The 889365-nt window shown below is 42.9% G+C and overlaps 7 protein-coding genes across 29 annotated transcripts; 4 read left to right on the forward strand and 3 right to left on the reverse strand.

The window, feature by feature from the left end:
* The first annotated feature begins 512 nt into the window (after positions 1 to 512).
* GRAMD1C (GRAM domain containing 1C) lies at positions 513 to 54689 on the forward strand. The gene is given in 19 exon segments (XM_074852764.1): positions 513 to 534; positions 537 to 583; positions 1995 to 2123; positions 19082 to 19166; positions 22942 to 23045; positions 24821 to 24916; positions 26117 to 26197; positions 32534 to 32652; positions 33805 to 33925; positions 37785 to 37947; positions 44735 to 44881; positions 45674 to 45792; positions 46885 to 47027; positions 48724 to 48827; positions 49512 to 49691; positions 51234 to 51291; positions 51793 to 51903; positions 52720 to 52825; positions 54467 to 54689. Coding segments are annotated over 19 exon segments (2013 nt in total). The 3' UTR covers positions 54545 to 54689.
* A 1248-nt stretch (positions 54690 to 55937) lies between these two features.
* ZDHHC23 (zDHHC palmitoyltransferase 23) lies at positions 55938 to 63420 on the forward strand. Of its 4 annotated transcripts, XM_074852787.1 has the most exons (5): positions 55938 to 56109; positions 56360 to 56465; positions 56673 to 57061; positions 57726 to 57893; positions 58740 to 63420. In XM_074852787.1, exons 1-5 carry the CDS (start codon positions 56003 to 56005, stop codon positions 59005 to 59007), a joined length of 1038 nt encoding a protein of 345 aa, XP_074708888.1. In that variant the 5' UTR covers positions 55938 to 56002; the 3' UTR covers positions 59008 to 63420. The 4 variants fall into 4 exon arrangements, with proteins under 4 accessions (XP_074708888.1, XP_074708873.1, XP_074708895.1 ...); XM_074852772.1 differs by having other exon boundaries at positions 56360 to 57061; XM_074852794.1 differs by having other exon boundaries at positions 56360 to 57061; positions 58984 to 63420.
* A 3217-nt stretch (positions 63421 to 66637) lies between these two features.
* On the reverse strand, positions 66638 to 87521 carry CCDC191 (coiled-coil domain containing 191). Of its 2 annotated transcripts, XM_074852804.1 has the most exons (17): positions 87373 to 87521; positions 86983 to 87021; positions 86077 to 86215; positions 83647 to 83775; positions 82931 to 83109; positions 82199 to 82422; positions 81277 to 81433; positions 79170 to 79360; positions 78160 to 78409; positions 76333 to 76802; positions 75729 to 75823; positions 74094 to 74176; positions 72623 to 72724; positions 71319 to 71462; positions 69962 to 70114; positions 69453 to 69607; positions 66638 to 67975 (listed from the first exon to the last, which is right to left on the reverse strand). In XM_074852804.1, the coding sequence occupies exons 1-17, from the start codon at positions 87514 to 87516 to the stop codon at positions 67843 to 67845; spliced, it is 2787 nt and encodes a 928-aa protein (XP_074708905.1). In that variant the 5' UTR covers positions 87517 to 87521; the 3' UTR covers positions 66638 to 67842. The 2 variants fall into 2 exon arrangements, 1 of the variants encoding a protein (XP_074708905.1); XR_012626688.1 differs by lacking the exons at positions 66638 to 67975; positions 69453 to 69607; positions 69962 to 70114 and having other exon boundaries at positions 71387 to 71462; positions 71626 to 72724.
* An 88-nt stretch (positions 87522 to 87609) lies between these two features.
* On the forward strand, positions 87610 to 103189 carry QTRT2 (queuine tRNA-ribosyltransferase accessory subunit 2). 5 transcript variants are annotated; one of them, XM_074852825.1, is made up of 9 exons: positions 87790 to 87888; positions 88684 to 89422; positions 89822 to 89877; positions 92084 to 92160; positions 95104 to 95313; positions 96262 to 96461; positions 99070 to 99221; positions 100742 to 100859; positions 101856 to 103189. In XM_074852825.1, the coding sequence occupies exons 4-9, from the start codon at positions 92086 to 92088 to the stop codon at positions 102115 to 102117; spliced, it is 1017 nt and encodes a 338-aa protein (XP_074708926.1). In that variant the 5' UTR covers positions 87790 to 87888; positions 88684 to 89422; positions 89822 to 89877; positions 92084 to 92085; the 3' UTR covers positions 102118 to 103189. The 5 variants fall into 5 exon arrangements, with proteins under 5 accessions (XP_074708919.1, XP_074708926.1, XP_074708940.1 ...); XM_074852818.1 differs by lacking the exon at positions 88684 to 89422 and having other exon boundaries at positions 87610 to 87888; XM_074852839.1 differs by lacking the exons at positions 87790 to 87888; positions 88684 to 89422; positions 89822 to 89877; positions 92084 to 92160 and adding exons at positions 92301 to 92778; positions 93069 to 93146.
* Positions 103190 to 113342: 10153 nt separating this feature from the next.
* Positions 113343 to 129427, reverse strand: DRD3 (dopamine receptor D3). Of its 3 annotated transcripts, XM_074860834.1 has the most exons (8): positions 129336 to 129427; positions 127846 to 127968; positions 126693 to 126981; positions 119741 to 119853; positions 118371 to 118513; positions 117048 to 117244; positions 115807 to 116152; positions 114638 to 114966 (listed from the first exon to the last, which is right to left on the reverse strand). In XM_074860834.1, exons 3-8 carry the CDS (start codon positions 126972 to 126974, stop codon positions 114770 to 114772), a joined length of 1278 nt encoding a protein of 425 aa, XP_074716935.1. In that variant the 5' UTR covers positions 126975 to 126981; positions 127846 to 127968; positions 129336 to 129427; the 3' UTR covers positions 114638 to 114769. The 3 variants fall into 3 exon arrangements, with proteins under 3 accessions (XP_074716934.1, XP_074716936.1, XP_074716935.1); XM_074860833.1 differs by lacking the exon at positions 117048 to 117244 and having other exon boundaries at positions 113343 to 114966; XM_074860835.1 differs by lacking the exons at positions 117048 to 117244; positions 119741 to 119853; positions 126693 to 126981; positions 127846 to 127968; positions 129336 to 129427 and having other exon boundaries at positions 113343 to 114966; positions 118371 to 118724.
* A 51457-nt stretch (positions 129428 to 180884) lies between these two features.
* Positions 180885 to 673198, reverse strand: ZBTB20 (zinc finger and BTB domain containing 20). 13 transcript variants are annotated; one of them, XM_074852881.1, is made up of 12 exons: positions 673131 to 673198; positions 582127 to 582186; positions 546211 to 546332; positions 502206 to 502281; positions 418309 to 418372; positions 347354 to 347454; positions 300345 to 300399; positions 264299 to 264440; positions 215368 to 215464; positions 207525 to 207712; positions 187051 to 188667; positions 180885 to 182377 (listed from the first exon to the last, which is right to left on the reverse strand). In XM_074852881.1, exons 11-12 carry the CDS (start codon positions 188645 to 188647, stop codon positions 181959 to 181961), a joined length of 2016 nt encoding a protein of 671 aa, XP_074708982.1. In that variant the 5' UTR covers positions 188648 to 188667; positions 207525 to 207712; positions 215368 to 215464; positions 264299 to 264440; positions 300345 to 300399; positions 347354 to 347454; positions 418309 to 418372; positions 502206 to 502281; positions 546211 to 546332; positions 582127 to 582186; positions 673131 to 673198; the 3' UTR covers positions 180885 to 181958. The 13 variants fall into 13 exon arrangements, with proteins under 13 accessions (XP_074708982.1, XP_074709015.1, XP_074708968.1 ...); XM_074852914.1 differs by lacking the exon at positions 264299 to 264440 and adding an exon at positions 515144 to 515220; XM_074852867.1 differs by lacking the exons at positions 264299 to 264440; positions 673131 to 673198 and adding exons at positions 644449 to 644493; positions 644590 to 644652.
* Positions 673199 to 816365: 143167 nt separating this feature from the next.
* Positions 816366 to 878370, forward strand: GAP43 (growth associated protein 43). Its single transcript, XM_074852958.1, has 3 exons — positions 816366 to 816477; positions 848616 to 849237; positions 872386 to 878370. Exons 1-3 carry the CDS (start codon positions 816448 to 816450, stop codon positions 872472 to 872474), a joined length of 741 nt encoding a protein of 246 aa, XP_074709059.1. The 5' UTR covers positions 816366 to 816447; the 3' UTR covers positions 872475 to 878370.
* The last annotated feature ends 10995 nt before the right edge of the window (positions 878371 to 889365 follow it).

Consider the following 889365-nt stretch of genomic DNA (forward strand, 5'->3'; position numbering starts at 1 on the left):
TTAGGAACCGATTTTGCTGCCCGGACGCCGTTTGACGGGCTGCGCGCACGGGGAGGGCGGCGGGGCGCGGGGCTTTCCCTCAGGCGGGAGGCACTAACGCCGCTTCCCGCCCCCCTCCGGCAGCTCCCCGCAGCCAGGAGTTTTTCCTGCTACAGCCCTCAAACTTTCCACCGGCTCTGACGCTTCGTAATTAACCCTTCTGGAAGCCGCCGAGGGGTTTCTAAAGCTGGCCGAGGAAGCGGGGGGGGGGGGATCAGAGGTGCCGCGGCCCTCTCCGCCCGCCCCCCGGCGGCTTTTTCTCCTGAGGAGCGGCGGCGGCGGCGCCGCTCGCCCTTGGCAACCGCCTCCCGCCTCGGGTCGGCGGCCCGGCCGGCGCCTGCCCCTTTAAATGGCGGCCGCGGCCCCGCCGTGCGCCCCGCTGAGGCAGTTAGCGGGCGCCGCGCCGCCCTCGCCCCCCTCCATGGTAAGCGCCGCCGCCGTCTGCGCCCTCCCCGGCCCCGCCGGCGGGCTCCATGCCCCCGGCCGCTGCCCCGCCGCCGCGCTGCCCCCCGGGCGAGCCGTCCGCCGGCGGCGGGCTGCGCAGGTAGGTGCGGGGGGGGGCGGGAGCCCCGCTCCTCCCCCCCCCCCCCAACCCCGGGGACAGCGGGCGGGCCGAGGCCCCCGGCGCTGGGGTGTCCCCCGCGGGCAGCGCCCGGGGGTGAGGGGCCGCCGCGGTCCGCCCGGCCGCCACCGCCCACCTCCCCGAAAGTTTATTTTTGGGGGGGGTGAGGTGGGCAGGGCCGGGGGGGTGGCGGCGGCCTTCCAGGCCCGTGAAGCGCTGGGGCTACTGCGGGCCCCTGAGGAAGGGTCCGGGCTCTGGGGTGCTGAGAGCCGCCCGGGGAGAGACGAGGCGGCTTCGGGGTTGCTGTGGCAGCCGGGGAACTCCGGCCAGATGGTGGGTGGGTGGGTGGGGAGCGTCGCGCCCCTGGCATTCACGGGGAACCGGGGTGGCCAGCAGCAACTGGTGGAAGTCGCCGCGAGTCCGTGTGTTTGCGTGGAAAACCTCGGGAGAGCAGCTCTCACGCCACGTAGCCTGGGGTGTCTCTGCTGGCTGCCTCACCCCGTTGTTTTCTCTCGAGCGTACCCCCAGGCCGGGCTGCGGGCTTGCCCGGGGCCTCGGAGGAGCGCTGGCCCGCTGGCCGGCTGTTCGCACCCGTGGCTAGCCGCGGGCGTGTGTGTGCGCCAGCGTCGGTGTGGTTTTTGAGTCGTTTTGGCCTCAAAACCGAGCTTTGGCTCTTGCTGATGGATCCAGTAGTACAGGCGGTGTTAGTTATGGGTTGGGGCCCTGGACTGGTTTTGTACCAGTCTGCGAGGTGGCCTGGGACAGGTGTGTCTCTGCGGCTCGTTTTCCCTTCATAAAGCAAAGCTGACCTCCCAAGTGAAGAGTGTTGATATCAAGGGAGAGCGCTACAGAAGAGCGCTTATCTTTATCATAACTGATACGAGTAGAACTACTTGCCTCTGAAGCGTTGCGCTCGTATTTACATGCGACAAGATACGATTTATAGTGTAACTAATATTAAGTATAAATGTTTGATGTGTTTGTATTATTATACAATATATGCCTGTCCTCTGGCAAGTGCTACACCTGCACGACCTTTCTCAAGTTTTGGAAGGTCCCACAGATGCTAGAGACGTGCTGCATGTTATGTGCTGATGCCTCATGTTCTCATGCTCTAAGTGTGCGCGGCTTCAGTGTGCGAGTTGAGGGTCTGCTCTGTGGAAATAAAATACTCTGATAAAAATGTAAGTAATAATTAAATACAGTGTACTCCATCAAAAATGTAAAATCAATGAAAAGGCTGTCAGTGGGAAGTGTTTCCATGCCGCTCACCTTGGTGAAACTAGCATGTCAAGTTTTAATTTAATATGTAGCTGTTAAATGGATTAACCATCTTCTTATTTCACCTTTCTCCTCCGTTGTTGAGTTACATGCCTTGCTGCTTTGTTCACAGGAAGTTCATGAAGTGGATCATGGTGTTATTAGCCAGCTACTTGCTGATTCAGAGGAGACTCTTAGTTCGTGCACAGAGAAAATGCAGGGTCCTGCTCAGTATAGCTGGAGTGCTGACTGGAGCTTTTGGGTAACGTGTTTTACCTTTCTTCTAGCTTGTGTTTTATTTATAAATATAATATATGTATATTTTAATTTATATATATGTGTGTGTATGTACTAGCTTTGTATCCACAGTTCTCAAGTTGCTTTGTAGTCATGAATTAGTAAAGCATTCTCCACCCATGTAGTGAGGTAGGTAATTTTATCATTATCAGTTTACTAAAGTGTAAGCTGAGACCAAGGGGGGCTGAAGTTGTTTACCTGATGTCACCTATCAAGTTAGTGACAGCACTTCTGACTTTCATGCCCAGTCCTGTCTCCCAGTTCCTTGCATGGTTCATTAACCTATCCAATGTCTCTTTATGCCTTTAGAAAGACATTCTTGATGCTTTTTAACAGTAAGGGCTGAATTTTGATTCTCAGTGTTGGGTAGCTCTTTCTGATGTGCTTTCCTAGTGTCTGGTTTTTGCCAAGTAAACACATTGGTTTTCCACAAGAGTAAATAAGCTTCCTGTGTTCTGTGTAAAAAACAGTGTTTGTGAATAAGAGCAAAAAGGAGGGGTTTAGTTTTGCTTCTCTACACTGAAAGTGGAGGGTGTAATAATAAATGCTGTCTTTAATACTCTTCTCATGCTTTTCATAAATTTATCTTTTTTTTTGTTTGTTTTTCCAGTGCCATGATAGAAGGTAAACTTACAGGTGTAGACTTTCAGCGTATGTTTTGCTGTTAGTTTGGTGGATGGGTTGCTGCTGTTAGATAGGGAAGGGGAACACTTGTGCGTGCAGCTACAGGCAGGGTAACACCTGATCTCGTGAGAGACTTGGATTCCTTTCCTCACAGCTCTGACTCAGGTTCTGCATCAGGTGGCCTCAGTAAATTGGCGTGCTTCAGCTTGTGCATGGGAACATCATCTGGACTGTGGTGTCCTTGTCCTGACGAGGTTATCGGAGTGTTCACTGTGCTCAGCAGGTGAAAGATTAAGTAACTAGCAAAGGCTGTAGAGAGTCTGTGGCAGAGCTGCGAGCAGAACTGGGGGATTTGATTTCCCAACTCCTTATTTATGAATCTAGCTTGTGTATGTCTTTCCATCCTTCCTGTTCAAACTATGTCCTAAGGGTCAGAACACTGATTTAGCATAAACTTCCCCCAAAATGCATGTGTGTGTACTTTTAAACCGAGCACCAGTAGTCTGGAGCCGATGGAAATGGGACAGGCTGAATGAATCCTGGCACATTGTAGAATTGTGTTGCTAGAGAGTGAGTACTTGGATCGTTGGGTATTTTCTCCACCGCTGCTACAGCAACGATACGGGGCCGTCTGCCTGTGCCCAGCTGTATCTCTGTACTTGAATCGATAGCAAACCACGCTGCGCAGACATTGTAACTGCCAGCTGTGCTCTCATTAGATGGCAAATCAGATTGTGTAAACTAACTCTTTGTTTGTATACAACTGTTAATACAGTTGGTAGTTTGTGAGAAACAGACCTGTTTAGGTCTCGAGGTCAGTTTGTCGCAACTCAGTCTTTCCTTGACAAGCTTGGCAATCTAAAATAAAGTATAATACATGAAGACTATAACTGTGCTGTTGGCTTTGCATTTTTAGGTTTGAGACACATGCCGAAGGTTAGAAGTTTCTTTGAACAGAGCTTTAGGCACGTAGGGTATTGTGTGTCCTCACAGTGCCACACTCTGCTTCCTGTAGTAACTCGTGCCTGTAACTTCAGGGGAATGGGATTGTTTGGTGAAGTGATGGCTGCTGAGAGGGCGTGAGGTGTTGGCCCGTGTGATTAAATGGTCTATGATTTATACTTCGAGACCTCAGTATTTGTTTGAAGTTAGTGTTTATCTGGTTCTGCAAATATGACCTTGCCGTTAAAACAAAGGAATTGTGTAAATAATTGCCTCTTGTAAGACAGTGCTGTGGCTTGTAAAGTTCTAGCCATACTGTTTGTCAGTGATTAGTTTTAAAAACCTCTTCCGATCTGGTTATAGGAGTTTGGTACTCATTTTCTCAGCCTCAAGAAGACTGAACTTAGAAGTAGCGAGAGCAGAAAGTCTCAAATTCAAGGCAAAAATTAAGATTTTTCTAATTAAAATGTTACATCATTGGCATCTTTCCCGGCTCTTCTAGACGGAAAATGTGTTTTAAGAACCTGCATGGTTGATGATCAGCTGCTGACTATATAAACAAATCATTAAAACTCCCTAAATACTGAGTCATAGTAAATGTGTAGGTGATAACACAGAAGGCAGCTTGTTGCAGTGTGCAAAGCATGTGTCACTAACACTTGACAAAGGATGATCTTGGTGTCCTGTGGCAGGTGTGGATTTGTTATGCTCATTCCTACCCTTAAGTCAACAGGACTAAGGAGTTGCTACAACAGGGAGACTAGCCAGTGGTAGCATGCAGGGATCAGCTTTGTCTGGGTTATTTGCTTTGAGAGGCTGCACGTTTCTGACCACTTTGGGTTGCTCCAACGAGTCATTTCTTCTAAGCAGGTGCTCTTGCTCTTCTGATGATGGAAACCAAATGTGGATGTTAGAGCCTGACTGGTTTGACTTCAATTTTTTCTGGATTTGAGTGGGAGTAGGCAGTTGTGCCATGCCTCTGGAAGCCAGGCCAGGTATCCTGAATGCTCAGTGGGTGCTGTGAGCACATCTAATTAGCAGCAAACTAGGGTTGGGAGCCTCTGGGTTATAATCTCTTTCCTGGCTATGGTGAGTGGGGAGAAGGAAGGGCAGCAGAAAAATGAGCAGGGAAGGAAGAAAAGAAGAGAATCCTACTATGGATAATTTTTCCCCAGCTCTAAAAAAAATAATACTTTGGATAGCTTTACTGAAAAATTTGGAGAAAGAATTCATTTTTGATCCTACTGTAAGCAATTCTTAAACTGGTAGTGCTACTAACTGCTGTTTTGAAGGTGGGTGCTTATTTTGTTATTGTTTGGTAGGGTTTTTTTTTTTTTGAACACTGTTCCCTGGAGGTGGACAAAGGTTTTTATAACCTCACTGGAGGAAGAAAAAAAATCTTGCTTGCAGACTTAATCTCAGGGCTTTCCTTCTTTACTTGAACCTGTAAAGCTTGCATCTACTTTTGATTAAATGGTTCTATTTTGGCAACTGCAAATAGAAATAGTGAAAGTCAAAGATGCTTTGGAAATTAAGTTACATCTGGAAGCCCTATCTCAAGATTCTGAATTCACTTTTTATCCTTTTTACACTCTTCATACTGAAATATAATTCAGTTTAATATCCTTGGAAGAAGAAACCTGTAAAAGTCTTAAGTGTTCTACTGTAATGAAGAAGGTAAAAGTGAATGAGGAAGCTAATGAAAAGGATCCTTGCATCAAAAGTGAGGGTGTTCTCTCTGGGGACTCCAGTTTCTGTTAATAAGCAGTCAAAGAAAGTTCATACATGTCTACAATAAGAAGAATGCCTGTGGAAAGAAAGACCAAAAAAGTAAGTCCTTCCCTTGTGATGAAAAGGTAGGTGGAAAGAGTTAAAATCAAATGAGCATCTCTGAGAAAATTGCTTTTATCTGGGAGGCTTGTTCAAGAATTTGGAAATGTGAGGTGCCAAGGAGGTGTTGGAAAGAAGAAATTAGAAAAGGCTTAAAAAAAGTCAATTTGACTGCAGTGTAATGTCAGTTTAAAGAGTTGATCAGCGTGAAGGAGTACGACGATAGACGCAAGCAAGCGAGGCGGTGAAAAGTGAAAATAAGCCTTTTATTTTTCGTAATAGAAGAACAAATGAGGTTGCACAAGATTTGGATAAGCACTTTGAATTTTTACAAACATGGATTTGGTTTCTGTGAGAAAGATCTAGTCCGTGGGAGCATGTGAAAATACATATGGCAAGAATATGATAAACATATATGACTCAAACCTGCACAGGAGGGATGCAGATACACATTACAGTTTGGAAGATCACTTATTGCAGCACAGATACAAGTTGACATACTTTGGGGCCCAAGACTAGGAAGGGTTAGATGAAATATTTCTTGCGTTTATAGTTGTTTGAATACTCCTTCCACCTTCCTCTGAAGACTTATTGCTCACTCTGGGAAGGGGTTACTGGGCTTGTTAAATCAGTAACTATGTTCTGGCAGGCTGGTATTTAAGGCCCTTGGACAGTTGCTTCATCTCCTGTGTTGTGTCCTTGGTATGTTACTTCCTCTGCAGAAAGCTTTTCTTCTCATCTGTGCCTCCAAATGCTTGGCTTGTGCAGAAGAGACATCATGGCTTGTGACGTCAGAGGAGGATTTTTAGCCTCCTTTTTGTTTGCTGGTATAAAGCAGTCTGCTAAGGAGGATGAGAATTGGATAAATACTCTAGGTCTCCAAAGAGAATAATCTTAAGCACACTTAAGCAGTGTTTTTCTGGAATGTCATAACTTGAATCTAAATAGGTTTTGCTGTACTTGCAGCGCTGGTATGTTGAATCTGTAGTCTCTAGAAAGGTGCCTTTTCTTTAGCCCTGTGATAGCACTGATTATACAGAAGCAGTGTTTTAAAATGGTAAGAAAATATAAACTATGTAGTTCTAATCAGCCCTTGAACATGACTGATTAGGCTAAAGTGTTTTTCTCACGTCTTTTCACCCCGGGAATCTCTTGCTGTCGATGCAGCTCCAAACTGAGCACTGGGGTAGATCTGACTGCCATCAAGTTTCAGCCTGTTCTGAACAACTGACAGTTGGTGCCCTGTCTAAATAAGCTTTCCCCAGCTGCAGCAGCGGCAAGTTCCATATAATATGAATTATTATTACACACATCTAAAGAATTAGTCTAGAACCTGAAGATTGAGTTTAATAGATCAGGAAGAAAATACTTCAGATACATGTGATTTGCTGTTTGTTTTTTTTTTTAAGTCACTAAGAGCAAAACCATTAGAAATGTAGTTCAGAAAATCAGCGTGGAGTCGGTTGAACGGTGATACACTTTCAATGAAAGGGCAGTTCATAGCTTGTGGAATGAAAGGTTTAGAAGATAACTCTAGGAGATGAAGTAAGCTCTGGTTATGGTCTTTGTGGTTTGGTTACAGCTTTGCTGTTTAGTATTGCTGCAAACAAGCAGTGGTGTAGCACTGTCTTTTTCAAGTCTGCTACAGGTGAGCTACTTGCATCCCTTTGGAGGGAGAGAAGGCAAGTAAGCAAAACTGTAGAGGATATGATTGTTTAGTGGTACAATTAAGTCATTAGCAGCAACTATGAGTAGAAAATTCTCCAGGAGATGCTTAAGGGGAAAAAAAAGCCAGCCAACAAAATCTGAAATATTTTGTTGAGGTTTAGATGATATGGGACACATACTTACCTATCCAAAACATAAGAGCATTCTAGACAAGAGTATATGGCTTTTCTGCTAATGACTACTCTGGAAGCTATATTTTGTGTCTTCCTATGTAGCAGGTGGTTATGCACTAACCGAGTTATGTCAAGATTCTGTGGTGATATTGGCAGCATTTTAGAAACTACATGGAGTAAGTGGGTTTTTTTAGGTAGTGCTTTTTTATTGAAGCTGCTTGCCAAGTCAGTAAAGCCTAAACTTGGGATATTTATGTATTTGTTACTGCAACCCCCTAAAGCCCCTAGGGAAATGACAGATGAAATCATTGAGGGCTTTGGCCTGCATATAGGATCTCTCAGCTTCTCCTGTTTCCTGCTGTGCCTACCCACCAGGACTCAAGAGATCACCCCTTTTCAGAGTGAGTGGAGGTATGTGGTTGTGAACTATGGTGTGTATGTAGCTCTGATCATGTCTCCCAAGAGCTGACCCTTTAAATTTCATTTTTATATAAACTTAAAGAAAACTTATGTATGGTCTGTCTTCGCTGAGAATGGTTCAATAAAATCTGGTAGCAGCTTTTAATATAGAAATGACTAAGAGTAAAATCTGCATTTGGTTTCTGAGGTAGCAAGGGAAGAGATCAAATTAGGTATTTCATAGAAAAATTAGTTTTGGGGCAATTGCTTGGTGAGTGCTGTTTTCTGTGTAACTTTAAGTGCAGTAGGGCTGCTGGCAGGCTTAATGAGATGACCAGTATCATTTGTACCAAAGCTGTTCATGTAATTGGCTACAGTCATTACTGCATTAACTATGTAACTACTGTTGTAGTTTGTTTAATATGCTCTTTCAGGTTTTCACTGTATTCCTGATCCAAAGTATTTATCCTGCTGTGAGTTGCTGAAAAGTAAATGACACCATGAGGAGCTACTTTCAAGAGGATTGTTTGTTTCTTTCATGACCTTTTTTTCTGACCAATATTTGGGGACTGTTACTAAACTTAAATACAGATCAGAGATGCCAGAGTCCAGTTCTGGTAAAGTAAGCAGGGGAAAGGGCAACTGAAGTATGCCATTCTTCTGTATTTGGCTACTTTTGTATTAAGTAATCTTGGTGGGACTTTGTTGCAGGTAAGGAAGAGGAGTTCAGAAGTAATGTGTTATAGTTACTTTATCGTATGAGAGTCTCCCCACCACTCCGCCCCCCAAACATCTGGATTTTTTTCCCCATGTTTAAGTGGATCAATTAAGTCTAAAGACAAGCAGTTTGAATTTTTTTCATTACTTAGGCAGCCTGCAGTGAAAGATCAGGTGAAGGAACAGATGTTCTTAACAAATAACATTGGCTAATTGTTTCACACACATGCTGTAGGAAGAAATATGAGTCAGATGAAACTGCTGTTCAGAAAGGAATGTATTTATTATCTAAAAGGAAATCTTGACTGAGCTTTTAATTGTCATTGCATCATATTAGTTAGTATGCTTATGGCTGTTGAAACCTGGACAGTGTGGTTACAGCACTCGAAATTAAACTGGGGAGCAGACAAATTGTCTGAGCTAAAGGATAACTTTGTGCTGGGAGGGTGACAAACTTACTTCCATTACACAATGTTAAAATAGTAACTGCAGAGTTCATACAAACACACTTGGTTTATTTGTATTAAGTTTGTTTTAGAGCTTGATGTATGACAGGGTTTGTTGTTGGCTTTTTTTCGTTGTTGTTGGCTTTTTTTGTTGACGTTAAGTCCTCCCGCTGTAGATGAAATTACTAAAGCAAAACAAAAGATTGCTTGAATGCTGCGTCTTTGAAGTCAGGAAAGTAGGTAGAGATCCACAATTTTTCCCTAAAACAGAGAGTAGGTAGAGATCCACAATTTTTCCCTCAAATGGAAAGGAGCTAGGCACTTAAGACCCTTGTGAACTTGGCTTATACTTGTGTATTAGGGGGGCAGCATGAAACATGGTCTCTGGCAGGGGCATTATAGGCATAATTTTATTACCAGGTTCAAAGAAGCTATTGCCAGCTACAAATAGTATTGATGAGGATGCTGAGTAAATCTGAGATTGGAGCATCTTGCCTCCTGGAAGCTAAAAACACCTTTGTTTCTAGTTCAGAGTTGGAGAAGATGTATGTTTGTTGATGTAAGCATCCAGATCTCTTGAACTTTTTGCTTAACCTTCTTAATTAAGATTTAAATGTTTGTTTCATCCAAACTCAGAGGTACTCGGTAGCGGTTACATAAATAAGTATTTCTGAAACTGCAATTATCAGCCTTACTGCTAATTGGAAGTGTCCAGACTCGGGTGAAGATGGTGTTATCTTATAAACAGGAAATGCCCTTAAATCACTTTATGCTCATGCTACTTCTGAGGCCTGAGTCACAGTGGTACCCAGGCTTTGGCAGGGCCTTTCTGAGATCACTTTGAGTCCTCTTACTGTCTTTCTGATGGAAAGAAATCGCCAATTAATACTTGTTTGTATAGATTTGCCTCCCAATATCTTGCTGCTCTTTCAGCACACAGCGATTCCCTGATGTATCCAAGCTTTGCTTTGGGAAGGCAGAAGAGTTGCCTCGTTTTTCTGGTGAAACCAGTTCCTGCTATTTACATATGTAGCTGATCTTGACAACAGAACTGCGGCCATCCAAAGTGCCACCACCCAGCTAGACAGACAACTGCTTAATCCTAGTGAGTAGGATTACTCCACTTTTGCCAGTGTGGCTGGCAAAATGACTGTAAATACAGCCCCATTGTGTTCAATTACCATCTCCTTTCGGGCATTCAGATTTAAATCTGGTTATCAAGTGATTAAAATGCCTTGAAATGCGTTTTTCTGTTTCTTCTCTCAGCTTTCTCTGTAGGGCTGTGCTAGGAAAGGGATCTTTTCCCTGCTGTCAGGTGAGTCATTAGCCCTACATTCAGCCAAGTGCCCAAGGGGATCAGACTTATAGGAGGCTGGGCCTTCAGTGGGCGAGGTGGATGCACCATAGAGACACCTGCCTCTTCTCCTATAGCTCTGAAAACGTGTGTGTTGTAATAGCTTCTGGGGATGCAGTCTTGCAGCTGGGGATGGGTGGGTGATGCCATGCAGCAAAGAAAAAGGGGCTCCACAGCCCCTCACTGCTGTAGTGGCTCATCCTCTGTGCAGGGTGAAGCTCCTGTGCAGCCTGCTATTTCCTCCATAGTCCTCCTTGCTTCCAGAACAGCCCCCTCTACACAAATGGCAGTCAGAGCCTGACTTCAGGTAGTTCCTTGCAGGAATTCAGCAGATGGGTCCTAGGTAAGGCAGATGGAAAAGGGACAGACAGCACAAAGCAAGCAGAATAGGTGCATGTCTGCTGTGCCCCTGTCAGAGCAGGCAGGGAGGTCTGATGGGCATGCAAAGTCCTGTATCCCTTGCCTCAAAGTGTTGCTTGGTGCCTACAAAGAACTGAGCTCTGGGCAGCTGGTGGAGGGGTGGGTGGTAGTGTACTCGTTTGGGGAGCTTGGGTGTGCATGAAGCCTGTCCTGATCTCCCTCCCTCCCTGCTCTGGAGCTCAGACTGAGGAGGTCTTTTAGCAAGGGCTTGATGTACAAGCAGACAATAGCCAGGTCTTGTGTGAGAGTAGACTTGGGTCCACGCCGAGTTACCAGGGGTAGATGTACTCGATACGTAAGGCTGGTGCATGAGCTGTAGCTTTCAGTGATGTAGAGGAGGAGCGCTGGGTGTTGAGTGCTCCTTTCCAAGCTGGCGTTTCCCTGGTGATGATGCTTTCCTCAGCTGTCCCCTTTGGGACTTTTGTGAACTTGAAATGACCTATGCTACTACAGTCTGCCTCCCAAAATCTGTTTAGATGATAATGATTTTAGATTGGAGCTGGGCAGCTCTCTGCCTCCCCCCACATCTTAAGTTTTCTTTGACCACTTGCTGCGGCATTTTTGTGCATGTTCTGCAAGGTTAGTGTGTTTCAGCCTGTTTTCCAAGCTGCCATGCAAGCAGAGGCTGGCAGAACTCTAGCTAGTTCTGCTGGATGGTGTCCAGCACCAGCTCTGAGCAAGTGGGTGAGAGAGGGGGGAGCCGTAGAGACTGCCTGAGTGTTGGCCAGGGATTTGCATGGGTTGGAACAGGCTGCAGGCAGCTAGAGGAGGAGGAGGTATGTGTAGGGGGTGTGTGTTTTCTGACTTTGTTAGCTTCATGCCTCAGTTTTATTTCTGAAATGGAGCATATGCTTTGCTCCTCACTGTACGTGTCAAACTTGATTTTATATTCAAATTTGAGTTGTTACAAAAGTACATTGGCCTCACCATTTAAAAATGCTTTAGAATGCTTACTTGCAGAAAGTAAGTACTGAGTTCTACAAAGCAATTGTTTCAGAATAAACCGGGAATATTGTCAATCCAAACTATTTTTTTTTCAGGGAAAAGTCTATAATACTGCTAATGGAAAGTGGCTTTCTTATCATTGATAAGGAGATTATCAGCTTGTTTCCCAAGGACCTTGTTGGAATAGCTGCAGCTGAACCCTATTTCAGTGAAATGTAATGGCATGTGAAATTGAGCTAATTCTGGTGGCATCTTGAAGGAGAAACTTGGGGTTCCTCACGTGTTCTAAACTGAAATGCTTTGTTACAAAATTCTTCCATGTGTTTTCTACTGTTTTTTCTAAAGAACATTAAAAAAAAAAAATAAATCTTTTAACTGGTTGTGCAACTTAGTCCTCCAAAAAAAAAAAAATCTTTACCTTTCAACTTTTTAAACATTAACTCTTTGAGTTTTCTTTCTGCTTGGGAAGGAAGCCAAATTTTAAAATTCTTCACAAAAAAATGATACTTTTGTTCTATTTCTAATTACATAACCTAATGTTAGCAGCATAGTTCCCAGTATTTTATATGATGCTAAATTTTCTTGTCTGTCAAAATCGTAGCTGTGACAGCTTTGGTTGTGGATTTTGTAGGCTGTTTTCCAAGCCGTGCTCCAACATGATTTGATATTTGTACTTATATAGGCAAAGCTCAAGTGTGTGACCTTCTTTCCTGCTCTCAAAAGGACAAGGTGGTTGGTGAGGTGCAGGACCAGGCCTTTTGTGAGCAGGATTCCAGTTCAGCTGAGTTCATGTTATGCCATGGGGTAAAGAGTTGTGATACAGGCCTCCCTGCTCAGTGGTCGACCAGAACTGCTTTTTGGAAAAGCAGAGTCTTACCGTTTGTCAGGTCAGTTGATGAGACTGAAGTCCACAGTGGAGCTGGTGAGGGCTGGATTGCTGTCGAGGTGCTGTGGGACACAGTGCTTCTGATGTACTAGAGCTGGTCTTTAAAATAAATAGAAGCCATCTCCCTTTTGGAAGTACCTAATTCAGTCAAGCTTCATGACACTGGGTGTCAAATACTTTGTAAGTGGGCATCCAATATTTTTGAAGCTCTCCATAATGAAATAATTCTGAGGAATTTCTTCCTACATGGATTTTTGAAAGCTACTGGTGTTAGTGGTAATTAATAGTCTGTCTGACACTTTTAATGTGCCTGCCTGTGCATCTGTGAGAACGAGTTAATAGTAACACTCATTTTGGGGGGACTAGGGACTCTGTCTTTAGCCTTGCTTATGGGATCTCATAGGATTTAAAAAAAACCAAACAACACAAAACCCCCAAACAAAGAAAACCCTAGAAAATCCAGTGGTTTGAGTATTTGCTCAGGACCTGTATTTTAATATCTCTTCCTTGAAATTTTACATGTTTCATTTCCAACAGAAGAAAGACATAGTTGCACCAGAATCCTTACTGGATGCTGCTCTGCCTGTACACAGATGCCACTGAAGGAGAACTGCCATTGGTTTGTTTTCTGCTCAGTCACTAAGAAATGTTAAAATCTGTTTCTCCTTCAGCCTCTGCGAATAAGAGGGGGGCTGGGCCACAGAAGGGGGCGTAATGACCCCAGTGCACAGCCCCGTGCTTGCCAGTGGCCCACTGGAAGAGTGCCCTGTGCTTATGAGACTCCTCTCTCCAGAGAAGTTAAGGGTGAATGAAGAAAAGCATTTAATGAATGTAAGTAAAACAGTGCTTAAACTCTTCCCCCTCCCACTGTGGCTATGAGCTTGTGTCCGTTTCCTTGAGAGCATGGGAACTTCTGGAAAACAGGCTCCTAGGGAATACAGTGGCTGAGCCAACCCTGGCAACAGTTGTTTTTCTTTTTTTTTTTTAATTGGTTGACATGCCTCATATGACCTATGAATTAAATACGACTGTGTGGATAATCACGTGTGATCAAATAGCTCCTTATTTAAAAAAAACCCAAAAGTGGACACTCTGTACACATCCAGCCCCAAAATGCACAGTGTACTGTACACAGCGCAGTAAGTCACCCTAAGTAAGGTGGTGTTGCTCTTCAGGTCCTGTGAGTGGTTCTTTCTCTGTGTGAGTTTAATGATTTTGTGCTTCAAGAGAAAGAAGAGAACAGTAAGTTACTGCTAGTAAAGCTTATGACTATTCAATAATTGAAAGTTATGTCTAACCCCAAATTTTTCTGTGATTCTGTCAAGGAATGGTTAGTGAAAATAGATCACTGTAACAGAGTGGATCCGGACTGTTTGCTAGTGACAGGATAAACAGAACAAGTCTGACACTTTCAAAATACATCCTCGTGCTTGTTTCCAGGAGAAATGGAAAACTGCCCTAGAACTGTGAAAAGATAAGGGAGGCTGGTAGTCATGTGGACGTAAGCTTCCACTGTGATTCTGCGCCTGCAATGCTACATCTAGCTCTCAAGAAGCACATTGAAAATAGGAGGGATTCAGAAGAGCTGTGAGAATAAGTCCAAAAAAAATCTTTTTGGTAATAGACTTGAGAAGCTTAATCCCTACCCCAAAAGAAGATATGGGTTAACTTGCTCACAATCCGAAAATAATTCACGAAGTGAAGATAAGATTAACCAACAGACCACTAGAAGAACTATCCATAGCTAGGATGGATTTTTCCATCGGGGTGACTTTTAATTTAAGAAGGTAAAACTTTTTTTTTTTCTTTCTCAAAGGGAAACTTGGTCATTGCAGCTCTGGTTTTAAAGCAGGAGCTAAATTGCGAGATAGCTGTGGCTTGTGCGTTATAGATTAGATTGGATGGTCGTAATGAACTTTTCTGGACTGAAGAAATGGCTGCAGTGCAATCAACATTTCTCTGATGGAAAGGCTTGTCAGACTTGGCACGTTTTACAGGTAGCCTCAGCAGAGAGACCGCCATCTCCGCGTGCCACGGGAGTTGTTCTTGTGTTTATAGATAAGTCCGCCTGAATGTGTTCTGGAGTATGTGAAGTCTTATGTTTGCCTGCCTTACACTGGTAAATGAGGCTTTTGTTTGGGGCTGTTAGCTCTCTCCTAGCCTAGTGAGGCTTTAGACTCACTGAAGTGGAGTGTTGGTATGTCTTGTTTCGTTTTGATTTTTTATTTCTCCCTTACCAGATAAGTTTCAGGAATATGTGTAGTTTAAAGTAGTCTTTTTGTATAAAATTAAACTCCTCTCTGACTGTGTGTTGTTCTTCTGAAGGCTGTTTTCTTTTTTTTTTCCTGATGCCAAAAAGGATTTTAGATGAATTTGAAGGGGGGGGGGGAGCAATACTCTGTTCAGTAGAAATGTAACAATTTTTGCCAGGATATTTAATGTTTGTTTTAATGTGCTGGTGTAGGATTAAGAAGTACTTTAATCCTAACCTTACTAATACTGTCAAATTTGTTTTTGACCACGTCTTGAAACTTCATAGGAAAGTACAGGTCAAGGTTCTTCTGTCTTTGGGGACTAGTACATCAGGTGTCTTTAAGTGGGGTGTAGAGATACCTAGGGATTTGCTTGCTAGTAGGCAGAGGAGCAAAGCCACATGTCTCATTGGCCATCTTTTGATGGTTAAGAGAGGCTTCTAAGCATAAAGGGGGAGTAGGTCAGGCAGCTTGCTTATAGGCTTGTTTGGTGGTAACTGATACCAAGACTCAATGGGAGGCACGTGTGCATCTCTTCAAAGGAGGTGACATCAGAGTTGTATTACTCTAGCGGTGAGGTCAACTCAGTTGTGTTCCTAGTTGTTTGTATTCATAGCTGCATGTCGAAACTGTCCGGTAACGTGGTTTTTGTGGTGTCTCAAAACCAGGGGAAAACACTAACAAAGCAAATGCAAAATTATTGTTGTCATTAGCAAATGTTAAGAAATGTGCACACAGTTCTGTTGAGGTTGATTGACTATTTGTGTGCTTAGTGATATGTGCAATCAAATAATTTCCTAACGATTAGCAGTTTTGCTGTATTCCTGGGAGAAGGCGTAGCTTAATTTTCCTCCCCAATTTGCTAAATGGCTCAAATTATTTGCAGTGTCCACACTTGGAAGATGTAAATGTGAAGGGAAGCTGTTTTTTAACAGGCTTCTATCATATAAATAACTCAGCCCTATTTAAGTTAACACTTTTTTTCTGGAACATGACTTTATGTAGTTGGACTCTGGTCCATTTCTAAACAAGGTATGAGAATCGTTTAGCTATGTGTCTTCAAGTAGTATCTGGTTCTTACATAACTGTCTTCTGTGAAACTTTCTGGAAGAGGTTTTTCTGCTTATGCTATTTTACAGGTTTCTGGTATATTTTGTGGCTTCAGATAAAGAATGCTAATATGTTGTTGGCTGGACTTAATAATTTTCTTCATGATTAAATATAGCATACCCATAAATGCCTAAGATTATCCTCAGGCAAAGTGTTTGCCTGATGACTTATAATTAAACTTAGAAATGTGCATGTGTTAAAAATGAGTTGCTGTTTTCATCTCTCAGATGCTGCACTGCAACCTAATTTATGCGTCTCTTCTTTTAATATTTGATGGTGAGTGTTGTAACCCAGAGGTGGCAACCTGCCTCAAATGCTGCCATGTCTTGGATATTATAATAGTGATTATGAGAGATGCTGTATTCATAGAAATGGAAATGTCTTATTTTCTTCACTTTAAGGAAGCTGATAGTGCCAGTAACCTTAAAAGTGTCCCTGTTGTTCCCCAGTCCACTGAGTAATCTCTTAATCACCAAGCCACATACTGAGGATGTAATAATTACAGATCTAAGTGAGCTACTTTTCATGCAAAGTAAGGAAAAGATAAGGTTAAAAAGTTTCAATGTGCTCACTTTTTTCTGCTAATTAGATAAGGATTCAGAGCAGGCTCTTCATAAATGTCCTAAGAGCTCAGTAGAAATCTGCAATTAATAAGAGGATTTCTTATAGCCTGTTTGTCACTTGTGACAAAGAGCCCTTCGAAATGCCAGCAAGGGTTTCTCAGACAAGCTATCGCAGGTTTTATGCTCTAGAAAAACTAAATTTCTAAGTAAAACTCAAGATATCTTGAGTTTGGATTCCTGGAGCTATTCAGGCACTAATATAAATGTGACTGTGATACTGCAATGCTCCTATTCTCTTCCTGGTTCATTTTGTCTTATAACCACAAAAATGCTTAACTTCAGTGTAGCTCTTATCCCTTGTATACAGCGTGCTTGAGAAACTACTTCTCTCCTTAAGAACATGGCTTCTTAAATCATGGTTTCATAAATCAGGTTTGAAGACTGTGAACTTTGTTTTGCTCTTTTTTCCCCTTGTATGTTAGCATTGTCACCACAAGCTCAGACTTCAGTCAGTTGAGGTATGACTCTGTAAACTGTACAGTCCCTGGAACTACAGGTGGAAACTTTACAGATCTGAGCTGACTTTTCATTTTTTTTCCCCATGTCTCTTTCCAGAGTAATTGCGAAGAATTCAATTTCTTCCAAGTGGTGCAGTCGTCGGATGCCAGTTTCAGATGATTGGTTAAAAGCATGCATTTTGGGGCACAGTGTGGCAAGGCCAAGAAACGATAGCCTATCTACTTTAGTAGATGACATGCTCTCCGAGAATGTTATTTTCATAATTTCAGAAATAGCTGACGTATAATTGGAAGCATACAGCTTAGAGGACATGTCTAACGTGTTGCCCTGGTAGTTGCACCTAAAGCTTTCATGCTTGCTTTTCTCAGAAGGGTGGAGGGGTGGATGTATTTTCTGCCTCCCTCCCTCACTGCATTTTTGCACTGCAATGCTCAGATTATGAGTGGACAGCAAATATGTACTCACAAGTGGTCAGACATAAAGACTTTCTTTTATTGATGGTAATAGAAGGTAACGTTGACTTTTTTTTAAAGCTGAACTGAGTCAGGGCGACTTTGCCCTCTTCTGCATTATATGTGCTTAAACACCTGACCTTGAAGTAGCGTTTATGTGTTCTTGTGGCCAAAGAGCTCAATTCTCAAGTGTAGGTAATGACAGACCACGGTAGGATGTGTGTGTAGGGTTGCGTTCAGGGAACTTTTGAACTGCAAGAAGCAAGAATCTCTTCTGTGGAAAATAGAAAAATGTGAGAATCTTCATGAGGTGGGGGCACTATTGGCACTAGTTTATTAAAAGACCCTCAAGCTGAAGATAAGTCTGTCTGTTCTGGGATTGTTCTGACAACAAACGCAGACATAATGAAAAGGTCGTGACCAACTAACATGCTGCAGGAATGTGCTAAAACTGGGGTTTTTTTTAGTAAACGTGCTGTGAGGTCATACAGTCAAAAGTGGTTCTTTGCCTCCTTTGTTTGTTCTTCTCCCACCCAAATGTAAATAACTACTAACCTTATGGTAGAGCTGGGTTTAATGGTGAATGTAAAGTTTTGGAGTAATACAGGTGCTCAAAGAGAGAATAGCAGCCACGTGCTTAAGATTTTTAGAAAGGTAAAAAAAAAAAGTGTGAAAGTCTTTTTTTTAATATATTTATACCTGGTTTTGGTAACACTTGGAAGTGACTTCTTTCTGTCTTAGCTATAGTCCAGCTGAGTCATTGCCTTATGCAGCATTTTGTTAGGACAGCCCCTAAAATAAATGACCAACATCTGTTAAGAAAAAAAAAAATGGCCTTGTTGTTACTGCAAAATGAAAAATAGGGCTTTTAAACAGAATCTTTTCTGGAGTACATGCTGAAGCTCATTATCTGAATGGGAGCAGGGGCATTTGTTTATAAGAATGAGGAGTTAAAGTCCATCAAGATTAATCTTCTTTGCTATGAGTTTACTGCCCAGTTTGAATCTTAAATGAACCATAGACAGCTATCTCTTTAAATATGGGGTGAAATGTGGAACAGATCAGGAAATCAAGAGGTGATGATGGTGCTGCTATTTGTGCTTAGTGGAAGAAACTTTTGCCTTTATTCTTACAAATCTAATTATAGCAACTGGCAAAAAGTTCACTGCATTGTAGTATTCCTGAAATGGTACTCCAAGTAGGAATTTGTGTTCTAGGTTGTGTCCTTGTGTCCAGCTAGTGGCCTGCACGAGGACTCGATCTGCTCTGTCACCTCCTGTGTTGTTGCCTTGCTTGCCTCTACATTTGGTCTGTGCTAGAAGCCTTAGCCCTGGAAGGGGCTCTCATGTCTTCGAGTGAAGCAGGTTGCCATCATACAGCTGTAATGCCTGGTATTTGGCAGCTGGCCTGACGGAGGGATGGCTTGGCCCATGCTATTCTAAATACTAGAAGCACACCCTTCCATGAGCAAGCATAAAGTTAGCGATGATCACAATACTGCCTATTCTTTATTGCTCTTCTGATGTTCATTTGTTCTTCAAGATAAAATTACACATCCAGTGTGAAAACTGTTGATAGCTGAAAATAAATGTTTGCTTAGCCTTTTACCATTCTTTGTTGCAGCTCTCAAGTTCCACTTACAAATATAGGAGTGAGGAATTCAAGAGACAGTTTTCTCATCTGCCAGACTCGGAGAGACTCATAGTAGGTAAGACGTAATCACACCAAAAGTGTGTGTCTTCTGGCTGATAACTCCAGATTGTAGTAGTGCCAAGGTGGGTTTTTTATGGCAGATTCTAACGACAGCTGATAACTTCCTGTTCTCCTGTCTCTGAACAAGCATCAAATAGCTTCAGGAAAGGTCAGGTCCGTACTCCTCTCCTGTACTGCCTGTTTTGCAAAAAAAAAAAAAAAAGATTCCTTTTGGGGGTTGAGGAGTGAAGGACTGGATACAGAATCTTCTAGTTCATCTAGATATGGGATGGGAGCCTCTTAAAAGTAGCGATAGGAAGAGAAATTTAGTGGGTTTTTAGACAAAACCCTTGACAGTGGTGGAGGTGTGACTGTCTGACAGCAGTTAGCTGACAAGCGGGAAAGGAAGGTCACTGTGCAGGGTCAGGGTGAGCACTGAGCACATAAACTCAACAGGTGTGATGCAAGTGTGAGAAGAACCAGAGGTAGAGTTAAATCCTGAGACCACTGAATTCGTTTTATGTTCTTTCCAGTGTGGACAACCAACTTGGTGTAGTTGTCATAACCGTTTATTTTCTATCCTGTGAGTGTCTGAGTCCTCTCACTTTAAAGAGGCAACTAGTTATGACTGAATCAGTTGCCATAAATGTTGGGAGAGGAGGGAATGATTCCGTAGTTGTAATGGGTTGGTACTTGGATACAAAGGTAAGAGATGTTGCTCCAGTGACCCTGTTAAGTAGGTAGAACATCCTTAGCAGAAGCTTTTCACTTGCTCCCTGGAACTAAGCCTAGACTCTTGCCCTAGGCACCTTGATTAATGTGACTTCTGGGACTGAGTGTCACAGTGGGTGCTTGTCATTTAAAGAAACTCTTTTCAGAGACAAATGCCAGCTATGTGGTATGAGGACATAAAATTCAGTATTTAAGTGTGTAATTCACATCAGCCAAGGAGATCATTAGAAAACACAAACTAATCTTCAGTTTATCCTGATTTATAACGCTGTGCACTTGGGTTTATTTGTCAACATGGTATATTGAGGGCAGATAACAATGTTTTATGTCCCACGCTGTTCTGTGTAGTTGTAGTTACTACCCAGGCTAGTGCTGAGCACAAAGTATGTTATCTAGTGGTGTGCTGTGCAAGTCTGCTAGTTCTGGGTTGGCTCATGCCTTGAGTGGAGGTTTTTCACAGCCCAGTATACCAGGCTAGTTCATCCACACACTGATGACATGGGTGTAGGCATAGAAGTAACACTCAGCTGAAAGAGCAGAGGTGGTGAGAACTGCATGGGGTGGGAGGGGAGAGAAGCAGGTGGCAGAGAATATCAGACTATGGTGCATAACTTCTTGGCTCTGAAATGTTCCTTTTGAGCTCTGACTCGCTGTTTTGCTCCACTGCAAAATCCAAAGGAGGCAAGTGTATAACTACCTCCTTTGCCTGCAGTGATGCACCTTAGTCCCTCTTTTATCTCTTGCCTTGCAGGTAAGCCTGCCTGCGCTGCTAGAGCATTCTGTAACAAATGCACTGTCCAGGAATTAGGTGGTGTTTTTGTACAAAAGTGGCATGGGGACTGTTTAAAGTTCATTTCTCATCTTATGCAACTGTTAAGGAAGTGAATGTTGAGAGCCTGTCAGTATATGCTTGCAGCATGCTGAGTTCCTTCCAGGTTGATGGAAGGGAAATTAGAGCTTTCGCTTGCACAGAAACAGTTAATCCCTGTGTCTTTTTCCAGCCTCACGAGGAGGCAGTTATCCTCTGAAATGCCTTCTGCGTTTTTAAAATACTTGAGTTCAGTACAGAAGAAAAGGATATTACTTCAAAGCATTGTTTTGATGTTTCTCCTTACACAAGATTGATATAAAAGCCGGCGAGCAAACTCTGGAGCACAGATTCAATGAACAGACTGCCTAGGACTTGGAGAAAGGTTTAGTTATGGGTTAATCTCAACAACGTAGCACCTGCTTCATCAGAAGCAAAGCCATTATTTTATATAGTTTTTTTTTACCACATAAAAAGCAGTGCTTCTTTGGAAGGACTTTTTGCATCCTCCAAGCAAAGAGCTCTTCCTTTGCTTCATGCAGAAAAACTTACCACAGGCTTTATAGTGCTCAAAGAAGCAATTACTTGCTGCTATTCATTAAAAGAACTGTAACTGTTCCTGTTCTTAACTTAGCTGTTAAAAAAAGTGACTGTTCCACTGCAATGAGCACTGTATATAAAGATTATATGAAATACAATTATTTTCTTATAATGAAAGAGAGATGTCTTAGACTTTTTAAATGGGAGTTTAAAGGAGTGCCACTAACTTTTTAATTTGTCTGAAAATGTTTGCGAGCAGCATCTTAAGTTAATGGATCTGAAAGCTTAGAAGGAGAAATGCTAATCTCTCCCTTTGATACTCTCTTTTATGTGGGTGGGTCATGATGGTGGTGCTCATCACTTGCCCAGTGTTCCAATATTTATAGGTCTGAATCCCTCTCTCTCCTTCCCTCCCCCAAACATAGGATTCAGATGCAAACTTCTTGGTAATGCTTTCCTCAAGTCCTTAACCTCAAACTCCTGCTGCCTTCCCTCTCCCTGCTCTCCCAGCATTTTGGTATCTGACTTCTCTTTAAACATGCACTTAGAACTTACTGGTTTGGGTTTCTTTAAGTTTATGTAATTCTGTTTGTGATTGTCTCCAAGGGCTCGTTGCAAGAAACTTTGTTTCTACTTGATTATTTGAGGGGAAAACCCAAGAGAATTTTAAAAATCATAATAAAAGCTTCTGTAGATGCAGACTTACCTTCAAGTTAGGATGGTGAGGGACTCCTGAACGTCTTGGTACTTGAACAAGAACTATATTCATCATCTTGTACACAGAATCAAAATTCTGGCTCAGGCAATACCAGGTACAATCCTTTTCAAAATAAAAAAAACCCTCTTTGATACCTCTGAAGTTAAAATCATTAACATCCTGCATGAATAGATACATTCTGGGTATTTTCTATACATAAGGTAACCTTCTTTAGGTTGGAGCTTCCAAAAGAGTCTGTCTTAACTTTCTAGCAGCAGTACTTCTGAAAATTCCTTTTGTTTGAATCTTCAGGCTCCGAAACTATGAAAGTTCTCTCAGGTTTTTAAAAAGCGCAACCAAATCCTCTGCTCTTGTTCTTAATTAGCAGGTATCTGATGATGGGTAATTGCTTTCTAGATGAAATCTGTTTCTCAGTAGGGATGTTTCAGCCAGAGGCAGTATCATAATAAAAATGACAGTCAGCTTCTGAAAATATCCCGTGCCTGAAGAACTGGATAGCTTCAAGCTGCCTTTTAGTGTCTCACTCTGCAGCTAGTTTTAGCTAGTGATAGGATCTGTTTAGTGGAAAATGATTATCTTACTACAGCATATGAACTACTGTTATGTAGGAGTTGACAGTATAATCTGTTATACTATGAAATGTTTGTGCATTCTGTTGTTTAGGCGCTTTGAAGTTTGACTTATGCATACTTCTTTCCTGTACTCCTGATCTTGCTCGATACCTGTTCTCTGAAAATACAGGATAATGCACAGGGGGTCAATAAATGAAGTGCTGTCCTCACACAGATACTTCTATCAGCTCTGGCTTTGGGGTATTCCCAGAGCAATGGTCTGGATGCAACCCAGTACAAGTCTGCCTTCACAGACTTTTGAAGAGTGAAAGAAATGGCTTTTTATTTGTATTGTAATACCCTTATCTCATTTTAAGTTAACAGGTTTGGGTCAACTGAGCTGCAATAAGTGAGTAAACTTGCTCTTGCTCTCTATACGTAGATTATGCCTGTGCACTCCAGAAGGATATCCTGCTGCAAGGACGCTTGTATCTCTCTGAAAACTGGCTCTGTTTCCACAGCAACATTTTCCGATGGGAGACCACAGTAAGATCTCAGCTCACTTGAATCCCACCTCTTTTTTGTCCTGTACTATCAGGGTATAAGAGTCCCTCAAACAAATCTTACCTTGTCAATCTCATGCTAGGAACTTTGTGCTGAAAAGAAAGAGCCTGTATCCCTGAGTGGAAATGCAGATCTGCTGCTCTGTAAAATAAGAATAACATTGGAGACATTGCAATGCTGAAGTAAGCCTCCTCTGTCAGTCACTCAGCATAGGAAGGAGTTCAGGAGTTAAGCTAAGCTGATCTTTTACAGTTCTGGATGACGATTTGCCTCTCTTCACCAAGGAGGGTAGCTCTATAAGGGCACGTAACACATAATGTTCTCCTGTAAGACCAGGAGCGTGGTAACTACGTGGTGTTGCCCTGTTCAAGAACTCTCCAGCATTGAATCTTACTTGGTTTAGTCTCACATGTAAATATCAGCATCTAAGAGTAGCTGAAGAGAATCAGTAAATGACCTCTGCAAGTTTTTGTATTGTGGTCTGTAGCTTTTGAACTGTATGAGCAAAAGTAGATATTTGTGACATGTTGGCACTCTATTTCTGTCAAATTAGGTTAATGAGTTAAAATTTTTTCATTCAGGCAGTCGTTGCATCTGCTGTAGAAATAGCATGAGGCAGTGAATGAGAAAGGTAAGGTAAACTAGTTAACAGACGATGGAGTTGTGTCAGTGTTCTGCAGCTGTGAGACTGTTCATACCTTAAGTTAATCTCTTAAATTCTACTATGTGTGCTCTGAAGTACAGGAAAGATAACAAATAGCTCATGTACTTAATACAATGGGGAGGTGTAGAAATGCTTCACTGAAAACCAAGCTTAATTTCATGAGATTAGTTTGATGATTGAATGTTTCTTATTATAGACTTGAGATTTTTTTTTTTTTAAATGAAACCCTTGAATATATAAACCACTCAAAGACTGATTTTTCAGCTAAACCAGCATACATCCTGGTAACTTGTTCCTGCCTGTCTAGCAGAGTGATATCTTCAGTGATATCCTAAGGCAATCTGAGCTCATCAGCTGCAATGGCAGAGCCAAGTTTTGGGACCTCCTTAGCAGGCCATGTTGATTCAGAGAGAGAAAGTGGAGGACCTTCTGCACACACAGAAAAAAATCAAGATCCTACTGTATGTTCTTCCTTTCTCTAAGCTGAATGTTAGCACAGTCTTATCTTCAAGGGAAGCGGGTAGGCTGGATAGAAATGGCTTGTTGCAGCTAGTCAGGCCATGCTCTTCTAAACAGAAACATTTCAAATACTAATATGCAAGGCAAACACACCCAAGCAGGAAGATTTCCTTGCAGTGTCTGGACTGCGAATAAACCTTTGTGAAAGTGAACTCGATTGCAGACTTCTGTGAGATGACATAGACAAGATAGTCTGTTACTGATCTATGTCCTGCCTTACCTATAGCGTACCGATTGGCATTGGCGTTCAGATCTGTGGTTTGTATGCGGTTGGGATTGTGCCCTTAATGCTTGAGTGCTGGAGGAGTGCACGAAAAGAAAAAACTACACTCTTCCGTAGTCGTAGTATGAAAGCAGAGGAGGTTACTCTTAAGTCATCTTAACTTGCTTCTACTTTGGAATGCTTGCTGTTAAGGTTAGCAAGTGGAGACAGTAATTGCCTTTGTGATCTCAACTGAATTGCATCCCAGGGTTTGGGGTTGGTTTGAGTTCCTCTTGTATGTTCTGTGACTTTTTAAATTTTTAGTCTTAATAGTAATTTTTAATATGTCTTATTAAATCTGTTTCTGCTTAGATTTCTATTGCCTTGAAGGATATTACTTTCATGACAAAGGAGAAGACTGCTCGGCTCATTCCAAATGCTATACAAATAGCAACAAAAGGAGAGAAGGTGAAAACCTGTATTTAAAAACATTTTTTAAATGATAAAGTCCAGGACAGAGCACTTGTAGTTTTAAATTTGCATAAGTAACTTCCCTGTCAAATCTTTAAATGTGATTGGCATTAGAAGACAGACTTGGTGGTTTGGTCGTTGTGCATATTGGCTTGATAATTCAGCTTTACTTGGGGATTCTGCAATCAAACTAGTGTTGATGCAGTAACCAGAAAGTAAGGGAGTTTTTGTCCCACTGATTCTCAAAGAAAAGCCGTTTGAAAGCTAAAAGTCCAGGGCATGAATTCAGAATGTGCATCCTTGAGATGACAAAAATATCAAATTCACTTGATTTAAAGTGCCCCTGGAAAAAAATTGCTGAAAACAGGAGGGCTGTGATGTCATGGAGTTTGAGTTAAGGAGAGATCTACCCATAGAACATGCAATTTTATGTGCTGGGAAATGTAGGTTTTGCATGTGTGTTTGGAAAAACTGAAAAGCGTGATGCAGAATGTTCTTATGTGCTTCATGATACTTCTTTTGTAAATGCCTTGAAAATAACAATTCTTGGCTGGATACAGAGAATAGCTTTCCAGGGTGAATCTGGAGCTATTCTTTGTAAAGGAACTGTGATTCCTCATATTTGGCTTTTGGTTCTCAATTGATTAATTATTAACCTTCATCATCAGGAAGATAAATCTCTTTGCTAAATAAACTTTCAAATGGGAAAGATTTAATACTGCAAATGATGCATTTAATTTGATCTCCTATTTTAATTATTTTAATTTCACATCTACTCGTGAAAAGATTAGTAAGAAGGAATCTGTGGCAGAAGGATGGAAAGGGCTGTGGCCTGTAAGAAATAAGCATGTGCAGCTCTGATTTACTCCACCTTCTATTTGGAAGTGGGAGAAAGATTTAACTGTGGAGTTAGTTGAAGGGGAGCTCTTTCTTCGTGCCAAAGGTACAAATGATTGCAGTCAGATGCCCAGAACAGCCAGTGTCTTTATATACTATGTGGATATTGGGGAACTAACTCTTATTTATTAAAAGTGATAAAAGGTGTGGAGTGTGAGGAATATGAGCTCAGCTTTGTTGAATGTGAGAGGAGCGTGCCATTGCTGAAAACCTTAGGATATTTATGATACAAGGAAGCATTCTGGATTTCTTGAAATACCTACTTTTTTTTTTTTTTTTTGCACCTTGTTTTTCCTGCAGTTTTTCTTCACATCATTCAGTGCAAGAGACAGAAGCTACCTCAGTATTTTCCGCTTATGGCAGAATGTGTTGCTGGATAAGGTAAGCTTGTAAGTGCTGGTACCTGTGGTTAAGTAACAAAATAATCCTTTTCTAATGTAAGCAGATGTGTCTTCCGAGGATAAGAGACTTTCCTTTAAGAAATCAGCTTTTCCCTTCTGACACAGAATTCTAAGCTGATGTTCTCCTTCGGCTCTTTGTATTTTAGATCCCGGATAAACTTCTCATCCTTTCTTTCTCATACTGCCACCTACAACTTTGCTGTTGATGATGGAATATTTTGTCTGTGAAGATAAGTTGCATACTTCTCTTCACTACCAACTCAAGCAGATATTACTGAATTGGCATGCATTTGCTTCACACTTTCTATGGCTAATTTGTGATCAAAAAAGCAAGGGGTTTTTCAGTGAAAGCTTTTTTTCTTTTTAAGGAAAAAGCCAGAAGTCACCTTCTCAGATAAGTTAGCTGAACCTTTGCCAACCAGCTCATTACAACTCCCCTGACCTTGAATAAATGCAACAGAGGCAGGCTGTATGATATGGAAGTGTGTTTTGGCAACTTGTGCTAGTTAGCTTGATTTATACTGCAATTTGTGAACATTTAAGCAAATCTTCTTTCTAAAAATGTACCAATGCTTTTGCAGAACATCGCTGTAAGTAATGCAGCTTTTGTAAACCAATTCCTTCCTGTTTATGGCTCTTGTTGTTTAAATATTTCAACACAGTTGCAATTGAACGCTGAAATATCCATATATAACTCTGTGCTACAATGGTCCCCAAAGGCTTAAAGTGGTTGCACTACTTATATGTAGTACCCACACAAGTGGTTTTTGTTAGATGAATTTTAGGGCAGACTAGAGGCACTTTTTTTCAAACAAAAGCTGAAAATAAAGGGAAGTGCCATTTAAGGCAAAACTAATGTTTCTTGCAAATCTCTTATTGCTCATATCAAATACTATTTAACATAACCATCTTGTGGGCAAAATCCACGATGTATTATGTCATCTTTTGACTGGAATGTGCAACTGGAACTAATCTCGTTTTCTTTTGTTAGGCAGAGTTTGTCAGGAATGATAATTACCCCGTTCAGTTGGTTAGGTCGTGGTGCAGTAGGTTGAATGTATGGGCATTCGGGTATGGATTCATATCCAAGGGGCTGGAACAGAGGCAACAAGCTTTGTGCTGTTCAGTATTAGCTTCTCCTGTGCTTTTCTACTCTTTGACACTGAAATGAGTGTCACATTATGAACAATTTTTCACTTCAGACGAGTAACTAAAGGATAGAGATGAAAATAGAGGGCATGGACTGGGTGTAAAATGAGATGACTTAAGCCATCAGGTTTTAGGAACCAGTGCATCAGAGTAGCTTGGGAACTCTTCTTATTCTTTCTGTCTAATCTTGCTATTAGCTTTCTTGCATCCTCAATGTTGAAAGATAAGTCTGTTGTGAATTTCTGCTTGGGGTTCTCAGCAGTAAAATGGAGCATTGCCTTGAGGTGTATGTAGGGCTTTTTAATGTAGTGTGTTTGGACCTACTTACTGAAACAGAATTTCTGTTAGGTTGAGCTCCTAATTCTGCAACACAGTCATTTCTGATTCTCTGCTAGAATGTGTTGGAGGCACCTGTCAGCCTGCTTGATGATTCTTTACAGCTTCACCAAACTAGATCGAGCTGTAGAGGGGTGCTGAGGAGTTGAAAGCAGAAACTGAAGTTGCTAGAGCTGGATCAACTGACTCCACTACAATGGCAGCTTTCCACCTACCTGTTGATAAAAGCAAGCCCTTGGCGTGTCCAAACAATTTTGCTGCTTTCTTCCCACCACCTCATGGCAGGGGCAGAATACATTTGAGAGATCTCATATGTCTGAGACTCTCGCATGGTATGCAATGTCCTGGGTATGCGAAGCCTGGTGTTTCTGGGCTCCAGTGGTCAAAGGGATCTCATTAGGATTTGTAAGGCTTGTGACAAAAAATACAAGTCTCACTCTGGAACCAGTTCCAAAAGGAGCTGAGTTTAATGTCTCCTCTGCAGATAGCTAAATATTTTGAAGCCTGTGGATAATTTAGTTATCTGGAGTGCATCTGCTAGACCTGGAGACGACATCCAAATGTTACATTGTGAAATAAAGTCATTCTGGTGTCATCTGGAGTGTAACTCTGAATGCAGCTGTTGCAAGTGCTGGCTTGTGCCACCTGATGGTGAATAATCCCAATTTCCAGGATTTGGATCCAGGGGTTTGGAGTTGCATTTGCTTCAAACCACGTTTGTAGAGAGGTAACTTTCAGTCACTGGCTCTGGCCTGTTCAGTGTTTCCTGGGCATAGATTTCATGTTACGAGGTTTCACCTCTGAAGAGTGACCTGTCTGCTTTACCTGATACACCTTAAGCTTTCACCACCTGCAGGACTACTCGGTAGGGTCAGCATGCCCTTTCCCAGATCTCCATCTTGTGGCCATTCTGCCTTCTACCTTTTAAGTATCACATGTCCTAGACAGTTGGAACAAGTAGATTTGTGTAGTCCGCCGGACTTTTAGAAATGACTTGTGTTGTGTAAGAAAAACAGCAAATGGTTACATACTATTCCATGCCTAAGCTTACTTCGGCCATCAAGGTGCTCTCCCCCAGCTTTGCGTCACTGTTCTGGTAGAACTCCTGGTCCCCTTGGCTGAGTTGTAATTCTCTAGCTCATAGCTTCTCGTTTGGATCTTGCTCAGAGTACAGTACTGTGCAGTTGGTGCCCTTCAGCTGGTTCTTCTGGGAATCAGTGGGTACCTTCATCTTAAGATAGTCCATTCTTAGGCTATTTTCTTAAAATGTCCATGTAAAGACTTTTTTCTTTCAAGGAAAATTCCACTTTTTTTTTTTACATTCCTATTGCAAAATGTGCTCAGAGTGAGTCTCTTAGGCTTTTACCTTGCCATTGTTTTTTAAATGCTCCTGGTCGAAGGGGAAGCATCATGGAAAATAAAGTCATTAATGTAGGTCTGGAAGAGACATGACACCAATCTTGATAAAACAGATAGCTGCTTCCACATCCACTGAGGCTTTCAATAATACATCAGTTTATAAAATCAGCCAAAATTCCTGTTTTGCAACAGGCTTTCCAGATTTGTAAAACAAGTTTACTAATGGCTGCTATTGACAGTAACAGCAATGCCGTTTATTCTTTTGCTTTATTTTCCTAAAGCTTATGGGTGTCAAATATCCTTCCAGTTGAAGGGAGAAGGAACAAATTAAAATCTAATTAGGCAGGTCATTCAAATCCCGAACAAACACAGCGCTCCTTATTTCTAATGGAACAAGATCTTAACTTAATCAGTCTCAATTCCCATGAGTCCTCTTCCATAGAGTTGGATTTATTTTCCTGTTCTTCTTATGCTTTGCTGGGTAGAGATTTGCACCTGTCTCCGGGGACATTGTAGCAGGTAAGTCTAGAGGTGTGAAAAGGGACCAGAATTTCTGATGAGCTGAGCTTCTTGTGGCAAAGGTTTACCAGGGCAGCAGTTCTGCCTTCCCCAGCAGCTTTTTCAGGGAAGGTTGTGAAAGAGTTGTTTATTTGCACCTTTGTGTGCAACGAAGGTTGTTTTAGAGATCAAAGAGGGCTTGGGTCGATACTGACCTTCATATTTGGGCAGTTAGAGGGGAATTTTGCCATTTTCCTCCCCTGTCCTGCAAACAAGCAGTCACAGAGTTTGATATCAGAGTTGCCTGGTGGGAGTGTGGTGGGGGGTTGTTTCTGGAGTAAACCTGTACTGAGTATCTTGTTCTTATTTCTGCACCTATCCGTAGGTAAAAAAAGGGTGGCTTTGTTTCTGTCAGTGGTATTCTGTAGTATTGCTTGTGCCACGCTACCACTGACTAGTGTGAAACAAAGTATTGATGTTTTGTGCTCCCAGCTGAAAAGACAAAAAGGTGTCCCAGCTGCTTCTTGTAGCCTTTGTTTTTGCATACAAAGAGAACTGAGGAAAAACCTGGCATAAACCATCACCTTGAGTGGGCAAAGTAATTCATGTTTAGATTCAGCCTTCCAAGCTTCAGAGCTTCTCAAACCATCCTCTCAGAAGCAGAAGTCTGACCCAGAAAATTTGTGCCCTCCTTTGCTTTCAGAACTAATCCTTTCTGATACAATAAAGCAAGTCTGGTTTGATCTTGGGCTATGACCATTAGCAACTCATTATATCTAGCTGAGCTAGGAATAATTGAGCAGAGCGCGAGAATCCTGTTTTAGAAGCAGAAGTTGGTAACAGTGGCTTTATAAAACCACAGGAAACAGCTTTATAGATTCCTGAAATGCATAGCTGAAAGTTTCTCTGCTCTCCTCGAGCCGCTGAGCTCTGTGTACAAGGGCAGCCTGATTTGCCCACAGACTGGTGCAGAACGTGCCGCTGAATTTAATTAGCGGCATTAGCCATTTGCCAGTTATTTTCTTATGACTGGAAATAAAGGCAATAGCGGGCCGCAGAAGTGAAAGTGGCCTTTAATTTCAGGTTGAAAGGTGTGCTATCTAAAGCTACACCTCCCTTTTTGCAGCCTACTCCTGGTTTTAGCCATTTAATGGAAACCGCTGGAGGTGGTTGGTTGTGGTTATGACTTTACTGCTCTGAGGTTCGGCGTGCCCGGGGAGAGCAAGGCAGCTGGATGGGGGTGCGGGTGGTTTTTAGCACAACATTGCTTCGTCCAACAAACCCCCATGGCAGTGGGAGCCTGCCACCAGCTGCCTTGCTTTATATGTGTGCTCTAATGTTTACTTTGTCCTCGGTAGGATTCAATACCTCGAAACTGATCTCCGCCGCTGTGGGATGCTTGTGCCAGCCGCTTTCTGAGCACCCTTGGGCTGGAAAATCCCCTCAGCCGCGTCCCGACCCGCCTCGGCTTTGCCCTGGCTTTCCCCCAGTTTGTGGGGGGTGTCCTGGGGCAGAGGGACACCCGTGGGTGGCCTGGCCACGGCCACAGGCGCTGTGGCGATGCCCGCCGGTGCTGAGGGGGGCGGCCCCCGCCGGGCCCCGCCGCCGCCCATCAGGAAGTGGGAGCGCGGCGGCAGGCGGCGGGGCCGGGGCTGGCCCGGGAGCGGCGGGAAGCGGCAGGTTGGTCGCGGTGAGGGGCGACAGGCGCCCTCCGGACGGGACACGGCGCGGGCGGCAGCTCCGGGGGGGCAGAACGCCGAGGGGGTGCGTTTAGGGTCGGCTCTTTTAGGTCTGTCTAAAATTGCGGGTAGTATAACACTCCGCAGGTGGGGCAGGGAGGTGGAGAGGATCATTTAAAGCCCTTTTTAAATAATGCATGGGTATTTAATGTGATCATTTCATGCAAATAGTAAGCAGGACTTGTGTTACTCCCTCATTAGCACGTTTCTGTTCCCTTGATCAATATGGATTGTGGCTGAGGCACATTTTCCAGTGTGGTGTCTCTTTAAGATCGCTACTGTTGCTCTCTGAGCTCTGCTAAATCCCAGAAACTTATTCCCTTTCTCTCTTTTTTTTTTTGTTGTTTGTTTTTTGTTGGTTTGGGTTTTGTTGGTTTTTTGGTGGTGTGGGTTTTTTTTTTTTTTTTGTTTTAGCCCTCTACAGCTGAACTGGACTTTGGAACTACTTGCTTTACTTTGCTGATACGAGTTTGTCATACTACTTTCACTTCCTAACTTTCCTGATGATCGGAAAAAACTTAAATATATCCCAGTAGCTGTGGGAATTCATGGAGCAGGGCAGAGATATTATAGAGAAAGACAAGAGTAGCTAGTGGTGAGTCAAGGTAATACTGTTACTGAGCAAAAGCAATGAGTATTTTTTTTGTGAAGTATTTTTTTTGTGAAGGGGCTTCTGGTCTCGTTCCAAAGTGAGGACCTCCTGTCCCACCTTGGCAAAGCGGCCAGTTGGCTGACCTAGACACCACTGTCTGTAGCGACTGAAACGCTAGCCTCTCACCATTTGTACAGCGCTCTGAGCATCCTGAAGAAACAGGCGTGTATCTATTAAGCAGTTTGTCGAAGATCAAAGAGGGAGTCGCTGGCTGTCTACTAGTTACTGGTCTTGCGCCGTATCGCGTGAAATTCAAGAGGGAGCTACCTTGAAGATATCTGTGAAAACACCGGGGACGCATGAAGCAGCAAGTACTGGTTACAAGCATGTGTTTTCTTGAAATAACAAGTTTTCTCATGTCTGGGGTTATTGGTTGAACAGTTATGGTTTGGGAATATGGAGTAGACAGGAGTACAGTTCCCCAAAATGCTGAAATCCAATCTTGGAATGTGATACCTAAATGCTTTCAGTCCTTGTCAGAATTGAGGTTAAAGGCTGTGGCGTAATTCAAACTTCTTACTGTTTTACCTCCTGTACCGTACTGTCCCATGCCGTAGTTCTTGACTAGCTCGCTTTCTTTCAGAGGCTGACCAAGCAGGAATTCTGGCAGCTGGTGCACCAGAGCTATGGCTCTGAGCTGGGCCTGAACAGCGAGGAGATGGAGAGCTTCCACTCATCGTCTGAGGACAACGGGCAGCCTCGGTAAGGGGAGCCTATAAAGCTTATTGAAATACTTGGGGAGAAGCAGTGACCTCTTTCTTAGAAATTCTTTTTCCAAAGTGCTGCTGTAGCCTTACCAGGAAAGTTAAGCCTATAGTAAAAGGATGCAAAGAACTGCATAAACTGAGCTTGCATAAAAACTTAATTGTGTTCATTGTCTGAAATAGTAGGAGCACAGCTGAGGCCCCTTAGAGGAGGGAGATCGGAAGACCTTGTTCTCCCTGGATCTGCTTGGGGATATCGTCAGGATAGCTGAAAGACCAACCTTTTTTTGTGATGGTGTCTAGCCAGGATCTGCATGCCCTTCAACAGAATGGAAGGGCTGAACGGAATGGAGCTCTATATGATGTTCAGATGCTTCTTCCTCTCCTCTGTGGAGACCAAAATACTTGTTTTGCTTTGTTCTCCTGATGTCTGAAGTCTTTGCTTGTTTTTGTATTGTCCTCAGCTTGAATTAGGAAGCTGGAATAATCTAACTAGGTGGATTTTGTTTTTAAATGGTTGCCTTGATTTTTTTTGGAACAAATGTGAACGAATTTACAAACTGCCAGTGTCAATCTGATAACCGGGCTTTAATTTTGTATCTGTACTTAAGTAAGTATGGCTCTACAAAACTGAACAATGTAATTTATGCCTCTCTTCAGCCCTGTGTTATCTGAGTATGTTTGTTAGAAAAAAAAAATCTTAAGTTCACTTCAAGCTTCAAAAGATGTCCTATTAAATATTTCCTGTTGTTTTGTTTTTTTTTTTTTCTCCTGTAAAAAGTGCACTACTTTGAAACTCTGGAATAAGGGATGCAGGAAAAAAATTGTTGTCTCAACCTTTCTTAGAACAAATTTGGAAAGAAAACGCTTTAAGCTATCTGTTTCATCTTTTCCCACAGCACTTACTTTCTCTCTGATTCACCAGTGCTTGGTTTTACTAACCTTACAGTCAGAAACTGAACCTTCTGAGTGGCTAGGGTGAGGAAGATGGCTTGAGAAATTAATGAGCTGGATGTGGGAAGAATGAGTTGGTAGTTTTTGATATTAGCTGAACCGCAGTGGTTTGAATGCAAAAATCACCCTTGAGAAGCTTTCTTAGATTTTTCAGCACTTTTATCTCCAAAGATATCTTCCTTTTTGCTTTGGACAGATCCAGCATTTGTGATGATTCTGGAGAAAGGGATGAAAAACTACCTAAAATGATTGGTTTAGTTCGGGAACCCACACTTCAAACAGAAGGAGAGTCACTCAATAGACACGCGTTGCCAGGAGTAAGTGCTGACACAGCCTTTCTTGCTATTTGTAACTGATAAGCATATATGCTTAACTTGTATATACGTAAGGATGTATGGGGATTGTAACTTCTAAAGAAGCCTTTGAGAATTCATAATAGTCTAGGAGGTTTTCACATCAGAAATTTGAGTATCTTCAGGTTTCACGAATGTTTCTTGAATTTAACAAAATTCTGTACAAGAGAATATTGTTGGTGTGAGTTTCAGCAATGTCCTGTTATTAATTCACTGTATAACCTGGCTAGAATGCTGAGGCTTACGCCCTGGTCTTTGTTTAAAAACAAAATTAGCTGTGTTTTATCCACCTTCCTAGGGACCGTGTGCATTTTTATCCGAGTGCTTTATGCAAGTAACGCCTCTGTTGACTTCCAGTGATTTCTTGCATGTGCTATTTGTCATTTAAAAAAATCACCTCTTCTGTCTCTCCTATACATGAAGTTTATTTGAGGGTAGTTATGCTGTGTTATCCTTGCCTTTAAAGGTCAATGCTGTTGTGAATATATGAAGCCTTTTTTATTTAAGTTTGTGGAAATATTTCAGAAGGAAGGGGGGGAAAAAACCCCACACTTGATATAATAAAGATGAGTTTTCCCATAATGCTTTGGGTTAGTAGAATCGAACAAGCAGGAGTGCTTCACTCGTGGTGTTGTATGAATTTGTGAATGTATTTGGCTGGTTGGGAGGGTGCACAGTTGCTGGGACTCCTGTGTGTAGTTGTAGTCCTAAAAGGTTATAGACATTTTCTCTTAATTAATAGATACTCCAAGGGAAAGATCTTGGAAAAGCAAATAAAGCACTAAAGCATTTCTTATAAAATTCACTAGGGTTGGGTGCCTAATTGCTGTTTCTGTTTTGGAAAATTTGGGGAGGGAAGAAAGGGGATGTTTGTAATTTTTACTACCATATAAATCTTCTGGCTTTTGTCACTTGCTAAAACTGATCTGGAGGTTAAGCGGGCTTTAAATAGTTTTGCTGAAATCCAAGTTAATGGCTAGAGACTCCCACCCAGCAAACAATACTGGTGTTTGTCAGATGTTAAAAACTTAGTTAATCGGATGATGGGTATCCCTCGTGGAAATCCTAACAGTATAAAATAAGATTTTTGGAGAGCTGTAAGGGAGGCCTGGGAGGACTGTGGATGCTGCTGGAGTTTAGGCTCTGTAGGATAGCTAAAAATCTACCCAGGTAGCCTTGGTTTGGACTTGTAAGTCTTCTTTGCACAAGGACAAGCCATTTAAAAATAATCGCTCTGCCTGGGAAAGAAGTCTTTTGTTTACCTAGTGGGTGCCACTCCCAGAGATCTCTTGCAGGTGCTAAATCTAATTGGGCATGTTGGTGAGCAGTAATGCTCAGGGATTTGGTTTGTACGCAAGGAAAAATGCTAGGATTCTCCCTTGAATAAACTGCCTTTAAAAAGTCCCTTTAATTGTAGTGTAAAATTGCAATCTTGATAAATGTGTAACTAAACTGTTCAGCTTACTGTTTCAGTGTAACTAAAATACATAGTGATTGTGTTCAGCTGTATGTGTCACTTGGCATTTCTCAAGAATGTCAACGCTCTCTCCACAGCCCCTGGATTACAGCACATTTTGTAGAAGCACAGGGTAATAGGAGGAGGCAGTAGTGTTCAGAATGTATTCATCAAAAAACAGCCCACTGATGACACAAAACACAGTTAATCACCTTCCAAAGGCTGGAGGGAAACAGGCTTAACCTCTCCTTTACTGCTCTGATACACAAAGTAAGTCCCAAAGCTCTCTTCAGAGGAAGATCTGAACTAATGGAGGGGTTGGCTATGGTACTTGGCCTGAATTGGGAAAAAGTATTGTCAATAGCTGTCCACAGTTGATTAAAGGAAGTCTGTGTGTAACACCAGTCATGGCTGGTCTGCTTCTCTAAGTGCAGTTCATCTCTGTGTGGGGAACCAGCTTAGTGCCTGTATTTTCAACCATCATCTTCCCTCCACCCCTTGTAGGGGAGGCTTTCCAGTCCTAGAGCCTGCTGTTCACAGGTTAAAAACCAGAAGGGCCTTGGCACAGAGCTTAGCAGTATAGGACTAGCTCATAAATGCACATAAGGAAGAAATTATACATCTTTAATTCCAGCTGACAGATCTTAAAATCATTACTCTTTAGTGTAAAAAAAACCCAAATGTGCCCCCCCCTTTCAAAAAAAACCCAAACAAACAACCAAAACACAACAACCACCAACCCCAAAACCCCAAGAAAACTGTGTTTGAGTTGATCAGGTATTGCAAAAGCCTCAGCATGAATCTCTTCTTTCCTGACATCATGAAAGGCATTTTTGTAGGAGCTGTTGTTCTTGTCCTCTGACCTGAGTCTGACTTTCCTGCTCTGCTCATGGCATAGTGGGCTGTTATGCTGGTGGTGGGAGCTCCACTTGTTTGCCAGATCCCTAACTGTCATCAAAATGCTATGAGAGTTCCTTGGATTTGAGCTGGATCTGTGTGTCAATTTTTAGACTGTTTTTACCATAACTAGCTCCTTTCTGACTTGCATCTGTATTGGTAGAGTGTTTTGACATGGAAATGTTGGTTCTGTCCTAGTTCCTGTTATGTGACTTCAGGCACGGTAGCTCCTTTCAATAGGAACATTTGTTAATTGATCTGCTTTTCTGATACAGTCTTTTTTTTTTTTGACCTTGAGGGATTATTTTTGCCTGCTTATACTGCAGTCAAATTCATGCCTGTCTCTGTTTTCCAGCCACCCACCTTCTGCTAATGGCCCTCAGTTACACAAAAAAGTAGATGGTCTTTATTTTGAAAAAAGCCAAGAAGTACAGGAAGTACCTCATGATTATTCAAGTAGCGGATGCTCTTGCTTTTTTTGAGTCAGTGCTGAATAATCTCTAGGGATGATGGTATTGCAGATGAATCGGAACTACTCAGCTGAGGAGGCCCGATTTTATTTATTATGATCTGAGTGCTACTGCATATGAGGGCTGTTCCACTGGAGGCAATGGGAGCTTTGAGGAGAATGAAAACCAGGATTTGAAGCTAGCAGTCAAGCTCTTTGGGTGACGTTTTGAGATGTATGAACCTTGCACATATGGTTTCACTAGAAATTACTGCTTGAAGTGTGTAATGACATGTAAACTTAGCCTCCAGTTATTGTAGTTTAGGGTTAAGAGCTACATCGGGGACTGATGTTTTGGGGGATTTCCTGCTTATGTATTGGAGATGGTGAATGATACTCTGTTTCTTTGTTTCTGAGAAGTCACATTTTATAGGCAGGATGGCTGTAGACAGTGTTTTAAAACTTTTTTTTTTGTCTAAGGGTCATAGAGCCCTACAAAATAAGAACACCTTTTGAATATATTTGGGATTGGGATGATCTAATCTTGCTGAGAAAGGGAGACCCTGCCTGTTTCATTGTGCTTCCCTCAAGATTGTTGGACCCCTTGCTAAACTGGCAGGAAAAAAATAACCTGATCAATAAAAAGTAAATAATCTCTGTTAGGTTAATGAACTTATAAAAGCTAGCATTGATGCAAGGAAGGGGACCAAACCATGCAGGTGGGTGCAAGGGGACTGGATGGGGAGTAAACTATCACTTTTAAGGCAGCTCTTGGTATAACAGTACAGGTGAGTAAGTCTGTCCCTTGTTACCAGGGTAGAGTGAAAGTTTGAAATAAAGAGGAAGGGAGGCTGGCTGGGGTAGGGGAACAAGGGAGAAATTAGCACTTGACTGTGTGGTAATTGAGCAGATAGAATTTGTGGCTTCCTTTATATGGCTTTCTTCTTTGAAAGTAACTTTCTCTTTTTTTAAAAAAATAGTCTCTGATTACTGATGCATTTTATTTCTCTTGGTTGTTTCAGGTGGAGGAGTCCCTAAATGAGAAGCAAATAAAGAAGAGCCCCCTTCCATCTTCAGAAAGAAAACCTGTTAAGCTAGTCAGGAGCAGGTCTTTAGAAAAGTCCTTGGACCTGAATGAGAATGAAAATCTTCCAGAGAAGAGCAGTGCCTCAGATAGTGAAGAAGGTAAATCTCTTAACAATTGGGATCTGTAAAACAACCTGACTCTGGTGTTCCATCTCACCTGTGGAGCAAGTTAGAGGACTTTCTGATCTTAGAAACTTGTTTGCTCATTTGTTTCACAGAATTGCAGCAAAAACATCTTTGTATCTTACTTAGTTTCTGGGAAAAAAAAAAGTTGTTGTGGGGTGTTTAGAACAAAAACAAATTGTGGTTTTCGTTTTTCTCCTTCGGTGGGTAAAGAGTTGCTAACAGCTTAAACTAAAAAAAAAAAGTCTCTTGACAATGGGTGTTCTTTGTTCACTTTCCATGCTCTCACAGGTATCTCAAATATTTTTCTTTCCTTTGTTTTCACTTCTTGGGAACTTGGGAAAAATTTCTGACCGTTCTCCAGTTTCTGAAAGATTCCCCCGCTCCCCCCACCTCACTTCTTTACACTTCTACTTTCTTAAGGCATGTGGGCTTCAATTTGATGGAGTAGACTGAGGAACTTGCTGAAAGTCCAGGCAAGACAACTTCCCAGGTTTCAGGAATTCACAATACAGTGCCTATCCTGAATCTGGTCTGAAGATGAAAAACCTTAATGCGTATCTTGGAGCAGATTACACTTTGTGTTTTAACAGAGTTAGTGTCTTAATGGATCCTAATATACCATCCTCATAACTCATACCTCATTACCCAGTACAAGATGAGAAGAAGTTTGGATACCACAGTAGTGTAGAGATTGTAACTTGGCTGTTACGTGCTTTCTTTCCTTATCTCACTCTAGGAGAAAAAAAGTGTAGCTGTATGTCTCATAGTGGTTTTGGTGTAAGTGTTTTAAAGCTATGTCCTGGGGAGAGAGTAAGGCCAGAGTGTGCCTTTTACCTAGGCTGGATGACAGTGAGACTTCTGCTGAGGCCTGTGGGCGCTTGTTCTGTGGTCCCACACTAGCCACTGACAAGTTCTTGCTCTCTAAGGTGAGCTTTTCACTTACCATGGGGAGCTTTTCTGTGCCAAAGGACTGTAGTTGTTCAGACAGGTCCCTGAAGTTGTGGTGAATGTTCTGTTAAATGTCCCATCTTGGACTCTGTAAATGCCTTTAAAATGAGGTGTGCACAACCTGGGTTGGTTCCAAAGTTGAGTGGTGGTGTGCAAATGAAAGACAGAAAAGCTCAACAGTAGCAATGTGCTCAGTAGCAGCTGGATATTTCTTCATATGCAGAGAGGTAACTTCCCCCTGTTGGCAGGAATAGAACAGCTCAGTTAATTGAGGCCAGTTCTTAATCTGGCTGAGGAACTTTACATCTTATCCTTTCAAACAGAAAGGCAACTGAAGTTGCTTGCAGGTGTCATTATGTTGGGATCACTGAGGTGTCCAGGAAAGCTTTCAAAGTCATGGATTGAAGTGGCTGCATGCAAGTTGTGATTGTTGCCTGAGGTTATACTTTATATTCAACTAACTTTCCTTTTGCTTACCCATACTGCTTCTGTGTTTGTCTGAGTTCAGATTCTACACACTGCATGTCGGGTTGTATCATTTTTGTGAATGTACCTACCTGAACAGGGTGCTGTTTGTGCCATACTCGTACACACTTCACAGACTGCACAAATTAATTGTTTAGTCCATCCAAAAAGCTTGACCTTCAGATTTTTTGGGTATCTTGCAGTTTTCCTATCCTCTTAGGACCTCATCTCTCTTCTGACACATTAAAATCTCTGGATTTTATTTTTTATGGCAAAGGTCTCCAGTGAAACTGAATGAAAAGAGTCCTGTTGTCTTTCATGCTGCTTTCTGCCTAAACAATAGCAGTAAATACTCCTTGTCATCCCTGCATTGGTGATGTTGAGTAAATACAGCACATTAAACTGAAAATGTCTCTAAAAAAAGACTTCATGCTGCTTCTCTTATTTCTCCTCCCTCCCCCAAGACTAGTCTTTTTTTTATTCAGAGCAGGAATTTCTAGTCCCACAACATTAATCTTTTCTCTTGTATTCCCTTCTTCATGCTTAGAATTTTTTTCTTCTGTTTCTCTGTCTGTTTTCTATTGCAGTTGCCCCATACTCTTACAAGGTGAATTCCTCCATGCAAACGAAACTAGCTTTCCTACATGGCAAAGGTTTACCCATGTGATTAATTTCTCTTGTGTCCTCTGGCTCATACTCAGGCTGCCCATGGAGGTGTCCTGGCAAATAAGGTGAGGGGCAAGCTCAAGACTGTTGTTCTCCAACTCCAGGTCCACCTGACACCCAGAGCTGGAATGCCAGAGCCTTAGCAACACTGGTTCCCGTGCCCTAAGCAATTCTCACGTTGCTTACCTGGGGGATGGGAGAGTGTGTCTCACATGTGCCACTGGCCTGTTGACCCGCATCTTGGTGCTTTTGTTTGGTTTCATAAATTGGAGTATCGTTCTTGAGCTGCGACAAACTTTTGGCTAAGCTAAAAATTAGTATTAGCAGTATTGATTCTAAATTTTGGAAAACAAATTTTAGTTCAAGCACAGAATATGTATTTCCAAAATAGAGCTGGGAGATTCTGTATTTCTTCAAATGACTCTTAATGTGTGTAGCTTTTTTTTTTTCACAGACAATGTTTGGCAGCATAAAATGCTTCAAAGAAAGAAGGGGGAAGCATGAAATTAAAAAACGGTCTTTTCTAATAGCTTTACTGTATATGGGGACATCATAAATTCCTGATCTTGCATAAATTGACAGACTTAATGTATTGTTTCTATTTGTACTAATAACCACCTTAAATGTGTGGTCTGCAGGAGAACATAACTGGCTTGCGCTGTAGTGCTGAGATGGGTACAGCAGTGGCTTGACTTTTCTTGCAGATAGGGATATACGGGGCAGAAAATGTTTGAAATACAGGGCAGCTAAAATTACTTCAGCCATGGTTTGACACCCCCAAAGGTATGAAATTTTGGATATACAATGTATGTGTGGAAGAGTAGCCCTGTTACCTTGTTGGCATTTTAATTAAAGTAGCAAAAGCATGTATTTTGTGAATATGTAACTACCAATTGTTTGTTGCTTTGGAGTTTGGTGGGTGTATGTTTATCTAAAGGTAAAAGGAGTAAGTTTTTTTTTATCTTGTGAACTAGAAAAAGCTAGAATTGCCACAATACTTAGTACCTCCCCAAGTTAATTTTGTACTTAAAGTATAGGCGTGCTCTTTGATAATGGTTAATATTGCTGATGCAGTCTTTAAATAGAAGGTGTCTGGAACATGTTCACTCTAGGAATTGTTTTTATTGAGTTGATTTCAGGTGTATCTGGTGAAAGGCTCCTACCTGCATATTCTTCATGCAGTGTGCAGTTTTCCCCCATCCCCAGTGGCATAGAAGTCCTCAACAGTGCCACGATTTGCATACATACATTTTTTTTTCTTCTGCTGATCCTCCCCCAACTCTGTGGACTGGAAAAATCAGCTGTCTTATTAATTTGTTTGACAGCCTCTGTTCTTACCAGTTCAGCTTTCTGAATTTGCTTGTGGTGTGTTGGTTGTTAATGGGTATTCTAAGAACAACTTTTTTTCCTGCCCCCTTTTCCCCCTCCATATTTCTGTCTCGTGCACTGCAGATGTTTCAAACCTCTCCAATCACTGCTGCATAATGGTATTGTATTCAAACATTATTTCACAGCTTGCCTTGCAGTGATGAAAATGACCTTACGAAGTGCAAGGCAATAATGGGGGAGGGAACAGACTTGCTGTCTTCAGGGTGAACCAGGACACTCTGGGTAATATGTTTACTTCTGAATTTTTTTAAGTCCCTAGGGATCCTAATCTAAACTCAGAATAATGTCATGTTCTCTTATCAGACAGTAGCTCCAATTTATCTATAAATGTGTTCAGGCTAAGAGAGTTAGTGGTTGATAATTGCATGCTGCTGAGGGGTGGGAACAGCATTAAAATTTAAGGGGTTAGACTGATACCTGGATACCTGCACAAAACATCCTGTTCATAAACAGTATTTCTAAGCCAGTCTAGGTACAATGTTTGATGTTGCTCCAGTATTGAGATAAAAGGCAGGTAGGTTTACCTGTGTGAGTTAAGACAAACAAATAAAAACAGTAGACAAACATGCATATTAATTTGTAGCAGAGTGGTTAAAGCCTTCTATTCTGTTCAAATTGCAAAGCGTGTAAACTGTACGCATGCTTTGCTGTGCTACTGTTTCTGCTCCCTGCTTCACCTAGGATTTCTACAGATAAACTCTGAGAAGCCTGGATGGAAGTGAGACTGAGAGCTTGACAAGCTTCAGGTATGCAGCGACTTGCTTCCACAGATGTGGAACTTCACAGCAGTGAAGCAGCATTCATGCATACATAGACCTACCACCTGAAAGATTTCCATGCTTTGAGGAAAACAGCTGTTTGAATCCTAGCATCTAAAGCGGCTGATGGGTCTGATGGATCAACCCAGTTTCAGCTTGGGTTTTCTAAAAATGCTGCTTTACGTATTAACACCAGTTTTAAAAAAATTTTGTTTCTTTGTTCCAAGAGCTGAGAGGGATTGTAAGTAAAAACATATTTCTCAGTCGATGCTCTCAATGCACTTGGCACTTCATCGACTATTCCTTATTAGAGACACGACTAGATAGAAATAGTGTAGGTAAGTCAGCCTACAGGAGATTTTGTATAGACCCATGGATGCTCTGCCTTAAGGCTTGGTACAAGGAGGACAGACTTCATGCTTGAAGAGTAAAATATCTCAGTAGCAAGGTCTGCACCTTAAGGTAATAATGCATGGGCTTTGTGTGTATCGTAAATTGCTGTGGCTTACCAAATTACTTGACATCAGCAGAAACGTAGTAGCTGTCCTCAGGCATTTCAGGTGAATGTAAAGCTGTGTCAGTTAGCTAAGCCTCACTGGGGCAAAGGTAACTTGTATTATCTTGTATTTGCTAAGACATATGCAAATAGCTGCCAAAGCTTATCTGGTGCGTGGTGACTTGGTCATGTGGGTGGTTTTTGTGGTTTGGTTTGTGTGTTTTGTTTGGTTTTTTTTTTTTAAGTGGTAGCAGATGCCTTGGGCATGTCAAGGTCCAGCTGAGAGACTCAACCAAAGTAACTAGGTTTGAATTATCTGGTATCTGACTCCATGCATGTTAGCTGATGTGCAGTAGGCGAAGGGGATGTCAACATCAATATCTGAGGCTTCCCGTCTCTTGGCGAGAGAGAGGAAGTGGGGAGTGTGCTCTGAAAGGAGAGGTCTGTAATGTTGAGGACTTGTTAGCTGAGGTCAAACTTACAGTTCATTTGGACTGCATTTTGCTGGAATTAGGTTTAGCTCTGAGAGGAAATACAGTGAACATAAGCTGAAAACCCAGGCTGAATTTTTGGATTCCCTCAGAATGTTTCAGCACGGTAGAATCTGTATTCTAGCATGTAAAGATCGCATGCTGTCTGGTTAAATAGGCCTCTTAAAATGTGTGCTTGCTTTCTGTCCCACCTCGCAGTTGTATAGGCTTATAATTGCCTAAGCAGAACATGGCGTGGGAAGGAAGTCCATCTCTTGTGCAAGCACAAAATGGCACTCGTGTTTCGCCTTTGGGGTCCTATATTGAAGCATGATTAGGTCAAAGAACTTTTTTGGATGTGTAACGGGGACTTTTAGCAGGCTGGAAGCAGAACTAGGGTGGAAGTCTGCTCAGAGTCATAATTGGGTTTTGCTGGGGACTGTTGTGGTGTTTAGTGGCTGCGTTTGCATTTATCAATACTGACTGGTACCAAGAAGTAATGTTTTAAGTGCTGTAACCTTAGCCTGTAGGCAGCTTTTGAACTATAGTTTGATATTCAGGCTACCTTTGCGTTGGTGGCTGGCACTGACCTTTGCTAGCTCTGAGCAGTCATTTCTATCAGTTGAAAGGTTAGACGTCCTGACTTCTGTCTTGCTTCTACAAGATTTGCTTTGAGGCTTTTTGTTTCATTTTAGTAATGTGTGGGCATGGTGGGTTTTTTTTTTTTTTGGTTTTGGTAATTATAGCTTAGGATGAACTTGTTTCTAAAGCATAAGCAGATTAAGTTGGGGTTGGCATAGGAAACTGCTTGCCCTCCAGGATTATAATTCTATCCCTTATCTCTTGCAAGAGTGGCTGAGACATCCACAAAGCTGAGTCATGCCAGCAACCAACAAGAAGCAGAAATAGTAAAGATCAGTGCTGCAGCCACACAGCGCCACTGGGGCACTTGGTGGTGGTTTTGAAGTAGAGGATGGCAATTAAGCATCTTGGTGCCCTGCAAAATGCAGCAGGGTACCTCTTGTGTTCCTCTTATAAATAGGTATGGAGGGAGGGACAGTTTAAGGAACTGTTTGGGAGTCTACCTGGTCTCTTAGACTGTAGACCTACCAGCATTACAGATGTTAAAAGCAGAATTCTGAAACTAGCCACGAGAAAGCTTGGTATGGTTTCACTGTCCTGCTTGCTATGCACGTGTCCTTTGTACAATAGACATGCATATTAATAAAGATTACGCTAACTTCTTGTCTTCCCCCGTGTTTTCTGTAGGATAAGTAGAATACTGAAGGCAGAACTAAAGGGATGGGACCTTGTGATGTTGATTTAGCAATTTGTTTGCACAGGGAAATGGGGGCTGGAGGGGGGTGGGTTTGAAAATCGACTCTGAACTTTGCTCCTGAAGACAACCTACCTACCAAATCATGTGCTGCTATCATTACTGGGTTTCTGAGAGTGAGAAACAAATGCTAATACAAGCTTAGGAAGGACTTGAGCTGTAATAAAGCTTAGAATATTATAAAGTTTCTTCATAATACTGTTCTTAACATCATCTCTCTGCCTTTCCTTAGCAGTAAAGGAGACTGTCTCTGAGAATGATCTCTATGGGAGGCTTTTTATAAACAGAGTTTTCCACATCACTGCAGACAAGATGTTTGAAATCCTTTTCACCAATTCTCACTTCATGCAGAGGTTTCTCAATTCCAGGAGTATAGTAGGTAATATACTCTTCTCCCTTCTGTCCGTGTTGCAAACTATCCTGAAAATTTCAACCTCTGAGAAATGTTAAATAGGGCTAAGTTGAATTTTAAGTTTCTCCTTGCTTTAAAAGAATTTTGAAGCTTTAAAGTTCCACGATGAGAGAGGATATTTAAAGCTAGCCTGTTTGTATCTGTAGATCAGCCACATTTTGGAGTAAAAACCTCATTTCAGTGCACCACATAACTGCCCATTAATGCCTGAATTTTGGGGAGGCTAATAAGTTGATGCATTCTGTGGGGTATTTCTGATTACATTGTGTCCCAAAAATAGTGAAATGTGTATGGCTGGCACAAAGGCAAAATAATTGCATCCCTCCTAAACGATACTCACAGGCTTTAATTTTCTGGATGAGTAAATTTTATTCACTGAGATCATAAGAACAGAAAATTAAGTCAAAAAGGGTAATATTTATTCAGTGTCAGCTTGGAAGGCAAAGTGGCAAAAGCTTTTGATAATGCTAAGTGAATCTGTTCAACTTTAAGCAGATGGGAAGTGATATATTTTGATTTAATTGCTTACTCTTCTCCCCACCCTCAAGTCTCTTTCTGTAGACTCAGGTTCAGTTGCTTAGTGCCTCACCTTTGTTCATCAGTGAACTACAATTTTCCCTTTCCTGCAAAAAACACAATCATTTGGAATCAGTTTTCTGTCTCTCTCCCCACCACTGTTCTTAAACTAAGACATGAAAGGTCAGAGAGAATGTCTTTTAGGTAATCTGCATTTGAGATTTTGCATCATTTCTTATCTAGATGCTGTATCAACCCCTTGGAATAGAGATTCCAGTGGCAATCAGTTGAGGACTTTGACGTACACTGTAACGATTAACAATCCACTTTGTGGGAAGTTCACAACTGCAACTGAAAAGCAGGTACTGTGTGCATGTCCGTGTCTGGTGCCCTTTAAAGCGAGGGAGAGGTCAACGCTACAGTCTGTCAGAGATCTGACCATGGATTGAGTTCAGTGAGCTGAATGTGGATCTGCAGTTTTAATGTAGCATCTTTAAGGTAGCTCACCATTAGTGAGCAAATGCAGATGAAATCAGAGAGGCTTTCTACCTTTACAGATGGCTGCAAACCTCTTCCACAAAGTCTGTGGGGAAAAATATTAGCATCTCTTAGGAACTGAGTGGTGAAAAGATGCAATGAAATGCTTTCAGTGTCTGCTTTTGGGCTCCCCAGTACAAGAGAGATGGGAAGAGTCCAGTGAAGGGCCAAGATGTTTAAGGGACTGGAGCATCTCGTAAGAGAAACAGCTGGGAGCTGGGACTGTTCAGCCTGAAGAAGAGAAGGCTCAGGGGGGATCTTACAATGTATATAAGTATCTGAAGGGAGAGTGCAACGAAGGCAGAGCCAGGCTTCACCGCCAAAGGCCACACCTTTCAGTGGTGCCCAGGGACAGGACCAGAGGTGATGGGCACAAACTAAAACACAAGTGGTTCGCTCTGAACATCAGGAAACACTTTTTTACTGTGAGGGTGACTGAGCACTAGCACAGGTTGTCCATAGGGGTTGTGGCATCTCCTCCCTTGGAGATACTGGAAAGCCATCTGGACATGGTCCTGGGCAAGCAGCTCTAGATGACCCTCCTTGAGCAGGGTTCTTGGACAAGATGATCACCAGAGGTGCCTTCCCATCTCTGTAATTCTGCTTTGGGAAAGGTCTCCTAAGTCAGTCTCAAAGAAGAGCTATGGTCATGAGTCAGTGACCAGCCTTGCATCTGGTACTTGAAATGGCAGTGGGGAAGAACTGCTGCTGCCTGTGTTGGCTCTACCAGGAGGCATCTTCTCTTTCCCCATCCCATCGATACTTGCAATTGTTAACTTTTTAGAAGTTCAGGCTTTCTCCCTACTCTAGTTCACTTGGATTTGGTTGATCTAGCTTAAGGAATTCCACCCGAAGAAGAAGAAAAAAAAATTGATACCATGAATATACCTTCTTATTTTTATTTTCTTTTATGGTAGATCCTGCATAAGCAGAGCCAGAAAGGTCAGTCTTATCAGGTGGATGCTGAGGTACTGACCCATGATGTCCCCTACCATGATTATTTCTACACTGTGAACAGATACTGCATCAGCCGCACATCCAGTCACAAGTGTCGATTACGGTGAGCCTGAGTGGTGCCCAGTGGGAGGGGAGGAACCAAGGCACATACGTTACGGGTTGATGAAGTGTGCTTATCAAAAGACTGGCCAACAGCATGGAGAAGGTCAGCTTCTCTTAAAGTTGGGGATCTCTTCCGAAAAATAAGCTTGGTTTATTTCTTGTCACATGTATGCTGTATTTGGATCTCATTAATTCATTGAGAAACATTGACTCTGTGAGGTACAGAACTCATCTCCAAGACTGAACTGAGTTCTGACCAGTCTTGAGTTTTCAAGTGCAGCTGGGTGAGTGGGATAAATTGGAACTACCTGAGATGTCTTATTACTGAGTTTACCAGATATCCTTGCTAAGGGTCTGCAGAGGAGGATGGTTTCACAGGAAGGTGCAGGGAAGCTGGGGTGTACCTACTTTTGCAGGGAGGGTACTCAAGCAAGTCAGACTTCATTATGAAATTCTACCTAGATAGGGGAGTCTTAAAAGGCACTTGCCTTTCCTCTCCTATTTGTTGCAAATGTCTGCAGTGATCAAGTTCCATGTTCAGTGCATTTGTGTGACTTTCTGACTATGTAACCCTTGGTAGTTTTTGTGCTGTCTTTAGAAGATCTTTTATCTCAAACTTCATCAGTACCCAGGAAAGGTAAGCAAGCCTGGATTTTATTCTACCTTATCTCAGGCTATAAAAGTGCTGAAGGCTCCCTCTCTACTGGGAGGAGAAGGGAAGAAAGGTTCTTGCACAACTGTTCTGGATGATTTTTTGAGTGAGTCATTCTTCCTCTTCAAGGGCTATATTTGTTTTATGAGACACATGGCAACCCTAGGGTAAGAGCAAAAACCTAGGTTTCATTATGGTGCGCAGAGCATGCATGTACAGAACAGAAGGTGCATGGTGGTGTTACAGCTGGCTTTATTATACTGCATTAAAATGGCTCAAAAACTCTGAAAGATGCTGTTTTGTTAGACTAGAAACACAGGCTTGCATTGATTTGGATGATTATTTGAAAACATATGTTCTGGGACAGTCAGTGATCTTGACTTAAATCAAAACCACAGGCTTATCCTTTTGTCCTTTATGAAGAGTTTTGGAACTCATTCAGTTGTTAGAAGCACCGCTCTGAAGGATTTTGCTCCAATTCATTTCGATTCTGGAGGCATTATTGATTAGCTTGACCTGGGGAATGCAAGGCAGGAATGTCACTTCCCCTCTGTCATGCTCACAGAAAGATATTTTAATTTCTGTCTACTCAGGGTAGGATCTGAGCACTTGGTGCGTGAGTGGTGATAATGACTGTCACCTGCTGCTATTGCAGTCCCCATGTGATATAATACATCATGTGTACACATACGGAGGAAAAAGCAGGACTTTAGGATCTGAAAGCCTGAAGCCTATTTTAACTGTATGTTAAAATGAGAACGCTTCAGTAGAGAGGAATTCTCTGCTAGCCTGAGTCTGCAGGAAAACACTTCAAAATGTTTCCCATAACTTGAACATTCAGATCTCCTGAGGCTTTAGCTAGATATGTTGCATTTGTTACTGTCTGTCTCTTGCCTTGCTTCAGTGTATGTGATGCCCAGGTGGAAATCCAGGGCAGTTCCAGTTGATATTTCAGATTATGGACATAAGATAGAGGCCTAGAGATTTCTGCTATCACTGTGCTACCTAGAAGAGCGCTCTTTCACTATTGCGTTCTCTTTATTAGGGTTTCTGCAGAAGTGAAGTACAAGAAACAGCCTTGGGGCCTTGTCAAGTCTGTAATTGAGAAGAATACCTGGGGAGGAATACAGGAAAACTTCAAACAACTTGGTGAGGCATTTTCTTCCTTGTCCCGGAGTAAGGTGGCTACCTTTCCTATGTATGTTTTCATGTCCGTCAAACTTGACTTCTTAAAGAATTGTTTGAGAAGAAGGAAATGCCAAAGGAAATCTCAGAGTCAGAAGTTCCTGTCATCACTATATCTGCTAATTCCAGGGTGTAGAAGAAGCCCCGTAGCTTAGTGCTAATGGAGCTCTTATGTCATAATTGCTTTCTGAAGGAAACAGGAGGAGCAGCAGGAAAACTGTTACTCTCAACTGCATGTGCCCCTCTCAAGTATTTCCTTGACTTGTGGGTATGAGGAGCAGTGGCACTTGGCAGGCTCCTTGGCTATGTCTGTTAACAGCCTGGGCAGCCACGGCTGCAGGCTCACAGTCTAACACAATTCCTAGTCTCAGTCTAACAGTGTCTTGAAGTGCTCTTCCAACTGCTGTCTAACTATCATTAAACAATCCTGCGTAGGCTGAGTGTACACCATATCTGAAAAGTGTACTAAGTGCCCTCTAGCAAACAGGACAGGTAGTACAGGTCAAGGTGTAGGTAATGTCAATTACCTGCTTTAAGTTCATTTACTCCTCTCGCTGCCACCCTCCACACTTCACAATTTAAGTCTTCAGTGCCAGGCTTTTCAGCTTTCCTTTTGAAAGTTCAGTAACCTTATTTTTCCCACTGCAGAATCAGATCTCCTAATGGAGGAATATGCAATTAATCAGTCTATAGAAGACTCTGGAAAATTAGTTGCCCTGAGACGAAGACGACGCACTTTACACCGGAGTCTGACAGAATCACTTCCCAAACGCTCTTCCCAACACTCCTCTGGTGACATGGGAATAGAGTCCCAGGGCAGCATAATAGGTAGGAGTTTTTATATCACGTGTTTTCCAAAAGGTGTGGTCAAGAAAGCTCAACACTTAAACTAGTACAAGAGTAACGCTTGCGTGTATGTTACTCTCACTGTCTTTATCTAATTGGTTTGATAGCAAATGCTTTAGTTTGTTCAAGCTTGCATAAAACAGAAGATTTGGGGCATGCATAGTCACTTTTATGATGAGTATCTCATGAAATCAAACTTAATCTTGCCTTCTGTTGTTAAAACAAACAAAAACCAACCAAAACCTAAAATGCTGCACTGTACCTGCATAGGATTGCAAATGAGATGGGATCAGAAAGAAATTTAACCTGACTTCTCTAAAGTTGCTGAAAAATTGCTTTACTTCTTCAAATAACTGCACACCCAAGTCATGAGTTGATTAAACTTTGTCACTCCCCTCTCACTCACCTCTTGGCCCTGTCATCTCTTTTTTTTTTTTTTCTTTTTATGTTAAGGAGTCTATTTCCCACCTGCTTCTGTAATTTCTGCATTCTGAAGCATTTCTTGCAGTTTCACTGCCCCCAGGCCACTAGCATATACAATATCAGCTACACCTGCAGAGGGGAGGAACATCTGTGCACTAATGTGTGCCAGAGAGTGGTGGATTTCATGACACCAGTTGAATTGTAAACACAGAAATAAGAACAAGTGCCCTTTCCTAAAGGGGGAGACAACACTGAGTACAGCACTGAGAGAATGTTTGGATCAACAGCATGTGTAATGGACTCTTTACCAAACTGAGATTACTTCCTGATTACTTACCTTTGCTACTGCTGCTCCACCTTTTCAAGTGAGTGTGTCTGTCTCAGTATACACTACAGCTTTCGTGTATGCCCTTTGTCCAGAGCAGGAAATGCGAATGTAAGGAATTGTTTTAGGAGAACAGGTAATTGTATTTAAAGACCAGCCTGCCCACAGTCATGGGTGATTGCTGCTCAGTTTGGAGAGGACATGCACACTTCCTCTCCCTCACTTGTGTCTGATCCCTGTTGCCTGACAACTAGCAGATGCTCTTTCGAAAGGCTGTCTTCAGGCCAATATATGAATCGAGCCAGTAAGGATGGGACAAGTTACAGGAGAACTTGATTTGACACTGGTTGTCAGAAAGACTAACGTGGGCAGGAGAAAAAGCAGAGAGCCACTGTGCAGCCCGTCTCTGCTCATGGTGACTAGCAGCGTATGTGCCTAATGAGTGTTAGTAACGAATGGACTGTAGCCTTCTCAAGTTATCTGGGTTTCACGTGAACATAGCCCAGCGCTGCGTTCTCCTCAGCATCCTTGGGTAGGGGGAATCGTGCTCCTGGTGGAAGAGCCTGACTGTCCAGCTGGCTTGTCGGAGATGACTACAGAAAAGCCTTGGTGAATGTTGGAGATGATTCTGTGCACCCACATGATCTGTTATTTTTTTCCATTAGAAGCTGTCGAGCTATTCTGTGTGAAATGCTGGGCACTGACGTATATCTGCAAGCATCATTTAGGAATGTTCTTCAGTACTTTTTAACCTCCTTCTCTTCCATGCCCTATAGGAAGGAAAAGAGATGCTGTAAGTAGGACCACCACCATCATTGTAGCAATGAGTGTCTTGTAAGTACTCACTTGCATTAAAATGTGTCTTGACTCAAGCTCATCTTGGTCTTTATTTGTATTTGTACCTCACTTGCATGTTAACATTGCATGTAGCATGATAAGGTTCTGACACAAGTTGAATGGAGCACTCAGGTATAGGAGGGGAATGGATTGACTTAAGAAGCGACTCACAGAATGAAAATGTTGACTTGCTAAACTAGTCTGCCTTGCAGGTTTACTTAGGTCTGATCCTATTAAAAAAAAGTCTAGAATGTACTTATTCCTAGTTTTAAAGGTTCCGAGAGGAGACACTGTTGTCATTCCTATTGGTTGCTCTTACACAGCTTAATGCTAACTGCCAAGAATTGTTTGGATAGATCTTTATTTTCAGCATAGCGCTGTCCTGCACCTTTTTTCTCCTACAAGGATTCTCTTAGCTGCTTTTGGCCCAGATCGTGCCTCTGAAGCATTGCAATTGAAATTGTTATGGGACTTGGTTTTTGTTTCTTCTCTCTACAGTTTGCTGCTCTTGGTCTTACTGAATATAACACTGTTTCTCAAACTGTCAAAGATAGAGCATGCAGCTCAGTCCCTCTATCATGTCCAGCTTCAGGAAGAAAGCTCTTTGAAGTAAGTTGAATTTACAATCTTTCATTTCTTTCTTCCTCAGCTTATGTGAATCTGATCTAAAGAAATAAATTTTGAACACTGAAACTCGGTGCTAAGTTTTCAAAAGCTGCTGGGGTTTGCTGCTCTTCTGTGGTCTATGTTGGTATCCAGTGACATGTCTGACTGCATCTTGTAGTAATAAATTTCTCCTTTGACAAGCTGTTTTTTGGGGGAGTGTTAACCTTAGCTTGCATTTATCACCCTGCTGTGACTCATCTTCTGTGAATATCATAGTGCTGATCACAGAACCAAAGTGTTCGCTTCATCCTGTGTGAACCAGCATGATCTCAAATGTAATGTTAAAGATTCATTTAGCTTTTTAGCCTCTTTCTGTGAGTCTCCTGCTAAATCTCCTCTCCCCCTCAAACTTCCGTGTTAGGTACCTTTTGTATTCAGACACATGGGAGAGGCTCAGATGTTGCTTCCTCTCTTGAATACAGTGTCAGCAACAAGTTAAAACCCGTAACCTGATCTTGGGTATGGAAGTGGTGCGGTAACTTTCTTCATAAGAAAGATCTTCCCCTCTAAAATGTGAGAACTGACATTGTAGACATAATGCGAGCGCATTTGTTCTTGGTGGCCGTTGTCTACAAAGGTCTGAGGCAGTATCTTTCAAGCCAACAGGGATTGAAATTCAAATGCAGGCGGCTTTTTACGTGGCTTTTGGGAAAGGATTCTCTTAGCAATGGCAGAGCAATGGTGGCAAAGAGCAGTTGCTTTTAGAAAGGCACGGAGGTGCTCGTTTTGTGTTTCTGATGGAATCACAATCTCTTTCAGCCTATCCCCAGAAATGGTATCAAAAGAGGAGATCCCTCAATATGATAAGGAACAGGTTAAACACGTGAAGGGAGTTCTGAGAGACTCAATTGAAATGCTTGAGCAGGTAGGTCTGCCAGTCTTCCTGGTGATATTCTTGTTTCTCAACAACTCCAGTTTTCTCTCGTATGCCATCATAGTTTCTGTCTGATGTCTTCTGGTGCTAACAGAAATTTTCATAACTCTTTGATCTCTTGATCTTGAATTTGGTACGCAGGCAATGCTCATGTTTCTCACGTTTTGGATTGGGGTTGGGTTTTTTGGACTAAGATTCATGTCAACTGTGGTTAAACCTGTCAAGTACCTGTATTGATGAGATATGTTGATGCAAATCTGAATCATGACAAAGCAAAGACTGGAGTAATTCGAAACAGATCCTCATTTCTAAGAAGACTCAAAGCATAATATTAAGTATTTACCCACCTCATTATGGGGGTTTTTCATTCAGGTTTATCCTGGCTTTTGCTCCTCACTACCCTTCTAGATATTGGCGAGAGCTTAGCCTTGGTATCAGTGGGCCACCTAATCTCCAGTGAAAAAGAAATAAAATCTACAGACCGTATGTTTCTGAGAGGCTCCATAGCTATGGTGCTAATCCTCCTCCTCAGGAATTTACACTTCCAGGCTCTTACGTACTACAAACACTGTGTAAAAAATGAAGTTGTTGAATGCTGTTGTGTGTCTCTGATCCTGAAGTCCAGGACTGGTAAAGCCCTAGGCTGAAATTTCAACTCAGTAAGTGAAGGACAGTAAATTCATATTTTGTTTTTTACTTATAACCTATGAATGTTCTGATTTTAAGTTCTTCTATTAAATCTTAAAATGTGACAGAAGAAATTATTAGATTAGGAAAGCTGTGGGGGAGTTCACATGTACCTCTATCCATCACCAGTTTGCTCTGTGTTCTCCCACGCACTAAAGGAGGGTAGAAGAAGCCATTTTTTTTATATTCCCTGTTCAGAGGTGTCTCTGCACACAAAATTGCTATAAATCTATCAACCATTTTGATCACAACTCGAAAAAGCTGCCGAGTGCTGGAAATTTCACTGTAGAAATTAATTTTCTGTTTTCCGTGCCATTTTCATTTTCTCTGCTTACTACCCAAACAGTTCCTAATTCTGAAGTGCTAAACTGCTTTTGGAACACAGAATGTAAAAAAAAAAACCAAAAAAACCCACAAAAACCCACCCCAAAACACAAAAAAAAACCCCTTTTTTTTTTTAAGGAAAAGTTGAGGATTCAACTACCTTTTTCATCCCAAATAACACTTTTGTCTGGAAGTTGTGACACACCTTAGTGCCTATTACCTTGTGTTTTCTGAGGGTTGTTAATAACCTAAATGCGTTTTGTGCACCCAAATGCGTTGGGAGGGCCAGGTATTAAAAGAAAATTCATGCTTTGCTGCCATGTTCCTTGGAGTATTTGCTACGAGCGTTAACTGTGAGTAAAAATGAGTGGGATGGCTTCTCTTCCACGCTAACGTCTGGCGAGGTGTTAAGACTTTATCATACTGGACTGTTAGTAATTATAAACTGTACAGCTGTTAGGACAGCACAGTAAGGCAACTGTTTATAGAAACAGAGAGGAGGAAATTGCATGAAATCTTGAAAAGAGAAGGAGGAGGGAGACATTATTTCCCTGATATCGCTCAACCATGCGGAGGACTAACTTAAGTAATTGATGGGGTGTGATGGTTGTATCTTCACAGCTAAAGATCTCCCTTTCCATGCTCCAAAGAAGCTTTGACCACTTGAACAGGACACAGAGCAGCAAGACTGAGAGTTAATACCCACATCAGCTTTCTGTTCAAGACGTCGGAAGAACAGATACGTGTGTGAGGACTTGTGGGGTAGGGATTGTAACTGTCACCTTTGGACTCGTTGCTATTTGGCTCAAAAGCTGCACGGAATAAAGGTTTCTGGAAGGAGTAAGTTGGGTTCTGCATTCCTGTAGCCTGGCCATCTTTCTCTCCTGCCAGCCCTGTGTCCTGGGGAGTCTCACTTGCAAACAGTGCAGAGCTCTCGAATCCCATGGTGAGTGAGTGAGGACAGTTGTACTGTGGTGAACGGATCTGCAGACTTCGGAGGAGGGGGGAACACCCGCAGCAGAGAGCTGGGCTTGTCTTTTAATGAAATGGCAGCTTTTTATGTCAACTTAAAAAATGACTGTCTGTGGAGAGTGTTTTGGAGAAAAGAACAGGTAGTGGTTTCACAGCCACAGGATCTTTATATGCTTTTTTTAGTCATGGAGACCTTGTAAAACAACTCACCATCTTTAAGGATGAATATTTTTAAGATTAATTAACTAAACAGGAAGATGCTCGATACCTCTTTGCTAAATCTCTTGCATACTGTGAGCTTTGGCAGTCTGCCTTCTGCCATATGTTTTTAGCTCTCCCTGAGAAATTTCAGCCCTCGGTATTTTCCCTCCATCAAGGGCTGCTCTTCAGTTCTTTAGCACGGTGTGCCCACTGATGATGAAACACCTTTTCTTCTGGCTTCAAGCTTTTTTTTTTTTTTTTTTTTCGAAGCAGGTGGAGAGAAGGAAGATGAAAATAGAAATTTAAAAGTAAGGGGAATGGCAGTGTCCCTACGGGTGCAGATCGTGGATGGTGGGGTGCTCGGTCTGTCCAAGCAAACAGCTGAGCTCCTCAGTCTGCAGCCCCGGGGGGGGTTTGGGGTGCGTGTGTGGGTGCTCGAGTCCCAAAATGCGGGGGGGGGGGGGGGCTGGGGCGAGACCCTCCGTGGGGTTGACTAAAACATGGGCGGTGGGAAACTCTCCCAGCTGTGCCAGTCCAAGCCCGGGGAGCAGCAAAGATGATCAGTGGGGAGTCCCCTGTCTGCAGGGGGGGAAGGCGGGGCTGGGCCGGGGCCGCTCCCCGGCGGCGGCACCCCGCGGTGCCCCCCGCCACCTGTTGCGCTGCCCCTTTAAGCCAGGTGCCACGGCGTCACGGGCAGCCCCGCCCCTCCCGGGCCGTCATTGGGCCGTTCGCCCGTCAGGTGGATGGGCCGGGGCCGGCGGGAGGGGTCCCCCCCCCTCCCCTCACACCTCCGCGCCGGGGCGACGCCGGGGGCGCGGGCGGCCAATGGCGGCCGGGCTCCGCCGAAGGGGGCGGGGCCTCTGTGGAGGAGGCGGTGGCGGGCGCGAGGCACCTGCGGCTGAGGGAGGGGCGGGGCGGCTGCAGCGGCGGCGCCAGCCGCGTCCCCGGCCCCGGCCCGGCGGCGGCGTCTGAGGGAGCGCGGCGATGGAGGAGCCGCTCTGCTGCTGCGAGTACGTGGACCGGAGGGGCGAGAGGAACCACCTGGCGGCGTGTTGCTGCGACTGCGAGGACCTGGACGAGGGCTGCGAGAGGTAACGGCGCCGGGACGGCGCCGGGACCCCCTTCCCAGAGGCGGCTCCGCAGAGGGGCTCTGGGGATCCCCCGCGGGCAGCCGGTCGCCGGGCTGCCGCCCTGAGGGGAGGGGAGCTGAGCGCCGCTTCTTCGCGGGGAAACTTGCCGGGAGAGAGGCGGGCGAGGCTGCGGGAGCGGGACGGGGGCAGGGGAAGGGCCCCGGGTGGGTGCCCGCCTGCGAGCCGGCGGCTCCGCTTCCCGCCCTAACAGGTGGCTGACGTGCAAATCCCTGCCGCCGGGAGCTCTGGAAAGAATCGCCGACACCGTCGCGGACCGGGTGCGGGTCCCTTGGTTCGCGGGGGCCGTGAAGATCAAGGTCAGCCTCGTGCCGCCCCTCGTTCTGCTGCCGGTCTTTCTCCACGTCGCGGCTCTGCACTTCCTGCTGGGGCTCGTCATCTTGACCTCTCTGCCCGTGGTCGTGCTGTGGTATTACTACCTCACCCACAGGAGGAAGGAGCGGACTCTCTTCTTCTTGAGCCTGGGGCTCTTCTCCTTGGGCTACATGTACTATGTGTTTCTCCAGGAGGTGGTTCCCCGAGGACACGTGGGGCATTCCCAGGTGGTCGCTCTCACGGGCGGGTTAGTTCTGATGCTGGCAGCCCTGTCTCGAGCCAAGAAAGACCCCGGCTACCTTCCCATCCCAGCAAGCGACGAGAAGTCATCTCAACGGGGTTTGCCCAACAAGGGTGTTAGAGGGAGCTCCAACGGGCTCCACGGCATCACCCCATCAGGAGCCGCCGGCGGCCGGGCTGTGAATGGGGAGACCAAAGGCTATTCCAGGGTGTCAGCGGAGGAGCCAGAAGGTGTGAAAAAGGACTGGTGCACGAAATGCCAGCTGGTCAGACCGGCCCGAGCAGGGCACTGCCGGCTTTGTGGCAGGTGTGTAAGGAGACTGGACCATCACTGTGTCTGGTAGGTCTCGTACTGCGGAGGCTACATGTGTGTTCTCACTCTGGCTCCCCTCTCCCCTCTTAAAGTTAGCTCCTTTTTTTACAGTCCCTCTCAAATGGGGTTGCTTTCGTTATGTGCAAGACCTGGTAACGTTCTTTAAAATGGCAAATACAAATTTACCATTTTAAAGAATAATTTAAACTTTATTTAAGCGGGTTGACCTGATAGCTGGTAACTTCTATAGCATCCTTCAGAACTGCCTTTGGTTCTCTACTGGTTTTCATCTGGGTTGGGGTTTTTTTTTTAATTTTTCTTAAGACGTGGTCTGTGGAGCGCTACCACTCCTGCAGTTAACTCGCGTTAGTGCTCTCCTGGGGAAGGGAACCCATACCTGCCTGTGTGAATGGAACCAAGGAGCAGTAGGTTATAGACGTGTCTCAGCAAAGGATACGACACTTGCCAAAAGTTTGAGGCAAACAGTCCACCACCGATACCCTACTGGTCTATTGACTTGTGCCTGTAACTTTTCTATAAAAAGCTTCTCTGAACTGTTTCAAAGCTCTTAGCCTGTGTTGTATAGAAGCAACTTGGAAATTAGGTTCTCTGACAGGTGGGGGAGGGAGGAGGAAAGAGAAGCTGGTTTCTTATCTTTTTAAGCAAAATAATCTCTTTTTTCCTTTTGGAGGATTAACAGCTGCGTAGGGGAGCAGAACCACCAAGCGTTCATCCTTGCACTCTCCTTCTTCATGCTCACCTCTGTGTATGGGATTACGCTGACCCTACACACCGTCTGTAGGGGCCGAACTCCATTTGTGGCACTGTTCTACTGCCCCGGGGCCTACTCTGACTACAGGTGAGACGTCTGTCTGGGAGAGAGCTGGGGTGGGAACGGGCTCGGTCAGGCAGCTTAGCTCCTCTTCCTCGTTCTGTGCTCTAGGCCAGCGCTGTTGGCCATCAAACCTGACTGAAAAGTGCTCCCTAATAAGCTCTGGAAAGCAGGGATGCGTCACTGCTTTTGCCAAGGTGGGGAGCCTGAGACTCGGAGAGAGCTCACCATTTATTTGGAAAAAGTTGTTGGAAGAGCTGGGATTTGAAGGCTTTACTGTGCCCTGTAGAGATACACCCTTAAATATCTTTGCCCCCAGATGCAGGTAACAGTCTGACAGTCTGGAATCTGTGTGCTGTCTCTCCCTCTCATCCCTCACTGTTTATCTAGTGACTGTCCCTCTGAGTTTTCTGTTTAGAATAGGCTGTTAATACGCCTTGTCTGGCGGGGAGGGAGGTGAGAAGTGTTTGGACATGAGTTCAGAGACTGGCACTACCGCTGACGGGCAGAGTACGCTAGCACAAGTGACTCCGCCTTCTTCTGTGCTCCATTTCGTGATCTATCGAGTGTGAGCATCGTTGTGTCCTTAAATAAGGACCGAGTACCTTTACAACAGTAAGAGTAAAGAGCTACGGAGCGCGACAGCAATGTGCAAGAGAAGCTCGGGTAGCGCTAAAAGCTCTCGTTGAGTCAGGCCTGAAGCTTTCATTTTGAGAAAGCCTTTAAGGATTATCTGGTGAAAGCAGCAAAGTGAGATCACTGTGGCAGATGTAGACAGGGATTTGAAAGGATAGTGATTACCAGGGAAAGTCACTCAAAAGCAGCTGCTCCAAAACTAAATGGCTTCCTTCCCATCTTTTTCCCTGCTGCCAGCTCTGCTCTGTCGTTCACCTGTGTGTGGTACTGTGCCATTGTAACAGCTGGCATGGGATACATCCTCCTTATCCAGCTGTTGAACATCAGCTACAACGTGACCGAGAGGGAAGCTCGGCTGGCTCTGCGGGACAACACTGGGCGCAGGCTCCTGGGTGGGTTAGTGATAGACACTGGCCAGTATAACAGGGGTTTCCTATGCAACTGGGGCCATTTCTTGAGCCTGGGGTCTTCTCCTCCACAGCGCTCTGCTGAAGACATCGTGTGACACCCCTCTTTCTGCAGATGACGTTGACTGACTTTCTTTAGGAGGGGGACAACCCCTTCCCCTCAGACTCCCTCCTCCCACACCCTTCCTTCGCAGTCGGTGTACGGGGCTGCCTATCCCGTCACCGACAACATCAGAGGCTTTTCTGGGCAGAATGGTTCTTCGCGTGCTGTCAGCCGGCAATAGGATGCAGGAAGCAGTAAGCCATATGTACAAACCTGGAGAAGGAGGAGCCTGCTGCCTTTTTCCGCTGTGGGGAAACTTTGTGCAGCTCAGCTCAGCAGGAAGAAGAGCACAAGGTTTTGAGAACTTGAGTTTTCATTAGGTGTGAACCCTGGCATCAAGAGGAACCCACTACTGGACTTCAGAGCGTGCGTGGGTTCCGGAAAAGGTGAAGGAATCCCTGGCTCATACCTACGTGTGACATTACGGAGATGTCAGGAGGGTGAACTTTTTGTGCAGATAACAGATGGACCGCCGCAGGAGCCAGGCTCTTTGGCTAAAAGAGAGAGTCTAGGCAGTCACTGAGCAGCTCCCTCCTCTCTGGTGCATTTGTTTATTTTTTTTCTCTATTCTATTCCACCCAGCTGTATACATGCTTGTATTAAGTGCCTTTGTGAGCAACATTCCTGTAGGGCTTTTAAGATCCCTTTGCCCTCTTGACCCCTACAGTTGTTATTCCATCCCCATCTGTCTGAGAAGACACTGTCCTCTTCGATCTCATCGTTCTTCCTGCAAGCTGGGACTGTGCTGGTTTGAAGGCTTCGCTCATGTTGCTCAAAGTCTTTCTGCTACGATTATGGGTTGGGACGTGAGACAGCAGGTAAATACACCAAGCAAGGAGGAAAGGCTTTGAAGCAACATGTAGCAGTGAACTCTGAGGGGAAAACAGGAGTGCTGTCATGTTACTGTAGATTTATGGGAACTACCTTCCTCCCTCCCTCCGTAGGAGAAAGCAGTCTGTGGGAGCGTAGACAATTCTAACAGCATTTTTGGTAGGTAGCATCTTGGTAGGTTGTGTTGCTAATAACAGTGATTCTGTCTCCTCTCAACCTAGTCACTGTGGAGCTGCCTGACTGTAGATCTGTTTTCTCAAGCCAGGAAGCCAAAGAACAGTTTAGTCTCTGTGTACGTAGGGAGGGGATGTGTTGGAGCTGTCTGGTTTTGGGATCGAAGACCTGCACTGGCAGGCGAATGAACGTGGTAAATGTTCTCTGCAAGAATGCCACTTGTTCCTCATCAGCCTGCAACTGTGTTTTTGCCTGGACTTGACCTTCAGCTGAAATCACGAGGTTTTGGTGGTGGTGATGATTTCTGGGTTTGGTGGATGGGGTATTTCTTGTTGCTTTTTGTTTTAAACCCTTTGTGTATGTGTTTGGCCCTGCGATAATATGAAAGGTCTGGCTGGAAAAGCTGGGACCATGGCACATGAGTTACAGGTTGGGCCCAAGATGCAGGAGGAGGGGGAAGAGCCTTGTCGTAGCCACTGATGTTTTTAAATACGTGTGCGGCGGGCACAGACCATACCTACCCCCGACTCTGCTTGCGTGGCAGGCGGCTGGGGGACTTTGGCTGAGTGATGCAAATTCACTGTGCGTTACCTCTGACGAACGGATGGATGGTGTGTGGTGCCAAAAGGTGGCAGAGTTAGAGGAATGTCCCCCGAGATCCCTGCTGTCTTTGTGTGCATTCCTGATTACGTGTCCCAGTTTAAGGCCAAGACCATGTCCCCCTTTGTACTGTTTCCTCAAGCGGCACTTTCTATAACCAGCAGATAATTGAGGAGCAGCTGCACTTGGAACGGGGCCGTGCAGGAAGAGTTACTGAGTGTTCCTTATTTCCTCTTACCCCTTTTCAGGGTGCAATCCTTTATAAGGAGGTAAAGGGGACACCGCTCTCTCTTTCTGCCTCTAACCAAACACTCTAAGAGGTTTCTGACCACTTCCCTGGCCCTAATGTGAAAAAAAGGCACTCAGCTGGACTGTGCCAACTGTTCCTCTGTGACCTTCTGACTGGAGCTTGGAGCCTGACCCTAGGAGTTTAAATTCACACAGAGACCTCGCCTCTGCGTTGAGTGGTCTGTAAATGTCTTCATGGTACATTTTTTGGTGGCTGCTGAGATGAACTGGAGCCTGGCAACCCTTGAGACAAGGATGCTGTGGGCTAGCAGGTTTGTGATCTCAGATCTCATCCTGCTGGGGCTTGGGAAGATGAAGGCAGAATGACCTCCTGGGCTAAACGAACCCCTGCAGCGGAGGTAGCCAACCTCTTTTGTCCTGTGAGTTACACGTGTAGAAATCAATCACACGCCCGTGAGCTGAGCAAGCTCTGGGAGTGTTTACAGGTTTGAGAGAAGCGGTTTCTCAGAGTCCTGCTACTCCTGGCTGGGAGAAAGCAGAGCAGAATAGATCACCGATCATTTCCCTGGCAGTGCCTGGCCCTGTCGTGCTCACTTTCTCCCACAGGCAGAGCTTGGTTACTACTTTGCAGCCTGCCTGTCTGTGTAACCTTGTCCCTTGTCTCTTGGTGAGCCCCGGCACCGGAGATTTCATGTGAACTGCTTACACCAAGACTCAGTGGTGTTCTCCCAGGCAGCGTGGGCTTTGGGGTGCAGACCTTGGACTAATGTAACTGTTCCATACCTTGGACAAGCCCACCCCAATATAGTGAGGGTAAAGCGCTGAAGTAAATTTTATTTTTGCACTCACTCCAGAGGGAACTGGAACCATTCAGGACATTGAGGTTGCAAGGAGGGGTTGTTTTAGGAGGAGAACGCAGTGCTGATTCCCCAGTGAACAGGAAGTTCACGTGGCTGTAATCTGCACAGCAGTGGTGACTTTCTTTAAGGACATGTTTTTGTTTACCATCCTGGCTGTTTCCTGAGAGGATTTACCTTGTGAATGCCTTGGGAGATGGGAAGCATGAAGTAACAGGAGATCTAAAAGGGCGGAAGCGTTGGGAAATTCGGATGCTCCATACTTTGGAGCTCTCCTTTCACTATCCCTGAGAATTAGCAAGAAGCCTTTGAAGGGTAACGCTCCTTTTGAGCTCACAGCAAGGGCAGACTGTTGTGATCTCTTGTGCGCTAAAGGAGGATTTCTTTTCTGAGTGTTCTCTTGCTGAGCTTGTTACTGGCCACGCTAGTAGAAAAATGTGAAAATCTGGGCGTAAAGAGTCAGTCCTCAGGCTCACTGTGTTAGTCGCTGCTTAGATCCACACTGCCCAGGTGTGGGAGCAGGCTGCGTTTGACGGGTGACCTGTGGGTCGTGTGCGTGGCCTTGAGGCGAGGACCAGTGTCTTGCCTGTAAAACTGTGTGCAGAAAACAGCACCCTGCTGGCCCTTGAACAGTTTTCCCTGTGTCAGAAGAGAGGACCCAGAGCTGGTCAGAAGCAGGGAAGGATTTTGGTAATAGCTAGCCTTGATGTTTCTCCACCCAGACATGGAAATCAGTTTATCCTGCTTTAACCTTGACCTTTTAAGAGGCATTTGTTGTTTCACAAATAGTGTGGACTTCTGCAGCCTGGAGCAACTCTTAAGGGGCCAGGTTCTGATGTTGCTGCTGTTGTACTGTTAAACCCGCCGTGTCCAAACGCCAGCACCCTGCTGTTTGGTGACTGTACTGACAACTGTGCACCATTAGATACACCCTGTAAATGGTGGCTTGGCGCTCTTTAACTGTGTCTTCTTACATCGTGCTTTGTCGTAGGCAAGTCACAGGTCCCCACATCAACTGTTCCTCTGTTTAACTTGTCCTCGAATGACAAAAGTCACTGGTGAGCCTGAGTTGGCACTGCTTGTGACTCCTAATCACATTTCAGCCTTCATGCTATGATGGTGCTTTTTTTTCTTCAAAGTAAGTTGCTTTCAAGTGTCTTAATGAAACCATTTGCTGTAAAATTTATTCTGAAGATAAAATGGATACAGCCTCACTGCCTAATGTCTTAATAATGTGCTTGTTTTCTTCCTTCTATATGAATGTGTGTTGCCTCATTAGAGCAGGAAGTGTGTGTGATTATGGATGTGTTTTCCTGTATTGCTTTCAGTGAAGAACTCTACAGTTTCCTAGGATTCTGTTCCACTATCAGGATGTTTGTACAGCAAAAATCTTTCTGCGGACAGGTGAGGTTCTTTCTGAAATGTGGGAATTCAGCCTCCCAAGATCTTGTCCCTGTGGCACTCCTCTAATGATAATGTGAAGAATGATGGGCTCTGGAAGAACTGTCTGCCTTGGAGAATGGGGTGTTTTTGTTTGGTTTTTTTTTTTCACCCTAAGCTTTAGGAAGAAACTTTGTGAAACATATTTGTGAGCTTTGCTGAAAGGACTGGTGTGTGTGGTTTTGTGTCCATTTCGCATCATATTCGGTGTTTCCAAATGGATGCAATTATGAATTGAAATAAATTATTAGAAATGATCTGTGGAGTGGCCTGTTGATTTTATGCCAGCGCACTCAGCCAGGTCAAATGACCAAAAGCTGCCATCATCTCATGGCTATTCATGGAGCTGGACTTGGGAACAAGGGAGCAACAGGCGAAGGAGAAGCTGGGAAACAAGTGTTCTTCCAGACCTGCAAAAGTTGACCTTTGGGTTTGTTGGTGTTGGGATGAAACAGAGACCTGCTGGCAGTCCTCACCACCCTGGAAACTAGGGATATTCCCCTGCAGTGCGGATTGGAACCGGGATCTTGCTTCCCACGAGCAGTCCATTATCAGTAGCTGATCAGGTTCCTAGCTTTTTGTCCAGTGTCTTGCTTTCCCTCCTACACCTGCCCACATGATACATCCAGAACCCTAAAAAGAAACGATCTCTTTAAACCCTCTTCTAAGCCATGTTTGGAAATGATGTGGATATTCTCTGTGCAGACAGTGAGAAGAGATGTAGCCTTTGATTCTGTTGGTATCTTGGGACATCTGCTGAAAGGCAAGATGATTTTTAATGAGTAGAATCACAGGTGCCTTTGTTCCCAAAGCTCTGCTTTGATTTGCTTGGGTGGCACTTCTGTCTGCTGTTCAGCTCTTTCTCTTTGAAGATTACTTTGCGCTCGCTGACAACAAGGACCTTGCAGTAGCAGCAAGCCAGGTTTGTAGTTAGGTGAGAGTGGTGTGTGCAGAAGGGTGTCAGACTTCCGACACCGCAGCAGCCACCAGCCTCGTTAACTCCGGTGCTGCTGATGGGGGCACATGAGACTGCTGTCTCTCCTCAGCTTTTATTTTTTCCTCCTTATTGCTTGCCACGTTGCCCCCGCACAGCGGGAGCGTGCCTGGAGTGGTAGCTCATGTGCTGGGGCAGGCCAAGGTGCGCTGCTGCGGCTGGTGTCCGTAACGAGTAACAGGTCTGCAAAGGCGGAACTGTGGATCAGGGTGGTCCATGGACCCTTCCCAGGCTAACAACTGTCCCCATCTACAGTCTTGTTTGGGGGGAGCAAAGGAAATTGTTTAATACTTAGGGCACTGTTTCAAATCCAGTTTGAGCCGGTCCTGGGAGACTTTGAAGAGACTGGTGTACAGATTTACTGAGAAGAAGATATTTCTGTGGCCAAGGTTTTTGGGAAAGCATGTAAGAACTCTGGGGGGCAGGTGTCGGCAGGGGATGGGGTTGGGGAGAAGGAGTTTGCAATCACTTCAGGGTTCTGCATTTGCTGTTGTTTTGTGCCAAAGTGAAAAATCCTCCCCGCCCCGCCTCTGCGCAGGAGAAGGAAAGTCTGGCTGTGCAGCCACCTCCCTCTCTTGCTAAGAAAAGCAAGGAGCTGACAGGCAGGAGTGTGCCTGAGCTGTGAGAGTGTGGGCTGCTGCTGACCAGCATTAAGGCACTGACATCTGCATCTAACCAGGCGCTGGAGCGAGAGGGATGCTCTGGCACAGCTGCAGGCTGAAGCTGTTTCCTTGGTCTAACAAGCTCTCTTGTGTGTCACCCTCCTGCTGGGAAATGTCCGCTGGAGCTTTAATTTGCAAAACACTAACATCATGTCAGGGATTTTGAGGGTGTCCTGTGCAGTGTCTCATCAGCATCGTCGGGCATAGCCTTGCTTCTGCCAAGTAGGTACGAGTCATTTCAGCCAGGTGTGGATTGAAGGGGGAGGTGGAGGGGCTACTCACCTCCCCTTTGATTCAGACCATGTTCAGTATGAATGTGCCTGATCCCTCGACGTCATCCCTGTCCCTCAGCTGGATCCAGCTGAGGCTTCAGCTCTGCACTAGTGCTGAATTAGCAGTAGGCAGGGGCAAAGGGGTGTCAAAGCACAGCTCCTCCTGGATCTTCTTTTGCCTCCTTGCTGCTGGAACTGTCCAGCCGAAGAGACAGGAGAATCTTTTTTAAAGCTACTAAGAATAGAAGAAAACCCTAGAAGGTTGAGAGTATTGGAGACAAAGGCCAGTTTCAGAAATAAATGTTGACTGTGCTTCAAGTTCTTTGGGGGGAGTTATGCTCTGCATAAGCAGCATTATTTTCATGGATGCTGAGTGGGAGCTGTGGGCTTTGAGGACAAAATGTGCAAGTGTGGCACTGCTGGGGACAGAATCCACAGTTCAGGAGACGATGCACCCCTGAGTAGCCAGTGGTTTGGGGCACCCTTTTAGCTGCGAGAGATGTTAGATTCAACTCCTGCTCAGCCTGTTGCTAGTGTCAAGTCATCCACTCTTCTCCTCCACGCTCCTGCTGCTCCCCTTCCAGCAGCAGCGTGTCCTGTCTCTGGCTGGCTGTAACGCTGCCTTCTCTCTAGCTGAGAAAGGATGCTCCTCACCTTCCATCCTCTGCGGCACTGTCCTCCTTAGGCTGTGAATCCAGATGGGGGGGGGGCGAGGCGGGGCTGGAGACTTTCCCTGCTGCATTTGTGGCCCAGCCCTGGTAAGGAGGAGGTTGGCAGGAAAAGGCCACTGGTAACATGGGAGCTAAGGGCTGGTTCAGAGGTGTTCTGGGGGCTCGTTAGGCGCTATGTGGGAGAGACTTCCAAGGGGAGAGAGTGTACTAAGAGCAAGCGGATTGCGGCTGCTGTGCTGCCACAGCTTGCTGCTGTCAGCACTGAGTGTGGCTCTGGCTGCACCGGGGCATGAGTGTGGTAGCTCAGCCCCCAGCTCCGCTCCTCCCTGCCTCAGTGCTCTGTGAAAGACGCTCCCCTTCAGCGGTGCCCGTTCTTCCCCACGAGACGAGTTATTCAGCCCTCTCTCAGCTTGTCGCTTCCTCTCGCAATCTGCCTTTGAATGCAGCCAGATGGTCTGTGCTCGCCCACACTCCACGCAGGCACCTTCAGCTCCCTGCGCTTGGATATCGCGCTCGTCTGACCTGCTGGGGGTCAGGTCTGTCACCGGGCTCTGGGAGATGGACGGTAAACGTGTGGTAGAGGATGGCTGTGGGAGGTAACGTGGGAGCGACGGTTGTCTTCAGACCCACACCGAGAGTCTGCCCCGCAACCTGGCTTGCGTGGGCAGGGAGGCTCTCTGACCACATCCCTGTGAGCTCTCCACACGGACAAATTCCCGATGCTAAAGCTCTGGAGCCTGCTGCCGTGCCTGGGCACCTGAGCTGTCCTACACCACTTCATCTGCAGTGCTTAGTGCTGCCCTAGGTCCTTAACCCTGGGCTTTTGTCTAGTGCCACTCAGTTGGCTTCTGACACAGCCTGCACCAACAACTCTGTTGTGTTCATTTCACGTTTGGGTTTATTGGAAACTCTCAGTGCATATACAGGTTTTAAAAATTATCTGGTACAATGGATAACAGTAACTTGTCTTCTTCCTGGCATTCCCCAAGTGCTCCCTGTACTGCCAAACGCTTTTGGAGAGAACTTTGCCTATCTTGTTGTGAGGGGGAAGTGATTCCAGATTCCTGCCTTATGCTGTTGCTAAGACAAGACATACAGTACCTTAACGGCATTACCCTGTCTGCACTATGCTGCAGGTTAAGGTTAAACAGTGATTAAAAAAGCTTTCATTTTAATCAAGTCAGCCTTAGCTTATGTAAAAATAGAGTCTGCCTTTTTCTTGGATTTTGGGGGTTTTTTTTGAAGTGCTGGATCAAGTGAAGGCCCAGGCAGACTTGCACAATACATCCTTAAATCCTAGTTTGGAAAATGTTTAAATGACGAGAAGATGGAGGCTCATAAACTTGGGATCACCGCTTGCCACCAAAATCAAAGCACTGTGTTTGTGAGTGGGCCAGTGCTGTGAACTAGGCAGTCCCTTGAAAAAGAATCCAGGTTTTAGATTGTCCATATGCGATGCTGCAATCTGGATCATTAGCAAATAGGATTTGCATAAATAGCTCTTCCCTCTCCTCCTCCCATCCAAACTTTCCTGGCACAGTTAGCCAGAAGCTGTTCTCTGCGTGGCCAAGTTGGCAGTAGTGGTTGGGGGTCAGCTGGCAGTCAGCTCTGTTTGCGCTCTCGTCAAGCTGCGTGCCCTGACCGAGTGCTGGCAACACCAAAGCACCAGGTTACTGCTTAAAGAAAAATCGGTGCAGGTCAGTTCTGTGTTTGTGATGGAGGAGGATTCATGTCAGTGCTGCAGCTCTGCCTGTGGAAATGGCCTTGGCCTGAAACGCAGCCTGGGCCAGGCTTTGGTTACTTAGGGCTCACTGCCACCAGCCAAGACACTCCTACGGAGACTTTACCCGAGGAGGACCTTGTGGGGAATAACCCCCTGAAGTGCAAAGAGAAACGGGCAGGTAAGTTTCCATCTGTGCTTAGTTTACGACAGCAGCGACCCCAGGAAGCTTCCCTTGGCTGTAAGACCCTTTGCGCTGGACAGGACTTCCCTTTGGATTTGTTTCAGTCAGCAGGAAGAAAGCACTGAACAGAATCAGACTTTCTGTCCCCTTTCCCAGTCTCCTTGGACTCTTTTCTGTCATGTTTGGAAGTTGGGGAGAATTTCAGCTACTCTCCTGCGTAGCTGGTTTCTTCTTTCCTCTCTCTCCCTTTCCTTTTTCATCAGTAATGGGTACTGCCTCCAGGCCTTGAACGCATTCAGCACGAGTCTCCTTAAAGAAAATGGGGACACAAAGAACAAAGTGACAACATGCAGATGTGTGCATAACATAACAGGTAATCAAAAGATTACTTCTGTTTAAGGGGGAACTCCCCTAAAATTGCTCTGGGATTTGTCCTTTCTGCTGCTAGTCGGGGCCGTGACATGTTAAACATCTGCATGCAGACCATTCCATTAATATGTCCATCATGCCAGGGAAAAATAACACATTGCTCTTCTCTGTTTCTTCTCCCCCAAGAATTTTGCTCCCCCCTCTAACAGGATTCATTAGCTGGTGTTTGCTTAGCACTCTGAAGGTAAAAGATGTTTCTTGAAGAATAAACAGGGTCTCTGAAAGCAGTTTCTTCAGGAAAAATGCAAGCTCGTTTGGTCCAGCCCAACCACTTGGGAGTGCAGGCAGCTGGGCTCCAATTCTTACCTGATTTTAATCCCCCCACCAAAGGTGCCTTGCCCTGGGTTCCCACAGAGGCAACAGGGAGCAACAGTCCTGTCTAAAGAATAGTTTGCTATGGCAAGGTCTGAACTGGCCTTTTGCCAGTCAGTGGGGGATGAGGTAATGAAGGACAGGTAATTATGCTCCTAATACAATGTCATACATAGCCTGAATCCAGTCTCTTCCTGGGTCTGAATTTTCCCTGGTTCTTCCACTTTGCTGGCTTGTTGGGTTAAATGGTGCACTGTTCTGCTCTTACTGACCCAGCAAGCTAGAACAGGTTCGCTCTACCACATCAGAGGTGATTCAATTTAATTCCTCCTCCGAGGTGCTGCAGATCCTGTTTGGGCTACGCACATGCGTGCAGCTGACATGCTTTCACGGTGAGCTAGGACAGCAGGCTTCTGTTTGCTGCTGAGCTTTGACAACAGGTTTTTCTTCCTGTTAAAATGCACAGCTAACGCAGTTACGGGACAGTGAGCGAACTGGGTGCGTCCAGCTCCAGTCATCGATGGTAGAACTGTCTGCTGCAGTTCTCACTGCCAAGTCAGGCTGATGAAAGATTCCTTAAGTAGGGTTTCTAGTTGATCAGTTTTGGATTTGTCAACTAAATCATCTGCTGAGGACAAACAATACAGCGTGTAATTCCTGCAACAATCATTTGGCTTGCTATAACTGTACTTAAAGAACCTCCCTAAGGCAGCTTTTAACAGAAGCTGCATGGCCAGATCTGCTAATCAGCTTAGAAAGTTTCAGCTACTTATCTGCTTTCACTGTATGCTCTTTCAGCAGATTTAAAAGTCCTGTGAAGGGTACCACTAAATTTCCTTTTCCAGGCTGCATGGAAAATTCTTACCCATAAACCCCTGCTGCTGATGTCTGTGTATATCACAGAAGCAAAATACCAGCAGTAAAGAACCTGTTTCACATGTTCTTCGGGAGCAGATAATCGACCTGTCAAAAGCAGTCTCTAAAATAATCTATAGGGTATATTAAACCTAAGTAAAAAGAACTGCTGACAAGGGAGTGCACTTACTTGTTACTGTGTTCAGTAGCAATCTTCAGCTTCTCCACTAAGGTACTTTTTTCCTCCATGATCAGATCAAACCACGCCCAGAAGTACTTCCTCATGAGCCAGGCTGCATGGAGGGTACTCACCCTCTCCTCCAGAGTGGAGAGATAATCCTTGTACTAGGGAAAGAGGACAGAGAAAGAGGTGAGAATGGCTTCTTTCCCCCAAGCCCCAGCCCAGTAAGCAGAAACAGAGACTGTGGTGGTGAAGGGTAATGGCAACAGAAGTGGAGGAAAATGAGCAGGGAGCAGGGTGAGAGTGTGCAAAGGTGGAGGAGAAGCACGTAGGAGAGCATCCTGGGTGGAGGGGAATGATGGAGAGCTGGAAGAAGGTCTCTGAAGAAGGGAATGATGTTGCTGGAATGGGGACAAGTGTAACTCGGCAAAGGTGTGTGAAGTGGCACTGTGGAGAGGGGAGGGCGTGGCAGCAGCTAGCTTGCTGGGTATTATTTCTCTGCTGTAGTGCAGGCAAACCTTTCGCCAGTTCCTGAAGCCCCGTCTCAGCAACATACGGAAATAGAAGTCCTGAGCCCGAGACACCTTCTCCATGAGGCTCCCCTGGGTGTCCCGATGCCAAGTCATCAGGCATTTCCTCTGCAGGCCCAAGCAGTGGTGCGTTTGTGCCACCTGAGTAAAGACAGCAGAGAGGGCAGCTAGTTATTTGGACTAGTGTCTAGATAAACACAAAACTACAGAAAATCAGGTGCACTAGAAAATCACCTCAGCTTTTTGGGTCCCCCAAAATGCAGAGTCTGACAGCTGGAATAATTTACAGGACAGGTTCCTACAAAGAGGGGTCAGCACAAGGAACAAGCCCAGTCTCTCTATGGGGCCACTGCTGCATCACTTCTAGAGAATATCCTTTTGGATTAGATGCTCAGTTTAACCCGAAAGCACGTTAAAGCAGAGGCAGGGCCTCTAACAGTGTAGTCCAACCCTGTCCATAATGCTGACCAGCAGGGTGGACTTTCAGAGAAGCTGCTCTTCTCCTTCCTCCCAGCTGGAGGCCTGTGTGCATTTGGTCGAGTCCTGTAAGTAGCTGCAGTCCTAGCGACTTACTAAGCTTGCCAACTTAGCCCTGGGCTCTGGCTAAGTCTTCAGGAGACAGCTGAGCGTTATTAGCCCAGCCCTGATAAGGCAGGCCAATTCAGTCATGTATGGAAATGTTTCATTAGCAGGATCTGTGTGGCAAGGTCTCCAAAGCTACCACTTGCTATTCTGCACTGAAGATGTGGCCAGGCTAGAACAGATCGCTGGATTATCACCTGTGGTGTCCTGCCCTTAGCAGGGGCCAACACTGCACGAGCAGCAGCTCCAGAGAGAGGGAAAGCCCTAGTGATGGGCTGGGATTAACTACTATAACTGCGGTGGCTTGGCAGTGTCTTACTGATTAATTTTGCTGTGGAGCAAGAGAACTGACAGGCTCATGTCACAGAATTTTATTTTTTTTTTTTGCTGTATCATGCTAAACTAACTCCCACTGTGTTACTGGCATCAAATCATGTGGCAGTTAGTGCTGCAGACGAGTGGAGGCTAACAGAAGATGACTTCTTATTAGATTGAAATTCGTTCCTTTCTCTGTCCTTTTGGTTCCTGTTTAATCAGCTATAAATACAGATGCCACCCTTGTGGGTTTCTGATGACCTTTCATGATTATTGTCAGATGGGCTGATTTAAAGAACTAATATAGGGCATGGTGTGCAGGGAGAATTTTTGCTTTTTCCATCTCTACCTGGCTTAAGAGCCCATTAAGGTTGCTGCTAAGTGCTCTATCTGTTCTTTTTCCCTTCCTCCCATGGCACCAGTCCTTTCCTTTATCCTCAGCACTTACCACCAGGTTTTCCTTGGTTTGCTCTCTCAGCCTTTTCCATGGCACCATTCCCAGCTTTCTGAGCAGAACTTTCTCATAGTGATCTCTGGCCTTTTTTTGGAGCTGCTGCTCTTTCTCCTGCCTCCTCTGCTTCTCCAGCTCTTTCTACGATACAAAGAGCAGTAGTTTTAATTCACTCTGGATAAAGAGTATGTTAAGCAATAATAATAGATTGTCATATTGGAGCTGGAGGTCCTGATCTGACAAGAAATAGGGCTCTGCATCATCTTTAGCAGTGCAGACTAGACACGACCCCATGTACTAGAACCTGTGGTAGAAAGCAAAAGTCTGTCTGGAAAATTCATCATGGAAGATGGTGGTATTTCTGGACGTTTCCTTGGGCCATGTATCGGCACGTGGCCTTCTCTCAGCACTGCAGTTTGGTGTTACTGCAGCAGACCTAATCTGTGGGTACCAGCAGTGCTGATGTAGCAGGAATCTCCTTCTGATGGGTCTTCATCAGCGTGGGGATGGGTGCTTTGGTGAGCTCAAGGAGGGCAGCTTTCTACGTTTATAAAACTAGATTGAGAACGTGTCCAAACATGATTCTGAGTTTACACACGGACCTTAGCACTTAAACTAACCTAAATAATAGGGGAGGGATGTGGGTATTATATAATTGTACAATACTACTTTTGACTGAGACTCAGGGATGAAGGTCAAACATCCTAAAACACTCAATCCAAGTAGAACAGTAGTTGTAGGTCAAATTCCTGTAGGATTTCAGATGTTATCTGGGTTATTAGCACAGCTCACTTCCAAGTAATAATACTGAAGTGGGGCTATTCCTAGGCTAGCTCCAAGGAGAGGATGCTTCTGTTCTTCAGGTGGAAAGTTGCCCTTGATGTAGTCAGGCTTGTTTACTTTTAAATCATATGTGTGTGTGACTGGTATCGTTGTGTATGCTGGAGGGGGAGCCAAGTGGAAGGAGCAGCTTGAAAGTACGCTGGACATGCTGTCCCTGTGGGGGCTTACGTGGCAATACCTCAGCAGTGAACGTCCACCAGCTGAGACCTCTGGTCCTGCTGATGAGACAGAGACAGTATATACTTCACAGTGCGTTTGGCCCACAGCCCTGCCCCTAACGTTGCCAAAAAGGGGGAAGGTGGTGAGTCTAAGCAGCGGGTGCTTTGCTGTGGAACTCTGTGCTACTCATGAAGACCTTCAGTTCACGTTACTTTGGTGCTGACTGAGTGCTAGTGGGTAAGGGCTCTTCTTCCCTATCCCTGCTAAAGGGGAAGGAAACAGGTGAGGTGTTTGGTCACCAGCTTCTGCTGCCTTCTCTCCTCCCGTCGTTTTTGCTGCTGAGCTTCTTTTTCCTCAGCCTCCTTCCTCTGTCGTGCTTCCTCTTCAGCCTTCAGCTGGGCCTTGAAATGGAAGAAGGCAAAATTTAGTTTGGCATGTGTGACCTTTTCGGAGAGTGCAGACCTCTAAGCCTTCCCAGTATTCCTCTAATATTGACCAGCACCTGAAACTTCAGAAGGAAGCAGACTTTGTCACTTATGAGACATGATCTGTGCTGGACAATGAACTGTGGGAGAGGAAGGAGGGACTGTTCTTTCTACTACCTATATATATCTATATGTCTTTCTACTACCTATAAATATAGGTCTATCTTTGTCCTAAGTCATAGTATTTGGCCACTCTTCCCCTAAAAAATTTAAACCATACACCAACTTATTTATTGATAACTTGATTGCTAAAGTCAGTTCTGAATCCCTGGGCACTGAAGTTTTACTTCTACATGCAAAGCAGCATTACAAGCGCCCAAACATTTCTTTCCCCAAACACTTAAGATCAAAGAAGTTGTTTTACTTCAGTACTGGTCATACTTGGCACAATATCCTTCTCTGAATGTTTATCTACTCCCCTTGCAAACCCCACTCTGCTTTCATTTCCCAAAGCTTTTGCTCTTGATGTATGCATCAAAGGCCTAAAGCCCAGACCAACCATAATGTGTGATTGCTATGACTGTGCTTCCTGATCTCTACGATCGTGGCAACTACAGCTGAGGAAACCAAACCGGGTGCTTGTCTGTCCACTCTGTGGTTAAAGTGTTCTCTAAGGCTCGTTTCAGCCTCCTGTGTATGTGAGTGCACCTCTCTTGGTTGGTGAAGGAAGAAATGCTGGTTGGTTTAGGACCCCAGTTCTGAGCTTTCTAATCCTAACGCAATTTACTGTCAATGTTTTCAGGAAGAGCTTAACGCCCTGGCGCTAAGAAGGCTCCTCTGTTGGATGTGCATCACAGAATTTGCGTATTAACTACGCAAACATTGTCAGCATCTTTCCTCTTCGACAGAGATTTGATAGAAAAAGATGCAGGATTTTTACTAGGTGAGACCGCACGTCCTCAAGCTGCTCATGACCAGACAGGAAAGGCAGGGGAGGGGAAACCCAGCGTTGCCAGGTCCAATCAAGTGGATCTCTGCAGGCACTGCCAGCCTTCCCATCCTGGGGTAGGTGTGAAAGAAGTGCTGGGGGTGCTAAGGAGGCTGCTTCTAGAATTGCAGCTGCATCAACATGAAGTGTCTGCCTGTGATATGGCAGGGCTAGTGCTGTCCCTGTGTGCAAATGCAGCAATAACCACTTCTTTTGATGTGTGCTGGATATCTGCTTTCTCACAAGCTGGTTTGGATAAAGGGCCTTTTCTTGGTCCCTGACTCTGGGGTTAAAACAGCATTTCCTGTAACTGGAATGGTGTGAAAGAGACTTTATTTCATCTTCCACTTCCCTCACCAATTTTTCCTCTTCTCTTTGTTGTTTGGCTGCTTCTAGTTTCTTCCTCCGTTCTGCCCGCTGAGTTGCTCTCTCCTCCATAGCTACAGAAACAGAGGACATAAGGCTTAGGGGAAATGACTATAGGATAATGGCAGAAGTTTGCTGAACAAGGATGACCACTCTACTGCCAGGCCCCCGGTGACCTGGCAATGCCAGCACAAAGGGACTTGCTTTCTGCTGCCTCCTAGGGCTGGCAGTGTCATGAACAAGGAACCCATAAATGTTTATGAGATGACTCAGGACTGCCCCGATTAGATTCACACCACCCTCCTTGGTTGGCAGTCACAGCTATGAGGCTCAGTTATGAAAGGAACTGTGTTCAGAGGTTTTATCCCTGTCTCCCCTGATTGAGTGCTAAGGCTCAGGGCACCCGATTCAACAGCAATTCCTGTGAGGTCTCCAGGAAGCTCCAATTACGTATTTAAAGAATAACTTCATGATGGAAAGCATCCCTGCCACAGTGACACACAGGTACGTGGTCCCACTAGTGAGAAACTACTGCTTAATGCTTCTTTTGGGAGATAAATTGCAATGGGGTGATCTTGCTGGCTATCAGCGAAGGTGTTACAATGCTGACGTGACCACACAGAACATGCAGTGGTGTTGAGAACCCACGATCACTGTTTCTGAAGTCGCACGGGCTGAGCACTCTGGGGGCATTTAAGTGTTTCAACCACAGTAGGTTTCCTCAGATTTTTTTTCTCTTCTTAGCTGTCCCAGAATTCTCTGCCAATGGAAAATCATTCAGTGATAACTTATTCACTGAATTTTTTCGGATCTTCAAACAAAAGCACTTGAGTGCTCTGAAAATACGCTTACTGTCTCTGAAGTGTACAGAGTTCAGGCAAATCAGAGTGAGTGATGGCTTGGACTAGGTAGCATAGGAGCTGAACACAGTCAGTTAATGACTATTAATGCCCAACTATCGTGGCCAAAAAGCTCTGATGATCCCAAAACTGTTAATTGCAATACTCCTATTCCAGACAACCCTTCATGCAGCCTGTGACCACCCACTGGTCGATATGGAAGAACATGACCATGGGATATAACAGAACCTGCTCTTAATTTACTGCATGAAAAGGCTGTGCTGCACGTTTAACGTGTATGTGCTGTTCCAGTGTGGCCAGAGAAGGGGAGATATCTCACAGAAGGTGGGGATCCTTGGGTAGGCACTTAATTCCCTTTGAAATCTCAACACCTTTGAAATACGAAGTTAGATGAAAATGACTGGTCAGTTTGTTACTTGGATGCGCAATGAAGGGAATAGGACTGACAGCAAAAAAACCCCATAGAGCTTCTCTCTCTGTGTCCTGTCACACCAGGAATGATTACAAGTATTAGGAGTAACCGCTACCACAGTGTACTAAGCGTGGACTTGAGGGGCTTGCACTGGCTCAGGTTTTACAGATGCTTGATTTAGTTGTGAAAACAGCTCACCCTCACAGCGCTGGCAGGCTGGGAAAGAGAGTGCTGAGAGAGTTTTACTTGCATACTGTCATCAGCCAGCAAGGCTGACGCAAAGAAAGAGGGAAGTTTCCAGACAAGCTGTTGAGAAAAGTGTTCTGGAATAGTCTTTGCTATCTAGAGCAATACCTTTCAGTATGGGATGAGCTGAGGTCAGCTGGCTGGAGGGCCTCCTGCCTTGCATCACTGCCTTTGTGTTTTCTGGCCCATGAGAAACAGGTGGACTGTGAAAGGAAAGAATAAAGAAATTCATCAATGAATGTGGTCAAATGATGTCTCACACCTATGGCTGAGAAACAGGCCTTGTAGTTTCTGTTCTCCATTGTGCTGCATTCTCATTCTGAACCTGTGATACACCTTTCTTCTGCTTGAGATGGGATTAATGATGCATCCTTGCAAAGCAGCCGAGTACTCAGGGCTGCTGCATGTTCTGAAATACCGAGGGTGACACTCTCTTTGTTCCTAACTAAATAAATCCCTGCTGGTACTGTGTGTGACACTCTAGTGTTGCTGTTTCTAAGTGGATCCTCTATGGATCACATGGTGTCGAGCCACTGCAAAAAGAGAGAAGGATGGAGAACTGCGGCCAGCCTGATACTTGAGGCTAAGTCACAGGTGAGAGGAAGAGCAGATAGTGCCAGCATGACTGAAGTGTGCCTGGCAAATTCTGGCTCGACTTGAGTAGGAATGAGACACGCTGACTAATTGAGCCTGCTTTATTGAGGGTATGTACCTCAAATGGGTTGTATTCTTGCATCTGGATTGTTTTTCCCTCTTCGGTTTCTCCTCCCTGGTTTGTGAAGCAGAGCTGTTAAGCGGCTGGGTTACAGCTGTGGCTTGTGCTGCCTCTTCTTTAGCTCGGCTCAGCCTCTGATTTTCCTGCAGTTCAAGGATCAGCTCTTGCTGCTTCCGAAGCTGCTGCCTCTGCTCCTCAATCAGACGTCGCTGGAAGGCATGACGGTGCTCAAAGCAGCTTCCATACACAGGAGCTGTCTTTGGACCAGGTGCCTGAAACTGCTGGGGGACAGTGGCTGTTTGATTCCTGTACACAGTCTGGTCCTGGGCACTCGGGGCTGCACGTTTTAGGGTCATCTCCCAGGCAAATTTGGGTTTTCTGTAGGAATGAGATGTGTGAACAGCATCCCAACAAGAGTGGTCTCTGGTCTGGTCAGGTTCTTTCTGTATGAGGCAAGTTTCAGTTGGCTAGGGGGAAAAAAACCCACAAAGAAATAAGGAAAATTTGGCATTGATTAAAACCAAGCACTCTTCTGCCCTTTCTACATAGCAAGTGCTTCTTTAATGCAAATCTAGTAAAATGCCTGAGAAGTAGGGGGTAATCTCAGCTATACAATTGATCCAGTTCCTAGCCAGGGCAGAGGGGCCCTGTTACGCACAAAATGGGAGGCTGTGGGAAAGAACTGTTAAGGAGCTGTGTGCCATTTCATAGGGAGGAAGAAATCCTGATCAGGCAAGAGCTGTGGCAGGAATATATCCTGACTATTTCGTTAGGGAGCACAGCTCAGGACAGCTCGTTTCTCAGGGGTTAGCTCATCTCTTGGGGAATTATCACACTCCCTTTTGGACTGTGTTGCCCCCACTCAGTGCTCAAGACAGAGGATAAAGGAAAAAACAGTTGTTGAAGTGATCTACGTGGCTGATCTACTGGACAGTCCCTTTTCAGATGGAAGAGAATTCTACAGGGTGCTGCTTCCTCAGGCCTCTTCTCCAGCTTTGATAAATATTATCATGAAACTGGTGTACAGTGGGGAATGAGGCTGTGCCTTTTCTGACACACGGTCTTTCTCTGGAGAGGCATCAGATGTAAGGTCTGCTGCCTGATTCCTAGGTCAAACCCCGAATTCAGTCCAGTCCTTTCAGCACAAATTTTACCAGTGCATCAGAAGATAAATACAGGCCTACTAGGATGATATAAGCACCATAGGAAATCAACTTTTGCTGACACTTAAGCACACGATAAGCTTGATCTGTGATATGTGTGTGTGAGGTGTCATGCTGGGATCAGGCCACTGCTGTGGTACAAGTTTTATAGACAGAAAGGAAGGGCAGGCTCTGACCTGATAAATGACCGTTTAAGGAAGCAACCTCTGATTCTCCTCTCCTACCTCCTTGTGATGTGCATTATCCTGAAACAGCCGGTGATGACTTTTTTCCCCCATGCATAAAAGCCAGAGAGCTGCACTGGCATGACAAAATCTCTCGTCATGTGGTCAAGCGTTATTCTTTTTAGTCTAAGCAGGCATCAAAGATGTAACTAATCTCTCAGCAAAAGTGATCTGGGGGTGGGACACTCATTGCGACTCACAGTGCACAAAAGGTTGCTCTCTGGCAGCATTACAGATTGTTTTTAAAACTCATCCATCGTCCTTCACGTTTGCCTCTGAATTTTAAAGACTTCTCAACAGCTGCAGGCAGGTATTTGGGGGTCACCCTGGGAAAGATTCCTCTGGGACAATGTACTCTTTATTTCAGATTGCACAAAAGAAGTACTTTGTAGGAGTACTGAGATGCCAAAAGACAAAACTACATGGGAAGGATTTACCTTGTTCTGCTGCAAATCTTGACGATGGTTTACTTCTGCTGTCCCAGGCTTGTTCACCTCCAGCGGCCTGTCCAGAGCGCCCTTCCCCAGTGACACTGCCTCCAGCAGCTGTGCCATCTTTCTCTTCGTCTCCTCCCTCTTGATCTGCAGCTTTCGTTTTTCTGTCTCCGCTCGGCTCCAGTGCTGCCACGCCAGAAAGCAGCAGCGCAGAAGCCGTCGCTGGTTGTGCTCCGCAGACAGTTGTGTCTTCCTGAATGAGAAAGCATTTGTGTTATGACAGGAGTGAGACTTCCGCCTGAAACAACTGCATCAAGTACAGCAGCCCAGGCCATGGCATGAGGCCCTGTAACTTCCTGAGTCTTTTTGTCACTTAATTCTGAAGGCCCTACAAAGCTGTACAGAGTTTCTCCAATGAGGAGTGGGAGGGCAGAAAGGATGCCCGTTATTTTGAAGTAAGTTTCCCTAGTTCACGTTTTTCTGTGTCATCCTTGGGCTGCAGGATAAGTGCAGAAGAGTTATCCTGTTCCCTTGCCAGCTGCAGAGGGGGAAGCAGCAGCGTCTCACCACACAGCCTGCTAGACACCTGCAAGAGCAAAATTTTCTCTAGCTGATAGGAAATCCATCCAACAGCCTCCTTAACGAAAGGCATTGGCCAAAATGATCTCTGCTGTATGACTACTGAAATAGGAAATAACTATATTAATCAGGAATAAATACAGCACCTCATAGTCTCTGGGCTCCAGAGCAAGGGTGAGATTTCCAGGAAAGACACCTACCGAGAGCGTGAGAGGCAGGCTTGTTGGGCAGTGCTAAAGCTCGTGTTTATCTCTGTCCTCCTTTTCATCCGTGCCACAACACCTCTGTCAGACTGCAGGCGATGTAGCAATTTTCTCAGAAAGCTACTGTTTTTCTCCTGCTGGCTAACTGGCAAGCCCCTTTTACAGTCCCTGATCACTGCGCTGCCCAAGTACTGCTGCAGCAGGGGGAATTCCACAGGGTAGGGTCACTACCTGTTTTGATCTTGGAGATGAACTTCCAATTGCTGTGTCTCCTGCTCTACTTTCTGGGCCCAAGTATAGTTTCTCCAGGCTCGCAGGGCCTTCAGTTGGCATTTCCAGTCAGCAAGGGCTCTGGCTTTTCCCATTTTAATTCTGTGCTCCAGAATGACTTTCAGCCAAGCAGAGAAATGTCGTTGCATGCACTACAAAGGGAGAGTTTCAGAAAACCAATGAGCAAGATACAGCCCGTCACACAAATGCTGATCCTTTCCACCCTTCCCCTCATCTGACTTTGCTTTCTGAGACTGTTTTTAGAATCCCCACTTTCAGCAATTATCTTGAGGGTAAAAAAAAATAATGCAGAGCATGTGCAGGTCTTCTACAAAAAGCAGAAAGAGACTAGAAAGATAACATCATGGGGCTCTATGCTTTTCAGTGAAACATACTTAGTTCACCAAGTGTAAAGGAATAAAATGGGTGAGGAACACAGACTTTCTAGAGGCAGGAAAGACATTTCAAAATCTAGAAGATGTCTCAGATGCTACAGGTAAGAACCCTTCTGTGGAGAGCAGTTCACAAATATATCCATGGTCCACTTGTGCTTTTTGTTTTTTTTAACTTAGACAAAAATCAAGACACTTCCTAGAGGGAATTTATGACAAAACTGACGCTCACCCTCCTTCCAGTAGGAAGCCAAAGCTTTCCCCTATTGTGTAATTAGACTCGCTGCCTCTGGGAGTGATTTACATTGTACAGAACAGCAATTTGCTGTCTAATCTACCCTGTAATTCTCGCCCTGTCACTGCAGACACTGTTCATTTTGATCCTCCAAGTAGCTCAACTCACAGGACTCAGCTGTTCCCCTTTTGTCATAATGCCTTGTTTTAATTGCATTCCTCTCACTCACTGAAATCTCCAAATGGAGACTTACAAAAAGGACAAAATATCAATGCATTAGCCATTTCTTTCTGCGTGAGGAAAATAATCAAAGTGTCACTATTGCTTAGCTCAGCTAAGCCGTGGCTTCTCACATTATGCCAGCCCTAAATTGTCCTGTGGTTTCATTCAGGCTTATCTTCACAGCTTAGACTGTGCTGGAGAGAGGTTGTGTACTGCTAAACAGTAGCCAAGCTCAAATCCAGCAGACAGGGACATGAAGTGAGCCATGGGGAGAATCACCATAAAAGCTATGGGATTCTTTTATTAAAAAATATTAAAAAATTCTAGATATCTATATCTAGACATTAACGATGATGACTGCTCTATTGATTAAAAACATTATGTGATGGACAGCATTCATACCTGCACTCAGGGAAATGTATTCCCTTTGCTGAGACTGCCCGTATAAAATTATTCAGTACAAAAAGATTGCTCTTTAATTGCAAATATTTGATACAACTAAGTGTTTAACCCAGAGCTGACCATGGTATCAGAATAATGAGGGTAAAAGAAATAAGTTCCTACTAAGAATTACTGAAGTCTGCACATCTGCCTCAAAAGAGCTGTTGCAGTATCTCAGAATATCCTACTGCACCCAGTGGGACTGGATCCTTGGGGAGCCTGTTACTGTGGATGTGCTGGCACGCTTCAACTCTTGGAGACCCAGCTCAAAACTCCTCCCAGGCCCCAGCACTTCTCTCCTCTTTCTGCTCCCTGCTCCTGCACCAGGGTCTGCAAGGCAATCTTTAAAATACCTTCCCATACACACAGTAAGGGCTTCTCAGTACCTTTTGTGTCACTTCCCCCCCTTTTTCCTTACTCAGGAGAAAAAAAAACCCACCTTGCTCCACTGCCTCCTCTGTACATCTGCCTATTTCTCAGTTGCAGAAGCCTTTATTTGCACAGCTGTCCTGATAGCCACATCTTTTCCACAATTCTAAGAGAAACCTCACCCTGAGTACACTTGAGGCACAAGACATGCTGGGGATGGAAGCTCAGGATTTCTTACTCCTAGTTTTACAAGATACTTTTTGCCCTGCTCTTCTACTTTCCTGGTATCAGGAATGGGGCTTGGAAGAAGTAAAAAATCCTGATAACCAGGACTTTTTACTTCAGTTTTGCAAATGGTAGCTGAGGGCAAGATAGCTCAGAGTCTCAGATAAAGAAGGGTGATGCTCACTCTCTGCTTATTGGAGTGAATCCTGCGCAGCAGCTCCTGAGCCTTTCTCTGTTTCTCATCTCCTTGCTCTTCTTTCTTCAGGACCAGGGCTGGTGATGCAGTAATAGATACCTCCTGCATTGACAGCTTCTGACTTTTTTCTTGTCCCTTCCCCTCCCTGGAAAGTGAACAAACATGCAGATCTAATGCAATGAGGAAAGTACTGTAGCACAGATTTCACTCTCTTTTGGGCCAGCCCTAAGAGAATCACCTCTACAGCTTAGTTGCTGATTATTTAACTCAGCCTTCTTAGAAAAGAGCCTCTGTCATTGCTTGGGGTCCCAGAGATTAAACAGTCAGGAGCATCTCCAAAATATAGCAGGCAGAAGAAAATAGTAAGATTTCAGTAAAGCACTTGCAATGAGAAGATTCAGGATCCCAGGACTGCCTAAGTAAATAAATGGCATCCCTACAAGTCACATCTCTGTGACAACCCAAGCTCAGCAGAAGCAAAAATCATGTCTCTGCAGAATTCTCAGCCAAGAATGCTCTTTATTCTCTCATAGCAGAGGAAGTATTGTAAGTGCTAGACTTTCAACACAGACTATTCTTTTTTTTTTTTTTTGGTGTACTGGCTTTCATGATGCATTAGACACTAACGAGGCTGGATGTGGCCACAGAGTTGATGGAGAGAATGGATGGTGGTGCAAACACACTGCTACTTTGTGATTCAGTGTACAAACTGGTAATGGCTGAGGGGAGGCCACTAATGATAAACTCTGCCTTTGACGTTGGTAACAAAGGAATAAAAGGTTTGAGGAGAGTTCGGAGACAGAGGAATAGCAGATGTTTCCTTTGGGACCACCGCTCCTCTTACATTTAGCAAAAGGAGCTGATAAGTGTTGTTCCCGTGGTTCTTTCCGTGCCCCCCTCTCCCTCTTACATTCTCCGTGCTTCTGCCGTGGTGTGCCTCTTCGCAGCCATTGCCTTTCGCAGCTTCACCATTTCCCTCTGGATCTCCTCCTCCTCCTTCTTGGCCTTCAGGGCCTTCCTTCTGTCCTCCTCCTGTGCTTGGAGCCTGGCCTCAAACAGAGCTGATTTCTTCAGGGACTTTTCTTGTCTCTGAAGCTCTAATGCTTTTTGACGCCTCATTCGGTTTTCTTTCACCTGGGAAGGAGGAAATCAGCGAAAGTCAAAGCAGATGCCAAAGGCTGAAGAATTTGAGGTTCACTGTACACTGACAGGGTGAGTCACAATCCACCTTTCACATGAAGCAAGCGACCCTATCCGTAGCTGGCACTGACTGGACTGGGTCTGCTCTCAGACCAGCAAAAAAACTCCATTCAAGAGCGTGAGGTTAAACCAGTGTTACTTGATGGGATCAAACTCAGAACCGACTGCCATGGTGGCTCCTCCCGTCAGTCTTCGGAAAGGGGGAAAACCCGAACAGATGTAGTAAAAGTTGGCTGTGCAAGCTACTGTGAATGGCTAATGTGCACATGGAAACGCAGTAATGTTTCAGCTAAACTGTGGAAGAGTATCCTTGGGTATTTGCCTCCAAGTCAGAGATTATTGCAGGTTGGGAGAGAATACTGGGGAAGTATCAGTGAGCATTTACTCTAATCCTATAATCCTCCATTTTATTCCTTTTAATTGCGCTGCCTTGCCTGCTCACCTGCTTGTGTCTAAGCTCCATGATTATTCGTGGATCTGCACATTTTTGGTTTTCCTTGATGTCTTCAAGTCTAAGGTCTTCCATTATCCCACAGTTCACATCTTCACTCTGCAAAAGATGCTGTAGGTATTCTTGGACAGAAGAACCTTCTAATTCATGTTCCAGATAGCTGCACAAGTCTGAAATGAGGAATTCAGATTATCTCAGTCTCATCTGAAATGAATAAACCCCTCTGTCTCAGATCACAAAGCCTAACGTAATCAAAGGGATCACTTTCCCAGACTGTGAATGCATTTCTGATGAAAGCAGACACACTGACTGCACTCCATTTATCCCCAAAGAGTCTTAATCAGTCTCCCATTGAACACGCTAGAGCAGTAACAACCCTTCGCCCATCTTTTACTGCCTTGTCTCTGAGAATCTCAAACGGCTGTATAAATTTGACAGGCCTCACAGGTACCCATAAACAAAAGAAATAAAATTCCTCTTTTACAAAGGGAGACATCGAATGGTTATGAGGTGCGTTTGTGCAGCCCTACAGCAAGCTGTTGTGAGAGCTGGGGGAGAAAAACCATCACCTCTGATCTTGTTTCTACCGAGCCCACTATCCTGGCCTGAAAGCAACTTTTACCTCTCAGTCTGCCAAGCCATGAGGCCTGGCTCCCTTCCCCAGCACACCCTCAGAAAGGAAGCCAAGAACTCCGTTGTGCTCTCACCATCAAACCGCTCATACTTCAGAGGGGCTGCCGAAGGCTTTTCCAGGACAGAGTCAACTTCCTCTTCTCCATCGCTCATCAGCTCCGGTTGCAGTTTGGACTTCATCCAGTTCCTGAGCAGCTCTTGGGCTACAAGAGGAAAGAGACTGATGACTTCACTTGCTTAAAAAATATATGGGTAAGTGTAAACTAGCAAGACTGTCTCTGGGATAGTTATATCGCATGCTGGGAAGGCTGTCTGAAATGACTGAAAGCTGATCTGCAACAGAAAATGGAATAAGGCTAATAGTTCTGTTCTCATCTTAATTTATAAAAGAACAGGAAAAAAAGGTGGCACTTTCTCCCTGTCACATACATCACAAATGAATTCTTCTCCACCTCATCTTTCCTACAAGATTCTGTGGACATTCAGATCACTTGTATGATTATTACAGCATTTATCAAGGAGATGGAATTCACATGAGGTAATTCATAACTCAGATAGCTTTCATACGTTTTACCACTGCACTTGCAGACACTTAGATATTTTCCACACGGCCAGCCAAGGTTGTCGTATGTTAAATACAAAAAGAACCACTGTTTGGACAAATGTTTGCTTCATGTGTACAGGTTAACCTTTGCAAGTACCACAGCTCCAGGAACAACTGGTGAGTCTAGATTACAAATCTGTCAGGTGGCAAGCTTCACCAGGGACTACCTGTACTCAGAATTAAGACTGCAACTACAGGAATGCACCCGTGATGGATTTGGTACCCCTCAGTGAGCTCAAATGCCTAATGAACAAGCGGGTATAAAGTCCTTCATCAGACTTTATTTGCATCTCTGCTCTTCTGTGGAAAAACTCAAAAATTCCTTTTTCAGAGTCCCTGCTCAAAAACAAGGGCAGCTAATGTGGCTGCTGCCTCAACAAACCACCTGGCCTCGCCGCATGCGTGGCCAAGCTGTTGCTGAAGCAGAACGCAGGGTGGGGACCTTCCAGGCATCAGGAGCAGCCCCACGAGCAGCTGAGCCATCCGTGCAGTGAGGATGGGCAAAGGGCAGGGATCTCAGCAGCCACTGCAGGGCAAGTCATCCCCTCTCAAGGCACACAGGTCATAGACGGGGGAGCAGCTGCTCCAAATCTCTAGCTCTAACACAAAATGAAGATGCTCCCATTGAGTCCTGGTATTTCTAAGGCAATAAAGCCTTTTAAAAACTTCATTAAAAAAGAGTTTTTTGAAGAAAACATAAATCTAATGTTTATTGTCCTTCAGATCACTTTTGTTCTCTTTCATAACCTCTCAGGCCAGCTCAGGAACAAGGAAATATATCTGATAACAGAAAGAAGAGAGAAAACCAGCTTATCACTCAGGGAAAGGTTACTTTTTTGACTGGGAAACATGAGCTCCTCATAACTGGAGTAAGAGAGTTTTGGCACTTCTCCTATCAATACCTTTCTTTGCAAAGTGGACTACGTGTAGTTAATATCATTAAGTATTCTAATACTGGATTCCAGATAAAAGGCTTTCAGTTGAGCTGGGAACAATCCTGAGGGATTGGTAGCTATAAAAGGGGAAACCCTAGCAGAGAAGAGCAAACAAAAATAACAAAGAAACATAAGGAAAGCAAGCAACTTTTCCACCAACTGCAAAGCCTTTTGAGGCACTCTGCTGTATGATGCATTCAGACAGCGCGCTGTAAGCAGATAGGTGTATTCTGTGCTATTAGCTGAATCTTTGATGATTCCAAGTGAAAAAGCTGACTTCCTGTATGGAAGCAGATGCCCTTGAGATGTGTGTTCACTCCATTCCTTAAGGCTCACTTTTGAGTCTTAAAAAGAATGGTTAACTCAGTTTTTAAAATCCTGTCTCCTATCAGCTTTTTACACTGCCCATGTACTTCTAGCACTGATGAGTGATAATTTCCCTCTTTTTTTTTTTTAAATGTACTGCAGTTTTATTTTCAAATTTCAGTAAGCACTTGTAGTTGCAGGCATTACAAAGGGAATATTTAGTTAGCTAAGTAGCAAGGAAAATTTTGCATGGGAATCAAAGCAAAACCACACAATTATTCGTAGATGTGAAAGTTACACAGAGCAACTCCATTTTCACATCTGGCCTGCTATCAAAAATATGTCAGGTAATTTCATCCGGTTTATTATAGCCCACTAACTTGCATTTCACCATACAGTGTGTCTTGAAGGGCAGAATTCATCCTCATTTTGACCAGGAGACAGAGTTTATCCTTCTCTTAGGTATGCTAATTAAGATCTACCTTAAACTCCAGCATTTGATTCTTCTTATGTCTTTCTCCATTAGATGAAAGAAACATTACTATGAACTGTTTCTTACAGTCTCAAGCTTTTCAAGAGCCTGTTCAGACCAGAACCATGATGCTGGATCAAGAACAGTTCATTTGATGCAGATGGTGGCAAGCAGTATTTCAGCTCACCTTCCTCACAGACCTCATGATCTTGCAGCTGTTCCACAGTTTCCAAACTTGTCACAGGACCACGAGGCCCCTGTGGATACCTTGACTTCTGAAGGGAAAAAGCTTCAGAGACAGCATAATCGGAGGCTTGGTCCAATCGCTTTAATTTAAAGAAAGGAAAACATATATAAGGATTGCTGGATATTAATTTTTAAACTTTCTATATCCAAGTTTGCCTTCCAAAGAGAGCAAACATCAGTAGGAATGTAACACAAGACAACATGGCTGTTAAAAGAAGCAGATTTCTTTTGAAACCAACTGCTCGATTAACTGGAGAAATTTGACTTAGAAATCATTAAGTAATAAGCATTTATTTTGCAATTAGTGCCAATCATAGTGACTGGAGAACATAGGGAGAATGCAAACACCCAGCCCCTGGGGGCTAGATGGAGACTTGCTGAGCTAGTCCCCACCAACCACTAACTATAAAATTTGGTATCAGCATGTTGTCATAACCAGGCTGGCCATTGAGTGATTTTCTGTCCCACATTCATCTCTCCAAGGTGTAAGTGGTCCTGGTGTGTCACTATGTGTTTTCACACGTAACACGTCACAAGACAGCCCGCATTTCTGCAGAACTTCCTTCCCTTTGTGCTAGGGCAACCAGAGCTGCATCAGGATGCAGATGCACACTCCAACCTGCTGCAAGAAGCAGGCTGAGGGTGGGAGCACAGCGGTGCCCAACGAATCAAAACAAAGGGAAGTTCACCCTAGAATTCATTTTCCTTGATCTCAGGTGGTTGTGGATGGAGGAGATGGTGCTTGGGGTAAATCTCTTTGCATACAACCTGCATGAAGTCTGGTGCGACCCACGAGTTTTACACATAGCAACAAGGTACCTTACTCTTAGTGTGCTAGTTACTTCACCTTGATCCAGTGTTCCAAGTTATCAGAGTCAAACTTCGGCTGGAAATAAGAAAAAAAATAATTGTTGCAACCACCTGCCTCTTCTTTTTTTTGAACTAGAGTTTAACGCTGCCAAGCTCAGCACCCTTCGCTCGAGCGCAGCGCGGACTCCCTGGCACGTCAAAGGGCCGCTGCTGCTGCAACCCGCCCACAGACCTGGGAAACCTCTTTTATAAGCCCGACCCCGCTCCTAAAAGTGGCCGGGACCCCTCGGGGCCGTGTGGGGTGTCCGCAGCTCACCGCCCTCTGGCCCCGCCGCCATTTCAGCCGCTGGGGGCGCGGCGGCCGCGCACGGCCCCTCACCCCGAGGGCGCCCCCTAGCGCTGTCCGCGCCCCGCCAGGCCCCGTTACCTCCGGCCTGTCCCCGGCGGGGCGGCGCCGCCAGCGGTAGAGCTGCGGCCTGGGCCCCGGGAAGGCCGCGGCCACCCCCGCGAGCCGCCCGCCGCGCCCGGCCCGTCCCGCGGCGTCCCGCGCCGGGAGCGGCTTGGCCGCCATGGCAACGCGGCTCCCCGCCGGCGCGGGGCGGAAGGGAGGGGCCTCCCCCCACCCCCGCTTCCCGCTGCCGGCGCGCGCTGATGACGTGGCGGGCGGCGGTTGGGGCAGGGACGGCAAGCGGGAAGGCCCGCGCCCCCCCCAAGTCCTGTCCGGTAACGGCGCTGCGGGGCCGGCGATGAAGGTGAAGCTGTGCGGGGCGGCCGGCGGGCGGCTGGGGACGCTGGTGGGCCTGGGCAGGAGCGGGGCCGCCGCCCTGGCGCTGCCGGGCTGCCTGCTCTACACGCGGACCGGCTCGGCGCCCCACCTCACCCGCGACACCCTGCAGGCGGTCGGCGGCGTCCCCGCCGTGGCCCAGCTCGCCCTGCCCGCCCTGTGAGTACCGCGAGGGGTGGGAGGGCTTCTCTTAGGAGTAGTGTGAGCAGCAGGAGTGGGGAGGTGATAGTCCCCCTGTGCTCTGCACTGGTGAGGCCACACCTGGAGGGTTGTGTCCAGTTTTGGGCCCCTCAATACGAGAGAGATCTCGAGGGGCTGGAGCGAGGGCAGAGGAGGGCAACGAGGCTGGGGAAGGGCCTGGAGAATAAATCCTGTGAGGAGAGATGGAAGGAGCTGGGGCTGTTCAGTGTGAGGAGGAGAAGGTGAGGGGAGACCTCATCACTCTCTACAGCTCCCTGAAAGGACATTGTAGAGAGGTTGGTGCTGGTCTCTTCTCACAGGTGATTAGTGACAGAACGAGAGGGAACGGCTTTAAACTGCAACAGGGGAGGTTCAGACTGGACATGAGGAAAAAATGTTTCCCAGAAAGAGTGGTCAGAGAGTGGAATAGGCTGCCCAGGGAGGGGGTGGAGTCCCCCTCCCTGGGTGTGTTTAAGGGTCGTTTGGATGAGCTGTTGGGGGATGTGGTGTAGGGGAGAACTTTGCAGAGTAGGGCTGAGGGTTGGACTCGATGATCCCGAGGGGCTTTTCCAACCTGAATGATTCTATGATTCTCCTTTCCCCGTGGGCAAGGGAGAATGTTGAGGTCGGTTGCCCCTTTGTTGCCTCCCTGTCGAAGGGAGGTGCAGTGGCTTAGTAGGAAGCAGATAAAGGTAAGGGGCATAGAGGGCTTGCGTAGTTTTTGAGTGTGATACAAGGAAATGATCACCTGCTTTGCAACTTATTTACTTATAGGAACTTATAATGATTCCTGAATATTGCTTAATAATCCTGCTTGCCCAGACTGCTCTGTGGAATTTTACCAAGGACTACTGTGTTCATCAAAACAAAGCAGTTTACTGTGAAAATCTACCAAGAACTGCAGTGTTCAGCGAAATACTATGTTTTTGTCCTTGGGAAACAGATGTGCTCTAACTAGTTTAGTCTTGGTAATGAATAAGATAGCCATATACGGACAGTAGAAGTGGATACACTGGTACTTTTAGATAAGATAGAATGAGTAAACCGGCTCAAAACACTCTTGTTATTCAAGAAATTGGCCAAGAGAATCTGCACATGCTCCAAGGAAGAGTACAAGGTGAGGAGGACTGTGAGCCTTCATCCAAAAGCCCCCCCGAAGACGCCCCCCAGGAGGCAATGCGCAGGCGCAAAGAGAACATAAACTGCTGACACCGGCCTCTAGAACTAACCCAGCCTCGCTTATGCATGTGGATATTTGTGTTATGTAATCCAATGAATGTGTATATCCACACTCTATAAGTTTTTGGTAAAATGTGCTGTGGGTGTGCAAGCTTTGTGGAGAAATCCCCTTGCACCCCGGCCAGAGTAAAACATACCTGCTGTGTAACTCTATTTGAGTTGTAGAGTCTGTTTTCCACAAATCAAGTGTTTTGGCCAAAGCCCTCTTAGCAAATTCACTCATCTTCCCAGCAGAATGACCAGCTTTTGAAGCAGTCAACTCAAAACTAGTTAGGTAAGTAGCAACTGAAAGGAAAAATCAACATCATAAAATCTCTCCCCTCCCTGCTTTGTGTAGTTGTTGAGTGATGCACATTAGTAAGGCTACCCAGAAAGACTCAGTGTGACTTCATGCTCTCCGGCAACTCAGTGGTCAGTGTGGGTAAAAGCTCTGCCTTTTTACCACAGAATTATGTGTGCCTCGGTCTGTAAGCTCTGATTTTTGAGCTCTGTGTCTCTGGTGTTTAGTTCCCTCTGCCCCTGCTTTGCTGCCTGATGGCTGGATGACACCTATCAGTGCCTAAACCCATCCAAGTTCAGACAACGCCTAAGCATGGGAACAGAAGCCTTAGTTATGAGACTGCTTTACTGACAGTTGTTTGCTTAGTTAATGTGTTTCTGTATCTGGATGCAGGGCAGAACTTCATGAGGTCCTGGAAGAATATAAAGAAGGAGCTGCAAAATTCATAGGTAAAGTGTGCGTGTTTGCTTGTGCATCTGGAGAGATAACACGGGTGCGTCCCATGGGTGCATTTTTAGGCAGTACAGTAGGCAGAAAGATGTATGCATAGGCTTTCCACATTTAGGGATTTTATCACTCAAAGTGGCACTAAGGAAGACTTGAACTAGTATGTTGTTACTAGTATGGCCAGAAATCCTTCAAACAGGCTACAAAAATATGTAGTTTTGCTTTATTTCTTTTTTTCTGCACGCAGCCTTCTCCTTGGGGGCTTCAGCACTGACTGAGACGTGTTTAGCCCAAAAGGTGAGACTAGAACTGAGAGAGCTTTTACTGCAGCCCCCAGTCACTGCTGAGAATGAATCTTGCCAGATGCAATTTCTGACTTCTTTTGACAAGAGAATCAGAAATTCTCATGAAGGTGGCCTTCCCCATGCAGCTGTTCAAATACATTTCCTGAGATTATCTGCTCGAGCTGGCTTTTTTGATTCTCATAAAATAGGTTTCCAAAGATATCAATAGATTCCAAAAATTTCCAACAGAAAATCTTCATCCAGTATGAAGAATAAACAGGCCAAGCACCCCACATCAAATCAGTCTCAGCTGATGGACACTTCTGCCTCTGAGGGACCCATGTTGAACTTGTTTTGAGGAACTAAAGAAGCAGGTGGAGAAGCTCGTTTTCCCCCTGTTCTTTGTTCCTGTCAGTTTAGCAGTCAGCCTGTACTTGCTCCCTGTATTCTCCTTCCGTTTTTCCATGTTAAGAGTCAGTTTTAGGAATAAACTCAGTTCTACTTACGGATAGTCAAATGCAAAGCAGTCAGCATTGCTATGGCCCTAACCTACTGCACCAAGCCTTTGTGATCTTCGTCAGTCCCTGTACTCCATTCTTGGAGCAGTTTCTGACACCTTGGTGATCGGAATGAGTAAAAGCAGCAGTTCCTGTGTTTGTGACTATCCTGGGTTTTTCCTGCAGTCGTCACAACAGATCAGTCAAAGCCTGACCGCGTGCATTGTGCAGCCGAGATCGCTGTGGTCAGGCTCGTGTAGCGAAGGAACCCGAATGCACAGTGAATGCAGGGTTAGCATCGTGTGTGAATATCCGTATCATAGCCTGTATTTATATCTGGGGAGGGAGCTCAGAACTGTAGGATCATCAGCCAAGTCAGCAAGCTTCTCTGGGATGCTTTGTTTGGCTGCGTGTCTCAGGCTATGCTGGGTATACAGTAAATCCTGTCGAACTGATGGCATGTCTTTAATTTCTGTGATTTACAGACTCCTTTGTATATGGAATCTAGTGCATTTTACAAGAAAAAAACTTTTGAGTTGCTAATGCTTGTATCAAAGCAGAGGTATTTTTATATATGCTTTGTTTGTGTCAGTTGCACATACATTATGAATGTATAAAATAATGTAAATTACTACAATTTTTCAAAATGCTTAAGCATTTTTGTCCTATATACAGAGATCAAGCTTTTTTTTTTTTTCCCCCTTAAAAAAAGCAGATCAAAATTTTGGACATGCGTTTCATTACGTAAGCAAAGTTATGGCTTGGATTTCCAAATGAAGTTTGCACTCAACTTTCAGTAAACTTTGACTGCTTTGGGACAACTTAAGAAAAATTGTAAATCTCTTTATCTGAAACTTCTTGGAGGCCTCACCAATTTCAGTGACTATTTGTGAAGAGAAAACTGTATCTTTTGAGACATACTGTCTAGCTTTCTGACATTTGAAACCTCCAATCTGGCAGGGATGATAAATTTCTCACTGTTCTCTCTCTATATGTTGTCCTTCCTTAAGAGTCTAGGCTTGAGGTTGTTGCTCACTTTAGATTGTGTCAAATGTCAGATGTCTCCAGTGTATCAGTTGAGTGGTCAAGTGAGTCAGCTGTTGGGTCTGGCACATTTTGTATCAGGAGTATTAATTGAGAAAAAACACAAATCTCAAAGGAGCTATGTAGGCTGCAGAACCAGAGGGTAGTATTTGATGGTTTGTCCTGATGCTGCACTCTCTTCCCTGCAGCTAGTAAAGCTGGGGGAAAAGTCTGCTGCCATTGGTGCTGAGAGATCAGATGAACAATATTTTCTTTGTCAGAATGGATGGACTTGTGCGGGGGAGAATACCCTCTTCCCCTTTGCGGATTTACAAACCACGTTTTTGCATTAGCTTTGTTTTGTTTCATGAAACTCTACCCTGTGTCTGTCGCTCTGTTCCCAGGTATGCCAGACACGGTGCTGTACTGCTCCCTTCGTGACCCGGTGGCTCCCTGCCCATCTGGCTACAACACCAACAAGGTAAAGACTTGAAAGGTCCACTTCAAGTTCCCAAAAGAAAGCTGCCAGCCCTCCCCTCATCTGTGTGGGTGTGCTTAGACAGCCACAAGATTTTTTTTTTTTTATGCTTTATAGAAAAATAAATCTTTGCACAAAGAGGAATGTCATTTACGTGCTCATACCTCCAACTAAATAAAGCTGGATGCTTTCTTACTTGGCAGTGTGTTCCCTGAGCAGTTAAGTGACAATTCATGTAGAAAGGAGAGCTCTGGACACCCATGCTGTTGAGATTAATATGCTAATAAAAGAAAACACATGTATTCTAGCTTATATGCTTTAGCTTACAGTGATGCCACTGATAAGCAATGAACCTGAACCCCTGTGTGTGTATTTACAATCAGCTACAGGCCCACAAAGGGGAAGAACTTAAGTATTTCTGCAGGAAGGTGGCTCAGCAATCCAGGAGTGCGTAGTGTTGCGGGTGTTTGCCCGTTCCATCCCACAGTCACGCATGTTCCCCGTGCAATCCACATGCTACTGCTGCCTGCCACAGCTTTGGCCTGGAGGGGCCACTCCTGACACCTGCTCACGTACAGTCAGTCCCAAGGCCTGTTTGGGTATGGTCATGTTTGGGGAAAGGTCAGGAAGTATTTCTTTGCAGAAGGGGTTGTTGGGCGTTGGAATGGGCTGCCCAGGGCAGGGGGGGAGTCCCCATCCCTGGAGGGGTTGAAGAGTCGGGTTGACCCAGCGCTGAGGGATCTGGTGGAGTTGGGAACGGTCAGTGTGAGGTTCATGGTTGCACTGGAGGAGCTTCAAGGGCTTTTCCAACCGAGATGATTCTGTGAGTGACAGAGGGTAGCTTCTGCCATCCAGCTATCAGTGTTTATTCCTTGCTGCTGGGAACCAGGCTGAGTCCTGTCTCTCTGCAGGGAAGGCATCACCAGAAGCTTGTCTCACCATTGTGCAGCTATGAGGTGACAGAAGCGATCTAAGCCTGGGTGTTGCAGGTTTGATTCGTCTTTTTTTTCTTTTTTTTGAAGCCGGTAAAGATTTTTGTCACCTTGTTGCAAGGCCTTCTTGCAGCTGGATCCCTGCTGACAAACACTTCTGAAAGCTTTCTGAAAGCAATGGGACAGAAAGCTCTGGATTCTGTGCTGGAAAGCCTGGCACAAGCTGGATTTAAATAATCATGGTATAACACTCAGTTCTTTAAGCTGCCTGGCTGTTTTATTTATTAAAGCATTTTTTTTTCCTCTGGAGAGGAGAATGAAGGTAACTAGACTTGGTTACACCCTGTGCCCTTTGGCTCAAACAGTTCTGACTTTCCTTTGCCTGCCTTCACCAGCTGTTCCTTGCTGCTCTCACATAAGAGGCAGCAGGTACTAACTGGCCAATGAGCTGCAGAACAACATACAGCTGCTGCATTCCACTTACTCTGCAGGTACTAATTTGGGATCTTCCTCCTTTGGAGGTGCATTTTGTTTTTTTATTGGGAAATTTATAAAAATGTTATTACTTTGGAGACTTCTTCCTGTTTCTTTGTTACTCAAATTTAGTGAAATTGTCTGATAGCACCAAAAGTAATCAGGAGAGATGGATGGATGGACAATAGACGTGGTGTATTTGCACAATCCTTTTGGTTTTTGTGGAGACCAGACAAAAAATAAATAATTATTCCGCTCATACTTTTTGCATCAGCTGATCAAATTCAGTTTGTGAATTAGTATGCATGAGAACTGCACTGCTTAATCTGTCTGTCTGGCATAGGCTAGGAGAATGTGTTTAAACCCTCAAGCCACAAAAAGTCGCCATAACACTGCAAGCTATAAGCTGTTTCTGAGAGCTGAAAACCGTTCCTCATTTAAAAAGCACTAATGGAGTTGCAGATGAAAAGGACTAACTTCTAAAGGGCTCGAACCCAATACTTAACCTACTTGAATACCCCCTTTAAAATTTTGGGGCAGCAGTGTCACAGCTCTAACAATAATACAACAAAAGCAACTGCCAAGCTGCACTCACAGGTTAATTACAGCTCCTGCAGAATAGGATGACACATGGCAGCATCCATTGCTGCAGTGGCTGCAGTCACATCTTGTGAAGCTGAATGTTTATTGAATTGAATGATGACATCTGCTAGCCCAGAGGTGTTCGGGTAACATAACCTCTCTGTGCAGGTGCTTCTGTCTTGCTTTAAAATCTTTTGAGGGTGGCATGGAGTAACGATGGAAGATGGGGGCCCATGCATGTACACAGGATGGAAAACGTGTGAAGAGACTGAGAAGACTGTGAAATCCTAATGAGTACCTGCTGTATCTTACCTGGGCTCAGTTTGAAAGCTGGGTATTTCTTTTGCGCTTGGTATTTTGATCCCTTCTTAAGTAGCTGGATTTGGGACCTAAAATAACATTGGATTCTAAGATAAAGTTGTCTAACAACCTTTTGTATTTTCTTCCCAGTGTGCAGTGTGGTTTATATGTTGTGTATATTCACATGGGTGGTATGAATTCACTGCTCAGAAGAGGAAATAGTTTCTTGGTTTTGCGCTGTGTACATAAAACTAATGAGCTGTATTTCCCATTGCAGCCTTTGCTGCTTTTCATGAGGTGACAACATAAGGTTGAGGGGAATGAAATCTTTTTTTAGTTTTTTTCCAATTCTGCTGCTAATTTGTGTGGGGATAGACCAGCTGCTCTATCTCAGAGACTTCCAAACACGTGGAGAAGTCACTGTGTTGAGGGTGATGATTTCACCAAAGAGTATCCCAGAAATCCCAATTCAGTCATTCATCTCCATTCACTCATTTTGCCAAGTGCAGCTGATTATCTGAGCCATGCTCCTGGAGAACTTACCTGTGAAGTATCATTCCGGTATCTGGTGTTTCACCCGGCCAATTCCTTTTCTCCTTTGACCCTTAAGATCTGTTAACCTTTGCAACTAATGTTCATCCCTATTCTTCCTTGGCAGACAGTGTCCCTGTGGGGAAACTCAGGGCGCATGGAAATGACAGCTTCCAAGTTCATGGACATACAGCGGGCCATCCAGCCAGACTGGTTCCAGTGCATCTCTGATGGAGACACCATCTCTGGGGAAGTTGGTAGAAAAAGGGCCAAGAAGTCTGTGGATAGGTCACTTTCCTTCCTGGATGTATGCCTTCAGCTGCTAGAAAAATCACCGGTAAGGTCCCCAGAATACCAGGGCAGTAGCACCACAGCTGCTTCTTGGTTTGTGCTGCGTTCTGGGCCGGTCCCAGGATGTGATTTAGTAGGAAATCATGTCACACATATGTATCAGAGAATGCTCAGGTGACAGTTCTGGATGAGGTATAACCAATAGCACAGTGGGTTTTCCTTCTGTCACTCTCTTCTTTTAATAACTTGCCTTCTGCACCAGGATACCCATCTCTACTAGTTGAGAACAACTATTTTTTAAAAAATTTTTTTCCGCTGTTGAACTGTAGTGCATTTCTTTCACTTACCTTCGTATAATGTATATAATACATGGGCAAAGTAGGATCTTCTCAGTCAGATTCAGAACCCCACGTTTTTGCTCTGAAGTCCCCTCGGTTCCAAGTGAGGGAGGACTTGCTAGAATTTGCCAGTGCTGTTCTTTAGTTCTTCCATCAGCTTTGAAACTTCCCTCCCTTCCAGTGAAAGGAGACATACTATCTGAATCTGTACCACAAAGGAAAATGGGTGACAGGAGCTGATACTGGCATCCCCTGAAAGGCAATTCATTGTCTGACAGCCAGGATAACGGCCCCTGCGCTGTATTTTGCGCTGACACACGTAGTGCTGAGGGGCCATCTGTAAAAAGCCGTGTACAAAGATGAGCTGTGGTTCTTGCCTTCTGTAGGGAGGTGGGAAGAATGGCACCAAAATTCTCAGTGAGTTAGTGTCAAGTTAAGGAGCAGAATCTTCTCTCTCCTAATTCCATTTCTACTTTACACTTGGACTTCACGGTGTTGTGTGGGGAATAGTCTTACATGGGATAAAACACTGTGGCTCTGGCAAGTTCCTGGGAATGTGGGGCTTAAGTAGCGGGCATCTGGAGTCTGGGCTGCGAGATGTCTTCCATGTCTTTGGCAGAGCACGCTCTAACGCTTGCAGCTTTCTCCTGGGCCAGGAACTACAAGGAAGTGTAATGTTTGGGGCAATTGAAGGTGGAGATATCTTGGAAGAGAGGCTCAGATCAGCCAGAGAGACTGCCAAGCGACCTGTGGGTGGCTTTCTGCTAGATGGCTTCCAGGGATGTACCATGGCCAAGGAGACCAAGTTGAAACTGATAGCTTCTGTCACAGCAGAGCTGCCAGAGGATAAACCAAGGTAAGTTGTGTGGGCAACATCCCAAGAAGTCCATCTGTCCTGTATGAGGAGTGTCTACAGGCTGCTGTGCAATATCACTGCAGGAAATAATCACTGCATTGCACAGCTCTGTGTGTGTGCCAGGCTGCATAAATTTTACCACTGTCAGGCTGCAGTCTTCAACCCTTGTTTCAGTTTTTAGCTGCAGTTGACACCAAGCTGTGCTCACGCTGTGGGTTTGAGTATTCCCCGCATTTGGAGAATTACCAAGATTTTAATTTGTCATCTTTAGTTTTTCTAGGAAGAATTACAGGTAGGATCTGTCTGGGCTGCTTGCATTTGGCCTCTGAGGCCATGGTTTACTTGAAGTTCTGCTCGAACAAGGACATTATTATCAACCTATTTTACAGGGACCTCTTCTCAGAAAAACTGCCATGTTTCCAGTTCTCTGGTTGGAACTGGAGGAGAGCAGAGAGGGGTGCTGACAGAATCAACCAGTGCTTACACGACCTTACAGCAGCTAGCTGAGACCTAGTACCAGAGGCACTGAGCCTGTGGGCTGCCAGAGCTGGTGCAGCCTGGCCAAAACAAGTGTGTTCTCTCTGGCATAGCGTGGGGATCGTTGTGTATTCTGAGTTGTTAGTTATGCCCATCAGATCTGTGCCAGAGACAGGCCAGGAGTGGCAGCATTCCTGACTCTTATAAATGACTAACAGTAACTAAAGACTTCCAGAAAACATGTGCTAATATTTGCTAGTGGTTCGGAAGTGGAGGGATTTTTTAGTGTTGGGTTGAACTTGCTGGCTTTTGCGTGGGTTGCTCTTACAAGAGCAGTTGCAACAGAAGTAGTACGGGTGCTTTTTAAATCATTTCCTGAAGAGAGAGACTCAGGGCCCGTTGTCTTTCTGTAGCTGTGCTGCCCTCCACTAGCTGAGCGTTGCTCTGACCTAATGGTGTTCAGAAGGAAATTAAATGCAAAAACACGTCGTCTGGTGTTGCAGCTTGTTCATGCTTAGTGGTGCCTGGGGTTTGAATTTTCCTGACAATTAGAAGGCTTGCTGTGTTGTTGCCATCCTGTCTGGTTGAGCTACTTAAAAGATCCCCTGGGAGCATTAGAGCCCAATCTGCTCAGCTAACCTTAGTGGCTACCAGTGCATCTGCCTCATCTATCAAATAGTTTGCTTGTCTGGTTAAGACAAGTGTTCCTGACCTCTTTGTAGGAAGAAAGCTGGTTAGCCCTAGAGGGTCTTGTAAGTACCTCAAGTGAATTTCAGACAATCCTGTTTTCCTGAATCACCCTTGCCATTCTGGCTGGGGAATTTGTTTTGCAGCTGTATTGCACCCCGATATGAAATTCGGTAGAAGACAAAGACTTTCTGTGCTTCGCCCAAGAAGTGACTGCTTTTTGTGTGGTGGTGAAATGATCTCATGAGTGTACTCTAAAGAGTCTTCTCGTGTACCTAAAGATGCTGAAGTATCTTGGTGAAATTTATATTCCTTTTCAATAGCATCAGAACCCTTGCAAGAACAAATGTTTGTCCTGTGCAAAGATAAATTTTAGCAAGGGTTTTGATCTTATATGCAGAGCTACTGTTTGAACTATTGAGTATCATTTTCTCCCTGCCATGAGAGCCTGAAACATAAGACTCATGCTGTAAACTTCTCCCATTCTTATTCTGTGCTCATCAATTTAATTGGAGTACTTAGAAAAGTGACTAAAAATGGCACCTTGTGACTTCATTTATCAGCCCCTGTGTCTTTTCCTAATTATCTGTTTAGATCATTGCCCTACATTGGCTTCTGCTGCTGTCAGCCCAGCAATGCACCTGCAGGAGAGCAGGCACTGCTCTGTTCTCTTCTGCTTCACTCACCCTCAGGGAAGCTGCCAGCTGAATTTGGCTAACAGCAGGATCTCTATTACCATTGATGGCAATCCAGCGGGGCTCTTCCTGGCTCTTAAAGCCATGTCCCAGGAGATGTTACAGCCCAGGTTTCTGGGTAAATCATTTGAGCAGGTAGAATGTAAAGAGGAGGGAAGAATAAAGCAAGGAACTTTTCTCTTTCCAATGACATTCCTCATTAGTGCATTCTCCTCCAGGCAGTTCTCCAGGTGCTATATGATGTGTCTGTCACCTGAAGGACCTGTATCTTTGACCAGCCATCTACTGCTGTCTCTGCTGCTCTTGATCAAGTCTTCTTAGACTGTCTCCTAAACAGTTACCAAGCAAAATGTGTCTGGAGACTGGTAGTTCCCTGAGGCACAAACACGACTAAGGAAAATATCTGTTCTATGGCATAGATGTTAGGTGAATTTTGAATCTATTTATGAGTGTGTGAATGAAACCAAATCACTTCAAACATAATAAACAGAATGAGGGTTTTTTGCAGTAAATGAGGGATTATTGCTGTCTTCTAGATGGCAGATAAAAGCCTGCCACATACTGGATAGGTTGGAGGTAGGGAAATGGAAGTACACAGGATTCCGAGTGGTGACTGTTGTACCCACTTGCCTGTTGGTTAGCAGTTGCAGGGAGAAGCTGCACGTGTTGCACATGTGTCTTTTCCTTCAGGTGCCTGCTTGCTTCTGCTCAGACTATTCCAGATTTGTCGTCTTGTGTGTCTCTTACAGAATCATCCATGGTGTAGGCAAACCAGATGAGGTGCTTGAATGCATTGAAAGGGGAGTAGACATTTTTGAGAGCTTCTTTCCCTTCCAAGTGACAGAGCGAGGCTGTGCCTTGGTTTTCAGTTATGACTGCCATCCAGATCCTGAAGCAGCAGGTAGGCTTCTTGATGGTCATTATAATTTTTACTGTGTCAGCCAGTACTGTGGCAAGCATAATTCATGCTTTGGAGGAATCTATATTTGAATGTTTTATTCCTGAAATAAGTGCAGTGACCACTGGAAAAACTGGGATTCGACTGTCTAGCGTTGCTTTTGAAGGTGGGGTGTTTTGGTGTGAAACCTGTTGTGATCTTGAGGCCTCAGCCTAGGATCTGAATGTCTGATTAGCCAAAATATGCTCAGGTATTTCTTAAACACTTACTGAACAGAGGGGGTTTTGTTCGACATCATTGGCAATTTTTCTGTTGCCGTTAGCAGTGAAGGCTGAACGTATAAGTGGAGATTTAAGATACTTGATCTCTAGAATTAACTGACTATGCGTCTGTCTTAAGAATATACTTTTAAAGTCCCTTCTTCTTTCTAGCTGACAAAAGTTAGTGATCCCATTTCTTTGGGCAGCTTTCCTCTCTGTCCTTGCATTCATCAGTTCATATCAAAACAAAAAGGAGATGTTCATAACTCATTACCTCATTATGCTGTGAGATGGGAGCATGTATATCGCCCATTAAAGCATCTATCAAATGTGTTTCAAGCAGCCGTTTTGGTTTGGCCTATTAATTGTTTTTAATACAGAAGAACATTCTACGTTTTTCCTCCTGGGTAGAACCTAGCGGCTTTTCATGCCTGGATAATCCAAAACCAGCTAAATAGAACAGAACATCTTGTTTCTTTGTGCTTGCTGCTATTTTTTTAACCCTTCTCTTTGTTGTGCTTTACCTTGTCTGACCTTACTCTTAAATCATATTATTCTGGGTAAGGACAATCTCTTTGTTCTGTGTCTGTTTAACACTCAGTAAACATGGATTGTGCAAACAGTAATACTGAGGTTTCTGGATAAATCTCCTGCTTAAGAGCAAACCTACAAAATTATGGGGTGATTTTTTATTTTTAAGATAGACTGCTGGAAAGGCAGGTGTGGAATCTACATCTTCTGCATTAGTGCTACCAGCCTCTTTTGATTCCTTTTTTTTTTTTTTTTTTAAAAAAGGCGTCTAAATCTCCGAGCTTGGTGACAGCATGGAAAGTAGAATGATTGAATGCAGATGAGTTGCCTGTCTACTCTTAATGAAATATCAATAAAATCACTTTCTTCAGGTGACTGCATTCTATTCAGCATTCAGTTCAGACTGGAAATATTTTTGACATTTTATTAAGAATTCAGCTCAGTGGAGCAGCAAAAAGTTATACTGTTGTTTCAGTTCTAATTCTTCATTACGTTTAGTAGATTAGTTTTCACTTGTCTCTTGCTGGTTTAATCATCTAAAATTGTATGTGTGTTAACTAGCCTATGACAATTAAAGAAAAATAGTTGCTTACTAGAGGAATGAGGTGGGAACTAGTGGCAGGAGTTTTCATCTGGCAAGAGAGTAGCAGAAATACCTACTGTAAGGTTGCTACCCTTCTTCTGCCCTTGCTGTCGGTTCATAAAAGGCTGTCATCTTTTTATTTAAAACAGTTTTAAAACAGAATGGGGCCCAGGACCTGGAGAAAAATGGTGCTGAAGACAACCAGGATGAAATCTCCAAAGCTGACCCAGAAATGACACCATTTGAGATATTTCTGAAGGACAAAAGGTACGTGAGTTTGTGAGGAGGGTACCTGCAGCTGTATCACTGAATATGGTGCTTTTGTCCTCTGTATTTGATTGCATGTGGTCAGCAGGTGAATGGGAGACTTCATAAAACATGGTAGTGTTGTAGACAGTGCTTCTGGACATTGAATGGAGAGTGTTGGACAAGCATTCTAGCTTAGCAGGCAACAGCGTACGACTGAAAGCGCTGTCCTTTGTCTGACCTAAAGCCAGGGATTTTCTGATCATTTATCCAGCAGACAGACATACTGTGCTCATAACTATGTTCCAGCTGAAAGACAGTGGCTTCACAAGGGTTGTTCAGGGATCGTTTTGGTCTTCCACAGCTAACTTGAGTCATCTTGAGATGCTAGATTGTATTTAAACTATGGAGAGCCTCCACTTTCCGACTCAGTTTGGGCAGCTGCAGGGCAATTCTGCAATTTCTGGATACTTCACGAAAACTTTGGCCAGTGTTACCACCTCTCCTTCCTTCTCTTTTCCCCAGCTACCGCTCGACTGTCTGAGTAGACAACTGTGTTGCTCTGCTCCATCCTCTCTCCACTTTGTGAGAACGGTGCATCTCGCAGTAGAGGGGAATACTGTTTTGTGAACAGTGGAATCAGTAAATCTTTGTTTCTCATAGCCTCCTCCTTCATAGACTGTGCTATAGCTAGTGAGGCTTGTCTTGCTCTGCAGCTTTTCTGTCAGGGAAGGCACAGATAAGGCCTCTCTCTGCTGTTAGCTGTGATGTAGGCAGAGTTCTTATCTGACTTAGATGTGTGGCCTTTTGGTGCTCTAGTGAGTTCTGGCATGAGATTTAAGTCCTTCATGCCAGCGGTGCTGGTCTTAGATGTCAACACATCTTACAGCAGCTGGATTTGGGCCCTCCAGGACTACAAGGCTCAGGTCCCTGTAAAAGGCCATGTAGTAACTGGATACTCTTTATTGCTTGATTGGGTCTTCTTACCTTTGTTATCCAACATTGCTTCCTCCTTAGATACCACGATGATTTTGGTCCTGTGCTGGAAGGATGCACCTGTTACTGTTGCCAGAGGCACACTCGTGCCTATGTCCATCACCTCCTCGTGACCAATGAGCTGTTGGCCGGTGTCCTGCTCATGATGCACAACTTCCAGCACTACTTCAGTTTCTTCAGTGCCATACGGGACGCCTTAAGAGACAATAAACTGGATCAGCTGAAAAAGTGTATCTTCAGGCAAGTGCTTCAGGGCCCAGCAAATGCAAAGCCAGGCCAGTGAGTCCAGAGAGGACAGAGGAGGTTGTAGGCTGCATCCTTGTCCAGTGGGACTGCGTACCGTGGGCTGCCAGCGGGGTCACCTGGACCTGTTAGTAGTAGAATGTCTTCCTTCCTGGAGGGATCTGAAGGAGACATTTGAAGATCTCCCCTCCTGGCAGGGAAGGAAGATCTTATTCAAACGTCCTTTCAGTTAATCGACTTGGTGCATTTTTGGGGTATGGAAGAGCCTGAACAGCTCACAAGACCAGTATGGATAGCTTTGTTCTCAGTTACTCACTGTTGGTCTTCCACGTGGAAGGACAGAATTATTGAACTTGTGATCCAAGAAGCAGGCCATAAAATTAATCCAGCTGCCTGGAGGCTCAGCAGCTGTTTGGGACATACCCAATGGATATGACAGGTAATTATTTTTCTAGAAAATCCTGGTGGTGTGGTTGTCCCATCATGCATCTCCTTGATGAGAGATCCCACCTCAGTCTAACGTGCTGTTAACTTGTGACCATTGCCAGTATCTCTGTCCCTGAAAAGAACTGACTGGAAGGGCTGCTGTGTTCAGTGGCACGAGGGGCTGTATGTGTACTTCTCCCTCAGGCCGCTTGCAGTGCAGAACGTTCTCTGGGCCAGGAGGAGGCCCTCCACCTCAGCCTGGCCTTGAAAACCCCTGCCTTGGGAGTCCCCACCTGTTACATTAGAGCCAGAAAGAAGAGAAAGTGTTTAATCCATGTCCTGCTGTAGAAGGTCTTTTTTGACTCTACCCTTTCACCTGTGTGGACTAAGATTTCACTCCCGCACTAGCATGTGGATGATAATGAATGTACCATTCTTTCCAGCTGTCCTAGCGCTGGTCAGATAGCAGACTGCACAAATGTCAGGGTGAGATGGGGCTGCGGAGGAGATGCGTCGCAGGAAAAGGTGTTTAACAAAGTCTGGTGGCTCCTTGTTTTAAAATATGACTTAGTTATGTCACATTCCTTTTATTCAGTTTTTTTTAATGCCCTGTATTCTGGAATCCTGGATGTATTCAGTTTATGTTACAAAGCAACAATAAAAAAATTTTGTTACAATAAAAAAAATTTTGTTATTCATTACCCTGGCTCCTCAGGTGTGACAGAGGTGGCGTGCTGGAGTGCTTGAGTGCAGTGCTCAAGAAGATGTCCCCAGGAAACTTGCCCTAGCAGCCTGATGGAGGACAGTGACTCATCTAGGAGTAGGAGTCATGGCGCAGGAGTCCAAGGGAGGCTTGGAGATGGTGTCCAGGATGTACAGTGTGAGGTAGAAGATCTGCCTATCTTAAAGATCAGGGAGTTCTAATGAAATATTTTATACTTCTTTCAAGAGGAATGCAGGATAGGATGGGAGTGTTGGGACCTCGCAGTGCTTGTTTCTGCAGTGTGTTTCTATAATGTAGCAAGTGCCAGTGCAAAACTTCATGGGAGGCAACAGTGACTATTTTAAAACTTCTTATTCACTGACACATATCCACATACAATCACCAAAATGCACGAGTCAGCCCAGCACTTGGGGACCAAGATGCTTGTGTCCAAGAGGCCTGTCAGGGATGCCCTGTGAAGACACGGAGGGTAAGGGATGTGTCCCTCACGCTGCCTGCATTCTTCTTGGGTTGGTAGCCTTGTTGCTGATTTCAGAAGTGCCATTTTGTGCCCTTTGGGAGCTGGCTGTGAACAGTCTCCCCATCCCGTCCCACCTCTCTGAATCATGAGGATTTACTCATTTTTCTTTGTCTTCCAACCTGGGGGTCCCGAGAAGCTGCACGTAGCTGTACTGGGATCTTGGTGACCTGCTAAGTGCCTTTAACATGCCATTCTCAATAACCCTTCTGTTTTTCCTTCTGGCCCTTCAAGTCTTTCCATACTGCTGTGCTCCTGTTCGTTCTCCAGTCATACCAGTCAGGTTTTCCTGTGAGGGTTCTCTGCTTCTTGTATATGTGTGCATGCGTCTACCAGAGCTGCACAACAATTTCCTGTTGGGCAAAATTTGACCAGCTGCATCCGCTCATTATCTGAGGAACACAAATGTAACAAACTGCACTAACCCTGGAACAACCTTAACATGTTGTATTTACACAAGTGTTCAATCTACCTGCCAGTCCTCCTAGCCCAGATTGTAAAAAGTAAGCAACATTTTTCATGCTAACTTAGAAAGCTTTGTATTTTATGCCCAAGCAGAGATGTAATTTCTTTCAAAAACAGACTTTTTGCCCTAATATGGGGAAGAAAAATACATGAAGAAAACTAAACTTTTCATGGAAAAGTGAAAATTGAAATAACTGAGTGGAAAAATTCCTGTACTAAGTTAACTTTACATAGCACAGAAGACTGCAAAAACATCCTTGACTGTCATCCATCCCCAAATGGCAGAATACAAAAGAGCAGAGCAGAATACAAAAGAGATGGGGTGTTACAAAAAATTAGACCCTTGAACATCCTTCCCTTAGCAACTTTTAGTGTGACCTTTCCCTTGATAAAGAAAAATCTTTCATGCTCTTCTGTTTCTGATGAGAATAACTGGCAGGGCCACATGTGAAATGCTAAATCCTGTGCCTTACTGACCACTTCATCAGTATTCTGCTCGGTAACTTGCTCCTTTCAAAGCTATTTTAATATTGCAGACTCTTTGGTAGTTTCAAATGTATGATTTAAAAGGTGTTAAGCAAAAAAAAAAAAAAGAAATTGATTTATCACAAAAATGTTTTCTCCTTTCCTTCAGGTATGTAATTTCTTCCCCCACACATTCACCCACCCATCCATCCTCTAAATTACTGGGGACGCAGTGTCCGTGACAGGTTGTATCAAGCCTCGTCTGACAGTTTCTAGGTCTGCTCTTCTGTGTCTCTACAGGATTGCAGGAGCTGCCCAAGACTGGAAGACTTCCAGCAGGCTGTTCAATTTATTTCTACATCGCTTAAGTCCAGAGGGCTTTCAGATCATGGGGTTTTTATGCATAGAAAAATCAGTTCCAGGTATGTTTCAGAGGTGCTTTTAAGCATTGGGTAGCTATTTTTTTTCTTCTTGAACCCTGTTGATTTTTGATTCATAACCTGAGTTGGCAGGCGAAGGGCCACAATAAAATGTTTAAACCTTCCTCTCAGTAATTTCAGAGAAGTTTCCTCTGTGATATGGAAGGCATGAACAAAATAGATGATGGTGGAGGCCAGCTTAATGGTCTTATTTGTGGTACTCTGGGGTGATCGGCATAATTCCCTAAGGACCTCATCTCTTTTCGGGTAATGCAGCACTCCTTCAGACTGTTAAAGAAGTTCAAGCACGTTACCATCCTTCCTTAAGCACATTCTGTAGGCATGATAGGACTTTTCAAACAAAAAGAGAATGAAGTTAAATCCCTTTCAGAAGGTGGATCTAGATGGGCAGAGTTGGTGCTGGCACAAAAGTGGTTTAACATCTTCCTGCAGCAAAACGTTCTTGTTTCCCTGTTGATGTTGCCAGTGTGAATGTCTCTGCCAGTCTCCTCCCTGGTGGCATATTGGCTGGGAAAGGCAATACCTTCCCTGCCTCACAGTGAGGTGATGATGAACTGCCTGGTTACTGCTACATCTGTCGTCTGTACAATTTAATTAGACTGGTCGGGTGAAGGTGCAGCACGGTGGGATTCTCTGTCATGCTTCTGACGTACATTCTCCAGCTCCTGGCCTTGCTCGCCCCCCATCATTTCAAAAACTTCAGAGAAAGCTTGCTCTGTTCAGCAGCTCTTTGTGTGTCTGAACATCTTGCAGAGCTCTTTGGGAAGCAGGTTTGGATGAGAAGGGGTTATCTGGTTAACCAGGGTTATTTCGAACTTCAGCCTGAAAAAGAAGCTATGTAGTGGGGACAGGACCATATGTAAAGAAATGATAACTAGAGGCACCTCAATCTGCCAGGCAGCTCAGGATTAGCCAGCTTCCTGTCTTCCCTATCCCCTTACTACTCTCTGGTCAAGGGGATGGCCAGTGTGCTGGGAAAGGCAATGGCTATGGTTCATGTCTGTGGACAAGGTGTATCTCACCTGTCCACACTTGCAATTTGTAATTTCATTTGTAGATTGGTGGTCAAAAGATCTAAAAACTATAGCCCTTAGAAAGAAGGGCAACGGAGCTGGTGCAGGGTCTGGAGCACAGGTCTGATGGGGAGCGGCTGAGGGAACTGGGGGGGTTTAGTCTGGAGAAGAGGAGGCTGAGGGGAGACCTCATGGCCCTCTCCAACTCCCTGAAAGGAGGGTGCAGAGAGGGGGGATGAGTCTCTTGAGCCAAGGAACAAGCGCCAGGACAAGAGGGAATGGCCTCAAGCTGCGCCAGGGCAGGGTCAGACTGGCTCTTAGGAAGGATTTCTTTGCAGAAGGGGTTGTTGGGCGTTGGAATGGGCTGCCCAGGGCAGGGGGGGAGTCCCCATCCCTGGAGGGGTTGAAGAGTCGGGCTGACCCAGCGCTGAGGGATCTGGTGGAGTTGGGAACGGTCAGGGTGAGGTTCATGGTTGGACTGGAGGATCTTCAAGGGCTTTTCCAACCCAGATGATTCTGTGATTCTGTAATGGCCCAGCCCAGATTTTCCCAAAAGAAAGGAGTGGTTTCAAGGTCCTTGGTTAGAGTTCCTGGACCCATTCCAGTGCTGTGTGTGTGATACCTTTCACTCTTGAGTTGACTGCCTGAGGTATCAGACATGTATTGTGAAGCATGACATGAAGGTGGCTTTGTAGCAATGCTTTGTGCTCATTGCTCCCTCCTTCCACAGGAGAACGGCTGGTTTGCCTTTTGATGAGGTAATCAGGGGAGGTATTGAAGTGATGTAGCTAACATCTTGCAAGAAGTCAGCAGAGGCTACAAATCTGTCCTGAGCTTTTTATACTGTGCTTCCCAGACTGGAATGGAACCATCTACAATGTAACGTCAAATTTAATGCTACTGTGTGTCGAAAAACGGCTGAGGAAACCAATCCTGAGGAAAGCCAGATGCTTTCATCAGACGAAGCTGAGTGAACCAGGATGGGAGAGAACACAGAGACTGGCAGGCAGCCGAAGCCTTCAAAGAGATGCAGCATCTTCAAGGAAGGGAGCAGGAGATGGAGCATTTGGGAGGAAGAAGCATAGGCAAACAGCATGATTAGGATTTGGCAAGGCCAGCAAATAAGGGAGTGAGAGCTGTGCAGTATGTCCACATGTAGCATTGCCGACACCGAGCTGCAGAAGACACTGGCATATGCCTTTCTGCATCCCTTGTTTCACAGAGTCACAGAATCATCTAGGTTGGAAAAGACCTTGAAGATCATCCAGTCCAACCATTTTGCGCATGTCTTGAGGAGGAAGAAGCGTTCTCTTGTTGTTCAGGAAGTTTAGCAGTGGCTGTTATACCCCTCACAAAGGCAAAAGGCGGCAGAGTAATGCTGGTGAGGCTGAGAGGGGACTGAGTGCTAGACTCACCCCTGATAGCTGGCTCCTCTGTTCCCCGCAGCCAGCGCCATCACAGATATTCAAGGGCTTGAGGGTTATACAGCATTAACCATCCGCCCATCTCTCTCTGCCTGCCCCTCACAGACAGACAGAAACGCTGCTGCCTCAGCAGTCATGGCAAGGTGAGCAGTCCTCCTGCACCACAGCCCTTCCGCCACGGCGTAGGGTGGCAGAAAGAAATGTAAGGTCCCATAGTAAGCGTGCTTCTGCCCAGTGAAAAGTAGCCTTTGTTTGTGCTGTTCAATTTGCTGTGCTCACAGCTGTGGGGTAAAACGTATTAAAACTGACAATAGTCCCCAGGGCAGGGAACCAGAAAGATCTCCCCCATGTCACCAAACATGCAGCAGCCTGGTGCTTGTCTCGCTGAGATGCTTAAATCATTATACTGAAATTAATTTTTAATTATGTTCGTTTTCTTCTTTGGCTCTAGCGGTTTTCTTTTTCTTTGCCTCACGTTTCCAGAGGCATTCAGGGATGAGAAGAAACCAGTGTCTGGCAGGAAGAGATTCCCTGATGTGTGGCCAGAATCATGAAGGAGGCTCAGGAGAATTCCTCGCCTGGGCCTGGGAGAAAGAGCATCCCTGTTGGAGAAAGGGTGGTTGGCATTAGAGCTGATGGGGTCCCGTTCGGGTGCTTGAGGCGGTATGAAACCAAGGAAGAGTGGCATGAGTGATGCCAGGAAAGCAGAACAAGAAAGGTCACCGCTCTGTCTTGAGTTGAGATTGACTGTTCAGAGACTAACAGAGCACAGCTGGATAGGTGGCATTTGAGATTAAAAGGCAGGACTGGTCTGGCATATATCTTCTACCTCCTGTTCAATGTCATTCAGCAAGATGTATGTACCAGCTGATGCTGACTTTGAAGAAATACTGTTTCAAATCCCTGAGTTGTCCTTTGCTCCTAAGGCAGCAGGTGAGGTGGTAAAATACCACCAGAAGATGACGACTACGTTAATTCATTATTACCATCAGATAAGAAAAAGTTCACCTCAATGGCTCAAAGGCTAATTCAGATTTGGGCTACTCACACTGGTCTGAGGAAGAGCTGATGTGCCCATTCTCTTTGGAAGATGAGACACCTCACAGCCAGGACCGTTTGCAGGCTGAAGGCTGCCAGAGCCTGTCGTAACTTCATGAGCAAACCATCACACACTTGGCTGAAACTAATCCGATTGGTACCAGTGTCCTCCGGGTGTCTGCAATTCCTATTTGTTGTTTTCTGAGCATCACCATATCAGCAGCCTGCAGCCTGCTGATCCTTCCTTAAAATGCTGGCATCGATTAGACGTCTTCAAAAACCATCACGTCAGTAACAGTGACTGAGACAGGGCTTTGCTTTGCAATAAGTTTAAGCCAAGCTCATTCCAGAGGAGCTGCTAGCCTGAGCAGGTTGTGCTGACCCCAGCTGTGGGCAGAGGACCAACCTGGGGAAGCAGGTCCCCCGGTCACTCCGATGCCCCTCAGAGAGGCTGCAATATGGCAGGCCCCAGAGGTACTGCCCCCCAGGGGAGAGATGCTTGTGCTTAGCCTCACAGCGGGGTCCAGCTGACCTCAGCTGAGTAGCTGGCCTGCCCATCCCCTAAGGAGTCCAGGAAGGATGGTGGATGGTGGATGGTGGGATGGTGGATGGTGGAGTTTTGAAGGTGGATGGATGGATAGTGGATGGTTGATGGTGGAAGGTGGATGGTTAAAGGTATGTGGTGGATTGTGGGATTGTGGATGGTGGATGCTGGATGGTTGAAGGTAGGTGGTGGATGGTGGATGATGTATTGTGGGAGGGGGGATTTTTGGAGGTGGATGGAGGCATAGTGGATTGTTGACGGTAGATGGTGGGAAGGTGGATGTTGGATTGTGGATGTTGGATTGTGGAATGGTGGATGGTGGAAGGTGGGTTGATGTTTGGTGGCATGGTGGATGGTGAATGGTGGGATGGTGTATTTTTGGAGGTGTATTTTTGGAGGTGGATGGAGAGATAGTGGATGGTGGGAAGGTGGATGGTGGATTGTGGATGGTGGATTGTGGAATGGTGGGGTGGTGGATTTCAGGATGGTGCATGGTGGGTGGTGCATGGTGGATGGTGGACAGTCAATTATGTGATGGTGTTTGGTGGATGGTGGGATGGTGGATTTTCGAGGTGGATGGAAGGATAGTGGATGATTGATGGTGGAAAGTGGATGGTGGATGTTGGGAAGGTGGATGCTGGATGGTGGATGGTGGGATGTTGGATTTTTGGACGTGGATTGAGGGATAGTGGATGGTTGATGGTGGAGGATGGATGGTGGGAAGATGGATGGTGGATTGTGGGAGGGGGTATTTTTGGAGGTGGATGGAGGGATAGTGGATGGATGATGGTGGATGGTGGGAAGGTGGAAGGTGGATTGTGGATGGTGGAAAGTTGGATGGTGGAAGGTGGATGGTGAATTGTGAGATGGATGGTGGAAGGTGGATGGTGGATGATTGGATGGTGGATGGTGAGTGGTGTAATCGTGGATGGTGGGAAGGTGCATGTTGGATGGTGGATGGTCAGAAGGTGGTTGGTGGATTGTGGGATGGTGGATGGTGGATTGTGTGATGGTGGATGGTGCATGGTCGAAGGTGGATGGTGGACGATAGATTTTTGTTTCGTCGATGGTGGATGGTTTGGTGGTGGATGGTGGATGGTCGTTTGGTGGATGGTGGGAAGGTGGATGGTGGATTGTGGATGGATGATGGTGGATGGTGGGATGGTGGATGGTGGGATGGTGGATGGTGGATGGTTGTATCATGGATGGTTGATGGAGGATGGTGTATTGTGGGATGGTGGATGGTGGGTGGTGGGGAAGCAAGGTCTTCTGCAAGACTTTGCTATGTCCTTGTGTAGTCTGACAAATGGGTTTTTTTAATGTCTGGCTGCAGCTGGGACCGTTAAAACAGTGTGTCCAACAGCTGCTGCAAGGTGCGCTGGAGCATGTCAGCATGTTAGCTGAGCAGGGTCACCTGCTGAGCAGCGGGGCCGTGCCTCCTCCATCATGTCCTTGCCTTCCCGGCAGCAGCTTTCCCTCGTGGAAATTGTTTTACCTTCTGCCCCACGGGCCCTTGTGCTCTCCTGCTTAAAGACTCCTGTGCGACCTGCTGCCTGTAGTGCCTGCTGCTGCCTCTGACAGGGGAGTATTTTATAGTTTCTTCTCTGTTTATGTTTTACAGTGTAAAACTCAACATAAGAACTGATGATTTTAGCTCTGGATGGCTTCAGTTTGGTGCCCGGTACCATTTAAAGTTTCAGTAACTTGGGTAACCTGTGTTCTTGCTGCTAGACCTGAAGTTTAAATCGTGGCCCTTGAGAACAGAGCCCAGAGCCGTGGGGTACACGTGGGGCTCTGATCTGTGACGGACATCTCCTGTTGCACCTGCACCCGGGTAAGCCACAGACGTAGTTACAATAACCACCATATCACAGCCTAAATAGAAATTTTTGGTGCTCTGTGAAGGGCTGGCAGTGAGCTGTGGAGATGCTCTCCGCTTGCTTCTTCCTGCCATGTTTGTAGGGCTGGGTGACTGAGAGCTGCTTAGGGCGAGTTGTTTTGTCTTGCCTTGTTTTCAGACGATCGGTACCCACCTTAAATACCCTCTGCCATCACGGCTACCACAGAGCAGCCCGAGGAGAGGTTGCAGATTGAGAGGTACCATGGAAAGTAGGTTGCTGCCTGGCTGGCTGTCCTTTCCAGCTCAGAGTCATGCTCTTACCACTTATTCTGCAAAAACTCTTATTCTGAACTATGGATTCATAACCCATTTTATTTACATGTTTTATGCTCTAAAAAAAAGCCCACCTCAGAGCTGCAGCCATTGCCAGGGTCCCCCACGTCCCTCCAGGGAGGGCACTGGGGGGTGCCCACACATGCCTGGGTGGGATGGGCTCTTCAGGAGCCCCCAAAGAGCAGCATCACAGGTGGGAGCATCAAACTTGATGCATGCGACGTGCGGCACAACTACCACAGATGTACCCCCGGGGATGTGTGGAGGAGATGGGGGTCTCTGTGGCTTTGTCTGAGCTGGTGTGGGGTGCTAAGCTGAGCGAGCGTAACGCGCCGCGAGCGAGCCGGTACGAGGGCCCAGTGGCTCATTCATCTGGGCTCCCGCAGCTCGGTCGGAGATTACGGCTCTGCGAGCCGGGACACACGTCTGCCTGGAGAAACGGTGGAGGCAGGGGATAAATGGTGTTTTTCAGTCCATTTCTCAGGCGTGCTGTAATTGTGTCTAGACAGCCAGTACTTGGATGGCTGCCTTGTGCCACGCAGGGGGGGCTGCTGCTCCCAGAGGGTTTTGCCAGCTCTCCTTCATCTCCAAAGGGTCTTAACTCTCCTCAGCTACAGTAGAGATGCTTCCTGGCTATTCTGCCTGCTGGCTCGTTTACATCCAGCACAGGGGACCTTTGGTATCCCCATCCTGGAGCCTGGTGGAGCAGAGTGAAGGTGAGCACAGACAGCAGGACCCCTTGGTGCCCAGCTGTGCTGTCGGAGGAGGTCTCCTGACACCAGGAATTATTTACAGCCTGCGTCGGTCTCTGAGCTCCCTCTTTCTCTCTGCAGGAGAGGAGCTTTCTGCATTCTCCAAAGGCTCTTCTAATGTGAATATCAGCATGGAAATGAAGCCCTTTACAATGCCTGTGGTTCTTCAGCAGAGCACAGAGTCACGACTCGCCTCTCCTCTTCCAGCCAGTCATGGAACCAGGGGGAAAAAAAACAGCAAAGTTGAAAACATGATAAAAAATGAAGGTTAGGAGGAGGCATTTCAGTTAAAAAATGAGGGAGTGCAGATTATTCTACTGCAAAAAATGAGCAGGGGCTTGTGAAGCACAAGTCCTGGGGGGCTCCTCAGCTGTCCCTCTGGCTTCCTGGGGAGGGCAGGGGGACATCAACTGGTTGCACCTTTGATTACTTCTGTTCCTTGGCCTTTCCTGTGAGGCCACCTGTGTTCATACTGCCACAGTAAAACTGGGCATGGAGCTCAAGCAGCGCTGGAGTGAGGGGGAGAGAGAGATTGCTTTCTTTTGGAGTTGAGTTTTTGTAATTGCGGGTGGGTTTTGTGGTGCTTTTTTTTTGGTCCATATCGGGTTATCGTTCAAGAGGTTGTTGTCAGTTCTGTGATCTGATAGTTCAAATCTTAATTATTAAATAAAGGACCATATTTTTAGATATCGAACTTTCCCCATCCCTCATAGCTGTGTGGGCATCAAAATACTGCTTGGTCTTCTGCCACACCTCCTGTTCCTCACCTCTACCCTGAACCACCTTGGGGATCACTGCTTGAAGAACAGGTTCAAATTCAAGATCAATCAGACTGAACACAAAACCTAAGAGATCCTAGGCCAAGGCTTGAATGGACCTAGTTACCCTTTAAAAGATATTTTTCCTTGTTTCCAAGAAAAACTGTGGCAACTGTGTATGTAAAGGAACTGAAACTGGTCTCTGGTGATCTGTGTTATGAAGCACCTTAATGAGAATTACTTGAGCAGCAATCTGTCCACAGGTTGATTCACCTTTGAGCAGACGGAGTAACGCTACCGCAAGCCTGCCTGGCGTAGCTGGGAAACTACTTGACCATATTTTCAGAATTCATCTGCTGGAAGTGCTTCCAGCAGCTGTTGATTTCTTTCCCAGTTGCAAGTAAAATGCAAGTAAATAAAAGACCTCCTGTGGGTGTCCGGGCAGATGATCGTTTTGTACAGGGAAAGTGTTAAGAGGCCTACAGGTGAGAAAAGGCTTATGAAAGGGCTACAAAGGTACCAAAACTTCCCATTACATCTGTGTTTTATTGGATTAATGCAGTTACAATGCAATACGGAGGGCACCTCCCCAGGCAAACAGCGCATGCTGTCCATGAGCATCTCCTCTCAAAATGCAAACAAAAGAAGCAGCTAGAGCTCTGCTGTGTGCTCCAGAAGTGGAGGACAATGGTTTTGGTTTTACATTAGGAAAGAGGAAGCCCCTCCCGGACAGAGGAGCTGTGGCATGGACACAGGCAGAGACAGTACACACAGTTACACCCAAAGCTGTCAAACGATTGTGGCTAACAGCACAGCTAAGCCTGGTCTTGGGAGTGAGAGCTGGAGCTTCTGAGCCAGTAGAGCGAGGCGGGGAAATGACAGAAATGTGTTGAGGCTGTCCCAGGTCAGGTTTGTCTATACAGGGAGAAGAGCATTAGAGTGCCCCGCCATGAGACCAGCTTCCATGGTACAGCAGGGCTTGTCTGGTGTTTTCATCCAGGAACTCCCGGAGATGGCTTTGTAAAATGCTGCTGGGAAAGGAGACAGTGGCAGGGCTGCGTTTGGCCACCTCCTGGAAGCTGGGGTGTATGGACACCCCAGGTGTGCTGACAGGTACGTCAGCGAGGGGAGCCAGGGAGAGTCCTGGGTCTGATCCTGAGGCACACGTCCTGTCTGACTGGGAGGGATGTTACTCAAACAGCTTTCCCCCAAGCGTGGGTAACGGGAGTTATCGCAGCAGTCAGACAGGACAAACTCTTAATCTAGCAGTGCTCCTGATGAGGAGAGGAGCACAAACTGGGACTGCTTCCAAAAACAAACAAATTTTGAGACATGGTACACGCAACCTGCCCCAGCTGAAAAAAACCAGCTATTGCAGGCATGACTGGTGCTACCCTAGGCCTTGTTCATTATTTAGTGGCCCCAGTAGATGACTGGGTGTGTGGTAGATAAGTAGTGGCCAATCTACGGCTGGTTTTTGGGTTAGGAAGAGAGGGGACACTGATAGTGTTGCACTTCTCATGCGATCTGACCTACCAGAGGGATGGTAGCCACCTCTCTACCTTGCAAGGAGCAATAAAATACAAGCTGGCAGCAGAGGGCAAGGTTTCGTTTGCAAGTGGGGCAGTTTTCTCAAGCACTGACCCAGTTTTATGGGCAAACCTTTTGAGGGAGACAACAGGGATGTTGTCATTTCTCCGTCAGTGCTCTGTTTTTAAGTTTCCTTACCAAATTTTTGCTCTTGGCTCCTGATTGAAGGAATCAGGATCCTTATCAACGCGGTCACATTCTGCTCTCTTATGAGGACTGCTGCACGTGAGCTGGGTGCCTTCTGCAGGCTGAGGCTCCCAGTGGGAAGGCAAATGTGGAATTCCCAGCCCGTAGGAAGGGCAGATGCTGTCCGCTGGGGTCCTGTGCAGCCGTGCACCGTGCAGCCCGGTGCCAGCCCCACGGTCAGCAGCAGAGGATCTTGAGGAAGGCTTTGCGGAAGTCGGTGTTGAAGGTTGTGTAGATGATGGGGTTGAGGGCGCTGTTGACGTAACCAAGCCAGGTGCTGGCACTGTAAAGCCCCGGGGGCACGTGGCAGGACGGGCAGTGGGTGTTGAGGATGTGAATCAAGAAGAAGGGCAGCCAGCAGACTATGAATGCCCCTGGGTTTAGAGAGAGGGAGAAAACCATCCGTGACTTTAGAGAAGCAACTACTTGGAAAGGGGCCTGCACTGTGCCCTCCCCCTCCATCCTCTCACTATTTCCATGTACGTGTCTGCGTTTGGTAAACACTGGAGGTGGCGTTTATTCCTGATACAGAGGGGCTTGGCAAGAGCTCAGGCTTTTTGGGACCAGTTATGTGAATGGGTGTATGGGGCTTCAGTAGTGGCTTGGTGACAGACAAAAGCAAGTGGCCACAACTTAGAGGGAAAGACTGCTGCCTTATCTGCTTTAATCAGTTATGATGAGGGCTGCGTTATTTCCCTGCTACTACTGAGTTAATGAGGGGTATCAGTGCATCTGGTGACCATGGCAGGTGGCTGGGGCATCAGTCTCCTGGCTTCTCTATCCAGCTCTATGAGCTGGTTCCTCTGCTGCTCCTTGCCTCAGTTTCCCCATCTGTAATTGGAACTAAGAGCTGCTGCATGTACAGGAACTCAGGATTCTTTCAGCTTTATAATAATAAAAGAAAAGGAAAAGCAAAGGTCTTGGCTGTTGCTCCCTCTAAGCAGGACTTGTTGGCCACTGATTTAAAACAAAAGGGTAATAAAACATGGCAAATAAAACACTAACATACTTGGCTCTCAACATTTGAGAGCATTATCCTAGATCCCTAAATGGCCCACCGTTTTTTCTCCTGAGTTTGTGGAGCAGTGACAGCGGAAGCCTGGTCCTGGCTTGCATTTTTTAAATCTCAATAGTGTATTAGGAGATTCCTTGCTCTTGGCAAGTCCCAGACCATCATCCCTTGCACCCCACTAGACAGAGCGGCTCTCACTCACCCAGCACAATAGCTAGCATCTGTGTGGCCTTCCTCTCCCGAAGCTGGATCAGCCGGGGCTGCTGGTGCGCTAGCTTCAAAGAGCTGATGGTTTTGCCGTTGCTGAGCCTCCGTACCTCCAGTCCCGGCTTCGTACTCCTTCTCCTCTCTTCCAGCCTGCTGTGTTGTGTAGTCCCTGGTGTCTTGGTGAGGGATGCCTCGTGGCAGAAGCTGCGGTACCGCTGCAGGCTGAAGGCAGTCAGCAACTTCCTTTGGGTTGACATCTCCTGGCCTGAGCATTTGAGTGGGAGACAGGGGGAAAATGTGCCTTGGCATCTGTTTGGCAAAGCTTTTCTCTCCATGTGTTCCTGCAAAAGAGGATGACACAGAGAAACTGGGAACCACCCAAACCATCCACTTGGTCAGAGGATGACGAAGAAAGTTGTAGGAGTCATCCCTAGCCCCACTTGCTTCTTAGATTTGCACCATGTCCTCTGGACTGACCTTGGCTTATCAGAGGGGTGAACGAGCACTGGACATCCCTCTGCCTCCACCTCACCAAGGAGAAGCATGAGAACAAGAAGAGCTGCTCTGCTGACCTTTCACTTCTATTTTTGTGTTGGTCCTGCTCCCCTCAACATCCCCACCCTTTTTTAATGTAGCTTCACTCTGAGAAAATGGGTAAAAGAAGCAGATATCTGTGACCAGGCGATCCCTTTCAAACCATTGTGCTCGTTCCCATGGTTGCAGACATTTTATCTAGAAAGGTCAGTGGAACAAATGCTTCGTGCACCATGAGCATTTTGACCTCTTAAATCTGTCAGATGAAGAGGTTTGGGTTTTTTTGGGTTTTTTTAAAATAATCTAGGTTAAAGCCTGTAAAGCCCCGAGAATGAAGCTTCACAGAGCAAAAATCAATAAATGAAGAGATTAAAAATCAATAAATGAAGAAGTTAGCCAGGCTTCTGCATGGCTGAGAAAGCCCTGCTCTGAAGAAATATTGAAGTAGGCTGTGCTCTTTTCTAGTTGCCTGGTTCTAGAGGGTAGAGATACACAGGGAGTATCCTCTTTCTAGAGGGCTGAAAGGGATTTAACTGGAGCTTCTGCATCTCAAATATCATGGTGTATGAGTGAAGGATGGGATGAAAACATGCCATGTCCCTTCTTTATGTTTTCCATTCTGTGCTTTGACTCTTTGGGAAGAAGAAATGATGCATGCCCTGTCCTTTTTGACAGCTCCCACTGCGTTCATGTGGCTCTTACTTTGTGTGCATAACCCGGTTTGGTGCTGGCGCTCTGGCTGCCCTGCCGGGTGAGGGTTCGCTTCTTTTGTCTTTGTCTTAGCACGAGGTAAATCCGGACATAGAGCAGCAGGGTCACCATGAAGGGGAGGTAGAAGGACACCAAAGAGGAGTAGATGATGAAACTAGGGTTGGATATGGAACAGACACTGGGATCCGCTGGGGAGGAGAAGAGAGAGAGAGAGGAGCGGCTGAGCTGCTTTGGTTTGGTACAAGGAGGCTCTGGTGTGTTGGCAAAGCAAGGCGAAAGGTGGCCGGGGGGCAAAGGCAGTCTAAGGAGTGCAAGTATCTCCTATCTCTGTTGTTGCAAATTATACTGAGGCCTACCCACTCACCTCACTGATGCTTACAATGGACTCTGCCAGGGGCCATCTAGCATGACCCCGCATGCATCTGCCTGCTTTTCTGGCCAACAGCTCTGCTCTCTTCTCTCATGTCTATTCCCATCCTTTGTCAGAGGATCCTTTCCTCTTTCGTCCTTTCTTCTATTCCTCTGACAGCCTCTGAGCTGTCTAGATGCAGAGGTGTGCCTACCCCCATCTGTCTGGAGCAGGCAGTGGGAGACAGCAGCATTTCCCACCTCCTGTCCCCTTCTTGCCTCAAGCAATGCATAGAGGATGGATGGGGAGCAGAGGACTCCTGCCTGTGTCTCTGGGGAAGAAAGCTCCCCTGCACCTCTGCCTCCAGGGAGAATTAATGGGCTGTCCTAGGTGAGGGGAAGGACAAAGACCAACCTGCTTCCAAGGAGGAGGCTAAATTGTTCGCTCTCCTTAAGGGATTAGGTGAGGAAGCAGACAGCCCGTTGGATGGGAAGGAGGTTTCTCACAAGCAGTGCCAATATGCAATCCTTGCTGTTTAGAATTCTGTCCTGTATCTGATTTAAAACTGTGTCTGGACCTGTTGACATGGGCAAGATGCAGTAAGTCTGATGTGTGTGTGTGTGTTGGACGTCTGGAGATTTGCTCGTGTGTGCGTAGAGTGATTGTTTGGGGGGATCTGTAGACCTGGACACTTTGATGGGCATTGATTTGGCAGTAAAGCAGGCAGGTCTGTCTTCAGAGCAATTGTCAGTGTCTGCTTGAGCAAATGTCAAGTTTATAGATAAGAGCACATCTGCTCTCCAGCACTAGAGATGTTTCTCACCCTTCATAGTGTGCTTTCCAGTTCCCTAAAATTTCCTGTCACTCGGAAAGTCTGCGGGACCCACGTTAAATGACCTGTCCACGCACAGGGCAGCTCCATTTCCAACCCCTCCCTGCGTGCTATTGTTCAGGACATCACCTACCTGTAGTATTGAAGCCAAAGAGGAGTGGGCACGACACTGCAAATGCCAGCATCCAGACTATCACGATCATGAGAGAGACCCTCCTGCAGGAGCTCTGCCCAGTGCTGTACTGGTATTGAACTGGTTTCACCACTGCGGTGTACCTGCGAACCAAACCAGCTCCAGAAAGAGGAGAGGTAAGAATGGAGGGAGGAAAAGGACCAGGTTTTAAAAGGAGAAATGAAAGCCACGTAGGAAACATGATGGTGAACATGGTGAAGAAATGGAAGAGGAAAGGAGAGAAGATCAGATGATGGGATCAGCAATTTGTAGAAATGGTAAGTGGGGCGTTGGGGGGAGGAACAGAGGAAATCAGAGTTAGTTGGCAGCCCTTCAGAGAAACACCCTGCAGAACTGCTGGCATTGTGAAACTACAAGGTTTGGCATACCAGATGGGTCTAGAAACCCCAGGAAACCCCCATCCCCCAAGCCCCTAAGGTTATATATGCACTGCTGGGAAAGAACCGTCTCTGGAGCAACCACAGCCTGCTACACTCTGTGCCTCAGCCGCCCGCTCTGGTGTTGGCCTCACTGACAGCCAGAGGATTGCCCACGGGTGGGTGTCCAGGGCCTTTGGCTGCCAGCATGCCCCAGGGGATGCAGCTCAGCAAGGCTAGGATTTGGGAGGTACAGGAGTCTCGTCTTTAGGATAGCCTGGGGGCTGCTCCTTGCAGACGGACACAAAATGGAATGAGGATAAAGATTCTCATGGAGGAACACCAGACCAACCCAGTCTTGAGACCTGCTTTGTATGATTACCCTTGAACCACATATTACAAAGGTACAGCATGCAGTATTTTTTCCTACCCTCCCCCCCCCTCCTCGGTCCTAACAGCACCATGTGTGCCAAGGTCTTGGCTCTCAGCCCTCAGCATTGCTTAAAATAGGCTCAATTTTAAGATGCAAAAAAACCAGGGCAAGGCTGAAGATTACACAGCAATAATCTTCACCCTTCCCTATGTATATGGAAGGATTTTGTTTATTAAAACTTCATGAGTGAGGTCTTCAGAATGAGAAACCCTCTTTGAGACTCAATAGGAATTAGATGACCAATTCTGGTTCCTGCCTTTAAAAGGCACGAGGATGTGGTTGACTACCTACTGGTGGTGTTCTACTGCTTGTGCCTCTCCGCCCTTAGGTGCAGACATCTTCTAACACATGGACAGAGCCATATTAACAGCAGTCGTGGCAGTGAGAGACTTGCAGGGAGGTTTGTGTTCCTGTAGACACCGATGGTGACTGTGCAAACCCCACTTCCTTGTCCTGGCCATGCTGGGGTACAGGGCCAACCCTCATCTCCAAACTATCCCCTGGACGCTGTTGGCTCTCACCTGTCAATGCTGATAGCACAGAGGTTTAAAATGCTGGCTGTGCACATCATTACATCCATGGTGACGAAGATATCACAACAGATGCGGCTGAAAGTCCAGACTCCTCCGGTCACCTGTAGCAGCAACCACAAAACTGTCAGCCTTGTTCTGCACTGAGTCCTGCTCAGTTATGTGTAAGGAGGTGCCCTCCTCCAAGTATCTCAGCAGCTAGATGAGTTCATGTCCACTGTGATGTGCAGAGGGAAACTGAGGCATCTGTGTTGTGTGCAAGCTAACACAGTGGTAGGTCATGGAGAAGGAGCCACACCTCAATTTCACTCCTTTAGTTACTCTTACAGAGGGAGGCAGGGTGAAGGAATAGATAGCAGCTATCCCTTCCCTTAAGGTCTAGCATGATAAATTGATTTAAATTTGATATCACTGTACATATCCTTTGATTAAGGATTACCTGAGAAAATCGAAGGGCTGAAAGTGTTTCTCAGCTTAGCTGCTGGAGTTCTCTTGCAGGCAGTGAGCTGGAAAAGTGCTGCAAATTTTATGCATTTATGTATGAAACAGAGACCTGAGACCCAAAGCTTCTCTAAAACCTTATTTGGATTCTTATCTCAGTTAACAGCTTTTGATTATTAGATCTGAGTGAGAAGTCACGAGCTATTTGGATAAAGGGTTTCGGCTTGCTACCATGTCGAGCTTTTGTTCTGGTTGCTTTGAATTTTTAATCTGAAGTGTGTAATCATGAAAGCTTAACTGTGGCCAATCTTTGTGATGGAGAAATGCATTTTTTGGCCCAGCCATCAAGTTCCTGACAGTGACCTTTTCAGCTGACAACAATATGCTCCAAGCGCCGTGTGGCACCTCTCTTCTCGGGGCTGGGATGATAGCCTGACTTGGAGCAAGGTGGTCTGCCTCAGCACCCACTCCTTGTGGTGGATGAACAAGGAGGCAGCCTGCCCTCCAACAGATAAGCCCGTTGGATGAGTACAGCAAACAAACCTAATGCTGCGCTGGTTGGAGAAGACAGGTAGGTGAGAAAGGGAGGAAAGTCCTCGCTTGGAGAGAGTCTGGATTTTAACCTTCAACCCCCTAGATACCACTGCTTGGGCTGGATCCTGGGAAGCTATCAGGAACTGGCACTAGTTCCTGGTCTCTCTGCTTATATATAGACTGCATCTAGAGTACTGCGTCTGGTTTTGAGGCCCCAGTACAGGGAAAACATTGATAAATGGGAGCAAGTCCAGCGGAGGACCACCAAAAGAGTTCCTGGGGCTGGAGTGCTTGTCCTAGGAGGAGCAGCTAAGAGAACAGGGCTTGTTCAGCCTGGAGAAGTGGTGGCTTTTGAGGGGGCTAACAGCAGTCCCCTAGTGCCAAGTGGGAGGTTATTAAGAAAGTTGGAGTCAGGTTACTAAGAAGATGAAGCCAGGTTTTTCACAGCAGTGCATGGAGGGAGGGAACTGTCAGTGTGAGGTTAATGGTTGGACTAGATGATCTTCAAGGTCTTTTCCAACCTTGATGATTCTGTGACAAGAGGCAACAGGCATAAGTTGAAAGAAGAAAGCTGCAAACTGGTTACGAAGGGAAACTTTCTGACCGTGAGGACAGTGAGGCAGTGGAGCCAGTCTACGCAGGCTCCATCCTTGGAGGTTTTCAAGACCTGCTCAAAACCACCCATCTCAGATCAGGCTGGAGAGGGCGCCACAAGTAAACTTGGCTGCTAAGGCAGTGGGTCAACCCTGCAGCGAGTGTCGATGCCTACGAAGGACGCAGCATCCTGCAGCGAGAAGCACTTGTATAAATACAGAATTCAGTCTGTGTGAGTTGTTTTCAGAGTTGTTTAAGAAATAATCCTGAGTAATTTAAATGGGTTTGAATCACAGAATCACAGAATCATCTAGGTTGGAAGGGACCTTGAAGATCATCTAGTCCAACCGTTAACCCAGCACTGACAGATCCCAACTACACCATGTCCCTAAGTGCTATATCAACCTGCCTCTTGAACACCTCCAGGGATGGGGACTCCACCACCTCCCTGGGCAGCCCATTCTAACGCCTGACTACCTGTTCTGGAAAGAAATACTTCCTAATATCTAGTCTAAACCTTCCCTGGTGCAGCTTGAGGCCATGATTGTGCCAGCATTCCTGCACATGGGCACAGAAACTTGCTAAGGTGAGCTAAGGGTATTCTCTGCTGGACCCAGCTGCTACATGTCACAAGTCAGGTACTGTACGAGGACATCTTCTATTAGACCCCTCGACTCTTTAGGGGAGAGAAATGGGAACTGGCTTGCAAAATGCACTAGGGAACTGTGGTTTCATCTTCAGTTCTCTGATACTTGTGGGGCTCCTTTGTTTTCTTTTAAAAAAAGGAAGCAGATAAAAACAAAAACCAAACCCTTAGAGCTTTTCTGCACAATTAAGTGGGCCACAAGGCATGCAGGCTGTCGCTCTGAAATTAGGGACCTTAGTAGGTAGGTTCAGGTTTCAGAGAATCTCAACACCGCTTTTGCTTTAGTTGCAAATTTTGAGGTCTGTTTGACCACATTAAAAAATAAAAAAAATAATTCTAAATGCTGGAAGCCTCTGCAGTGGGGCCCAGTAAGGGGTGTTTCTGTAATCTGAGGCAAAATGCAGTGTCTGTATGATCTGTGGAGTCTGAAGAATACTTCACCAGGAGCTGGTGCCAGGTGTTCACATGAAAGCCAGCTGCCGCTAGCCCAGCAGATGTGCAAGCACTTAACCGAGGGATTTGCCAAGGTCCTGAGCACATTCAAACGTGAAGCCCAAGAATGTGAGCCATTAAAACTGAAGAAGGTGGTGGTGGGAATGGCTCTGAAGTGAACCCTCTCAGGATGATGCATTCAGATCACACCACCTGCACGCTAAGCTGTGGCTTGTATTCAGAGGATGCTTGACAGATCAAAACGTTTGGGCTTAAAACCCATCCTCACTTCCATCAACCACAACTTCTAAAACGGAGAGAACCTCTGCTGAAGACGGCGAAGTAGTTAATATTTACCTGTGGGGTATGCGAACCCAGAATTTATTCCAGAATTTAACAATGAAAAAGATCCTTTTAATTATAGGCCTCGTTCATAATTTTTAAAATTCTATTTCTGCTCTTCCTTTTATTGCTCTGTTCCACTCATCTTATGCTACAGCAGCTAGAACTTGCTAGTGTGCATTTCTGATTTTCATATGCTGGCAGGGTACCTGTTCTTTATCCCCCTGGTGCCTTTTGTCCAGGAATCTCAAAGCACATCGCAGGTATTAATTGAATGAATCCTCACAACTGCCTGGGTGAGGTGGATGGTCAAATATTATTCTCTTACAGCTGATGAGAGCAAACCACAGAGAGATGAGCTGATACAATCTCTCATTGCCACTCAGTGTGCGTGCGGCAGAAGTGGGAATAGAGTCCAGGATGAAATCCTGGCTCTGTCAAAGACAATGCTAAAGCTCCCTGTAGACTATTCAGGGCAGGTTCTCACCTCATCTTTCTTGACATCCAGTCTGCTTTATCCACAAAATTGTGATATTATTATTTTTAACTTTCCAGCCCCACAGAAAGTCTTCCCGTTTTTAAAAAAAAAGATAAAATCATTGTGCATTCATAACCTTATGTAAATCCATCTCTCTCTTGAACCCTTAAAAATAAACAAAGGAATCTCTGTAAATCGGATACGTATGGTGGTGCCGTATGGGAAAGTATGAACACAAAGCTGCATCAGGCGATGACAGGCGTGTAAGCAGCGGTGCATCTGACCATGCTCACCTAGGCGTTTTGTGTTTAGGAGAGAGTTCTTCTCGGGGGTGCTGTTAGCTCCCCGCAGCTGTGAAAGAGCTGCTTATGTTTTCGCATGGTGGGGGTAACTAAGAGCACGCCTGTGGTCAGGCCTGCTGCTAAGTGGCAGTCAGTCAGGTGTCTGTCCGCCCGTTGACGGCAGTCTGGCGAGCTCCTCGAGCTCAGAGAGCAGTTGTAGGTCTCGCTGCTCTGGTGTGAGAGCCACAGAAGAGGAAACGGCGTTACTCGCACGCTCTGGACCTCAGTGACAATCATCTTCGGAAGCTTTTTTCCCTTTGGAGGTAGAATTGGATGTTGTGGGAAGACCGAGGAGGATGCTCCAGGCCATGCTGCTACATGTCCTCCTCCATTTATGCAATGACTACGAGGCATGATGGTATTTAATGCCATCAGACTCCAGTGGGCAGGATACCCTAATGCTACTGTCTTAGAAACCTTCATGAGCTTCAGTAGTCGTGCCAGCCACAGCATCAGAGTCAGTAAAGAACTGGGGTAGCAGTACTGGTATATTAGACTTACCCGTTGACCCCAGAAGATTGCTAGACACAGTGCTGAATAGCATTTCTGTGACAGAAGCTTCATCGGGTAAAGATGACGATATAAAATGTTCCTTTTGCTGCTCTCTCACAGCCTTCCCAAAAGGCTTCTCAGAAAGAGACAGTTCTGGTCTGCGTGAATGATAAAATGACAAATTTCATGGACAAGGTCCAGGCCACAGACGACTTTAGAAATTGAGTGTATGGCACAAAGTTCACAAGTGACATTTAAATCTGAGGTATTCATCCACCTTTAGCTTCTCCATAAATAATGGACAGGTCTCAGATGTCTGGTTTGGCAAACGTTCCGTAGATGAATAGGTATTGTATAGAGTTTTGGGGACTGAATGATTTCTTGGCAATTTCCAGGCCCATAGTGTACTGAAGCATGATGCCATTTCTGCTTCACTGGTAGCATCGCTGATCCATAAACAGCAGCAAATATCTAAAAGACTTTGGGGCTTTTTGGACTGTTTTTTAAATCTTAGCCTTGCTGGAGTCCTACAGCCTAGTTCTCTAGGAGATACTGCGCAGTGCTGGGAGTGGTAGTTCGGGTTTGAGAAGTGTGTGGCTTCTTCTCCCTGTTGTTTGGGTGACTCTTGAATCAGCTACTTTGATTATCCAAGCTCCACAGATGGGAGTGAATTTTGAACGGGTCTACAAACACCACGAGGGAACGGACCTACTGTCATGCTCACAAATTGTGACCACGGTACTGCATGGGGGTAGAGGCTGCATCACAGATGTGCCACCTTGTCCACAGCGAGAGCAAGTGCTCAATCTTTTCTAATGCAAAGCATATTGTGATTTCATTAAGGATTGGAACACGCTTGAGGTGATGGACTATTCCAGTCTGAAATAAAATTTGACTTTTAATAATATTTTTTAGTTGCAATCAAATTGCACAATCTAATTCTGTCTAGCTGGGATGGCTTCCCCTCTCTTATTCCTTGATTCTTAATCATTCGATATCACACAACTGAGCCGTACATATCCTGCAGGCCAGCTCCAGGACCACTCCACACAAATCAGTCTAAATGTTGCTACTGCCTTCATTAAGAACATGATCACACATGCAGTATCATGGTGGTCTCTTCGTTCTTTCACTCCACAGCAGTGCTACACGTACATAATTAACATCAATGCCCTTATTAATAATGCTTACACACAGAGCAAACCCTTAATTTCTCTTAATTGTAGCCTTGCTGAGATTGCAGTGGGAACAGTTTGGGTGAGAGGCTTGGATGAACACAAGGGAAATGCCTAGGCTGTGTGCCAAAACTTAGAGCTGTGTTGCCCATTCAACATCCGCCGGTGGCAGAGGAGGGCTGTAGGCCACTACTAGTCCCCTGCTACTTGATCAAATCTCCTTGAACCCGCATAGTAGGTCTGGCCTTTGCTGGTGTTGTCGTGTCTTGTCCTACTTTCTGCTCACGCACTGTGGAGCCCATATGCACACGTCAAAATCCCTCTCTGCTTCTGCTTTGTTTTGAGGGAAAGAGGTCAGCCAAAGGTGGGCAGCTGCCAACAGAATATTTACCCTACCCTTCACCCTGATCCCGGCTTGCCCCTTACAGAAAGGGCATGAGGCTGCAGTGAGATCATGGCTCAGGGGCTTATTCTGTCTCTGTTAGCGTGAGAACAGGGTACTAGGGCTCAGCTGAAAGCTTATGGCTGATTGATGTCCACTCTAAGTTTTCTAGATCTACCAATTTTCTGAGTTGGTGTAAAAATGCTGAAGAGAACAGATAAAAATGTCAGCTGTAGCATATCTTCATGTATTTACTTTAGTAAAAATATTTGCCCCAGGAGTGGCTTCAGTAATTCAGGATTTTGCTGCAGTGGGAGGGGGATTCAGGTTCCATCTTTGCTGCCCTATATCTGATGATATTGTCCATGCTGTCACGGCAGTACATTTTTATATCGGTCAATGTGCAGAGATAGAGAAATGGAGAATAAGACCCTGAGGGCTTGATGAGTCCTTTGAAGTTATTGTGAAAATGCTCACAAGACTTAAGGAGATTTTGGAGCATGTTCTTCAGCTTCATCTCTTTGTCAGCCTGCTTGGGGAATGTTGCTTGGAGCTGACCTAACATCATGGACGCTAAGGTTCTTAAACTCCACAGGAGATGAGGATTTGACTGCCCTTGCTTGTTTTCTGGCCAGCAGGAGTAGGGATTGATCTGGGCTCTAAGATGAGTTCCTATAAGGTATTTCCACACTATCGCCTCTCCCACCATTCCTGAATCATCACGGTGCTCACTGGCAACCCTTCTGGCTGATGGAGTCAGCTTCAAGGATGAAAGTGGTATTAGCACATCAGAGCAAACAATCTACGTTACTGGCTGTAGCCCAGCTGCCAGTCAAGCTCAAAGAGGCTGTGCTCTGCCAGGAAGAGCCAGACTCAGGGTGGAACTGTGGTGTGTTTGTCCAGCCCACAAGGGCCACCTGTGTGACACTATGGGCTGCCACCCACACCACAAGTGCCCTAGAGCTAGCTGGGGGGTTAAAATGTGAATGGACTTTATCTGTAACAGAGCTGGCCTATCCTGAGAGCGTGCACTGGTGAACTCGTACCGTGGTTAAATTCTGCTAATCTTGCCTAAAATGTACTCACCTCCAGGTACACCACCCATGGCATCACCAAAGTAGCCACCAGCAAGTCTGCCACCGCCAGGCTCACCACAAGGTAGTTTGTTGTGGTTTGCAAGGTGCGTTCCCTCAGCACGGCTAAGCAGACCAGCACGTTCCCAAAGATGATGGCCAAAATCAAGATGCAGTAGCAGAGGGCGTAGTAGGCATGTGAGTGTGGCAGGTCAGGCTCTGTAGTGTTGTCTGCCCCACAGGGAATGGGGTCGGTGGTGTTGGGATGACCGCTGGTTCTTGTGAAGAGGGCCATGGGGGTGCTGCTGCAAAGAGAAAGAAAGAGGTGACTGAAAATCAGAGCTCTGACAATAATTGTGGAGAACAGTACCTTTTTTGTGGATGGTGTATGATTTTCTTACTTCTTCGTGAATGCTGCTTCAAGCCAGTTATAGAGGTCTTTCTTTTCTGCTCATATATAGGCAGAGCTTTGCTTAAAGTCTTGCTTGGCCTGTTTTGTTTTTCACTGAATCTAAGCCGAGAGAAGAACGCAAGATTTCACCTCCCGTGGAAGGTGCAGCTTACCAACCAACACAGCTCCACAGAAAGCAGCAATGGTTTCAAGATGCACCAAAGTCACACTGCAGTACAAGTCAGCCAGGCAAGAGCACGGTCTGAAAGGCAAGTTTGTAGTGCTGAGGAAGACCCAACGCAGTTACCCGCACTAGGGCTTGGCCAGAAGCTTGGACCGAGTATCTTCCGGGAAGTACCCTCCCCCTTCCATCATCAAAAAACATCTTCAATAAGTTCACGCACTCGAGCGCTCGGCAGCCTGGCAGAGAGACCGCACCTGCAATGCTCAAGTAGCCTCTCGAACCCTGGCCGCCTGGCAGTAAGCACCACCTACTGAATTACTCTTTTCCTGCAACGTGTTTCTGTCCCAGGCCTTCTGTTCAAATAACGCTCTGCTTCAGCCCTGCCTGCCTTGCCAAAGCCTGACTGTCAGTGCTGCCCCCATTTCATCCCTACTGTGCTCTGTGTTTTCCATGCCTGGCCAGAAGATGTGCTTCCTGTGCTGAAGAGCAAATCAACTTGTCATTTGGGATGAAATAACTGGAAGGATGCTTGCAGGCTACTCTGCATTTCTTTTTCTTACAATGGAGTCGTGATTGTGCTCAGGAACCCACCGTTTCTTGATTTTGAAGGAGGATGATTTTTTTCCAGGAACATGAAGGCTGCTGTCCCAGGGTTGTTCTGTGACATTTAATCGCTTGTATCCGATTTTTATTTCTTTGCTGGTGCTCCCATCTCTGAACTCATCATCAGCGTGACAGGTACAAAAGGCAAGGAGAAAACATTGCAATGCCAATGGTATAAATATTACTCTTTGTTCCACCTCACCCCCTGAACAGCAGCATCTGTGATGCACACACACTCCTGGAAGCACAAGCATGAAATAGGTATAAATTGCTCCAGCCCCTTGCATATATTCAGCCTTAAAACTGGTGTCACTTGCCCCTGCTGCTTTGTAGTTGGGAGGGGACAAGGGCTGAATGAGATGGAAACTGAACTTCCCTCTGTCCGGTGAACACAGATCCCTCAGGACGGGGGTGAAACAATCTGTGTTTTGTTTGAAAGTGCCTGTGCTTGTCTCTCCTCCTCTATCTTTCTCCTGCCTGCCCCTGACAGAGAAGTTAAGCCTTCCGCTGGATCTGAAGGATTTCCCGTAGCGTGAGCGCTGCTGCTGAGTCCAGGACTGTTTGTTCATAAAACAGTCCAGCTGCAGCCACCCAAGGGCAGGACTCATTTTGCAGTGTCCCTTGCACCGACACAGCTGAAATCTGGACTGTCTGGGGCCATGAAAGGCTAGTTCCGTAGCGCTGGGAAAAAAACTACATTAAGCATCTGCCTAGCTGATAAGCAAAGCCACGACAGGGATGAACAAAGCATCACGCACAATATGACCAAAAGGCTTAAGGCGCCGCATTACACAGTTTGCCTGCGGGTTTCCTGCCCCTTACAGCCTAAAGCACTATTTTCAACTCTCACCCAGAGGCCAGTCTTCCCCCCCGGGATCCCTCCCAGGTCTCCACCCTGAACCCTGCCAGGTCCCCCAGCCCTGGGCTGCCCCACACTCCCCCCCACCCCCGGCTCCCTCTGCCCGCCGCCGGGGTGCTGCCAAACCAGGGTACCGGGATGCTGATGTGCCGGGATACCCGCATAGGGGGGTGGCGGGACACAGGGGTACCGGCACACCAGGGTACCGGGGTACCCACCACCCGGGACAGCCGGGCAGGGATAAGGGTGGCTGCCGTGGGGACGGGCAGACGGCGGGGGAAGGGAGGGGATGCGCCTCCCGTAGGTCTCAGCCTCGGGGGGGTCCCGGCCCGGAGGGCAGGGTCCGGGCGTGGGGTGCAGGGCTCCGGGCTCCGAGGGTCCAGGCGTGGCCGCGGCTTTGGGTCCGTCTCCGGCCGCGGGTGCAGCTCCGCGGTGCAGCGGCAGCTCCGCGGCTCCCCGCCGTGCCCCCGACCCGGGGCTACCGTGCGCCCCGGCGATGCCGCGGGGGGCGAGGGAGGCTGGGGAGACCCGGGGGCTGGGAAACGGAGGGGAGAGCTGCCGGGAAGGGGACCGCCAGCACCGGGCGGCAAGTGGTGGTGGGGCAGCGATCAGGACTTACCCCCGGCCCGCCGGGCCGTGGCACCGCCGCCGCCGAGCAGGGCTCGGTCCCGGTGCCGGTGCCGGTGCCTCCTGCCGCCCTCCCGGCGCGGAGCCGCGGGGCGGGGCCGGACCGGCCACCTCCTCCCCGCCCGCCCCCCGCCCCTGCCCCGCCGGCGGCAGCGGGCCGGGAGGGACCCCGCGGGGCCCGGGCACGAGGGAGGGGGCAGCCGGGCCGGGGGCTGCGCTCCCCCGCCCGTCCCCCAGCGCCCGGGAGGTTGCGCCTCTCCCAAAGGCACCCGGCGGGGGGTCTCGGCTGACTTCGGAGCCAGGGACCGCAGCGAAGGGTGTGCTTTGCGGAGGGGCTGACCTGCTTCTGCCGGGGGGGGCGAAGGAGAGAGCTGGGAACCCAAAATCGGGGCCGTGCCCTTGGCCCCGAGGCACCCTTGTTGTGGTGGGGCTGGGGGAAACGCCTCGGCCGGGGCTGGAGGCGAAGAGGCAAACCAACCCCTTCGGGAGATGCTGCGAGCGAGCGTGTGGCTGGGGGGGGGCGGGTAGAAACTTTGCACTTAAAATCTTTAAATAACCTACCTTAAACCTGGGGTGAAAGAGTGCTGGGTAACCGGGGAGGACACCGGGAAGGAGGGTGATGTTTGGGAAGTGTCCTTCTCCTGCCGGGATGCTCCTGCGGACGCAGCACCCCGCATGGACCACGGCCAGAGCGTGACCCAGCCACGGTCTCCAAGATGTGGCTTCACTTGAGGTCTGAGCTGGGGTCTGAGGCCAGTTCTCCTCAGGCTGTGGTCCCTGGGAGGGCTCTGTGGGCTACGAATGATGCCGGTGGGCCTTGTCTCTCCAGGGGCTGGGCTGTGCCCACCATCCGCTCCAGCAATAGCGTGGCCAGCAGGGACAGGGAAGGGATCTTACCCCTGGACTCGGCACTGGTAAGGCCACACCTTGATGACTGGGTTCAGTTTTGGGCCCCTCACTCCAAAAAGGCCATTGAATGACTCGAGCGTGTCCAGAGAAGGGCAACGGAGCTGGTGCAGGGTCTGGAGCACAGGTCTGATGGGGAGCGGCTGAGGGAACTGGGGGGGTTTAGTCTGGAGAAGAGGAGGCTGAGGGGAGACCTCATGGCCCTCTACAACTCCCTGAAAGGAGGGTGCAGAGAGGGGGGATGAGTCTCTTGAGCCAAGGACCCAGCGCCAGGACAAGAGGGAACGGCCTCAAGCTGCGCCAGGGCAGGGTCAGACTGGCTCTTAGGAAGGATTTCTTTGCAGAAGGGGTTGTTGGGCGTTGGAATGGGCTGCCCAGGGCAGGGGGGGAGTCCCCATCCCTGGAGGGGTTGAAGAGTCGGGTTGACCCAGCGCTGAGGGATCTGGTGGCGTTGGGAACTGTTAATGTTGGGTTGATGGTTGGACTGGATGATCTTCAAGGTCTTTTCCAACCTAGATGATCCTGTGATTCTGTGATTCTGAGTGGGGCTCGCTGCGGGTTGTGGTGAGGGTGCGGGAAGCTCGGCTGCAGGGCTGAGCTTTCCCTTCCCAGGCGTGCAAGAGCTGTAGGAGCAGCACTGTGACCCTGGCAGGGAGGAGGGAAAATGCCCTCTCCCTTAATGCACCCGCTGCTCAGGGTGGCCATAGGCTAACTCTAGGTGGGCAAGAAAAAGAGGCGATACTGCAGAGAGCAGAGTTTATTTATTTCTTTTTAAGAGATCAGTTACCTTAACAAGCGTGCCTCGGGACTCGGGCTGCCTGGGATCATCTCTCCTGATCGCAGCAATCCAAGCTCATCTCTTTGCAGGTAAGGGTGGTGGGAGGAGGATTGCTGCAGAGAGCACTCGTACCCGTGAGGTGTGAGGGGTGTGAGGGTACCAGCTTTAGTCTGGCTGGGGATGGTGGAAGCGCCCAGATGGGACTTGATGGGGACTAAACAGCACCAAGGCCTTTAACCAAGGCCGTGACTATCCCGAGGCAGGTCGGTGATGGTACTGGATGAGTGTGATGAGTCACTGCCTAGTCCCTACAGGTGACACTTTCACAGGTGTCCTTGGTGGAGGACATAGCTGCCAGGCTATAGACCAAATGACCCATGAAGGGCTCTACAGCCCCCTTGTCGCCTTGGGAGCTCCAAAACAGTGTGACACAGACTACATTTACTGTGCTTATATTACATGTGTACAGTTCTGCTGTTGTCCGTCCCATACTGCTCACCTTCAGGGAAACGCTTTTGCTAATTGTGTCTGGAGCAGACAAGGAAGGGGGAAGCCCTCCCACCCATCCTCAGCAGAGGCTTTTTAGCTGTGAGCTTGGAAAGGGTCCAACACACCCACACTCGTGTGATTAAAACTGGAGGGAAAAGCACGCGCCGTGATGCTGGTTCTGTCTAGCGAGGGCGGTGGGAGTTGTGGGCTGGGCGCAAATGACCGGTGAGCACGGCTCCTCACAGTGGGGCTAGAGAGCTGCAAAGAGCTGGAGGCATTTTAGCTTCATTTTAGCTTTTTTTTTAAAATGCAGTTTGTTTGTAGGTGATTCCCGAAGGATTGTGGCCAGCTCACATCAGCTCTAGGATGCTGGGACCACAAGGCGCTACTGCCATACCCTTTGGTATGTCAGTACTGAACCCGATGTCATCTGTTCGATGTAACAGCTAATCACAGGTTGACAGACATTACCTTGCAGCTGCCCCCTCCTCTAAGATAGGGGGGGATTCAGCAGGGGGAATCCAGTGCTCTACCCACAAAAGCACCGTTGTTTTGATTCACATCTTCCAGTGTTGAAACCTTCCCTGTTGCCTTGCCTTGTGTGTCGGTGGAGCCTCTGGTGTTGTTTCTCCCAGAAGCCTCCTCACCCCTTAATCACAGAATCATTCAGGTTGGAAAAGCCCCTCGGGATCATCGAGTCCAACCCTCAGCCCTACTCTACAAAGTTTTCCCCTACCCCACATCCCCCAACAGCTCATCCAAACGGCCCTTAAACACACCCAGGGATGGGGACTCCACCCCCTCCCTGGGCAGCCTATTCCACTCTCTGACCACTCTTTCTGGGAAACATTTTTTCCTTGTGTCCAGTCTGAACCTCCCCTGTTGCAGTTTAAAGCCGTTCCCTCTCGTTCTGTCACTAATCACCTGTGAGAAGAGACCAGCACCAACCTCTCTACAATGTCCTTTCAGGGAGCTGTAGAGAGTGATGAGGTCTCCCCTCACCTTCTCCTCCTCACACTGAACAGTCCCAGCTCCTTCAATCTCTCCTCACAGGATTTATTCTCCAGGCCCTTCCCCAGCTTTGTTGCCCTCCTCTGCACTCGCTCCAGCACCTCGAGATCTCTCTCCATGTTCCCCCTCAACCCAGAGACCCCCATTGTGAACGCCCCAAGCCCTTTATGCTCCTCTGGTCCTGAGAGGTCTGCAGCAACCTGTCCTCATCAACCTGCTCAGATTAATGAGACAGATGGACAGATGGAGCTTGTGAAACTTGTTTCTTGCTTTAATTATTTTTATCTTTTTTCTCAATATTACTCTGACTCGAGGAAAAAAAATAATCCAGTTGTAAATGTGGCTGCTCTATTCACGCTCGTTCTCACCAGTGCTCCCTCCCCACCTCCTTCCCGGGGTGGCTCCCCTCATGCCCCCTTTTCCGATTTTCCTGAGACTGGAAGCTTTTCGGGATAGGGACTTAATGACTTCCTTGTGTTTGAGCTGCAGAGCAAGATAATAATCTGTGTGATCATTTAATTTAGATTAGATTGTACCACACACAGAGACAGGGCTGAATTCAAAGTGCATAGGCAATCCTGATGGTGATATTTGCAGTGCTTTTTTTTTTTTTTTAACATTACACCTTCTTTAATATAGTGCTTAGTGCAATGCCTCTCTCATAAACTCTTCTTCTTCTACCCCAAAATCAAGTAAGTGGCATATATTGGCTCCAGTTAAACACTGGACAAGTTGCAGCCCTTGGCTGTGACAACATGGTATCACTGGAGCATGGCAGAGAAATAGGTCAGTAGTGAGTTGCGGGAACCTCAAAATGAGAGGATGTGCCAGCAGATTTCACAGGTGTATCCTAACAGCAAAGACTGCTCAAACTCCTGGATCTCCAGCTCCATCACGGGCTTTCTTTCCCCACGTGTAGAAAGTTGAGAGAAGCCATCGTTCCCAAACCTGGTCCATTCCCTCTGGATCACCTCCAGCCTCTTTCTCTGCCCTCATCTCCAACATCCCCTAAATCTTCTTTTCAGTCCTATGTGTCCCCAGGCTCTTTGGTAAAGAATTCAAATAACTTGGATTAGTCTCAGTGTTCTGTCTCCTTGCCCATCAGTCCCAACATTCCTCTCTGCTAAGTTTGTCCAGTGAGTGTTTGTATACCCCTGTTCCCTCATGTCTCCCTCCAGCCCTTGCTCATGTTTCTTCCTTCAGTTCCTAGCCAGAGTCTCAGAATCCTGTCCAGTTCCTAAACTCCACCCAGCCTATTTGTCCTTCTCCACTGCTGCTCCTTCCCAAGCTCCTCACTCTTCACCTTGCCAGCTCTGGCTGGGTTGCTAGTCTCCCCCTGCACTCCTGCAGCTTAAAGGATTGTTCGCAAATGGTATTTGTTGTGCTTTCACACCATGGTTGCTGTCACTACAGCCAGTGTTTGAGGTGGAATCAACCTTCCATCACTCATCCTGCAAGCCAGGATGCCCCCCTGACAGTGAGTATTGTTAAAATACTCTGCATCCATGGAGGTTTTCAAGACATGACTAGATAAAGCCCTACTCCGATCTTATGGTTGACACTTTTTGGAGCAGGATGTTGGACTAGACACCTCCGGGGGACCTTCCCCAAGGTGAATTATCCTATGCTGCCATGAAAATAACCTTGCCTGCAGGATGTAAAGTAAACAGAACTTTCCTGACTGGCATGCAAACTTCTGATGAAACTTAAGCACATACCCATACCATCGAAGCAGGATATACCTATTCAGCCTTGGTTGCTTTAGGTTTTTTACAAAACTTACTTGTTTTCGCAGCGGTGACCAAAAAGGCACTAAAGTAGCTTCAGTATAATGTATGCACAGCAGCTTGCAGAACCAGTACAGGCTCCTTGGAGGAATGGGAGGAAGCTACCACCGCTCACTTCAAATAAGATTCACAGGAGGTTCAGACCCTGCTGATATTGATTCCCTTCTGCTCAGCCTTTACCTTCCCTGTTCCCTCTTCCGGCAGTCTGGAAAGAGGTGGTGCATCCCAAATCTGCCCAGCACACAGCAATGCGATCGTAGCCCGCAGGCAACGTTTGTCATGTAAATCGCATCTGCAGCGGATTTTATACAACAGAATAATATTACTACAAGGGTAGGTGGTAGCACAACAACTTTCTCACCTGCTGGTTAAGTATTAGGCTGGGACTTTCAGGTCCAAGTCCTTCTTCTGCTTCACCTAAGGTGTAATCTGGGGTAGAGGAGCTCTGTTAGGCAGAAGTGGGACTTCAGGCTCTGTATCCCTTAAAGCAGGCTGATAGACAAAGCCAACATCCTGCCAAACTGCTCCCTAAAATTACTGGTTTGATCCCATTTTCCTTTCATTTTGATCATGTTAGAACATGTGTTTTCCAGAATGTCTGTGAAAGGGTGGATCCTGCTGCAGTTTTCTTCTGCATCCAGTCTCGGGCAACGGGTGCTGTTTGAGAGGAGAGGAGATGGGACTTTTGAAAGTGCGGAGGGTGACTTCTGCAGGGACACCTGACAAAGAAAAAGCTGTGGAGGGAGCCGGGGGATCATACTGTCATACCTCACCTCATGGTGCCTCCCCACGAGCTCCACGCTGCGCCGTGCGCAGGGAGCCCAAGGGGCTCGGCTGGGTGGAGCAGTTCCATGAGGTACGGGAGGAAAAACGCTGGAGGCCCAATGCATGTGTGAGGAAAAGGGCATCAGTGTTCAAAAGTACTGTTCTGCTCTCCAGGAAAACCCGTTCACATTTTCATGCAAAGAAGCCCCAGAGCTGCAGGGCTGTCGTTACCTCCGTCCCTCCTTCCCGCCTCGGAAAATGAACCTGTCTGCTCTGTGATGGACTATGCTGCTGGGTCTCTCGCCAGCCACAGTAGCTGGGGCTGGCAAGTCATTTATCGAAGCGGCCCTAAATCTCAGAAAGGCTGGTTATTGCTAAGCGCCTGTCGCAGCCACGTCCGGGGGCAGGGAGGGGCGTGCGACCACCCTCCTGCACGGGACAGCTCTCCATCACTGGAAGGGAGCAAAGCCCTGCTGGAGGTGGGACGGATTATGGGAACAGTTGCTCAGTTTGACCAGAAGCTACATTTGCTCCTCAACTCAGTGTCCTTCCTTCTCCCATTCCCCCTCTCCGCTGCAGCCTGAGGATCCTCCACAAACAGGATCGCTCCTTAACAAAGATCTGCTGCAGCATCAGCTCCTTCTGTGGTGCCTGTGTCCCTCTTCCTCCCTCACACCTCTTCCATCCTAAAGGGCTTTTAGGGTCTTGGCATTATCACTGACAGTTCTGATGCTTTCTATCCTACACCTGGGATTCCTGCTCAGACCCGGCTGTCTGGCACCCACGGCTCTGGGGCGTTTGTGCTGGTTTTCTGACCTCTCAGTTCCTCTCACTGCTGGTCACAGCAATACGCTCGTCTCACAGCTAGCAGGAATTTTTAATCCTCTTTTCCTGTTTGAGGTTAGAGGCTGCGTGCACACACACATGCATGCAGGCGAGTTGAAAGGGGTGTTTGTGGCTCCCTCCTGTCACTGGCTGGTCTCTGGCCCCAGTGTCCACCCTCTCGCTTTGGGTGGCATGGGTGCTGCCACCCCACAGGGTGTTTTCACCAGGCAGCGGCTCTGGCCACCGCTCCTTTCCAGATTGTGGTGTGACTGACTGGTGGAGATCTGTGTCACTGGGGAGGATGCGGGGAGATACCATGGACTTGGAGTGTCCTAATCACCTCTAGCCAAATTGCCCATGTATCCCACAACACACACGGAACACTTAAGCCTCATGCAGGAGTTTTGCCTCTGGCAAATTTGACTTTCTAGCCCTGAGCCAGGGTGACCCATGAATAGAGGAAGAACGCTTCACGACATTTAGTTTTTAGATTTTAGGAAAGACAACAGAAAATCCCATTTCCACTTTTCCCCAGAAAGGAGTTGTTCCAGGAGCAGTGGGAGGAGTAGGGTCTGCTCTCCCATGGGTTCGAGACCTCTACGTTCCTCCCTCCACCCTAACCCCGGCTGCACCCCTTACTCCCGGGCTGAGCGGGAGAGTCATCCCCAGCAAGCACAGCAGCACAGCGGGGAGAGCAGGCAGCAGCAGAGCCTGGTCTGCTGCCTTTCTCCTCGCTGTGCTGCTAGTTTGCGTTGGGCTTGGAGTAGTGTCATCCTCTTTAGGTTTGCTGCTGCTCCCTCTGTCAGGCTTGGGTCACTGGGCTCAAAATCTTTGCTAAGGGCCTGAGAGACGGGATGATTGCGCGAGTCGTGTTTCCTTAAAAGAGCAGTGAAGCTAAAAACATCAGAACCATTTTTACTTAAAAGCACTGAGAACACTGAGCTGAGGCAAGACCGACAAAATTATAGCCCGAACAGTGAGCCAAGAAATTAGACTGCATTCTGGTACTCTTCATTATAGCTTTCAGAGGTACTTCAGCTGCTATATACAGACACACCATGAAATGATCTCAAGTGAAAATTGCTGGGGTGGATGTAGCATTTACGCATTTCCCTGGCTGTGAACTGAAATCTCTCTCTGCTTTCCGTCTGCCTTGAAGTCAAACCTCCCCTTTCTCTCCTGCACCCCCTCAAATACCTGCCGTGAGTCCTGCTCATCTAGCTGCCTCAGTGAACGCTGCTTTACCTATGGTTTCTTGTGAACTTTTCAATGTAAACCTCTATTCTGGGCTGTCTGCTGGGACAGAGAACGGTGAGACCCGCTGCTGCCTCCCTGGTTTTCAACTCTGTGTCGCTGAAGTGCACAAGAAGACAAGGAGAAGTTTAAGGTGTCATTCAGAATATCTTCTTCCTATCTCACTGCCATTTGCATGCTACCCAGGTTTTAAAACTTTGCACTAAGCAATATTTCCTGAAGGAGCAAATAGCAGCTTCATCAGAGTCATCTGCCTGGCACTTGCAGTCGCACAAGCGTTATGGAGCTTCAGGCTAATTTATTTATTTCTATTAAACCAAGACTCTGAGAGCCAGAAATCAGGACTTTCAGTGTGCACTTGTGTTCAACTTTGGGTCTGTTTTCTCCCAGGACTTAGCTGCAGAGTGGGTGCTGTGTGTGTGGTGGGAGCAGGGCCACCACAGCTCCGTGAAGCCACAGAGTGGTTCATTGTGACTGGTGGCTGGTGACAAGGAGCGAAGTGGTTTGGGGGCGGGGGGGGAAATGTCTCATCATGGAAAATGCCCAAAAGCCAAAAGCCTGTAGCATTTGTCTTGATAGATCTGATGAACAGCAGATATTGTGTTTACCATCTGAAACGCTGTCGTACTTTCACTGTCCTCCTGCAAAAATGCTTGCTGATCACTTGTCCAACACTACTGCTAGATGGCCTTCTTCTCTTCTTTTAACTATGCTACACATAGCAACTTTCCACACCAGCGACCTGAGTCATGCTGCAAAAGTGCTAAACTAGAACTAGAACACAGGGGGGGAAAAAATTCTGGTTTGCCTTTGTTGAAACACTACCTCTTAAAATTGAAATCTCTTGTGGTTTAGAGCTCAGACTCCAGATTTAACAGGGAATTCCTGCAGGGCAATGGAGGAGCCCTCTCCGGCTCATGCAGGGGTTTGTCTGATGTGCCCCAACCCAGAGCTGAGGTTGCACATACAGGTAACGTCTCATGAACAGGTTTGGGGGCTGAGCGCTCTGACCAGCTGATCTGCTCCGAGGCCGCGCGGGCTCTGCTGAGCTCTGATTATTTTTATTACTACAGCATCTAGGAGGCCTGGCTTGAGACAAAAACCATTCTGAGCTGGGCACTGGGCTTACCCGGAGCTGTTTCCCTGTACGCAGGCAAGACCTACAGTGCAACTGGAGCCGCAGAGGCTGGACTCCCGCCGGTGGCAGGGCTGTCGAGGGTGGGGGGGGACACAGGCGGCTGCCACAGGGCACACGGGGGTGTCAGTGGCAGAGCAGTGATGTGCCTGAGAGATGTGCCATGGGCCTGTCTGTGGGACACGAGGGGACAAGGTGTTGCTGCCCAATAGAAGAGCGGATGCACAACGGCTCTAGAAATGTATTTTAAAAGTGACTTTCCAGGTAGTAGGCGCTTTGTGGTGTTTGACACATCCCCCTGTCTCCATCCCTCCTGCTAAGGACGAGGCCAGACGTGTCCCACCAGCACCTGGTGGCACTGGAGCATGGTCCCCCCTTTCCCTCCTCCCCCTGGAGCGGCACCTCTGCCCGGTCCCGCTGGGACACCCGGTGGCGGTGAGTAAAAACTGCAGCCCGTGGCTGCAAGGCGGGACCCCGCGGGGAACCGAGCACCCCCCGAGGGTGTCCCCACGTCCCCACGGACGGGTCCGGCCCCAGGCAGGGGCTGCGCTCCCGGGAACAGCCTCTGCTGCGGGCCCCAGGGCAGCCCGGAGCAGCCAAAACCCAGCCCCTGGGTGGGAACAGGGCCAGCGCCCCACGCAGGGTCACGCTGGTGGCCCAGCTCGTGGGGGCAAACTCGGAGAAAATGCAGAATTACAGAAGAACTTCAGAACCCTGCACATGAGCAATGCTCTGAGGAAACAGAGGTTTCCCTAACACAGCTGCATGCAGTCTCCTGACTCATATAAACATCTTTTTTTTTTTTTTTTAAAATATCTAACCTCTTGTTAGCAATGATACGGTGTGGCAGTGAGTCACACAGGCTAATTATGGTGTTTAAAAAACAATCTTTGTCAGTGCCGAATGTTTTCTCTTTTAATTTCACCAGCTATCTTCTTGTGAGGAAGATTAATGACACCCAAGATCCTTGAACAGAGGATTTCTCAGGAATGGGCTCTCATCTCTTAAGAGATCATCACTGGATTACAGAATGCGGGGTCTTTCTTCCCTGCCATAATCCCTATTCCTGTGCTGGTTTAGCTACTTTTGGCAAACTTTCACTGTGCTTAGGTGCTGCTGTATATTACTTCAGCTTTTTTGGTGCTGGCAGAACCAGCCCCCGCTGTAACAGGAGGTGCCTGACAAGCACCTCACTTGCTGATCATCCCCCAGGCTTGTCCTTCCCACCTTCCCCAGCAGCCTGCAGATCAGCCAGCCCTCCCTGGCCATGAGAATTTTGAAGGGAAGCTCACAGAATCACACAATCATCTCAGTTGGAAAAGCCCTTGAAGCTCCTCCAGTCCAACCATGAACCTCACACTGACCGTTCCCAACTCCACCAGATCCCTCAGCACTGGGTCAACCCGACTCTTCAACCCCTCCAGGGATGGGGACTCCCCCCCTGCCCTGGGCAGCCCATTCCAACGCCCAACAAGCCCTTCTGCAAAGAAATCCTTCCTAAGAGCCAGTCTGACCCTGCCCTGGCGCAGCTTGAGGCCGTTCCCTCTTGTCCTGGCGCTGGTTCCTTGGCTCAAGAGACTCATCCCCCCTCTCTGCACCCTCCTTTCAGGGAGTTGGAGAGGGCCATGAGGTCTCCCCTCAGCCTCCTCTTCTCCAGACTAGACCCCCCCAGTTCCCTCAGCCGCTCCCCATCAGACCTGTGCTCCAGACCCTGCACCAGCTCCGTTGCCCTTCTCTGGACACGCTCGAGTCATTCAATGGCCTTTTTGGAGTGAGGGGCCCAAAACTGAACCCACTCATCGAGGTGTGGCCTTACCAGTGCCGAGTCCAGGGGTAAGATCCCTTCCCTGTCCCTGCTGACCACTTCGAGCTGCTCTTCAGCTTTTAGTTTAGCTCAGTCACTTCACCTGAATCCTGCACTTTGCAGTGGAGGGAGATTCTCCCCTCTGTCCCATGCCCCACATGAGAAGGTGGATGCTGCTACCCCCTCCACAGAGCCACTGGGGCACATTTTGGTCCGTGGGACAAGGAGCAGAGGGAGCAGGGGACCTGTCTGTCCTTGTCCCAGCATCTTCCCTGAGGGACCTGCAGGGAGCTCACAGCCCCGGGGCGGGGGTGCTCTGCCCTCTTGGAGTAGCTCCAGAGGCGGTCCCATGGCCAGTTTCAATTCCTTCTCTGGGGTGGGGTGGTTACGGTCTCACTCCAAAAGGTGGAAATAAGGAAATAAAAAAGGTAGTTCTGTGTTTCACCTTCAGCATAGGAGAAACACAAAGATATATTAAGTCAAGTGCTGTTTGTTAAACTCATCAGTAGAAAGCCAGTTGTTGTCTAGTAGCTCTGAACAGCATAAGAGAGCAGCAGTGAAATTATTCATGCTTTTATCACTGGCCTGGCTTTGTTCTTGGCCCTGATGATTCTGTTACTGGGTCGTAAGATGGCACTGCCCAAAACAAAGACCTGCTGTCGTTGAGGCCCGTCTCCCATCCTTGTCCAGAAAGATTCAAAGGTGAACACCTAAGGGAGATTGGTAATCTTCTCTCTTAGGTCCTGGAAAGAAGTCCACAAATAAACTACATTTTGTTAGCTGTTACAAAGTCCACAGCTGCTAGTTCACTTTATTGAAACTTTAGTCTTGAGTCCCCCCCACGGAAGTTTTTTGGTTGTAAAGAGATGTCCAGGAGACCAGGCGAGGTCTCTGCACTGTAACTCTGGACAATCTCCAGTCTGGATCCAGACTCCTCCTGGGCCAGCCCCCAGAGCCACGGCGCGCTCCCCCATGGCTTCACCAGCTCTCTGTAACACAGCGCAGGCTGTCACCTTGCAGGCAGTATGGTTCCAGGGGATCCTCTTTTTCCAGGGGCTACCTCTAATCAGGTGAGCCAGCTGTCTTGGGGTTTCCTCTGCCAATGCAAGAAGTGGGGTGTTTTTGCTTTGGAAAGGTAATCTTCACATTAATTGCAAGCGGTCTGTAACTGTAGGAAAATTTGAGAGCCCATTCTTTCTCTGGTTTAATATGTGGATGTGCTGATACATAAAGACAGAGAATAATCATGTTGCTGCTATTAATGTTTCCAAGGCAAACGCTGGGCCACCAGCAACTCAGTTCATCAAATGCCTCGTGCTGCTCAGGTGGGATCAGTGCCTACCCCCTTGCCTAGTGCGTATGTTACCGTTCCAAGAGATGTGGACTAGCCATAGTGTCTTTGCGTTGAGGAGCTTCACATTTACAGGATGACCGTGTTAGTGAAAGGAAGGAAACTTTCAGTTATGCAGAAATAAGCTTTAGTGTTGATTAATTATGAATATCTCCAGAAAAGTAAGACAAGACACCAAACGCAGTGAAAGAAGAGAACTAGTTGTTATTTCTAACACTTTTCAACGCAGAGCACTGATCTTCTCAGTCCCACATTAGGGTTGTCTAGGTGTGCGTTCGTTCCAACATACCTTCTGGGAAGGGGGTCAGAGCTACTTCACGGTGTGTAGTGTGTGCTGGCTCCCACCGGCGCTGCAGCTTTCCCACCAGCGTGCTGTGGCTGTGCTGTCCAGGCAGGAGACCTGGGGGGCAGCGGGACTGAGAGGTGGTGTCCTTCCTGCAGCCCAAGCTGGGGTTGTCTCATCAGAGCTAAAGCAAGGCTCCCTACACTGTGCCAGAGTAAAAGTTTGGCTGTATCCTCAGTGCTTTATTCTTTGGGGTGGTTTTTTTTTGTTTGTTTGTTTGTTTTTCCCCTTCATTTTCCGTCCCCCCTTTTCTTTTTTCTAATGGAAACCGCACGTGAGCTGTTCCTTCAGTAAAACAAAAAGCTATGAAACTTTTAAGTGCCCAGAGTTTATTGCGGCACTGTGCAAGACTTGCCCTCATTCTGGGAGGGACTGGAGAGAACTAAACTGCTGTTACTTGCCTTGCTCACCGGCTGCTGTTCCCTCAATGGGTCAGCGCTCGTCAATGTGGGTCAACTGTAGTACAATATTTGGGTAATTAATTCCTTGCCTCAGCCTTCCTTGGGGTACTAAGTATTTCCGTAAAAGTTCTTGCTGTCTGTAGGCTCCCCTTTGGATTCTGAAAGTATTTCAACGTATTAGCAGGAAAGTTTTAAATTATTTCAAGCACTTGCACCAAGAAGGACATTTGCAATTAAGGCAATACATGCTTTGGTGCATAGGACTGAAGGATGGTCTCAAGTCATTTGCTGACGTGCATTTGTAATGACAGGAGAGGGGAGACATTAGAGGTTTCACTATGAACATTTAGAAACCACGGGAGTTGTATTCCATAAAGATATCAAATATAAGAATGGTGGGTACTAACCTATTCTTATCCATTGATAAGGCAGAAAGTACTAATCAATTTTAGTTAATTTATTCTCTTTTGAAAAACTAGTACCAGGTAAGGTGTGCTAGCAGTTTCTTCTTTCTAGTTAAGGCTTGTGGATTTGTATTTTATTTTCACTTAAGAGCTTCAAAACTGTGAAGTATTTGAGCAGTTTGTAGAAAGAGTGTTTTAATATATGTCAACAGTACACGAACTACCAATACTCAATTAGGGAACATAAATGACAAAAAAACCCATTCATTTGAGTTTTTAAGTAGAAACTTCTCTATGCCTGTAGATATTTGTTTGGTTTGAACAGCATATTTCTGATCTGTAGGATTTTACTTGTAGAAAACAAGCAAATATTAATGAATCTTTGAGATTTAGGGGCTTAGTAACAAATTCAAAGGATAATAAGACTGTAGGAAAAAATATAACAAAACTCGGTGTGGGATCTCATGGAAAGGGAAGACAATTTTTAAACCAAAGCTTTATCAGGCTGATGTTACACACTCACACTCATATACTAACAAGCAGCAAGATGAATGGGTTCAGGTCATCTGGCGCATATGCAACATGGAGGAGAAGAGACAGTGGCTATCAAGTCCTCATGGTGCCTCCTGGGTTTCTCTTGATTGTCAATAGTAGATTTTGGATGGATGCTGCAGGTGGGCTCCCTTAGCAGACAGAAGCTGCTACGGGCTGGTTCTCACCTGAGGATCCGGCTGGATGCAGCTTCCATGGGTCTGGGCTGCTGCTGTCCTTGTTTGGACCATATATTTGAATTATAAGGCCAGATTCTATTTTTCTGTCAGGCCAACAGGAAAAAGAACAGTATATGCGGTACACTGCAGCCTTGTTGCCATCATCCTGGTGTTTGTAGGCTGGGTCTTCTGCTGATGAGTTGTCTGTGTTGCAGTTGTAGTGGTCTTTTGGCCATGATGTGACCAACGCACTCCTCATTGTGACGGTGGGGAACAGTGTCCTTCAGTATCAGTTCAGGCCTTTCTTGTAACGCCCCTTCTGGTGCTTACAGACATTTCCATTCACGCTGCGTTTGTACCAAATTTCTGTTGCACTGATGACTCTCCTGTTGTTATCTAGGAGGTGATACAGAAAAGGCTTGTCTGAAGTCCTTCCCCAGACTTCGATGGTGTCACCAGATGAGAGGAGGTTACCTCATGCCAGCTCTCTTTCCGTGCCAAGATTTCCATCTCCTTGTGAACTGTGAGGTCGGGTCATGCTGGTTTCAGCCCTGAGCTACTCATGCACTTGAGCAAAAATTTAAGAGTGCCACAGTCTCCCTGGAATCACTCACATAGTCAAAGTCAAATGGGTGTGCAGGTGCTTTTCTGGAATGAGACCCTCACTTACTTGCTCCTTCAGCATGAGCAGCCATGGGCTTTGGCCAAGATCTGCTGAGGCCCGTGTGGATCTTCCCACTTGCACAAACACAGCTTTTGAAATCCCCTCACAGTTGTACTCACGAAAATGAAGGCAGGGTGAAGGGCCACGGAATGATGAGGGTCTGGGGTGGAGAAGGAGGGGAAAGCAGAGAGGAAAGATAAATGAAAAAAAATGGTTTGGATAGTGGGGCAAGAGAAGGTGAAGAAGGATGTAGGTTGTGATCTTGCCTCTTTAAAGGCATCAATCAAGCATGAGAAGGGGAAAATGAGCAAACAGGTGGGTAGATGAAGCTGTCAGGAGAGACGCATCCTGAGGTGCTTGTGGTGATGTTCCTCAGGGGAAGCAGCCAGCCCAGAGGGGCATATCAAGGGCTGGGGGGACATGGCCAGAGGAGGGAGGTGGTGAGGAGACAGTGCACCTCCAGCAGGGAAAAGAAGACACAAATGCAGGAGGGTTGAGAGGTCTTGAGTGCTGAAAGGAGGGAGAATCTGGGGAAAGAAAGAGAGGAAATGGCACAAGAGGCATGTATGGGAGGGAAGGGTCTGCAGAAACATCCATCTGACTTGTCCATCAAATTGCATATGCAAAGGTGGGTCATACCCACTTTTGCTGGAAGCACCTAGAGCTGGGGTACCTGATATGGCAAAACACAGTCACTGAACCTCCCCCTAAAATACACCAGGCTAGCCAGACTGTCAGGGCCTGGCTGCAGGGAGCAAGAGGGGGACATCTGTTCAGGAGAGGCTCTTCCAAAGAGGGAAGATGGAATTAAGCCACCATGTAGCAGCTGCTGAGCTGTTCCTGTTGCATTGTTCCTGGAGCTTTGGTCCCATCTGGGATCGGTCTGGACGTGTGGCTGGACTTTGCCACACCAGTTGGCTCTAGGCAAGAGGTTGCCCCTTGGACTGGAGCTCACAGTGCTTTGCTGCTGCGCTGTTGCTTTTTTGATGGAAGAGAAATCTGCTGGCTCTCACCAGACCTCCAACCAGCACATACATCATGTGGGCAACTGGGGAATTAATGCTCTGGGTTCAATGTGCATGTCAATTCCAATGGTCTTTGGAAGGGACCTCAAAGATCATCTAGTTCCAACCCCCCTGCCATGGGCAGGGACACCTTCCACTAGCCCAGGTTGCCCAAAGCCCCGTCCAACCTGGCCTTGAACCCTTCCAGGGAGGGGGCAGCCACAGCTTCTCTGGGCAACCTGTGCCAGTGTCTCACCACTCTCACAGTAAATAATTTATTTATTATGTTTTGGCTAGAGGACACTTCAAGTATAGACACAAAAGGAGAGGTGTTTCCTGGTGGCCTTTTCCAAAAGGTCTACTCAAGAACATGTTCAGTTAGTCATAATTTTTGGACAAATGCTTTCAGGATCAGGCCCTACGAGGTCCATGGCTTATGAACCACATGTGTAGGGACATATGTGTGCTTACACCCTCTAGACACTCCTAGACACTCAAGAGAGAGAAGGTGAGGAGGGCACCAAGGAGGGCAGCTGCTCTGCAGTGCCAGCATCACTGCTGGGAACTTAGAAGGATGCCAGCACCTAAATTTCTTTGGCATTTTTTCAAATGTCACCCGAGGCTGGTTCAGGATAGTCTGGTAACATTTTTCTGGCTCACATATAATTGCAGTCTAGTGGCCTTGTTAAAATACTTGGGTTTATGATCTGTTTTTCTCCTAAGCAGCTGTTTATACACTTTATTAATGGTGACTAATTAAGTCCCTTGGATAAAGTCCTTTGGAGGCTGTCCAATGACATAAACCCAAATAAGCCTGGGCACTGCGATGAAACACAGTCACTAAAATATCTTCCCAAAAGCCATGTAAGCAGATTGCAAATGGACTAAAGAAGGGTCTGATGAAAAGAGGTGGGTAATAAGATATATAGATTCAGGTAGGCGTAATCTAAAACCTAGGGGAAGAGGGGGAAGGAAACAGGAATAAAATACTTTGAAGTTCCTTTTGTGCATGAGATTTTTAAACTGAGTTTGTATTTATGATCAGCTCAGGTCGCTAATGCAATTCTGAGCCAAGGGGCAATTAGGAGACCCGCAGCCTCGAGCCATCGCAGCGCCGTGCTTGCACGGGCCACAAAGCATCCTGAAAGCCAGGAGCAGCTGCGAAGTCAAGCTGTTGACCTCATTGTGCTGGACAGTAAATCCCCTTGGAGGCAGCCTGCTTGGCTTTAAAAGGCATTTGGGCAGACAAGAGTAAAAAAATGAAGAGCAGGTGAAGTTTCGGTGTGCTGTTAAGCTGGGGGGAAGGAGGCGGTGGGCGGTGTGAGCACCACAGGCTGTATGTGCTGGTAGGACCAAAGGACCCCACCATCACGGCTGTGGCTGGGCACCCCAAACCCCAGAGCACCATGCCTTTCCCTGCCCGTCTTGCAGCTTGTGGGGTAGCATGGGGGGGTTGTGTGTGTGAATGAATCAGATGAGATGTAGGTTGAGAGGTGGAGCAAGGAAGAAATATATTTTGACCAAAGTTGGAGAGCTGGCAGCTGGCAAACCCTTCCTCCAAGGCAGCGGTCGCTTTCTGAAAGTTTGGGCAAAGCTGCCTTTGAGCAGCAGTGGGTGAGGGCTTAGCAAACCTCTCCAGGCAGGACTCAAAAGAGACATCCCGGGCACGAGCTAAAAAGTTTTCAGGGTTCAGCTATATGACTGAATTAGCAGAGATGTGGTAACAGCTTTTCTTCTGGAAGGCTTCGAGGGAGTTTTAAGATGCAAGAAAGCACAAGTTGTGGCTGCAAACTCTGGAGGCCCCTTGCCAGCTTGCTCTGTATCTTAAGGCCAGGACTTAGGTAAAGCCAAAGCGACCGCTGCCCAAATCCCTGGGGCAGGCTTGGGTCCCGCAGGCACAGGTGAGCTGGTGGAGGCTGCTGGGACCGGGGTGGGCGCAGAGAAGCGACACCGCAAAGCACAGCGCTCCATTGCATGGGGTATGCAGGTCTTAAATTTCAGAGGATGAGTCTGTATTGGGCTGAGAAACTTTCCTTCTCCTCCCATCACTAGAGACATGAACTTGCAGATGCTTCTCCCCTCTTTCCTCCATCTGAAAGAGTGGAGCACTCTCCTTATGACCTAGACTGGAGAGCTGCTGGAAGAGAAGGATCTGGGGGTTCTCATTGACCAGCAGCTGAACATGAGCTGGCAGTGTGCCCAGGTGGCCAAGAAAGCCAACGGCATCCTGGCTTGTATTAGAAATAGCGTGACCAGCAGGAGCAGGGAGGTGATAGTCCCCCTGTGCTCTGCACTGGTGAGGCCACACCTGGAGGGTTGTGTCCAGTTTTGGGCACCTCAATACGAGAGAGATCTCGAGGGGCTGGAGCGAGTGCAGAGGAGGGCAACGAGGCTGGGGAAGGGCCTGGAGAATAAATCCTGTGAGGAGAGATGGAAGGAGCTGGGGCTGTTCAGTGTGAGGAGGAGAAGGCTGAGGGGAGACCTCATCACTCTCTACAGCTGCCTGAAAGGACATTGTAGAGAGGTTGGTGCTGGTCTCTTCTCACAGGTGATTACAGAATCATGGAATCACAGAATTGTCTAGGTTGGAAAAGACCTTGAAGATCCTCCAGTCCAACCATCAACCCAACATTAACAGTTCCCAATGCCACCAGATCCCTCAGCGCTAAGTCAACCCTACTCTTAAACACCTCCAGGGATGGGGACTCCCCCCCTGCCCTGGGCAGCCCATTCCAACGCCCAACAATCCCTTCTGCAAAGAAATGCTTTCTAATATCTAGTCTAAACCTTCCCTGGTGCAGCTTGAGGCCATTCCCTCTTGTTCTGTTGCTTATTACTTGGTTAAAAAGACTCATCCCCCCTCTCTGCACCCTCCTTTCAGGGAGTTGGAGAGGGCCATGAGGTCTCCCCTCAGCCTCCTCTTCTCCAGACTAAAGCCCCCCAGTTCCCTCAGCCGCTCCCCATCAGACCTGTGCTCCAGACCCTGCACCAGCTCCGTTGCCCTTCTCTGGACACGCTCGAGTCATTCAATGGCCTTTTTGGAGTGAGGGGCCCAAAACTGAACCCAGTCATTGAGGGGCGGCCTCACCAGTGCCGAGTCCAGGGGTAAGATCCCTTCCCTGTCCCTGCTGGCCACGCTATTGCTGATACAAGCCAGGATGCCATTGGCTTTCTTGGCCACCTGGGCACACTGCTGGCTCATGTGTGACAGAACAAGAGAGAACGGCTTTAAACTGCAACAGGGGAGGTTCAGACTGGACATGAGGAAAAAATGTTTCCCAGAAAGAGTGGTCAGAGAGTGGAATAGGCTGCCCAGGGAGGGGGTGGAGTCCCCATCCCTGGGTGTGTTTAAGGGCCGTTTGGATGAGCTGTTGGGGGATGTGGTGTAGGGGAGAACTTTGTAGAGTAGGGCTGAGGGTTGGACTCGATGATCCCGAGGGTCTTTTCCAACCTGAATGATTCTGTGATTCTGTGATTCTATTTCCACCTCAGGGGATGCAGGAGGAGTTGTCTCCCACCCTGCAGCTGCTATGCTGGGAACTAGAAATGCATTTGCAGACACATGCAGCTGGCTGCAGGTCAGCAGCACGCTCATTTATGATTCTTTCAGGGGATACGTGAGATGTCTGCTTGTTCCAATTAGCTTTTAAAATAATCTCTTCAATTCTCTCCTTAATAGCAATGCCTGCTGGAATCGGAATTGTGAGAGCTATTGCTTCTTAGCTTTCATGGCTTGGTGGCAGCATGGGTTGTCTGCTCCTGCCAAGGGGACTGCGCTGGTGTGTGATCAGCATCCTCATGCTCTCTGGTCCAGGTATGGTCTTAGGAGGGTGCTGGGTTACGATGGCTTTCCTGGCTTCAGGCAGGGAATGAGAAATCTTGGGGTTTGTCTGAAATGCTGGCAATCTGCAGTGGGGGTGAGTTGCTTTTATCACTCAGTGCTTACCTCCATGCTGCAGGCCTCCAAAATCATGCAAGAAAAATAAAGGAGGGTTATATTGTTGTCCGAGGAAGTTGGGCTCCTCTTGTTTGCTTGTTTGTTTGTTTTCTTTCTTTCCTTTGATTGCTTTGTTTTTAGTCTCTTCCAGACAGCTGGCTCTGCCTCATTCATCAGGCTAATTGATGATGGGCCATGTGGCTATATGGAAAATAGAACTTGTCTGAATAGCTGGATTCTTCTTCGCTTGCTTACTTTAATGAGATGAGAGGAGATAGATGTGATTGTGGTTAGTATTACTGCCAGTGCTTTTATCATGCACTTCTTCTGGCTTGGGCAGAAAAGCCTGGCATGAAATTTCCATGGCACACAGCCTGTGAATGTAAAACTGGGTAAAGGCTTGGCCATGGTATTGGTGTGATCATCATTGCTATGCTACGAGGACAGTCCCTGGGTGAGAGAAATGCTAAATTGTTGTTGTCTATAATTTGCTGATGGGCTACTATTGAGTGGGACAGGTGAGCTGAGTACTTTTCTCCACTCATGTTTGAGTTTGAAGCCCATCAGTGGGACTAATGTGGGCAAGGAGACCGTTGTCTGCCGGTTTGTAGGCACAGAGAGCTTTGTCAGCGCAGCTGAGTTTCCACAGACACTTAATTCCTGGGATTAATTATATTTATGCTTTCCCTCCCTCCTAATATAATGACTTGGTCTGCAAGATGTATTGCACAGCACCTGTACAAGTGTGGCAGAGATGTCATCGATGATGATGATGATTACTAAAGGAAGCACCTACACCAAGGCCTTGAAGCACAGTCAGCCCCATTTCACCGGGGCCGTGGGGAGTATCTCTGATACCCAAAAAGATGTGCAATGGGGGCAACAACGGCAGTATTCATCTGGTCTATCTCCATAGAGTTGTGCAAGGGCATCCTCCTGTGTCTTCTGAAGGAAATCACATTTTTTGTTCCTTAGGTGATATTTCAGTCTCCTGTTTTGCTTCAGACTTGGGTTTCAGTGCACAGACCCACCAGTGAATGGGTCAGCCAAGGAAAATTGCAGGAAAGCAGGCTCTTGACAAGCAGGGCAACGTTCCAAAAGCAGCTACATTCTGCTTTCAAAAGGGACTGGGGCTCGGCTCTGAGGAGCCTCCTTTGAAACAGAGCCATGTTAGAGACACAGAATTGCCCCCATGGATCTGGCCTTAAAGCATTTCATATATTTGTCTGGGCCTCGGAAATCACAGAGCTACTGTTCTGCATCCCATGGGTATCCATGGGGGACATTAGGACTACAGCCCTTCTGAAGAAAAACCCCAAGCTATTTTTAACGAAATTTGACTATAATTTAATTTTTTATCAGCACTTGCCAAAAGTCAGAGTGTTGGTAAAAAATTACTTGAACTTTGCACATTTTCATTGGAAATGGGGATAATGCATCTTGGTTTTGGCAGAAGGAGGCATTTCTAGTTCTATGAGAAAGTGGCCTGAAAAAACTTTGAGGTTCCTGCTTTTTTAAAAAAAAAATTATGCTTCATCTTCCATACTCTAAAATATGCAAATGTGGAGCTTTAAATTTGGATTTGGAAATTTTAAATTTGGAAAAATTCTGATTTGGGGGTTGTGCTGTAACCTGAGCATTGGGCCACAAATCTCCAGATATGGCTCTTGCATTTCTTTGTTAATGTTGTAAACAACTGTGCATTAATAGGATTTTTTTTTTTTTCTCCTGTGGGGGCACTTTAGCCATTGACCCTTGCAGTGAAGGGTCTTTAGGAGAAAAAACAAACAACTTAAGGCTGACCTTGACAGAGCTGCAGCCATGTCTGCCAGCTGGCAATGAAGCTTCACCTCCCTGCTGGGGGCCAGGAAAGGCTGTTGTCTGTTTATGGTGACTCTGGAGGGGGTTGCTTGCTGTTGTGGCCCCTGCTTTATCATATGGCTTGCTGTACACCCCTTGCATGATCAGTATGCTCAGCCATATATCCGTTTTGTTGTATGTCTGGGCATACAGGCCTGGATGGAGATGCCTGCAGGTGGCTTGTGCGGTCAAGCAATGTCTGGTCCCAGGCAGAGGAGGGGATGGAGGTGTCAGGGTGGAGGCTACCAGGCAGCTGAGATGGTGATGGGCTGCCACTGCCCAGTTTCATGGCTGTAAGGGGGCTGAGGGCTGGCGGAAAGGCCTGCAAGGAGCCCTCTTGGACCACGTTTAGCTCAGGAATGCGACACTGCACTCCCTTTGCCAGTCTTGCAGTCTGGAGAGGGGACACACACACCACTGGTAGATTTAGGCTTCTACTTCATCCCAGCAGGTAAGGGAGAGCCCTGGCCATGGCCCAACCCATCTGTGGTTATTGTAAGCATGAAGTAACTCAGCAAGGCAGGGTTTAGTAATATTTGCCACCTGCCTCTGACTAGGGTTGTACCCATGAAGGGATCATGCAGCCACATGGCTCTTACTGTACTGGGGGTCCAGTGGTGCGCATCCAGTGCCCAACGTCGGGCCAAGGACCCAGCCCAGACCCTGGTTGAACACACCCAAGTCCTGACTGCTCTCCCTGGGGTGGCATCTCACCAGCCCAGCTCTTGGCAGGCAGCTGGAGGATCTCCCCAGCCAGCAGAGTTTTGGTAGAGCGTTTCAAACCAAAGCAAATGTCGCCTGGCCAAAAGTTTCTGACCTTAACAAATCTGAAGGAGGGTCTTGAACCCACTCTAATGCTGTGCTTTTGTGTTCAACTGCATTTGCTCCTCTTTGGGGCCCAAGGTCCAAGTACCCAAGAGGGCTGAGCTGGGACCATGACTCAGGGCCCCTGGGCTTAGAGTGAGGAAACGTCTCTGAGCTGTGTGACTGTAAGAATGAATGTCTGCATGTGCGTGCCCTTGTGTGTATGTGTGAGATGGCCCTGTGTCCTTCTAAGTGCTTACTGAGGACATGCAGTGGCTCCTCAGAAGCCTATTTCTAGGCTATTTCCCAGTTTTCCCACTCCTAGCCCTACAGGTGCATTTCTGAGGAGAAACTCATGTCAGGATCCTAATTTTAGGCTTGTGTGCCTAAGTGTGCCAGCATATCTTACAGCTGCACCCCTGCCCAGTTGAGAAGTCACAGGGGACCCTCCTCTCCCTCACAGACCAAAGGCAAGGGCACAGCCTGGGAGGCTTTATTTCTTCCTTGGCTGAGGACAGGTTTCCTGTAGGAGCTTCTCCCTCATCGACTGAGTGTGTGACACCTCCAGCCTATGGGGTTGGTGTAGGGACACATCCTGAATCACCTCAATTCCCTGTCTCCTCCTTACTCCTCCACTGAGTTGGCACCCAAAAATCTCCTCATGAGACAGTGTGACCCTTGGTTGGGTCATACCAACACATTGGGCAAACTCACTGAAACCCTGGTACCAGTTCTGCCGTCAGCCTGCGGAAACTTGTTGTTTCCAGTGGTCCCGGGTGTGTGTGTGTCTTCCCTGGCGTGGAGCAGTTTGGATTGAGAAGGAATTCAACTTGATTTGCCTTGCAGAAAAAAATAACCAGGAACCATATGCTGCCGCATGAAGGGTGCTTTTGAGGGATGCCAGGGGACCAGGCACCACGGCAGAGGAAGGGGCAGTGCCAGCCTGGAGTAGCAGTGTGAAGGAGGGGGCTGATAATGAACCTGAGGATTTAACGTCTTGAACTACAAAAGCCACGTCAGCGCCATTGCAATAAAAATGGGCTGGTTTGGTGAAGAGGGAGGAGGGTGAGGCTGAGAGGGGAGGGTGTGTGGATGTGAAATCAACCCTGTTGTTCCTGGCGTCAGCTGTATCTAGGGCTTCCTGGCCCCTCCCAGGTCTGTAAAAGCAGTTCCAGAGGTTGGGAGAGGGTTGTGGTGGATGCAGGAAAAGGAGCTGTTTGGTGGAAACGAGTGAAACTATTGTGGGACTGGCTGAGAGGTAAACTGGCAGAGGCCCCCCACTGAAGGGTTAGCTCCTCCTTGCAGGGAGGGCAAGAAGGCAAGCAGCCACCACGCATCATGAATGACAGTGGCAGCGAGGCCTCTCAGCTAAGAGGTCAGCTAGGACCTAGCCTGGGTTCTTGTGGTCTCAGCCCACCTCAGGGTGGCCACTGCCAGGGACACACAGGGGACGTGCCTGGGAAGGCTGTGGCTTGGACCATCCTTGGCCCAGCAAACCTCCGTGTCCAGAGCTGATCTCTGCTCATTTGTCCTCCAGACTCAGAGGGAGGTGTGAGGTGTTAGGCGTGAGATAGCTTGGCTTTTTTTGCTGATGGTGGCTGAGAAACAGGATTTTAGTTCCACGCTAAAATGCGCCTTGGAGCTGTTCATGGAGCGGCTTATCCAACATGGTTCCTCCCAGGTGGGAGGATCCCTTCCTTGCTACCACTCATGGGTCAGGGTACTGTGGGACAGTTGTCCTTCATCCCATTATGGAAGATGAAGAAGATAATTGTTTTGCGTGCAGTGCATGCAGCAGAAAACAAAAGGACAAAATGGTCCTAATTTTCACAAGGAGAAAGTTAAGGTAGGGTACCTTGATCTCACCTTGGGGCTCTTGGTCTGCTCCAAGCAGAAAGCTGGTTATCCTGAAGTAAACCTAGCTGTTTGTAATACGTAACCTGGAAACAAAATTGGGGGCTTTGCTAGATCCGATACGGTTTTGGTTAAGTGGGAGCAGTGTTTGGGGAGTGAGCACGAGCTCAGTTTAGGTCTGCATATCCAATTCTGGTTTGTACAATAACTCTAATTCTCAGCCTAGCAGTCTGAGCTTGGCAATGTCTGCGCCCTGGTTTTTCTGTCACTTCTGCTGTGACCTTTTCTATAGTTTTATGACATGGGCTCAAGTGTGACCTCGGAGTGAGCTTGGTGGGGCTTGACTACTCAGTGGTTTCAATGAAAGTCATCAAACTTAGGATATTACAACTCAATGGTGAATTGGTACCGGAAGGAAAAGCGTAGGGAAGGTGTGAAAAAATGTCATTCACTGTGAAAATGACAGGGCTGAAAGGACAAAGCTAAAGGGTAGAACTGCTTACATCTTCATTAACTTTTAAGATATTGTAGTTAACAAAACTTGCTCTATTTTAAGAGTTTGATTTGAAAAATTGCTTAAGCATAGCACCATGCCTGCTTCATTCGGCAATGTCTCTGTTGCACACAGTGCCTGGGGGATTTTGACCACTTCAGCTTCGGATCTGCAGGAAAAATCATTAGTGAACAGCATGAACCATCAGCTGGTGTTCTTTGCTACCGTTCAACACAGTAATTAGTAGCTTTTAGGGCTGTCTTTTTAAAGTGCTTGTAATGAGGAATGAGGAAAAATTTGTTAGTGAAACTAGAGGACTGAGGAATAGTCATGGTCAAGAAGGGGAAATCCAGGGAAAATGAGACCTTCAGAGTGCAGATCCCCCTGCTCCTGCGGAGCACTTCTCTCTTTCAGAGCCTGAACCGACAGGCGGAATATGTTTCTTATATTTGGAGGGGGCTGAGAAGGGCTGAGCAAGTGAAATGTCCTGCTTTCATAGACTCAGTGCAGACCTGCTTAAAATTGGAAGAATGGGAAGTCATTCATTTTATCTCTGAGTGGTATCTCACACGTCAGTACCCCAGACTTCCAGGCATCTGGCCCCAACATCAAACACTGTCGATGTTCAGCCTTGACAGTGATCCCAACACCACGAAGGTTTTGGCTGACCTTGCAGGGACTCAGGCCACGAGGCTAAGAGGGGTCCCCAGGACACTCGCCATCCCCCTTCCGTGTCCTCCAGAGAAAAAGAAACGCACAAAGACACCTGCCACGTTCTTTTGTCTTTTTTTTTTTTTTTTTTTAATTATTCCTTCATATTCAAACTTCACAAACAGTGTGAACTTGTACAATACCTCAGAAAGTGAAACTTACAAAAAAAGTGCTGGTAACATTAAAAAAAAAAACAAAAAACAAACATCATTCTTAGCAACATCAATTACTCTTCCACACAAAACAGAAACCTTGTAAAATTTATTTCCGTATTTTTTTAAGGCGTAATACTTCCGTATAAAGTATATGCAAGAGATAAAACTTCACAGTATTCCAAAATGTCACAATAATAATAATAATAATATAGTATAATGAAGCGCTACAGTTAATTTTCTTTTTTTATTTTTTTTTTCCTGTTTTAAATAACAAATACAAGTCACAGGTAAATATACGTGAGAAAAATACGAGGCTAATATTAAATGGCAGGTAAGGATACTCTCACTGTAAGAAAAAACTGGCAGGATGTGTGTATTTATTCTATATTTTAAAGCACTTGATAGAAAAGGCGTATGCAAGGTATTTTTTTTTTTAACAATTTTCTATTTGCTTGTTTTTGATAACTGACATACCATTTACAGAGTATAATGAGAGAAAAAAAAGGAACTTAACCCCTCAAAACTTTTGACCTGCTCTTCACATCGTCACAAACCATGTTTCTCGAGAGATGCCTGTACAGCGGTGGGGGGTGTGTGTGTGTGTGTGTGTGTGTGTGTGTGTGGTGTGCAGGCGGCAGCGCGCGTCGTGGCTGTGCGGATGGGTGGGCATCGAACGACACACACGGCCACGGCAACACGCATCGGTACCGGCAGAGACCCGTCTCCCGCGGAGGATCTCCAACCGCTCTGGGGCCCAATCCTGAAGTCTCTATGCCGGCAAGATGACCCCCCCCGAGGGCGGCGCTGGTGGTTGCCTGCATAAAGACCCCAGGATTTAGGCCTGGGTGCAGTTTCCCATTCACTCAGCATCGAATGACTGTTGGGAATTTCTTTGTCCCCAAGAAGAAAATGTCTATTTTTAATTATTTTTTTTTTTTTAACATCCGCACGCACAAGCGCGTGCTCTCCCCTCCCGCCATTTCGCTCCCCCCTCCTCCCCACCATGCAACAAAGACCGATCAAGAAATTTCCGCCTGGGTTCAAGCCAGTGCCACGAGGAATGGGAAGGTGGATGGACGCCCCCTCCGCTGCGGGGCCGCGCGCTCAGGTGTGCGTGTGTAGCGTTTTGCAGAGAGGCCGGCGTGGGCCCTCGCCCCCCGCGCGCTCGCGTGTCCGTGCTAACAGCCACTCGGCCCACGGGTAACAAAAAGACAGCAGATAGCATTAACACATCAGTAAGGTGCTCAAAGAAAAAAAGGCGGCTCCCACTCCTAGAATGGGAAGCCACGTAAGGTGCTTCAAAAAGGTTTTTTTTTTTCTTTTTTTTTTTTTTTCATTTTTTTCAGTTTCAGACATTTTAAAAAAAGGACTGATTGAGCATGTGGTACGTGAGAGCAAGGCCGAGAGTTTTGAGACTTCTGACATCCTCCATAAACAAGAGCTTCCTCAGGGCAGGATGCGTTTTTGTTTGTTTGCTTCTTTTTGTTGTTGTTGTTGTGGTGGATCAGTTTAGATGCAAATTTTTTTCATATAAAACAAAAAAAAAGTAACAAACCAACCCAATGTGAGAAGTAGTGTTAAAGTCAAACTGCGTTATTGGGCTGAGTTTTTGTTTTTGTCTTTTTTTTTTTTTTTTTTGCCCATTCATTCAGTTAGCACCGTTCCTTTTTATTCTGGTTACAACCCAATTCCTTCTGTAATTATTGAACGTACAGAAAGGACCAAGTAGTTGTTTTTATTTTTTGTGATCTGTTTCAAGAGCCCAACCGTAATTCCTCTGCTGCTGCTGTGTTTGTGTAGCATCTGGTTTCATGAGCTTAAGAAGAAAGGTTAGTCTGCTGATATTTAAGGTTGACGTGTGTGTTTGTATGCATACACATTGTTCTATACATACACACTGCATGGAGTACATTTTAACTGGAGATAAAGTGAACTGGGTTCAAACACATATGCACTATCTTCCCCTATGTATTTGAAACAGTCTGGAGCTTTGATTTGATTTTTTTTTTTTTTTAAAGTGCATTTAAAGCAAAATAACTGGCATTCACATACCCCATGGAAAACACGACAGCAGTGGAAAGCTTGACTATGCTGAACTCCTCAGACTTGACAATGCCAAAAGCAAATGGGGCAGTGACAGGCCTCAGTGTAGGCAGCTATTCTTGGGCAGCACCATTGGCAAGGAGGGAAGGCAGGAGGTGGTGGAAGGGAAATTGCTTTAGAGGTTGAATATTTGAACTGTTTTCAATTCCGACATAGCTGTGTCATTCCCAATACAGCTTCCTTTTCGATGATTAATGACCTCTGTCTTACGGATGTACACGTCTGACTCTCCCTAGTTCTGTCTTTCATCGTGTGTGTGTCCCAAGTGCCAGCATCTATTAGGAATAAGGCACTGTTGAAATTAGAGTTTTACAAAAGAAGCAAAATAATCCAACCTTAACAATCCCGACTGCCTGCACTGCTCTCCTCCCCCTCCCTCCCTTTTTTTTTGGGAAATATTGCATGTGATAGAGTTTATTCTTATGTTCTCTAAGTGTGTCAAAAGTAGGCCTTGGACAAATGTCTTAAGTCCATCAGCACCAAAGATGGGTGGGAATTCACCCTTTCTCTTGTATATATGTGCACACATGCAGACTGCGAATTGGGAGGGGGGAATAACCACACCGTTCCCCTGCTGCTCCTCCCTGGCTCTAGAGCCCAGCCTAAAGAATAAATTTCCAGTCCCCCGTCCACAACATTTTCATTTACTGGGTCATTTATGGAAGTGATCAAGGGATTCTTCATTCCCACCACCCAGGTGCTACAGGGTTTACGGGTGGATTTCTGAAAGGGTAAGCTCCCGGAAAGCCTGCGCGGAGCTTCCTGCTGCACAGAGGAACAGCGCGGGTGGGAGCCCACCCTCGCGCTTGCCTGCCAGATGGACACTACTCAGGGGCTGCTTTGTGCTGGTTCTTAAAATCAGAAAAGCCTCTACAAGCGCAGCTGGCTCCTCCATGGAGTCAGGGGCGCCGACTGTGCAGTGGGCAAGTCTGCAGAGAAGCCGGGTGGCAGTTGGGTCCCTGTCTGCCCACGAGCAGCTGCGGATTGCGAGCGCTCTTCTGTTACGCCAACGCGCTCTTTTTTGCCCACGTTTTTGACCTGGGAACAAGCCATGTTCCAGTAACTGGGTGGGGTTTATTGGCCCTAAAAATACTGCAGTCAGCCCATCATAACATGCATTTGCTGTGGCAGCTGGTATATCCTTCTCCTGTTAGAACACTGAAAACGATCCATTAACTACCTTCCCTGAGCCAGGATCCCACTGGCTCCTCTCACCCTTCACCAAAGGCTAGGGCTGCCTCATAAAGCAGAGAATATAGTCGAAAATAAGAAAAGCAAGCAGACAGTAAGGGTTATAGCAAAGAAAGCACAAGACCAGACGGTCTAGCATTTAAGCTGTAGGCTGGTCAGTTTAGCCACCATCGTTAAAATGGACTGAGATTAAAGGAGTCTAAACTGCTATGGACTGGGTTTTTAGAAGTGACACAAACCTTGGGTGGGAAATGAGTTGCCTTTTTTTTTTTAGTGGTTTAAAAGTCATCTTGATAAGGCCACAAACTGCATTTGTCTTGTCAATGTAACTGCCTGCAAACAACATGAATTGAAATCAAGTGAGTGCTTCACTCAGGATAGGAATGGGAGAGAGGAGCCACCCCATGCCCACTACGACTGCTCTGTAGGAGAGAGGAGCATCTGAGGAGGTGGTGGTGGTGGTGGAGGGTGTCTCCTTGGGAAGACCTGCTACGTGTGGAAAAGGAAAGGAGCTAATAGCATCTCTCCGCTCCCCTTCCCCTCACCACCACCTTACTGTTTTGCTGGACACCTATAGACAAGTGGCACTTCTAAAGAGCCTCCTCCTGCGTCTCTCACATGTGTAAGTTGGGGAAGGGGAGGAGGTTGGTATAATTACAAAAGGGGAAAAAGAAGGCACATGATTTTACTCAGTCCTGACTGAACCCACATTTTGAAAGCAAGGGCAGTTTAGGTGGAGGGCAAAAAAGTGCTCAGTGGAGCGGGTGCTCACTGAGAAGAAATCTCAGGGCAAAGGAAGAGGGAGAATAAAAAGGAAAGGCAGGAGAAATGAAGGCCACATTCAGCTTTCTGTCTGCTTGACAGTCTCAAGATTTGGCTGCATTATTGTCCAGGAAGGAAAAGAGTCTGGTTGGTCTTGAATGTAGCCCAGTTATATATCTCCAGTTTTTGTTATGGCTGTTGGTGTCTTCCTCCTTCCCCTTCCTCTGGTCCCGTGAGTGCCTGGAGCACTGCTTTAGTCTTTTAAAGCCTGTTCTTCAAAAACTGAGAACATGGCACACCTCTTTGGTCACCCTCAGCCTCTACTTCTCCTCAAATCCAGAACCAGTGATCAAACTGAGCAGTGCTCCCCGCTGGTCACTCCCACTGTTGGGGTGCCAAAAAGGCTTGATTAGTGACTGAAAACTCAAACCATCCTCACGGTTTCAGTTGGGTTGGTGAGTTGGTCACGAAAGCGGCAAAGCAAAGCCACTGGCCGCATGACGGGAAACAAAGGGAGCTGCTGACTGAGAAACTGGGATGTCATTTACAGAGGTCATTATGAGCATCGCGGCTCTCAGTCACTTAACCCCTTGTGCATCGCCACGTCTAGGTACCACGGGTTTTCCTTCTCCACCAGTGACTGTAAGCCTTTCTCATTCCTCTGGTAGATGGGAGAAGAAGTAGAGCTGATGGCCTGGCTTTGGGATTCCAAAATACTGTTTTGCATTTTCCCCCCGAGTCTCTGCCTCAAAAATGCATTTAATTTCTCTCTCCCCCTCCCACCATCCCCGCCCCCAATTTGCTCAGGAAATCATAAGGCAGAGTAATGAGAAGTAGGATCACCAACAGCTCTATGAAGACACAGGGTGGTAAAATGCTTCCACACAAACTCACAGTCCAGTGTTTGTGACATTTCATAAATAACTTTTTTTTTTTTTAAAAAAAAAGAATAACACAAGAACAATCCCTTTACTTACTCATCCGAAACAAAATAAACAGCAGTGGCTACAAACTTCTTCTTGTAACAATTACAAAAAAACTCCCAACAATACAATCCCCCAACTTTTAACACGCGCCTTGAATGTTTTTTTTTTTTTATTTTAAACCTCAAAACTGCAGCATATCCTTAAGGGCAAACTTTTCAATTAGTTTTTTCTTTCTTTTCTTTTTTTTTTTTTTTTAAATAATGTGTTCACCAAAAAGAAAAAAAATTCCACAAAACAGTCTTGTACCAAGAAAATGCATTCAAAAATAGAAAATACTACACAACAAAAATATGTACCCTTCCTTTCCAAAAGAGTCTTCACAAAAATGTAGAAAAATGCCAACCATTTTTTTCCTTTCCTGAACACTTAACTTTCAACCTAGGGCACAATTATTTATTGACTTATAATGTCTGTTTTTGCATAAAATATGGAAGATAAAAAACAACTATCAGGACTGTGAAGTTACAAACAACACCTCATTATTCTTCCCACCCCACATTCCCTCCTTAGAAAACAAAACAGAGAAAGCCAATGTTTCAACAACTGATTGAAAGCCATCAGGCTAGGAAAAACCATCAGCTGATATGGGGATTCAAAGATGCTGGCATAACAGGAAAATCATCTGCCTTTTAAAATGTATGCTCTTTGCATTTATCTCAACACAAGTCTCTGCCCCGCTGTACTCAAACGATCAGGCACTATGGAGACAGGACACTGCCGGGCACTGAAAGATCCGGGAAGAATTTGGGGTGATGAGCCCAGGGACCGCACGTGGGTTCGTGCACGCGTGGGCACAGGCGGTGTTTTACTCGCAAAAGAACTGTTGCCATTTTGAAAGACAGAGAGGATGTTTCCATTTGCCTGAAAAGTGCAAGGGCCATTTCTGGATCATAGTAGTTAAATATGCAAAAGTTTTACTCTGCTTAATAGTCAAGTCCATTTTTCTGGCAAAGGCAGGCTCTTCAACCAGAGTTAGATCGTTACCAGTTCACGGCTGGGAGTGGGTAACAGCTGAGAGCTGGTAGGCAAAAAGTGTCACACCAAGGTGCATCCAGAACTGATTTATTCAGCGGGAAAGTGTTTTGCCTACCTTGAACAACGTTCAAGGGGTATTATGCAATTAACACAGCCAAGAGACCAACCGTTTCGACACCATTAAAATCTAGCAGTGGGGACTTAGGTACTACGGGGAAGGCAGCTGTATCTTGCACACATGAGGCTAAATCCACCCTTTGTGTACCTCCTTTGACTTCACTGCAATTACATCTGCTTGCACCAGGGATGAATTTGCCCCATGTGGTTCTGGATTTTACAACTGTTGGCCTTTTAGGAGCCCGACTCTGCAAAACACTGTGCTAAAATACTCCAGATTGCAGAGCTAGGATCAAAGAGGCTTCTCTCTTCTTTTGTTTGAGATTGTTTGTTTGTTTTCTTTCTAGCGTATCTTTTAGAGGATGCTTCCATAATAAGGAAGAAGAGGGGAGCTTTTCCTTAGCCTTTTCCACTGCGTGGCTGTGTGTTTTCCTTTTTCTCAAATGGCAAAATGTGTTTGTGTTTACTTCCAGTGCATTTTTTTTCTCAAAAATTCAAAACAAAAAGGAAACATTACTTTTCCCATCCTTCAAAAGGAAAACAAAAACAAAACAGACTGATAAAGTACAATACAATAAAAATCAGGCATTATAAAAGACAACATGATGTGCAACAGCAATACCAAAGAAATAAAAATAAAATATATATATATATATTAGGATACAAGTACGAATGAGCCAAGAAAGCTATCTAACCCCACTACCGGATGATTGGTAAGCATTGGTTAAGAAATAGGTAAGGCTATTCTGAGATTTCTAACTTAACACAGTTAACCACTGCTTCTCTCACACCTTCGCTTCCTAAATTTTCCACCTTTCACTCACTGGTCTTTAATGTCTTGAAACTGATTTTTTTTCCTTTTCGTATTTTTTGGTCTACAGTAGAATTACATGTTAATAACAACAGCAAAACAAAACTCAAGCTTGTTGTGAGAGTAAGTTGGTGCCACATCCGTGATGCAGAAGAAAGAAGACAGACAACAGAACAACCGCATTCAGTTTTTCACACAGAAAGAATATTCGAGGGCAAGAGCCTAGCTGACCACAACAAGTTGGGAGGGGCAAGCAGCAGAAGCTGTAGGTTTACAACTACACCAGCAACCAGAACCTGGTCTTTTGCCTTTACCGGTGTCCTTGAGGACAACGAAGCTCAGTTGCCATGTGGCTTTGCCATTCTTGTCATCTGGAGCAACAGCTGCCCTGCCATCTACTCATCACTAATTGCACTCCTGGTTCGATGGAAAACCAAAAGGAAAAGGAAAGGTAAAAGGCTCCGGGCTGGGGCGAAGGCTATCTCTTGGTCACCTCGGCTGATGTGACAAATCACCAGCCAGTGTGAAACTAGGATCAATGAGGGAGGCCACCTGGCTGGCAGGCTGTTTGGGAGCAGTCTTGAAGCAAATTCAGACTGTCTAAGGTGATGTGACAGATTGTTTAGCCTCCTCTGTTAGGGAAAAAGTGATGAACACTGACAGGTTACTCTGGGATCATTCTGTTAGCATAAATTCTTTTAGCTCAGCAGGGATGAGAAAGCATAAGCTCTCTATTGCTTTTGAATTGCCTTTGTAAATGTCAGCATCACCAGCCACCAGAAATGCGTTCCCTACAAACTTGGCTATAGCACTGTGACTGAAGCTCCATCGTGATTCCTGGCATTTTCTTTTTTCTGTGGAACTTCTAAAACATAACATTTTCCTCAAGGGTAAGCTCTAAAATTACCATAATGTTGAAAATATCACTAGCATCTTATTGAACCATAACTACGCCACATAGTCCCAGCAAAAAACCCTCAAGCTGATCCTCAGTAGTGCTTGTCAATGTCGAGGAAAGGAACGTACAGAAACAACATGACGGAAACAGTACAGGGAAGTTCTGTTTTGGATCTAGCCCACTGGCCAAAGTGATTTTCATTCAAGAGAAAAGGTGCAACGATGAAGCAGGATGACAAATGGAGGAGAACTATGGAAGTTAGTGTTTCTCCATCTGGAGAAAAAAATAGGGCATTAAGTTATGCGGCATCTCTAGTCAGCAACATATGTTTTGGCTTCTTAAAATAAACCTCAAGTTATCCTTGGTTTCTCAATCAAGCACTGTCTACATGGGGCTTTAGTACCATGCTGGAAAAAAAAATGAGCTTGTGCTATATTTAAATGCAGTTCCAGTTAAACTAGTTTCAAACTGACCATGTAAAAAGGAACAACTTATTTAAAAGCCATTAAAACTATACAATCACACTTACGCCCAGGAACTGATCTGGTCGAGCACTGTAACTGAGTGGGAACATAGGCTGGAATGTGGCTTTTAAAAAATGGTTTGGTTCCTGTTTACATGGACTAGACTGGTTTTGTTGAAACTGAGTCAGCTGGAATCAGGTTTAAACAGGCTGAATTCAAACCCAGGTTTGGAGCATGGCTCAAAGCCCACTTCTTCAGGTTGCAGTACTTTTTAAAAACTAGTGCAAATGGCATCTTATCACAGCATTGCAAGCATGCAGTTTTCCTCTCCTTGTCCAAATATGGTTGCCATCAGGTCACACCACAGGAGAGGAATATGCAGCAATCAGTCAGCCAGAACAGCTCAAACTACAGAAGTTCTTTATTTTACCACAGCAGGAAAGGCACTCTGGACACAGCAGGCTCAGTAAACCCTCAGCTTCACTTTTTTTCTGGAGCAGTCCACTACTCCTCTTTGACAATGCAAGTCCACTCTGACAGTAGCAATATATGCAGCTGCCTTAAACAAGAAAACAAAACAAAAACTCACCTAAACAAAAAAGGGGAGTATTGGCTCATAATCTGAATTAACTTCAGCAGACAGACTTCGTTTCCTCCCATATCACGACTCTGTAGCTGTCACTACTCTTACAGAAGCAAATGCCACTTTACAAATTAAAGGTGCTCTCCTGCCACTGTATTATGCTGGCTCTCAAATGAACTGTGCTTTTGTCAGGCACCCACTGCTTCATTACTGGAAGATGACCTTCCAGGGGTTTTCATCTTACAGGATTCCTTCAGATGGCTCAGAAAGAGACTGCATGTTCTACTGTCCTGCCTACTTTCAAGGGAAGAGTCATTCAGTAGTTCATCTAACACTACATCAGGGGATATCTCCAGTTCTCTTCCAGTCCTTTCAAGCCAGGATGGATGAAATCTAAGAGTGGAAATCTCAGAGCTCGCCAGAAGAACACATCCTTAACTCCAAAGTCTCTCCTGGTTCCAGACAGACTTGCTCCTTTCCACCCAGGACCTGCCTCTTGTATATTATTCCTCCTCTAGTTCTTGATACTTGTCTCAAACGAGGCAGCCCAACAGACTGACCAGCAGCAACCTGCTTTGCATTGTGCAGCTCTGTGTAAGGCCTGTAACTACCCATTCCTTGGTACCAATGAAGCCAAAATGTCTTAGCTTCAAGTCTAAGGAGAAATTCGGGGCATGAATAGATTTCTGACCACCCAATTACTCTAGACTTTCCTTAGCAATTAGACGATTACCTCCCCTTTTTTGTCTATGAGACCTCTGTGTACATTAGGTAGTCCCTCCACAACAGGACCAAAGCAGATGCACTCATGATTTACATTCTTCTCCCAGTTGCTACACAGAGTATTTTTCAAGATCTTGTTTTACCTTCTGGCTGAAGTTGTAACTATAGTCTTACTGAAGAGATTCAACAGAAACTTTTGAGAGTTTATAGACCACAAAGAACTACAGCAGAGATGGATCTTGCTGCACATTACTGCTGTTTTCTTTTGTCTCATATTAGGCTTGTTACAAAGTTAATGACCAGGGCGTAGGCCAACATGCATCTTGACTGTAAAAATACAACTTAGGATTCCATTTGGTTCCAGCCAAAAGCCTTCATAATGCTTGACTATCTGTTTGAGGAGAGAAATTAGACCGAAGATCTTAAAATGCTAGACAGCATCTTTGCCTAAGCAGGAATATTCCTTACTGTACTGAATTCCACGTCACCCTTTCTTGTCCAAATGCTCCCTCTGACCCAAAGGCTTGACTGGAACACCTTTAATAGAGTGTTCAGGGTGACTGTTTATTGCACTGTTCCCATAACAGCCTCGGAAAGAAGTGCTTTTTTTCAGTGACCTTCCCCTTTGGTAAGCCTGCTTTGTGGCTTCACTTCTTGAGCTGAGAGATCATGCTTATAGTGAAGGGATGCTAATCACAGTCGAACTTCTCTGAAGAGATCCTATCTGACAATGCAAGTTTTGACATCTGAACTAGCAATTGGTATCTTATGTTGATTTTTATGCTGAGCAGTTCTCTTAACTCTCTCACAGCCCCAAAGAACACTCTCTAGGAAAAGGGGGAAGAAGATCTGTAGCACCCTGAAACTTGTGATGCCTCTTCAGTTTCTATTATAGTGCTTTTTTTAAGTTGTTTTTTTTTTTTTTTTTTTTTTTAACAGAAGCTATCCAATACAGCTATCTCAGTGTCTGACTAGTTGCTTAAAGTAAAGGTAACCGCAGTTCTCTTTCAACCTGGTCAGGTTTATGGTACATCCTGTTTTCTGTGCCTATCCCTTTCTCTTCTCCTTTCCTGCTTAATTGGCCCCTTCGAATCCCACCACATGTAAATACATTTCAGTAGTGCAATGCAGTGCAGTGCAGTCATACTTAGTGCAAAAATAAAAAGCCTTATCGAGACCAAAGAAGCACAAACTCCCTCCCCACCCCACCCAGCCCCCAAGAAATCAGCTCTCAGTAAAAGTACACCAATGCCCCAAAACAAGGGGGGATTTGCAGTCTCCCAGCCACTTTCACATGCCTCATTTTCTCTCCTCCCACTCAATGCAGAGATCTCATTAGCAGATAGGACATTTATTGAAAACATAGTAAGTCGAATGACAAAAATTGGAAAGGAGACAAGCCATCGTTTGGGGGCTGCAGAAAGCAGAGAGAACTAAATAGATACAGCAAAAAGGTCAGTAGTGGTTTTACATAAAGTTGTCAGATGCAAACTTTGCAAGGGCACACCTTGCAAAGGGCATGTGTAAGTGTGGATACAAAACCTAAAAAGCTTCCCTGTTCCCAATATACAGTCCTTATTTTAACAGTGCCCAAGCTAAGGTTCTGTAGTGCAATCAACTCTTCGAAGTGGCACCTCTCTGTGGCCACCCTAGAACAAACGGACAGATCAACACTAACTTGTTTTCTCCCTCTCACGCAGACACACACGTGCATGGACAACTCCCTCCCCCATCCTGCAAATACGTAAGTATATATATAAAGGATTTTTTTCATGGCCCTTCTAGGGCTAGGGTGGGAAAAGCAGGAATTTTAATGACAGGCATATAAGCTCTTAAGTACCTAAAAAATGAAAACACAGACGAAAACCAAAATAAAGCTCACTGATAACAAAGGCAAGCAGGTTACTGAATCCCAGTCAGGTTCCTACCTCCCCTAGCCTATCTATCTCTTTTAACAAAATAAGACATCTCTCAGGGCTTGCCACTCATTAAGATACCGGTTGGGAAAACACAACAAAGACTTTGGGGTACTCACTGGTTTGGAGATCAATTTCAGTTTGGACAGCCACAAGAGCCTCCATCTAACCCTCATAACTACTAGAAAGGAGTGTGGGGAACCACTAAAACTGTGTAAGAGGCCACAACAGAGAAGGAGGAGAAGGAAAGGGAAATGTATGGATAAAGGAACACATTAGGGCAATACTGCTGCTGTTATACAAACCTCACCATAATTGCTCAGTATACAGAGGAATATTGCACACTGCTTAATTTAGGCTCAGGCACATGCTTCCTCTTGCCTTCTGGTTCTTCTCCCACTCCCAGTCCCTTGCTGAAGATGGCAGCCTACCCCAGAATGTAAACAAAAGCAAATACCAACAAATAAACCAAATGATAGCCAAGAAGCAGGTTCCTCCTTTTTCTTTCTCTTGCAAAGACAGAAGAACTGTGCCCTTGCCTCCAGGCACACGGATACATTCTGTTTCATTCTAGTGCAGAAAAAAATCAACAGAATTTCACACGCACAGAAATAAGGAAAGAACCTAAGAGAAAGAATCTAAATAAGGGTGCAAGGATCCTGAATATCCACCTCCAAAACAGAAAAATGGCAGGCCATAAGGACTTTAGCTGTTTACCAATGAGCCTACCTTGAAAGATAAAGAGAGCACAATGGAATCACTAGCCATGACAAGGGGCCAGCACCTATCCCCAGTCTCTCTGGGTCGCAGAGCTACAGCAGTGTGTCCCATACCAGAGCATACACGAGACACAAAACGGACAATGATTGCTAGCTCTTCTGTAAAGTCTAAAACCATCAATTTAGGCAGTATAATCAGCAGCGATGAAATTCATTGCTGTTCAGCTGTGTGTACTTTGAGGGTGTCCTATCTATCTGCTGAAATGCTAAGTTCACACTACGTGGGTTCCCATCCGTTCTCCTGCACACCCAATGCAGTAACACTTTTTAAAAAAAAGTCCACAGAAAAGCTTAATGTAGAGTCTGAATTTGGGGTTATATGATCAGATATAACAAAGAAACATCTTTATTTCACCCACACGAATATGTGATCACCATTACAGAAAACGTATGGCCAGAGCACTTCTGGGTAAAGCAGTCAGAAACCTAAAATAAAGTAATTCCAAATATCCAAATACGCCAATACTTTTACACTGTTCTGGCAATAGAAAAGTGACACAGCAAGGGTGTAAATTAGGGAAAAGCAATTGCTGTGTATCATGTATCTACATTAGCTGTTGTGGCTCACTATTTAATTATTTAAGATCAACACGCCATCACCAATCAAACCCCAATTGGCTACATACTTGTGGAATGAAAGACTCAAGGCCATTTATGACCCTCTGGACAAAACAAGTCCCATGCCTTGTTCAAAGGGAAGCAGCTGACCTGCCCTGTATAGTTCTTTTGAATTGAGTCTCCCAGCAAGAAGGAGAGACTATTTAATCACAGAGCCCTTAACACAGGCAAAATCTGCCTGGTAGAGTGAAATCAAATCTTGAGTCAGTTTTATGAAGAATAGAAACTTTGAGCAGAGACATGCTAAATTATAAGGAACAGCCCTATAACATATTAAAGGGTGTATATGAAACTAGTTTTTAGGACTATAACTTTCTGTAGGACTAGATATGCTTTCCCTGTCAGACAAAATGCACTGAAGTTAACAAAAGAGCACGTGGGTCCCACCTGCAGAATTTGGCCCACAGAGTATTGGTCCAGTCAATTTTCAGGATTAAGTATAGACCTCACTGATGCTGACAAGAAAGGTCACGCAGTATATCCTGCCTGAACTGATCAGCCTATTTATCCTATGTTTGACAACAAAAGCTCATTATGGGTGGAGCTTATGGGAAACCACCAATTTTCTGCTTCATTTCACTGTAAGAATTTCTTTGAATCTGAACTTTGGAGCAAGGATCTAGGGGACTGAATGCTCAGCACATATGAAACTGGGAATAAATTCCAGATTTAAAGGATCCCTGTGAGTTTCACAGCAGTCCAAGCTACATTCTGGCGTTAGGACAGAGCAAACAGGGCACCCCAAAAGACATCGAAACTTGCTGAGATGCTTGTGAACAAGTAGTTCTGACTCCAATAAAATGAAAAAGTGATACCTCTTCCACCAATAAATAGGAACTATACATTTTTAAGAAGATATTAATTAAAAAAAAGAGCAGCAGCAGATACTGGAGATTCAGTCTCTTCCTCTAAGTGGCATGGGTGAAGAGCAAGTCCCTTGTATGGAGTTCAAGCATTCCTCTCTCCCGGGAGGCCCCCCAGCCTTTGGTGCAAGCACCCCCAAGGCAGGGGACTCTCCTCTTCTTCAACCTTGCAGCGAAGAGCTTTAAAATCCCTTTCTGTCCCTGCACAGTAGCATAGAGCAACATTCTCTTAGTACAAGGTTCTCCCTCTCGTGGTGACAGTGTTACCTACTTCAACTGTTGTGTTCCTCAAAAGCTGTATAACACGGAAAAGAAGTGCAAAAAGGAGCTGAATATAAATACTGTCGACCACAGAAACATGAGACCGTGGCTTGCATTAGCCCTGGAGGTCAACTTGGTCAACAAGGAGACGGAAAATGAAAGTAATAACGAAAACCATATACTAGAATAAAGCTGATATTTGGACAGAGTCTTCCCTTGACGTTTATATCATTCAAGGGAAGTCTCCAAAGCAAGAATCTATAAAACTGTAAAGCCAGTATCACCTTCTGTTTTCTCCCTCCTTAGAAAAGCAGAAAATATGCACATATGAAATGAGTTTCTTAGAACATCACAATTCTCAATATTTCTTCAGAGAATGAAAAAGAAAGGATACATGTTCAAAAAAAGCAAGATTTCTGGATTCACAAATGACTGACTGTCTTTTATGTAAAAGATATGTTAAAATAGTGTTTACCAGCTGATTATTTTGTTAGTTTCACTTTCCCTTAGGCAATTGTATCTGTACACACTGCGTTCTACAAGTACAATCTCTAGAGTGGATAATCTACCTGTTTGGTACCATCCTGTTTGTAAAACCACTTCTTAGCCTAAAAATATAAACTGTAAACTGTATAAGATGCAAAATGAACTGAGGTGTTTAAAAAAGCATTAGGAAAAATAAAAGGCAACAAAGAAGTTAAATCAAGAAACACATTAAACTAGTAATTATCCTAAATTAATTACTGAACCTTACAAAGGATTAGCAGGGGAAGCGTGGAATGGGTACACAGCCATCTAAATGATCAGGCATTCTCAGTGAAGTGAGAACACTCTCTACGAAAATATGTATGATTCAGCATTCAGTCAAAGGAAAAGGCAAAGACCATGGTCAGAAAATGTGGACCACTGAATCAGCACTTTGTTGCAGCAGCTAACTGGAATTAATTTGGGAAATGGCACCTGTTTGGCTTAATGGGACAAAGCCCATCCTTTATGCAATAGGGTAATCCAGTTTTGTCACCTGCGTAATTAATATTGAGAGAATAGTCTCTTCCTTCCCTTAAAAATGGGTATACACAGAATAAAGAAAAGCCAGACTTAGAAATCACTGCTGGAAGACCATAACTTTTAAACTGCAAGTAGAAAGAAATAGGATGTGGTAGTGGCCTCCACGTAAGTGCAAATGGCAGATGACAGGAGTCTGTAAGGAATGCCAGCACTTGATGATTCCCACGCTTGAAGTTCCCATTTTATTATCCCAAGATGTGGCACAGGCAACTCTTTCCCTCTCTTCCCACTCCAAAATAACTCTTAAGTTTATTGATTTGCAGTGACACAGATTTCCTCATTCTCAGTGAAAGCACAGTTTGTAATTGATGTGACCATCTCTCATTTCTTCCAGTCTTCACAGTTAGGAGAAATGAGAAGAAATGAATACCTTCTCCACAGCCCTCATCCACTTGATTTTGCACATTTTCATTTAGGATTGATATGTTATCGATCAAAGGAATGAAGGTCAGCTGAGCTGTACCTGAATTAGAAAAGCAAAGATAAATTCCCATGCTCTCATAAGTTTGCACTCTTACAAAGTTTGGGTCTAGACTTGCTGCCTGGGCCATCTGCGGCAAGAGGAGAATACAGAGAGGACACCCCAAGCCATAAGGCTTGGGTGTCAGTCAGTGTCCCCTGCGCTACCTGGATCTAGATGCTGGCGCATCCCTAGTAATGACATTTTCAGCAGCTCTGAGGTGACAATTTAAATCTAGTGGGAAAGACCCAAAATTCAGAACCAACAGCAATGTGGTGTGAAGATGATAAAGGCAACACTCGCCTTGGAAAACTTATGAACTGAAACTCAAACTTGCAGAGGTTGTTTTCATTTGAAAAGGCGGGGATCAAGTGGGTAAGTAAAGATGCAACTGGAATATATTAATAGTGGTGGATGGAGGTATTTTTTATTCAATTCCTGGCAAAATCCGTGGGCCACATTTAACATAACTGTACAGAGAATAATACTTCTTCCCCACGTTAGTGCGGAGGGTAATTTTAGGAAATCTTAAAACTTTAAAGAAACAGAACTTGGAAAGAGTGAAAGACCACTCGTGGCATCTTTCTCCAAGGCTAGGAACGGAAGAGGAAGGTCTGAGAGACAGTTTTACAAATGAAATAACAGGGCATCTTAGAAGAGAGCTAATAGAAAACCTTTAATTGTTTTGCTTAATTGTTCTTCTGATATGAAAGGGTAGAAGGGAACAATCTCTAACTTTTTGTAGAGCCTAATACTGTTTTACCTTTTCTTAAAAAAAAATTACTTTCCTACCTCTTGCTACATAGAGATTTTAAAAAGCCTGAAAAAAATACTTGTAAAGACAATAAAGAAGCCAATAATATGAAAAAGCACACTAGAGCTGTAATAATGATTGTTAAATGCTTCAAATAGCTGCAGCAGTTGATTGGGTTGTGAATGATACATGTGAAAAATTATTCTTCTATGATCATAGGCAGATGCAAAAGTTAAATGATTATACTATGTATATATATTGATATAGAATTGCTATATATATTGTGTACTGTATGTTCTAGCTTTCAGAAATACTGTATTGTAGTGTACTTAACTAAGCAGATCTAAATAGCAACTTGTCATTTTCCACAAAGTCACTAGTACTGTTAACAAAACCCAAAAAGTCTATTTTCTCCAGTAAAAGAAATACATACTGTTACAGTCACAGACATTTTGACTATAGAGAGACAATGTACATTTAACCAAAGAAAAACCCCAAACCTAAATAAAAACCTCACCCCAAAATCAACCAGCCAAAATTGTTGCATTTATCATCTTATTCAAAAGGGGAAGGGAAATGCCACCAATCTAAGAAGAGGAATAACATTTACTCAACTTTGTATGAGTGAAAATGAAAGAAAAAAGTCCTCCCAGAATCTCCAATTACCCTTTCTGGGACAAGGAGAATCCCCCAATCGGGCAAGAGAGTTAAAATAAAACGCTACTTTTAGGGCCATACCAAAATAGGCAGCTGTAGCTAAACGTACTTATTCATCTCACCAACGAAATGGGCACAAAATGAGTTCTAGAAATCCTGCAGTCCTCATGGATCACATACTGAATACTCACTGAACGATTTCTTCACCTCCTGACGAGAAGGTGAAGACCTCAGAAGACATGTCTTCTAGACACACTAACCATGTTCCTGAAAATATTCTGGCAAAGACCAAGGGAGAGAAAGTTCATTGATAATTGTTAGTGACTGCACATTTGGAATGGATTACTCGGATTACTTGTAAAAAATATTCATAGTCAACATATTTCAGAGTACGTGAGGTGGGGAAAGAGCTGTTTGATACGGCGCTTTGGATACTAGAGAGTCCAGACCTGGAATATTTTAGAGCCTATCAATACACTGCTTTGCTGACTGTTTAAAGACTTGATATTTTTTTAGTGTTCTTTTTAAGGGAGGCACATAGGCAAGTTAGATTATTTTGCTTGGATTTTATTCCTTTGTCAGATGAATATGTTGAAATTCAATGGAAACGAGTGACTGAACTCAACAGTATCGTTCCAGAGCTGTAGCCCCCATGGATGCCCATCTCTGCTAGTGAAGCCTGCTGAGCTGGACTGTTTTATTTATTTTGTGGCTGAAAGACCACACAAGGCTCTGAGAGGCACACTTCAGCCTTCCCTTCAGAATGGTACTCACAAAAACACACTGGACCAAGTCTGGGTGTCACATTTTGAATGAGGGCAAACATCTTATTTGGGCAAACATCCAGTTAAGAGCATCTGGCCGACAGAATGTGTTTTATAAATATATGTGTGCATATATACTGTATAAGTAGTGTACTTATTTTTCATTAGATTCATATAGATTCATGCCAATGCTCCACAGTTAATGTTGTAACTGTTGTTTCATCTAAACTCTTTCCTGAGCTCTGTATGTGCACACACTCAATTAGCAACCTGTCTGTAAAGCCAGAGATAGCTAGCTATCTACCTATGCATACACACGTACACATGCATACTCACACATACACTTGCATGCACACACACACAGAGGCCATATAATTTGGTTTTATTCAAAGATCCCATAGGTACCAACGGACTACGTGACAAACGAAAGTAAAGGACTTCATGGGAAGAGTGAGAGGAAGAAAGTCGTGATGTATTTCAGGGCAGTTGCATGAACATAATCCTGCTTCCTGAATGTGACAGTCCTCTTCAGTCAAACAGCATATATTCAACATGGGGGTTGAACTTTTAGGGGATTTTATAAGGTTCAACAAAGAACATGGCAATATCCAGGTGGCAAAAAGAAAAGCAGCAAAGTGAAATAGAAAAGGCGCCTAATTAAATATATAGATCTCAGAAAGATACCTGTCTGTTTTGTAGGAACAGGACACTGCAGCATCAGACAGTTGAGCACAACAATATCTAACAAAGCTCTGCACTTTCCTCAGGTGTCATAAGACTGTGAACTTGGCAAAAAATCACCAACAAGTCAACTGTATGAAGTGTGCACACTGTAGAAGTCTGCAGGTTTGCCTGGAAAATACCTAAAGCAAGAAATACTTTGCTACACTGGTACCAGATTTTCCAGCAGGGTAATTCTCAGTGAGGGCCTTATGAAAGCATATGGGCTACTGTAATACCTAAGTCCAACCTGACATAGATTTACGAGGGATGCTTGGGCTGTGGCTGCATGACTGTGCATGGAATTTCGCAGCACAGAGGGCTGAAGTGCTAACAAAGTTTGCATGAGGAGTGGAAACAAAATGTCCCTATGGGCTGAACCGGATAGAAGTTCTCACACAGAATGGGATATTGGCAGTTCTTTTGTTTGTATAATGATATTGTTGCAGCAAAAGGATATTGTTAGAATGTTTTTCTTAAAAGAAATCACAGCTAAACCAATCAAAAGGCCTACATTTAACTCCAGTGACAGGCATGCAATCCCAAAAGTGCCAATACAGGTTGCACTGATAGAAATTAAGAATGGAATTTGTCACTGGGAAGTAGCTTTTCACTGGATTTCTCCCTTGTGAATTCCACTGTCACTGGCGAGGCTGGAGTCAGTAGTCAAATCACACAGCCTTAACCCCAGATTATTCATTTGGTTTAGGAAGAGGATTTGCCCTCCAGTGTTTTACAGGGAGCTGATGCCAACCAACCCAACCAAAAGGAGGAGATCACTTTGGAAGAGGACCAAGCCTAGAGCTGTAACTGAAGGTAAGATACAGCTGAGAAGCACCATCCAATATGAAAAGACCACTATGCCTCACTAATACTGCTTCGGGAAAACAAAATATAACACATTTTGTATGAAGCAAATGTTTTATATGAAACTTTGCTACAGATACAAAACAGAAGTACACCCCATACTGCTCAGACGCATTTCTGTTTTAAGGCAGCAATTAATTGTGTATGAGGCTGTAGCATATTCAAGGCTGCAGTGTTATTTGCTTCCCAAAGAAGTATCTTACTGCTCTTTGCTTTTTGAAAAATAGTTGAGGACACGTGTAAATTGGAGGGTTAAAATACAGTTAACAGTGTTTGGAGGACCTTCCTGGTCTGCTTAACTCAATGTTACACTCCTTTTCCTAGGGGAAACATGAAGAATTTTGCTTGGGCTTATGTGGTTGTGCACAAAACTCTCAGTTCACTGACTGCGGGGAAAGGAAGTCAGTTAGTGAAGTAGACTTGGTTCTGGTGGTGGAAACTGTGATCGTGTATAATGTGAAGAATCATGTTTTAGTAGCAGAGTTCTGCATATCTTAAATCGGTTTATTATTTTAAAAGCTTTTAATGAACAATTCTTGGGGAAACTGGCATTTAAAAAACCATGACTAATTCTTCTCCTGATGTGACTTTGTTAGAATTAGGTTTAGAATATGTCTGACTCCTTGTGTTTCAAAATAAACCCATAAACTCTTTAGCCGAGTTACCAATTGCAATGTGAATAGTGATTTAAAGCATATTATGGGTCCAATTTACTTTTTTACCTTATTCACAGTAGATCAGTCAACTCTGCTTCTCCTACACTTGAACTCTCTTAATGCCTGGGGATCAAGCGCTACTGCAGAGGCTAAAATGCAAAAAGAAGCCAGCACCATTGCTAAATATATAATTAAAAAAAGATCTATTAATATTTAACTTTGGATTTTTTTTCACTAAAAACATAAATTTTAATCCAAAACTATCTAACACTATCCTAGTAATTATAAACATTATTTTAGAGTGGATATTTGTCCAGATACAGGCAGACATACACAGGGAAACAATTCTCTCCTTCACCAAAATTTTGCATTTGTATAATTCTACTGTTTTCATCTTAGTTACTCCTGATCCATAGCGAAGGGGGATCGGAAATAGAAACATTGAATGCTTAACATTTTCTCTGTTCCTAGAGGCGCTAATCTAGCTGATTAGTTATCAGCACTGGGAATAATTAGATGGATATACACTATTACCTAACACATCTTGTTTCTCATTTACATATTTCCTTAGAAAAGGAAACAAAGATTCCCTCTTGTGCTTCACAACAATAGGTCTAAGAGAGTAAAGCATTCTTATTTTTCAGACAGGTCGTCTCTCTGTCAGTGTCTCCCTTGTGGACCAAATCTCTCTGTTCTACACTAAAGAAAACATAACCTGCCTTTTTGTTTTGTCTGAGTTAGTTTGAAGAATATGCACATACCTAAAATTCTCTCGAAATTTCCAGGTTTAGTCATCTGTCAAAATCTGGAGACTCCTTTGCTCCTGCTGAACTAAACTGGATCATTGAGTAGCTTTAAAGGAAGTTAGCTGAGACCTTATTACTTCTAGCAGGACAAATAAGAAGGGTAACAGCAGCAAGAACACTGACTTGGCATGGCCAGAACAAGCCCTTGACGGACATGAATCTAGCATTAGGCCACATCCATACACTTGTCTGTCTTACTGGACATGCTGCCGAAGCTTGGTACCTCCAGTACCTGTCCCTCTGCAAGGCCTTCCTACCCGATTTTGGTTTCTGTCAGCGGTACACTCAAGAGCTGGGAAAAATTTTCATTGCATTTACAAACTCAAGACTCCAGATTTAATGTATTATCTGTAGTTTCTCTCATAAGCCTTTCTTCATCAGAGCTGTGATCACTTAGGGGCCAGATATGACTGAATGACAAGCCTCCTGGGAGAAGAGCAGGCTCAGAACCTCTCAGGGCCAAGTTCTTATGACTTTACACCTCCTTCATGAATTTTCACAGCCAGCATAAAAACAAATCAGGGAATGTGAAAAGCAGCTATTTTGCTTTAGGCTGATCAGATGCTGCTTCAGTTAGGCTACGTGCTGATTCATTTCTATCAGGTTTATTTCAACAGCTCAAAAGGATGCTGAATTGAAAGGGTTGGATTACCAAGGTCTAGTTTTCCTTGACAGAAGGGCCACCAGGTGTTGATTTGATATTATATTTATTTTTGAGAGGCAAGTCATCTTCAGCAGTGAGAGTTGAAGGATTTCCTTAGCATAAGACTGTCAGAAGGGTCTCAGATCTACAGTCCTAGGCATGCTGAAGGTCTGGTTATGTTTGAAATTGTTTGGGTACTTTTGATTTTGGACTGGACTGAAATCTTCTGCAAATAGTATGTTTTTTACCTTCTCCGTATGGGATTTGTTCTCATTACTAAAGAGGCAGGACATGCTAGCGTTATACTCGCTAAAGGCAAGAGATTTGTTCTTCCACCATGTGAATGAGACAGCATTAATCGAGTAGCTCAAGGTTGGCTGAAATCAATCAGTTTGGGGTTGGTAAAAAGTGAGGGGGCTGATGGTATGTGGGTTATTACTCAACTGTCCTTCGGATGAGAAAGAAATTGAAAGAAGAAAAATGGGTACCACTTGGCCTCTTTGATCTTAGTGCAAAGGAAAATCTCGTTCTCTTAGAAAGTCAGTTAAATGCCACTCTTCCCTGTTACTGTGAATTTGAGCTGGTTTTGAAAGTAACTAACAGCATGGGCCAGAAGTGGACCTAGTGGAAGCATGACAGTTACCGAGAAAGTGTCCCCAGAGCAGCTCCTGCAAAATATCTATACCTTTATCCCTTCTGAGGGACTATTAATACAGGTTTTGTAAGAGAGAAGATCAGATTGAAATATCATATTACAGTTTCTAGACTGGTGTACTCCACTGGTATGTCCCCATTATTTACAAGTTGTACTTGCTAGTCATCTGGAGGAGATCACTGTAGGAGAACCTCACTAATGCACACACCCCAGACACACACACGCACACACTCAGTAGCCGTTCTCTCCTTACTGACCAGCAGACACTGACATTGTAGTCCTGCATTCCTTGTGGATTCAGATTTCCCAGGGAGAGGCAGAATTCAGCGGAACGGGCAAGAGAAGTTAAATTTTGGTTCTCTGATTTATGATTTGACATAATACAAGAACAAGGGTGTTTCAATGAACAGCAACAAAATTAACCTGAAAAGGAATCATTTCGACAAGGTGGTAATTAACCTGAGGAACTCACTTCCACAGGATAACACTGGGGCCACCTAGCAATTAATAAGCTAGATCTTTAAAGGATAATGAGAATTATCTGCCACAATATATAATTTTTATATGGGATAAAGAGTTAAGGCCATAAATTATTATGTCTAGGTTATAAGCAGATACATAGCTAATGAGGACTATAAAAAATCTTCTCTTAGGCTTATTACTTTGTAATTATCCAACATGTGTCCTTCATCTTCCTCCAAATCCACTGTAACTGGCCACGTGTCAGAGACAGAATACTGGGCGAGGTGGACCACAAAGCAAATCTGCTCTGGCCAATCCTACATTTTCAATTGACTTCATCAGCCTCAGCAGCAGTAAGAGAAGGCACTTACCTCTCACTTACTCTAAGGCTTCCTTTATTGCACTTTTGCCTTGCAGAGAGGCCTTGATTTTTATGCTTGAATTTATGTCCTATTTAATGCCCTTTTCCATTGCCAAAGCAGTATAAAGAGAGCTTTAGGGAAAGTGAGAATCAGGCTCAAGGAATGCAGGATATTGCATGCTCCATCAGAGGGATGTTCAGTCTGCTCTTGCTCATCTATACCATTTTATCGGGTGTTTTGAAGGAAGCCTTTCAAGCGTACTGAGATGGATGCACCCAAACACTGTCAACAGCAGTTTGTGGATCATTGCGACTGCCAGTGTACCACAGGTATTCTTTCTGCTAAGGAATATTGTAGCAATACATGAAGCTTGAAGATACTGGTAAGATTCAGATATTGTAGTTGTTTCCAAGTAGTAAATAAATATTTCAACAGATGGGAGGAAGCATTATTAAAAAGAATTTAACATTTTAAAAGATAAAGGGGTCTATGTTTGAGGTCCCAAGTTCACCGAAGGGCACTTATGTGACCCGATGAGCACTTTCAGCTACATTTACAGTCATGCTGCAAGTTGCTCCATGTTTTACAAAATCAAGTCACTAATTTTTGAGCCTGGAAGTTCAGCAAAACCAGTTTATATTTCAGGCAGCCATTTGTGAAGACCTTGGCCTAAACTCTTTGACAAGTGGTTTAGAATTCAATCTAGCATGCCTTAGCTTTACTTTAAGAAGTTTGTTTATTTTTTTAATTGGCACCCTACATTCATTCGCAACTGATCTTTAATTCACTTCGAATTTATTAGGCCCCAAAATAAATTTTCAATTCAAAGATGATGCTTCTTTGATTTAGGGAAGATTGGAAACCAAAGAATTAAAATTTAGATGGGATTTTTCTCTCTAAACACCATAGTATTTGGATTTTGGTGGATGTAAACCCTGATTCTTATTTCCTGGGTACTGGCATATCTCTCCTGGTATGAGAACCATATTCCAGAATACGCTACATCTTGACCAGATTTAACAATGGCAAATTAAACAGCTTTTCCCCAGACCTCAGATGACAAATGAGCAGCTACAGATTTTTAATCTGGGTAAAATTCTTCATTAATTCCTCATATGGGAGAACACAGAACTCTTCAATACTAAAGATCTCGGAAAGAAATCCTTTCCTCAGAGAAAGACCTTCAATCCTTTTGTATAGGTTCACCTTCCCCACTTTCTTCCGCACCCTTGTCTCTAGAACCTTTATCTTCTGTACGGATTTAGTGTGTTTACATGGCAGATATTAGTTCTCTCTCTCTGCACCTTAGGCTTTGTCTTTTCCCCTCTCGGTTTACATGCCATCATTGCTTTTACCAGTGTGGTTTTGAGAACAAAATTTGTTAACTAACTTGTGCTCCTTCTCCAGCTCCCTTGAACTACCCAAACAAATTGGTAACAAAAAAAGATGTTACCATATAAGAGACTCATTGGCATTCGCCTCAAAGTCTCTTTGTGCTGCCTACTGCAGCTGAGAATCAGGGCTTCACTGTTTAGGATCTGCTGAACAATACCTTGCACGGTACAGAAAGATTCTGAGACTGAACCACCTGTCAGGTTTTTTTCCCCAAAATAAATCAGTAATGGAACAGGCGTAGAACATAGCAATGAGGTTACCTGTGCTGAATCACAGACATCCGATACAGAAGCTGCAGGTGTAAAGAACATGCAAAATGGTACGTGGAGATCTATCAAGTCAATAGTTAGAAAGTTGTCCAGCATAAAAGAATGTCTCATGTGAAATGCTCAGTGTTCACAAGTAAAGTTTTGTAAACTTAAGAAAGCTTAATTTAAATATAGACACAAGTAGAAGCTAAACTAGCAATTTTTCTTTTTTTTTCTTTTTGCATATTTTTGTTAGGTGCTTCTTCTCTGCCTAAAATATAAAGTCCAGAGTGCAGCTGGTGCAAATCCTAGCTATGGATTTCAAGCAAGACAAAGATAGTGTCAGACACTGATCCAACTGAACTAAGGACCCATGTACTTTGGGAGTTGGCTTTGGGGGAAAAATTCTCACACAGATACACAGAAGACTAGGGAGAACACCAGCTCAAACACAATAAAACAAAATACAAAACACCAACATATATATGCAGATCAGGAATCAATCTTTCACACTGATCCTACATTCCTTGCATTGCTTTGCATATGCAGAGAATGCGGGATGTGGCCCTTCTGTTAGATGTTTTTGCAAATGAAGAAGGGAAGATTATTTGCAATGGTAACATTTTAAGTTATTTTGGCATCAGCACAAATTACCAGGGGCAGGATCAGATTCCCACACAAATATGGAAGCTCTCTAGCGAGCAAGGCAGGGATGAGAGAACAATACAGCAGATTAATTCTTGTCCAGTGACCAAAAAGAAGGGAAATCCTAGTTATTACACACTTCCAAAACTTTCATTACTTTTTCAAATAAGAAGAAGGAAAAGACTACAGATTCTATCATCCCCCAAAACAAGGGGACATTGCTAGAAAAATCTCTTTCTCAAAAGGAACTGCCCTTCAGCAGAAATAAATTCTGAGATGGAACCAAAAAAAGAAACAACAGAACCTTGGTAAGAGCCAAAAAGAGAACCACGTAATTCAAAAACAAAGTAGCAGTTCAATGATACTGCAGGATGCACAAACTCTAGTAGATAATCTCACAGATGACTTCACAGAGCCCCTCATCGACCCAGGTAATTCTTGATTCCATTAGAAAAGAGAGAGAGAGAGAGAGAGAATAATACTAGAAAAGAAAATTAAGAAACATCCTTCCTCTTTTTTAAAATAAAAATCAAGATCATCTCCCCTCCCCCCCTCTATCTGGAAGCAGGTTAGCTAACCTTAACAGTCTCAATTTAAAATAAAATATATATTTTTATATATATTCATATATATAATAAAAGAGAAGATATTAGTGGCAGTGTACGCAAAACAAAAAAGAAAACAAAGAAAAATTACTTTTAACAATCTCACTTTTTTCGTTTTTTTACACAAATACTGTTGTAAATATATTAAAAAAATCAGCATTCTATCTGGTAAACGTCACTTTTGCCCCTCTATAAAATTTTGAATTAAAAAAGTCCCAAGAACTCTTTTTTTTTAATTATTATTCCCCTCCCCACCCACCCTCTATTCCTCTTTCTTCCACAAGAATAAATCCTGATGCAACTTTTTTTTTTTTTGCAAAGATTGTGGGAACTAACCCTTCTCTTGTACCTAGATCCATAGGTTGCAACCTCTTGATATCTTTGATTTTCCTCTGTGTTTCTCTTTGCCTTCTGTGAAAGTCCCTCTTGATTGTGCTGAGGCCCTGGGCTCAGCGAAGACACTGAATAAATTACAAAAAAGCCACCGTTGCTCGTTGTCTGAATCTTCTTGGTTTCTGCTGTAAGGTGGTATGGGAAAAGCAGCGGGGAGGGTGCGCCAGAGAGCGTGGGATGGAGCAGAATCCAGGTGAGGAACCTCTGATTCTTTTTCCTCACCCTGCAGGGACTCCACACTATCCAAGCCACACTGCCTTGCGCTCCCCTCAGCCCTTTCGTGTGTTTGTGGATGCGTGTGTGTGTGAGAAAGCAGACACGTGGTGGAAACCAGCAGGGCCTTGTTTCCTCTGGTTGCTGCTCAACCAGAAGCAAAATATTCCACAGTTCTAACTGGATACTGTGAAGTCCAAAAGCGGTCAGCATTGTGAAGTATGTCCATTGAAACACTGCGAGCGGTGTACTTATAACGACAGTAGGCCTTGTAGATTTGTAATATATTTTGTTTTGTTTCTTTTTTTTTGTAGTGCTCTTCACAAGTGAGAAAAAAGAAATTGTTTTTTGTTTGTTTGTTTTTTTTTTTTTATTTTTTCTGTCTGTTTTTTGATTTTTTTGTGGGTTTTTTTGTTTGTTTTTTTGTAGTAAAGAAGGGTTGTATTTAGAGGCCAGTAGCTAGAGATCCAACCAGTGGAGCTCATGAAGCACTACCTGGCCTTAAGGCCACCATCCGAGGGAGGCTGGGAAAATTATTATTCACCCAGCCTCCGGAAATGTAATGTACCAGCAGGCAAAAAACAGTTCTTCATGTAGTACAAAAACAACAAAACGAAACGAACCCAAAAAAAGGAGGAAAACAAAGGTAAAAATGAAACAAAAATCATTTCTTAAATTCTAGTGCCATAGCTTTTTTTGTTGTTTCTATTTTTTTGTTCATAACAAAGAGAGAGAGAGAGATTCTACTTATCCATCTGACACATGCATCCTCATGTGGTCGTTGAAATGCTCGATTTGGTCAAACTTAGCTGGACAGACAGAGCAGACGTACGTGGTCCCCTCCGTGCAGGCCACCACCCCGGCAGGGACAGCCCTCGCGCCGGCGCCGGTGGCTCCAGGCGTGCCGTTGGTGGCACTGTGCAGAGCCACATGCCTCTCCAGCAGGGTCTTGTGGGAGAACTTCTTCTTGCAGATGTAGCACTCGTAGGACTTCTCCCCGCGGTGGAGGCGCATGTGCACATTAAGGGAGCTCTTCTGGGTGAAGCGCTTGTTGCAGATACTGCACTGGTACGCCCTCACGCCAGTGTGCGTCACCATGTGTTTGATTAGGTAATCCTTTAAAGAGAAGGAGCGCCAACAGATGCTGCATTGGTGGGGTTTCTCACCTGCCCGTTACCAACGAGAGAGAGAGAGAAAAGAAAGAAAAACAGACAAAAAAAATTAAACCAGCTCAGTACGACTCTTTGCAATGAACTAATGGTAAGTCTCAAGGAGGGTCTTTGCTCTGACTAAGAAAGAGTAATTCTGTTAGCAAGCGTGTTTTGATACACAACATTTTTTGCAACCAGAGGTTTCAAAATGCCTTACAGAGGGGGCTGTTAAGTATTCTCAATCCACATACAGTAAAAAGGAGCTCAGGTGATTTCTTCAAGTTCACCTAGTAGGCACTGACAAAGACAGGACTAGAGTTAAAAGCTTCAATGGCACAGACTCTCCTGCCTATGCTCCTGCCTTGCTCCTTGCCCTCATTTCTAGACAGGTCTTAGTCAAGTTACTTTACCCTTCAGTGCCCCGTCTCCCTGCCTGTATGCAATAGAAGCATGGACAAAGCTAGTGATTACTAGATAGCTGACCTGTAACACACTCATCTTTGTCAAATTGCTTTAAATTTCTCAGAACAGAAATGCTAGCGATTGCCAAAGGAATCCAACACTATTAAGAGGTTTACATTTGTTGCCCTTTTTCTGGTCAAATCTCACAGCTGAAGCATGGGTAAGAGTAACTGAAAAGGGAACCTCAGTACACAGAATTGTTTAGGCCAGCCAGTATCATGCAAAGGGCAACCTAACAGATAACCCAGGTGGCCAAGACGGCCAGAGGTATCCTGGCTTGTATCAGCAGTAGCGTGGCCAGCAGGGACAGGGAAGGGATCTTACCCCTGGACTCGGCACTGGTGAGGCCGCACCTCGATGAGTGGGTTCAGTTTTGGGCCCCTCACTCCAAAAAGGCCATTGAATGACTCGAGCGTGTCCAGAGAAGGGCAACGGAGCTGGTGCAGGGTCTGGAGCACAGGTCTGATGGGGAGCGGCTGAGGGAACTGGGGGGGTTTAGTCTGGAGAAGAGGAGGCTGAGGGGAGACCTCATTGCCCTCTACAACTCCCTGAAAGGAGGGTGCAGAGAGGGGGGATGAGTCTCTTGAGCCAAGGAACCAGCGCCAGGACAAGAGGGAACGGCCTCAAGCTGTGCCAGGGCAGGGTCAGACTGGCTCTTAGGAAGGATTTCTTTGCAGAAGGGGTTGTTGGCGTTGGAATGGGCTGCCCAGGGCAGGGGGGGAGTCCCCATCCCTGGAGGGGTTGAAGAGTCGGGTTGACCCAGCGCTGAGGGATCTGGTGGAGTTGGGAACGGTCAGCGTGAGGTTCATGGTTGGACTGGAGGATCTTCAAGGGCTTTTCCAACCAGGATGATTCTGTGATTCTGTGATAAGCTTCCAGTGTAACAGACATGAAATTTAAATTATTTGACTGCCAATTAAATAAAACACCTTATCAGGTAAACCAGAAATATAAAATATTTATGTTATCTACCGCATTGCCTTGTGCACCCAGGGCTGTTGTAAAACTGATTCTGGCAATTCGTATAAGTGAACTCTGATCATATCCAGACAAACCAGCAACTACAAGGATGAACAGAAAAAAATGTTTAGCTAAGCACATACGATTAGTTTGTCCAGACTACTCTTAATTACTCCTCGTGCTCAGAGTTCTTCTGGGAGACAATGCCACAGCCTCATGGTATCAGGCAACATTTTCATGATATGCTGCTGTACTGATAATGTAGATAATACCCAACACCCTGAATGCCCCATCAAAAGCTGCTTTTTAATTGGTTTTCTGAATCACTTCTGGTATATTCCAGGTGCGGTAATTCATCATCCCCAAAGCTGTCAGGGAGAGAGATGGTACCACAGCTCTGTAACAATCAAAATGATCCTCTGTTTCAGTGACTGAAAAATTATTTTCCTTTGGTCATTCTGCAATTTCCCCTCTAGCAGAGATTCTTTTTTTTTTTTTTTTCACAGACATCCTGCTTCCTCCTTTTTACAGTCTGTCTGGCACTGTTTTAAATCCTGAAGAGTCAATCTTAATTCATGATTGGAGATGTCTATCAATTTCCTTGGTTGACTTTACGTGTAGTAGGTCAGGTCTTCCAATATTATTCTTTATCTGACTCCAAATACCCAATGCAGTGCACAGCTTGGGGTAGGAGAAATAAAGCACTTAATCTCAGTGAAGTTATTTGTGAAAAAGCCTTTCTAGTTTTTAGAACAAGGATGCTGGCAGATATATTTGTGTTCTGAAGGGGATACTTTTCTGAATAACACAACACTATCCACATAGTATTTTAGCTACTCATCCACAACAGAAAGATGGAGAACATAAACAGACACAAAGGGTAATCTTGGGATTCAGGATTCCTGATGCTTGCAATCATACATTTTGTACCAGTCATGAGAAGTTGACCTTTTTGTATATGTACATGTACATGTCTGCCTTAGATAACTAGAGGAATTTTTCATTTAAGTGATAATTATAGGTAAATAGAAGTTTAAATTTTACATACACACATGGAAGTGAAATCTATTGGATACAACGGGGAGGCATGACTTACATTCCTTCCATAGCTCGGGCAATTTCTTCAGGTTCTACTCCATGTATGACAAACACAGCATTTATTTTAAGATCTGACGTTAACAAAACCACTGCCTGGTGAGAGAAATATTTACTCTTTCTCTAAACTAGAATTTCTCTCCAACATCAGAATGACTTGAGGGCAAAAGCAAGCAAAATATAGTCCTGAACCCAGGATAGCTTCTTCTCCATGTGAGGTACATGTATCTCCTTGCTTTGAAGTATCATAGCTTGACAAAGCTAGGAAAGGCAGTTTTGGCTCCATAGTAAATATGGTTATCTATAATGTCTCAAAAGACCGTATACTAAAGCAGTTGCATTTTTAAACAAAACGGGTGTTGATGTTGTGTTCTATGTATTTTGACACTGTCCTGCATGACATCCTTTTCCCTAAATTGGAGAGACATGGATTTGATTGATGGACCACTCGGTGCATAAGGAATTGGCTGGATGGTCACACTCAAAGGGTTGCAGTCAACAGCTCCATGTCCCAGTGGAGAGCAGTGAGGAGTGCTGTTCCTCAGGGCTGGGTGTTGGGACCGGCGCTGTTTAACATCGCTGTTGGTGACATGGACAGTGGGATCGAGGCACCCTCAGCAGTTTGCCGACGACACCGAGCTGTGTGGTGCCATCCAGAGGGACCTGGACAGGCTGGAGAGGTGGGACCATGCAAACCTCATGGAGTTCAACGAGGCCAAGGGCAAGGTCCTGCCCATGGGTTGGGACAATTCCAAGCACAAATACAGGCTGGGTGGATTGAGAGCAGCCCTGCGGAGAAGGACTTGGGGGTATTGTTAGATGGAAAACTGACCGTGAGCCAGCAACGTACGCTCACAGCCCAGAAAGCCAACCAACCGTGTCCTGGGCTGCATCAAGAGAAGTATGGCCATCAGGTCGACGGAGGGGATTCTCTCCCTTTACTCCACTCTCGTGACACCCCCCCCTGCAGTGCCGTGTCCAGCTCTGGGGCCCCCAACATAAGAAGGACAAGGACCTGCTCGAGCAGGTCCAGAGGAGGCCACGAAGATGATCAGGGGGCTGGAGCAGCTCCCCTGTGAGGACAGACTGAGAGAGTTGGGGGGGTTCAGCTGGAGAAGAGAAGGCTCCGGTGAGACCTTATAGTAGCCTCCCAGTACCTAAAGGGGGCTACAGGAAAGGTGGGGAGGGACTCCTTATCAGGGGGCGTAGGGATAGGACGAGGGGTAATGGTTTTAAACTGGCAGAGGGTAGATTTAGATCAGATCTAAGGAAGAAATTTCTTTCCTGCGAGGGTGGTGAGGCCCTGGCACAGGTTGCCCAGAGAAGCTGTGGCTGCCCCCTCCCTGGAAGGGTTCAAGGCCAGGCTGGATGGGGTTTTGGGCAACCTGGGCTAGTGGAAGGTGTCCCTGCCCACGGCAGGGGGTTGGGACTGGATGGTCTTTAAGGTCCCTTCTGACTCAAACCATTCTATGATTCTATGATATTTTAAATTTTTCTCATTGCGCCCTATGTTTCTGTACTCACAGCTAGTGAAACATCTGACTTACCAAGAGACAGGGGATTACAGCAATCAGCTTCAGTGAAGTAGAGAAAAACTTTCTAAAGAAACTCCAAATTTACCTTTTTATAGGAATATGTGAGATTCAGAAAATATGTGGTGGTGTGTGTAACACCCAGGCCTGGATCTACTGCTGCAACTCCACCAGGAATGAACTTGTCCTAAGCTCAGGCCAAACATCATCACTTGAGCTTAAACCCCTGCAGCTGTAAAACTTACAGGGGGATGCCCTTTCTTAGTAGATACAGTTTCTCTTTAATCACTTACGACAATTTCCTCATGCCACTTCAACTTAATGTTGCCTGGTCAGCTTGCAGGGGAGAACAAATGGTTACCATTTCCTTGGATGGGTACAGGGCACATTTTACTCCAAGTAAAATGAGCTTGTTTCTGCACCATGCACAGTTAGGCCCCTGTAAGGGACCTATATGTTTCTGCAGGGGCCCAACTTCAATGCAGTAAGCTCGGAAAGTGTTCAGTCATACCAGCTCCCTGGATAAGCTCTCCCTCCTGTTTCTGCTGGGGGCTGGCAGGTTGGGAAACTGAATCTAAGTCCATGTTTGTCAAGGACTTTTTCTGGCTTCATGTATGAGCCAAAGGGACATACTCTTACCTGTGTGTACAAACATGTGCTTGACGTAGTTCTGTTTGGCGGTGAAAGTCTTGTTACAGAGAGTGCACTCGTAAGGCTTTTTTTCGCCTTGCCCACCTGCTGTGCTGTGGCCCGCAGATGGGGCCAAGGGCTGTGGGGCTGGCAGCTGGGCAGTAAAGGTTGACAGGCCAGGCTGGGACACTGTCACAAACTGTGTCTGTTGGCCAGCTAAAGGCTGGGGCAGGCTGAAGAGAAAAGGCTTAGGGCCACTGCCAGCAGACTGTGTGGTGAAAAGGGCAGGCAGGTAGGTGTTGCCAGCTGTGCCAATGACCTGAGTGTTGCTGGTCAGAGTCAGTGGCATCCTCAAGTTGCTGGTGAGGGTTTCTGTCTGGCGTAAGTAGATCTGTGTGGTTGGCAATGGCTGGGCAACAGTTGTGTTGACAGAAGGCTGCAAAGCCCCCTTTTCGGTGCTGTTATTGACTGTGAGCACTTTGCTGTCCATTTCAACGTCATTGCTTCTCTCTGGCGAGGAAGAGTTGGCATCTACATGCTGCTGCTGCTGCTGCTGCTGCTGCGGTTGAGTGCCATCAGCAGGGACGTCATTTTGATCTGCTTGAGAAGGTTCTTGCTGCCCATCCCGGCCCAGCCCAGCCATAAACTGCTGCTCCATGGAATCGGGCTCAGTGCCGATGGAGGAACTGACTCCCGAGTCAAAACTCTCCCCTTTGGGCTCACTCTCAGTGCCTTCTGCTTGGTCAGTGTCCTCAGTGCATTCCTCAGACTCATTGCGCTCAAGGATCTGCACTCTCTGTTGGCCATAGTAGTCATAGTCATCCTCCATCTCCTGCTTAATATGGATGTTGCCCATCAGGGTTTGAATTCGGACAGGGCGCGGTTGCTTGCGGCAGTGTGTGGTCTCTGGAGTGGTGGAGAGGTACCGCTCCATCTGTTGCGACCGTTCGTGGATCCGGGTAATCCAGCTGGGGTCTTCCATGTGATGGTCCCTGGGGAGCCCCAGGGCTGTTTCGTGGTGGCTGACCACAGCTCCGCTGTAAAAGGAGCGCTCCCCACTGCCATTTTGCATGGAACAGGCATAGAGGGCCGAATAGATCCTGTCCACACTGTGCTGTGAATGGCTCTGCAGGTAGCCAGACTCTGTGTCGGTGCTCTGACCCGAGGTGCCTGATTCGGGTGTTCCCCTGGGTGTCTCCTGGCCAGAATCCTGAATCACCGGGTAGACCTCTCCCACATTTTGTGAGACAATCCTTGTGCACTCATCAATCACAGTCTTGATCTGCAGGATGCTGGCAGCTGTGAGGATTTGGAGGGCCTCCGACTGTGAGACCCGCAGCACCCCGCTGTACATGAAGTCAATGAGCTTTTGCACAGACTGGACTGACACCACCGAGGGGATCTCGATGTCGCTGTAGCCCAGCAGCAGCTTGTCCTGGAAGAAGGGGCTGCCAGCCGCCAGCACACAACGGTGGGCGCGTAGCATGCTCCCGTGGATGCGGACCGTCACGTCACAGAAGTGGCCACGGTTGCGCTGCTCGTTGAGGGTCTCGAGCACAGAATTGCTGAAGTTGTGAAGGTTGATGCTATGAATGCGCTCTGTCATCCCCTTGCAACTGATGTTACCTGTAGCAAAGCAGGTGAAAAAAAAAAAAAAGAACAGATTGAGTCCTGTCTTCTGCAGAGCCACAGTCAGGGCACTGGTGAAGGTGACTGCTCACTGGGTCAACAAAACAGATTATACTGTAAAAATCACATACAAAGGCACCGATAAGAAGACATCATCTCTTTAAGGCTAGAAATAAACTTGGCTACTCATTTGCAGAAGCTCAAGTCCTGAATTTTTGGGCAAAAGCAGACAAAGACAGGTGTAGCTGCGCCTAAATTCCAACCACATTCCTGGGCCCTGGACTTCCTATCAGTTTATCTGGCTTTAAAAAGCCTAGAGCCAGCCAATTGTAAACACTGAGCACATGGATTGAAGCTGGATTTTTGGGCTGTTCAGCTGTGGAGCCATGCCAGAAAAGATCAGATTCTTACTTTAACTACCCTTTACACCAAGTTGTTAACGCAAAGAGTCCATATGAAAATGTGATTTCTATCTAGATTGGTATTTTAAGGATTTTGGATCCTGTGTTTTACAGTACAGTTACTTGTATCAAAAAAACTGGCAGTCACTTTGTAAAATCCAAATCTGGTTCAAGATTTAGGCTGTAAATGTTCTGAAATCCCACGCACAGTTTTGTCTGGGGTTGTGGTTTAGAACATTTGCTACCCAATAGTGACAAACAGTCCTCTGTAAGAATCCAAAGCAAAAAGTTAACATGAGCTGTCCCCTTCATTTTTAGCATATCCCAAGTTCTGACTGGCACCAGAATGCCATCATATAAAAACAAATGTTCTCCTGCTGTTATTTACTTGACAGAAACTGGAAAATTACAGACATTTACTCTAAGGAAGACTTTGTCTTAGTTTGGCTGAATAATCTAAATAGAAAACAGTTTAGAAAAGCACCTAACCAATTTGAGTACAGACCCAACATATGCTTCAAAATTAACTTTTACAAGTGACCAAAAAGTAAGTTCTTAACCTCTCAATCCACTTTTCCCTATCTCCATCTTGCTTGCTTCGGTTTTAATGCTTTGTCACTTCCTTTCCTGTTTTTTACTCATTTTTCATCTATTTAGATTTTGATGGGCAGAAACTATGGTTTCACCTTTTAACTATGAAGAACCAACGGCCCTTTGAGTGGTAAACAAAGAAAACATTATTATTTCTTTCTCTTAGCATTTGCAGCACATGCATCACCTTGGTTCCCAGAAAAGTACATGAAGTAATGCAAAATCACCACTAGTATTACAGACACTTTGTCTTGAATATTCCTACCAAAGCTACAACACCTCTTGCCACAATTACTTGTTGATGTGTGAGACTCCAAAAGTGAAAATTGGTAGAGAAGTGTGAGTAAATTAAACTAGCTTTTTGTCACTGTCTGTTTTAAAGAAATATACAGAGCAAATAAATGGCATTGAAAACAGTTTCATACACGTGCCTTTTAGCCCAACAATGTCACTCTGCTCCAGCCTATGGGGTGCTTTACATCTCATACACAGGCAGTAGAACACTACTCACTGCAATTTGCAGGAAAATGTGTCGTCCTCCCTGCTCTGCCTTTTCCTTCACATTTATCCACTCCTGGCATCCCAAGCGCCCTCTATTCTGGTGGTTCAGAGAGAAACTACTGTTGGACACAGGTGGTTATTTTAATTCTCTGAAGTAGCTGAATGATAAAAGGGAAGCACAAAGGTCAGGAACTGGAAATCCTGATGGGGCCAAGCTGTTTGGCCAAGAAGTCTGATGTTAACAGATGTAAACCAGTCAGTATCAGAAGGGTACTAATTTCCATGTGAGACTGGGATGCTCACATACCAGAAACAAGGAGGAAACCACTAACGGTATCACGGAGGTTGTGAATTACATCTGTCTTGTTCATAGGTTCTGCTGGGAAACCTGAGTTTCCTCCTCCGATGAGACTGATCATAGGACTGGAAAAACATCTTAGAGACTCGGAGACTTTCCTTCAAGGGCACTGCAACTATTATTACACAAAATAATGTAAAGAAGAGATGTATTCCCTCCTTCCAGATAGAGTAATTCTCCAGAGGCCTCCAGGGCAGTTCCGCTTCCCTTCCCAACATGTCAGATCACATGAGGATTCAAAATGTATTTACATAAAAAGTCAGAATCCTTGATCTGAAAGGAAGACAACTCGGTAAAAGCTTTGTACTCGTGGGGAAATAGAAGGGTGGAAAACTAATGATAAATAGATGACACCTCTTGTCCAGACTGCTGTAGGCCATGGCAAGTGATTGCATATTTATCTGCATCTCCCTTTGATTGGTTGCCTATCAGTATGCTAGAAATCTTCCCATCAATAAGTATTGTTCATCACTTGGTTTGACCCTAGGGCTCCCTCTTCATGCAAACATGTCTCTAAGATGTGCTTCTGGAAAAGGGAATGCTTTGTCAAATGAGGTATTTGATAATAATAAGAAATATGCAGCAGTCTAACTCAATAAACCAAAAATCCTGCCTTGCACATGCACAAGGTGGAATATTCCACACGTACCAGAGATGCTATGGACAGGTCTCTTGACTTGAGCAGGTGCATAGAAATCTACTTTGTTCCTACGCACCTTGGCAGATAAAATGAATTTTGTGAGTGGAACTCTGAAAAATGCATCCTCAGGACAACTCCTTTCAGAAAGCTGAGACTGGATGACTTCTTGGGAAAGTGAATTCAGCCACTTATCCATAAATCATGTACAGAAAGGAGGAAGGGCAAGGTTCATCTGTAAGTTTCAGCAGCCTTTCTCAGGTCCCGGCTGTGGGAAAAAAGGGTTCAGTAGCCACAATGTATTTGGTCATTAGGTAACTTGATGAAAACAGCCAGCTGGGGTTAATCAAAGCTAAAGGAAAGAGGTTTGTATGCATTTATGAGAGTGATGTGAACAGCTCTTCTATAGGAACTGATCTAGGATGCACCTTGAGGTGTAGGAACTGGTCTGAAAGTCAGTTGAGTCACTTCATAAAAGGCATGGACTACTGCTATTGGTATAACAGAGTTTTCCCTTAAAAAAATCCTCTCCTCATTTCTTTACTTCTTCAAATGAAATTGGAACATCTATCACTTTTCAACTGAGAAACGACTGAAATTCACTTCTTAAGGATAAAACCATAGGGGTGGGTAGAAGAAACACGTAACAAATGATAAAAAAAGTTAATACAGATTTCTTTGAGGCCACCTTCCTTGACATTCAACACCGAAAACCATACCTATCCAAAGTAAATGCAACCAAATACTTTGCAATAGTGTCAGAGCTGCTACTACATAAACCACAGCAGTATAAAAGGGCAGCTTTAACAAGTTCCAGAGATTGATCTGTAGCAAAACCCTCTGTCCCATGCAGCTCTTCTCCCTCCCTGCAGGAAACTGTATCCAGATCCAAGTTTTGTGGTTGTCCCCCACCGTATGCTGTTCTAAGCTGAAAGTCCAAAGGCAATGCTCCCCATAAAAGGTGGACTTGCCAAAGCAGGTTTGATTCTAAAGTAAATGCCATATTCTGACAAAGGCTACTAGAGCCTTGGACAAGCCAGAAAGTGTGTCAGCTCTTCACAAGACCCAGCTACACACACGCACACTCACCTACTCGTCACTGCACAGAATGCCTGGCTCGGGAAAAAGACTTCTGTCTCAGGCTCTTCTCAGGCCTGCCACTCTTTTAAACCCGAGACAGTGGGAACCTTTCTGTGAAATTCAAGTGGTCTTTGTTAAGTTCCCCCCCCTCCCTTTTTTGTCCAGTAAACATGATGTAGAGATCCCAATGGACTTATTCTGAGAAACTCCTGTAAAATGGTTTTGTCCCCTTTCTGTGAAGCAAGTTCTGATTGGAGGGGTATTCACAAACCATATAGGAAAGAATGGGTGTGAAAATGCAAAGGCCATTCTTACCCAGATGGGCAATGAATAGGCATTTGCCAGTTAAAAAAAAAAAAAAAAAAAAAGAAAAAAAGAAGAAAAAAGCAGAAAAAAAAAAGAAAAGAAAAAAGCCCAGACAACTGCACAGATTATGCACATTTGCAATCCTCCTGGGATGCAATTTGAAGCTGGCATGGCATAAAGGTGAAACATATTACTGTGCAACTTGGAAAAAAGCTCCGATTGCCCATATGCAAATGTACCGATTAAACTGTCAGGCTATTCACAGAAACATGCATGGAATTCATCCTCAACTAGTAAGAAGGAGCACAACGTGGATGGGAAAGGAAAAAACTTTTGTTGTGTACTACATGACTGAGTGCTTAGATTAGTGTTTCCCTGAATCTCATCCACCCCTCCCGCTGACTTTTATGCTATGGGCATTCAAAAGAAAGTAGATTTTACCATGACAATAACAATGACAACCTCTCCAAGTACAGTACCAAAGGGGAAAGCAATGGCAGAAGGAAACAGCAGGCAGTGGACTCCTGGAAGATGCTATAGAAAATGTGGAAGTGCAGCAGTGAGGTACATCAAGCGTGGCTTGAAGGCAGTTTTCTATTTGCCAAAGCCACCATACACACACCTACATAAAGCTAGAAAAGTATGGCTCGTAAAAGTGATTTTTTTGTTTGCCAAAAACACAAAAAAAATGATCCAAGCACACGCATGATGTAGTAGAGCTACAAAGATGTATGGAATACCAAAGGTTGCAGGCCACACGCAAAGGGCTACGTTGTACATTTAAAAATGTATTTAGTAAGGTTTTTTTGTATAGCCACTAGATGTCCCTTTCTGCAAAGCCAATGCTTACAGCTTTAATGCTCGTAACTGAAAGATATCACAGAATTTGATTTTCTCTAGTGTCCTTTAAAATCACAGTATCTCAAAGCTCATTGCACAGTAATGACTTACCATTTCTAGAAACACGGTGATGATGAAACCACCACAGCTCCTGTAACTCAGCAGTAGCTCAGTGCATAGCCTTCACCTGAAGCAAAACTGCCTCAGACGCTGGAATCCAAGCTCTTTTTGGAAACTTACTGTGTGGTCTTTCATGGGAGTGAACCCCAAAGGCTCTGTCTTGCTTTCATACTTACGGGGCAAAGAGAATAATCATTTTATATCCTTTAGAATTGGTAGGCTTGATGAGACAGATACAGATTGAGTTTTTGCCTCTATTTTCTGCAGTAGATTTAGAAAATTGTTTGGCAACCCACCCCACTGATACTTAGACAAGATTAACTAGAACTAGCTTGATATTATTGCCTAGTTTATCTTCCTTACAAGCTTCTCAGGCCTTGCATTGAGAAGAATACACACTTTGAGAGACGGTAGAAAAAGTTGGAGGTGGTGTATCTCATATAGCATATGGTTTCGTTATATTCTTATCATCAAAATGACAAGTGCCTCCCTCGGTCGGAGAACACCCTGGGCTAAGACAAAGATGTGGAAGTTAGGATTGGTAGGCTTTCTTCCTGCTTCTGGAGCTGTTTCTCTGTGCATCTGTAATCCAGCCACTAGTTCCTGGGAGCACCACAAACCTAAGCAACCTGCTGCTGCTGGAGACAAGCGTTCTCATCTACTCCTTACTCTCTCCCTCTACCATGCGTAGTCTGGGAAATCTCTAATCCTTGGCCACAGCCTCCTGGCTGTATCAAAGGGATGCAATAGGTTCTTCAGGCATCTAGTCTACTCCTTTCCCTTGTGGTGGGAACAATTTACCTACACTATTTCTTTAGAAATGTGTCTAATATGTTTGCAAAAAACAACGTGAGGGATTTCCCCTCCCTCCCCAGACAGACTGTCTGCTATACGGCAAGAAAGTTTTCCTAGTATTCAACGTTGAAACCAATTACTCTTCGTTTCCTCCTGCAGACACAGAGAACTATTGACCACTTTCCTCTTTATAGCATTCTCTCATATATTGGAAAGTGCCTCATTTTTCTTCTTTAGACCTATCTTTTCTAGAAAATACAAACTCAGGTCTCCCAATCACCCTCACGGGTTATGTACTCTCCTCTTCTCACCTTCTTCTGTCTTCTATCTAGTTTGTCCTTCTTTCACTTAAAATGCAGTGTCCTAAAGGGGATAAAGTACTCTAGCTGAGTAAGGTGAATGAAACAGTTGTCTGAGACACTTCATATATGATACTCTTTAAAGACCTTACAGAATAAATGAAACCAAGCAAAGCAAGGCCTGTTATCAAAACAAAACTCTACAGATTTTTCCTTAAGAAAGGCATGTCTCAGTAAAGAAACCTTAATTTGGAATGAAAGTCTCAACTCTTGCATAAACATGACAGTTCAGTGGAAACACAGCATTTCTATCACAACATATGAAAGCTACTATAGCCACACAATTTCCACAGGAAGTTTTCTCATTTCCATACATTAGTGTCTCCTGTTCCAAACTTAGCACCATAACCATGGGTGCTTTCTTCAGCTCCGATGACCTGATTTATCCCTAGTGATCAAGTTTTATTTTCTGTTGTTCTCAAGTTAGTTACTCTAAATAAAACTGGATTAACAGAGCAAAAATTCATACCCAGTGTTTCCATACACAAAATTAGTCCTGCATCAGGTTCCAACTCTCTGGGACCAAATTTAGTAGAGCAACATTTTTTCCACTCAAGCAAGTGACTTGAATTCAAATCCCGAAAACCTGGTAGTGCCTGAGTGCTCGGTATATCTCAGTGATGCTAGAGAGGCTGATTTAGCCAGTCCTGCTCAGACTGATTCTCCTGAATATTTGGTCTCATTCTGAGCAGGGGCCTGCAAGAGGAAAAGCTTGTATGGAGTTTCAGGAACACAGAAGAACATTTGTATCCTCAGCAGGAGATCTGACCAGGAGCAGCCCTTGCTTTCTGTTGCTTTAAAGGTTTGCTGGAGTTTTCACCCAATCATCTGCTTGAACATCTTGAAAATCAGTATCTCCTTCTATAATATCTATCCAAAACAAACACCAGATGACACTACACGAATTGCCCTAACCCTACCAGATTGTTGTTAGAATCAAAATATGTAGCAGTCTACATTTAACAGGAAGTACTGTATTTTTACCAGCACAACATCTATTAATGTGTCAGTAATATACTCTATGGAAGAAAGAATCACTGCGTTCTGAAAGCTGTCAAACTTCTCTAAATTTCATAGTCTAATAACTACGTCTATTTGAAAGACAGAAATGCACGCACACACAAACACAACCTTATTCTTCAAGGAGCAAACACATAAATTAGGTGGCTAATAAGAAAGAGTGCTTAAACTTTGTTCAGGAGGCAGGCTTTTTCTGCAGCCTGGAGAATGTTCAGCAAATTTCCTATGGATGATGTATTCAGCTAATTGCCCTGTCCTTTTTAGCATTTACCTAATGATGAGATAACCTTTTTACAGAAAACTGAAGACTAAACCATAGGTGTTCTGTACATAAAATCGCTTCTTTATCCAGTGGGCATAAATTGCCAATGTCAAGCATAAAAGCCTCTATTTCAGCCTACACACTTGGGCAGCAGGCAGTGAATCACCTTCTTATGCTTTGCCTGAAAGACTGCGGGAGGAATCTGCCAGTACTAACCCTGTTTGCTCCACAATCCGCAGGTGGCAATGTCTGTGCCTCAGTTTGCTTAACATGTAGAACAAGGACAGCATCACACATCCGATTCTGCAGAAGGACTGCCTGCCTTAAGTAATCTTAACAAATTGTTTTGCATTCCTCGGATAAAGAACACTACAGAGAGACCAAGAATTAACTCCATAGGTCTCCTCAAATTTTGTTCTCCAGGCTAACAAATATGAAACTTTCCTCTCACACTACTACTCTAGTGTCTTGATTCCTTCATACCTCTTTACGGTGAGCATCCTACTTACAGCTGCAAAACACCAGGTAAAAACCAGCTTCAATTCACAGCAGTCTGGTGATCAAGGGCTTCAAACTGTTACAGCACATTCAGCTATTTTTAAGTTAAAGAAATACTCCATTTTTAGCTAGGGTATTTACTTTTCCCACTTTCACTCCAGTTTGCATTCTTGCTATTTTAGGAACTCCAAAGATACTTTTGAGTAAAGAAGGTATCCTCAAAAGCCATTTTTATTCCCAGGCACATATCTGGGGTCCAGTCCAATATACCTCCACTGTAAACACCGCCACAAATACACGCACTCTGCTTCTTTCAGTTCCTCGCTCAGCCCTTGTCTGCAGACCCTCTGCTGCTACAGCCACGCCATCATATCCCCTAGCATAGACACGGACTACATCGATGGGGGATGCTTCTCCTGTAGGTATCTACAACACCTCCAAGCGACATATACTACGTTAACGGAAGAACCACGGAAGCTGTTGTCACGGCTGCATTAACAGGGATTTCAACAGGCTGGGCATATCTTTACAAGGGTGTTAATTCCTGTACCCCAGCCAGCTGTAGCCTATTTACGTCACCAAAAGATAGGATCACCAAATAGTATTTTAATGCTCTTTTTTAAAACGTGAAAGGAGAAAACTGTTTGTACAACTGTCCTCTTGTAATTGGAAGCAGAGAAAACAACGTGGCCACATGATGGCACCATTTGCTAGGAAGAGAGACGAGGCTGTGCTCATCCCTTCTTCAGTAGGCAACATTTTCATGTTCTACTTGTTTCAACCGTGCTCGCTTGTTCCCAGAGAGCACATGCACGACCCTGCCAAGCCCCAGCCCGGCCCAACTGTTTTAATTGGCTATAAGTTTGGTTCTTTAAAAATCTAGGTGCATTTATCGCTGGTTTTCCTTCGCAGTGCCAGGTTACTCACGGGGCATGCTGCACTAACAGACCCGCATCAGGAGAGCCACCCAACAGGGAAGAGATGAGACAGGCCAGCAACACCAGTGAAGTTATAGTGTGAACCCTCCCCACTCAAACAAAGAATAGGGGGAAGCTTCTTGGAAAAAAATAAAGGAATAAACTTTTTTGAAAATGTAGGCAAAGTGATGTATTTTGCTATTCTATAGTCCTGATTAAAAATTTACTGGTCATTAAGAATACCTTCACCTGCTGCAAGGGCTTTTGCTTCAATCCTAATAGTGTATTTCAGACTGAATACTGGTAAGGAAAGTGAACAGGAATTGATTTTGCTCATCTTGCTGTGGTGGACTATATAAACTTATATCCTCTCTCAGAAGCACTGTTTAGGGAGGAGAAGGGTCTGGGGTTGGAGGTGGGAGCTGAGTCTGAAGGAGGACTGAATTAGAAGGATAATAGGTGCAAATATATTAAAACATGTCTCCAAAAGAGACAATTGCTATTCCATGAACTCTTTCACGTTTGCCCTGTATTGTTAGGTTTTTTCCCCCAGGCAGAAAGACAACGAGGAAAAGCTTATCAGTTTGAGTGTGGTTAAATACAGTAAGCCTGAAAGCCTGTGGGCTTTGGTTAAAAGGAAAATACAGATTAAAACCTCTTAAGATAATTACCTGTTTAGAAGGTTTCTATTCAGGCTAGAGTCCTCTACAGGGAGTGTTTGTAGCAGTCTGTTAGGAAAAGGGTGCAGGCAGAAATGGTTGACTTTTGTGGGAGAGCCGTTGCCTGCGGAGGAGCACTGCTTATACCCTCCACGTTTCAAGAGAAAGGCCTTTCAATGTAGGAGATTTTGTTCTCGTCACAGAACTACTGGTTGATCGGAGAAACAAGGAACGGACAAACAACTGCAAATGCCAGTTCTCAGGGCTGGGAAAAGGATTATTTTATCTCTTCCAGTGGCTGTATCTCAGCCCTGAGCAGAGGAAAGCTATCACATGAAAATGCTAGATTTTATTTGGTTATTTTTTCCATTTATCTTTTTTATCTACTAGTGAAAGAGTAATTGTTAACTAGTATAACTGGGTGCTCTGGTGAATATTTCAACTTAGAAATATCGTGAGACAGATATTCATACTGTTTTGGACTGTGGCTTCTTTATTTTGAGTTTATGGGATGAATGTTCAGGCCTGCTTACAATTCAGATTTAAATATCAGTGTGAAACAGCACATGCTCATGTCAACAACGCTGAAGGCCACAGGGAAAATTTCTGTTCTCAGCGAGACCTCTGTAATCCCTGGGAGCAGACTTATTTCCAAAATCACCTACTTAGTTTTGATAGGAAGATAAATGTATGGCAGAACACTTTAATAAATGAAGGCAATAAACAAGAACACAGCATTCATGGGTGGCTTGATATCATCAGATGGATCTGTAGCATTAAATGTACATTGTCAGTTCCAGTGCTTTTTTTTTTCCTCCCCCAAGGGAAAAGGCCCTGGAATTACATGTATACACAAGCACACAGACACCAACAGGTGATACTAATACAGTGCATGAGAGTTATTTCTCAGGTCTGCCTTCAGGCGCATTCTACCCTCTACTCAGCCAAAAACATTAGAGATAGCATCTGGGAGTTTTATTTTTGAATACAGAGAATATGCCCTGTTTTGAAATGCTGCACAGGATCAAAGCACAAGGTATTTTTGTTAAAGTTGACATGGTTGTACACACAGGCATGAAGCTGTGGGGAGAAGTCCCTTGCTCTGTTTTTATTTCCTCTATCATCCCCCTTTTCACACAAAAATTGCTACTTTGTGGTTTTTTCCCTATCTAATGTCAATAAATTACACGTTATCACTCCTATCACCTAGTTATAAAGAGCCTTTCAAGATTTTTAATAGATGCACAATATTGCTACACTTACATTTTCACTGGTTAAGAACTCAAAAATAGCTGTTGTGAGATTACTCTTAATTTATACTACTTCTCTCTTGTGGGCTTTCAAGAAGAAGCATTTCACCACATGTCACAGATTGATACAGAGTATATATTGCACATCCCAGCCGGGGAGAGATCCTTTCAGTGTTTAACACAACAAAGCTGGGATGAGTAGGGGTTCTAGGATTTGTTTATCTTTTTTTTCATAGGCACAGTTAATTCCTCAAGGAGCTATTTCTGCTGACAGATTAACTAGAGATCTTGAATTCTCTTTGTATTCCAGGTCCTGAGTGGTAGATACATAAGACTAGATCTCGTGTTATTTTAGCCTTGTAAATGACTCCACGGACAATGAAAACAGTCACAGGAAACATAAATGAAAAGATGGTGCAACGGCATTCCCTCTAGAAACAATAATAATTGGCGTCCTCGGGAATCCAAACGCACAGTGCCAGCCAGAACATGTCCCTGTGGTCCGTCGGGCACCAGGCTGCGAGGCAAATACCCTGATGCAAATGAAGGAGTTCAGTGGCACTCTGATGGCTTACAACTGACTTCCACCTATGGAGTAGATCAAACAACCACATTTCTTGTGGAAATACAGTGATTTCCCTCCACAACATCCCCCAGCACACTTTATAAACGTTAGTAGGCAGAATTAAACAGCACCTTGGTTTTATGTTTCAGGTTCTCTCCCACTACCATGTTAAAGCTTCACTTCAAAAATGTTTTGGTTTTCTCTCATTTGAATACTGCTCTTGCCCTACCTTGTTCTAAAGTTATTGAGTGGGATCACAGCACAAAGATTGCATGGCTACTCTACCATAGGTAAACAAGAGAAAAGAGGAGAAAGTGGCTACGGAAGCTTAAATGAAGAGAGCAAAAAGCTCCAATGCTACACAGATCGCAGTGGTGAAAAGGAACAGAAGGTGACCAAGTCTGTTTTCACATCTGTAACTTTGGAGTTGCGTAGTTGCCACAAAGCAGACAACTAATGCACCAGTCAATGTTTCTCAAAGCATGGAAGGTGTCCCCCTGTAGCACTCAAAGGACTAACCAAGAGCGGTAAGCACTGAGTTATGCAGGGTTAGAACAGCACGCAGCAGGACAAAAGGAGAGTTAGATGTAGCTGCTGTAGTTTCTTTCAAGTAAGAGTCACCTGTCAAACACTGGAAAATCTTCTGTGTTTGACTCTGCTACGTGAAGTGTCTCTCTGCAGACCACATTAGGGGAATGGTACATTTGGTTTAGTCTTCTCAGCCGGTTAGGACAGAGGAGATGACAGCAGTAGCATGTGTGGTTAAGACATGAAATAACAATGATTGGCATGACTATGTTTGACATCCTTCAAGCAGATCATATAAAGTGGCAGTTTCGGTATGGGCAACTTCAGGAGGAACAACTATTAAAAAGAATAAAAGAAGAGGAAGTTAAGTCAGAAAGAGTCTGAAAGGAAACGATGAGGAATTAAAATCCATAAGATCAGCAGGGAGGTGGCTGTAATAATACTTGATTAGAGTCTATATGCATATCCAAGGACAACAATAAAAAAATAAGGAAGTAGAAAACGCTTCAATGGTTAAATAACAAGGTATAAGAGTTCATTAAAGCTGAAAATGTATCCTTCCAAACATGGAAATCATGCCCAAGTGACACTAATAGAACTGAGCACTGTAGCAAGCTAGATGTAAAACAAAGATTAGGTAGGGTGAAGAGGAAATTTAAAGAAAAAACCACTAAAGGCATAAAGACAAATACTGTAATAAAACATTATTTAAACCCATCAGACAGAGAAAGCTTACAAGGCAATGACTGGTACCCAAGAAGTGCTGTAGATTACGTGGATTGATAGATTAAGTAGGCAAGTAGTAGACTCAGTGGCTTAGCTAGACTACTGATCTATGAAGGCAGTAAAGGTAATCAAAGAGGTTACAGAAATTCTGCAGTGGAATTGACATTATTGCTTTAATTTTCAGAATGGAAGAAGCTAAGCTAGCTCAAGGGGGAGAAGAGGAAAGCACTGCTCTGGGAATTGTTACTAAAAAAACCCCCAAACCACGTACAAAACCAACCAACCAAACAAATCCCAAACAACAAAAGAGTACCAGAACATCTTAATACATTGAACAGTGATAGATAGTTGTATAGTATTTATCAGTCACCCATTTCACAAGTGAAGCAGTTGAAATGCTCATCCAATATACAAGGGAAACATTTACTAGAAGACTCACAACTTAAAGAACGGTGATAAAAATCTATGGGGGGCAGAGTCTGACGACAGGAACAGGTAAACTCAGGCTGCAGATACCTTACTGGACAGTTACAGTATGTCTCAGAGGCTGCAGCATGACTTACAAACAGAAATATCACGGTATTATCAACTCAGTCACGTCAATATCTTAAGAATGGAAGCTATGGAATTGTAAAGAGCAGTTTTTTATCCATTTCCCTGGTACTTAGCGAGAATAGATACGCTGAGGATATATCTTCAAGTTTTCCCCTGAAATCATGAAAGCTAGAAACTTGCACGGCCGTTTTAAACCAAAGCTCAAATCATGCATGTTATCACTAGGAGTTCTCTAAATGGAGAGCGGTAAGAAAAGCACTGAATACCACGAGAATTGACAACCTAGCATCAAGCCAGTATTGCAAGGTCATCAAATAAGAGAATCAACATTTAGGATAATTAGACAAATTTTCAAAAGCATCTATGTGTTATAAATGTGATTGATGCATCAGTGAAACTTAGGCTCCACGGTTGCTTCTGAAAACATACTCACTGACTTCCTAACTAAAGTACCATATGCTATTAGTCATTTCTCATGAGAAGAAAAGCCCGAGAGACCAACCTGACAAAACTCACTTAGTGTACTGATTAGGAATATAGAGACCAGTTCCTATCAGTAGTACAACATTTTACACCGTCAATTTTTCAGTGTATTGTGATGGCTTTTTTAACAGAGGCAGGGTGAGCTCAGCTTACAGTTTACAACTGTACTTGTACTTAGTTCTGTCTCTACACAATTCAAGTAACATATATCTGCTTCTATGAAAACACAAGTCATTCCTGGCTGATATTTCTTTTATAATCTTACAAAGAGAAATATAAACCTACAGGACTTAGAAACCACTTATGACTGTTAAAAAGAGAAGCATTTACGAAACAAAATTTCAAATGTTCTGCAAGACAGAAGTATAAGTAAGTGTCACGACATCAGTATTTGAGAGCTATCAGTGTCCTTGCTTTCAGTTTAGTTTGCTACAGAAAAGGCCTGTATCGTTATTATATCATCTAAAATAGATATCTAAACATACATCATTTCTTAGGTCACCAAAAACAACCTAAAAATATTCAGCACTAGCTAACACATACCATACATAGACTAGCAAAAATACAGATGCAATGACTATTGACATACTGCCTGACCCTGAACACAAGGAAGCTGGTAGAATCAGGGCTCCCCTCCTCCCCTCTAGAGTGGAGATCATTCGAAAGCTCCAGAGCAGCTCCTAGGGAATCACAGCCACAGAGGCAGAGGGAAGACCATAAGGGCACGCAACCGTCCTCTTCCTGCCACAGAACCTCGAAGAGAAACACAGGACACCTAAAACGTAAAGATGAGGCCAAACAATCTTCAGATCCATCTAGCCTCTATATTTGCCCCAGGCAAATCAAACTTGTTGATTCATGGGAAGGGAATGGTGGGTTCCTCTAGCTACTCAGGAAAATGAAAACCCAGAGTTTCCACATCCACTCTCAATGCTCTGTGGAGTTCAGGAAGCTTGTGAGGTTCCCTCTCTGCCTTTCCCCACTGTGCTGGAAGGCTATCAAGCTACAAAAATTAGAACTTAGAAGGAGAAAAAGAAAACAGACCGCCTCAAAGTTCCCATCCTGTGAAAGCTAAAAAATGCTGGAATTGGGCCAAGACAGCCACGTCACTTGAGCATGTATGGACAAAAGGTTCAGATGTGGCCCATCACCAACACTGTTTATAAAGTGTATTCTATTTAATGCATAAAAACTCCCCGGTCCCTTGCTAAAACAAAGCTTTAGAAAGTCCTCCCCCATCTCAACGTCTTGCCAATGATTGTTTCATGGGTTTTTCAAAAATTAGCCGTGCCTCACTTTCCTTCTCAACTTTCATTCCCCACCAGAACCTCGGGTCTCTGCAAGAATTCTGTGTTCTCTAAAATCATAAAAATTGCTTCAGCGTTTTTTCCAATGATTGTACAACCTGCCTCTCAGTCCCATGGAAACTCTTCGCAAAGATGTTGCTTTTCCCTTGTCTGGAACAAATTCCATCACAGATGGACCATCCAGTGTCTAAGAATAACTCTTTTAACTATCAATAGAGACAAAGAGATTCAGTTGCACTATTCCCGTGGGATTCCTTTGAGTTTGGACACATCTGTTAAGATGCATACATCAGAGCTTGAATGAAGTTTTTGTCTGATTGTATCTCTGAGAACTCGTGAAAGTTTCTGCCAAAATGATCTTATCTCTTGGCACTTGTAAAACATATATAGTTATAGATGCTTTCTGGAGGGCTCCTGAAGCGGCCTGTCCAGACCAAATCAGTTTAAATACAGCCAAGTCCTGATGACTTCCCTCCCTCTCAGCAAAATCTTTAGAAGCTTTACCTGAGGCAGTTCAGCCTTTGAACTAGGACCCTACCAACTTCATGCATTCTCTATCCATAAGCAAGAAAGTATGTGGAAAACTGCAAATAGCACCAATCTCATATGCTTTCCTTCTTTGTAACCTTTCCAGAACCTGTCCCTCCATGCTTGTCCTTGTAGCTTTTTGCACAAACACCTTTCTTCTGGGTAAGCAGCTACATCTGTTTGTGACAGCTGAGTAGCTAGAGGTATAACTCATTTGGAGCTCTATCAGCTCACTTATGACTTAATTCCAAATTAGTTCAAAGTGGTGCTTTTTTTCTGCCAAGTCCTACATGAAAACAGTTACCTCAGGAAGCACCTCTTCCTCTAACTTGTTTCTCCAGTTGTATTGCGTGAGCTAGCATTTCCCAAGACCGAAAGAGATGGGAGCTGGACACAACGCATCCCAGGTTCTGGCTTTTGCTTCAAGGATTCATCTGCGCTGGAAATATATCATAACGTTCAAATCCAGAAATCTAGGACCCAGACCTACAAGGGTCAGAAGTAATGCAATTTCATTGGGAATAAGTGGCACCAGAAACAGCATGTCGAATGTACCACACTACAGAATTAAGCCCTAAATTAAGTTATATATCACATATGACTTTACCCAGATTTTTTTGCTAAGTACTCATTTCAGGAAGACTGGCATTCAGACTATTGCTTAGGCTTTCTTCACCTCTGCCTTTTACAGCTGAGGAGCAGATGGCTATCATAGAGCTTTTATTTCTTATGCTTGGAAAAAGTATTTTGATCTGAATCATTCCAAAAGCACCCTGATTTTTTAAAGTAGATTGGTTTCTGAATATTTCTCATAATAAATATGTGGTGGTGTTTTCTGCCAAGCACTAGTGACTGTGCACGCAAAATGGTCAGTGAAGATTTCAAACTGATTTGAATAGGTGGCCCATAAAATCCAAGTCTTTTTTCCAGATACATGAATGAGGGTTTATGGAACCATCTGTGTACATCAGTGCATTTTTCCAAGAATTGATAAACCCTACCATGCTGACTCTTTCTGGGTTTTTCTGGCATTTTTAATGAAAATTCCTCTCAAACTTCCTGTCTAATCCTAGTTTTTAAGTATTTTTAATTTACTTACCATCCATTAGAAAACTCCCCACCAGAATGAAGAATGCCCTTTGACAATGAAATATAATGTGCTCAGCTGTGGTCTGGGCAAGGGAGGAGAAGCAATGCTGCTGGCCCAAAGAAGTGAAGCATCACCACAGGCCCCCAAGTTGAGAGGAGGGGAAGAGAAGGATAAAGGGAGGGATTCTAGGGCGGGGGGAAAGAATCAGTCCAAAACTCAGGGGAGGCAAGAGGTGAGGAGGAGTTTGTAATGACAGGGAAGCCCATTTTTAAATGTTGAGAGCCACAAGTATTAACCTCTTGGGTCAATGAATGTATTCCAGCACTAAAGACTGAGGCAATATTAAAAAAATACCACATAACACGGGATATGGCTGTAGTAAACATGCAGTAAATATTCATCATGCTTCATTTTTAGTTCATGTGAGAAATTGGCATAGCTATTTTGCAAGCGCACGCCAAACACTAATGATATGCATACCGCCCCAAACAAATACAGCCTGATAAAGGCTATAACCCATCATAAATAACGGGAGTTTGTCCATTGGTTTCAAAGCACATGGAATCAACTAACAGAGGTCAACACCACAAGAGGTCTTACCATTTCTTGAATTTTTGCAGGACTCTAACTGTATTTTGGGAACTAAATTTCAACAGTTCCTGAGCTAGGACAATATTAATGCTGAAATTAGTATTAAACTTCTTTCCAGAAAACCCAACTTGAGTGAAAGGAGCTTCTAACCTGGGATTGTAGTTTATTCATGCTGCTATTGTGAATTTAGTAGGAATGGAAGGTGATTTGGAGACATTAAAAACTTTGGGGTCTAAAAGACTCTGTTTGTCCACAGAACAGGTAGAGCATGAAGAGCTGCAGGCTCCACCTCCTCCTACTGCCCTCTGCCAATATTCCTCACCCCTGAACTTGGCCACCCCAGAAAGCAAAAGCAGGAGTTCATTCTCCAAGTTCCATACAACCCCTGCTGGCCTCTGTCCTAAGGTTGCTTTCATGGGTTTCCATTTGTACTGTCAAAAAACATCAGTGTGAGGTTTCAAATCCCATTTACTGATGAACTCTTTCATCTTTGTGAATGGGATAAAGAGATTCTTTGTTTGAAAACAGGGATTATTTTTTCTTGTCGTTCTGCTCATTTTTTGCATCTCTTCACAAGCTTTTTGTTTTCAGAAAACATTACAAGACAAAACTGTACCCCAGTTTTAACAAAGAGCCTGACATCTCCAATTTGAAGAGAATTCTTGTACATACTAAATTGCATGCTGCCTGCTGCTCAATTGTTTCACATCTCTTTCTTCTCCCCAAATCACCAGGTGAGATTTAGGAAAGTCTCCCCAATGTTTACCAGCTCTATTAAAATCAAGATCTCTAGAAGAAGCTCATAATGAATAAAGTCAGAAGCCAACAGGAATGAATTGCAGCTAAAGTGATTTTGATAGTGATGATCCTTATAACCCGGCTGCTTCCAAGCATGGCCCTGAGGCTGGATTTTTAAATTAAAAAAAGAAAAGGATATACATACTTTTTAATCTGATTTTTTATTGTCATGCCCTGATTTTTTTTATAGGCCTTTGCAAAGTCTGGTTGGCTTCTGAGCTCTTGAAACCTGGTGTCATCATCTTTCTTTCTCCTTTTTTTCCCCCTTGTAAATTTTACAACATCCTAAAACCACCACAGAAGAGGTAAACTACATATTCTAAAACTAGTGAATGATGAGGTTCACATCACCCTGCACGTTCTTGCCCAAGAGACTGTTAGGGAGGGACCACTGTGAAATGACAATGTTTTGAAGAGCTGACAGGGTAAGTTCTGACTTTCCAAAATCCAGTTTTAATCATTCCCTCCCTTATTTTTGTATTTTTTGGCAAAATGGAAAAGAACGTTTTTAACAGGCCAATTAACCCATGCTGAGTAATCTGAAAGTGAATGCACTCAAAACAAGGGCCTTAAACTGGTACAACCACGCAGGTCTACAAAGATTTTCCAGACTCTCACAGACTGATCCTCTCCACAAAACACTCCCCCCTTTCTTCGTGGAAATCCTTTACAATCCTGGTTGTCGAAGCGAGACACTTGTTTTCTCCCACTGTAATACAGCACAAGCTAAAAATTCCCAGTCAGTAGATATGCTTGGGTAATGAGAAGCATGTGACTACCTGGAGAGGAATTCCTACAGCTCTAGTTGGAAAGAGACACGCTTGAGGGGTCTTCCCTTTTTAATTCATAAGAAGCAGCAACCTGACCCGACAACATGCTCTCAGCTTCCTCTGGCTGATTGCATTATCATGACCTTAACACAAAACGCTCTGTTCCAGTGGTAACTCCCAAAGATGGGAAAAGGTAAGCCCTGAGGAAGTCGTGCTCGTGCCATAATGGAAAGAGCATCCAACTGGAAAACCTGGTCCGCAGTAAAGAGCGTGTTTTCAAGAACCCCGGCGCAACCCAGCAGTGTGTTGGTGTACTCACAATCAGATGACCCTGTGTGTGCGTGCAGGTTTGTTGGTGAATGTGGTGAGTGGATGAGGGCCGGGCTCAGAGACAGAACAGCTTCAAGGTTCAGGCAGGGAAGGCCCGGCTTGGCGCTGCATGCACCCGTCTGAGTAATCTCATTCTCCTCAGACGCCTTCTGGTTTTCAGCTGTCTTGGGTTTCTTCCTGAAAATAAACAAAGAGACCTTTGAAGGGACTGACTGCGTATTTGGGAAAAGGCATTTTTAGAATCTGTTAAAGATAACTTTCTTCCCCCTTACCACCCCCCTCTCTCATCTCTTTTCCCTTACAGGGAAGGAGGCAGAGAAGACTCTCCTCCATGCTTCTTGTTTGGAAACAAGCTGCTCCTTGTTTTGACTCTGATGCAATGGCCCTGAGACTGTGTTACAGCAAATAGGCCAAGCATGAAGCTCCTCATTCTGCCCCTACTGATGACATATAAAATGAAACTCGTCCCAGTGGTTTAGACAGTCGGAGCTACATTTGACAAATATTAACCAAGGCTGTAGCATTCTGAATAGAGAGAGTTATACAGAAATGTAATAGAATTGTCTGAAAAGCAAACAAATATGCAAGTTCAGAATGAATCAGTGCAGAGACTTGTTTCGTAGGGAAAAGCACTGAAGTAATTTTGAGATGCAGAGGCCATCTAAGTAAAGCATGAAGATTTGGAGCCTGGAAGAACAGGCTATGAGCACAGTGCATGCGAGCTCTCAACGCGTCCCTCCATCCAGGACCTCTGAGCATTTTGTAAACGCAAGGAATCAAGCCTCACATTAAGCAGGTAGGGAATCACCACCTCTGTTCACAGACGGAGAAACTGAGGCACAAAGAGAAGTAGCGGGCTTCGAATGACGCAGCGAGCACTCAACACGGGGAGGCAAGCACCCACATTTCACTGTTTCCCCTCTGTTTTACAGATGAAGGCACTCCCTCCTCTGCTCTCCGAGGCAGGTAGCCGCCCAGCCAGCTCAGGCCACAGCCTCCAGCCGGGCTGCCCTGACCCAGGCCGTGGCCATGGTGGTGCCCGGGTAAACCTCCAGCAGCTCCCGCTGTGCACCGGGAGGGCCATGGTCACACTTGCAAGCGAGCAGCAGGAGCCGGGGAGGCCGAAGCTGTCCAAATAAAACGCCGTTATCTCCCGCTGGCACCCGAGGCGCGAGCAGTGGTCTGTCGCCCCACGACCAGGCCCCTCTCCAGGCGGCACCTCGCGCCGCTGGGTGACCATGGTTTTGGGGTAGCGTCTGGCCCGAGCGAGGGTCATCCCAGAGCATGGAGGTGCCGCTGGAGCCAAGGCCGCCCTGCCCCGTGTCCGCCCAGGTCCCACGCGTGTGGTCCTGGCTCCCCGTCTGCTGGCAAAGCCCCTTTCGACAGGGACGGACTCTTCCCCCTGAAGGGCCAAGGCGGGAGCCCCTTCTCCCCACACGCACCCCACCTAGGGCAGCGCGCGGCTGACGCGCCACAACATGATTTTTGAGGACTGGGTTGGCCTCTCAGTTTTTAAGCAACTCGATCTTACAGCAAGAAAAGCCTCATTCCCGCGGGGGCGTGGGGGGACAAGAAGGAGTGAGGGGGCCGGCCACCGGGCAGGGGAGAGCAGAGCCCCTGGCCCCGGCCGGTTACATAAAAGCATTATGTAAGGGTGGCACGCCCGGCCGGGGCAGGGCCGGGACCCGGCGCCATTTCCCGGCGGCCGCCGTCGGGGGGCAGCAGCCGCCTGGGCCCGGCCCGGCCTGGCCGCCCACCCCGGGCAGCGGCCCTGCTCGCGAGGTGCCTCCTCGGCCGGGACGTGAAAGTTCAGGGAGAGGAGGGATGAAAAATTGTAATTATAATAAGTTTAACGGACCCAAAAGAAATAAAACAAATCCTCCCCCCCTCCCCGCAAAGGCCCCGCAGGAGGTGCTGGGCCCAGTCGGCCGCTGGCACCTGCCTGGGGCTGCCCGGTGCTGAAGGGATGCCCCGAAACTGCCAAAACGCTGCAAAAAGTTTTGGGGTGCTGCAGGGGGGCTGAGCCCTGCAGGTGAGCCAACGCCAATGGAGGGTCACGCTGATAACTCCGCAGGTGATGGCAGCTCTGGTGTGTTTTGGATTACTGGGGCTAAAAATCCCCACGCCACGGGATGGGCAGATGGTACTGCTGCTGTATCCTCCACGGATATAATCCATGTGCTCAAAATATACTGGGCTAAAGTCTAATCGAATCTAAATCAACAGATGACTAAATGAACCTTCCTTAAAGTTGTAGAGGTATAGCAAAGGGCTGAACTGATTTATTCCGTTTTAAATAGAAGGAAAACAAAATCATTTAAAAGCACATTTTTTTCCTGAGGAGTAAACAGAGCATCTCATCACTCCAAGCTTGGGCATCCTTCAGTCTGTTCTCCGTTCTGTCACCGGGATCCATCTCCTGCTACGCGGATGAGGATGCATAAGACACAGAGATTGTATACGGGCACATGTATTTTAAAGTGTACGGACTCCATATGTTTTGTTTGTAACAGTCTGCGTTGATCCTTGGCATACGAACTCTGGCACACCTTCACACGCCTCATTTCCAGATCCCATGACTTTCCCATGTGCAGGCAGCACACACCGGGGGCTGCAGAGAATCAATGTATAAAGCAGTGGTTTTGTACAGCGCTGCTACCCAAGAAGCTTTCAGATAGCACGGCTTTTTGTTCAGGCTTGAAAGGACGTATGTAGGGTTAGGCTCTGGATGCACAAGGTAATTAAGTCCCTTGCACTTGGAAGCTGAATCATCATATTTAAGGTCTGTACTCAGCTCAGAGTTAACCCAAGTTACATGCTCAGAATGCAGCCTCTGACTCCAGCTCTATCCACACACAAAGCTGCCTCCCCTGGGCAGGACGCTGTTGTTATTTGCAGGGTCTGAGTAAGCACGACTTGTTGGCTGCTAGCACAGCCACAGTTGGGCTGTTAGACCAAGCACTGACTTATGCTTCATTGTGTGTCTGATCCCACGTGTGCCTCCCAGGCCTTCAAAACTCATTAGAGGGACAGGTTAAAAAGTACTTCAGCAACAGGTAGTGACACTAGCGAGGCTGTGCACAGCAGCCCCTGGTTCTTCCTTTCTAAATCTGTTTTGTTTTCTACTTTGATCTTAAGGCTGACCCTATGTTATCAAGATGCTCTGGTATCATCACTCTTCCACGTCAGAGTCCTGCAGCTTGGTGACTTGTGCTCACTAGGGTAGGAAGAGAAGCAATGGTGCTGACTGGTGCTAGAGGCGATACCTCTTCACAACAGTTTGTTTCTCTTAACACTGTTCAGACATGCCCTGCATCTCACAGAATTATCATAGAATGGTTTGGGTTGGAAGGGACCTTGAAGAGCATCTAGTTCCAACCCCACTGCCATGGGCAGGGACACCTTCCACTAGCCCAGGTTGCCCAAAGCCCCGTCCAACCTGGCCTTGAACCCTTCCAGGGAGGGGGCAGCCACAGCTTCTCTGGGCAGCCTGTGCCAGGGCCTCACCACCCTCAGAGGAAAGAATTTCTTCCTGACATCTAATCTACTCTCTTTCAGTTTAAAGCCATTACCCCCTGTTTTATCACTACATGACCTTGTAAAAAGTCCCTCTCCAGCTTTCCTGTAGGCTCCCTTTAGGTACTGAAAGGCTGCTATAAGGTCTCCCTGGCGTCTTCTATCTCAGTACCACCTGAAAGGAATTCAGGCTTCCACATGAGGAAGGCTGAGTAAGGAAAACAGCCAAGTCAGCTAAGGATCTAAAGAAAACTTTCAGAAAAAAAAATAATCCTGTGGACACTGTGATCAAAACTACCTATGAAGAAACCCAAACAAGGTTCTTCAACCTGCAATGTTCGACTGCTGTTGCCAGAAAAGGACAATGGGCAAAGCCAGAAAAATCCTGCTATTGCTGTAAGTAAATTGTTATCCTTTTGTTCTACCTTATCGCCCACACAGAAAGCTCCTATTGCTATGATCTTCACCTATATATTCTAATTAAATATTCTTACATTCACTTACATAGTCTACTTCTATTGCTATCTTATTGTTATAGTCTTCACAGGGAGAGTTGTTAAGCGCTGGATCAGGTTGTGGCATCTCCATCCTTGGAGATTTTCAAAACTTAATTGAACAAGGCCCTGAGTAACCTAATCCAACTTGGAAGCTCTGAGCAGGGAATTGGACTGGAGACCTCCAGAGGACCCTTCCAACCTAATTTTTTTTTTCTGATTGCACACTTCTTCTATGAACACTTCCATCAGTGAGCTCTCTAATATATCTCCATGTTCCAGAAGGTAAAATGGCACACTAACTGTGGAAGAGTATGACTTGTCATAGCTATGTCAAAAACCCTGAAAGCACAGGGGTAGGAATGAAAAGAAAACAATAAATATTGTTTGTGGAACCTTCCCAAATTATACCTATTTATGTACCATCCCTGGACTTCATTGATTGGCAGTCCTGTGGGATTATTTCAGTGGTAAGGGTCAGTCTACCTTGCTACTTTAGTTCATGTGATTATGTTCTTCTCTACAGACTAATCCTGGAAACAAGAAGTTTGCTATTTACTTGTTAGTATGAGCAATAAAAGTCGCAAGTTACTTGCAAAAGACTTGGGAACATGCCCTTGCAGCAAGGGGCTCCATTCTGATCTCGTTATCTCTGAGCTCTTTCTCTACGCACACCTGTGGTGCATTACAAGTGCTTCCAAATACTGCACTCATTCTACAAATTATCAGAGGGTCATCATCATCTTTGCTTCTTGTGAAGGACAGCAGACGGCCAATATAGCAAAGACGTGGCACTTGTGCATACGGACCTGATGCACAGACTCCCAGAAGTTGGGGACAGAAAAGATGTTGACCTTTCTAAGCTAATCTGAGTATTGAGGGTCACTGCAGAATTCATATTTGCTACTGATTTGTTACTGGTAAGAGATTTATCCAGTCCATTTCTAAACATCCTACCTACTCCATCTCTGTAAATTTTCTATCCTATGTCCAGGTACTTTTCTTTAGTTGGTATTCACTTTCAGTGTTCACTTATATTTATTGTGTTATTTTCTCATTATATTAATTTACACTACTTAAAATATATTCTCTTCTTTCTTGATCGTGTGCTCTCCAGTACCTAATATCAAGGCTAACTGTCATCCCTGAACTGAACTGTGTGTAGCAGCACTTTCCAGCTCATGTGTAAAGCAAGATGTAACATCACTGCCATCTTTTTATTTCTGTTTTCTGTCAGTATCTTCATCGCAGTGAGGCATTCCCTCCTTTCCACGTACCTTAACACTACACTATCGTACAACAAGGTCTCAAGTGGTGGACAACTCACAATGCTGCAGTGACTGCAATGATCTGGACACTGGCTGCAAAAGAGAACTGGCTTCTTTCTGTTTAATTTGAATGGAGAACGGGTAATATTTTGGATGTCCTAACCTCAAAGCTGTTAATAAACTAATTACTACCTCTGAGCTTTGGGATGCCTTTAAAACCACTGCTACGCTTCCCCCTCTTGCTGCCACTCTTGCATACAGCCTTCTCTCCCCCAACCCTCCACTTGCTCTCTACACATGATTTCTTCGCATGTATCTCCCTTGCAACCATTACTTGAGTTTGGAATGAATTTCTCCTCAATGAGTTAACACGTTCTTGCAGCAGGGCCATCAAACCAGGTCTCTGTCAAAAACAGGCAATGTATGTTGTTGTACTTCTTACACAGCAGCTATAACTAACTCTTGAACCTCCCCTTACACAGGGAACAGCTCTCTGTCCTGCAGACACCGGGTTAGCAATAAACAAATTAGCTCAGGTATAGGAACCAGTGTAGCTGCGCAGAACCCACAGTAGCATCCTGGCTCTCAGGGGAAACTATGATAATGTGACTGTATGAGAATAATACTACATAATGAACAATAATGAGGCAGTTTTCAGCCTCTGAATACAGGGAGGGCTGGGTCACCAACCGGACCTTTGTTCATTGCATACTAAACAGCACAGGGGGAACACACCGCAGGGTTGCTGATGTTGTTACAAGTGCTGCTGCTGGCTGAGTCTGCCCACCCATGTTCCAGGCATTATTTCTCCTCCTCACAGATATGGCATCACCTTCTAGTAAGTGCTGTCAGGTCAGAGATGCCTGTAGTGCCCAAGCACTGCACTTAACTCACTGGTGTACAGTTCATCTGTAACCTTAGTAATTCACACAGACTGTATATAATTACAAAAAAACCCTGGCTTTTCAGATCCTAAAAATACAAGAGTGTGAAAATAGTTCACGTTTGATTTCAAGCAATATTTTTCCCCGAGTGTTCTGCTGCACATTCTTCCTCTGCCTGTGTGCGACTAACACAGCTCCTGGTATCAGTGCTTATCACTGCCACTGTTGTGTCTCTTCCAGACATGACATTGACAATACATATTTAGAAACTGACAAAGTGAAAGAGAGAGAGAGATGAGTACAATCATTGAATATAAAAAAAAAAAAAAAAAAAAAAGCCCCAAAACCAGCAAAAAGCACTGAAATGTGCCCAGCGACCTCACCTCAAAATTCAGGGCACACCGAATGCCAGAGCTGAGGGTGAAGCTTCCTGAGACAAGCTCGCTTTAAACCACCTGAGCCATCCCAGCTTTCCTGCCAGAAGTGTTGCTTCAGTAGTTAAAAAGTCCTGCACAGGCTGACTGCCTGAATATTCACACAGCTTCTCTGATGATTTGCAGCCACATTGATCTTCATGCTGTTACAGCTACATGACTGGCAGTTTGTTTAAAATCTCTGATTGCAAGTTTGTGTCATACAATGGAAAACACAAACTCCTGAAAACATCGCCATAAAATGTAATACGAAAGAGAAATCCCAGCAGAACACTGTAGAGCAAGAATGGGAAGCACGGAGAACTGACAAGAGAGGCCCAATGTTCTAGTGCAATAAAAGCCTGGAAAATTTAATCAACACAGAAAAGTAAAATAAACTCCAAAATCCCTTACAAGAGACTGATTAACATAATTAAATTAAACTTGGAGAATAAGTTAAACTAAGATTGAAATTTGTAGGGTCTGTTTCAGGCCTGAAGTGGGATTTATATGCCCCCCAAATTTGTCCATTTTTTCCATCTAAACCACAAGTCTCATGAAAGTTAGGCCTGACTTACAACCTCAGAGCATCTCGGCTCTCACAACGCTGCAACAATAATGGCAAGCACTGAGAATCGATCATAAGAAATCAAAAATATGAGATCTACAGGGAAAAAAGGTGCAAATAACAGGCAATTGACAATTTCAGAGCACAATAAAACCACAATGCAAAGTCAAAATTCTCTCAGGCAACTTTACCTATGTAATCCAGCCAAATCTACCAAATTGTAATGGCCTTAAATCATAAATGACTCAAGGCCCAGAAAGAACAGCGTAAACCTTTAAGGAGTTGCAGTAAATTCAATCTGTATTGCATGAAACACCAACAAGAGGAAAGTTGTCTCATTAAAAAGTAATAAGAATAAAAACCAAAATAAACACTCTGAAGACAAACATGGATGAACCAACTAGAACAGCACGAACTAGAGCAGTAAGCAGGGAGAACCTGCCAAACTAAAAGATACAAGCACATCAAACCAGCCATTGCTGAACTATGCTGTGAGGCTATGACTTAAATATTTAACAGTTTTTTATTGACATATTTTTTGCCCACGTATTTCCTTGCAAATTTCAAAAGCAAAACTTAGCTTACCCTCATCAGTAATGCTCACAGGTGCTGCAGTTTGTTTTTGTTTTTTAAAGATGTCTTTTTTTGCTGAAACAAGAAGTCTTTTATAAGAGATAAAATATACTTACAGTGGTTTCCAAATGGTATCACTCTTCAGGTAAATTACTCCAAGCCTTGGACCTAGTGCAGACGTTCATTGGGGCAGGGAACAGAGAGAGGCTGTGTCTGTACCAGAAAGAACCAAAAGGAAAGGTCAGGGGGAAATAATAATTATTTACTGAGAGCAAGAAAACTTGCTGCAATGTTAACTGGCATTCTCCGCTGTCAGTACAGCTGGCTGCAGCCCGGTAGGGCTGAATTCTTCCCCCTTCAATCCCTCCAGCCCTGGCTGCAAAGAACAACAGAGTCAGTCCCCGGTTACCCCAGTCTGCCCATGCAACCTATTCTGGTGAAGTGAGGAGGAGAGGGAGGATCAGCCAGCAAAGCGCTATCAGTAGGATTCATTCTGAGAAGTTGCTCACTCTAATGGCATGAGCAGGGAGCAGTGATGGAGAGCTAGCACAAACTTGGCACTCAAGTGCATCTCATCAGAACAACAAGGCTAGTCCTGTTCGGAGCAGCAACAAACACTTCCTCAGGACTGAAAGGCTGGAAAAGGAAGGGAAGATCCTCCTTTGCTTCTTTTGCTGACAAAAATGATGGCTCATATTAAAGCAGAAACCCCACTTATCTCCTATCAGCCACCGGGTCTACTGCGCTGAGTCCAGTGAAGTAACTTATTGTCAGCCCTTTAGGAAAGATTCAGCTCAGCGGCAGTTTTATGTCTGAAATCTCCGGAGCTAAAGAGGGAGTTGGACTAAACGGACTAATACAGAAAGGGATCCAAAGAAAAACCTCAGCTCCAGTATTTATTGGAGGGTGATTTCACCATCCAGACCGAAGTTTTTGGGAGTATTTACATTTTTGGGGGACTTTGAATCCCTCTCTAGACTAACAGAACTCCTCCTTTGCTAGCTTCTTATGATCTTTGGGTGGCTCATTGTGGATGTTGGAAATATGTCCAGGGACAGAATTAAATCCTGCTCACTTCACTTATGCAAAGAACTCCTGGGACATCAGCATATTCAGTCCTACCCACAGTGAAGCCAATGGCGCTATTTCCATGAATAAATGATTTTGCCTACTCTGATCAGACAAGAAAAGCAAATATTTGCTTTATCAAAGAAATCAAGAAGGTGAACAAAAAATGATAAGAGATGTAATTGTTATTTCACAGGTAGTTAATGTCACTGTGCAAGTTGGAATTTATGTCTGTAAATGCAACACAATAAAAAAAACCCCACTGTTCGTGCAGCAGGAACACTGGAATGAGCGCCAGCAGACACAATGAAGGATTTTAGATGACACTGTAATAATGTACTTCACAAAATATACATTCGGTTTTATGTTCAATTTATGCATTTTGTAATGATGACGTTTATTGGTGACTGGGATATATGCTACATACTGATTTCAAGAGGCTACATGAAACCTGGCAGCTACTCTTCACAGGGGCTCAAGCAAACATTTTCTTTGATTCCAGTTTTTGTAGGTTCTCCCCTCTCGGCGTCTGCTTTGAATTGCAAATTGAGTAAATTTAAACACACACAAAAAAATCCTCAACTTAGCCCGAACCTCTGAGTTTCACCAGGGCTTTGGAGAGGAACCATACGCCAGCATCAGGTTAGCTCAAAAGAATTACATAAAACAGTGACACCTTTGACCACTACCAAGGGCTGAATTTCAAAGTTGCAGTAACGCTCGAGGATTCTGTAGATTTAAGTCCTTGCTAACACTCAGCATGGCTTACTTTCAAGCTCTCCTTCCCACTTCCATATTCGCCCCACCTGTTCTGTTAATGATGACCTTGCTTCTTATATCCACTTTGCACACCTCAGTCTGTCTTTTATCTGGCTATTGCTCACCTTTTTAAGGCATAAATCCCGTGTGCCTTAAAGACTGCCCAGTATTTCAGTTAACACGCATTTTTAACTTGTAGTAGAAGCAGAAAAATCACAGGATCAGGTCTTTAGTCTTTACTTCGACAGAACTCCTGCTCACTTCACTCCTAATTTCACACAAGAGAAGCCTAAGAACTGCATGTACTAATCCTGCATATTTTGTCACCTCTCTTTTTGTGTCATTATTGCTCTTCCAATCTCTGGGATCCCAATCCAAGTGGCTCTCTCTTGTAGCACTGCCTAGCACTCAATCTGGCTTCGCATCAAGGGTCAGGCAGACAAGTTGTTAGAGATGGGCTGTTCAAAGTCTTCTACAAAATCTGGGCACTAAAATCTCTGTGAAAGGCAACACTTAAAATATCTTAATTTTTCTCCATAATTTTTGCTATGGCCTGGGAAGATACATCTCTTTTTCTCCAGTGTGATGAGCATAAAGTACTGAGATCATCAGCAGTTGATAGGTGCGTTTTAAGAACATAAAATCAACAAAGCTGACGGTGCTTCAGAAGACATGGGGAGTGCATCAGAGAAGGAATCACCCCGAATTTTTCTAAAAGTTTTAATCTAGCTTGGAGAAAATTAGAGGAAAAGGATTTTTGACCGTGAGAAGATCAGGCTAAAAGAGAGACGAGCAGGACAACAGGGGAATGGGATGTGTGACACTGGGTTAAGCAACTTCTCCCCTCTCTACCTGGGCTCCTCCATCCCGAAAAGGAAAGCATTACATTTCTGCTCCATGAGGTACTGTGTGCTTAATTAAGATTTTGGAAGATAAGTTTTCTGCATGAATGCATTCCAGAAATGCAGACTCTTATTACTTAAATATTTCCACTAATGATAGTAATTTGGGCATTTTATATATGCTTTTATTCCACCTTGCTCTTCCCAAGCTTTATCTGGTAATTTAGAGGGTGTAAGAAACATTAATCGTATTACTGTTTTTATTAAGGAGGGTCCATTTTATGGTAGCAGTGATGTACTACAGACTGTGATTTAAGATGTACACTTTAGGTCAATTCTATACTGGCTTCAGTGGAGTTGTGGTGGGCATAAAGTCAGGAGAAAATGTGGTACTTTACATAATAATGCTGATGATTAATGGGCTCCTGGACCATAACTCCATATTCTGAGGCACTGATCCTCCTTCTCCTCCCTCCTGAAATTTGTGTCCTGACCCTTTCATCTCTTGTTAGCTACCTTTCCAGAGCTGTTCATTAATCAGCGCCATTGATCTGATGTGGTCTGTCATATCATATTACTTAAAACACACATAAGCAAGCATTGGCCTGACTCTGCTCTTTATACAACACACCATCACAGTATTTCCCTTACAGATGACTTAAATATTATAAACATCAATTTCCTGCTGGTGCTTGGTTCTGAAATTTGCTTTTTCTGGGTTGGTCCCCACAGGATGTTTCTGTCTCTCCCCCTGGCTGCACTTCTTCCTGCTCAGAGACACCATCAAACACCTTCAACATTCCCTGTTTGTTGGGGGCACTCCTATGTCTGACCTGCAAGAAACAACCAGCAGAACAGCTCTTTCTCTTTGCCTGAGACTTGGTACCACGTTTTTCTGTTACTTTCTCTCAGTGAGTCCTGATCAAGTGGACTCAATTTTTTAGTTAATTGCTATTTATTTTATCCCCACAATACTCTTTTCCCCGGTATCTTCAGATGTCTACTTCCTTCTGCCTTTTGTGCGATCCCTAGTAATGAAAAAATTAAAAGATGAGCTTCTTGTGAGCTTATTTCTGATTATTCTTATTTGCTGTGCTGGCACAGTGCTGTCTATCATGAGGCAATGGAAAATAAGAACTTGCTAGTGCCACAGAAGTTAGCATGTCTGATTTTAATCCACATATTGTACAGGTCTCTTGAGTAAGGTGGGGTCACTTTTAATTGACGCTTTCACAGTCATGATATATTTTCAGACTGAGCTGTCTAGGCTAAATGCAATTCTTTTTTGGTCACTTTTTCTCTCTGGGAGTAGCATTTTGGGTGAAATTCTTAAAGCGGCAACGAGAAGGGGAAGACGAGAACAGCAGTGTTAGCCATCAACAAACGTGATTCAATCTGCTGCGTGAAGTGGGTTATTCCAGATGTATTTTATTGTTTCTTTATCAAAAGAAGGTACATCCTCTGACTAGGGCAGACTGTGGCATTTATGTTACATGAACAAGGTTAGGCCGTTGGCTACCTATAGATAAATATCCAACCACAGTGTCTTAAACAGAGATCAAGATGGACTGTGACATAAAAACCACCCTTCCAACAGAGGCCAGAACTTGTGCCATAGAAAACATGAAAATTTAGCAGCGCAGGACACGCTATCAGAAGGCCATAGCATGAATTCTTTGCAAGTCAGGGCTTCATTTATGAGAGAAAACTGCTCATCTCTGTATTCTACTGGGAGCACTGTATGTCCACTATCAGTAATTGGGCCTGAAATTCAGAAATTAATTTGTTAATGGATTAGAAATTTGCAGAAAGACTGTTTAAAGAGGCTGGACTGCTCTAGCCTGGTAAAGGCCTATTTCCCACAAGGACATCTTTGCAGAAGTACTAGAGGAAAAAATCTCTCTCCCTGAAGGGCCAGGGGTACTTACTGAAATCTGGAATAGCAATGTAGTTTGTAGTAAAGTCTACACCATGTTCCCACTTTTTGTCTCACAAACACTCTATTACTTGTCTGTATCCATTTCTTTTTCCCTTCTTTTGCTGCCTTTTATCTGATACCATAGAATTTCACTTCCCTTAAGCCACAATTCTTAAGTTTGAATTTGACACTTGGAATAGGCATTTTCCAGATCTCATTTTTGTCTGTTGATTCTTATGATATTTCTTTCTATTTGCAAGCAATATTCTCAATGCAACATGTAACCATACCTAAGAGCTAAGGTCCAAAAGGATAACTCTTCTCCTACTGACTTTCCTTTCTACTCCCCAGGCTGAATGGCCCCTCCTACCCTGGGCAGTGGTACAAAGCCTCAACCCTGAACTTTTGGAAAAGTTATCTCTCATTTAAGATATAAATTGGGGCGCTGTCTATTTTCCATTAATGAAGATCTCATCACGCTTAGTGTGTTGTGTGTATAAACCCCACACCTGCAGAGAAACAGGTTAGATGGTGCCCAAGCAGAGCGTATGTCGCTCTCTTGGCTGCACGTTGCTGTGGGCAGAGCAGGGTAAAGCACAGTTAGGCAGTGTTAAGCATCTGTTTGGACTTTGCGCACCTGATTTGAAATGGTGAAGATCACTGATAACCTGGGAAGAAGCAACTGAGTACTAGTAGTTGGTAGACTTAATCACAGCAGAAGCAGACCACTGAAATCTCTGATGTAACGTTCAGCTAAACATCCAAATGAATACAGAAATTTGTAATGCCAGACTGAACCATGTCACTGTGTCAGACCATGAGATATCTTTTCACAAATGGTAAAGAGAAGAAACAGTACTGTACATATAGATAGGTATATACATATGTGGTAACCACATATATATGTATGTCTATATAGTTATACAGACAATTATTATTTTAAAATTCTTATTCTGGCAAAATATTGCTGGGTATAACAACACAGAATTCTTTATATTCCTACTATGAAAGAAGCCTTCACAATCACATCTGAACGCTGAAGGAAACCACATACTTTTCAAAGAAAATTATTCAAGTGGGGTGTGACTGAGGCAAATACATAAAGTCATGATTTTATTGGTGCTGGTGTCAAATATGGAGTAAATCTTCTGTGCTCAGTGGAACTGCACCTACATAAGCTTTCCAGGGAACAGACTGATTTGTGGGTAGTACATGTATACTGCTAGTGTTGCTGAGTCTTGAGTGCTAGTTTTCTACAGATACCAAGTATTTATTGAGGCAATTTGAGAGTATGAACAGCCTCAGGCACCCACGCGCTGACACTGCAGGTTACAAGGCATCAGCATTATGGTGTGAAACTCAAAAAGTTCGTGGGAGGGGATCAAGGTAAGAGTTAAGGTTTTGAAGCCATGAACACTGAAGATGGCCAGCGCAGAGTTTTGCCTTGTTACCAAGAAGGCAGCACTTGGACAACATGACACCGCCTTGCTACCTTAAGTAAGGTTCTCACAGAACCAAAGGTATAGTTGTGCTGCAATTACTACCAATGTTTCTGCAGCTGAAATATGAGTTGCCATCACTGCAATCACCAGAGATGGAGAAAATGTGTAGAAATTAAACTGTTACAGTAATATATCCGCCTAAGCTACTGCTTTGGCTAGATGAGCCAGATTAGCTCATGACAGATGAGCTTCATGAACATTTCATTGCCAAGGAACCCTGTCAAAATATTGGTGATTTCTCCGAATCTGTTCAACATCATGGAGATGTCAAACGAAATCTGAAAGGACATTATTTTTCAGGAAGAACAAAAACAATGAAAGCATATGAAGAGAATGAGCTGAGTTTTTCCCTCCTCCCCTACACATTGCTTTGGTTTCATTGAATGCTGTCCTTGCAAATACTGTGGCATAAACCCTGAAACTCTTAGTCTCATAGATGTTGGTGAATTGAAGAAAGTACTGAATGTCCTCAAAGTCTCCATGTTTCAGCAACCAGGTTGGCAAACTGGTGACGTATTTTCACCTACGTGCAGGGACTGTATAATCTCAACACATAACACAATTTAATGCAGCTATAGGTTATTGGCACTGGTTCTGCACTACGCCCCTCTCTCTTGGTCACAATGGTACAGCACCTCATGCATCAATGTCTGGCCACCAAATTTGTTGTTTTTATGCCAAAAGCTGATCTCAATCACGAGTCAGCAGTACATTGTCCTGAGTATGGAAGATGATACAAAATGGTAGCGGAAAAGTCATGAAATCCTGTTTTTCTGGTGGCTTGCTGCTTGCAGAAACTGTGAGTCACTGTTTACATTCATTTAAGGTACAATTCCATGTAGGACAATGGAACACCACCAGCTATAAATTTCAAAGGATTTGATCCATTTGTCACAGAACCACTCCCCTCAAGGTAAACTAGGAAATGAAACTTTCACTCATACATCTAGTTTCTTCAAGCACCAAGAGCCAGGTTATCAAACAGATAAACAGAAAAATGGAACATCCTCCTCCCACCCCTAAAAAACTTAGCACCATCTTGATGGAATCCCTCCCTCTTACTAGCTTTTATTACATGACTTGTTTTGTAAGGAGAGGAAGAAACTTGTAGGATTTTTGCCTGACTTTACTAGAGGAAGATTTCTATTAAAAATCGTGTTTGCATGCATTCTGAGGAACAAGGTCTGAGACAAGGAATCTTTCCCTTAAGTTTTAAAGGTTTATAACACCACTGCCCAAATGCTGAGCTAAACAATCATGTTACTTACTGACAGTCAGGAAAAAACATTCAAATGATTTTGAATATTTTTTTTTTGTTTGTTTGTTTTGGATGACTGTCTCCTGCCTCTGAAGATTTCCCTTGCAAGTCAATCATTAAAGAGTCAGTAACCAACACAGTGAAAAAGGACCATGAACATGTTTTCCCATACCATTCTTCCCATGTGCTTGCTGCCTCAAACTATACAAATGAAAGCTTGTTTGATTTATGTCAAAAACTATATATAAAATATCACACAGGATCCACAGAGAAACAGAGTCACTCTGGGCTTTGGTTTCATTATCCATTGAGGAATAACTGACTACAGCCTTGGAGTACATAGAACTGATCAAAGCGTTTGCTTTCTCACAAGCAAAGAGAAACCCACTGTAGATTTCCTGTTTCATGCTTCAGTGCCAAAACACAATGAAAAAAGTTCTAGATAGGCATGTGAATTATTCTAAAACATTGTTCAATCAAATCTGATGGTTATGCATATTTGTGAAACTCATCATTTGAAATGTCAAGTCACTGACAGCAATGTGTCCTGAGGTGTGATGTATATTTGTGATAATTATTTGCTTTTTAAAGTTATGTATCATCTGCATCAAAACAGGATTTTTCTTAACTGTGCCTGAAATGTAGAGATGTCAGTGCCAGCTGCGTTATTCAGATCTGGGTTTTAAATACCCCGTGCCAGGAAGGCAGAGTCAGGATATGACTACAATTCCATTTTTAAGGCACTCTGAGTTATTTTTCACTTTTCTCCCAAAACTGTATGCAATGTGGCTGATGGAGAATGATTACTAACATTAATAGTAGCTGAAGTGATTTCTACTCTGTCCCGTATATACAGCATAATGTATTAAGGAAAATAACACAGCAATAATTGTTGTTATTCTTACTCCAGTATTAGCAAATGATAAGCTCTTGAGATTTATTGGAATTCAGTACTCAGCTCTCTTCTGCGGCTCTAGAGGCTATTTCTCTGGTCATTTCAAAACTTTCTTGAATGAAACTGAAGGCAGTTGGCTCTGTTGTTGGATAAGTTCTGCTAACGTAGGAGGGCTGTCTTCTGAGTGCTAAAAAGACCATTTCCAAATCTTCAGCATCTTCTTCCTTGACAGCAGAAGTTACTACGCAGAACAATTTAGATGATGCTGAAATGAAATTTTACAGGAGATCCACAGTCTTCCAAGAGGAGACATGGTAGGGAATGGCAGTAACTTGAGGGGACCCAGCAACAACTTCCCCACCTTTTATTTCTGGAAGGTGACACTCTGTAAATAAGCACCCCACCGGTGTTCACTTTGGTATTCTGAACATAAGTCTTTTTCCTATCATGAAAGAAATTCTGTGAGGAGGAGACTGGATCTTTGTAGACAATCTGGCAGCTACCTTACTCCTGGTATCTCCCAACAGAAATTGTTTAAGAAAATGGCCCAGATGAACAAAATTATGAAGGCACTTGCAAATACTCTGATCTCTGCCATGACCGCCAAGAAGTACCAGAGGTGATGGATCAGGAATTTTAGCTGTAGGGGAGCTCAGAGCTATTCTAGTTGAACCAGATTTCACAATTTGCTCTAATGAAGAGTGCTGGCAGAAGTTCAAAGCTACTCCAGGTCTCGACTCTCCCTCCACATTACTATAAAAATGACTGTAGAAGTGTTAACTGCAGAGGAGCCAAAAGTTGTTTTGGTTCCAGCCTTTCCCAGCAGGAGTAACTGAGAAAATAGAGTAGGAGTGCTAGTTCTGCTCACAGCTCCCTCAGCCTCCCGCAGAACACCGGAGACATTGCTGGGAACATGGCAAAGTGTGCCCAGCGCTGTCCCCCCTTGCAGCTCCTGCAGCCTCAGCCAGCCCCTGCAAACGCTGTCGATACAGGTGCTCAGTAACTCCAGAAGTCTTTGGAATTAGCATCAACCTCCATTGCTGATAACCCGACGGCTGTTTGAGAGGCAGAAGGTATCAGGAGGATGGCTGTGTTCAGCCAGCATTGATTTCTTCAGCCTTTTGTCTGTGTCTGCTTTCTGTCTCGTTTGGAGGTGGTTACTGTTACTACAAGTAGCATGAATCATGTCTCTGTTAAAAAACAGAGCTTCAATTGTCTTACATAACCCCTGGTAACTGCATGTCTAATAATAGCAAGCCATTTCCAGGTAGGGAATCTGTCTCTGTCCCAGACCCAGACACATGCACACACACACACACACATATATATTCATATTACTTTTTACAACTCACTTCTGGGAAGGAGTGAGCTTTTAACATGCAATATGACAGTTCTGAGCTGCAGGACCTGGCAACTATTATTTTAAAATGCCATTTTTCACTTACTGCCTTGAGAAGCCAGTCCGGTACATGCAATTTGCTTCACAGCCCAAGCAGCAAGAGGGAGCGAAAAGAAAAACCTGACAGCACTGTTTGGTTCTGAAAGAGCACTGAACGGCAAAGGCCATGGTTGGATCCTGACCTGAAAACTTGACTCTTTCTAGACTGAACTTCTCTCAGAGAAGGCTCACATTTTGATAAAGTTGGTACTTCTCACAGTTTTGACAAACCCTTATTTTTTCCACCCCTCAGTTTCCCCCTTGGAAAAGTAAAGGACAATATGCAACTCCCTCATTACTGCAAGGCTAATAGATAATGCTGCGAATCAATAATGAGGTCTTCAAATGAAAACTTCTTTATAAATTGAAAATATTATTCATATTGTAACCCATGAGGGGCCCACAGAGAGAAGGAGTTTCTGAAGATTACGATGGTGTCACAAAAATTCTGAACTTTCATTCAGTAGGAGGTCAAGGAATAAATTCTTTTTGTTACTGCTGTTCTGTGAGACACTGAACCGCCTGTCCTCTTGCCAAATGAGACAAAATTTTGCTGCAAAGAAATGTGCTATCAGGTCCATCAACTTCAGTATCCTGATTCTGGTTAATAACAAACGCAAGACTCTTCAAAAGGAGAGTATCATAGAATACCTCAAGTTGGAAGGGACCCGTAAGGATCATTGAGTCCAACTCCCCACCCTTTGCATGACTATCTAAAACTAAATCATATGACTAAGAGCATCGTCCAGAGGCTCCTTGAACTCTGACAGGCTTGGTGCTGTGACCACTTCCCTGGGGACCCTGTTCACAAATAGAGTGGTTCTAGACTGTTTCACGAAGTTTTCCAAAGAAACCAGTTCCTTCTGACCCCTCTTACCATCAATCAGCATACCTGGGTATCTAAGCTTGGATTACATGGTATTACCAACATAAAAGCCAGACTTCATCCATTCCAAACTTCTATATTCTGTCAGTTTAAGACCTGGACTGGAGTCAGGGATTTGGAAAATCAGTTTGACTTCTGGATTTGCTCAGCTTTGAGAGTTCACTTTAGGTTCATTTCTTCACATTGTGGGAATGTAATAAACAGTTAAAAACTTAAATGATGACAGAATAAAAAATGTTCTCCTTCAGCTTTTATTTCTAAATCCATTATCTTTCTCAGGTCAGATCATCTTTCTTGAAAGTTTGTTGGAAGTACTTGAAAACAATAAAGCTTAGTGGATCAGATGTCAGACTCTGGTTCTCTGCCTACTTCTGACCAAGGTGTACTGTATAACCAGGCAGTATCTTTGGAGGAATCGTTACTTGCCCATTTCTCAGCATCTATGGACAACAGCTGACAATTTGGTCTTGTTATTATGGAAACAAGCGTCTTATTACAAGTCCCTGGATCCACAAATCACCTTACAGTAAAGTCAGAACCGAACTAAACCTAAACTGTGTTTCACAAACTGACTGGTCTGGCCAACGATTGCAGACTGGCTTTCATGGATGCCCCCCAAGTTAGTCCATAATACTCATATGATCTCAGACAGATTTCTGTGGGTGCAACAGGGAGAAAAATTGGACAGTACTTTTATTTGTTATCAAATAAAAGCCTATGGTTCAGCAGCAACAAGCCTACTGTGAAAAGTCCAAAGACCCAAGCAAGTGAAAAAACCAAATCAAACAAGAAACCTGCTGAGTTGTAAACTGTAGTTTATCAGTATCATGCAGTCATGAGCTGACTGTGTTACTGCCCTAGGGTAAGAAGTTCTTACCTTTTCTGTAGGAAAGCAAATTAATTTGCCTTCACTATCTAGTAATCCCCTTGTCAAGCTGTAAGAAATTCAGATATTGGCCACTCTGTGTAACAACATACTATTTAGAAAGTTGACAGAGAGAAACACATGGAGACCATACATCATGCATCAGTTGCTGAACTTGCAACATTCCTGCTAGAAAAACAGTATTAATATTTTAATTGCTGATCATAACACCATGTCCCAGATTCCGGCTAAGCATCTGAGTACATAACAGATCTTGTGCATTCAGGTTATTTTTATTAGGGACTGAAACTCCTGCAGGAAACACTTTGACTGGTGGCCCAGTAAAGGGTTAAATAAAAGTTGGACTCAGGTTTACGAAGCCATCTGAACTGGCTTCAAGTAGACATGAAACATCTATGCATCTGGAAAATGGCGCTTGCAATTGACTGTTCTGTACCATCTGCTCTCAAGAACATTTTCTGCTTGGGAGTTGCATAAGCAATGAAAAAAAGCACACAAACAACTTCCTGTACCATGTTTTCGGTCACTTGTAACGACGCATTACAAAGCAAACCGGTTAAATATGCACAACTGTGCCTCACTCCAGATGACAACATGTATTATATAAGAGCAATGCCTGACAGAAAGACATTTATTTTAAGATATCACGACACAAAGAGCACCCAAGGGGAAATATTCACTACGTGTGAGAGTTGGGGGTAAGTGCCAGGGAGAGTTTTGCCTCCATCTCGAAAGGCCAAGTGCAGTTCAGGAGACAGAAAAATAAAAAAGAGGACTTTTTTTGGTTTACAAAGTAAAATGACAGAACTTGTTGCATCTCCTTCTGTAAAGGGGAGTTTAACTTGTCATGAATGCAAGCTTTTTTTGTTATTTAATGTCACTTTAACATGTTTTAGATTCAAAATTATTCTTATCCCAAAAGCCTTTAAAAATATCATTTGTTTAGACTCGCTTTGTTTGCCTGTTGGGAAGCCATGGCCTGATTTAATCTCATATTGTGGCATAAATAAAACAATATCCACAGGAATTAGAATAGTTTAACCAGAATAAAAATATCTACCTCTCCAAACGGGTCCCAAGCCTTTAAAACTGTGTGCGTATGGATGTGTTGGCCTCTTTCTCCTTCCAGTGACTGCACTGATAGAATTAAATGGAGGCACATGGGGAAAGCCCAGTCCTCGTGAAAACGCAGGGAACTGCTGAAGGCGAAGGGGGGCTGAAGCCTAGACTGAAGCAGGGTGTGTAGCTGAAGGAAGGTAGTTTGCCTCTACTTTGGTGGATTTTTGACACTGAAGTCAAGATGAGTTTCCCCACTAATGAACAGACTCAGGCTATCAGTCCACAACCGTTACCACAGGATCCCTCAGCAGTATAGATCTGACCTGGTTTGGGCACGGGCACATGATCACATTACTATCAAATTAGCAAGAGTTTGTGTCGCTGCAAGAGAACAGACGATATATAATCTAGCCTGAAGTCAGAGTGGCGCAGACAGGTGATATCTGATCTGGCATAAAGCCTGCCATATAAAGTTAATCCATTTGTTCTGAAAACATTCAAACCAGTATGTGAATTTATCCTAGATCAACACTTCGTGGTTTATGGCTACAGTGTTTTTGATAGGGTATTATGACCCAGATCCACTGTGCCATCAAACCACAGCTTCGGAAACTGTTTGCCCCAGAGATTTTGCATGGAAACAACCAATTCTATCAATCTACAGGGTAAATCTGGGGGTGCAAACAGCTCCAGGGGAGACAAACTCCCACCCAAGAAGCAGACTGTCCTTGTAAAGACTAGCCATGTTCAAAGAGGTTCACTCCCAAATCAGGGACTACCACAGGCCAAAAGGCATTAGACCACTGAATTTTCTTCTTACCTTCAAAATACGGTTGCTTTGTTGTTAATATGGGGTTTTCCTACATAATGGACCCTGTAGTCTAGAATCTGCAGGACTAGATTATTCTCAGGAGACCAGGTCATCTCCAAGAAAATATCTCAGCCTGTGGCAACAAAGGCTCAGGTTAATAAAAACTGTTTTAAGATTTCAGCTGAATTAAGCAGGTGCACAGTTCACACAGGTCACCTCTGCACGGGAAGGAACATCAATATGTTTTCTGTACCTACAATTCATTAATAGCAAAACCTGGTTCATAGCCTCTTTGATACAGCATCCTTCCTCTGCCTCCCTTTGCTGCCTAGCCCCTGTCCTGACTCTAATGCCTTACACCTCCAGCTATGAGGACACTGTATGAAATTTTGTTCATAATTACACTGGCAAGTCTCCTCTGGTTTTTGTGGAAGTTACATCCTCGTAAACAAGAGCAGAATTTGGCCCTCTGTCTTTTCCAAAGGAAGACTAACGATCAAATAATTTTCTCACATCTCTGTTTGCACTTTCACAGTCTGCTTACATTGATTTGTGTCTCATAAGTAGACATTTCCTTTGTTGGTTACAAATCAATGTTATAGACCTAGCCTGCCTGCACATTTTTCCCTTCCCTCTTACTGTGTGAAAAACAAAGTGCAGGTTCAATTCTTCTTGCTTTATAAATGTGAACTTCCTTGATGAAGCATAAGAGAGAAAAGCAGATAAAATTCCAGCTCTCCCTCAAAAAACAGGAAACGTCTGTGCTTAAATTTCTAATTACTGAGATGCTTTATGGTATGATAAACACCTTTATCATTCCAGTCCTGCCACAGCTTTGTTAACCTAGTTATAATCCTCTCCTCCTGATATCGCCAGATTTCCCATAGCAGCCCACTGTGATATCACAGACAGCTATGACTTCATGGCATGAGTAAGGAAAAAAGAGGCAAAGGTTTCAGTCTTGCAGCAGGACTGCGCAGCCACACAAATCTCCTGGAAAGATGGAAAAGGGTTTGCAATTGGTGCCTGAGAGGCAACGAGCTTTTTGACTGGAGTATGAAAATACAACAGTGAAGATAGCTAGGTATTTTACTACAAATGGATATGCGTGATAATAGAAAAGGAGTAGTAAGAAACAGAGCCATCAATCAGAATATACCAAGTGAAAGAAGGTACGGGTGTAAACGTGGAACATCTCAGCTTTATTTGCCTTTATTAAGAAAGAAAAAAAAAGTAAAAAAAAAAAGAGTAAAAGCAGCCTCAAGTCAATCTCATCAATTTTAATACTATGAAGAACTTTAGTTAAGAGACAGTTCCACCAATTTGATGGAAAACTCATGGCTGCCAAAATAAAAACAGAAACAGATTAGAGCTGGCATCAATAAAAATAATAATAATAAGGTTTAAAGGATGTGAGATCAAAAAGGAAAAGAAAAATTTTACAAATATGAAACAAGGCTTGCTACATTGCTGTCACCACCATCAAAGAGCATCTTCACAAGTCAAAAGGGAATTTTATTTATTTTAAAGAACAGCACTAGGAATCAGGAAATCTGGGTCCTACTTACACCTCTTCCAGGGAAACTATGCTTGGCCTTGAGAAAGATATTTCAGTGCTCTTTGCTTCAGCTTCTCTGTAAGGCCAATCGAGATAGTAACACAGCGACTTCATAGACATTTTAAAAGCTTAATTCTTGAGTGTTGAGAAAATTCATGAGTGTTCGGGGTTTTTATGTAGAAACTATTATATGGAAGGAAAGACAAAATGGAATTTGAAGATCTGGAAAACGCTTGCAAAAGAGATTCCACAACTTGACTGTCTCCTGGAAGTCACAGGAAAAGAACAAATCACTTCCTTTTTTGGATTTTATTTCCAAAGGAAGCTTAAAGCTTCTCAGCCAAATGGGCAAAGAAGTTGTTCCCGCAAACAGTTGAAGAATCAGTAAGTGGTAATGGGGATCCCTGGCTTTGCTATGCGCTTGCTCAGCCTCACTCCCTGCTGGACTGCAATGTTGCAACACCGTAATCACGTGCCCGTTCCCAGTGTGGTAACATCATGCTGCTGGGCTGGTGGGAAGAGAGATGAAGACAAGTTACGACTACTTGGATGGCTGGCTACTTGCACAGCCTCTTGCCAGCAGCAGTTCAGGCAAGATGCTGTTGCTTGTAGAGGCTGTTGCTACAAGACTTTGGGGACCAACCATTCGGTCTCTCTGTTCTGCCAGTCCACAGCCCCAGGCATCAGCCTGCTTCACTTGTGTTTGAAATGGACGTGGCTTTCTAAAACTTTTGAGCATTGTAACAGTAGATATGGTGAAATAGGCCTTGATAGAGAAATCCATAAACAAGGTTAGGAAGAAAGAAAAATAGATGCAAAATGAGAACACTAAAATGAAGATAATTATAAAAACAAAACAGAATTATTCTGATTTGACACAGCTTTCCCAAACCATTTTACTTAGATGTAAAGGGCACTGGTGAGGCTGCACCTCGATGAGTGGGTTCAGTTTTGGGCCCCTCACTCCAAAAAGGTCATTGAATGACTCGAGCGTGTCCAGAGAAGGGCAACGGAGCTGGTGCAGGGTCTGGAGCACAGGTCTGATGGGGAGCGGCTGAGGGAACTGGGGGGGTTTAGTCTGGAGAAGAGGAGGCTGAAGGGAGACCTCATGGCCCTCTACAACTCCCTGAAAGGAGGGTGCAGAGAGGGGGGATGAGTCTCGAGCCAAGGAACCAGCGCCAGGACAAGAGGGAATGGCCTCAAGCTGCGCCAGGGCAGGGTCAGACTGGCTCTTAGGAAGGATTTCTTTGCAGAAGGGGTTGTTGGGCATTGGAATGGGCTGCCCAGGGCAGGGGGGGAGTCCCCATCCCTGGAGGGGTTGAAGAGTTGGGTTGACCCAGTGCTGAGGGATCTGGTGGAGTTGGGAACGGTCAGTGTGAGGTTCACGGTTGGACTGGAGGATCTACAAGGTCTTTTCCAACCGAGATGATGCTGTGATTCTGTGATTCTGTGAAATGACAAACAGAAGATACCAAGCTGCCATGAGTCAGACCTGCAGAAGCAAATCTGTTCATCAGTGTTGTTTTGGTAGCATCCAGCATTGTCGCAACTCTTGTCTCTAGTAAGAGTTAATCCTAAAGAAGGAACTCAAGAGGTGGAACTGCCCAAACGTGGGTTAGTTTACTGATTAAGAATATAATCTACCAAAAAACCCAAGCAGTGATATGTTACCAATTCAAAAGGACTACCACAACCACGTTCATCTATAGGACAGAGAGAACTCAATATGAATTTCGAGGCAAATATATTTATAGCTGCTTGTTTATGGCATATAGTGCCTTTCACTATATTCTCCATATTTTCCTTATCTTGCACTATCAAAGTTAACGGACAGTGGAAAGGTACATATCTTTTTCTTATCCTGAACAGGCTTCACTAACAAGGGCATAAATTCTGTCTTTTCAATACCAAGCTGCAATTAGCACAGAGGTCACGACACTGCAGTTAGCACAAAGGTCACAGTAGCACACCTACCCAGGGGTTTCCACACCAGAGCTAAGCACAAACCCAAAGCACTCTGGGCATATCAAAATGTAGAAGCTTTTTTTTATGTCTGCATATATGAATGCCAGGAGTAAATATTTAAGGAACGAACAACATGATAACATGAGAATGAGAAAAACAATGATCGTGAGCATAACAGTGATGAAAATAACTAATCGCCAGATGGACAAAATAGGTTTACCTGGTGGTGAGCACTGTGGAGAGAGATGAAGTCTTGCCTTTTGCATTTCATACATTTTAAGAAGCTGCTCAGATTATTTGTTTACCTTAACCTGACGTCAAGTTCTGTTGACAGTAAGTGCTTGAGCAAAATTTGTACTGGAATACAAACACCTTCAAAAATTCCGAGGTATATCAACATGGTGTTTCTTTTTGGTTCTTTTTATACAGTTGTATGGATAAACATCAAAAGGTGAAACATCGTGGTTCAAGTCACCCGAAGACTGGGGAAAAGTGCCCAGACAGAGCATCTTGTTGCAGCGCATGTTACTTTAAAATCTAGTCTCATGAAGACTCATTACAGGACATATGATTCACTTACGCTAACATTTTCAAAGAAGCCTTGGATGGGTTTAGCTAGCTAAAGGTGAGTGGCAGTATTTGCTACAGATTGGAGCAAGTAGCCTCAAAATGTCAGTCCATGGGATTGGCTCTGAAAGCAGGTGGAGCTGGACTGTTAACTGCAGTATCTGAAACACATGTACTGTGAGAGGATTACACCGAGTTCTACATTTTAGGAAAAGGAGGGAGCAAAGGGGCTGAAGGAACCTGAAAGGAAAATGAATAAATTCTGATCAATGGAACAGGCCTGGAGGCTGCTAAAGAGGCTCTTTTAAGAGCCACAGAGGATGGCCACAGTCTAGACCAAACACACACACACACACAGAGAAAAGTCAAGACAAATCAGCACCATTAAAAGCCAAGTAATCACATCACGTAACAGTGAGATACAGCAATAGTCTCTCTGTCTCTGCTCTGAGGTGAAATCACCTGGAATGTGACATTTGTTTCTGGGCACCTCCTCATCAGTGTGATTGGAGAGAGTTCAGAGAAGAGACACATAAATGACCAGGGTGGTGGAAAGACTGAGCTATTAGGAAAAGAAATGAAGAGCTACATCTGCATAGCCCGGTTACATGCCAATGACTAGCAGACGAAGGGAAAGGCATGAAAACAAGCTGCATATAATTGAAAGGTGAAAATGCCAAAAAAAAAAAAAAAAAAAGAAAACCAAAAAAGGGAAATAAGAGAGAGTAGCCAATAATAAAAAGGTGTATGGATGAAATCAAGACCATTAACATGAAGTTGAAATTCCAGGGAGCAAATAGTGTGAGCCTGAAGTGTAGTCTCCTCAGGGAAGGAACTGAAGGTTGACTGTGTATTTAAAACTGCCCTAGACAAAACACTAGACATGTGATGCACACGCCATCCTCCATTGGCCCTGGGGAGATGGGCTGAGCAGGTCTTGATTGTTTTTCCAGTTTGATGACTCCAAGGTACACTGTGTTTTTCTGGCCTAAAAACCATCCGTAAAAATATGGAAACCCATGAAACACACTTTGGCAGGTTAGATGATGATTAACCAGAAGGAGACTAAATTCATGTTCATTGGATAATCCTGTGAATTAGACAGAGTTGTATATGAAGAAAGGACTAAAACAGCAAGGAGCAAAACCTAGCAGGTTGAGGAAATGGCTCTTTTATCATCAGATGGTACAATGAGGAACAGCCACACAGCAGAGGGGATAATCCATCGCATAAAAAGAGAGCAGCATGTATGGATCAGGCAACAAGATGTGACAATAGAGTTGGGGAAATGACTTTAAAGGATATGTGACCTCCTGAACCATGAGTTGGCCAGCTAGTCTATAGAAAGTTTAAATGCTTTCATCACAAATCTGGAAACCTGACTGTGCAAAAAGGGAGCTAGTCTCTCTCTATAAAGCATCCTAAGTCAATGACAGACAGACAGAATGAGCCTTGCACTCTTTTCGATAGTGTCGAACCATGGATATAAGCCTATAGAAGAAAAAAAAAAAAAGAATACTCCTCTTACTTGAGTATTAAGGCACTGCAAAAAGCTGCACACACAGCCGTGCAGGGGGTGGCAGTGGAGGGAATGCAGGTGTCTGGACATGATGAGATGAAACACTACTGTCACTTTCCATCCATAACCCCCCAGCAGCAAGGACTGCAGACAGGAAAACCACCAGCTAAACCTGAGACATAAAAGTTATTAAAGCAAACCAGATCCTGACTGATTTCAGCCTGCACTGGAAATAATTCCTAGCTTTTTGAACTGGAAAGTAAAGAGTTTATGGGTGAGAAGCAAGGGGAAAGTAGAGACAGAGGAGTAAACATGGTTTTTACTCATAGTTTTCAGCAAGAAGGATAAACTCTGTTAACAAAGAGAAAAATTAGGTTAGTGGTATATTCATTTCAGTGCCATCTCTTTTTATATTATTTGGAACCAAGGGGAAAAAAGACAACCTTCTTTGGACCAGAGACACGAACTGATTTAACTCCCCAGTGGCCTTACATAGGAGGGGCTACTTCAGATTTAGTGCTGCCATGTAGCCCTTGACAATGCAACACCTTCCTGACACCGCGAGCTCAGTCTGAGGTCTTGCGAGTACAGCTGTGTAGACTGTGGGATCCTTCCATGACACGAAGGAAAAACATCTCAGGAAGTTTGAGGTGACATTATGCAAAGTTCAACTGAATTATTCTTCTGCTAACCTTCCTCATTGGTCAAGTATAACACCCAGAAGACTCCTTCCCTTTGCTCTGCCTTTGGGAGCATAACTTCAAGTTCAGCGTTAAAATACATCTCTGGAGAAGAGAAGCTATTTGCACCAGCAATGGTGATTCCTGAACAAAATGGTAAACATAACAGCAGTACAGATTCCTTTGCAAATCATGCCCTGAGGCTGAAGGTCCGATGAAACGGTGATTTCAGAAGCAGTATCAGATAAGGTAGTCTCATTATTCCCCAGGCCATTGCAAAAAATTGTTCCCCCATCCCTGCAGAAATCCATGATTTAGAGAAAGGTTGATTGTCTCTGTTCATAGCCCAACTCTACAAACAGCTGTGTTGGCACGAGTGAGGGAGTTGTACAATGTGTTGGCAAATCTGAGCAGCCAAATCTGTTCAACCGGTTTGGTCCCTGAAGCCCATGTATTGACAAACCACAGCCTGTGCACATCATTAGCTTTCTGCAGTTCCCTGCTAAGTAGGGGTATGTACCTGTCCATCTGCAGAGCCAAATATATCTTCTTTTAAAAGAACAGAAAGGAATCCCTGCTGAGCCTGACAGAAGACAAGCCCACTGCGTGTCTGCCTGATGCTGTGGAGTCTTGTGATAAAGGTGGCTTGAGGCCGTGTCTTTATTGTCCAGCTGATGCACACTGATAACTTGACCTCTACACGTACAAGATCCGTGTGATATTTCATTGCTTACCCAGTTTCTACAGGCCCTGTATCCCAAAACCCCATGTACGTCACAGAGGACCTTCCAAGCAGCTGACGGACAAAACCCTTCTGACAGCCATTCTGGCTAGTATAACACTTAAGTATGAAGAGGAAATACAATGCTGCTCACTCCCCCAAGTGCAAGCTAATTTTAAAGTTAATACTGTAAGTCCTTATAGATAGGATGTTTTAATTACCTTCAGCCTGTCCAAACCAGCACTCCTAGCCCTATGGGTACTACTGATATGACTGACAGCTGATAGCTTTTCTAAACACCAAACACAGCATTGCAGTCACTAGCGGCTCACAGTGCCTAAAATGGTGTGATTTTTATCACTTTGACAATACTTATGACAACTCTCTTTAAGCATAAAGGGATTTAAAAAATTTGCTAAGATTTATAAAATAAGCCTACCTAATGTTTCATGTGTGTATGTAATTGATGTTTAAAATCACACACAAAGAACAGTCTGGCTTTACCTCATACCAACATTAAAAAAGGTCTCTCAGCTCACAGAAACAAGCTTGGCCCTCCTTTCCTCAGTTTACACACCCTCCCGCTCAGCTCACTCTCTCACTGTCCTTTTTCCCCAAAACCTGGGAAAACAGACAGGGCTCTCCCCCCCACTATAACAATCTTTGACTTCCTCTGAGGAAGGGTTCACCAGTGTGGTAGCCAGTGAGACAAGGCGTGCAAGAGAGAATCAATGGCTGAGCTGATCAGGCTAATTCAGCTGTTAAGAAAGAGACCAAACCCCATAAAGCTCCTCAAAGGTCAAAAAGCATCTCCTAGATTATGCCTGAGAACGACCTGGAAGTCAGTGTCATCCGAGAGTGTTAATATATTAAATGCCACGGCAGAAAAAATACTACGCAAGCAAGAACTTGCTCCGTATACAAGCTGAAGTTTTTAAACCATCCCCCACAGAGATAATCATAGTAGGATCCACAACAAGAAAGATCTTGTTACAATTCCCCACCAAATACTAATGTAAACAACACCATGCTTCTATATTCAGAAAGCATCTACATCTCTGACAAGCCTTCTAAGATTTCTGAGTCCAGAGCAACAAAAGCCAGTCAAAGGCAAGTAGGTCTTAATTTCCAAATACAGGTATCTTAACATCCAAAGGGTGCATTAGGATTTTTCTGGCTCAGGAAGTATTAGGTACTAGAATACCTAATCTCTAATTTATGTCTGATTCAGCTCCTGCTAAAATAAGATGCTGGTGGATCCAAACGGGAGGCTAGGACATTTCAAGAAACTCTTTAGCCATTATCAGGCCTGGCTGGCTATGATACATAAAGATGCTTTTTCAGGCAGAAGCAATGAGCACGGCTCCACCCAACGCAAACTGTGGTCCTGCTAGAACAGTCCCTCTAGTAGAGATCCGCACACCCTCCCCTGTGTACCCGACCTTCTGCATACTGTCGGCATAGGTGCACCTACTGCTGGTGCAACAGATGTTAAAGCAGGAAAACCTGACTCCCAGAGCAGAGGGATTAATGGGGCATTAACATTAAGGCCTCAGTTGTGGCCATTTAAATGCTAACAGCTTCAGGTAAGTTATCCAAAACACAAGCTTGCAGTGTGACCCACTAGAACTTAATTACAGAATGTCTGGGGCCAAAACTTGCCCCAGGATATGCATGAAGTCATCCTGATGATGCTAATGGAAACCCACGTGCTATATATTAGAAAAGCAACTGGTTTTAAAAAGGGCGATTTCAAAGCAGAATGTAACAGGTTAGCTTTCGCTGAACAGTTCTTTTTACTATTTGCAGTTATAAAAATTAATCACGTCACAGATGCCCAGACTCATCAGCTGGGCTCGGGTTTACATTCTTCACTAACATTCCCACAAAATCAGTTAAAGAAAAGCTTCGTTAGTTAAAGCCTAGCATGTTGAATTAATGTTCTGTTAAATCTGGCAGATTTTGTCCATGGTTCTTTACTGACCCTTGTAATTCTCCTTTTGACACTCTTCTGATGCACCTTTTCCCATCCAAAGTGTGTTTGATGGTCTAGAGATGTTTTTTGACCGAGCAGAGTGTATTTTCACCTCCTCTTCACCTCCCAGAGCAGTATTTCAGGGCTCATCAAGAGGTGTGCCATTAAACCTAAAGCACGCACATGGCTCCTTTTGCATTGCAGCTCAGAGATCTGTTAGACTTCAAATCTGCTGGGCAGCAGCAGGTAAACACAGCTTTTGTTTTAGCGGCTCAGTTACAGCTAAGTGAGCATCTACCCTGGCTGTACACAATAAACCTTCTACTTCAGAGCAACACAACTGTTATTGCATTTCGTTGTCCTCTGAAACTTGGAGCGAGAGGCTTCAGCCTGAGAGTCCGCTACAGTCTTTAGGACAGCAAGAACCCCACATCCTTCACTGCTTACTACCACATGCAATTATTGATACCTATGTAAAATGAAAGGGAAGTATCTCACTACCTAAAGCCTCAAATGCTCCACTTGGCATGGGATTTATACACACGAGGCAAAGCAGCAGAAATTCAGTATTGTTACGTGATAATGGTGCTTGCTATATACAATATACTGAGCAAAACTCTGCTGTCACGTTAAAGGTTTTCCTATTCCTGTTGACAGGTTAAGGGTCTCTAGAGAAGCGTCTGATCGGACTCTACTTTTCAGCTCTAATGACCCTTTCTGCAAAGTGGGAGCTGAGATGGCTCCATTTGCCACTTCTAAGAATTTAACTTGTGGAAGTTATGGGCCTATTCTCTCACATCCAGACCCCCATTTCCCCCAGCAAAAACTTTCACATCACTGTTTCTTCAGGGAATGCATTAGGACTTCTGTTTTATGCCTCCATGAATGGCACAGATGCAACTCTGAAAGCAAATCTGTGGTGAAATTCAAGACAGGAATGCAGCACGTATGTCTTCACAACAGAGTTTCCATTACTACAAAGTAATCAGCAACTGATCCAAAACCTCAGAATGGGCAACTTGGGGCAACTTCATCTATGTAAAGTTACCTACAGCATGTAGGGAACACATACATACATGTATACGTGCTTTTGAGAAAAAATACCCAACGTCTCAGCACACGCTGACACTGCACAGTATATGCATTAGTGTTTAATGAAGTGTTTGGGGCCCATGCTAACTTTAATTTGTAGGGCTTTAAGTCATGCAGTTCATGCTAATGTTACTGTATGTTGCTGCGAATACAGAGAAGACGTTTAAGACCAACTCAGTGTGTTACACTCAAAACTCTCATTTCAATATAAATTGTGTGTTTAATCTCTTTTGAAGGTTTCAAAGATCCTATCCACCTCTTTTGGGTAGAAAGTCTCATGAAAGGATGCAGTGCAAACTATACCTACCTGTTCCGTTGTGTTCATCCCTCTTCCACACTCTTCATTCTGCCTATCCCTTTATCTGCCTTTTTTGGTCTCTCTTTACTCATTTCTAGTAATTCCCTTAGCCTGCCACTTGTTTTTCACTTTGTAATACCCTCTAATACACATCTTTTTCCTGCTGTTCCTACTTATCACCCCTGGCACTGTCAGTGTCCCATACCACCACGGTACCTGGGCTGTGATTTGTGTGTTTACCTTTACCTTGCATTTATTATGATAAACTCTTCCCGTCTCACACCCTCACCTTTCATTAACTCTGATTTCCTATTCTCTTCAGTTCCTACCACTCCAGAAAAGGCAGGAGGGGGAATGAAGTGCTTGCGGAGGCAGTGCTGGCTGTCACAGATTGATTGACAACGAGCACGGTGCCTGCAAGTGCCGAGATGCCGCAGTTTGTAGAGTGAAGTGAGACCTTGGTGCCCGGTACGCCCTCCTTGATTGAACAGACATTTTGAGTGTGGCTGCCGATCACTGTTAGCCCAGTGACTCCCTGCATTCTCCTCACTTCCTTCTCCCAAGCTGTCAGACTGGCAAAGCTCAGGAGAAATCACAGGTTTCCTAATTGCATTTGTGCCTGCACAGGGAGAAAACTTAAATACAGGCTGGTCAGATCTGTACGGATGATGGAGAATGTTTTGCTCCATTCTGCGCTAGTGTGGGCTCTTCGATTTGTGCCTGGCAGCTTCCTTGTTCCTGAGGACAAAAAGACAAACTGTGGCTTTGTATGGATGGGGAAGATGACGAAGAGAAAGGAGAAAAAAGGAAATTCATTACATTTATCTGTGCAAACATTTTCTCAATGATTCCTGCATTTTCATGTACTGAGTCCCCTCCACGGGCACATCTGTCCTGGATGGCTCTATCTTGAATTTATAGAAAAAGCGTGTTCCTTTATCTACACAGTCAGATTGGAGCCCTTTATTGGTGCTGATCAGTCCGTTCAGACTCCTCTGACTGCTCCTTGCTCAGAGGCAAGCCATCACACACTGTTTTCAACGGCTATTTAAGCGTCAGGTAGGCTTTGGCAGCTAGGTAATCCAGAGAGAACGCGCAGCAGCAGCCGGTCTGGACCGTGAATCCGACTCAAAAGTGGTTTTCCTTTGACTGCACAGGATAGACTCATCTTTTAACAGGTCATTTTCGAGTCAAACCAAACACAAAAGCTGACTAAATCAAGATGGTCCAGTGACTCTTGGGAATCGCAGTGCCTTTAATGATCTGAGAGAAAGCAGGAGCCACGGACAGTCCTTCTCCCAGGTTATGGATGTCTATGGGCAGCCTTAGTTTACTTAGCTCAGTGGCTCACGATTACTGAAATAACAAGTTGCTTTCTTCTTTTTTATCGCAAAGTCTCATGGGAAGCTTATTTTGCATACAGTGACTCAGAAAGCTGCCTGCTAAGCTGCACGTACTGTATGTCTGTCTGGAACAAGTCAGAGTAATTTGTCCTCTTGTTTACAGCAGCCTATTTATAACGGTACAGAGATGACCCAAGGATACACCAAGTCTCCCCTCCAAACACCCAGAAAGGGGCTTTTCACGCTCATCACAAAGCCACGAATACTATAGCTCCCTCAACTCCTCCTTCCATTGAAGATGATCTCCAAGGGCAACAGGGAGAAGAGTGGGTTAGAGCAGGCTTTGATGAAATACATCAGCAAGAACGTTGTGTCATGATCACAGCAAGAATCCACCTGCCCCAAGATGATACGAGGCCCAAAGGATGGAGGACAAGCATCCTTGAATACCTAAGGATTACGGTATCCACTGTTACTATTTTCACCAGAAATAAGTTGTTTGCAAAAGGTAACGTCCTGACGGATGCAGACAGGTGATCTGTGTCTTTTAAGATTTTTAACGGCTTTCAATGCTCAAAACTGCTAGAGTGAAATCTATAAAGCCACAACCCTTCTCAGTCAGACAATTTCATCTCTTAATAATACCTGTTTCAGAAAGCACCATATGTCATGTATGTAGAAGTGATAGGTGTGTAATGAATCATACACGTGTATTCTAAATTAATTTTTCACAGGAGTAATTTTAAGTGTCCTACATTAGAATCTCATGCTGGCTAATGTTTCCTCCCAAGAATTAAATTAACAATTCTCCAACCTGTGCACCTTCAAACAACTGCTTCTTCCCAGACAAGGAAACAGGTTTTTCCTCTCTGTTACAGATATAATATTCTTCCTTAGAACCACAGAAGCCTAAGGTCCCGTCTTTATACAGAAGGTTGCCTTTACGTTCATGTGCGATTTTTATTTTGCATTAAAAGATGGACAACGTCACTGCTCTGGAAAAGAGAGCAGGTTTCTTAATCAGGCATGTCATGCTTATTTTTGACCCTGTCAATAGACCGAAATTAGTGATATGGATACATTTCACGTATTTTGTATATAAATAAAAACATATATGTCTGCACAGAGACACGCACACCAAACTCCAGTAGTTATATATATATTCACGCATGCATATGCGTAAACAACTATTTCATTTTATTTTTACATATATATATATTTTTACAGACATGTTTGCATATATACTTATACATATCTACATATAGTCACATAACATGCAAGCATTTTATACGCATTAAACACTTCATAAGTTTCGTGCTGTCTCTGTTGTGATGTCTGAAGTATTTGGCTGAAGATGAAGGGATGAGGTGAATTACCCCTGTACTTACAGAAAAGAGACCCACTATGCCTAAAGCTTACCTAAAATATTTTTCTGCAGTATATACATAATTAAAGAACACAAAAGCTTCTTCCCACATCCTCTTTTATTTGGGCTGAGCAGCACCACTTGGAAATGGAGATCATGAATGTTCCAAGCTCATGTGAATAAAACTATCTGCATCATATCATGAATACACGTCTGCTGTTTCTACCACAGCACTCTCCGTAAGAGGAGCTGCAGCAGACCCTGATTCTTCTGCCTTTGCTCACAAGCTTCTCCACAGTGGAATTTCTAGTTATCTCAAGCTTTTTAACACTTAGAAAGAAAACAACCTCTTCCCCTGATCCCTAATTAATTTTTCTTCTTCTTTCCCATTTTAGATCTTTACAATAGCATGGATTTTTTTCTTTCCCTAAATGTGGAGTATCTGACCATAAACTAGAGTGATCCAAAGTTCCTGAATGGAAATTTTGATTCCGGGAGCAATGACAAATACAGGGTGTGAATTTTGCAATTCATGATTACAAGAAACTCTGTATCTAAGCAAGACAACTCCTTCCATTTTCAAAGAGGATATGCAGAACAGGGTTAGAGGCGACTTGTAAGGTCCTGAGAGATCAGCAACACTATTTATAGTGACACTATGTACAGCAAAGCCATACATGTAATTTTCAAATTATTCTAAAATATGTTTACAGCTATTCCCTATCGCTGAGGTTGGTCATGAAGGATTGGTAGAGTTGACCAAACAACTGATTCAGAACGGAAAAAATTACCCCCTTTTAATTTTTGGTACCCAAGTCTTAATTTTTTTCAGGTGATGTTGTTGTTCAGTTGCATGAGCTGAACGGCCTGGAAAAATGATATATATCCCTTTGGCAATATATGAAGGATTCATTTTTTCTACCGTTTGTTATTTATACCACGTGTCTGGTCATCCAAGTCATATGTTCCTGATTTTAACTGAATGACAAACTTTTCAAGCAGAAGGATAGATTCCAAATGATGCGTAAGTACCTAGTAACCACAAAAGTCTTCACCTGAACATTTCTGAAATGTTCATTAAGAGAGAAATATGGCAGAATAAACCAGAGTCTGGACAAATATGCACAGACGCCGTTTTGTGGTGTTTTGCCAGGCCTAAGATTAAACACTCAAAATAAAAATAGGTGAAATAATGAACTCTAACATTTTTGTAAATGGTTTTACTTTACGAAGGATTGCATGTCATGAATTAGAGAGTGATATGGAGTGGGATTAAGGCTTTATGACATTCGTATGGGAAGATTTACGTTACTAACGTATAGACTTTTTTACTTTCCAGGAAAGTGATCCTCCCAAACTTTAAAGATTACACCAGGTGTCAGACATTCTGTAGCCACATCACAGCAGTGAGAACAGAAGCCTTCCTATTAATTAGTCAGTTTAGCCTGTGGCTGCATTTTGTTGTTTCCTGGCAATTCCACTTCAGGTCCTTGAGCCTTCTCCATCCAGAAAGAGTGGGAGAGAAGTGGAGGTAACAAATCTGACTATTGGTTGAGAGGAACATACAGCTGTCTTTTCCCAGAGAAAAGATTTCTACAGTAGTGTGAGATGGTAGCGGCAGCGGGGAAGTACATCTTGGAGTGCAGGGAGTTTAAATTATTCCTCGGCCTTGTAAGAAGAAGCCTTTGGGCTCAGTTATGCTATAGTCCCTCAGCATTTCAAGAACAGAGCTGGCAAACAGCTGCTTTCCCCCAAAGACTGTAGCAGGATGTGCAAGAGTGTCTCAGAAGGGCAACAGGCTGCAGGGAATGGGCGCAGAGGGGGTGGCTGCTCCCAGTACCAGGGACAGAGCAGCCAGGAAAGGGCTTCCAGCCTGGGGGAACCCCACCACATCCCTCATGAACTCGAACTTGTTTCTTCTTAGTTATACAGAGCAATCAGACTAATTTTTTGCACTCGCTAACACGTTGACTGGCGTTCTCGACAGTGGCTACCTTAGCTATTGTCGCTTGGAGGGGAAATAATGGGGAAAAATGTAGAAGATAAACTCCAAGCTGTGAACAATGATTTCTTCTGATAATGAGAGGTGCTGAGATCATATACCACTGACATCAGCAGAAGTTTTTGTGTACCTCAACATCCATCAGATTCCAACACTCAGTTGTGTGATTAATGCATTCTTATATGAGTCACGATACTAACCTCCTTTGCACAATCTTCTGAAAATTGTACTTAAGATTCGGACGAGAGCTGCACCCCACCGTACATCTTATCATCATCCTTTTATGAGGGAAGAGCATTTTGTACAACCAGATCTACACTCCGCTGCTCTCAAATTAGGTCTCACTCTGTAGAGCAGCATTCCCAACATTTCTTTCTTTTCTAGATACTTATGCAAATCACAGCTGTAGCATCAGCTCATTGCAAGACCTTCAAAATATTTTGTCTCATAAAATCCTTGTAGATTACTGAAGTGCTAGCATTCCTATCTTACAGGGCTAGAAACTAAGGCTTGGAGATGTTAAGCTACTTGTCAGGGTCACAGAAGAAAATAACAATAAGCAGAAACCTGAAAATCAGACTTCAGAATTACAAGTCAGTGATTTAACTATGGGAACAGTCATGCTGTCCACTTCAGGACTGAAGACCCTCAAGACCCTTTTCCTCCTGACCTCACACATTATTAAATTGGATCTTGAAGCTTTGTCATTTCTCACTAGGTTTTGTCCTGTGCTTTTACTCACCAAATATTTTGTTTTGAATACTTTCTTCCCTTGCAGCCACTTCCACTATTCTGTCCAACTCCCCTTCTTTTCCCATTTCTCTTACCCTCCTCCCTTTCTTTCCCAGTTCTTAGTTTCCACCAGGTTCTCAAATTCAACCTTCTCCCTCCTTCTAGACCCTTTTAATCTTTGCTTTCATTTTCCTCTTGTTATCCTCTAATATCCCCTCCTACAATTCTCAGAAGGATTGATAATGCTCAGAGAAGTAATTTTTGATGCTCAGGTGCTCTTCTAAAGGAAGAAAACCAAGCATACTAACCCCTCACCTTCTGGAAGTCAAAAGGAGGGTGAAGAAATGATAAGTTTCAGGTAAATGTCCTTTTGTATCCTGTAATATACATATTTTTGGGGTGAAATTCATGATTCACAGCACATGGCTTTGGAACTCAGCTACCCGAAACTGCTTTTTCTTCTGTGTCCACTTGTTGCAACGAACATCAGCAGAGGCTGCTGTGCTAGAAGACCCCAGAGCCAGGAAACCCCACGCAGGATTTTTCAACTTTTGACCCTACCGTCTCCCTTTGCTTCATTGAATTGCTTAAAATTCCATGCATCGTGGAAAGCTTGAGTCCAGTTTCTCTGTGGGCAGCATAGGCTAGAATTTGTTATGGCAACATTTTCTGGGGATGTTAAGGAGAGATGCACGCTTCTTCCTATTGCATTGTGTATTTCTGACTTTCATTTCGGATGCTCAGAGAGCACTGGATATTTACGGAGTCTTTCATAAACCTGAACTCCTTGCCTACACCAAGATTCACTTTCACAGAGCAGTTAGCAGCATGGCTGTTCCTCAGTCCTGTACCTCCTTTCCTCTTTTCTGCCAGTGTGTTCTACTGCCCCATTCAGTCTTCAAGAGGTCTCAAGATGGTGTGTTTTCCCCTCTACTGCCTTGTGCTCAGTGGCACAGACTGTCACATGCAGCTGAGATCACTCAAACCCCATAACTGAGAGATCTTGTATGCCAGCAGCAACAGCAGACTGAGAAAATCTCAGTCAGGTGTCATAAAAAGTAAAGGGCATCTGGCAGCCACAAACTTCATTACATCCCTAGCAAAGGCCTTATACAAAATGATGCTCTCTTGGTGCAAGAACCTTGTCTTTCCATATTCCTTTACAACTTCAAGTACAGTCCTAGAGCCAAACTGATAGCAAGTGAGAAGTAGGCTGAAGGCTCTTTTCCTGATGGAGACAGTGAATGCTAGCTACTTTCAATACCATGCTCACAGTGCTTTGGCATTTGGAGACGTCCTTAAGCATGGATTTCTTGGTTTCTATTGTTTGTATGTTCTGCCCCAATGCTATTTCAGTGTACATTTTAATGAGTGAATTTATTATATAGCTCACTGCACAAAAATTTCAGTTACATTATAAAAAACTCCCTAGTACTGATTTTTGGATCAGATATTTCCTGCATGTATTTTGAATCCACTGTCAGTTATTGAGCAGCTTTTCTCCATTTTTTTTTTGCTCTTGGTCCTCTCTGGGAATAAAGCTTAATGTGGGTCTGCCCTCAGTCCTACTACCTTTTTTCCCTCCCCTGTATCCCAGACTACAGCATAGACCTCTCTTAAACCCAGTGAGACAAGATAAGCCTTTTCTGCCTGGCAGCATTTCAGAGACATTAAGTGTAAGAGAGAAGGTAAGTAATTCACCATGCCTCCCCATTTCTGTAATGGGGGAGGACATCTTGATACATTTACAATACTCCTCTGGGGATATTTCATCAGTTATACCTAACTCTAATGGACAAGAATTGATTTGAACTTTCTACTTAGCACAGAGCTGTAAACAGCTTCACTCCAGGTTGCAGCAATGAACTAGTGTTTTGTAAAATTGAGAGAAATTTTGAAAACTTCTGCATTGGTCTATTAAGTAAGCCAGCAGCTGGATGATCCAGGGATAAACTAACTTGTCTTTTCAATTTTAGTAACAGAGAGAGCAATTATTAACCTAGATGATACATGTTTTCATTCTAATCTCTCTCCTCCATTTTTGTCAGGGGTTGGCATTTCAGCCATTTCATTTACTTTCAGTCGAGATTTGTCAAATCAGGATACAGTTTGAGAAGGTATTTTTATTGCTCTATTTAATGTCAGATGCTTATTTTTGTAGTTCTCAGAGCAAAAAGTCCAGAGAACTCTCTGTCCTGCTGTAGTCATTAGGTATTTGCTAATGTCTAAAGTCTATCAAAAAATAGCATCTGAGGCTCTTGGGGTAGTCCACCACCATCAAATTTTCTATTGGTTGGTACCTTAGGCTTTTTATTCCTGGGCAAGAAAGCAAAATTCCATCATTTTTGAAAATTTGGCATATACAGCATTATATCTTTGCCAAGGTTTGCAAAGTGAAAATACAGAGTTCTTCATAGCTCTGCTAGGGAGTAACTAAGCAGCTCCTGTTATCACATGCTGTAGTTTTTAATGCCTGTTGCATTAGAGATTATCTAGAAAGGCTGCAACTGGGGCAAATGATCACATCAGTAATCCATATTTTAAGATCCCTATTTCCAACATACTGATCATAATGGTGAGCTATGAAAACACTTTAACAATTCTTTACAGATAACAGCAACAGTCACAGAAAACAGATAAGCAAAAGAGCTTTTATATTAATATATTAATATGTATTATTTTATATTAATGCTAAGGTTAGAAATCAGGCAAGCATAAGAAAGAAAAGCCAAAATGATGACCTTCCCAGTTCAGCCTTTTGTTCCTCTGAATGGCAGATGTCATTCTGCAAGACTGTGTTTCTGTACTGTTTTTTTTGCATTGAGGACAGAGAGCATTGTCCTTTTTTTGGTTTTTTTTTTTAATAATCATAATCTGGGACTGCTGATGGAACCAGATACTGGCCTTGAAAGCTTTGCTATGGGGCCACAGAAGTACCTCTAACACAGGCAGGGCAGAAGATGTCAGGTTTCAAAATCAAGCAGCTCTAGCTGCCACCACCATCTGACAGTTTGAACGGGATCCCAACCTATTTTCAGTTGGTATGAACATGGAGAGCCTAATAGTCACAGAGCTTTCTTATTTTGGTAGTTTCACCGACATCAGTGACACCAGCCCTCTGAGCAGGATCAGGCCTTTTGTTCCTAATTTTTCTAGTTCACAGGAGACGACTGAAGATGTACTGAACCAAAATGGCAAAAAGGCAAGACGGTCAGCAGACTAGTGTAACTTTAATACTGTGAATGATTGGGACGAAGAATGAAAAACAGCCTATGTGCCTTCAGAAAGCTGAGAACCACAGCACTGGGTATGCAGCTTCTACAGCTCTGGTATTTTAAGATAGAAAAGCTGTTAATTTCCTGCTGGTCCCTTGTTTAAGCAGAGTTTTTGGCATTCATCCAGTGCCAATTTAAGGAGTTAGTAGCAAATACTAGGTACAAGTCTAAATTTTACTCTCTGGTTTGTACTGGTACTACAAACACGGCAATAGGGAAACTGGACTACTGCCGTTAACAGGCTGTGTTCTCTTCTGCAGTTTGTAAATAACTGATTAAATCGTGTATTTCCATATTATGAGGGTCAGGTGAACCAACACTGAATGCCAATATGTTTCTGCTTATTACTTTGGTGCTTTTGTTCTCTTATAATTTTTTTTATAGTTCAGTTTAATCTGATTTTACAACAAGAGGCACAGCTGTATTTTAAGTGTTTTTTAATGAGTTACTCTAAGGGACGCATTTCTTGACCCAATACCTCAATTTAGCATCTTTCTTGAGACAAATTCGCAATTTGGGAATGGCAGAAGATGAAGAGAGAGAGGTGCTAGCACAAAGGATTTCATCTGAACACTTCACATTCCAGCACATTTCAGGGAGAAACTGCTAAAAGGAACTGGCTCTTCTAATACAGTCCTTATCGTGAAACCACAAGGACAGACTGGACTGAATTATTAACTTCTGTAGTGATAACATTTGCCCCATCTCTTCTATTCTCGTGGATATCCTAGGAAATGGATCCTGGATGCAATATGCAATGCTAGATGCCAATTACTGCTTGACAGAGGAGCACCTAACCGCTAGCGGGAAGCGGTGGAACCCCTGGCATTTGGTGCTTCAAAAGGTGCCCTTCTGCAGAGATGACATCAGGGACCAGAGGGATGGCCTGTTCAGGACAGGAGGCATTAGGCATTGAAGCTCTCGGGCATGGACAGATTCTTCCAAGCAAGTGGAAAGAGCCAGTGAAGACTAATCAGCCTACAAAATATTGTTTATGGTTTTAACTACAGTGGTAAACAACTCACAAACAACGGAAGCAAGGTTTGCTAAATTCATTCATAAGATGACCGCTTGGTCTTTCAAAGTAATAGAGCAACCTTTGTATCTCCTTGTTTCTCCAGCTAATTTTAAGGACAGATTGCATTTTTTTTTTTTTTTGGCTAGGAGCACCAACACCTTCTTCTCAGTTCCCTGAGTGCTCTAGGATTCATAAGCAACATGATCCTAGATAATACATCACTGTTCATGTTTTTTTTCTTTCTCCATACACCCTCTGTGAAAGTGGTCTAAAGAGGACCTTACTCAGTTGAAAATGATAAAGGGCTCCTCCAATATGTACAATGATGACAAACAAAAATAAATTCCTTCCATTTCAGTATTACTATCCTTAAATGTTTCCTTTCTTCTTTCATAGTGACCCTCTCCATTCCCCACACCCCCGCCAGACTCTCAAGCTCAAGTACAGAAGCTGTGTCTTTCTGTGGGTTTGCTCTTTGCTTTTCCAACCACTGCTGCATCCTTTTTTTTTCAACTTTTATCTGAGATTTATAAACCTTTCTTATGGCTCTGCTTGGCCTAGACTTGTGCTGAGTGAAAAGTATTTGCTTGACTTGAACGACCTCTTTACACCTTTGCCCATTTAGGCACACTCACCCTTCCTGCATCCCTTCTTGCACTTTGCAATACCATGTGTCCACGATTTCTTTGGTATGCTTAAGAAGCCTTTATGAACCTTTCAATTTTGTCACCTGAATTTTACAGTCTTTCTTAAATGATCTGGGTTTTTTTCCTTTTTTTTTTTTCCTTTTTTTTTTTTTCCCCCCCTTTCTTTTCTTTAAGCCAAAATAAAATAGGCTACCACTAGGTATCTGTTCTGGTGTTCAGCAGCATCAGAAGTGTTTCCGAAGCAATTCCTAAAGACTACAGTGTGGCCAGGGCCAAAGAGCAGTTCTTTAAAGACATGTTATAAATGAAAGTGCTCTCTATAATAAACGCTATTTGCAACACATCACAACGGCTTGACTTCTTCCTTCTAGCCATTCGCTAATGAAAATATTAATATTTCTAATTTAACAAAATAAATAAATATAGGTGCGACTTCTAGTTTCTGGCAATATTCTTGTTCCTACTAAATCATATTAAAGGAATGTACTGAAATGCAGTGTGATGAATTTATTTTCATGAAAACAGGGAGGAAGACAATAGATCTAGTAAGACAAGATGCCAAGATCTTTATGCACAACATCCTTGAAAACCTATCTCTTCCCCTTCTATTTAAGAAATAAATTCTGCATTGAACTGGCTTAACCCAAGGTGCTATAAACTTTGGAATTCAAACCAGACAATTAAATTTTCAAATAATTCTTACATACAAAACAATCTTACATATGGTTCCTAATCATGGACTCCAATACAATATTGCTAAAGGAAGGTATAATTTTTATTGTTCACCTCTCCAAAACTCTCCCCAAGTGGCAGCCCACACATCTGATCCCGGTATTTTTCACTTGTGATTCTGGATACATGCAACAATTGTCTGGGAAATATTGCAAGGTCCCTTTACACAGGGTGAATTGGGTAAAGACTCAAAATAAGTGGTGCCAATCCTTTATCCATCTGGTTTATGACTGTTCCAGATGGAAGGAAGCTATTAGAACACCACTCTTAACTCCCAGCAAAGGCAGAATACAGTCTCCAAATTAATGATTTACCATATGAACGACCTAAGCTTAGTCAGAAGGCCAAGAAAGTACTTGGCCCACTCGAAAATGTTCAGATCCGTCTTGAAACGGAAAAGACCAGATTAACAGTTCCTGAAGTCTAGTAGCAAAAGGAGCTAGGACAGCTTGACGATGCCTGACAGAAGCAGGATGGAAGTCAGCCCTTCCACTCTTATGCAAGTTAAAAATACAGGTCTTCTGCCCATGACATATTTCAGGACATGCTCTCCTGAGGACATGCTTTGCTCTCCCGCGGCAGATTTTCCAACCCAGTAAAGCAGGTGCAGCCTTTGACATCCAACTTTGCTTAAAATGAGAAAAGCTACCAAAATTAATTACTTTCGTTTCTCCAATGCTATTTAAACACCGAACCGTAACGACATGCAACTCGTGCGGACAACCGGTGCAATCAAGAAGTGAGGGAGGCAGTAGCTGAGGGGTGACCAGTGGGTCCCCAAGCTGCTAGGGCAGCTGAATGGCAGGGCAGGGCTCAGCACAAAAAGGGCTGGATGAACAGGAGGAACCCAAAGCTTCGAGTGACACCTAAAGGCAGCTGGGATAATAGAGACCTTTAAAGAGGTCTTTGAAAGAGGAAATGTGGAGCGGGGATAGCAGGAGGACAGGAAAGGCATCGCTGAGGATTTTTCTGTTCGTTAAGGGAAGTAAAATACAGCCCTCGCTCATTATGGAGGCAGGCAGCCTCGCCAAGCTGATACATCTCATCAGCCTATTAATAAAGCTCTGCTCGAATCTAGTTTCACAAGGCAACCCATCGGAGTCTGTGCTTCCAACGCGTGGTACAGACACAGGGCTATGGAAAATCTCACCCTCTGGAGAGACCTGAGTGAGGCAGTCTTTTTCATTAATATCAAGTCTGCACAATGAATCAACAACAGATTCAATAAGGCCAGGAAGAGCAAAAATAGAGCTTCTGACCAAATAAAAGACATGTAATGAGATCAGAGTGAATTTAATGGGAACCTCTATTCCACTGAATAGACAAGGTCCCAGACATCCTCCTTCCTGGGTCTCAGGAGCTAAGCCAATAGACTTCGAGTTGCATCATTAAGTTCAAAATCAGACGAACTGTAATTGAAATAAAAGTCTTATTTTTGGCTTGTTGATCAAAATGGAGCTCAGATGTGCCTGAGGGCATGATTTTCATCAGGACCTCAATGCAATCCTTGATTTCCCAAGCACTGCACCTGCAATGAATCATGGGCTCAACTAGTAGCATATTAATACCCAGTTACCTGGTGTGCAGGTGGAAATAGAAAATGCAATATTTAAACGCTTTAAAAGCACCTGCCATTTATAATGAACACAATTCTTTCCAGGCACAAAATTGCATCTTAACACACATATGCCATTATTGAAAATCATGCCCGATGATTTTGAAATAGTATATTCACATTTGTGCCTACATCCTGATAGCCTTTCATTTCCCCTCCCTCCAATAATTAGTCTAAAAGACCCTCTTCCTGACTAAGGAAGTTAGCAAAGTAGAATCTCCGTATCATGATCACAGCGGATCCATTAACCTTGTGGAAGAGTATCACAAAGCACACATCAACTGAGAGCCAAGCAGTGATCCTACACTGTAACTTGTAGTCAAAAATCACTAGTTAAATCCACTAAAAACTGCATGTGGTCCCTCCTTTAATATGTAATACAGCAGGTGACGGAGAGCTGAGAGAAATGAGAAATCTTGTTCTCATGGGTGAAGGGACAGCCTGTCATCTGTCCAATCTTCCCCACACATGAGTAGGTAATAAATACAAATTAGCATCCATTGTCCTAATGTCTTGAAGCTTGGCCTCTAACTTTAGTGTCACACACAGATTCAGCAAATCCTGTGGGATACTCTGGTACCTAGGCAGAAGAGAAGATAATTTGGGAGTTTGGTGATCTGGGGCAGACAAATAAAAGAAATAAATGGCTTCTTCGTTTCACTTGTTTCCTGCAGAAGAAAGCATCTGCATCAAAATGAGTTTAAACATAAGGGAATACATTTTCAATGTGTTGCACAGGGATTTAGCCACATGACTCCCATTGATGTTTATGGGAAATGAGTGGCTAAATCCCCATGTAATAGGTTGAAATTTTAGCCCAAGGAGACTGACTGTGGAGGAACTCATCAAGGTCTTTGCTTACAAAAATTGTGAGAGTATGAACCATTCTCAAATACCATCTCCCTTTAGTGGTATATAATCAAGTGGACCCCTTGGAAGGGGCCAGTGAAATTACCTCTATTATAAGGTTACTGAAAACCTTTAAACTGCTCTACTAGCGAGTGCATGAGCATGATCTGTGGGTGCAAGGGCATGTCAGAGGCTGACTTTTGTGTTGATCATGTCATGTTTTACAAGCTGATGCTCTCCTGAAAGACAAAAATAAGGGGTTATTGAATGATTTAATGCTTCAGACTTCAGCAACAAAAGGTTTCTAGCAGCATGGACATCCTGCTATAAAATGCATCAAGAAGAGCTTCCAACCATAGTTAGTCTCAGTAGGTTGCAAGAAAAGAAGGAAGATGCTAAATCCCTTGGCTTTTCTCCTGCCTTAAGGAGGATGGAGATAAGCGTCAGATTAAAGTGAGAGAATCTCTTCTGTTTTCCAATTACACAGATACAGGCCTACCGCAAGCCAGAAAATTTTCAGTAGCCAAAATTTACGACCAAAACGGCTACATGAATATCAGATTAGAGGTTTAACCAGGAAATACAAGTTTAATTCTTTCCTCAACCGCATGACAGTTACTTCTCAGGGTAAATTAGCAAAGGACTAGCCTATTTCTGACTAAAATACATAGTTGGGGTAACGGTTTTTGTGAGACCCGCATCCCTTCTGCAGAGATGCCAATGGAATTCTGCAGCCGTTTCCCCTCCCTCCCCCCCTGTCTGCTGCTCCAAGAGTGTGTTATGGAGCTACTGTGGACAAAAATGAAATGTTTTAACATAGCAGATCATTAGATTATATTCTATCATCCCAGTGCAGGTTTAAAGGAAGTCTAGTTCAAGTACGGAGATTATAGAAAGCAGGTTCTTTACAGATGTGCAGCCAGCAACAAGATTGTTGCATTTTTGCAATTTTTGGGATATAGTCGCTGAAAAGACCCTTCCTGTGCAGGTTAGTATTCATGATTATTATATAGACTTGAGAAACCTCTGAAGGTTTTGATTACGGCAAAAGATTTTTTTTTTTTTTACAATTATAAACCATCAGTTAGTGACATTCCATGATGTTAGAGCAATGCACACCTATTTTTCTTTGGCCATCACACTAAAATTTCCAAAGATAAACCACAGTCCTCTCGTGTTTCAAATCTGAAATACTGTATATGCAAAAAATTAATCTGGCAGACTCTCCTGAAATCACAGGCTTCTGGGATGAGCAAATGGGTACAGTTTTCTTTTAACTGTTTTTTGAACCCCATGTGTTGAGAGAAAACAACAGAATGGAAATTGCTCATCAAAATGTTAACTTGTGGCATGGCAGAGCCCCAAAGCAGGTGTGTGGCATGCCGTTCCCTTCACTGACATGCCTACCACATGGCACCCAGTTCTGCCACCTCCATCCCTTCCTTTTGGAATCCCTCCTCCTGCAAAGACCGAAACGTGGCTTGACACCGAGTCTAGCACAGAAGTGACGTGACCTTTCAGAGAGCAGGCAGTTTGGGAAAACCTTCGTTTAGGATAATCCATCACGGAATAATCCTTTGGATTATCTGTAGCGACCACGGTTCTTCCAGCCCAAACATCACTGTGTTTCAGCTAATACTTTTGCTATTAGGAGCGATTCTAGTCAGAAAAATAATACGATCTTGCTAATTCAAGCTAACAGCTAGGATGCTGACCTATCACAAATAACTGAATTTTTCAAATTAACAAACACTTGAACAGACAATACAAAATATAAATAAATAAAGGATAAAGCATAACAGAGCATACTTTGTTCATTTATTTTGACAACTGCTTAGGTTTAATTTGTGAAAATACTTTACAGTGTACAAGTAAATGTGCTGTGATGAACTTTCTAAAAATAATGAAGGCTTCATCATCTTTGAATGAATGTCTATCCCTGTAGCTTGTAGCTGGAACTGCAAGCTACTAATACTCTATAAAAGTGGCTGAGATTTTCAGAGATAATATGGGAGAAGAAAAGTCATTTTTTTACTTGTTCTTTATTCTTCACAGTGTTCTGTGTACTTGGACATCATAGACTGCAAGAAGCCAAAAACCGTTCTACGTCTCCTGGATCCTTTAGCCCTTTGCTAAACCTCAGTGAAGGATCACTCAGATTTCCCCAAAATGTCTAATGACAAACATAATATTGTGTCCTGCTCTCTGTTATCCACTCACACTTGCCTTGTGTAGGGCCTTGACAGACTTTCACAGGGGTCTCAATCTGATATGCTAAATTTCAGATACCTGCTGATAACCAGGTTTCAGATAAAGAGATGGATTTGAAATAAAACTGCCCATGGGCCTAGAATAAAATTTCACTTGCTCTAAAATCCCACATTTCTAAAGACACCACCCAGAATTTTAGAAGCCACTTTTAAAATATGAATTTAAGGGTACAAAATGTTTATCTTCACAACCTTTTCCCCCCCCTCTTAAAATGCAAGAAAACATTCCATTTTACTAAGGCATAAAGACAAATGTTTCTCCATGAACTAGAGAACAAAACTCTTTTTCAAGCCACATCTTTGTCTTTTTCTCCCACAAAATACAAGGAAAGCACAGGATACCTTATTAATGTTATTTGAAAAGGAGCTATCAAGCCTGTGCTATGTGGGTCTATGTCTCAGGTCTTAATCTACCACTCCCTTCCTGTGCAAAGCACCGAACTAACAGTTCACCACTTTCATTATTGCATTTGTTCAGAGTGGCCTGGAAGTGCCAGAGATCACCCTGCCACTCTCTTCTGGAAGAGCACATGAAGTCCTAACACACTTCTCCGTAGGATCCAAGGGCTTCTGCATCCCCACCCAGGGAATGCATCTTCCCTTTGCTTCTGCTTTCATGCAACAGTGTTTCCCCATGGGTTTACACTTCCTTTTCCCAGCTAGGGAGTACAACAATCACCTGAAATGGGGAACTTCTGAGGTGTCAGAACAAAAGGAAATCTCCCTGTGAAAAGGTAATGGCACAAAAGAAGAAAATCCTGATAATGCCAAGTGAGTTATCAAGCTGCAGGAAAGTCTGTGGGCTACAGCAGCCCTTCTTCGGTGGCCCTGGTATATTTGCTGAATTCAGGTTTTCTCTTAGAAACGGCAGCATGAACAACTACCGTTTCAGGTGGTGAAGAAGAGTTGTCACGCCAGAGCACACACGCATGGCATTCCTTCCAAATCTTCAAGGAAAAAAAAAAGATTGGAGCAAAAATCCTCACAGATTCTGTTCTTAAAGAAATGTGAACTCTCAACTATTTTGGCCGCTGGGTTCCAGCAGCTGCTGTTTATTCCTTTCACCCACAGAGTGAAAGCTGAAGAACAAAAGGCTGAGGACAGAGTATTGCGAGTGAGCTGGCGCGAGTCAAAGAATTACACTGAACATAAATAGACTAGAGATGAAGAGGGAAGTTGGTAGCGCACGTTATGCTGATGGCATATTTATTTACCACACTACAGGACTGACTGAACAGGCAACGGTCAGAGGAAACATCCATTGACTGGGCTGGGCTGGAGAAAGGTGGAGGGCTCGACCAAAATGGTTGCACAAAGCATTCCTAGTAAAATATAATGCAGCAGTAACAGTCGTTAGCATGTTTATTACAGAGTTAGTGTAGTTTACTACTGAGGTGTGACACAGTATTCAGAGCTGAAAAAGGGGCAGCTCTTGCTACGTGGACAACATCGACGGGATTTTCAGGCTTGCCATTTTCCTGTGGCCGGAGAGGTAAATAACTCACAGACACAGTTTGATTTCAGCCATGGGATGGCAAAGGGAGAACCAAGTCACAGCTCCGCAGATACTCAGTTGCTCCGCTGGCAGCCTCATTCTTTCCTTTCTTCCCAGGATGGAATTTATTATCATAGCTCTGAGCTCTGACTTCATTCTTAGTGGCTGAATTTGTGTCCAAATGTCCCTTTGCTGGCTGCTTAGACTAGGTGGGGGGTATTTCCCTAGAGGATTATGCTGTTTGAGGACAATAAACAGCTCTAAAAATTCATTATTTTTCTTTAACCCCCACCTCCTCATTATCATTTTGCAGTGGTAAATATAAAGTGCAGATAAGCACTGAAAACAGAAGACGTGAAGAACTCATGACAAAATACAGAAGCATTAAAGTGACGCTTCCTGCCTTCTTGGAGCTGAAATTAGCCGACATGCTAGAAATTATAACACTGAAAAGCAAAAGTATTTTCAGCAAAAAAAGTGATTTGATCCTTTTTCTTTTTCGCATTACTGATAGCCTGCACTGCACTGGAGAACCTAAGTCCCCAGGAGGTGTTGGGATACATGCTGTGTGGCTTTTGAGATGGATACCAACCTCATACTATCAGCTGAGCTGCATTAAGAGATGTCCAATGCCCTGTGGTCTAACAGCATGACTTCTCAGGGGATGCCATGCGGATCAACCCATCCCTAAGTTTGGTGGGCACGATCTTCACAGTGCAAAGCTCACTCATACCCTCAACATTACTGAGGCAAACCTCAAAAAATCTTTTCTTCCCTATGACTGTTTTAAGAGAGAGATGTGTCCTTAGAGGAAATGCTGGGATGAAAATGTCTTGAGCATTATTCAGTATTTTCCTGAAATTTTCCAGTGCTGCCCTTATTCAGGATTAAGTTCTACTTTATTTTGTTGTACCAACAAACAAACAACAAATCCAACCCCAAAGCATTTAGTCTAAAGCCACTGGAGTTTTATTGCACTACTGCTTAAGTGGGAACAGACCTCAAATGCTACTTCTCCTTTTCTGAAAGCAGAAGACCTTAGCACTTGAGCTCAGAAGCTTGACCATTAATTGTTTGTATTGCAGAGCCTATGACATACTTAAGTAGCTGAGCACAACAATAAACACAATAGCCAGTTCATTAAATCATTCTTTGTTAAGACTTTCCAAAGCTTTGGGCTTAAGCCTCTTAAAATTGAAATCATTATGCTATTTTTTTAAACAAATGAGCAAACATAACTCACACAAAAAGGGGAAAGCACAACAGAGTCTTGATGTATGCATCATCACTGTGATGCCTCACTGAGATTAAACTATATGTCTAACACTGCTAAGAGGTTTCAGCAGCTCTTTCCAAGGAGAAGCTGAAATCAGGAAGGGCTATAAAGTGCTGCTGTTGCTGTCACCTCTCCTGCAACAGCTTTCCTTGGCCTGTCACATCATGAGAGAGGCTATCAATAAACTTTGTAGAGTGGTGTTTGCGGTTCCTCTTGAGTCTGTAAGATCCTGTCAAAACCTTGACTTGTTGACGCACCCTGCCAGGCTCTGAGGATGACTGGAGATGACAAAAGGTGGAAGCAGGAATGGAGGTTCGCTGCCTTGGGCGAGTTTGTTCTTTTAACACCGTGTGCTAATATTCCTGCTTAGAAAAATGGAGCCAAACTATTCACAGCCTTGCAGGTATTAGGCAGGCATTTTACACAAGCTATCTAGATAAGGTTAAAATACCTTAATAAAATGCTACTGTGATGAGTGTACCAAATTATACTCCTTTTTCAACAAAATCACAATCCTCGCCCTTTCTTTTTGCCACACAGCTCTGGCTGCCTACAGCTTGTTCCTCCTCTCGGTGCCAACATTGCAGCCACACCGCAGAAGAACTCTGTTTCTCTTTCTCTTCAAAACAATCCTGCACCTTTTCTCACATCGTATGTCACCGGCAGAATCTCTGCCTTTCCCTTTCTGTAAATACCCTTTAGTATGTGAATTCACACACTATTAGCACCAGCACATGTTCTAAGGAAAGCAGGAGAGATTGCAGAGCTGAGCAAAAGACTTAAAAGAAGAATTTGCCATCTTTTTCTCCCCACTGTTGCTACTATCTGCTTTTTCCTTCCCTCAGCTGTGTTGGTTATGGTGGTTGGTGTTACGGCCGTGTCGGACTAAGACCCAGCTTCTGATGGGTGCCGAGCGCGCCCTGCTCCTGCTCGGGTTAGTGAAAGCTGCCAGCGCTCGGTTTTCTTTCTGCAGTTGTCCCCTAGACTATAAGCAGTTTAAGGCTGGGGAGTGTTGCTCACGGGCTCATGAAGTGACACGTTACTCTTTCGGAATTACAAATACAAACAATAATGGGTATGTCCAACATCCTATTCTATCAGACCATTAAATCGCTTTCTTCCAATTTTCACCATTTCTTACCATTCCTGCCACTATGAATTTTAAGACAAAGCTCATGCTGATATGGAAGTTACAGAATTGTGGCTTGGCACAGGACTCCAGCTCTGTGGTATATCAGCCTCCAAGACTCCTTCCCTCCTGAGAAGAGGAGGGTGAAGAAAAAAGATGGTAGGGGGAGAAGGAGGCAAAGCCCAACTGCCTTTTCCCCACGGAAGGTACCTCAGCCTGAGCAGAGGGCTCGCAAACTACCTGCCTAGGACAGTTGTGGCCTCAGATCTAAGACCAGGCTCGCCTTCCTGTGCAGACACAAAGCACATACAGCTTTAAAAAAAATGCATAAATGAATTGAGAGTTAAAAACTACTAGAGAATACTCCCTGGGATTATCTGTACTATCAAGACAGGAAAACTTTGCAGATGCTACTGTCTCTCTAGAGGAATAAATGCTTGCATTTTAATATTCTCAGCAGCTGGTTCCTGTTGAATGCCATCAGGATGATTCAGCCACCCACCAGGAACACCAGTAGCAAGTGCACACACAGAGAAATCTGCAAAACTTTCTGCTCCCAATGCCAATGCTGTTACTTTGGCAGAGTCTGATCTGTAGTAGCAATTCTTCATTACTACCAGTAGCAGGTTCAACTTCACCCTGGGATGGTGAAAGAAAACAACTAGTCCCTGGTGCTGCCCTAATCAATCCAACCGTCTGCCTCCTATCAGTAGTGCTTCCCACAATCCACATCCTTAGCAGCTTACTCTGTGGTTACCTCATTCACCTTCAGCCTCGCCACAAGTAACATCTCTTCAGTGAGCTCATCTCTTCAAAGTGATGGTTCAGGCAGTCTGAGGTCCTTCCCCTACAGTGGTCAACATCTGATGAAAGGGACGTCACCTTATAACACGCTTGGTTTCTACATGAGACTCAAATGCAATAGATTACTTCCTCACCCTAGCTGATGATCAATTTATGTCTAAAAATATGAGGTTTGCTATCTCTTCCCATTTTTTAAAAAATCAACCTCAATGACGTTCCGTCTGTGGTTTGTGGACCACTTCCAGGTGTTTTATGGAGGTGCATCTGTCTAGCAGCAATAATGAAGCATTTACTTTTCCTCAAGCAGCAATGCTTCCTGACAGTTGTTGACCAGGTCAAATCACTCAAGGTTTCCTCTAATCCTACTGGGACAGTAGGATTCTGCCTCTCTTTTGTCCGGCATTTCTTGGGAAGTAGACTAAGCTGTGATGCAGACCCCTACCTGGAGAGGACAGAAACCACAGAAGACAGAACTAAACAGCACAGCCACTCAGAGAAATTGGGTGACCTGTGACTATAGATCCTACAGGAGGGGAAGAGTCTTTCAATTCTAATTCATGTGATGACTGATAGCCTGAGAGTGAAAATAAAGAGCTCAAATGCAAAATGGTGGAAATGTAACAAAGCAGCTGCACCCATCTGGTCGATAATGCCCACTTCAATTTTCCTCCTTAATACTACTGCCACTTCATTTGGCTCAATACGAAAGGTGCTGCAGGTGGACAGCAACACAGTATCAACATCTGTTGTAAAATGATGGCGGTTCATTTCATCATCACAGGGCATCCTAATTTCACCATTATTCCATGTTTTGAAAAAAAGGCATGCCTTCAACATGGAGATAAATGTCAGCTCATACCAAGCCAGCAGCATTGGCCTTTCAACAGCAACAACCCCAAATACCGGTGCCATACATATAAGTAACTCCTCAAGTAATCTCTCAAACAAACAAAAGAAATTTAGGTTTATTACCTGTACCAAGTTGTCCTAATGTGGAAAACAAGCCAAAATAAAGAAGTCAGAGATTGTGCACTGAATAAGTGACAGAAACATTATGAACACAAGTGTTCTCATGTCAGATCCCTGATGTACCCATATAGCTTGTGACACCTACTGCTGACTGCAACGATATTCATCCTGATTAGAAGTGATGCTATCATATTCCTTACTTGCTCTGCAAAGAATATCTTCAAGAAGCTGTGTCATTTCCAGAATCCAGAGTGGTCCCTACCATGATCTCACCTTAAATCAACAAAGTTACGGAGCTGCCACTTGCTCATTCTAATGAGTGAAACAGTTAAGTGCCATTCAGAGTCAGCCAGGAGTCTGCATGAATATGGAAAAGAGAGGCAGGAGGGCAGCAGAAAGTGAGAGAATTATTTTTTATACTGAATTAAAAATTAAAAAAAAAAAAATTTAAATGCTTTCACGTTTTTCTGATATTTCATCTCACGTAAAAAAGGACAATTAAAATTCACAGAAATTAAAGACACTGAAAAACAGGGAGTTATTTTTAATTAAACAACAAAACCAGTGTTTTGCTCTTTTTCTGCCTTGAAAAAAGAATGAGAGGAAGGGAAAGAGAACATTTTAATTTCTTTTACTTTTTTTGCAATCAATAATGAGGTTTTTTTTGACCAATTCTTCCAGTAAGCTATCTCATTGGATGTGATGTGGCAACAAGGATCTGTTACCCATTGTGGTTTCAGGACTGAGAATGGACTGGATTGTCTTCTCTGTTATTTTAGCCCCAAAGTATATTTTAAATAGCCTTAAAGAGAATGAAAATTCTTCTCATACCAGAGACAGGGAGAAATGGCTTTAGAAATTACTTTAATGTTTCCAACAGTTTTTGCTTTTTTCTCCTTCCGAGTAATTTTTTTTTTTTTCTTTGCTTGCACAAATGCAAGGGGATAGCCTTGTTTGAAAGATGTCGGAATACGACACTCGGTGATCCATCAATCAACAAGAATACCCAGATATGTGTTTCTAGTAAGCAGGAGTGCCATGGAGTTTACTTCCAGCAGTGAGTGTCATGGAGCTTACTTTCATGCACTTCATTCAAATCAGAGACAAGTCAGCCATACAAAGCCAGTTTGAAGGGTTGGCTTTTTTTTTTTTTTTGCAACTTCTTAAACGTACAGATCTTCTTAAAAGTGAGTCTGACTGGTCCGGACTGGCACCATTTCAGTGCTTGGCCTAAAATGGCAACTTAGAAATTCTCTTCAATTTCATTCTATTTTCCCAGATTGGTTAGGACTAAGCATGTGTTTTGAAAAGAAAATCAAAGTCCTTTAGAAAAATATTTTTTCTTTCTTAATAGAAACCAACCAGAATTTTACCTCGGCCACAGGGTTTTATCAAGATTTAAGAGGAGAACACTAATACCTTCAAAGTGCAAAGAACTCATTACACTCACACTCAGTGCTCTTGTAGCATCAGTGAGAAGCATTATCAGAGTTATTTCGCAGGTAAAGGAAGACAGGAGAGAAATGACACAACATTTGAGATGAAGATGCAAGAATTCTTCATACTGAATTGCGTGAAACCCAAAGATAAAGGCCACCTTGCCACTTGCGCCTAATAATTTTGTAGTGTTTTACAGACCACGTTGATCCCAACTTCTCAGCTGCCTCTGAGACAGGAAACCACTGGCCTGTTTTAAGGTGGTTTGGAGTAATCTGAAGCCAGAAAGGTGAAGCGCCCAGTCCCAGGCTGCATCGTGAGTGGGCAGCGGGTGAGGGACACGTCCAAATCACAGTGTCCAGCCACTAGAGCAAACAGAGGTACTGCTCCAGAGAGGGCTGGAAGAGAAACAACTTGAGAAAACTAACAGTACGCTTACCCTAAGAAAGTTTTACCCTCTTTTTTTGTTCTTTTGTTGGTAGAAAAGAAAAAATAGCTATGTGTGTCAGAAGAGCTTTCTCTCGCCTAATTAGGCCTCCTTTTCGTTATGCCCTGAACATTGGAGTTTTAATCCTGAGCACAGAGGGGCCTTGGGCAGAAAATTTGGCCAGTCTTTTTCACAAAGTCTGAATGTGTTCAGACCTTTCAAAACTGTACCAGCCGCTCTCTAACCTTAAGATTAAGCAGAACGTTTTCAAAGCCATAATGAGCTAAGCCCGCTGGCCTCCTCTGAGATAGGAAACTACCCACTGCTTGGGAAGCCAGAGACCACAGTACCCAAGGTGAATTACTGCTACTTTTTGTTACATTCTTAACAGAATCTGCTATATCCCCATTTGTCCTGACCTTATTGACAACTGCTGACCACATTTGTTTCTCTTTTCTGTCCTTTAATAGCTTTACGATGCTCCTCTTTCCCCACTACTTTCTGTGCTTATTCTCAAGACCTTTTCTCTTATATTCCGATCTCCTTCCCTCTTTATAACTGGATCTTCACCTTTACCCATGTATTTCTTTCATTTCTGCCTCATCTACTCGGAAAGAAAAAGAAACCCACTGTCTCTGCATACTGCTTCTCAACTCACACATTTCTCCTGCCACCAATAATTCCTCACATCTCACTTCAAATTCCACTATTCACCTTCCCGTACCTTCAAACTGTACTCTAGGTGTCAAAAATTCACCATCAATCAGCCACACCAGCAAAGTCTATTAATACCAAGCATGGGGAGAAGATTTCTGACAGTAGAGGGCTCCTTAATACATCAGACAAAGGCATAGCTGAAGTTAGTCAAATTCAGATTCCAAAGAAGTGAAATGGACTTAAAAACCTTCAGAAAAATTGTCTTGAACACGTGGTCATTCCCTTACTTAAAGACTTTAAGTTTACCTGTCTTTCTGAAAGGTATGTTCTAGCTCACAAGAAGATAAGAGCTTTAAGACATTCCATCGGCTTTATCATGTGAAAGAAAACAGATAGACCCATCAGAAAGGCCCTTGCTGCTTGACTGTCTTCAGAGATGAAAAGGCACCAGTGTCCAGCCTGTCTCTTGACTCTGCTTGGCAGTCTCCCCTGATGTTCCACCTGCTAATAGATGTTGGATAGTTTGGGACAACTCCTTCCCTCTTCAGCTACGAGGATATTTCTCCCTGTTTTGTGGTGGTTACCCTTTCCCAAGCTGGGGCTTCATGGCTGCCTTAAAAATGGTGATTGTGAGGATCTAAATGAAGGTATTCCCCTACCACCCATCTGTACAGACAGAAAAACAGAGCAACTTTTACTTTTCAAGAGCCTTTTCTCATTTTACAGCTCCAGTCCCTGCCCCAGCTCCTGCTCAGGGTTTTTCCAGACTGCCTCCAATAAAACTGACCTAGTTCTCCTTCGCTCACTGAGGTCCCCAGAAGCATCACTAAGAGCTCAAGATTAATCCATTTTTTCTACTACATGTTTGAAGGCAGCCACGGAGCTGTTAGGCCCAGGACACATGAAGTTATCAATGACTCAATTTACATTAAATTACCATTTAGAAATTTATCTTCTTAATCATATCTATGAGAATGTACAGTCATGTCTTAACTACACAACTGACAGACATGGAACCAACCAGCATCGAATACGTGGACTTTTCAAGGTCTGTTTAAATTCAGTCTAAACTGTGGGTTTATGGCATCGCAAAAATTTACTGAAAAAACATGAGTTAATATTTGTCCAGTTCTTTCACATGAGAAGTGCTGTTACTGTTGTCAAAAAGTCTACTGTGGGCTTAAGTAGCTGTGAGAATGCAAAACAGTTTAAAATGTGAATAGCTTTCGTAACTAATAGCAAGTAGGCAATATAACAGATGGCGACTCACATGAAAGATAAACCACATCTTAATGACAATAACTTACATTCAGAGGGGTAGCATTTCCTAGCGGTTAGAGCATGGGACTGGGATCCAGGATTCACAGGTTATCCTCCTGGCTCTGCCACTGATTCGCTGTGTGAACTTAGAAAAGTCACTCAAGAATCTCTGTGCCTCAGTTTCCTCATCTGCAAAATGGAGACAGTTCTTACAAATATCACCAGACCGCCGAGGGGAAGAGGCCCAAGCCGTTAGTTTTTATAATAAGCATTTTGAGACAAATGAAGGTATAGAAGAGCAGTGTTTGCTGGTGCCATTATTCAGCCATTGATCAAATTGCAAAGTGGTTCCTTCACTCAACGCTGAGCTAATACAGCCATCCCCAGAGTGAGAGGTGGCAGCTGCTTAACTATGCTCCATACCCTTACGGTATGGTTCAGGCCAGGAAGCGAATATTGCCCTATGCAACTGACACTTCAGAGGGAACTCAAGGAGGCCAAACACAATTACCTTCATTGAAATTTAGCCAGGACATTATGCAATCTTTAACAGCGGTCTGAATCTCTATTTTATATCTCAGACAAAAGGGAGCACCTACAGCTCTCCAGGTTTCTGTCATCATTAGTTGGCACATTACTTCATTTTGATCAGAAACAAGATTGCTTCTCACTCGCTGACTTTGCTTTGTGCAGCTCTACAGAGTTTCACAAAGGTCCTCCAAAGCAAGCACCAGAACAGTCTTACGCTCTCTGACATGAGCATAATACAAAATGAATAGGCTGCAAATAAATGTTCCCCTTTGCTTTCCACTATATATCAACTTTTTTTTTTTTTTTTTTGTATGAGTGATAGATTGAATTTTTAACTGTATGAGTAGTAGAGACTCTACTCAGAGAGGGTCCATTTTTGCCATGTTTGTCAGACAGAGATTTTCCCCCGACTCTGGTGAGAATTTAACAAAAATAGATGTTAGAGAATTGGATCAGGAGGGGAAAAACGGTTATAGAGAGGAAGATTCCTTGTAGGGTACACCCTGGTGCTTCAGCAATGCACAGGCAATGGCACAAACTAAAGCTTGAAACCAACTTGCTGGCTGGTCTCATTAGTGGGGAAGGCTGCCTCAGATCAGGTCTGTTCTGCTCTTTCCAGCTGTACAGGGTTATTGTGGCACTGATGATTTTCTGTGGCTTCTGAAGATTGTGAGGATATATTTCAACAAGTCAAAAAAAAAAAGTCAGAAACAAAATAAACGTGTGTGTGTGTGTGTATATATATATATATATATATAAAGAACAGCTGATCTCACTGAAGACGACTCTGGCATCTTCCTACACAGAGTTTTCACTGGTATTTCCTGATTCTCCAGCCAAAGAAATCATCACTAAACCCTTTTTTCTGGGAGGAGGGAACAAAAATTATTTCTCACGCTAGCTCTTTAGGCTTTATGGGATATGTAGTTGAGATTAACAGGTCAAAGAGTTTTCAGAGTCCTATTCAGAGGGCTGCCTAAAGAATATTCTACGTAACTAACTTGACTGCTCTCCAGATGGTCAAAACTGAAAAGGCCATCTGAGCAAAAACCAAGTTTTGGAAAGTGCCATGAGAAATTTTACCCAGAGGATGTGGATTCTGCTTGTGCTGGCTTCAGTGGAAACAGAATTACTCTGATTTATTAATTATTTTTTTAAAAAAATCTTAAGTTCATACAAAGAAATGTCTGGAAATTCCATGTTGTTATTTTCAAAAGTGATGAGCTCAAATCACAAAATCTGGATCTGGATGCCTAACAGTGCCAGAAGTTCAGGAGGGTTTGGACCGACAAGGCTGGCTCAGGCAAGCGTTGAGTGTTTTCCCAGGATTTTTTGAAGGCCAATACAAGGGTTTCAAAGAGGAGAGAGGCATGTGCAACATGGCAGAGTTACAAAAAAACATCGTTTGGAATTTCCTGGGTTTTGCGAGATTAAAATTCTAAGTCTAATTAGTTTAAGGAAATTAGCTCCTTACAATTTTCATTTTGTATTGAAGAAACATGAAAAATTAAAAATAGAATGAGAATGGAAAAATTAATGGGTTTCAGTAATTAGTTAATCAGAAAATGCTCCTGTCTTAGTGTTACTGCCCAATGCACATTAAAAAAGAAAAAAAAAGAAAAAAAAGTAACCATGACTTTCCTCATACTTTCCAAAATAATATAAGTTTCACCTCTGAGTTTGGAACAACGACTTGACATTTCAACTCAGCTCATTTTTTAGCGGTAAGCCACTGAAATCGGTGTTTAGGTTGAAATACCATCTCACCATAACATCAATACAGACATAGAATAAATACATGCATCCTGGCAAAAATAAACCAGAATTTGTTCTTCCTACTGACCACATCACATTTGCATGAGTTGCATGCACTAATGAAATGTTAAATGGAAGGGAAACCTCTTCTGAGAGCAGACCTTTTCACCAAGTGCTGAACTGGGGATCTCTGACATCTGAAAGCAGCAGGACAACTTATTACGCTGTAGGAAAACGCATTTCTCTTGACAGTGGTGATCCAGTCTGAGGCCTCACAAGCCACACACTGGTGCACTAAAGAGACATGTGTTAGACAAGCTGTTTTGTCCCTTGGCTATCACCCTCCCGAGCGCTGAATAGATCCGGATTGGGCTGGCTTAGAAAAAAAGTCAGATGAAAGCAGTGAAGTTAAGCCAAGTCAAAACACAACTTTGGTGCAATTCCACCGAGTCCAAGTTATGCTAACAAAACTTCAGCAGCAACAAGCCTGGCCTTCTCCGCCCAGCCCAGAGCCACACTCTCAGACATTAGCTGCAGCACTTGGCTTTCAGCTTTCCACAGCTCTTCGCTATATTTATTTAATGAGGTAGCTAAATATGTATTTTATCATTATTTGAGCTTATAATAACGTTGAAATAGAATAATCTACTCTGCAGACATGAAGTCAAAGAAGTTTGAGGAGAACGGTTTTTTCTTTAAATAAAGATGCTGAGCAACAATCCACCAAAATGGCCAAAAACTTGAAAGCAGCCTTCTACCTCGCACTTACATAGCTCTCCAACTTCAGCCTTACCACTGAGCTGTTTACTGATCGTCAAGTCAACTAAATTCACGGGCGGCTACCAGAATGAGCTGACAAATAAATACCCACAGCTAGGACTGCTCAGAGCACTGGAGCACGTGTAGAGTAACAGGGAACATCACGTACCATGCAGGAACAGCACGCAATTTTTAAACATTCGTAACACTTATTTCAAAACCAAATTTCTTCCAACAAAGTCTGTCGTTCCTTCCTCAGGATCATGAGTGTGCCTAAGCACAAAGCATTAAAGCAAAGCTGGTTTCAAGTTGCTAGAGGAAGAGAGAAAAGGAAAGAAGCCTCAAAATGTTGGTTCTGCTCAAAGAGTCTCTTAGTCCTCATTGAGATGATTGGCAAAAAACTAAATGAAAATAAACGGTCTGCTGCTGAGAGCAAAGAGGAGATATGGGTAATTTTCTAAAGGAACTGGAGGCAGATACAAATAAAGTTTCAGACTGCAGGAGTCATCTCAACTCAGCTGTAGCATCTCCACTACAGCGAGTGCGCCCTGTGTGCTCCAGAGGGACTCTGCTGTGCAAGGACACGTTCTGGGGTGTCTGGTTTCCAACACTGACTTAAGGGGATCACCCCAAATCCTGATGTTCTAGCTCTGCTTTTCATTAACCCTTTCTGAGGAAAACCTGCACTGACTTCGGCAGGAAGGTGTCTCAGTTGGAGACGTAAGAAACACCACCACCTAGCAGGGAGACCTCGACGTGGTTCAACACACCTACAGCGTGACTGAAATACAGTTGTTTCTGGATTCGTAACAAAAAGCCTCTAGTCTGTATTTGCCTCGCTTACAAGACTGCTTTTGTACACTGGCCTAAGTATACACCGGAGAGGAAATGCTAAAACTTATAGATCTTCAGCTCTGCTAGGAGGAATATCAGCACAAAACGTATATAAGTCGCGTATACAAAATCCACCCGGACTTTCCCCCGGAGCGTGGCGATGGGCCCGCACGCAGCCAAGCTGCAGAACGGTGCAAGTTGGGGGAAGGACTGGCCAGCCAAAGCATCTACCTCTGACAGAAAGTGTCAGTAACTCCTTTGTGTCCCTACAGTGCAAACAGGATTTCGGCTTTGATGATCTTACCAAATTCAGATTAAAAAACCACCGAGTTCCATAAAAATACAGCAGTAATTACAGAGGGAGCAAAGTTGTGTAAAAAGCTCATTTTCTGGTTTGCTTGCCAAAGTATATTACAATTCAGGTTGCACAAAACTGAAGCAAACAAACAAAAACCCGAACACTTTAAATTCCTCCCAAAAAACCTAAATCTCCCCCCCTTCAAACCCTCTCGTTTTGGAACGTTTTTAAGGATTTTCCCCCCCCTTTTCCTCTAAAAATCAATTCTTAACAATTGTCAAAATAAATCCTTAGTTCAAAACCAGAGATTAAAACAATGCATAGGGAAGTATCAAAACAAAACATTACCTCTCTTTTGGAAAGACAGGCCTTTTTCCTGCAACGATTCAATACATTTGATAGCAACTCACTGTTTCTGTTGACGTGACTTTGCATTTTCAGGCAAAAAGTTTTGCAGTGGTGCTTATCTAAATAATGTATTGTTAAAGACAGCACAAATAGGGAAAAAAGTCATCTCCCTTAACAAAGATGTGACTCGGCATGAGAAATACTGCTGTCATGAGGCTACTTGGCTATACACCTCCGGTAGCTGCTGTCTGGCTCCCTCCATCCTATTATTAGACACCAGCGTTCTGGTACAGGAAACTTTTATGGGTGGCGTACACAAAGCACATCTAATTTCTACCCCGTGCTTCACTCTCTATTCCTTCAGCACAACATTTCATTTTCTTACAGCCTTCACTTGCCCCGTTTGCTCACCTAAATGCAGAAAAGCCCAGCACAGGGATCGATACCTGACAGCTTTTCAAACTCGGTGTGGAGAAGGTGCCCAAATGAAATAAATAAATAAACAGAGGAAAGTTTATGGAAGTGAAAGGAACAGCGCGGAGTGGCAGGAGCAGCAGCAGGCAGCTCTGTACTCCTTAGGCTGACACAGGTGTATCCCAACTTCACCCACTCAGGCAGGAGAGACAGAGGGACATACACGAGTGTGTACAGACACACTGACAAGTGCCAGAAAGGGTGAAGGAAGAGGTAAAAGAGAGAAATAAAACCAAAAGGTGTTATTTATTTTTACAACTCGACAATGAACTTTAATTTTGGCAGAGGATTAAAACCAGCCCTGGGAAATGATTAAGTTGTTTTTTTGTTTTTTTTTTAAATTTCTATAAAGCTTCAGCACAAAAAGAGAGATTATAAAAGGGATACGCTCGCACGGGCACACATAAAATAGGGGGGGAACTGGGGAGAAGGAAATGAAAGGAAAAGAAAACAAACAGCCTCCTAACAGGCCCATACTGCTAACGGGAGTCCAAATAAAGAGTCATATGATATCTGATAGTGCAGGACACGTCGCCAGGAGCTGGAGCGGATTGCCTGCAGGAAGAAAGAGCCAGTGTGTTACTGCTCAAAGAGCTTTTCTTTCCCTTTTTTTTTAATTTTTTTTTCCCCTCTCTCTCTTTTCTCCTGTACTGTGAATGTGCTACTCTCAGGTCAGGTCTGCGGAGTCCCCGAAAGACAGCTATCGTCTTTCTCCCTACTTCTGGAAGCAGTGACAGCCACTGGAAGATGCCTTCTAGTTGAGACTGAGGGGGGCTAAATCGAGGTTTCAGCTCTGTTATGCCCTCCCTCTTCTGTCACCATCTCCACAGTTGCACATATAAAACGCTCACGAAAACATGTTAGATTTAAACAAAAAATAAAGAGGGGGGAAGAAAAAAGATTCAGGCAGAAAAAAAATGAGACTGCTTATCCTATGGAAAACTTCAAAGGCCAAGTCCCATTTCTGTGCTCTTTTGTTTACTTTTCCTGTGATTATTTTTTTGTTCTTCCTTTTTGGAGAGTGAGAGAGCAAGAGAGAAAAGTCACAGAAAACATTCAGACCACGAAAAACATCAGGAGTTGGGAAAACTCTCTGGAGGAACGAGGAAAGCGAGGATTTTAAATAAAAGAAAGGCATTTGTAATTTGCCAAAAGTTCCTCTATTTGTTATGTTTGCCAACAGAACGACCAGCTCTTTCTGGTGGTCCATCCCTCTCCGTCAAGCATTTCACGTTAAACTGGGGAGCCCGCAAAGTACTTTCGACTCGACGCCAGTATTGCTGTCACCCCTGGAAATGAAGAGCCCCTGGGTGACCTGCAGCGAAGGTACCTGGACTCAGGGCAGGGGACTTGAGGCCATGATGACCCCCCCCCAGCTTCTGCTGGGGAAGCTGTGCCCACCACAGCTTTGAAGAAGGAAGAGCCCCGGCTAACGGAGCTGGAGGGGTGCAAGCTCCTAGTCTAGATACTGGTACGAAAACAAAACTATATGGTTTCACTTGTCGTGGACGTTTCCCCTTCACTTTTGCAAGGGACAGGCTGTATCCTGCAGGACTTTTCTGCCACTGTAGGGTAGTGGCATTCCTCAAGCGGCGCGGGCAGAGCCCAAGGATGGATTTTCCCCCCTTCATCGTATGAGGAGATGTAAATGGAGTAATTCTCCGTGTACACTTACACAATGCGTAGATGTTGCTTAAAAACAGTGCCACAGATACATATGTGATACCTATGTAGCTGTAACAGACGACCTCTTCTGAGGGAAGCTTGCAGCATGAATATAAAAATCAAGGTATTGTAGTAATAATGCCCTGCATCCAGAAACAATCGTTGTAACTCTATAATAATTTGATCTAGTTCTGTATATTGTGCGCTTCTGATTTTTAGGGGGGATATAATACACAGCTTCCTCTCCTGTTTTCTGTACCACTGCTATATGATGCAGTTTTTAGACTGGTAATTTGTCAAAGCCAGGAAAATACAAATCAATAAAGGAAGGAAGGCAAAATTTGGCTAAGAAAGCACTTCCTTAAGCTACTGAATTTGCAATAGTATATATTCTCAAACATCCTAAGCATTGTACAGGAGACACTGTAGAGAAGATATCCTGTACATTACGCACTATATGCAATAAAATTCCAATCTAAACATCTCTTTAAATGTGATGCATTATTCCCTTCTATGTTACGTTTGCTTTTTCCACGTACAAATAGACAAAGAGTGTATCTATAAGAAATACATCCAGAAGAACAAAAAATCTACAGTGCAAGGAGGTCTACCCTGAAATCCTCAATTTGGGGCTCGATTAAAGAACTAAACTCAGAGGGTGAAATGGAGCCATTTGAGAGAGGGTCCCACCGAACAGGAGGAACAAGCAAACAAACAAACAAACAAAAAAATCCCTGAGCTCCGACTAATCATTTGAGCTGCCAATGAGAGGTGACTTTTAGACAGATGGTCAGGGAAAAGCTGGGTCCGTGGACACAGACGTTAGTGCCCCATCTGTATTTTAGGATCCTAGCTTCAACAAGCCATTACCAACTTTTTTTCTAAGTGACAGAAAGTGAAAGATTTCTGTTCCCACTCATTTATTTCTTTTCTACCGAAACCACCCCATTTCCCTCTTTCCCCCCCCCCAAGTAAGAATTTGTTGTTTGATTTTTTAAGTAAACAGAAACTGTTTGCAGTATAACTTTCATGCCAAAAAAAAAAAAAAAAAAAAAAAAAGCTAGGTAAGTTGGCAAAACAGCAATTGGATTTAAAGAGAGAGTTTAAAAAACGGGAGAAAAGAACAACATATCAAACTCACTTGGTCTCGTCCCCCTTCCATTCCTGTTCTTATTAATTCCAAATTATAATTTGGAGGTAAGGGAACTGCATTTCCTTTCAATCTATTTTGTTGCTGCCACACATTCTGTGCTTTGCTTCTCTCTCTTTCTTTTTAGGAGGGGGGGGGGGGGGGGAAAATCCCTAATAAAAATAGAAAAACATATCTCAGGCGTTAAGCTCGCTCTCCCCCTTCCTTTGTAAAGAACTCTTTGTTCTCTAGTGAAAATGCTGAAAAAAATCCCCGGGCTCCCTGAAACAAGTGCAAAACACTTAGAGGCTTTTGGGCTGGCGAGGAGCCAGAAACCCTCCCGCTGTCTGGTTAGGAAGAGAGGAAAGAGAGAGAGAGGAGAGAGAGGGAAAAAATTGGAGCTTCCTTTAATAGACATAGGAAGCAGGTCTTTTTTTTTTTTTTTTTTTTTTCTTTTTTTTTTCCTTTTTTTCAAAACTGGCGGTCAAGCGTTAAGTAACTCCCTGTCTAAATCCACCTGCTGGAAATGAACTTGGGTAACCCCCCCAGGGGTGCACAAAGAGGAGACACAGTAACACACTCTTCTCCCAGCCGCCCCCTCCCCGCTGCCCTGCTTCCATTCTCCCTGCTCCCAGCACACAAATGCCCACGGCTCGCGCTCCCCCTGCCACCACCAACCAACATACCAAAATAAACGCTCGCTCCGTCTCCTTAAAGAGCAGAGGGGAGGGGGGGGGGAAAGAAAAAAAAAAAAAATAGAAAAAAAGGGAAAAAAAAAAATAGAAAAGCTTTTTTCCATCTCGGTTGCGACAGTGATAAGGGGTAGGGAACATCTCATACCTGGTGTGAATGCTAATCAGCCAGGAGTTCTCCTTTTTTCCCAAGACAGGGAACTGTTTCCTTCCAAATTTATTAGAACCTCCTCCACTGCCTCTTTGAAAAACCTTCTTTGTCACCCTCTTCCCAAGTCCTGATACTTCTTTAAAAAAAAAAAAAAAAATGGCTTCGGAGCTCCTTCTATTCTTGATATTGATTCTCTCTCTCTCTCTCTCTCTCTTTCTCCCTCTCTCTTTCTCTCTCCCCCCCCACCCCCCCACCCCTCCTCCTTTCTCCTGTCTCTGTCTCTTCTGAGTGGTCTATTGATAAGTCCCTAGAGGCACTGGGTCAGCCTGCCCGTAGGAAACCAGACACAATGCACAAATCTCCGAGTGCCATTCTGCCATCAGCAAGCAGACCACGTTTAGGAGAGAGGAAAAAAAAAAAAAACACACACACACACACACAGTAGAGCAAAAGACAGAGAGAGAGAGAGAGGGAGAGTGTGAGAAAAAGACTGATTGGAACAGGAGGGAGGGAGGGAGGGAGCGAGAGAGCGAGGGAGAGAGAGCGACACTGCCAGTCAGGTTAATCATCCCTACTTTAATTAGCTGTTCGGCTTAGACATAAAACAATTGAATTTGAATGATCTGTCAGTGGGCTCGGCTGAACCAAAGGGGAAATGCGAATATTACAAAAAAGACTGTTGGTGTATTCAGATAAGCTCGCCGGGAAAATCCTCAAAGGATAACTATTAAAACTTACCACCAAACAAAAAGTACCGATTCAAATGGCATTATACAGAGGCCCTCTCCAAAAAGCTGGGAGATCCCTTCCCTCTCTTTTTTACACAGCACCGCAGCTCTTGCCGAAATAAGCACTCGCGCCTCCCTGCAGCCTTCAAAGACCACCTGTCCTGTGGGGTGGGGAAGGGACTGCAGGTTTGCCTGCCACTTCGGTGCCGTTAAAGCGAGACCGTGCTGCCCTTCAGTTGAATTTTCCTGATGGATCACTGGAATGTTATGATTCGGGAACTACACAAGCTCCGAGAGCACATCCTTGCCACGCACGTCTGCGCAGACACAGACAAACCGAGTACCTGCCGGATACAGACGGAGATGCTGTAAGAAGGCAATGCTGGGTATCGGACTAGACAAGTCCCAGGCGTTGGGGAAGGGGAGAAGTTACACCCCAAAACAGGTGGACTCCTTCTACCTTGGGTTGCGAAACGAAGTGCAGGTCAAATGGATGAATGCTGCCGATAACCAGCACAGCAGCAGCGCTGCGGGGCGGGCAAGGCAGAGATTTACGACACTTCAGCAAAGTCTGCTTATAAAAAGGTGTGGGGCAGCCGGCCTCTCCCCCTGAGAGGGAAGGCAGCAGGTAACACGCTGCTGTGAGAGGGAGCTGCCAGCGTGTTCAGCGCCCGGACATCACCCCCTCTGCTCTGCCAGAACTTTCCCTTGTCAGACGCTGGCGATCCGCTTTGGGTTTCAGGGCATGAGGGCTCTGATGTCCCCTCCCGACCTAATGGCAGTAAGAGGAGTGTGTGTGAATTTATTCTGTGAGGCAGGTATATTCTCTGCGTTTTAAACACATTCTATTTCATACAGGGCTGCAGCTACAGCAGTAAATCCGTAATTCCTGATCAGCTCTGTGAACATCTGTTGTATATAAACTTTTAAATGGGCACAGCTAACCTGCGAGCGTCGCTCAAAAGCATGGGAAGAAAGTAGAGAAGGAATTCACAACACGGCTGACTGCTGGCCTTCGAGAGGGAGCGCTGGGATTCCCCCCTCACTTTGCATTTTGGGTACAGATGCTTAAGGAAAGAAGAAACAAAAGACAGACAGAAGCTCTAGCAACTTCTCTATATTAATTTCATCATCTTTCCTGCACACGCCTCCAGGCAAAGGTAGCACCAGATTTTATGTTTCACCATTAATGGAGAGGTGATGGGAGGTACCAATACTCTTCAGTACTTCCATCACCCTCTGCTGCAGGGAAAGGTGGGTTCCTGCCCTTTTTCCACCTTTTAAAACGCCACGTGCTGGGTGGCTGCGTGGCATCTGCCTACCAGCCCGTTGGGGCCCGTTGACTCAGCACAGATTGCAGGAAAAACGAACCAGGGTCAATAGGAGAGGGATGAACTGCAGAAGCAAATGGGACATTGGACTTAATGAGGTCTGTTAAATGCTATTTATGAGTCGTCTCCCCAGCCTCCCCAAAATACAAATTGCTCCCATTTGAAATATTATGGGATTCTGTGAGGTAAGACGCTACCAAAGAACAGAAAAAGAAATTTCAGAGAAATACAGAGCCTCAACTCCTTTCCAGATGAGGAGATTTTGTAGAGCACAGTGACACAGACAAGTAGTTTTCTCTTCCCTGGGTCAGTACCAAACTAATAATCCAGCAGGGTGCAAAACAGCTCTGGGGTATGTTTCTAATGAAATATGCTGAGGACCTGACCACTTGATGCAGGGATTCACTGGAAGAAATAGTGTGCAGTCATGTAATTACAGGCTACGCTAATGGTACAAGGGGCCCTCAGTAAAGTTGCACAGACAACGTCAACTGTGGCACTTCCTAACTTTTAAGTGCTTGACTTAATAACATTAACATTACAGTAATGCATTTTCAATATAATTTCTCAGGGTTTTCTTTTAAAGCCAACTTAAAAATCAAATGCCGTTCCATGTTGCTGCTGATGCTGAGGCAGGTTAGCACCTGCGGAGCTGTAATACAGAACTTCACCACTTCAGCCGGCAGCGTCATCGGCAGCACGAGTAGAACAGTGCTTATGAGGTGATCAACCACTGGAAGAGTGTGAGGATACTTCATTCGGGGGTTTGACGGTGTCTTCCTGACAACAGAAATGCTGAGAGTCAGGAGCCCTAGGCTGACTTCCAAGGAGCACAGCAAAGTGCACTGCCAGGGAAGGAGACCCTTTGGTCCCCAGACCTGCATCTCTTTTGTTGCTGCTGGTTTTCCTTCCATCCCCTCCACTCAGTTGGCTCCATGGACTGCGGTTCCTCCTGTTTTCTAGCGTGCTCACTCTCACGCTATTTCTCCCTCCCTACACTCCTCCTCGTCACATCCCATGTGAACTACTCCTGTTCCTCATCCCTTGCCCTACAATGAGCATCCCCTCAAACGCCTCTTCACCTCTGCTCTACCCCAGGCACAGATGAACCCTGAGCACAGAGGAAAGCAAGCTGCTTGGCATGGTAAATCAGGCCACGTGGCGTTCCAGGCTGCCTTAACTAGACCACTTCTTGCAAGACTGTTTAAAACTAACTCGGGTATCATAATTTGCAATCCACAGTGTAGACATATCAAAATGTCCTTGTTCTCATTTCCAGTGCTTGCTGCCATAGCAACCCCTGGTCAAAAGGAAATTTCCATTGATATCAGAAGGAGCAGCATTTCACCCAGGTGAGTTTTTACTATGTGGCACATATTTTATTAGCATGTGTTCCCGATATGGTGATCCCCAAATCTCCTATAGTGTTTAATGTAGAAAGTGCTAGTGTTAAGTCCTGCTCTCAGTAGGTCCCCTTCTACTAGAAGCTACACAAGTCAAAGACCTCCTGATTTCTACATGAATATCAACCAGCAGCAGACCTGAAGCCTAAATGCAAAAGGCCAAGAGCAGCTCCAAAAACCATACATCATCTTCCCCTCTTGACATTTTATCACAGATTTTCATTTAGGCACATGATGATGAGCTCTCTCTTTGCATTGCATCCTCTTGCTTGCTCTTCCTTCATACAAATCATTGTGTTTATCAGGGGGGTTTAGCCAAAGAAGCGAGAATTGAAAGCTCAGCCTGATCAGCTGAATAAAGTTTGCTGTTTGTAATGGAAAAGGCAATCTGTGCTGCAGCAAGCTTTCGAGCTCATGTGTATGACACCCGCTCCATACGAAGAAAGTGCAGCTACAGAATTGGAACAGATCTTTATGAGAACTGACTTTATGAGTCCTGTCGCTGGCAAACGGCAGGGCTTATGAAAGGAAAAGCCACCTCACTTTCTGACTTTTACATGCATCACACCAGCCAACAGCAGGACACAAAACAGCAGCAGACTGGGAAGGACCTGGGAATGGCAGAGTACTTGCTCCTTTAATGTATATCAAGTATTCTGCAGCGCAACTTGTAACACTCAGTACGGCTGACATGAGCTGACATTAATGGAAAATCAACAGATCTGGGTGGCACAGAGAGGAATTTGGTTCCTTTGCAACGAAGGAGCTCTGTCTACCTGAAAAAATGGCGTTTAACTATGTGATCTCAGGATAAGTTGTATAAATATATTCCTCTAGATTTATTGGCTTGTCTTCATAAACAGCTGTGAGTCTGTGCTTTTTGTTCAGAGATGTAAACCAGCACAGCGTGTTGGAGAAGGTTATCATTCAGTACATAAGAAATCAGAGGAAAAGACTGGAAAGTCCACCTATTACAGAAATCTACTCCTTGCTTATCTTTTGAGTATGCAGTCATTCCTAACTTCTACCACTATGCTTGGTAGATACCTTTGTATGCTAGGTGAGAAAGGTACCGTGCCTTGCATCTAACCTACTCCATTTCTGTCATATATGCAATTTGATTTTCTGGGGCACAACAAACAGACTATTATTTCCTATTGCACTGATTACCAGAACCAGCCCCTCCCGTATAACACTATACCAAATGTCCAAGACTGGTTCCTAAAGCACCTTTTACTGACACTGTGCAACACAATTCCTTTCAGACATTTGCTGATAATAGGGAAATGAAAATGGAAACACCAGAGGAGCTCCATATTTTGTCTCTCTTAGACAAGCCAAATATAACGGCCTATTTTGTGGAAGAGCTTCTCTTTTTAAAAAAAAATTAAAATATTGCAAATTGGGCTACGAGAGACATTTTTGTTCTTTTTTTTGCACATTGCCACCAGCAATAAGATGCTGAAAAGTGAGCTGTGCCCTCACGGGCACCAGTGCAATCCCCTTGCCTTCACTGGAAAAGCAACAGTGCAACCTAGGGGAACTCTATAAAACATCTGGTTTAGAAGACACAAGAAGATCAAGACTCCTGTCTTTCTTCCTCTTCAGCCGCACTGGGTCGTTTTTCACAACAAATTTTCACAACAAATTAAGGAAATCTGATCCCTGGTTAAAAAGCAGATAAACAAGGAGGTGACTTTTGCAGGTGACATGTTTTCTGTGCGTTTATATGGATGCTTATTGTGAAGGCCTCAGAAGACTTTTAAACACTGAAATCATTAACTCTCTACCTTGCTCTCTACCCTCTGTCATGACCCATACTGTTGTTATCAGATTGCATCTCTGCTCCAAAATTAAAGTTACTTAAACAGCATCGTGTGTTATATTCAGACTATTCTACTCTGCTCTGTTGTATTTTATTCTATGATTTTTGAAAGAAGCGTAAGTATCTCAGGGTGTCAGGAGGCTTAATTTTCTCTCATACTTTCATGGGAAGACAATTATAATTTTGATTTGAAGAACTTTAAAGCCGATGTCTGCCCTGCTTCTGTTCTAAAGGATGACGTGAAACATGCTATATACCCCTCTTGCTAACTTTGGTCCGGTCAGACACTCACAAATCTTATTTCCCGCATTTGGAGGTGACAGGTATTGTGCCTCTGCCTCCAGCCTTTCTTATCTAAAGATGTCTTGTTTCTGTAGGCTTTTCCATAGGCTCAGCGCTGAGTAAAAATTGTAATTATTTCATATTCCTTATTCAGGACAAAACCTTTGTACAAACAACAGTATTGCTAGCAGTCTGAGGAGTTGTACAGCCTCAGCGTGCCAAAACCGTGAGATTCCCACCAAAACCACCCCCTGAGGGCTTCTGGCTTCTCTACCCAACCATTAGTTTTGTCTCAGGGACAGCTGCAAGGGTTCCGACTCTGCACACACCACCTTCTCTCTTGGATATAAATAGAGTGGGAAGCCAAAGGGCCAGAGGAGGGTGTAGAGTTCTGTCTCTTTTCTGCAGCAGATATGATTGTCCATCATGTCCTTGGGCTGGGTGAAGCCGTGAGGAAAGAAGACACAGATAGGGTTGATCTCCACCTCTACTCTTTCCACAGACACAGCTGCAGCTTGCAAAGTGACTGGAACAAGACCGGCTCAGGAAATGAAGAGTAGCGAGCGCATCACTCATTTTTCCTGCCTGTTTGCTCCTAATTATCTCGCAATACATTTCACGGGTAGTTTTATCATACAGAAAGATAGAAGATCCTTCTGGTTTCAGCACATGACTATTTTTAAAATGGCTTGCTATTCATTCTTGGGCAAGTCTCAGTCTTGTCCTCCCTCCCTCAAGTTCACTGCCTCTCATTCTGGGTTTGTTGGGTTTTTTTGGGGGGGGTAGGGTGTCAATTCTCTGACAATGTATTTTGATAAAAGGAAAAGAAGGGGCAGCAGAGGTGGCTTTCACTTTCTTTTGATGAGATTGTGGCCACGCTGAAAGAAGTGTCAACAATCTCAATAATTTCATTTTGGCCAATACAACACCTCTCACAAGCTTGAGCTATGCAACTTCTGCGTAGCCCCTAGTACAAATCAACAGAGCCTCTTTTATACTTGTCTTCCAATATTTCTCTCCAACCTTAGAGAAACAGAAAATTGCTACAGGGCAATGAACTCTCATTTTGCCATTGACATTTCTGCAATCCATCTCCCTGAGTTGGGAGACCCTTTCACAGATCCGGAACCTCACCAGCATAAGGAAGAATTAGTATAATTAAGAATTAGACACAGGGTCTCTAAAATGGGAATCATAACAATGACTAACGTCACAGGAGTGTTTTCAGAATTAATTCATCTAAGTAAAGCACTTAAAGGAAAAAAATGTAGGAGCTGCCATATCAGATTAGACCACTGCTCCAGCTAGTTGAACATCCTGTGTGCAACAGAGAGCAGCGATAAATGCAGGGTAGCAGAACTGGGGTCCCCCCTCTGTCCAGGAACAGGGTTCAGTCTAAGCACAGTCAATGCCAGTCCTCAGTTACTGTATTATTTTATGACTTAGGGGACATATTTAAGCCCCTACAACCCACTGTCACTAAACAAAGTGGTCTTGCAATTAAAGGAAAGAACCAGGCACAGCAAGAGTCTGGTACAGTGGGCTGTATAGCCACACATTCATTCCTGTGCAGGACAGCTTCTGATCAAGAGTTTCTGCTTATCAACGAGAGAACCTAAAATTATTCTAAAAATCTCAAGTTATTGAAAAAATGTGCAGTAGGATATAAGTACTTATAAAATGGGTACATAGAAAGGCATAGCTGCACACACAAACAAGCCAGTTAAGAAGGCAAACGATCCTCGCTGGCTCTGCTTTGAGCTGGGGTGAGGGTTGGACCCAGATGACTTAAGGAGGTCCTTTCTGATTTTTATTATTCCAGGATTCTATGATTCCACAATTTTCCACTGCAGAGTTCTGTCACTGAACATGAAACAACTTGTGGTAAACATAATTTTTAATGAAAATATTATTAGGGAAGTTTCTTGGGTCCAGGACAGAAACGCCAGTTCAAAGCCAGAGAAAGAGGCTGACTCTAGAGCCTGATGGTTAAGGGTGGGATGAAGGAGACCTGGAAGGGAAGAGACTCCCACATTCACTCACCCACTGGAGGAGTCCTGGCCCTTCAGCCATTAGCTCTACTGAGGTGGGGCTTTTGAAAGCTTGTTTCTTTATGAAAAAGTTTCATAAAGTTTCATTCTCAGTCTCCAAAATTTCACATGCTTTCACCACGGGGCGCTGCTGTTTCCTGTCCAGATCACCTATAGGACTATTCATTCTGCAAGCACCTGCAGACCTTACATGAGTGCTAACATCAGTTTTGACAAAGGTAATGACGATCTTTCTGTGAAATTTCATTATCTCAGGTGGTTTGACACTTTTATTTTAATTCTTACTTTTTTTTCGCTTTATGAAACAGCCTTATCTGAAAAGTAAATGGATGGGTTTGGATGAGTTTCTCTTCATTTAAGAGTGGGGTTTTAAAATTTGGTTTTACTTTTGTATTAACCATGCAATGTTTAATAGAAACAATCCATACAGTGCAAAACCCTGCTGATCGACAGAGCCACAAGATATTTTTGTGTATGAATCTTCTCTATTCTATATTCTACTTCAGGACAGAGTAATGAAAAAGAACAAATTAGAAGATAATCTGTGAAAAAAAAAAAATCCCTCATAACTGACCGAACCATAAATGAGTCTTACATTACTGGGACTGGATAAAGTATCATCAGTGCCGGATTATTACATAAGAATATGTTAGTAATGTAGCAGGAGTCTAGTCTTTTAAGATGTGAAAGAGCGTTATTTAACCTCTCCGCAAAGTTCAGGAAGAGGAGCCATATGTCCAAATAATCATTTTCTTGCTGGTGTTTAACATGTCAGTTTTTTCAAGGGGCCTATTTCAAGTTTAAAAAAAAAGGTGTGAAATGCATTTCGATTTTTTTTTGGCAAAAGCAGCTCATTTTCAAGCTTGCAAGGAAACAAGAAAAACAAAATCAAATGTCAAGTAGATTTGCTCTTTGTTGTAATTAATACGCAAGCATTCGCTTGTAGATGGTCCTGAGCCTGAAAACAAGTAGCGTCAGTCGTGGTGCTATTAAAAATGAGTAGTTCTCTGGGAATCAAAGGGCTGAGTGCTCAAACGGTGAAAATCCCCACTCAAATCAATGGCCCTAGGCCAGTTTACATCAGCTGAGGATCTGACCACAAAGGAAGGATGGTGGAAAGCCTGATGACTGAGGACATGCCACACGCTTGCAGCATTGGGCCCTACATGCAATGAGACAGCAAAAAATGGTAAGGCAGACTTCTTCAGAGTGGGAGGTGGGAAATGATTAACTGAAAATATGGAAATCGCAAAGCCCTACGCTGCAGACTACATGCATGCTCAGTTTCTGGTCAAGGAGGTTACGTGCGATTTCTCTTTGAGTCAGAGCAATGTAGTGGATAAAAAGGCCCTGCCTAGCCAGGGGGATTTCCTGAGGCCATCGCAGACCAGCTCAACGCTGTTAAGAGGCTCCTTTTCATGAGAGTTTTTGTTGCATTTGTAACGCTGGCTCCAGGTCCCCTAGAGCTTTAAGTGCCACATCACAGCTCTACAAGCCCAGCACTGAATGCTTGGCACAGGACCAGGCATCTTCCCCTTCTTCTTTTGGTTTCCTCAAGTCAGCAGGTGGGGCTCCAGGGCTCCATCTTGTTTTGATTTATGGGGAGAATTTTTTTCTCCAAGAAGGTTGAAAAAAAATTTCCTGCTGAATATTTACTCTTCTCCGTTCCCCCATGTTGTGGAGACATTTGGAGAGAAGAGAGAAAAAAAAAATTATTATTATTTTTCTTCAAAGGGGCTCACTATTTTTCCTGAAATGGGATGCTGGAAACAATTCATCACTGAGGTCTATTGGCCTGAGATCTGCTCGTATTTACATCAGGGTGAATCAGTAGCAATTCGATTGAGGTCGCTGGGAGTGCTCTGGCAGGCAGCTCCCCTCCCCGGACACCGGGTCAGCCCTGCTGAGCCAAGCTCTTCAGCGGGACCAGCCACCGCCCAAGCCCCGTGCCAGGTCACAGAATGGGTGTAAATGGATGCAGGGCAAAGAAAATGTAAACCTCTACCAACTTTCCCTGTGAGATGGTCATAAAAGTGCTGGAACTCAAATGATGGAGGGAGGAAGCCGGGGGTAAAGCCAACACAGCAAAAAGCCCTACCAACAAAAGTGCATGATAATGGCTGGGATAAGAGAGAACCGGGGCAACATATATTATTTTGTTACTTATTTTCCCACATGCTTGTGTCTGACGTGTAATTCTCTCCTATCATTTAGGTCACTGCTGGATTTAGCCCTATGGGTTTGAACAATTAATTATTTTCAGCGATAGAACTATTTCATTTTCAAAACTGGTTTGAACGGTAGATTAGTTCTAGATTAAATAATTTAACTACAGATCAGTAGTAGGTGTTTGCTCTATATTAAGTTGGCATATCACTGAGCAGGTATTACTTTTTAACATTTTAATATATTTAATAATTTATAACGCTACATTGTAAACTGGCTGAATAACCATCACCTTGGAACACTCCAGCCAACACCTCCAAATTTAATCTCTTCTCCAAAGAGCCTTGTGCAATCTTTTAAATGATCAACTGTGGGGAGAAAGGAAGGAATGTAAGCTCAAAATACTATGAAAAGAAAGCTGCTTAACTCTGTGAGCATCAGCTCTCAGGTTGTATGACCTTAAGCACATGCTGTGCCTCGGTTTCCCCATCTCTACATAACAACTGTGCCTAATTAATCAATTGCTATAAAGGCCACAGAGTTCTTTTTAAGATGCTTTTCAGCAGACTACTTGAGGCAGACATTTCAAATGATTTCTCAGAAAATCTCTTAAAACAATCCTTAAATGAAAAGAAATTTGTGCTCAGGTGTTCCGTTAAATCAAGAAGTGATTCATCCTGTGCCTCAGTTTCCTCTGCAGCTAACTGTTGAAAATATGACCTCCCTAATTCACAGAAATCCAGGGAAAGTTAAGTCATCAACAGTTACACAGTAATTGCAACTCCTAGGGCAGAAAGTCTTGGAGAATGCATTAACATTAGATACAATGGATAACTGAGACAGAAGAGGCCCAGAGCCCACACTGTAAGAAATTTTGGGGTTCATCACATCAGAACCCAAAGGGTCTGAAGTTGCTGTTGTGCAGAGCAGCAGCACCTGGGAAGAGGGAGGATGAGCTGTGGGGGGGAGAGAGGGGCTTCAGACTGCTCCCTCCCATGCCACTTCTCATTCACAGCGAGAACCACAGGCTGCTTCTGCTCTGCTGGAAACAGGGCCACCATGCAGATGCCTGCTTTGTAAAAGGAAAAGCAAGAGGGAGAAGAAGAGATGCACGGAGAAGGGATGAAGGAAAGGCACAGCTTCAGAGAAGGGAAAACCACCAAACAAGAAGTGGCAAAATGACTTTACAGAAAAGGAGAATCACTGGAGGTATGTAAGCTAAACGGGCTGCTCAAATGTCATATTTAAGTTCAACTGAGCATATTAAGGGTCAGGAATGATCAGTTACAGAAGTGTGCAACTGGCCAGCTGCACTAGAGATGGCCTTTACCTTCCTGCAGTGCTTAGATGGGGACAGACCAAACTCGAGGCACTGGAGGTCACTTCTGATACACAGCAGAGAAACTTGTCCCTCTCAGGTATTATTATTATGACGTCTGAAACGCTGCAGACGGAGGACTGAGCAGTCGAGAAGAGAGAGTGTACATTACGGAAATCAACTGGAAGCATAGTTAAAGGTTAGCAAGTCTTTTTCCCTCCAGCTGCCATTGATATGAACGACGCCCCTTCTTGCACTGGCAAAAGGAAAGAAAAGATGAGTTAATGCCACTTTCCCTTCCCTAAATCCTCAGATTTGATGACTAACAGGCTACAATATTTCACCAAGAAAAAGGCATGTTTTTTACTTAAAAGCACAAAAAAGTATACAGAGAATGTAATTTTCGAGGTCAGAGAGTTGTTTTGACATTTAAGAAATACTAAAACAGATTTTGCCTTTTAGATTTGTAAACCAGAACTACTTCCTGACCTGAGGGACACAGGCAATCTAACCAAATTTCTGACCGCAGGCTTTTCAGGCTAAGTTAGAATTATCACATATACCATGTTGTCTAGGTGCACACCTCTGTGATTTTAAAATGAAATGTTGATCAAGAAGAAGCCCAACAGTTTCTGAGACCCTTCAACAGAAGTAACACGCACCCCTTCTCACACCAACTGAAGAGGCAATCCTCTCTTTAATAACCATTTTGGTACAATATTTTCCTCACTACTGGAGAACTCAAAAGCTTAATATACTAATGAAAAAGATGGAGGGAAATAGAAACATTTCAGCGCACAGAAGCCAAATAACTCCTTTTATTTTATACCAGGACTTTGATCCTCCCATCAATTCCTGTTGCAATACAAACCAATTTCATTTAACACTACATCTGACAAGCCAGACTTTTCTGATACTGCAAAACTCTGTCAAATCCCCGGGCAAACTGTAAATGGGGCGAGGGAAAGGTTCACAAATAACATGTACATGCAGGTGGGCCACATACACAGGTAGCACAACCTTGCCATGCAAGCTCAGAGAAACTTTGTGCATATATAGTATCAAAGGGTCATACTGTTAGAGATGTGCAAGAGATGGCATTGCTTCTTCTTGCAGCCTGTTTCTCCCACAACCCATCCTGCCTACCTCCACGGCTCCATTTCTGCAAAGTGGGTTGTAGAATTTACATTGTTTAAAATAGAGAGGCTGTACTTTCTGCCTTGCCTCTCATGCCAAAACAGCCAGAATTTTGCTGTTTCAATTAGGCAAGAAAACAAAAATTTTCACTGTTTTCACAGAATCACAGAATCGTCTAGGTTGGAAAAGCCCTTGAAGATCATCCAGTCCAACCATGAACCTCACACTGACCGTTCCCAACTCCACCAGATCCCTCAGCACTGGGTCAACCCGACTCTTCAACCCCTCCAGGGATGGGGACTCCCCCCCTGCCCTGGGCAGCCCATTCCAACGCCCAACAACCCCTTCTGCAAAGAAATCCTTCCTAAGAGCCAGTCTGACCCTGCCCTGGCGCAGCTTGAGGCCATTCCCTCTTGTCCTGCCGCTGGTTCCTTGGCTCAAGAGACTCATCCCCCCTCTCTGCACCCTCCTTTCAGGGAGTTGTAGAGGGCCATGAGGTCTCCCCTCAGCCTCCTCTTCTCCAGACTAAACCCCCCCAGGTCCCTCAGCCGCTCCCCATCAGACCTGTGCTCCAGACCCTGCACCAGCTCCGTTGCCCTTCTCTGGACACGCTCGAGTCATTCAATGGCCTTTTTGGAGTGAGGGGCCCAAAACTGAACCCACTCATCGAGGGGCGGCCTCACCAGTGCCGAGTACAGGGGCAAGTTTTCTCTCCATACTTCTTCTCAGTGACAAAGCCTGAAAACTTTCAGTCAAAAATGGGGACAACTCAAGATGTAATCCTGCAAAGGCAGCTATGCTGAAGAACAAAGCCTGCTGGAGTGGAGTGGGGAGCAAACAGGATGCTGCAAAGTTTCTGTTGCTTCCTAAATGCCTCCCATATGCACCTGTGCTATTTAAATGATGCCAATTCTTTTATGGACTATAATGGGAAATACTTTCTTTCTAAGACTGCTTACTAGCTTTTAGTTTGTTTCTCCTCCTTCAAGCAGAGTTGAAATGTAATTGTATTTAAAGGTCTGTTGTGGGTTTTTTGTAAGTTCTGTTCATAATAGTTAGCAGGAAAGCAGAGAATTTGCCAGCCTGCAACTCTTATACTCGAACTGTCCTGGGCCTTACAGGATGTAACTCTTTCTCCAGGGAAGGATTTATCTCCAAGAGACTACCCAAGCAACTCGCTGACTTTTGCCTTTTATTAATTCTTCTCTTTTCTCTATCCAGTCATCTCAACATATCATCCTCTAGTCAACAAATATTTAAAAAACATACAATCTAAGAGATGACTCAAGAAAGCAAAATCTGGTGAGCTCTGATAAGAAGATCCATGAACCTGGCACTTCCTGATGCATAGGATATATACATACAAGAAGGAGACAGATGCATAGCAACACTGCTCAGCGTTTGAATTGTTTTAGGCATGAGAATTGCAAAACAAATGCAATAGTGGAGAAGCTTTGGATCAGAAAGTTATCTGTGGAGCTGTGGAAGTGACGCTGCTAGCAAAATGACAAGAGCATCATTTCCTCCTAATGCCCAGTTAAAAGCTGGTTTAGGCTGTGATTCTGGTTGCAGTAGGAGTACAAGGACAGCTTCTTGTGAGAACCACTAGCGATACTAGGTGCCTCAAAGGGGAAATTACAAAGGGAAAACAAAACTGAGGCCCTTCATGAGCAAGATGGTCAATAAGTAGGGCACACAGCCAAAGCTTTCAAAAAACTGAGAAAAGATCGATGGCACCCTGCTGTGCCGAGGGGATTGGTGGAGTTAGGTGTTCCTAGATGGCTAAATTCGAGTTTTTTCTTCACGTGAATCCATAGTTTAGGCGCACAGATTAAATCTAACTAAATCTGGGGCTACTGCAAATGTGCCTGCAAAAACAGCAAGCTGAAGTCTGTCTCATGATTACCATTTTTCAAGGAGCTCAGATCAGCTGCGCTTAGAAAATGAAATTATATTTGTGTCCCACTGAAATACCAGCGCTGAATTCTTAACCTGGGGTTGCTACTGAAAATCTCCTGCATAATGCACAAGGCAGCGCCGAGTCTTGCTCTCCCTCCCAGAATCGGTGGTTCTGCCGAGCTAAAAAGAGTGAAAGCCATAAAAGCCCGTCTAATCGGGAAAGTAAGACAATGGCACTCTGAACGTTGACAAGGAGTGGGCTTGTTAGGTTAGAAAAGCATCTCTACAAAACCTCTGATAATAACTGAACTTCAAGAGGAACAGTATTCTGGTGAGCTGGGACATGATTGCCACTAATATAGAGAGGAAAAAACTGAGGTGCAATGACAGGAGATCAAGTGATTTCCTCAGCATCAGAGGGAGTTTTACGGCTAGGGTTAAAGTGAAAAGTCATGTCTCGGTCTTGTTAGCAAACCACAAGCTCATATTGCTTTTACTACAAACAGATTTCCCTTCACCATACTGTATTTTTCTTCTTGCTGACTGTTCAGTATGATCATCCAAAAATACTCCTATTTGTGTTATTTTTCACACACACCACCCTGAAACAAAATTCAGTATGAAAGAAGAGCAGTTTCCTCCAATACAGCTCAACATCCAAACTAAGCAGCAGTAAAATCGTATTTATTCCCTGACAGAGGTTTCAAACAGTAAAATGATTGTTATTGAGTTATAGATTGGACCATGCCCTGAATAAGACCCCAGAATAGGTCTCCGGTGACAGCTCTCTCACCTTGACAGCCCTCGGGAGCACTGGGGGAGAAGGAGTGCGTGCACGCTTGTAACTGGGGGCGATACTTGAATATAGTCAAGCTTCACGATCACAGTAGGCAGAATCTGGCAGACGTTGCCTTTGGGAATGAAGTGGGAGACAGAACGAAGGCAGCTGGGTACCTGAGCCCAGCGCGTGCGTGTGAGCGAGGCTCTTCACCTGCAAGCCGGGTGTGCCTGAAATGGGAGTCGGAGGGAGAGACGAGCCGGGAGCTGAGCGTGGTCGTCTCCTGTGTAAACTCTGGCAAGCCCTGCACCTTTCTCCATGCCTTTGTTTTTCTGTTTGAATACGAGATATTCCAATGAAACATAAATACTAATATTTGATTACCTCACAGCTACAAAGCTTAGTGCCTTAAAGTCTAGTACAGATCTTTGAAAAACTATATAAATAAGAATTCTTTTATTTTTATAGCATTACAATAACAACTGTACAGTGGAAGTTGATGAATTAAATAATCTCTATCTGTATTTGCTTATACCTTTCTGAAAGTGTTACCTTTTCAGCAGATATTTCTCATGCCTCATCTCAATCCAGAAATGACATTTTTGGTAAAGCTTTGCAACAACCCATTCAGCTGTTTTTGAGTCATCCAAGTATGTAAAAAACAGTTTCCAGCTGTTAAGTTTTCCATAAGCCTTTTTTTCTTAAACACGCTTGTATAATTATAACACAGCTTTGTTTTAAAACATCAAACTTGACACGTACATAGTCCTGAAAGGGAAGGAGCGGCGCTGCCATGTTTAAAACCATTTGGTTTTGAAAAAACAAGGTTATTACCATATTAAAATATTTTTCTTTTCTTAAAGATTCTCCCAGACACTGAGCTACAGTTTTCAAACTGTAGACACTCAATTGTGTAAATGACCAGTAAAAAAAGAAAAAAAAAAACAAGAAAAAAAAGAGGCTATTACTGCAATCTGAGCTGTAACAGGGAGGACTGGGGGATACTGTTTACACTGGGCACAGACTCAGACCTGTCAGTCTCAGACCTGCCTGCGGTGCCCTCTGCATACGCACATGCACTCTTGAGGAGCACGGCTAAAGCTCTAGCTTGGTGTTTTTACAGGACCCAGCTCTGCTTCCTGCACTCCGGAGAGACTGGCAATGGCTGGACCCGTGCACTCATCAGCCCTGTCTGCTGGCGGGTGGCTCAAGGCCGGTCTCTCCAAGCCCAGGCTAGTTATACTGAGTTTTAACAGTTGGTGGGCTAATAGCTGCCAATAAGGTCAGAAAATGTGTAGCTGGCATGGTCTGCTTTCAAGATCATGCTTCCACTACTAGTACAGACCTACGTTTATGTATTCTAAAAAAACCTTGGAGCTGGCACTTAAGGTGGGACAAGGACAACCGTACCGTTCCCCCCTGCCCACAACACGTGGCGCTCCTCTGTGATGGCCATAGATTTCCATAAAGATTCTGAATTCAATTTGGCGTTGCATACTTCTACAGTTTTAATTATTGCATCTTTGCATTTCGGTATAGAATGGCACCAAATCAGATGGGAGGTGATTCCTCACTTATATTCTGCCTAGATAGAAATGCACTGACACAATACCAAGCAGATAAGAATCAGCCATTTACCTAATTTAAACACCTCATTTAATCTGGAGTATTTCAGGTTTGGATGTCTTAGTGGAGTAAGTGTTGGTTTTGAGAATAGTAACGGTGGCTGAAACAGGAGCTGTAGTCTGATTGATTATTGGATTACACGGGTTTCACTCTCAGAACTATTTTTTTATGTGATGACATAAAGACATACGTGGCTTTTATGCCTTGCACGAGCCACTGGCGTCAGCAGGAACTCTTCTGTCAGGCTGGAGGAACTCTTTCTAAAGATGCAACATTTCTGCAAAAGGAAAGTCACTGCATGTCTAGATTTATATATGGGGCTTAACTGTGCTGATTTGTACAGACACGAAGAGACACCCATAGCTGCTTCTCACTCAAAGCAAATAGTAGCACCTCCTGCTCTTGCCTTTCCTGGGCCATATCCTCCTACCGTGCAGGTGTGCATCCACAGAAACTATCAATGTCAGTGATGTGACAGTGAATCTGAGAAGACAGTCTGACTCATCTGAAAGCAAAAGATACAACTCTGATGGGCTTTCACACAGAGAAATGTGTGTGCATGCATACACCCTTACCTCACACTGTCTGTGCTTCTATCGGTACACCTATAACTCCATTGTACGTCCCTTACTTCGAGGGGTTTTCTGAATGTTTCAAACCACATCAAACATATAGGCAGTGCTCAGCAAACAAAATGTCACTGGAATACAATTACAGGGGGAAAACTCAGCAGTTTCTACCCATCACACTGTCTTGTCTCTGTACTATCTGCCTTGGAAAGCCCACAGCTAGGGATCATCCAGTAAAAGACCCTATTGAAAGCCAGGGGCAGAGGTAAGGTTGCTGTGGGAACCTTAACTCTAAATTTCCTGAGTTTAAAGAGATTAAAATCTCAGTCTTCTCGTCCCATTAGCATACTTTTTGTGCATACAGAACATGGCTTAGGCAAGTGTATTGTTTCTAAAGGAAAAGATACACTATTGGGTAAATAGGTGTCTGTTCACATTTTGGCAACTCTAAGCTACGTAATTCAGTTCTAATCAATGCTACTGGATTTTGAAACCCACCAATAAAATAATGAGGTGGAAAAAGCAACAGAAAAAAATCCAAACAACCTGTAAGTTATGCTGTGCGCTCTACTATTCTGAGCATCAGTGTCGAGACAAAAGAAGAGTAAGAGTTTGCCATTTGCTAGTTGTTAATAATCAAGAGAAGATCTGCCAGACACACTCTTCAAGGGCTCTGTCTGTCTGGACCAGGTAGATGCTGCAATACACAAAGGACTTCACACACAGAGAAAGAAAGAGTGTTCATGGACAATGATGCAGCGTTCTTAATTAAGATTTTCATTACTGATACATACATTAAGGTTTTGCTAATGCAAGTGCCCAAGCACTCTCATGTGCAGGTAGATGTCTCTGATTCTATCTCTAGAAACCCTTTTGCAAATCATTGCGAACATTCACCAGCCAAGGCTCAAAATCAGCTCACCTGCCCTTTGCTATAATGACAATGAAAAATAAAAACCGGTATTTTATTTGTCTGCTGGATGAGAACTTAACACTTTGCAAGCGTGAGAATGAATAGGCTTTTGCAAGGCAGTGCTACAGTGTATTGAAACTGATTCTGATCTCACTTACACCTGTTTGATGTTGATGTAACATCAGGAGCTTCAATAGTACGAGTGCAGTAAATGTTGAAGGAAAAAATGAGACACACAGGTAAATGGAAAATGAGATAGAACACAACATGAGTTTGCCAAAGGTAGACAGCAGTAGACTAACCCGATAACTTTCTTTGATATAATAACTGATTATCCAGACAAAGGAAATGCAGTGAATTTAATCTATCAGTACAGCATTTGATACAGTATCACAAGGGAAATTATGAGTTAAAATGAAGATTTGCAAAAGGACTGTAAGGTGAGCAAATGCTTACCTGAAGGGGAGATGGGGCAACGGTGAAAAAAGAATTATTGGGCAAGGTGAAGGCTATATTTCCACAATTTTTAAGATAAACAAAATAGCATTTTCTAACTATTAAGATTTGGGGGGGTGGATAACATTTCTTTATGAAGCCATTCAATGGAAGGGGGCATAAAGTAGGAAAAAGTGGGAGCGTGTTTAACAGCCACAAAAGGATCAATCAACTTCAATAAATTGCTCATTACCAATATTTAGGCCTCATTCACCTGTAATGTTTCCATGTTATTTCCATGGTTCTGTCCTTTGGGAAGTTCAAAGATGCTACAACTCAGTAGTTCAAAGATGCTACAACAGCAGTTTACTTGTACAGTTGAATTAAATATCTAGTTCACTTCTGTGCTTTTAAAATATTTTTATTCCCAAAACAGGATGCCCATTCATCTACAAATCTGCTTGCTGAATGCCTTAGATCTCATTTGAATGCTGGACCCTGCCTCCCAACAAAATGCTGCTGGAATAAGACGTGGAGGAGAAATACTTGGTGAACAGAGGGACTTACAAAAGCATTGCTTCTCCCTGAACATGTTACATGCGTTTCTTGATCTGTTCAGGCTATGACATTTTGTGAAGTTTTTCAATAGGACAAACTGGGCTGACCAGATGCGGGACAACCAGATGATCAGGCCCAGTCAGCATGGGTTTATGAAAGGCAGGTCCTGCCTGACTAACCCGATCTCCTTCTATGACAGGGCGACCCGCTTATTGGATGAGGGAAAGGCTGTGGATGTTGTTTACCTTGACTTTAGTAAGGCCTTTGATACCGTTTCCCACAGCATTCTCCTGGCGAAACTGGCTGCTCGAGGCTTGGATGGGCACACGCTTTGCTGGGTAAAAAACTGGCTGGATGGCCGGGCCCAAGGAGTTGTGGTGAATGGAGTTAAATCCGGTTGGCGGCCGGTCATGAGTGGTGTCCCCCAGGGCTCGGTTTTGGGGCTACTGCTGTTTATTGATGATCTAGACGAGGGGATCGAGTGCACCCTCAGTAAGTTTGCAGATGACACCAATTTGGGTGGGAGTGTTGATCTGCTCGAGGGTAGGGAGGCTCTGCAGAGAGACCTGGACAGGCTGGAGCGATGGGCTGAGGCCAACTGGAGGAGTTTCAATAAGGCCAAATGCCGGGTGCTGCCCTTGGGCCACAACAACCCCCAGCAGCGCTACAGGCTTGGGGAGGAGTGGCTGGAGAGCTGCCAGTCAGAGAGGGACCTGGGGGTGTTGATTGACAGCCGGCTGAACAGGAGCCAGCAGTGTGCCCAGGTGGCCAAGAAGGCCAATGGCATCCTGGCTTGTATCAGCAATAGCATGGCCAGCAGGGACAGGGAAGGGATCTTACCCCTGGACTCGGCACTGGTGAGGCCGCCCCTCGATGAGTGGGTTCAGTTTTGGGCCCCTCACTCCAAAAAGGCCATTGAAGGACTCGAGCGTGTCCAGAGAAGGGCAACGGAGCTGGTGCAGGGTCTGGAGCACAGGTCTGATGGGGAGCGGCTGAGGGAACTGGGGGGATTTAGTCTGGAGAAGAGGAGGCTGAGGGGAGACCTCATGGCCCTCTACAACTCCCTGAAAGGAGGGTGCAGAGAGGGGGGATGAGTCTCTTGAGCCAAGGACCCAGCGCCAGGACAAGAGGGAATGGCCTCAAGCTGCGCCAGGGCAGGGTCAGACTGGCTCTTAGGAAGGATTTCTTTGCAGAAGGGGTTGTTGGGCGTTGGAATGGGCTGCCCAGGGCAGGGGGGGAGTCCCCATCCCTGGAGGGGTTGAAGAGTCGGGTTGACCCAGCGCTGAGGGATCTGGTGGAGTTGGGAACGGTCAGTGTGAGGTTCATGGTTGGACTGGAGGATCTTCAAGGGCTTTTCCAACCTAGATGATTCTGTGATTCTGTCACCACTAGCAAGGCAACGATGTCACGCTGGCACGTTGTATGTACCAGGATGACATCCATCAAAACAGAGCCATGCCAGGATGGAAGGTGAAGACAGTGCCACAGAAGTCACAATATAAGGTATCAATGTGAGATTAACTTGCAAGCTCCAGAAGAAATGATCTGCCAGCATACTTTCAACAAGTTAAGAAAAAAACCAGGATTTTTGACAATCTTCCCTGAGGCATGCCTCAGTCTACAGGTAATTCAATGGCTAAAATTGTTACCTTTCCATTAAAGTTCACTGGAAGAAAAGCTGCGTTTTTGTTTTAGCCTTCTGCGGCAGAATTTAATTAGTGTCGTAACTAGACCACGCTAAGCACGCACGGACATTCACGCAAGAAATTTACACTAAAGACCAAAACTCGAAGGATATGTTAAGTGCAAAAATTGAAAAACAGTTTCTGAAACACATCATTCTTTGGGGTTGGTTATAAGCTGATCACACATAGGAGGTTTCCTTCGCAACCTTCAGTGCGTATTGCAGAGCATCCAGAATGTAACACATTAATTTTTGCCTTTTATGTAAAAGTGGATTTACTGCAAAAAGTGAAATTCAATTAATTCCTTTTACAGACATCTAGGATAAGTGAACACAGATGAATGTGAAGTTTAAACACACATCCAGATCCAAATGTTGCAACTGATCCTTACTTTGGTGATTGGGTGAAGCATGAATACCTTTAAATTGTATGCTATTTGAAGTTGGGATTCCAATTTTGTCTCTGAAAAATCAAGCTGTTTAGCATATGCTTAAGAAGCTAAAACATTAGAAAACAGCATTCAGAAAACTGATACAGCTATTCTATTAAACCTCAGTATGATGGAATAGGAGAGAGTGAGATCTATTCAAACCCAAAAGCATTTGCTTTTGGTGGTGTGCAAAAATCTAATATTTTGGGCATGCAAACATATGAAATGAAAATATTACCTGGGGGGCTGAATATGTGAACCTTATTCAGCATGATATTATCCCAAATGATGGAAAGAAGCAGCAGTGAACAAGAACTTCAGAGGAAGAAAACATTATTTCTTAATACGCTGTGAATGTTTTATGTCTAAGAGTTCCCATTCCTACCAAGAGGTAAAACAGCCCTCATGAAGCATGGCCTGAAGACTAATCACATGTTTTGACACGTACACCTGTGTAATGGCACACAGCTAAACTACGTGGCAGATGGCTTTCGTTTCTTTTTTAAGTGGGAGAAGCAGAGAGAAAAAGGAGATGGAGGAGCTGCGCTTACAAGCTCATTTTCAATCGCGGTGTCCTAGGACATTCAGCATTAATATGGAGATGTGGTCTGGCATTTAGACCTCTGTGAGTATTCCTATTTTGATGCCAGTTTCAGTAGTCGAATCTATGTTTTGATCAAGAGGTGACTTTTGGGAAACCACTTATTTCTGGGTATCCAGTTTTATACTAACCACTCCTCCAGTGCCACTTGCTCTCGGTACCATTTTTACCTTCTGTCTGGCGTGTACGTTTTATGGAGACAGGTTACTGTTAAAGCAGGGTGCATCAAAGAAGATTTCTGCATAAGGAGAAGGACTGACAATACATTTCAGAAAAAAGAGACGTTTGGAGATATAACTAGAATAGCAACATCCTTGCCACACTTGGAAGATAATTTACCATAACCGCAAAGGGAATATTCTGAAAAACTCTGCTCCACTCTGTAGTTGTGCCATTTTGCACAGTGATTTCAGACCTAACAAACTGGCCTGTCTTAATATTTTGATGGTTGGTGTTCAAACTGTTGTAGGAAATGCTGCTACTGATTCAGCAAGGTGGTCTTTTCCATCCGAATATATTAAATTATGCCAGTGTGGGGTAAAAGCACACCGAACAACTGCATTTTCTTTCTGTCCCTTTCTTTTTCTAGCTAAATCAAAAATATTATGCTCCTAGAACTGTCTAAAGACTTTTTTTTTTTTCCCTGCTGTAATCTATTTCAAAAAAGATAACACTCAATACATTTTATTACACTAATTAGATGAAAAATAACCCAGAACAAAAAGATCTCTAGTAAGCAAAATAGCAGAAAGGTGTGACATTTTCAGCTGTCATGCTGGCCAATCTTAAATTCAATTTCATCCAACTTCAGTGGATATCTTGTAGGTATTACAATTAGAAAGCAGGCTGCATGCATGCCTCTGTTGTAATCCACACATCAACTGCACAGCTACACGCAGCCATTATTGCTTGTTAAATAATTTGAACGGTAACACCTAAACTAATGCTTGAATGAAAAACTAGTATCAAGTTTTGTCCTTTTTTTTCAACCTGACTACTACTCTGGTTTTTTGGATATTGGGTGTATTTTTATTAAAGATGTTTTAGAACAAAACCATGCACTTTGTCAGATATTTTTAAAATAAAGTTGGTTTTTTTATTATGGAAATCTACTGCTTAAGTCCATTTGATGGTTATGTCTTCAGATAAAGAATAAAGCTTAAAGCTGTGGCACTTGTTCAAGAACATTCATCCCGAGGTGCATTCCCAGTTACACAGTTTGATTTCTATACACACATCAGAGCAGAATTTCTGCTTCACTGTTATTTTGAGCCTGTTTCACCATTTCTCTCATTTCCAAATGCCAAATAAAGGGCCTCTGCCCATGTTGTTCTCTTTTTTGGAACATTCCCTTCCTTCAGGAGACATATAAAAGCTGGGGAAATAATATCCCTTTCCTGTCTCAGATTGCCGTGTAGGTGACCATTCCCTTCCAACATTACTCCTTATTTTCAGAAGCAGATCAACTGATTCTCCTGGATAATTTACATGTCTATTTATTATATTAATTATGATAATTCTTGAAAAATGCTAACGCTTGAAAGCTGTTGTAAACATAAGGCTTATTACATCTAGACTTTTTTGGCATTTTGCAAATGTTCACTTTTGATTCATGAGTAAGCTTGACCTGGAGGTTATTATCCTCCTCTGAAGTAATGGAGAGCTTCTCAAGAAACCTGAGAAGAGAAAAGATGCCTCCTCCCTCTTCCTGATGTAGCAATCACGGTTGTTGTTCCTCATCTGCAAAACAATACTGAGCACGCTAACCAAATAAAGGAATTCAGACGGTGCTAATTAGTTGCTATTTCACGATGATGTTTCAGAGTGCTAACAGATGACAGTTTGGTGGTGAACAAGTACCAACAGCAGGGACACATACATAGATATCAAAGAAGATTTGAGCATCATCATGTCTGATAAAGCAAATACGTATTCTCAGAAACTGGCAACTGGCAGGCTGGAATACTGCTGGGTGTCTTTTGACATACAAATCACTGACCATATGATGGATAGTTCTCATAACTATGATGAGATCAGTAAGATGCTGCTCAGCTTCCCTTAGGTCATCATTACTTGACCGAATATGTCTTCATGAAGCTGAGGAATAAATGGCACTTTTTTATTCTCTCTCACTCTCTTTTTTTTTTTTTTTTTTTTTAAACAGGATGTCAAATAACAAGGATTAGAATCAGTGTTGAATCTAATAGGAATGATGCTGGAGTCCAATACAATCTGGTTACATCAGAAACCAAGGAAATGGACAGATGTTCATGGTATTAGGTTAACATGTCCTGCAACTTCTTTGAATCTGGATCATTTTTGGGCATTTCTGATTCGCACTTACTGAAGCTAACAGCAGATAACTCTTCAGTAGTGCATGGGTTCCACCTGAACAGGTAGTGCTCTGGAAGTAAAAAAAGTGTCCTACTGTAGCTCTTTATCCTACTGTAGCTACCTATCTTACTTGTAAAACACCTTAGTATTGTTGATACTGTTACATGCTGTTGACAATATGATATAAAGCCTCAAGTCCGGTTGGAAGACTCTTCTTCCATGAAAAGGTTGATTTTTGACATAGAATCCACCTGCTTCTCTCAAACTCCTGAGGACTTTCAGGTGGAGCAGAGATTAATTGTATTTCTCTTAAGTGGGAATATCGTTTGGGGGAGAGATCCATGAAATCCTTCTACCTCCAAAACCTTGATGTCATATAGTCAGACAGACACGTGTGCAACCTTGGGAAGGAGGAGGAAGACGACTGAATCATCGGCAAGTTGTGGGTAGGGGTATGAGAGCCCAGTACTGGGTACTGCGACAGAGGGCAGAACAAGTCAGTTATTATCTCTAGATCAGAAACATGCTTGACAGGTACCGTTAACAGCTTCTAATGTAAAGATGTCCCAATTCTACTTTTTCTGATACAGAAAAGAATTCAAAGTATCAGTAGCCTGAAGGACCTATCTTCCAGAGACAAAGGAGAGAACCAGTACAAACAACACAAACTTTATGCACACGTCCAAAATAAAGTGAGGCTCCTACAGAGTTTGCTAAATTGTGAAGGGAGAAGCACAAAGAAGCCCTTGGCTGTGGAATAAGCCTGACTTAAAGAAGCAAGAAAGCGTGTGACTCTAGTATTACAGGTCAAGAAACAAAGGCAGACAGATGGGAAACAACTTATGCACAGTCACACAGCAAAGCACTGTCGGAGAGGGATTGCAGCTCTGGGTTTCCACACATCTGTCTACCTACCTACCTACCTACCTGCCTATCTACCTACCTACCTGCCTACCTACCTACCTACCTGCCTACCTACCTATCTGCCTATCTACCTACCTACCTACCTGCCTACCTACCTACCTACCTGCCTATCTACCTACCTACCTGCCTACCTACCTACCTACCTACCTGCCTACCTACCTACCTGCCTATCTACCTACCTACCTGCCTATCTACCTACCTACCTACCTGCCTACCTACCTACCTGCCTACCTACCTACCTACCTGCCTACCTACCTACCTACCTACCTACCTACCTACCTGCCTACCTACCTTTGCTGCTTCTGCCTAAACTGCCTTGTGCTGCAGAGGTAGAACAACGATAAACCGGTGCCTTTGTGCAAATGTTGAAGGCACATGGTCCCTGCCACACACAGAAATGGTTCTGCCACTGCTGCAGGAAGTGTTAACATAAGCGGTGTGCGCTTCATGTCCCTGAGTATCATTAACACTTTTTATCAATATTATGAAGTTCTGCAACAAAAATAATAGGATTTGTCAGGGGCCGTTATGAACCGCCCCTGCTGGATAAATACATAATACATGATGGCAAAGGTCTGATGAGACTTTAATCAATTGCCTTTCCGAGTCAAATAAATGTCACATTAGACGTAAGCCATGTTGCATTCTGTGGGGGCCTCTGCTCCCCTTGTCTCACGGGCCTGACACTGCCACGGGGAGCTATGCACGCGCATAGACTCCTACTTATTTGTAGCAAATATATCAGAGCAAAACTGGAACAGCATGTTGTAAATTACAGATTTGGGACACCTTATAATGAAAGGCAAAGGGGAAAGGAAAGAAATATGGGGACACCATAGGCATGATAGGTCAGCTCAAATACATCTCCTTGGTAGCCGGCATTGTCATACCACCTTCTGCAGTCACTGCAGCATATCTCATGTTTCTGCCCACAGGGCAGGGGAGAAGGAGGTGTGCCGTTTCTTTCTGCACTGCAAAAGTAGTGAGTCAACTTTAGATGTTAAAGTCACATATTTTAGGTTTAGTATCAGGAAAAGAAAGCTCTTTGATTGTTTCAGCATGCACCTGAAAAAATTATGAACGTCCATTTGCACTTTAGCATCCCTTTGAAGAAATTCCAACAACCGAAACACAACTTGAACATAAATTTGCAGGTTTAATTCCTCTCCCAAATATGAAAGAGCTATTTTTCTTACTGTGCTATGATTTCTTTCTTTTTTTTTTTTTTTTTTTTTTTTTTTAAATTCCAGGCAGTACTTTAACAGTCATCTACTTTCCTCTCTGAACGGGTAAGAGACATGAATTTAAACTGCAAAATGGAGATCTAAAGTAACACAAAGTCTAGGCATATTTGGACATGGAGTTCTAAACCGAAATTTAAAAGCCCTCATTATTTCTGGCATTCACTAAATAGCTCCAGCTTGGACATCCCAAAACAGTGACTTAAAATGCTGGTGGACATTTGGAAAACTTTAGTCTGTCTTTACTTAACTATAGTAAATATTATGAAGCGGTAGTGCTATATTTCCCTTTATATCACAACAAGAAGCATCATTGTTTTAAAAACACTACATTTCACTGCCAATATGTATGAAGGAATCCCAACAAAACGCAAACTTTTGTTCCAAATACACAAAACTGTCACGTGTCAGAACCTGGCAAAATTAAAACACAAATGATAACAAACTCTCCCAAAGGTTCCATCCCGTAACCCCCTCAAAAAGGAAAAAGCACAACTTAAAACACTGAAAATTTTAATTCTTCCTGTTCTGGGTCTAATAAGCACAATTATCTGGAACAATACAGTTTTTACTTCAATGAAATGGTCACCAAATTGACAAACTACATAGCAGCAGCCAAACTCAAGTGAATGAGACCAGGTGAAAAAAGAATCCTACATAACATCTTCCAACAAAACCACTAACAGATTTCTATTCCCGATACTGTTAAAGAGAATACACCATATTTAGTCTACCCAGATAAAAAGAGCAGGTCAGTATTAGGCAGGAGAGCACATAGGACTGGGTAAGAAAGGGTCCCATGCTACAAGGTCAGATTTCAGCAAGGACAGGTTGAAATTCTAGTTGACTGGTTTTTTATACTTGTTTTATGCTTGCATAGCATAGAATATTATATGCTTTATTCTGAATCAGAGCACAACAGCATAATGCCCATCACAACACGTATACCCTCAAATATAATACCAATCCTCCACATTGCCACCCAGAAATGCACATATAAATTCCAGACCAATCAATCACACAACGTCACTGAACTAAGTCCGAGTCCCATCAGTTGACACTGCATTAAAATCCTGGACTGATGCATTAGAATAAAAACTCAGTGCTGAGTCCTGTGGCCACGAGGAGCAACACAAGGGTTCTGGGCTGAATCGGATGGAACTTGAACAAAATGCACAACTCGTATCAATGAAAAGTATAAAATGCTTGGTATAAATACTTACAAAAGAGACAGGAACGGTTCCTTCAGAGGAAGGCCACAAACTGATGGTGAGTGATCTGAGAAGAAAAGGGAGAAAGAAAAAAGGAAATTAAGAGATGATAAACACACTAAACAACACCAATATACACCAGGGATCTAGGAGACTCACAGATGGTAGCAGTTCCCACAGGGGAGAGAGAACAAAAAAGTGTTGTAAATTCACAAACTGCAGGAGTCTCGGAAGTTTTGAAATTACCTGACCCCAAAACTATGTAGATAAGAAAACTGGTAATGGCTGCGCAGCCTTTCAGTCCTGGGATAATTCCAAGCCAGCAGAGCCTAAATATCCTCCAATGGCTGTTCAATAGTCTCCGTGAAATAGGCTTGTGGCTCCTATGGACAAATGCTCTTATCACAAAAACACTGCCATATTTGAACGGCATCCTTCTTAGCAGTCATGCCAGATGATACAGGCCTCTGAAACAGAACTCGCCTTCTTGATCCTGACCTTCACAGAAGAGGGGTTAGGCATATTATTAGGGCTGAAGATGCTTACATGACGGCTGATAGCTGCACAGAAAAACTGTGTTGTCTTAGTTCCTTCTGTCGACACAGTATCTCTTAGACTTGACAGATTTGTCACCCTGAGATCCCTAAGAAAAGAAATGGCTGCATGAAACTGGAATGGCTAAAGGATTGCAAACTTCCAGTAGACTGCACTTCTAGTTTCCAAAGTCTACTGTGGAGTATCTAAGCTTTATTGCCAATACGTTTTCCAAAACATATCAACCTGGGATGAAGTGATAGAGAAAATGAATCAAAGCCTGATGCTCTGAATTGTAACAAGCAAGATACACCCCTGTTGGATAAAAAAAAACAACAAAGGGAGATGCCCCCCAAATGTTCAAATCTAGAAATCAGCCCTGTCGCCCCTTCCCTTCACCAAGCTGAAAGAAATTCAGGTAGTCAGACCAGATAGTGCTCTCCAAAAGTTTGCTATCAGGGGACCAGGAGCACAGTGGACAAAGATGATGGGATTCATGTGGTGTACTGAAGTACTTCAGTCAAGACATGGCCCTCACCTACTGTTTCCTGTCCAGTTACAGGGACAGATTAGCTCTATCATTCCTCAGAGCAATTAAAAATATTCAGAGAAATACAAACCTAGATAGTGAAGGAAAAGCAAGGAGCTGTCACAGGAGAGAAAGAGGGAAGGCAGGCAGAAGATCCGTTTAGATTTGTAGCTATTATTTGTGGGAATTATGGGCCTGGTAGAGAAGAGCATGAGAGAAAGCATATCTAGTGGTTGGTCATCTGAAAGGGAGGTGGAAGAAATTCAGCAAAGAGCAGAGAGAATCATAAAAACTGCAGGGCAGTAAATAAGATGCTTATAGCATCCTTTGGATAGGCTGCCCAGAGAGGCCCTGTTTAACAGCAAATTTCTCTTTAAAGAAGCTGACTGCTTCCACATGTAAGGAAGATTTGCATGAGATAGATGACAGGATGGATTCTGCCCAGACTGAAAAGCTGAAATGCCAAAAGATGAAAAGAAGGGCAAGATCAGGCTAGTGGAGAGCAGGTCGCTATTTATCTTACTTTCAGGAATCCATTACTCTGATGAACTTTAACAGGGAAGTTCTGGTGGGAAAAAACTCCTTTGCTAAGCATGTATCCCTTATTTTCCTTTTACATTGCTCCCGAAGATTTAACCATGATGCCCACAGACACATCTGCAATAGACTATAATCGAAAGACTCTCAGCGGGTGGTAGTTGGGAAGCTTTTCTTCCAGGGTTTTGGGCAGATGGGACAGTGAGCTGCACACCATGGAAGAACCTGAGACAAGAGTCTGAGCCAAAGAATGTGTCTTGGAGCCCAGGACTTTAAAAAAAAAAAAACACAACTAAAAAAAAAAAAAAAGTGGGAGGCATTCAGCATGGGAAAAAAAACAAAGAATGGAAAATTTTAGGCCGAGTGGTTAGAGTTTGGCTCCATTATAAGCAACATAAAACAAGTTCTCTTAAGGGAAAGCGTCAAGCAACTTTGATGACATGGATGCCAAAGAATTCTACAAATTATGACCTGAGACTCTGGAGGTGCTGAGTAATGACTTACACCAACATTACCGTTGAATTTGCTATAAGAAGTGAACAAGATTGTCATACCTAATTAGAACCGTAGGGTAATTTTAGACAGGCACAATATACTAGAAGCTGCAAACTAGAATCTGGCAAACCACCAGAACTGAAACACCATAATTTTTTAAATGATCACAATTGGTCTGGCACTTGATTACCAGTTTTGTTCAAAAGAAAACACACAAAAACAAAACTTTCCATGTAAAGTATTGGAAAAACAAAGATGTGTCTAAGGAAACTCTGATTCATTCCAGGTTAGATAACTGCAGAACACGTATGCGGGAGAGAAGTGGGCCAAATCCTGTTCTCACTGCCCTGTACAATCATGCTGACTTAATTGAAACCATGAGCAGAACCTGAACCATTAAAACGCTGGGGTGAAACTTTTCATCATACGGCACTGTTTGTCACTAGAGACATATTTAACCCAATTACATTAGATTAACACAGTAGATTTCTTCAAGATATACTATTATATAATATAAAAAAATGAAGTCTAAGAAAGCTGACTCTTTTCCCCAGGTCTCCATGTTATAAGCAGAATAATTACCAGTCTCTATTTATGTCATTTGTTTTCAACCCAGTATGGCTCTATTTGGTGGGGTGGACAAAGGGAATCCACTGATCTTTTTCATATTGAATTCCTAGTGTTAATTAATCATTATTACTTGGAAGCTGTTTTGGCCATTGGACAGAATAGCCAGGGGCTAATCTTAAGCCTACCCTTGCTTCACTGCAGTCAGATTCTGCCCACTTTCTTTGCTTCGTGAATAAATTCCATTTAAATCACAAATGCTAAGAGGCAAGCAAGGCCTAAATGTTAAGGATATTTAGGAATCTGTCCTCCCTTGAGTTTAAAGAGAATAAGGTTCCTAAACACTGAAGAATTTCTATTTGTGGGGAGCTAAAGATGGTGAAATCCAGTCATACGAGTTACATTATATAAGCAGGTAATTGATTTATGAGGCTAACTACAATTTTCAAAAGTGACTTAGGCATTCATGGCAAAGTCCATTGGAAGTCAGTGAAATTTTGGCTGTAAACCACCTGGGGACTTGAGAATATTTCACCTTGTTTAGCTTAAGCACTTCTTACTTCCAACAAAATTAACATCTTAAGTGCCAAAGTAATTTTTGCAATTGGCATTCAGCTGCTTCTTACAATTTATTCACTAAATGGCTTGAGTTAACCTGCTTGAAGTGCCTTTTTCTTAGAAGTAAATTGGGACAGCGATTCCGCCCCGTTTCTGCAAAGTGATTTAGGATCTCTCTGATGTAACGCACTACCAAAGTGAGAAACGTTATTCCTTCAGCCCCTAGGCTGGCAAGAAGCAGGCGAATTCTGAACTGCTTTAAGCAGGGAGGACTGGCAATGGATTCAGATAATCCTAAAGTGACTTCTCTAGCCTCAAAAGATTTTCACCCTTTACCGATACGGAAACAGTGAAGGGTGCAGCTTTATCATATGTAATCTACTCAGTGAATTGGATCTAAGATGCTGCGTCTTGTCACCCCTCTCCTCCTGGATGCACTGCACCTGCTCAGTATCTAAACTAGAATTTAATCCCAGTAGAAGATAAAGAAAATGATTTACTAGAGAATTCCTCAGTTCGGAGGGGGCCAAACAGAGCCAGTGCCACGACGGGGGAAGAAAGTGAAGAGAAGACTCAGCTGAAATTCAGTGGAGCCCTCTAAATGATCTGAGGGGGCAAAGAGCCTGCACTGCATCTCTGACACAGCAGAGACAGATTACAGTAAAATTAAATTGAGGATTTTAGTGGATATAATTGTTGGTTTTATATATTAATGAACAACAATAATACGTGATTCTAAACTGAATACCAGGTTTGACATTTAATCTGAGCGCTCATACTACCCATAAATGTTCATAAACGTCACAAGACCCCTACCCTTTGATTGAATTACAATCTAGTATGCAATTTAGGAAACACGGATTAATCTACATAGATTTATATTTCTGCAGGTTACATTGTTATTTGTTGATTTATACCCTTTTCCCCTAAGTGTCCTTTCCATTGAGAATCCAGGAAAATACATGCAAATCTTTAATAGGAGAGCAGTTCAAAATCCAGTGACTAGTAGCAGATGGAAACTTGCTTCAGTGAAACCTATGCTAATTATCATTTGCTTTTTGAAGTCACCTCTGCTAATGGCCAGCAAAATCTTAGTCCCTGTGATATTTCCTATTACCTTCACATTAACTCTTACTACAGCCAGCAATCGCCTAACACGCTGCTTGTCAATGCTCTGCAATTAAAGTGCCTTTCAATCAGTTTGCTGAGGGATCCAGAGATGGAAACTGCTTTAATATTAGGAGTTAATTACAAGAATGCAGAGGAAGGCAGTCGAATGTTATGTTAGCGTACCAGAAATACGACAACGCCTTAGCCACAGATGTCACATGCAAGGTAAGCAGCCACATCAGGAAAAGTAACATGGCAACGGATAGAGGAAAATGATCTCCAAGTTCTCCTTTTCCTTTTTTTTTTTTTTTGACTGGGGTCATGCTACTTGAGGTGACAACCTCCTTTAGCAGCTAAAATTTCTGGAATTTCACTGTCACCTGTATTAACAGGCTACATAGAGCAATGGTGTCTACTTGGGGACTGACAATGACACCTACTCAAACAGTGAGTCGCAGCACGGGAATGGTCCAAAAGGTTGATGAGACAACAGCGCTTCTGAAGATCCTGACCTCTGTGGAGGCACAATCCAGCTCCCTTTGAAAACAACCAAGTCTTCTCAAAGGGTTAATGGGGCAGGTTCCTCTTCTTCCTCTGCATCTTTAGCTCTGTGTGCCTAGAAGAGGAACAGCTCCACAGCCCGCCCTTGTCCTTGTGGATTCATTCATTCATACAAGACCGAAGAGAAGGGCTGGCTGCTCTATCTAATAAGAAAGGAAATGACCATCACTCGGTTGAGTTAGTGCTAGGGAACTGATGAACTGAGGAGATGGTGTTACAACTGACAGCTTACTGCACTGAGGGAGAAATCACAAATGGGAGAGGATACTGCAAATTCAGCTTGAGGGTAGTTATATGGCCATGTGCCAACTTTTAGTCTACGATACCGAAGAATCAAAATAAAATGATCTTTGAAAAAAGACAAGGAGTTTTTGTACGTACATTAGAATTAAGGTATGTCTGTATGCATTGGAACACACACATGTATTTTGGTTATGTATCATTAAAGAATTTGAAAAAAATCTACTCAACAGCAGGTGCACACACTCTTTTTAATGAAATAAACAGTCAAATTGTGGTTCTGTAGAGAATGCAATGATGACTTGAGAACAATTCTGAATCAGAATTTACCAATAATACTTCCATCACTCATTTTCCAAAGACAGAGTTTGTTTAGCAGCTACAGTCCACAGAAGATAACAGAAAAGGCAACTTTCTTCCTCTCTCAAACTTGAACACAGAAAACCCTGCAGTTTACCTTACCACGTACTGTAAACAATTTATGATATAGCTATAGCTTGTATTTTCTTTAATTAGTATATAACTATTCAGTATCATTGTTAAATTTGCACCAGAAAGTGTAGTAAAAGGAGACTTTTTTTAAAATTTTATTTTTTGCCATTAAGAATAGCAAATTAAGAAATAAGTACGGGGAAAAGGAGACTTTAAATGTGCGTTACACATGCACACACACTAAAATGCTTTTATAAACCTGAAACTTCACAGACCCTTAACTAGAAAATACAAAAGAAAAGTCTTGATGGAATAGATTTTTCAGCACACTGCTTGCCAGGAAGGCTGGATAATATTATGTTTTGATAAGACAAAAGAAATTAATCCAATCAAAATTTGTACTTTCATGTATATGTAAGCTAATTCAAAAAGACATCAAGTCAAGGGGCTGACTCAGTCCACAGGTAACTCAGCCCAAAATAAGTCCTACCAGCTGTTCTCAGTGAAAACAATGAGATAGATGAAATAAGAAAAGGAATCTTTTACATCTGCAAACTGAACTCTAATTAACATCCATCGGAGGTCTCCAGCTCCCTAAGAAGAACTTCAGTCAAGAAAAGTCTCTATACAAAGCACCTCTGAGGAAAACATCTTTAAAACAAGAGCAGGAGAGCTCGCTGGAATCAACAGCACATTATGGTTTCGGCAGCAGTTCCTTTGTGGGGCTCAGGGTAAGAGCAAAACTAGCAAAAAGTGAAAAGAAGTTTAAATATATTCTTGTTTTATAATCTCAACAGCATTTTGAGCAAGCATCTTGACTTCAAGATGGCCTGAAATGGTACTACTTTTAACTTTCAGCAACTCTAACCACTGACTACGTCTTTAAGAAATTTGTAAAAATATGTTAAACCAGGACATTTCATTGGCAGGTACTTGGCCACCGCAGCCTCACGCAGCTCAGCCTACTGGCAGAAGGAAGCTGCCCACCACCACCTTTCCAGTGCCACCTCATTGTCCCTTCCCTGCTGTCCACCACTGCCCCAGAGGGGTGCACAGACAAGGCAGCCAGTGCTTCTCCGGTGCTAGGGGACTAATTCTGGGAAACAATATCTGGGAAGGGGTGGCCACTGCCAAGATAACTCACGCCACCTACTTCTGACCGCCCAAAGGGGCTATAGGCCAGGCTCACTGCTCTGGTGCACGCTCCTGCCTATCGTCTTTCCAGCGTCCCTGGTGCTCTTCCCTTGTTGCGTGGCTGTGCGTGCTCCCATCAAGAGACAGTAAAGGAGCAAAGTTGGCCCTGGAAAAGATGGTGATTGTGATGTGACTGGGTTGTTCCTGCCCAGCTTACAGCCTGTTCTCTGTTCACTCTTGGAAAAGAAGAAAAAAAGATCAACTGCTGACCGGATGAGTTGTCTTTGTGGTCCATAAACATTTCCATTTTACAAAATATTTTGTGTTGGCTACTCTTGGCACTTGGCATTCAGCTTTGAAACCTTAAAGAGAAGAAAACAGAAAACATATCTACCTAAATATACAAGGATATACACCTAAAGGTTCTGTCTGTCTTTCAGGATCATACCCTAAAAATTACGTCTTGGATCTGCGCACGCCTGTAGGTGAACCTCCTGTTCTGAGGCAGCGTGGTTGAACTGGCAGCTCACAAGCTAGATCTGCTGCCTTACACCATAGCCACATCAAGTCATGCCCTCCTTAACGCAAGCTGGATAAGCAGAGAAGCGTATCTTCCGCTTCCCTGCTTGGAGGTTTGCAGCTCCAGTGCACGGTCCACGTTCCCTGCACCCTCTCAAGTACCTGTCCTGAATTCAGCAGTGCCAAAACTGGGCTATACAACATGAGAAGGTACAATCAAAAAATATTGAACTATTTAAGCAGACTAAACTTAAAGTAAACAAAATGTTAAGCTGAGAAAGTACACTTCTAGAAACTAAAAGCATCTGTATTAATAATAGCAATTAGTGAAGTTTGTCTAATATTAATAAGGAGATAATTGCTATAAAACCTAGTGATACATACAAATAAGTTACTGATGTGAGGATGTGACCCTGGAAAATGAGTTTAAGTTACCGGTTGGGAGCTTTCTATTGCTAATTATTATTTTCTTTCTGGGTATTCATGTTCCTCCAGGATGATCTGATAAATCTAGTGCTCTAAACGGTATCTTTGGATCATATGTGGTCCCAAGAGCCATGACACTCCAGTGTACTTTGTGCAATTTATTTCCAAAGTGATATGTGCTGACTCTCCATAATATTTCTTTCATTTTAACATCTGACTAACATTCAATTTGGGACATAAGTACTCCGATATATCATTTTTTGCTGAAGGCACTGCAGATCAGAACTAAAGGGCACTGACTGAGTTTGTGAGTATCATGAGGCTCAGAGAACAGGGTGGGCTGGAGTTGGGGGCACGGCTAAGCCTGAGCTCCAAGGGAACTGGAGGGTTGCACAGGCATGTGGGGGTCTGCACTATCCACAGGTGCTGGGGGGCAAAGGGTATGAGCAGAGCTCTGGCAAGCCCCAGGCTAGGGTTACATTGGACTTTAAGACTCCAGCTTGCTGTCTTTGGTAAGAGCTGCATGGTTTAGGACTTGAATGTGAGGGTGTCTGTTAAATCAGGAGCAAAGAGGCAGCAAGATCATTAGGGAAAAGTGCAATTATGTCAAATTCATAGTCACAATCATTTAAAGAAAATGTCAGAATGTTTTCCTGACTCCTTATCCAGTAAAGAAATCACAACGTGACTATATGAAGACCTATAGGAAAATGCTAACCTGACAGATACCATACACAAGAGTAGCACATCTTTTAAAGGTAAGGTACCATATGGTTTGTGCTCTGTTTTTTAAAATTCGTACTGCTTCAAATATGAACTGTGTTCTTGTGATAGTATGCAACACTTGGAATGAGACTAAAAGCATTACAAGAAGAATTTCACTTGCCTTTAAACCCCTGCAGACCCACTGAAGTCACCAGGGTTACGCAGCTGCACCACTGTATGCATTGTTAAGCCCTCAGCATCTACAAAGACAGGTTAAATATGTGCTTTCTCTGAGTTTTCCAGAAGGAGAACCAACTTTTTTTTTTTTTTTTCCTAAAAGGCCGTACTTTGGAATTTGTTTTTCACCTGTTTCTCCTCACTCTATGCTTAAAATAAATCAAAACTACCTTATAAAAATCCACTAAAACGGCTTCTGGGAACAATACTCTCCATTTTATATTCAGTATGAGAACAGTGTACTGTACAGCATGCTGTTAGTTTTCTGACATGTGCCCTGAAAACTGAGTTTCAGGGAAACTAAATTTTTCATTCCTCTTTTAGCAATGGGATGGGTGGCTGAAGAGTCAAGAACGCAGCCTCTTATCACTGAACCTGATCCCTCTTATCACCAAATCTGATGCTGTTTTATGGGATCCTCTCCCTAATTCTAAGTTTTACTGCTAATATATCCAAACCACGTTCCCCCCCTTCATTCCTTGTTTTATCAGTTTAACTTCGACATGCCTCCCTCCACGACTCTCACCACCAATGTGATGCTGCAGGGAGGGGTTTTAAGTTGTGCAACAGCAGGTTAACTTAGATGGCCATTTTTCACCAACTCTTCATTCTTAACTGGAGTATCCACTGAATAATATAGACAGAGGACAACACAGGGTAGTTGACTGAATCAAATTACTGCAAAATATAATTGAAAAAGTATATGCCTTGGTCACACATAATATAAAAGAAACCACACTGTAAGTGCCTAGCAACTTTTCTGATAGGACTCACCATCTGAAGCGACACTCTGTTCCAGTCCTGAACTTCCTCTCCTGAACAACCAAACCACCTCGGGCTATCTCAGCCTGGCAATTTCATTTGCTGACCCAGTCAACAAGTAGAAATAATACCAAACCTCCCCGTTTTCCCCACAAGTATCAATACAGCTCATCCAGAGAGAAACCAACATGCCTCGAAGCTGTGGAGTTCCATATACATAGTCTCAAGAGTTTTATTTGTAAAAAACCCAAACACCGATGAGCTGAACATTACCTTTTGCTTTATAGGGAGAATTGGCCTTCTTCTCATTTTATGGAATGAAAAAAGGAAAGAAGAGAACGCTAAACTGATCTTGAAGCCGATCGATACTAAAGCAGAACTGTGAAATGAACTCACATCTTTTGATGCCCAGTTTAGAGCCTGAACCACATCAAACGAGAAAAAAAATCCTTAAAGAAACCTGAAAAGAAACCTGCATGCTCCTTTCAATGAAGAAAAGCTGATCCCTTTGATTGCTGAAGCCAAACCAAACAGCAGACACAGAGATTTTACAAAGTCTCTTAGTGGTGAGCCATAGTTTACGCTATTTATCAGCTTTCCTGCAAAGCGTAAATGTCCATTTCACAAAGACAAAACCAAAAGCAAACAATTCCAAGAACTTATCCAAACCCAGTTTACATAGTTCGCTGCATCCATTCCCTTCAGAAAAGTAAACCCTTTTTTATGGGTTGGATTTGAACATAATCATTATACCATTCTCCCAGCTCATCTAAAAACGCAACAAGTTACAGCGATCAAAAGAGGTTTATAGGTGAGTCAGTTCAAGAAGCAGCACAATAAACTGGTATTATAGTCTAAGAACGTGTCACTTCTATAGATGGACCCCGTCTCGTAAGTGATTTGCAAAGTTATATTCAATGTTAGTTTGGGAGACAAGTGGGTGGGGGAGGAAAGACTCAGATCCAAGGGATACTGTATAGCATGAGAGCAATGCTAGCTTTATTTTGCAACCCATTATTTTCATAAGAACGTGAATCAAAGAGATAAACTATGCCAATTTCTTCATAGCTGACTTGTTACAGGATATTGTTTGAGTCTTCACTAATGACTCCGTGAGGTTGGTTATTACTGTGATTAGGAGTTGGGAGGATAGAGGTCTGAGACCTTTCAAAGGAAACATTTTGTTCAGAACTGCTACAGAAAATAAAGTCAGCATTACAGTAACTTTAACAACCCAACCAGGATAATGGTCTGTGCATGCAGACAGTGCTTTTGCTATTTTAAATGAGGGAGATAAACTCCACGTAAGATGGGAGGCTGAGATAACCAGCCTCAGTCCTGGGGTTCAGAAAGCTGTCAGCTTGAGAAATATCAGTATCTGTGGAAACACTCTGGAACAGAAAGGATGGTGAAGTTATTAGTAGGTGGCAAAAAAAAAAGTGCTTTAAAATTTGCTTTTGGTTTGTGGCACAGATAAATAAACTATGGAATCTGAGATGTTTTGATACCCTTGGTAGCCTATTGAGGTAGATTTTGGTTTTTTTCTTTTTATTCAAAAGCAGGCCGTATGCAATGCTATTCTGTTCTGACAGTTATCCCCAAAAGACCAGTGGCCATGCCCATCACTGAGGTCGGCATGAACAACTGCTGGCTTCAGTAAGAACGAAGCAAAGAGGTAGCTCTACACCGTGTTCATTTGTAGCAATGGCAGATAAAAAGCATTCCTTGAAGACAAAGGCAGGTTTTGTGGGGTCTGGTTCCCCCCTAGATTCCTATCTGCTTTAGTCACAAAATCTTGGTTTCCTCATGCCATAAAACTGAGATTAAAATAACTCACTTCCTCAGAAGGTATGTTGTGAGGGGCTGTCCTTTTCTTTCATTATCAGCTCCGTAATTTCTCAGCTCTAGCTTTTATCACCAGCACCTAGCACCTGCCAGTGTGGCAGGACCAGAGTCAACAACGTTTGCCCAGACTCCTTTGGTACCTCTGATAGCACAAGGTATCTGGCAAAGGTATCACCATACTGGTGAACCTTCACTGCAGGATTTTGAGTCAACCATGTATCTGAGAACAATTAGAGGGTTTCCTTACTCAAAACACTCGACAATTTCCATTTCAGTGCAGGTGAAAAGGTGAAAAATATTGAGGAGAGAAATAGTCTTCTGTATCCAGAGCTTTTTAATGCACACGGATATTAACAGACCAACCGACACGCTTTAAGAGCTAAGCTGACGTCTACATCCTAAAACACTCTTGAAGAAAAGTTATGGACTAGACTAATGAGCAGAGTCTACTGAGAGAGCTATATGGAAAATGCTTGTGTTTCCTCAAAATACGTTTTCCTGGGGACCGGTCAGTGGTAAGATATACCATGTAACCTGGCAGATGATCACTGCTTTCTAGCTTCAAAGGGAAAACCGTGCAAGCAAACAACCTCCCCCATCCACACCATACGATCACTGGGAAGGATTTAATGGAATCAGCTTGTCAAAATGATGAAGCTGAAAAAGCTTTTACAGAATATGTCCATGACAAAAACTTTAGCATAACGTATATAGCGCAGAGTGGTTTTTGTCATGGCAAAAAGGAAGGAATATCATTAATTTAGACACTAAATGTAAGGTTCTGCTGAAAATCTCCATGGGATGAATCGCAGAAATACAGCCTTGACCAGACAAATGGAGCCAGGCAAGTCCCAGTTCTTGTTAGAAGTTATCGAAAGTGCAATTGAGTTTTTAAAGTCTGTCATCTCTGGGAGATGATAAGAAAAGGGTTGGGCTGTTTTCTTCAGATCTACAAGCATCTGGCTACAGTCTTGCTGAGGCATACACATGATTGGAATCGAAAATGAGCTCTTTTAAAAGTGCTTCTTAAAGGGACCCTATTCATACGCAGTACTTTCTCCCCAAATCTTTTATGGGAAAAAAGCTCATTACGGTCACACAGACAAATGCTGTATAATCTTTCACCCTGTCCACTAGCAACGTGTTCAATCCAATTTACAGCACTTCCCGCTATTCTAGTTCTGGACTCCCCACACAGCTCTCCTAAATGCATACCCATCCTGACCCACTGCTCCCCACCCGCTGCTCTTTCAATTTCAGGCTTCCCTGGAGCACTGACTGCCATTCATGCCTAATAGCAAGGTGGAGCAACTTGATTATACAACTCTGAAAAGTGAAATTTCTGTGCCTTTTGTGCTCAAACGCCATAATTAAGACACATATTATTGTATGTTGGAATGCTCTGAGATAAGGATGAGAATGGCCTTCGCTTCAGGAAATGACATTTTGTACCCATGACAATTTATATTCATCTAAGAAACAAAAGTTTCTGATTGAAGCTCCTTTAAACTCCTTCCCAGCTTGCTGACGGATCTATCCCTGCTCTTTGCATCCACTTCCACGTCAGCACTAAGGGAAGTAGGGGCTGGCAATTAGCAGAGAGAAATTTTCAAGGAATCATTTACTTGGCTAATTCATGTCCTTGTCTGCTTTTGGAAAGTCCACCAGCAGATTGCCATTTTTTTTCAATGCAGCCTATTCTTTTCACCTACCTTGGGCAATGCTGTTCACTAAGCATATACAGTCTGCTTCAAGTACTTGACATTTGAGGCAGGGGTGCATAGGTGGGATCAAGCAATGCAATAGCTCACGTTACAGAATAGACATACAGCAATTTTTTTTTTTTTTTTCTCCTGACTGGATTAATATTAAACCCTTGAGCCCTCAAACCATGTACTCAAGTTTGTGCTTAACTTCAAACGTGTGAATGCAATGGGACTCAAGCATGTAATTAAAATTTAACCTTTACTTCAGGTTCCATTTAACAGAAATGGACTTGTGCATGTCCTTAAATGGCTTGCTTCGTAGAGACAATTTATTGAGCTGAAGAAAGAACTGGGAAGAAGAGATGAAGACATCATTGGGATTTGGATTCAGTCAGGATTAGAGGGGAAAGAAATGTTCCTATGCCATTATAAAAGACAGTGACTTCTTTTGGAAGACAAAAAGCACTTTTGATGCAATACTAGATTTACTGGTATTCTATAGCTTCCTGGTTAGGGATGCAGCTTGATTTTTCTCTCACTGTTTTCACTTAAAGTAGTCGTATGTCTACGTCCACCACCATTTGCAGAAGGTCAGGCCAACTCCTGGGCCGATTCCTTTGACTGCACAAGGGAGGTGAGAAACATCTGCAGAACCATCTCTCAAAGCACTTTCAGGGTAAATACATACGTAAGCTGGTAGTTCACTACCTGAAAGCATAGGAGCACGTGATTTTTAAAGTGGGCCATTTGCTTTCACTAGAGCAAAGCCTGCCTGCTTGAATGTTTGCGCAAAGCAAACACACGAAGGGCGTGACTGCAGCCGGAGCAAACTCATTTGTAAAAGTAAGCGAATACTCATGGACTTTTGGCGTGTGTGCGCGTTAATGTCCACACAGTTGTTCTTTTATTAGGTATAAATGGCCTTTCTGGTTGACACTGAGAGACACTGCATTGGTGCTCATCCCAAGGAAATATTCACATCTGCCAGCCTTCCTCATCTGTCAATATGCCCGTGCACAGGGTAGGAGCTGGGGTGAATCAGAAGGACTGCGCAGGACCAACAATAGAGCTTGCATCAAAGGTAGCGTTCCTCTGCCTCTCTGAAATGCAGACATTTTACAAGCCTTTCTCCCTGAAGGAATTAGGATTAGACTTCAAAGCTGCAGAACAAAACAGAGTCATACAGGCACACAATTATTGGACTAAGTCCATGGGCAATGATACCAAGGGGTTTAACGTTCATGAGATCTTTTCAGACTATTGTAGTATCCTCTCTGTTCTCAGAGTCCTCTTCCCAGAGAAAGCCTCCGACCCCTCTGGTAGCAGCCGCTGTATTAGCTGGTATGACAGCATCATGTGTCCCCGGTCTCACCAGTGGTATCGTATTCCCACTAGAAAGATTCAGTATACATCTTTCATGTTTCTTAATAAAGGAAAGGATTACAACGTACTAAGAGCATCAGGCACAACCCCACCAGTCCCTCTTTCACCCCAATTCTCTTCTCCCAAGCTACTCATTACATCAACTCTAAATTAATTTATCTTAGGTAAACAGCACAGAAATACTATAAACAGAATCAGCTCCTCTTCAACTTGCTACACTTTTTTCTTTCACATTCTTTACAAACAGAAGTGGAAAAAAATAATATACGTACATAACAGCAAATGTTCTCTCACTATTTTTCTTTATTCTGTTTTTTTTTAAAAACTGTTTTTATCTTATATAAACAGGGGTGATGGAATTATAAACACCATTATTCCACCTCCATGTTAATACTCTTATTATCTTGCATAAACAGAAGTGAATGAATATGTACATGACACCAATCAATCCTTGTAAAAAAAAGAGGAGAGAGAAGTTTTTATCTTTTATAAACAGTGGAGGAAGAACTTAATGAATTCAAAATGTAGTTTTCCTGTTTATATTATTATGATCTGAAAGTAGAAACCAAATGGATGTATATTCAACATCGTGCAAGCAGTCAGTTATGAAATACTTTCTTTCTGCTGACTTCAAGAGTAAATGCAGTATTAGTGAAATCTGCTGGTCCGAGGGATCTGAAAACTAATGGTCTGAGTTTAACCGCAGAGCAAGGGCTGTGCTGTCTTCTCCTATGATACTTTTGCCAAAGTTCTTCAGCCCCTTCCTTGAAGGGCCACCCAAGATAAAATGGGATAGCTCAATCTCTGTGGTGAACCATTAGCACTTGGTCTTTCTGCTGAGATTGCCAGATATAGGGGGCTAATTAATACAGATGGATTTTGTGTAATGTGGACACCTGCCACTAGAAACTGGGCTCAGACCCCTAAGTCATTTCACAGAGGCCACCCAACAGCTGTTCGACAGTAATGACTTTGGGGCATGAGTGACCTAGGTCAGATATAAACGTGTAACTTCAAGCTGATAGGCTCCATATGTCAGTACTAATCCCCACAACCACCCACGCCTTCTGCTTTCTTATTTTTGTGTCTGTTTGTTTCTGGCTGATCTTCTAAAGCCCATCTCCAAGCCTAAAACATTTTTCCCTCTACCTCATATGTCGGCCTTAACTGGGATGAAGTGCAGTTTCAATTTTTTTTCCCCCTCTACCATAGTTTCCTATGGTGGATCATCTCATCCTTTGTTTTAGTCATGCACAGTCTACCTCTTTCTCATCCTGAATTAAGTCAGTCATGATAACTGGGTTTCCCACAAAGGAGAAGTAGAGATTTTTTTTTTTCAGGGCCTGTCCCTTTTCAAAAAAGGGGCTGCTCTTCGGGTTGATGCTGCTCTTCTCTGCTGTTATGCTTTGCAAAAGCAACATGCATTTTGTTTCAACTAGTCCGGGTATAAACACAGGCTGGGGTCTCCTACGTAGCTGGGTGTAACTGGCAGCCCAGGTGATCAGCCTGGCATTTCTTTTAAAAGCATTTATTCTGAGGTCCCAGCCTGAACACAACAGCCTCAAGTTTTAACTTGTATCCTGCTTCCCCACTCCCCACAAAGTTGGGACCCTTCTATGTGAAGAGAAGATTACTTGAAAAATTAGAACCCCATTCCACTGTACAGATGCATGGTCTGAACCACCTGCTAAAGGGCAAACATTTTCTCTATGAGCTATTCTATGTGCTAAGGAGATCACAAAGGAAAACACCTGTAAGAAAATTCAGGGGAATTAGGGCCAATCAGGGAATGCAGAGTCCCTCTGGTGAGGGACTAGAATGAAGAGTTTTGCTTGGCAGCAATCTGCTTTGCTGCATCTCAGACTGTGAAAAAATTTCCTTAAAATAATAATTGCTCGAATAATTGGGATGCGCTGATCATGAATATAGAAACAATGTTGCCTCCCCTTGTTTCCCTCCTCTCTCCTCCTTGTATTCCATTTATTTTCTATATTTGAACATACTCTGAGCCCCAGTTAGTGACCCTTCTGCTTGTTGTCAGAGAAGAGCCCTGAGATACGAAGTCCTGGCCAGCAGGATCTATGTCTGAATTTTCCCTCTTCACAGGGATGCTTGAGTCTAAATTTTGCAGCATAAGGCCCCTCTATCTAAAAAGGCTTCTTAAAGCACCAAATTAAACACACAAGGAAGAAGTAAGGCCTTTCAGAGGAGGGTAGCCAAAAATAGAAGGAAAAAACCATATTTCACCATTTGTTTTGAAAACACCAAAAATGATTAAAACATATTATAAATGAAACTAAACTAAAAAAAAATCTTACCATATGAACAAATTCCCTGCCAAGTTCCATTTTTAAATCAAAGCCATTTTAGGCTCATATGTCGAAAAAGAGACTCTTAAACTAACAAACTTATGTAACGGATTTTAAAAAACTGCACAGACGTGCTTAACTGAAATTGCCAAATCTGTTCGGACTACATGAGGAGAGAAGAGGAAGAAAGGGAAGGACATACAAAGGTTTGGGATTCATCTGTGAAACTGCCCCCAAGTTGAAACTCCCTTTGAAGTTAGTTCCAACTTTCAAGGAGCCAAGAAAGATGACTCACTCCAATCTAGCTTCCCCCCCTGCCCCCTTCAGCAGACCTCAAAATTTGAGACAAATACAACTGGGCTTCCTTACCCATAGTAAAAATTATGAATTTACATGTGGATAGTAAAGGGAAAGGAAAGGGAAGGAGGTGGGTGAGTGAGAAGGGAGATACAAATATATCCACAAAGGCTCTCAAACCAGAAGCAACAAAGGTTAGGGAGCTTTTGGGGTTGGCAGAAAAATATACACTGTAAACTAGGACAAAGAGATAAATCGAGCAGTGAGCAAAATGCCGTTAAGTAGCATGAACAGAGAATTGTGAAAGACTATTAAATACTTGTACATCGAACCCAGCTTTTGGATATTTCTTTTCCACCTAAGAAATATTAGGTTTTGCTTTAGCTAAGAGGTTATCATTACATTCTAAGCAAGCAAAAGAAAATATAAATTATAAGAGAACGGATTATTCAGCCAGCTGTGTCACAACTGAAAAAGCAAAACTGGACGTCTCAGCCTGTCCAGGCAAGGACTCCCTGCTCCTCTCCAAGCACTACATATCTTCTTCCCCCCTGAAAAGCATCCTGATACTCTAACCCCACACAGTTACAGCCCCATGACTTTCTATAACCTTCCCTCCGTGAAGAATCGGGACGTGTGACCTGCCTTGTACCTGTCCCTTTGAAATTCTCCGAAGGCCAAGTGGAACACCCTCTGACCTCCTCAGGTGCACCTGCTCCTCTCTTCATGCCAAATTTTGGGTGGCCAGGAAGGCCTGCTCACTCTCTCTTGGATTGCCCAAGTGACCTTCCAAGTCCTTCCTAAGAGTCACTCGTATTTCTTCATCTGACATCTGCCAAGGTCAGCTAGCAGGTCTCTTTCTTTCCCTTTCAACAGGTTCCCCAATGAAGTTTTGTTCCTTTAGGATTTCGGTGTTAGCAGTAACAACAAAATTACTTCTGCATCTGGTGACTGCACGGCCTTGCTTCCCTGGCATGTTTCCGCGTTCACTTCCCGGTGTTCAGACAAGATTGTGCTGGATCCAGGTTTAAACAGCCCTTCGAAGCACACAGCTGATGAGGTGGTTCAGCGGCAGCATCCTGATTTAAGCCTCTCCCTGTACTAATCTGACAAGAATGCTGTGAAGACCAAAGGCTAAAGAATTGTAATTGCTTAGTATCATAATTATAGGAGGGCAAAGAGGGTTCTGTTGCTTTTTTAAAATTAAAAATGTGTGCAAGTTCAAGAACGCTTCTCTGTTAAATTTACACAGAAAAATAATCTCAGTTCATAATGATGAACAATGACTTAACAGGAAAAATAAATCACAGCCAGAAGGCAGGTCCCAGGACTATGCAGTCAGTAGAAGACATAAAATCCCTCATGATATAAGAAAAGTTACAACAGGGCCACAATAAACTATTCACGTTTGGTGGCCTAAATCACTCCCTCTGTTAACTCCTGTACAACCCAGACATCTGCAGATGTTTCTTCCACTCACACTTCTGCAACCACGAGGGCTAAGAAATACACTGTCAGTGATCCCTGTTCTACCCCACCGCCTTCCGTGAAGCAGCATGGGTGTAACCTAGGGAGAATTTGCCTGTCTGGGATGAGGGAGTTCAGAAATCACCTCAGGAATGTCTCATTACAATGGGATTTGCAGACTGTTTATACAGGCACACGCAGCGCTATTCTTTAGACTCCTTGTTTAGATTAAGGTCCCTGCACGTGAGGAGCTGAAGCTCTGGGTTCCAAGGAACTGTCTCTCCCAACAGCATTGAACCACTGCCTTGTGCCGCCAGGCGTGTGCAAAGGGCATGGTGTTCTCAGCCTCATTTCCATGAAAGCAAAGGTTGGACCAAGAGTTTGTTGGAAGGCCTGAACTGTAAGCGGCCATCAACTCGGATTGAGCAAGGTCCAATTTGAGCTTCAGCATCGCTTTGGGCCCACAGCTTGAATCTAGGAATTACCAAGTGATATGCCATCATCATCCCCAAAGGGAGCAGTTGTACCAGGCCTACAAAAAACCAGTACTTGTGCCTGAGCCTGGCCACTGATCCTGACCGAGCCTTTAAAACAGATGGAGAATTTCCTAGGGAAAGCAGCAACGAAACAAAATGCCCATGCTACATCAACCCCTTCTCAGGGTTTTCCCACAGCAGGAAACACACGCTATGGTAAGTCATTATTCACTCAACTCATCCATAACCTATGAACTGTGCATCGGATCAAGCACCCATGGAATTTGTTCAATACCAAAAGAGGACTGGGACATTTAAGCTATACTATACCGCAATAATATCAGCAAGTCAAGAGACTGAAATATGCCTTCATTTACATTTCCAATTGTATAAAATCTTGTATGTTGTTGTGTAGCTAGAGCCAGAATTTGGTTCAAAAGGTCTTAGATGACTGATCCTAGGAGGTCCTAAAGTTCTTGGTTTCTACCAGCTTCCAAGGAAGTTGTGGGTGCGCAGCACCTTATCATAAAGATATGGAAAGCATCACACACATTCTGAGCTTCTAGATTTTAAATTTCAGTAGAAAATGAAATGAAATCAACACTTTTGTTTAATAAATGAAATAATAATAATAAACCAAAAGTACAACTCCCCCAGCTTCAGTTCACCTTTTATGTACGTGTGGAAGTGTCTTTCTGGGTAGAAGAGCAGGGCTGTGCTGGGAAAATGAGTAATTTCCAGCTGGAGCAATGTTCAAAGAAAAAATTGTAATTTGATCAAGGGAGTGATATCTCTTCCATTCTCAAATCAGTATTTGCTGCCAGATATGGGAAAGCTGTGACTCAAATCTGTAAATGCTTCTGAAAACACGATGGTTTGCAATAGAATGCGCAAGCATTTTACTTACAACCACCTCTTTAAACAGAAGTAGAGAAGGAAGCCTGGTCTAGGGGCTAGTGAGGCTTTGCAAAATTATCATGAAATGCCACCAGCCCCACAGCTATCTGGCACCACTGGCCTGGTAGTTCAGTGATGAATGACAGCGGCGAGAGTGAAGATCTTTTAAGCCCTCCATTCATCAACAACCTGCCAAACACCGAACTCCCCACACCCCGACACCCTAGAGAAAACTGAGATTTTGCAAGACTTGTTTAGAACAAACTACTAAGAAACAAGAACACCTAGGCAGTATCCCCATTTTTTCATGGGGACTTAGAGTGAACCCCAGGGCAAGTAAGTGCGTGTGAACCCTTCTAACCAGTTGGAGGAGAACTTGGTTTTCCACAGGGCTAAAAAAGCATGAAAAAGTACAGTAGGAGACTATTAAAATGCATCACCACACTACAGCGACGCTGCGTTCTTTTAATGGGCCCATTCCTTTAACAGATGTTTGAGCAGTGGGCTACAGCCTGCTATAGCTGAAACCCACAGAAAAGGGACACATGCATTGTGCAGTTTTTGGAAAGTACTCTGTGGCCTTTTAGAGCTGCGGTATAAATGTGAGCTGTACCTGATCCCAACTCCCAGAAATAATTAAGAGCCAGTGCCAACATTTATTCCGATTCTGATTTACAGTTCTTGTCAGTATAAATACAACTGTCCTTTTCTTCCACAGGGAAGGGTGAACTGCCTTACAAAAAAATGCAAACCAGTCTGATCTTTTACCCAGAACGCTGCTGAGTAACTAATCCTTTAACCATGCCAGTTTGGGAATGAACAAAAACAAAGGCAACAAGCACTTTGTTCTGGGAAGTGTTGCATATTTGGACCCTGAATCTTCTTCAAGCTTTAAAAATGCTGATGGAATTACTGAGTTCTTTATTACTAAATACATACAACGAACTTCTGAAAAAACTTTGTTTAGACATACAGTGCATTTTGCTAGGCCTATGACAGTAAGTGACAGAATACTCTGCTCAACACAGTCCTTAAATAACTTGTAGTCCAGTTTTGAAAATATGAACATTCAAACGAGTTCCTACCACTCTGGATATTTAGCTAAACTGATCTCCCTAGTCCTTTAGCTATAAGTACTCAGACAAAAGTTAAATGGACAGAAAATAGATGAAGAGTCTGGAGCTATCTTCAGAAAAGTCCCATCAAAGTCAGCTTTGCCTTTGATTTCAAGAAGCTGGCATTAAATGTGGGATTTCATTCTCTGCTTTGATACTCTGTTGCATGATCTAGTCATTTTCTGCCTCAGTTTCCCCTTGCCACCAGGGAATAAATTCCGTTGTAAAAAAACCTGTTGTTTTTAAATGACGATATGTCATTGTCACAAGAAAAAGCCCTGGATCCCTACGACACAGTTCAAAGAGGGGAGAAGACTGAAATTCCATCAGCCCTAAGACAGTCAATATCTCAGCAAGATACTGAGAGCCTTAGCATAAAGGCTGTGCCTCCAGTGAGCTTTCTTACAACTTCTGCTCATATTTCTGAGAACCAGGAATCCTTTGGAAAAGCAAAACTGGATCGATATAGACAAGAAGGGCTCTGAAGGGAGTTTAAAGAAATCTTGCTTGCTGCAACTCCCCTGTTGACCATTGAAGCACGAAGTTTAAATGTTTCCAGCCAAGCCTTTCAAAATACTTATACATTGTGGATCTCCTCAAGGCTTTTTGTCTTTTTAAAATCTAATAGCCAGGTAGATTTAGGTACAGAACACCAGATCAGCATTCCTGCTGAGCAGATGGAGCACAGATGGAGGATGCACCTGACCTCAGTGCTAGAGCATAAAGAACTGGTATGACTTAGAATCAGTCCTAGGCACTGGGATGTCAAATGTTGCTGTCACCCCAGCTCTCTATCCCCCACTGCTACAATGCTGCCTGGACTTTGAAACGCCTATGGCTAACAGTCCAAGGCTATAAATGGTTTCATAGATGGTTTTCTTGAAAACGATTAGTAATAAATTGTCATGGTTTAGGGGATGCTTCAGAAGAAGCTCTGAAGTTTGCAGAGTTGGGATAGAGCAATTAGCTTGGGCAGGTAACTTTGTTTACCACATCAGTGCAAGCTGTCTGCACTCATGAGTCAAAATTCTGGGGTTTTCTGCTAACCTGAAGTGAATCTCTCCCCTTTGAGCCCCAGTGCCATAACAGGTATTTGTATAGCCAGAGGAAGCTGGGCTTCTCTTCCACCCCTCCCCAATTCTGGGCTCCTTCCCTTCACCTTTTTAGGTACTCGCACAGTCCACACCAAGCACTTTTCCATTTTTGCCATAGTTATCTTTAAAGTACCCTTTATAAATTAGAGAGATGTACATACAGGTGGGAAGGACGGCCCAGAAAAACTGAGGTCTGAAATGGTATTTTGATTCCCATTTCCTAGTAAATCAAGCCAACTTTATCATCTACTTCATTCGCTAACAACAGTGGAAGCTCTGTTACCTGCATATCATGCAAAAACACTGCTAAGTATTGGGCCAAAGGTTCAGATAACGTAGGCATTTTTCATTGGAAGAAATGGGCTATAAAGGACACAATCCAATCTGAGATAAATAGAAGTTATTCTGTGTCCTAAACCAAAGTAAAAATTACTGAACGTAAAGCTTTTAGTGATGCTTGGACTCAAATTTGGTTATTCTGAAGTGCAAGCACAGGCCTCAGTGTCATTTCCACTATCACTTTCTTGTTTTCTTCTTTTTGTACTAAATACCATACGATGGAACATATCATGAAACTGTGTATCATCTGGGTGCCTACAACTAGGACGACTTGAGATTTTTCCAATAGAACATATGGCCATTGGAAGATGCCGATTTATCAAAAGTGAAACACTGAAAATACAACAATTTCAATGAAATTTTGTTTAGGAAAAAAACTGAATGATCTGCTACAATCAAGTCAATATTGCATCTCAATATTGCACCTTCTAGAGGGTTTTTTATTCAGATGGAATTGCACAATAGAAATTAAAAGTAGAAGTCAGAACAAATGTAGTAAGTTTTTAATGGACTATCAATTAATTTTTTGGAGCAAAACCAGGGGCACTTATGCCAGAAAAGGAAAAAAACACACACACACCCAACCAACCCACAGAATCCTACAGCTCTCTGAAAACCTGAAAACTAATTCTCTTCTTTCACATGTAGTTCTGCACACATCCTAACAGAAAGAAAAATCAGTTCAGCTTTGTTATGCAAATGAGAGTGGTATACATGGAGATAGGTCTGCATTTCCTAAATGCCACCGAGATGCAATGTTTCAGGACCATCTGGGGAGTGGCGAGAAGAGGAAATAACAGGGAAGAAATAGTGTGGCTTAGCGAGCTGTGCATACAGGATCTCCTGCCTAAATCCTACACATACAGACTTAAGCAGTATCAGTGGAGTTTACTGGAGTCCTAGGGCTGCAACAATTTCTGCAGTGTGATCACTACATCTGTGGGCTGGGACTACAAGGTCCCTTGCAGAAGGGAATAAATGGGCTGAGGTTACATAGTCCCTCTGACTTTTTGCCTGATGCTGCAAGGCTGAATCTGCAAAAAAGCCTTGCCTGGATGACACAATCAAAGGATGATAATGTCCCTCCTGACACTGATTTCAGTGTGGCCCAGGCTCCTAAGTGCTGTTGCAGATCAGGGCCTGATGGGTCTGTGTTTCACAAAGCACCACTATGGAGCCCAGGCCTATTTATGCAGAGTTAGCACGAGGATCAAGGTAAGTATTTCAATGCCATGGAGGCATGGCAGATACCATACAGAAATATAACCTGAGGTTAAAACTCCCCTAACTAACCCTCAAATCTCCTTCCTGATAATATACTAATCCTCCAGCCCTGCATTTGTCTAAGCAGTATGGCTCTTGAAGAAGAAACATTGCATTTTGCTCTGACTCCATGGGGGGGAAGAATCATCATTCCCATAGCAATCAGAAAATGAAAGACATACGAGGACATAGTTCAGGCATGAGAAAACCTTACCCTAATTGCTGATTACTAAAGTACCATAATGTGCTAGAGAAGAAAGGATTCCTGAGAACATCAGGACAGGACATTAGCAGATTAATATTAATCTCTGGAGTTCCAGATTCATTTCCTGTCCATGCTAATGTCCTCTTGATTACTGCAGAAAACAATCACAAAAAAGTTCAATTACAAACAGGAGAAGAGACTTAAAATATTAACATTTTTGGAGCTTTCAACCAAACATGTATAATTAAATGAAAAGCTAGGCTAATGCAATGTTAAAGTTGAGATTTTAATTGTGCAAAGGTCACAGCGTATAGTATCAAACTTCATCAGTGCATTTAATCATACTGGGCCAAATTCTACTCTCAGTTTCATTGGCATAAACTTAGAACATCTTTATTTTATGAAGTAGAATTATTTTAGCGTCATGCCACATTGGTGTGCATAAACACCAGAACTTCCTCACAACGTATGCAATACACAAACTATACAATACAAAACACTGCATGTGTACTAAAAACCACATTGCAGACATGAGACAAAGCATAGTTGAATTTAATTACATGGTCTATGCAGAAGTTCAATGCAAAAAAAAAAAAAAAAAGGAAAAAGCACTGCCTTTTCAATTGCATGAGACTTTATCATTTGTCAAATTATTCCACATTGTCCAGGACAGCATGATGAAAAATGGTATCCCATGCCTGCAAGACAGCAGAAGTATGTTCATCGTGCTGTTGCACAAGTAATATCTGAATCTTCACACTGAGTTAGCATCATTGCACAACTAAGGACCTATATTCAAAAGATGGCCTCATTTTGTCTACCTAAACTTGCACTGTGTAGTCAGACTTGCATATGCACTCTGTCAACTATCCACCACAACCCCAAGGGACTGAGCTGTTGTTTCCCTGCAGAGAGCAACGTACTGAACCCCAAAACCTTTTGCACCCATAAACAGTCCTGTTTGGGAGCTAAGTGTAGCAAACAAGTGTGCTTTGCCTGCACAAAATTGCATGTGAACAAACCTTGCTTGAAGCCCATCTAAAAATCCAGTATAAAATGTCCTCATTCTCTTTTAAAAGACAACATAATTTAAAACAGGAGAAAACAGAATAATAATGTACTTTATTGGAATAAGTAGGTCATCAAAAAATAAATGCGCCTACGTTTATTGGAACGTCTAGTCCTCATAAATGGCTTAATGGATTTTTTTCAAACTTACTGAAACATTATTCACCTCTGAGCTTAGAACAAGCTTGAGAAATTTCAGCCAAAAAGGTAATTGTTTCAGAAAGTTATAAACCACCAAAGATAGGGAGCTTGCAATAAAAGTGCTGTCTCAACCATAACTACAATAAATACAGCTAATGAATAAATGCGGTCTGGCAAGAACAAATAAAATTTGAAAAGTCTGATGTGGCCTGCACAAAATGCAGGAAGGTAATTGAGTGAGTAAATGTCAAATGAAGGATTATCCTGTCTTCTGAAGAATTCATCTCAGTGCAAGATTCAGTGAAGGACCTCAGGACTCAAAAGCAGGAGAGCTACATTTTGAAGCAAAGGAAAACCTCTCCTCCTTTATTAACAGCAGTTGTATCCAAAGCCTGCAAGCCATAATGATGCATCAGAGATCACATGTTATTACTACAGTTCCCTGCACTGGTAATCTCTAGCTGAAACACTGACAAGACCCTACTTTCTTTCTCCCCCACAACTTCCCATGCTCAAACAGTACCAATCTACACATTCAAACCCACAGATACTGGCTTTCCAGTGTCAACTCTTTGTGTGGCAACCCTTAACCCAACTCCTATCCCAGTCATCTTGGGATATATTTACGGATCTGCAGTATCATTATCTGCCTGTACACATCACGTCTTTTGTGCTCTAGAACTGCACAGACAACAAAATGTACATTTGATAACACGTCAAATAGAAAGACAAGGAAAGTTGTAATTACTTGGCTTGGGTACAAAACCCACAGTTTTTGAAGGGTATAATTTTGCTGTAAGATGCTCAGAAAAACTTCGGGATAATGAAGACTGCCCAGACAGCCCCACTAGACTCAGACAGGCACTGCTTTCAAGTAACACTATCTTATGACACAGTCACAAGTCCTTGTTTATATGCATGCTAATTCAGTCTCAAAAACCCTTTACAAAAGGGTAGAACTATTTTAAATTGGATTCAAATTCCCACTGTAAATAACCAGAAGGTGCGTGTTCTCTAGTGCCTCCTAGATACCACTAAAATTCTCCTCTACTAATCCTTCTTGAAAAATATAGTGCAGAAATCTTGGGAGAAAAGCTAATCTTACATCACTTTGGTTCAAGATACATAGACAGAAAATTACAAGAAAAGCTTCAAAAGGGCCACTGATTCTGCCCTGAAATCCAGCCACATCCATACTTCAGCCTGACCTTTTTAGTTCAGCTGTGGAATGTGATACTTCAATTAAAACGCCGTTCTCCACATCCTAAGGCAGCGTTTGAGGAGGATTTGGCAACTCACAGGCATGTTGTTTATTCCTCAACTGCCTGGATGTTGTAAACTTCTCCACCAAAATAAACTAACAAAATAAAATTCCCGATTGTGACAAACTATAACAAGTTGTTTCACTTGTGAAACTGTAGTGAAAAGGAATCAGAACTCCGTTTCACAGCTGGTATTTATGCTTTCCAGGTAGTGGAGTCAAGGGAAGGTTTGAATGAGGAAAAGATGGGAAGATCCCATCACTGGAGTCCTTGTATCACCTCAATCTTAACCACAAAGATGCTATTAAAGACGCTGGACCATCATTTCTTTTATACAAGTTCTGCTGAACTTCGTACATGGCAAAAAAAGGAAAGAAAGCAAATAACAAAATAATCCACAATCGCCTTAACGAGTGTTGCAATTGCAAACAGTGCCACAGTTATTTAAACATTAAACCAATAAAGCTTTAGTTCAATCAAGGTCCTCCTCAAATCCTACATCTAAGCAGCCTTTTGCAGGTGTTTTACTAGCTAAAATCCCACAAGTTTCTCCTCTTGTAATTCATTCTGCCACACACTGTATAGAACATCACCTTCATCTCTCTCTGAAAAACTTTCATTGGGAGTTGCCAGAGAACTGGACTAACTAACTCTCAAAGTCTAGGAAGAAATGTAATTCAATGTTTGTGTGGTCATCACACTCTTTCAATTAAAAGGTTCCCAAAATCTTTTCATTGCTATTTTTAGGGGTGCTGAATTGCCATTAATCTGACTCAAGGCACACTGAACTTGGTGGGAATTTCTCTATCAACCCCAACGGGTTTTTATGTGGTCCTTCTGGAAAATGTCATTTTAAAAAAATTATATATATATTTATTAAGTCATGATATGCTATTTCAACTTTTATCTATTTCTTACAGCATGCTACCTAAAGCACTTCCAAAACACCTCCCAAGTTATAAAAAATCCTGAATTCTTACAAAATGTCAAGTCTGTTGAATTCCTCCTTGTGTCACTGCAAGTCGCTCTACTGCTCTTTGTCACAGCTGCTTTGCTAGAAAATCTTGCTTGATTCACTAGAGTAAGGGTATCTATGGCTTTGCAATTTGCAGACTCGGGTTTGTCTCAGTTTTTTCTTCAGATGTCTTACGATTCAAAAACTGCCAAGAACGAGACCTGTAACTAGGAGTGACATTTCCATTTAATTTGGTTTAAAATCTGTGTTTGAAATTTTAGAATATCAACAGCCCTGTAGAAATACTTAACCACACACAGGGATAAAGCTCTTACTTAAATGAATTATTGCAAACAAAGGGCTTGATAGTTTGCAAGTATAACTTAGCATGTTTCATCTAAGATCTAAATAATCATAACAATTTTACAACATCTAAAAATGTGGCCAGACATTCTTTTGGCTAGTCGATATGCTATTTCAACAGCTTGGTGTTTTATCATTTCCTTCTTGCTTGATACTTAGAGCCATCTTTTCTCTATCAGTGTCACTAAATGTACCATTTGGAAGCACATAATAGTCAAAACATAACATAAAGGAGAGCTTTTCTCTGCGCCTGGACTGGTGACGTAGGTATCTTCTTCTGAGAGACTGTTTATCAAGCCAAGCTATGCTTACTGTTGAATGGCTGAAGTTCATATTGCAGCCGATTTGTCTGCTCAGTATTTCAGTGTGAGCATGAAGCCCACCAAGCCTGCCATCCCTGCTCAGCAAACACAGCACGACGACAACATTGTGGTGGTGTGACTTTCGGTGCAATGTTCATTGTACGAGCTTTCTCCATCCTTTACAAAGTCAGTTGAAATTTCCTGTTTTTCTAGTTCCCTCTTAATTACACTCTCTTCTCAATACTTGTGTACTTCTCAATACTTTGAAAGAAGCAGACTGGGGCCCACCACCCCCTCATACTTCATACAGGAGAAGCCTTAGAGGGTACTTGCAAGTCCTCTGGTGGGCGAGCTGGCAAGCCTGGGAGGTGGTAACAAAGATCTTTAGAGAAATTGGTATAAGCAAACATAACAGCAGGCAGCGACCAGAATTTTAAAAGGCATCCAGTGTCAAAGGAACGACCCTAACCTCTTACCGTGCTCTTGAAAATACCTTCAGGCAATCAGTGACATCGTTAAACATGTAAATGCTTTTGATAACCTGGCATCCAACAATTAGATCCCTCCATTGCAGAGTCTCTGTAAACGGGAAAAGTGACAACAGCATGCACGTGTAGTCAAATACAACACGTAAAACACTGCTGTAAGGCTGACATTCACCTCTCATCCTGAACACTGAGGTACGATCCAGAGATGCTACACTGTCCACCACGCAGCGATCCACTATCTGGTTCTAGGTATCTGATCATCCCTGCCTGCTACAGAAACAACTGCCATCTACTCTGTTTCTGTGTGAAGCAAGGGTGTCTGTGAAGCTTCAGACATTATATGCCCCAGGCAAAATTTGCATTCACTTCAAGGGTTCAGAGGGTATTGTTCATTTACTTTATTAAAGCATTTGTTCCAGTTTCAAAATATAGCAAATCTGAGGATTATGAAACATGCCTAGTCACTCAGATGTCTGGGTATCACCAACAATTGGGAATGGCAGGCCAATTTGAAGCCCTGTTTTATTGGGAAAAAAAAAAAAAATCACTGTTCAGAAAATCATTTCCTTTAGCAAATAATGTTTATAACTCAAAGGATCTAAATAAGTTCTCCAATTCAAAAATAAAAGACAAAGCCTAAAACCAACGATCAAGTCAGACAAGCAAATGGTTAAAACCAGTTAGAAATCAGGCTTGCTCTCCACTTTGATTTTGCTCTCTAAAGTACCAGCACAAAGCTCTTCTCTTACAGGGAGCTAAATACCAGCTATTCCTGAAGCATTATGAGAGCGAAGTAAGGGTTCAGGAGAGCTTTCTCCTCTGAACCTCTTTATTTATCTGGCCGGGATCAGGTAAAACACTGTCATGAGCACTTGCTCAGCTCAGAAGTCCCGGGTACAGCGTGCCCACTGGCATTTCATGACTCCTGAGGGAGATGACTGTCTGCTGAAGAGCAATGCCAGCCTCCTCCTATTCCCCCGTTCCTGCTGGCACCCCGAGGCAAGCATCTGGGAGTGTGCGCTGCCCCTCTCTGAAGCAGGTGCAAAGAATGGTAGGCAGTGTGTTCGCTCCCCATGAGCCTGCTGCAGGCAGACAGAAAAGCCTGGAAATCCCTCCAGTAACCCTCCCGGGGGAGAATGAGAATTTAGCCAAGTGCACTTAAGACCAAAATTGTTGCAGAAAGGAGACACATACACTTGTTAAAATCCGTCTGTAACATTCCCTCCCATCCTCCCCTTGCTGTGGACCGATCTGGATTTCTAAAGAGTATAATTATGTCTTGCACAATGATTATGAGCTTTGGGAGCTCTCAGAGAAAATTTCCTCACCGCACATGTGGCCATTGGCTGACATACCAAACACATATCACTCCAATTTTTTTTTTATTTTTTTTTTTTTTAAAAAACCTCTACATTTTGCTGGGAGAGAGGCTAAAGAGAAAGGACAGACACTCGAGCCCAGGGCCAGGTTCTGCACTATGCTGGTGTGTCCTGGAGTCCGAAAAGAAGAGCCGTAAGAATGACCTTTGTTTGCTGATGCTCCCATTCCTCTGCCTGCCTTCCTCCTGCCAACAGTGGGACGTGTAACCCATCTCTACATCAGTGACAGACCCCTTACAAAGAATGTATTGACGCATTCCTGATTTGCCCCTCTTATTTTATGTTCTCCCTTAAAATATGAAATAGATTTTGTCTTCCCTAAAGGAAATGCTCTGAATTCACTGTATGCCCATGCGGTGACGTCAAGGTTTACAACCACTGTCAAGTAGCTTTAAAAAAGTCCTACTGACTGGCAAAATGCTAACAGCAAAAATTACTATAATACACTATCCTTTCTAAATGAATCACTGATGGGCTGGACATCAACTTTGTCAATTGGAGATGCTTTTGTACTGAGTACAATTAACATTTTTATTAAAAAAATCTTTCCTGAATGAGACAACACATTGTCCACTCATGTGAAAATGGCACCACTATATATCACAAATGATACAGCCAGTCGAGAATAAAAGACATTATTTCACCTGCATGCTGTGAAAATTTCAAGGCACCTGCACTTGGTAAAATGGAAGGTATGTAAGAATAGCGTCAGTCAGCTTGTATGCCTGAGGGTAATGGACATCATCCTTTTTTCCATCCCAGTCACCATATCTTTTCCATTTCCAAAGGGCCTCCAGAGATGAAAATGAACTTGACAATCATTCTGCAAGGCAAACTGATCCTGATTCTTCCAGTCACTTTGTAATTCACTGCAGATGGTGAGAGTGAGATGTTTACTGGCTGGCAGGTAATGAGCCTCGTTGTAGGTAATAGTGATGGACGGGCAATCTTGCCTGCTGACAAGGAGGCAACTCAACATGGGCACATGGCATTCATCCATGACTTCATGTAGAAGGATAGCTGTGACAATGTACACAGGTTATAAACTACCCTCCTCTGTTAATGTCAGCATGCAGCTATACTTAAGCCTTTCCAGTTCACATTTAAGTAGCGTAGAATTGATCCTGATTGTCCATGAAAATAGAACAGTCTGATTTGTGACCTAGTGTTTACTCTTCTATAGGAAGAAACTTGATCTGTTTAAACATCTAGATATTCCCTCTTCCCAGGTAATGCCATTCATCACGGCTGTCCGTGCTTCTTTAAAAGAGAAATGACCCTCAGGCACACTACAAAACTCTGTAGAAGAACTATGTACACCTTTGCCAAAAGAAGAAGCAGCTCCTTTTTTCACTGGGCTTGTACACACATTGTGGAAGGCCTACACACACTGAATTATAAGTCAGTATTTCCATCTCCATCCCCGCCCCCACATAAAGGAACTCATATTAAGAAACCTACACCCTGTCCTGATTTTTTTCATCTCAGACATAAGGGTAGTGGATTTGGACAAGCTCAGTCATATGATGAGATATACTTAAGCAGCTGGTTCTGAGGGAAAATCAGAGTAATTCAGAAACACAACAGAAGATAACAGAAAAACCTTAACTCTTCTTCCTTCCTTCTCTCCTCATAAGTTTATGAAGCAAAAAATAAAAAATCATGCACTCAACCAAATACCACCGATGTCTTCTATTTCACCAGAATATATTCCTCCTGAAGAAAGGGGGTATGACTAAAATTCATAAAATACACATTTTTTAAAATGCATTTGTTCAGATGTATGTATATGTAAATATACACACATTTAAACATGGATATTGCTATTCCACAGATAGACAACACTCGGTCTTAGTTTTCCTGTTCTGAATCAAATATCCTTTCCCTCCTTCCCTGGTGAAATCTGATCATTTGTACCGTACCTGGGCTTCAAGACATGATAAACGATCCCAGTGCTATGAAAGTTTCATCCAAAACCTGTCTCTTCATAGATTCGCTCCAGATACTCTTTCTACTTTAAAGACTCATGTGATCATCGCTTTGATCCTTTCTCCCTCAGCTCTATTAGGGGCACCATCTCTTCAGGGCTTGCAGCTTATAAAAAGACCACCATATTTTGATACGCCTTTGATGTTGTCTTCCAAAGTATCTTTGATTTTTAAGTTCTATTCAACTCTTTCACCATTAACCTTGATTCCACTTAGGAATTAATAGATCTATAGTTTTATTGGAAGGCTAATTTAGAAATTCTGCTTTCTCTAGCACTATTTTTCCCCTCTTAGCTGGAAAGGTAGGTGAAACAGTACAAAACACTGACCGGTGTTTGCATAACAATGAAACTACAGATAAGCTGATACCTTTCTTGAGTTGTGCTTATTGCACAACTCTCTTACTGAACCATTAAGCTGCCAGCAAATGAAGTGGTTCTGCTGGATGATAATGAGCCACAGAGACCTTCTACAAGGCCACTGGTGACTGAGAGCTGTAACTAATGGATGACTCCTCAGTAGGACTGTGGTCTCAGTCCTGTGCTTGAAGACTAAGTCTCCCCCCGATACGACACTTGCATTCCCCCTTCTTTTGGTACTCGGCAAAGAGGCTGAAGCCGAAGAGGCCAAAGGAACTATATTGTTTGAAGCAGACTAAACATAAAGCAGTGAAACACTTACTCAAGAGGAGAAACCAGCACTGTCTTTCAAGTCTCTTTAGTAGGCATTTTCAATTTTTAGCTTATGATATTTGAGATTTATTCCCCCTCCTCAGGCACCGAGTGCGACTGAAGATCCGTCTTCGCTGGTATAAAGAGACAGATGAAGGCTAAAACCAGGTCAGCCATTTACGCGCATACACACCCCACAGGATTTATTTATACACCCTAACTACGTTCAGGTGACATTCAGATACATTTCAGGTTCTTGAAAAATAAAGCTCTACCTAGGGAAGCTGTAGCTCAGTGGGCCTTTCCTTTATCTAAAACTATCCTGCTTTTTTGCCCGTGACACTGTTTATTTCCTGCTCTTTAGAGGAACAACTTAGAAGACCTTATCCCCTCTCCTCATCTAAATGGAACTGCTACTAATGGAGACGAACACACTTAGTCCTTGCAGCAACTGCCATGTGCATACCCATCCTTTTCAGTATCTGCACAGGGCCATCACTGCAGCCTGTTGCCTTTGCTAAGGCACCGCCAGCACAGTTCAAGGGTTCCTTCCCAAGAGCACTCGTAATGCTACCACAATTATCATTCTGGGCTAACACTCTAACACCTAACCCTCGGGACACCCGGAGCTTCTGATAAGACACTGCGATGAGAGAATCCAAATGCAGCTCATCAGATACGTGCCCTTTCCAATGATCCTTCCTATCACTCATCGTACTCGCTATCTAAAACATCTTTGGCAGAGAAGCACAGGCTGGGCGCTACATGACCTGTTCACAGCACTTCTCACCCTCCACCGCTTAAGTGCGCAGTCTAACATTGGAGCTTGAGAGTCCCACCCCGAGCTCTCTGCGTAGCCCCGTGGCCAGGCACGGTTCCTACTGTATCACGCCTTTCCCAGAATCTTAGCCCTGCTGGAAAGCATTCAGCATTGAGAGGACCCGTCTTTATGCTGATAACACTAAAATATAAAATAATGCCAACAGCTGGTGCTACAAATGGCTTTTAAAAACGATGTTCATTCACTAAAATTCCTCTTGCTACTTTTGACATGAAACACGCAGTCTCTAATTATTCTGATCAAGACGGTGAAATACAAAAACAAACTTTAATTGTGTTTAACAGATATTTAATCAGGACTCACTGAACTACAGATTAAAGCTGAAATTCATAAACCATAATTACCCAATTGTCGCAAGCTTTTTGGTCCACATTCTGCTTCCGTCTGGGCGTCTGGCACTTTGCCCCGAATTTCTTTTAGTGTCTTCTCAGTTTCATTGCTGTTCATGTTTTCCAGCAGAGATTTAGCACAGATTATAAAATATCTGTTCTTGGCAACTTTATTAGTTGTTTTTTCTTACAAAGACGATATCCCACCTATCCTCATCATGGGGCTGAATGAACAGGCACACACCATGGGTTATTTCTCGCCACAAGCTACCCTTTCCTCCTGCCGGGGTCCATGATATTCCCATATCCTGCTCAGGTTCTGATTCCCTGACCACTGCCGTGTTAGCAGAGCATCATCTGGATATTGCTTTGAGTACGCCATCCGACATACCTACCATGAATTATTCCTTCCTTTCTCCAGAGACAGAAGCGGGTGCAATATGGTTTCCTGTTTTGGTAGGGGCTTTTTTATGTGCTTGATGCCCTGTATCTATATTTAAGAGGACGTGATGAAAGAAATACACTTCCCATGGGAAGCAGAGAGTGGTGAGGTATACGCTAACCACCAGTTCCTGAGGGAATTAACTGCACAGGCTCAGACTGCCTCCCGAGAAAATTACAGATTGTCCTTTAGCACGGAGAGGAGACTGATTGTGCCAGAGAAGCATTGGCTGTTGACAGCAGTTTTCTGGGGACCTCCATACATTGTGTGGGCAGGTTATGTGGGTACCCTGAAGGCAAGGACTTCATTTAACATATATGGGAAAGTGGTATTGACATCCGGGAGTTTTACAGTGATCCGTGCTCCCAAGTACACACAATCCCGTGTTCTCTGCTAGGCAGAGTTAGTTCTAAGCCCTGAAGTTTCCACGCCTAGCCACGCTATATTGTACTCCATCAGAAAAGGCATGAACCTCAAAGGTGAAAGCACTGTCCATTAGGATGAGATAGATAATACAGGAGAGGTTAGAAAACGGTACTCCAAGAGGCTTCGTAAGACCTGATCTTTTGCTCCATAAAGATGTCTAAACTACAGATCAGGTGCCTTTGGCACAATTTCCCTTTTTATTTTCATTGTGGACCTCCAGTATTTGGGGGTAAGTGGAAGAAATGCTATTCAAAAATTTCAGAGAACTGACAGAAGGTAAAATTGGGAATACAGAAGCTCTGTTTTGCTGCATTAGAGGCAGGTCCTGCACAAGGACAATGCTGAACTTGCTGGGGACAGGTGTTCAGTTACATCTTGCTTATTCGCATAAGTGATCTTTCCACAAAAGTGCTCACATTGCCTTGAAAATTCGAGACTCTTCAAACTCCTCCTGTTAGAAGATGATTCCTTGAAAAAACATCCTTCAAGGTCTCCACTGCAGAACGTCCCTCACCAAGAATCATTCTGAGGGCTTTGCAAGGGAAGGTAATGGTGTGCTCTTTCAGACACAGGAAAAGCAGCTTACCAAACTGCAGGTCAAGCTGGTGAACAGCAAAGTCACCTTTGAAGGTGAAGTAGGTTCCCATGATGGCACCAGGCCCGCACAGCCAGTCTGCTTAGTTGTGGGGAAACACAGAACTCCTGTCAGCCTTAACCCCTCTTAAATCTGGGGCACGGGACAGTGTGGGGGGAGATATGGAAAAGATGACAATGTGGAAGCATGGGATCTCAGCTCTCTGTTGAAGATACAAAAAAGAGTGAGCTTGATTAAAAAATGGGATGGCCTTCCATGCGTACCTGCTACTGCTTTTTCTCTTAAGAGCTGGAGTGTTCTTGAAGAACTCCGAGTCTGGGTGAAGATATATGGAACCACATACTGAAGTTCTGCCAGAGGTATTTGTCCTTCATGGTCATTCATAACGTTCAATTTCCTTTATTATCGTGATAAGAAGTATGAGAATACCAGCTAAACCTTCACCTATTTCCTTGGACATGTTCTCAACTAACATGCAAAACATACATGCATTTTTTCTGCATCTTTCAGACATTTTTCATCATCAAAACTAGTATTTCACACATTTATTTCTATCACGGTCATTTTGCCCTATCTCCACTTCCACTTCTTCTGAAGAGCCAGGCAGCCCTATTCCCACTGAATCAGTCATAAACCTTCCTCATCGGCTCCTTCAGAGCAAGTCTTAAACAAGTAGCAGTCACTGCCGCACGTATATCAAACTGCTTTTTAGTTTGTTTGCTTTTGAAATCTTCTCTGAAGCTTTCATGACTTGACTCACTTGAAGGTCTCTGCAAGAACCCATATCTCGCATTTCACGGCAGTCAAGATACCAGCCTGGGAAGATAGAGACACAAGGAGAAATATGCTATTTCTTTGGTTTCCCTGTTTATTTTTCTGCATAAGAGAGATGTGATTCTTTTTGTCAGTCACACAGTCTGAAGTCCAGTCATAGCTAGGTCTTTGCATCCTATGCAGAAGTCTGATGAGAACACATGCTATAAGGATGGCGGATGGCTTGTCATACAAGGCAAGCCTGGTTTTTCACAAACAAATTGTCTTCCAGTTTGGCACAATTGTTCGTCCAGGGGTTTCAAGCTCCGTATTTAAACAGTGATAAAGAAATTGCTATCCAGTGTTAGTGTCATTCTTCATTCAGACTGTTCCTCTGAAAACAGCCTACAGCCTTTGAGATACAAAATGTATTGTTTTAATGTAGTCAAGGTCCCTGCTTGCTACATTGCTAAATCTATTTAGCAGATTCTCTTCACATAATCTGTCCCCAGACCTGAGGAAGCTCAGAGATTTTAAGTGTTTTAAGCTAATGATAATGGTTAGTGCTGAGAACAGATGTACCTGGCTGTGGTGTGATCTATTCTATTAGGCTGTTAGGAGCTGTGTATTCATATTGACTTACCATTTTATGTCTATTTTCAAGGTGTGATGGCTGCATGGGGTGTAGTCTGTTTTTTTCCCCTGACGTATGATATATCATCATATCCGTGTTTTTTGATACACGGTGACTGCACACAGAGAGAGATGGAGAACATCTCCATGCTTGTTTTCATGACTTCCCAAGATTCTGTATGTCCATTCTTGTCCACTGGCAAGATCATGGGAAGCAGTGATGTATACCTGTATTCGCACCAGACCATAACCCAGGAAATGGTTGCACAGATTAGATGTGCGTGCAGAGAGTCTGATGACTGTGCTAGGTATTGTAGAAATTTACTTCCCCTGGTGTGAAGGCATTGTGCATGAGTGAATTCCCTGTAACTGGTGGCTGCACTGATAACATGCTACGTAGAAGCTGTTTTACTATTCTTCTTCTATCCATAACACAACAGAGTGTAAAACTCTTCCGTCGTATCAATAATGGTGCTTCACTTCCCTTCAGCACAGTAAAGTGAAGTTTCTGCTGAAAATTATTTTCCCGACCATACTGCAGACTGGGTCTTGCCATTCACAAACATCTGCTATTGCCACCCTCTGGGGACAATATGCTATTTGGGCTGTACTGTAGAGGAGGTCTTGTATCTTAAGGCCTCGCATCTCAGTCCTCCAACACATAAGCAAATCCTTCCTACGTACATGGACTACACAACTGATGTCCTGCCAGTAGGAGCTACAGAATTAAGCTTTTGCAGAACAAACGCAACCTTAACCAGTCCACATTATAGCAGTACAACAGGGGACATGCCTACTGAAAATGAATCCAGCCTCCTTAAGCAAATCACGCATGCAACCTCTTCCCTGTGAGAATTCAAAAAGCAGACACAAATGAAAAACCACGTGGGGCTCTAGCAGAGACACCATCTCCACCCTGACTAAATGAATGGAACTTATAAAGGGAAGATCCAGCAAGGTTCAAATCCAAGACCATTTAAACAACTATAACCATGGACAAGGTGAGAGAGAAGCAAACACAAGACAAGACACTAGATCCCAACAGAGACACATAAATCGCTATGGTCTGGAAAGATTAACTGAAGGTGTCACAGTGCAGCTCTGGGCCGGCACACCACCAGTTCAAGTTCTGAACCATACTTCGAGCATGGAACTCGGTTCTCGTGCTACAGGGCAGTGCAGTGATGCGCTGCAATGCTAGAAACAATAGGTTAAAAGGTTAAATTCAGGAGCCTCGTTTTCTCTGATGGGTTGGCCAACTTGGCTGAAGCAGAGCCCAGCTAAATGACAGGCACTATAAGCTTAATTCTATAGCTTCAGGTCTCTTAATCAAAGAATGACACCAGCATGATAAATTTAATTTTCATTTCAATACAAAGAATATATAACTCAGATGTAACTGATATATATATTCTCTCAATTCCCTAAACCGTATTCTGGGCACTTTGTCTCTTTGGAAATGGAAATGCATTCTTATGAAAACACTGCAGGTTAAATACCTAGGACATTGCTTCATAAAGTGGATAATTTTGCTATGAAAAGAAAGAATATAAAAGATAAATTCTAATCTATTTCTGACCTGTGAGGTTCTGCCTATACATGAATTTCTTATTTTTTTCTCGTGTTACCCCATTTCCTTCCTAAGACCATCTACCACAGAAGTCAATTTGCTCTCCATAGCCCCTCAGAACACGAGCTATAAACATCCTTACCTTTTCCCAGATCCTTCTTTCCCCTGTCAGGATTTTATACAGATGCATAGGGAAAAAGGCCTGGTATCTGACATTTAATAAGAATCTCAAAGAGAATACACACAAAGTGCATTAAGATTTTCTCTCTGGTGCTCAGACGGGAGTGAAGGCTGTTTGCCCACTGCTAGGAGATCGGTCTGTATCTGAAGCTGGGATCTCTGTTTCTGCAGCTGGTACAGCCAATTTCTCTCTTACATTTTACATTCCAGCTAATGAGGTTAATTTTTCACCCTGGGAAGAAACCATCTTTGTTGGAAATCATGTTGGTGGAATCAGGTATTCCTCAATAAAAAAACAATTTAAGTGGCAGTATCTGGGCTCTTACACAGTGGGACATGATACTGTACCAGCCATGCTTGGTGCACATTTTTAAGGCATGTTTCTCAGCTACGACGATGAGAAATTTCTATGGCTTTGGTTTTAAGTGCAAATTGCTGTTGATAGAATTTAAACTAAAGTTCATGATGCAAAATACAATATGAGAAGCTCTAAAAATGATTGCTTACCTTACGTCACTCTAGTGATCCTACTCGTTTCCCATTTGTTATCGTTATGTATACGTGTTACCTGTACGTACTAGACTGTGGGTCTTTGCAAGAGGCAGCCTGGACTCGGCTAATGGTGCTTTTTAAACTACAAGTAATAATAGTGACAAGAAGTATTATCTGGAAATTGCAAAATTCATGACCATAATCTCCCAGACTAGGCAAGGAGAATAGCAGATTCCAAAATGATTCAGGTATTTATATAGATATTGAGAATATACGAGAAAACCTCCTCAAGTTGCCAACACAAATCAGCCACTTGGGTCATTCTGGCATCGGTTGTTGCCGGGCTGCTTGCTGTTCTCTCTGATGTCTATACAATAAGCTGCTGTGATGGACAGGGTACAAGGCCGGGGAAGGGGCACACAGCTGATGGCCAGCAGTAGCTGTACGCCGCCGCGTGAGCACAGCACTGCTCTTCTTCACACGGTCACTGACACAACGGTCTTTGTCTGGCCAACACGGGTCTCCTCCATCCCTGCCGCTGCCTGCGCCACCTCCTGCTGCACAGGCACAGCGGGACCTCCCCTGGGCGAGGGGCGGCACGGGGGGAATTCGGTCAGTGGGAGAAGAGCAGGCAAGGAGGTGAGGGGGCTGCCGAATGGCAACAGGCCTCACAGCAGAATCAAAAGACACACAGAGGCACCCTGCTACACCTTCCAGCGCAGAGCCCCTGCATTGGCAGCGGTTTCACCAGCACAGACAGGCAGAGGACTGAGACCCTTCTCTCCCCAATGACCACAGCCCGCAGGGGAGGAGTGGTGAGCATGAGGTGCAACAAGGGCAACAGAAGACATACGAGACAGACAGATATTTTCTACCCCAAAGTCTCTAACGTGAGAGAGGCCAAATATTTCTTACAGTTTCTTTAAACATCACTAGACATGAGTTCTCACCAGCAGGCAACGAGGCCAGAACTGCTCTCACGCTGATCAGGGGGGCAAGCAGCAAAGCTGGCACTGCAACCAGCTGAATCAGGACCTGGTCAAGAACAACAAACAAGCCCTGCGTGGCACATAAGGTGTACCATGGCTTGTAAGGCACCTGAACGTCTGCCTTTTTGCCCTTTGGCAAGTACTTGTGCCAACTACCATACTGATGATGGCCCAGAACTAAGCCAAACTGTGCTGACCCCTCAGGAAAGGGTGCAGGGGCCTGGGGAAGATGGTGGTACACCCGCAGTGTAGTTCGGGGAGGGTGATGCTATTCTATTAAGCAAACAATAATAATTTCTGTAACCAGAAATGAAACAGGAAGATGGCAAAAACCCACTGTGACATGACATAGAGAGGAAAGCATTCACTGATTTCTAGTAACAGTATTCTCGTAGCAATCTTTATAAACTGACCAGAGGTATGACTTGTAAGCTGCTTGCCAACCCTACACTTCTGAAGAAACTTCTCATGAGGAAGGGAAAAAATCCCTAATTATTGAAAACAACCCCAAGCTTTGCCTTTAGATTTTGGTCTGAATTCAGTACCTGCAACAGAAACCTTTCAACAGAAGGCAGCAAGGACTTCTCAGGGAAAAGCTACAGGATCAGGCCACACATTCCCAGTAAAAACTGGCTTTTTCCCCCCCCTCCTCCCAATCTCATTATTCCCAAAAGATACAAAGAAAATACAAGATTGTTAGGATTTCTATAAGAAGATTTGGCAGGTTTTTCATATTTGTTTAGACTGTGAGATATAATTTGAATTTGGGGCTTGCCTCTCTCTCTCTCTCTCACTAAGAAGAAGAATGAGTTATTTGTTCTCTGAATAAGTATTTGTTATTAGTGGATCAGACATGGATAAGGTATATTATTACAACCATGTTTGTTAGGTATGATTTACATTGTTTGCTGCATATCATCTTAGGCTGTCTTTAATTTTGTTATACTTTAGGGGGTTTTTGTTTGGTTTTATGCATTTAGTCACAGTTGGTTGTGTTTTGAACTTTGAAAAAAATTAATACAAAGGAAATTAAAAAAAGAAAAAGAAAATATTTTCAAAATGATGTGGAAATCAAATCTATCCCTCAGTAATTTGATTTGTAGGAAATGGAGAGCAAAGCATTACAAAGCATTACAAACAGAATGCCTTGAAGTGCATCATAATTACTTACATGTGCAAATACATTGTCTAGGTTTAGGCATTCAGTTAATAATAGTCATAATAATTCTATGCCCTTACACAGGGTCTTTCATCCAAGCTTCTCCAGATTTGCGTAAGCAATCATTAGCTAATGTTTGGGTACCCATGAGTACTCTGATGCTCATGAGGATAGAGAAATAGGGGCGAAAGCTCTCCAAGGTCAAGGATAAATTATGATTTGGTGTCAAGGTAGGAGAAAACTGCAGATGATGGTTTTCTAACTACAGGCAGATCAGGGATGCAGAAGTTTGTAGCTGATCCTACATTTCAGCAACTTAATGGCTCTGTAGGAATGAAGGAGTGCAACAAATGTGCATCTCAGACCTTCTGTTCCACAAAGTTTAAAGGCTGAAAACTGACATAAATCAGATCCATGGCTAATCTTTGGTGGAACTCCGGTATATACAAAAATATACCAATATTTCATATCAAAGCACAAAGACTGACAAAATTTGCCCCGTTTGGAACTTGAATGGCTCTCATCTGATGCTCCACAAATGGTTTTCAGACCACGCATGCTTTGTGGAAATCTGGGCTGAATGTCGAAGGAAAAAGGTGCCCTATAAAGTTCAGTTGTTACAGAAAGTCCCAAATGCCAATTTCATGCTTGTAGATTATTCCCACATTGATCTCTTAAGTTGTAAGTACCTGAAACTCATAACAAAACTCTGAGCATGTCATATTGCCCAAAAGCTTTTCCACAATTCCTGCCAGGGAAGAAATGCTGGATTTTATCCTCTTACACTGTTTACCTCCATGCCATTTCCTAACTGCACACCTGCGTTGCTGTCTCTCCCAAGCCAAGAGAGGAACCCACGGTTTCTGCAGTCCAGGCCCTTCGCACCTTGCTAGCCAAAACTCCATCCTTAATTTACTAGAATATATGTTTTCATGCTTCACTACATAACCAAAACCCAAGACGGCCAAATTATTTTTGCTGTTTCATTTAGTCATGCAATAATGCTAATGCTTTAAACTACTACCTGCTGAAACAGCAATAAACTGCAGTTACTGACCCACGCAGGTACACAGCTGCCTCTTCGAAGGATTTGACATTAACACATCCTATTTTTGTTTAGCCTACCTTTCTGTGCTCCACGTAGCTGCAACGAGAAAGCATTTCTCTATACATTTCCATTACCTGTTATGCTTTACACTAATAAAAACACTGGATATTATTTATTTGTCTGGCTGACTGACAAAGCCAGGCATCAAAGCATCATTCCAGTGTCACATACTTCAACACTCTAATCTTTCAGAACTTGTAAAGCAATCTCTTACGGCGCTTTGTGGGCTGTGAGATCACCCTGACAAACTGTGATAATGTTGGCAATCTCCGAATGGGTGTTCATTTGCAATCTTACTACAGAGGAATTGCTACGTTTCCAAATTTGAGGGCTTGACATAATCTGTCTCCACAAAGCTATCAGGGTCTGTCATAAGGCTGTCTGTGACCCAGGGATTTTATGGGGTTAATATCTATCCCCAGTGCAACTTCATTGTAAGCAGTGGAATTGCCTGGAGTATGACTTTCTCTGTCTATTTGCTTTCTTTCTCTTTATTTAAAATACCCCTTATTTGTATCATTATTTTTTCAAGTGCAAACAGCACCTAGCAATAACATTTGAGTCAGGTGGAGGAGATTGCTCCTCCAAATCATGACCAGTTTCTTACAGTTCATGCCAAACCCTCTGCTCCCCTCGTCACACTTAGCGACTGAGAAACAATGCAAATGTCAGGTCAAGCTACAAAGCTATTGCCATCATCTCTTCCCTTCCGTATGCTCCCAGTACTGGCAGTCTCTGGGCTGCAGTCCACAGGATATCCACAATTATGGCCCAGATTGAGGGAGGGGTAGAAAAACGATGGTACTCTGCCAAGTATGTCAGAACCTGAACTTGATCCATTTTAAAATTGAAGCTGGGGACTGTGGGACAGCACCGCGTTCTCTATAATCCATCGAAAGAAAGCAAAATAACTTATCATCTCCGAAAAAAAAAAAAGTCAGAGTTAGTGCAGACCTAACATAAATAACTATTTTATATTTGTCTCTGAACCTTATCTTTAACTAAAGAAATATGCTGTCTTGACGCAGAAGGAAGATTTTTAAAATGCCATAAGACTGTTAAGCACCTCAAGGAAAAGTGAGACAGAGAGAGAGTCAGGCTTCATCATATTTATGAGGGCCACAAAACTGCTAGTGAAGTCATTTAATTTTGAAATTACTTAGGACTCCTTTAGAAAAGCCGGGAACACAGGATAGAAATAGAAAACTAAAAAAAGTGCATCCAGTGTTTCAAAATAAGTTCCCTGCACAACACCCTTTCCCTGCTACCATCCCCTTAGGCAAATTTACCAGCTCGGCAGTTCCTCACAGTTAACAAAAGATCCTCCCCAAATCCTGCTCGGGGTGTGGGTGAGCCGCTGGGACCTGGCCACGGGTCGGGTCAAAATCCTGTGCCAGGGCACAGGCGCTCCACGTCAGCGCAGCACTGGAGCACAAGCTTAACTTTAAGCACCAGCTTGGCTATTCTGCTGAACTAAGGCTGGGATGTTTTGCTATATTTAGTACGTTTTCACAAAAGAAGTTCCCTTCCTTGGATTATTCCATCTAATCAAAACAAAAATTGTTAAAGATGCACTGTACTTTGTTTTATCCCCACGTAAGCTATTTTCTGCATTTCATTCTCCGTGGAAAAGGAAATTCAGTGCCACTATCTGACCTCAGGAATACCTAGCTGCAATGCTACTGGAAAATTTTTGAATCCAAATAAATTCCAAACTTGTATTTTGGCCCAAAATTACAGCAAACTCACTCCTGCTCTCGCTAGTAAAATATCTACTGCTTTTACCAGGAGCAGCAATTATCCCCCGTGTCTCTTCAGTCCTTCAGAAAAGCATGTGCAGCCTTGGAAGCCCAAGATAAACGTTTTAATGTGTGCATTATCTTACTGAAGTCAGTAGGTTGCGTGGATATTAAAAAAAAAAAAGGCTGCACGAAAAGATAGTACAAAGATCTGTGGGCTTCAAAAGGTTAAACAGCTTCGCTAATACAAACACTGCAGATGGGACAGTCCTGAACACAGCAATGAAAACAGTATGAGCTTTTCCTTCCTAAAACTCCTTTTCTTGAGGGCTGATGTTTTTATTTTACAGTAAGCTAAGAACTGGTGAGTAGACTTGCATACTAGTTATTATTTGACTCTTTTATATATAAATCTATTTTTAAAGAAGAAAAAGTCAAAGGAAGGAGCCCTACCTCCCAGCTAGTGCCACTTCAGAAGCGTTTTGCTAACCACAGCTGAATTATAATAATGTTTCCCCTTTTTAATTTATATTTTTTAGTATTTTTAATACTGACAGTAAGCCACTATGCACCCAAAATTTTCTGAAAAATAAAGAAAACAAACTGTTACTGGCAGATCACTATTTATAGAGGGGAAGAATACAGAAACATATTAAATTTACCATAAAGAAGGAGTTTCATACCATGACAGCAACTTTTAATGTAATTCATTTGTCATATAAATTATGTCCTTGGGGATATCCCATAAAATTAATTAGGTCAGAGAGAGAAGGAAAACAAATCGAAAACTTCTCAAAACTCCAGCAAACAATAGGTTTTAAGCACAGCAGTAGCAACAATCTCACTGTAAAGTTCTTCCCTCCTCTTCTTCTATTCTTCTTTCCAGGTGACCAAGATCATCAGATTGAGAATCATCTTGGCCCACCAAGATCAAGGAAATCATATAGGTTCAAGTACACAACGTTCCTGAAACTGAAAATTTCGCAAGCAGCTCTGTCCTTCCAAACTACAAACTCCCTGGAAGAATTCTGAAATATAATTTAGTAAAGTCACTCATTGTGTCTATGTGGCTCTTAAGCACAAAGCTACAACTGCAAAATCTGGGCATGATACATTCATCACACAACACTGAAAGCGAAGGGGAGGAGGGCAGAAGAAAACAGTAAGAATTTTAGACAAATTTTAGTACTGGCCAAACTCATCCTCAAATCAAAACTCTGAAGCTTTGCCTGTTCGTTAGCTTCTCTAGAGTTTAGGCAAAAAAGGAATTTGCCTGTGTACTTTTCCTGTACCACTCTGGCTTCGTTTCGTGCAAGAAAAAAGATGCAGCTTTTTTCACTCTTCTCAACATAGCTCACTGAATTGGAAGTGGTGATACACATGCACAAAATCCAACACACTTTCTGATCCCACTTGGAACACAGATGAAATTTTGCTCTTCCTGATACCTGTGCCACCTCCCAGCGTAGACTTGAGTAATAACGGCAGAACAGGACAACAACAAAATGCAGGGGAGTAACTGAGTTGACGGCGCTTGATCATTAACAACATTAACAGACTGCACTAATGAATAACTCCACAGTACAAATTTCATCTGGATCATGTGAGGGCATGAGCTCACATTTCTGCCAGCCCTTATACGTGTTAATGTTAGCAGCGGGGAACAAAAGATATCAGATAAGGCATGAAGCTTGCTGGTAAAAGTCAACACATCAAAATATATTTTAAAAACTGCATCAGAAGAATGAATTTATAATGGATCCGTGCTTTGCGTTTTGAGGTGACAGAGTTCTCGATCTGGTAGAAAGTTCCCAAAGCTCAATTTACTACATTGTCAAAATATAGCCTGAGGGGACAATCTGACTTACAGCATCTTTATGACTGGTGATGAAAGAACCTCGCTTGGCTTTTAGATCCCAAGTTTGGCTCAAGATAGTGCAGTAGAGAACAGAACATCTTTTATTTTCTGCTGGGAGTTCACAGTGTTCCTCTTCAGCACAGAATTAGGTTTTACTGTATAGAATTCTCACACACAGCTCGCTGATGGGTTAGAATTCACACCTTCAGATTTTGGGGATATACTTCACACCCTTCATTGTTACTGCTACTAAAGATACAGATTACAGTGTCCTCATGTCATTGTAGCATCTGTAATGGAAATCTTTAGAAAATTCGGGAAAAAAATATGTCTTTTACCAGGCCACAGCATGTCTTATTCAGCTGTGGAAAGGCTTTAGAGTGCAGTAACCACATTAATTGGACGTTACATGAACAGCCAAGTATAGCTCAGTTACTGTGCAGCTTTTACTGTTCCTTGTCATGTTGTTTCAAAACACATTTTGTGTTTTAACCAGTCATATATACATATGAAAGCATTGCACAACACTGGACAATGCTACAGATCCACAGGAAATAATTGTTTCACAAACATGAAGCAATCTGCACAAACATAAATAGCGTGGCCCAAATCTGTTCTAAATTATGCTTATGCAAATCCATGGAAGTCAACTAGTACCACTGACAGAACAGAACAGATAAGAGCCTGCAGAAGTATAAAATATGACTCTATTGTACAGCTATCCACAGGCCAAAGCCTGCCAGCCTGCCATCACTTACATTCTCCTACTTTCCCAGCATGGTTTTACAGGAAATAAGAAAAATAAAGAGTATCTGGGATTTCTAGTTCTCTCATGCGCTGGAGGACACATGTCCAAGAACATATGGACTTAAATGTGTCAGCATCCGACATCACTCTTATTTCAAGAATGTTATTAATTTTTGTGGGTGGAGTCCAAAATTTTAATGCCATATTAGCACACAGTGGCTGTTTCTGTAGTGCAGATGTCACAGGGAGCATATGTGTGCCAGTCCAAGGATAGCATTTTAACTCGATTTCAAGTGATTTCCTGAATTGTAATACTCTCAAAAGAACGAGTATTGATGCTACTAGCAGGGTATTTCACAATTTTTGTCTTCACAGTTTCATCCATCCACCTCAGTTCTGACCTCCAGGATATTATGCTATTGCAGGTCCGGACTCTCCACACACAACTGTTTCAACAAATCTCATTTAGCTTTATAACGCACAGCGTGTGACTTCAGGATTGGTATTGTCAATGCTGAACCAAGTTATACGAGTGATGTATGCTACTCTAGGCAAAAAGCAAGACTAAGATCAGAAAATTCTTTGCCCCAATCCAAATCTTCTCCAACGAATTAGCCTCTTTACCGAACTCGCAGGTACAGACAAATACTGTGGGTATGAGCCACGCAACCGCTCCAACTGGATACAGTGAGAAATGTATTGCCAAGGGCTTTTCGGCTGTGAACCAACAGGTGGTTTGGCACCGAGATTGCTACCTGTTTGTGGTTTTCATCTTTGGTTTCAAGACAGAAAACGAGATACCTTTCAAAGCTGCATCTCAAGCTGGCTGTACGGAGAGCGAGGTTTCATTCCAACCAAATCTCTCTCTCTCTTGCAAAGTTGAGGAAAACTGCCAACCACTGCTGCTCTTGCCATCAACACGCAACGTAGATGTTAGGAAAAGGCAAAGGGAGAGAAGAAAAAGGAAAAGAAAAACGTTAAGTTTTATATAAACAACAAACTGTACGTAATGACTACATCTGAGGACAACAAAATAAAAAGTACTGCCTTTAGTATAAAGAAACAAACAAACAAAACCTTGGAACAGCTTAATCTAAGAGGTTTTTTTGGATACGGAGGATTTTTGTTTAAATTTAGTTCCAAGAGATACAATACTTTGAAAACATATGATAAACTTAAAGGGACAGCATTAAAGAAACAAACCCCTCATAGCATCAAAATAAATTACACCATTACTCAGAGAGAAGCCTAAGCCCCTTCAACAAACACCCTGCAAAGCACCCAAAGCACTTACAACATATGTTCTTGCCTGCAAATAGCCCAGGGTACAAGAGGTGGGTTTCATTTTTTTTGTTTCTAAAGCCTTCTGCATGGCCCTAACTCTGCCTTTGTTGAAGGTAGTGTTAACACACATCGAATGCAGTGGGAACCAAATACGGATAACTGCATATTTTGAAAAATCACACCCAATATGTTCAACTGATGCCATCATTCTCTGAGGACAAGTGCAGGCTATGGAATACTACAAATAATAGAGCACTAGTCTAAAGTAAGTTTCTCAGAACCAAGGAAGCATATTTCGATACTTTTTTCACAGATAATTGGGAACGTGCATCTTCAAAATAGTAGTCAAGTGTAGGTAAAGACTGTCTAGAGATCCTTACTGTGACAGAAGTCTCAATGCCTTTTCATAAAATAAGAGTTCTTCAAAGCAATTCTCAGCAGCCATTAAGAGAACAGCCAGTGAAACTACACTTTTTGGATTAAAGTAAGAAAATGAAAGTCAGTGCCTCTCCACAGACATAGACGTAATGAGAATGACTTCAATACATCTGCTAGGAATCAAAATGGGTCCACATTCACCAGTGCCTAGAAAAATGGAATCCTAACGATTAGTGAGAAACTTTGTTTTGCCCCAGTAACTTAACTCTAAAACCATTTCAGGAAGTTGTATGTACTAATTTACCTGCAGAAGACAAGAACTGCATGATTAGATTGTATTAAATCATCTATACTAATAAAGACTTGAACTGAAGAGAAAATGCACCTGCCTTATCATGAAGGTATAATCACCGGGGGGGAAAGGGGTCCCAAAATGTTGGAATAAGAAAAACAGCCAAGTGGGTCTTTTTTCCCCAGGAGAAGGTGTTTCCACAAAAATTCACCTCTCGGATAACCAAAATAGAAATTTTCCATCAACTAGCTAGAAAAAGGAGGGGGAAAAAAAAAAAAAAAAAAGTGAAGAGCCTTCCAGAACCAGCAATTGGGAAATACTTGTTTTGACTTTTCTTGAGTAAAACAGTTATTCCCGAAGAAAATTTTTATGTCAAGAAAAAGAGTTTCCACTGAAAAATCATTCCAACGGAAAATGCCTGGCCACGGCTACAAAGGATAGGACCACTGGCCTCAGCCAGGGGAAGGTGAATGCCAAGGTCAGTGGACTGGGTCTGCCACAGTCCTCTTGCACAACCACAGGCAAAGAGCTTCCATTCCCCGCGATGCTGTTTCTCCTCCAGCCTTTCTGCCTGTGTAGACCATCCCCTCTTCAGGGCAGGAATTGTCTCTCACTGCATGTTGTATGCAGCCTCTGGAACACATGTGTTTAATGACTTTCAGCACTGCAGTAACAACAGTGTTTTCCCCTCCTACAGCAGCTAGCTCCCAATACCGAGATGAAGAGAAAAATGCAACCTATGGCTGCAACACACTGCTAATCAAACACTATTGTATACCATGGGGACGTGGGGGGGGGGAGGTCTTTTCATCGTAGAACTAATCAGAGTTTATACACACAAAATCAGACAACTCTATAGTCCAGTCTTGTGATCTGTGTTCCAAGCTGCCAGAAATAAGGCAGGAAAGAAGCGGGGGGGGGGTGGGGGGGTATCTCCTGTGTTCTTAATGAAAGAAGAGAGATGACTGGACTAAGAGCTGATGAGGTTACAAGGGAACAGCAGTGCCATGAGTTGTTTGGGCTTAAAGCCAGATGTCTTGTATTTCCTTTGATTGTTTCTAAATAATTAATGGTATTAATTTAATCATGTGACCCACCCCCCCACCCCCCTTTTAGCATTTGGCTCTGTGTACTAACACTAAATATAAAGGAGAAAAACGGGACTGTCTATAGCATACTGAATATTGATGCTGTGTGTTTGGACTGCAACAACAGCTGATACTCACATCCATAAGACTATATATCTACAGCACTTGCACAGTGTTTGCACGAAGTAGATCAAGTAGTAGCCTTCATACTCCATCCATAAACCAGCTCAACTATGGCATATGGACACTGCATGTTTGAAGTAGTAAAATCGAGGGTACAGCTCTCTCTCCGCCCACACCAAGATGAACCTGCCACTACTATTTCACGTAACATTTTCTGGCAAGCTCCCAGTTTTCAGTCATGCTGGTTTGCTTGAAAGAAACACTCAGATGAAACTCTGCTTGTCTTGCTTTTCGAACAAACAAAATAATCACGCATCTTGAGCTAATGGTCCAAAGCTTAATGAAGATCATAGAAAAGAGGCTACCCGTGATGTGAGCATTCCCTTCTGACTTACCCACATAAGCCACGGCTGTTGGCAAAAGGAAATGGATTATGAGGATAATAAGTAACCCTGAGCTCTGGTCTAGACAAACCTTTGCTGGGTACAGTAGCAGTCAGCGCACAAAGAAAACAGCAACCACCAGAGGTAAAAAGTCCCCTTCTCCACAATTTTCTACACCAGGGCACTGGCGGCAACAGCAGGAGGACCTGCGTTCCTGCACCTCTCTTGTTGGGGCTGCAAATCTCACAGGCCCCAAGTAATCTCATGGGAATATTCTGAGCATTAGGGCTGAGGACTAGGACTGCCGAAATGGAACAGCAGAAATCCTGAACAAATGAAGACTGATGAAGGCAGCTCCCTACATGCATATGTACTCAGTAAAAATGTCTGCCTATCATACTACAGCATACTCTCAGCTCCCATAGTCAGGTCTCCAGTCCCACCCATCTTATCTACCTTTTCTTCCTACCACATTTCCACTTATCTTGAATTCTGTGGCATCAGATAGTATTAAATGGGGTAGCTGGGAGGTAATGGAAGGGAGAAAGAAGTCTGACGGCTTGGAGCAGACCTTTGCTTTGTGCAGCAATGCCCCAGACTTCTGGAGGTAACGACAAAGTGATACGAGGCCTTCACAGATGTCAACAATAATTTCCAAAAATGTGCACAAAGCTAACCTCATCAGAGAGTACCTGTTGGGAGTCAGAGAGGGCTTGGTCAAGTCTCATTTCTTACATTTTAGCCATGGCCCCCTATTTGGTTGTCATTCTGCAGCTAGACTACTGGGTCAAGACTGGCATTAGTGCTTTCTACAGTTACAATTCTTCAGTCAAGGGAAGTGAATGCTGAAGAGTTCTCCACTAGAAAGCCTGGTCCTAATCTTCAAGGACTTAGAAGTCAAGGCCTAGCAATCCTGCAGGCATCTTTCTCCACCACTAACTCACCAAGCCAGCTGGGTTCATAGGAAGAAGTCCGTTTCATTACAGAAAGATCATACGGGACGTACACCCAAGCCTTTCAACTGGGACTGGGGCAGAGCCAAAACCAGCACCGGCCCTGCACGCCGGCAGAGAACATCACCTGGAGGGAGCACCACGACTGCCAGATCACAGGCTGTGGCACTGCAGAGCAGGTGGCAGAGTGCTATGGGGCTCTTCTGCAAGAAAGGAGCAGAATGAATACCACGCTGATTGTGCTGGGAAGAAAACATCTCACCCTGTCCTGTAAGTGCTTCTCTAACAAGGTTATAAGGTTGATTAACATCACGGGTTCATTTCTCACGGACATACGTAAATGGAGAAAACACTAAACAATAGCAGTTAAAACAAGAAGAGGAAGAGTAACATACAGACAAACTTAAAGTGACTCCTTCAGTTCTTACCAGGCACCTGCCAAGAGTGGCAACACCTACGCGAGCAAGAAGCACATCAGGAATACCCGATGCCAGAGTACCCCCCCTTGGAAGTCGTTCACAGAAAATGCGCATTGTGGCTTTGAACTGGAACAAGGAGAAACTGCTTCAAGATAAGAATGATCCCACAGAAATGAATAAATTGTTTGTAAGGTGGAAACACTGGAAATAAGACAATACAGCTGAACAGCGTTTGAGTTGCAGCACTTTACGAGCGGCCCCTGTACTTATCTGCTTGTTTTTCAGGATTTTGGGGGGTGGTGGTAGAATGAGAAGACAGCATTTTTCCTGTGGCGACAAGGATCTCTGAAAGTGTCTGCATGTCAGACTTTGCTGAGAATGTATCTTTTGTTCCTTCTCCTGCTTTATTTCCCTTTAATGATAGCTTTGCGGTGAATCCCATTTGTTAGTTGCTCAAATAAATGCAAATTTTATCTTGTAAGCAATACCCTCCAAAATACTACTACAACTGAAAATAAAAATGTTAAGAGCTAAAAGGCGCTGGGTCTTCCCCAGTGCCCTCATCTCCCCAGTGCACTGGGCTGCTTGCTATTATTATATACGGAGTACCAGGCAGGGTACTTGGTATTATAAATATGTACTGTATTGAAATATATAGACCAAGTCCCCAGGGCTCAACATTCTAATTAGTTGTGCAAATAACTGATTTATTTGGCTAGCTGATCAAACTGAGAACACGGAAAGGAAAAAAAAAAACAAAAAAAACACCCCAAAAAACGAAAAGCACCTAGGTGTTTTAACAAAATGGGCTAGTTTTTTGTTTGTGTTTGATATATTTCAATTAAAATTGACTCTGTTTCAAAACAAAAACAGAAACCTTGTTTAGAAATATCAAAACAAAACCTTTCGGCTTTCCAAAACATTTCTTTTAAATATTTTCTCACTTTATTTTTTTCCATAGTTTTGGCTAATCCGTAACTGAGGCAAGCAGTTTTCAGCAAATAAAATATTTAACTCAACAGCTTTACCCAGATCTAAATCTAAGGGCTGAACTGTGAGTCGACCAGCTCTTGACTTAATGAAAGGGAGGCTGGGGAACTGCATTCTCTTCTTGGTTCAGCCCCTGTCTTTGTGTCCAAGGTGAGTTATTATTTCACTTCTTTATGGTTGTCTCTCTGTCCACACTTTGTCTCTGCCGTCTCTGAGCTCGTCGGGGTTAGATGCACCTCCTACAGCGTGTCTGTACAGTGCCTAACACAATAGATTGCTCATCTCAACTGGGGCCTATATGATTTACTATAATATAAATAACTGCTCAACTGCAGTCAAATCTCTTTTTAATGCCAATAGTTTCTCTTGCATATATTTAGCGGCCCATCATGGGATCATCAGCTTCTTTTTTAATTAATTACTTATTAATAGAGGTAAAATATGAACGGATGACAAGTCTAGATTTTTCCTGCTTCATCCCTTTCAGTGCTCAAAGAAAGCATCTCGTTTACAGCTACCAGGAACCAACAGGGACATGTACTGAATGACGTCTGAAACCCAAGATCCCCTCAGCACTTTTGTACCCCCGTTATTTGGGGACAAATCCTCTCATCCCTCCAGGGAAGGAAAGATAGCTGGATTGAAAGGGTTAGTGGAAAGCCTCTTGGGCCACCTCCAACTTCTCTGCGCAGGGCTTTAGGCACACAACTGTCACCGGTAGGAATGGAAAATGCAAGTTCAGTGTCTGCACAGAGGTGGAAGCAGCCTGTGAGGCTGAAGGGAAGAAGGCCTGCCTGCCTCTGCTTTGAAGACCCCTTGCATCTTGCAAAGCCAACCTGGTTAATCAAAAGACAACTTTAGAGCTCATTAGAAAATAAATAACACAGAAACAGAAGTGAACGCAACATTTCGAACTCTTCAACTTCGATGCGCAGCGCTCGGGGCTGGGGGTGGGGAGGTTTCTCAGAGCACACATGGCTGTCAGTGACAATAAAATCAGTCACGTTTTTAAAACACTGGGGACAGAGTTGCAAATGTGCCCCATTATGTCTTGAGATGTACTCCCTGGGTACAAAAGGTGCGTGGGTTACGGTAAGCTCGTGTGTTCCTTTGTGCTGCCTTTTACGGTCTCAGCAAAGTACAGACTGAGAAAGAGCGACTGTAGAGTGTATGGGGTGATGACTCCTCCTGTACGGGCCTGATCCTGGGTGCCCCAGGTATCCTGGAGTCCCACCTCAGCTTTAACCCCGCGCTATTTTTCTCCGTCCTTGGGGCCGCTGCTCAGCTGTAGGAGGCTCCGCTGCCGTTTCACAGCCCCCGTGGCTGCGCCTCACCCCCAGCCTCCTGCGAGGGGACTGCTAGAGGCCTACAGACCGCACCAGTCACTGCCAAGGCCACCACGCTCCACCCAAGGGCAGCATTTGCAGTCGGCCATTCCCCTCCTCATACAAGTGCCCCCATGCCATGCTAAAGGAGCAATTATTATAATTAAAAATAAATCCTCCTCCCTGTAGATTGTCTGTACTTACTGGCCATTGCTGCCATCTAGCCAGATGCATCTCTGATATTCACAGAAGCCTTTAGCCTGTTTATTTTCCCTGTGCTGCTTGGTGTGAAGCAGGGATAAATGCATCCATTGTTACTCACTGCCTCTGCGGAGACATTTGTAAACTTTTCCTTTTTTTCCAACAGGTGACAAAATACTGTATAACTGCAGGTGCTCTGGGGACACAAACAGGAAAATAGAGACCAGATGCAGCTGTAGTTGGAGTAAGGGAAAAGTCAAGATAAAGGCAGCACATAAGAAAGTGCTAAAAAGAGCAAAGAAATGTTTGAGAAGGGGTAGTTAGCTATTTTTGTTGCTGACTTACTCTTGCAAGGTAGCTCCAGCAGAATAATTTTGTCTATTTTGTTATCATGCCAAATTTTTGCAGGTGTTACTAGGGGAAGGTTGGAAGTTTATTGAAAAAAAAGTTTCTGGATGTTATTGGAAAAGGATTAAGAAGTTGCTGACTCAAGCTAGCACTGAGGGACGTGGTGGAGGTCACAGCTGAGGGGCAATGGCTGGTGTTACTGGACTTGTGAAGCAGGAATAGTAAGAAAGTGGTTTCAAAGAGCTTCTGAGTTCAGATTTATTCTTCTAAGAATCTGTTCCCAAAATTCAGTCAGGAAAATGTTCCTAATGGAGGGCTCTCTCTGCACCCATCCCTTCATCTCCTTTTGGTATCTATAGCATGAAACAGGATGAAAAAAAGAATATTCTAAGGAGACTTAGAAATGGAAACATCCAGAGTTTCATGGCCTGCTTTCTGCCTACTCTTCAGCTCTAAAAAGCCAATCTAAACTTCCAGACACTGTGGCCATTCACTCCTCCAGACGACCTGGTTTCAGAGCCACAGATCCAGCAACATAATAAATAAGAGGTGAAGCACAATGGGTAAAGAGAAAATAAACATGACTATATGATAAAAGGCAGATTGCTCTCCAGCCATAACATTTCAAACAAATAAAAGGCGGGGGGAAGGGGGGGGAGGACACGACAGCAATCTGTGAATACAAAATTTCTTTTACTGTACTTCCTATTCCACCACTGAAAAGAAAAAGTTGTATTTTGTTTCCCTGAATTTTTTTTTCCACTGAAAAGGGAGGTTTCATGGGTAATCTAGAGTAATATTCAGCTGTGAATCCAATTTATGCAGTGGGACAGGATTAAAAAAGGAACAGAAGGTCTGGATTCTGAACCTGCTCTAGCAGTTTTGATTTGAATACAACCCAAGTCTTGAAATGGCTTGTTTTCCACTTCTGGTTTGGAGCTGGTTGAAATATTGCCACAGTAGCACTTCCTGTAAAATTTTTGTCCAAGATTCTCATTATTTGGAACTAAACTCTAAAGATTTTGGCACCACGAAATCAAAACAAAACTCTGTTCCTGACTCAACTGGCCCAGGAGCCAACCCAAGCTTAATCTGGTTCTGGGTCCAAATCCAGCTTCAGCCCATTTCCATTGTTATATAGATTATGCCATAATACCAACCTCTAGCCTCAGGATTTATGATGCCTCCTCGCAGGATGCATATTTGTGTGTAAATACATAAATCACATCAGATAAACAAAGAAGACATGCCAGAAAACAGGAGGGGAGGGAAAAGGAGAGATACCTACCAAGCAGTTTGTCTCTAAAGTGTTGCCAGTTGTGAAAGGACTTGACGTGCTAATATCCGCTCATTCAGACTCTTACAGACATGCTAAGAGCGTGACGGCTGGCAGGCAGTGCATTTAAGTGCTGTTACTGAGGCCCCCAAATATTGACAGAGTGCCAGACTCTGAGAAACTATTGATGTATACAGCCGGCCGCTGCTCCAGACACCTCTCAGACAGAGTCTTTAAATGTCACAGATTAATGAATTTTCATGAAACGGAGAATGAGAGGAAGAATTAAAAAAAAAAAAAAAAATATCCCACAGCACCAACATGAAAGCATCTTTTATCCCTACACAACATTCTGCCCTCAAGCCTCAAGTTCCCTAATAGATTATAACAGATCATAAGTCAGCAGGAGATATGGGGTGGAGGAGGTTAGACCCTCTAGATCATGCAGAGCATCCTCGAGCAAAGCCAATATGTGAGATGTTCATTTTTACAGAAAACAATGAGGGTCAAGGGCCACTCAGATCTCAGTTTCATTTTAACCAAACCCACGAGTTAACAAAGCTTAAGGGGTAGAACTGGTTAAATGGTTTTTATCTGAGGTACAAACGGGGCCAAACTGCAAAGTTCAGCTGTTGACTTTGAACGACCCTAGCTTTAGACCCATTCAGACAGACAGCTGTACTTGGACTCTCTCTTAGTATTTGATGCTGTGCTTGATCTTATCCAAGAAATTGCCAAAGTTATGATATAACATTTTTATGCCATCAGATAAACCAAGTATGCTGATTATTTCTCTTTTTTCATTTATATCAGTGAACTCAAATATGTATGAAAGAACTTCAAATATCATTAAAATGTAATAATGCAAAATGCAGTTGGAGCGTAAATGACAAATCTATGCATAAGACATCACTTAAAGAGGAAGGAAGTGAAGGGATGATGTAGATGATGTATGCAGAGGTAAAAATGGGCCATTTATACCCAACTGTGTTAAAAATAAGGCTTCAGCGAGCCCCTCTGCACACAGCCACTTGGAAATGGGGCTCCACGAGCCTTTCCCTTGTTCCCAGAGGCACAGGCACTGATTCCTGCAAGGCTCAACTACCCCCGCTGCCCCCAGGTTGTCCCGCAGGATTTCTCTTCAATGCAATGACACCGAGTGGGGTGAGCACCAACACGCCCAGCTCCTGGCCGGCTGCCTCTTTTCCCCACAAAAGCACAGCTGTTTGACAACGCTGACAGAGAAAGGGAAGCTGCCACCACCACGACGGCCAGGCCTGTCACAGGAAAATCCAGAGAAGCTGAGAGCATCCTGACAAGCAAAGGGAGTGCTGTATGAAAAGCCAAGCAACTAGAACCTGTTGGTGGCACAGCAAGACCCTGTGGTTCTTCACTTACATTTTCATTGCAGAAAAGTCAACATTCTTCACTGTTCCCCTAAGTTCTCTCTGTCTCTGGCCACATGAGGCTTTGCTGACCACAGCAGCTATAAGATCTCACTTTAAGTATTTTTTTTCAAAAGACAAAGCTACCTTTCTGACTGTGAAGCCAAGTGGAAACAAGTGCAAGGACTCTGATGGTAACCTCTAGCTCCTGATGACATAGAGGTCTTTGGCTTTTGAAAGCCAACACACTTCTGTAGGTTGGCACATGTGGTAATCAACTGTATCATGGACTACGACAGTCAGCCATTTGTGTTATCCACTCTTGTCACCACCCAAAGCATGTCTTCCCTACCACCACACATCCCACGACCACCAGAGTGGCAGCAGGGTCTCCCAACACCATTAACCGTTACCCGTAGCTCTACAAATGATCTGGATGAAGTCGCAAGGAGCCATCCTCTGCCAACAGCCAGAGAGGAGACAGAGCACACGTGCGTGTAAGAGTGGATGACACAAATGACTGATTAAGTACATGAGAAGGCAAAATGTCAAAGCCTTTCTATTCTGAGAACAATCTCTATACAAACAAAGAAAAAAAAAATCAATATAGATTTTCACACAGGGAACTATTTTACACATCATTGCAAACTTACTTTAAAACACTCAGTACCTTTTCTTCAGGACTTTTAAAGAGGCTGTCTAACATTACTGCCCTTTCTAGCCTGTTCTTTCTCCTCACGTGCCCCTTTTCCTCTCTCCTTTCTTCTCTCTCTGTTTTTAAAAAATCGTAATTGAGGAGCTATCAGAAAACACGATCCCAGCGATTCTTTCAGTCCAGTAGCACATGGCCAGCAAAGGCCAGCACTGCTTGTACTGAAGGAAGATGTAAAAAACCTCAGCATTCCCCTTCTACAGAACCCTTCTCTTATACCTCAGTAGAGATCAGCTTCAGTCTAGAGGCTGAAGCGGAGCAGCGGGTGGGTTGATCCCTGAAGCACACAGAGAAGCCCGTATGCCCCAGCTGTGAAATTGCCCCTCACAAGGGCAGATTTTCTGGACTCTCTGCAGTTCTGATATGACGATGCCCCTTTGGGCTACTTCATGCCCTGAGTACGTGCCAGGGCACGGCAGGCTCGTCGCAGAGCCCGACTGACACATCTCTCCCCAGCGGCGTGGTGTGTATCCCTGGGCAATGCAAACACGGTCTCCTCCATGACCGCCTCACACGGCAGCCAGTAACAAAACTTTCTTGGGAGATTTATCTCTTTTCTGGAGGAATGGAAAAAGGAAGGTGAAATTTCTAAAATGTAGCAAAACCCTAAGTGACCGTGTTGTGAAGGGAGCAAGCTGGGCAATTTTCTAACTCATTGCAAGGCTAGGACACTTTTTTTCCAATGAGCCTTTGGCATCTTAACTAAATGAAGGGACTGAGTTAGAAGACACAACAAGTCTTATGACTTGTCCAATGTTATGCAACAGCCTTCTCTCCCCGTCTTCTTTTGCAAATACTAGAATATCTAAGTCTTGCCCCTGTTCTCTTTGCATGCCAAAGTTACAACAGTTCCATAAATTCTGCACCATCTCCAAGACTGGGATAACAGAGGTGGGCAAAGATTTGGAAGAACAGAGGTATTAATGGCTTCATAAATTTTATCACAGAACAGCATAGCATAGGACACACAAAATAGCAATTGCAAGGGAATGAATAGGAATAAATGTGTTAGAGAATTGAAACTGTTAGGTCTGAAAGGGACCTGGTAAGTTCCTGAGTTCAACCTCCTTCACCTGGTTTAGGATAGTATCAAAGGCCTTTGATATCCTTCGTATCATCTAGTCTCTTTGACTGTCACTGTATACTTTCCATCAATTAATTAATTTCTTGTAGTCATTTCTGATTACTGTTGTCTACCTTCTATCTTTTTCTCTCCTCCGCATGCATGTGTGTGCATACATCACAGATCACAACCGCCTTGCACGCTCCCCTGCTTGTTAAAAGTCCCACCTCTTCTGCTGACTTACTGCACTCTTAATCAAAAGGGCAGGAGGAAGCCGCCAGGATTCATTCTTCCCCCTCTCTCCTTCTCTCTCCCTCTCTTTTTTCAAATGGCACAAATGTCAAACTTTCTAAAAGGATGTTTGGCATAGCTGAGTTCAGTCATGTAACGTACAAAGTCGGTATGATCAAAAGGTTGCAGGGCTGCCCACTGCTAAAGAAGAGGGGAAAAAAAAAGGAAACGGGGATCTCTTCTGAAGTGTGAAAGAATGCGTGAGCCAACTGTTGCCACTGGAAACACCATGTCTATTAGCAGCAGCGGTAGGTCTGAAACACGAAAACCTAGGTCCGGATTCCAGCTTCTCCAATATTCAGGGCTGCTCTGATCCGATTTTCTGCCCATGAAGAAACAGGGATAGACACAGCTACAGAACCGAAGACTTTTATTCTCTGTGCTTTGCATCATTATATGAAAAATGAGTATATCTATGTGGAAATAACAGCAGCTGTTTTTGTAGTCAAAGTTGCTGAAACTAATCAGACAGAACACAGGTTCACATATCAAAAATACATGGTCTCTCTGGTGTTTTTAGACTGCCACCTCTAACTACAGTATTTCCATTCTTATTCTACCCTCTGCTGAAAAGGAGGACAAATTATTCCTCCCTTCTACATAACTAAGATTGTTATGATTTCATGTGGCAACTGGTTTGCAATTGTAGGGCGCTTCATGATTGCTAAACTGCACACTCGTATCTTCCTCTACATTTCTGATGCAATACTTCTGGTTTTATTCCGCTGTCCTATTTGCTCCATTTTTCTGAGTCCTGAAAATGCTCGTGTCTTCTTACCTAGCTTCAACATTAGAGAACAGCCCAGCTATGCCACTGGCTCCTGCAAAATGCCTGCACCCACAGTGGCCTGAAAATTGGTGGTCAGAATACTCAGCATGAAGAATCTCTCCATGAGCTGAGATGGAGTTTCCCTGCCAGAAGATAACCCCAAAAATGCAGATGGAAAAGCTCTTCGTCAATATCCATTTAATAGAAAAATCTTAATTATAGATAGCTTTCAGTCCCAGAACAGTAGACGGGAACTTGAGATTAATTCCCCCTATGACAAAGTATGTGAACAATAATCAGAATTTGTAATCAATACCCAGAGGAGACAGCATCCAAATTGTAACAGGGATTTGGGATTCACTCCCAGAGGGCGTAATATATGATTTGGAACAGGTAGACTGGGATTAATTTTTGATTATGAAATATTTGAACAGCAATTTTCAACTTTTAATGAAGAGAGGATATGGACACCACAATTAATATAATTTCTAAGTCTCTCCATCATATTTCAAGACACAGATGACAGATCACAAACAGCTGTTCGGGTCGTACACAAGTTAATGTGGGAGTGCCACCTAAAGGAAAGTGCACTAGGATGGGACTCTGGAGAGAGGCAGACAAAGACCAGAGTTGCACTTTCCCCTTTTCTAATAAAACTAGTTATTGCAAATTCTGCATCAGAAGTAATTATTCTGTGTTTGCTGACTTTACACGGATAATTGTAAGTCAGAAAACATCGGTACGGGAGCACGGCTTTTCTCTTACACAGGGAAAAAATATAAAGGTGTTCAAAGGAGAAATAATTCTCTCTCTGAAGGAAAATTTCAAAACAGGAGTGCGCAAGGCAAAATATATAGAACCTCACCATGTCCTGAGAAAAGAATGTAAGCCAAGTTTCTAAAGTTCCTTAGAATATAATAAACCAGCCAATTATTTGCCTAGAATAAAGATAACGAGTGAGCTGTGAATCTTACCCTTTTCTGTTAGTTTCTACAAAATAATTTCCTTTATGTTTTCCTCCCAGGCCAATGACTAATTTTAATGATTACAAGCTGCATCTGTAGCCATGTAAGATGAGGCAAATTTCCTCTATCTGCATATTTTGCCATTTACGAGTTAATGTAACAAACTGATGTTTCAGGATGCAGGTTGATCATTGCAGGGGTCAGAAAACCTGGCCTCCATGTCCAGCTCAGTTGGGTAGATGCAGTATCCAGAAGGAAAACATCTTGCTCTGAAACAACTGATGGCAGTTGCGTCAGAAGCAGGACTAAAGATGAAATAAACTAAAAGCCTGTGGCAGCTCAACAAATACTTTATTCCTAATTTATCTTTTTGACCTTGTAAAATATTTTAAAGGATTCTCTGAATTTCTGAAATTGAAGATTTACCTCTTCCATTTTACAGCTGCTGTGTAAAACTTTTGGGTCTTTCACCGAAAAGAGACAAGCCAACTGGGGTTCCCTGTGGGGCCACCCCTCTCTCCTTAAGCCCTCAGACCCACATCTACGCAAGGATCATTTCCTAAGCCTCCAAAATTATATATAAGTATGCTGTCTCTGCCAGACCCTATTAATCATAAACTTCTTCTCGTTTCATTTCAGTATTAAACCCATCTTGTTCAAATCTCTAATTTTCCACACTGACAGAGGAGTTCTCTATACATCATTCAGCTCTATTTCCTAGATACGTTCAGAATTACAAAATTCATTCAAGCCCATCTGATCTCTTCTCACTAAACCTTCTGCCTTCCACTGACTGACAGAGAAGAATTAGCCTTCCTCCTGTCAAGTATACATCTTTTCCCCACAAAAGTATGCGAAAACACATCCAAATACAGCCAATGACTCAGCTTGCCCTTGTATTTGTGTCTTTGCTCTACAGAACAGTCAATTTTATGGAGCAGCAAGTCCCATTGATATAATATCAGACAGACTACTAATATTTCTAAAGTAAAAACAGCTGTAGCATTCCCTACTCGGCAGGGTACCACATGCTGAAAGCAGCAATATGGATGAAGTGGTACCATCGGCACCCCTCATTCTAGTGGAGGCAGGAAGTCTTACAATGAAGTCTTGCTATGGAGTGACACTGCTGAGCCTAATACATCACAGGTCATTTTAAATCATTAAAAAGTGAAAATTGCCAACCACAATTATCCTCAGTGATCCTATCTAATATTAAACCAGATGCAGATCGCAGGGTTGAGAAGAAAGAGCACATCAGATATTCTCTGTTCTTTCCCTGCTGCAGCAACGTCATCCATCTCATTTCTAACCCAGTGCCACAGCTTCTGTCCAGTTTTACAAAGACACTGCAGTGCTGCGACAGGAAAACAAACGATGGTACTGCTGTAGCAAACAAGAGACGGGACCAAAAGAGCACTCAAGCCTCTCCTTGGGTATTTTTGGTGAGCCAAGCATTCAGTGGAAACGATGCCTCCCCCAGAAGGCATGTGCCACAAGAAATTTGATGCTCGGCAGCTGGGAACAGCCTCTTTTCTCTCCTAGGGCCTCTGGCTCCCAAGCAGCAAGCTTCATACCCACAACATGCCTCAGGGACCTGCACATCCCTCCACTCCGACATCCACATCCAGGCTACACCAGCTCTTCTGGCAAGTTAAGTCTAAGCAGCTATGGCAGGGGACCTGGAGTCAGGCAGACTCCACCAGTGCATAGTGTTAGATTAGTCACCTCTCCAATTTCTGCCTCAGTATCCCCATGTGTGAATTAGTTTTTTGCACCTACAAGTTAAGAGGTCGGTAGCTTTAGAAGCACTGTATGTTAGATAGACAGATCGATATTTCATTTTAAAGAACACTATTCTACTATACTTTTGCTGATTTGAAAAAAAAAACCAAACCCAAACCAGACTCTGTTGCAGTATTTTTTGACTAAAAACCTGTAGAAGAAATTAAGTTACAGTCTTTTTCAACCAGAATCTGGAAGGGTGTCCCATTGTAATATTTTCAAAGAGAAGTTGTGCATGCAGTATGTATGTGCATATGGTGTTTATGAATTGTTTTTTAACTTCAGATATTTTATTCATTTTTCCACATGGTACAAGTAGAACACACATCTTTGTTGGACAGACACCAATACAGTAACATAGCTTTAGATTTCAGGCGCTCAAGACTCAGTGGGACAAAAGGCTACCCTATCTTCGTGCCAGGACATCACGTCCCGAAATTAGGATGCATGCCATCATGCAGTCAATATCTTACTGAAGATAATCAGCCCTCGATACATTCAGTTATACTAAATGAAGGAAACTGTAACCACTTCCAGTTATTCCATACAGAGATAAGGACCATGAGAACTCTGTGTCTTGGCATACAACATCCTATTTTGATTTCACTGTATTGTGGGATCTGCTGTTATCCACAGTTTGTGGACTCCATTTTTTTTCTCACTTGCAGTATGCACCCAGCCAGCATAGTAACTTCAGTCATAACAAGGTTCAGGAGTCCATAAAGCAGAGGGAGGTGGCTAAGGAAAGGCACAAAAAGACCTGGCTAGAGCTTTTTAGGACAGCAGCAGAAAGAGCAGAGATGCTGCTGATACTTGCCTCCCCAGCTCCCCCAACCAGCAACGTGGAGTTCAAAATTCACTTCTCCCATTTACGCTGTGTGCGTGTGTGTAAGCTGCTCTCACAGATTCATGGAGAATCCTGAAAGCATATTCTCTACGATAACTGCCTATCCAGACTCAGAACTGTAGTTTATTGCTCAGTCAGATGAAATGCAAGCGTGAACAGCTTACCTTCAGACCAGAAAAGTCTGCCCTGCTACTGCAGACTGCCATGTCTAATAACGATATAAACCTTGTTTATTTAATTTCAAAGCTGCTGTTTCATTTAAGCCATATCACAGTCTCAGGAATCACAGGATGGTGGCATTTAAAAAGGAGAGACAATGATTTAATTGATTTTCCAGGAAAGAAAAATAGGTCCAAAAGCAAAATAAAGTTTCCTTTATAAAGAATGGAAATACCAATAATGTAACCGAGTGCTTTTTGTAAGTCAGCATGGTGAACCGTCATCCTGTTAAATGAAATGTAAGAAGGAACAAACTGGTTCAGAGAAAATAAATAAATATTAATTCTGTTCCCACTGGTAATTTAACACCTATCTCACATCCCAAGGTCTTGGAAACACTGAGTACAAAAAATACTTTTTTCCCCGCTATCTGGAAAAAAACGAGGATAAGGGAAACAAAGATTAACATTTACATGAACTTGAGATGATTTGGTTTTCATAGCCAAATTAAAATGCCTACGCTGGCTACCTACGGGACACAAAACTAATGATTCTTGTCCACTGTCCTGCTGAAAGTCTCTTCCTGTGCCTGGCTTAAATTTGAGGTTTCTTGACAAGCTCTAATGAACGGTTAACCTCATTTTCCTGATAAAAAGCAAATGCTCCCTGACTTCACTCTTTTCTTGAAACAAGCCCATATGGATGAAATACATGAACTTCTGTCAATGCGACTGCTGCTCCGTGCATGACTTAAATGTTAAAATAAAAAAGGGGAAATTCTTTTTTGCTCAGGTGCATCAGGGTCCCACGGAGGGGAAGTTTGGCTCTGCTCTCGCAGGTGGGGCAGCGCCGAGCCCTCTCCCCGCACCCGTCGTGGGGTGTCCTGGGGCTGCAGGGAGCGATTGCAGCACGAACGGGAGATGCGCTCTAACCTCGTGCATCGCCGGTGGCCCAGAGCGTTTATCTTCATGTGTGCCAGGGTGGATATCTACAGCTTACGAGCCGGAAAGGTCAGGTATGTCAGCTATGATGGCAACAAACAGCCTCACGAGTGAGCACGGGTGCCTTCACCTTCCGCTGCTCACAGCTGGCCGACGCCTCCCGAGCCGGGAGCGGCACCCCCGGAGCACCGGCTGTCTCCAGGCACGGTCCCACCTTGGCTTGGGGCTCCCGCTCCTTCCCCTGCGTGTCAGGAAGGTGCCACCGACGGCGAGGGTGGTGGATAACGCCGGTATTTTGGAACCACTCTCTTCCGAAGTCACTGAAGAGATTTATTATTTATAGGCAGAGGGATGAAAACATGGACTACTTACATGGGGGCCCGTGGGGGGAGGGCCGGTTACTGCCAGGCAGTAATTTCAGTCTGAAGTTCCTATGACTTAAATAGCCACTTGAGCTCTGCTCTTGCAGTTTATGATGTCAATAGAACCCCTAAATGAAATTACAGCCTTCTGATACGCAGCGGGGTAGCTTTTCTTCACCGTGTAATATACGCGGCCGGGAGAAATTGCACTATACGCAGAGTTTCACTAAAGCAGAGTTTATCATAAGAATGTTCCCGCTAAAATATGATTAGGCTTCTTGTTTGCCGGATAACACATTTAATGAATCAGGGTGTGCGTGATAGCCATGTTTTGTGAACGCAGACATATACCCTGAGGTGAACTGGGCACTCCACTGCCTCAAAGCACCAGCTATTTCATTTCCACCGTAATTTGCACCTGCTTTGTTTTGCCAGCAGCACAGACCCATGCTAGCTCTGGAACTCGCCTCGGTTCCAGGAACTCGAAGCATGCACAGAGGGAAAAACAAACAAGGCAGCAACAGGGGGATCTATATGCTGTATTTAGAAGCTTTTTTTTAAGCATGCCCGAGCCTGGCTAAATCTGATCAAGTTTTTCCTTTCCAGTAGCCCTGTGAGGGCAGGAAAAAATATTTCCATTTTACAGGCGGGTAAGTGAGACATAGATAGAGGTAAAGATCACACAGCAACGGATCTGGGATACAGATTCACATCTCCTAAAGCCTATTCCATTTCCCTCCGTTCTCATTATGTTATTCATCCACTCCCTTTCCCAGCCCAGGACAGGAAGAAAAAACGTCATTTTACCGTTCATGCACCTTGCTATTTCTTTACCCTTTAGCTGACTTAATTGTTCAAATGTTCCATGTCCAACACAACTCTGCGGTTGATAATCACCAATCTGCCATTAGCGGCTGCTTTACCTCAGTAACCTGCAAATCCCTTTTACTTTTATAACTTTCCCTCTCATATGACTTAATTCAAAAACAAGTTTCACTTTCTTTTCTGATTTACAGGAAGGGAAATCAGTGCTGTTTCAACGTTGTGACCCTGGAAAACAAGCTGTTCAACTTCTGGGAAAGATAAGCTTAGAATATAAAAACAAGGAAAAAAAATTAGAATACCTTGAAACAGGCAATGTACTCAAAATGAGGCAGTTGCTTTTATGTACTTTTACTGCAAAAATTGTCTCTGGATATAGCTTAAGTTCTTGTACTTCTGAAGTGTCCCAGTACCTATGAATCCGTGTACCTTTATCACTACATCCTTTTCTGTGCTTTGTTCTTGTCTGATGCAGTTAACAGTCACAGAACAACAAGCATATCACATCAAACAAAATTGTTGTGCAGAAAACAGTGGTTTTGATTCTACTACATAAATATATATTATCTTCCACAAAAGTATAAACTGGTGGTTTGAACATGAGCAAAAGACTACCATTTTCTCTTTGCTTGTGTCGGGCAAGAGATGATACCTTTCCCACTTTATCTATGGGTAAAGGAGGGAGGTTTAATTCAGCAGTGCATGTAAAGCACTTCGAGATTACTAGTTCGAAAGGATGCTGTAACTAAAATGGCTACTGCTAGAAGCAAACAGTGTGTCTATAATGTATTATTTCCCACTTTTTAAAGCAACTATGGTAAACTATTATACAGTGGACAAAGAAGCTACTACTAATGAGACAATTTGTCATCTTACCATCCCAGAGTGTTTAAACAGATGTTTAAAATATGATTTGAAATTGCAGATTTTCACTCTAATGATTTTAGACCATAGACAAACCATTATAACCTTGGACTACAGTCAATAAGCAGCTTAAACCATGATAAGAAAGACTGCCGATTTTCTCCATGTTGCTGTACATAAACACCAGCAAAGACAAGTTCCCTTGCTACCGCAGAGACTTGCAGAATAAATATATTAATTAAATAATTTAAACAACGAGAGGTTTAGAGCAACACAGAGACTCTCAGAAAGGAGATTAAACATTGTTTTGCCTTCCTGGTGAAAGTTGCCGGAGTGACAGCCCTTGACTTCAGTATATCCAGAGAACAAGTGTTATACAGGCAGAAGTTTGAAGTTTCAGACATTTAGCACTGTGCTTTGAGAACTTTCCATTTCAGAAGTACTTATGTCTTTCAGACTTACACTGCCTGGAGGGAGAAAGTAAATCAGAGATAAGCTTCAAAGATCAGACCCAAAAGTGTGTGTGGGCGTTCAGTATAGCCCATTTAGAGAAAAGAAAAAAATCCATTATGTTTCTATCTGTGATGTGAACTGCCTGAAAGTTTGGGATGTTCTGATCTGTCAGCTGCTTTGAGTACACTGCAGAAAGGTGATGCAACAGCCAAGTCGGGATCTTAACATCAATTTAGTCAAAAGCTGGGACCATTCCGATTGGGGCTTTGATGTATGTAAAGGTTATTTCTATGTGTATGTAGGACTCTTTACTGAGGGGATCAGCCAACTTAATTGCGGGTTTTGTTAAGAGCTGGTGATTTAGTTTAGGTTCAGAGAGAGGTTTCACAGCACCAGGGAATGAAGAGAAAGAGCTAACCCTTGCTGCTCAGTGCTGAAAAAGGTCTGCGGTCAACTTACGGTTTTGTATATGAAAAAAGAGGAGTTCACAGTTCTTTATGGTTCTAACGCAAAACCAGATGAAACCCGGAGGTTTTGTCTATCTTCCACTTGAAGTTTTCAGCCTTAGTCAAACTTCAGGCTGAAACTGAAGCAGGGGGAGGGACTGAGAACGCCGCATGGATCACAAGCAACGAAAATATTTGCAAAAACTGCCAAGCAGTAAAACCACCAAATCTTGCATGACTTTACTTACTGGTTATAAGAAATAGCAAGTACTTTAATTTAGGTCGGATGTGATTTGATACCGAGCTCAGTGCTCAAGTCAATGTCAAAGCCTCTGATAACTCATGGCTGAAAGGCCATTCAGCGCCAGCCTTCACGTACTGTCCTCATGACTTACACTGGGCATGAAACACCAAGGAAAAGCTGACTGGACTTCTCTGTATGTCACAGGTGACCAGCAGCATTTGGAGAGGAGCTGTCTCCCTGGGGGTCAAGACAGACATGCTTGGTGTTACACCTGCTGAATGAATCCAACTGAAAAGCAAGACAAGGGTGAGAAGAATGTTTACTAGTTAATAACCCCCGTGAGAGACACTGGTGCCATTAAACATCTTTTTCTTTTGCCAGGGACACGTTTCAAAGAACAGGATAATACCTCAAAATACAAATATTTTGACTGCTACCCTGCGTTTCTTATGTGCCTACTTTATTAAGAGTAGAAAATGTTAGTCAAGAAATGATTCATTTCTTCAAGTCAAATAATACGGGAGATGATGAAGGATGAATGAACAGCCCACGCACTGCCCTGGCCTTCTCCGGCACTACAGCAGCAACAGATTAACAGAAGTGATACATTCAGCAGGGTAGGAGAGGACAAAAGGAGACCCTGAGCAATCTGAGCCTGGAACTAGAGATGCACACCCTACTCCTTTTTCTTTCACTGGCTTTCCCATGCAGCCGTGAGCAAATAGCTGCAGCCTTCTATGCCTCGGCTCCCCTATCCAACAGCTTTGTGTAAGTATAATAACTTCGTGTAAGTACCTTGATGTTGGCTGAGACGCCCAATTCTTTAGCATCCAAGATTTTGTATATGAAGTTCTCCAAAGTACATTTTTTCCCCCTGTTTGCCAGTTCCCCATACAGACACAGAGAGAACAGAAGGGAAGTGAGAGAGTTAATAAAAACAAAAATTTCAAAATCCAACCCTTCCCTCCCCCTCAAACGGACCAGCAGCCTATAAACCAACTAGTTCTTCCTATTCCCAGAGGTGGCTTCCACAGAAGCATTTTCTTTTACTATGCATCCACTGTAGAGTTTCTTTTCTGCTTGGCTGGGCAATCAGGTATTCAGAGCATAATGTAAATGCTCAGAACACAGAGGCATGAAAACTTGCCAGACAGAAACTCCAAGCGAAGGATTAACATTTTTCCCCCCCTCCTCCCATGCTCCCTACCCCCCCCCCCCCCGCCCCGCTCCCCCCCACGCTGCGCCTGACCCCCCCTGGTGGCGGTGGGGACGCCAGGCCAGGCGCAGCCCCCCTGTCCTCATCAGCTTGGCAGCCTCTGCTCCAAGCTCCATATTTCTCTGTGCTTGTTGCCGATTTTGTTTTTCTTTTTTTTTTTAAAAAAAAAAAAAGGCCAAAAAAAAAAAAAAAGGGAAAACACAACAAAAAAACCTTTATTTCCTGCTTCGCCGCGGCGGCCCCGAGAATAGAAGCCTTGACACATCAAATTCTGGGAGCTCACCACTCACCAGGGCTGTGGTTCCTGGTCCAAGCGGTGACGAAGGAGAATCACCTCACAGTCTCTGGAGAGTGGCAGGGCTTGGCTGCGAAGCGCGCCCTGCGCCGATGGGCTTTTTGAGTTCGCTCTGTTCCAGAGCGAGTGCCGAGGCAGAGAAATTAGGGAGGGGAGAGGTGGGAAGGAAAATCACTGGAGCCTCTTACGATCAAACTTCCACTAAGCAAGAGGAAACGTCTTATAAATAAACAACAGCAAGAGAAACAAAAAAATCCATCCCGTCCTGCCAGAGGAATGTACATTATTGTCTCTCGACGGAAAACTTTACACCACACCAGAAAGCAAGAAAGCAGCCATGTCTCCTGAAGCTACCCTCCCTTATGCGGGGGGGCAGGGGGGAAGGAGGAGGAGGAGGAGGAGGAGGAGAACGCCAACTTAAAAAAAAATGATTGGGAAGTTCATGCGATTTCCCAGTAGACAAACAAAACTGTCCAAATTCAACAGATGTCACTATTCCAAGGTTTCACGCAGTGCTAAATTTCTTTAGATCTGATCATCGTTCCGCCATAAGGACACGTTCAGGGAGGAAGTTCAAGGCAAGGGGAAGGAGGAGAAGGTCACAGTATATGTATGCGTGTGCACAGATCTGGATGTATATATGTGTCTATTTATTTATGTGTAATATGAACATTTTATGATGCATATTTATAAGAATATTTTAATACATGTATTTAAAAAGCTGAGATACCTGAAGGTCACTTCTCTTGAACACCTCCCACAATTTTTGAGATTTACGGGCCGGAGTTCCAACACCTTTGTTCTCATTCCACAAGAGTGCAACTGTAGTCTACTTAAAGCTAACATGTTATCATACTGCAGCTCACAAGTGACATGGGTTTGGTGATTTCAGTACAGCCCCTAGCTTTGCAAAAAACTATTGCATGATTTGGCACAATGCACGGCAAATAGCAGTCTCTTTATGAGGAACTACAGATGGCAATTGAAAGAGTAATTCAAATAATTTATCAAGCACATTTGGAGACCTAGAATGGAGGATTGCCTGAGTCTACGAGAAACCAGTATGCTACAAGTCATTATTAGGGAGCTTATTAAACCTGCCTTGGATGTACAGCATGAGAAAATCACAGATTGCTGATGAGAACCGAGGTGCTCAGCAATGCTGTGTTGTGGGTCATGACTAGGAAAGGAGAGTACAGTAGGTGAGGACCTACTGCAGAGGAGATGTGGGGCAAAAGACTAAAGGATCATGAGATAACTGAAAGTGTCCTGCCAGTCTCAATGTGCGCTTTGTTTCTAGGGGACTCTTCCGTTTGAAACAGAACTGCAGTGCTGAATGTGTATAGTGCCCACCCCAACACTCAGCTTCCCAAATCTCAAAAAAATTGCCTAATCTGTCAAATTCCTGAGGACTACCGTATTCGCAAGACACAAATGAAAACATGTTTTTTTAACTAATTAGTTTTACATCTGTGTGTTCTTGCTGGCGAAGCAATGCTGTCATAGACTCTTGTTAGCAACAATCAGTCTATGATGCAGGTGGATAAGGCAGAGACAAGCTCGAGATTGAAGTGTGGTTGAAAATAAAAGCCGAGAGCCTTTAATGCAAAATTTATAGTAAATCACAGCTTCTTCAGGCTCAGATCTTTTGGGGAAGCTATTGTTAAAGCATTTCAACATCTACAATACCAAGGTGATCTTAATAAAATAAAAGCAGGGAGCATTTTCAAGAGACTTCTTACAGACGGAGCAGTAGAAGTGACATCACTGATACAGCACCAAGGGAGCTGCGGGAAGGACAAAAGTCTCATCAATTCTGCCAGACTAACCAGCAAATTGTAAATCTGACCATCTAGGTCATACACATTGATACCAAAGAGGTCCTAAGCCTGAAAGGACTTTGGGCAACAGAGAGAAGCTGTTGGCTGAACTGACCTCACGAAAGAACTGCTTTGCTCATTTACGGATCAGCTCATCATTCACCTCTCGCTACCTGTATGTTTACTAGCATTGCCAGAAATACTTAAGAAAATTGAGACAAATTTGAGCTCTTTCAAGTGAAACCTTCTTACTGAGAGATGTCCAGAGCGCCAGGTCCTCAGAGAGCAGAGTGGCGCGCAAAGGATAAGGGAACAGAATTTGAAAAAAACAATTCCCATCCAGGCCGAGGAAAACCTTCAAGATTTCTAAGCAGGCAACACAATTAGCAGGCTGATCAACTGCCCTTAGGTTCCCAATACCTTGGCTGCCTTTAGGGGATTGACGTAGATGGAAGCGAGGGCAGTATATGGCCCTCTGTGTTTAATAAGTCATTTGCTAAACAGTCCAGAGATCAATAGCAGACATTAAATTAAGCACTCTGGCATTCTTATTATTTAGTATCATTAAGCATTAGGGATGGCTGTACTATAAAAACAGGGAGCAGAGAAACAAATGAAATCTTCTATTTAAAAAAAACCAAACTACAAAGTTTCTGAAAATTAGACTAAACAAAAAAATACATGCAGCAAGCAGATCACGCAATTGTGATCAAAATCTCAGCAAATTCCAACTGCTTGCCTGTCAGCGCAGACTATTTCCATTACAGATTTCAGGAGACTGAATTGTGCCATTTTTGTTTCACTACCATTAACAGTGGCCGCAGCCTCAGAACTGCAAAATAATAAGAACCAGGAGGACAATCATTTTCCTCCGATTTTTTATTTTGACATTTCCCATTTGTGCCCTTTTTCAAAGTTTTAATTTGGTAAAAGCACTTTTCAGCCTGTCTTTTAACAGGTCACTAATAACTTGGGATGCAAGATCTCATATTTCATTTTTTGCTGCTGCCACCACTAAATATTTCATTTACCTTGAGTACAGCAGACCACTCTGGAAGGTTTTTGATTGTTTTTTTTTCCTCTTTCTTTCTTTCTGCAATACTGTTTACAGACTAGTTTTTGTGATTCATTATTTGCATTAGGCTAGTTTGATCCTACCTGTTAAAGTAGAAGCAACAGACTGCCTACAGAAATATTTTAATTGTTTACATAGCCTGGTGAGGCAACTGTGCTGATGTTCCTTCTTCTTGGGACCTATATTCAAATAACCGGGAGTCCCAGAGGTGGTACCTAATTAAGACACGTTTTCTCTATATAATATTTTGTAATATTTGTAATAGTGTTACACACACAAATATAAATGTATATACATCTGTACACACACACACACATATATATAAATAAAATCATCAGAGTTTTGTTTCTACTTCCTGACTTGGCTGTTAGCCCTTGAACTAGAAGACTGAACGCATTTGGCCAGAATTCTACGTACGCACACACACAAAATACAGAGCTAAATGGAATCCTTTTAAAAACAACAGTGCAACCTAAGGAGTTCTCTGTCTGCCTTGTATCAGCCTAGAGAGGACAAGCTTCAAAAAGGGTGATGCTCTCCCCCCGTCTCAGCAAAGAAAGGGGGAAGAAACCAGCAGAGGCAGGGGAGCGCTTGGAGACCCTGACTTTTCTCTCCTCCCCGCCGTTCATCCCTCCGCACAGCTAAGGCTCTGCGCTTAGAGAAAGGCCACGCTGTGACCAGACCTCGGGAGCAGCTGCAGATAAGCACACGGAGGTTAATTCTGCTTTTTTGCTCCATTAACCTCTGCTGCACCTTCGTGACACCCTCGAGGAGGAAAGATGGCAAGACAGCGCGGGCGGGAGAGCCAGGCACGTGCAGCAGGCCAGGCAGCACTACAAGGGGAGTCGTATCATGAGAAGGCTGCCTCTGGATCCTGGGCTTCACGGGATTTGTAGACTAGTTTTCTTTGGGCCTGTCAGTCCTGCCCTCAGCACTGAGCACTTGCAGGATCTCTGCAAGGGAAGCTCCATGGCAGTTCCCTGCAGCCTTCCCCTCTGCTGTATGTTCCTCTATATAGGAGGAGATACACGGCCTTTGGCAGTGGGTGCAAACAGATGAGATAAACAGAAAGAGATGAGATAAACCTAGTGGAAAAGTCTTCTCCAGATGTAGTGTCTCTATCTATAAATATAGATTCTTCTAGTGTCCTCCAGATGCAGACACAAAGAACACAGAGTTGAGAATTTTGTTGTTTTCTTGTTTAGTACAAAGCAATTAAAATGTAACAACCTCTCAAAATCTTCCTCTATTAAAAAAAATAGGTCACAGACACAGACGCAGTCAGTCATGGTTTGGAGTGGGCAAGCAAACAATTTTCATTTGATTGTGCCCTTGTTTTTGTAACTAGCTTTTCTGCTGTGACCCGCTATACTTACCCTGTCTGCTGCGCTAACCAGCAACATGCCTTTTTAATCTGCCTTCCTGGGGTCTGCATTTGATTACAGCATTCATGTTCTATTTAGATTCTTTTGAATCATGCCCTGTGGTGCTAGCACGAAAGGTGTTATTTATAAAATGAAATTCTGTTGTATTGCAACTTGGATTCAAAGAGGACAAGTAATATTAAATACTTACTTTATTTAATAATATCTTGGATTTATTAACTCAATTTCATTACAAGATTAGAGACGGTAACCTGGAGGGGGTTATTAACTAATAAAGAGGCTTCAGGCAACTTTGCCCCATATAAAATAAAATAAAAAAATATAAAAATACATATACACGCATTTAAATTACTTCTATTTTGAGGGCCCAAATACACACCTCTAGATCAAAAGAATGGCTTTCTTGATAAACAGCATTGCAGAGAGCCCTTGGCTGGAACGCACTAAGCTCATGGTGCCTTTAGGACAACGGGCATCCACACACAACAGCTACCCCAAGTGACCAACCCTACTGAGTTGGTTGCATCCCACATGGGACGAAGTCTACAACTCGGCTTTAACAGAACTGATGCAGGCTGCAGTTACCTCAAACCGCTGTGGGCAGCACACCAGAAACCATGAAACTCTGCCAACCTGTCTGACCCTCCTGGGCCAACCCAGCACCACAAGGTTCACATTTGTGAGCTGCTCTTACTCTCCCAGCATCGGCCCTGCACATTGCAGGGCATACCACAGGAGATGCACCTCAAGTATTTGGGGAAAACCGTAGACAACATTCTATTTCTCCCCAAAACAAGCTCTTTTCAGAAGAAGAGGGCACAGAAAATTCCTGATTTTGTAGATAGTATCATATGACTGTATTCTGATACTTAGCTCTTCATGTAATTTAGACTACATTTAAAACCAGTGCGTACTCTATTCAGCTGAATACCACACAACAAGCTGAAGCACATTTGCTAGTGTCCCAGCCTAGGGATTAGGCCCCAAGTCAGAGAATTCCCAGAAGGTTCAAAGCTCCTTAAGCGTACAAGAATACTGAGATGCAATTTTTTGGCCATTTCCTAAATAAAACTAACAAATGCTAATACACTTAAATCCCTCTTCTCTGAAACACTCTATGACAAGACGTAGCTTATGTGACTTTGAACCTGTCAGGTCCACAATAAAGCCCAAGTCTGACATGGGAAAATAGCACAGTATCAATGTCACAGATACTACAGGCTGGGAATTCCCACTTGGAGGTGCATGGCTGCTAAAAGCTTTCACCCCACATCTGTTGCACAGTTAGCTGTGAGTCACCTGCAGTCAGCTTCATTAGACCCGAGGTGTCACTCAAGTAAGACAAGCTCTTGCTAGAACAAGAGAAATCAGATTTTTTAGCGTTTGATAGATTAAAAGGAAAGTGTCACGATATGTTAAATGGATATTCAAATACTTTAGGTCTCAGTTTTCAGCTACTTACAGATTGTATGTCTTTGCTTAAAGCTGGATGGTAGGCAGAGACCAAAAATAAAGGGCAAATGATTTTTTTTTCACTCATGTGGTGTTGTTCATTGCAATGACTCAGTGAAATATAAAATCCAGTGCCTGAAGATTATGAAAAGACAGAAATACTTAATGAATTAAATCTGTCCAGAAACAGATTTGAATGCAGAGTGATCGCTCAAATTCAGGCGAGAACACCTACAGCATGGTGGTGCACAGCTATTCCCAAGAGAAACTGAGGTTAAGTAACAGAATTGTATGGAGAAGAGGTTAATTTGGGTCAGAAATGAAGGGAGATTGAGAAACAGATTTATGGTGAAACTTTCAAAGGCAGAAGCAATAACTGCACCCGCAAAAGGCATGTGCATCATTGCTACAAACAAAAACACATGCTTGGACTCTCTACAGGCAATCTGGCATCTGTCTCCCATTCCCTCCCTCCTCCTGACCCTGAGACCTCTCTCTCTGGAATTTTGCTCCATGAATATTCCATAATGCTCCGCTCAGCTCCTATTTTCATGAAAAGTCAGCATTAGCTAATAAGTGGAAGTTCACAGCATTACTGTCAATCATTGGTTGGTTTCCATGAGAATGGAGACAGATCTCAACTGAGAAAAATAGTAAGGTTCAGGCAAAAGTGATATTCAGTCTATGTATGTTATGTATACACACCACTTCGAAACTACTGAACTAACTTGTTTGGCATTTGATTTATTACCAGGCTCTCAAGGGTATCTACAAAATAAGCCAAGTTTAAACAACATTCATTTGGGTCATTTTGAAGTAAGGCAGAAACAAAATCTATCACTGGGTATGTTAGGAATACTGCAATTTATTCTCATTCTCTCTTCCCTCACTTCCTTCTATATGCTTAAAAAACCCCACCATTTAAACAAAACAAAAAAAGACTGAAGCTTTTTTCTAGCTTTTAGAATTTTTTTTTTTTTTTTACAATTTTATCCCCCCAGGTCTCAAAGTATAACAATTTCTATCCTAAAACAATTAGTGAGAGAAAATTGTAACTGATACTGTGGATTATAAAGGGAAACTATCTCTATATTATTGATGAGAATATGCTGCTCTTCCTGAACTAATGCAGGCTGTTTACAATGAACAGGCTAGGAGAGTATACTCCATGATGAAAGTGCACAGGGCATGCATGGGGTGGAGCTTTACAAAGGCACCTTTACCTTCTACTATTTTTATCCACTCATCAAAGTTTCTTGCATGTTCTCCTCTCAAACTAAACAAAGTAAACAGTGCAAGAAAATAAAAAAGCCAGCTATTTCCTTTTTTTTTTTTTTAGAGGCTATCAAAACCAGAAATGCTGTAAAATGTAGATCCATTTCTAAATTTAAATGTCTTTAAAATTTAATACAATTGGGTCAATAGCTTTGTAAAGAAGTGCTATGAAAAGAAGGTAGTTTTGTAACTAATAGAAAGAAGGATTCAGTTTTAAAATATACCCCAAATTTAAGACTACTAAGATAAAAGCTCTTGGTTTTACTTCTGATTAAATTCACGGAGAATGAGCTCGCTGGTGGTGGGAGAGAAACACCAGCAAACCCAAAACTAGTTGACAGACACAGTTAAAAAACCTAATTCTATACAATTCATAGAATCATAGAATGGTTTGGGTTGGAATAGACCTTAAATATCATCTAGTCCCAACCCCCTGCCATGGGCAGGGACACCTTCCACTAGCCCAGGTTGCCCAAAGCCCCGTCCAACCTGGCCTTGAACACTGCCAGGGAGGGGGCAGCCACAGCTTCTCTGGGCAACTTGTGCCAGGGCCTCACCACCCTCACAGGGAAGAATTTCTTCCTTACACCTAATCTAAATCTACCATCAGTTTAAAACCATTACCCCTCATCCTATCCCTACACCCCCTGATCAAGAGTCCCTCCCCTCCTTTCCTGTATCCCCCTTTAAGTCCTGGGAGGCTGCTCTAAGGTCACCCTGGAGCCTTCTCTTCTCCAGCTGAACACCCCCAACTCTCTCAGCCTGTCCTCATCAGGGAGGTGCTCCAGCCCCCTGATCATCTTCGTGGCCTGCTCTGGACTCCAACAGTTTCTTCAATACAATTGCTTCAGTGTGACTGATCTCAGGAAGAACAAACTAGTTCTGCAGGGACAGACATTCTGAACAGTGGATGGAAAAACAGGAAGAGACCTTGGTGTGAGAACATCACTGGGTGAAGCCTGCACAAGCCAGTAATCACCTGGCTTCTCAAAGACCCACCAAGACATCAGAAGGATAAATGAAATGCCATTTGTACGCATTCTTCCACCTCTCCACTTCCTCAACCAAGAATCTCTCTGAATCTATTTACCTAATGAAAAATTTATCTTCTTTTCCTCAATGAAAGTTCAAAAAGTTTCTGGGACAGACCTGTTTCTAAGGCAAACACGACTCACACTATAGCCACACAGTGGGAGAATTTTCTCCCTCTTGGGATGCTCTCTTTTTGCCCGTGTGAGGTCAGCCTTTGAAGCCCACTCATACAGCTCCACAATATATTGTAAGAGTTCTTTAATTAACCAGTCATTAATATAAAATTGATCCTTGGATTCCATACTTAGATTCAGGTGCGCGCTGTAGGAAGCCAAAGGACCTGGTTCCAACACAGTTGCAATCCTGTTTCACAGTATCCAGTGAAACCAGAATTTAAAATTTTTATCCTAGGCTGTTTTCATCCAGCACTCCATGGAAGGACCAGGGCCCATTACAGCCACATTACGGGGTAGTACAAACCAGTCTGACCCCAGGCAAAGGCTTTATCCATCCTGTATCTCAGGTGTCAGGCTGGAAGAGTCATTCTTTTTCACTTAATAGGGATGCCTTGGGAATTATCTACTTAACATCCAGATTAAAAAAAGGCTCAGAATGGCAAAGTACTGGGGGGCTGAGTGAGTAGGCTTGCTGCAGTAACACGGCTGTTGACAGCAGGCAGCAGGTAGCACAGATCTCATGAAAGATCACTGACGTCGATTTTAAGTTACGTTCATTTTTGTGCCTGTTCCGTATGCCCCTAGAGATTAAATACAGCTGAGTGCTATTATACAGTTAGCTCCAGCGAATGAAAAATATACTCTTTTAGCAGTTTTATTCCTTTATCAATTACTACTTTAAAAGACTTGTACTGTATTATTTTATATTGGCCAGTTGTAAAAATAATTTATTCCCTGAAGAGTTTTATTCCTTTAACATTTCAAATTTTTGTTCAATGTTTACCATGTGACCATTTTTGACAGACACTGAAAGGAATACTTTATTAAAGGAGCTAATACAGCTCCTTTTCTCAGGTTCATTTTGACCATGATTTAAATAAAAGACCTGGATAGGATTTCTAGCAACGCTGGAACTCTGGTAAATTTTTTCTGCTTGCACATTTTTTTGTATTAGTGCATTTTCACTATGGCAAAAAAAAAAAAAAGATCACGTCCAGATTTCTGGTAAAGCACCACACCTACCTACTGAGGACCAAACCCACCTTTTCTAGGTACATCTTTTTTTCTTAAGCTTGCTCCTACCAAGGGCTGTATAGAATAAAAAGGAGTTCCTCACAGACTAGAAACCCAGTACATGAGCCACTGGGATGAAAATCTGTCAAGTGAGCATAGAGCCACTTACACAGCTACAAGGAAAGCATGCTCCAACACTATTCAATGACTCTGACATTATCAGGTAGCTCTGTGACTTAGTTCCCTCTGTAAGTAGCTCAAACCACAATGAAAATAGCTGTTGTGATAAGGAAGATGTCCGGTTGGATTGAAAGGACAAACTGATGTTGCATTTGAGAACACAGTATCATGGATGCCAGGAACCCAGATCATGTTCAGCAGAGGCCTGTGATATCACAGAACAGGATGACATCATTATGAATGCCTCAGTTGTGGTCATACACAGTCCAGAATCAATTAAGGATGAAGCCATCTGGGATGAAGTTCATCTAAGGATGAACAGGAGAATGAGCAGGGTGTGCAACAGAGCAGAGCTGGCATATGAGCACTGCCGAAAGAGAATGAAGCTTTTGTGGAGAGTGTTGCACAGACTCGTAAAACCTTTGCTGCTCAACAGAAGATGTTGATTTCATTGCCAATTCATAATTCAGTTCAGATGATGAAGGATTTCCTGAGGTTCGCAAACCCTGTTAACGATGGGGGACCCAGCTCAGACTAACCCTGGAGCTGTTAAAATGAAAACATGCTGTATTCAAGGTTCTGTACAACTTTAGTACAAACCCTGGCGGCCCGAAAGACTCACCTGAGTTCTGCTTTAGGCTACTAAACTCAAGTAAACTTTGGGAGAAAAGGCTGGCAAAGCTCCTAGCCAGCACCTTTCATCAGCAGTTCTCAAAGCAGTTTACAAAGGGATTTCCTACTTTGAGGGTGAAACTAGTACAACGAGGAGGAATGCCTTGTTCAAGATCATTTAGCATACCAGCAGCAGAGCAGGGACAGAACTCAGATTACTTGTGGTTTAGGCCACCATGCTCCCCACCAGACACAATGCCCCAAGGAAATGGATACTGCAAATTAGCAGCAAAGTTTTGTACGACTCTAATCCGCAGCCATAGACACACCAGTCCCCCCAAACACTTCCTCCTGCTCAGTCACATAAGTTTATTCACTGGATCTGGATGAAAAGAAGTCCTTTACTAAGTGGAATGACTTGTGTCAATCTTTAGCCCTTTAAAACACTGACTAATTTTATACTTTCTGTGGTTAAATACATTTGTAAATTATTAAAACAGTCTCCTGGTACATGGAAAACATATGATTTCAACAATGTTATTCCTTCATGAAGGCCTGTTTCTTTAAAGTTTGCTTTAGTTGTATACTAAGCTTGTTTGCTGTTCAAAATGCATATTTTTATAACTATTTCTCCTCCTTTTCACAGCTATTTACTTAAGTGATATATATGTGCATGTGTGTATATATGTATTAAAAACACTTTTGTTTATTGTCTATATGGTTCTAGTCAGAAAAGAGTATAAAAACGGCACATCCCCAGGAATGCATCCCTCTCACAGCTGGTGCACTGCAAGTTTGCAGAGAGCCAGTGCTGCTCGCTGTGCCATTTTAATTTCTTACACATTTGGTTAATACAGTAGAAAACAGGGAACAAGACAGCCTGCCCAGTCTGAGATCTACGTATACATTCAGAAAGAATCCCTATATTTTATTGCGCCAACAGCCTACTACTGAAGAATACCCATTTTTCCCCACCACTCCCAAAATATTAAGCTATAGCTGCTCTCAGGTTTAACTGTTTTTCCTGGGACTATTTTCTGTGTCAGACTGTAATCACCATTTTTGGCTAGCTCTACAGCCACCCTGCATTTGCCTTCCCTCTCTGAATTGATCCCAGCAAGCCTGCATTGCTCCAATCTCAAGTCAGTTTGTGAACTTGAAGGAAGTTGTGTCCATCTTGGGTATCTTGCTTGGCAATGCAGACTGCTGTTGAGTAAGCAGTTAATCTTAACCTTGCTTAGCACTTGATGGTTGAAAGAGAGGAGTACAGCAGACAAGACCAGGCTAGTGTTGAGTGGGAAACAGTCATCCTTGACCAATGTTTGGAGCAGGAACTCCACAAATTCCATCAGTCTTTGGAGAAAAATGAAGCAGGAGGCAATTTTTCAGCGCCTGAGTGGGCTACAACGAGCATCACTCGTTCAGTTCTGAAGAACAATGGGTCTGGCCTAACACCAGGCCTCAATACATGAGAAGTGGACACGGAGGATATTGCTTATACCAGAGCAGAAAGGTTGCTTTAAAGAAATTGAGAACCGTGTCTCTAGGAAACACGCTAGGCCTATAATCACTACATTTGGGAAAACGGCTGAGGGAAGCGAGTAAACAGAATTAGAAGAGGCATGGTGACAAAAATGCAGGGTATAAGATGGGTACTGTATTGTATTGCTGGATGAGGAAAACCAAAAGCCAAACAAGACCATAAATTCATGTCAGGTATTAGCTGCATTGCTTAATGAACTTCTGTGACGTGCTCAAATATTATGACTGCAAAATGATAACCTATAAAATAGAATTGAGTATTTTTCTTTTCAGGCATTTTACTGTTCTTTACATTAAAAAATTTTTTTCTGGGTGAATTTATGCTACCAGGATGGAACTGACTGATGAGTATATATGCATATATATATACACTTTACCCGAAGAAATCTAAAATATTTCTCATGCAAAAGTCTGGATGCAACTACAGAGGTCAGAAGGAAACACTTGTCCATGGAATCAAATTGAATAAATTAATAGATTTATGGCTCAGTCTGCCCAAGTAGCATGGTTTTACCTCCTAAGTAATGTAAGCCATAGAATTTCACTTGGTTATGTCTGCATTCAATCCATAAGGTGAGAGACTTCTTTGAATTGTGAAAACAGAAGGAAGAAAATAGATAAGAGGGAGATTAAGGAATGACAGCTTGACCTGGCATGGGAGAATAACTGTCAGTTAAGAGGACATAATGAAGGGAGAGAAACACTTGAAGGAATAGGTATCTGTACACTGAGTGGAGGTAGCTGCAAAAGACTTAATATGTAATGCAAATACGGAGAAGACAGCACTAGGACAACAAGGGAATAAGGAACGATAGAGATAAATTCCCTTTATGCCTAAAAATTACCAAGGATGTAGTAACTAAAATACATACTTGTTAGGTGAGCACATCTGAACTATCGTGCTTGAATTTTGACCTCTTGCTCGATGGAAAATTAAGTTTCAAAAAGAGACAAAGGAAAAATTAACTTGGCCTCCAGATGGGATGGTGAAAGAAGTGCTGTTTGCTTTTATTTGTCCATGCAGTTTTTTGCCACTCCTGCTGGAACAGTGTGAAGGACAATTACTTCAAGTGTAATGAAATGAATGTTCTAATCTGAACACTTCCAAACATGAGATCCATCACGCCTCAACAAACTGTAATGCCAGAACCCTCTGCCATCACTGCTCTGTCCGGAAACTGCCCTCAAATATTTGAGACATTCCTGGAATTAACAAATAAGTGCTGATTTGGCCTAGCTGGTTGCTGCCTGGTCTTATCCCTGGCTGGCACTGCCTTACAATGGATGGCATTGTTATGCTGCAGCAATTCTTTTGCTTTTCTTCTTAAATTTCCCAGTGCCAGCAAGAGGAAGACTGATTCATTTCAACTAATGTGACTCTTGAATCAAAGATATGACTCATTTTAAGGAAGCTTTTGTTGGATGCTTAGTCTATCAAACCATGCATACTTTAGATTATTTGGCTTCTATAGATGATATGATCAGGCAGACACAACCGTTTTGGTTGAACTCAGATACACATTATTTTTGTACTGAAAAGTTGGACATGAACAGTTACGGTGCAGCCTCGTCTAAAGTCTATGACCAAGCCCTTCTGTGCTATCTGGAAAGAGCTGCATAGTACAGTATGTTTAACTTCTTAGAAAATGACAAAAAGCAAGTAAAAAGGACAAAAAATCCCTGTCAGTTCCCAAATCAGTGAAGCTGCGGTGCTCAGAATTTGCTTTATGCAATATACATAAATGTCAGGTTACAATGCAAAAACTGGAAAAGGAAAATAGAGTATTTTCTCCTGTTGTGCTTTCGTCCCATGAAGCAGCCCATAACACATCACTTAACTTGCGGCTGCTTGCTGGACTAAACAGAATAATGTATTTCAAACATCTCTTTAATGAATAAAACTAAATGTAAAACTACAGATGTTGTCTCTGCTTTTTAAAGCTCACAGATACAGAGCTAAGTTTCAGGTAAAGTTCATCGGGATGCCTATGGAAAACACCAGTCTAGGATCATACTGTTTGCTTTTATATCCGTGCATTTTCACAGCTTTTATTTGCAAAAATCCTTCCAAGTGTTACTTAGTCAAGGTTCACAGTGGCTCTTTGAGATGGGAAAACAGCGACAAAGGGGTGATGTGATCTACTCAAGGCCACAAAAGGAAAACACTGGTCAGAGACAGCACTATTAGAAATCAGGATTACAGAATCACAGAATCATCTCGGTTGGAAAGGACCTTGAAGATCATCTAGTCCAACCGTTAACCTAGCACTGACAGTTTCCAACTACACCATATCCCTCAGCGCTATGTCAACCCTACTCTTAAACACCTCCAGGGATGGGGACTCCACCACCTCCCTGGGCAGCCCATTCCAACGCCCAACGACCCCTTCTGTAAAGAAATGCTTCCTAATATCCAGTCTAAACCTTCCCTGGCACAACTTGAGGCCATTCCCTCTTGTCTTATCGCTCATTACTTGGTTAAAGAGACTCATCCCCAGCTCTCTGCACCCTCCTTTCAGGTAGTTGTAGAGGGCGATGAGTTCTCCCCTCAGCCTCCTCTTCTCCAAACTAAACAACCCCAGCATTAGCAGAACTCTTTCTTGTATCTGAAACATGTTTTCATTATCACAGAAATAACCGTTCAGATCACCCACACTTCTTTAAGACAAATACAGTCCTGATCCTATTATTCAAAAGTGTCTGGAAAGAACAAATTTGCAAGGTGGATAGGTACCATGCATGGTCCTTTTAAAGAGAAGAAAGAAGGACTGCTATGGATATTCAAATTACCTTCAAGCCTTAACTACCAGGTCATTCGAAGTGAGGCTGCTAAATGCAGTGCTATATATATATATACACATACATACTATACTTAGTACACATCTACACGTATTTGAGCATGCACACACAATATAAAGTGACTGCATACTTGGGACTTGTTCCATGAGAAGGCTCAACTCTTTCTCTGCTGGACTTGCAAAGAACAACTTGAAAGCATGAAAGCAGCACTCCTGCCATCTGGGCAGGAAGACTAGCAATCCCATAACCTCCTCTCATGTTAATGTCTTAACAGTCCCATATAGCAGTCAAAGAAACCCACGCAGAGTTTCTTTGAGAGAACAATCCTTTTCTGTCTCCTGCCTAGACAGTTCAAGTTGCTCCTACGATGTATACTGAAGAGTTCGAGCAGGAACAATGTGTGTGTAGGTAAGGGGAACTGAACTAGGACCTGAACCAGGAACCAAGACGCTCCGGGTTCTCAATCCATATGTTTCTGGGACCTGCTACTCATGTCGTAGGACAAGTCTGTCCTATTTATTATTAGAACTTACCTATTTATTAGAAAAGGGATGAAAATAATTATCCACAGCACTGGGGAGACTGAAAGGTTTTGTATATGTGTGTGTATATTTGTGTACGTACATAAAGTCTCCTGAATAACATGGGGATATATGGGGGCAGATACTCCATTTAGCCCAGTCCTCCCTCTCCAATGGAGGCCAAGAGTCTGCATCTAGAAGGAAAGGTATAAAACCAAAGCAAGCCACTTGTTCTTCCTTCCCAGAATATCGTCCTTCCCTTCAGTGATTTAGCTGATGGGTTTATATCATAGAATAACTCAAACTGGAAGGGATCCATCAGGTTCATCAAGTCCAACTCCCTGCTCCACGCAAGACTACCTAAAACTAAACCATGTGCTTCATTAAACCTGGAGATGGGGTTAAATTCAACCAGTAGAGCTAGTAACCAAACCCATAAACAATATCCCTAAATGATGACAGAATGCAAGCACAACTATAAATATATTGCAACGTCATATTGAAAAACTGCTTTGTGAACTACAAGTGCACTGTTTCTTAGAGGCAATGTTATTTCTTGTTTCCACAGGTAGACCCAATGTCAATCAGAAAAGGGTTGTCTAACCAACCACCAGAACATAGCACAATATAATCAAACCTAGATCTGAAAAGCAGAACAGAATCATGGTTCACCTGCACAAAAAACCACTTTGAAGAGGCAGTGCTTATTAGCTTGGGTAGAGTGCCATGCTGTCATACCTACGCCACTTCTCGTTTCTCAAGGTGGTTTGTTCACTGCTAACTTGGGTTCTCTGCAATGTGCTGAACTGTGCAGGTAGTGCCCAGTTTTCTAATCTCTCCTGGACTAACTTCCCCAATAGCAGGACCAGATTGGCATAGCAATATCTAATGGCAACACGCATATGCATTACTGTAGCCCGGTATCTTTGCTCAAATGTTTTCTGAGATACCGAGGCTTCTGGGAATAAAGGGTGACAAAAAAAATGAAAACACTGGAAATATGGAGGACTTCCCTGCATTCAAACCTGTGCTATCTGTGAGCCTGACCACTGTCCAAGATAAAGGTCCATTTCAGTCAGTCAATGTCAGCTCATGAAAAACCCAAGAGTACAGCTCAAATTAGAAACGAAGATGACCTGCTACCATTTTTCTGAACACATCCAAGTGCAGCAATGTCAGGTAGAATTCAACTCACTTATTTTAGCTATCTGTAAAGTCTGCATTTAGCCAGGTACCCTTGCTAACCAGTGGGTAGACAGGAATCTGTAAAGAGAAATTTGTCCCATCATAACAGGTCTACCAAAGGAGAAGAATAATTCACACTCTGAAAGGGCTCATTTCTCTTCAGCTCTTTTAGAGAAAAAGCTAAAATTCTGACTTTCAGATTTACAAGGTTAAGCAGGAAGGATTTTTACCCTTAGCTATGACTTTGACCGTGCTGGCTCACAAAGTAACGATGGGTCAGACCTAAATGCTGGATTCCAGCACTTCAGCTCTTGGAGAAAATTTAAATCCCAGCTCACACCAAACCTGACAACCTTTTCCTGTACGCACATGCCTCTGTTTTGCTGCAGGGGAGATCTGTGTTGGGGGAATTCCTCTAATACTTTTCTGTGTAAACTGGTACTCTTTTCTTCCTTTTTATCTGATGGCATTCCCAGTATATAGATGGGAAGAATAAAACATTTGAGATCCCTTCCTCTGTATCTATAAAATGTATGAATTTCATTAATATTAGCAGAAGTGCTGTGAAGAAATCTGCACTAAGAAGAGAATATGACCCTAAGTTTAAAAAAATTCAAAGCTCAGACATCTGGGGAACCCTGTCACAAAGACAAATAAAGAAATAAGGAATGTAGCACAGTTTATTTCGCCAACAACAGGACATCTAGCCCGATAAACTGAAGTTGACTTGATTCAGAAGCAGAAGCTATTACAAATTAAACATTTTCAAGATGGTTTCGCTTTCGCTTATCGTTTGTTTGGTTATCCAAAAAACGAAACCGGAATAACTGACAGATGCTCATATAGGAGGGAGAGCAACCCAATTCCAGTCATTGTTTTAAATACAACAGAAAGTAATGCTATTCCCATTAGCAGAAATAGATCGGGATGCTACTCTTCAGTCAGTCCAATCTCTGCTGTACTTAGAAGAGAGGTATGGAGGGAATCCCTAAGCATACTTTCCTGTTTTTCTCATTCCACCTGCAGAAGCCGAAAAAGCCTCTGCACAAGTTACTCCCAGTGCATCCAAATGCACTGCCTGTGGGGTTCTGCAGCAAATTGTCTGCCTACAGGGAAACCTTAGGAAAAGCTTTTAACAGATTCCTGCAAGAAGAATTAAATAGTTCTTCAGAGAACAGATGGGAGGAGAAAAGAACATTTTTCCATACCCTGCACCTGCTCCAGCCTCATATAACTAGATGATTATAGCATTCCCGTCTTAAATCATTCTCAAAAGGGGACCAAGTTTAAATTTTACAAACCTCAAAGCCTAATTTAACCAAATAAAATACCACTCAACCCCGTCGAATGCTTTTTACGAATTCTTAAATAAAGGAGGTAAGTTCTTCTCGAGTGAGGTATCATATTTATTTTTACTTTAGACCTAACTCAAATCCTGCAACTCTTCATGAATAAGAGAGAAAAAAAAAAAAAAAAAGTATTTCAAGCGCGCTTGCCAGATTCCAAACTGGGTAAATACAATTTTCTCATTTCAGTCAATTTTGCAGTTTCAGCAGTCTACGTTTTCTCCCTCTCTACTTCAGGTTAGTGAATGATGTTCTTGTTTCTTATTCCAAAAGTGGTCCTGGTTTTTTGAAGTACATTATAAGATTCCTGTGCAGTTTCTTTAAAAATTTAAAACCCTGATTATGCACTCATATACTCATCTTACATCTGGTTAGCTATTCCCCTGAATTTTCAGTCCTACAGAACTAATCACACACTTAAATAGTAAGTAGCGATAAGTATTCACAAGAGCAAGTCCTAAGTTTATATATATAAGTTCCGTTAGATTTTTTTCAGGTAAAGAAACCTACTAAAATTCAAAATACTAATACCAGTGTTTATATTACCGTCACTGCTCTGAAAATATAATATATAACTTAAAATGCATATGTAATGTAAATATTACGATATTCACGAATGCAGTTCCCAGTAGAACCAAGACATCCTCAAATCAGTGACATTCTCAAATTCCAGAAGAAACAAATCTCCTGAGTCATTACATATTTCAAACTGCAGTATCCATCATATAATTTTTATTATTCTTACTGTTAGCTTTTCCTGTTGTTACTACTTTTGACATTGAAAAAGCACTATTGATCAGAGAATTTTGTTTTATATCCTTTAAAAAAGACCATAGACTATCTTCAGCAGTACTCAGCTCAGAAGTACCTCCATATAGAGACCAGACCAGGGCATACAGATGTTACTGGAAGCATTCTCACTTAGCTAAATGGTCTTCGGTGCAGGCTTATTGGGAAAGTTCCCAGAGCTGTAAGAGTAATTGCACTGAAGCCAATAGAAGTTCTGGGTCTGCCATTAAATGAGAGAGGAATAGGTCCACATAGGCCTGTACAATTAGAAATATTCTAAACAGACTGCAAATCTCCTGCTGATACCTTAATTTGGATTTTTAAACCAGAAATTCCTTCCCCTGCTTTTCACATAACATCATCTTCATTTTGTCCTGCCTTTCACTCAGAAATCTGGTCACATACATGGTCAAGACCAGGAACATAAAAATCCATCATTGAGTCCCAAAACACTATTCACTTCTTTCTGGGCAAAATTCCTTCTGAGATCAACTGAAGAGTATGGGCTAAAAAAGCAGCTGAGAATTTATCTAACTTGAATAACAGATGACACATGATGACATGGTCCTGTGACAGTCTGCCCCAACTGGGAGAATTGACGCTCAATAGGATTTTTTCCATGACCTGCCAAATGCCCTCTGACCTCTTTTTAGGGATTTCCTTAGGCTTTTTGCTGCAATTCAACACAGTTCTGAAGTCCACTGCCAAAAATGCAGATACCTTACAGTGCTTCACTTTAAATCTCAAAGACACCCCTGTACCTAAACTGTTCTCAGTCTGCCAAATGCTTTGTCCTGTAAAATGATAAAAAAGGACTGATTTGTCAGCCTTGGCACTGCATTCTACTGCTGAAATTATGTATTTCTAAACATACATACAAAACAGTAAGACTATTCTAAAACTGGAACAACGTTACTTATTCAATTTTCTTTAAGAAGAGGTCTATTTCACAGAAATGTTTGTATGTCCCAGCAAGCTCTTAAAGTAGGAATTGTCCCCAAAGTTTGCACAAGTACTAATCCCACAACATTTTGTTGATGTGTATATTGCACTTTTAATAGGACACTACAGAAACAGCCTAGGTTGAAAAACATTTGTGTGGATAGCTTATACCTGTTAATAGACCAGTAAAGCCAACTGCATGAGCAACAGAAAATCACGTTTACAACAAATAATTCAAGCTATGTATACAGTCAGCTGTTGCTGGATGAATGGATTAATATATATACTGAAGAGTTAGGTGGCTTAGTCTCCAGCCCATGATGGAGTATCAACAAAGTTGTACCAGTGGTTACACAGAGGAAGTGAAAAAAGCACATTTAGATCATTATAGTTCTACATAAACTTCATAATGTCAAACATAATGCACCCTCCTTGCTAAGGGACAAGAAGAGCTGCCATCAAGGAAAGCTTGTTGAATGGCACTCATCTCCCATCTCCCAAAGTGCAGTTCTGAAGATTAGAGTGATGTCTAATCTGCAAAAGGAAAGGACCTGAAGTAAACAGAAAACTTCTACATACAGTCTTATTTCTCTAGATCAGAATGAAGATATATTATGCTGTGGAAAAGAGTTTCTTGGAACAAAGCGTCTCTAAACTGTGAAGCAAATGCTCTAGAATCAGATAATAGGGTTTCCACTGTTTGTCTCTTTGGAGCTTTCTTGTACACAGTTAAAAGCAAGTCTACCGGGACCTGGAAGTTATGCTCCCACAGAAAAACTCCATGTAGCAGAAAATCATAGAATCATTTAGGTTGGAAAAGACCCTTAAGATCACTGAGTCCAACCATTAACCTAACACTACCAAGTCCACTGCTAAACCACATCCCTAAGGGCCACATCTACATGTCTTTTTAAATACCTCCAGGGATGGTGACTCAACCACTTCCCAGGGCAGTCTGTTCCAACACTTGACAGCCCTTTCAGTGAAGAAATTTTTCCTAATATCCAACCTAAACCTCCCCTGGTGCAACCTGAGGCCATTCACTCTCGTTCTATCCCTTGTTACTAGGGAGAAAAGACTGACACCCATGTTGCTACAACCTCCTTTCAGGTAGCTGTAGAGGGCGATGAGGTCTCCCCTCAGCCTCCTTTCCTCCAGACTAAACAAACCCAGTTCCCTCAGCTGCTTCTCATAAGACTTACTGTCTAGACCCTTCACCAGCTTTGTTGCTCTTCAGACACATTCCAGCACCTCAACGTCTTCCTTGAAGCGAGGGACCCAAAACTGAACACAGTCTTCGAGGTGTGGCCTCACTAATGCTGAGTACAGGGGGACGATCACTGCCCTAGTCCTGCTGATCACACTATTTCTTATACAAGCCAGGATGCTATTGGCCATCTTGGCCACCTGGGCACGCTGCTGGCTCATATTCAGCCAGCGCTCAACCAACAACCCCAGGTCCTTTTCCCCTGGACAGCTTTCTAGCTGCTTCTCCTCAAGCCTCTAGCATTGCATGGGGTTGTTGTGACCCAAGTGCAGGATGCAGCACTTGGCCTTGTTGAACCTCATACAATTGGCCTCGGCCCATCAATCCAGCCTGTCCAGTTTCCTCCGTAAAGCCTTCCTGTCCTCAAGCAGATCAACACTCCTGCCCAACGTGGTATCATCGGCAGACTTACTGAGGTTGCACTTGATCCCCTAGTCCAGATCATCAATAAAGATATTAAATAGAACTGGCCCAAAACCGAGCCCTGGGGGACACCACTTGTGACCGGCCGCCAACCGGATTTAACTCCATTCACCACAACTCTGTGGGCCCGGCCATCCAGCCAGTTTGTTACCCAGCGAAGAGTACGCCTGTCCAAGCGATGAGCAGATACTCTCTACAGGAGAATGCTGTGGGAAATGGTGTCAAAGGCCTTACTAAAGTCAAGGTAAACAACATCCACAGCCTTTCCCTCATCCAATAAGCAGGTCATAGAATTTGATCAGGTTAGTCAGGCAGGACCTGCCTTTCATAAACCCATGCTGACTGGGCCTGATCACTTGGTTGACCCGTACATGCCATGTGATGACGCTCAATATGATCTGCTCCATAACCTTTCTCCAGCCCCGAGGTCAGGTTGACAGGCCTGTAGTTCCCTGGATCCTCCTTCTTGCCCTTCTTGTAGATGGGCGTCCCATTTACTAACCTCCAGCCAACTGGGACCTCCGTGGTTAGCCAGAACCGCTGATAAATGAATGCAAGCGGCTTGGTGAGCACTTCCACCAGTTCCCTCGGCACTCTTGGGTGGATCCCACAGACTTGTGTGTGTCTAAGTGGTGTAGCAGGTTGCTAACCATTTCCTCTGGGATTATGAGGGGTTCATTCTGCGCCCCATCTTCCAGCTCATGGGGCTGGGTACCCTGAGAACAACTGGTCTTACTATTAAAGACTGAGGCAAAGGTCTAAACACGACATCCAGTCAACCAAACAAAGATTCTTTGCTTCTGTGGGAATCAGCATCTTCTTCACCATAATCTAGAACCCTGAATCACCTTACACCCTTGCTGTCACCTTACACCCATTTATATGTGCAGCTGTCATCTGTTTGCTCAGCAGACGGGGCAATAAAAAGAGACCCAAATAAATCAATACAAATAACATAAAACTATTAATCCTATCCCCAAATCAGTGGCAGGCTCATGAATCTGTGTATCACCTTCTGAAAATACAAGCATTCCTGACAGAAATACCTCTTTTCATTGGAAATTCTAATGCTCCAAATACAACCTTACAATAAAAAAGCTCACAGCCCTTTTCAGGTCAGGACTGTTCTGACCTTCTCCTTTACACAAGCAGAAAGAGTCTTGGAGGGCTGTCACAAGTACTACCTTATTTCAGACTCTATCAAGTAACAAAGAATGTAATAAGAACCTTGTGAACGTTCCCCAACGAATAAAAAGAACCCGCAGCTCTCCTGATCCCCAGTACCATGTTTTCAACCAGTAAAACATTCTAGGTTTCATGCCTAGTGTGAAAATATCATTGTAACTTCTGGATAAATACAGGATCTGTATGATGATGATGGTGGATGTTGATCTTGGGGAAGTGACTGATACTGACTTTGCAGGTTCTTAACACAATGTCTGGAGCAAAATGGTCATTTCCTTCTGTGTATGGCCCCTTTAGCGTGTAATGCTGGGAGTCCTCATGGTGTCTATCAGCTGCAGTCGTAAGCCACAGCAAAAAAACCACCCTCAAGCAACAGTCAGAAGCCCATGGAGCACAAGAAAACCTGTGTTTTGGAAAGGTCGGCCTCACCGAACCTGGAAAGTATTACAGCATCTCGCTTTCCTGAGCAGGAAGCCCTTCACCTCCATTTTAAGCAAGACAGAGCAAACAAAAGTCTATTCTGTCTCCTACGACATGGCAGCATGCAACGGTTCAAGTGTTTGCGTCTCTCCTCAGAGTAGGTGCTGCAGATTAGACATGTCTACAGGGGAGAAGAGTGGCTGAGAGCTAAAGACTCGTTTCAGGGGTGACCCGCAGAAGATGGGAGTTTGCTTATGCACCGCGTCACCCCCTTGGTCTGATGAAAGCCTCCGCACCTCCCCTCCCTCCCCTCTCCTTTAATCTCTGCATGCTGCTATGCGGAAGGTGCCAACTCGAGAACAGACAGTTCTGAAAAGAAGGCAATTAAAAAAAAAAAGCACAGTACTTTAGAAATTTAAACAACAAGCCCTGTGATCAAAATAATTCATAAAGGGAAGGATTTTATGAAGTCATTTCACGAGCACACAATGCTTTTTTTTTTTTTTTGCTTTGTTTTTTAAATAAATCCGTCAGTACACATGCCAAGGCAACACATCTGAATACAATATCAGCAGACACACCCTGAATCCCTGCGCCTGTACTCTCCCAAGTTACAGCAAAAGCTAAAAGCTGGGCTTTTTGCCTACATTTTAACAATTATAAATTTATTTCTTTTCGTTTGGGTGCATTAGTTAAAACCTTTTTTCCCCCCTCCCTCTCTCTTTCTCTCTCTTCCTTCACAAGCACTTCTTTTCTCCTCCCTTCAGAAAAAAAAACATTATGTGAAAAATGGATTTTTCTCTTACTGACGGTAAGTGTGTCTGTTTAAAAAAAAAAAAAAAAACCAACATAAAGAGATCTAACTTATAATGAATCCCTCTGGCATAAGGAAGCCTGTTCTAATCTCTCTTTATCGGGCTTGAGTGATAGTTTTGCTCAACGAATATTGACAGGGCCGTCCTGTTTCTCAGGCTTTCATTTTCCCTGAGTTGGAAAAAGGATACAGTGCATTTTCACATTCTCCAAGTCTGCAGTTGTTTTTATATAAGAAGCAATTTGCTTGGGTCACATCAGGTCAAATGGGAAGCCTGCCCAGCTCTTGGTTTTAAAGGAAAAACATACAGAAAGACACAAAAACACAGCAGTTTCCTTCATTAAATTCCACTCTACCTGCCATGGGCTTGCAGCCACAATGGAATTTCCCACCCTGGCTGACCATAGCTAAACTTTTATTTTTAGTTTTTTTTTTTTTTTTCCCCTTTAAATAAAAAGTCTTATTAGTTTTCCTTCAAGTGAACTCTGAGGTAAGGGTTATTAAAGTCAATGCAATTGTCCAGCTTTTAAATATATAAATTAATAAAGGCCTACATAGGAGAGGGGCCAAATGCCAAAGTTCTTATTTAAGCCCAGATTCTGATCTCTGTTACAATGCTGTAAGTCAAAAGCAACTCTTCTGAAGTTGTTGGAGTTGTGCCTGGGTAAAAGATCAGGATCTTGCCTCAATTTTTAACTCATTTCTCACTTGGGGAAAACCTCAGCTGACTTCGGTGCGAGTTTGCCCAAGTTAAGACTGCGTGTGAAGCCCAGCATGAAGCCTGTCTCTGCAATGGGTTAGGCATTCTGCTGAGCTCTTCCAAACTCACAGTGGCTTCAACACTTGAAAAGAATGGCACCCAAATAACAGCCTTTCTTACTTGGTGATTGCAAAGGTTACCAGCGCTAGGAAAGCTTACTCCCAAAGAAAAGTAAAGCAGCCACAATCCTCCCCCAGCCTCCAAACAATTACTGAAACCTGAGGTGAAATTCTACCTTGAAGTGCAAGAAGAAGATGCTGAGGGAGTGACTCAGCATGAACATCTTTAAGAACAATAGATCATGAAGATGCTTCATTGATTTCAATACAGCCCTAAGGAGAACCAAACATAGTTGCATGCTTTGACTATGATTTCATTGTACACACGGTCAAAGGGGGGAAAAATAAATTAAAAAAAAGAATACATCCTGAAGCAGAGGTAAGACTGTTTCTTTTACGATGCTAAAAAGATGTTTAATTCAAATTTGGATCCGTCTAACTACCAAAGCATTTGTACCTGGCCTCTCTGCTGAATGCCCAGCTATTCCCACTGCTTTGCTACTAGTTTGCATTTAACTGCAAATGCTATAATTAAGTTTGCAGAACAGTTTCCATTCAGACTGTTTGCCCATAACTTTCTGCAAAGTTCTCCTTTTGGGCTGAAAGACTGGCCTCAAATGAATGATGCAAAGTATAAGGCAAATCGGGGGCAGGTGGAAAGAGAGTAGCGTAGGATCTGCTCAGCCTTGAATTACAAGTGGGTGGCCCCCCTCCCTTTCTCACAATTTCTTCCACCCTGAAAAGCCGTTCAGCCTTTTTTCTACAATAAATTAAAAAAAGGAAAAAAAGGAGGGAGAAAAAAAAAAGAACCGTTGGCTCAGTGCCCCTGTATCCTCTGTTTTCCAGACACTCATGTGTGAAACAATGGCAGTTTTGCCTGAATCAGAGCTGAGGATTGCTGGACTTGGCCTTTGAACGATTTTTTTGGACTTACTATCGTGACTTTCATCCAGAGATCACAAAGGGTTTTGCACTATTTATCACACCAGGCAGACCTTTGAAGCAGTTTGAGCTGTATGATAGCAGAGTCACTTCTTCCCTTGCAGTCTCCTTTCCCCGGCAGTCTAAGAAACAAAGGAGTTTTAAAAAATTTCATATACTCTCTTCAGTTTCAAAGGCTGGCTAGTAGGACACTGCAAAGTTCTCTTCATTTTATTTTCCTACGGTCAAATGGTTCTTTTCTTTTTCCTTTCTCCCTGCTCTCTCTGGTGTCTGTTTTTCTAGTTGATTCATCTATTATCCCTCTTTATATAATTAAATTTCTCTACTCAGTGTGTCATTGTGCTCAGGCCGTATTGTGCTCTGTCACCTCCAACTCCTTTCCTTCAGAAACTCCACACCCCAATTCCTCTTTAAAGTTGCTTGCTGAAGCATTTGTTCTTTCAGCATCGCCATACGTTTATAAACTGGAGATTAGTTCACTTTGTCTGCCTTCCAAAGCCATTTGCTGCTTGAGACCATTTCATGAGCTTGTCTATTCATGTGGATAAACAAAAAAACCTCAACTATAATATGAATTAGGAAGAGGAAACAGCAGTTGCATGGAACAAATACCAGTGAGGGTGAAATTAGTAACAGTCACAGTTTTTATTGATGCTGCCCCTGCCTGAACTATTTTACTCTGACACACCTTTAGACAGTAGGATTTCACAAGTTAAAAGGATTATACACTTTTTAGTAGAACCAAGTGACCTACTGTAACATTTTGCTCATGATTCCAGCATTTCTATACCCGAGAGTCCCTAGACTCACAAACTTCTGTCTAGATGATTAATCCGAATACTCTGCAGTTCCCCAGAGCAGTCCATTATTTCCCACAAAGCCTTTAAAACTTTCTACTAAACTCAGGATTTTAAAATGGTGTCTGGCTAACAGATGTGCTCGTTCTGGAACTTTTAGATATCTTCCCTCAAAACAAGAGCCCTCTCAACAATTTAAATTCAAGTCAATGGCAAAATTCCTATTGATTTAAAAAGATACGCTCAACTCTTGAAATAGGGATCTGGGCCTGAGCATCAGACACTTTGGATGTAACATCAGAATATATAATGAAATTCCAGTCTCCGGCTGTATTCATCAAATTGTGTTGATTATTTGCAGCTTAAAAACACGATAGAAGGCAAAAAAAAAGGAGTTTTGAAATGGTTTACAGCAGAAATGTTGGCTGAAGTTAGATGTAGCCCAATTAGCTGTCTTGAGCAACAGAAGGTAGAAAATGGCCTCCTTTCCCTTGAGGTCATTCAAGATGTGCCATTTCCAGCAGTTTCTTCAGCACACTTCCACTCCTCTGGAAGGTCCTCACCCAATTTGCAAGACATCGCACAACCCATTTCTCTGCTTTAAACCTCTTGGATGTGCATTTCCTCTTGCAGAGACATACAGCCCTGAAACCCTCCAGGCTTCAGGGTCTAGATTCGCATCTGCAAGACTCGGAAGCAAATCGGATCCTCTCTACGCAGTTGTAAATGATATGAAGTGGAGAGAGGTGAGAACCAGAACTTTTCGTGTATCTGGTGTAAACCTCTACATGGTAAAGGGCTCATCACAGATTAATGATCTGTTGGAGAGAGAACCAGGAGACCAGGTGTGACGCTGAAGTCTTAAAGAAATATTTGCCAGTAGAGCTTCGATTCTGGTCAGGGAAACTTAACAGCCTTAAACACCACAACTGACTAAATAAATGCCTTATAATTTTATAAATGACAGCAGGAATGACTGTAATTATGCTTATTAGCAGATAAAAACGTCTCTAAAGGATTGGATTGGGGGGGCTTATAAAGCAAAACAGGAAACGGGCTCATTGAACACATCTGTGGTGCATGGTTAATCTAAGCCGAAGCCTTGCGTATGTTCATTTTCCATGCCAAGCATGATCATCATAAGACATGATTATATTCTATCAGTTCTAGGGGTTATAGCTTGAACTACTATAGAAAACTAGCTTAAAATTATAATCATGTTAAGATATTACATGTATTTTCTTAAAGATGTGCTTAGCAATTCTGTCTTTTGAGTGCTTCAACAATATTCCCAGAATCAAGCCTTTACAATGAACCACTTCATTATTTGTGTTGCTTAGGAGTTTTCTGAAGGCAGAGAAGGAAAAAAGTTTCAAATATGTTACAAGTTCTTCTCTATAACCTGCGTGCGCTGCATACATTTTGATCAAAATTCCACATCATTTATGATTTTTATAGCCCTCAAGAGAGTGGTGAGCACTGGAAAGAGAAAGTAAGAGATGTTAATCAATCCTACCTCAATGATTTGGATATCGAGGATGAAATAATGGACCCAGAAAGAAAACATTTACCATTGATTTCAATATATCTGGGATTTCAGCTTTCTTATTTATTTAAATTGTGGATAATTTAGTTACCTAATTGATAAAATAACTGGGCATAGGTAAAAGCTCACTAACAATAAGTTAACCACCAACAAAACCAATATTTACCTTATGAATTCTCTTACATCAAGAGCAACTAGCCTTCCTGCCTTAAAAGCCATGCACCATACCTAATCTCTATACAGCTGAAAGCCACAAGACACATTCCACAGATGAAGAAAGATATTAAGTACGAGACCTCCAAAAGCAATTCACAGACAGGAGATCACCAGCTCTCTCAAGGGTCCTGCTGTTTTACTGCACAACCGGGCTGAGCTGAGCTTGCAGCTGGGATCCTGGGTGAGTTGCTAATGTTGGCTTCCCTGAGCCCCACAGTGAGGGACGGAAATGATTCAGCAGTGCCCTGTGCCAGCACAGCCCTGCTGTGCATCATACATCATCCCTCCTCGGCCCTGCAACTGGGTTGAACTCGAAGTGCTCACATGCCTGAGTACAGCTAAAAACTAAAATCTTTGCTATCACTATTAGGGACCTGTAGATGAAACATCTGTGGGTCTGTACTGCTTGCTGTGCTGAAGGGTAGATATACCTGGGCCAGCTCAGGGCAAGAAGAAATAAGCCCCAGAGGGGTCTTTAATAGGGGAGCTCACTTAGCTGCCTAATAGGAATATTTGAAGATTTTATGAAAAACAAAAAAAAAAAATTCAGTACAAGGCTGACTTTGTAAGGTAGGTGAGGATACCCAGACTTCTAATTTAAATTTCATCAGAGTCATCACAACTGAAATATTTAGATTTTTGTTCACATTCCAGAATCTGCCAAGAGCACCCTTTTTATTAATTTAATATTAATATAATTATTTTCCCAACATGTGCAATTCCTGCATCAAAAAGAGCTAACTGGGTACTATGTTTGAGATGCTAAGGCTGTATGAATTCTCTAGAAATATTCACCATTCACTTGCTCAGAATGGAAAGTTTCAATGAGATTTTCCTTGCTTTAATCGGTTTGAGCTAGCTCTTTGGCATTCTCTTATAAATAATAGAAGCTACACACTGCACTTTTATAACATCATTCATCTAAGGATCTCATAACTTAATTAAGAGGGACATTGTCAGGTTAAAAATCATATATTTTTTATTAAGTAATTTCCTTATCTATGTTACTAATAACATTTTAGGCTATTAAGCTGAAACAAATTCTTAAAATCTAATTTAACATCTACTACTAGCGTGTATATATTATATATATACACAGCTGGTTTACTCTCTGAGATATTAAAACAGATGTGTTAGCTTTACTTTTGTTTCAAGTTGGTTTCATTTACAGATTTTCACGTGTGAACAACGCTCTTCCTTCAGCGTCGTATAAACAGTCCACAAGAACATTTAAATGAAAACAAAAATTATATTAACATGGAAGAAAATAAAACATATGTTTCTGTTAATATAAGACCTGGAAGGATTCAACAACAATAAAACTTTAATTTTGGAGAAAACTGTCTAACACTGTACGGTGGTTATTTTCACTTTCTCTAAAGGGAAGGTGACAAGTACTGCTTGTTTTTGCTTAATTATGGGAGAGCACAAATCTGTTTGCTGTGAGGGAATATTAATAAATTCATTCAGCCTTCTGAGATACTGAGAAATGTGCTGTTACTTCACTAAGGCTTATAGCAGAGGTTTGCTTTTGATGGGAGAAGTTAGCTGTGGGGAAAGTTAGCATAATGAATCACAGAATCATCTAGGTTGGAAGGGACCTTGAAGATCATCTACTCCAACCGTTAACCCAGCACTGACAGTTCCCAACTCCACCAGATCCCTCAGCGCTGGGTCAACCCGACTCTTCAACCCCTCCAGGGATGGGGACTCCCCCCCTGCCCTGGGCAGCCCATTCCAACGCCCAACGACCCCTTCTAATATCCAGTCTAAACCTTCCCTGGCGCAACTTGAGGCCATTACCTCTTGTCCTATCACTTATTACTTGATTAAAGAGGCTCATCCCCAGCTTTCTGCAACATGAAGTTGCTGCCTGTCACAGTTTAGCTAAACTTTAAGTTGTTGAAGTCTACACAGCACTTCCGTAATAGGCGGACAGTAGCTAAAACACTGCGGGGTCTCTTGGAATCTATATAAATAAAGTGTAACATCAAAAACTACAGTATGTATTTTTCCAATCTTCACTTAATACAGGGGAAAACTAAGACACACGATCAAAGTCACACAGTGAGTTGATGATAAAATCAAAATAAAATCCATAGCCTGCACCACTCACTCTTCACTAAACTATTTAGTTTCTTCCTGATGTTTCAATGTATTTTATATGAAGAACAAAAAAAAAGCTATTTTTCACTTGTACTCTTACTACATAACAGAGCAGGGAAGATGGGGTTTTGCCTTCCAGTAGGTCATTTTGCTTAGAAAGAGATTCCTTCTCTTTCCTCCCTTCCCTAGGTTCAGTGATCAGCAAAGCAAGTGTTCACTTACAGATCCAGAGCTCCCGCCACACAAGCCAAAAGAGTTTTACCTTTCATTTTGCTTTTTAATGGTCCATTGCTCAGACATCAGTCCCAGGAGACATACTGCCAACTACTAAACTTTTTAAGCAGGTGGGGGTTGAAATGGGAAGCAGGTCATGGAGTCACCAGCAGTGAGTCAGCTCTGTCTAGTGTTTAAAAAGAAAAGTGCAATAAGGCTGAAAATGATAAATACAAATAATAAAACATACAGCCAAAAGGCCTCTCAGGAGCCGGTGAGGAGCCATGGAAGTGCGCTAAAGCCAGCTCTGAAGAATAGTGGTACAGCCTGATATTCAAAACCAAACACAACACTGTTGTGCAGAAGAATCCCTCAAATGAGAAACACTAGTGTTCTTCAGCATTAAATGAGATTGCCTTCAAACTCAGCTGCAAATGATCCATGCTCAAGGTTAATCAGTTTTGTAGTGCAGAGACAACATGAAACTAGGCCAAGGACCACCTTCCACCGCAGGAGAAACTGAAGAAATACATTGTTATTCCTCCTGAAAATGTGTTTTACCTAATAAATGTGTGAGCTTTCAGAGGTACCCTTTTGCTGGCTGACTGCAGTAGTGGGACTTGAATGTAGATTTGTTTGTTCATAGCCAAACCTCTCATAACCTCCGATTCTCTGATAAAACTCTCATTATTTCACCTTAACAGCATGTTCTATCAGTGTCAAATACACCTGCCCGAGATCCACAGTTTTCATAAAGAACAGGACAGTATATCCAGGATGCTGCAAACCTAAGCCAGGATAAAATGTTTTGGTTACAGACTTTTCATGTTGCACCTACTCAGGATCCAGGACACAGCAGCTGAGAACCCATGGCATGGGTCTGAATGGCAGCATTCCTGTGTCAGCTGCTGACCAGACAGAAAGTTGCTTCGTGGGCTTGGTTAAGTCTTTCAAATGATTGGTGTTTCATAATTTGTCATGTGCAAGAGATGTCTCGAGACACAGTGCTTTAGTACTATGAAGTCCAACTATCATTATGGACATCTCAGCCAAACTCAGTGACAACTACAGATAGGATAATGCTTTTCAAAAATGCGTCTGTGTCTTTCTGTTGGTGTCTTAAAAGTATGAGGTCTGATTACTCCCGTATTAATGTGTATAATTGTCTCATTAATCAGCACAGACCTTTTTTAACTGTACGTATGCTTCAGCGGTGAATAAATTGTAACAGCGATGGTATTTTTCAAGTAATATGATTTTAAATGTCACACGCATATATGTCTGAAGATATCTGCCTTCCTCACTGGCCATTCCTAAGACCAGAATACTGAATTTAAAAAGTAGCTTGTCTAATCCAGCAAAATCAATCCTGAGAGTCATGCACTCGTGGATGCTCACTATTGCTCTCCATGTGCACTTTGCCCACTTTAAGGCTATGTTAATGCCCAGAAAGCAAATTTAGTCCTGTATTTCTATGCCTAGGGGGTTTTCTCTTAAAATTTAAAAACAAATCCCTCATTCACAGATCTAAAATTACTGCTGAAGCCAAAGTAGGAAAAAGAAAGAACCACAACCCAACACATTAAGACTTGATACAACTTAGAGTACATTTTTACTGTAATTACCGAGGAAAAAATAATAGCAAACCAGCTGTACCTATTTACAAAGGAATTTAAGACAGACTCTGGGGTCTGATATCCTTATCTCATGGATAGGCTGAGCACACAAGGAAGATGCTTTCAGTATAGAACTCTTAAGTTGCTAAAAAGATTAGCCAGAGCAACCATGAGCCAATGGCCTCGTCCCCTTCCACATAAAGGCTAGAAAATTCAAGTTGACCATTATTCTAAAATAATCCCGTTAGGCCAACACATAGTGATATTTATTATGTGTGTCCACTTCAAAGGTGTTGCAAAACACAGGTAGAAAACTTGTTTTTTTCATAGCTGAGCATTAAAATCAAAATACTCAGTTTTGCAGTGCTGGTGACACATGAAGTGAAATGGGTTTCTACGTTCCAGTAGCTGAAAGCAAATACGATCGCATTCCACATCTTTCTCTCTTTTGCTCATTAATTTTTGGGCTCACACATTCACTAGTTCTCTCCCTCAAACATGCACAGTCTCATTTACTTTCTCCCTCACTCTTGCATTTCTCCAACCTGTCTGTCCACAACCAGCTACCTACCCGTGGTTTTACAAGTCATTCATGTTCTCCCTTCCCTCTTTAGCCATCGCATGAGCCCCCAGCAGAGCCTTCTCCCCCTGGAGCTACCCTGCTGTCAGGTCGTGGAGAGCCCCAGTAAGGCAGTAGTTGCTGCAGGAATTGCCTGCTGCAATGGGCTCCTCTAGGGTTCATGCAAAGGACTAAAATGCAGAGTCTTTTGGTCTGTGTTTGACTAAGATCGTCATCAGACAATATAGCCACTAATTATAACTTTGCCTCGTTCCTCACCTCTCCCTGAACCAGTTTCCTCTCTTCCCTATGAAGAGAGCTAGCAGCAGTGAAGTACGTCCTTTGGGTATGTAAGGAAGGCCTCCTTCATTAAATTCTGTGAAATGTTTTGATATCCTCAGAAGCGTGGTCTTATTTAAGTGCTAATCACTCTAGTCTTCAGAATCGCCAAAATTATTTCACTTGTTACCAAAAAGCTCCGTTGTCACACATTACATTGCCATTGCACTGAAAAATAATTAACAGCCTACATTTTGGGGTCCATTATTTGAGCTGTCTGACTGACTAGGGAATTATCCAGAATTCCCAAGTTTTCAACGGATAAATTAGAAAACATTAAAAAGGTAGGCCAGGGAACAGCTCTATGAAACAACTCGTACAAAGAATGAGAAAAGAGACCACTCCTTCCAAGCACTAAGACAAAGCAGTAGGTAAAAGGCAAAGTAATCTGATGTAACAAGCAATCTATAGGATAATTTAAGAAGGTAATCTTGTAGATGGACTCCCAAAGATTATCAAACTGAAGTATTCAGTAAAGCATTCTTAAACAACTAGAAACCCGAAAAGTTATGAAGAACAGCACATAGTGCTCAAAACAGAAGGTGTAACATATGGCTATACCATTTTATATTTCAAACACATAAAACCTGATATATATAAGAGAAGCTGTCTCTAGTACTTGGAGCTCTAGCAAATAAGGAATTCACTGTCTCCCCTCTTGCTTGTTCAGAACCTCCTCACCTCTTTGCCTCTCTGGATGCAACCAACTTTATCAGCCTGGAGTCTAGCCAATACAGACACTGTTATCCACATAAGTGAGAGAGTTGATACCCTTGGCTGACACCAGGAGGGACTGAAACTCTGCATCCAGACCTCAGACCTCAGTGCCCACCAGAGTATGACCTGCATCACTTCCTTATCCTTCAGAGTCCCAGATTCAGTTAGCTAATGCTGGGTAAGTACTCTGATTACCAAAAAACCACCATCAACCCTCCTCCCCCACCAAAATAAACCCCACCACCACAACAAACCTAAACCACGAAAAACCCGAAGCAAAGTAACAATAGTACAGAAAATTCAATAAATAAATAAATCCCCAAGCTTTCAACAGATACATAAGATGCAAATTTGCACAAGACCAAATCCTTAGCTGGAGGTAGAGGAGCAAATGTCTTGTAAAGACAGTAAAGGTATGTTAAGAACCTGAACCCCAAGATCAAACTCTGTCTCTGCTGAGCAGCAGTCTGGGAAGGAGCATCTTTCAAAGCCTCTCTCCTTAAAATTCCCAAACTGTTTTTTCTTACGCTCTCAAAGCTGTAGAAAGTCATCTTTCTTTTCTTTCCAGTTTCAGCTCCTGACTTCCAGCACTGCCGGCCAGGCCGGCACCCAATGCACTCAGCCTCTAGCCACTGTGGAATTTCTCACCCTGGCACCGCATGCCCAGCTGTGCTCATGGAAGTGGAAAATCTGACAGCATTGTCTGAAAGACACAGCTTAGCTTGGGATAATTGTCCCTCATAGTTCCTCTGTCAGTGAATATTATCACATTCCTCTCCCAGGAAGGCTACTACACCTTTCATACTTCTCTGTTCCCAGCCACAGAATTCCTCTTTGCCCTTAAAGCAGCAGCTAAATGTGATGTGAGAAAAGACTTAAAAATCTTGTGCAGATTAAAGCTAAAATCTCCATAACTGTACCTGCTGCAATAAGTTCTTCGTGTGACATAAACATGGGAAGAGGAGGAAAAGGAAACGAAAAGGTACCTATGTTTATGTAACACAAATGGATGCCCTTCATGCCTGTAAAATCCTTATTTTATAAATACAACATATAGATTACACTTGTGTTAATGCAGGAAAGCAAGATCGCTATTACACTACAAACACTTTGGTGTAAATTTTAAATGAAAACATAGAAAGAAACACTGTGCAGCAGCTCACAGCCAGGCACATATCTGGTGCAGACACACAACAGATCCCAGTACAAGGAATCATTTTCATCACTGATCCGCGCTTTCTACCTTCAGTTCAATTAACATCATTCATCCCATTGAGCCTTGGTATCTACCTAACCTCCTCGGAAGGGTACTGCTACCATCGTGCCTGTGCTCCTCTTGACCTCCGGTGTCTCCATCCCCCTGCCCCAGGGAGGCAGAGCACGCTGCTTCCCCAGGATCCTCCGGGAGAGCGGTGGCAAAGCACAGAAACAGCCCAGGGCTTCTGTGTTTCAGGTTAGTACCCTGACAACTTCACTGGCCAGTTTTTCTCTCAGATGCATGCCATGCATTTATTTTTTAGGGACACAGAACTGAAAAAAGGTGCCAACGAAGATGCTCACTCTAGCGGGGCAAGGGCTGCACTTTCCAACGTTCTCCACTGATCTTCCTCTCCTTCTTCCTGTTCTCTGCCCCAACCAGTGATGTTGTATTTGATTACTTGCAAGTCACTGCCTTTTTTTTTTTTTTTTTTAGAATGCTAGCCAACACTCACTGGAGACTTGTCAAACCCAAAGTCATGACTGGAAGGACATTCTCTCTGCTGCTTCCTTCCATTTCTTTTGCCACAGGTAAAGGTGCCATTGTTATTCAGAGGAGAATAAACAACATTCCTACTTTACACAGAGAACTTGAATGACAGTTTCTCTGAGCAATTTTCCACCCTCGTATTTGTGCATGCTGCTGTAATGGCAAGCCTTGTGCTGATCTCATCTTAACACTTTTAGATGAAAGCTTATGTTAATAGAGCAAATTAAGCTATGCAGTTTCACGACACCTTGGGCTGGTTCCAGGCCAGGCCTGATCTCCCATCTGAAATGGAGATGAGTCAAAATCAAAATAATTTAACAAAAGCCACTCAAGTATTCCACTGGTACCTCAAAGTAACTTTGGTGATCCAGAAAACACAAATAAATAGCTGATGGCCAGTTGCAGGAAGCAATGCTGTTGGTAATACATTCAGCGATACTCTTTCTTTTGATTAAGTAGAACAATATCCACAGTCTCTATCTCTTTCAATAGTCCCAACAAGTTTCCCCTCCATTTGTTTCTACACAGAAGTAGGTGTAGCCCAGCTATCCATTTATCAGTATGTCTCTTCCAAAAATCAGTCTTGATGTGAGGTGACTAAGAGATACCTCAAAGACTGTAATAGAGGACTTAAAATGGAGTCGCACAAAATCCCTAGGCATTTAATGAAATTTAGGCCAAAAGATATATAAAACATGCATAAATAATACATGTATTTAGTGAAATGGATGCCTTTTCCTTATATATTTTGTATGTTATGAATTGAAAGAAATGAAAAAACATGAAGTAGATACAAATACATGCACACACAGAGAGAAAATTATGTGGCCCTTTCTAGCATGAAAAGGAAATTATTAAAAGTTGGATAAACAACAACGGAGGATATGACAGGGGCAGCTGGAGAACCACACTGGGGGACAGAACTTCTAAGTGAATCCACACAAAAAAATGTCTCCCCTGACAATCCGTTGTTCTTCAAAGAGAATAATGATTCTAGAGATGAGCTTGCATTTGTCTTCGGATGTCACAATAAATGCTAAGAAAGCAGCTGAATGAGAGTTATTATTTCTTCCGAGCAACGAAGGATTTGGGTAGACTGTCAGAACACCAGCACCCGCAATCTGAGGGCAGAGACAAAGCAACAGCAAGCTGGCAGGAAGCTCGGAATCTGTCTCGGGCCCTGGGAAAGGAAGATGAAAGAGGCCATGGGGCAAAGTGGAGATCTAAGAAAGGTAGATCTAAGAACCACAACTGCAAGGCAGCTGTTAAATCATGAGGGAAGTAGAAGCATTGTTTGAGAAAGTGATCACAGGAGGCATAATGCTTTCCAAGACCAACAGAACATAAATGTATGTGAATCGGTGGAGAATGTGCTCCGCAGAGGCCCATGCTACTTCGCTGGAATAGCTCAGCTGGTTTGGGGGTACTGGGGCTGCATCAAAGTCCTCACCCTATTCACACACTTGCTAGCCGGAGCACAGCAGAAAGGACCAGTAACCCCTCGGTGCTCAAAAGTATCAACAGCTATATTATGGGCTACCTAATCCTCCTTCTCTATATGAATGTGCTGGGCAGAACATAAATCCAGCCCTATCTCCGAGTGACAAGATGCTTTTCCAACTGGCCTGACGGAGTACTTGGCCTGATGATGACTCTCGCAGTCAGATGTGCAATCTACCCTCTGGCTCCCTATTGGTTTGGACTCATTGCCTATATACTCTAATACCCCAAGACTACAAGAGATAAAAGAGAGACTCCTGTTTGACTGTATAAGACAGTATGTTACAGACAATAGGTAAGCCATGTCCTTGCACCTGTTGGGTTCTTGCACCTTGCAAGAACTGGCCCTTTCCGCTGCACACTCTTCCCTGCAGTGCCCCTATATGGAAGGAGACAACTGTAAATGACACAAGAAGTAACCTTTAAAGCCACTGTATAGCAGCTGGGAAAAAAAAAAAAAAAAAAAATCACAAACTGATCCAAGAAAGTAGGGTGCATTCTGTCCCACTTGGTCAGAGTGCTTTGGAGTGCTGGTGTCACACTGCTGAGGAACCTGTTTCGTTATTTGCTAACTTCAACAGCACATCTGAATATCTTTGTTTAATCAGAACTAAGTCTAAAATGGACTGTGGATTGTGTTACGAAAGCATAAAAATATTTTTTAAATCCACAGCCCTGCCTCCCGCCCCCATACCATTCTATCAAAACATACACAGGAAAATGTTTACAAGTTACAACCTTCTCAGCTAGGCTTACTTTCCTGTATATATTTCAAATGCAATATCTCAAGAACACACACATACAAAAATCTAAGAATGCAGGTGGGGTCTCACAGACCTGAGCTCCAAATTTCAGATGGGAACCATGTGATCACCTTATATGTTGGCTTTGGTCTTTCAGTTTGCCCCACTACAGCTGCGTTATGAAATGAAGTTCAGACTGAAGCTGAATGAAGGGGAACCACACTGGAGTGCTGCTTTTTCTGTATGCGAAGTTGCTCACAATTAAGGGGAACTCAGAATCACAGTTTAATTTGGCATTTTCAGAACTGAGATTTCTTCATTTCAAAGACTGAGCTAAGTCTGCAAATTTCAAAGTATCTAGCACACTATAAAAAACAAGAAAATGGAGCAATCACCAGAAGAGAGTCAAGTGCTTAAACTAGGACAAAGTAATAACTGACACGGAACTGGGACTTTCCCCCTGTTTTCACTCTCACAATCCTGTGGTAAACCATTTCACTTTGTCTTTGGTTTAATTTAGGAAAAAAATATTGAAAACTCTCATGATCGGTATGAGTATATATTAATCTTTTGTTCTGAGTAATAAGGTGCAAAGAAATGTAGTCCTGGCAGGATACTAATTTCTGATGTTGTCAATTAAAAAACTTCTCCTGGTGTTCTGAATGGAAAAATCTCTCAGAAAGTGTTTTTATCGAAGCACCCAGTTCCAAGTCCTGGATTATTAGGTTAAGCTCCGTCAGCAGAGAGACCAATATAAATGCTTTTCATACCATCTGCCTCAATGCCTTAACAAAAAAATAAAGAGAAGAAAATACGTAGGTCCAAAACTCTGTGATTTTAACCTGTCTCCCTTTAATATAAAGCTAGGAAATTCAGGTCCTAAAAATATTAAATGAAAAACACGCGATTACTTTATTTTCTTTTTATCTTTCCTCAAAGCCTCACAGAACATCCAAAATCACCCAATGTTCCCAGGACGTGATTTCTTTTTATATTTTAAAATCAAAAAAGCAGCTTTAAGTAAGTGTAGGCACTAGCACATTATTTTCTCCACTCCCTTTTGCTGCTCTGAAAAGAGCTCGTTACACTGCATGCATTTTTACCTGATGTTTATTAGGAGTCTCTATATAATTACCAAGATTTTGATTTTCCTGTTTAAAAACAAATTAGAGCGGTGTGCAGGGCCTTGCAATATTAGGAGGCAACTCCAACAGCTAATGATGGAGGACAGTGCCTCAGTGAAGGCGTTAGCGATCCATCTGGCCAATTAAAGAGTAACTTAGGCAGAGCCCGATACTATTTCTCAATTATGGTGGCTGTGACATCGAGAGTTGAGAAACAGTGAGATTTGGTCTGAAACAATAAAGTGACTCCACACAGAGAAAAATCAGAGAAAAGCTGCTGTAGCCACACAGCAGAGAGGAAAAACACTATCAGCCAGAGATGTACCTTGACTTACCAATGAGAAAGCGGGCTGGACTTTAAAGAAAACAAAACAGCTCAGACATGAAACAACTACCGATAAAGTCTGTCTTCCTAGAGGTTTGTGATCAGAGGCTGCGGGCGCTACACAATACAAGTACAATTATCACAGGTCTCTTCTCCCACAAGAAAGATAAAATTCTTGGTGAGCAAAAGACAGCATGTGCTGTGGCTCTTCTGGAGCAAAGCCTGTACCGGCCAGCCAGCTGTCCTCCGGAGGCTGAACATGCTTAGCTGATAAGTTGTTTGTCTTTCCCTCAGCAGGGGCACTAATTTGAGTTTTTCTCCTCTCCTTAGATACCCGTTTTGTGAAAAATGAACTATCTTTTCAGTTCTTTCCAACTTGGCTGAAAGTGATGGTCACGCTCAACAGCTACGTACAGGTGTGACAGACAGGCATAGGGTCAGACAGTCCCATAGACTTAGAAGAGACAACTTGGCAACAACTACTCCAGAAATATGGGGTGTTTAAAATCTGCAAGTGGATCCAAACTTTAGCTTAAGCCATGCCTAAGGTAGAGAGAGACCAAGGCCTTGTTCTGTTTGTTGCCTTCCCATTTGAACCCCTGTGAGGTCTGACCGTGTGCTATTTTCTCTTGTGGCCATGACTGCAGAGCAGGCAAGCAGGATCGGCCATCGCCCAATTTGGACGTGGACACCTCACAGGACTACCTAATGTGTTTCTTATCACAGACTATTTTAAAACTTTCTTTCTTTTTTCTTGTCTTGCATCTTCAAAAGCATCTAACTTGAACTCAGAAGTCAGTAATACCATTTCTTCCTGTCCTTTCCCACCTGAGAGACTTCTGCCCCCACTTCTAGGAGGTTAACACGTTCCTTCCCACAGCCAGTCTCCCATGCCAGCTTCTACTCATTCCTCTCATCTTCCAACTGTGACAGGAGCTGTTAAAACCTCGTACTGCTTTCTGGCCAGTACCTTCCCAAGCATGTCACCCCTCCGCACGCACGCACGAGTTGCACTGCCCTCCCTCTGGATGGTTCCACGTATCTGTCCCTCTGAAGTTACAGAGATGGGAATGATTTTCTTCAACATGAAATGCTGTATAAAGAGTGTGGGTGGGAAATATGCAGTGTAATGGAACTGAAACCCCATAAGGGAAATCAACGCAAGCAGCTGCTGATACACTATTTACTTGGATAAATCATCCATTTTCCTCCCGGGCAAGACGACTTGAGGTATCACCTACCCGGGATGGCAAGTGCAAATATAAATAATAAATAAAACTATCTGAGGAAGAATTCTCACTGTAATGGGTTTTGTAGAGAACTAAGTTTCAGTTAAACTTAATCCTTGCTGTCTTCTGTGTCTCCAGCAGCAGAAACATCTGGTCGGTTTTAGATTCCCCTTGGATTCCCAACTTCAAAGGGAGTTATAAAGAATAACAAATACATGTACTGGCACTGAAAAAAAAAATTAGAGCAGCAGGAGAGAATGGTAAAATTGTCCTTATTTGACTGCTAGTGACAGGCGCCACAGGCAGAACTGTGAGAAAAAATCTTAACGGCTCAGGCAAATGAGCTTTTTTTTTTTTTTAATGACTGGCTCTCTCTACTAATGACGCAGAAAATCTATGGGATCTGCCCCATAATGGCAACAAGCACACGTGCCAAGGAATATGCACGCGAGGGTATGGAGAAAACAGATTTCAAATCAGATATGTACTAAATAATAGGCAGGAAACAAGGAACTAAGTTTTGTTCCCAGCCCTTTCACTAAGAGTGCCCTGTGTATATCGCTGCCTAAATTACCAAGGTCCAAGTTTTTTTGGCTCTTTAAAGTCAGTAGGACGTTGTAAAGTATGGTCAGAAACAATGACTGTCATATGCACTTTTCAAATCCTACTTCAAAACCTCCAGGAACAGGGGTAGGTAAGCATACACAATAACAGATGTCCGCGGCGCTCTGTCTTTCCTTTACTCTCTGGTGGCTGGAGAGTGAATGCCATGCTCCTTTTATGAATGCTGCGCTATCAACAACAACTTCGGACATGTTTCTGCCCTTGTGTGCAGTGAACAGAAGCATCTAGCTTCACGCTGATCTTCTGAATCAGTGCATTCATGAAATAATCACACCCCGTTCCCCACTTCACCCATGCAGCATCAGGACCTCTTTTATCCTTTTTTGTTCCTCGTGTTTTACGGAGGATTAATAAAATAAATGTAACATGAAGGATGTGTGAGAATTCAGAAACCTGTGTGAAGCCTCCTATCTGCTAAACATTAAGTCTTGTTGTATGAACACTAAACTTGTTACCCTCTTTCATCAAAACTATTGACTTCTAAATGCCTGGAATCATGTAATGCAAATTTACAAGATGGATGCCAGAGAGGAAAATTACAGAATAGGCTTTTGCAAATAGCATTAAAACCACAGCCATCCCTCTTTCACCTCCATTTACAGAGAGTCCACAGAATCTAAGTTTTGAAGGTAGTCATCAAATAAATTCCAACGATTCTTGAATCAAAGAGACTGATCAGTTGTGGATATTTGATGGGACAAGAAAAGCTGTATTTGGCAACTAAATTATTTGTTGTAAATAATTCATTCAGCTCTGTTGCTGGAGTTGCAACCATGACTTTTTTCATGACCTTGTTTTGCCTTATTATGTCATGAGGTAAGCAGTTTCCCATTGTTTCATCTTTAAAGATATTTGAGGATCTCTTAAATGCCCCACATAACAGCAAGATCATATCAAGATTTTCCCATAAATACAGCAATCTCATATTTATATCAGAACTTTCAATCATAATAATCCTGAATTCTTATACAGTGTAATGATCAAAGGACTTCTGCAACAGGCTCCTTACTGAAGCACCCTATTCCCAAATTTATTTCTCACTGAGTATTAGAAAATAGTAAGTGCAGATGCTTTACAAACTGCTATAGAAATAGGAATTAAATAATATACTGTGAAATTTGTCATCCCTGAGAGAGAAATCAGCAATTTCTGAAGCTCACTCTGCAGCACTACTAAACAGTTAAATCTGAAAAGGGAATCCAAAATTAACCTGAATTCACAGCAGAGACAGGATGAGCCAATTCTAGGTCTGGTGTCCTGCTAATGGCTTTGTGGGAGCCATGGTGGGATAAACTTGTCCCCCTTGCCCAGGAACTATCACTGGAAGCAATGCTACGTGCAGTAGGATCTTTAGTGACATCAGATGGGACCTGTGAAAGATAATACTTTTGGAAGCACTACCATCCATGACATACTGATGCAAAATTAACTTCTGGGAAAGTCTCTGTCTTCTTGACCTGAAGACCTTTGACTCTTGAAAGGAGGCCTGCCTTCTTAGTAGGGCTCTATCACCTCTATTGCCAATAACCTCCTATTAGGAACCCCTTCGGATCAATGCTTACAATCTCAATTTTCCAGCAAAATGGTCCATTTACCTCTCGAGATGGTAAGGAAAGATAAAAGAGCAGATCAGGAAATCTCGGGGTTCCCAGAACTCATACTCCAAGAGAGGATTCCTTCAAGTAACGCTTAATATCAAGTTAACATCAGAAGTTTTCTGATTTCTGTATTCGTGGTCAGAGCAGCTGTACTGCCAGTGCTGATTCGGGGCTGAGGGCAGCACAGGCTGCAAAAGCTTGAACATCAGTCACGGGTTCTAACTGCATCCAGCAGTTTGAACACAGAATTTCCAATATGGACTTGATCCCCAGCCTGCTAAAGCCAAGGAGAGAATTTAGATCAGGGTTGATACACGTTCCAAGGAAACTACTTCTTTTTTCCACAAGAAATGCAGTCATACCTCCTGTCTATACCCCTGAATCTTCACTCCTATACCCTGCAGAAACGGCCTTGACTTTCTGAAGACAGACTGGCAAATGAGTATCAGGTAGAAGTGAAGTCCTAGAGAGATGTGTCAGTATTTGACTGTTACAAATGGTGAGGGAAAGAAAAGGTACTGAATGATAAGGGGAGGCAGAATAGCTTTCTCTTTACATTTAAGACAAGTTTTTAGCGATACAAATCTTTCCAGTTAAATCGTATCTCTGAGTTTGATGTGCTATTTATTAAAGGCAGTAGCACAACAAAAGGGACATAAGCTATCAATCCTGGGACTCCAGCTAACAAACACTTCAGCTGCATCTCAGGATTTTTCCAAACACTTTTATAAATGTTTCTTTACATCCTGTTTATAGCACATTACATTCTCCTGTGACTAGAGCTGGTAGACCAGATCCTGCATGGTCTAATAGTTTCTTGAGTACCTTTCCTGTCCTACACGTCTGTAGGCATTCAGGCACAAGGCAGCAATTGAATATAACCACTATAAAGACAGTTCAACTCCTGGCCAACCCTCAGCATGCACATATACATTTGCAAAGCATTAATGGCATAGTAAGCTAAAAACAACCGTCCCAGTAATATTAGCCAGCTAGGCAAGATCTACAGATGCTTTCTGTTTGCTTGGGATATTTTACTGCTTATATTATTATCTTTTTGATGTGTGCTGCTCCACTAGCATGCAGGAAATACTGTGAGCGTGTCCACAACATAAACTTATTTATTTATTTATTTATAGAGCTCTGAGGTGGGGGAGCTTTTATTTTTATATTCTTTAAGGCCTAAACAGATCAATATTCCAGCTCTTCATGTCCAAGACCAGCGCAAAATATATTCTTCAGATTAAATAAGCCTTTTTAAGACCAAATTCAGTTTATACTGATACAGCAGGTTACATGCTTAGTCACGCAAAAAAATTCTGATGAATGCAGGAGACAGCTGTTGGACAAAGCATCTTACTGCCTGTCTTGTCACAGGCCTGTAACTGAGAAATACTGAACCAACTACACTGTTGTCCAAATACATATTTATTTAAAAGCAGCTTTTCTGTACCACAAAATACCCCAGTGCAGGTTTGAAAAACAGAAACAAAAGGTTAGGTAGCCTAATGAATGGCAAAGCTTTTCAATTCGTATTACTTTGTCATCTTGTGTTTACCTCTGACTGGAGTGAGAATTCCAAAGTTTGCAGAGCCACAACCTCCCCTGAATGGATAACTGGACATTGACTGCTCTACCCCTAAGTTACGAAGGTCGCAGTGCTGATATTCTTAAGGAATACGACGTTGTTTTTTCTAGCCAAATTTAAGGAAGCCAGATCTCAATAACCAAACCATCACATGAGCAGGTTAGTATCTCAGTCCCTGTTCAAAAAATAAGAAACATTACCCTGTTGAGGCAAGGTCAGATGCGTTACATTTTCCAGCAATAGGGCAATCCTTACCTGTGTTCTTTGCTTTTAATCTTCACCCTTGCCCTACTTGTCAAAGACACTGCCCTTAAACTCATGTTTTTCTTTTGTAGGGTGCTCCCCCCACTGAGACAGATTTAGGCAAATCCCGAAGAATTTAAACATAGCCCAAACCATAATCTAAAGTAATATGCTTCCAAGGCATATATCATACTGTGGGCCTTGGACAAGACCGCTGCCAGAACTTTACTATTTAAGTATATAGGTTCTACATGAGAATGGAGAGGAAAAAACCTACAATACATTAGGGAAAAAAAAATGAGAGAATGCTTTGGGTATTATACGGGTCAAGGAAAGACTCAAAGCAATAACTTGAAAGCGCCCCACTAAGGGAAGGTCCCTTGTAGATCAAATGCAAGAAGCAACAAATGGAAGTGAACACACGGATATTAACTGTATAGGCTTTACGTTAAGACTATCATTACATTCAGCTGTTTGATTACTTTGCCAGAAATTGCACGAAGATAGGCACCCAGGATTTGAAAGGTTTGGTCCATAACCAGCCCACAGAGAAGGAAGCCAGTGGAGCTGAAATGGTATCAAAGGCTTCCCAATTTCCTGAGCAGAAACCCAGAATATATTTCCAGGGGAGAACTACATATAGTTGCAGAGACAGATTCTGATTAACTGTTACAGAGATAGAAAGTCCCAATATAACAAGAAAACCTCAGCATAGTCTAAGGGTCCTCACACATTTTAAAATTTGTATCGATTTAATAGACTATGACAGATTTAATAGATTTTTTTAAAAGAGATTTAGTAGAATTCTGTGAAGTACTCCCCTAAGCGCCACCTAGAAGAGCTCAAACACAACCCAGTGTTCCTGCTTTACAGGATTGCTACAGACTTTGAAATTTGCTTTAGTTTCACAGTTGAACTAAACACTGCATTGCAAAGTTGCCCACGAAACAAAAATTAAAAAAATCATTTCAATCAATTGAATGTTTTGTTTTGACAAAATAATTTTGTTTTGATTGTTACTTTCAGTTTTGATTTAAATTTTATATTAGAACATAGCTTATATTTTTGAAAGAAAAGTTTGAAACAAAAGCATTTCTGTTTTACAAATGCTAAAAAGCTTTATCTGGAAATATGAATAATGAAAATAAGTAAGAATCCTAGAAGTATTCTATTTTTTTGTAATGAACCAGTATTTCCACAAGAAGAGAATACCACTAGGTATTTTTTTAGTGCTTTTAGTCCTGACCTTCAGTACTCTTTAGTGAGCCTCAGAAGCTTGTAATACCTCTGCAATGCTATCAATATATCAGTGACAATCTAATTATTATTAATAATCCAGCTGGTATGTTGTTCTTGTCCAAGAACCAGTGGAGCTTACCAATGTATGAAAGGTAAGAGGCTTTTTCAGACAGTCATTTATGTAACAACTAAGACACGTCTTGTTGGGTTAAGTACTCTTAATTACTATTGCCATTTGGGGAAGTATCAAAACCAGTTCTGAGCAGGATAAAGCAGCAGACTGAAAGTCACAGAGAGTCCTACAGAAGAATCTGGAGTGAGAAGTGAGGGGAATGCTAGTTGTTTCTGCTCTGTCCTTAAACTTAACTGGTAGAGAAATGGAAGAGCAGTTGAAATTAATAAGGCATTTAACTTCTAAGAATTCCTTTTTCTTTAAGCATTTGCCCCAACTGCTAAGAAGGCTCTTGATCACTGCTCATACATCTCCAAACGAATCAAATGCAAAATACCATGAAGTCACGTGAAGCTTGACTGAAGATGTGAGACAAATCCTGGCCTAAACCAGGAAGAATGCAAGGATTTCACCTAGATCAGGTAGCAGCAAGTGTGCCAACACATGAAACTATTCACTTAGGAAGACCAGAGGAGCGCTGAAGTACAGCTAGGCCTTTAACCATGACAGCACCCAGTGATTGCCATCCCCTGGCTATTTCCTTCTCCCATGCCATTTGGTGAAGGGTTTTTTGTAACCTGGACAGAATCTTAGTAAGAACCAAATAATTTTTGTTTCTTATAAAGTGAATTTTTGAACGCAGTGCTTGGAGCAGAAGTCCAAGGATTCAAACAACTGTACTGCTTAGTCCCCCACAAAAGCACTTTCTAACTGGAACTTGAACTTACCTACTACATTGGATGCCACACTACACTAAGCAAGGTTGGGGAAAGTCTCAGGAAGCACTGTTGGGATTAACTCACCTGTGGGGGTTTTTTAAGTATTAGAGTTGGGGAGAGGTATTTGGGAAGAGATAGTGTGGCTAATATAAAAGAAGTTTGGATTGCATATCTTTACAAATACTTTATGACCATATGAGAGAAATACAAAGGCTTGTTCAAAAGCCTGAACTACAATTACATCTAACAGAGCTTTTCCTGCTGCACACCAAGCAGACTGTTGAATTTGTGTTCTGCATACTGGGCCCATGTAATGACACCTTCCACGATCTGAAAGGAGTTGAACAGAGCTCTCCTTCATCTTGTGTGTGGCTTCAGCTAAGGCTGTCTGTAACCCCTTCCTAGCACTAAGATTTCAGAGCCTAACTGCCCGAGGAAGACGACTGACTCCCTCACTCTTCAGAAAATAAAGACTTAGAGATCAGAGAAAACAGAAAATACCCAAATGCCTCAGCATCCTCAGCGCTAGCAGTGAATGATCCTCAGGCTTAGATGCGCATTAGGTGAAAAGTTTCTGTTTCCTAAACACAGTGCCTCTTCCCAGTGAGTGACTCTCAATCATCTGCTACCAGCTTCCCTCTCCCTTAGCTGGTCTTAGTTACTAAAACAAACAAATGAAAAAAAACCCTCCCTCTGCTAAGCATCCCTCCCCTCTCCTCTCTCACCGTTCCTTGCATCTCCCTTCATGCCTCCCAGGGTTTGTTGTTTTTAAGCCCCTGCACTAACACCTGCTCTCTGTTCTTTTTTCTGTTTGCTCAAAACTCCAGCCCCTAAAAGCGAATTTGGAGAAAACTGGCTTTCTCTAGTTGCCCCATTGTTCTTCTCAGGCAAGATCTATTTCAGATGTTTCTATTTCAAATATTTAATGACAGACCTATTCATACAAAGATATGCCAACACCACTCCCCTGTTTCTTTGGCATGATGCAGAGCACAGAAAAAGATTGTCGCAAGATACAAGGATTCAGTTAGTCAATAAAATCAAGTTCTAACTTATAAACAGTACGTAGCAGATTCCATACATTGCCACATTTCCCAAAAGCAAAAGCCTGACAAAGACCAGTTTCAAGGGAGGCCCCATGGGACAGACACATCCAGTTAGCACTACCACAGTGGACCCTGGCTGGCTTCCCCTCCAACAGGACCTGAAGAGAAGCCAAAGACTGTACCGAGCCCTGCAGAGTTAACTTACTTTTGGGGTCTTGCCTTCACTGCAATGTCATTTGAAAGTACAATGCTAATGTTGCCCCCAGCATGACTCCCACCCACAACAGAAGACTCTTGCTCAAACTAAGCGCTATTTTAACTTGACTCTTTGGCCTAAAAAAAGATTCTAAGTGGCAGCCCATGTGTTGCCGTTACTAGTGTCAGTAACACAGTGGGAACTCAGCAGTTCTCTAGTTATGGGTTTAAAGTGTCGAGCTAAGGCCCTGTCTTGCAACTGGGGTCTAGACTAAAAACACACAACCCTTGTACCCGGTTATCTACATTAAGCTCATGCAGATAGCAGGTGACAGTCTGACACGAACGATCTTCTCCTCAGTCTCTGCAGTACATTGCTGACAAATACACGCTTCAAGTTTGCAAGAAGAAACCACAAGCGTACAAATCAATATAGGACAGAGAACCCTTACAAACATCAGTCTACAACACTGTTGTGATAAACCGATTCAAAACATGTAAAACAATACTGGTTTTAAGCATTTTTACCCACTACCTCTGCCTGCCCAGGCTATCATTTGGAACAAGGGGGGCTTTCTGCAAGTACCTTACAGTCACCGTCTGTGAAACACAGCACAGCTGCACCAACAGCCAACTCTCACATGAACACAGCATGATCAGATTTTACCTCTGTCTGAACTGCAGACCTTATATATATGGACAAAAGTATTTTAAGGCACATCGTAGCATGTGAGAGCAAGCTGAGGTGTCCATTATAGATGGTGTCTGTGTGGCAAATCCAACCTCTTGCATCTTGACTCTTACCGACATAAACCCTCTCTTCACTCTAATAAGCTGGCATGAGATGAGCAAATTTGAGGACAGGCAACTAATACAAACCACCACAGAAGTGGCCATATTGTCATCTGAACATCTCATGCTCTAGTTTATTTACAGTCTCCAGGGCTGTAATCCCAGCTGGTAGTTTTAATTAGTAGTGAATGTACTTTCACAACAAATTGGACCTTCTCCTTCTTGGGCATCAGAGATCCCTTCCACAGATGACTGTGGAATATGAAGAGACAAATTTGGGGGACGTCGGGCAGGCAGTTTTCTCATATCACATATCTGAAAAACTACCATCACTCTCTGGCTCACAAGAGGACTTGGCAGCAAGTCAGACTATTTTGACTATCCAGAGGACTCTTCCCCCAGTGCCAGAGTAGTAAGAGACAGGCATCATGGAAGCTTGTAACACAGCATAAACTAATGCTGTTCAGAAGTCAATACAAAATTGTGAACTACAAGGCCAGCTGCAGGGGCTGTCTTTTGCTTATGGGTTTTAAGCCAAAGCATGGGATAACATGGCAAGCATCATCAGGGTATGTACATATCTACTCTCTTGCTGTTATCGTGTAAGAGTAGCTTTGCACGTTCTGTAGCCATCAGTAAATGCCTTACTATAAAACTGCAAGTGTAGCAGGGGTTTAACTGCCTTTTTCCTCTAGCTGCTCGGGGATGTTTCTTTTCTTGGCTGTAACCAGTTGCAACCAGTTGTGAATAAGTCGTTATCCCTCTGTGCAACTCACAGCAACTAAAAGAAACCAGTGTCATTATGCAAGTTTCCAAAAAAAAAAAAAAAAAAAAAGTTTTGTTTTATGGTTAATTATCCATGGTCTATTTACAAAATAAATCAACCCATTGTGCACCACCAGGATTTGTGGCCTCATTTGAACTTTGCTTTTCATTAATCACTTTAAAAATAAAATCTAACTAGATTTTTTTTTTTCCCTTTTTGGTTTATTACTTGCATCTGGATATAAATTATAAAAATGGTGAGAGAACAAAGTATGGATTATTCACTCTCGGTTTCATGACTTACATGATCTCAGTCTTGTCTTTCTCCACGTGCCTAAACAGATGCACAGTCCAAAAATTCCAACATTCTGTAAGAAATGTAATCACAAGAAGATTGAAATATTTTTTTAAATCAAACTTTGACTTATTAAAAAAAAATAATTGTAAAGAGCTTCCCTTAAGAAACAAAAAGGTGGGCAAACATTTACAAACATATTTAAGCTACTGTAGGAGGCCAATAAAATTACTCACGTAGATATCTAAGTAACACACAAAAGTTTGTGAGCTCTGAGTGCAAGGCTATTTTGTTTAGACAAAACCTACTTGCAGGCAGGCTGGAGAAGGCAGAAAATGGATAGCTGATTTCTTTATAGTGCTTACAATTTATACAAGAAACCAGAAATATTTTTTTTTTCTGAAAATGTTTTAATTATATAAGATGTTTAGACTTGTCCCCACGTGATGAGAGAGAACTACTGAATTTCTGAAAACTAGCCAGTGGAGAGGCAGGCGAAGGACATTTTTAGCTGATCTGTTAAAAACCTAACTGTATTAACACTTATTTCACTCTGATAGGAAATAAAATATATATTTGCATAAAACTGAAAACTCGCCTCAGCTTCAACTAAGAAAGTTTGAACAATGTATTTTTTTCCATTACGGACTCTTCAAGTAAAACTAAAAACTAAGAAATGTTGATAAACAACCACAGTAAAAGCATATCTAACACCAGGACATCAAAATGCTGCCCCTCTCCCCAGCTTTTTTTTTTTTTTTTTTTTTTTCATTTACCAGTCACTCTTAAGCATTCTTTGCCTTCACTATGAGGAACAGAAAGTCACAGTGCTCCACGGAATCACTAATGAAATGCTGTGCTGCCAGTAGGTCAAACAAATGTGGTTCTGCTGCACTCAAGACGACAACTTTTTACTTCAAAGCTCCTGAGCTGGATGCAAGTATAAAGGCGACTGAACACAGCCAACAGGTATCTTTTAGAAACCGAGATGAAGAGTTGAAGCTAAGACATTAGATCATTAATACTACATATTATTACTAATAGGAGATGAGGAAGGTAATTTTTGGTTGCCTGTTGGTGCAAAATAGAATCGTAGAGATTTGAAAAGTTAAAGAAACCCACTGCCTCCTTCTTCACTTTGCAGATGGCTGAGCTGCTTTAACTTTCATTTCCAAAAGTAAATTAGCTCCTACTTAAATGAAAGTCAAAACTTAAAGCTGCCTCCACCTGACTGCAAAGCACAGCAGCCAGTCTGGGAAAGGAATGGATAGGCCTTCAAAGAAAATAAAAGCCTTTTTAAGTGACTCCTAATATGAACGCCTGCCCTTGCAGCAGCGAGCTGTGGCCCTACAGCCGCTTTCCATTATAAATGCTAAATTGGGAAATGTTTAACATTCTTTGTTTAATCTTTGCAGTATAAAGAAAAAACAGCTGATTCTCAGAAACGCGACAGCCTGAGCAACCATTATGGATCTCCCTCTCTCTTCCTCAAAGCAGAACAGACCATTTCTAGCCTCAGTGGTGACTGACACTTTTTAATCAGAAATGTGTATTTAGATGGATCCCAGAAGACAAGATTGAAAGTTTGTCTTTTTCTTTTTAAAGTCACGTAAGGGGCCTAAGGCAACCAGTATACTTAATAAAAACTGTAAGCAGAAAAATAGTTTAAGAAATATATGTAGTGAAAACTATGGGCAAAGATGGTTTCAGGTGTTTTCTGCACTGTTCTCTGTTAATACCTTTCCACAGTCTTTCCATGAAGAGCATTATTATTCATTTTGATTTAAAACATTATCAACTGAGTGTGTTTTTCTCTAGTTCACAGCACAGTCAAAGCAGTGAGTCCATCTATTCTGCTGCAACAAGTCACAAATAAATCAGCAAAAAACTCGGGAACGAACAATCCTCTTTGCTGCTTACACAGATGAACTCTCCTTGTATCTTGTCTCTGCAAGAACTTCCCTAAAGGGGTGAGTTTCAACATGTGTCCTAAAAGCCAAATAAGTCAGAGGTTTCTTCAGTCAAAATTATGAAATAATACCCCAAATTGAGTCCCCACAGAAACTGAGCTGTTTACAGTTAGTTTTCTTCCAAGATTTTACCCTGACGCACGCTTGCCAGATTATCAAGTCTAGTTCCCCGCTCTCTTTTACTACAGGTGTAAAGGTCACATCCTCAAGTGTTGTTTTAAGCCTCCGCATCAATAAGGTGAAGAGAGCCTACCCATCCTTCCCACCCCAGCCACCAGCATTCCCTAGTTGGCAGCGATGAGACCAGATGCCCACGAGCAAATGAGGATGTGCTCCTTGCCCAAAGTGGATACGACAGACCGCACGGTACATCCTCTCGCGGGCTGACACTGATGTGCACACTCAGTCCCCAAACAGAGCCCTCTTCATTTAGTGACGACAGTAAAATATTAACCACTGTACAGAAGAAAGAGCAAGATGTCGACCCTGCTCTAAGCGCTGTGCCCATCCCTACACCGCTGGACTTCAGCGGTCCTTCCCTGCGGGTGTCATGGCCCACCCGCATACATCGGGCTTAACAACAAAGACAAGAATATACAGATTTTTGGATGTGAGAAATGAACCCTCTGCTTCGTTTGCTGTGAATGTGTAAGATAATAATTTTAAAAAGGAGGAGTGCAGGAACATTCAGTGTGACTAGGACTGATACTTTTGTTACAACTACTCTAAAAATATTGCTTCTTCGTTTCTTAGGGACTTCTGTAAGTCAAAAAGACCTGTGAAACTATTGAAGGCACTAGCAATGAATTACAGATTGTGAAGGACACAAAATTGTCAGAAACTTAAACCAAAGTGTCTGAGTTGCCAAAAACACTGTTCTGAGGAAGGGAGGGAGGAAACCTTGCAGAATAATTACTAGATAAAAAAAGACTACTGTAGCTAATTCATCACATTGCTGGATATAGCAAAATCATACTAGCTAGCTATTTTTCAAATATACCCAACCCCAAGCATGTGTCAGGGAAGAAAAATAATGAAACTTAACAATAAAAATTAATGTAGAGCTCTTTTAATTTTTGTTGTTATTTTTAAACCTTTAGGGTTCATATTTAACTTTTCCTCTAAAATAACAAAATTGAATTTAACAAAACTAAGGCACAGATCTTCATAGTGGCAGGACTCAAACAGCTTATGTTTAAAAATAAAATACCAGAGTCTTTTTAAGTTGTGAAATGAAGACTTATTCATTAAAAATGAATATTAACATCTCATTTCAGACACTGTTCAAACCATCCCTTTTGCCTATTTTGCCTATGAATTTAGGAAGACAGAAGTTTCACAGGTTGCATGTCTAGCATCTGGTCAAGTCAAATCACCCTCTCCTCCATAAATTAAAATTAGATTTCCATTCTGCAGAAAACACAAAATTCCATCATTCTGGTCGCTGTTCAACTGCGTATATATACCCAGACTTTTAGCAGCAGGCATTTCCAAGGTTTTTCTTCTTGTTTAATTAGTAAATACTCAGAAAATAATTAAATGTGTGTTTGACCATTAAGGAAGGTTAGTGCCTTGTTACAAGTCCACCTAAGCATACAAAGCAAAGCTGGGGACTGAAGACTCAGGAAGTTAGAGACAACCTAGTGACATGTGAAGAAACTTCGCAGTAACTGAAAAGCATGCAGATGCCTTTAAGAGGGAAATTTGCTTGTCCACTGTTGAAAGTTATCAGGTTTTGTACACCTATTCCAAAGAAGTCTTCCATTGTAATTACTGCAGACAAAAAAACCTTAGAGACTGAAACTGAGACGATGGGCAGAAAGTAATTTTCAGTCAAATACATATGAACACTCTTTTGATTAAGTTAAACACTGGAATCGTTATTTATCATGCTCTCTGTAAAGCTACACAGTCTACATCTTCCAAGCATTTTATAAAGGGTTGAGAGCTATTAGGGACACCAGGATAAGGGATCTTAAGGAGGTCACTCTCCTCCACTGCATTCAACCACGTCATAAACTGCTACTGATATGTTGATTCAACCCTATCTTACAACTACATATTTCCAGGCCCTATAATTTCTACAGGATAGTCTTCCAGAATTTGATCCTCTGCTGACTAGGGTCCTCTCTGATTTCCAGCTAACATTTATATACGGTTGGTGCCCACAATTTGGTCTTTGTGGCAATGCTGGCCTGAAGTTTAAATGATTTTTTAACCTCTCCAAATAATTTCAACACCTTCTCCCTGTGCATTTAAACCCACTTCACAGACATTAATAAACCAGCTTTAGGATATTTCTGTAGGGCACAACAAACCAAGTATCTACTGCTATAATCCCTAAGAGATTCTGTACCGAGACAGAAATGGAGGCAGAAGTTTTTGTTGCCCAGAGCCAAAGCAAGGGCTGGTTTCAGAATCAGGCAGGGAATCCAGGTGTTCGAATGCACTTTTGAATATATAGGTACTCCCCAGTAATTTGGTGAAATATACAGCTTATAATACTTAATATACTATAGAGCTTAAAATATTCCTGTTTTCACAAAACCCTATTTCATTTAAAGCTTGTCTCAGGGATCACTGCTGAAATATTTCAGCTTTAACTATTCTTTCTATTATGCCTGAAGTGGGCATAATTCACACTCAGGCTCATTTTATGACTCCTTTCCAATGCCAGAAAAACACTTTAAAATAACTGAGAATCAAGCCCTACAACTTTATAATTGACCTAATAGACTCCTGACATAATGTCAAAAGAATTAGCAGCATTACACTAGGGAAGAATCCGTCCAAGAATGTGCACGCAGACAAGAATGATTTCTAAAGGGCAAAAGAAAATAAACCCCGACACAATGCTCACGACCACAAACAGGTCAGATCCTCAAGTGGATAAAATAGGAATAAATTGGTTGCAATAAGTACAGGAATAATTTCTTCCTATGATCAAAAAGTGTGAACTTTTCTTAGTATCGACCCTCTTCTTCCCCATTTTGAACTCCCTCAAATTCCTCATTTTTTATTCTTTTAGCAGGGTTATACATTTTTTGCTTGCATTTGTCAGAAATCAATTAAAATATCCCAACCAATGCTAATCAAAAGGATCTCTGGGTCTCTATGTGCATCAATCACTTAAATTAAATAAAAACATACAAAGTTCAGCGCAACTTAAAATTTCACTGCGCTTCTGCACTTGCTGCTGTTATACACAGACTGACCTGACACTCGTGTTAAGGTCAGGAGAGGAAAGGGAAAAAGCTTTCATTGTATACATCCAAAGTTTGCGGGGGGAGAAGAGAGAGGAGGAGAGAGACAGAAACACTGTGCAGAAGCCAGGGATGTTCCAGAGCGCACTGTGACAGGAAAATACTCAATAAGAATTCCTCCAGCCAAAACCAGATCTTAAATAGATCCATTGTCTTCCAGCCCGAAGCCCTTAAAAAGGCTCGAAATTAAAGTCTGTGCTGTGGGCACCCGCTCGTTCTTTCCTTTCATCAGGATTTGCAGGTTTTAATACAATCTGTCGTGAGGAAAAACAGTAGAGCCGTACAGTCCAGAGAGGTAACAAAAGCGAAAGGCAGGCGAGAGTTACATAACTGGCTTTTTACATAAATATTACATTGAGAGATATTTTGCTTTTCAGAAAGGAAAAAGGATTAAAAAAAAAAAAAAGTACAAAACCATGCCAGAGAATTCAATCCAACCACCCTTACTCCTTGTCCCTCTTTCGCTTTGCAACATGCATCGAGTAGTTAAAGTGAGGTTTTTCTTTTCCTTTTTCCATCAAGACTAAACAAATAACCGATTCAGCCTTAAACACTTCATAATAGTTTTTCTCATATTACCTGAAAAGTGCACCACATCATGGAAGCTGGAAAAAAGTCTTATTTTAAAGCACAAGCAAGTCTGCCTTGCTTATCTGCAGCACAGGGCAATTAGAAATGACCATGGATGTTAAACTAACTCCCCTCTGTACAGTCTGAGAAAAGGGAAAAAAACTGCAAGTCTCCCCATCTGTTATTTCCTTTTTTTTTTTTTTTTTTTTTCTTTCCCTTTTGGCTGTAGAAAAGCAAAATTATGCAAGAGCTTTTGAATGTAAAGCCTGTGTGCGCTTTTTCCCTTTTTGTCTCTGTGTACACGGTATGTGATATTGCGTAACTGAGTACAGAGTGGGTGGTTAGCATTTACTATTGATTTACACTACTCCATACAATGAATTCAGAGCTCTGAGAGACACAGACGAAGAAATGCAGAGGGGTGAGAGACAGATTTAAGGTATGAGTGAGGGGGGGCACCACGGAAAGAGGGAAGCAAAGTGTTTAGAAACAGAATTATGCCCTTCTGAACCAAACATGCTTTTTTCCCCACCTTTTCATTTTTTTTCCCCTTTGCTAGAAGAGTGGATGTTTAATAAAACCCACGAACCCCTCCATCCAAAAGCAAGGTTGCCCTCCCACACTCATGCCCAAATCCTATTAGAAACTACAGAAAAATATAGATTAATGCCACTGTGGCACTTCTTCTGATAGGTATAAACATGCATAGGAAGCTCATATTCAGCCATGAGGGTCATTAAGGTTACTAAGAGGAATCTTTCTTTAGTAATAATATAAATCAGCTTTTGACTTGCTCCTTCAGGACCTAAAGACTTGTAGGAGCACTGAAATCACGGGCACTGTGCACACAAAGCCCTGCATTTTTTGAGGTGGTAGGGTGACATGGGCATACTGGAATTAGAGACTGGAAACAAGGAACACTTGACCTATTTTGCTCACTCATTAGCCCTGCCAAAATCTCCCCGTTGTTTTCTCTTGTACACAAGCACACACCTGGAGTCCTCAATTTAGACACAGACAGGCCCCTAGCTCTGTAACGAGAATCATTTTGAGTCAGTAAGGTGAAATCCTCTCGTTCCCACAGGTGAACACCCACCATATTGCTGAATCCTTTGCATCCAAGGTGAGACATGGGCTTCCAAATTCTGCCTGCTCCCACTTGACACTAGGTCCTACAAAGCAAGGGAACACCACCAGGCTGGCACAACACTGGACTGCTGGGCATCCATTTATTTATTCATATTGAGCTGGGGATTTTGCTAATAATGTCAATGTGATTCTAAAGCATGTTAACATAGTTTCTAAAGCACACTGAAAGACTGAAGACTAAAAGGAGGTTTATTACAAGCCACGGGAGACACCTAGCCTAGTATCAGAAATGGAGCATGCTGATAACCAAAAAAAAAAAATAAAATTCAACTACCAATGCTCTCAAACCTTCTTTTGCATTATCTTTGCTGGAAGACATACATTCTCCCATATTGTTTTCTTCAGATTCTATGTAATGGGCAACATACTTTTTCTTTACAAGTCTGGCATCAGGCATTTTTACAGATCCTAAATTAGCAAAGCAAGCAAACAAGAAGCCCCATGTTATAAGAAAGGTAAACACTATTTTAAGGAAATTCCACAGATACACAATGTTATCGACTATTCCGCTGATTTTTTCCTTTTCCCCAGATCCACATCCAGTAACATTAATTATGATACTACCAGACAGCATGCAGTCAGGATCTCTGTCAGGATGTTAGAAAAAGAAAATGGTAACTCACTGTCTTGCATGTGCTTATGCATTTTGTTGCACAAAACTCAAATTGCATTGAAATTACTCAGAGAAGTTTTACACAAAAAGTCATGTACAGCCTAACTATTCTGATCTGTTTTAAAATGAAACTGATCCTTAAGAGAAAAGATTAAGTCTCCATAAAGGGGAACCTAGGTGTGCAATCTGGATTAAGGACTCATTAACACACGTGCTCAGGCACGTTTTCTTTGCTCAGCAGGAGAATGCTGGGGAAAAGAAATGAGACACAGAAGACACAAACTCTACCATGCGGTCACTAGAAACGATGCTTCACAACCAAACTTCAAGTGACGCTACGCAAGGTGTCACAGGAAGACTGGACCATAGGACCAGCTTCTCACAAAATTCTCTTCTGAATAGATGCATGTGAAGAGGAATGTATTTTTCAGCACCATTTACACACTTAGTCTGGATGTTTAGTATGCCCTCGTCTTATGGGATGCGTTGTAGAAGCTGAAAGTACATTAATCTTACGGGATGTTATCTAAAAGAGAAAGAGAGAGAGAGAAACTAAAGAAATACCAGCTAAAGGAAACCAAGCTTGAATATCAGTGAGAGGAGCTCAAACGCTGCTGTGCTTGCTTTATCATCGTCCAGAGTACATTTAATGTATATTTATTTTATATTTAAGCATTAGTTTGCATGTTAGATTATAAACAACTGGCTGTGGATTGTACATATCAGGTTCAGCCAGAGATCTGAATTCCCTAAATATATGGGGAGACAAGTTAGGGAGTTCAGTTCTGATGTATTTTCTACTTGAGGGCTATCAAGTGGAGCTAGCAAAAGTTTCCATTATCGTCAACTTGCCTTCAATCACTCAAAAATTTTGGAAGCTTCACTATGTACATTTCCTATTCTTAATGCCTACTTAATCTGAAATTTCATGAAAACAAAAGTTCATCTGCATATGGGGAATGTGAAAAAAAAAGAACATCCAGAGATTTAAGAGAAAGGGGGGAAAAAAGAGAGATTAATGTCAAAAACATTAACAACTTAAAACATGAATGGACTCATAACTTCTAAAGGCAATAGTGGCTAGGATTCATGTTTCAAGAAAACATTTTCTACTGAGATGAAAATACTGAAGTTTTTAAAAGTCCATACAGCTACAAAATCCTACCAGATATTTTAGAAGAGCATCTTGGATACATCCTCAGGTCAGAAAATCCTAAAAAACCTTTGTGTGTGCTAAAAAACCTTTTTGTATGTAACTGTATGTTACAGTCTTTAAATTCTTTGATATATGTTCTCCCTACAAGACAACATACCTACAAAGCAGCATTATTTTTCACTACGCTAGACAGCTGGTTAGGGTTGGTTTTGCTTTTTTTGATTAGTGAAACACATTAGTAGTAGATACCATTTGCATGTATCAAAGATTCTATAGCTCTGTATTTGCAGAAAAACAATGTGGCTTCTCAGTAAAGACTTTATCATAAGGGAGAGACTAAGGTTATAAACAAGATATTACTCTAGGATTTCATGATTTTGCATGTAAGCTTAATGTTTCTCAATACAGCTTCTGTCTTTTTAATGACTGTAGGAGGAGATAAGCACAGTGCTAGGTTGCCATGGGCTTTTAATGGCAAAATGAATAATAAAAAAATATTAAAATGATAGAGAAAAAAAAATAAATACATTAGAGATGCTTGCCAACTCTTCTTGCTAGTTAAAGAATCAATAAACCTTTTGCAGACCTTCTGCAACATTACTTTCCTTGCAATGAAAGTAACTCACAACAAATAAGCTTTTCTTGGCAATATACCTTTATTTTTCTCCTACCAACTGCTCTTTCACATGGACCTTTTGGACTCCACTCTTTTGGAATGACCATGACACAGCAGAAATTACCAAACTTTCCCCACCTCTCAACCAACCTATTAAACATGTGTAATGGTGTTATTTCCTAACCGTTCCTACAGACTGACGTATTTCCAAGACGCTTTTAGTCAAAATGAATGGCAGTAAAATTGGCAAAGACTCAGAAAGTAAAGTCCAAGGAGACTAGCAAAGAACTGAGAGTCAGAAAAAAAGATCTCTGGATATTTTTGCCACGTCTGCCAGAACCAAAAGAATAAAGGTTATGTCAGTGTTTCCACAATAAACTTCAGTCTTCAGGACTAACTCAGCTGCAATGATCTGATCCAGACTGAAATCAACACATGCAAGGTTTTAGATCAAGGGTAGATTTTTTTTTTTTTTTTAAATATATTTCCCCTACTGCAAATACAATGTAATGTTATAATTTAATCCAGTAAGGAATTATAAGTTTATCAGAATAAGCGAGAGAAAGGAGCAGGGAAGCAGAAAACAAAATTCAGAATTCACAGTGAATGCTTTCTGGGGTAGCATAACTTCCCTGCCAGATATTCCCTATGAGATTTTGAAAAGACCATGTCTCTATAGTAATTGGGGGCTCGGTATAACCCCTGTACAAACAACCTTAATACTTGTTTTGGTCCCTAAAAGTCAAATCTTATTTTGAAGCAAGTGTGGCTGTTATAACATGCAGCAGACTCAGAAGAGACTAGGAGGGACTCAGAAGAATTTACTGGATAGGTCAGTTAATTTTTGAAGTACTGTAATTTATCATATTCATTCACTTTGTACCTCTCAAATATCACTCTTACACTACACGGGTTTCATCCTGCAGGAGTCTGAGTAACTTAGGGAATTTCAGACAAGAGAGCTCACACATCTGAGTCCCCAAACTGCAGAGGGCAAGGTACGGGCAAGGTGGTCGCACAAGGCACGTGAGAGCTGTGCCCAGAGCGTGCTCATCCTCCAGCCCAGTGGCGGGTGCTGCTGCCACCGCCACAGCCACCACGAGCAGCACCACCTGAACAAAGCCTGCAGGTCCCAGTTTCATAAAACTTCTCCACTAGTTTCAGGACAAGAGAAAGTGCCAACACCACCTACATCAGTTAGAGATTCCCCCAGTGTCTCATTGTTCATATCCATACGACCTCAGACTCCTCGTTGTGTTTAATTCAGGTATCTCAATAGATAAAAATAAGCACCTTCACAGGGTACTTCATGTGAGTCAAATATCAAATTTTTAGAAAGCACCTAGATGATTGGAAATTGGGGTAATTGGGGTCTAACCCAAATAACATGCTAAAATATACCTGGAAGAGCTTATTTTCAGGTATCAAAATAAGAAAGCAGAGTAAAAAATGGCTTGTACCAAACCACGTAACGAGTTCAGAGGCAGAATCCAGATGTTCTGAGCTGCCTCTCTTTTTATCTGCATAGGAAAATTAGCTCAGACTAAGAAAACTAGCATTACATGAGCTGAATACCAACAGCAAAGCTTTCACTACTTGACATGTTAATGTTCCGTCGTTGGTTACATTTTGTCATATCGAGTAGTGTTGGTCTGAGTATGTGGTGTTTACCTTTCTTCTGCTTTGCTGTGAGTTCCTTGGAACACAGAAACTTGACAATACTCAACAGCTAATGACATATTTTGAAAACAATTAAGTAAATTAAAAATAAGTGAATTGTTTGCAACGCAATACAGAACATCAGCAAGAGTATTTTCTACTGTTATTTCTTCATTTTTTCTCAAGACTGTCAGAGTACTTGGTAAAAAGAGATACTCTTATTGAACACCTCGCTCCATGAGCAGTTCCAATGAAATCATGAGACCTATTAACAAAACAAGGTATTACTCAATTACCCAACTCTGTGACATAATTATTATCAAATCTACTCACAAACAGGGAAATAAGTACATGGATTTTAAACAATGTGTGCAAGATCTCACTCTAAGTGAGTGGCCAAGCCGGAAAGAGAATGCCAAACTCTCAGTTGCTAGCCTCTTGCTGTAAACACCTCAATAACACCTGCACTATACAAAAAAATATAAAACAGAGTATTGACAGTTTTCTGGCATTTTTCAGCAATCTTAATTTATCTGAACACCCTCATCAAAATGTTACAGAGTAAGGAAAATTTGATTTTTCAGCACCCCCCCCCCCCTCCCCGAATAGCTGCAATGCTTTCTTTATATCTAGTAAGATTAGGACCTTTTTGACTGTAAATACCTATATTACAGCTATGGATTAGCCAAAGCTATATTGCCACAACAGAGAGAAAGCTGACTGTTAAAACAGGCATCTGAGATATGCAAACAGAAGGCTAAGATACACATATACACGCACACTCACAATATTATTTCTGAAAGCTAATTTTGTCATGAACGTAAATGTTCTTCCCAATATTTAGCCACCCAACTTCATTTGGAGAGACTGTGGGACCTGAAGCAAAGAAAACCCGTTGTACAGCAGAAGCAGAAAGTTGACAACACAGTGCGTGAGGCTTATTTTAAAATAGAAACCAGAGGTTGCACTTTCTCAGACTGTGGGTTGGGATTTTTATTTTATTTACTTAAATTTTAAGGTAAAGTTACAGATGTTATGCTTTGTTTCCATCCTCTGACTTCAACCCCAGAAGAAACTATACAATGACTTGTATTAAGCAAACGGTTAGAGATAGTAAATCTTCTGTCATAATTGCTGCTCATATTGGAACAAAGTTTTCTTACCTTTCTACTACATTTGCTGAGAGCCAACAGTGTCATCCCCTCAGTCATTTCAGTGTCAGCTACTCTTTTATTATACAGAATGCAAGTAATAATGAAACTGTGCTGATCTGCTTGCTTTCACTCTATATAGTGTCTATATTTATAGGCTTATGCTTCTATTTGAATCTATATTTATCTGCCTTATCTGCCTACAGTGCATCTGTTTCTCATACACACAGACATATATACATATACACACGTGCATGCACACAAATATACAGACATATATAAACACCCATACGGGCATACCCAAGAATATGCATACTTACAGTAGGCTTCTGTTCAACAGTAAGATTTGTATAAATATAAACATATGCGGTATACACAATATAAACGAAGACACATGCACAAAGAAAAATCATAAACAATTACATGAATATGCCTTGCTGGCTTTAGGAAGGTTTACTACTCAGCGAGCTGCTGAGTCAAGAGGCTTGTATACAATTAGTTTCCTTTACGTTACTCTGCTGCCGTAGCTTTGCGGGCAGTAGCAATTTTTGCTGTTATTTTGCCTGGAGTTTTTTCTGCGTAAGCTTACTTGGCACAGTTGTGAAATCACTGCCATCTCGTCTGTAGACTGATTCCCTCTTGGTACTACTAGCAGTTTCCCTCAGGCTAGTCATTACAAAGGCCAGAGTTAAGTCACCCCGTGCCAGTTCAGGAGACCAGCCCCTACAGGGAAGGAACAAGGTGAGACTCCAGATCCAGGTCACTCTGGCAATTTTAAGACCAAATTTTAAGAATAAACAGCATTTTCCCAAATTACCAGAAGATATACGGGGGTATTAACCTTCATATGAGGAAAAACCAGCATGTCACACTTCCACGTATCACCAGAGAGAGTTGCAGGTATTCTGTCCTGTTACTTAGACTGGAGCTAGGTCTTGTCTAGCTAGCAAGAAGAAAGGTTAAGGCTTCTGTTAAGTCTATTAGAACTGGCAAGGAGATGACAAGAACTGAAGCCTGTGACACTAAGGTCTCTATGGTGCCATAATACGATAAAGCCTACATTAGGCCAGTTATGTAAACAGATTGCAGCATCTGCCCACTGGACAATCCTAATTCCATACTTGATTCGCTCACATCCTACCATCTCAAAGGGGTGTTGGAGGAGGAGGTTCCACAAGATAAGTGCAAAGCTAAGCAACAAAGTCTCTGAGGATTTCTTTCTGTGTCCCTCATTGCAGAAGCTATATTTTGGCTTCCCAGTTGCTCATAAGACAGTGAAAATGAAGTGCTGATTCAGTACACGACCTCTGGACTCTTCTGAAAGGAGCAGGAATCCCTAAGTCAAAAACTACTGGATATGTAGGCTAAAGAACAAAGATACAAAGAACCCACTGGGTATAAAGGGCAGGTGAAAAAGACAGTCTTATTCATAATCATTTTGAAATCCTGCCAAACTTCAAATATGGCCAAACAACGTATCTTGGCATTATACAGGAGTAGAAAACTATACTCAAGTCTAAAAAAAATCTCCCCTGAAATCCAAATAATAAGTATATTAACTAGTAGCTTAATGGTAACTTAATCATTAGGGTATATTTTAAAACTCCAAAGAAGTTCTGTAACTCAAAATCAGGAAAAAAAAACCCCACCACCTTAAGAAGACCTTTCATGTCAAGATCATGTTGGATAACTAAGTCAGAAATACTATTACCTAAATCAAAGACTTCTGGATAATTCTTTCATTCACTTGATCATACTGAGGAACTGCTCCTCTAGTAATTTTATGCTTATCCGGTATTAGATGGTCCATTTGAAAGGGTTTTCAGAAAATCTACAGACAAGAAGGTATTTAACTATAATATGTATATGCTTTCCACGTAGACACATTTTCTACATATCTTAATTTCTTTTTGGTCTTAATATTCCCATTATTCTCAACCATTATACTGAACCACAGCTACTGAACAAAACCCCGTTCATGGCCTCCTCACTGTTAAAGTTACCCCTTACCCCCTGCTGGCTGACACAACCATTTTAAAATTTAAAAAACATAATTCCATCCTTTTCACTTACTGATTTTTTTTTTTAACTGCTCAGCAGAACTTACATAAGTAACAGGGGATCCACTCTACTTGAAAAGTTTTGCCATCTCGAAATAAAATACCAGTTTGAAAGAGGGAAGAGAAAGGATTTTCTGTTAACTTCTGCATTATCTGAGCACCATCAATCTGGTAGGGGAAAATACTACCATACTGCTAAAAATGACAATTTTGTGATAACTGTAATGACTCTACATTTATGTTGTCTTTAGCAGTGACCATTTAGCAAGCAGGCCATTCATTTTTTTCTCAGCAGGGTATTTTATAGTTTTAGTGTGTTTAAGAGCATTTCTAAATTGAAAAACATTATTTAATTATTCAGGTGGCAACAGATTGATTACAGAATATAGTTTCTCTCTGAGGGTGCCCTACAATGTACCTTTATACATATAAGAAACTATTTAAGCATTTCTTTGATGCACAAATGTACAAATTCCTACCTCATTTGTTCGGCATTCTTTGAAATTCTGTAGGTTGAACATAAAAGGAATCTGTTTAATGCAAACTCTCTCCTTTCTTATGACAAAGAGAGCGAATATTACCAGAGTTCAAGAAATGCATCCTTTTCTCTGTACACAATGCACTGAAAAAATACAGACCGGGACAAATGTCTAATACATCTTATATTGCTTGAAAGAGAACAGCTATGTTAATACATAAATACCTCTCAATTCTTGGCACATTGTCTGCCAATATATCTTAATATCTGACATACATCTATCCCTCCTTAGGAATCCTTCTATTAGATTTGCTAACTGATATCTATGATCTTAAACTTATATATTATTTCTTGGAGAACATTTAATGGTATGTTAAAATTCAAATTAGATAAAGTAACCCTCTACTTCCAAATAAATTAAAATATAAAAACTTAAGCCCTATCCTTGCCTTAACAATAAAATATAAAAACTTAAGCCCTATCCTTGCCTTAACAAAAGACTCATGTCATTTTATGCTGATGTAACTGTATGGGTTTATAACTCAGTCTTATATTAGTATAACTATATCCATGCATGAAGTTGATCTAGTATAATTACTTCAGTAAAAACATCAATCCTTTCAAATAGAACAATTATATTAGTACAAAATCTATGCACATCCTGGGCCTTAGTATATGTCTGAAATCTAAGACAAAATGGTAAAGACCAGCTGTCCACTCCAATGGTCACAATTCCTGATTAATCTCAACAAAGCTGAAAGTGTCCCAAATGTATCAGACTTAAAGAGAGTAAACCACATGGGCTGTGCACTAACATGTAGAATCAGAATTTCAGAGACTAACAATGAGCATTTAAAGATTAAAAGAAAATATTTGCCCAATTTATCAACAAACAGTAATATGAAATTATAAAGCGGAATCCTTTTGTTGGCTTTATTGGGACAAATTCAAAAAATGACACAGATACTGTAAACCAACCAAGTCTGTTTAGCAGCTCTTCTTAGAACAGGCTGAAATCTCATCAGCAACAACTGATCAGTGCTGCTTCCTAACAAACAAAAACTTAAGCTGTAGATATACAAGTACAACTTGGCACCATCATCATCTCTCGATGCAGTAGAAGCTCTCATATGGCCAACAACACTTACAATTTGGAAGCAGGGTAGGCAGTATGCTTTCTGAAATATGCCATTCCACCACTATCTCTACTATTTTACCCATAACCATAACAGAAGACTAAAAGCGTGACTTAGAAAAGTCGGTAACAGAAACCACAGAGCTGTACTAAAATTTTAATGCTGCCTGAATGCCTAGCTTAGCACAATGCATAGTTTTTCTTTCTCTTTTTCATTTTTAAAGCACTCCCAAGTAGTATAGATGACTTAAGAACAAAATACACTCTTGAAACTAAGATATCAACAGATGAATTTTAAAACGTTATAAAGGACCTTCCCAAATGGCAATACTCCAGGGCTTTAGCACCGAGTTTGATATATCTTTTCAGGAGCTCCTAGTTCTTTATAACCCTCAAATACTGTGTGATTTTCTGAACAGAAATCAGCCTTATTCCTCCTTGGAAGCCAGCAGAAACCCATTCTTGAGAGAAAGAGGGGGGGGAAAAAAAAGTAAAAAAAAAAAAAAAAAAAAGAAGTGTTTAACTCTGTAGATCATCTTGACCAAAATAATGAATTACCTCAACAAAGAAGATGCTGGCAAAAACCTAAGGAACTATCGTAATCCTATCACTATTAACTTAAATTGATCATGCCAGCTCTCCTGGATAATTGTTACAAATCACTTGTCTCCTTACGCAATGAAAGAAAAGTATCCTCCTCTCTGCAGTAAGCACTGAAAAGCCATTGAGTAAGACTTTTGTAGATAATTATCTCAGGAAGTCATCTTGAAGGCCTAGAGAGAACCTAAGTAATGTGTATAAATACCTGATGTGGGACAGTATAGACAACTGAGCCAGGCTGTTCTCCATGTTATTCTATGAAAGGACAACAGAGAATGGACACAAATGGAAATACAGGAAACTCCGTTTAAACGTGAGAAAAAAAATTGATGGTGAGGGTACTCAAACACTGGAGTGGTTGCTCAGAGAGACTGTGGAGTTTCCATTCTAGGATGAGATATTCAAAGACTAACTCAACACAGCACTGAGCAACCTGCTCTAGGTGATGCTGCTTTGAGCTGCAGCATTAGACTAGACAATTTCCATTGGCCCCTTCCAACCTCAATGGTTCTGTGAAATTTTCTTTTCAGATATGAATTTTAGGACCTACATCAAAAAGTTTTAAAATATCTTCCAGTGCATGGCTTTATTTGAATTAGTCCTGCTCAGAAATATAAAGCTTGACTGCAGACTGTATAAGGTTAACAGAAAAGACGGAAGAAGTATCCATATGCTTTTATAATATCTTCAGGAGCCGCAAAACACACATCCTGTCATGTACTTTGTTTATGATAGCTGCTGGAGACTGATAGAGACTCGGGTCACCATAATCCATACACTGTCAGATCTCCCTATGACATTTTGCTTTAGGAATCAAATCTTCATTCCACATCTAAACAAAGTCTAAAGACTCTTTTATCCATCTGATGTAAATATGTCCAAGAAAGAAGTAATGATCTCCTGTACACATTCAACCAGATATTTTTTCTAGGCTAACAAACGCTTCTGAAATTCCAACATGTGAACGAACAGATCCGACTCAACTGATTTACACCATCAATAGTAACCTGCAAACTCTTGCCTACCCTAAATTAAATTTACAAAAAGTATGATTATTTACAAGCCAAGATAAAATAGTGATATAATTCCTAAAAGTCTTAAAAGTTTTTCCATGATTTCTCTTCATTTGGTACAAATAAGAACTAGAAAGAGTTACAGCAATTGCAGCGCAGAAAGAGGTGAAGCAATAATCACTCTATTGAGGTTTCAAAGCCAGAAAAACGCAGGCAGATACTAACTACCTCAACTAGAACACCTACTGGAGAGCCCCAAGTGGATGCATATAGAGCTACCTATATTCTTAAGAATTAAAACCAGTCAAACATGCCAAAGCAATGAAGACAAATACAGCAAAGGCCAGTTTACTCTCTCACTCATGACCTCTGGTCCTCTGATCTCCTCAGAAATATGGGGAAGAGCACTAAATGGTAAATATAACAACAGAGTCAGAAACCTTTGGCTTTTCTACCAATCCAAAATATGATAATTTTAAAAGATTGTGTTCTCCGGCATATCAATCTTTGCAAGCTTTTACTCGAACACAGTGCTACTGAACTTTCAGCTGCTCAGAATTAAAAATAATTTACCTTCTTGGGATTACTGTAAGTATCTACAAGTGAGAATCTTGTCAGATGTGATTGCTAAAAGATGTGATATGCTCTACAACGATTGATTAGAAGAAATGCTTGGACAGCACTGTAATTTAAAAAGAATTGTCGTTGTTACTGTCCGATTCTACTTTAAGAAGAATTCGCATTTGGACTGTCCATTTTTTAGTCTCAACTCAGAATCTTTAAATTCCTTACAAGGCCAGGAGGTCATACTTTTACAAGGGATACTTTTGAGGGTTTAGAAAATGATTAATAAAGGGTTCAATAAATTATTATTAGCTGTTATAAAGGATTGAGTGGAACAAGCCAATTGATGCTTATAATAACCTACAGATAGACCTGTGATGTGGTTACAAAATGCGTAATACATATTATCCATCTTGAAAATGTTCTTAGAATATTGATAATTCATATATAAACTTCTATGAATTGTTTATAAAGTGTGTCATCAATATAAGTGTAGCTGGATAAACAATGCAAGAAAGAACTTGCAAGGAGGCTATTTACAGCACCTGTAAACACACATAATACTTCATTGTGCGAAGACTTGAGTAATAGTCTTCTGTTTTCACAAGGATTAATTCTTCTTATCCCTCAGCTGGTGATCCAAATCTTATCTCCCCCTCCTGCATAGTACCTGCAGATATCTCAAACATCCACGAAAACTGAGCAAATTGAACCCATAGTGACATATGGACCATCAACTCCCACAGCGTCAGTAGGGAGCCATACGGCTTCAGATTTTCAAAACCTCGTAGGAAATTCCACCCTAAGGAACACCAGGGAGTATATATGTAGGGGGAATTTGTCAATCTCCTTAAGGAAGTTAAACAATGAATAGATTACTACTATGAACGCACGCAAGTTTTACCTATGTAACAACTATAATATTGACAGTATTTCTCCCTTCACCCTATGTAGTCATAAATCACGCGTTCTGCCGTTAAATCAGTAAAAAATCTTTTAATGTCAGTCAAACGACCTCACATTTCAATGAAAGCAGAATCTGGTCCTGAATGTCACGTCAGTGAGAACACAACAAAATGGAAATCTCTTGTGAGAAGACATCGCAGAATTTCGTGGCACATTATTGAATCTTTTTTGACGGTGGTAAGGCTTTGCCTTCATCGACACACGCTAAATAGCACAGACAACTACCAGTCCTTACTGTCTTTTTTTCAAAAGAAGTTTCTTGGTGACAACAAACGCCCATCCAAGAAGTTACGATATTGTCAGGAAGTTCACTGGAGGGAAATAAACAACACACTACGTATTACCTATTGAAAAACATAAAGAATGAGGCTTGTACCTTGAACTACGCAATTTTACCAACATTAACACTAGAGTGTAACATCAGTGACTCCATTCCTCGTTCACATTTCTGCAGAAATCATAGTTTTGCTTCAACAGTAGAACCATATATTGACTGTTTCCGGTAGAAAGTATCAAGATCGTCACGATCCAACAAGACGTCTATGTTTGTGGATCTATGACAAGAACAGGATTGTACGTTTTTTATTATTTAGCCCCTAATTCTACTAATTTAGACAGCCATGTGAACTATACTATCTGAAATTCAAGCACAACTTCCTACCTAACACCAGTGACTGAACCAGTGTGCTGCAGTTCCACAGGTTTTCCCAGAAGCACAACTACAAAGCACAATTCTGCAGTGTGATGGTTATGCACAAGAAAATACAGATAACATATCTGGTTTGGGAAACATTGTCAGGTGAATACATTGCCCCACATCAGCTCCGACCACGTCAGAGCAGCACATCAGAAACACATTATGGTTCTGATGGGAGGGTAAGTGAATGCAGAAACATATTACATTGAGTACAGGAAAAATCTAAGGGCATCGTAGAAAAGCTGGAGAGAGTGATTATATAGGCTCAGGGGGATACCAGCAATTATGAAAAGGACATTGCCAGCCACAACTGAAAAGCTAAGAACAAAGCCAACAATATGGTATTAATCACATGCCCTGTCTGCGTATGATGCCAAACTATTCAAAGCACAGAATGTTCTTTATTCACCTCACTTTATATTGCTTGAATGAACATAGCATTTATGAAAATGAGAGATTAAAAACATTGATATTAACCAACCTTTGGGCCAAATCCCACTTATCTTATTGATGCAAGTAGTTCCACTGATTTTAGTAGATGTAATTACTATTGACTTCAACAGAGCTCCTCACAGAGTTAGGAGAGCAGGATGTGGCTCATTGCATAACCAAGTTTCCCTTACCACCATGAACGGTGCCAACTCATCATTTCTAACGCAACCCTCCCTGCTTTTCCGGTAATGGATCCCTTGAGCAGAAACAACTGTATGCATCAAATTCTGTGATGTGAGCACAGTAACCACTTGATTGAAACGACCAATTTTATTTTTATTCCCCTCTTCAGGAGCAACAGACAGAACCCTCTGACACCTAGAACTTCACAGCACGGTTTTATTGGTCATTCCTCCAATTCCTTATGAATGAAACATCTGGGTGGGGCTGGAATTAAACCTCTGCAAGGACTGCCTATCCTCTGATGATTACCGTATATTTGAGAAGCATAGTACAAATTAAACTGATTTACAGTATGTCTCTTGGTTACAGGAACAGAATGTTTCCAGCAACAGCTTTCTAGCGGTGGGTAGCCCTTATGAAGGAGATTAGACTCATCCCATTCTCCCTACTTTCAGATTTAAATACAGTCTCATTTATGACCACACCTATTTTCTTCTGCAGTATCCCTTAGGACCATGACAGAATGGAGGAGATCTGAGGGACAAAAAGATAGAATGCAACAAACAACACGAGGGAGGAAAAAGAAGGGAATCACCCTGGGTTTTGACAGTTTAAGAGTGATGCTAAGGATGCTGCCTTCTAGGGGCTCAGTCCTTGTTCTTCAGTCATACTGCTTCAATGCCTCAGAGGTAGGGGCTGTTAAATGTCTTAAGATGGAATGACACACAGGCAAAGCAGAGGAAGGCAGAATTCTGGAACTCTCTTTTCAATGACTTGTAATTGAAGAGGCAGCAAACCAGTGCTTTATGGCAGTTAAACTCATTGGAATATACTATAAACCAACAACGTTTGTCTTCAATCCCAGCCTTCCACAATCCACTTGCTACAGCATATTCTGAATGGCTATTTACGGTGGGGCCCAATTCTAATCTCTTTCTTATTTAATTACAAAATTTAAGTTATCTCCATCAATCTCAAATTCCTTCATGGGCAGCTGAGATAAGAACCAGTCTGAAGATGTTTTGCTGCACTGGTTCTTACTCCTCTCAAAAGGTTATTCACTGCCCTCTGAAATTCCTCACTGGCTCCTGAATGTAGTTATAGATTCAAAGGTGACACAGATCTATGTATTTAAGAACACAGATTTCAGACATTTAAAAAAAAAAAAAGGTGATATTTTTTTTGGCAAAGCAAATCTTTGCATGTAAGACATTATGAAATTCTTCCTCGTTTTACAGAAATAATACAACTAGGTTTAGATCCTGTTGTGTGCACATTTTTTAAACGATTATTATCTCAAGCACACAGAATAATGGTTAATATTTCCGATTTTAAAATACAGTGGAGCCTCAATTATCCAAATCCAGTGAACCCAGACAAGGTTTTGCCCCTTGTCATTTATTAATTAAATGGTAAATTGCTTCTATTACTAATTATTTCCACAGATCCATGGGCATGCAGGGCATTTTGGTTACTGGTAAACGCGATTATCGAGCTCTATTCAGTGTTCTTACTAGGTTCTTTAGATAATTGAGATTCTGATGTACTCTGAAAAATCATTTAAAGCATTTTTTACAATGTATTACTGGGAGAGCTTCCAGGTCTTGTAGGTCCTCTGGTGTAGAGGCATCCCCAAGATTGTGGGAGGCAGCACTCTTGACAAGCCAAAAGACAGGAAAGTGTGTCAGCCACTACGTAACACAAAAGCAAAACTATTTCTTGAGCTCAATCTGACAATTTCTAATCCCAGTAGTATATTAGTTTGAATGACTGACATTGTCTGAATAGGACGATAGCAAGTCGGATATTACGTTAAACTTGCTGGGTTTTGAGGCTGGTCTCTATTCAAGGGAAGATAAATTTAGCTGAAGAATCCTTTAGATGTAAGGGCTCCTACAAAGGACAAATGGTTCCAACTAGAGCAAAATGGACCAGACTTAAAAAGACTATCTGAGAGATTTTAAGGCTAGAGGTACAGAACTGTACAAAGGCCAGAATGATGCATCACCTGTGGGTGAAACCTTGAGAACTCTGTATCTTTGTAGAAAAGAGTAAGACATAAGCTGATAAAATTCAGGTACCAAATTCAGTAAAGAACTGCCTCAACAGACTAAGTGTGTTGTCACTTTGAGCAGAGTATCTAAACAGACAGCTAGGTCAAATGCGTAAGCACTTCAATACAAAACCTAAGGACTGAGAGAGGGTGCAAGGCCTATTTTCAAATAAAAGACTTATATAAGACACAACTTCAGCAGTTGGAGAAGATGTTGTATGTTGCAGTAGTGGGGTGCGTTTCATAATAATCACAGAGTAGAATGCACAGGTGAGGGACTGCTGCTGAGAATTTAAACATACATAAAGAGAATGGTGTTAGAATCATACTACACAACATCCCACCAAAATGTTGACAGTGACCATGAAAAGCAAAACGGAAGACATGAGAGGCAGGAGGTAGTCAGAAAACCTATGAAAGGAGGAGCAACTTTGTTTTAGTGCTAACATCACTAAATCTACTTTAATACCTGCGTAGTGAAGAACCACCTTGTAATAAGGAACATAACGCACGTAAATTCAGTCTTCTATAGGACAAAAAATAATAACAAAATCCACTACAACAACAAGTAATTTCAGAAAAAATCCTATTTAAAATAAGGAACATAGGAAAAAGAAATTAAAAAGAAGCAGTTAAGGGTAAAATGCATTAAGATGCTACTGTTAGAAGGTGTGTTATCAGAGATTCATGTCTCTTACAAGTAACAGGAAAGCCTTACCTTAGAATAGCTGTAATAATCCTGACCCCCAGTTGTCTGCCTCAATCATTTTGAGGAACATCTCAGCAGTTTGTCTGGCAGACACAGCAAATTACAGCCTGAGGTACTAAAGAAATCCCTAAACAGTTCTGATTTACCTGAATATGCTAGGTTGTAAACTGTCATAATTCAGTTGCCACTTTAGATGAAAATCCTTTGCAAGAGGGCAAAAATCACCAGGAGAAAAGCATGATATGATTCCTTTAGATGCAGGAACCTTTAAAGTTGTCCTACAACAATTCAATCCTACTCATTACTCAGAACTCACAAAATAAATGTATAACCACATGTGAAAAAAGAAAAGAATAGGATTTTTAAATTCTATTCAAGTGAAGGGATTTACTAGGAGTAAAAAGACACTATCCAAAAAGAGGAAGTCATATCTAAATGCAAAAAGCAGAAAAAGGTGTACGATTTAGTATTTTTTTTTTAAGAAAGTAAATGTAGAGTAAGGCAGACCCATGAAAATGTTGAGGAACAACTTTTTAAAGCCATAAATAACCTTTCTAAACACCTTACACGGAATCTGTTTCTGCCAGCAGATGAGGTACAAAGGAGCGTTCAAAGAACAAAAACCCCAAATTAATTCTTTGTACTTGTGTTCACTATGGAGAAGTTTAAAAAGGTTTGCAAATGAAACCTATTCTGTGGAAGGTCAAGTCGGAGAAAATGTATAACTAACAGTTATAAAGAAACTCAGACATGAAAGAGCTTAATTAATAACTCTTGCACATAATCAGGGTGGGTAACAAAGAATGGAAAGTGATTTAATGGCAATAGTGGAAAAAAGGGCTTTAGGAAGACCCACATATATCAGTTGGTCTATATTCCATGCCACAGAAACTGTTAGAAAATATAATAAATAATAACAGACCCTTGGGTAGATAAAACAGGGAAGATTCAGCATGAGTTTTTTGCAGGGGGAAATTTTGATTCACAAATCTACCAGAGTAGTCTGGAGGAGCCAACAGGCATATGTGTGAGAGATTCAAGAAGTATTAGCTGTTTAAAAAAAAAAAAAAAAAAAAGATTAAAACCCTCACCAAAGACGCTGAAAGTAAGTCACCGTGACATGAAAAAAAAGAGACTAAACATTCATAAAACACAGTAGGATTTAATTTACCTAATACTACACAAGAAAGACAGCATGGGATCCTTGTGGATGTACCTATGAAAGCACTAGCTCAATACTCAGCATTGATCATAAAGGAAAAAAAAATAAAGGAAGTTGGGAATTATTAATAAAAACTAGAAAATAAAACTAAAACCATAATTATATCCTCCTAATAAATCCATAGTAGACTCACATACTGAATACTGTACGTAGGTTTCAACTCTCAATGCAAAAGAGGATAAAAACAGTCTAAAAATATGCAGAAAAGGGCACAAATGTTCAAAGCGTGGAATAACTTCTGTGCAACAACTGATTAAAGAGTTGGGTTCTTTGCCCCGGAAAATAAACAACTGAGAAAAATATAAAGATGTTTTATAAAATCATAACAAACATGGACAAGGAGAACTGTTAATAACTGCTCCTTATTTCTCAGTACATATTTCTAGGAAGCATCCAAAGAAGTTATCAAGCACCAGGTTTAAAACAAACAAAAGGAAGTAAGTTTTCACACAGCATGTAATTAAATTGTGGAATTCACTGGAACAGGATGTTTTCAATGCCAAAAGCAAAAATGGTTTCAAAAAGCAACTGGACAAAATCAGAAAAGAAGGCTTGGGCTTTAATTGCCCTTTCTACCAGGGCTATTAAACCCAATGATTCAAAAGTAGAAAACATTACCCCACACTACGAAATGGGAAGGTTCATCTGTGCGTTGCTGAAGAGCAGAATGAACCAACCTGACGTGTATCAGACAGCAGCTAAGCTTCGACATAGCTAACACATAGATCACAGAGATTCTGGCCTTAAAATGAATTTATGGAGCACACGGATTATGGCTGCAACTGATGATTTACTATTGCACTGCCAACCTACTGGATGTTGATTAATATCCTTCCCCAGGTACAACCACACTTAAAGTGTATGTTAAGGACAAAGAGTTAGGAGTGAAACAGAGAAATGTTTGAAGAACAAGGTACTCTTTCAGGAGACTTGTGATACACAGGTACAGCAGGTTTTCCTAACTGGCTGAGATTCCAACAGGTGATATTCATTCCTGAGGTGAAAACCATCTACTTTATGTAGTTACCAGTGATGATACCCTCCTTGGTTCTAATGGGTGTTCAACATCCACGCTATGGAGCGATTTCTGTGGGAGCTGCAGTTAGTCTATTGTGCACTCAAAAATGCCTTTTAAAAACTAAGTAAAAACATTAAGGTCACAAAGCAAAGCACGCTAAAGTATGAAAATATCAAAATGAAGTCTGTCACAACAGCTGTAGTGTTACAATACAATCTTCCATGTTATGATTGTATATTTTGTGTTCTGTATAATGGATAGCATCCAGGGAATGAGGCTAATTCAAATACTCTTTTTTTATCCTCTGTGTTCAGTGTGTGGCCCCAAGCCTTGTTTACTGAGTGGCATCCAAGTCTTGCATGAAATAAGATGGTTTTTTGTTTCTGGCTCTTCTGTGGTACTCATCACTATAGCGTCTGAATATCTCAACAATCTTGGTGAATTAATCTTCACAATGTACCCTCAGATGTCTGGAATGATTTTAATTCCTCACTGAAGAAAATTATGAGAGAAATGATGTGACTTTTTCGTGGCCACACAGGAAGTCTGTATCAAAGACAGGAAGACAAATTAGATCTGTTCATTCTAAGGGGTGCCAAGCATCTCCTGAACTCATCCTACAAAAGGAGCTCTCTGAGGATTCATGCTCTTCCAGCAGACCCGCAGTTCATCTGTAGCATAAACTTCTCCAACACGGGTGTGATACCATGGACAGGGACCTCATTCCCACCACACTGTATATCTAATCCTCTGAACTGGGAAAAGCAGCTCTAAGCATTCACCGCTGCAAGATTTGCAACGCCCTTGGAGATACTCAGATCATCGGTACGATGAAGGGCAAAGCTCTGACATTTTCTTGTTACAATCTTTTGCAGTAATTTCTCCCTCTGATTTGCATTCTCTAGGATTCTGGCCAACATGAGGTATTTTAAATTATATTTTTCTAAAAAGTCTCAAGCAGGGGCAGTGGTATGGGTGTAAGAAATCAACAACTGACACATAGACTGTTTCTGTAATGTTAAAGATTGCAATTTATAGTCGTGGTGTAGTTCATAACTATGAATTACAACTTTATGAAACACTCTTTATATGCTGCACTTGTGCCCTAAGTGCATAAAAACACGCAAAAAATTAGCCTGATGTACTGCTACCTTAAGGGTCTGTCTCACACCTACCAAATCCAAGAAACGGAGAATAAAACTCAGTCTCTGCTCTTCTATTGTGTTTCCTATTGTGCGTACATATTGCAGCATTTGTGGTCTGTAAGATCACCCACTGTAGGAACAACTTTCAGTTCTCTGTGACAATAGGGTGAGCTGAGGACAGACTGGCAATCTTTAGAGATGAATTTCCTGCCCTTTGTGGGTTTCAGTTAGACTCTTAGCATTATTTGAACTTTTGTGGTTTAATTTTCTTTGTTGTTTTAATTCTAATGGCAGAAAACAGGAGAAGAAACAACATCCCTCTGGAGGCAGTGAATCTCAAGATCTGAAGACTAAACGGCCATGTTTTCTCCTTCAGGCATTTTAAGATACATCAGCAAACAGAGAAAGGACCTAGCAGTTCTGTAGAGTGGCAAAGGGATGTAGAGCTTCTTATTTCATGGTAAAGATACCAAAAGCCTTACGATCTGATGATGTTTTATGGCCTTCTGAACTAATTTCTTCCTATTAGTATTCAATCACAACTACAGACCCAGAAACTGCTCACTACCATTCTCTTACTAAGGCCTGAAAAAGAACTAGGGTAGAAGAAAGGCTATTGCATGAAGGCAGTCGTGTCTGCCAGCCTGAGACCTAACTATTGTGGTTTATAGTTGTGCATGTGTTATTCAGAGAACACAAGCTCTTAATTACTCAGGGAGCAATCGAAGTCCTTGGAAAAGGCAGCTGAAAAAGTCCTGTCCCACATTCTTAATTTACAGAATTTATAGGAATATAGTAGACTGCCCTTCTCTCTCCCCACTCCCAACATATGTGGGCCAAATCTACTACCTTTAGGATGAAAAAATAATGAAAAAGATGTTTTCTCTGGCAATGTGGAAGCTTAGCTGGGCAAGGATATTTTTCCGCAGCCACTGGTGGCTTGAATCAAGGGCCTGTTTCAAATAGCGGTGAACTTTAGATGCAAAGATGAGATCAAGAACTATAGTAACTACAGTTATTAAATTCTTAATGGGGGTCAGATCCGTTTGTTATGTTCTCCCCTCACAGATGCAAAGGACATTATAAAATAATATTTCTTATGTATATGTAGGGATTTTCCCTTTATATGTTTGAAAAGGAATCATAAAATGACTCCATTGTAAAAATAAATATAAGCCACTAAAACAAATAACAAATGATTTCTCCGAGGGGGCAAAGTGCCAACTATGGGATAACAGTTACTAACTACTGCCATGAGTTTTCTCAAATTCCAGGGATCATCAGCATGAGAGTTTTAGTTAGGTCCATCTTGACTAACATATGCAGAAGGGAACATTTCTGTTCCTTCATTCCCTCATTCTCTTGGGTGTCACAGCTTCCTATCTTTTGCTTCTGTTTATAGTCGTCTCTCACCATGTATTTCAGGAAAAGAAAAATCTAAATAAAGATCACAGCCTGTTCCATTATGTGCCCTTCCTCCTCTTCTTCTCCTCCCTCCTTGCATTTGTGCAGTGTTGTGGCACCTATTAACTACCCATGTTTTCAGAATGACATTATACAAGGTGCAGGATGTACCACTGTGCCCTAAAAATATCAACAACTGCATTAGTCTCACAATAATTAATGGCAGGCATTATGCAAATGACAACTTTTTCACTGCAAAATAATGACATTTCTTCATTTTGAGCAGAGTTATGCAAAACAATGAATTGGGGATGATAAATCACACAGGAGAATTAAGAAAGCCATAACGTTCCTGCCCAGGCAGGCAGAAAGACAGACAGACCAACAATTTAGAACACATTGTTTGTTCTTAAACCGCTATTAAGAAATAAATAAAAGCATAGCCAGTCGGTCATTAGAACGTATGTATAATTTAGTTTCCCCCCTTTAGGCAACTATGCATAAGGGGACATTAAATTCTAGCAATTGGATTATTACAAGTCACAAGCAAATTTTTTTTTATTAACCTTAATAAGTCATTCACTCAGAGACTACAGTCATCAGGCAAATAAAATGTATCACATGTCATTCTCCTACACATTAACTAATTTCTTATGCAAACATCACAATGTATAGCAATTACTGCTGCTCAAAAAAAAAAAAAACCAACCAACCCCAAAGTCAGTTTCAATTTATTTTATTGCTTTTGTGCATGGCCATTTCCTGTAGCACTTTATTCTCTATCCCCATGTTTTAGGTGCAAAAGAAAAGAAACGCAAGAAACAAGAAGCTACTTCTCTGAAATGTTCCCGCACCTTTTTCTCCTCTTTGTGAAAAAAGACATAGGTAAGATCCTCTTGTGAGCCTAAAGAAGCTTCTCAAAGGTAAAAAGCTAACAGCGACCAGCTGCAAGCACCCTCCCTTCCCCATCCCTTTCTCCACTTCATGCTTCCCAGCTCCGGAGAGAGCAATCCCTGCCCAGCCCTCCCAGTGCCTCCCGCGGGGCGCCCGGTGCAGGAGGGTCCGTGAGCTCCCCAGAGCTCCCATTCCCGCCGAGCGGGCATCCCAGAGAGAGTGGGACTGGAGGGTGGCTTTGAACTCCCCTACGTACAACACCCCTCCACTGTTCCTGACAGTGTCTCCTGCTGGAACGGAAGTATCTATAAGCTTTTTAATAGACAGCACTCCTGGATCTTTCTTTCTAGTGATTCCTGCTGGGAGAGTCTGATGTATCAAAGAATTACAGCGATTAAAGCTGGAAAGACCTATGGTATTTAATCATTTACTCCATCCTCCCACCTGAGCTGGGGTATTCTTTACACTATTTTTTTTCTGATGTTCTATCTAGTCGAACTTTAAAGAGTGCCAAATAACTGGGCTCCCACCTCTTCCCTGGGGAGGTTATTCCACAGCGGTATGTCATGAGACTGGAAATTTCCCAAGGTATTCAGTGTAATTTTACTTCTTTATGTTTAGTTTTATTAAGCAGGCATTAATTTTCAGACTCCCAATACTGCCGTAAGATTTCTCTGCTAGTCGAGACTGGAACTGCATCAGTCCTCCTCACATCCATAGCTCAGCATGGTATTTCAACAACACTGTCCACTGAGAAAAAGCTGCATTTGCAGCACCTAAAGATTATCCAAAGACTGTTTTATTCTCCATAGTGACTTCTGATGAGAACCAGTACGAACAGGGAACCAGGACAGGACCTTTACAACCAATGCAGTATTACCTCTCTCCTAGCCACCTCAGCTGCTCCTCAGGAAGCACTGGTGGCAGTTCCAAACACACACAAAGCAGAGCATCAGCAAGGACTGCATACTCCCCATGACGCCTGGAGGTTGAAATTGCACAGCTCCTGTTAAGCATAGTGAGGGGGACTGGAAAACTAACAATTCATGCATCACAGCGAAGAGTCAACTCCAGCTTTATCTGAATCAATAGGAAGATCAGCCACCACTTGTTCTTCTCCCCAAATGCAAAGTACCCTTGCCTTCACCCAAAGACAACCGAGTACATCATTGACATACCGAGAGCCCAAAAAGCAAACAGTTGTGCTGGAAATAACTGGTGTCTTTGGAGACAAAGTGGTAGCAGTTCACACCCCTCCCCTCCCCAAGTTCCCCCTCTTACTATCTATTTCAGGACTTTTAAGATTCAGTGTAATTCGCCCTCCTTGGAACACTGCAAAAGATTCTCCACCTCCAGCCTCTCATCCGGAAGTTAATAACATTTTGCAGCTCTCCTTAAATAAAATCCAGCCCATCCTGGATCAATAAGACTGATGCCTATTTCCCTAATGGCAGCCGATTGCCATTTGCTATTCAAATCAGACTAGATAAATTACAGTACATGCCAAGGAACAGGCCAGTGAATTAAGACAGGCCTCCTGAGGACCAGCGATATTATTAATCTTTTAAGACACTATCATATTTCTTCTTGACAGTGTGCGTAGACTCTCAGACATGCTGCACCCAGATTGAAATATCAGCTGCTGCAAAAAATCAATAGCGTTAGAAACACAATAATTTTCTGTCTGCAGAGCCCCCAGTAAGCAACACTTGTGTGTCTCCTCCTTTCCACATCTCTGCTCCAGATGCATTTGTTTTAAAACCCTGGCCTCAAATCTGAATAATAATTGTGGTGGGCAAAGTTGCTTTTGTTGTCATCCTTTGCCACAGAAGCCACAACTGTGATTCTTGATAAGGTTGCGGTTCTCGGAGACAGTGTAAGGTACTCAAGGGTCAGACACTCACCTACTATATTTTACCCGTCTCCCCACACCCTCCTGCTCAGTCTCTTGCTCCCTCACTGCAGGCTTTATAAAGACACATATTGCTAGAGCTGACACTGTCCCTAAGAAAAATGAAAACAGGGACCTTGGACCTGAACTGACAAAGGGAGACCATACATGACAAGAAAGCAAAAAGCTTAAGGGATTTCTCTTCACACTGGCAACAGAAAGGGTCAGTTCAAACAATTTTGATCTCTTTAGACCTGTGGATGAATTCAGTAGAGGCTCTGACAGTCAAGTAAGCTGCCTCCCCTGGTTTCTCAACTAAGCTTTATGCTAAAGGGGAGAAAGATTCTACAACTGATAACTATTCCAAAAAGGGTATTTTATGACTTACAAGAGCCGTGGGTTTAGGGAAAAACGTGTACCTTAGGGGATTGGCAACAAGATGTTAAAATGAGGTTTCTCCTCACCCTTGACATGATATAGTTTAACTGTGTGAAAGAAACCATCATAAAGCACCACAAAACCAGAAGTCCCCACACAATTCCAAGCATGAGAATATTCTGCATATAACTGGGTAGGAAAAACATCTACAGAAAAGGACCCGAGTGGATAAATCAACTCCAGGTTGGCTAAGTTACTATCAAAGATTGCCAGATTGCTGGCATCCCAGGTCAACAGTGACCAGAAAGAGTTGATGAATGTCCGAATCGGGTGAGAGGAGTAAGGCGATGAAATCATTCAAGTTACATCACAATTAGCGGTTGCCTTCTGCCCTTAAAACATTGTTAACAGCATCGGCAGGACCAGAGACCAAAAATATTAACTCTCCTCTGGCTCTTGCAGAATCCTGGGGGCTTCAATTCAACCTCCATTTAAAAAGTGGGGTAAGCATGGCCACAAGGAATATAAACACAGCCCTGCCTTCTGATGAATGCCAAGGTGACCTGGCCAATGGCCATGGCATATCGGAAGGCACTCGTTAGTGAATAAATGAGGAGCCAGCCTGTGCAGTTGCAGGGTAAAGTCTACCTTCTCTATGTTGAGCAGAAGACTTGGCTCCTCTCCTTCTTTCCCCGGTGCACAAAGTGACATGCTTAGACAAAAAGGAGAGTGAGCCGCCATCAGGCTCGTTGCTAGGGAGGGGGTAATTTTAATTAGAGCTGGCCAGTGAATGAGAATCTTGCTTTCTTCACTGGGACAAAAATAACAGGTTTTGAACATTTTAAAAAAATAAGCTGACCAAATGCCTTCAGACCTAAAAACTTGAAGTTTTCACTCTCTGTCACCAGAAAGTTCTCTTCATCAAAGTCTTTGTGCTAAAGAGAAAAGGGAATATTATGATGAAATGACACCTTGTCAATAGTGTTCTGACCAGCTCTAAAACGAATACAACAGTACCATGATGCAATTTTCAAGTAGAAAATGAGTTACCTCCCAGTAACTTGAACATCTGAGGAGCAGACTTGAGATTCAGCTCTTGCTTCTGATTCTCCATGAGCTGGATTTGATTTGTGCATCTGATGGAACTGCTCCAATATATACAAGTATATCACCCTACTTCCAGTAGATACTGTCTATGCCACATAGGGCCTAGGAATATGCTGATAGCAGCAATGAAATTAAATAATACAAAGTGGTTTTGGTTCCCTCCCCCCCCCCCCCCCCCCTTCTGAGTTTGTCACCTTCCTAAATTAAATTCTGTTTTTATTAATCCAGGAAAAACCCGTCCCTGGATTAGTAGAAGATGTCTCAGTAACTGGACATTAACTTGGGAAGCTGAAACCAATGTACTTGTAAACACTTCGTTGTGAGCCACGTGCGTGTCTTCACATGTTCAGTCTAAACTCTGGGGCTAATATGAACATGGGCACAAGACTACAAGTGAGCAAGCAGTATGGGGGCTAAGGAATGAGTACCAAAGGACCAGCAGAGACAGCATCATGGGTGATGAAGGATGGGATCCAAGCTTCCCACTCTTCCTCTCCTATCCTCAAATCACCTTCTCTGCTTGCTTCTCCTCTTTCTCTTGTAGTCTCCTCCTACCCGTGCTGCTTCCTCTAACTACAGATCATTTCTCTTTTGATTTTGCACAGCAAAAATCATTAGTTCACACAGTACTAGGGCTAACAGCCGCATAGTTTCTCAGAAGATGTCATGGCATCTATTCTGAGACAGCTGGGACCTACAAATATCACTGAGAGATGAGAAAGTAATTTCTCCAGAGCAGATAAGAGGCTAAAATAATCTATACAGCCATAAACATTTTGAGTCAGGCCTTCTGATGAGTTCCTATGGCAGTCCCAATAATGTGGTGGTAGTCTTAAGCTAGCCCAGAACCTGTGTCACATCTATGCAGAAAGCCCCAAAGTTGTAACTGGGCTGCAGTATAGCATCACGGACACAAAACTTCACACATCCAAGTATGTGACAGCCGGTACATTAAGAATGCCCTGTCCTTATGTTTGTAAGCATACTGAAAACCCGAGTATGAATTGAGGTATTTAGAAAGGTGGGAACTTCACGTCACTGGACACTGTAACAAGGTTTTCCCACACTAAACCTATACTCCACCGGCATGTATCCTTTTCTTGTTGTAAAGGAACACGATTTACTCTGATCAATATACACTAATTTCTTCCTTTCTTTTTAAGTGCTATTATACACTACCCTCTGCCCTCCATTATCCTTGCATTTGGAAGAGAAATCATTTCTGTAGTAACTGGCCATACAGCTATTGTTCAGGTTCCCCTGATATTTTTCCCCTGGGAAGCAAGATCATCGGTGCAGCGGACTGGTATTAACAAGGCCGTGTAACTCAATGGACTCCTTCATGCTGAAAAATACTCTTGGGGTTTAAAAGAAGCTGTGCACATCTTCCTTCTGACATTTCTGTTTCTAAAGCAAAGGATTAGACTGAGGTCAAAAGTACTGTACAAATAAAGCGTTAGGGCCATTGCTGCTGGTCAAAGCTGGTTCAGAGGAGATTCTCTAGACGGCCTCCTCTGGATAGATCCTGCTGGAACTGAGTCTGCAGACTGTAATGTTTAAATACCATTCAGAAGTTAAAACACTAGTGACAAACCCAGTTAGGTTTAAAGCCAGATTTCCATTGCAAAACACCCTGCATGCCATCCCTGCTGACAGGCAATGCTAGGCACCGCTGTCAGCTACAGGGTACAAAAGGAAGAGGAAGAAAGTAAATGTATTGCAAGTTTAAGGCACAGACACATACTGCTAACAACTGCTGTCTGATATTCTTCCTCATCCCCAGTCTCTGCCCCAAGACATTGCTCTGATTTTGCAATACAAAGGAGAACTGGTCTTTGCACAGAAATCTACCCACAGGCTGTAACTCCAGGATACCTAGAGAGTATTCATCTTACCCTGTGCTTGGCCTCTTCAGTCATAGGTGCTGAACAAGCTCATCCTTTGAGGAGTAAGCAGCACCGGGATCATCCTCCAACTGTGCTTCTGATTCACTATGATAGTCTACCAGCTCATTCTATAAGAACAGATGGATAGAGATGGAAAATACAAGTGTTTTTAGGGGAGATGAGCTGGGAGAAGAGTGATGGTACAAGATGTCCATGCTAGAAAGACAGAACAGAGAGTCAAAAGTGCAACTCAAATGGTATGGGTTGTACAGAACATATCATGTGAGAACAAGAAAAAGGAAGATCTGTCTGGAAACTGTCAAAAGACATAAAAGATACAAAGGGAATAGCAGAGAACATTGAATGATGAGAAAGTAAGACTGAGATAAATCTGGATTTTGGGAGTGGTTGGGGGAAGAAAGCCTAAGCATTGAAAAGATGTCAGCAAATTCAACCAGACTTCACCCAACCAGCACGGGATGGAATGCGCTCCCTAAGAACTGCGGCTAGATAAAAACCATGTTTCCTTTCCTGGCCATTAGCATCTATGTCTAGCAATAACTTGAGAGCAAACCATTTTTGAGGGCTTTGGTCAGCTATTTTTCTTTCCATACCACTACCAACAACCTCCCTCGCATGGCCAGAAAAATATCCAAAGCATGTATTAGAAACTTTGGATTTTCTCACCTCCCGTTAATGATCCGGTTCTGCCGAGGTCAGAGGTGACAGGAAGTCACAGGTATACAGTGAGCTCTGAGAAACAAGCCTGGAAAAGGCAATGAACTTCTCCAGAATAAAACTCTCCGTGGTACATTGAAAAGAAATTGCTGCTGACACTCCGTGGTTGCACTCTTAATAAAGGAGGTCAGGGAGAAGGAAGGCCTGACACTGAGAGATCAGGAACATTCATCACTCTCTACAGCTCCCTGAAAGGACATTGGAGAGAGGTTGGTGCTGGTCTCTTCTCACAGGTGATTAGTGACAGAACGGGAGGGAACGGCTTTAAACTGCAACAGGGGAGGTTCAGACTGGACATGAGGAAAAAATGTTTCCCAGAAAGAGTGGTCAGAGAGTGGAATGGGCTGCCCAGGGAGGGGGTGGAGTCCCCATCCCTGGGTGTGTTTAAGGGCCGTTTGGATGAGCTGTTGGGGGATGTGGTGTAGGGGAGAACTTTGTAGAGATGGGCTGAGGGTTGGACTTGATGATCCCGAGGGTCTTTTCCAACCTGAATGATGCTATGACTCTAAATCCTCCCGTTGCTTTCAGTGTGACTTGTTGCAATGAGTTCCCACACCACTGCAGGAACTGAGCCATACACCTGTGTGAGACACATTAAGTAACGTGTATCAGTAAGCCATGGCCTCTTCCTTTGTCTGAAGAAATACTCCCTCCAAATTGTAGCTAACATCTCCAAAGGGGCGTGGGAGGGAACATCTCGCACTGTGGCAGCCCCACTGCCTCTCTCACATGGGTAGAAATACGATTTCGCACACTCCTCTATCCCTGCACTGGAACCTCTGGTGAAGACGCTCCCAGATCAGTTACAGGTTTTAATTATGAGATGACAGCACCGATGGCTGGCTTTGCTTGAACCGGCATGTGTCACTGAAGCCGATGGGAAATATGTAAGAAAGAGACCCAGTTTAATTAGCCTGAATATTTTACAATGACTATTTTCTACAAGCAAACCCTCCCACATCTTATTCGTCACCTGTCAGGTTGCTGTTCTTATCCACCATGATCTCTCCTTGCCTCTTCGTGTCATAAAAAACCAATGGTGAAAATGACAGACAGATGCAAACAAGATTCTGGTAATTACAGCACTGTGGCTGGTGGTTGTTTGAACATCGTTTTATTTCTTCCAATCAAGCAAGTCCTTGGACTTCACAGCCCTAGAGCTTCAGACAGGGGTGAAGCTGATTATATTATGACATTACAGTGCAGACTGGCAGATCAGACAAAGTGGATTTCACTCAGTAATTAAACTGCAGTATCTTTCGTCTAAAGTCCAGGGCAGGATTAATCGAAAGGTAGCTCTTTATCATTGCGATTAGTGCTGGGATTTGAAGAGTGAGTCCACAGATTTCTGATTTGATAGCTCGTTCTGGGTACCAGCTTATCGGTGGCTGCACATCTGTCTGACTTGTAAAAATAGCATGAGGTCAAGATGTATTTGCCAAGTTGCACCACTTCCTTTATTTTATTTTTAGCTGGAGGAAATTCAGATTGGTTTAAATATTACAGTGTCCTTCATCTTTCTGTGGCAGTAAGAACATGTAACTCTGCCCCATCCTAAACTGCACTGTAGCTATAGGACAGACTCACAATTTTCTCTGTAGCTTTACCTTTATTCTTCAGGATCCAAAAAAAAATCCACCTGATCTTGGGAAACAGAACAATACAAATTTAGAAGGCAATAGCTTTATAGATGCTCTAAAATGGTCTAGCAAACCAAGTTTCAAGCTTTCAAGGAGCTCCTAAGATTTACTTCAGATTTTGGTTTTGTGTCAGCGTTGTATAAAATCCCTGACACCAAATACCAGCTGATGCTTTTTTTTTTTTTTTCTTTAAGTTTCCAGAAAGCTTTCAATGCTCCTGTTTCTCCTCACAACTTTAATAAACACAGAGCTGGGAAAATTTGCTCTGTACAGCCAGACAGTTTCCTTATGCTGCTGGCTGAGGAAACAGCACTCCTGGCACCTGCCCTGCTTTACTCACTGGAGGAGATTATCTACAAGTGGAAGCAAGGCAGGGAAAAGCAATGGATATGTCTCTTACTTTCTTCTGCAAGTAGTCATCATGTTTAGGAAACAGAAACATCAAGGAAATAGAAAGAAAAACACTATTTCTTCCTCCCATCAGCAAAACAGAGTTAGGATCTGACTTCAAATTCCAGAGATATTCTCCACCTAAAATTTGGTGCAGACAATGCCGTTTCTGGCTAGATTCTAGGGGGAATAACCCAGTAAGAATTCCAACTCCCCAAAAGTGCATCGAGGGTGACTTGGCATTTGCCCTTAGGAAGTCATACACATTTTTAGGTTCCTTTCAACAAGTTCTCAAGCCATGGCAATCACAAAACCCAGTGAGCCACAGGCCACTATCTCTAGGTTCCAACTCTTTCCCCAACATAGGCTGATAAAAAAAGAAATGTATTTGTGAAAACTTCACAGAAGTTTTATTTGCAGCTGAACAGGGTTTTTGCAAGACAAATGCTTTTACTGAACATGTTAGAAAATTTTGTGGGAAACTCTCAGCTGAAAATCAAAAGTATTCTCCCTGGAAGTCAATTTATAGCCTCACTCCCCACCCCCCAAAAAAATTCACAATTTACAGCGTTTTGTTTCATCCACAGAACAGTCCTGTGTGTACCGTGTTCTGCATCATTAAAATGTGACTTAGAATAGCTTGGCCCATCTCTACAGCAGGATAATCTCCGAAATGTCCTTTGACATGTTGCCTATAGCAATGTCTCCTCTCATTTGTATGACTCTCTGAGGTAGATTATGAAGATCTAAAGCAGGGGCAATCTCTTAATTTCTACTCAAACATTTACTACAAACAGACCCTAATTCTGTTTGGGGACTGGGGTAGTACTACAATCCAAATAACAAATTAAACAATTCCCTAGGCAAACAAACTATTTTATTTGCAGTTTTATTGTTATTGTTATTTTTGTAATGGAATTTACAGAGAAAAAACCCATTCATAACAAGTCCTGAAAGCTATTTCACAGCTCTCAGAGCCATAGAAGACCCTCGGTTTCATGAAGTCTGATTCCCACATGACAATGAATTTACGATTCCACCCAGTAATTCCTACAGCAATCCTAATGACTAATGTCTGAATGGGCACATACCTTTTACTAACACATACAGTCTTAATCTAAGGAGTTAAACCAGCAGAATATCACAAAATACATTGGAAATTTGTTTTGGTAAGTACTTTCACTGCCCAAACACTTGTAAGTGGGGAGAGAAGAGGAAATATCTGCAAACAGGCAGAGACACAGAAACGTCCTACAGATGAATGATGAATAGTGCGTTTCTTGGTCAACTAATAAAGACACAGATAAGTAATACCAGACAGAGCAGCTTCAGTAATCTTTGTTTAAATGGCTAGCAAAATATATAATAAAATCTCACTGCTATACTTGTTCTTTGTAGAGGTGTGAAGGTGAGAATTTTATTCCTGGTCCTGCTGCTGATACTGTAGATACAGATTCAACTCGCACAGGGATTTAAAAGCTAGTATTCAGACCACTAAATTATTCCTCAGACCAAACTGAAAACAAGATGCAAATGAACTACTGCTGATCCTGCTCGCATGCTGTTTCCCTCCTGCCTTTCACCATTTTCCCCCATTTTTCCTCTGAAAATTCTAACATGTTTTAAAATATTATTAACCAATCTAATAAGTGCCAGCCTTTATATTTTTTCTCATTTCTGAGTCTTTGCATTATGGCTTTGATCATAAATTCAGTTCCTTCCCTCCAATCACAAGAACTAGAAACTTATTTTACAAACAAAACCCAAAGATCTTGACGTTATCTGTTTATCTCAAAAGTAGAATCTTTAAGAAAAACATCAGATATTTTGACACTTTCAGTAAAACTGCAACCACTGCCAGCAAAGCAAAACATTAATCTAGGTGTGCACATCCCTCTGGTCTTTCACATCATGCGTAAACACTGAAATTCCACAAAAAGAGCCTTGTAGTTGTGAGTTGCTCTGGCAAAAAGCTGGATATCGTAACACATCCATGATTTCACAAAGTGGTCAATCAACGAGTGCTTCCTGCTACATAGGAACGAACCCTAAAATGCCAAATCCTGGCTTTGGGGACGCAAATTTCATATTAATATAAACCAGGGCAAGATTTTTCCCGGTGTAAATACAACCAGAATTAACATTATGTTTTACAGGCTTTGTAGAGAACCCCAAGCTTCTTTCACCAACCACCTGGAAAAGGGGAAAATACATGTCTTGCAGGGTGATGTTGCCTTTTGAAATTAAATCACAGCTGAAAGCTTGGTCAAGTCCAGCTAAGAGAGGAAGAGAAATTCTCAGCCATCAATACCAAAAGTGACTGCATATGTTCCCCAAACTCAGAAGATGCTGTCGGCATCCAGTTCCTGGGCCATATGTTAGTCAGATGAACTAAATTGATCCATAAACCCACCCAGGAAGTTATTGTGAGGGCTGAAACTGTGATGCACTGATTAAGAATCTGTTTTTCTCAATTAAAGACATAACCATAATTACTTTCAGTTGAGTCACTCACACTCTCGTAATGCACCCATCCTCAAATGATATTTAACATCGTATACCAAGTATATCAAGCATTCATTCCATTAATAATACTTTGCACTTCTATTCTGCTTTTTATCCCAGGAGCCCAAAGCACTCTGTGATCATGAATTAATCAATGCTACCACCACCTCTTCATCGGAAATAGCTAGCTGGAGTCCACTTGATGACCCTGTATGATAGCTGGAGATGTGATCCTCACTCTTCTTATCTCCTATCCCAAGTCTGAACCAGAAGACAAATCACCAAGTAATAAAACTGAGTGACAGTGGCTTCCCCAAATTCACCAAATACTGAGCACAATCAAAACAAATTTGTCAGGGGAAGCAGAGATCATAAACTTTGCCTTTACCAAGACAGAGCATATGAAAAACAGAAATATCAAAAATGAAAAAAAAAAAAAAAGCAGTACTTAACATTTCCTAAATTAACACCAAGTTTGCCAGGGTAACAGCATCTTATTCCACTGCATGACCATTAGGCAGGTTTACAGTCTCTCCCTCCTGTGCTACGTTTACAGATGACAAATGAGACTGTCCAATGTGGAAGATTAACAAATCAAAAAATAAACAAACTGATCTTGCTAATTTCTATTCTCCGAGCGTGGTTCTAGGTGAAGTTTCATGAAACTAAACCCTTCAGCGCTGATCGTCAACAAAATACAGGTTTCTGCTGAAATTATCTATAAATTGCTTTCTGGAAAAGGTTTAAACAGGACTGGCAATATTCAAAAGGTCCTCAGATCTCACCACCAAAGAAATCTATCCTTTCAAGTCCCTCTAAATAGAGCACAAAATCCTGAAATATTTCACTAAATTTTGATTTGGTTTCTACTTAGGTAAAATACTTACTCAAGTCAACGGGAGCTTTGCTGAAATAAGGGCTGAGAAGAGAGTTTGTAAAAGACATTATTCTTATTTTCATGCTAGAAAATAGCTACAGAAGAATATCAGTGCATGAAATAGAAGAAAAAGGTTCAGACTTCACAGTGTTGCTTCTAATAAGGATTAAGTCTTCAAAAAAAGGACTCAGCAGACCAGACTGATCATGTCTTATTAGTTGACACCTGACATGATATATAACCTTATGCTATCAGCTTAAAAGAAATAATGCCATTAATGATACCTGTAGAATAGGACAAGATCAACACGTGCTATACACTATCTAGAATTATAATCCAACTGTTTAAAATGTATGGTATACACCTTGAGCAACTTCTGATAATACACATTTTTCCTTTGTACTCCAGAATTTAACTAAGTGCAGGTTTGTAATACTTCCTTCTCTTATCCCGCACAGATTTCAGCAACGTGGACATAAATTCCGCTTTTCTTTTTTTTTTTAATATGTATTGCAATTAATACAGAAGTTAAATACAACAATTCAACTTTCAGTATTTTTTTTTCTACGATTAGCAGGCATGAATACACGGCAATCTGGGAACCCAAGTTGTATTCACACCACTCAGCATATGTGCTGAGGGGGCTTTTATACTGTGTCAGGTAAAAGAACAATTGAACTGTATGCTAATTATTCTTAACTGCCCATCACACCCCCAGTATATGGTATACTTAGAATGAGCATTTACAGGTAAAAATCTTGCCCTATGGGCTCATCTAAATTGCCAGAGTATTGCTGATGTAATCAAATCAGCATTAATGATATCAATGATATAATGATATCAGATCTAGATTTGACCTCCCTACTTTATGTGATACCCCATTTTAACAGAGTCAGAAATTAATAACTGCTATAAAAGGATTTATCCTAAAGTACTACATAGGAGGATTATCATCAATAAATCATACACTAGATGTGGTTATAAGTATTTAAAGTTTGGTTTCTAGGGCTCAAAGCATTTGCTTAAACAGAGCTTTCAAGTGCCATTAGAAAAGCTGTAGGGCTTAAGCGATCTGGATACGGCTAGCAGATATGACTTACCACTTCTAAGATACCTGTCTTTTGGGAAAAGCAGCTGAAGGCCAGGAGGTGTCCTGCAGCATCTCACATGGTACCAAATACCTGTGTTTGAGCCCTTATTGTACAGAGAATGCATGTGTATCTTTCCATCTACTCATTGCTTTCAGACCTTCTTATCCTTAGCACAAATGTAAGGCAATCAAATTCCTTCTGTTTCTGGTCAAATACAAAATAAGGTATTAATGAAAAACTCTGCTCACAAAACTCAACTTTATGCCCTCCATGTCTTGGCTGAAGAAATTCATACTCTATCTCTGCAAATTAACCTGGTTGTAACACATGCAAAATTTCCCCTGACTGAGGGAAAATCTGGAATTCTAAGAAAGAACATCACTTTTACATCTCATAAATTCACTGAGCTCAACCCTGACACGAATTCACAAGTCCTGACTGAACAAATTGTGTTGGACTGCATTTCCCCGACTCTTGAATTTTCCTATCAAGATTATGAGATTGGATTTTCCAGACTAGATCTAGAGTCTATGCAAGTCTCTTATAACAGCCAACACAACCCACTGATTTCAAAACTTTGCCCAGATGCTGCGGGATGGTAGTATTTGCTCTTGTTCTCACCTTCCTTCTTCACACACTGTGAAGGCTACTGGGAAGACACACTGATGTGAAAAGACTTCTCTCAAAACCAGAAATACCTCCCTGTAATGCTCACCCAGTGCATTGACAAATTTTCAAAAATATTAATTTGAAAATACAGAGACTTAGTCATATTTATTCAATATCTCACAGAGATGGTAAATACTGTTAGACAGGGGTTTTAAGATAAATAATATCATCTGCTGTCTCATCGTCATCAAGTCCAACACTGGTAGAAGCATTCAAACTGCAGCCTATCTTCTTATGACTCTACAGTTTCTTTTTATTTCACCCATACTTGCTATTTTCACTGGCAGTAGTGGTGCTTTTTGATGGCTGTATTTTCCCCAATATGTCCATTAAGAACAAGACTTTTGGTTTAGAGCACTGAAAGATTTGGTAGTGCAGTGTGCACCCACAAAGGAGACATGGGTTTGGATTGAAAGCAACCTCAGGGACCTCGGTCAGTGGAGCACAGACATATTATAACCACACATTTATTGAAATGGGAGACTCCTCATGCAGAGTGCTACTGTGGAATTCTTGAGTGTTTTTCTTCCAGAGGCAGTATACCGTCTCTGAATTCAACAAGAAATCAAATTAGGGCTCTTGGGTTCCATTTCTGGCCTGCCACTTACCCATGATAAGATATTGGGCAAATCATTTAACATAAATAAGCTTCAGTTTGCGGAGCTGAAATACTGCACGTGGGTGCAGTAAGACTGATGAAAAGTACTATAACGGTATTATTAAAGTGCCTTCTCCCAGATTTTTAAAATTCCTTATCAAAGGATCTCTTAACCCTCCTTGCTGAATTTTAAAGCCTACTCACTTTAAGAATCTCCTTTTCGAAGGACAAAATTTTTCGAACGTCTAACGAGTTCCTCACAGACATTTGTACAAGATTTTAGCATAAGGCTACATATGGTGCCAGTAGACTAAAACAATTTCAGAAATTATTGCCTTCAAGTCCCAGCAAAGAGGAGCATAATATGCTAGGATCTCTTTACATGTTTTTGTCTGACTTTAGCTTATCATTCTGGGTACGTGTGAGAAAAGGCAGCTGTTTCCCTCTCCATCATCTCCGTCCTGCTCCACTCCGTTTCGCTCAACTTGGTCTGTGCTTGGGCTCTGTCAAGCAACTATTGGTTTGTGTAACTTTTTCAAACCAATGAAATTATCTTAAATTCAGTCTTTTAATGCACAAATTAATGTTCACCAAAACCCTGAGGATCAGATGCAGCAGATTAGAAGTACTAAGGGGAGTCAGGCTACATCAATTAATATTTAAGACAGACCAATAATTTCATATACAGCCAAATTTAGCAATAGTGTAAGGTACTCATGCTGAGACTAACCGACATATTCACTCTGCTAATCTTTACTCATAGTATATGTGAAACTAAAAAGAGCTCATAAAATGTAAATGCAAACCATTTAGGAGCTAATAAGAAGTCTCATCGTTATAATTATGCACCGAGTAAGAGAAGTCCATCTTCTCATAACCTGCAAAGCTGCATAGCGTTCCCATTTTACACGGAGAAACGGAAAAGCGAAGACTAACATTTCTAGGACAACTCCCTAATTTTGGTTATTTAGCTTGAGGCACCACGCACAGAATAATCTCAGGTAACTTTTAAAGTGCTTACAGTCATCATCCAGACTTCCTTTATAATCTACGAACAGAAGCGAGCCCTTATACGAGGGCCTATTTCAGATGCTTTTCCTTGTGACAGGCTGACAGGTGACAGACACCTCTAAGTGCCTAATATGCTCCAACTGACTGCAAAGGGATCCAAATGAGGATGGAGGTACTTGCATCATATGCACCATATGCAACAAATGCCAGCGAGAAGCTCCTTTGACCCTGGTTTTCAGGAGCTCTGAGCATTTCTGGCACCTAATGAAATCCATAAAAGCTACAAGTACTTAGCCCTTCCTTGAACCAAAGATGCATAAAAAGGAGCTTTCCAGAATTAAAGCACAATAATTGGGAGATCATGTTGTGAATTCATTAAGAGTTTGTTAATTCAAGACATTAACATCATAAGCACAGGGTAGGAGCCTTAGCGCTCCTGCAGTCTTTGTTTTTTTAAGATGATGTCATCTCTCCAGTTCCAAGTAATACAATGTTCAGACTGACCCTGAGGAAGTCTAGTATAGGATGCTCCACTAGAGACACCATCACTTCAATCACAATCGGACCTCTGGTGCTACCCCTACCAGGAAAACTTCCCGATTAGCTCTTCTGTTGTGATAGCACGCACTGTGCCTATTTTAGAGCAAGAGCACTCTTCAGCAAATAGGACTGTCACCAAGGGGCTTTCTACAGCTTTTGTGGAAGGTGTGCAGTTGCCTGTCTTGCTCCTCGCAAGTATTCCTTTTCCTCCTTTCCCCTGCAGTGAAAAAAGAAATCTGATTTTCACAGATGGAAAATTAAGTATTGCCAGGATGGTCAATATACCCAACAGCCATTCAAACTGGTCTGATAAACGAAAGCATTTAAATAGTTGCAACCAAAATAAGCGACAGAAGGTGGGAAAAGAAATGCATAATTATGTCAGCTACTAGGGTACTGTTTATGTTTTATCAATTGGAGCATCACAAAGTACACAGAACACACTACTAGCATTTTTGCATGCCTTAATATCTACATACTAAATCACAGGTATGTGTGCTACACGAAATTTAGAAAGAGTATAAATTAGCTTAGTTTCTCCAACTGATGCGTCAGTGCTGCCAATTGGTCATTCAAACCCCACTGCCAGGAAGATTGCTCAAAAATATATAAAATGGTCAATCCCAATCATGATGCAATGTGAACACTCTGAATTGACTCCATTCCTTATGTGATGTCTCCATGTTTGCAAGTGGTGCATGTTAGAAATACCCGAGATGAGGTAAACAAGATTACATAAATTGACAGAATCATCTTTCTCTTTCACACGGTCACCCTGACCTCCAAGGGCCCAAGTAGCAAAGAAAAGGCCACAAAGAAGTAGTGGAGGGAAGGTCTTCATGGCTGTCCTTTCTTTCCCCTTCACTAAGTGACTTTTCAGGGACTTTCCTGCATGTTAAGCATCTTTTTTGCATCGCTTAATATTGTTATTAATAATTCATATTTTTGTCTTTCTCCTCTCACTCTGACAACTTTTATTTTTAATCAATGGGCATGTGTCAAATTGCTTTTTTATTTATTTATAATGTAAGCTGACAAAAGAATGGGATATGTGGTGTAAAGCTGAGAGTGTTTCTTTCCTACAGCTGATATCCTCAGTAATAACTGTATGTCTTGTTCTAATCAGTAGGGTCCAAAAAACTAATTTTGCCACAAATAATGGAGGACATATTCAGCAAATGTGTACAGCTGGATGTCTCTCCTCTGTCCCCATGTTCATGCACTGAAATAAAAGTTGAAGATGTAGATTTATTGGTAGGCACGCACATTGTCTTTGAGAAAGAAAAGGAGTAGAGTGCACAAAGGTGTTAATAACAACGTACCAAATACTGACGCATTTGTTCAGACAAATGTATTACTCGGATCCCCTAATAGATCAACAATTCTCACAAGCTGTTTACAGCAGAAACCTGTATCACTCTCTTCAGCTAACAAAACGCAAACAGAATCACACTCAGACTAGAGAGGAATTCGGCAGCACACCACCTGCTTCATCCGGCAGCCCACCTTGTCTCATAACACGTGGGAAAAATGCATTGTGAGGCACCTTGCCTCATAAAGCTGGGAAAACAATTAAACATTTCCTCACTGAACATGTGAAAAATAAGCTGTTGATTACAATTGGCTTCCACATGACATACTTGGGATTTGACTCTTACACCCCTTTCACACACACATATTTTACTTTGACTGCTACTTGAGACCTCCTTTAGTTACTTTCCGGAATTATTTTTGTCAAATAGTAAAACCATCACATAGCTCCAGCTGAATGAGATTCAATGTTGTGACTGTCTTGGTGTGTCCCAAGGCAGGAGGCAGCCCTGTCTGGACTGTGGGAATGGTTTGGTGGAGCTTAGGACTGTATTCCGCAGTAATGTTTGCCTGCTCAACAGGATGTTGTCATACAGGGTGTAGTCATTGTGAAATAAAATAAAGCACAAAGCTATGAAAAAAAAGGATTAGACACTTTTTTTTTTTTGGATAACAAGGATACTGTGCCATGCAACCTCTAATTCAAAGGAAGGCATAGACTGAGGTTGTCTACTTAGACTCCTTCTGCCTGAAAAGCTCCTACTTCCCATTTTCCTATAGTCACCGCCACATGTTGAGCGCTCAGTGGGGACGTGTTTGAACCTTTTATTTCAAAGCCTAATGAGAGGGTTGGTGCAATAAATTAATATCTCTTTACATCATGTGCCAAGCACAATGTAGTATCAGCAGATACTAGGTCCAGCAGAGTTACCTGTCACAGATCTGAAAGCCAACCAAGTGACACAGGACATCAACAGTCTCAAAGCAACCATATGGGCTGGCCAGTGAATTTGAGAAGGTACGTCAAAGAAAGGAAGGTAGAGGATTGTGTTATTAGAGCATTACATGTCATTAGAGCTATGGTTTGGGGGAAGGAAGAATTTACTTTGATTTTCAGAATAAACTGCCATAGTCTACACATATACATTTGCTTTTATTTTCAAGTTAGCTGGTATTTCATTCTGTTTTAATTAATCCACCATGGAAGGAAGAATAAAAATTGAAGCCTTTTCTTTGATGTTATCCTAGCCTTAATGCTTTCTTTCAATGCTTTCACCACCACACACATCATGCTGAGAATAAGCATGGCATTCAGAATGAGGATTGTCCCTCCCGATTTACAATTCAGGGATACAAAGAATGCAAATGTCTATTTCTTATGAGTAAAGACCAGTTGGTAGCCAGATCTCCTCCATCTTAAGCCTGCTTTTGATACAGTTATTAGAGATTCCAGACTCCAATATGGTCATAATGGAAATGGACAGTTCACATATTTCTGTCATGAATACCACCAGTGAGTTCCCCCTCATCTACAAAATAAGGGACCATTCAGGTTTTGAGTACCAGAGGAAACTATGGCCATTTAACATACTTTGAACAACAGAAATACAGTAAAACCAGGGTAACTCTTAGGTATCATAACTAACCCCACCACATAACCAGGGGTCAGGCACATATGGCATCTAGACAACCTGAGAACTGGAGAACATTGCCCTTGCCCAGGGAGAGGAACTAAGCAGTCCAAAAGTTGTGACACTGCTGGGGAATTAGTCTGTGGTTTCTGACCTCAGAAGTCTACAGAGTGCTCTCCTCACCTACCTTCCTCTCCCAGAAGAACCTCACAGAATTAGCTTTTTATTTCTCTTTGTGTTACCAGTTAGGAATGGCATAAACAAGTAGAAACAGAGAAGCGTTCTTGTCTAGTATACGCAACAACTTTATGCATTTAAAAAGGCTGGAGGAAAACCCTTTGGATGCACAGATGAGCTAGGCTGCAAGACAATTAAAAAACGAAGCAATTTTGAAATAAGGCTAGTGTGCTGGAAAGCACCACCTCTCCCTGGATAGGAAATAATGCCTATTTCTGTTCATTGTCTTCCCTATCTGATTCAGGAACACAAAAGCAAAGGTGGGTATTCAGTTGTGTTGGGGTTTTTTTTGTTTGTTTGGGTTTTTTCATATGGACCTGGTTTTATTCAGGGGTGAGATATTCACAATATGCAGTACTGGTCTATTTCATCTTAAGTGTATGATAAACCCCACACCGACTTCACAGAATCATCTCGGTTGGAAAAGACCTTGAAGATCCTCCAGTCCAACCATTGACCTAAAACTGACAGTTCCCAACTCCACCAGATCCCTCAGCGCTGGGTCAACCCGACTCTTCAACCCCTCCAGGGATGGGGACTCCGTGGACATAATATAAAGTCACTGCTGACTTTGAGAAGCTTACCCTAAAAAAAAAAACCCCAAAATATAATAATTTAGTGTCAGCATGTATCTGAAGCTTACAGGTGGTCTTGTCTTTTCTCACCATAGATTTTTCATTTCCTACCAGCTGAAGCTTCTACTTTTTTTCTTCTTTTATAATATGCTTGACTAACAGATGTAGTTACATACCAAACTGATATAAAGGTACAGAAGTCTAATGGAGGAAAGCGATTGCCACAGATATTACAGTTACAATTCAATGCATACTGGTACATACATATTCGTATAATTACAATCTGCCAGTAACATGACATGAATGCGGTTCAAAAATGTTGCTTGGTATGTGTTCAGTCTAAAATCTACTGGAGATCAAAAAAAAAAAGGCAGGCTTGCCTTAGCGGAGAAGTGAGACTACCTAGGATTACTGATTTGATGACTTGGGTTTTGGGATGAATCAAAACAATTCGATCATCTGAGGTAACACACAGCCTGCAAGAACAGAAATCATGCAGTGTGACATGTGTGTGCTTCCAAGGACTATGGACCTCCTGATTTAAACAGCGAGGAAAAGGTCAGGGCATCTGTTTTTTCTTCCTCAATTGCCACTTTATTTGCTGTGTAGCCTGCTTTGCTTTTTTGTGTCCCAATTTCCAAATCCTTAAATAGGAAATGTTAATTGTACACAACACCAACACCCTCAGATGGTGTGGTGTATTTGGATCAAGTTCTTTTGCCATCGACTGAAGAGGTGTGCCACCTGGGGATTAGGTATTGTTTACAAGAAAAAATTAGGTTTTCATCTAAAAAATAATGCTACTACTGCTGATGTGAAAACAAAAGTAGTTTATCTTTTCACATAGTCACTTTTCAAAGTATTTCTTTCTACTCTACAAGCACGCCTTATGCAGTATATGCATTTTGAAATTAAGTACACTAAGAGGTAAGTCTTCTGATTATATTTATACCATGAGCCAAATTTAATCCTGCCTTATACACTGGGTAGACACTTTGACCTTCAAGAGATGCCAATCAAGACAGAATTTATCTCAGTACCTTACTCTGCCAAAGTTTTCCACAGTCTTGCTCATGTGTTTTACAGTAATACTTTCTTTTTCCCTGTTCATTAACTATTAAAATAAAATATTCACATGACAGATTTTTGCCTCAGTTTTCCCACAGCAATCATATTTCCTCACCCAAGAGGATGTCAGGAAGCTTCATTAATTGTTTCTGAAACATTTACAACTTTTCATGGAAAAGGTAAAGCATCTGTCTCCTAAAGGAGAAAAATCATTTCCAAATGGATGAAGTATCTCAGCTCCCTTCTGAAGCACACATGTATTTTTATTCTTCTCTCAGAGATGAAGAATTTGAGACACAGACATTATCATCAGTTTGTCGAGTTCACACGTATTATCTAAAGACCAGAACTTGTGTCTTTTTCCCTTCAGTTCCAGTCTTTCATCTCAAAGCAATGTTTCTTTGTTAAAATACCTCTGGATATGGTGATGGACAAGAGGGTATCTGAATTGAGCAGGTCATTTCACAAGTAACAGCATTAGTGTGAGGCCTGGCTTCTTTGGATTTGGGTTCTAGGACATCCCAGCCACGCTATCCCCAGCCTCCCCAGCTATGACTGCCCTTTCCCACTCTGCCACTTTTTCCTCTCACACTCTTTTGCTCTTCCCTCTGGCCAGCGCTCACAGGACCTCCAGCTCCCACCTCCACACTGTGCGACCAGGCACCCAGAAGTGCTCAGGAGCAAGAAGCATGGGTGCTAACCACCAGACCAGTCTGGGAGAGCTGACAGGACAACCCCTGTGTGCCTCTCTGGAGTGCACAGTGCAGGCTCCCTTGCAGGGCAGGAGTAATTTCTGCCTCTGCCTCAATTCTGTAGGAATTCAGTCTCCTTGCAGCCTCCACCCTTCTGCCAAACTTGTCTAAAACCAGATAGTTTCAAGCTAGCAAGAGAGGAGGAGAGTGGTCTCCTAGAAATGAGGCATCTTCTCATACCAGTAACTTATCAGTGTGAGCACCCTGTCACCTTTACTTGTATTTTTCTGGATTCATGGACTGTTATCCAGAGTCATTGCAGGCCACGATGGTTAGACCATATGAAATATAAAGCCCACTTACAGTACAAAGACATCACCAGCTGGCAGCAGCTCACTTGAGCTAATCTTACATGAGAGCTGCTTTCTTGGTTGTTTCTGTTTCGGGTTGGGTTTTTTTTTTTTTTTTTTTTAACTTTTTAGAATTTCTTTTAAAAGCTGAATTGGAGGAATAGAAATTTCAAGAAACCCTGTAAGATTTCTAAAGAAAAAAATCTGAGGTAGAAGCATCAGCAGTTTATGCAAATAGAAACATGCTAAAGAAAAAAAAACCCTTGAACTTCAAAACACCACCACAGATGTCCACCACTTAATTTAAAGACTGTATTATCACTTTCCAGAGGGGGCATTTCTTTTCCTTCTTCACACTAGGTTAAACCATTAATATCAAAATAATAGGTTAGGAATGAGCTCCACAGGTACGCACCGAAAAAGTTCTCTGCTGCAAACTGAAAAACGGGGACTGATGCTCAGAAGAGATTAGGGACATCTCAGCAGCAGGGAAAGAAAAAGCATGTCAGAAAGCTGTCTTCAGGATAAGAAGCCACAGGCACTTTGGGGAGGATATTGAGCCACTGTTTGCTGAGAACTTGAAATAACATACTAAGGCTCTGCAATGATCAACTCCAATGAACATATCCAGGCTGAGATCCTCTGAAGGAGTGATCAGCACCAAGTAAGACTTGAAAGCAAGGTGTCATCATGAGTACTATTCTGCCTTCACATGTATGTCCCATCTCCTATGTGCAAACCAGATGAGCTCCATGCAAAATAAAGAATTCTTGGGTTTCACTTGTTCAGGCCTTGACTCCCTCATCCGATTCCAGCCCTGCAGTCACTCACTGCAGCACAGCAGCACCTGCGCAGGGGAGGGCTTTAGCTTCTCCCCCATCCTGCCATCTCTTGTGCCAGGCACAGCGCACCCATTGCCCAGGGCTGGGCAGGAGCCAAGGCCCCGTACTGCAGTACAGCTGAGCTGCCTCCATATTCAAAGTCCCCACAGAAGGAACACACGCTGTATTGGCCTAAAACCGCGGCTCCTCTGCTGCCCTGGGGCTGGTCACATGCGGACTCCTTGGCTATTCTGGCTCACGACCTAAATAATGTACATTCTCCTACCCCCTCTGCAATGTGACCCTGATGCACAGCTCTCACGTGCCGGGCCCGAAAGCAAACAGTCCATTTGGGGAGCCTTGGATTTATTTCAAAATAGATGATGTCCTTTTCCAAAAGAAACAGGAACATAAAAGCCTTTGTAATGGAAACAGGGAGACATGGGTTTCAGACTGATCAAGCTAAAGCAGTCTTCAAGGCAATCTTTTGTCACAAACGAGCAATATTTTCACTCCCCGCTCCACAGCAGACCCCTGTGATATATTTTATTTCCTTTGCAACTGGCATCAACTTATTTTCCAAAGTCAAATACATCTACCTTCCTTGCTTCTCTCTCTTGGGACTCTTTGAAAGAGAAGGAAAACATCAAGACTAGACTGTGTTGTGGGATTAAACATGTCAGGAGAGAAACAACAGAGAACACAATTATAGGCATGATACATAATACAAAATAAATTGGGGAAAGAGTGAGAAAAAGAAAAAGCATAGCCAAATCACCTGAGCTGTAGCTGCAGAGAGCATAAATCCCCCTATAATTTGCCCAATCACAATCGCTTGGTTTCGGATTCTGCTGTACTCCGCTTCACCACTGTCTATCATTCACACACATAAAACCAATGCTGCCTTGAGCTACACTGCTTGATCATAAAAAGCCTTCCTACCCCCAAACCTGGTCTCCTGTCAGCACATAAATCTTAGGTAAATCTGCCACGCAGTAGCACCTCCTCACAGCACTTAAGAGATTCTGTGCCCAACTACCTTTTATCCATTTTCTGAGGACTGACTCACACCACGTCCTTTACTTCTTCTAAGAGGACTGGCTAATTTGCCCTTCGTAGAACCATCCATTTTGTCTGATTTCCACTCTTCTTGGAATTTCATGAGGTCACATCAATTCCGTGTCACAGGAGAGTATGCCAACTGGTGTGAGGGGGAAAATCATCACGGAAAGAACAAATATCTTCCTAAAAGGATGCTATCGCTGCCTTACATCTATCTACATTTCAGATGTCATCACAGTTTTGGATGGCAGCTCTCAAGCTGTCTCTGACATCTCCCTATGTGGATGTGTTTGTGGCATTTCTCTGTGTTTCCTGCATCATTTATACAATATTCTGAGTACAATCCTAAATGTATCTATTCTTTTGCTCCCCTTCTGAGCTCCTGCCCTGGTATACTGAAACCTCCACACTAACCACCTTTCACATCCAAGGTCAAAGAAGCTCTCTGGAACTGCTGTTGGTTTGAATTTTCTACTGCTTCACAGTGAAGGGATTGTACCGTAACCTGAACGATGCTTTAAATATGCAGAAAAGAAATAACACCTTTATAATGAAAAGGTGAGCCTTCTAGTGAGAGAGGTCACATTCTAGTAGTAATGTGCGAAGAAATGCTAAAGCCTCATTACTACTCACAGCTATAGAGAGAGCTCCTTCAGTTCAGCTGATAATTGCGTGGAACCGAAGGACCAGGACCACTAAGGCAATTTGTCTCAAAATAGGAACAGGAGAGCAATCTTTCCTCTAATGGTATCACATATTCACAGTTGGCCACAGTATCCTCCCAGCTTAACTCTCCATCAAGACCCCATCTTTTAAACAAAAGCAGAAAAAAAATCTCCCCATTACTTTCTTTTCTCTCAACTGCTCAAAAAGTTTTCCATCCTATTCATCTTTTTCATTTTAACTTTTCAAAATGTTTTATAGCTCCTATGACTTGTTTTTCCAATTTTTATAAACTTTGTTCCAACCTGATGACTAATGGAAAACTGTTTTTACGGAAAAATTGAGAGTATGATGTATCAGATTCCATAACTCCTAGAAAAACTTTTGCATAAGATTATTGATCTATAATACCGTCTTATTCCTGTACTCATCAATTTTAAAATGTGATTATGGTTATTATGAATTTGTTTTCTAATACACTGAAACACTTTCCTTGCAATCTAGAATTTAAAGACTTTAATATTTAATGCTTGGGCAGTTAAGAGTCATGTTCATCATTTGCCCTTTCCTAATTTCTCACTACTAGCTAAAATCCTGATTAGTTATCCTCTTGGTTTCCTTTAGCTTTATTTTGCCCCTGAAATAGAAAAGCCTGTTCTCCAGTACTCAAACTAGAAGGCTAGAAGTTAGGGTCTCTGTTTTTTCTACCTTCAGCAATGCAAGATAGTAATTTTGTTGCCTTGTATACATCACTTGCTTCTGCAAGGATAACTCTTCTGACCGCCTGCGAGTTACACGACTTCATAGTCCTCTGGTATCCCAAGATCAAATGTGCTTAAGAGCAGCTATGACAATGAAGAGCTTCCAGCCCTGCACCACGGCCCTGATTCAGTAAGCACACACCAGGGATTTCAGTTGAACGGCTCAAGCTTAAGATCACAAAATTAAGGCCTAATGACTTTATTAATAATGAAGCATTTATATTCTCCAATCGTTTTCCTTCTGAATGGGGATTTATGGTAGGGTGAACAAAACCCCGAGTAAATTGCATCTGAAGTTATCAATAGCTCACAGAAGCCAGGCTCTAACAAAACATAAAGAACTGAAAAAGTGAAGACATAGCTCCTTAACTATTGGAAGACTGGCTACATACTTTGACTACCCCATATTAAACCTGTAAGATGGGACACACGCAACTAGAAAGAGGTAATGGTATGATTTTTCTTTCTTTGCTAATGACCTACATGTGTTGTTTTGCTTGAGGGATTCAGCAATTTACTCTACACATTTCAGAAACATGTTTTGAGTTGCCTCAGTAACTAGTGTTTCAACAGTAATACACTTTTCCTTCCTTAACTCTTCCCATACAGGGTTCACAATGATCTGTAGAAGGATACAATAGTTATTCCTCCAATACTGTCTGCTTTTGTGTGGAAAACAGACATAAAAAGAGTTTTGCAAATTACTCAACTAGTCAACAGCCATAACTGGTCTCCACCTTCCAGCTCTCTGTTTAGCCATGAAGCTTGTGTTGTTCTTCGCAATGGATGGCTACTTTCACCATACGAATGCTGTCCCTGCATTACCTACCATAAATACAATTTAAAAATATATGTCTTTGGACCCTTAAAGTCCATCTTTTCATTCTTTCTCTTTTTTTTTTTTTTTTTTTTTTTTTCTGGTTTGTCTGAGATTTCTTTGCATTGCAGAATCTGAATAGGGAGCTGCACCTGTTAGCTCTGCGATACCTCAGGGCTCTCTAGACAACCATCTGCTTTTCAAAATCTATTTGTTATCTCTTGGGCAACCAAGAAGGCATAAAGTAGTTTTATCACCTTAATGCTGAAAGTGATCATTTACAGTAGAAAAATATACCAGGCCAGTCAGAATTTTTACTAAGGAAGCAAGAAGGAAAATTCCTGGTGGAAGGCAGGGAGGGGCAAGAAGAGGAGGCAAAAGAAGGGAGAAGGGGGATGAAGTGAGAGGAAAGGAATGGGAATAAAAACTCACTTACTTCCAGCAAAAGTCAACTCAATATTCTCTACTTGGACCTGGGGACTTCCTATTTCATATTTCTATAACATGCCTCTATATATCTGCAGAAATAAAAAGATAAAATTTGACAATCTGAACCGAAAAAAGCTTTTTCCAGACATCTTAATGTGACTTCTGGTCTTGAATTAGTGCCTGAAACATGCATCTTTTAAAAGAATGAAGTATCGTAGTGCCACCCAAGGAACAGTCCCGGGCTTTGCCTGTTTTTTCCAGTAAGAGTAGACCAATGACTGATTCATACTTCCACTATATCACAATTGTGCTTTTGTTTGGCACCCTCTCATCTCTTGCAAGTCACTTGCAGATGGTCTAGAAGCCACAGAACAAGCTGTACTTCCTTTCCATGTCAGCCATCCCAATCTTATGGAATCCTTCCAGTTTGCTGCACACAAGGTACAAGGATCCTTCTCCACAGATCTTTCTTTTGACTTTGAAAAAAAACTTTCCATAGGATTCTATAGTTAGCCCTTCCTATTACCGGGAATAATTTGCACTGCTTCCATCTCTCAATGCATGGTAAGGTCACGGAACCCAACTCAGGAAAAGGAAACCGAGGGATTTGGTGGGGTTGTTCAGTGCCTCACACAGACGGGGGGTCCAAAGGAAGTACTTCTGAGAATCCTATAATGCGGTTACATAAGTTGGTGTTATGCCATCAAGTTGGATTTTGCAGTCAACCCTGATCACCCTGTCTCAAAGAGGATAGAGAAGAAACAAAAGGGTTCAGAGAGTTAAAAAGACTCATTAAAGCCCTCAAGAGCTTTCCCTATGCGAAAAGTTTAGAAAGCTTCAAACTGACAGAGAAAATGAAAAAGACTGAACATAGTGGAAATGATATAAATGTAACTGCACAGAGAAAATAAAATAAATCTGACCTCCCAAGAAAAGAGGGGACAGTCATTAAAACTAAAAGGCAGAACATTAAAACCAATAAAAGGATTATTATTTTTCATCCACATACTATATAATTAACTTGCAGTACTCTGTACCCATGACATCAGAAGGGCCAAGATTTTATGAGTTTAAAAAGGACTAATTATTGCCATAATAATAATAACAATAATAAAACCCATTATAATAATGATAAATATAATCACAGAAATAATTAGCATAATACTGAATAAAAAGAATATCCACAATTATGGTACAATAAAGTATGAGGACAGAAAACTGCCGATGTTTAAAGACATAAGCCAACTTCAATTCGATACCTATTAAGGAGAAACTACCCCTGTGGGAAAGGTTAAATCACCATTATTCTTTATGGGAAACTTAGCATTTTTTTCTGAAGGACCTAATACTGGGTTCTGTGATGCTTACAGTGTGGCTTTCTAGAGGGGTATCTGCAATGCATATACGTCCCATCAATCAAGCGTTCAGCTTGGATATCCCACCTGACCAGGGTCTGTACAACCAAAATAAAATCCCTGTAAAATCAAAGGAATATTTCTGCTCTTCAGGAGTAAGTGCTATTTGCATTTACTTGTGAAAAGTGAGATCGCCTTGGCCATTCGTTTTAATACACATGATGAAATGGGGAGCAGAAATGAAGAACAACATTTTGTAGTTTGACAAAAAATAGCAACGTTACTGTATTTGTTGTTTAAGAGGTGAATAAGAGTTGTATTTAAGGCAAAGTACTCTTAACCACCTATACATTTCCACACCCTCACGGATCTTTTTATTATTAGAAAATGAATTTTGCATGTGGAATATACAAAAATCAAATCCCCTGTGAATTCAAGCCAATTCATGGAGAGCCAAAAGAGCCTCCTTTCTTATGGATTTCTGTCCACGTTGGTGTGTAATGTTGGGCAAAACTGTGAGGCAGCCTCAGCGGGGTCATTAAAAGAGCTTCTTCCTTTTAAACAGCTGCCTGCTTCCACAAAACGTGGAAGCTTAGCTATCTTGGAGACTTTCATCCAGCAAACTTGGCTGACAGCGGCCAAATTTTGGGACAGGTATGCAAACTTCATACAGGAGGGAGCAAACAGAGTGGGTTCCCAGACGTCTCATTTCCCTGGGAAGCCATGCCTGGAGAAGCCCTAGGGATGCAGGCAATCCCTAAGAGTTGCTTAGAAAAAGTTCCTTCCCTGCAGCATCTCACAAGTCTAATTTCTAGTGAAATTATTACTCTAGAGAGTAGAATAAAAAAAATTTCTAGTGAAATTAGACTGCCTCAAAACACAAGCACAAGCACAGAGGGGCTTATGTCCCTGTCCTATATTAAGCTGCCACGTAGCTTTTTGATCGGAGGCACCTCTGTAAAAACCAGAACCCATTTAAACTAAATCAAATTGGGCCTTATACTTTCTCCCACAAGCTTGTTTAGTCTTCTTGCACATCAATACATCTGCGCTGATGGAAAGTATACATTACAGCCTAGAAGCCTGTCTCCACTGCCCCAACTTTTAGACGAAATATAGATGTGAAACCAAAACGTCAGTTCTCTTGGAAACACAAAAAAGTAGCAGTCCTGTACATGATGGACAAACTAAAGCTTCAGAAGAAATATATGCAGTAACACACACATTCTTACCTGTGCAAGTCTGCACCATCAGCCTTTGAGAGGTTTTTTTGCATCTACTCTGTAACGATGCATTTTTTGAAAATGGTTCTAGTGCTCAGGAATGCCAAGAATTTAGGAAGAGAGCCACAGCTTAAGAGAGCAATTATTTGCCAGTAAATACTCAATTTGCTTGTCCTGTGATTTTTCTTCTCCTAACTCGCCCTCTCCGTAATCCGTCTCTTGCTGCGTCATGAGCACAAGAAGTCTATTCTTCATAACATAACACTTCAGTTTGTTATTTTGTTAGCATTAATTAAGAATTCCCTCTACTGGTCATTTTCTATACTCTTACAAACAGCACCTTGAGCCCCGGACATTAGAAAGCAGTGAGTCAGTGTGTGGGATTCAGCCACCGTTTATAAACACCTTCAACCACATTCACCCAGTTTACAATATTCAGGACATCTCAGCTGAATTACTGCTTTGTGTCCAGTTTGTATTCAGATGGGGGCCATATGTTCCTTCATGTATTAGAGCAGAGCTCATTAGCACTGCTGCAGTCAAGCCACAGCAAACATTTTTTTTTTTTCCTATCTTGCCTCCATTTTAACCTGATTAAAACCATTTTCTCCAGGGTAGATTTCTGGAAGAGAACTTCTCAAATCAAAAGTACTGTTAAAATGCATATGAGTAAATTTAAAATTACTTTTAAAATTAGTAGCTGCTCAACAACTCAGTTGTTACTTAGGATTAGACTACTTACTAAAAGCACCTTCTAAAAGCACAGAAAAGCCTTCACAAAAACTCTGTTGCAGTAACCACAAGGGCTAAATATTCAGTGAGCACAGAGACTTAGAAAAATTCAGCATCCAAGCTCTCTCATTAGGATTTAGGCACATAACCTGTTTTGAAAGAGGGTATGTATGCATGCATCTGTGCAGGCAGCATCATACAACTAGATTAACACCTTGCAATAATGGGGAGAGTGGGTGTAGTTAGAAATCTGGATGTGCAAATTGTATTTCCTAAGAAATTTTGTGTAGGCAAGTTCCATTCTGCTCAATCAACAGTAGGCAGAGAAATACTATATTTGGCAAAAATTAATAAAATACAGAAGGAGTGACTTGAATCACCCGCATTAATTGCTAAACGAAAATCTAGGTTCTGAAATACAAAACAGGAACACCCTTATAAAGGGTAGAATAAAAAAATGACCCACCTGGGATTGAATGGTAAGATAAAGGATCCATTTAAATCTGTTTTAGGACAGAAAGGCATCATCTGTCAAAATCAGTTTGGGTCTGGCTACTTCTTACACGAGCAAAAAGAACTTGTGGGCCCAAAAGTGAAAATTAATGTCACATCATGGATACTTTACTGCATTTACAAGGACTGTGCGCATTTCGTATAATGTAGTGGTATTGTAGAAAACCGTGGGATTTCCGCAAATTCGAACCACAGGATGATAAAATGTACTAATAATTCTTCACATAGAACCGTGCATTCTAAAATGCCATGTTCTAAGCACAAACAGCATCAGAAGCATCAAACACCCCTAGTAAAATGCATTTATGTTTTGTATTTCCTATATATCAGCTGCTAAAAAGCAGACAAGTTAGAAACATGCTTAAACAACCCAGTCAGCTTTGGGATTCTTGTACACAGATATCTTACAGTGCCATTTGCTCAACTGATTGTTACTTCATGTTAGAAATTATTTAACTTTCCTCCCCAAATCTCCCTGCCAAACAGCAACATAACAGGAGATCCATAAACTTTGTAAGGGTACCGACCACCTCCTCCCTGCAGGACAGCACTCTCCAAAAGCAGAATAGGATGAAGAAACAAACGGCGCGCGGAAGGTCAAAACCTCACTTTGAGCGCACTGCTCGCTTCTTCTCTAAAACTGATTTTTCTGGGAAAGCTCTAAAAAACAGGACACAAAATAGACCTGACAGCTGATGACACGTAGCTGTACAAGTGTCTTCAAAACAGGAGACCTTCCAAGTGCCCCGTTGGTGCCCACCCCACATCCTTTGATGTAAACAAGAGAGTTATAGGTTTCAAGAAGAGAGCAGTGGACCCGCTCTCCAAGGGCCCTTTATGAGGGAAAGTCTTTGGAAATATAGTGAACTTTGATTGAACAGAGATACATACTAATTGTGGGTAAGATAAACTAATCGTTTTTCCTTTGGCTTTAACTTAAACGGACATAAACAAAGCATTTCAGAATTAAATCTGACTATTGTCTAGTATATGTCATGTATGATTTAAGGAGAGACCAGAGAAGGGGAGGTCTTAGGAGGTACTCTCAGGTCAAATCTTTAATATTTAGATGAAAATCCGAAAATGAAACTTTAAATCAACTTTAAACAAAATTAAAGTACATTAAAGACAACAAAAGTGACAAGTATAATTCCGCTGTTAAGGTTTAGCAGTGAAAAATAAACAGTATGAACAAAAACAAATTTAATTTTTATAAACAGCTGTAAGCAAGCAGAGATGGTCGTAATACTCTGTAATAAAAAATGCTTTCTGAAAAAATGGATAAGGCCTTCCTAATTTTTGTTGTCTTAAATTACATATTTTCACATTTATGTACTAATTTGTCTTCGCACAGCAGAGCTTTTGAAAGAAAAGCTGACACGCTTAAAAGGGACAACTGGGTTAGATGGGAATTTACTAGATAAAGTCAGAACATAACAAATTTTTACTTATCTAGTGTAATTAACGTGAAATTATACTCTTCTCAACAGGGACTGCATGGTAAAAGGGATATCTGGTTTGCTTAGGAGGTGCCCCCATTAACCGTATTTTTTTTTAAATGCTCTAAGCAATCAGCTACTAGAGCCAGACATTGTCCTCAGGTAACCTCATGCAGCTGCCTTCAGTGCAAAACGCTGTCACTTCTCAGACTTCATACACTGTGATCCGCTTCCTTCCTTCACATTCGTCCCCCGAGGGACGCCAGTCAGCGCGGCAGTCCCTCCTCTCCGCGCGGCCCAGGGAGCCAGCGTTCACGTGGCATCGTGGCTGAGCAGCTGGCCTGAACACAGCCCTGTGTCTTATCGTGTGTGTTTTGGTAGGAAGCCCTTCCAAATCCAACCGACAGAAAAAAAAGGGTACGTGGTCACTCTTAACTTTTTAACCTCACGTTTGTTTTCTCCCTGCTTGCAGCACCTATTTGCTTTCACTTGCAAAGGTATTTTTATTTTCCAAAGCTGGACAGGCATTCTGCAGTGATTTTTCTAACAAGAAAAATCTCTCTCAAAACAACTCAGTGCTTTTCTTCCGTGTCACAAAGGCTGCTGGTACTAACATCTCCATCCCATCTCCCCACTGAATTAACTCTCAACATTACCTAGTAACCTGTACCACCACGACAGACTAGCTACTGCTGAGCATCTTTAGCTACTTACAAATGAAGAAAGTAAAATCCAAATTTAAAGAAATAAACAAACTTAAAGAAGACATTAATTTTGAGGAAAAGAGACAAAAATCCAGCAAATTAAGCCCACGTGTAAGTACGTAAGTTATATGTACACAGTAAATACTTACTTATGTAAGTACATAAGTTACAAACCAGGTAACATAAAGGATTCAACTGGTCCAGAACAGTTAAAATTCAGCTGCTCGCTGTTATTCCTTTATCCAGGTAAATTCCTACTGAAATCAACAGCTTCTGGTCAGTAACACCAACACAAACCTCAGCTACTTCTACCAAAATCAATACTAACACAAATTTATAAAGGTGTGACTGTGCCCCAAACCTGACCCAAGGCAGCGATGCCTTAAGGAAAGCTGACCAGGTGACTCGAAACAAACAGCTTGCTACGGAAAGCTTTCCATTGGAAAGCTGTCTCCTGGCAGGCACCAGGGTCCGCTGCAGTCGAGCACTTTTCCGGATAGGGCTCTTGGAGGACATAAACACGACTGCTGCTTCCCATTAGCAGTGTTAGAAAGCTGTGGAGTTACACAGTGACATGTCTCTCAGTTCGAGCACGGCACGTGAACTTAAATTTTATTTTGTTCTCTATGCCAAAGTGATTTTTTCACTATATAAATCTTACGATCTTTTTTCTGTACACATTCAACAATAGATTATTCCACAACATGACAACGTGATATAACTCAGGTCAGGTGTGGAGGCGTACTTTGCAGAGGAATTTAGGGCATCAATGAAGAGGCTGCATTCATTAATTGTTCATTTCCAAACAGTGGTGGCTACAAGGGGGTTGTGTTTGGCTGGTTTTTGATGCAGTTTCCTCCCTACTTCTACTGAAAGTTGCTGGAGAAGAGCTGACCAGGTATTTTGGTGGAAGAATCATTCAGAAGAGATTTAACAAGCAGTCCAGGTGCTAAGCAGACATCACTGATGTACAGTTCCAGCATCTGATATTTCTCAAGTATTTTTTTTTTGTTTTGTTTTATACATCTCTGCTTAGAGTTCACACAGCGCACTTATTTCCAGCTCAGATTTAAAAACCCACCAGGAAAAAAACATAATACTTCACCCTATCAGACTAACAACGCACAGCTTATGTGCCATTTAAATCAGAATTGCTTTCCCCCAGTGAATGGTGGATAAAATCATTCTAGACTGCAGCAGATGGAACTGGAAAGTTTGTCTTCCTGTTTGTATCTGGGGCACATATGATCAGCCTATGTGAATATGGTTTCAGCAAAACATTTTAAAAAGTATATCACGAACACAAGCATTTGCAGGTAATAAATCACAGCAGAATTGCTACGTTGTGGCTCTAAAACAACCACTTTCACCCCGTGATGGGGATCAAAAAGTCCAAAGTAATGAGTCAGGCTGGGGCAAGCTCACTCACTGCATGCTGCAAGGGTGAGAGGAGCACGCAGAAGCCTCCTCTACGTCAACAGCCCTGCTCAGCGGGGAGGGAGAGGCGGAGGTTTCCCAAAGCAGCTGCTGACAAGGTGTGCTCAGGCAGGGGTGGAGAAGCCCGCTGCGATTGCCTTGAAGGGTGGATGATTTCCTGGTGGATCTCCAGGACCATGCGCTCGGAGAAAAACACGCTACTCACGGTGCCACCTGGGAACCCGACCCACACAGGCGTTTTCTGGGGCTCACTATCAGTTTCAGAGAACACGGTTATCTTCAAAGGACCTCTGCAGCAAGGAAACAATATCCCCTTCCTTTACAGCTGGGGAATGTAGGCACAAATATATTATTGACTTTCCCAAGGTTACTGAGCCAGAGAGAAGAAGAGAAGCCGGATCTCTCTTGGTCTGCTGATCAGAGCCTTGAAAACACCAAGCAATCCTCCCTCCAGCTTCAAGGCCACAAAGTCTGTGGTTTAGTGTTTTCACAGAGGGCATAATCTGGGCATAAGTGAGGATGTGCAAGACAGAAAAAAACAAAACAAACAAAAAAAAAACCAACTCTTGTTTGATCTTCACAGGAAACCTTAGCCCTGAAGTAACCTTGAGGTAACAAGAATAATGAAAAACATGATTTTTACTTGCAAGTTTAACACACGAGGTTTGAAGGTCGAAGTGTTTTTGTCTCTGAAGTGAGAACTGGTGTTTTTACACCATACTTTCAGCACAGTGGTTTTAAATTATCTCTGTAAAGATGGATACAAGCAGTTTGTTTACCAGGTTAGGAATCAAGGAAAAAAAAAACCCCAAACAACACATTTAAAACTCTCATTGGCTTGATTAAGTGAATAAAATGTTAAGAGTAATCAGAAGAAAGAAAATTAAAAAAAAAAACACCTCAGCATGACTTTTTTGACAGCAAAGTCAAACCAACTGGAAAATTCACCTCCTACAAGAAACGCTGAAAGGGAAAACACCGGATAGCAACATGTTAGTGAAAGGCTTTCAGCTGCAGATGCAACTGTATTGTAAAGAAATCTTACGTTCTCTTTGTCTCACCACCCAACCTTCCCCCTCCAAAAGACAGGGAAAACTGTTGGATTTGAATATTGGTTTTGATCATCTGCTTTCCCATAGGAAGAGGCACTTCACGGGATACAGACATATAAAATCACATGCCTGTGAATCTACTTTGCGGACTACCTGCCCACATAAAAACATGAAAGAAGTTATATTAACGTTAGAGAGTACAGCTATGTCTTCAACATTATTTTTTTCCTTCCTTAATCTATGTTGTTAAGTCAGGTAAGTACTCTTAAATTCATTTTGGAAATGGGGATTACTGGAGATCACTAGTAGTTTTTTTCCAGTTATACAAGAAGTCAGCAGCAATGTTGGGAATGGACTGGAGCAGCAAGGTCCTCATTCTGCGTCTCCCTGGCTCTTTTCTGGGGCCCCAGTGATCTTCTGTAGCCACTGGGAAACATGGGAAAGAGTGGTTTTTCTATCTAGAGATCAAAGGGGCAGAATCTGTTCTCTGAGGACACAAAGTCCTAATACAAGCTAAAACTAAACGCTCCTAAGTTGTTCACTGTAGGGAACTTGGAAAAGAGACTTTGTTTTGCACCATTTATAGTGCTCCTCAACCAAAAGATTTTAGAGAATGCAGAAAGACATATACATAAGTTTAGGTTTGAGAGAACCGTTCCAGGCCTCATCCTAACATGGTATTATATAGAAAAATAATAAAATGGACATAGATGATCTTTCATAACAAGCTTACAGTTTTATTTGGTTCTATTTAATCACGTATTTTGCTGTGGCCAACTGCATTCTCTCTGGTCTCTTAGGCAGTGGGTTTCATGCATTCTTGCATATATTTGAACTTTTGATCATTTTCCAAAAAGTCACTGCTAGTATCCTAGGCAGCCATCACTGGGTAGTGATATGGGTCATTCTAGTTCAGAATAAAAAGGAGATGAGTGTGACTGATCCTTTTTCTCAAGGCCAAATCTCATAACAAATCATCTGGAGAACTGCCAACGACTTCAATAAGACCAGAAATTGTCCCTACTGTTATCTAAAAAACTTCATCTGCCTTATGAGAAAATCAGAGTGCAAAGTCTCTAGCCAGACTAGATTCATTCTCCTACAGACTGGGAAAAGAAGAATCAGACAAAAGAGCAAAGGGAGGGACAGCAGTCTTTACTGACGTCTGTATGTTACTGCTCACTGAATTCCAAAATGGATGGAGGGAAAGCAAGGAAAAAGTGAGCAGCGTTACATTGGTTCTTTCTGAGCAAAAGTGGAAATATTACCTTTTTTTTTTTTTTTTTAGTACAATTTAGAACAGGTTTTATTATATAAATAATTTATATAATACATATATAATATAGAGATATAATACAGGGCTGTTCTTGTCTTAATCCTTTAGACTTTGCTGCCGGCAAAGAGTGAATAGAAGAAAATAAAGCTGGAATATAAACTACTTATGAAGTTCCTTTTTGTCAGAAATGAAAAGACAAGGGAAAAAAAACATGCTATTGTTCCTTTTTTTGAATTTCATGCTTTGGAAAAATGTCAGTACGTCTATATGAGTATGCATGTGCATGTATGTATGTTGGATTTACTGGAATAGCAAGGAAGAAAAATGAGTCGATCTCAAAAGAAGCCAAGAATCTGGGACTTGAATTCTCTGACTTCAATAGTGTTGCAAGGACTTGGAATGTGACAGATACTGGCATATTGTGTCTTGCTGTGAATGAGAGCTCAACTCCGAAGCTTTACAGCATCTCTGTTCCTAAACAGCAGAACGCAGCGCTCACGAGGCGCATCTGAAAACTTGGGATGTGACTAGCTGTTCTTGACCTCCCTTCCCAGTGTGCAGTGCTTACCCCATTGAATGCCTGGCCTGTTACTGGCCTTTAATTTCATAATAGGCTCGTGTTGACAAACCACTTCAAAATGAGATCCACACAGGTACGTAACTCGTCCTGTGATACAGACAGAAAGGAGCTTTCAAAAGCTGGTGAGCACAGGAGATAAGCAGTAGTAGCACACATAAGGGGAGTTACACGTTCAAGTGTTTGCGTGCTGGGAGATCATCTTCAAGTACCGCATCGTATTACTGAAGCATCTTTGTTCTGGTTTTGGGGTTTTTTGGGGGGGTTTGATGGGGTTTTTTGGTGTTTTGTCTTGTTTGTTTGTTTTTTAACTAGTCTTATACTTTCACTCAGTTCTATTAGGCAGCTGCCTCTAAAGCGAAAGACAAAGGCAGATGAAAGGAGCTTGAGAGGAGTACCCAGAACTAAAGAATTTCAGTCTTGAGCTTCAAACCCCATAAGCAGCCCTTTTAGCAAAGTTACCTTGTCTCATTGCTCTTTATGTTAAGGGGTAAATACTTAAAGCGATAATTTAACCACAGAATGTTTGTATTAAACAGGGGCCTCCCGCTCTCTAGTTTCTATAATTTACAACAAAGAGTTTATTAAACATAACTCTTTCTGTCTGACATTCAAATCCATCTCTGCAACACACTCTCCTCTGGATTTGCGCCACCGAATGAAATGCTTTGGAAAAACAAAATAAACCAAAACCCTGCTGTGGAAACAGGACAAATCTAGTTTCACATCCCCTGCAGAGAGAGAAACAAGACGGAAGTAAAAAGCACCAAATGGAGCTCATAAAGCTTCACTCTGATCTCAGCCTCCACATTCTGGCAGAGAGCACTACCTAAGAGATGTGCTCAGCTTCAAGTGAGAACAGCCTCTGATTGCACCGCGAGCACAAAAATATATTGTCTGTGAACAATTACCCTGAACAAACTCTGAATAAGGGAAATCTGACTACAGAAAAAGGGGAAATGTGGTGGGAGGCAGGCTAATCGCCCCCCTCCCTCGCCAAGGCCTTATCTTGCACGCCAGCCATCTGTAGTAGCTGTGCCTGCAACTACGGTTTGTGGGCTCCACTGAACCTCCTTTCCACAGACTGCCTGCACCGTGCCCTGCAATGAGGTGGCAATCGCCCTGCCCATCAGAAACCATCCACCACAGGAAGGAAGGAATTCTGAGTCCTGTAACAAAACCACTTTCTCGCTTTAGGTTCATTTTATCACAGGTAGTTGCTCATATTCCTTATAACATTGCATACAGCAGTGCATCAGTAGAAGGAAACCCATCCTAATCCACAGGTGCCATGGGGAGTTAATGGGGCTGGCGTTAAAATTCACTGGCTCTTCCTCTTTCAATATCCATGAATAAAAATAACTTATTTGTTTGGAAGTCACTGCCCAAAACAGGAGCAGATTCTGAACATTTTGAACCTAACATGACATACCTAGAAAGAGAAGGATGCACACCTGAGTACAGTCTTTCTCCATTCCTGGATCCAGGGCATCTCCTCTTTAGTTACATCTTTGAGGACAATCCGCAGCTTAGAGTGAAAATGGGTGTTGGGGCAGGGATCCGTTTTGGGGGTTTTGTTTTGTTTTTTACTTTTACACAGCATCCTTGTGCAGTGTGGTACCTATATATGCAGATGGTAAAGGAAAGAAAAGCACACAACTAGATACAGGGAGGCCACCTTGTGATCAACCAAGCTCTCATCTTGCTGGTAAAACTACTCTTAAATTCAGGTAGGAAACAGCTTTTTCTGCAAGAGAACATAGCAGAATGCTTTGCCCAAATGTGGGAGATGCTCTAACACAATACGTTCCCGACAGCTTTCTTGTGACCCCCAGAAGATCACATTTACTTCTGGAACTTCGAGTTTGGTTTATTAGTGTACTGGGCACTCTGTATATATTCCTCATTGGGCTTTTACTGCAAGAACATCTTCAAATCCCATGCCATAGGACGGTCCCTGTTTTAGACTTTAGTCCTTTATTCCATTAGAAAGACAATGTTCTGCTGTGATTTTTTTTTTGTTGTTGTTGTTAATTAATTCATTTGAGACTATTCCTTAAATTTTCATGTTAATGCATTTTTGTGTGTGGGTATATTAGTCACTTCTAAAGTTGCGTACAACTGTCACGGATTTAAAGTTTTTGTTAGTGCACATATACAAATCTGGAGTATATATGCACATGTATGCACGTGCATGTGTATGCATGTATATATTAAAAAAAACAAACCAAAAAACCTTTCCAACTGCATCCTCCTCCCTCCTCCCTTCTCCATTCTGAGCAGGTTCCTGCTATCAACTGCTGGAGTGTGCTCACTCTACACCTAGAGCTATAATTATTTTGCTTTAATTTTACAAAACCTTTTGTTCCATTCCCACGAGCCCACCTGATCCTTATATTACACTTGCTCTATTAAAACACTCATGCAGAACAAAGCACAGTTGTACTGATTCATAAGTAACTCACCCCCCCCACCCCCTTCTCTTTTTCTTTCTACTAGGCTCATGCATCTTACTGCAGTTTCATGACACTGTCCCCGATGCCAGTCCACGGTCCCATTTTTGCCTTTTTTTTTTTTTTTTCTCTTAAACCATTATTTTTATGTGCTTAGGGTCAAATTACACTATTGTGTGCTGTTGTTTTGAATTGCTGTTGTTCTCAGTCATTTTATGTTATGCTCTTTGGCACGACAACAGATATAGTGCAGAGGGTGTTATGGAATTTATTTGTTGTAATCAGACTCTAGGATTGTTTTTTGTTATTATTATTCATAGAGTACAAGCACCAAGGCTAGCCCTACATTCTTTCAAGGCAAGCAAAAGACCATTTGTAGCCCAGCCTCTGACACCAGCACACCCTATCTGCAGTAAAAGGGCCCAGCAGCAGCTTAGGTCAAAGTGATTACTATTACTTGGGCATGGCCTGCACGAACAACCAGGCTTTACAGAAGCCCAAACACACTGACAATACTTGCAATAGCATCTTCACAGAGGCACTGGGCATTTCAGATTTAGGAAAAAAAAAAAAAACAAACAACCCAATCTCTCATAAATTATTGCTGAAAAATGGAAGGACAGAGTACAGCTCATCAGTAAAGATGGGAACAATAGAAGGGCTGTTTCATCTATTTGTCCTGTACAACTTCCTTGAGCTGAGACAGCCTTCATTTTCTGGCTTATAAAGCATCAAGCATGTTGTTAGGACTAAGTAACGGATAAATAATAATCAGCCAGAACAGTGAGGAGTGAGTGCATATGGAGAAAGTGCTAGCAAAGAGCAGATAAAATTGAGCTCTTGGTAGCCACGTTTTCAAGGTGGGGAGCGGGACATTTTTCAGTGCCCTACTGAACACCACAAGTGGTAGGTGAGTACAGGAGAACAGAGCAAGCGAAGGGGTGAGAGAAGGCAAGAAGGGAAAGGAAAACGGGGTGTGTGTATGTTTTTCTGGGTGACACATGTAACAATGGTGAATACTAATGATTTCTAACAATGAAAGAGAATAACAGGGAAAAAGGGGAATGTGGCAAGGCACAGAACAAACACGGCTGCAAGGGGTACAAATGAAAGTTGCAATTTACCGAAGAATAACCGTTCTGCACATTTTATGTAGCATGTCAAATCTATCAGATTTTCTCTTATTAAATCATCATTCTACAGCAACAATCATTCTCTCAATCAATCCCCCGTGTTAACAACTCTTAGTAATGACTAACTTGGCAGGAACTGATGTTTACATATATTTTAAAGTCCTGAGCACTGTTCTGTATTTTTTGGATGCTAAATTTCCTTTACATTTTGTCTCTTATTTTTTAACCTGTTTTTAAAGGATGGATGCATTCAGTTGGACAACGAAGTTTTCTAACACACACGCTCAGATTATGTTAGCTCAGGAAATTGGCAGTGGGATAAGAACAAAACCATTCACCTCCCGATTGCTGATTCAAATCTAGCCCAAGTGAGATAGTCACAGAAGCTATAAGCCTCCCATGGTGGCTTTGTGATTTGAGATTATTTTTTATGAATCTCAATCCACTTCAGGCCAAGAACCAGAAATCGCAAATCCACTGCCTCAATGAGCATTAACTGGCATCAGTGCACACAGTAACAGAAGAGATGCCAAAAACCAAACTGGTCCTGGAGACAGACTTCCCACCTTATCCTGGGAACCGACCATTAAGAAACAGGGCTGGTTGATGCAAATAAGGAGCACAGGGAAACATGTATATAATCTGTCTACCAGACAGAAAACAAACCAAGCCACCTGTAGTCACAGCAGCTAGGTGCTGCAACATTAACCTGAAATGTGAACTGGTCCTCCAAGACTTCAGCAGTCCTAACCTTCCCCAAAACCCGAAGGTGTCCTATGGTGTGTCCCTGGAACACTCCAGAGCTGAGAGACGGGGAGGGCAGCAGGAGAGGAGAATAAACCAAAGGTTTTCCATCAGAACTCCCGAGGAAGAAGCAGCAAACCTAGGCACTCCTCACCCCTTAAAATCACAAGGGCCACAGAGCAACCACAGCCTTTGCTTGTTCTTTTGTCCACTCTTCCTGCCTAGGTAAGACGAAGAAATGAGGCATTTGCATTGGTCTTGCAGAAGACCAAACCTGAGGAGGGCTGTGTTGCACTTTTTATTTTATTTGGGATACAACTGATTAACAAAGCTATTAGCAAAGCTATTTCACTAAACATCCTATAGCATACAACAAAACAGTGATGCCCAGCCATACTTCCCATAGCTCCTTCTTTTAGCGAGCATGAATCATTAAAATCACTTGGGAATTAGCTACTCCAGCTTCCTTCCTTAGATACATTTGCTAACCTGAGAGGGGTAAAGGTCTCAGGACCCAAAAGTAGATTTCAGTTTTACCACCATCTGCGCTGAAGTGCACCAGTGCAAATTCCACCTTCAAATCTGCACTTCGGTGCCTCCCTGTTATGTTTCATTTCACACTTGTGATCTTTATTCCTTAGAAACAGGAAAAATGCACAGCTGATGAGCCACATTTGCATGCAACTTGAAATTGTTCCTTCAGTGACTGTTGCTTGGACATGCACTTGACTATTCAAAGGGAAGTGAGATGAAAAGTAAGAGCTGCATTTTAAAGGGCCAAGTATTCCTGATTTTACACAGGGAGTTTTGGAAGCAAGTAGTTCTCTTCAAAGTTTTCAGAGACATCCCTGAGAGTATTCACATATACGACAACAAAAAGTTGGCAGGAAGGTCAGACATTTTCCCCTGCCTTTGCTCGTCATTAATTTTTTTCTCCTTTTCCCTTTTTGCCACTGAGAAGAAAAAGGGAAGACACTAACAAATGAAAAATAAACAAGTATGGGTTTGAAGGTCTTTGTCTAAAATAAAAAGTTTAAGAAGCAGTAGCCTTACAAGTTGTAAAGGATACCTGTAAATACATACACACATAGAAATGCTTCTATCACAACAAGTTCCAGTAAAATGAATAAAAAAATTCTAAATGTAGTTAAGTAGATAAAAGTATAGTTAAATTCTGCTGATATGCTGGAAGAAGCAGACAAATAATAGCTAGTAAAACTGTTAAGAACTTGGAAAAAACCACATCTTTTATAAGAATTTAAACTTAGGATCTGACGCAGAGAATGATGATTTAATTTAGCAGTCGTAAGGTTAATAATGCTGATCCTACCAGCAAAGACTTCAAATATATTGCATCTTTCTAAACTTTTGAAATTGTTTTAAGTATGTTTTAGGGAGGCTCCAGAATGAGACAACTTGCCAAGGGAACCTGTACCTCTGTGGAAGCCAGTGTTCAGCACACATAACTCAAAAATCATAAATTACAAGATGGTTTAGTCCATCAGAGCAAGGAACCACTACTTCAGTGAAACAGGTATGGCTTCACTGAAAATAAAAATAAATAATTTTCAGAATGCCCAGCAGACAATTTCAGCTCTCATTTAACATGAATTTTTATGGACACTGACTACACTTCAGAAACCACTTGTGAAGCTGCTCAGTGGTTTTGGGAGAGCTGACAACACCAGGGATCAGACAGAACTCAGAACCTAAGTATACTTCAATCTGCCTTGCCTACCGCAAGGAAAAAGGGAGCATTAGCCAAGCTTAGATGCAGAAGCTGCACACAGGCCCGCAGCTGATGTGCTGAGCACTTGTGCTGAGCACTGGGGTGCTTTTCACATTGATGTGATGTGATTTTCACAGTTTGATCAGTGAATCTGGACTCTTATAAGATGGTCTCTGTGCCAGCTTAGATCCTTACTCAGAGCTGGTTTAACTTACTGGATCACTGACACGCTGGGCTTGCAAGCACTGGCACTTAACCATCTTCTTCAGTGACTACATGTACGTTGAAATCTGAACATCATGATTTTGTGTACCCAATGACCCACACGCGGAGAGTCTTTACCAAGAGTCAGAGGACACAGACGTTTGCCCTGACATTCCCTGGACAACGTGTTCACCAGTACGGATATGTCGTATGAGGAGCGGCTGAGGGAACTGGGGGGGTTTAGTCTGGAGAAGAGGAGGCTGAGGGGAGACCTCATGGCCCTCTACAACTCCCTGAAAGGAGGGTGCAGAGAGGGGGGATGAGTCTCTTTAACCAAGTAATGAGCGATAAGACAAGAGGGAATGGCCTCAAGTTGTGCCAGGGAAGGTTTAGACTGGCTCTTAGGAAGGATTTCTTTACAGAACAGGTAGTCAGGCATTGGAATGGGCTGCCCAGGGAGGTGGTGGAGTCCCCATCCCTGGAGGTGTTTAAGAGTAGGGTCGACATAGCGCTTAGGGATATGGTGTAGTTGGAAACTGCCAATGCTAGGTTAAAGGTTGGACTAGATGATCCTCAAGGTCCTTTCCAACCGAGATGATTCTGTGATTCTATGACAGTAACACAGCAGTGAAAAAAACCTGTTCAGATATTTTCTACGGGAGAAAGTCTCAGATGAAGAAAAGAGTACCCAAAGCAAAGACACCATCACACATACATGCCAGACTTAGTCTTGACGTGGTATCTGAACCTAGAGCAGGATTTGAATTTCACAATTAGCTTCACATGTCCCAGTTAGCTTCTCAAGCTACACAGAAAGCAGAGGAGTTCGCTTTAGGCATATAAAAGGAGACAATAGTAAACTTTTGAAAAAAATTATAGGGAATAGTTGTGCTCTGGAGGATTTATTTATTTACTAATGCAAACAGTACACACCGAGATAACATCTGGCAATGTTTATTACAATGAAAACCAATCAATACTTCTGTCTACTACAATATCTGTCCACAAAATAGTCATTCCTCCTGGCACCCACAAGAAATACTCAACTACCTATTATAGTAGCCTCTGTTAGCAAAAAGGGAGGTTGTTACCTTAATTCTTCTACTCAAGACCCAAGAGAAGACAAAGAATTAGAGGTACCTAGACACAAAAATGATGGTGGAATATTAGAGAGAGAAAGTTATAGGGAGATGCAGCTTGTAGCATCAGAAAGACCACACAATTCATCCCTATAGAATTCAAAAAGCCACAGATCCCAGATCTTTTTTCTTGTGACTCAAAGTTTAAACTTAGGGCTAAAAGTTTAAGCTTAAACTTTTACTAGTGAGCTACCATGCCTTTTGTGGCATTTTAGAGCTACAAGCCAGAAATTTTTACTTCTCATTTCCTTCTGAAGTCAGTATTCAAAAAGAAGTGATACCGAACCTTCCCACATAATTAAAAAGCCAAAAATAAATTTGTTTTGAAAGTTCTGTGTATTAGAATTTCCAAGTAAGTCCTTCCATTCTTTTCTATTTCTATATTTGCATTATTGCACGTCACTGTAGAAAAACTAGCAGTGTTTTGTGCAAAGAAAAAAGTCACTAAGCATTAGATTAGTACTTACTGAACCTTCACCTTTCCTAAACCTAAGTGTCTCTTGCAGTCTAACAAAGATTGATGTGCAGGAAGAAATGCATTGCTACTTATATATCGTGAAATTAAGCAAAAAAATAACAAAACCACACAAACCAAACTCAATATTTTTCCTCCTTACATTTTCAATTGCTATAATTTTGCTTGAAACAGTAATTTCCGAAGAAAAATTGTATGTCGGTTAATGTGACTATACATAAATGTACATTTGCCCCTATTTAATTTCACATTTTGCTGGCTCACTGTTGAAGGCATTTCTATTTTACAGGGCCTAGAGGTAAAGTCAGACCTTCTGTGCCGCATCAAGTCCGGAGGCATGAGCTATGTTCAGAAGTTATTGTGGTGATACGTTATCTTTTTCCCATAAAAACTTCTTTTTGACAAGATAATTGGGATGGTAGTTATGAAGCAGGGAGAGCAGGGAGGCAAGGGGACACGATTTGTTTTCCTCTCTACTGGTCTAGATCAACTGGGCAGAGGAGAGCACATTTTAGTTTGGACTAGTAAACTGAGCAGCCACAATAAGCACAGCAGCATCAAGGATGCCATTACATGCGATGCCTATTCCTATAATGTATGTTGGGTAAGATCTGCATCAGGATTTGTTGTTTAACTTTGTACCATTTCTCACCCTCCACACCATTAATAACTTATTACAACCTAAAGAATCGAATGATGTGGCCATTAGGAATGAATCAGGGAAGAATTTTAACAATAGTGCTGTATTAGCAAAGTGGCAGAAGACACTAAAACTGACCCTCCGAGCATTGAAACTGGTGAAAATACCACTAAAGTAAATGGAGGCCCTACTTAAAGGGCAACAGTACCATCCATCTTTAATATCCACCCATTGCTGACAATTTAGCCACATGAATTATCACTAAACTTGAAAAATAATTACATGTATTTGCAAGGCCAGGTTGGACGTGGCTTTGAGCAACCTGGTCTAGTGGAAGGTGTCCCTGCCCATGGACATGGGGTTGGAACTAGATGATCTTTAAGGTCCATTCCAACCCAAAATGTTCCATGAGTCTATGATTCTATTTGACCTTGCTTTAAGTGAGAAGACTGAGATTTCAAATGTGCAGAACAAGGTCCTTTTTTTTTTTTTTTTTTTTCCCCTGTATTTAAACAAATACAGGCCAAATATAGACTCAGTTCTGAAAGCTCTCAACACTGAGAAAGATCAGTGCAGGAGTTTCCATTTGCTAGCAGAGCTGCAGTGGAGTAGGAGTCAAACTGAGAAAGAAACTGGGAATTTTACACCTGGTTTCAGTGCAAGCAAGAGCCCAACCCCAGTCCAGCAGAGGACCAGTTTGTCTGAACTCCATACTGAATCTGCCAGTTCCCCATCGGCTCCACAAAACAACAAACTGTTTTGTAAGCTAACATTAAAACTGGGGTAGATAAAATGGGAGAGGAAAATGACTTATAACCAATACAGCCCTATAAACTTTCACCAAAGAACTCCAAATCACCTAAAATTAGGAGATTAAAAACAAAAATAAACCTTCATTCAACCACTACTGGGCAAAACCACACATATGACAACTTTCATGTCACACTGATATTAAAACAGTTAAATTAAATCTAGTTGTTTCAAAAATAATATATCTCTAAAGAAAGTACGATGTATTTGTTTTCCCACTGTAAATCCTTTTCCCCTACATCAGCTAAGCAAAGTCCCACGTTTCCTCTGGTACCTTGAGGCTGGGAAGATGGCAGACAGAGCAGTTGGTGCCTGTCCCTCAGCAGGGGCAGCACGGATGGAGAGGTGGGAACAGATGTATACGTGAAAACGCATCAGGCATACCATAACCCACTCTATGTCAAGGCGCAGCTTAAGCACACATACATGCAACGCGTCCTGGCTCCGCTGAAAGGAATGTGGAAGAATCTCACTGACTCTACTGGGGCCAGGATTTCATTCTTTATCTATAAAAGTGATCAGAAAATGGCTGCACTCAATACAGAAATGGTGTGCAGAGTTCTGGCAGGGATTGCAGGTGATACTACGTTTGCATAACCTCTCTGGGCACTACAAAGAAAACTTGCTTTGCCATACCACTTACCTGCAGCCCTGAATTTCACTGAGTTCAATAGCCCTGAGTTGCCAGCTCTAGGAAGCAGCTGGGGGGAGTTACAGGCAAAGTCCTATCCTATGAAGTACTGGCAGCAGTAGAAGTGAGACTCGGTGTTTCACAACATGGATATTCAGGCTTCCTACCATCTCAACAGAGAAAAAGCAGGAGGAAAAATCTACTACCCTTTCTAGACTTCCACCAGCACAACCATGATTATTTACAATGCAGCTTTAAGAATTAGTTCAGCATTAAACAAGGAACATCTATTTTGCTATACAGTACATTTCTTTTACAAGGTTTTCTAGGTATAAGGAGGCTTAAAGAATAACTACAATATGGTATAGATACATTCTAAACATTATGACAGAGACAGCATAAGGTATTTTTAGAAATTGAAGGCTTTTAAATGTAATTAAATCATAATAAAGATAATCACATAGAAAACTGTGCCCCTGACAGTCTGACAATGCAGGGACATCAGAAATGTTTTCCACCATCATAAGGCACAGGAAATCTATGCCTATCTTGTGTGGCTCAAAGGCAAATTCTACAGGGGGATAGAAAATGTATTTTAACAGCTGATAGTTTCATAAAAAGTAAAATTTACTGGGCACATCTAATGGCTGCAGTAAGGAAAAGATTCTTTCTGTGTTTCTTACTGGCAAGAAATCCTGTCCATGAAGAATCACTGAGCCTTCAGCCTCTAGAGCTTCTCTTTGGCTGTCTGTAGGTTGCACTCCACCCAACAAGATTCTTCCCTTTGCCCTTAATACATCCCAAATACTGAATAAAGACCCTAACTCCGGGGTTTGAATTCCACTCAAAGTCAAGCACCTAAATGTTACTGCATCTAGCTTTAAAGCCCCTAAAATGGATTTGGACCTGGTAACAAAGTGGCCTTTCATCACCAATTTCCAAATCTCTGCAACAGGCTGACTCACATATGAGAAAAGAATGAAGTTTTGAGAACCCCAGAAGTTCAGGAACTACCTGAATGCAAAGCTTTGGTTTAGTCCCACTCCAAAACCATACACATTAATGTAAGAGATTATAATCTTACATACTAGTTGTGATTACCTTCCTGCATAAGAATTCTCCTGAACTCTTGCCAATGGACAGTTCCCCAGACAGGGCAGGAAAACACTTGAGGTCACCACAACTGTTATCCCGAGGAAACTAAGTATTTGTTAGATATCTAGAGTTGTACTAATAGCTGAAAATTTTCGTCAGTGCTGTTCTAGAGCCACGTGTGTCAGCATATAGGCACGAGACCACCACAGCATAACAAAGACAAAGTCAAAAGGAGTTTGTCATGGCAAACAAATGTCTTCCTGAATGGCAAGCGTGATCAGAGTAATGGCAGATGTAGCCGTAAAGAGCAGTATTTTCTAAGCCACACACACAGAAAGAAGCTGAGAAGTAGTAACATGTCAATTTGTAACACAGGAGAAACGGCAAGCAGTATCATCTCTGGGATGATTTTCACATGGCCAAGAGGCACCAGAACAAATTCAACAGCACCGAAGCCCTGACAAAAGTAAAAAGCACAATCCTTTCCTTCCCACAGGATTGAAACAGTTATGAGGAATCAAAACTCTTACATTCAGGTGCCAACCATGAGCATCAGTACCTACAGCAACCTTGCCTACTGACTCAGATTTTTCACTTCTAATTGTGCTATATTTCCCGTCAGGTTGATACACCAACGTAACTCTATACCCTCTTGGTCACTTGATTTCTGGGTCCCTCAGCATCTTCTCTCTGCATTCCTCAAGCTTGTGTGATGCCCTGACCACTGGAATTTCCCTCTAGTTGTTAACTGCATCCAGGCAAAAGCTGTCATTTACCACTTAATCTGCCCCGAAGTGTGATCATTTTATAGTTGTTTGCTTCAGGAATCCAATATCACTTGTTCTGGAGAAGTGACAGCTACTCAGACATAAGAAAGTTAGTTGTGTATTAAAACAAGGGCAAGAGACATGACAAAACAGATTACCCTCCTCTCTTGAAACCCTAATGAATGGAAAAAGAAACTGGGAAGAGATGAGAATTTATCTGCCTCTGGCTCAGACTCGAATGTTCAGCAGACTTTCCCATTGATGGTCTGATCTTGCGAAGTACATAAGCAGGAACTGTGCCACCATATCCTACCTAAATGAGAGGGGACTGCAGGATCATGGGCCTACGCCAGTTCACATTCAGAGAGGACATGCGGTGATCTGGCACACCGCTGCTATCACTGCTACTGGGAAATATATAACTAATTCCTTCAAAAGGTTCTGATGCTAAGAGTCACAGGTTTCTTGATTACTTATTGCCAGTCTTGAAAGAGGTAACATTCTTCTATTTTACAAAATATTTTCAATATTCAAAATTTCCATGAGAACATTACATGAACTAGAATGAAATTTCTAAGGAAACATTAGGAAGGCAACTAAAATAAAAACCAACAGATCTTCCAGGGAAAGCAATGGGTTCAAAAAAATTTGTTAGTGTAGGTTCTGACTCAGAGGTGCCTTCAGTTATTACCGACACCAAAACATCTTGTAAAGCCAAAAATTTTTCCAATGGCCTTTAACAGCACAGACTGATCTGCCAAGTGCTCACTATCTCCAATCGGGTTATCCTGCTGCCAGCTCCTGCAGGCACCTAAAGGAGTGAGGTATGAGAGAAGGAAGCTAGGAGCAAGAACTAGGTTCTTTTAAACCAAAATGCTATAGGATGATGTCACATACACAACAACGATGCTGGAGGAATTCTTTTGTCGTGAGGAAATACAGGCCTGTTAAAATATGTATTTGAAGGACAGCATTCCTTATCGGAGAGCATGCACTGGCACCAAAGCCACAGACATGTCAGCAGGGGAGCTCTGTAGATGATTTATTTTTAAAAATAAATGAAACAAATATTCTGATCTCTCTCGTGCCAGTGGAAACTGTTGAAAACAACAGACCAATTTTGACACAAGTAAGATTAAAATCTCTTCTAATCTATTATCTGGATGCAGAGGCAATGATGGGAAAGAGGGCAATAAGAAGAACCAGATCCTTTATAGTAAAATTCAGAGCTAGACCACTTATACTAATGAAGAAAACAGACCAGAAAGTTTGGGTAACTTACATTCATCAGACTGCCCTACATCAGACTCCGGAATTTGAAATGATTCAGTGAGAGTGTCCTCAGGGACACCGATGTAAATATAGAATAACCACAATGCCTTTCCGTGGAGTCCCTCCCATTATACACTGGTTTAGCTGAAGAATTTCATTTTGGATAGGACAAAATAAGAGTACCAAGGCTTGGAAAAGGCCAGGTCTGTGTTGCCTTTCTTCCTTCTTTTGTAGCTTATCTGATGACATCTCTGGTCTAAGATAACTCTCCTTACTCAATAATATTTAGTCTTTGTTTTATCTTGAAGCAGACCAGCAAATGCTTTGAGAAAGAGAGTGAAAGATTGTCCACTTTCACCATACCATCTTCAGGTGCTGAAATGCTGAAGTGTTTTACAACTTACTAAAGTAGTGCTACTCAGGGAATCAATGCAAATACGCCCATGCCTTTTTAATGTGAGTGAATCATAACCCATACTCCTTTATATACTAAAGCAACCACACACTGGAGAGCCATTTTCCTGTTTTCATCTATTGTGGCCGCTATTCTGCAAAAACAAGAACTTCCACCTATGAAAAAAGTCAGGATTCTACCCATTTGTACACTACAACTGATGCCCTTAACATACAGACCTACAGCAACAGTCTCCCACAACCCCTCCCCATCTCCCAAAGAACCCAAACCTTACATATTTGCAAGAAAACACAGAAAGCACGAGGACCTTAATCATTCCCAACTCTTTTTTTGTGCTAAATTGTGAATGGGACTGATGAAAATCAATGTGAGAACTAACAAAATTTTCAGGCTGGCCAACTGTATTTTGAGATTTGCGGTTTCATTAAGTGAAAATATCTTTCAAGGATGTTTACATGAAAATTCAGAAAACAAAGACAATCATCATAAAACAGAGACGATTACAAAACTCCCAATATCCTGAGACATTTACCTTTTTGTAGCAGGCTTTACTCCAGCCCCATTCATGTAATTGCTCTGATCATCAATCCTATTTGCAACTTTCAGCTGTCTCCATGATCTGTGTCAGAGGCCTCTGTATCAGGCAATACCTGGAGTGTCTCTGTTCATTTGAATTTTAAAAACCGGTAACTGAAACAAATCAGCATTTGTGCACTGACTGGAAAGAAACCATGAGACTCACCGTGACTGAAAATCTGTCCTTTGGTGTCTACATGACTCCCTCCCCTGTCCCTCTCTAAAAAAAGAAGGGTCAAAGCAAAATGCTGGCAGCCCAATGAAATCTTTGAAGAGACAGTATGGTTTCAGTTATGAGAGGATGGAAAAATAAGAACCCTGGGGATCTTTCGGGAACATTAAGCTTTATTAATCAGGAATGTATTAGCCACATACCAACATTCCCAAACGGTACACTGAATCAGAGAAACGCCAGGGAGCAACAGAACCCATCCAGGCTGGTCTGCCTTATGGTGAGTTCTAGTACGCCCTGAGAGATGGTTTTCCAAGCCATTCCTCAAAAAGGAAACCTTCCCTGATTCCACAGTATCTACAGGTTGTGCATCTCAGTGCTTTACAACCAACACAGTCAGAACATGGTTTTTAATGTGTAACTTGGTAATTTCTACTGCTCGTTGAACTGATTTCTTTAGGTCTTTCTCCCAGTGGATATGAAGAACAATTAATCACTGTGCTCCTGATTATAACTTTTCACTCACTAGAATATTTTTTTTCATATTCTCCCTAACATATAACAAAAGCAACACCTTCAGAAGCCTATAATGCCATGCAGGGCTCCTACATATCCTCTTGTCCCTGGACCAGATAACAATCAACCAGTTTCTGCTTTCTCAACAATTTTAACACTAGGACAATTTCTACCTTGACAAATATTTTTGACCTCTCCACATTTCCACTGGGATTCCACAGGTGGAAATCAGGGCAGAATTTATCCCCATGAGTTTCGGGATTAATGCCTTGGTATAGGAAGGGGAAAAGGCAAAATTAATTCTCTTTGTTAGTGCTAACACAATTCCTCAGCGACAGTCAGCCCCAAGACATTGATCTTTGTTCAAAGGAAGCACACTTCCATACTTAGTTCACATTTGTACACATCCTCTCCAGCCTAGCTTCTACAAGCCACTATCTTCTGCATAAAGAAACCCCAAAACAAAACGGCTTGACAAACTATTGAGGGTTTACATTTTGTCAGAGGAATAGAAACTGGGAATTTGCAGGGCTCGGCAAAGCCCATCTTAGACATGAAATTCTACTTAAAACAGCAAGTTACAGGAAGGAAGGAGAGATCCCATATCCATCAAGAACCTTGAGGATTCTTGCGCTGCAAAGAACACAGTAGGGTAGCTTGTTTGTTGCTTCAAAACTCTTCTTTCATTTAAAAGCAGTCCTGTGATGGACGAAGCCCTTCTCAGCCCTGACATCCTGACGCTACACACGCAGCGTGCGCTCTGGGATGCCAGCCTACTGTGTCACACTGGCTTGGGTTCTGCCTGTTCCTTTCCTTATGCCTGCAAGCTCAATTGAACTTATGAAAATTCAAACTGTCTTCTGTCTGTTTCATACATCATCAGCAAACAATCACTAGACAAAATGAATTTGCTCTCTGTAATTTGGAGGCTACACAAATGTCTTTGCTGTATAATATAAAAAAAAGGGGAATAAAGTTTGGTATGCAAGGTTAATTCAGCATGGAGGAAAGCAGGAGAGAAACAGACAGAGAGAGAACACGAACAATAAAATACTCAACAGTGGGGAGAGTGACATGAGAAATACTCTGTAAATTGGAGTTGGCCTTGATACCTTTTGAGTGATGGACTTAAACAAAGGCAGAAGAGAGTAGTGAAAGATCACCCCCATGAGTGGCTGTATCTCCATCTCTTGTGATTTGTCTACACAATATACTTAATAATAATAACAATAGTTACTATTTCTCCTCTAAGAGCTTTACAAACACAAACTCAGTAATGTTCACGAAGCTCTATCAGTTTGAACCAGATTGAAAAAGTGATCTGCTGAACAAGGCACAGTGAGGTTAAATGACTTGTCGAATGCCACTCAATGAGCCAGCACCCATTAGGATTAGAGCACTGGAGCTCTTGGTCAGTAATCAGATCACAGGGCTGCATTAGGCTGAAACCTTGACAAACCTCTCTTTTAACAAAAATAATGTGTTGTATACTCCTTATTGGCCTTAGCCGATGGCAATGAAAACACATCCAGTGCGTCTCCTCTACAGGTTTTCAGGTTGTGCGTACAGAATCTCTTTCTTCCACACACAATACGCTGCCATTGTCTCATTCTAAAAATCCAGCAGATGCTGAATGTGAGCAGAAGTAACTCCTCATGCTTGACTTAATCCTACCTGGGGTTAGTTGCAAACAGCAAAGTACTTAACCACATCCTTAAAGTTCAGTATTTGAGTAGTCCCATGGACCTGAAGGAATCTACTTGCCTATCAACACACATAACTTTAGTACATAGAAACCACGGCCAGAGCACCCAACATAACAAGAATCCAGCCCACAGACCTTTCCCATTAAGAGCACGCCTGCACTACATTTAGAAGGCTGTGTTTTTATGCAACTGGATGACAGATGTTCACGTGTTGTGAATCTGTATTTTCTTCTAATGCCATGTATCAAGTTAAGCATATTTTCCTATTAGCTGAAAATTTGGCCCATCTTATATTAATCAGTTGCTTTAGGGACATCCCTACCCTAAAGCCAGTTTTCCACCCTTCAATTACAGAAATCCAATTCAAAAAAACCCAGAAAACTAGCAGAGCATGGCTTGCCTTTTCTTCTTGCCATCTTCAGGTTAATACAGAAAAGCCATACTGGGAAGTTTATTAAAGACCTCAGAATTAAAAGCACTTGATTAGCGTGAACATACATAGGAAACAAAAGAAATCCTTAAAGCCTGCTTTCCTCTATAAAGAAGGTGCCCCATTTTTACTGTGCCAAGTCACTAGTTACATGGACACAAGGTATAGTAAGAATCACATCCTCATTTTACAGCATACACGTGCATACATAAAAGTTCCCCACCTTGTTCTTCTGTATTCCAGAGACAGGCCGTATGCCAAGGCTTCAGAACTTAGGAGCAGCTAGAAGTTTACAGGTGGGGTATTTTTTTTTTTTATTTTTTTTTTGGAAAAAGAAAATGAGACAAGAAACTGAAAGGTCAGAAACTTGGACCTTTACTTCACAGAACTGAAAGAAGAACTATGCAGAACAGAACAGACTTGGGAGTCGTGATCCCACACCCCATTCCAAGTCTGACCAGTGATTTACTCTTGAGCAAGCTGCTCGACATCTCTGCCTTGATGTGCTTGCCACCCTTAATAATAAAAAATATTTCCTATACATGAGTTCTAGACTTGTTTACTTATTTCTTCTCCAAAGCCTAGAGTCTCATATAAATAAAAAAGCCCATTCCAACCAGCACTAATCATCAGGCCCATATATCGCTACCTGCTATTTTGCCTTAGGGCTGTCCATGCAGGACTTACTGACCATCTGGATCCTAAAGATTCAAAGAACTTCCCTTAATTCACTCCTCAGTCTGCTGCTGCATTTTGGAAAGAGAATTACTTCTACTTTCCAACAAAAATTCTCCTGGTTGTTCACAGAAAATTGCAAGACAACTTTGAAATTCTGTACTCACAGATTCAGAAGCGTTTTCCCCTTTTTCACCCAACGCCTCCCTTTAAATTGCTGCTGGACCCAGCAAATCCACGAGTGTTTTCAACTCAGCTCACCTGTGTAATTGCAAGGTTAACCTCTGGTGGCCAGGGAAGCTGCTCATATTCAGGAATGATGAGCAGAAAATGTTAAATACCATTCACTGGCCACAGCCTGCAGTTAATACACAATATTTAAACAACACAATGGCACGGCCCTTGCCAGTAATGTAAAAACACAATGGAGCAGAGCCAGAATGGCACAATCTGCCTGCCTGAGTCATGCTTGGCTCTCCACGCTGGAAGGGGCATGCATTAGCTGCCCACAGTGTACTGTACCCTTCAGCTAGTTTAAAATAAATCATTAAAATCCTGTTGTTTTTTTTTTTTTTTTTTAAAAAAGGGGGGGTGGGGGGAGGAAAAATCCCATGTAATAGTTAAAATATTTTAATACTGAAGTACAAAAGTGCCACTCTGGAAGAAGGCTCTGGATTTCATTATAGACTGCACATTTTGATCTTAAAGAAGAAAACAAACCGACTTTGCTTTGTAATATTCCACAGCTTTGTACTGTCCAACTAAAATCAATTTTTTCCTACTACCTACAAGCTCCTGAATTTTTCTTCACGTATTATTTCATTAAATTCAGAGTATCTGAATCTACTATATTTTCCAATCCTCTTTTGCATGCCTGTTGTTCAGCCACTGAAGTTCCAAATCTTAATTATTGTCCCAAATACATTCAATAAACAGATTCTAAATAAGGGTAGATCAGACTGATGTACAATCTGACTTGCATTTATGGAATAACCACGCTCTCAGAAAGAGGCTCCTTTCTTGCAGAGAGACGCAAGACGTTATTTTGACTGTTTTGTTGTGTCACAGCACAGATGAATTAAGCATTTCTGCCTTCATCTACACCCTAAAGCAGCTGAAACCCCCTGTGATGTCATCACAAAGTTGTTTGGTTTTTTGTTGTATAAAGGAGAAGAATTTGATATGACATCACAAAAAGAGAATAAACTATATTTTATGCTATAAGGAATCTTCAGCTACTTTCTGTTATCTCTGCACCAGAGTGCAGCCATCCTCACTGACAAAGCAACAGGAACTGTAAGTCAACAAACACAGAGATGCACACTATTCCTAATAATACTGGAAACAAAGCAGAAAAGAATTATCTGCTCAGGGGTCTGAAATTAAAGATCTGCAAGATGTATGTTCGGTTTTAATTTTTAAATAAAACACCCTTTGAACTTCTAAATCCCATTCAAGGGGACTCTGACCTTTATCCAAGACGAGCTACTGTGCTAACACTTTGGATGTATATAGAGGAAAAATACGGACAAAAGGTACCGGAAAAGCTTTTACTTACAGGAATGCAGTGCAGCTTAATCTTTTTGTTTTTAAGGTGCAGTGATTTCAGCATCTACAATGTAACTTCAGGCAGTCTGAAAAGAAACAGGTTAAAATCTCTTTCAGTTATAATTGGTATTTCAGATTTAATTAAAAATTAAACTTTCATAATGTTTCACCATCCAAAGCAATGCATTATCAGTCAAGCGTAGCCTTTTTTTTTTTTTTTTTTGTTAAAAGAAGCTCTTCCCAGAGTAGTTTGCAATGAAAGAAGGGGAAAAAGGCAATTGAGAGTAGCAAAATATATTTCTTCAGCAAAAGATCTCTGAATAACTTGGAAAGAAGCCTTCTGCCACTTAATTTTAACAATCAACCTTATACTAATTAAAAAAAAAAAAAAAAAGCATCACAATTAAAGAAGACAGAAAAACACCATCACATACCAACAACTGTGAGGGAAAAAATGTTAATTTCAGCAAAACAAGGACATTGCTAGGACCAGAACATACGCACCAAAAGGGAAAATATGGTTTTACATAATGCCAGCCAACAACATTTTTTTTAAAAATTCGTTCTACAGCATGTAGCACTTTCAGACTGTTGCATGGAAGAGCAGAGAAAGACAAGTTCAAAAAAAAGAAAGCTGTTTTTAAAGTGTACAAGGCAAAAGGTCCCTTGCACCCTTTTGTAAAGGGATACAAAATAGCTACTCTATAAAACTGCAAGGTTTCTTAACATGTAAAATAAATGTCATTTTACTGTGCAAAATGGATGATTAAGAAGCATTAGCTGTAGACACAGCATCTGAACAGATGCAAAAGAAAAAATTTTTTTTTCAAAATGCAGTTGGAATGACAATAAAACTCCAGGGGTTGCGCCATAAATATGAGTTTAAATGTTAGACTGGAGTTTAAAACCTGTGGTTTTAATTATATCTAATTATAAAGGCTCCAAAACCAGGAGAAATGAGCAAAATAAAAAATATTAATAATAAATTAAAACAATTTTGCAATAAGTTGTCAGGATTTGGCCTCATAATAACAAACCATACAGCAATATACACAGACACATACAATGTACCAATGATTCATTAAAGGAACAAATCAAAACTTCATTAAATTTTATTTTTAAAAGGTGACAGCAGAACTTGCCTAATTTACCCCATTCAAAGTCAAAGCTATTCTCTTCACCAGCAGCACACTGAGAGAGATCTGCAAATAAATCCTGGATGTGAATCTAATACTGATTTTGAATGTCCCACAGGCTGGAATAATTCCTAAGTGAAATTTTTCCTTTGCTCTCCCATGAGTAAAAATCCAGTTCTTCGGACTTCGGTGTTATATGAGCCTTCCCAATCCATCCCCACAGATGTTTAAAAAGCAATGCACTGTATCAGACTATACACTCTCACACAAACATGTTCATACACACGGATATACCACCAATGGGAACAAGCCCAGGAACTTATTTTTAGGTTTAACTTTTCCACTCTGTCAAGATCAGGGGTACTGAAAAGCAGGAGGCAAAGCAGAGAGCACGGAAGGGGACAGCACAGCAAGAATTATCAAATCTCATGCAGAACCAATTCTCGAGCATTCAAATGAAGGAGCAAGAGCCCCCTGACAGTAGGATGATGCTGTCACAGGATAACTTTTATAGGCTTGGATGAAATTTATCCTGAAGGAACCATTTGAGAAACGTGTTCCTCGTCCTTTAGACAATCTTTATATCAAATAATTCTCCTTCTTTCTTCTGACTGGCATCGAGTAAGATAGGCAGAAGAACAGTGGAGAAATCCAGGAAAAAAAAAAAAAAAAAAGGTAAGTCCACCAGAAGTAGGCTACAGCACAACTGCCAGATGAGTGATAACAGCTTCAGCCACTGAACTTCCATTTCTTTCCCTTCCTTCCCCTTCCAAATTTACCCCTTTTCTGACATCTCCACAGGACTGCAATGCTGGCTTGCTGGCAGGGAAGGAGAGGGGCAGCGGTATTTGCAATCCAAAGCTATTTCTTTTAAAGAATGTAATGCAAAACTGACCTCAACTGAGAAAACAAAGAGCATTCACTGAGGGTGAAATGTATCCCTGTATACAGGAGCCAGCATACAGACTGCACCACTGAAGCCCTATTCCGATGACCTAAATAGGAATAAATTGGTGCATGGACTTCATCACAGTGAGTTTTGTCCAAAATCCCCATTTTTCTTGTAGAGAACGAGGAAGCCCTCTCCTAACAAAGCACAAAGGTACAGCACCCCTTTCCCATGCTGGGCACTATCCTGACAACTGCTCTTCGGTGTATTTTCCTTGCAGTTTTAACCTCAAGTCCTTCCTGCTTTGTCCACATTCTTCTGATTGGAAGGCAAAAGGAGGAAAAGCAACATGTAGCGTTACTCTGCGAGTTACGCAGCGGGGCACAGTGCCTGCGGATAACGTGGCCCCTCTCCTCAGGGCAGGCGTAACCGGCGTATGCTACGATCCACCCATTAAAAGAAACAGAGCCTCGGAAACAGCTTGCTGGGAGAGCACGTTCACTGGCATCTTGAAAAACTTCAATTAAATAACATAGTTAACAGAACACCTGACATAGGACACACGCAGCCAGAGCATCTTAAAGAGCTATTTTAGCTACACGTTGGAGTTAAACCCACAGCAAAACGTACAGACAGCCTCATCAAACTGAAGAGTACCAATCGTTGCCACTTTAGTAATATCTTCCTTTTACAAAGCGAGAAACCTCTGACCTCAAGACGAAGAGATTTAGACAGGTATATACGAGCAAGAGGTAGAAATGGAGGCAGCTCCTTAAGCAGGAGGCCTGCGTTCCTGTGCACGGGTGAGCACGCTTAGCACCGGGGCAGGAGACCCTGTCTGAGACGAGTGCCCTAAGCCCACTGTGGAAAGCAAGAGACATGGCTCAAGAACAGCCGGTGAACTTCTGCTTGAGGGAGGCCCAGGAGCTGGAGTTGCAAGAACGAGGAGTATGGCAGGTCAGGAATGAGGTACATTAGTAGAGCGTTAACAGGAGAGCCAGTGTTAGCTCTCAGTAAAGGCTTTAAAAACAAGTATCAGAAGGTAAACATCTTTCACTTTGCTTTCTCATGATTCTTGCTTGCCATAAAGTTTATGCAGACACTGGAAATTGTGAGAGCAAAGCTACTGACAGTACAATGACCAAAGTTCATTAGCAATATTCCACGACTTGTATGGCACCCGACTCTACTGTGCCTGACGCCTGTTTATGGTCTAGTCCCCCAGTTTCATAAGAACCACATTCATTCCATCTAAAAATTAAAGAGAAGAGAAAAGTATCATTTGCAATTGGAAAACATTTCAGAAAATGTCAGCCTTCTGCAACCTCTTAGCAATAAGGAAGTTCCATATCTGTAAGGGTTTGATTTTCCTTCAATACCCAAAGCCAGCTGAGGCAGGCTAATGAGAATCATGTACAGCTGATTAGTTACGAGGAGAGAGAAGCCTAGGAGACAATATAGCACAACACTTACTGATACTTTTTGAAATTTCTACATAGAATTTACAAAATCAGTCAATTGATCTTTTTCAAAGTACTTGCTCGTACCATTGCTCTCACTTCGGGAACTGAAAATCAATGATGAAGCAACTGCCACAAATAACTATTCACAGAAAGTAAAATACTGATGTCCTTAGGAGAAAACTCAATGATAATATTAAGAAAGCCTTCTTCAACAACCAGGGGAAGGGGGGGTGGGGGAACGACAACCTAAAATCAAGCCCATTACTTCCAAGGAGAATTTTCAATAAGCTCAGGGGCCAGTCAAGAGACCTCATTCCAACTTCGGAATCCAAATGATGACTTAGGATATGGCCCAGCTTACTTTCTGGCATTTTAGGTTTGAAAACACAAGCAGAGCCATGGACTAATTGTGTCACAGAAATCAGAGCGGGAGGTTGATGCTGTACAGGCTCCTCATCTAACAACAAATAAGCAAACATTGAAATTGGAACCAGTACAGACACATCAGCACAATGCTCTGTCTCGGCTCATCAGTAATGCAAAAGAAGAAATCTTTTTAACGTAGATATAGTATTACACCTCTGTTGCTTTTTTTAATGTGAATGCACTTTAGCTGGTATTAGTTCTCTATAAACAGGTTTATTCTGTCACCATTCTCTTGTCTTCAGGGAATAGAATAAAAAAAAAATAAAAAAGGCACGTGCTTAAAGAAATCTCCCAAGAAGGAACGTTTTCCTGAATTAGAACCCTTTGAACACTTTCAAAATTACACAGGAGTTTTGGTCATTTCCAGTTCTGTCTTTGAACTCATGGTCACTTTTATGGTATAGCAGCGCTGAATTGGGCTTCTTCCTAACCCTAGGACTGTGGCTCAAACCGGGGTCACCGGGCCGCTGATGGACAAGCCTGGAGTTTTTGTGATTTAGTAGAACAGGAGCAGAGGACAACCTACAGCACTGTGCTGGGATTGAGGGTTCCTGCCACTGCAGGAACAGACAACAGGAGACCAAAGGTTTCTTTGTCAAAATGGTAAATCTCCATCTGTTATTAGTTCACTGCAAAGCTGGGTGCCCACAGAAATTTCATCTTCCTTATGGCATTCATCTTTTGAGTTTACTTTCCCAGCAAAGACTGTATGCATTACAAATTTTAATTTCCAAACCGTGGCTGTTTCAGCTAGAAAGGCATTTTAATCAGGAAAAAGGTGTATTTTTGGCTACTTTTTCACACACTCCCCACACCCCCAATAGTGTTTGAACTATTTTCGTTCAAGTATGAAAAATACTGCCTTGGGCAAAGACTAACACTCCTTCAAATTCGGGTTTCAGAAAGTTAGAGACACGCAACTGAATAAAAGCCACGATGCATAATCCACCCTAATGGTCATTTTGAAAGAGGTACTGGATGCAATTTCCCCACAAGGGCCCCCATACCTGTTCAACGTGTTGTATCCCTTAATGGCATAGTCCACCCCTCTCATTTAATCCTCCTGCTAACAGAGTAAGCAACGAGCACTTGAGGAGCCCAACTGTGAAAGCACATAAGAAGCTGAACTTCTCAACCTGCTGAAGAGTTAGTCTCTTTATAACTGCACTTAAGACTTGACCTGGACTCCTAAAGTACAATTTAACTGGTAGTTCTGCTATAGCCAGGTGGGACCCAGCATCCTTCTAAACACCTCTTGAAGCTTTCCTCCTACGCGGGGGCGATGATGGTAATCAAGTTGGCTGCTAAAAACCATGATATTCCCTATTCCAACTGTTTTCTTGCACAAGCTGTCCCTAGATCCTGTTTATGTTCCCAAGGAACAGGAACAGTGACAGCATGCAGCTTTCATGAGGCCTTGCCCAAACAATTCTTTCTCTAAAGATACAGTTTTATTGTGAAGCAGCTCTGAAGCTGGTATTCTCTGAGCATCTCTCTTGGAATACAGCTTGAGGACTTCGCTTATGCCCTTTACAAGTTATTGTAGCATATAAGCTTCTCCCACTTCTTTTCAAGGTTCATACTGCTTTGATCTTCACAGCCTTACCGCTCCTGTTGAATAGTATCATCTCCCATGGCTCAAATTATCTTTAGTGCATAAAATGATAATACCTGTTAAGAAGCAGGCTCTATCATATAATCACAGCAGAACCTTCACATTTATTCTGGTTTAACACAGAAACTTACATCAATAAATGTTTCATTGTGATGGGTATTTCAGTGCAGTGACAAACTGGGCGGATAAAGGAAATGTGGCGGATATAATTTGTTTGGATTTTAGCAAGGCCTTTGACACAGTACCACACAGGAAGCTCATAGAGAGACTAGAGAATTATGGTCTGGATAATAATACAATAAGGTGGATAAAAACTGTCTGACAGATAGGAAGCAACGAGTTATTAATCAATGGTATTAGATAAGAATAGAAAGAAGAATCTACTCCGATGGCGAGCAATAGGTGCTAGGATTATTATCACTAAACAGATTCATTAAGGATGAGAAAAAGCAGTAAATATTGACAGCATCCAAAACTGATGATTCAGAAATAAGAAACGTATCAAATGTGAAAGGAATCAAAATTGTAAGATCCAAATAATGGAAATGTGCATGAGCCAGAACAATGTGCTATTTCATATACCTTAAAATGTAAAAAGTGGTATCGAAAAGATAGAGAATTTGGCTTTGAACTCAGAAATACAAGGTTTTCACTGTGTGAGCGTATGACTTTGTCACGTTACTCTGCACCGATACGGTCTAGTTGTGAAACTGGCTCCCTTGCAAAGCAAACTAAAATAAAAATTACAGCCAATGTGGTCAGGGAAGATCATCTGGCTTCTTTTCTTAGAGTAAGGATATTACTTCTAATGATTAAAATTTTAAAGTTTAAAGTAATCATATATAATGTCCTTAAATTCTTCTTTGGAAACAGGGTCCTCCTTTAGTTGTAATCCTGAATTTCCACTGCCCTGCACAGTTAAAGCCTTTTCATTGCTGGTTTCTGGTACAGGAGATGACACTGAGTTATCCCCACAGAGACACAGCGTACACGTAGTACTTGCAGTTTAATAGGTGCTCCCTCTCCACTTCCTTCCCAGATCTGCCCCAAAGGAGTTCAAGTCTGACCCTCATCTATGAAAGGGCAAGATCTTGGATGAAAGGCAATATACTGAGGTGAAATGGAAAACCACATGGCAACGCACATACATTTCATGGGACATATGGCAGAGAAGATCAAAGTGATAAATCTTTATTTTGAATTCTAAATATCCCTAAGTGTTGAGCAATTAAACATGGCAGTTGAATATTTCTGGGATAACTCAGCAATATCAGCAAGATGAAGTTCACTATATCCTACCCCTTTCTCTCTTACTAATGCTGGAACTTTCCTTTCCCTTGTATGGAGAACACATGCCCAGCACCACAGCCTCGGCTTAATTGTGCCGCTCCAAGAACAAGGACAAAATAACTTCTATTGTCTTCTTTCTTGAGACAGCAAAAGCAAACTGAGTAACGGAGTAAAGGCTGCAGGTTTTCAACTGTAAGAAACTTTGTAAAGTTGTCACAGTTCTTACTCTTGACTTTTCGTTATTGGTCCAATCTCACATCAGGAGACTGTACCTAGTAACCCAGATCGTTTTTGAGATACGCCATCTACGTTTTTGGGACCTTTGACCTTCTCCCAGAATGAACAATACTCCTTCTACCCTCACACAGCAGCCTAACCCCATCTCTCTGACAAGCACCTCCTCCCCTCTGCCTGCAGTGTGAGAATCTGCCTTCCCTTGTTCACATCTGGAGCTTCCATTCCCCCTCCTTTGCCGCAGAGAGACAAGGGATTAGGACGAAGGTGTGACACTCCTCTCAGGAGAAAAAGACGAAGAGGGAAGTGGTATCAGCACAGAGGCATGAATTTGTAGTTCTAGTTGATGCCAGAGGAGTGGAAAGAATGAGGGGTGGCAATACCCCCTGCAGCTCTCCAGAGCAGCAACAGGAAGTGTGGCTTCAGGCGTCCTGGGACACATTAGATGGACAGGAGGTCCATCCCTGTTCTGCTACCCTCAGCAGCCACCTACTTTGTCCATGTAAAGTAGTTTTTAAAAAGGCCTTCTGACCACTTCCTTTGGAATTTATCTCTACAGGCCTACCAAGGACCTTGGGATTTTGACATGTAAAAGGGACATGCTACCTTTTAATAGGAAGTACAGTTAATAGAAAGTAAAGTTAGGACTACAGGGCAAGTTTGGACTTCATATAAGCAGGTGCACCTCAAGTGGTATCAGGACTGCTTCAGATTAGGCATGGACTAAGTTTATCCCACCATGTGCAGAAGCAGAAATCAATGCACTCTTTTACTTAGGCACATTATTTATTCTTTTGCCAGTAGGCCATTAACCTGAAGTCCAAAACCAGCTTTATCTTGCACAATGTCATGCACAAACCATGCCCAGAAGTTTCACATTATTTCAGTTTATGTAACTGCCATATTAAGCTCAAGGCCCAAGGAGGATACTGAACAATATCTTATTGTACAGGCTATTGAGATTCAATATTACAGGGACAATGCTACCAACCCCCCCCCCCCACTTCATTCATCTCAGAAATCTTTGGAAACTTAATACCAGAAGACTTTGAGACCTTTGGACTGTATTGTAAATCTGCTGCTTAAACTTTTAATGTAACACCAATGCAAGCTCTCACATATTTCCCAGTAAAGTCCATATATATAATTCCTGTTTAATTAGACATCCTAGAAGAAGGGAAATTCAGACCAAGCTGGAACTACACAAAAGTTCCGGGAAATTCAGTTCCTGCATTATGACTTGGCAGTTCTATTGTCATTTTTTTCCCCAGAAACAATACAGAAAAAGAGAATATATCAGCAATAATTCGAACTGATCGCTACATCAGAACAGGAAATAATATTTGGAAAAAAAGGAGGAAAAAAAAAATCTTCCATTTACTTTCAATATTAGTAAAAACAACAAAATGGTTTTTATACTGCCAGCCACATCCTGCAAAATCTAGCTAATAAAGCAACAGCATAATTACTAGATAAGTTTAAAATGGATTTTTAAAAAGAATGGCTACTTTTGCTGGAGGCAAAGTATATCTAAATATGTTGCAGGACTGGATTCAGAGACCTCAGCATCCTGCTGGCCTGGTCCAATACAAATTATGTTTGTAGTTATTCCAGGGACCTTGAGCTATAGTGTGTACACACTTAAATCTATGCAATATTTATCTCTGCTTCAAATACGTAAAATGAAGAGTACACGCTAGGTATGAGCTCAGGCTAATAGGGCTTCTGCAATGATTGAATTGTTTAAAGTGCCAAGACTAAAATTCACTCTGGCTCCATTTGCACTACAAAAAACAACACACCCCTAACATACAATAAAATATTATTATTATAAAAGTAAGGTTGGGTATTCAACCTGTTCCATAATCTATGTTTAAACAAAACAGATGAGATCAGATGGACCCCCCTGGTGGTCAACCAAACTGCAGAATTGAAACTGGTATATATTTTTTTAGCAGTAAAAAAATTCTAACAAAAAAAAGACAGGTACAGCAAAATACAAAACTAAGTTCCATCATGTTAACACTAATACTGGGCAAAAGGCTACAAGACTGTATGCTAATTATGTTTCAGGTAAAGAAGATCAGTTCAGATATGCAACTGGTAACTCGATTTCTAATAAAATAACAACTTCAATCTTTTTCAAGTCTTTTCCAAAATACCAGAAGTGATTAGAACACATTATGGACCAGTCACTTGCCAAGTTTCATGTTTGAAATCAAAGCTGTTTTAAAATTTCCTGAACAACAAAAAAGCATTTTAAAGCTGGTAACATTCAGTCAGGGTGATATAAGCAAATACCAGCCAATCTGAATCTTGGAACGTTCTTGATCTAATGCCTTTGTGTTGCCACTAAGCCGAGAAAAATATTTCAAGACCAATTGCTAAGACAGTGAAAATAATATTCACAAATAAAAGAAGGAATCGTTTACGTATTATACAACTAAACTTTTTATTTCTTCAATATACCTCGATGGAATTAAAAGCAGACTTTTTGTCTTCAAGCCTTCAAGACTTTTGTCATCATAACTGAGATGCATCTACATTTACCAAAGATGAACCTGCCTGTAATTTGCATGGAAGATCTAAAAGCCTTCTCCTTCCCTCCTCTGCACCTCCCCCAGAAAGAGCTCAGCACTCTTGAAATATGTTCTCTACAAATAACTATACAAAGGAAGTGGGTCTATCATGGAGGAGCTGCTTAGTTTCTTTTCATATCCTGAGGAACTCTTTCTGAAATAATGCAGACTAGCACCATCTCACTCTTCCTACCCCAGTCCTTAGCAATGCATAAGGAACAAAATCTGTACCTGCATCTTCCACAGTAAAGGTACCTGCAAAATACATTAAGCCTACCAGGAAACAAAACACCACCTGCTATTCCACTCTGTGGTTACCTTTTTTAAGATTGTTGCTCATTTACTCTAATGTATGTAAGCAGAAAAGAGAAATATGACAAAAAGCCAAACTTTAGGGCAATAGTTTACAGGAAAAAGAACAAGATTCTAGCAGTTATATACACCTATAAATTCCCATTGTGTGTATTTAATAGAGACTATTACATAAAATAGTGTATTATTTAACGTCAATTGAATGGAGGTTTGCTTTCAATTACATGTAGTCAAATGTCCCTATAATCAGTTGGTACAGTAACTGGGCAGAAATTCCCAAACATATTCAGCCTTTCCTCCTTTAATCTCAAAATTATTTAGAAACACGCTTTCTTTTCCATGAAGAGCTACAGGGATGCCAACAACTGCTATATTATTCCCCCAGCAGATCTGGAGATGTTGGAGCAGAACTCAGAAGTCCAGCTGCCAGATCCTCTGCTGCCACCATCCAACACAAGACTCTCCCTCATGCATTTCTCCCTTTTAGCTTAAGTTCTCACTCTTTAACAATGTCCTGTGACATTAATGGCTTTATATTTCCTAACTGTGACTGAACCTCATATCTGGGCAAGAGAGGAAGTTTCCATCTCCTGAGCTATAACTCAAACCAGCCCAGAATTTTATGTAGTCAGCAATCTCCTTTCTGTCCTCATTGACTGGAAGTCTGCATTAACAAAAAATAACCAGTATGGCAGGGCCCCGATGTTCACAGAGACAAATAAAGATCTCTCTAATGTATTTCGAAATGCTTCTTCCACTGGTAAATTACAGGAGAAAAGTTGGTTTTGCTTTGTTCTAAGCCACATTAAGTCCAAAAGAAGGAAGTCCTACACAGTAAATGTGTACAGAACTATTTCCTACCTCTGCAGGCTGCAGAATATCCCACTGTGTTAAGTAAGATGGTACCAAGGCCACTTAAACATATTAGTCTATTAAATCTGCACTCCCTTATTGTTCTTAAAATGCTAACGAAACGTTCCAGGCAAGTGTTTATTTGTAGGACTTCTGAAGAGTCATGCACTACCACCATTTCTCTGCATGACAGTCCACATACCACTGGCCAGGCTCTTGCTGATGGCCTGCAGAAAACTCTTTAGTTACATTGCTCTGGCTCACCTTATTCCCAGTTGCTTAACTGCATTTTAAAAAAAAAAAAAAAAAAAAAAAAAAAAAAGACAGCTAAAAATACATTCAACATTTAACTTTACACTGGAAGCAACCACAGTTAGTTCTCAAATAGAAAACACAATTCCAACCTGGAGGGGAGAGAAGCTATGAATAAGAGGAGGATTGTCTCAGATTTCCTAAGATGCCTCCCATGTTAAAATGTGTCCATATCAGGAAAAAATTAAGAACCCTATCTTTAAGTTCCCACAAGTACAGTTCCAGTTAGGAAGGGTTCTTAGCTTTGAGCTATCACCGTGCTAAAAATAGACACGTTCAGGAAACACATTACTCTCAAAAGTGATTTCACATACAATCTGTAAACATGTTGCCCTTTTAGGTAAAATGGCAATTGTTTGAAAGCCAGAAGCCAGAAATATTACAGTGGAAGGGATCTTCAAAGATAGTTTGCAACTCTAAAAATTGAAATCTGTGCCTTTTTTAATCTTCTGTAAAAAAGAGGCCAAAAGGACTAAGTACCATAGGGATGGGGGAGGAAGGAGAGTGAAAAGAAACTTTGGCACTTCTGCTTTGAAACTTTTTTGTTTATACACACACAGATATATATACATATATAAAAGAAACGCAGGTGTTCTTTTCATAACCTTGTATTCATCTCTGAGGGACATAACTCGTACCAATCCCAAATTTTGTCTCGTTTTATGCAAATTTCCTGTTTTCATTTTATCAGATATGGCTTATAAAAGACAACTTAAAATTCACACAGTTTGGGTTGTAAGTACAATGCTGTCATAGTTTCCTTCACTAAATATTTTTTTTGAGCTCTTATTTTTATTTTCTTTGCGCTTTGAATGGTACAATGCTCTCTTCTTAAAAGGTATGGTGGACAACTTCTGGGTTGTTGGCTGCAGAACACTGAATGATTATATTTAAAGTTGGAGGCATTACGCAGAAAAGAGATTTTTATTCTCCCAGGTGTTCAAAATACTGTTTGTTAAGTTTGTTAATACAAGTTCTTAAGCAGTACTTGCAAAAATACATATCTGGCTAAAAGAACCAACAGAACTTTCAATATAGAATTGAAACCGTGTGTAATCTCATCTAAGGATTTCAAGAAGTCCTCTAGTAAAGTAAATAAAAATAATTTCTGTTATTGTCATTACTTGCAGAAAAGAGACGCAGACACATAAGTCAAACTGGACAAGAATTTCAAGGAGAATGATAATCTGTTCCTTCTCTTCTGATCATACTGAACTCTCTCAAAAGGAGGTTAAAGTGCTTCGATCCCAAACTGAGCTTATATCTATCCAAGAAGAATTAAACGAGTGCTACTGCCAGTGAAACTCCGACAGATAACTCTGTTAGTATCACTTGCCCTAAATTATCAATGCCATTAGTGGAAGATGAAAAGCTAAAACAATACACTGCATGGTTAGAGTCAAGGGTGAAGGAAAGCAATAAAACGATGAAGTGAATCACCATTGCAGAACCTTCTTGCAATCAAGTAGCGTATTTCTTCATAATGTCATGCCATGCCATGCCAACTGGGTTGTACACTGAGAACCAAAACAGCAGTCCTTTCTGCTTGCTGTAAACAAAATAACTATACAAGGACATCAGAGAAGGTCTAGGATACTCCCTTCCAGACTAGAACATCTGTAGTTTTTAACCACCTCTTCACAGTCAATACTTCATTCTGTATTTAAGAAAGGCATCATGCTACACCGACACTGTGTAAGCAATGCCACGGGCACCACATAGTGATGAACTCATCTGTTACACCACCACCTCCCCCCAGTCCTGTCTACAGAGATGCCCAGAAGCTGCCTTCTATTTTTCTCCACTATAGATAAGGGCTACATAGCTCAAGACTTCACACCTCATTTGTAGTCACTTTGTGGTCTTTGTCACACACAGTTTCCCATCTTCTTTTAACAGCTGGGACAAGTTGGCCCTCTGTTCATAACCGTTGGTAAAAATAAAGAAAGGTCCCGAGTCAAAAAAAATGCATTAAATATAATTTGGCATAGTCTAATGTAACTTCTGACTGATGACCCCTGAGATTTCTTGCATTATGCCTGCTGGCTGATATTCACTGAAGACTCCCCAAAGAATAGAAAAAAAGACTGAGCCCAGAGTGTACAGAAAACCATATGTGGCAGTAGTAACTATGGAAAATTTGGTAGCGTCAGACCCCTGTAGAGGAAGCAACTTCATCTCAACTTTCCATGCCACAGAACAAAAAAAAATAAAACACAAAACCAACATAAAACACCCTCTCCCTTTTATGAAGTGGTATAACAAATTCTGAAAACATGAACTGTTTCATTACACAATCAAGAAATGTGAAATTTATGAGTATCAAATGGTCAGCCTCATGCCTGACAGAGCTCAAACTCAGTGCACGCAAAGTAATCAAAGTTCAAGGACCACAGGGAAATCAGAACCATTTTGGGCTCTTGGAGGTCACATAATAGCCAACTAAACACCAGGAGCAATAAGCCATCTTCTGTGCAGAGCATACCTGTTATTCTCACTATCCTTACAACCTAAGGAGCATCATAGAAGATTCCCACACTACCAGAGAGAAGTCAAACGAATTCTGTCAAGGAGCTTGACCCAAGCAGAAAGCTCCTTCTTTTTGGAAAACCCATGGTGTAGGCAAAGCAGAGCCTGTTGCACACCTAAAGTAGAAGTACACTAGGCTGGATATAATTGGTATTTGCTTGCCTTTAGCCTAAACACAAGTACACTGCAATCAGTCACTGACATGAGTATATAATATTTTGTAAAACCATAATACTAACAGCATAACCGGACAAAATGTGTAAACATTTTGTAATACAGCTAAGCACCGGTATGTAACATAGAATTACAAAGTGGCAAATGGATACTTGTATTATTGCTGCAGAAAAGGGGGGACAGGAAAATGTGTGAGAAGTACTAAAATCTGCAGAATAAGAAAAAGGACACAGAACAGGCAGGAAAGGTATCTGCTGAAACCAGAATAATCCTGAAGATTAAGATGGGAAAATGTCTGGTAGAACCAGAGCAAGTGCTCGTCTTAAAAACAAGATCATGTTGGGAGCAGATGAGATTACCCCCTTTTGGGGCGGTGGGCGCAAAGGAAGAGAGATGAGAAGTGCAAAAACTGCAAAGAAGAGAAAATGAAAAAATTAGGAATAAAGAAGTCACTTCCCTCATGAAAAAACTCTTGACTGATGACCTCAACCTTGGTGACTAAGACCAGCTGGGACTGTACAACAATCACAAGGCGTCAACTCTCTGGTATTGTGCAATCGCAGCTCAGGTAGAATGGGATTGTTAAGAACCAAATGTCTGAATACGCAGTGATAATAACTAATAATGATTAAGAATATTGGCTATATGTATTGTTAATGAATGCCAGTCTAGTAAAGATTTGCTTTTAAGTTTTAAGGGGCCTGATTTACCAGACTTCCAAACACTCGTTTGTGGTAACTGATGCTGATAGCCAGCTTCCCACTGCATGGCTCACATGTTGCATCACGTGATCAAATAAGAAAAGAAGGGGGGGGACTGGCTCTAGCATACGTTACAGACAGGTGAAAGGAATGAAAAAGCAGCCTTGACGCTTTACTTTTCACAGATTTGCCAGTGTATGACCAAAAAAAACTCCAAGCAAGTAAACTTATGTAGTCTGTTTCTCTTATGGCAAGCTTCAGTTGGCAATAAATCATAGATAGTACATGAAGAGTTAAACAAATCTCTCCTAATTTCTAGGATACTTTTTATTAGCAATAATCTAATTGTTCAGGTAAACCTCTCGAACCCATAAACGCTCTTAGGTCTCCTTTCTTCAGGCTGCACAGTCCACACCCAAATTGTCCTCAATTCAGAGAAACATTTTCACCTGCATTATTCAATCAGCAAAACCTGCTCAAACCTTTCAGTATGAATCATTATCAAGACATATGTCAGCATATTTTAAGAAAATACTGACAGCCTGTTTACCATTACCTTCTATCTTCTCAGTATTTGGCAATAAAGAACCCTGAAATCCTCAATCAGAAATCTGAAAATGGCCCTCATCCCATGCAGGGATCGATTCAATCAATCGATATTTTCTTACTGCATAAAGAGACAAGTGGTTTGCCAAAGGTCATAGAGCAAATGATTGGTTAAACCTGGAATAACTAAGAATATCCTGTCTCTGGATATCAGCTTTTTCTCTTGGTCTCCTTAAGGCTAAAACCGTGCTGTCCGGACACATCCTCTCCCTAATACACTTTTAATTTACCAATTTCAACCAAATTTGATAGAGGGGTATAACCCTGAATAAAAATGCTGATTCCTAAAAGCTTCATAAAAAAAGGTAAGGGTAGAGAGAGACACTATTAATTCCCCCCAGACAGAACCAACAGTACAAGTTCATACCTTAAGGACCACAGAACTGGATTTACATACATCTCAGAAACCAGAAAATACTTCAGCGAGAGGTCACACCTTCTTAGGCTGCATGTCAATCAACCATAACACTAATCCGTAGAAAATCTAGATTCATGAATTCCAGTGCTCACTGAACTAATTGTTTCTTGAAAATTACTGGAAGCGCGTTCTTCTCCTGTACTACCTTCAACAGTCCTGATACAAACGAACCCTATGACAGGAAGTCTCATTAACTTTTTGAGGTGGGAGGAAGACTACATATCACCTAGAAGCACCATTTTGACAAAGAAAAAAAAAAAGTCTTCTGCTTTTAATTGACAGCTAAAGAAGTCCAAAGACTAGACCTGCATTCCAGATGTATTAAGCACTTAATATCTTGATTTTGGCTAAGATGAACAATTTGTACGCCCTATGGAGATATGAAGTTTAACAAACATTGCTAAGGAAAATGAGGATCTCAAACAAAACTGTAAAATACGTTAGAGGAATCTGCTAATATTTTGGATATCTGGTATCTTTATCTGCTGATGTCTTAAGGTGTCCAGAACATTCTTCTGATTCCAGAGTAAAGGGAAAAGTTGATTTCTACTTTATTTCAGTTTCTGCAACTTCACACCAGTCAGCTTCTGGCTTCAGAAAACAAGTAAAGGGCGCAAGGCACATTTAGACACAACCATCACATGTAAAAGGTTACATAAAAGATTTAAAGATTACATAAACAATCTGAAGTTGCTAAACAGTCATTCATTAGTACATCCTTCAGTTGCTTGAGGTGGGAGAAAATTCAGCATAATCCGAAAGCATTAATGAATTGGTTAGCAATAGGCTGGACATGGACAAGTGAGTATTTCATCAGCTCAACACTTTTCCCAAGGAGAAGGCAGCATAGGACAGAGATTCTCCTACAATCACCACAGACTGTCACAAAAACCTAGGCTACAGCTCCTGCAGCAAAGAGTTATTGCTGCTGAGAGGTGGAGGAGGGATGATGCAGGCACTGTAAGAGAACGGATAGGGTACAACACAACATGGCCTGCAATACAGGAGGTGGCCCCAGGATTGAAATGCAGCCCTGGTAGCTATCATGCTGGTGGTGTGGGTCTAGAAGAGTACCCTGGGAGTGAATCTGCAGCGTCCTTTTCACGTGTTTTGAGATTTTTGCTTCTTTCTGTTTGAAAAACAGGCTATGTGAAGTAACAGTTTGACTTCTATGTTGTCCCTTTTAGGCATCATCAACCATTTCAAGGTGTTGTTATAAAAGACAAGTCTAAAAATAATTTTTTTCTTCTCTGACAAGTAGTACGATTGCTCCATTAGCCAATACCATCACTTTTCCAGAAGCTGTCAGTAAAATGGCAACTGATACCTACATAGGAAATAACTGCAATACCTCAGGTCACGCAGTGTGACAGCGATGTGTAAATGCTGACTACTGCGTACACCAAACTTAATTTTCCACTCGCATCTTTCTTTTCTTTTTTTTTTTCCTTCCCAATCATGTGACTCCAAGGATTTTAATGTAGCAACACCCAACCTGACCCTCATTTATACTTTTATCAAACCTACACCAGGTTTGCTTAAAGAGCTGGAAAATAAAAAGAAATAACCAGTCATTTTCAGGGCTTCTGCCTTTTCCACTTACACTCTGGAAGAGTACTGTGTGGACATCCTTTACGTTTGAAGTACTTGCAGACAGTTTTCTTCTCTGCTTATTTCATTATTGAGGCCAAAATTCTGGCACATAATCACATAGTTCCTGTTTACAGCTAATCCTGCAGCAGAGCTTAAGCACTACATCAAGGAGCAAACTAGTGGGCCCTCCCATGCATCCTTCAGGCGTGGAAGTGGTATCTGAAGGCTCTGAAAACAGCCAAGCTCAGACAGAGCAACGTATTCCAACCACACTGGAGAACACGCGCAGCTCTCGAGAAGGCTCTTGATTACCTGGACAGTTTCTTTCTGCCTTTTCTGAGTTAGAATACGATCACTACTTTTGGATTAACTCTTGCCAACATCTTCTTTCTCTAGGAAGCAGTGTTTCTGGAAAGCATCTTGCTGTGCTAGAAATCTTAACAGGCTCATCATACAGGTGGCCACGACACGCCCTCTTAGTGTGATTTTTGTTTCCCATAAATATGCTCAATAATTTGGGTGGCACTGATCAGGGAATGAAGAAAAAAAATAATATAGACTACCTCCTGCACCAGCAGGATAACGTAATTTAATCCTCAAGCCAAATTAAAAAACTGCATCTGAATACCTCCACCTAGTATGCAAGTTTGATATTTTATCTGAGCGTGAAGTTGGTGGCCCAGGTTCCTCTGTTTTCATTTTCTCCTGTGCTCTACTTTATATCCCAACTATGACTGTATCCAGCAGCACACATTAGTGATTTCCAAATCATCAGCTCATATTTAGTCCCTATTTTCAACTGCACACTAGAGACCTGCACCTATTCCACAAATAGAAAGAATCCAAATGCTTTCCCCTAGGCTCCTGCTTAGGATTTCATTATTAATTATATTTGAAGGTTATACAGTTAAAATACTAACTTTTTTATTTGAACATTTATATTAAGCTGCTGAGATTTCTAGCAGCTTAGCAGCATTATTTCTGTGTAAGAGAATAAGCCTCTTAAATTCTGCACGCAGGCCTCTCGTCTAAAATGAAAGATTTTAGAAAGGCACTGAAAGGTAACACTGAGTTAATGATGGTTTTTAAACTGAGACCTCCAAGACTGATCACACAGAGCTCTATCAGTTATGCACCCCCTTGACCTCAAGCCCTTTCACATGCTCTGCCACCAGTGCCTGAATTCAAATAAAGTTTAGCAAAAAGTTAGTTCCAGAAGATGCACCTCAGACTCGTTGCTAGTTACAATTCATTACATGGATTTACTATTTCCAATGCAGTAAGATGTTTAAATATTTGGTAGCAAATCCCAGAAGACTGTATTTAACTATTTTCTCCAGAGATAATCGAGGTTAGGTACGAGAGTCATCCATCAAGAATGGTGGATATTAAGATAATGAAATTTTTTTGCAGGTGTGGATGTTGGCGGACAAACCAGATGACCTCAGCAAAAGGAGGTCTATGCCAACTAACTGCCACCTCACACCACAGACTGAAACTCTGAAATTTTAGATAGCTGGCCAAATTTTGATTTTTGGATATATGCTAGTTAAATCCAGAACACTGACACATGTAGAAAAATCCAGGGTTTTTTCTCATTTATGACTGCATAAGAGAAGAGAATTTGTTTCACTGGGCCAAGTTCATTTCTAGTGCTGTTCTTTAATCAACAGATATAAGTCAATAATTAGATACTTAATGAGGTCAAGTGCTGAAAAAAATCTAAACAAAACTGTATGCACAAAGTATGGACACATTTTTTTCAAATACATGTTTTGCATTTATTAATGATAACAAGACAAGTGCCACCTTTCCATATCAGAGGCTGATTTTTATCCCACTGATTTTTTTTACCCTTTGCCTCTTGGTGTTCCTCAAGTAGAAATGCCCTCTCCTAATTTTTTTGTCCAGATTTCACAGCTAGACCCATCTACTGATGAATCTGTATAATCACATGAAGAGTTACCACTATTCACTTCCTTCCTTTAAAGGACTCTTGCCAGTCTGCAGCACCAAAGGTACTCCCTGACCATTATGGCCAGATATAAAATCAAAAGTAACTTGACGGCATTACTTTCAAGCTGATGACCCCATAAAAGTATCCAACCGGTTTGAAAAATGAATGCCCCTTCAAAAAAAGCGTTGATCCTCATCCCTTGACAAACTAGAGCGTACCAATACACCAAACCACACACTCTTCACACGATTACAGCACCCCTTGTACCAGATGACACTGGGTCAAAGCAAAGGTTGCATCATTATAACTACCCAGCAGTTACAACTGTTTTATGGCCTTGAAATCCACCTCTTGGAAAATATTACTGGAAGTATTAAACAACTATATTTCATAAACTTAGAGCATGTTGTATCTCCCAAACTCTATACAAATATTAACTAATTAATGGCAGCTAGTTAAATAGAAATGTTCAATGGTGTTTAAACCTTAAAGCGTAGCAAAACAACAGGGCATTTAATTACAATTTAAATAAATGCATACAAAGGGCATGATGGATTTTTCTCCATGTAAAACTAACAAGGAAAAGAACAGATAAGTTATGTTAAATTTAAATAAAAGTCTTTCCAAATTTAAGATGTGCAAGAATACCGAGGAGCATCAGGGTGCTCCTTCAAAGCAAGCCAGAATCCAACCACAGCATCACTTTTGATGAAAGGCACAAAATACTGGGACCTTGTCCTTGCTCTCTCTTGTCTTTTGAAAAGAGCTGTACACACACCTCGTGTCTTTTAACACTGTCAGGAAGCTGCCTGAGGACAGCCTAAGCCTCAGCATAACTTGCAGAGACTTTATCTCACGTGCCAAGTTTCAGCCTGGAGTGAATTTTTAACAGTTGAGTTATAAACCCGTGAAAATAGGGGCTTACAGTTGAACTGGTGACAAACCCTTAACTATAGCAGTGCACATGGCGCCAATAACAGACAAAACTGCCCCATTTTACAGCACGCAGGAAGGCTGGAATTCAGCTGTTATCAGGGATAATAATAAACTTCTGCTGGTGACTCAGGCTCTCAGCCTCAGATTTACATTCCCTCTGTCACTAAGAGTTTTTAAGTTAAACAATTTTACATGAAAATGCAATAAACAACATTTATATTACCGACGGCGTTTGTTCCAACTGCTCTCGCACTAAAATACCGCGCAGCTTTCCTCCCGCTCTCCATCTTCTCCTTCCCACCCTGCGCTGCCCACTCCTTGGACTGTCGAGCAGCCAGGATGAAGCCCAGGGGGGCCCGTGGCACCCAGCCCAGCCCCACGTCAGCCACCAGATCGCACTGAGGGGAGAGGCTCTTACACTTAGCCCTGCCTGCCTCTGTTCCCCCCATGCTGCAGGGCAGTGCACAGCACCATTAACAGATTTCTTTTTTAGTTTTTTTTTCTTTTTCCCCCTCGAGAAAACGTCTTTTAGCATTCATCAAGCCACCCCAAGGAGAAGAAAAAAAAAAAAAAAAAAAAAGCATCCTAGCTCTTCAGTGTTTCCTCCTGCTAACGAGCTGAGGTCAGATATGGAAAAACTAGACAAAAAAAGGAGGCTTGCTTCTCACGCAACAGACACTTGAGAGGAAAAAAAAAAAAAAACAACATCTGGTCTAGAGGATGTAAAAGGTCTTGTGCAGTTGTCACCCAAGTTGCCCCCAGTCACCGGCACACAGAGACCAGCTATTCAGAGAACTTCTTATGCACAACTTACCACTCCTCTGAAGTTTCCTTTCCTCCAGAAAACTATCCTTCACTCCCCTAAGGAGCAGAATTACATCAGTGACCACCAAGTTTAAATTTATCTGCCCAACGTCTATATTTTATTTTCTAATCCATCTCTCAGGAACAGCTTTTAACGCATTTGGATTTTTTTTCTGTCATAAAATATTCTATTTATTTCCCAGCAGCTGGTGTCAAAAAAGTTGTTGTTTTCTTTAAATATTACTCTTAAATAAATAAAATCTGTTTTCATATCATGTAAAATTAGTTTTGCCTGCTGTGAGTTTGTGGCATTATGAAGTGATCATTTTTCCCATGAATTATTCAAAACAAGGATAAAAAAGGAAAAGAAAAAGATGACGGACAATAGCATGCCATTCAATTTGTATAAATGCAGCAGTTGTACTAATAGTTCACTATGTGCAGCACAGATGAAACACTTTTTCTTTGTCAAATGTGGCCACTAACCTTAATTTAGTATTTCAGAGAGAGGCAGTGAAAGAGATTTATTTCTTTCCTCTGTGTCCCCCTGCGACTTATCTAGTGGGGCAGATAATAGACGTGTCTTTTTTTGCTAGCAAGATATCCCTATTTTAGACAACAAGGTTTTGGTTGCTTATCCTCAGTACCATGGCTCAACTGGCCCTTGATGGCCTAAGTCTTTCTTTTTATTTTAACCTATTCTTTGTTTAAATCTCTGGTTTGACAGTGTCTCTCTGTCTTTTATGAAAAACTATTAGAATTGTTAACATTTCCTCTGGAGTCTTCATATTACCCTGTCTTTCAGAACTGCCATAACTGCACAGCTGTAATTATTCTCACTTTGAATTCTGACTGTCGTATTTGGAAGGGGATGAAGGGTGGGGATTTTAATAAATCATCCAGGCTCCCCAAGGCACACAGTATCTCACCAAATCTCCTATGAACTTTTAAGGTGGAGGGGCTTATGGACTGAATGTATAGATAAACTGATAAGAAATAAAACGCCATTTTCATCAAGAAGAATGAGAAAATTATAATAAATTTGTGGGTGAAAAACCAACAGTGAGTTAAAAAATGTTATTTCAAATGGTTTATCACTAAGAACTTCCTTGCAAAGGAATCTTACCTTGAAAACAGAACGCTTTCATTAAGTTTCAGAATATGGCTACTGAGTAAAGTAAGTCTAGTGGTAAGAGAGCAGGTTTGAGACTTGTGAATTTTACCTGTCATTACAACATGGAAATCACTTAAATCCTGTTTCAACTTCTCCAATCCATACATTTTGGTAATTAAGAGACTCGTATCGCAATAACGCCCGGAAAGTCGGATCAGAAAGCACAATCCTTTTCACCACGCAGAAAGAGGGAGTCCCTACCCCAAATATTTTCAACAGGGATAACATCAACCTGCCATACAACTGGCATACACTGGAAACACTCTATGTCATCCTTTGAGCAGAAGTTTAATTGTTCAGAAAAACAGTGGGGATTTTTTGAGGGAGAAAGAGACTGGGTGGGGTTTGTTTGTTTGTTTTTCAATTACCAGAGTGCATTTCCCTCAGAACAGAGTGCAAATGGATTGAAATTATAGTCCTGGACCTGGACATTGGAATCCTGGACTATTTGTTCTGAACAGCATCATGAAAAGGATGAGTGTTTCATGTAGCAAAGGTATGTTGATCACAAACTCCTTCCGCAATAAAGCACAAACACGTCTGTTGTCAATTAAGAGCAAGATTAGGATGAACTGTAGTCACCAGTGTCCCAAATTCCATTATCCCATAGCTACAAGCCATTACTCTTTTTCCAATTTAATTTTTCTTAAGTAGGTCATTCTGGTATACTCTAATTCTTTTTTTTTTTTTTTTTTTTGCCATCCATGCAAGCCCTATTTTGGCCAAGTCTCCATGCCCTAGAGACAAAATAAAATCCACACATTTATTTTATACAAGATTAAAATATTTCTATACACACAACTCTCATTCACATCTTGCAAATTTCTATACACTAGACAGAGTCAAATGCAGCAATCCATGAATCTTGTTTGCAGAGCCTTTCAACATTTTTCATTTGGAGATTAATGTAAATGATAATATTTCATGCTTACTAGACAAAATAGGGTGTTTAAAGTGCAAAACGTCTCAAGACCTGATAGGAAAGAAAATCACATCTCAAGCTATCTGAAACATCAAGATGTTTACAGGAGTCACCAACCTCCCACCTCCACACCAGCACATCTGCTTCGTAGCCATCTCAGCACCTACAACTCTGCGGTGCTTTGAGGATTTCACCACTAGATTCCCTTTGTGAACTTTAGAAAATGAAAGAAGAGACCAGCTGAGGAAAACCAAGCTTTACTTTGAGCTTTAGTACAAACAAGAGGAGATTGTGGGAGTACTGTGCCGATGCCCACAGAGCATATACATATGCTTTACGTAAGATAAAAGAAGAATTCAGATCCAACATTAACTTTTGCAAGAAATCCCACAAGCATTTGGATGGATTAAAATTCCAGTTAGAGACCTTCCCACTGTCCACTCTGTCTATGTTCACTGGGACTTACCAGTGCATTCCATCCACAGCCACATAGAGAGGTTACAAACTGCTTCTCCAAATGTTAAAGTACTCTTACTTATGTTGTTATACCCTTAGCCTTGATTTTTTGCTTTATTCCTATAACTTTTTTTAGTAATACACACTTATTAAAAACACCGTGAGCAAAATGTACGAATCTACTGACACCGGTAAAGTTGCACTTATTTATGCTAAGACTGAATTTATTGAAAAAGAACTAAAGCGTAGGAAAATAACTGATGCCAGTCAACATGGTTTTATGGAAAATAGGTTTTATCAAACAAACCCAATTTCATTCTTTGGTAAGTATGTAAGTTCTTCTAAGCTGAAGAGTTTATACACTTACAGTTTTATAAGCCTTTGACTTAGCACTACTACATAACATTCCAATTCTGTTAATGAAAGCACGTGTTGAACAGCTAACTAATGGAAGACCCTCAGAAAAATGTTACCTAGGGGGTCTTCAAACACAGGTGCTTTTGGTAAGATGCAGGTAAAATCAGTAATAACTCCAACACTATCCAGCATTTTGATCAACGACTCCTAAGTTATAAAATCACTGCTGATAAAAATTTCTGGGTGATGCAAAGACTGATAAAAGATCAGGAGAACAGGGTATCAACAGATGGGGAGAATCAGGCGTTTGCACAAGCTTCTGTTCTTTCACATAAAGCTTTCTAGTATGGCATACCTTCAAGAAAAAGGAACATACACTGTATCCACAGGATTGGGCATGGGTGCATTTGGGGTGTGCTACACCCTGGAAAACAGTGATTCTGAAAAGGATTTAGAGGTCACAGCAAACAAACAACTGAACATGAACACCCAGCGCAATGTGGCAAAGAGGGCTAACACAATCCCTGGAGGCATCGACAGGAGGTAGCGGGTAGGCTCGGGAAGGCGTTTTTACTTTTCTTTATTGCATTGTTTTCTAGAGGAGTCTTCAATTGGGTGAAGAAAGGCATAACAAGAACCAAAGTCTGGAACATGAAGCCAAGAAAGAAAGAAAGAAAGAAAAGTCAAATCGAACCAGAAACAAATCCCACATTTTTAAACAGCAAGGGAATTAACCATTGGAACAAAACTATCAATGGAAGGGAGGAGCTTTAACCTCCTGATGGTTTCAAGACAGAGGGATGCTGTCTGTGCATAACTGGGTTCAAAACGGGGATGACTGGACAAATCTAATAGCTGGTGACACACAGGTGGTCAAACTAGATTATCTACCAGTCCTCTCTGACCTCAAAACATACGAAAGGAAATTTCTCATGTTATATTTTATGTGACCTGCAGAATTAAACAGAAAGTTCTTCCTTCTGAGTGACGGTAACAAGCAGTTCCTCCCACAAAAAATGCATGTACACGCAGCACAGTGCAACAGGTTTCATTGATCCTGAAGATTTCTGGGAAGAACAATTCTGAAGTCTGGAGGCAGCTTGAAAAGACACTACTCCCATCCTCTGAAAAAATGCGTTGCTTTGTTTGTTAGTTAAGTGACTGTATTTCACCAGAGCATAGCTCAGTGGAGAGCCATCACCGAGAGCTCACATTCAAGCAACTCCCAGTGCTGGAATGTTTGCAGTTCTCTCTGGGTCTGCTTCTGGATTCCACTTCACTTCACGCTGGAAGCCAAATCTGGTGCTACCTGTAGGAATGCTATCCACACAGCAAGGAAAAATCTGCCCATTTGTTGCCACAGGGATTTTTTCCAGATATGACTCCTGGAATTCACAGATCCTGAAATCTGCTTCAAGCTTCGGGTTCATGTATATATGAGATGACTCTGAAATCACTATATTTTATCCTCTACTATATTTCCCAACTCCATGCTCCCAAAAGTTCAAATATGTATCTAAGAATACTGCCACAGCTGACAAAAAAGCATTAATGAGATTTTTACAGCAACAAATAGCTAGATATTCAAGTCCTACCTGAAAGCTAGAGCTGTAGAAATAAATACCCCCTAAATATCCTCCTGGGCACAGCATCAGAGCTGGCTTCAAGGGAACAGCACCACCTACTGAATTGCTCCCACAGCTCCCTCCAGTTCTCCTTGGAATTGATTCTCTTGACCATGTACTGACCAGACAACGCTTTGCTAAATAAATCATACCCCAAAATGGCACACCTGCAGGCACTGAAAGAGATAAGAGATGTTTTCCATTGCTAACTCCAGTTTTGAATTTTCCTTCTACTTGCTGTAAACGGTTCAGCTTATAAATGCAATAATTTTTTTGATGTCACTAAAACTATGTTTTAGTTACAGTTACAAGCAAATGTCACTCATCTACACACTCTACCTACTGCCTGAAAACAATATGATTTAAGGAGTATGTCAGCAGTAAGAAAAGACTCTTCCCACTGGATTAAAAATGTGCATTTTAAGAAAGGAAACACTTTTAGAAAGAAGGAGAGGGAGTCTTCTGTTTCTGTAGTTTATTTTTCTGCTTAATGAAACAAGGTTTCCAGCTTCTACAATAGCAGCTGCAAAGGCACTTCATTAATCTCCTCAGTGCACTGCCTCTCCCTGCATACCTGTAGCTGCCCTGTTCTAGCCTCCTGAAAATTATCTGTTGGCATCGCTTCAACATTCCTACGAAATACAAAAAAAAAAAAAAAAAAAAAAAAGACGTATTAAACTATGTGAATTCTACAACTTTCAGAAAGAACATGTTAACCGGGAAGTTCATTGTCTGATACTCCTCTCATAGTTTGAAGACCTTCAGAAGCACTGAACTGCAACTTGTTCCCATTGAGAATAAATCAAAAGACCGTCCGTAGAGATCTACTCTAGCAAACGACAAACAGGGGAAGAAGTCATTGCTGCAGTCTCAACACAGACTGCGTCAAATGCCAGATGCTTGTTCAGGCCAAAGCCTTCAGGGATGATTAAAAAAACACACAAGAATTTTCAGAAGTGCTCAAGTATGCTAGGAAAACAAATGCCATGGGAAGCAGAGTGTGCTGGTCTCCTAACATCATCTACATGCTGTGAAAATCCCATATGATGAGTTTGTCTAAATCCTTGGGCCAAATCTCAAGTTTTCCCACCTTATTCTGGAGTATTTAACTTGACTCACTTATTGAAAATGGATAGATATACATATATCACACAATCTGTTTTAAGAGGAAACAGGACCAGTGAGCCTCAGACCTCACCATCTTGCATTTCTTAGTTTAAACACTAAACATGCAAGGGCTTTAAAGGGTTCTCAGACCTCTAACAGCAAAGCTGCGTAGAGGAAATGAAAACCTAGTGCAGGGCAGTGCTCCCAGGTCTGATTACTAATTACATTTGCTTCCTTATATTTGCACCTGCCATAATTATGGTAAAGGGTGGAGTTTCAAGTAGAGTTGATCGGAAGTTTATGACAGATTCCCCCCCAGAACACTGGAAAACACCTTTTAGAGTGCAGTATTTGTTGAAAACAAGAAGATTTTTCTTAGCATCCATGCCATGGTTAACCCACACCTCAGGAAACTCCCTCACAGATGAACAAGAATGGTCTACACTGTACAAAGTTTAGTTTACTCCAAATATAAGACTTTTTAATTGTATGGAATGGAAAAAATACTTTGTTTAAAATTCATTTCATGTGTGGGCTTTTTTAAAAAAAATCATTATTCCAGCAAGTGAAAGTTCTGGCTTGTGTTCCACTCAAGGTTTTAGAAAACAAAAGGGAAATTAATATGCACACTCCAGTCTATTCATACAGTTACATTGTAACTGCACAGTATAATCTCTTCTTCACGATATCACAATATTTTTCCTAATTTACCTCCAAGCTCTTGAACTTCACTTCTACATAAAACAGGACATACTGTTGTCCACATGTGTACAGTGTACACAGTAATAAGAAAATCAAACCAATGCTACAGAAGTGGCCAAAATGGAGACAAGAACGGGGGCTTATTTGCTGCGGTATTTCTTCCCCACTGGTGGAGCGACTTCCATAACGGAGTCCCTTCATTCGCTAAAAAAATTGCTCTTCATTCCAATACCCATTCTAACCGTGAACTACAGGAAAAAGGCTTGGTAATACTTCTTATTGCAATAAAACAATAAATACCATTCTGCCACCAGGAGAACAAGCCAGTTAAACACGCTACTTTTAATTTTTTTAATTTACAGGAAAAAACAGAGCTGATTAAGGAGGAATTAGTCCCTCCCAGCAGCTACCCCACCCCTCAAAAAAAAAAAAAAAAAGGAAAGAAAAGAAGCCCTTAAAGAACAGGCAGATGAAGAGAGGAAAAAAATATCCCATGCATTAGGCAAAAGTCTGTAATATTATCTAGAACGACAGCACAGCCATTGTTAGTGCTGCCAAAGCACTGCATGTTTGCTATATCACCCCAGGTCCTTGGAGAATAATAAACTAAGCAGATTAGACAGAGACTGATGTCTTTGTGCTGCTTCCACCTCCACCGAACACGGGCGCTGGTCTGTGCTTTAGAGCACAGGCGGGCAGGTAAACCCAGAAAATGGGCACTCCATGTTGGCAGGGGCGGGGGGGCCAGGGAGCCGCTGCCAACAACCAGGGCCTGTTTATTATTTAACAGTTGGTATTGCTAGAGGCCTGGCACTGCAATAGAGCAATCTCTGTTTCAGCGCGAGTAAGCCTGATTACGAGAGCACGGGAGCCAAATCGTGTTTACCATCGTCGACAAGAACCTCAGTGCCCCCAACAGGCATGGAAATCCTTCCCGTAGCGTCTGTCCGTCCATCCATCCATCCATCCATCCATCCACCCACAGGCTGCCTCCCTGGGGCAGGGCTAAAGAAGGGATGGTGATCCCCATGCAGGGCAGGCAAGGAAAGCTTTGGACAGGATGATCCTCAAAGCTGCAGGGTACCACCTGTACTGGCACTGGCTGGTCCCTGCCCTCCTCTCCATTTTTATGAGCCAACACTCCAGCCTCAATTCACTACCTCAAATACCTGACAGCACCCAGGGCTAAAATAAATTTCCACCTCTGGGGAGGATGGGGGCAGGAGGCAACAATGCTCTTGTGCATATAGTCTACTTTCCCCCCACAGCAAGGATAGCATGCCACAGAGATAGCACTTCCCCAGTGTAACTCCTGTAATTCACAGAACGATACCACTGACAAAAAACTTGTCATTAAAAGTTTTCTTAGCTTCTGCTGGAAATCATCCCAGTACACAAGAAAAATCTGGAACACCTCCCTCCATCAACACAAACTTCAACTAATCCAATTTTTAAAATTTATTTACAGGAATGCTCACAAAGATTCAGTCATCACACTCTAGGACATAATTTTTGAAGTATGGAATCTATTGAGTAAATGCAATTACCAAGTGCCATGAAAAAACAACACTGGTCAACCCTCAACAATCTATTACTACAAAAATCATAATAAGGAAGATAAGACCATCCTGGTGATATGAGGCCTTCAGTTTTAGCTTGTTGGCTTAAATGCTAGCTCATTTTGGTAGCCACACGAAGCTAATCACATCTGATAGCTGCTTCTCAGTCTGCATAAAACAAGCTCAATGAGCTCCTACTTCCTGATGAACAGGAGTCACAGTCTTTGGCATTTCTCCAATTCTGGTGAGGTTCAGTGCAAGAGTGGACTGTTGGAAGACGTGTAGTCTACTTGAATCTCCGCCACTGGCTTGCTACATGACTCTGAGAGCTGGTGGAAAGTGACTTTTCCCACATCCCCCTTCTTAAAAAGAGGATAATGAAAAGCAATGCATATAAAAAAAACCTAACAACTGATTTTTTAATATTGATGAGGAGCTTAGCAGTACTGACATGGTACATGTGCTTAGAAACACAGAGTTTTATTATATTCTGCATCACTACCACAGACCCTGACTGCTCTCACCAGCGGAGGGACGGCTAATGGAAGAGCCTGAGGAAACTAAGGTTTAATTGTAAGTTGAAGTCACTCCCAAGTTAGGACAGCCAGGAGCACAGTAAAGCAGGACCCTTGAACCCACTGGTTATGGTCTCACCACAGGGAGGGCCCTGGGCACCATGAGGGATCCCCCATCCAGGGGAAACCGGAGCCTGCCGTAGCTTCTGGGCAGTCCAGGAAAGCGTTACTCAGACAGGTGGTTAGAAGCACAAACCACCACCTGCTCCTGGATCTCTTCTGGCTGTTTTCCCCAGCTGACTCTGGCCCTAACTGCTTTCAGCTGGCCAACGGCAGCTGCCCCATACGGCTGCGAGCGAGATGGCTGCAGGCTGCTAGCAGGCGGAGGGGGGGAGCAGCAGCTGCGCACCCCTTCCCTGCTGCACACTGCCCAGTCCTCTCCTCTCCTGGCCACTCATCCCCTAAGAGGGGGACCCCGCTTGGGCTTCTGTTGAAATTCCCTAGTTCAGTGAAAAATCCCTTGGCTGCGGCACAGATGCTTTGCAGGAGGAGGGGGCACGACAAGCAGCAGTCTTGCCTGCAACTAGCAAAAATCAGCGAGGCCGCAGTAGATCCTTCAACGCTGGCAGGAGCGATGGCTGTGCACGACGCTGGGGCGCAGGGGAGGGTGGGCAGAGCACGCCCGGCCGCGGTACCGACGCTACAGATACCTACGGCAGACTTCAGTCCCCAGAGCTGCCAGTGTGGCACTGACGTGTAATTGGTACTAAATAGCATTTCAAGAATTCAACACAAATAGTGTAATAATAGCAATTAGACCCTTTACCAAGCATAGCTGTATCAGACATGCAGTCCAGTCATTTCGCAGAAGGTAGAAAGCACTTGACGAAGGAGTCTGCACCTTCACAGGCACTAGAGGTGTGCAGGTATATGTAATAATTGCATTCCTTGTGTATTAGTGTTTGCATATAAGAAATGCATGCTGAGCTAGCATAACACCTCCTTCCTCAAATAATAACTAAGTTTCATACTGTGCCTGAAGTGCTCTTTATATAGTACACAGAAATGGGTTATGTAAAGATTAGAGCTGTGAGAGTTGCTCACAACATAACTGAAAATCTAGTAACAAAATCCAATTCTAGCCTAGGTTCCCCAACACAAAACTCAGGCCAGTTTTACAGAAAGGTCTCTGAATTTTTGAAATCATACAATCTTGTACCCAGAAAGGGAAAGGAGAATAGAAGGAGAATAAGAAAAGAATAAAATGGCATGGGAAGAGGCAGGGGGGTGGAGAAAAAAAAAAAAAAAAAAAAAAAGGCAGGAACAGTTAAGATTTCTTTCCTTCTTCCTGTGCATAGCCCTTCCTTCCCATGGTGGAAAGGGGAGAAGCAGCCCCTAGCTTTCAGGGAACAAATCTTGTTACACTGGAGCTATGATGCAATGTGTGGAGTTCAGGGTGCTCAGATGCTTTTGTATGTGTGTGCGTCGTTACTAGATGACTAGATTTGGTACTGGGATAATATTCCACCATTGTGTGGTGTGTTCCCATCTGATGTTGCCTTCTCCCCAGTTTAAAAAAAAAAAACTAATAAAAAAGAAAATTAAAAAAGATACAATAATTGTTACTGCACACTCTAATGAATTATTGTGTTCAAGGTTCCTACAAAAAAAGTAATATTATACTCGGCTTATGTTTTAATTGATTTATTAATATTTTATCACAGGAATGTAATTTAAGCTCCTCATGATTTAGATCTCATAAACCTTTAGCATTTTGCAAATTCAAATTCCAATTTAAAGCCAGGGCGAGCAATTAACTTTTCTATCATCTTGTCAGGGGAGAAGGTTCGTGTTTAATTTGAGACAAAGTGACAGAAATATATATACACTGTATGTATTACTCCAATTTAATTTATGAGTCAGCACCATCCACCTTCCAAATGTAGATTTAATGGAAGGGGAGGAGGGAGTGGGGGAAGACCCCACTATCGTGGCACTTGCTGCAATATCTGCCCCAAATTCACTATGAAAAAACATCCCTGGTTTATTGAGATACTGGGCTAGATTGATTACAGCTCTATTTTCAACCCTTTTGTTTTAATTTCCATTCACTCATCACTTTCTCATACAAAGCATGTTCTCTCGAATGTCAACCAGCAGTTCCCAGTGAGGGATGGACAGTTGAAGCCATGGCAGGTTCTCCCATGGCCTGTCCCAGCCACTCTGTTTCGTGCCCCCATCAGTCCCCTAAAAGGCAGACAGCAGGCAAAGAAAGCTCCCCGTAGGATTGACATGAGTTAATACCTGTGGGGCCAAATCCTGTCGTCCTCACTGACGCAGTGGTCTCGCTGAAGTCTGTGTGATGCTCGTTTGATTAAGGAGAAAACAGAAAAAAAAGATGGTGCTGCTAAACTATCCTTGTTATTCTTTCCCACTCAGAAGGACATTCCAACCTCTTAATGTGTAACGAAGGAAACCTGCAGCCTAAATTTGCATGGGCAAAAATTTGCATGAACAGAATAAACAGTTGGTTAGTATTTGAATGTGCTGTTTTAAGAAAGGAAGGGAAGGGCTAGTTTATGGCTACCTGCCAGAGATTTTCCAGATCTTCCGTCCCCACAAAACAGCTAAGCACTGCACAGGAGTGAGCTCATGAGCTGAAAAGAAAGTCACTGAGAAGCTGCCCCACATATTACCTATTGGTCTTTCTTGTGTCCCTAAACACCTACATAAAGCAAGCTTGCTAGAGGAGAGATTTTTTGACATGTGAGAACTTTACCATTACTGTCAATGCTTCTGAGAGTACTACCATATCAGAAGGGATTGTTTCAGAAAGGGATTAGGGGTTCAATTCCAACACGTCTATACACAACCCAGCTGAACCTCAAGACTCCCAAAATCTTGATGCTGCAGACTCAGGCCCAGACATTCCAAGATACTGGAATAATCAGATTTTGTTCTGATTTATAGAGCTGTGACACATACTGCAAACGCAGATCTAGCTCTACATCCAAACCTAGCTAATTAACTTGCAGCGTTTAACAAGAGTGTCGGATGGAGGCAAGTCAGATACATCCTTCCTCCCCGTGAATTCAACGTTTTGGCCTTCATCTTCAAAACATTTGAAAATCAAAACCTCTTTGAAATAAACATCTCCACTAATTTCAATTTAATGAAATACTTTGTTCTGATAATTTCAGGCCATTTCATTGGAATTCTTAGGCATCTTTAGTATAATTTTCTTTCCTTAGAAATAAAAAAAAAAATGCTCTTGCACTGAAAAACCACAATTCCTTTAAACAAACAAAAAGTGTGTGTGTGTATATATATGTACACAGATTAAAATTTTATCCAAAGCTTTTCTCCAATACTCCCTATGCCATCTTATATCAGCTTACAGTTAAAATTTATGCAGCATAAACCAGACTCGAGGTACAGTCATACAAAATCTAAGATGCAGAAGATCTCTGATATTCAGCCATACTTCACTCTCAATACACACCGGACTTAGAGCCAAACTTGAAAATCTTGTTTCATGCCCGATTCATTTGTGAAGCTTCACTCTAATTCAGAGCCTTATCACTTTCTAAACTCAGGTAAAAAAAAGCTTTGCTGTCATGCATATTTTTAGACAAATTATAGCAGAGTGTCTTGCAATTTCCATTACTTTGTGGTGTCTGCACTGCTGATAGACACCAGCCCACATTGGCATCGCTGCTGAGGTGTCCTAATACTTGTCTGAAAAATACTATTAACTGCACATCACAGGCATTTGAAGTGCAGAAGAAAACCATAAACTTAATTACACTGGAGGACTAGTGTGATCTCACATGAAATTTGAGCTACTGTTATTAAAAATAGAGAGATTGCATTTACTTAATGCTTCTTACAGTAAACCAGTCAATTTTAAACTTTCAAGGTTGTATAATCAGACAAAACTATATTGGGGGGGGGGGGGGGGGGGAGGAAGCTGTCTGTGGAATTTACTAGTACAAGCATTTCACACTTCAAGCAGCAAAAATTTGTTTATTCTGCTAAAAAGAATATTCCTTGAATTACTATTGTATATGAGATAGGATAGCTATTCAGACTACACAGCATAAAGACTTAGACTGAAATAATTTGCAGAAAAGATTGGTTGCCGTATAGCATTCTTCCTTACCCCACCCCCAAAAAACCCCAATCCATTCTGGATTTCAACCAGCTTTTAAATTCTCAGATCTGTTCTTAATGCTGTGTAGCCATTACATATACTCATCACAGCAGGAACATTGCCTCCCTCTTCCGTGTACTACCCGCTCCGAGAGAGGAAAGAACTTTTGTTTTTGTCATTTTTCTTCACTTCCGTTATCTGATATTTACCTGTCTGAGTGTATGCAGTTTACCTGGGGGAAAAAAAAAAAAAAAAGCAAGGAATCCTTCCACCTCCAAAACCACAGCCAAGGAAAAAATGGATTGTGCTTAAACTAGCAATGTAAATCCATGGCACTTAGCAACACCCGGATTTTAGATACTGAGCTCAAGTGATGCTCCTTGGAATGAGTCACATCCAGAGACACTCACTTCCCTATGGATACCCTTGCACTTGTCAGATCTCCATTAAGAGGGAGAGGTGTTCTCTAGTAATGGTTGGGGATGATTAAAAAATACCCAATCTCTCCCTTGCCCTCAGAGTGGCAGAAGACACTACACAATGCTATTAAACCATCCTTTCGCTTGGGGGAAAGTAAAACTATCCGCCTTCATTTCTTTTCCCATGCCCACCAACCCTACCCCAGCCTCTTCAGTCTGGGGGACTTTGGTAAGCGAATGAGTGTACAAAGCAAACTGCTTGCCAGGGAAATGCTTTCCAAGCATGCCTGTATCATAAAAATCTACAAGTTAAAAAACTTTTCCAAGGGAAGAGTCTTAAATCTGCTCACGACATGAACCTGCCTTGGGGTCACACCAGCTGGGCTCTGAAGACATGATGTTGAAACTTAGTTCTGAACATTATAATTTGCTTATTTAGATTAGAAAAAAAGTTTAATCTTTATATGTTTTATCATCACAGATCTCTCCCAAGAGTAGCGGCTCCTACAGGAGTTTCAAATCTTATAATCTGTGTTGTCAGAGACATTATGCAGGAATGTTTGCGGTTCCTGCTGCACTGTTTCAGACCTCCATGACTGACTTGGACTTAGAAGAAAAAAAAAAAATCCTATCTTCCCCATTTTTGGGGAATTATCCATGCTTAAAGTAGCATAATCATTTGCAAAATACAACTTTCCAGATTAAACGGACTCACACCTGATTTTAACTACAATTCCTCCTTGCAGCAAGCGATGTGCAGTCACTCCAGTTGGATAAAAGCACAGCTTGTAACACGCAAGGTAAAATTGTCTACTGATGAGTGCATTGCTGTAGTAGTATCCTGCCTAGGACTAAGTTCCCCTAAGTTCTGTCCTAGCTTGCATTATACTAATTTGAAAAGGTGAGATGAACCTTTAGGGTGAACATAAATGGGGGAAGAAATAATCTCCTTCCAGTCTGCCTGCAAAAATGACGTTGCCACATAATCCTGCAAAGCATATGCCTGAAAATCAGTATGGTTTTGGCTCAAAAAAAACCTCAAATCACAAAAAAAAAAAACCACAGTGAAACCTTTACCAAATTGATAACTTAAGCGGACAGGAAAAGTGATTAAAACAGAAACAGCAGAATAAACCTAGAGGCAGGGCCACTCCTTGTGAAAGGGCATTCTTCAGAAAGTAGCTTCAGAAGCACACCTACACAATTCATACACCACTTTATTTAACGTTCCTTTTCATGTTTGCCCAGGTTCACGTCAAGGGTACGGCAACCCAAGGTGTTTCCACAGCAAACTTTCCTGTCCGCTGCAATTTTCCCTTTCAAATTCAATACAGTAAAATAAAATGAAGCAAAATGAAACAATCTTTATATACTAGTTCAGCTAGCATTCCCTAGCCCTCATTGTGCTGCATCTCTCATCAGCTCTCATTTACTCAGACAAGACAGAAAAGATTTGCAGATCCTATTACATTTTCCCACCCTATTTCCCATTCTGTGTGTAATTTTTTCCTTCAAATAATACTGATTGTGTCAACTGGAGGGAAGAAAAAAAAAAAAAGAGAGAGAGAAAGAAAGAAACAAGCACTCTTTGTGTTCTCTTCTTAGTAATAAAATATGAAAAGAAGAATTCACGAGAAAACAGCTGAATTCCCAGTGCTCAGAAAATGGACCTGGCTACAGACAGACACATTCTACTTAGAGCAGCATCTCCAACTAAACTGTCAAAGTGTCAGGAAAAGTTGTGTGCACTTTTGTCAGTGAATAATGTCGAACACAGTGCACTTCCTACCAACTGAAAGTCAAAATCCTGGAAATTAGTATTTTATGGGGAATAAAAAAAGAAGAAAAGAAAGCCTTTTGTATACTAGCAAAGTGATGAGAAAGAAGTCAAGACCAGGGTAGGCTGCTACTACTGGTATTGACTTTATTTCTACTTTAAAGAAAAATGAACAAAATGCTTTAAAAGGTAGAAATAGCGAAGGGTTAAAATGAGTAAGTGAACTGGGAAGAGAAAGCAGAAATACTATCTTTCTTTGTAACCACCTAAAGATGTCTGATTTTACAAGCAACTCAATTCAAGCACATTTTTTGCTTTAAGCACATGCATGCTCTCACCGTAATCTTGAGAATAAGAGCACCCTCTCTTTTTCTGCTATCTCCTGCCTCATATATTAAACATTTTCCAGTGTTTGCAGTAAGAGAGGCAATTGTTCTTAAAGAAAATAGCCTCTTACTAAAGAACCTCTATTCAACCTCAGACCAGGTCCGTTAGGTGTACTATGAGAAGATTAGTTCCCACAGAAAACAGCTTGTGATCACGTCACTAAAATCTGGAAAAGCATAGGGAAGTTGAATTAAGGCTGCTCTGTCAACTTTAATTCCAGTATTCACAGATTTGACTTTAGATAAGCAAAATATTCTTTCACCTTTTTTAGTGTATTTAATTCCCTGGAATTTCAAATAATTTCAAACAGCCAAGCGAAAAAGAGAATCTGCTTTGTGGTCATCAACAGTACGGCAACCTTCAGGCCCACCAGACAGACCTCTGCCTCTTGAGTTAATTAAGAAGCTGGTAATGGTAGTAGGTCCTCCTTATTTTCATAGAACAGCTATCGTCAGGGTGGCAAGATGCACAAGTGTCAAGAAGAAAAGGAAAAAATACCTCCCTGCCACAAAGGTTATTCAGCTGTTTTTTTTCAAAGCATCATTCCAAACCATGAAGGCAAAAGAATTCTTAGAAGATGTTACCAGAACATTTTAGCATGGGCAAAACCAGGTATTCTCCTCCAGCATCAGATCTGTAAAGAGCACACCTGCAGCAGAAGAAGCTCTCCTAAAAAACTATGGTTAAAGCCAATAAAACTAACTACAAATGGTTAAAGCAAATGAGAGGTTGTTGTAATGGTAACTTCAAGAGAGCAAAACCTGCATCTAATAAATGCAGGTAAGGTGCATGAGACAGAGCAAGAAGGAAAACACTAGGCAGCCTTTAAGCAATTCGGAACACCAGAAACATGTAATTTTAACTCGCACAAACACAGCAGAAGCACAGGTTCAAGGAAAGTGCTGCCTAATAGGAGGAATGGTGACTGATTAACTGAACTCTTCCTACACGTAACATTATGTTCAGGAAGCTACACCCGTTCAGTTTGGTGGACGAAGAAGCAGCACCTGCACCAGTTCCCAAAATCTTTTAACCACTCCCACCACGGTCCTAGGGATTGAGATGCTGGCAACAACAGCAAGTGAAAAAGGGAAGATTTTGTTCAGAGACAAGGGGAAGAACTGTGAAGCCAGAACAGAGGGGCAGGAGAGGTCTCTGCCACCAGGAATTTTGGCATCTGCAATAACTTTAGTCACTTCCTCACGAGAGAAAACATGCACCATCCTCATCATCACCAAACAGAGAGCCCAACAGACCTGTTTCTTAATGAGATGAAGAGCTAAACTAACTTGATCCCTACCAGACAAATCCTACGTGGTTTTCCTCACGCACCTACCTGAGTTAATCCGAGTACAGAAAGTTCTGCTTAACTAAAGCGCCTGCCACAGCAGCATGGGGAGCACAAAGACTAATTCACTACTCTGGAAGGAGGGGGGAAAAAAAAAAAAAAAAAAATCTACCCACTATTCATCTGGTTGTGTTCATAAAAAGCACTACCCTAACCATACTCCCCAAACTGCACGGCTCCCGTAAATGTATACATTACAAACATACAGGTCTGGAATTTAGTCAACAAACACCAATACAACCAACCACCAGAGAATGTATAAACACTCACAGAGGCAAAAATACTCAGCCTGGCTGCACCACACACAGTGTTTATTTATCTCCCTCGCAGAAGATCAATGGAAGAAGACATTCAAAACAACTTTTTAAACAAAGTGTCACTTTGTGTTAGTTTATGTCAGTGAGGCTTCTTCCAAGTACTTGTGTCACAGTAAGATATGGGTGTGTTTAGATAGTTTTCTTGTTCCTTTACTCCAGTCATGGCAGCTGGGCATGAGTGAACACAGAGGAGAAGGGCTGCTAGTCTGATCGAGTTACTGATTTAACATTTAGAGTCTTTGCAGCTCAAAAGAAAATTGCTGTGTATTTGTAACCTGAATGCAGGTCAGTAACTTTAAAAGGTCAGGCTGAACGTTTAAAATCTTTTTGTTATTAATTCCCCACCAGCTCCCAGTTCTGTGAATGCCAATGAGCAGACAGCTTCTACAGAGCTGAGTAGCATTTAGCCAGCACCTCTGAAGACCAGGTCCTCAAGAAGATGCAAAAGGAGCTTTGAAGAAATGACTTTCTGCCATACAAGCAAATGAGTTCTCTGTTCACTTGAGACCTGCTTCTTAAAGCACAGATTTCTTTATTGGGGTTTCTTCATTTGTTGCTAACCCATTGGCCTAATGTCAAGGCAACCGAGTTGTCTCCATCCACTTATTTCACTTTTTCGGAAACTACACAAACTATTTTGGTGTTACCTTGCACTACTTTACACAGTATCACAAGTTTGTTGATGCTTAATAACACAGATAACTCCCCATAGCACACTGCACTTCTATAACCTCTTCAATCCAGAGATACCAAAGCACTTTGCAAACAATACATTTTCCTTAGAACCGCCTCCACTGCATTAGGTCCGTATCATTATCCGTACTTTACCATCAAGAACAACTAAAGCAGAGCAAGGTAATGCCATTTAGCAGGGTTACAAAGAAAGCAGCAGAAAAGGGAGCAGAATGTGAGTTTTCTCACTTTCTAGCTCACCAACTCATCAGAAGGCCAGCCATCTGAGATGGTGAAATTCAACAGAGGTTATGATTATGCCTCAGGTAGATTTACATTTCTAACATGCAATACTATGGTGTGTGGTTTATGCTATTGGCCTTTCAAGGGTCCTCTGACTCTACAACAGCTTTTAAATACACAGGGGAAATACAAAAACTTTGGGGTTTCCTTTCCACAGGATTAAATTCCCATTTGAAAAGATGTGGATGACAGCAAAGAATATACCTAAGGCATCACAATAACTTTCAAACTAATTCCCTTCTGATATAACATGCCCAGCCTGCAAAAGATAGAGAAATAATCCAGAATGTGTGTGACTGCCACTCTTCTGTCAGTACAGCAATCTAAGCAAGCAACTGTTTCCTGCAAGGCTGTGTGATGCTAAGGGATCACATGAAGTTGGAGTTTTCCTCCTGTTTTGGTAGATCATACACACTCTCTTATTGTGTCTCATCAGAGAGTGCCCTGAAAGAGCAAACAGGCACCAGAGCCACTGACAATAAATGAAAGCAAAATAGTAAATCTATGGAAGTAGTCTGGTTGTGGAATGGACTAGTTAAAGTCAAATTTAGGTCTGATGCAAACAAACCGAGTTCTTCTGGAGCAGCACCTAAAGGTAGCAATGACCTGATTCACCATCAGTTTACGGGAAGCTGTGCGTTCATTTCAGAGGATTCTGGTCAGACATGGAACATTCAAAGTCTCAGGACACTGGTGTCTGGTGTACCTCCCTCTCGCTTCAGAGTATTTGCATCACATACTCCCCTCCTCCAGATCTAAGGCACCAGACTTGATGGTGGACCACTGGTATATCTAGGTTTCTAACACCAGAATGAATTTATAAGAATAGATGAGCATTTGTGACTGCACATCTGCTGGCAAACTTGGTTTGAGGGTCAGTGTCTTGTGGAGAAGTCACAAAGCCAAGAAGGCAATAATACTCTTACTGTTCAGGCTCTGATTTAAGCCATAAATTACGGAAGGAAAATTGCTTTCCTTCCTACCTTAAATATAATTGAAAATTTGTCATGACTCCCTATAAGTAAGCACCTTCAATGATTACTTTTTCAAGGAAAATTTCTCTTGCATTTTTGGTGCAGTAACCTTTTAGTACTGATGGCCTTATACAGGAGCGGTCTTTTGTTTTAATGACTTCAAAAATCTCTTAAGATCCTTTGCCCAAGACTTTTACAAGCAAGTAGCTCTCTGCTCTGGGAATGTCATCTCCATTACTAACTGAAAAAAGTAATGCTTATGTATCCCACACCAACACTGAAGCATAATCAAATAAAGAATACTGGTTAGATATTCAACACTGAGCGTAGTAAGAGGCACACACTGCATCTTCAGTAATTGTCAGAAGAACACAGCTTACTGAAAACAGATCCTGTTTCACAGGAACACAAAATTCTAGTTTACAATTTAGCGCTGAAGAGGAAACGCAGCCTAACGTACATTCCACTGATAAGGCACCCTACGTTCTTACAGCTTGTAGAGGCATTACACTGAAAGAAATGCATTTTGTATGCTCCTGCAGTACCTTCAGCCACACAAACATATGATCAACTGCCATTCATGTAACATTGTCAGTATTCTACTTACCGGTGCTTAAAAAGTGGCTCTACATTAGATTGAGCAAACTCCCTTAATTTATGATTTTCTAGTTAAGCATCCTGACTTGCCAAGCGGGACAACTTGTACCCCACCCATTAAAAGACTCCTCTGCAATATATTTGCCCAAATCAGTGCACTCAAACTCCTACAGAAATTAGCCAACAGCATGAGCTGGCTTGGAAAAAAAGTCTGCCTTGCTGTGAAAGAAGACATTACCCCACCAGAACCATCACCCTCATGGCTTGCTTTTTTTTTTTTTTATTTACTTTTTAATGGAAGCAGAAACCCCTGTCATCTCACCTACTCCTCTTTTAATAAGGAATGACTGCCGTGACTACCCCCATCTAGAACCACCATTCACTGCCAGCACCTCTGCTCTCCTCGTGTGCTTGGAGAATAACTGATTAGCACTTTGCATAATTAACCTGATTAGCACTGTGCATAATCAAACTGATTAGCACTTTGCATAATTAAAAAGAAATAATAATAATAACAATAATAAGCAGTAGGTAATAGCAAAAGCTGCTAGTCCCAATGCCTGTTCGTTAGCTCTAGGATTAGTTTAGTGCGGCATATTTTATTTCTTAAAACTATTTTTTTAAAGATGCACAAGCTCCTACGAAATACAAGTTAAAAAATTCTTACTTACTTTCAAGATCACTACTGAAAATATTGGTTGTTCCACTATTATAATTTCGGATTTCTTGTGCCTCCCTCTACTGCAGCTGAAGACATTTAACAGGATGATGCTTGACCAGATGGACCACTGGTTTGATTCTCCTACCTGTCTACAGTACTGCTTTTGGATTCTTTACCACAGGATACAGAAGCCTCACATCTTTTAATGCATATATCCTCACAATGTACTTCAAGGGTAGGAAAGCTGTATTATCATTATTGACAAAATGAGCAAGGTCTAAGACTCATATCCTCAAAAGTATGTAGGCACTCAATTCTCTCCTTCCCTGGACGATTACTCCAGACCACACGAAGTCTGGAGAGGAATATGGAATCAATCAGACTCCTGCCTCTAAGTCTGCATCACTCTTCCCCCATTTGAGCATCATTCTTGACTCTGTGTATGCTTTGCATCGTGTTCAAGAATGTGAGAGACAGAAGGTACTTTCTTTGACTGCTAGCCTATCCCATCTCCAGTATAAATCTCCCAATTAGGGTTTCAGGATTAGCAACCACCTCCCAAAAATCTGAAGAACCTGGGTAGCTACACCTAGCTAGATTGCAAACTATGTGAAAACAATGATGTTAAATGTCTGCATCCCTAGTGGCTCAGTTCTCCTGGACATTCAATGCCAGACAGCCTAGGAGAGCAGTGCCCCAAGTGAGCAGGTAACCACTAACATTTTCTGTTTACTAATGTGGCCTCATCCCTCCTAGTCACCGCTATACCCTGTGTTTCTCCTCACTTTATTAACCTCATCTTTCTCTAGCATCCTTATATCACACCTCAGATTTTCCTTGCATTCCCCACAGAGCAATCTTCACCTTACATCTTCTATTATACCTTCAAGAGCCCCCAAAATATTCACTGCCAACCCTCTACCATCTCCTTACAATGACCCTGCCTACATTTCCCACTGGGTAGCAGACACACCTTATGGCTTCTCTGCTGACTGCTCAGCCAGTATGGTTGGGATGCTGGGCAACCAGGGAGCCAGTTCGTTCCGTGTGATGGGTCTGTCTGTCCTGCAGCTGCCCAGGTAACAGCTGCCACCTCTGGACTGCACGTGGCCCAGATGCATCACACTGCATGGACCTGTCCTAGAACAGTGACAAAAATACTCCTACTGTGCTAGAGTTTCCCTCATAAATGCTCTCTCTTAAAATAAGCCAATAAGAAACTGGGGGGGGTAAGAGCAATAAAAGAGAATCTTATCATAATTAACTGGAAATGCATTACCCATGCACAGAGGCCTCTCCATCACCCCAGGCTAAAGAACCCATTCGAACAGCAAAGAGTGCAGAGCTAGTCACTCATTTCACAAGTTGTTTAGTTTCAAAAGAAAAGTGTTGCTGTAGAGATTTTTCAAGTCCAAATGTTCCTGGGGAAGGTAGTTCCAGTAATTCTGGGAAGGAAGCCAATCCCTTGGCTTTATATGTAAATATTTAAACAATATTATTTTTATATACATATATTTTATACGCATATACATATATGTCTTTAGACTTCCAGACTTGCAAAACTGCAATGGAAAAAATATGCCAGTTGACATACAGCTATCGGCTCACCTGCCTGAACCACGACAACTGACCATCAGAAACAAAATACCACGACTTCAAATTAATTGAGCCATGTCATCCATGGATACTAATCCACCCAAACAGAAGAGCTGAAAGAACGGGACTACAGATTCTAAAGTAGAGAGATTAAAGTCTTAAAATTTATCTCCTTAGAAGTGGCAAGAACACAGGGTTCATCAATTTTAAATCTTTCAGAGACTAGATGGATGCTGAGTGTTCCATCCACAAGTGGGGAATCTCCAGCTTTGGACAACACAAAGCTTCACATTCCTAGCATCTCGGCGCTCTGACACCTGACAGTAAAGCTGTGACTTCATCGTGTTTAGAAAGGTCACTGCTGCTTCAGGCTTAAATCACGTCTATACCTCAAAAGGGATTACTTGGTAGAAAATGCAAGTGAAAAAATGGAAATGTATCTGGCATAGATTTAGTGAATAAATAAAATGAAAATTAAAAAAAAAGCTTTAAAATTGTTGAGGAGGGGGTTGATAAAATGGAGGAACATGATTCAGTGAGAAGAAGGTTACCCAGTCAGAGCATATGATGAATAAATCAATCCATGAAAATATAATTTACCACATGGATTCCACCTGTATATACTCAATAAGCAAAAAACACACCCTAATACAAGGTACGTGTGTGTAAATTCATAGCTACGTGACTTAAGAAAATCAAATATTTAAGAATACAATATTTACATGTCTGTTCAAGTATGTATATATAGCACAGTGTGAGTTTTAAGAAAAGATCACAGAAGTGTACATACATATACATAAAAAATGTGCAGAAAAAAGGACCAAGAGTAGGGCAAGTTTTTTTAGAAAATATTTAAATGGCTTTATAAAAAGCCCTCACCCAAAGTTTGAGGGGCTTTTGCAATCTTACATTTTTCTATTGCAAAATACACCTGCTTTCTTTTCTTTCTTTTTTTTTCCCCCTAAACTAAATATTTCTTCCATCTAATGACTCTCTTTATTAGACAGCATCTAATTTGCATACATTTACATACAATTTAACTGCTAGCTTGTGAGAACAAAGAAATGGCTCTGTATTGTACTGAAGGACAATACTCAGAAAAGGAAGGTATAAAAACGAGCTAGCTCGGTGGCTGTGTATTCTCTTTGTTTCAGAAATACCAGGATTTTTAAACACACCACTTAAAGGGTGAAAAAGATTATTTCATCAAACAATGAAAAAAGATACAGTGCAGCTCCCTTTTAACACATTCTCTCTCTGGCCTGGTTAATGGGATTTAAGGGTCCAATATTTCTTTGCTTTCTTCTGTTTCCTTTATTAGAACTGATGGATTTAATTCTGTCACATATTTTACTTCATATTTTATTCCTATAACAATCTATGCTGAAGTTCAGCTCCAATGCTAATTCAACACTATCTTCCTTTCCTTGCAGTCAGCCTGGAATACGACTGAACGATCTTTGATGGGCATGAAGTACTCTGCCCTCAATGCCCAGTGCTAATGGATTTTAGAGAGTCTGCCAGAATTTTACCTTGTGGCAACAAGTCTAGAGATAATGAAAACTTACCATGTAGCTGACTGGGAATCAACAGGAAGGGAAGCAGGGCTGAGCTCCGCTTGTGAGAACAGGGAAGGACTGTGGTCAGAGTAAATGCAGGATGTAAAGGATGTGTCAAGCCCTCCAGTTCCCTAAAAGAAGAGGAGAAAAGGATCTTTAAGATCTCACATGAAGCAAAAACCTTTGGAAGGATTGGCAGGAACTTCAATACAGGCCCTACCCAAAGCACAACACATCAGCAAAGGGTTTTTCTCCAACGGCTTTGCTGTAGGAGTACCAATTGCAGAGGGCAGCTACAAACGTAATCCGTGTGGACTTGACATAAAAATCCTGCAGCAAAAAAAAGCATGATTTCACGCTGCACATCCTCGCGTCCCCTCAAACGTGCAAAATCCAGTGAAACAGAATGGTCTACCATTTGTTACTGCCTGCATAGAAGAGCTGCTAGCTTCACTTCTGAACTCTCCCCTTCCCAGCATCATACTCAATGACTTGTGCTCAGTAGGGCAGAAAACGTAAAATATGAGCATTCAGTGGCACAGGGACAGGGGAAAGAAGATCCAATGACTGGCGGCGTGTTGTAAGGGCCTGTCCTACAGAAACATAACAAGTGAAAAACCTCTTCTAGTGTAAGCAGACCTACTGCAACCTAATGGAATGGGACTACTCATGGTAAAAAGTGTTAGGCCAAGTTAGCTTGCATACAAAGCAGGTGTAGTATTTAGGATCCAGCAGTCATCTACTCCGCTCAGTTTGCCCCAGCCAGCCACACGGTATGTGGTAGACTGGCTTTTTATGATCAGCAGAAGGCCAAATGTTACTTTGATGGGCATCCTCACACCAGCACATGCGTGTGGCACAGCAACACTGTGACTGAAGATACAGGATCCACACCACAAACTGTACATAGAAGAAACTTGTGCTAGTACTGCCCTGACGTGCCTCACTAGCACTCAAAATACATTATAGATTATTTTCAGACACAAATTTTAAAGCTGGCTGAAATGTTAATGAAGTTTTAGCTCTTCTTCAAAGGGGAAAATTCCCTACTGCTTACAAAAATGTTTCCTCTTTTTTTCCCCCCCCCCCCCCCCCCATCTGGTCTGCTTCTAACGACATATAGCGAACACATCTCATAAAAGAAGTTAATCAAGCCTTCATATCATTCTCCCTTTTCAAGGATGGAAAGGTTGAGGTGAATGATCTTCAGAGTTTCTGATGTGTACCAAAACGCAGGTTTTAGAAAACATTGGAGAGAAAGTAAATTCCAAAGCCTTTAACTATCATATCCTATGCTCACAGCTATATCTTGCTGAAACCACTGGGTTGTTATTCCTAGAACCTTAAGAGTGTGGCTGCACTATAATGTAAGCTGACTTTAACTGGAGCTGCCACAATCCCACCCTTCCCTCACCTCTTTTCTGTCCTTGCCATATGTCCCCAAGCCCATCCTTGTGCCAGGACTGGATAAAGGGAGCTTTCAGCTGAATAAAAAATTTCTTTTCTATGTATTTTCAGTCACATCAACCCCAGTTGCAGCTCAGCATCCAGGCATGAAACTTGGGGGTTGGAGCTAAGGAGGCAGCAGAACTGCACAAGTGGAGGAACAGCAACAGAGTGGCATTAACATCAATCAGTTTAAGCTGTTGTGGACCTACATCTTGAGATGTCACGGGCTGCTTTGGTATGACACGGAAGAAGGGCTCTTATCACATAGCTGGAAGCCAAAGCAATCATGGCTTTATAGGTAAAAAAGCCCCCACCTCACATGCTAACCTAAAATAAACTGGCGGGCTATGCAGATCATACAGAACAGATGCAGTCTGCTTCTGATGAAAAACTGCTTGAGATAATGGTGCACTGCTACAATCTGCACCAGGGGCAATTTCCAAGTGGCAGGTTGAATTAGCCTCAAGTGACGTGCATTACAGTAATGCTTCCCTGAGGCCATAAGGCAAGGTCCTACATTCAAAAAAGAAAGAATTGAGCTTTCTTGCCAAGGGCAAACGATAAAGCACATGATTAAGAACCACTGTTACCAGGACATCCAGAAGCTCCTGAAAAATCTTTCAAGGGCTTCAGAAAATACATCTGGAAATAAAAAGCAGGAACTTTCTTTTACATCTCTACCATCACACTACTAAGCATCTCTTCTGCTACCTTCCTGGAGCACACACATCAATTCCATCCTGACTAGAAACTAAGCTTTCTTCACCATCGGCACTTCTAAAGTCACTCTGCCCAAACAGTGGTGCAGGAGGCTGTGGGATGTTTATCTGGATTTCAGCTGATCACAGAAGGCACTGCAGTCCAAATCTCTTCCTTCAGCTTGCCTGCTCTAGGAGTAACAAAAATTGGAACATTTAAAACCCTACAAGAGAGATCTTCTGGCAGTAAGGAACCACCCAACACCATTATCTACAATTTCTTCAGGAGAAGGAGTCATTAAGGAACAGCTTTGCTAGCCAGTTAGATTCATCATCTTTGGATGATGATAATGGGGAGAACTAAAATAATCAGTGTGGAGACCTACGTCCATTTTCATCAGCTCAACAACCAATACCTGACTTTTCAGCACTGCAGTCAGAATTTTTATACCCAAGTTACAACCAGGCCTCAAGGGCAGAATACCAGATCAGACTTCAACAATAATGAGATAATGCTTTCATATGTAGCATTACACACCAGCATACGTGATTCTGAAGCAATGGCATCCACACAACTACTTGTTTTCATTCCAGTCTTCTACACAGTCTAAAGATATCTACAGTTATTCTATCAACCATGGGCAGCTGCACAGATCTATACATGTTCACAAACCTATACATGTTCAAGTTATGTGACCCCTATACAATAGGCTTGGCTGGTTTCCCCAACAGGAAACTCCCATTTTCCTTCAACTGCCTTTAAGAGGGAACTTAACAGGGAAGTGACCTTGCCCCTGTACTTGGCACTCGTGAGGCCGCCCCTCGATGACTGGGTTCAGTTTTGGGCCCCTCACCCCAAAAAGGCCATTGAATGACTCGAGCGTGTCCAGAGAAGGGCAACGGAGCTGGTGCAGGGTCTGGAGCACAGGTCTGATGGGGAGCGGCTGAGGGAACTGGGGGGGTTTAGTGTGGAGAAGAGGAGGCTGAGGGGAGACCTCATGGCCCTCTCCAACTCCCTGAAAGGAGGGTGCAGAGAGGGGGGATGAGTCTCTTGAACCAAGTAATAAGCAACAGAACAAGATGCAATGGCCTCAAGCTGCACCAGGGAAGGTTTAGACTAGATATTAGGAAGTATTTCTTTACAGAACGGGTAGTCAGGCGTTGGAATGGGCTGCCCAGGGAGGTGGTGGAGTCCCCATCCCTGGAGGGGTTCAAGAGGCGGGTTGACATAGCACTTAGGGACATGGTGTAGTTGGGATCTGTCAGTGCTAGGTTAACGGTTGGACTAGATGATCTTCAAGGTCTTTTCCAACCGAGATGATTCTGTGAAGATATAGCCGTTATCAGTATAACCCACTTGTGCATATATTCTTGCTGTGGTGACACTGAACATTTTTCTCTATAGAATAGCCATCCATTGGAAAACACTCATACATAGGTACTTAGACACTAACATACATATATATGTGCATATAAAAAACTCTAGCAAATACCCGTTATTAATATCTAATTATGACAGTATTATTGGCTTGTCATCACAATTGTTTGATCAAATTAATTTTAATCTCTCTTGGTTACCACTGGTGCCTACATCAGTTTTGATGGTCTTTAAAATGATGATGAGAATCTAAGAATTTTAAATAATGCCAATATTTGAATACTTTCTATTCAAATGCTCTTGATTGGTTTAAAAGTGTACTACCACAACACCAGCCTCAAATTTTATCTTCTCTTTAACAGTTCTTCTTGGAGCCAAAAGTAGGTTAAGCAAATCTTTCATCAGACTTTTCTTTTTCTTTTCTTTTGTTGTTATATACTCCATTGAAGCTGAGATACAAAAAATGTTAAAGTTGGTGTAAGCAGAATAATAATCCAGTGGAAAGTAGCTTCTCTTGCACCTAATTAAATTTTGGCATTTATGAAGTTCCACTTTTTGTACATAGCTGTGTCATTACATTTTGTATTAGACATTATGGGTGAGATTATCCAAACGAACAAGGGTGTGATTCTCCTTCCACTCAAATCATGGTGAAGTAATTCAAGTTGAATCCACCAGCAGCACATTCAGGCCAGTTTTGAGTGCTTCTGAAAACCCTCTCCCCTCTCAACCTGCCCAGAAAGTGGGCAGAAAAAAAACCAATTCCACCACCTTGTGTCTGGGAAGCAACATCTACAAGTTGCAGCTTGTGCAGTTCTGTCAAGTTAAAGATGCTGAGAATTCCCTTTTAAATACAAACAATATTTCTGAACTAGTAAATTCTTTCAAACATTCACTTTGATTTGATAAATTATATTAAACACAATTTGCCGCAGCAGCATTTTAAACCATGACGGCTAGAGCACGAGTAGGTCATTTTTACACACAAAAGTAAAATCTACCCAGTTGTGTATACAGCCTAGATTACATATGCAGTCCCACACGCCCCAAGATAACAAAATTACCCGGTTTGCACTCCAAGCCAGTCGGAAACTGTGTAGTCACAGATAGCAAAGTCAAGCCCGAGCCAATCGGTCCTGCTAAGCAGCTGCTATCTCAGTTGCTTATTAGTTCACCAGTACACCAGCCACGACCAAAGGCTTCTGATGGGCTTACAGCATGCACAGAACAAAATTGTCTCTGCTTTCAGAATACCACAGAAACTCAACCATGAATGAATACTATCAAAGGGTGGAGGTAGGAGAGAAATCCGTTTTAAATTTTCTCAAAACATTACTTTTTCTAATACTGAAGAGAAAAACCTTACTCTAGAATACTGTATAACAACAGAACCATGCTGTTTGTTGGCAGAATGGTGCTTCATTTTCAGCAGAAAAAAAATGCGTATAATAATTTTTCCTGATTTAGATGGGTTTTAGGTCAACCTTAGCTACATACAAATGAATGTATTGTTCAAATTACAGGGTAATTTTAATTAGGACACCCTGTTAGACATCCTGTTGTTCTATTTAATGGACTTTCTCAATTATGAGAAGAAACACCTCCCCACCCGCCCGTCACTTAAAAGTTAAAGTAAAAATTATGCTGAATAAATATACAAAGACAAAAATTATTTGTTCTGCATTAGATCTTTTTATTTCTGTTAATCTTTATTTGGCAACTTCTGTATCAAAAGGGCAGAGTTCAGAATTCCACACCCATTAAACACCTGTTTAAAAACCACTTGAAGCACTGGAACCGGCCAAATATGTCCCAATTAAGCAGAAACATTGGCACTGCTGTCCCGAGTAAGGAACACCCATTGCCATTTGCTCTCATTAGGTTAAACAGGTTTCTTGGGACATGGCTGAATTCCTGATTATGTGCATTGCAAATGGATGGAGAACACCAGAACAATAAAATTTAATTCAGCACAGCCTTCTGTCCAGTTGTCGAGCATGGCATTTTGGGAAAAGTGAAAACTGAAGCTTCGGGAAGTGGCTGGGAGTTACGTGCACCACACGAGACAACTCACACTTCAAGAAATTGCCTGGCTGACATAATGGAAAGAACAGTTCTTCTTGAAAATGCTCTGAGATTGAGAGCTTTTTTCTCAGCATCTCCTTCTCTGTACTTTGTATTAGTTTGAATCCCTTACACAGTTTTATTTGATAGTTATAAACACGACACGGTGTCTTTTATATTCACTTTAGTGTTATAAATTGGTCACTGATTTCTTGATTTTGTACATTTATGCATTCAGCGATGGAACGAAAAGCCCAGAAAATAAAAGCTTTGTTCATAGATCAGACACAGTACTGCAATTTTTCCAAATATTTTTGTCAACTTATTTAAAGGTTCTTCTAGAGAGACCAACTGCATGGCAAACAGAAGAATTTCATCTCTGTCATTCATTTAACCTCTTGCCCTCTGTCAAGGATGCAGACATGCTTGCCAATAAGCGACAAGTCAAGTGGTCTTTTTCCAAACACCCAACAATACATTTCAGGGTGGTGCCACTAGACAGAATCAGAGCAGAGTGGTAGTGATTAAAAAGTATGTCTGAAATAGTTCTAATATCCATGCTCAATCCTCTATAATCCCACTTCATTATCAATTTATTAACTTCCTTTGTTGTCCTTTCTGTCACCCTCCTCTGCTAGTCACTAATATATCTTAGTTTGGGAAGTGCTCTACCCCATGTGCACAAAAAGCTAGCGTACTTCACATAAAATTGATCAGTTAACTGTATCCAAGTAAAAGATGTACAGAGTCTCTAAACTGATACCTTAAAATTAAATGTATAAAAAGGATGGTTCAGCACTATAAACACTACTTAATTCACAACTCATATAGTCAGGATGTTAGCAGACTGAAAAGAACATCTATATATTTTTCTCTTCACTTATGCCACATAGACTTCTTAAGAACATAAATCCTGTTGCTTTTCTACTACCTCCTGTACTTAGTGCAGAATTCACAATTATTTAGCGCCTACATTTCTAAAGTAAACTTCAGTACAAGAAAAAAAGCATTCTAGGAATAAAAGATGTCAGCTAGCAGTTGCTGCTGACCTAAAACTATATTTATTTTCAAGACAACCATAAGAGTGGCAGATGCTTTCTTGTTCTGGCTGGCTACAAATGGCACCAAGAAATCCTAAGATAGACACTTGCATACTTACTCTTTGCTTGTTCCCATCCACCACCAATAACAAGTGTTTTTGCATACAAACAACACTTTCTGATTTGCTATTGCTCTTTATTTAGATATCCATGGCTGCTATATTCACCGTGGTCTCAAGAACAGTTTCCCTTTCATATTCCTACTGATCTCAACAAGAATACTAGGTACCCAAAACATCTGAAAAAGATAAATATTTCATATTTATTCTCCATTATTTTATTCACAAGTGTTGCTGCTTATAGTGAAAATGCTTTAGACCATTATCCCTAAAAATTGAGAGCTGCCGTCCTTAGCCAGTCCTTCATTTAAGCCTTAGGAACTTCCCCTTCCCCTCTTAGAATTGGTGGCTGACATTTTATTCAGTAGACAATATCTGTAGCTGCAGCACTTCCAGACTACAAAGAGCTGCAAATGCTATCATTACAAATTAATGTTTTTATTGGTAGACGTTTTGAGAGACTAACCAGAAGGGAGTAGGAAAGCAGGAGCACGGGTGGAAAGCAAGCAAAACAAGCCCACAAACAAACAAAACACTACAAATCACAACAGGACAAGAGAAAAATCAAGTGGTGACATCACCTTACTGGATTAGCAAAAACAATTGTCTTGATTGGAATTCCATTTTTTTTTCCTTTGTATTTCCATTAGACACCTATAAAAACGTTGAGCTGCATCACTTTCTCTGACACCCTAATAAACTACTTTGTATTACTTGTGTCTAAGCACACTTAACGCAACTTAAAGGTAAAAACAGTAGTCTTCTGTACTGTAAAAACATATAAATAAGGGGAAGCATCTCCTCTGTGCTGCACTCCTTGAAAAAGCAGAAACAATTCATTCTAACCGTTTCAACTGGCATTTCACTTCCACTGAATTGAAAGTGGTATTTTGGACCCTAGAGAAGTTGTGTTCAACAACAGCCTTCAAATGCCTGAGCTCAACAAAAATGCAGCGCTGCAGACTGGCACTTTGGCTGGAGAAGCAACGGAATATTCCATGGGAGGAAAGACTTTGCCTACATCGCAAATATCTACAGGCAAATCACATAATCTTTTTATATGCAATATAAATAAGAGATATAGGTTAAAAGAAGAGAAAGAAACAGCTTCAGAATCACCTGGAACAATTTGTGGAACTGACTTTTAATTGCCTACAACAGCAGCTTTTAAAGATTTTGCAGGAGGCTAGAAAGTCCCTGTACAGCAGCTGAGGACAAGGACCTCTCAGCCCTAGGAAGATGTGGTAACACGCAACAAATGAGGGGAAGCAGAAAATACAATAAAAAGAGGCACTGGAATAGGCTAATACAGGAATTTCTGCAATACAGAAGCCTACCCAAGTATTTAAAGCCAAAGGAAAAAAAAAAAAAAATAAGAGATCATAATTACTTTTGTGTCGGGAAATACACTCTTCTCAATATCAGGATCCCACAGCGGGGCAGCATCTTTCAAGACAAAGTTGAAAACTGTGGCCTGTGAAACAGAAACTAAAGTAGCAAAAGAAAAGAGAAAGAAGTGAGTTGTGGGGCAAACACTGAAGATGGAAACGGCTGGAATCAGGAATCCAGATAGAGCCTTTGTCTCTGGGGCAGGGAGGGACAAAAAGGGGAGGCACATAAACTTTATGCACAAAGTAAGGAAGGGGAAGTCAGTTGAGGGATATATTAAAAAACTTAATGTTTCAATATGCCATCTTGTAATATCACATTGAAAACCACACCACTGTGTGTTGTTACTGTATTTGGCCAAGTGCACCACTGCATTTAATTTGAACTTTGATTACAATAAATCACATGATACAGGGAGGCAACCAAGTGACTCACAGTCCCTTCTGAAATCTTACCCTATTAAAAACTTAGACTGAGGTAGGAACAGAGTAACCAAAAATCTATGTACGCTACACAGAGGAAGGGAGCTGAAGTACAGAACAGAACATCCCAGGACTGCTTGGTCATTTGTTAGACATGAACAGTAACTTTGCTGTGCCAGTAGTTAGACTGTTAGAGCAGTAGATAAATTTGGTGCATGCATCAGATACAACAAACCATGGGCTGCCCAATTTTCCAAGGAGAGCACAGACGCTCTGCACACCTGAGCACGATTAAGTCTTACTGCTTATGAAGAAGAGAGTCAGTATTGGCAGCGCACCGGCTTCAAGGGGAGGGAGGCAGTTGGAGGAGAAGCATAAACCTGTTTCTGCTCACTACCAACAACATTATTGCAGGCACTAGTAATGAGGTGGCTAGGCTGGGAGGGGAAAGGGATAGAGGATCTGGAGTGCTTTATCAGCTCCAAGACCAATGCTGGTTTTGGCACTATTTTCACTCTAGTGAGTTACAAACACAAAAAAACCCCAACCAAGCAGGTGCTAGCAATCTGAGAGACCACATGCCAGCTACAGCTGCTTCAAACTGATTCAATTACATCTGCCTGAATAGTCCCAGGACACTGAATCCACTGAAGGGAACCACAGGTCGAAGGGAGACCCAGTACTTTGGGATTTCAACACTCCGTTAAATAAAGGTGGGAGTCCCCCAACTGAAACTGGGGGAAGATATTCAGACAGGGTCTGAAGCATGTGATCACACTCAGCATAGGATAAGATGGAAGCCAGAAGACAGCATATGCATGACACCAGGATACACAGTAAATGCCCTTTGGAAATAACACCTCAAAAATCTCCTGAAGCAGCCTGACGGCACTGCCTTGTTTCCCAAAACACTGGGTGCAGTACATTTGCTTGAACATGCTCTTGGGATTGGGACTTCACTCCAAACCTTGTTTGTACAAAAAGGGGCCAAGCAGCTGGGAAATTCTGGAGTGTAGTGTGTCCTCATTAGCTCCCATCTGCCATCAGAACTCAGCTCATGGCAAGTTTGGCTAAGTCCTGGTGTTCTCAGGTCCAAATCTGGGTCAGTTTTAATTACACTATACAGAATTCAGTGTGCAGTTTTTAAATCCTTATTATACAGCGCAGAAGAACGGGCAGCTCTCCAACTAATCAATTTTTTAAAAGTACATATATAAAAATTTTAAACCAGGCTAGACAGACAGTGGGTGGAAGAGAAAAAAAAAAAAAAAAAGTATAAGCGAGTACAGGGGTTAGTTAAGAGAACTGTTAGCAAAAGTGGGTCACCAGCAAGTTCTGCTTTAAAACTTCAAAGGAAGGGTAAAAAGAAAAAAAAAAAAACACTCTTCACTTTTTAAGACAGTGAAACTGATGTGCAAGATGTATACAATTCATACTGCTTTTAGCATCAGCATGGGTTACACACAACAATACTGCAACCAGATTGCTAGGAAGAGAAAGATAGATTGTCCTGTGGCTACAGGACCCTAGAAGGCACTGGCTGACCTATTCCCGTATGTTTTAACAGCGTTATTGCCAGGCTTGGGAAAGTCCTTTTCCCTACAGACAAAGATGAAGACTGCAGCCTTAACCCCACAGGTATAGAAAAGGTGTTGGTGGTTAGATGTACAGTTCAATGGGATGGTGAAGGTGATAGTGAACTGCAGCATGTTTGTCTAAATCCTTACCCAATTAATGTTTTTTGGACTACTGTAACTGATATTTATTTCCTCTTTTTCTATGCCATCAAATAGCCATCAGCCAGGTCAGGACTTGAAAAGAGTTTTGCTTGCCAGGTTGCTGGCAAACAAAATGATAGGAGGCACAGAGAATGGCATGTTTTTCACTGAACAGACACTTGGGATAGGATAGCACGCCAAATCTTATCTATGTAAATTGGGCTAAAATCTACTCTCAAAGTCAACAACCAGAATCTGCCCTGTTTAAAAATCTTTGCCAGATGCAAGGGAGCAAGTGGAAGTCTTCAGTGACAGCTACCGACATAAAGGTAGCTCAAAAATGGAGAAGGATGATCAAGGAGCAGAGTAAATAGTGATGAAGTGATAGATGCTTTTTTCGAAGAACGTAACATTCTGCCAGTCCCTACACAAAAACTACACCTTCAAAGATTTCCAAGTTTGCTTTAACCATTTCCATGAAAAAATCCTGTTAAAAGAGATTTCCCCTCATGCACCTTGTTAGTATTACCATAGCTTTCATTTTAGAGCTACAGCATAGCAGAAACATGACACAATCCTGCACTTTCCCTTGTAAATACTTCTTCACTTGGTGGCTAATCCATACGTCTCCAGCTGCAAGGTGAATCCCGTACGTTCTGACACAGAAACACGCTCTTGACTGTTTCACCATCAACAGAAACTACAAGGCTGGAGTAACCAGACAATGCTTTTTCTTCAAAAGGAAGCTTTTTCTTTAATGTAACTCCCCTCCCTCACACAGCACCTCTAATACATGAAAATCCATACATCAAACATACATTACACAATAATCCAAGCAGAAACCAAAGAAACAGCACTTACCACAAGAGCATCGCAATCTCAGGTACCATCATTATGGTATTAGTTCTCAAACATCGGAGGACTTTTTGCCCATACCACCTGACTGGTCTCAAGCTCTAACTGTCCCCACCTGGGCCCACTTGTATTAATTAGGACAATTAGCCTCACCGTCTCTGGGATAATTGTCAATTTAGTTGAGCTGACACCAAAAAGAATTTGGATTAAAAAAAGCAAGCTGAAGCCACAAGCAGACTGGGCAAGGTAATTTCCAAACACTGAAGAAGAAAATTACCCCATGCAAATCTGTTTTCTAAGGGTCTGGTTTCTTAGCAGAACTTTTCACTATGAAGTTTCTGTGCAGATCTGTAACAGAACAAAAATGTGCAGGAGAACAATAACACAGCAAATGGTAGTCAATTTAGCCCAGACATTATCATCATATCAGTCTTCTAACAGAAGAGAAATTTCAGTGCCCAGATGTGTCTTTGGACTATGCTCTCTTTTAAAGCACTGTTAGTGCAGTTAGGCACGTTTGATGGACTATTCGAAGACAGGACCCACCACTGACTAGGCAGAATAGACAACCTATAACTTAGACACAATGAAGAGTGCAGTAATAATGCTATCTAGTGCTGCACATGCTCTGGAACGCTGACAAGGAAGTTCAACGGTGAAACAGGGCGGCTACTTGGGAAGCCAGGGAGGGAAGATTGTGCAGTTCAGCAGGAAAGTGCAGCTTCTACTTGATTTTTTAGTTTTATATCACCTATCAATGTAGCTTGATTAAATAATTTTACTCACCTCTTTCTTTGGCCTCTCTGCTTTTCGTCTTCCTCCATTTCACATGTATTCTAACAGACCGTTCCAAAAGGTAAAAGATGTATCCAAGGGCTAAGGTGGACTTCTACTAGGTTCTGAGTAGTCTTAAGGACCACAAATATGACAACAGGTGTCACTGACTACCTGCTGCAATGGTGGAACTATGGAGTAGAAGGAACACTAGTCTCTGAAGTGTCTAGACATGTGGAAGCTGCAGTATGGAAAACAAGGCCAAAAAAACAAACAAAAAAAAAGACAAGACAGGAGACTCCAGGGTGAAAGGACAGGCTCTGCCCATGCTCACCACATCCCTAGAGACAGATGTGACCCAAGTTAAAGTCACTAAAACTCTTCAGGTTCTTCAGGTGATAATGCAGCCACTTCAGAGTTGCCTATTGTCACACTAATTTGTTCAAGGTGTATGTGGTAGCCCTGAATTCTGACCAGGGAGCCAATGGGAAAGGAGACTGGCTGATATTTCTGAATAACCCATGCTGTTCTTGCATAACAAGGCTCCTGCAGAAGCACATCTTTCTTCTACAGTTCTATTCACGGGGAAACGGTGAAAGATCTGGCATGGCACATGAATGCAGATGTACTCTATAGTAACAAAGCAAGCACGTCATTCTGAGATAAGGGACGGTTTATTTTGCAGATTGTCAGCACCTGAGGATGTTAAAAAGGTGAGAGGAATTTTCAGAATGAATTAAACCATGGTGCTCCCAAGTTAGAAATTAAAGAGAGACGTATCTCCACTAAAATTTGATGCTACTGTATTCATTCTGCTGTACCTACATGTAGCAACTCATAATCCTCTTAGTGGGGTCTGTCCTTTCCACTACAGGAGCTGGAATACCTGAGACAACAGTGTGATTTATAAACAGAATGAGTCTCTCAATTTTATTGTCCTTGGCTGAGAGAGTTTAAGTCATACCCTTAACATCTGAATGCCAATTTTCTATTGCACTTTATTTGTGAGTGGGTGTTTTTGGTGCTATACAGTCTACATAAAATGAGTCAGTACGTAAGAAAATGCAACACCTATTATCATGCGTTTTGTAAACATCCAGCCTGTGGCTTGTGTGCTGTGCAGCGCAGTTGTTATTACCATCTAACAACATGTTTTAAATTAACAGAGTAAGTCCTACAGATCTCATTTTTGTGAATTTTAGCCACAGTGGAGCAGGATTAAGAGGAATTTGCCAAATTTCTGTGTTCCCTGTACCTGCAGAGGAGGAGGAAACCTGCAATTCTATCACTGCAGTGAGGAGATGGTATCAAGAACAGCGCTGATCAAGGCCAACCAAAAGGATCACAAGTACTTTCCTAAAGAATAATACCCTATATATATCGTTCTCAAATAAAAACTGAGAGTCCTGACTAAAGTGATGTTAGCTTGCAAGTTTTGTGGTCCAGTTTCCAGCCTGCATGACAAAAGACTGCAAAAGAGCACACAGACATACGTACATGCATATCTCAGTTTATTCCTTTCTATTATTTGATAGCCAAACTAATGTCAGATAATGAATTCAGCAGGCCCTCCGTGGTGAGACAGAGTATAACCTAAGTTTAAGACAGAAATGGAAGTGACAACAGATAAACGCAGGACGACCATGAAAAGAAAGTTTGCAATGTACTGCTTTTATATAGAAATATGAGATAAAAACACCAATTATCCCCATTTTTCTAGATGAGGAAACAAAAAGCTCTGGTCTAGACCACAAAATAAATCAAGGGACTCATGCTGAATATACATGATTACATTATACTCTGGTTTCTATTAATTTTATCACATTTCCCTCAGTCCCCGACTACTAGTGCTTTCTATCATTCACCTAAAGAAGTCAAGAACAATTGATAAGCACTGGAGCATGTGTCTGGAGCAGGGTTCAACTGAAAATCAACCATGTCCACATCACATCCCATTGCAGACCATACAGACAGGCTCAACAGCATATCCCTGACACCAGCCGGGGCGGTTACTTACTGAATTTGTGGGCAGGGCAAATGAAGAGTCTTGTTGCCCTCCATTAAATCTTTCCAGTTGCTGGCAAACCACTGGCTAGGGATTTTCTGCACAGGTCGTTATATTCATATCTTTGTGTTAAACAGCCCTTGATGGACTTTTCTTTCATGAGTGTATCTAATTTGCTTAGTAGGCAGATTTCCTTCTGCTTTTTCTTAATCTTGGGTTAATGACTTCTACTGTCAATATTTGCACTGTGTGTCTAAAGATTTTCTGGAGCTGCAGAAAAAGAGATCTCCGACAGAAATATAAGGAAGAAACTGGTCTATAGATCACTCCTCCTGGGCTAAACCAGCATAGAGTGTAAACAGATCTGAAGACAATGGCAGATCTGTTTCTGTCTCATGATGAAGATTTCAACACATCGTAACAATGCTGTAGCTTTGCAGTTTGTTTTAAATAGATTTATAGGATACTAACTCCCTTTTGCAAGAGCAAAGAGATGCTTAATCTGAGCCAAGAGGCACAAACTGAGCAGATATGAAGGTGAAATGGTCTGAATTTGCCAGTCAGACTTGCAGTGTGACTGCATCTGCTGCTTGGATGCTGCCTAAATAGGCCAAGATCAAGGTTGCAAAGATTGATTTGATTCTCATCGCTCAAGGTAAACAACAAGACCCAGAAACCAAGCTCATAATAAAATTTAAAATTATCCCACGAAGTCACCTTACATTTCCACACTGCAATGCACATCCTGCGTGCACGTGTGTGTGTGCACACGTACACACTCATTCACACTCAAATCCATCTTATCCCCTGCATTTGTATGTTGCACCACAGCAAACATTAGAGGAAAGAACATAATTGCTAGAGGAAAACAGCACCCATTGGTGCGGAGAACCTATGCTACTGTTCCCCTTTTCTAACCAGAAAAGACTGATTCACATCTCCTTGCCTCACATCCCTGCCCCTTTACCAATGAGGAACTCACCTTACGTCTCTACAATGCTTTCCTTGGCCAAGTCTGCAACCCCGGGCAACCCAGCCTCGATTGTAGGCAGCAAAGGCAGAGAGCTCAGCTCAGAGTTTGCCATGCTCAGTGCATGTCACATAACACAAGCAACCTGCTAACGAGCTGCTCTCAAAGTCACAGCTGCCAGCAACAATTGAGCAAGTGCAGCCTAGCTTTTCAGGATTCCTGCCTGTTGCCCAGGAACCACACAAAGCACTGGAGATTTTAAACAGGTGCAAACAGTGCTTTTCTCCCATGCCTTGTCCTCCAGCACATCAGACTGCACAGCCACTGCAATGGCAATGCAAGTAGAACCAGAAAGCAGCAAATGAACTTTTAAAATACTATCAGAGTCCCTACTGATAAAGCAACACTTTAATGACATGAGAAAAACGGCTTGTACGTAGCACTATAAGGAGATGCAGAAAGGCTTGGTTGGGCTTGCCTTGTGAAGACCTGCTTTTTCAGAAATACGCAACTCTATTATAACTCTGTGTTACACATTTTTCTAAATTTGTCTGTATTTCTCACCTGCAAAATATTTTGTTAATGTAAGAGGTAATGTTTCAGAACACGCAATGATTCAGAACACGTAATGAGCACCAAAAATAAATGACACGGGTGCATTTTGAAGCTTACTTTTAAAATAATTCGATAGCTGTGTAGGAATCTTTAACGCTCAAAACGATCTGTCAAATAAGTGTATCTTCGGGCATAATATAAATCAATTATCTAATTCTGTGTATGTATAGAAATTATGTATGTACCAGCTGTTTACAGCCCATTGCTCAACATTCTAATCTTGTATGTACACAGCTCAGTGCATAGGTGGTACCATAGGTAGACAGAAAAGGTATTTCCTGAACTGAAAATCTGTGAGGCAATTCTTAACAGGCTCGTTAGAGAAGACTGCAATAACTCCAGAATGGTTTGTTTTGTCAATACTGCCTACGCTGTGCTAAGGTCATCAGTATGAGCTTATTAGCCACGTTCCCACGTTGGTAGTCAGGCAAATTCCTGTTAATTTCAGGCAGAATCTTGCCTGAATTGGAAGGGAGCAGGAACTGGTTGAGGCCACTAACCAGATGCCCATTAAGATCTGGCACTCTGATGTTAGGATCAACTACTAGTCTGGTGTCTACCTGCTACTTACAAGCCTACTTACAAGAGCAGGCACAGGTCAAGCCTTGAGCAAGGCTCTTTTGCTGTTCGTTCAGAAACGTTACAATGCTGACATGCACGCTAAGGGCTTCTGTCTAAAATGAAACTGCTCAGATAGGTTTTACCTTCCCTTTTGGATTCAGCTTTCCATTTGGATAGGAGGCTGAAAAGGCTAAAGGGTTCTCTTGTACAGACGCCAACAAAAACAAAGGTAAACTTAGAATTTTCATTAACTGTAAATTACAAGAGCAAACAGAAATAAGGATTGATGTGAGCAACAGGGAATGCTAAAGCTTCACCAAATGTAATGTGTAATGCCTCAACCCAAACATATTTTGGGATGACTGCCAAGAAGATGGGTATAAATGTGGGAGGCTTAGTAGAGTACAGTTTGAGCTAAAATGTGTAAAGTTTTCACTTGTGCTAAGGAAACATTCGTAGCTAGGTAAAAACAAGGCCTTATGAAAAATCCAATTTTGCATCTAATCTAAATTTCCCTGGGCAAAGCAACTGCTCTCTTCCTAAACTGATCCTCGAGATAGCTGGTGGTAGCATGTAATTATTGTGGATACTATTGCAATGGGTTAGGCGCTAGTTGAATATTGTGAACTCTAGAGGTCTTATCCAGCATTAAGTGGTTTGATGTTCTCATCTAAACCTGAATCGGAGTTAGTCATTATAATGCTTTTGTCAGTTGGTGGTCCAATCACACCTGTACAACTACAAGGCAGAAATGTTGGCTCTGTCTAACAAGCTTTCATGTGCTGTCTTACCTTACGTTGTTATCCATTAGATCTTTTGGCCCAGAATCTCCTAGTAGTGAAGGGTGAAGCATCCCAAACCATCAGAGACTCTCCAGAGAAGAAGAATTACCGTGTCCTTTATGTTGGTGGGGCTGTAGTGGAAAGGCCATTAAATAACCCAAATAATCTCTCTTCACTGCTAAAAATCCCCCAGCAGAAAAAGGCCAACATGGTCGAGTTTTGGTTTAGCTAATGTCAGAGCTGTGCCTCAAGAGTAAGAGTATGACGTGCTCCAGTAGAAGACTAGTTCATGAACTGGGACTTAAGTTTACTGTCCATCAGATAAACAATGGACAATTCTAGTAAAGGCAAGAGGCTGGAAAGTAAAAGGCTATAAATTCTATATAAGGCTAAATAAATTGCCTAAATAAAGGCTATATAGAATTGTTCAACACTGGCTCATTTCTCAGCTTTTTTTAAGCTACTTTCTTCTTGAGTTGATAGACCAATTCTTTCAGCAAAAAATGTCAACAGCAGTAAAGCTTCTGCATAGACTTCAGGAAGCATACACAGTGATGAAGCTCCAAGAAGCCGTTTTACTGGATACCACTTCAGCTTTATTCATGTGATTGGTTCCAAGATCTTGAGACAGTAACACAAGTTACTTCATGTTTCTCTATTTTAAGTGCAGGGTACATCCTTCCCGCTCTGTGCCTGAGATCATACAGCATCTGCAGCTGACAGATACAGACAAGCTTTTGATTCCCCTTAATTAATGCACCTCCAGTTCTACAGATGTGGAAGTATGAAGCACCCACTGACAACACAGTACAGGAATCATACTGACAATATCCAACGCAGCCGATTACTCGGCAAATAAACATGACCCTCTGGTAAGGAGATGGTGACAACAGAAACTTACTTATCCCTTCTAAAAGAGAATTAAAATCTCAAAAGACACTGCCTGTTCATTCCATTGCTCAACATGTACAACTATTCAGCTACGAGGACCAAAGGTGACAAGTAACCCTAGCAATGTATACACATAATGCTACTCGTCACCAGAATAATACAGTCTCCATTAGTAGGAAAGACTGTGTCTTTCCGTTCACTGGAGAATGTCTCCCTTAAAGCACATTGGCATGAGAATGGTGGGAACATTGAGGAAGAACTCTAAGGTAAATGAAGCTCAGATTTGTCTCCACAGCTGCCAGTGACTAAGTGGCAGGCAAAGACATTTCTTAGGTTGCCCAAGAACAGAAAGTACACAGTGTGCGATGGAGTTTAATGACCACAGTGATTCAAAGACTGTCTTTAAGTAAGGATCTTAAACATTGTAGAACAGGCCAGGGCTCACTATTTTGGCAATAATCTTAGGGTAAATCTACCCTCTCCATAAATGGAAATTTTCCTTCAAACTATATCAAGGATGTGCACCTCAGCAAAGCTCAGAGGAGTCTGAAAGAAGAATATCCTTTTCTGCAGTGGCTTCTGTAAAATAAGAAACTGGATTAACCATGGTCTTCACTGGTGCCAGCCAGACCACAAAGTGTACCATCCACAATCCACTGTAAGGTAAAAGCTATTGTAATTTTAAAAGAATATCAAGTAAACATCCTGCCCCAGAAGTGCTATAACCTGACTTCGGATTTTCACAAACTGTGTATGTCTTCTTGCACTCCTAAATAATACCAGAATAAGAAGCATCAGATTACTTTCTAGGAGATAGTCACAAAACTCTGGGATATTCTAAGCAGATATAAGCAAATATTATTATTCTGAATAGCACTACAAGCTGCCCTCCATCCACAGCACCATGCAGGCTGTCATTTTTGTAGTTAGGATGCATTTTGCAGCAAGACTTAACTGTTCTTTCAAGTGCACTGTACTGCTAGTTGTTGTCACAATTATTTATAACTAGGGACATCCATCTCCTACTAACCTTCTGTTCTGGTCCAATATACAGGAAACAGTATTTGGAGGGTTGAAGTACATTTATAAGAATTTCAACTCAGTATTTCTTACCCAGATTCTGCCCTCTGTTTTTGACTGCAATCCCAGGCAAGTCAAAGATGGTATTCATTCTTCCTCTCTATTGCGTGGTGTGTGTGCATATAAAAACTTGGTTTTTATAAAAGGTCACGATGGCAAATGAAGACGTTCAGCTAAAGAAGTGCTTTTTCAAGAGACTTGTAAACATGATACCACTAGTTGGGTTTCTTCTTTAAACTGTATCATAAAAGTACTGTAGCATTCTTTAACACAGAGAAGCGGTGGAACAGTGCATGAAACACTCAATGCCAATAAATACTCTATCCCTAGTTTAGCAGTGAATTATCCTACAACCTTGAGAAAGTTACTTAACAGTTGCATGTTTCAGTTTCCCTGTCTATCAAATGGGGACAACGATACTTTGTAAAACACTCTAAAGTTCTTTAAAAAATATATTATCATTTGGAAACTTGTAAAGTGCACTGGAATTTCTAAAAAAACCACCAAGAATATAGGAATAAGTATTGCTTTAAATGTTTGTTGCAATATTTTAATACTTACAATATTCTCAAGTGTTTATATGTATTACTTAAGTGAATCAACTACAATTATCATACCTCTAGCATACCAGATTTGAAGATTTTACATGCTTTATGTTTAAACTTGCAACTGTTGGTTGAAACACGAATCTTTTCATGGACACCAGTAAGAGATGTATTGGGTCCTGTATTTTTTCCTAGGACAGACAATAGTCCTCCAGCTGAGATAGCACTACATTCTTTGAAACATACAATAATTAGGAAACCAAAAGAAAAAGAGATGAACATTGTGTCCTGCCTCTCCAACATTCTTTTCAGCACCTACATGATACAGATGCCACTGAAGACTCACTCTTACTTTGAAGTGCAGGAAAATATATCATGGTAAGAGACTGAGTGTCATTCAAAGCATCCTTTGAAACTTCCTAAAAACTGCAGCTGAGCTTTATATTTGAAGATGCTTTAATGATTATTTTTCTGTACTTTTAGTACACAGAAGAGCAAATTCATTACATGTTTAAAACTCAACATACTTTGCAGACTTTAGATAGTCAAATACTTCTGAAAGTTTATCCTGCTTAAATATGTACTTTTAGGTATAAACCAAAAGTGGTTGGACATAGCTATTGTAGGTCAAATTCCAAGTCATCAGTCAGTTAGTTACATTTTTTAAGACCGGCATTTTAAAGCAGAAAAGAGCTTTTTCCTCAACGTCATATTACCAGAATGGATCACTGAGTTTCTCAAATAATAATTACAGACGGGACTAAGCGTGGAAACTGCCAGGCCCAAAAGATTATTTTCTCTGGACATTATTAAAAATCAAACCCAAGATATCACAACTGGGGATGGCTCACAAGTTTAGAGACAGCACTCATTATAAACCAAATGCTACAATAGTTATATTACCGAAGGAGAAAAACGTTGGGGAGATTCTACAGCCGTTTCATCTTTAATAAGTATTTCATTCACTAATTATTTTGTAATACAGAGAATTTATATCCATCAAGTTATTCAATCATATTTATAGCAGATAAAAATTTACAAGCATTAAGTTAGCTACAGTCACCTTATCTCCAAGTAAAAAATTACCTACATATTTGAATATAAAGGCAGCAAACTGGATTTTCTTATTCTTATCAAGATTAATATAATACTTGAATGCAAATAGGACAGCTAGATAAGAGTTACAACAGCAATGTGTGAAATTCCCCCCATTTTTAGGTATGGTTAAGAAAGCCACAACAGAAATATAAGCAAAAGAGAAAAATAAGGTCATTCAAATTAAAATTATGTTAAAAAAAAGGTATGGCCCTGAATCTGTGGTAGACCTGTGAGGAGAGATCGCCAACTAGAAGGGGAGTAAGGTGAGATGTCCTCAGATATTTAAGAGCACAGAGTGTGGAAGAGAGTGCAAGAGTGGGAATGTGCCCACACAGGTCATATTAGAGCTTCAAATGTCTTCAGCTCAAGGGACTAATGTGAATGTGCAGAGAGACAACCACTTCAAGCAGAACTTTTTACTGATTAAGTCACTACCATAAATTTCAATATGTTCCCTGCCATATTGGCAGCCTGTCCCTTTTTTCCTTTTAACTGTGGGCCAGATCCTCAGCTGGTATAAGTTGGCATCGCATTTTGTGCCTTCAGTGGAGCTAAGCCAACTGATGCCATCTGAGCATCTGATATTATATTTCTGTAGCAGTTAAAAAATGATACAGTGGCATTAATTACTACATAGCCATGTCTCATAACCTCATGGCAGGGGTGGAAAGACTTCTCCTTTATAGTTACCAGTCAACATACAAAGTGGAAGGGTCAGTTGGCATTCCAAGCTCAGTTTGATAGCCGTAAAGCTACTAGTCATTCCATCACAGGAGAAACCATTTCTCATTTTCCTATGTGATTTAAATACTTAAAATTTGTTAGCTCAAAGGCATGTAGTAGCTACACTATGTCCTTAAAGCACCACAAGCTATTGCATCAAAAATGCAATGGATCTGACATGCAGAAAACAGGCAAACTGCGGCAGACAAAAATTTGCTTCACCGAGAAGCCCGAGTCCTACTGCCAGCAGTGGATGCTAAGGGAAGGAGGGTAAGTACACCTTCATCTGTAGGCATTCTGCTACAGACTAACAGCACATCAAAGATGCAACCTGAAAAATCCTTGAGGTTATAGCTGCGAGTCAAAATATACCTGTACTTTTATTCTTAACTATTAGGAGAAGCTTTACAGCGATAACTATGTAGCATCATTCTCCACTGCAGGATGCAGAGGAATCAGAAAACGGAAGGCAGTCAACTTTCCAAGGTCCAGAGGGACAGTGGTGGCAGAACTCAGAACATTATATTAGTCTTTCTCTATTCATGGTTTTGCTTTCTGCTTGAGTTTTGTTGTGGTGTTTTTTCTTTCTGATAGGCCACCTGACCCGTAGAGCTAACTAGCTACATTTCAACAGCCACTCGGAATAGGGTCTTTGGATTTCTGACACCACACTGAGAACCCTGCCTCACACACAGACATTCTCCCATTTATGATCTTCTAATAGAGAAGGTGGTCGTTTTTTGGTTCAGCAAAGGCAGAAATGGAGCACAGGACTCATTATGGACAACTGCGCATTGGTTTGGACTCTCTCCTACAAGAACCTGATACTCATAGTTTATACTCTTTGTATAAAAAGCCCATATGTTCCATTTCACTGCAGAAGGAAGTAACCTTAACAGGAAAATCCTAATACCCAAATAAAATCCTCCTTCTCCAGTGAAATAACATTTCCTACTTTCTACCCAACATTAACAAGTGTAGTTTGGGACTCCAAAGAATAAGGGTTGGCTCAGACACTCAGACATGCAGTAGAAGTAATGATCACTTGCATCAAATTTTAGATGCAGCAAAATGTTCATTAACTCAAGTAGGTTATTGAGGGTTATTGTCTGTGTGTTTGAGGGAGGGGTAAATGGGGAGTTATCCTGTGGCACTGAATCTATCTTGGCCTGCCTTCATTTGCATTCCCTGCCCTTCCCAGTATTTCCTCTCACATATAATTATCTCCTCAGCTCCTAAGTTACTTTGTTTTAAGCACTTCATATCCCCTGGACACTCAACACTGAGATCTTACTGAACATTAAACAAGCAGATTCCCATCTTTGTCTTTAAATGGGTAAAATAAAAGTACTAACCTATCAGACAAAAAAATACTTATTCTCCACCTACTCATTAGAATTTGCATGTTATAGCAGCGAGCACACTACTAACAAGCTTCCAAATGGGGAACTGGAAGTAAGCAGACTCATTCTCAAAGTAAATGTAAAATAAATGGCCTTATGGTGGCTGAAGCATTATGTCCCAAAATGCAGATCGTTTGCTATGGATATTACATCACCACCTGATAACAAGTGAAGGCAAAAATATGGGGAGATAAACCCTGTCTTAACTGAGTTCAGCAGGCGTTTTGCTTGTATAAGGACAGACCATGAAATTCAGGGCTACCGAGAAACAGGAAACAAAGAAAGAATGAAAACAGTGAGAGAAGGAAACATTAGAGAAGACAACAAATGGGGGAAGGATAAGAGTAAACAGGAAAATGTAAGGGTATGAACAGGAAACAGGAGAAGCAATGGACACATATCGATTTGTTAAAGCTTTTACAGGACTGACTGCAAGTTTCTCTGCTCAATACGTAGTAGTATCTAACATGCCAAAAGAGGAGTAACCAAATCTACTATTAATGAGGAAAAGCTGTCCTGGTTTGGAAGTTTCTGTAAGTGCCTCTCTTCACCCATACCAAAATGGTATTCTCCAACTTTCTCCCATACTCTTCCTCCACACGTATTCATAGCTCGACTCCCCCTCTAGCTCTCATCAAAACAGTTTGCTTTTGAGAAGGAACTATTTTTTTCCCTTGTTAGTAACGGAAAAAGCAGCAACAACCTGCCTCTCTCTCAGACCCCAGCTCAGCAAGGGATTTATATCAGGCAACTGCTGAATTGACCCACTGATGAGCAAAATTTGCAACCGAGTAGTAAGGAGTCACGTGGAAGCCAAATTTCCCCCACGCTGTCTGTTTACACACCAGGAATTTGCCAGGATGCTGGTGAAGTGTACTCAGATTCTTTTCAAAAAAATCCTGCTGTGATGAAATGTCTTCACAGCTTCACACATTTGCTATTAGGTTCTGATAGTACAAATGGAGGAAAATGATGGAAGCTCTACTACTGTCATTCTAGAGAGCATCCCACCAGGATCAACTTCGGATGAAGAAAAAAATTACAGACCTTCTCTCACAGCTGAGCGTATCTGAATGTGGCACATAAGATTCACACTGCAAAAAGATTTGAAACCTATTACATACCCAGTAGAAAATCTTAGAGAGTTTGAAACAGACACATTCTGCCTAACTCAAATAAAATTAAACCAGTTGATTAAGAATATGTCTTAAATTCACATGAAGAGTATCATCCATCTTTAAAAGCCTGGCCTCCCATTTTGGCAGAAATATGTCCACATTCAGTCATTTTGTCTCAAGTCAGTCTCAGGATCCAGCTGTTCTGATATTGGTGAAAATGAACATTTTAACCTTCAAATACTCAATTTAATTATTATTTAAGAAATATTATTGCTTAAATGAGATGCTCCCTTCACCAAAAAGAAGCTCATAAAAATATCTGCCTTACTGTTTTTTAAAAAATGGATTTTCTGTGTCCAAATTTTGTAACAATCCATAAATGTGTTTAGTCATCCTTACCACAGGGAAAGAATGTAAGTAGGGAATTTCTGCCTGACATAAATCCTGCAAGTGACAAAGCTTCTAATTTCGACTTCAGTGGAAATTTTGCCTCAGTATGGATTCACAGGATTTGGCCTATGCTTTGCAGAGATGACTGGGATTCAAGTATATTATTACTCAGATAATTGTTTTGCTAGAATCATCAAGTGCACTTTTAAAAGGATTGGAGGGAATGAGTTTGACAAGAGATCAAAGAGATCAATTATTATTGTGTCCAGTGGACATAAAGTGTGCAGTGGACACCATCTGGATGGGCAGAAGATGGGAATTAATCCAGTTTAGTTTTAGGGTGCTAACATACAAAGTAGAATAATTTGTTTTCTCCCCAAAAGCATGGCTGGCATTTATATTCCCATTTCTTATGTAATGGAGCTTTCCTAATATTTATCATTTATCAAAAATACTTGTTTTCAGTGTTTCCCTGGGAAGCTGATATACCCAATTTCAATTTCTAATTATAAAAAGCATGCAGCTGTTACTAAGAATACTGAGCTTGCTCGGGATTTAGACTGTCCACTGTTACAGATGCAATGTGATAAAGACTCCCCATGACATCTAGCTGATAGGTCTGGGGAAATGTGGCCAGGCACCTTGACTATAAACAGAAACAGACAGTCTATGCAGCCTCATGACTTCCATGTCTCAAGTCTGTTTCTCTGTTTCCTCTTCACTGACCCCTCTTTCTTCCCTTTGAAAACATGTGGAAGGGAACCAGAACAAAAGCAACAGCCCATAACAGAGTTGTTCTAAATCTCCCTGAAGAAGCAGACAGAACAAATGGCTCCTCAAAAGTGAATCCCAGGTGAAAGCTCCTTGCTGCAGTTCTGTAGCTGTAAACACAAGAAGGGACGCAGATATTCTTTATGTTGGAACAACCTAGCATCTAAACTTGTATTTACTCCAGTAAATTGCTCTTCCTTTAACCTGTGATTTTGCTAGGTAGTAATAATTTTGTACTGTTGCTCAGAGGACATCTCTTTGCTTTGCTAACTATGTGTTATAATGTGTATGTCGTTGCAGAATTCAGCCATGGAAATCTTGAAAGTAATTTGCAACTCTGAAACTCAATTCTGATGTACTTCTTCAAATCCTATGCTGTCAAAACTCAGTGAAACTGCAAAAAGGATATGAAGATAACATCTCTAAACACTGCAGCTGGGTACACAAAAAGCTGCAGAGAAAGAATAAGGGTTACCAGAGCAGGAAAATACTGTTAATTACTTAGCATTGTTTCTTGAAGTACAATACCTGTACCTGAAACTACACATTCCCACCTGTACATCACATCAATAAAGGTAAACCTCTCTACCAAAAAAGGTAAACCTCTCTAGAAGAAAAGAGAAACCAAAAAGAGAAATAAAACAAATGAAAAAAAGGTACTCACTAGGTGGTATCTGCAGATACTGTTCAACTAGCAACTTCACTTTTCCCGCTCCTTCTTTTGAGCAAAACCCTGTACTATGAGCATTGCAAATATTCTTCTCTGGTGTGCCCAGTGACAGAAGTCCATAAAAAGTTAAAGGACAATACTCAGTAGAAGCCAGTAATAATTTTGTGTTAAAATATCCACGTAATAAGAACACCACTGGGATGGTAAATGTCCACCTTGGGTGTTAAATACTAGTGTAGTCAAGCTTCTCCTATTCTTGTGGCTTAGGCAATGCTCTGCTCAGGAAACTCAGGATAAGTCTGTCCTCCCATTATTCTGGTGTGAGCTAGCTCAGCAGAAAAGACTTTTATTCTGTCATGACTCAACTAAAAAGTACCCTGGCCAGATATACGAGGAAAACAGAAAATACCCCACAAACAGCAATCATATCATTATTATGTATTCAAATGTAAAGTGTTTACAGGATTAAGCAGCACAGCGGTGACACGATAACACATAGTATGGCCTCATCCTGCAAGCCTCTCTCATCTGAATAATCCTAAGTGTGTGCAGTCCATTGCAGGGATTGCAAAGTGCAGAAAACTATGAAATTTGGGAGGAAACTGATCAAAAAGCTGAAGCACCCAGGGACTTACTTAAAATTCCATGGAAAACAAATAGAAATTCAGAAATAAATCTGTTTCTGACTTTTGATCTTGTCTGTGGGACACAGGATCTCTCCAACGAGAATAAGTATGCCAAAGCAAAAGCAACCCCTCCCTTGACATTTTATGATATTTCTATAATTGTCTCAATATACCAGATCAATTGCATTTGAAAATACAGCTATTAAACCATAACTAGACCATCTTCGGAGCCTTTGTTTGTCAATTGCATCAAACAACAATTCTTCTGCAGAGATGAAATCAGACTGTATTTTTACAATAATTGCAAGTCATTTCTAGGAGAAAGAGGTAGCAACAATACCCAAGGAAATAAAATAACACACTTTTGTGCTTTCCCATCAAACCCGATAGTGGTATGGGTTTAAATCAGTCAGAGGCAGCTACGCATGAGAGATTGCACTCTGCAGGCTCTATCAGTCAGAAGTCAAGGATATACGTCCATGATTTATCATACTTTTCATGGTAATTAGCTAGAGTGCCATTTTGCTTCCAGTAGCATCACTCAACTTTCTTTTTTTAATTTGGTCTTTTTTTCTGCAAATGAATTTACATATTTCTCAGTCTCTCATCCCCTACTATGTTTTATTTATGAATATAGGCCTTCCTGATGGTAACTTTAATGTGAAGAAGGTAGTAATTAGTGTACCTATCTGCTAAGTTAATCCCTTTCCCACAATGTCTGCAGAGAAGTTTAAGGTAAGTAACAGTTTACAGTCAATATTAGGTTTAATTATGCTTAATGAGGGTAACTGTCTCTGTTTACTAACTGCACCTAGGTGTGTAGCTCCTATATGAGTTTTTCTCCCAGCCTCATTCCGCACTGTTAATAGTGCCACTGTGCAGGGTACATGTGGTGCTTTAATCCGTAAAACTGCTCCAGGAGAGCCAAGCAAGTGAGGCACCTGTTTCAACACAGGTTCAGAAGGAGCAGAATGGCGTTAAAACAATGACAGCTTTGTGTAAGGAGAAAGTTTTACTGTCTGGTATTTTAGTGTACGCAATGCATTAGAATAAAGAGAAAAAAAAAAAAAAGAGGGGGAAAAAAACACCAAACATAAACCCCAGATGTTCCCCAAGCCCCTCCTCTTAAAAAAAATAAAATAAAGCATTTGTTCCCAGTTTGCAGGGATCATCCCCAAGAATGTTTTCTGTAGGAGTTACAATGTTCTTTTAGTTCATCGCAAGCTGTATTAACAATTAATACACTGATGTTAAACAAAAGAATGAAGACTCTTGTCTTACTCATATTTCACGAGCAGGTATCTTCCACAACTAATAAGATTCTAGAAGCAACTGAGGACACCACCAATGTTGTCCTATTAGTAAAAGGTCAGAAGCAAAACCTCGTATCCAAAACCAGTTCTACTCCAACTGCTCCAGTTTTAGCTTCTCTGCAATTTCGTTACTTCAGTCTGCATCTTCCTAAAAGGAAGATCTAGATTTGAGTTTACTTCATTACTTTTTGCCATAACGTTTTCGTTTGCGATTTCATGTATTATCCCCTTAGGAAATTCATGCATTGGGAATTTTTTTTATACATATTTAAAACTACCTATGAAAAATGTACCTTCCTAAATCTTTGATTCCCTAGGACGCATGGATTTAGGGGGTTCTGTGTGTGTGCACAAGGGACTAAGTTTGCAGAAGTGTTGAAAAACAAAGCTGTTTGATTTCCACTAAGAAATAGAAGTGGAACACACAGAGAAATTGTTCTGTAAATGGAGAGGTTAGTTCATTTGATTTTTCCAAAGCTACAAGAAGTGAGTTCTGCATTTCATTCCTATCAGAGAAATGTGACGTTTGCTCAGACATAGCTTAGGGGTTTTATTTTTTTCATTTTTGCCCTAGTGAGCACTCTGCATGAGTCCACATGTTCCCTCCTTATCTTTGCCATTGGCAACGCTTCAAGAAAAAATCTCTGGTTAGAAAATTGTTCAAAAAAGGGGGAAAACCTTCAACTAAATCATGCTTTTTGTTTTTAAAAAATACCCAATTATTTGACTGTCAAAGTAGCAGTTACTAAAGTAAGATTTTATTTAAAGGCTACACACTCTAATTCTGGAAGCTCTACCCAGATCAACATGCTTTGACTGCGCAGGTTTCAAAATCTAAGCTCAAATCTCTTTATTAAGACTTACATGTATTACTCCACAATGTGCCAAACTAACCCTAACAACTGTATTACTGGATGTTAGGAAAAAGGCTTCTAAAAGAGAAGTGGGATTTTGTAACTGATGCCTTTCCTTCTCAACGCTGTGTTCCAATCATTGTGAACTAAACATGTAAATACAAGTTGAATCACTATGTAAAACTGCTAATAACCACATAACAAGAAAGAAAAGATACCTGCTTTCAAAATGACAGTATATTCTTCCTTTTGCCATTTAAAACATCAATATTCAGATAAACACAGGCTCCATTATAAGATGAGAAATATTCACGTGCACATGTATTCTTCAAAAAAATTGGAGATGTTTTATATCCAAGAAGCGAGCAGAAGTAGGAAGGGTCACTTTAGTTCTTGAATACAAAATCCAGCAGCTAGCTTAATTTAATGACTTAAAATGCTACAGAATGACTCTGAGGATCTGGAAAATTTAAACAACTCATGATTTCAAGGACACATTATGGAAAATCTAGCTGGAGAATAAAACCAGCACTTAATACAATTGGTCAACACCAGGAGAGGGCATATTGCAGTTATTCCTCGCCTGCTGCTGCCTTTCAGTTAGTGCCATAAACAAAGCTTGGGTAACTGAACATTAACCTATTCCACTGAAGCACAGTCCTTGAGTTAGAGACAACAGGATTACCTGCAGGCCACTGATGTTCAGTGTACATGCACATGTAACTGCCTCCTCAAAAATCCACAGACAGATCTCTAAACTGTAGGAAACAGAACTCCCTGAGAGAAAGATAGATGTGGGCATTACTATGAAAATCTGTGCAGCGCCCCTTCCCAGACACCTGGTCGCAAAAAAAACCCTACGCTTTTCTGAAGAGCCTGGGAGGAAGGTGGGCTTGCTTACTTGGATCAGTCTGGATAATAACTAGTTTTTTCCCATTACAGTGTTGCCTTCACATATCTCTCTGCTCAGATTCACCAATTATAATGAAGCACCTTGGGAGGATAAAGATTTTTAAAACTGATTGCAAAATAACCATTTCTCAAATGTCCAGAGTTTGCGTCAGTAAAAATCAGGTTTTTTCCAAGATCTAGGGAGGTTCAGTCACCCCTAAATGAACTGAATGCTGCAGTATAGCATCTCAGCAAAGAGAAAGACACTCTCCCTTGATGACCTCTGAAGCAACGATGAGAGTCTCCAGTCTTGGTGGAGGAGATTACCTGAGAGACATAGAGACTGGTGGCCTCCAGAATCTCCAGGAGGCTCAAAGCTTATATTGAAATGGCTCATTTCGTGTTTATAGCCCAGCCAAGCAGGTGGGGCTGGAACATTGTGTTTTAGCCACATACCAATCAAACTGTTAGAATATAAGTTACAAGACAACTCTTAGACACGAATACCGAGATCTTGGGGCAATCCCATCTCATAAAGAACATTTAAATGTGCCTATAAACATTATTGTAAAGATATTTTAGTTCAGAGGAAGGAAAAAGTTTCCGATCACAGTTTTCCAAATGACCATGATTCACATTATTAAACAATTAAAGGAAAATTCCTCACGTAAGTAAGGAAAGTCCTATTAATATCAGTAAGAATGACCCGGGCTTGATTCAAAACAACCAAAGGGAATGCCTAAAACAGCCTCAAAGCTGTTTTTCCGAGTCAGAATTCTCTACCTCATCTACTTGGCCCTAAAATGTGCTGCTGCCATGTAAATGGTCCAGCTCACGCTGCTGCTGACTTCTTGCTGCCTTTCATTTTATTGTCTGCTATTTTATTTGCTGGTACAGGAGGAAGAGGGGGTTGGTCTTTTAATGACCCGCATTGCTGATAAGGTTGAGTTATGCAGTAACGCTGCTCTGATAATCATACTATTGCATAACTTAAGGATGGTTTTGACTGGAAGGTTTACAAAATGAACGAGGCACATGGAAGGTGCTCAGAGGCATTGCCACAATGTCACCATACAAATGTCTGATTCAGCTCTAACAGGAAAACAGATGTCCATGTATAGAAAGAGGGGAGAAGGAGAGAAAGACAGAGATACAGAGACAGAGAGGGAGAGAGAAAGTGAGAAAAGGAGATAAATAGAGGGAGGGAGAGAATAAGAGAGAGAATGGGAAAAGGATTTCAGAGTACTATTCACTGAACGATACATCTATTGAACTTTGAGGGACACAATAATGTTTTGAAGTTAAAAACTTGTACCACCAGATGGAGGATTTAACCCTCCCTTTTACAATGAGTCCTTTGTCAACCCAAGTTCTATTTCTGTGGAAAACCTTGGAAGCCAAGTGCCTATTGGGTTTAAAACAGACAACAGAATAGAAATCTGACCAGAAGGAGGAGCAAGAAAATTCACTGTCCTGAGCTATCCATTGAAGAAAATGAGCTTTGCCAAAACAAATACTAGAGATATTAAAGATCAGTACTTTAATCTGTCTGGCCACCTGAATATTGACATCTGCGCAGCAAAACTGCTATTTATTCTTTCCAATGAAGGTAAACTGACTCAGTGGCACAGAAGAAAGAATTTAATACCACATTTTGTTCCATGTGGCAAAAATGCCAAGTGTCACCTGCATTGTATCATCCAGATATTACAAGATTATCTACACTTAAGATAAAGAAAAAAATCAGCATGATTGAAAGGTAAGTTTCTTCTTGGCTCCCACCCTGGCAATTAATACAGCTACATACATCTGAGTAAAAACCATGGGGGTTAAATACCTTCTTCTGAATCTCAAAAGACTTCACCGACATCTATTCTCTGCCCATACTTTTTCAATCCCAGTGGACAGGGACGTTGTCTTTTTCATAGAGGAGGTGTCAGATCATGGCCCCTGGCAAATCAACATGCATCACTAGCCACATGATTCAAACATGAAACAGAATTTTAGCATCCTGAAACTCCACTCTTAAAGCGCTGAATGAGGAAACCTGTGGTGCCAGTGTGTTGATTAAAGAGACCAATACTTTCACGTTCATTTTCAAAAATGATAAAGGAGGGAGGGTAAAGCATTACTTCTCCCATTTTTACCTTTTATATAGAAAAATAGGCACACTGGCCTTGCATTGTTCGTTTTACTAGAAAATCTGCTGACCAACACAATGCATATGCATGCAGGTAAACATAAACACACACGCATGCACAAGACTGAACTTTGTGTTGGCAGCCAGACTGCAGTAACCCATGTCCCCTGGGCAGCAATCAGCTATGAAGGAACAGGAAAAAGTTAGTGTAATGATTAACTAGCCTGGTGGGCTACTACTCGTGACAAGTAGAGCAGCAGCAGTGCAGGCTGTGATGCTGGTCGCCTCTCCCTCTGGAATGCTGCTGGATGCCTGGAATCAAACTCGGCACAGAAAAAACAGCAAATGTGATGTCAACATAAGATAGAAGCTGAATTTCCCCTCTTGGAGTCTGCACGTAAGGAAGACATGTGCAGGAGCAGAGATTTGCTGTTGAGCTTGATGTTGAAAGAATATGACAGATTCCAATATCACCATTTATCAAATATGTATGCATGGGTTTTGGTAAGATTAATAGGGTTACTGCTATCAGCTATAGGCAGTTACTCCCTATAAAGAAGCAAGCAAACAACTCTAATGGCAAGTGGCAAGTATCGATGTTGATAGCTGCAGCCATGGTGTTAGTACTGGAGCAGATGGTTGAAGAGCATCCATTTTAGGTGAAAGAGTAAACAATGAGTATCCCTATAGCCAATCAGGGAAAAACCAAACTCATCATGGATGTTCACCCTCCTTTGGTGCTTTTACCCTGCAGTCCTCCGCAAGCTCCAGAAATTCTTTCAAAACTCTTTCCAAGCATTCAGATTCATTTAAAGCAGTGCATTAAAGGTGAACATACAGCAGCTCCCACTGTATTTCTCTCGGAGCTACCTCGGCATTTCACAGAGAGGCAATACACTACTGCCTGGACTTCAGCCTGAAAAACCAAATTCCATCTGATTTCTTCTAGCTTTCAATGATTTATCTTCATCTGCCATGGCAGAAATGACAATCAAAGATTCAGTTTTGTTTTTTGTTTTCCAACAAAAGCATTTGCTGCATATTTAAGAAGACCTTGAAAGAAACTATTTAGCAAAAAAAAAGCAAATGCTTTCTTTCAATAAACTCATTTGCCCTCTGAAAGGCTTTACTCTGTGTGTGGATTACTCATTTACTTTAATTATTTTGAAGTGCCTCTGTTTGAGTGGGCAGGAGTTAAGTATCCACAACACCAAAGAGGGTCCTAAAGTTAGTTGTTGTAAACAAAATGTGGTGCAGTGGCCTAATCTGCACAAGTAGTAAGCCTTGAGTATTCTGGAGGTCCTTTTCCACAAAGAGTACTTCTGGGGACCCTGAAAGCTATGGAACCCAGGTCCCTGAGCATGTGTTATGGGACTTTCATTGTATGGACAGGTCATATCTTTCTAATCTTGAACACATATAAATCCTTTTTCTCATTTCATAGGAAAACAAAAATCTTGCTCTTATTTAAACATGGAAAGCAAAATCCCACCTGGAAAAGGCTGGTACCAACTAAAGCAACTGACCAGAAATTTTAATCCGCCATACAGGAGGATTTCTTAGGACACAATGATCAAGTGATGTAAGAGAATGAAGAGAACTAGAACAACATATACAACTAGGCATGTAATCAAAATGAAATAACAATCTTTCATAATCTCTCTAATCACAGCTCTCTCTCTCTCTCTCATACACACATATACCCATGCACAGATACAGGAATACTTAAATTGTTACCCTTCATTTAGTATTTTCAGCCCAGATATCCTTCTAGTTAATAGGTACACACCCTACAAACAATAAGAAAACAAGACAAAAAGCCCTAGGAAAACTTCAGATGGAAGAGTTTGGACATAGTTATGTCCATACATTCACAGAAAGAAGAGGAGGAACCAAATCTGGGGAAAATACACAGGATTATCACTTTATGGGCACTGACTAGAACAAGGATTCCAAAAATAAATACATCTAACATTCAAATCCCAAGCTGTATTTTCAGCGACACCCTTTCTCCTATGACTGTATGCACACTCAGAAACAAAACCCCAGAGCTAAACATCCACAGCCTTGAGGAATTTCAGATCTCAATCTCAAGAGAAAGCTATCGTGCAAACTTTCCGCTGTATCCACAGTCTTCTACGACCACATTCTGATTTAAGGACACAAATGCAATAAAACTAAAACCAGTTGAAATGAAGAGTTTGTACTACCCATTCCTTCACAGATATGGCAGACGGGATGTAGGCATCTGGAAAACCAGAAGACATCTTCCCTGGTAAATCTCATTTTGTAAGTCTCCCCACTTTAAATTTGCATTCCTGTGCTTTGCGCATACTTCCATATAAATTTATAGCTCCTTTGCACTGTTGCCCATAGTTACACCCAGTATTTACAGGTAAGCCTGCAACCCTGTTCCTTTATGAAGGTAAACAAGAAAGGAAGGAAAATAGCATGAAGGAAACTAGGAAAACAATTCTGCACTTACTCGTCAGTAGTCGGTGGCTGTATCTTAGGAATAGTTGCTTTAAAATACAAGTTATTGCTGAGTTTTGATTTAAAAATCTCTGTCAGTTTTGACATTCAGGTGAAAGTATTGCTGCTGGCTCCAGAGCAATTTGCATATCTTATCACTAAATAAAATGTCTGAGGTGTGCACCAATCTGATGAAATTATAAACAAGAGTCCACACAAGCACACATGCCTTCCTGTTTGATTTCTGTCCTGATCGCTCCTGTATAATAAATTATATGATCATCTCATTCTAGCTGGAGGTTTAACTGTGCATGTAAAAAGGAAAATGATAGCAGCCTATTCTTTTTCATACTTTACAGCTTAGAACCTGACAAAATTGTGGATTTGGGGAACAAGCAGGGAAGCTTTTTTTGTTATCATCTACCTCCTCTTTAATTGCCACAAAATTGGTGAAAAAGCCCATGTATTTATATATTTTTAAAAATAATTTCCTACACTGAAAATAAATAAATAAAGGAAACTACACTTCTTTTACTACAAAGACTAACATACACGCTTAACTTTATGTCCTGCAATTAATCTCATCTACTTCAACAGGATTACTCATAATGCTGTAAGTGAAATACATGTGTAAATCCTTGCAGAATCATGGTCTGAATTGCCAACAACATTACATGGCACGATTAAACACCTAGGTCTAGAACGGCTCTTCAAAAAGATTAGAAAAAAAAAAGAAACCATTTGGGCATAATAAGCAACAAAATCTACTCCAGGGAGTGGCTTATGGGAGAAACAGTATTGAGGGAGTCACCTTTCCTTGGGAAATTCACCTGTCACCAAATCCTTGCAGTAATTTACCTTCTTCCTCCACCAGTTATCACCTTCACTTACCACTCCTTTCTCACTCATCAAATACTGTTCTCCCTGTCCACACATCCTGTTGCTGCTATGGAGCAAAGGAGACAGGAGATGCATCTTACTCCCACTTATTCTTTTGTGCAGTGAAGGAGGGTGAGATCACAGTCTGGCCCTTATATTAACTAGCATCGTAATAAACAGCTCACGTGCTAATTAACAGAGCTGGGTGACAACTAAACGATTTTACCATCTTTGCTTTTTAACCTGTTGCTGAACTGTTCACATGCTAGTGGCTCACTAAAAACTATTTGCCCAGTAAACTCTACGGGCAATCCTTAACCTATTTCTTGAGTTCGTTACAAGAAGATGCTGATCAAAACATATACAAATTGGATACCTAAATTACTTAGCTCTGTCTCCTGATGAGTAGCTTACCATCTGTTTTTTTTTTTTTTTTCTGCAAATATTCATGAACATTGTATCAGAAGTTACTCTCTGTACATTATCTAGTTTTTGACTAAAATCCATGGCTTCCACAAACACTTCCGCTTGTAAATTAACTCAGTCAGAAATATTAACTAAAATGACAGGAAAACAAAGTCAATCCCTTAAAAGTTCAAATGACTATTTGTCACAAATGTTTCACCTCTACTAATGAACTGCAAAAATGAATGATAGAAAATGCAAAACTGTATTATGTTTAGCAGTTAACATTTTAATAAGGAGGAGATTAGCAATTTTTAATACCTCCAGTGCTTTGTTATATACAGTAGCACAATAACTGAATATTTTAATTGCTAATTATTTAGACCTCATTCAGTTCTCACTCAGGCAAAACTCCCATTGAGGGACTTTTGCCTGAGAAAAGAGCTACAGGATTTGTCTTACTGTAATTTGAAAAAACTTTATATATCATAAAAACTATCAAGTTATAGTGAGACAAAAATCATTAAATCCTTAGCAATATTAAACCCTACTGAAAGTCCCACTGACTCTTAACACCAATGTTTTCATATTAAGTAAAATAGATAATTGCAGTTTACCAGTTGAAACTTACCTGTATAATTTATGCCCAGATATGCTGGTGCTCTTAAAGAGGTCTAATAATGTTTTGAGTCTTCTCACCATATCCCTGCCTTTCTCCTGTGGCAAATCTCAGTTCAAATGTGATAAAGAAACAGCATTTACTAACAATTATGATATCAACACTTTCAGAAACCCAAAAGCCAGCATTTGGTTTTACCTTTTGTCTTCGGACTCCAAAAGGGTTAAGAGCAGCTCTCAACACTTCTTTCTTATGCTGCTGTAAAGAAAAGAAATGCTTATGTTTAGGGATTTGCACACACAACACCTTGAGTTTTCATAACAGTCCAATAGCTAGGCATTCAGTGGGGAAAGTGGGTGGAATGCTGTATATATATCAACATATATCTGAAGGAAGACAAAACAAAGTCCTACACGTTCACATTTAGTACACAGGTGATGAACAAATAAGCTAAACGTACTAGTATCCAAAATGTCACGTTAGATGCATCCTTCAGAGAGAAAAGTGAGACAGCTGAACTCTAAATTAATAGGGAGCAATTTCTAAGACTCCATGCTTTAAAAAAAAAAAAAAAATCTTGTTTTTTCCATTAAGTGTAGTTTCATTCCTGTTAGATATAAAAACAAATGGGTGTCACAACCAAAGTTTTGCCACTTATGTTTGCCATTCAAATGCATTTGTGGAAAAAGTTACAGGTAAGTGCTCCACCAGGTCAAGAGTTTGAAGAGGTTCTTTTATCTTTTCTTGAATGAAAAACTGCATATAAAGTCTTCACATCTTTCAACTATAAATGGGTTTAATGACTAAAATGTTTAGAAAACCTCTCTGTAGACTGCATTTTGAAAAAAGAACTGAAAGCAGACTTAGCACCATATACCACTAATTACCAAAATGTTCAGAATTGGCTGCCAAACAGCTGAGGAAAGAGTAAGTATTTTGAAGTTTGAAAATAAGACTTGAGCACTCTACTTCCACCAATTCAGAATATGGTTGAGCCACCTGACTGGAATAATTTCCAATTCCCATTGTGAGAGGTTCACTTAGATTACATTGCCCAAATCCACTCCAGCCTGGCTTCTTGCTTCCTCATAGGAGCAGCAAGATCCCTTCATTCCCCTCAAGTGCTGACTTTCCACCCAAGAACCTGTGCCCAAAGCTAATACCAGCTCGAGTATGGCAGGACTGGGCTAACTAAGCTTACTGGTATTCTTTAATCCTTCACTGGTGAGGGGCTTTCAAAGCTAGCCACAAAGACATTTTAATCGCTGAGATTACAGGTAAGAACAGATTACTTAACAGAAAAGAACTGCTCTTTGGAGAACTCTTACTTGTTTAGAAAGAAAGGACACAAAGTGTTGCCTTCTCAAATAAACTAGATGTAACACCAGCAGGCTTTCAGGCTCAGCATTTCCAAGCCTAACTTCCCACCACAGACACAGACACAGAATCGTCTAGGTTGGAAAAGACCTTGAAGATCATCTAGTCCAACCATTAACCTAACACTGACAGTTCCCAACTACACCAGATCCTTCAGTGCTATGTCAACCCGCCTCTTGAACACCTCCAGGGATGGGGACTCCACCACCTCCCTGGGCAGCCCATTCCAATGCCTAACTACCCATTCTGTAAAAAAATGCTTCCTAATATCTAGTCTAAAGCCAGTTCCTGGCTGCTACAGGGAGGCCTATGTTGCTTCCTCAGAGACACGCTCACAATTTCTTTTCAGATCTGCAGCCTTCCTCTCATTTTCTGGGTGCTTTCTACCTCTGATCATCACAATCAAATGATGCCCCAGGTTCAGCATTTGTGGAAATTTCCCTATGGCAACCCCACAGCCTACGTGGGTCAGTCCTGAGCGTATGCAGCGTAGTCTGTTCGATGGTGGCTTCCCCTGTTTTCAGGGAAGAAGGTTTATTTTGCTTGAACTAAGGCTGTGTAGCATGCGCTCCAGCTTTCACAAGGTCTGCGGTTGCCTGAATAGACACGCTGGACAGCAGCTGTTAGCACTTTCCAACATTACACAACCATGGTCTGGAACAGTCTGTCAGTTCTGTGCAGACAAAGAATAAGGTAAAACAGAAGGTCTAAAATATTGAGTAATGAGGATAGGATTTTGACCTTTAAATGCTGTTAGATGTATTGCACGAGGATATGTTTGATTTAAGCGATACTATTAGGTAGGAAACTGTGCTGTTTGCCTAATGTCTAACTCATCTAACAACTGAACCACTCTGTACTTGCTGGCACACTATGTGCTGCAGAGAGAGATGGCTCTGCTGAGTGAGCCCAGTAAGAGAGGGTGGCACTGGGGAACCTGGGAGAGATGAAAAGCGAGGAAAAAGCATGGGAAAAACTCATCACAAGGTGAAAGAGAATATTTTCTATTTTAAACCCACTGATCAGTCAGACCTGCGGCAGTGCTTAGACATTATCTCCTCAAGCTCTGAAAAGAATTAAATCTCTGTCAAAAGTCTCCGTTTCTCTTCTCTGACCTACTGGCATTTGAAATTTTGGACAACTACCCGTGATGCTCACAGCTACCCTTCTGTCGGTTGTGATTCTTGCCAGAAAGTGCTATACATGAGTCCGTGTAACTGTTACAGTTACTCTTCTTTATTTTCATAATCATTAATCAATCCTTTCTAAACATTTCAATGTCTGAATTTAAATAGTGATAACATTTCTACCACATAGTTTTAAAAACTATTTTCATATATGATTGAAATTAATCAAGCCTTATACTTGAGATGGTCATTTGTCGGGCCAAGACAGCTACTAGAGCTACCATATCCAAAATTACAGGCCATTCCTTTTGTTTTCAATTCCAACTCCCATGTTTATATTTAATGGTTTCACTTAGATCAACAGCTTATTGGTGATTCAAATTATATCGTATTGAGTAATACCCTCTAAATCTGATGCATCCATGTGACATCAATGAAGTGAAAAACTATGTACGCAACTCAGGAAACCACTTTTGGTCCACTTGAAAGTAAACCCCATATACTAAGCAAAGGTCAGTACTTTACAGCATAGGCTCACGACAGGCTTATTGACCTCAAAGTCACAAAATATATCAAAAACCCTCAGAGAGGCTTGAGGTAGATCACGGTAATTTCCTAGAAAAATGTGCTTTCAATGGTGAAGTAAATTAGGTACACTTATTAACTCTGCTTTTTAAAATATCTAACCAGAACGGGATCTACCACAAAAATAAGAAATATAGAAATGGATAACTTAAACAGTCGTAAATTAAAAACGCCTCTTCTGCTATGCCAGTTGCTTGTACAGTAACAACAGCATACTGTACTGCTGTTCAAAAGCAAACAAGAAAGAACTATACATACTTGTTCGTTTCCTTATGTTAATGCCTTATAAGCTACACGGCCTTTTGACATTTGCTACTAATGAAAAAGCACTATTCAGTGAACTATCGTTAGATTAAGTGAAACCGAAATAAATACATTCCATTCAAGAATATGTAAAGAACGTGTCAATTTTATTTATGTTTTCTCTCAAGGTTATGGAGCTTTCACAGTGGGGGGAGAAGATATTACAGGATGATAACTGTGAGGATCCTCTCTTTATAAGACTCTACATTTAAAGAACAAAATTCAAAGAGTAAGATTATTAATTATATTAGCATCACTCCAGTTCAATTCCTTCCAAACACAGTCATCATACAGACAAACTAAACTCGGGTAGCAAGTGGATGAAAGGAATCACTGTTGATTAATGCTAAGAATATAGGAGCCAAAAGGATTTCAGACAATGATTCACTGTGAGACTACCAGTAAATCTCTTGGTCTCTTTTGAGATTCAGTCAACCTGGCACAAACAGTGGGTAAAGTATGTCCTTAGCAAAATGGACAATGCATCACAGCAATTCTCTTCTTGAAAAAAAAAAAAAAAGACTTGTGTGTGAATTTAATGCTTATGGAAAAGTCTAATCTGGCAGGCTTAGAACTTGAAATCCTCTCATTTCCAGCACAGTACTTCTAGCAGCAGAACAGATTGATTCACACAGGCTCACCACTACCCCTCAGCCTTGAACTGAGGGACCATGCTGACTGGTCAGGTTCTGCGGCTGGTTCATCCTCTTTCATTGGACTTACAACCACAGACCAATTACTATTGACTGTGGTAATGTTTTTTGTGATATGGACTTTGGTCTAGTGAAATTAGAGTTGAGAGCTCTTTAACTTGTTTCAAGAGTCAAGCTTGTCTGGGGGAAAAAAAAAAAAAAAAGGAACAAATCAAATGAAGACAGATTCTGGAGAATTTCTGAAGACAACTGCCCAAAGCAGCTCACTGACCTGGCCTGCAAGTATAAGATAATGAACTGGATATGAATTGGCTTTTTTACGGGAAAGGAAGCTTCGTACATGTATGGAAAAAATTTAAAGAAACAACAGTGTTACAGTACCATTCTTAACACATGAAAAAGTCTTTTGGGAAACAATTTAAAATCCCTGTGCACTCCTAAATTGTATTTGAAAAGTACTACCTGCCCATCTTTATCTCCATGGAAGACTTGGATTAACTGTCTAGGCCCAGGACAAAATGACCTTTGAAGTCAACAGTTGCACGATGGAGGAAGCCCAACATCTGTAACACTATCTACCAGGTTAACCTCCTCTTAACTTTATGTACGGTAACTTTACTTAAAGAGAAATCATCTCCTGGAACATGAGAAGCAAATGACATTTTTAATATTAGAAGTACTAGCAACTAGCCTGTGTATTTCTTCAGAAGGAAATACCAACGCAGACAGTGAATTAAAACATGCCATGGTAACAGATGAAGACTTCAACTGTCAACAAAATCAGGCTATTAATTCTCACATAAACAGTCTTTTTAAATCTTTGATTTTTAATATACAGTCCAAAGATCACTCTCACATTTCAGCAGCTTTTGTCTTTTAATGCCAATCATTTCAACTGACTTTTCTCACTACCCTGTGCTTTCTCTCCCCTTTGGAAAAGGTGAGTGAAAATATCAAATGATATCTTACTCTGCCAAGACCAAAAGAACAGTTCAAATGTTCAAAAAAATTAGGCAATGACTTTGCTTAAGGCAGGGAAGGAATGCGATTAGCTGTGGGGTGGATCACTGCCTGGCAGGGAAGGGGAAAAAAAACAAACCCAAATCCAAATCTCTTTTCATTCTCTGTTTCAATCTATGCTCAAGTCTAGACCATGTAAACAGGAGCCGAAAATTACTGGATGGAAAACACAGAATTATTTTGCTGCTTATCATGTTCTTTTCTCAAGTGACACATACTGAGATTCAAGGGGAACCTGGGAATCTATTGGCCCGTTCATTATCACTGAAAGCAAAGATGCCCTGACTGATCCACTTGGACTAAGTGAGATCCACAGGATGCAATCTCACAATGGATGGATCTAAATGTGTCTGGAGAGCAACTCGCGCTGCAGTTGGCCTCTATGCACCTCCTCAAACGACAAAGATTTCAGACTTTACAGCCATCAGCTTACAACCTCTCACCAGACTGTAACTCAACTCACACAACAGGAAAACAGATATACGATGTGTCTGTTACCTGATTTTTTCCTTCAAATTTCTGTTCTGTTTCTGAAACAGAACAAGTCTGAAACTTGCCTGTGACTGAGATGAACCAAATGATACCTTATAATAAAGACAGACTCCTCTACTCCTGGTCACTCCATCACAAAGGAGGAATCAAAGGTGCTGCTTTTGGCCAAAAAAATCATCATCACCTTTAAAACTGAATTCTCTCAAAGCACTAGAGATTAGTCTGGGGGAACACAGAAGGGAATCCAGAGATGACAATTCTTCATTCTCTCCAGAGACTATGCATCCCTACAGATTTTGCTTCCCGTGCAACACTTAACTCCTTGATGCCTTTTCTCTCATGATCTCTTCCTTGGCAGAAACTTCTTCAAATTTAAAAATCAGAACATGAGCCAAGTAAATAAAAATAAATAAATAAACCTCAATGTCTATAAAAAGTACATAGACTAACCTGCTTAATTATTAACAGGTAAACACAAAAAATTCTGAATTATTTACTTAATCTTTTTCAGCTACAAACCTCAGACTTTTAGAGCATGAAATAGATGCTTTATTTTAGGACACAAAACAGGTATTTTATAAGGCTGTGGACTTTTTTTTTTTTTTGGAGGTAGGGTTGTTTTGAAGAATACACATTTCTTATTAACCCCAAAATACCTTCCTTTCACTGAACCCTGGTGGAATTTTAAATAGAGAAATAAAAGTTTTAGTATAAAGATCCTGTATTCACATGTTTGCTAGTGAATGAGCTGGCTGTTTCTGACTTGCAACTGAGAGAAAACGATTCCTGTGAGGCATATGCACCCTCTCCTGTTTCTGTACATCTGCTAGGAAGATGCTATATTCAGAGGAAGAACCTGGTGACAGCTCCAGACAGAAATTCTGCAATGAAGGATAAAACAGTCCCAGGTACAATCCCATTTTCTTTATTGAATAAAGCTGCCCTGCTGAAGTAAACTTTGTCTGTGCTGCAAATAACAAAAAGGTCAACGCCACCGGACCCTGATGATCCAACGAGATGCTGTTCTAGGCCTGGCCTCCAGCTGAGTCCATCTTTATGTTCTCCCTCCTTCTGACAGATCGTTCTGCTTAGCCCAGTGCTGATGGGACACAGCCTTCCCCAGTGATATGCTGAAAACGAGGGAAATTCCAAGTTCCTTGCTGGATAAAAGAGCAACGGTTCCATACCTGCTGAAGTTAGCACATACCCTTTGAAGTCTCCAGCATTCAGCAGTGTAAAACAATGCCATCTCCTCAGTAATGTCAGGCCATCATACAGTCATTACCATCCAGAAAACAAGTTACATAATCATCATCCTTGAAGAAATGTGGTTGTGAATCTCTGACAATTTTTCTTAACTAGCTTTTCTTCGGAAATGATTCTATAATATTGCTTTTGAAGCCCTGGATTAATAAAGACATATGCATATATGCTGAAGCTGCACACATGCCACTAAAAATCCATTCTAAAGTTTCACATGCAAGCAGAAGTCTTCACAAGAGCATTACAATAATATTTAACAAGGTATTCACATACTACTATTCCCTCATCATTGCTGCAAACATGTAGAAATGTGACTTCTGATAACATATTTATTAATCTACTCTTAATTGCTATAATGGTCTGACATAATTTGGGGTTTTTTCATGGTTTTAGATCTTAACAATTTTGTCAACATTTATGTGCTACACTTTTTTTGCCTACCGAAGCCTTCCAAAGGTGCAATTCAGGAGATGAGACAGTTAATCACTGAGCTGGCTTAGCCTCTAATTTAGGTGGCCTACTTATGTTAGCAACATTTTATTAGCACGTTACGCTGTATATTTAATATTTAGTACGCTGTGTGAAAATGGTTTACTGTGTACTGCTCATATAAATGACTTACAAATTCTGTTTGACACAGAGAACAGTGTATAAGTAATACATGTATTTCTAAGGATACCTAATGCTACAGAAAATAAGGATAAACAGAAGATGTAGAGAAAACACTAAAAAACAAAAAAATGTATCTGATGATACAGTTAAAGGCTAGCTTGTAAATACTTTGGTAGACCAAAGATGCAGAATTAGGGATAGATGCACAATGCTCATCCCTCCTTTAACTTTTGATTTCAAATCTTCCTCTGGAAGCCTCAGCAGACATCCAGCTGAAGGAAGAGGCGACTTTGATAACTGCTAAAGTCTCACAGTGGAGCCAACTGCAACAAAGCCTACAGCAAATCATCCTCAAAACTTTGTATTTTACCAGACCCCAAAGACAAAGTGGGATCTTTCTTTGAGTTTCAGGACATTTTTCAGGAGGCAGGTAAATTAGCTGTGTCCTCATGAATTATGCAGCCCTTCCAGTGTGTACTTAACACAATCCCAGGGAAGGATGCCCAGTGTTACACACTGCTCAGCAGGTGGTACCAAAGGAGAATTGCTCAGCCAAATCAGGTCCAAGTTTTCCTGGAAGAGCTGGAGAGCAGCTCCGAGCAGTGATCTCAGTTATCCAGCTATAGCCATTTTGGTTGTACAGATGTTCAGAAATTACCACTGGAATGGAGATTTTTGACTTTAGCCCTCAGTTACGAGGAAAAGTATACTCGTTTTTGTGCTCCTGCTATTTACAAAGTGACTCAAAGCTACACTGGCAGGCATTTGTAAGGGCCAGAGAAGGGAAAATCCTTCAGCCTCACCTGAATTAGGCCTACGTTGAAAAGACCCATAAGCAGTCCTGGTGCAGTTCTTACTACCTTGGAAGGGGCAGAAGAAGGGATTTAGCCTATTTGCTTCAGCCAGACCCTTCTTAAGTTTCAAATTATTTCAGCCACTCTAGATAGAGGTGGCTCTTTTTACCACATACCCTTAAAACAAGTATGTACAGTAACTTTTCCCATGGGGGTGAAAAAGGTTTATACCTTAACCCTAACTCTAGCTCTTGATCTGTAACAAGTGAATCATTCACATTTATCAGAAATATGTTTTTCTGAGATCTTCTGACAGGTGAATTTATCAGTGTGAAGGAAGGATGATAACCTTCCAGGACAAGTTGTCTCCAGCTGCCTTTGAAGCTCGTAATAACCCAGAGAAGAAGAAAAAGTTCATCAAAAGGCAAGAAATCTTGTTTATAATCAGTATGTTTTACCTTTTTGTATTTCTTCTGCTGTGTAATTTGTCAATATATCTATAAATCCTTTTATAATGAGGTAGCTAAGACAGATGCCAAGACTTTAGTAAATACCAAACAAAAATATATGATCACAGCAAAAGCATTTTTTTCTGCTGGTGAAGTATTTTCAGTATTATTACAAAGGACCCTTACTGTTTATTACAATCCCTGACAAAATATCAGCTCCAAAGCTTTTCTCAGTATCTTTAGTTGATGCTTGTCAAGTGACATTCAAAAACATTTTTGTTTTGAAAAACAAAAACAAAACAAAATTGAGCCTATTTCACATTCTTTTTATTCTTCTACTTTACTGAATTTTTCAAAATTATTCCAATACATGTACAACACTTCCATGGCATACCCTAAAATGCCTCACAATAGGGAAAGTCAGTTCACATTTCCTCTAGGAAAAGACCCACAAAACAAAACAACCTACAAAACCTCTTAGAAAATGTATCTTTTGCAGTTATATTCAGTGGGGAACATTAAAAATTCAATATTTGCCACTTTGCAATGACTCCTGGACACAAAACAGTTCCTTCATGCTGCAATAGGTACTTCTAAACATAAGGGTAACTAGAAGACAAGTGTACACTTGAAACAGCACTAAATATGACACCCACACCACTTCTCCAATCCTGACATCACTTTTCCCCTTATTTTTTCCTATCATTTCCATCATTCATTACAGATACAGTATTTATTTTTTATAATAATATGTTAAAATTAGTACATAGAAACCAAGTAACAAGAATGGGTCTAATTAAAAATTAATATCATTACAAAAATAACTATTATATTAATCAATATGAAGACTGAGATATTCAGATCAGTAGGACATTTTTAGTTCTAACATTCATCCTGCTTTAAGGACATGAGGACAGTTGATTTAGGAAAAACCATAGCTGAGATGCATCAGTATATGGTATCTGGATTAAAACCATGTTGGGAGCTATACTGCAAACTAGGAGATAGCTCCATTATAAGAATGCCTCATAATTTATAGAACAAATATAAAGTTTGTACAGATTAAGATCTGAAGGAAACAATCCAAAAGGGACTCTACATTTTTAGCTGAAAATTCACCAGCAAAAGTGAAGGGATAGCTGTGGATCAAACTAACCTTTGCTGTAATCTTACCAAAATCAATGAGATTCAAGGATGAATTTAACTAATTGCTTATTACACAGAGTTTTTAAATTAAGAACATTTACGTACAAAAATACATAGTAAAATCTGTTTCTTGATGTGATACCCCTCAAAAAGGGATCCACTTATCATTTTAATATGACCCTCATATATAACTTTTTACCTATATTTTCCTCAAACTTGCACAAAATTGCCTCCACTTTTCTTGCCTTTAATAAAGGTCAATAGATTATCTATTGCCCTCTTCTGTTAAATGAGACTAAACAAAGTTTCTGATATAATACAAAACTGTTTCCAGGTAATAAGTTATTTATATTGCAGTAGAGTTTAGAGGTTACAGTGAGATCCATGTATTAGGCACTGCAGTGACAGACCGGGAGACAGCTGTCACTAGAAAAAACTTTTCAGACATGCCAGCCAAAGAGTGAAAGAACAGCAACTTTTTCAGATGAGTTGGGACACACAGATTGGAGTTACTCAGGAAATCTGCGATAGAGTACAGTGCTGAACTTTAATCTCAGGTTACACTCCACTGCTTTAAGAACAAAGCCTTCCTTCCTCTCTATTAATTAATATAAAGCCCACTCCAAAAGTCCCAGTATTACATCTGCCCCATTAACTTAATGAGTCCAGACATCATGCTACTTTGCATTTGCGTAACTCTAGCATCAAGAATCTCAAAGCACTGTAAAGCACAACCAAATAGAACCAGATTATCCTCACTTTACAAGTAGTAAAATCAAAACACAGAGGCATTAAGGGTAAAGTCATCCCACCTAACTTTGGCCATCTAAAAGGCACTGTTGCCTAGGCTGCTCCTTTCACCACTGCAACGAGGTGAGCATCTCGAGAGGGCGATTCCTTCTCTTCTCAGATACATGGCTAAGTCGATCACCAGAGAAGGCTCTCCCTTCTTCTGCCTATTCCTTCCATCTAGCCTAGATGTCTAGACTAAACACCTCATGCTTAGATGAGTGAGCTACATACCCCTATCCTATCACAAAGTAGATCTCTCTTCAGTGTTCCCTTGATATCTTTTCTAAGGGGGAAACCAGTCATTGGCCAAGGTCTGCATGTCCCGACTAGTCAGCACATGCACGCAGAAAGTTAGGTGCATGCTGTTAGACCTATTAGTGTGCTGACAAATGAGACAAACAGAACTCATTGCTTCTTAGCGTCCGGGTAGTCTTAACAGTTCACCATCTGAGCTACTGGCAGGCCAAACAAATGGCCATAAATTGCTAGGTCTAGCTGAGATTTGTGCTGCTCTTAGCCCAGAGTGGAAGCCCATCAGGAATACTTAAGGTGCTGTCACAATATAAATAATGGTTATAAATAAAACTCACATCAAAATGAGATTTTTTTCTAAGAAAGGTGATAAAAGTCTGCTATCAGACTTTGATCACAAGTCCTACTATTCAGAAAAGGAAATACCTCTGAATCCCTGTGAAAATGAATCTGTCTGTGGCTGAAATAACTTTTGAAAAGCAGAACTGCTTACATGGTTTTCTCTGTCAACCCAGAGATCAGATTGGGGGATCCAAAAATGCTTGACTTCTCTATGCAGATTTGCACACATCAGAAAAATCTGGCACATGATAGGATCTTGAAGCTCTGAAGTAACTGTGAAGTGGTATTTCAAATAGCTCTTCCAAAATGAAAACTCGGTTAACACAAAATTGAAGTGATGCCTCTTCCAACATTAAAACAGACAACCGGAACGAAAGATACATTGTCTTGTCTCTCCCACAATAGAATGACTTAGACTAACAGCTTCTATTCTATGTATAGAAAGTTAAGTAATGTTCTTTAGTGGTTTTGCCAAATAAAACCTGGGAAGGAGTTCTCTAAAGAAATCACAGGATGCCAATGGAGTCACATGAAAAAATACACCAGCCACTTCACTCAATCACTTTCCAAGTCCTAAAGGGAATGAGAAAGCTGCAGTACCTCAAGAATCAGATTGTGCAAATTCAAGCTTCTCCTCTTTCTTCAGTTCCTGGCAAAAAGCACCCGTCAGGTACACGTAAAAGCACTAGTCTTGCTTTAAAACAGAGCACTGCTGTGTAGCGAATGAGCCTGAATCGTACATGCTTATCGCAGGCCCAGCAGTTAGCACTGAGCCAACAGCTAGAAACACCGCTACCACGCTCATACTTCTCTGTTTTAGCAAGTCGCTCTGTTTAAAATGAAAGTAATGCGCTAACATCCCCAACCAGTATTTGTATCACTATTACAAATGGTTATCTGTTATCAGCAGAGCAGGATCAATACTTAATGCAGTAGCTAAAGACCAGCTCTCGCTGTTTCACGACGGAGGGGGAAAGAAGGGAGAGGGACGCTAAGGAGCAGGACTCCGACGGCAGATCCTGCCACCAGGAAGCACAGCAGAGCAGCAGCAGCGAGCAGCAGATCAGCTCATTTATCAAAGAGCAGAAGGATCTTCCAGGGCAATAGCAGTGGAATGGCCTTTTGTAGGAATAAATTTGCATTGCAGATCTTACCATCTTCTTCCATACACGCACAATTTATTTATTTGACCTGCCCGTTCCAAAAAGAGCTATGCTCAACAAACATGACCTATCAAAAAAACACAGTGGCCTCGACTCTTTCTCCAGGTAACAAGATGAGGAAACAAACGGAAAAGCTCTCAGTTAACTCAGTGATGAGTATATCCATATGCTAATAATGCTAACACTAGTAATTCCTACTGCAGGTACTAAAATGCCAGTAACACTCTGGACAATTTTTTTAAGAGCATGAAAGTAATCTTAATACTTTGCCAGAGTAATATCTTCATATTCATCTACTACCATTAAATTAACTTTCCAAACCAGAGCAACTAACATCATGCATAGGAATTAGTCTGATTTGTTAATGTTTATTTTTCTGGGGAGGAAGAAGCATATCTTAACTCTGAACTTTCCACTTTTGTTAATGATTAAAAAGTTACTTAAATATTAACTTTATTAAATTAATAATTTATATGACACTCCTAAAATTTACTTACAACCTATACTAGCCAAATCTATTTGTTGTTTTGGGGGCTGGTGGATAGAGTGGGTGAAGTATTCAGACAAAACAAAACCGTTTCCAATAGAAGGATATAGACCATGTTCTATTTGTCTGAGAATAACATCTATTATTTAGTGTGGAGCAAATATGTTCAGAGGCTAAATGGTCTCTTTCAAATGACAGAGGAATTCTTTTTCCTCTTTTTGTTTAGTACAACATGCCCCTGATATACCCAAATAGCTCTATTTAAAAGGCAATCTTTATTAGGTAATTTTTAAAATGGGAATTAGATATGTACTAGCAAAAATTGCTTGGCTGTTTACTTACTGATTCTTTAGAGAGGCCAATTATTTTACCAGTGGAGAAGATGAAATCTATTACCAAAAAATGGGACTTATATGTTAAATGCCATTTATAGTAGAGAGTTATTTTGTTTCTAGGTCTGGTCACCTAAAAAAAAAAAAGGGACAATAAATTGAATACTGTACCATACTTCAACAATAACAACCGGTGCCCCAAACACTTTCCATCACAAATCTCACTGGCACAATTCCTACTTTATAAGCGAGAAAAAACTGCCAGAAAAACAAGTCGGGGTGAGATAAAGAACAGAAGAAAATAAAAGGCTTCCTAACTTCCAGTCTTGTGCTTACATGATTACGTTACTGTTTATGATCCAGAGACATTACATCTTCTCATTTTTTTAAAGAAAAAAATCCTGCATTTTTAACGTCTCTCTTGAACATCCACCTGTGCATCCATATTTGTGTAATCCACTATCATGACTAAAATAATCTATCAAATAGGTATCACGGCCATTCAAACCTGAAAGTGAGTGTAAAATTTCAGTCCTTACAATCCTGACTTTATCTCTGTAAGCCCCTCAAAACATTAGGTATTTCTGTTCAGCAGAGTCCCTCCAAGGCATACACTGACAGAACCCTCCCTGTGATACCACAGGCAGTGCTTTCCAGTTACGTAGAGCCCCACCAATTAAAAAAAGTCAAGAGTTAACAGCAGGATGCTGTCGAGAAAAAAGCTTAACTTATGAACATGTTCAGACTGCCATTGCCCAAAAATCTGAGTAATGTTCCAGATATGTTATGTTAAGCTGTTACACAAGATTGTCTGTAATGTGAATATTTTTTTAAGGAGTACTGAGGGTGGTGTTGGGGGTTGGATGAAGGCAGGTGGCCAAAGTTATTACTGAATTGAAGAGGATTATTTTAATTATTATTGGACTATTAACCCTCTGCATGGTCCTATTTAGCCAGTTTCATTGTGTTTAGGAGTAATATGATTTATAACCATTGTACTTGAAATTACTGTTGATCACCGAGCATTTGGGAATAAAAATAGATATGATTAGATGTGCAAAGCTCATTTGAATGCAGTTTTATGCATAGACTGGGTTTCTATCCACTAAAAAATAGCCCTTAATAATAAGATATCAAGGAAAACGCAGTGAGAAATGATATTTTATGTATAATATGTGATCTGTGTATTCTAGATACACCTCATAATGAACGTGACCAAATACTGAACACGAACTGAAGAACAAACCTTTTGTGTTGATGCAAAATTTGAGTGGCAGGAAAAAAACATAACAGAAGATAAGGGTTTTCATTCACAATGCAATGTAAATTAAAAAACCAGGGATACAAAAGAGTAGAAACAAGAAAGGTAATATAACAAACTTACATTTCACCCTCCATCATTACAAGGATCAAAACAGGGGCATACATCTTCATTCTAGTCAGACGGACACTATAATATAAATTATAGTAGCTCATACGAGAAATAAAATATCAAGGACTCAGTTATGTTTTAAATTGAAACAAAGCGAACCGTAACAAAAAAAGAAACAAAACAACAAAGTCTATGTTGTTTTTTTTTCAAACAAGGGGCAAAGTATAGATGGAAGTAAGGCATATCCCTATTTATGTGATCACTTTGCCTTTAACTTCACTGGGAACAGCATGAAGCTCAGAGACTTCCCTTACCAAGCCTATTTTCACTCTAAATAGGTCTTGACGGTGCTGTAGCTGCGGAGCCAAAAAAAAACGAGGCCAAATTTTATGTGGTCATGCTAGCGTGGTGGAAAAGCTTTTGTGAGGATTTGATGTTGTAACTGCATTTGTACATCTGGCCCCTCACAGACCTTCAAAGACTTAGACATCTATAGATACTTACACGGAGTATTAAATGGCCTGTTAGTAAAAGAGGTGGATTCAGGACACTGCCACATTTGAATTTGGTATCTGCAACCAGACTCTGACATTTCATTTGGATACTTAAAGCATTAATGTTATTGTATCCTGTAGACCTATATTAACAAGTTTGATGTAACAGATGGGAGCTTTTTCAAAAAAATGTAAACAGCTGATCTGAGAGCCAGCACTTTCTATAGACAGACCTTACAGTGAAATATAGCACTCTACTGTTTATTCCAAACACATCACGGCACTGTAAGTAGACCACTTTATACAAGTGAAGAAATAGAGTAAACGTAAAAGGAACACACCTCAAGAATTTCTCCTCCCGCTTTCACTAATTCTAAATAGAACATTCTCCCTCAATTTCTCTGCTTCCGACCTATCCAAAAAAAAAAAAAAAAAAAAAAAAAAAAATCAAGGAAAGTCTTGCCCTCTATAAGCCAGGTCAGATAATTTGAACCAAATCTCACTGAGTCTTCTTGCAGGGTTTCTCATTGTCCATTCTCAACATCACCATGTTTCTGACTTTTGTTAATTTAAATATTAGGCTCATTTTAATATTATTACACTAGACCTCACCGATTGTCTGTAATGCAAGTAGTTTCTTAAACACATACTTACAAACCTGCTCCTTAATAAACCTCTTCATAAATAAGAGAAGCACAGGAAACCAGTGGGGTTTTTTGGAAATGGGGTTTTAACTATTCTTCTTGGATCACCCTCTTTCGTCTTGAGTTGCATGCTTCTTCTTGCATATGTATTTTAAGTGCATGCTATTAATGTAAATGGTTACAAATAGAGGACCATCTAGTTTCTGCATTTCTCACACCGTGTATTTGCTTTAGCACAATTGAAATTAATAACAATAGCCACATCTGACAGCGGTTGCTTCTTGTATGATTTCTGCGATGCAGTAATAAAAGACGCTGAAAGTTCAGTGCTCTGGAACGATAACTTTAATTATTGTAATGTTTACTACAGGAAATTACCTATTGGACAACCCTGCCCAGAACCCTTAGCAGGAAATGGGACAGGTTTCTGTTTGTGGAGACAAACAGCCAGTCTAGTGCATTGTTAGCAGCAGTGCTTGAAAACTGTCCTCCCCTACACAGGATGAAAGATGGAAAACTGCAGCTCCTACATGAATGCAATATGCAACAGATTCCCAGAGCTATATCTCAACACAGGTTGGTTTTTTTTTCCCTTGGAAAATAAGAAAATCAAACTGTTTAAGGCAGCGCTCGCAAACAGTTGATAGTATTATCTTAATAACTTGGTTAAATAAGTAAACAACAAGAAAAAATGATGCCTGTTGGCAAGAGGCAGTGAAAGCGGAGCAGAGCCGCAGAGTGGGAGCTGCCTAAAAGTAGCCCTGAGTCTCTGTGGTCAGAGTCCAACTTGCGTGTCCTTTTATTCAGATGTTCTTCTCCTTCTATGAGTCCGTAACATACTTTTAGAAAATTGCTAGTATGCATCAGAGAAGAAATATCCACATTTATTAGGCTTATGACAGTGTAAACACCATTAGAAGTGGTTCTGGTATGACATGCCCTTATTTTGCACTTCTCCGTTTCTAACTTCCTTTGTCAATTCTCACTCTCATCCACTTAGCACTTCCATTTATTGTCTCAGGGCCAGATTTTCAGTACTTTGTGTTCATCTCCAGCTCTCTCTGCAGCTTTGTATGACAACCAAACTGACTCCCCTGCTGTCATCTGGGATACTTTTAACATTAACTGGGCAAAGTCCACATTCTGTTACTTCAAATATTTCTCGAGTATCTATTCACTCTGTGCTTTAGAGATCTCCAGACTTTAGTTTACATTCTTTAAGATTTGATTTTTGCCCAAAGTCCAGTATTTTTGTAATATAACCTTTATATAAAACAAATGTTCCAGTACATGCAGAAGATTAAAGGAATGAAGGAAGTACTCAACTGTCCTTTAATTTTACATGTGTTTAATGTTATCTTGGAGAAACGTACCCTTTTTTATTTTGAATCTAATCTACAAGCTACGTTGGATGATTGTGCAAAGAGCCAGCATGCTAGCTGTTTAAAGAAACAAAATGGAGCCAGGAACAAGCACAGGATGTTCAGTGGCACAATCCACTGGATAACTGGTAATGTTTGCTTACTCTCTGATACTCGGTAGCTTTGACTTTTTTTATCATATCCAGAGGATTAAAATCCAGAGGCAATCAGGCTGATGATTTTCGTTTGGCCTCTTACACACAGAAAGCAGCTAGACACTTCCGATCTGGGTGCAGCTACCAAACTCTTCTAGTTGTGGGAGTGGAGTTGAAAGCAGGCTGTTTCAATTAGGCTGGCTATAGAGACGATCTGGAGCTGTGAATTAATTGATTTGAAGACCAAGAGGGACAGCTCTTGCATAATAGAGGCCATGGAATTTCACTCTGTAATTACAGTTAAGTTCAGCTCCAAATCCAACAGAAACCAAAGGTGACCGTATCAGGCCCATCTCTAATCAAAAGTAGCTCTTTCCCTCACCACTAAGCACAAAATATTCCACGTTTCTTTCTATTTCAAGCCATTTGGGTCTAAAATGAACCTGTGTGAAAGATCTTTATTCCTGCACGGACAGGAACAAATTTTCCACTGCTGCATGAAAAGCCTAGAACAATGAAAGTATTGGGAAGGGAAGTGGTGGGGGGGAGGAAAGCTCGGCCTTTTTGGCAGTGCTCACAGAACATTAGTTAGGGTAGGTGGAGTCCCGCTGGGTCTAACCAACTGCTCAGATCCCCCATAACATTTTACTGGCCCTCAGCTTTACACTGTACATCTCAGAACACAGCGAAAAAGCTCATATATACATATATTTTAGAAGACAAAACTCTTGAGCACACATCCAAAGCAGATCAATTGCCTTTACAATATTCTCAGAACAAAATGTTCCACCAGCAGATCTGATAAGAAGAGCCAAAAAATGGAAAACACTTGCTACCAATTTATTGCAGTCACCCATAAACTATTACTAGAACATTATGTATTGGGGTTCAAGCCAGAAAGCTATTAAAGCGGACTGCACTAGAGTCTTTCCACTATGCTACTGAAGCATTAATAAGTCCTTAGAGAATTGTGTTTATGTTGAAAGAATCATCTTATAATCAAATTTTCACACACAAAAAATGCAGCTCTCTTCAGAATTACTGTGCGCCTTTGCTCTCTCCCCCACACTGGCTAGTGTCTCCACAAATACCATCATTTTCTATGTTTCTGTCTGGCCCAAACCCTGACATACATACTTCGTGTTCCAAGCTGGAAAAATTTCAAGATAAATGGTGCTAATTGATAGTGTTAATGGGTGCAGGATGTACCACATCCTTTCCCCTGTTGTTTCTCCCTAAGTGTCTTTCTCACTCCTTACAGTCATTCTATGCGCAAGAAGAAAAAGAGTTAAAGGATAATGCTAAAAGGGTATCGCTATTTTTTTTTACTTAGATGAGTAAATAATAAACATCCAGTGGTATTCTATGGGACTGTGTTTCCAGTCGCTGTTACAGGAAAACCTCTAATAAATCAAAAACCTCCTTTCCCATTTAAGAGACAACACTGATACCCAGCAAGATGATGATTAACCCAATGATTTACTGTTTTTACCTCAAGAATTGTTGTTTTCCTTTGAAAAGGGACATGCCTTCTCTTCAGTCACTTTCCTCTCATAGCACACAGGCGCAGGCCAAGTGGAATGATGCCAGTTCCTATACCCCTGGAAGCTCCTTAAAACAGTAAGTCTGGAGTTGAAATTCACAGAATCACAGAATTGTCTAGGTTGGAAAAGACCTTGAAGATGATCCAGTCCAACCATCAACCCAACATTGACAGTTCTCAACTACACCAGATCCCTCAGCGCTAAGTCAACCCTACTCTTAAACACCTCCAGGGATGGGGACTCCGCCCCTGCCCTGGGCAGCCCATTCCAACGCCCAACAACCCCTTCTGCAAAGAAATCCTTCCTAAGAGCCAGTCTGACCCTGCCCTGGCGCAGCTTGAGGCCATTCCCTCTTGTCCTGGCGCTGGCTCCTTGGTTCAAGAGACTCATCCCCCCTCTCTGCACCCTCCTTTCAGGGAGTTGTAGAGGGCCATGAGGTCTCCCCTCAGCCTCCTCTTCTCCAGACTAAACCCCCCAGTTCCCTCAGCCGCTCCCCATCACACCTGTGCTCCAGACCCTGCACCAGCTCCGTTGCCCTTCTCTGGACACGCTCGAGTCATTCAATGGCCTTTTTGGAGTGAGGGGCCCAAAACTGAACCCACTCATCGAGGGGCGGCCTCACCAGTGCCGAGTCCAGGGGTAAGATCCCTTCCCTGTCCCTGCTGGCCACGCTATTGCTGATACAAGCCAGGATACCATTGGCCTTCTTGGCCACCTGGGCACTAGGCCATCACTCCAGAAAGACTTGAAATTCTACTTCAATGAAGTATGAAAAAGACCTAAAATTCCAAGAAAGGAAACCAAGTCCCTTGTATGAATTTATTTATACTATCCTAAGCAACTAGTTTAGTTAAGAGCTGAAAACTGTATTATCATCATCATCACCACCACCAGATAACCACTTCACCTATACCCCCACTCAGAGTCCTAAAGAGCACAAGCCAGGGGAACAGTATTATGTTATGACAACTTTATGATGACATAACATCTGATTTGCCTCTTCAGTCCTGGAATATCTTTATGGTTTGAGAGATGACTGGGAAAGCACTCCTGGCTGCCAACTGACCCACAGGCTGTTCTCACGGGGCAGAAAAAGTTAAACTTCCTTGTAAATAGGGAGAATCCTCAGCAATAAAGTACCGTTGTAGTGGCTGTAACTACCAATTTTCCTATTTTGTGAACTTCTTGAACAGATGTCATTAAATTTGATCAGACAGTACCGATATATTTGACTTCAAATAGTCTGATTTGAAGAAAGGTTAAGAACTTGCAGCTCTCTCTGATAATGGAAATTGTAGAAACTTAGTATCTTTCCTTGACTTCAGTATACACAGAGAAAAAACAAGGATAGCAGGTCAAATGTATCCCTTAAGTAACTTCACTGGATCCCACAGTGTTTTTTATCTCTTGATTAATGACTGTGGGATATATTCCTTGCGCAGGAAGCACATTTATGTGTGAAGCTTTTCTACTTGCTTGTGTAATTAGTTACATTCCAATCAAACTTACAAGAAAAATAATAAGAAATCATTTCTACCTGCACTAGTGCACAGGACGCCAGAGAGTGATTTTGCCGTAGATAAACAGATCACATCTACAACTAAATCTCTCTCTATGGTTTGCCTCTTCACAGCAGGATTCAGGCTCTGCTGTCATCATGAGAGTCAATGAAATCTTCAACTTGAGAAGTCCTTTTTGACTCTTCAAAGAATACAGAGACACGTGCTGGCATAACAATGTGTCAGCGAGCTGTTTTAAGCGAGACCCTTAGTATAATGCTGAAAAACTCTCACCATGCCAGGAAAAGGAATGAAAATACGTAAGCACAAAAATCAACACCCCAGAAAGGCCTGGAAGCGCTCAGGTCTCCTGGGATGAAATCCTGAGATTTCATCTAGAACCTCTGCAGCAGCTGAGTTATTGCACCTCCTGCTCCAGCTCCATTAGTCCATACACTTGCAAAAAAGTTGTCCACTGCTTCACTGAAAGGTTCACATTAAGACAGAAGTCTGGTGCTCAGGAGAAACATCCTAGATGTTTTCTGTGCTTAAAAGACAGGAAGTTCCTAACATGATTTTTCTGTAAAGGGCAACTGAAGTATGGTATTAATAAAAAATAAACGATGTTAACTTATGTTAAATCTTTCTCTCTTCTCCAAAAATACACAACCGAAAAACCCTACCCCATCAGTACTAATGCACAAGCAAGTCCTCTCCATCTGCCAAATATGTAGGTCATTTCAATGAGTGACAGAGACAAAGAGGCCTGATTTTACTTCATGAAATATTCCTGCTAATAGCAAAGTTATTGAGACATCTGTTAAAAGCCTGACCTGTTATAATGGGGGGATATCTAAAATGACTGAAATTCCTATTTAAATTAATGCTACACTATTTTATTGGGCATTTTAAAGAGGTACTGCTATTAACAAAAACATTATATAAATTAGAAACAGGCCCGCAATAATCCCCCAGATAAAATCTGGTGCTGTCTTCTAATGCTACGGCATGAGCTTTTATTTGAGTGTGCAATACTACAATATAGCAGATATGTAAAAAAAAAAAAAAAAAAAAAAATCTTAGAGTCATAGCAGCCCAGTTTAAAGTTTGGCAGGGAACAGTTGGCAGACATAAGAAAAAAAGAGAAAAAAAAAAAAAAAAAAGAAGTAAATATGTTTCATGGCCTGTATATAATTGAACATTCTTCAAATTCCTGTAATGGAAATGTCAATACCATGGAAATCCTTGAAATGTGGACACAGACAGATAAATGTGAGTGAAGCCAAACACCTCCACCCAGAATGAATAACAGGCCTTCAGACAAAAAAATCTACATAATAAGAAACTACCCACTCGTAATACTAACAAAATTAAGTTTTTGCTTTTGGGGTAGTGGTGAGGTGAGCAGAGGGAGGTGGAAGACAGGCGATGAAAGCTGCCAGGAGGACAGCACTGCCGAGGCAAGGTACGGACGGGATCTCTCCTGTCAGCACACAGAGAAGGGAGTTGAGCACCAGGAAGGACCCTCTGACACCGCACACAGGGCTGAGCCCTGGGTCGTAACGGAGACTATGGCTATCCTGTGATTGACTTCGACGGAACAGGACCAGTGACTGGCTTTCTTCTCTTTCTGTTAGATGATGTACTAGAAGATGCATCGCACATGCGGTGAGTACCTCATTCTTGGAAGCTGGACGCTGCTTCAGGAGCTCTTTGCTGAACGTTCTTCTTCCTGCTGGCTCACTCCCAAAAGCCAGTGGCCAGGCTTTCCCAGGCCACAGAGATATGAGCTAGAATGAGGGGCACAGGTCCTTCTTACAAGCACAGCATCTCAACTCCAAACCAAAGTGAACATGCACCAGCTTTTCTTCTCTTTCTCCCCCACGTCCTGGTTTCCTCACGAGATGCTCCGTGCCCACAGAGGTGGACGTGGTGGGGCTTTCTGCAGTACTGCCCCTGCTACAGATGCCTGTGCACTGATGAGATACTGAAGTGTATAGCAGGAAGTACGTAACTAACCAGGTGGAACCGAGTAACGGCTCCTCAAAAAGCTGCCAAAAGCCTTTGAACCACGTTACAGGACAAAATGCAGCTCTGAAAGTTTACTGGTAGACCACTTATATGTATTTTATATTTAATTCAAGGTTTCCTTTTTCTGAATCTAAAAAATGCTGGGTAGCAGATCAGTACATTTTCATAAAAAATGTCGCTGTATCTAAGGGAGAAAACTCAGAGACATCATTTTTTTAAAAGTGTGGGTCAGACAGGATAAACTCAATACCTATGACAAAAAATACTAGCATATGCAGAAAATGTAAGTCTAATATATGCTCCTCCACCATTACAAGATATCATGCATCCCCCCTGCCACATCCACTTATGTCATACATACAGCCACTTGATGTACCACCCATGTGAAATCTAGTCCTTTTTTATAAAATTAGCTAGGCAGAGATCTGAGTTTTACTGTTTCTCCTGAGATGCTCTATGAATGTTCAGAGTTTTACAAGCATGTCTTTACTTTTTCCCTCCACAATCTATATTTTATCACTTATTGCTTTTTCCTTTCGCTGTTGCTGTGAGACACATCAATGTACAATGTAAAATATATATAACAGGGAGGCAAACTGCCTCTACCAAAGGTCTACCAAATGTACAAATCATACAGATTTTCTTCTTGAGGGTTCAGCTGTAAAAGCACTATACACAGCTAACAACAGTAAGAGAGAAGTGATGATTTTAAGCTGTCAGTCTCCCCTTGGCAATAAAATGTTAAGTCTTGACTTCTTCACTCCCTAAATTCTAAATACTTCTCTGTGCAATTCTAATAATTTCTTGATTGTATTTTTGAACGCATTATAAGCACACCTTAACAAAGCAAAATACCAGCAAACAGTGCCTAGATGGGTTATATTCTGCTTTGGTAAGATCAAGGGATATTTCTGTATTATTTCATTCCTCTTTCCAAATTCATGTTCTTCTGAAGCAGAGAGTGGTTTCAAGGAAAATTCTTAAAATCCCTACTTAACTAGGATCAAATAAATGTCACTGAAGAAGCATAACTGTGCCTTTGCTTGCAGTTATTACAAAATTGGCATTATGAAAAGAAAATGGAGTAAGAGTCAGATCGGTTCTGAAATATGTAAATATCTTATCATTATTCAGTAGTACTCTCTTCCCTTTCCACTTCACTCAGGACAGACCTTCCTCTTAGACCACCATTGCAAGCAAACAAAAAAGCACAATCCTATCACGTACTTCTGGGCAGGAAGGAAGGACAGTGGATGTGAGCTATGGAAACTGAACTTGTGGGTAAAACTCCCTGTTGGAGAACTGCACATGCCATCTTCTCAGCCCAAGCAATGCTAACAAGCAGAATGATACTTAAGAAGTAGATTATTAACATCAGTGAAAGCCTCTTATAAAGAAATGTCTTCCACTTGAAAAAAAAAAATTGCATTTGTCTGCAGTTTTTTGTACTTAACATGGTTGAAAGTAACAGAATTGAAAGACATTACTGGGAGAAACCATTATCCAATTTTCAGTGCATGTGCACTTCCCAGCTTGTGTAATAAAAAGATTCACTGCTTGCCCGTGAAGTCAGGAGGTCCCGATTCTGTGAGCAGGTCTGTCTCCTCACACCTACTTGCACTCACACACAACTGATATCACTGCAGTTCTGTATGGAGATTCCCCTCAAGAAATTTCTGTAAACTTGAGGGCTTAGTTATTTTCTCTCTGGTTTCGCAGGTCCTTCCAACTTAGTACTGGAGGAAACAAAAGTCCTTATTTACTACTGGTTTGCTTTTTAAAGAAATTTGACTATGCTCCTCATGAGCAGTATAGAAGCTGGGATTCTCTTTCTTTTTTTAAAATATAGTCATTTTATGGAACATGTTTTGCTTTAATACTGAAAGCACTGCTTCAGCATCTTCTAGACCAGAGCAGAATTCTCCCCCTGTTCCAAGAGACTTTACAGTATCATTTTATCCCATTCTGCGTCAGAAGAGAACCACGTTCTCTTGAGACTTTCATGAAAAGAATAAGAAAGATAAATCAGACTTCATCTCAGACATGAGAAGCCCAGGGACAAGACCTTGCTGTCTTATTCAAAAAGAGGACTTGAACATGGTTGTTCCCCATCTCAGGTAAAGTGACTCGATCATAAGGCAACTGACCATTCTAAACAGATTTGCAAAGTTTCCATTACCTTGACCAGGCTTTTTTTTTGAGGAATGCTACAAGCCCCAAGAAATCATTAATAAGATCTGGTAAAACCTCTTGAAAACACTGAAACCAAATGCAACCTCCACTAATGTCAATATTACCGTATATAATGATTAAAGGACAGTTTCTCCAAGGTGATCACTTCCTCTGCAAGTGTATTTGCACACACTTGTTTGCACGTCCTTTTTCTGGCTACCAAGCTTCACTGGAAAGTTAAGGAAATTTTAAGGGAAGTATAATTTTCTTTAAAACAGGAAGGGGACTCTAAGTAGAAGAGAGAGAGGTCCAAACAGACCTTCAGGTGGCCCAGGAGCCCCCAGGCTTTGCCCAGCTTTCTCTGGCACCTCTGTAAACATGGGGAGATTTAAGGAGAGGGGACATGACAGGAGAGGTGGGGGGATCAGCTGCCATAACAAATCATCATGGGAACTTTTAGGCATCTCAGAAGTGTCACAGAGGTTTATATTGGGCCCAGTGCTATTGAAGGTAATTCAGAAGTTCTCACTTCTGCAGTGACAGCTGGAATGAGGCCATGGCGCCAACTCTGCAGTTGCAGAGCCAACCCTTCACCAACGTACAATGGCTAAGCAGATGAGTTTTCACCAGATCCAACTTTTTCCACGTCCATTAATTTCAGAGGGATATAGTGGAACAAACCAGAGATCAAGTCCTCTGATTTAGCCTTCAAACAATACAGTTGAAAACCCAATTCCTTTTTGACTTCTTCAAAATAAAAGCCTGGCGATGCAAAGGGAATGTGGAAAAATGGAAGAGCTTACACTTTACATTCCCATTTTGTCTCACACCTTGGAGGGCACCTGGGTAATGACTATAAGGGGACAAGGTGCTTCAAAGAACAGTGCCTGACCGTATCCCTAAATTGCTCTCCAGGTGTCCCATGGAGAGGAACTCACTGTTCCCAATCTTGGTCTATTCCCTTTTACAGTAAGTTCATGGTGTATTTTTATTCAAGAAGGTGTATGGTTGAAAAGGTACCTAACAGACCTGTGAAGTTCAAATCTTTGTAGAGATTAGATCTTTTCTGAAGTTCCACTATACAAACAGGTTGTATTTTAATGTATAAACACAGAAACCTCACTTCAATGCAGACAAGACTTAAGATGTTCTCTCCTCCCTAGGAGTGAGAGAACAGTATAAAATATTTCCTAAGTGGCTGTGACAGATCTCTCCACAATACCTTGGCACATGTTGTATGTACTAATAGTCTGTCATAAAAGAAGAACGATCAATACTCCAGGGCACCAGCCATAGGCTGTGGAGCATCAGGTTCACCCAGAGGCTCTGCACATATGCTGTTACTTTTGGCAAGTGGCAACCTCACCATGCTCCAATTCCTCATCTAAGAAATGAAAATAATAGCTCTGCCTCTCCATCAGCATTGCACAACTAACCATGTTAACGTTCTGTTAGTAAATATGAGGGTAAGATGGGCATCATTCCCTGTTACTGAAGACTGAACAATTATTTTTTAAGTGTAGGTGGTAGGGCTTTCCGTGCTGAAAGCCAAGGGTGGTTTTGGATGAAATTTATGGCATATTGGACAAAAGCTACAGGATACATGTACAGAAGCTATTCTTCTCATCTATGTCTCTCTCCCAGACTTTTAGGGAACTGAAGTGAAAGGCATACCATTAGTTTCTGGGCCCCAAAAGTTGTGAGAACTTTCAAAATTATGCAAGTCATAAAATAAGCATTTAAACAGTTTCTGAAAGTAGAAAAGGCTTTTAGGGAATGGAATGCAAAGAGAAAACACATGATGCTGGAAGGCAGCATGGAGAAAACCAGACTGAAAAGATTTAACCTGAAATATTTCTAAACTTATTTTCTGATTTGCATTTTTGAGCCCTAATATTCAACCTAAACCTTCCAGAAGTTTCAAACAGTACTTTTAAGACCTCTGGAATACAGTCTGTCAGACTAAATTCAAAGTTTTTACCCTTCTCATTTGTTTTCGTTACTATCCCATATATAATACCTTAAAAAAACCCCACCTAATCCATCAAGTTGGGTTTAACTTACACAGAAGGAAAAAAAAATACATATTTCTCTGGGCATCAGACACTCCTATTTCCAAACTCCAGACCAAAAATACGAAGTTAGACCTTAATGTGGGCTTAATGTAGACTTAAAACTGGCTGGTTTTGGTTAAAACCAACTACAATGAAATTTAAGAAATAAGAAAAAGTTACATGAGAGAAACCACTGGGGGTTGGATTGTGTTGGATTTTTATTCATGTTTATTAAACATATCCCAAGAAAGAAAACATTTTTACCACTGAATGTCTTGCACAGGAACCCACTAAAGAACATTCAACCTAGTCTAAGAAACCGAAATATGTCAAGGAGGAAATAAAGCAATTATTTTCACAGGATCAATCAAATTCTCTTTTGCCTTTCACGGGCAAGACAAAGAGTTGCCCAAATGCATATATGCAGAAGGGATACGTATGGGCCAGCATCAGCCTTACCAGGCAGATTCTCAGCAACCATAAATCATCACAGACAATGAAGGCAGGCTGACAGCAAACATCTGATTATTTGGTCATCTATTTTGTCCTGACTAATGTTGGAAGCAGAGGGTCCACTGAGGAAGGTAGAGCTGCCATTTGCCCACAAACTCACTAGCATGGTATACCATTTATACCAATCAGAGAAGTCCTCAAGTCTTCATTTAACTTCAGTTGAGAATCCCCAAATGGTAGCGGAGTGACTCAATAACATCAAAGTGAATGTGGTCACAGGCATCTTTCAAGTCAGTGAGACCTGCTGCTGTTCTGCCTTCTTGATGAAAGAACACATCTACAAGCAGTGCACGACAGAGCCAATTCTCAATTCACATGTGGCACAGAAAAGAACTACTGTTTCACTTCAACAGGATCTTTAGTGCCACCAATCCTGTCTATCTTATTCTTAACTGAAACTACTGAAGACCTTGGGACTGTCTCCCTCTTCTACCTGAGACAATTGGTTCCTGGTCACACAATGTCTCTACGGCAACATAAAATAGTTTTAAACCTGAGAGCAATCCAAACTCCTAAGCCTAGGTGGCAGAGACCAGCTCATATTCACCCTGCTCAGAGTTAAAAGCCTCTAAAGCAGATTTGTCTTCAACAGAATTACTCGAGAAAGTACAAAGTGGAGCCACAGGGAGAGCTAACAAATGAACTGCATAGGTATCAGGAGTCAGGTGCTCAAACTCACCTCGCGGCTCTCTTCCATTTAGGAGAACAAATCAGCCATAGTACACAATTTCCAAACTTTGACTGAAGTTAGTCTGGCATCGACAACTCATTTTCAAAAGTGACTTTGGGTATTTCTGATCCTAAGACAAATCAAGCCTCAAAAAAATGCAGAGGGTATTATCCCCTAACTGGATGATCCACTACTAAGAGTGGATTGCAAGAACTTTAGGCATGATGGAATCTATTATTGAAATACTGAGCTGACATTTGAAAAAGACAAAATAAATGTGTACAAATGTAACAATTCTAGAGTCAAGCTTTTGTGAGAGAAAATTTAAGGAGGTTCTATGAAAAAAGGTGTTTTTTCACTATGAAAAAAGGTGTTTTTCATACAGGATAGGCAGATATAGGTGAATAAGAATCAACTGAGAAAACCCTTTCAAATGTAAACATCTACTACCTGGCATATAATTTTGTTCTTCTGTGACTGCTGAAAAAAACCTTCATTTACTGAAAGTGATAACAGTACTGAGCTTTCCATCTCAACTGCCCAATGTCAGGCCATCCTCAATTTATCTGTCACATAGAAACCAGTTTCCAATAAAGATCACCAAGAACTTCTACAAAAAAATACTCTATTGAGTACTGTGGTTGTAAAATTCTGAGGGTGCCAGCAAACTCAAAGACTGTGTCCCTGTTGATCATCACTGGTAAAGAAGTTGGAATACAAAGTTCAGATCCTGCCCCAAATATAACTCTACAGGACAAAAAAATTAACTAACCACAAGGAGAAGTCTTTTGACCTGGAATCATCATTCTGTATTCAATTCTGTTTTATGTAATGCCTTCTTCCCTCCACACCCCAACTTTAATTTTATTTATTTTTTTTTTTAACTCTGGAAAATTGAGTTGAAGTAGTTATCTATTATTTTTGCAATACCACCTATTGCAAAAGACTAGGGAGTTACACTGGACAGATTAGACACTGAAAAACTTTTAAAATTACCAAGAAATCAAGTGCAACGTACAGTTCTGTTGACTGGTCTGGATTAACTCCCCAAATCCGCTGATAGGAGGATGTGAGAATCCTTCCAAGAAGTTAAAACCTGTAGCTAATAAAAGTAGCTGCAATATGAAAAATTAGGCCCTTCTCCCTTTAAATCACAGCCCATAGAGGCATTGAAGTAAATCCCTTAATCTCTTTTTAAGTAGCTATTTTATCCCAACTTCCTCTGTGGTTTATACCCTCAAAACATCTACACCACAACTCAAGAACAGCCTAGGCAAGGAGCTTCAAGTTCTTTTTCTTCAAAAAGCATATATAATTAAAAAAAAAAAAAACAAAACAAAACAAAAAAAAAAAACACAAAAAAACAAAAAAACCCACCAAACCAAGAGAACCACTAACCTGAGTTTGGCCTTCCTGATCTTTTAACCCTTTGTCCAAGATCATGCATCAAAAAGAAACATTCATCACTCGTTAAAACCACCCTCATGTATTCACTGAGGCATGCCAATGATTAAAACACTGTATGTTTGCATCTTTTACAAGTACATATCAAATCATGAATCTGATTTCATCCTTGTAACCAATATATGGATGAGAGAAGTAGAACAGCAATTTTAAGGCCTCAAGTCTGTACACGGACAAGTTTTCTGCTTTCTTCACCACAGTATTCAGTAGAGCATTGGGCAGATCCAAAGGAGATCTGTCAAGATTTGGCACAGCAGCCAAATTAACTTGCTCCAGGATATCTAGCGAGTCAAGGGTGGATTGAGATGCAGACCCAGAAATCTAAATCTCTTAGTCATTTACTGAAACTAAATGGCCAAAAAAAACCTTAGAAAAAAACTTTCAGAAGAAAGGTTCAGTAATAAATTTTAAATGATGATGCTGCTTCTCAGGGAAAACCAGAAATATGTATTTAAGATGTTGGACCATGCCTTCCTCAGACAAAGACAATTCCACAATATCATAAATCTATGCCCGACTCACTGAACAATAGCATAAAAGGTGCTGGATTATGAAGGTGAAAGTGTTCACTTAGTCTTCAATTTAAAGGTGACACATAACTTTTTATATATATAAATTACGTTCTTTTACAACACTTGGCATTTTCACAGAACTTTGCAAACATTAACTAACTGTCATAATCTTCACCAGGGACGCAAGTATCATTATCTACATATTACAGATGGGAAGTTCCAGGCAGAACAGTTGGGTAACACATCTAAGACCACAGAGGAAGTCCTATCAGTGCCAAGAGAAGTAGATCCTTGCCCCCAGACTCACATTCACATCATGCCTCTCAAATTGCATACTAGACTGGTCTCCATTTGATTGTAAAGGTCAGTCCTATCTTTTCATTTTTATGAAGAATAAAACTGTAGATGTTGACAGCATTTACTTGTGATCTTGGTGATTCCACTAGCTGAGCAGAGGAAACACCACATAGCATTGAAGGTTACAGACTGAAGTGTAAGATCACCAGATTTTAAGGAACATGCCAGAGAGGCAGATGGTTATATAGTAATGAAAGGAGAGCATTATAAACTAAAACCGCATTCTACAATCTTCTTCCTTGTTTAGACATATGCACCCTGACTATTTACTAAACCCATCTCACATCTTTACATTTCATCATCTGCATCAGCTCTGAAATTTTTTGTGTTTGTTTTTGCTTAAATAAAAATAAACAGAAATCTTCACACCTGGTGCTCATATTTAAAGTCACAACACAGATAAAGAACCACTCATGAACTGGGAAAGGGACACTCGATAGCTGAATTATGGGTTCCCATAACATTTCATTCCTTTGGTTAATGCATTTCTTTGAACTCCTCTGTCCTAAGTGCACAGGATATATGAGCATATCAACACTTTCATGACAGCCCAAATCACCCACTTTCCATAGCAGTAGATTGACATGTCATGGAGAGTGTGATTAGAAGGTCATCAGAGTACACAAAGCACCAGATTAAAGCTCAAAACCAAGACATATTTGCTCCTTTGGTTATTAAAAAAAGATCAGCGGAGGAAAAAAAAAAAGCCCTGTTGTAATTGAAAAATATGAGGCTTAATATATTGTTGAAAACGCTTCTGTGCAAGGCTGTTTGGGATTTTTTTTAAGCCAACAGTATGTTATCTTTTGATAGCGAAAATACACATTTATTATAATGTGGCCTCTACTTAGGCTGGTATCAGGTTGACAGGTCAGCACCATTTGTTACTGCACCAAAGTCTTAAAAAAGAAAGTAAGGAAAAAAAAATAAAGATGAGCAGAAGGATGAATACATGTTCCAAACTTTGAGATCTTTTTGATTCTGTCTGTCGATCACATTGCTGACTATGTAACAAAAAAGCTGGTAATTCTTTGGATCTCCATATTTCTCTCAGCTCTAGCCCACTATGATCTACCTTCTGCTTTTTTAATACAGGAATCTGAATCTGCCAGTTTGCTATCCTTTCTGAGAAAATCCATCAGAAAGAAGGGAAGCAGGCAAGCTATCATCATATCCCACTAATGTCCAGGAAATGCCAGCCTAGCAGCTGTCACAACAAAGGAACTTCAAAGTCACAGCAAAAAAACCTAACAATTGCCCTTCCTAACACTATCATTAATGAAAAACTTCAGGAGAACCAGAATCAGCTTAAGAAGAAGGAAGAATTAAAAAAAAAAAAAAAAAAGAAAGAAAAAAAGAGAAAAAAAAGAAAGGGTAAGGAGGGAGGTATTTGGTTGTTAATTTTTTTTTTCCCTTTTTGAAGGAGAGATGCAAACGCCCGCACTCTCCAAAATGTCCTTGATTAAAATCTTCAAGAAAGTTATATCATTCATGCTACCTCTAACCTTTTGTCTTCTTGCTGAAAATTTTCAAGGAAAAATGCTTCCATCACGTCCTTGGTGCAAGTACTCAAGGATGAGCTCTGAAGATCTTAAATCCCCTTGTCTCCTTGAAGGAAGTAAACGGATGTCTGCTAAACACTTAGGTTTACATAACATTTCTTCCCCCTTATTTATTGAAAAAAAAGTCTTTTTAGAAAGCACTTCATATTTTGAGAACACTGAATGCTTTCTTTCCTTTTTTTTTTTTTTAGTATTTTTGGCAAAGTATGTTTTTGATTATTTAAAGATAATCTCTATTCTAAATTGCATCTGACTCACATAACCTCCATACTTTAGAAACCACAATAAAAGTGCCATATATTAGCTATAAATGAATAGGGAGTGAGTCAGTGAATAGTTAAGGACATTCCACGGAAATGCATGAGCTGCATACTAAGTTTTTAGAAAAATATTCTATTTCATTTTTAGAATTAGCAGTATAGGTTACTTGGAACAAAGAAAATACTCTTTTTTTAATTCCCAGATGCAATGTGTTTTGTTTTCCTTATGCATCTTTGTCTACTGTACAAAGAGACCTTTAGTGAAGTGACAGAAACACTGATGTTTTCAGAGAGAGAACAGTCACAACTTGTACATATTAAAGGATTTCTGTAATTAAGATTTTTTTTAACTCTTTCACTGGGAATACCTCATTCCTTGGCCATTGAAAGGCCATCTTACAATATCAGCTTACAGAAATTACTTTAGGGAAATCGCGTGTTTTCCCCTAGCTACTGAGTTCAAGTGTGCTTAAGTTCAGTGCTTTAAGTATTTAAAAAAAAAATGTTGATACTTCTACTTGCCAAGGCTCATATTCTCAGCAATGTCCTCATATTGAATATATGAAGAAGTTCATTAAATACTAACTGAAGTTTTCCATGCATCATCATGTTTGCAGATCCACACTGGGGAGTCATGCCCCTTACTGCATGCATCCCAGATCCAGTAAGTATGGTATAAATAACTACATAAAAATCCTAAGTAGGGGACATGAGACAAACAGAATTCTTACAGCACAGGATTATGGCTATAAAAAGAGTCATAATAACTCCCATTCTATCAAACCCATAGCTACTGTCTGAAAACCAACCTTTTTCAAGATCAAAATCTGACAGAGGTAAAACATTCACTACAGACAAATATAAGAGAAAGGTTCTCCATTCCGACTTAAAAGCCAGAAAAGCTGACTGGACCATAATCCAAGCATAAACTTAAACTTGATGTGGAAACATATCCAGGATAGGGCCTTAGCAATCCCAGCAGCCATAATTCACTTCCAGAAAAAGCATTAACTACATGGGTACTGAGCATCCTGGAGGACCCTGGCATAAAGCTAGGGGAAAAAAACAACCAAAAAAACCCCCCACGGTAAGGAATTGCTCAGTGGACCTAGGTGTACTAAGACCAAAGGCACACAGCATTCTTTCCCATTGCCTTTCCTGACTTGGGCTGCACTAGGTGTTTGGATGGAGAATGCAGGTCAAGTTCCAACACAATCATCCAGCCACGTCTTAGCTATCCCCTGCAAAGGAGGGGCAGGCAGTCAAGGACCCCCAAAATAACAGAACAGTATTGATTAGTTATTATTCTCACATTGAACCATGGGGACTGAAGAGGACAGGCTCTTGTAGCCAGTATTCTGCAGTCAGAAATCAAGGCCATGCAGAGCTCTGGGGACAGACTGGTGTTGACCCCAAAGCCTGTGCTGGCAGAACCTCACCTTTTTTCCACCCCTCCTCATCTGTCACTACCACGCAAGGGAAAGTTTAGGGTTCAAAAGAGAGTCCTCCACCCATACCTTTGGCTCACAGCAATATTAAGCAATCCTCCCTGTTAAATGACAGCTTGGGACAGCAGCTCTTTATGCTGAATACTTAAATAAGAACCCCTGGGCAGGATACTAGTAACAAATCTTTAAATCAGCAGCTGTTTCCTATACATGATAAAATAAGGATTTCCTCAAATGAGACAGGTCTGGGAGATCCTAAACCCCTTTCCACTTAATCCCCATAGCAAAAGCAACACGTCCACCCAGCCATTGCAAATCTTTTCACCTCTTCTCAGATGGAGGTGTACACTCCCCTGATATCTCTGCCAATAAAAGCAGAAGGAGGAGCGAAACTTAATGAGATATAAAAATATAAGTGGATTCCTTTTTGTATCATTTGCTGGTTTTATTTTTGGACTGTTTACCCGCTGAGGTGACATGATCTGTAGCAACACAGCATAACCCTAAAACCCAGCATCCCTCTCTGCAACACTTATTCTGGTGTGTCCAGGCTGAAGCTAAACAACGGCTGATGGTGCAGAAGCAGATCATCCACACTCAGAAAAAGAAACACCACGGACAGAAGGATAAAAGAAGGCTTATTCTTCAGAGTTTAGCTTGTAGCTGTCTACATGTGCCAGAGCGCTAAGGATGAGAAAGGCTTTTCCCAAGAGTACGACCAGGCCAGGCAGCTCAGCATTTTCAATTGGGAAGATAACAGTTCTAGTGAGCTTGAGGAAAACAACAACTGCTCTCTATCATGTAACTTTAAGAGGGCATTCTTCAAGAACAGAAGGACTAATTAGGTCACAGCAAAACTTCACATGCTCTCAGCAAAGACTGTAGTGGCTCTGCTGAAGTCATCTCTTCTGTAATCAAAAATGGTCCAACTCTTCAGCCTTCCCCCAACAGCCTTGCTCTGTAGCCTCTGTCTGACCAAATGGTCTCTTGTTTTGCCCAGTCAGGTACTTTTACAAAGCAGAACAAGGTGCTTTTACCAAATCAAAAGCCCTAGTCTAGCAAACTAAATGACACTTCAAAACATATCTGGCTCACCTGGTGCAATTTCCTCCTCCACTTCCAGCAGTTTACAGATAATGTAGGATAACCAAAGCTGGGTGTGCTCCCAGCTTTATATTTGGAGTACTATAAAGAATGGCATTTGGTTTGCTTTCTCCTGTAGATACCAGTGAAGGAGGACCTTCTTAAACTGAGCCACTCCAGAACTGAAGTATTCCAGTAACCTCATATCACACAAGCTTAAAAGCCTATCCCCATATGAGTGCTCAGAGCTGTCCAGTGAATTCAAAGCCACAAATACAAACCCCGTCTATACATACCCTTTTAACACAGCTATTGCTTCCCAGTGAGCTACAGTATGCATGCAACACTGGGTACTGCTCTGAAGTTGGAAGCAAGCACTATTTATACTGCAACAGAGAGCAAGTTTGGTCTTAACAGGAGGGATGCCAGCTTCCCAAGCTGGCACACATGATGGTTTTGCACACAAGAAAATAAAAATGAGGAACAGAGGGCAGAGGAGGGAGCAAAAACTGTAGTCCTCACTCCTTCTGTCTGTATCTATTACGAGTGCAAAACCAGCTGTAAACAGTAAAGATGTCCCTACTAAATAAAAATACCATCCCGATTAAACAGTGGTCACGGCAGTTAAATATTTTTAGACTTAAAATAGTCCACTACAATTCACTAGGATGATAAAAGACCTCCTAACTAAACTGAACATACAGTGTAAAGTGCAGCCTTTATCAGAATGAATAAATAGGTGTTGAGGACTCTAAGTTGTGGGGAAAAAGTCTACTGAAAAACAGTTTTTAATGTGATTGCACCAACTTACGGAGATGAAAGACGAGGGTAAAGGAAAACTAAACCACCTAACATGTCGTATCAGTCCTCTGCCAGGATACTGCAAAATGCTATTCTTCATTATATTTCCTTGAGTCTTCTGCCTATATTCTGTTGGTGACAGCTTGATTCTGCCTACGCTTATCAAATGGATGGGTGCATGTACAGCCATATGATGGAAAAGGGCCTCTCCATAAAAACAGCAGCTGAAGGCAGTTTGCTGCCACCAGAACGAACCCTCCATGCTGCAGCTCATTCTGCAGGAGCCCTCGGGAAAGCCCAATTTGGGACACAGGCCAGCCTGGCTGTCCAGCCGGGTCGCACAGAGTCCAACAGCCACCCCGGAAGCATCACTTGGTCTAGGCAGCTGCTCAGAAATGGATGGCACCAGCCTGGTGTGCTTTTGTGTGCACGCGTGTGTGCGATCTCTGGGCTATGTGAAACTGTGGACTTTTTACCACCTTCTTGCAGAATCCACTCCGTGAGTCCAGCACATGCAATTGTCAGGAAGTTTTTGTGATTCACGCTGAAATTTTTCCTTGCTGAATTTTACCCCTTTGAACATCTTAAAATAATTCCTTTTTTGTCTTAATATTTTACACCCTTCAAATACTTGTAGATTGTTATCATATGTCTTAGTCATCATTTAGTCCAAACTGTACATATTAAAATCTTGTAATCTTTGCTCATATTTCAATCTCTTCAGCCTCTTAACTTCTGTTGCTCTTCTCTGAATTCTCCACTAATTTCTTGACAACTTTTTGGCAACAGAGTGGCCAGAATAATAGTGTCATGGACACCTTACGGCTGTACAGAGATAAAGAGGGAAACTTGTGCAACACCAAAATGACATTAGCTCTTCCCTAAAAAACAACAAATATGTCTAATCTGTTGTCCAGGATCACTTATTTTTAGTGGCTGCATCATGAAATGCTCTGAAATACAAGTACAAATATTCACCTAAAAATAATTACTTAGAGACAGAGTTTAATAAACTCAAAACTGTGTTTAAAATGGCTTCATGTCACCTGTGAGAAAGATAGCATGGAACAGTATTTGCCCGCAATACTGGAGAGTAAATGGCTGAAGGGAAGTCTCAAAAGACATGACCCATAGAAAAGAGGCCACATGAAAACAGTTTCTTCACCACGAAACAAATTAAGGAGCAAGTTACAATCAAAAAGATAAGGAAACAAAGCAAGGTTTAAAAAAGGAAATATTTAAAAATAAATACAGCTCTTCCAAACTCTGGAAAACTCTAATATACAAAAGACAAAGCATGGTAGCTTTCTGTGTTGTCTACTTGGACAGTAGAAATATTCTTCAGATAAATCTGAGCAGGCATGGGACTAAGATGTATATAATCTAACTATTATCTTCCTAAAAGTTAGGTATCTAACTGAAGCCACCATAATCATCTCCAGAGAGCCATTAATCCCATCCTAAAACTGTAATATATTTAGGATGAATAGCTCTCTAGAGGTATTTCTCCTCCTCTCCACTGCTAACAGAGAGAGACTAAATAGCTGTCTTGACTACATTTTCCTTTAAGATGACTAAAGTTAAGTAACCTGTACCCAAACATCATTTTTAAATGATGGTCTCTAAAGGAATTAATGTAAGCAATCAGATTGTTCAGCCACTTTAGGTATTATCTTCTCTGGAATTTTCCAGTTATTTGGTATGAAAACCAAAACCAAAATAAACAAAAGGAAAGACCTACAGATTCTTATTCAGATGTCCTCTCATCTTTCGCCGTACTAAACCAAGGAATACTGAGTATCTGCTTGCATGGAAGATTTCCTTCCAAAGAAGTCTGTGAACGTTGGTGGCAGCATGACAGGCTCAGTACAACAGAAATCTGTCATTGCCTTAAAATGTAGGGTTCAAACGCCCTGAAATGGCTATTAACTAACCAACTAAAGTTTGGGAAAGAGCATTCAACCTTCATCTGCTTCACAATAGACTGAAACAGCAAATGAGCATGAACAAAGTTAGTCAATAGAGAAGGCTCACACAAAGCTGGGACAGAAATAGGACAAAAAGTTTAATTTTAGAGGACAATTATAGGGAACCATATGGTTGCAATGGCACTGATCTGCAAAACTTCCAGAAATGCTATCAAGAAAAGAAAATTATGTACGAGGAAAGCTGAGAGAAGAACAGCAAGTCTATTAAGCCATAGCTGACATGAGAGAACACGAACCCTTGCCACAAGGAACTTGCAAGCTAAGAAGAAGAAATAATTTTTAAAAATAAGAAAGAGGGGGGAAATTAAAAAGAAAAAAGAAGTGGAAACCAGAGTATAAGAAAATAAATAAAATATATTGATACTATAAACCAATTTTTAAGTCAGTAAATTCAGAATGCAGAGGAATTAAGTGGCTTTTAAGTGAGGTCAGGATAGTATCCTGGACATTCCAGTTCAGGCAGGCAACACAGTAAGAAGGCACAACACAACATAGAGGGAATAAGGAATTAAAAAAAAAAAAAGTTACACTTGAAGGACATCAAGGATCAAAAGTGAGTACAATTTTCTAGAAGCAATGCTGAAGAATCAGTGTTCCTCCCAGTCCTCACAGCAGAGGCAAGGATCAGGCAAGGACACAAATTATAGAGATAACTGCATCCCACATGGATATAGATGGCATCACTAAGGAGAGATTTTATGTCTTTCACCATGGGAAATGCTATTAAGGACAAGAGGACGTTCACTTCATACAGAAGGAGGAAGACATCCGAGCACCAAACTTGCTAACCTACTGGAAGGTCTCTTAACAAGGGCTAAAACGGGCAGGTGAAAAAAACCTAACAGCTAAGTAATAAACAACAGTAACTTGGTCAGGACCTCCAAACAGAAAATAGGTTGCTAGAGGGGGGAAGAAAAAAAGGAGGATAAAAAGTCTATCAGGTAAGTGTCTCCTGTGTCCAAATAATAATGCAAGAAGTTTGGTGAATAGAAAAATAAACTAGAAATCTTAACACTTCATCAACATTATGACTCAATTAGCATGACAGAAATCTGATGGGCTAATTCACAGGACTGCAGTAGAAATATAATACATATATAATATAAATATATAATATATAATGGGTACATAACCTCTGGGAGAAGGATATGTAAGAGGAAAAAAGCAAAGAAGCGTTGCCTTGCAAAACAGACGGCACAAGCATTCTCTGAGGCCCAAAACACACAGAATGTCATCCTACCGAAGAACCACTGGTAGTGGTTAAAGGCAAAAGAAACCAGCTCCGCCATGATGGGAAAATACTACAAACAACCAAATGAGAAGATGAGTGTGGCTTTTGGAAAAAACTAGTGAAGTAAGCCAAATCATTTGAATGAAAAAGTTGGTGAAGATGGGGATTGATTACACACATTCTCTGGAGAAAAGAATACAGCAGATCACAGCTTTCCAGCATCTTCATGAAATGCACTTGAGACTTTATTTATTTTAAATTCAGAAACTAAATAAAAGACCAAAGGGACATTTCTTCTAGACTGGCCTCTAGTCTGTATGGATGAACAGACTGAGTGGGTGAGAGTGCAAGACAGAGTCATGAAGTTCACAGTTCTTCAGAAAAGGAGGAGGGAGAAAAGCAAAGTAAAAACAACGGACTTCTAGAACGCACATCTCGGTGATCTTGGAGAACTAGTAGGTAAGAATCCCTGGGAGAGTCTACAGGAAAAAAGAACTAAAAGAGGCATAACCATTATTATGGTTATAATAGAAATTATAATAGTATCATAAGCACAACCTATCCCAATAAAGAGGAAAGAATGAGAATAGTAGGGTTTTAACATCACTAAATTATGAGTTCTTTATTGCTACCAAGGCAGAAAAAAAAGCCCGAAGAAAGCAGAAGGATATCAGAATACATGAGAGTAAGTATAAAAATTGCACAAACATGTAGAGACAAAATCATAATGGTCAGAGTACAGAGCACAAAGTTAACAAGGGATAATCAAGAGTAACAAGAAACCATTCTATTAATACATTTAGATAGCTGAGGGAAAATGTGGCTCTGTTAATCAATGGAGAGGAAGATCAACTGGCAGATGATGTGAGCAGGCTGAAGTGCTTAACACCTTTTTTTGTACTACCTTTCATTCAAAATTTCAAGTCGAGAGACATGAATAATTCACATAATACTCATGAAGAGGGGTACAGTTTTACTCCAGAAGAAAGAGCAAACACATTGGAGAGTACTTAGCTAAGTTAGATACTTTTCAAGTCATCTGTGTATGAATTTCATCCTGGTATCCTTAAAGAACTGCCTGAAATAGACTTTGAGACTTTGTAGAAGACAAGAAAAGACTAAAAGAATAAATCTAGTACCTACCATGAAAAGAGAATAAAAAAAGAAAAAAGAAGGAAGAACAGGGAAACTCTAGACCACTCAATTTAAGCTTAATTCCCAGAAAAACTGTTGAACAATGAATCAGACTAGCTTGTAAGCACCTAAGTATAAAAGATGAGCAGCAATCAACATTGATTTAAGAACAAATCACGCCAAAACAACCTAATTTCCTTCTACAACAGGATAAGAAGCCTTGTGGAAAGCAAATGTCACGTACCTTGACTTTATTTTGGCCTTTGACAATATTATATAATACTCTTATAAGCAAGCTAGGAACAAAGCAAGCGTAGCCATGGTGTCACACAGATGCAAAACTATTTGTATAAGGGAATCCATGCAGTAATTATCAAAATACAAGAATACATCAACTGGGTTTCTGACCTGAGTTTTTTTCTATTTGACTTTGTCATTAATAGCCTAGATGATGGAATAGAAAACATGTTTATTAAACTTGCAGACAACATGAACCTAGGAGGGCACTGAATGACTGAATAAAATTCAAAATGACCTTGGCAAATAAAAGAAATCATCTAGAGGTACTGAATGACATTCAACTGGAATATAGGTAAAGTAATGTACCTGGGCAGAAACTATTAATGACATAAATACAAGGTGGCGAGAACTGAGCAGGTAGCAGTTTTTCAGAAAAGGATCTAGAGTTACCATGAATTATAAGCATGATATAAGTTAGCAATACCTTGGCAAAGCAAGGAGTCAATCATCATTTGGGGGTTTGTAAAAACAGACGTGCAGCCCCAAGAACACAGGAAGTAATCTTTCAGCTCTACTCAATTTGAGGAAGTTTCAAGATGTAAACTGTCAAATTATGGGCAGTGCTTTTCAAGAAAATGTGAAGCAGCTAAAGAATATCCAGAAACAAAGCATGAATGATCATAAATGCAGATACCATAAACAATGTGGAAAAACTGCCAAAAATTATTACACATTACCCAGATTTCCAGTACATAAAAGGCTGTTGCAAAGGGAATGGCATTTATTGCCAAAGAAGTAATGGAAGTAAACTGTAGCAAGAAAGATTCAGGTTAGGCAAAAGAAAAATCTTTCTAATGGCAAGAATAATGAGATACTAGAATAGATCACTTGAAGTGGGATTCGCAGCTTAAGAGTCTGGACAATTACTTGTCAGGAATAACAAAAAATATAGTCTATCCTCTTTTGTACAGGGAAGAAGACCCAAGTTCCTTAGGCCTTTTTCTTTTTTGAAGGTTCTAGGATGGCTAAAATCAGACAAGCATTAAAGGTAAAAAAGTTATGAAGCACTGCAACACGATCATATGTCTTAGGAAGAGAAAATTTCAGCCCAGAAAGGGACCATCTTTGTGCTTGGATTTCAGCAAGGTATGCATAATCTAGGCTAGAAGTAAGAGTGCCTCTTACAGTCCTTCAAGATAGCCTCATTACACCAGGACTGTCAGTCCTTAAGGTTTCAGGACGCATTAGATGCTTACAAATAAATCCATTGCATCCAGAAACTAACAGAGTGTCTTTAGAAGAGAAGCCAGTCCCTGCTAGGCCTTTCAACTGGTCTGATGCCAGCAACAAGTCACAGCAAAGTGGCAGCAGGAAATTTAAAAATTTTTTGTTGTCTGTTCACTATCAGGGAAAGAAAAAGGAATAAATGGTAGGAAACACCTTGAAAGCAGCAGCAAAGGTAGCACGATGGAAATCAATTGCACCAGGGCACAGTATTTAAGTATGATTTTGTTAAACACATTCATCAGGACTGGACTACTCTATAAAAAGAGCAGAAAATCTGATGCGTGGGCCTCAACTATATGTATTTTCAATATGTACAAACTTTTCCAAAAGCAATGAAGTTTCTTATGGCACCAACACATTAGCAACAACTCTCCCAGCTCTGTGATGAACTCCAAGTGTTCCCAGGTGGAGGCATGTCTTGTACTGTTTCTTCTTTCCCTTCAAAACAGATCTCTCCATCTCCTCACCCTCCCATCTTTCTAACGCAGGGTCTACTTAAACCACCTATTTACACAATTCACTGTCCACGCCCTTCTGTCATGGCTAACCCCATGGCATTGGTCCCTGATTCATTTCCTCCCTGCTTTCCTCACCTCCACAAAACCAGGATCCAACTCCACCCTCACACCTCTCTAGGCCACTCCCTGCTCACCTTCCCCATGATCCCTGCACCACGTTGCCTTGGGCCTCCTCCCCAGTCTTGAAGAGAAAGTGCAGATCCTGACATGGTCAGCGTTTCAGTAGCAGCTGCTGGGAGTGGAGCAGGCTGGGTTACCACAGAATCATCTCGGTTGGAAAAGACCTTGAAGATCATCTAGTCCAACCATTAACCTCACACTGACCGTTCTCAACTCCACCAGATCCCTCAGCGCTGGGTCAACCCGACTCTTAAACCCCTCCAGGGATGGGGACCACCAACAGAAACAAGTTACCACTGGCCACATGACTTGCCTTAAGTATTGTTCAGATGATCCGGGCAATTATCTGAGGAAGGATGTTTATCATGTGGTTAGATAAGAATCTCCACATAGGTTGGGAGCTTCTAGCTATCCGAGTGGCTCAAGTACCTCAATGGATTACTCCAGTCTGTAGCAAGTATCACAAAAGAAGAGTGCAGAGGAATTATTTCCCAAGTCAGATTGCATAGCTTTTTGCCTGCCTAGAAGATGAGCACCTCAGCTGGCCCAGTGCATAAGACTTCACACAGCAGTTCCTGTTACCTGTGCTGATATCCAGGTAAAATGCCTGCTGGAAGATCTCCCTGAGCTCACTCCCTGAGCGGGGAGCCCCTGACCTCACTTGGAGGCATAAAGCCCTGCAGATACTGCTAAGCACAATGATCTCTGATTCCCAGGGTCACACACAGAAAGCACAGCTGGCCAGGAGGGTGGTCCGATGCATCTACAATACGGAGTCCCACAGCAGAAGAGACGATGCTGTGCTGCATTTGTCAACATGTGAACTGCAAACGGCACGGCTGGAAAGTGTAATGCAGAGTCGACCGAATGAGTGAGTCCCAAACGCTACGCTGCCTAGCAGATCTGAAAGACCTTCACATAAAAGAACACAAAGGCTCTTCCCATCAATTAAATTCCACCTGCTTGACAGGGAGTTACAAAATACCAATCCTATCTTAGATAAGACAGGTAAATTGAGGCAATAGATACATAACACCTTGCTTCAGGAAACAGGGAGTTTGCAGTTCTTCTTGAATCACTAATGCAGGCATAGGTAAAAAGGCCTACTTCTACTAATGTCAGTGGCAGAACGGTTTGGGGAATGAGAACAAGTTGAAGTTTTAACATCTCCTGAAGAAACTGAACCATTACCCAAACTCATTATTCAAACATTTCTTATACATTGAGACTCCTTCCAAATGTACTACTCAAACACAGGCATAAGCGTAGGAGTTAGCACATATATGAACTATTTTGTATACTTCTGTGATGACTGCAGCTAACCCTGAAGCCACTGGAATTCTGCTAATGACAGGACACACATGTCCACCAGATAACAAAACTGAGATACCAGGAAGCAAATTCACACCATAGTGATTCATGTTTCTGACTCCGTCTAGTAGCTCAATGCTGTCTGCTTCTACATTACTTGAAACCTCAAAAATCCAGCTTTCCCAATATGCACACATAAAACTTCAGAAAAATTAAGCCATTTCCTTTCATGTGTGAATCAACCTGTAGATCACATGATATCAACTGCAAAGTAACACTGAGACCAAGAGCTTATTGAAGGAAAAAAAAAAAAACAACACACAGAAAAAAACCAACAAAAACCCCTTTCATGTCACTAGTATGAATATCCATTACTAAGTCAAATAGAATTCTAATTGAGTAGAAAATCTACACCTACACTGTTCAAAGACTTGGCCAATTATCCCACGACACAGTAGAGCAGGACCTTCCTTCATGGCTAGCTTTTCTCATACTTGTTCATGAGAAGGCTTTCCTTACCTACTCCAGAAGGTTTTGACACTTTCAGAGCAGAGATGACTTAACTACATGAACAACTTGATTTCTTCAACAGTTACTTACTGTCTTCCTACAGATAGCCAAATTTTTTACTTTCAAGTAAATACCACACACTGCAATTTTTTAAAACAACATTTTTGGCAGAAGTGTCACACCAGTTATCTGGAATTTCTAAGCTCATCTAGACCTAAGAGCCCTCTAGCCAACATTTTCCAAACTAGTATTTAAAACTGCTCTTCTAAATCCATATGCTACTAGAAGTTCTCTGCATTCAGCAGCTTCAGCGGGTGCTTCTGGGCATTAAGTGCTTTGGAAAAGGGAGCTACTTATTTAGAAACATAAATATGGAAATGGGCAAGTAAGATGAGATAATCAGTTCTTTCAAAGCTTAAGTCTTGACAGTTTTAGGATGTATGTTTTCTGTCTCCAGATCATATGAAAAAAATCGAGATCAGTTAGCATACTTGAACAAAAACCCCTCTTTGAGGCTAGCAGGGGACTATCTCCAATGAAGCTTGCAAGTTGATCATTTACTTACTCTGCTGGCCTGATAAAGCTAGAACCTACACATATATTTAAAATTCATCCTTACACAGAGGGTTTTCACTGTGCAAATCCAATGCTGTTTAGCGTGCAGATTTTATCAACTAACAATCAGTTTGCCACTTATGAACTTCGCGAATTAACAGCATTTTAACCTTATATATGTACTTAGGAACAAAGTCAAATTAAACAGGTGTAATACGAGTAAGGCTGGCAAATGTACTCTAAAACATTCTTCAGAGCACAATCTCAACATACAATTACGAGCTTCTATTTTCACACACTGCATAGGCCTCTTCAAGAGAAAATTAGTTTCTTCCAAGGTAGCTTGTCATTACTATGCTCCCACCATATTCTGTTCTGCTATCACAACCAAAAAAACCACCCCAAAACTCTTTCTCATCTTTGAACTAACCCTACACCAGAGTAGCCAAATGTGAGTAAAGCAGCTAGTTGCCATGCAGAAACAGAACTTGTGAATAGACTTGCTTTTCTTGTAATAATTCTAGAAGTCATTGCAAATACATGGTATCTTTACCTTTGGTATGTTTTATTCCCAAATATTGGAGCTTGTGTATGTACAAACTGACTGTAACAGAAAGCCACTGTCAGTATCTGTGGACCCTCCAACACAGAAAAACAGTGGTGTCCATGCAGAGGCAGGGCAACCAGTACTACTCTGTCAAGACCAGTGCAATAGTTGGCGTTACAATATTTTCCTCAGAGCAAAGAAGCTATTGAAATTTGGTTTGTTCTGAATCCTCAGTGCTGAATGAATTGCTTGAGGCATTTTATCAATCTCTTAAGCCATGTCTGCATGGTAATGTTGAGAAAGTTAAGGCAAATCAACTAAAGGTCTGACACCAATATGCACACATTTAATTGTCTTGAAGCTGTGAGTAGATGCTCCAATTCAACAGCAAAGCTCCCTGCAGCTCCTTATTCAGTGAAGCTACATTGGTCTAAGACTAATTTACTCCTGAATTAAAGCAGTCCCCCAAGGATTCAGCACAACTCATTTTTGCGTACCGACTTCATGCATTTAGCCAATATGCCTCCGCTCTTCCAGAGTTCCCTAAGCCTTAAGGAGTTTTCAAGCCTATGGCTGAAGGGAGCTTGGCTACTTCATCTCTAATGTTGAGAAGGTCAAACCGAGTGGTTCTTCAACATTGTCCACCCAGAACACAGAAAAACTGAAGAGAAAGTCCTTGCATTGCTTAGCTGCTTCCTGCTCCAAGGTGAAAATTGAGTGGGCTTGGAGTTTACCACTACTTTGTTCCTACTCACACTCTTGACTCCTGCTCTCACTCTTCAACTTTGTGGAAGCCAGTCTTGCAAAGTGGCATGTTAACATATAGGAAACGAACAGAAACAGGCAATGGGAAAAATGCAAGAGGATACTAATCCCCAAGTGGGATCTGAACTGTCATCTTCTTCATCTTCTTCAGAGACTTCAAATCACATCAAAGGTGTATCTACTGACACTGGGTTTGTTCATCGTGACTTGGAAATGGCAATCAGATCACCATGCTCTACAGTTTCTCATTGGAATCCCTGTTATGGTACCTCAGCACTTTCTGGAAACGAATCATACTCCATGAATTCAATACTAATTCAATTCAATACAAATTCTAAACTGAGATTGATATTTCTCAAAAGATTCTAATAAAATTATCCATAGAAAGGATCGATGATTTTTAAAGCAAATGAGTTGCTTCCTTACAGCAAGAGCTCAGACTACTATTTTATTTAAATCAAAATTTAAAGCACTTCTCAAACTATAAGCATTTAGGAGAAGTAAAGGTGTCCTTGTCCTATCCAGGGTCATTAAAACTTCCCTGGATGCTGGCAGCAGTTGGGCAATACTTTGTTTTGGCCTTACTGCATGGATGTTCAGGTTTCAGTGGTGCTTTGAGTGCACTCACACAGACACCCTTAGCACAGAGATGTGCAGATGATATCCCAAGGTACCTCAGAAAATTAAAGTTCCTATATTAAGTTCATTGATTGAGCTACATGATAAACTAGAGTTAGAGGCCCTGCTGTACAGGAGCTAGCTGAAAGGAGTGTTTAGAGGAATAAACAAATATACATAATGCTTGATATTTCCTTTCCCGAAAATAAATTAATTCAGTATAAATGAATTGTCACATCATCATCTTTAGAGACTTCAGATCACGTCAAAGCTGTATCTACTGACACTGGGTTTGTTCAGCACATCGTAGAAGTTGCAATCTTAACACCATGCTCTACCATTTCTCATCGCAGCCACTGTTTTGGTACCTCAACACTTTCTGGAAATGCAACCATATCCCATGAATTCAAACGTAGATCTAACTCTTCAGAACACCACTCAAGCCAGGTGCCACCAAAATAAAGAAGTGGGTAGTATGAAACATGGGATGCACTGGAGCATGGACTTTTTAAACTTCCGTTTTTAATCCAGAATATTTAACCTCTCAGTGTCAATTAAAAAAATATTATCCCAATCCCAGAGTGATTTGTGTAGCCCTATCAAACAAGAACTTTTTAATATTTTGGTATATTTTACTACTCAAAATAATAACAATAATAAGTATGCAAATGAAAGTAAAGCCCTCTGGACAATATTTTCACTGATTTGCTGGAGATAAGGACCCCTAGTGTCCAGCTGGATTTGAGCCAGCCTGGGGTCTGTGACTACACAGCATCCAGGATGAAAAAACATCTCAGCTTGTGAAATGTTTCCTGCAAACACTTTCCTATCTTTCTTACTTGGAAACCGACTGATCAAAAGAAAAAATACATGTATACACGCTTTCTGCTTTCTTAAACTAATTATTTCAAAATATTATCAAGGTATCATGTGATCATCTGAACTCTGAGGATTCATCATTAATGATGAACAGGAATGTGCCTTGGCACAATAGTTTCAGTGGTTGATTATGCATTGCAGACACCTATAGATAAACATCTCTGTTTGTAAAAAATGAGCACTGTCTCCGAGAGCAGTTTCTGATGAGGCTTTAAAAGCAGCATCAAAAAAATGTAATGCTAGAAGGATGAGGCTGCCCAGCCCTGTCATATAGTAGCATTGCTTTCTAAGAGGGAAAAAAAAAAAAAAATCTGCACCATTCTTTATGATCAGGGTTTTACCCATTTATTTGGCTAATCATTCAAATGGCTAAACAGACCTCTAATTTGAAAATAAAAACCGATTGATGCAATCACAAACAAGTTCTGAAATTGTGATTTATAAAAAAAAGAGGGGAAATCTTGTTCTAAGCCAAAACACACACACAGTTACCTTTTTCTAATCAGAGCATTCATTTCTCCTCATTATGATCTCACAAGCACATTAAAATCTTATTAACATTAATTACTTCTGAGCGTCTATGCATGAGCAGCGACAGGCTTGCGTGCGCGTGTGTGTGTGTGTGTCTCTGGATCATATCTACATTTATATACCTTGCTGCACTTTGCTTATAAAACATGTGAAAATATTGCTGCTAACACCAATTAGCTAATTTCACACACACAGATAGTAAGCTGCTGTCTCGCTGCACAGCTTATTATAGACCAGCAGACAGATGGACAGACAAACAGACGCAAAAAGCATCACGGCTCCTCCTAAATGCAAGATCTGAAATGCCTGGCACCCCCAGGAGTGCGAGTTTTATCCTCATAAGTCTGAGGGAACAAAATGACACAAATAAAAAAAAATAATTAAAAAAATACAAGACAGCCAAATATCCCATTTTCTACACAGATGGGTTCAATGATGAAGTGATAGAGACAAAGAAAAAACTGGCAGGCAGACAAGCAGCAGGCGCACAGAGAGATAGACAGAGACAGATAAACAAAGCAACAGAGAAAGAGATGAAAGCGTATTCATATATGTGAATTTGGGCTAAGCTATATCAACTTTATCCCATCAATAAGGTAAGGAAAAAAATGGCAGAGCCAAGAGTCACAATAGGTCTGACTTCACAAGCCAAATAAAATCCTGACTCTCTGCAAAACTATTTATGGATTCTATTTACGCTGAGCACGCTACACGCAGCACTGCTGCTGGTGAGACTCGGCTCCACCACAAACTCCAGAACAAACACAGGCATCTAGACACTTATTGCTGTGGAACTGCACCTTCCTCTTCTCTTTCACCCTTCTTTCCATCTAATTTAGATTCACCTCTATCCTACTTCTAAATCCCATCTTCCTGAACACTCCTCTCTGCCAGGGGTTAAGATATAAACAGCCCATCAGCATCCCTCATCATGCCAAAGCCATGTTTCTCCATCGCTGGGGGATTGGCCTCCCAACTGCAAGTCCTCCAGTCCTTTGCAGAACTCAGGTGCACACTTGCTGGCCGTTTTCCTCTCTAGTCAAATACCCACCTCTGCTCATCCTCTGCAACTCTGAGAACTAACTGCAACCCTCCACTGGAATTAAAACTTCCACCGACATCAGTAGGATACAAGGTTTAGAAGCATCAAAATTTGCCTTTCAGCATTACTACCCTTTGTTTTGCTTTTGAATTCTTCCACTGATGACGTGATCAGGCAAAACACTACAAGGAGCAAAAGGATTAAAGCTTCAGAAGACAGTTTTCTGGAGAAATTTCCAGATGGCATGAAGGGCTAACTTACTGGGAAAATTTTTGAAATGAACACATCTTCATTTCTCATGGTAACACAAGTGTCTGCATTTTCTGCTTGCTCCTCTCAGATCAAGAGAAGGTAAATGTGGCAATAATCGCTGTTTTATCCCCAGCCTTTTTCACCTAAAGATTTCTGAGCACTTCACAAAACGTTCCTTAAGCTTCAAGGCATGCAGAAGTTATTCTCATCACTCCATTTTACTGCTAGGGAACAGAAGAGCAGAGAGGTGAAGTTGAAGTACCCAGATCAGTGAGAAGGTCTGCAGCAGACCCAAAAAGTCCTCTTATTTATATTTCTCACATCTTCTCTTCTTACACATGCCCTATCTAAGGTCATTTATAAATAGCACCTGAATTAAAAAAAAAAAAAAAAAAAAATCAGTGTTTGAGGACTGTACTCGGGATGCTTGACTTTTGTTTATCTCACTCATGACCTTCTCTTGATGATGCTTATCTAGAAGGACCTACTCCCACACAAGCCCAGCACAGCTGCTGAGAGAACAATCCTGAATTAAGTCAAGCAACTTTGGGACACGTCGGACATACTTCAAACATCCAAATTAGTTATGGTGCATTCACAGTAAATCCAGTGATTCCAGGAAGCTTTGGAGCTCCTGGGCAGGGACATTATTACCGTTGTACCGCACACAAACAGTAAGCTTGGTGCACCCTGACCGAATTCTGCCCAGCTCAGTTTTACGGTGCACACACAACAGATCTGGTCATGCTGCAGTGAAGGAACCATGGCATATGGTCCCTTTTGCCACGAGGAGCAGGTACATGACCTGCTCAGGCAGAAAATAAGTAAGCAATTTGAACACCACTCCATTTGCTCAGCATACTATGCTTCTTTTGTTAACGTTAAATATACAGGCATTGAGAGTAAATACACAGAAAAGTAAAAGCTTTATAAAATAAGCAAAGAGCAATAAAGATTTGAAGCTTTACAGTTTTATGCATATGACAAAGTAGGCTCTTGCCTGCATATTTCCTAAAAAATAGAGCATAGACCATTAAAGTCTCTCTTGAATCATGCAGAATTACTTCCTTTCCGGCCTCTCCCCAGAGAAGTGCTCTGAGAGGAAGCAAGTTTCTCTCTGACAAGGCAGGGAGCCTCACCAATGCTGGTTAACAGCCCTTCAGCCAGAAGTTCAGCTCATTTACCCAGACTTTCCAGAAAGCTCGGAGAAATCCCTGGCCACTCACTCTTCCAGATTCCAAGCTCCCCACTGTGCTCCCATCTCACTGATCTCTAGGAACATTTGAAACTTAGGAAAACAGGAGGCCCAAGGAGAATTTCCCCCTAAACACACCAGTGATCCCCATCAACACCAAAGGAAGGGCCACAAAGATGCGAGTTCAATAAAAGGCTTAAGAAATAAGTGTCCGCTAGGTTTGCTAACCTTATGCCTACATAGTTGTTGACTCTTTAATCCATCTTTCCCCAAACCCCATATAAGTATATAATGGTTCATGGCACCCGGAAGGAAAAACGGTGTGTCCTATAAAGCACTCCTTTGGAGTTCTGAAGACTCCATGTGTCCTAATTATATATAGCAAAAGTTGTACCTCAGTAAATTAAAACACAAACCCAGAAGCTCATTTATTTAAGTAAATGCATAACAGTGGAGATGCTTAATGAGACAAGAAAGTTGCCAGTTTTTTTTTTACCACAAGAGCACGTAGAGTCAACTGAGTAACTGGGAACCCCTGTAGAACTTCCCTGTGTCTGAGTTCAGCATGTGAAGTGGATAGAAGTGTCCTAAAAAGTAAGAGGACTCAAACAGAATTGACTTGAGGATCTCTCATAGGACCAGTGCTTATCAGCAGAGACAAATAAATCTCAGAGACTATTCAATCTATGGAACAGATCATTATGTATATATGAAAGGGGAAGAGGGGAAAAATCTCTACTTTGGGGGTGTGGAGGGTGGAAAGACATTTATTGCCTTTCCTGTACAAAGAAGTTTGACCGGCCTTTCTCAGGAGGGAATTCTCCCAGTAAACCTGGTCTCTTCATCTATTTCATGAACTTTCTTGTACTGTGTCTACCAGAAGTTACAGCAGGCTGAGACAGCATGAGAGTGCTTAAGAGGTGCACTTGGATCCAGACCAGCCTTGCGATCCAAACCCCTTTGTGTCCTTTCGGAGCTTAATAAGACGAGGTTTTACTGGCTCCATCCTGGCTTTTATAAGCTTCTCAGGGATTACCAAAATTGGAGATTGCATATGAAAAAGCTGGTTCATCCATTTCCTACAAGGGACATTCATGCAGTCTGCCCTTCGATCCTTGAAATGTGAGACATGCCTGAGGAGTGTTCTTTGTTACAGTGTCTCACAAATATATCCAGTGATGGTGAGTCCATATGTCTCTGATAAAGGGAAAACCTTATTGTGCATTCCAGCCTTTTCTTTTGTAAACATACTACACTAGATGAATTTGGCTCTCAAAGAAGAAAGTATTAATTGTGCTGGCTAATAAAACTTTCTGTTGCTGTCCTTCCAATCTGGTCTTCTAAGCATCAACAGACATTAAAACTGGCTCTTGTGGAAAGCAGTGCAAACCCAAAACTTGTTTGCAAGTTTTCAAGAATTGAAATCTGAATCTCGTTCTCAAGTAACAAAAAGTTAAATGCAGCTATTCATCGTACAGTTTTCAGGTTGAATGTACAAACAACTCAGTTCCTCCTACTGTTCATTCTCTGACAGATGCCTCAGCAATACATCTGTGCTCTGCCCAAACCTAGTACTTGCAAGCTCCCATTATTACTTGCATGTGCTTTGTCTCCACTGGCAGTTTAAACAGACAAGTAAGAATCCTCTTTAAATGCTTGTGACCCAAGAACCCTTAGGGGTTATTTTCTCCTTTCATATTGCAGCTCTTATAGAGGTTAATAGCAGTTGCACACACAAGCAGTTCTACGTGCAAGAAGTCCAGAACAACGTAACTATTTGAAGGTACTTTTGTCTTTACATATGATGGGGAGCTTGTCTTCTTTCAATTACTATTTTGTGACCAAGCAACACCACTGTGTATTTCAGTCAGATATAATATTCCCCTACGATTATTATTGTACAAAAAGAGGTGACAGACTGGTCCAGTTTTCAAACATCTACTTCTTGGACAAAGCTAACACTCATTGGGACATATCCAGCTGTGGGAAATCCAACTGGGGGGGGAAAAAAAAATTGTTGCTTACAAGTCTTTGAAGTTGTATTAACCGAGTTAAGAGAATAATTATAAATAATAAGCAAACAAAACACCAAAAAGATTTTTTTTTCAAATTCTGTTATTAAAAAAATAAGACTTTGTTGACATGTTGGTATGTTAAGTGCATTTGGCCTCAATTTTCAGTTACTGTAGGGTCTTTGTATCTCATTCTGAAAGTACAAATAAGACTTTAATGGCAAAGAAGTTGCATATGTGTTACAATACCACAATGGTGTAAAAAAAGTCTAACGGTCTTTAATATAGCCACGAATCATCTGAGCTTCCTTTGTCCATGGAACATGGTCTTTACTTTTCCAAGTCCCATCTGCATGTACAATATGCTGAGGAAGGAAGAAAGAAAGGCACCACTTCCTATTTCTCTCCGTGCCTCAATTGTTCCTGATTAAAACATGGAAATAATAATGTTGATTCAGCTACTGGAGTTAAGCAAAACTAAATTAACTACTTTCGTTAAACACTATGAGATATCTGAATAAGTTTCTTCAGAAATGCAAAGTGCTATTTATTCATATCAGCAGCTATCTCTGGCTAAACTGTCCTGGAACCGTTTGTGAGCATTCCCTTCTCCGGCTGAACTCAGCTGATAACTGCTCTCTGTTTTGAAGTACGTGTGTCACTCCTTTATCTAAAAAAGCCTAGGAAAGACTTAGACAGAACTGGCACCTCTCTTTTTCGGGTAATGAGAACAAAGCAAAACAAAGCAAAAAAATCGCACGAGGTCTCAAGATTAAACCTTTACAGATGAGCAAAAAAAAAAAGGCATCTTTTTGGATGTTAAATTCTTTGCAGGCTTTGCCTGGGCATTATGAGGATACTCACCAACACCTCCTAAAATCAAGCCTTTTCATCGACTCCATAAGCTCAGATATCAAGGAGAGATCTGGTAAGAATCTTATTAATACACCTATGTATGCTGCCACAAGGGAGACAGCATCTAACGCAGCAAAAATGAGGTCAAATTCAGCAGCACTGTCCTAAAGAAAACTGTCTCCTGGTCACAAATCACTTGTGGAGTACCACACATCATCTTTACTGCTTCAGACGCATGCCAGCTGCAGCCAGTAGGCTAGAAAGACAAAGCTAAATTCAGGTCTCGGTTCAATGTTGATTCTTCTAAATTTCTTGGAATTGGTCCACTTTTATACAAATGTAACTTAGGGCTAAATATGACCCATAAACATTTTAGCAGAGACACAGACATTCCAAAATTTCACGTGGAACTTCTTATCCCAAGAGCACAGTCCTCTGAAGATGATTACTGTATGATGATTATTCCAGCTCACTGCTCACGAGGGAAAAGGGAAGGGCTGTGGCCTTGTCCCACCCCACTCTGGTCCCACTCATACAGAACCGTGGGGCTAAAATTTTCTCCTTCTCCTGCCAGCGGGATCAAGTTAGCCCTTCTTTTTGCATAAAGTTCAGACTTTTTGTCCTCATTTTCTTTGAACAGCTCTGCCCCCTGCCTGCATCTCAGCTTTTATTTCTTCTAGCTGCTCACATTCTTCCCAAACCTCCCTTCTAAATGCTTCATTTGTATCCTTCTACCACCTTGAAGCCAATGTTTCATAGTAACATTACTCAACCAGATTTTAATAACTCTTGAGAACGGCTTAGTCAACTAAACTGTGCTTTTGCACAACCAGTCTTAACTAGGAAACTCCAGAAAAGTTCATTTTAGCTACTTCCTTTATGTTTTCTACTTTTTTCACCTGAAAAAGACGTGGAATGAAAATTAAACTAATTTTGGTAGCAGATTAAATTATCATCGGGCTGGATACGGATGTGATCTAGACAAGATGGCTCTCTCCCCATCATAGAGACAGCTTTAACTGAGCTAGCTCAGTTATTAATAGCAGTTTGGACAAGACAGCCTAGGGCTGAAGGCAGTGAAAATATGTGGCTCAAAACATGTGCAAAATTCACCTGAGATCCAACATAATATATCCTGCATGATCAGGGCAGAACAGTTACTGCCATCTAAACTACCTAACTAGATGCTAGCTCTTAATCTCCATGAGGTGAAAACTTCCTCAGAAAAAAACCCAAACCCCAAAACAAGACCTCAAGTGTCAGTTCTATTCTGACACGCCAGAGAAAGACCACAAGTATTCAAAAATTTCATTGGGAGGCTAAAGCAAACCCATTAAAGAGGTTGCAATGCACTTTTAGGGTGATAACAAGGCACAAAGTTGAGAGAGAAAGATAAAATTAGCTAATATAGCTATAGCTAAACTCTCCCAACTGCCTTCAGAGATTGATAAACATCGTTATCCCTATCATTAAGAGGAGTAACTGAGACACTGAGAAATTGAGTGACTTGTTGAAAGTTACACAGAAAACTAGAAACAAACTCCAAATCCTGCTTCCCTAATCAGTGGGTTATTCTCACCAGTATGTACTTGCATACATTATGGTAGTGACTGCACTGCAACCTGATTACAGCTTCTGATACTGCACCACGGCTTTGTGCTGACAAAAATATTTAAGATCACTGTACATGGGTTAAAAAAGAAGTTGTCTAGCAAAATATTAAGAAAGGCTTTGAAAGGGATCCAGTCCCTTGTAAAAAGGGACTCAGAGATTAGCAGAAAAAGAAAGTTAATTCCAGAATCCAGAAACGCCCAGCACCAGGGAAAAATACTGAGCTTTCTCTTGTCCGGCACAAAGTACAGCACAGCCGAATACACTGCAAAAGCACAACTGGCTTTTAACCTCATTCAGGAGCAGCTGCTTTCACAGCAGTGAAATGTTTCAGGCTGAGCCTGACTGACTTAGCGGATAAATGATTTGAAGTTGGTATAGCTCAGAAGGAACCAACTCATTTAGGAAATGTCACTATCTTAAAAACACACTTTTTCTATCCAATTGGAGCAAGCTTTGAAGCTTTCAAAACTTGGCCGTGGCTTGGAGAAGGAAATAAAAGCAACGTTTTTAAGAAATGCTGGAAATTACAAAACACGGCTTGGACTTCAAATGGTCCACCCATGAGCCAGGACAGGCTGGGAACTCGTGTCACTTCTAATCACTTGTATTAGTTTAGCACTAGCAAAAGGTGCCAGATTGGTAGCCCCAGGAGCTGAATTCTCTATTTATCCCGAAAGCAGGTACAGCAGGAGGGCAAGCTATCATAGAGATACCAACCCCTGCTACGATTCCTCACATCCAGGGACCTGGTGACAGGAGGATGATGTGGTCTCAGTGCTGTACTGGTTTCCTGATGTCTCTGCCGTGACTGCCCACACGGGGGCCAGTTCCCTGCACTACGTTTCAGGAGGATGGGTTCCTAAACTGCAGGGCCTATGAAAGGGAAATAATGGAGAATCATCCTACAAGCATCCTCTGAGACTTTGAGAAAGAAGAACCAGGGATTAGTTTCTTTGCATTATATTCTAGCTGTCTCAAAATTAACGAATACGAGAGAGAGCGATGAGGCCAGAGAGAGTCAACGTACTGAGTACAAATGAGATTTATACGTGGCTTGAGTCACTCCAGCCAATTAGCTACCCACCAGGCTGTTTGGTTTATTGTCCCTACTGTATAAAGATTTAATAAGCAGTCACCTAGATGGGAAGCAGGAGACTTGCGGAAAGGAAACTTTTCACTACTCTACATGGAAAACTTGAGCCCAGTCCTGCATCAGCTCTGCACAGCTGATTCCCACTGATGTGTCAACAGCTGCAAGATGAGGCTCTTTATCACGACAGTCCACGTAGGTGGAAAATACAGGAAATACAGGACGATCTTTCATTACATAATTACCACGTCAGAAATCTTCCACACATTCCAAATATTCTACAGGAATTAATAAAGCTTTCTTCAGTTTTTTCTCCAATGCTCAGTCTTACCTGGGACTTAGATGTTTTTCATAGCATGAAAGTACAAAACGCTGGATTTTAAAAACTTATCTAATGGGGAAGTGTGCTGTGTAGGGAACATATTAAACAATTCAGTCTATGTTTGGAAAAGAAATACAGATTCATCACAACGAGGAAGGATGTTCAAGAGTATCCTGAAAAAACAGCCGGTATTCAAGCCAAAGGACAGGATGAAGTGGGCACAACAGTATAAAGCTGACAAGCAGATTTAACTGACAGTGACAGAAAGAATTGGAAGCTGCCAAAGCCTAAGTTACACTAGGGCTTCTTCAGATACTACATGCACTAAAATTGAAACTAAAGCACCAATGAGAACAATTTTTAAAACTCTTTCAGATGGGAAAAATCCTAAAAGAAGCAGCAGCAAAACACAAACTTTGGGAAATTATAGAAAAAGCAACACCTACCAAATATAAGTAAGACTGGAAACAAAGTAAAAAAGGTTGATTACAGGATTGAACGTTTCATGACCTTTCTCAGCAGTCATGCGTGGTATATAAGGTTTTAACATACTTCATCAGAAAACTTCTTTTCCTGTTAATACTGGTCGTTGCAAGAAAGCTCAAAGCTATTTAGACACAATTTTTGTAAGGCAGTGTCCCAGAGGGTGTGGCCCCGTCTCCTGGGAATAGAATTTGTTAGTTTTAGAGAACCAGCAGAGGGAGCACATCAGCAATTAAACATGGTTTTCTTGTGTTTGTGCCTAAACAATGAGAATTTTTGGTTGGTTTTTTTTGTTGTTGTTTTGTTTTTATTCTCAGCATGCCTCTCTGTCACTAATGTCTGTGACTCACTTAGCTATCAAACTGCTAGGAGTTCAGGAGCCAAAGCCATGGAGAATAACAGGCTCCACGTCCACCCCACATAAAATGATGGTGGACATAAGCTTTTACCTAGTTGTCTTTCTTCACTCTTTCCCCATATCAACCTCATTTTACCTGTTCCTGACATCCTGCCCATGAAATCTTGTGTTTCCACATGACAACTGCTCTCAAATTCCTGCACTGTGACCACTAACTTTCTAGCCAGAAAGAAAGGCATATGGATCTCTAGGGAGGAAAGAGAAATCAATAATTAACTTTCAGTCGGCTGAAAGGACAACTCTGAAGTCCATAAGGCAACTTTCCCAGTCCTACTTTTGTATCCTCAAGGTATTGATCACACTTCCAGCTATTGATGATTTTAGAAGCAAGATACTAGAAAGCTTGTCTTTTAGTTGGAAAAAAAAAAAAAAAACAAAACAAAACAAAACATCAGTAATTTTCATGCCGTATTTACCTCAGAATCAAATGGCACACTATACTTGCCTGCATTTTTAGCTCTACCACAATCCCAAGATAAATTTACTATGGAAGCATAACATTAAGAGGTCATCTACAGGTGTAACTTACAGAATGGCACCACTTCTGTCCTGCAAAGGATTTCCCACAGGTGCTCTGCAGAGGGTCGGAAGCACTGCCCGTTCAGGTTTCCTTTCCTCTTCGCTGTAGTTACCAACTGTTTTTAATAAAGACTGGTATAACCACTGATTTGATACTAGCTGAAACATTCAGGAAGACCATATGGGTTTTGGTTCACCCTTTGTAGTGTCATTTACACTTGTGCAAACTGGACATAAAATGTGATCTAGGGGTCTGTGTCCACCCACTTCAGAAAAGCACAAGGAAAGGCATATGACATGAGGCACTGAAGAATAAAGTCCTAAAGACACTGCCAGTGTTTGAATTAGGTAGGATTGGTTTTCTGTTAGAATACCTGTCTTTCAAAAAAGATGTTGAGGAACTCTACCTGACAACAGCAAGTACAGCACAGGCTACAAATCAGCCCTCCGTGGGGCTGGCGGGGCAGGTTGTCGCTGACGGGAAGAGACCACTTCTTGGCATGAAAGGATTTCAGCCTTTGTGCTCGCATAGTCCATGGCCTTTCTTCCCATAGTGCCACCTAGTGCCAGCTCGGTCAGAAGCTTGCTTTTCTGCGAGGTGAACATCTGCCCCATCAGAAACAGGCTGAGACCCTCCACGCGCATTTCACCAAAGCCAAACCCCAGCTGTCAAAAGAACAGGATTTTTTTCTTTAAAGACAGCTTTATCCCATTAGCCCGATTTCCCACTCCTGTATTTTAACTACTTCAAGATAGACAGTCTTCACTGTACGTGATAAAAGCTGAACTTTTTTCTTTCTGCAAACCTCTGGGATGTGTAGCAACCTGCCCTGCAGCACCGGCAGCCCTGGCTGCCCCAGTGGCTATGGAAGAAGGAGGTGGCACACGTCCCCACGTCTCCAGTGACCATTTTACAAGACCTGCCCGCAAACAGAACTCCCGCCAGTGCCGGGCGGTCAAAATGTCGTCATATTACACGATGGCACTGAAGGATTAAGTACAGAACTGTACGAAAACATGAAAGCCATAGGCAGTAATCATGCTGAAATGCCAGTTTCCTATTAGAGGAGAACTGGATCTCCCTTGAACTAAATATTAACTTTTAAGACAAATAATAACCAGGAATATAGGCAACACTGTCAAAGCAAAAACCATCCTGGACAAAAGTCTTTGCCTTTATTCACTCCTCACTGAAAGTTTGATACATCTGTGAAACTCTCCTCAAGTTAAAGCTGTACAGCTGTTACAAAAGTATCTCAAAATTTGGTGCGTGGTCAAACACTACTCTTTACCACGAGAAACCTGGATTATTGGCATAGATAGATTATTAAAAACCCAAGTTATTTTTCAGAGTTGATATTGTCTGTTTACTTTCTGAATTTTCTTGGGCCAAACTAACAAGATCAGTGAAGTCCGTTTCACTTTGATTTGCTGTAATTTTCCCTCTGCAGCACAGTTTGAACTGCAGACGCTACAGAGGGAACAAGTTATTCTTTAAAAATAACTATTTGCAGTGCATTGTTTCATTAAAAAAACCCCAAAACCAAAAAAACCCCAAAAACATAACCTAAAAACATTTATAAAGGATTTGGATTTTCTAGAAGTTTTGCTTTGAAAAAAAAAAATCTAAGTAACTTGAAGTTAAATTTCAGTGTTTAATTTTCCATTAACATTTATGAATTTCTTTCAGTAGAAGCTCTTCACTATACGGATCACAGTGTAAAAAAGTCCTATAAAAAGAGACAGGAGTGAAACCAACTGAAATCTTTAAGGCCACAGCATGCCATCAATTTCTAAACAGAACTCCTTTTCAAATCATTCTGCTTAAAACCTCATATGGTCTGCAAAAACGAACAGGGTTTTCTTGAAATGATTTAAATAACAATTTATCTAAGACTGTAATCTTTCTTGTATGGGATTTGTAAGCTATCCCACAGAATTCTCTAGCAGGGGACACTGTTCCCTATTTACATCAAAGTTTTATATAAATAATATTACATCTTTTTAAATTTTCTGCAGCTGTTTTCCCTTATGAATAAGCTGGGCCTATGAAGAAAATGTGAAAATAGAAAAACTGTGAGTAATATTTATAATAATGATATATCCAACTCAGGAAATTGCTACAACTGTCTTTATCAAAATAAACAAGATTGATATTTTTTCCTCCTTTAAGAGAAAAGCAAAATCCTCTGCTATTAAAATTAATTTGACTTGGTATTTGTTTGGTATTTGGATTTCACTGTCTCATATCTCATTTTCGGTCCTGTTAAAAAAAAAAAACTCAACCAACCAACACAAAAACATACACACAAAAAAACCCCAACAGCATTGCTGTTCGTCTCAAGGAGTGAAAGAGGCATATACACACGCCATTCAGCCCAAAATTACTCTAGCTACAGGGCATGGCAAAGCATGAAATAACTGCTCCAGAGCACTTCCTCATGTGGGTGTGTTAGATAACTGTCTGCTCCAACGCTAAAATAAAGCACACTCCGACCCAATCAACACCACGAGCTCTGCTCCGCACAGCTGCCCAGGCTGCGAGCATGGGAACCCAGAGCACCCCACACCGCTCCGCCAAACTCTGCCATACCCCCCTGGCCAACAGGTTTGACACTCCCCGAGTTCCAGCTACAGCATCATATGCCGGATTTAAGTTTACTTAGGCATACTTTACCCTTTGCTGCTGTATCCAGATTGCAAACGGACTTTGTGCTATTGAAAGGGCTAAGATTTTTTATTTTTTTTTTGATAGAATATACTTGGGGTTCAAAGAAAATTAAATTCTCCTAGTGAAAAAGTTTTTAAGATTATAAAAAGATCTTACTGGGTAATGAAAAATGTTTCTCCTACTCCGACTCTCTTTCTCTGCTTGAATTCTTCTTGCTTGGGGTTTTCATAAAATCAAGAAGTATCCTGTAGTCATTTTTAAAGTTTTTCAAAAGTGTTAAGATGAGGCTGGGCTTCTGCTCAATGTACACGTAAGAATCCTGAGGACAAGGTCCATGGGCTTTCCTACAAAAACCCCGGGCTGTTGAGGATCATCCACCTGCACTGGTTCAGGAGAAAATGACAGGTGCCTGAAAACCCACCCATCCCACGAGGGGGATGGCTGCTAACACTCCAGCTGCATCACTCCAGGCTGACCACCATCCAAAGGCACCAGCAACTCCACCCTTAAGGCCCCTACGTTTTTGACATAACTTCAGCATCCCCTCTATGTCCAAACACGAGTTTCAAAGCTTGAGATTCAAACTTTGGGAAGGGAGGAAATACCTTGCTACAGTTAACTGGTCTTTCGAAGCAATAAACACGTTTAAAGCCTATCAACAAAATATTAATTTCAAAGCTTGCATAAAAAGGAGGAGGAAAAAAAAAATGGGAAGCAATGAATGTCATTCCCCAGCTAAGAGATGAGCCACCAATTGCTGGCACACAGATATTTAAAACCTTGAAAAGTTTTGCTCAGGTTCTGGAAATAAAGCTGTTAATAAAATGGAGCAAGTGGTTTCTGTAGTTGTAGTGCCAGCGAATAGATCTGCTGCTTTGGATTTCAATTAACTTAGTTTGTACAGCGAGGAGGCACTTCTGTTGAAACTGGGGAGTCGTAAGTTAAAGGACAGCTAAAAAAAAGCCCTAAACAACAGCAAAAAAACCTGTTGGCAGCAAAAGTTCTCTCTGGCTGTAAAATAATGGATTTTTAAGAAACATTTCAAAGGATTTGAAGGTTTTGGAGAATCTCCTCGGCAGTCCCAGGTGGGTTAGGAATATTGCATTATGGACTTCTTTGTGCTAAGAGGAAGGCCTAATGCATGTTTTTAAGAAGTCCGCCTCTTGCTATTAAATAAATAATTTTCTATTAAAAAAGGTGATTATTATTGTTGAGAGATCTCCACTGATCAGCGTCCATTTTATATAATTACTTATGATTCTCCAGAACATTTTATGTAACTCACTTCCACTATCTCTTTTTTCTTTTTTTTTTTTTTCTTTTTTGTTACCAGCAGAGTAGCAGTTTTACTCTCCAACAGAAATGACAGGAGCTCAGATAAAAAGACCATTTCAAATGGATCAATTTAAGCAGTCTTTAGAACCCATGATAAATCTGGGCTCCAAAAAACTCGACAATGCTAAATGGGCTATGAAATGCATCACAAATCCCTCCCCAGAAAAAAAAAAAAAAAAAAAAAAAAGAAGAAAAAAAAGATTAATTCAGAGAAAAGCTTCAATGTTTGAAATTACAAATAAGCAGCATATTTGTGGAACGAAAAATGGTAAATAAATAGTTACTATTTCTGGACAAAATGGCTCGATAGATTTCATAATTTGCTACCACTGTAAAAAATATCTATTCCCTTCCCCCCTCCCTTCCCCGGCAGTACACACGGAAACACAAGCATAACCATGCATAAAGTGGGAGGGTGGGGGGCAGCCAAGGATACAAACTCCCTCTTAGAAAGTTTGAATTCTTATTAACCCAGTGATGCCTCCATAACGTTACATTAGATCAGCAACATAAAAGTTGGAATATATGTCTCCTTTCTTCCTAGCAAAGGAAACTGGAAAAATACTAATAATGAAAAATAGACGTTAAAAATATCCAGGAGGGGAAAGTACATGTACAATAACCAAAATTAACCCCCTCCGCCCCCACACTGAAACAGACAAACAGCAAAATCTCCGAATAAAAATCCTGTCAGGAGGAGTGGAACCTGCTTTCTCTTTTTTTGCTTTTATTTACTATATGCCAAGCATGGACTTTAAACTTACAGTGTGCATATATATAGAAAACAAAGAACGAGAGTCACCGTTAACCCTGGTCACCGGCGTTACAGTTAAAAGTCATTGGCAAATACTAATAAAACCCCATTTAGCAGTAAATAAGGAGAACATGATATATGGACGGACAGATGGAACTGCATAAACAGAAAAGAAAAAGCAGAGAGACCCACAAACAGACGGAGAGGGATGTTTTAAAAGAGTGAAAGATATTGATTTACTTGGAACTAGTGTTGGAAAACAAACGTATTTGTTTCCTTCGTGATTAAAAAAAAAAAGTAATTAAAGTGAATCATAAGGGGGCACACCCTTAAATAAGTAGAAGGGGGAAAAACATTTGTAGAGGGTAAGGCCTTCTATAGATGTTCCGAATTTTAGGCTAGCAAATAGGTCTGGCAAACTTACATCTCTAAATTAAAAATCGGGGGGGGAGGGGGGGGGGGGGGATAAAGAAGTGCTGGTGGTTTAAGGAGAGTAGAGGCTTTATTCTTTTATTTTTTATAAAAGTTGACTGGCCTACCTTGTTCCCCAGTCCTCAGTTTGTCTCCTCATAGTCGCTGTCTCCCTGGAAGTACAGTGTGAGTGGTAATGACTGCCTGCCTCCCTAATGAGTCCATTTTCCTGCTCTTGATGTTGTGTATATACACACACTGCAACCTACCTTACAAACCACAGAGACGGGAAAGGGAGAGCGAGCGAGAGAGAGCGAGCGAGAGCCAGCGAGAGTGCGAGAGACAGGGAGAGAGCGAGCCAGGGAGAGGGAGAGAAAGGCGCACACAGACAAAGCCCTCCTACCAGACAGCAGACAACCCTCCTTCCCCTATCTAGCAAAATACAACTCGGCTAATGCAGCAACAGGTTCAATACTGCCAGGCTGAGGCAGCGTAGAAAAGGTATACGGGGCTGCGCAGGATTGCTGGCAAATAAACACTTTCCTGCCGGCTGGCTCCACCTTTCTTATTTATGTTACAGGATGTTGGAATGCATTGTTTCAGACGGTCCGTATAATTATCATAAATACATTTTTTTGGTGCGTATTAGCGTGAAGCGCCGAAACGTATCAGCCATTCTGCTCCGTAACCTTATAGCTTTAACACATGCAGGGAAGGTGTAAACATATCTCTTTTGACAGGCAGACTACACAAAGCCCACTGATGATTTTAAAGTCATGAGATCTTTCAAGAAAGACGCTCCAGAAGATAGGTTTCCCCAGACAATAGGGGAGCAGGGAAAATTGATCTTGATGAGGAAGAAGTCTTCGTAAGAGACTGCTCGGTAAACAATTGAGAAGAGAGGGCTATTCTCCCCAGAATTCCCTCCCTTCAAAAATATATATTGGGAAGCTTCTACCCCTACAGCTATAATAATGTGCTGTGCTTATGTCTGAACAGGTGCAATGCATATAGTACATGGTGTTACAAGGACAGAAATAAATCTCTCAAGTAAAAAAACATTTTCCCAGTTGCAAACAGGCCAAGGTTATTTAAAATATAGGTCTAATTTGAAGAACGTTCTCCCCACTCCCTATATTTTTTTACTGGGGGGGGGGGGGGGGGGGCTACAGGGAAGGTGTGAATGGGAGGCAAAGATGGGGAAAATCAATACACGTAATCAGTTACTAGGTTTTTATTTTTACAATATTCTGTCATATCCGAAGAAGATACATGCTGCTTCTAAAATAATTTTCACTCAGCCCTGCCTCTCATCACACGTAAACTTACGCTGTCACAAAAAATCTGTTGATTTTAATGACAACTACAGGCATGTGAAAGTAGCAAGAGCATGCAAACGAGATTTTGCACCTGTATTTCATTGTTGGACAAAGGTTCTCCAAGAACTTTATCCACGGGGTATTTTTTAGATGGAGAAATTGAGTCCAAGAACAAAAAAAATTAAAAAAAGGTTAAGTGATATTCCCAAGGTTACACTGTAAATCAGTGGGAAAACAGATGAGAACCCAAATCTCCTGATGTGTTAACACGGAATTTGCCTGGAGTAACTCATACCCACCTAAAAGTTAAGTGTCCTATCTAAGCCAGTTGTGTAGGCTCCCTCTATTGTCAGTGGAGAGACAGGCACCTCCCAAAAGCAATTCATCCCAGCTTTCTCTCTCCACTGAGGAGGGAGCCTACGCAACTAGATTAGGCTAGGCAGCTAGCTTGTAGTTGGCTAAAATTAAGTAAAATGAATCTCACTTTTGATCTAAAGCTCTACTACAACATCCTGCTTCCCAAAATACATTTTTATTATCACATTTATTATTTAGGTAATATATGCCTAAATTGTAGTGATCAAAAAGGGATAGCCTGCTGACTAAAAGAGACAGGTAAACTCCCTAGATTCATGGATTTGTACCCTCAGGCTAGCTGGATGTTCATGATTCACACAGTCTTTATAATATTAACCAGCCTGGTGACTGGCAAATTTGATTAGTTTTGTTCACTGGTAGCAGCTACACATTTTTGTGTTTTGCTTATAAACATTCTGTTTTCATCCAGATGTATACTAAATACAGAAGGATTAAGTCAGTTTTTTCAAAAGGTTTGTTTTCATTAATGTTTTCATCAAAACAAAGCCTTTCTTACCTTAGGGTAAAATATAAAGAGTGTAAAGCTCTATTAGGTGACTTAGTTCAACTCCTTCTGTAATATTTAGCTACATACACACCTGGCATACGTAAAGACAGCTCTACAAGTTACTCCAAATATCTACTGCAAAAATTTAGCCCTGTTACATATTTACTTCTCTGGACTTTATGACCATATTCACCTTATTGAAGGGTATGTAAGGTCAGGAAAGCAGAAGGAACATTTGGAGACTTTGCTTCTAACTGCAGTAACTCGATCAGGCTGTGTATGTACCAACTGACCACTCACTGCCTCAGTTTATCCATCTGTAAAATGGACTCAAATGTAGTTCCATGAGCAGATGGTACCATAAATATATGAAGTGCTTTGTCTTCCTACCTCATGCTGGCATCTCTCAGAGTTTAATGATGAAGAATATTATGGGAAAAATATACTTTATCAAGCGGACCTGTACCAAATCCATCTGATGAAAATCACAGGTTTTTACAGTTTCTATTCAGTTCAAATAATAAGAATAGTCTCTGAGTTTAAAATTTAAAAACTAGATCTACACCAAAATGAGGATATCAGATGTAGGAAGCTTTAGTACTCTGGAACATTTGACCCCAAACTAACACTTGTTCCTCAGTCCCACCTACCTTATACATACAAATCTCAAGAGAGATTCAAAATGTACCAAGTTTGGATAAAATACAGATTTGAACCCTTCAAATTTAACAGACATTCAGGTTGAAATCTGAGTACTAAGTCAGAAACACTTAAATCCAAAAAATGTTCAGATTTGCAATCGATCCAGATCCAAAAACTGTAAGTTGGGAGGCATCTAGATCCTTACTTCCTGTAACTTTCTAGAAATGTTATATATGTGTCTGAACCAGGATCACAGGCCAAATTTCCTCATATTTTGAGGAAGCCTGAATCTCAGTAAAAACACTAGAACTGAGCCCTATTCCATCCAGTTATGGCAACACTTAGAGCCAGACCCAGACTGGAACACAAAGCCACCCTTCTACTGCTTCTGAAGTTTCATGGGGTTTGTGTACATGCAGAACTGTAGAATGAAAACCAAACACTTTAAAACCTTGAGATTGTTTGAAAGCAAATATGAAGCAGATTCCAACTTAAGCTAGTTTTGGCCCTCAATCAGAAATTAATCCAATTAGCTGTAATCTTTATAAAATCCAAATATCTGTCTGACCTGAAAGAAAACCCCACAAGATGTGATCTGCACAACTGGTTCCTTGCCTGCAAGTCTTTCTAAATGGATCCAAACCATCAATGGCCTGATTTTTGTAAATCATTCTTGTTGTCTTATCAATCATTCAGCCTACCTAAACCATAGAAAAAGAGCGTAAAAAAATCCTGAGTGGTGCAATTGAATGGAGAATCCTGATTTGATGTTTTGCCAACATAAAAATATTTGTCTGCTTGCTTGATTCAAAACGTTCGATGAGAGCCGGCTCATCGTCACACCACATTCCTGTGGGCCTGCAATTCCTCCTCTCCATTACGTGAGCAGGTCGATGGCTACTTACTTGGTTCACTTGCAGGAAGAGAAAAGAGGACACGTAACTGCTGACAGCTTTCAGCCCTGTCACAGGACCAGACACACACCTGCCGTGTGACAGCGAGGACCTGCATGGCCGTCACATTGCTGGCCTACGCTTGGCCGTGCAACAGAATAGGCAAGAAAACTCCTGTCACGTGTCCAGGAGCGTACCTCTCGCACAGCAGAGACACGGAATTTTGGTTATGCCACACATGGGGTCACCCCACGAGACAGAGGTTGGAACAGAGGGCTCCCAGCCATCTTAGTAAAAGGCTGCATTATCCATCCTGAATGAAAGAACAGGCAATGCTGTTCTACCCAGCAGATGATACTCCTGTTTTTTCTGTAAACTTGTCTTCTTGGTTCAGAGTTAATCTTTATCAACTGTCATTAGGGAGGCAAAGGAGTCCCTCTAGCAAAGCCTTAAAAAGAATTAAAAAATGACTAGCACCATAAGGCAGGTGGAAAATTCTGGTGCTTGGCACAGCAGGGGCCTCATCTGCAGTTCCCCCCAGGAGCTGCAGAGCCCTTCGAACACCCTGATCTGCAGTAGTAAGGCGGAGATAGGGAAAATCAAACTGTCCTCCAGAACTGTGGAAGTCTTTGTTGCAAATGACAAGATTGTGGATGACGGACTAAGAGGGAAGGAAGGTGCTTTGGTGCCAAATAACATATTCTACACTGCTCTGGTCTCTCCTCTCTTTTTCACGTTGTCAGGCACACCAACATGCTTGAGTTTAGACACATCTTGTTGACAACCACAACTAGGAGTCATGGCATCATATAACCATGTCTAAGGCTAAGAGCTACTTCCTTTGAAAAAAAAAAATGGCCTCTTAGCAGTTATCTAAGGGCTCATTTTCAAATTCTAAAAAATTTAAGTGGGATTGACTCCACGAACTGGTTGGGTATCCTGCCCATCCTTGTGGTGTGTTAACAAAGTGGTCTTGATATACTCAACATACCTGCCCTACGCAGTTCCATCAATGCCTTCAGGGAGCTCAGCTTTACTAGAATCCTCACAGGAACTGTTCTTAGAAACCAGGCTGGTTTAACACCATACTGGTGTTAAAAATCCCAGGCAAATGTGTGCCGCAATTCTCTTTCAGACGGTATAGGCAGGACCTAGAAACACTCACAGCAACGTGCCTGAACTTGATTGCTTCCACTTACTTCCCTTCACCACATACACAGATCTCCTAGACTCCCCTGGTATATCACACCATCGTGTTGCCAGCCCAACAGGATTGGTGATTCAGATGTCTCTGCTGGTGTCCTGCAGTGTCTCTGCAACTTTGTTCAAATGTAATGAGAAAGATGCCAATTAAAAACGCACAAGAGTCCTGCAGCGTGGCAGGCTGATTCAAATTAGATACCTGTATGAAGTGATTAAAAATAGGTTTTCTAAACCTGAAGATAACAGGAGGACAGTGTTTGATTTACATCAGCAAGGGCTAACGAAAACGTAGAAGAGCCACACAAAAGCTCTTTATCCTGCGGATTTACTGGTGAAGATGCTGAGGACAGAAGGAGATAAATACAGCACATTTCTGGTGTCTTTCAATATGCAAAGAATCTCAATTGTTCTTCCATCTCAGCAGTCATTACTTACTGCCAGACTTCCAAATAAGTAATACTTCCTTTTAATTTAGCAACTTTGATTCATCATTCCATATTCGGTTGCACATACACACTAACAAATCGAATCTCACAACTTCCTTTGGTAAAAAGCTACTTTCGTTCCCATTTTACAGATAGCAAAAACTAAATGGAAAGAGTTAATGACCCTGATGAGAATAGAAGTGAGATTGGGATGCCAGGCTTTCCTGATCAGAAGTTCAGACTGTGCTGCCTCTATGCATCGGGCTCTCAGACAGCCCAATTGATCGGCAAGACTGGGGCGCACTTGCTAAACCAGAACTGGCTTTTCTAATGCTGTTGTTTGTTGGGTTTTAATTCCAGAATGTCCTGAATAATAGATCAGATGCAAAGCCGATATGTCTCCAACAGTTTCAATGGATTTGTGAAAATTTGTCTGCAAGTAATACGTACCAAGTACCATAAATGCCCACTTTCTTTTATGAGGACACTACCAGCACTTCATTAAAGGAACACTTTGCACGACTGTTCCCTTACAGCCCTTTGCACAAAGGCTGAAAAATGGTGTTTCCACTGCATAATAATCCCATGTCAGATACAACAGCACTACATTACTCTAGTACTGCGTTGGGTAAATTGTGACAGTAAGATCTAGGCAATGTAAGAAATTTTGTCCCAACAAAGCCAATCCCTTGCTTTTATACCCATCAACACTGCTGTGTATGAATCACCACCTACAGGGACTGAGAGTCTTCATAAAACAAACTCCAGAAGACCAATATCATGCCAACATACCATTTTCCAATCCAAAAACCAAAACCACACAAAAAGTCCTCAGACTCCCACATACCTTATCTCCATCTCCCCATTACACATACACACACACCCCCCCCCTTGGGATGTTCGTGTGTTGGCTTTCTGTCTTGAATGTGTAGACTGGGTTATAGTTATTTAACACCTAACCACCTGCAGTTACGTATGAGGCCTTGGCTATGTCTGTGTTCATCCTCTCCACTTACAGAGTGCTGGGATATTACTTTTATTTGCATCAGCAGGCCATTTGTGACCAATTTAGCTGTTGAGCTAACGTGCAAGGCCCTCATCCAAGCTGTGGGGTTACAATGGAGTCGGATCTTGTTACACAGCCTACTGCATCGTATGGTGCACCCTCTATTATATAACTATATAGTTTCCAAAGGTGACCCATAATTTGGTTACAAAGAGTCACGTTGCAGTTCAGTCAACATTTAAGGACTAGAAATTTGATGATTTACTTCCGGAAACTCATACTGAATCCATCCCAAACTGAACAACAAATTGTAAAAAGCAGTTTTACCATCTGAAACAAGCTATGGTAACAAACAAGTCAGGATGCACATCCATCACTCTCTTCTACCAGATAACTACGATGACTATCAAAGATTTCTATTTTTGTCCCAGAAAGTTAGGGAGCATGCTGGAGGATTTGATTGCTGTCATAATTGCAGATGGTTATGACATGAACCACAGTGAAAATGCTGAAGCTCTAGGTGGCCATCACTTCACCTTTACTCTCTTTCAATAGTAGAAAACAAACCCCAACAAATCAAACCAAAACAAACCTCTGCAACTCTAGTGGTTGTCATATCCGTTGAGATGCACTAAGTTTATCATGAATGAAGATCTGATCTAGGCAGGAAAAAAGTGAGAGACATCACTAACAGTATTTTGGAAGCTGTTATTTTACCCTCTGGGTGCAACTGAATATTTTCACGAGCTTATGAGCATGAATCTATTCTACCTGGAAAATATTTATGTCAGCATTTTCAAAGATGCTACTCTTTCAAAAGGTAATTATCTTCTAGTTTAGAATATCACATCTGAGAGTACTGCCCCCCAAATGAATAACTACCTCTGAAAAAATAAAAACAAAAATGCAATTTAAGTGTATCAGATGTACAGACAGAAATTCCATGTTAACTTTTATTTGATTGACTATTCATGAAGTGGACAAGAAACAGCTCTACAGAAAAGACACAAACAGTTCTGAATCTTCAAAGATCCAAAAAATCTTGAGGAGGTTCTAAAAGTTACTCGATTGTCTTAAAAGCCTGGGAATTTTTTAAAAAATCTCTGTTACGCTCCCAAGTACTTTTTAAGCTTTTCTATGCAATCATAAAAAATATATATATATTTTTTTTTTAAGCTAAGGCTATATGACCAACACCAAAAAAAAGTAAAATCACAGCATGTACAATAATGCTGTAATATTTGAAAGGAGCAACACTAAGTGTCATTATTCATCTAACACTTCACCATGAAATCCCTTTGGCTGATGTAGGGTTACTTTCCTCAAATATAGGCACTGCGTGAAAGCTCCTATGTAAGATTTTTCTCCATGTACTCTAGGCAAGGGGAAACCAATGCATTTATCAGGCAGACTGGAATTCTAAGTTACTGAAAAGGCTGGACTTTTTCTCAGAGCTGTGTGGCTTGTATCACACTTTGAAGCAGCTCAGCACAAAAATTCACCCCAGGCCCCAGATCCTGATGTCCCAAATTCCTACTAAGTCCCCATATTTAGTGTTTCTGGTTATATGCACCTAAAATCCCACAACCAGCTAGTAGAAAATATCAGGCACAGGGACTTGGGGGGTGTTTGGGCCGACTGCCTGGTTCTGTTTTGGAGCAAACTAAATATTACATAGACCATCGAATAGAGAGATGGAAATGAGTAAAACATCAAACAAAGGTTTATCCTTGTTGGTCTGAGGAGCCCACTCCAAGAAAAAAATTAACTGCTGACCTCTGTATCAAATGCACAGGAAACACTAGTAAGGATGCAATAATGATTTTACGAACACTACCATCACCAAAATTAAATATAAAAAAGTTTCACTTTCACAAACCTTGATTATCTGTAGACCACCTCAGGGGGATTATTTTTGTGTGTAGGTGGGCACGATTCATTGTCTTTGAAACTTTTAGTCAAAGATGTTTCTGAAGAATAAAAAAGGTGTACTAGATGTAATAAAGAAAAGGAATGTCCTGGTCTGGATATTTTTTTACTTTATGTAAAGTAAGTTCTCTTAGAAAACTAGACAAGACTGGTTCCAATTAGTCTTTTAGTTTTAGCCTAAAGGAGAATATTTTTGGATAATCTGAACACAGTTTGCTCAGCTGTTTTAAAGGACACATTTAAAGGTACATTTCTTTTCCTGAAATATTAATTGAAATTCATTTTGTAAGGACAAAATGAAAGAGTTTATTATTTAAAGCCAAAGAAATTAAAAGTAAAAAGTTGTATTAACTGAAAATTAAGCCTCAGGTCTTACTTTACACAAGAACAGAGATAAAAGCCTTTCTTTCAATCAGACCTATCAAAAATTGGAAGATCTGGTGAGGTTAGTGGTGGTGTAAGCCTGACAGAAATTAGCTTGGGTATCCTATAGACAAACAACTCTTATTTTGGCTGTATTTGAACAAAAGGGTCTTTTCATTACAGAACTAGAACATACAGAACAAGGTGACATAATATTTTCAAAATGATATAATGGAAAGGAAGTGTACCAATTTCAATGCTACTCTTCAGTTAGGTTTTGTAACGTGCCCAAGTTAGATATTATTTTATGGTCAAAGGGCTCCTTTTCTATAACTTTCTTTGCAATTATTAGCTAGGACTGTAATATTTGGTATTGCTACCAAGATGGTCTATGATTATGTAATGAGAGATCCCCTTTGTAATATCTGCGCAATTAGGCATAATTAAGTTTGTCAGGGGAACTTTAATTTCCTGATTTTTGAGTAAATAAAGAATCAACGTTAATATTGCACTAATCAGTACTAACAAACATTTAATTTGTTTTGTTTCAAAATCAGAGGTCACATTGTGAAACCATTTGATAGTATGCAACGAAAAAAACCCAACAAAATAAACAGAAGTTGGAATAAAGATAACTTGATATTAACTGGTACTTTGCTGTCCTACTGTTCCATTTGTTGAGTTGTCCTGAAGCCAACAAAATACCGGTAAGAATCAGGATACAAATATGACTTTCAGTACTCTCTGTTGTGGTCTTGGAGTGAATCGACATTTGTTTTTACCACACTGTGATAACATCACAGATGTTAGTAACATAAATGCCAGTATACCTTAAAGCTTTCTGTTTCAGAAACAAAGGTACTACCACTACGGCTGAATGAAAGTCTCAACTAGCTTCGGTAGACCATCTGTGGGCCAGGCACCAAGCAAGAGACAAAATTCATGTCTGATAGAAATCCCACATAAATATCAAGCTATTCATCACACATCCATCCAAGTAAGTAAAACTGAGTTTCAATCTGGAATTCCTAGGGATTCATATAATAAAGCTGTAACACACGATAAAAAATTCGCCATGAGATATGGGTTTACAGGGGGAAATTGGGAGTGCCGTGTTAATGGCTACCTGGAACAACATATCTATTCTCAGTCACAAGAGCTGGGACTGGCTGTTCAGGCACCACATCCAGCTCATGCATACATCTAGTGCTGATAATCATTCACAGTTTAAAAATAGGTATGAGAAAGGTAGTCACAGGGTTATAATGAATAGAATTTATGGGACATTACTCTCCCAAACTGCGGTTTCAATCTAAACACTACTCTGGGCTTGAGGTATCAAAATGTAACAACAATGCTCAGGGTCCCCATAACAGGATTATATCTTTTCTTTTCCTGCCTCATTTCTTCAAAAACACTAAAGCGGGAAATAGTTTTAACATTTAAATTATTGTCAATAGTCTTCAGAGTCAACACTGCGTCAAACATCCAAGAATTCTTGGATGCTAACTGCAAATAACCAAGTGTCAGCTCACCTCTAGTGCAATCTCTAATTAGAACCTCACAGTCAAGCAGGCTACAAGCTTTTTACCTCCTAAAATAAAGCTGTAATTTTGGAGCACAAGAAGTCAACCACCAGGGAAAAAACCATCAGCTTACCATAGTGCTAAAAGTCAGCTCAGTCTGACCCCTGTCTCAAAATATGAAGGACAGAAATTATATCATTTTCTGGAGAAGTCACAACATAACAACTTCTATGAGTTTTTGGTGTTGGGTACTTAATGATGTTGGAAGTTCTTTGGGATTACTTTATGGGCTACTCTTCCGAGAAAAGAAAAGTTATGTGCAAGACAAATGAAACCAAAAAGTTGACTTAACAGACTCTCAGCACTATCCACAGGTCTCAAAGCTCAAGACTATCCATCCCTATCTATGGCAAGAGCACCCTTTCAGAGGAACAAGAATATTTGCTTCACAATAGCTCAAAGGTGTTCAAATCCCTGCAAGATACTAACATTATATTCCATTCATTTTAATGGAAAATAGATGTCCAAATTCCCAAAGACAGCCCTTTTACCATTGGGCCCAAAGAAACAGATTACATGAAAATATCTTTTTATCACAAGAGAAGACAGGAAAAAAAATTCCAATTAAAATTGATGGAATTGATCGAAGAATGAAAGCCATCAAGGAACAGACAGGCAAAATGGGAAATAAAATAAGGGAAAAGTGCATAAAGTTATCTCAATTCCCTCAAGGAGTATAAAAAAACCTCCCTAAAAGAGTAAAAGAAGGTATTTCCAATTTGTTTTCTAACAGCTAAAAGGAGTGTAGATTAAAGACTAGGAAGCATGTTGAAGACTGTGGCAAAGGCAGACCATAAAGTTGGAAGTAAATACTGTAACTTGAGTTACTCCATTGTCACAATTAAATGGCCAGGAAGCACTCCAGTGTTTTAGGAGTAGCCATAAGCACCCTTAACTTCATGGATTTGCGTTTGAACTGAAGTCCCTTCAGCTCCAAAAGAATTCCTAGCCAATACTGCTTGGGCTAAAAAATAATTTCCTATAGCTGCAGTCTTTAGGCTTATCATAGCTATCTGCATACATCTGGGAAGAGCTGTTGACTGTGGCATGTAATAAAAAAAAACTACAGTAAAAAAACATAGTTGTTTTGCAGCCTTAATCCCACTCCTCTTAGTGTACCTTCATACTCGTAAGTCCCTCCTGCTAACTTAGCCTTTCAGGACTCAGTTGTCTTACGTGCACTCAAGACTAGATCAAGCCCTGGGAATTTCTGAGCGGAGCTCTGGACCTACAACCATCCCTGTGTGGACAAGGAAGTTCTCAGTGGATGAAGAGCAAACCATCCCATACAGTTACCATCCCACACATTCTCCCGCTGCGGCCAGGCTCTCAACCCACAGCAAGCTTCTTGGGACTTCTTGAAGTACCTGATAAATCCTTCTCACTCTTAAAGCAGTATGTGTACCCCCACCTTTGATAAAATGTCAATGAACAATTTAAATGAAGTGTTATTTGTGAAACAGATAGCTAGATTTTCACTTAACAGCACTACATGTAAAACCACACAGAGAGGGTCATACCAGCACATAGGCATGTTACCACTTTGCAGCCACGAGAGAGATTAAAAAAAAAAAAAAAAGCAGGGGGAAAAAAAAAAAAGCAGTAAGCTATAGAGAACCACTAAATATGCCAATGGCAAATATGAACAAAAGCGGCAGAAATTGTATGGTACTGGTAAATTAGTATATTTATCTCTTTTCAGCAACTGAAAGCATCTGAGGAACTCTGGCTTTTAGAGAGGTGCTCTTCATCCCCTTTAAACACCAAACCAAAACTCACACAGATGTGATTGATGAGATGGAGCCCCGACTGACAAATCTATAGGTGGCTTCAAAAGCAGAAATACATTTGACCCAAGACATCAGGTCTGCACCTACTGCAACATAAGTTACAGTAGAACTCTCCTCAGTCCCTCACAACGGTCCCAGGGGAGATTTTATTACATGTTGCTGCTGTTGCTTATATCTAGTTTGGCCAAGAGTCCATGAGTCATGATACCTCTATTTACAATGTCAGATACAGGAACCATCCAAAGGCATTTTTCAATTAGTGCTGCCCATCCAGGATCTGCCACTTAGAAACGTTTACATGAAAATAACAAATAGGAACATGTGATGCTTGAAAAATTAGACTCTAATTTCAATCTGCAAATGAAAAATTTAAACATTCTAAAACTTAGTAGGGAAGTGACAAGAGTACAATGATTTCAGTCCCTCATAAAAGACAGCAAAAAACGTACACTTTTGCCTACCTACTTACACAGGGAATGAGCAATGCTTTTGGGGCCTGATGAGAGAGATGCTGCTATCTGATGGAATCATTTGTCATCAGAAGCTAAAAAGAAAGTAATAAATGGAACGAGTTTTGAACATGAGTTTTCAATATTTTTAGGATCTAAAAACTGCCATTAAGTAGTCTGAGTATTCTATAATAAGGGTCTAACAAAAGCTAGCTATCTCACTCAGGTTTTCAATCCTAACTATTAAATCCAGACAGCCAGTTTCTTGCCCTACTGTTAATATTAAAGATACCAGTGTTACAAACTGGAGCTTAATGGTTAACACACATAAGAATATTCATTTATTTGACTTCAGGAGAAGTTGAAGAAAGCAACAGGAAACAAGTGCATGTACGTACCAAAGTAATACAAACCCCAGGATAATTCCTTAACAGTATAGTGTAGGCATTGTCAAAAATTGTTCAAGAAGTTAGGATGAATTCACATATGTCTCAAAAAGTGCAGACAATTCATTTCTGCAGACCCTTCAAGACGAGAAGTTCTTTTAAGTGAAACTACTGAAGCAGAACTCTGATGAGTTTGATGATCCTGAAAGTAAGATGTTTTTAGTGCTATCATTATCATTATTAAACGTAGCTGCAATAACAATTTAAATCTGTGTTCCAAACCTCCTAGATGCTCTTCAACATTAGACACCTTTGTGTCTTGAAGACACAGAAATAAGCTTACTAGTTGATTATGCGATAAAGAAAAGCTCCGCTTAACAAGACAGATGCAACCTCATTTTATCTTAATGATATCACCTTCAATGGAACACAAAAGGAACAATTGACAGCGGTGATTGAAACGTTTCTTTTAGAGGCTTGTAAATTCAGCTGTCCACTACAAGAGTCACCAAGTGAAGAAACAGAGGGAAAAATAAAAGAAAAAGTAACAGCATTGAACAGTGACATCAGTGCAGGTTGGCTAGCTGAACGTGACAAATGACCTCCTAATGGCCACAAGCATACAGACAATTAAATGTATACCCTTCTACACTGCTATTAATTCTGTACCAACATGAAAACAACAAATATCGGTGCAGTGTTACCAAAGATACCATCCAAGGACAAAGAGAAAAACATGAGAAAGATGTCTTTACTATTTGGTTAGACAACAAAAACAAAGTCGAAACAAGAATGTTTAAAACAATTTCTTCTGCTTCTGATATACAGCTGCTCAGGACTGTATTTCAACCACACTGAGTGAAAAAGGAACAACCAAACTTTTCCAAAACTGTACTGTAGAGCCTAAAGACAAAAATCACTCCGCTTTCACCCAACTCCAGTGAAAAAGGAAGACTGATGTCCCTGGTTCCCAGAGACATTTCGTGTTCCTCGCAGGAACAGGTGCCTCTACCTTTGCATCAACAAGTATCGTGAAACCTGCACTGAGAACAAGAAGGACTTTGATCAAAAACTAGCACACATTTTACTCTGCAAGGAACTTTACAGAGAGGTACTAAATTTACAAAAGCAGTTGAAGGAGGTTTCAGAGGGACTTGACAGATTACAGGCTGATGACACTGCCGTTACAGCCTCAGTGGAAATGTGGTTTGATCTAATTAACAACAAAGAACTAGAACCACTGAAGAACAAAATTAAAAAATTATTCAAAGACGTTTGGAAGCTTTCCATTTCATAGCCACCAGGACTGATTCCCAACACAGACGGATGGGATTAAACCCAGGATAGGATGTGGAGGTTGGGACAGGCACAGAACATATTCCAGATATCGCAAACCTTCTAAGATTAAAAACTGAAGATCCATTATTTTTGCCCTAAATATGTAATTACAAAATGGATTTGATAGAACACAATTAATTTAATCATGCAGGTGGAAAATACAGATGTTAAATTAGGGCAGACAAGATGGCTGAACTTAGAAATGCCAGATTTTAGAACAGATACATTTCTGTCCAGCCAACTCAGCATCACTTTTTACACATTTTTAGCTTATTCATATCACTTTGATTGAAACTGTGTAACAGCGTAGGTGCTAAAATCAAAGAATCTGGTGAAGTGCACTGATATGCAGAGTTAGATATAAAGCCTCATAGACCTAACTTTTTTCACAGGCTATGGAGACCATAAGGATGTTCTTAGTTTTTAATTACAGAATCACACAATTTACATTTTAGGTAATGTGGCTTTTTCTGTTTAAGGAATAAATATGCCCGTAAAATAAACATGTGTGCACTGTTTCAGTGGATAAAATACTACATTTGAGTGTTTTCTCTGACAGGCTTTTGCAGAAACAACCAAAAAAGTCATGCTGGGGAGAAAAATTCAACTCTGATACGTTGGCTGCTGTTTCCACATACAAATTTTCTCTCCACACCCAATAGAGAACACATACCTCAGCTGAACAATTGTGAGCATATGTTAGCTATGCCAATATCCTGTGGAAAGTAACAAAAGGCTTCAACTTATTTTTAACTGAGAGAAGTGCATAACGAAGAAAGTTTGTGCTTTAGAATTTCAAGTCAGATTTGGGATTACTGTATTTCCCTCCTTGGGAAGTTGTATGATTACTAATCTTATAATTAAAAAAGTAAAAGTTAATGAGGAAACATGTTAACATCAGATGATTTACGTGCCTATTAATATTACAAGTGTATTGGGAAAAAAAAGGGGGAAAAGGAAAAACCCATTGTGTAATCCAGTTCTGATGAAATACCGGACAATTTTGAGACTGATAAAGTGAGTCACTGCCAACTGACTCAGCATGACAACAGGAGTTCATTGTTGCCTTCGGACTGAAGGAAGCAAACAGCCAGTTGGTTCAAACTGGATTTGTTCTTTCGCTAAAATGTGATCTTTCCACCATCTTCTAGTTCTCCTTTGGCGTCTTCCATCAGACCCTCTAGTGTCTCCAGTACATACCGCATTTATTAAGCCCTGAACTATTCAGCTACAGTCAGATACAACACACATTAAGCCCTCAGATGCAGCATGTTACAAAATTAACTTAAAAGGCTGGAATACAGCTCCATTTTTAAGTCCCAGTATATTTATATTTCACATATGGTTTTCGCTAGGCTATTCACAGGGGGGACTATAAAGCATCTCAACATGTGAGGTACTCTTGTAAACTCCACTATGTCCTCAGTTGCACTTACTGTCCTCAGGCATGGGGGATGTTGTACTGCAAGTATTAATATGGATATACGTGCCGCTCGTTACATCCACATCTCCCCCTCCCTGCTTGTAGGTTTGGCAACAGCAGGATGGCTGAATTCAGTTCAAAAAGTGGAATTCCTGTTTGTCTCCAAGGCTTTCCAAAGATCGCCTTCTGCCAGATACTGCAACTTCCCCCGGCACCCTCTGCAGTTCACAAAACAAGGGGAGCTCAGCAGCTCCCATGGGATTTGGGACCCCACACAGTCTGGGCAACGGAACTAAACAAACTATACTGCCACCGTCCTTGAGATCTCTCAGGACTGGAGCTACATGAGAAGGGTTTTTTAAAATATTGTAATAAGGTGGATTCATACTGTCCATACACAGGACTGACCAAGAGGAAGGTTCACCTGTTGCGTAACATCCTATAAAGTATACAGAGTAATGTTACAAAATCTGCTTTGTGGCTCTTTTCCTTCAATATGCTCAAATCTTAGTCTCATCGTTCATTATTTTCTGCTTTTCTCATTAAAGCCGCTTCTCCTGAAGTCTGTCAGAAATGTGAAAATCCTTTTTTTTTCCAAAATAGATTATTAGAATCTTAAAAGTTTACTGATTTAACTGCATCTTATGAGAGAATCCTGGCAATAAATTATTTTTGAGAAGAAACAAGCAACAAGAAAGGTCCATACTTGTTCAGGCAGCTAAAACATCCCCAGCCATTGTAACTTTTTAAAAAGCATATTTTGCCAAAAGAAACTATGCCACATCAAAAATGATCATGCCAGGAGAAGGAAACTCCTTATAACTGAAGGACAAGACTGGTAATTAACAAATCTGGGTTATATTCATGATAACTTGGCAGGTGACTTAGTCAAAGCCAGTCAACATCTCTAAATCTGAGTTCATCCGTCAGTGGAAGAGGCTACTAGTGCTCCCCTATTTCAGGAGGGTGTCTTAAAGCTTAATTAATTGATGTTCATAAAGCACTCAGATTCTCAGATGAGAGGCATCAGAGAACACCAAAGTATTATTAATCTTAGGTGCCAAAAAATTATCCCTGCTCTTGCATGAAACAACTCTGAAATATTTGTAATTTCTATGGTAGCAATATCCCCAGTTCAGTTTGCAAATCATGAGAGTTATCAAAGTAAAATAAATGTCTGGTCATCAGAGTAAACAAAGACATCATTTTACAAGTCCAATCTAAATTGTAGAGATAATCAATATGAGAATAGCAGTGCCCACAATGAAACCTGTATTAATTATGAAGAGAGTTTATGAAAGAAATTAATCATTATTATGGAGTTCGCTGTAGGAATTTAATAGCATGAGCCAATTCTACATGACTCTTATGATGCTTGAGGTCAAATATGCTGAGTTTGAAATAAACTTTAATCTACTCTGAACTAACTTTGTATAAAAAAAGAAAGCTTCTCATAAGTTCCACAGTACTGCCCAAAATAACAAATCTACTCTACCCCATAAGTGCGTGTGGTCTGATATGCCATCCTGAAAATAGATTCTAATGTCTTTCTTCCCCCTCCCTTTTTTTTGTTTAAATTGGTGCTATAGGAAAATTATATACACTGATTGCAAGAGAAAATTAGATATGGGAGGTAACCAATACATTTTTAAGCTTACTTTGTATTTTTTTTTCCTTAAGTAAACCACCCTTCCAAAATAAATACAGCAATGTTTATGGAAATAAAGAAACAAATTATAACAATTTTAGGTAGCATACCGCAGTCAAATAAATACCATTTTCTAATAAAACAAACTGGAAGAAACCCTAATAGAACTTAACCCGTAGTAACCAAAACAAAAACTCAAGAGACTTTCTGTTCCAAAATCAGAGCTGTTCTTGAGAGCTAAAGATTCATATCCATTGGTCAACTTCAGCATTAATCAATTAATCCTTTTTGTAAGATTATAAATTCTCCGTGGAGAGGCTATGACTGGAAGTGTTGAAAATGCTCAGTGTTGGCTTAATTCCATCTCCAGTCAAGTCAAGTCCCAGTTGTCTTCAAAGGAAGAAGAGCTAGACTGATGCTGAGAGCTTTTGAAAAGCCTATCCTTTGTATTTATTTGCCTTTGTGAAGTACTTTGTAAAACAAATAAAAGCAGGAAGACGTAAGTAATGAGCCCATCATACCTCTGAGGTCCAGGCATTGCAAGAACTCCCTGGGTCAGAAGTAGATAGAGAATTCTTGGGCGGGTTCTTGTTTGGGTGCTTCTGAGCGTGTGTGTGTTCATGAGGGGAAGGAAGGTAAGCCACTGGGATACAGCCAAGTCAAAAAGGTTGGCTACCCCTACAAGTGCACAGAGAGGTGCAGCAGAAACAGAATCTTCCTGCTTTTGCAAAATATGGGATTAGCCATTTTGGAGACTACTAATAACATATGCGAAGCTTACAATACTGTCAGTAACAATCAGGTGTGCAAAAGGAAGAATGAACTTAAAATTTTACAAGAACAAATGGTCTCCAATTAAAATAGTCCAAAAGAGCTCAGTATGAATATTTCTCTGAGCTTCCTGTGTCGATGCCATAGGATTTCTTTGTAGTTGTACAATTCTGCAAGCTAAAATTCTCTTGGCAACTACAGACTTCCTTACTTCTGATCTCATCACACACAGATGGCTCAGGCTTGTAAAATATTATTAGGGGACGTGTTGGAGTGGCCTGAACATGGGTCACTCCAGCAGCGTAATCTGACTCTAACAATTTCTCTGGACTTGTATAACCTTGAGTTCTGCCATTGTTTCCCAAACTGCAAAATAGGAAGAAAGTCTACCTCCTCATGAAGCAATGAGAACGTGTGAATTAATATACGTACCACTCTATAAAAAAGGAAAAGCGTTACTGCTATTTGGGGAGAGTAAGACAGGGTCATGTGGGCTTCAGTTTTATTCTCTTCTCTGAAACAAGCACCGACACAGATATAAATAGTGCCTGCAGAAAAGCAAGGGGTGATCTTCTGCTTGTTTTTTTAAACAATTTGAGCTTTTGCATGTAAAGTCTGTTTAGAAGATATTTGAATAGTTTGATAATTAAACCAAAAATCTTTAGTTCTGAAAGTATTAACATTTACCAGAGTAGATTTTTTTTCAGTCGTGTCATAAATTCACAGTATTTACCCACCAGTTCTGGTTTTCATAACAAGACTGTGGTTTTTATTTTGATCACTGGTTAATTTATTGCTGCAGCACATCATTTTGCTTTTCTTTTGGAGGTTCTGAGGAAAAGTAATTCTTTACAGACACTGTTCAGATGGTATTTTTCAATTAAAAACACTTAAAGCAGAAAGGAACGGTTGTCTGGTGGGGGACTGAAGATCAGAGTTCAATGCTTGGCTCTACAATAGACTCCCTGGGGAAATTTTCAAAGGCACAAATGGCAGGTTGGCACATCACTCCCATGCTTGCTTTAGTGGGAGTTGGTTGCCTCTGAAAACCTCTCCTTCCTTTCCCTGGATTATCCCGATCAAGTCACTAAATCTTTCTGTGTCTTGGTCTGCAGCCACTGTAGTGGGAATTCTAATATTTTCTTTCCCTCACCTTTTGCCTGACTTGCCTATTTAACTATAAGCTTCCTGAGACAGTGCCTCTGTTTTGCAGTATGTAAAATACCCCGCACCAGTGGATGGGGCACTGATCTCATCTGGGACTCCTACTTTGTTGGAATACATACATGCAAATAACGTTGATACTAATTGGGAACCTGGAGAGCATTAATTTAAATGGCTTTCCCAAAGCCCGGGTTATCATGCTTTCCAGGAGCAGGACTGCATTGCTAAAAGGCACCAGATTACCAGCCCAAGAGAATGGCATCCACAGAACAGGTGCAGGAGAGCAAGATGGGGTAAATGTCTCCCACGTGGCACCAAGAAGATGACCCATTCATTGAAAAGGGGGATTACTAACCTCAGTCTCTCATTTCTGGTAAATTCACTGTAGGCCATCCTGTTCCATTTAAATCTACATTCTTTGACTGAAATGTTACATTTTACTGGAACAAAAAGTGAAACCTAAACAAGTGTCCACAAAGCTTTTCAGAAAACAAATCGTGAACCTGAGTATGCATTTGCACCCCAAGAGTCCAGGTACTCAGCCACTGGGGTAACAACAGTTCCATCTTATTTATCTTGCAAGTCAGGACTAGGCAAGACGATTTTTATTTTCAAAACACAAATGTAAAACTCTCAAAACTGGGACATGTGGAAACACTTAAAGGGCAAGAATGACAATATAGTGAATAAATGTGCCTAACAAGTAAATTCAAGGAAATATTGATCTGTATTTGTTTATTCAAAAAGTGGAGTGCCCCACAGATTTATTCAAATAAAACTGATCATTATTTTTTCTACTCTACTGAACTTAAATGCAGTGTGACCACGAGCAAAGATAAAACACAATTCATATTCTATGCGCACTCATTAATTACCTACTGCCCTACCAGGAATTACCAAGTTTGCCAAATGAGATGAGGATAGGGCTCATTATATTCCAAAACACCACCACTGAGCAATGACGTCTTTCAGATACCCACTAGTAGTTAAACTAGGCTTTTTACTTTTGTCCTATTGCATAAATTATTCTTTAAGCCATTCATCTTTCTCAACGGTCTCTTTATGGCTATAACCAAGATCCTAATTTTTGTGGGTGAATTTTTTTCCTCGAGTTGACTCAACTAAAGCCAGCAGCATTACAGTAGGAATTATTTTTTATATAAGGCATTCATAAAGCTAATGCATATCTTTATGTGCAAGGCACATCCTCTGTTTCTTTCTGCATCATCCAGTTTGTATCATCCATGCAATCAGCCCAGTATGCAATACAAGACAGAATTCCTACCCTAGATGTAAATAATTCAGGAAAGTTTGTAACTCCTCAGGGAGATTTACTCACAGATCACCTGTTCACAGAGTTTAGAGATGTCAGAAGAGTTCCAGGATTATTACAGAACAACGATGGGAAAGGTTGTAACAAAATATCAATATTATTACAGCACTGAACTGAAACTGGCTTTGATTTTGGATAAATTAACAAACTTCAAAGGGATTGGTCTAAATCTGCCAGTGGAGGAATGTTGTTTGATTGCATCATGTACTGGGATGCTGCTGCAGTCGGATCCAGAAAGAATGACGCATCACAGTCTGACATGGCTCTGATAATAGATAAGTAAACTGTAGGATTGCCAAATGAAGAGGTCAAAAAAAAAAAAAAAAATCTCAACAAAAACAAAAGAGCTGATAAAGCAAATTACACCAACAGAATTTGCAGTGCAACGCGAACAAAAGAAACCCAAACAAACCCCATCCCTATTACTGATGGGATGCCCCTGTGTCCCACATGGCATCATTGCAAATGGATTCTGCAGAGAGCGAGAAAGACACAAGCACGCAGCTCTGCGGTAACAGCAGCCCACACAAAATACCACCATTTGCCAACAGAGAGACCTTGACTTACGGGCCGTGCGCCTCCATTTCTGTTCTACTGATCCACGAAATCAGTCACTCCTTAAGGTGGGTTCATAATCACAGGTGACAAAAACCCAACCTTTTCTGTTTGCGACAACCCTTGTATTTTCCTCCCAAAGGCAAAGTATGCTAAGGACATTCTTTATATGTCCAGAGGCCAACAGACTGTCACTTTCTTTACACAGTGTACCACATGTATCTAGGACATAGAAAGGATTATTTAAAACTCTAAAGGAGACATTTATACTCAGTACATTTCCAAAATAAGGATGGCAAGTCGCTGAAATAACTTATTTAAAACTTTTTCTCAAGTACAGAGTGATAGAATTAGAGTAAAATCATCTAGAAGGGGCTGGAAACACTTCCTCATGAAGTCTTAAACATCACTTCTAGTGACATTAACTTGAGCTACACGTCCCATCGGAGAGCAAGTGTCAGCAAAGTAAATGCATTAGTTAAAGCTTAATAGTAGTTTGGTGTTCAATATCCTGAAATATTTAATATGTTTTTTTCCCAAAGTAAACTGTTATTCAGTTTTAATGAAGACATTAACCTGCTTGATTTGTAAGCTCCTGTGGGAAGTCAGTCTAAAACACTGTCACAAGAGGTAGGCAGAAGTAACAAGAGCTGTGACAGGAAATCAAGCACATTTTAAATGTTAAAAAAGCAGCCAGAAAATGAGTCTCAATATGCTCTTGTTTTCTTTTAGTTTTGTTTATTTTTTGGTAATATGATTTCTGCCCTTTAAAAGATGCCAATTAAGGCTGGTTATAACGTAGTCTGCACGTAACTGTGGGTATTGAAATCTATGTGAGTTTTCACCAACTATTTTGTAAACAAGAAGTGGTAGAATACAGACTCAAAAAAAAAGTTTGGGTCAGATTCTGAACTTCGAGACACTTTTCAGTTTCCAGCATTGTAGGATGACAGCTTCAAACTGGAATCCACTGTTACACTTTTAGTTACAGTTTGAATTTTCCGGACTGACTTTGGATGCAGTCTACATTTCATGGTAACAGCCGGTTTTGTGAGTTTTCAGCTTGAAATGATAGTCATACAACAAGATGAGCAAAAATGGTGAGACCCCAAGCAACTAAGGTAGGTGTGTACTCTTCCTGAAACACATATTGGTGGTTTGACAAGGGAGACAAGCTGGCTGCTTTGTTTCACAGTAGCTGCGTTTAGTTCATGCTGTCAAGCATGGATTCTGACACTTAACAGTATTAATATTGCTATTTCTATTAATATAATTAGCACTTCTATAAATAATAGCTAAAGCTGCCATAGCTAAGTATATTACTGCAATCAAGCACCATCAGGCCCTTCTTCGTTACACACCTCCTGGAAACACAAGCTGATTGATCTCAACAAGAAGACAGCCACTGAGCAACGCTGTTGATTCTAGCGGCCCAGCTAAGAGCAGCTACCACCACACAGAAGACTCTCCTAAACAACTAGTTTGTATGTGTGAGACTAAAGTTTCTCACCAGTCTTGCACCTGCCAATGTTTGAATGCTATAAATAGGGACTCTTCAGCCACACGATAAAAAAAACCTCGCATTGAGTTCAGCGGGTGTTATTCATACACTACAATGGGGGAGAAGTCCTACGAATGTTTTGGAGATAAACTGGACCCAACCTTTAAATTCCAACTAAATAGCACAGAGATTTTATTTATTTACTTTACAGCTAGGAAACAGGAAATTGCTTAACAAAACAGATACTGCTTCTTCCTGGGAAGAACAGCAGCACCTGCTATTTCAATCCCTAATGTCAGCGTTACGCTTAAAAATACTGAAGAACGACAACTTTTAGTGGCCCAAACACCAAAACTTCAGGCACTGCCACTCTGCTTCAAAGAACTCTGCCCTTGTTTCACTATGCCTAAAAGCTGTAACTTCTACATGAGTTTTGAGGGTGTTTGGTATCTAACTTGAGGTAGTCATGCTTAATGACTGCGACTTATAACTACCATGAGTGGGAGAGGGAAGCGTACAGACCCAGCAGTGCTGGTGGTGGAAATAAAGCCCCAGGGTCTCAAAAGACTCATGCAAAAATATAAATAGTTAAAAATTATCAGCAGTTTTTGAAACAGTGGGTATTTTCTGCTTTCTTCATCTTCCATAAAGAGATGTGGTTTAACACCACATAAAGATTTTCTGATGGCCGATATTTACAGTGTCTGGAAATAGAAAGTGTTACGTATAAGAAAAGCAGCCTAGCTTTCTGACCACAGTTTGTCACAAAAATGCCTTAAAAGTTTTAAGTTCTTAAGCTTTAGTCAAATGGATGTGCTAAAGGTCGTATGGGGAATTAAGTCATTTCTGTGTATAATTAGTATTGGGTGCGAGACATGCACATTTTTGAATCCTCTAAGTTCTTCCAGAAACACTACTTGCTAGCTGCAGTACTTGAAAACTTGAAGTGGTAAAGAGGATACTACAATTCCAGAGAAGCTTTGAACTCCTGTACGACTAACGCAGCTCACTTTGTATGAGGCCAAAGCACTCACACAGCGCTACGTGTTTCGGTAATATCAATGCCAAAATCATTCCTGTATAATTCCACTGATGTCACTTCAGTTATTTCAAAGAGGAAATTCATGTCTAAGCCACGTTCTGTTTTCTGATGCAAACCCAGAAGAACTACACCAAAGTCTATAAAGCTACTGACACTGGCATTTATCGTCAAACCAAATAGCCAATGGAATAATTGGCACCTACCATTTGAAATTATTACTTGAGATATTATACATAACCGTAACAGCAGCATTTTGGAATTCTCTGTGTACATACCTTTGCAAATATTTGTGATGACAGCACATGGTATTATTCCCGTTACACAGATAGGAAACAAAGACTGAGCAATTTTCCCTAAAGTCAAATATGCTATTCGTGGCAGAGCAGAGCTTCACGAGTCCCAAGTCTTAAGCCAGGAACCAAAACCAGTAAACAAGTACTCAGTCTTCAGTATGCTTTCATGAAGATATAAGAAGCTAGAACGGGGCTGGACCCCATATTTGATGAAAACAATAAGGAAAGCTGAAGGAGTAGTTATTCCTTTGAATAAGTAGTAAAAGCATCAGACTCAGAACTTCCCCGGGTATTGTGAGAAAATTTGATTACAAAGTGTTGTATTTTGGTATTCCTTGAGGCACCTTTCGTGAATACCTGGGGAAATCAGGTAGAATCTGAGATCCACTGGTATCGCTAAGCGCAAGATAACCTACATCCTGAAATCTTTTCTTGTTCTGCTCACCCTGCTCAGGGCACAAAGTATGGGACTTCACAAAGCAATACAGACCTTCCAAAATCACCTCTGGCTGTGAAAACCTGTCAATGGCAACTGTTTTCTTTTGCTTCAGAAATGCCCAGTGATTCATCTCACTATATACCGCTCATGAAAATTAAAGAACTGAATTTTGTTTTGTTTGAGTTGCTCTGATATCCAAGATCAAGGGTCAGCATGACTACGGAAGGGTAAACAAACAAAGTTTACTAAGAGCTGCCAATCTGAGACACTATATTGTTTTTCTTTTGTTTTTCAATACCGTAATGATTTGTGCACACTTTCTGCAAGAGCTGGCCTCTTCAGAGAGCTTAAACTGCTGGTAAGATTTCTTGCACTACTATGTATGCAATTACAGATGAATTCTGCTTACTTAACATTAATTTGGTACTTTGAACAAATTAAAAATAATTATTTTTCCCCATAGCATCTTCTACATTAATATCTGCAGTCACTCTGGAATCTTAATGAGCTAAACTTTGTAAGTTCTGTCCATACTTGGCTAGAGGACAGCCTTCTCCTTCATGATATACATGCAACCGTTTGGGAACAGTTTGCAAATCTAAAATCCCACCTCGCTTGAAGGGATTTACAGCCTCACATGACAAACTATACTGAACAATACTGAGGCCCTGTGAAAAATAAACAAAACCAACACATTTATTTTCTAATACCAAGATGGAAATAGTAAGTCTTGAGGGCCACCTGGAATTTGACCAAGGTTACCCAGCAAGGATCAAATCCTATTTGTCTTAGGCAGGCAGTCCTGCTGAAATCAAATAAGCCTACAGCACAGATCAGTATACTAGGGCTATGGTTTAACCTCTGAGGCATGCTATAAATCCTGTGCCGTAAAATAGGTGCTATGGATTAATTTCTAATCCCAAATTATAAATCCTCATTGAAGAGCTGAAAACCCAATTCCCCTCACAGATTTAAATAACAAGGATAGACCCATGCTGAGATCTTTTAAGACTTTAGTTTTAAAATATCAAAAAATATTTTCCAGGATACTCAATTAGTGCACTGACAATTAAACCACGCTGTTTGAGGTAACAGAACAAATCATACACTATGACACAGCATCTTTTTTTTTTTTTTTTTTTTTCAATCTGCCCTGCATATCTAGTCACTAATTTACCCAATAAATTAATTCCACAAGTGGCTCTCCGAGTCATCAGTTTGAATTATCAAGTTTCTGCTGTATTTCCAAAACAATGCCAGGCATGCATGTGCGTAGGAGGGATGGGACAATGAAGCCAATAGGTGCAGCTGTGGCCTGGGAGGCAGAAGGTCTGTTCAAACTCTTGTCACTGACTTCTCTTTGACATTGGGAAGTCATTTCAGTGCTGTTTAATTCAGGGTCCTTCTAGCATATAATATTTTAGCAATGAAGTCACTCCCCAAACATTTGGAAGGCAAACACAAGCCCTCATGAACTATGAAATTTTCTTTTTCCCTCAAATTCAGAAAGACGGGGGGGCGGGGGGGCAGGGTGTGTGCATGCCAGTCTGTTTGGATTTCTTGCCTTTGTATCTTCCCCATGTGTAAAACAGAAAAAATCTCAACCTTCAGAAAGCCTCTTTATGCAAGTACAGGTGAAAGACCTCTGTAAATTCAGACTATTGAATGAGCTAGTTGGTATCTTGTACATCTGGCATCGCTGTCACACGGGATCTGAACTGCTCTCCTCTTTAGTCTGAATGCTAGCGACCCTGATTTTAAAGCAGGGGGCTTAGGATTCCATTCCTAACATTACAACGTAGTAACAGCAACCACAAAATCCTTGGCCAGAAGGACTTTTTTTTTTTTTTTTTTTTTTTTTTTTTTGTGCTAATACAACAAACAAGCTACGTTTTAAGACTTATAAACAATTTCATTTTGGAAGCCACAAGGCATCCATATCTTTAACAACTGACTAGTCACAGATTCTACATGCTATCAGAAAGTTTTCTTCTGATAGAAATGAGGATTTTTTTAAAACACCTACAGATTAAATGATGAGATTTAAAATAATGCTAAAATCTTCTGTAATGTTCTTCCTGCATTACAAATGGACTATTAAATCAGTGAAGTGCCAATCAAATGCTTTTGTACTTTGAAAGAAAGGTTTAAATAACAAAAGCAGTTTTTCAGGCCTCTCTCTCCCTCGGTAGTCAGTGTCACCTATGCACTAATTACAACATATTTACTCTCTTTTCTAGTAAGATCACAATTGAATAGATTTTTCAGAACATGATTTTAAAGAAAAGTTGCAATCAGAGGCTCGTGGATTCTGGCTCTTATTAATCTAGCTTGTCTAAGAAAAATACAGTGTTGTGCAGTAAACTTCAAGATATATGACAGGATTGAATAATAACAGCTCTGGATTCAGTCTCCAGCTTTAAAAATCAACTCACTGCATGACCTCGGGTGAACCATTAATTAACTAGGGCCAAATCCTCTGTGGACTAAACACAATGGAACTAGCCAGTTTGTACAAGCCAAAGATCTGGCCCCAAGTTTCCAGAAGTTTTGATTCGGGCTGGCCAAATACTGGAATTTTCATCCTATAAAAAATAATGTTGTGTTTCAGGGTAAGAAGTAAAGCTCTCACATCCTTTCTGGAATAAAAATTCCAAGCAATTCCTTTAAAGGGGGGCAAAGAAAAACAAACAAACAAACAAAAAAAAGGTGGAGGTCTCTCAGGAGAAGATTTTGTTAAGGGTGCTTTCACCCTGCAAGCAGAAAGTGGAATTGTCAGAAGTCTTCAAGGCAGGTAGCCATGAACCATCACTTTAACTTTCTGGTCAGAAAAATCCAACTTTTTTTCCAGTAAAACTGGAACTTTCCTGCAGAAAACTGCAACTTCACAAATACCACATTTTCCACTGGGGTGGGAAGGATCCTCCCCATCAGCTCTAATATTGTGTACGCAGAGCATCTACTGAAGGCAGCCTGGCTGCTAAAAGAGCTCTTGCCTCTGAGGGTTTTTTGTGTGAGAGAAGGATGACACTACTTCCCTACCGTAGATTTATTTTTGTCTTGAGTTACTTTTGTGCAGAGCACCCTAAGATTCACAGACACTAAATGATTCTGAATTTCTACAACATTAGCCCCGTAATTTCAAAGACATCATTTCTGTATGAGAGCACATCCCAGGCATTCAGAAAGACCCAGGAAGGTGTTTGGATTTCAGGACTGTTACACAGTTGTAAATAACCCCAGGTTTTATAGAGATACTTTTTCCTCCGAAATAATTACTTTGATCTGAGACTCTAGCTTCAGGCTCTGTATATTAGTTCATTTTACTAAACCGTGACTCTTTACTTCTTAAAATTTCTCGTTTGCCATTCAGCGAAGAGGACTACAAGACTGACAAGGGGGCATTTAACCTGAAAAATACAAGATTTACTCGGCTACCAAAGGAAGCAAAGTCTGGATAACACGACCGGCGGTAAGGCAGCCCGTTTTCTAGCTCCCTCGCTGCAACGACTAGCACATTCATTTGTACTCCGATTTATAAATGTGAGAACACTCCCTACTGACAGGGCTAAAGAAACCCGGGTACGAGACCCTGCCATCTTGGCATAAACAGACGTCTGGCACTGGAAGGACAAGCGACCGATTGCTTTTAAAGCCACCGCCGGCCCCGCGCTATAAAGTATCCCGATGGCTCGCTCAGGTAGAAACGCGCTGCCAACCTCAGCGAGGATCCCCGTGCCTCTTTTTCCCCGCGAGCCCGAAGGGACGGCATAAAAAAAGCAGCTGAGCTCATCGGTGTCGGGAGGACGATCAACTCCTCCCCGGCCCGGCTCTCCCCCGCCGCCCCACCCCTCATCCCGGGGATCCCGCCCGACGGACGGCGCGGTACCGGGGGCCGCCCCGCAGCCGGCACCGCCGCGGCCGCTCCAGACACCTCCTTGAGCATCGCACCCCCCCCGACCCGGTCTCCCTCCCCGGGAGGCGCTTTGCATTCACAAAAGGGCGCTGGCAACTTTTCTCAGCGGCCGGGCCAGCGGCCCTTTCCGCTGGGGAAGGGGGGGGGGGGGGGTATGTTGGTGCCAACTCTCCCTCCGGGGAGCGGCGCTGCGGCTACGCGGGGTGGCCCTGCCGGCTCGGAAACTTTTTTGGGGACGGGAAAAAAGCTCCGCGAAGCCCAAGGAGGGGGGGGGTACGAGCTCTCCCTCCCCGGCGGGACGCGGCGGGGGGGGGGGGGGGCAGCCCCCCTTGGCGCGCGCCCAGCCCCTCAGGGCCGGCGGTCGGGACCCAACGGCCGGCGCGCGCGCACCGGGCGAAACCGCTGCGCCCGGGCGCCCCCCCCGCCCAGCCTGCCCGCCGCTCGGCGGGGACCGGCCGGCCCAGCCCCCGGGAGGCGGCGCCCCCCGGCCGCCCCGCCCCTAACCCCCCGCTGACCCCGGAAACGCGGTACCTCTCTCATCTTCTCCCTTCCCCTCGCGCAACAGCTCGACACTTTCACAGGCAGCCGCCGCCGCCTCGCCAGCCCCCTCATTGGCCCCCCCGCCCCGCCGGCCTGTCCCCATTGGCTCACAGCCCCGCCGGCCTGTTCCCATTGGCTCACAGCCCCGCCACTCCTGGGCGAGCCTCGCCCCCTCAGCCGCTGCCTGGGCCCGCCCCCCTCCTCGAGACTCATTACTAATTTTCTATTGGCAAAGCCGCGTTCCCCGGCCCGCTACGCGCCGCTCCTATTGGAAGGCGCAAGTGTTGGTCAAGCGCATGGCCGCCTCTCATTGGCCGGCGGTTAGAACGATAGCGGCCGCCTTCGCCGCTCTAGAGCTGTGACTGGTTCTACGGAGGCGTCACTCTCTCCGGCGGCTGCGTCTCGATTGGCCGCCGCGAGCGCCTCCGCCCTCAAGCAGCATGTTTGGTTGCGCACCCCCTTCCCTCCCCCCCCCCCGCCTTCTACGCATTTCTATTTCCCGCTTTATTTATTTATTTTCCCCATAAACTTAAATGACCCCTGAGGGGCGGGGCAAGGCGGGGCCCGGTGGGTCCGGACGGCCAATAGGAAAGAAGGAGAGGGGCGGAGCCATCGAGCGCCCGGGCCAATGGGAGCGCAGCAGACAGGCCGCGCTTGGCTCGCCGCCGGCCAATGGGACGCTGCCGTCCGCCCCCGCCCGGTGCCGCCGGTGCGTCCCAGCCCGCGCGTGGGGTCGGGCCAGCGGCCGCCGCAGGGACAAGGGTGGGGGGGGGCGGGGGGAAGAGAGGGATGGTGGCGGCCCGGCCGGCAGGGAGCTGCTCGCTCGCCTCACGCAGCGGCGCCGGCCGGCGCGGGTGTGGGAGGAAGGGACGCATAATCCTTTCCTTCCTCACGACGGGGCGAGCGGCACGCAGGGCCCGGGGGATGACCTCCCCCCGCCTTCCCGCCCCACGCTTGCTGGGGCGTTCCTCAGCGTCGGGCGCCTGAGGGAAGCTCCCCCCCCCGCCCCGCCGCCGCCTTTCCCGCCGCGGCGGATTTTCTCGGCTTGCCCCGGTTTTTAACTCGGCTTTGGAGCCCGGGAAGGGAGGTGAGGTCATCTTCCCAAGAGTGCTCTAGTCTGCACCGGGGACGCCTCCCCTCGGTCCTGGGCCCTGTGGAACTTCTGCCTCCAGGACAGACGGGGCGGGTGTACGTGTGGGTTGTGCAGCCAGGTCCAGAGTGAGCTGACAACAAGCGCCACTGCCACAAGCACCACGAGGATCCTCCAGAGGCCCCAGGCCGGCTTGTACCGCCGGTTCCTGCAGAAGGAACCTGAGGCCAGTTGTACCAGTCTCCATCCCTTCCCATCAGTGAGATGGTCCAGACCTTCCTCAGTTTTCTTACCACGAATATAAAGTTTTTATCGTCCTTAACGCCTCTTCTGCTTTTTTCTTCTCTCTTGTCAGTGTTTCTGACTAATCCTGTACGCTTGCGCTGTTCTTTCAGAACTCTGTTCATCTGACCTACCTTCCACTTTCTGCCTGCTTCCTTTTTGTTTCAGGTCAAATAAAACTCACGCTTTATCCAAATTTGTCTCTTACTATACACTTCCTTCCTGTACACTAGGTTAATTTAGATTTGGTGGTTATTCCTTTGAAGAACCCTGAGCTTCCTACCTCCTTTTCCTCTTGCAGACTACTCCTGTGTGATCCAACATAACAATTCTCCAATTCCCTCATCCTAGCAGTCAGTTATCTTCGCTATTCTCCGTCCTTCCCTTTGCACGGATCACCCAATCTGAAGTTATCGCCCTAAACCAAGCTGCTTCCCACGTATCACAAATATTTATACCTGTCTGTTGGAGCTCCCATTCCACTTGGTTTCTCCATCTTCCATGCCAAAGTTTTGTCACCAGTATTTTCCAGGAAATGTCCGTTGTTGGGGTCCTCCCTTGCATGATTGAGTCTCCCATTGCCATCAGCTTGGGTGATTCTGCTAGTAGTTTACAGAGAGCTCCTCTGTCTCATGACTTGGGTTTTGCAGCAGATCCTTACCAGGAGAGTGCCCAGCTTCTTTCCTCTCATCATTCTCAGGGGCTTCTAGCAGCTCTCGCTCCCTTGGCACATTTGATTTCAGAATTGGTCTATAATAAACAAGGCCATCTCTCTTCCTCCCCTGAACAAGGGATTACCTTTATATTTGTATTCCAGTCATGTGGGTTACCCCACTCCACCTCTGTTGCCCCAGTTAGAACATACACTTTATTTTTTCAGTCTGTGTAGCCGTTTTTTGTTTTGGAGGGATTTTTGGTTTTGCTTTTTAATGTAATGGGATTAATTAGTAAGCAAATTACAACTGGTAGTAAGAGGTAGGGACCCCTATCAGACTCAGCTCAGTATTGTAGCGAAGCACTTGGATTTTAAGCACTGGCATACTCTGACTGCATAGCTGCTTAAATGTAAGCGTATGCTGAGGTTCTTTGCCAAATCAAAGCTTTTTCTTTTCCTTTTCTTGTGGCCTGTTCTGCATTTTTAAGCTGAGATGGAGTGTGAAGTAAAATACTCAGAAAAATAATTTCTCTAGGGCATATTCTGTTTGATAATGTCATACCTGGAACTTCATCTGGGCTGTCAAAACAATGGCGCATGACAGTAAAGCTGAGCACTCTTCACATACATAAATCTTTCACAGTCTGTAACTAAGTATCAAGAATGAGCTGAAGGCTCCTCTAGCTGAGTTATTTTACTGAATGAGAAATTATGTGACCATTAGGGAGCAGACACCTCCCAGCTGGTAACTCTAGGTAACAATGGGTAGAGGTGGCAATGAATATATGAAAATGAGTCGTTAAAAGGCATACTGCAGAAGGACAGGGGATTTTAAAAAGATGCAGAGGAGGAGATTCCTCTCCTTGAACAGCATTTGTCGTCCACCACAGATTTCTGGTGGGAATTGCAGCTCTATCAGAGATGCCCAGCAAGCTATTGGCGATGTGCTGACACAAGAGAGTATTGCCCGTGGTGGTGTGGGTCTGCTTCTATTTAACGTTGTAATTACTAATTGTGGGATAGAGAGCACATTTAAAATTTATGGTTAGAAATCATGCTCAAAAACGTTACAAACCTCTCAGAGGATGCGATTAGAACATGAACCAATTATGTTAACTTGAGGCAGTGATCCAGCCAACAACCTGGACTTAATAGAATTGCTAAACATGGTGTAGAACTAGAAATCAACTATAGAAAGAGTTGAGGAATTTCCTCCTGAAAGGGGAATAACTAAGGAGGCAGGAAGACCACAGAAGGCGATCCAAGAGGTCAGGCTAGATCACACGTGAAATACAAAGCAAAGGTGAAAAGGGAAAATCTCATTCTAGGGTGTACAGACAGGACAGTCATACTTAAAGTAAGCCCAGGAAGAAATAAGTACCAAGGAAACCTTGGCTGGAATACTGTGCCTTGTTTCAGACACCACATTTAGAAGAGATTTGGAAGATCAGAGACTAAAAGGTTTGAAGCAGCAATGGTAAGAGTCTTAGAAAACATAACCTACCAAAAAAGGGTAAAGGAGCTAGATTTGTTTAGAAAAGGGAAGAGAGAGGGGAACAGTACAAAGTTCTCATATTAAGTAAAATTACTGTGGAGGAAGATAAATAAATTGTTCTCCAAATCCACTGAGTCAAGGCAAAAAGTAACAGCTTTCATTTGAGGCAGTGTTTCAGTTCAGATATCGGGAAAACCTTTTGTGGGTTCAGCACAGTAAGAGAATACTTGGATGCCACTGAATCCCCAATACTGAATGCTTTTAAAACTCTAACAGACTGGGGCCAACCACCCACCGGACAGTTGCCCAGGGCAACAAAGCAGGAAGATCTTGAGGGCTACACTGCCTTGCTGGGACAGGCTAGGAACTACAACACTGGGAGCAAAGTGTCTGTGTGAAACAACCCCAAACTCCCCATGTCTTTCAGCAACAGCCAGCAGCTCCTGCTTTTGCTGAGGACCCAATACCACCAGTCAGCTCAGTGGTTCCATATTGCCTCTCTAAGCAGCAGCAGTTTCCAGCTTCTGCTTAGTTTTGTTGTCAGGCTGAATGTCAAGTCAGGGATAGCAAATACAGTCAGGACACCGCTGCTGGGAGGCTACCAGGCACCGGGTGTCAGATACTGTCAAGTGTTGTCTACACTTGTCCCTGCAAGATCTTTCAGGTCTGTCCTAGCGTTACACTTTTATGAGCAGGGATTTGACTAGAGGAGTGTTATAACAAAAGGCCACTTTGTGGCTCCACACCTCTCTGCTGTTTGAGCTACAACCCTATAGAGTATAATTCCTTTCAAGCCAGTAGAGTTGCAAGCAAATGCCTCTATTTGTGGAATCATTTAAAAGGAATCTTAAAAATCAGGTGTCTGGTCATACAGTAGAAAAAGACTGGTAAGCTTGGAACATTGTAAACAGCAACATTGAAATGCAGTGCATTTTTGTAGTACCTTTATGCATGTGTATATCAAATTCCATATTGTTGCTTTCTGAATGCAGGTTTTGGGGCCTGAATTTCCTACCTTAATTGGCAGGAATAGAAGAAGTAATCCCTCATCAGGCAGAGCTCATAGTAAAAAGCATAAAAAGTCTAATTTATTGCATTCTCTCAACATGACTTCATTTTTGAGCATTTTGTGACAATCTGACCTAATATTGCACTGATTCAGACAATAGAGCTGTTCTATTGTACTTTAATGACTGGAAATGTAATTTGCTTCCTGTTTAATATTTAAGCCAGCAATAATACCAAAAAGGCTTATTGCTCCTAAGAAAAGATGAAAGGGGCATAACTCTTAAGGTTTTTTTTTGTGTTCAAAATTTGACCTACTTTAAAAATACTAGAAACTCATGGGAATGGTCCTCAGAATTAAAAATACCAATATAAGATTGTTGCCTGGGAATTTTAAGATACATCACTTCCAGCTCACTGAAAAGCAGAATTTCCCTCCCAAGGGAAATCCAGATAATTCAAAATTAATTTTTGTCCCGAAATACTGAATTAGCAGAGTTTTTCATCAAAAGGGAAGTTTTAAAAGAAAAAAAATAGTCTGAACATTAGAAATATTTAATTTGGGCATGATGGCCGTCTCAAAATTTTTCAGTCTGGCTCAGATGAAGATCAGTCTGTGCCTGCCCTAGCTGCTTCTAGTGACCCTTACATCACCAGTGCTCTGCGGGCTTGCTCCGTTTTTCTCCTTGGAGAGACCAACCCCATCGTTGACCAGTATCACCAACCCCCACATTGCCCATGAAGCTCATCCATGGTGAGCAAGGAAGACAAGTTTTGGTATAACGTGTGGGGAAGAGAACTCAAAAAGGCTGATCTGAAGATGATAATAGGAACACAGGTTATCTGAACTGCTACAGCGGTGAGGTACGTGGTAGCTCAGATGCAGAGCCACAGAAATAAAGCAACTTGCACAGAGAACAATGCCGCTTAACAATCTTCACATGAGGTGCAGCTGTGGGCCTGCCCTACCACTGCCCCCACAAAGGCCCATTGCTTTTCCATTTGATATTACTGCACGCCCCGTTACACTGGACAGTCCTGCACACACAGCTCTGCCAAGTCTCCCCTTTTTCCCTGCCCTTCGCCTCCTGTGTTAGACCCTTCAGGGACCACATTCCTCCTTGTCGGCCTTTTATAGGGCTGCCTCCATTGCAGGGCTCAGTGAGTTGATTCCCACACCTACATGGAAAGGAAACCTGAGCTCCAAGGCTTCGTGAAATCCCTCAGGGACAGTCATTTCTAATACTTTACATACAACAAGTAGATGTACACCGTTAAGCCACTGTCATGCTTCCACTTGACAGTTGGATATGCCGATCTTTGTGTCAAGTTTTTTTGTTTTTAAACCATCCACTTGATATGAACACTGGTAAATATGTTTTTAAAAAGTCCCAAACTATCACAAATAGTTCCACACAAATATAATCTGTATTTTGTCAGGCCCAGCTAGAACTCTAGAAGCATACACAAAAATGCCAGGTATCACTGGAAGGAAGACAGAGACGAGACAAATACGTCTGAATGTTTTGTTTCACTTGGTTTTATAAATAAGAGTGTGGCATCTCTTTCTCTTTTTAAACCATGACATTTTGACAAACAATGATGCTCTGTATTACCCTTTAGTGAGGAAAGTGAACAGAATAGTTTTGGGCAATCTGAAAAGCAGCTCGGGAAGGAAGACTGCTGTGTACTATTCCCAGAACATTTACTTGCTCCATATATTTGGATAAGATACTTAGTCCTTATCTATATGCCAAGGTTGTACTGCTTTAAGTGTACCAGTTCAGTAAAGCTATACAAACCTCTAGTATTAACACAACTATATTGGTATTTAAGTACTTTTATCAGAATAATATGTTCATATTGGGCAAAGGGAATAATCTTACCACTATAACGGACCTTTGTACCATTACAACTGCTGGCACAGTGCAGAGTGAACTGTTATAACAGAGATAAAAAGATCTCATCCCTCACCAAAACACTTACACCAAGTACTAAACTGTGTGTAGACGACCTTTGGTGCCTCACTTTCCCCCATCTATAAAAGCCTTTTAAATCTTACCTCGCAGGGCTGGTGAGCCTTAATTCCTATCTGTAACAGGGCTTTGCAAAGTCTGCATGAAAGGTGCCAAAGCTTATTTTTAGCCAGTCACAGAGCTTTTTTGAGTCTCTAAAAAGTGTTTGCAAGAGGCAGCTGTGCCCCAAAACATGCCATAGCGGAGGAGTTCAGCTGGGTTTGTTTCCTTTTTTCCGTGCACATTTCACATGACATTTGACTCAGACTTTTCTGACAGCTATTTCATGACATATTGACTGTGAAGTTGTCCCTGTTATTTCATGTATTAATGTGAAATCCACTCCTCTGTTTCTCTGGGCTTCGGGGATTGGCTTCTTTCCCCCACCACCATTAGCCTGACAGGCAATGGTTAAATCAAAAAGGAGAAAAAAATCTTTCTTGTCCAAGGCAAAAATACAATAAGGGTGTTTTCCCTGCTGCCTTTTACCTAAAATCTGAGAGGGAAAAAGAGAAGTCAAGAGGCTGCCATCTGTTGGGAGAAACTAGGGAGGACACCAGAGCCTCAAACCCTGGCAGCACTTGACGAGAGTTGAGCAACGTTGGGCTAATTGTTGGTGTAAATGACATCAGCGTTTGGCCTACGATCAGTAGCTTCTCTCCGAATAATTTAGTAAGTACAAATATTAAAAATACTTGAAGTTAGACATTAACCAGATGAAATGTTTAGACAGCAATAGTAAAATGCATTTGATCAAACTTTATGGACTGAAACTCAAACAGAGTTTTATTTAGTAATAATAATGGGGATGCTGATGCAATTCCTAGTTAATCAAAAGGGGAAAAATTTAGAAGCAGCAGTCTTTTGAAATTAAAGAAATACCATTTCAAGGGCAACTTTGAATTTGTTTGCAAAAGATTTCCTAATCCATTCTGATGGCTCTTTTCTCACAGGCTTTCACTCTGAGCACCAAGGCCACCGATGTTTTCTCCAGGTTTGCTGTTCATTTTGAAGCCATGGAGCAGGACACTTTCCAGCAGGCTTTCTGCTCTATCTTGCACGCCACGTTCCAGCTGCTCAGCCCTGCATTAACTCAGTTGTCTGCTACATTGAATATGAGACTCAGATCCAACATTAGCAAGAAAAGTCTGGATCTACAAAGGCCCCAAAAGATGCCTACACAGAGTAGGATGCACAGGAATGGGATCCTCTAGATTGTCAGACTCTAAAGGTTTACTTACCTTTGTTTTCCAAACATTTAAGTAGAACATATCCTAATCTACATCGTGGACATAAAAACCCCCTCACCTACCTTCTTCCAAGAAGTACAGTGTTTAAGCAAAGCACAAGGACATCAAAACAGCCACTCTCCCTGTTGGATGATAGTCTCGGTCCAGGAAGTCCATTAAGCTGGAGGAAAGGTAAGACCTTAGAGAGACCCACTGGATTTTAAGTGCTGGAGCCTTCCCATCAGGCCTGCTTTCCAAGTCACCTCCAACAGCACGGATCCCCAGCCCAAAGCTGCTTGCTGGTGTCTAGGGAGTGGGTCACATCTGGCTTGAATTTAGCATTTGCTGTTTGTAAGCACTCTAAAGACTGTTTAATTTATGCGCAGCCTGCATGTTTGTGCATGTGTGTATGTATGTATTAAGTAAAAGACAGCTGGTCCTATGCAGGCAAGGTTGACTGTTACCCCTGAGGCAAGAGGCCCATGGAAAGCAGGGTGGCCAGTGTTGCATTATTGGCCTTTACTATTCTTTGACCTCCGCTTGATATATTTTTCCATAACCCTAGGCAGTGAGTGCTCTGTGGGTGGGAACTATCTGTGTGTTATTGTCTATTAAATGAGGTCCTCATTGTGGAATACAGCTTCTAAACTTTACTACTAGACAAAAAAATAACAGGCAAGGTGGCCAGCATCTGTCTTAACTGGTCCACCACCACAGGCAAGGTGGATATTGCCCAGTTCAGGGGAAGCCTGAAATGGGAGTAAAAAGCTGTTCCCTTAGAAGCATGCCAACACTAGCAAAATATGAAAGCCACAATTGCTAAAAGCATGAATACACACACATCACAAGAAGCAATAACTAGGATAGCAGCACACAAAGGTGACCTGTGAACCTTCTGAGGACAGTGGGGAGAGAAGAGCAAGCATATTCTAAAGTAATAGTGTGAGAAAATGCTGCTTCAAGGCATAGCAGAGGCACATACTAGTCATTGGAGTTGCCCTTTCAGTTGTTGTGTTTGTTGCTAAAACTGAGTGATGCCAGCACATCCAGGGGACATCCAGGAGACTTGTACCTACATTCCCAACCCTCTAATATTTCTTTGTCATGCAGGTTTTTTTTACATGCTGAAAAAACTCAGTGTTTGTCAGTGGAATTTACACTGCAGGGCAAAAAGTAACCACAGAAAAAAAAAGAAAAGGAGATTTCACCTTGCCCACAGTATCTGATACATGACAGTGCTCTCAGGATATTTATACCTAGGTGCTACTGTTGTTCAAAGGAGCAACAGTTAGAGTGGTTGCAGTGTGCACCACTAAGGACAAATGAAACAAAGCTGTACTAGAACAAAGTGGAGAGGCCCTTGGCTCAAAGTAAATATGACATGACAGGCCCAGGGTCTTCCCCAATTCCCTGGGAATAGCATTCAACGTTTTGCCATGAAACTGTGCTTCAGAATGCAAGTCCTTCAGGTTACTCAGGAAGCACTGAAAGCATTAGCTGAATATACCTTATACAGTATTGCCTGACTGCTTCTGTGGCCTCTGAGGCTTCAGCCTGGGGGGAATTACAGGTGTTCAGTTCTTCTCCGGGGGACATTAACTCTGGAACATTATGCTATGCATTAAATTGCGCAGCATATAATGATTTCACTGCTAATCAATTCGTGCTCATACTAGCATCCTTACTCATTCCTCACACCTTCCCAGATCCCACAAGCTCCTGTTGCCTTCTATTCAACTGTCCGGTTTGGATTGACAGTACATGAACCCTGTCTGAGTGGTGTCAGGACAAAGATGTTTGTCATTCTGAACACTGAAAGTAAAAAGATTAAACAAACCTGAATATAAAAATATAACACATGACCTAGTGTCCTCAAGGTTGTATTTATTTTCACATTTAATTTCAGTAAAAATGTACCTTTAAGATTAGAGTCAACACAATCAATGTCTAGTCTGCTGCACTGTCAAGATAAAAATCCAAGAGGTTTTCTAGAGGGACTGTGTCTAGCTTCCTGTGGAGTTCATGGTGATGAAGGGCGGTGATAATGCAGAATATTGTTCAAGAGGCTAGGAATCAGGACATGCAGGTACTGCTTGTTTGTGCTATACACTTGCTGAGAGTTCTTGGGCAACTTATTACTACTTTCTCTCTGAGGAAAAGGAGACATAAAGAGAACAACAACATTCCTAACTTCTACGCACAAAATTAAAAGCATAAAGCAAGAGGAGTAGAGGCATTAGTAATACACTATCTGCTATCATTACTCTGGGATCATGAATGAGAAGTGCAATTAGGGGCATAGTGGACATGACTGTACTAGCAGTAATGGAGTAAGATTGTACTGAGTATTAAGGTTAGAGATCTATAAAAATATTAACTTTCATACTGCTTCCAAAAATAAGCTTGTCTCTCCTTTCTCTGGACAGCTAACAGCACTTGCTGCATCTAGTGACAACGCTGAAGTGACTGCGCTCAGCCTCTGCCTGCTCTCTCATTTCTGTTCACACTAGGATACGACCTCGAGGGTTGTGGGGGCACCATGTTGCCTGATTGCTGAATGATGTCAGCCCCAATCATCTATGTATCATGATTCTGGGGCACTGAATCATTTCCTTTTTGTGCCCTTTCTGATGAGGAGGAACTGGAACGAAGCACTTTCACCTTTCATTGCCCCTGGCTAGTAGTATCTGGCTTGGAAACCAGTTCTATGGAGCAGGCTGTGCTGGAACTTCACATTTTAACCATAAGGGCTTAGAAATTATGGTGCTGCCATCCCATCTAGTGGAGGGATCAGATTAATTCGTCAGCTGCTTGTTGCTAAGTAAGCACATACTTCTGCTGTGACTGTAGGAGCAGAGCTATCAGCCTTGTCACAAGGATGCAAGCAGTCTGCACAATGTACTCACACGTTGTTGATTCGCCTCCTGCAGAACAAATTGGGTGCGTTTCTTGATATTAAAAAAAAAAAAAGAAGTCTGAAAGTTTACACTTATGTCAGAAGACCAAGTCAGCAAGATAATCTAATGGCCAGTTTGGGAGAGCTCACCAAGGGAGAAAACCAGCTCTGCAGAAACTCTTCACTGAAAGTAGCAGGGAAGTGAACAATCTATTATTGATCTACAATTTTTTAGGTTCCCCCGCCTCACACCGACACCCCACCACCCCCAATGCAGCTGTTTTGACCTTGTCTTCCTGTCAGCCCACCAAACTGGTCACCCCTCCCTTTCCATGGCTAATCACTGGCTGAAGACATTTGCACTAGGAAGGAACAACCCGCTACCTTTAACTGCAGGCAACAGCTTTGCTGCTCCAGGGCATGAACATGAGAACCAGCTGTAATTTCTGAGTTGCTGCCAACAATTAAAACTAATTGGCCATTTCGAAGCTAACATAAACACTTTGCAATTCCTTCTGAATCCTCCTACAACTCCATAAGGGTCAGATCCACCTCAGAAGAACTTTAATCTACTTCACAGGCAAGATAGAGAGGGAGATATCCCTTCTTCCTACATGGAAGAGACTGCAGAGCCAAAACCTGTTAGGTTATTCTTTCCTGAAAGAAGGAATTGTTCACTAACAGGTCAGATGAGCAGCGTGCATCACAAAAAAACCCTACTGCCAGTAGAATTAACCATTCTTGTATCTGCACAGATCATTCTGACTTGCACTGAGAAAGTGGGGGGGATTTCTAATAGGTCTAAAAATCAACTTGAGTGACTCCTCCTTGAGGACAGTTTATTCTGCCAGCTCTAAGCTGGCACTGGGCAGACAGCTGCAATATGGTGCCACACACAGGCCTTTCCCACCCTGCACCTCAGCGTGTGGGACGCTCATATGCTAGGACAAAGGAAAGTTAGTCCTGAACAGGGAGTGGGCTGCAGAACTTTCTGCTCTGTTATTGGCTTGAATAGAGCCCATCAGGCCATCTCTCCCTAAAAAAAAGTGTGTGATCCATCTCAGTTTCACAGACAAGAGTTTTCCTTACAACCATCAGTCTTGCTGTCACACAGAGAGTCTGTGGGCATGGAACAGTCCGGGTACGAGTAGGCACACAACGTAGGGGAGTGTGCTCCCATCTGACAGGTTATCTGCTGCTAGTAAGGAATCAGACATTGCTAAGGCAATGTGTAGGACAAGTTTGCATCCAGAGAGCTTGTGGAAACCCATTTTGTAGATCAAACACAGATTCCAGCTAAAATGATTACTCATGCATAATGGAAGTGTTAGAAGGGGATTGTTCATTCCTATTCCCCCACCTCTTCTTCATACTTAAAGGTCACCTGCAAGTCAAAACACTGTTTCTTTACACAACATAAAAATACAATGCCTTCTCCTGTCTGGCAGTGTCTCCAGCCTTTACACACACAGACCCAAATCACATTATTTTCTAAGCAGTATGAAAATGCTCTGTTCGAAGTGCACTAGATGGCAGTGTTCCTTTTGAATCATTGCTGAGCCACTGCTCCACCATGATCACCACATTCAGGAAGCAAGCCCCTAACAAGGGTTGACGTTGTCATTCCCAGGGTATTCTTCCAAATTTTAGGTTTCCGATCTTTGTGTCTTTGAGGTGGAAAACTGCATCCTGCCTCCTTGTGTGCCTTCTGCCGCCACCTCTAGCAAAGCCTTCCTCGTGCTTGGTTGTCCACTATTGCTTCTTGCTGTTGAGCCCTCAGAGCTATCACTGAACCCAAAAACTAGTTGTGTTTCTGCAGCACAGGGGCTATGGCTCATATGTTGCTTAATCTTACTCAGACTGAGCTTAACAGTAAGTTTTACAGCAGTTTCCCCAGTATAAGCTTTGATCTGTGTCTGTATCGCTCTTTGGGATTCTTTGGAAGAAAAGGTGCTTCCTTGATGTATTAATGTGAATTCAGAACTTTCAAGTAACACATATGGCTTTCCAGTATGAAGCCAAGGATATTTTTACTCTGAGATGCTGAGCATTCTCACCTTTACCAAGGCAAAACTGCATCTAACTGCAAGTTGGGAGAGAGGACTAAGTAATTTTCATAGCCTTGTCTCATATTTGAGCTTGCTTTGTCCACTCACAGGGGGTTCCTGACAGATTCATTAGCATTGCTTACATCTAGTGAGAAAATTAACTCTAGCCAACTGTCTCAACTATGCAGGTCCTGCCTCCTTTTGCCCACGAAGTAAGGCTTCAACTTATTTAGCAATTGTGCTTTTAGGAGAGAAGGAAACTCTAAAGGGAACTGCACTCTTCATCTGATATTGAAGGGATGTTGAGGGTTGAGAGCAGCTCAGAAGAAAAGAGGAAAAGATCAAAGCAGTGCTCAAACTGTCTTGATTGACTTCTACTCCTCATAAGGCAAGGAAGTTGTAGAAAGCAATCATTTAGGAAGGAAATCTGATGGTAGTGTCAAACAGATCCCAAATGGCTGAATGACAGAGGTCCTGTCACCATAGACTCTGCTGAAAAGTGGGAGGTAGAATTGGTTCCCCCGTAGTAAATCCCTGAGAAGCCCAAACACTGCACTTGCATGCATGGCAAAGCAACATCTCCTGTTCAGTGTGACACCTGCGCTCAGCCCATTCCTGCCGACACTGGAGGAAGACATAGGAAATAAACCCAGCCCTCACACTGCACAATCAGTCTATGAAGACAACACAAGCACTTCCAGTAGACCTGAGCTGAGTCTCAGCCCCAGTGCCCACCTCTAGGAATAAAACTGAGCTGGTGTAGCCTTCCCCCCGGCTCTGGGCTCAGATTTCAGCCCAGGCATTTATGTATAAAGTGGAGGATACAGAGACTTCCCCTCCCCCCCTTGAAACCCAAATTATAGTGTTTCCTGGTTAAATGCATTTACAGTGATCACTTTGGATGCGGACACAAAGGCTGACAGGTACCACAGCCTGCCAGCAGCCCTGTGCAACATGCTGGATGACCTGCCTAGACCACAGCACTCAGGAGCCTGGATTCTACATCCTGATGCTACGCCTCAGGCATCCTGCAAATCGCCACCCTCTGCGGCTGGATGCTACGGGGTCCCTTCGGTGGCCAGAAATACTAGCCCCCCGGGGGAGGGGGTGGGGGGGGTAGTTTCTAGTGGCAAACATATCTTGTCTCCGTAGCCAAGAGAGGGCAGCATTCTCCCTCAGCTGGGAAGGCAGAGGAGGAGGTAGCTGCCTGGCCACACATCTCTTTCTAGGAAAGGCGTGCTTTATCAGATGGCATTTTAGAACAAACATTCATTTCAGGACTTTGTGCATCTGTTTGCAAAGATAAACCGATTTACACCTTGGAGTTGCTGGGAAAATTTATCACACACCTATAAATAAAATCCAAGCCAGTTCTTGGTGTGCCATCCCCAGCTGCCCATGCCTGCCGTTATCCCAGCCAGAAGGCGTGGCAGTCTCCTGGTAACCAGCATCCCTCACCAGGCGGTGGCACAGCGGGAGAGGCAACTGCATCTCTGTTTCAGAGTATACAGCTTTACACTACAAGGCAGCAGTGGTGGAGGGGAGGCAGAAGAGAAGAACAGGTGGGAGGTGCTCTACATTTTTGTTACTGTTTTATATTTATGCATAAGGAATACCAAAACTGGACTTCAGAAAGAGCAGTCAGTAAATGGAAATAGAATACTCCAGCATCTAGCAGTGGCTTGCATATCGAATGGGGGCCTCTGTTTCCTAGAGCTGCATCTCCTCCAAACAGCTATCTGCATAATCCACCAAGGTGGATGCCTGTGGAAGCCCACACTGGTGCTCATACTGTCTGTACATCTGGCAGCCTTCAAGTGCTGAGCTCCTGATGAGCTCAGTGGAGGTGTGGTGCAGCTGCAGAAATCCAGCCCGTGCCACAGCAAGGGAGAAAATACACAAAAGCCTTTCCCTGCCCAGGTTCCTCCTGCAACAGGTGAGAAGGCAAGAGGAAATGCAAATAGCTACCGCTGCACCGCTCCCCTAAGTAAAGAAAGGGGCTGATCACAGAAGGGTTCCCCATCCAGGGAACTAGCACTCACTTGTAGACTTGGGAAAAGAGAACAAGCCCATGCTGGCAGAGATAGGCCACCAGCATTTCATTCCAGAGCTGCTGTGGTATGCTTCTTACTGGCCTAATTAACAAGCTTGAAAGACTGGGAGTCACAAGGTTCATATGTAAAACAGATGGTAGACAGGACATCAATAAAGCTCTTTTAGATTATACTGGGAAAAAAAAAGCAGAAGCTTTTCTTGAAATAATTTCAGGCAAATGGCACTTGATTTACAGGCCTAATACAGCACATTATTTATACTGTTGCAAACCTTTAAGAATGCGAGTTGCTCACTGAAGATACATTTAACTACAGCAGTAGATGAGGGTGGGTTTGATGTAGTGCTTAGAACATTGCATCACTGTGTAAGAGAAGTAGGTCTTATTGCCAGCACTGCTACTGACCTGACACACGCTTCACCCCTGCCCTTCTGCCAGCCTTATTTAAAAGTGGGAATACCTCCTTTATATAATGCTTTGAGATCCTTTTAAGCTACATATGATTAATTATTCTAGTAGACAGAAGAAAATGGAAGACTGTTAGAAGTTCATAGCCTTTAATTTATGAGTACTGCTATATTTAAGTTTGCAAGTCTTTCACCATTTTGATTAGAATAATTTCAAAGAAAAGTCCAACTGAGCCACTGTGTGCTGATACACTCAAACACGGCACAGTTCACCAAGTCATCTCTGACTCAGTCCAGTCCTTCCATAAACTACAGGGAAGGAATTAGGCCCTAAAGATACACAGTGACAGACAACAAAATTGGCATTTAACGGGTTCTACTGGGGACACTGTCTCCCACTATCACTGGGGACAGTGTCTAGATTAGCAGAATTTATACCACCATTCCCACGGCAGTAAAATCTAGACAGCTGGAGGGATCCAAAGAGCAGTGAAAAATATACCACTGTGCATAGAAACATGTTCTAGCCACTAGACTGCATGCCCAAAGGCCAAGCACTGGTTTGTACTCTCGCTGCTAGCTCATACTGTCACATCACCACAACTGGACACTCACACTCCCAACAGCAAGCAAGGGATGGGACCATGTGCTACACTTCTACTTTTATTTAATAAAACAGCCTAGGCACTCAGCTTCACTGTCACGATGGCATTGGATGCTGGTTTCAAGCATGAAGAGAAAAAATCTCCTCTCTGGAACAACTGCAGTCACTGTCTAACAAACCCAGTACCGAACTAGAAACCACAAAGTCAGAGTTTAGCAAAAACTTGGTTTGATCTATTGACCAGACCTACTGAAGAAGTGACTGCTGACTGAAAAGCAGCAGAACTTGATTTCATGAGAAGCCAAGTATGAGCTGAATAGTGCTATTTCTGCAGCCTCTGCCTGCTAGGGCTCCAGAGGATGCTGGATGTGCTCTGTACTCCTGGGGAAGACCCCACACTCAGCCATTTGTCTTTAGCTAAAGCCCTAATCCTGACTGATTTTAGCAGAAATATGGACCAGGCACACCACACCCAATAATTAACTTTTGTACTGATTGTGGCAATAGTCAGAGCAGAGGTCATCTGATAGGCTTGTCTTCTGTGAAACACCGAGAGAAACGTGAGGATTTGCAGCTCTCGGTCTTATTTCAGCGGGAAGCAAAGATGTTTGGTGTGCTGAAAGCAAATGGGATCAGTGGTTTTCCTGTGTTTCTTAAAAAGTGCTAAAGGGACCTGGTTCATTCAAGCCACAGGAAGGCACATTAATATCAAATAAGCTTTTGGCAGAATACAGAACAGCAGTAAAACACTTGCCAGAAAGGTTGAAACGCAGAGACTTGGGACTAGGCAGATCCAGTAATAGGCTGGAGCACCTATAGTGGCAATTAGACAGAAGTGCATAGGTCTAAAAATATCATTCGATGCCCCTAATTTCCTTTCCCATCATGCACCCACCCTCCCAGTCACCAAGACTGCAGGGTCTCTTCACTTCCCTCCAGAAGTCCATAGGTCCCTTTATCCCTGTTTCCCAAAATGGGGATGTTCACAGTGCTGCTTGTACAAAGCTATTGGCAAAATAACCCCCTCCAAAGACAAGTCTGTCCCATTGCCTTTTCCACAGAGGTGATGAGGAATGAGAACACCACACAACCGCCCCCCTGTATAGGTGACACTTGAACCTGCACATCGTGGATTTCCAAGCTTAGCTTTGCTTCTCTGTGTGCCTGATGGGAGCCCCTCTGCGCTGAGCTCCTCTCTCACCCTGACTGCAGCTGAAGTAGTAGGTACGTACCCTCGGAGCCTGGATTTCCCCACATCGTGCAACCACTGTGACCACAGGTCTATTCCAGAGAGAATCCCCTTTGGATGCATTAAAGAAGAATGATTGCTCGCTTACGCCTCTGACAGGCACAGCAACACACACCTGTGATCAGCAGAGGACCTGACAGCAATGCACATGTAAGATGGGTCCTGCCCTCTGTCACAACTTATTTGTCCCTCACTAATAATAGAGTGACTCTCTTCTGTGGGGCCATGGGGGAATTGTTTGCATGTCTTCTAAAGTCTCTCCCTCCCCCAACATCTTTGTGCCCTGACCTGAGACAAACCAGCCCAGCCCTTAAGCCAACACACCTGCAGAAGCTACATGTTCAGTATAGAGGCAGCAACAAGCTGCCCAAGGAGTGGCCTCCACAAGATGATATCCTTGCTGTTATCCCCGTAGAGTCAAATCCCACTCTTGGAGCAAGTTCTAGACAAGCAGATCAGCCTGACTATGTGTAATGACCGTGTGGGTAGGGGTGAGGACTTGCTCACCCCAGCACTTCCCAACTGCCTAGGTTTTGGCAGTTGCCTGTTGACCAAGAGCTGTGCCCTTGTTTAATGAGCAGGTTTCTGGGGTTCTCTTTCTGTGCCATTTGTCTCCCCTCAGACATTGCACGGGGAGCCTAAACCTAAGCCAGGAGTCTGGGCTCTACTCTAAGGGCCACGACAGCTAAGCACGGCAGCACCCACATCCTTACAGGACATCGTTCTGCACAGCAGTGAGCCACATGGTCTGGTGACTAAAGCGCAGACTTGGGCATTGGTTTCTACTCCCAATTCCAATATTGACATCTTGTGTTATTAGTTAATACTTGCAGACAAAAAGGACATCAATGGCTTATTGCTTAAGCACACTTAACACTTGAAAGAGAAGGCTATTTTCTCAGTGAGTACTCCCAGTATCTAACACATCAGCCCAATATAGTTCCTATTTAGTAACATTTCCTTACGTATTGTTTTCACTTGGACTCACCTTTCATTATCATTACAAAAGTCTGCATAAAAATAGGATCTCTTTTTGTGGAAGTTCATCAGCTGCAAGCAGCAACGTCCCTTCGATTCTTCAGAAGATACTTGTAGCAATTAGTTGAGGTTTATCCAGTGCCATCTTCCCCCACCACAAAACGCTCCAAGAAGTTCCGTGGGAAGCCATGTTGTTCACCTTACAGCACATACTTCCAAAGCAGAACACATTTACTCAACAGTGCTCGAGACTACAAACCTTCAGATAAAAAGCTGACAAATAACTTCCTATCTGGTTGAGGTGGAAGGGAAAGCGTAGCTAGACATCAGATTCTGTAGTGCTAGCGCTTTGTACGACTGCTACAGGAATCACAATGACTATAAACGGTCAGAAACTCCATTTTAGGTTTCATGCAAGAGATGGCACTGTTAGCACCAGCAATTAATTTAGAATCAGGAGGAGGTGTATGTGGGAGGGCACGGATGTATTTTTAAAGGTAGATTACAAACATTAATATTAGAAGAGGTATTTTTGTTTCTGTTTTGATTAACAGAAGGTTATTAATTTTTCACTGAAGAAAGACTCATACATTCCATTGCAAGCAGATTGGTATTTCAGCAGAACACAGGAAACAGAAAATAAAGTCAGCTAGGAAAGGAAACTCAGAAACCCAATGCTAATCAAGCTAGATATGTTTCTTGTTTAATCAAGAATTTTTTTTCCCGCCCCCCTAGATGAAAAAACCCTATGCATACATGTGTGCCAGCACCAGCATTATAAGTGGGAAAAGGTGAAAAATTTAAGCCTTGCTAGGCAGGTATCACATTCACTTGCTAGATACTACATATAGTAGCAAAACATTTCCAGTTTTAAAATCCCAAAGTAGAGTTAGAAAAAGAAAATTTTAGCAGAGCAAGCAATATTCACAAAGTGGACTTTCCATGTCTAAGCTCACTACTCAAGTCCCACAGATGCTCTTTGCTAACCTTGCACTCACCTTAGTTGCACAGGCTACCAGTAAAGGACCAAACCTCTGCTGCTTGATAGAGAAGCTTAAACACACCAACCTGCTCAATGCCTCTTTTAAAGCTCAGCCCTTGACTGCAATTGCAAATAATTAAGGAGAAGAGCTGCCTCCTTGGTGGGTCCTGACCTAGCAGGTGTGTTTAAATCACACAAAGCTGACACAGCGCAGCTGAATGAGGTGGTACCATTGCTCTGATAGGTGAATGTACCCAATGCTTAATATGTTCACTATGGTGTGAGGCACCCAGGTTCCCCTCTTGGGTAGGGAAGGGAGCAGAGGCTACTCTGAGATGTGCTTTTAAGAATTTAATAAAAGTCCATTTTCCTCCTTCTGCTTTGGTGCTAAAGCCCAGTAAAAGGCCTTTAATCACAGCGTTTCCTCTTAGTTCCTTTGGGTGGTTTCCAGTGAGGCTGTGGTTTCCTAATTGGTGAAGCTGACTGAAGTGGAGGCTGGCAGCCCTCCCTCCACTCCGCCCTGGCAGCATGTTCCCAGCCCTGCCCTGTGCTCGTGCAAGCACCCATGCAACTGTGCGCCTGGCTTTTGTATTTGGTTGGGTTGATTTTTAGCTGGGTCAGCCCTGTGGTCCAGCTTCCTGGTGTGCCCTGAACACTTCACAGAATCCCAGAATCCTCGTGGTTGGAAAAGACCTTGAAGATCCTCCAGTCCAGCCATGAACCTCGCACTGAACGTTCTCAACTCCACCAGATCCCTCAGCGCTGGGTCAACCCGACTCTTCAACCCCTCCAGGGATGGGGACTCCCCCCCTGCCCTGGGCAGCCCATTCCAACACCCAACAACCCCTTCTGCAAAGAAATCCTTCCTAAGAGCCAGTCTGACCCTGCCCTGGCGCAGCTTGAGGCCATTCCCTCTTGTCCTGGCGCTTGTTCCTTGGTTCAAGAGACTCATCTCCCGCTCTCTGCACCCTCCTTTCAGGGAGTTGTAGAGGGCCATGAGGTCTCCCCTCAGCCTCCTCTTCTCCGGACTAAACCCCCCCAGTTCCCTCAGCCGCTCCCCATCAGACCTGTGCTCCAGACCCTGCACCAGCTCCGTTGCCCTTCTCTGGACACGCTCGAGTCATTCAATGGCCTTTTTGGAGTGAGGGGCCCAAAACTGAACCCACTCATCGAGGGGCGGCCTCACCAGTGCCGAGTGCAGGGGTAAGATCCCTTCCCTGTCCAAACTTGTAACAGAACAAGGGATAGAGCAGGAAAAAAAATGGCTAAGGATACCCCTTTTGTCAGCAGCCTGCTTTTGGGGCAATCAAAACCACTTACGGCACTACGGCACTGCTGTGTTGAGTTTTCTGAACGGCGTCTGGTGCAGGGTCTGAATGCACCTTCTCACAGAGAGTCTGAATGCTCTCAGCATCTAGCTCAGTTCTTTAAAACAAATTGCTCTTGAAGTCTCAGTGTAAATGCATCCTAAAGATGAGTGAATGCATTTATTGTGCAGAGGAGGAGAATAATTCATACGTGAGAGAAATACGAGTTGATCTTGTTGACCAATTAAGTTACTGGAAAGTGGCAGTTTCAACAGTCTGATGGTGCTTCAGTGTTAGGAAGCCAGAAAAGCATGATAAGAGCTGTGGTTTGTGATGTGCTGACATCCAGACCCACCTAGCTCTGCCATAAAGCAACTTTGCTTGGGATGCTGGGCAATTTCCTACAGTAAGAGATCCCATAACTAGAATATCATGGGAGGGCACAAAATACACCGTGAGGCCCTTTTAATGCACTTCAGGAAAAAAATCCTAAAAGTGGCCTAAGCCAAATCCTGGCAGGTTGGTGTATCATTTTGCTTTTTCAGCCAGAGGGCAACAGGAGAGGGAAAACATACATTGCCCAGAGGTTTCCCCCAGTGCCATTCACAGGTGAGATGAGCAGGGCCATCACACTGCATGTGCACCAGGATCGCCCAGTTCCCTGGCCCTTCTGCTGAAGCCCTGAGGAGAGCAGGAACATTGCAAATGATTTAGAAAAAGCAAAATCAGAAGTTAAGGGAAATCCCGTTCCCCTCCTTCCTCATTTGTCTTGGATCAGGGTAAGATAGATAGTTTTTGTTTGCCCTTCCCCAGGAATGGCCAACTCACCTGCTCCAGAGTGACGGCTGCATGGGAAAAAAGGTGGGCCAGGCACAAGCATTAGTGCATAAAATTTTCCTGCCTCTCACCACGGGAACTCAGAGGTGGAAACAAGCCCCAGATGTAGTTATTGGGAATTGTGTCTAACTCATGTTTAACTACAGGGTGGTAAAAGGACATGTAGTGGACAAGAGGATTAGCCACACAGAGGTGTTTGTGGAAGTTTTTGTGCATAGAGAGTGCTCTTCTCTGGGAAGAGTGATGCTGATGGGGCACTGGTCAACTTGCACAGATAGCCTGAGGGCCTGTATTTGTCCAGAGATGCTGTTTGGGAGTGATAAGGCAAGCTGGTCCCCACAAAATATGGCATAGCTGTGCTGGAAGGATTCGTCTTTCTGAGTGTAAAGTAATTGAGAATCTGTTCAGGTATTGAAGGATAGAGCTCTGTGCTCAACTTGTGGACAGAGGGGAGAGAAACTCTGCTGATTTGGCTGAAAAAAAGTTGTGGAAAGATTGTGCTGCACCCCCACGACAGAAGCTCAATTAAATAAGCTAATAAAAAAAGGTTACATACAAACCTGTTGGCTCAGTGTGCTAAGACGGGCCAGTTTCTGCAGCCAGTAACACCAAGGGACAGGAGTGTCTAGAGTTAGACGTGGCTGCTTTAAAAATGCCCTCTGAATTATGAGGTGCTTATTTACTATTGGGCACATGGGAGTGGCACTACTCTGGAAAAAGACTAAAACATTGGCGTTGGGTGCAAGAAACTTAAATGGCAGTCATCACACTTCTAAGGGTCTCAGTGTTCATCACAGGCAGAGTTTGAGCAAAGAAATGCCAGCTGTTTGATAGATCGTCCTGTCCTCAGCTAAATAGAGTCCTTCAGTGTTGTTCACAGCACTGGAGGGATCTGTAGGGATGCTCGAGAATCCTGTTGTATCATCTCTTTTCAAGGTTTCTGGAGTTATGAAGTCATTTGGATTCAGGTAGAAGGCTTTGGATTGGTCCTCCAGACAAGCTGAGTGAGACCTGTGGGTTGAGATGCCGGGTCTCAAGCATTTTCCACCGATATGCAAACTCGTACCTCACTAAAGAGTAGAGATATGGTCTCTCCACTTCCATATGCTCAGGTCAGCTGTGGAAGAAAACGCTGCCCTTTCCATGTCAAGGCATTGCAATATACTTTGCTTCTTCACCAGAGAATTTCCCAAAGAATTGGAGAAAAAGAAAGCAACCAGGGCTTGATACTGTGGCTTATTTAAAAAAAAAAAAAAAAAAAAAAAAAAAGAAAGAAAGAAAGGTTGGCTGGAGAGCCAAATGTTTCTCCCCAAAAAGCACCATCATTTTCTGCTTCCCCAGCACAGGACACAGATGGGGCCAAGACAACAATCTTCCTGCATTGCTTCTGGTGCATGTCATTAATTTAACACAAGGGATGTTGTTGATAGACACCAGTTTCTCAGCCTTCCAGTGTCATTAGTGATGTGGAATCTGCTGCGGAATCTGGAACAATGCCTTGTTTGCAGTAGCTTTGCTGCATGAAAAGAGAAAATCCAGCCACCACATTTACAAGCACATATGACGCGCTTGTTTTTTAGTATGACTCCTAATGCAGAGCTTGTGTTCAAGTGTGCCTAAGCTTTCACAGCAAAGATGTATCTATATTATGAAGCAACGTTTGTTCAGCATAGTGGATTTTGCACAGCAGAGAAACTTATATTCTTCCATGTTCCATCTTTGCTGGGGATCCCTCCTGCTTTTGAGGAGCCAGGACATCCACGTATTTTAAATACAGAAGTCATCCACCATAAAAGTGGTAAAAGAAAAAATCTGGGACTTTCTTCGTGTGGGGCTGGTTTGAGGCAGCAACTCAAAAATGAAAAAAACATGTCACTTCTTCTCTGGCTTTGGATGTAGAAGCAGATGACAAACCTGGCACGAAAGAAAGTTTGTTTCACCAATGGATAATGGACCTCCCCTGGTTTCTGAGACTGAAACTGCAGTACCTACACCTGCTTCTGGAACACTGGCTGCCACACGCCCCACCTCGTGGGCAGCAGCCTGACACTCTGCACCATGCACGGGCTTTCAGCAGCAGCCTTACCGGGTCCGTATGGTCAGACTCCACTGCTCCCTGCCTCCTGTTTGCCTCCCAAAGCCATATAAATGGATTGCTATCATTTGGTGCCGATGCCCTCTCTGCTAACGTTTGTTTCGTGCATGCTAATGAGAAGACCAGTAAGAACAGATTTATGTTTGGCTCAGCCCAGAGGTAACACGCATGAAAACGCTGACACAAATGCTGAATAAAAGGGATTTGAAAATCAACATCCCCTACTGTTACCAGCTACAGTGTAATCCTTTTCCAGGCCTGTTGGGAAATGTCCTCAGAGAAGCTCTGACATCAGTGCAGCTGCTTCTCTCCTCAGCAGTTCAAGCTTGCTTTCACATTTTTTGACATTTCACATTTGTGCACGTGAGAGAGAGAGAGAGATTATCTTTCTTTCTTAAACTTAGTTTTGGAGATAATTTTGTTTACATTTCTGAGAATTAAATGGTCAACTGAAGAGGATAATGGATGGAAGTAGCTCAACTCCTAGGCACTGCTTTTGCCTTCTTGCATGCTAAACACCTCGCAACTGAACCTTTTGTCTAATCCGGTACGGTTGTTCATACCTTCACTACTCTGCTTTCTTGCAGTCAAGTCCTTCAGGCAATGTGCCGAATGCAGCTAGGAGGATGTGAGGATATGCATGATCATAACTTCTTTTTCCTACCATGTCTGTTTTTAATCCCATAGGGTATCTATTTACTGCACTTAACATGGGACACGGCTCCAGTCTTCCCCCTTGAGCAAAGAAGGCGTATCTGGAATGTCAACACTGGCCTTTAGCCGAGGACGGCAGCGCAGCTCCCTGCGAGGCTGAGTGACTTCGCGTTTGCACTCCCTCAGAGACCAAATGGCAGCCCACGGGATTAGATGAGTACTGACAGAAAGCATTTAAAAATGTGAAGAAGACTGGAAGAATGTGCCAAAGCCCAAGTCCAGGGCTGCAGTCCTTTGTCTCGATCAGTGCAGTCTGCACATTGACTGCTGAAGCAGGGAGGCCTGGGAGCTTTAGTATCTGTGGATAAATGCCATCCTAGCAATCCATCCTTACTATGTAGATTTTTGGAGGCCCTGTGTACTGTAGTTCTTTTGCATTTGTCTTTGAATATCAGTTAGACTGGACTATAAATGGGCAATATAATATTCTAAAATAAATGAGCTGTCCAGACTTCCCCTACAATCCCCTACAATTAATGTAAAGAGATGGGAGACCCCCCCCTTCCTGAATAATTCACCCCATTTCTCCTAGGATGGAGTGAATTACTCTCAAAAGATGCCTTATTCATCTCTGTTGACTGGGGACCTAGAGGATAACTTAGATCTGTCTTGCTTTCAGATTGCAACCCCTCCAGATGGGAGGGGTGTGAGTGTTGTAAGAAGCACTGTACCTCCGTTAGAGAGATGGCCAGTGCGACCCTGGAAGCTTGGAAGACCTCAGCCCACCAAGAGGGCAGATTCATCCCTTTACCTCACTGAAAATCTCACTAACTGTGTACATGTAGCAAGTATGTTTTGGACACTGAAAAGCAAGTGTTAGATAATAACTCTTAGCAGATTACTTAAAATTTATAAGTGGTTATAAATAATGAATGGGTACACTTCAGCTTTTAAAGCTAGCTATGTACTCTGAAATTTAAAGCTTCCATTCAGCAAAAATGTTTATTTAGTTTTGGAGAACTGCACTCTTTTTTTTTTTTTTTTTAGCTTAACAGATAACCTATTAAAAAATGAATGAATATTTTAGGAGCCTTAACAGCCCTACAGTAAATAGAAACCTGACTCTATAATATTGCACCCAATTTTTTTTTTGGTTGTCTATCACTGCGTGCGACAGAGCTGATTGATCCTGCCTCTTGCCAACATGAGGATAAGGAGGCATTTGTGTCCACAGAGATGGCGTTTCTTGTCCATCCAATCACATATGATTCAGATGACCTTGGAAAAGTCACCCGAAAAACAAATAAATTACTCATTTCATGTCATAGTGGATCTAGAGCCCCAATCTATAAGGCACCTCTGGAGATGCTGACTACTAGCATTTCAATGAGAATTGAGGATACTCAAAATTAGTTAGAACTTTATAGAGTTGACCTTGTGGGTCTTGATCGAAAGCCCATTAAAGCCCAATGGAAAGACTGACCATCTTCAGTGGGCTCCTGATCAGTTTGCTAGAAAGGAACCCATAGATACAAGACAAAGAAACCATGCTGAAGAAAGGATCTCAGCACAGCCCTGCCACTGTCAGCATCCTGTAGTGATTTCTCTACATGTTAATGTGGAAAAAGACCTGAAAAGGAACTAGCCATCCCAACCATGTCTCTTGCCCATGTAACCTTTTTCTGCACATCTTTAGGTATTGCACTTCATACTGGAATCTGTCTGTACCTGATGCTTCTGTACCAGTCACAAATGCATGGGGATTTGGTATGATTCAGTACTGACTTCTGGTGCAAGCCCAGCCTGCATTATCTTTTCCTGGGATCAACAGGAGTTAAGTACTACCCAGGTTGTGCCTAGTGAGCCATAGCCGGAGATCAACACCCACACAGACTGAGAAAGAATGAGGATGTGTTTATATATATTGTTAGCATGTTTTGAGGTAAATATTGATTCACTCCACTAAGTTGATAATTAGGGATTAGTTTCTTTTCTGGTGCAGCTTTTTTTCCCTGGTTGCTTTTTTTTGTTTGTTTTCTTTTTTGTGTTTTGTTAAGGAACTTTCAGTGTTTTCTAATTTGCAAAAGAATTACTGAAGTAAAAATGAATTAATGAAGGTATTCCGAACTAGCTGTAATTTTCACTCCCCCGTCTGGCTTACTTTGTACAATAAAGGACATGTGGAAGTGGTGAAGGATTTTGTCAGACCTGTAAATAATGCTGTTACATAATTGTCTCCTTCCCTCTGTTTCCATTGGTGTCCTTAAATAGAGGGATCAACACCACTTACATAACCCGCTCCCATTTTCCTCTCCCTTCTGGCTGGAATCTCAGGACAGACCCTGCTCCCCATACCCGGAGGAAGATTCCTTCTTGCTTCTCCATCCCTGGCAATGTCCCAGCAGCAGCTAACCCTCCTCTTGGGATGAGCTGCTGGCTACAACCTGGTGGGACCCGGCCTTTGGGATGTGTTTGTGGGTGGCGAGGGAGACTGGGGCTGTCCCTGCTTGGGCAAGTGTGGTGCGTCTTCCTCAATTTGGTCAGGGATGGGTCACCTACCCAACCCCACCTGGAGCCCGTGTCTTGCCTGACTAGGGCATCATTGCCGCTCTAGTTCAGGAGGGGTGCTGTGCCTCCTGGGGTTGACCTTGAAATCCACAGAAGTTTAGATTGACCCAGCTCCTATGGTAAAGCTCTTATGGTAAAGCCCAGCACTTACAGCCTTACAGTAGAGATAAGAGCTGTCCTGGATGCTGGGAGCCTGGGACATCACGTGTTGGCTGCTCTTTCCTCAGAACAACACCATGCACAGCCATTTTCTTCCAGATCTTTTTTGACATTAATCTGCTTCTCCCTGCTCTGCTGAGGAAGAGAGCTGGGGGCGGAGATGCTGTGGCTTGGAGGATTTTACACCAACAGCTTGGGTGAACCCTATTGTGTGTCTTAACTCCAGGCATGGGGGCCTGTAACCATTGGGTGGGCTCTGCAGTATCCCTGATCTGGCCCCATGCATGAAGCTCCCACTGCCCATCGTGGTCCTGCTCAGGGGACGGTCTGCAAGGGATCTCCCAGGTTCTGCTTCTCTTGTCTGTCACTGCTCCAAAAGGGAAGTCAGATGTCTAGAGGGAATACGTCCACAGGATATTACAAGCCACTCACACAAGCTCTGATAGAAGCAGAGTATTATAGTAAAATGATCCTTTATGGTCTCAAAGGTATTAAAAAAAATCTACTAGGGAGAGTATTTTGACAAATACCTCATTAAAACCCCCAGAATCTCACACTGCACCAGTTTATGTAAATCCCAAGGACAAAGGAATATTTAACTTTTCACGTACCATAAATAAACCTGTTAAACTAATACATCTCTAAGGAATAATAAAATAGGCAAATACAGTAAATACATTAGTTCTGCTCCACTTTTATGTGAGAGGTGCTTTCCTTTGTGTGCCAGACAGACACTTCTTTCTGGAGGGGAAAAAAGGGAAATTGTTATTGATGAAAAGTGGCAGCCTGTTTGAATCTTGGGAAGCAAAGTCACGGCCTTCAATTGAAGGAGTGACCAGAGCAGGCAGAATACATGGGAGATAATGGAAAAATCAAAGGGAAAGGAGGGAAGTCTAGTGACTGAGAAGGATCATGAGGTGGATGCCAAACACAGCTCCAGGAATGGAATTTGTGGTTGTTTAGAAGAAATTACGAAGTTAGTGTACACTGCTTCTCTTCCAGCAAATGGGGAAGAAAACTTGGACCTTGCAGTTTTAAAAAGATCCCTCTTGTCTCCATTCTGATGAAAGCCATCTTAGTCAACACAGAAGAAAATTTTGAGACTTGAGTCACAAGTGAGAGGATGTAGGAACACAGAACATTTTATACTGACCTGCTGCACATAAATAAGAGAGGGAGGGTGTTGGACTTCACTGCTGAGAGGCGATGTTGAGAGCTCTGATGAATGGGCAGTCTCATACCCTGGGCACGCACTACAGAGGCTGTCCACTTCAGCCAAATTTAGGTCAGGATGTCTCCAATTCTAGTTGTGTCAAGTCAGAGCCAACCTCCAGCATGCAGGTAGGACCTCTGTAGACACTGAGGATGTGAGGCATTTGTGAGACAAAAGCTTGAAGGAAAGGACTTAGCACTTACCTTCACAGATGAATTTCTCCATTCTGAACCTTGCAAGTAAATACACAGAGCTATGAGTTATGCTCAGACCTTTGGAAGAGATGGAGGAGTGTGGGTGCCTGCTAGTTTCCACATTGGACCACAAACACAATAAAGGAGCTGAGTGTGAAATCTGTGAACAATCTGGATGCAAACCAAAACTTTTCTGTCCTTTTCTGAAGGGCAAGCTTGGGACACCCACAACAACCTAATCTTTCCTCTGCCAGCATAAATCCACAAGTCCTCAAAACACAGGTACTGCAGTGTAGAGCAAGCTTCTCCATTGTATGTCATCACTGTGCCTCCACGGTGACACAAAGGCTGGATTTGAGGAGGGTGTCTGTGCTACCAGCAACGCACCTAGGAAAGGACCACCATGCCTTAGAGGTCTAGTTTGGGAGGTTTTACAGAACATCTGCTCTGCTCACAACAATAATATAAATCCCTATACTCTTACAACAAACTTACAACCTATTGTAAGACCAAAAGCTTACTAAAATGTTCCATAGAAGAAGACAGGGAAACAGGTCACCGCCACTCATATGCTAGGCTGCTGATATAGTAGGGCATTTGTCAAAAAAAAAAAAAAAAACAAATAACCACTAAACCAAATCAAGAACACTAAAAGAAAACTTATGGGGGAAAAAACCAAAACCCCCACACCAAATGGTTCTAGGCAGTCTGACCACTGGAAGACATCCCCTGTTCTCGAATCCAGAGATTAGAAAACACACCAGCCAGGTAACAGAAAGTTTAGTGCCAGGAGGAATGCCAACGTGCCCTGCCTGCATCGAGTCACTAGTTACAGGCAGCACTAATTCTTCTCTCATCCTACAGGCAAGATATGAAAAGCTGGGGGAAAATTCCTGTATTTGGGCCAGACAGGCCACCAGAGGAAGACAGATGCATGAAATTAATACAATGAAAATATGATGTAAATGTTATTGATCCAGACTCCTTTCAGCCCCTTGGAAGTACCAGAATGTGGGACACCCAAGGGTTTTATCACAGGCTAGATTTCCCAGCTGCAGGGATTCTTCTATTGAGCTGTAGATTTCTTTCCACATGCTTCCAGGTCTTGGTTTCTCCCATGGAGCTATAACTAAAGTTTCTCCAGCTAAAAGCATGTGCTTTTCTGTGATATGGATACTTATTCTCTTCCTTTCCAGCAAAAACAAGCTGCTTTTTAAAAAAAAAAAAAAAAAAAAAAAGACTTATGGAGGTGGAAAGTGATCTCTGTAATGGCTTGCTCTGTGCTGCTCAGTTACGTCTCTTCCTATATGTGAGCCATAGCTTAAGTGCTACTTTTGGTTTCCCCACCAACGCCTCGCATTGCGCCATGTAGCCATTCCCTTCAGCTTGTTTCTGTGAATGTGAGGTGTGTTCCTTACTGCCTTCTCTTTAAAATGCTCTTCTGAAAATGGTGCTCTTAACTCTTATCGGGTTCTTTCTCACATGTTGCCTGATGCAGTGAAAGGCAGTGGGGGAGAGTGGCTGCTGCTGGTCTCCATTTCACAGAATCACAGAATCATTCAGGTTGGAAAAGACCCTTGGGATCATCGAGTCCAACCCTCAGCCCTACTCTACAAAGTTCTCCCCTACACCACATCCCCCAACAGCTCATCCAAACGACCCTTAAACACACCCAGGGATGGGGACTCCACCCCCTCCCTGGGCAGCCTATTCCACTCTCTGACCACTCTTTCTGTGAAAATTTTTTTCTTAATGTCCAGCCTAAACCTCCCCTGTTGCAGTTTAAAGCCGTTCCCTCTCGTTCTGTCACTAATCACCTGTGAGAAGAGACCAGCACCAACCTCTCTACAATGTCCTTTCAGGCAGCTGTAGAGAGTGATGAGGTCTCCCCTCAGCCTTCTCCTCCTCACACTGAACAGTCCCAGCTCCTTCAATCTCTCCTCACAGGATTTATTCTCCAGGCCCTTCCCCAGCCTCGTTGCCTTCCTCTGCCCTCGCTCCAGCACCTCGAGATCTCTCTTGTATTGAGGTGCCCAAAACTGGACACAACCCTCCAGGTGTGGCCTCACCAGTGCAGAGCACAGGGGGACTATCACCTCCCTACTTCTGCTGGCCACACTATTTCTAATACAAGCCAGGATGCCGTTGGCTTTCTTGGCCACCTGGACACACTGCTGGCTCATGTTCAGTTGTCTGTCAATTAGAACCCCCAGATCCTTCTCTTCCAGACAGCTCCAGCCACACCTCCCCAAGCCTGTAGCCATGCAGGGGGTTATTGTGGCCCAAGTGCAGGACCTGGCACTTGGCCTTATTGAAGCTCATCCCGTCAACGTTGGCCACCGATCCAATCTATCCAAGTCTCTCTGTAGAGCCTCCCTATCCTCATGCAGATCGACACTCCCGCTTCACTTGGTGTCATCTGCGAATTTACTGATGATACACTCTATGTCCTTATCAAGATCGTCAATAAAGATGTTGAACAGAAATGGTCCCAACACCGAGCCCTGAGGAACACCACTTGTGACCAGCCGCTAGCTGGATTTATCTCCACTGACCACCACTCTCTGGGACCGTCCATCCAGCCAGTGCTTGATCCAGCAGAACGTTCGCTCATCCAGGCCCATTTAGTAGGCCCATGTATGACATAAGAATATCAAAGCAACAGTACCAGGTTAGAGCAATGTTTTAAGTGGCCCAGTATGCAGTCTCTGTCGTTGGCCAAAAACGGATGCCTAAAGAAGCATGTCAGAATAGAGAAAGTATGTATAATACTTCCTCTGACTATTCTTCCAGCTCTGTTTCCAACTCAGGGACATCTTGAACCAGGACTCATTTCTGTGCACCTGAATTTTTTTATCCATCAGCTTGTCCAACCCCTCTCTGAATGTACCTAAGGTCACAGCACACCTTGTGGTAAGGAGTTCCCCAGTTCAGCTGTGTGTTTGAAGAGAAACTACCTCCTGTGTTTGTTTTGAACCAGCTACCTACTAGCTGCATTCAGTGCTCAAGGTTCTTATTTCAGAAAAGACATGTAGCAGTCAGTGTGTGTCTAGCATCTTCATGGCACTTGCTACTTTACAGTCCTATCAGAGTTCTCATTTCTAGGCTGAAGAGTCCCAGATGACTTAGTCATCCCTTGTATGTAAGCTTTTCCATACATCCTCGTCTTTCTCTGAACATCTCCCAGCTCTGCTATGTCCCCTCCTGAGATGGGGAGGCCAGAGCTGTGGACAGTTTCCAAGATGTGGTAAAACTGTGGATTTCTACAGTAGACTGTGGATAGCCTGTGTTTTCTTCTTGGTTCATCTCCTAGGATGTCCTAACATTTGCAACCACTTTGGGCTGCCTGTCTCTGGAGTAAAACTTCCAGAAGAAATGTATACCAATGAACCATTGTGTACATATCTGATGCAATGCGTTTGTTTATTGACTTTTGTGGTATGAATCCTACTAGATCACTTCAGCGTAGCTGCTAGCTGACATGAGTATCAGCTTGAAAATGAAGATAACGTGATGATCTAGAAAGGTTAACAGGTACAAAAGAAGATACTTGAAATTTGTGGATTTGTTAGAGGAGGTCTCGGGCACAGGGTGCCAGAAAGCACTAGGTCTTCCGACAATGCCAACACATCCCATGAACTAGGCATCAGAGCTCTCCTACCTATGTTAGTCCCAAAAGACCAAAGTAAGATAATTACTCAGTAGAAAGCACTAAACTTGCCACTTAAGCACTTTTTTCCGACTACCATTAGAACCCTTATTTTTCAGCCATTCTGAAATATATAATCCCTGACAAATCTGGGAGCACTCAGCTTTTCTCTCTACGCTCTCTGAACAACCTCTTTCATTCCTGGTTCTTTGAATTGGGAGCAGGTGCAGTCCTGCCATCCACCTGAGCCATGGGGACACTATCCAAAGAAGACATAGTACAGCATCAGAAATCACTCGTCAGAGGCCAGACTCCTTCTTCAGCGAGCTGGAGCTTTAGGTTTCTTGGAAACATCGATCAGTGTAAGTGCAGGTCAATAGAGGCTTTTGCGTTGGCATTTAAATGTTAATCAATCACATTTTATTAGAAGTTTAGAGGGACTGTGCATGTGTGTGTGTGTCAGCGTGTCTGTGTAGCAGGTGGGTAGTAAAATCTGGCAATGTCAGATCAGGCAGCAAGGGGGGCTGTCTTGCTGCTGCACAGTGGAACTTCACTGCCACAGCAAAGCAAACGGTGCTTTCTAGACTTATGCAGAACAGAGACAAGAGAGCCCTGTGGGACAGCCAGGAAGCAACATCTAGTCGGGCATTTGAGCTCTGTGGTTGTGTGCTGAGTACCTCCATGGCTGGTAGGAGGAGGGTCAACATTAGGGTGGGGGGATATGCAGGTGGTGCCCTGTGCCTTGAAGAACATGACAGCACACAGTAAGTTGGCTGCAGTCATCTAGACTTGCACTGGTAGGCTCCATCTATCCCAGGATGACATTGAGTGACTGACATCAAAGTAGAGAAACAGAGTGGGATGCTTCCCAGCAGGCACCCAATGCTTCCCAGAAGGCCCCTGTTATCATGCACTGCAAGGGCAGATGCAAGGGCAGCTCAGGTTCATGCTGCTTATCAGCAAAGTGTGAACAAGAGGTCCCAGGCTGTGTGGGAGGGCTTTTGGAAGCCCCTCAGAGTCTCAGAGGGTCAGTTAAGTATAGAGGTGGCCAGTGCTTTTCCATCCCAACACTGGGCAGGTAGTACTTTGAATGGTTCTTTATGGCTTTGTATCTCTTCGCTGAGATACAGCCTGTATAGACTGGGAGCATGATAAAAGCTGATCCAGATCTAAAGTGTCTGGAGTAGGGTTGGAAACCAGGATTACAAAGGGTTGTTTTCCTGACTGCCATATTCCCTGATACTCATTGAGAGGTGGTGCCTGACTGCTTCTCCACAGTGTTTTGAGGCAGCTGTGTAAATGGGGCTGTAAGACCCATCTGCTACATGTGACCAGTATCAAACTGGAAGGTTGGGACAGATTTTGTAGTTCCCAAATGCCTCTGCTGATCAATGCCAGAGTGAAAGCTGAAGTAGAAACGGATGAATCAAAGCAGCATTGTAGGGGACAGAAAGCTGTGGAAGTAGGTACATGATTGCTTGAACAAGGAGATAGGAAGAAGAAGACAGCATAAATCCAGGGGCTCAGTGAGGGACTGGCAAGCTGCAGAAAAACTCTGGAGAATATATAAAATAGACCTTTTATTGGGACTTCCAGTGACATCTGGAACAATGAATGGCTGAACCGAACGGAGATAAAAATCTCTAGAGAGTATGCATGCTTCCATCTACATAGATGTAAAAGCCCTCTTAGAAACCTGTGCGGAACTCTTTTTTTGTTCTATCCCTCCTATAACAGAACAGGGAAATTATCACTGGGAAAGGCCAAGGCACTATTTCAGTATCACATTTCCCAAAGAAAATGAGAGTGAAATATAACTGTGGATATAATTTTACTGCCTTATGCAAGCAGTCAGACATATGCTCATGATTATTTTAATTGTAAAAGGATGGCTGCCTCTCTTGTGTTAAGGAGAAAGGAAATTCCTTTTTCTCCTGATTGTTTGCAAGTCTGGGTTCATGTCAGTAAAGGTCCATAGCACTTCCAAAAATTAGGTCATAAGTGCTGTGATGGGCAGCTAAGCCTGCCCACCACTTTCCCTAGGAGGTGGAGTGACAGAGTGGCTGAAGAGGACACTCATGTTCCCAGGAAGCCTCTTCCAGGGGCTTCAGCTGCCACTGCAAAAAGCTCACGTCTTAGATCCAGCTTCTCCTGGAGATCGACCTTAAGCTTGGAACTGTCAGAGCACGGTACAGGGATCATGTCTGAAGGAAAACATCTTCCTAGTTAGGGAAAGCTGTCACGCCTCCATTTGTCATATTCTTCAGATAATTCTAGCTGTCTGCTGTAGAGGTATGTGCTGGATAAGTACAGTATCTGTGCACACAGAGAGCTTGCTTCTGACAGCTCACAGTCAAACCATCTTTCTTGTCTTTGATAATATCTGTAAGAAGCTCTGGCTACTACAATGATGGGTATTTTAGGTGTACCCGTCAAAGAAGAAAAACAAATGACAGGATAATAAGGGTGAACAATCTCTTCTTGGTGTCATTCAGAATAATGTGCAGCTTGCCCCTTCAGTGGGCACTGGGACCCAGTACCCTCTGAGATTTCCTGAGCTTTTGTTCAGTCTGTGGCCTTGCTGTGAGCCACAAAGGTGGTCAAATTAAATTATTATCATTGAATGTCCCTAAAGTATACAGGCTCACTTGAACCTGAAACTCACACAGAAACTTGGAGATGTAAAACTTTGCAGAACTAATGGATGTGAAATGCCTGCACAGCCTTTTGACTAAATTGAAGAATGGTTTTAGCTCTCAAATACAGTGCTGGCAGTCATCTTGCCCCATTCTTTCCCAATTTTCTGTCCCTCCTTCTTATATAGCCTTGGGGAAGATGCTGATCATCTCTACGCCTTTAGTTTCCTAAAATATAAATTAAAATAATGGTTACCCACATTGTGATGGGGTCCTGACTCTTCATCCGATAATGTTTTCAAAGTACTTTGCGATCCTGCATAGAAAGCATTAGGGAATGCCACTGTGGTTGTTTATATGCAGGTGAGAGAGTATGTTTTAGCTGAGGTGGGAGGTGTAGGTGGAATAAGGTCAGATGCAGATGAAATGACTCAGACCTTTCGAATTGAAAAGACATTAGTCTATCTATCTATCTGAGGACCTGATGTCAACTGGTGAATGTTTTGCCTGGGTTCTCATAAAGACCACCTCTCTGACAAAAAGAAGATTCAATGACCTGCTCTAAAACGGTGTTCTCAGTAGGCTGAAGCACTTAGGAGCCCATGATGCCATCAAGACATCAGCGTGTCATGGGCTGGATTTCATGAGTCTGTGCTGAGTTATGGACATGCTCTCCATCACCGCATTTGAATCCTGCACACCAAAGAGCAGATGTAAGCAATGCAGGGATCTAACACAGAACAGCTTGGGTGACATCAGAGTGACTGTGTGCTTCTGATGGGAAATGGTAGTATCAGGGCAGAGCAGGTGTGAGTCATCTCCCAGGAGAGACAGGCAGAAAAAGGGAGATGGGGAGGGGAGGAGGAAATCAAGAAACAGATTAGCTCATACAGATCTATTCCCCTTGCCTGCCTTCCCCTCCCTTTGTGCATCCCCCTCTCCCTCCACAACACGCATACATAAGCATGGAGGTTTGACTGTTACCGCTCGATTCCAAAGCCCTGTCAGACAGATCATTTGCTGCTTTATTTTCTTCCCTTGCCCATCGCTGCCCCAAATTCAAGATCGTTTAATATGCGGCTAGATAAAACTTGAGCAGTTCTTCAATACGCATTTACTCGCTGCTGTGCATTAGTCCAGTTCAATACTTCCCATGGCAGGGACTCGAACAAAAGCGAGATGGGGATCTAGACAGCATTGGCTGCAGAACGGTTGCTATATTTCTTGTATGATCAGCTTTCACCATATCCCCAGTGTGTTCCAAGTGCCTCACTGTAATGACTTAAATATAAAAGGTCACGATCAGGGCAGGAGGTGCTTTGAGTTTGTTAGCTGGGTAAGACGGATGAGCAGTATACCAGGTGACGGGGTGGGAGGGAGAATCTCTGTGTTATCAACACAGAGGAAAGGACACTCCAGTGCAAAACGACTCAGGTTGCAAATGTTCCTCACCACCATTAAGCCCACAAAGAGCTAGATGTGCTTTCTCTAACAGGCAGTGAAACACAGCTTTCAAATGAAAGCACAATCCCACTCGCCAGCCCTACAAATCATCCTGAGGCTGTAGCACCAGTATTTAGGACAATGGAGCAAATAACCTCTCCAGAAAAGGAACCGTACTCAAAATATTTGTTAGATTAAAAGCGAAAACAACAGAAGAGTTCCTGGGAAGAACAGATTAATAACAAACAAGACAGCCACAGATCCCCACAGAGACCCTGCTCTACCAAATGACCTCACCCCTGTGTAGTGTGCCAAATTCTGCCAGATTGTTACCAAATACAGAATCAGTGATCTTAAACTGTGTTTAGAGATGATTACCGTGCACCTAGAGTAACAACGGGGAAAAGAAGTAGGGCGACACTTTCTCATACGAGTCCCAAAAGGCCAGGGAAGGGAGATGAATATTTCTTTTAATGATGAGGGGAGACACAAGATGTTCTGTTAAAGACAATAATGGAAGAGCACCTAACAGGAAATAACGGGGCACTACGGAGTAACCAGTAGCACAGAGTGTTAATATACATAGAAGAGGTCAAACTCTAAACATGTTGGAAAGCATTAGTCAGGGCAAATGCTTGCACTGTTGTATACACCTAGAACAAAGCCCAAAAGTTTTTGTCCTGCTGTATCTTGACAACATTTTCCTCAACTTTAATGCTAGTAGAAGATTTTATCTTTAAGTGTGGGTTTGTGTGTATGTATGGCAGGGAGTAAGAATTAATAAGTCAAATGAGAAAGCCTGGGGAAATTTGAGCATGCTCCACGGTCCTGAGAGAGCCCCTTTTTTTCTGCAAGCATTGAATGCATTCCTTTCACACCATCGGAAATGATGAGGTGAAGTAATTAAGACAAGAATAAAGAGAATCAAACCACCAAGAAAGTCTCGTAACACCAAAGGTTTAGTGTCCGTAACAGACAGGGATGACTCATATCTGTAAGCACTCTGAAATCCTCTTGCATGTTGACACAACCCCATTGTCCTGCTGTTCGGTGTCTGTGTTCCAGTTGTCACAGAAAATGAAAGGACAATAGCTATTGTTATGTTGCAGCTGTATATTGTGACTGATTCATAGTTTCCCTTTTGGGGAGGAACACAAGCTGGTCTTGCATGTTCTCAGGCATTTGCAACGCACGTAGGTAATTCTCACATATCTGAAGATGGTAAATATTAGACTCGCTGCCAATAAACCAGCATCAGTGAATAGCTGATATAATCTGTTGTAGAATTGGTATGAACATTTCAAGGTGTAAGTGAGGCAAGGTTTTTAGGCTGGAAAATCTTTTATTAGATGAAGTGACATATTTGGTGGGGAAAAAACCCACAACAGAAACGTCTTTGGGAATCCAAGACCTTCTCCAGGCTGAATGCTTTCCAGCAGAACCTGAAAAAACAACTTTGTCGCCAAATGGAAATTCAGTTTTTATAACAAGTTTGCATTTGTTAAAAAAAAAAAAAAAAAGCTTTTGTGATTTTTTTGTTTAACTGAAGGCCCAATATTTCAAAACAAACACGACATCTGCCTGTCTGTCTTTCAACTGATATTTTTTATGGAGAAAACAATCCTTTCTAAATGAACTCCAGTTTGGCATAACATTGGAGAACATGCTCTCTCTGTCTAATTTACATAACTACATCTTTTATTAACTGTCAGTACAGGAACAATTCATCATGTAAGACATAAACAGCTGATAAGTAAACAAGTTGGATCCTTTACTGACAGAAGTCAGCAGACCCATGTGATTTCAGTGGGTCTCCATCAGTTTACACCATCTTAAGGTCTAACCCAGAGACACGGGTAGGAACACAGGCCAAATCCTGACTGATTCTCTGCTTTGTTTTCCTCAGCTGTTGAATGAGACAGCAGAAAGTAAGGGGGAGTGAGCCCACAGACACTGTGGATGTGAGACTATGTCTGTAGACAACCTTTTTCATTAAGCCACTAATAAACATGAGTACAAATGAAAAATAAGTTGTGAGTGAAAGACGTATGGCCATAGATGCCGCTCATCTGACTTCCTCTCTTATTGTTCGTCTCTGTTTGCTCGGGTGGCAGCCACATGGTTGCCTTTCAATAATTCAGGACCCAGTTTGCACGCATGGCCAGTCCTGCTTGTCGCATTTTCTCACCTGATCACAAGTTCATCTCTCTGTAAATGAAGCAAGGTTTGCAAGGAGTTGCAATATCTTTTATTAGACTGGCTGAAATACTGGAGGAGGCGGGGGAAGGGAGCACAAGAAAAAGAGCTTGTGTGCCTGAAAGCTTTATCATTTTTCTAATTGTATCAGCTGGTCTAACAAAAGATATTTAGTTCTCTCAACAGCTTGTCTTGCTGATTTCCTTAGACTGTCATGACTATCTTTTCTGTTATTTCAGTGACTCTGTGTTAAGCTTGTGTAGACCAAGAGCTGCGTTCCTACTCAATCGACACTGATGTGCCATTTTATTTACCTCCCATGCATAGTTCTACCACAGTTCGTAAGGATATGGGAATAAACAAGATTTATTAACGTTTGAGTAAAGATGATTTAAATAATGGCTTGTCACTTCATGACTAGAACCACTGATCTGACTGTTTATACATGAAGATGTTAGCACTAGGACTGTTAAAAAGTAAACATCAGTAAAAAAAAGAACTCAACAGTAAAAAAAAAAATTAGTCTGAGTCTCAGGCAAGTTTTCCTGGTGTAATATGGAATACACCACTAATGCACACTGTTCTTTGCAGTCTGAGGTAAGAGAGCTTGCATTAGAAAGCTCAATAGTTGCATCAATTTTCATCCATTCCAAGACATTTTTGCTTTAAAAATATTACCCTTTGCTTCTTCATATGGTGTAAATGAAAGTTTCAGATTTCACCATCAGCAAAGTCAAGGTATTATCTTTGCAAATGTTGCTGTAGAATTAGTATGGTATTGAATACAATGCCAACAGAAGCTTCTGAAGAGTGATCCGAAGTGCAATGTCACACACACATATAGGCACAAGCTATTACAGATCTTTTTGGGTGTATGATCCTTGCTTTTTGGGGTTGTAGAAGGGATGGAAAAGAGACAGAACACATATTAAGGATGTTGTAAATATCACAGTCACCTGTGTTTAACAAGACAAATGTCTCTTTCTTATGTCTGTCACCTCCATCTTTTCTTCTCTTTTTCTTCTTCTCACCTGCTCTAAGTGGTGTGTGGAAAGAAGACTTGCTTTCCTCTCCTCTGAGCACCTTTCTCAGTCCTAGGCATTCATAAAACAGGAGACTGTCCCCACAGAGATCAGTCCTGAGAGTTTAAGCTAATTATGTATTTTGAAATAACAAGGTTTGAGTTCATTTCACTTGCCTTTAGGGTGCAATTGCTTTGTGTTTCCAAGCTTTTATCTGCAACCAGGAAGGACAGATACTTTTTTTTTCTTTTTTTTTTTTTTTTAAAGGAAAGCTGAGGGTCTCCTTTAATCTGTCAGTAGTTTAAGTAGTGTAAGGCAGCAGAGACAACTCTGATTTCTGGGGTCTTGGATCCCAATCCTTGCTTTGCTTACTATGCTGATGTTCAGCAGAAGTTAAGACCCAGTAACAATTTATGTGTCTCTCCCATTAGCAACTCTGAAAGATCTATTAGATTGTCCTTTAGGTTTCTTATGGTTTATTTTTTTTTGCTCCAATCCCACCTTTTATTATGTGCAAACATTTATACATATATTTAATCTGTTTTGCTCTCCTGTCTTGCCTTGGGTTATATTTCTGACTTGGTGCTTTCGATTTTGATTGAGGTGGTGACTAGATGGCCCTCATCTTCCTCTTGGTTCAAAGAACAATTCATTATTTGCTCGCATCTGGGGAATGAATACCTCTGTATGATATGTTGGGAGACAGGGATAAACATCCCTCCTGGCTGATTGATAGTCTTATTAAAGATTGCAGTAGGTGAAATAATCCCCTGTAGCTTCATAAGGGTAAGATCCCTTTCTCTTTTCCCCTCAGACTGGCTTTAGGGCATGCTTGGGACTTGGCTTATGCTGTGTCCAATCTTATAGCATTACTTAATTAGCCTTTATTGAAAACCTTTAGCACTGATCAATGGCAGGACACAGTTTTTACTGGGGTAGATGACCAGTGTTTATCCACCAAAAATTTGCAGATGCAAGTTGCGTTTGATCATTTGTTGCTATTCTTGCTACTGTTGCTATTATTTATAAGAGGTTTAATTGATATGCAAAGATTTTGAGCCCTTAGTTGTCATCTGCAATATGCAGCAGGAGGAAGAAACAGCAGCGATAGCTTTATTCCACAGTCATACATTCCTTCTTTAAGTTTTGCATTTTACTTCCATATTGATCTTCTTGCCCTCCTCTTAAGGGGCTTCTTTGCACATTTTCCCACCCTGTGGTCCATCACTGGTTGTGTCCTTGACACTGTCAATGCATTCAGCCTTGTCCTCTTCCTCCTACTGCCCTCTTACCTTTTCCCACTGTACCCTGTCTGCAGGAGACAACCTTCTGGACTCTGTCCCCCTCATTCCATAAATCCCTTCTTGTTCATTTTTTCCAGGCAGCTCTTAGGGACATTTATCATCCAGTCCCCTCCCTGACTGAATGTCCTTTCTAAATTAATAATTAGAGAGCAAACAAAATGTGTACACAGCCAACAATGTGCTCAGCTATTGTGGCTTGCTGATCCAAAGCATGTGAAAATCAGTGTGGACCCCTCCCTTTTTGATCAGGGTTTGGTGCTACATTCCTGATCCTTCCTATAAAATGAACTTTTTTTTTTTTTTTTTGGCTTGTAATGCGCTGCTGCAATCCATATAATAAATTAGATTATAATCCCCTCATGGGCAAGGACCTGTCTTTTTGATATGCCTGTGCATTGTTGATCTCATAGTATAGATGCATGTTTGCACATTCTCACCTGCTTATATCCAGTGTGCCAGGATATAAGAATGAAATGAGAACAGAGGTGGACAATATTTTTCTAATTATTAGCATGCAGATAAGCCCCTTTAATTAAAGAAATTATATACCCTATAAAAAAGAAAGCTCCTCTGTCAGACTGCAGTCGTGTAATGGCTTTGTGTTTGTGCAATTAGGACCAAATCTTGAAGCCACCGAAGCCAACAGTGGCCCTTAATGGGATTAATTCTTCATTTGTGGGGTGATGTGCTAGATGATCTAAGAGGCCTTTTGCATCTTGAGCTTCTCCAATCTCTCTCAGGGTAAATGACACATAATGGAAAAGACAGCTGTTTTTGAATAAACTGCATTAAATGCCCACACATAATTCCTAAAGCAGGTTAAAAAAACCCCCACCCCTGTCTCTCTGCTGGTGTGCGTGCCCCTCTTACAGAGCAGGTCTCTCCTGTGCTGCAGCCACTGTACGAACACATCAATACCCTGCAGGTTTCTGGGGGGTATGTATCTCTGTACTTCCCGAGATCCTCTGGGAAAACTCTGCAGCTAGCGCTAATCAAATTGAACTGCTGTCAAGACTTCCTGCGAAGCTTCGAGGAAACATTTCTGAATATTAGAGGTACAGGAGAGGAGAGTAAAGGTTGGGGGAGGGAGGCAGGACAGTTTTAGCGCTTAAGTGGATTACATAGCTCCATAACCCAGTTATGGGTCTGTGGACTCGAGTGAGCTGTTTTTTCCCCTCCTCTGGCTGTCTGCCTGTCAGATAGTTCCCCTGACAGGCAGGCTTTATTAGCCTCCCCCAGCTGGCTCTCTCAGCATTTCTTATTTTCCAGTGCTCGCATCCTCTAGCAGCTCGTCTCAGCCCTTCTCGTATCTCTAAGCTCCCCGGGGTCCTCCCTTTAGCTGCACCAGCTGTCTGCACCAGTTGAAGTCTCTGCACTGGCCCAGTCTACCAGCATTTACCAAGCCCGGTGGCAGGTCTCTGGTCTCTGCCTAGACAAGCCCCAGGTAGCCAGCAAAGGGTGCATGGTTTAGCTCAGATCAGGGGACCTACATTTGAAAGGTAACCTGTTCTCTGACTCTTTTATTTTAAATAACTAAGAGGGCTAGCTGAAAAACAGATGAGCACCGGTGTTGGGTGGTATGAAGGAGCAGCAAGTGCCTAACACATCTGGATGCACTAACATTTCCACGCTTTGCAGAAGAGTTGGGTGAGCATGAGTTAACCATGAGCCTGGTTGTTCTGCCTGAGCCCTGAAATTTCCCCTCAAGACTGAGGTGTGAGCCTGACATCTGCTGGGGACTACACCAGCGCTACAGAAAACACCAGGACATCCTTCCGCAGAGCTGCTCTGCCAGGAGGGCTGGTGGCAGGGAGGGTGCTGCCCCAGGGACTCTGCGCGGGATGCGACCAGTCTGTGAGGAGGCAACGTGGTCAAAGGACAGGGTGACCCCACTGCAGCCCCATGAGAGGTAACTGAAATCCCAATTTACATGGGAGGGCTCCAGTCCCTCAGAAGCAGGCCAGATGCAAGAGAGCAGCCAGCTGGCAAGTAGATCCAGGGTTTACAATGTCTGCATGAGTGTCCATGGCTACGTGAGAGACAGAGCTCCATGTCTGCACTGGAGCGTGTCTGACAGCAAGCTGAAATCTGCTTTTCCTCTTTCCTTTTGAGGTATCCACCACCACGTTTTTGCTTTGTGGGTTACTTTAGGCTTGCCTGAGTCTCATTCAGGCCTCTGGGATTTACAGCCAGAAATGCTGCAGGTAGACTCACCTGCACAAGTAGGAAACAGAGTCACTGCTTGGTGTCCACCGTGCATGTGTCTCTGTGCCTTCTTTCTGTCCCTACCCAATGTGTCTCTGTGCCTTCTTTCTGTCCCTATCCACAGCCTCCTTCCCCCTTCCCTCCCTGCTGCTATGGTGTGTCTGTATGGGACTTTTGTTGAGTCTTACAGGAAAGGATGATTTCCAGGGTTGTCCATGAGTAAGAAAATCCTGTATGAGTGGCTCAAGGACATAAAGAGTGATGGAGAGTAGAAGCAAGTGCCCCTTGGTCTGATTAAATACGGACCTTAAAATGGTGCTAGAGGGTGCTGTGCTGTTGTATCAGCTCTGGCTAGGAGTGCCATAAAGGAGGGCGCTTGCCCAACGGTGGCTGGGCAGCATCCCTGGGTGTTGCTTTGTCAGTGAAGGCAGCAAGTTTCCTCCCCTGACCAGATGCAGGCAGCTGGCCAGCCAGAGGCTGCCATCCTGGGTCCCTGCCTCTTCTCAGCCCAAGGCAGGGCCCAATGCTGCCCTGTGGTGCTGCTCAGGTTGCTGCTTCACTTCTCAATAGGGATCACTGGCCCTCAGTAGGGGTCTGGGAGCACCAGATCCTGCACAGGCTGCTGATGGTGCTCACAAATCCCTGTGGTTGCTGTGGCTGGCCTCCCCGTGCTCAAAAGCAACATTATTCTCATTAATCATCCTTTGAATATGGCTAGAGGAGTGCACACACAGCGGAACCTCCACCCTGCAATGCCAAGGGTTTGCACAGCGCGATACGGCCGAGGGCGAGTGATCCCCAAGCTGGTGGTGGGGGACCCGCGGGTCCGCTGGGCACAACGCAGCAGCCCCCCGGGCACGTTGCTATGGGTCCCTGAAATGTGAGGGCTCTAGTAATGAGAGGCTGTGCTGCTTCTGGGTCTGGAGACAGCTCGTCCAGTATCAGTACAGGGACCTCCAGGTCACAATCCGTCAGGTCTATGAAAAAGAGGGATCCTAAGCAGCGTGCAGGCAATATGGTAGCTTGGAAGTTTGTTGATAACAGGGTTATCAGCAGCATCTTTGGGCTCTCTGCCAACACCTAAATAACTAGAAGTGTTACATTCTCCTGAAAGTAAACCTGGTCTTTGTGCTGCTTAGTCACCGATTGTATTTGTTGCTGGCAGAAATGAGCAGATACATATATTTGAAACCCTTGAGGAGAAGAAAGAAGTTGGCAGGTCTCATGGTTTTAGCAGGGATCTTATGACAGTGTTGTGTTTTTTTAATGAAGATTCATATTCTAGAGGAATGTGACTAGTCGAGGATCTCAGGGGTTTTATTAATATTTTTAGAGTGTGTTTTTAGAGCTTTTGGCATGGAGGAACACTAAGAACTTGATGCCAGTTTAACCTAATGATTCAGAAACCATAAAGCAAATAATAATAAGCTAACACATCTATTTTTAAACTCATGATTTAAGCCACTGTCATGATTTTGTTGGGGCCTGACATGTGATTTTCCAGCATTGGGACCGGTAATAAAGCTTTTGTGTACTGATTTGAATGGAAAATCCTTTTAAAATCCTTCAGCTTGCTTGCCTTAGTCAATACTTAACAAGGACTCAGCCACAGCAGCAAAAAATATCCACCCTCTGTTTCTCTTCCTGCATATTAAAAACCTGACACTCAAGGGTCATGATTCATCGCCATCCCTGGGCCCAGTTAGTGAAACTGGTGTGCAGGAATTGCTGTACATGGGAATCCTGGAGCTGCCAACAGCCTCCCAGGAGTCCGAACATGGGACAGCAGCGTCCCTGTGTCAAAGGAGTTTTCCATGGGGCTGAGCAGCGACTGAAGAGAGAAGAGGACAGGCCTGGGTCAGGTCTACGCAGCCATCCTGGGCTTGTGCTACAGTTATTCTGTGTCTCTATAAAGTTGTGCTGGGCCTGAGCAGGGGTCGAAGGTACGATGAGTCTCAGAGATGCAGTGAGGGCCAAGCCATGTCACAGATCCCCTCTACAGCCTCTTTCAGTCCCTGCGTGGGCACATGAAATTGCTTGTCTAGTGGCTGTGTCCATGGAGGAGTGGGAGAATGCCAGCTGGTCCCTGCGGTATTTAATTTCTTCTCAGGAGCTGAGCGAGGCAAACATTTATGGGAAGAAACAGCTGAAAGCAGGAAAGATAAAGTGCTGTTTCTACTGCCCCCAGTGCTGTGCCCTCACAGTCTGGGTCCAGGTACAGAACTCAGTGTGAGACAACTGCTTTTTATACTCCTAGATGCAACACAATGTTTTCCAGCTTGTCAAAAGGGTCTGGGATCAACTCAAGGAGCAGCAGGCTCTGAGCAAGCCAGACCCATCTCAGTGCTATTTTGAGGCACTTAGCTTTCCGGCCAGCGGGTATGCTGTTATTCCTCTAATACAAGAAAATAAACACATGAGGAATATATATTTAAAAAACAGGTGACTCATAAGTAAGAATAGCCTCATTCTGTCATTAGTGGAGGGTAATTTGCCACATATTTGTATCAATATTACACATGTCTGCACAAAGCTTCACTGCCCCGTCACACACTGGGCTGGGCGCGCAGCCACTGCAGTCAGTTGCTGCTTGGCCCTGATTTCTCCTTTTTGTCTGAAGAGTGGAAGAGGGTGAATCCTGCTGCTTGGCCCTAAATCTGTCAGGAAGTGATTTGAGACTTTGAGCAGAGCTTGGCCTTTTCTTCCTCCTATTAAAAAGGCAGAAGACGGTGTTTTATAGGTCCGTTATGGCAGCATGTACACGTTGATCTTTAAAGAATGATGTGAACAGCCTTTTGGGCTACTGCTGGACACAGTGCTGTCAGCAGAAAGATTACATGAAATGAAATCTCAGAGAAAGAGTGAACTGCAAACGGCCTTGAATCAGCTTAATAGGTGCATTCTCTCTGAGGACTAATGATAACACAAGTAACTGCGTTGGGTTTTCTTGGCCAGGTTCTGGTAGCGAGGGTGCCTCAGGGGTGGCTTCCGTGAGAAGCTTCTAGCAGCTTCCCCCATGTCCGATGGAGCCAATGCCAGCCGGCTCCGAGATGGACCCGCTGCTGGCTGAGGCCGAGCCCATCAGCCATGGTGGTAGCACCTCTGGGATAATGTATTTAAGACGGGTGGGGGGAACCCTGTGCAATTGCAGCCGGAGAGGAGTGAGAATATGTGAGAGCAACAACTCTGCAGACACCAAGGCCAGTGAAGAAGGAGGAGGAGGTTCTCCAGGTGCCGGAGCAGAGGTTCCCCTGCAGCCTGTGGTGCAGCCCATGGTGAGGCAGCTGTGCCCTGCACCACAGAGGTTAATGGTGGAACAGAATCCACCTGCAGTCAGTGGAGGGCCCCACAACGGAGCAGGGGGATGTGCCCAAAGGAGACTGTGACCCCACGGGAGGCCTGTGCTGGAGCAGGCTCCTGGCAGGACCCTTGGAGAGAGGAGCCCAGGCTGGAGAAGGTTTTCAGGCAGGACTTGTGACCCCGTGGGAGACCCACACTGGAGCAGTTCATGAAGAACTGCAGCCTGTAGGAAGGACTCACACTGAAGAAATTGTGGAAGATTGTCTCTCATGGGAGGGACCCTATGCTGGAGCAGGGGCAGAGTGTGAGGAGTCCTCCCCCTGAGGAGGAAGGAGCGGCAGAGGCAACGGGTGATGAACTGACCGTAACCCCATTCCCCGTCCCCCTGCACTGCTGGTGGGGAGGAGGTACAGAACTTGGGAGTGAAGTTGAGCTTGGGAAGAAGGGAGAGGTGGGGGGAAAGTGTTTTAAGATTTGATTTGATTTCTCATTACCCTACTCTGACTTGATTGGTAATAAATTAAATTAATTTCCCCGAGTCAAGTCTGTTTTGCCCATGACGATAATTGGTGAGTGATCTCCCTGTCCTTATCTCGACCCACGAGCCTTTCATTATATTTTTGCTCCCCTGTCCAGCTGAGGAGGGGGAGTGATAGAGCGGCTTTGGTTGGCACCTGGCGTCCAGCCAGGGTCAACTCACCAAACTGTTTAATGAAAAAAAAATCTTCCTTATCTAGAAAATATCTCCCAGCTCTGCCCTGCTGAAGGAAAAATGGTTTGTGAAGAAATAAAATTTCCTTAAGTGACTTAGGAGCCTCAGATCCATTTTATAAATCTCCTTACCCATTTACTTAGAAAAATCTCATCATAACACTTTTTTTCTTGGCTGTTTGAGGCAGGGATTTTGGTGTGGGCCATTTTAAATCAGAACTAAAACCAGGTATCTACACACATCTGGAAAGCGCCAGCTCTAATGCCATTGATGTGCACGGCATCTATTAATGACAAAATGAATTAATTAATGTGAAAAAGCTGGATGGGGAAGGACTGCAAAGTTGTATACCAAGTCTAGAGCATGACTACAGAAATAAAAGGGATGGCACACTTCCTTGCTCACTCTCTGGCAGCAGGATGGCCCTGCCACTGGGGGCAAGAACAGGGCATTATCTTTTCATCAGGACTCTTCACCACTTCTTCCCTTTCACAAAAAAAAAAAGTTTGTGAAAAATCAGAAAATACAAAGAACCAGGAGCTAAACATCTTTTTGGAGACAGGAGAACAGGGCAAGGTTTACCATGGTATTATTTCAGGAAAAAGCAGTTGGCAACTTCCACTCATCTTGGTTTGGCCCATGGCACTGAGGGAAACATGCAGAGAAATGGTGTGGAAGATGGGAATCCACTGGTGCCCTGGCTACTGCCACCCCCACCTTGCTACTTCCTAAAGCTTGTCTTGAGGAAACCAGACGGTAGTCTGTCAAGGACCTTAAAGATCTGTTTCATATTTGTTTTAGATACCAACTGTGAGTGCAGCTGCTCCCCGCTCATCCATTTTCAAAGTCCCAGGTGGAAGGAGAGTCTTCCTGCTTGCAGGTGAGTGTTTGCTACTGGTCTTTCCAACCAGCACTCTGATCCACAGCGGCTAGGGCTTTGTCACTGCCCTGCTGATTTAGTTACCACAGTATAAAAATATCTCAGAAAACTAGCCCACTCAAATTGCAATAGCTCCAGGCAAGAGGGCTGCCAGCAGGGAACCGTGTTACAACTCGGCTTGAAAGAGCTCAAAGGTAAAGGTGGGTTCAGTAGTGACAAACAGGGAGCAACAAGCACCTCACTCTGCCTTGTGCTTCCTGATGTTTTCATGAGGAAAAAAAAGAGCCTTTCTAGTGGAGCAGGTTTGTCGGGGCCTGTCAGGGGTCAATGGTATGCTACAGCCACCGGCAGGGTGGTGCACCAAAACTCAGGGAGGTAGGGTGGTGCAAGGAGGAGGAGGAGGAAGGGGGACAGTGTTGCTGCTCTCTTCTGGTAACAGAAGAGAGATGTCATTGAGTCTGCCAGAGCTGTGTGAGTCACGGGAAAAAGTGACACCGGGGGTACCAGGACCACAAAACAGGGTCCTGTAAAAAGCAGCACACCGCATCCTGGGCTGTGCTTGTCCCCCCGGCTCAGGACAGAGTGAGAGATGACTTGGCACAGTCCCAGTCATTAAGAACCCACCAACACATCTGTCTCTGACACATCTGGATTGGATGGGTTCTCCTTTCCAGGGAGGTGGCAGTGGCTGAAGGACACAGGATGTTCTTCAGCAGGCTTTATCAACAGATGTCTGTCCTGAACACGGGCCGGAGGGATGCAGGAACATGCAGGCACTCCTACCAGCTCATTAGGTAGACCCCATACACCTGGGCAGCCCTTGTCATGTAAAACAATGCCTCCTCTGCCCTGTAGGTGATCTATGCCAATATCAACACATTTTCCAACAAGCACTCCCTGGTGTAAAGGTCACATGGGTAGTTTGTGTAAAGGGTAGGGCAGAGACTGAGCGCTGAGAAAGAAAGATGGGTGAGGCAAAGTCCCAGTACCTAGAGGTGCTTAATGCCTTGCATGGGCTAAGAAACTTGAGAGATTCCCACGTATTTTCTGCCAGAGTTGTGTTGCCAGCATCTCAGATGGTCTTACAGCAGGAGAGTGGTGAGAATCACTTTGGACATGGTAGGGAAGAGAACTGCAACACGGGCATCTCGAGGATGCTTTCTGTCCTCCCCTGCAGGCCTGAGCCTGTGCTCCCCACACCTAACTTCCCGCAGGGAAATACGGTGGTGCTAAAAGCTCTGCGTGCATTTCCAGAGTACCTCTAGCTGTTGCCTGCACGAGCCCGAACCGCCAGCCTGTGCAACAGTGACACCCACCTCGCTGTGCAAAATGCAGAGCCATTCTCTGCACGTAAACGTGTGTCTGCCTTCATGGTGTGGCACGCACAGAGGAGGTCTGCTCTGCCGTGCCACCGACCTGCTATGCTCGGCAGCCCTTCTAACTGCAGGGCCCAGGGCACGTGTCTTCAGACGGTGCTGACATTGTGACCACAAAGAGAGCGTCTGGTCCCTCTCCATGCAGTGAGCGAAAAAGGAGCAATTTCAGACTCTGCACTGAGTGTATGTCTAGTGCACATATTGGTAATAGCACCGTGCTGGGGTCTTGGTGTGATCTTCCTGTTGCTCATTTGCTGGCAAGTGTGAAATGCAAATCCCTCCGGGCTTCTGTCTCCGCTCAATATTCACAGGAGCATGAAGGCTCCTGCGCGGAGGGGAGGGTGAGAGCTGGCAGGCAGCAGGGAGCTTTGTCTTCTCCTTTGTCTGGAGCTTACGGGTTAAAAAATCTGCTTATTCGAGAGGCTTTACAGGGAGAGTCAGCTCACCACAACGGCCCTGAACCATGCCTCTGCCTCATCTTGGGGGCTGGCGTGGGGTACGACACCCCGCATGTTCACATTTGAGTGCAGAAGCTGTTGCACCAACGCTGTGGCTCCGTCGAAGCTGGTGATGCTGGGGCGGGGAGCACGGGGTCTGGGAGGAGGTACCCCGAAATGAGTTTGGCCCAGAGAGCCCCCGTCCGGGGCCTGCCAGGCGACGGTTCCCACCCTGCCCTTTTCCTGTGGTGTGATGGTTCCAGTCCAAACCCCGTCAGCTCTCTGGAAATGGCAAGTGAGACACTTGTTGCCATGGTGATCCTTAATAGTTCTGACTCAGATGTAGTGCTGCTATGGCAACCGCATCCGCAGCCCTCGGGAGGCAGTGCCGCCACGATTTTTCTCTCTCGTAGCGGAAAAGGGCTCCGAAGCCCCATTTTGCTCACTCCCTGCTGCAGTGCGGTGACGAAGCTTTGGGGCTGTTTTATTATTTCTCCTAATGAACGACGATCCTGATCCTTCACCAAAGGATCTATCACTCTGCCCGGTAAAAGTGCCCTGGACCACCTCACCACGGGCACGCTGTCTGCACCGTAAGGCGATCCCAACTTCTGCCTTTAGTGGCTCATCAGAAAAGAAAAAAAAAAAAACATTATATTTTTCAAAAGGAACAGTAACATTTCTTCCTAGGTAGGAACAAGCTCATTTCAGGAGCTCAAGGCCAGATCCAGCCGGGGGGGGAGGAGGGTGTGTAGTTTTAAGATGAAGAGTGTCTGTGGCTGTGAAAGGAGAGACAAAGGGAGAGCACATGTGAGGGAGTGGGTGTGCCTGTGAGAAAAAGAGCGGATCTGTGTGCAGAGAGTGTGTCCGTGGGCATGGCTACGAATGTGAATGGGAGAGGAGCTGCCAGGAGAGGAGAGGCGAAGCAAAGCGTGGGTGTGCCTGGTGTAAAAGCAGAGAGGGCACGCTCACCGGCGGGCACGGGTGCTTTTGTGCACGAGAGCACGCGTGCACAGGCATGGGGAGCGCAGGTTCACGTCATGCAGATCTGCGTGAATATGCTCTCGCTCGCATTCAGCCCGCTCTCTGGTCATCTTTGGCTGGTACAAAGACAGCCACGATAAACATAATGCCTGAAAGGCTCATCCACCCCACCATGGGGTGGATAAGCTCAGGGACAGGGGGTGTACGTTAAGTTTGCTGTTGCAAACCTAGCAGCAAAGACTTTTGCAGCACTAAATAACCCAGGCAAAATCATTTCACGATACCCTTCTCGGGCAGAGGCAGGTGGGAATGAGGAGGCACGTGAATTCTCCACATGGGGACCCTTGGACCTACATCTCAGCTGAACGTCCTGTCCTGAGAGACCTGGGCATGGTTCCCAAGGAAATTGGTCAGTGCTTTTCCTGAGTCAAACCTCTGACATGTCAGGCAGGAGGGGTCACCGGAGAGATGCTTAAAGCTGCCCAAACTTCCCAGGGGTTTCATAAACGTTCTCTGTGTTTTTTCCAGCTTGGCAGAGAATCATACCAGCCTCTCTCCTGCCTGACATCCTGGTTCTTCTAGCCACTATCTCGGATTGGTAGGGCATGGTGGGATGTCCTGGAGCCAACCTTCAGACAAGCTAGGATGACTGGAAGGATGGAAAAAATGACAAAGTCACCATCGAAGTGGGAGATAATTTTACTTCTCATAACGTCTTGGTGGGGCTGGGAAGGTTGTAAAAGTGGCAGACACAAAGAACAAAGGACGTTGCTAAAGAAATCAGCCACATTCTGCAATGGGACAGGATTCAGGGTGACTCCTGTGTGTCTGCCTTGGGTGATGTGAGGACAGAAGCCTGATTAACAAGGGTAACTAACACAAGGGAAGTGATCTTACCCCTGGCCTCGGCACTGGTGAGGCCGCCCCTCGATGACTGGGTTCAGTTTTGGGCCCCTCACTCCAAAAAGGCCATTGAATGACTCGAGCGTGTCCAGAGAAGGGCAACGGAGCTGGTGCAGGGTCTGGAGCACAGGTCTGATGGGGAGCAGCTGAGGGAACTGGGGAGGTTTAATCTGGAGAAGAGGAGGCTGAGGGGAGACCTCATGGCCCTCTACAACTCCCTGAAAGGAGGGTGCAGAGAGGGGGGATGAGTCTCTTGAGCCAAGGAACCAGCGGCAGGACAAGAGGGAATGGCCTCAAGCTGCGCCAGGGCAGGGTCAGACTGGCTCTTAGGAAGGATTTCTTTGCAGAAGGGGTTGTTGGGCGTTGGAATGGGCTGCCCAGGGCAGGGGGGGAGTCCCCATCCCTGGAGGGGTTGAAGAGTCGGGTTGACCCAGCGCTGAGGGATCTGGTGGAGTTGGGAACGGTCAGGGTGAGGTTCATGGTTGGACTGGAGGATCTTCAAGGGCTTTTTCAACCTCGATGATTCTGTGATTCTGTGTACTGGTTGAGAGTTTTGGTGTGGAGCCAACTTTAAAGAGGTGTTGGGGGACAAAGACTTGAGAATGAAGATTGTGAAGAGGTCCAGGATGGAGAAAGATATTTCAGAGTCCCTGAAGTGTGGTCATGTGTTCACATGAAGGTCCCCTGCAGATTAAGTTAAAAAGGAAAAAAAGGGCAGAAAGAAAGTACGAGCTGTGAAGGCTCCAGCAAAGATAGGCTCTTGGGAAGTGAATGAACCTGCAGTAGCAGCAAGGTTTCAGGGAGAAGAAGCCTGAGACTCAGGAAATAGCTAGTGCAGAGTTTCTGGATGAGCAGTTCGTGAGGCTGGACAGTGATGAAAGCCAGATGGAGGGGCTCCAGGAGTGAGACCAAGGCTCTTCAGAGGTTAATACTGCCTGACCAAGGAGTTCAGGGAGGTGGGTAGTTGGGAAGGTAACTGAAGAGACTCAGTCAATGGAAATCTTTAAACATGTACAATGACTTGCTTGGTATGCAGAGAGAAACTCATCCCTAGTCTAAGCCTAATGAAATCAGTAGCTTTGGCTTTAGCTCTGTCTGTTAATTCCACATGATGGAGGCAGAATGAGGGGAACTCTTTGTTTTTCACAAAGCAATGGTATCAGAAGTCTCTGAATTCTCCTTTTCCCATCAAAAATTATACCCCAAAATATTAAAATGGCGTATTTTTCTCTTCCTTCCCCTGGCCCTTCTGCCTGCCTCCTTAGAGGAAACCTCTCTCTGCCCATCCTTTGGTGCTGGTGACAGGCTACAGCTGCGCCTGCACTGGACGCATGCTGTCACCTACGGGCGTTGGTCACATATGGTGGGCAGAGTAGTACCCGTGCGCTGTCACTGCACGTGTGTCTGCCTCAGAGAAGGGACCCTGTGGGTAGCTCGCCTTCATCTCACAGCCATCCCCAAGGAACAAACTGGGTCTGGATTTGGGTTCTTCACCCCGCTGTGAAATCACAGCTCCCTCCTTCCCTGCGCAACCTGTGCTGGGTCCTGTATGATCATGGTCTGTGTATGATATTTTGACTATGACAACTGCTGGCATCAAAGTGAGAGGAGGACCACACCAGGGGCAGCAAAGGCTACTGGAAGAGACAAGTCCTTTGCATCTAAGACTAAATAAAGCCTAGGACTAAATATTGTAATATTTTCATCTCTATTTTGGCATGATCAGTTACAGAATTTGCCGGATGTGATTTCTTGCCTGAGACCTGTAATAAAACGTAACAGTATAGGTGAATTATTGTGGGTTTTTTACAGAAAATGAGAGGAACTGGAGAGAGTAACCCAATTAATTTACTGTTTGTTTATCCTGACAGGATTTAACCTGCTACCCTCTGCTCATTTTCCTCACACCTAAACGAAGCGAGGAAGCCTCTGTAAGGACATTGATGGCGATGAATACCTTCCTTCCTTGTTTGTCTTTGGGACAGCTCAGTCTCTCGCACAGGGCAGCAATTTTATTAAACAAGAATTAGTGTAAAGCATGAAAAAAAGAGATAATTATTGTTGAGCCATTACACTCAGGAATTCCCACAATTACTAGGTGCATCAAGATTATTTCAAAGAGAAAATCATGCCTGTGCAGGGAGGGCGTCTGGGGGCAGGCTGGGAAAGAGGGAAGAATAGGCTGAAATACTGCAGCTGTCTTCCTTATTGTTTCTTACCCGTAAAAGAAATAAGTTGTTGTATGGCTGGGCAGGTTCAGCCTGACCTGAGCTGCAGACCTTCAGCAGGGTTTGAAATGATCAGCTAGAGAAAATGGCCCGTGATGGTTGAGGCATGGGGGAGAGGGGGGCACATGTGTGCTGGGGTGGTGGAAGGCACAAGCGGGGTTGTAGGGCAAGGAGGAATGGAGTCAGGGGTGCAAAGAAGAAGAGAGGAAGGTCTTGTGGCTTGGGTGCTAAGTAGGGTCTTGGGACGATATCTGCTTGCTTTTGTTGATGAAGATTTTGGTTAACAGGACCCTTTTGTTTGCAATAAATCTCCCCTGGAGCAAATAAAAAAAAAAAAAAGCACAAGCAGGCAGTCAGATACCGCCCGTTCCACATATATTTGGGCTTCCTCACTTTGAGGAATCACACTGTAGTGAGAGGTCAAAGCACAAGAGCCATGAAGGTTTTGTTATTTTTTACTTCCTGTGCTTCTTAGGCAGTGATGCCCATGAGATTAGTGTTTACCTTGATTTAATGTCTCATCAGAAGCACGACATCCCCAGCAGCCCTGCTGCGGTGCTACTAAATGAAGCATGTCCTGTTTCCTCAGCTGGGACTTAAACCTCTGCCCTTAGAGACCTGAGGGGTGGGGAAGAAGGACGGGGAGAGAGTGATAGATATTGACCCACCTAGCATGTACGCTAAATTAAATAACCAGGCTTTATTTTTAAACCTATTTAAAACAGTTACCGTTCTCTGCACAATTGATGTTTGCATTTGAGGAGGTTATTGTGGTGGCAGCTGCCACAGCCTCCCCTGCTCTTTACCTTTCCCCTGACTCACATTCTCCAGGTGACCTTCATGTGTAAGGACAGCCACTGTCTTAAGGAAAGAGGAGAGACAGAGAGCAAGCATTCTCTCTGCCAGTTAATTGAATCCAGGCCTTCCCTTCAAGTTCTGCTGGAAAAGCCTTACTCTTCTCTCATGGTGAGGAAACAGTTGCTCACGGAGGAGCTGAGCAGATGAAACCCTCCAAAGTCCCTTTGCGAAAGATGTCAAACTAAATTTGCTTCGCATCCGCTCTTAAACCAGACCTGACCATGGTCTAGGGGAGCACACCACTGATTTTAGTGCTGCTTTACAACAAGCAGCAATATGGCTCAGTGACTATCTAGCTTGATGACCAATTTTTCAGTGTATCCTACGTTTTCCTTTTTCCTGTTCTCCTCAGCATATCTGCCCCATACTGAGTCCCTAAGAAATATCACTCATTATAAAAACCCTCCTTTGAGGGCCTGTTGTGACAACCCTTTGAACTCCTATGCTGGGAGAGCACAATGCACAGGACACAGAATTACGGGCAGTTAAATTGCCTCATTAAGAGAATATTATTAGGTCCTCTTTGGTCTTTTCCTATCAAGCACTTTTGAATACTTTATCCAAGCCAGTTTTATGTCACAGAATCCCCCCCTGTTTTCCCTGAGAGATTTTCCTTTACTCTCTCCTCTTTGCGTCTGTGTCCTCACAAGGTCTGGATCCGGCTGTGACACGGAGAGGGTGTAGCATCATCGCCGCTCCCTTGCCACAGGATACCAAAGAAGGGCTGTCGGGGGAGGACACTCTCCTTTCTGCACCAGAACATCTAGTACCTGCACATCCCAGAAAACATCTTTTCTCTTGCAGTTGAAACGTTGGGTTTGGTTTTTTTTTTTTTTTTAATTGCATAAAGGTGTGTTCCCCTCTCCCCCCAGGGTGTTTAGTTTGGTTTAGCACTGCACCTCCAGCTCGGAACTATAGGATCTCCATAATTCCACTCCTCTGTCCTACAGGGATTTACCCCAATGAGATCTTTCAGGCTGTACATTTCCTGACATGATGATTGCACGTTTCTGTTTAACAGACCCCCAGATACATGGACATCTTAGGCAGAGCGTGCTAACACTCTAGTCATATTCTGACATCGTCTCTCGCTTCCTAATAATCTTTGGTCACAGTTCAGAATTACCCCTGTAGTTTCAAGACCCTTTGCCATTATATGCCTGTCTTTTTCTGACTCTGGCCTCTTCCTTGGCCCTTACTTCAGGTTTTCTGCAGCTGGCAGCACTGTACACGCACCTGCTGCTTCATCCTTTGGTGTGTCCTTTGCCATCTCCTGGGTGATGGTTTGGCTTTTAACTTTACCTTAACCTGTAGGAGAGCAGCTTACCCCAGATCAGGAATCTGTGTGCTTGTGTGCTTCTGACCGCTTTCTAATTAGAAAGACCTTAATTTACAACCTCCCATGTTCCCTGCAGTGTGCCCTGCAGTACTGTTTATCATCTCTCCACTGTGGCCAGGATCTGTGCTGGCTTGTCCTCACCGAGGGAGCTGCCAGCTGTGCTAGTAGGAAAGGTGCCTCAGCTGCTGGTGTTGGGATAGGAGACGGCGGGTGTTTTACACATGAGGTAACACGGGGTTTTCATTTCCTCCTGAGGCTGTGTTTCTCATAGCACATTGAAATTGTGCTGCCTGGATTCAGCTCTGCTGCTTCCCTCTAGCTAAAGAGCCATGCTCGACCCCTGGTCAGCTCGAAAAATGATGCTTTTGTGCTGTATGCTAAAACACACGCAGTAACCAATGGCCAGGATAAGAATCAGATCCTCAGCCAGGGTAAATTGCTTCAGCTTCAGTGAAGTCAGTAAAGCTAATCCATTTTCTTCCAGCTGTGATTCGGGGAGCATGGATTAACTATACTGTCTGGAATCAGCCTTGATTACAAATCCGGGCATAATGATGTGGCTTCACTGACCCCCTTGTTCTGCAACGTCTCAAGCTTCTCCTCCGTGCGGTGGGGCTCGGTGGCTCCTGCCCCCCGCCCTCCTGCAGTGCGTAAGAGAACAACCTGGCTGCTCATTCACAACGGGGACGAGCGATGCGAGGGAAAAGGACTCTCTGTTCCCGTGCCGAGATGCACGGCAAGGCAGCCTGCGTCCATGGAGACTCTCTGATTGATGTGACGGGGAGGGAGTGACAAGCCTGCTGATGTGCTAACAGCATTTTACTCCAGCAGTTCTTGCCAAAAAAATAAAACACCTGTGACAAAAACTAAACTCACTCACTTGCTTAGGGCATGGATGTCCAGGACCTGAGAGTCGCCACCTGATGTGAGTTATGAAGCCCTGCTTTTCTCTGGGAAGATGAACGTGATATCTCTTGACAGGTCAGGCTCAGGGTGCTCTGTGCTCTGGTTTAACGCAGCGTTGGCTTGGCCTGTCTCTAAAGGGCTGCCACCCTGTGGCTTGTAATTCAGTCTTAACTGCAGGTCAGGAGATAAAGGGTATGCATGTGAGCCTGCATATATATACATACAGCATGAAGTAGCAGAGATTGGGGTTTTCCTCAGGAAATCCTAGTTTTCCCTGTCACTCTTATCAAAAAAGCATTCTACTTGCACTGGGGGGTCACAGTGGATTTTGGAAGGAGGCTGTGAAATCTAGAGGAAAGCTAGACCATTTGCCCAGCTGCAGGAGGAATATAAATGTTTGATACCTAATTGCTTGTGATGTACATCATCCCTCTCCAGCACCAGCCCACACCATCAGGGCTCATGGTGTGAGGGGACAAGGTCTTCTCTTTCCATACTTAGCTGCTGGACCATACGCTTTTCTGTCAGAACCTTTCTTGGGTTCCTCTGACTTTCCCTTATCATTCCCACGGTTAAATATCTTTTCCTGAATGGTGAGACAGCAATACCTCTTCCCTCATCTTTGGTAGAGTCTCATCTTTATCTTCTGGATTCTTTTTCCCCTGTTACTGCTTGTGATGGCACAGGTCCTTGGGCAGCTGTGCTATGAAGAGTATCAAAGAACCTGTGGGGCTTTAAAAGTACAACCTATATTTTGGCAAGTTATTTTTAAGCCAAGGCACTGCTTCCCTGCCCTGGTTCACAATGTGACGGTGCAAGGGCAAGAATCAGCTGTGGGAAGGCAAGAATATGTAATGTTCTTCTTGCTGCTGAGGTCTTTGTCACATGAGGGCCAAGTGACAAAAATGTTTATTTTTCTCCTTCTCTGTGTGTCAGTGCAAAGTGGGACAACTGCAGCCGGAAAGACTGGCAGTAGCCTAGTTCGGAGTATCCCAGTCTGGTGACTAAGCTCTTCTCTTTGTGAGTGGAAATGATGTGGGTTCAGACTCCTCCTGCATGGAGGCTGATTCTACGCCTGTGCTGAGAGGATGCTGTCGCTGCTGGGGAAGGAGGGCATCTGGCTGCTCCTGCTGTGACACGTTGGTGCATTCAGGCTTTCCTTCCTGTCCTGTTTATGAGATGAGCTTACAAATAAAAACTGGAAGTGTCTCACTCATCTCTCTACTGACACGGTCTCTTTCCCCATCTTAATCTCACTTCACGTGAAATTATTTGGCAAATTCAGCTTGAATTCGCTAATCATTTTGGCGTCCCAGAAAGTGCAGCTCACAGGAAATAAATGATTCAGCAAAACCAGAAAAAAAATTACCTGCCTCCTTGCTGTCATGTTTGCATTAGCCAGCTCCTGATGTATCAGTAGCAAATTCTTGTCTGTGACAAGCTTAGACATAACACAAAAGCTGCCATCTGCCTTAGGAGTCCTGAGGTAATTTTCTTCAGGTTTTCCCTAATTCCACCAAAGGCAGAAGAGGGATTCTTGCTCATCTTACTGGGCTACAGATTAGTCTCCTTGCTTATCAAGACACCCCCAGAATCTCTCGCATGAACTTTCCATCAGTTGGGCTGAAGACGTAGTAGAGGGGTCTTCCCGTTGATACATGCATGATCTATACGTTTTCTTCTTTGAAAACAAGAATGGTAGGCCCTAGAGAAAATGATCCAGCCCTAATTGCTCCAGTGACCTTTCCCTTGATGTCCACTGACTATTTCTTATGTCCAGTATGGCTTCAAATGTAGGAAGCAGTGGGGCTTCCATCACTTTTTGTGGAAATTATTCCACTGTCTAATAAATCCCATTCTCTCCCAGATTACGCTGAAGTGGTATTTTCATTAATTTCATGTCAATGCATTTGCTTATGACCATCTGCTTGCTGTCCTTTAATACTCTAAACCATTGCATTGTTTGTGTTTCCATCTTCAAGGCTTGTTTAAGCCTATAATCCTCTCCTGAAATTATCGCTTGATTAAATTATAGAGAATGACTTTTTAAAAAATTTTTCTCTCTCTTACTTCTTAATCATTTTTGTTGTCCTTCAATGAGTCTCTCTTTAATGCTGTCAATCTCTCCCTGGCTTTCAGCATCCAGAATACAATGCAGTGTTCGGAGTACAATACAATGTTTTAGTTGTGCCAGAAAAATTGTACAAGGAAATAATTGTTTTCCCAGATCAAGACATAAATCCGTAAGCTCTGCCTTTTGTCTTCCTTGATCTCTGTACTTTGTCACCTCTTCCTCTTGAAGTATGAACTATTTGTCCCATCTGCTAAGAATTAAAGATGCTTATGCATATTCTGTAAATGTCACACTGCCACAAAAAAGAGCAGACATCAGATATCGGATCAGGCTATAAAAAAGGGGCATGTAACACGGGAGACCATGGTCTGCTCTGGGGTGGTAAAGCCTTGCTGAAGCACTGCAGCATGCTGCATGCAAAGACAGATGCGAGCTATTTGGTGGGGACAGCAGAGAAGAGGAATAAAAATGCTCTGAGGTCTAGAAAACACAACCTGTGAGTGAAGACTGAAAGATTTGTGGTTGTATGGGCTAAAGAAGAAAAGACTGGTTCTAGAGGGAAGCAGTAAGAGAATGTAACTCTTCAAATATATAGGAAATTGCTACTAAGAGAAAGGGAATAAAATAGTTTTCCACTGAGGGTATGAAAAGTAGTATTGAGCTTATATTGCAGTAAAGACCTAAGCTAAACACTAGGACAAGTATTTAGGCTGAAGAAAATTTATATGAGGTCAGGAATAAATGGCCTAGGAAGACTGCGGGAATTGCCAGCACCAGAGGTTTTTCAGAACAGGTAGGACAATTGTCTGTTAGGGAAACTTTACATAAATATTGACCCTGCTCTGGGGTGGGGGATGGACTCAATAAGCTGTATTTTCTGCAGTCCTGAGGGCAGAAAATGAGTATGGATTGCTGGCCTTTTCACAGTGCTCCCTCCTTTTAAGCAGATGCTCTGTGTGTGTATGTGAGTATGTGTGGATGTTGTTGGTGTTTGTGTGAAAGAAGCTGACAGATAATACCCAGAGAATGTTGTTTTTTTCCCATTTTCCAACAAAAAAAAATGCTTTATCCTGACTATTTTAATCTTAGGTTAAGGGGGGAGCAGTGATATAAGGCAGAATAAGCTGAGCTCCACAGGCTAAGGTTTGTATTGCTTGTTCAGCACATCTGATCATAGCTCCTTCCTGCACCACACCTGAAATTAGGCTTAGAATTATTCCAGAACAGTAGGTACTGGATCCTGTTGGGCTGATCTGAGAATAGAGACGGAGAGACATGTCCACTGCTCAGCCCTCATCTCAGCTTACTCAGCCTCGGAGCTGACTGAAGCATTTGCACCGTCCTTCTCATTATTTATTAACATGGGACATATCCTGCTTGCCCTGTCTTTTCCAGTCCAGTAACATGTCTCCCCGGTACACCCTCCCCCCTTGGCTCTGACTGAACATCCTTTGGTGCCAACAACGAGCATGTTGGAGCTGAAAGGAGACACGGGACAAAGGCAAGTATCTTTTTGGCCTTTGACTTTGAGGCATACAATGGAGTAAAAGGTGCTTTTCATTTGTAACCTCGAAGTACTCTCCAGAGAGTGGCTGGCACCAGGATCCCTCATGGTAACGGGCATGTGCTCGGACCCTGGCTCCCTGCAGGGGTTAGGTAGAGTGACAAAGGGGGTTAAGGAAGCAGGTGTCAATCCACAAGGATAATCAAGAACTGCAATGAGCGAGAGCAGCAGCAGTGAGGACCCAGATATCCTGACTCTACCGTTTCATAATGTCCGCACCTCTTGGGCCTGGATTTGATTCAGCCTGGATTTGATTTGTCAGTGTGAGGTTAATGGTTGGACCAGATGATCTTCAAGGTCTTTTCCAACCAAGATGATTCTGTGATTCAGAGCTTAAGTGAGCTCCTGTTTTTGGGATGAGTGTGGGTGGTTTAGGGGCTTTCTGCACCTACTGGGAGAGCTGTGCCCAGGAGTGAGCCAGGGCCCTTTCTGTTTTCTCACTAATGGCATGGAGAATGGTTGCTCACTGATGGGAGAAGCGGGGGACACTGAATTAAATTAGCAGCTGAAGCGGAGCCATTAAAAGGACACGGTTCTTCGAACATGTGGTTCACGTGTGGAGATCTTTGCTGCAGATGTTGTAGACGTTATATGCTTGCTTACATGGGCTTCAGAGGGGTCTGGATTAGTTTAGGGAAGGAGAATCTACTGAGGCTTATAAAGATGTCATCAGTGGCTCAGGAAATCCCAGTTGCAGTCTGCTGGAGGGTATTGTCAGGGCTTTCTGGATGTTCCAGTTATACATTGATATTTGGTCTCTTAAGAACAAGCACCCTCCAAGTAGTTTCTTCCAGTCACTGCTGGACAAAGGCTCCTGGCTAGATGGACCTTTGATGTAACCCAGGATACCTGACCTTAATCTCTTACATCAACTTGATCTGTAATTATTACATCAGAAATACTGGCATGATCTGATGCTTAGTGCAAAAGTTGATGCTGTTGAGTTTATCTGGGTGAAAGCTTCAAGTGTGATTTCTAAACAGGGACTGCAAAAGTCTGCTTCCAATACAAAATCCCACATGCAAAATGCATTAAAATTCTGAGCCAGAACTCAGCTTGTCTTTGGTGATTTTCATTGTTTCAGCTATTACAGGCAGCAGTTTATAAACGGGGTCTTCACATGACATTGTAAATCCCATAGTGAGCTATTGCAAGAGTGGGGAAAAAAAAAATGTTAATCCACAGTAGTAAATTCAAGATCACACAACGAGCACATGCTTCCTTCTTGAGGCTGCCAGTTGTACATGTAGCTGCAACTGACTCACTGTGAGCCATTCTGCACTGTGCATTTTTTCCTCCCTCGGCTGATAGTGTCGTTAAAGACCTTTGCACTTGCTAGTGACAGTCAGGTGTGAACAGAACTGACAGAAGACTTGGGTTGTGCCTGACCCTCCTCTGAAGTGTGATTAGACAAAATCCAGCCAAAATAGATTATTTTTCTTATCTATAGGGCAGTTTAATCTGCTCTTGAACTCTAAAAAGTGCCTTAAAGCACTATATAAAAATCTCTATCTTAAAATTTGAGCCTGACACTTGAAAACTGACTCTTTGTTAACACATAAGGCAAATGCTCTGTAAATCCCAGTGCTCCGCATAAAGTCATGTGACTGTAGAAAGCGGGCAGGACTTGTCTTCGTAGAGGGAGTGTCTTCAGATTGGGCTTTGCCCTCTTTGGGAAGGAGCTTCTCATATGGAGTTTTGTTATCTCAGGTAAATATATATCGCCATGCTGCTTGTCAGAAGCTGAGAATCAAGCTGTCCCCTTCTTGATCTCCTCAGCTATCCCCCTTCAAGTCAAGGCTGGCAAAGGAAGCGACCTAAACTGCTCCCACATAGCAGTTTTGCATAAATTGGGTCCATGCTGGGCAATAACGCTGCAGAATGAGGCTTTCCTTTCTCTACTACTCACAGAATTTCATTACTTATTTCATTTCTATTTGCTATTATTTATCTTTTCCTTTGTATTTGATCTCCTGTACTTTATAAATACACATAGTCAAAGTTAGGTTAGGACACAGATTTATGATGTGCGATCCTAAGGCATGCTCTTGTAGACAAAGCCATTTTGCTGTTAGTTTTGCATACAGCACTTCTGGGAACTGAAGGAGTACGCACGTGCTTCTTAGCTGATCTGATTGTTTGCTGTTCTGCAGGAAGAGAGGATAGCTGTAATAACCTGCCTATTGTGCTAGAAGATCAAGGATGTCTCAGGGTGATGGAGGTTTCTGGAGTGATTTCCTGTAGTGGCCAGTGTAACAATATGGCTAAGGAAATCTGATTACCAAATACAGTTCCCTTGTTTGTGGTGTGACACTAGATACCTTTAGTTTTTTGGTAAAAAAAGAATAAAATTCTCTGACATAATTGAGGTGACTGAATGAAAGAGGCATCTGCATGTGCCTGTATGTCTTGTGGTCCAAATCCTTGTTTTCCCTGAATCCTAAAGGCAACACAGGTTCCTAAAATTGTTCTCAAATTCACAAGTCAATGACTTTAAAAATCAAAGATATGCGTACCAAGTTCAAGATCAGATTGAAATCCGGACATCTCAATAGATCTGTTCTCTTCATCTTTTCAGTACTTCTACCCCTCTGAAAGAGTAAGGCAGAGATAAAAAATTATTTTGTCCATTTGCAACAATTTGTGCAGAAGATCTCAATGGATTTTAAAAATATGAATTAAATTTTCCACGTTTCCTGTGACTTGTCGTGTACCTTTCATGGTTGGTGGCACTGAGACACACTTTGCCCTATATCCCACAAGTCAATGGGCAGAGCAATGTGTAGCAATGCTGCGTGTCACTCTTCACCTCTACAGCTACACATAACCTTTAGATAATGTTTTGGAACATCTCTATTTTTGTTCACTTTTCCTCAACACGAAATATGAGCATTTTCTCCCACTTTCTGGAGGGAAGACTCCATTTCCAAGGGGATTCCTCAGAGCTGCACGTGCCCCTATCAAACTTGGATAGTTTTCTGAATGCATCAAATCTAAGCCGCTCTAAACCAGGCCTGGACCTGGGGTCTGTTTTTCTGCTGCTTTTTCTTTTAAAGAGCAGGAAAATAAAGCCTGGGAAAAAACATAAGCAGGAACATCTGATTCCCAGCTGCTTCGCAGAATATGCAGCTATTCAATTCTTGTAACACCCCAGGAACCAGGCTGCTTTCTTAAGCACTCGCTTATATCCCACCAGCACTCATGTTCCAACAGGTAGAGAGGAAGTTTGATCTTCTGGACTGATGAGGAATGAGAGCTACTAGCAAAGGTGGAGAAGAAGCCTCCTTCAAATCATAATCTGAGCCACTATCTCTTACCAGTATTTAGAAATCGTGTTTTGTCCCTGATTTCCTGGAATATCCTGCTGCAGTTTCCTGAACCCTAATGATCAAGATTTTTTTTTGACAACGTTTGCTGTGGGACAGAAAAGGACATACATAGGAGGAGACAGTGGTTCAGCTGTTCAATAATCTGAGTTTTCAGCCAAGGAAGACGAGAGCTGGACTGACGCTTGCATTGAAATGAAAGGAACAGTAGTGAAGAATATAGTTTGAAAATTAGGAAAGTATTCCCACAGGTGAGATCCTAGGGGCTGGAGATCAACCTTCTCAGGAAAGGGGTGGAGACACAAGCCCTCAGGTTTGAGTTTCACAGCAGGTGAGCACTTCAGACACTAGAAGGACCTGTGCCCAGTGGAAAGGGTGGAAGGAAATAGGCACTGCCTTACGGCTTTTGCAGACTTTCCTTGCATAGCCATATTACCAGGAAACTCCAAACTGGAGAGGATAAGCAGTGACAGTGGCAAAATGAATTGACATGGCTACTGGTACCTGCCTATGCAAAAATAGCATCTATTAAGCGATTGCTGCAGTCTAGGAAAAATGCTGCTAAATCCTACTACGTGCTGTGGACACAACCACTGTTATCTGTTATTGAGATGCCTCCCAGAGTACCAATTTAATGGGAAGAGCTCATGCTTCTGAATGCCTTTGGATACAGATGCAGAACAAGTTATCCCAGATAAAAGGATCTGAGGTTAAGGTGTGCTCTTTACAGCATGACAGCACATCCTTCTTCCCCACAGCCAAGTCAGGTAGTTTATTTAACAAAGTAAATGGCGTAAATGACTCCACATGCAACATGGAGAAAGAATGTACACACAGGGCTATTACACCAGAGTAGCTGATGCTCTCCTCAGGGTCACACCATAGCTTGGTCTGGCCTAACTCCTCTATGTGCTGGTATTCACAGATACCTGAGGTAGGACTGTTCAGTGTGGGTCATTAGAAGCACATGGAAAAGCTACAGAAATGGAGAAAAAAATAGCACCCTTACAAACCATGAAGCTGCCTCTGAGAAGAGAGGACCAGGGAGTTATATGGGGACAGCACTGAGTGAAACCACTGTTGTCTTGGAAACTCAAAGAGAAAAATTAGCATACAGAAGGATTTTATTTTTCAGAGGCAATCTACACGCGTGCATGCACACACAAACTCTCTAGAGACAGACAGACAGACAGATAGATAAATAGATAGATAGTTAGTCATGCTCCTCTGCTTCTTTTCTGGTGACTTTCTCTCCCAAAGCCAGTCAATATAAGAATTCATTTTATCTGATTTTAAAAGTGAGAACAGGAATGAACCCCTAAACTTTCTCTTCAGCATAATGAGACCTGATCTTACGTTAGCAATTCAGAGAAACAGCTGTTGCATATATGGATGAATTAAAGAACATATATGGGTGAATTAAAGATAGAGATAACTTAACAGCTTAGCTTTCTGATCCTCCCGAGAGAAGTAAAGGAAGGAGACCTGTGTTGGATTATGAAGGAGAGCCTGGCCAGTGAAGCATTCTTCTCCGTGGAGAAAGGAGGTGGAATGGCAGAAGGGACCAGCAGAAGACTCTGGAGCCATCTTTCAGCACTTTGGGAGTACAGCCCTTGCCAGCAGGGACAAACTCGTTGCTGCCTGAGGCTGGGGGTGGTGACAGTGCGTGTGTACCTGAGAATGCACAAAGTGAGAGACACCACTCAACTTCTTTGGCTGAAGGCAGCTCAGGCTCAGATACCTCGTGTCCTCCTCTTGCACAGCTGAAATGAGGTGCTCCCAAGAAGCAGCAGTGGAGGATTTTGTCCCTCAGCTCAGGTTTATGAGTCTCTAAACCAGTCTGCCAGAGACAGGCACTGGCAGCGCGAGGAGGAAGAGATATCATCCAGGGGAGAAGGCTGATATCTTTCCTGGTTCTGTGGATTATTGAATGGGTAGAAAAAACATGCTGGACACTCCGTTCTGAGGAAGAATAGGTGCCCATTTTGTCTCCTCTTGCCAGAATCTCAGGGAAATAGATTTGTCATTTCCCTCTTACCTTGTTGTGCACTGGCTTGGGACGGCAGCCAGCAGCACAGATCCAGGCTCTGGCATATGCATGCACTCTAGCATGGGCAATGAACTCCTTTCAGATAGATTTATTTCACTGCTTTCCATGCCACCTCTCTTTGCCCATTATCACAGCACCCATAACAACTAGCTCCTTTAATCACTAGCCTGTATTTACTAGCCCTGTACCTAATGGCCTGGAGTTCACTCCCCCATCCTTAGTGTTCCCACCTCTCCCAATATCAGCAAGGAGTCACACTGTGGTTTTAAGTCTGAATTAAGTCTTCAGGTACCCTCCACCACTCTCTGTGGGGTCTGTATCTGCCTTTGTCTATACCACATTGGTCTGTTAGGACCTGGAAATTCATGGTCTACAGTGATGGTCCTCTGCAGCTCCAGTGCTTGGCGTGCCACTCAGCTGGGATCTCCTGTGTGGATCCACAGGAACCTCTTGTCTTTTTAGAGATGCAGTTATTCTCAAACTTCAGTCCTTTCAGGGCTATCTAGTTGAAACAACTTTCAGCATTATGTTCCCCTCTACTCTTCATGCTCCAGGTTGTGGTTTGTTTTCCCGAGCGGTCTGGGCCTGGGAGATTACAGACACAGGCAGCGTGAGATCAGGTAGCTCGTTATCGGAAGGGAATATGCAGCCCACTTGGAGTCTAATCTACCCTCAGAAAATAACTTGGTGGACACAATACGGTTGATAGTAAGGGGGGCACACACTGGGGTCATGAGTACTACAGTCCTTGTGGCCAAGCCTCCTCCAGTGCCTCACACCAGGAGGCTGTCCTGCTATTAATTTAGAACAGCAGCATCCAGGTCCCCCTAAACCACTGTTGATATCTTTCTGACAGTCTCCTTATCTTGGAAGAAAAGCCCTGATAAAAGCCACATTAAAGCAGTTTGTCATCAAACAGAACTATCTTGCCACTGTAAGTCAAAGTCACTGATTTACTTGTGATGGTTTATGAAGGAGCATCAGCTTCTACAGGCATCACCTCAATAAGGAATGTCTGTAACAACACTTCGGGCACGGTTAGCCCCTTTCAGGAAAGGATGCCTAAATACATGTTCTGTGCCTCGCGTGCAGGAAACCAAGGTGGTGTTGCCCTAAGGCATCTCATCAGTTAGGCAGCAGGCTTGACTCTCCAAACCACCATTCCTTTGCTCTAGATGCTGCCCCTTGAACAGCTAAGGAGCAACCCTTAAAATGCTCACTGCGGTGTTGAGTATGTGTAAATTAAGCAACAAATTTCATAGCTTAACTAACACTGCCCTTAGGCCATGCTCTCTTCCAGTGTAAAACTGGGACAGAGCCTTTGGCCCCGTGGTACTAAGTTGGCTTACGCTGTCAAGTGTCTGGCCTGTGCCTTCTTTAACAAGGTAGGGAATGGCCTCAAGCTGCCCCAGGGAAGGTTTAGACTGACTCTTAGGAAGTATTTCTTTGCAGAAGGGGTCATTGGGCATTGGAATGGGCTGCCCAGGGCAGGGGGGGAGTCCCCATCCCTGGAGGGGTTGAAGAGTCGGCTTGACCCAGCGCTGAGGGATCTGGTGGAGTTGGGAACAGTCAGGGTGAGGTTCATGGTTGGACTGGAGGATCTTCAAGGTCTTTTCCAACCAAGATGATTCTGTGATTCTGCCTGATTCACGTTAGCAAGCAGGTCTTGCAATCTTTACCCTGGGAAGAGGGAGCTGCAGGGCAAGGGCAGAGCAAAACCTGCAAGAGAAATCCAGAAGAAAGCAGAGCAGGGGGTTGACACATGATTTCTGCTGTGTGATGGATTTATTGCATTTCCTATGATGCCCTCCTTCAGGGTTGCTGGGTACTTATGATGAGTCAGAGTATTATTTCATACCCCTGTGCTCTACCACGGATCGGCAAAGTGCTCAGCCCAGGCGCTCTTGTGTAAAACAGTTTGCTCGTCTGAGAATCATTTCTTACACGACCTCCCTTCTGGGTGCACTACGGGAGGGATAGGCTCTTGCTTTGACTAAAACAAGTCCCAACTCTACTCATCTTCACAGAGCACCCCTGGGGACTGCAGCCAGTCAGGGTTCCTGGAAACCTGCTTTGCATCCCTCTTTGCACGTGGTGGTTAGAGCCTGTATTCCTGATGTGACCTTTGTGTAGGTGACAAAAGAAGGTTTCCTTTATAAATCTAATGGCATCCATTATCCAGCCTGCATATTTCCAGAGTTCAGAGACGGATCTTTGTGCATCAGGAAACAAAGAGCTATGCTTTCTTCCTGTATATGCTTTTTTTCTTTTTGTACCTTTTTATCCCTATTTTATATCAAGGGCTATTCATCATAAGGACTATAAAATGAATCCTCACAGGAGATGGGAAAATGTCTTGGCATCAACAGTTTAGTAATGGGTTAGACAGCCTTTTCATGTGGAGTCTGCCAATATGAATCCAGCCCACACCAGCAGGGACTGCAAATTTCTATCATGTGCTGACTGGCTGTCAGTGGATAAGAAATGAACTTAGTCCCAGTCCAGTTCCTACTCGATCAGTGAATATCAGAAATACCACCACTGCTAGGAAACTGTCTCCCTCTTTCACTGGCAAGCCTGGCAGGGAGGCTAGAAAGTGAACAAGCTGCAGGCTACTCTCTCATCTCTGGGGATAATATCTGAGACATATTAGCATCAGGAGCTGTAAGAAAAAAGCTTATTCAAGTATTGCTAGTACTCAACCTATTCTGTGTTGAGGATTGTTACTGTTAATTTGAAACTTTTTCCCAGCCTCGTATTTAACACAAGCATAAAGAGATTCTCAGGAAGAAAGAGAAAAATTGCAGGTGGTGTCTTGTTTGGAAAGCCCCTAAATGAGTAGTCTAGGCAGAGTTCTAACAGGTGAACATGCTTTCACACAAGAGCTTGAAGATGTCCCAAACGCAACAGTTTTGCATTCTGAAGCTGTGCCAGGGAGAGGCAGAACTGCTCAGATGTCACAGCCAGGCCTGCTTGGGAATTTTTCAGCCGCACTGACTTTATCAAAAAAAATGCCAGCTTGCTAAAACCCAAAACTTCACAGTTCTGATTAAAATTTGGTTTGGAAGGATTTTTCCAGATTAATTAATGATTGAATTCCTACACAGTGTGGTTTTCTGTCTTGCCCTAAATGGAGGCCGCTAGCCAAATGCCTTCTGGTGCTAGACACCACTTCACATCAAAGAAGTGCACACAAGGAGCTGCAGCAGAAAAGGAGTAAAGAGCCAGATGAGAGTGTTGACACTGTGCCACCTCAGTGGCACAAAGACAGTTTGCTTCTCTCTTCACACCTGCCCTGTTGCAATGGCCCTAAGAAACACAAGCTCATCTTTCATCTGCATTTTCTCACCACATCCCACCCTCTAGGAACAGGTATGGAAGATCCCTCTAAAGCTTCTTTCCGCATTGTTTTAGCTTTGGGTTGGGAACTCTGCAAAACAAGACAGAACAAAGCTTATCTCTGTAAGCACAGAGCATGCGTGCAAGTGTGTGCACGTGTGACTGTGCAAATGTGCTTGTGCAACACATGCCACTGAGATTCTGCTCTGAACACTACAAGTAGAGGATGCTTTCACCTGTGCTTTTGGTACCCGCTCAGGGCTGTTTGTTTTGTTTTGTTTTGTTTTGTTTTTTTCCAAAGAATTTCTCATTGGATTCATTGCTTTGACAACTGGAAATGACAGGAAAGGTGATAGCTGGATTCATTTGCCACCAGTTTGAGATTGCATTTATGTAGCATAATGCTTCAGAGCACTGGTAAGCATCGCTGTGTCAGTCCTGTGGCTGAGGGAGCTAAGGCACAAAGTCCTGTCCACAGCCATCAGGGATAGTAGTAGAACCAGGACCAGGATTCAGATCTCCTGGTACCTCGTTCCCTGCACTAACCGCTCAAATGCTGCTTACTCACTGTGCTTACATCCACGTATCCCGCTTTCATTGCTGCTTTCACATTCTTGTTGATCTGAGTCGTTCGAGTCATAGAAGCTGTAATGAATATGTATCAACATTTCAAAGACATAGATTCTCTGGTGGAGAAACAGAAAGTGAATGGGAGAGACAGACACACATACAATCTAATTCATTTTTAAATGTCTGTAATTCATCCAAGAGCATTATCAATAATTACTAGATGAAAGCAGTTACTCACATCACGAAAAATCAGTGCTTTGGCAAAAAGCTGGCAGCAGGCCTTACAGATATCTTGCACATGAAAAATCTTTCTTGATGGTGCTAATCAGCTGCGGGGTGGGGGGGAAGGAGACCTTGCTGTCTCTTCACAGTGCCGGTGGCCTCGCCAGGGAACCCTGCTGTTCTGTCAGCGCTGTGCCTGCACCAGGCACTCCGTAGCCTCCTGCAGACAAACTCGGTGGGTGCATGCTACGTCTCGTCCCTGGCAGGAGGTATGGGTTTTCAGAGGAGTTTTATGGGAGCTGGATGCATTGTTTTCCTAAGCCTCCCTTGAAAGGTCAAGCATGGATGTTCACTGAGTCTCAGGGCCTCACCAGTGCCTTCTCTCAGCTGCAGTCATAGCTGTCCTATGCTCACGGCAGGGCAACGGGCATCTCCAAGAATCTCTGTTACACCATGTTTAAGATCATTCCTCTTAAAGCTGTGACTAGAGGATAAGTGGTGTCCTGGGACATAGCAGTGGAAACAGATCCAGAGCTGTATGCAGTTAGCAGTCCCCAGCAGCTACCTCCTGCCTACAGAGCAGAACCCCCACCATAGACAAAACCAAGGTAGGCGAGACAGGTGGGGGAAAGGAGAGGGGCACGCAGAGAAGGGATGCTGCTTGTCTTAAAACTTGAATATTCTTTTCACCTGAAGCCACTCCTGGCTGTTTAGTTTCTGAACATGAATCTACCAGGCCTGTGGCATTTAGATCCATTCCCATCTATCCCATTTTCATGGGCTGCCCAAACCTGCTTTGAACGTATGGCCCTGACAGGGCTGGGGAGGAGGTGTGAGGGTGCTGTGTCATTTTGTAGACCTTTGCATGAGTCCATGGAGGATAAATGATTCTCCTTTTCTTCCCTGCAAGATACCATAACCCCTGTGATGCACCCCTGACTTTGGGACAGGGGCATCTAGGGGCTGTGACCTCTGCTGTTGCCACATGCTGCCAGTCAGGCTGCTTTCCTAACTGGTTTTCCCTGGGTTTACCACAACCATGGGAGCAGAGACCCTGGTACAAGTGCCGTGGGGCATCCCTGCTGGCATGTCAGATTTCACGCAGAAACACAGCTGGGATGGCAACATCCTAAACCCAGTGGTTGGATCTGCTGGGGCTCATCAGTCTGACACTTGAGCCCCCTCCACAGCTAAGGCTGACCAAAATCTCATCACAGCACAGTCACAGCATTTGGGTCACCCCCGGTACAGTCCTCTGTGCTGGGCTACAAGTGAGGAACACTTGGCAATTTCAGGTAATATAACAGCAGCTGCTGACTCTGTGGTGTGTGTCTCATGAAACTGCCAAACACCTGTACTCTCCAGTTGGCATCTAGTTAATTAACGGATAAAATTCAAGAGATTAGCTTTCTGCACAAAGACCTATATGCTTTAAATCCTGCAGGTGCACCCGGCATTTTAACAAATATGGAGAAGACTCTTTAATCTGGAGCCACCTGCCCCAGTGGCCTGAGAGGGCAAGGACAGCCCATGGTCCATAAATGGATGAACAGCTTTCAAAGGATGCTTAGAGAAGTTGGGATTCTGTTTTTTCTAGATGCTGCTGTTGAAGTCTTTATTTGAACCCTGATGGTGTGTTAGAAGACAGACTTCTTATACACTTGGCACGATTTCCTATCTTTATATGCACCTCACTGGCTTGATAGACACATTTTATTTCATCTCATAAATCAAATGTTTGTAGTGGCCCTTGCTGTTTCCCATGTAATGTCTGATGCTGTGTTATACATGGGCCACGTTGCACTGGCTTGTACTCAGGAGTCCGTATGCTATACAGACACTGTTTGTCTTACTCTTTAAGCCATCAAAACGGCATTTCCTCACTGAGAAATACCCATGTTTCCTATGGAGAACAGAATCGGGGTGTATTCTGGGTCTGTTAAGGTTTAGGGGGTTTTTTCCCCCTTTAAATCAGGTCTAGTTTAGCACTTCAGTGCTTGATCAGCTCATGCCACAGCCTGATGTTTGTTGATGAGATCACCTCGTCCCGTGATGTCATCGCCGAGCTGGGTAACAGCAGGTGACATCACACTGTTGAGCAAGTCCATCTCCTAGGACAGGGAACTGAAAGTGCCCAGTGCCTTGCAGCCGTGCAGCTGCTTGGACAGACGGGATGCGAAGCTCTACCTGGATGCACAGGACAGGCAAATGGAAATCACGGGTTTGTTAGTCCAGCCCTCCCCAAAGTTCTGGCACCAATACCACAATAAAGGTAGTGAAATGCTGCATGGAAATTGGTTAGATTTAGCACTCTCTAACTTTGTTATTACAGCGCAGTCAAAGCCACGCCAGAGCTGTGCTTTGTAAGCCTAGGGAGTAACGATCTGAGCTATAGATTAGCCAGTAAATGAATACTCAACTGGTATATCATGATACTGTCATTCCTGAATCCATTCCACACAGTAGTATATGTAAAGTTATAATACTGTCTGCATAATCAGTGGGTGGTGTTGCTAATTTTTTCCCTTAAGCATATGATGGACAAACAGCTTCTCCGCTGTACATTTAAACCACTTCCATCAGTTCTATTCATCTGTCCAGGATAAATTATATAGGAAAAGATGTGTAGGTGATGAAATTGCCCTCCATTTTTATCCGTTGTTTTTTTAACTGACAAAGGAGAGACAGCAGATGAGGTGTGTGTTGACACAGAGGTGGGTGGAAAACATAAATAACTTGTGTCTCCAGAAGCAAACCCTAAAAGCCAGCTTGACTGCTCGGGGAGTAGGGTTAGGGGCAGTCTGTGTGATAAGATGTTGGCGTTCTTGCCTTCTAAAAGCTCTCTATCTCGCTTTGTGATGTCTCAGCTATTTTTTGTGGGTTTCTTAAAAAACAAAAACAAACTAAGATCCCATTTCACAGGGATTAGAGTTACCATGGAGAGCTGTAGCCCTTGGCGCCTGTGGTAGGTTGTGGCATGGCTGTAATGACAGCCCTAGCCCGGTCCCGCCAGTCCTGAGACGTTAGTGTACGCACAAACGCGCCCATGGAGGAACACACGCACTTCATCTTTAATGGGGTTTTAATTTTGTGCATGCGGGAAGCGACAGATAACAACCCTGGAAGCAGAAGCTGATTGATCACAGATCTGGTATGGGATTTGGGTGGCACCAACAAGGCGCCTGGTGTCCTTGACTGTCTGCCTGTGACGTCCCAATCTCCACAGCCCTGTTTGTCATCGGCGTCTTCAAGAAAATGACCTTTGAGGACCAACAGTGCCAGTGGTTTTTCTGATGTGGAGGTTGACCACTGAAACTAGAAAACCACCCTCTTTAAACTTCCTTTGGTGTTTCTTTCTCTGGCCCTTCTGTGTCCTACTCTCCAAGGCTTCTGGCCAAAATCAGCCCGAAGCTGAAGGGTCAGCAGCTAAACAAAATTACAGGGCTTTTAGGGAGCCCGACGGGCTGAGCAAAGGGCCTGGATCAAAGGAGGAGTGGAGCAAATGGGGTGGAGACCAAGGGACAGGGACCTCACAGGGAGCTGGGCAGGGGAGAGGAGGGGAAGAGGAGGCTGAGATCAGATCAGCAGGGAGGAGGCAGAGATGGAGACCCAGGGATGGGGATGGAGAGGGGCTAATGCAGGAGCTGGGCGTGGGGGCTGAGGCATCAGAGGGATGCCACAGGAGGGGATCTGCTCCTTGCTTCTTCTAAAACCCTGGCTTGACACACACATGAATCCAAATGACCAAAGTGTTCAGAGAGAAGCACCTCCAAATTAAATATTACCTGGACAACCTTCACTAGGCTTTGTATCGCATACATGCTGAAATACCATGTCTGATTATGTGCTTACCTTTGATTTTACGCATGAGGCGGGCTCTGCTTTGCAGCAGACCAGGCACACCTTGCTGCCTGTGCTCCAGGCAGCTGCCCTCTCTCAGAAAGGCGTTGTAGCCTCCACGGCAGCAAGCTCCCGGCACTGCCAGCGGCTGCCTTCTGCTGCAGCAACGGTCCAGCTCACACAAGGCGTGCGAGCGAGAGGAAGGCTTCCCTCCATTACTGCGCCAGCTCTGTAGCTCTAGCATGTTTTAAGGCTAAGAAAAATACTCCAGGTTTGGACATCGGTTTCTGTTTCGTTCACACACGTTGGCTGCGCTCTTTGGAGGGGGCCTGCATCAGCAGTCAGGGGCTCGGGAGCTCTGCAGGGCTGAGGCAGCTGGAGGGGGTTAAAGGGATTGGGGTGCAGCCTCCTGCATAGCCAGGCAGGGTGTCCAAAACCAAAACATGGAAACGTGCTTGGGGCATTGAAGAAAAAACATGATTTTACCCAGTCAAAGCTGAATTGGAGATTTGTGGGACCAAGTGACTGAACCCATAAATAACAAACTAGTGACCAAAATAGACTGCACTAGGCTAGGCTAGGCTATTCATTCCTTCTGTTCCCTGCATAGAATTTTCACAGCTGCACCGTTACTTAATTTATTCACTTTAGAAGATACACATATTTTCTACTAACACCTGTAGGCCGCTGTTCTCCTGCTGTGCTGGCTCCCTGCATACAGGCATGCCTAGTTCCTAGTAGAAGGCAATGGGGACTCTGACAGAAGAGACTAAAGTCAACTCAGGGTTTATTTTGATGCATTCAGTGCGTATCGGGGGCATGATTTGCAGCACAACACTAACTCTTGCCATGTAGGTAGGCACATGTGCTTGGCAGCTGGAACAGCAGGAAAATTAAGACTTGATCTGTTTCTGTTTAAGGCAAAGAGGATTTTAGTCACTGACTTCAGATGGAGCAGGATTGGGACCCAAGAGCAGAGTCGGTCCAGCAGTTTGTTGTTGACCTACTGTTCTCGCGCCAATATTGTCCGTGCTGGTGCAGGGGAGCACAGAAGTCCAGTCAGAGGCAGGAGGGGAATAATTAGCAGCACTTATTAAAAGCTATGGCGATTATTCCTTACAGCTGCTGTTGGCCACCCTGTTTCAACAGCACGAGCTCTGGAGTGAGAGGCAGGGGGAGGGGAAGCAGAAGTAAATGGGAGCCTCCTTCACTCTGGTGTTCCAGTGGCCGTCTCTTTTCCAGAAGACAGATGTTGCGCTCTAAGTACCTCTCCGGAGAGCTAATGGCCGACATGGCATTATTACCAGCCTGCGATGAGCTCCATTTTTTTTTTTATGATAGTAATTTGTTACACCGGTTTGCCACATGCCCGCTGCTTCCTTGTTAATCCAATAATCTATATGAGAAAAGCAATTTGACATTCCTCCTTCCCATCTGCCACCCATCACCCAATCTATATCTTAACTATCAGTGATTTATTAATGGTGTCTGCATTAAGCACATCTCCGCTTCATTGGCGCCCTCAATTCCCTCCCTCCTAGAGACACTCTCTGGATACATTTAAAGAGCAGAGTCAGCATGGAGATGAAAAGCAACAATAAAAGCAACCAAATCAGGGAATTTTGGGTGCTTTGGTCAAATAATACATGTGCTCTCAGTTGAGGGAGTCCAACAGCCCGAAGCCCACTCAGCTGAGACTCAAGCACATGTTCAGCCCCACTGCTCCTTGCAAAACATGATGCACAAGACAATGCAGGGCTTTATGGAGTTTATGCTTGTAATCCCTTTGCCAGCATCAGTTTGCATCCAGTGTGGGTCAGCGTTCAAGTGGCTGTTAGAAGGGGCTTTTGATGGGGTTTATCCCAGTGGTTGTTGGGCAATGCTTCAACAAGGTAAAACAACCAGATCTGTGATCTGTGGAAATAATGAAGTACAGCATTCAGTATTCTGGATTCCTTGAAGTCTGGAAAGAGTGGGTTTGTCAGCCTTTCTGTCAGTGGCAGAATGAACAGCGCAGCCTTCATGGGATCACCTATTTTCACGACACTTGTAGGAATACTGTACCTTCAATACCTTCAGCAAAGTTGGTTTGAAATGAGCCAATGAGCTCAAAAGCTATTGGAGGTGAAGGGCATCTGAGAGGCTAACACACACACAGACACACACACAGACACACACACTCCTGTGTGCTTACAAAGGCCTTGTTTCCTTAGAAACCAAGCTAAAAATCTACTGGCGATATTTCAGCCTGCTTGCCAGTATCAGTAAGGAGCTCAGGGACTACTTGAGTCCTCCGAAATGAAATTCTCTTTTCCTTTCTAAGGAATTCTCTGCTTGAAATTACATTTGGGAAGCACTGATTCTTGCACAGCTTGAAGCTCACGCTGCTCCTCCTGCGTGGGTTGCAAGACTGGCATTCCCGGTCATTCACCTTTCATTCTCAAAATTCATCCGGTGTCCTTGCATATGCTGGCTGGGCACTGCAAACAGGTTTCATTGATTCAATTACTCCCCATACAGCAATTGCGTACGCACTTACAGTGCAGCTCAGCATCTTGCTGGATTTCCGTGTATTCAAAACCACTGCTTAATGACTTTTAATTTAACTTGCGTGGGTAAACCGAAAAAGAACATTTGAGTTTACATTGAAGTTCGTCATGTACATCTTTCCTGCCATACTCCTGGAGATTTAAAGCTGCAGAGCGCAGAAGCCAGATCTTGAGGATTACATAATTTAACACGACCAGATTTGGTCACGTTAAACTCTCTGCTATATAGAAACTTCATACTGCAGGTTGGATACAGCACATTTAGAAAGCATGGGGTGTGGACAACATGGCAGATGACACCTTTATTTCATTTCTCCAACATCTCTTTTTAAAGGGCCTTCATTTATTCAGAATAGCCTAGCAGAATCTTTTCTGTAATTATCACTATTTTCAAGTTCCAGAAAAAAGTCATTAAAGAACAAAGTGCCGTGAGGAGAGCCATATTCCCAGGGAACAGCGACAATGTGGAAATGAAACAGTTATGAGCAAAACTGAAATGGATTTCATTGCTTTATGAAGCCAAATGAAAAGAATGGGCAAACAACATCCACCTGCTCTAGATGTGCAGGGGCAGAGGACGATCTGCGCCAGGCGGGGGGAACGCACTGGTGGTGCTGCCAAGTTGCCTTCTGAGGTAGCTGGCACTACCTGGACCGTTCCGAGTTGCCTTCTGAGGTAGCTGGCACTACCTGGACCGTTCCGAGTTGCCTTCTGAGGTAGCTGGCACTACCTGGACTGTTCCGAGTTGCCTTCTGAGGTAGCTGGCACTACCTGGACCATTCCGAGTTGCCTTCTGAGGTAGCTGGCACTACCTGGACCATTCCGAGTTGCCTTCTGAGGTAGCTGGCACTACCTGGACTGTTCCGAGTTGCCTTCTGAGGTAGCTGGCACTACCTGGACTGTTCCGAGTTGCCTTCTGAGGTAGCTGGCACTACCTGGACCATTCCAAGTTGCCTTCTGAGGTAGCTGGCACTATCTGGACCATTCCGAGTTGCCTTCTGAGGTAGCTGGCACTACCTGGACCGTTCCAAGTTGCCTTCTGAGGTAGCTGGCACTACCTGGACTATTCCGACCCAGCCCTTTTTTCTGGCACAGGAAGGGTAACTAGAGAAAGTTTAGATTCACCGGGGTCTGTGGTGACTTACTTGGAGGTCCCACAAAGCAGTTCCCACCTCACATTGCAGTCTTGCTACACTGAGCTGTGTTTAGTTTACTTCTTCTGAATTTTTGCCTCTCGTTGCTGGTGAGCTGTCGTTGAGATGCTGCTCTTCCCACTGCTCAGCTCTCCAGCCATTTTCAGTGCCTCAGGATGCCAGTCTTAATATTGTTGAAGTCTCCCAAGGTGATTTTTTTTGCTGTTCCCTTTCCCTAAGGCTGAGATTTTCATTGCGATTTTACAACATCATTTAACCCAGATCTATCAAATGTCAGTATCATTTGGACTAATAAGTCTTTTAAGCATAATGAAAAGTCTTGAGATAAGCAGACTGGGAAGAACTTAGGTATAAACCCATCATTAGGAACTGGGTGGTCTGGTTTGGAGGTTGTTTTTTCTTTGTTTTTATTTTTTTAAAAACTTTTCCACCATTCAATGTGTCAGTGTAGTGTCAAGAGGCCCTGATGAACTTTAGGCTTTTAGTGTAGCTCTGTGCAGTGACTGTACTGGATCTCAAAAGTGCCATCACTGATTCAAAGAGCTTAGCATGTAATTCAGAATGAGGCTAAACCAAAGGGTTTTGGTAAATATACTGTTTCTTAATAATCGTGAAGTCAGACAGGGCCATGCAATAATTACAACTAAATCGGCTGAATAGCCAAAAAGGGGTTTGGGTTTGGTTTTGGTTTGGTCTGTGTTTGTTTTTAAAGGAGCAAGAAGTGAAATTCCTAAACTGGAGGATGATGAGGAAGGGCCCATGTTAACCCAGCTGTCTGCTCCAGGCTGATGGAGACACAGACTCTATCCCTGCCTCTGCCTCATTGGCTTGAAATTATATTTCTACCCCAGATTATCTGGGGTAAACCTCTTTTTTATTCCCTCTTGCTGGAGCTGTTCCACTTTCTATAACATATTTAAATCTTTTTTTGTATGGGATTTATAAAGAGGTTGGTTACATGCATTGCATGTGTAGTACGAAGCAGAGCAATGTGAAGATTGACCTTAAATTACAGGAGAACCTCCTATAGCAGAGGAGGTAGATCTAAAGTGGGGAAACCTGAATATTTCACAGTCCCATCAGATGGAGAAAGCTGCCCCTCTGTGTTTTGTGGGTTTTAACGCTGCACTGCTGCATCAAGCAATGTCTGCCTCTAGTCTTTTATTCCCATCATTTGTTTCTGTTAAAACTGAAAATGGAAAGGGAACATTTCCTTTTGAATTGAATGAATATTTTCTTTGAGCCAAATTAAGGAGAAAATAGAGTTTGTTTATTTGTTTGTTCATTGATTTGGCAAGGAAAGTCCCTCAAGCATTTGAATTTTGGCTCAGATCAGAATTACTACAATGTTTTGTCTTTTTCTTTTTCATGTTCATCTGTCAAACAGCAACAACAGTTCTCTACACAGGCCTGCTGGAAACGAGACGCAACGGCTCAGGGTACCAAACGACTGGATGAGGGAGGGTGGGATTGCATGGTTTTGGCTATTCAGATCCGGGGTGTGCATGGCACAGTGATGCCACTTCAGCTGAAGAGCGTAAGGCTGAGCTGTGTGGAAACAAAATGTATGAGCAAATCCACTCCTCTCCCTCCTCCTCCCCAGAGACATTGCTTGTAGTCCCTGCCGCACTCCCTTCTGGAAACACAACTATTTTGAGAACTGCATGACGCCAGCTTCTCCAGCTGACTTCCTCCACATGAGAAGAACAAACCCTCACAAAAAAAATGCAGGAATAATCCTGACAGCCATTTTCATAAAAGGTCCTGTAGGCAAAGATGGGAAGCACGTCTTTGGTGTATGATGCTGCAAAACTGTAAGAAGAATCCGTATATTTGCTCTGGGCATTCCCTTAGGCCCCTATGTCTTAATGGCACAATCTTAAATCAAGTTAATGCTAGAAGAAGAGCAGAGAATAGGGAGTACAGGCAGCAAACTTTAGCTGGAGCTAGATCCTGATTTTACGTATCCCCTCCTACTCCAGATCACACCAGTTTGCTTGACTGGTAACCATTACAAGTTGGGGCTTTTGATAAACCAGTGTTTTGGGACTTGGGGTTTCCTGAGATTTTCCCTCTCACTGAATAGCTCTGTAGCAAATATTCCAGAGAAATTATTTCAATCTTTATCTCATTATCTATATCTACAGCCTTACATTAGGAAAAAATTAAGTCAGCATTTTGTACTGTAAGACTGGTGCTGAGTATTTCATGAGTTGCAGAGGGGCCAGGTGATGGATTATTCGCCCTTGCTGCTGTGTATAGAAGAGCTCATTTGGCAGTATTGTAGGAAGAAAGATCTCATTAATGGCTGCAGAAAACACAAGTGAAATCTGAGAATTATTTGGGGTGGACAAAAAGAACAGAATGAAGGAGGTTAATTTCATACTTGTAGCTTTGTAGATCTCCGCAATTACCTTTTTAGATACAAAATTATACCACTGCTTGTGGTGTGGTTTTTCTCCCAAGGAATATTAAGCATGTGTAAAATTCTTACAGTCAAATGTGAAATAGCAGTGCTGGAAACACAATGGTTTGACAACAACCAAGCTGCCCCAGGCTGCCATCACCTTGCACATCACTCTATAAGGTGTCTGAAACTTTTTTCAGTGGAAGATTCAGTGGAAGATGTAATTATAATTAATCTTTTCCTTTGTAGTTTCTTAAAAAAAAAATAAACAGAAAAATCTTGAAAAGGTATTTTTCCTGTTTGTTCTGAAAATGTTTTTGTGTTTGATGAAAGCTTTTTTTTTTTTTTTTTTAGTGAGCGTTTAGGAAAAAACCCCAAATCTAGCAATTCATATTGTTGTAAAAATATTTCTAGAGAAAAATATAATAGTTTCTGACTAGCTTTGGTTATCATGTACTTTTTTATTAAAATCTCCAACTCTTTGCATTCCTGCTGCTTATTTGACAGTCTCTGCTTGTCTTTCCTATACTTGCTCGTCATCATTTCACAATCTCTCTTTGTACTTTACACTTCCTATTTTTAATTGGAATTTTCTTCTTTCCAATTCCTTCACCTTTTCTATATCACAACTCTTAGGTGGTAGATGATCCTAATAATATCTGAGTTGGAGCTGAACTTTAGACCCATGGTATATCTGAGTTGTTTTGAGCTAGCTAAAAATTATTAGAAAGGGAAAAGGTTGACGTGATACATTGTTGAATATTTTTACCGCATTTGTATAAGCGGAAAGGAGATACAACAGCTTCAGCTAAAATAGAGTTCACAGTTCTCTTCTCTAATACGGACCAAAGTTTGTTATATGGGAGAATGTATCTATTTTTAATATATTGATATATATTTATATGTTTATAATGAGCACTTTGCATTCCGTTTCTTTTCTTGCCCAAAAATGTGTCAGTGAAACAACTTGAAAGATGACGGAACTGGAGAATAAATGATGTAGGAAGGGACCTCTGGAGGTCTCTAGACCCATCTCTTGCTTAAAGCAGGGCCAGTCAGACCAGGTTGCTTAGGACTTCATCCAGGAGAGCCGTCAGTATGTCCATGGACAGAGATTACACGGCTTCTCTTTGTGCACCTGCAGCAATCTGTTGGGCCAAAGCAGAAGACAGCTTGATTTGCAAATGTGGTCTGGACAGGAGGACTGAGGCTGCACGGGGCTGAGCCTTGGCCTCTCATTTAGTTGTGTTGTGCTCATGCCTTCTCCATCCCTCAGCCTGAAGAAAATCAGAGAAGCAGTTCTGATTTTGGCCTCTCTCTAATGCATGTGTCATTCATGTTTAAATTAAATAGATGCAGCTCATGTGATCCCATGCAACAGTCTTCAGAAAGAAAGGAGAAAAAGAAATACTCTCGCTGAGCCTGTCAGATGGACTATAATGGCCTACAAGACCTCACACCCTGCCTTTGTACTAGCAAGTGGCATAAGGCAAGGGAGAAATAGTGAGGGGAAAGAGCTTTGGGCCTTTTCCTGCATTTTGCGGGCTGGGAAGAACGGCGGCAGCCAGGGAGGGTAGATGGTTGGGATGCTGCTGGCATCAGACATCCATGGCCCTCTCACCCTGTGAGTGAAGCCCTTGTGCTGTTTTCCATTTGGCTGGCCACACAAAAATAAGGTCAGACTCTCATATCATGCACAGAGACAGAGCTCTGTAGCTCCACAGGCTCTCAGGGGATAGATGTGCTGCTGCCCAAAAAGCAGCGTGTTTTGCTGCACGGGGCAGAAGGCAGCAAGGCCAGAGGTCTGGCTGTGCAGGTGGGCCCCAGCACTTGTGGACACCTACAGCGACCTTCATCAAGCCATGGGCCCTCCGTTCAGGGGAGCCTGTAGGATCAAGGCCCAGCTAAGATGGCTTTACCATATGGACATCTGTGACTTCTACTTTACGTCCAATTGAAATAACCTCAGCATATAATGGAAAAAAATGGCCTTGTCAAAGTTCAGTAATGGAGGAGAGATTTAACAGTCTCCACCTTCTTTTCTGATACAATTTAAATCCACTCTTTAAACCAAGAGTAATAACCAAATTATATATGATGAAAATGGTGAGGTCTAGAAGTGCATGAAACTTGTGAAATAAAACCTGAAATGGAGTGAAATTTGACTAGTTTCTGCTGTCAGTACAAGCTTAAAACTCAGGTAGGGCTCATTAGGAAGTTCACCTGACCTTTCTGACTGAACCCAAGGCTGATTTTATGTCTGATCCATAGAGAACATCTTTTTTCTTTTTTTTTTTTTTTTTTCTCACTGATTATAACTGGAAGCTCCTAAGTTTGTTCAAACCCAAAGTTCAAAGCAAGTTCAAAGTACAGGAAGCACGTAGCCATGAAAATGGAAATAGTTGAGTTTTGAATCCATGAGATCAGAGCAGCTGGAATTTGCACTTTGCTGAAGCTGCCTGAGCCAGAGTGCTCTGAAAAGATGAGAGTTAAATCCTGATGAATAGAGAAGAACGGAGGAGGCCTTGGCTTTGGCCTTGATCTTTGGCAAAGATGGCTGGCTTTCTTAAATGGTTTTGCAATACAGGTGAATCATATCCACTAAATATTTGGGTAGACTGCTGTGAAATACACTAGAAATGGGCACATCAGTGCATAGGAAAAGAGAAATAACATCTTGCCTGTTTGGCCTTTAAGTAGAAGTATGGTGGGGCTAGGAGAGGTCTAGCTCCACGGAATGACTAGTTCAGTCAGGACTTGTCATCTTAGTAAAAGTCTAAGCAACACTGTTTGCAATCTGCTGTATGAAGCTTCCAGGCTCACACTGTGGAGTGATGGAGAAATCAAGAAATTGTCTTGCTAAGCTCTGAAGATAAAAGGCAGAAAATGTGCATCATTGCTACTAGTGGAAGTGAGTAAAACAGGCATGCGTTTGTGTGCAAGACTGCTCCCATTTAGGGGACCTATAAAAATGAGCAGCTGGAGAAGAAATCTGATGATACTTTTTGCCCCTTTTCTGAAAATGTTTTGCATTTATACCTGCTCTAGCACAAAGTATTTAACACAGAAGCTTCAGTGTTTCATTCCACAGCTCCCTCTCTTACGCTGAAGCTCAGGGTGAAGCTCCCCCTTTAGCTCCTATGTATTCTCCTGGAGTGGGCTCGTACTGGAAAACAGGAGCTGGGACATAATAGCATTGATAAGTCTGCTTCTTGTCAGTTTGTCCTGAGAAGGACTCAAGGGAAAGAGATGAATGATGCAATGCTGGCTGAAGATATGCAGCACAAAGATGCTGGGCAGTAGCAAGTCCCATGGGAAGGAAAAAAAAAAAAAAAAAAAGAGGTGAATAAGGAGTGAGAAAGAAATGGACCTGGGGAAGATCCAGTTCTGAAGGCTGGAAACAATCTGTTTCATCTTGCCTGGTGTCATTCCCAACGGCAAACGTGGAGCTACATCCAGCCACTGCCCTGCCCGCTCCAGAGATACGTAGTTGAACAAAAGTGTATAATTTTAGAAGTCCTCATCATGTAGTTTAGCACAGGCTTGGTGCTGACAACCTATAGCTCTGGCTCTGTCATCGTGGATATGGGACAGGACTGTACTGCGAGCGAATGTGACACACTGCATTAGATAACTGTGACTTCTTGTGACAAGCATCGTCTGAACTTCAGCAAAAAAAGACAAATTGAAACTTTTAGGAAGACAGCTTGCTTACTAATCATTTTGTACATTTTGGTGGTTAAATCAGGGTGTTTTCTCCAAGCTTTTCAGGTCCTGTTCTATCTCACTAGATTGTCCTCGTCATCATAGTGTTGTAATTCATGCTAGCCACTCAGCAATTAGGCAGTGCAATACCTCATCCTCTCAAGGGACTAGAGGCAAAGGGGTAAGTCACAGTGGTCTCCTAGCACACTTGGTTATATATTTCTGGGTCTCTGCAGGTCTCTGCAACCCCCTGCAACTCATTCAAAAATCAACTCTCATGCTTTGATATAACACAATGGCTCTGTCTTTGGCCGTAACATGGAAAGCTGTGGGTGCTTTGAAGGTGGTCAAACAGAGGTGTGGACACAAGTGAAAAAAGTTCTTTTTAGTACCTTGGGCAAAGGTTTTCTGACTGTAAGCTGCTGCTCCCCACAGTTTGAGTCACATGTATGCCTGCTAAATGGTATGGGTGTCAGCCCTCCAGCACTTCCTTATTCTTCTGGTCCTTCTGGTAATTCAGAGAGGTGCTCTTTCTCCTGACCCAGGAGCAGAGCGTTCACTCTGGAATGAAGAAGAATAATGTTGGCTCTTCTCCTGCTTGTACCCTGCCTCCATTTCCCTCCTGCTGCTTCTGAACCCTCCGACCCTTTCAAAGGCAGCTCAGCAGCCTGCTCCATTTTTTTATTGAATTGAATTGCAAATCTGGAGAGGCCGCAGTGGGAGCAAGCCATCCATTTCAATTCTGTGGCTCTGTTGTCCCTCCCATGGGACCACGGCAGACCCTGAGGAAATGCAGTCAGCATTTGTTGATTGAGCCCTCTGATGAGATTAACTTCTCGTTTAGTAAGAAGACAGTCATACGGTCCCAGCTGTGTTTGGTCCAGCCAAGGCACAGTCATAAGACAGAACAAAATTTCTGGAGCTCTGTATACCAAAAGCAATTCATGGATAGTGTCTCACCCTTTCAGAAGTGTTACTGGAGAAGAAAACTTGCAGAGCTTGACTCATCATCTCTGCTACCGGTTAGGAAAAATGAGGCAATAGCAGGCAGCCAACTTAGGGCAACCTACCTACCTACTGTATGACAAGAACACTTCTGACATGAGCACCCTTCAGCAAATTGCCTTCCTGACGAGGAACCACGGAAGACGGATGACCGACCGGAAGAGCATATGCTGCAGGGAATTACAGTGCCGTGATCCTAAGGAAACCGGAACAGACCACAGCCCCAGGGTCTGTGTCCTTACTTAGAGTGACTAATTCTCCAGCCGACTGCCAGAAGTGAAGGGTCAGAGGGAAAGGTCAGAGTGGGTCACAGATCAGTGGAAAGAATACAAATCAAAAAGAAACCCTTGGCCTTTCAGCTTGGTTTGTATTAGCAGTTGGATCTATCTTTTTTTTAGCTCCAGCTTTTCTTACATTTTGGAGCAAATTTCTTCCCTCTCAGCACCTGCAGAAGAGCAGTTCAGATGGCAGCCACACTCACAACATTTAGGCTTGACATCCCTCTGTGGTGACCTTGTGACAACAGGATTTCACTGACGTGTCTCCCTGGAGCCGCTCCTACTCCCGTTGACTTCAGTGACAAAGCTCCTAGCCGTTTTAATCCATGCAAGACTTGCAATTAATTGCAACGTGTCATTAGAGTGCGTAGCTCAGACAAAGCTCTCCTCTGTGGTATGCTGGGTGGCACATCAGCCCTTGTGTGGTCAGCTCAGCACCCTGCATTCATCTTGTATGAGCCACCAATGCCCCCTTCAGCGCACTGTGGCAATAGTGTTACTTTGAGGCCATTCCCTTTCACCACCACTGCCGTCCCAAGGGTGCTTGTTACTGACTCTCAGGGACTAGGTGTGGAGAATACAGGGAAAAGGACTTACTTCCTCCCTCTGTGCCTCAGCCTCGGTGTGTATATGTGTGTTTATGTTTCTCTTTCTTTCAGTGATCATAGAAAATGAACCTGCAATCCTGTTTCAAAATTAGGAATTGTTTGGGGGTTTTTTATGTTTGGAAGGTCTTTCTCTCTCTCAAGCACCATACTTTCAATCTTGGGTACTTCTGTGCCACACCCGCAGCCCTAATTGTGGCTGTCTTGAAAGCAATAGTTCAATTTTGCAGCAGATTTGGAGTCTTTAAAATTAGATTTGATTCTGAAACAGAGAATCAAAAGGAACCTTCTGGCTATTTCTTGATAGAGAGTGCTTTTGTCTCCAGCTGACCAGTAGCTCTGTGGGACTCACATGTCCTGATGGCATGGGAGTGCTAGGTAATGCAGAATTTGACCCTGAGCCCACTCCTCCAGATCTGGCTGGAAGGTGAAGGAAGGGAATGTGCCACCTCGCTTTGCTTTTCTTGTTAGTGGTTCTTTCTGAGGAGATGGTAGCTCTTTTTTCCCTTCCCTCCTTCCAGGTGTGTGCGGTTTGGTGGGTTTCATACGTGCTGTTTAATTTTTTTTTCCAGTCCCTTGGGCAAAGTTGTCCAGCCCTGGGGGACAAAATTGTCAGAGCACTGCACATTCAGACACTTTGATGGGGACCAGGAGTTGCAGGTTTTGGCTTAGTAGGGGAACGTGTTCTAGCTGTGGAGAAGATAATTGGTTGTAAAAAACATATGGCATGTCTCTGTGTGAGCAAGGCAGTTGTTATGTTAACAAACTCAGCCTTGCCGACAAAATGGCTATGGAGCATATTACTGTACGGGGTATTCTTTATCCTGTTGTGCATTTCCCTGTAGCTGTTATTAGAAGTTATCATCTTTAATATCCCTCTTGTCTCACATCTGGTGAGAAATAGTAAGGTCAACAGTCCTACAAGGCATCAATGTCTCAGCAAGTCCAATCTTTTTTTGTCTTCACAATGGCCAATAAATCTCAGGCAGCTTCCTTGAAGTACAGGAGAGAGGAATCTGTTTATAGTCTGTACATTGTTACTTAGAATATTCATAGAATCATAGAATAGGTTGGGTTGGAAGGGATCTTTAAAGGTCATCTAGTCCAACCCCTAAAATGAGCAGGGACATCTTCAACGAGATCACGTTGCTCAGAGCCCTGTCCAACATGACCTTGAAAGTTTCCAGGGATGGGGCATCTACCACCTCTCTGGACATCCTGTTCCAGTGTTTCACCACTTCTACCTGCTTTTGTGGTTGGAATAATCACTTCCAGTCGATCTGCAAAAAAACCCAGCCTGTCCCAGGAAAAGGTGGCCTTGTGCCCAGGAATGTGGTGGTTTCCATGGCGATAGATTAAGATAGGCTGTCTAGGGCCAAATCAGATCCCAGCAAGCTCCGAAGGTATCTGGGGTGTTGGTGCCCACTACAGTCTGTGAGCACAGCACCATGGTTTCTGAGTTCCTTTTACTTAGCTGCAAAACAGACATTGACTCTGCAGCTTCTTAGGGATTTACATTCAAAAGATGCTGCGTCACTGACTGACTCGGTCAATATTGCTGGAAAAAAACCAGTGGTGAACTTAGTGGTGAGGGTTGTGCTTTCATAGGGAGAACAGGGAAGATCTAGTCCTTGAGTCATGGCAGCTTCTCTCTGTCCTCTCTTTAAAGGCTGGTCATGAGTCTCAGCATGGGAATGTGGGAAAAGGAGTTTTGGTCCCATATTCTTTGATACAGGAATTGGAAATTTAATCCTCTTACTGCGTGTAGGTTTTTGCATGAGACTAAATGGAAACTTGAGATAGAGGCATCGGGTTGGGAATGTCAGGCTGTTTTCATTAGACATGTCTGCTTTGGACATCTGCAAATTGAAGTAGCTCCAATAATGGGCAGCCAGCAACAAATCATCCGTGTGTGTTTTTTTGAGAAGCAGTAACAGTAGGAATTGCTTATTTGGAGATATTTTAGCATGCCTGATGTAATCTATCTTCTTTTCTGATTGTAGGTTGTTGAGATGAGTGATTCTCTGAATAGGAAGAAAACTATTTTTTGAGAAGAAATCTGGTTCTAGTTTGACTACTTATTCAGTATCTAAGTGGATATTTCTTTTCTGCATGGCTTCACACAGAAAAAGGTAACAAGACTGCTGCAGTGTCTGGCACAAGTCTTTCTTACTCACGACTTTAAAGAAAGTATGAGTTTTATAATCCCTTCCTAGACAGGCTGCTTTGGTTGTTGTCCAGAAAGTAACTACAAACTATGTATTAGCAGCTTGGACTATTTTTGAAAAACAACATCTTTTTTATATTAATAATTTATGTGCCTAAAAATTTCCCTGTCATTCTTCCCTCAGAATTGGATATCTTTTATTAGCTCCCCGTTGAGCAGACTATGTTTTGATTTGGGGAGAGATTACAGTTATTCCTTGATGAGAGTTGAGACAGGAATTGTTGGGAACATCACTGCATTTCTTACCAGCAGTTGGATGCATTTGGCTGAGCTGATGCTGGATGAGATTTTCACTCCGGTGTAAGACAGTACATGTGTTTGTTTGAGCGCTGGTGTCCTGCTGTGTGGTAGGACGTAACCTGAAAACTCACATCTCAGCACGGGTAGTAAGATTTCCTGGTTCATTTTTATGTTTTCAGCATGGCCAGTTGTAAATACTGAGGGAAGGGTACAAAGAAGAAAGCAAGCAGTGAGCAATCTTTTCTGAGCACAGATTCCCAACTCCCAGCCATTAGCAGATGAGGAAATTCAAAAGTCACAGATAGATTATGATGTTGCATCGTCGCCAGTGGTGAAAGTATCTATTCCCTTTCTGAATCCATTTCTGCTCCAGACCTGAACAACTTTTATAATAAGAAAATATAAATGTATTTATATTAATTATATGTGAAAGAACTGCTTCTATCTAACTCTGTCAATTCTGATGATTCTTTATTGGGTGAAACAACAACGAATTGTTCCTTAAGTACCCCTGGCTTGTAAGGTTGGTTGATAGTCATGTTGGTTTATCTTTAACAACTTCAACCATAGGCTATTATTTAGGCTTTTGGTTAACACTGTGCTATTTTCATAGAACTGTTGGTGGTCCCAGTTTAGTGGGGTCAGTATTTGGCTGCAAGCTCACTCCTCAGTGGAACAAACAGTGTGTAAGCTTCCAGCTCTAAAGATCTTAACTGGAAGGATCTTCACATGCCTGTTGCTATCAATGTATCTCTGCACCTGTCTTTTCCATTCGCTTTCCTTTTTGTGAGGAAGCAGGAGGCTGTCTCATTTCCCTTAAGAGCCACGCACCCCTGCCAGACATCATTGCTTGTGATGGCTGCAGCACACAGCTGCAACGGTGATGGAATCTCTCTGATTGACACCAGTGTGTCTCACGGGACAGGCAGTCCACCTGAAGATTCCAGGAGGTAACGTGAAATAGGAGCATGAGACATTTCAGACTGTCATTCCCATAAGACACCATAATGGCACTTCAAACTCAAAATTTTTATTTTATTGTCAACCAGACCATTTTGATTCTGAGATAAAATAGTTTGGTTTGCAATAATTGATAAGGAAAACTCAAATTGTTTAGTTGAAAATTTTGATTAAATTATTTTTTCATTTTTCTCTTTTCATTGAGACTTTCTATTAAAACACCTGACAGCCAATCTCTGATGTTGCTAGGCTGAATCTCTAAGCAGGTGTTTCTACCTTCCCACAGCAATTTCTTGTATATTGAATTGAAACTTTTGGGCAACTTAGTTATATTGGTTTTCCTCGCTCCCTTGCCCCACTGTCTCCTTGTCTCTCACAGCTGAAAGAAAAATACGGGCTAACAATTTCCAAAGCAGCCAAGTCCCCTGAGCCTAAGCTTTATTCAAGGCCAGCGTGATTAGTGCCAGCTTTAAGCAGCTAAAGCAGGCAGCTGCCTAGGGCAGCAGGCTGCTGGTGGCAGCAGAACAGTCACCGTTCCTCTGACTATTTTTCTGTGTCAGAGCCATGGAGACTGAGCTGCCTGCTATTGCCAAGCATGTGAGCCAAGGTGTGTGAGCCCATGGTTCTGCCTGGGTGTGCTGTGTCTCCCTGGGAGCAGTAATTGCTGCCCGTCCTCCTTCTACTCCCCTGGTATCTTTGGGCACCCCTGAGGATGGCATCTCTCCCAGCTCCTGTTCTGTCCTCTGCTTGCCATCCACAGGTGGTGTGCGCCCATCCTTGTTCCTTGTCCATGAGTTGGCAAAACTGAACTTCATTTACACCAACAAAGGGCTTTGAACTGGCTCTGCAGAAGGTTCAGCCATGTAAAGTCTGCCTTATTTTTGTAAATCAGACATAGGTTCTTCAGCCACTCGTATTGTTTGGAAAACATTACTACAGAGAGAGTATTCCTACCACTGGATATTCTATAAGTACATGTATGTCATTTGAATCATTGTGAGGCATGACCTTGCTACCTTCAGAAAACTTTTATTTGTCTGCACTTTTTTTCCACTTGGCTCCACGTGTACATTAGTGTGTGTGTGTGGCTGATGGGAGGAATATGTTTTCCACGTGCATTTGTGCACAAACATGATTTTGACCAAGTCTGTGCTTATTTAATCATGTCTGATGACATCATTTACATAGGAGGTTTACATAGAATGTTTAAGACATATATGCTGCATATATAGGCTGAAATGTATTGGGAAAGGCCCCTCTGTAGCTGAGTTTTGCTTAGTTCAGAGAATGGATGTGTGACTCTGGGTCCTGCACTCTGTATTGCCTGCTCCCACTGAATGGAGGAGCAGCTCCAATTCCCAACAGGGACTGTAAGGCATCACAGATGAAGAGGGGTCCACTGTGCTTAAACTCTGCAGTACCTTGGGCGTGTTGCCTGGACTGGACCTAGTAAAGATGATGTTGGTACACAAAGCAGCTACAGAGTCTTCTCCAGATGAAGAGTCTCCCTATTCCAAGAGACACTTGAGGTAGATGTTTCTAGCCAGAGTATTGTTACTCGTGCTACCTACGTGGTGGGCAGTGGCCGCAGTAGGGATGTGTGTAGTTACACAGCACTATCCCTGTTCAGTGCAGTGCCAGTGAGCAACGAGTGATGTTGCAGTTCAGTGGCAGTGTTTTGGTGCTGCATGGAAGAACCCTTGTGGTTCTGCCCTGCGCTGCTGGGGGGCCGTGAGTGTGGACATGGTGGGCAGAATGTGCATGAGGAGAGGCATGGGCCAGATTTTTATTCATGTTGCTTTGTGGGGTGGGCCATAGGTTGTGTGCATGTTGGCAGCGTGAGCGCGGACATGGCGCCTGCGAGGCCCTAATCCGGGCAGTAAAAGGATTACACGCTCAGTGTCATTTGGGCGGCAAGCATTGTGCGGTGTGTTGGGCCTCAGCAAAGGACAACAGCAAGTCAAATGAGAATGCAGTCGCTGTGAACACAGCACAAGGCAGAGCTGTACATTTGCTTCAGTCCTTTGCGCTTCCCCCCATGGCTCTTTCCCTTTCATTGTTTTCAGGATAGGGAGATCTTCACTTCATTTGCTGAATGACCTCCCCATCCCCTGCCTGTAGTGCTGGGGAGAGATTAGCACAGATGAGAAAACACAGAAGAAACCTGCTGGAGACAATATGGGAAAGTCTGTGAGAGGAGGAGTGAGTAGGAAGGTGTCTGAGCATGGCCGGGTTGTCTCTAGGGGACACAGATACAGGACAATTTCAGGCCCTGGCGCCACTGCTCCAGCGGGGAATTGCAACCACTTTAATTAGGAGCTAGCTTTAGCATTTCCCCAGAGCAGCGGGAGAGGGGGAGACAAAAAGCCCCTGGAGAGGAGGGGAAAGCTGGAAACGAGGAGCTAAGAACACAAACTGGAATAGATTTTCTAAAGGAGGTATCCCTGTTACATCCACAGATACCCCGCACCTGGAGATCTTCTGGAAGAACACTGAAAAAAACCAGGAGTGGTTGCAATTAGTGCAAAGAAAAGCTGGTGGGGAAAGATTTTCATGTTCCAAATATCAAGAGTTCCCAAGTCTGTGAATTATCATGTGCTTAAAGCACAGTTGCCTTCAGGCTATGAGGTCTGCTGTGGGCTACCTACTGACTACCTCACTCGGCATTTTCATTTGCAGTGCAGTGCCTGAGAAATTGCTCGAGGGCCACCCTGAGCCAGTATCAGGCTGAGGTGAAAAGTAGGGTTGGGGGTGGGGGAGCAGGCATATTATCAGAGCCTGCAATGAGACACTGGCAGTGAGGACTAGGACCACAATTTCTGAGGCCAGAACTGGTTCTAGGCTTGCAGGATACAACAGTAGGTGTGGGGAGGAGAAATTGGATCATGCTGGGTGAGCAGGCAAAGAGGGGTCTCTGGCAGAATGGGCAGGATATGACTAGCCTTCTCCCTGCAGCCAGATTTTGTCTTTCTGTTGCTGGACATAACTTGCATAGAAATGTCTATTCCCTGAGCTGTAGCCAATATATTAAGGGTTAATGCATTACGTAGTGGCAATAAATTTTGCTTGTATGACAGAGGAGTGGACCGGAAATGTTTGCTGAGGAGAAGCTGCTGTCAGCATCGTGTTTTTTATTAGTCTGCACATTCCTTCCTTCCCTCTAATGAAATGCTCATTGACATTTATGGTCTTGTCACCTGGTGAGAAAGCCATCGTCACCTCCACACGGCCACTTCTCCCATCACAGCAGGTCTCATTCTAGCACTTGAAAGTCATTGTCATCTTCTTCTTAAATGGACAAATCTTTCCTGGATGGATTTTCTTGCCCCTTGAGCCAGCAAAGATTACTTCAAGACAGCAGCGGAGTGGACCTCTATGGTGTTTTCTGTGAACTGCACCTGCATTCTTCTAGGGACACTTGAGGAGCTTGTGTTCATGGACAGTCGCCATTTTGTTTCCTTAAATGCTGCAGCCTGTTGTAAAACATCCAAATACTCCCTGCTCTCTAGTGACTCTACAACTACCTGAAAGAAGGTTGCAGAGAGCTGGGGATGAGCCTCTTTAACCAAGTAATAAGTGATAGGACAAGAGGTAATGGCCTCAAGTTGCGCCAGGGGAGGTTTAGACTGGATATTAGGAAGTATTTCTTTACAGAACAGGTAGTCAGGCGTTGGAATGGGCTGCCCAGGGAGGTGGTGGAGTCCCCATCCCTGGAGGGGTTCAAGAGGCGGGTTGACATAGCACTTAGGGACATGGTGTAGTTGGGATCTGTCAGTGCTGGGTTAACGGTTGGACTAGATGATCTTCAAGGTCCCTTCCAACCTAGGTGATTCTGTGATTCTGTGACTTACTTTTACTCTCTCTCACCGCCATCTTTTGCCTGCTTTTTCTTCCAAATAGCTCTTGATCCTCTTGGCTGTTTTTGTGAAGAGTGCAGGTCTCAAAGACAAGCTTTGTACTCTGACCAGGCAGATGAGAAAGACCATCTCAATGTCTCAACAAGGAAGCAACAGCGATGTGAGCTCAACCCTTATTAGCCATCAGAAACTTGACACTAGAGACAGCCCTTGAAGGTGTCCCAGATGTGGAAACCTTCTCAGTTTCCACTCAGTTACCGGATTCAGACGGATAGCAAACTGTGTGTTGATAATATTGGTATTTATGGAGCTACTTGCTTTATTCCAGAGTAATAGTTATTTTACGCTCAAGGTACAAGGGTGCTCTGTGTGCTGACAGCTACACATTCATGTGTAATGTGTCTTGGTCAGACATGCACCCTTTTTTTTTTTTTTTTTTTTAAGATAAAATCAACTCATACAGCCTATCATTGAAGAGACAAATAATTAGTCTTCACTCAGTTGTCTTTGGTGTCTTTCATTCTCCTTTTTGCTTTGTTTTTTTTTGGTGGGAGGAGATTTTTGGCTTTTTCTTTCAGGATTTTTCAATGATGTTAAAACCCTTAGCGTAACTGGGCACCTGCTTCCACAGCTGGGAGTGTGAGATCACAGAAATCTTTCATGATCTCTCAGAGGAACTCCCAGGTTGCTGGTAGGAGTCTATGAGCAAAGGAGAAGGCTTGATGCCAGTACTATCCCCTCCTGCATGTGCTGCTCTAACTGTCAAATTTTTCACAACCATGGGGGAAGGTGTTTGATTCTTAGGTTCAATTGTGCTGCCCAGGCAGCTGTTTCCCACCCCCTCAGAAGAGACACAGTGGGCTGGAAGGAAGGCTGGTTCTGGTCTTCAGGCTGCCAGCTGGACCTCTCTGGTATCGTGTTTACATCTGAACATCTCCTGTACGTTCTCTTCTGATGGTTTATTTCTGAATATGAAAATGAACATGAAGAATAACTCCTAAATCTGGAGGGGCACAGATCTCCCTACTTCACATGGGATGTGAAATAAAAAAAATCTCTACTCCTTCATATCACTCCTTGCATCAAAGGTGAGACGTTTCCTAAGAATTTAAATATGCAAGAGAGTTACTTCATCTTTTCAGTTAATATCATGCATATACTACACTTAGGAAAACACAGCCTTTTATTGATTTAATCTTCTGGCAGATCAGTATTTATGTTGTGGCTAAAACTGTCTGCCAGAAAGGACTGTTCCTTATCTCTATCCTGAATCTGGCTTCAACAGTAACATATTCACTTACATCTTCCTTAGGCCAGTAAAGAGCAGATTCATTTAATCATTTTTTTTCCAGTAATTCAGGCCTTTTCCCCTTCTCTGAACCTTTGCCTTATAATAGCTGAACCACAGGTCATTATTTTTCTTTCAGCCTTTTCTAGGTATAACACTGGCTTTATACCCTTTGACAACACCTTTTCCTCCTCTTTCTCTCTTTTGTTATTCCATAACTTTCTACTCTAGACATAAAATCCTAGGAGACATGTATTGTGGTTTATTTACTCTAAAGAATTTTTTCTTCCAGCTCTTTTGATAAATCTGGTACAAGTAAATCAAAATTAATCTGTAAAATGGTGGTTTAAAAATAATGTAGTCAGAATTTTCTGCAGGGTCAACAGCAGCAGAAACTTGTGAACATAGTACACTTAAAACAGGTTGCTGTAAGATTATCCTTGAATGTTTGTTCCAGGGCTCTTTGAAGGACTTGAACAAAACTTGCTGCTAGTCCACCCGACACCGGGTGACAAGCAGTCAGTGCGCTGCTGAATTTCTTTGAAGAATAGTTGGAAATTCCTCAGAAGGTAATGGACAGTTGCTGGCAGAGACAACATTTTTAACTTCATCCTTATTGAAGTTCAAGGCATAATTCCCGTTGGCCAAAATTTTACCCAGGATATACAGGCAGGCCATAGGCAAAAAAACCATACTCCCTACAACATCACTTCATGGAAGGGTTGTTTGGTTTTGTGTTTGGGGTTTTTTTAATAAGGTCTTTATAGTCAAATAATAAAGACTGTTCTGCATCTACAGGAGTAAGTAATTTCTTTGCTCACAAACTTACAGTTTTAGGGACAGAAGGGACTAATACACTATCATCTAATCTGACACATGCCAGAGACATTTATCCAGCTGTTTCAGTAACGAGTCCAATAACTTTGTGTAGTTAAAATAATGTATCATCCAGTAAGGCATCTGATCTTGATTTGAGGATTTTAAAAATGTGCCAAAGCCAGCATATTTTTGTACTTTGTTCTTATATTTGTTAAAAAAACCGGTCTCGTTTCTTGTTTGAATTTCTCTGCATCTGACTTAATGTTGCAAGTTGTTGGCCCGTTTTCTTCTGCCATACTGAAGACCCCATAAGCACTGAGCACTTCTCTTAATGTATTTACAAGTGGTAAGTTAGATACCTCTTGGTCTCCTCTTTGGTATGGTGAAGAGACTGAGTTACTGATAACATTAGCCTCCCCGCCTTTGAGATGTGCAAGCTGCCTGGTGTCATCTTCTCTTCTTAGTCCAGTTTTCATCCCACGTCTGCGTACAGAAACAACGGGGCAGCACAGAGCCCCTGTGCTTTGTCAATGCCAACTTTGGTGTCTGTGCCTTCCCCAGCTGGGACTGAGCCCCCCGTCCTACCCATAAGATGTGCTCTCTAGAGTTGTTTCATTTTGGCTTGTATTCACAGCTTTTCTTGGGGGAAATTCCTTCATACAACCGAGCCGAGCAGTCTCTGTATGTTCACATTTCCTTATGTGAACAATCTGCAGTTTTTTCCGAGAGAAGGATTCTACATAGCAGCAGGTTCTGGAAAGCTCTTTCACCCAGCTATAAATTTGAAGAGATTTTATCTTCATCTGGAAAAAACTTTTAAAACAGCTGTTGTCTCCATTTGAAAGAAAAGAGCATAGATAAGCCATCTATGAAACTGCATAAGTGTGGAAAGTTTAAATAATGTTTCCAGACATTAAGAAACAAATCAGACATTTGGACTGTGCTTGGTGTGAAGTTCTGTGAGGGATGAGGAGGTTGTTATTTTGTTCAGACCTACTAAGCAGTCCAAAAATACTGCCAGTGGCTTATCCAGTGTAAGAGGACATTCCTGCAGTAGGCTTCCTCTGTACTGCAACTAAAGACTACTTGAGGTTGGTCTTGGATTCTGGTCCATTTAGAGGATCTCTACATAACTTAATCTGTCCAGATCTCTGAAACAGCCTCCAAGGCACCTCCTCTTTGCAAGTCCTATTGTGCAATCTCCTTCTTCACTCTGCGAGTCTCCTCATAGGAATTCCTGAACAAGGTTTTCTTAATTTTTACCAATAAGTGATGCTCTTTGTGATCCCCTGTGGAGCTATGAAGCTCAGGGTAAGTACCTGCTAGAGAAATACAGGCATCCCTGGAGCAAAGGACATTGGGAAGAGGGCCAAGCAACTCAGATGTGATGCATTTGTTATTACTGGGCCGTAGGAAAAGCCCTTTTTCCTTTACCCATCCCAATTTTCTTTTTCATTAGCCTCCTGACGCTAACCCCTGAATAACTTCTAAAGTAAACAGCCCATAAATATTGCACGAGTCTCCAATACTAAAAGCTGATAAAGTTTATAGCACTTATAAAATAAATAGAAGGAAATGCTTTTCAGTTTCCTATTTATAGGTCTCAAGAGGGATCTCAGGTATGATTTATCACTTCAATTTTAACTGTATTAGTCTCCCCCTATCACATACACACAACTCTTTTCCTTGGTCATTCTTTTTTTCTCACACACAGCTGCTTCCTCTTTTCCCTGTAGACATCCTCACACCCACACAGCCATTTGCCCTCCACATCCTTTGCTAACAGGCAGGAGACTGCGTGCTCTTTCACAGAGTGTTGAGTGCCATCAGTTTTCACCAGAGTCAGCAGGCGTTGAGGGTTCTCAGCATTTAGCAACGGGCTCTCAACCACACATAATCCAAAGGGAAAAACTACTTTTTTCAAGTTGATGTGGCGTGAGGCCAAAGAAGGATTAAAAAAGAGGGAGGCAACATTCTGGATGTGGGTGGAATCATTAAAGCACAGGGAGTATAGTTAACATAGGGTATGTTTCTTTTTAGGGCATTCCTATATGCTTTCCAAGTGTTAATGTTTCTAAATATGCAGTATTCATCCTCAATTGCTAGTGCATTGCACTGGAGCAGATAAATGGACTGTGGCTAATAACACCCTTTTTCTTGCAGCAAATGAACATAATTTCTTCTATTTTATAAAAGGGGAGGCACACTTAGGGCCACAATATCATGTGTCTAAAATAGCGTTTTCTTTTGGCGCAAAGGTGCACTTCTGAAGTAAACCTCCTGGTTGTCCTCATTTAGTCTATTTTCCCATTTAAATGGAAACAGTTGTTTCAGAAATATACCTGCTAATGGGCATTCAGCCCATGGAGCCAGACTACAGCTAGACCAACTTAAACACCCCAAAACGTGTAAATATGAACATCAGATCCTCAGTGCCAACTGTGTTGCTTTAGAACTCCATTCCTACTCCACTGCAGCGTTTGCTAACGTGGCAAGCCACAGCATCACCACAGCTTTTGACACACTGCATCCTAACCAACTGCATTTTCCTGTCCTGGTTCTGTATTAAAAACCAACCAAACAAAAATGCTTTTCATGATTATGACTGAAATAAATATTTTTATGTTTGATATTCCCACAGGCTGTACTTCCCAGGATTTTCCTTCCCAAGAGCTTCGACTGATACTAGAACATGAAGAATGATGAAAGAGAGACCTCCACAAACAAGAACCCGCAGAGCTGCAGTCTAACTTGCTCCAAGGAAATAAGGGAATTAAAATTGCTGCTTCTGATACTGATCATGTTAAGCTGCCCGACTCCTCACAGAAGGGAAACTGTGGTTTAGATGACATGAATCTACTTGCTAGAAGCACCCATGTTGGATGGGGTAGGTGAGGAGGAACGGATAATGGAAGAAAAGCTCAACAGAGGAGGAAAAGGAAAGGACAGCTGCAAATGTCCGGGTGCGTAGAAAGGGGAATTCCTCAAAAGATACAGAAAAAAACTGATGTGGGGTGAAGAGGACTCTGCAGAGACACAAAGCTTCTCTTTCCACGTGTCAAGAACTGGCATTTCTGTTTGAAATTTGTAAGGCCCTTCTTATAATTTCTTCATATATCCTCTGACAGCAGCCTCTGCACATGAAAGGCAGCTGAGATAACTTTACTCTCAGCAATTCATACTCAATTTTTTTTGGCTTCAGTGCTGAGGCTCTGCCTCGCTGATCCTCCCTGTTACGAAATATTGCCTTGTCAGCACCGCCATTCTCCAGGGCCTGTCCCCTTCCTTCTTCAGTCCCCATTGCTCTGGCTAGGACTATGATGTTCTTGATACATGAGCTCTCCCCTCAACCTCATCTGATCAAACCATCACCCTTTTGTCATTCGGCCTGTTAGGTAGCATGAATAAACCTTTCATCATTTACTGCTTTATACCTCCTGACCATGCAGTTGTCTCCTATTGACAGCAGCTACAGCTGCACTTTTCTATCTCCTCAGGCCAAAGGCAACTAGTCAAATAATATCAACCCAATTTCCTTCCAGTTGAAGGCTTACTCAAATTCTGTGGTCCCAGCGAACTATTTCTAGACACAAAAGTCATATTCTGGTTTAACCCATCTTTCATCTTATTTGACAAATTTGACCTGCTGGATAATACTGAGATATATTCATTACCTTCAGGAAATACTGAAGTTTTAAGAAGGTAACTGTAACTCGGATGACTTACACTTCCACCATTTAAAACGCGCTATTGTCATCTTGAGACTGTTAAGCACGGGGTTTGTTTCAGCTGAGTTTAGCCATCTAAAAATCAGGTATATAAGCATGAATTCAGGCTCCCTCTATAATCAGTGGGGGGACACAAGTGGGTACACATGATGTCGCTTCCATCTGTTAGTGACACCTCTTAGGATGAGAGGAATGCTGCCTAGGTTAGGAAGCTCGTTTGTCCATGTGGCCTGTATCATTAATGGAACAGGAGGGCTCCTTCAGAGCCATATTTTGCTGCTTTGGGATGCAGGAAGAGGCTGGAGAATACATCAAGAAGGCCGGTCTGTAGTCACAGGTCTGGCACACAGCTAGCTTTCCGTGCAAATGCTTCTCCTGCTACAAGAGCCTATTGAGCATCAGAAGGGTAGTGTCTTTTGTTTGTCATCCAGCATCCGGTGCATAACTTACTGAGGATTTTCATAGCAATAAGGGAATTCCTGAGCTTCTTACACAGTAGCTGCTGGGCAATTCTTCCTTCTCAACCTTGCCGACCATGGCTCACCTTCACCCTGTCTTTGCAAGGCCTTTCTGCAGTGTTTTTCTCCTACAGCAGCAAAGAGGTTAATGAAAAAGCCACCTAATACAGTCTGCCTAGGATAACAACTAGATGTTGAACTGCCTGGCAGATACTGCAAGGCCAAGCGCAAATGAATACAGGAGCAAAGCAGAAGATGTGCCTGGGAAACGAACAGGGCCTGGAGATGGTTGGGGGAAGCAGCCTGACAGACAGCCATCAAAAGCCAGGTGGATTTATTAGCCTGCCAAGAAACGATATGAGGAGGGCAATGTGGTGAAAGCAATATGTAAAATGTAAATGTCAGTAAGAAACATGAGCTATGGAGCTCTGTGAATAGCCTCTAAAGACCAAGCCTTTATTTCCAGAGGTCAGTCCTTGTGCCTGTCACTGAGTAGGGAGTATGGAGTGAGCTTTCCAAGTCCAGAAAATGACATGTTTCCTATCCAGCCATTTTATTCTGTGCATCCTTAGGGTGACTCATGCCTCTTGACAACCGTATCTCTGGCCACAGAGAACTGCAAGCATTACAGAAGAGTCCAGTGAAGATAACAACTCCTTTGGTCCTGCAGAGAAGATTGTTGAAGATCACAACAAACAGAATTTCCCTTCCCGAAGCTTGACAATTTGGGAACAAGAGACCAAGCACTAATGTAGGGCTTAAATACTCCCTGGTTTCTTTCCTAGAAGAATGGGCTTTTGCAAGTTCAGTAATCTTCCTTTATCCCCCTTCATCCAAAAGCTGAAAGATACCTTCTTGCTCTGGCCTCAGAACAGCAGGCCACTGAGCCCTGTATTTTCCTTACTGTGCCTCAGCACAGGCCTGGTGGAGCTTCTCTGCAGGAAGAAATATCAGCATGGAGACTGCTCCACGCTCCATTCAGCCATGAGCCTCTCCACTGAGATTGCCAATGAGAGCGAATGCAGCTAGTTCCAAAAGAGCTGTGGTTTTAGTGGTATGGGCACCTGTCCACTAGGAAGTGCGCTGAAACCTCCGGCGCATTTCATAGGTTCCACCAGAGACCCATCAAACACTAATAACATTCAATCACTGCTAACCGAGGCTGATTTTGGACCAGATGCTTGGAAGTGAAATACTACCTATCCCACCACCCACCCCTGCCATAAGTCAATTATACATTGTAGTATTTGAAACCAATAAAACAGAGCTTTTTATTATATGCCATGGTTTTCTTTGGAAGGTATTGAAACCACAGTTGAGTTTGGAAACTTCACACATAGCTTATTTTATTTTCTCTAATGACTTTATATATATAGATATATATATATCTTGTTACCAACCCTTTTATCCACGTGATGCTATTATTTTTTTTTTTTTAATTGCAAAGAATATTTTGTTTCCTTCAATTTCTGTTTGGCTATAAACTGTATCATGTTGTTCTTTATTTAGATGCATTTGTTCACTATTCAGACAGCATTAATACTGTCCACAATTAGAATTCACTCTAATTCAAATGCTATCACCTACCACACTCCAACCCACACAACAGACAGTCTGGTGACAGAGACATCGAAACTTCTTTTGAGAGAACCTAACACCAGAGTCTGAACCGTGATTTGGACCCATGTAGAGAGCTGTACCAACTCTAATGGTGTCTAGCCACTTTGGTGGACAGTCAAATGCCACCAGATGCTAATGTAAGCCACATCTCTTATACATGAGCTATGGGCTAACAGTGATTCGTAGTGTTTTGGCCTAATCTAAAGTTAGTTTGATGTGAGGACAACCCGCTGCTGGGTTCAGTTGGCTTTGGAAAAGGCCTTTCGGTGAACAAAGCAGATCTTGACTGGAGTTCCAGTAGCTCTGTATGGTGAATAACTTTATAACCCTAATGTTTCCCAGAGAGAGATCACCTGTCAGCACACCATTAACTCCAGAAAGAAGGAAAATTTCAAGTAAAATGACAAAAAACCTGTTGTTTCAGTGTCATTTGAATTTATAAAATGAGGTGCATCCACCATTTCAGTGCTACAGTGGAAAAGAGTAACAGTCCCCAAGAGTAAGGGAAAGCAAAAATAAGAGTTGTATTTTTTATTACAAGAGGAAAGGGATGGAGGAAGGGGTGGTAATTAAGTACAAAGTATCATGTGAAAGCACACTAAATGAAAAGACAGCGATCCTATCTCTCCTCCAGCCATGTTTAAAAAAACAAATCAAGGGAAGCCATTTAGTGATTTTAAGAAAATGCAGTCCTGAAACGGACAGGGAATCATTCCTCTGTGCAAGATGGGAAACAATTCCCACCGCACACTCTTCAGTCTTTCCTTTCTCCTGACCCTCTCACCTCCCTCCCCCCTTCGCCTTCCCATTCGGCAGCCTCAGGCCTGCCGTCCTTTAGCTGCTGCTCTCCTCTCATCCTTTGCTGTCTTTTTGACTTTAAGCAGTTCCCTAGCAACAGCTGTTTTCAGCTGAGAGGAAGAGCCGTGGACATTTTGCAGGCACAGCAGTGGGCAGGGCTCAGCCTCGGCTCACGGGTGATGGCTGACCCCAGGATTGAGTGGGACACGGTGCAGGTCCAGGGCAGCAATTTCTGAACCAACCTCTGGTTACGACCTGAGACAGGAGGGTTGCACCTAACTCTTATGCTTCAACTGTTCTTCTTGGTAGTTAACAAAAGGTTACTCACTGTGCTTCATTGGAAATGCTTATTTCCCCTGACCAAACACTTGGCTTCGCCCAACAGAAAAGCCTCTGACACCATCAGTGTGGCAATCCTATGGTAGGAACATAGGTATTCAGACATGGCACAATGGTCCCCACTCCTCTGGTGAAAAATAAGAGCTCTGATTTTTATGGGTCGGATGCTGTCCTGACACCCTTGCTGTCCAACTCGCCTCGCTGCTGGAGGCTGTTATCTCTGGAGCAGAACCAGGAAACATGTGCTCACACCTCAACTGCTGCACTTCACAGCAGCACGTGTTGGCTGAAGCCGTCATGGGCTGTGTGGAGGGACAGCCAAGGACCCAGGCACGCATCCACCCGCTCCTCTTCTGCAGCAATGAAGCTCTGGCAGAGGGGAGGATGGGCAGTAAGAGCAGCAGCATTGCTGCAGTAGAGTTACCAGAGCTCAGCTAAAAGACTGCTAACGTATCATTATTATTGATGATGTTGTTACTGTTATTATTGTTATTGTTATTATATTCCCCTTTTAATTTGCCCCAAAGAAACCAAATCTGTGTTACTTTATATAGCAGACATTCCCTCACCACCCGCAAATATCTCCCGTCATAAGTACTGAAGTTACTCTGGAAAATATGATGCAAGTTTTTAAGCCATTTGGTAGGGCTTCTGAAAACTGGACCCCAAGTCATCACACTGCAATAACTTAGTTACTCTAGAATAGACTAGTAAACTAGCTAAATTTGTAAAGTGGGCATACTTACATAAACCTATGTAAATCAAGTGATCAAAGCATCTGACAAGACCCTGCGATATAGTTATTCCAGTTTAAAACAGAAGAAGAAAAAAAGACAAGGTTTTCTCAATTATCCAACAAAGCAAGTGGCCAATGTTTTTTATCGGGCAGCCGCTGATGTTTGACTTCTGTGATAGTGCCTTGATCATAGGTTTTTTCCTCCTGTTTACTTCCAAGCTTCTTAACTATCATGTTGAATAAAGGTGCAGAACTGTCTTGTATGGTGGAAATTATACGTCTGGATGTGTTGTGAATCTGACCTCATTCTCAGTCTTGGCTCTTTCCAGAGTGGTGTTTTGTCTGTGCTTTGCTCATCTCTGTAGGGACAGGGGCTTGGCAGCCCTGCCAGCTGGTGTACCTAACGCACAAGACACACCAGTTACCCACTGTTTCACCCCACCTCTCACCACCTGGTACAGTGTCTGCACCTCCTACCTAGCAGTGTCCCCTCGGCACCCCGCGTGTCTACCAGCCAGCTGCACCCAGGGTTGGGGGTCCCACAGCAGGAGAGAGGTTGCAGCCCTGCACAGCTGCTACAGAATATGTCTCTTCTAAGGGGATCCCACACTCACATGTGTCCCATGAATGTATGTTTTCGGTACCAGACGACCTTCCCCTGCCAATCCCCATGTGACTTGACATACTGCAGTGCCTTAAGACTGCTGTAAGGTAGACAGTAATATTAGGGTGAAGCCTCATAATGGATAACTAAGTGCCTTGGCTCTCCTAGCCTGAAGAGGCCCAATCTGTACCCTGCCTTTGCTGTCCTCTACATCAACAGCAATCCTCATTTGCACTTGTATCCCCTTCTCCTTCCTCTACCATTTCCACCTTCCTAGCTCTGCTCCTGTGCCTTCACCCCTATGACAGCAATCTCCGCTGTCCGGAGGAGCTGTTGTGCAGAATGGGATAGGATGTGGATGGATGATAGATGGGATGGAGGAAGTACATGTGGGCAGAAGGCTGCTCAGGTAGAGGGAAGGCAGTGTGGGGTTTAGGGAAGCAAACAAGTTGGAAATGGAGCCCATGTACTCCAGGGAGTAAGGAAGGAATAAAGGGCATCGAGGGAGAAGTGGCAAGAGAACTGGAGGAAAGATGACAGATCCAATCATCTATCTGTGGTCTCTTATAAATCCAAAACTCCCACTGCCACCCTCTCTTGCCCACACTCCTCCTGAACCCTACTATCCTTTCCATCACACTGATGCCACCCAAAGTGCCACTGATCCTTCCCATGCTTCCCCACTTTTCAGCCTTTGGAACCACCTTCCTTGCCCCTTTCCACTGTTGCAGAAACTCACTTTTCTTACCACAAACATTCTGGCAGCAGGAAAATTCTCTGAGGCTGAAAACCCTTGAGCTGCCGAGACTGTGACCCGGTGACTGGGAATTTACCTCCCAAGCAGCCTCACACCAGCCTCACAGGAGCTGAGCTGTGCTTGCTCTCACACCTCTGTGAGCTGCAAACAGCATCTCCTTTCTCCATCCTACCCCCACCCCAGAGACCTCTCCACTGAGGTGAAAACATGCTCACCTCCTACGGCCACACATTTTTGCCTTTTGTGTCCTTTCCAAACCTCCGTTTTATTTCTGGTCCCTGCTCTTCTGTACGTCTCTGCTCATTTTGCTCTTTACACTAATTTCCTTCTTTTTGGCAATATTCAGTTTATGTCTTATACCCAGTCCTAAGATTGTCTCTTTGTCAATCACTGGGGCTTAGCAGCAAACTTGTTAAATCTGACTAAGTGCCCTCATTAGACTTAAAATGAGATTAGTGGTAGAGTGCAGGAGTTTTCAGTTCTCAGGCATTGCTTTAAGCTATCCATTGTCTCAGGCAGAGACCACTGCTTTAGTTATACCAGCTTGTATTTGATAGGTTCTCTCCCAAATCAGAGGCAAGACTTCTTTTGTTTTCAAAGGAATTCTTATATACTTCAAACTTGAATATGCCATTTGGGCCACATAAACGTATGTTGGCCAGATGTTTAATACCCCTGTTTCAATGTGTTTTGCTGACAATAAAAGAATAATGAATGTTCCTGCAGGACACTTTGATGTAGATTAGGATACAACAAATGCATTTTGACATTCGAGTGTGTACGAACAGCAGCAACAAACAAAAAATGAATGAAATGTAAATTTTGTTCTTATTTTTCCTCTGTGAACTTGGTATTTTATCCATAGGTCTGAGTATAACATACATTATGAGTTGACCAGCAATATACTCTAAAAAGAAGACAAACAAACACCCCAAGCCCAGTCACAATGAATGCCACATAAATCACCCCACATAATGGGTTTATGGATTCTACCCCTCCTGGCTATACTCAGTGGGTATCATCAGTTGCCTTCCAGCACGACTGAGCTTGGTGAAGTAAGTAACAATATCTGGAGTGTCTATAAGTTCCACCTATTGAAAATATGAGCGTTAAAAAATACTGACACTACAAGGGATCAAATTCTGCTGTTATTTATATGTCTTAAAGTTCTCTGGGAGTTACTGCATGTGTGTTGGTGTAACTGAAAGCAGCATTAGGCCTACGATTTATGGAAGCAGTTTAGGACAGCGATAAGCCTATCAGATTAACACACACACAGAGTTTCTGCATTTTGTAAACTGTCATCAATTCCCAGTACTGCCATCAGAGAAGATAATATCTTCTCCTCCACAATAAAATACACTCTTTCTAAATTTGGTACCAGAAATATTTATTTCTTGCACAGCTCAGCCATATGAATAAAGAACTCAGAACGACTAGATCAATTCCAACACAAATCTGTTGGTATTCAGCGTATTTTATGTCATATGGAGTACTTCAAGTTACATGCTCAAATATGACACCAGCCAACATATTGGGAACTTGGAGTATGAAATCCTGGTTCTGCTGGAATATGAAATTATGGTCTAGCTGTGCCTGCCACTGCTTCCAATAGAACTTGTCTCTAGGCAAGCCTCAGTTATATCCGTGCTGGGATTCTTTTGCAGGACGTGGACTACGGATGAAACTGGTGGGTGGACACTGGTGTGCTTGAAATGTACTGTGCAACTAGGACTGGTCCCTAATGGTGTCTTATCCTCTAACTATTTAGCTTCTTTGGTCCCTAATGGCACTGCAAAAGGGAAGAAGATTAACACAGTGATACAGAGCTATAACCACCACCAAAATCTGAGCTGATGTCTGTTATCCGAGAGTGGTGCTTTTCACTAGAGGAAAGGGCACTCAGCCATGAAATCAGGAAGCACTGAAGAAAACAGCAAAAAATAGTGTTCTGGGGTAGGACTTAAAATGACTCTGGGACTGGACTAGGTGACATGGCATGTGAGGTTTGTGGGGCTTCATTTGGGAGTCAGGAGATGTGAACCAGTTTTCCAGCAGTCCCAACGCGACCAACTTCTCCCCAGCTTGTGTTCCCTCTCTATTCTGTGCCTCGTCCTCTATTTATCTATTTTTTTTGGCATCTAGTTCTTCCGTGGAATGACTCCTCTCTCTCCTTATAGGTTACTGCAATGCACTTCATAATAAAGACCTGACCTCCGTTATGACACTAAGATCATACGGCAAATGAAATAAAAGGTAAACTAATAAAAGGGTGAAGATGGAAGTGCCATCTCTGCAATGAGATATAGAGATCCAGTGTCATTAAAAGCTGATGTCACTAAAAGTCTCTTCAGAAAAAGCCTGTTTCCCAAAGGTGGGATTTTCCTGCCAAGTCTGTAAACCCAGATGACTCTAGTCTCAGTCTGTGTTATGTAAGAATATATAAAAACAGCTACAGCAGATGTAGCTGTACAGCATTCTGTGTAGTCTGGAGTCCTGCCTCTGACAGTGGCCAACAGTGATGCCCTGCTAAGAGTATAGAGGAGGGCCAGCATATAACAATCCTTGCCCCGTATACTTTTCCAGCCCCCAGCAAGTTTTGGCTTAAGAACTCTCTGTATAATACAGCAGCAGAGCTGCATCAGTAGCTTCTGATGTTTGTTTTTGCCAGGACTGCATTTGATTACTTTTAAAACTCATACGAATTTCCAGCATCCACAAAATCCTGAGCAAAGGTACTCCAGAGCTTAACTGTACAATACAGAAAGGAGCTGTTTCTTTGTTCCACTTTGAACCTGTCGCCTTCCTGCCTTGAACATGTGCTGTGTTGTGATCCCAACACAGTGTTTCTGGCCTCTCCTCCAAGCTGAGGTGTAGGGAATCATGTTTGCAGACTCAGCAGTGTTATATAGCATACAGCAGCATCACAGAGACACGGGAGATGTTATTTTCATGCCACTCATCTTGGGCTTTCAAGAACCAAAAGACTCCTAGTTTTCTGGTCCACCTTTTTGACTGGATCTGGCTTTCTGGATTTGATGGATGGATGGATGTGATGGCAAGCCTTCCTGGCATAAGGAGTGGCCTGACTATCAAAAAGTAATTTGAAGAGAGTCTGCTATGATTTTCTTCCTCCCTCTGATTCACAGTCATGTTTCGTTTCACCAGCTAAAAGCCCTGAAGTGACACAGGAGGTTATTCAGGGCCATTCCGTGGCAGTGTAGCCGAGTAAAAAGTATGGTTTCCAACCTTACTAGCAGCTGAGCATGCTAAATACACAACTATCTTGCCAGCATGAAGTCATGTGGCTCCACCAGCTTTTTCACTGCAAAGAGGATGGAATAGATCTTCTAAGCTGTGCACAAAACTGCACAGTACAGCCTCCTTCCTCCCTCTGCATAGTTCGGTAATGGGTGTAAAGTAACACATCAAGCACCTTTATGGCCATGTTAAGGCCCTTCTGATTTTCTGATAAAGGTTGTTGGTATACAATAAAAAAAAAAAAAACCACCCTTACATGCTTTTTCAGACCTGAGTACTGTTTATTGCACAAGTGCAAATGCTAGCTCAGGTCTGCCGACATGGCTGCAGGGCTTAAAGAGACGAGCACATGGGGTTGTGCCCTCCCATGTCCGCTCACGCTGCCTGCCTCAGTACAGGCAGGTCTCTGCAGTGGCCGGCGACAAAACACCTGCTAGCAGAAATACTAGCAACAACAGCGCATCCATTTAATGTTAAACTCTTACAGTTTTTTGTCTGTCCTCTCCCTCTGTTCTCTATTCTCCTTCTATTCTCTCCCTCTATTTCTCTCTCAGAAAAATTATGCCTCTTCCTCCTGCACATACCACTCCATGCAGTGGAGTTGTCCCTATTGCTTCTGCCTCTCCCCTCTGCCTCTTGGGGTGCCACCATCCTACAGTAGGAAGGGCTGTCCTTATGCCTTACCCCTCGTGTCTCCTGTCCTCCCTTTCCGTTGCAGGAATGGCCTGTTTCTTCTTTCTCTCCCTCTAGTGCCTCCCTAACACGTCCTCTGCCCACAAATCACCGAAGCAGCGCAAGTGCAGCACTACTGGTGTTTAACGTCTGCTGCTGCATTGCCTGCTGCTAGCACAAGCTGGATGGGGCAGGCGAAAGGCTTGTCTCTGGCTTATGGGTGAGCTTACAAGAATAATATGACAGTGTGAGCTGTTTCTTCCCTGAACACACTGTCCGTGGCACATGAGAGACTGTCTCAAGCTCCTTCAGTAAATTCGGATGAAAACCAGCTCTCATCTGCATTGGGCACTGGGTAATTTCTGCATCTTCCACTGTGCCAGACTAGCCTGGGTATTAAAACAAGTCCTGCTTAACAGAAGCAGTCATGAGTATATTTGCATCTTATCCACGCTGCATATGCACAGCTGCTGGTGTGCAAAGGTAAAAGATCCTTTTTCTAGGAGTTTTGATCAGTGGCTTTTCCTCTGATTGTAGCCCAGAGAATACGTTCAGAGGCAGCTGGATCTGGCCGCTGGCCTTCCAGAGACCTGGAGCCAGCCATCTCTACACAGCAACGTAAAAAAGGGAGAGTCACCAAAGGGGGGAAGGATGCGTAGTGGAAAAAAGCGTCGTTAAAGGATGCTTGAGATTCTTTTTGTTCTGGAATATTTGGGAAAATATGTGAATATAGAGTCAAAAAGGATGTTCTACAGGTTTCAAATATAACACACAGGCTTGCAGCACAGAGTGAGTGAGAGAAAGAGGGTTGTATATTTGATGGCTGAAATACTGCCAGTCTCTCTCCCCCGCCTCGAAATATGTTCATGACGCCTAGACATAAAGTTCAGTGTTTCATTCCATCTCAATAGGGATTTTATGACTAAAGTGCCGAGGATAAGAAAAGACCAATTTGTAGTTTTATTGATCGGGCTAAAGGTCAGGGGCAGACGTGTAGGTCATGGTGCTTCCTCTGAACAGACACAGGACCAAGAGCCTACCTTCTGAAAGCTGAAGAATGAGGCAGGGGCGGGGGAACTTACACTGATAAAACATGACAGCTGAGGTGTCAATCATGACCAAATTAGACAGGCTCAGAGATGGGAGGCCTCGCAACAACCATAACTTTGCCCCCATGCCTGCACGCTCTGGCAGAGGGGCTTGTACTGTGTGCTTGCTGAGGTTGTGATGTGGTGTATGGGCAAACGCCAGAACACAATTTAATATAATAAAACATAATTCATGCTGACGAAGTTTATGAGATCAAGTTTCCCAGTCCTAGCTGAACCACATAAAGCATATACAGTCACTACAGGCATTTTGGCTGAAACAGTAGGGGCTTCTGCTGCATGGAGATAGCCTGGAAGGTATTCGTCAGCATGGCCCACTCTGGGCTGGCTGCAATAGTAGAATAACACAAAACTACATTGATTCATTGTCAGGAATTTACAGTTTAGACTTAAAATGTCATGAAGTGAAATGGTTTCCACAGCAATGTCAGTTTTTCTCCCCTACATATATTAATTTTGTCCTCATGTGCCCCCGTGAATCACCACTGAAAGTGAGACTTGGTCTCTGTAGTATATTCTGTTCCTGGTGCCTGTGTGTTATGTTTGCAGTGTAAAGCTGTTTGTGGCTGAGACTGTGCTTGCTATAAAAAAGAGGATCCAGCACAGCTTTAATTAAAGATGGTTTAAGCTAACTTCTGTTCCCGCTGATTCTGAACTATGCCAGGAAGTCATCTTCATGCTTCCGGAAGACCTCCCTCCTGTTCTCCCTGCTTACCTCACCAAGCGTAGCAATGGAAGGAGGCCTTCATACTTTCCTACCATTTGGGATACATGCAGGCCAGGTAAATATTATTGGAGGTGGCTTAATTTAGGTATTGCTTTTCTGGGCTGTACTTCTTCAGATTTAGTCTGTACAAAGCAAAAATGGGTTTTGTTTTACGGTAAATTTAATCTACAGGTACAAAGGAAGAAGGATTCCTAACTCATAAGTGACAGGCTAACACAGCTAAGATCCTTGAAGGGGATCCAGAGGGCTAAAACCTTCCCTGTAATTTCCCTACATTAAGTTGGAAGGCAAACTAAGCCTGAAAATAGGCAAGGCTCCAAGTCCCTGAAGAAGGTATATCATTACATGTACAAAATATGTCTTAAGCATTTTTCTCATTACCCACACTGTCAGATGGCTTGTTTAATATCCTACTATTTCACTAACTTTGTAATGAAGGGAACAATACCGGTCATTTCTTGGTATTTGGTCTTGGCTTGTGGCAGGGAAGGCAGATGACAAGGTGTATTGGTATCCCTTCGAGCCCTGTTTTCTCTGAATTTGGAATTCACAGAGAGCCAGTTAAAGGCCCTGGGAAGTATAAGTTTAGGAGTGGTGCACATCACACATCAGGTCTATCAGGAACTAAGATGGTCTAGCATACACACTTGCAAAAACTGCATGCTGAAATGGAGAACAGGCCTACTTTCATTTACACTTTCTTATTCTAGACCTCACATCAGCTGAATTTTTCTCTGCCTGTACCATCTTCATCCTGATGGTTTCTGCGCTCCAAACAAAATCTGGTTTTATCACACACACACACACCTTCTAGCAATCTAATTCCTCGCCTTTTCATTCTGTATTTCTTCTGCTTGTTGATCAGCTGAGTAATGAAGTTTCATGGTAGGTTCTGGTGATTGTGAGACCTGAGGTCTAATGTCTTGAAGCAGAGGTACTTAGCTAGTTACACAGCTATCTGCTACACAGCTTGGTGGCTTCTGCACTATCAGTCAACTGGAGCTTCTGCTGGCCACTGCAATTTCATGACTGTGGTCAGCTGCAAGCCATAAAAACACGGACGTCTTGTCAAAGAGCTCATTCCAAAGAAAAAGGTGTGGTCATGTGATCAGACAAAATCAGATAGTAGTTATCTATACCTCACTAACAATTTTTATGCCTAGCAGACTTCAGTCCACTGTAACTTAGCACTCACCTCCCTCCAATCTATACCTTTTCTCTGGACTGTGGAGCTAGAGAACTGTCCTAACATCCCATAACAAGGATTGAATAGCTTAGGCTCCGTGTGTATTCAAATTATAGCCTCAGTGCTCCATTACTGTGCATTTCTATCCTTCACTATATTTGAATGTCTGGTAAATAGGTTGTTCAAGTAGGGAAGAGGGAAGGGTCATATTTACTTAGTGTAATAAGAAAATATGAGAGGAGCAGAAAATAGAGAGCTGCCAGCAACTATACCCAGCGTTTTGTAGCTGAGGGAGTTTGTGTCTAAGAGCCATGCCTATTAGACCAGATCAGATCTTATAATTAACTAACAACAGTGGGGGAGAGACATTCCCTGGGTGAAGCCAAACAGCAGCTGCAGTGTCTGTGCTGTGTCATATTGGGGAGCGACCCCCCCCAGTGTGAGGGTTTGGGAGGACAATGTCAAAGAAGGAGATCCAGTGCTGCAAATCAGTCTATGGAAGAGATGGGTAAGAAGCAGAGATTGTTAGAGGGAAAACACAGGGAAAGTAAAGCTGGAGGCCAACAGGCATCAGTTTGATTTAGAAGATCAGAGACAATAGGATAGCCTCGTATACACAGGCAAAAGTTTAGTCTCAGAAGCATCTAATGGGTGTGGAGAAATGCTCCTTTTCATCTCTGATGTTTAATTGCTGGTTAGGGACACAGTGAAATATTACAGAGAAATTGGGCAGAAAGATTTCAGCAACCATATAATGAGGGACCTAAGTGAGGACAGGATGAGATCTGGGAGAGTTTAAGATGAGGGCAGAAGACAGGTTTGGGGCTAGAACAAAATGCCAGAGTTATGGTCAAGTCCAAAACTGGGGCCCTACTTTGACCTTACAGGCAGGGTAGGTGTAACAAGTCTCTCAGAGCTGAAACTGGAGATGATGGTTTGCCAGCCAGGAAGGTGCATTTGAGATAAGGGTGGTAAAAAAGACACGATTCACTATGGGTAGTAAGACAGCAAAGCTTAATTTCCTATTTTGTTTCAACCTGCTTTCAGGACATCCTTTGGCATACGTTTCCACCACCAGGCTAACTCTCCAGGCTGGCACGGAGATGAAAGCAAAGCCTGACCTGTTCCCACAGGATCCGCTGTCACCTTTGCATTTTGCAAGGGCTTCTGGAGCCATTTCCCACTTGTGCTGCACAGCACAACTCTTCCCCTGGGAGCTGTGAGCAAATTTGCCTGTGTGGGCAGACATGGGAACTGTGCAAAGGGACCTGGGTTCCAAAGGGGCTTGGGGGGAGCTAGTGACAGCTTTTGCCACAGAGAGGGTGTGTTACAACCCCAAGTAAAAGCAGCGTCTGAGTTTTGGTCACGGGTTAGGTCAACTCCACACAATGGAAAAAAATAAATTAATGTGTGTGAGCGGGGTTCTTTACTGGGGATGGAGGAGAGTTGCCACACCTGAGGAAAAGCCTGGTTTTGGTCTGTATCTCAGGTTAGGTCAACTCCACACGATGGAAAAAAAGATATTAATGTGTGTGAGTGGGGTTTTTTACTGGGGATGAGGAGAGTTGCCACACCCGAGGAAAAGCCTGGTTTACCTTCCCAGGGGAGGGAAGCCATCACCAGAATGTAAACCTCTGTAGAGGAGCCACCAGAGTTGGCCATGTGTTTGTTGGAGGGGCCACTGGTGGCAATGTGTGATGCTTCTGGGGAGCTTTTTCACCTGAAAGTCTTCCCCTTGGAGGAGAAGAGGGAGAAGGGCCCACTTCAGGGCCAGCCGGCGTGCAGCCCGCCTCAGGTGCACCCACCTCACCTAAACCTCTATTTTCAGGGCTTGCACCGGGGCAACCGCCCTAGGGTGGAAAATGGTGGGAGGTGAGCAGCCCTCCTTCCCAGCCCCGCCAGGGCGACCCCGCTGCTTGCTGCCGAGCGGGAACAGGGCCGCTGGGCCCGTTCGCCGGGAGGTCAGGGGTAAGGGTGGGCCCAGCCGCCCTGCCTGCCCCCGCCACTCCTCCCCAGCCGGCAGCCACGCAGCATCCCCGCGCGGGGAGGAAAATGGCCTCCGGGGGCCAGGCCGCGCAGCCGTGTCTGCCCGCCACGGCCTTGCCCGGCGACGCCGCGGCGACCGGGGCGCAGCCGGCAGCTGCTCGGGGCCGGTTTCCATGGCGATTCCGGCGGGGAGGAGGGGGAGGCCGTGGCGGAGGGGAGACGTCTGTAGGGACGTGGGGGCGGGGAGAGATGGCGGGAGGCAGCGGGAGGGGAGAGCGGCGCAGAGGCGTGGCGTTAACCCTTCGCTTGGGAGGAAGAGGCCTCCCCGCAGGCCCAGGGGGGCGGCGGGAGGGAGCCCGGGCTCGCTGGGGTGGCTCCGGGGCCTCTGCGGCCCTCCCCGCTCCCCTCGGGCGGAGCGGCTGCCGCCCTGAGGCGAGGCGCCTGCCCCGAGGGGAGCCCGGGGCTCGCCCCGCTGCTGCGGCTGCCCTCGGCCGCCTTCCCCACACACTGCCCTCACCCAGCCTCCCTCAGACTGGCGCAACTGGGGGTCACGTCGAAGCTGGTCCACGGCCATAACGCAGGACAGTGACAGGGCGTGCAAGGGAGGAAGAGGAGGATGAGGAGTGCGTGGGGACGCCGCTGTGGGAGTCTGTCGGCGGCGCTCCCTGTCATGGAGGTCTGGCCTGGTGACTGCTCGGCTGCGTCCTCCAAGGAGCTCTCTTGCAGCAGGCTCGAGAAAGGCACCAGCCATTCCCCCCGTAAAATATTTAGCAGGTCAGCCCAGCTGCATCCTCTGGTGGGAGCGTCATGGTGCCTGTTGTCATCTCAGAAGTGCTCCCGTGTTGGGTTACAGGGTGCGGGAAGGTGCTCGGCAAAGAGCAGAGCTTGGGGTGGTGGGCAAAGCCACAGCTGGGCTGCACAGGCAAAACAAACTGCGTGTGTAAATACACAGGCTTGGTCTTCACACAGGAGTGAGTTGCAGAGTTCAGGATGGTGGTTACCGTATAGAAAAGTGCTTGTCACCATGGTGACCGAGCAATGCCGCATCTTCCTGGGAGTGGAAAGCGCCAGTCCCAGGGATCTGCGGCATGAGACCAGTGGGTTAGATGCAGCTGGCTTTACCTTTTGAAGTCAGGGATCACAGTCTGTGTTACAATTGTATATATGCCCATGAAATGAATTGGTTGGAATCAGCCCAGTGCCCACCTGATAGCTGTACGCATACAAAAAGGACACCATGAGTGTATGCTGGTGTCCATTGCAGGCAGCGTCTTCCAAAAAGAGCCTTGCAAAAACAAAGGCAGCAGCAGGGACTGCAGTGGGGCAGGAGGGTGGAGGTGGCAGACCTATTGTCTGTCCGGTGCTTTGAATAGTAAACTTGAGTTTTATTTGAAGGCTGAGATGTGTTGGTGTCATTGGGTAGGGGTTGGGATTCACCAACTTGTAGTTGAGGGGCTTGATGCCTACCAAATGTTCGAATTTATGTTTTAGGTAGTTACAACAGTGTATATTTACGTGTAAGTTTAACATAAATATGTTGAACGTTAAGCCCAAAAAGATCAGATGAAACTTTCTTCGGTTTTATTTGTTTATGACACATTCAGGTAAAACTCCTTTTTATCCATCTCCAGGTGTGCCAAGAGCTTTCCTGGTATTTTGGGGTTTGTTTTGTGCTGTTTTTTACCAGCAGCATACTTTAATCTGATAAAAGTTACTATGGCTCTATACAGACTTTGGTCCTCTTCAGGAAGTCCTAAGTATTCACCCTGGAAAAAAACTCTCTAAAAACCCTCGTCATTGGTGGCTCCCAAGAAGGGTGACAGCAAACCTCCCTGGTCCACTGGCAAATTCCTCCATTACTGCATGTCTAGCAAAGAAGAGGGTAGCCCTAAACATGGTCTAAGGGACACGTCATTCACTGGTTCTCACACCTGGGAACTCAAAGGCTCTGAACCAGAGCAAGGAAAAAAAAAGAAACTCAGTGGATTCTCTCTTATCCAGGTCTCCTTAGGGTCACTGTGAATGATGCTTGGCTGATGAGAGTAGTGGCAGATTCCTGAAGCTTTTTGAGAGGATTTTGTTGATGAGAGGGGCTTTAAGTCCAAGAACTGCTTGCACTGCAGAAGACAGTGCCCGTGAGGGAGGTGAAAACAACACTCACGGATGAGCTACCCAAAGTATGTTCAGATGGGTAAGGCAGTGCTGTACTGTGAGTGCTTGAGCATGCACCAGATGAGCTGGTATATCTGTGCTTATCCATGCAGAGACATGAGCCCTGGAAGGAAATTAGCCGTATTAGCATAGCCTGATACTGAGGTTAATCTGCTCCATTTCTGAGCAGAATTTGTTAGGTCTGGAAGCACATGTGGGTATATTGTTTCCAGCTCTGGAGTTATTTGGGGCAGAACTACCCATGACCAACGCCAGGAAAAGTAGGCAGTAGCTACAAGTAGCTGAAACACCTCCAACCCTGCTGTCAGCGCTGCCAAAGCCAGGCTGGCAACATCACTCAGAAAAAGGCTGAGTTGTGTAAAGCAGCATTTATGGCTGAGGGTACTGGCCTCTCAGAAACATCCTTGTTGCCTCTGTTCTCTTCCTCCTGGAGTTTCGAGGGATCCCCATTCCAGTTCCTTTCTGCCTTCTTTCCCTTCCTAATCCTTTTACTTTTTTCTCTCCTCTTCTTGCACGGGAATAGTCTAGCTGAAATGCTCACATCAAAACTGAATTTTACCTCTACTCCTGAGAATCCAGCAGCCACCTCTGGCACTGCCTTGGGGCATCTCTGCTTGGTGCAGCCACATCCTTTGAGACCCCCCAGCTCAGATATGTTTGCAATAGCTAAACCTGGCAGAAAGCCCCCCTCCTTGTCACCCCTCCTCCCTTCCCACGACACTGTGGGAATGGCAGCAGCAGCAGAATTACCTGGCTGCCTTTCAGAAGAACGTATCCCAGAGCAAAGTAAGGCAGTGGCCTCAACCACTCAGTGTAATTAAACTTAAGCATCATTTTTGTGTAGCCTGTGCCGTGGCAACCGCAGCAGTTACTCTCATTCAGCTGGAAGGTTTAGAAGGCAGAGCTGTGGTATTTCACAAAAGATCCTCCTTGCAGGCAGTGCCTTAAACCATTTAGTTGAATGGAATACACTCGTGGAGCGAAGAGTGCCGGAGGGGTGAGAGGGGGCGGGAGAAAAATACACTGGCTAGAACCACACCATATCTGGCTGTGGTTCAATAACAGCTCTTGGGGCAGCACCTGATATACTCTTAGGGTGGAAAAGGCTTTTTATACACAGTGCTTTGGCACCTTGATAGCATCTCTGTATTTTCATTCTTTCTCTCCTGAGTTCCCCAGAGAGGCAATATATTGTCTTCCCTCTAGTTAAAGGGAGAGGGGGCTATTTGCATAGACAGGTCACTCTGTTTCTGTTGAAGGTGAAACGAGAGGGCTAGCTAATTCATGCACACAGACAGGAGGATATAGCACTGTACTGTCAGCCATTACAGGAACCGTCGGTAAGACAGGCTGAGGCAGCTCGGCACAGCGCACGCAGCACTTGCCGGAGCAAACCTTTGGGTCAGGGTAGCAGAAAGAGCGATGCTGATAAAGAAAAGCCAGTCAGAAAGGGAGGGAAAAGCAGAATAAAAGACAAGGGGTCAGATTTTTGGGCTGCTATATACGAGCCTAAATTCTTCTGGCACCATGGTGGGGAGACAAAGGGTGTGGCCACAGTACTTTTGCGTCCCAGCTATTCTGGACTCCAGTACACTCAGCATACAGCCAGGTGGTGACATTGCCAAGGACAGAGTAGCAAGCACAACCTGGGACGTGCCAAAGGGACTGAAAGATCCCTTGCCACCTAGGATGGGCTCTGTGTGTTACGCTGGAGGTTCTGAGACTGACAGCCAGAACCTGGGGCATGATCTGCTGAAGGGACCAGCTGAATTGGAGAGCCTAGAGTTGGAGCTTGAGTATCTTCAGAGCTTAAGGGTTGGGTACTGCTGCCAATGAATGCAAAGGAGATTGGGCAATCACCCTCAGCTAGTGCGGGAGAATAATATCACCTGAGTCTGTCTTAGTGCTTTTCATCAAGAGATACCATGTCTGTGTCATTACTGATAGTTTTTTATGTTTTAGGAACAGAGACGTGGAGAAGGCAAGCAGAGTTGTCCAAAACTGCCCGGTAAACTGGTGGTAAAACAAAGAGGAAACCTGCTGCCTCACACTGCCAAACTGAGTTCACTTGTCACGCACGAGGGGATGAAACATAAGGCTGCTGTCTTCCTCTCAGTCCTTCTGAAATAAAGCAGAAAGCTCTCTCTGAGGTTGTGGATACCGAGGTCTCCTGTGCCAGGATAGCAGATGCCTGCGCTGTGTGGGTCCCATGCCCAGTGAGGATCATTGTCCAGACAGCATGTCTCACTCTGCAACTGGTCTGAAGTATTTGCTCCTCACGTGGGATGGCAAATGGTGGGGAGGTAACTAGATTGATCTCCCTTATAGGCCTTTGCCTGGGACTTGGTACACAAGTTCCAGATGGTACAAAGCCCCTGCTGCTTGGATCTGCACAAAAAACTGCGTCTTCCTCAACCTATTTCACAACATATTTGGCTCGCTCTCGGTTGGTTGCTATTTGTACGAATTAAGCTGAGCTGCCAGGAACGTTTGCAAACAGTGAAAAGGGAAGTGGGATGCACAAAGCAAGTCAAAATAGGTCTCAGATCTGGCAAAATGCCTGCAGGTGCTTATAACATTTGACTTACTCTAGCCCATATATTACACACCCACACACTCATTCATCCAGCATTCTCTTGCCCTCACACCCACACACGCGCACCCTTCACAGATTCATTCACCTTCCCTTCTCCCTCCCCACCTTCTCTTCCAAACACAGTCATTCCCACACACAAATCTACCTCAGACACGCTCTTTGTTCCCCATACACAAGCACACACACATTTGTGAGTGCTGAGTACAGCGTCTGTAGGTGGTATATATACATTTGTATAGCAGACGATGCTGTAATCTTATACCTATGCTGTGAAAAAGCCTTTGGGATTAGTGAGCTGAGAGCTCTGATTGCTCTCACTTTGACGTAAAATACCACTGATCTAGTTTATGGGGCTGGCTGTTTCCATCCTTCCCTGCCTCAGCCTGAACTCTGCCATCGTTTTCCACAGAACCCCACTTTCTGCTCCTCTTCCCCTGGCTCCCCTTGACTCTTTCTCCCTGCGCTTTTCCTTTCCCACATTGCTGCCCAAGACCACGGTGTTTCAGAAAGCTTGGCCATCCCTGTCTCTCTCCATGACCTAACGCCGACCCTGATTATCTCACGGGGAGAGTGAGCAGGGATGAGCCATGAGCCTGCGGTGCAGCGGCGGGGCACGGGGCAGGAAATCCCGCAAGGTGTGGTGAGATCAGAGGCAGAGACGGTAAGCGGTGGGGCGGACCACACTGCCATCCCAGCAGCGCTGAGTCCGCCTGGCATCGAGCCTGCCTCTAATGGAATGTGACCCACCGCTGGGAGTGAGCTCATCTGTAATCCACTTAATTGAGTTTTATGAGCAGGGCTCTCACATCGGGGAGCCAGCCTGCCTTTTCCCTAGCACTCACCCTCCTTTGCTTGCCGCCTGGGGAAGAGAAGGGGAGTGGGGGGTGCATGAGCTGCTCCACCGTGCTGTTGATCATCCGGCTTCTGATTGCCTGCCCTGGAGAATGTGCAGGGAGCTGGACAGACATGCTCTTCAAGAGACTTACTGCCTCATGATCTAACGATGTTTGCTTTTGCTGCAGGTAGTGATGCTCAAATTTCCATGTGAATATTGGTGATGCTGCCGGGACTGCAGAGCCTTCAAGTTCTCCCAGCTTTTTGGTGTCTGCCAGTGCAGATCAGAGAAAAGAGGACTCAGACTCAGAGGAAAGGCTTTGATGTGCCATACAGATCTCATGTACGCATGAACCATCTTACCTGGGAGTCCAAGTGGGATGGGGACAGAGGGATTCTGATCTCACTCCTGCTTTCAGTGTGCAGTGATCTAAGCGGTGGAGCTGTCATCCCACAAGAGCCTTTCTTTACACTGTAATGTCTTGCCATCTTTAGCATCTGCATCATCATTTGTTTGTATTATGTGAATTGGTCACATAAGGGCCAGCAAACAGAAATCTGTATGCTGTCTGCAAAGGGATTTACAGGCTTGACTCTGCTTGGTGAAAGATGCAGCCTTTTCTCTTGGTGAAGTAGACGGGGAGAAAGAGAAAGTGAGAGAGGGAGCCTTCTCCCCAGGGGAGTGTTACTCACCTTGGAAAGGGCTAGCAGAGACCCTCTGGCATGCGTAATTTGGGATGTATTCCCTCCAGTGCTGGCATAAATGCCTATATTTGAAATAAATACTGGGTGCAACTCCTGCTGCTTTTCTATCGCTTCTGGTCTACCTTGTAGGAGGAAGCTTTTTGACGTGGTTTCAGATCTAATGTTGCGTACACATCGCAGAGCAGTAGCTCAGCAGTTCCAGAAATCCGTAGCTTTAAGGAAAGGTCATGGCATGTGGAAGGGAAAGTGTCCTCACACATTAGCACAAAGACCATAGCAGACCTGTGCTGGGAACAGCAATGTCACCGCTGTGCACTGAGTGATACTTCAGGTGTTTCTGAAAAACCCCAGACTCTGGAATCATGGAAATACATGATAATAAAAGATTTCATTTTTGTAAATGTGTGCTTCTAGTCTTCACAGATGCAGACAATACTGGAAAATTGGACCAGATGAGATCTGAGGACTCAAAACCCACTGAAGAAATAAAAAGATACCATATTATATGGGGTTTTTTTGAATGGCATGATTTTTAAGCAAATCTCACACAGGGGTGCAATGACCTTCCATTGACGTCCCAATGCTGAGACACTATAATGACTATTCAGGGTGGTTCATCGCAGCCGTGCTACAGATGAAGGGCCTGTTTTCTTCCCTTCTGCTTTTTGAAGTTCAGGACTCCCTAAATCATAGAATCATAGAGTCATAGAATGGGTTGGGTTGGAAGGGACCTCTAAAGGTCATCTAGTCCAATCCCCTACAATGAACAGGGACGTCTTCAACTAGATCAGGTTGCTCAGAGCCCCGTCCAGCCTGACCTTGAATGTTTCCAGGGATGGGGCATCTACCACCTCTCTGGACAGCTTGTTCCAGTGTTTCACCACCCTCCTTGTACAAAATTTCTTCCTTATATCTAGGCTAAATCTATCCATTGCCCCTTGTCCTCTCACAACAGGTCCTGATAAAAAGTTTGTCCCCATCTTTCTTACAAGCCCCCTGTAAGTACTGAAAAGCTGCAGTGAGGTCTGCCCAGAGCCTTCTCCAGGCTGAACAACCCCAACTCTCAGCCTTGCTCCACAGGAGAGGTGTTCCAGCCCTATGATCATTTTTGTGGCCCTCTCTGGACTGGCTCCAACAGGTCCGTGTCTTTCCTGTGCTAAGGACTGGACACAGTACTCTGGGAGGGGTCTCACCAGAGTGGAGTAGAGGGGCAGATTCACCTCCCTCAACCTGCTGGCCATGCTGCCTTTGACACAGCCCAGGATACCGTTGGCTTTCTGGGCTATGAATGCACATTGCTGGCTCATGTCCAGCCTTTCATGCACCAGTACCCCCAAGTCCTTCTCTGCAGGGCTGCTCTCAATCCCTTCATCCCCCAGCCTGTGCTGACACCAGGGGTTGCCCCAACCCAGGTGCAGGACCCTCCACTTGGCCTTCCTGAACCTCATGAGGTTCACACAGGACTACTTCTCGAGCTTGTCCAGGTCCTTTTGGATGGCATCCCATCCCTCAGGTGTGTCAATGGCACCACTCATTTTGGTGTCATCTGCAAACTTGCTGAGGGTGCACTCGATCCCACCATCTGTCATTGATGAAGATACTAAACAGTACTGGTCCCAGTACAGACCCCTGAGGGAGACCGCTTGTCACCGATCTCCATCTGGACATTGAGCTGTTGACCACTATTCTCTGGATGTGACCATTCAACCAGTCTTTGTCTCAACCAGAACTTTTTGTCTCGTAGGCACCTAGAATGGGAATCCAGATGGGTCAGCAATTTTTTTTTTTCAGATTCTTGCAAAATGAGCACTGCAGGACTGCAGGTTTCTCCCACTACCTAGTACCTCACCTTCACCTCTCCCCTCTGTGCCAGCTCCTGTGTACACAAATGTGTGAGGAAGGGCTTTAGAGCAATGACTCTACTACTCTACTACTAGCAACATAACAGACAAATCTGTTGGAAATCAATGCTGAAAGACTGGTATTCAGTTGGACAAACTTAGACAGAGACTGCCTTGGATTGAACAAAGATACTTCTTTTTTGTCCTTTCCTTACTCTAAAATCTGAAAACAGTCATCCCAGCATTACGTGAAGTCCCCAAATGGCCATGCAATCTGGATAGAGATAACACTCTTCCAGTGAATCCAATGCTGGAAATATCTTCTCCCAACTTAAATACATTCTTCTGCCATGTCCTTTCACAGTGAAACTCCTGACATCATATGTGATACTATTTTATCCCTTGAGTAGTAGTTAGCTTCAAAAATGGCAGGAGACCCTTGGTATAGCCTCCGGCTCTCTCTGTTTACAGGATCCACACAAAACATATGGTACATGGAGAAAGGAAGAGCTGTTAAAAGGATGAAAGCTGTTCCAGTAACTGTGGTTGTTAGGAGCCAGTGGAGTATCTGTCATTGATGAGAGCAAAATATTTTAGGATATTTGTACTTTATGGCGCAAACGTTTTTTTGAGAAGTTTTATAAAAATAATTTTTTCGAAAAGTACACTGTCCAGGAAATTACTTCTGTCGTATCCCAGAGCACTAAAAATGTCAAAGTTTCTGCAGAGATCTGCACAGTGTTTGACTCCACTGCTGCTTCAAACCCAAAGAGAAGCTTGTGTGCATCTTTTCCTTCCTGTCCATAGCAGTTGACCTAATAAAAGATACTGACCCTCTCTACAGCATTTGCCTCATGTTTAGATATTTAGGCAGTAGCGGGGGCTATCTTGTTTATCCAGGACAGGCAGTCTTGAAGTAGCCAAGTCTGAAATAATTACTGCTCTTCCCTCTTCCTTCCCTCACTAAATCTCTTCCTTCCGTGGCAATTGCCCAGATTTGCTGGTGGGGCCGAGCTAAAAGCAGGAGGCAGAGTGCTAACAGGGGCTGTGCTATGCTGTGGAGGTTCATAACCACATCAGCTATGGAAGGTCATGCATCTCTCCACTCTCATTAATAAATACGCAGCTTGGCTCTTCAGCCTAGCCCTCCCCCACTGAGCTCTTCACATACATCTATAAACACCCACTCACATGTATGTGTATAAACAAGCAAACAAATCATGCCACCTAAAAACCTAATTGAACAATTCCTCCTACAGCCTAGGAAGGAAAAGGAGAAAAGAGGATGTTGGTTGTTTCTATTTCTGAAATACTGAAGAGCTACTTAACTACTATTGTGACAGAAAGATAGATAACTAGGTTGATTAGAGAGTAAGAAAAGAAGAGGGAAAGTGTGGAAGAGAGAGAGAGGAAGAAGCTTTGTCACACGGCTCTGTCAGCTTGATTAGTGGCTTTCTCCTGAATCCTCAGTGGAGTGGCCTCTATGGGTCAATCTCATTAGAGATAAAAATGGAAGAGCTGCAGGAGTCCACACTGAGCTTTACCTAGAAAGTTTGATGGCAGGGCCTCCGCTCAGGCTTGGAGGAACAACAGCAAGGTCAGGAGGCAACTGAGATGGAGATGGGAGTGACAGTGGCACCGCTGACCAAGCGACCTGTGGAAAACCATTTGTTCAGCAAGGAACAAAAAACCTGGGTGTGTTTATAGTGACAAACCAGTGGCCAAGACACCATGACAAGTAGATGCTGAGCAGACAATTTTCCAAATTTGCTGACTAACCCACAGGTGACATTTCCTTACAGGTCCTCAGAGACTTGCTGAAGTGCGTTGAAGGTGATTCTAAGAAAAGAATCTCTCACAACCAGCAAGTAGGGTTTTAAGGTCAGCGGCCCTCATGGGGCAGGGCAATGTGAGACCTACCAAATTTTCTCGAGCAGGAATGACGCCTAAATAACATTCAAAATGATCAGGATCCCTAATGTCAGGGTATTTGATGTTGGGGAGAAGTTGTCAGGGAGAAAGAAAAAAGTCTGGAGCTGCTGAGGGCAGCTGAACTAGTCCCCCAGTCTGTTTTCTAGAGAATGTTTTCCATGCAGCAGATGACCAGGTGGCTATCAGATATCTCAGGGAAGGGGTCAGGGAAGCCCATGAGTTGTATAGGCTTGCGGCTTGTAGTAGGCTACACGCAACTGCCTTGGGTTTCTCACTGTAGAAAGGGATATAGGGATGCTTTCCTACCTCAGAGATTGGGCCCTGCTTGTGAAATTCTCTTTTATCTTCTAATGCAACACAGCGTGTCAGTGCTGTGAAGAGCCTTACAGAGGGGATTGTGGACACTTGGCATCTGTTCCAGGGGGCAAGAGGGGAAGAGGCACAGGAGGGTATGTGGTGTGTGTGGGAAGTTTGCAGTGCATCTGCTCCCACTCTATCAATTCTGTGGAGAGAAAGAGGCTGACATTAACACTCACTGTATGGATTTTGCAGGGTCTGTGGCGATATGTGCTTCCTGCAGTAGATTAGAGTCAATTTCTGTCTTGTCAAAAGTGGTTAGAAGTAGTCGAGTTTTGTCATGTGCTTGGCTTTAGGTATTTGTGTGGTGGCTGAAGGCTGCGCTGGCAGTGTCGCGAAACTTTAGACTTCCAACGGGATTATAGCCTAACAAGGGCATGGGGGTTTCCCAGGACCTCTTCAATGCTGCTGACACGCCTGTGCTATCTACGGGGGGTCAGAGCCAGGGGTACCACACTTGCACCCTCATACCCTCTGAGAGCAGTTCTTCAAGCTCCAGGCTTTCACGCTCCTACGATGGGATCCGGTGTCTCTCCTGCTCTTTGCCTTCATCCCTGCACTCCAGCTGCCTGTGATCCCAGCTGGTCCTGGCTCAGCAGTCTTTCTGTTGGGAGCTGTGTGGCCCTGCACTGATACAGGTAATCAGTGTTCTCAAAGCAAGGTACCATTAATCAGAGCAGTATCATAGACTGTAAGCTGAAAACCTTTCTTTTAGTCCCTTCTGGTAGTAGGACAGCTGCTTTTGCTTTTCCAGTCCCTCAGTGGATCAATTTTTCTTGTGAGTTTGGGCTCCACAAAGGTATTCCCTTTCCCATGTCTCCAAAGAGGTGCTCTTAAAGCCGTATTGATGCTTTGGTCAAAATTCTTAGGCAAATTCCTCCTAAAAGTAGCATTTTCTCAGGGATTATAACAAGGTACTCCCTGTTAGTGACCCTAGCTGTGTTTAGCCAAGGGGCTTATTTAGAGCTAAGACAATACCTTTGGAGCTGGTTTACCAATAATTTTTTTAGATAACTTTTTCCTCTGCAGTTTTTCTTTAAAGCCTGCTCTATGGAGGTAGTAAAAATCCTCATAGTCCAACATGGCCCTGCAAAAAATTCCCCTTTAGCTACACTTTAATATCACTGATCAACTCCAGGTCCTTCATTTCATTAACATTTTCATGTTAATATTTGTTTCTGTTACGAGGTAATTTGGAGACTGGAAATCAGAGTGAGGATATCAAACTCACTTTTTTCACTCCCTCCAAAACTATCAGCTAACTACCCTGGCTCCGAGTCAATGACGTGCAAGAGAAGTGCTCTGTGCTGCATCCTCTATTTCTTACTGTTACCACTCTCCATTGTGTAAAGAAGCTCGCAGAGGCAGACATTCATCTAATATTCCCATTAGAACAATCCTGCTAATACAAGTGATTTAAGCATAGACTTTTGTTGTGGAAATAATAGCTTAAGTGGAGGTGGAACCTTCTTTATACATCTTTCTTTTTTTCTTTTGAAATCTCAGGGCCTACAGCGTATTATATGTCACAGGAAATATCGGTGTAACTGCATATTGTAATTTGCTTGCAGCACGTATCATGGATCGTATCAATGAAGTGTTTGACAATGATAGCAATACAGAAATAATCTGGTTTTATGATCTATCAGGCATTTTTTTATCAAGCTGTTTAAGTCTGTTACTATTTGGTCGTGGTGTAATATCATAGCAAGAAGCCCTGTGAAACTAATACTGCAGCAAAGTGAAAACATTGCTTATGACGTCTTCTCCCTTGTAAAACAAAGTCTTACCAGAAAAGGCCTCTTTACTTGAACACACAGGCGTTTGTGTGATCAAGGACTTCCCTCTACATCCTCACTTCTCTGCAAGCATTTCTGTAGTTGTGAGTGATGGAGTCTACAAATGAAAATGTCAGGCAGAAAGTGTTTATGCAATTTTGAAAATAATGTAGATACTGTAGTTGAATCTGAGAGAGATAAGATTACACTGTATGTGTCTGTTTGTGTGTCTGTGTGTATGAAAGAAAGTGAGCGAGAGAGAGATTACATTGTGTTAGAAAAAGGAATGACAGTATATATTAGAGAGAGATAAAATTGTGTTTTCAGGGCCTCTGTGTTGGAAAGATTTCATTGTGCAGGTGTGTGTAGCTGTGCTTATGCTAAAGAGAAGATTTTCTTGTGTGTGTTTAGAGGGTGAGATTACGGTGTATATGCATTTGAGGGTTGCAATCTATTGTAGTGTGTATTCATGTGTATGCGTGCATATGAATGAGAGAGCCTACACTGTGTGTGTTAAAGAGAAGAAGGTCATACTGTGTGTCCTCGGAGAAAGATAAAGTCTCAATGTATGTCTATTTCACAAAAAGAAAATGTAAGTATAAAAATCACACAGCATGTACGTTTATATGTATGCATGTGTCTGTATGTATGTTAAAATATTTGTAAACTCCGTTTCAATTTTATTTACAAAAGAAACCACTGTCGGTGTCTTAGAAAGATTTTTCCAGAATTCTGGAATTTTGTAGAGCTTTTTATACTTTTTCACTCAAAGCACTTAGGCTTTTAAAAATTGCTATTAAAATATTTGTTGAAGAGGCAAAACTATATCTAGGGAAATAGGATTTATAAAATTCCCCACTGAAAAAAGTCAATTGGAATAAGTGTTCATTTCACTGTTGAACAGCACTTGCAGCAAACAGAAAAATAAAAAATTATCAGAACTTGTATTTTGCCCAAAGCAAATTTTTAATGACACTTGTTGGGTGTTTCATGATAAATTCATTCAAAACAGGAGTTACCAAAAAACCATCTTTCCCTCCAGGAAACATATGAACATATACTGGTGATTCAGAAGCTGGGAGTTGTGATATAAACACGCGTTTTTAAAAAGAATGCATTATGTCCTTTTTCACGAGTAATTTGTGACTCTAAGCTGCCTGCTAAAAGCACTCCTTTTTTGTTCAGAAAGTAGTCACCTGAATGTTGTTTTTATCTGTGTTGAGAAAAGGTAACATTTTGGATATGCTAGAGAAGAAGTATGCCTGAGCCGTGTGATGGAGAATTAAGATTACTGCTTTTTATGTGAAGAGGTAAAAATGACTTCTACTGTCTTCTCCCTGTCTCAGACCTCCCCTGCATCTTGGCAGCAATGCCAAGCCCTATATCTTACCCATATTCATCTCTCAGCACCAGGCACCCCCCGTCTTTACAGCTGTACTGGGGTGAGGTAGCGCCTTCAGATGTGCCCACACTGTGTTCTGCTTCCATGGACGAGGGCTGAGTCGGCAAGGTAGCATGGCACTGAGAGACACAAAGCAGAGGCCACTTTCCAAGGCCTTCAGTTTAGTCACTCTAGTTATTGTCACCTTTTGCAGGAACACAGTTGAAGCGGACCACTGACAATTGCCTAAAACGTTTTAGTCTGACCTTGGCTTCATCACTGAGGTGATTTGGGCTGCTTGTGTTCCTGTGGTTTCATATTGCTGCATACATGTGAGACGTGGTCTCCCCGTCCTCTCCTGCTTACAGTCCCTGAGGTGACTGGATACTCCAAATTACCTCATGCAGTAAGCAGTGGAGAATGGGATGCTCAGGACTTGCTTCTGCTAATCTGAACGCAGCATCTGCATGTAGGCTGGCGTTCTCCACAACCGTGATTCATATGCCCATCACTTCCATGTCATGGCAACCTTAGGAACAGCAGTCGGACTGCCAGGACTGTCACCACACGGGTTTGGAGAGAAGCACTTGGCATCCTCCTTCACACCTGCTTCTAGCAGAGGGAAGAAAATATGCCTCTGAGTGGGACTCCTCAGTCCTGCAAAGGCACGTGCAAGGGGCAGGGAGATGGTGGTAGGGAGCGCAAAGGGATATTCATCTTTGGCCAGCACTGGTTCTTCTCTACCTGGGATGGAGTCCAAACCTTACTGCTGGCAGCCTTTTGCTATCAACAGCCATAAATCATTAATTCCATGGGTATTCAGCCCGGATGAACTCCTTTGGTATTAATGGGGATCCCCCAGTGTCATTCTACAAGGCCCTCATTGCAATTCAGCAATAGTTAACTTCTGTCTATAAGTCTGCCTTTTTGGCCTACAGCCATCTCACCTCTGGCTGCAAGCTTGAAGACAGGCTTGAGGCGTGAAGAAGGGTGAGACTCTGTGAATACTGAAGAGAAGAAAGTGAAGACAGAGGTCTTTCATCTGTTTCAGCACTAACCCAAATGCAAGCCATACCACTAGTCGTTCACAATAACACTAAACATCTGCACCACTTCGTGCTGTCGTATGATGAAACCCTCCCTGTCTCCCGTGCTCAAGTAAGATGATACGCAGACATTTACTCAAACAGTTGATCTCTATGCTCATTCCCCAAGATCGCTAGTGCGTCTAATTCTGGACTGGGCTGGTGGAATCTGGCTCTGCTGTGCTTTGACAACCCCTGTACAGCTTGTCTTGATGGCCATGTCTCTGCACAGAAACACCCAACAAATCCTCGCCTTTGTATTCACTCGTGCACTTTGTAGCAGGTGCATCTCCTGGTCCTCTTGTGTGCTCTCGCATTTATGTGCACTGTCAGGCTTGCCAACCCTCAGCACCTTTTTGTGATTCTCCTTATATTTGCTACTTTTCTGCAAAGCCAGAGCTCCTAGAATCAGGTGGTTGCATGAAAATGCTGGCTCTCATTTATAAAGGGACACAAATTTGTAGCTTTTCTGGTTGTGGTGAAAGCTTGTAAATACAGCGCTATAACGGATCAAAAGAAACAAAATGAAAAGACCAAACTTTTTCTTGTTTAAGTGCTTGATTTCTAAGTCAACTTAATGATTTTTGGGGGGGTACACAAGTCATATTTTTGACTATCCAGTGTGGATTTAGACATATCTTTGTATACACATGTGCCTTCTCAGCTGCATGTATAAAAATACACAGGCGTTTGGGTGTAGATATGCATGTGTACACCCACACCTGCCAACTGCACATATCCCCTTCTCACAGAAACCTTCACTCCCACTCTGCCTTTCTTCCACATGTTTCCCTTTCTGCAACTTCTATCCACCACCTTTCTCTGAGTTATGGAATCTCCACTGTTGCTTGTACCGAGTAACCTTCTCCCCCGCTCTCCCTCCCTCCCTCCTCTCCTTCACTCCAGGAAAGCTCTTTCTGATTCTCTTTTCACTGATGTCTGGCATTCGTACCTCTGTAGACAGAGAATGGCAGGAAGACAGTGACGTGAGCAGACAGAATAACCGGGGAATAAAAAGGAGTTGGTTGAGAATCTGTAATTAGAAGCCCAATTTCCATTTCCTTCTCAGGCACTTTTAAAATCCCTTTCAGGGGTTTCTTGACTGTCTGAAAATTGAATGTCATTGAGATTTTTTCCTTCTTTTTTTTGCATCCTCCTGTTTCCTTGGCAACAAGTTGGTGATGCAGGAGCTAGAAATGTGCTGTGTCTCCGTGGAGATGTTGGCGTGGGTGTGCCATGGTGACATCCACGATGGACGCACAGCTCTACCAATCCTACCCCACCCCTTGCAATAATCACAATAGGCCCAACCTCGGAGGTGACGCTTTTATTTTTAGCTTCATAGGTGTTAATCTGCTCTCTTTTCATTGCACATACAACATGACGATGGTCGTAAGATCCAGACGCCTCATTAGTTACATCAGCACATATTGACTGACTTGAGGAGGGCCTTTAGGGCCAAATCTTCAGGTTTGTATTCAAGAACTTCTTAAGTTAGAAGAAAGCACACTCCTATCTTGGAGGGGCAGACATTGCAATGACATAAGTCTTTCCTCTTCTCTTAGGGAAGAAAGAGTTACCAGTCATTAATGAATAAAACCGTGAATCAGAGCTCCTATGTTTCATTTTATTCTAAATGAAGTCGTTTCTCTTTTTCATACCTCAAGGGCTTCTCATTTGGAATGCAAAGAAGCTGCTATCGCTCTTGGCCTGGGGCATGGGAGATTAAATTTTATTGAGATGTTTAACTGGGAGGTTCCAAGGCGACTTACTTGTATACTCCCATAAGACAAAACTGTCTCCTCCAAAGAGTCTGTTGCTCAGATTGCTTAGCCCTTGTTTGGGTCTGCCCAAGAGCACACAGGTAGCCTATAGAACTGTTCGTAAAGCAATAGTATGTAAGTTTGGAAGACATCTGAGACTAGACCTCCCCAAATAACTCAGTATAATGCTCTCTCTCCCTCTTGTCCAGCACACTCAATATCTTTACAATATTTGTTTTGACTGTGCATACAGCCTGTTCAACCTTTTTATTCTGTATTTTGCATTCATCAATGTTCTGGCTGCAAGCCAAGACCCAAACTCTCCTTTGACATAGCTCTTGATACATACAATAACAGAGTAAGGGCTAGACACAGTCTCAGTAAATATCTAGAGGTCCTAATGCTTTTTTTGTTTCCTAGAAGACTTTATGACATCACACAGAAACTGTGATGTCAACAAGGAACCCTCTGGGTAGGCTTTTGAGAGGTTGCTAAGGATCTTCTTACTGCCAAATGACTGTAACTTCATCCCAATGGGATTTGCAATAGGGCTCATCCATGCAGCAATAAAGCCAAGTATCGAATTCTTCTTGCCAGAAAGACCAATTAAAGGATTAAATGTGAAAAGCTGAAACCCATAACATCCATGGTGACAGGGTTTTCTTTTCTTTTTTAGACTGTAATCATCTTTGCAGCATATTGTTCTGGGATCAGCACCCTTGGGGATACATTAGTACGGCGATTGACGGAAAGAAGCTGGAGAGGGAAACCAAAGTGAACCCAGCCAAGGCAAGATAAGCTTCTCTTCCAGCCATGCTGGCAGATTGCTTTTGCCTTCTTTCCTACACTTCTTCAGTGATTTAGGCACAGACTGAGTTTATTCAGCTTCCAAGATGGCAAGGTGCTTGTTCAAAAGGTGTTTTATTGTGTGAAGCCAGAGGAAACATGAGGAACAATCAGACACCAGAGGCACATTAAGAAGATGTGTCATTGACACATTATGTCAATGAGAAGGAGTGAATCCAGGTTCTGTTTTTAGGGACATTATGTTCCAAGTCAGGCACATAAATCTGACTCAAATGCCTTGTTTGTTGGATCTGAATCCAGAGTTTATTCCCAACTGTCACTGAAATCCAGGTCAGATTTTTCTTTTTATTTGCACTTGTATTAACAGATGAAAGGAGCTGAAACATCTGCCTAGCTCCAGCAGTACGCTCAGCATTGTATCTAGTGTTGTCTAAAGCAGGCCTCCTGCCTCGAAGGAACTAGCAGCACTAGGTGCGATTTGATAAGATGTAGAACACCATACAAGAGACACTTCGACTAACTTTGGTGGGGAAAAAAGGCTGCATGTTTAGTGGGAGTAGAAGTGACACAGCGGTGCCCACGGCTTAAAACCTATTATGTGATGAATTACCTGGAATCAACATTAAAGGTAGGGGAAACTGTTGTTGGAAGACTCAGTAGAGGGACTGTGTCTAAAATCATGTGACTAAAACTAAATATAGAGGAAGATGAGCTCGAAAACTTAGGCAAAACTATTCTATGAGATTTATTTTTTTTCCCCCTAGACGCACTAGGGGGGAGGTATCTGCTCTCTGTAGAAAATTTTAATTAAAACACTGTAGTGCTTATGTTTCCAGTCCAAAGATTGTTACTGATTTTACAGAAAGAGTCAAAATTTTCCCTAAAGAAGAAACCACCTTCTTCCTACCCCTCTTCCCTATCTCCCATCTCTGGAGCTGTGTGATGAACCCTACACTTATCAGGAACCCTACAAGGAAGATCCTGCCAGCTCAGGTTCTTCTCCATTTCGGGTAGTCACAGAGAAATCCCAGAGCAGTTTTCCTCATACCCAACAGCAATAGATTTCGCCATGTCATTTGAAAAGTTGGTACAACATGAAGTAAAGTTCAGTCCAGATTCTTCTGGCACCTTCTTCTGCTGTCTACTTCTTGCATTTGTTAGCACCCCTGTATGCTGGGTGCTGTATGAACAGAATACATGAGAGACCTCACCTTATCTCTTGCCCCCAGGAGATTAGACTAGCATGCACTGAGTATGTGATTGCTTTTGATTTCTCTTCCCTTCCCCTCCTTCCCCTGACTGAGATTCAGCAGCTTCTGCAATATGACAAGTTCCCATCAGCTGTCAGGGCACTAAAATAAACCTTTATCTTGTCTCCACAGCCCTGAATGACAGGTCTGGCAATAGGTGCACTGCAGCCAGGCAGCCATTTCTGCCATATGCTCTTTCAACCTCACTGCATGCTAACACAGCAATCTGTAGCCTGGCAGATTTGCTGTTTTTCCTTGCAAGACCTACAAAAGGTGGCAACCTTGGTTCCTATCTCTTCCTATTGCAGTATCTTATTACACTGGGTTATAACATTACTTCTTTTGCCTTCTTTCTCCAGTGTTGGGTGAGAGTCAAAGCCAGAATACCAGTCCAATGCTAGAGAATGAAAATCCCGCTAATTCTCTTAAATTAGAATTGGATGCAAAAATGGCCTTGGGGCACACATCATAAATTGAGTTGAGACCATGCGCCATGCAGTTGGAGGGAAAAAAAAAAAACCTATCTTCCTTCAGGGAGAGAAGACATTACATATTCACACTTCAAGCATGCCCGCTGTTGCCAACTAATCCTTCTTATTCCACAAGGCTAATTTCAAAATAGCATTTATATGGCATGGTTTGCTGGGGAGGGCACTGATGAATCAGTTAGCTGCCCTTTATAATAAGCCTTGCACAACTGCTTCCTAGGCTGCTCTTTTCTACTGCCTTGTCTTCCAGTCATCTCTGTGCCACATGCTACTTATTCAAAGGGCACCTGTTGAATAACCATGCAGCAAAGTTACTGAGCAGGGGCAATAAATAAGGTGAAGCACAAATACACAGAACAGTTCAAGCCACTATTTTTCTATGGTCTTGCTGTAGGGACATGGGGATTCTGCTGAATGACTGTGCTGATGCTTGAATGAGGAATGATAAGCCTGTAATTTACTTGCATGGCTGTGCGACTGCTTCCTGCTGAGTAGGAAAGCCTGGAAGAGTGTTGTTAGCCCTAACACTGCTGCAGCTCAAAGCAGTTCTTTGGCACCACAGGCATCACACACGTCATTGGCTAAATGAGCCCTACACCACAGTGTTTGGTTAAATATTGCAGCCCAACAACAGTTGGGAAGTTCAGAAATTGCAGAAGAAATATGTTTGCAGCCAGCTGCTGTAGGAGTAGCTTCTGATGGGTCTGAAATGCTGTATTCATTGATTTAGAAACCCACCTGTGGAGCAAGTTATATTAAAAGTGCACTACATTAGCAAAGAAACCTACCCAATATGCTGGCAGTTCCACTGGCTCAGAATGTTGGTCTGTCCCTGTCATGAGAAGACTTCAACTTGCTATCTCATCCCACCCATGCTTGACAAAGAGGTGGTAGCCACAAAGATAGTTCAGTCTCCAGGAGTTTCATGAATATTGTCTCTGGGTAGAGGACAGAGAAAGATTCAAATTAGTGAAGGAGAGGCAGGGAAACTCTGACATTACTCACTCTGTTTGGAAGCTTGAGAATGACTATCCTTAGGTAGACCAAAGCTCTATTCAGGAGCCAAAACCAGGGATGGAGAACAGCAATAAAAGAAACAGCAAAGATGCTTCCCCCAGACACTCTTCCAGCCTCGAACAGTTTGCAGGTCTGATGCTTTCTGAGGTAGAGAGTGTCTGACTAATCAGCAGACACTTAGTTCCAGAAGAGCCGTGGCAAGTTCTGTTTCTTCACTTATGGCTAGGTCAGAAAAAGTTATTAGGGGTTACAGGAGTCAAATGAGGGGACCATGTAGATTCAAGGAGATGGCTGTGTCTGGAAGAGTTCACAGAAACCATAGTAGAGAGAAAAACTTAAGAACATAAGGTAGATTTGGGGATATTGTGTGCTGTGGTGTCATAGAACAGGAAGAGTTTTGCCTCATGTGACTTCAAAAGGATGAGATTTGAGACATTTCAAAAAGTGTCTTCATCACATACAGTAATGTTAATTACCTTAACCATGGATATGTTCAGCAGTGACTAATAATAAAGATGAACTACGAGGTATTTCAAAGGGACTTAAAGAAAGATGGGTGATGATTTTTTTTTTTCCTCCTTTAGGAATGTGGTAATTGAGAGAATGAAGTAAATTTATCAAGGTCCCAAAGCATGTTAGGAACAGTAAATATCTCACTGCAGTGAAAAACAGTTATGGAACTATTTGAAATTATAAAAGAAAGGAGTGAGTGCTTTCTAAACACTGCAACAAATGTATATAGCTTTTAAATAATATGAACTCTAGATTAAGCCTTTAAAAAATTGTTGCCAGGGCATAAGTGTATATACATTGAGAGAGGGTTGTTTGTTGCTCAGCTTTATACGTGTTCTTGATAAAAGAATTGTTTCCTAAAGTTTATGAAAACATCTATTTGTTTCAGGAGGTGGTGTTGCTTTACTTCAAGCTTTACTTAAGAGCAGTTGAACACTGGGACCAGAAGAAAACAACAGAGGCTATTAGCTCCCTGACGGGGTGATGGAGGAGAGAAAGAAATGTGCTCGAAGTCAAGCGTAGTGTGAGTGGATCAGGTTCAACGGGATGTTGCAAAGAAATTTGAAAAACTGCATCCAAATTTGAAAAAGACTTGTAAACTAATGTTTGCCAAGGCACCTTTTTGATAGTATGAAGAATCCTAGCTTTGATCCTTCTATAGATTGAACCCCTAGGAAGAAGGAATAAAGACCTTAGAAAGACAGAATTCACAGCAGAGCCAATAATTTACCAGCGAATCAAAGAAACAAAGACACGAGATTACGATTAGAATGCTTGAATAGATTTTACAAAAACACAAGATTGCACTGGATATAATGAAATAATTTTAAATCTTCAGTAAAGTTATTAAGCTAGGGCAATTTTGCTTTTGTTGTTTAAAAAGCAGACTGTGACTACAGAGTCGAATTTCTGTTCCGCTTAATAACTTTGCAGGAGAGGGCAGAAAGATAAACCATCTCTTAACGCCTTTTAATGATGTGTTTGTAAAAACTGTTCTGAAATTCTCAGGATTAGATGAAATGATATGTCCAGCACAAACAACTTTGATATGTAGATGACCTCACTACAAGACAGACAGAAAGTCTTGTACAGTAGAAAGTTGGAGGAAGTGACGGTAAGATAGGATGTGAGATCAGTTTTAAGATCAGTGAAGGCAAAACAAATGCTTGCGAAATTTTTTGTGTGCAGAGGAATAGAGCTGTACTCTGATGCTGAGCATGGCTTAAGTTTTCAAAGTACAAAATCATCCTCAAATTTTCCTGGGATGTGACACCAGTGTACTTGCACAGAAAGGACCCGTTAGATGTCCTGAGAAATAACAAGACCACTGAGGGGGCCACTGAGGTTGGACCACGTGTGAAGAAGATCTAATAGGAGCCTGCAGGAGTTTGACGAGATGGTAAAAAGGCAGATGCAGCAAAGTCTCATTTTCAGTGGGCACAGTATGATCAAAATTAAGTCAGACACAGTAGTTTAACATTCCTTGGGAGACCATTTTGACTTCTTGGATGACTAAACATACACAGGAGGCAGTATTCACCAAAGATCTAAGAATTAATAACCTTCACTGGCTTCCAAGCAACGATACTAAATGAGTACTGTGTTTCAGTAACTTTCCTCTCCCTGTTGGGCTCAGTTTTAGCCTATTAATTCCCAGTGGTTGCAGGAAATGCTGGAAGACCTTGAGGGTGTCACAGTGCCTCAAGCCATGGCTTGGTAAGTATTCAATGTTAGTGGCTAACAGCTAAGCAGGGGGTATCTGGCGTATATCATATGTAATATGGAGATTGCCTGACACTGTCTGGTTGTTATCTCTTTGTGCTTGGTGTTGCCTGATGAGAACTCAGTGTTTTGCTTACTCCGGTCTTTTTTTTTTTTTTTTTTTGTAGGTTTTATCCTTAAGAAGGAAATTAATGACATTTAAAGTTTTAGGCAGAACTCAGCACTCTTCTTGAACAGAAGGGCCATGCCAATCTTATCTTGGTACTGTGACTAACTTTGAGAAAGCTGGATGTATATAGTTTGCTTTTCTAACATTACAGAGACTTATCTCCATTTTCGAAAGTATCCGAGGAAATAGCATGCAAAAAGCTATGCTGAGAAAACACAGATCCCTGACTTGAAAAGAACTCTAAAATGAGGAAGCTCGGAATTACAGTTCTTGAAGCAGCTGAAATTGTATTCTTTTGTATCTATTCTTAACAATAGAACCTTTCAATATATGATCATACGATACGGATAAGATTGTCAAACTCTCCATCATTTACTATGGAACACTGTTCATACTTGAGCTTAGCTTTCATAACAAACAGAGAATGAACTTCTTTTTCCTCCTTTCTGGCTGAATAAATTAGGGTAACAAGGAAGAATTACCCTTCACATTTTATAGCATACAATATTAAAATAAATTTTAACTTGACCCCACTGAGATGAACACACATAAGAAGACCATCCAGATCAGCGTATTTGTCTTCTCTGATGTAGGCGGTAAACGAATGTCTTTTTCCTCCTTTCTCCCTCTAGCTGAAGGAGACCTTTCCACCTCCACTGAGCACTGCATCTCTTGTGCCATCACCTGAGTAGGCATAAAGCTCCCTGTGCGCTTGGCTGTGGGTCCTTGTCACCTCCCTTGCTGCTTCCCGCTGCCTTCTTCAGGCTAGGAAACTCTCTCTGGCCGCTGCTTGTGCCTCGCCTACCAGACAGAGGGCACTGGCAGCTGTGGGTGGCAACTACACCAGGAGGATGAGACGAGCTGAGTGAATTGTGCGTGCAGGTTGTAGGGCAAAGAAAGGCGTACAGCAGGTGTGAAACGGGGCTGGCTTCTCTAGGATGTCGCAGAGCCGGGCATGCGTGGTATATGCCACTTGTGTTGTATGATACAGTTCTGTCAGGTAGTGAGGGGGGCTGTAAAACACCCTGGAGAGATTAGGCTGCCCCTCTCCAGAAAGCTTCTCTTTCTCCTTGCCACCAGAATCACTTGGGGAAGGAGCTAATCCCCCAGATTTACACAGTAAGAAAATTCACCATTATGCTTGGAGCAGCTTCTAAACCTCCAGAAAAACATGCTCCAGAAACAGAGCTCTGTATCCTGCAGAGCTGAGCTAAAACAGGGCCTTTCACTGCAACGCAATTTCCATGCACGGGGCAGCAGGTTTGGATTCCCGCCTGCACAGTCCTGGACTCTTAATAAAATTCCATCTGTGTTTCCTGCCCTCCGGGGTGAATTCCTTTGGCTAACAGTGGGGTCTTGGAAAAGAAATAATAATTGCTGTACCAGGGCACTATTATGAAGGCTGGGCATGGTGTGGCTGTGGCAATGTAGGAGAACTCTTTTTTAATGCACACATCCACCAAAGCACAGCTCTCACGCTACTGGAGTGAGGTGATGGTAGTCAGAGCTATGGGGATCTTAACTATGGATTTTCATTCTCCAGTATCGATGATTTTATGGACCAAAGAGAGTATAAATAAAAACTTTTTAGCTTGTAAGAGTGTTACAGTCCCTGCCCGCAATTCATATAGGTTTGATACTGGATTGCACCAAAATCACTATGGGTCCCTTTCCCGCTTCTAGCAGGATTCTACTTAAAGGGAACTGTAACAAGATTTTGGCCATGGTGAGACCGAACTACACAGTTGTTGTCTGCCCAAGTGCTGTGCTCTGCATTTGGGATTGGGGAGCTCTTCCACTTTAATTGGATGCAGTGAGTTTTTTGTTGAGGGTCCCACTGCAAGGGAACAAACTTCTGCATGTGCCATGCCTGCCTGACAGACTGAGGGATATGGACTTTCCTCTCAGTGTGTATCTTGTGGATAATCTAAATGAAGCCAAGGCAAGGAGAGATGGTTTTTGGAGCCTTAAGGCAGGTGGATGTTGACAGTTTTCCTGCCCATTTAATTCCTGGTAGGTCTTTGCTGTTCTAACTCCCCCATGTACAGCTCTGGATAAGTGAAAGGGTCCTGTCAGCTCACTCTACCACCTCACACTTCTACAAATCAAATACTCCTCCTACATCCTTTAAGCATCTCTGTGGTTTGCGGAGTCTGCTGCTGTGATCCTGATCAGTGCATGGCCTGGTCACCCTATGCTTGTGAGTGAAGTATGGTGATGGTTAGAAATTCTTAATGCCCTTTTCCTGAAGGGCTGAAGACTAGGGCAGATCTGATCTGTTGGGTGCTCTTCACCCCTGGAAACCTCACCCCATAGCTGACACTGCAGTGCCAAGTAAGGGCACAGGAAGGTCTTCTTCAGCTTTTTTCCCTTGCATCCATTTGCTGTCTGGGTCCAGGATACCCCATGTACCTTCCTGCATACAGACTGGTTCAGCTCTCTCAGCTGGAGAGAAGGAAGAGTCTTATTAGCTTAAGGGACAGGAAGGAAGGAGGATGAACCAATCCCTGCCCACCCACCTTCCCAGTGCTGGAGCAGCCAGGTCATCATGCCCACTCTGGCTTGAATGAAGGGTGTTGTAGGCAGGTGCAGAGAGGGCCAGGTGGTCCAAAGAAGGCTCAGGAAATCATGACTCATACCATAATACTGTCACCGATGTCACTGGGCAGCTCCCACATTCAGCACTGCAGTGTTAGGGGAACAGCAATATATCACTGAAGAAGCCAGGAGGGGAGTGAAACAGCACCGAGATGGACTCTTCTCTAATCATGCCCTGAAGTTAGTGTGTAGGACTCACACTTTAGCGTTTGTCTCCATCCCAGTCCCATCACAGCATGAAGCAGTGTAGACATCCCCTATATGACACTGTAAGGTGGTGAGCCTGGATGCCGACAGCAACTTGTCGTGGCACTGCAGGACTCAGAGTAAATGATGGAGCCAGCCTGAGAAGCCGGGTAAATTGGCTCATGCTGAGCTCCTGGTTGCCTCTGATTCTCATTCCAAGCTTGCTTTGCTGAGGCTGTGCTACAGCGGAAGGGACTGCTGAGTACACCCAACGGCACATATCGAAGGGTCCCTGGAGAAGAAGGAAGGGGCTTCCTGGGTTATCCTGTCTCATATTTGGTTTGGCTTGTAAAGTATCACATTCCCCCATGGCAGACTATAACTACACTGAGAATAATAGCTGATAGGTTGACTGCTTTCTGTAATGACATTTTTCTTTTTGACAGACAAGCAGATGAGATTTCATCTTACTGAAGAGTTACAGTCTTCGGCACTAAGCTGTGCTGGGTTTTAACTGTTGTGTTTGCATTTTTGATGATTCTGAAGCTCACCAATAATTAGCATTGACCTGGGGGTTGTAGAGACCATTCTTTGTGCGCGTTAAAGATCCTTCTACCCTTGCTCCCACCCAGATATTCCAGTTTGTATATGCCACACGATTTACAGAAAATACATTTTTTTCCAAGAATGATGAAAATAAGGAAATTATTGAGGCCATTTCTGATGATGTTTCCTATTGTAAAGTCCGGTGTCTTCAGTGCTGTGAGCCCAGCTGTGCAGGCATGGGAAGAAAAATGGAAATCACAGGAAATAAATGCAGAGCACCTGTGCAAATCTCTTTGACTCGCAGGGTGGCAACAGGTGCTAATGTCATGTGTGTTCAGTGTCGTGGTGGATGAGCAACCCAACAGTTATTAAAGGCACTGAATGAATTAGAACATTCCTGGACTGGGATTTTCTGAAGCCTTCTCTGCAAGAGTAAGTGGCATCGTGGCTTTTGAAAATCACAGGTTTAAAGCAACTTATTTCAGCCTGTGGCATACAGACAGTCTTAAGTCAAAATAAACTAGGCTCTCCTTTGTCATTATTAATAATTCAGGATTAAATGAAATCCAAGGTAAATTGACATAAGTGATCCTTATACTGAAAAATGGGTACTCCTCCAAGGAGATTCATGACTATGTCTAAATCATTTAGAAAAGGAGTTTGGTCGTAGTGTTGCACTGCACTATTTTGTGTCATTAAGCCGTCTATGACTGAAAGTGAGGCCAAATGAACCAGAGCTGCAAAGCTACTGAGGAGACTAAAAATGCAAGTGGGCCAACAGTGGGATTTTCAGGAATGCCTATTCAAATGAGAATCCTAAAAAATCTTTATAAAATTGGCTTTTTTCCCTTCAGCATGAAAGTTGGCTAACAAAAGGCGAGGCTACCACTATATGTAGAACATATGAATAAAGAGAAAACCCAGTCTATCTCCCAATGAAAGCAAGTCGCTCACTTCAGTGCTGTTTTTACTGAAGCTTTAAATATCCCTAGTAACGGGACTTTCACAGTACTTCTCTCGAAGAGACGCCTCTTCAGTTTAACACGCTTACCACTGGGACAGCTCTTATAGGCAAACTACCTTCCTTCTTCTGGCCAGGGAATCAGCCTGATTACAGTCCCAGAAGCAGAGTGAAACTAGGTGGGTCTTCAAAGCAAAACTGAATCTAAGCTGTTATTATTGAACCTAAATTGGCAGCTGGACCAAAGATTCTTTTTCCTTGAATCAGTACGGACCTCGAGCTGCTGGAGTAACTTCAGGCACTGCTAAAACTTGCAGCAGAACTGAACAGGGAAAAAGCCCTGATTTGTGTCTCTCAGTCCACCCACCCTATGTTGTAACAACCTCTGCTATGTTTCATTATTTTGAAATGTTCTGGACCCTTTTAAATCAAAGACATGGCTTTGAAATAGAGGAGTCATCTTAAATATTACTTTATACGAACCATACCCTCCTTTACAGTGAAGGAACATGCAGCATGCACCAAACAGTGGGTTATATATCACTCTAAATGATTCTTTTCCGTTTTTGAGGCTTATGGCTTTTGAAAATATCAAACTTTTCCACCTCCTTAGCTGTCATTTAGTCAAGTCTCACAGATGAAGCTTTTAAAAGCTATGGTCACTGTTTACCCCCTCCTTTGAGCCCCCTTCCCTAGCCCCCCATTCATGTTATTCTTTGGAACTTCTCTTCCTTTTATTTGTGTAGATTCAAAAGCCAAGGTCAAAGGGGCCTTTCAGGGCATGTCTACACTGTGCGATGCAGTGTTATCCAGAAACTCTGAAGGAGTGCTGAATGAGCCAGTCGTGGCAGTGCAGTGCAGAGACAAAAGTGTCATTTGGATGAAAGCATCCCATCTTGACTTGGTGACTTCAGGAAATGGAGATTCACCTCCTCTTCTTCCCTTGAGTTTTGCTTCTGATGTTCATTAATTCCCAGGCTGAAGTTTGTGCCTTTAATTCCCTCTCATTCCCTTTGGCCTTTTCATTGCTGTGGACTTGTCCTTTTTTCCTTCTGTGTTACCAGATAATTTGCCTTACAGGCTGAAGTGATAACATGGCCAAAATGACAGGGCAAGGGATGCTGGAATATGATTTTCAGAACCGTATAATTGGCTGAAGAATTTGAAGTCCAACTTTTAAATATACTTAAAGGGTCCTGATTTGAAAGAGAGGGGTCTTAGGAACTGACATGCCCTAAAAATTTGGGTCTCAGCTTATAGCTCTTCTACTTAAGAAGATTAATCCAGAGGAAACTCAGATGTGACTCTGCAGTGGACTGGCCACTCACCATTAACTCTACATGCATGGGGAAGCTATTAAGGGGTTTTTGTCTATTTGGCAAAAGTGGTTTGCAATAAGCTAGAGCGTAGAGTGCCCACGGGGCCGGGCATGAAGAGAGGTGGCTTTGCCTTTGCCTCTTACCTAAGGTGGTGAACAGCTGCCCCGGCTGTGCACGGGAAGGTGGTTTGACCCCATCTGGCTGCACCAACGCAGCCCTTCTGCTGCCAGCCTGCTCCCCCTCCGGGTGGGTGTCTGGGAAAGATGGGGGCTGGGAAGGCTTTCCTCGGCAGGGCTCCCTCCAGCAGGGAGGTTCCCTAAAAAGGCCTTGTCAGTGGGAAGAAAACAAGCTTCTAAAACACTTCTGAAGCGTGATTCGTCTGACCTAGTTTGGGCTTCTGCTTTAGGATGATCTGAATCACACCCTCGAAGTTCCCGTTTCTCTTCATTGTCACCAAAGGGAGCCCAGGGTGACGCTCTCAGACAGGGACATGCACGCTTGGCCGGAGGAGTCCCAATTTCCCAGGGGCACGGGGAGCAGGTGTGTGGGATAGCAAGTGCCCACAAGCTCATGACACACTCACTTCATCGTGGAGACGAGCCCCCAGCAACTCCTGGGGCCAGGGCAGAGGCTCCTAAGTCCCATAGGCATATTCCAAAATGCCATTGAACTGCTCCTCAGTGCCTTGGCATGGTGTTGCCAGCAGTGGTGTCTGTCACAGACACCCCTTCCTCGAATTTGATGTCCATTGCTTTCTGATGCTCCACTCCTTACCTGTCTTCTTTTATGATTGCATCGTTTGCCTTCTTTTTCTCTGCACGCATTTTCTGACGCTGAATCTGATTTTCGTTACCTAATCTTTTGGTCTACTTCTGTGTCAGCTGGTGTCTGCAACTCTTCCCAGTTTAGTGTCTTCTCTGAACGTCATTGTCATATCATTATTTCCCTTTTCTAGACTGTAAAACCAGGACTAACACGAACACCTGCTTGACCCTAAAAGGCACTTCCCTTAAATTACATACAGATGTAGATAGCTAGCTAGATTCTCTTTGAAATGCTATTTACTTTCCTTAAAAAAAATATGGGGTACTGGGAACTGCAATGATGTCATAGCAACTGAATATGATTATGTAGGAGTCTGCGCTGAGGGGTATTCCAGAAACTGTATCTATATATGTATTAGTTTATTCGTATAAGTGTGCACGCGTGTGTGAATATTTGTGCTAATAATGTATTTAGATATATTTAAAGAGAAAATTCCATAATAATAACCTGGGACTTTTTTTTTTTTTTCTCATTTGCGGGCAGTTTTACATTAAAAATAAATTAGAAGTAACTCCATGGTGTGGCAGAGAAGTTGATGTAGTGACATTAGTGCTAAAAAAGAGAACAGCATCTGACTGTGCCTCCCAGACACAGTAAATAAAATAAGCTAAATTTGAATGTTGGTAGATGAAATCCTAAAAATCCAGCAGTCTTTTTATATTTTTAACATGCTCAACATTGTCATACTTTGGTTTAGCTGTTGTCTGGAATATTTTTTTCACAATGACAGATATAGCTATCCTGCTCATATATATTCTGAGAAAACACGGTGTTATAACTTTCAAGATGTGTGCTTGGGGGTGTGTGTGCGCATTAATGTTTGCTGAGGCTCATGCATCGCCATGATCTTCTGTGCATGCAAACCCATACATTTTTGTTCCCACACGTGCATGGGGGGTGGCTGTGTGTGAACATGCACATCTTCCTCATTAGAGTTTACGGCAATTTGCAGTCAGAGATCGATAGACGTAGAAATTACTTCGGCACTGAAATTAATTGAGATCTGTACAGAAGGGAAAGGGATGATTTCTGTAGGTTTTGGAGCTATTCTGAAAAAACCAGTATCTGTTGCGGGAGTATCATTTTCTGTGCCTACGGAAGGTCTATAGGATGCGCTGAGGGAACAGGGGAGAAAGTTGTCCTGTTCGGTGCTGCAGGACGTCACCACGCAGGGTCTATGCCTGCACATATGAAAAAGGCAGCACGTACATATATGTTTGCGAGTGTGCTGGGGAGGGGGAGGGGGGATTTTTAACAGCCATTTTAACATATTTTCCGATTCCCATTTAGCTCGCAGCTCCCACCTATGGCACGTCACCTGTGCATGGCATATACCGCCTGGCATGGCAATACCCCCGCTCCCTCTTCTCCCCTCCGTGCCCACCCCACCCCACGCTTTCTTCACGCATAAATCCCACTCCTGGCCATGGCCGGGCGCTGGGGGCTTCAGCTGCTCGGGTGGGAGTGGGGCTGGGGGCTCCCCACCCACCCAGGCCCCCTCCTCACCCGATGCCTCCCCGACACACCCCACCCCACCCCTCCCACCCCCTCCGCAGTCTGCAGTGTCCCCTCTCCCCTGTCGCCTCTGTACAGTGGGAAAGTCGTTGGGTAATTGGGTCCAGATTGAAGATTTTAATTATTCATGAGGCTGGCAAGGGACTTGGGGGTGGGGGGGGGTGGCTGCTGGGGTGGGGGTGGGGTGGGGAGGTGACGAGTCAGGGAGAGCTGGTGAACAATTCTGGGAAGGGTAGGGAGGGAGGCAGAGGCAGCGTGTGCATGTGTGGTGAGCAATAGCTGTGGACCTTCCAGTTGCTGCGAACTGCCCTGTGGTGTGTGTGTGTGCGTGTGCGTGTGTGTGTATGTGTGTGTGAGAGAGCGAGAGAGAGGGAGAGAGAGAGGGAGGGAGGGAGGGAGGGAGTGGAGAGGGTGGGGGGGAGAGATAAGAGAGAGAAGAGGAAAAGGAGAGAGGAGAAGGAAGGAAGAAGAAGGAAGGAAGGGGACAATACGATCATGCTGTGCTGTATGAGAAGAACAAAACAGGTAGAGCTGAAGATTTTTATAATTCTTTCCGTTAAGAAATCTCCCAGGCTGCTGGCTGTCCATGGGGTGCGTGTCTGCCTGAGTGTGTGAGGGGCTGGGGTAGGGCTGGGGTAGGGGGGAGGAAATTTCAGCTGCTTTCAGCAGACATGTCTTTTGCAATTCTTTAGCATCTTGCGACTGAAGGCTCTTTTCACACCCTGCAACATGACTGTTTTGCCTTTCCGGGGCTGGTGATGTGGGGGGGGGGGGGGGGGGTGGCCTACATCCACATTTGGGGAGCTACCAGAATCCCCCCTCTATTCTCCTTATTATTTTTTAATAGTGGGCAGAAGCATTGCCTAGGGTTTTCTGTCTGTGGTTCTGAGGGTGTGGATGTTGGGGGGGTGGGGGTGCGGCTGGCAGGAAACGTGATGAGATCTGGCTCTACCTTGGAGATAAAGGAAGCAATTCTTCATCTAATGCCAAAAAAGAAAGGATGCCCAGTGAGCCTTGATCCCTGGTCAGAACGCTCTCTATTGCTCCTGGCTCCGATGAATGGGAGATGCTTTATGTGCATGTGCTGTGAGGTAGCTCGGAGGACAGGTGCATTCATTTTTTTGTGTTACAACAATCTGAGCAGGAATTAACCTGAAGCTTTTTTTTTTTTCAACCTATGCTATAGTGAAAAATGCAATTAATTAATAACAAAAGCATTAGCCAGGGGAGGGGGAGAGTCACCCTCTTTGCGATACCCTTCATAGTACAACCAGTTAGACAACTGTGCACCAGCTGGTAGAGAGACAGAGGACCACGCCTCTGTTAGCTTGGAACTCGGGTGGGATAAGAGAAGCTCACGGTGTGAACCTGTTGGAAACCAGATCATTCTCTTTACTGGTACCACCTGGCTTTTCCTGTAAGGGAACTGTGATGATGAGAAGGTTTGGGTGGTGGCTAGTTTTCAGTGCCAAATGTTTTATGTCCAAAAATGAAATTGAAAAAAAAGCTACTTAGATCATTCCCCCCCTCACCCTTCCCCCTTTTATTTTGTGTGAAAGCCCAAACCTGCTCCTGATTAAGAGAGCCTATTTTGGCTGAACCTCTTGGACTTCCTCAGGAGGCTGCTGGATTTATGCAGTTGGAACTTTGAGGCAGGAACTGGCCCCAGATATCTTTGTAAGGCATTTTGGAAACTTCCCCAAATTTTGGATTTATAGGTAGCAACAAGGAGCTTTGGTCCTTGTTCTGAGCACAAAACTCAACTCGGTCTTAGGTACAGCACCATACTGGTTGCTTTATATATGCATACATTTATATATCTCTTACACTATAGCACTGCAGTATTCTTGAGCAGTGACATGAGTAACTCCAGTTACTGTAGAACAGCACAGCGTTGAAAGAAAATCCAGGTTAAAGTGTGTTTCTGAATGGAGATGTGTGTGTTATCAAACGAAGGAGCAATTTTGTAGAATAATGGGGAGGGGCAGGCGAACAGGGTGGAAAGAGACCCTGCGTCATCCCCTGCTTTTCCCCATGCAGGTTTTTCAAATGCTTTGCAATTAATGATACGTTCACTAAAATCTGGAGGGGGGTGGTGGTGGCTGGGGAGGGGGGGAACACGTTGGAGCCAGCCAGCAGAGCACGTTCAGCTGGCAAATAGGGGATGAAAAGAGCAGAGGAGGAGAAGGAAGGCAGACAGGGAGGCAGAGTGACAGAGCAGTGGGCGGAGGTGCACAACAAATTTTAAAATAAAGTAGGCAGCTCTGGGATTCTTTGGAGTCAGAAGAGAGCTGTTGGGGAGGGGGATAATTTTGCCCATACCATCACAGTTCGGGCATTAAAGCTCCTGAATAATATTCCGATGTATCTGTTCTTTACATCTGTATGCGTTTACTCCTGTCGTTTTGTATTCTGACATATTTAGAAATGCCTGGCATGCAGGTATCTTGATTGCACATAGTCCTCTCTTCCCACTCCGTACATTAATCCACCGCATGGTACACACCCCTTTGCGCGTGCATGTGCAGCACACATCTCCAGTCTCCGGTCGCTCTCATCTGTACTACACATATATGCACAAGCACACACGCACTCGTTCGCACATGCTTTCTGATCCTTCTGCAGCCATACAACCTGAATGTGCCTGCCTGTGCGTATTCGGTGGATGTTCCTGGGCTCGGAGCCCAACTCCTGCTCCTGTACCTGAATACACACCACAATTGCCAAACTGGCAATACAGCAGTTCGCTCAGCAAAGCTGGTGATACACAAGAGGCAGCTCTAATTTGGAGAAGAAAAAGACCTCGGTTTTCAGCCTGTGCTCTTCCTCTGTCCCCACCCAGACCTTTCACTGAGAGAAAAAGATGGAATGGGTTCTTCAGCACAGGCAGGAGTTTCCTTCCCAATATAAAGACAGCTCTCCTCAAATTATTTTTCAGGGGAAGCCCCCGGTGTCCCGCCTTTCTGGCAGCTAAAGAGCAAAATGTTGAAATTACAGACTTGGGCGTGGAAGAAATCTCTTCACATTTGTGTCTAGGTGTGCCTGTATGTGTCTGTCCTCCCACCCCTCAAAGACAAATATGTTCACACACTTGTACCTTGCAGATTATTCTTTCTTGTGGGTGCGATGCCAATGTGAAGAGTGAAGTATATGACTGACTGTGCCCGCCCATGAGAGATGTAGATAGCTTGGTGTTGTCATTTCTGCCTACAGTTGACTGCAGCTCTGAATCTGTGCCCACAAAATATGCAGCTAAAAGGTGGCATAACCGAAAGGCTGGGTCAAGCAATTTCTGAAAAATTGAACTCTACCTGCCAGCGAGAGATGCAGTCAGTAATAACGCAGAGCTGGGTAGTTAGATAGGTGGCTAGAAATGCAAGTGTTGCATGCACCGCATACTAGAACAGATGGACGTTATGGGGGTATGTGCTCAGTATTGGATTGCATGAGTGATTAAACAATAACCCGCAAGCAGGTTTCCCACTTGTGGGTGAGATGAGTCTCATTCATCACCAGCCATATCCGACGGCTTCCCTCCCATTCTGTCCTCTCCTCCTCACCCCAGTGCTGGAGAGCCAGCGGCTGCAAAGGTTTAAACCTGCCACACCCATCAAATCAAAGGAGGGAGGGGGGAAGAGGCAGTCTGCATTTCTTTCCCCTTCCACACGAGCAGCATGAATAAACAGGGCTGTACCTCTAAAGATGCAGTTTAATGCAATTGGAGAAGGAGAAAGCATTAGGGAACCGTTCTAGCAATTACAGCCAGCCGGTGAGGTGTCTTGTCATTCCAGGAACTGCAGAGGTGTGCAGGAAGGAGGAAATGGAGAAAAAGAGAGAGAGGAAGATGCACGCAGAGTTAAGGTTTTCTTGCCTCAGGATATTAAAATGTCTCGGACCTCATTTAAAATAACTTAATTATGCCACACAATCCAGATGCTTCAAAACTTGCAAGGCATGGTCTTACCTTTAAACACCGCCGTGGAGAGAGGAAAAGGGGTATTTGAAAGGAAGGGTGTCCATCCACGCCCCTCTTCCCTCCACTTGCCAGCGTGGTGTAAATCACCACAGACCATTGACTTCAGGGCAGAGACACTTCATCTGCACCTGGGGAGAGTCTAGCCACTGCCTCTGCCTTTCTGGGAGACACCGAGCCGTTTTTGTGCTTCTTCCAGTAAACAATTGCTGCATGGAAGTTTAATTGCTCCAGGTCCTTACTATTTCTCTTCCTGAGGCGATACCCCTGGGATTCCTCCCAAGAAGGGTGTCTCCAGAGAAACACCCCTCCCATCACCCTGTCCTCCTCCGCTGCCTTTGCTGACTATTAGAGACATTGATTTCTCCTAGATCGTGTAATGTAACTGTTCTTAATGGCAGAGACAAGCCCCCTCCTAGGGAACTAATTGCAGGCAGAGTTTCCAGGGGGAGGACAGCGGTAATGCTTAGAGGGAAAGAAACCAGTCTGTTGATTCAAATTGCCTATTGCCGCTTGCTCCTGAATGAGAGTCCCAGCAAAAACCAGTCAGGCAGTACCCACCGGTAGGAAGAGGCATCCCTGCTGGGAGGGCTGCGTTGACTCTTGTATCTGCCTGTGCCAGGCTGGGTACACGTGTGCAGCCTGAGGAAACGACATGGATTGTCTGAGGGTTTGTCCTGGCCCAATGCTGAGGGTGTCTGAATGATCTCAGAGCTGCCTCAGGATAAGAAAATGGGCTGTATAGCACTAGACTCTGCCCATGCCGTGCTGAGAGGGTGGTCGTTGCCTGGGGGTGAGAGGGACCCCTCCTCCAGTCAGGTGTCTTTGACTGCCTAGAAGGAAAAAGTGCAAAGAGCTTTCACCTCAAGTCTGCTCTCGTTTCAGGCCAGCTGTCATGGATTCTGTGATGCCATCCCAGGATCTAGTACCCACCTGCACAGACATTATTACATATATTATAATATTATTATATATTATAATAATATAATATTATTGTATTTCCCTCTCCCCATTTCCCAGAGAGCAAGAATTCCCCACTGCTGGCAGCTGCCAAGTTGCAAGGCCTTCTTGTGCTAGTGGGAAGGTGAACTGGGCCCTTTGCCCATTGCAAGATGAAAGCAGGCTGCTAGTCTTGCATGACGTAAAAATCAAAGATGTGTATACCTGTTTGGCTTCGCTGGCCTCATGCTGTGAGGCATGTGCTCCCCTCAATGACTCTCGTCTGCTCCATGTGCAGGGGACATGGGGCGTAAGTGGGCTCTGCCTAGTCTGTACCGAGCAGGCATGTATGTGCTGAGGGATCGGTGTGTTAATAGGTAAAACGGCAGGGATAGCCTGAAGATGGTCTCTGCTTTTGGCTGAGATAGTATGACACCAAGTACATATAACCTGAGACCTCTGCATGCTCCCAGTAGGCTGGCGGTACCTTACTGGCTACCATTTGCTCAATCCATGCATTGCTAGCCCATGCATCCTTCCCTCTGTACAACTGTCCTGTGTCCCCTCCTCCTGCACATAAATGACTTGCATCTCTTCTGTTGCTTTGGGCTTCTTCCCTACACAGGGAGGGCTTTCTTTAGATTTGAGAATGAACGATAGCTCTGGTGACAGTTCCAAGCTGAGAATGAGAAACCTTTTGATGGCAGCTCTCTGTGTTGTGGCCCTTTGGAAGCCACTCTGCGATTTCCCTGCTTGCTGTGAGTCTGACAAGTCTCAGGGACAGATTTGGCAGCAGTCCATACCTGGCTGCATCTGAGTTTTGAAGGCCCAGTGTCCAGCTGTAAGGCAACAACCATAGCCCAGTAGCTCTACACAGGGAGTTCCAAGCTGGTAAGACGAGGTCAGTCATCCAGAAAGGCCCACTGGAAGGTGCACATGCCTTGTTGGTGGAAATACCAGAACACCTTGCAGTGGGAATACCTGAGCAGTTATCTGGGTGAAACATCTTTCAACATCTGAAGCCCAAAGTCAACGCCTGGAATTCATCCACATTCATTTCATCTATAATTCCAAGATCCTCCTGAGCACGCTGGGAGGTGACATGTAACCTCAGAGCTCTGATGGCCTCATGTGGAGAAGGTGTTTATATTTCCTTAGAGCTCTCTCTATCACCTGCTGAGTGTGTGTGTAAAACTCCATGGCTTTTCGTGGTTGCAAGCACCACAGGCCAGTAGTTAGTATATAGGAATTGGTTTCGGGAGAGCTGGTTTCTCTTCCTAGCAGTGCAATTAACCTGCTTTCTGACTTGATCTAAGCACAGTTTCTCCGCCTGTCATGGCCATCTCTGCAAGATGCTTCTTTAATTTGGAAACTAAATAATCAGTGTGTGAAAAAAAAAAAAGGATTCAGATGCCCTCAGGTGAGAGGTGCTTTAGACAGGGAAAGCATTGCTTTATCCATCCTCAGTCACTCCTGCAGTGCTGGGATGTTTATTAGCCACTTGAGTTCCTTTAACACAAACTACTGATTTTCTTCCCAGATCCAGGCTTTATTACTATGGGCCAGAGCCTGAGAGTAGGGCTACAACTTAGTTTTCTTCCTGCTATTTACCGGTGTGCTAGCTCCTCCCCTACCATCATAATGATCCAGGCTGTAGCAACCTACAATATGTGTATGGGGTGGAGGAATAGTGTAATGAAAATAGTGATTTGTTTTTAATATAACAAAAGGAATTTGTGCTTTTGGAGTTACAGTGATCCTGCTGTCTCTGCCTGTTATTCATTTTGTCTTCTCTCCCCATCTGTTCTGCTCCTCGCCTTCCTCCTGCTCCCTTGACCATGCAGTCCTCCTGCTGCTTCTTCTCCCGTCCAGCTGGGTACCAGCCCTCCGTTAGGCTGTGCTTCCCCGGGCACTCCTGCTGGCACCATCAGCCACTACCACCAGGGTCTTATTCCCTTCACCCTTCCTGGCACTGGTATCAGAAGGGAAACTGTTAGGAGGGGAAACTAAATGGGTTCTTCCTTTGTGCGTCCAGTTGCTTTTGCAGCAACTCCTCCACTTGGGCAGCTGTCGCAGCTACTGCCCATGAGCACCTATAGACAGAGGCAGGAAAGTGGTGCATCCTCACCTATCACATTGTGTTAGCATAGGTAAAAGGTTGCCCACCCCCAGCAGGCAGCTGGGGAGGGGTATGGCTGCCATAGGATGCGGTACAAACTGGTATCACCATTCCGGCTTTGCTGAGGATTGATACTTCTTCTGGGTTTGTCCCTTGGCTACTAATGGCAGACTGTGCTCCAGCTGTCTTGTTGGCCCAAGAGAGGATGTCCTGAGCCTGCCTTCCTCCCGCCAGGGTTGGTTGGCTTTGATGCCTCGAAAGGGAAGCCAAAATGTACTTAAATTCTTTTAAATTATAACCAATAAATGTCAGTTCCATTCATTACTCATCTTACTTCTGAAGTTTCTTGAATTAATTCCAGCCACAATCACAGTATATTTATAGAAAGCTGGGACATCTCACAGTATTTAAACATTCTCTCTGTAGGAGACACCTTTCTGTAAGGGTTGGTAATTAGTAAAGCTAATAGGCTCTAAAAGACTCCTACTTACTTAGTTTGAATGCCCCTAAATTTTAGGGGTGCAGGGGAGTGTGTTTGGGTCTGAACCTAGCTCTGAAGCTAATTTTATTCCACTCTTCTCATAATTGCCTAGGAGTGAAACTGGTTTCAGGAACTTCAGGTTTTTTATGAATTGGGATGATTTCTAATAATTGGTGATGTACGGAATAATTTACAGTTTCAATTACTCTTATAATTGTTAAGATTATTATCAATTGGCATCCAGTTCAGCGGACTATTGAATGGAGTCTAATACATTTATTTTATTAATAGTATCCAATGACCTTATAAATCTGCAATGTCGAGTACTCAAGGGTGGGCAGGTTGGGGCAGCATGGTACTATGCTTTGCTTTTTTGCACAAGATGCAGTCATTTGCATTAGTTCCCATTGAAACCAGCAGGATGTTTTGAACAGACCATTGTTCTCCTTGTTTCATTCCTTCTTCTGTCTGCCCATAGCTTTAAGAGTAAGGTATTTAGTGGTGGATTTATAAATAATTTAACAAAAATCATCTAGGTTTGGAAGGGCAGACATAAAGAAACAAGTAACACTTGCTGATTTGCTGACAGTAAAATTTGCAGCCATTTGGTTTATGTAAGAGTGAAGTCCACTGCTGGAAATCACCTGCTGAGAAAATGTGAGGAGGGCACCACCTGCTCAACAGTGCCTGAGAAGCGTGGTGCAGCTGGGAGATGGCACGGCAACAACGGGGAACTGGAATGATGGGGGACTGAGGCAAAGGGGCTTTTAGAAGCTGGACCAAAAGTTAATCCTCAGCAGGGACACCTCACTGTAGATCGGAGACCTGTGCTGAAGTGGTGCTTGTGTTTCTCAGAACTGGGGGGTACCTTTCTTAGGGTCAAGATTTTAATTCTTAGCTTGTTATGTTGGAGTAGTCAGGCTGGCAGCTTGCAAAATTGCACAGGCTGAGTTGGAGTCTGTCAGAATGGAGACTTTGCTTGATCAAAGATGAAAAACAGTGGTTTTAACCCCTCCTGCTGTTGCATTTCCAGTGGAAGACCCAGAGGAGCTTCAAGCCCTACATAGAGTTTTGAGGACAGACACACGCAACAGAAAATTGATGTTTAATGTTGACTGTTAAAATTGCAGTCAAAAGCATGATAAGGATGCAACCCGTTCCACCTAAAGCACAAGATCTGGCAAACGGCCTTTCCCTTTTGTCCTAAATTCCGGTCAGAATACCAGCTAGAAGAGATTAAATCCTAAGGAAAGGACGGGTGGAGCAAGGAAAAAAGATCTCCCCCCAAAATAACTGAAGAACTGAAGCTAACTGAAACCTCCATGAAGTAAACAGAAGTTGGATAACTTCCAGAGGATAGGTAGCATAGTATGTGAGTTAGTATCTCAAGCTTCCTCTTACATGGTAAAACTAGATACACAGCAAAAAGAACCCTCCATTATGATGCCGGTGTACAGGACTCTGTGGAAGACAAAAGAATTAACAAACTAGTGAAAAATGAGCCCTAATGGCTTATAGGAACTTTTATCAAATCTTCCTTTAAAGTTCAGTTAATTCTTCTTTATGTCCTTTGTTTTCTTCCTTTGAGTCGTATGATTCCACAATTTGGGAAGAGATACCGTAAGACAATGCCTTATATTGTAGAATTTAATTACTTTTTAATTAGGGTGTGGCTGACAAGAGGAGTCTGAAATGTATCACAGTATTTTACCATTGTTCTGAACTGAGAAATAAGGGATTGTTGTAAATTGAACTGCCTTCTTAGAGGTGTCTGTTGTAGGCTGTAGAACTTTAGAGCCTCCTTTCTTTCTAACTGTGGAGATGCCTAAAGTCCTAAGATAATTACACTTACACCTGTAAAGTCCCCTGAACATTTAAAGGCTGCTTACTGGCATGCCTAGATGATCCTTAGTTTTATAAGCGATAATCAGCTCGATAACTACTTAACAGCTAAGCTACGGTGGGATCTACAAACCAAGTATTCTTCCAGTTGCTTTCCCTGCACAGCCAAAATGGGTAAGTTTGCACAGCACACAGGTCAAGTGTCCCCACAGAACGCATCCAAGAGGAAGGGCATGTACTACCTTCCTTTTATCTAGAAACACTTTGATTCAAATATTTTCCAAGAGATATGGTGAATTTACCATCTCTGCCTGAGTAGATGTGTACCCCCACCTCCCAGGAGAATGTTCTGTTAGGCTATAGAATATAATGGGACTAGTGTTTCCTGGAGAAGCTGGTCTATTTTGCACAGTCAAATAAAATATTAATTGTGCCAGAGAAGGAGAGTGAAGGAATATTATCCTGACTCTCTACTTAGTGTTTATGATATGGAAGGCAGGGAAAAGCTTTGGTTAAAGCTTCATGTCATACGTTGTCAATAAGGCCAAAGCATTTTATGCCCATTTTGTGTGTCTCCAGTAACGCGGTCAATTGCAAGTTGATGGCTAAAACAATTAATAGGAGCCACAAAGGAGGAAGCTCAGGATCTAGGAAAAGGGCAGAACAAATCAGGATGTACTCATGTAAGATGGTTGTTTTACATCGTCCTAGCTTATTTACAAAGCTGATGGAAGCAATCTCTGAACCATGAGCTTTGAGTGCTTTGAAGACTCATGAGGGGTGGATGAGGTGTCAGAAGGCTGAAAAAGAATGAGAAGATAAGAAATTACAGACCACTCAGTTTAACTTCATTCTGGGGGAAAAAATGGTGGAAATAATCAAGTAAAGGAGATTATTAGGAGCCAGCACAGATCTGTCAAGAATAGATCATGTCAAACTAATTTAGCTTTCTTCTATAACAAGCCTTGTGGATACAGGGGAAGTAGTTGTCATACCTTGTCATTTGTAAGGATTTTGACATAATCTCGCAGGCTTTTATCATAAGTGAAGCAAAGAAACACGGTCCAAAGGAAAACATTACAGCAGGGATGCAGAAGGGGTGTAGATAATCCTACTCAATGAGCAGTTCTCACTGATTTCCTGCTGAAACAGAAGACAGTCAAGTGGGTTGCCACAGGCTTGAGCTGTGGCCTGTTAAGTGCTTCATATTAATTAAATGCTTTGTACTTTATATTCTAATTTCAACCTGGATGACTGTCTAGAGGAAGCATTTTTTAAAATCTGCAGATGGCATGAACCAAGTATAGGCTGGTGGAAATTACTGGAATTCAAGACAAGCTTGTCAAACCAAGGACCTGGTATGAACAGCATCAGAGCGAATGTAAAGTGCTCTCCATGGGAATGATTAATAAATTGCAACCAGCTGTCCATGGGAGCCAACAGGCCAGCTAGCTATCCTTCAGGAGGGGAGACGGGGTCTCTAGAGGACCACAGGTTCAATGTTAGTCATTTATTGTCAAAAAGGACAACAGCATCTTACCAGGTTGTGCAAATGGGAATACAGGCTGTAAGACACATCTAATAAGCCTTCAGCTCTGATGTGCACATGTAAGTCACAGCTGAAGTGTCATTCCTCAGTCCTGTACTGCACTCTAAGAAAGCGTGATTCAACGAGAGAGAGTGCAGACTGGGGTGGTAAGAATTGCTGGAGGTCAAGGGAAATATAATTTGTGAGAAAAGAAGGCTGAAATAATTAGGGTTGTTTAACCTAAAAGGTATAAGGAGTCAGGATGATAGTCCAGCGAGTGCAAGAAAATGGGAATAATCTGTTCTTCCTGTCCAGGGTGGATAAATCAAGGAGTAATGGTCTTTAATGGGCCGGCAGAGTGATTTAGACTAGACTTTAGAAAGAGTCCAAAAGGATTGTGATGCACTGGAATAGATTGTCTGAGAAAACTATGGCAGCTCCAATCACTAAAGGGCTGTAGGAGGTGCTTCTGGACCAGAGGATGGACTAAATGGTCTCTTATGTTCTCTCGACACTATTTTGTATGATTAGTATCAGATGTTCACTGAAGCAGGAACTGGACCCAATCTGTCCTCTTCCAGAAGAGTGCTTAACAAGTAGGCTCTAAAGCTATATTCACTTCTGTGCTCTCTCTGTCTCTGGCCTCATGCTTATTTAATTCTTCCATGAAAAAAAGCCAAGAGCTTAAGCAGGAAAAGCTAGGAGCAGCTTACTCCAAACAGTCTTCTGTGGGAGGGTGGTAAGACTTGAGCTCTTTTCAGGTACAGTAGAGAGTTGAATCAACATCTGCCATAATTTAGGGAAGCTAGTCTCTCCACTGAGATACTACATAGATACTTATCAACCGCATGCTGTCAGAGACAAACTGTAGTTGTTGTCTCTTTCAGGGCTTGGAATCCAAAACTGAGGGTGCCTCCCTGATAACCAGGGCAAGATGCCTAAACCAGACAGTTTAGATGTTAGCATTTGCTATAGGCAGGTTCAAAAGACATTTATGGCCTGATACTGAGGTGCCTAGTTCTCCCCATATTTCCTAGTGGATTTAAGAGTATGGTTTCTGCAAGGCATCTCACCTTCTTCCTAGACTTGGCTCCAACATCTGTCTTCTGAACATGGACATCTGCTGGAACTCCACACTGAGGTTCCCTTTTCATTATCCTCAGGAGAGAATTATTACAAGGGATTTATCAGTTGGTGGCTTCTTCTACCTGCCTGACATGAATTGTCTCAAAGCATTTATAGAGCAGTCACTCAGAAATTCCCAACTGGAGTGCTGTACCCCTACTAGCATTCACCTTCAGTGCTTAATCCCCTCTGCTCCCATTATGATGTGTCCCAGCGGTGGCTGGGAATGCTGAATAAAACATGCTGAGATATAATATTCACCTTCACTGGATATATTCTCATGCAGCAGAAGAGCTACTGCTGCGTGAGGATATAGAAGAACTAAAGCTGACGTGTGGTATCTTCCATTATCACGTGCTGAGTCCATACAACCCTTGGGAAGATATTCTTTCTTTGGTTATTCCAAAGCCTTTACACAACACAAGAGGGGGAACAAGGCACCCGGTCTGTAGTCAGGATTACCCAACTGTTGGGGGATGAGATAAATTGTAATAGCCAAAGACAATCTTTTCAACTACATAAAATTTTGCTGATCTTTCCCTGTTTGGGTAAGAATTTTCTTGGTAGGGGTCTTCTTCAAATAGACACTGTGGATTTTTAATTTGTTATTTGGCTGTATCTGTTGAGATTAGAGGAATAAAGCTTTGAAAGTGTAAAGAGTTTTGCAGCCATTTAATAAGCAACGGTTGCGCTTTTATAATACAAAGAAAGAGAATGCCATTATGATTTCAAATTATGAAATTTCATATTTTCTTTTAAGTTTACACTTTTAAAATAAGAGATTAAACACTTTTGTTAAGCATACATTGAGTTTCAAAGTCAAACACTTAGAATATAGAGAATTAATTAAAAGGGTTGCCTGTTTGAATTTGTCTTCTCTCACATATTGGCATAATGATGTGGTCCTTAATTATAAGATCAAATACTGGTATGTATTTTTTTCAATAGGATCCCTGTCTCATTCAGTGCACAGAATGGAATATACTTGGGGACTGAATGAGTTTTGCCATAAACGAAGGTGTTTTCTATAGGTCTCCTGTTAATTTACTGCCAGCGATGAAGGTTATGTATTGAATTGGGCAGGGGGCTGTTCAAAAACAGAAGAATGGTCTCATGTTTTGGCAATTGAATACTGCCCTGAAGAATTAGGCTTTTTCCTGCCTTTTGCCATGAGTTCCTGTGTGATATGAAAAAGCCATATAAATTAGGTTTTCCGTGGGTGGCCGCTAATTGGTGTGTTCTCATTTTCTGGGTTCGCAGTCTGAGACACCTGGGGTCTGACTTGCAGAAGTGCAGAGCTGGTATTGTATGGAGTTCTGCTCTCAACACACACAGAGCTGGGGAAATGCTAATCCAAGGCATCACAAATTAGGGACCCAAAAGTCGTGGGTGCTCTGGCCATTTTGACCTTAGCCTCTTTGTGTCTGATTTCACTGTCTGTAAAATAGAGATAACAACCCCACCTGCCTCCCTGGGAGAACATCCATTAAGGCTCGTGAAACCCTGAGATATTATGGCAAAATAGCACCACAGAAGAAGGCTATGAGGAAATCAGTATTGTGCATTCAGTGATGGGTTTGAATGATGTGTGGCAAATAAGGCATTTTGTATGAAATTAGGATAACGGGAAAATACTGAATTGCTACCCACTCAATGAGCTCTGTCTATCCTTTGTAGTAGCTGGGGTGGGGAAGGCTTACAAGAAGAAAAAAGGTATGACAAAGACTATTATAAGGCATATGCACAAGGTTTCAGAGGTAGTCTCCATTTTACATTTTCTGCTTCAGCCTTTACCGTGTGCCCAGAAAGATGCTTGTAAGATAGGCTTTTTATGTAATATCTGAGTCACGCTACTTTGTAGTTCTGTCTGTGAACGATGGGTTGCAAAATAATTGGGCAAAAATGGGCCAAATATGTTATCACTGAAACTAGTACTACACTTTTCACTGATGTCGGAAGATGTCATCTTAGATCCTTAACAAATCAAGCCTGGAGCACTCCTGTTATTACTCCCTTTGTATGTGAGGCACAGAAGAAAGTGGAATTATCTGCTGAAGTCATTCTGCCTCTTTTCTCTAAATACAACCAATAGCTTTTAAACTAGTGTTCACATGCCTCACATGAATTAATCTAGAAATGAAAGAAAAAATATGGGTTTGTTCCACTCTTCTTGCCCTCTCTTCTCCTCACCTGGAAGAAATAGCTTGAGTAATGCAAATAGTTTGTTTGCTTTATTTCCCAGTCTCTTTATATTTGTGTCTGTGGGAGTGGGGCACGTATTTGCCTACAGGACACCATGGGAGGATCTCCTGAGGAAGGGCTGAGCTGGGGAGTTGAGGAAGCAAGCAAGTCTGTGGTATCACAGGTCCTGTGTCCTGTTGGTGCTGTTCTGGTGAAGTCCAGGCTCTTGGCTGCTGCCCTGGAGCATCTCCAGGTGGGAGAGGTTGTGCTCGCACCAGGAGAGGCAGTCTGCCTAGAATGTAAGCTCCAGACCAGGATGGGCTTCAGAAAGAGGTCAGAGCCTTCAATCTGGGCTTAACAGGGAGCCCGAGAAAAGGCAAGAACCTCAGTGATACATGGTCATACACTTTTATTAATGAGAGCCTGCCTGGGGTTTCTCCCTAGTCTGAACATGCTGTTGTCATTGTGTCTATGAATGTCTGTATTGTCTTCCTCAAATCTCTGGTGCATAAGACGGGATACAATTTTCTGCCCAGGCACAAGTGGGAATTTTTCTCACCATTGCTACATATGCTGGCTGCTGATGAACTGATACGTTGCCTCCTAGGCCTCTGTGTCTATGAATTATCTCCAGAAGAAAGTTTACTTCTCCCGGGGGGGCACAAAGCAGCCGAACATGCTCAAGGGAGAACTTTTCTTAGCAGAGACTGAAATGGAAATACAGAAATCCCAGTATAGAAAATCAGAAGTCTTGGGAAAAAAAATAATTCATTGGCACTCCATTAAGCATGGAAGAGTTGTGCCTTTGTCTGTTGTCCTGAGACATGCCAGCATGGTATGGCACTGTAAACCCACCAAATCTAATTGCTGGTTATGGCTTGAAGCCTATGGCTTATGAGGATACCCTGTCTCCTATTTTGAGGACCTTCTGCTGAGATTGCCCTCCATGGCAGCTTAAGAGACCCTCCTCCTGCTCCCCTGGAGTTAAACCTCTGGCTGTCAGGACTGATGCAGAGTTGATGGTCAAGGCAGGGTGATCCAGAGAGATACTTCATGGAGTTAGTGTGGGTGGCCGAAAGAGAATGTCCTGTTGGCAGGTCTGGAGGAAGAACACTGTCCCTCTGCCAGTTAAGAATCGAAATGGGAGAGGCTGTCATTGGGGGGAAGAAAGACCTCATTGCAAAGTGTGATTGTCTCTCTGGGCCAAACCTGATGCATGTTTGCCAAGAAGGTAGTGGAAATGTATGTCTTGTGTTAGCATTTGCGAGGTGGTGAGGTTTTTTAGTCCTCACCTCTCCCAAATCAGATGGTGTTTCAGCCTACCCCTGGGGCAGCCCCTGCTTCTGGCTTTGTCACAGAAGTGTGCACAGAGGGGGAGGCAGAAATGACACTTGGACTAGGTCAGGAGATAATTTTGTTGGAAGGATCTGCAATCATGTGGTTCCAGTGTCTTCTTCTCCCCATAGAAGGAGAAGCACTGACCACAGCAGATAATACTGCAACTTGTAAGCACCCACTCCAGAACTGAAGGGGCCTTACGAAGGTAAGGTCAGCCTTCCTGCCTCGCTAAGTGCAGTAAGCAGCCCCACTAGCAGGGTCTGCTTTCTTTTCTTTTGCTTCTGTGGTTCTGACCTGACCCTGCAGACAGCAAAATGTGCTCCTCATTGCTTTTCCTCCGTATATCCAGCCGCATTCAGTTCCATCTTTCACATATGATTCATTAAATCTCAGCTTCACACAGTATGGTATCATGGATGCTGATATCCCCAACCTGTAATTTTTCAAATTCTTTCTTGGGTACTCGCCTCTAAGCTTTTCCTGCTGTCAGGCGCAGCAGATGACAGTACGCTGAGTACTCCTGAGAGGTACCACACAGAGCGATTCTGCTCTTTGGAAATTTGTTTGTGAAAATTGTGAGCAGCGCAGAAATGCCTGGAGAAGTTAATCAGAATTGGAGATGGGCACAGTTTTCAAAAAACCACAACTTTCAAGTACTGTGGTGTAAACAGGAGGTCGATTTGCTGGCAGTGGTAGTGAAATAGCACTCAGTTATACAGAGCACAGGAAAATGGTGAACAGGATTTCTGTCATGCCTTTGCTCCACTTTTATCAACGCCCTGTGCTTCTGCCCTGCAGCACCCCTGCTATTCCAGCTCTGATGTTGCAGGGTAGCCACTGAGTTGCTGAAAACTAGGCGGCAAGGATATAACTGATCCTTTGAGCAAAGTAATTCTCTGTTCAGTAGCTTTTTGTACATATTAAATGATTAAATCTTTAGGGGGCTTTTCCCTGATGCAGTAATTGTGCGCTCATTAAATTGCCAGATAAGACTTACTTTCTATTAATTTATTTTTTGCTAAGAAAAACGTTTCGTTTTCCGCTGATAATCCTGCCTCACCTAATTCAAGATGGCCAACTTGTGGCTTTTAAGCCACAGGCAGATACTGAGAGATTGAAGTATGACTCCCTCAATGGAGATATGTCATATCACTGACAGCGCACGGCTGATGTTAGGACTACTTTTTTATCAGTATCTCCATGTAGGAGGAAGCTCTCAGGAGCTTCTGAGGCCAACAGCTCCCTACAATCTCTGGGACTCGGCTGGGCACCCAGCCTCACCCCATCCCACACTGGGTGCTGGGACCCTGGGGAACCATTGCTGTTTTCTGCCTGGGAGCTACTTGTTGAAAAATCTCTCACCTTGCATAAGGTCCTGGGTAGGGGTTTGACACCTCTTGGACATTGGAAAGGGGTTTTTTAAGATGCTCACGAGGACAAGAGGTTTGATTTCCCATGATTTAGTTAATTGCATTTTAGAAAGTAAGATCTGGGTTAAAGTTGAATTATCCCATGTTACTAGGAGTGGAAATAGATTTAGGCTTCAGCTGCAACGTAAGCTAGTATATGTGTGAAAAAGACCACAGAGAAACTGTTAGAAGAAAGTTATTAAGGCTGATAAGTCAAGTATTAAAAAATTAGCCAATATTGGAAATGCAGTTGCCTGTGCAAACTCAGCATGGTCTCTGCTTGTGAATGTATTTCAGTAAATTTCTACTAATAGGAACACATCTTATTTTTCTTTCCAGGGATTCCTACCACATTCAGGTCCCAGAATGGACAGTGCTCACTTAATGAGCAGTTATTCAATATTTTGTTCTCTCATAATAAGTCAGCGTGTGACCCCACGGCTTTGCTCAATAAATACTATTCAAACTCTGCTCTAAAATCAGAAATACTAATTTTCTCCTGGGCTGTCTGGTGATTCTGAGCGCCTTGCTAACATTACTTAGCAAATCTTTGCAACACCCATGTGAGATAACTGAGTATTTATACTCCATTTTTACAGATGGGCAACTGAAGCACAAAGATAGAGTTTGGTCAGCAGGACTCCCTAATTTTATGTGCTGAATTTGAGAAACAGAGGACCTGACTTTTACTAGTAGTTTTTATTTTCAGTGGTGCATATCTATAAACATCTCCCATTAGTCAGCTGCAGCTCTGAGTGCTCAGCACTGCTCCAAATCAGGCTCAAGGGGTGTGAAGCCAGCTACTCTGGGATGCAGAACATGCCACTAGAAATTACCTCGTGAAAAGTATGGGCCAGGATAACAGATGAATTCAGCAGCAAAGGTAGGGCAGTGTTGTAGGACAGCCATCTGTTGGCCGCCCTAACCCTGAGATCCTCTGTTCTCCTTTGCCAAACCTCTGCCTCCTGCATTTTAACTTTCCAACTTCCGACTGCAAAAAATAGGACTAAGATTTTAGTGTAATCCCTTTATACCCCTGAGTTTCCTAAGCTTCAAATGACCAGATTTCTGACTAACGCTTTAAGTCTTCTTTAAGCTCCTTTGTTTTACTTTGCAATCTTTCAGCAGATATGTACAAGCCTAGTTCCAAACAGTGGCAAAGTGGTATCTGAAAATCCTGCCACGCTCCTGCCTATATAAATCTTATTTGTTAGGACAGTTCTGTAAATTACCAAAGGGCCTCGGTGCCCAATTCGCACTGGTTTCAATAGGATTAAGGCAAGCAGACGTTTGTCAAGATCCCACCATTCGCTCCTTAAAACCTGGCACTTTAATTCTTTTTTCAATCAAGTTTCTGTTGACCCACTAGTGTTAAAGCATAGGAATGTATACGAAAATGTTAATAATTCATGAATGTTTGTAAAGTGCTGTGAGAGTAAAATCTGGAAAGGAGGCATCTTGGGGGGATGTGTTATATTTTCTTCAGGCTTCAAAATAATTGCTTCTGCAACCAAAGCAAAATACAGGTGGAAGTTTTTTTCCTCTGCTTTGCACTGTTAGTTGTCTGAAAGCCCCAATAGGTGCTCTAATTCTACACTGAGTACTCTCGGATGTTACTAATGATTAGGCAGATCCCAAAACCTTGAGTTAGTGACTGCTTTGGAAGAGTACAAAAAGTGTTTGTGCATTTGTAACTTATTCTTTCTGGAAGGGATAGAATGACTCTTGAATTTAATCTGTTTGAAAATATTCTGTATTTAGGCTCCATTTCAGCTTACATTTCAGCAGAATTTAGTGAATCGGTTATGCAGACAGACTTTAGCCAGTGGATTTCTGGCAAATTACTCACTCCACTATATTTATGTGTGTGTGTTGGTGTGTTTGTAACATGCAGTTTGTGATAGTTATACAATATGAATTCCTCTCTCTGACTGGGAAGGAAGAAAAAGAAGGGGTTACAGAAAAAAAAAGAAAAATGAAAAAAAAAAAAGCCATACTTCTGGGCTAAAATTTTAGATAGGTAATCATTCACTATAATGGAATTTGCATGATTTCTGTCTATTTTCATGGCTGAAGGACCGGTTCATCTCAAAAGGAGAGTACAACTAATGACATACCCTGGCCACACAGCATAGACATTTGCATACCATAATCTTTGCTTCATTTGAGCAGACCTACAATTTGCTTAACTCCAGTGATGTGTCTTATGAAGGACTTAGTATTGTTGTTGTTAATGGGTCAATAAATTGGACTGGCAAGAACCAGCCTTGTCCTGTGACTTCTGGAAGAAGCAGGAATTATGTCTTTCTACCAAGAAATGGCTTGCTATTTTAAATGGTGCTAGGAGAAAGCAAACTGGTTCCTAGAGAACCTGAATTGGGTTTCCTCTGTGCACCAGTGTGGTGCCTGTGTCCTTTCTTGTGCTCAGCACACTCCCATTATCTTGACTCCCGTTGCTTGTTTCATGGCTTCCTTTCCCAGCATCACAAGGGAGATGTATCCCAAGAATGTAGAAATAATAATGGTTGTCATCATCATAAATCCTCATACATTCGGCTCTTCTCACAGTGGGCACTTCTTCCTTCATCTGGAAGCTCACCATTATGACAACAGGAGCCTGGATGGAAACTTGGAGAACCTCTGAAACGTGTTTGACATCCTTCTGCTCCATCTTACTTGTCCCAGCCTGCTCCAGCTAATCAACTTCTTGACATCCTCAGAAAACTCCTAAATGTGCTGAATAGCATTTGGGGGAGGCTGACAGGAAATGGAGCAGTCAGACACAGGACTCTAACAATCTATGGGGATTGCTATAGGACACTCAGTCATTCATAAGTTCCCCTAAGCTTTTTATTTCTTTTTTTCCCTAAGTGCTTAGCTATTTTCAGCACCATCTATGTTCATGGCTGCAGCTTTTCCTACTGCCTTTGGGAGTCTGATCCACACACTGATTTATTTTTAGCTATATTGCTAATTATTATTTTTGTGCATATAGTGTTTCATTATTCAGTAAAGCTGGGGAGACATTTTAGTCATTTCTCAGTAGAACAAATGTGAATTCAGTAACCCAAGTACGATCTCTAAGTAGGGCTTAATAGGGCTAGGAAGAGTGATCTGACAAAGAAGGATGGTATGACAGGTGAGAGCTATTGATATATGAAGGAGTGCTACTAAGAAAGCAGAAACAAGATATTCTCAACATGGACAAGGTGCGGGGGACTGGGCAAAACTCAGGGAGGAACCCTTCAGTTCACCAAAGGAATACACTGCCAGAGAAACCCAGAGAACCATCTTCGGGGAAAATGTCCAAAGACTGGTAAAATATGCTGCTCTTGCAGGGTGGGTTAAAGATGAAGAAAATCAGCCCTGCTGCAGTGCACAGGGGGGGCCTAGAGGGCCCTGGAGATTTCTAATTATTTGCTCTTCAGTGTGTGACAAAGCTGTACAGTGTGAACTGGCCCTTACTAACAGAAGAGGAAACACTGCACATTTTCTGGTGTTAGATTGCCTGTGCACAACTTCCCAGTGCATTCTGTCTGGCTTTGCCTGGGATCCTGAGGGAAGAAGGTTCCCATTCCAGAAACTCACAAGTCCTTCTCATGGGGAAAACTCTTTCGGTATCACATCTGCAGCAGAGCAGAAAGAAGTGGAAGGAGCTTTGTGCACCCTGCCTGCCCAGCCACCCCTTCCTCCTCACCAGGAGTCCCTTTTCCCTTGACTTCTCTGCCAGGGGGGCTGTTGAGTAAAGCCCTCCACAGAGAGGGTTCCAGGGGTGCCTGGATGTACAGTACGGTTGTGCTACAGATGCACCACATATAGGGTGATCTAAATTGTCCTGGAGAAAACACATTACAGTGCGCAGTGCTTTGAGGCTGCTGCCATGCTTCCTGACTGATGAATGGGAAAAAGCCAGAAGACTTTAGGACCAAGATGTTTAAAGCCCTTTTTTAATAACAAAGATGGGAAGCCCAGGGAGTGAAAAAATGGAAAGAAAGAACAGCTCTCCTACAGCAGGAAGCTTAGGAGAAGCTCTGTTTAAATGCGGCTGTGATATACTAGCCCTTGTAAGTGGTGAATCCAAACACTTGTGGCTTTTTTTCCCTAGGACATCTATTCAACATGTTCCTTTTGGCTGGAGCTCTTTATAGCACTAACTTAACAGTGTCCACAAAGGGTCTATCACAGCATGCACCGCAGGCTTGCCTCCACCCTCCCCCTTTTTCAATAGGGCTGTATACAGTAAAGGAGCAAAGTAGGAAACAAAATGGCTTGAAGCCACATGTGCATTTCCCATAGCTCAGTGCCAGTCTCTAGAATAAATGATTAAGCCCTGAGGCTACTGGGTCTCGTGTTCAGCTGCCTGTGGCCCCAAAGGATCTTTCCAATCAAAGCCATGTCTGTGCTCTGGTGACAGCCCTACCTGAAGGGTGGGAGAGGGGTATGGCACAACACTACGCCTTCGGCGCTGTGCCACGCAGGAGTGACAGCTGCAATCACAGGTCCGAGTCATCACTTTTATGGACCTTGGAAAGCACTGAAATTACACAAACTGGGCATGGTCTCAGGCAGTCAAGTCCAGGACTTGGGTGAAAGAAACTGTGTCATAGAGGTCCCCTCTGGAGACCTTTTCAGGTTCTGACAGACACTTATGCCTCCTTTCAGGATGTTCTCATCCTGCACTGACAGGAAGGAATAGATAAGAGCACAGCTTAAATATTGCACAGTGCTTTACCTTGCTACACCACCATGGATTTGAGGCTCTTACAACACTACAAATACTAATTCTATTAGGTTCAGAGTCCTTTTGGAACATAACAATGTCTCCTCTGGCAAGTTGTTTGGAGCAGCAGACCACAGAGGTCTTGTAAAAATTGTCCCTAGTGAAAGTGTAATTGAAATTAATGAGATTACACTCCACTTTCACCATCCGACATTGTATTTGGCATTGAACTTCCAATAAGATCTCAGTACAAGTGTTTGTTAATAAGCTGTACTGACTTTGGGATAGGAGGAATAGAGATGGTCTAGGTCTTCTCAGACTTTGCTGTAAGTCAGCAGTATCTAAGAGCTCATAGTGGGACCAGTGACCTGTCTCCTATATTTGATATCTTAAGAGTAGCTTTAACTCTTCCCATTCTCACCTGAACTAGTGACTAAGAAGGAAGGAGATATGGGATCTCTCTCCTTCTCTCTTGGCTTATACTATAAACACATAAAAAGAATGAGAAAAAATGTAGACCAACTCATTTCACAGAAGGTTTTCTATAAGGTCTCTGGCATCCAAGACATGCTGTTGCTGTGAAGAGTTCAGATCCATAAGAGGGATCCATGTCACCCACTGGTTGTGGTGAGTTCATACACATGCTGACATGAAAGCCCTGTCAGCCACCTTGCAGAAGATCTGTGGAGCGAACATCAGCACCAGTGGTACCGCTGAAGTAAAGGTGGGTGGAGAGAATGGCCAGGGCAAGCCAGAGGAAAAAGTAAATGTGGACACATGAGGGCAATCTCTGGGTCAGTCAAGCGCAGATGAGCATGAAGATCCACAACACGAATCAATAAACTGAGCTTCCGTGAAGATCAGCCAGCACTCAACACCATCATTCTCTGCCTCCAGCAGTGAGGCTGACACCCTGTCCCAGTGGAGCTAGGGCTGGTGTTAGCGGGGTCAGGCAATCCCACAGAGCAAGAAGCAGAACCCACAGACCCATGGCTCTAAGGAGAGGCCATACCACTGAGACCCACTGAACCCATCAGAACCAGAAGCTGAGAAAAAGCCAGCTGCCCCAATGAGGAGATGGAATCTATGCCTCTAAGTAGAAGCCTTTGCTATAGATTCCTGCTCTTTGAGGATACAAGATCCTGGAACACACACACTTCAGCTCTGCAGTGGGGATGTGGGGTTGATCTATCTGGAACAAAAGCCGAAGAGGTTATGAGAGAGGATATCTTGGGCAGAGCTGTTTTAGAGCCAGTTTATCAAATTACATAGACCTGCAACTCCGGTTACTTGGGTTTTGCTGGGGGCAGTTCTGGTGATTTGAAAGACTGTACTGTGCTCCTTGGGGAATGGGGAAGCTGTTGGCTAAAGGTGGTGCTGTGGGTTAGGCTGTCTTTCAGATTAGAAAAACAAAAGACAAAGGTCTGACCAGGAGGAAAATGAACACTAAGAAAGGCAGTACTGACTTTACTGTCCTTTTCAGATCCTGATCAAGAATCCTGGTTGCTACCTTCTTCAGGTCACCCTGTCATTTCAGGTGGGATACACAGCCCTGTCCCCCCTGAAGTTCAACTGCTGTATGTGACTGTGGGCACAGGTAGCAGCTACAGGGTTTCACCTCAGCAGTAGCTGCATTTCAGGAGGAGAGAGACCTTTTCTTCTTTGTGCAGGTGCTATGTGTAAAAGCAGCGAGGGGTGAAAGGGCCTGTAGAAACATCACTGTCCAGATGCTCTGTGGAGCAGAAGTTCATTGTAGAGCAGCGTGGGAAGACAGGCTGGTGCACAGCCAAAGCGTTTTCCTCATTGAAACCTTAGTTGAGATGAGCATGGCCGATGGGATGGTCTGTGATAATTGAATAGGATATTCATGAGAGCACCTTGCCTCCCCTGCAGCACCGCAGCAAAACTTCAAGGGTAGAGTAAGCATCGCCCTTTACATTTTATAAGTAGGGTGACACATTACAAGCGAAGGACTGAACAACCTTCATTGCCCACCTGGACTTCCTCTCTCATATCTCCCTGCTGCCTCAAAGCTGCTCCATCTCACTTTCCCCCTCCACTGTCCAGGATGGGGAAGGAGCAGGAAAAGCTCAAGCCAGAGCTGTCACACCTTAACTCACTCACATCCAAATCAGCCTGCTTACTGACAGGGCCAGCTCCCCAGCAGGCCACAGTCGAGAGGCTGATGCAGGGTCCTCGGGACCACTGCGAGCCCAGTGCTCATGGAAATGACAGCCAGGGTTGTGCAGCGAGGTGTCATGGGCCAGAGAGCGCTGCCAACAACGCTGTGGCACAGTCAGTCATGCAGTTCTTGCTCCAGGAGACCCTGCTCGGCTTTTTAGCTGCCTGTTTTTTCTTGGTATTTCCCACTGTCACACCCTTCGGATGTGGATCAGTGATTTTCTCTCTCTCTCCCTTAAACTCTCCCTTCCTCTGCATCATATCTCTGTCATTGTGCCTCTTGTTTATTTGCCTCTCTTCCATTCAGCACCTTGGCTTTGGATAGGTTTTACCTCTCTCCCCACCTTTCCTTTTCTCCTCTCCATTTGGTTCCTTTGTTCTTCCCTCTCGTCTACTCTCATTCCTTTCCTTCTCTGCCTCGAGCTCTGTCTTGTCCCTCCCCCAGCCTTCTACCTTACCACACCAGCTCCTCGCAGTGCCCCTTCTACCCACCCTGGGTTTCAACCCCACACCTCCCCTGCCCTGCCCACTGCTGCAGTGGCAAAGCCTGGGGCTGTCCTGGGGGGGAAGGTTGCTGCTGCAATAGCAGAGCCCACCCTCTAAGCAGCTTCCCAAGCCACTGGGAATTAGACTGTGCCTTGCTTTCCCTAATTGCTGGGGATGTTTGACTTTAATGAACTTGCAAATGCTTTCTCAGAAGATAATTGCCCCCATTTCCAGTGACATAAACTAAAATAATAATAATAATAGTAATAATAATAATAGAACAAATACAGCCCTGAGCTTACCATCAAGCAGGGAGGGAACTACTTGATGCTTAGCTCTGTCTCTCATCGCTAGGTTGAGAGATTTCCCGGTGTAGGCAGTCACTGCCAGAAGAAGGTATCAGAGGAGATTCAAGGTTAACAGGCAGGTTAAAAAGAAGGTTCAGAGACTGGATTTGGGGCTTGAGCCTTTCATTGTTATTCTGCTGGATGAAAAACCCTGGGCAAACCATCAAGGAGCGCAAGCAGGGGCTGAGCTAGTGACAGGGCCTCAGTCTAGTTGCCCATGGACTGATGGTCCCAGCCAAAATTCCTCACAATTTCTAGGTGCAACTAGGAAAGGTCAGGGTAACCTCAGAGACCAGCAGTGGATGGGCTTGTAGGATCGCTGCCTAGAGTTTACTTAGGTTGGGAAGAAGTAAGGCTACTTCCCGTCACCAGAGCTGGGTGCAGCCCTGTGTTCCCATGGAGGGAATGGGGTAGGAACTGCAGGACACAAGCTGATGCTTCTTGTGGAAATGGCCCTAAAGACCTTACACAACCCTGGACTCTGGGGATGCTCAGCAGCTGCCAGCACCAGATCTCAGGGAAGCAAGTCTGAGCTGTAAATTAGCCTCTGGCTCTTGGCTGCATCTAGAGCAGAAGCAAATGTGTCCAGCCCTTATGGGGGCAGGCACTCTGAGCCACCAGAGGTTAATAACAAGTCCCTGAAAATTTGTGTGGAATCCAAAACTAAGCAAGCAAAGAAAAAAAGAGAGTGAGAGAGAAAAGGTGGGGAGGGAGAGATCAATAATTCAGGGTTTCATTAGCTGCTCATGGTCAGCAGACCATGGGATTCAGAGTCTAAAGGTGTAACTTTAAAATAATCTACATAGCAGCAACCATCCTTGCCCGAACTGCCCTGAACAGGATCACACAAACTACATAGTTTGAGCCTAGATAAAATTTCTCTTTAGTCCAGTGACATCCAAGCTTGTGTTTCTGTCTAAGCCCACCTGCAGTAGAAACCACATATTCTTTGAATGGACTTTTCTAATCAAAGCATAGTTCAGGGGAAATTTTTCACCTGGTCCTTTTGCTGAATTTCTTCAACATGGTCTATTTTGGGAATGGATTTACACTGTCAGCTTGGATACCTTCCTGCTTCATTTCCAGGCTTTGGCCCCTTGATCTGAATGCCTGCTGGCTGGCTCCTTGTGGAGTGACACAAGTATTTCCCTCCAAAAAGGAGGCTAGGCACAACTGTCAGCACAGGATGTGCCAGGATCCAACCTCAAGCAAGAGCATAGATGTTGATCGTGCCAAACACCCAAGGCCTTCAACACAGGCCACACAGACCTTGTTCCCTCAAGTGCCCTCACACACTTAGGCCATACCCCAGGATATACACATGCTCTTGGCATTAACTATAAAAGCACCACCTTAACAAGCTGCAACCCAGTCCTGTCTCAGAGACTTTGGGTGGTTTAAACTGAAAGATGAGTGAATGCATCCTGTGCTCCACAACCACTGTAAGTGCTCCACAGAGCCCAGATCAGCCCTAAGGCAAGTGCTTTTCCCCAGTGACATCCATGAGCCACTCTGCTCCAGAAACCATGAGTCCTGGACATCAGTCACTTTGCATCAGCTTCAGGGGCAACGCTCTTCTTTCTTTCACCCAGCCTGTAAAGGCAGTACTGAGTGCCTTTCTCCATTTAACCACTGGAGCTATAGGAGGTTGTAGATGACACCACGGTTGACCACCAGCTTAACAGAAACAGGCTGACAAACAGAAGGGAGAGTCACAAAACAGGTGAGGAGAGTATAATGTATTTATTGAGAAGGCGCACTAAAAATACCTAAATCCGTCTAGCTTAGATTATTTTCTAGCTCTCTTCTGAGTCACTGTACACAAGTGAATACTATCCATCCATCTGCCTCACTATCATTTGCTTATTCTATTCCAGGCACCACAAAATAGAGGGGAAATTTCCTACCTGTGAGAGGATCTTGTAGAGGAAAAGATGAAAACTCCACTGTTAAAGGATTTGAAACTGGAGAGCTGAAACCCTGCTAGTTATACCCTGGGGAACCATCCTGCATAAGCCTTCAGAGACATGAATTAACCTTTTCTCTCTCAAGGGTGTTTTACCCGCCATCACCATAGTCATCCTGGGAAAAAAAAGGAACTCTGTTTGTTTCCTCACCTTGCAGACAGGTTGTGCTGAGAAGTGCCATCCTCTAGCCAGGTGTCTTCACACCGTTTAACTGGGTTAAAAAAAAGCTGTTCTCTGTGCTAAATTGCTTCCTCACTTCACAAGGCATGAAAGCCTTTTCTCTCTCTCATGTGTCCATGCTTCACTCCTTCTGGGGAGACACCTGGTCTTTTTTTTTTTTTTTTTTTTTTATGCATTCTGCTCCTTAAATGCTGTCTCTGAGACAAATCGGGTCATGTAGAGCTAGGCCCACAAAAGCATTGAGATGACTCAATCCTGTTAAATCAATGGGAGTCAGGTGCCTAAATTTCTTTGTGAGTCTGGACCCAAGTGACCTTGAATCACATCAGTAGGAACATACATTGTGCTCTAGTCAAGATTAGAGCGTGGGCTGAGATGCACCTTAACCCCACAAGTACCACGGGTGATTAGTTGATTCAGCACTACTTCACCTATCTAACTGAAGGAAAGATTTCCCCACATGCATTAGCACGGGTGTCATGAGAAAGGAATGACTTGGGATCCCTATATTTTTGCATGGAGAACATGGGTTGTTTGGTTTTTTTTTCTTAATAATCAGGTATCATATTTCCCTTGGGTTGTGAAGTGGGTTATCAACAACTGTCACTGGTCCTACGGATGTCCAGGCTCTAGCCAGCATTGATGCCTTCTCTGGTGAAAGATGTGTAAGTCCTAAATCTGGACCTGTGGCACATGGGTTTCAGAATCCCAGGAGATGGCAACGTGAATCGAAGGGATTTGCTGTCACATGAAAAAGGAGCTCCTATCTAAGGACAGAAAGGAGCAGGATACCAGAGTGATGACTGAATGTATAGTAGCCTGGTCCTAGGATGGACATTAAGGAGGCTGACACATGCTGTATGTTGGTGGGCAGAGAAACACCAGGAAAGAGAGAGCTATAGAGAGGGGCAGAGGAGACCATGTAATATTGAAAGACCTTTTGATGGAACAGTAAGTTCTTTCTTGATCTCTTCATCCCAGCATCCAAAATACAAAGCTATGTCATTATTTTTCCAAGGCCAGGCAATGAGGTACACCACGAGAGACAAGCGGGCAAACAGCAAACAAGGACCAAAGCACGCAGTCCCCTCCTTTCTTGCTCTTTGCCTATGTGTGGCTGCAAACACATGGAACATCTGGAAGACGTATAGTTTCTCCATTTCTCCTTTCCTGATGTACTAGCATGTAGGACATTTAGAAGGGCCTGGAGGTTATAGTAACACTTTCTTCATTCTTTGCCATATTTTGACCCCTCTGTAAGCTGTGGGTTTGGAGATGAAAGGTTGAAAGGTAGCCAGGGATTAGAAATCTTCTTGGGGTCATGTCTCCATGCAGTTCCACGTTCCTGGTACCTAAGGACTAACCTCTGCCCTACCTATGTCTTAAACCTTAATTTCTTATCTCCTGCTCTCTCAGCTATGTGGCAGCAAAAAAAATCTCACTTACAGGAACAATCTGTCTGGGAAGGGATGTCCTAGAAACCTGGAGGTGTGGCAGACAAGCAGATGGAGATGGTGAGAGGATCATCCCTCTAGGATTGGAAAGATGTTGTGGGCTGTGTAGATAGAGACATAAAAGCTTAACAGTGTGTTTCATAAAGGCAAAGCTTTTCATACTGGCTTCAGTGGGTATGTGGGGATGTTCTGAATAAAAAATTTGACATGTTTGACTATGTATGTCCCTTTATACATCCATATAGATATGTGTCCACCAGCCTCAGTGATTTCAAGTCCTTCTGCCATTGTAGGATCTATGATTTGTTTCACACTAAATGAAACAGAGGACGTTTGCTCTGTGTAAAATGACAGTACATTGTGTGCACCCTCACAATATCATAAATATGATTAAGTACTAGTATGAGTTTACTTTACACATAAATGTGTAAATGAAGAGTGTGCATGATGGAATACTAATATATGAAAGCTATCCTTACCAGACCTGATTCCTGGCTGGGAGCTCTAGATTCTGTACAAACAATAGTAATAATAGTCACTTTATTCCAGCCACAGTACTACAACCGAGATGTCATACATGCGTGGCAGATAGATAAGATGGACAGATTTCTTGTTTTCCACTGAGATGATTTTGAATACGTCCTGGCAGGGCTGACTCACCCTTTTAGCTTTCCAAGGAAGATAAATTGCTTTTCAGGAGCTTCACTGTATACAGGTTATTTTTGAGCAGCTTCCTTAATTAAGGTTTATCCGCTGTGTGCGTAAACCGCAGATGAAGAGTCCTTGTCTTTTTTTGTGTGAACAGAAGTTTCCCGCTGAACAATCTGTTTCTCACCCAACCCATTGTTATACAACATGACACACATACTCTATGGATACCGTGTCCTGCCCCAGAAGTAGCTGCAGGCCAATAGCCTGAAAAAAAGCCATTTCAAATGCCTGAGATGCTTCAGTGGGGAAGGACTGAATAGAAATGGGATTCCTGAGGGCCACAGTTGGCACAGAGAAACTATTAGTACATTTCTTTCATCCATGACCTTAAACTCCACCTCTGCCCCAACCTCCTGTTTCTTATCTTTTATATCTGAAATGATGCTGAAAGCACCCTGTTGGAAATACATTTTCCAGCTGCAAACCTTGCAGTCTGGCAACGACTCAAAGTGATGTCATCTCAACTGGGATAAGAGGACAATGATGTCATCGGAATAGCAAAGGAGCCTTTTAGCTCTGTAATGTGGTAGGTGCGGGTGAGAGGTTTCAGTATGACCTCCCTGGAGAGAAAAAGTGCTCTCCCATTGCCTGCCAGGTAAAGGGCTGGCTGGCAGTCACAGCTCTCCATGAATTCATCTGTCAGAATAGCAAGAGAGCCAACCCTGCGGCTCGCTGCGCCCTGGCCTCCTGCTAGCAGTGGGAAGGAGATAAGCCTTTTCAGGGCTGCATGGCCCAGGTAACAGGGTAACTCCTCTGGAGTCAGAGGGGTGTGCACGTAGCAGGCCACACTTCACAATAGCTGTCCTGGTTGGCGCAGGAGGTACGTGGGATGTGAGACCAGCAAGGCCAGCGGTAAGAGAGATCTCCCTTCAGTCAATGGTTTTCATCTTTGTCCAGGGATTAACAATTTTGTCACTTTCACTAATGGTTTTGCAGGAATCAGGCATACGGGACTGGACTTTTAGGGTCTTGTAGTTGTGTCTAAACTGTCTTTCCAGTCTCCCAGTCCTGCTGCTGTTTGAGATTGGCCACAGTCAGGGAGACAGAGTCAAAGCTAGGGCATCTAATTGTTATACAGTGCTATAAAGGAGTACCTAGTCTATCTTCATGTTGCTGTGGCTACAGTGTAATGCAGGCATACTCAAGTTCTTCTTAAACCAGCTAGTCCAGGTATTAGTAGTTACGTTGCCACAGCAACACAGGACTTACTGCAAACTGCAAAACTTGCCTAAGGAGCAGGATGGATGAGCCTGTGCAGAGCTCTGCACTACCCTGGCTCGATCACGGCTGTTCTGTGAACATGCTGGTTTAAGGGTACTTCTGATTTGTTTCCATCCCCTTGTGCTGAAATAGGCTGAAAAGCTTACCCCCGATGCTGAATAACACAGTGTAGAGTTAGCTGTGCAAGCAAAAGACATACATGAATGGTTACAGCATGCTAACGTCTGCGTTGACTCTACACATAACCATCATCTGACAAGCTGAGATGAACATGAAAGCCCACTTTCTGTACCACGTCACTTAATGCACTTGGGGAAGTGTAAACATAACTGCTCAGCTGTGCCCCTGTGGTAGGTACAACGGCTGTTTTGTCCCTGGGCATGGTCAGGAGCATGAAAACTCCTCGTGCTGAATTCAGTGTATTAATATCAGTTGCATATTCATTCACAGGCTTTTTCACTCACCCCCAACATAAGCATCCTGGTGCGTAGCCTCACTCCCAGACTTATTTCCTGCTGTATACAGACCCGTCCTCACCCCTGCACAGCTGGGTAGAGTGGCTCTTTTCCTTGGTGATTTGGGACTGCTCATTCCTTGGCCACCACACCCACTCCAGCTCACCATACACACTCCAGCTCACCACACCCACTCCAACTCACCATACCCACTCCAGCTCACCACACACACTCCAGCTCACCATACCCACTCCAGCTCACCACACACACTCCAGCTCACCATACCCACTCCAGCTCACCATACCCACTCCAACTCACCACACCCACTCCAACTCACCATACCCACTCCAACTCACCATACCCACTCCAGCTCACCACACCCACTCCAGCTCACCATACCCACTCCAGCTCACCATACCCACTCAAGCTCACACCTGTTTACCTGGGGAACGATCCCAGGTGGGCACCAGTGCTCGGGTGGGGGATCCAGTGCTCACTGGAGACCAAGGGGGGGGTAATGGGTACCACCTCTAGCATGCCAGTGGCCAAAGATTTGGTTCAGTGGCACGTTCAGCTTCACTCACACATGTGTGCCTGACCCTGTCTCATGCTGTGACAACGATCACTTTCCGTCTGTTTCCCAGTTGATCGCTGGCAGTGTGGCCAGTCCTCCCTCCCCCTCTTCACAGGCATAGTGTGTCCAGTGCCACGTGTGCATGCTGCAGCGGTTTCTTCTCCCTTTTTCCTGCTGCACTCTTTTTGAATGCATTTATAGGCTGTCCCCTCTCCCTGCTCTTCTAGTCCTGGGCCTTTCCCCAGATGGCACCTCTCAGTTGCAGTGGCCTAAGGAGTGGTTTCCTCTTCCCACCCAGGAATAAATGCTTGCTATAGCTTTCTCAGCCAGCTCATTTTCTCTCTTTTGTGACCTGAGCCAGTGTTGGAAACCAGGTGCAGACAGCAAAGAGGCCAGTGGCTCTGCTTCCGAGTGGCTCTTTTGAATGCTTCCCAATGGGAATATTAATAGAACAGTGTCCTTTCATCAATATGCAGCTGAGCTGTTACTTGCCCAAGGGCTGCTAAATTATTGGGGTGAAGCATGGTATGTCCTGCAGATTCAGTGGGGGTTTACAACCTGAGCATTATCTGTCTGCAGCAGACCAGCATGAGGCACAGGCTCTGTTTTGGTCCCATTTAAGACCCTAATGCATGGCTTAAGCCTAAAAACATGGGGAATGCCTGCTCTTTGCTGCAAGGCTGAATCCCCTCCAACAGTCTGAGAAATAATAATAATAATCTGCTGAAATTGGAAAGACTGATATCTATCTGCCTATTATTCCTTCATTGAAACCATAAGTGGGGAGCAGAGGCTTGGAGTGCTTGCAGGCAGGGCATTTGTGAGGAGTATATCCTGTGAATATCTGTGTATGTTGGACAGCATGCATCTGCGGTGGGGCGGGCAGCGATACTATTCTCTGTTGGCCATCCCGAGCCAAAAAGCTATAAAGGACAAAACACTTGGTGTCATTAGAGTCACACACCTGTGAAACAAGGTATCATTAAAAAGAAACAAAGACTTGAAGGCAAAGGTGGATTTGGAAGGACTGTGAAAATCTCCCTCAGGAGAGTGTTTTGGAAATGAGTAGGGGGAACAAATGGTATGTTTCAAAACGGATGGGAAAATAAATCATGGGAATAGAGACAACCCAAGCTGGTGCAAGCCTTTCCACACAGCCAAGGTGCTCTCAGCATTGCTGATGGAGATGATGAGGTGCTTTAAATTCCTTTTACAAACCCCCGCATGTGTCTGTCCAGCCCTAGGATGAAATTAGAGGCGCCTGGCTTCAAACCCATACCAAATGGGAAGGCTGCTTTGAAACTTGCCACTGGTTAGCAGAAGGGGAAGGTGGGACATTCCCAATAAAACCAGAGCCTGGGCTGCACCTGGAGAAATCTTAACTTATCTCCCTGTTTTCTCCTCTGCCTTCCTCCCTTGTTCTTCTTCAAAGGTTGAAAAAAATGAGGACGGGGACCAAAAGATCGAGCAAGATGGTATCAAACCAGAAGATAAAGCTCATAAGGCAGCCACCAAAATCCAGGCCAGCTTCCGTGGACACATAACAAGGAAAAAGCTCAAGGGGGAGAAGAAGGGAGATGCCCCGGCATCTGAGACTGATGCCGCTGACAAGAAGGAGGAAGGGCCTGCTGGCGGAGCAGCCGAGAACAAAGAGAGCGAGGCTCCCACTGCCACAGAAGCGGCCGCCGCTGACAGTGCCCAGCTGGAGGAGGGCAGCAAAGACAGCAGCGCGCCAGCGGAGGAGAAAAAAGGAGATGGAGCCACCGACACGGGCTCAGAGCAGCCAGCCCCACAGGCTGCCACTCCTGCTGCCTCCTCGGAGGAAAAGCCCGCTGCTGCCGCCGAAACGGAAAGTGCCACTAAAGCTTCCACTGATAACTCGCCGTCCTTGAAGGCTGACGAAGCCCAAGACAAAGAGGAGCCTAAACAAGCCGACGTGCCTGCTGCTGACACCACTGCCACCACCACCCCTGCCGCAGAGGATGCTACTGCCAAGGCAACAGTGCAACCCCAAATGGAGACAGTGGAGAGCAGCCAAACCGAAGAGAAGACAGGTGAGTGAATGCCTTGCTAGGGAATGGGTCTCTCCAGAAAGGGATACCTCCCTTGGTCTCTTGGGGATGCATCTGAGGTGGGCCAGCAAGAGCTGGTGCGGGGGTTAGACTGACGGTTAATAATGGAATCCCCTTGCTGGGTTTTAGGGGTGGGGGCAGTTGTATGTTCTTGCTTAACACCCTCTTCTCTGCTTCCCGGCAGCTTTTTACAAATACTGCACCTCCTCTCGAGGCTTCTGTTCCTCTAGGTGGAGAGTGCTGTCCATCCTTTTTATCCATGGTGTTAGGAGAGCGTCAGCCAGCTGGGAGGCTTGGAGAAGCCTTGGAGAGCTCCCCAAGCTCAGCATATGCTAAAGAGAGCGATGAACCTTCCCAGTCACACTAGCACAGGCAGCTCCAGTGGGGTAACAAACCAGCCCAAGCTGACACCAGCTCACTGGAGGCTGCCAGCTTGAGCTGAAAATCTCACAAGACAAAAGTGCTCTCATACCGCAGGAGGCCATTTAGCCTTGCTCGTGGGATGGTCGAGAAAGAGTCACAAGGGTCTTTCTTCCATCTGCTTGTGAATGGATGAGATTCCTGGTACAACCACATCCTAGGCAGAAACATCTTATCACCATTGCTTATAGTTTCATCCACACCAATACTTCTATATTGGAGTAGCCCATGACAGCCATACTTGCAAGAAGCTTTTAGATGTGTCAGCTGGGCCAGAGCCACATGGTAAGAGGATCAGGTAGGTAAAGGGAAGATTAAAGGCCCTGACAGCCTAGTGAGTGAGGACAGAAGAGAGGGTTGAATGCAAAGAGTCACTCTAGGAGGTGTTTTTAATTCTTTGCTCTTGATCGAATGCAACTCTGCTTAACTAGTTCCCCTGGGAAGAGATGAAAAGTTTTGAGAGGCAGAAGTAGCATTTTTGACAAAGGCATAGTGTTTACAAACCACAAAGAGCTGTTTCTGAATTGTGATACTGAGGTGGGTAGAAAATGCATCAAAGACCTGAGGATACTTTTGCTTTTGTTCTTTACCTTCCTTACGTTATCAAAGACAGAGAACATAAACAAAACAAAAAAGGTAACATCAGAGGTAGGCACCACATGAAACTCAGTCAAGAGGTAAGGCCAAGCATAACTGCCCTCCGCATTCGTGAGACATTCAGTTGTACAGGGCATTCTGCATTCATTAGCTTCTTAGGGCAAAAATGTGGCATATCACCTTGATATTCATAAACAGCATGATGTAACTGTTACAGAGCCTCAGCATCTAGTCTTGCCATTACTGATGTTTCTCCATCATTTCATTTGGTCCACTACTTCTCTTCCACAAATTACAATTCCAACTCTCTAATTAGACTTCATAGCTAACTCAGGGCTTCAGGTGACTGTTTCTGCTCAACAAAGTGGACAGATAAGAAAGAACAGACATCTAAAAGGACAGATAAGTACTGGGAGAGGAGCTCATGCAGAACATTTATGATTTAAGGTACGGGCAAGGGGAGTGGCCTTCAAGAGCATGAGGCTAAACTTAATGTACACAACAACAAAGGGTTGCTGGATTTACCTCCTTTTTTTAAACATTTCTAGAGAGAAGCCTTGAAATTGCATCGTCCAAGTTGGCCTTTTGTTGTCCAGGTCTCCAGTCCATTGTTCTTACTTTGTGTGATGCGTGGCAAAATAATTGTCATGTGATTTGTGAAATATAATTTGGTATGTTGCCTGCTGTACTTGCATTGTTTCTATACTTGGGCAAAGGTATAAACATCAATGGCAAAAATAGGACAGAGTGAATCAGTGTTTTGGGGTCCTCTGTACATGGGATAACGAGTGATAATTAACTCTTATTTAAGACTTGGGATGCCTTATTCCTAAATAAGAATAGTGATTCTGCTTTGAATTAACATTCTATTTTTATTCAGATTAATCTGCTCTAATGGATAGAGGTAGGAAATTCATAGTAGCAGGCTATTTCATTTGCTTAATTGTACCTCTTTTGAGTCACCACTCATCAGATAATGGTTTATTTCTATGCACTATTCTAAATTATTTGCAGATATTTTCCCCATGCTCTTACTGGCTTTAACATAATTTGAATTGGCCAACCATTCATGGCCACATCATTTGAAGTGGCCATTTAAATGCATGATTTAATATGCATTTGCACATGATACTATTACTTATGTAAATATCTAGCCAACAAAGTTGGAAAATCTACAATCAAATATGTATTTAAAAATGAGTTTTCAGTGATTGCTTGAGTGTTCAAGACCAGTATGTGCATCTATTTATACTTATTCAGTATGCATGCAGTAATACTCAAGCTTACCAATGTTTGCAGAAAGCAAACATGGAAGGTGTGTGGCCACAGTCAAACTGATAGTGTCTTTAAAATGTTAATGAATATAGATTTTTTTTTCTCAATTCCTATTCCAGTATGATATCAGCCTTCCAGTCACAAACTTGAACAGCTGGGTAAGTGCCCCCAGAGCCATCCAAGAAAGAAATGCAAAAAAGATTAAATAGGCCTTCTTGTCCATCTCTCTGAGGATCCCGGATTGTGTTCTGCAATACGATCTATGGCACAATGTCCAGAATAGTAAGAACCTGCTTTTTCCTTAAAGAATATTTCACAAAAGAGCATCATCACGGTATAAAAGTTCCCACGGACAGGAGATATTTCCTGGCAGAAAGCCTGTTTTCTTTTTTCTATCTTCATCCTATTACTCCATCTCATCTCTTTAAACCTCTCTGTTTCTCTCTCGGTACTTTTTCCATAGACTTAAAGACATTTGCCATGTCTCGATCTTTCTCCCAGTCATCCCCTAGCAAACACAGCACTGGTGGTTGCTGGCATGGCTGCGATGGTCATTCACGAAAGAGGGAGGGCTACCAAACATCTGCCACTCCAGTACTCCTCCAGCCTGGGGACAGATCCTCTTTCAGCTTCATCAGTCCCGTTCTCCCAGAAGTCATCCCCTTGGCTTTCAGAGGTCATCTCTTATCGTTTCTGTGATCGAAGACTGGCACAGTAGTATGGGGTGTCAGGCTGCCAAAAATAAATCAAATTGGCTCCTAGCCAGTGTCATTGGTTGGCTGGTTGCCATGGCACGCTTGGCTGCTACTACCGTGAGGCATGACCATGCTACTTTTGTGCGGTGATGTTCATCTGCCTTAAATTTTAATACAATGGTTGTACCATGTTATCTGTGGATATCTTCCCTGGTGCAAACACAAGCAAAAGGCAAGGGCATTTCATTTATACCCAGAAGAGATTTTTGCCTAAGGGCAGGACAAAAAAGACGGGAAGAGAGGAAAGGAATAACTAACCAGATAAAGAGAAGTGCACAATTTTTAATGCTTAATATTTAACATTTCTGGAGTGGGTGAGAGGCTGGGTGATTCTTCATACCATTCCCCTGACAGCCCCCAGCTCTCCTTGTTATTCAGTTCCACATACTCTATCGGTCTGTTGGTAATGGCTTGGGAAATGGCTTCAAACAACCGTCCTGTATCCAGTATTAGTTGATCTGGAACCCCAGGCATTCCCAGTTGTACAGTAGGGCCATTTCTAAACAATCCTCAATGTATCAAAAAGTAGATGGATTCCACCCTGGGTAAAGCATGAAATGAGTCAGTGGGCTTTGTTCAGCGGCAAGAAGGATTGATGTAAGAAGGACAATCTCTTAGTTCTCTTCACATCTTTTGGTGGGTGACTTGCATGCCAAGAAAGTGTTCTCTTATCTGAGCATCCTTGCCAAGACTTATGTTTATAGGCTTTCTTGTTATGATCCAACTTTTGTCTCTTTGGTGTTGGTATTATGCTTAGAGAGGCTCCCTTAGATGCCAACCTACTCAAGAGGACAAAATTCAAAAGTGGTAGGAGGGAATTTATGCATTACATATGGATGAGGAGGTGACACTTATTCTAATCTAGGTTGTATTGGCTTCAAGCCAGAGAATCTCCATCAAAGTTACTGGAAAGAGTCTACATTAGCGCAGCTTTGAAGTGAGATGAGCATCCAGCACAGCAGACTATAGAAAAAGATGGGCTACTGTGTGCCTTCCGGGGAGGAGAGGAGGTGAATTTCACACAATGTTAGATTCTCTTTGTACTTTCCCAGGTTTTAGAGTCTCACCTCCAAATTTGGCTAGCTCTCACATCAAAAGTGCTCTCAGATTGTCAGGTAAGAATACAACAAAGCCCAGAAATGTGAAAGAGTAAATTGTGCCTAAGGAAACAAATGGATCTTCTTTTGTTGGGACATGAAGAATGCTTTCTCCCGCTTGATGAAATAACTTTACAATGGAGCAGTTTCACAGCTGAAATGAAAAATCAGCCAGATGACAATTGCTTTGCATGTAAGCAGGCCAGCAGTTCCCCCAGGGCCCTGTTTCCTGCAAGCAAGGAGCACTGGGAGGCACCATCTTCTCTTCACTTCCTCAGAGGGAGCAAGTCCCTATGGATCCTTTTTCATCGTTTAGAGTTGAATCAGTTCTTTGTTTTCAGTTCAATCAGCATATAGATGGAAGGACAATGCTTGCTACACCTAGGGAGCACTGGCTATATAAAGATTTGGAAAGAGAGACTGTCTATTGTCATGTAGCAACTAGAAGGTACAGCCTGCGCTACCCAAGAGGATTGCAGTTGTATAACTGGAATTTTAGTCTTGGCCCATGGGTAGCTGGCATGAGGCAGAACACCCTCACTGCCATTTCTGTTTGAAGGGAGCTTATCTCTACTGCTTCACCTGGCCGCTGAGGAAAGCAATGCAAATACAGTAGTCTTCCTATGACTGCCCCAGAGGGAACAACTCTAAGCAAGCGTGCCAGCATTTTCTTGCCTGTACTACTAGTCCAGCAACAGAGTAAGAATATAAATGCAATTTAGGTTACCTGTAACATGCTGAAAGGTCTCAAAGTATGTGCCTAGTCCTCAGTTGCTCTGAAATTTTTAATCGTTGCGTTGTGTCTACATGGGTATAAGCATTGCATGTGTATTTCACAGCCTCCTTTGCATTGGTGCAAATAGCCTTGTGAGGGGCAGGATGAGGAAAGTGGAATGTCACAATTTTCCAGAGAACAGAAAACCTATACGCTACCTGCTGCAGGTGCAGGATTTCCTCCTCTGTCCCTGTCTCTGGTCCCGTTTGTGCCTCAGATCTACTATTTTCTAATGAGGTGCAGCTTGCCCTGGGAACTGCACTAGTGGGCTAGTGGTGAAGCAGAACTGGACCTCTTCTAATGAAATCTTAGGTGGCACTAAGGATATTTACTGATGACAAGGTGTGGCTCGACTCTGGAAAAGGCCTCTTGAGGAGAGCAGGTTACACACTGTTTTGCATCAAAGAGGTACCAGTTCTTTTGGGATCTCAGTAAGAAATGCAGGGATGCTCAAGGCTGGTTAACTGGTTTATTTTGTGAAGATGGAAATAATAGGAAAGGTGACAGCAATCTTTCATCACTTCTGATGTTGGGAACCACAGCTGTTGCAGTATCAGCTGCGCCACTCCTCATTGATCATAGAATCACAGAATCATCTAGGTTGGAAAGGACCTTGAAGATCATCTAGTCCAACCATTAACCTAGCACTGACAGTTTCCAACTACACCAGATCCCTAAGTGCTGGGTCAACCTGACTCTTAAACCCCTCCAGGGATGGGGACTCCACCACCTCCCTGGGCAGCCCATTCCAACACCTAACAACCTGTTCTGTAAAGAAATGCTTCCTAATATCTAGTCTAAACCTCCCCTGGCGCAACTTGAGGCCATTACCTCTTGTCCTATCACTTATAACTTGGTTCAAGAGGCTCACACCCGCCCCCCCCCCCCCCCCCCGAAACCTCCTTTCAGGTAGTTGTAGAGGGCGATGAGGTCTCCCCTCAGCCTCTTCCAGACTAAACAACCCCAGTTCCCTCAGCCGCTCCTCTTACGACATGTGCTCCAGACCCTGCACCAGCTTCGTTGCCCTTCTCTGGACACACTCGAGTAATTCAATGTCCTTTTTGTAGTGAGGGGCCCAAAACTGAACACAGTTCATCATGGCGCATTGCTCAGAGTTCCTGTTCATGGGGAGGCTGGCCACCCTCACTCTTCATCGCATCTTTATGGTATTCTTCCAACTGAACAAAGCTATCGGTCTTGAACCTGTACAATACTGAACTTTCTAGATGATATACCAAGGCTCGCTGACAGCGTTATGCTCTTACACATCTCGATAGGAAGGCGCTCTTACAAGCAGTACATACATACAGGTGGTATTGTTTAAGGCAGTGCATACTAGTGTCATTGTATGTGCTCATGTTGTACAGTGGTCGCTCACGTCAACACACGTCTCTCTACAGACAAGACTGATGGATAAACTCCACCTAGATTTTGCTCAAAATCACTGTCTCCTCATTACAATGTTTTCCACAGTGGACCACTACAACTGCATTCAGATCATCTTCAGAAAATGCTCCAGAATCCCCACATGGGAGGAAGGCTTTCTGCCATAAATGATAACCAAATTTTCTGCTGGGAAGGGCTCAATTAGCAGACTACTGGACAGAATAGATAGACAATGAAATTTAAGTGGCAGCTGTCTGCTGTAGCTGCCAGCAGTGTCTGCACCACCACCAGTGTCGCCTCTTTACGCTAGGATCAAGTAGGCTGAACTTTTTAGATAGACATAAGTTTGCAGAGTAGCAGCCTGGATTTACAGCTCCAAGGAGCAGTACTTTAAAGGTAGCAGTTCTGAACCTATGGTACAGATGACTGCCATGTGCAGAGGAAAGGGATCGGGAAAGTTCACCTGGTCAGCACGATCAGATTAGTTAGACATTCCTCAAGAGCTGTATAACAGGCGTATTAATACTGGATTATCAGTGGCAGTGCAGTCATCACTTCCAGTCTTGGTGGCAACTCTATGGACTCTGGCAAGGGGAAGTTGTACTCCCAAGGGTCCATACAAATAACTAGTAGAGGAACATAGAAATTGCCAAGCCAGGTGAGACCTAACACCCATTTATACTTCTCGCAGTGGCTGCACCAAGTACTGCTATGGGCAGGTTTGGGGTAAACTGGCTCTCTGCTGCTAGGACTCATCCCTGTCCTCTGCTGCCTAGGATTTGGTTTAACAGTTAAAGCATGATGTATTATCTCTTTTGACGCTAATTATAACTGTGGCTTCATATGGCATATATATAAATGCACAACGTCTGATTGACTAAGTGTCAACAGCTTTCCCAACTCCAACCAACTGTACAATGGCCAGAAAGTTCAGCGATGAATTGGCTGCCATTGCCTTAAATATCTTGTTGTACTTGTGTTATGTCACAGAAAAAGCAAAAGCTTCTGATAGCCCTATTTTATGCCGTTGATTATTGTATATAGCATCATATAGTATGCACATTTGCACAGAGGACATAGTACCATAGTCCTCACTGTTCATCTCTTTCCCGAAGAAAACACAAGCAATGCTTTCAATTGCTTTTTATATTAAATTATTCCCATGCTTTTTAGCATCTTTGCTGCTTTTCTCTGCACTCCCTTTAAATCTGCAAATGTCCTTTATGAGATGGGGTGACAAGCACTGTACACATTAGTCCAGAAAAAGCTGTACTTGTATACACATGTTTCCAGAAAGGCAGTATTTCTTCTGTTTTGCTCCTCATCCCAGTCCTTATGCACACCAACATTTTTGCTTTTTGAAGACAGCTACCCAATGAGCACTGATGACTGCAATGACATCCAGGTCCATTGTAGACTTGGGAGTTCTCCTCTTCGTAAAAAAAAAAAAAAAAAGTTCTCCTCTTTGTAAAATAAAACAAATATTTTATTCAGCCATATGATGGTCTGTGAGATTGGTCAGTGGCCAAGAGAACCAAGGAAAATGTAGGAGGTGAGGGGAGGCTGACAAATCAACCCACTGGTATCAGTTCCGTGGGATAGGTTCCACCTCCAGTTCTGGACCTCCAATAGACCTGTGAAAGACCAACTTATGCAAGCTCAATTTGAACAGGTCTCTAGCCACAATGTATTTCTCAAGAGTACATTCATGCTGCAATCTTGACTTAAAGGAGAGCTTCCTCATTCCCTAGCTTTCCTCTCTGTTGGTGTTGAATATCTTTCAGGCAGAAAATAGAGCAGACACTTAACAATAATGTATGGGGGAAAACTGAATGATGGAAAGTGCTGCTATTGTGTGCTTAGCTGTTCTCTGAAGGGGAGTCTGGTCTGGTTTTGCAGATTACTAGAAATGTGACTTTCTTCCTAGTTCTGTCTTCCCTGCTGAAGGCTCCCTTTGCATATCCTTTAGCTCTAATGGTCTGTATCATATAAAGAGCCTTGGCTTTATCATCACCAAATGTGAATGTGATCTGTGGAAATGTTTCTTTTTTCTTTCTGTGTCCTTAGCTACATCACTGTCAGCATGGGACACTGGAACAGAGCTGAAAATCTCAGCTGAGGTCCTGGCAGCCAGGAGACCATGTTGGACACCTGCCCTTTGCAGGGCTGCAGAGTAGTCAGGGAAGGAGCTATGGAAACCTGGACAAGGTCCAGAGATGTAAAGGAAAATGCTCTTCTAATGATAGGAAAAGTGAGACTCAAGGTTTCATGTAAATAAGTCTTAGATAAAGGTCATAAGGTGCCAATTATCCAGTGTTCAAAGGACCACACACTTTCCAGCTGTACCTTGAGGCAATAGCAAATGAGTCCTTTTTTCATTATGAAAGGAATCAGAAGATGGAAGACACTATTCGACCTCTCCATCTTCCTTCAGCAAAACACAATAATTGGGAATGCTAGTAATGATAACCAGACATTACCTGTAACCTACAGGGCCTAATGAAGAAGAAAATCTCTCTGACATTTGGAAGACCATCCAAATCCCAATGCTAAAGTGGTGCAGTGCTGCAGGACCATAGCTGACAATGCATTACACATACAGGGAGAGGGATGGGAGGGCAGGAGCGAGAGCTGTGACCAGTCTGCAGGAGCATTCCCCAGTGCTGCTGACTTTGGCAGAACTGTCTTAGCAGCTGTGAAAAACGTTTCAAAGATCTTACTGGATAACCATTTGAAGAGATGGAAGATGGAATAAAGTAAAAGTAATTTAAAGTCGGGGTGGTGGAAAGTACTTTTAAAAACCCCTTTGCTGTTCTTAAAGGCTTTGGGCACCCATTGATTTGGAAATAACACAAGCCTCTAAGAGGGAGGTGTGAATGCAAGCTTGTGTGGACTAAGTCCATAACTGCCTAGGTTTTAGATGAGTACAGGACTCCATCCCCTCACTGGATGTGGGCTTAGAAATGAAAGAATATATATTCCAGTTTAGATACTCTGTGTTATCTATCCCAAAATTTCTCTTACAAGCTCCGGTTCTTCCTCCCTCCTTCCTCCCATCTTTTACAGCCTGTTTGGAGGCAATGCCCACCAGCTGTAGCTGCAGCTACAGGGTTGAAATCTAAGCCTCACTAACTTATGTAAGGCTAGGATTTCACCTGTGATTTCAGCATCAGTGCTGTAAGCAATTCAGAGTAATCTTCAGTCATCAGTGCTGCAACAAGAGATACACCACAAGAGACCAAGCCCTGGGCTGGAACCTGCCCCACTGTGCTTCAGAAAGACGTGTGAGTTGAAGGAGTCTGCGGTCTTAATCTTAGATCTGCTCACAAATGGTCTGTATGTTTCTTCCCCTGGGAGGGACTCAGTGCAATATTGGTCTTCTGCTTTCCCTTGTGGTCAGGAGGGACGGAAATGCCCCGCATTCGCCGGGTCTGATCAGAGGGCTGCAGTGAGGTTATCTTCAGTAGGGCTGCTACAATTTTTACAAGCAGCCATTCTGTCTGGCCCTTTGTCTGCATTCACCGTCTGTTGTTCAACTGGTACACCAGGGATCCAGGTGGTGAAAGTGCAGCGAAAGGAAGTAACTTCTTTATTGCCAAGCAGTGAGAAGGCACAACTGTCACCTAGATCGCCTAACCCTGTACCACACCTGCTCAGCCCTGCGCCTGTCCCACGGCACAGCTCCTAGTGTTCGGCACCGACAATCAGGGTGCTGCAGGTTTGCAACCCCGCGGGACTGCCGGGTGTTTGAGATATCCTTCCGCACAGTTTTGGCACGTGTCTTTAAGCTTATCTTTGAGGATAAAGGTACTCTTCACAGAATCACAGAATCACAGAATCATGTAGGTTGGAAAAGACCTTGAAGATCATCTAGTCCAACCATTAACCTAGCATAAACCCATCCCAGCACTACTGCCAAGCCTGTGTTGGGAGACTTATCAATGTGGCCAAACACGGTGCCAGGCCCAAGGACTGAACTTGACCTCTTGTCCACGACAGAACCCCTCTCAAACACACCTGGGGCCCAGCAGGAGGGCAGGGGGAAGAAATGCACAGCACTACTGCTGAGCAGCACCACTTCTCTGGATGCGCAGCAGGCTGGTCTCAAGAGATTCTAACCCAGCACTGTTCACTGCACTCAATAAAGAGACACAAAATGAGAAAGAAAACATTTTCTTGTGCCTCAAGCTAGAAACCTTCTTCATGGCTGAATCCAAATGACTGTGAGAAAGATGGATGGAGTCACTGATTTTTACATCAGGGAACAAGGAGAAAATTCCAGCTGTTCTTAACTGATGTAGCATGAAACTACTTCTTGTACTCATTTCCAGCAAAACACATACACGTGTTTCTACCAAACAGAGGAGTCAAGCCTAGTTGCAGTTCAAACCACCTCCATGCAGGGCTTCTGAGTCCCGCTGGGCTGGAATTTTTCTGTGAAACTCTTTTTTTCATTAAAGAATGCTTTAATTTGTCAAAACTAAACATAATGTACCAGGAATTATGGGATTTGTAGATAAAGCAGTAAGAGAAACCTTTGTCTGCTTTTGGAGTAGCTAGCACATGAGGGTCAGGTACTCCCTGAATGGGACAGAAGACAGGATGGGCCCATGCCTTACCCTAAGAAGCTGTAATCCACTGTGCTTTACAAGCAAGCCATTGGGCTGCTGGACAAAGTTTCCCCTGATCCCTCCTGCTGGAGCTGTTCCACTTTGTATAAATTATTTATTATTTGCTGGAGCCAGAATGTGGAGTTTGGTGTCCCCCATTCCAGATGAGTGCCCTCACCACCAGTCTACAGAGTCAATGTTTTCCTCTGGCCCAATGAATATTTAATGATTTATGGAAGTGGAACAGCTCCAGCAGGAGAGGAAGAGTAAGGGAGACGTGTTCATTCACATGGATATCTCACAACATTGCTCTGTGACCAGCAGGCAAGACCCGAGCCAAGGAGCTTTACAGCAAATAAAATCAGCCAGAGGACCAGGGGAGACAACAGGAGCATGAAATGGTGGGGTGCCACTTCCTATGCCTCAGTGCTATTTCAGAGCAATTTCAGAGCAGCTTAGGCCTGGTGGGTTCATGCCTCGGACAAGGTCCTCTTCTGCGACAGCTGTTGTCAACATGATGGTGCCCAAACCAAAAGTATGGGCTGCTCCACCTTGGCCAAAAACTGAGAAACTCTGCAAGTGGGAGCTGTGGTAACTCACAGCCTCTGTGGACCTGAGCTGGGCTTCAGAGCAGACTTAGCTATGCATGAGATAGCGGAGGAGCAGCTACCGTTTGGCCCCACAGCTGAGGCAGGGCCACCTTGGGCTGGCAGTGTTAGCAAGGGGACAGCCACAGCAGTGCTGAAATGTCCTTTGATGAGGAAGAGAAGCCTTGTCACAGTGGGCTAGCTCAGCAAAGGGCTGGCTTAGCACTCCATAACAGTGCTTTTTTCCACCACAATGGACAGTACTGAGGAGGAGCTTTGACTTTGCCATTGACAACCCAGACATACCTGCTACTCTGGGGTGTTAGGTGATGCATCCTGGCCTCATCCTGCCACGGCACAGATGGCTGTGCACGGGCCATGAGGCTGCCTCACTGTGCCCCTGTGAGGTCTCCCCAGCATTTGCCACATGCCCTCATGTGGAGGCCGAATTCATTACCTGCCTGATTGAATTGCTGTTGTGAAAAGCCAGTTAAACCGAGATCGCTACGGTGGGACAACCACACCACTTTGCTTGGTGCAGTGCTCAGACGGTTCAGAGGCTGGAAAGTCCTTCCCAAACTGGGAGGAGGTTGGAGTTTTTTTAAATAATAAAAATTCCCAGATTTGAATTAAAATCAGAATTACTGATGCTAGCTGCTGCCACCTTCAAAAGGAAGACTGCTGCTGGCAACGAGAGAACTCGTGAAAGATTTTCCAGGCAGCTCCCTCCTTCCTTCCTGCTGTGCAGCTTGGCTCTCTGAAAACAGGGCTGCCCTACGCCCTCCTTTCCTCCTTTCCCCTAGGGCTGAGTGTTAACTGGGCAAGCATCACACACCTTTGGTCACAGAGACTCCTTGGGGCGGAAGAGGCAACTCTGCAGTCCGACCTCCCACCTTAAGTCAAGCTGTGGCTTTTCACCTCCCAACCATTAGGCTTTCTCACGGGCACCCAAGGGATGAGGCGACAGACGGAGGACGATCTGGCCTTTGCAGTATGAGCTGGGGAAAGCATCCAGCTGCCACCCAGTTTTTCAGGATGGGTGCTGTGATTCCTGATCTTTCCATCCCTGGAGGGCTGTGATTCAGCAGCCTCAGGCAGGGGATTTTGGGCAGAGGAAAGGGTTGCTTTGCACCAGAAATTCCACTCCACATTTTCTTGAAGTGGGGATTTCCCCACAAGTGCTCATAGTTCAAAATACCTCTTCCTATGCCCATGTGTGATGACCTCCTCCTGTGGAAATTGAAAAGCAAAGGCTCCCAGGAGCTTCAGTGGGTGCCGCGTTAAGCCTGAACTGCCTCCTAGAGAGCAGCAGCTGTGTTTCAGTGCCCATTCTGCACAGAACACATTGGGATCCTACGTGTGTGCATGCCAGCTGTGTGGATGGCAAATACTAGTAATATCTTTGATGCAAAGACCTGGTGTTGATGTTGCAATTGCTGGGGACAGTTATCAACAAGATGGCTGTGGAAGGCCTGACAACAGGCACTTAATTAATTTTAGCATCCAATTTGCAGAGCCTTGGTGTATGATGATGGACAGAAACAAACTAATGATTTCTAAATGAAGTTTCTCCTTCATATAAACACAATATGGGAGGATGGTAAAGGGAAGAAAAAGAGACATTTTATATCCTCTCCTTGATTGCAATTCCCTGCCTTCAGCTAGATCAATATAATTTCTGCTGGAGATGGAGGCTGCCTCTGGTTTCCATGGCAATCTGGTTGTTGGAGGCTTGCAGGCTCCATGAATCCCCAATTTATCAGCCTTCTAGGCTTTAATAATGGAGACCAGCAGTCAGGCAGCTTATGAATGGCACATGTCTTTTGGGCTGGGGGAAGGGAGGAGGGAGCGTGGTTTGTAGTAAGAGCTGCAGCAATTTGTTTTCCTGCCACCGACAGCTGAAGGGGGAGGAGTATAAGGGGAGGAGCAGTGCATTAATTCTGGATGCACTGAAGGAATTTCTAGACCTTTTTGCTGCAGTTACGGAAGATTCCCTCCTCTGGGCTCTTTTACCCAGCCAACTTTGCTGGGGCAGGGGAGGAGAGCAGCTTCAGGGCCAGTCCTTTGTGATGAGGTGGGAGCTGTAGATGGAGCACTCAAAGGCTCTAGCACTCTGCGTGTTTCCTTCCTCTCCTTAACCCTCTTATTTCAGGATCAGCAGTGCGTGAATGCCAGCAGTCTGCCACGGTTTTGGGTTCATTTTTATCCTCTTACTGATCCTACCACAATTGCCAGGCTGACCAGCAGAGCTGGAAGATGGGCAGACCTCTGAGGATCTGATCTGTTTATCAAACTTCTGTCACTTGCAGTGCTATTCTCTGTGCATCTGCCAGGCCTCTCCAAACCCAAACCTCCATCCCCAAAGTGCTGTAAGCTTCATTCCCTGAATTAATTACTTTGCTAGAAATGTCCTCTCTGTACAGGAATTGCTATCAGTCACATCCGTAAGGCTGTATTTTGCTCACTTGGCCATGATCTACTCAGGGTATTTGATTTCTTCTTATCTTTCCTCTGATTTCTCCCATATGATTTCACAAGGCAGCCGCCCTAGAGGCTAAAGAATAAATGGATATGTCTTACCAAGATCTTGTTCTTCTGTCCCCTCCCATGCCCTCTGTTTCCAAACCATCTTCCAGAACTTAACCCAGCAAGGGGGAAAAAATGGGTGACACAAAACAATACTGTTGCATGAGATGGGGACATCCTGTTTTCCAACGCGTATGCCAAGAGCAGCTGCCAACTGTTACATTCCACAGCTGGAAGCAAGTAAAGCCCTCTATAGTCAAGCTGTTTGAATCACAAGGTATTTAAGGAATTAAAAAGAGTAGCCTTTCTGGTCTGCAGGACCTATGTGAAATCAACAGGGGCAGGGGAGGAGAAGAGGAAAGAACAGCTTGTGGGTTACTTCTTCTTAGGTTTTCCTCAGGTGAAGTAATGAGTGCCTTTCTCCTACCTGCCTTCCTGTGATGGCTGGGGAGGAGAGATATTGCTGAGATTGCTGCACCTCCAGCTTTGGCCTGAAATCAGGGTTTTGTGGAATTTCAGAAATCATAGGATCAAGGCATCACACCTATGAAAGTGCTGCTGTGTGCAGAGTGGCTGATGGAATGAAGAGCCAAGGTGACTCAGCCTCCTGAGTACACCACAGGCTTTTGTGTGACCACAGCCCAATTCTTCATACTTTGCTCACTCTAAAATGCAGATAAAAGCCTCTGCTTTCTTCACTGGGATGCCACAAGGATAAAATACATCCATGATCGTGAGTTAGGCCATTGTTGTGGTGACAAAGACCAGATAAATACTTACATTGCTGGCCACCTGTAGCAATTTGGGAAGGTCACAATGGAGACAGCTCTTGATGTTCATGAAGGTCTGGGTTCACCATAAATGCACAATCTGGATATCTTATTTTACCTTGTATATCTGGTACAATCTGGATATTGTATCTAAAAAGACCAGTACACTACCTTGCTAGAAAGTCATGCGGTGGATAATGAAGAACTGTGGTTTGAGTGTCTACAGAGGCATCTTTGTCTCTGGCTCGCCCTTTCTGGGGAGCTGGAGAAGCTGATAGCTTGGAACCTCTCCTGAAGGGAGCCTTTCTCCTCCGGCAGAGCAGCTGAGCAACTGGTTGGGAATCAGATCAGCTCTGACCCCAGCTGATGGCTGGGGAGATCCTGCGCAAGTCACTTCCCATTTCTCCACTTCAGGCTCCCTGGCTGTAAAGACCGTGGAGCCTTGGTAAGATTCTGTCAAGGGCAGCACCTTTGACACTGTTTGGCAGGAGGCCACTCAATACCATTGCAAAACATCTGCCTCCAAGGCACCTTCATCCCAAAAGGGCTCTTTTACCTCCCCTTTGGCCACTGTACTACATATCCTCCTACTTGCCCACCACTTTCTGGTGCAACAAAGCACTGTGACAGGTCACACTGCTGTCGGGTGGGAACCCTGTCCTCCCTGGAGCTGCATTTGCTTGTAACAGTGACAGTGGCCAGAGAAAGGCATTGATAAAACAGATCTCACTGTCTGAAAACCTAATCACTCTGGTAGGCTTCTTCCAACCCTAGCTGGATTGCAATTGCCCAGTTATAGGTACTGTGCACAGGAAGTTTGGGCCAAAAGGGCTGGTAATAGGCAGGAATAAACGACCAGCCAGCAGTAGGCATGTCATTTGTCTCAGCCTTCAGGCCTGGCTGTGTCCATGGATGTGGGAAGGAAATGGCAGTGGAAGAAGGAAGGAGAGAGACGCTTCTTTCCCATTCTCCAGGAAGCAAAAATATTTGCAAATGTAGCTGTAACAGGGTTAACACCTCACATTCACAAGGAACATCTTCCCTTTTCTCTCTCCACCCTCTTCTTCCACCACTCCCATTTCTCTGGAGACCTCTCTGCTCCCTCCCGTCAGCCAAAGTTGGGGAGTTTCCATGGCAACCCGGCAGCTGGTGTCTAGACACTGTGAAAGATGCTTCGCAATGGAGCTGTGAGCCTGACTCCCCTTGGCACCCCCTCCCCACCGCTGCACACCCTGAGCATCTCTCCCAGCACTCCCTCCCTTTCCCTCTACTGCACACTCGGATGCCGATGCAGGGTGGGGTTTCCGTGGTGGTGCTGGGGGAAGAAGGCACTGGGTGGGAGGAGCGGGAGAGGAAATCCCTAAGCCATAGGCTCTCCAGCCTGACAAAGCGCAAAGGCAGCTGGGGCGACAGAATTGGGGCTGACTGTCCTCTGAGGATTTAGCAGGATCGGAAAAAGAGGCAGCCATCCAAGCTTGGACCAAAGTAATCAGCCATGGGACTGGCAGAAGTTTGTTTTTTTTTTTCTCTCTGCTAGAGGAACTGAGATTGGCATACATGATGCTGAAACAGAGATGAGGTGGTCCAGGAATAGGAGGCCCCAAACTACCGTGTGTTGTGGCCGTATTCACCTTTTTGGTTTAACCTTCACAGGCATCTTAGCCTGCTTTTTTTCCAGTAGTTACTGGGCAACTTCCCTGGACCTCCTACCAGCTACTTGCAGTGGGGACATCCCTCCCCACCACCTTGTTGAAGGGTTTGCCAGATCTCCCAGGTGCCAAGTGTCCCCCCCAGGGCTCACAGTAACCAGGTGGTACCCTGGGTCTGTCTGTAGCAAGTGAGGGAATCTCCAGGGGTTTGGGAGAAATCATGCAAGTCAGTCCCCTGGACCAGACACAGCCACTCACCTGAAATACCCAATTCTTTCATTTCTCAATGTTTTGCTGGACCAGCAGCGAGAAGCAGCGAGTGGGGAGGGTGTAGGATTTTAGCGCTGCATATGACGCATTGTAGGGCTGACTGCAATGGGCTAACTTGGATCAGGAAGGGAACAGTATAAGCAACAGCTCTGAACCTGAAGTGAGTTTCGTTTCAGCAGTCTCAGACCTACCATCGTCTGCCTGGAATCAGCTTCTGGCTGGCTAGAAGGACAGATGGATCGGGACAGATGAATCAAGCTGTGAAGCCTGGATTCAAATCTGGATCCAAATGTCATTAAAACTAGGAGAGGCTCAGGTCAGGGATTTTAAATGGAGCCTTCCAGTGCTCCTTAACATCAAAAAAAAAAAAAAATGTCTTTAGACAGAGTCATCTCTGGGGCAGATGAGGTCTGCTTATAACAGGGCAGGAAAACCCAGATTAATATTTGGGAGGATAGAGGAGACCAGACAAGGCACAGGTTTTCAGTTCCATGTCTGACCAAGCTGTAGTTGGCAGAGGACAGAGGAAGAAGGGAGTGAGCATGACAAATGGTAGAGGAAGAGCAGTGGCTGAGTAGATCTGGGCAATACTTTAGCATGAAGGCATGGGAGAGTTCTAGCTGCACAATCAATATCAACAATAATTATGAAAACAGTGAGAAAGCAGTGAAAGCAAAATCCCTGCATCTGTATTAGAATCTCAGAGTGTTTGTGCAATTTCTCTTCTCTTGGCATTGGCTGTGGTAATTTAAAGATCTGCAGTGGAACAGAGACAAAAAGGAAAACAAAACCCAAGCCACCAGCCACAAAAGAAATGATCAGCAGAGAGGTTGCATGCTACTATGGTCATAAGCTGATGTCTGCTCTGATTTAATTAATCCTGGCAAGTCAGACGGGAGCTGGGCAGGTCCCAAGAGACAGTGTTTTACCCGGAAATCCACTCAACCTAATTTCACTAATGTAGGGCAGTGGAGGGACTTGGAGAGGAGCCTGCGTGCTCAGCCATTAGAGCACAGCGTAGGCAAAGGCAGCTGGAAGTGCCACCATCCAGCAGAACTGCTGCTTGCGTGCCTGGTTCAGCTTTACAGCAACCAGAGCTGCATATGTTCGAGGTGTTTGCTCCCCAGCAGGGTTCACAGACATGACTCTCACCCTTTCCAGGAAATAAATGGAGTGCTGAGCAGAAGAAGCTCTCTAAGATCCTATTTCAGCAAGATCTGTAGTTCGATTCCATATTGTTTCTCTTCTGTGGGCAAGGCAGTTCCCTAGCAGGTACCAGTTGGAGCTGTAGGTATGAAGCATGTCTCTGACACAGGCCTTCAGCTGGGAAGCAAACGCACTTCAGCCTCTCCCACCATGCAGCTCTATCGCTTAAGCAATTCTGCAGTCACAGCTTAAGGTTTGTCTGAGGCTGCCCAAAAAGTTTCTCAATTTGGCTGCCTCATCAGGGTGCTAGATTGAAGTGAGATTGGTGGCAGCTCAGCTCACAGATGCCTGTCTCTTTGGCAAAATTATCCAGTGCTATAGGATGATTTGGACTGCAGCATAGATTTCAAAAGACTGAAACAAAAGGCAAAGCTGCAAAACAAACTAAAATCTAAAAGTTGTCTCTGGGAAAGATCCACAGGACTGAAATAACCAGGAACAGTGCAAGTGATGACTGATGTGCATTAACTGTGAGGGTGATGATTGCAAGCACGAAATAAGTAGCTTTTGTTGTTGGTCTTGTTTGGGGGTTTCTTTTTAACTTTTTAACCTAGCCATTCCTGCTTTATCCTTCAGGACAGATTTTATTTTTGGACCCTCCTCAAGCTTCTTTTGCTTCATATTACAGCTCAGCCTCCCCTCCTGTTCTGCTTCCTCCATGCATGCACATGTGTTCTCATTTTTGTGAGTTTGGGCCCTTCTTTTTGCTCTGTTACTGGAATGCTCTAGAACAAATGTGGATGTCTCCACCTTGGCTTGCTAAAGATGTTGGTGTTCCCAGGCTGCAACTCCTCTTGTCCTAAAGTAGGCATCTAAGGATGAAATGCTATGAATGGCCTCAAGTTGCGCCAGGGAAGGTTTAGACTAGATGTCAGGAAGTATTTCTTTACAGAACGGGTTATTAGGCAGTGGAATGGGCTGCCCAGGGAGGTGGTGGAGTCCCCATCCCTGGAGGTGTTTAAGAGTAGGGTCAACATAGCGCTGAGAGATATGGTGTAGATGGGAACTGGCAGTGTTAGGTTAATGGTTGGACTAGATGATCTTCAAGGTCCTTTCCAACCTAGTTGATTCTGTGATTCTGTGATTCTGCTATTGTTCCTCAAGCAGGGGACGGGACATTTTGCCTAAATGCCCTGAATTCTCACCCACTTTTTTGTCACCTTTTACATCTATTCCAACAAAGTGCAAAGTGAATGTAAAATGCCAAGGCTGTGTAGTTTCGTCTGTATAACTCTAGCTGTCCACTACAAGCCAACAGGTATGATAGCCCAGAGTTCAATAAAGTGGGAAATCAAGACGAGTATTGGGTAAAAAGCAATGTCAGAAATAGTGTCTCTGATGTATGGAATCCCCAGGATAGCTATCTACTAATCTCCCCAGGGATGCCTTGCCCTCCTTTGCTGGGAAACTGAAAACTAGACTGGAGAAAACCCCAGAGAACATACTTCAGAAATAGCCTGCATCAAACAAACTGGTTAAGGGCGGGTCAGATAAACCATCTCACCTCACCTCGTGAATCAGATACTGCTATTAACTGGCCCCGATGACAGTAGGGTTGTACCACGTTGCTCCCGTTGCACAGAGAGAATCCTCTCTTTTCACTGCTGAGGTTTAGCAGTGCCACAGCTCGAACTTTATTTTTCCTGCTGAATTTTTTTATCCTTTGTGATATTACTTCTTGCTAAAGTTCATTACGGTGTAATAACACTGGGTTGCTTCTTTTCCTTCATCCCAAAGATCAATGAATGTTGCTAAAACATGGAAATGACATAGCTTAGCAGGGTGTAGCGGTGCATAGGGTATTTCCCCTTATTACTTCAACATCATGCAAGAAAAAAGAGGGAGAGTGGCTGGCTGAATTTTCTGTGGTAATTCCTATTCAAAAAGGTAGATCTCTTGTTTATACTTGGGACATCTACAGTTTGGCTCTAGTTCACCATGTGTCCAGCACTTGGTTTGTACAATTCCCCTCTGTTGACTTGAATATGTGGTGAAGTGGCTTTAAATCCTTTTTGCTGCTCCATGACCTCAGAGTCAGTCCAGGCTATTTCAGCCATGGCAGAAATAGGTGCAGTCTCTGGGCTGCTTCATCAGAGAGTCACTTGCCTACCACTGACTGCTCCCCAGAGAAGAGCAACAGGGGCAACAAGGCACCCCCACGCAATTCCTGTCCCAGCCAGGGATCTCTGGGTTCCACAGACACTCCCTGGAAACTAGATTCGCCACTGTGGCGAGCCAACAGGGAACAAAACATGGCAGAAAATTGTGTTTCCACCTGCCTGCTTATCCTAAGAGTAAGAATGGCATGGGAAATATTGTGAGCTACCCCGTGTCACCGAGGTTGCCAGCTCCTCCACTTTGAGTGCAGCCAGATTTCCTGCCCATCTGGCTAGGAACAGTTGTCAAGAGCCTACCACTGTAGGAGCTGGACCCCACTTTCAGCTGCTGGTGTAACGGGGGCATCTGTGCAACTTAGTGGTTTGTAGGTCTTGGCCAAGGCACTCAGTATCACAACAGGTACGCAGGACTTCCCAGTGTCCATCCTTGTGCTTGCTGCATTATGGGCCCTTCTCTGTTGTGCTGTCCTGAGGAGGCTGTGGGGACTGCCAGCTAAAATCTGCACATATTTTCAGTAGGAAGACACAGAAAGTTTTAAACATAATCCAATATAGTGTCAGGGCTTGTGTTCCTGAAGCTGCATTGCCTATCCTTTGTTGCCCTTTCATTCGTCTTGCATTTATGTGCAGAAAAAGACCAGAAATTCTGTCTTACTAGGGTCTATCACAGCTTTGTAGCAAAGCATGCTTTGCTGCTGGCTAACAATAGTCTTTTGGCTCAAATTTAGGGGTAGATGGTTGTGCATTGGGATTCTACTCTTGGCTCCATAATTCAACATGTCTCCTTCCATGAATGCCTTGGAGAAGAGCAGGATTAAAAGGAGTCCCCTCCCTCCCCCATGGAGTGTGATCAAGTCATTCGGGAAAATTAACACAACTAGGACAAGTTGGCCTGCTTTGTCTTGCAACGATACCTGCATCTTATTTTAATCAGTAGCCTATTTTGTCTTTGGTTTATGTTGTAGCTGTACCATATATAGAAGGAATCCTTAAGTAGCCTTCTGTTTAGCTGTTCAGTATCAAGGAAAGAAAGTCCACAGATGTTTTTGCTGACAGGGGGTTTGCAGGTGCAGGGACTCAGGCCATGGGGATGTTCCCACAGGCTTTTTCCTTTTGGAAAATCAACAGTCAATGTTTACTAAGACAAAAAGTATTTGAAAGTCCAGAAGCAGAGCCTTTAATGAAGATGATTCAGGATAGGAAATTACACACATCTTAAAGGTGATCCATATGGAAGTGGTGCTTAGGAACATATTTAAAAGCTAGGCTAAAGAGCCGAGGAAGAGAGGGAAGCAGGAACGCAGCACCTACTGCCAGTGTTGGAAGCAAATACAAGTCTGCCATCTGATGGCATCAAATGGACCAGGCCAAAACGCACAAACGGCGTCAGTAAGGAAAGATTCACATCCCAAGTAAAACTCTCATTAATGCTAAACATGGGTGTGAGGGTGCTAATCCTCACAAACTAAACATTGTCGCGTGAACATCCGTATTGTTAAGCTGACAGCGTGGGCCATGGTGTGATTTTTGAATACGCCAACTAGCTTTGCCCCAGACAGCTCCCAGACACAGCCACCCTGTTCTAGAGAGTAAGAGAGTTTTGCTATATGGACATGAGCCATGTGGCGCCAGCTGGCCTCGGGGCCAGAAAGCAGTCCCTGGCCCATTTTACTTGCTGGTATAACCTAATCTGATAGCCCATCAGAGAAGCCAGGAACTGTCCAGGTACCCCACAGTCTCTCTCTGTGGAATGACCACCGGAGATACAGTGATGCTACGGAGGTATGTTGACTGCCAGCATTGAGGTATGTGACATACCAGTCTTGAGGTTTGACCCACACCACCCAGCCCTTCAGGGCTTGTTTTTTTCCCCTGTTCTTTATCCCAAGTCTGGAGTGATGCTGCTTGCTTTGCCTCTCCACGGTCTGTGTGTATGTGAGTGTGGGAGGGGGAGTCAGTGAGGAATGAGGAGAGATGGTGATGGAGCAGACCAGCCACTACAGTGCACTAAGACCCTTGTGCATTATTCTACCTTACAGCCCTGGGTGAACCGTCACCTTCTCCTGTAAAAAGCAATCCACATGGTGCATAGACCTTAGCGGGGTTTCTGAAAGAGTCTCGGGAACATGTTAATGTCCTAACCTGTACATCTAAAGATGACGAAAGCTGGTCAGCAGGAACTCAGAGACAATTAATTCCATCCTGCTGCAATGAAGGGAGCCCAGTCTCGGGCTGGATGAACCCAGCAGTAACATCACTCCAGCTTGAGGGATGCTCCTTTCATTTACTTTGTCCTTCCTGGTTGCCTCTGCCTTCTCCTCGGTTCTGATCCGCTGTCTAGTTCATTGTTGTGGGATTGCTCCTAGCATTCATTTTAACTTCTCATGTGAATGATGTGCTGGAATAAGGTGTCTGACTGATTGACAGACAAACCCAGCCTCCAGTTACACTCATTGCGTCCCTCTGGGGCATCTCTGCCTTCGAAAGGAGAGCCTGGAAGACTGGAGAGATGTGACAGCTTCTCAGATGAAGGCTCCTGTTCTTGAACGCTAGAGACATTTCTCTAGATCCCTGTTCAGTATAAGAGAACTGAGTTATAGGTTGTAAAATTTTTCCCTCTAGGCCTTGCAAGCTTCAAGTGCGCGTAGAGTTTTCTCTTCATGACCTCTTTGGTCTTGGCTGGGAGGATCCATAGCAGTAATTAGGGGGCAACAATTCAACAGTGGTTGGCACAGTCAGTAGGTTCAGTAAAAGGGTGTTTTATCTAGCTGGTAAGCCAAGAGCCTAATCAGTGGGGGGAAATGAATGGTAATTGCCTGCCACATCAGCAGCGAGCTGGGCAGCTCCTTCCAGTTGCGCATGCTTTCTGGTGGGGCTGGAGGTGTTTTGTGAGAGCTACACACTTGCCTGCTGGGCTGAACCCTGGCATGTTCTTTCCATGCTGCAGAAATGCCATGGACTTTGAGACCTGGGTCACTCTGGGGAGAGAGAAGCCTGAAGCTGCGCAGCCCAGCATGCGATGGCTGTGTGCACATGCAGGATGCTCTAGATCATGGCTGACTAACCCTGAACCATCTCTTTCCCCACTAGATGCTGTAGAAGAAACCAAACCTACTGAAAGTGCCCAGCAGGAAGAGGTGAAAGAAGAAGAGAGCAAGGCGGACCAAGAAAATGCCTGAACATTAAGAAATGACTCCCCATTGCCCCTCCCTCCCTCCCCCTATCCTCTATCCTTCCTTCCCACCCCAATCTCAATCTCCCCCCTTCCTGCTCACATCTGTGAGCCTGTCCGTCCCTCTCCCATTCCCACTTAAACCCTTTTTCTCTCTGTGTGGCAAACATTTAAAGAAAAAAAAAAAAAAAGCAGGAAAAATCCCAGTCAAACAGTGTGGCTTAAACATTTCTTTGTTTCTTGGTGTTGTTATGGCGAGTTTTTTGGTAATGATGATCCAATCATTTTGGGAAAATTCTTGCACTGTATCAGAGTTCTTTGACCTGGCGCGTGCGTGTGTCTGTCTGCCCACCGCGAGCGCTCTCTCTCTCTCTCTCTCCTCTCTCTCTTCTCCAAGTGTGTGTGTGTGCAATGTTACGTTCATCTGAGGAGTCCAGACTTACCGAGTGAGTTAAAACAAAAGAGGAAAAAAAAATTCCTTTTCTTCCTTTTTCAATGTGATGGAATGAACGAAAGAAAAAAAAAAAAAGACCAAACCCAACAACAAAAAAGAGGAAAATAATACTAAACCCCAGTTTGTTTTCAGATCTAAAACAACAAAAAAATATGTGCCAATTAGCGTAATGCTTGGCTCCAGGCTCCTTTTTCAAACTGAACAATAATTATAATAAATGAGAATAATGATCATTAATACCACCGTGTCGCATTTCTATGCTGCCGTACATCCTGCTGGCCTGCAGTCTTTGGTGGGCCACTTCTTGCGTGACCCCACTGTGCTCCTCGGCCACCGGTCAGTGACCAACCGCTTTCCCTGGCACTGCTGAGGGGATTTTTAAGGGAAGGAGGCTTGGATTTTGAATGAGGTGTTAGCACCAACTAACATAAATAATGAAAGTAGCAAAATCAGGTTTAGGAAAGAACAAAATAAGCGGCCCTCTACAAGACCTCTAGGCCCTGATTTGGAGAAGTATGGTGACCTTGGAGGGATGAGACAGCAGAGGGACCAGCTTTGATCCATGATGAAGGTCCAACCCCTGCTGAGGGGTGTGCCAAGGGCCATGAGGGGACAGGGTCCTGGGGCTTGAGCTCCCCCCGGCAACAGGGAGTTGCTCACCCCATCGGGCTGGAGTTGGAGAAGTTGAGCAGCGTAGTGTGGCCCTCCAAAAATGTTCTATTTGGCAAAATAAATAGGGCCAATGCACTGAATGAATAGGCACGTGGGCAGGACAAGGTCTGGTGGTGTAAGAACCAGTCAACGGCACTTTGAGAAATACCTCATTCCTGCTCCCTGGAGAAACCAGGGATGGTTCACCCAACTCTCACAAGGGCCAAGGCTTTTAGCTGTTGTTTATGGCCTTCCCCACAGCCAGCTAAAAGCATGGTGCAGGCTTGGCGCCGCGGGCAGAGCACCACCTTGTCAACCTCCACTGCTGCTTTCCACGGGGCTCGGGATGTTCCCTGGTGCCTGCCAGACCCAGCCTGTCCTGGTGGAGGACTGACAGTCACCCAGCCCTGAGCCTGAACAGCCTTCGGCATCTGCTGCTCTTTTTATGAGCTGTGAGAGTGAACAGTTAAAATGTATTCAGTAATAACTGGGCTTTCATAAAAGACCAGTTATTGCTCTTTCACTATCATGTGCTTTCCCACCAGTTTGTGTATGGTTTCCTGGCCGCATTGGCAATGACAGCCAGCATACCCTGCAGGATTGTTGTACGATGCTACAGGGCCACAATTAAGTTGGCCTCACAGCAGTGACACCAAAAAGATGGGTCTGCTGACAGCCCTAACATCCCTTGGTGGCTGATGCTTGGAGTGGCAGCCCCGCGGCCTTCAGAGGGCTGGCTGGCCCTCCCTGCCCTACTCCTTTGTTCTCCTCCATCTCTTTGTTGGAAATAGGGAGAAAAGATGAACGATGTCTCCTCAGAGATGATCGGTTTGAACGTAGACCGCTCACTGGAAGTGCCATCAAAACGCATCAGGATTCATTTCCATGTGCTTCCTGGCGTTGTGTAGAAATAAGAGAGAGAGAGAGAGTGGGAGGATTTTAAAAGAGAGAGGGAAAGAGAGAGTGGGAGAGAGATTGGACAGAGATTTTTAAAAACAGGGATTAGAGAGAGGAGGGGGGAAAAGATTTTCGAGTGGATAGATGGATGATAGGGAGAGAGAGGGGAGTATAGCTAGAGTAAGAAAGATTAGAGTGAAAAAGATGAGAGAGAGACAGGAAGAAATTAGATAATATGGAGCAATAGATGATTGATAGAGATAGTGAAACGTAGCTAGCTGAAGTAGATTAGACAGACTAAATAGGTAGAAAGATGGGCTGACTGACAGATAGGTATTGTGTCATACTTCATAAACGATATATATGCTAATATTCCCATGTCATGATGGGTGGTAAACCCTGAGACACCTTCCAGCCTGACCTCAATTCAGCAAATGTAGCGCGGACATCAGGCATTGCTTGGACCGTATGTCAGGTCTCACCACCCTGCCTGTTTCTGCCGTGGAAGCGGCAGGGGGGTGGATGGTGTTTGGGGAGGGAGAGCGCTCTGACGGACACGGGGGGCCGAGGAGTAGGCAGGAGAGGCGTAGAGTATGTTTGCTGTTCGTAGCACATGAGGTGCCCAGCCCAGCTCGGACGTTGCAGACGCCCCGTGTCTCTAGCACCGAGTCGAGAGAACTGAGGTTCAGCTCAGGATTTGTGGGAGAGGTGTTTGGGAGGAGGCAGGAAGGAGAGAGCACAGTTTTTGTTTAGCATCATCTCCTGTCATGACCATTTACAAGAGTTTTCTTAAGGACTGTCTTGCCTGTTTCTGCAAAGACTGCGTGGTGTCCCTGCTCTTCTGACTTCAGACCCCAAACTTTTCATCTTGCCTCCACTTTACTATTACTATTTTTAACTTTATAAGGAAAAGAAAACTGCCTCTCATGTCTTCCTGGACATAGGCCTTCCTCCCTCCTCAAAAAACAGAAACATTTTTCTCTCCCCGGAGATGTTTTATCTTTGTATTTCGCATGTTGCCTCCCCCTTGGCTGATGGTTGGGGCATCACGCGTGTTTTGTCACCGTTTGTAAGAACATACTTTGCCATGTTGCTTAGAGAACAAAGGGTTGGGTTTTGTGTTTTGTTTTTTTCCCCCCACAAAGAGAACGGGGTATGTGGTTACCAACTGCAAACCTAAATAATTTAAATACTAATTCCTCTCCCTTGGTTCCAGTTTAAAATTACTAGCTGTAACCAAGCACCCCCCCTATCTTTCTTATTGTACCGTGTCCTGATCCTGCCAGAGAGTCAGGGCAAAGAGAGCGTGAGAGAGAGCACACAGACAAACCCTGCCTTGAGCAGGCAGTGGTTTAATGTGTAATACACAAGATTTGTATAGGAAGCTGGGCTGTCTTCGGGGTACAGGAAGAGAGCAGAGAAAAGCATTTGGATTTCCTTGAGTTGCCTCTTCAGTCAGATTTTCAAAGGCTAAAAGGAAACAGTATAAAGGATGTAGCATGGGATGGAAACTGGAAGGAGAAAAAGGGTATTTGAGGAACGATTTTTCTAGTAGGATATCAAGTGAACTGAGAGCAGAACAAGAGGCAGGAGGTCCCAGAAGTAAAGACTGGAGCAAAGAGTATCCAGCAGAGTAGTTGGAGCTTTTCTACTATTCCTGATGCAACAACCGACACGAATTCTCCAGGGATTATATATCTAATCCTCTCTCCCTGAAGAGGATATAGCTGTGCCTGGAGGCGTCTGTGGTTGTTACTTTATGTATGGAGAGGGAAGGGCATGTCAGAATGACTCACACTGGGAATTTGATGCCTGACCTCACCTACAGTGCCGTGGAAGTTCAGAGTCCAAGAGGGGCTTTTTCCATGCCTTTCTAGTAAGATATGCTAGTGATCCACATCTATACTGAATGCTCATACCAGCTGTAGGCCAGCTCTTGACATTTCACCTCATAAGAGAAGTATAAAAAAAATCTCAACCTAACACCCCCTGTCAGTAGATCATTCACATTAATTTGGTCTGCTTTGCCACCCTTGTGGCATCCACAGACCTTCTGCAATGATAGCATAGAAAAAACCCACAACCCTTGCAATAGTTGCATCAGCCAAGAAGCTCCACTGTGAGCCACATTCCAAAGGGAGGGGAAGGGCATCCTGCTGAGATCCCTTCAGACCCAGTGTTTTCCAATCCCAAACCCTAACGCAGCCCCATGAGAGGCCTTAGCTGGAAGGAACTCACCTACAGTGACAACATAAACACCATCGCTTGGGGAACATGTTACTCTAAATGAAAGAAATGGCCATGACTGGAGGAAAGGAGTTTAGAAAGAAAGGAAAGAAGAAAAAAAGAAAGAGGGAGTTCCTACCAAACTCCCCACGGGAGTTACTTCTTTTTTTTCTGTGGTCTCCGAATGGCAAACTAGCACGTGAGGCTTTTTGTACTGAAGATCTGGTGTTTGTCCTAGGTGTCATAGGAAGGAAACAGAGTGGCTGTGGTTTGCAGAGGTAGAGGGAAGGGTCTGAATGAATGTTTTTGTGTCCCCTCTTGGCTAAGAAGTCTGCTTGATGGTCACCTGCAGCTCAGCGACGCGGGGGGTAGTGGTGGGGGTCCTCTTCCAGGCCTGTGCTCAGATTCCCTGCTTTTTCCGCATTGCCACATTAGCACTTTCACTGGATATTTAGAGCACCTCAGGACTGGTTCTCCTCTCGCTCACACCGGGGTAACTCAGGAGTCACTCCACTGGAACCAGTGGTGTTAATCTGGTGTGAAAATAATGCGAGAGGAGGATTCAACTCCTCGGGGGGGGATTTTCCAGGTCCCCGAGGGGGAAAAAAAAGTCAATGGGAGTTACATGTCTAACTGCCACTTGTGCCTGTGAAAGTCTGCCCCTTATCTACCCATATGTATATAGGGTACAGTTTTCAGAATAACCTAAGTGACATGGGCACTTGAGAGCACACATTTCACTGGCTTTCAAAGAGATGCAAGCTCCTAAGGCCCAGATGCTGAAGGATGTCCAAGCTCCTCTCTGCAGCGAATTTGGGGTCTCAGGCCTAAAGTTCTCCCGTCATTTTCCAAAATGGAACTGAAGATCATGAGTCATTTAGGTGGTCCTGAAAGCGCTACCCTCTATCCATTTTTCAGGGTGTTGATCTCAGGTCATGTGCAAGCCTGCATTCTTACCTACAATGCTTTATTACTACATTCCTCTGTTGAGCAATACTTGGAAGAAGAGTTGAAGGTTGAGATTTGCAGAACAGGCTAGTGACCCCAGTGGCTCACGTCTGGAGTGCCCAACTTGAGAGACACCTCACTGGGGCCCAATCCACAGGTCCCCTGTGTACTCTGAACATCGAGATTCATGTATTACACACCCAGAACCACTGGTCACTTCCAAAAACAAAATCCCAGCCTGAGACCTAGACTACTCTCACAAAAGAAAATCCTAGGTGAACCGTTCATCTAATAGCTTGTTTTTTCTGCTCATACCTGTTCCCAATGAACGAAACACATCCCTGTGCATCACCTAAGCCCTATTTTGTGGAGTTACACTGGCATACAGCTGAAGTAACACAGTAGTAAATCGGGGCCTGAAGGAGGCGGCTACAGCCTAGAGAGTATCAAGAACTGTGACGTGTCTGGAAGCTAATAAGAGCAGAACTTGACAATTAGAGCGGCCCATTTCCGATGCTCTTGTGTGAGGATCTGGAAAGAGTCTCTCACTCATTGTACTTGTGCATTATGAATGTGTCCATCTGCAGAGATCTAATGTACACATATGTCCTGAATATTGTCCTAAGGTTGCAAGCTTCAAAAATGAGCAGAAAACATTCCCGAGAAGTGAGAATAATACAGATGTCTGTATTTGAAAAATTGGTTCAAATAAAGTCTCTCACTTATAGATATGCGTATTGTGTGCAGTTATTTGCTCCTGGAATAGAAGTTTCTCCCTTGTACGGGATTTCAGTGCTTTCACAAAAAATCTCATTCCATTCTCCCTTGACCTTCTCAGTCAAGTCTTATTACTGTGGAAAGAAATACTTTCTGCTTAGTCTGTCTGGGTAAAAAGCTATGTTAAAATGAAAGGGCGAAGTAAAAGGCCTAGCCTGTTTTTACTGTTGTCAAATATCTATTGAGATAGCGTTAAAAGGCCTGATGCAAGGTGTGGTCTCCCTGTGCAAAAGTACTAGGTATTTCTCTAATAAGAAACAGACATTGCTGCTGATGCTCTCGACCCAGGGAAGGCCAGCATGTGGCCTGACACCAGGCTGAACCCAGGAAAGCTGTGCTTCGGCATCACGTATCTGCAAAATGTCCACAGCAAAATGCTGGGCCTGAGATGTTCCAAGTAAAGGAATCTGTCCGGGTGTAGAAATGGTGATGTGGGTCACCATTCGGTAAAGGACTTGGCATGTTTAAGGAAAAGTGAGTACAAAATGGAATACATTTTTTTAGACAATTAGGCCACCTTGTACAAATGTATCTAAAGGTATCAAATTCATCACTGGATTTAAATCTTCAGTACCTGACTGGGAAACTCCAGAAGTTTTTGAGATAGGAATATATCTTTCAGCACCTAAGAAATCTCACCGAGTTATTTCCCTCTGTATCAACTTTGTGCCAAGTGCAATGAAATATGAACAGAGCAGCAATTGCTGCCCAAGCTGTGCTAGGCTGCTGACTTAATGCAGTGCTGTATCTGTCAGCAGCTCAAGAGCAGAGCTGAAATCAAGCATTTTTTATCACATCTATTCATCCCAGGAAGCTTTGCAACTATTATTTAGAAATCACTTGCAGCTCATCTCTGAAACACAGCAGCTGGCTTAGCAAGGGCCCGGGAAAATTCCTGATGAGGCTCCAAGGAGCTGCCTGGGAAATAGAGCAGACCTCGGCACCTCACATGGGTTCTGGACGAAGTGCCAATTTACAAATGAAAATGACACAATTAGATGTCTGTATTCTTGCATGTAATCATCAGTTGCCCCGTGTCTTCTCCAAAAAAGGCGTGGACTCCAGCTTGTGTGCAAACAAATATTTAGCATTCAAAATCAAGTGGTTTCAATTAGCCACATCACTAGATTGCAGGGCTCAACCCTGGCAGACTGGCCTTGCTTCAGTGGGGCAAAACACCTGTAAAGGGGCAGCCAAGGACCTTGCTCCAAGTAAATGGTTGTCTTGGGGTAGCAAGGCTGCCTTGCCCTCTTTTATCTTCTACACACAGAGGAGGCGGGGGGCAGGAGGCTGAACGGTTGTCCCATGGCACATGTGTCAGCTGAAACTCAGCCTAACATAAATCTCCGCTAGAGACTTTCTAACCAGGCACACAAAGCTCGTTGTGCGTGATTTCCAGTGTCACTGGAAATCTTGCCACTGTGAGCTGGAAATAAACTTTCTGCCTGAATCGTACAAAATGACCCGTGACCCACTGTGGCTGTTGGCCCCCACGATTTCCTCTCTGCCCAGGTGAGCTCCCTTCAGATTGCCACTTAACATTCACAGACCACACTGATAGCCCTTCTTTAGCTTCTGTGAGACAGGAGTGATGTGTTTCCGATTCCCATGGTGGTCCCCCGGCTTACCCACACTAGGCTGAGGAGGACCTCCTCTCCTTGGGGAAGCCACAAAAGCAGCCTCAGGTTTTCTGGGCTTTTGACAACACCAACAGCTTCACGGCAGACTTGCCACCTTCATTGCTCTACTGAGGTCACCAGCAAGAGACCAGTGTTTCTCATACTATCACTCAAATTTCTGAGTCTGCTGTCCTTTACCCATCAGGCAGCATGAAGCACCCTGTAATAGACATTTACAGTCTCCTAATATGCTACGTTTTGCCCTGTTTTACCACTGTATGCGAAGCTGGCATCTAGTCTGACAGGGGCTGCTGCTCTCTGAAGATGAGCAGAAAAAACAACCAGACAAAGGAAATTATGCACTTCTATACCCAAGATAACTTTCGTTTATTAAAAATGAAATTATTTTTCTCTGTGTAGGGCCACTTTTGTTTATTAAAAAGGAAATAATTTTCATTTAGCTTGGCATGGAATGGTAAACGTGAATAATAAGAGAGGCAAGGAAGTAAAAGCCCATTTCTCTCAGAGGAGCACCACTGGCTGTAGCTGAAAGGGAGGATTTGCAAAGAGGTGGTAGCTTGTATGAGACAGACTGCCATAGCTGAAGAAAGTCTTGGGGTACTTCAGTCTCTGTAAATGCACCAGCCTACAACCCAAGCTACAAGCTGGGTACAGATAGAAAGACACCACTTCATGCTTAATTTAATTATGGTAGGTGATTAAGCAAGTTATGAGGAAAATGTAATTAGCACTTAGGGAGCAATGGGTGGATGCTAAGCCAAGAGAGAGCTAAGACTCATTATCTGTGGTGGGAGAGAGGAAGGGTGGTAGAGGTCATCACCAGCTGGATAACAAGGAAGGATTAATTGAGGTGAACTGAAAACTGCTGGTGAGGTCTCTACTGAGCCCATGATTACACTTTTTTTTTTTTTGCCTTGAGACAGTCACCTTGTGAAGGGTTTTATGACTATCCTCAGCACCCTGACCCAGGGAGGGAAAAACAGTTCCTGTCATTGGAGGAGAAGGTTCAGTTTTTTCCCTCTACACTGGTGTTCTGCTGATGGAGGATGCCAACTGAACTCAGACACCAGAGCGAAAAGAGTAGGCTGATTTTACTGTTAATAATCAAAGGACATAACTATGTATTACAGAAAATAAGCAGTAAGAAAGATACAGGGTAGTACACTTAATTATTACTACATACAGTTAAGCAAGGTGATGCACCTAATCATCACTACGCAATGGGGAGAACAGTGATTAAGAAAGAGCCATCACCACTTGCATACATTACCAACATCCAAACCTGCAGTTGCTGGGGAGCCCTGGTTGCAGCAAGGATTTGGAGAACCTTTCTCAGCAAGTGGGAAATCCTACACAATGCATACATCCACCCATAGGTGAGGCATTCAAAGTTGTGGCAAGTGGGTGCAGCCTTATATACCAAAAATCATCAAGCCAGAATGACTTGCACCTTTGTTTTGAGTGGAAACATCTGGTTTCATCCTCCTGTTGGATTCCACCCAAAGCCTGGCCAGGGCTTGGGGGAGGGGAGAACCAAGGGAGTTTCTAACAGGGCCAAATACTTGGGTTCTCAGCCTTGAACAAGGTTAAACAAGGAAAGCTGGATAAAGTTGGATACGTTCTCACAGCATTTCATCCTCACTACTGATTATATTCTGTCTAAGCTACATCTTTCACTAGTAAGAATACATATTTCATTAATGATCAGATACTAATAATTAACACTAATGGTAACACAGATTTTACTAATTAACAGATACTAATAACAGATAACATTTAGTTGTGAGGTTCATCTAGAGGTCAGCTTTGTTTCAGGGCCTATTATTCAGGCCCTAGCACTACAACTGGGTGTGCCCATCCTTGGCCGTTTATCTATGCATAGTCAGTCAGTCTGCAGTTTAAGTTTCAATGAGCCTCATTCAACTCTTGTCTGTGCAGCAGCTCATGTTTAAGTGCAGGGAGGATTGCGCTGTTGGTGCTGTGGGACAGAGTCGTCTTCCCGGTGTTTGCCCCGGGCCTAAGGCTTTTCTTCTTGGGTCTTTTTCATTGTGAGGCAGACCTGAGTGATGAGCCAGCAGTGTGCCCAGGTGGCCAAGAAGGCCAATGGCAACCTGGCTTGTATCAGCACTAGTGTGGCCAGCAGGGACAGGGAAGGGATCTTACCCCTGGACTCGGCACTCGTGAGGCCGCACCTCGATGACTGGGTTTGGTTTTGGGCCCCTCACTCCAAAAAGGCCATTGAATGACTCGAGTGTGTCCAGAGAAGGGCAACGAAGCTGGTGCAGGGTCTGGAGCACAGGTCTGATGGGGAGCGGCTGAGGGAACTGGGGGGGTTTCGTCTGGAGAAGAGGAGGCTGAGGGGAGACCTCATCACCCTCTACAACTCCCTGAAAGGAGGGTGCAGAGAGGGGGGATGAGTCTCTTGAACCAAGGAACCAGCGGCAGGACAAGAGGGAATGGCCTCAAGCTGCGCCAGGGCAGGGTCAGACTGGCTCTTAGGAAGGATTTCTTTGCAGAAGGGGTTGTTGGGCGTTGGAATGGGCTGCCCAGGGCAGGGGGGGAGTCCCCATCCCTGGAGGGGTTGAAGAGTCGGGTTGACCCAGCGCTGAGGGGTCTGGTGGAGTTGAGAATGGTCAGTGTGAGGTTCATGGTTGAACTGGATGATCTTCAAAGCCTTTTCCAACCGAGGTGATTCTGTGATTTAAGGACAACACAGCAAAGGCTAAGAAACCGCCAGATTTAATGGTGGCCTAAGGGGGTGCTGGTGTCTAACAGGGGAGACACTAGTGGCTTTGGATGTGGAGGACCAGTGTTCCTGGAGGCCACAGAGAAGAAATCTATGAGGAGCAGTGATGATGGGTCACCTTCTCTAGAAGCCACTTAAAGACCAAAAGACAATTCCTGGTTGAATGCCAGCACCCGGCAAAGGGGTGAGCAGATTCTGTGCACTGGCACTTTGGCTTCCTGACCCCACCGCTTCTCAGTAGCAAAGAGAGAACAGACCTACAGCCATGGGTTGCTGCCCCCAGGCTCCTCTCCATTCACGACAAGCCTGGTGCCAGACACCCCACAGGACATGTCTGGGAATCAGGGCTGGAAGAGCAAAGTGCAATGCAGGGTGCAGAGACTTAAAAGACGTCACGCATTGCCTGGTCCCTTGGGAAAAGCCAAAGACCCCCTGGGGTTTGGCCACCCCACCTCATGTCCAAGGGGAGGATGAGGAAGGCTCGCTCCTGGCCATGGAGCAGCGGTGCACAGGCTGCAGTGGCTAGGGAGGGCTGGCTGTGCCTCGGTGTGGTGGGACAGCCGTGCTGCTGGGCTGTTGGCACTCTCTGCCTCCCAGCCCTGCTCCAGTGGAGAGCCCATTAATAAGGCTTTCCAGCCTGTCACTTCCATGCTGAATCCTTTGAAAGCCGTGCTCCTCTGGGCCCATTAGAGGGAGGAACTGTCTCTGCCAAAACATATGGGGCTGTCAGGCTCTGTCTGGCTGTTGCTCTGAAAGCTGCCGCTGCTCTGGCTGTTTGCTGATGGGGGGGGCGGTGGGTAAAAGCCGTCTCAAGGAGACTGTGATGAGGATGGAGGCTTGGTAAGGGGCTGGAGGAAGATGGAAGTTGAGCTGGGAGGGATGCTGGTAAACAGCGTGATGGTAGGTGATGGGCTACTATAGGAGGACGTTGGGTTAAAAGCCAGCCAAGGGGCAGCTGGGCAGCTCAGGGGGAGCCTGGCGTGCTATGAGTGTGATGGTGGGAGGACTCTGAGGGCAACTGGGGTAAACTGGGTGGTGAATATTGGGTAGGTATGTAGGGGCAGTCTACGGCAGCAGAAGACATGGCTGGTGGCAGAGTTGTTTGGGATTCCGTGGGGAGGGAGAGGATGGCAGCAGTCCTGGGTGGCTCTATGAGGACAGTGCAAAAGGGAGGCTTTGGAAAACATCGTGCGGTCACACCAGCCTGGAAGTTGCTAGGTACATTCCTGACATTGCCTGAATGCCGCTGGAGTTTCTCATTAACCAGTGCACCCGCCCCCCAGCTCCATTTGCAGAGGCTGAAGAGGATTTAATGGAGTCCCTTGACTTTTTCCTCTGAAATATTCATAGGTTTTAGCAGTCCATTTCATGCTCACCTCCTCCTCCATTAGAGAGCATTGGAGAGGGACTAGGTGGAAAGTACACTGCCGTGGAGCCAGGGAGACAGATAAAGGGACCTGTGGCTCTGACCAGAAGCTGCTGGGAAGTGACCCACTCCCGGGCTGCTCCCGGTCTCTCTCACCAGGCCCGCAAAATGACTGGAAATGAGCCCTGGGCAGCATGCACAGGGAGGTGATTAATACAGTGGGAAAGGAAGGAAACCAATTAAGCAGAGAGCGCTATCTGGAGCTGCTGGCCCCTGTCACAGGCATACACCCCATGTCTGTCTCCCTGCCCGTCTTCATAATCTGCAAGGCCAGGAGCTTTGTGAGAATTGCACAGGCTGACAAAAAATGCCTGGAGGCAATTAGTTTCCTCCTTGCCTCAGCAAAAATGCTGTGCTAGGATACAGGGAAAGTCCAGACCTTCGATAAGACAGTGCAGGAGTGTGTTGGATTTTGGGGACCCTGTCTGCAATACCTGACACAGCAAGGAGCCTGCTGGGAAGTGTGGAGAAAGGGTGTAATAAATAGTACCATTGCACTCTGCTGCCTGAAATGTCCCAAAAGATCAGGGCCATCTCAGCATCATCTGCTTCATCCCACCTTGCACAGAACAAGAGCAACTGGACTTGTGGCGCATCTCACCATGATATAAAATAGATCCTTCTCAAGTATACTCATTTCCATTTTCTTGTTTTCTGTCTCTCCAGTTTGCCATTTTCTAAACCTGTTTGGTACTAAACCGGGGCTCTAATAGTCTAACTAACTGATATGTCCCCACCAAAGCCCCAGAACGAAATATCTCTGAGATTTTGGGGGTGGGGAGAGGTACAACTCTCTGCTCCAAATTCAAACCTCTTTTGCAGCAGCCACACTCCTAAAACTTGCAGCTTAAAGTCCTAAATAAGTTTTTATCAAGGACTCCACAGGCTACAGTAGAACCTGCATAGTGCCCTAAGAAAGCAGATTGTTCCTGTGCCAGCGCTATCATAGCAAAAAGTACAAGAGGTGCTCAGCAAGGGGCTCCCAAGTCCACTTGACTTCTCTCTGCTTTAGTACTTGGATGAACCAAAAGAGCAAAATCTTCACCCTAATGAGTTGTTCACTCTGGCTGACAGAGACAGAAAGTGGAATTATAAATATACAAATTCCTGTGGTTCCTCCCTGCTGGATTAAAACCCAGAACAAAGTCCCACATGCAACAGCACCTATTTATTCTTGCTCTCAAAACACTTGTCAGGCTGCTTCCCCTTCCCTCCCATACACACACACAAGCACGCGTGCGCGCGTGTGCCCCAGCAATCAGATGTTTATGTAAGTATTTGCAGGATGTTCCGCGTCTCCCTGAAATGGTAATCAACGTGCCCAGAATCAGCTTAATTACTAAGCATTCATCATACACCCACAGGCTCTTCCATGGCAGCTCCACACAGCATCTCTGTGAATGAGTCTGCATTCTTTTTCCTCTGCTGCCAAACACTGCTCATGATCAAGAGCTCAAGCCCTTACATCTGAGTTGTTGGGTTGTCTGGTTATTTATTTATTTCCAGACAGGGAGAGAGAAGTTTGTAAAGCAGTGGCAGTGCACGAGCAGACACAGAGAGCAGCTCAGGGTGAGACTTGGCTATTTTTGTGCACCTTTTTGCAGCACTCTCTCCATGCAGGATAGAGACATGAATGATCCCAGTTTTAAACAAGCCAGATCAGAGGTTTAAACATGCCCAAGTCCATAGTCTGGCAATTAACTCTCTCTGTAGAAACGGTACAAATCAAGAATCTAAGTACCAAGAAGTGTGAAACTATGAAATTTTGTTTTCCATAGGTTGCACCCTGACACATACAGGTGCTCAGCAGGTAGGCACCTGCACAAGAACCAAAGAACGGCTTGGTTTAGCTGAGACTGTCAGAAAACACTGAGGTAAGAAAATAAAGCACTCTCTGAGGTAGCGAAGTGCATCTGCTGTAAGGAAGAGCACCATTCATGGCTCATCAGAACTGTTCTGAAGGATCTGCTGGGCTGAGGCTGTGGGCATCTGCAAAGATCATGGTCATGCCTCCACTTTCTGTCAGTGCCCCACAGCAAACAATCCCACGTATAACTTCTCAGGTGATTTCACAGAGGTACTAAGCACAGGTGGAAGAAAGATTCAGGCTCCCCCTCATCGCTCTGTAGTTGCCATCTGCCTCTGTTAACCTGTCAAGGTTTGGACTCTTCACACAACTGTGGCTGACTTCATTTCCTTCCCTGTGTCATTGCACTAGCAAAACCCACGTGATGATCCTATCACAACATCACAGAGTCTGGAAGCATTTAAAGTCATTAAGGTCACACTTCTCTAGTTTATTGCTTTCTTGTGGAGCTTGGGGACCACAGAGCCCAGAACCAGGGAACCCCTTTCTGTCTCTGCTGTGCTTGCCATCACATGGCAAGAAGTCTCAGTTCACCTAAAATACAAATCCTGGTGTCAGATGTGCCCTGAAACAGGGATACGATCAAACCAGCATTTTGGTCTGAAACAAGGGGGAAGCTCACAAACACGGGTTCACTTCTCCACATCTGCATACAGGAGGTGTGACTTTCCCTCTCTGTTCATACAGAAAAATTCTAAAATGGCCAGAAACCATTTTGCCAAATCTTCCACGTCCCAGTTTATTAGCTATTTAAGACCCTTCGTATGAACAGGCCTTTGCTCACACAGGCACTTGGCTGTTGGTTGCCATCACAAGTAAACAAGATGCTCCAGCAACACCTGGGTGCCCAAATGGCTGGCCAGCTCTAGCCATTCAAATTCGGTTTTAGCAATGCCAAGGCTGTCTCACATCATTGGTGATGCCTCCAGACCTCAGAAGCCTGTCAGCCTTAGCACCACAGTATTTCTATCATGCTGTACCCAGGAGTTGTCAGTACTCTAACAACATTATCCTCACAACCCCTGGAGCGCCATGAGAAGGATGATTATTACAACACAGGGCTGTGAAGGCTTAGACCCTCAAGACATTTTGCGATACCTACCTCCTGGTTATGCAGCAGGGCTCTGTGCCTTGCCCAGGGGCATGGGAAGAGGCTGTGGCAGAGCGCACAACCGAGCTCATCTCTCAGGATTTTGTGCAGATCAGATCAACAACTACTCTGTTCCAAAGTATTTATTCTGCAGGGAAGAGGATGGGAATACAACATACCTTTAAGCCTTGTTAAAAATACATGCCATGAAGACAGCTGTCTTCTAAGGGTACAAGCGTCTCCAGGGATGATCTCTGGGGGATGCCTCTGTAAGCAAAACACCCAACAGGGAACAAGCTTCTCGGGACCGTTGCTGTAGGTGAATGCTCTGCTAAGTGAAATGCCTCAGGAGAGCACGTACCCGCGCAGTGTGCTGCCTACCTCCGTCTTTCCCCAAATAGCACTTCCCATCCTCGTGGCTCTAAATAAGCCTGCTATAGTCACAGAAAAGGCTGCACATGTACGCTAAGGCTTTCACAGAATCATCTCGGTTGGAAAAGCCCTTGAAGATCCTCCAGTCCAACCATTAACCTCACACTGACCGTTCTCAACTCCACCAGATCCCTCAGCACTGGGTCAACCCGACTCAAACCCCTCCAAGGGATGGGGACTCCCCCCCTGCCCTGGGCAGCCCATTCCAACGCCCAACAACCCCTTCTGCAAAGAAATCCTTCCTAAGAGCCAGTCTGACCCTGCCCTGGCGCAGCTTGAGGCCATTCCCTCTTGTCCTGGCGCTGGTTCCTTGGCTCAAGAGACTCATCCCCCCTCTCTGCACCCTCCTTTCAGGGAGTTGTAGAGGGCCATGAGGTCTCCCCTCAGCCTCCTCTTCTCCAGACTAAACCCCCCCATTCCCTCAGCCGCTCCTTGTAAGTTTAGTTCATCTTTATTAAGCTCATAAGATCAAATTTTAAACTAGAAACACCTCTTTAGCTCACTCGGCTGCTCACCAGTAACCACCCTGCACCAGCTGAGCTGTGCACAGAGCCTTGGCACTGCACGTGGGCACGGGCCTCTGCTTGGGAACAAGCACAGTCAGCCACCCCTTAGGCTTTTGTTAGTAGCCAGGTTTAAATGCCAGTCATTCAACCAGCAGTACAGCAAGGGCCACCTGAACTGGACAGCCTTTGCCACGTGGTGTGAGGAGGGAAAGAGAATGAGGATTTCAGGAGGCCTTGGCATAAGGAAGGCAAAGCACCACTGAATCAGTGACTGGGGTGCCCCCCTTGCACTGTGCTGGGGAAGAGGGGTCAGGGGCAGCAGCACCCCGGTGGCACTTCAGGGTTTGGAGATGGGGCAGCCAGAGAGCCACGCAGCCTGCATGGCAGCCGCAGCAAAGCATCCCTGTGCTGCTCAAAACAGACCAGCCCTGCTTTCTGCTGCGGTTGCGACTGCTAGAGGGGAAAATTAGATTTGCCTTTTGTTCAGCAAGCCTCACGGAAAGCCTCAGCTGGTTGAAAAGCAGAACCAGCTCATGGTATTGGGTATTGGCTCAGTTGCAAGGCACCCCCAGAGTTGTACCTTCTCCTCTCTCAGCTGGCTCTGACAGCTCATGCTGGGGTAGAGGCACTGTGTCCCCACCACAGAGACATCAGCCTCCTGTGGCAGCTTTCCCCACTGCCCTGCTTGTGGTGGAGAAAGCCATATCTTTAAATGATGGCAGAGATCCTTGGGATCCATCCTTTGCTACACCAGGCTCAAAAGCCACGATGCATGCCTGTACTTCCTTGGCTGACCACGGATCCCTCCCCGACACACCCTGCCCTTGTCCCATTTTTGTCCCGCCGGAGAATGTCACAGCACATCCTGATGACATGTAGCTAAAGAAGGGGGCAGACCGCCCTCCTCTTTTCCTCACATTAACCGTACTGTATTCTGGCTGGTCACCTCAAAGGCAGCTCCTGTAACATTTTCTGTCTCAAAGGCACTGATGCTGGAGCAGCATTTAAATTTATGTTCCATAAAATATTTTTTCCATAAACCATTTTTTTCATAAGCCATGGGACAGATTGGAATCTGACAGGTTCAGCTGTTGCTGGATGAAGGGAAGAGCAGAAGCGACAAGAAATTTTTAGGAGAACTATATTAAACTCTGTGTAGGATTCTGATTTAGTAGTAACAGCAAAGTGAAATTTGAGCTGATATTCCATTATCCTGTTTGCAGTGCACTCTAATAGCA

Source organism: Strix uralensis, chromosome 2 (assembly GCF_047716275.1).
Source record: "Strix uralensis isolate ZFMK-TIS-50842 chromosome 2, bStrUra1, whole genome shotgun sequence".
Taxonomy (NCBI): domain Eukaryota; kingdom Metazoa; phylum Chordata; class Aves; order Strigiformes; family Strigidae; genus Strix; species Strix uralensis.

What these genes read in the sequence shown, in the direction of transcription:
- ZDHHC23 (XM_074852772.1), top strand. Translation starts at nt 56,003, where the DNA reads ATGGAGGAGCCGCTCTGCTGCTGCGAGTACGTGGACCGGAGGGGCGAG. An exon ending in CTGGACGAGGGCTGCGAGAG is followed by an intron (nt 56,110 to 56,359) that starts GTAACGGCGCCG and finishes CCGCCCTAACAG; the next exon opens with GTGGCTGACGTGCAAATCCC. An exon ending in CTGGACCATCACTGTGTCTG is followed by an intron (nt 57,062 to 57,725) that starts GTAGGTCTCGTA and finishes TTCCTTTTGGAG; the next exon opens with GATTAACAGCTGCGTAGGGG.
- CCDC191 (XM_074852804.1), bottom strand. Translation starts at nt 87,516, where the DNA reads ATGGCGGCCAAGCCGCTCCCGGCGCGGGACGCCGCGGGACGGGCCGGG. An exon ending in AAGATTTGCAGCAGAACAAG is followed by an intron (nt 76,803 to 78,159) that starts GTAAATCCTTCC and finishes TTTTCCCCCTAG; the next exon opens with CCAACTGAAACTTGCCTCAT. An exon ending in AAAGAGAAGAGGAAAAATTG is followed by an intron (nt 72,725 to 74,093) that starts GTGAGGGAAGTG and finishes TTCCATTTCAAG; the next exon opens with GCCCAGCTGAAGGCTGAAGA.
- QTRT2 (XM_074852818.1), top strand. Translation starts at nt 87,692, where the DNA reads ATGAAGGTGAAGCTGTGCGGGGCGGCCGGCGGGCGGCTGGGGACGCTG. An exon ending in CAGCTCGCCCTGCCCGCCCT is followed by an intron (nt 87,889 to 89,821) that starts GTGAGTACCGCG and finishes ATCTGGATGCAG; the next exon opens with GGCAGAACTTCATGAGGTCC. An exon ending in CTGGCTACAACACCAACAAG is followed by an intron (nt 92,161 to 95,103) that starts GTAAAGACTTGA and finishes CTTCCTTGGCAG; the next exon opens with ACAGTGTCCCTGTGGGGAAA.
- DRD3 (XM_074860833.1), bottom strand. Translation starts at nt 126,974, where the DNA reads ATGGCCCTCTTCACAAGAACCAGCGGTCATCCCAACACCACCGACCCC. An exon ending in CATGGGTGGTGTACCTGGAG is followed by an intron (nt 119,854 to 126,692) that starts GTGAGTACATTT and finishes TTGCTGCTACAG; the next exon opens with GTGACCGGAGGAGTCTGGAC. An exon ending in GATGCTAGCTATTGTGCTGG is followed by an intron (nt 114,967 to 115,806) that starts GTGAGTGAGAGC and finishes CTCTAAACCCAG; the next exon opens with GGGCATTCATAGTCTGCTGG.
- ZBTB20 (XM_074852862.1), bottom strand. Translation starts at nt 188,647, where the DNA reads ATGACAGAGCGCATTCATAGCATCAACCTTCACAACTTCAGCAATTCT. An exon ending in GCACATGTTTGTACACACAG is followed by an intron (nt 182,378 to 187,050) that starts GTAAGAGTATGT and finishes GGTAACGGGCAG; the next exon opens with GTGAGAAACCCCACCAATGC.
- GAP43 (XM_074852958.1), top strand. Translation starts at nt 816,448, where the DNA reads ATGCTGTGCTGTATGAGAAGAACAAAACAG. An exon ending in GTATGAGAAGAACAAAACAG is followed by an intron (nt 816,478 to 848,615) that starts GTAGAGCTGAAG and finishes TCTTCTTCAAAG; the next exon opens with GTTGAAAAAAATGAGGACGG. An exon ending in CCAAACCGAAGAGAAGACAG is followed by an intron (nt 849,238 to 872,385) that starts GTGAGTGAATGC and finishes TTTCCCCACTAG; the next exon opens with ATGCTGTAGAAGAAACCAAA.